General features: G+C 39.3%; 19 protein-coding genes across 39 annotated transcripts; 11 read left to right on the plus strand and 8 right to left on the minus strand.

The window, feature by feature from the left end:
* Positions 1-45,310: 45,310 nt before the first annotated feature.
* On the minus strand, positions 45,311-496,455 carry LOC117812252 (protocadherin-1-like). 11 transcript variants are annotated; one of them, XM_034682909.1, is made up of 14 exons: positions 496,345-496,455; positions 495,699-495,829; positions 468,950-469,016; positions 419,427-419,449; positions 414,907-415,101; positions 405,073-405,176; positions 360,786-360,932; positions 346,400-346,545; positions 238,839-238,977; positions 201,514-201,559; positions 149,788-150,602; positions 146,567-148,753; positions 73,217-73,436; positions 45,311-49,500 (listed from the first exon to the last, which is right to left on the minus strand). In XM_034682909.1, exons 9-14 carry the CDS (start codon positions 238,878-238,880, stop codon positions 49,127-49,129), a joined length of 3,684 nt encoding a protein of 1,227 aa, XP_034538800.1. In that variant the 5' UTR covers positions 238,881-238,977; positions 346,400-346,545; positions 360,786-360,932; positions 405,073-405,176; positions 414,907-415,101; positions 419,427-419,449; positions 468,950-469,016; positions 495,699-495,829; positions 496,345-496,455; the 3' UTR covers positions 45,311-49,126. The 11 variants fall into 11 exon arrangements, 2 of the variants coding, with proteins under 2 accessions (XP_034538800.1, XP_034538801.1); XR_004631169.1 differs by lacking the exons at positions 45,311-49,500; positions 73,217-73,436; positions 146,567-148,753; ... (3 more) ...; positions 419,427-419,449; positions 468,950-469,016 and adding an exon at positions 304,809-305,158; XR_004631171.1 differs by lacking the exons at positions 45,311-49,500; positions 73,217-73,436; positions 146,567-148,753; ... (3 more) ...; positions 419,427-419,449; positions 468,950-469,016 and adding an exon at positions 323,427-323,730.
* LOC117812255 (protocadherin-10-like) lies at positions 353,489-360,047 on the plus strand. Its single transcript, XM_034682913.1, has 4 exons — positions 353,489-356,105; positions 357,993-358,054; positions 358,151-358,263; positions 358,596-360,047. Exons 1-4 carry the CDS (start codon positions 353,571-353,573, stop codon positions 358,865-358,867), a joined length of 2,982 nt encoding a protein of 993 aa, XP_034538804.1. The 5' UTR covers positions 353,489-353,570; the 3' UTR covers positions 358,868-360,047.
* LOC117812256 (protocadherin alpha-C2-like) lies at positions 367,393-375,039 on the plus strand. Of its 2 annotated transcripts, XM_034682916.1 has the most exons (3): positions 367,393-369,980; positions 371,491-371,527; positions 372,432-375,039. In XM_034682916.1, exons 1-2 carry the CDS (start codon positions 367,548-367,550, stop codon positions 371,500-371,502), a joined length of 2,445 nt encoding a protein of 814 aa, XP_034538807.1. In that variant the 5' UTR covers positions 367,393-367,547; the 3' UTR covers positions 371,503-371,527; positions 372,432-375,039. The 2 variants fall into 2 exon arrangements, with proteins under 2 accessions (XP_034538807.1, XP_034538805.1); XM_034682914.1 differs by lacking the exon at positions 371,491-371,527 and having other exon boundaries at positions 367,397-369,980.
* Positions 391,573-419,746, plus strand: LOC117812254 (protocadherin alpha-C2-like). Of its 2 annotated transcripts, XM_034682911.1 has the most exons (4): positions 391,573-394,366; positions 398,183-398,241; positions 405,080-405,165; positions 414,913-419,746. In XM_034682911.1, the coding sequence occupies exons 1-4, from the start codon at positions 391,829-391,831 to the stop codon at positions 415,224-415,226; spliced, it is 2,997 nt and encodes a 998-aa protein (XP_034538802.1). In that variant the 5' UTR covers positions 391,573-391,828; the 3' UTR covers positions 415,227-419,746. The 2 variants fall into 2 exon arrangements, with proteins under 2 accessions (XP_034538802.1, XP_034538803.1); XM_034682912.1 differs by lacking the exon at positions 398,183-398,241.
* Positions 433,912-441,415, plus strand: LOC117812259 (inhibitory synaptic factor 2A-like). The gene is made up of 3 exons (XM_034682921.1): positions 433,912-434,209; positions 437,112-437,186; positions 440,764-441,415. Exons 1-3 carry the CDS (start codon positions 433,914-433,916, stop codon positions 440,981-440,983), a joined length of 591 nt encoding a protein of 196 aa, XP_034538812.1. The 5' UTR covers positions 433,912-433,913; the 3' UTR covers positions 440,984-441,415.
* On the plus strand, positions 476,832-479,511 carry hrh2b (histamine receptor H2b). Its single transcript, XM_034682917.1, has 2 exons — positions 476,832-477,687; positions 478,377-479,511. Exons 1-2 carry the CDS (start codon positions 477,067-477,069, stop codon positions 478,803-478,805), a joined length of 1,050 nt encoding a protein of 349 aa, XP_034538808.1. The 5' UTR covers positions 476,832-477,066; the 3' UTR covers positions 478,806-479,511.
* On the plus strand, positions 493,478-524,941 carry kcnip1b (Kv channel interacting protein 1 b). 3 transcript variants are annotated; one of them, XM_034682919.1, is made up of 8 exons: positions 493,478-494,318; positions 519,118-519,242; positions 521,381-521,450; positions 521,541-521,611; positions 521,709-521,816; positions 521,909-522,013; positions 522,276-522,338; positions 523,403-524,941. In XM_034682919.1, the coding sequence occupies exons 1-8, from the start codon at positions 494,231-494,233 to the stop codon at positions 523,448-523,450; spliced, it is 678 nt and encodes a 225-aa protein (XP_034538810.1). In that variant the 5' UTR covers positions 493,478-494,230; the 3' UTR covers positions 523,451-524,941. The 3 variants fall into 3 exon arrangements, with proteins under 3 accessions (XP_034538810.1, XP_034538811.1, XP_034538809.1); XM_034682920.1 differs by lacking the exon at positions 493,478-494,318 and adding an exon at positions 512,878-513,207; XM_034682918.1 differs by lacking the exon at positions 493,478-494,318 and adding an exon at positions 513,085-513,207 and having other exon boundaries at positions 521,381-521,611.
* A 1,786-nt stretch (positions 524,942-526,727) lies between these two features.
* npm1a (nucleophosmin 1a) lies at positions 526,728-537,149 on the plus strand. Its single transcript, XM_034683251.1, has 11 exons — positions 526,728-527,005; positions 529,168-529,247; positions 531,247-531,366; positions 531,456-531,549; positions 531,839-531,954; positions 532,048-532,103; positions 534,471-534,525; positions 534,611-534,688; positions 534,894-535,004; positions 535,119-535,193; positions 536,054-537,149. Exons 1-11 carry the CDS (start codon positions 526,957-526,959, stop codon positions 536,102-536,104), a joined length of 885 nt encoding a protein of 294 aa, XP_034539142.1. The 5' UTR covers positions 526,728-526,956; the 3' UTR covers positions 536,105-537,149.
* Positions 537,150-541,855: 4,706 nt separating this feature from the next.
* cldn7b (claudin 7b) lies at positions 541,856-546,148 on the minus strand. The gene is made up of 4 exons (XM_034684023.1): positions 545,666-546,148; positions 543,251-543,415; positions 543,074-543,158; positions 541,856-542,806 (listed from the first exon to the last, which is right to left on the minus strand). Exons 1-4 carry the CDS (start codon positions 545,886-545,888, stop codon positions 542,653-542,655), a joined length of 627 nt encoding a protein of 208 aa, XP_034539914.1. The 5' UTR covers positions 545,889-546,148; the 3' UTR covers positions 541,856-542,652.
* A 13,822-nt stretch (positions 546,149-559,970) lies between these two features.
* On the plus strand, positions 559,971-763,517 carry nlgn2b (neuroligin 2b). 6 transcript variants are annotated; one of them, XM_034684217.1, is made up of 12 exons: positions 559,971-560,066; positions 602,504-602,616; positions 621,031-621,134; positions 689,270-689,422; positions 710,629-711,372; positions 721,158-721,211; positions 727,559-727,708; positions 749,761-749,946; positions 754,050-754,315; positions 754,408-754,561; positions 756,219-756,585; positions 758,939-763,510. In XM_034684217.1, exons 5-12 carry the CDS (start codon positions 710,856-710,858, stop codon positions 759,861-759,863), a joined length of 2,619 nt encoding a protein of 872 aa, XP_034540108.1. In that variant the 5' UTR covers positions 559,971-560,066; positions 602,504-602,616; positions 621,031-621,134; positions 689,270-689,422; positions 710,629-710,855; the 3' UTR covers positions 759,864-763,510. The 6 variants fall into 6 exon arrangements, with proteins under 6 accessions (XP_034540108.1, XP_034540111.1, XP_034540110.1 ...); XM_034684220.1 differs by lacking the exons at positions 559,971-560,066; positions 602,504-602,616; positions 621,031-621,134; positions 689,270-689,422 and adding an exon at positions 673,649-674,601 and having other exon boundaries at positions 756,225-756,585; XM_034684219.1 differs by lacking the exons at positions 559,971-560,066; positions 602,504-602,616; positions 621,031-621,134; positions 689,270-689,422 and adding an exon at positions 673,708-674,601.
* On the minus strand, positions 568,670-624,484 carry fgf11b (fibroblast growth factor 11b). The gene is made up of 5 exons (XM_034684224.1): positions 624,292-624,484; positions 592,429-592,539; positions 591,169-591,272; positions 571,365-571,563; positions 568,670-569,519 (listed from the first exon to the last, which is right to left on the minus strand). Exons 1-5 carry the CDS (start codon positions 624,482-624,484, stop codon positions 569,383-569,385), a joined length of 744 nt encoding a protein of 247 aa, XP_034540115.1. The 3' UTR covers positions 568,670-569,382.
* A 3,622-nt stretch (positions 763,518-767,139) lies between the features above and the next one.
* On the minus strand, positions 767,140-768,869 carry LOC117812597 (endonuclease domain-containing 1 protein). The gene is made up of 2 exons (XM_034683481.1): positions 768,284-768,869; positions 767,140-768,108 (listed from the first exon to the last, which is right to left on the minus strand). The coding sequence occupies exons 1-2, from the start codon at positions 768,584-768,586 to the stop codon at positions 767,500-767,502; spliced, it is 912 nt and encodes a 303-aa protein (XP_034539372.1). The 5' UTR covers positions 768,587-768,869; the 3' UTR covers positions 767,140-767,499.
* A 6,226-nt stretch (positions 768,870-775,095) lies between these two features.
* On the plus strand, positions 775,096-797,947 carry kdm6bb (lysine (K)-specific demethylase 6B, b). 2 transcript variants are annotated; one of them, XM_034683480.1, is made up of 23 exons: positions 775,096-775,254; positions 775,951-776,033; positions 777,524-777,667; positions 781,519-781,569; positions 782,175-782,298; positions 783,720-783,773; positions 784,087-784,306; positions 784,421-784,666; positions 785,028-785,183; positions 785,275-785,562; positions 785,765-788,331; positions 788,449-788,575; positions 790,120-790,225; positions 790,706-790,911; positions 791,321-791,463; positions 791,553-791,621; positions 791,713-791,861; positions 792,231-792,345; positions 792,429-792,616; positions 792,768-792,909; positions 792,992-793,118; positions 793,300-793,470; positions 794,806-797,947. In XM_034683480.1, the coding sequence occupies exons 5-23, from the start codon at positions 782,180-782,182 to the stop codon at positions 794,827-794,829; spliced, it is 5,217 nt and encodes a 1,738-aa protein (XP_034539371.1). In that variant the 5' UTR covers positions 775,096-775,254; positions 775,951-776,033; positions 777,524-777,667; positions 781,519-781,569; positions 782,175-782,179; the 3' UTR covers positions 794,830-797,947. The 2 variants fall into 2 exon arrangements, with proteins under 2 accessions (XP_034539371.1, XP_034539370.1); XM_034683479.1 differs by lacking the exon at positions 775,951-776,033.
* Positions 797,948-804,879: 6,932 nt separating this feature from the next.
* On the plus strand, positions 804,880-807,336 carry tmem88a (transmembrane protein 88 a). Its single transcript, XM_034683810.1, is given in 5 exon segments — positions 804,880-804,915; positions 804,917-804,992; positions 804,995-805,036; positions 805,039-805,187; positions 806,806-807,336. Coding segments are annotated over 5 exon segments (591 nt in total). The 3' UTR covers positions 807,094-807,336.
* A 538-nt stretch (positions 807,337-807,874) lies between these two features.
* On the minus strand, positions 807,875-815,389 carry pcolcea (procollagen C-endopeptidase enhancer a). The gene is given in 12 exon segments (XM_034683809.1): positions 807,875-809,117; positions 809,214-809,384; positions 809,464-809,541; positions 809,935-810,269; positions 810,368-810,504; positions 810,638-810,709; positions 810,711-810,763; positions 812,295-812,387; positions 812,390-812,467; positions 812,470-812,551; positions 812,641-812,749; positions 815,109-815,389. Coding segments are annotated over 12 exon segments (1,428 nt in total). The 5' UTR covers positions 815,198-815,389; the 3' UTR covers positions 807,875-808,986.
* A 5,392-nt stretch (positions 815,390-820,781) lies between these two features.
* Positions 820,782-832,541, minus strand: vamp2 (vesicle-associated membrane protein 2). The gene is made up of 5 exons (XM_034682966.1): positions 831,853-832,541; positions 827,095-827,191; positions 826,637-826,795; positions 826,024-826,075; positions 820,782-825,823 (listed from the first exon to the last, which is right to left on the minus strand). Coding segments are annotated over exons 1-5 (327 nt in total). The 5' UTR covers positions 831,855-832,541; the 3' UTR covers positions 820,782-825,806.
* Positions 832,542-835,555: 3,014 nt separating this feature from the next.
* mpp1 (membrane protein, palmitoylated 1) lies at positions 835,556-847,533 on the minus strand. The gene is given in 16 exon segments (XM_034683730.1): positions 835,556-836,261; positions 836,264-836,336; positions 836,428-836,502; positions 837,644-837,846; positions 837,943-838,023; positions 838,450-838,530; positions 838,621-838,724; positions 838,823-839,006; positions 839,009-839,018; positions 840,620-840,688; positions 840,782-840,798; positions 840,801-840,866; positions 841,590-841,668; positions 841,765-841,893; positions 847,142-847,197; positions 847,200-847,533. Coding segments are annotated over 16 exon segments (1,392 nt in total). The 5' UTR covers positions 847,264-847,533; the 3' UTR covers positions 835,556-836,160.
* Positions 847,534-851,761: 4,228 nt separating this feature from the next.
* Positions 851,762-862,137, plus strand: tmlhe (trimethyllysine hydroxylase, epsilon). The gene is made up of 7 exons (XM_034684030.1): positions 851,762-852,142; positions 852,215-852,391; positions 856,646-856,925; positions 857,040-857,159; positions 857,368-857,604; positions 858,835-858,973; positions 860,326-862,137. The coding sequence occupies exons 1-7, from the start codon at positions 852,004-852,006 to the stop codon at positions 860,455-860,457; spliced, it is 1,224 nt and encodes a 407-aa protein (XP_034539921.1). The 5' UTR covers positions 851,762-852,003; the 3' UTR covers positions 860,458-862,137.
* Positions 862,138-900,589: 38,452 nt separating this feature from the next.
* Positions 900,590-969,599, minus strand: gabrb4 (gamma-aminobutyric acid type A receptor subunit beta4). The gene is given in 19 exon segments (XM_034683509.1): positions 900,590-900,668; positions 900,671-900,721; positions 900,724-900,758; positions 900,760-900,832; positions 900,835-900,955; positions 901,223-901,335; positions 901,953-902,003; positions 902,006-902,093; positions 902,096-902,162; positions 902,164-902,215; positions 903,788-903,940; positions 905,785-905,922; positions 911,177-911,259; positions 921,759-921,891; positions 921,894-921,931; positions 921,933-921,976; positions 925,710-925,780; positions 966,874-966,968; positions 969,048-969,599. Coding segments are annotated over 19 exon segments (1,548 nt in total). The 5' UTR covers positions 969,128-969,599; the 3' UTR covers positions 900,590-900,606.
* Between the last annotated feature and the right edge of the window lie 79,580 nt (positions 969,600-1,049,179).

Consider the following 1,049,179-nt stretch of genomic DNA (forward strand, 5'->3'; position numbering starts at 1 on the left):
ATAATAGATACATTGGCCAATCAGCATCAAGTATTCAACGCAGCAGTGTCAGAATCTGATATAACAACTCAACCACTCAAGTCATTGTACGCCACCATATATATCTAGTTAACACTCCAGTGCCTCAGGCCTAATTGACAGAATATGCAGTACATGGAAACACAGGAAATAGTTCTGACAGAAAATATGGAATGTACTGATAAAAGCTAATATTTTAGTGGTTCTCATTTATGTGGTTCAGGATGACATTGTTCCAGGATCATAGCACTGACAGGTCAGCAGGGAGAATGAAAAATTGACAGGTGACAAGTAGCGTGACAGGCTGATGGGAAAGAGAATAGACTGTAACTTTATTAGTGCCAGCCATCAATCAATTTGAGCAAAGTTTTACAGACATCTTTATGAGAGGACAGTCATCATGGCCTTAAGTTTGACAATTCATCAAACTTATTGGTCTACATGCAGCTGGCCTCTCATGTACAGGGCACTTGGGTCTGTCTCATTACACGATTGTGCAAGTGAACAGAAAAAAGTATTGGTTTGGTGATTTAATTTCATGGTAAAGTATAAGTATCATTATTGAAATGAAGGTTTAAAGATACCTCTTTGGGGTTAAAGAAACAGTTTGGATCTTTTGAGATGCCGATCATTGTAAAGGTTAGCTGCTTACCGTAGATGGACCTCTAGAGAAGTCGTCCAGAGCACAAAAAGGATAGCAAAGCTACGTGGCGCTATAGACAATGTAAAAAGAAAGCTAATTTTTTGTCATTTAAAAAAACTCTATCTGAAAAAAAATATTATTGAAGTATGTCCATTATTTGAAATATTTATAGTATATAGTATATATATATATATATATATAGCAGCCCTATTCAATTAGTGTCCCGAAAGCAACTGCTGAGTGATTGTGACAATTTTTTGGATTAAATGCACTGAAGTTGTGACTGTCTCAGATGGGACCAAATATGGATATGGACAAACTGTGTTTTTTTTTTTCAAAAGTAGAAAAATACCTCAAATTCTGAAAAGTTGCTGTTAAGAAAGTTACTTTTTTTATGCACTTTCAGATGTGACCAAAACAAAAGATGGTGTTCCTAATCTGTACTTTTTTTTGTTCATATGCGCCTTAACATGTGCTTGTATTTAGGCCTACCTGTCAAAATGTGTTGAAGTTATGTGTTTCAAATGTAAAATTGAAAGAAGCTGTATTTCAGCATAGGCTTAATTTAAGTACTGCTCTTTTATTGTGTTTATGTCCTTTTGGATGTAGCAATACGTTAATAAACATCCAGTGTGTTTGTTATCTTATCTATTTCTTTTTCTTTTAAATGGTTAACTTTGCTCACTGTCTGCTAAATATGTCCGGCCCAGCTCATGTCCTTAGTCTGAAAATCCAGCCCGACCAAATATTTAATTGAATAGCCCTGTTATACAGTATATACAGTGCTGCAGCTAACACTCTTAACCAAGAGTCTAGCTAGCTTACTTCCCTTTGCAGAAACACAAACCTCTGCAGAAAAAATGATCAGTGTAGACATGGAGTCGTCTCAGTGCTGCTTGACGAGTCTTGATGTTTATATTAGTCACAGCTAGCTAGCAGCTGTCTCAGGTCTCTCAATAGATCACATTGACATCTTTACCGTCAAAAAGAAGAAAAAAAACAGAAGCATGCACACTCTTCAAGATCTTAACAAGAGTGAAGTTCACCTTACCTCATCTCTTTCTAAACCACACAGCTGATCTGTGGGGTCACAAGAAGCACTGCAGTCTGACAGCCCGGTCAAGGGATTAAAACACTCAGGAATGAAGGGTAAACTGGATAAAATGACAGGGAGTTACTTTAGGTGGGGCTTTTTTAAATGGCTGTAAGACATTTTGCTCTGAACCTCAACCAAGCAGTGCATGGTTTAGCTTTTATGCTGGCCTAGTTTCCTAAACAGTGGCCACACACTGAGCTAAATTCCTTTAAGCCCCTGTAAGGAGCTTTCTGTTTGTTTTGACTTTGGTTACTATGCTTATTTTTTTCCTGTATATGTATAAGTAGGTGAAAAATCTAGTCCTGCTTTCTTTTAACAGTCAAACATGTCTTTCAGTTAGTATGTCTGTTTTATAAAATATTTACAAAGGCTGTTTCTTCAGGGTGCTTCTTCTAATTGACCTTCCTGACACCTACCCAGTGACAGGGTTCCCACTCTTTTCCAGAGATAATTTTCCAGGACATTTTCAGTGAAGTTTTGAACTCTCTGAGATTTAAAAAAGTGTAAACTGTCTTGCTCCGTGGCGATGTCTATTGTGATCAGCAATGTCTACAACTTGCAGTTTCTGTGCAGCTCTTTTTGTTCCGTTTGTTTTCACTATCGGGAGTTTGCACTCCTACTAGCTACAGTACGGTAGTTGAGCTCTCAGCCTGCATGGAAAGTTGAGAGGCACAGACCCCCAAGCTCTCTGCCTGACTCCGCTGGTCACTCTTTAACTTAAATATATGACTCTTTGAATCAAAAGAGCACTTCACAAGGTTAATTTACCATAAAACATAAACCCTGTTTTCTGTGAATGCATGATTATGACCAAGTGAGGGAGAAAAGATGTGGATAAGTTGCGCAGCCGTACCTGTCTGTGTCGCTGTCTTTTCCTGCACAGCGTGCACTCAACTTTTAATGAATGGGGATGTGTTTTTTAATCGTGTCAGGTCGCACGCAGTCATGTTGGAATCATTTTCCAGGACATTTTACTTTTTCTCCCATTTTCCAGGTGTTTTCCAGTACTGTAAAACTGGTCAACTGTTTTCCAGGTTTTCCAGGACACATGGGAACCCTAACAGTCTTTAAAGGCAGTAAAATGAAGAAATAATCAACGCAGTTGCAGATGGGCTTTTTTTTTTCTTTTTGTAGGTCAAAAAATAAGTATTAATTTCAGCCTGTTTCAAAGCCAACTGAAAACTCCTCACAGGAGCTTTAAGTAAAACTGGCTATTTCTGAGTGACTTATTCGGCTGTACCTCAAAAAAACCAAACTATCCCTTTAGGGGGAAAAATCAGAAGTAATGGCAGGAAATGTGACATTAACAGCTGACAGGTCATTATTTTTAGACATTTTAAATAGATGTTAAATGCTTATTTTTGTAGTTGGCCATTAAAGACTTGTCAAGTGTAACAAACCAAAACACGAACAAAGGGTTTGTTCTGTTGGCGGTTGCAGATGCATGTCAGCGCACTTGTTTGAAGACATAAAGAGCCCACTTGTTACGTATAATTAGAGTTTGTGATGTGAATACAGACTTTCACTGCAGGGACAAAGGGAAGATCTGAAGACCAAAGACGGAAAACATAAAGAAAGAGATGGCTTTCACAGGAATACAATTTTCAGTGATACAATAACTGTTGCAAATATTGATGTGGTTTAGTTTGTGATTTTGTTCTGTTTATTTTCCCTTGTATGTGCTATCGATTTTTTTCACTTTGAGTGTCTGTGTTGTCTTTTCTGTTTTTTTCCCTCTCTTTTTGCAGTGAGGTCAGTCCCACTGAGACTTGTTACCACCTCCTCTTGTGAAATATATATATTTGAGTTCAAGGCAAAGGCATTATGTTATCCAGTGAAACCTTTTCAGCACCGTCTGTAAACACAGGCCCCAAGAATCACTTTTTTTTTTTTGTGTATCCATACGTGTGCAATTAAAGTCTTCATACAATATCATGTAAGCTATCATATTCAAAGTATGATTTGCCTTTTTACTTACACCCATTACCACCCATCAGCAAAAAGCACAACATAAAGTGATAAAAAACAGACCCTGCACTGATCCAAGCGTAATTTTCCACCTTTAGAATACAGTTTTGTCTTGGGATCACTTTGACATAAGTAATTTGTTTGAGGCACGGCTACAATTTTCTTAACTACTCTCACAGAACCATGAGAGACTGTTTGTTACAATGCTGGAAGACACAGACTGATGATATGCAACCTGCTCTGCCTCCTCCGTTCTCTCTCTCTCTTCGCTGCATCCCCTCCGGCTACATCAACAACACGCCAACATGCAAAAAGAACGGGGAGAGGGCCATTTTAGCTTTAGCCCTCTGACAGCGTGACAGACCTCGAGCTAGAACATTTCATTACAGAGCTACAAACATCATATTTCTTCTTCAAACTGCAAGAGGAAAATTTCAAGAAAATAAATAAAACTTGACAAACACTCTGCACAGAAACATGTTGTAGTGCTGTGCAGGCAGCTTTAGTATCACTTATCAAATGTGAATGCAAGAAATATGTACAAGTTTTTACTCAGTTTCAACTCTGTTTAATAAAGCAGTGGGAGCTGCTGGAGTGGGCGTCACTTTTCCTTGTTGAATTTCACTTATTTTTCTAAGTTCTTTCCTCCGTTTTATTGGGATCACAGTTATTTGGCACAAATATGTGTTCTTTAACATTTTAGTGGATATTTTTGTTCTATTCAGGGCTGCTTTTGCAGAAAGCAGCTATTCACTCTTGATAGGAATCTCATTTTGGCAGAGAGGCAGCACAGCTTTGCATGATTGGCTGTATTGCTGTCCTCTCACACTCCCACAGACATGCATTTGATTTGTCACCAGCATCCAAAGTCTTATCTAAACACTGCGAAGAATCTCTGAGTAAATGTCCCCGTTGGCACACTTCAGCAGCCCAGAAACAAGCTATTCTGAAAAAAAAACAAAAAACTTCTAAGTACCTTTTTTTGTTGAAACGAAGGGAGATTAGAATGTGCAGCAAAAATAAAAAGAATAAATGATGGGAAGTTGGTTTGGCACATAAAAACACATGCAGGCCGTGCTACATTATTATAGAGATAAGAGGACTGTGGGAAGTTTTTTTCTATTCAATCCTTCCTTGTGAGCAGAGAATGAAAGAAAACAGGCAAAACTTAAGTAATTGGCTTCAGAAGTTGCAGCGTTCTGGTCCTCCGTTTCTGGGATGAGAGTGGGAAACCTGCCATGCCTGTCAAATCTCCTTGACTGTTACTTTGATTGCCGAAGAGTGCAAAAATGGCTTCCGTCTTAGACGTGTGGAGGGGGAAGTACAGGTTAAGCCATGTGTGAAAGAACATCTCATAATTAAAGTGAAGTATGTCACATAGGCAGCGACCAAATTGACTTCATTAAATTATATTTTTCTATTGTTAAGGTGTTAAATTGTCAAATTGAATTTCTAAAGTCACAAATTATGCTGACAAAGAAGCTTTGGGCATCAGACTCCATATTTGCGCACTCATTTTTAACTCTTTATCACATAGGGTAACACGGCAATTAGATATCTGAAATCCTCACACTTGTAAAAGGAAGAGAAGGGTAAAAACAGAGAGAGAGGAGTCTGCAGAGAAGTGTTGGAAAGAGGACAGAAAGCAGAGCCAAGAAGAGAAGCCTGTTTGGGCTGCAGCTCATCCCTGCCGGATTAGGCTGTACGCTCTACCTCCACCCCCCTAACCCTAACCCAGATAAACAATTTAACATTTGTAATACTGGCTGTCCTAAAAGCCTGATTTTGCTTCTGATAATATTCTGCTGACACTTAAAGAGATGTGGCATGCGTGTAACAAGATCTGATTTGTAGTTGAAAAATCCTGCATGAGAGGAAGCACTGGTGAGACAAGATAATAAATTAGTATGTATGATGTGTCACAAAAGATTAATTCGGTACGCTTTATTCATTTTCCTACCTGAAAGCATTTAGATTCAACAAGAAGCAAGAGGAATGTAGATTTGCTGGGTCGAAAGCGACAGTAGCAAGTTTTAAGGATACAGAACTAAGTGATGCCTGAGCCTGTAGCAACACCATACATAACATAGCGTACTGCTTTCATGCATGTGTTCATGTGAAAATACAGGATTATTTTCATGCTGGGCATCTTTCATTTTTCCAAATCTGCTGTGCAAATAACTATGATTGTATTTGTGTGTGGTTTTATTTACATAATATAAATACAGCTGCAATAGAGACAGAAATGTCAGATGTGTGCAGGTTGCTGAACCGGTTAAGACACCAGGAGGCTACAGATCAGCCTCATGTTGTCCAGAACAACATGTGGATTTACTGCAACAGGACAACTGAACAGAAACAAATGCTATACTCACAGTGTCCAGTTTTCTGTCTACTCGTTCTAATTGAGAAAAATAAGCATGTAAACGTGATCAGGTGTCAGCCGAGAGCTCAACCAGGTCTTAATCAGTCCAGCAGTAGAGAAACAAAGCGCTCGTGGAGACCTGTCACTCATTCGCAGCCCCCAGCTGAGCGTCTCCACTGTCTAGTCAGCTGATTCACATCGAAACATGCTTTAAACTTTACAAAGTTTACAACTGTAATTGAAGTATATAATTAATTGTCTTTCATATTAATTAAACGCTTCATTTGCCTTTATCTAAACATAAGCCTAGCCTATAAGAAAGAACGGTTAAATCTGATATTGTTTATTATAATACAGATTGATTTATTGCTTGTGTCTGTTGAAAAATACATGAGGAGAGGAGCTTGGAAAAATAATCGCATATTAAATCGCAATATTGACGAAAATAATTGCAATTAGATTATTTTCCAAAATCGTTCAGCCCTACTTACAATGCTTCTTTCAGATAAAACACTGACCTAAAACATAATTTGACTAACAAAGATAAGTCACACCACATAGATGAGAGATTAAATTATAATTTCCAAACATGGTTATGCCAATACAGCAGGATTATGTCTAGCTGTGTCATCTCGTAGGACAATGATTTTGCCCGTCATTCTAAGCATGTGTTCACATTTAAAGACATTTTGCTCATTTGAAAAACTTTCAGGCGGGATAAGGAGACAAGTAAATCCAAACAGCGAGCAGTAATCCTAGTAAACAATAGCAGGTATTGTGGTGAAATCTCTTCAACTAAACCCACACTTCAAAACCGTCTTAAGATTTCCTTAAATACTGTGTAATGAGTGATCATTGTTGTATTGCACCATTGCCAAGCACACACAACTTTCTGGTGAACAATTCCAGGGATACTTGTAATCAACCGAGTCCTGATTTCCCCAAACTGATTAGCTGCTGCCATTCAGCATTTGGCAAGCCGAGTCCCCAACTGTTCAACTGTCAGAGCTGAAACTCATATTGACTTCTTTTTTTTTTTTGATTTTGTCTTCACCAGAAAGCCTCCAAATGTTTTTTTAAGAAAGTTATATTAGCCCAACTTATCCTTGGTGAAAGAGGCATGAACAGGAATTGAAGTTAGACACATTAGGCAGCAAAAAAAAAGTCAATCCGTCTTCAATGTTCAATAAATCCTGTGGGAGGAAATTTAAAGTTAAATTCTGCTCTTGGCAGCCAGATAGACTACATCTACTTCCCTGAGATACTTGCTGCTCAGCAGGAGATAAACAGCCAGGCTAGAGGACATGAGCAGATGCTGCTGCCTGACATTACATCCTGACTCCCCCATCCACAGCCACCCCCTACCATGCCCCCTACACCTCCACAGCATGACGTACAAACCCAGAGAGATTCATGTCATCCTCCAAAATAAACCACTAAAAGTGAAAGACTCGGTGAAGGATTTATGTTGTTGTTGAGACTCCATCACAGGATTTGACACTGCTTTTAAGGTGAAACGAAAAACAAAACTTTCATTTTCTACGACTGATGTGAAAGGTAACATTCTATATAAAGGTACACATATTCATCTCTAATCTTTTTATTATTTCAAATAATAATAGCCTATTTCTTTATAAGCAACTTCACACAACAGGGAATGCTGCTGTACTGAATAAACACACAGTCACAGCCATGCTGACATTCAGTACAACAGTAATATTGCTTCTATTCTAAAAGCAGCAGTGTGGCGAACGGTAATAAGGAACAACAGGAAATAAGTTCTGCTTTATTTGATCATTTGTTTTGCTCTGCCAACACAGCTGACTGAAAGTGGTTGCTGCCAAGCAACACACAAACATTCCCCTTCTCTTCTTAGTCTTGTTTTTTTTTTTCTACTTCCTGTACATGTGTTTTTTTTTTCCAGTTTTATTTGGAAATTAAATTATAATTCTGGGATTTATTTCATTATTTTTGGTGCAATGTTTCCAACCATTTACAGGGTGTTTGTTGCATTATCACACAGGCATTATTTATCACACTATGTGTAACATTTGTATAGCCTACACCTTAAATTTGTATTCTAATTTCTATTTATATATTTGTATCTTCATTTATACTTATTTAAACTTATTCACTATTTGTGCTTATGTCTTTGTTGCTGCAACAACCAAATTTCCCCCCAGGATAAATCAAGTATCTTATCTTATCTTATCTTATTCAGATTCACTTTGTTAAAAGTCCCAGAGCTGTTGTTCTATATATCATCAATCATAGGTTTTCTCTTGTGTAATAGTGATGTGTCATGATCAAAAGCTGCGGCTCTGAGAGCTGATGCTTTATAGTGACTCAGAAGAGCCGGCTCGCATCGAGAGAGAGCCGGCTACCAGTTTTTTTCATTTACTCACTGAGAGGAAATCAGATCAGCCCATCCAAACTGAGGCATCTGATTTTTCTCAATGCCAACCTGCACTGAGGACATCAATAATATTTGCTTGAGTTTAGTTCTGGTTCTGTTCTGTGTATATGTTTGCAGTTTTTTGTTAATTTATGCAATAAAAAGTTTGATTAAAATACTAAACAAAAGTAAGAATGATTTTGTAACAGAATAAATGCGCAAAATTAGGCAACTATAAGACTTCTCATTAAAACACTGTATGCAAAAGGGTTTTCAACACACAAACCATTAGTTTTTGCAAAGTTAAGGTAAAATATATGGCTACAAAAGATCCTAAATTAAGAGCCGTTTGGGAGTCGAAAGAGCCGGCTCTTCTATGGGAGCCCAGTCAAAAGAGCCGACTCTCTGAAAAGAGCTGTGCTTCCCATCACTATCGTGTAATCAAGTTACATTGATGGAAATAATTCTTAAAGTTATTAAAAACATTTATTAATGCCATATTTTGCATGATTACATTAACTATATTAAAAATCGACTAGGTGAAACTGTGAGTTTATTGATAGTGGAATCTGAGAAATTATTCGTTTAAGCTGCATAGAAAAATGATAAAAATCCTCTTTAAAGCTTTTCTTGTCTGAACTTGCAAGTTGATAGCCGGGTTATATGCAATTGTGACGGAGCAGTAGGCAGCACCGTTCCTGACTGCGGGCAGCGCACAGGCGGGCGCACAAATATAACAACGCACACGTCAAACTTGTCCCTGTCTGCAAGCATCGCGACTCACTCGGTAAACACTGCCAGCATTCCTCTGTCTCTCTCCGTTTCATAGATCAAGGGTGCAAACTTAAAGCTCTATTTTTTTAGCTTGAACATTTCCACAGCTGTAGGTCCACTTGCCTGTTGAAGGTGTGTAGCATTCGCGCTCTGCCATGTCCCGCGTGTATCCTAACGAGGAAATGGAGCGCACCATTTCCGTATAGTAGTAAATAGGTGGGTATGGTGGGCAAAAGTGGTCACATGGTTTGAGAAATTAAATATTTTGTTTGATTTGTCATTTATTTTCTTACATCTGGATGCTGTGCCAGGTTAAAAAGCATTATATAAGTTAAAAAGAGTTTAAAAACAGTTTGCTAAGTTCATTGTTTATAACAAAGCTAAAATCTACATTGTGGATGAAAACAAAATGATTTCATAGGTTTTAGAGAGTGATTAAAATCATCTAGAAACAAGTCATTTGAAATGCATAAAATCAGTTAATGGTTTAAAGCAAACAGTAATGACGCTAAGGGTGTTTAAATATACTGTTTTACTTTGTTTTCTATCGTTTAAAGTAAGATTTATTCTTGTTTATCTGTGATCTGCTTAGTCGTCTGTGTCAGATATTCAGCTATGATCGATTGCTTCGGTCTCCACCTGCAGAGCGGGGAGATCGTGTTTTTTTCTGCATTCTATTAAACGCTCTTGATGAGGAAACAACACGATCACGCTCGTGATTCTTTCTTCACTTTTTCAAGAGTGTAACAGATGCTGTGGTTTTAAATGAAATGCCAGCTAAAATGTTTTAAATATAGTTGTAAAATATATTAAGCTTTCAAACTTAAACTTGAAATGCCCCAAATACTGAAAAAATCAAATGTTATCTTATTTTTAATACCAGTTGGGAGAGGCTACGGGGGCTAAAAGAGGGCTGCTTTGGGCTTTCCATTGGTAGCTTCTACCAGATCCATATTTCTGTTCCGTCTCTCCGTCACTCTATTCAATAGTTGTGCTTCCACTTGCTCCACTGCAGTGTGTTTTGCTCCATCACAGCTCTAGCAATTGAGAGCCCTCTGCAGCAGATACCCAAGACTACTTGTGCTGGATGCCGGAGCACGGCACATCAAACCGGAACAGGGCAGATCGAACAAGACAGGAAGTCAGACACCAAAACAACATGAAAACATCTGCTCAGTTTTCAGAACAAACACTCCATGTTGATGATCATGATTGTATTTCACTTAACTACATCAACAACCTAGTGTAATGAGCTGCACCAGACCTGGAGTCATCAGGTCAGAGGTTTACAGTGGCCGTTGATGACAACACATGGATGAGGAAAAGTTCTGGTTAGGAAACCATTAATTCTGTAATTACCACAGGAAATCCTTGGTCACATGACTCCAGCTGTATGGCAGTGCTATTCCTTGCTGCACTCTGGAAACACAGCTGGTGAGTGTTAATTATTTTTCAGTTACAGTGGAACTCTTGCCTTCTTGATATATATATATATATATATATATATATATATATATATATTATAAATTATGTAAATAGTATTTTCACCTTTTTACACCTATTTTGTAAATAATTTTGCATTGCATCGTGGGAGGCAAACCGCAAATAAATTCCACCATCACTGCATTTTTTCGACTACGCCTGTGTTTTCTACTGTTTGGTGAGTTTTAGAAAAGAGACATTTGAAAGTGCTCATAGCATTGTGGTTTGGTCTCACCCTGTGAGGGTTCTATTGTAATGGGTACCCTAATATCAAGCATTACCAAACAGATGATCTGTTTGAAAGAATGCATTTTTAAAGCTATATTGATTGGTGATAAGCACATTTGATTTACAGCAAATAATCTTGAATAGTAGTTGCAACACCTTCAGAGAATGCTGATTTGTTTACATGAAATTTTCATTTACAGACATTCAAAGAAATACTTTTTTTCTATTCAAAACTAAAGATTAAGATTCAGAAGTATGTCTTCATACATACATCAAACACATGATTTGAAGCATGCAAAAATGTACTATATGGTTGTATTCTTCATATTCTAATTGCCATCCAGAGGCAAATGTAGAGCAGCCTCCTCTGCAACATTTAGGAGAAGCTCTGATTTTAAATGCCCCTGTTGCCATGCCCTATTCACAAGACATATTTACAATTACAGAATTTCTCAACATGTAATATTGAAAGAAAAATATCTCTCACATTCACTCTGTTGTTGTGCCGGCTGCACAGGAGGGACACACTATGGAGAAAATAAGATGATGTTCCAGCTTTCCTCATTGAACAGATTTGCGTCCCATATGTGTAGGGCAACAAAAGAGTAGCCCCGTGAGAGGCTAACAGAATTTCAGCGGTGATACAGGAGAGCAGACGAGATGCTGAGATCCTACACATCTAAAGGAATGGGCTTGGTTCCAAAACAGAGCTTTGGAGTTGCAGGGAGGAAGTAAACAAGCAGGAAACTTAGGTGGGAACTGAGGTGAGAGATGTGTTGAAGGAGCAGACTGAATGCTTAGCAGAAGTGAGGGGGGAGAAAGTGATAATTAAGTATTTTTAATTTACTTTTAATGCAGATGCAGGAGGAGAGAAGAAGAAGTGAGTTTATTTAGTTGGAGGAAGGAAGAAAGGGAGTGAGTGAGACCTTTATTTGACGAGTACTAGACACACGAGGTGAGAGGAAGAATGAGAGACCTTTAATTAGACAAGATCGACAGTGAGAGGTTGTGAAGTCCAATTAGGTGTGTTTGAAAAAAAGGGCTTCTGAAAGTGAGATCACTCAACTGAATGAGAGACTTCATTATAGCTGAAAGAAAGCCAGAGATGGAGGGTGTATTTTTTGGAATCGCTAAAGGCGACATTTAAGATAACAAGCGATTAGTTCTTTTGTCTGTTTCATTAGCGAATGAATTTCCTGTCAATTTAATTTTCATGATACCAAGGGCCTTCATTTTGTGGCTGAGCAGATCCAGCTCAGTGACCTTGTAAAGTGACAGTTTGAAGGAGCAGGTATTTTCCTCCCCGTACCAAACTGGTAATTTAATAGCTCTCCATGACATCATAGGTAGCAAAATGTGGGGGGAAGCACACTTAGGGGAAATATCAATACAAATCTGCCAGTTTGGCATTGAACATTATTCTGCCACTGCTTTCAGTTATCTTCATACAACAGCTGCAATTTTGTGGGCAAGGCACAACAACAAACAAATGAAAATCAACATTAACCTGTCACCTATGGCGTTATATTTGTGCCACAATTTTGAGCACAAAAAAGTGTTTTTTGCAAGATCAGATTTTGCTCTTGTTCACATACTACATACTGAATTTTGGCCAAATCAGTAAGTAGCCTACTGCTAGTATAGTAGGCAGTTTCGAAAAACAGCCAATGCTTCCGGTATATCATATATATTGCAGTAATAATGCCATTGGATAGGAAACAGCCAATCAGAATTTGCCGTGTCCGACTCCTGATTGGTTGACTTTGTGGCACATTGTAACGCTGTGTCATGTTGAGCGAGCTTACGGGCAGCTACATTTTCAGGTAAGTCTTTAAGTTCAATCAGGAGAGACACAATTTGAAGATTAAATATTATTTATTACAACTTAATGAATAATGAAACTTGACAGAAATCTTTGGCGTAAGGACTCTATGGGGATAATTTTGTGAGCGTAGGATGTGTGAATTTGGCAGCAGAAGAAATCTCCCCAGAGTCCAGGCACCGGTGGTGGTGGTGGTTGGTGAATTCCAGGAATTGAAGACTTGCAGAGACCAGATAGAGATGGGGAGGTGGAGGGGTGCGCACCATCAATGCAAGAAGGAACTAGCTGGAGAGAGAGACACATTTAAAAAGACAGCAGAAAGTTGATAGGCTGACGATAAGGGCGTGCCACTGAGCTATTGGATGACAGCCGCCACTGATTAACCTATGACAGCTCCAGAGCATGCAGCTGGAAGTGGGTGAGCTATTGAACGAGGGAGAGGAGAGTTAAACAACTGCTGTGATTGCTTTATAGTCTTCCTGTCTGAACTTTCGCTAGAGCTACATTTTCAGATGGCAGGGCCTCTCCTTACTTTTTTGATTCTAAATATTTACAATAAATATAACTTTTGTCTGCACATATAATTTAAAATATGACCTGCTGCACCCACACAGAAAAAAAGATGGCAAATTGAGCTTTTTTGTATTATATATTTAAATATTTTAGAAGTAAAGCATATTTATGTTAGTACAATCAAAATGCTAAGTATTATAGAAAAAGGGTGACCTATAAGTCCACTGTAGTATTAAGTGGCTCCAATGCACTTACAGGAGGTTGGCTAGATTTACCAGCAATAACATAAGTTTTAGCCACTTTAGCTGTTTTGACAGTGTTTACTGCAGCAGATATGGAACAAAGGTAACATTAATTTGGAGTCATTAGCTTTTCACCATCTCCTGAGGGAAATATCTTGCTCAACAGCTTGCCCTCCTTAAACAAAAATTAGTCTTTTAACGGATCACAAGAAGCAAAGTTACATACTTGAAAACTAACCAATGACCCAAGAGGTGGTAAAAAAAAAAGCAACCAAGGCCTGCGGTCTGGTCACAACAAATTAAACCTTTCACATCACATTAAGTCCAGAATTGTATTGTTGTTGAAGCGTAATCACTGATTATTTTCACTGCATTTAAAGATCCACTCAAAACACAACTTGTATTTTCTGTAACTTAGGCAAAAGGTATAACTTAAGCAGAGTGAACAACCAAACTTGAACCTCAGAAAAGGGCAAATGCTGTCACATTAACCAGGGATCACCAGATGTCGGTCATTAATGAAAATTATAACTGCACATCATATTGACACTGATTGGACATGATTTTCATACATATATCTATTTATAAGCTTCTTAGAGATTCAGTCTGGTCAGCACAAATTATTTTTTTCACACTGCATAGTTGTCTGATCCATTGTTGTTGTAAAACTATTGATTTAGGACACTTGAAACTAATGTCCATCTGACTCTAAGTGCTGTCTGATCTGTGTGGCCTCCTACCAAAGTCAAGCACTGAGGGATTAGCTTACACATAGAAATTGAGTATGGGTGCTTTACACTTACACTCCGCTGAAAACAAACTTGTATTAGTAACTTAATGCCAACTCTCAGGGTGAGAATTACCAAAGTATCTTCCTGTCAGGGGATTCTCTTTCAGAATGAGTCTAAATGTTTTAGTCTCCCTGGAAAGCATTTTGCAATTCTTATAAGTCAAATTAATCATTCTGCGTAAATTAAACATTGGAATCTTTCCCCTCAGTGATTTTATAGCAGTACATTGAATAAACTTGTTTACTAAAGGGGTGAATATCTGGAACCAGTTGATCAATATTTTTTAGCATGCTGGTGCAATATTCACCCCAAATGTATTCAAGGAGACTACCAATTTGGAGGTACCTTCATCACTGATTAACCATACTTGATATTCTTCACCAAGTTCCCAAAAGGGCCTCAAGGTGTTTCTGTCATATGGATCTTTTTCTCCAGAGACATCAACACCGTCTGCAGGCAATAAGTAAGCTACTACTTACTTCTGTCTCTGCATTTCCAGAGCTGACTCATCTCGCCATGATTTCACTCCACTCCCAAGGCTCCATTCAAAATTGCTCACGAGGGTGTCCCACTCAAACTCATTTTCACACACAGAGCTCACTCACTGCAACAAAACTTCTCCATGCACTTTACTTTTCCATTTACATTTCATAGTCTCAGCTGGGCAGGTACTTGAAAGGGCTCACACTGTTAAGGGAGGACAAAATCATGCACATCTGCTGGCATAAAAGCAAAAAATTACTGACATAGGTACACTCAAATACGCTTGAATACCCCCCATCCTTGGCCAGTGTTCTGTAAATTACATAGTCAGCTTATCTTTAAAAGCAAAAACATTCTGATAAAATGTAATGAAGAGGGAATTATGCCTCCTGTAAATGTAATGCAGAAATGCTGTTCATCAATTCACCTGGCAAGTATTAAAATAATCAAAAATGACATAAAAGCAGTGTATTTGGACTGTTTCCTTCCAAATGAGCTGTCTGGTAACACGCTGTGGACATGTAGTTCTCACAGCATTGTTCAAAAACTTTTATGGTTATTTTACTGTAAGAAAATTACCCACTGATCAGAGTGTGGCTGCACACTGGGATGTGATTGGTTAGCCATTAACCTCGAATCTAAAGGTCTGTGCTCTCCAAATAAATTGAGATTAATACCAAAAATAGGTAATCCCGACAAGGTGAGACCATTTTGTGTCGGTTTCATGTCCACCCTCATGTTAGTGAAAGTTCATAACCACCGTCAAGGAGTTTTGCAATCAGAGTCAAGCATCTTACACAGCCGCAAGATCAGTAAGAGGGCCGGGTAATTATATCATACAAAGCGGTTAAATTATATACAAATGATTACTCTAGGAGATTAAATTCTTGAAATATATAGTAACAAACATTGTATTAGTCATAGTTTTCTAATTTTTATGAACAACAAAACCATTCAACTTATTCACCTCTGAATGTTTTAGCTCCTGAGACTTATTTTTTACTTTTGGAAGTCCGGAAATGCATTTTGAAATGAAAGAGCCACTATTTACTGCTGCAAATAAAATGCCTCTGAATCCTACAATCAATGGAAGTAGCATTGATTGTGTTATATAGCAGCAAGGTGTTATGCTTGGTGGCTTGTTCCAACATCTAAGGCCAAAATCCAAAGGCATTAAGAGATTTTTAAAAACATACATTTTTCTCTGTGCATTGGCCAACCAGAGTTTTAAGTTACTGAAAAGTGAAGTTTTTGATAAAACCCCTTCCAAGGTGATTCCAAGATTTTTATAAAACTCTGTTTTGTTGTTTCCCTGTGGACAGCAAAAACGAAACTGATTTACTTATGCATGGCAATTGTTGTTTATTTTACAGGCCCAAAGATGATGGGTGACCGGTGTGTTTGCATGTGCTTGTACAGTACTGCTAGGTTGAATTGCAAACCTAGCTTTACTTCATCATGATACTGCGGTGTGGGGCAAATGAATATATCATGCTTCATAGTTTTGCGGTTTACCATTGCTGCTTGCTTAAGAAGATCCTAAATAAGCATGTGCACGCTGTTCTTCTGCGGTGTTGAAGTGAAGACCTGATGACACATTATCAACACCTACTGGTTTCTCTGCTGTTGTGTGGACAGAGAAATATTCAGAAACAACTCGGGTGGAGTGGTTTTCTAAAAATAAAAAAAGCAGAGAAAGAAATCCTTATCCTATACAGAGCAATGTCTCAGTGGTAGAGAGTCAGTCGTCTCTCAATCAGATGGTCAGAGGTTCAATCCCAGGTTCTGCTGTCCACATGCTGAAGTGTCCTTGGGCAAGGCACTCAGCCCTGCAGTGCCATTGTTCTGTGACTAGGATTAGTTAATACTGATAGGCTCTACATATTACTGTATAAATGTGGTATTAATGTGGAATGTAATGTTCAAATGCTTTGAGTGGTCAGAAGACTAGAGAAAGCTGATAGATGTGGACGTAGCCTAATTTGTATGGGCTCTGGTTCTACAATATTTGCATTATGACATTTGGCATTGCAACCCTTAAATATATACATGTAACTTAAACAATTTCTATTATCTGAAACTATTTTGGACTCTTACAGTTTCACATCAGCTGGAGCCATCTTGGTTTACAAAAAAAAAAAAGTCTTGACAGAGCTGAAACCCACCCCATTAGACAAACATTTTAGTTTGGCCCAAACTGAATCAGGTCACATAGAAATCTGTATGAATGTGAGGGGGGCAATCTGCCAGAACAAATAAAACATGAGCTTGTCGATCTGTCTTGTTCCCAAGCTACAAAGTAACAGGAGAAGCTTCAAATTGTTCTATTTATCCAAAGTAAACTGAGACCAAAAAATTCAGAAAAAAGAGAGAATGAGATTTTTCTTCTTTCTCTGTCTTGACCATTTTTGACACCATGAACTCATTTTACAGGACACACTCAGCAGAACCCCCTCTCTTTCACAGTATCAAAAAAGAAGGTTATAGGTACGACAGTCTTCAGAGATAAGCCCGTTTGAGAAGTGTCTCTGAGGTTAATCTCTAATAAATGAGCTGACAGACCCAGCAGTCACTTGGTGGTTGCCGTCACTATGGAAACCTTTAATTGCAGGTGGGGACACACAGCTGATTGAGATTTGCTAATTAGACCGCTTATCTGATCTCCGTGGTGTTCACCAACCACGTGATTGACATTTCTGTGACACCCCTGCTACAAAGACTGCCGTGTGTCACAGCAGCTTCTAGGCAGCATTACACAGGTGTTATGAACATTTCAACTTTTTACTTTAAGTACTGTTATGACTCCTTTCATCTTTTGCAAGCTGGAGATTGTGTCCTGCCTTTCATGTTGACCTCTAGACCAGCTTAGTGGTTTAGCTTAGTGGTTTAAGAGCACGCCCCATGTAGTTGGACTCCTGGCCTTGACCCTTTGCTGCAAGTCATCCCCCACTCTCTGCTTCCAACATTTCCAGTCTATCTTCAGCTATCCTATCAAATAAAGGCTACTGTCCCCAAAAATAACTTCAAAGAAAGACCAGCCCGAGCAAGTACTGATTCAGCCATCAGTTGCAGTTGGTGGATTCTTAACCATCACAACTTATACACAGTTATACATAAGTGAGTTACGGGCCTGTAACTCAGATCAAATTTTGGGAATCCACACACATACCTCAATTTTGATTGACAGCTGTGTGACTTGGTGTCCATTCGCAATATGGGGAAAACGTCTTTTCCTCTATCAAGTATGTCCAACCAAGAATACACATACACACACACAGACAGAAGTTTCAAAAGGGAAGCCTCCTGACTGACACAAAGGTTTACTGGAAGGGTCTGAAGTAGGATTTTTCTTTTCTTCCAAAAAAAAGAAAGCGCTCTGATTGAAACAGAACCTTGAAACCTGGACCCAGGGGTGTGTCCATACTCTTCTTATTTGGGTGGCTCAACCAAGGCAGTGACTTGTACAAGGGTGACATAAAGTGTGTTTGCACACACAGAAATAAATATCATATATTTGCCTTTTCTGCCTCCACACTGCAAACTTTAGATTCTAAATGTTATATTCTTATGTACATGGTTTGGTTACCTTTCTCGTGTAACTCATCAGAGTGGCAACATAAAAAATGCCTAGCTTAATTCTTAATTCAAGGACTCAAAAATAAGATGTTTTTCTAATTGTGCATTTTAAAGAACTAACAAAAGGAAATGTGCTGCATTGAAATGGAAGGAAAGCTACAAGTAGCTCAGTCAAACTGGGTCATTTTACCATGAGTCTCACCTGTGGCCAGGCAATCAACAAATCACAGCTATGGATTTTCCCATGTGGATCACAGCTTTTTAAAAGAAAAGTTGCTAGGTGCCGGTTTAGCTTAATAGAAAAGATTGACTCTTGGTCACGGCCCTTTGCTGCACACCATCCTCCCTCTTTACTCCTCACATTTCCTTCCTCTTCAGTTGTTCTATCCATTAAAAGGCAATAATGCCAAAGTATTAACGTTAAAGGAAAACAAAAGTTGCAAAATGTTACAAGAAGAGATACTTACATAAACCAAAACTCAATCATGAATCCCCTAAACACACAGAAAAAAATCAGCCTCCAGTACAAAGCTGAGCTTATGAGGCTCAGCCCTCAGTTGATGATGTGTCCCCCAAGTGAAAACTTAAATGACACCTCTACACCTCCGTCCTTCACTTAAGCTGTATAAGTCCTAACACTACAACTCTCATTTCAACACCTTTCATTGCCTGACCCCTCTGTCCCTTTTCTAGTTATCCTTTGGCTGCTCCTTCGTACAAGGTTAAGCCAGTTATGCTGTTCAGCTCCAAGCAAAACATGAAGCCTTACAGTCAAGCTTCCAGCTTTTGAAGCAGTACAGTTTAGTTCAACATCAGCTTTTCAGCAGTCAGCAAAACCACTGCCCTTTCCCCAGATATTGTGTACTCAAGTGTGTCTCTCTTTTATTTAAAAGATATACGACCAAACACAATATTTCCACTGCATTAAATACAAGCCAATTAATAAAATCAAGCAGAAAATGGATGCAATTCTGCAGTGTCCTTGAAACCAGTCGTAAACCACTGACTGCAGCACCAGAAATACATCTCTGATCATGGGACCAGAAGTAAACAGCTGACTACACAACCAGAAACAAACAAGCAGCAATGAGACCAGAAATAAACGCATGACCCACGGAGCTGGAACTAAAGTGATGATCACACAAGAGCAGATAGATGACCAATTATCAAGCGGTGAACAGGCAGAGCTCTGAGGGTTTGACATCCCCGAAGCTGTGAGCGTACCCCCACCTCGACAAGCCGGTGCCCTTTCGGCTGCTTCTTAAAAGACTTGGTCTCTGTGAATTTTGTATCGACACTGGCTGTCCCTTAGGAGACGGGTCACTTCCTCCTAAAGGTTATGTTCTGTCACTTCAGGGGAGATGGTCAGCTGATTACAATCAGATAATGATTACTGTACAATAGATATGTGAGGTTGGAGAGTGACAGACCTATAAAAGGTTCGGACGGGGTGCTCTGTAGAGTCGGATTATAAAAAAAAGCTGTGTGATTTGCTTAATGATTTTTTTTTTTGTACACAATATGGAAATAACATCAACGTCTGTGCTCTGACTGCTCTTTTGGGTAAAAGTGTACCATAATAAGTTAGCAAATAGCACCTAAAAGGTCCTGAATACATTGATATTTACACTTTGCTACTATCTAGTATTGATCGCCACTGAAAGCACATCTCAGCACAGATAGTGTTAATCAATAAATGTTGGACTGTGGTTGGTTGTCTGGTTCAAAGCCTCCTGGACACTTTATCCAGCCCCCAAAAATATCCAGTGTTAAAATATAATGTTAAAACCCAGCTCTTTGCTTCTAAACAGGAGCAGTGCAGTGTGTTAGTTATGAGATAGGTAAGCACACAAATTAATTCAGCAATAAAACCCCCCGGTGAAATGAAAGGTTGCTGCAACAAAGTGACGTGAAGTCTCTCGCAGAGATAATATGGAGTTAGGATAATGAGCCAATCAATTATTTGGATCTGCCTAAGTGACAGTTGGCTCTTACCATTCAGCAAAGTCATCTCGCTGCCTGCAATATATCACTATATTGCTCAAGATCCAATCACCGCCTAAACCTAAACACCTTTAGAGGGAGGAAGGCACATAAAACAAAAAGAAACTACAACATCTCCTGGAAGAAAGTGAACCAAAACCAATTATTCCATCACCTGGAGGCCTCTGTGAAAAAGTTGGCGGATTGTGTGAGGCAGGTGATTAGTTTTAAGTGTCAGATGATTGGGTTGTGAACTCTGCACTTAGAGAACTATTGCAAGGAAAGCTAATATTCCTCTGTAAAAGTCTCTAACAAGCTTACTTACTTTTTTTGGTTAAATATGATGAAACAGCTCAAATGTTGAAACAGCTTTCTTTGTCAAATACCTAGAAACCCTTTTACATTGCAGTCAATGAACCAGGCAGTGCACAGAGTAAGGCATGAAACAGAACTACTGCACTTTGATTTCTGCAAAAATCTATACGTTTTATACAATTATTCTTTAAAACCTATGATTTGAAGTGGCTGAAGGTTACTCTGACACTAATAAATAACTAAGGAAGATTGTGCTAATTTGACTTAATATTTAATTACAAGTTACAGCCTGTACAATATAACAAAGCAAGACTATCTTCCAACAACAGACTGCAATGCCCCGAGGCATTACAGTGTTCTTCACATGGCTCTTCTTTAACATTTCATTTGCCGTGTGATTTCCTCTGTTCTCGCAGATGACTTTGCATGTGTCATGTTATTTCCCTCGCTTGTAAATCTTAATGAATGAACACATTGTGACCTTTTGATACTGTTTTTTTCTGCTGTTTATCAAGCAATGAGAATTGGAATCTTCAGCACGCAATTTTCTTATTTGCCTATTTTTGGCTGCATTGGTATCCTGTTTTTTTACACCGTGTTTATCTCTCCTTCTTTGTGACCAACATGCATATTTTATGCTCGGTGTATGCCCCCGTCTTCATTTACCCCCTCCTCTCTATTCTGACCCTTTCTGTGGTCTTTTACAGCAGCTCGTATTACTGGGAGAATTAAGTGCCACACATTCCCCTGCCAATCCATCCTCCAATCTTTTCAGTTTACTTTCCATTCCAATCCATACCAGGTTTGAACTGGATAACATCAGTCTCAAAAATGTTTTTTTCCTGTAATTGCTCTTGACAAACAACCCAGTGGCCCAAGAAACTGTTTATTGACTTGTCTCTCTCTGCTGAGTGCTGCTGCCCCTCATGGCGCAGTGTGCCACTGAAGTTGTTTGAGAGGCACAAGGTGCTGGCTTGCACCCATCCCCACCCAGGTGCCACAGTGTGTAAATCCAAGATCGATTTCAAATTTCTTGAGAGCTGCAGGGAATGCCAGCGGTTACACAAACTGTCCCACAACCACTAAATGTGGACTTCTCTCCCTGCAGCATTTTTGCCCGGGAAGAAAGCTAGATTTGCTTTGTCTTTGCTCACATATTCTGTGTCCCTCAGGCATAACAGGCTAAAAACAGCTTTATAAAGAGATGAGGAGAAAGGGTATTTGTGTTTTAAAATGTATAGTGTGTGCCTGGCTCCTCCAGATTAGTCGAGTTGCATAAGGCATGTCATTGATATGCGTATTATTGTTTTTTTGGATACTTGCCACTTATTCATTTTGACTAAAATAGACATGTCTGAATTGAACACAACAAATTTTAAAAGTTTCTGTGCATATTTGTAATAGATTTGGCTCTGCTTGTAGCTCAAACTGAAATTTAAGAGGGCACTTGAGAAAGAAAGCAAACTCGCACCATGACCTCTGATGTCGAGAGCCTTTATTAGTTGTTGCAGTTTGAGAAGATATTATAAATGCGCAGCTTAGGCTGCTAATGGAAATGAGTGTGAGGGAAGGGAGAAACTGCTAATGTAGTTTAGACATCCTTAAGACGTCTGTGTATATTCTGAATACATCTTAGGCGAAGGCAAACTGTGCTAATTCCATTTGGACCTGTAGTGGTGGCTTATTAGATTACTGCTTAAATGTCATGTTTATCAGGTTTAGAAATGGAAATGGAAAGCATTAAAAGTATCCTTTCAGGTTACAAAGAGGTAGAGAGTGAGCCCTCCTTGGCTAGCAGTAAGCCCGTCAAGAGTTTGGAAGATAATTTGTGGCTGATATAATCTAATACGGATCACTCCTACCCCTTATGCCACAGAGTGTGTAGGAGGTTTACATTAAACTAAGTGAATATTTGGTGCTAAACTCAGCCCAGGAAGTATTTGGATGAAGAACTACTGTTTGATATTGTGTGTGGCTTCATTCTGTTCCTACTCCAAATGTTTCAACGAGATGGTGCTAATGAGGTTAGCATTTTTTTTTTAATTTTAGAGTATCTTCAAATTCAAATTAATATTCCATGAAGCTCTCATTCCTTTCTCTTTATTTCACGGTTAGAGCCATTATGTGCATGTGGCGCCTGGAGACAAGAGTGCCTCTCCATGAACAAGGGGCTTGTTGTGAAACAGAGGCCAGCAGCACTGAAGCACTGCTCACCTGTTCAGCCCGACAGCCAGCCAGCTCGGCTCTGCCTCGCCCTGCCAAGCTACACTGCAACCAGCTGGTAGCAATCTTCAATTACAACACCTGAGCCGCATTAACTCGTCAGCCACGACCCTGAGAGCCAGCAGGTGCATGGGGGGAAGAGGTGCAGGGGGCTCGCTTGTGCCTGTGGACAAGGCTTGGCTCATGTCAAAGGAAATAAAGTTGTTTTATTAATTAAGTGGAGTGGAAATTTTTGTCTCTTTTATGTGGAAGCTGGAGTTTTGCAGCGAGAAATGGAGCTACTTACTGTCAAACAAATGAATGATACAAAAACAACCCAACCTCATTGAAGCTTTTAGGAATGATGCATATGCATAATACTCTGCTTAAACTATTTGTGCTTTAATTTCCCATTAAAACCATTCATGTAATATTAATCTGCAGCTTATTATGTTAAAATATAATACCCTCCCAGTTCCAATTAATATGACATTTTACCTGCCACTGATGAGACAACCTTCATCCCGTCTGTGTAACAATTATCACATTACTGGATTTTACTGGCAAACAATGAACTTCAGTGTACAAATGACAGTAATTAATTAAAAGGAAAAAAATCTAATTATAAACAGAATTTATGCTATTGCCAAAAAAAAAGTAACTGGGATTTTGTGCTGACAGTGGGGTTAGGGAGTTAGCATGTTAATTGTATAGCCATTATTTTTAACAGGGTTATTTTAAAAAGAGAATATCTTCCAGATAAGCCTGATTTATACAAACTGCATTAAATGAAGTCCAGGCATACACTGTAGGAATTGAGGCCAATAGACCGTATTTTTTAGTTGCGTGACTGATTTTGAAGTTGGGCTGAATTTCAGACTGATCGTGATTTGCCGTTCAGGAGCTACTCTATCACGACCAGTTCAGCTGCTCCCAACTGGTTGGATGAATTTCAGTCATGTCCAAGCGGCAACCTCTGGTCTCAAACAATGAAGCCCATGCGGAAGTGTTATAAACTCCAGTTCATCGAGAATCCACTTGAGGCTGGCTGCAGAAACACCGGAAACCACATAGACACCAATTCAAAAAAGACGATCTTTGCAACATTAATGAACATGTTTACAGCCTGGTTCAAAAAAACGGCTTGGCTCTACGTAGCTAATTTCTCTATCGGCACACACTGTACAGGGGGTGAATTATTTTCAAACGCGACGGTTCAGAAGATATTAAGATTACAAGTTTTTGCCCAAATAAGGACATGACTGACTTGACTCCCAGTCAGAAACACATAGCTGTTGGCTAGGAGGCTCAAACTCCACCTCTTTATGTCACACTCTGCCTGGTTGAGTTCCGCATTTCCAATATGGCTGCCGCTGTTGATTGGCTCTCAGGAACAGATAGGTGATGTCACGGATACTACATTCATATTTTATACAGTCTATGGTTCGGTCATAAGTTTTGGTCAGGTGACTGCACACTCTCGCACAGTAAATGAGCAACGAGCTGATTCCGCAACTACCAGGTTTTCTTTTCTCCTAAACCACGTGATAGATACAGACCAGTTAGCGATAACATTATGACCACCTGTGGAATCCAATGCAATAACTCTACAGGAAAGTATACTTCTATTGAACTTCTACACTTTTTGTTCACACATCAGAAAGATAATGATCATACTTTATATTTAGTGTTAAAGTCATATTCTATGACTTTGACTTTCTGTGTGGGAGGAAACTTTTACAGCAATTGTCAAAGCTTCTCCTTATTTCACACATACAATGATAGCTCTTATTTTGTGCTTAGGACCTTACAGTGCGAGCACATAATCTTGAGCTTTGGTCGTGCGTCATAAACCATTAATTCGTACAGTGTGAGTTCACTTTGCACCTAGACATTTGTAAAAGCGTAGTGTGTGCCAGGCTCAACATGAAGTGAAAGTTACAAATTGATTCCCACTGGAATTATTTGAAAAGCACCGAGCCTTGAAAATAAGACACTTGGTTTTACTTGGTGGATAATTTCACAAAAACATTCCTGACCTGTTATCTGAAAAAATAACTTCTGACATAATCAAAGCAAATAATTGAATGTGGCTCTTGTTTACTGGAGGAATGCGTTTATTTATTGATTTTCTTGATTAAAGAAAACCCTCTGTCCTTTCACCCTCACAGTTATTATGTTGGGTTTTTTTCTCCCCTTGTAAAACAAATCATTACAGTAAAGTAAAATTCAATCTTACTCAGGGCTGTCGCATCATAACAAGTCCTCGATCTCTGTGGCTGTGTGCCTCGTCTTTGAATTAATTCCAGAGCACTCTCAGGCACTGGCTCTATTTAGACAAAGATTTATTGAAGTGAAGATATTACCTCTGAAATTTATTTTCTGATGGTTTCATAGAGGAACAGAGATTGACAGCTTAGATTTTGAGCACTGTTAAGAGGCACACTTTTGTGGAGTAGATTTGGCAGGAGTTGAATCCATCTTCCTGGTTATGATAGATTAATTTAGTTTATGGGTCTAAGGGTCAGAGTCTTCCAGCATCAAAAAGATAGGTTTAATAATTTATCTATTTAATAAATGTTCTGAAAATGTTAGACTTTATGATCTACTGCAATGTCAAGACTACGCTCATCTTAAAGTGTTCTGAAATCAGCCATCACTTGTGACCTGACTGTCTGAGGGCTTGTCGCCTGATTACAAAAGGTCTGTCAATGCAAATGGATAGCTTGTAGGTAATTCAGTAATGACCGAGCGTGTGCTCAGGTGGGAGTTAATCGGGTGTTAAATGAGTGATACAAAGCAGGCTCAGCTGAGTAAGGGCGAGGTTTCACTGGCTGCTTTTCAGTGCCGCCTGATACACATCCAGCTTCTTTTTTTTTACCCTTTTCTCAGTTTTTAGTATGTGTGAGAGCAACCCAGGGCCAAGATTAAATTAATGATGATGTTGTACATGAAACATACCAAGTGCACTTCTCCGGAGTGCTTATTCACTTAAAGCAAAACCGTCCTGCAATGATGATGATTCACTTAAATTTACTTCATCAATTTTAATGCAGTCATAACATCCTCAATTAATCAAAGTAAAAATGCTGGGCGGTAAAATAAATCGCTGAGTGTGATCAGACTTAAAGACTTGTAAGCGTCATTCGCTCCACATATATCATTTGTATGGAAACGGCCTTGAGTGGAGGAGCAAAAAAAACAAAAGTGCTCTGTTTCTCCCTCCAGTACTTGAAATAATAGTGCTCGCACAAGGATGCAGATCTGGATTGATCACTCAGGCTTTCTTTCTCCTCCACTGAGATAACCGTGACAATGTCTGCAATGTTGTTTTGCTTATTTTGAGTGCAGAAAAGGCTAGGAAAAAGGCATCAAAGTAACAAGGCAGTGTCTGATCCATGTTACATTTGTATTCACGGTGCTAAAAGACATGGATTTTGAAGTCATTCATCGGTATAGCATGCATAGCGCTGTCTTTTTAGAAGCATAGCTCCCAGGTGCATGGTTTATTATATGGAGAGCAGATGTAGCTTGAAGAAACATTGCTATTTGAAAGTATTTAATTGGAGACTGCATTTCAAGACAGCCAGCCCTGCCGCTGGTTTTATTCTAATTGCCAGCAGCAATGCACTTAATGAAGCGAGTGGTGAAGAGTGTGGATAAAAGAGTGAGAGTGACCAGGTTTCCAAGGCAACAGCAGCGGTAGCCGAGTAGTGTTTTCATCTTGAGGAAAAGGCTACAGGAGAGCAGTGTTTCCCTGCAGTGCTTCCTGCAGCTCTATAATGAACATCTATACAGTAATAGATATATTCGTGGAAATGTTACAGGGCTGGAAAATTTAGAAAACCTGTAGAGTGCTCCACAATCCACCAGAGGAAAAATTTCCCTCTAAAAACCACAGGATTAGACTTGTATAGGCCATTTCTGAAATACAATAGTGCAGCAGCTTAAAAGTAATTCTGCAGGGAGACAGCTTTGAAAGCTTTCTGTCTGCAGATATGAACAAAGAAATAGGTTAGTCATTTTTGCCCTGCTTATCTAACAGATCTTTATCACGCAATTTATATGAAACCCAGAAGGTGTCCATTTGCACCACAGTTGCCAACAATGGATCATCATTATCCAGACAGAACATTTCTGCAAACTGACCCCAGCCCAAAGGCCCTAACACACATTCAAGTTTGAGGTTGTTTGGTGCACCCCAGCCCCAGGTTGCGTTCAGGTTTGGTTATTTTCAAATATCATTTAGAAAGAAATTGCTCCCTCTTTCTTTTTTGCCAATGGTCTGCATCCATGTGTGTAATGTATTCCAAGTAGGACACAGTATGCCCAGCAGGAAAAACAGAGAGCGAGGCAGAGCGTGGCCGATGTGTTGCATTTGCCTAACGGTCAGTAATGGATGAAATAAAGCAAAAAGTTGCTAAAGGGAGTGTCTCAGAATCCCCAAAGATTCAGGGAAGACTTCCTCAGCAAAGGAAAAGTATGACCTGATATGATCCATGATTATGTTTTTCCTCAGTACGTTATGATTTGGCTGGGAACGAGACTAAAGAGTTTAAACAAGCCAAGGTGAAGCAAGTATTGGAAAGGCAATATTGAGCTTGTTATAGACGAAAAGTTTCTCAAGCTTGCCTCATTTTTGGTAGTGAGCCAGTAAATCCCAAAATAAGCCAAAGTGATAATTCCTACACAGCTATAATATACACAAGGTACAGTTTAGCAGTTATTATGTATCCAAATCCCAGGCAAACCGCTTTAAATGTTTGTTTTTTTTAATCCATTTTTGTGTTTTGGCCTTCTTTTAATTTGCAAAGCATCTGACCCTTAAGTCTACTGTTGGTAGCAATTCATGAGTGATATCTGTTTTTAAAGATTTAGCAGAGTCTTGGTACATTAGTTATGAAACCTAGAATATAACAGAAACAAGATGCTTCTTTTTTATGGTAACACAAATGATGATACTGTTATAGTAACAGGAGCTACATTGGTAAATGCAATACATATATGGGTATAATGGAAGGACATTTTGCATTTCAGCAGTTATTAGTTTGTACTTGGCCTATCAAACAACACATTTTTTAAATCACAATTAATTGTTAATATTTTTTAACCAGTGTCATGGTTTGGGAATCCAATAAATGCAATAAAATTAATTTTATGATCTTTACTTTTAGATTCATTATCCAAATACATGTTTTACTGCTACATCAGCTGTATGGTATTTCACTGATCACAACATGCCAACCTGAGTCCGCCATAACTTTGACTGGCCTGCCGTCGGTTGTCAGCCATTTAGCAAGCACTGTAGTTAACCCCTTTCATCTAGTTTCATCCACAGATCTGTGATGATTCGTACATTTTAAAATAGTGCTCTGTGGCTTTTGTGACACAGTTAGCTGCACCTGTATGCTTAGCTCAGAGGTAGTAGCCCAAACTTGAAGGGCCGATGATACTTCAATTCTGTTTGCACAAAATGCAACTGAGCCACTGGGAGGTTTTTCTTTTGCGAAAGGAGCCATTTCCCTCACAGTGGAAGCAGGGAGCAAAAGACAGTGCTGCAGCCTAACTACAGTGTGTTGAAAGCAAGCGGCAACCTCTGGTCTAAAAATATGAGTCCAATGCGGAAGTGCTAAAAACTGCAGTTCATCGAGGATCCGCTTGAAGCTGGCTCCGGAAGTACCGGAAGTCACATACACATGAATGGGAAAAAGCCGATCTTTGCAGCAGAAATAAACATGTTTACAGCCTGGTGCAAAAGACGAGTGTAGTCTGGATAGCTCACTTCTCGGTCGGCCCACACTGTAGGGGTGGGGGGAGAATTTTTTTCTAACGTGGCAATTTCGAAGGTTTCTAGATTCCGAGTCTTCCAATGAGAGGCACAGCTGTCTGCGGGAACACTGTAGCTGTTGGCTAGGAGGCTCAAAGCCTGCCTCTTTACGTCACAATCGCTCGACAGCAGCAATATGGCTGCCGTCGACGATTGTCCTCAAAACAGTTCTTCAGAAACAGATGGGTGATGTCACTGATCCTACGTCCATATTTTATACAGTCTATGGTTGAAAGGGAGAAACAAGCATATTATTAAAATCAATAAAAAATGTGCTGTTTCAGACCTTAATTGCATCACCATTAACACATCAATGCTGACAGCCCTAGCTTGGACCATTTGTCTCTGGTTCACTTTGTCATTGAGATATCATCCTTTGATGATAAACTGTATCATAGCTCTAATAATAAGGTTCTATTTATTCTCTCTTTGTATCAAATGTATGTGGAATGACACTAAAAAGTCCTCACCTCTGACTGCTCACTTGTCTACATGCATCTTTTCCCTGTATTGCTACCAAACTCAGCCTTGAGCAAGTGTTTTTCTTTGTCTTGAGGAGTTAACAAGTCAAGCAGTGTGTTTATTGATGTGAGATATTGTGCTTTGGTTGTGGTTGTGTTTCAGAGCTGGCTTTGATTTGTGTTATTAACACTTTACGTGTAACACCGTGAGAGGTGTTGAAAACTGGTGTATACATACAAGCCTCTTCTCATTGTATTCTATATTTTAAGCAGAACTACTTTTTTATGGATTAAGTACTTGCTAAGACATCATGTCAGGTCAGCCTCAAGTCTAAAATTTGGCAGTATGTAGGTAGGTTTATAAAAGTTTCTCAGTTTGATATTCACACCTCCAAACTTTAAAATGAGCTCACATGTTAACACAGTTGGTGCTGCCTACTTCACAAAATGATCTGTAAAACTGAATTATAAGTCCGACTACTCATGAGATATGTATGGAATTATTGATTCAGTTTAACATTTTCAATTAATCATCCACCTGGCCCCATCTTTATTGGGTTGTCAATTACCACACGGTCTCTCTCGCCCAATTCTAGGTGACTCTTCTGAATAGCAAAACACTTCAATGAGTCAAACAGCAGATAATAACCATAATACTGAGACAGCACATCCCTCAAGTAAGAGGGTCTCTAGCAGAACATAGACACATTAATAATTGATAGATAGAAAGCCAGTACTACACAGCAATTTTGAGAAGCCCAGTGCCTGCCACAGGAGAAATTTCCAGCAGCAAATAGCTCTTGAAGGTGCCAGTTATGTCATCTCTCACAGTGAAGGGAAATGCAGAGCAAGCCTAATAGACTAATAAATTAGAAAACCGAGCCCCTTACCCTGAGTTAAAAATTCAGAGGAGATTAGAAATGCTGTAATGTGTAAGTTACAATTTAACCAGTGCTACTGAGAAGACAAAACACCCAGAGTGAAAAACACTCCTTAGCCTCTGAACCATTGATACTGTAACAGGTAACAGGTTAGACAGGTACCAGTACACTGCCAGCAGCTGTGCCAGGGAACTGTGACTGTGTTTATGACAGGTGATTTTCAGAACAATAACAATTAATATTTATTCAGTAAAACTGGATTTGATTATCCTTGATTATCACAAATCTGATTCAGAAGTTACCAACGATAAAAAACACTCCATACTGTTTTTATACCCCGCAAAAAAATCTTTAAAAAGAACAACATTAACATCAACATAAAAAAGCATCTACGGATTTACAAAAGGTACAGCTTTGACTGAAAAGTCTATGACAAACAAGATTCCCTCGATTGTACTATGCAGGGCTCTCAAGACTCACGTATTGGGCGTGAGACACACACATTTCAACCTGTTCACACGCCACACTTAGCATTTCTCACGCAGAGTAATTACTAGGACAACTGGTAGGAATCAAGTGGGTTTCTCGTAAAGTTCAGAAGGAGCTTGCCATGCACCAGCTTATCTAAATGAAAGTAAGAAATATAGCTACCCAACAGCCAATCAAAAAATAGCTTCACTGTATCCGTTCCTAAGAAAAGGATGCACATGCGCAATGCAGACTGACCAAAATCTCACTCCAAACTGAGCTCAAAACTTTAGAGCCCTGTACCATGGAAACAGGAATACAGAACTCCTGCTGACTAGCAGCTGCCTGCCAGCTGTAGTCAACATTTTGCCAGTTAAAGGCATAATATGTATACCCCTATAACGTCTCGCCTTCAATATGAATTTCACAGAGGTTGCATGTCAAGGAGGGTTTAAGTGTTGCAACCACTATGCCAGCATCGGAAGCAGTAACAGAGGCTTCATAAAAGGCAAATCGGGGTCACTGTGAGATGGAAGAGCAGGTAGAGCTGACAGCACTGTGTGTGCACGTGTCTATGAAGCTCCTGCTGAGTGTTTACCTGTCAGGCTTCTGCAACACAATAACACACATTTGGACATCAATATGTGTGCATTTGTGAGGTCAGTATGATAGTAGAAAGGCATGATGACAGAGTAGCTGCATTACAGTACTATATAGAATAGCTAATGTTAGCTTAAGGCACTCAGCTCTTGATACATGTCGCCTACTTCCGGTTCACAACTTAAAATACTAATGCAGCCTGTTCAGTCACCTTCTTAATCCTTCTAATCCTCTTAGTTATTTTCCATGTTCGGCAGCTTTAATTATTCTACCCCGTTAGCGTCCTGTGTGTTGGAATTAGCCATCTGTGAACTTCGCCACCAGCATAATCTAGGCATAAAAAGGTCCATAATTAGCTAGTTATAGCCTTTAAACAATATAACTCAAACTTAACTTAAATTGATTAAAAACTTTGTAACTACTGTGACTTGAGAAACTATTAGCATAGTTTCAATAGGTATATGATACTAATCATCTGTTTAAAAGGAAAACTAAGCAGTAAAGGCAACATTCACTTTCACTAGCATCAGCAAAATGTCATTACTGGATGGAAAATGTTGAAGTTCAGTACCCTGCTAGCCACCTCTTTTCCTGTGCTGTATGTCAACCCTTGACCTTTGACACAGAGTATGCTCGGTTTTTAAATATATAGGACATCATTCCAGTGTAACAGTCACTGCTGTAGTTCTTTATTGATAGTTTGAGTATGTCACTGGAGTGGATGATATTCTATGCACAGCAAGCTAGATGCCCCATGTCCAGCTTTAAGGTTATGTGCTATTGATAATATTGGCTTCCTCTCACTCCCCGGGAAGCAGTGCAGGCTATAATTAGCAGCAAGTTAAGCATGGCATCAGAGCTGATAAATTCAGTCAAGCTACTCATGCAAGTCCTATTTGCGAGAAGAGAACCTTGGAGCAGACAATTGTCTCTTCAGGACTTGAGTGACAACATGAGTGGGTGATTAGACAGAGCTGTCATGACAGAATGTACAAACAAAGACCACAGTCAACAACAACAGATCTATGTATTGTGAGGTTAAAGACTGTGGTGACAGAAAGGCTGTGCAAAGGAGGGAGGACTTGTGTGGTTAAAAGTAGTGAGTGTTTGCATGTACTTTTATGAGAATGTTGATTTTTAGTACAGGGGGGTAGTTACTCACACTCATATGAAATAAAAGGTGGGTAATAATTCATTATTTTATTCATGTAGTCACTTTTTTATGGGTTTTGATAGGATGTCTTAGCTTTGGCCTCACAGACTCTTGGGAGGAGGCATGCCAGTGGGAGTACACATCCAGTCTCCGATTCAACCCCTAGACCCAATGGGAGGATAACTATTCATCGGGGGTTCACTTTGTCTTTTATCTCATCTTTCTCATTCTTTCCTTTCCAATTCTGAGTCAACCTGAAGATTGCTAGATAAACACAGGGCTAGAGGCAGACACACATCATCCCAATTTACCAGCATTCATCTGATTTGTCAGTGGAGAAAAAAAATAAAGTATAAATATAATGGTAAACACCACAACCACATGTAAAATAAGAATAAGAGTAAGGGTATGAATAATGAGATTGTGTAAAGAAAGCGACTGTGAGAGCGAAAAAAAATCAGGGGTCTCGTGGCATTGTCTTAGGTGATGGATTGAGAGGAAGAGAATGTGAAACAGAGGAGGATGAGTAAAAAAGAAAGGAAAGGTTCAGTATATCAGAAGACTGTAGAAAGAATAGTAGTTGAGGAACTGAGAGAAGGCATACAGATCGTGTAACAAGGGGAATAAAAGAATAAGCATTACAGAGGGGAAGTGAAAATAATTTTAAAAAGGAAAAAATAATGCTTCATTTCAGATTTTGTGCAAAAAAATGGGGAAAAGAGTCATACAAAAAATTAGATATGTAGGGTAAGTACTTTTTTTTTTCCATCTTTGAACTATTGAAGAGCCAAGCTGTGCTGTGGACTTTAACAGCCTACATTGTGTTGGTTAGATACTGTAACCCAGGGTTCTTTTTATGGATTACCATGGTTTATTCTTATAAAAACATAGTGAAACAGGACAAAATGTTAATTCTACCGCTGCTCAAGCTCCACTCCCAGCATGGAGTTGCACAAAAGAGCAACAGTGGCAAATGTTAACTATGGATTTAAATACACAATACACTGTAAAGCATACCTGATAAAGACAGTGAAGCAGAAATCCAATGTTAAGTCTATAGCTCCTACAATAATAAAAAAATATATTTACATGGCATAAATACACATGATATACAGTCAAAAACACTATGTATCTCAGGTTGGTGCCTTTGAAAACCCTGATTTCAGCTTCTGTTTGAAGCCCCCTTTCTTCCAGCTGACCAGCTCTCCAGAAGCCTCCTCTACAGTTGCCTTGCCACAAATTTGTCATTATTGAGTAAACTCGTATTTCTCCAACTAAAATGATAAATAAAAAATCTGACTCGGAAAGTTTAGAAAGTGAACAACAATACAATCCTCAGCAACAATGAACAGAGCAGAATGTTTCTGTTTGTTAAATATTATTTTATAATGCTCTAATGAGGAGATTTACCAATCGATGAAGTCACAGACATAATTTGTGGGTTTTTTTAAGCAAACGATTCAGAGCAGCCAGCTGTCTCATCCTAGTATAACTCCAACACACGTTAGCCTCACAATTTGAAACTTTTCCCACATTTAGTTTTGACAGTCAACATTTCAATTTGATTTTTGTATTAAGAATATGAAAAAAATGTGATGCTCTGCCTTTAAATTAGCTTAGTTTACTGCATTTTTAAGCTGGCAGTAATTACTCTTGAAACAAATACCTTTCTGTGGCAGTTATATACAATCAATACATAACATTGTAGAAAATAAAAACTGCACAAAAGAACATGACTAAAAAAAGAGGATGGATTAGGACTATAATTTAGCCATGACATTTGACACCCACCTCTCCCATGGGATTTGTAAAAAGAAAAGAGGTGAGGAAGGAAGAGGAAAGGAATATACAGAAACAAATACAGAAGAAGAAAAAAGGAGGTTCTCTGCTCAAAATCATTAGTATATTCTTGAGTTGTTATAACCATTTAGTAACCTTTTAACAATTACCAGGTAAAGTTTGGATATTTATATATAGAATTATATTTCACTGTCTTGTTATAAGACCCTGTTACACTGGGTATGGCTGTTTGTCAGTGCAGTAAGGCATTTAAGCTGCTGCTCATATGCTTTCAAGAACTGCTGTGTTCTTCAGTAAAAAAATGAGGTAATTTTGCTGGTGATTATTTCAAGATATTGATACCAAAGTGATCTTTTTACAGCAAGGTGGCTTTTTTTCTGCTTTTCCAGTTCAGCAGGGTGGTCCTCTTGGCAACAGAGAGTGAAATCAGCCTTACTTTTCTATAGTGTTTTTGAAGGGTGACTAATGATAGGTCACCTAGTAGCCAAAGGGAGAGGCATATACTGGTCCGAGGTCAGGGACGATTTATCAGTGATTTCCTTCCCAAAGGGTCATGCAGGTGAGCAGTGCAAGATTATATGGGTGTTATTACAGAAGTATTAGGGGTATGGATTGGGCATATAGCATAAAGATACAGACTTATGACTTTGATGTGTCTTCTGTACTTTACACTGAAATAGTGAGAGGTTGGGTTTGGTTGTCATTGAATGTATTGTTTAAGCTTTTTTGTTCAGTTATTGTGTTCCAATCTTTCAATGGTGTGGGTTATAGACTTATTGATGTGGTTGATACGGTTGTGTAAATTATATAGCTCTACAAGAACTGGTGGTCAGATCTATTTTTTCCTTTGCAATGACTCACTTAACTCTCTTGTTATGTTCAGGGTCATATTGACCCCTTTTAAAGTTCAAAAAAAAATAAAAAATAAATAAATTATTTTTTTTTGGTATTAAACTTATTCTGCTTGGCTTAAGCAGAAGAAGGCCCTAATGTCACAGTAGATGAAAGGCTAGTGGCATTCAGAGATTCCTTCCATTTTAGGCAATATATGCCTTCCAAACCAGCTAAATGCAGTATAAAAATCTGGGCAGCATGTGACAGAAGAGGTGCTTTGTTTTAATTTATCAACATTACTTCATAAAAAAATAAAAATACAAAAAAATAGAAAAAAATACAATAAAAAAAACCAGTCATAAAAAACTATTGAATTTATATTTAGGTCTTTCCAATGTACATTAAAAAAGTCTTAACATGAATGTTCATGAAAAACGAGTGAGTTATCCTCATTGAACCATGATCTGTGAGAATTAAAGAACACTTTTGGATAATTAAATATGCCCTGCGGTGACCCAGGAACATTATTGCTGTCCCTAAGGAACAAACATAACAGGAGGGTAAAAATAAGTAAGATAATTGATTGCTTGTCCATGCCATATACTCTTTGAAAGTCTTCAAATATGATATACCTGCATTTTTTATAACATGTTCTGAAACACATGCTTGTATTAGGTGCAGGATTTTATGGGCTTTCCACTCAGCTGTCTATGGCTGTGGCTGTTCTTGCATTTTTGTAACAATGGTTTCTTTTTGAGGAGAAGTTGACAATTCTTTATGTCTTCATTGTTGAGTTTCAAATAATGGATGCATTGTTCAGCCAAGTAATTACTTTTAATCATAGCTCTTCATTATTTGCTACGAAATAGTTTGAGGAATTATTCTGAGACTTTTGTTATTGAACACGATTTCATTTGACGTTTTTTTTTTTATTTTACAAATTATTTTAAAAGATAATCAATTATTTTGCAATGATGTCATTTTGGCAGCCAAAGTTATTCCATTACATACATTTTGTTGTTTCATCCATCTAATGATGTCTAATGTTTTTCTTGTGTTTATTGGATTTAAGTTTGAAAGCAACAGGTATTTGCTATTCTGGTTTGCCTGTTTGTAGAGGGTGATGATTAATACACCCATTTGGACCAGTTGATGCTACGGAGCCCCTAAATTCTGCACATGTCACTTTAGGGGCTCCGTATGATGCAGTATTTTGAGATTTAAAAAAAAAAACTACTTCAAAGTTTTCATGTAGTGATACTATTGGGTTCTTGTAAGTAAAGTAAGATGTTGAACACATACTGAATTAATCTTAGATTCAAACTGTTAGATATTGCCTTGACTCTTGCAGGCAGCCACAGCAAGGGATGGATAGAGAGGTGATGGGTAAAGGAGGGAGTGATAATTATTCCACCATGCCATATGAAACCTGATGATTTAAGCCCTTTAGTTGTGACTGTGGCCTTAAGTGAGTCATGTTATGTCTTCCCCTACTTATAAACCAATCTCCAAACTGACATTTTAAAATACATTTCAAATGACCTTGATGGAAGCATTATCTGCATGTAATGAAACAGCATTTGTTTTTCTCATCAGCCCAGGAGTTATCTCAAGTTTAAGTCAGTGAATCATATAGATTAACCTCTGTCTGTTATTGCATTGTTCAATCCGGTTTTAATCATTTGTAATATCAATGAAGTGACATTTTCTTTTCTATATGTCAGAGCCTTTCTGATGACTTTAATGTCTGTACTAATCAAATAGAGAGGATGATCACTGAAAGGTTGGAATCTCATTGGGTTTCAGTATTGTCCTAACAAACCACTCACAGAAGTTGAAGTAGAAGCTGAAGCAATGCATCTGAATCATCTCTGCTGGACAGAACTTCCATGGCAGTGAATTGAATTCTTAACATGCAAACGGTTTGATTCTAGTTGCTAATTACTCTGTGCTGTAAGGTCCATGAAGATAATTTGATTATCATCAAAGTCTAATTAGTTTCCTGTTCTGTATGTTCTTACACCCAGTATAGAAGTAAGACTATAAGAAAAGTAATTACCTGCTCAACATACATTCTACTGGCTACCAACTATAGATACAAACTAGTTAACACTAAGAATTGATTTTAAGGTGATTTTCATTTCAGTTTTCATGCTCCAGTCTTTACTGGAATGTGAAATGTTACATGTTGATTAATGGTCAAAATATTATCGTTCGTCCTTTAGCATTTTTAACAGAAGTAGACAAAAACAGCTGCACTTGGTCCTTTTGTTGCAAGTTTTCTGTTGGCAGTTTCTTCTTACCCAACCAGTCCTGTATCAATGCCAAAGTGACGTGCTGGTATTGAGGTGCAGGCTGAAAAAGACGACATTGACCTGTCCTTCCACCCACGTTATGGAGAATGTAAGATCTATCTACGATAAGGTGGACAAGCTAACCCAGCACCAGAGGGAATACTGGCAGAGTAGCATCATGCAAACAGAGCTAACTCCGGACACGGACGCCACATTGGAAGGATTTCACCTGCTGTGGGCGGACAGGAAACAGGAGAGCAAGTCTGAACTAACTGGTGAAGAAGGCCAGCTCAGTTCTGGACCCTGTGGTGGCTGACAGGAGAATTATGGCCAAGCTGTTGTCTCTGATGGACTTTTTTTTCTCTATATATTCTTGTTGAAATTATTGTACTGTACACCTTCTTGTTTGCTGCTGTAACTCCATGAATCCCCCTGTTGTGGGACGAATAAAGGACTATCTTATCTTATCTTAAAGCCCATACTGTGTTGTAGTTTGTGGTTGCTTCGTGTCTGTTTTCTTCAGTTTGGTTGATATCTTGTTCTGTAGCTCCTTTAGTTTTCTTTTAACATCAATACTTTCTGTCTTGTTTTTTCTTGTCCCGCCTCAGCATTTTCAGCTGGTGACTGGTCAACAGTTAACCATAAGTCTAAATTGGTAATATTGATAAATAAATTGAGAGCTATATTGAAAATATCCTCCTCACATGTGTGATCTGGTTTTAATGCTGTTTTCATGGGGTTAGACCAATTACAATTAAATATTTAGTACAGCTGGGTTATGAGTAAGAAAGCCTAGTAATGAAGTATATAACAGAACATTTCAATGGTTTTGTTCATTTATTTTGGTAAAATGTGGTCCACTTAAATATTAATCACTGGAGTGTTAGTCTTGTTGTTGTTTTGAAGATATTTGTTTTTTTTCGACATCATTTTAATTGTAAGTGATTGAGCTATAGTTGTGAAAGTAAAACCTCAAATGTTTATTTTCTTTTTATTCTCTTTGGTTGTATTTTTTTTCTCATCAGTGGGATGCATTTTCTAAATATCTGATGTACAGTTCCAGCTTCTTCACATTATCTTCTCTCTACTTTGTTCTTGTATAATGTGCATGAGATTATCGTTTATGCTGTATTGCTGTTTTTGCTGTTTCCCAGAGCAATATATGAGAGCTGCTCAGATAATATTCAGTGTCCATAAAGAATACAGGAGGAGAGTGTTCCATACGAACCTGTCAAAATCACAATCTCTGAGGAGTGAAGCAGTGAAACACCATCTGGAAGGCTGTTTCTAAAATTGCTTACAGTGGAGAATTACAGAGACAGGGGCATGGCCACTTTTTTTTTATAATTGAATGGATTGATGAATCAGTTATGTCTTTATAATTGAGTTACTAGTGATGAAAAGTCAAAAATGTAGAATGAGTGATGTCGCAGCGAAAAGGATGAATATCTATTTACTGTTAGATTATTTATACCCCAACTCCACTCAAATCCTAAATCCTAGTTTTTCTTAATTCATTAATTGTCAGGTTAAGAACTAGAGAGTCTGTTTTGATGATTTCTAAATGATTGAAACAGCTTACAGATCTTGAAATCTGGGATAAAGGGGCCCATGTGAGTCCATAGCTATTGCAATAGTATAGTTATAGGATCTGCCATGTGGGAGGAGAATGGTTTAAAATTGGGCAATGATTGATGAGTTTTAGGATAGTGCGTGTCATGAAGAGTATTTGCCTTAAGTAATGTATGCATGTCTTTGAATATGCAAGCTTCTTTGTGCAGAGTTTGTAACTGCGTCTGTGTGTGAGTTTCAAAACATCTTTGATTTCAGCATGCTGTCACAGATTATCATACAAGTAAGGAAGAGCAACAGACAAAGTCATAAACAAAAAACATGTAAACGTCTTGATGCAAAAGAACATAGATGACATAAATTAAAGGGTTGGCTGTTCAAAGAGGAGACCATGGGGGGAAAGAGTGTGCTTGCATGCGTGTGAGAAGAGTGTGTCTCATGTTATTAGAGTCACTGATGGCTAGGCGTGATGTAATGTGAGAGAAAAGCTGGGTGTTGTATTGGGGTCAGGGTAAAGCTGTCCTTCAGTGAACAATTTATCCACGGTCAAATTTGCACATTTCTTGTCTTATTTTGGTCGTTCAATGATGGCGCTTGACACTTTTGCTAATTGTCTTACATAATGTGAGAACTGTTCTCCAAGTCCTTTAAACCTAATGCATTTGAGTTCCAAACTATTTTAAATGAACTCTTTGTGTTACAAACCTCCATGTTCATGTCGCAGGTTTGGTTTTTCACTGTGGTGTGAAATGACGCACACATTAGAATACATTTTCTTGAGATGTCTGCTCTGGATACTTGAGAGTTTCTTAAAGTAAAAGGTTTGTTATTTTTGAGTTTCATTAAGTAAATGTGACCATACTAAAGCTTGAATTGAGGTATTTTATTATGTCCTTAAGTGTGCTAAGAGAATTCAGTTTATTATTGGTTGGCGAAAAAAAAGATGAATGGAAAAGCTGAAAATGATTCACCTTGAATCAGTGACGGGGGCATTGCCACCAGGGATCTTAGTCAGGGTTGCTTGCCTTTTCAAGAAGTAACTAATGAGATGAACCTGAGCTTTTTGTTGTTTCATAGTTGCATTGGCTTTTGTTGGCTATGTTTTATCTGAGTTAGTACTGCAAAAGCCCCATGAGACGTCAGCGCAACAGTGCAATCAAGTATGTTTGAATATGTCCTGACACTTGGAGAGGCATTGTTGCACCACACTTTCAGACTGTAACCAGGGGCATTGTAATGAAACTGCTGTTAAGTGACTTCATAATTGTCCTTGATGATTTTCTGTTGGAGGTTGAAAAATGACTGCATAGTTTAAGGCGTGTTTGTGTTTAGAGATGCCTCCCTGTGCAGTGATCCTGAAAGCACTCAATAGGGACGAGGTCTTTTGAACCCATTGAAACACTCCCTCGATGCTTGTCTATTAAGACATGCCGACTGATTTCTTCAACTTTTGCTAAGAGGGTGAGAGACCTTTGCTCTCTTGGTCTATCCAAGTCACAAACCTATCAGACTGGACAGAAGTTCTGTCATGCTGAGGTACAACCCATCCTTCACACCTAAAAGCATTGGGAGTTCCAGACTTGGATGCTTTTCAACCAATATCTCATGGGTTGAAAACCATGCATCATAAATATGCTTGCCATTTTGCCATTCACACAGTGCCCATTCTGCTTTGATATCAAGCTCAGGGTGGGAAGCTCAAATGCTGTTGAAAATAATGTTGTAGTTCTATGTTCCAGGTAGTAGAAACTTAGGAAATTTGACACATCTAACATGACATTTCACAGCAACTAAAAGACGACGAAAGGACCATAAAAAGTGAAAATATGAAGGTTCATTGGGCTGTATGTCAAGCTAAAACTAAATATTTGAGAACCCATAAGCTATATTTCTGACAAAATGAACCTAGCATTTTACCAAATTCTTAAATAAAATTACGGTTTGAAATTGTTACTAAATAATACAATAAAGGGCAACTTCATTGCAAATAGTAATGTCAGAGATTAATATGAATGCAAGCTTGGAGTTGCTCAATGTTAACTAAAGCTTTAAACCAAAATGTTAATTCTAACTTGTAAATGCTGATTATGAAATAGTATGTTTTAGTTGTATGAGAAACTGTAATATACTTTTGAAAATCCACTGTACATTTACAGGAATTCATTACAAACCTGAAACACAGCAACAGCGTTTGAGCTTCCCATCTTGAGTGTCTTGACAGTGAAAAATGGCAACTGTGTAGGTATGTTAGATAGCATGATACAAGCAACAAGTATGCTATACATCTCTGGTTTTGTTGTGCAATTGTATCTGCTGGTAAAAGTGCTGCTTGATGACATTTTGACAGGCCGGTGAGGAGGAGATGGTGCTTGGCACTTTGCCTCTATTGTATATGCTGAGTGTGTCAAGGTCTCTCTTTTTAACTCTGGTTTGAATGACCTATGAGTGGTGAGCTGTTCTCCATTAGTCTGCCCGCTGCCCCCATTTTCTACTGCGCATTGTTCTCAGTCATGCACATCTTATGCCTCAGCCTGCATTAACCACTGCTAGTAAAGCCTGCAGGAGCAAGAGGCCATGTGCAATATCCATATCCAAGAACATACATTGTATTCTCAAGAGACCTGGGCATGTGAGAGCCTGTGTTTATATATGTGTAGATGAGTTTCAGAGCCTTAAAATCCCTGTTAGAGGGTGTGTGTAAACTGTGATTGCAAATATTGTGACAGCTTCTACTGTAAGAAAAGTCACATTTACATCCTGCATGACAGGCAAATCCTGAATACGTGGCAAACTGTGCACTAGAGGACAACAGGTGGGAAGTTATGGCAGCGTAAATGATATGTACAGTAAGCCGACGTGCTTTCTCTTGAAATGCAATTCAGTCCTTGAAAAGCATTATACCCATTGTCCTATGTAATGTGAATATGTTTGGTTTCCTGAGTTTAATCTCACAGTTATAGCTGTCTGGGTGAAAACTAAATATCATTTTTATATTTGGAATCAATTCATTTTATTAGGAAAAACAGGGATCACTAACACCTGCAAAATCAGATTAACTGCAACGAGCAATTTCTGTGTCAACATTTTATACTGAATGTCACTTTTTGCTAGTGCTCAGTGAGATAATGTGTGAAAAGCAAGCATACAATTATTGACAACACAGAAATCGTTATATAACAAGCAATCCACTGACAGTGACTGAAGTCTGCACCATAATGCTCACTGGCAGCTATGACAGAGGATGATGTACCAAATGAGTGTAGATTAACAGACGTGTACAAGGGAGATGATTGCCTTTATCTTTACCCAGAAAATTTAACACCGACAATGTTGTTGGCCCACACAGTTCAGCAGTCTCAAGGTACCTAAATAGCATAACTCTGATTTTTGAAGTAAATAAAATATTGGCACTGTTACAGGGCATGGAGAGTCCATTTCAGAGGCCTTCATGCTGAATATCCTGCACTGTTAAATCATCTGTTTTCGGCCTAAGCCTGCAGGGATAGCATTGTCAGGTTGTTCAACCACCAGTCTTCGTCCAGACAATATCTTATCTACTATCGGATGATTTTCATTGGTTTAAAACCAAACATCATTTCAACTGGCATCAGTTCTACTTTCACCTGGTCAGTTTTAATGGAAACATTGACGGAACATAGATAGCAACCAGTACCACCTTGAGTATTGAATAAATATGGAAGCCCTGAGCTGTCATACCACATACATATTATCTACTCTGTTTTCATGTGATAACAAGTAAGCGCACTTGCATCTATAGATTTTCATTACTCAGTTTTCCTGTGGGAATGAGCAATTTCTGTTAGATTTTTTAAGATTTCAACTATTGATCTTATTTTCATTGTATGCATGTTATTTTTAGTAATCTTGATATCTTTCTTTCCTCTTTTAACTTACTAAAAGGGGCAGGAGTTGGAAACTAGAAATAGCTATAAGCTCTATATGCAAAGCATCAGTTTCCACAGCTGTTTGTAACGGGCAGAAGTTGTAATATATAATTTGCAATGCCCCTATCAAATAAACTATATACTACTACTACTTCAACTACTAATACGACAGCTAATAATAATAATAATAATAATAATAATAATAATAATAATAACGATAATAATTTTTGTAATGACTGTCCTTGGACTTTCCTTTTCCAGTCACTGTAAGAGGTGATGTGGTTGTTCTTTGCGCATATTCAAATACATAGAGTAATTAAATCGATGTCCAAAACCAGATTTTCCATTGGGTGATGTTCCTATTTATTGCGTGGAAAAGAATTTGACTTACATTGTCCAGTTTTGTTGATTCAGCTTGTATGCATTGGTATGGTAAGAACCGTGTGCTCCCTTCACCTTCAAACAAAGACTAGGCTTAACTGCCCTAATTTATATCACCTGGTAACCATCAGCAGACATTCAAGAATATCACATTCCGTCAAGGAAAACACCACCATCTAGTGGTTAACAAAATACCTAAACAAATGGCTCCTACAACAACAACAATAATATATAATAATAATAATAATAATAATAATAATAATAATAATAATAATAATAATCTCAAGAAAAAACTAAACGTTTCTTGAGATGCCTCAACGTTTTCTATTATGACAGAAAAAAAATCTTTGGTGAAAAAACGAAATTCTTTATATTAAGAAAACCAGCTTTGTTAACATAAACAAGAAGAAATTAAAACCCCAAGCAGATATGAGCTGGCCCTTGTACAAGCACCACCTGATGTTCGCCACCGCCTGATGTGCAGCAAGTGTTGCTGTGCTGCACTTTATGAGGCCTAGGCTGAAACTGTGAGCATACTCATGCAGTTATCAGCATAGTGTACATTGCAGTACTGCCACCAAAATATAGAATTATTCACCAGGCTGGATGCATGTGCAATTTTTGGGGACTTTTGGGACACGTTGATGCAAGCAAATTTGGGATACAGAATACGGAAGAAATAAATAAAAATAAGAATAATCCTTAGGGTTACAAGAGGGCCTTTGCCGACCTTGTCGGTGCTCGGGCCCTAACTATGCTGAGATATCAAGAAAACAACTAAAATGAAGTTATCATCGGAATACTAGTTTTTTTTATCTCAAGCTCGCAAGAGAGAGAACATTTGGACATTTCATAGAGCTTCATGTACACTTCAGGTTTCCGTACCAAACAACGGATATGATGTCCCATAACTCAAAAGTAACTTGTCATGATGACCTTTCAGAAACTCACTCTGCATATATGAACCATTGTTAAAAATTATACAAATACAATAAACTATTCTGATGAAGGTTGCAGAGGATCTTTAATTTCAAACCCTTAGGACAACCTCTGTTATACTTCTCGAGGACTGCTTATAATCAAAGACAAATTTTTGACCTCAACTTTATATCAGCCTCTTAAGTTTTTATTACATTGTTAATTTCAGCCAGTCGCATTGCTAAAGACTCTTTGCTCTTCATCTCTCATTTAACACAGCCACTTCTCATTATCTTCCTGGATTTTGGAAGTGAGCAGGGATGTAGTTACCCAAAGTCCTGTCGGCCTGTCTGACTTAACCTTGACTGATACATCTTGTAGAGTTAGGAAAATATATGCATAACATGACATTTTAATGCTAACAGAGGACAAGATGTTTCTTGTCATTTCTGTACCCCGAGTGAATTGAAATGAGTGCTGCCTTAAAATCCCTTAAGCGCAGAAATTGCAGGCAACGGAGAGTAAAAGGAGGAGTGGCACTTAGTGCTGTGCTCCCTCTGCTCATGTGAGAGAGGAAATACAGTAGTGATACATTACTAAGGAATGACTCAAGGCTTGGGCTTGGAAGTGTTGGGAAAAAACATGTGAATTGCTTAATCACTCATGTTACATTTCCGTAGTTTGCACATTATGAGATGATATAGTATCTGCGCAACAATGATTAAGTCATTAAAGTCGACACCTCATGTGCTAATGATCAAACCTAGTAGAAATACTCAGAGCGTGAAAATCCAGACATGAAAAGAGTTCCCCTTTCTCTGAATTCCTTCAAGCATAGCTCATTGTCCATCTTAGAAAATGTTATTCTCTCTGACTTTAAGAGGAGTCACAGGCATCTTAAATTAACATCACACGACAGCCGTCTGTTGAGCCTTGCAACTGTGGAGCAATGGGCAGCTCATCAATGCTTTAAATGTTTGTATTGAGCTAAGTGCTTGAGGGGGGCCATGTAGTTCCTGGGTATTGTTTTCTAGTTGGAGTGGATAACACAGGTCCTGGGACTCTCTTACTTAAAGCCCTGGAATGTTTCCCTCCTCACATTCTGGGGCTTCTGGCTCAAAAAACGAGCCGCTGGTCCCCACACGACAAGAATACTAGTTCTGCTTAATGAGCCTCTGTCCTAGAGTGAGTGAGAAACATTTTACACAATGTAGCTCCAAGGCTGCAAAAGCGCTTATAAAAATGCAGCGATGGAACCCTTGTTTAACAGTCAAAAGCGATGCATAATAATGGGAAAACAAAGAAAAAACACTGACAGCATTCATTTTTTCCCTGAAGTGATTTTATTACAAAGTTCATGAGGACTTACAGTATTACAAGAGAATTTGTCAACATGCGAAAACAGAACAAAGCCGAAACACAGGAGTTTAACAAACTGGTAAGATAAGACAATCCACTGTTCACGATAAACATAAAAACTGATTAAGTCCTCAGGAGGTGGGAGCCGGTGAATGACTACAGTGCAGGCATAGAACGGCCACATTCACACTGACTCAGCAAAGGTCAATCCAACCAAGGCAAGATGTGCACATCTCAAGAAAAAACATGTTACAATTTTTATATGCCATCGGCTTTTCTCAGAACTTTTAGAAAGCTTCACTTGTATGTACATAAAACTGTACAAAAACATGGCATCACAAGCATTTTATCCTATATAAATATACCAACAATTAGGATAACAACTAGATTCTCTCTTGCAAAGACGTATTTTCAAGGCAATTGTCTTTGTTTCTAGATGAAACTGTGAAAAGATGAAATGTTCCGATAATTTCAGTTCGCTTGGGTAGAGGGCCTTTTGAATATGACCCAGCACTGACATTTCAGGAAGGAAAAAGAAAAAGAAAAGAGTAAACAGTTTCTACCAATTATCTTTGGATTCATCTAAAATCGTCGCCTGCTTGGAACAGGGTTGTGGAGATCTATGTACACTACACCACCAAAAGATTTCTTTATTTTTTCACACAACCAGTTTGCTCAGGTCTTTGACCAGTAAGAAACACAAAATATCCCCTTTCCAATTCAGTACAGTAATTTGTCCATCTTTCCACAGAAATGATCACCATACAATACACACTACAGAGAGGCAAAAGATACTCAAGTGAATTCAACATTAAATCAATGTTAAGTACAAATTAAACATTATTCAACACACTTTTTGAGTGTATTTAGGTGCTTCATGATGTCCTCGCACTTTGATCAAGGAGGACCCGCTCTGTGTTTCGAGAGAAGTAAACACAGTTCATTCAGCATGAGTTCAAAAGAAAGGTCAAACCTGGTGATATATTGTTCCAGGGGTGAGTAGCAGGAGGTCATTATCGGCTGGAGTCCAACTCATTAAGAGAAATAGGCCCAGGCTTGCGTTTATTTTGAAGAGACAGAGGTTTCACTTAACTCCTGTCGTTCAGTTCCTTGCATTGGTGACAAATTGTAAGGTACATTCCAGATTTACTCAAAACAATAAGTGTGTTTAGGCTGGAATCAAGTCAGAGATAACTCCTGATGCAAAACAGTAGTGGATTCTGAATCGAGTCAAAGCATTTCGATATATAAAGTTGTGATTGAGGCTTTGTGACACTGGGTTTTATCAGTCATCGCTATCTTTCTCACTTGTCATTAATTCCAGGTCAGTGATCTTACCGCTGCTTTGAGTCGGTGAAGCAGCTATCCACAGCTCTGTGAGAGGGGTGCTTGTTGGTGGTGGTGGGGGAAGCCGTGGGGGTTTAATACACAGTGTATCATGGCTGTTGTTTGAAATTTTATTCCACTCGCTAAATGGCTTTGAAAACGCACAATGTGCGTCCTCCCCCTCAAGGCAGGATAATCGCCCACCTTATTTAATAACAGCCATGTCCAGTAATTTCCATATGTTTTCAGTTTAATTATTCTGAACGCACTTTCCAATGGCAGCATGATGAGGTAAGTGCTGATAAAAATACCCCTTTTAACTGATTGTTACTCTGCAGGGTAGATTTGCATTATCTGGTGGGTGCCTTGTCCTGGGGGTGTGCTCGCACATGCCCTCGCTCAGGACTCATTACTCACCCTAATTAGGAAATGTCCATTCTGGGCTCTTCCACCCTTACTCAGAGACACAATCTCACGATGGAAATGCTCTGCAGAGGTGAAAGGTATCTGCGGATCTAATCAAATCAATGTTTAAATCAAAGACGGCGGCTAGCGCTGCAATGTTGTAAGGCGGACTAGTGTTGTCATCATTAACATCCAATTACTGACTAATACAGAGTGTCCTTCAGACGTATCCTTCAGATTCACTTGGAAAAATCTTTGTAAAGATAAATGAAGCCCACGGGCATGCCCTATTTTTTATCCTCTGTTCAATAGCCAGAGGAGGGAAATGCCTGATAATTTATTAAGCATGTTGTCCTCAATACAAGGAAAATCATAATTAACTGCAGTTCCAGGAGCCCTTCGCTGTCTGGCTGAACTTAAGTTTGAGATCAACAATTGTCTTCATTTGCAGATACTACTGACTTAAAGTTTAATATGACTTTAAATCATTTAAAGCCTCAGTGAGGAGTTTTCAGGTGGTTGTTAAACAGATTGAGATCAATATTGATGCATTTTTATGACCTAGAAAAACTTACTAATATCAGAAATAGGACTGAAATTGTAATTTTCAGTTATTTTCAAAGCTGAATTGTAATTTTGAAGGTATGTAACCACTATGGGGGGCAAGACCTCAGCATGACACAAGCCAAAATTCTTCACAGCAGCTTTAACAGCTAATAATTTGAAAAACATTTCAGCACATACGACTTGAAAGTTGGACTAGCTGGTAACTTCAGTTGCCCTGTTTTCAAATCTGCAGATGCCTTTTTTAAGTGAGATCTTTAAAAACAAATAAATGTGTCTTAATGTAGATCTTTCAGGTAGCTTACATCATTATGATATTAGCTTGGATAATTACTAAGTCTTTTCAATGGCTCTGTACACTCATGTGCCCTTTCATGTGAATAGTTCTGATGCATTTATTAGATCTATGGGGCTTTTTATGGATTGTGAGAGAGAAAGGACTCTGAGCTTAAGGGAGAAAAGATTGTGAGCCTGTCTGATTGTCACGACAGAAAGAGCTTTTTTTTCAGACTGATACACTGGTACGGTTTCAACCACAAGAGTGAGTCATAAGATTTAACAGGAAAAGCCAATCAGCACTCTGCGTTTGGTCGTTGTGACTCCGGGGTACTGTGGCCAAGTCAACCGTTTTCATGATGAACGATAGGTCACAGTGCTGCGAGTCGGTGGAACATAATGTCGGTTTAAATGTTGCCACACAGCTTTTCTCCACCAGTGGCAGAGCTCTACGGGGAGCAGAGGTAAAGGCCATTCTGCTATGATTATAGGTCGAAGGTGTGCGTGTGTGCATGTGTCTGTGTGTGTGATTGTATGGAGTGGATAAATGCCTACCACAATATCAAGCTCCACGTCTGGAGATGGTTTCAATCAAGTCTAAACAGCAGCAGCAAATAAAAGCTTAAATATGCTAAAAATTCTGAGGCAAGTTTTTAACTTTTTTTTTCAGCTTATGCCGGACAAAAATATATGTAGAACACACCATTCAAATGTATTTACAGCGCTGTACATTAAGAGAGACCATTTTCATTTGATCATATGCCTTCTGATAGGGCTCGACTGGCTGTCTAGTAAATTATGTATCTAATAATGGCACAAGAGCACTGATCACAACTTTCAAATTCAAGAGATCACTTCACAGAATGGGACTTGGCTAACTACAACGATAATTAGTTACTGCTAAAGTAGCAATTGCCATCTGCATTTCCTTTTGATCTGTTTGAATCGTACCCTTCAAGATTGAGTATAAATAAATGAGCGAGTGCATCAATTAACTTTGTGGAATCCTTAATAAATATGCTAATAAATTAATAATTTAAGGAGGAAATGACAGAAAAACAAGTGTTCATGCCAGTGATTGGATGAGTCACAGCCTATTGTTACCTACAAAACGGGCATTGGCTTTAGCATGTGGACTGCCTGTTCCTCCTCATGAAGAGGGTGTATCTTTTCTTCATTTGTGCACCAATCAGGTGATGATTTTCCTCACAGGTAGATTTCTCTTTTTGGAGTGTGGGCAGAGGGTGAAGTTGGCGGGAACTCAGAGGCCACGCTCAGGGGCATCTCCTCTAACTGGCAGTCCTGATTGGCCTCGTGACCACTGTTGGAATAGGCACTGCGAGAGGGCGGGAGGCGCGGCCGATGATGCTCCTCGCCGCCCAGCCTGGCACTCCCATTGGCCAGGCGTCCCAGGCTCCCTCTCTCCTGGTAAGGCACGAAGGTGGAGAGTTTGGGGGGGTTCCTGGTCTTGCGTACAGGGGAGGGATGCCCAGGCATCCAGCAGGCGTCTGAATGGCCCAATTCGCTGCACTCGTTGGTACAGTTCCCAGTCATTGCCACATCAGGGAGGGAGCGGATATCTGTGGGCGAAGAAGAGGGAGAACTCAGCACCGTGAGAGAGAGCTTTTATCAACATAAACATCAAAACAGCATTTCCAAAAAAGAAAAGAGTCGTAAAAAGGCATTTGTGAACAGAAATGGTGTCATCTGAAACACACCATGAAACCCACCCCCCCTCCATGATGTCTTTGCAGCTGTTGCTAAGCAGGCAGCAGCAGTTGCTATGTAGCTGTTGCTATGCACTGTGTAATGAGCGCCGGTGTGTGTAGTCCACTAGCTGATGTGATACATTCAGGGGACAGCATGCGGTGCGTGTCATTTAGAAGTGTCTGACAGCAGTTTGTCCGGCTTGTTTTTAAAATATCACCTTATTGTTCCAACATGAATGTATTGATTTCTAATACCTGGGATTTGTATGCTTCAAAAAGTCCAGATAGGGATTAGTATGAACAAATTCTGCAACAATGGACCACCTATTACATGCGCACACATGCTGTGGACATAGAGGGTTTGGTTTCTAATGGAATGGCTGGATCCCTTCAGGCAAAACTACTGTTGAATGAGCTATTGATTGACAGTGCTGAAATGAGTTCCCTGCCCTTGATTATCATCCATTTTCTATTCAACTGTTCCTAATTAAATAAATGGGCCCATGACCCAGTGACCTCATTTTAATGTACAAGCTGTGAGAGCTCCAAAATAAGTTTGTGCTCCAGCCATCACTCGAGAGGAGCGTGCAGTTTTCATCAGAGTAAATCAGCACTAAAGATCTCACGCATTTGTTTACCCAAAATGTGCAGCTGGCAGCCAATAGACTTGTTAAGCAGCCCACCTGTTGACAAGCTAAACACACAGCCCAGACTTAATGGAAATACCACTCAATTTATCTTTGTTATCCTTTCAGACTCAGACTAGCACGGCCCAAATCAATGTCTGTGAGGAGAGGAGCTGACCGCTAAGATCTTTGAGTCTGCGGAGCAAACTTCTGATTGCTGTGATAAATGCATTACTGTAATGCCACAGCGCTGTCCGCACCATGAAAGAGCACGTCCATCACTGGCCTGCTGTCTTGTTTTTGTGGCTCAGACGGGACAGTGTGCGAAAGGGTGTAAATGTATTTGCGGGGGGGAAAAAAACAAGGGAGCTTGGTGCTGCACACTAAACGGGCTGAAAGATGTTGCATGTGAATGATGCAACCGCAAGAGATGACGTATCGGAGGTGGTGGTGAGAGTTCACAGCTAACAGAGAAAATGCCAGCTTGACAGTAAGCCTCTGAGACGTAGCATCAGTATTGTACTCATGACCAGTGGCGAGATAATTATCTCGCAACAATTGTCAGACCTCTGAGGCTGGAAAAAGTGCATCTGGCCCTCCAAAGGCTTCAATCAATCGGATGGCAAAGTGAGACAGCTTGTGTGGTGGCATGGCAAGATTTTAAGCTGCTTTAAAAAGGAGTGAAGGGTATTGTTTGAATAGCCTTATTTATGTCTAAAATATGCATTTCTTATGGCTAATCCATGTACAAATGTCCTATTGTTAATTAAAGAATGCATAGCTTTATCTATTGTTGCTGCTAATCTCATTGTCCAATAATCCTAAATTGCAAGATGTTTAGACCGTTTAGTGCATTGACTCTACAATTGAGCAATGTTCTGCCTTATTCGTGCTTAATCATAGCATTATGTTTAAGTGGTGGGTTCTTGTCTTTGTTTACAATACGGATGTCAACGCGTCTTTTCAAATGAATGAACTGCACTTTTCTGCCTGATTACAAAAAGAAGAAACTGAAGTTTGGAGCTTTGGAAAAAACGACAAGCAACCAAAGGCAAGAGTGCGGCACCTCGTGCATGATGATTGGAGTTTCTTTTTCACAGCCTGGCTAAGAGTGTTGTCTGTATGCATCACTGCAGCAAAATGGACTCTCGCTCCAAAAAAGATGTTCATGGGAAGAGAGTTGGGGGAGAGAGAAAGAGGGGTTTGAGGAGTACGCTTCCGAGCACAAGCACAGTCGTGTAGGCATCTACTCCAAAAGGATTTCACACTTGATTAAAACCTCTCCACAGCTTCCAGGAGGTTTATGCCACACCAAGCGGCTTCGCCTCAAATTCAGCGTCACTCCACAGCTAGAAATCTGTGTACAGCGAGAAAGAGGTGCATTTACAACTGTTTTCTAAAACACTTCACCTGCCACAATTGGTTTCTTCCTTTGTGAATTAGATATCACATGTGGGTATGACTTCACCCAGGGAGAAAAAAAATGGAGAAATGGTCCATTTCTGCCTTTTTTGATGCATCATTTCTCTTTGAACTCTCAGAAAAAAAAGACATAAAAGACAAAAGGTAGGCTGTTGCCACATCCTCGCTGACTGTCGGGTTGGTAATAGACTTAAGGTGACTGTGTCTTTTAGAAATTATTCATTTAGACTTATGTGATGAAACGCCATCTAAAAGAAACACCAAATGTAAAATGATACCATGCAGGAATTAAAGCACATTCTGATCCCACGCTCATCATCATCAAGGCCAGAAAATAAGCAACGACAGGGAGATACATATTAGCTTGGCAAAGAGTGCCATTTCTACCTACGGTGCCAAAGCACATATCACGCGTCATCGGAGAGAGAACATAGATGCTCTACTGCCAGCTATTTTAGTCGGGCCATTATTTTGTTGTTAGTGTTTCATCTAAATTTTATATGGATTTATTTTTAAAGTAGCTTTGACATAGTCTCATCTTAACAGGCAATTTAAAACAACCAGTGTCTTCCTGGAGTAATATTGCACATATCAGGTATGAAAAGTTTCCCAACATGTGATAATAACTTACTTATCACATAGTATGACAGCGTGTTAAGACAGGATGTATCATTGGGAAAGCACATGATTTTACATTTGCTTGTGCCGACCTTTTCTGTCACACTCAAATCTATCTCTCTCTCCCAGAAAAAATTCAATACTGATAATTATACTTTTGTGTCTGCCTTTTGCTGTGGCTATTAGCCATCTGTAGCTGTAGTACCCACTCACAGTACGCCAGAACAACCGTCTGCTCTGCAGATTCAAAACCACTCCCACCCCGGCTGAAAGCGATCATTGTTTTAATATTTGGTGGACGGGATGAAAGCAAATGAGTCAACAATGAGCAGGGTAAAGTCAGCCAAAGGCACGCTGGGAGACTTTTCTTACCCACTCAGGCCTCCTGCACCTACACCTGAATAATCTGCTCTCAGTCTGGAAACAACCTTTAGAGTTTATAGTCTTGTATGTCATGGTTGGAGAGCCAGGGTGGACAATGGGGAACAGACGGGTAAAACCACAGCACTGTTATGGAACAGGCTGACTGGATTTAGGGGGGCTTGTGATTCGGTTTTGAAGAGCAATGACTCAGTGACATTTCTTCCTCTCTTGCACAGCACAATTTTTCTCTTAGAGACTTGGAGATAGATCACACCTGTAGCTCTCCACCTTTTATATTGGGTCACTACCATCTGCCTGCTTAAAGAAATCTAATGAAAAAAGAAAAAAAAAAAGAAAAACAGTCATTTCCAGTTTCTGCCACCCCAAGCACCTCATCAACGACTCACAATGAACCTTCTTCTAAAATCACCTGCACTGCTGCTGCAGCATAACACACACGCCCAGAGCAGTTAGAGAGTGGGGGTACACAGAGAGCTTAACCCCCCCGGCCTGACAGATACATGTGAGGGGTGGGTTTGCATGCTGCTTGCATCAGGGTGCCAGTGGGAGGTGTTGAGTGTCTGAGGCAGGCTTCCTCATCGTCTGATCCCCTGCCCACGGGCATGGGGAAGCTGCCTCTTCCTGAGATTTCACACCGCTCCTCTCTGTTTGATTGCAAATGCTGCCTCTCCCCACCGGCTGCTTTTGCAGCGTGCGCGCCACACCGCTGTGATCGATGGCGAACAAATATGAGAGACCCACAGCTCATAGAGGGATTCTGGGTAGAAAAACAGCTACTATCGTGGGGAGTGTGTGAGAGATATTAATGGTATATTTGTGGTCCCTGCAAACAGTTTATGTGGTAAATGACTGCCAAAGTTCCAAGAAACAACAGGGGGGAAAGGAAGAAGAAATATCCCACATCCAAGCTGATATTAGTGTCTGGTGCAGGCTATCAGTATAATAACTGGGTGTGAATGCATTCAGTGCCTGTCATACTCAGTGAAGAAAACAACAAGAAAACAGGGTTTTGTAATTTCTTTAGCTATGACATGTCAGGTCTTGTTATTCAAGTGCTGGGAACAGTTTCTCACAGTAAGCAGAAGCTACCAAAAACAGTCTTTTTTTCTCCAGAGGGGAGCATTTTTTAAGAGAGGGAAACTTGCTACAAGCACACAAACATAGTGTTGACATGCACTTTCTTTCCTTCCTCATTGTTATGGAATAACAAAAGAACAATGGCGGAGTTTGTAACCCCAGACTACATTGTCACATTTTACAAGCAAAATTAGAATGTGTAGGCTTGAAGGCTTTGTCGACTTACTTCCAGAGAAACTCACAGAGATAAAGCCGGCGTTAACTATTTAGCTTCTAGTCTGTGGCATTATTATGTATATCATTGGTATGCATTTATTCTAAAGCATCTTTTGTGTGACAGAGTTCATATTCAGAGCATTACCTGCCTTCTGAGTTGTTAGGGAACTTTATTTCTAAAGCTGCCATTTTCAAACTTAAGATTGCCATGGCCCACTTAGAAACCTAAAAATATTCTGAGGCCCACCCAAACCTTTAATCAAGCAACCCTTATCAACACTCTAGACTAAAATTAATTATTTCACTGTTTATTTTTGGTTCAGAAACTGATACAATTCCATTTGAAATGCTGTGCAAAGAGTAATCAACATATCAACAGATATGCGACTAAAACAGTGCAAATGGTGTTACATTAAAGGCACTGTGAGGAGTTTTCATGTTATATGTGATATGTCATATGTTTTCATGGTAGTGGCCCCTTTGGATGGGATCAGTGGTGTTTTTCCAAGCACAAGACTTTCCTATGAGCAGGGGCGTGTCGAGAGGGCTGGCCTGGGGTGGCACTCAAGGTGGCACCCAAAAATCATAGGCTATAATTGGCTATTCACCTTGTCAGAGGCAGGACTTATGTGTAAATCAACTATTTGAGCTGTGTCGGAGCTCATTTTCTTTTTTTAGTGCCTTCCATTGGAACTTTGGACAGACATCTTGTTTTTTAGCACTTAATGAGTTACAAATTATGCCAAGAAAATGTATGTTAACCCTCCTGTTATGTTCATTTCTCTGGAATAGCAATAATGTTCCTGGCTCAATTTGACCAAGGGCATATTCAATAATCCAGAAGTGTCAGTACCCCCAAAAAATCCCAATACAAATTTTTTTTAATCTAATTTTTAACTCCATTTCTAACCATTTAAATCAAGATGTGGTCCATTGGTGTTCTTTAATTCTCACAGATCATGGTTCAATGAGGATAACTCACTCGTTTTTCATTAAAGTTCATTTTAAAACTGGTTTTAATGTACATTGGAAAGACCTAAATATAAATACAATAGTTTTACATGACATAGATTTATTTTATTTTATTTTAAATTTTGATTATTTTATTTTTATGAAGTGATGTTGATAAATTAACAAGACACCTCTTCTGTAACATGCGGCCAGATTTTATGCTGCATTTAGCTTGTTTGGAAGGCATATATTGCTAAAAATACATTTTAAAAAGGTCAATTTGACCTGCAACAAACAGTAGGGTTAAGTAAAACGTAATACACAGGAAGGAAAATCCACTGTATGATTATTTAATGATAGTTGTTAAGGTTGACAGTAAAGACAGATAGAAATAAATGCGTCCAAAGTCTGGACACAACCCTGCCCATGAGCACCAACACCCACGTAAAGACGTGTTTTCTGCCGAAGCATAGTATGCTTTGTTCCAGACAGCGTTTTGGCAGGATGCAGATGATGACTGGTAATGTATTGATTTGAGTGTTCCAGATCAGGCAGGCGTACAGGTTTAAGATTACCAGTCACTGCTCAGGTGTCATGATGTGTCCTAGTTTTTAGTTTTTTCTTGTTTTCCTGAAAAACTAATGAAACACCTAAATTAATCACTTTCTAAAGCCAGGATAAACTCCTTTGTAAGGTAATTAATTTCCCTGTCAAATTGTCTACGGTACGTGAAGCAAGTAACAACTGCACAAGGAAGTTTAAGGCGAGGTGTCAAAACTGCCTCAAGCTTAAGATCGGTCTGAATGCTCGGCTTCCTCCAGCAGGCAAGCATCTCTCTGACAAAACCTGATGAGTGGATGCACCGGCCAGAGGACACGTCAGGAAAAAGCATCTAAGATGTTCAGTGGGTGATGCTACACCTCCTGTCAGTTCTCTCACCATCCACCATTTTGTCTCCAAGTCCTTTATTGAAGACTGCCTTTTGTATCAACCACGTTTGACAACAGCACTTAGCAACTTGCTGACAGATCACGCTATGCACCAGCTCCTCCAATTGAGAAGTTGCATATGCGGTGTGAAATGTCAACCCAGCACTAAGGCTTTGTCAACTGTGACCACACGAGGCATCTGCAGATAAAATAGATTCAAAACATTGGTGGAGGGCTGGGAGGAGACAGTTCTAAGTGATGGCATAGTTGCTTTTGTAATATAATCGTTTCTCTGTTGGTGCACAGAAGTGTTTGCTTGTGTGGAGAACAGCTTCATGCCTCTGCCCACAACAATATGTTAGACTTGCCGGCCAATTACAGGCTGGAAATTGCATTTTGAACCTTGACAACAGAATATTGTCTGCAGAGAATGCCAATGCAAAAAAGACAATTAAATTATTTATCATGAACAGAAGAGATTCAGGGATATGATTATCATACATACATAATATATAAATCCACTTTCAAGGCCAGTCCTCCATTAATTTCACTGAGGACAATTCAACTTTTTTTACTGTTCATAAAGGGACTGCAGGTAACACCAAATAAATGCAAAGCAGGAACAAATAAATCCCCATGCCTGAGCTGTACACAACCCTCAGTAAAGTACAGTACAGAGTGTCTTGACCACAGCTCTTCTGTATCCAGAGTTACGCTACTAGAACGGATGCCTACATCTTTTTACCTAAATCTTTTATAACAGCAGTCAGCTTGGGTAGTAAACAGCAGAGCTGTATATGCTGTATTCAATCTCAGATTCATGCAGAGGAGGCTTCAGGGACTCAGACTAGAATGCGCATGTGAGTTTGAAAAGCATTAATTCGACATCAGTGTCTAAATTTAGAAATTTGCATATGTTCTCCAAGACCAGAGCAGGTATTTTATTAATGCTGTTCGCTGAAATGTTTATGGTGACGCCACACACAACTCGATGTAAGGTGTAATGTTGTAATACAGGGATGCTGATTTATGTTAAGCATAGTTTATTTCAGATTCATTTTTCATAAAGATCCATTTTAATTCATGTACGCAGGATGATTAAGGTATAATTTATTCCTGAAACTCTGAAGGACAAATGAGCGCACCATCATCTACCTTGGTATTTTGCTTATTGTGATGGAATTTCTTGAAGCTCATTCAAGTACGTCACACTTCAATATTTCAATCTGTATAACCTAAGCAAAGAGTTAATGTAGTCAATAACCAAAGATAACCAATCTCTGGCGTAGAAAATTAGGCCAATGCGAAATGCGAAAACTGCAGTTCCTTGTGTGTCCACTTGAGCCAAATAATCTGACCTTTAAGCCCTGTGTTCAATTTTTACAGCAGACACTAACATGTTCACATCTTTGTACAAAAAACAATTTTAGTTAATTTCTGTATTTGTACACACTTTGCACAGGGTGCATCTTTTCATTATTGAATTACCTTAAGGCTAAGGAGATATGTATAGATTTGCATAATTAGGGTTTTGAGGAGTTGACTGACAGTTTGTACTTGTTGTAACCATTTGCTCAGCTCCACCTTCTACCTCTTTTAAGGTAGACCAACAGTTGATTAGCGTTTCCACTATGGTGGACTGCCATCATTGGGCTTCATAACCTCCTCAGTTACCAACGGATGACGACCCTGAGACTATGACCTGTTTTTTTCTGTAGTCTATGATGATAACTGCCAACATTATTGAAAATGTTCTCATGTCTCTCAGAAACTACACTGGTTATACTTTCAACCAAATTTGCCTGATAAAAATGCAAACAACACATCATTTCAAAAAAAGTCTTATATCTGCTTTTTGGAATATTCTTATTTCTTTTCTAGAAAGGATGAGGCATACATGTTGCTTTTGCTTATTATAATGTCATCTCCAGAGCATCTTGAAATGCGTTAGTGTTATTATTCTTAAATTCTATGCTTTAAGAACCCCAAGGGAAATTAATTTTTTTTACTGCGTCGAAACATGCCACACAAAAACACGCCGAAATACACTCAAACATTCACAAACAGGCCTACATGCAGGAATGAAGAGATATCAGGGTGGGGGCTGCACACCAACGAGCACCCTGAGCAGTTGGGGTTGTTAGCCCCTCAGTAGTGCACAACAAGTGAATTGGCACCGCTTCCACTATCAGCCCAATTTTCAAACTTGGTCTGTGGCAGGAGTGCGCAGGTGACCCTTCAGTTTTCAATCCAAGTCCCTCCAGGACTGAGCTACTTTGGTACAACCATCAGGTTCTGAGTTTGGTAAGTTATGCTCTGATCATGAGTTTTTTTTTGTCATCTCAAGATCATTTTAAACATGATTGTGCAAAAATGAATGTTCCAAGGGCCAGTCACCCACAGCCGTCCAAAACCATTTCACCACTCTTTTATACACCTTGTATAATGTAACACAATGCTATCATTAACAATATAAAGATTACAACACTAAAGGGGTGCATCTTAGCGATAACAATGAAGGCCAGATATTTGTACTTTTCAAATCAAGTCAAGGAGGCCTTTTGTGGTTATGCATTATGTCATTTTTACCTTCTGTGACGTCCTTATAGCATCTTTAAACATCCTTATAATGTCACATTTGAGCTACATTTTTCAAAGAGTTAAACAAGGATATGTAGACAGTGTTAATCATTTGGCTTAGGACATGAGTATGTGTTACTAATTTGAAAAGTTACACTATAAAATGTGGAGCAATGAAATTACTGCATAGGCATTAAACCTTATACCAGGAAACTGATTTTGTAAAGCGTTTTATAATCCTATCATATATTTATGCTATCCATGTGATAACCTGCTTGCATAATTACATTTTGGCTCACTCTGCTTTTTCTTCTCCTCTCTGCTCCTCTCACTTCTGAAATAGGAAACCTTGCATTTTCCATTCAGTTTTTCTGTGTAATTTAATTAGAGAAGCTCAAAGAAATGTAGACTAAATCCCTGTGGTCTGGGGTTGTGACTGGACGCTCAATAGGCTGATGATTTTTTTTAGACTTTTTTTGCCACTGAGTGTAACTCCATTACAAATTCTGCACAGGTCAGGGGACACGATGACAGGCTATTCATTAGTTTAAAACAAACTAGAAAATTAGAAAATGTACAGACCGCTCTCCTAGCTGAACAACTTGACGGACTATGCTTTGCTTAGTTCTGCTTTGCTTCACATTGAGTGCATGCACATGATGACGTCTGGCTGAAGTCGGTTTCTGGCACCGATTAATGGTTGGTGACAGCTCAGAGGTTGGCAGTAAAGATCCAGCAAAACCAAACACCAAAAATACCTTTTTTATTTCATGAATTTGATGACTGATTTCCTGGGAAATATTGTCATGATAATTAGACAGACTATTTTATCAGCCAACCCTGCTCTGATTACTGTGTGACATTTACTTGGAGAGTCACTTGTCTATTCCTGTCTCACTCCCCAATGTTCTTTCTTCTTCTTGTCTGAATGTCTCTTTCTTGGTCCCTGCCTTTGAAGCTTTCATCCCGCTTCAGGCTTTCACATTTGCACTCTTTGGCCCTTTCTACCAGGGTGGCAGCACTCCATGGCCTCGTGCAAGCAGGTAGAAGATGTTTTATTTTGAAGAAAATGAAATATTTCAGGCTCATTGTTAATGTCGCGTTTAAGCCTTTTATTTCCGTGAACTGAATTTTCCAAGAAACACTTACTGTAATGGGTTTTCTACCGGGGTCGCAATATGTTACTGTTGTGCTTTTATCTTTTTTAGTCGCCCACACACAAGCATGTTGCTTAGAGCTTCCATTTAACCCATTACAGAGTTTAGTTTCTTCACTTCAGTACGTCTCTTCCTTTAAAATATTTTCCTTCAGCATGAAGACAAAAAGAGTGGCGGAATTTTCCCCTCATGTTTACTAGATATTACTGCTTCTATACACAAACCACTCCATATAATGTGGGTAAAACTCATCTGCAGTTATATTTTCATCAATAAAATAATTTAAAGTCTTCCCCATATGTGACCTGGAGCTCTGATTATCAAATCAGAAGTTATCCCCCTCTGAGGACCCCACACTCCACAACTCCCAGCCCCCGAGTTAATTCCCATGCACCACCACTTTCATGCTCGCTATCTTTCACTCATTGATCCTATTGACATGTAGAACGGATGTCTTCCATGATCCATTTGTTGTTTTTCCTCCCCTTTCGATCAAGATGTTATCTCTTTGCTAATTCTGCCTATGATCTCCTTAGTCTGTGCTGTGAGGCATGGCTAACTTGAGAGCACTAACATTAGTGGCTAATTAGCCTGCATATGCATAGTCTGTGTAGAGAATGGAAATAAAAAAGCACAGTGTAGATCAGTTTTACTCTGGATAAAAAACACCTTCACAATTTTTCATGTCATGTAAGACTGGTAATTAAGCTAGATGAGATTGTCAAACGTCAGTCTGTTTGCATAATAGTTGTTATCACTGTGGCAATAACCACTGGTTGATAGTTTAAAGCCTTGAGGTTGGCCTTTTGGTTGTCTTTATGTTGTTTATGTTTTTCAGAGCCTGTTATAACCAGGTGTGAACAAGAGTGTGAAGCTGAAGTGAGGAATTATCCTATACCAGGTCAACAAGCTTTGACGCCTGTTTCCATGGCTTAGCTTGATGGCTAGCTAGTTAAATAATGTGTTTTCAGCAGATTCTATTTGTGGTTGTAGCTGGCCCTTTTCCACTACACAGTTCCAGCCCTACTCGACTCAACTCAACTCTACTCGACTTGGGTACCTTTTCCACCAGACCAAGTACCGACTCACGGTGGGCAGGGTCATCATAACACAGCTGCGCAAAACTGCTGCGCGAAACTGCGTTCATGTCATTTCGAACACACTTGACCCAAAAAAAGTTCTGGACCTTGTCAACGGAACATGGATAATTTTGCGTGCAGACATTGTACAGTACTGATGTCGTGTTTTAAAAAATATCTGGTTTGATTCCTGTGTTGGGTGTCGCGCTCATGACTCTTCTGTGACGACATTCTCAGACCAATCAGTGTCCGGCAGTCCGTCGACGTTACCTTTTAGTATATAATAAATATATATATATTATAATGCTGTATAAACAGTAGCAGAAAAAAAACTGGGGAACAGACGGATGTTTCTTATTGGTACAATAAACTGCTCTGCCAGTAAGATTCTTTGTCCAACATTTTGATGAATACAATTCTTTAAAACACCAACAACACACATGGCAGAAAGATTATGTTCAGGTAATTCAATATGGAGCCTGATGTGAATTGATCCCTTCTAGAACAAGCCTCAACTGACCACTTGAGGAACTGAAGTTTTTGGCACTCCAAAGTTGGCCCTATTTTTCCCTCCCAGCAGTTGACACACAAAAAAAGGGTCAGGGTCAGGTTCCTATCAGAGCACTATGTGTTCTGGTTGCATTCCAGGCAAAATGCATGCCCAAAGATAACTGTGATCAACGCTAATACGAGCAGATTTAAATAATACAGTCACAAGAGGAACATCATTTTAATACCAAGTATGGACAAACATCAACATAATCTCACAGAATCCGATCTTCAGATTCATGTAAGCAGCCCATGCAGCGGCTAAATAACGGCCCTGGAGAGCCAAAGCTTTATTTGACCATTTATTGTAGATGGAGTTGCTGCATGACTGACAATTTTGTGAAAAGTCAGCATACTAATGCAGTCAGATGGAAAGCTCTGTTCCCACAATTCTCTCAACAATACAGCTAGGAGCAGGACAATTCAAATTTGTGACGTGATGAAATATGAAAATTGCCTTTTGTGTAGCAGAGAGGCAACGGCAAAAGAGCAGCTTCAATCTCCAAATGCTGCTCTACACGTCTATACCCTGTGCCAGATAAGAGCTTTCCTGATAAGCTTTGATTAAGGGAGGGGGGATATATCACATAGAATCAGAAACCTGATTGAATATAAAATCATTAAAGGAAACTGCAAATTCCACTCATAAATATGGACTTTAAGGAAACGCAAAACACAGAAGGCAGCAGGGGGTCATCATGTCGGCTTTTTTGAGGCCAGCATGAGGTCCACCCTCCCCTGTTGTTACTTACTGATCTATCACATTCTGCTGTTCGTGTTTGATTGACTTTTATAAGCTTTGGCTTGGAAAAAAAAGGGTCATGTTTTTGATGTTGAAAACCTCCAACAGAAAACACATTTGCCCATATATGTGCTTAGATATGGGAGTGAATGTGGTGGGAAGGCAGGAACACTTGGGGATATCTGAGAGTATTTTGCCTTAATTGATGAAGACTGAACCCGCACTTTAGTGCTGTCTTGTGTATTAAAGGGGCATTAAAGCTGCAATATAAATGTTTTATCACATTAAAATAAGATAAATGGACAGGACATCCAGTACATTTCAAGATAATAAAATGAAATTTAATGAACTGATGGGAAAATTAGGTCACGTACAAAGTGCATCAGTCTGGGTCTGTCTGTGACCCTGGGTGTGCTTGGCTATATCTTCATGTTTTGGCTCAAGCTCTGAGACATTTCAGTGATATCTAAAAACAGTTTTGGGCATATTCCCTATGCTTGTGTATCAAGTGAATATTGCTTGGCGCTATCAAGTGCCAGGGAGAGATAGCAATTACAACAATAAAGCAGGAAAGCTGCAAGAGACGAAAAAAAAAGAAACGTACAGCGAATGCACAACAAGAGCAAACATTGCTGTCGCTTTATTAAGTGGCTGCACTTGCCATCTGTTTTTTCAGTGCCTGTGAGGGCTCTGTGTTTGATGGGTACCTCATCTCTAGGCTAGATACTGCTTCATAGTAGACAGGTCATCAAAATGAGTGACAAGTGTCGAGGGCTTATAGAACATAGCCATCTGAGAGGGAGTTACCCAAAGGAAAAATGAAAAAAAGAACAAGATATAATGCTTTAAGTGAAATGGTCCTCTGGTGGTGACAGGAGAATTACTTGAAAGTCCACTTTTTTTTTTATCACTCTGTGTTTTGAAACCAGCAAAAAAATATATAAAAAAGGATATGAAGACTTGTACACTCTCCTATTAATCAGAGACCCAGCAGAAATGCAAAGTGGAAACAAGATACCTCATCATGCAAAATTCTGCCAGAATTACTCCCCTCTTTGGCTGGAGAACAAGGACTCCTTTGGGGTAGCTTGAGCCAAAAAGTAAGTTTTTAAAACTAGTCTTGAAAGCTCGGAAATTCCAGCACTGGGGAAGTTGTCACTGAGATTTGGCATTGATTAAAAACTGCTGTCAATCTCAATTTAATGATTTTTTTTGTACATGGGGCAGTAAAATGTAGTTATGTCACCCTTAAACGCATAACACCTGTGACAAAGTTGGCCATGAGGTTAAGCAAGACTAATTCAAGTCATTTCTCTTTAGCTTAAGGCATGCAGCATATTGACTGCATAATATACCATGTTAACACAGAACTGCAAATTAAGAATTGATCCTGTCACTGGGAGGATATTTCCATTTGTCAGAAAAAAAAGCATACTGCAGCTTTCAATGTCAGTGCAGAGAGAACATTTTGTGTTTCGCTGGATGTAGTCCTCATTGAGCCTGTAAGGTCCTTGAACTGCAGAGGAATTGTGAGATATCCTCAACTGACTGTGAGAAAGCCTTAAAGCTGAGAGCGGCTCCATTCCTGTGTTACTTGGGGCAAATAAGGAAATGCATGTCCGACCTATACAGTACAATTCTACTCCCTCTAGTGCCATCCATCATTGAAGGGCAGAACACTAGTTAGAGGGAGGTGCAGAGCAGCTCTCTGTCCCCCCATCACACTATGATGGAGAGATGACCCCCGGGGGACCTTTTCTCTGATGCCGACTTGAGCTGCCGGACCAACTGAGGTTGAAGTGGATCTGGCCCCTAGCCAGCCAGCATCCCACCTTTCTGACGTAGCTACGCTCTACCTGCTCAGTGAATCCCATCTGAGGTGAGACGACCTGAGGGAGTCTGAGCTCTGCAGCCATACATTCTATTTCTGCCTTCATAATTATCCTTAAAGTTTCAGCTCAGGAGTCCATGGACCTGCCAGGGACACTCAGGGACATCTCTTATAGCCACAAGCTACACCAGGCTAATTAAGAAATCTTCCTCCATGTGTCTTTGTAATCTTGTTCTTTCAAGACCGCACTCACACACACATCACCACCTCCAAACCTGCTGCTTCAGCATGCTGTTGCCCAGACTCACTGGCGTGGGTAAAGCAGGCGGCATGCTATCCAATTTTTTTTTTTGCCTAAGTAGAGAGAGCCATCCACTTTTGTTAGAGTAATACACGAGCACATCTAGAGCTTAGGGATTCTGGCTTAGGCACATGGGCTCACTCATTCATTTTACAAGCTTAGTGCTAAAACCGGACATTTTTTAGCAGCAGCGTGGTGTTTAAAAGCACTATTTATGGATCTTAATGTGCGCTTATATGCGTGTACTTTTTCTTTCCCACGCATAATTCAAAACACTCATCTGGGTTTTCATCCATGTTATATACGTGTGGATAAGAGCTGAGTAGCTTGTGTAGATCTCAATTAAAATGAGGAGAGCACTGGGACTCTGTCCTGAGAAAATGTTCCAGAAATTTTCTACTAAATCACATTTGATTTTTGCTTTTCCTATTTTTCCATTATTTAATCCACATTTTCTTCCCTTTTTTTTCTTTACAGTATTTTCTCTTTTACTATTGTCAGAACATACCAGCCAGTTACCACATACTAAGAAAGACATGAAAAAATGGTAGAAAATGAATCAAAATTGAGATAAAAGACAGATTCCACAACACGAAAAGCACTCATTCAAGCTGTAAGAACTGCAGCACAAACAAGTTCAAGGTCTGACAAAAACATGCTATTATCATTGATGTTCCAGAGTCTGCCAGTCAGCCGGACACAATGATGAACTACAGAGAAATCACTTTTATGTGCAAAGAAGGTGGAGTGAAATTGAATGCAAGGGGGAAGATTATTGGGATAATGGGACTTCTATTCTCGCACTGTCTAGATTTCACATGAGGCTGCAATCTCTGCTACACCATAATATGTCAGTTCACTGGAAAAGAAAATAAGCCAATTCTATACTTTACAGCAGTTAATGGCCTGAGCTGTGATACCATGTCCTTTCTCTGGCCCTGTTCAAAGGTCTGGCCTGTCTGCAGTCATTTAACAAACGCTGTAATGTGTGTGTGTGTAGATCTCATTGTTAGAGATCACATAAGCAAGAGCACATTTTTAGACTCAAATTGGGCGAAGGGAAATCTAGACGCATTCAGAACTGTGACGTCTTGACACATCAATCACTTCCATTTTGGATCAGCTGCATTGTCCCAGACAGGTCACTCGTAAAATGGGCTTCAGTAACCATTGTCATCGGTGTCAAAGCATAATCCAGGTTAGAGAGTTTAATTCTGCTCCAGTTGGTTACTCTCTCATCCAGTGACCTATTTGCACCGAAGCAAAATTACAAACAATCGGAGGGTAACAAACAGCCGCAGCTGATTGTGCAGAGCATAATGCATCTGTAAGAATGAGTTCTGGATATAAGCGTATTACTGTGACAAGTTGCCCCAGGGACACTTGTAAGGACAATTTTTCCCACAGAAGCTTCCACAAAACTGCCAGCCCCGTGACCCTGTCCCTTCTCGGGTCGGTGGCAGTTCTAGCAGTGGCAAGAATGGGCCACTGAGCTGGTGCAGACTGGCATGGTCTCACTGCACTCAATGTACTCACAAGGCATTCTAAGGGATCCAATTTCAAACCCTGTCATTAGGGGTGTGAACGAGCAGATGTGGGAGGTTCTGAGAAACAACATAGCTACAACAGAGTCCAGAAATTTGGTCTAGAGCTCTGATTTACTGTGCTCATATAATTACCTTACAATTCCCTGCAAAATATCATCAATTAGCAAAGGGAACTCTCTTGTAAAATGGTCCCTACCTGACTGCTAAGGCAGATGCGTGGATCAAAAGCTGCTTTAAGTACTCCCTTGTCAAACCAGATTGCTATTAGCAAGAGTAAATTTCCTCAGACCATAAAACCTAATAAGAATACTTGTAACATTAATCTCCCCATTTACAACATAGTCTACAAGCAAAAGTTAATTTCATACTGTAGGTTTGATACCAAAAAATACAAACACAGCCACCCTAACGTTGCCCCCCATACCAAAGTCACACTTATAACAGTCAACAATGCAAACACCTGGTTGAGAGGGAAGTTCATGTTCACATTTTTAAGCACCACCTTAAACAAGAAAGTAGACATCAAGCAGAAAAATGATTACAAGAAAGCAAGACCACTAGTTCTTCAATGATAGCACACGTATCCTAATTCTAGCAGATAGACTTACACTAATCAGTTATAACATTACGACTAACTATGCAATCAAATGCATCCCAAAGTTCTGCCATTAAATCTCCTCTCATAAAGCTTTTGCATTTTGAGTTTTCATTGACATCGTCAGTAGTAGTAGTAGTAACTGTTCTTTATATTTACCCTTGGAGCATGGTGGGTCAATAATGGTGGAATAGACAACATAACATGTACTTTAATGCAGCAGAGAAGGACCACCCACTTCAACTTAAAGAATATCAAGCACCATTTGACCTCAATGTAAGAAAGAAAAAAAAAATCCATTGAAGTAGATAAAAAAAATTTGATCTATACTTTTGAATTATTGGTATACTGCAGCAGAGACATTAAACAAATATCGAGTAGTTTCCAAATATGGTATCCTAGGTTGTAAAACCTGAAGATGGCGAGCCAAAAATAATTAACAATGCTAACAGTAAGAGAAAATCTACCATTGGCCTCCAACCAGCCGCTTTCAAGAGACTGACAGGAGAGATGGAAAAAATGGGACAAAGGTTTTCTTATTACCAGGGCCATCGTACAGCTGTAAGCCTTGGAGGTACATGTAGCTACATGGTGACATATGGTTGCTTTTCAACTGAGATGAATGGCCAAATAACTGATACATAAAGGTTATTTTTACTGCTAGAGTATTGCTGGTAAATACTTGTAACACAAGTGCTTTATTTACATGTGATTACAGAACAGGAAAATTACCGCCTTACTGACGAGGTAACAAAAGCTGAAAAAAGAAGCCTCCTCAATGTGGAAATAATGGAGGAGCTTTTGTATTGAGTTGCTTTGGATTGCACAGGTGGTCACAATGTTATGGCTGATGGGCGTATGTCCTATAACCATGATTGAATATTCCACAAAATCATGAAAAAACATGTTTTTCAGGCTTTTTTTTATTTGACTGATATAGTAATGAATGATGCTCCCTCACAGGCACAATGACATCTGTCAGAGGAAACTCACACCCCTGTATCAGCACACTATATTGGCATCTAGGCAGGGTCCCAAGCTGGCACTCACAGTAAAAAACAAGTCATATTAGGCCGACATTCTGCACTGCGTCCACATCAACATCTCTCTTTGTTTGATATGTTACTCATGCTTTGTACACACAAACCAGAGAAGCGTTTGCAGGAATGGCTTAGGCAGTGCTACCCTGTATGATACCGATATGGCAAGCAGTAAAAGCAGAGGAAAATCCCTGACAGGAGTTCAAAAAGAACAAATATACAGCGCTACATGCATCATAGGAGAGATCTAAGGCAGGAAAAAATCAGACAGCATCACTAAAGAACCTCATTATCATGCAAATGCCATTTTATTCCATTTTATCTCACCCGTCTCAATAGCCCATATGGCAGCGAGTCCGCACAGAGGAAGACACAGGGAGACCTCACGCTGGGCAACCGGCCACTGCAAAATTCCTCCATCTGTGGTCACTTGAGTTTGTGTGTGCGTGCATGCATGCTGGTACCTGTCTGTAATCCACCTGTGTCCTATCAGTGCTAGCCCTCGTGTTACAGCCAAGATGCCTGACCAGTGATCCGCAGAAGAGTGATTATTGTCTGGGTTGGACTGGACGTGATGGGATCGACAGTCACACTTTGGTCTAAAGAAAAATGAAGAGGGCCATCACCAGTTTGGGATGACTAATCCTCAGGGTCCTTGGGCAACAAATAGCTACACCATTTGTATTACATATACTGAGACCCCAGGTTGATGTTTAGACTAAATATACATTTAATGGTCAGTGTTTTAGTTTGTTATACACATAGTTAATGAACTGAATTCAGTAGCTATGAAAACAAAGTCAAATCAAGTAAACTTAGCAATATCAGATGGCCAAAGTCACCTTTTGTGAACCATTCTTTATACAATACTGTAATTCCACCATTATGCATGCGTATTGGTTGCACTTTGTATTATGGGTAGCTGGCTCCCAGACGCCAACTTATGTTAGCTAGTTAACACACAAACAAAATGTGTCAAGAGTTGACTTGGAGCAGCGAGAAGATGAAATGCATAATCAACATTCGGGTATATTTGTGAAAGGTAAGACAAAACTTACATAATACAGAAGTTTACAAGCTTGTGAGTCAGTGCATGAAAGAGAAGAGCTTTCATCACTCAGACAGCAGTATGTAAAGTTATGAGACCAGCTTGGCAAAAGTGGATGTTCCAGTGATGAGAAAGACAAATCCCCCTGGTTCAACGAGCTGGACAATATTCGGATTCATTGATGTTGTTGAGTTTCGTGATCACGCTACACTGAGTACCAGCTCTTCTGCTAACGTTGAATTAATTGGAGACTGGGATTAACGTTAGCCTGTTGCTATTTTTATGCTAACTACCTCCTCTGTTACTGGAGTGTAAATAAAAAGCCTCTATGGTTTGGAAGCAAGTTCAGATCACCTCTTCTAGGTGATCTCTGCCCGCTTGTCTTGTTCTGCATCAGAGTTTGACTGCTGTGTTCACATATGTCCAACGACCCAAGCCAAGGAGGGAAATGCCCCCTGTTTCACTTGAACAACTTCTCCAAATGGTCCAGGTGCGATAGCAATTTAAGGTTCACAAGTTATTGTGCTTTTAAATTGTTCTTTGACAAAAGAAGCAAGTTAAAGACTTGAAGAATTTAGATAAACAGTGTTAACAACTTTCTGACATTTTTTAGACAAATATATTGGTAATAAAAATAACCATCAGACTTATCCATAACAAAAATAATATTCAGGGGAAGCCTAACTTTTCTCCAGTTATGAGGGTATGTGTATGTTTCATTTGTAATCTCCTAAAATAATGCATTCTGCCTGCAAGCCAGTGAGTAATAGCTGCTGTGACTCATTTTGATTTGACCACAAAATCAGATCTGCAGTCTAAGTAAGACTGGATGGACAGATGGGACAGACAGAGACCAGTCCTTACTCTCCCTCTGATTTCACTGTGCAGGACAAATCATGCATCCTGACAGCCACCAGACATACAAGATAAGCAGTTTTCATGCTGTCTGAAGCAATCAATTTAAAAAGAATTAAAGAGCTCAGTGATTATGATGAGAGTCTATTAAAGTAAAATAGCACAGTAATCAAAATGATTTAGAGAATTAGGGTGTGATGCAACACCCTCCAGTCCAAACAAATGCATGCATACCTGCAGGTGCTCTCTCTCTCACACACACAAAAACTCACACATGCATGTGTTCCCATGCATCCCAAGGAAAAAACATTTCTGATGAGATTAACCAACAGTTGAGAAATGTGCACGCCACACACATGAACATAAGAGAGGAAAAATACACATGGGGAAACTGAAATGGAGTGCACTCTAACATAGCCTGAAGACAAGAATTAGAAAAAAAATAGTGGGAGGGGGGAGCAGCTGCTCAGGCATACTGAGAAAAAACTCCAGAAATGAATTGCTGCAGATTTGGCAGCATTCATGACGTTTATCAGGAATTTTATTAATGTAGTTTGAATCTTTTTTAAATGGCAGGAAATCATCCGGGGATATGTTAAAGTAGACTCGGGCTGGCCGCACACTAGATGACTTTCAGATCTTAACTGATCTAAACTATCGGAGACCACACACATGAGGATTGATTTTTAACATCACAATCCTCTGAACACATATAGTCAATTCCTAAAGACCGCTAGACCACACATTTAACATTTGTGGTAACGATACCAGACGTGAGATCTCACAGAAACATGCATGATCAAACATGACTTCAGAAAATAAACAAACAAACAAACATAGGGAGTGATTGTCGTATCTTGACAGCTTGCGATATGTAGACGACTCGGCCAGATTGTGTCTCTCTCCTCGAAGGCCATTAAACACGTTCTTTATAAAGCTTTAAGTGTTGTCCACGACGCACACACATTTCTCTTAACATCTGGTGTACACCCAGTAGTGGGCTCCAACTCTGTTGATATAAGCATGCTAACTGTCCGTGTAATTTACAGAATAGTAAGGGTGTCTCTATCTGAACTTTCTGTGCCCACTCCAAGCAGTTAAAATTGTATATATTGTATAACTTCATGAGAGATACCTCATGATCAACAAAAAAAGGTAAATAATTCTAAAAAGCTGGTCTTCTTTTGACTCCGCTTGGCTCTTGGTAGTTTATTGTTCATGTTCGCAGCCATGTTTGTGAGCTGATGAAGTATGCAACATCCAGTTGATGTGACGTCCCTGTCAGCTCCTCTTATTGGTTATTGCTGGTATGTGTTGGAGGCAGTCCAAACTGGAATCATAACGTTAAAACATGTTGATATTACACGTCTGATAAAGTCTCCTAGCTGCCTGTTACAACAGAACCTGATAATCAATTTGAGCTAAGTCCCACCCATTGCTAGGCAGTCAGCCAATCCTGATTCTTGAATTGGGGGCAGCGTTTAGGTTGTCCAACAAGATCATGTATTTATGTATTTTATTTTTATCAACTTATTTATGGGGGAGAGGCACCCATGGCTAAACCCCTGGGTGCGCCCCTGTTCAGTGCGAGGCAAATACAGCACAACTTTTCAAACCAGTCCCCAACTATAGTCAAACAATAACTTGTGATGAAGTCTTTGCTGATCTGCATGGACCAGAATGAGGTCACAGAGACGTGTTTGAATATCTGAGTATATTTTCAGAACTTGACCTCACACAGGCAAATTCCGGAGACGTCCTACTGATAATATGATTTTGAACTCCAGATCCTCATTTGAATCTAAAATGGTTGTACTACATCCGTCCTCACTCTAGTCTCCTGACACTTGCTCGAAATGTAGTTGTTTTTTTTTACCATGAAAGTTCAACTTGTACAAGAAAACACATCCATGTCGATATTTCGGGGGCCCAGTGATGCAAAGGCTGACAGTCTAGGGTTCATATATTGCCTTTTATCCAACTTAAATGGAGTGACACATCATGCTCACCTCCCAATTTTTTGCCTGTCAGTCATCTCTCCTGCAACGAATAAAGCTGCACACCAGTACAACCTGTCACTCTGTCACTCAAACACTGAAAAAAAAGACTTCACGTCACTATTCAGGTGGAGCTGGGAAGGAATTCCTCTGTCTCGTTTGATTTTTCTGTCTGATCCTTTATTTTATGTGGGCTCTTTGTTATCTCCCTGAAGGAGGGAATCACATTTTAATTAGGTCTATCCTTGGTTAGCGGTTCATCTCTTGCATCTCCCTGTCCTATGTGCTCGTCCTATGGGCTTTGCTTCCGCTCTCGGTCCCCGCTCCCTGTCACAATCTAACATCTCCCCCATCTTGTGCCATCTTTTCATTCTTTAACCGCTCCATCTCCACTCACAATCTTGCTCTCCTGCTGCTGACAACAAAGAGCGCCCTGCCTGACGAAACCTGTTTGCTGCAGATGGGAAAAAACACAATGAAGAATCACAGGAATAGAAGAAAAAAAGAGGAGGAAAAATGCATACCTAACACATGCTAAGTGCAGAGAGCAAATGGAAAAAAAGCGAGTCTTTGCTCCTGGGCTATAAACAGCTTGCCTTTATATGAGAATGACTGAATCCTGCTATTGAACAGGATGTTTAGCAATCTCTGACCTCTATAGGGCCAGAGGGAGCAGCAGTATTGGCAGGAATGATCATCTCCTCCAAAGAAAAAATACCTGAATTATGGTGTGTTTGTCATAAACACATAAACAACCCACAATTTTAAATAGAGATGAAAAGTTAAGTCATGTCTCCCACAATACTCCTATGAGGAGGCGATGCATTACAATGCTAGACACCTTACTAAATATAGAACTTTGCTATGCTCTGTTTTTGCATTTTAGCTTCTGATCCTGCCAAGTTGCACTGGAATTTTTTTTTTCCCTCCATAAAAAACAATAAATCTTCACCGTGAAATACAGACCCATTGACAAAAGTTACATCAATGTCTTTCTCTGTGACACTGTGACAAAGTAACTGTCAATGCTGATCAACAATTCTATCAAGTCTTTGCTGATACATGCTCAGTTCAGCACAAGGGCCGTAAAAAGCTTTATAACTTACCCTGAAATCCGTGCTCTTAAGATAAACCCATACATTAATACGCCAAACTAATGCTACACAATTATATAAGAAGGACGAGACGTTCTAGGTGAGCGGCAAACCATCGCCGTGTAGAAGTGTCTAATCCATAGAGCGCTGCAATGGAAAACACCATAATGACTAGGAATGCACCATGAGAATCACTTATCATAGTGTTTCACAAGACAGGTAATGGATTATGTTCGGCAGCTTAAGGCAGCAAAATTGTTGTTATGATACAGTTCACAGTATAGCAGCAACAGCTTTAGCTAGGAGTTTTTATTTTTTTATACAAGGACCTATGCTGAAGCCTTCAGTGTTCAGCCTGTGGATTGATGGCTGTGCTTGGAAATTACAGCTCCTGCAAACCTAAGCTGCAGTGCAACCTGCGGTCCAGCTAGCAGCAAGGAAATGCTTGGAGTAAACACAGTGTTTTCTGCACACATGTCATGGTTCAGATTTATTTAGAGGGCAACGCTCCATTAGTTGGGCTTTTTAATTAGCACACTTGTGAGAGAGGGTCATTAAGGATGTCTGACAGAGGACCTGCTGATGAGGAGGATGGAGACACTGCTAGCTCCAGCCTGGATACCACACACACATATATAAAAACAGAAACACACACACACACGAGGGCACAGATCTGCTTAAAAACCAATAACGTCTCACACAGTCATCTACAAACGCAGCAAGTCAACGTCGACGGGTGCCACAACATCTCCACTGGAAAACGGCCACAGAGCACAAACAAGTCTCCCACAACACACACACACACACACACACACACACACACACACACACACACACACACACACACACACACACACACACACACACAAATGGAGCCTATTAGATAAATTTACATTCAAATACATATTCATAGGGAACACAAGAGAACAGAGCAGGATTGTCAGCGTACCGTTTTCAGGGTGCTCGGTCTCTCCAATGCTGCCATCTGGAGTGGTCCTCTCATAGTGGTCCTCGGGCAGGGTCAGGGGTCCGATGCGAGGGCCAGACGATGACTTACTGCTGGGAGTCTCCGATTCCTCCAAGCCGCTGTCATAGTAGCTGTGCTGAGAGGCGTCCTGCAGGTCCTGCACCGGGTTGGTGGTGGAAAAGGTCACTCGTCGATGGGGATGCTGAAAAACAGAGCGTGAGAGATATATCTTCAACAAGAAAGCAAAGGATTCTTCAACCTCGCTTTTCCCGTTGTTTGATGCCTCCAGGGAGGCAGACAACAAGTCGTAGGGGTAACAGTTGCCAGGCAGACTCTACCATTTCAGACCACTGTCTGAATTTCAGCCCTGTGAAGTTCACTCTTCAAAAGTCAGAAAATAGTATTAAATATTAAACTCCCTTAAATATTAAATAGGCTTTAGCACTATTATTATTCTGAGCATTATATAAGGTAGGGATATATGGGCAGGGGGAGGTTATGGACTCCAATAATGAGAATGTGCAAACTAGCAGTAGTAGGAATGTGATAAATTGAGACAAAATGTACACATACTGGGCTAGAAAATGTAAATATCCAAATGTGAGGCGTGTGTTTAAATATGCTGTAAGATACTGCAGTTTATATGTATGTATGCATGTAGAGCATGATGAATAAGAGAATGCACTACATGTTAAAGAACTTGTGTTTAGATGTTTGAATACTGCTACATGCTTTTGTTTTAGATGAACAATCCTGGAAACTTGATCCATTACATGGTTTAAAACTCTGTACTCATCATTGAGGATAATGACATGGCAGGTGGAGATCCAGGGTGGAGGAAGTGAGGAATCCATGTTAATGGTTGTCAATCTTATCGGGGGTTCCAGATGGAAGTGGTGCACAGTACATCCAGAAAGAATAACAATGTAACTGCCATGGACATGATTGTCAATTATTTTCAGAGCACTCACTCAGAGAGAGGGGGACTCTGCATAGAGATACAGTACAGGTCAGCTGACAGGCCCGGGACAAAGTGACCCCAGAGACCCTCACTACCACCCACCAATGAGAAATCGTTAACACTCCTTGTGTTTTCAATCAATCTTTCAAAAGTAAAATGTAAAAAACATACTGGTTGTGTGACAGCATTGATCACTAAAACTAGTTTAAGTCTCTAATCCCTCTTCTCTGACTCTAAATTGGATGCTTCGTCACCCTTCCTCGCCCCTTCTGCACCACAACAACTGTCTCTCTCCCTGCGACCGGTCCTGGTGGTTGCATTGCAGACCCCTGCTCCATGCTCATCTGCACACCTGCTCTGTCCTCCTCTCTAAAGCTCATCTCCTGAGCAACAAGCTTCAGACATGTTGTCTGCTCCACTGTCAACTACTGTCAGAGAGGGCGTGTGGTTTTATACAAGCAAACAGACTTGAACGTTTAAGCTTGGTTGAAATTTGGTCATCAGTGGCTGCACTGTCTGTTTTGCTGTGGATTCTCCTCAGTCACTTCTTCACTTGTTCACTTTTCATTCTCTCTCTTTTCTCCTGTCGTTTCTGGGCACCTGCATTTTGGGGTCTGGACATTTTGACAGTTTAAAGTATTGGGAGGGGGCGGGGCTTAGTCATTACAAATTTTGAATGTAGGCAATGAAATAGGCTGAACCCTTTTCTCATGGAGGGAAAGTAAAACTGTTTCTACCTCTATGTCAAGGAACATTAGGAAAATGAAAATTGAGCAAGCTTTGTAAAAACAAAAAATTATGGGAATCTATTTCAGTCAATGTTTCAGTCGGAGAGTAAAGTTCTAAGACCCCCCTGACCCAAAGCCCAAGACAACTGACCCGGTTGACCCTCCTGTTGGTGTGCCTGCACAGTATATAATGACAATCTTATTCATGGACACAGTGTTTATAGATTATACAGATGCGTGGGCAAACTTAACAAACATGCTGTTTGAAGCCTTGCAGAGACAAGAGTGTGAAAAGTATTTTTAAAAGTCAGACAAAAGTTTCATTTTCTCAATCTGCCTCTGCCAAATTAATTCTGATGACAATGATTGGTACACTAATCACTAGCCCCAGTGAGCTACTTCCTATCTCCATATTTTAATATTTCTCTTTGCCACTGCTTTTGATGTATAACCGAGCGGAAAGCTGACAATATTTCTGCAGTTTGACTTAAGAGGAATCCCAAGAAGATCTGAGTAAGGATGAGCTTTGGAATTACAGTCACTGTTTCGCCAGTATCAGAATTCTTTATTAGGTCTACTTCTGCTGTTATATTCTGACGAGATCTCATGAAAAAACTGGAGTAAATGATTGATAGAAAATACTGATGAAATCCTGAATTTGATAGCCTGAAGTGCAGCTGAGCTGCATGTAATAAATCATTCAAGATCACACCCCTTATCAAATTGAATGGCTTGTAAATACAGTTAGAAGACCATTAAATTTCCTCTTCCAAAGATCAGTTTACTAATGGCTACTTACCGCCGGTCCACAACAGAAAGATGACTCCTTACAGTGCACATGCAATCACACCCCCAATCCCCTTCCTGCGCCCCCGCCCCCACACATGAGCGCCTCTCGTAAAAGTCAGGAAAGCACTGATACAGCAGAACAGGGCTGCCTCTGCTGCACGAGTCAGCCCAGATCAATACCACGGTCCTGTGCTTTCCACCATTCAACCACTTTTCTGGCAAACAAATCCATGCTAGAAATCATTCCAACCATCAGCCTTTTTAGTACATACACACCAGATATGGAGGCATGCTTTTAGAGCTCAGGTAAGTGCTATCAACACTGTGTTCTCAATGCCGTCAGTGGGCTTCAAAATGTTTTCCAGAAACCTGTTTATCTCTCCCATCTTTTCAGCCATACTTTTCTCACGGCACAGAGACATCTCTGGGTCTTTCATCTGAATAATGATTATTTGAGTCCTAGGGTGCATCATGTTCCTTTCTCCCAGCTGTGCTACAACGTAACAGCATCAATAAATCACACACAGTGTACAGAAAGAATCCTGTCATCGTAATCTGTAACCTTTAATAAAACTTAAACTGAATGTTCAAACAAAACTGAATGATCGTGGAAACAAAACCATGGCTTTGTGTTTGTGATAATGACTTGTATGCTTGGTGCGCAAATGAGAATGAGAGTACAATGAGGAGTTTTGGGGCATAAAAATATTTGTTTTCTCTCTATTACACATGCTCTTTGGTTGTTGGTAATACACTCCAACTTTCCTTACTGTACAAATGTGCCTTATAAGCTGGGTGCTGTGCTGAAATTGCAAAATAAGAGCAGACTGTTTATCAAAACGCACAAAGCTACATTGATTGTTCTAAATGAGATTATGAAAAAATCCAGTACAGTTTGAAAATAGTGACTTTCCTAAACAGGGAGCCTCATCTGCCACAGAGAAGTGGGTTATTCTGTGATTGTCTTTATGACATTGCAATGCCATATTAAACAAGAGAAATGCTGATTGGCAGCCGACTCAGTTCAAGACTGCTCAAATGTTAGGGGGCATTTAGTTGTTTAAATATGGATTCTTGCTTAAACTCCTCCTAAAGGCATCACTCCAGAGAGTCAGCATGTTTCCTGGGTATGATAACTAGCTAAGACTGCGGAGATGGGAAATAGATTCTCCTTTTTAGTCAGAGCACAAATCCTTTGCCAGGCCTTGGGGGGCTGCAGGGGATGCAGCAAGACGGAAGGATGGAAGGAAGGGGAGGCTGAGCAGGAGTGGGGAGTTGGTCAGGCAGACACGAACGGCGCTTTGGCTGGAGGGGACAAGCAGAAGGATTAGATTCTGCGAGACTGGAGGCGGGAGAGCGGGATTGTTTGGGCATTGTGGTAGGAGCAGGAAGCTATTGGGGCTGCGAATGAAGAGAGGGGACATTTATGATGACATCGGAATTCATAACCCCCATTTAGATTGGGCTAAAATGGCCTCATTTTTACGCATAATATTACAATATAGAGATGGAAATGATACAGCAGAAATTCTGCCTTTACATAGTGGACCAAGACATATTTTAAAGTAGTAATAAACAGCAATCATCCTCTGCATGTCTGGACTTCTGGAGACCTCTGGAGCACCTTCACTCTCAGTGCTAGAAATATTATGTACAAAAAACAACTGCCACAGAACATTTTCAATGATACTCTGACACGACAAAGAGCACTTCTAGTTGGACCATAAATGTCCTTGATTTGTGCCTTACTATATGCATGTTTTTCCCTTTTACAATGTGAAACCAGCTGTTCTCCCCTACATTAGCTTAATAAAAGTAGAAAATTGGCTCCTTTTATGTCCAACTATTTAATCTTAGCAGTTCAGTGCCATAGATCTTGTTTTTTTATCTACATCTAAACCAACCCATCACCTGGGAGCAGAGACTATGTGGCTTTACTTCCTAGTGCATTAAAAAAAAAAACATGCAGCAAACTGTACACCTACACTGAGGACAGCCTGTGCCTTTATATCCTGTCTGCAGCCTCACAAGCACATTATACAGTAGAGGTATATCAAAAACATGGCTGAGTATCTGAGCTATTCAACTCTGAATGAGCAAACCAGACGGCTCTTATGAATCACTTTTATACGAGCTGTTTGCACACCATCACCTTGATAAAAGTTCACTCTCTTCTTGGAACTGAAATCCACAGATGGTAGACAAAAGATTATTTGATTCTCAGAGGAAGGAAAAATTGTCTGAGTCTCACGACCATGAAATGTCTTCATAAATATTTCACTTTACCAAAAAGAAGTTCTAGAAACCTGCGGAAAGTTTGCTCTACAAAGCATGCAATGTAGTCCTTGGGATTGGTATATCCTTATTTATGTGGACAAAGAAACGTGAAATAGCTTAAATATTGCTTACCAGCTAGCCTCCTTCTGGATTTTGATATGACAAAATGTCACATTAAAAGGACTTGTCACAGGAAATAAACAGTCTTGAGGGACTCTTAGGCGCAGCAAGGAGGAAAGGTACGCTAAAAGCTTTTTGATGTGCTTGTATTTGAGGTTATGTAAGTTGAAGGTACTCATTGTTAATTAATAGAACTATTGATGTAAAATGGAAACGTCCAAGAGACAGACATTTGACGTCAAAAGCAATACATCTTTTCTCTCTCTCATCCTCCAGTGGATTTGTACAAGGCAACATGAAATATTGTCACATTCATGCAGCCTTGAAGGAGTGAATACGGAGACCGCACAGTTCTTGGAGTTTTTGCAACTCTGATAATGATTAAATAGATTTTAAAACAACTTGATACATTGCTGTAATATATCATAAACCAGTCAGGGGCACTTTCAGGTAGTAGACTGGGGTGACATGGACCCCCCCTACCAAAAAAGCATTGGCCACCCAAGCTGCAACACCATAAACTAAAGCCTTTTAAGGACTAAGGTTTTGCTTTCTTCCCAGTCAGAGGTGAGACTAAACATACACTTATAGCTTACTTTTTCAATACTTGTAATGAATAGAGCTGCAAGACCCATAACTTTAATTTTTTTTTTGGAGGAAACAAAGATACAAAAGCAAATAAACAAAGAAAGAAATAAGTAAAGAAAAAATAAAGAAACAAAGAAACAAACATTCCTTGGGTACCGACTAGGGATGCACACAATTAATCGATTATCGATTAATTGATTGTCAAGACATTACTCGAAACACAGATTTTTATTTTCAATTTTCCGTTACGTTGATCGGACAACATGTGGTCTCATACTACACTCAGCTATCAGGGAGGTGTTTTAAGTTTAAAGCATGTTTCCATGTGAATCAGGTCTCCACTTTTTAAAGAGGATCAATGCGCAACTGCTGCCAACAACGACACAAAGGTTGGATTTTTAAACAGGACATTTCCCCACCTTTAGATACAAATCCAACAGACTGTTGGGAATTGCTAGTACGCTATGTTTGCAGGCCAGCAACATCAGAGCTGTCTGGGCTTTTCTGCTGCTGGACCGATTATGACCTGGTTGCGCTCCCGGCTGGAACCTGACCGAATACACATGTTTATTTATCTCAATAATAAATAAAACTGGACACTTTGAGTCTGAAGTATTTTTCTGTTAGTATTATGAGCCTTCACTTTATAAGACTATGTCCAGGAGGATATTTTTAAGAGAGAGATCGTTGATAATCAGTGTTAAACATGTACCCGTATTGAATACCATCAGTTATATGCATTTTGTTGCTGTAGAAATTATAATTTTGGTGGAAAAAACGTATTTGGCCTTGTTTTTCACATAAGAATAATCATGTTTTTTTTATTTATTGATTAATCGATAATTGATTGTTAACATTTCCAAAATTCAATCACGGAAAATACTTAAAATCTGCATCCTTAGTACCGACAGAGTCCTCACACTGTGTTGCTCTAATAAATGTGCACACTACTTCATGCCACCTCTGGTACCCCCTTAGAAGTCATTGCCCCAGCTGGGCCACCTCAGTCAAAATATTCTCGACACGCCCCTGCACATAGCACTCACTACATAACATGAGTGGAATACTCACAGCAGCAGATGAGGGTTGTGATGATCTGTTTGACTTAAATTGTGAGCTTGAGGCTGCTTGAAATTTCCTGGTTTGAATTTCAGAGTGCATTTTAGGTTATTCTGAGACTGGCAGCTCATATCAGATTTTTGGCACACTGAGACATCAGAAAAAATATATTTCATTTCTCAAACCAGATTTAAATCACATTCATGGGTGGTTTGCTATCTGATGTAAAAATTGCCTCTCAAACTGCCCTTTATATAACCATATAATTTGTCATATAAGAGTGACGTCACGTCCTGGGAGCTGTTAGCACTTTTATCTGGCTGCAACTGCTGCAAAAAAACATACATCAACCACCTCTGTCACTAATGTTGTCTGCTGTGATGGAGGACTTCGGCACCCAGACAAGATATTGCTATGGTGTGAAGAGTGAGAGGATACATCTCCATTATTCACCCAGCCTGCAGCTTGCTGTTTAGTGTCTATGTTGGGGAAAAAAAGCATCCCTAGTTTGTACAAACGCCTATGTTGTTTCCACAGCAACGGACGCAGATGGGTTATTGTTAATGGTTAAATCTAATCACCCGCAAATAACACTCTGGACAGTCTGGATTTGGAATAAAAAATAATGTATTTGCCCGCAGCCTGAATGACAGAACACAAAGGGAATCCAGGGGCAAATAAGCAACAGGGACAGCTTTTTGGTGGCTGTGGAGCATCTCAATTGCCATTGCTGATTTGCACCAGTGATCCCTGATGGGACAGCAGACCCCTCTGCTGTTGTGTTCTCCCATAGCACTGAGTTCCCCGGTCCATTTTGAATGCCCTGGAGCTACCCGACACCACTCTGCCGTCAGGTGCCCTGTCATCCAGCCAAGCCTCAGTGACTGCCAGAGCACAGGGCTGCTGCTACTTATGCAGATGGGAAAGGTTTTCCATCTTCTCTGCCACTTTCTAAGCAGAGTTCCAGCAGAGTAGCAGGTGAGTTAGATTTAGTGTTTGGATTCTCTGTCCGATGCCTCCTAGTTTGCATTTGTGTTTTGACTGATGTGTATGGGAACATTTGGCGAACAAGCTGGCAACTGCATTGTCTGTACTTAACTACCTTGTAGAAATAATTCCCCTGTGGGCTGTTTTTCTCAGCAAGCAGTTGCTATTAGACGGTACATATGGTGAGTCTAGCAGGAATGTATAGAGTAGGGGGAGTGGGATATCACAGAACATCAACATAATGATAAAAAAGTTGGTAGAAGCTTAATACGTACATGGTTCTCCCACACAAACGGCCATTATCTTTTTATCTAATAACCACAAATCATTCAATTTCAAACCCAAAATGCACGGTGTAGCTTCAAATCTACAAGGCATCAACCTCCATGTTTTTAAGACAAAATGTTTGATACCCCATTTAGACCAATTTGATATCATCTCCATTTGTCTTCCTCTCACTGCTTGCTAAAACATATCTGGATCAAAGTGAAAAATTGCATCATTTCAAATGAATTAATCATAAAAATAATCCTTTTTAATCAAATCAGATATTTAATTTCCATCAGAGAAATGGGAACATGTTCTAGATTTGAGTAGATTAGTCCCCCAAAAAAAGAAAAAAAGATTATGTGCTATTTGCAGTATAACTAATGTGAGTTTGTTTCCCCATATTTCATTTCTATGAAGACAAAATATTGTTTCTCCAAAAGCCGAAATAACATCAGAGTGAGCTCCCCTACATTGCGGTTAAAGAGAGTATTGTGTTACTTTCCATGCCCAATGGGTAACAATATATTTGTCACAGTTAGTTTGTAGCCAAATGGTTTTTATTCAAATTTGTATTACACAGAGGCATTGTAAAGCTGAGTGACTGTGGCCAGTGAAACATGCTGAATATTCACAATTTCACTTGGAGGAGCAAAGCCCAGAGAGCGGCTGAGTTTCATAACTTTTAAGAAGACACATGAATCAGAAAAAAAACCCGACTAAACATAATCATCACTGTGTTGTGCAGCGACTTGGGTGCAATTTGCTTGCAGAAAATACAGCTTCTGAAAAGGCAGTGAGGGTGCAGTATCTTTTCTTCAAATAAAAGTAAACTGGTAAAATGGGAGGCGTCAGGAGGCAAAGGATGCAGTCTTTATGCTTTACAGAGAGACAGGTGGAGAGAGAGGAATCTATAGGACGGTGCTGCATTACATTTAGCTCACAATGGAGTGCCTTGACTGGTTGTGAAGCCAAACAGCTTTAGTATACTCCACCGGAATACCCTCCACTTTTCAAACTGCAGGACACCTATGTGGCCCTGTTTATCAAGCCCGAACTCGGGTATGTCGTATGTGTTCCGAAGCTGGGAGCTAGGCTTTTCCTATTGAATCACAGTTATGTGTCTCTCAGATATTATGAAATGGGTTTTCTGCCCATGTTAAAGGAAACGGCTGATGTCTCAGTGCCCCTGTGATATGAAAAATTCAATTTAAAAGGATGAGAGAAAGAATGGTGCACGGCCTATTTTCATTTCCCCACACTGAGAGATATGAGAATGATGTTCTGTTGTGTGGAGGAAATGATGCCAATCGTGCTGCAGAGAAATTCCTTCATAATTCAATTCAATTTCTTCTAAATCCCAATGGCAAGCTCCTCTGCCAGAGAGGAGGCAGAGTGACAGAGACAAAAAGGGAGGGCAGGGGACTAAGATGGAAGAAGAGGGACTAAAGATTGAGACCGAAACAATGGAGGAATGGAGACAGAGTCACGGAAAGCAGCCAGGCTCACTGGAAGGTAAGAGGAGGAGACAGCCGTACAAAGTGGATGGAAGAAAAATGTTTTAGTAATGATTAATTCTGGCATTTTAAGTAAAGCCGAGTAATTTTCTCTAATTACCCCTTTGCAGCATCTGACAGAAGCAGAAAAAGTCATTTTTTAGGAGATCTATCAGGATAAAATGGAATTTTTATGCAGAAGTGGAAGAGTAGTTTATTATAAATCTTTAGAGTGCATTTCCTCTTCTTCCAAGAGTAGCATCACTTACAAAATGTGCATGTAAACTCTTTGATTGCCTGTAAGTCTTGCACCCGCATTTTCCATTTAGTTACATTGTTTGTGAGTACATCCTGGCGCTGGCATTTTGGGGGTCTATGCAGGAATCAATGAGCTGCTGCCTCTGAAGGCGCAGAAAAAATGAGCTGCACCGACAAATATGACAATGAAGGAGTGCACCTCTCAGTGCATGCAGCGAGCATAAAAACCATAAAGACTGAAGCAGTTCCAAAAGGGAAATGCATATGGAACTGTTTTTATTTTCCATTCCACCATTATGTCCTCCATTCTCATCCCATCTTACTGCTCTCTCTTCTGCTCTCTGTTCCTCCAGTGGCGTGCATGCATACACACACATACATGCACACACACCCACACACGCAGTTGTTTTTGTAGGTGCAATAGCTCCAAGGCAAGCAGCGTGGAATTGGAGTCTTCAAAGAGTCTTGGATTATCAAAGAGACACAGCTACCAGAAAACTAGGGGACACGCTGGAGAGAGGGGGGGAAGGGGGGAACATAAGCGAGAGGCGGGGAGGGGGAAGAGAGCAGAGGAGTCAGCATGGGTTTGGGTGGAGGATGAAGTGATCAGACAGGGGGAGGGGCGGGGGCAAAGAGTGGATAAAGAGCAGTAGTCCCTTTGTTCGTGTACTGTAAATGGAGAGGAAAAAAAAGGCTGGAGTGAATGCATTAAAAAACAATCACATAGACCTTAATGGTCTTGATAGGCAAGACTGAATCCACATTCTTCACTGTCTGTGCCGCCACCTATTCTCAAGTTTTTTTTTCTCTTCCTGCACAGAAAATTTCATTTCAATGGGAGCAGTGGCCTTGAAATACCATAATGTTGTCACAGTAAAACCAAGTATTACTGCAGCAGGACCCACCATGTGTGAATATAGCTGCCACATCTAATGACAAATCTGACTGTTCACGCCATCCATATGACAGGATGTGGGAGTGCTGGTGTGAATGCATCACCCATCGACAAAAAGCTCTCCGTCAGCCCCTCTGTCCTACAATGAGCTATGGATGTCTCTCTTTTTTTTCCATTACAAGAACACCTCTCACTATAGAACACATTTCAAGTCAGTGTATGAAACTGATTCTGGTCGCTTCAGCTGCTGTCAGCTCCAGGGCATCATCCAGCACCGATCCTGTCCCACTGCCACAGCTACACCACTCATAAAACTCCCACTTCCACTGACCCGGTTTGAACTAAATTAGACTCATTTGGTGTGTGATGAGAGCATAAAGCGCTCCGAACAGGCAATGTCAAAAACAGATCAAAGTCCAAAAAGTAATCTTCTTCTCTCTGCACGACTCTTCTGGAAAATGTTGGTTCTTGTGTGAACTAAAGTGTTCCCCCTGCATGTATCCATTTGGTAATCTCACGAGTGCTACAGCAAAGAGCCGAGCGATACAGCAGAAAATATGACCATGATCATTTTTCTCGATCAAGATCAGGATGTATTATGATTTATCACTCCTCAATCTGCCGGTTTGAGGAGTGATTATGAAAATGTCGAAGAAATAACCCTCAAACACTTATTTTCTTAAACTTTAGAATATAACTTAAAAGCAATGGGTCTGTCATATTTTTTTAAGGCAGTATTCATTCTAAGGTGATTACTAGTAGATAAAGCAGTTTGATGTTTTATTATCAGTGTCTCTCAAACGGTATCTATGGAAACAGAATGTCCAGGAGGGTTGGTTCGGGGGTTTAGGTTGGAATTACTTGGTTGATAATTCTTCAGTGTTTTAAACGCGGAGCTTATTTATCTGCAATTGACCCCTTCCCCCCTAAACCGTGGATCCAGCTATTTAAACAAGTGAGAAACAACAAATACAGCACTTTTATGTTCATGTTTTGACTAAAACGGCTTAATTTATAATCATCAGTCGTACTTAGTTTTTAAGTTTTGCTAAAAAATCATTGCCAGTTATATGTTCATTATTGGTACTACAAATGCTATTGCTAATATTAAACATACAGTTTTGCTCATAAGTTTACATACCCTGGCAGAATTTGTGATTTTTTTGGCCGATTTTCAGAGATTATGAATGATCAGAGAAAAACTTTTTTTTCAGTCATGGTTAGTGGTTAGGTGAAGAAAAATTTTTATCAAACAACTGTGTTTACTCTTTTTATATCATAAAAACAACAGAAACTACCCAAGAAACCATAAATTCTGCCAGGGTATGTAAACTTATGAGCACAACTGTATTTGTAAAACTACAACTTCTAAACCTGTTGTTTTCCTTGCTGTGTTTCAGAAGTTGTCACTTGAAGCCACCTGCCTAGGCTGCAGCTCCCGTTCATGGCTACTGCCACAACGCTGTGATGCTCTACAACCCGTATGTAAACAACAGATGACAGATGGCGTTTCAAAGCGCGGCACTGTTTGGCAGAGGTTTGATCCAGAAAATAGGGAAAAAGTTGTCCATATGCCAGTCCAGGCATATGATCACTGGACTGGAGCAATGTGTTACCAAAGCAGGTATGTGGACGTTGCTAATCGTAGCCACCAATTTGACACTGTTTGCCCACAGACTTCTTGATCCTGTGTATCGCTGTGTTAAATAATTTGTGCTCAATTCTGACCATTTGTCAATGTTTTCTTCCCTTTAGGCAGAACTTAAATCAAACGACAAGGAAATTAGTCACTTCGCAACATCCCGATCTTTGTCAATTCCTTGGCATCTCTCTCTTTGCCTTGCCCTCACTCTTGCTTTTTCGAACCCATCCAGGCGAGACAGATGGCTGTCCACCAAATATATAGTTATGCTTGAGATTTCTGCCTGATTTAAGGAAATGTACCACAGCCGGTGTCTCTGAAGCTCTTTGACAGGCATCAAGAGACCCCTGAGCTGAGATGCTGCTTACGTTACCTCAGATGGTCTCTAGGAGCTTGGCTTGTCTTTGCACAAGTGGAATTATCAGCAGAGGTGTCCTCCTTATTGGAACAAATGGATATAATTGAAACGAACAAAACTGCAGTGCCAGTTGAGCTCAAATAATAATACAGCAGGCTCCATACACAGAGGAAGAGTCCTCACTCCACTGGCCCCAGGTTTAACCCTAACGCTGGGCCATTTAGTGCTTGTCAATTCTACTCAGTCTTTCCTGTTTTCCATCAGCTGTCCTGTCAGATAAAGACAAAGGCAAAAAATAATTTAAATAAAACCCCAAAAAGCGGTCCCGTGTTAAAAATCTGAATCTTAATAGAGCCCTTCTGTGGACCTTGGATGTCAGGTGAGCTGCCAATGAAACCCACATGATTGACAGTGTTGCCTTTTTTTGGAAACAATTTCCTCATCTTTGGAGGATAACTGGAGTTCACTTCTATGATTGCTTTTGTGCCCCTCAGTTCCACAACTTTTTTCTTTATAAAGAAGACTTCCACTTTCTTAACAACCAGCTCAAACAATGCTTTGAAGTGGGAAGTGGGCTTGTACTTTATATGCACGCAAAAAAACAGCAGAACATCTTGCTGTTGCTGCAATTTTCTGCAGTGACAGGTTGTTTGATCCATCCAAATCAAGTTAAAATGTCCAAAGTTTATCATCTTTGAGGATATTAATTTGATTGTGATCCCTATGGAAGCGGTTTTGTTGCCCAGTCCTATCATATGAGTCTGAAAATTAGAATTGTGTCTGTGCAGCACAAACTTTTATTAAACTATAAAGCAGAGACAACTTAGGTTGCTAAAAAATCCCTGACATTTTAAGTTATGTGCTGTATGGCATATTGTTATTTTAATACAGTCTCCCCTCATTATCTAAAGATCCTTTTGTGGTACTTCAGTCAAATTAATATTGATTCATTGGTAACAAGCATTTCTCTAAGCTTATTTGGGAGTAATGTAAAAGTCAATACACACAATGAGTCAGAGCTGATTAATAATGCACATTATATTTGCTTTAATTGGTATCTTTTCTGACTTAATTAAATAAGATGATGAAATTGGGAAACAAATGTAATTGTCTTTGGTGTCAAGATGGATTTTGAGGGGAGAGGATAAGCCAGAGAGGGGATCAGTGGAGAAACTTAATTGGGAAGGGGGCAGGATTAAAATTTTGATTGGTTTAGGGTTTAGATGGTGATTCCCTCTACCAACACTCTCATTGTCTTAAACTGTGGAGACTAAATATGCTAATGTGAGCTCACAGGGCCAAAAGAAAAAGCACGGAGCCAACAGGATTTCAAGGTTGGCGGTTTGGATGTGATGTGCTAGTAGATACTCTGGAAAAGAACCATGGCTCTGCACAGAGATAAAAAACAAATAATAGACAAGAGAAATAGAGGGCACAATATGGAAGGAAAGAAGAAAAGAAAGTCAGAGGAACATACAGTTAAGATGGAATGGACTGCAGAAGCTATTTTCTGTCACATTGGAAGGAAAAGTCAGGAGAAATGAAAGAAACGGCTGCTTTGGTAGAAAATCTGTTGATCCGAAGTTCAAGGCGATTTGACCAAAGACGATGTTATGGAGATGCACGGATAAAAAAAAAAAAAACTAAAACAGCTGGGGAGCGGAAATCCACCAAAAATCAGATTACACGACAGAGGGGGAGCTTTAATAATAGAAACTCTTAAGGCAAGTCTGCTAAAGCTGAAAAGTAAGACCTTTTGACCCTTGCATGTAACAGAGCTTTAATAATGCAGCACACAAATTTCACCATATCAACTCTGGTTTTTACAGTTTGAACGGCTGTTAAATTTTACTATGTGAATCCATTCCCAATCAGGCTTATTGTTGAATCGTAACCTTTTTTTTTTGCACATTTATGTGATTGATGAGTCATGGGATTGTGACCTCAAATCTACATTTTCACTTTTGCCCTCCATTGCCTCCATTTCTATTATTTAATACACTGTTTAAAGTACTCTATTAGTTAAGCGTGTTGTTTTATTTCCCCCATGTAAAGGGTTCAAGTTCAGGTTGACTCATTCAGATTTCATCAGTTCCTCTTTGAGTGATTAGCCTCTATAAAAGTCGTTTTGTTCCTTTTAGTCGCTCCTTACGGCAACAGTAATGCTCCCTTTGAGGCCTTAGTATACTTGCGGCCTAAATAATCTCAGAGCAAGCACAACAACAACATTTAGAAGAGAGATGCTGAGAATTAAAGTGTGACTACATTGTGCCTTGGAGTGAGGCCAGCAGGTTGCAGGGTAAGTGAGATGCAGGAGAGGAAGTAGACAGATTATTGGAATTCTGTACTGTTTACCGTAGACAGACTTATCTTTGTCTGTGTTAGGGTGAGGGCTGGTATTTGATTCCGTGTAGAAGGTTAAAGGCAACAGTCTCCTTTGTACACACCAGTGAGGCCCGAACATTAAACCTTACAAGGACTCTATTGGATTGTTGGAATTATTATCATTCTTTCCTCTATTCTAAAGTCATAACATAGACGAGGGTTTACAGGTACTCAAGTACTGAAGAAACTTTTCATACACATCAGAAGTGAAGAATGTTTTAATATTAAATGGGTCATGTGCAAGGATATGTCAAAGTAGCTCCATAGTACCCCATAGAAATGGATGAAATTTCATTCAGGGTATCATTTGAACTCCTTTAGGACACCTTTTGGAGGCTAAAGGCAAAAAATAAGCTTTTCTTTTTGAGTGCCGGGTTATATTTCGCTTTTCACAAACCACCGTACTTGAACAAACTCCTTTGTCCATTTAAACCCAATTCTGTCCAGTAGCACACTACTCTATCCAAGGCCCTATCCTCTGAGTACAGACACTTGAAAAAAAAATCTCCCAAAATAAGCTTGAAAAAAATGAATAACAATAAATGGAATATCACATTTAAAAAAAAAAATAATTCAGTTATATTTTTGGGCTTTTACACCTTTATTATAGAGGAGAGGACTGTAGATAGTGTAGGAAACTGGGAGAAGGTGGGGGAAATGACATGTGGGAAAGAGGCCGCAGGCTTGATTCGAGCCCGGGCCAACTGCTTCATGGGCACGCAACTTAACCATTAGGCTAAGTCCGCGCCCAGAATATCAAATTCTGAGTTTGGGTCCAAGATTGTTGCGTTGCAGCACGCAGAAGTTATATATATATTTTTTAAGTTATACTTTTGGCCTTTTGGCCTTTATTTGATAGGAAAGCTGAAGAGAGAAAGGAAATGTGGGGAGCAGAGAGTGGGGGAAGAGATGCAGGAAATGGTCGACCGGCCGGGAATCAAACCAGCGAGCTCTGCGATAAGGACTGTAGCCTCTGTATAGATAGATAGATAGATCTTTATTTGTCCTTAATAAGGAGATTTGTTGCCACCGTCTGTACAGGAATACATGTATGTGGGGCGCTTAGACCGCTAGGCCACCAGCGCCCTGCATGCAGAAGTTTTAACCACATGTAATGAAGTTGTCAAAGCTCACACATACAGCACTCATCGTGCAAGCAGGAAATCAATTATGTCATAAGAGTCTCAGCTTGAAAATGTTGACCCTTTATTTGACCATTGTCCGAGCCCCAACTGGTGATAAATTAAATTCGCCTTCTGTAACAAACATCTTTCGGTTTCAGTCAAATTTACATTACGTTGCTGATGTTCAGCAACATAATGCATTACTGCTACATGTTCTTTAGCGCCACATGGATCTGCAACCCTTTTTTGACAGGACGACAGAAAGTGGCAGCTTCCTGTCTTGAGAAATTAATTGAAGTGCAAAAACTGCAGTTCCTTGAGTGCCCTTTTGAGACGGGATCCAAAAGTCGAGGAGACCTCGTTAACACCAGTTAAAGTATGCATTGGTTTAAAAGTAGTCTGAATAGCTCACTGCTCTATGTGTGTTCACTGATGGGTCCATTTTTATTTAACCCATCCTCATTGAAGGTATCAGGGTGAGTTTTGCATGAAAAGCATCATGGCTGACTTGCTTGAAAGTCAGACCTTGTTTGAAATAACCTGACCGTTGTAGTGGTTAGCCAGGAGACTAAAAGAATGCCTTGACTCCACCTTTTCACCTATTTATAGGTAGACCAAAAGCTTGGTCGAGACAGCATTCACAATACGGTGACTCATTTGGTTTTATAACTCCTCTGCAGAAACCAATGAGTGACATCAATGAGATGTTCATGTTTTCAGTCAAGACACTGAGGCTGCAACACAAACCCAAAGGTGGAAGAACCTATTCAGTGTTGCTTCAACACTGTAATGTCAACTTGTTTTACTTATAAAATGAAATGTATTCAGTGAGACCTTCATCATCACTTAATCTGCAAACTGCCTGCACAATGGAAAAACTACAAAGACAGCAGTAGTTATTTTTGTATTATGCACTTGTGAGAATTATTGTCTGCCAACCTAACTATGGATCCACATCATACCACATGGAAACACAGTGACATTGATTTTAATTCTTCCAGAAATTTAGTTTCAACATAAAACCTGACATCCTCTGACCTCAGCAGGATATTTTAGGTGGCATATATTTGCACCGAGCGACTGTGCACCTCAGAAACACGAACATCGCTTCCCTCCTTTGTGCAGCTCCTGTGCTCAGAAACAGTCAGCGCTGCACTGGTGCAGAGTTCACTGCTTTAAACAGGAGAGTGAACAGAGCTGATATCATTGGCTGTGATAGAAGCCAGCTCCAACCACGACTATGATATGTGATCTATCCTAATCTGGCCTCTATTACTGTACTGCATGTAAAGGGGGAAAAAAAGTTGGCCAAACTCGAATGATCTAACGTTAGTTGCTAGTTGCAAGCCAGCATCTGGGCTTTGAGTTTTGAAGCAGGGTCTCTAATTTTCTATGCCAAAAACAAGAGAAATCAGTCTTTACATAAATGTCTGGAATCAGCCCCACAGTTTGTCAGATCACATCTGGTCATGCTCTAAAATGTTGCTGAGCGGACGTTCTGGCAGATTTGCAAATTGCAGTACCTCTGTGTGTTTGGCCTATGGGTTCAGAGCCCTCTGATGGTCAATTGCAACTATATTTTTTTATCTGCATAATGTCCCGAGGGCAAGTTTCCAATTCAATCTCCTGCAGCTGCGCTCCTAAACAAAACTGAATTAAAGGCAAGTGGAGTTTAAAGGCAATACTTCAACTGAAAGGCATGAGAAGGAGTGAACTCAATGGATCGACTTTCTGCAGTGCAAACTGTAAAGAGGAAGAGGTCAAAGAAACAACTGATTCAGACTGCATGTCTGCTACTGAAATAAAATTCTTATTTTTTACCTGAAAGAAGCCTTTTCTCATTCAGGATCAGTTCAGGGCCGTGTCTGACATGGATTATGGCTGATATTTGCAGTCAACAGTGCATTTTGTGTTTGTTTTAGCTTGCAAGCCCTTGCTTTAAGTTCTGTGCAGCCAATCAATATTTACTGTTTTTAAGCCTAGAGCAGAAGTTGCACAGTCACCACACCTTAATAGCTGTCAGTGGGCCAGTATACACTTTGTCAGTGTAGTCATGTCAGCATGGAACAGTAAGCTCAATTGAACAAGGTTTACATCAAGCACCCACTTTAATGTTCTGATACTTCTTGAAGCACACACCTATAGTGGGTTGTGATTGTTAATTAGCTTATTTTTTCATGTATCTTCAATCTGTTTCCTGATGATACGAGATAAATAAGCATCCTCTAAACTGTCTCTGAAACTTACACAAGAGGTTAATAACTCCAAAAGGAAAAGATAGTCAAGAGACGAAGATGGGCTGATGAGCAAAGGAAGCAAGAATCAAGACATGAGAGAAATTAATCCTCAATATCCACTCCCTGCTGGGTACCTTATTGCCTCTCCATCTTCCCATCTTCTGAGTTAATATCTGTATTGCTGCAGCATCTGGGTGAGAAGCATGCATATACTTCCATTTGTTTGAACTGGGACATAATTGGATTGAGGAAAGGGATGAAAAAGCCTTCAACCATACTTAAAACTTTTCTTTTTTCTTGTCCCTGGCCATCTTTCATATGTGCAAGTTTTGGAGCGTGCATGTGCATGCACATGTATGCTATGCCATTAATAGCTCCGATGGTCTCGCTTGTCTTGATTTGTTACCCTGCATCTGAGATGTTCCGATTGGCAATGCATTCGGAGAGCTGGACCACTTTTTGGAAATGTGTCTGCATCTCATTCTTGCGCTCAAAGTAATCCTTTCGATGCAACTGGATGGGGAGACCTCACGCTCCTCCATCTTATCAAGAAAGTGAAAAATCACGCTTAATTAGATTCATAGTGACCTTTTTCATCTCTGGCTACAAGCGCCCAGTCACTGCCGGAGCAGGATGTGTTCTCAACATTGATCTTTCTGCAGACCCGAAGGATTGAGGAGAGCCCCGGCACAGTGAAACGAGGCAGAAAAACAACATATCAAAAATCATCAGATGAAGAGATTACTCGGTTTGAGCGAGCCGCTCTGTGTGTTGAGGCCTTTAGGAGTTAGCGTGTTTTTTGTGAGAAGAGCTCTGTAATCCACCTACTGCATCTCAATCATAGCGAAAACAAACTCACACACAAGTATCGAGATCTGCCCTCCCCCTCATCCCCCATTTGCGAGACATGCACGTGTAATCCTACCCCATTTCTTGTTCCTAGATCCAACTTAAATCGCTTTTACTTTTGCCTCCCACTGTCCTGCTTTCCCCTTTTCTGCAACAGCAGTCTGCAACTGAGCAGTGATTTTCATGCAGGCATCAAATAAAAAACAGTTAAACTTCCACCCAGAGAAAAATATATGCCTCGCTAATGAGGCCAAAACATTGGAATCTATTTCCTTAGCACAGGAAATATTTATCATATGTATTATCTTGTACAGTATCACCGAAGTTCAGGGAAGTTTGTGCATTTAAAGACTGTTTTTACAACCTAAATGCAAGTTTAAGAAAACAGAATTAGAAAAAACTGCCTGTAGTAGTAGCAACCTTCCCTGTAGTAATGAAGGAAATTCTCATTTTTAATATTTATAATATTCTATTTAAAATAAATTCAACTGCACACATAGGCCTTGGACATGCAGCTGTACATCACTGTTTAACCAAGTTATTCAGACACAAATTCCATAACAACCTGTCTTTTGGTGTTAAGTAACTGATCAGAAATCATTTCTTTAAGTTAAACGAGAGTACAACTAAAGGCCTAATAGTCAGCTTTAGAAAGAAAGAGAAATGCTGTTTAATAGAGGATGTCACCTGCGGGGGCTAAATCTTATGTGACAAGTCTTTGTCTTATTTTAGATTCAGATCTAAGCTGCAGGTACCGCTGAAATATGTGACAATATGCTGTTTTTTACATTTCAGAACCAGAGCTTAAATGCAACCAATTCTAGATCATAATGCTGATGAAAAAAAATATTTATGTTGTATTATTCCAGGCCACCTTGATTACCATAATGTACCGTATACAGGCTTCAAGGAAAAGTAACACTAAAAGACTAGTTCATTCAAAATCCTGCAACCTAGCTGTTCACCCGAACCAAAGGGTTAATAAAACTCCAGTCTTAGTTAGGATGCATTGGCATACTGGAATAGATTTCAAGGCCAGTTTGCTTCCTTAAAAAAATGTTTTAAAGATTTATAAATATTTGAGCCTGAAGCTAGCTATGGCCTTTTACATATTGCAAGCCTACAACAGCCCCATAACGCAGCTTAGCCGTCATTTCACATTGTGTTGAAGCGTTGCGGAAGGAGGGAAGGAAGCTCAGGAGCTAAATCTACAGCGGGAGCTCCACATACACACACACAAACACACACACACAGGGCTGTCCTGACCTGCCTGCTCAACCAGTACAGTGATCTCATCTCGCTTCTGTTACTACCACCAATGACGGCACAGCTGAGGCACCACTTGGCCCCAGAATAACTGACATTCATACTGAAGGTGAGATAACAGGGACATAAATATCACGTCCTGAACTAGCAATGTGAAAAGGGCTTCAGACGACAGTGAGGACGGTCTTCAAACATTGCTTCTTTTTTAATTCTTGCATTCATTGTACTATTCCTATTTTAAAATCAATAGTTTGATCTAACCAACCTTATGCTATGCATTTATTGTATGTAAGTTTGACCTTTATATACTGTTTTTATCAAATGTTTTCATGTTACAAATAACTGTTTTTTGTTCAGAAAAATCTTTTGTCTAAAGCAACGTTCAGCTAAAAGTTGGTATGAGTATAGGATCCAGACAGGAGGGAACAACATGAATAAGTGCTGCTAACTGTATTAAATCTGCTAACCAAGCGGCAACCTCCAGTCTAAAAATATGAGTCCAATGCGGAAGCGCTATAAACTGCAGTTCATCAAGGATCCGCTTGAGGCTGGCTCTGGAAGTACCGGAAGTCACATACACATGAATGGGAAAAAGACAATCTTTACAGCAGAAATAAACATGTTTACAGCCTGGTACAAAAGACAAGTGTAGTCTGGATAGCTAATTTCTCAATCGGCACACACTGTGAGGGGGTTGAATTTTTTTCTAACGTGGCAATTTTGAAGATATTGAGATTACGAGTCTTCCAATAACAGGCACAGCTGACTTGATCGACAGGAGGGAACACTGTAGCTGTTGGCTAGGAGGCTCAAAGCCCGCCTCTTTACGTCACAATCACTTGACAACAGCAATATGGCTGCAGCCGACGATTGGCCTCAAAACAATGATTCAGAAACAGAGGGGTGACGTCGGGGATACTACGTCCGTATTTTATAAAGTCTGTGGTGCTAACAGCTAATTTATCAGCATTATCATCAACAACATCACTAGTATCATATCTATCATGAAGTTAAATGTTAAATGTGTGCTGATTTTCCATGTATGTGATGTGTTATATTTTCATTTGCTGATTCTGGTTTTATTTTCCATCTTATCTCAAGGCCACTCTGTCTGTTGTTTCCTCACGTTTTGTGTCTTTATGTGCTACTCTTTTAGAAAAGGAGCTATATAAACTCAATTCATGATTATTAAAATTATTGTGAGAAGATTTTGTTTGTCTCAGTCTCTGCACATCCTTCCTAATACTGTAGGGTAGTACACTAGACACAGTTGATACAGATGTGGTATGATATTGATGACAGATTTGATTAATCTACTGATGGAGTTTTGGTGGAGTGCTCCACAATGAGCTTTCGACAGGGCCCCAAAGCGCAATATCTAGTCTGAATACTCCATTGCCATATCCTTTCAGAGCTCATTTGAGTCATATCTGACATATTTATGGCTCATCATGTCATATCGGAGCCATCACGGTACAAGCACCATGAACCATTTAAATACTGTGGGCCATGCTGTCATCTCCACTTAGTAACATATGTCTGATAGATACATAAGAGGAGGCACTTCACTTGATTCTCTAAGAGAGAGGCTCCAGCTCAGAGTTGGTGAATTTACTTGCAGGAATGATTTTTGCAAGACTGCATGTTAAGTTGACTAAATAACTGACGGCGTCATACTGAAGGGCATGCATGAGGGACAGAGATACTGGATGCACTGAAAAACACACCAAACAGGAGCTTTATGTGGATACAGAGCGGTACAATATCCTTTTAAAATAAGTACAAGTTAACAGTTGCACCCAAGAAATCTATAATGATCCTTTGTGTGCACCTTAACAGCGTTGCCTGGCAACAGAACTAGAGCTCTGCAGTGAATTTAAGTGTCAAATGAAATACATTTGTAATCCAAAGGCAACATGGATTACATTTTAGACAGAAGGAGGGCCTCTCGGACAACATTTCAATAGCTAAGGTTGGCAAAGTGAATTGGAAAAAGGGGCAAAATTATATTCTGCAGCTTAATAACTTGGTGAAAAGTGTCTGGTAGCTGAATATGGATGGCTGAATGAGCACAAAATAAGCACAACTAATTAACTGTGTAGTTTTGAAATGGTTCGTCTTAATGGACGCACTTACTCATTCACCTTCAGCTGGAATCTATGAAATATCACAAGGGTGGACGTCTGGCTGATAAATCATGATTGCATATAGATCAGTGTCATACCTTTTTCCTCTGAATTATTGATTAAGTCAGACGCAGAGCTGCTGTTGGAAAACACATTTCCTCTTCGTATTTGGCTGCAAAAAGCCGCTTGATGAATATGAAACCAAAAGGGGAGGTTTCACTATCGCAAACAATGCTGCTAATATGCTTCAGATGAGAAATCTGGAAACACACTTGCTGCCAACCCCTCAACTCCCCTCCTGTCTGTCTCTGGTGCCACACACACACACACACACACTCACAAATAAATGCACATGTTTTATAAGCAGACTGCTTATTTTCTGCTAAACAATGTTAAGCATTTACACAAAGGGACCCTAATGAGCCTCTGATTGAAGATAGAATCAGCGCCCAAGCAGCCCATCACAGAGCCTCTCAATCCCACATATGCATGATTAATACATCAAACAACATCAATCCTCCTTCCACTGCCACTTGTCAATGAGCACACACACACACACACACACACACACACACACACACACACACACACACACACACAAACATACAGTGTGCAAGGACAACCCCCCCCCCCCCCCCCCCCCCACACACACACACACACACACACACACACACACAAACACAATGTCCCCAAATCCTTGCAGGACTGCGCATGAACACACAGACTGCCCCCTCCATCATGGTTAATACATCAAACAGCATTAGCTTCCTGGATTCCTGAAGCTTAGACAGACACGGTTCTGACAGCCCATGATTCCTCGCATGGCTCCCCCCCTCCGTCCCTCCCTCCCTCCAGCTTCCCCACTTTCTTTATTCCCTATGAAGTCTGCTTGGGTGGTTACAGAACATGCTGCCAAAATAGATTCACTTACATATTACCTTTGCTTTTTGTACGCTTGTATAATGTCATGTTAGAAAGCCATCTCCACAATGAGATGACACTGCTGAGGAGCTTTAGAGGCGAGGGAGACAACAACAAAAAAAAATACAAAAAACACAGAGAGAAAGGGAGAGAGCGGGCCCTGATCAACAAACTCTTTATTGCACACGATTTCCATATTCTTCAGACATCTGGAGGTATTTTTAACCGTAGATACCAGAAGTTGCATGTGTGCAAGGGGTTCACGGAAATGCATCGCGGTCCCAGATGAGCATAAAACCAACAGGCCATCAAATGCATTCAAATTTAACCTTTACAATTCAAATATGTTTTTTTTATTTTCCGTTCTAGGCCTGGTGCTTCTCAGTGAATGCTCAGCAAATAAAGAGAGCAGGTGGTCTATTGGATCATGGTCTGATAAAATGGACATTCATTAGTATATCTTTAGCATAGAGTGCTCTGTAATTACCATAAGAGGCCTGTATTCCCACAATGCACTCCTGCATATGATCTCCATTTGATTTTACGCTTCTTTCACCAGGATATTGATCAGATTTTGGTTTTAGACGTCCAAGCTGTTGTCTTTTATAAATTAGCAATGCAATTTTATTTGTCTTATAATGAAGCTCAACCACAAAGGAAGTACTATTGACAGCATATCTCCGCTAATACTATTGACAAGCTGTCATTTTTGATGTGATCAAATGAATAAACATGCTGTTCCCTCCGGTCTCCGTCTGTCCTCGTTCAAACACTATAGGAGGCATCAAAGTTTGTGAAGAGTACCTGCAATTTGAAGCTCAATATTTACCCTGCTCCAATACAAACGACACCAGGCTGTTATCTGTAAACTGGTGTGCTATCTTGTGTAATCTTTTTGTAGAGTGAACAGGTGATTTATGAGGGAGCTTCTTAGGCAGGAGAGACAGATGCCGTGCTGATATTTTCCACAATACTTTCATTGGCTCAAAGTAGGAAAGTTAAGGCACTTAGCAGATTGCTCCATGATTTTGAATTGTATCCAATGAGTATAGCTCCTCGATAAATACAAAAACAAAATGAAAGCAGGTTGTGTGCGCGTGTATGTGTGTGTTATGGATAGCCTACTGGGCTCTGCTGATGGTGTAGCTTAAGTGCAGAAAGACTCACATGTGGTGTACTATACTGCAAATCCTCAAAAAGAGGATAAAGAGGCTTTAAAATCACATTTACAGCACAGGAGCTGTATCCCGCTGATAAATACAGATCATGGTATTTGACCCTGTCCATCAGCACATTGAAAGCTTTATGGCTTCTGCTCTATGGAGTCACAACCCGGAGTTTGTCGCCAACAGATAGAGGGCAACTCTTAGATAACTCCAAAAAATAAAATAAAAGCTGGTTTTCACACCAAGAAGAAACAAGGGTCAAGCCAACAAGTCTGGGGGATTTTTAAGAGTCTTGCTCCATTATTTGACCTTTTATGTAATCAATTCAATGAAAAACCTTGAATATGCCTCCCAGACTTGTGCTGCAAAAAGCAAGCACACAGAACCTGTTTGGAAATATGTTGTATGCCACACAGATCGATAAGCTTCCTAAAAGCCAGAACGCCAAATTTGTTCCTCCATAACATTCAACAACAACCTTAAATGTCAATACTGATCACCATCTGCTAGACATTTTCAGCTCTACCTGAAAGGAATTAACATCACAAGATTATAGGAATCCAATTGCAGCAGACGCAAGGACCTAGCTCCTCTAGCCATAGGGGTGTTGTTACTGCTGAAACCTCTAACCTACAATATGCTCTGAAGACATTCCTGAGGTAATATGAAACCTGTGACCTTTATTGGGCCGAAGTGACACAATGAGGTTTTTAGTTAATAATACAAACAAGGAAACCAAGGGTGGTATTAGCCGAGTCTTTGAGGGGACAAATAACCTGCAGTTTCATAACGTCTGGCTGAAGATAATTATTTGTATTTATTGATATTTATCCCTACAGAGGGCTCAAAGTGTATTGCTGTTTATGAATTCATGGTTCTGTTTCCTTGGAGAGAAAACACTCTGTAAGCTGTAATGAAAATAATTAATGGATATGGAAGTGATTTTTGTCTGCGTCTGTGTGTGAGGAGGGGGGGTTAATGTTTTTTCAGCCTAAAAGTTTCATTGACTGGAAATGTGTTGTAGTTTCCGCATTCTAACGGGAGCAATGATTGACTCTATGTCTTTAATTATATAAAATGAATTGATGGTCAGTTTAAAACATAGTGTCAGTGATGTCACCCATTGGTTTATGGTGCCCAACAATGTCAGGCACCATGAACAGAAAACAGAATAGATTGCATGCCATAACTTTTCACATTTTCAAAATAAATAATCTACCCTAGAAATGGGACTAATTCACAGAATTGTGCATATGTACAGTGTAACATAACATATGTAGGGCACAGCTCGGCACAGCTGCATCCCTATGATTTCAAATCATAGAGATCCACAGTAGCTGGTCAGAGGGGAATTAAATAATTAAATCAGATGGGCAAGCATCATACATGAGCTGACATCTCATGTTTTTTGTATTTTTGTATATGACAGACACAGCAGAGGAGGTTAACTGAAAAAGAATAATGTCACTAAATGAAGTCTTTACAGTATCAAATCCCAGGACTGGAATTCAGTAGAACAATATGTGTACTATGCATTAAAAACTCTAGATATCTGGTGGCATTGGTGTTTTTAGACCCTTTTTTGGGGTGCTGAAGAATCCCTACATTTAATCTCAAACCTGAACCAAAAATAACAGGGCCATGTGCCCAATCTTGGTTTTTTTTTATTTAACAAGTATTTAGTAAATATCTTAGTCTTATGTTCTGGCTATTGTTTTGAATGAAGCACAGTAAATCCATTATATTTTAAATAAGATATAAGACAGAGGTGACAGCAAGCAGTAAGTTGCTGAACAACTGGCCTCTAAAACATGTAAATATCAGTATAACAAGTTACACATAGTTCTGCACCAGCTAAAGATATTAGACTTCCCTCATTCATTCTCAGCTAATATTAGTCATGACTTTTTTTAAATTAGCAACCCGTTTACTGTTGATACGTAGAGCTTAGAGCATGAAACAACATGAGTGGGCCGACAATTTTACAACCAAAATATCATAGGTAACAGGCATCCAAATACTAGATTATAAATGACATTTTTCTATGTAGAGTTTTGGTTATTTAGTATTTAGTTATATAATTGAACACTTGCAAATAACTCCCCCATATCACAATCTCATTAGGGGCTGAGCCCCCCTAAAAGTCTGATCCTAAAACTGCTCCTGTCTTATACATTATAAAGAAAATAATATGGACAATTATGGAAGTGCTAGAAACATACATACAATTCTAAAGGCAGTTGCCAGATCAGACTACATTCACTGTTTAAATGAGTTTAAAAGGGGCCTCGCTGGAGCCCTTTTGCGGTGAGGATTTTAAAATATTCTCCCTTGAAATAAGGATAATTCTAAAGCAACTGAGGAAAAATCCTTGCCAGGTTCCTCCGTGTCACTGAGCACAGAAACATATTATTATAAATACAACAAGTTGAGCATTGTAAAGTCAATGAAGTTCCCGTGTTTAATGTCTTGAAAACATTGGAATAATGAGATCTTATGGACCTGCCAAGTGGAATCTCAATGAGTAGTATGAGATGTCCTGACTGCGGATCGTCTGAAAAGTCTAGATTACTGTTGAAGATGCTTCAGACAATTAACTTCTAAACCAAATGAAATGCAGGAAGAATCCATTAACACATCTAAGCTTGCCTTTTCATCCTTTCTTCACAATTCTGTATGTTTCCAAAGGAGAATGAGTCCTCTCAGTGAATTTCATATACTAACTTCAGGCATGGAGCAACCCCTGGGCACAAAACGTATCCACAGTTTTCTTATGTGACATATGAGACATATGAGTTTTCAAATAATGCTGCGATGGATTGCAGAAGCTGCCCCGATGGTAAACTACCTGAGTTGCTTATACAAGCTTCAGCTGTACAGACAATAAGGCTGCATTTCCCTTATTTTTAATCCTAACCGATTTACTGCCGATGGAATTCAAACACTGTGGATCAGGAGATAGGCCTGGCTTGATAACCGTGTTATTTGATGGAGATAATGAACAGCCACTCCAGGAATTCAGCTGTGTTTTCTTCCTTCAGACATTAGAGGCATATGAGAAAAAAATAGCTCTATTTCCCTGGTGGCATTTTAGTGACATTTTGATGTGAAGCGTCTCCGGTGGCTTGGTGAGAAATCTTGTATACGCGTTCAAATAAAAAAATCCTCAGCTCCTGATAACCACTTCATATCATCTATCTCTGATCGATCCCTGAAGCCAAAAATCTAGATGACCACCCTGAATCAATAAGAGGAAATTAAATGTGTGTTCTTTACGTAATCTTCATGGCGATCCTCTGATAACTAAAGTGTGCTTTCACGCTGTGCTGGTTGGTAACACCGCTCCTGGGCTGATGGAAGCGGAAGCAGGAAGGTTAAGTTTTGGACTAAACACAGACATGGCAGGTTTTTTATGAGAGTTGGAGCTTTTGTCATGATTTCCCCCTTTCTAAAACTGAATGAGAGAAGACCTGGATGACTCATTGGCACTACTGTAGTAGGTTCCTGCTTTATTTATGAGAGCTGGTGGTTTTCTACTGCGTGTCTCTCCTAGACCCGGTGATTCATGAATGGACCAGACAGCCTGAGCCTGCAATTGTGGAGGTGCATTGGGAGCAGTGGATATTGAGGATTAATTTCTTTCGTGTCAGAGTGTTATTCCCATCCCCCATCAAATCCATCTCTCGCTTATGCTCTCTATCTGCAATGACTTTCCCATTTCTTAGTTTAATAGTGTGACGCACAATTATTTGTCCACTCCCTGACAAATGGGCTGAGTATAACGATGGAGCAACCCTCTGATATACTGTAGTATATATTATAGTGAGGCTGCGGTAATGATTTAGGCACCACAAGTCAAACTCTAGCTTGTGTTTTAAAGCACATAGAGAGTGTCATTGCTTGTGTGGAGAGCCAAGGCAGAGAGAACAGCGGGCCTGTTCTCCCGCACCAATCAAAGGTTCAAAGAGTGAATGAAACATGGAATCTAAAGGTGGTTAAAATGCAGCTAAACTCAATTTCAGCCTGGTAAAAGCAAAAGGCTAGGCATTTTCTGGCTCACACACTAAACTGTATTGTTGTGATGATCAAAAAAGTATAATGCCCACTCATTTCAGCATTCTAAAAGACAAAAAAAAAGACACACCACATCTTATCACAGTTGGAAGTGTTAGACAGCAAACTTGAAATGTAGCGCGTGTCTCCAGTCTCAGTGACACAGTAGGTGTCCAGAGGAATCTTTGAAATAGATGAATATGTCCCCGTTTCAACAGTATGTTTCCCCAGATATCCACTTTTGGCAGATTGTTAAATATTCCTTTCTATGTAATGTTCCTTCTGCATCCTGACCCACAAAAATCAAAACCATAAAACAAACAGCCATAACCCCCATGTGGGGTTATTTCTGCAGCTGTTGATGGTTGCTCAGCTGCTGACACGCCAGTCAATCACAACCGAAATAGTTTGAAGCGTCCTCACGACATTGATTCTGAAGCAGCTCCCGCTGTCTGACAGGAGAGATAGCTGCCATTTTGCATTTCACCCCAACAAAGACAAATTGTTCAACAGAGGCCTCTAGCTGGAATCCATTTATCTTTGGCTTAACTTAGGCAACTATGATATTCAGAAAGATGAACTACAAGGCTTCTGTTAGGATATCTGCTGAAAAAAAGGCAGTTTTACTCTAATTTGTTCATAAGTAAAGCTGTACAACACTATTGTACATAATGATTTCTTTTGTAAATGTGGCCTTCACTTTGCTACAGTTACACATGCAAATTTGTAAATGAGATTTACTGGTACAAAATGCTCCTAAAGGGCCAAAAACGTATTTGCATTAACAATACAACGGAAAGTGCTGCAGACCTTAAAAGACTGATGAAACCATTTTCTACAGCCCCATTCGGTGTTGTTATTAGAAAAGCTTCCTGGCTGATCAATGTGTTAATTTGATTTATAAAGAACAAGATGTATTGAACTTAGCAATTACTCAGGCTTGTACAAAATGAGTGCAGAGAGGCTCTACGCACACCCACAAAAACCCATTTTGAGTCACAGTGTAGCTTTGATCTGCGGGAAAACAGATGCAGATCTGCACAGATTTCTTTCCATTCTAATCCCATTTAGTGGTATAATCTGTTCTCCCTTAGTTCAATAGTCGTTGTCAAATACTGCTATTTTGACTCCAGAGCATGATCGGTCTGTCTCAAATTTCAGCAGCTGGAACTTGTTCACCTCTACTTCACATTGTCATTTCTGACATTTTAAAAATGATTTCCTGGGAAAAAAGAAATATAATTTCATATCCCTGGAATTTGACACTCAGTTATTAAGTGATCTGCTCAATATGTCTGTCACACCTTTCTGCCACTATTAATATTACAAGAGAAGCTACTAGCCTGCAGAAACATGGAGCCTCAAAACAATGGAAGATGTACTTCCTTGAGTCTTTCACTGGGTATCATCATAATGGCTTGTGGTGGTTGGTATAATGCAGCAGACTGTCACTATGATACAATAATAACACATATTTTTGCTGCATTTTAAACAAATGAAACAAATGTGAAGGCCAGGAGTTAATACCAGATTGATAGGGGGTGAGTATACAAATTATATTCATTAAAATAACAATACTGTGTCTTTTTCCACTGAATTTGAAATACGAAAATGAATAGAAATAACAATCTCTCACACAGCAGCCATAGCAAACATAGCCAGTGAGCCTGCTCTTTATGTTTGAGCTGCTGTTTAAGAATGTGAAAGCTTCTGTAAGGAAAAAGAAAGGAGCGGAGGAGCAGAAGGTGATGGTAAGAGAACTCCCATTGTTCTCCATAGATGCCGACAATTATTGACAAACAGTGGAAACATTATGTCAATAATATGGATGATAAAGGAAGCTAGGCTGGCAGCCCCCTAACACGTACACCTTTGTTCACTGAAGCATTGGACATACACTTATTTCTCATATGGATCTGCTTCATTGTGTGTACTTTCTAAGAGTGACGAACCATGTTTGATTGTTTTAGGGATAAGGAGACTTTGCTGGTAACTGGGCTGTTAAAAATCTTAAAAAACTGGTGCAATAAATTAAGACGAGCTAAAGTTAGCATCAGCTCAGCATGCAGCCTCTTTGGATGCAGAGTCAGCTGAAGAGCATTGAACAACTTTGATTCTCTACATGAAAATGCATAACTCAGTCTTTTATTATATTCAACTCTACCATAAAGAAATAAGACTACATGCTTTAAAATATATAATAGAAAATGTTAAATTAATGTAGTCCAGTCTAAAAATGTACAGGAGAGACTGCCTCTGACAACTTTTATACTTTTATTTAGCTTATTCTACTCTTTTTAACCTAGGTTACTTTACCTTTAGTGTTGACAAAATATGCACTTTTATTTTGAAATAGCACAATTTTAATTTAGTGTTACATTACGTTTTGGGAGAGACAAAAAACAGCCCTACATTGTCTTTGAATGTTTATTCAATCTTGAAAAAACTGATTTAATCTTCAGACGCCAGTGTTTTACACCCCTAAGCTGTGGAACTCTGTGCCTCTGGATGTTTAACAGCGAGCTCTCTGGGTGTTTTTAAAAGTAAACTTAAGACTTAACTTTTTAATCTAGCTTTTAATTTGGAGTAATTCATTTTTAGTCCTGAAATGCATTATCATTTTTATTATTTGTATTATTTAAACCATTATTATTTGAATCATTACTTTAACATTTATTTTTCTTACTTAATTATTTATTTATCTATTTATTTCTTGTATTCATCTGATCTTTTTAACTCTACCTTATTTTTAATTTTTTCTTTCCACTATTACTTGTTTTATATTATTTTTTACGGTATTGATCTTATTTTATTTTTAAGTATTATATTTATAATCCTGCCTTTTATAATTTTACCATTGCTGTTGTTTTCTGTCTCTCTGTTATTCTGTGAAGCACTTTGGGCTGCATGTTTTTATGTATGAAAGGTGCTATATAAATAAAGTTGAGTTGAGTTGAGACCATCTTTTAATTGGTAGCTAAAAGTGTTCTATACCCAAAGCTATCAGGCTATTTCCACCACTAGACTAGTGGGTCTAGTCTACCTCTAAATCAGCTTGACTGGACCCACCCTTTTTTTAGAGAAACACAGGAGGTGTTATGTCCACCTGTGTTACTTATCTTTCCTTTCTTTTCTGTAATTGTGACTTTCCCTTGGGCAGTTGAAACATGATGCTACAGGAAGTTACAATATGATGCTACAGCCTGTACTGGCGCTTCTCAGTCAGTGTATGTAGGAAGGTAAAGGAAAGGAGTTCAGCATTTAGCATTCAGAGACTGTAACAATGTTATCTATTTGGTGAAGAAAAAAGAAAAGACAATGAAACAGTTATTTTTATTATCCCACTGGGGAGAAAATATTCTATTATGGTGATAGGTCAATAACTTAAAAATAGTTTTAAAAAAAGTTCTGATATTTATAGAGCCAGTCAGTCATGGGCCTTTAGAATAGTTTAAACTCTACCTCCCAATACAGCGTCCCTGAAACCATGTGCTTTCTTCAGACCTCCATCATTATCACAATACTCCTCAAACTGGCAGCTTTGTCAAACTATTTCACGTAATATAGCCTTTATCATTATCATACTTTTTACTATATCGCCCAGCCCCAGGTTAAAGTGCTATATTATACAGTGTTATATCCCCAAAATCGCAGCCTCAGATATGGATTGAAATGTAACTCTGCAGCTCTGCTAAAATGAATGTAAGATTAGCCAAGTGTCTTTAAAAATGATTTTTCATTCCAGATAACTCCCAGTGGAGAAGTAGACTGAAGAAATAAGAGCAGCTTTTCTCAGTCTGCAGTCAGACCTAGCTAAATAGCCAGGAGGGTTACAATGAGAACATAAGCAACAGGACTCCGATAGCCCTGGAGCTAACTGTGGGTTTATCATAAGATAAATATTAGAAGAAAGAGATGGAATAATTCCAGGCAGAAGCGATGGCAGCAGAACAACATGACCCAGCAACTCTTTCTCATCATGACATCTTCTTCTCTACAGCCAAGCAAATAATAAGACAGAATTTCCTTTCCACTTCCATCCACGTCTCACTCTCTTGCCCTGGTGCTCCGTCACTCACTGTCTGCGGTCTGCAGGGTGTAAGAGCATGTCTGACACATTTCCATTAGTGGGGAGACTATTCAATTACCATAGCTCAAGATATTTAAACCTTGCCAATTACTGAACATCTCCCCTTTAAATTATGCATACACAGAGCTGATAAGGTTGTGTGTAGTGATTTCTCCTTTTGACACGTTGCAGAGTGTTCTGCTGTGTCAGACTTACTTTTTCAAAGAACATGAAAAAAAAAAGAAAGAAGTATGTTTGTTTACAGAAAACATCCTTCCAGGCCTTGAATTTTAAAATTATATCAGACATCTGTAGCCTGAATCTTAAAGTGTTGTGACCTTAAGAGTTGAAAGCAACACCTAACAGGGTATTTCTTCTGTATAAAAAGTGTGATGATGGTCAAATTTGCAAGGCTTCCCGATAAAAAGACCAAGATTGTTTGCAAACTGCTGATTTTGCAGCGGGCCTTGTGATCACAAAAATTGCTAACGCTCAGTAGTTTCCCCTTATACAAATTCTAATCATCAGCGGCTAATTCTTCTGATGCAAAACTCGGTCGACAAACTGTGTGTGCGTCCTCCAAAAGCATCTGATCTCTTCCCTGGTATCCTAGCAACCCCCCTCCATTTCAAATGGTACAGTAGCATGCACACATCCTCCCACTCTGCAAGCCCACGTACCTCTCTCTCCCTGCCCTCTGTCTCTGCTCTCTGCACCTGACCCAATCCCCAGGTGAGCATCTACCTCCAATCTCCTACTAGACTTTTTCTTCACCTTCACCCCCAACCCACTCATTGTTACGCCTCTCTTTCTGCGGAGACACACACACACACACATGAAGTAATGACCACGAGACGCAACGCTCCTCTGCTTTTCTTTCTTTTCCTTCTTTTACTTAAGTCTCTACATGAACTCTACAGTTCTGCATTTATATGTTGGGCACTCTTTGACACACACAGTGTGCATTACTGTATATGCTCTTCACCTACCACTCACTGTGTGAAGAGGTTCTCACTTACTGTTGGGCTAATGGCCTGCAGAAGTACTTAAATGCCATAATTCCCTAAATGGTTGTAAAAGTTATTACTTACAGAAACTTCCCTGACATTTCTTCTTCTGATATGTCTGAAGATAAATAAGCTACAAATGTAGACTCTAACCTTGTTTAGCCCATGAATCAAGTATGCGCACAAAAGCTTGAAAAGTTGTTTTTCTTGTTCTTTAAAATAACAAAAATATAAGTTGGAATGAAAACTTGTCACATTAAAAAACATATATATGTGTGCTCAATGAAACTGTTTAAAGAAAAGGATGAATAGTTGGAATCCAAATGGCAGATTTAACTGTGTCACTTTTAATCCAGAAAGCACTTAGATTTGATCAATCATGCAAATACAATTAATTTGTACTCGGAGAGAAGCTTAGTTAGATTGTATTAGATTATATCTTTATGTCCCCACAAAGTGCGTTGCTACAGCAGGCACTCAGGACTCAGCAAATAGAAGCGTTGACATCAATTCCAAGATAGAGATGCTTCCCCACTAGGCTCCCGAACTGAGTCAGAGTGAGACGGACCAAAAACTGATATGTTGTGACATTTGCTCGTTAGTCCTAATGACTCAAAAAACACTCTGTGTCATCAGCTCAAGATGTCTGACAGTTTACCACAGGTCTGAACGTAGTCTGACCTGTTTGTTTACAACTAACATGATTGTGTCAAATGACATGAACAAAGGAAGCTAATTGCTTAACCTATTGGTGAAACATACCTCTGAAGTGACTTTAAGTAAGCAAACCCTTATTTTCGACATCAGTATCTCGGCTCTACATATTAAAGGGCATATTGAATTATAAACATTGCACAAAAATGTTCAGGTTTTATTATTTAACAGCCTTTTAAATTGCTTTGTGATCTATATGTTTTTGTACTGCATCAACCTTCACTTTACACATAACTGCATCAGCATTGAAAGTTTAACAGGTAAAGCCAGTATCAATCTATTTCATGAAGATTGAAATGGAGAGGGTTGCTCAATTTTTAACTGCATATGCATCATTGAGTAATATCAAACTCAAGGTCCTCCTGTCATACTGTATACAGTATTAGCACAATGGTGACTCTGGCAGAGGCAAGAGAACATAAACACAGCAGTGCTGAAATACAGTACAAAGACATGCCTCATATCAAATCAACCCGTGAATAGAAGTTCTGGCACATTTCACCTCTGCTTGTTGACACTGTGGCAAATGCATTAGTTCAGTCAGAACCAATCTCGTCAAATATAATTAACTATTTGCATGCAATAAGTTATATTTGGCATTATGGCTCTGTTATGGGAGCCCCCTGCCCTTCCGTATGTTTACTTGGAAGGGAAAAGCCTGAGGTGGGGAGAGCACACTTCCCCTCTTTTTTTTTTCGTGTGCAGACATGATAAACCAAGGCAGGGAGAGCAGCAGCATCAAAGACCCACCAGGGTACAGAACAAAGAGGACATCAGTAACAATATGTATGATACCAGTAAAATCAGACAGCATTAAGAGCAGCTGCAGGCCAACCTTGACTTCATGGCCTGCCTGAACTAACGCTTTGTTAAATCTTTTGTCTCCACTTTGCATCAAGTCTTGATCACCCTGTCAGGATTCAAATTGTACAACCACCTATTCATCATACATCATCCTTTACTTATCACCCAGTCTTCTTAAGGCCAAATTCCACCAGATCCATGTCCAGTCCGTCTCTGATCCGTCACGGTACCGGATCTGATAGGTTTCTATTCGAGTAAATCTGTCAACCCCCACTGGATCCGTTCCGTTGCATTCCGGCTGCGTCTCTGATCCAGCAGGTCAGAACGCAATGGATCAGATATGCAAGACTTCTATTTTTGCCGGATGCCGGAGCACAACGCATCAATTCAGCACAGAGCAGATAGAGCGGGACAGGAAGTCAGGCACCAAAACAAAATAAAAAACTGGTTCATTTTCAGAATAAAACACTCTGTGTTATCGTTAGATCGTTTTTAACTTAACTATGACAAAAATATATAATTTAGAGCGGAGCCAGGCCTGGAGTCAACATGTCATAGGTTTTCAGAGGCCGATAAAGAGAACATGGGTGAGGAGAGGAGGAGAATCCTTGATTCAGTGATTGCCGCGGGAAAACCTTGGTCACATGACTCCAGATGTCCGGCAGTCCTGCTCCGTGCTGCGTTCCGAAAACGCAACGGGTGGGTGTTGACGGACGAGAGAGCACGGAGCCAGATCGCAGCGGATCGGAGAAGGACCAGACACAGAACTTCTGGTGGAAGTCCTGTGTTACTAATCACCTTGCTGTGTAAAATACTTGTTTCTGATTGGTCAAAACTCCATACCAATAATGATTAATTCTGGAAAGCAATAGTGATGCCACAGGGAAAACCAGATCACACGTTATATCAAATCAATCTGGAGAAATGAGTCCAGCTCATTAAAATGTATGATTCCTCCTCCTCCTGTTCGCAATGTGGCAAAAATGTTAATTTCCGATAGCATCAGTAAACAATATAAAGAATGCATTTAAAATTACTCTGAATATTAAAAATATATTTCTGTCTTTATTTTATGCAGACCTCTTTGCTTTATGTCAGGGTCTTGTCTCATCCTGTTGAACCTCTGTTTCACTACACATTATCCCTCACATAATCACTCAGCTCCTACAACACAACTCAGAAACTTGCCTGAAAGAGGACCTTTCAGCTAAACAAACATTTTCCTGTACTCTTGCGTCTTCATCTATGACGACGTGTTACAGTAGACTAGCTACTTTCCTTAATTATGGAAATGTATCTTTGTGATCAATTTATAGTGCAGCCAGTAAACCTTTGGTGACCAGTATGTTTCTGAGCTTGATAAGTTCAGAGAAAGACAGTTTGTTGTCACATAAATTATATGGCGCTAATTAACTGCATCCAGAACACATGAAGCAGAATGATGCATATGGTTAAAAGTCACAGAGCTGCTGTACTCCGTATCACCAACCACGGACGGCTCTTGTCCAACCAAATTACTCTGTCAGAACTAACTGTTGTACTATAATAACGCATGAGCAAAGTTTATAAGAGTCGTTCTGGCGGCAGCAGCATACTGCCACTTTAAAATGAGTGTCACGTTTGAGCCCTGTTTGGCTCAAGCATCTTTCAAAATGTCAAACAGATTTCCAACTGTCCTCCAGCCATATGGAAAAAAAAAGGGTGATCACATTTTAGGTAATTCTTTCTTGATCCGTATATTTCTGTGAGAACGCTGCATCTCCTGAAGCCCTAAGTGCCGTATTAGCTTTGACCTAACTGCTCAAAAACATTACAGAAAGCCTTAATTATTAAAGCAAAAGTCCTACAATACTCAAGGCAGGGGAACAATTAAGACCAAAATCTCTTGCAGGATTTATTACAACAAGGAGAATTGTTAAAACTGGGGGGCATCAAACTGACATGACCAGACCTCTTATCATATCCTAGAGGACATGACATACCAAAGGACCATTTTGATAAGAAGGAAAAGGCAGATTTCAGGGAACAGAAAGAAAAAAAACTAAGCAGATGAATTTTGTGCATCGCATCAAAAACTGTCACAAAGCCCTGACTTGAATCATTTTCATAGACTCTTCAGAAATATCCCAGGATCCTTCACATAACAGCAAATGTCATCAAGATGTGAATTAGAGGTGTCAAGTTGTCTGCAGTAGGGTTGTGACATATCATTAAATGCATGTCAGATGTAAACCGAATGTGTGAGTCACATTCTGTTTCCCAACATATTCAATCATCCCTATTGTGAGTGGCAGCATAAAAACACTTGGTAGGAGAGAAGACAGACACACACACAAAGACTCAGTGTGGGCTTATTTTGCTATCCTACTCTTCTCTGGACATTTTGATAAACAAACTGAAGGTCCCTATACAAACTCATAAATCATCTCAAATGAGTGGAGAAGATTAAGGACTTTCATGGTAACTGTGTCTCCAAGAAAGCAGAAAAATTGAAGCCAACGGCGATGCTTATTCTCTTGTGGAATCCTTATGTCTTTCATAGGAACGAGGAAACAAACTCTGTTATGCGTTATTACTTGTGAAATGAAGGAAATTAATTGAATTATATTCAAGTCATAAGGGTAATTGTTTCTGAGTCAATGACTGTTTCCGACAGTGAGGCAGACAAGCTAAAAGGCACAAACAAGCTCGCAGCTGGAGAGATGTATGCACAAATTCACAGAATCAAGCTAATTGCAAATGGCTATAATCAAATACATACCCTGATGGCATCTAGAGACATGCTGAGCTCCTACTATCACAGTGCTTTTTTAGAGGCGTTTTATCTGAACTGTGAACCAAATTTCATTAACTTAACCTCTGTATCACAACCAGACATCCTGCACACCTGGGTAAAGTTGACATTCAAGCTTAACAAGATAAAAACACTCATTACTCAGCGGTGTTGACTACTCCAGTCTGATTGGTCGATTACCACATTCTAAGGACTGCTATTTCTCTATATTAGACTGTTGCTAGTCATGCTGCTCTGATCACAGACTCAAGAGGAGTACCTCTCATATAATATTCATTTGCAGAAAGAACTCCGGTGCATTTAACGCTTGTATGTTTGCTGTGGGAAAACAAAGAAAAAGAGACAAAACAGCAGAGAATAAGCAAGACAGGTTACAAGATACAAAAAGCTGTAGGAATTAACAAAACTGAAGAGAGCACATGAAGTAAACACTAAACAGAACACGGTGTGGGGTACAACAGAGTTTGAAGATGAGGCTTTTAGAATGAGGGAGGAAACTTAATCAGGTGCTGCACTGACTTGTGTGGACCCATTCACATTATCTTAATTAATCATCAGTGGAAACTTTCAGTCTAAGTTAAAGCAGCTAATTTGGCTCATTTTGAGAAAGCGACAGTTAACCGTTGCAGGAACGTTTTCTTTAGTAGAAGAATATACTCCTTTTTTAATCAATAAATCATTACGAGTATAAACTTTGTGTCAAATATTGACTCCTTGAGTAAGTGGCCGTGTAATAAGGAGGATCATGTCCAGTGATCAGTGTGTTTTAGCGCTGTAACCACTGTTCCAGTTAATAACTGCAGGGATTACTAGAGTAACCTATTTTCCCTTTTTGCCCGTGAGGGAATAAGATACACAGTTTGTAATGTTGAGCCAAGGGCAAGGCTACAGGTGGGGAATTTCCTTGAATTAAAGATGTATCACAACTGATGCCTCACAGGTGTTTCACAGAGTGCAAACAGAAAAGGTACCATCCCAAAATAAACAGGGTTTGAATTGACCGTCTTTGGACAAACTCACACTGACAAAGTCCCCTTCTTTATAACACAGGGTCCCACACATATATGAGTAAGTCAGCACTCTGCTACAAACAATAATCCATTCGCTTAAATAAATTTACACACAGTTAGGATCAAAAACAAAGTGTTAAATGCATACAGAACACCAGATCAAAGAAGCAGGATTTATGGAGGGCTGTAGTCAAATGAAAGGCTTATCACGCACTCACAGCCCATTGATTTAAGACATATGCTTATCAAGCACATACAGGAGCGCCACTGAATGCACAGATTCCTTCTAACATATTCCAGAGTTGGGGCTTTCTCAAACAGACCCTGAAATGTTCAGGTTTGTGATATATTGAATTTAAGCTTATCCATCTCTGCAGACTGTCTGCTTCACAGTTAACAAGGTGGGAATAGTCAAAGGAAAGCACACAACCGAGAGGGGATAGAAGAAGGTTCTGTCAGATACTGAGGTGAGTATATTCTTGACATAGAGTGTATCACCTTTACAAAAAAAGTTATCGCTGATCTGTTTTTATTTTTTTTTTAGCACTAGCCAGAGAGCAAATTATTGAAGCCGCATGTGGAGAATGGAAAGCCAGTGTTTACCCAGAGGTAATGGAAAATCTCAGTCGCTTTTTGTAATCATCAAGGTGCTGAAACGGCCTCTAGTGAGGAAGTGTTACTCAACACCTGTTGAGTGGTGATACCTTCAAGTTTTAGAATAACTACTGTTCACTCTAAACCCATTCAACTTGAATAATAGCACTACTGTAACTACTGACATAAGGGCCCATGCTACAGTGTTGAATTTCAACTTTTTGTATTTGCCTGCTTTCTCCATTGTCTGTGACATATCTCTTATTTCAGTCTGCTAATTTTTTTCAGCATAGAGAGCTTTGTCTTTGTGCAGGATCAATAGTGAAGTAGTGTTTATTCACATGTTTGAAGAAGAAGAGCAGCACAGTGGAGAAGTGTCACTGGCCATCCAGAGGTGAGACGCAATTTTCCTATCAAGTTTCAATTGATCTAGCGCCTGAAGCATCACGGATATTTTTAGATTGTTTTTCAAACAGCTGTCTTTATCTGACTGTCATAAAGAGATAGATGGGAAACAAGGAGAGGAGGATAACATGCAACAATACTCTAACCGGGTGAATGTTGAGATTTTTTGGTATGCACCAGAACGATTTGGCTAGCCAGTAGCATTGCATTTGTACCTATATGCTATTCAACCTGTAGCTATCATTGGCAGCTATCATGTATGTTAATGTAGTGTTGGCTAAGTGTTATAATTTTGAAACTGAAAATTATGATAAAACAAAAAATGTCGATTGACCTAATTTACCTCATGCTGTGTGCATGTCATGGGCAGATGCAAGGGCTGGACTGTGGTGGCCTCAGTCCCTCTTTTTTTTGCGATCAAATTTTCATTGTTTTTAAAGATATGCAGCACAATGAAACACCAACTGTATGGGATAAGACAAGGCATATCATAAAGAAAAACAAAGAAAAAAATAAAAGAAGGTATGGCGACACCCACCCCAACCCACCCCACCTCAGAATAGATCTCCGTATGATAACGACAGGGAATATTGTATTCAAAGTGATAAAGGAAGATAATGGTGACAATGACATAATTTATAACATGAATGTAAATAAAAATAAAGACAACAACAAAATGAAATGGTCAAGCAGTACCGTGATAATGCTCAGTTATATCATAAAGTTAGACATATTCTTTGATCTTAGTTATGGATTTTAATCAGGATGAGATAGTGCTTCCTGTGGCTCCATGCAGCTTGGCCACTGAGAGCTCCATAACAGCAATATCAAAATACGTATTAAGCTACTGAGATCTTGAGAGAGAATGTGGTGATCCACCGTAGGGTCAGCATTTTTTTTTTGTTGCTGCCATTAGGCCAGCAAGTAATTTTCACATTTTTGAGGTCTAGATATTTCAAGCACAGAAAAATCATTCAAAAGCAGAACGGTGGGGGTGCAGGGGACTTCAAAGTCCAAGATTTTTGTAATTGTGGAGGCAACCTCAGTCCCTCTTGAGATCTTATTGGCTACCCCAGGTGCCACACCAAAATCCTTGTTAAAGTTACTTATTTTGGCTGTGATGCAACACACCTCTAGTAGCTATTTTTATAATTCAATGTGACAGTTTTTTTTTTTTTTAGACATTTAAACTGGGATTTCAGGCGTACATTTTTTAATTCCTCAAGTTAAGAAGATCCAAGTTTTGCTACTGTGTTGTGGTGCAATGATTTAAAAAAAAAGCATGCAAGAATATAAAAAATTTCAAATGCTTCAATGCTAATAGTTGAGTTGTTATGGTTAGTGGAGATGGAAGTGTGAACAAATGATATTTTTTCTCATGTGTGCACAAATCCCTGCTTGAATGTCTGGGTCCGCCCCTGCTGCAAGCATTTCCTGCTATTTTTACGATATTTGAAACCTCACAAAAGAAACAGTATATGGGCTGTATTTCTTTATGTGCATCACCTTTACCCTGAGAGTAACCCACAATGCTTTGCTTTACATTATATTCACCCACACAAAGAAATGCAATACCGTTGCTTTTAAGCAAGATGCTGACCTTCTCTACCTCCTCAGATTCTGTCGTCCCACTTACAAGTGTGTCACCACATGAAAAGAAAGGTGACTGCCAGCTTTCAGCATGTCCAGAAATGTGAGTTCAACTTAAAAAGACGCCTCACCTGCCGTTGGCAGCACATTCTGAGTGTTGTATACCGTATGCACTCTCGGTACTGCATGTTTCATAAGGAAACCGCATATGAAGGTGGTTCAGACTCCGACTCCTTCACACCAGACTATCAGTATGTTGCGTTGGAGAGTACTGCTTTTGAAGGGAATAAATTATCCCAAATTATGGAGCAGAGTTGTAACAGCCACTGAGAAACCCTCAGAAACGCAACTGTTAATTATTAAACTGACTCATCCTTATCCCATCCGTCTACATTTATGTGCCCATAGGAGAGCTGCACACCAACACCTGCCAGAGTGCCAATATTTTGTCCTCACTCAATCTGCATTCTTGACTACACAATGACTCCTGATTAACAAAGGACTATTGATTCATAGTTACAGGTATGAATTTGAGTCATCACAAACAATTTCAGATATGATTTTGCTTTAAATAGTGCTAAAAACTTTAATCTGCTCCCTGCACATAGTGCATCAGCCTTTTCTGTAATGTATCTTGTTGCACATCTCCTATATGTATTAAAAAGATCATGTAATGAGCCCACTTTACCCTACTTTAGCATCCTCACACTGATGTGACACCTACATAAAGCGGAAATAGCCTTTTGGGGCTAAAGCCGTTTTCCTTTCCCTCTTGATTAATGGGTCAGTTAATTAAATTGTAACTTGAACTTACCCCAGTGTAATGCCACTGCAATGTCTCCAAGAATGACAAAGCACCGTTAACAATGAAGAATCATTATTGGACATTAGTCCATTAAGAATATATACAGTAATTGTTTGGTCTGTCGAGGTGTAAGGATTATGCATATTTAAGTAAAAGCCCATCTATTATGTTTCAGTCTTCATCTCTCCTGATATCTACTCTTTCCTTAAGGGCTCTTAGGCACCTTTGTGGTAGCCTATGCAAAACAGACAGTAAATGCTGCTTGGGGCTGAGTTCAGGGTGAGATAATCTCATAAGCATTGGCAGTAGCTGGAAAAGAAAATCTAACTTTAAAAGTAAAAGAGAGAAAATTGTGACTAGAATAATAGTCATACTATACAACAAAGTCTGTAAACTGTAATTTTACCCTGAATAAGACAGACTTTAATGTGCAAAAAGGATTTAATGGTATTACCAAAGTGATCCTTGGTTGTGATATTTCTTCACACTAAACCAGATTTTAAATACTTACAAATTTGTGGTAAGAGATTCAGTTCCATTCAGCTCATGAATGCTGCGAGCGTAAAGACACTCCTTTTGCAGCAGCACATAATAAAAGAAGCCGAAAACTGCTGCTGCAGCAGGCTGTTTCTTGTTAGAAGTTCTTTCTCCTGGTGAGTCTCCATTTAACTTCAGATTTGAATACACTGCTGGAGTTATGATGTTAAAAACAGAAACAGTGTGCTTACTGTGCTTACCACTTGACAGACGCACATGTTCACACAGGCAGACAGAAGGTTATAAACAAAGCTTTAAGTGCGAGGAGAATATCAACTTGGCAACATAAGGGGCATATTTCTTTGATTTTGACTAAAGTATTCACAAACATATCTTTCAGTGCGCAACAGTGACCGCAGCTGCAGTGGATGCTTATTGTTAGAACTGAAGTGGAAGCTGGACAATTGTCCTACTGTAGGATGCCCTTGAGCTCAATTTGTGCAACCATGGAAATATCAATGTGCAGTGCAAAAGAAGGCTTAGATGCAATCCACTACAGCTGAGCCACCAAACCTTCCAACATCTAAAATCTCCTCCTCAGACTACAGGTTTTTTTTATAAGGGGAGATAGCCATGAACGTAATGATGCAATGATCTGATCAGAACACTTTCCCTTGATCATATTGGAGCAATCTTCATAATTATAGTTGCTCGCTATTTCCCCGGCTGAGCTACTGTTGCTAACTTGCAGTAACAAAGAGAATAATACAATTAAAAATAGAAAACGAGTGGAGACGGTGGACCCTTTTCTTTCAAAGACTACACAAAGAATGTATCTAAAATACATGTACCCGCAAACTGAAGAGGATTTTTTTCCAATGCTTTGTTGGGTTCTTTGGAGCCATATTCACACTGGAGCGCCTCAGGGAGTGCTCCAAACAGACCAGCATCCAATAGATGAGACAGATGTGAGCAAACGTGCAATGACTTTTAGAAAGATAAATACCCAGACGTGTTTTATTGAGAGTCTAAATGTAAGTCAGACAAATTCACCAACGTTACTTAACTCTTTAAAACCTGTGAAAATTAGTCCCTTTGCATACAGAGATATTTTATTGTTGTATCTTCCAATGCTGTATTTCGCTCTTCATCCTTGACTGAAACATAGGGATGAACGATATGGATTTTTCAGCTGATACGGATGACCAATAATAACCTGTTCGTATGCCAATACAAATAAGATTGCTGATTTTTTCTTTGTTTGTATTTTAAAACATGTAGTTTATGCACACCTGAAGGCAAGAAGGGCTAAGATTTAGTAAGCAAAGATGCATAAATATTGCAATTCCACGCTTACTGATTTGAACTAAAATCCTTGTTAATAACACACAAAAAACAAAGAACAGTTCTGACTCATAAATTGTCTTTCTTCTGTTCTCCCCCTTGTGAATCAGAGCACTCCCATGCATGCAGTAATGTCTTTTTCATGTTTAAGTGTATCCAGCAACTGGGCCATCAAACTAAGCATACTCACTGGACGAACGTTAAGAGTCTATATGTCCATGTGAAAATGTCCGACACTGACATTGCTGTCGTTCACAGTGAATGTGTGTAGAGATGACGTCATACAGAGCAGGTAGGGATACATCTACACAATAGGGTCAGCTCAGGCTGCTGTTTCAAGTACGCCATTAGCTGTTTAAATCTTTGATCTTCTACCTTAGGAAAGCTTGGTCATCAAGTCCTGTAAATTCTGTAATTTTGTCATTAATTAATTGCTTTTGCATTGGGTTGTCTCTGGTGAATTATCTGCAGTTTTTAACAGAACGTTTTTTTTGGTGCTAATGCTAGCTGTGACTACTGCAGCATGTATTTCTTCAATACATCTTTGTTTTAATGACAACTTTTCATGAGACTTCATGAAGACCCATTGTGTTAAAACTTGAGAACGTTTTCCAACTCTTGGAATACTAGAGGCACATGTTTTGCAAATTGCAATCGCATTATCCGCCTATGAAATAGTGAAAAAAATCCACACAGGTGACGCCATCTTAACTCTCTCATTAGCTTGTTGCGTCTGAGCGTGATCTTCTTCTGTGTATGAAATGATGATCATTTAGAGCTCCAGACTGTGCTTGAATTTATGGTTTGTTCATAAGTAAATCAAAGCAACTTCTATCAGTTGTTTTTATTAGATAAAATTGTATTATCGGAATGTTAAAAAATAATACACAGGACTTTTATTGGGTCTGACACGTTCCCTGCATACAAAGGAAGGGTATTAAAGTCAATTAACTATAGGAATTGATTAAATAAAACTTGAATTATCTGAATTAAAGTATATGAATTCAAAACAGTCAACACAAACAAAAATAATTTACACCTATTAAAGCTGGGGTTGGTAGTCAGATTTAGATACACTGTTTGTTATACTGGTTAAAATGATCTTTATGTCCCGATGGCAATCAATACATGATGCGTTCTTAAAAAAGAGGGTCCAGAGTCCAGAGGAAATGCTACATTGAAATTCATGTTAGTTTTCCATGACTAACTTTAAGTTATTTGAACAATTGGAAATTTTCCTTTTTATGAGCAGAGTGCAAAGGTGCTTAATACAGAAAATAAATTCAAAAACTAAATTATAACATCTGTGAAATTTAAAGTTTATGTACATTTTTTAACTTGCTCTGTGGTCTAATGTGTTTACTTTTCAAAGGCAGGGATTATGCAAACAATTTTTCCACAGCCAGACTGTGCAAGCCCCCCTGCTGTAAGTGTGACTTAACAGCCCACGCATAACACTGCATGCAACAACAAGTGATGACATCATTAGCAAATATATACAATGTAATGACAGAGGAAAAAGCAGGGGCATTCACTCTATCAGCTATTGTAGTTTGAAAAAGGTCGATTTAGGACACATAAGGTGAGAGCATGATGTCCTTAACAAATATTCTACATGATGAGTTAAAGCTCTCAGCAGCAAAAAAAAAGATGATGTCACAAGCTGTTACAGGTTACGTGAGCTTAACTCTGTTTTGTTGCAAGCATATTAATATATGTTGTTAATTCTTTGTGTGCAGTAAACAACAATAAACATAACAGAAGGGAGGACACAGATACACAAAAACTGTTTGTCTAGATATTTTACAACAGCTATGTAAGGCTGGTTAAAAAAAACAAGCAGGACATCTGCTTGGCTATGTGATATCAACCCTGTTACAACAGTGTGCAGACTGTTGGCCGGACACACAGTATAATCAGTTTAATAGTATAAGAAGGCTGCCAGTTATTCTGACCTCCAGACAGCAGAGCCCACAATAATTCTTGTGGCAAATAATTAGTTTTATCACACAATGACATGGGTCAGCCGTGAGGGCTTGATTAGAACAAGAGAACAATATAAGAAAATGTGCGGTTCAGTGGAGCTCTCAGAGGGGATTGCTTCTTCATATCTTGTCAAATTCCAGATGACATTTCATATGACTGCAAACCAGAAACAATCCTTCCCCGTATGAGCCATGGCAGCCTCTGAGAGTCATTATGTTGAGAGCTGAAATTCCACACTGCAATGCTTTAGTCCTCACTCTGAGTGTCGTGTTTGTACTGACACTTAGCAGCGGAGGAGAGGAGACAGGAATCAGATTGTTAAATCAATGGTGTTTGCAGGATTTTTCTTGAGTGATATATGCAAATAGGATATAAATATGTACAGAAAATATTGAAATTGCAAAAAAGAGCGGCCTTATTTGCTATTAATCCTTTCCTCTGACTGATTGACAGTGCACATTTCAGATTGTATTAATTTTCACACTTTCTGTTAAAAGTGCCGAGCTGTTCCTTGAATGGAACAGCATATTGTGCATACCCAAAGGAAATGGTGTGGCAAACATGCACATTTAGCTTTTTTTCCCCTACACTCCAATCTGTATGGTATTGACCATATGTTGAATAATATAGCCCACTATTTGTTATTCCAATTACATTCACTGCGCAGTATTTTTTAGCCCTGCCTGATGGATTTGCACTCATCTAATGCTTGCAGTGTACTGCTGCTTAACAGACTCAGAATTTGCATTATAATGATTTAGAACGCCAATGCATTTTTAATGCTCATAAACAAGAGTGTGTACTGTGGCTGCTTTTTTTTTGCTTTCACAGGATATGTTTACTCCGCCATTTAACAGTGTCTATGGTCATGGTGTCTGCAGCAACTCCTTGGAATAAAATTGCTCTTGGTTAAGACTCATCATGAAAAAAAAAATGTCTTAGCTGAAACACAAAGAAAGGCATTTAACAGTATTTGAGGTGAGCTGCAGTGCTAAAAATATCCCAGTCATAGCTGTGGAGTAAGTGTAATGTGCATGTAAGCTTGCCTTTAAGAGAGACTTATAATTAATAGCATTTGTTATCAGGCTTTTGGAGATCTGATGTCTTGATACTGATCAACCTTTAACAAAACTTTAGGGAATTATGCATGTCACGCCTCACTTTTGGCGTTTTTAAGATAAAACTGATTAGCTCAAGAGGGAAACTACTGTATCTATCAATCCCTCCAAGCAGAACGGAAAATAACTCACACTGAAAAACTGCAAAACTAAGTGAAATGATGCATGTCAACACTACATTTGTGCATTTTTAGATGTAGACAGAATGGCCCAGAAGGGGCTCTATGTTTGCAATTAGAGAGTCCATATATTAATAACCTGTCACTGGAGTGCATTTATAAAGAAGCTGGAGCATGCATGATGCATTCACTCCTACTATCAAGTTGTGTGCTTTCTACATTAATAATCAGAACAGAATTTTTGTTGGGCGCTGAAGAGAAAAAGCAGCAAAAACTCACAAACCAAGCTGTCGTATTATATTGGAGCAAACACACAAAATCTGATATCTACAATCAATATTTCTGTCAGTCTGTCCGTCAGTCTGTCTATGTAAAGACAGCAAGCTGTGCAGTAGCTCAATACAAATATATATCTATAAGTCAGGGATGTAAGAAATCAATTCAAAACTCCACATGAAGTATACAATCAATACCCAATGCCTTTTATTTCTACATTTCTCTGCTTGTTATTGATTAAGAGTACACCTGCAAGAGCATTAGGAGATCCCTGCTGTGAGTTAAACACAAACACAAGTAAAATCAAACGATGCATCCGCAGACAATAAATGCCAGATAGTCAGACAAGTCTCTCAAGGTATTAGGGTGGCCCCTAAGCTTTTATCTTATCAAGTTTTGGTCCAATACACAGGGGGATGGGGGCGGGAACAAAAGGAAGCCAAGCAATTAATTGTCTTCTCTGCTTGGCATCTCATTTCAACACCCCAGAAGGTCTATTACAGGAGCAAGGCAGTCATTAAACCTCAACAATAATCACTGCTGAGCTATGCCTTCATACTTCGTGCTACTTCAGTGTCTCATGCTTTAATGGCATCCAACTATGACAATCCAACTCAAAAGTGATACAATTTTCTGACACAAGAGGCAATTTATGTTTAAATGCCATGTTAGGCGCATCATTGACATGACACAGAAGGAGGGGAGTAATTATTGTGAGCTAGAATCAGTCTATCTATTAGATATACTAAATAACCAACTGAAATTGCTACATAATAGAATGCAACAGGACCACTCCAGAGGCAAAAAAACTCCATTCTTCTAAGGCAGCGGAGCAAAGAGAGAACAGAAGACGGCAATAGTGGGAGGCAGAGTAGAGAAGAAGCATCACAGGGAGAACAAAAGTAAAGCAAAAAAAAAAAAAAAAAGTGAAAAAGGGGAAACGGAGGCTGAAAAAGAGCTTGGTAGGTGAAAATGAAGAAGATAGGGTTGAAAAGAAATGCTGCAGAACAGGGGGAGAAACTGAGGTAGCGAAAAGGAGTTTGCGAGGAATAAAACTGGCAGTTGGAAAGAGGGGAGATGCTTCATTTGTCACTGTCAGATCAGTTTGTTTCTCCTTCATAACTGCAAGGACGAGATCTGGCCCACAACCCGGCCCCCCGATCCTCCCCGTTCTTAAGCCAACCACCCATCACCATCTATCCTCCAACCTCTGCCAGCACCTGCCCTCGCTCCAATCGCCAGAGGTGAGGATGCAACCCCATGCTAGGGTGCATGCTGCACACACAATTGTGTCTGCCTGCGTGGACATGCTCACTGAGCTTAATCCAATGTATGTGGTAGGGACTGTAGCAACTTATAGCCTGGAGTGAAATCTTCTTTCCCAAGGCATGTCTGAATGATATTAGCATTTCACTCAGAAGCTAGATTAATATGTAATGAGGCTTGCATGCTATTGTAGTCTTTTACAAAGCTCACAATCTTAATAGAAGATGAATGTTTGATTTAAACAGAATATCTAACAAATACAGAACAGCTGCTTTCAGCTCAGTTTGACCACAGCCACTCTCTTTCTTCTCTGTATGCACCTCCCGCAATGAGGCGCAGGCAACATGCTGATATAGCACTCCTGGATGCATCACAGGCAAAATTTCCACAACTTTTATAGGCTGTGAGTGTCTACCCCAACCTGAGCCCCCGTAATGAGTACTGTGGTGCTGCTCTCTCAGTAAAAATTGCTCAGTTGGAGGTAAAGAAAGACTTTCTTTGGCTCAGGTAGCAAGATGTAGTTGGCAATCATAATGCATGTTCAGTCCCTGGTGGGTAATGTGTCTGCGCTCTCTCCACCAGGTGTAATTAACCTGAATTGTCTGCGGTTTGTAGGTAAGTCTGCAATTACCGCACATAACAGCGAGATGTTTCTGCTGCTCATGCACTTATCTGACGAGTGATTCAGATTCCAAATGATATGGAATAGTATTCCATTTTTTTTCCATGGTCCTTGTGTATTTTTCTTTCACTGGAACCATTTCTTTCCGGCCGTTTTTGCCTTATGCCAGCTGGAGGATTAATTCCTTTCCATCTCCTCATTTGCTTTATTTGTTATTTTGATTTCTTTTCATCAGTCATCCACAAAGTTACACTGATATCCACAGAATGATGGATGACTCATTCATCTCAATTTATCTTTTATTCACTCCCCTCAAAAAAATCTGTGTAATAAATATTTTAGCAAATATAAAAGACCAAATGTCTGTTTAAATTTCCACAGCTGTGCATAGCAGCTTCACAGTCGATGTCCATGAGAGCAGATTGAATTTTGAAAAGTTGCAGCATTTTTGATATATTTTTTTTTTTTACTCGGATGTGCAGAAGCACAACTCATTTCAAAGTCAATTAAACTCAAATTTAAATCCTGACTAGCCGACAAGTTCATGGGTAATAAAACACGCAGAAAGTAAAAAATATTTAACACACCTTAATACTGTGCGAAAACAAATGGCATGAAGCCTTTTGAATTGCCATTTGTAACAGCTAATGCCTTCTTATAAACAAATAGATGGCTATTTTCAATGCAGCTGAAATTTGTGGGACTTAGTTACGTGCATCATGAATTTACATAGAACATCTTAGCACATCGCTCAGTAAAACTTAACAAATCACATTTAATATGAATAAAATGTCACTGAAAAATGTGGCCTCATGCTTATTGTGTACCAAATATGGCACATCTCCCGCAAAACACGACAGCAAATAACAAAGTAAAGGTCAGCACTGTAAATACTAACAAGAACCACGGTGTGCTATTTTCATTCAACTTAAGAAATGTCGACTGGCAGCTGTTCAACCCAGTGTCTTGGTGAAACCAGCTACCCTATTAACTGGTGACTTTCAGTCAATGTGTCCTCATGGATTGTTAAGTTGTTCATTAGTATCTGATGAGTAAATTTTGACATTGTGATGAAAAATCCTCATGTTTTCAACAGCTTTTGCAACTATCACAACCACAGACCCATTTGGCTGAAAGTTGCTAGATAACAGGGTCATTTGTTAAACCAAAACACTGGCATGGTTTTGAGAAGTGCCACCTCTTCCCACTCCAGCTTCCATGCTGGAGTGAGAAGAGGGAGTACATTAATAAAGATATTAATAATTTGTACAATGACTGGTAGTTCTGGTGCTAAATAGTGAGGGTTGCAGAGTTTAACATTTAGTTGACTTAACACACACATCCCTATTTATTGATGAATGTATTACAATGTCAAGATAACTATACTCTATATGTGATCAGCACTGTGATAGTTTTGATTTGACGGTATTATAGAACAGATTGTAATCTCTTCACTACAAAGACTTAAAACTAAGCAAGTGCCTTTGTCTTATTCTAGCGAAAAATGTCTTATCAGACTTAATGTAAGCCACAGTTACCTGACAAGTCCAGAGAAATGTCTTATTTTAAGATATTACAAGTAAAAAATAAGGCCTGAATTGCTTGTAATATGTAATAAATATCTGCCAATGGAATAAGAAACATCTATTTGTTGAGTTTCTTTAACGTTTTGAAATAGGAATATCTTAATTAAATAATCTTAACAATTACATTTTTCTTATTACAATAACAGATTTATTTTTACTCATTTTTAAACGTACTGGCTATAATTACATTTCCAAATGTATAAATACAGATGCGAAAATGATGCTTCTTCTTGATTGATTTGATTTATTACCTCATTTAACATTTCACTGATGCACATACAGTATGTTCTCAAGCACTAGTTTCTGGTCTTTGTCAACACAGTATGATGTTCCTTTATTGAACTATGATCCCAGTTAAAGTTAAACTATAAATCATGATCTGCTTTAGGGTCAATCCACCTAGGACTAAAAGTGGCTGCCATGACAGCCTGGAGGCAATGATAGAGACAGTGTTATTGTAGTTTGACTCAAGTCCTGATTTTCAAAACCTATAACTTAGGACTCAGACTCAAGCATTGACTGCATTCTGACTCAGAGAATGGGAATAAACACGCTCATGTGCCAATTTGTTCAGCAAGGATGAAGGAGATGACACCGTGAATTGTGTGTTTCCCTTTTAAAGATTTTACAGCAAACGTTAGCAAGAGCAGTGCAGCATGTTCAGTTTGTAAATGAGTCAACAAGGGAAAACCAGGGACAAGCTTAACCGTTTACAAACATACTGTATATCTAGGACCGACCCAGAAAAGTGAGTGAGATGCCAAAGATAGCCTACTTTGCATTAGTGTTGGCAAGCTAACAGTATCGTTAGCAGCTAAAGTGACTTAACCACTAGGTCCAATATGTTTGGTTAGTTCAAATTCTGATTCACAGAGGGTGGGTTGCAGATATTTTTGAGTTTATATGACACCTGTCCATAGACTGTATAAAATATGGACGTAGTATCCGTGACATCACCCATCTGTTTCTGAAGCGCTGTTTTGAGGCCAATCGTCGGCGGGAGCTGTATTGCACTTCCGCATTGGACTTATATTTTTAGACTGGAGGTTGCGGCTTGCACTTGCCGTGATCCCACTGCATCAGAACCAATTAGTGTCTCCACATTAAGAGAACCGTGGTGCACATTTACCTTGGACACACACCGCTGACATAGCAACAGGATCAGTCAAAATCCAATTTAATTGAGACTTTCATTCAGTCCTGGGTTATACTAAATATTTTGCTGCATACATAGCCAGTTTCTTATTTCACTGACTTAGAACTGTCTGTATGATGCACTCTAGGTTGTTTTGCTACATCGTATTAGCTTGCCAGTACCACAACTTACAATTTGCAATATAGAAAGTCATAAAACTGTTTATGAGCTCTTCTTAGCTGTGCTGCTGCTGTGTAAGACAAGGCTCCAAATCTTTTCAGAGCTAACTGCTTCTAAAACCACAACTTTCAATTTCTACACACATAAACAATGTGTAAACAAGGCTGCCTGTATGGAGCTATGAGTCGTCTCCCCCTGCTATCAGAGCTAAGCTAGCATAACACATCATGGAGCGTCCTCTGCTATGGGCGCACAGAGCTGACACTAATCTTTTCTTCTAATTCTGGGGAAAACAGCAGACATAAAAACAACCTAAAATAACTGTTTATTCCTTTAAGGATTTTACAGGTGACAAGCTGCAGCCTGTTAGCATGCTCACAGTGGCTGCTCAGGCAAGTCTTACAAGTTTAAAAATGGTAACAACTTACTTAAGAAGATTGGAGCTACTTACAGTCAAATGTAAATGTAGAATGAGCTGGGTCTGATGCCTAATAGCTGTCATGAGTGTTGGATGTGTCAAAACCTTCACCAGTTTAATGAAATATTCTCATAATCCTAATTGTTTTACAATGCCACAAATGGTAATGAAACTCTTGGCTGCTTCGCTAATAAAGTAAAACCTTTGTGAGAAATTTTGATGTAACCTTTAGATTCGTGTTGCAAATGTTGAGCATGTCAAAATTAATGAGACTGTTTCTTTTTGACGGTTTCCTTTTCTTCCTTTGTCTTTTCTCCATTCAGTGAAAAGCACAGCAGCTGTGGGGGCTAATCAGAAATGTAAATGGCTAGGCTACATTACTAAAGTCATGATTGTTCATTTTGCTTTTCCTAGCTTACAATGCATTTTTAAATCTTATTGATGGGACTCAAGTGCTCATATTTTCAGAGTAGATGGTAGTAAAAGTCTGTAAACACCATTTTTAGAGAGCCGTCCTTGCTGTTCTGATGTCTTATTGCATTTACTGAGGCACACACACTTGGACTTGGACCACATCATTGTTGATTTTTCTCTCACATCACTAAGCTCTTGGCCAATTGGCGATGTAGTACAAGTTACAAGATATACACTGTAAGGCCTTTGTGAATGATGAAAATGTAACAGATTTGTAATATTTCAATCACCATAATTTATTTCAAGTGAAAGATCCTCGCAATTAAATGTTCACGACTTTGAGTGTTTATGTGCGAATGACACCGCGAGACATTATTAGTGTGAAAAGAAGTATGTGATAAAAGGAAGCAAAATAGCAGAGGAGTGAAAAGAGAGCATTACCACTTGTAATGTGAAGAGAGAAAAATTCACCGTGCAACTCTTAAGGCGATGTGTTTCAAGTGGTTTCCCTTCTTAGGAGCTCCTTCACCATTTCTCCAATCGCGTTTAAAATAAAAGTGCTTATTTACATACCAGGATGTACTACTTCATATTATGGGATTTTAAAAGGTTTCTTTGCCTCAGTCTCTTTAGCAGCAAACTTACAACAAATATTTATTCTGGATGAATCTCAAAGCATGTTCAGATCTGTAGTCATGCAGGGGAAAGCTAAAGTTATAAGAAATGTACTTCTACAATAGCCAGTTATACAGTCAGAACACATTTCATTTCCTGCTGTTAATCCATCATCAGCTCCTACAGCAGCTGACAACAATATAAAACCAACAACATCAACAACAACAAAAAGAAGGCATGTACTCATGAGTAAGACTGCAGGGAAAAAAATGAATTAATGAGTTATCCACCACCTGCTGTTCTGACAAAAAATGCAAAAAAATAAAACAAACAAGAAATATATGAAAATTATCATAACCTCAAAACAGTTTTGTCAAAAAAGAAATGTCCCAAAGCTAATTAAAAACCATTCATTGGGCAGTTTTCCAAAGCAGTTTGTGGAGAACGATAATTTGATGGGACAATAGCTGTGAGACAGTGTAATGCTTCAAAGTGGATACATAGATGTGTAGCTGCTGACGATGTTCCTCCGTTATAACAATCTCCCAAAAGACCAAACAGGCGCTCTTTTTCCTCACATTGATGCATCAAAAAATAGAAATTGATGGCCAAATCATGGATTCACCTTTGACTTGGTCTAGCATTTAGATTTTCAAAACCCACTGTGAAAAATGCGTCTTCCTCTGCTAGATTTGGGTCAGGCTCATCAAACGTAATAATGTGAGCTCTGATCAGATGAGAAGCGGAGTGCTGAAACCTCTCAGTTGTATCCAATTGTTGAAATCGAAGGAGGTTGAAAGAGCTGCCATTTGCTGCAAAGCGTGTTCAGGCGGTTACAAAAGCTGGGGAATAATCTCAGCTGGGATCTGTTTTAACTCAATAATGCTTATGCTGATTCATATTCACAGTAATCGTTTGCATTGTATGCAGTGGTTTGCTAATGAGAAAAATAATGCCATAAGTGTGGAGTAAAAAAGCTAGAACCATAATTCTAAAGAAAAAAAAAACACTTCTACTTCTACCTAGTGACATAATGTATGACAGTGCAATTCAGATTTTTGACATTACATAAAATCCTGTATTAAAATGAACCAAAGCCTTTTTGTAAAAACTATGTGACACAGGGTTGAATAAATATCTACAGAAAACATGATGTTTCAAGACAAATAAAATAAGTCTTACACCATCTGTAACTGTGCACCTTTTGTGGCTGACTGGCCTTAAAGGTGTCTCTGGGCCGGAGCACTTCCCTAATGGACCTTAATGGATTTTATGTTGCTCTGCAGGCTTCTAATGGGGTAGTGTGTCTGATGGGGATGCTGCTTTCAGGTCCTCCTGGGCCCTGTCTAGGTTCCTAATGTGACCTGAAGAGAGGAATACATTATGTATCCCTGTTTCTCTGAGTCAAAGGTTAACACCCAGAGTTAAAGAAAGTGGAGAATTTTGGGGGATGGAAAAACAGGAAAATGGGAAGTTGTGTGAATGTGTTAGAGCGAAAGACATGGAAAAGAAGCCCAGGAGTTAAAGCGGCAGGAGAAAAAAAAAAATACCATGGCATATTATTGAGGGACACTTTGGTGCTAAGCTGCTTATTGATAAAAGCACTAATCTGCCTGGCAGAAGGTAAGGAGGCTGGGATATGTGGTGATATAATATCTCGGCTAAAGGCAATGCCATCAGGGGAGCTGAGCCTCCACACAGCTTTACCTAAAGGAGTTACTCATTTTATTTTATTTTATTTTTCACATAAAAGACGGGATGTGACCGCGTGCCACTTGCAGACGGCATACGAGACGAAGGGAAGAAATGAGAACAGATCATTGTGAACCTCTGGCTTTTCATCAGCCGTTTCATCAGACTTGATCGATAGGGAGAGACCATCACTTTTTAATACGTATATAGATCACTAGCATCACTTTAATTATTTTCCCTCTACATCAAAGAGCAAGTCAGCACTGCTGGGCATTTTGATGACATCAAGAGGGCTCATGGTTGGCAGCCGCGGCTAGCTGCACAGAAGTTCAACTCCAGTTGCCATTTATCAGGGAAACTCTTTCGTCACAGGCTGCTCTCCCTTTAAATCAATACATTATTACGTTATAAAAAATGTTTTATGCATATTGAGTACATTAAAGCTGACATGACGCATGATACAGTATTAATCAAAAGTGTCATTAACTGCTAAGAATATTGGTTTGGAGGTGTCGAGGTAAATTAAATATACCGCTGGAACCACACATCTTTACCAGGAGCCGTCTCTGAGCTCATGTTGTATTCAAACATCATTTTTTTAATATGTAGTTTGAGTTAGTGTCGCATTTTGTGACTGTACTGTGCCATGATGTATTTGGTTTGATCTCTAACAAATCTCATACTGAATATTTTCTCTGTCCTTAACATTTTTGTTAACAAAGGCTACTGTTAAAATCATGCATGTAACATTGGCAGGCACCTCATTTTGAGTCAATACTTTGAGCTCATTAACCTCACAGCTCTGAGTAAAGATTTCCTGACCTCTGATAAAGTGGTTTGTTGAAATCTGTTGTAGAAGTGAGCATGTTTCCGCTGTTCCTCTGGTGTATCATTACAATCAATACTAATCAACCTATCCAATCATTTGCTGCTCATTTCATTTTCAGGTTGTAGCAACAGGTTGTGGGAGTTAATCAGGCTAGCTTAATTAATGCTAATGTTGATTAATTTAGCAGCTACCACTTAAAAACCGGCTTCCACCAAATAACAGACGATCACCGGTCTGAAGTGAATGTTTGAGCTGGAGTTATTTATAATTTTGGTTACCTGCTAAAGATGAAAGCTGAACTTAATGAGATTCGATTTGGAATTCAAAAGGATTTGGATGGGATAAGTGGATTTGATACTCTTGCTCCTGCAGAAAAATATATGAGGAAAGTTGCAGATTTAAGCTTTTAACAGGGAACTAAGTGAAAAGGCTCTCAAGGTGGGAAAAATACTTATATTGTGCTTTACATACTGAAATGTTTATTACTACCTCTTTCACACGATTCTAGCCGATTATCTATCTTCATTCCTGTAACATTAAGAATGGGCCGACTGATCTCAAGGGGACAACTCTAATCATTCAATCTGAGAGTGAGGAGCAAATGAAATCAATCCTTGTGTCCTGGTTCAAAGAATGGTTCTCTCATTAGAGCAAGGCAGCTAATTGAAGTCATTTGCCTCCCTGCTGTCTCTGTTGCCCTCACCATGTTGATCACCCCTCTAGTTAGAGGCTTTTTCACTCCCAATCAATGCATCCTCTCTTACCTAGAGAAGTCAGTAATCACTAAATATTATCGGCTAACCAAAGCATATTATTCCTCATCTCGAGTTTTTATTTTCTGCTAATAAAATCTGTTTTTCCAATTTGTACCACTTTGGTAACTCCAGTCAAAATTGATTAGATTTTGTTAATAAAACTAGAAAAGTGCACTCAGTGGAGAACAGATCCCAGCCAGGTGTGTCTTGGGGCATATGGGTGGGTAGGAGCACCCTGCGTTCTCTCCCTCTCCCCTCATAAAAACTAAAGGGACGAGTCTCTATTACGTCTGCTTTTCTGCAAGATAATAGCAAAGATTATAAAAAATGGTGCCCATCTTTTATAATACCTGTATATGTAAATCACTGCAATAATAAATAAGGCAGTTGGTTTTGTTGGTTTTGGTTACCATCTTCAATGTGGGAAAAAAAGGAGACTTTGCAAACTGAGTCATACACATGTGCCCCAAGAGAAATAAGATGTATAGAGGTCTTCCTGGCACCCCATTTCCCACACTCTGTTGAAGAAATGTACAACTATTTGTTCTTTTCATGTATCAGTGTCAAAGTCCTCTGCTGCTCTCGACACAGATGTAAAGAAAGTAAAGAGTCACTAACAGTAGTAAAAGCATTATGGAGCACTGCAGTCTAAAACCTCTCCTACATTACATGGTAGTCTCGCCTTTGACACATTGTCAACCAATGGGAAATGGTTTGTATTATCTTACAGTGTATTATCTTCTCATATGTAGGCATTATAGAATTAATCTAATATCAACCTTCGGTCCGTTACCTTTCAGGAAGCATAAAGTACAATAGTCTTTGGATGATTCATTTCCACCAAGAGGGTAATTGGTGAAATATTTTTCTCTCACACACACTGTCACTTGTGTATCTAGAACAATGGTACTTGGTAGTTAACGATCACATGATGACTGTTAACACAGAACAATATAACAATAGAAAGTACACACATCAGTTATCAACTAACAGGATCCTGATCCATGCTTTAGGGAATCCAATGGCCATCCCATGCCCTTATGTTGCTCAGACAGTGTGCCTTATTATCAAAGGCTTTTCTGTTTAAGTGTTAGAATATCATTTAGCAGTCGCTTTTGTCAAAGAGACGCACATCTGAGAGTAAGTACTACATAAGCAAGGATCTAGACAGGAGGGAACAACATGAGTTAGTGCCACTAATTGCTTCAAGTCCAAATGGACACCCATTTCCTCTCATTGGGAGAAGTGAAGCCAAAATACTGCCTCGACGGGCGCTGAAATATTGCGCTCGGTAGCCAAGGCATAACATCACACCCCTTACGCCAACCAGCTTACAGATTAAACAGCAAAGATCCCTCAGGTTGGCAAAGACTACATCTGAGCAGATTCTTATGCTGATTTGAAGTAGACGATTTTGGCTATGGAAGGTTCAATGACTCTGGTGTTAGTGTTACATGCTCTATCACTGTTACTTCTCTACTCTGCTAATCCCACAAAGTGCCCTGTAGGAACACCCACAACAGAGCTGTCAATCATGGTGTCCTTTTAACATTAAATGACTTTTAAAAAATGGAATCATCTGAAGAAATTAAGACTTACATATAAATCAGCATGATACCAACTAACTGCAATGGAAGAAAGCATGTTTGATAAAAATTTTTGGGCGTGTATTTTAATTTTCTAGTTGGACCCATGTTCTATTTGTTATAATGGAGGAGGCGGGCTTTAAGACTAATATTTAGTCTATGTTGTTTATTTTTAGCCCTGGACTACATTATTTTTTTTTTTATATATTTTTTTTATTATTATTTTAATCATTATTATTTTAACCATTGTTTTAACATGTATTTATCTTATTATTATTATTATTATTATTATTATTATTATTATTTTATTTATAATCCTGCCTTTTTTTCTGTCTCTGTTTCTGTGAAGCACTTTGGGCTGCATGTTTTTATGTGTTAAAGGTGCTATATAAATAGCCAGTCAATAGAGGGGGGGCTCTAAAAGTTTTTGCTTCACTTAAGTTAGCTGTGGTGCTGTCCATGATTTTATACGGTCCATGCTCGCTCAATTCTGTGAAGAGTTCCACATTTTAGAACAGGTTTTGTAAACATTTAAATAATTATCAATCAATAAAATGGTTGTTTAAAAAAACATTTAATTACTTTAACCACAAGAGGTCATAGAGCATCCATACACATAAGTTCCTATTACATATTTGGATTCCTGGTCGGGTTCTATGAGAGATTGGCTGTGGAAAGAAAGAAACACACACTGATTCACAGAAATTTCCATTTGCCTGATCCCCTCCAGCCTTGCTCCCGGTGAAGGTAATAAAATAAGAGGCAGGCATATTGTACCTGAGCACAATATGAAAGACAAGACTTGGCATATATTTTTGACCGATTTAAAACCACTTTATCTTTTTAAGAAATTTTAGATGGTTCGAACTACTGCAAGTACTAGTCTGCTTCTTATGTTAATTGGTGCCTAGAAATCCTACAGCACGGATTCAGGCTTCGGATTGAGTCAAATTTTAATCTCCTTTCTTTAACTACCTGGAACCCTGCAGTAAGTCTGGCACTTAAATTGTGTTGTGTTAAACTAGACATTTGCATGCTAATGAGCATCACTTGCGTCAAAAAAAGGATTGGACTTTTTATCAGGAGAATCTAAAAAAAAAACTCTGAACTTCCTGGTTTGGACGGTTGATTGGCCTGCGAATAATCAGACTGTATCCTGATATTTAGGCACTCTTATCTTTAAGTCAACATGAAACAAGACAACATCAGAGGGCTACACACCAGGTGCCAAGAAATTGTAAATGTGCTGAGTATAGCAGGGAGTCTGTGCACCCAGCGTTTCCGCATAAGCCTTGATTATTGAGCTATGCCATCTTTTATACTGTGCAGAGCCAGATCGCACAGCTGACATCCGTCTCTGTCTACTGTAACTCAAGGTAACACACACCCTCTCCACCCTGGCAAGATACTTCAAAGGATGTCTGGGGATGTTATGTGAATATTTTTGGCCCCAATCTCCAACAGCCAAGCTCCGTTTTTAATAGCTAGAAGAAGACACAAACCAAAGACGATATGGAGGGGTGGAGTTGAAGGATTTGAGGCACTAGCCTACTATATCTGAGCAGGGAAATTATTAGATCAGTAAAAATGAAGTTATATCGAATTCAAGTAAGTTTTTCTTTTGAGTTAATTTCATTATTTTAGAGTTGGTCATTGGCATGGACACTGGTTCCTTTCTGTCTGTGGTATTTTCTATTTTATGTATATTAGGTAGAGCAAGAGAGGGAGATAAGTCAATGTTTTGCACACACATCATTAGGCTTCCACAATTCAAAACACCTTTACTCTTTTTACTCATTATTTTGAGATGACAATTTCTCTTCCAAGGGTAGTGGTGTGTGTGTGCGAAAAAAGAATGATATAAAACATCTAGGTTTTGGATGATATTAGTGCTCAGTGCAGTGCCTGGTGTTGTTATGTTGGCTAGCTATTTCTGTCGATGAGCTGAGTGTCTAATAAGACGCCTGCCTCTCTGTAATGAAGTTGCACAAGTTTGGCTGCTTCAGCTATGGCGGCTATTACAACACGCAGCAGGTCAGGGAAACCTTTCAAATTAAAGGCAGAACTGAAGGAGCTGAAAATTAACAACAGAGATGTCTTTGTTATTCTTAACAAATGTTGTATTAAAGGCAGCAGAAAATTCAAAGATCATTTTTAAAAAAAACTGCAATTTAACCCAAAGTCTCATATATAGGCTTCTGCCACCGAAATGTAGTGAAAATATCATAAATTCAATTTCTTTTTGGCATCCCCATCTTGATTCAGTAATTTTAAAGATATACGAAACATGCCTAAAATTGAACTTGGATAGATGTGCAATTAATTTTTCTCTATGTATTAGGGTCCTGCCCATTTTGGGTAGAAATCAGTCTTGATGTTGTGAGGCGACATTCAATGCTGCAGGGAAAAAAATACTAATAATTCCTCTCCAGAGCATATGAGCTGAAGTAATGAGCCTTTTTTGAAAATGAGAGGAAGGAAGGAAGGAAGGAAGGAAGGAAGGAAGGAAGGAAGGAAGGAAGGATTAAAGAAATACTGATATTTGAGTTTAAATGTTAGGAGGAAAATACAAAAAATACGTTGCCAAAAACAGTCAAGAACAGATACCTGAGAGTTCTACTTTAGGGCATAATCAAAGTATTTGCACTTATTGCTTGTTTCTACTTATTACTTCTGCAGTTACCTGGTCACATACATATGTATGCCAGCCGTTATCTTTCAGCAACCTGCAAAGCTCACTATGGATTTAAGGCTATCTATCAAAAATGGAGTTGAATCTGACATGTTGACAATACTGTGTTGCACTGTGACAGGAGATTTCTTCTGAAAAGCGTAGGAGTTAGTATTCAAGACTTTAGGTAGTTAAGGTAGACTTGAGATAGCTGACTAGAAGGCATTCATCATCCTGAAAGCTGTGCTTGCATGTGGCCATTTTTTTTTTTCCTGCAGAATATTCACTCTGTGTCTGATATTGTTAGAAGGAGTGCTTGCAGTCTGTCCAGTATTCCTACACATAGTGGCAGTTACTTGGCATGATGAATTATATCAATACACTGCGTTTTTATACCACGTTTTGATGAATGAATGTATGCATCTCATGTTTCTATATGTATGTCTCTGGTTTGGATAACCCGAATCATTGCTGTGAGAATGAAGAATGTTTTATTGTGCTTTAACTTAATTATTGTCTCGAGGGAAAGTTGCCAGTTAAGACTTTGTGTTCAGCCATCCTAAACAAAATGAAATTAGAAGCACACAATACTTAATGGCAACGTCTCAGCAGAAAACACTAGAAATGCTCTGGAGTCTTTGGCTCTATGTTCGAATGGAAAGGGAATCAAGTTGTGATGTAAGCAAATCAAACACTAACAACTAAAAAGAGTAACATAACGGGCGTGTACAGAATTCATTATTTTCCTTTTTTCACAGAGAACACTTTAGGTTAACACTCAACTCTAACATTTCAGTATTATTGCTCTGACAACCTTTTAAAATGTAAACATTTCATTTTCAATTTCTCTAACACTTTACAAAAGTCACACTTTGTCAAAATCATGCTCGGTCAAGCAGCTGTTACAAAAAGTCCTGTACCAGAGTCCTATAGCAGAAGCTGAACACACAACTTCAATCCTGTTCTGAATTCTGTCTGCAGTCCCAGCCTAGCTACATATACACATGGCCTTACATCCTGCACTGTGCTCCCTGCCTCATCTCCTGCTCTTTCCTCTCTTCCAGGTTCACATTCAGACACCGTCTCAGACTCTCTCATGTCTCAGTGTATTCTAACATTTTCCCCCATTCCTGTCAGTCCTCCCTTGCCCACAGTCCCCCCCCCCCCTTCAGTGTAGATTGGCTAACCCTATCACCTGTCTACCGAGCTGCTCCTCATCAGCAATTAGTCCGACTATTTGTAGAGATGGTGCTGACTGCCAGGTTATGTTACCTTTAGTGTAGCAGTTTCTCATTTTCCCTGTTTATCTGTTACAGTATCTGTATGCCTGACTAGTCGTTGTTGATTTCCTGCCTGTCTGCCAATTCTACTATGTCTATCCACTGTGTCTATCCGCCCAACTCTGCTGTAGTGTTGGTAAATTGGTGTCTGCAATGGGGTCCAGCTCTCTGTCTTTCACCTAAATTAATTTTGACAGAATCCAGCCAAACTGTGTACCCAGCAGACCCTTTAAGGATGGGGGAAAAGGAAATATATGAAGACACCTTAGAGGATAGCTCATGCTGTCTGAATCTGGGTCCAGCCTTAAGTGTCAATTACCTAAATATTTGCATTATGATCTGACTAACTGTGCACCTAGCAGAATCAGTATTTCCCTTGTAAGGAGAGTAAAATAAGTATATGAAGCACCCTAAGATGCTTTGTCATGCTGTCTGCATATGGGTCCCGCCCTTAGTAACAGCTGCATGGATTGTGAGAGTATGATCTGGCCAAACTGCACATGCAGGCACATTATTCACCATGCAAAAGGGGAAAAGGGAAATAAAACTAGTGCTCCAACTACTGAGTGCATGGCGTCTGCATCAGGGTACAGCCTTTTGTGACAGTTTTGACAGTACAAAATAGTCAACTATAAAAAAAAACAACTAATAATTAATAAATAATAATTAAATAAGCCAAATGAAACATTCTCAGAGGATAATCCTTGCTGTCTTGATTTGGGTGCAGCCTTCAGTGTCAGTTGCATAGACTACAATGGTATAAGGGTATGTGACCCTGCACTCACCATCAGTGGTGGACAGTAAATTTACTTGAGTACTGTACTTAAGTATATTTTTTGAGTATCTGTACTTTACTTGAGTATTATTTTTTGGGGGAACTTATTACTTTTACTCCACTACATTCAGAAGACAATTATTTTACTTTTTACTCCACTACATTTCTATCAATGCTCTAGTTACTCACTACTTTTGCTTTGAAGTCAGCTCATGAATTTCCGTCTCTTTTCTGAAATCTGATCCCAAAGTCAGTAAAATGTGTTTGTGTAGTTCTGTTTGTCTCAAGGGTTTAGCCATACCTGTATATTGTGTGTCTCTATGGTTGATTGTGGAGCAAACAGTGAAAATTTCACTCAGATCAGGCAGTTCATTTAGAGGTGGTAATGATGGCTATAATTCTCCACCTGGGCACCCATGGCCATATCTTCAGTCTGTGTTAGAGGTTTTTGAAATGAAGAATGATACATATCATTTGAAATGTTCTCCTTGTTTCTCACTCTGCTCAAACATACAAACATTCACTGTCAAACCTGAGAAAGCTTGTTGAGCTAAGTTAAGTTTGTTTCATTCCAGATGAACATTTCAAACTAAGTTGTCTGTGCTTAGAGTAACTTAGTGTCTGTTTTATTCTATGGTATAGTTTTTAGAGCTTTCAGGTAATGGTTTCTAAATAAACAATGTAACAGAATGTACTCCTATGTTCCTTGATTGCACATTGCAGAGATTTTTTGAGGTACCTTGAATACTTAAGTATTTTTAAAAACAAGTACTTCAGTACTTTAACTCATGTAATAATTTTACAGAGCAACTTTCACTTATATTGGAGTAATATTTGACCTGGAGTATCTATACTTTGACTTAAGTAATAAAGCTGTGTACTTTGTCCACCACTGCTCACCATGAAGGAAGAGAGAAAAAAAGATGTAAAAGCACCCTTACAAGCAAGACCACTGTCTGACTCCTAAATGTATATGTTTTTACCAATAGTTCAAGTTTCCCAATTAAAATGTAGTGAAAACTACTACAGCGCTTCCTCCAGAGAATCTGCTCCTGTCATCTTCATGACTATGTTTGATCAAACCATGCCTAGGCTCCATCAAGACTGGATCAAAGTGCCATACATTCATTACTGGCTTCTGCTCTTAAAACAGCCCCTCAGTGTTTGTTCCTATGTCAAAAGCATCGACCTATCGGAGCTGAAAATAACAATTTCCCCGCACAAGCTTGCTGGTTGGTGTTTTGAAAGTAGCTATGGCTGTGTACCACCTTGTGAATAAACTTACTTCTGTGTGGAATTATAAAAAAATGCTAATTTTCAGATTCATTTAAATGTGTTTAAATGCAGCAAGAAAATCTTTAGAAATAGATAAAAGAGGACAATGAAAGAAAGAACCACAGACTGTGGAGTCACCGGCTGATTTAAGTGCAAGTATGTGGGTGTCTGTGTGTATATATATCACAACACTGAAAATAGTAGGTGTTTTCTAGGAATTTCTGTTATATAACTGTACTAGCAGCAACTCTTTGGGGTAATATAGTTTAATTAGAAAATGATATTGAGTACTAACTATACATGCGTCATGAACTAGGGTCACTTTGCTTTGAAGTTTGGCAATCAGACATCAGAGAATAATATTTGCCAGCATTGGGGAAAAGTATTCTTAAGATGTGAAATAGCAGCAGTAATGGTGACTTAATACCCAGGATTTCTCAATACACTGCAGTATACAGAGCGATGTATTGAATCATTCTTTTTTGCTATAACACAGCAAGTAAAACATGCAGTGTACAGCGCGAGTGAATTATTCCAGCCTCTACAATGCTTTTTACCTCATTTTCCTTCTAGCCTTCCTTTTCCTTCTAGCCTTCCTTTTCTGGGTAATCAGCCTGGGCAAATATGTGATGCACAAAGAGTCGAGTGTGTGTGGGTGTCTGTGTGCGTGTGGATGTCTGTGTACTGTGCTGTTTTGAATAATACTGAAAGGCAGATTGGAAACTGAGATAGGAAAAGATAGGGAAAGAATAAGTCAGCTGTGTCCCTTGCTTTCTATTCACTGACATGCAGATGGCATATTTTCAATGATTTCCTAGTTTCACTGGTCTTGAGGAGCTGTAAGAGAGAAGTATGCGTCACGGTCTTGTAGAACAATCGAAAATTTTGCCTCCGGCCTCGTCTGTAATACACCTCTGCTGAGTTCAAACAGCAGCATTGGGCTAAATTGGGCTAATCCATGCTCAAAGGGATGCCTAAAGTTCACAAAGTGTGGGCCCTGCTTAACAAAGAAGCAGGTTAATTAAGACTCACAGTGACTCACTCTACTCTTTTCCCGGCTTTAGCAATCCACTGGAGTAGCTTTAGGTAAACTGCAGAAGAAATGGAGATGAACAAGCCCCCCACGGGGGGACAACACTCATACATTTTTGATAAATAAAGCTTTTTAATAGTGTGAATATATCTAAAGGATGGATTTACAGCCTTTCAAGAAGTCATGATTGCTGCACAACACTGCTATATCACTCACATGGCATTTTGTTGAAATGCCTGATTCTCATTATGTGAGGTGTGAAAAAGGGTGCCAGCTCCTGGACCCAAAAGGGCCAATTATCAGCTTTAATGGCTAATGTGAGTCACTGGTTTCTCCAGCAACCATCATGCAATATCACACATTCAAAGGTGACAATAGGTGGGGGGGTTCAAAGCTACAAAGAAAGCTGTTGTGAAGGTGCACAAACCTCCCCCTTTCTTGTTAAATAAATAAATATAACCATGTTATTTGTAGATACAACTGTAAAAGGTAGTAGCTTGTGATATATTAATTTTTCATTGTGAGTGTAAACATGATCTAACATGACTGTGTGAATTTAATTTGAACAAATTACTAGCACGTTCAGACACGCTTTCTAGAATAATCCCCAAATTCAACAACACATTAGTTCAATGAGGAAATGGTCGCATGAGTGTGAACTAATGTTTCATTCATTTGAATGTATTATAGTGTCATTAGGACAGATCAAATTGTGAGTTAAGAACAACTAAAATCTACCTTAACAGAGTATGATTATTGACATTTAAATATGATTTATTGAAAATTATCTGTTCTTTGCTGTAGGTAAATGCTTGCCAAGGCTCAATAACAAAACTGTGACATACACCTGAGAGTGGTGTAACATGCAAGACCCTGAGGAAAATTCCAAAGTCCCTTCTTTAATTAAAATATTTCCCCAACAGTGCAAGCGGTATGAGAGCAATTGTGAGGACCTCTGTTCAGCACAGGGAAGCAACAGCACCCTGTCATGCACAGAGTACATCCTATTGGATCTGGTATAATAACATGTTGGCTTTATTGATGGTACATTTGCACTTGTTAAGGCTTTTTTTTTTCTTTAATATAAATAGATTTCTTAGGAGAAACGGTACATAATGATGTTCGTCTTATTTTTTAAATGAGGGTGGGCTTTTCCTTTTAACAGTAAATACAGTAATTTCTTTAATTGGTATTCTAAATGTATAATTAGTGTTTGGTATTATTCTAAAGAATGTTGAAAAAGAACAGGGAGGACATGTCTTTATCAGCCTTACACAGACCTATCATCTTCACCTTCTCTTGCTTTGCAACGGTGCCCCATCTGCACAGAGGCTTTGGAGCAGTTGGCAAGAAAAAGCACTGTCCATGGTTCTGAATTTCATTGGTTCTAGACACATACAGTACATGACAACCACTGGTTACAACTGTGGTTGAGAGTTTTGGATGTCTAAGTCTATTCCTATCACTTTCTGGTTCATCTTGTTTTGCTTTTTGGAACAAGCATTTCAGAGAAAAGGATTTATTTGGAATTTTCTTGGAGGGACTGAGTATTTTTTGCCCAACTGCCTTCAACTGTGTTTAGAGGCTGGATGTCTGTTGCAATATGCTACATCCCGGAAACAGCATTTCAGGAATTCTGAGCCAAAGTGGGTTAATCTAAATCAATTAGAGTGCTGGAAAATTCTCTACAGAGTCTTGGGAGAAGATCAAAATGTTTCTGAATCGCTAGCAGAACTAGAGTCTGGAGCAGGAAACAAAACAAGTATTTCTTTGTGCATATAGCTGGCACATACTCAGATAATGCAGTGATCAAATTAGGACATCTGAAACATCTGTTTTTGTTTTGGCACCCTTAACAAGCCATTTTTAAAGTTTGCACTATCTTCATACTGTGCTATACAGCCTCAGGGTTTTCTCAAGGCGAGCATTTAAAGGTGTAGATACTACTAAAAAATAGGAAAATACATTATGATGAGAAAATCAAAATATGATCGAATGGGCAATCCATAAATGCATGCAGTATACAGTATGTAGGGCTAAGAGGTTGGTATACTTCTTTAACATGAGGTATTAAGCAGTGATACATTCAACCCTCATTTACATTAAACTCTACAAAAAGCATTTTAAAGGAGTCAGGAGTAGGGATGTATGCAATTAGTCAACTGAAAGGTTAAACTATGTAACCCTCACAAGCAGGCACTAGTCAGTTAACAAGTTATTCATATCTTTATAAATGTAAGCACACAGTGTTGAAGTGCTCTAAGCTGTTGCACAGTGTGACTGACCTGAGCCTGTCTCTTTAAGAGAATGACCTGATGAGTAAGCTGTGTATGTGATTATTGTTGTTCTGAAGAAGGTGCTTGTAGTGTCAAGTGTGTGTTGTGTGGATAAATACACTCCTTGCAGGGCCATGTATCCAGGCTGCTAGTTATCAGCAGTAACCAAGCCAGGCAGCTATAAAATACTAGAGTTACCACAGAGCTGAAGGAAGTTTGTTTTTGTTCTTTCTTCTTCTTTGTTCTACAAGTTTTTAGTATTCTAAATGGTATGAGTTCTTTTTTTTTTTATTTGCTATGTTACGTTTGGAGGGAGAGTGTGCTTTCTTAATTACCCACAACATAAAAGGCCACATGTTTCAGGGCGCTGGTTTTACTCAGTTGGTAGAGCCCACTCTCTCCCCACATTTGTTGTCGTTATCTTGAGCTGTACTGTCTGATAGGGGCAAAAGCCCCACCAAATAAACTACACTCAAAGAAATAATTTGTTGGATGAATGTAATAAAATCATGGAAAGAATTTCCACCTAATTAAAATGCTTTCATTAAGCGAGACGCAATTTTGTTGAAGCAACTAATTGTAAATAGGTTGTATGTTACCAATACTTATTTGAAATGTTTGGGTCCAACTTAATTTGTAAAGGTTGTTTCAACATATTTACTAAGGTAGGATCTGACCTCATTGTCTTGGGTCACAATAACTTGTATAATATGATTATGGATAGCTTATTTTTATTTTTTTTGTAAGTTTTGTTTTTGGGCTTTTTCGCCTTTATTGATAGGACAGCTGAAGAGAGACAGGAAACATGGGAAGTAGAGAGTGGGGGAAGACATGCAGTAAATGGTCGAGTCAAACCGGCGACCTCTGCGGCGAGGACTAGCCTCGATACATGGGGCCCTTAGACCGCTAGACCACCAGCTCCCCAATTGCAGTTAGTCACAGGCGATCTCTCCCAACTCCTCATAATGGCTCTTCTTTGCCAGAAGCACGCTACCTTGGCTGATGAATAGGGACTGTCACACGTTACTGCCACCTTCTGCTCTGGAGAGGTATTGCAGATGAAATTCCTACCTCCCAACCCATTGGGTTGTGTTGATATAAAGCAATCTTGTAGTTTTAAGGTTTTAAGTTTTAAGTCATGTTAAAACTACATGAATTCAAAATGTTTAACCACTAAACATGTATTAATATAATAGAAGCTACATGTTATACTCATGTTGATAAAACAGACACCCATGTTGCTTTTTTTGAGTTTACCCGTCAATGTCGCTATCAAGGAAAGTGATGAACAGTTCAACAATCAATCGGAAAGGCTTCAAAGATTGATGTTTTATGTTTAGTTTCAACTGCTTTATTTTCTTATCATTAGACTAACTAGCCTGAATTGATATTTCTGTTTAATTAACTAGGACAGCTTTTTCCAAATTTAGGAATACCTCAGCCCACTTTTAAACATTTTCTGGAACCCACTCCTATTTGGTGGGTTGGATGTCACCCTTTTTCAAATGTCTGATAAAAATAAACACAACATAATAAGTAATATGGGCTACATTAAGTTAACACTTAAAATTATATTTACCCTTCATCTTATCTAAGTGTTTGATCACTAGCTCATGGGGCTTACCTTCAGTTACCTTTGCAACACACACACACACATACAGACACACACACACACACACAGACACCTTTTCTCTGTCAAGGCACACAGCAGCTTGACACCCTCTTTATGTTTCTCTGCTCTGTATGTGTCAACCCTGTTGGCTTCATCAGCTGTATATTTCATAAAGTTGTCCCAAAAGCTCAACTAACATTTTGAATTATTTCCACCAGCGCTTCTGTTCTCACAGCAGCAGGTAAGCAGCGTGAGGAGGAGCATTGATGTTAATGAATGTGTATCAAAACGATCAAAACCAACATGGTGTCGAATGACATCAACCCAAACAGATGCTCTTAAAAGCCTTTGACACTGCGACATCACAGGGTCTATATTAACCAGGAGACGTCGCATCTCAACCCATATATTTACAGGAGGGGACTGATGAGCGGTTGTCTGTCTCTCCGTTTCTCTCCATGTGTGTGTTTCTCTGACGAGTGTGTGGAGACCCTGCTCTAAATGCTCGGGGCACATACATACATGAAGAGCTAAATGCTAAAAGAGTTCAGTAAATATCTATAGCTGGCTGTAGCCAGTGTGCTGAAACATGTCATTCCTTGTTTACCCATCATGCCTTGTGCATGACAGCTTGCCAATCCTGTTTAGTCTGCTGTTTGTATTTTAAACATGTAAATGATACTTACAGTTCATATTGTTAATGTATTCAGAGGATGCTATTTTATGCAGTAATCTGTCATTTTATGTTAATCTGGAGTGCTGAGTCTACATAAGGAGACCACTACATTTCATTATTAAGGGTGTACTGGCACTGATGTGATGCCCATGCTGTCCAATTCACTGACACGTGATGAAGAGTGTTCTAGTACCATCACCTTAATAATGATGCTGCCACTGTGCTTTTGCTTGTTCACACAGTCTAAGTAGGCAGTCAGTGGACATTGTAGAATGCTAAATGGTATGGGAGGGTCATACATTAGACTCTCCTGGGACCTCTCGCAGCCCATCTGCACTGGACTAATAAATGAGTCCCAATGCAACATCCCTGGTCAGGAGTCGGGAAAAGATCTTCATGTTTTAAAATGATCTCAACATCAATGTCTAAAAGTCAATTTTGTGCTGTCAAAGTCCAAAACCTAATACGATATAATACAGAAGACATATTTTATAAAGCACCCAGGTCAGACTCTGTTGAACACTGACTCACCCAACAATAGAAGGCTGTTCATTATTAAAATACTTTTAATTAAACCCTGAGGGAGTTGAAGAAAAAGCACAATACTGCTGCACATAGATACAGAGCTAAACTGTTTGTGGTACAATCCTCCAAAAAACAAGCTTTACTCAGAGTGATTATTACATTTTGTGCTCATATTCTGTTCACATGTAAGCCATCACTTTCAGACATGATATCAAGAAGCTAAGTACAAACCTTGACACCTGACCAAGTTCTCAATAAAAAGCCATTGTTGGGTGTAGCGGAGTTAATTAAAGCAAGGGCGCCACTCTACATCTGTCGCATCACTTGGCACTTCCTTTAATTATATATTTTGGTCAATCTGTTCTTCCTGATGTGAGAGGGGATGCCATACATGAGACAACATCTGCTGAGGTATGTCGCATGAGTTTCAACATCTGTCTATGTTTTTACACAATCTGTCAATCACTTGAGTCATGCCTCATACGCATTTATGTTATATTGAATTTATGCAAACACTGTCAACGTCTGAGAGCTTACATCTGTGCTGCAGTTACAATTAACACTCTTTCACTCAGCTGCAAAATCTACACACAAGCCCAGAGATTGGCACTACACACGACTACCCAGACACACCCCGTGGCTTGCAGTCATTTTGGTCCCTTATGTTGTCCATCAAGGAGACAGTGGTGACTGTTCTCAAATGTGACTCCACCCACAAAGGCTTGTGATCACCTAAGCTGTCAGCTAGCATCTGCTGAAACTACCAACCAGCCAACTGTGATAGTGGCCCTGATGAGATCTCCACAGAAAATGTGTCACCTACACATGTTCAGAAGTCAGTGGCATATTTCCCGTTTCTATTTTTGCTAATTTTTTTTTTATATGTGGCAAACTCTATCTGCAAAGCCTGGGAGAGTGTCAGACTGTTTTGTATGTATGACACAAGATCTGATATATAGAAGCATTTTTAAAGCCAGTGTCAGCTCATCCTGGATTAAATAAATTGCGTACATCAATGTCAGATGTGTCCAGTAAAAAAAATATGGTTGTTTTCATATATCTCAGTAGTAACATCAATGATGCGTTGTTAAAGCTTGTCATTTTTTGTTTGATTCACACATGCATCAGGTATCGCTCAGTAAAATCAACGGTAGCAAGAAACAACAGCCATGTTAAGGTGCCAATCACATGCACTGCTTTGTTAGTGAAGGAGTGCCCCTGTAGTAGGCTGTATTTGGATGCGCTATCTCTTTGAAGTATGTGACACTGCTTTCATTTCACCAATATGAGCTTTGATATATTTTTTCCTCATGTCTAGCGGTACATTAGATGTAATTCTATACACCGTGTACCAACTCTTAATAAGAATGGGATTACAATGTATGGATTTTTGACGATACATAATGTAACACTTTGTAAGGATAATAGTAATGTGCCTGATCCCCTCTGAACACACACACACACACACACACACACACACACACACACACACACACGCATAAATACACATCCGCACTTGTCTCGTCCAAGACACACTCGCAGATGACACAGAAACCTAGAGACACACAAGCTTTCTATCCCCAGACTCTACAATTTTTCCATCCGTAATCCCCTCTGAGTCTATTAATATTTCTGTTTCCATGGCGATTCAAGCCTTGCCAAATGTTGTACAGATAAGAGGAGATAAGAGCATAAGGAGCAGAGAGATAAGAGCAAGTGACCTGCAGAGATCAGTGCACCAGAGGTCAGGCAGAGGAGCAGTAGTGAGTCACTGAGAAACGGACCTTTCCCGCTCGACTCCACCGCCAACCCGACAAAGAATAAACAAATATGAAGTGCCGTCAAAGTTTTCTGGAAGTGCAACACCTGAACACAGACTTGGGGTTAAACAGTTTTTGAACAACTTGCTTTGTTATATCCAATTTCACCCTCCAGAGAAGTTACACGGGAGCAAAACAAATAATAAGACAGTGGTTATTATTGGATAAAGTTAATTGATATAATAATTAGTGTTATTCCCAAGCCATGTTGAAGTCCACCATGTGGTCAGAAGTTTTACCAGAAGAACATTTTGTTTGATTTTAAACAAGTTATAAGAATCAAAGTGGTCTGCATGTCAAAAATCTGCATGTTATCTGTGAAGTACACAGTTGTTTACATTTCAAATCTGGATGAGGGCACAATGATCGCAAAATTTGGAGGTAACATTTTGAACAAAAGTTAGACTTATAAGTAGATCATAGTAGATAAAGCTACCAAAAACAGACCTACATAAAAGTTGTTCACACTATATGGTGTTTTAAGGCTATTGCATGGAATAAGAGTTCACCCATGATACCACATTTATATCATCTATCCGGATTACCCTCAAACAATCAAACTCATCAACCCCACATCTCCAACTGACCCTCTAGACAGAAAGAAAGTTTTAAAAGGCATGACTTTACCTGTTTGTTGTTGTACTTGGGGTGGCTGGTCTTGTAGCTGTAATCTGAGTACTGGTCTGAGCCGGTAGAGTTGTCATCTCCCCCTGTTCCTACAAAGGTGTTGGCAGCAGGGAGGTCCTGAACAGCCTGATGCTTCTGAGAGGCTGAGGGAGACTGAGCCTGCAGCTGGATTGATGGTAGGGGGGAGTTGGAGCGGTAGTGCCTGCCTATATCAGGACTTCCTGGGGAGTATGTTAAGGGCAGGTGTATCCTGGGGCTATCGTTGACTCCATCGAGATTGAACTTCAGGCTCTTTTGGAGACTGACCTCCTCCTCTTCTCCAAGTGGTTTTGGGGACTTTTGGGGTTTTCCTTTCCTCCCTCGTTTGCCTTTGGCATTCTTTGGTGCCTGTTTGGGGGCATATAAGTCCTTTGTTTCCTTCTTGCCAGCTTGGTATCCGCTCTTTGTTTCTCTATGGATGCGATGTCGAATAAACACCACCACCAAGATCAACATGACAACGCCTGCTACTCCAGCAAGGCTTCCAAACAAAATGTTACTACGCTGTGCTGCAAATCCATTGTCAGGATCACCAGCAATGTCCCTGTCCAGTGGCGTGTAAAGACTGTGTCCAACTAGAGCCTCCACTAAGCTGACATTTGAAATGGTTTCATTGACATAGATATGGACCAGGGCAGTGGCGTGACGTGCAGGCTTCCCCCTGTCACTAACTCTCACTACTAGGCGATGTAGTCCACCATGTTTTCGGGTCATCTCTTTTGCCAGAGTGATCTCCCCACTGGATGGAGAGATACGGAATAATTGATAAGGGTTCCCACCAGCAATACTGAAGACCAGTTCTGCATTAGGCCCACTATCCAGGTCTTCAGCTTCCACTATCTCAACATGGCTATCAGGAGAAGCCAGAGGCGACAAGCGCTTGTAGGAGGAATTGGAGGGCTTGGTGACCACAGGGTCATTGTCATTTTCATCCAGTACATTGATGGTTACGCCAACATATGATGACCTCGGTGGCTCTCCCGCATCCACTGCTTTCAGACGGAATGTGTAGCTGCTTTCTTTCTCCCTATCAAATGAGATGCTTGAAAGAATGGTGCCTGTGCCATTTTGAACGACAAACTTGCCGCCGTCAGGCTCTACAGAGAGTTGAACACGAGCGTTCTCACCTTTGTCAACATCAAGAACAGTCACCATGCCAACTGGACTGAGGGGAGGCATGTTCTCCAACACTGAAAAGCTGTAGCCACTGAGCATGAACTTAGGGTCATTGTCATTGCGATCGAGGACATTTATTACCACAGTTGCTGTTCCTTTATGAACTGGTGACCCTTTATCGGCTGCCGTGACACGGAACTCATAGCGTTCTTTATGCTCGCGGTCAAGAGGGCTTCTGGCTCTTACTTCCCCTGTATTTGGGTCAATCTCAAACAGACCTTTGATTGATGAGTCTGCCACAATATTATAGAGGAGTTCTGCATTGGTGCCACTGTCAGCATCTGAAGCTATAACATCTAAGACCTTTTCCCCTGGTTGGTTTTCTTCAGCAAAATCTACCTCAAACAAAGTTGGGGAGAATACTGGGGAGTTATCGTTAACATCAGTCACCTGCACCTTTAGAGAGTTTGTACTTGAGAGTGCTGGATTTCCAGAATCCACAGCCACGATCTCCACCCGGTATTCCCTAACCCTTTCGTAGTCAAGAGGAGTAGTGGTCTGCAGAAAATACTTCCTCTTGTTATCGCTGGAGGAATCGCTGGCAGGTCGGAGCTGGAAGGGCACATCACCTGCGACCACGCATGTTACCACAGCATTCTCGCCCTCATCCCTGTCGGACACCTGCACCAAAGCAACAGCTGTTCCAACTGGCATGTCCTCTGAGATGTTAGCTACTCCTTCACTGTGTGTCACGAGGCCAATCCCACGAATCTCCACGGCTGGAGCATTGTCGTTTTGGTCGGTCACCTCAATGGTCACAAACGTCTTGGAGCTCTTAGGTTGAGGACCCTTATCCCTTGCCACCACATAGAAGGACAAGCTGTTGATTTCCTCTCTGTCAAGTGATCCTTTGACATATATTACGCCAGTGGAGCGATCAATTCGTAAGAGTCTTGGTACTGGGTCGACTGCTTGGTGAAGGGTGTACTCAATTTCTCCATTCGGGCCCATGTCGGAGTCATTTGCTTTGACCTACAATAAAAAGAAATCTGTGGTTAAAGGCGTCAATTATGTGCAACAATTTGAGTTACAACTAAAAAAGACCTGTATAGGCTAGATTTTCTCTTGTAACCATTGGTCATTCAATGAATAGACGAATCAACGGATGTCTGAACACTTCAAAGCACAGCAAAGGGAACAGCTTTTTTATTTTTGCCCTTCCTCTCTGCTTTTGATGCTTGTATCAATGGCCTTATTATTTCTCTTTTTACCCTCTCTTTCAGTCCAGAAAAATAGGCCAGAGAAGAGGCCCACATGAAAACATATGGTAAAATGTGTCTTTTACAACAGTCAGTGCAATTTCCCAGCAGCATGTGGAGGAAATGCCACACAAAGTATCTCACTCCTACACCTCTTCAGTGTGTTTATCTGACTATTAGTGCTAGTACAACAACACAACAAAAGCAATAAGCAGCTTAATTATCTGCACAAGCATGCCAATGCTCAGTTACTTCTACTTTTTCTTAAAAATAGGGAAGGAGGGATGAGAAGACTTGAATAAAACTCATTCAAAAAAAAAAATGGGCATCTTAAGTATAGATGCAATGACAAGAACTGAATGCGGCCTTGGTTTCCAGAAAGCTATTTTCTTGAGGTAACATTCTGAACATTCACAGTTGTAAGAGTCTGTAAATATTTTACAGCTCAACACCAGACTAAAAATATGTATCTTATGTTTGGACCTGCACACTAAGATTGCATCTGAGGAAAGAAAACAACATTCACATGATGCCCTGAGAATTTTTGCATTAACAACTTGATAAACCAGCTGGGTATTGCATTATATCTGAGTTATGAAAACTGCACAAACATGATGCACAGAGTAATTTTGCTAAAAAGAATCTTGATAAATGGAGTGAGTATTGCAGTGTTTACTCTTAAGTGAGTAAAATGTTCAAAACAGTAAATCTGTCTGTAAAAACACTGCTGATTGCCACTTATCTATTCACTTCATGTGGCATTTAAAAATAAGCCTTAAAAGGAAGTATACTGCCATAAAATCTTACCTGCAACACGGAGTGCCCCGCTGGACTGTTTTCAGACACTTCTGCCTCATATGTAGACTTTTCAAACTTGGGAGCGTTGTCATTGGCATCAGTGACGACCACCCTCAGTAAAGCACTGCTGTAGCGCTGAGGGTTTCCTCCATCCACTGCCTTGATGGTGAGATCATATGAATCCTTCAACTCACGATCTAAGTTGCCCAGGACGATGAGCTGCGGGAGCTTCCCCCCCCTGTCGTCAGCCACCTGTAAGCCAAAAAGGGTTGCAGCATCTGGTCCCGCAGTCAGGGCGTAATCTGCCACACCGTTCCTGTCTGAGTCCCTGTCTGTAGCAAGAGGTATGGAGAACAATGCCCCCATGATCGTGTTTTCAGGGACAGAGATGGTGAGCACTGAAGAGGGGAACTGTGGCGTGTTGTCATTGATGTCCTGCACTTCAATTCGTCCTTCAATGAGTCGTGGGCTCTGGTTTTGAATCAGGTCTGTCACTGATACTTCAAATTCCAGGTAGCACGGCTTACCCTTGGCCAGGGTTCGACAGTCCCTCAGGGTCTCTCTGTCTATGGGGATTTCTGTGGTGAAGATGTCTCCTGTCTTTCCATCCACCCGAAGGTAAGGGGCACCCACCTCAAGCTTGTACAGATGACCCGAATCTGGGAGGCCCTGGTCTGCTGCCAGGCTACCAATGAGGGTGTTTGGAGGCTGCTCCTCCTGGACCCGATACAGGATGCTGCCCACAGCAGAGCCACAGTGCAGCACCAGGACCCAAAACAGCACTACTCGTAAACTCTGTTCCATTGGGTCATCAGAGGGTCTGCCTGCAAAATGACAAAAGATATTTGTGTCAAAACGTTGTGTTCCTTTGGAACTCATGTGAATAGATGTAGCTATAAAATGCCCAGCAGCTGCACCAAAATAGTCACAAATTATGTAACTCTTGCTATAATAGGAAATCACAGAACTAACATCAAATATTCCTTCAAAACATGGTGATACACTTTGTAAAAAGAGGGAAAAAAATGTTGGTTTGTACTTTTATAACTCTATGTCTTTAAAATTAATTGTTTTTGCCAATGTAGCGAAACCTACAGCAGGCCTAAAAGCTAAATAATAATTGGACAACAAAACAAAAAAGGGAAAATGCTTCTTTTTTTTTTAAGTGTAACTAAATCCAAACATGGCTCACTTTTCTGTCCTACAGCTTTGATAGCTTTAATGAATGTCTCAGCTTTACAAATTCTATGTAGAAATTAATATAGGAACAAGAAATTATTTCCTCCAAGCTTACATAGGATTTTCTTTTTACTGCATAATCAAATAAAAATGTAATACAGACTCAGATTCAGCACAGCCTAAGAGACTCATTATTTTAGCATTACACTCTGGGACACTGAGAATCAACGTAGCCTAAAAGTGACCTGAGGTATCAGATACATCTTTAAAAGATGTCTTTACCAACCTGCAAAGTGTAATCGATTTACAAAGTCATTACCAAAGAGGCCCCTTGTGACAAAAGCCTTCCAAAGAGAGGACCTATGAGGTTACGGGGCTTTTTTTCCTCTCATGCAGATTATGCAACTTTCCAATTATCATCCATGCAGCTTGCAACAATGCACAATGCAATATTTCCACCCACGCTTCATTGCTACTGGCTAGCTCAAACACTGTAATCATTATGTTTGATTTTGAACCTTTCAACTCTGTAATTATGAACCATTATTTTAGTGTCTTCTTTGATCTGCATTCCCTCTAGCAAAAAGAATTCTGAGTTTTTTTCCACGCTATGATGATTTTATACTATAATTATTTCCTCTGAGTGTGTCTGTGTTGAATTCTGTTGGTAATTGAAATTGGAGCAGACATTGAGGTTAAGTATCAAGGTCCAGCGCTCTGGAAAACTTGGTGATTTTGCAACATTTTACCACTTTTGTGTGTGTGTCTACAAACTAATCATCCAGTGCTAATTTCAATGAGTGCTTTCAATGACTGTTGTGTACTGAGCCTATTATGCTAAGTAGGTGTATAAGTGATGAACCAATCCAATATACTGATAGCTTTTGGCCCTGAAACTAACTTTTTTTTTTCAAATAGATAAGGTATCAGCCAAATGAGGAAAAATGAGTCACGTCTTTACAAAATTGGAACCTGAGTCGTGATGCATTACAGAAGCCTCTAAAGAACATTACTGCACTACATATGTAGTGGAAGCAACGTGTATCCCTACAGGTAGGATTTCTGAAAATAGAAAGGAGAGGTACATAATCTAGTATAAAGCAGTACCCTGAGATTTGAGAATGGGGTGAAAAGTAGGATCAGTTTGTTTATTTGTGAGAAAGACTGAAATATACACAAGTATAATCAAATACTGTTACTCTAAACTCCATCAGTCGATTCTGAGTCTCCTCACATAAAACAATGTTCCAGAGAGGAGCAAAGAAAATGTGTATTACGCTAGACAGCAAAACACAAATATACAGAAATCCAATGAGAAATCCATTTCCTTTTGAATACATTAAAATTGGAAGTGCAGGTTATTGATGCACTAATTGCTCAGTTATCGATGTGTCCCTTTTTACATTTGCAGGGGGAGCCTTTAGTCAATGTGGCGTGAACAGTGAGTGTGCTCTCTGTGTGTTCATGTGCACAGGAAAAAAAGGCTGGCAGGAGTAAAACATAATCAGCGGCTGCTCTCTGAAACACATTTTATATATCTCCAGTTGAACACTGTTATTTGTGATGTAATTACAAAGTAAAGGTCGCTCTAAATCAAACAGTGCATTTATCAATTGCCCAGCTTCTATTACAACATGCTTGTAAAAATATTGGTAAATTAAAACATTTACATGTATCATCCCTCAAACTGATTTTTTAAAAATGCAATTTCTTTTAATGATGCAGTCATATTCAAAGGAACACCTCTGAGGACAAACAGGTCCAGAATTTAATGGCAAAATGTAATCTGCCCGCTTGAAAGCTGTACTTTATTTTCTTTGATCGATTCACTGTTGGGTTCAAGTTTGCAAACGTTTCTTTCCACAACAGTCTCTTAGGAGAAATGAAAACCATAATTAATTCCACAAGGTTTTCTTTTTCTGTAACTGTCCCCCTGCTATTACAGCCACTTCCTGAATGAATAGGCGTGCTTTGATAGTGACATGATTGTTATGGTTGATGACACTCATGACTTAATGTCTTCCAGTTGGCCTCATGCCTGTCTTCCAGATGGCACCGTGCCTGACAGCCACAGCGAATCAGTGCCTTTTTTTCTTCTTTGTTTGCTTTTACATTAAAATTCATGTTGTTTGTGAAATACGCGTTTTGCCATCAGTCAGTGAGAATCTCTTATCGGCTGAATACTATTGACACCATGCCTTTGTGTTTTTATCTCACATTTCTCAGCTATTCCACAAATATTTTATCAAAGCTTGACACAGTCCTATTTTTCCCTCATCTTGGGAGAACTCGTAGGTGGTGGCAAAGGGGGGACTTGTGCTGAGATATTTTCACCACTGGACTGGCTCAATTTCTCACTAAAGCTCACTACCTGAGCTGCAAAATGACTCATAGAAATGCTGATCACAAATAGGAGTGACATTTCCTGCGTCTCAGCACTTTTCATGTGAAAAAGGTGGTTATCATCTGCCATCCCGATGGTGTGATAGACCCACAAGACTACAAGCTGATTCAGGCAGATCGGGATACATAACTCAGCACTAAATCAAAGAGAGGAACAAGAAGTTAGTCCTTCAAGTGTGTTCAAATGTGTCTGATGTGTTACAATTCTGGCCAGCCACTCTTAAATCAATATTTAGCGTTTTTAATTTTCAGTGCTTGGTTCTGGAATTCCACAAAAAATGCCAACATGAGGAGAAGATTCACAACTGTATCAGTAATCGAAGCAGTGAAATCTTTGAGAAAGTCTAAACCTTGCTCATGGCTATTAAAACTAACCCCGTCAACACAGAGGAACTGTGGGAGCACAGTCGTGTTAAACAAAGAGAATCACTGCAGGCCTTTTATTCTCATTTGTGCACCGATTACCCTTCATTACCTAAAATATCACAGAGCTACTTTGGGGTATCTACACCACGTGAAGACTTACAACTGGCTAACGTTGGAGTGACCCCACTGAACTACTGGTTGTATGAGTGCTGTATAAACTGTACTTTACGCAGCGCTATTAGGGCTCTGCAAGGCCTAAAGGGTTCACACTGTAATTCCCTTAAGCTCTGCATGCTGCAAAAGTAGGCTGTACACACACAATTCAGCAAACACACTGAGCCAGATACTTATGAAGGCGCGCCGAAGCAACAAATGTTCTTAAGAAATATCTTTCCAAATACAATCAAGGCATCCGCTGACTTACTGAGGAGGGAACTTTAACTCTACCAGTGAAGCGGGGTTCAGCCCGTAGCCTCATGCTGTGATCATCCAATGGTCCAGATGGTTCAGCATCGAAAAATACTGGAAGGCAGCCTGCCACCACAGTATGGAGGTGGAATCTTTCAAAGACAGTCTCAAACCTGCCTGAGGGTTTGTTATTTGTGATGTTTAACTTAGCAAAATAATAATGCAGCCAAGGCAGAAAAACTGCTCAGAAAGGATTTTAAGACCTGAGGAAGACCATGGATGAAGCTGTCTGCGTGCAGAGAGCTGCCTGGCCAAACCCAAGTCTAAGTACATGATCAGACCCAGGGGTCAGTGTTTCATGACTCACTCTCTGCGTGGCCATCACTCTGCAGAGTCCCCAACCTGCAGGAGAAGCTCACCCAAGCATACCCCGTCACCTGACAATGACCTCCATAGATAAGAGCTGCTCGAATAGAGGAGACAAAGTGATTCTCTCCCCCGCCCACTGTGTCACCTGAGAGTCTGCTGTCACTTATGTTGAAGTTTCACTGAAATCTAGAAGTGCTGTGATTGACATTCAGGGCTGTAAAATTGTCAAACACCTTCAACACTCTTCTCCACAACAGATGCAGAAATCTTGTGGAAAGGAAAGAGATACATTTGTGTTTGTTTAAACCTTGTAGGCTTTAAATAATTAAAGAAAAATAGAAGTGTTTTGTTGTTTTGGAAGCAAAATATGCTAAAGAGGACAAAGCAAAAAATGTTGCATTCACAATCAGAATATTGGAATACTTGCAACAACTTCAAAAGGAAAAGAAACAAGACTTCACCAGTGGATGCTGAAAGAAGAGGATGTTTCTTCCCATTGTGGCTCCCTCCCCCCTTCCTTCTGAGCTCTCGTTTACCGTGTGGATCTACCCCACTTCCTCCAATACCATTTTGAATGACAGTGAAATCCCAAATTCCTCTCAGCAACTGCCTGCAATCCTCTATCCCTCCACCACTCCCCAAAGGCTCAGTGCCAGTGCTGCTGCTGCTGCTTCTCACTAAGGAGAAGGTGAAAGACTTCACTGGCAGCTCAACATCAGTCAAACCGCAAGCTCTGATTGAGTCTCACCTGGAGCCCTCACACAGTGCACCACCCAGCTGGCTCCAACCTTCAAGAAAAGATTTAAACTTTTACACGTCTTCAATCGCTGACCCCACTGTGGCAAAGTGTTCACAGTCCGTCTCGTTCCCAAGAGGAGTACAGTTTCCTGTCTTAATGAGGCCGGGCAGGCTGAACCAAGTCATGATAATGACCTCTGTAAAAGTGGAACCATACTTGTATAAAAAAAACTTGTAAATCCTAGACTGCAAGTTAGAATTGGACATAACTTCTTTGTTTCAAGAGTTGAGCCACTGCAGAAGTGTCCAAATGTGCATTTTTTCATATGGCTTGTAGGCTGAGATCCTTATTGTTCCTTTAAAAGTATGAAACTGGAAAATGACTGCAGCGATTAATTCATTTATTGGATCAGTTGATAATTTCCCATAGACTTCAGGGTCTTAATTCTCAGTTTTAATTCTTCTTTAATACAGCATGGCATTCAATTTGGGAATTATTATGGCATTTGGAGTAAAATATATGATATAGCATGGCATGTTATAAGTTGCTACCTTGGTAGAAAAAATGAAATAAAATAATGCATATTCACCCTTAATCCAACTAGTGGTCACCTCTGATTCCAAAAACATAAGGCAGAGATGGCCAAAATGCCAAACTCAATGCTACAAGAAAAAACAGTGAGTACAGTCACAGTGGCAGTCCAGCACTTTGATACATTCTTAGGGCCTGTGTCCACTGACTGCATTTTTGTTCGTTCTTTTGCACTGACAGCACCTATTATTGCCACAAAACAAAATGCAATTCATGTTTTTGGTGCCCTGTATCCTAAGTGCAAAAAAAAAAAAAAAACTCCTTGATGGCAGCTGTTTTCTGTTCCTGTGCTCACAGAGCTCTCAGTTGAAAATAAATCATTTTTAAATCAAACATTACCATGCTTGTCAATATCACTTCTCTCTCACAATTCCATCAAAAGCCAGAAGGGGGGGGGACTTCTGATATTAAGTTTGTCAGCAACAAAGGTGGTGGCCTTCATATGGGAAGACCAGATTGTTTTTTTGGAGCGCACAATTGGTAGGTCTAGAGCTGCTGCTAAAGCTAACATGATTTCTGTTCGTTGTTTATATGTTTTCTTTGCAAATTCCATTGATTAAAAGCAAGTATGAAGCATACAGAGCAATTTTAAACAGACACAACGATCACTTCTATGGGAAAGGGGAAACGCTGTGGGACAACTTTTGCTGCCTTGCAACAGTTAGCAAGACTATTGCCATTAGTGGACACAGGCCCTTATGCAGCAAACCCTCTCACTCATTATCTGACATTTTCTTTCTACGTGAAATTAATGTTTTGCACCACAGGCAATCAAACTTTTTAGAAGAGGGTAGATATTTTAAAGGGACGTGCATTTAACTGATCAATCTTAAGTAAATGTATGAGTTCTTTATTTATGAGGCATAAAGCTACCTCATTGGAGGAATTTAAAAAGCTGTTGTAGTATTTACTTATTTTTACTTAGGAGATGCTGTTTAATTAGATTATCTGAAGCAGTGAAACTTGGTTTGATACTGTATCAATTCCTGATGTAATTGATTGATACAGGGAGGAAAATACAGAAGAAAATGAAGGATTTAAAGGAAATTTCTTTGAAAAAAAATGCAAATAGCAATATCAGTAAGTAAGTAAAAGAGAGAAAGTACACTGTGACTGTAAAATGTCAGTAGTTGCATGAAGATCATGTGGATAAACTAATTTATCTTACACCACTATCATATATTCCTTAGAAATTATCCTCAAGCAACCATTAGTAAGTATATAATTTACATTTTTTGTAAATAAAGTTGGGTCTTTTTTTAAACAAGATGCAGCAGATATTTGGCACACACCATTTGAAGTTTCAATCATTAAAGACTGTTTAGCAGCTTGCATGCCAATGTTGTCATCCTACATTAGATGAAGGTATGCTAAAAATTAAGAGCATTATAATTGCTTTGCTGAGCATGTGAGCCTGTCCTGGTTACCATAGAGACAGATCCTCTGAGTCAACGCAGTGACTGACTGGGTGACACTTGCTCTTTAAGTTGGCCGCTCACCAGGACCAGCAGAGATGACTCGAGCGGGGGGAATCAACAGAGGCATAATTGTGAATTACTGGTGTGTCAAAGGGTCAGGGGCTGTGTCGAGGAAAAGAAATCATTAGAGAATCAGAATAAAAGAGATTATTTTGTCCTAATTGGTTTTAACAGAGTCCTGTTGATCCAAAAATACTTCAGCTAATTGATTACTTTGCAGTAGAAGATTATGATGCTGATGAAAGCAGAACCCGGAATCCCACCTGTTACTCGCTACAAATCAAGCTCATGAATTTCCACTAGAAGACGTTCAGTGCGCTGCTTTGCCAGAGTGAAGAAAGATAACGGGTGATTTAATGATTTTCTCAACTGACGTGATTTGATATATTGGCTGACTGTGCGCCTTTGGCTAGTATAACAGGTAAAATCCATTACCCTCTCACCAGCATGATTTATGACGGCTACTATCACAGCTTAGGTCTTCTTACAGCTGATCCACCAATAGATATCACCACAAAATGTTTCTCTGGTGACCATAAACCCTGGCCACTGGTAATGAGAAAGCATTGGCCTTTGGTTGGAAACACTTGGAAAGGGCATGGGAGTTTCATTTGGCTATTCATGTGGGTTGCTGAACACAAAAACACCGATGGAGGGGTCACTTATACCAAAAAAAATCCCATTAAATGTACTGAGATCAAAGAGGCCACATTCACACATTGCCAGGGAGTTAAAAGGAATATGAGCATACTGATAGGTCATATATTCCACATTCTCTGTTGGTATGCATGTGACTTTAACCAAAGTTTTGTTGAATTTACTTACAGGGATGTCGTTTCTACTAAATTTAACTAACAAGGCTCATTTCTGTAGGTTTAAATTACATTACAAATTGCTTGATATTACTGTGCAGTGTTTAGTATTCAGCGGGCAGATGAGATTAGAGGACCTGTGGAAAGTTCACACTGGAACAATTATCAGTTTTCATGATAAGTTGATGCAGTTCTGATAATTATCACCCTGTTTTTATCATTTTACACTGATATATTGACATAGATTAACAGACAGCTATGTAGAAATATGAATGAAAAGAAAGATGAATGAATAGAAAGACTGATATACTTTTGCACAAGAAATATTGGCAGAACCAATTAATTCTGTCTTTTGCTAAACTCCCTTCTCACAAAAGTGATCGATCATGTGACTTAAATCATCACATTGATCAGTTCCCTGTCTTACAGACACTCTGTCAGATATGGGGTATACAGCTGGGGTTCCAGGCCTGGGCCTCCGGTATGTGAGGGAACTTGGACCGACATCACAATGTGGAGCAGACTATTAAAATGTGCCTGGTGGTCGCTGGAGTGGCGAGAAACAACACCCCAGACTCACACTGGAGTGCAGAGGAGATTACCCGTGCGGATGCGCTTTTCAAACATTTTTTTCTCCAATTATATGCACAAAATCTCTCCATAGGAAAACTGACGATTAGTTTTTATCATGGTGGGCTGTATGTTAGAATTATTTTGGGGGGGAAAATCGTTACTGGTGAGTAAACAGCTTCAAATAAAGATCCACTAATAGAGGTAATTACGATGTTTGCAGCTCTTATAGAATAAATGGCGAGAGTGATGATAGCCTACAAATGGATCACATTTCCTGCTTCACGGAATCATAATGGTGTAATAAAACGCAATTAGCCGATCGACAGTACACATCAGATTGAAGCGTATGCGCTGGCGTTGTATGTGAGGCGCAATGATATGTAGGCTTAATGACTGAATACCATCACTCAGTGTGCGGAGGCTGTGGATACCAAGTCTGCTCGGATGTGTTTTAATTGCAGTGCATCGTCTTATTAATCATGCAGCGGATCATTACAGTGGCTGACATGTCTACACTTGTTACCCCGTGTCTGATCAACCTGTAACACCGAGGCGCTGCTTTATCGGCTTGGAGATTAGAAAGTGCACCGCAGACAACTTGTTGTATAAACAGCCTATTTGCAACACGGCCTGCGTTATCAATATACCACTTCATACAAGTGAGGAATATTTGCAAAAGAAACTCCATTCACTCAGGCGATGTCGAGCAATTTTAACAACTTTCCTGATTATTTCTATAATAATTGTATTACCTGATCCAGAGACTTCTCTATGCGCGCTTGACGCGTAGCCAATCCGTCCGCAGCAGCTGTGTCCACCGGTGATCCCAGAGGCAGGTGTCTAACCCTCAAACCTCCGCCACAGTGCTCGCATCGAAATAACTTGAACAGCCACAAAATCCATTTACAATATTGAGAACTTTCCGCGTTGAAATGCAGGATCCTCTGTCCACCGTGGTCCGGCAATCTTGAAGAACAGAAACAGATTTCTTGTCCGTGAAAATCGAAGTTACGAGCGGTTTGAGCAAGATTATTTTAAGACAGAACAGTCTCAATCCATGGGGATAGCCTCCTCTGAGCCATTTCCAATCCTCAATAACTGATCCCTGCCAAGATGTGCACTCGTTGGCGCATCCCTTCGGTCCAAGTTTCTAGAGCGCTTTCCCTTGATATAAGTGCAGCCGAGAGCTTACTCTAAGGACGCACAGGATGTCTGACAAACAGCAACACAAATGTCATATTTAGAAGGTAAAACAGGAAAGCTAAGCGGTCCTAAAACAAGGAGCTCATCTGAAGCATTTCCAGAGAGCAAGTGGTGAGACACTGTGGGTTAGTTGCTCCCCTCTCCTCTCCTCTCCTCTTCTCTCTCCCTCTCTCTTTCTCTACTCATCAGAGCGTGGGAGGAGGTGGGGCTCCCATCCACCGCATACAGCACACAGCAACTTCACACTCAGCATCGCATTATGCCCGGGTTGCCTACCAGGAAATTGACTTATTCCTACAGTTTAAGGAGATCTCATCAAAGTGGGTCACCTCAATTGGGGGAAATGCACCTTACAAAAGAGAAGTGTCTGCGTGGCTGCACTCCTATTAGTCTTGCTGCAGAATAATCTGCGCTTCAGCTCATATTAAAATAAATAATTGCGCAAAATGTCCACATTTGGTGTAACAGGTAGCCTCCGCTGACAGTTTACTTGTTGATATGCATTGCATGTAGCAAAATGAATGGCCTAAAATGGAAGCAGACTGGTCACAATTTATTCATTTGGCGCCACCCTCAGGCGGATATAATAAGGGGAGGAAAGTATCACAGTCCTCTACATCAGCTAAGGAAATTAGCAGTATTGGCTGTTAACATTGCTTGATGTAGGCGAGATGCACATTGCAATGTTGGTTTCTTGCCAGTGGAGACAATGGCTATCAATTGCACAAGGGAGAAAAAAAAAAAGCATTTTGCTGTTGGTGTACATTGGAATTAAAGTAGTTGTGTCTGACATCATCTGTTAAAACTGCAGCAGTGTAATTAAAAGAAACAACACTTTTGCTCAGGGCTATAAATCAGCACAGCTCAGCAGGGAGTGGAATCCATCCCACGCCACACTTATTCTCTCCCTTTCTTCTCAAACACCGACGCCAGTGATCATAACCAGCAATAGACCAGGAGCAACGAGTCAAACACAAGGTTTGTCACAAAGGAGGAAAAAAAAAAGCCTAAAGCAATGTCCTCCAGAGAAAACTTGATTTGCTATCTTCCCCAGCCATTCTGAGGCGAGAGTTTATCAGAGTGTTTCCAGTCTGTGATCCTTTACTCCTCCCCCATCTCTCATTAGCTGCAAACACACAGCTGTTGGGTTACCTCTCCAGGGCTCCCATTAAGGGCTGCCACTCAGGCTTACAGTGTCCCTGAGCCAATCATATTAGAGCTCCCGCCCACGCAGCGCTATGCTGCTCTTCAGCAGCCATACTAATAACGTTTAAGGATTTCACAGGTGGCCCATAGGTTGAGAGCCAGTGGAGAGAACATGTTAGAGGAGGTGAAGTTTGCATTGATATAAATGTCAATAAGATACATAATCTCAAGAAACAGGAAACTGAAGGAGGCAGAATCCCATCAGTGAGGGGTTGACTACCTGAGTTCAATAACCATACCGTCAGTATTTGAATAATCATACTATATTTTACTGTTTAAAGTCTCATTTTGATGTGACTGAAAACAAAAGCAATTTGTTTGTATTGTCAGTTTGCTGTATTGCAGTGTAATATACAGATATTTTCTTGAAGTTATTATGGCTCCTATTTTTGAAAGCTAGGTCTGTTACTCTGCACTGGAGGTGAGAATTGATGAAGATTTTATCAATATCAATGCCATTGTCGATTCTGCTTATCAATCAAATTCCTTATCAATTCTCCTTATGATTCCTGAGTATTTTTTGAGGGAAAAAAAAGTAGTTCTACGCAGTCTTCCGCATCAAAAGGAACCATCCCTCCATCCATCCATTATCTTGACCGCTTATCCCGTTAGGGGTCACGGGGGGGCTGGAGCCTATCCCAGCTGGCTTCGGGCAGAAGGCAGGGTACACCCTGGACAGGTCGCCAACCCATCACAGGGCTAACACAGAGAGACAGACAACCATTCACGCACACACTCACACCTACGGGCAATTTAGAGTGATCAATCAATCTGATGAGCATGTTTTTGGACTGTGGGAGGAAGCCGGAGTACCCGGAGAGAACCCACGCATGCATGGGGAGAACATGCAGACTCCAAACAGAAGGGCACCTGCCCGGCCGGGGATTCAAACCAGGAACCTTCTAGCTGTGAGGCACCAGTGCTACCCACTGCACCACCGTGCAGCCCCCCAAAAGGAACCATTTTATTTTTTCAAAAATTATGTCTGCACAAGACTGAACATGAACATATTCAACTTGAACATACTGAACAATAGGTTTGCCTCATTCTAGGCCGCGTGAGTCTGGATGTGGCCCCTCAAGCATGGAGGAAAATACTGAATTTGGAGAGGAAAAACGCATTTCCTCCGGGGGTCACCATGGAGGTATTGTACCCGCTCTCGGTGCCTCATTTTCGGCCACATGAATCCTGACTGGCCTCTCGAGCCTGAGGGAAAGCGCCCCGACTCTGTAAGAGGAGATGTAGGCGGGGGTTCACCTCCCAGACGCAAACATGTTCCCATGGAACCCTTCTCCACTTGGCCCGACGTGAACCCCAAGCTTCGAGGCCGAGTTGACAAATGCTTCAGCATATTATTTGCACCTAGGAGTTCTGGGTTGCAGGGTGTGTGACGTAATGCAACGTGACGTGAAGTCGTGTTGGGAAATGAATCATTAAGAAGAATCGATAACATTTGAGGTGTACAATTCCGATGGAATTGATCAATTGGAACCGGTTCTAAGTCGGATCCAGTTTTCGATTCCCACCTCTACTCTGCACCCTAAACAATATCATCAACATGCAAGCTAGGCTATGTTCCTCTTTAGACATGGCAGTAGAGAAATATATTTTAGCATATTTTTTAAGTTATTTTAGTTCTTATCAAGAAACTATTTCTTAACAAGTAATCAAGCCCAATGAATATTTAGCCGTTGGTAGTGGGCACCAGAACTAATAGATGGATTATATCCCAGTAATATGTTGTTGCTAAGCTGTAGCGCATCCATCTACCACTAGCTTGGGCTGTAGCTGCAGTTAATGGCTACTGCTATATAAGGGATAATGTAAAGTTATTAGGTGGCTATGTGAAATAGAATCCCAATAGGGCGATACATGACCCTAACGAGAAACAAAGGGTCTAGAGCCACTCGACCAGAGCAATGTGTAACTAGCACTAGCACAGGCATGTGGATGTTAACTTGCAAGGAAGACCGAAGGCTGGTGGTGCTAGCTCTGCTAATGTTAGCCACACTCAGCAATCCAATTTAACATTGTTCACCCAGAGATTTTTTTTAATCAAATTGTGATCAATTTGATCAATTTTCTCTGACAGTTTCTTACCTTAAGACTAAACAGTCAGTCAGAATTGGACCTTTTGTTTAAACTATTGGGAAAGTAGTCAGAACTTCCTTAGTGTTGTACTGGCATTAACTATAGGCTTCATATAACTAACTAAATATACCTTTCAGATGTGGGTAAAGCACGAGAACAGGCAATGTACAGCAGGATGAAAGTAACTGAACACCTGAAAATTGTTTACATACACTGTCTTAAAACTATCACCACGCAACCTTCAATGTGTCCAAAAAGTAAAGTAACCAGCAGAGTACACCACGTTAATTTTAGTCTTGTAAAAATGAGCACAATGAAAAATTAAATGAAGCTACTGTTACTTTAGATAATGTGAAATATATTAATTATATGAGAACTAGAATGTAATCTATATAATGTATAGTGAGCAGGTTGCTATTGCAGACTTGAACCCTTACAGAATGAGCAGGACCCAGATGTGAAAAGGAGGGGTCTTTTCTCACTTTGAAGGGGTTCCCCTGCTATCATAAATTGACACTACACAGTATCCTGCTTGTTAAACAGTTACTTTCTGTAATTCAATACTTTTACTCCAAATATTAATTTAGAAATTGTTTGATGGATTTAAAAATGATTGTTTTAACTGCTGAACATTTTCCAATACACTTGCATTTTAATCTGCATCCATAGTGACGAGTAACTCTGTAGTTTTCTTATTATAAGCTAACTTAGCTGTTTTTGCATTAAACTCAACATTTTCCACCATTACTGAAGTTAAACATGGTGAACAGAACTGAATGACTCAGCTCAGTTCCTGGCTGAGTTTTTCTGCCTTGACATTGTCAGAGTCTGACATTTTATTTTCCATTTATCAGTACTTAAACATCACCATTTATCAAGCCATGTTCTGTTAAGTGTTTACCGTATGCATTATCTTCACTTTTGCAGATTTCTCTTAACCTTTTGTCTTTACTCTGTCCTTCTTTTTATCTTTTTTTTTACCACCATAAACCAACTAGTGTCAAATTAAACAGATTATTTTCAGCAGATATGATTACAGTTAGTCTTCCCAAGTCGTATCTCTATGGATTGCTGGCCAATGAGAGTCAAGTATTTAAAACTGCTGTGTAACAAAAAAAAAAAAGATGTATCGAAGATATGTATTCTATATAAACTAGGGATGCACGATATTATCGGCACGTTATCGGTATCTGCCAAAACTATTAACTAATAAAATAATACAATGGGCTTCTGCTCACATGTTGGGCTCATGTTTGAAGTTAAATTTGGATCTCAGCAGCAGTCTGTAAGGTGCATGTAGCTGACTACTTTAGGCACATTTACCATCAAAGAGTAAACCATTTTATTTAATCTGGGTTTAATTGCTGTACAGTTGCACTTTTCACATGTTCCCTGTGAACAGAGGTTAGGTTTACTTACTATGTCAAATGTGAAATTGGCCATATTCACCCTGGTTGTGGTCTTTTTGTATGAATTTTGTTTGAAAGCAATTGTTGTAAATGAATATGCAGTTTTAAGTATGAAGTATTTTTCTTATTTTGCACAAGAAATTCATATTATATAACAAATGTGATAAGAGTATCACCATAACACTGTACGCTTTCCAATACAGAAGAGAATTGATTATCTCTGCAATTAGGTAATCGGCTAAATGAGTTGTAAAATATCAGCATATTGGATATCAGCAAAAAAAACAATATCGTGCGTCCCTAATATAAACATCACCATCCTAATAGGACAAAGGACAAGCCCACATGGCAGCTCTGTCAAGGACACGCCCATCCAGGAGCTGAAAAGACCATTTCACCTCACAGCTTTTTCCCCTGTGCTGTACTTAGTTGAATTAGAAGTCTCAGAAAAGCTGCTCGCAAGTATTCTTTTGGTTGTGAAGGTGAAACATAGCTATTTTTACTTGCCAAAGAAAACAGCGGCACATTTTCATGCTTTCAGGACAAGCAAAAGCTACAATGTAGCTGTTCATGCTTGCCACATCACTGATTACTCCTACGTAAACAAAGGCCAAAATGAGCTGGATTTGCATCTCAACTTTAACTGAAACCTGTGGCTGTTTCATCACTAAATTCCCTTCATGAAGACTTGGAATCACAAGCTGTAAGTAACAATATAACAGCAGCTAATGTAAAAATAGGTAACTGCTAATGGCTATAATGGGAAGCTAACGGCTAGCCTCAGACCTCTTCTCGATAGACATAACTTCTTACCTGGAAGTTATACCATTGCAGAAAACGTTTGAGGCTAGACGTTTTCATGAATACAAAGCTGAGTGAAAAGTAACACCCTAAAGCTGTCTTGTACTTTCTATAACTGGAAAAGCAGCCAAAACACAGTGTATTAGGTGGAACAGTGCTAAAATGAGGGTGTTCACAGACACTAGTAAAAGATAAATTAGGTGATTCATGAAGTCATGCAGAGCTACTCTACAGTATAGGTGTTCCAGACTGACATAACCAAAGGTGAAAATGAGTATATGAGGTGTCCTTTAAGTAGAGGGGGACTGGGAAACCAGGAGACAGGGAAAACTTATTTAGCTTCTAAGAGAGTTCTGTCTTTTTTTATTTGAAGCCCAGGCTTTCTTGATGTTGGGTACCACACTGCTCTTCAGTAAGTGTCTCGCTGGCTTGTTAGGCAATGTTTTATATCGTCATCCCAAAAAAGAACCAACACAAAAAAAGGTCCCTGCAAATGTTCTAAATGTAGTGTGTGCCAGCTACAGCCGTCTGAGGCCATTATCACTCAACAGAACACCTTGAATTTCATACAGTGAGCAGGGTATATATTTTTTTTCTTCTTTTTGTTTGAACAGACAGATAAACAGAAACAGGCATCGTCTTTGAAAACTAAATACCAAAAAACTTTAGCTTGAGCTGGCATTGGCACTTCCCAAACAGCTGATCTTAAACAGTGCCCAGTGTAAACAGAAGTTGTATTTCACAATAAAAAAGTCCCCAAGAAAAAGACTGTGACGGCAAGCTGAAGTCATAAAAATAATGAAAATAAAGCGTAAACTGAAGCCTCTCCGAATTGACTTCTTAAACCTAACATTAGAGACACACTAATACCCGAATTTCACAGAGGTGTAATCTGTTCCTGTAATATCTGAGTGTGGGCTGAAATACCGCTTCATTTAATGTCTTCAATAAAGAGCGAAGCTCTGTTTGATTCCCTCTCACCTTTTCCTGGTGGCCATATTTGAATATGAGAGAGGTAAAACCAGGACAAGGCAGGGGTAATCGGAGTATCAGAACAAAAAGCAGAAACTGCCCTAGAACTCTCCCAAATTCCCCAAAAGGGTCTGCCCAACATGCTGAATCTGTCCAGAGCGCTGTCTGTGGCCAGAGCCTTGAACACTCCAGCCTCACACTCTGATTAGACACAGATTTGTAGAAACACATTCAACACGCATCAATTAAATGTTTGGCAAGTTTTTTCCTCAACAAAATCTGTTTTTTTTTAGACCCATCTCCGTTTATGTCAATTGATGCCGGAGACTTTGAAGCTCAGCTCGCTTGAACACTCAGCAGGCAGACGCAATGTTATAATTCTGAGCTCATGGTTTGTTTGCTATTGCGGCAACACAAGAGTGCAGCGTGTGAATGTGATCTGTATACATTTACATCTATTCTCTTATCACATACCACACCTGGAGCACCTTTCCTCCCCCTCCGTACATACAGACGCTTCCACAGGAGGTATGTACGCAGAAAGAAAGAGACTCAGACACTACATCAGACAGGCTGAGACACATACACACATATATAACACAAACAGGGACACATCTAAAGGAAGAAAAATGAGGTAGAAGAAAACAGGTAAAGGAAACTGCAGCAAAAGTTTGAGTGCTTTGAAGAAAAAAATGTATCTGAATGACAAGTAGGACACAATCTGCAGCTCTATGGCCAGCTATAGGTGCAAATGCTCAAGGATGCTGGACCTTGGGCTGCATCTTCATCAGTGATTTCACAGCAGGGGTTTGTGATATCATGGGGCAGGGCAAAACATGTAACAACATGTAAGCCCTGTATCCATGCAGCAGCATTTCTCTGCCTTGTGTGATTTCTTTGGATTTACTCTTTAAATGTCACCATAATAAAAATAGAGTCCTGAATATTTCATCCCAGGGCCACAGAGAGAAGCATCCTTTACCTGACGTACCCTGTCTTTGCTCTTTCTTTGGCAGACGCACACTAAGTTGAGGAAGATGTTGGCGTCCAAATTTCTTGTGCATCCACTTGTAGAGCAGGAGCACTTACAGATGGGTCAACTGGGGAAGGAGAGAGAAGGAGCAGTGACGCGGAAAGGGAACTTTGTGATTTCTGAACTTTTCAGCCATGAGACAATATAATGAAAGAGACTTTCTTCTACAACACTGAAGCTTAGAGATCGCTACACTTGGACACATGCTTTAAATGTAAATTCATTTTTTCTCACTTCAAATGGAAATAATGCACTCAAAAGTTTCTAACCCTAAGCCAGATAAAAATATGCTATGATGAAAAACTATAAGAAATAACTAAATAACTGCTTTAACAGCAAACGTGCTGGATGAATGATGAAAATCCAGACACCAAATCCCAAAGAAACAAACGCTTAAAAAAAACAGGAAAGAGTACGGTGGCCCTGAGAGCTCACAGCACTGCAACTTAAGAAAACACATGCAAAAAGACAAAACACATGGAAATTAAGAAAACGTATTCATCAATCTGACAACACATGCGCAGCATTTAGAAAAACGAGCTGCAAAAACCACAACACAACACATTAGAAAAACGCGCTACAAAGACCACAACACAACAGAAGTGTTTCCAGAGGACACTTAAAAGTGATGCACACGTCCAGACACACTTGTTGTTGATGCAGATTTTGAGTCACTGAGCTATTAAGGTTATTTTGCCATCAGTGGTGTTGGAAAATGAGATAAAAAAGTAAGTGTTTTAGATTTATTTTAACATTGTGATCGCATGTTTAACAGCAGATCACTGCAATAGGCTGAATCATGCTATCACAATGTTAAAATAAATCAAAAACACTTACTTTTTTATCTAACTTTCCAAGACCACTGACGGTAAGAGAACCTTAATAGCGCTGTGACTCAAAATCCACATCAACAACAAGCGTGTCCGGACGTGTGCATCACTTTTAAGTGTCCTCTGGAAACACTTCTGTTGTGTTGTAGTCTCTGCAGTGCGCTTTTCTAATGTGTTCTGTTTTGTATTTGCAGCTCATTTTTCTAATGTAATGTGCATGTGTTGCCAAATTGTTTTCTTAATTTGCTTGTGTTTTGTCTTTTTGCATGTGTTTTCTTAAGTTGCAGTGCTGTGAGCTCTCAGGGCCACCGTAAAAGACGGAGGAGGCTGAAGCAACGAACAACAGAATCCACTGTGGAATGTAAGAGACTTACCTACTGTGCAAAAACACCATTTTATAATAATGTACAATAATTGAGACATTGTATCAGATGGAAAGCAATCTGTGCAAAAAGTCACCTTTGAGTCTGGTTTACCTTAGCTATGACTCTCTGTTAGCCATGCAGCTAATGGTACTATTAGCTGAATCTGCCATCTGTCAGGCTCTGAATACGTTAGTTCAATTAGCCCTGCAGCTGCTGCAATTCTAACATTACTTCCTGTTGTTGTCACACTATGCCACTTTCTCATGTAAGCAATTCATCTCATCAAATTTGAATGAATTTTAACCAGGGAATAAAGAGTTCATGTCACTGAGCGCCCCTAGAGGCCTGGAGTTCTCTCTTTGTCATGTCTCGATTTATAGCGTTCTTCTTTTGGATGTGTTTTCTGTGTTTGTGTGTTTTTGGATTTGCATTGTTTATGAGTTTGCAGGGCAATTGATTTGCATGCAGTTATCTTGGCTTTTTGAAGCAGGTTTTTTTATTTGCAGCACATGGCATTTTCCCTGCATTTCTTTAAGATGTTTCTCCATCACAGATTTGAGGGTGGGTCACTTTTCTTCAATTTTATATTTTATAAATATGTACAATCTTAGTTTTAACTTTGTCTAATTGCTGCTGTTTTCTTGAGGTCTCTCCTAAGACCGACAACCCATGACTCAATGAGAATATGAATGCATCAAATGACATATAAAGGTTGAATAAAATCAAAATTTGCTATTGGGCCTGAGTTTTAACAATTCTTAGTGTAGTGAAAAACTGAATCTCATTTCAAAATCAATAATATGTTGGCACATAGAAGCATAATTTAGGTGATCCTACTGGGCTGTAGGCGTGTGTCGGACAAAATAAAAAGGTAGGGAACCACTGCTGCAGCGCTATTGTTGCATTCAAAGGAGTACATTTCATTTATCATGCCCATTTTAATGTCTTGATTTAATTGCCGTGAGGATTTATTAGCACTTCGCAAGATTTTATCAACAGTAACAGTTTGATCATAAAACCAACTCTCTTTTTGTGCCCTGCCCAGTCTCAGTAAGCTACATGACTAATTCCAGCTTTAGTTCCATACTCTTCACAATTTATGCAACTTCCTAATAATGTATAATCTCTTATTTCCACTAGGCAAATGGATTTTATTTCTGAATCGCTAATTCATCACTCAACATGATATCCTGCTTGCTGAGGCGAGTTAGAAGTGAGGGTTATTTACTGTATAATGGGTGCAAAACAGTCTCAGCTTTGTTAATCTTCTTAATGAGCATGTTCATATATCATTGTATATGTCTCTGCACCACTTCAATCAAACCACACCAATAATTTGTATTGTGTCTGGTATAGGACAACAGTCTAGTTTCAGATGTAAATTTGCATACCCTTGTATTAAAGATCTCTTTTAATCACTTTTTTATGTCAACAAGAAACAGAAAAATAAAAGAAACATCATTCTCTGAGGGTTGACATGATGTAACGACTGAAATGTGTTAATGGACAACTGATTTCCTAATGGCACTGGCATCTGAGGAGATTTAAAAGCGGTGTGTTTATAAAGCTGTCAGCGCCACATGAGCAACTCACCATCATTCCTGTCATGATTTAGCTCCGTGTGTGTGCGTGTGTTTATGTGTATGAGTTTGAGGTGGGAGCGTGGGTGGTGCTGCGTGTGTGTGTTCCTGATTGGCAGTTACAAAGGCTGAACAATTTACCCGCTAATATTTCCACCAGCAGCTGCCAATTCAGTTATCGCTTCACCTCATGCACACTTGTTTATCTTTTTTCCCCGACAATATCATGTGTGAGGCAGGTGGTGGGCTTAGCTGTAAGACACGCACTGATGCATGAAAAAAAAGGAGAAGAAGAAGAATGAGACAGTGAGTAAAGGTGACAAAGGCAACATGAGTAGGAAGATATGGGTGCTAATGGTCAGAGGTTACGGCTAGACTTATACCAGCATATTTATTCTTCTTCCATAGGGTCTGACCCTCAATTCCCCATATGGTTTTCACACTTACAGGTGTGTGTACACACATTTATTTCAGGTTCAGCCTCTGTTTCCAGTGCCTATTCACTGGGAGAGTATAAAGTGAACTGAAATAAAAACAACAGAGAGCATTTGGACTTGTGTTTGGCCCCATGTGGTTTGGTTAATTAACAGAATGGGCTCTCCAGCAAGCACAGAGCATTAAGAGGTGGGAGGATGTGCATCACTCCTCCCTTTTGTAGAGAATGCAATATCTGGATTTGGGGGGATAAAAAGCTGGGTGGATTTGGAAGTAAGTCCTTCCCCTCTTCCAAAATGAGGAAGGATTTATAAACAAGCAACAGGGGCAACAGATTGCTATAATAAATTGATCAGACTATTACTTTTACGTTTAATCAAATCAGTTTTGTCTTTGATATGCCCAAAAAGTTGGGGAAAATGCTTACATATTTCCTCAGGACCTAAATGCATCTTAAAGGCACTGTTAGGGATTTCTATGTTGCGGTGATCCTGGCGTCCTCTTTCCGGGATGAAGACTGTATTCCCATGATCCCAATCACCCACTGTTGTAAAATGTGGCTCTTGCAAAAGCGTACATTTGTTGCAGAGGGAAATTAATTTGATACGGATTTAATTCTTAATACTACGTTTATTGTTCAGGACGAATTCTTCATGATGCAGAGTGATGAGCTAATCTATTGATTCTTTGACATGTAAAATGATTAACAGTAACATAACAATGACAAACTTTTTAAAACTAATTTCCTTAGCTTACAAAAGGTGACCTGACATACTGGTTAAACGCCACTTGTCACAGTCCTGGTGACAAGAGGACTGCGGAAACTGACTGAAGAAAGAACAGTGAAGCATTCACACACTGGTATGAATATTAAATCCTGTTTATAGTTTGTTATTTTATCTAAAGCAAAGCCCTGGGAGTAAAGTTTTGTCCTTATAAAACATGACTTCAACAGAAAACAGGCGTCTTTTTGCTTGTGCTGCGCCAGTATCAGCCATGAGTAAAAAACATAATGTAAGGTGAAAATAGTTTTAAAGACTTGCTAACATCCTTCTCACAGCAAACTTTAACAGCAGAATTCTAAATGTAGACACATCCGGGTGAGTGCCTAAAACCAACCCAGCTTATTTGGAGGAAGATTCCACCAAACACAGGCACTACAATTCAGTATGATGTTACAATAAAACTTGACTCTGATAAGCACATTTTTCTATATAGGTCATGAAGAAGCATCATTTTTAAGAGCAAACTCAAGACATACCTTGTTAGTCTCGCCTTTAACTGAGTTTCATTCTCATAACAGTTTTATTTATTTATTTATCATCTAGTTCAAATTTTAGTCACTTTTTATTCCATTTTATTTATTTTTTAAGTATAGCATCTTATTTTCCTTTTATGGTTTAATATTTTAGTGTTTTATTATCTTAGAAATGTATTTTGTTTTGGTGATTTTCATTTCTTGTGTTGAGTTTTAACATTATTTTACCTCCAGTGTTTCCTCATTACGATATGAGAGCGTTTCCTCAGTTCGTTCGTTTTCATTGTTTTTATTATTATTGTTGCATATATTGTGTTCTTCACCTTAGGATTGTGGGTGGGTTTTGGGGTCGGGGCTGGGTTGGGATTAGGATGGGGGGGTCTTTTTATTTACATTTTTTTTGTACAGAACTTTGTGTTACAATATCATTGTATGAAAAGCGATTTATAAATAATGTCTGTTTGATTGATTGATTGATTGATTGATTGATTGATTGATTGATTGATTGATCAGTAAAGAAGTGACATTTCTTCAAATCAGTTAAAAGCTCCGCACAATACCTTAAATCATTATTTAGTCTAAAATATGCCTGAAAGCTGGACAAATGCTTTTTGGGGACCAAATTGACATATTTTAAATTACTTACTTGTTAAAATAATAATTTAAAACCCCCAAACTTGCCACAAACTGCATCAAAATAGCAGAAAATCCTTGCATTGGATACTTGGAAGTCTAATCACCACGTGTAAGACGTTTCACATGAAAATACACAATGTAATTTATTGAAACTCAAAATATTTGTGGAAAATTGTCCTTTGAACACCATTAAAGCTCTTCCATGTAGAGTACATTAGTTATTTACATATTCCAACACATTTACAAGTGTAATGCACTGTAGGGGTAAGTAATCCTGTTACTGTCATGTAAACATGTCACTATATTTTATACTCGTGCTTTCTTATCATATTTAGTGCATTTACTTCTGCCTCTGTGCATCAGCATTGAATATATCTGTATTTCTCTTAAAGGGCTGGGGTGTTGTAGTGTGTTTAAACATGCCAGGAGCTCCAGTAGTTTGCATTTCCATTTTTTTCCCTCTCTTTGTTTATGTTTGCCACTGGGTTGGGATTATATTCACATGATCCTGACAGCCAGGCACGCTGTAGCAGGGACAATAACATTTCTTATAGTGAAACACTGGGCTTTTAACACTCCTGCAGTCATTTGCTGCACAGCACAGCTGCAAAACCCTGCATCATATAAAGAAGGGAAATGAGAAAGAAGGAAAGGGAAAGAGAGAGGGATAGAGAGCGAGCAAATTAAGCTACTTAGCATTTTGGTCTTGCTTTTTAAAAAGATTAAATTATGTACAAAGTCATAAATACATTCTATAGATTTGGAGGGATTAGCAAATGGTAGCATTCATCTAGTTTTCAGCCTGAATCTGGACAAACTAATTGAATTGTAGATCAAGTTATTTTGTGTCATTTTATGAACTTTCTCTTTTTTTATTTACTGCGTATTGTGCAAGACCATTCCGCTGATTACAGACTGACTCTAATTGCAGTAGAAAGGTTTCAATTTAATCTAATTCTTCATTTTTCAAGAAAATAACAGTTCTCCAAGCTCTAAGATTTAATGTGAGTACTAAACTATCCACTTGGTTACATTTTCACAGGGATACTGCGGAGTCCTAAAATGATTAAATGATGTAAAAGGTATATTTCAAGAGGTTAAAATATTACATATATTGCTTCAAGCGTCTCTGTACTCGTACTGGTAATGCCAAAATGAGGAATAAGACCAAGAGTCATGCAGCGGACAGAAAGTAATACCATAACATAGCAGTTTAAAAAGGTTTCAGAGTCAGCTATTTTTAGACTTTCCAATCTTTTCAACCTTTTTATTAATGTTTAATTAACAGACAGATTTTTTTTTTATAAGACTTATCAGAATATGTGTGAGGGTCATAGTTTTGAGCCAGATTTGAGAAAATAAGACTCATTCTCCCTCCTGCTTCATCTTTATATGATTCTGTTGGTCATAAAACCTGAATGTTATTTGCTATGAAACCTTGAAGTACCCTTGTTATTTAGTTTTATCACGTCTATCACGTAGCTCAGCTGTAGCTCAAGTTTCAAACAGCTCAGATGTTTGCAGCGAGAGACTGAGCAAACTTAATAAGTTCACTTCCATGACCTGTGGTGCAAATTTGTACCCTCTTACTTTTTTACATGCAAAAGGGAGTATACTTTCTATTTAAGATTCAAGTGAGTGATATGTGATATGATATATGCTTTTAATATTAAAGGTTTCAACGCATACTGACATGAAATCCAATATAGGGCTGAAAATGTGAAGATGTGTAAAAGTTCCATGTGGTGTGATATATTATTCCATATAAAACGTATCTGGGGGATACATGGCTGCAAGGAGGAGGGCTCCAGTGGAAGGATGAATTGCCTTTGTGTTAACTGTATTGTTATTTTCATTATTAGATGTTGGTAAAATGGGCCTTCATCTCCATGAGTTTAATAATAATGATCAAAATCTAATTCTGGCATCTGAAATTTTTTTGGCAAAAGCTCCAACAGGAAATCACTTTCTCTTTATCTTTTTCAAATTATTGCTGAATAAATGAACACCATATTTGTGAAACATATGAGTCAATATCTAAAAATATGTTTCCCATTTGGATGCATAACAACAAAATGGCAGCATCTGTGTGTCTTTTTGTGTGCAATCACTGTCAGTCAGCCTGTCACACAGAGCCTTTGGCATGCAGTGAGACAGCAATAGATGTAGTGTTTCCTTAGGAACAGCAGTCTTAGACCTGCAACTCCAATGAATGAAGCTGACCAGATCATTGGATATGGCTTTAAAATGCTACATCCTCTGACTGCCTTTGCTAGCTGTAGATATTGTCTGAGGTGAGAATAAATCATGTGATGATTTGCTGAGGTTCACCCACGCAGCTTTTTTTATTTTTATTCAGGTTTTGAAAAACTTGATCTTGACCCAGCAAGCGACCTATATATCCAACCGCTCTTTACTCTGAATTTGAATGAACTCTTTATTAATAATAAACCCACAGGTATTGTCAAGGGTTCAAGGACTGCAGTGTTATCAAAGAATGGAGACAGAATACAGAAATGTTCTTTGGTAACATATGCAAAAAATGTATCAACAAGGTACAAGATGTATTAAGTTTTCAGCAAGGTCTTACAATTTAGTTTGCATTTGTTTAAGTGGGCATAAGTAAGGTAACCTAATAATGTATGTGGGTGAGTGGGTAGGTAAGAAAAGGGTATTAAGTATGGGAAGTAATTATAGGCAGCTTATAAGAGTAGGCGAGAAAAGACGTAAATAAGTACCACATAAATCAACAAATCAAGTTTTAACTGCACATTGATAAACTCGTTTCAAAGTTGAAGCTGAAATTGGGCTTATTCTTTAGAAAAAAAAAACCATGTTTTTCATTGAAAGTCAGAATACAGTTGATCACCACGACTTTTTACCCTTGTTGGACTATGGAGACCTGTTTTTTATGGATGCTCCTGATCAGTTTTTAAAGAAATTAGATACTGTATATCACTGGGGCTTTGTGTTTTATTACCGGTTGCAGCTATCACGTACATCACTGTTCCTTATAACGCTGTCGCACACTGTCCATCTTTGTACGGTGGTAGACTCTCTCACTGGCCGATTTTTATTTATAAATCTATCCTTGGACTTCTCCCTACATACTTGTGTGTACACGTGTAGAAACCTCAGCCGATATGGCCTGCACTCTCAGGACATCATACAGTTGCAGGTCCAGAGAGTCAGAACTGAACTGGGCAAAAAGGCTTTTAAATTTTCAGCCCAGTTTACCTGGACTGATGTGCAGAGGAACTTGAAACTGACTCTGGGGGAATTTAAGTCAATCATAAAAGACAGAGAAACAAGCTCAATTGGACTTTGTGATTGCACTGTGTAATCATGTAACCATGTGAAACTGTGACCGTATTTTATTTTGTTGTTTTGTGTGCTTGTTGTGTGTTGAACCTGTTTTGTGGTGCCGTCTTGGCCAGGTCAGTCTTGAAAAAGAGGTTTTAAATCTCAATGAGTCTCTCACCTGGTTAAAGAAAGAAAGAAAGAAAGAAAGAAAGAAAGAAAGAAGAAAGAAAGAAAGAAAGAAAGAAAGAAAGAAAGAAAGAAAGAAGAAAGAAAGAAAGAAAGAAAGAAAGAAAGAAAAAGAAAGTGTATAATTATATATAATAATACTTAATTAAGTATGTGTAATACCTTCCTGTTTGGAATACTTGATTTTGATTGGCAAACACCTCACAACAACAGTGATTAATTCTCAACAGCAAAAACTACGCCAAGGGTAACCTCCTCACACACATAATGTCTAATCAGTCCTCATAAGGGAGCAATTTCATCTGTGCCTGTTGACACTGTGGCAAAAATATTAGCTTCCATTTCAGGCTGGTGTTGAGAATCAAGAAACAATGCTGGGCCCTCAACCATCTCTGATAAAGAAAAGAGGAGCAACATCCTGTCCTGCAATCAAGCCAACGGCAGCAGAGCTTGAGAGTGCATCTCTAGAGGGTAACTTAGGTCATAGAAAGCAGTGCTAATAGCAACAGTGTTCAAAGTTGTGACATTTGCCTAATTCATGTTTAAAGGCATGCCTACTGCACTCAGAGAGGAAGGAGAGCTGAATGAGGACAGAAATTTAGACATGAATATTCTTGCAGAAGTCCTGTTCACCATGTCGAACTTAACCTTTAATGGAAATGTTCAATTTAACATGAATTTTAACAAATACACAGGCTAATGTTTGAACTTGACTGTGAAGCGAAATGTTCCATTTAATGTTAATTTATCTTTCAACAAAGCTGATTAGAAGTGACAACGACTGTGTAATGGGGGGACAATAGCGATATAAATATATAATTTTCAAATCACTTAAATTATCTCTAGATCAATATTGTGTGCTTACTTGTTGATGTCTACAGTTGATAGTCAGGGAAATAAGCAAAATAGGGTGTAATCAGCAGGCAGTTATGTAAAGTTGAATCCCTTCAGAATGAGACCAAGCCTCTCTGCTCCTGCTCACCCTGTCAGGAATCTAATTTGCATAACCATCTGTCACAATCCCACACAAAAGCAGGTGATTAGGTGATGAGGCAAATTTGTAACTGAGGCAGTAAGTCAGTCATTAAGTCAGCAAATAGCCTTAGTAAGTAAAATGGTAAGGAATGATAAGGAAGTCAAGTAAGTAAGTGAGAAAGTAAGCAAAAACCTGAGTAAGTAAGTTGGTGAGGACAGAAAGTCATTAATGAAGTAAGTACATAAATAGGCAAGCTTACACTAGACCGCACAAATGGTTAAAAATAAAAGAATTCAATAACTAATCATTCTCAAACTAGTAAAAGCCGAATAAACAGTATTGAAGGAGAACATAACGGAAGTGAAAAGCATTAAAAATCAAACGAGCTGAAAGCACACAGCTGTACAAAATTACAACAGATGGTCAAAGGCTACTTTAAATGAATGAGTCTTAAGCTGCTCCCAAAGAGACACTAAGAGACACTGTATATCTTTTAGATTAATTAAGAACAAATATAAAACTGATCATGTCACACAGACGATAAAACTAGTTAGTTAAACATACAACAAACTATCTGCATACAGAGCCACTGACACCAGCACATACAGCCAGACTATGGAGGGTTAATATCCCTAATTACAATATGAATATACACTACAATATACAACATACCCTCAGACAAGATAGCTGCTGCTATTATCGTCATCTTAAAAGTATATTAGCACTTAAAGAACACTTGATACATACTTTTCATGTGATTGCATTTCACAATGGTGTCTCCACTTTGACCCCTTCCATTACAATCATTTCCAAACTGAAAACTCTGTCCTTGGTAAAACAAATTCAGTTGTACTTTCTGTCTTTTTCAATTCATGCATATGTTGCTTTAGTGTGTCTAGACAGAGCACAGTGCAAGGGATTTCAGTAAGTAATCATTGTTTGCTCTTTATTCTCAATATATAGACTAGAGTTCAAGAGGTGTACGCCTACAGTTTTTCATCCATCAGACCTGATGAGACTATAAAAAACAAGTCTTATGAGGCCATGGACTCAAATCCACAGTAATTGTCAATGCATTCAACCTTCCAAGTTTTGTGTGAAGGCCCACTGTGCTGGATTTTTTGTCTGTGTAATTTAAAATACATTTGAGAGGAGGAATAAGGCCATTGAAGTGTAATGGCGTATAATAACTAAACTGTGTTGTTGTTAATGCGTTTATTCTGCTTGTTGCAGGCTATAATTTTGTAGAAACATGCAGGGCTGATTATGGCTCAAACCTCAAGCACAACAGAGAATTTATTTACAAGGGCTGGACATAATAACACAATCTAATGCGATACAATAACCTTTCAACAAATACCATCTTGGTAACGCTTATACTATTGTCTTGTTTAAGAGGCGGTGATGAGATGCCGTGGGGACTTTTGAGGCTATTGTTTATTGTGATTCTGTATTGGCTTTTGTTTTTTAACAAGGCATCTGGATTTTTTTTTGTCCACAACGTATATGTATAGGGCAATTTTGGGGGATTAGATTGCTTGAATTGTTTTACTTTTTCTTCTTATGATTTCATTAACAATGCAGATTTGCCTCAGGGTCTCCTCTGGGCGAAACAATTGCTGTGCATTTGAAATCTGAGCAGTTATTATACCAACATTGTATTGTAAATTATTATTATCATAAAAAAACTACCTGAACATATAATGTACATGTATGTATGCATCTATCTCTGAATATACCTGACACTTACTCTTCCTACATTATCCATACATTACTGAGGCTTTTGTTGTTCCTATGTTTCAAGGCCCTTCATTGTATTGCTTTTCCGTCCTTTATGTTCATTTATTCCACGCTGCCTCTTAACAATAATCCTGCTGGTTTGTCATTGTGTGGAAATATATGGAAATTATGAGTGTTTTTGCACTGGTATTATCATTTGAGTTAATGTTCAGAGTCTTAAGCAGGGACTATTTTATGAACACATCTGAGGACTATGGAGACTAATAGGAGGCTGATAAGTGGTACCTTAGTGATATTAAATCTACCATCTGTGTAGTTCTCCCTGTGCTTTATAAAATGGAAAAAAAAGCTCAATAAGTCCTCCACTTTAATGTGTTAAGCATGATTACACCTTCTGATTACAAAAAGGTGAAATTTAATAGCTCTAGCTATCCCTAATCCCAAAGCTCATGAACAAAAGCCTTGGTGCGCTATCTTGTGTCACTAATGGCTCCAGCATTTAAAGAAGTTATTGTTTTCCCTCTTCTCAAAGGGAGCCAATATGGCAGATATTTAAAAGAAGAGACACAAATCCTGTGTTGAACGATGCTGGTAATAAAGCAAAAAGAAACAAGATGAGAGAAGGTCTTTAACAGTGGTTACCCATGTGGTCTAGGGCATTTGAATGAAAAACATTCAGCAAATGACATCTATATAAGACCGTCCACTGGCTGGAAATGAAAGAAATTTTCTTGCTTTATTGTGCATCCAAAGAGCTTCTTGAAAAATACAGAGGCTGGAGGCAGCCAATAGAATACTTTGGGGAAAAGAGAGAAGGCAAACATCTGGCCTCCAAATTTTAATTAGACTTTCCGTTGGGATTTCTTTCATTTTACGTACTGGGCTATTTCTTTTCCTGGAGGAATACTTTCCAACGTGACGTGAAAGAAATTAATAAAATATAAACTATCCATTTAAAGTGGAAGACTATTTTTTAGGAACGTGTGTTCATTTATAACTTTAATAACTTGCCAGCTAAGCAAAATCTAGCACAGCAATTCTAAGCTTCTCCACATGCCACTCATTTTGTAAGAGTTTGAACAAAGTTCAGAACCTCAGACTCAGACTTGGACTCAATCATTATCCTGATGTCTGAAGCTACACTGTAAATAAGCAAAGCTATTTTGTCACTTCTTTTGATTTAAGATTTTATACGCTCAAATTAGACTAGTTCACTAAAGTGCATCATGTACTGAGGCAGAGGATGCACTCTTATCTATAGAAAATACCCAGAGTGAGCTTATATCACACGGGGAGCAAACTGCTGCTATCACCGCTCTAAATGGGTTTGTTTGAAGCATTAATCATTCTCTGAGCATTCTTCGGGCAGTGTCTCAGTCACCATTGTGCATTTTGTTTTAAAACAGCCCAGTCCTGCCTTTGCATGTGCAAGTAGAGCATACCTTCATTTTACTATGAGAGTACCTGGTAAGCCTGACTCTTTGGGATAGATTATGAATGGACATGAAGCAAAATAAAACCCCAAAACATTATCTCTGTCATCTGTACCATTGCCTATCTAAAGCATAAAACCTTAAGAGGTAGTTTAGAATTTCAAATGGGTTATATGAGGTACTGATCTAAAGTCAGAGTATTATGTAAAGTAGATTATGGTCAGCACGGCCCATTTGGGAAGTTGGCTGGAGTACCGACACTAAAGCTAAGCCATGCACTGCTGTGAATGGTGTCACGTAAACCACATACTTCAGCCACTCAAGAGCAGTTCCCACAAATACAATTATATTATTCAATATGCAACATTTTGAGCATTTGATGTCAGACAGCCCTTTTCTTTGGGACTGTGGGACTTATTCTATGTCACTACGCATTCAGAGTTAGTGATATACGGAATAAGAGAAAGTACGACATGATGGCAAGAAGGAATCGCTGTTCATGAGGGAGATAAGAGAATGCTTTTATGAACTGGAGTAAACAAATAATATGATATGTTATATATAGTAAACTAATATAATATAGGAATAACTTTGGCAGAATTAAACTGGCCAGAGAAAATGCCACAAAAAATGATGCAAAGGTCATTGAATATCACATGACCTGTAAGTGCCTTCTTAAAACAGATGCAAAACACTGTTGAGTTTGCCTACTTGAGGGATGTTTCCCAGGTTGTTGGTGACTTAAATGTGTGTTTTGGTGAGTAGAGGGGGCTGAACTTCAATACTTTACTGTGCAAACTCTGGCTCCAACTGTTGTCACCAGTGCATCATGTCAGCATCATAGACTGTATAAAATATGGACGTAGGATCTGTGACGTCACCAATCTGTTTCTGAAGCGCTGTTTTGAGACCAATCATCGGCAGCAGCCATATTGCTGTTGTCCTGGCCAGTGTGACGTAAAGAGGCGGAGTTTGAGCCTCCTAGCCAACAGCTACAGTGTTCCCCCAGGCAGCTGTGCCTCTCATTGGAAGACTCGTAATCTCAATATCTTCAAAATTGCCGCTTTAAAAAAGAAAATTCAGCCCCCTCACAGTGAGAGCACATCGAGAAATGAGCTATCCAGACTACACTCGTCTTTTGTACCAGGCTGTAAACATGTTTGTTTCTGCTGGAAAGATCGTCTTTTGCCCATTCATGTGTATGTGACTTCCGGTACTTCCGGAGCCAGCCTCAAGCAGATCCCCGATGAACTGCAGCTTTTAACACTTCCGCATTGGACTTATTTTTTTAGACCGGAGGTTGCCGCTTGGTCAGCATCCATTGCAGTGGTGTATTTCTGCATCACTTTTGTACAACTGGAGGAAGATACTTGCTCTTTAGCAAGTATCCATCATCTTTCAACAGTCAGGATCGAGAGGGTGCTTCAAGCTTTCATTGGGCACAAGGCTGGACTGGTCGCTAGCCTATCACAGGGCTAACACAGAGAGACAGACAACCATCCACGCACACTCACACCTACGGGCGATTTAGACTGTGACCAATCAACCTGTTATGCATGTTTTTGGACAGTAGGAGTAAGCCATGCGGAGGAAAACATGCAAAGTCCACACAGAGAGGCACCTGCCCGGGCCAGGGATGGAACCAGCAACAACAACTACTCCACCATGCAGCCCTCTTCTGCCCTTCTTCAGCAAGTAGTTGGCTTTTTTTCACTGTGGTTTTATATAATCCTTTTTTAGAGAGTGATTACTGTAGAAACAGAGTTCTCTCAGTGTTTATGTGAAGTTTTCACTGTAGTTGGAAACAGCTATTTAAAGCTTGTGTCACTCAACAGAGCTCACAAAATCTGGATGGTGACCAGCACCCTCTCTGTTTGAAACACAATCGATACTGTCTTGGAAATCTTCAGGAGAAGTAAAACATGGTTTGGCACTTTCTGACCCAAACAGCTGAGCTATGGTATAACAACTGCGCTCCATAGTACATAGTGCCTAAGGAAAATGCTATGTGAAGGCAAGGGCAAGCAATGAAAATAGTCAGAACATAGCACAGACTTTAGCTAACCCTTTTTTTTTATTATTGACTTGTATCTTCAGTGGCTATAAGTACAATTTGTTCAAAATCTCCCCCACTGCAGTATGTTGCCTGTCTTGGTTTCCTGTCTGTGAGTGACCCATACAACCCCACCTGAAAACAAACAAAACATCCTTTAAAGTAAGCAGTACAGTAAAGTTATTAAGAGTACTGTGGAAGAGGGCCAAATACTTCCACAGGCTGGACTTAGGAGTCAAATGGAAATTAATCTTATCATCAAGCTGAAATATCTTCATACAGAATCTCTGTGGAGTGTGTTTTGGCTGTTGTACTAAGTAGGTCAGTATGTGGACAAAGCTGTTGAGTTTTATAACACTCACTTAACATTATATAACTCTATATTCACTTTAGCACTTGAATGAAAGAGCACAATGTTTTTTTCCAAAGAGCACATTTCTGACATTTCTAATAGAACACATCAACTGATATGCGACTTGTTGAAAAAAGGGAAAATATCTTGTGTGACTATTGGCAAGCTGCATAAGGCTATGGTGAGCTCCAGACAGTAGCAGACACATTGACATTACATCTCTTGCAACACAGCCTCTAAGATGCTAATGTTAGCTGGACTCACCAGTTTAAATAAGGCCATATGAATCATATAAACTGCACATCACAGGAGAGCTGTGTTTCATTTGTGTTTGATTTTTTTTTCCCAATCTAAAAGAACTTTTTCACTAAGCTTTTCTTTTTAAACAAAATGATAAGTGAATATTTTCGCTTTATTTTTTGAGTTGTTTTAAGAAGACAGTAATTGTGCCATCATCAAAGCACTTTTTTCAAAGACAGCTTTACATTTATTCCTTTGATAAATTAAAATAAAAAACTAATTTGACCGTAACATGCCAAAAAAAAAAAGAATATATCTTTCTGAATATTAAACAGGAATGATTTACTTAGATGGAGGTTTTCTCTGTGTATGGACATCAAATGAAGAAAGCCTGAGATCCGCTGACTTCTTCAATTAAGCAGCTCAGGTGGGACGTGCTTAAAGCCTGAGGCCCCAGAAAGCAGAGGCTGAAGCGCCTTTGGTCTCCAGTCTAGACTACAGAATGGCCAGGGGGGGGGGTTGAGGTTGTCAGGTTACAAACTCGCTCAGGTAAAAAGATCAGAGACAGCTTCTATCTGAACACACCAAAGTGTTATGAGTAATCAGAGCAACATAAGTCAGTACAGCAGCATGAAATGTTAACAGACAAACCAAACCAGAGAGGCAGTATGTCTGATATGTGTGAAGTTTTCTTTATAACTACTGAAATCTTAGATCTAGGGAGGAAAGGGTGGAGGAAAACATACAGTAACAATAAAGTGTTTGCAGCAGGAACTTACGTTCCTTAGTCTCCCAAAGTGAATAAAATAACTTAAATCATGTCATAAATATTCTTTATGCCAGCCGCAGTGTTATGAAAAGCTCTGTTAATTTGTGACAGAGCAGTGGGGCAGTGAATGCTGCATTTGATTTTAAAATCTTTCATTGTTCCTGTCAGCTCACTTAAAATGAAAAACTATGCCAGCCCTTTGTTTAATTTGTGAATTCAGATGGAGGTTTAAATTGTAGATCTTTGAAGTTTGAGTAATTAAAGGTTACAATGGTGCCAAGAGGAACTTGAAAAACATTTCTGAATAAAGTTCAACATCTAAAGAACGCGATGTGAAATGTGAATGTTTTCCAAAGTGACAGTTAGTGTGGCAATTTTGGCAACTGTGTACTTCATATCCGAAAGAAAACTTTGAATAGAGAAAAGTCTAAGCACAGAAAAGTTAGGTTTTAAAGGGTTGTTGTTATTGTCAAAGGTTTTGATGTATTTTTCATGCTTTGCCCTGCCTGAATAATGATGCCACCAAGCATCACAAGAAAACAAAACTTATCAAACCCTCCACAAGTATGTATCTGGATACAACTGTATTCAAAGGCAAACAGGCACAAATGGTTATATGTATGGTGGGACTTTCTAAAAAAAAAAAGGCTAACATGTGAGCTGAAGCATGCTGATAGCACATCAGAGAGAAGGCTATCCACTTGCTCACGTGTCCTTGTTGTTTGCTTTCCTCCTTTTGTGTTCATTATACGCCCCCACAAATCTATTGCAGCTCCAATCACGTCTCTTTGTTTTGCTGTCATTTTTATACCTTTCTTTTATTTCTTGCCAATTTTCCTCTGTGCAAATGCTTTTGCCAATGTGACATCTGAGTCTTGCATTGTTGAGCGAAACACTAAATCAATGGCCCTTTCTATTGCTTGGAAAGTATGGAGCCTGCACTACTTTCACTGTGATGAGCACTTATGGAAAACCTGCAAAATATCTCTGGACTCAGAACAAGTAGATCTTGTACATTTTATTTGATGCAAAATAAAGTTCAGTGTTAAGGGGAGTTGTTCTTTGATGGACGCAGAGAGTCCATCAACCAACTCTGTCATCTCTGTCTGGATCTAAAGAGATTTATAACCCGTCAAAGCTTATCTTTTTGTCTTTCCCAGCCGACAAATTCACTGTTTCATTCAGTTCCACAGGTTTTTTATCTGCACTATTCAGTGACGGTAGCCACTGTTTTCAGTGACAAAGCTTTGATAAACCCCCATTACAGTACTGCACAAACAGAAAAGAGACAAAGTTTGCTACCAATTGGGGATCATAGTAAAGCGTTTGAGATGAAAGTTATCTTTCTCTAGAGCTTATGGCAACATAAAAAACTGCTAGATGTGAGAAGCTAGAAGTTAGTGTAACTATTTGATTTTTCTTTTAAGAACGAGACAGAAAGATAGATGCAACGTCTGCAGGACTGTTCAACACCATAGCCACATTGACTTCAGAATGACATCATTTGTGAATCATGTCTGATTTTCTGGTTTTGTTCATTTTTCTGCTTTGAACTACAGAGTATGTAGGTACATTTACAGTGCATTCAATCTTTATTTAAAAGGAGCAATGTCTTTTTTTTTGTAAGTTTCAGGGTCCAAAAAAGGATTGCTCCTGCACCATTTAACTTACAATCCACACACAAAGGGTTAAATGACCACACACTGCTCAGCTTAGCATAACATTTTTACTATTCCCATTCTACCTCTGAAACACCTACAAAGAATGTTGCTGTAAATAAAGTTTATATATAGTGCTTTGGCATTGTTATAATAATCAGAGGTTTTCAGACTTGGGCTGTCTGAGACGTAATCCTAACATACTGTATATGGACACACTTGTTGGTAGAAGGTAATTACATTTAAAAGCAATTTTTTTTTAATTATCATTATTATTCCTTTTTATTTTCACTATATCAAGGAGGGGATGTATCAGTTTTAAATCACTAGTAATTGTCGGGGCCATAATAGATGCTGCCCAGCTCGGCTCCTTAATGAGAAACTGCAGGGAGAATCAGCACGCAAGCTAGGCTACCATTTCTGGCAGCAAAGTAAAGCGCAGAAAAAAAATCCAAGTAGAGCATACAGCTAAACTGAAGTGAGTGCTCGGGTTGGAATCTTTCAAGATTTGCTAAATCACATGACAGAAATGACCCATTATACATAGGTAGCCTAGCTTGCGTGCTGATTCTCCCGGCAGTTTCTCATTAAAGGAGCAGAGCTGAGCCGCATTTATTGTGGCCCCAACAATTATTAGTGATCTAAAACTCATACAACCCCACTTAAAAAAAAATGAAATATCCCTTTACGTGGCTGTTGGAAAGGTAAGTAAAACTAAAGTAAAGACTTCTGTGTAGTTATTATTTTGATAGTAATCATGGACAGCAATACAGAGAAATGTTATCTCTTTCCATTACAGACATAAATGCTACAAAATCACTTGGCATGTCACAGACTGAAGAATGAATAAGGAAACAAAAGTGTGCTTGAAATCTGGATCTCAAGGGAAACGGGCCAAGCTGCATTCACTGAAGCCAAAGAAAATATGTTTGTCATATAAAGAGAGACATGAAGAGGAAAATAAAACTTTGGGCTGACTTTAGTAAAAGAGACTTTTGTAACAAGTAAACTTAAATACATTTCAAACCACAATATCCAGTGTTAAGAACAAAGCCAATGCAGAAACTGAAAACACTGCTACAGACTTTCACAGGTTGTAACATTACTACGTTTCTAATTCTTGTCACCTGTAACCACAGCTGATACATAAAAACGCAGACACAGACTCTCTTAACACTTGGGTAAAATTATATTTTGTAAAAGAGTAAATTGTCTCAGATCATATGCGGCCCGATTTGTGGGGGATGACCCTAAAAGAATCACTGATCAGTTGTGATCCGTAACAACACCACTTGATTCAGTCTATTTGAACAGAACAGTGCAGCACTGGATGAGACGATGCTAGCAAAGAAAAGAATAGTACTGTTGGCCAGTAACATTGTTTACATACGAGATCAGCTGTTAGCAGCCTGTAGCATGTTGATGCTAAATGATGCTAGGCCCCATGTCAGAATCAGAATGAGAATCAGCTTTATTCGCCAAGTATGCTTGAACACACAAGGAATTTGACTTTAGTAAACTGTGCTCTCTTTGTACAAGGCATAAGAATAGAAATAAGAATAAGAACTACAATAAAAAATAAAATAAAAATATAATAACATGTTCTCTGAGAGCTGAGGAGAAGGAGGCAAGGACGACGTGCTGGTACTGAGGTGCAAGCTAAAAAAGACGACATCGACCTGTCCCTCCACCCACCGTTATGGGGACTGTAAGATCTATCTACGATAAGGTGGACGAGCTAACGCAAAACCAGAGGGAATACTGGCAGAGTAGCATCATGCTAACTGAGCTAACACCGGACACGAACGCCACATTGGAAGGATTTCACCTGCTGTGGGCGGACAGGATACAGGAGAGCGGCACTGGATGGGCTGGTGAAGAAGGCCAGCTCAGTCCTGGACCCTGTGGAGGTACTGGCTGACAGGAGAATTATGGCCAAGCTGTCGTCTTTGATGAACATTTTTTTTATATATTCTTGTTGAAATTCTTGTACTGTACACCTTTTTGTTTGCTGCTGTAACTCCATGAATTTACCCCTTGTGGGACGAATAAAGGAGTATCTTATCTTATCTTATCTTAAGATTGTGTTAGGCTTGCTTACAGTTTAGCTGCAATTCCTAGTTTTAGCTACGGCAACCCATTCAACATCAAACTCTGCTAGTAATGCCCAACAATTACAATCCATGTGTGTAATACACATCTGACAGCTATCTTACATGTGAAACAAACTAGCTAGCATGTAAACTTAAGGAACTGAATGAAAAATGCCAACCAATTTACCTTTTTTGAACTTTTTAAAGCAAGATGAGACGTTAAACACACTTAAAAAAAATACAGTCAGCAGCTAGCATTGACTCATATTATTACATTATATGAATTTCCGCCACTACAGTAGTAACATTACCTAAATGTTATCCAGCCTGCAGATGCTGTATGATGTGACTTGGAAGTGTTTAGTCAACAGAGTGTTGACTATTCTCAAAGCATCTGGGAACGTGACTTTAAATATTAAAACTTCATATAGAATATCAAAATGAAATGTGTCATGACGCATTAACAGAAATCTGAGTGAAAATAAACATCCATAACTATTACAAAAACTTGTCAAAAAACTTTCCAGTTTAGACCATTTCTCAAGACTGTGTGTGCGTGGCCACTAACACTTTGATTGGCATACAGTATGTCAATCAAAAAAAAAACATGGCAACAGTCACAACATGGAACACATAGAGTATTTCAACCCTACATGTTTGGCAATCTAATTCCAAGGAACTCCAGGGTCTGAAGATAATTCAATTCAAATGTTCCCTGAGAGCTGAGTTTAAAAATATTTCCATCATATATTACTTTTAAAATTATGTAGTTGCCCCATTTGGGACAGCAGAACATGTCATGCCCAGAGCAGCAGAGGCTGAAGTGCAGAAAGGCAGGGCACAGCTCCGGGTGCAAGAAAGAAGCTGTTTGGCTAAGCTCACCTTATTGGGCAAAGTTGGTGAACCGGTCCTGAGGGAAATGATCTGAGCATATTCAGGACTTCCTTTAGCATGACTCGACCACAGCTCACAAAAAGCACAGCTCATTGATGCCCCAAATGCACCAGAGTTAGGAAATAGAAGAATGACATGCTGTCATCTTCAGCGGCGGATGTGCAGCCAGGAACAGCACATACAGACATAGTGGTGCAAAGAGATAGCTACTAGCTTTACAGACTGACAGATTAGAGGCAGTATGTGGTTAGCAAGAAAGCTAATAGCAAAAGAGATGAAGAGATGAGTTTGCGTGGTATTTATGTTTTATCATTAGTTCTATATTTCATAATAAATATCCTATCATAACCTGTCAACATTATAAAAAACCTACATGATCATATTTCAGAATGGATTAAAGTGCAGTTCTAATGTTTTTATTAAGGGTTGTAAAAAATGACGCGATACTAACAAGTTAATTTAAATTCACCTTAACGCCACTAATTTATTTGATGCGCGATTAATGTGCGCACGTTCTGTGTATGACCCTCGGCCCACCCCGTAGTTTGGGAAATCAGGAATTGATACAGCAGTAACATAACACTGTGGATGACAAGAAGAAATGAATAAAGTGGATGTTTGGCAAGTTCAACTTTAAAGCACTGCCAGATGGTTCTCTGGACAAGACCAAAGTGACGAAGACGCATGGACAATGTGTCTGTAGTTGTGATGCATGAGCTCTTTTTAGTTAGATGGATATTACATGGTGGTAGTGTAACGCCATAACTTGTTTAATCTCTTCGGAACTGTTAATCTTCAACAGCGTTATCTAGAAACTTAATTAATTATACTTAAGGGCTGTGGGGAAGAAAGAGCACGGGACAACTTCTGCTGTGCGTCGTGATACCTTTAAGGAATCTTCCTCAACATAGGAAAACAGCAAATCGAACACGTGACACCTTCACTTCAACTCAAAACCATTTCACCCTGAGCAACCTTAAAGAGGCAGTGCAATATATGAAATAGAAGTATTTCAAACTTCATTAAAGAACTCAATAATACAAATACTTAGACCAAAATAAATCTCATCTTACAGTAGTATTACTAAGTAATGTTACATTCAGGTCAAAATGCCCTTTCAGCATATTTTTTGAGCATGCAGTACCTTTGATGTTGTGTGGCGATTGTTCTGGACAGTATTTATCATTGTTTTGGATTGCTTTAAGGTACATTTAGAACAGATAAAAAAATGTGCGATCAATTTGAGATTAATCGCCAGTTAACTATGGACATCATACGCTTAATTGTGATTAAATATTTTAATGGACTGACAGCCCTAGTTTTTAGATATATAATAGTACATATGAACAGAAATGTCGTAGTTTTTGCTGATTTTGGTTACCAGAGCTTGATAATTTTCCATGACTGGAATATTGGTCAGGTGGTTCCAGGTTTTCCAGGACTTGTGGGAACCCTATTTATGCACAATATGAATGATTCCAAATGATTTATGTCAGACTATAGTTCTTCTGATGTAATAAATTCTGAGTTTTGTTGGTAATAAAAAAAAAATCTTTACACAGTTATTTACCTGAATAATTAGTGGATTCATGGTAAAGGATTGTGTTCGGATGTCATTTTTTAACATTTGTGGCACATTTAAAAATACTAGCTTGCACATATGTTGCCAAAATTGCCTCTACTTGCAAGACTACCAGAATTTGTAGTGGTGAAGAAAAACAGAGAGTGCCTGCAGAAACCAAGGCCTTGTGTTGCCAGAATACCAGATGGGCTCTACAACTGTAACTCTTCATGATTTACAGGCGACAGCATAACAGAATTAGGATGGTTTCAAGAGGCTTTTCTTTGAAAAGGTGTGCATGATAGTACTTCAGTGTCTGAATGAGAGAGAATAAATGCGACTTCTCAAGCTATCCTTGGTGAACCTTGGGGACATAGATTAGCAGAAGGCTTTTATAATCCACTCCTGGAGTCCTCAGTCATCCACTGTGCTGCTTCTAAACCAGGATCTTTGAAACCACCGGTCTGTTCCTCAGGGTCACACCAGGGCAGCGGTTCATGCATGGTTAGTTTGGATATGATAGTTTGGACTCAGCTGTATTATAAGCTGACTTTTCCAGACGCTTTAATACCATATTTCATGCCATAAGATATCATGATGGAGATTGCCATTACCATGAGAACTGTCACTCTGAGCTGTTTTGAAGTAGACGCCAAGATACAGAGGAAATGAGGAGCTTTTCATGTTTAATTAATAATGCTAATGAAACTTAATTAGAGCAGCTTATGAAAAATGCATTCAAATGAGAGATGAGCTTTATCCTTAAATAACAAGCCTCCTGTGCTGGATTTGGTGTCCTATTACATGCTAATTAGACTGCACCAGGGACTGTTAATGAGCATAGATCATCTCAATCTTCTGCACAGCAGGACCCCAGCCAACCGCTTATGACCATATATGAAGAAATGTCTCTTCATATGTATTTTTGCAGCATATGGTAAGATAAGATGTAAATGGGCTGCTGGTATTGTTTTTCAGAAAACAAGAAGAATGGTTGCATGCAGTGAACGTCCATTAACACATGCATGAAGTCTAATTTGAAAGTTTTATTGTAATCAAATATTCAAAATGACATGGGAGTTTATTCAGCATTCCAAATCTAAAGTCAGTTTTCGTTCTCCGTGCTGCTACGTGGATAAGTCATGCAATAATGAACGACTTTGCTTTGCTTCAACTGGTTTCAATTTCAAATGTCTTTGCAAACACATTTTTTGTATCTAAATTATAAAAGGTCTAATATGATATTTTGACTCTTGTACATCTGATATTTAATCCCTTGTAATCTAGGATGTTTTAATTGTTATGACTTACAATGTGCTGCACTGAAAACAAGCCACGACTGACAAGTGCATCATACATAGCCTCAGTGCATTTAGGCATTCAACAATCCTTTGGGAGTGTCTATTAAAAAAGGGCTCACAGACAGCATGTTGCGCGTTCACAGTTTACGGATCCGGGGAAAAAAAAAAAGAGCTTCAAACAAGCCTTCGTTGTTCATTTTGTGTTCACAGAATCTCAAGCAAAAATGCATTTTTAGACCCATTTTACTTGTCTTTGCGTGCAATTTTGCATGTTAGTCATGTCAATTATCCTTATTTGGTTTCTCAGTCTTTCATCTAGATGAAAAATGTCAGAAATAATAGACATGTAATGCTAAAAAGCATTACATGTGTTCCTGTTCAAAGTGTATGGATGGTCTTTATGCGGAGAGATTGTGGTGAACTGTCACAGTGTGTGCCATCTCCAGCTTTCTAACAGCTTACTAACATCACAGCTCAATTGTTGAAAATGCCTGTATACCCTGCAGGTAAGGGTCTATTAAATCCTCCTACACTGTGATCCTGCTCCTACGCCTGATTCTATCTCAACCTGCAAGGCTTTTGGTCAGCAACACCTATTGCAATTTACTCCTCTTGAATTCCAACAAATTAACCCTTGAGAAAGGCACAGAGCAATCATCGATTGAAAAGCGAACATGTGACGTTTTTTATCAGCTTATAAATGATCAGAACGAATGGTATACATAAACTAATTAAGTCCAAACGCCGTGTCTCTGTGCTAAAGAAAGAGAGGGGGCTGGATGAATGGGTGGATGTGTGCGCTCTGTTTTACACTGTCAATTTGGCAGACGCCTGCAGGGGCTGGTGTGTTGCCATGGTGATATGAGCAAGGCATGAAAGAGCAGCAAGGTTTGCCTAACAGGACCAGTCTCATAAGGACTGATAAAATGAGACGCTTTCTTTAAGAGATTCACATACACTACATGCCTATTCAACACAACACAGGGCGTCCCTCTTTAAGCACAACATGATTTTTATGATAATTGAAACAGGCTGACACATTTAATGCTACAAACACTTTAAAACATTCGCTTAAATGTGGATCAATCCTGCTTTTCACTGCAGTATTCACAATTTATTTCACAAATGCTTCATCTAACAGATTTTTTAAGAAGTAGTTTTCACTCTGAGCTGAAATGAGTACTTCAGCATGTTGTTAAGGTATACTGTTTAATCTTTTAAGACTATTGATGCTCAGATATGACTCTTATGTTCAGCATTGTCAACATAAAGATAACAATCAATCATTATTAAATACTTAATGTTCGTTTATTTTACATTTTAAATGTTCTCTCAGGTTCCGTCATTGATTTTTCATAGTTTAGCTTCAAATTCACTGATCAGTAATATTGGACATTTACTTTCACAGCTGTTGTGGTAGTTTGATTGATTTTAGGAAAAGGGATATTGACCAAAGATAAGCGGTCCACTTTTTTAAGATAAGCAAAGCAACTATTGATTGTTACAGCAGAGAATCACTTATTTCATCTTTGGTAATCTGGAGTTAAGGTAAAGGGTTTTGGTTTCATACGGTGTGCACTTCAAAGTTTTCTTGTAAAGAGGCATAAATATTGGAGGAGGTGGATGAAATTTGTACAAATAGCCGCTGCTGCTGAGCCACTGATGCAGACGAACGACTGTGGCAACTGTATCGGACATTTTATATCAGGGAAAAGCAGGTGTTAAATCCGCAGCAATGATGTATAAGATACATGTGCAAGGGCGGGGGGGAGACTGGAACAGTAAGGGAGAGACAGAGACTAAACTTAAAAGAAACATCATAAAGTTTGGGGACTTCACAAGAACCTCGGAAAGAGAAGCAGTGCAACAAGCTATTTTTTTTTATCAAACAACTTCATTTCTGTTTCCTGCAGCTCCCTTCTGCTTATTTTTGCTCTTTTTAAAGTTTGACAGCAGCTCCAGTCCAGTCAGATGTGATTGAAGCAGTCACTGTTACTTAATGAGGAGGCCCCTTATATAATTCATACTTTAATCTGTTGAGATTAATAAGCTATCCACAGTTACTTTTCATGACTCTGTGAGACATCGGGAGTGTAAGGCTGTTGCTCACGTAAAGTTTTCCTCTTTTTCAACAAGTGTCTGTTAATCAAAAGTTCCAGATTCAGTGACAGAAAACACTTTCTCTTACGCTGGCGAGGCATGCGTTACACATGTCAAAACAGCCTGTCAAAGATCTTACTTTGCAGCACTCAATGCAAATGAGATACTCTGGCTGTACTCATTCACTATGAGGAAAATGTTGTGCCCCATTACATCGCCTTAGACAAAGGTGTAAAGTCATGCTGGGCTGTACACCTGGGCCCGTATGCACGTCCAGTTGTTAGCGATGAAAACGGGCCGTGTGTACTAACGGAGAAAAAAATTGTGATTCGCGGTATGCATGAGCCAGGTTAATGCCCCAACAAAGCATTACATTTAATGGCGGTAGACCCCACCATTACAGGTGCTAACGGCAGGATTACCACACCTGTTGGTGGTGGTGCTTGTTGCACAAAGCCGCTTTCATGCTGCATATTTTAATTTTTAGGTCTTCTACTGTGCGCTCAGAAACACCAAACGCATTTACCCGGTTCAAGATCTTAAGCCAAACTTTCCCTTTGTCCTTGTTTGTTATCTTTGAAGATTGACTTGCTGATAATAGCTGTTTGTTCATTCTATATTCTTGTAATAAAATGTCAATTTCTTCCGCTGAAAATTTGTTTTTTCTTGATCTTCTCTCAGTCACACTGGTACAGCTCGCCCCGTTTTATTGTTGTTTATGCGTAGAAGGCATGCGCAATTCAAATTTGTTGGATAGGGGTTTTCCAGGAGGTTCCCTGGACATATGATGTTTTGCACCAGACTCACTTTCATGGCGCAATTAGTTAATTGGCCAATTATTACGACATGCAGTCGTGCATGCAGTTAACGCTACAGCCAAATGGGCCGTTTCACAATGGTGTGTTAAGACTAATGGTTCCGTTTGTGTAATGACTGGACGTGGATATGGGCCCTGGAGACTGTAATGTAATACTTACTCTCACAACACAATGATAACATGCATTTTTATTAGCAATCATATTGTTTATCATGATCAACCTGTGCTGTGTTAACATGCTAATGTTAGCAAAAATAACGACTAAACACAGAGCCCAGTTTGGGTTGGTGTCATGTCATTGTGTCACCATTGCAATCCATTTAATGATCCAAGCATTTTGATGATTTAATGATCATTTCCACCCTTAAAGCTCCCAAGAGGAACGTTTAGTTTGCATCAATATGCACTCTCTGTGGACAAGTCTTATCTCTTAGCTGATTTGCTCCTGTACATGAATCACTCACCTCCATTCTGGGCCTTAGAAAATGCAAAAAAATAAAGGCATTCTTGGTATGCCACTCAATTTTGGGTTCACTATCTTGTCTTAAGACACTTTTGCAAGCAGACTGCTGGAGCTAGCATTGGATCACCAACTGGAGAAAAAGGCTGACTATCACTGAGCCTCAAACACCCCAATGTTTGCTCTAGTAGGCTATCTAGAGGCTAGATTATTTGTTGTATAGTGTTTCAGGAACAGTAAATACAATCACAGACTGTATAAGATATGGAAGTAGTCTCTGTTACGTCACCAATTGGTTTTGGAATAGAAGTTTGAAGACGAAAAGTGGCAGTGGCCATATTGGACATGCTGACTTGAAACTTACTTTGGATAAATCTTAACACAAACAAGGAGGTGGAGATGAGGTGGAAATGAGTTGGGCTGGTGGCGTCCTGGCAAACAACTGCCTGTCAGTCAACTTAGCTGTGCCCCTAATTGTAAAAATGTAGGTATAACTCTTAGCCTTGTTGATGCAGTATACAAAAAAATCACCCCTAAACAGCGTGTATAATTAAAATTGAACCAGGCTGTAAACACTCCTTTAAATATGGGCATTTTAACCGGGGTGTTAATGGGGTTTCCTTAAATTTTACAGCCAGCCTCAAGTGGACACTTGAGGAACTGCAGTTTTTTGCACATCTACTTTGGTGTCATTTTTCAAGAGGTTGCTGCTTGTAAAAAAAAAAAAAAAACCCTAATGGAGCTTTAAGTTGTACTAAATGGTGATTACCTGATAGAAAATTAATTAGCCAATCAGGTTGGTTGACTAGCAGCTACCTGCTTCTAAATCAGGTCTTAAAACTTTTTCAACATGCCAGGACTTCTTTCCAGCTGCTAGTTCCTTCACTGTCCTCTCAATGTCACTGTTTTCTGTCCGATTCATAATGGAACCTAAAAGCTATTACCTATGGCACTCTATGTGATGCTGGCGTCCTCTCATGGGCGTTACTTGATGCTCACTTGTCTGTTTTTGACAGATAGTGAGCTACTGTAACCAAAGCTGCTGTATATAGTTTATATAGTCTGGTGGAAAAATAGATAGGAGTATGGTTATGTAGAGATGCTGAGGGTTTTTTATTTCATGTATGTTGGGAAAATCAGCATTATCTTATGGTACCTTTTATGAACTCCAGAAAATTAAAGTATACTAATAATGATTTACTGATGTATAGTCAAACAATATTTCATATCAATAAATCCATCAGTTTCTCTTTAAGTTTTATATCTTCCCCAAAGTATTGGAATGACTCCCATTGCCTGCCATACACTAAAACAAAAAAACACAAACAGTCTCACCCGCCTCACACTGCAGATGCCTTGGTTTAGTCCTCAGCAGGACACAGTTAGCAGAGTACACAGGTGGGAAGTCTGTGAGAGATCATATCCGCTTTGCTGCACTCACTGCTCCTTCTGCTTGAACAGAGTGGGAACTTAAGGGGGATGGCTTGTGTGCCGTGAAACTCCACGTGGACAGTCGAGCTCATCTCTTGTCAGACCAAGGGAAGAGGCTGATGTCACTTAGAGCCTACATGGATGGTTTGTTTTTTTTACCCTCCATAGGCCAACAGAGGAAGTGCGCAGGGATGAGGAACACATGGCACTGTGAATAAGTCATTCTGCACTTACACTAAATCGAGAAAAGAAAAAATGTCTAAGTCAGAAAACAACTCTCTTCATTATACATGAGGACGTGACAGATGAGTGCATAAGCACTGACATGCTCTATGCAGGGATTTGGTCTCACATTGACCCCTACTGTTACAGTGTAAACTGCACAACATGCACCATTATATCTCCAATTCCTGCAATAAGAACTGAGTTTAAAACTGAAAGATAAAACACTCCAGGGTGTCTAATTCATTTTCTGAAGTTAGTAATGGTCAATTCCATGAAAGCCGTTTAAAGTGATTTAGCATAATATGGATGTTTGCTGATTCAAAAACAAGATAAATATAGTGTTCAGTTTGTGTTTCTGTTGTTCTTTCTCTAGACCTCTCTTTAAAGGTGCGTGTAATATACAGTGCAAACATTGTCTTTTATCTTTCAGATAGCTGAATAAGATGATGTTGCTCTTATTTTTAAACGACTCTGTCTCTGAATAGAGATGGGTAAACTGCAGTTTATTTCTCCTTTGTTGTTGTTGTTTTATACTTCTAATTAAATGCAATTTCTTCCTACAATCTTTATTATTCAATTGATCTTCCAACTGTCTCCATATTTTCTGGTGTTTCTTTGTATCATGTCAGTCCCTGATGCTTGGTTCTCCACTTTCAGAGCGTCTCAGATACTTGCTTATTAGAGTGTGAAGGGTTTTTTCGACCAACGAGTCATTACCCATAACTAATTGTTTTGATGCACTTTTCATAGTGTTTCCTTGTTCTTTCCTTTCTACATGCAACACTTGATTTTCATATTTTCTTTTCACAGTGTCAATTGATATTCCATAAGCATCTTAACCTGTTGTTCCTCACCACCTTAAGTCAGTATTACACTCTAACCAGGCTGCAGCACAACTTCTTTTATCTTCCAGCCATACGAGGGAACAATTGACTGTTTACTGTTCTCATTAGTGATCTTGCTACGCTCCAGTCATTATTCCAGCTGACAGGTCAGAGTACCCTTTGGGTGAGCCTGATTCGTTTTCATGCGTGAGCCCGATCATTAATTCAACCAGCAGACATGGCCTACAGCTTTAGAGAAGACAGAATAGTGGGTACTTTATGCTGCCTCTCAGCAACCTCAGAAGCCCGTAATTAAGAACTTCCGACCAGGATAGATACACTGGAGTGGCATACTAACTCTGACTTACAGCACAGATAACATCTGTGCTAATAGCCTATACAAGGTTGAGGAGGCTAAAAAGTATGTTCACATTCCTACAAAGATGAAAAGGAGATTCTGGTATTCAGTTATTGATGATGGTGCATTAAAAAATGATGGATCTATCATCCTCCGTACATACAGGGCTGATTAACACATTTGCAGTATGAATGATCTGAACCAGTAATTCCAAAAAGCGAGCTGTGGCTTAATAATGAGGTCTTAAAGTACTGCAGGTGAGTCTGATCTTGTTTGGTCTTTTTTACAGCTCTTACTCTCTTAACACATTTTGTTGTATGAAAAATTGCCAAAACCTAAAGCCATTCCATAACCTAAAAAATGCTGTAGCCCCCAATAAATGTTAAATTATTCTTTGGCTCACTAAAACCTTAAAACAGCCTTGATATAACAATTAGTTCTAACCAGGTAAACCTCCCAGATAGGATGCCTCCCATGAGTGCTGATATAGGAAACAACATCATGGAACATGGAACTACTGACTTTGTGTATCACCCTGCTTCAGTTAGTTGCTCTGAATACAGTATTTTAACATTACAGTGTTAGCTTTTATGAAATAATCTAATACCTTATGTCATATAACAGACTCTAATACTTGGAAACAGACAAGTTTCAGTTAAGTAGTAAGATCGAGTTAGATACACACTACAAGATAATCAGGCAGATTTTGGGCCCCATTCACCACCTCTGACAAAAGTAAGCAAGGTAATGATTTCTTGATGCTTCTTAAAGAAAGAAAGAAAGAAAGAAAGAAAGAAAGAAAGAAAGAAAGAAAGAAAGAAAGAAAGAAAGAAAGATACTTTATTAACCCCTATGGGGGAAATTCAAATTTTTCCACTCGTGTTAGTTTTTGGTCATATTTCTTGTAGTGCGAGATATTTTAGTGAGAAGGATAGCCAAGCACGCACTCTTTGGATCATTACGTACAACAAACCAATACCGAATCAGGACGCAAGCAAACTAAAGATCACAACAAACGCGGCCATGGCAACAATAATAAACACAGAGCATAAAGTGAGGCTGACATCAGAAAAGGCGGACCAAGTTGTTTATTTGAGGCAGCAACACGAGTGTGTTCGGTAAAACCATAGACTGTATAAAATATGGACGTAGGATCCGTGACGTCACCCATCTGTTTCTGAAGAGCTGTTTTAAGGCCAATCGTCGATGGCAGCCATATTGTTGCTGTCGAGCCAATGTCAAGTGAAGAGGCGGAGATTGAGCCTCCTAGCCAACAGCTACAGTGTTCCTGCAGTCAGCTGTGGCTCTCATTGGAGGACTCATAATCTCAATATCTTTTGAAATTTCTGCGTTAGAAAAAAATTCACCCCCCTCACAGTGTGTGCCGATCGAGAAATGAGCTATCCAGACTACACTTGTCTTTTGTACCAGGCTGTAAACATGTTTATCAATGCTGTAAGATCGTCTTTTTCCCATTTCCATGTGTATGTGACTTCAGATACTTCCAGAGCCAGCCTCAAGCGGATCCTTGATGAACTGCAGTTTTTAGCACTTCCGCATTGGACTGATACTTTTAGACCGGAGGTTGCTGCTTGGGTAAAACACATCGCAATCGAAATGACAAGGGCAGTTCAGTCGAAATTCTTATCGCAATGGATGCACCAGCTAGCTAGTCAGCTAACTTGTCAGGTGACAACCATCACAGCTTCCTTCCTGTCCTCCACCATCGGTGTACACACTAAAGCCTGGTTTATACTTCTGCGTTGAATATATGCTATTGGTCCACATAGGTTCGACTGCATTGACAACATTGCAAAACATTGCCGTACGTCAGCCATACTTTCTATCTCCTTCAACCTCTCCTCTGTATTTCTCTTTGTAATAATTGCTGTATGATCAACTGCATTTATCAGGTGTCGCCATAGTTCACAGTAGAAAAGCAGGCAGTAAACTAATGGGACCAGAAACAGGGGATCAGACTAGCGTAGAAACATGGAGACTTTGACTCACAAGTATGTAGTGCTTGTGATTGTCTTCAGCACTTTGCCTGCAACATATGACCAAATCACAGCAGTACTGGTATTCAGTACATCATCATTCCCTCTCTTGAGATACTGCTTAATTAACAAACCCTGCTCAACACCTGAGACTTAGATGGCAGAGCTTGCTCTCTCTTGAGTTGAGTAGTGCTAAAAAACTGGGTTATCCTTTCTAACATGGTCTCAGACGGCCATTCCCAGCCTAAGACAGTGAGCGCTCAAAATAGAAACTAAATGAGACATCAGATCCTGACCCAAACCTTTCATCATAAAGCACCGATCAACAGTTGAGACTAAGATTGAACATTTTTCAATCTAGCTCTATGTAATAGACATAAAACTCTGTGCAGAAGTGGGCTATCAGTAATGCCATGCAAAAAGAAAGTAATCTACATTAGTCTAAACATTTTTAAGCACCACAGTATGTGGTACTTTAAAATAGTAAACTTTTTTGTTTGTGCATTTTAAATTACTTCTTGAAGCTCACCAGCTAAGTGTGGGTCATGCCCCCAACAAGGGCCCACAACCCACACTCAGTGGTTTAGATATATCTAATGGGTTATTAATTTGCACTGCACTGCCATCAGCCCACTTCTACACATAATGGTTCCATCTTTGACATTAGAATATGTTGGGAAATGTTTCTTCTGAGTCTCAGTTGTTGATCAATGTTGTGTGAGTAAAGTTGTGGATGGGTGACTGAATGTTTTTAGATTCAAAATTGGGCTGCAGATTTCTTAGGTCTTGAAATGTTTGCTCCACACCATGCTAGAACAGACAGCCTTGTTATTGTGAGATGATCTGAGCATCCTTCAACTCTACACAAAACAAGCTCTACCATCCTCCCTACATCACGCTCAGCCGCCTCCTTGTGTGTCAGTTATTTCCAGCTGTGTGCGTCTCACCAAACCAACTGTCACCAGAGTGAAAGAAATGGTCCGGACTCACAAAACCTGTCCAATGCTCCGGATGATTTTGACATTTTTTTTGTTTCAAATGAAGGAATGAGACAGCACAAATATATCAGCCTCCACTCTTCCTCGCTAGTTCTTACAATGCCCTAAATCTGCTCAGACAGAGTATATGATTCACACATCCTCACGCTAAGAGAGCATATTTTGGCCTTTAGTCACAGACACTGTTGATCTAGCATCATCCTTTATGTGTGGCCAATTGGACAAGCTCACAATAATCGCAACAGCACAGCATCGTACCTTCAAAGTTACACAGTTTGGATTATAGGGAAAAAATACATTAAAACATGAGTCAGTAAGGCAAGGTTGCAACCCACAGAATGCTATTATGTACGGTTATACAGTAAGGGATGAATGCAGATACAGACGTCAATAGCAAAGCCGCCTTCCACCATTTCAATTGCACTTTTTACAGCAGTGTTATGTCATTAAATCCACATAAATTTGAAGGAAGAGAATAAAAGGCACACAGGTTCCTACACAAAATGTGACTTGACACATTTATAACCCCTGCAGCATTAAAAGGGAAAAAAAGCTGCAATTTTCTGCAATTATTTGTTTAAGGAGCCACTTAAGTGTGACACAGAAATATGCTTCAAAACATGCTGGAGATATAGCCCACCTTAGAGGTAAGGTATAAATGCTGATTGGATGTGCATATGTGAAATGTTCACCTAAAAAAAGACTCACCTTTTTAACATCACAGCTTTTGTGTTAATCCCTCTTTTTGTTTTCACGGTTACATTTTTCTTTTCCTTCAAATCATCACAAACTTCTGTTTTGTGTTGTTGCCTCTCTCCTCTGGCTTTTGTTATTAACACTTTGTCATACACACTGGTTGTTTGTCTTCCTTCTGTCAGGCTCCCCTATTATATTTGCTGCTTTTCTTTTTTCAAATTAATACTCCCTTTTGTCTTCTCCTGTTTTATTCTCCACCTCATATCTATCCTCTTTGCCTTTGCCTCTTGTAATTCTCTCCTCCACTCTCTCCTCTCCTTTTGTGTTCCTCCGTTACTCTCATTTATTCCTGTCCCCAGCTCTCTTTGTGTTCATTACTATGCTCCTAATCCTGTGCTTGCTCCTGCCCGTCCTCTCAACTCTTTACTTCTCGTCTTTATTTCCAACTTTATAATCTTGTACCCTTGAATTAACACAATGGATGTAAGCAATAACCCTGTAACAGTTGCACTTGCTGTTAAGCAATAACTCACCGTGTGCTGGAGGTTTATGGCCAGTGCTGCTGTAGGTGAAGTTTGCCTGAAAAGAAGAAACAAAGCAAAAACAAAAACTTAATCAGCATCTTTTTTTCAGGCTCTAAACATTTGGGAATCCAGAAAGATGCTTACAAACCTTTGGCTAACAGGTTTCAACAGGACATACATACACCTGGCTGTCAGGGTGTTGACACTCTATACGAGTCTTGACAGAAACAGTCGAGTTTGACCGGTACCTACTGTTAAAACATGGGGAGTAATTGGGTGATGCTTCAAGGTCAATTCCGAGGGATTTTACTCTTCTCTCAGCAAGAGTTTTCATGTGGGAGACACAAACTTTCAAAACTACACTCTGCAGTGTGCAGCTTTGAAGATAACTGGCAGAGAAATGGTACAAGTTGCCTCAATCTAAAGTTTAAATTTCTCAAGAAACCCTGCAGATTAGTCACAACCGGTCCTCATTTTCCGTCAAACGTGTTCTCCACTTAATAATCCATCCCATTACCCAGGATATCAAATAACGTGTAGCATCAATGCTTCAAATGTCTGCCTCTGATATAAGGTTGTATTTCTCATGCTGAAATATGCATTGCAGCCAAGGCTTGTTTTACTTGAGTGACACATTCCATCATTTGAGGCGACTTGGCAAGGACCCATTTCAGAGCTGAAATAAAACTGCCCCATGTCTCATGGAAGCACATTTCAAAACTGGCTTCAAAACGTTTCCCTGCTGATTTCTACCAACAAATCTTGACTTTCCAGCACCACATGTAACTTTTCTGCAGCAGTTACCTGTAGAGATCTGAACTCCTGACTCCTTTAGGAGACTCTAAAAAACAAACTTTCCTTTGTCATTTGACAACTTTAGCTTGGGTAATTAGAATTTTTGGAGGACACCGTCTCAGTGTAGGTAGCTGGGAGTTATCAAAGCATTTGATTACATAACCAATAGAGTTTCAAGGCTTGCACCATTTATGTAGTTTGAGTTATACTCAAAGTTTTTACAATTGACAGTCGGACAAAATGCCCAGGAATGTAGCCTAACTCAACGATATCCCTTTGTCTGTCTCTTTTTGGCAGTACAGCTTGTTTTTCTCTCCCTCGTATTCACACCATGTTATTTTACTTTAAAGTCCTCAAACATTTTGTTTTATATTCAGAGGAACTGGTAACTAACTTCAGCATCTGAAATGTCATGACTAGGAAAAGATGAAAGGCACCAAATTAAAGATGGTTGTAGTTGAAGTGAAATCAAACTGAATCTTAAACCCTTGGATGTTAGCCCAGCAATGCTCTTTTTATACAATGAATGTATTGAGAACATTGGATGAAAGGAAAATGTATATTTTAAAAGGGTTATACCAAGTGGCAACCTCCAGTCTAAAAATAGGAGTCCAATGCAGAAGTTCTAAAAACTGCAGTACATCGAGGATCCGCTTGAGGCTTGGCTCCGGAAGTACCAGAACCACATACACATCAATTCAAAAAAGCCGATCTTTACAGCAGAAATAAACATGTTTACAGCCTGGTACAAAAGATGAGTGTAGTCTGGATAGCTCATTTCTCGATCAGTACACACTGTAGTCGGTGAATTTATTTCTAACGCAGCAATTTTGAAAATATTGAGATTACGAGTCTTCCAATGAGAGGCACAGCTGACTTGATTGACAGGTGGGAACACTGTAGCTGTTGGCGAGGAGGCTCAAAGCCCGCCTCTTTACGTCACAATCGCTTGACAGCAGCAATATGGACGATTGGCTTCAAAACAGCGCTTCAGAAACAGATGGGTGATGTTACGGATCCTACGTCCATATTTCATAGTCTATGGGTTATACCCATAGGAAGTAATTGTGTTTTAATTTACTCCTCTGTTTCTTCTTCATAGAACATTTTAGCATATTTTGGCTAATTGTTTAGGTGTATTAGTCTGTCTTTGTCATGTTGGTCCAGTCTCATTGCCTTTGCATCTAATATTTTCAGCAACAGGAAGCTAAAGCTAGCAAAATATTGGATATGACTTGTTCAGCGCCAAACAGCCAACACGTTTTGTATTGGTGGTGAAGAAAAGGAAAAAAAAAACAGAGCAGTAAATTTGAAAGGTTACTGCAGACTGCAGGCGAATACATTTTGGACTGGTAATTTAATTACTTACTTGTTCAACCTTCAAAAGTGTAAATTCTTAAATTATGTGTTTACAACTTGTTTGCTGTTCCAAAAAATAAATTACTTAATAAATACATAAATGTGTGCAGTCCCAAAGTGAAAGTTGTTTTTTGAAGTGGGGTTGTATGAAGTAGTTGTATGTTGTATGAGGGTATACCAAGCTGCTCGGCTTCTCAGTTGGTGAACTGACACTAAAGCCTGGCTTTCAACCGCTGCAGACAGGGTCAGCTCTCTAAGACCCAATCACTTATGGTGTTGTAAGTGTCTGCCCTATTCAGAAATGCTCAGCTTTTTTACTTTGCTGCCAGAAAACCAATTTGTTTTTTCACAATTCTCTGATGCAACACATACAGGTTGCTCCGCTGCAGGCTTCAAAAGAGACAAAAATACAACAAAACAGAAAAATGAGTGATTCTGAAAGCAGCGATGACATGCAGTTTAATGTGGACACAAGTAGACACCTTTATGAGCGGGAGTTCACAGAGGAGGAATGACACTCAAGGGACCGAAGGAATAAAGGTGGAAACTTCTGCGCTAACTGGAAATTAGGAGAGAGCCCAAGTTACCTTGTGGTTGTAGGTGTGTAAACTGAAGCACTCACCAAGAGAGTTTCTACTGTCACTTGGTAACAAGTGTACCTGAATCAGAGGATACCAGCAGCTCGCACACAACTCACTATCCAGAGCTCCTGTCTTTCTTAACTCAGCTGTTTTACCGGCTGTCTATAATTTTCAGAAGTTAAATCATGCAACCAGAAAAGCCAAATGGGAGCGCATCTTCAAAGTAAGTTTTCAGCTCTCTCAGTTTCAGATTTATGACGACACAACCTATGGTCGCCCTGCCATGTTTATATTATCAAAATACACTGAGTAAGCAGTTGCAGGGGAAGACTGAGCAGATATCAACTATACAGCCATTACGGTGTCAGCCCGATAATTTTAGCACTTGTTACTTTAAATTTCATCAAACTGAAGATATAAAATTCACAATATATCATTAAACTTTCTAGTTGACTCATACATCACAGACCCAAACAGTGATCAGTACACTGCAGGAGGAACATGTATGGATTGTGTCTACTTGCAGTGCACTGATCGGCTGAAATCAGTGCAAAATAATTTTTTAATCCTGCTGTTTTTATTAGTTTTAGAGCAAATAAATATGTAATCTTTTATTTTTGTGTGTTTAATTTACCTCAGATTAAATCACAATAATTATTCAATACATAATGTCTTATGCTTGGCTATGATATTTCCAATGAGGTAAAAAAAAAATGTCTGTTTGTTTCCCACTCAATTCAGCTATAGTTACGGCATTCAATTCACATTAAAATGTGAAAAAGGCACTTAATACTATCTGATGATCTCTGAAACTCACTGAAGCTGAGTGAAGCCTGCTGGCTTGAAGGAAACGTGCCATCTTCTAGCCGTCCGTTGCTTCTGATAAGACATTTCCAGCACGTGCCTTTAATCCTCAAACCAGATGGGGTATTTTTTAAGTATTCATAATGCAAAAAACAGCATATTCAAATGTGTTTCAGTAATGAGGGTGTAGAAAGCATAATGCTTGCAGAGCATGCTGTGTCTAATAGCACTGTTGCCATTACGCAATCATACGTGAGGTGTTAAAAGGTAGCAGTTACTGCAGAAAATAGCCGTGCAGCTACTCTTGAGAAGTTATACACAAAATAAATGTATTGAGATGCAATGCTGTAAACATGTTTGCAGGTTAGTGTTTACCAGAAGCCTTTCATTTTGATATTTTTATTTTTCACATTTGAAAAACTCTGCCTTTCAGCACCCCCATGTAGCTGGAGTGTATCAGTGGCAGGATGCAGCCTCTGGCAATTCTCCTCATATAAGAAATGTTTGTTTCTGGAGGCTGATGCAGGTAAAAGCAGTACACAATTTGGGGCAAAACAACTTTATCAAATAAGAAGTTGGATTCTGCCAAACAATAAGAATGTTTTGCAGACACAGACTCAGAACAAAACTTACAGTTGGTTGGTGAGAACTGTTGGGAGGAAATGATACAGTCTGTGTGTGGGCTGGATGTCCAACAATGGACTACAGAAGGCCAGAAGCTGCGCAGAGCGCTTAGAGTTCTGTGTTATATCCCTTTGGGTTTGAAAGTAAAGTAAAGCATAATTTTCTCATTTGATTTGTTAATAACACAAATACTTCTTGTTAACTTTTAGAGTATACACAATGCAACAAATTTATTTTTGCCTTGAGTGAATTGCAACTCCTTATAATAGGAATAGGAAGGTTGTCAAACTTTTTAATTAATCAATACCACATGCTTAAAAATAACACAATCTCCTTTATCTTTATGCTAAATAGTATCAAAAACTACATAAGTTCAGGAAAAGAAACATAATTCTGGTATCATGACAACTCTCCAGGGATTATGTGATATTGTTTCTGCTTTTTGACATTCCTATTGAATCAGTGCCCCATGAATAGTCAATACATTTGTGAACTCTATGCATGATAATGCTCACTGCTACAGTAAATTAGCTACTTTAAGTTAATCAGAGTATTGTCCCCCAAATCTTATGACCAAATAAAGTCAGGTTTTTCATGTGAGAAAATATTTTCTGTGTAACGTCACACAAGCCTAACAGAGCACTTTCACTGAGGATCAGCTTGTCAGGGGAAATTAAGCTAGTTTCATTGTTTAAATCTTCATTATGAATAGGCTTTAATGTAAATGATATTTAACTAATATTTACTTTGATTTCTTGTACAACCTCAACTGCAAAAAAGTTTGGACGCTGTAAAAAATGTTGATTAAAAAAATAATTTGATGGTTTTCAAATAATTTCTTATATTATTAGCTATATTTAATTTGAAATAGTGAAAGGACAACATACCAAATGTATTGTTTCATAAAAAATATATCCTCATTTTATACTTGATGCCAGCAAGTCGTTTCAGTAAAGCTGGGACAGAACAAAGCACTGAAACATTTGTGTAATGCGAAAAAAATCACCTAGACGAACATCTGCTAACTAATCAGGTTAACATGCAAGAGGTTAGTAACATGGCTGGGTACAAAAAAGGGCATTCCAGAGAGGGTGAGTCTCTCAGAAGAAAAGAAAGGAAGAGGTTCACCACTTTTTGAAAGACTATGTAAGCAAATAGCTCACTTCAAAATAATGTTCCTCAGTGTGAAATTTCAAAGAACTTGTGGATTTCATCATCTACAGTACAAAATATCATTAAAAGGTTCAGAGAATCTGGAGAAATCTATTTACATAAAGTATAAGGATAAAAACAAATACTGGGAAATGGCTGGGATCTCCAGGCTCTCAGCCGGCACTGCATTAAAAACAGACAGGACTCTGCATGGGCTTCAAATCAATTCCAAAAACCCACTGTCTGCAAACATTTGTAGCTGTATTCACAAATGCAGGTCTGAACTGTATCAAAGAAAGAGGAAACCATATATTAACATGATCAAGACTATCTGGACCAAGGCTCATTTAAGATGGACCTAGTTGAAGCAGGGATCTGTCCTGTGGTCTGACTGATCAAAATATCTTATTTTTTCAAATCATGGATGCTGTGTCTTCTGCTCTGAAGAGAGTAAGGACCACCCTGCTTGTTATCAGTGCACAGTTCAAAAGCCAGCATCCCCAGGGATGCATAAGTGCCCATGGCATTGGGTTGCTTACACATCTGGACAGGCATCATTAATGCCTAATGATATTTATAGGCTTTGGAGCAACATATGCTGCCATCCAGAAAATGCCCTTTTCAGGTCAGACCTTGCATATTTCAGCAAGACAATGCCACATCTGGACTTATTACAGCAACATGGCTCCAAGGTAGAAGAGTCTGGATGCTAAACTAGCCTGTCTGCAAGCCTGACTTGTCGCCCATTGAAAACCCATTTGGAGCATCATGAAACTAAAAATACAACAAAGGTGACCCTGAATTGTTGAGCTGCTGAAACCTTATTTCAGGCAAGAATGGGACAACATTTCACTTTCAAAACTCCAGAAACTGATCTCCTTGGTTCTCAAACATTTACAGAATGTTGTTAAAAGAAGAGGTAATGCAATACAATGGGAAACATGCCTCTGTGCCCAATAGTTTGAAACCAGTTGTTGACATCAAATATAACATTTCATAAAACCAACGGGGGTTGTAGCTAGCCCCTGCTTTTATCCCTGGTTACTGATGTATTTAAAGTTGTGCCCATCTGACACATATGTAACCAATTTGTCCTTTCCATCTGATAATCTTAAATAATTGTGTGATTGTTGATGTTGACATTTTATGAAATCTAACTATTAAAGTGTACCATTACAGTTAGACGTCTTTCTCCCAGTTTGTAGTAGCAAGGATTGAGAAGTCAACTCTAATACAATCCACCGACTCTGTAAATATAATCTTAATTGATGGGGGAAGTAAACAACAGCAGCAGCAGCAGCAGCGGCAGACCTCAGGCCCCCTGTAGCTTTGCTGATGGCCAGACTTTTCATCCCAAAGCATGTTAAAGCACACAGACACAGAGCTATATGTAAAACAATTTCCACATCAATTTCAAGTTTAGCTAACGACCCAGCTAACAGCATCAACGTGCTTTAGGGTGCAAGCCCTTCAAGCTTCCCAGTCGATGTTTGACATAACAGCAGATAATAGCCTACATTTCTGTTGGAGCTATGAGCATCCCGCTATGTCTAGAGGGGAGGTGAGCATAACAGCTGTAGTGCCAGCTAACAAGCCTGTAAGTAATTGGTGGCAGTGCTGTGGAACAATCCATACACACAACAGCAAATAATCAGATCAGATGAGCAGAATTTGTTTGTCTTCTCTGTGCTTTCCAGCCACAAAGCAAACTTTCATTCAAAGCCACTAAGAGCTGTCTCCTATGATCCATTAAGCCTGTGACCATTTCCCATTATACTTTCTTCATTTTCCCATTTCCACATGATAATCCTCTGACGCATGATAAGACTCTGACTTTTTCTTACTTACTCTTGTTTGAACAGTGTGGGCGGAAGTTCTCGAAGGGATGACAGCTTTTTCAAAATCTTGAAAGGTGTGTTTATTCATCCATCCAGGCACTTTCTTCCACGTTTCCATGGCCAAGCTGCATTGGTGGCAGGCCAAGTAAGTTAGTCCAGGTTTACCAAGCAGTGTTTTGTCATGCGTGGGGATGACAGTTGGCTGCCTACGATGCCATCGAGCGGCGATAGAGTTGCAGATTTACTCCTAACTCCATACAAATGTTCAGGTTCTTTCTGTATTTCCAAGGCTTAGCCAAGCCACCCTGTGGAGGAAAGCCCTTTGGCCATTTGCATCCACAATCTCATTCTTTCATCACTAGTCAAAGCTCATGAGCATTGTTTGGGTTTAGAACATACGTAGAACAATCCATCTATCCAACTATGGACCATGGCCTTTGACTTGGAGATGCTGACACCCAAACTGCTTCTTACTGGGCTGCAAATCGCTGCAATACCTGCTGGAGGTCTCCATTGAAAGAAGTCACATCATCTGCAAAAAAACAGAGATGCCCCCAAAAAGGACTCTCCTCTTCCTTGAAAACCCTGTCGATGAAAATCACAAAAAGGATTCCTGAGATGGGTCGTCACTAATGAAGGCCAACAGTCACCGAAAAGTGTTAGATGTTTTAACAAAACTTGATATTGTGCAGGATGCCTTTTTGTCCGTGGTTTCGCTATAAATAAATAAATAAATAACTAATGGCTAAGACCTGCAAAGTCCACCTGGTGCATGTATCCCAATCATGACTTGGAAGCTTATTCGTGATTTGAGGCTCTTTGTATTAACCCAACATTTACATATATTAGTACAACAGCAAGTCATAAAACCTCTATGTTTATATGCAGCCCTTTGGTTAAGATAATGCAACTGTGAGTAGTCTTGCATACCTTATAAAGTTGTCATTGGCTCCAATTTTTCATTCTTAATGGCACAAATGCAAATGCAGAATTCCCCCAAATATAAAAACCTAATACATGTGGAGAGTGGTTCATTTGAATAAAATTGTAGCAACTAATCTGGTCTGCAATCTAGTTTTGTCCCAAAACTGTATCTGACAGCTGACTTGATGACAGTTGTAAAGGGTCAGGGTCCAAAATGGGTTGGAAGAATTGAAATATGAATAATAAAAACAGGTTATGACCATACATTACATCTGAGGTTTTGGGCAGCATTAGGGGAGAACAAAGACACACTGTTGTACAAGAGATCACAATTTTAAACCAAAGTTTCCCCCCTGGGGTAGCTGCACCAAGGATAACGCACAAAGAGCCATCGTCTACCACCTGCTGAATGTTTTATGTGAAGGGAATGCCAAATGAATATGCATGTTGTTTCCCCCCCTCCCCAAAAAACACTTTGCACTTACACAGTGCCACATGTTCACAACCACCATTTGCCAAGGAGAGCTTTAGTTTGGTAACTTCAGAAGTGGCTTCTTGGGACACTTGTTGAGGGAAAATTGCCTATTTAACTTAATAAAACACATTCCCAAATACAGTCTGGGGATTTCAAATAATACCTTTGAATCACAGGCCTCAGGCTTAATGGTGAACTCAACAAGCAGAATACAAAGATTTACAGCTGTGCATTTATGTGATGTTCACTTGATGGCACTGACATTTCACATAGCCCTCACTTGAACATGTGTCCCTATATTGCATCGTGTCCTTGCATCTTTGTCCCTGCTATTGAACAGATATGAAAAAAATATATATGTAAGGGAGGAGAGAGGAAAAACAACATTTATTATTTGAATTGAAGCAGTAACTTCCAGTTTTGAAAACTGAGGCTCATGTGAGGTCAAAATAGTGCAGTTCCTCAACTTGAGGCTGGCTGCAAAAGCGAAAGAAAAAACATTTTAAATTGACAACATTTACAGCTAAATTATACATGTGAACCGCCAGGTACAAATAGATAATTTAGATCTCAATAGCTCATTTATTTATTTGTGACAACTGTACAGGTAGTGAATAATTACATGACTCATCTGTTTTAACTGTATCAAGGCTTAAAGTTGTAAACACATTTGCATAATCAGGGGTGTGACTTAGATAACTGAAAGGTGGGCACATTGTAGCTGTTTGCGAGGACAATTGAAGCCACCTCACCTCCAACTCTGTCTTAGATCAATCAAAGTAAGGTGACAAATGCATTTCCACAGCCATCATGTAAACCAGTTGTTCTAAAAGTGGGGTCCTGGGGGTTAAGGTTATGATTAGGGTTAGGGTTAGGATTATGATTAGGGTTAAGGTTATGATTGCGGTTAGGGTTGTGATTAGGATTAGGGTTATGATTAGGGATGTGATTAGGGTTAGGGTTAGGGTTAGAATTAGGGTTAGGGTTGTGATTAGGGTTAGGGCTAGGGTTAGGGTTATGATTAGGGTTGGGGTTAGGATTAGGGTTAGGGTTAGGGTTATGATTAGGGGTAGGGTTATGATTAGGGTTTGGGTTATGATTAGGGTTAGGGTTATGATTAGGGTTTGGGTTATGATTAGGGTTAGGGTTATGATTAGGGTTAGGGTTGTGATTAGGGTTAGGGTTATGATTAGGGTTAGGGTTGTGATTAGAACCAAACTCAAGCAAACAGAACCAGAACCAAACCAGAACCGAACCAGAACTGAACCAGAACTGCACCAGAACCGAACCAAAACCAAACTCAAGCAAACCTGACCAGAACCAAACCAGAACCAAACTCAAGCAAACAGAACCAGAACCAAACTCAAGCAAACAGAACCAGAACCGAACCAGAACTGAGCAAGAACCGCACCAGAACTAAAACAGAACCAAACTCAAGTAAACCGAACCAGAACCGAACTCAAGCAAACCTGACCAGAACCGAACCAGAACCGAACCAAAACCCCAACCAAACTCATGCAAACAGAACCAGAACCAAACTCAAGCAAACAGAACCAAAGCCAAACTCAAGCAAACAGAACCAGAGTCAAACTCAATCAGACAGAACCAGAACCAAACTCAAGCAAACAGAACCAGAACTAGAACCAACTCAAGCAAACAGAACCAGAAATAAAACCAAACTCAAGCAAACAGAACCAGAACCAAACTGGAGCAAATATTATTAATGTCCTACATGTTTTTTATATATAGCCAACGATGTGAAATATTGTTTTCATTATCATCATTATTATTATTACTATCAATCAATCTTTATTTGCACCAAATCACAACAAGTGTTATCTCAAGTTGCTTTTACAATCATAGCAGGTCTAGACCGTACTCTATGTTAAATTATTAACAGAGACCCAACACCAAGACAGTATACGATCCAGTCCCCTCTTACTGACATGACTCCATCTTCTCTCATCTTAATCCACCATGAGCATTGCACCTTGCAGTATTTAGCTAGTTACAGCGGCAAGGAAAAACTTCCTTTTAACAGGTAGACACCTCGAGCAGAACCAGACTCATGTTGGACAGCCATCTGCCTCGACCGAGTTGGGATTGGAAAGAGGGATAGAGGAGAATAAAATAGTGAGAGAGATGATAGTGGTGAGACAGATAGTATTTTTAGTATAAGCTGTTGCCACTGTCATTATTTTAGAAGTAAAAGCACAGCTGGTTCTCTGCTTTATCAGTTTTAATGGCTCTGTAGCAACTTTTCATGGTTTGGAGATTATTTCAGTCATGTTAAAAAAACTCTTCAAAAAACCTTGTGCACTGATGTCAGAACAACACTATTGATTTGATTATTGTTTTTTGTCAGTCCCTTGTATTGATCACAATATTATAGTTCCTCCTGACAAATGAAGTTTCCCCACCACAAATGATCACGTTAGATTAGTCATGATGATGGAGGAAGTTGTTTTTTTCATGATTCTTTCAAAAGAATGGACTGCTAATTAACATATGCTGCTCATTTCTGGTAAGAAAACACATAATGACATTTATACAACAGCAAGCTAGTAAGCCCAACAGTTTAGCCAATTTTTGGGGGGGGGTAAAAAATAAAGGAAAAACCAAACCAAACATATTTTGTATGAAATAACAGAGCTTACGGTATTTCTACAACAATAAAACAAAGAACTGTTATAGCTTTCACTTCACTGATCGCTCGTAGGATGATCCTCTTTCTTTGAAAGGCCCCTTTACCTCCCTAATTCAAATCTTGGCTGTAGGACATCACATCTCTTCTCAAACTGGAGAAAATTAAATTCTCACTGAGAGGCTCTTCTGATAAGTTTTATTCAACCTGGAGACCCCTGATTGATTATGTTGATAGGCTTCCTGTGACGTCATTCTCCGGGGGGGCTACATAATGTGTCCGCTCTTCTGACTGCCCACCACGGGGCCTCATTGGGATTATTTGTGCCAGCCAATGAGAAATGTCGGTGTAGATGCAGGGGTGCTGCTGGTACCTGGAGCTTGTTGCCTTTTGGTTGGGCCCCCAGAGTGTTTGCAATGCTTAACAGTACTCTGTTTAACTCTTATTATCGTTATTTTCATTTTTTTTGCTGTACGGGTACGTGCACGCACCTGTGGCTAAGCCTATGTGTAGGCATGGCTGGGTTTATATATATGTATGCAAGCTGATGGGTGAGTGTACGTATGTGTATGGGTCCGTGAATGTATGTACAAATATACCGTTTGTTTTCAACATTAGGTACACTGTTATGTTTGTATTTCATATGAATACTCATGTGAAGGTGTCTATGTGTATTTATGTAAGTATACAGTTCTCTTAATGTCTAAATTATGAAAGAAGAGGACTGGGTTGGGTTTTTGGGAGGGGGGAAGAAGGGGAGAAAATGTTATATTTTTTTACTGTACCTTTGTAATGTGCCTCTTTTTTCTGAAAATAAAAAAGTTGAAACAAAAAAAATAAATAAAAGAGCTTCATGGCAAGTGGCACTTTTGTTAGTATTCATTATTTCTAGTAGAATTTTCTTCAATTTTGTGTTGCTTTTTCTTTTTTTTTTTTTTACAATTTGTACATTTAATGTGATGTTGTAAAATAAGAGTAAAGGAAGGAAGGATTTTCTTAGGCTGTGTAAGAACTAAAGATTGCTCCCTACTAAGAATGTGATTGAAAATCAGGCTAAAGAGCTTTCTGAAGTAGTTTGTTTTTCTAGAGAAGATTCTTTTTGATAATAAAGGTAAAATGCAATGCTGTTTTAATAACTTTGTACAATTAAATATGTGCTCACTCAAATATATTGTTATTAAGGTCTGAATGATCTTAACAATGTTTCCTTTTGTTTTACAACAGGTTTCAATTTGGCTCCTTGGCCCAGATGAAGGGATTATTATCAACAAAACAAAATGAAACAAAACAAGCAACAACACCAATTAAAGAGAAACATCAGTATCGGACTCTGTATCAGCACTGATATTCTCAATTGGTGCATAACAGACCTGATTGAGGCTGTTAATTCTCCTGGTATAACTCTGCTGTGGTGATGTGATGTGTTTTCAGAGCTGTCTAATCAAACGAAGCATCCAATAACCAACAACATTTCCAATAAAGCGGTGTGTCGGTCCGCTAACAGACTTCTGCGGAGGCTGATCTTGTGTATCCTCACTCATGTCTCCTCAGGGATCCCTCCTCACTCCTCACTGCAGATTTAAGGGAAATGGGCCTTCCTTCGAGCGAAGAGCAATCAAAAAGGGAATTGGGATGTTCCCCAAGATTTTTGTAATACCTAAATCCTGTCTGGCAATATTAGAGCTTTGAACTAGGATAAATTTGTGTCAGAGTTTGACAGAGTCAGACTCCAACTGACTTGTGGCTTTTAAAATTCACCATGTTGGGTAGTGACACCTGTAAGCAGACTGCACTTAAATTCTAAAGAACTGCTCTAGGTTTGCATTTGCAGATGTCACCTAAGGCTGCTTTGATTTGCATTCAAGATGCTATTTTCAGGTTTATGTCAAATTATCAGTGAGTGAATTTGTTAGCCAATGGTAGAGACACATGATGGCATATTTAAAGGACAAAATATGGCACTATGAAACTTCAAGTGACCAATTCATACAGATAAACAATATCATTAAAGCTAAATAACACATCTATCTGTGTTGAAGTAACCTCATTCTATTTTCCTCCCAGCAACGTGTCTTTCTACAAATACTGAACAAAGCAGCATTATGGAGCAGAGTGAGTGTTAATGATTTAAGCGTATTTGTCAATCAAGCCTAACACTGGTCTGTGCATGCTTTACACATCCTCCCAATGGGACTATCATATAAGGGCATGTATTCTGTGTGTTTGCACAGTGTAAAGCTGTGTGCTCTCACTGGTGGGGATATGTCTGTCACTGCCTCTCCGGGGGCTGAATGCAGGAAGAGGCCATCTGTTTATTTTGTCCTGACATCACCTCTGCTTACATTACCTCAGAGACCTTTGCCAACTGAAAAGGTATCATCTGACATTTGGGATATGGAATTTGCTGTTTTTCTTGTTTTTCAACACAAAAAAGTTAACAACCATTTTGTCTTTTTCTTGTTTTATGCCACAAGTTTTGTTGGACAAATCTTACAGCTGTATTTTTGTATCCTCCTTTAAAGATTCAAATAAGATTTGTTGCTATACTGGAACATGTAAGTGCATAAAAGGGAAATAAATTGGGAAATTACCGAAAGTAACTAGGGTCTTTGTCCACATGTCTTTGTTTTGTTTATTTTATGTTGGCAACACCTATTTGAAAATACATTACTTTTTTAACATCTCTGCACTCTTGATGTTACTTCTTCCTCGCTAACCAATCAAAATCCAGACAGGGCGAGAGAACTCTGATATCACCTTTTTCAACACCAGCAGAGGAGAAACTAATCAGACTGGTCTTTTCAATGGTACAATTCCTAGGTCTTAGCCACTGCTAATGCCAAGACACGAATCCTTTTAATTACGTTTACATTATCATTGTAAAATTTCCATAAACAGAAGCAAATTTAAACTAAAAGTAATTGTCAAGTAATTGTCACTGTGAAGCAGAAGTGCTGTGGAAAAGTTCCCACAACATAGCTATCATAAGTGCTCGAAATTGAGGTCATGGGTGCCGCCAGTGCAAAAAAAATGCAGTCAGTAGACACAGGCCCTTAAAAGCTCTAACTCAGACAAGTAAGCTGATAACTTTGCAGTATACAACAATCCAACTAAAATAAAGATCAAATTGATTGCAAAAAAATGTTCAGTGATCAATTGCCAAAATACGTATCCAAATATATGATTATGGTAAATATGAGTGCAAAGTAAGTAAGTAAGAATACTTTGCAAAGTTATCTGAAAAACACATGTTGGATATTTTCTTAGGAGTCTAGAAACAGATTGTAGTTTTTAAAAACAGGTTGCAAAGTAAAAAAAAAACAAGGTAGCACCACTGAATGGAAAGTTTTTGATCTATTCATTGTCTCCTTCTCTCAGTCTGTCTCTCTCTCTCTCTCTCTCTCTCTCTCTCTCTCTCTCTCTCTCTCTCTCTCTCTCTCTCTCTCTCTCTGTAGCCCACATGTCATGATGTGTACATTTGCGTCACCATCCCACTCACCCAACTGCTGACACATCCACAGACTTGTAGATCCCCAGCGTTACCGGAACAAAATTATCATCTGAATTAATACTGACCACATGTTTCATAAAGCTAATTATGATCCAGCAAAAGGATTGCTTTTAATCTAAATGTGTCTACAAGTGCAGGGTCAAGTGCAGCAAATGAAGAATCATTACTTGGCTAAATCGGACACTCAGGTTTATCAGACAGATTGAGATAAACCGAGACTGCTGATGGTTTTGTACACTTTAATTACCGCCTGTTAATTACTTTTAAGGGAAAGTCACAGTGTCAAACACAGCACCTGGCCCATTTATTTCACCATTAATATTATTGTAGGACCTTGGAACAACTGCAACTCTTGAGTTCTGCTGATATCTCATCCTGCACAGGTTTGTGGATGGTAAAAGCAGTTTTTTTTTTCCCGAAGAGGAAAGCACATTCTTGCAGGGATACAGAAAACCACTTGTGTTACATAATAACTATCTTGAATTTGAAATGGATGATGTCCCTACTTTTAAAAGGAGCCCTATTAGCCTGCCAAAAAAAGTGCAAAGATTTTCAAAGATGATGGAAAATGAATATCAAGTGCAATACATCATTCTTGTCTGACTAGCGATGTGGCAATCCGGGGCGGAAAATTAATTTGATTTCCAGAGCAGCCTGGCATTTTTTAGATGAGCAGAAGGAGAAGTTACTGTATTTTTTATGCCAGTTATGATCATCACAAGAGTCAGAGGCCTCAGATTTCAATATTTTCCATATTTATGGTGTTTGCTCTGTTTGTTTTATTTCATATAGTGATATCACATTTATAGTTCAGGCTCCTAATGGTAGCACACGTTTATTTTGAATATATTCTTGTGTTTATGAGTGAAAACATGTTGTAATTTCTTAGCTTTCTATCAACAGCACAGATAGTCAGGATAGTATAAGACATTATTGAGTGCTCATAAAATAATACAATCTTTCCCACACAGCATTAGAAAGATAAACCAAATATTTCACATATTCAATTTTTATGGCAAATGTTGATACAGCCAGATGTGTTCAGTAAGTATATCTTTATTGGCCTGATCTATGTTTGAGCAAGAACTTTGCAATGAACCTGTAGTTGAAATAGGGATTGGTACGATTACTCGAGTACTCGCCATTGACCCCATTATTCGAATAGCATTTTTTTACTCGCCTACCTGGCAACATAACTTGAACTCATACAGCGTTACATGTGTGACCATGTGCTTTTTATTTTCGCCTAACTGAATATACTAGGTAGGAAAAGAATTAACGGGATATAAACGTATGACTTCTCCTGCCACGGCTTCAGCTTTAGAACACACCGAGCCAGATTTCAGCAAAAACAACTGTTTTACGGCAGCTACGGCAACTCTCTAGGAACATATTATTCCACCGAAAGCAAAAGCACAACAAATACAGAACCGTCTGCGACACCTGCAACATGTCAGCTAAAAAAAAGTGATGAAGTTAATATGCAGTGCAAGATATGTGGCGTTAAACTTGCATACCATAGAAACACTAGTTTGATGCTTAACCACATACGCTTAAAGCACAAGGAGAAAACAGCAGAGACAAATAACAGGCGGTCTCGTATTTTGCTCGCCCTGTTAACACATCATTGTGACGAAACCAGAGCGGAGAAGATTAGCATGATAACAACCAAAATGGTAACTGGAGATATGCTCCTATTAAGTTTTGTGGAAGGAGAAGGCTTTAAAGAGCTGATCACGTTTGTTGAATCAGAGTACAAGCTACCATCACAGAGAACAACAACTATGAGAGTGGAAAAGATGTATGAAGAAAAGGCAGGAGAACTTACGACAGTTATGGTCTGGTGGGTCCGTGTCCGACGGACTTTTATTTATTTTCGTTTACGGTTAAAATAAATAAATAATTGCAAGTACTCAAGTAATCGTTCATTAGGAAATTTGAGTAGTCGAGTACAAGGATTACGGTAAATTCCCATCCCTAATTTGAATTGAAGGTTTGTTTGTGTCCAACACTGACCAATGAATGTAGTAAGGTAAAAGAGCAAAGAATAATAATATCGATATTTTACTTTAAATGCATAAATGTATGTATGAAAGGTAGATATTGTGACCTGGAGAATTTAATGTGATTCCAACAAGCATTTTATATTATACAATATGCCTAGAGCTACAGAAAGCACAGAATCACTGCCAATCCCCAATTAATTTGGAAAAATGCACCTGTCGCCCCGCTCCAAAACATGCCAACAATGGAGCATCCACATCCAGCACTGAATGCTGTTTACCGGCCCAGTTTGTCTTGTACAGAGTCCTGACTGAAATGTGTTCTGAATATAAATATCTTATTTCTGTCTCGTTATGTTTTCATGGTGAACAATTCAGTCAAATGGGCAGGTTTCTCTTGGTGTACTCCAAGCATTACTTAAAGCTATGCAGAAGTTAAAAATATAAGAAATAGAAAAATGTCATTCTCTGAATACTCGCTAATTAGTGACCTGCCAATCACACAGCAAAGCTATTCAGCCTTTGAGAAATAATACCCAAGTTGACATTAATAGTTTGTGCAAGGAAATAAAGATTGTAAAAGTAGAGAGCAATGAAAGCTCATGTGAAAAGTTTTTAATTGGTTGTGAAAATTATACTGATCATTCTTGTAAAATGCAGATAAAAGTTATTTACATCTTAAAGAACAGTAAAAGCAGCAATGTCTAAAAATATCTTTACCAAGAGATGGTCAGCAAATTGAGTCAGTATGTACATGATAATGTATAGTGACCAAGTGATTATGCAAGTTGAATTATGCAAAACATTGTGGGTATTGAGTCACCCTGAAGAGATTATAATTTGCATAACCACCATACGCTCCACATTACCCCTCTTATTCCTGGGCACCAACTACAGACGTAAAGTTGACAAAATATTTACTCATGGATGATTATATTGATTTGAAGAGGATTTCATCTATACAGCTAGAGAACATAGTCCCTCCACAGTCGGTGACAGTTCCATGGATACAGACAAATGTCAAGACTTTCAAAACTGTTGCTTTTACTACTACCGCTTATGGTTTAGATGAGAGATTCACTCACCAGTTCTGCTGTCATTGCCTGGATTGCAGGACAGGATCCTGCCCCATGTTTTTCTCTATCAGAGATGGTTGGGGCCCAACAGCTCTTCAGGGAGCTCTCACATCTGTGCCCGGTAACTGTCATTATTTCCTGACTCTACAAACCAGCCTGATATGGAAACTAATGTTGTTGCCACAGTGCCAACAGGCAGAGGTAATATGTGACAGAACACCTTTCCTCAGATTGATCTGATATGACGTCTGTGATCAAGTAATGAGGTTCTGACCGATCATAATTACGTATTTTAGACAACTACTTCTGGATACATCATTTTTTTAAGTGGCTACAGCTTGTCTTAAAGGAACACAATCAGTGCGTTGCTAAAAAGCTAAACATTTTGTTAGCGTTTTTGTCCTTAGGTATCATGGTGCACTGAAATGTATTACAGAAAGCTAAGAGCAATTTAAGTACTACCTTTTTGCTCTGTATTTTTATACACTTACCTAAAACCTAATCTGTGCAATTTTAAAGTACCTTTCCTCCCTTGTAATCTTGAAGAACAGAATTCGGCGTCTTTGTTTGAAATTATGCAATTTATTGTTTCCAGAGTCCGAGTTGGAAAAGACAAGTTTTTAATTGCAAAACTTAGTTCACCTGAATATTTTTTTTTCAAATCTCAGTGAAATCTCTTGAATCAAGGATTTCTGTATACAGATGTTTTAGTTGATCATTTCAATGTTTTGTTTTGTTTTGTTGTGTTTTTTCATTTACTCTATGAGTCTGACTGTCTTTTGGTAAAAACAATGGGCCTCATTCACTAACATTGCGTTCGCACAAATACGTGCTTACGTTTGAAGCACAAATCTGGGATTCATCAATATATTCTTACTTGAATTTGTTCTTACACTGCAAAAAAAAATAGAACTTCCTCAGACCAGGCTTACCCACAAATGATGACAACCAACTTTCTCAGAAAATGTAAACACACACTCTTTCAACTAAATGCATGAAATATTTAAACTACTTTCAGTAAAAGAAATAAGCCAGATGACTGTCATATAGCCATCTGGCAAAAAGAAAGGCAGAAAACTCATCACATTTTCTATTTTCAAGGTTTTATTTCAAGGTTAGCTTCTATTTTTGTTGATATTTCTTTTTAATTATAAAGGGTAAAATGTACTTTTTTAGACAACTTAAAAAAAATAATTCTGGAAGACATCTCAGGACCCCCCATTTGTGTCCCGCGACCCCCCAGGGGGGTCCCGACCCCCACTTTGGGAACCCCTGCTTTAAGAAACGGATGGCTAGTTGGTGAGCATATTTTATGTTATATTTAGCTTAAGTCTCTAGGTTTTCTTGCCTCAACCTCCGCAACAATCACCTCTATTTCGGCTGAGGCGCTCTTGTCTCGATGCACCAAACAGATGTCTTTATATGGATGAATTGGGGCGTGGTAGTATGCATATTGCAGGTTGCGGGAACACACCTGTCAAATTAGAGTGATCCCAATTTACTAATATACGCAAGGTGGTGAGAACAAAATTGACTGGTACGCACGTGTCATTAATCCGACGGTGATTTTGCGTATGCACTTATTTTATGCGCAGAGTAAGGACATTTCTACGCATTTATTAGTGAATAAGGCCCAATGTGTTGCTGCTGTTCTTGGCCTGTGATGTTCAGGACAACATCAGCAAAAAGATATGGCGTACCACTTTGTCCACAGGAGGCACCAAGATCAACCTGAAGTAACCGTTCCTTAGTGAAAAGTCATGCAAGCTATTGCAATATTCTAATTCAGTTCATGTAGCTTAACAGCCTCACTCATTTTAACCTATTTTCCCAGAACTAGCTGTGCATGCATTATGTGATGATGAGCTATAGCTTCAAAAATATAGCGTCTTATGCAAGCAATCTTATCACAGTTTCAAGAGTTGTGTGCGTGCTGGAAAGATAGTAGGTGGTCATGCCGCCGATTAAAGCAACTCATAAGTCTGTATTTGATGTTGGTATTGCGTCATGTCTCTACCAGAGTTTTCCCATCAGTTCCAAGATTTTTAGCCTTGTAGCTAAGAAATATTATAATGAAATCATAGAAAGCAGCATGTATGCGTGTGACACTGGTAAAGAGCGACAGAGAGAGGGATGAAAATTAATTAAATTCCATCTTCAGCTTGTCGTAATAGCTGCACATATAACTGCTGAACAAGTGGGCTCCTGCTTTGAGGCAAACCGAAATGCATGATGAAAGAGACAATTAGTGCTTACACAATCAGAGGGAAACATATCAGCAAACCCAAAACAGCAGAGACTGATCGGAGAATTTATTTTTGTCATTAAAGGCTGGCAAATTAAATCAGTCCTCTAAGCCGAGTCCTTCCGAGCACCTCAGAACCCGGCTCTCATTCGACAACATCTAAAGGTCTAATCATGCCGGTCCCACAGCCTGCAGCCTGGGAGAGCCACTCCATTCACATGGTTCTTAAACTGCATCTGCGACACTAGAATCCCCAGGGCGTGCTCTCCACAGATGCTGCTGCCAGACTAGTTCTCCCGTCCACACTCCCTATTTGGGAGGAAGAGATATGCAAAGGAAAAAAGAACAGCCTTCTTTATATCCTTGACAGCTCATTACCACGGAAACAACCCTGGCCTGGCATCACTGGCCAGCCTGCCTCACTGGAGGAAACAGACAATATAAAAGGGAAGTGCTGAGGAGGAATGAGAGTGCACTATTACATGCACTAACTGCTCCTTTAATTAAAATATACTCGGCTACAAAATGCGGAGGTCTGCTGTATTGTGGGCACCATGGGCCCCCACTCCAATATGATAGAAAGGGCAAAACAGGGTGCCAGAGAGAGGCTGACATAATAGATACACATGACAAATTTGGCATAAGCAGCAACACTTTGTGGGTCCAATCAAGGTTTGGCAGACTCTCATTTTGAAATGTTTTTGTTCTTTGTTCTGAGAGGGGAAAGAAGTAACAAAAGAGAACAGGAGAGACAGGTGGGAAAGTCTTAACTGGATTCAGGCCTGGCAGAGTTAGAGCACAGGGTTTTCACACTCGCAGGGAACTCTAACCTTGACTGGGCCGAGCAAAACAATGAAAAATCTGTTTAATTATCCAAGTTCAAGTCAAGCTCGTAAGTATAGAAACATCCACGGAATCAACTGTAATGCTTCCTACTTAAAGTAAGCAGCCACAAACTGTTGAAGGTTGGAATGCAGTCAGACTCTAAAGCAGGGGTATTATGCTGTTTCATACTTCAAGACATAAATATAATGTTACAATGATGGATGTCATACTAAATGTGGGGAAAATTTCATATAAATAGCTAAGCCTGTCAGCAGGCTGCTGTGAACACAAAGTTTCAGGCAGTTTCCCCCCCCTACACCCTGTATTGCGTGACATAACAAAGTCACAGATCTCCTTGAATGGGTATCTGCCCCTTGGCACAGGGGCACACAAAGTTCAAGGACCCACCCACCCAGCAACTCAGTCAGTTACTTCCTCCGCCACCACTTTTTACCACAAGACTACTTTTCTACTTTGCTTCCTTAGCAGAGCCCTCTATGAAACTGCATTTGCTGCTATAGTCTGGCATCTAGAAGCAAAGCTGTTCCATCTGCAATAAGCAGTGTTGAAGAGTCAACAAGTAACAATATAGATTTACATAAATGTTTTGATTTTCTATCTGTTTTAGTACCTGCAAAACTGCACAAAATTACACAAAAAATTACACACCTCATAACAAGACTTTTTCACTCCTTGTAAGAGTTGTTTGCACCCAGTCTTTCTTATTTTTATTTCCAATCAATTGGGATGGCTGATATCAGCTTATTACAATTAGAAATAAATCACATCTGATCATGCATGAAACAAAGCTTCTCACATTAAAGGTAATATCCCATGTTATCTTGAAGATCATTTCTGATTACCCTAAAGGCCTTTCAGTACAGTTAGGCCCCAAATTGTCAGATACTTAAGACATACTGTATCTGCTAAAAGGGGATTAAAGAACTGACTACATGTTACCTTGTTCTGTTCTGTGGTCATGTTGCTCTTAGGTTTATAATGCAGCACAATAATGATCAAACAACAAAACAATTCTCTTCATTGGCATTGCCCAATTAGACTCTGTCAGATATCACTTGAAGAAGAGAAGGAAAGAAAAAAGCAAATGCTCTTTAAACAAAGAATATCATATGATATAACATGACAATTTAACAAAGGTGCAGATAAAGAGAGGAATCTGCCAGAAAATTATGGTAGGTACTAGAATTTTTAAAAAAGGTAGAATATCGCCACTATCTATCCTTGTAGAGTTTCCAAACTGAATGATGAAGAATTCTGTTGGGCTTTATTCAATTACATTTATCTGCTCATTCTTTCTCAGTCAGGCTGTATTTTAAGCTCTAATGACAAAAGCTTGGTTCTTCCTCACACAATTAATAATCTTTATCCATCTGTAGTTTTACTAGGGTTATCAGAGCTAAGTGACACAGTCGAGATAAAGTTGCCCTGCTTAAAAACTTAATTGCCTCCTCTGACATTGTGCTTGGAGATTCTACTGGCCCAGTGTATTGTGGACTTGATGCGACATGCTTGAAGTTATTTTCAAGCAAACACTGGAAGACTCGCAAAGAGTTTGTGTTTGTCAGTGGACTGTGCCAGAATCCATCCAGACTTCAGAAAAACAGTCCTGTCTGCTAGCTTTAGAAGTAGGTCGATCTTTTAAGATCAACACATGCAGAGATTTGCTTCATGGCTTTGAGCTGGGAACCATGGGTGCACCGCTTGGTTTGTTCAGTTACATTTTAAATGAAGCTCATTATGTGAAATTTTTTCCTCTAACTTAGAAAGTGGGCAAACTGGGATGTGTTGTGGCAGCATTTCATTATTGGTTTTGTTGATGTTGCACAGATCCTCTTTGGACTCTTGGTGGGATAGAAAAAAAATTGTAGGAGAAAAACTTTTCAGCTTTGAATTAATATTTTGAATTTAGAAGTCTATTGAAATACCATCCTTTGACTTCTTTGTTTATTATGAAAAATGAGAAAGTTTGTAGTACCCAAAAAACAACTGACGCCTTAGTTCCAATTCATATTTGAACTAAACACATGCAACTTAAAGCTCCTCTGAGGATCCTTGTGAATGTGGTGATTTTGGTGCCCCCTGTAGACAAAGATCAATCAATCAATCAATCAATCAATCAATCAACCTTTATTTGTATAGCGCCAAATCACAACAAACATTATCTCAAGACGCTTTTACAAACATAGGAGGTCTAGACCACTTCATGTGAAATTGTGAACAGAGATCCAACTTCAAGGCAGGGTAAGACTCAGTCTGACCCCACCTTAATCTATCATAAGCATTGCACATCGCAGTATTTAGCTAGTTACATTGGCGAGGAAAAACTTCCTTTTAACAGGCAGAAACCTCAGGCAGAACCAGACTCATGTTAGACAGCCATCATGCCTCGACCGAGTTGGGTCTGGAAAGACGGATAGAGGGGAGTAAGAGAGAGAGGTGATAGTGAGATTCCTCTCATCTTTTTGTCTAACTCATCTTGTCCTGTACGTTTTCTGAAAAACACCAATGAAAAAAAAATGTTCCCCGCCTTTTTGCTAATAGTCTTGTTTGTTTTTCTGGGTCATAAAGAGGCATCACTGTTTATTTCAGTCTGTTTCATAACCCAAAACAAACCACTCCTCACAGGAGCTTTAATTTTCTAGTTACACAAGTTTAGGTTATTAATCATTTAAAAATGTGATTATTCAAGCCCTTACAGGATTAACCCAACCGCTTCCTCTGTTGTTGTTGACTGAGTATCCAAAATGTCCAATACTGCATTCAAAATGAACAAAAGAGTTAACAATGCATACGCAAATGTGTATGTAAATAAAGCTTGTTGTATTGTTGAGCTATAGCTAAGTAAATGCAAATCACCTTGAATGCACATCAAGTTAATGCCTATAATTGTCTGAATTAAATGAAAGATTCTTTCTAGTATGGACTGATTCTATCTAACAATACGCCATCTGTCAATGTTTATATAAAATATAGAGTACTACAGAAATCCCAGTTGAGGGGCACCGGTTAAGCTCAAGGATCAAATCAAGGGGCCCTTGTGCTGAGGCTGTAGCCCTGGAATCCAACTTGAGGCTCTTTGCTGCATGTCATCCCTCACTCTTTCTCTCCCTTTTTCTTCTCTGTGCAATGTCCTATCCAGCAGAAAAATCAATATATTTAAAGCCCTAATAAATAAATTAAATTAACAATATCATAATTTAATCATCTGACAATGTTCAGCTATGGCCATTTCAAGCTAGATACTACTCCATAGTCACTGGGCAACGTTCAACGATTATTCAAATGTTGTCCCACCCACCCTCATCTCCTAGGTGCCTCTGTTTGCATGGTTATAGTAGACTTATGATATTCCAGGTTTACCTTGAAATGGTTGCACTTGACCTCAATTTGGTTCATCTTTTCGAAGGTATTTCACACAGAACTCTTTCATGGCTGCAGAAGCATTTGGCAGTTTTCTCAGGTTCTAAATATAATAGTACAACACCTGTTTTAGGGCACCTGGCCCTTTCTTGTGCTTTTTCATCTTTTGTTATTTAAAAGTGGTTGGCAAATTGCTTTAGAGGGACAACAGCTACCATGTGGCAGTGGCCTCAGTAAAATAATGAGGGAAAATATATTCATATTGAGATAATAGTCGCAAGAACTATCTGATCTGACAAGAGTAGAGGCTTACATGTTTGTTGTTTTTAAGCCCTTGGTTTTCACCTCAGACCTGTGTCTGAGTTCGCTACTTTTTTGACATGGTTAAATTTATTAAAGAAACACATGAATGTTAATCAAATGCATATTTAATAGTTTCTTTCTGCTGCTGTGTATTTGTCCCTAACACAGCCATAGCCTCATATTTTATTTATTTTCAAATAAATAGCACAACTGCTCAATCAGTGGCATTGCCTTATGACCGAGAAATAGAACTAAAAATGTAGACTCATCTTGACCCCCAAGGTCAGTTTTATGTTAGTTTGACTTTTTTTTCATTTTCCAATGGTGCGGTATGAAAACAGAACATAAGGAGTGAGCATAAGGGGCAGGGAAAAAAAGGTCCCAGCTGGGGTGACCCCACACTTAGACTAAAGCAGAGCGGGCAGCTGAGAGATTTCGAAAAAAAAAGCTTGTTTTCGCTCTCCTAAATGCTGACAGATGACACACCCCTCACAGCGAATCAGTTAGCCTGAGGGGGTTGTCTGAAAACTGGGGTAGGTGATGTCCTGAGCTCCCAGTAGGTGAAGAGAAAACAAGGCTGGAGTGAGATATCACACACAGCTGAGGAGTGGAGGTAAGTGTCACAGGACACACACACACAAGAGGTATAGGAAGAGAAGCACTTCTGCTTCAGGCAAAAGGTGAGGAACATTTTACACGTCACATACTCATATAAACTTTTTCAGATTCAGGCATCAACATGTTTCCATCTAATTTATAGCACAATTATTGTTTAGTTGATATCATTATTTCAAAAGGGCAGAGGTTTGTAGAATAAAGACTTGTCTCTATATTGATACCTACCTGATATCTACAATGCCTTTTATACAGCCTTTAATCCTGTATCAGGTAACGGCAAGTGTGCCACTTAATAAACCAATCTCATACCATAATTTATTAATCCCCTGATTGTTTTCTCTTCTACAAAACAATAATAAGCAATAATAAAAGAGACAATAATATATGTTATGGCTTCAACAACAAAACTTTGAAGCAGCAAAATCAATCCTATTTCTCGTAACTCATCACACAAAGCAACAACACTGCAGTACTAATGGTGAGTGAAAAGTAAATCAGAGCTAATACAACTTTAGAAATCAGGCTTAAGATTTTTAAATATATTTTAAGCCAAACTAATCAAGACCAGTAGAAAACAAAAATAAATAAATAACCAAATAATATTATTATAAATAGTGTTTATAGTTTGGAAGCACTGATAAAATGAGGGCCGATACCAATAATAATTTATGTTAGAAGTAACAATTGCGTTTATAGTGGAGTCCAATATTACACTGTCTGAGTGAGCACAAATTAAATTGTACAAAATACAAAACAACTTCTTCAGATGAATAAATACTTCTTTTTAAAAATAACACTGCTTTAAAATCTTATTTAGCCTTGTTTACATCAGAAACTCAGCAAGAGGCCATTTGTCTATTTTTAAGAACATTAATACTGTTTTGTTAAAACTAAATTCAACACAAAAATGTATAAATCAAAACAGAAATCTAAAATATAAGTAATGGATGACTACAAACATAAACATGGCTATCATTTAGCTCCTGTTTTTACCATATATAAAATTGTTTTCTTGGTTGTTTTGAAAAGCAAACCCCCCGTGTGCGCCAAACATGAGCTTTAGTAGCGTTCCATTAGAAAACGGATACATTGGCTAGTACCATTTAAAATAATTTACCATTAGGCCTATATCCATGTAAAGGGCAAGAACAGGCAGACACAATGCCCAGCTCATCAACTATCAATGCCTGCCTTGTTAACGGTCATTGTCTCTCATTATGTGTATTTTGTGGTACTAGGCGTTGGTCAATACACAAACTTAGGAATTGGGAAGAATCAGATTATCTTGGGTTCAATAATTAACACAATGAACTGTTAAAGATGTATCCTGGTTATTGCAGGGTGGTAAATGTGTGAGATCCGCTGTAGTAAGTGAGGCTTAAAATGGAAGTGAAGTGAAATGACTTGATTTGGGAATGGTCCAGTAGCTGCCATTATCAACTTTATAATAAATGGTATTGGCTAAATGAATAAATAACCCAGTTTAGTCGGGGCATGCTGGGGGGGGGGTTGAAGCACAACCAGTCTTGATACAGAGTACTGAGAACGTAGAGCAATCTGGATCTCATAGATAAGCTGATGGTTGCCTCTATGCCTCGTAGCAGGCCAGGCACTATGCAGATGAGGCAGAGCTTAATCAAAACTCTGGGAAGGTAGAACAAAAAAACACCCAGAACATTACTGAAGGGACGGCAGAGGAAAGCGCCAAGGAGGCTCCTCGCAGCTCCCATTTCATCTGGGCCGGCATGTCTAGTCGAGCTCCATGGCAGCAACAGCTGACAGGACAGAAACACATGTGAGGGAAACACTGCAAACAAAAGATGTTGAGTGTTGGAGGAGAGCTGAAAAACAGGGCCATGCTGCTGCCAGTTTGGAGGATTGGATCCAATGCTGGAAGAAGATCTAACAGACTTTAATATATTTGTGCTATTGACTGTGCCTTCAAGACACATATGCTAATTAATGCCAAGCACATCTAGCTTGTCTACAGTATGTCATTAAAATATCTGAGCTACAGAATAGGACAATTCTAAATGTATCTTTTAGTGTATTATTTACATTTTGGAGCAACTAGCCTTGAAATCTGAATTTGTGCTGTTGGTGCCTTTTTTATTCCAAATGCACACAAAGAGCAAAACGTTTAATTACCACACATTGGATGCTGAATTCATACATCAACAAGCAACATTCCCAGGGTGTCAAAGTAAGAGCTTATACAGTATTTCATCATTATTTGTGTGTATGTTGTCACAAGCTTACCCACTGAGAGTACTGGCTTTGGCTAGCTCTGTTAGCAATGTGATGCCCGCCTTCACTCTTCAGATTCCAAAACTCCCACATTTATTTATGAGCTAAAAGTCATGAACTAATGTCTGAATTTAAGGAGTCAAAATCTCCCATGTTGGCAAGAAGCTTCAACTGCCAAAGGGATGTGTTAAGTCAAAAGCAGCAAACATCTGGCCCTCTAATTTTTTAATCACCTCCCTCCTAAATTTGGACGTTGCTCTATCTTGTGTCATAAAATTTTCTTAATTAATTTTGTGACCTTTTGGCCAAAAAAAAAAACCCTAAGTGACTCAAATGTTGCAGTTTTGAGGATCTGCCCAAGCTCAGCAGAGCTCTAACAGAGCAGAACAGTTGTTTTTTTCCTAATATAAAATCTCACAGTTCAGTTGTTGGGTTTTTGTTTTGTGTGCTCCGTGCTCACAGTGCCTTCTGAAAATTAGATCTGCTGGCTTAAAGTTTATTTCTGATCTCTTTGAAATGATAGATGTTGTGTTCTGTTGTTTGAGATGTGTGATGCTGTATTGCTCAAGACAGTCTTTTATGTTTTGACAACTGTTTGCAGTCTAGTTCTCTGTATAATAAGTGTGAGATTGAGAAAGCACATCCTTACTTTCTCGTAATGAAGCTATGACCTTTCTGTAGTCAAGTTGTGTAAATGTGGGCCTTTATAACAAGGCATGTTCCTGCATAAAGAGCCTCCCTAGGATAAGCTTTTGTAGTATACCGAACATTTATCTAACTAACCGTTCGTTGTTGTCTTACTTGGGATTTGGTTGCAGCATATGAATGTAGAATTCTTCAGTAGTAATGTCATTCTCCATTATAATTAACTCACCTTTTACAGCTTTCAAACAATTCATGCTCTAATAGTAATGGCTTCAAATAATGTTAATGTTAAACAGTCTTCCAGGAATCCCAACCATCAATTAATACACTTTAGCTTCATACACAGGACTTATATGACCCCTCGTAGACTCTTCAGCATGAAACTGAAGCCCGACCCAAATTGCACATTGTGTCCATTAGATGTAACTGGTACTTTTTTTTACCAGGGAATGCCGTGGTGTGGCCAGTTTTTGGAAAATGGTTAAGGTAAATTTGTCCTTGTTGTTACATGTGTTTATACTGTTGTCTCCTTTCGTCTTAATTTTAAATGACTTACATCAGCTGAAGCTCCATAGAGCTCAGAAGCGTGTGTTTTTAGCTGGCTTGACAACTGCTAAGAAGTTGGTTGCCACTAGATGGAAACGCCCCTTACTGCTTATTTGAAAACAATGGTTACTAAAACCAAAAAACTAAGCTATGGTGTGCTACAGTGAACAATCTTAAGAACTTGCTGAACTGAGCAATCCCCCTCACACAGTTTCTCTTACATACCCACATACACACACCTACATCGACATAACTACCACAACATATGAATTTTCTCCCTCCTTCTTATGGACCTGTTGTTTTGTTTTGTTGTGTTTTTATTTTGTGTCTGTTTTTTTGTTTTTGTTTTTATTGTGTTTGTTCCTTGTTAATCTATGTTTGTATGCAACCGCAGAAATTACAATAAAAATTTAATCACAAAAAAAAAAAAAAAGAAATGGCTTCAAATAGACTAAGCAGGCATCCCTACTCTCAAGCTATGGGACCTCTAAAGGCTGATTTATATTTCTGTGTCCAATTGACGGCGTAGCCTACGCCAGGGGGTCTGCATAGCTCCCGTACCTATACGCAGAGGCCTACACACGTAGCTGCTGCACCACCACCAAAATGTAACTACGTGTAGAATCGATGCGGACCGCAAACCCTTTGATTGGTCGGCTCGGTGGCTTGCATTTCCCACACTTCTGGGATCCCGGACATCGGCGGTGTATTTCATCTCCTCCTCTCTATTATTCCCTGTAATAATGTCTGTATGATAAAGAGTAACATGTATCAGCTTTAGATTAACCTAACACACTCTGAATTGCTATAGAAAAGTAAATAGAGATCGTAGCGAGGTAGGAAGCAGGCGACCGGCTATCAGAGAGACCACACTGCCATCAAGCGTTTCAGCGGAGAATTGCTGCGCTTCACAGACACATCGACGCACAAGTATGTGGTGCTCATGTCCACGTCAGCCCCTGCTGCGTAGGGGAGACGCAAATCAGCCTTAAGAATGCAGTGAATTACAATGCATTTACATATGAAGATATTAAGTACATTGAATCAGGACTGGTAGTTCTGAAGCATTGTTATTCTGTGTTAACATAATCCTAAAATTACTCATGAAAATGTATTTCAATGGACTGATTTGAAAAGCAAAGTGCTAAAGCAATTTAATGTATGACCCTGTTTCAAAGCCAAATTACATACACGGAAAACATTTTCTATCTAATGATTTCTGATTAAAAGGTTCTTTATTAGGTCTGAGTTCATCCATCAGACTGCTCCAGCTTCCATGAACTAACCAACTTGTTCAAAAGGACTTAAATTGTATACAGAATAAAACAAATATCCTTTTTTCCCGCACAGAAAATCACAAAATATACCAAATCCACGTGTCTAATAACCTGCAGTGCCAGAAACATGCTCTGCTAAAGGTGATCAGAGAGATAAAAAGATGTCCTTCCTTCCATACATCCTTCCTGTTAATGCACTGAAGTGTGAGGTAAATATGAACATCTCATACCCCTGTTTAAAAGTTATGTGCAGCTGGTTGCACAGCTGTTGTTGAATTAACAGGACAAGCTGAGCAAATTTAAGTTATCTTTGAACACTAAAACAAGGTGGAGAACACAGCCCAATTACTATATAAACCAACCTATGAATATGATTAATAACTAGATTACATGACATTAAAAAGGGCAAATGAAGGATGGGAGATGCGTTGGAATACTCAGCAAAATTATCACAGTCAGAAAGTCGACATTATGTTTGCAGTTTTCTTTGGTATTATGTGCTGAACTCTCATGCTCCTAACTTCTGTGTCCTCTCTACTTCTTTCCTCTCTCCTGCACACTTTTAGATGGTCTTTTTGATATTGCCTGTCATTCACTGAGTGCTGTTTTTCTCACATATTTCTCCTCTCTGCTGAAGATGATTGACACTGTCAAGAGGAAAAGAAAAAGTCACATTAAAATGTTTACCTTGGATGTCCCAAACTTTTTGCAAACAGTGTTTGTGTTTTTCCCCAAAGTTGTCAATGTGTTGGGTCCTCGGGTGGTCAGTTGTGATTCCTTGCATTGGGAATTTTGTAACACAAATTCAAAAGAGGAAACAAAAGGCAGGGTGTATTTTGTTAGGAATAGCCTACTGTTTGTATTTGTGGGGCCTCATAACACCACATTCTACTGTTATTTATCTTAATTTTAAGGGCTAATTTACAAGGAAATATATAACCTACCCTTGAATTCATTTCATGTTTGGAAATCCAGGGGGGGAACAGAGGCTCTGTTCAATGGACTGCAGTTTACCCAGGCTGTAGTTGACCTTTAAAAAGAGCCCAGCAATGGTCACATGCTGGAAATTGACAACACAATTTTTACTCTGCCTTGTTATGAAAGGCTAAGCCCCAGCCCATTGGCACTGTTTTCGGTTCAACAGATTCTTAAAGAAACATCGCAAAAGGTTCTCATCACTTCCACTGATTTGCTGTTTGGTGATTTTGTTGTTCAGTGAAATACTAAGCGACTAACGTCACTGGATAGTCTTCTTTTTTCACTCACTGGCCACGATTACATAATGTTTTTCAATTCTGAATTAATTATTCAGAACTAAATAATTCTGAATTAAAGTATTCTCCTTCACGTTTACATGGGAATAGTAATACCAAATTGAGTTTTACATGGAAAACACATTTACTCGTCTTTATTCAATTCCACTTAAGGTCTGGGGGTTGGGAAGAGTTCTGATTGGACAGTGGCGGGCGTGACGTATTTACGTCTACCGGAAGAAAACAGGCTCCAGTTACTGCTTCTTTTATTTTCAGTTACAACTTGGAAGACCACACAATAAGTGCAATTTTTGCTTTGATTTTGATTATAGTTTTGAATAAGCAGCTCGACACAAACATACTGCTTCACTTTGGTCAGCTGAGGAGGAAAGAGAGATAGAGGACCGGAGAAGGGAGGCGGAAGACCGTGCTTTGGCGAATCAAAGCCGTTTAGTGCAACAGCTGCTTTACCTCAGCCTGGAATATGTGCGTCATCACGACAGGACAAGGGAACGAGCATGCGCAGAATGACCAGGATTAACTGAAAGCGGAATGAATGTATACATGATTGGGGAAGTGTTAAATTTGGATTTAAAATCAGAATAAGCCAGCCACTTACTTTGGATTCAAGTTGAATTTGGAATGGTCATTTTCATTTGGAATTAGGTGTTTACAAGGTAATTTTAATCGTTTTAAAGAGGATTTAATTTTAATTCTGAATTAAAGAGGAATTAAAAGTCTCATGTAAACGTAGTCAATGAGTGAATCATTACCAGACAAATTAACCATGTATTGAGAAACAACAATTATGAGCTCTCAGCAATAAAGTAAGGAAATGACAAATTAGCAGCAGGTACCTTTCCTCTTTATTATGTCATAATTAGACAGCCCTCTGAAATTTGCAGAAATTCAGATTACTTTTCCCGAGGCTCCATAAGTGAACTATTATTGAAACTGAAGTATTCCACATCATTACTTTGAAGATCCTAACTAACACACTTGCGAATGTCAGCTCCCATACCAGGCAAATGATAATGGCCTGCAATTGCACTGTGAGCCTTCTCCAATATGTCCACCAGAACGGCTGCAATTAAACTTTTTTTGCAGATATTTTGCCCCCATGGAGAACAAGTCTAAATTTTGGTTTACACATATCTTAGATGATTATTGGGGGCACAACCAAGGCAGAGATACTTTTTTTTCAGTGCTGTCTATTTGTCTATTTTACCCTACAGGTATCAACTTTCTCTGTATTTCAAATCTTTCCTTGCAGTTTGACACCTCGTAATCATATATGGAGTTTCAAATCCATCACCTCTGGCACTATTCCGGGATCCATTTTTCCCAGTGTGAACAGCCTGACTGCTCCTCAACCTGCATATCTTCACCTCTTATCTGTTTCTAGACTTTTCTTTTCACTTCCTCTATCTCAGTCTGACTTTGACTGTCTCCGTCTCCTCTGCCCCCGTCACACAACTGCACACCTTTCAAAGAGGAAAAAAAAAAGACTCAACTCAGTCAAAGCCTCTCACTCTCTATGAGTCATTAACTGTCTATCATCCTCTCTAACTAGAACAGGGAAGTAAGTATTTTCAATGTAATTGCAGTATTTCGAGTGGCACAGTCAGTGGATAGCAGACTAGGAGTATCATTACTTGAAATTGGACTATTACCACATTTTAAATGATCATTTTGAAGTGTAGTGTGCCTATTGAGGGGACACTAAAAGGGACTACCACATGCTACAAGCTACACACTGGGGCAACTTTTAAATTATTGCACTACCAGCTCCACCAATCTGTGAACAATTACTTGACAGTGGTTTGGGACATGGCAGCATTGTTTGAGGAGTTTTTTTTTTTCTTTTAACATTTTGTATTTCTTTAGGGAGTGTTTTGCCAGCTGTTGAGTGTCCACTGAAAAGACATTTTTTTTAAGATGAAAATCAAATTAAGCAGCATCTGCCAACTGTAATATTCAAGTACATTTGGCCATATATTTTTGAAGCATCAGGCACTTTTAATGTAATTATATTTCCTGAGTACCACTTTAAATCTTAAGTGAATTGCTTGCATCTGACACAATGTATTGATCCCAAGATGTGTGTATTTGTGTACTGTTGCATATTGTGTGTGTAGATAGCTTGGGTTATGCTTATTCAGTTTACGAAAGGTATATCTCAGAGTAATACTTCAGCTATGGGGACAAAAATTGATGAGGCAGAAGATAATTCGCTTAATTCAGCACAATTAGATGTAACTTATTTTCCTTACTTAATATTTTTTTATTTTGGCAACTCGATACATATGTTAACATTTGGCCTGAACAACATGGTAATATCTGAAATGGGTTACAATATTGTTAATAATGTGACAAATGCAATGATGTCTCATACCATGATTGACCAAATATTGTAGCGTGCTTGATATCTAACTTGCAGTTATGTCCCTCTAAGCTATCATTAAGGTTTCACACAGTATCTGTGTTAACCATAGACTGTATAATTAATGGACGTAGTATCCGTGAGGTCACCTATCTGTTTCTGGAGCGCTGTTGAAGCCAATCGTCGGTGGGAGCCATATTGGAAATGCTGAACTCAACCATAAGACTGTATAAATAATGGACATAGTATCCATGACGTCACCCGTCTGTTTCTGAAGCGCTGTTTAGAGGCCAATTGTCGTCGGCAGCCATATTGCTGCTGTTGAGCGATTGTGACGTAAAGAGGCTTTGAGCCTCCAACACAATAGCTACAGTGTTCCCGCCTGTCAATCAAGTCAGCTGTGCCTCTCATTGGAAGACTTGTAATATCAATATCTTCAAAATTGCTGCGTTAGGAAAAAATTAACCCCCCCTACAGTGTGTGCCGATCAAGGAATGAGCCATCCAGACTACACTCGTCTTTTGTACCAGGCTGTAAACATGTTTATTTCGGCTCTAAAGATCTTCTTTTTGAATTGGTGTGTATGTGGTTTCCGGTACTTCGGGAGCCAGCCTCAAGCGAATCGTCGATGAACTGCAGCTTTTAGCACTTCAGCATTTGACTCCTATTTTTAGACCGGAGGCTGCCGCTTGAACTCAACCTCTGATGTTGAGCTAGTGTGAGGTAAAGAGGCGGGCTTTGAGCCCCCTCGCCAACAGCTACTGTGTTCCCCGCCTGTCAGTCAAGTCAGCTCTGCCTCTCATGATGGAAAACTTGTAATATTTATATCTTCAAAACTGCCATGTTATGAAAAATGTGCCCCCCGTACAGTGTGTTTTGATGGAGAAATTAGCTATTCAGACTACACACATTTTTTGTACCAGGCTGTAAACCTATTTATTTTTGCTGGCTACCAGTACTTCCAGGGCCAGCTTCAAGTGGATTAACACTTCTGCATGGGCTTCAGTTCTTGTCGTCGTAAGTTGCCACTTGGTTGTAACCCTTTTCCTCACCTCAGTCACAAACTGTATGAAAATATAGAGCCGATGTTCTTACCACAAGAATCAGACCACAATAATGTTCACTTGTGTCTTTCTTCAGCCATCAATTATATTCTTGTTCTGCCCTCTATCTTAACTTAATCCCTATTCACCTAACCCAAACAAGATTTTTGTTATCTGATTTGACTTTCTAGTTTTTAACAGTACTCTCTGCTGTTTTGATGTGTGTTGTCTGAATGCTGGAAAACAGTCAATGCGAAGAGCAAAAGAGGTGGCGCACCCCATACTGAAACCCAGCAGCAGCCAACTCACAGCTTTTGGTTTTAAAATCAACTCCATTCTTGCTTCTCAGAAAAGAAAGTCTTGGTTGTAAGTCCTTCATAACCAACCACTGGGTCATAAGTCTGGCAAAGTGGGCATTACTCCAGCAAATTTTGTGAGACGATATCACAGGGGTTCAAAGTCTGGTCTCAACAATTTTGAGGGCAAGTATTTTGAGGGTAGATGCAAGCAGGGGTTACGTCTGATTGATGAAAATGATGAATGATGAATGAAGTGATAGTGGTGAACATATGAATGGCCTATACGTCCACAGCAAGATTTGAAACATCATACTGTACACCTTCTTGTTTGCTGCTGTAACTCCATGAATTTCCCTGTTGTGGGACGAATAAAGGAGTATCTTATCTTATCTAATCTTATCTTATCATGTATTCATGTTCTGAATGTTGATACATGGCACTTGTACAATTAAAGTTTTTTATCAGTGCTTTTTGAAGTTTAATGATTGTATATGGTCTTATTTTGGTTATTTTGGTTACTAAGTGTGCATTTAGTGAACTAGACAATTTCAACTTCATCACTGCCGTCCATACCATAATTACTAGCTGGTTAAACTAATTATTATAATAAATTAAATGTTAAATGTGACGGAACTCTTTTCAGTGGATTGTTTTGACATGAATGCATGCGATCCGTTTGACTCTAGTGTTGCTCATGTGAGTGAACGTTAATATCCGCTGTCAAGGGGTTTTGACCAATTAGAATCAAGCTTCTTACAAAACCGGAAGATCATTAAGAAAGACGGGTAATAATATATAGTAATATTTGTTTTACACATGGCGTAAACGTAACCACTAGACTGGAGCAATGCCTTACCAGCACAGGCATTTAAAGATAACCCTGCAAGGAGGAATGAAGGCTGGTGGTGCTAGCTCTGCCAAAGTTAACCACACTTGGTAAACCAATTTGACATTGACTCTACAATGTTTTGTTTAGCTGTGTTAAATTAATGTGTCTGACTGTTTGAGTGTTTCTTACCTTTAGATTGGTTGATAAGTCAGAATTTCAAATCTAATTTAAACATATAGGAAATTATTCACTCAGAGCATCCCTACAGGTCACATTAAAAAATGTGATAAAGCGTGGCCTTGGTTTATATCAATTTTTTCCCTCTGTTCGAAGTCTGCAGGAAAAAGCAGTTGAAGGTGATGATTCTTCTTCATTTGATTTATGTACTGCTTTGCAGCTGACTGCTGATGCTCGATGCTTTCAGCAGTAAAAACAACGCTCCAGAGTCCACCTGATCTATTTACAATGCAGAGGATGCATTCAACTTGATCCTCTGAAAGTACAACTGAAGTCTCTATCTCCGTGACCAGTCCAGGGACAGGTCTTGCTCTACCTGACATCTTTTCATAATGTCATAGCCAGACAGCCTTTTCATAAACATATGCACCAATTACAAAATCCATTAATATCCATCATGTTCTGTCATAAATCATATAGCTGGGCAGCCAGTCTCACTGTAATTATTGCTGAGCAAGAAGCAGTAGTCTGTGATTACGTTTAGTCATTATTCCCCTCCATGTGATTAATCTCAGCTTTGAAATAATAAATGGGGAAAATGAACCAGTTTTATGTCAATGCGTTTGTAATTGTGAATTTGAGCGTGACATATTATGAAGCTGAGTTTTGACAGAAATCTGTTTCTGTCAGTCTTCTCTCTCCCGCTCTTCTGTGTCTCTGACAAGTACAATGATCAATGCGTTGCGATGTTGTTGTTTGTATCAAAACATCTAAAAATATCATGAAACCTACAAATGTCACAAAGAAATCAACCATTTCTCTGGATCTCTTTTCACTCTAAAGTATTTAAAATACTTTTGCAGAATGTCAGGCGAGGAAAAAACAAAACAAAACATTACCCCATGAGAAAAGGACATGATGTAAAAGCTGTTTTTCGATGACATTTGTTCATTTTACCTGTGATGAAAGATATTTTCACAGTATTACATGACTGCTAGTAAGTACCAATTCTTGTATGTTAACCTCAGTGTATTCAAACAATTATTCCCTCTATGCAAGGACACTGTTATTTCCTACTGAGACGACAGGTTTGAATGCATGCACATCATATTAATTCCCTGCTTTGTTTGAACACTCATTAAAGCGATTCTTTCAGCTCTTGCTGAAATTAAAGCCGCTCTAGTGAATTATATGTGCATCACACTTTGCCTTCAAGCTCCAGTGAGCAGAGGATATCTTAAATACTAATTGTTAAAGGTTCATGTTCCTGCCACTTACTACTAGGAAATCTCATTCGGCTGCCATAAACCCCTTTCAACAGAGGTACTAATTCTAATTCAGGATGTAGATTTCTCATCATTGCAGGTGTTTGTGTTCTTTAAATCTTATTGATCTCTCTGTTGAGCAATTTCTCTCCATTATTGAAGTAATGTAATTTACTGAGGCTGCATATATAAGATTAAAGAATATACCCTACCTTCCCATGGCAACATGTATGAGGGCCTCTTGCGACGTACATCACTGGCTTACAGACAACGCTGACTAATGTCTGCTGGCACACAAGGTTCAAGGGAGATCAATTTTTGCACAATAACCAGCCGAGGCAAGAATCTGCCCTGTGGAATGAAGGAAAGCGTATTAGCTCTAATGCAAACCCTATTATCAAAGACACACAGTCATACATTATGTACAGAATGCCAGTTTCACAAGGCTGGTTCAAAAACAAACATGAATTATTTATCAAAACCCAGATTCTTCTTGTTTTTCTTGACGTAATTAATACTAAGAACAATCAGCTCATCCCAAATCAAACACAAGCTATTTTTTTTTTTGCCTTGTGCAGCAACTTTCCGAGGGAGAGGACAATGATAGAATTCAATGATCGCAACACCTAATGGGTGTTCCAGCAGTGGCGCTCATTCACAATGGAGGGGGGGGGGGGGAATCCTGCAGGTTTATTGATTCAAGTCCAGGTTAAAGGTTCAGCTATTATTCTGCAGCTGAAAAGGGATCACCCATTTTGCCTGAAGATCAATGAAAGGCCTGCAGCTATAATTACCATGCACTTGATGGTGTTATTATTACAATGGCATGCACTGGGGAAACTGATTAGAGTCCCATCAAACGCATATCAGCACACCCTCATATATATAGGTACAATTAGAGACTCTTGAGCAATATGTATTTTTTTGTTACAATTTTGGAATTCATAAAGTACAATGAGGCCTGCAGAAAACACAATGTGTGTTTATACCAATTTTCTGGGTTTAGTTTCAGTAAAAAATAGGTGTTACTGTAAGCAGATTCTGCAGCTGGCAGTAAAATCTTTACACCAATAAGCAGCTGTTTGCCAAATCGTCCCAACAGGCCACCCTTGTAAACCAACAATCATGAGCAAGCAATGGGAATCATAATCAAGGTTTAAAAGGTTACATTGTTGAATTATCTGGCAGGGTAATTATTGGCTTTTTGAATATGAATTACTCACTGTTTCTTGAGCACTTTTGAATTAGTTGGTTTTAATTCTGCACACAGTTGTTATTCTCAGAAAACTATCCAGATTTAAAAAACAAAAAAAGGGGTTCATTGGAAGTGCCAGTTCAGTCCTTTAATAGCCACCGAAATTGCTCTAACTGTTGTCTAAATGTCACAGGCCCCAATCCAGATGCCAACTCATTGGCACCAGGCCTGAGGGGAGCATGATAAAGGTTGCAAATGTCAATTACGTCTGATAAACTTTGGAATGGCAGATTTCTGTTCTATCAGTTTAGTCCTTCCATTGAAACATATGCACGGGGAGAAAAAAAAAAGGCGACTCATCCCATATGGGAGGGAGGCGAAATATAAACAAAGGGGAGAGGACTCAAAAACAAGAGAGTCATTAATCATCTCCTTTTAAATTTACTCTCACTTCATTGTATAGACAACTCACCCATTGTTGTTGTCTTGGCGAGTCACACAGTTGCTGACTACTGTCCCATTTACTCAGAACTCTGCAGTTTTTCTAATAAGACTTGCATTTACATAGCTGAATCTTTCAGACCGTCTTTCTTACATATTAGAAATGCATTTTACTTTAAAATGACTGCAGTGCATATATTTGTTTATTGAATTGTTTACCATATTTATGATTGTATTGCATTGTGGGATTATTTAGAAGTCTGTTAACATGAAACTTGAGACAGGAATTTAATGCTGGTTCATAAGGCTAAACATTTCTTGGTTTTCATATTTCAGCATAAATCCAAACACTACCTGCAGCAGCCATGAGACAGCTAAATCCTCAGCTGGCTTCCCCTTATGGTTTGCACAAATCAATAGACATCATTCACAAATGGTGAACATGTAACATTTTGAATACTGGGCATGGGCCTTTACACAAGGACATGGTATGTCTTGTCGTCTCATTCCTTCAGCCCACACTGTGTGGGCAGATCGGCCTAGCTTACAAATCAGCCGTTGCTTTTCCAGCAGTAGAGATCCACACACTCAGTGACAGCTTAAAGCATGTGAGAGCAGCTACACAGTCTGTATGAACTCACTAGACCTTTCCTGCCTGTGCTGTGCTTATGCTCTATTAATTAATAATTACAATTAATACATGCTGTCTAGATGCAGCAAGACTGGGATTTTAAAGTTATGCTAGAATGGAATGAAAGCATTCATGAGTTAATGCTACTTTCAGCATGCTATCACAAAGCAAACATGCTGATGTTAAGCTGGTATAATGTTTATTTGGTCCAGACTAACATTACACCGGCGCCTTTTGATCATGGCCGGGTTTTTGTTGACACTGACTTCTGACAAACAAACCAAAAGCAGTCAGCATGACGTACAAACCAGCAGGTAACTTACTAAGGGGCAGTTTTAGAGAAACTTCCTGTCTATTCAGCTTTACATGATGCCTTGAATTGAAAAAAAACAGTGATTTATGTGAATATTTGTGATGTTCAGCCCCAAAAAAACAAGTGATTAACAATATCTGAGGAATAAAAAGGATGAAAAAATGGGATAGGATCACTCTATCAAACTATTCTTGTTAAGAAAATCAAGTACCCAGGGTAGAAAACAAGCACTCCATCGTTATTTCTACCCCTCACTTTTTAATGATCAAGTAACATCCCTGCAATCACAGGCTGATGCTATGGTTACCCAATGTTCTTGCAAAAATATACATGGCACTTTCACAGCAGGCCTATTAGGACGTCTTCCTACACAGCTCAAAATCAGCTGATGGATTTTAAGAATTGCACAGCTGATATAGTGTCTACAAAAATCACAAATCCAACACTGCAGATACCTTCTTTCAGTAAAAGACATGGTCAGGCTGATTTGGTTTAACTCAACGAAGTGCTCGCAGTATGCTTAAAAGCTTTTCAATACAACTCTAGATAAACGAGAAAACAAAAAGTAGCAAAATGACAAAACTTAATGAAAGCTGTAAATACATTTCACTCAAAGCCACAGATGGGTCTCCAATAGTCAATCAGATGTATCCTCTACTGACAAAACATGTGGCAAAATTTCATTCCAGCCCACCCAGTTGTGGAAATAATTACAATCATTGCTTAAGTGGCAGATCGTTCAACAGAACAATATCTATTATGTCCATTTTAATGTGATTCTGGCACAACTGAAAATAACTACTTTGTAATGCTTTTCCTGAAGTATGAACTTTGATCTATCTACCTCTAAAGGGATATTTCAGTTTTTTCAAGGTCCTGAAGTATTGTCGTCACTAAGTCCCTCTCCCGACAGAAGAAGCTCTCTGGGTTCGTTGACATGGGCTCACAGTTTACACACCGGCACCACCAGGTAACGTGGGATCTCTCCTGCTCACTCGTCAGCACAGAACTTTCTCCCCTCTTTTCTTTGGTACGTTGGGTCTGCATCTGGAGTTCTTCCTCTGTAAACTCTGGTTCATAGAGGTATCCTCTTGTGTCGACAGTAAAGGGCATATCATCGTCACTGTCAGAATCACTAATTTTTGCAAATTGTAGTTTTTGATCCTAAAAGTGCAGGCAGATCCAAACAGCTGATCGGCGTGTATCCGTGCTCATGCAGCAGAAGAACACCGGTCTGCGAGGTGCGTCCGAAAATAGTGTCAAAACAAAGGGGGTTTCTGACGGCAAACTGAATAGCTCCAATTTTTTTTTTACTGGTGTATGCATTTGTACCGTGTTGAGTGCCTGGACCATATTTTCTTAACTTTGGCAGATTACGTGAAATAGGTGTCCCCATCCGCAGAGAAAATAGACTAGTTTGCCTGTCGGTATTCTGGGAATTTTCTAATCAATGGGGAAGAGCTCACTGGCACTCATTGTGGCTAGCAGGAGCAATAGTGTAAAGAAACTCATACAACCCCACTTCAAAAAAACTGAAATATCCCTTTAAATTCTTTCATGCACCTGAACACTGACACATGCCTAGTGCAGACTACTTGAATGACTGTGCTACTGCGTGTGCTGCTCCATTACTCTGAATACTGCACTGCAAAAAACTCATATCTGTGTTGGTCTAATTTCAAGTCAAAATATCTTATTATGCTGAATTCAAGTCACATTAATCAGATATTAATCTTATTTCAAGATACCACAGGCAAAAACATTATTGCTTGTAAGTACTGAAAATATCTGATGCATCAGGCCAAATGTTCATGATGAGTTTTTTATAATTGTTGCATCTCATTTTGGAGAAACTTGAGGCATTTAGATTTTTGCATTGGCAGATATTGTGACTCATCACGTGTAATTAAGTCCTTAATTCTGGCTTTCAATATCTTGAAATCTGATTTATTTTTAATTAGTCATATCAACATAGCTTCAATTGACTGTAATGAGATGTTTTGACTAAAAATCAAACTAATACACCTGATGGGATTTAAGATGTTTGCAGTGTAGTTATCGGACGTGAGTTGATTTTATCATCAAATTGTTGGGGATAGTTTTAATGGGTATTTTTATTTTTCGTACAGTTGTTTCTGAAGAAAGTTTTTAAAAATATTATAACTGTCTCTTTTCTGTTACTCTGCTGTAGGCTAGGGGAACAGCATTTAGACTTTTTTAAAACAAGACAACTTAATTATCTGTGTACTCATGTTACTTTTCAGTCTTAATAAGCTTGCTTCTAATACCATAATCTCTTTTGGCAGATCTTCATGAGAATGCAACATAAACACAGGACAAGAGTTTTGTATTGCAAGCGTTTTGTGGCCCACAACACAAGCTCTGTAAAAGTAATTGTCAAGTAGTGTGCAAAGTTAACACAAAACCAGTTGTTGAAACTAACTTGATTTGAACTCTAGTTGTGTTACTGTTTGGTGGCACCATGGAGACATAAGCTTCATCTTACCTAGAAAAGCGTAACATCCTGGGCCAAATATTGTTGCAGAAATTATGTATTTACCTCTAGTGGCCAATCAGGGAAGAGCAGTTTTCTTGATAAGATGTTTCTTACAGTGCCTCTCATCCATGATTGCCTCTAAAAAGACAAGCGGCTGAAATAACTGTTGTTAGCTCCCGTGAATCAACTAACAGCAACACAGAGATGTTTAAATATGACAAAGCATTTTGATTAGATGAAATTCAATTATCTGTCCTCATGGAAAAGAAAGCAGGAGTACTTGTAAATCAATGTCATTACACATCTCTAAGAAAGAGAGAAGAAAACAATCTGAATAAGCCATACTTTCAGTAAAACCATCTGCTTCTCCTCATCCTCATCCAAGTTATCCCATATTTTAAAATGATGCACCATGACAACCAGTGTTGTACGGAGAGCTTTACACCTACTCAAACTTGGGTGTAAGATTTGAGACTACTTATGCTAAAGTTTATATATTTAATTCATTTCAATTTATATAATAATTTAAGTTAAAACCAGAAAAATGTAAGATTAAAATATATAGCTGTTTAATATAAGTTAATAAGAATTTGTTCCTAATAGAAAGTGAAAGCTTCCAGAACATGAGAAAGGGACTGAGCTTAGCAAGATGCACCTCATGCTTGCCATGCAGCAAGGTTGATGCAGAGAGGAGAAAGCTGCTGCACATTGAAAGACCTGGGAAGCCAGACATTTCATTTTTACTCCCTTACAGTTCATGGGGCCAATGAGGTATGTGTTAAAGTTTGTTTGTGTGGCCCATTTCTTTTCTTTGATGTGATTATAAGTTAAACAGCATATAGTTGCTATGTATATTGATTTTATTTGGTAAGTAGTGTGTTATGTGTATAGGTAATTGTGTTTAAGCTTTATCAAGCTGATTTTATGATTTTTATTACAGTTCTCACAGCATGCTCAAAGGCACGGATTGTGCGAAATAAATGCCCGTAAGAAAAGGAACGCCTTGTGTCCGTGTCTTGATTGGAGGGAGTTACATAGATGTTGTTTCTCAACACAAACTGCATTCTTGCTTCTCAAATTGCTAGATGGACTGTAAACACAGGCAACACATGGAAATTCAAGACTTGGCTGGAAGTCCTTTACTGCTAACTGCGAACAACACCAGGAGGCCTGAAAAGTTGGCCGTCACTTTAAGAGGCTGTATCATCAATAGATGAGAGCAGATGAGTCATTTTTATTATAAGTGTAAGACTATGACCAGACTGTGGGGCTCAAGATATAGGCAGATATTATGAGTGGTTGTTACAATAATATTCTCATTTCAAGTTTGCAGTGTGGTGTTGATTAACTTAAAGTGTTTATATGAGTGAATATAAGTTAGTAAAACCATAATTATGATGATGTATTTTTTTAAGTTTGATATTGGACAACATAAATCACACAGTTGTAATCCAGCTTGTTGATTAAGTGCTGACTTTGTAGACCACAGCTGTGTACTGTTTTATCAAACAGTTTGAGCTTGAATTCAAATGGGGAGTAAGATTTTTTGAAACAATTTTTGGCTTCTGTGTTTGCAGGTTTGTTAGTTTGCACTCTAGTGTTGTCTAGATCCTGTGATTTCAGAGTGTATTGATTTCTCTAAAACCCCTTCCATTTGTCAAATTCAATATGTTTATAATCTTTAACCAGTTTGTTGCCATCGTTATAAAAACAAGGTCACTGCAAACTGTCAGTGCATCAGTGTTAATTTCGTCAACGAAATTATGACGATAAATGTTCGTCAACGGCTCATTTTTTCAAGAAAACAAGACTATGATGAGCTAAAGTGCTTCACTGATAATAAAAACGAAAATATGTTTTAATTTTGTTCACAAGACCATGACGAGACGAAAACTTTAGGGAGGGCCGTCCATGTTTCCCTTGATGTGCGTCTTTAAAGATAAAAGTGATGCATTCCTGTGACAGGCTGAGTTATTGTCTGAGGGGCGCATTGTTGGCCTGGGCTCTATCTGCAGCAGGAAGTGCTGTGTGAAACCAGCTCTCCCCACCTCCATACCAAGACACAACCGGGGGACGTCTGTTTAATATTTGACGTTTGCTGTTTTTGCCCCTCTCACAGTAAAAAGCTCCACGTCTAGAGCTTGATTTGATCCAGTTTGGTGAAACATCAGACACATTCAGTAAGTTTTGATCAACTCCTCGCCATCAAAGATGCAGATGCATTTCAGAGTGCCGTGAACTGACTGTCAAGTGCGCCTGTCACTGCAGGTACATTGGGGGCAGCAGTAGCTCAGTTCATAGGGACTTGGCTTGGGAATCGGAAGGTCGACGGCTCAAGTCCCAGAGTGGACAATGTTTGGCAAGTGGACCGGTGGCTGGAGAGGTGCTGGTCCATTTACCTGGGCACTATCTAGGTGCCCTTGAACAAGGCACCAAACCCCCAACTGCTCGGTTGGCGCTGGTTGATGGCAGCCTCCACACTCTGACATCTCTCCTAAGCATGTTCATAGCATGTTTGTGCATGATTGTATCTATAACAAACTATGCGTGTATGTACCCTGATAAAAAAAAAAAGAGTGAAAATTTGAATTTCCCCGATGGTGATTAATAAAGTACGTTTACCTTACCTTTACATTCAAGGACCAATGTAAATGTGCAATACAGCCCTTTCATGGCATTTTTCTATGAGTCAAGATAATCAGAATACAGTCACAGTGGCCACATGAAGAATGTTTTCTTTAGAATTTTTAGCAGAGATAGGCTGAATTATTTAACTTAACTTATTTAACAGATTTTGTGTTTCTTGTTGTTTTATTTGTCAGTATGTCAACGTGTGTCTTGGCACACAACTACAAACATGTAGCTATGTGGCTATGCTAACTAGCGCTAGCACTTTTCCATGAAAAATACAAATCATCCACTAGATCTTCAAATCTGCAGACGTGGGGAGTTAAACCGACCTTTGTGTTTAATAAAACAGCCTACAACTAGCATGCCTCCCTCCTAAGCTCCTTGTTAGCACACGTGTGCAGGTAATGAAAAATGAAGGAGGAGTTGAGTTGTATGTTATACAGTCTATGGGCTGAACTAGCTCCGAGCTCTGACTTACATTTCAGACCGGATGTCGTTGTGACATATGAAAAACCCGGAAAACTGAAACAGCTCGTTTCAGCACACATTTACAGAAAGGTGGAGAAATAAAAACAGGGGCAGAATGGATTTTTTCATTTTGAGGGGGTTTTAAGACATGCCAGGGACACATATTTCAGGTAGAGAACCATTAAAAAGTCGATTTTGCATGATATGTCACCTTTAAAGAGTGAAGATGTTTTGGCAAATATTCAAGGACTAAAATGTTTTGAGTTTTCGCTGACTAAACCTAGAATAAAATTATAAAGAGCTGAAAAGACTAAAACGTGACTAAAACTATCAGGCATTTTCGCCTAAAGACTAAGACTAAATCTAAAATAGCCGCCAAAATTATCACTGCAGTGCATAAAAAAACAACCCATCCAAAAACTACACATGAATGCATGAATACTTCATTTGGCACACTGTTGCTCCTGCTGCTTCGTAAGTCTCCAAAAAAAATTGAACATAAAGTAGGACTTTCTAACGAAAAGAGAATAAGTTATCAGCTGAGCCCTGCACTACAACCCAATTAACTCTCCTTCCCAGAATACTTTCTCTGATGGATTAAATCAACATTTAAACACAATTTCAGATTTTTTTTTCTTAATTAAATATTAGTACTAGGTCATGTTGTTTTGTAGACCTTTAAAATGAAAAATTAATAATCCATTTTCTCTCACATAATAAGGCATTCCTCTCAAAGCCCGGTACCCAGCCAAACTGTGTGAAAGCTAAAAAGTAGTGCTATAAAAGAGGCCCCAGGTCTCCTGACTGATTGAAGACTGGTAAAGCTACTGAAACCAATGCCTCTGTCCAAAGGCTAAAACCAAGAAAAGTGATTGCTCGCTGTATTGCAGGAAGAAACAGCACATAATTACTCGGTGGGAAAAAAAAATACAGCTCAGAGGTTTTGCTGCATCAGACATTTCCATGCCAACTACTTTATGGTACCTCCTTGGTTAGAAGTAAGGCAGGCAACAAACTAGAGTGAAAGAGTACAAGTAAATGCTTGAGCAAGATGTGCCACAGTTTTACACTAACAACTGAATTTCTCTTGTCCACTGTTGTGCAAGTAAGGGATTTTGATAAAATGCTCTGATAATAAAAAGCTGTCATGGAGAATAATGTTTCACAAAGAAGCAGGAACTGAAGTTTGAATAAAGCACCTGGAAATCCTGGATAGCTTCCCTTTTTTGCGTTATTAGGTCAAAAAGCATCTGAATTATTCCTCGGATTGGGCTCTTTTGTTTTTACATAAACCACAGTTCTGGATATTAGGCTGTTTATACATTCCCTTTCATGATTTTGTCTGAGAGAGCGCCTTGATCACATGCTAGTTAATGGGGAGACCCTCCTTATTTATGGCATGAGATGCTGGTGCAGGAACAACACTGTGCTATTTATCTTTTTCCCTCTTTGTGTTTGTGGGTAAGCAATTAAAATAACTGGGTCACTGATTATTGAACTTGTGCTTGCACACTGCAGCACATTGGTATCATACAATATTGGATCTTTCTTTTGATGGCTCACTGTGGAGCCGGCTTCACATGTCTTGATGAAAGAAGTGGGGAAGGAAAGAGGTGATGGAAGCAAGTGATATTGTGTTTATTGTAGTCCTGATCATCCAATGAAATAGAAGGTATATTATATAGTTGGCAGGTAAGGGCCCTATGGCCCGCATCAGTAATATCAGCAATATATATAGATAGCAGACAGGTTCTTACATCTAAGCATAAAAAAGGGCTGTAACTAGGAGGATAGCACTTATTTGAGCTGGTTACTGATTCAAACATTAAAGATGTGACTACATCTGCCCTGCATCAGTAAGAACATAAGTTTATGACTCAGGTTACTTGGGGTTTACTGCTTTTCATTTCATACTGTGCTCAGCATCTTCAATCTTACAAAACTTTGACAGAAAACACTTAATTTTATTAGACTTAAGTCAGCTTAGGGTGGCTTGGAAGTTTGTGTTGAAGCTGGGGATGGTAGTTAGATTAAGATACACTTTTTGTTATACTGGTTAAAATTGGAGTCCTTAGGAAATGCTACATTCAAATTCATGCTAGTTTTCCGTGACTATCAACCAAGCGGCAACCTCTGGTCTCAAATTACGAAGCCCATGCGGAGGTGTGTTCTAAACTGCAATTCATCAAGAATCCGCTTGAGGATGGCTGCAGAAACACCGGAAACCACATAGACATCAATGGGAAAAAGACGTTTTTTGCAGCATTAATAAACATGTTAACAGCCTGGTTCAAAAAATGGCTTGGCCCTACAAATCTACAAATCCTTTAATGTGAATTTGTGTATGTATATATTTCTATCTGTGTGGTGTCCTTGAGTGCCGAGAAAGGCACCTTTAAATAAAAAGTATTATTAATATTATTATTATTATTATTATTATTACAAGTCCATACCATACATGGCCCCTGATAATGATATCAAGATAATGAAAACAACATAAAGATACATCACGGTATTGGATGAACTGAAGAATTAAAAAATGCCCTGAATAAAGGCAAAGAGCTGGTTCAATCTATTTGTTCACTGTACTTTGGTTTGGTTTCACTGAGATAAGACAATGTGCATTTTATGCTTAAACTTTAAAATATAACAAATGTATTTTAAGATTAAAATGTATTTGAACCTGTTGAACCTACACTTGAATTCACTGATGAGTCAAATACTTTCTCAGTCAGCCTCCATTACTCTGTAGTCTGCATCAAAACTTCTGGGCATCACATGAGCATCGGTGTAAGTCCCACGCATCACGCTAGTTTGTGGTGTGGAGGACTGCATTCCCCACTCGCCAATAAAATGGGCAGCAGTTGTCACATAGGACTCCGTGGACCGTGAAGTCCACCCATCTCAGGTGAGTGAAACTCTCTTTGCAGACTTGAGTGCGTCTTCCACCTTTATCTTGTCACATCAAAAAGAGCTGGAATAGTTTTTCTCTCTTCTTTCAGGTCTTGAAAGTGACTTGTGCATCTCTTATCTTCATGTCACCGCTGTCAGACATCTTGCTGTGTTCTTCTAGTACTCAGCTTCTTCATCGGCCAATTATTTTCCATTCACTCTTGATAGATTTCCACTTTACCTGATTCCATCTTAAATGGACTCTGACCCTGAGAAGTCACCAGCGTTTCTTGATTATGTGTAATTATTGTTTCCTCTTTGCATGGTATATTTTAAACCTGAATTTGTGGTCTACATTCACAATCAATGTTTTTGGAAGTGATTTTGTGCCCATGCAGTGATTTCCACTACAGAGTCATTTCTACTTTTTAATGCTGCCTAACGGCTTCGAAGATCACGGCAAATCAAGTATTGTCCCTTTTGCACAGAGCTTTCTCAAGGTACTCTTAGTCTTTAATGATATTATGTATAATATGTATATCATACTGAATGGATATTAAGTACTGTAGATAAGGAAATCCCCAAATTCTTTGCAATTTTACACTGATGAAATTGTTCTTAAATTGTTTAACTATTTGCTCACAACAGAATGGTTTGAATTAGGGATGCACACTATTAATCGATTATTGATTAAGTGATTGTTAAGACATTACTCGAAACACGCATTTTTGTTTTCAATTTTCACGTGGAACAAACATCATGTGGTCTCATATTACATTCATCTATCAGGGAGGTGTTTTTAGTTTAAAGCATGTTTCAATGTGAATCAGCTGTTAAAGGTGTTGCGCACAGAGGAGACGCTCAGCTGGCGGCTGTGGCTGAGTGACAGGTTTCCGCTTTTTAAAGAGGATCAATACGCAACTGCTGCCTACAACGAGACAAAGGTTGACAACTTTAAAACAGGACATTTCCCAACCTTGAGATACAAAGCCAACAGTTGGGAATTGCTAGTATGCTATGTTTGTAGACCAGCAGCATCAGAGCCGTCTGGGCTTTTCTGCAGTTAGGCTTATTATTATTAGACCTTTATTTTACCAGGTAGAAATGTTTGAGAACCAGTTCTCATTTACAAACATGACCTGACCAAGAGGCGCCAACAGGAACACATACACACACATAGACATATAAACATAAAATAGAACAAAAGTGAACAAGTAACAAGCAATGTGCGCAAGCTGTAAAAAAGTATCCATGTAAGTAAAGTCTGCAGTGATCAGCAGGAGCAACAGTCAACTACAATCTGTTGAAGTTTAAGCTTGAAGGTTGTGAGCGGAGTCAAAGTTGAAAGTTTGAGGGAGTTTTGTAAGTTATTCCAGTCGTTAGCTGCTGCAAAACGAAAGGAATTACAGCCGAAAACAGTAGAAGTACCGGGGATGATGAACTTGATGTATTCACTGGACCTAGTGCGATATGAGGCTTGGGTGACGTGAAGAAGAGAGGACAGATAGGGAGGTGTTTTGCCCAGGATTGACTTGTATGCGAAATGAAGCCAGTGGTGAAGTATGAAGGGAGGGCCACTTCACCAATTTATAGAGATCGCAGTGGTGAGTGTGGAAGGGTGCATTAGTGGCAAAGCGGATGACCCGGTTGCGCTCCCGGCTAACACCTGATCGAATACACATGTTTATTTTTCTCAATAAGAACGAGTAGACAGAAAACTAGACACTGTGAGCCTGAAGTACGTTTCTGTTAGTATATGAGCCTTCACTTTATAAGACTATGTCCACGGAGAATATTTTAATGAGCCTGATTGTTGATAATCAGTGTTAATCATGTACCCGTATCCAATACCGTCAGTTATATGCATTTTGTTGCTGTAGAAAATATAATTAGGTGGAAACAACATATTTGGCCTTGTTTTTCACACAAGAATAATATATATATTTTTTGTTTATTGATTAATCGATAATTGATCGTTAACATTTCCAAAAATCGATCACGGAAAATACTTAAAATGTACATCCCTAGTTGAAATTGTGATTGTATTCCTTTCCCAATATCTCTTGACTTAATAATTGTGTGGAATAACCCAGTACTAAAATAAAATTACTAGTTCTTAGTTTGGTGGTTGTGTTAAGCGGTGGTGGATGGTTTCAAATTGGCATACAGTGCTGAAATAAAAGCCATTACACTGAAAAGACTCATCTGAAGAGAGAACAGCCAATAAAGAGACATTTTTGAAGTACTCCTACCATGCAAAACCAATCTGAGTGATTACTCATATAATCTCACCCACACCAGCAGGAAATAAACAACACATGGGCCCCAACAGTGACTGGTTGGAGATGACTGACAGCCAGTGGGACCTGTAAAACATCCCAAGGCAAACTTGATTACCGCCCCCATCAGTATTTGGCCTGTCAGTGTTATTGAGAGACTGTCAGACTCGTGCTCTGTGCTATCCGAATCAAATGTGAGTGATAGTCATGTAGGGCTGCCAGAAGCACCAAACAACCCCTCTCTTATCAACATGTTAATCTTGTTATTGATGTTATATAATTATTGTGTTTAAGCAGAAGAGGGGACAATAACTATTTCCCCTTCAGTGCAACATTTCTACAATTTGTTTTTGTTCCCTTTTCTTATTTTGAGACTGAAAGATTAATAAACACACAGAAAATAGGTATTTCACCTAGTGTTTAAAATCTTCAAGCTAATAGTGTATCCCCTGGATGCCAGCAGTCCAAGCAGCGTCTTTGCCTTTATCCAAACAAACAAGAGCTTACATCTCTTCTCCTCAGCTTCCTGTCTCACAGCCTTGTTTCCTAGGCAACCATGTCAGATGAATTGAGAGAGGGGGGACTGACGCCCTCCAGAGAGCCAATCCTCTCTCATCCAAAGTTTGTCTCACTTCGGGTCATGTGACACCTGTTCCCATGACAACCAGGTTGGAGGGCAGTCTGGATATCTCTTTGATCAAGGAGAAAAATACCACACATGCCAGTGAGCAACCTTGAAATCAAGGAAGGGGATGCAGATAAGCAATGGGTATTTATGGAGATGTAATAAGCTCATGTTGGAGGATTCATTTAAGTGTTTCAGTCTTCCTAAAACATGAATAGTAGAAGTCTAGTAACGTAATACTTATTGCAACTTTGTATTTTTAAAGAAAGAAATGATTTAAAATATCAATAAAAATTTGACATATTTAAGAAAATCTTCAGTGATATTTTGGCATTTTTCATCAAAGGTAATGGTTTCCTTGAATAGTAATGTAAAAGCAGCTTTCTTTTTTTTCTTCTTTAGCACGACTTGAATTATAACCTTAAAACCATAGGTGCATGGGGCAGGAAACAGGTGCCTTCAGAATGAGTCAAAGATTGACTGGATGCCTTATTGTCAGCTCGCAGCAGCATTAATCACCAGCAGCAGAGTCACAAAACAGATTATATTTTGTGAGCAGGTGGCCTTAAAGCCTTAAAGGTCTTTTGGTCTATGATAAGCATTTGGCCTTTCTAAGCCTTTGAGCTCTCACAAACAAAGAAGCATCCCAAACCTCTGGGCTGAGGTAAATGGTTGACTTTTCCAAGCCTTTTAGTCGGCACAAAGCTGTTGGAAAGCGTCCATCAGATAAGAGGTTCCCATGGGCATCCTTTCAATAAAATATGTGACGGGCGACAAATTGGCTTCAGACACCTGTCGTAATATAGAAAGGCCAGTCATTTCTCTGCTCCAGAGTTGTCTCAAAACACTAGTATTAGTTGTAAATTATTAAGACTGAAGACAATAAAAGAATCAGGTGGGAAAACAATATAAAAATTCCTCTCACACATCAAGTATGCTTAAGCACAAGTTCGGTAGAGTTGCATCAAATGACAACAAAGAAGACCATGAACAAAAGGCTGTGTACAAAAAAGAGAGACCATTCCAAGAGTGTTATGCCAGTAATGTCAAGAGGGAGCACATGCAACAGGGCTCTATTTCAGCTGCAGTATTTTTAACAAACTTTGAAAAGGCAGGCCAAGAGGGAACACGCTCTTTGATCTCCCGCAGAGCCGTGCCCCGAGAAAGGCAAAATGAAAAGTCTTGAGTTCGGGCAAAGTGCAAATTCTAATTAAATCAAGACCACAGTAAACTTGGAGAAAGGTCTCAGAGACATCGGGCTTGCCTTTAAAACCATCCATATTTAAAGTCCCAATAAACAGAGATGTTTAATAGAATTTAAAGCAGCCCGAGGCAAGGCTATGCAAGATTATGTCGGGTGTTTGGCCTCTGCCTCTGGCCAGTTTATCAAGCAGTGTCTGAACTTTGAGATTAAATGACCACTAATTTGCTGCAGTCTAACTTGTTAGGGCTGCCTTTATTAATTCACTGTGAGGGGAATATTTCATTAAAAATTAAATACCATTTTAATGACATGTGACGTTTCAATTATGTAAAATGCCAAAATGTTAATAGTGCAGTGCCACTGACAAAACAATATTTGATGTCATTTCGTGGTTGTAGATATATTTCCGGTGATAAAGGAAATTTACATGCTAACAGATGCAAGAACTGGAGGACCTGCGCAAATGACAAAGAAATAGGTAGAGTAGTAGAGCTTTGACGTAAAGTCACTCGCATGCTAATACATTGTTTGATTCAACAGAGGCGATTAAAGGCTTTGAAGAAGGTAAGCAATGGTAAGTGAGGTGTTTTAGTAGTGTTATTTCCTCCATCAACTTCAATTAAAGCTAGAGGTAAGGCAATACACTCAGCTCATGAGACGAGATAATAAAGAATATTAGGTTGACAAGAAGATATTTCAACTCTATTTTTCAGAAAACCTCCAACAATGATATATATTGCTGGAAAATAATCTTTCAGTCAAACAAAAGTCACAAAATGCAAAACAATGCCAGTCCATTTTGAAATGTTTTAACTATTCATCATCTTGTCATGAGTGTCCCTTCAGTTCTACTTGCTGACTGAGATGAATTACCAAATGCAGTAAAAAAAAAAAAAAGACAAACTATGTGTAAGCACTGTAAAAGGTTTTGCCACCAACTCGCTGACTTCTCTCCTGTATAATTTCTCATGAGTCTCTTCAGACCTTGTAACTGTGCAGGAACAATGTGAGAGCTTCTAGCTTCAAATTGAAGCCATGTGTGACCTTCCAGCTAAACCCCTTTCCATAAATTGAAAATAACAAAATAAAAATGGTGTGAATAATAAAATATAAATAACAGTACTTTTTTCTTGGTCTCATTTTTTTTTAAGTGCAAACAATAAGTGCAGACCATAAAGTAGCTTTCTCCTAAAGATACAGTGGGTAGAAATGGAACTATTTAGGGATATCTAGCAATCAGATGTCCGGCGGTCCTGCTCCGTGCTGCATTCAGAAAACACAACCGGTGGGTGTTGACAGACGAGAGAGCACGGAGCAGGACCACAGTGGATCAGAGACGGACCGGACACAGAATCATTGTGGAACTCCCATGTCATTGGTAGAGGCGACGGTGGCCTTTGAGGACAAGAAGCTCCTGTGGCAACTCACTTACAACAATATTGTGAATGTTACTAGTTTGTCCATTCTGTGCTACTATAGGAACATGGTGGTGCAAGATTGCAGCCTCCATGGAAGGAGACCCACTCCCATGTAGATATTAAAAGCTTAATCTAAGTTACCAAAAACACATTCAGGTGATTATAACCTTATTGAAACATATGTACAAATATGTTCTATGTTTACCAAGTCTGGGCAGCTAAATGCTGCTACATACTACAAACTGCACCTTAAATACTCAAAGTGCAGACAGAGACAATAATTTTTTTCTTTAAGCTGCTGCTCCAAGTAACAATCCAGCATATCCATATATATGATATATACATCATGTGGCGATGTCCATGATTAACTCATCTAACAGGAGTTGTGGCAGCTTCTGCTTGGACATGGATAGCGCACTAGTGATTGAACTCCATGCAAGCAACCAAACAAGTTTCACGTGCTGCACCAAGGCCAGCTTGGGTGGCCAGGTTCATCGTGTACACGACGCACGTTCTGGGCTACCCCAACCCTGCCTTGTGCACAGCTACTTCCATATTACACACATTGTCAGTCACAGTGCCAGTTTAAAGAGCTATTTTCTTGCAGCGCTAACATATTTTTCATGTCTTGTCTGTCGCCCTTTATTGTTATGTTGTTTACACCACGTACGCAAAATGCTGCAACACAAATGTTTCATGCTAACTTCTAGTTAAGAGTCAGGTGGACTTGTGCTATGTGTCAGACCGCCTATGAGCTTTAATACCCCTGATTAATAACCCCCTTTAAATTACTTTCCTGTGCTAAAAGCTACAGAACTGCTGATAATAATAAAAGCATGGTGAAATGTCAATCTCCATTCACACTATCTCAAAGGCAGCATCTCTGAAGCTTCCCCAATTCTCAATGCAATGACAGTTGAACAGCAGCAAAAGTCTTGTCAATTATAAAAGTATTCTATTGTAGCTTTGGTTAGTTTTGGAAGAAATAAACAATGCATACACCACACACACACTTCCTGGGTGAATTTCAAATCTTTCTTTTTACTTTGAGCTGCAAGCACCAACTCTAGCCGACCAGCCTTCAGTCCCTGGAATGATAAAGACTGCTCCCCTGGGCAGCACAGCCTGGTACCCCCCTGTAACAAAACAATGCTGCTTGATGCATGTCACACAGTTCATCTGTTGATGGAGCTGACCACAAAGCTAAAGTGAAAAGGATGGAGCTGAATTCCTTGTGAACTTAGCAGCCAACTGCTGCAAGGAGAAGTAACAAAGATGCAGAGAAAAAACTGTCAGCAGGAAGGACACTAAAGGAGCTGTAACAGCAACAGAGCTGTGACATTGAATCTAAAGCCTCTAACTATTGTTCTACAATAAGTATTATTGTGCATAAAGAAGAGAAATACACGTTCTGTGATAGTTGCCCCAATAACATAATTTTAAACCTCAAAACGGTGGTAGTAACAATTAAACAGCCTGATTCCATAACGCAGCAACAATAAATGAAGTTCTTGGCGACATCATTTGGCAATTTTTCCTATTTAATATTGCACTGCACTTCCACATTTTGCACCGAATTGTAGACTTCTTAATAAATTCATTGGAGTGTAACAGCTGTGACACTGACCGGCACAGACACTGCTCTCACTTCACTTCTTCTTTAATTCAAATCGATCGCCACTGCTCCTTCTCCTTTACCCGCAGTAGCCTTCGGTTTAAATTATGAGTGTAGGCCTGGTTTCTCATAACCTACACTTCTTTTTCGATACTATCAAACATAAAAATATTTTATATAGTAGCAATTTAACAAACTTGGTGTTTAATCTTGAAACTAATTTAATGATGTAAGGCAACAATATATATTCTGGGGACGACGGCAACTTCTTAGCACTTCCAATGTAGCCAGTTGTTCAGAATAGGTGCATTTCGACCAAGAGTTCCGGGGTCTTTTAGCCCCCAGAACTACTTTACCCTGAACTAAAAGGTTCTGTGCCCCCATTGTTGTCTGCATTTCTACAGCGGGGCCGAATCCCCAGGTAGATTGTGCAAATAAGGCCAGTGACGTATGGAGAAAAAAAAGTAAATGCAGTACACCACCAGACCTGTAGAGGGCAGTAAGTCAAAGACGAATGCCATTCATCACCGATGACACCACGGAAGAAGAAGGACCGGCAGATATCACAACAGTTAGCCTTTTAGCATGGAAGAGACTCAGCTCGCGCTGTTTTCAGATCATGCTATATTTCATCACAGATGGATTCACTGAATCAACACGTGAGAGGATAGAATCGCAAACAGCAAAGACGTTTCTACACAGCTTCAAAATCATTTTTAACTCAAAAGGCCGTGGCAGAGATCGCCGGTGTTTTGTTTTAAACAGCAACCCTGTTAACTGTCGACTTTCAGCCGATGCATCCCTCATAAACGTCTTTAGACGATTATTTAATATTTATCTGATGAAGATATTGAGTCTTAAAACTCTCTCTGTGTTTCAACAGCTGTGTTAACTCCACAGACACTGTTACATTCAGCTGAAGTCTCCAGTTTACAGGGTCACTTTTAAAACCGTAACACCATGAGAGACGCATTCGCGGTGGGCTGAGAGAAGACTACTGTTACAAGCTGCTAAATCAAGAGAATCACAGCTTCTTCTTTTGAAGTACAAACACATACAAACAGATAAAACGAATTAAAGAAAGAGAAATCAAGGGAATCACACGTGTGTGATGTTATTATGGACGACGGGCGGAATAAAAACACTGCGATTAATCTACCAATCAGACATGTTCAGCTTTGCAGGCCCTGCCCCCCAAAAGCCGCGGGGCTTTTTGAAAAGTACTACCCCCCTAGCAGGGGCTTTTTAGGGGTGAGATTATCTACCCCTGAACTAAATTTAGACCCTAGTTCTACCGGTCGAAACGCACATAGTTCCGGGGTAAAGTTCCACCGGTCAAAAAACGCCTAATGAAATGATTCCGGAAAAGTTGTCTTTTCTGTACACAAGTGTTTACCAGGACTTAGAGTTGAGATGCTACATCTAAGAGCAGCTTAGCATTATTTTTATGCAGGTGTTGTCTGTTTCTGTTTCTATTCTTTTCGTTCTGAAATTGGCAAAATCTGCACCAAGTGATAGGGATGGCTTTACTGTGAATGTATTTTGATGCCCAACCCATTCAGAGTGATGCTTGGTGTCAGTGTGTAATCATCTAGGTATCTGAACTGGTATCAAGGAGAAAAAAGCGATAAACATGTTCCAAAGCTTGATCCGTAAGGCAACTGGACTGGTAGAAATTCTTGAAGATGTTTCAACTCTCCTCTGAAAGGCTTCTTCAGTTCTGACCAGACTGGGGAAGAGCTAGATAATATAAGCCTCTAACAGTCGTGGGTGTGTCCAGGTAGTCAAAAGGGTCCTAAGTAGGGTCGTTAGTCTAGTTCCTGGCAGTTGTTCTCCTATCAGGGTGATGGGTCAGCTGTGAGTCGTTAGAGTCACATGATGTCTGGTGTGAGTTTGGTCTTACTTGTTTTGACCATAGACTGTATAAAATATGGACGTAGTATCCGTGACGTCACCCATCTGTTCCTGAGCGCTGTTTTGAAGCCAATCGACGGCGGCAGCCATATTGGAAATGTGGAACTCAACCAGGCAGAGTGTGACGTAAAGGGGTGGAGTTTGAGCCTCTTAGCCAACAGCTATGTGTTCCTGTCCGGGAGTCAAGTCAGTCATGTCCTTATTTGGGAAAAAACTCGTAATCTTAATATCTTCTGAACAGTTGCGTTAGAAAAAAATTCACCCCCTGTCGTCTTTTTGTATGCTGGAGACAAATGGTGTCTTAGTCCACCACCTCTGTTAAGAGAAGGGTGTTCAAGTCTAACATAGAAGGCTTCCTTAACCCCTCTTTTCTAGCTCTTCCCCAGTCTGGTCAGAACTGAAGAAGCCTTTTGGAGGAGAGGTGAAACGTCTTCAAGAATTTCTACCAGTCCAGTTCCCTTACGGATCAAGCTTTGGATTACCATGACCTGGATGACTGAGAACCTTCACAGAGATAAACAAGTTAACCCCCAAAGCTCAGTTATGAAAAGCGACATTGTGTGTTGCTTCCTTCCAGTCAGGTAAGAAGTGGTACATGTAAAAAAAGACATGTCAGGCTTTAGAAAACCCACGTATGGCCTCAGTGGCTCTATACACATCTATAAGAAAGCAAAATTGTAGGCTTTGTCCTGTAATGGGTTGCTAGCTATCAGAGAAGTAATTGAAATGCACAACAAGTGACTGCTGGTTCCTGTAAATACGTTCTGACATTTCCCCATCTCCAGTGACATGGGTTTCCCTGAAACCTGTTAATCTGGAGCTGTGAAAAGAGCTCCTGACCTTTAACTCAGAGACCATTTCATCTTTCATTCTTTGTGGTCAGACAGAAAATATTATTCTAATGATAGTTCTTTCCCCAAAAAGCTCAAAGACTTTAAAGACTGCTATTGGGAACCAACAGTAGTAACTTCATGAACAAAATTCCTGTTATTTCTTCAAGAGCTCTAGGAAACAAAACCCTGCTCACTCTTATAATTCTCCCTTCAAAGATTCAGTGCAGAAAGGTGCTTTAGTAACACCTGACATATATCTTTTCCAATAAACCTGAACACCAGAGAACGGTGGCCAGATGCTGCTTCGCTGTTTGAACTCATGCTATGTCCTTGTGACATTTTATGGCAGGCAGTGCAATTCTGCTTGCTTGTTAAATGTGGCTAACAAAGGTGTTAAGGGAGGCTTGTTAATAAGCGAATGTTCCTGCAAAATGCAGCTTTTGTTTTTTTTACCAAGTCCTCAGTCCTGCAGCCCTGTTCCGAATCATTAGGAACTGCTAACATAAACTCATCAACAATAGTACTGCTGGAAAATCCTCACACTGAGAAGGAGAGAGGGCAAATCACATCAATATTCACTCCCAATAAACTACAAAACACAATGAGTCAGTACCACCATGATGAGCATGAAAGAAATGCCAAAACTAAAGTACTAATGCTGGTCTGAGCTGATTCCTGATGTACTCAGGCTTTAGGTTAGCTGATATTCACCATGTAGAATATGTCGTTTTTTTTCCATGTGCAACAGATTGATTGTCTTATGTTAGAGGTCTACAATTTTTCACGCTAACTTAAGTTCACATTTGATTTTTCTACTTTCATCTGAACACACATCACATTTTCATCACAATCCTTCGTTGTTGTTTTTGAAAGAATTAGAGGAAGATGGTCAAAATGTGACTCCAGTACAGGGGGAGGAGGATCAATGGTCAGCTGGACTGCAATACAAAAGAGTGAATCCACAGCGCACAAGGACAGCATCAATCAACATTTCAGTCTCCCACATGATGATCAGGATGACTTCTAAAGAAATGTAAACCTTACTGAGTGACAGGAGAGACAGGGAGGACTATGCAGCTCTTGCTAATTTGTGGATGAAAATAAACATTGAAACAACACTGAAAACCAAACGTCTTTCTCAAGCGTGCTAAAAGCTGCCGTTCATTGAGGCTGTCTCCGGAAGTACCTGAAGTCACATACACATGAATGGGAAAAAGACGATCTTTACAGCAGAAATAAACATGTTTACAGCCTGGTACAAAAGATGAGTGGAGTCTGGATAGCTCATTTCTTGATCAGCAATCAGTGAGGGAGGGGGATTTTTTTCTAAAGCGGCAATTTCGAAGATATTGAGATTACGAGTCTTCCAATGAGAGGCACGGCTGACTGCAGGGAGCACTGTAGCTGTTGGCTAGGAGGCTCAAACTCCGCCTCTTTACGTCACACTGGCTCGACAGCCGCAATATGGCTGCCGCCGCCGATTGGCCTCATAACAGCGCTTCAGAAACAGATTGGTGACGTCACAGATCCTACGTCCATATTTTATACAGTCTATGGTCTTCTCCATCACTCACAGGATATTGTACAGTATAATATATACATTATAACAACATACACTGTGCTGTGATTGGCTATTACCAGGGGCGTGTCCAGAACTTTTTGACCAGGGTGGCCCAACTGAGGCTCTCACATAGGCAGCGGTGACCAGTGCATTTACAAATAAATAACATTTACCCTTTCTGTCTTCACAACCTACTTTCATTAAAGTATTAAACAGTTGTTATATTCCTTTGACTTAAAAAAAAAACTTGACAAAGTGGCATAAATCTTCTCAGCTTAATTCTTTAAGGACTTACAAAAGATGTTTTTTCAAAGTCACATTTGAGGGCACTAACACAGAAATCTACTGTCTACTGTCATAGATTTTAACAGAAACCCCACCTCTGACAGGGCAAACAGCCAATCATAGTTTAGGATTTTGGGGTAGCCCCTGGGGTGGCCAATTGGATTTCAAGGGGTGCCAGTGCCACCCTTGGCCACCCCTCTGGACACGCCACTGGCTATTACCTGTTGGTGGTAATTTCCATTTTTAGGAGTCCCACAAACAGCACAAGTGACCATGATGATATAGTAATAATAATACAATCAGAACTGTATTTTAATTAATATAAACAGGGGGGGGGCTACTTAACTTTGTGTGACTCTACCCCATGTACACAGAACCCTAGCTTCTAACCAAAACATATATTAATAACCATAAAGTTATTAAATGAACATAACACACTTAGTCATGATCCGTGCTTTGCTCCAGAAAAACAAAACGTCATAAAACAATAAAAGATGACAAAACAAGCAGAATTATTCCAAACAAATGTGTCTCAGTCAAAACATCGTTTGTCATATTATCTGCCTAATATTGTAACACATGCCCTCAGAGAAATTTGCTCAGTGGGAAATGATAACAAGATCTCAACTATTTTGCAATAAAGACCAACAGGAAAATGAAGCCAATAAATCAAAGGAGAGGGAGCACCTAGGATCTCAACCATCCTTAGGGTGCATACCAAACCACGACATCACAGCAGAGATTATGTAGGTAGGAAGTTAACAGCTGTACAATACAATCTCGACTTATCCAGAAATGCACAAATGTATTCACAAAAGTAAGGTTGTTTTTTTTAATTCAAGTTTTCAAAATGTTCCATAAAGTCCTGCAGTGGTGTTAATTTTACATCTTGTGTGCAAGCTATGTTTTGCACACAAAGAGAAGTCTGACAGTAAAGTTTGTCTGTTAGTAAAAACACTTGTTATGTTTCCTGTCAGGTTAATAAAGTTTCATATGAGGCTGATCATTAATGAGCACAGGGTTTGAAAAGAGTTGCATGGTTTCTATTTTCCCTTAAAGTAATAAATAATTTAATAATGAGGCATTTTACCGGTGAATCGATCCGCGATGCTTTAGGACAGAATAAACAGAGAGCTGATTCTCTTCATGTGCAAGTATGTGTTAAACATGTAAACACAGAGACAGAGCTCTGTTACTGTTTATATTTATCAGAGTTATTACATTGAACATGTGTGTAGACACAAACAGCTGTATAAGCCGTCATCACAAACCGACGTCGCTTCACGTGACGCTCCGGAGGAGAGGACGTCTCATTTCTCTAAATACAAATATCCTCTCTCCTCACTCCTCTGGTTTCATTTCCTCGCATCTCTGGTGGGCGGGACTAAGACGCGAGGAAGAGACGCGAGGAAGAGACGCGAGGAAGAGACGCGAGGAAGAGACGCGAGGAAGAGACGCGAGGAAGAGACGCGAGGATGGACGTTTAGAGCTTTGAGAAGCACCCTGTGTACTCACTGCTCTACAGGGGACATAGAGACAGAGATGCACTTCCTCCTCCACTGTAGCAAGTTCTCTTTACTAAGAGATTCCCACTACAGGGAAATTACTAAAATGGTAACAAACTTCCCAACATTAACCCCAGAAGAGAAACTGTCAGTTCTCCTGGGGGAAGGGTCAGCAGCTCCTCTGGCTGCTAAATATATGTCTGCCTGTCACAGCGTGAGGGACGCACCAACCCATAATATTTAATTTTAGGTGAAGGTTTTATGAGCATACTGCATCAAGTAAGGACACTGAGATATGCTGTATGGGTGACACCATTATTTTAATGCGTATAAAATATGTAATATATATAATATGTAATGAATATATATGTAATGTGTGTGTATAAATCATATGTGCTTTGGCAACAACATGTTTTTGTTCATGCCAATAAAGAAAACTGAATTGAATTGAAAGCTAATGGACAGCGATACAGCGATGCAATGTCGTCAAGCGGACCAATCACAGGTCTTACCTTCCGCGCCATTACAACATGTTGCTACATTTTGGAGGAGGTGCACAACAGGCTACGAGTGTAGGGTTCTATGCAGAAAAAGAGTTACGCAGAAGTGTAAACCAGGCTTTATGCACACAAAATGATCACCTTCTGGGATCAAGGGCTCTATACAAAGTCAATAGCACTTTATAGTGGTACTATACATCTATGGTCATTTATTTGTGCAGCAATACTCTACTAATGTAGATATTAACCAAAAGTTGATGGCTTAATATGCAAATCAGGTGGAACACAGAAAAATGAAATGACACATACTACACAAAACTCTTTGAAGTGTCATTGTCTCTCTTATCACTGGCTGTAAGATGAACTCTTAATGACTTACTGTACTTACATGAGTTCTGCAAAGCATTAAATTCAAAGGTTCTTTTTTGTAAGTGAATTATAAATAGACAGCATGCCCTCTGCAGTTGCATCCCATAAGACGGTTCAGTTATTCCATTAAAATGTTTACCAGGATTGCACTGCCCTTGACAGAGGAAGGAGAGTTATTCTGGGAGGTGTCTCAAGTGAGCAGGATTGAGATTCACAAACACATTAAAGAGATTTTATTTTGTTTCTCTTTATTGTTTCTTCAACTTAATTTCCTCGCACTGACACCCGACTAAAGTGTAACCCCATCACAATATATTCCAGCAGAATAAGAAGTAATTTTTTATAATTGTTTTCACCAGTGCCTGGTTGTAATACAGTATTCCCGCCAGACGATGGCTACAGAGCGTCTTAAAGCTGTTTGCTAACCTCATTAGCAACAGAAGAAGAAGAATGCTAACTGCATTAAATAGAAAGAGAAGAAAACATTAGTCACAGCAATTTTCTCTGTACCTCAATTTCACACTGGAACACTGGAACACACGTGTTCCCAGAGACTGAGCATGGCTGTAAAATGTAGACATACACGCAATGCTTAATAATAACGATAATAATCGTTGAATATATGCCAATGATTATCGAATAGTACTTTGGCTTGAAATGTCCATCCCTAGTTTTTATGTACTTATAGAGAATACAAAATTCCAATAATATATATCATATTTTTTTGGGAGTCTTTCCGCTTTCAGATCAAATCCCATGCCAACTATACTTATAATTTCAACTGGCTGATTTACCTGTCATCGATCATTTCTGATGAAGTTAAGTTTAATCTGTCACTAGCTCTGTAGTACCAACTTATAATCACATAAAACTCACCATCTTCTTCTGCATGTCAGTATGTGTCTTCACAACATTAAAATATAAGCAGAAATGCACTGTCTTAAAATCTGTCGCGCCTAATTGAGTGTTCGCTGGGTCGTGTGCATGCCCATGTTTTTTTCTGTCATGTGACACAGAGATACAGACTCCAGAGGCTGGTAGGTGGCATAATGTGATTCTGGTCTTATGACTGGCATTGCATGGCTATTGCATGAGTACATATTTAATGCGATGGATGAACAATACATCATTAAGCCCTACCCCCAAACCTTAATTCAAGCTCATCAAAGGTTTACATAGTGCATAATTCAACCTGGCAACCCTCAACGAGAGAGATTTGAGTCAAATCAGCAGCTGGATGAACTGGACTGTAGCCCTACATGTCATCCAGTGGATGGATAGAGTGCTGATTTCTTACCTTTTACCACCTCAGTGACTAGGAGAAAGCAAAAGACAATGGCAGTTTTGTAAATGTCTGAAAATTCTCAGTGACTTGGCCACGTGTGCTATAAGTCAGAATATTGATTGACTACAATTTCAGATCTGCACTGGTTATGTTCAGTATAAGCTTTCATTGTGAAGCAACAATCTTGTAAAAGGCCTCTGAGAATAGGTGTTTGTGAATTCACATGGGTTTCGATTGGTTTAAAATGGGATGTCAAATGAGCTCTTAGGTGAATGTGACAGGCAGCAGTCTATTTTTTTGGCCATTGAGGGTTTCTAAATTGGATGAACACCACTTCAAGCCACACAGTTTTTTTTCCAGGACCATGCTTTCCCTGGTCACTGAAGAAGAAAGAGTGAGTGTGGAAGAGGGACAGAAGTGTGACCTTTCCCTGATTCCTTCAGTGTTGACAGCTGGTCTTTTGCTCTCTTGTATTTGATTTGTGCTTTGCAGCTTGGGTCCTGGTGCTGTTGTTTCAAATGGCAAAAAGTCCAAGTAACTGTTGTTTTGGTTTGTGGCTTGCAAAGCTATTTACCCCAGAAAATTCAAGTACTGTCGGAAAAAAGGTAAACAGCAGAAAAGGGCTTTTCAACATGCAAGAGGACTGTTGTTGAAAAAAAAAGACTCATACTTGATGTCAACATTACGATTGCTCCCAGTATCCTTCATGCTGTCATGTTCATTGCTTTCTTCGCCAATCAAAACAACATCAGTGAAGTAGGGATGAGTCCTGAGAGCTCAAGAACAGTCTTTTGTGTTTTCTTTAAAGGGAAATAAACAGACTGTTGACAATAAGACATATATTAAGATTGTTTTGTGCTCATTATTAAAAGCAAAAGAGGAAAAGCACAAATTCAATTTTATGCAGATTTTGAACTATTGCAATGTTAAGAAAATTGAGGGATGTAAGCTTTTAATGGGGGGGGGATCATTGATTGTGACATTTTCAAACTGCGTTGTAAACAGGTAGGGATTTTCCGGGCGACTAATTTCCCTGTCAATTTAGTTTGAAGGTAAGAAAACAGTTTACACTGAGCACAGTTTATTTAACACAGATAAACACTGTGCAAAACCATATTACTTGCCTTTATAATTTCCTGTGAAATGCCATTAAAACCGCCTTCTTCCACCAACCTAATCCACGCCTTTATCACTTCCAGACTCGACTACTGTAATAGCATCTTCTATGGCCTTCCTTCAAAACAACTCAACAAACTACAATATATCCAGAACTCTGCCGCCCGCCTGCTCACCTACACCCGCTCCTGTGACCACATCACCCCTGTCCTCCAAAACCTCCACTGGCTCCCTATCAAACAGTGCATTCATTTTAAAATCCTCCTCCTCACCCACAAAGCCCTCCATAACCAGGCCCTCTCTTACCTCACCGACCTGCTCCACCACCACACCCCCTCCCGTAACCTCCAATCCTCCAACGCCCACATCCTCTCCCTACCACCTGACACCAAGCACCGAACCTGGGGGGAAAGAGCTTTCTCTGTCCCCGCCCCCACCCTCTGGAACGCCTTACACTACACATTAGAAACTGCCCCAACCTGTCCACCTTCAAAACACTCACCAAAACCCACCTGTTTAGAACTGCTTTTAACGTGTGATTGCTTTTAAATATATTTCATTCATGTTTTTATTATTCTGTTGTTTTAAATTATGTTTTATCCTTTATGTAGCGTCTTTGAGTTTTACAAAAGCGCTTTATAAATAAAATCATTATTATTATTATTATTATTATAATTATTATTATCAATAAAATGAATAATCTCCAATCAAGAGGCAAACACCAATGTTGAAATCAAGCGAAAAGGGCAAAAACACAGCAGTTTCTTGAGTGTTCACTTTAGGCAGATCACAAAAGTCAAGCGTTCCCCACTAAAGACTAGAGGTGTGAAAAAATATAGATACAGCAATATATCGCGAAACCTTGACCTCCAATATGATTTTTTTTGTAAAAATAAAAATTCACATTTTAGCCGAGTTGGAAGTAAAATACGACTTCAGTATTTCAAAAACAATAAAGTGGAAAAGTTGTTTTCAATCACATAGTTTTGACTTAATTTGTCCTTTCAATTTTGAGTAATATTGTGTGATTTACATATACACCATGTCTATTTTTTCTTAGTTAACTGTGTAGAATATCGCAATATATCACAATATTGTGATATCGTGATACTATCGTATCGTGATGCGTATAGTAACGTGAGGTTCTTGCCAATACTCACCCCAACTAAAGACTATGTCAGAATGCCAATTTTTACAACAATTTTAAACATGTTAATAAAGTGGTTTAAAAACAGTTGGGGGTTTGTAGTTCAGCTATTTAATCATACACATTGCACAGGAGTCTAATTTATAGTTTATGCGTTACCTGAGAAAATATTCGGTAAGAGTAAGAGAGAAAATTGCATAATTAGGGGCACGGCTGAGTTAAAAGGATAGGTGTGCACAATTCTCTGGGGGGGTTGAAAGCCCACCTCTTTTTCTGAGTCAAGGTTGAGCAAGCTATACCTATACGTCACCTGCCATTGTTGCAGCTCTTGAAGTGTTAAATCTCCTTAAATTGGTAATTAAACCTCCCTTGGTAATTAAAGGTGGACTCTCCCATTTAGCGGGAGCTGTGGAGCAGACGTACCTCAGCGGGCCTTTAAATCTTTCTACGTTCATAGCAGCTGAAAATGTCAGGAAATAAAACTTCAGTTGATCCTAAAAATAGTGATGAAGATGAGGAGCAGCTTCATGAAGAGGGCTGTGAGATCAAGGATTACCGGACCACACAAAAACTGTACGGGGTCAAAAGAACAAGGAGGGATACCCAAAGCTGTCCGAAGCCTCAAAAACAATCCACAGCATCCCATCCACCTCCACACCATCAGAGAGGATATTCTCAAAGACAGGATTTACAGTCAACAAAGCAAGGAGCGCACTTCTGCCCGTAAACACGATGGTTTTCCTCGCGTACAATTTGAAAAGACTCAAGCGGACAAAGACACGATGAAAGACTGTTTTAAAAGGTACTGTTAAGAGATTTAAAAACCCTTTAGCTGGTTCAGGTTTGATTATGAACATTATACAGATGTTTAGCCTTAAGTTGGACAAACTACCCACCGCAGCGCTGCTCTCCGCTGTGCGAACACTGTATAAATATCTCCTGATTCCTTATTCTGTAACGGCGCGTTGTTCCATGTTTAACGGATGGTGGCCTTATTTTAGTTTTCTCTCCATCACCTCGTTGTTTTTACAATATAGATTTAAAAATCTAAGTTTTATACTTATAATATTCTGTTGTCCCTTTTACTTTAAGCTACGAGTCTCTTAATTGTAAATGGTTATGCGGAATATTGTCATGCGGTCACTATCATGCAGACTTTGGGTCAATAAGGAAAAACAACAAACATTCAACTATTCGTCGACTATGGGCAAAATCTGATGAATCAGATTCGACTAAGCAAATCCTTAGTCGGGCTCACCCCTAATGCACAGTGCACATACATTTTGTGGTCATTATTTGACTAACAAAATATTTGTGTCCAGCTAAATGAACTTGTCAACATGCTCTGGTAAAAGCCGAGACCTCAGTCTATTAACAATACGTTCAGCAGCAGGAAGAAGCTTGTCAGCCAGTATAGATGTTGCAGGCACACAGAGATAGTGACTAGCCATCTATGTTGGTATCCTGGCACAGTTTTGACAGTGCCGTGAGGGTGAGCAGCCCCAGCTGGTGGGGGGCTGCCTTACAGCCCAGGCACAACATTTAACTGGCATCGGGGGCCTATATTAACACAAATATTAATAGCTGGTTTCAAAGACCAGTAATTCTAGGGCCAACTAGTGAGGGGGATGACATTTGATTGGGAAGTTGTTAAAATGTGCACATCCTTAGCTACAGTAAAACTCCAAGTATTATAAAATCAATATCTGAGGTTTCTCTGTTATTTAACATTTACTTTAAAGAGTTTGCTTCTTTGAAATGAAAAAGACTCAATGTTACAATCAGAATTTGTGTGACTATATTGTATTAGATGTTTGTCACATTTAGATACATGTATGTCCACATTGTGAATATGACTATAAATGACTTGCATTTTGTTAATCAAACATTGCAACAAAAAGACACTTGGGGCAATGTATCTTTCAAAAAGGGCACACCAGGGTAAGAGTGACATGTATTTAGTATTTGCGAATGCTACTTGTTGCTTAGCGCCGCTCGAGTGGCTGCTTGTTGCAGCAGCTCTCTCTTCGTTGTTCTTTTTTCAACTCTTTTTTCATATCTGTTTACTTATCTTTGTATTTGGAGCCTGTCATGACTTTTAATGACTCATTTGTTGGCCATAGACACCAAACTGGCTATGTTTGCAGTGGTGTTTTTTCTATTTTTGTTCCTGTGTGTGTCCAGAGATCCTGCGTTTAACTATGGTTGCATTGCTTACATGCAAGATCAGCTGTTAGCAGCCCGTAGCATGTCGATGCTAAACAACGCTAGGCCCGATGTTCCCTGCGAGCTGAGGAAAAGGAGGCAAGGACGACGTGCTGGTACTGAGGTGCAAGCTAAAAAAAGACGACATCGACCTTTCCTTTCACCCACTGTTATGGGGAATGTAAGATCTATCTACGATAAGGTGGACGAGCTAACCCAGCACCAGAGGGAATACTGGCTGAGTATCATCATGCTAACAGAGCTAACACAGGACACGAACGCCAAATTGGAAGGATTTCACCTGCTGTGGGCGGACAGGATACAGGAGAGCAAGACTGAACTAACTTGTGAAGAAGGCCAGCTCAGTCCTGGACCCTGTGGAGGTGGTGGCTGACAGGAGAATTATGGCCAAGCTGTCGTCTCTGATGGACATTTCTTTCCTATATATATATTGTTGTTAAATTCTTATCTTCAAACGGAGAGAAGTCAGACAAAATTTCATTGTATTTGTACAACGACAATAAAGCCGATTCTGATCCTGACCATGATGTAAATCGATCATTTTTCTTGTGAATTAGTTTGCTATGTGTGTTAATGATTTTCTACATAACTCCACCAAAAGATAGAAATTTAAAGGCAGTTAATTGTTTGTTTGTATAATAGAAATGATCGTACTTCACTTCCATCATTGCATTAAATGATATGTGTTTGACATGTAAGCTCACATGGAAATGCGAACCTGTATGTTGACGATGAATATGTGTAACTTTCTCAGACAAATGTATGTAACTGCAGCTTGCCCTTGTGAGTAGAAAAGGAAAAAAGTTTTCCTTTCTGGGTCACAAAGAAAAACATGCGTCCACTGTTCAGTCTAGTCTATATCTCCCTCATCCTTTACTCTCCCTTTAAGTGCACGACAGCACAGAGTGGATGACTCATGTAGCTGATTAAAAGAGCTTAGGTGCTGCACTGAAAATGAGGACATACACTAGAAAGTGGGCCTTTCAATGTTTGAATGATATAATACACTTTGTATTGAAAGAATGCATGTTTTAGAAGATGGAACTTGGTCTTGCTGGAGTCTTTCTTGTGCTGCAGTAACCAAGGAGAATGTCCTTCTTTGCTTGATAGTGGGTACAATAATTTAAGATTAAAAGGAAAGCTTTACAATTTACAGCTCAGCAGTTTAGCCTGGCAGTACGTGAGTTTGCCATGAGGCTTTAAAAACATCTATTTTTAAAGTCCTTAGAATAAATGAGTCGTGTTCATTATCACCACCTATTCAGTTTCCAGTAAGCGTGGAAACCAGTAAGCATGGAAACCATAAGCATGGAAACCATAACCACATCCACTTTAAATCTGGTGATGAATATTCATAAACTGCTACACTATTTAGTGCACAAAAAGATACTTGCTTTAGAAGCTCAAAGTGCCAGGCTTAACACATCTCCCAGCAACTGGGATCTCCCTGGCAGGCACTAACTGTGATGTCAACAAGCAGCTACTGATTGCCAGTTTGGTGCGGATTCTGATATAGTAAGCCCAAAGCAAGGCTCTGCACGAGAGGAGGCAGGTGGGTGGAGGCAGGCAGGGTGAAAGAGCATCACAGTTGGGGGGGAACATTTTGGAACAAGCTCCATCAACTAAATATATTTTAAAGAATAAAATGTGCTTAGCTTCTCCCTTTGCTTGATCTTCGTCTTTTACATACTGCCTCAAATAAACAGTGCTTCAATGTGTCCCATAGGGTGCAACTGAACACACAATAGTTTGAAAAAGTGAACCTGGCAATGAAATGATGGAGAGAAAATGTATCTAAAATATTGGATTAGTTGTACATTAAATAAGGAAAGCTGAACATTGAATTGATGGGACATGCTGTGCTTGGGACAAATGCAAAGTAATCAAGCTTTGGAGATGTGAGTTCTTTGGGATTGGTGGGGTTGAAAGGCCCGGCTAAAATGCTCAAATGGGATTTAATGACCCAAAATTTGTCCAGCTGCCAATAGGGAGGGATGGTTGGCAGTGATTTGAAAGAAGTGAGAGATTTAGAAGCCTCAGAAGTCATTTGGCTCGGAGGGACAGACAAAGGGGAAAGTAATGGATTGGGAAGAAAGATTGCATGCACTCAGGTAAATGGTGCAACTTGCTAAAATAAGGACAGAGATGAAACGGTATGAGATTTAGGGAGATTACGAACAGAGAGGGGAGGAAAAATGGCCTTTTGTTTCAACTTTGCTCGCTAAACAGAGTAAGAAGTTAGGGAGCTGATGTAATTGCTAGTTAAAGTGCAGCATCATCAGGAGAGAGTAAGGGATGATCAGTTCCTTAATGGCTGAGAACCAACTATGCTCGTATAATAAATGTTACCCAGGGAGTAAATTGAAATAGTGGAATCATTGAGATCAGTGTTTAGTGGTTTGAATATTATACCTGCCCCTCAAAAAACCAAGAGATAATTTATTACATTGAAACCGACAAAGCAAATCATCTGACAAGAAACCCCACTTGATTTTCTTTTACACAGCAGAAACAGATTTGTAGCTCTGACTAATACTACACCACATACTTTAGCTCCGATGTTTCACCCAGACTGCTTCACTTCCTTTCTGCTACCCTCGATCAACGACACAGGAAGGAAATATGCCAGAGTGAGAAAAGGGTCAGGAAGAGCTGTCACCATTCTTGTCCACCTTAGATTCTATCTGTAGCAGAGACTTCCTCTGGGACTGAGGTCACACATCACCTCAACAGTTTGTTCCCAAGAGATGTCACACTTACTAAAACTCACCCGAAACACCCCCCCTGCAATCTCCCGCTTCCCTGAGAACTGTTTGTCTTGCACCTGAACACCTTCTTTTTTTCCATTGTTTTTACTTTTACTGATTTTGCAGGATCCGGCACTGGTCACACGTCCTTAAAATCTTACTTGTATAATCTGTGTATCAGTAATATATCAGAGCCTTTACTGTATAATGTCAGAACTGAAAAAAGATGGCTTCAGCACAGGGGTTAATTTATGTCACACACCTCTGTTTCTTCAGCATTATCTCTGTCAAGCTGCTCTGCTGTGTCACTCAAGTCAATTTACTACTTGGCATCAAAATAACCTCAGCTAGCTGCTCTCTCAGTGTAAGAATGACTGACAGCCATATGATGCAACATTTTCAAGAACTGGATGCAACTCAACATCGTGTTGTGTTGAAAATTTTGAAGCATTTGGTTTTATTTAAAAATACAGACTATAGTGCACTTTGACAGATTTTTCTTTCTATGAATTAAATAAAAATATCATGCTCTTTTTAACCTTCCTGGTATATACGTTTCTCAGGAACAGCAATAATGTTCCAATTTGACCTGTGGCATATTTAGTTATCCAAAAGTGTCCAAAAAATCCCAATAAACATTTTTTTTAATCTCATTATTAACTCCATTATTAACCATTTAAATCAATATTTATTGCAATGGTGTTCTTTGACTCTCACAGGTGATGGTTCAATGAGGATAAGTCATTTATTTTTCATGAATATTCATGTTAAAACTTCAAAAGGTAAACTGTTGATAGGACTCTCTTGCCGAGAATCTTGATATGTTTTGCCCCTCCTCTGCTGAGTGTCCACTCAATGTGGGTGGAGTTTGCCCACAGGAACAGAGAAGGTGGAGTGAAATGTGTCACACAGTTGCAAAGAAACAATTATTATTGGACACGTCTGACTCCTTTTAGGGTCCACTTTGACTGCTGGGTCAAATTGACCCACGAACAGTAGCTGTGTAAAATATTATGTAAATTTTGATTTTAGATTTTTTGAAATGGGTCAATCTGACCCAGAACATAATAGGAGGGTTAAAACCACATACTTTAACGTACAATGAATTCTTCATCACAAAATGAGCCACACTATGTTTACCTAAAAGACACATCAAATCATTTTTCATGATAGTAAGTGAGAATGTTTCTTCATCGCTGGAGGTAATGCAACACGCAACACTCATTAAACCATCTGAATTAAGTCAAACAATGAGAACTTGTAACACACTTAAAACAATGATTACATTATAACATCCCACAATGCTAGAGAGAAAGCACTTGAAGACATAAGCACCATATTTATTTATTTACCCATGCTGTTAATGGGTACATCAAAGTTGAATTGCTTGTTATCTTGTTAATGCATTTAAAACAATGAATCATAAAAACTCATTTATATTTGTTGTAGTTGGAGAAGAGGAAACATTGTGCAGCCAATTAATCTCACATAAACAGAATACAGACTCATAACAGACCTATCTTATGTGTGTAGGTGTGTGTGCACGGACATGTTGTGGTGCCCCGCTTTTGTTGGCGTGCCATTTGAGGTAAAACTGTATGCAGGTCTCCTCCCAACAGTGCACTATGCACTTTGCACTGAGCTACCAGACAGACCAGATGACAGAGCAACTTTGAGCTCAGGAAAATACCCATGGCAGGAGCACAGCAACCAAAATAAGGCCAAAAAGTTCCAAACTTTACTTTTCTGCACTTTGAATGAATGAGTTCTGCATTTTGCTCATTTCAGAATTATATTATGTTGTGCTTTATGCATTGTATCTCAAAAAAACACACAAGACGACCTGTTTTATGGCACAGATTGGACGATAACGAGCTAAAAATACATCATTGATAATAAAAACATATATTTTGTTTTCAGTAATGACACAGGACTCAAGGACTAAAGCAAAACATTATTTGACTGACAATTTGACATATTAAAACAAGTTACAGGGAAGCTCTCAATGTCAGCACTTAAGCTATATAAATAATATTTTCAGTATTTAAAAGATAACTATTACCTTATATTTTTAAAGCTCCAGATGTAGAGATGTCACATGACCAAACTTTTAGATTTTTTTAACATATACTCTTACTTTTAATACAGCATGAGAGTTTATGTTGGTCTCTGTTTGTCTTTTAATTTACTGTATTTTAAATTTTACTATTATTTATTTCTACTGTTTGTATTTGTTGTGCAGCACCTTGGTAATCTTGTTGTTTTTAAAATGTGCTATATAAATAAAATTGATTGAATTGGATATAGGGGACTGAAAAGGTGGCCTATAATCAAGAGCATTGCAAAAAGCAAGCTTTCATCTGGTTGTAATATTGTGGGGTAAAGCACTCACAACAGATTTTAGAAAAATGTTGCAGGTAGGGGGGTCTGGAAGAGAAATGTTGTTCTTGCAAACAAAAGATGTTCTTACATTCTGCCATTTAAAGGCAGGATATTTATGCCCCGTTACGCCTCATCTGCAATGTGTAAGACCTGGAGGTGCAACAGTAGGGCTCAGTCATGAGTTAGTAACAGAGGCTGAATGGGAGTAAGAAGGTGGAGGTGTGTAGCATTGGAGCCGGCAGGGCATAACAGCAACCTATGTTTGTGCATGTGTGAGTGTGTGAGTGTGTGCGTATGGAGTGCGTGCGTGCGTGCATGCGTGTGTGGTGCTCCTGCTGGTTGTTTACAACACATGTCTCTCCTGCTCCGGCATTGTCATAGTCTGATGTCAAATCACACACTAGACACAAATATCACACCATTTTAAGGGAGCAATATTTAAGTATAGGCATAGTGATTGGAGAACTTTATTCTGGTGCTGTTATGGAGTTTCAATCTGTAAGAGGCTTAAATTTAGTAGAAGTGAATCATAAATAGGCTGCATATAAATAAAAAACAAAGTTGAGTACATGAAGGCTTTTGATTAAGTTGTGTTGTTTCTGTATTGTAACACCTGTTGTGTGGACTTGTGTTCCTGTTCTCTGTAATTGTGTGTCTCTGGCTACAGATAATCCAACCTGGCTCATGGTACACCCAAGCATGTTGCAGATTATCATACTGCTGCATGTCACTTTGTCTGCAATAAATAAAATAACACATTGAAGCCAACAAATGATACAGCTCCAGACAAACAAAAGCAATAGATGTCAGTGTTTACAACCAAAATAAAAGCTCACATAAGTTTAGAGTGGGATGCCTTAAGCAGACATCACATGGCAAATGAAAAACAGAGTTTGGATCTATTTCTTACTAGCGTGTCTAAAAGCTTCAGGAACTGAATTCTTTACTTTAGAGAATTCACATAAATCCTGATGGTGAAGTCCGCAGTTTGGATGTAAAGTTGTGTTGCAGACTACCCTTCTTATTTTTTATCTGCTGAATTGACACTGACCAAAAAATACTGTGTAAACATTTAATGAGTTGAAGTTGTTTTTTTCTCTTGAAGATGAATAAGAAAAATAATTGTAAAGAGTTAATCAAGAGTGAAATGTTGCAGATTAAAACACTTGGTACAACCCTGATGTTTGTTTCTGATTGTCTATAAGAAATAATCTTGAGAGGAAACATTTTTAAATACTTAACTAAATTGTATGACTTTTTATTGACTTGAAACAGACTAATGTTTTGAGTATTCATCCACTAAAACTAGACTAAAACAATAAAGAGCGGAATCTGGAAACCATTTAATTATTAAATTAAGAGTGGAGATATAGGAGGGCTTTTACAGGCTGAAAACCAAGACTGAGATACTTCTACGGACTTGTGGTAGATCCCGGAAAAAAAAGATGAAGACACTGTGAACCGGTGTACAGTCATGGCCAAAAGTTTTGAGAATGACACAAATATTACATTTTCACAAAGTCTGCTGCTTCAGGGTTTTTAGTTGTTTTTGTCAGATGTTTCTATGGTATAATGAAATACAATTAGAAGCATTTCATAAGTATCAAAAGCTTTTATTGAGAATTACACAGAATTCATGGAATAAGTCAATATTTGCAGTGTTGACCCTTCTTTTTCAAGACCTCTGCAATTCTCCCTGGCATGCTGTCAATCAACTTCTGGACCAAATCCTGACTGATGGCAGTCCATTCTTGCATAATCAATGCTTGGAGTTTGTCAGAATTTGTGGGTTTTTGATTGTCCACCAGCCTCTTGAGGATTGACCACAAGCTCTCAATGGGATTAAGATCTGGGGAGTTTCCTGGCCAAGGGCCCAAGGGCCCCTTTTTGTGCAATGCAATGATGGCTGCACGTGTTTCCTTGCAGGTAACCATGGCTAACAGATGAGGAACAATGGTGTCATGCACCATCTTCCTTTTAAAGTGTCCAGTCACTCAATCATGACAGATTGATCGCCAGCCTTGTCCTCATCAACACCCACACCTGTGTTAATGTGTGTGACACCTGTGTGTCGTTGAAATTATGTTAGCTGGTCCTTTTGTGGCAGGGCTGAAATGCAGTGGACATGTGTTTTTGGTGATCAAGTTCATTTTCAAGGCAAAGAGGGACTTTGCAATTAATTGCAGTTGAGCTGATCACTCCTCATAACATTCTGGAGTATATGCAAATTGCCATTATAAAAACTGAAACAGCAATAGAGATTCTGTCTTGTGTGTTTAACAAGACAGGGGAAGGGGTGTTTTGTTTGTTTGGGAGAAAATAACAAAAAATGGCTTTTGTATTGTAAAGAATGATAATGTAATATTCATGTCTGTGTAATGCACAATGTACATAGAAAAGTCAATAAAGATATTGTTTAAAAAAAAAACTATGAAGAGCAAAAAAGACTAAAATGTATATAAAACTAAGGCATTTTTGTCCAAAGACTGAATTAGACTACAATAACATTGATCAAACCTTGTTTAAGTAGTATTCCAAATGCTGTACTGGAGCTACTTCAGCTGTATACAGCGTAAAAAGGTAAATGATGATGACTGGGACTCCCTTAATAATGTTGTACTACATGAGGTTAAATCTTTGTACTTGAACAACTTAAATTGACCCAAATGGACCATAAACAACTTCAGCTGTGTGCCACAGTCATTCATTAACACGAAAGCATTTCTTGTGGACGCACTGTGAGCTGTCAGACACAACTGCTGTGGGTGGGGGATGGAGTTGGCACAAGTTGCTTATGCTGCACCAGGTGCAGCTTTTACAGTATACAGCCTGTTTTCATCCCTCTCAGGCTGAAATGACTGTGTACACTACAAACACATGAATAAGCACATTCTGTGGTGATGTAAAAGGGCAGTGGTGCATGGGCCAGCACTGAGGGATAATATAGTTATTCTAGTACAATGTCCTATGAGGTAAAAATATAGGAATTAAGACAATTTCACTCCCTTGTATCTAGGTAGAGTTGATTTATTTTAGGTTATTACATCTCAGATTTTTTTAATTCATCACACATGGGATTTGCAAATTAGGACAAGATTGTAAGATGTTGAGCTGTATTTTTCCCCAATGGGTGCTTAGAAGTTATTCAGGGACTTTTGATAGAATCTGATAGATCCACACATTTATCCCATAAGGGTGTATGTGGAAAAGCACTTGATTTTCTCTTAACTCCTCTGAAATAACTCTGTTGGGTTAGTTTACCTGAGTTCTGGTATCCCGTGCTTACTGAAAAATGTGTACAAAGAATTCAGAGGTAGTGCAATCTCTCCATTGTAAAAAAAGAAAACCAAAACGGTACAGGCACCAAACAAGAACCACTCCCCAAAAACACATCTTGACATTGTATCACTATTTACAAAGTGAGTCCCATCAACTCTGAAGTGTCCTCTCAAATAATAAAACGGTCGAATTTTATCTTGCAATGCGCCCCAACACATACAAAGACTGAGAAACAAAAAATCTACAATTTTTCTCTCTTGTTGTTGAAGTGCTCAAGACCTGCGAGAACTCACAACCAAACATCCATATCTTCTTATTATAAGCAGTAATAAGGGGGCTCACAATCATGACTGCTATCTTTAAATAGCATCAATGGAGCCTTGTCTGTGTTCTTGCACTTTGTAAGAAAATTACTGGGGATTGTGCTACAAGGATGCCTTGAGAACACAGAAAACAGGAGCAAACAAGGATGATTGTAATCAACTCCAAAAATGGTAGCAGAGCAGCACACAGAGTAAGTACAGTAGAGGCAATCAGTACAGCAATCAGCCAGGCTTAAACTGAAATAACCCACTTCAAAACATGTTTTTGGAGAAAACCACAAATACTTGTCTGCCATTTGAGAAATTGGTCTGCGTGGTGTAGTAATTCTGAGTGAATGAAAATGTAAGCGCATGAAATGTTTGCAAAAACTAAAGCTGGTGGAATGAAAATGTGTTCAAAACACTAGCAGCATCATGCTCAACAGGAGCACTTTAAACAAATATAACCTGCATGTTTAGTTTTAACATACATCTCAGTATCTGCTCTGTTTGTGTATTCTTTACCTTCATATAAATAAAATATTCTGGATTATCTCCTCCTATACAGTCTTCTTTACCTCATTTCTGAAAATAATAGCCTCAGTTTGCTTAATCCTTACATACTAAACATAAATTTGTTGAAATTTCCTGAATGCATGCTGATATGAACTCATTTAATGCCTTCTGATTTCCTACTGTTTGTCACTCCTCTAACTGGGTTGCAGACATCCACCTGAACAAGATTATTTGTGCTACCACTGCACGGTGATGTGGTGGGTAGCGCTTGAAGGTTCCTGGTTCGAATCCCCGGCCGGGCAGGTGCCTTTCTGTGTGGAGTTTGCATGTTCTCTCCATGCGTACGTGGGTTCTCTCCGGGTACTCCGGCTTCCTCCAACAGTCCAAAGACATGCTTACCAGGTAGATTGAACATTCTAAATTGTCCTTAGGTGTGAGTGTGTGCGTGAATGGTTGTCTCTCTCTCTCTGTGTGTTAGCCCTGTGATAGGTTGGCGACCTGTCCAGTGTTTACCCTGACTTCCGCCTGAAGCAAGCTGGGATAGGCTCCAGCCCCATGTGACCCCTAACGGGATAAGCGGTCAAGATAATTCCTAATTTCATTGTATGCAATTCACGCAATAACAATAAAGGTATTCTATTATATTCTATAACGGATGGATTATCTCCTCCTATACAGTCTTATTTACCTCATTTCTGAAAATAATAATAATTTCTTAATCCTTACATACTAAACATACATTTGTTGAAATTTCCTGAATGCATGCTGATATGAACTCGTTTAATGCCTTCTGATTTCCTCCTGTTTGTCACTCCTCTAACTGGGTTGCAGACATCCACCTGAACAAGATTATTTTCTTCTTAGGCACTCTAACAGAGGCAGACATCCTCAGAGACTTACAAACTGTTTACCCTCCCAAATCCCACATCCTATCCCCCCCCCCCCCCCCTCCCGCACACACACCGCACGCATACCCCAAACTCTGCAGGAAGCTGAACGCTGCCATCCTCAGAGCTCCTGCACTAAATTAAATAGATGCAATGGAATAATTGTATATTTTAGGTTGTACAGAAGGTGGTTAATGACATGCTGTTAAGAGAATACATCTGTTTTTTGGAACCTTTGTTTATCCGACAAGCGGACACACAGTTTAGCACCTTTTGACAAGCTTGATATCAAGATAGTAAGGTGTTACAGACACTTTATCTGTGAATTTAAATGATTCTTCCCTCAAAAAAAAGGCAGCAATAAGCTTGGGCATGTCTGTAGATGCGCTCTCTTTCTCTCCGCACTGCAGAGACTGTCTCTGCCTCTCTAAAACTCATGCGAGGCATCCCACTTTTATATTCTCGGGGGCTGTAGTTATCACACATAGGAAATATACAATTTGGGGTAAACAGTTGTTCCACCAGCTGTCTCCGTTTCTTCCTCCCTGTCAGCACACTTACAATTAAGCACATAGCACCAGAAATGTGATCCTCACTATTAAAGGATTGCTTGTGTAATGAGGAAGTCATGAATAATACAGTAACCGAGTAATAACGTGGTCATTATTAAGCCTTAATGCCCATTAGGAGCTGCTCTTGGAACCAGCACTGCGTAATGCAGCTAATGCTGACCACAAAGGCTTTCTAACAGTGAGCAGACGCTGTCCTGACCTGCTTTTCTTCTCTCTTCACAAATTGCCTCATGATATCCAATTTTTTTTCATTTTGGTCATTGATTGATGGAGATTTATATCACTTAAATTCATATTCAGTAACTCAAAGCTTCATTGTTCCAAGATATACTGTGATTAATGATGCACATAAACTCATTGTTTTAGTAATCAGTTTTTCAATACCACAGAAAAGTCTGTGCATAAATTGTATTAATCCCTCTCAAACACAAACACACAAATAGGCACAAAATGCAAGCAGAAACCTCAGCCACAGTGCTGTCTAACAAAAAAGGCATTGTTTGACACAAACATCCTTTGATATTTGACATCGGGCAGACGAAATGAAAGCTGCTAACTTCAATAAATATCTTCTATAAGCATGCAGGAAGGACGACTGGGTCCCGGTATTTTTTCAAGAGCTGTGTGGGATTGGGGAGCAACTACTGATGACAAATGTAGTTTCTGACCTCTCGGATTGATATGCGACTTCACAGCTTTCAGGTCTGCTGCCATGGATACTAGGTATCCCTTCTGACCAGAGATCAATATAATTCAGTTCACAGCACCCAGTCAGTCATTAATCTTAACATCAAATGTGTCAGGCAGTCGCTGTATATCCTCAGATTGACATTATCTAACGAGGTATGGCCTAATGAACAGAGATATATTGATAGAAAGCAAGCAAGCAGACGTATTCCTCCCACCGTCTTATGCAAGATTCATTTACATTACAGAGGCTTTCGTATTTCACTTTGGCAGAACATTTTCAGTTTTTAACTTGCATCCATAGTTGCAAAGATTTTTCATGTCCTGCTCCTGCTGTCAAAGACGTCAAGCAGACAAATTTCTTTCGTTAACAGTTTGATTCTGATTAAAATACAGCTGTCAAATTTCCTTTTCTTCTTGACCCATCAGACATGTGACAGATGCAACTTTGTTTGCAAAGAATATCTTTTGCAAAAACTGAATTACAGTGACTGACAGGCAGGTTCACACTGCGGGACCATTGTTCCTTTAGGTGAGCTGGTCTCAGAGATGGCCATTACCCAATTTTTCGTATTTAGCGTATCTGTTCAAAAATGTACAAAGGCTGTTCATAATTTCAACACATGTGAATAGTAAGGGCGATTATACCAGTTAGTACTTCTCAATTAGCAATTCCTGCAATTGGGAAAACCAAACGGCAACCTCCTGTATTAAAATATGAAGCCCATGAGGAAGTGTTAAAAACTGCAGTTTATTGAGCATCAGCTTGAGGCTGGGCGCAGAAACACTGGAAACCACATACACACCCATTCAAAAAAGATGATCTTTGCAGCATTAATAAACATGTTTACAGCCTGGTTCAAAAAACACCTTCAGTCTGAATGGATCATTTCTCTATCGGCACACACTGTACGGCGGGTTGAATTTTTTTATACTGACAGGCAGGAACTCTGTAGCTGTTGGCTAGGAGGCTTAAACCCCGCCTCTTTACTTCACACTAGCTCGACAGCAGTTAGGTTGAGTTCAGCATTGGCTGCCGCCGTCGATTGGCTTCAAAACAGGGCTCAGGAACAGATGGGTGACGTCACTGATACTACGTCCACATTTTATACAGTCTATGCCAATATTGTACCACAACCTGCATCTCTTTATCATTAGAACAATTACAATTAAATGACAGCTAATAACATAATAATTAATGAATTTATACGATCCAGTCTGTCATATTGACAGACAAAGAGAATTTCTAACCCGATCTCCGTCTGATCTGTTTGTACCCAATGTAATATGCAGCTTGTCTTGCTATTTCACAAATTAAACAAAACAAATACAATCTTAGACATTGATTTTTTTTTTTAAGTGTGAAAGCATTTTTTAGTTTTCTCTGACAAACTGTCAACACTAAAAATAAAGCAAGTTTCATTAAAACAAACAAAATAATAAGATCATAACCGTCTTTGGTTGTAGTTACTTTACCTGAGAGTTTACAACTTCTTCTATTCCCTCACAGTGGAGGTTCGCTTCACAGCTCAGCACAGCTTGTACAGAGTAAACATGCCTTTATCTGTATTGTGAGCCACCGTTTGTTTTGAACAAGCATTTGGTTTACCTTGAACTGAATTACAATAATTATGTGGAAACTGGCTGGCATCTTTCTGACAGTATTGAATTAATAATTTCTGACTGTTTTGTGGTCCTAACGGCCACCTTGGAAGACAGTTTGAACATTTTATTCATGTCAAGATAGAAAGAGTCAATGTTTCACCTTGATTCATGTCAAAAAATTGTAAAAAAAAAAAACCATATCTCTTACACGTATAAGAGCGTTTGCCATAAGTCAATATTTTCCCTCAGAGTAGTAAATGTGTTGCTTGAGTTTTTCTACATTTATTCAAGTTGTTTAGTTAAGGCCCTCTGAAGTCGTGAGAGTATCTCACTCATGCTGTTCTATCGCTGAGAGAGCAGTGTGAGCCCCTGTGCTCTTGGCATAGTTTCTCCACAAAATGTAAACACCTGCATCACCGCTGTGCTCGTTCTAATTAAAACTCTGTCTGTCTAATGAGAGCCGTGCCTGTCAGGCCCCCCCACACACTCAATAAATCACCGCTGTTCAGGCCTGCTTTACCCCACAGTACGGAGAGGGATGCGTCTGTCCCTGGGATATATGCAACTCAGACAATCTCTGCTGCATCCTGTTTGTTCTCAGCGGTCTCCATGAGAATTCATTGTCTTCTCCACTACATCCGCTGAGTCATAACATGACCAATGTAGAGTGGCAGCTCAAAGTAAATCTTCTCCACTGGTGGCCGTTGTTACTAACTAAGCACTATTTCCCTCGACTGCCACAATAAGACAGCTTATGTAAGCAAACAATAACGTTCCACTTAGAGGGCATTCTATGTACGATTTATTGAAAAGAATGCTCCCAGAGTTTCTGTGATCAGTGACATATCTAAATCAAAATAAAGAATAATCTCCAGCTCTCCTGAACAGCAATATAACAATGCCTAGTAACACTGCAATTTCGAAGATATTGAGATTACGAGTCTTCCAATAAGAGGCACAGCAGACTTGATTGACAGGCGGGAACACTGTAGCTGTTGGCTAGGAGGCTCAAAGCCCACCTCTTTACGTCACAATCACTCGACAGCAGCAATATGGCTGCCGCCGACGATTGGCCTCAAAACAGCTCTTCAGAAACAGATGGTTCACGTCACAGATACTATGTCCATATTTTATACAGTCTGTGATGTGGATCTACCATAGACACAGTGAAGGGTATGTCTTGTTTAGGTTGTTGAGTTAAATTTGTCTACAGAAACATTCTCAGATTTTAGAGTTGCAGTTTTGAAAGGGATGTGTATTGTTTTCACTGCATTGACTGAAAGAAGCACCTTTATCGTGCAACTTAACCATGACCATCTTAGCTAGCAGCTACAAGACAGGCTAAAGTCATGTGTACCAAGAGTACAAGAGAGAGTTAAGAGTCTCATTCAAAAATCATTACTTCTTTTGCTGTTTGTATTATCCTTAATGGCCAGCTCGCTTCATGCCTGCACGTTCTACATGAAATAACTAACAAGGACAATTGAGAGAAGCTGAACTCTTATATTCATTTGAGAACTTGCTAGTGTGCTACAAAATCTTACAAGTTTGTGCAACAAGCAATAAAGAAAAAATGGATTGATAGTAAAGATTATGGACCATGTTAGATGCAATAAATATTATTTAAAAGGCAAGAGATGCAAATGAAGCAGCAATCTGAACTGGAACGATAGTGGTCCCACACAGCGTGTGTGTGCTAAGTAAACTGCAGGTGGTCAGGTGTGGGACTGCCTAGTTAAATTCCATATATTTGCTAAGCCTTTTGATTTGGAAATATTGTGAAAGCTTTATCAAGAAGAATTTCCCATTTTACATATTTCTGCTCAGCATCTGACTTTAGCCAGTGAGTTAGAAAATATGTTGACTAGGCAAAGAGAAAAAGAAAGGAAACAAGTGTCTGTTATAGTGTGATGCAAAATTGCTTACTGCAAGTGGAGCGACATAAAAACAAATCTTAGATCTTAAGAATTGCTTATTTGACCATTCTCCATGGCAAATAAACAACTGATGTATGCCTCTGCCATGCTAAATAGTCTTTTGTACTTCTGGGTCTGTTTTCTGCTGAGACCGAGCAGCTACTGTGTCTGTCTGGTCAGTAAGACCCAGCTGCAGCTGCTGTCATAGAAATAGTTAAGTCCATTGCATTACTCAGCTCTGGCTTTGATTGGAAATCAAACACTAGATCAACAGAGGTGTTGGGGTAATCTCTAAGTATGAAAGTTGGGGACCACCATCACCTCCTGGCCCACAAGACCAGGAGGTAATGGTGGTCACATGTCTGCTTTTAAAAGCAGTACATTGTGAACATTGAACCATGTGACCGATTGTTACTGTTCTTGCAATGGAACTATACTGGTCTTTTTTTTATAACTAGCCATCTGTGGAGTTCACAGAGAAGTTTTGCCTCAAAGTTCCACTGGTAGTCACTCTGCTGTTCCTGAAGAACACTAAACCAACAGAACATCCAGCTGACCAAGTGTTTTGCACTTCTGATCTTGAACCTTAAAATAATCCATTGCTAATAAATTTTCCTGTTTTCTTGGTTGATGGTAAGAAAAGGCAAAAGATATCGAAAATATGGGCCCTGACCTTGTATTATGGATGCATGGCATTAAATGTTCCAAGAATTACACCAGTGAAAGTGAGTATTTAGTATTGCCAACGTAATCTAGTTCCTGGAAATACAAGAGTATTGGTACCCTGTAGCATCATGCCTACCCCTAAGCAAACATTGAAGCTGATGAGGCTAGTCCAATGGAAGTAAATATCTATGATCTCCTGATCCAGTTCTCTAACAGCTGTTTAAGCCGTTGCCCTGTCACCACCCACAGTGTGACCTGTCAGAGGACAGGGCCATGGCTCTGGTTCCATTAAAGCCCATCAGTATTCAGAAACTCTTAAGCTTTTTTCATTCATTTCTGCTGCTGGGGTTATCCAGCCCCCGTATGCAGAATAAGTCCACAGTGCTTTAACCACGTGGATTAACATTTCCTACTCCTCAGCGAACAGGCTGTAAATGTCCCTTCCTCACAGGGTTGGTGTTTTTAGATGACAATCAGAATCAGAATCAGAATCAGAATCAGAATCAGCTTTTATTCGCCAAGTATGCTTGAACACACAAGGAATTTGACTTTGGTAAACTGTGCTCTCTTTGTACAAGGCATAAGAATAGGAATAAGAATAAGAACTACAATAAAAAATAAAATGAAAATATAATAACAATAACCTTAGCTATAAATACAAAGAAACAACAAATAGCTTGACTAATATGTACAGGCTAAAATAATATGATAAAGTGCAGTGGTGAGTTGCAGAGGTAGTTTTACATTATAAAATAGAAGTTAAATAATACAAAAAATAGAAATATGGAATTCTGCTTGAGAATTGTTGCATTGTATATCTACATGTATATTTACAGAGAGTATTTATCTGACAGGTATGACACTGTTATGGTTTAGTGTTCATCAGAGTGACAGCCTGGGGGAAGAAACTGTTCTTATGGCGGGTTGTTTTGGCGCACAGTGATCTGTAGCGCCTGCCGGAGGGGAGGAGTTTGAAGAATTTGTGTCCAGGGTGTGAGGGGTCAGCGGTAATGCTCCCTGCCCGTTTCCTGGCCCGGGACCGGTACAAGTCCTGGATGGGGGGCAGGTCGACACCGATGATTTTCTCTGCAGTCCTTATAGTCCGCTGCAGTCTGTGTTTGTCTAGTTTGGTTGCAGAGCCAAACCAGACAGTGATGGAGGTACACAGAACAGACTGGATGATGGAGGTGTAGAACATGATCAGCAGCTCCTGAGGCAGGTTGAACTTCCTGAGCTGACGCAGGAAGTACATCCTCTGCTGGGCCTTTTTTCTGATTGTGTCTATGTGGGAGGTCCACCTCAGGTCCCGGGAAATAGTGGATCCCAGGAACCTGAAAGAGTCCACAGTAGACACAGTGCTGTTCAGGATGGTGAGGGGGGGGAGTGGGGGGGGGCTTCTCCTGAAGTCCACTGTCATCTCTACCGTCTTGAGCGGGTTCAGCTCCAGATGGTTCTGACTACACCAGAGGGCCAGCTGTTCCACCTCCTGTCTGTAAGCAGACTCGTCTCCATCCTGGATGAGACCGATGACGGTGGTGTCGTCTGCAAACTTCAGGAGTTTCACCGAGGGGTCTCCTGAGGTGCAGTCATTGGTGTAGAGGGAGAAGAGCAGTGGGGAGAGAACACATCCCTGTGGGGCGCCAGTGCTGATGGTCCGGGTGCTGGATTTGATGCTCCCCAGCCTCACCTGCTGTCTCCTGTCCGTCAGGAAGTTGGTGATCCACTGACAGATGGAGGCCGGCACTGTGAGCTGGGTGAGTTTCTGGTGCAGGATGTCTGGTATGATGGTATTGAACGCAGAGCTGAAGTCCACAAACAGGATCCTAGCGTAGGTCCTGGGGGAGTCCAGGTGATGCAGGATGTAGTTCAGACCCATATTGACTGCATCCTCCACCGACCTGTTTGCCCGATAGGCAAACTGCAGGGGGTCCAGCAGGGGGCCTGTGATGTCTTTCAGGTGGCTCAACACTAGTCTCTCGAAGGACTTCATGACCACAGACGTCAGGGCGACGGGCCTGTAGTCATTGAGTCCTGTGATGGTGGGTTTCTTTGGGACTGGGATGATGGTGGAGCTTTTGAAGCATGAGGGCACTTCACACAGCTCCAGCGATGTGTTGAAGATCTTTGTGAAGATGGGGGCCAGCTGCTCAGCACAGACTCTCAGGCAGGAGGGGGACACGCCGTCTGGTCCTGGAGCCTTCTTGGTCTTTTGTCTCTGGAAGAGCTGGATTACCTCATCTTCACAGATCGTCAGCGCAGGTGGGGGGTCAGAGGGGGGTGGGGAGGGGCTTGTGGGGGGGCCAGGTAAATCCGAGTGTTCGGGTGTGGGGTGTGAAAACCTGCAGTAGAAGCTGTTCAGGTCGTCAGCTAGTCTTTTGTTACCTTCAGGGTGGGGGGAGGGTCTCCTGTAGCTTGTAACTTCACGCAGGCCTCTCCAAACTTCTGAGGGGTCGTTGGCAGAGAAGCTCTGTTTTAACTTCTCAGTGTAGCTCCTCTTAGCTACCTTGATCCCCCTCGTCAGTTTGTTTCTGGCCTGCTTGAACAGGTCCCGGTCCCCACTCCTGTAGGCCTCTTCTTTGGCCTGACGCAGCTTCCTCAGTTGAGGTGTGAACCAGGGCTTATTGTTGTTGTATGTGCAGAAGGTCCTGGTCTGCACACACATGTCCTCACAGAAGTTGATGTATGAAGTCACAGTGTCAGTGAGTTCATTGAGGTTTCCTGATGCAGCTTCAAAAACACTCCAATCAGTGCAATCAAAGCAGGCTTGTAACTCCTGCCTTGACTCCTCCGTCCACTTCTTCACAGTCCTAACTACAGGCTTAGCCGTTTTTAACTTCTGCCTGTAGGTCGGGATGAGATGAATCAGACAGTGATCAGATAGTCCTAAAGCTGCACGGGGGACAGAGCGATATGAGTCCTTTATTACTGTGTAGCAGTGGTCCAGAGTGTTAGACTCCCTGGTGGGACAGTCAATAGTTGTCTGTATTTAGGTAGTTCGTGGGTTAAATTTGCTCTGTTAAAATCCCCGAGAATGATGAGCAGAGAGTCAGGATGTTTTTTCTCCACGTCTGTAATCTGGTCAGCCAGGTGCTGTAACGCCTCCGTTACGCAGGCCTGAGGTGGGATGTAGACGCCGACCAGAATAAAGGAGGAGAACTCCCGCGGCGAATAGAAGGGTTTGCAGTTTATGAAAAGAGTCTCCAGATTTGGACTGCATGACTTCTTCAACACTGTGGTATCTTGGTTGCATGTCTTAAAGTGATAGCACTGTATGATCTCAAGCCACTGGGTACTTAGACCTTGCCAGCCATTTCAAGATGAGCAGTCAGGTAATGGCTGGTGTTACAGATTAGGCTGTACTTGTGTAGCATGTGCCAGTAGTATGTGCAGAGGACTAGAAGGGGCTCATAATGACAGCTATAGCTGGCAACGCTGTAGTTCCTCCGTAGTTTGAGGGAATGGATTTAGTAGGCAATATTCATCTAACCCCTCCTGAGACAATAAGGGCCCAAGGCCGCTTGGCATTTGTGTGCACAATAAATGGTTGATTGTGGTAAGCCAAGCACAGGAGCCTCAGCTGTATAAGTACAAGGCCTTGTTTACACAAGAAATTGTTATTATCCTCCTACTTGCACATAACTATTTGACAAAGAACAATGTGTGAACATGTGTGTGTGAGGGGCTGTAACATCAGTGTTTTCAATCCGGATGCACATGTCGACAGAAGGGGTTGCATTTTCAAAAAAAATCTACTCTGCAACCTGTCTTTAAAAGTCTGCATTTCAGTGTGGCCCAAAACACTGTTTCCATGTAAAAGAAGGACTGAAACGTAACAATTATTGTGTTTAAATTTAAAATGTTTCCATGTAGACAGAGCCTCAGTCAGTGAATGCAAAAGGCTGATGACTGTAGCAATATCTGTAATGAATCCAAGAGATATCACGAAGCAAGGCAAGAGAACCTTGTAGTTTTGAAGGATGAAAAGTACAGGCTGCCCAGTCCTTCACTGTGGCCAATTTTTTAAAACTGGTGGACACCACCCCTGCACTGACAATCTAGCCCGAGAAATATGTCTCCTGCCAGGAATCTGATATTTTTAAAGGCTAAAGCATACACACGTTGGCAGATGGCATGAAAGACATCCATTAAGTTTTTAACCTCAAAGAACTAACAGTGATTCTAAGGAATATAAACCAGGCCTCTGTCAATAAGTTGCTTGTAATGTCTCAGCAAATGGCATCACCGTCCAGTACCAATGGGGGAGGCAGTCCATGTCCCAGGTGAAAGCTTCATCAGAATGTGGCCACAGGTTGTACTTGCTGATAGCTTCTGATAGCTGGCAGTGATGATGTGAGCCTCCCTAACATAAAGTGGTGTGAAAGATATCTTGGCTGCCTGTGATGAGCTAGAGATTTCTGTCTGCGCCATCATTTAGGCACAGTCCATGTTTTTACTGCATAAGCATTGGGTTCATCTGCCTCTCTGATCTATTATTATCTTAGAACCCACTTCTAAACCAACAAATGTAGCGAGCTGAGAATGTATGTACACAGGATCAGGTGCAAACATATGATTCAGTTTTAACTTATTTTATGCTTTTAGACTATTGTCCTCTCCTTGATTAGGCATGTACAGCTATCGTGTTATAGGCTCTGAAACTGTCAAACTACATGTGATGTGTTAGACAATATATTTTGTAGATACTGACAGACTGAAGCTTCAACTGTTCCACCAATTGGCTGCTTTCACTACCCTGCCTGTGAAGTCATGGTATAACTCAAACAAAAGCAGAGGCTGCAAGCCAGACGAGTTGAATGAGAAATTACTTTGGAAATTTGGCATTTTGACAATTGGTGAAATGTCCAGCCAAGAACAGGCAGTGAAACATGTGGCAAATGAAACTGTTTAGACTGTCTGAGTTATACCATGATGACAAAAAGTCAACAGTGCGAGAGGAAAAACTCTGGAATAGCATAATTAACCCTATGTAGTCTTTGACTCCTGGGTTGTGAATTTCTGTCAGTATCAAAGACACTTGCAGCCCAGCCCGTGAATGAATTGGCAGCTGTTTTTGACAGTTTTTCATTATGCAAAATGTAGCTTGACCTCAATGAAACCCAACTCCCATAAAGATAAGTTTCCTTGCATTATGCAGCAATCTTAAAAAGATCTACCAAACAGGGTAATGCTACAACTCACTGCTCAAGTCTTAGCAAGTCTTTTCAATATTGGACACAGAGACACCCAGCAAAGACAAGGTTAGGGTCTGATTTACCCTGTATTAACACACAATGACACAGAGCTGGGTTAGTAAGAACACACAATCCCAAATCTAATATTCATTGTGTTTAGTATTCCAAGCCACAATCAAGCACAGGGACTTTTCTGGATAAAGTATGCTCTGAGAAAATCTGTAGGGATGGAACAATTTCTTAACCCTCCTGTTATGTTGTGGGTCAAATTGACCCTTTTTAAAGTATATGCCTTCCAAACCAGCTAAATGCAGCATAAAAATCTGGGCAGCATGTGACAGAAGAGGTCTCAAGTTAATTTATCAACATTACTTCATAAAAAAGAAAAATTTCAAAATGTAAAATAAAATAAACAAAACTATGTCTTAAAAAACTATTGTATTTATATTAAGGGCTTTCCAATGTAATTTTTTTTTTAAATGAAACATTAATTTGAATGAAGAATGAGTGAGTTATCCTCATTGAACCATGATCTGTGAGAATTAAAGAACACAAATGGACTAAATCTTGATTTCAATGGTTAGTAATGGAGTTAAACATTAGATTCAAAAAAATGTTTCTTGGGATTTTTGGGAATTCTGACACTTTTGGTTAATTGAATATGCCCCCGGGTCAAATCGACCCAGGAACATTATTGCTGTTCCAGAGAAACGAAGATAACAGGAGGGTTAATAGTTTTCTGCATTAAGTTCACATTCTTAAATTTGTTTTTAAAAGTCATTATCCCTTAGCTGTTAAACGATACTCATCAATAATCAGACAAGAGAAAGAGAAGTTTACTGCTTCACTATCTTCAGCCATTCTCCTGGACTGCCGAAGGAGTTATTAATAACCCAACAAATAACTTATACGTAACTAAAGTATTAGGCTATAACTTGCACTTGCAGTGCACTTTCCTTACTTTAGTAGATTAGCAGGAACAGCACAACAGCATTGGATTGGTGGTCACAGGTAAAACTGTTGAGAGTGAAATGTTGCAGATTTCAACATTCGGTATAACCTTGATACTAATATCTGATCTGCTAATTGAATTCATTCTAAGAGAGAAAATATTTTGATAAGAAGTAATGACACTAACTTTTCATTGACTAAAACCATAGACTGTATGGGCATAGTCTCCCTGATTTCATCCATTTGTTTCTGAAGCAGAGGTTTGAAGCCTATCGTCAGTGGTTGCCATATTGGAAAAGCTGACCTAACATAACTTTGATCGACCTTTGATGAGGCAAAGAGATGGAGCTGAGGTGGGCCTTTAACCTCCCCATTTACAGCTACAGGGTGCCTGCCAGTCAGTCAAGTCAGCCGTGCCTCTAATTATACAAAACTGGAATAAAAAAAATTGACCAAACTGCCAATACAGTTTGTGCAGTTACAGAAATTTGCTGATCAGACAAAAAAAAAACATGTTTGTTTTTTCTGAAAAGATCGACTTTTTAAATTGGTGTGTATGTGGTTTCCGATACTTCTGGAGCCAGCCTCAAGTGGACGCCCTAGGAACTGCAGTTTTTAGCACTCCAACACCGGCATTCATGTCTTACAATTAAAATGAGACCAGATTTTTTTAAATTTTCAAGAACTAAAAGTAGACTAAAGACAGAAAAACCTAAACTTGAACTGAACTTAAATGAGATGAAAAGTAAATTTTTTTTTAATCTAACATCTAATTCTAAGAATAAATCTAAAGTAGCTTCTAAAACAATGATACCACAGTTTTCAGCAAAGATGTATTGCTCTATGATTTCCATGATGCATAACATAGATTTAAACTATGAAACACAAGAAACCACTCAAAGAAACTGGTTTCATTTTTCCTTTTTGAAATAAAACCAAACAAAGCTTTATGTTTTGAATTGAAATGAGACAGCTCATCTGGGAAAAAAGGTACAACAGATTCAGGAAAATGAAACTAAGTAAACGTAGAGCCTGGACGAGCTCTATAATAATCAACTCAGGGATGAGCCAACGCTCCAAATTGATACATCATAACAGCTTAGGCACAGCTTAACTGCAAGACAGCAATTAGCTATGCTTCCAAATAACTGACTGAGTGTTTATACAGCAATGAAAAGCCAACAATGTATTGAGACAACCGCTAATTCTGCAGTGTCCTATTTCAAGTTTTTTTTCTAACCTAAAGATCCAGTAAAGCCACGCTGTTGCATCAACAAGCTTTTCATTGTCATTCAAACAAAATGTAGATGACTTCTGCACAATGGCTACATGCAACAAAATCACTGCAAGTGCAGTCATAACAAAACAAGCACAGCTGACAGATGTGGAGTTAAAGAGATTACATGCATTTTCATCCCACTCTTCCTAGAAGTGGATATGGAGAGAGTGCGAAACAAATGGATGGAGAAAAAGGAATACAGTCCTCAATAAGAATCAATAAATAGTTGTGTGATGAAGTCATGTGTCCAAAGTTCTTTAGACCTTGACTGTCACAATGTTGCTCATCCACCAAGGAGCAGAATGTTTGGATGCAATGCCAGTTCTCATTGTGTTTGATTGATTTCTCTTCTTTTGTTTAAGAAAGTTCTGTAAAGTTCCAACAGCAGTTGCATAGATGCATATGATGGAAAATGTTTGAAAAGACGCATGCAAACATCCTTTTGTTCACCACAATGAACTCAAAAGACATACATGAATTTACTTTACTTGTCATTAATGCTGATAAAAAAAATAATTACTTTGTCATGAGATGAAATGAATCTTTGACATTTTGATAACCAGGTAAGACAACAATCAGGCAAACATATCAAACATTTGTCATTTTTAACATACATTAAGCAAGCTAAACAAATCCTTGGCATGTTTCGTACATGAAGAGGCTGAAGTTGGATGAGGGGAATTGTCTCTAGTGAGATCTAAGTTAAACACAAAATCCATAATCAAAGGACTTCATCTCCAAACCCAGCCAGCTTCAGAACCTTCCCAACTGCAATTACTGTCAACACAAACCGCAGTAGAGATGCAGTGTCTTGCTGTGCCTCTGGACAACAACAAAGGCCAGAGGGTCACAGCAATATGCCTGTCAATCTCACAGCATGGTGTTCAGCCCAGATTGGGTTTAATAACGCCCAATGACTCATGTATTGAATGGGATACGACTCCAGTGGAGCATCTGTTATGGATTACCAGGCTTTGTTCCAAGAGTGTATTCAGCAAGGGACTTTGCAGGATAAAACATTTTGGTGTAAGCATGCTTTAAAATCCCCAAAACATTTCTGGCCGGTAGATAAGAGCAAGAAAAAAGTAAACACATCCATAGCCATTTAGGAGCTGCTTTTCTTTCATAATTATGTAATTATTTACTCTAAATATTTATTATAGAATCCATTCATAATTAATTAACAGCTGTAAATAGAATATCAGTTACATTTTGTCTGTTAAAGCCTAACACGTTGACTTCAAATCATTCATTGAATTTTACTTATTTTACTTATATATTCATGTATTTATCTGAGGATGTGGATTTGGGAACATGTCATTCAAAGTTTAACATAAAGTGGACCTGATTTTACACACTACACCTGTCATCATAAGGCTTCTTGGGACTCTAACGGACAAATTCCACCAGATCCGTGTCCAGACCGTCTCTGATCAGTCACGGAACTGGATCTGATAGGTTTCTATTCTAGTCAATGTGTTAACTCCCACTGGATCCGCACCATTGCGTTCCGGCTGCGTCTCTGATCCGGCAGATCAGAGCCCCCCGGATCAGATACGCAAGACCTCTATTTTTGCCGGATGCCGGAGGATGGTGCATCAATCTCAACAGAGCAGATCGAGTCGGACAGGAATTCAGGCACCAAAACAAAATTAAAACATCCAGTTAATTTTCAGAATAAAACACTCTGTGTTATCACCAGATTGTTTTTCACTTCACTACAACAAACCATCATGATGAGCGGAGTCAGGCTTAAAGTCAACAGGTCAGAGGTTTTCAGATGCCGATAAAGACAACATGGACGAGGAGAGGAGTCAGATATTCATCAATAGTGTTATTACGATGGGAAAACCAGGAGAGCACGGAGCCGGACCACAGCGGACCGGAAAAGGACTGGACACAGATCTGGTGGAAGTCACGGGTTAGGAACAGGTTTTCCCTTTTGGGAACTCTCTGTGTGCCTAAAATTCTATATATGTCATTTTGATGTTGATTTCATAAGACTCACAAACTCTATGCTTTGTTCTAGTAGCAGTAAGTGGTCAAGTAAAAGGTAGTCTTTCTACAAATTTTGTAGTTTTTTCATCTGGTGATGTTGCTTACTCAGTTTAATTTGTAAGAATGGCTCACTTCCTTTTATTAGTTCAATCAAGAGTCCTAATGATGGCTAATATTTCATTTAACACTAACTGATCCCGGACGAGCCCCCATTTGTTACCACCTGGCTCAAGGCTGGTAACAAGAAGGGAGGCCACACACAGATAAAGTGTTCAAAAGTATTATTTATTTAACCTAAAGAACCAAACTAATCAAATAACTTGTGAATAATCAGTCATGTCTGAAATGTGTGGATGAGTGAAAGTGTTGTGTGAAAGACAGGATGAGGGAGGAATAGCAGGCCCAGCTGAGAGAGAGTGTCAGCTCAGAGAGGCAGGCCATTTTGTTCCTTCTGAAGGCCCCGCCCAGCTGGGCAGGTAAATCAGACTACCCCTCCAAGCTCCACCCACTTGCCATATCCAGATACCTGCAAGCCTAAAGGCTGATTTATACTCCTGCTGGGTAGGGGCGACGCAGAAGTATAAATCAGCCTTAAGGAAACACATGGAGACTGAAACAAACAAGACATGCAGGCAAAGCGGGAGGGGTCGTGACACCCCCACCCTTGAAATGGGAGTCCTGAGCAGGATTCCCAAAAAAGTCAACACACACCAAATACCCACAATCTAAATTCATACATACAAGAGAATCATTTTTTAGTACACTCTGGCATATCAATGTTAAGCTGTGATATTTGCAATACAACCTGCAGGCTGACTCCAGAACTGACAATTCCAGACCAACCCCTCAGCAGCCAGTCGTCACAATAGCCATTAAGTTGTGATGTCCAACTGTAAAGCAGGGGTTCTCAAACTCTTTGGAGCCAGGGACCCCTTACAGGTGAGAAAATTGTCCAAGGACCCCCTCATAATTGTAACACAGATTAAGCACATTAGTGATGCGTCATGATCAAAAGCTGCGGCTCCCATTTTTTTTCTTTCGCTGCTTAGCTCTCACAGTGCTCAGCCCGAGCTCTGCTCACAGCAGAACTTGAGAGTGAGAAATACTCACTGAGGAGAAATGGGATCAGCCCATCCAAGCTGTGCCATCTGAATTTTCTGAGGACATTAATAATTTTTGCTCCAGTTTGGTTCCGGTTCTGTTTGCTTGAGTTTGGTTCTGGTTTTGTTGGCTTGAGTGTGGTTCTGGTTCTGGATCTGTTTGCTTGAGTTGGTTCTGGTTCTGTTTGCTTGAGTTTGGTTCTGGTTCTGGATCTGTTTGCTTGAGTTGGTTCTGGTTCTGTTTGCTTGAGTTTGGTTCTGGTTCTGTTTGCTTGAGTATGGTTCTGGTTCTGTTTGCTTGAATTTGGTTTTGGTTCTGTTGGCTTGAGTTGGTTCTGGTTCTGTTTGCTTGAGTTTTGTTCTGGTTCTGATTGCTTGAGTTCGGTTCTGGTTGGATTCTTGTTGGGTTCTCGTTGGGTTCTGGTTCTGTTTGCTTGGGTTCGGTTCTGGTTCGGTTCTGGTTTGGTCCTGGTTCGGTTCTTGTTTGGTTCTGGTTCTGTTTGCTTGAGTTCGGTTCTGGTTCGGTTTGGTTCTGCTTCTGTTTGCTTGACTTGTTTGGTTCTGGTTTGGTTCTGGTTTGGTTCTGGTTCGGTTTGCTTAAGTTTGGTTCTGGTTCTGTTTGCTTAGGTCTAGTTCTGGTTCTAACCCTAACCCTAGCCTAACCTTAATCATAACCCTAACCCTAATCCCAACCCTAACCCTAATCATAACCCTAACCCTAATGCCAACCCTAACCCTAATCATAACCTTAACCCTAGACCCTAATCACAACCCTAACCCTAATTATAACTCTAACCTTAATCATAACCCTAACCCTAATTATAACCCTAATTCCAATCATATCCCTAACCCTTATCAGAACCCTAACCCCAATCCTAACCCTAATCCTAACCCTTATCATAACCCCAACCCCAACCCTAACCCTAACCCTAATCATAACCCAAACCCTAATCATAACCCTAACCCTAACCCTTATCCTAACCCTAATTATAACCCTAACCCTAATCATAACCCTTATCCTAACCCTAATCAAAACCCTAATCATAACCCTAATCATAACCCTAATCATAACCCTTATCCTAACCCTAATCATAACCCTAATCATAACCCTTACCCTAATCATAACCCTAACCCTAATCCTTACCCTAACCCTAATCATAACCCTAACCTTAATCATAACCCTAACCCAAATCACAATCCTTATCATAACCTTAACCATAATCACAACCCTAACCCTAACCATAATAACAACCCTAACCCTAAACCTAATCATAACCCTAACCCTAACCATAATAACAACCCTAACCCTAAACCTAATCATAACCCTAACCCTAATCTTAACCCTAATCATAACCCTAACCCTAATCATAACCCTAACCGTAATCATAAAGCCGAAAGAGCCAGCTCTTCTTTGGGACCAGAGTTAAAAGAGCCGGCTCTCTGAAAAGAGCCCAACTTCCCATCTCTGAAGCACATGCTTACTACTATTTGCACTCTTAGTTGCCCTTGGAACTATTTGTATTGTAAAACGTATCAATGTAAATACTTTAGACCTGTACTATAGTGATAAACAGACAACACTTCAATTTGAATCATGTAAATACCACTTGTATACTTTAAAACAGAGGGTCATTTCATTCCTTGTGGACTCAACATGACAGTTTTTATACTTTTCGAGTAATTGATCTTAAACGATTGCAGAAAATTAACAGTAGTAAGACTCACATATCCCTTCGAGCCACCAAATGGTATCATAACAATGGTGTATATGCTGTTTTGTTATGATACAGCACAATTTTATAATTTATTAGACATTTATTGTTCACGGACCCCCACGCTATGGTTCACAGACCCCCAGGGGTCCCCGGACCCCACTTTGAGAACTGAGTTATACAACTGCAACATGCTTGGCTCTTTTAGTAGTTTAGAATGAGTTGCTCCACCAGCTCTCTCCAACTAGTCTCTTTGTCATGTAGACAATGCGAGGAGATGAAGACGGAGTGATAAATGTAGGAGGGTTTTTTGTGTGAATAGACTAAGAATAACCTGAATATATAAAAAAAAACAAATGTAAAATGTATACCTGTGCGTTAAAGCCATTATGATAGTTTTGACTGGCTATAATACAGGCCAAAATGAACAGTGATGACTCTTTATGATCTACTGAAGCAAACAAGAACATCCACCACAAGACTGACACTTTCAATACCATAACTTGTAATCCACATAACCGCTGTGAGGGGGTCAGCGTCAGATAAGACAGCTGACAACACACTGTAGAAACAGCCTTTTTTTCACAGCAAAGATTCACAGTGGGTGTTACATTTGTCTGTGAAGAGACAGCAAGAGGATACTTTGTCAGTAAATATGACATAATCATGTACATGACAAGATCAGCAAAGATGTAAGAGGTACCACTTTGTCTGAAGGGAGTGCAAAAATCAACAAAAACAGAAAGTTCCTCATGCTGCATTCAAAGACTGAATATAGCTCTACATTTTACGCAGCAACATTTACATCAGGACAACAAATACCGCAACATTTTTTTAATATTGTGTTAACTTGAAAATCAGAGTCTGGCAGTCGGAGAGAGACACAGAAATCAGACACATTCAGAAGTTGTCTTCTCCTCTAAAGTCAACGAAAACGAGCCTCCCTTGATTAAAAAACACAGGTGCATACGATGGTTCCCACCTGTTAGTATCCACAAAGGGTAGAATGTAAATTATGCATTTAATTTGCATGTAATATACAATTTGATAGCATGGATCTTTTTGCTGCAAGGTCCATCTGGTAAACTAAGAGTTATCTTTGCTCCAGCACCGCCAAGTCTGAAAAAATACCAGAGGAAATTTTGCTTTGTGTAATCTCTTCGGTGCTTTACAGAAGTACCTTTAATATACTTCTCAACATTGTGTTTGTGTTTTGCGCTGCGCTGTGGTTTCTTTACAACTGCTACTGAGTGCATTCTGACTTCCTTGGCCTTTTTATAAATTTATGAAATGCTAGAGCGAGGCATTAAAGTTTCTGTTTTACTTCAGGTTGTTGAGGTCACTCCTCTGATTCAGTACCGCACAGTTCTTATACTTGTACATGTCCCAAGATCAAATCAGTGATAATGCAATAGCTAAGGTGTTTAAAACTTATGAATAGTTCTGCATAAATATATAACTTATGAAGGAACTGTCTATGAAACCCTCATATAATTTCATATAATATAAATGTACTGAAAGTAAATAACTTTAGTGCAACGATTTGAACTTTGAAAGTTTTCTATGTGTGACTCCAATGTGAAGCATGGCCTTCTCACCCTGATCAAATGTCTACAGATTCTGAGCGGTATTTCTCTAACTCCAAAGAAAGCTCTTGACCTAGACTGCCTGGCTTAGGGGAGAAGACCAAAGAGTCAATGTTATGTAGCAACAGCCACAGTTTGTGGTCAGTCTTTGTCGTGCTCTGAATGAGACACATTGCTGATATCTTTACAAAGGTTTTATATAAAATACAAAGACTACGCTCTGAGTGTTGACTCTTATTCCAGTTTTACACCACAATCTTTAGAGTGTTTTCAAAAGGAATTTAAGATAGACTTTGGATGTTTTCTTTTCTGGTAACAGTCTGTACATAAAGGTGACTCAAAGTTCAAGCTTTTCTTGTAATTGGGAAGTCCTTCAATCTTGATTAAATCTGTCTGAATTGGTAGCAAATTTGAATTCCTTGTCAGAAGTTTCATCAAATAAGATCTCTTTAAAGCTAGGGTTGGTAGTCACGAAAAACTAGCATGAATTTGAATGTAGCATTTCCTCAATACTCCATCTAAACCCCCCCCTCCCCTCGCAGCCCCTCAGAGCTCCTCCAAAACGACGCCCCCGCTAACATGCACAAGCGCAGCTGATTCACAACCATATGATCGTGAATGATTAAAAATCAGTCCTCAGCACATCATTTGTGTTTTGCACTACGTCAACTCATGCCTCACTCTTTCAACAGCGGTGAAAGTTAAAAACACAAACAAACATGGCTATTGTTAGTACTCACAACTCACAGCGAGCGGGAGAGAGGAGAGACAAGAGGAGAAGTTTTTCATTCATTCAAAAATTGATTGTTGCTTTGTTGGTTGGTGTGGTCATGGCCGACAGTGACCGGTTATTAAATCTCAACGTGTTCACGAACCGGCTCACCATCCCTACAGCGTCCAGACCAGCGATACTCAACCCGCGGCTCACGAGCCGCATGCGGCTCCTTTAAGACTAGTTGCGGCTCTTTTAAGTCCACTTAAAAAAGAAAAATCTAAAAAAAAATCTAAAAAAAAATTTAAAAAACGAAAAAGAAAAACATTGTCAGCAGAATTCATCAGCATTTCATTATCGCTCACAAGTCACACATCAGTCATCACACACTTCAGTCTATTAAGCCCCCCCCATCCCTCTGAACAACCAATCACAAATTATTTCAGGTTTCCCGCTCGATTGCTGGTGCGCGAGATAATTGCTCCGTCACACTTGGAAAACTAGCTTACAGCACTATGCAAAAATGGCAAAGGAATACAAGAAACGAAAATATGAAGAGGAATATCGAACATTTAAAGAGGACTGGGAACTCGAGTTTTTCTTCGTCTCCACCGGTTCGGGAAAATGCATCTGCCTGCTTTGTGACAACATCATTTCACAATTTAAAAGGTCCAATTTGCAGCGCCATCACGACACAAAACACCCGATTTTCAGTACCGACTTTCCGGAAGGTGGAGAGCTGAGGGCGGAAAAGCTGGCCAGACTCAAACAGAACCGAACTGCTCAAAAAAACTTTTTCCACACTAATACGAGTGAGAGAGCGACAGAGGCATCCTACAAAATCACACATGAACTGATGAAAAAGATGAAGCCATATACTAATGGAGAAATGGTGAAGGATTGCATACTGCTGGCTTGTTCAACGTTGTTTCCTGAGAAAAAAGACCTGGAACGAGAGGCAAAAAAAATTCAACTGTCGGATTCTACTGTAGCTAGGAGGGCATCAGACATTTCAGAGAACATTGCACATACTCTTAAGGAAAAACTGTCATCCGCTGAGTTTGTCAGCCTTGCAATGGATGAAAGCTTGGATATCAATGACACGCCACAATTACTCATCTTTATCCGAGCGATCAACAGTAAGTTTGACATTACAGAAGAACTGCTTGACATGGTTTCACTGGAAAATGGAACAACGGGTATTGAAATAAAAAACGCTGTGCTGGAAACATTAGAAAAGTTTAACATTGGACCAGAAAAAATCACAGCATTCACAACAGATGGCGCACCGGCGATGCTTGGTAAGAGGAACGGAGCCGTGGCCTTGCTGAAAGAAACGCTGAAAAACGGCGGGGCTGCTGCTGAGCGTATTTTCTCATACCATTGTATTGTTCATCAACAAGCCTTGTTTGCTAAGTTCAAATGTCTGAATGAAGTGATGGCAAATGTAATCGAAGTGGTTAATTATATAAGGGCCCGTGCAAGAAACCACTTAAATTTTAAACTGCTGTGTGAGGAGTTTGACACTCACTATGGAGATTTGGTGTTACACACCGAGATCAGATGGCTGTCTAAAGGACGTATGCTTGCACATTTCATGGACCTGCTTGAACCCCTGAAATCCTTCATTGTCGGCCAAGGGGAGACTTCCCGATTTTCCTTTTTGGATGATAAAGAGTGGGTGCTGTCTGTTGCGTTCCTGTGTGACATTACGCAGCACTTGAACGAACTTAATCTCAAGATGCAAGGAAGAAACAAGACCGTGTATGAGCTCTACACGGCTGTCAGTGTATTTTCTGACAAACTGGAGGTACTCGAACAAAGTGTCCGTGGTTCTGATTACCGTTTCTTCCCCACCGTGCAGAAAGTGATGGCGATGCATGCAGACGCTCTCCTGCCCTGTCAATCACAATTCTGTGACGTGCTAACTGAGCTCAAGCAAAACTACACATCAAGATTCCACGACTTCAAGGACCATAGCAATATTTTTCTACTTGTGAAAAACCCATTCCTGGTTGAGGTCAATGAAATGAAGCAAATAAGCGACCAGCTCGGACTTGTGCAGCTTCAAATGGAGTTCGTGGAGTTAAAGAGCTCAGATGAACTTCAGCGTCAGTTTCGGATTACAGATGTCGTGGACTTTTGGAAACTGGTGGGGCATCTCCCAAATATCTCCAGACTGGCAAGACGCATCATCTCAATGTTTCCGTCCACATACCGGTGTGAAGCAGCATTCTCTGCGCTCTCAAAAATAAAATGTCGCAACCGAAACAGATTGAGTCTGCAGCACACAACAGAGGCCCTTCGGATCGCCGTTTCCAGCGCAGAGCCCGACTTCAAATCACTTGTGCGGCAGAAGGAGTGTCAGAAATCACATTGAGTGTGAAGTAAGTACAACATTACTGTTCTGACAACCCCTGCTGTCTAATATCTGCTGTTATATGGACAGTGATGATCAGTAAACATGCTGTCTGTTACCGTACCTGCTGCTATGGACAGTGATGATCAGTAAACATGCTGTCTGTTATCTGTTGTTATGGACAGTGATGATCAGTAAACATGCTGTCTGTTATCTGTTGTTATGGACAGTGATGATCAGTAAACATGCTGTCTGTTATCTGCTGTTATGGACAGTGATGATCAGTAAACATGCTGTCTGTTATCTGCTGTTATGGACAGTGATGATCAGTAAACATGCTGTCTGTTACTGTACCTGTTGTTATGGACAGTGATGATCAGTAAACATGCTGTCTGTTACTGTACCTGTTGTTATGGACAGTGATGATCAGTAAACATGCTGTCTGTTATCTGCTGTTATGGACAGTGATGATCAGTAAACATGCTGTCTGTTATCTGCTGTTATGGACAGTGATGATCAGTAAACATGCTGTCTGTTACTGTACCTGTTGTTATGGACAGTGATGATCAGTAAACATGCTGTCTGTTACTGTACCTGCTGTTATGGACAGTGATGATCAGTAAACATGCTGTCTGTTACTGTACCTGTTGTTATGGACAGTGATGATCAGTAAACATGCTGTCTGTTACTGTACCTGTTGTTATGGACAGTGATGATCAGTAAACATGCTGTCTGTTACTGTACCTGTTGTTATGGACAGTGATGATCAGTAAACATGATGTCTTTTATCTGCTGTTATGGACAGTGATGATCAGTAAACATGCTGTCTGTTACTGTACCTGTTGTTATGGACAGTGATGATCAGTAAACATGATGTCTGTTATCTGCTGTTATGGACAGTGATGATCAGTAAACATGCTGTCTGTTATCTGTTGTTATGGACAGTGATGATCAGTAAACATGCTGTCTGTTATCTGTTGTTATGGACAGTGATGATCAGTAAACATGCTGTCTGTTACTGTACCTGTTGTTATGGACAGTGATGATCAGTAAACATGATGTATGTTATCTGCTGTTATGGACAGTGATGATCAGTAAACATGCTGTCTGTTATCTGTTGTTATGGACAGTGATGATCAGTAAACATGCTGTCTGTTACTGTACCTGTTGTTATGGACAGTGATGATCAGTAAACATGATGTCTGTTATCTGCTGTTATGGACAGTGATGATCAGTAAACATGCTGTCTGTTATCTGTTGTTATGGACAGTGATGATCAGTAAACATGCTGTCTGTTATCTGTTGTTATGGAAAGTGATGATCAGTAAACATGCTGTCTGTTACTGTACCTGTTGTTATGGACAGTGATGATCAGTAAACATGATGTCTGTTATCTGCTGTTATGGACAGTGATGATCAGTAAACATGCTGTCTGTTACTGTACCTGTTGTTATGGACAGTGATGATCAGTAAACATGATGTCTGTTATCTGCTGTTATGGACAGTGATGATCAGTAAACATGCTGTCTGTTATCTGTTGTTATGGACAGTGATGATCAGTAAACATGCTGTCTGTTATCTGTTGTTATGGACAGTGATGATCAGTAAACATGCTGTCTGTTACTGTACCTGTTGTTATGGACAGTGATGATCAGTAAACATGATGTCTGTTATCTGCTGTTATGGACAGTGATGATCAGTAAACATGCTGTCTGTTATCTGCTGTTAGTGATGATCAGCAATGTGTGTTTTGTGGTTGCAGTGAAAATAATAAATCACAGTTATTGCACTGTACATTATGCTTTTCATTCCTTAGTAACATATTACTATTATCCATATTCTCAAATGCATAATGGTTTCAGGGAGGAAAGGAGCGTTTTTGGATTGTGGCTCTTGCAAAAATATTTTTTCGTCAATGTGGCTCCTGATTAGGACAAGGTTGAGTACCACTGGTCCAGACGGATGCTACAGTATACATTTCTGTAGGATTTACTGAATGTCATAAATTCTTTGACTTGTCAGAGCCCCCGTGGTGAGAGCTTTTTAGACTCTGATCCTGAGTACAGTCTTGAGTAAAGAACCTCATCGGGTCAGAGGGGACAGGCCCGAGGTCCAGAGAGAGGGGCAGTAAATAGAGTCAGGGGAAGCAGAAGCAAGAGGTGAGCAGAACAGCAGGACGGGATTTGATTGGTTTCATAAATTGGACCCTAACGACGGTGATTGGTTGGTGTTTTCCCAGGTTTACTCCGGCTGTAGATAGCGGCCTTTTTTCGCTCTTTTTTAAGAACACATTATGTATTGATTACCATCGGGACATAAAGATCATTTTAACCAGTATAATAAAGTGTATCTAAATCTGACTACCAACCCCAGCTTGAAAGTAAAATGTATAACATAAAGTGTAATTTCACAGCTTACATATGTGTGTGACCTTGTTGATGTTTGAGGAATAGCTCACGCAACATGACAACAGAATTGTCTCCATAAGAGCCTCATTCAAATTCAACTGAGTCAGTAAGTTAAGCTTTTGATAAGGTTAACGGTTTTGATATTACTGCATGCCAACCTAACACATTCATATGTTCTTATCTAGTAGAAGTGTGACAAATGCATGCAATGTTCTACCTGAAAGTACAAACAACAAGAGAGCTTGCACAAGCTCAGTACTTCTTTTGTGGTAGCTGCAAAGAAAGTATCAAGACAGAGCTCTTTATGTGTGACATGAGGGAGAGAAGCAGATAAGGAGTAAAATACTCTAAACATTTCCACAGACAGAGTCTTACACCAGTGACTGCACAGCTTTAATGTGCAACAGTACCAAGGGATTTCTCTGTATTATTGCTTCATCGCATAGGGGAGTTTTGCAGTTCTGTTGGTCGTCTGTTGTTCAAAGCACAGATGAATGTAGTTTGAGACGGAGCGCTGGGTGCAGGAGTTGGTTATGTGTACAGTTGTCCTCAAAACTGACAGCCCAAGTTTGTCCTCGTGTTGTGCAAGTTGTCGGTGTTAAAGTTTTTCAAAAAAAAAAATGCATGCTCTGTGGAAGTGCACGCTCTGTGTCATTTAGCATTCCCAGGAGTATACAACCAGTTAATCTGAGGATACACCACCATCTGCTTCCAGAGTGGCTTCTCCTAATGCAATAACCACAGGGAAATTACACATGAGCGTAGAGAAAGACACAGAGGACAAGTCTAAAAATACATCGTGTAGATACAGAATGTTACTTTGCACCCATTAACCATTATTTGATTGAAACTATGATCACTTGTACTTACACTTAGGACAACAGAAGATAAGATAAGACTTTATTGATCCCTGTGGGGAGTTTCGAATGTACAAGTATGGTACATTTTAGCACTCATAACACAGTGGCAAGAACAAAAACAAACCAGAGTAGTGTCTTCACCCTCAACTCCAGCTGCTTTTGAATGCACAGCCATGTCTGACTTTATGCTCTCACTATGGGGATAACACTTTGTACTGTATACTGTATGATATTGACAAACTGTTCCAGAAAGGCAGGGTAAAGGCGGCCTCCAGTGTGTCCTCACGGGAGAGGGAAGCCAAACAGTGGTTACAAGATAATGACAATCTTACAATGAAGACATCTGACAATGGTGTTGCTTCAGTTATCAGGAGAAAAAAATATATTGATGAAACCCTCAGACAGCTCAATGATAAACAAGTCTGTGTCCTTCTCTGCTGCTATACACAGGAACGTATCAAAACTGAACTCCAGAACATTCTTGTATTTTCTTCTGCTTAGTAAATTGTGAGAGGGTGAAGAATATGTCTTTTTGGTACCACTCAGTCCCACAAAAGGCTACTACCTGCTACGTGAGAACTACACAATCACAGAGGCAGGTGTATTATTGGTGTCCCATTTATTGGAACCAAAGGGACCAAAATCTGAACCAGCAGTCAACTACTGATATTTTATGTTGAATTTAAAGGATGTTTTTAAGCTGCTTACCTTCAATAACAATTACGAGGACTGCCTTAGACTGAAGCTTTAAAGGTCACATATTACGCAAAATCGACTTTTTTAATGGTTCTCTACCTGAAATATGTGTCCCTGGCATGTCTAGAAACCCCCCCTAAAATGAAAAAAATCCACTCTGCCCCGTTTTGATTTCTCCACCTTTCTGTAAATGTGTGCTAAAACGAGCCGTTTCAGTTTTCCGTGTTTTTTTTACGTCACAACGCCATCCGGTCTGTGACGGAAGTCAGAGCTTGTTGAGCCCATAGACTGTATAAAAATAAAACTTAACCCCTCCTCCTTTTTTCATTCCCTGCACACGTGTGCTAACAAGGAGCTTAGGAGGGAGGCATGCTAGTTGCAGGCTGTCTTAATAAACACAAAGGTCGGTTTTACTCCCCACGTCTGCAGATTTGAAGATCTAGTGGATGATTTTTTTTTTTGTGGAAAAGTGCTAGCGCTACGCTAGTTAGCATAGCCACATAGCTACATGTTCGTAGCTGTGTACCAAGACACACGTCAACATACTGACAAATAAAACAACAAGAAACACAAAATCTGTGACCAATCGTTCAGAAAGGTCCTGCTGCAGGTGCCTCTCCGTCAGGATCAGATTCTGGATCAAATTCAGAGGGTTGAAGTAACGCGGGTCTGTGAGCAGCCATGTACATTCAACCAACATGTGAACATTAGATCGACGTGCTGGAGAGCCGAGGCCACATCCACTTCCTGAGGGGGCGTGGTCAGAGAGCTCATTCTCATTTAAAGGCACAGACACAGAAAACAGCCTGTTCTGAGCAGGGCTGGAAAAAGGGGGGTTTACAGGCATGCCAAAATCTGATTGTTTTTTTGAGCAATAAACTTTAAAGACATGTTTTGGGGACATCTTAGACCAACATATTTTGATGAAAAACAGCATAATATGTCACCTTTAAATAGTCTGTAGGTAGACACTGGTTTAAGCTACTTCCTAACTAACTGTTGCATGATTTTAGAAAAAGTATAACTGTATAAATAAACAGTTTTTTTTGTTAAAGAAAAAAACTCAATACATGGACTGAGAAAGAATGTTTTGCTTAACATAACTGTGCAGACTAATATCATTGCCTCCATTCCTTTAATTTCCTTTTATGTATCTTTATTTCTTGTTTTATTTATTTGCTTTTTATTGCCTTTATACTTTGTTTTCCCTCTGCTTCATTTATACTTCATTAATTTGTCCTCTTGGTCTAAGTTCATAGCGGCTGTACCTCCCTTTGGTCTTGGCCACGTTGTTTGGCTTCTCTTGTTGCCTACAGAGTTCTATGATTTGCTTTGTAAACTCTTGTTTTTTAAAGGATCTATTTACATACGCGTTTTAAACTGTGATAATGAGCCTTTAAAATGTATTCTTCAAGAACACACAGGAATCAAGCTGCCTGTTCGAGATGAAGCTAACAGCAAAAGCACTAATGATTTGAATGTGCCAGAACAAACAAGAAGGTACTGAACTTTTATTTATTTATTTACACAGTAACATCATCCCTCTGCAGCTAAAGTTTGAGGTTGGGACACAACTTGTTACTCAGGACTGATTTAACCAGCTTTAGCCTGACTTATAAAACGCAGATACTGAGCAGCTAACTAACTTGTGGTGAGACGTCATGGAAACATTGGATAAAACAGAGGCTTCATTAATTTTGAGAAGTAAGCACATCACATGGCCCTTTGAATAGTCCCCATACACAAACCTGTGCTTCTGGAGACTTTCTGCTGACTCCTTTACCCCATCGATCTGGTAGCCTTTTGAACATAATGGTAAATGGTAAATGGACTTGTACTTCTATATCTCTTTTCTTGTCTTTCTGACCAAAGTGCTTTTACACTACTTGTCATATTCACACCCACTCACTGATGGTAGAGGCTTTAAGAGACCATTGGTATTAGCTAATCTCATTCATACACATTCACACACCGCTGAACAACAGCGAGAGCAATTTGTGGTTCAATGTCTTGCTCAAGGGCACTTCAGCATGTGCCGGAGCTGGGATCAAACTGCCAACCTTCCGATTGATACACAACCAACTCTACCCACTGAGCCACAGCCGCCACACATCTAACATCCAACCTTTCTTTTACAAACACACTGAAGAAGCCATCTATGACAAACCTTTAAGACAACATCACATGCATACATTACAACCAAATACACCTTCTTTGGAGGTCTAAAACATGCTAGGATAACAGGCAAACTAAAAGAGCAGTCCAAAGAGGTTCATTTGGTCTTATTTGTATTTTCTCTTTTACCTTGACATGCTTTGATGACAAACTTCCTGCAGTCTTCCTCAGAAGGGTCACGTGATGCTGCTGTGACTTCTGTGTCAGCTGATTTATCCAGGTTTGGTCGTCCAACCTGAAGAGGCAGGACAACCACGCCCCCTGTTGTCCAACAATCTTAGGCCAGCATCCCAGGTTTGTGACAGCATGTAGCCCCCTCTTTTCGGTTTACTGTCCTCTGGGCCCACTTCCTGATCTCTACTGCCTCCCCTGTCCAACGCTGGTATCCTTTGCTCTCAGAGTGGATGACCTTGGCCCTTTCCCAGTCAATGATGTGATTTCCTCAGTTGCAGCGGTCTGAAATGGTCTATTGCAAGTTTTCTTTGTACACTTATTGCTTTATTGCACGTGTGCATTCTCTGGATGTTTCTTTCTCACATTCTTTCTGCGTTCACTTCTTCAGGTGCCAAACATCCTTCTTTTTCACCAGTCTTATTGCAGGAAAGGCATGTGATTTCATAAATGACGTCACTCTGTCTTTCAGGGTCAATTTGGTCCTTTGTACGAACCGGTAACTGTCTCAGCTTGATGTGTGGCTTTACAGGAGTGCTTATGTGGTGCTTTTTCATTGTTGTAGTAATGAGGAAGACTGCAGGAAGTTTGTGGTCGAAACATGTCAAGGTAAAAAAGAAAACTCACCGGTCTAGTTACAAGCACTGTCTAAGGATAAGCGGAAAGATTGCACATCAAAAAGGTCAGACACAAAGGAAGGTGTTTAAAATTTCAAAAAAGTTTAAAGATTTAAAAGATAATGAGTCAGGCTCTCCTCATCCCCACACTCTGGAAGAGATGGAAGAGAACTGCGGCTGTAGACAATCATGTCTGAGCATGCTAAGTGGAGGGTACATCAATTCATCAATGTATGCTTCAGTTAAGGTTAAAAAACATCTTATTGATTCTCAGCAGTGCCTCAACAACTCAGGCTTGATATTTTCTCAGCCTGAACTACAGGTCTGCAGCTTTAATCTAATTTAGCTTAAAATGACTACGCAAACCTAATGCTCCTGCTTTTACCTTGGTTATATTTTAATTTTCTTTGCCCATGACTTTGATGGATTTGAGATAAACTGAAGTTGTTTTTTATATCAAAGGGGAAAAAATGATTACCTTTAACAAACACACCAATTTCATAACCCCCTTCTTTCAAACTTGCAGGAAGGCCAAATTGCTGAAGAATAAAATCCCTCATTTGAAGAGTGATTCAACCTCAACAGGAATGCTTTTCATTACTCAGAGCAGTACCCAGTGGATGAAAACAGACCAATAATAAGGTACATTTTTAACTCAGTAACCCAACCTTCACCTCCAGTGGACTGCTCGCCTGTTGTTTAACAAGGGCTTCAGTAAGAAAAGAAAAAACTGAAGAGGAGTAATCTCCATTCCCCTACTTCTACATTTCTTCCCCCAAAAACCCAGGGGCAGCTAATTCTGCTATTGTGGTGGCATGACCAGTGACAAAGCTCTAAATAATGACTTTGCTGATTGCAACATTTTTAGCACGGCAGAATGTTTTTGATTTTTTTTTTTTGTACACTGGTAAAACAAAGAAGCAGTTAAGATTGATGCAGGGAAATATAAATATGCAGCTTGGTCTCAAAACTTTGCTCTATCCCAAGCACAACATTTTTTAAAAAGGCCAAACCAACCAAAGGCTGAGGTTACTGAATTAATTCTACCACATGTTGGGGGACATATTTCTGTTTCTACAGTTGAATATTTGCCAAATATTCTTGTGTGTGTGACTTTCTTTGAGTGATTTATACAAAATAATTCAGCATGCATGCAGATAACTAAGGATACTAGAACAACAGGGATTAATGCATCAGGTAGTGGCATTACATACTGTATTGTGTCTTATATTTGCAGGAGATATTGCAAGTAGGTTTATATTCTAGCTGGAAACAGGCTCAGCGTGTTACCCTGTAGAAATATTTCTTGTTCTTCCTCTGGCTCACAATGTTTTAGTCTGGGACTTTCAAATATTATCAAAGATATTCATAATGCAATGTTCCAGTCAAACTGGCTCACCTTGTCATAAGTGTATAATAGAGACATTGTGATGCGACCTGCAGTTCAGCCTGTTCCAGAGTCCCCACAGCTTGTGTGACATGTGACAAAATAAATCCCACAGCACTTCTTTCAAGAAAGCCTTATAAATAGATTTGGAGGAGAGAAAGAAGATTGCCTGATGATTGCTTGATGGAATGTTAACATCAGGTAGACAAGCGATTTATCGTACCACTGAGAATTCTGTGTAGACCTCACAAGATAGGAGATAGGAGAGTTTGTTTTTGCTTTGAGCTACAAAGAGAAGCTGCCAAAGTCGTTTCTCTGACTCTACGTTAGAAAAGCACAATGAATCCGTCGTCAGTGTCCCTTAGCTCAATCCAAGCTGTCACACTCTATGAAAGACTAAATGAGTTATGGGAACATAAGCAAGAGGAAGCATTGTGAAAGCAATCATCACCGGCCAAAGAACAATGTATTGAATGGGGCTTTAGGAGTCAGTGATGTGTTACTTTACAGTCTTGAGAATATAGTGATTAAAATAAAAAACACATTATGTAAGCTTCGTACACTTGTTGGTTCAATTCATCTGCAAATCTGAAGGGATGGCTCATTTAACAAGAGACAGAGAGCTGTTGCTGTAAGGATGACAAGACGGAAACAAAATGTTTATTAAATAGATGGAATATGGAGCCACCTAATAACTTCATCAGTGCATCTGAGTGGACTGTGGCATATTCTATGAGACATCAAATCATGATGTAAGATAATGGCCATATGGGTTTTAAGAAAAACTGTAACTGTCCCTAAACTGTATGCAGAGATTAGTTAAAGAAGTAGACAAGTTAGCCACAGGGGTACGAATTTAAAAATGGTAAACAAAAAAATATACAAGTAAAAGAGGAAGTTTTTTATATTAAAATAATTAATTATACTGACAGTGGTGCGAGGGAATAATTCAAGAGATAAACAATTAAACCTAAGGCAAGAAACACTTATTAAAGATACAGTGTGTAGAAATCATAATATTCACGATATATAGCAGCCAGATTCTAGTTTGAAACTTGCCCGTGCAAGATGGTGACCTTTCTTTTATTCAGGTGATTACACAGCAATTTAACATACTAATGAATATTTTTATTCCATTCCCATTAAGTATTTCTGCTAAATGCTGCTAATTCCTTCACACTGCACCCTAAACAGCAGTAAGCATGGTATATAGGAACCCTTCCCAGATTTGAGTTTACTGCCGTAATTTAGTCGGGGCTTAAAAACCATTTTATGGAGCACACACAGTTCAAACTGGGGTCAGGATTTTGCAGTTAATATTATTATTACAGTCAAAACCTGATTGAACTGAGGATGGATCAGTAATTACACCCAATGGCTTGCGCCAAACGACATTGCCGATGTTTCAGTGTAAACAGTGACCATGTTAAGTGGCGACTTTCAGCTGAATGTGTCTAATAAATGCTTATGTTTTTCATGAAATAAGCATTTGTTGAGTATATTTTGACATTACAATGGAAGTTTAAAACTAGGGTACATTTGCAAGGACTGTTTTCATTAAAGAAGGGACTCATGAAATGCTATCACTAATAGAAGAAGAAGAAGAAGAAGAAGAGAGAAGAAGAAGAAGAAGAAGAAGAAGAAGAGAGACGAAGAAGAAAAAGAGAAGAAGAATTTCATTAAAGAAAGGGACTCATTGAAATGCTATCACTAATAGAAGAAGAAGAAGAAGAAGAAGAAGAAGAAGAAAAGAAGAAGAAGAAGAAGAAAAGAAGAGAGAAGAAGAAAAAAGAAGAAGAGAAGAAGAAGAAGAAGAAGAAGAAGAAGAAGAAGAAGAAGAAGAAGAAGAAGAGAAGAAGAAGAAGAAGAGAAGAAGAAGAAGCAGAGAAGAAGAAGAAGAAGAAGAAGAAGAAGAAGAAGAAGAAGAAGAAGAAGAAGAAGAAGAAAAGAAGAAGAAGAAGAAGAAGAAGAAAAGAAGAAGAAGAAGAAGAAGAAGAAGAAGAAGAAGAAGAAGAAGAAGAAGAAGAAGAAGAAGAAGAAGAAAATAGGTTAAAAGCAAGGTTGTAAATAGGTGGCTTTGAGTCTCGATTTGAATTTGGTGAGGGAGAGAATCTGAGGTGTTTGGGAGAGAGTTCCAGAGGTGGGGGCAGCGAACAGAGAGGCTTGTCCCCCCAGGTTCGGTGCTTTGGTTTGGTGAGAGGGTGGTGAGGAGGTTGGGATTGTTGGAACGGAGGTTGCGGGAGGGATTGTATGGCTGCGAGGGTCAGTGGAGGTAGGAGGTAGCTAGGTTATGGAGGGCTTTGTAGGTGATGAGGAGAATATGGTTAAAGGTATGGTGCTCATATATACTGTGTGAAAGTGTGGGTTTATCCACATTCTTGAAATTATCGACCCCAGGTCTACCTGCTACCCAGCGGCAAGCATTTTGCTGAAGTTGCGCTGCCTCATCTGTGCAACTGTACATGTGAAAAGATTGCTAGAGAGCTGAAGGGGAGGTCATTTATTCCACTCTAACCCCTTTTTCTTTGTTCATAACTTTCTCCAGTTATTATGGCTGTGGGTAATATGCAGTCTACAATATATCCTGCAACAGTTCTCTTCTCTATTGACTCTAATCAACACCAGCACAGCTAGACAGCACAGCTCTTCACTTGAGATCATAACTACAGCATGCTAAAGCTGCAAGAGGTCACACATCACTGTCACACCTGAACGATGACAGGAACTAATGTTCACAACAAGAAAAGGGTGTTTAAATTAGCAATTTAAATGTTACACTTACAAACATAGATCATACTTGAGCTGCTGTGAATCAAAGTGTAATAATAATTAGAATTAAAAATAACTGTTGACTCACTAAAGTGGAAATATACCTGCTGAATCATACCAAATCCAAAACAGTATAGTGTGCATCTTATTACGCAGCATAGATAAGTATCTGCCTAAGTATCAAGTTAAAATTTTGTTAATCTAAATCTAAATCTAAATTTTAAATATAAATCTAAATGTTAAATCTAAATGTTAAATGTTGCTCCGTGATCCTAAATATTTAGCTGATATGCGGCAGTGTGAATTTGCATATCAGCTAAATATTTAGGATCACGGAGCAACATTTAACATTTATATTTAACATTTATATTTATATTTAGCATTTGGATTTAACAATGATTTTAACTTAAGATCACAAATATTCCTCTTAAATGTGATTAAAAAAAGTGACTTTTAAAAAAATTCACTCAACATTTTTATGACATTTTAGAGCTAAATGTGGAGAATTGTTGCTGTTATTTTCAGTGTGCACAACTTTACAAACGACACCCCATACAGGTGAGCTTATAGACCAGGGGCAGACTTGTTGAATCATTTGTTTGACACTTTTTTTTTTTTTTTTTTAAAGGAAAAGAAAAATCAATTCAAATCCTAAATCCAGTTCGGTGTGAAAAATCTGAGAATTTTTTTAGGTGTTATCACCCAGTCAGTCCTAGCTTTAAATATATATCTTTTGAATTCATATTTCTTTTTTTTTTTTAATTGTATTTACATTTCTTGAAAGGAGTGCTGTTTTTTACCTACTTTTAACATTATTAGTCAATATCTCACCCTTTTACACCAATGAAATACATTTCAAAGTTTGTGAAGACCTAAAGCCTAATTTTAGTTCTGATTGGTAAAATAATATGTGTGTGTGTGTGTGTGTGGTGTGTACACTCAAATAAACTGAAATACTACGCTACTTTGAATGAATGTGTGTGACATGAACATATATGGTAATTCACAGATTTACAATGCACAGTAAGTGGTAATGTGAGTAATTTCATGTCTGTCAGGTGCTGATCCAAAACCTTCACTGCATGTCCCCCTGCCTCCTGATCACAGGAATTATGGTAAAAGGGAAGACTGGGGCAATGGGCCCTAGTGAAAAATCCTAACCCTCTGCCAGTGCCCCATGGAAACGCCCCCAACGCTGTACGGATTCAAACATATCAGGGATTATTAAAGGGACCTGAGAACAAGGTCAAAGACTTGCCGAAGAACACAGAGCAAGTTAAACTTAACTTCCACTTCATCCCCGAGGCTCTGAAAATACTTAGGAGATAGTTGAGGCAGGCTCTGTTGAAAGCTCCCCCGCCGGCACGCAAAGCTTTACTTTTGATGTTAATTCCTTGAAAGCTGTTTCTTTAGCTGGGGATTAGCGCATGAAGAGCTAGGCTTACCATGCTCTGGCTAATAAAGATGAAACATCTAACACAGGTGCTCGTACATACACTCGCCTGGGAACTGTGCCTATAAAGTTGCTTTAATTATAGGGAACTCACTATGCTTCGGTAAGTATAAGAATAGGATGACATCTGTACTTTGAAAATACTGTGCTATTAAATGTTGGAAATCCTTTGTATTCCTCAGTCTTGAGGTAAAATAATGAGTATATAGGCACATTGCTTTCTCAGCTCATGCAATCAAAGGTGCCTGCATTTCATAGCATGCGCTCACCCTCCCCAGCTTATCATGCTCTGAGAAAGACTGACAATTATGAAGTGTGTCCATTATAGCTGCTGATTAGCCTCCATGTCTGTTCTGGCTTGAGCGACTGTTGTAGCTAATGATTCTGTGGCAGAGTGCATAGAAAAGCGACACCACAATTCATCTGCTCGGGACCAAAATCTCCATGATTAATAGGTGTTTCACGAGAACATTCGCCCCTTTGAATATTTGAAATGGTTCCCCCCATCACTGAGTCCTCTGCTTTGACAGTTTAAGAAGTAAATTAATCAATCCAATCACTGCATCCATCCTGCTTTCAAGCGCAATGAATGGTTTGCCTTTCATCACTTACTTGGCTATTTTCCAATAACTACAAGGATGATTAATTCTGATGACCTTTATTTATTAAAATAAAGACCATTACTGAACATCAGGGAACACATATTGACAGAAAGACAATATCAGCTAATTACCTCTATAAGCTTTATGACCACGCACTAAACATACTAAAACAATATACAGTAACCTCAAATCAAATCCCATTATCGCCATTTAGCTAAATGGAATTTCATTAGTAGTTGCACCACACTCTTCTTCTACTGTAAACACCGCTCTGTTTATTCATTCTCTGATCATCCTTGCCATTTACGTCCAATGAAACCTCTTTTACAAGGTATATTTTGATTACAGATAAATCTATGACCCAGTTTGCTCTTCTGAGAAATGCATTAATATACCACCGTCACGGTTGTCAACTTGCATACAGTTGTATCACAAGGAAGGAAGGTACAATTATGTTAACGCCAATGAGGTCTGTAAGAGGGTGGTAAATCTTATCCATCTAATCTATAATGATATGGCTGCAAAACACATTCGCCCCACTTGTCTTTGTGATATTTTGTTGGGCTAAAAAAAACACGTTCAACACCTGCATAAAAGACTCAGAGGGAAAATTGGTCCCTGAAAGTGCTGTCAAGGTGTAAATCTTAAAAAAGCTGTTAATTAAAGCATTCATTTCCCTGTTTCATGGGGCCAAATTGCCGCAGTAGCAAACATTCCCTGAGATCTTCCGAGTCAATTACTGATTGTCAACAATATCGTCCTTGCATAATTGTCCCAACGTTTTCCCTTTAGGTGACAAATCTAACATCAGGTATCCTTCACACTGCAGCGGCATTTTAAAATCTATGCAACAGTGTTTCTGAATGCTCAAAGCACAGTGAAGAAAAGGTGATTCATCTGTATATAGATGACATTAGAGTCCATTTCCTGGGGGCTCTAAAGAAAAACATAAATCATCGCCCTTCTGTCGCTATAAATGTGCTCTGGTGCAATTTCAACATGGAAGTCAGGTACATTAAGCTGGTTCACTGAGTGCCCAAAGCAAAAATTTAAGATTGAACAACCCCACTCTATTCCTTTGTGCCCAGCCTTTATCAGTCATTGCCATTTAAAGTCTTGACTCGGTAATTATCTTCAACCATTGCTTCAACATATATTCAATGTTTGACACACACACAGTCTGTTCACACAAAGGAACGATGTACATTTAAAGGCTTTAATACAGAGAGAGAACAAGAAAAATAAGCAAAGGATGCGTTGACTGTAGTTTTTACATACTGTGTCTGGAGGGTGCTGCTTCATGTTTTCTTCAGCACCCCAGGACTTGGACCCAAATGTCACCCATTAGTCTATCAAGGCATACATCACTGCACATAAACACAGACGCAAACTGAAGACACTGAAATGGAAAAATGCAAAGAGCTGTACATTTAATGCCTAGGGAAGTTAAGGCAGCAGATGGATAGTAGAGAATATTTGTGTGTAGCATGATGTGATAAATGAAAACTTCAATCTATTTTGATTTAGCCTCAGGGCTGTCGAGTGCCTGTGATCCGTCTTGCATTTTTCACAATACAAGTAGAATGGTTTTTATTGTTTATGAGAACTAAACTTCACACAACTGAGGACATAAAGACAAAACATATGCTTACACTACACATTAGAGCTGCAATAATTCCTTCATTAAGCAGTTATTTGATTAAAAGGAAATAAATTACTAGCTCTTTTGTTAAATCAACAGGTTCAGTGAATTTTTGAGCAGAAATGTCAAACACTTGTGAGTTCCACTAATTCATTTTTTGCCTTTTTTTTCTATTTATGACAAAAATTTCCAGTCTTTTGGTTTTAGATAATAATGGACGTAGTATCCGTGACGTCAACCATCTGTTTCTGAGGCGCTGTTTTGAGGCCAATCGTTGGTGGCAGCCATATTGCTGCTGTCAAGCGATTGTGACGTAAAGAGGCGGGCTTTGAGCCTGCTAGCCAACGGCTACAGTGTTCCTGCCTTTCACTCAAGTCAGCTGTGCCTCTAATTGGAAGACTCGTAATCTCAATATCTTTGAAATTGGGTTATGGAAAAATTAATTCCCCGTACAGTGTGTGCCGATCGAGGACTGAGCTATCCAGACTACACACGTCTTTTGTACCAGGTTGTAAACATGTTTATTTCTGCTGTAAAGATCGGCTTTTTTGAATTGGTGTGTATGTGGTTTCCGGTACTTCCGACGCCAGCCTCAAGCGGATCCTTGATGATCTGCAGTTTTTAGCGCTTCCGCATTGGACTCATTTTTTTAGACCGGAGGTTGCCACTTGGGCAAAATAGATATAATAAATAATTTTAGGTGAAGAAGAGTTTTCTTTGCAGTTATTGTGTCTGATCTCATAGACTTACAGATGAATCACTTAATCTTTAAACTAATAGCCTCATTAAACCATAATGGAAATAATCAATAGGTACAGGCCTAAGACAGACACAGGGGTGTGATTTCTCAAATTATGTTGCAGAATTGGCTCAACATTTAGTAACAACACAAAAAAATATAGATACCACAAGATACCGTTGTCCTGATCTGTGTGATATAATTATCGATATGCAGGCGTTGAATATGGATATCTGTCCTGCATGAGGTGGTGAAATTCTGTGATTGAGATAGTCGACGATATTGCAATTTGCAATAGGGATATAAATACTGGTATTGTGAATCTACTTGCTTGGTTATAAAGGAACACACAGAGATTAATGATAGTTTTGATATGTGTATTTCTCAATTAAGAAAATAAAAAATGATGTTAATACATTTTGAATTTGGAAAATACAAAAACAGAAATGATGCATTAATCATTTTTCTGAGGATGATGTGCTTGCTGAAGACTCATTGGATGCGCATGTTAATGTAAAGTCTCAGACACACGTATGATCGGTTCACTCAGGGGGCATGTTGAAACCGGGTGTAATTGACCCCTAAGACTCTGTAACTGTGCTCTGCTGTGGTTTTATTTGGGTTTGACGACCTTGACGACAGTCTCTTTCTCTCTGTCTTTACTTGACTAGGACTTGACTTGCATGCATTCATCATCCTGTTTGTCTGTGCTGATAGAAAGTCGCTTGTGTTGCCACACAAATGTAGCGACTTTGACTTTACAGGTTTTGCGCAGCACTACTTTCTGTTCAGCGCTTCCATGACTGAATCCAAAATATTCCCACAATGCACAGGGCTCGCTCCGCTTTTTCTTTCCTCTTCTTTTTGTGAGGGGAGCACTCAGTTTGTATGTGCTGTGAAAGTTATTAAATTACATATTAACCACTTCCTTTTCGCTATCAGCTTGGCCGTTGTTTACTTCCACATTCCGAAACCGGAAATTCAGTGACGTCTGGCTCAGCGTACTACAACACAGATCGAACAGAACAGTCATACTACATACTAAATTCAAACGCAGTATGTAGTAGGCAATACCTACTGCCTACTACATTAGTAGGTTGTATGTAGCAGGCCATTTAGAAAACAGCCAATAAGTGGCTTTCCAGACGTGCATGGGTTGTTTTTATACTTTTCTAAACCTTTCAGGTAACATACAATAGCACAAGCACAACAGCACAACATGGCTGCGTACAGCCAAACAACCTGGTCTACTCTCCAATCTGCGCATGTGCACCAAAGCTGCCCCAAAGCTGCCCCAAACTGCCTGGGTGAGCCTTGCTCATCCAAAATAACACATAAAATACCACATATGCTTGTGTACATGAACATTTGAAAAATTATCAGTTAACAAGATTATGTACAAAATAACAAAAATAAACATCAGAGTGGGGGGTGTCAGTGTCCATATAAATGCCTCACATTATTACATAGGTCCAACATCTGCGCCCAGGACAGGCATGCGACCAAACAAACGTGCTGCACGAGAACACATACAAACTGTCAGAGCAGCTAATAGTTGTAACGAAACAGACTCCAAACAATCAGTGGAGAGGTTGGTTACATGTACAGACACACATGCTTACAGTTATTCAAATTGCAAATGTTAACCCATTGTGTGGTGATGTAATTGTACACTCTCACATTGCCAGCGCAACTGCAATTAGTTGTGCTGCATTGTGTTTCATTTGATAAAAATGTGTGGTCTAAACAGATTTGTCTCATCTTGAAATACAAGTTGACAGCAGAGGGAGATGGCGGGATGATGCCGGACAGTGGTGAAAAGAAGTAAGAAGATGTGCGAGCCATTTTCCGAACAAAAAAGAAAGAGAGAAAAGGCTGTTTATGTTGAGAAGAGAGGACAGCTGGGGGATGCAGTTTGCAGGCATAGTTTCAATTGCAATTGGTGGACTTTATGTGCCATTGCATCCTACATTACAACTGCTGCCCATTGTTTTGACAATTAGGGTAAATGTATTCCTAAGTGCTACAAACTACTGTGATACACAACAGCAGTGCCCATATGGAATTATTTGAACTCTAATGCTGTAACTGTCACAGGAACAGTCATACAGGTTAACATAAGGAAATGTTTGTTTTAAAGTTTAAGCACAAAATGTGGTTTAAAAAGGTTTACAGACAAGTAGTTGTGTATATATTTACACACATTTGACTGTTGTTCTAAAGCTCTGTAAATTTTTACTAACTAAAATGTGTTCATTGACTGATCTCTTTGAGACCAAAGTGCAGTGATTAAATGCATTAATCCTGTACTTTGACTTATTAGGGGCATTTTTTATTCTGAAGTTAATCAGATATCATGATGTGGCAGTATATGATTGTCTCCCACTGTATCAAATATCACAGTATCACTTCATTGGGATATTATCATTGTTTCCTGCCATATATCGCATATTGTATCATAAAGTGAGTGGTAATTCCTACCCCTACTCAACATTGATATTTAAACACAGAATTGTTAGTAAAAGACAAAGTGACCCAAAATAAAATTAAAGAGAACCCGAACTGTACAACATGCCAAGAAAATAAAAAGGGAGGGGTGTGTACAGGGACACAGTCCCTCCTGGCTCTCCTTCTCAATTAGCTGAAAAACATACAAGAGGATAAATGCTTTCTGTTCTGTTTGATTCTAATACGTTCATGCATTCAAAATGTGCTGGTAAAATATCTGCCACTGTTACCTAAAATGCACTGTGCAGTTTATAAACCCCCACTCCCCACTGTGAAAACTACCGAATGGCTTTGATTTGCTTCAAAGGTGAATATAAATCAGCTTTTATACTACAAAGTAGTGTAAAGCTGGCATAATTTTGGGATTCTTCTAATTGTCTTATTTTTCAATAGTACAAAAGTCATTGCTATGAGTTGCATCACTTGAGTATTCAATTGTAACACTCCGGCTAAACAAGGGAAAGAGCTGCATTACTGGGTGATGTCATCAGATAAGTTGGCATGAAGAGGCACTATCAGAACAGTAGGGATGAAGGCAGCTTGTGTTACTGAGACATGTCATCAGCACATAGGTAGCAGGGATCCTCAATGCATTTTTCCCGTCAGGTGCACAAGTGAAAGTAGGAGTACAAAATACCAGATAAAAGGGCAAATTTGTCCCAATAAACTAAACACACCAGGTCAAGTTCTTTGACAGACAAAAGAAAAGCATGTCTGTAGTTTATTTCTCCCTCAGGATTATCTCTCAGAGTGATAAATGCACACTGTTAGCTTGAAAAGGATGAGTAATACAGCACTCCACATGCTGTCAAATACTTAAGTTTAAAGAGTGTGCTTGAATGTTTAAGAGGAGGGGTGGTGTATTTTTTCACTCAGGCATGCATGGTTTAATCCTACATGTGCGCATTTATTTACTATTCAGTGAAATGCTGGTAGAGAGCACTTAAAGAAATATCTAACCCTAAGTTCACCTGGAAATCAAATCAAATCTTGACCAATTCACAATGCCAGCAAATTAGCTGCTGCAGTTCCATCCCTGCCATTTCCCAAACAAGTGTAATGAACTGGCTCCAAAACAGGCCATCTTCTTCAGTCATTAAATAATTCAATGAACGATTCATTGCTGGGAAGGCATCTTGAAACTTCTGTGTTTAATTGGTGCATTGGCATATACTCTGATACTGGAGTTAAAAAGGAAATATGTATCATTTTTGCTTGTTTTCTTTCCTTTGCCTGGAAATTGATGAGTGAAGTTTGCTTGCTTGTGTTTATCTGGTTCAATGAATCAGGAGAGGAGGCAGGTCAATTCACCAGGCTAAATAGAGACACTTTGTAGGAGATTAAATAATGCTACTGGACGAAGTGACCTGCTTCCATAAAATGCTTGTTGATTTAATGTAAAGCACCTGATGTCACACCGTGCATACATCAGCTGTTAAAAAAGAAGCCTGAGTAAGTTCAGCTTGTGTTTGAGGACAAAATAATTCATACTAATGGGAACAATTATACTGCTAGACAGTTATGGCGCTTTTCCACTATGCAGTTCCAGCCCTACTCGACTTGACTCGCCGCTACTCGACTCTACTCTACTCGGTTTGGGTATCTTGTCCACCAGCCGAGTACCGAAACACAGTGGGTGGGGTCGTCACAGCTGCACAAAACTGCGTTCACATCAATGCGAACATGACACAAAACAACAAAACTAGACCCAAAAAAGTCTGGACCTCGTCAATGGACCACGGAGAAACTTTGTGTGCAGATATTGTACAGTACTTATATCGTTTTTTAAAAATGGCGGGTTTGATTCCTGTGTTGGGCGTCGCGCTCATGACTCTTCGGTGACTATATTCTCTGACCAATCAGTGGCCGGCAGTCTGTCGACATCACCTTTTAGTATCGGCTCAGATCGCTTGGAACCAGAGCAGAGCAGGTACGAGAAACTGGCATCTGACACGAGGTACTGCGCCCGTGGAAACACAACACAAACCGAGTAGATTTGAGTCAAGTCCAGTAGAGTAGAGCTAAGACAGGCCGGTGGAAAAGGGCCATTAGACCGCAATACAGCAATGAAGACCATGTGCCTGACATGGTCATATGTCTGTTGAACAGCTACAAACATGTAAAACTCACTGTATTACAAATTGTATTTAAAGTGGCAATAAGCAAAAATCTCACTCTGCTACCTCTTAATACTCTGCTAAGCCCCTCCCACCAAATGGCCACCAAACATGGCTTGAGCCATGAACTCAAGTTTCTTATTTGTTGTCACTGCAAACTGTCTGTTCCACTCAGCTAGTTGACTCAAAATTACAAAGCAACAGAGCTATTAATGTGAGTACTAAATCACAGCATAAATAACAATATTGAAGGGACTACTTTCAGTGAGATTTGTTGAACAATAGATACACTGACAGCCAATTATCTAAAAAGCTAAGGAATGGTAACTGGTGTGTGCCCAAGCGGCAGCCCAGTGTTGAAAATGAAGCCAGAGCACAAATGCAAAAGAACTGCAGTTCCTCAAGTGTCCATTTGGGGCTGGCTTGGTGTGCCAAGGAATCCCCATCAAAGGGACAGTTGGGTTTTTTTTAAGTGTGGTTGTATAGGCACTTGTCAATAGTAAGTGTATAGCAGTACTCCTCCATCCGCTTTCTCAACAAAGGGGCTGAGCTGACCAGCATCCCCTGTGGCTAATACACTTACTATTGACATGTAACTCAAACAACCCCACTTCAAAAAACCTGAACTATCCCTTTAAGCCTCATGTTAGCAGAGCCTACTTCACTGCAGGATTAACATGTTTACAGCCTGGTAAAAAATATATATATTTTGGTCTCAATCACTAATTTCTTTAGTCATATAAACTATGTGGGGGGTGGTTTTTAATAACTCATCCATTTTGATATTGTTAAGGCTAAGAGTTATACCGACTTGCATATACAGGGATGTGGCAAATTCACTTACAAGTGGATGTGTTATTGCTGTTTGCAAGGAGGCTACAAGGCCTGCCTCACCTCCACCTCTCTGCTCGTGGTTAAGATGAATCATCATTTCCAATATGACAACCACCATCTTTGGGCTTCATAAGGTCTCATCAGAAAATAAGGGGTGACGACACTGAGGCTATGTCCATGTTTTTATACAGCCAATGTGTGGGCTGCAGAGCCAGTTGTGCTCTGCATCTCTCAGCACCACTAAGGCAAAGAAAGAGCAAGAGATTGAGTGAGAGATAAAGTAAAATAGAAATAGAGAGAGAGAGAGAGAGAGAGAGAGAGAGAGAGGAGAGAGAGAGAGAGAGAGGCTGTTTTTTCACTAACACTTTACTGATGACAAATAGGTTTAATTACAACACATTATAATTATAATAGTACCAATATAGTACTATAGTTAATAAAATTGTTAAGTTTTAGTGTGAATAGCCAACACAAGTCATGCAGAAGCAGGATGTTTCTTGAAGGGATGTGTGTGTATGTAGGAAGTGTCATCCTCACAAGTTGGCACCAGAATAGTCAGTTAAAGATATTGTAAATAAATGTATCACGGTTTCTAAACTGTAGTGCAACCTGCCTCTAGCCGGAGTTGTAGCTTTCCAATGATGATATAACGCTCTACTACCCGGATGGAAGCAGGCACAGATGACAGATGTTATCTTGAAGTGTGGTTTGGTTGGCAGTATTTTGATCTAAAAAAAATGGAGATAAGGGAGAAGAAGCATATAAACACTAAGCCGGAGGGATGCATAACCGCAAGCAAGGGGATGTTAACCCACATGGAGAACTCAGTAAGTCAGGCTGTGCTAGCTCTTCTAACATTAGCCACACTCTGAGGACCAATCTAACAGACTGACCTGCAGACCCTGAGACCCTGTGTTTGGCCATTTTCAATAATAATTATTTTCCTTCCTTCAGATTAGGCAGTTAGTAGGACTTACATTTATGTTAAAAAGACTAGTAAATGAGTTGCTTTGTAAAATCCCTAGTGCTCATTTGAACAGAGTCACTGTGGTTGGCTGGTTACGTGCTAGACTTGATCAGCTTTCATGAAAAACTAAATACTAAAGGGGCCGTCATTCGCTGACACAGATGAGACATCAGACATTATTTCAATTGAATATTGTCAGTGACGTGCAGTGATCAAACTTCTATTTGAGCAAGTTTCAATTAAACAATGTTCCCCATTGAAGCTTAAAAATATGAAAAATTGCCATTGTGCAATTGGGGACAAAAGCTGCGAAAGGTCACATTCGAATGTGAAGACTGAAATAAATACGCCAAGTAATATATCATCTCTGAAGCCATTACTGAAAAAAGGCTCACTTTTGTGCATCGTACCAGAAGTATCAAAAAGATAATTAATTTAATGACAGTCTATACTTAGGCATTACCTCATTTGGTGCACTTTGTTTTATGTGATAACTGTGCAATGACAGCTCAGATGGAAGGTGATTGAGTACCTTTGCTGTTAATTGCTATTGAGTCCTTTTATGCTGCACAATGGATTGACTTGTTGAGGAGATGAATGTTGTCTTATCAAACCTGGTCCCTGGGCTGTTGTGCTGGAACCTAGTTATTAATAGCATCACTATTGATGAACTGTCAAATGCTCAGCACTCAGCAGATGGACACTTGTACTTGATAACATGTTCGCGGCTAGCAGCCATGTTCCATTTACAGAGCTGAGGCAGGGGGTGTATGTGCTGTTACCCTACCAGACAGACACATCAACCATCATTTGGACTCGAAATGTGTTGTAGATTACAGTATTATGAGTGTTTCTCTATGTGTGTGTGTTTTGATCAAGATCTATACACCAGGACCAGATAATGTGCATGTTCCCCTTGAAAGCACTCAGGTTTAGTGTGCTTGTAGTTTCATTGTGCGAAAAAAAGCACTTCTTGCTCCTTGTTTGAGATGAAGTCAACAAAAGGCGTGGAATCAACACGAGTAAACTACCATACTAGCTTTAACATTGTTGCCCCTGTAGTTGTGCCCAATCAGGATAAGTGCTTTCTATCGATTCAGCAGTCTGTTTCAGCCCCTGCTTTTGATTTCCCCCATTAGGTCAACAGAGTAGGTGAACCTATTATCAGCTTGCTTCATCTTGATAACTACAATTTGTTTTTCTAGTTGATATATGTTGCTCCTAAACTGGACTGTGTGTGTGTGTGTGTGTGTGTGTGTGTGTGTGTGTGTGTGTGTGTGTGGTGTGTGTGTGTGTTGTGTGTGTGTGTGTGTGTGTGTGTGTGTGTGTGTGTGTGTGTGCACGAGAAAGAGAGTGAGGGCTTAATTCAGTCTCTCAAAGTGTGACATTTACATGTGCTCTCGATGTTTGAGATTTATGAGTCGTGCTCATCCGTCTCTGGCATTAAGTATTAAGTCTCTAAGTGCTAAAAACGAAAGGAAATAAGAGTGAGTAATTTGGAATGAGAGCTGTTACGAAGAAGTTGAATTATAATCTCATCAAGAGCCTGTAGATAATCCTCTATACGTCAGTTCAGGAAAAATCGAAGGCCCTGGATTTTGAGCTTCTGTCAAATCACAGAAGCTCGCTCTCTGATAATTATACTGAAAAAGTTTAATATGGGTCTTTTACAGAAAACTTCAGATGTGTATTAGAAGCATTATGTTTTCAAAAATCTACACTTGTAGGCCTTTTGGATTATATTTATTATAAAAGGTAAAGTAACCGCAACCAGTAAACAGCATAGTAGTAACCTATATACTCTGGATGTCAATGTAACACATGTGCTTATAAATGCAAATAAAAGGCAATAAAACTGTGCTTTCAATATCCTGTGTATGAAAAATATACAATGTATGGGTAATATCAATCATTTAACTCTAGTATTAAAAACAAACTTCAAATCGCTATGAAGCACATCACCTCAAGTCCCATCCCAATAGGGTTACAGCTCACAAGCAGAACAAAGCTTGCATTTTGAATATTAATCAGCATTAGCAACACTAATAAGCATCATTGTGTCCTGAAAACTAATTTACAGTCAGCACATCAAACAGCAGACACAGTGCCTGGCTTTTTACCCACTTAGCATTATTATCCTACAAATCTTCAGCACAGAACCTAACATATTGATAACCAAGCATCGCTTAAAGCTTACTCATACAAAAAAAAATCTGCAGCTCTCTTTAAAAAAGGAGGCAAATGTATTTTTTTTCCTACAGCAAAATAGACAGATAAACATATCAGAACATATCCTGTCCAGAGATAAAGATCGACAATCAACACAGTCCTGATATCCTCTGCAGTCTGCTACAGCTCCATTTCTTCTTGCTCCAGGGAGAAAACTGCAGTGTGTCATCCAGCTGAGAGGGTCATTGCTTGCCAGTTGCTCTCCGCTGAGCAGTCGCCTAATGCCAGAGCAAAGAGGAGGGCAGGGAGGATTGCCTCCGACACTGCCCACCAGGCAATCAACTGTTGGAGGATTTGTGGGAGGTGGAATTAGTCCATCTCCACTGGCTCTGCCTGCCGCTTCTGCAGCCTCTTCCTCGATACCTGTCCGCCTACTCAGCTAGCCCTCCAACCTGAAACACATCTCTCAGCTGACTGCCTCCATACAACCCTACATGCTCAATGTCCTTTCTGTTTATCCACCCAAACCGGTTGCACTAGCACGTTTTGCTTCACAGTTCTGTCTCCTTTCCAGAATAAAAAAAGGCTTCTCTACTTACTTTTCTAAAGTTTCAGAGAGATTAGGGATCCAATTAAACTTACTTTGTGTATTTATTTTCATTTTAAGTCTTATGGCTAATGCTGCATGCACACGCATTCAGGCAAACAGTAGACAGCAAAGTGGATCATATTTAGTGGATGAGAGCAGAAGGGAACAATTAGTTAAGGCAGACAAAGAATCCTGGCAAAAGTAGATAGAAGAACCATCCAAATTTAAATTATTCTAACCTTGTATTCTCTGTGATAGAATTTTCAATTGATTGTTGTATAACTTTTGAAATAAAATTGATATGCTGATTAGTTTGGAGCAAAGTCTCACCATCACTTTTTTCAGGTGAACATAAACAAGTTTATTTTTCCATCCTGCATGTTTGTTTCTCCCTGGTTGTCTGGAGGATGTCATCTAGCTTCTGCCTGAGTTCACCTGAAGGCAGCCTACAATCTGTCTCTATTCCACATTTTTGTTGCGTGATTGCCTGCATGATTCATTAAAATCTACCCCAGCTGTCCCAGGCCCTTCTCAGTCTGACCTTCTCCAGCTCGTACGCTCCAAGAGTGGACATTGTTGAAGAACTTCAAGGAGTGTTTTTTATGCGAGCCATTCAAATACAGGAATTTAATTTTATTGCCGTTTGCACTACAACTTTGAGTCGCAGCAGCAAAAAGAAAGTTGACCATTCATCTAAAACATTATTACTTTGTGGCTCATCTTTTTGAATTGTCTGCTTCGGTGCTGTTATTAATCTGACTTTGAATTCCACATGAAATGATATGCAAGCTTTGATTGTTTGGAAGCATGTCCTTTTCAGTTAGCTTATCACTGGTGATTAGGAAAATAATTACACCAAAGAACAACCTCAACAATTTCTAATCCTTCGTGTGAGTTTGTTTCCCCAAAACCACAACTCGACAAAGTTAGGATAGCATCGTCTAGAATAACTGATGTATGTTAGTGGTAAGAGGGAAGTTTAACAATGTCCCTGTCTTAGAATTTGGATAAATAAACCCCTTACATAATGGTGAAACTACATCACATCAGCGACTGTAGACAGTGGGGTTATAAAATGTTTTAAATCATTCCTGGATAGGAAATTGGATGGAAAAAGGGAAGGATAAATGCTTTTCTCTCCTCTATAATACTGAGTTGCTCTGGAGCGTCGCCAACTGCTCCACTGAGGCTCCACAGTTTGCAACAATGCCACACTATTGTTAAACTGTGTGCCTCCTCTGAGTAAATACTGTACATCAATGTGAAGCAGTGCTCTCTTTAAAAAAATGGACATTCTGGCTCAGCAGAGTTGGGTGGTGGTGGGGGGTGTTCCTGTGCGTTTGTTTGTATACTTTTATATGATTCATTTAAAAGGAATAAATGCTTGTGTCAGCTTTTACTGGAAGTTCATGCAATACCTATGCACTTTATAACACGGTGGTAGAGGGGCTTACATTGTATTCAGCAACACAACAAATCCAAAGTCCTGCTGACGACTGGCAATGAAACTCTCCTTGTACAGGAGGTGGGCTGACAGGTTTGGATACCGACTGATCAGTGAGATGCTTCTGGATTCTGGCAGCAGCAACCTCTGGTGTTTGACGTTTGTGACTACAGAATGACTGATATCACGTTACATTACACCATTATGAGATCCATTTGAACAAGACACCGAGACCCAAACTGCTCCACCAGAGCTGCAGTAGAGATAACACTGTTTTCTGACCTTTCTAATTAAACACGTGTCCAAACAAGCTATTTGTGTGTTGTATCTACGAGGATGTTCCGATTACTCTGAGCAGATTAGTGAATAGTGTAATGTTCATTTGCGGCTTCAACTGAAAAACATATTAGTTTGGGCAATCAGCCAGGAAAATGTGCACTTTTTATAGCGCAAATTAATTTGCAAATTAATTTGCAAAGAGTGTTAATTAATTGTATGTTACAGGCTTTACCTGAGGGTTTGAACATTTACAAATTTAGATATTAATCCATCTTGGCATGTTGTGACAGTGATAGATTTTGCTACTTATAATGGGGGAGATGAAGCACTCCAATATCTGCTCTAAACACACAGGGAAGAGAATGTGAAGCTTTGGGAGAGAAAAGTAATATAGTGTGATACGCCTTGTCCACAAACACTGTCCAATGTTTCCGATATCTAATGACACACACTTTAATGAGTAATCAGGACTGTTACACAGACAAATGCCAGTAGCCAGAGGGCAGTTTAGTTTTGACGAGTTCTGCCTAATGACTGTCAAGCCTTTGAATCATTAAGTTGTAAAATGGCACTGGTATGACATGGACACTAACAGGAACTGACACAGAAATATTCATTATTTTGGCGTGCAGCAACAAAAAAAGTGAGTTCCAACATCCTTTCTTTTTCAAGATTTATGAATATTTTCTTAAGCTATCACCTGTGCAAGTGTTGTCTAAACAACTTGTTAACAGAGTTGTTGTTTTCTGTGTGATCTATGTCTTTCTTAATAGAATATGAAGACTCACAAATCAACATATTTGTGCTAAAAAAAACAACTGCTTTGTCTAACAGTCAAAGTGAGAACACTGGGCCATTACACCCAGTGTTTGATATGTTGCATAAGAAGTATTACTGATGTGAGTATTATGTGTATGAATCCTGCTGAGAAAGCAGTGGGGTATTACAGCCTTGGTGGATAGTTTCAGATGAAAGCTGAATCAGCTAATTGCTGTTTGTCCCTGATCATTAATAAAATCATTCACTGCGAGAGGAGTCAACAATCCAGCATTTAGATGAACGATTCTTATGAACAAAAAGAAGGAATAGTCATTTATGCCCCACAGTTTGTTAATTTTTATGTGCCATTTTTTGTGTTTATGGTTTAAAATGTTTGCTGTATTTTGTCAGTAAAAATGACTGTTTAAGCTGCAAAATGGGAAGGCTGAAAAGACTCCATGCACATAATATCCATATTCCATTAAAAAAAGATTAGACAGATACTGACCTCTACAGGTATGATTCTGCCTTGCATTCTTGACAGATATCACTTCACATTATGGGGGCACATTCAGAGGCTTTTATCGAAATCAAAAACTGGAAAATCAATATTAACAACCAACATGCATCAAATCTCACTTAGGAGCGTATGTAAGCATGCATGTCTGTATGTGCTATGTGAATATTTCAAGATAGGATGACACAGGTCCTTTTATCAAAATGAAGAGCATCAGATACTGTAGCATATCTGGTGTTGCTGAGGCACTGATAGATAATGAAATGTCTCACTGGAGCCAAAATGTAGTGGCCAGAAGCAACAGGGAGGCAGACAGCTAAACCAAATAACTGGGCTATCAGCCTCAAGCCACAAGCCTGAGTGAACTGGGGAAAATAGAGCAGTGGAGGAGACATGGTGGCAACGGAGCACAAAGTGGAGATGACAGCCTTTAGGACACAAGTGACAGCAATTGAGGGTAGACTGAGTACAAGTGAGTGTCAGGCTGAGGGAAAAGCCATGCTGGTGCAACAAGCATTAATGGTGACTGGCACATGAGCTAAAGACAGACATAGGGGTCTCTTCCACAAGTCGCTCTCAGGCTGCAACTTGCTGCCCACTGGTCAGCTGAGGAGTACATAATGATGTTTCACTGCACAGATTTCTAAACCTTATTTATTCGGGGGGGAAGTTGACAGACTTTACTTGTTCTGTCTCACCACTGTGAAGCCCCTACTCTAGACTAAAGGTCCACTGCCGCAGTTTGGGTTGTGTAGAGGTCAGTGGCATCTTTACTATTTCTGTAGTCAAGAATAATATTTAGACGCCATGTACTAAACAAAATTTGTGCTTTTGTTAATGCACTGACAGTTAAACTGCTTGATATGTAACATCAATTTCTCTAAGACCTTCTAGTTTTATGCCTTTTGTCTAGCGCTCACCAAGTTTATTTTTAGAAGAGCACAGCTCAAGAGTGTGTGACCTCATATTGAAAGACATATGGGTCCCAGACAGAAATGACCAACCTGTCACACTGTCTTGACTTTATGAATAAAAATGGTTACACATTCCCCACACGATGGGAAATTAGATAATAAATCCAGAGGACATGGAAAGGTGGTAACAGAGGATCTTGTGAGTGAAGAGAGCCATCTTCCTTTATTCGACTATGTATTGTTATCAGGCCTGCAGAATAGAAGAAAAATATGAGTGATATGTGGGAAATCAATGCTCGCAATTACTATATCAAGTGCAACAAATAAACTAATATTGCAGATGTTCTGAAAAAACAACGTTTTTTGCATTACTTCTTTAACTGATTGTTTTTCAATGAGACATGAGACTTGGTGTACTGTAAAATTCTGGGGGGGGTTTAAACCTTCTTTTCAATGTAAAAAGTGAGCTGCCTCCTATACCGGTTGACAAGTATACTAGTAAAATGCAGAGTGTTTTTTTTTGTGTGACAGTATTTTACCAGCAGATCGCACTCCAAGAAGCAAGCGACCGCTTTGTTGTGCAAAGCATGATGGATACATAGCAAAACAGTCCTATGGGCAACTTTCTAAAGGTTTTTCTCCCACATTGGGTCATAATTACAGATAGAACAATTAATCAGTGGGGCCGATTCATGCATGCGCTCAGAAGGCTGATTAATGTACAAATAATTCCTGCAGACAATGCAGGCAGCCTCGTCAGTGCTGCCGCTGACCAGCAATGTAGACGTCACCCAAATGATAACACATTTTTCCCAGAATATCAAATCTGTAAAAGTTACCGTCTGGTGTTTAATATATTCTGTTATGAGATAAAACAATGCAGTTTAATATTGCTTCTGACATAAATATCAGTTATATTCTAAAATATACTGCATGGGGCGTTGTTGGCCGTGTGGTCTAAGCGCGCCCCATATACAGAGGCTATAGTCCTCGTCGCACAGGTTGCAGGTTCAATTCCAGCCCCAGCCATTTACTGCATGTCCTCCCCCACTCTCTACTCCCCACTTTTTCTGTCTCTCTTCAGCTGTCCTATACATTAAAGGTGAAAATGCCCAAAAATATAACTTTAAAATATACAGCCTAACACAACGTCTTTTTCTGTTTCATTAATTAATCTAGAAATCCATCTAAAGCATGATACTGGCTAAGATAATGATGGACGCTATTATTACTATTCAATTGTTGTTTTAAATTGTAAAAAAACAACAACTTGATATCGTATTCATATATTGGTCGCCACCCAACTTGCTCTCTAATTATCAGTATCATCCCTTGAAAAAACAGTCAACCACTCGTCATAACCATGCATTTAAAGATAATGGCATTACATAATTAAGTAAATAAACCTTGTGGAGTGCTGGTTTGATTAAAAAGACTCCTCCGTTTAAGATGACAAGTGATCAGCAGAGGAGGGTGGTGCGAGTGTCTATGAATGTGTTGCAGGAAGTGGAACTGTACCTCACAACTATCTAGGTTAATGAAGGCTGAGCTCAACTACCGTAATGGTTGTTAGCGTGATTGTGAAAACACAAGATGCACAGCTGCACAGAACCTGCACATAGTCACAAGTTTTCACAATTAAAACCGTTCTTCCCTCTGGAGAGCCCTCCCAAAAAAGACTGCTTCTTATATATCAGTGCAACTTATATTCCAGATTTTAAGGGATTCAAATTTTTGTTTGTGGTCCCTCTCTGTCCGACCTTTTAAATCTCTCTGAAAATGTCACTGGAATACTTTTTAAACTGCATGACCCTGTTCTGTCTCACAGATGGTGTAATACTCCCACACTACCCACATTTTCTTTCCTGTTTGACCATGAATATAAATCTGAGTGTGTCTAATAGGTGACTCCTTCTGCCTTATAGAAAAAAACTCTGAATCAGCAGGTCGGAATACTAGCTTGCAAGAATTACATTTAGTTTGCCCAAACGGATAAACATCAGCTACGGATATCAGTGCATGGCATATTACCTGCAGATGGGCTGATGTCTGTCTGTAAATATCAGCTGATACTGATGTCTAACTGATATTTGTACACCCATAATGCATATCAGCTATACTTAACAGTTTCAATGTTTAGCATTGGAAACTAAGGGGGGCAAGCAAAAGAAGGCCAAGACAAAATCCTAGAATTCCCCTAAAAACTGTGATCAAGGGCAAGATGCCCTAGCGGTCTAAGCGTCCCACGTACAGAGGTCGCCGGTTCGACTCCCGGCCGGTCGACCTTTCACTGCATGTCTTCCCCCACTCTCTACTCCCCACATTTCTGTCTCTCTTCAGCTGTCCTATACATTAAAGGTGAAAAAGCCCAAAAAATATAACTTAAAAAAACTGTGATCAAGAGGCAAATACTGGCCCCAGGATTTTGTTCACCAGTTTAGGCCAATATCCTAATCCTTCTTTAAGCCATTGTTTTCCAGGGTCTTTTCATTTTATAGTTCACAATACGTCCCTGTTAGGGGGAGAGAGAGGACCAGTACATTGTTTAAAAATCTCCCTCTGCTGTGAGCATTAATGAAGAAAGCAACTTAAAACCCCCCACTTCCCCACCCCCAGCAAATAAGACTGCAAAGAAAGTTTTCACGGCTACCATTGAAAAATAGACTAGCTTGGTGTTGAAGAGGTGAACTGGTGGTGAAGGCAACTTCCCTCTACTGTAAACCCACCCTGACTTAGCTTCGGACAGCTAAAAGCTAAAAATGTCTTTGTTAAAGGAAGAGAACAGGTGAAAAAGTGTGTTGCATTCTTCACCAAACAATCAATCAAGCATCAAGGTAAACAGAGGTGGGCACAGTTTGAGCACAGTTGATCAGAATTTGAACTCTAGTAACTGTTAATCATTTAACAAAGACGTTCACTTTGCTAAAAGTGAATCGATTAATTCTGTTCAAAATGTACAGAAGTTAACATTAATCTTAAAACCTGTTAAAAATCAGATGGTTCAGTGAAGTCAGGTAGTCCATAAATGATGACATTCGAGAAAACTGAATTGAACAGAAGTTAAGGTTAATTATTCATTTTTTAAAATTTAAAATCAATCTCAAAAGGTGATTAATGATTAAAGATATTGGATTGACGGACATGTGCCCAGCAGTGGCAGAGCCAGGGGTTGGCCAGGGGTGGCCATGGCCACCTCTGAAATTCTTAAACATGATTGGCTGTTTGCCATGTCTTTATTACTTGTATTCAAATCAGCTATTGCATTTCAGCAAGCTGCAGAGACAGTAATTTATTTGCATTTGAATATTATTTTTGTTGATGCTTTGACTTTGGACAATCATCTTCATTTTGAGTCCTTAAAGAGTTCAGTTCAGCAGATTTAAATGTTGAAACTGTTGAGTTACATTTTTAATGTTAACGTTAGAAATCTACAAAAATGTAACGTTTCTTAAATCATTTTATAAAAAGAGTAGATGTAATTATTGTAAGTTATTGTAAGTAACTAATGTTTTCCACGCCTGGCCACCACTTCAACAATCAGTGCCCCAGTTTGGCCACCCAAGTCAAAACTGTGTGGCTCCACCACTGGTGCCCAGCTCTGATGGTAAGTAACAATAACCCCAAGAGATATGAGTGTGTGGGGTGCTATTGAAACAGCATTTTTATGCACTGATTTACTAACAATTCCTCCCCAAATTCGAAAATGCCTCCATTTTTTTTTTAGATCTTGGAGGCAAGTTGCCGCAATATATTCCTTTAATTTTTCCACCCCTGTCAGTTACTCTTTACGTTTACAAAATATCTGTGTTTGCAAAATGCAAAATGCAAAAAAACAAACTGAATCGGCTTAATTGATTAGAGTGGCTCATTGCTATCCTTTAACCTGACTGCATTAAAATGATATAAAGGCATTATCATAAAACATGCAGATGCATGCTGGGTGAAAACCCAGCTTACTTACGTACAATAATTTGTATATGTTTTGTGATAAATTAACACTTTAGCTATGTGCTTAATGCATATGGTCATACGGCGATGACAATGACATCACAGTTTATTGTGCGGTCCTAATTCTTACTGTGCCTATGTATCCGATTATGCAAACAGGATTCATTGTATGGCTTATTTAAAATAATAGGAGAAATGAATCCACTACATGTTGATCTCTGATTCAATATGAACTCCAGTCAGTACAATTATGAAGTTATAGTGTGACAGCTATGACAGGACAGATTGCTAAAACAGACTGAGCAACCAACAATTTTACATAATTACAGATCAGAGTTGTGACAGAAAATGTACTTCAACATTCACTCAAGTATTTGTCATTTTTGGAGACACATTACAATGCTCGTAATATAAACTACAAAGTCAAGCTGACAGTAAGTGAAAATTCAGTAAACCATACTAATTAAAGTGACATTTTGGATAGCTGAAAAATGTGCACTTACAATAAAATCATTCAGAGCATTAGAATATACAAATACACTTTGTAATCTGCACCTCAAACTGAATTGGTTTCTTATTGTGATGTTTAACACTAAACAAACTCTTTTCAGCTAGAATGTGTTGTTGGGAATTGGACAGGAAAACGTTTAGAATGCTGGGCCATATCAGGAAGATGTTAACCTGAACAAGCCCACTGTGTCAAACAAACTGCAGTTGCATTTTAGTTCCTCTAACACAGTCAAGATAATCAGTGTGCCAGTTACTTTTGATCAATATTGATAGGTCATCTACTCGGGACTTCTATTTTCAGCACGTAAATGCAACAATGAGCATTAGGTCACATTGGTGTCATGTGCTCAGACTGTGTGGGCATCTCCAAGCACAGCTGCTGTTTCGGTCGATGATGGTGCAGCAGGGCGAAGTGCAAAGGCCCGGGTTAAGAAAGAATGTTGATTGAAACATGTGGTGATTAAAATGCTTCTAGCCAGTCACAACATTGGTCTCACTGCTATACGAAACAGCTGTACCAATCACAGCATCACATAACAATTAAATTAAAAAAACTGCTTCTCCCAGGAAATCATATTGTTGTCTGGATGGTACAAAGCTGCACAATGTAAACACAGATGGTGTGTTCGTAAGTGTGATGACATTGAAAAAACTGTTTGGCCAAGGCAGACTGTATCAATCAGCCATCTGAGCCATAATTCTGCAGCATCTTACACTGTCTAGGTTAAATCAAATGTTAAAATATACAATATGTAGAAGCAGTGTTTCCCTTTGTTGTGCAGTAGAATGAGAAAATGTGAACTGCAGATTTTTAAATTATATTTTTTTTGGCTATTTGCCTTTATTTGATAGGACAGCTGAAGACAGACTGGAAATGTGGGGAGTAGAGAGCGGGGGAAGGCGTGCAAGAAATGGTCGACCGGTCAGGAATCGAACCGGCAACCCCTGCAACGAGGACTGTAGCCTCTGTATGTGGGGCCTTAGACCACTAGGCCATCAGCGCCCCGAACTGCAGATTTTTGTGGGGGAAGTTGGGAAAGGGGCTGTGATGTACGGGATAAATAAGCTCTAGTAATACAGAGTTCTGAAATTTCACAGTAACGTCTGCTATCTGTGGATATTTTGTAGTGGCCTGGTGTCATTTGTATGTAATTTGAAATAAAACACAATGGTCCACAGTGCATAATGGCACTGTGCTCGGGTACAAGGCTGTAGATTTATCGTAATATCTGTCCTGCTGTCTTCGGATGGCTGCAGGGATTTAGGGAATTTAAGGATAAGCTTTTCACGGTATAAAGCAGCTGTGGATAGCAGATACAGTAAGAATCACTCATTCATTTAGGTCAATGTACACTGATTTACAAGTGTTTGTTTTCTAGCTCCATAAAATGTTGTTTTATGTTGGTTGAGAATCATTCACAGGCGGAGTGAAGAAATTAGTTAATTTACATTCAAAGAAAAATTGCGTAATTGATCCCATGTTGTCTGCAGCTGTTGACACATTCATAAGATTAACAGCTGAGTACTAAACAGACTATTCTCAGAGCTAAGACCCACTTCTACCCAAAATAACAAAAAACTTGTTTTGCACTTGCTTAATTGAATGAGGCTCCAATTTGTTGCAGCTCCTCAGCTGGGAAACACAAATTGGGGATCAGGCAAATACCCTAAACAGAGTTTTGTTTGTCTTGCTTGCTGCAGAAACATAGAAAAAGTGCAGACTTTAGACTTAAACCTCCTGTTTTCTAAAAGAAAAAAAAACACAAGTAGGAATAAGTAGACATAAGTAGGAATTTCCATGCTACAAATCAACTCTGCTAAACTTTTTCTTAAATAAATATACCAATATGTTAAAAGAATCAGCACAAAATTGGAACGGGTAATTAGGGCATTAAATGTTTTAATTATGTCAATATAATTAAAGTTCTGACATTTACAGTGCTGCTATTTTGTACATGTTTATGTCCTATTCACTGTCTGTTGTATTTGTGATTATTATGCAGTCCGTATACAGCACAGTGGATATTTTTATTGCAAAGCTTTTCTGCAAACTTGAGCTTGAACTATTCTTGTAATGCTTTTACGACAGGGTTTATCAGCTTGTTGTTCTGCGGTGTATGAATACAGCATTTTTATCACAGCCAGAACATCTGATCTTACAAAATGTAATTTTCTTCAAAGCCCATAGGTGTTTTCTCTCTTATCACTCCAGTGCTAAGTGATACATTGATGTTAGCAGGGGTCACAACACATTGTTTTAGAGATTATTTTTGATATGTTATCCAAGGCCTTGCCTAAGATAGATGGGCTAACACAGAATCAGGGTTCCAACTCTTTTCCAGAGATCATTTTCCAGGACATTTCCAGGACATTTTCATTGATGATCAAGCTGGTATGACCGTCTAAATTTAGTTCCTAATTTAGTTCCTAAATAGTCTAATATGTTCCTCTCAGTGGAAGTCTACATTGAAAGACATGTAGTCTATGGCTATCCATGAAATCATCTCTTACATACTTAAAAATGATGGCAAATTGATAATAGAATAGCCAGGGACCCCTTACAGGTGAGAAAATTGTCCATGGCCACCTCATAATTGTAACACAGATTAAGGGACGTGCTGGACTCCAGCGGCAACAGCTTCTACTATTCGTCTCATCACTCCCCTCTATCTGTCTTTCCAGACCCAACTCAGTCGACGCATGATGGCTGTCTAACATGAGTCTGGTCCTGCTGGAGGTTTCTGCCTGTTAAAAGGAAGTTTTTCCTCACCACTGTAACTAGCTAAATACTGTGATGTGCAATGCTCATGATGGATTAAGGTGGGGTCAGACTGAGTCTTACCATGTCTTGAAGTTGGGTCTCTGTTCATAATTTGACATAGAGTGGTCTAGACCTCCTATGTTTGTAAAAACGTCCTGAGATAACGTTTGTTGTGATTTGGCGCTATACAAATAAAGGTTGATTGATTGATTGACATTAAGGCGCACTTGGAGTGTGGCTACCAGGGATTTAAGTTTATAGATTTAATTCATTTCAATTCATATAAGTAGTGATGTGTCATGATCAAAAGCTGCGGCTCTGAGAGTCAATGCTTTATAGTGAATCAGAAGAGCCGGCTCGCATCAAGAGAGAGAGACGGCTCCCAGTTTTTTCCTTTCCCTCCTTAGCTCTCTCAGTGCTCAGCCCCAGCTCTGCTCACAGCAGAACTTTGTTTTGATTGGTCAGCATGGCGGCCATGTGGCCAATCACATGTGAGGATATAGGATACAGGTGGTGGAGGGGAGGCTGTGAGTCAGAGAGAGTCTTCTTGAAGACCGGGCAAATACTCACTGAGAGGAGAAATCGGATCAGCCCATCCAAGCTGAGGCATCTGATTTTTCTCAAAACCAACCTGAGGACATTAATAATGTTGCTTGAGTTTGGTTCTGGTTCTGTTTGCTTGAGTTTGGTTCTGGTTCTATTTGCTTGAGTTTGGTTCTGGTTCGGTTTACCTGAGTTGGTTCTGGTTCTGTTTGCTTGAGTTTGGTTCTGGTTCGGTTCTGGTTCGGTTCTGGTTCAGTTCTGGTTCAATTCTGGTTCACGTCTGGTTCAGTTCTGGTACGGTTCTGGTTCGGTTCTGATTTGGTTCTGGTTCGGTTCTGCTTCAGTTCTGGTTCGGTTCGGTTCCGGTTCGGTTCTGGTTCGGTTCTGGTTCGGGTCTGGTTCGGGTCTGGTATGGTTCTGGTTCGGTTCTGATTCGGTTCTGGTTCGGTTCCGGTTCGGATCTGGTTCAGTTCTGGTTCGGTTCTGGTTCGGGTCTGGTTCGGGTCTGGTTCGGTTCTGGTTCAACTCTGTTGTGGTTCTGGTATGGTTCTGTTCGGTTCTGGTTCTGTTCGGTTCTGGTTCAGTTATGGTACATTTCCGGTTCGGTTCTGGTTCGGTTCTGTTTCGGTTCTGGTAAGGTTCTGTTCGGTTCTGGTTCTGTTCGGTTCTGGTTCAGTTATGGTACATTTCTGGTAAGGTTCTGGTTCGGTTCTGGGTCGGTTCTGGTTCAGTTCTGGTCCGGGTCTGGTTTGGTTCTGGTTTGGTTCTGGTTTGGTTCTGGTTTGGTTCTGGTTTGGTTCTGGTTGAGTTTGATTCTGGTTTGGTTCTGGTTGAGTTTGATTCTGGTTTGGTTCTGGTTGAGTTTGATTCTGGTTCTGTCATCATGAGTTTGGTTCTAGTTCTGTATGCTTAAATTTAGACCCTAACCCTAACCCTAACCCCCTAACCCTAACCCTAACCCTAACCCTAACCCTAATCCTAACCCTAACCCTAATCCTAACCCTAACCCTAACCCTAACCCTAACCCTAACCCTAACCCTAATCCTAACCCTAACCCTAATCCTAACCCTAACCCTAACCCTAATCCTAATCAAAACCCTAACCCTAACCCTAACCCTAATCGTAACCCTAATCCTAACCCTAACCCTAACCCTAATCCTAACCCTAACCCTAATCCCAACCCTAATCCTAACCCTAACCCTAAACCTAATCCTAACCCTAACCCTAATCCTAACCATAACCCTAATCCTAATCCTAACCCTAACCCTAAACCTAATCCTAACCCTAACCCTAATCCAAACCCTAACCCTAATCCTAATCCTAACCCTAACCCTAATCCTAACCCTAACCCTAACCCTAACCCTAATCCTAACCCTAATCAAAACCCTAACCCTAACCCTAACCCTAACCCTAACCCTAATCCTAACCCTAATCCTAACCCTAACCCTATCCCAAACCTAATCCTAACCCTAACCCTAATCCTAATCCTAACCCTAATCCTAACCCTAATCCTAATCCTAACCCTAACCCTATTCCTAACCCTAATCCTAACCCTAATCCCAACCCTAACCCTAATCCTAACCCTAACCCTAACCCTAACCCTAATCCTAACCCTAACCCTAATCCTAACCCTAACCCTAACCCTAACCCTAATCCTAATCAAAACCCTAACCCTAACCCTAACCCTAACCCTAACCCTTACCCTAATCCTAACCCTAACGCTAATCCCATCCCTAATCCTAACCCTAACCCTAATCCTAATCCTAACCCTAACTCTAACCATAACCCTAATCCTAACCCTAACCCTAATCAAAAACCTAACCCTAACCCTAATCCAACCCTAATCATAACCCTAACCCTAATCCTAACCCTAACCCTAATCCCAACCCTAATCCTAAACCTAACCCTAATCCTAATCCTAACCCTAACCCTAATCCTAACCCTAACCCTAACCATAACCCTAATCCTAATCATAACCCTAACCCTAAACCGAACCTTGGGTCCTAACCCGAATCGTATCCCCAAACCTAACCCTAACCCTAACCCTAACCCGAACCTTTCCCAACCCTAACCTTTCCTAACCCTAACCCTAACCCGAACCTTTCCTAACCCTAACCTTTCCTAACCCTAACCCTAACCCTAACCTTAACCCGAACCTTGGGTCCTAACCGGAACCCTAACCCTAATCCTAACCCTAATCAAAACCCTAATCCAACCCTAATCCTAACCCTAACCCTAATCCTAACACTAATCCTAACCCTAATCCTAACCCTAACCCTAATCATAATCCTAACCCTAACCCTAATCCTAACCCTAAACCTAATCCTAACCCTAATCCTAACCCTAACCCTAATCCTAACCCTAATCCTAACCCTAACCCTAACCCTAATCCTAATCATAACCCTAACCCTAAACCGAACCTTGGGTCCTAACCCGAATCGTATCCCCATACCTAACCCTAACCCTAACCCTAACCCGAACCTTTCCCAACCCTAACCTTTCCTAACCCTAACCCTAACCCGAACCTTTCCTAACCCGAACCTTTCCTAACCCTAACCCTAACCTTAACCCGAACCTTGGGTCCTAACCGGAACCGTATCCCCATACCTTACCCTAACCCGAACCTTTCCCAACCCTAACCCTAACCCTAACCTTTCCTAACCCTACTAACCCTAACCTTTCCTAACCCCAACCTTTCCTAACCCTAACCCTAACCCTTACCCTAACCCCACCCCCAATACTAAATTGGATATTAACTAATAATTTTAAATATAATAAACAAATATATAAATTAATTTGAGTTATGTCCATATATTAATAGTCTTTAAAAAAAGCTTATAAATGATTCATGTATTTATTTCATTAATTCATTCTAGTAATATAAATTAAAAACAGTTGGCAACTATGGGGTTAACATTACTGGGTTAAAGCAAGTTGGTTAAATGCATAAAATAAACTTGTGTTGCATTTGCCTTTTTAGAAAGGCCTATAAATTAAAAGGAAAGAGAAAGCCTTTCTCACTTTTGCTCTGGCCTTTTATAGGAGAACTGCTCCATTTTTGCCTGCAAGCATTTTAGCACTTTATGCCCTGGCCTGAAGAAGACCCAAGGGGTCGAAACGTTGTGCGTGGGCATAAATTAAATTTAGTTTTAGGGAATTGAATTTTGTTTAAAACACTTGCAATTTAATTTTAATTGCATTATTTTATTTTGGATTTCATATTTTGATAAAAAGTTCAGAAAAACACAAAAAAAAAAAAAAAAAAAATATATATATATTAAAAAATATAAAAAATAACAAAAAAGACAAAAAATTATATAGTTTAAAAACGATAAAAGCGTCACCATGAGCTCGGCTCATGGTGAGTGGCAAGAAGTACGGTATGGGAAGAGGGGTGGTCGCCCCCAGTACCGTACTGACCACGATGACCGTAGACCACCACCATACCGGCCCCGGCCGACTTGGGGCGGGTGGGGTGGGGCACCGTGCACCTCCTGCCCCCTGTTACGGGGGACAGGTTCGCTTCCCCTCACCTAACCCTAATCATAACCCTAGGATCAGGGTGAGAATGATGTTGTAACAGAGGAAATGCACACAATTGGGCATTATAAGGCTTCTCATAAAACACCGTACGTAAAGGGTTTTCAACACAAACTATTATTTTTTGCAAAATTAAGGTAAAAAATATACGGCTACAAAAGATCCTAAATTAAGAGCCGTTTGAGAGTCGAAAGAGCCGGCTCTCTGAAAAGAGCCCAACTTCCCATCACTAAAGCACATGCTTACTACCATTTGCACTCTTAGTTGCCCTTGGAACTATTTGTATTGTAAAACGTATCAATGTAAATACTTCAGACCTGTACCATAGTGATAAACAGATAACACTTCAATTTGAATCAAGTAAATACCACTTGTATACTTTAAAACAGAGGGTCATTTCATTCCTTGTGGACTCAACATGACAGCATTTATACTTTTCAAGTAATTGATCTTAAACGCTTTCAGAAAATTAACAGTAACAAGACTCACATATCCCTTCGAGCCACCAAATGGTATCATAACAATGGTGTATATGCTGTTTTGTAATGACACAGCACAATTTTATAATTTATTAGAAATGTATTCAAATTATTTCACGGACCCCCACGCTATGGTTCGCAGACCCCCAGGTGTCCCAGGACCCCACTTTGAGAACAACTGAGCTAGAGTACGGTAATTGAGCCAAATGTACCATAAAACATAAACAATATACCCCCATTTTCTGTGAATGCATGATTATGAAGTGAAGGAGAAAAGATGTGAAAAAAGTTGTGCAGTGTAGCTGTCTTTTCCAGCACAGCGTGCACTCAACTTTCAATGAATGGGGATGTGTTTTGTTAATAGGGTCAGGTCAAACGCAGCCATGTTGGAATCATTTTCCAGGACTATATGTGATTTTCCAGGACATTTTACTTTTTCTCCCATTTTCCAGGTGTTTTCCAGTACTGGAAAACTGGTCAGCTGATTTCCAGGTTTTCCAGGACGCGTGGGAACCCTGCAGAATACAATATGAGGATTTTTTTTGTCTGTTTGTCTCATACAGTTTACTAAGAAATGAGGGTTGCATGTTGATTAGTTTAAGGCCCTCTGAGTGCCAGTATTACATATATGCCTTAGACATGATAGCACGAGTTTCCACGGTTGGTAAAAAATTGGAGTACGTTGAAGCAAGCGCCCTATGTACAGAGGCTACAATCTAAGTTGCAGAGGTTGCTAATTCGACTCCCAACCACCAGCCTTTAATGCACCCACAATTACGGCCAAATTCCACCAGATCCGCCTCTTATCCGTCACGGCACCGGATCTGATAGGTTTCTATTTTAAGTCAATGTGTTAACTTCCACAGGATCCGCTCCTATGCGTTCCGGCCGAGTCTCTGATCCAGCAGGTCGGAGCCCTCCGGATTAGATACGCAAGACTTCTATTTTTGCGGGATGCCGGAGCACGACGCATCGATCTTCTCGGGACACAAAGTCAAGCACCAAAATTAAATTATAACATCCGGTGAATTTTCAGAATAAAACAGGGGACGATAAAGAGAACATGGATAAAGAGAGGAGTCGGATAAACGTTGATTCAGTGATTACCGCGGGAGAACCTTGGTCACATGACTCCAGCTCCCCGGAGGTCCTGCTCCGTGCTGCATTCCGAAAAACCAACCGGTGGGTATTGACAGACAAGAGAGCACAGAGCCGGACTGCAGCGGATGGGAGACGGACCGGACACTGATCTGGTGGAAGTCCTGAATTACTCCCCACATTTCCTGTCTCTCATCAACCGTCCTACCAATACAGGCAAAATGCCCAAAACATAACTTTAACTTTTTTTAAAAAGAAGCCAAAAACTGCCATCTTCAAAACGTCTTATACTAAACAGGTGTCCAAAAAAACTGAATCTCTGTATTTGTTTTCATATATGAAATAGAAAAGTGGCGAGTCCTCACATTTCAGAAGCTACAATGTGCAAATATTTGACACACACTTAATCCTTTAAAAATAAAGTTAGCGATTAATTTACTATTAATCAATTGGTTTCTTTATCAATAAATTGTTCCAACTTTTGAAGTGACCCAATAATACCCAACTCTTAAAGCCTCAGGAAACATAAATAGAATATTTAAAATTCACATAGAATATCAAAATTAAATGTCTAATCAAGCTTCAACAAAGATCTGAGTGAAAATAAACATCCATAACTACGAAAAAACTTGCTTCAAAAACAGCTTATTTTACAGGTCAGTTCGTTTCTCAGGACTGTGTGGGTGTGGAAGATAACTCTTTGATTGAGAGGTCAAGAGAGAGTTCACAGCCTGCATGTTTGAGCCGTCTGAATCTAAAGACTTAAAACTACAGAATCTGAAAATTATTTATTTCAAATGGTCTCTGAGTGCTGAGTTACAAAATACTTCAGAATCAGGACTTATATCATTTATTACTTTTATCACTTCGTAATCTCCAGGGCATTAGGATGCCCGGAGCAGCGGAGGCTGAAGTGCAGGAGCTCAGTTCCTGGTGTCAGACGGAGCTGTTTGGCTAAACTCTGAGCTGTTGGGGGAAAGTTAGTGAACCAGTCCTGGGGAAATGAGCAGAGCATATGAATACGACTGCTTTAACCACCCCAGTTAGAAAATAGAGGAATGACAACAAGCTGTCGTCTTCATCTGTGGATGTGCAGACAGGAGCACACGAGCACAGAGGCGCAAAGAGCAGGGAGACAGCTATACAGACAGATTACAGGCAGGAGACGGTCTGAGCGGAGTAGTTTTGTTGAACATGTGTGCACGTGACTCAGTGTTTCATTTCTGATTGGTTGGATTTTCAATACGTAATAAAAATCAGGTTAAACCAGCCCCCTTAAAACCCAGTGTGAAAACGTGTTAAAAAACGTAATTGAACATAGTTTGAAAATGGACCAAAGTTGAGGTCTAATATTTTTACATAGTACATTTTCGTATTTACATATGGTCTAAAATATCATAGGTAGAACGTTTTTGTTCCCAGGGCCTTTAAGGCATATCCATTTCAGCTAACATAAGGCTTTTATATTGTCATTTAAATGAAGGATTGCCTTTATCAAAAATCCAGAAGTTCTCTTTTGTCAAAGTCTACAACCAATAGCTAGAGGGCTCATGGGTATTTAATGTTAACTATCACACTCCTTGCTAATTGCACAGCAAGTGATTTGTTTCATAAATGTATGTGTTCGCATCTGTTAGAGCAAGCAACTCTAGTCAACCAAAGATCCATGATGAGGTTCAGGATCTTATTTTGTTAACTTTAGGGCACCAGCATTAAAGGGCAAGTCAAAGTGGAAAGTTTCCACTTCAGCAGCATGAAAGCTGTGTTACTGCAGAGCAAATAACACTTAAAAGGACCAAAACTCAGCCAGGAGAGTCGATAATTACTCAGGTATGCTTGGGTGAGAATTGCCAGTTATTGATTATCTGATATAAGGAGTGCACTTTGCAGACAGCTGACATGATAATAGATTTTGGTGTGTTAGAGTACAAGATCAGCAAAGGAGCAAATTATGAATGAGGCAGGCTTCTGTTTTAAGTTGTGAAAAAATATGTAATTGTTATTGATATATTGATAGAAGTGTTGAGGACCAAACAGCATGAAGTGGAAAACCGTGAGAGTGATCAAACATCAGTGATGCAGCACCCAGCATTCACAAGCCTCTTCAGAAGAACAGTACTCAACACAACTCAAAGTCACTCAACAATAAGACAATGAACATATTTCATATGAACTGCATGGGCCTAAGATGCAACAGCCAATTTTCAAGACTTACAGCAAGGGGCGCCCCTTTGCCCTGTCTGAGCCAGAGCAAGTGTAATATGCAGGCCTGACATTTGCATTCAGTTGCCAGTTTATTACAAAAACCAAAGTAAAGTATACACAGTCTAATAAACCGACACTGCAATAAATATGACCGTTAAAGTTATGATCTTCAATTTGCAGTGAAACTTTAGGGAGGTCTTATTAATTGTGTGGTTTTGCAGAATCTTGTCTCATTTTATTGTTAAGTGTGTTTTATATTTTCACCAACCTCTTTTATATAGACACATAACTATACCTATCATTACAGGTACCCTAAATATTTTTCATTTTAGTTAAGTATATCATTTTGATGGCTGTTGTACTGTCCTGTGATGGGTTATGAGGGTGTCTCTATCAAAGAAAGGCCAAGATTGAACTCACAAAGGGTCGGTAATAAAAGTTTCAGTAAGATTTATATGCAAGATTAGAGGCTGTTGAACAAGGAGGAATTACTCGACTGCTCTACTGTGAAGGGCAATGAAACCATACCAGAATACAGGAATCAAAAATTAACACTGAGAACACCACTCACACTGACTGCCTTATAACATTCACATTCCACACAGTGGACTGAGACAAGTACTTGGAAGCCCAATAGAGGATAGAAATACAATGAAAAAGAAATAGTCTACTCACCATTATAATAAATGACTGTCGCAGTGTCGCTGTAGGCAGTCTTGTGTTAACATCTTAATATCTTTCCTGTCCCCGGTTCACCTGAGGGTATAGGGTCTGTCTCTGGGTTGCAGCATAAAGTCGGAAGCATGAGTCGCCCAGTTTCACTACAAATTTTGGAGAAAGTATGGTTAACTCTCACATGAAGAAATGCAGCACAAAGAGTTTGGTACAACCCTTTTGAGTATATTACAATGTGTTACAGGTCCAACACTGCTGCTGGAACATGTCGACAGTGAAAGACAATTAACAGTCTTGTTGCAAGTAGCTTCTACCTGCACAAGACACACTGAAACATTAATGGGACTTATTTGTCAAACTCCCCTCACAACTCAGCTAAGCTCGAATATGACGCAGTTAAACAAACCTGTAGTGACGTTGGAACCGGTGTACACTGACCCGGTTTAAGCTGGCTGCATAGATGTGTTTAATTAAGCTTCTGTTTGTTTGCGTTTCTTTCGATTTGCGGCACTTTTCCCCGTCCCAGTGACGTCCTCGGGTACTATTGCATCTTGCTGTCAAATTAGAGGTGTTAAGTTATGACAACAGAATACAATTTGCGGTGGAAGCTGATACTCCGTCTAGCTTTCATTCAGGTATTTTTTCGGGGAGTTCAAACCAAACTTGCGCGTTTGTAATGAGGCGTTTAAATTGGCACCAGGTGCTGTGCGCATGTGCATTCGGGCTACCATTAATAATACACTGGGAAAAAATGCCCCTCCAAAAACAAGGAAAAAAAACTTATTTCAAGGTACTTTTACCTTGAAATAGTCAAAAAAATCTGCCTATAGAACAAGTGAAAATTGCTTGGTAAGATTTCTTAAAATAAAAAGTAATATTTAGAAAACTGTGATCTTATAATTAGCAGGGAAAACTTATTTTAAGCAATATTGTATCCGTATTTTAAAGCTTAGTGTCTCAGAATAAGCCAGGAATGCTAACAATTAGTATTTTTTCATTCAAACAAAGATTTTTACACTAATAAATTTCATGTCAACTTCTTCATTTGAGATATATTCACCTTAATTTGAGTTGTATTATAGCAGCACATCTATGGGTTTAAGACCATCTTGTACTTGAAATAAGATTCAAAGTTTAATTTGAGCATTTTGAGATGTAATGTCTTCTTATAGTTAGCTGGATATAATAATATTCAGTCATGTTGTTTTTTAGGATAAGCCAGCTATGCTCAGAAGTAGGTGTTTCATTGTGTGCATGTAGTTTCTGTCCTTCTTTCTTTCTTTCTTTCTTCCTTTCTTTCTTTCTTTCTTTCTTTCTTTCTTTCTTTCTTTCTTTCTTTCTTTCTTTCTTTCTTTCTTTTATCAATGGAGCTGTTTTCTGATAGATTCTCCAATAAAATACATTTACTTAAATCAAGTAAAGTGTTTGTCTTAAATAAAGATTATCTTTCTTCTACAAATAAGCTCTCTGCTTAAAAAATGTATGAAATGAAAAATAAACCTTCTAAATTACAACTCAAAACAAGATCATTTCAAGATTGTTTGTCTTAAGATATTTAAGATGTCTTAAAACACGTCCCTCTATCTCGCTCAAATGTTACTTGTTAAGTAAATGTATCTTAAATCAAGTGGGATAAGACATTTAGACTAAAAATGAAACAATTTCACTTGGTAAGATTTTGAGTTTTTGCAGTGTAAAAGCTCCCTGTAACTGTTGAGGCTAATAAACATATGGAAATAAACCAAGAATGCCATGAAATGACTAGACCTACATTTATCATGCAGTTATATATATACCAGAGTGAAGTTACTTTGGTATTGAAAAGGAGCTATTTCAGTTAACATGGGTATTTGTTCTGTTTAAAGTGACATTATTTGGCAAATATATTATATGTCACTTCACCAGCTATTACGCTGATAAAGGTTTACATACAAAAAATAAAATACTAAAAAGGGATCGCAACCAAAGCTTTTAAATACTTCAAGTTCCAGTGAGAAGATAATAATATAGACGGTGGGAAAAAAATAGTTCTACTTAGACCAATGAAAACTGTGAAATCCCACTACCATAATACATTAAATAAAAAATTAAAAAAAGATATTGTGCTATATAATTTTACCCAGAAACACCAAAAAATGGCAACAATTGGGTAATTTGACTGTTATGGTTCAGTGCTACTTGTACATTGCATACACGTTATGATGTATTGCTCTGGATCTATCAGCTATACCTTAAGTGAGAGTGATAACTATATTTGATCATTTGGTAATATAATTCATAGTTTTGCTATATAGAGTTCTTTAAAATTGAACATTGAATTCAAGTGAGAGCAAACTTGAGTGCAGGATTGTTCTTGTATAATGCAGCACTGCTACACTGATGTAAAGGCCTTTTGAAAGGGAGATATTTTAGATTGTGGGAGTGGGGGAAAGCACTGGTGTGACTAATAACTTTAATGATGGTTCTGTAAGCCATGGCAGTGTAACAGTGAGACGCATGCACAATAAAGGATCCCTGGAACTGGAGCAGCGTAATAGATTTCAGACATTGTTAATTTTATTCTTTACACCTGTGCTTATTTTCCAGCTGTGACATGGTAAAAAAAATGACATCTGTGAGAATGGTCTATTGCTCCTGTAACTTTCAGCTCTTGCACACAAACACGGGAGTTTTCTGTGGCTGATCAGACCTCTGCTCACGTTTAATGTGGGTGTAATTAACTTGATGTCACAGGACCTCGTATGTGATAGAGGTGTAACTTGTCCCACACAAACAGGTGCGACAACAACAATAACAGTAGAGTGAGTGGGGTGTGGATGAAGACAGCCTGTACAGGCACAGTCAGTCCTGATAAATGGTCTAATCAGCCAAAACACTTAAATCACCGGTGTGGGTTTGCTGTGGGTGTGCAAAGCCTCTAAATAAAGGCTATGAATACTTCCCAGACAAGTGGTGGATTTAGTGCAGACACTGTTAGTCAATTGATGGAAACTAATCACAATTTAAAGAAGCAATAATGTCATTTATTAAGCAAAATGTAAAAAATTATCTTTATTTCAGGTGTTCAATTATGTTTATTTGCTGTTTTTCTCTGTTTTGTATTATAGCAAATTGATTCCATAGTTTTTGACAACTGGCTCAGAAAAAGCACTTTTTACTGATGTCATATAACACATGGATAGTCATTTCTTTTAAAAGCTATAAACATTAATTAGTTGTTGAAGCTGCCACAACTAAATCCAAATTAAAGTGTCCTTCAGTCTCTGCAAGCTGCAAGAATTCTGAAGTAAAGTTGCATATGCTACAAAAAGACTGTGTATCAGCAACTCTGATTTAAAGGCCCAACTGTCACATCACAGTAGTGTCCAGATGGTCTGTTTTTGCTGGCAAGACAATATACTAAAAAATTTAGTATATAATACAAAATTGGAACAAAGCAGAACACTTACTTCACTTTGTGCTACTTGCAAGTGTAACATAGACTAAGCTCTCTTTTCAGCACAAACTGAAAGAAACACCATTAAGAACATTTCTATGTATTTTTTCAAACCTTTTATGTCAGCTTTTTTTAATGATGAAACAAGAATCTAATTAACAACAAGAATGCTCCAGTATTAGACATGGGTATGAAAATAAGAAAGTAAGAAATGAAAGGACATCTGTGATATTGTTGATGAAAAACTACCAAAGCAATAGCTGAAAGCCTCACAATGAAAACACCAGGCCTTATGATAGGTCAAATCTGCAGGTCAAACTCCTCTCCTGTCTGCAGTCTGCCTCTCCTTCCTCCTAAACTAATGATCATAGCAACAGAGGAGAAGCCTCTCAAATTGGCTGTCTAACACTTCGTCCTCTTGGGAAACAAGTCCATGCTACACAGACTGAGCAGTCTCTATTGATGCGTGGTGTTGCTGTGTTGTAGCTCGGAGACATCTGCTTGGTGGGGTAATTGTTTAGCCTCTCTGCATCCGGCGGTGACCTGAATTGCTCTGTAATCTCCGAGTCTGAGACATTTTCTTCCTCATTTGCAAAATAGTGCTCATTCCAGTCTTTTCTTTAATGGCATCTTTGCAGAAAATACCAGTGTTTGGACCAAATAATATAATGGCTACAAAAATATGCAAATGTGTTTATTGGTAATAACAATACAAGGATTCTTTTGTAAATGTCTGACCAAAACTGACAACCAAATTGTCAAACAGTCTGTTTTGAGGGGGGTTCCTGATGGATTTAGGAGGCCAGCTTAATGACAAAACAATTGTGATGCTGAAGGAAGACAACCTGACAAATTTGAGGTTGCCAGGTTGTTGAGAAACAAGTAAACAAATCAAACTTTTAAACACAGCTTGTGAACCCTTTAGAAAGGTGACATCCGTTGACATTCAAAGTTCAAAGTCGGTTTCGACTTTAGGAGCCAATCTGAAATGCTATAAGAGCATAAAAGTCCCATATGTTACTCTCAGCTTCTTTCTAAGGACTGCATGCATTGTACATGCTGTTTACACTTGGTGCCATGGCAACAAGGTGTTATAATGTCACTGTTCAGTGAGGTGGTGATTGCCTCATGCACACATGAGTAGGGAAAAGGAGCGAAAAGCAAAACAAAACAGTCCTTTTCTGGCTCTACCTCTCACTTTCCTGAGACTGTCGTGCCTGGACAAGAATTTTGTGTTGATGTTTCCAGAGGCTTTCAGAGCCAAATACCAGCTTGCTACAGTATCTCTTCACTGACATTCATTTTGAGTTTCAAAAATCCACTGAGCCTGCTTCAATGCGATCCCATGAAAACTATTGTGCCTCTAAATTCATGGGACCTCAGGAGAAGAGGAAATCACATGAATCTCTAAAGCTACTTTTTCATCATAGGGAGGTAAACAGAATCACTGTAAGAATAATAGATCAAGATACTGACCTCCTAGCAATTTGTGTTTAACTCAAATAAAGAAAGAGGACTTTACGTCTCATCTCCTCTAATTTCTCTCAGTATCCAATTTTCTAAACTCTGAGGGAAGGAAAGAACAACATTTTTGTGGTGCAACAAAGTCTTAAATAATAAACACAATCACCCATGCGCATGAAGCAATATCCAAATGGATTTTTTGCAGACTATTGAATTGCTTAATTTATTAATGAAAAACTATGTTTACAGATGGAATTGGAGCCAGAATCCTCGACTTTGGTAATATTATTTGTTCAGTTGAGTGCACTTGATAAACTGACACCAACACTTTCTTCCGGGCTGACCCACATTTGAATGTATGCATCAAATTCTCACACTAGCAAAATATAGCCATAACCTTTCTCTGATCACCAGACTGAAAACCATACGGCCTTGTTTCACAGTCCCTATATTATTCCATGCCTTTGTTTAACACCTTTTTCCCATTGCATGTCTGTTATATTTGTAACGTGTGTCGAAGCAAACCGGAGCATAGATAGCAGAATTTCTGCTCATAACCACAGCAGTCAATCATGTGAGAAGTCCTCACGGTCAATTTGCTGTTGGCTCTTCATACCAGGTGGTGCACAGCATCTGTAATGTTTCTCAGGAGGTTAAGTAGAATTCAGAAATAATTAGTTGCACTCAGAACATGTTACATGAGAGACATTTTTCCATTTGGGCAGAATGCACAACACAGTTTCCATGCAACTAAAACCGCTTAAGTGTTAAAAGCTGCAGAATATAGGCTAACCTACTCTAATCCCACAGTTTAAAGCTGGAAAGTAGTTAAAGACAAAGGGATTGATATTCTACTTTTGCCCTTGAGTGAAACAAGAGGGAGGGAGAGAGGGACGAGTGGGAGATATTGTGTGTGCATGTGTGTGTGTGCAAGAGAGACAGGGACATGAGAGATAATCTCTTTTGTATTTTTGATCCCTAAATGTGGTGGTTGTGTCCCCTTATCCAAGCTACTTAGTCTCTGCAATGAGTAAGTGATGCCATGCACTTAGGCTGTGAAAAGCAGGTCAGTATGACCACAGAGAGAAAACCACATGTGCATCACATGGATAGCCCTGGGATTATTCCTCACAAAATGTCTTAATTCCTCTGTTCACTAATGATCCAGGGAAAATGCCCTCTAATCTCCATTCCATTAATTAAAAAGAGCATGAGCCCGTGGAAAACCTCACCATCTGCTGCAGCTTCATTCCTGCAGACAGATTGTGTTTTCAGTTTTTAACCAGGGGAACTGGGTTTTTTAGAGCAACCGAGTGGAGAATACATTGAGGTGGATGGTAAACAGATACAACTGCTCTGTTTGAGTATTAATGCAATAAAATATGCTGGAGAAAAAAACCTGTTTTAAACAAGAGGAACTGCTGCCAGGGTTCTGCAATGACGTCTGGGAATATGAGCTGCTTCCTGAGCCCAATTTTTCAACTTAGAGACTTCAAACCCGTTCTGAGTAACCTAAAAAAAGACTCCTTAGAGTCATAATATAGATAAATAACTGTTTCTATAAAAAAATCAATATTGTTTTTTTTCTGAGAATGATCAAGAAAGAATGTTTATGTCATTCTGAGTGATAGCTTTAATCTTTTTCATAGGGAAGGGTCTGTTTAAGATGTTGTCCCTCTCCTGCTATTCTTTTAGACATAATCAACTAATAGTATTTTAATTTCCCATTCATTTTCTTTAAAGCAATAGATTTAGTATAGCAATAAGTGTAAACTGCATCGCAGCTCGAGAATCAAAAGAGAAGTGTAACTTTTTTCAAGTTTATGAGTCAGAGCAAATTTGCTGCAGGATGATTGGTTTATATCCGATTATGCTAAAATATATCTCTTCAAAATGATGAATCAGTCTTAGAAGAAATTGAATCTAGTGTTTGACCCGCGGTCAGAGCCTGGAGACTGTGACATGAATTTGATCGGGCTAGTAGGCAGGAAAGATTATCCGAGCAGATGTCGTTTTCCCTCCTATTGGAACAGTAGGGCCAATAATAAACAAACGCACACACAGACACACAGAGCGCACACTAATCTGAGATAGGCTAGTAGCCCTTGCACATCCCTTTCTCTCCCCTCTCTTTTCTCTCAGGCAGACAGACGCTGTGCCAGTCCCGCCAATGTCAAGTTATACCAGACTATATTTTGCACATTTCATCCCGTATGAGCACACTTCAGACTCAGTGTTTGGTGTGAGATACGGCTTTGCTTCAGCCTACAGATGGACACACCAGGAGCGAAGAAGAGTCTATTTGGGAAATGGCACGCAGTGTGCCGTTTAGCGTTGCTCACTTGTGTCTTGGATGCAGCCCGGGGACAGATCCGCTACTCTATCCCTGAGGAGTTGGAGCATGGAGCTTTTATTGGCAATATTGCAGAGGACCTGGGCTTGGATTTGAACAAGCTCTCTGCGCGCAGATTCCGGTTAGTCTCGGGAGCCAGGAAGCAATATGTGGAGGTGAATTTGGAAAACGGAGTTTTATTTGTCAATGAAAGAATTGACCGTGAGGAACTATGCGAGCAGAGTTTGTCCTGTTCCTTTCACCTGCAGGTGGTCATAGAAAACCCTCTGGAGCTGTACAGGGTAGAGATGGAAATATTGGACGTAAATGATAACTCTCCTAGCTTCCCATGGAGCGAGTTCAATCTGGACATATCAGAGTCGGCTGTGCCAGGATCTCGTTTCCCACTTGAGAGCGCACAGGATTTGGACGTCGGTTCCAACTCGTTGCGCACCTATTTACTGAGCGTAAATGAACATTTTCTTTTGGATATACAGACGCGCAGTGATGGCAGTAAATTTGCAGAGTTAGTCCTACAGAGCTCACTGGACAGAGAGCAGCAAAGTGCGCATCAAATGGTCCTAACTGCGGTGGATGGGGGCGCGCCGGAGAGATCCGGCACTGCGCAAATTGATATCACAGTTTTGGATGCAAATGATAACGCGCCTGTGTTTGATCAGTCATTTTACAGAGTTAGACTTGCTGAGAACGCACCAAAAGGCACAGTTGTTATAAAACTCAATGCGTCCGATCTAGACGAGGGTCCCAATGCTGATATAACCTACTCATTCAGCGGCCACGCTCCACTCAAAGTGCGCCAGCTCTTCAGTGTAGACGCGCGCACGGGGGAAATCAAAGTCAAAGGCGTTATAGATTATGAAAAGGCTAGGATGCATGAAATTTATGTTCAAGCTAAAGATAAAGGCCCATCGGCTGTGGCAGTTCACTGTAAAGTGCTAGTGAATGTTTTGGATAAAAACGACAACCTCCCAGAGGTGATCCTCACATCCGTGTCCACACCTGTCCAGGAGGACGCACCCCCGGGAACAGTGATAGCTGTCATTAGCGTAATGGACAAAGACTCAGGTGAAAACGGGAATGTGGACTGTGAGATCCCCCATCATGTCCCATTTCAACTCCACTCATCCTTTAAGAACTACTACACATTAGTAACTTCGGATTTTCTGGACAGAGAGGGAGTCGCTGAGTACAACATCACCCTCACTGCCAGAGATATGGGCTCTCCACCTTTATTCACGCGGAAAACTATTCTGGTCCAAGTGTCTGATGTAAATGATAACGCGCCTCGCTTCAAGCAGCCCTCGTATACTGTGTATCTGACAGAGAATAACGCGCCGGGTGCTTCTATCTGCTCTGTGACAGCGCAGGATCCCGATTCTGGCCAAAACGCATACCTTTCCTACTCTATAATGGATGCTGATATTCAGGGAATGGCCATGTCCACGTATGTGTCCATCAACTCAGACAACGGGAACATTTACGCACTGCGATCGTTTGACCACGAGCAACTTAAAAACTTTCAGATCACGGTTCAGGCGCAAGACGCAGGTTTCCCGCCTCTGATCAGCAACGTTACGGTAAATATCTTCATTCTGGACCAGAACGATAATGCACCTGTTATTGTTTCACCAGTCACCCGAAATGGCACAGCACCCAGCGAATCATTGCCCAGATATGCAGACGCCGGTCACCTTGTCACCAAAATCAGCGCAGTGGACGCAGACGCGGGTCAAAACTCGCGTCTCTTTTATCAGATGCTCCAAGCAACAGATCCAAGCTTGTTCAGCGTAGCCCTCTACACGGGGGAAATCAGGACAATCCGCCAGCTGGTGGAGAAAGACCCCACGAGGCATAGACTGGTCATTCTCGTGAAGGACAATGGTCAGCCGCCCCTCTCGGCCACAGTTTCCATCATCCTGTCAGTGGTTGACAGCCTGCCAGATTTACAGCCCGATTTGGGTGACCTGTCACTAAGCCCGCATCACAGTTCTAACTTCACCCTCTACTTAATCGTGTCTCTGGGCGCAATATCCTTCACGTTTCTGGTGGCTATAATCGTCCTGGTTACAGTGCGCAGACTGAAGGGCAGACCGTCCAACAGAGAGTCCAAATTTCCCTCCATGAGTTCAGGCTGCTGCAGCGGTTGCTGCACACGCTCAGAAGCATCCACCACCTCAGAAGTGTTCAAAAAGTCCAACCTGAACATTCGGATGTCCGCAGGCGCACCCGGCTGCGCAGATTCAACCAGCAACGGCGCAGTTCCGCAGGTCTACTGTTACAAAATGTGTCTGACCCCAGAATCGTCCAAAAGTGACTTCATGTTCCTCAAACCCTGCAGCCCAGTGATGTCAGTACAGCAGAACAACGCCAAGAGCACAGACTATCTGACCTCTGGCTGGAGCGCGCTGGACCGGAATGAGCTGGCCAACAACAGAGCAACGACCCCAAATGAGGTAATATAGCCCACTGAAATATACCCAAACATACAAAAAGACATGGTGGAGGGGGATATTTATGTTATCATATCACTTAAGTAGTACACTTATCCCAAAACTAGAACACTAGTCATCCCTCGGTCTAACTTTTATTAAAGCTCCTGCAAGGAGTTTTGAACTGGTTTTGAAACAGAAAGTAACAGCAATGCCTCTCTATGACCTACAACTTCAAATGAGAGTATCACTGAAAACACTGATCATTTGTATTCAATATTCCGTAAAGCCTGTAACCTCTGCCAGGGGTGTGTGCCAGACCAGGTAATTTATAGCTTGCTGTTGTTAACCTTTCTTCTTTTTGCAAACCGCATTTCCACAATGAGTGATACATTTGACTTTAAAAAAACAGTAAATTAGATTTATTTTTCAGAAAAAACTTCCTACTCTTGTAAAGGACAAAACCAACACAGAGATAAGAGCTACCACATTGTCCATATGGGGCACCAAAGTCAACACAAACTAAAAGAGCCTCACAGGATCTTTGTATTTGTCTTAAAAATGCTTGTATGACAGTTGATATCTGTGTTATGGTGTTGAAAAATTCAGCTAATTCCAAAATGCACAAAACTGTAGTTCCTCAAGTGCCCACTTGAGGCTTGCACCAAAAGCCACCAAATCCCCATTGACCTGCATGTTAAAACAGCAATTTTTGCAGTAGAATTAAACAAGTTTGCAACCCGGTACAAAAATGATATTTGTCACACTTGCTCATTTCTTTGTTCGAACACACTGTAAGCAGTTGATTTCTATTTAATCATTTTACAGATATCAAGCATTAGAGTTATGAATAAATTAACTGACATCAGGCACATTGGCCCAAAGCCCACCTCAGCTCCATCTCTTTGCCTGTGAGTAGTTTTAGGGAAGGTTGAGTCAGCATTTCCACTTAAGGGGCCCACCATTGATAGGCTTCATAACACCTCTTCAGAAACCAGTGAATTACATCATTGATACTACATCCATGAGTAATACAGCCTATAGTTTAATCAAAAATTATTGCAATTGAATGTTTTAAATATAATCAAATGAGCATCCTAAATCAAGTTGTTCAACCAGGCTATATTTGAACTTGTTTGTTATCTAGATGGTAAAACCAACATTAGATGCATTACTTCTCTGAAATGTTTGATGCAAGAAATCCATTAGAATATATAGCCTCAAACAACCCACATGTTGTGACAGCATACCCTGCAGTCTGGGTAAATTACCACAGTGTGTCAAGGTACATGACATCCGCATAAAAGGTGTTGCCAAGATAAAAGAGATGCATATTTTTATCACAGACTTGAAGCTGTCTTTTGATCTTGCTGTAGTCAATAGCATCAGAACATCCATACACAACTGTATAACCTCGCATTAGCTGCATGAGCAGATTAGTTACTAATTTATTTAGAGAATTCATTTTGCTGCATCTTTTTCATCATGATAATGTTACTTATATGGCCTGCCAATGCAAGAGATGCATATCATAACTTTTTTAATCGCCTGGAAAGAACATAACTCAAAGGCTTCTCTTCATTCTTCCATCTTTTCTCAACATTTTAACTTTGTTAGACTTTATGTTTTCCTATGGAACTTATCTGACACCTACAAGAGATAAAATGCATGTGACTTTTAACTGTGAATGTAGAGTATATCCTTTTTAAATAAGATACTAGCAATATTATATGCATTTTTAATGGGGATTGCATGCGGATTGTACATATTTGCATGAGTGGACCCCAGAAAGGGTAGTTGCTAAATTGGTGGTAACTTATGGGGATCCAAATAACAAATAAAATGAAAATTACAAATAAAATCATTGCATCTAGATATCACTAATCAACGTTTTTTGTTTCAACTGTGCAGCTCAAGTATTCAAACAAGGACTGGACCTTGACCAAGAACCAACGCAACTCAGCCTACAAGAGGTAAACACACATGCACCAATTGCATTACACTTACAGTACATGTTGTTACAAAGACACAATCAGACTTATCATGGTGCTGTATCTTTATCTCTGCAGGTATAGTTCAGCAAACATGGAAGGCACTCTCTCCCGTCAACAAAAGTATGATGCTGAAGGATTCTCTTGCCCTGTAGCTCCTCAGTACTGGACCTGGGGAAACCACATGAAAGGTAGGTGGTTACTGCTCTTTATTACACATGAAAGTGGGCGATGGCGCGGGGGCTCTCCTGTGTCTGAGCCTAGGGATTTATTCTGAATTATAAAACAGTAAACTGAAAAGCAGATAATACCCGACCCACAAACTGTAGGGGGATTTTAATACATCAACACAAGGATTACTAAAGTCCCTGCAAGAAGTGTTTAGCCTTTTTTTTGCGAGAACAAATTTTAAGTAGATGCCTTTAAAGCCACCTTATTCAGATCAAGTACACTGTATGTAAATATGAGCTTTTTGCAGGAATAATCTGCCGATACAAACTGTAATTTATGCACATTTTTACAGACTGCAAGATGTCTCTTCAAGAGGGAGCAGTTCCTAACTACTCTTGGGTTCCAAAGTACACTCAGCCTCATTCTGAGCCTCCAGATTACCAGCACAATGTCTATATACCTGGCACCACGTCTGACTACAGCACTCTGAAGCTGGCACCCAGAGGAGAGCTGGATGTCTACAACACCTTCTCTACATTTGGAAAGAAAAAGAAATACATCTCACACTATGAACAATCTTTTGACAGAGATGATGGTATCATAAGCAATGACATCTTCAATTGATTTAACATGTTCTGTATAGTCTCTGTACTTTAAATGCTTTTAACTGGTTTCAGTTGTTCAACTCTGCATTTCTTCTACAGTGTGAGTATTGTACTTGGAGGCTGAGAGACTGTTTCGCCTTTTTAAAAGGTAATTCAATAACACTCCATACCAGAAAAAAATAATATTTTTGTAAATACTTTGAGTATGAAAAAGTCTAGTATACACGCTGCATCCTCTGCAGCCATCTGTGAGCTCAGGATTTGCTCTGTTTGAAAGTTACAGGTGCTCAGTAAAAATCTAAGTGAATGTCTCACTTGAGAATATTTTTTTTTCTTAATGTTGACATCTTAAAGTCTATAAAACAAGAGTTTTCCATGTACCAGTCACATTTATTGTATGTAGATGCACCTTATTGTCTTATAGGGACAGCTAATGAGTGCAATATTGTGTCAAAGCTGTGAACAAACTTACTGTAACACCAAGATTTTAATCTTTTTATATATCAAAGATGTGTATTTAAAAAAAAAAATACAACATTGTGCTTGACGAAATGCAGAATCTTTGCAGGCATTATTTTTCACAGATGTAGTAAATCTTGAAGGATAATGCAGCTTAGTTACAATTGTAGTTGTCCAATGAGTTCAGAAACTGTCACTGAACCATGCATGCTGAATTTTGGTAACAGGTTATTTGTTCATTGTCCATTAAATGTGAAAACAGTTCACATACAACGCACAATCAATGCAGACAGATATAAGAGGTGACGTAATGAACATTGCAAGCAGCACATGTTCATTTAAAAAGATCTTCAGTGGAGATGCATGTGACTTCAGAAATATGAATCAAAATGTTAATTGTGTCCATCAGGATGTAAACAAGCAGGGTTCACTGAGCAATTATGTTACAAGGAAGCACAGCAGCACAGCAGCACAGCAGCACAGCAGCACAGATGTAATGTTGCTCATTTGGCTTGTGCAGAACTCCATAACAATGACACATCGCATTAAAAAGTTGACACTTGAGGGCAATAAAAGAGCTACAATGCTACTGCAATAACATTCTGTTTGTAAGGTCACTTCTGTTTCAGATGTTGTATGCATTCCAGATGTGTATTTATTATTGGATGTGATTTGTATATCCAAAATGAAACTGTATATATTCTATGTACAGTATATATTGATATCAATAAATCTGTTCTCAGCTCTATAGTGTTACTTCTTACCAAACAACCACACTCTTATTCCTGTTTTTGGTAGATGCTGAATTACTGTGTGTGGATGGATGGATGGATGGATGGATGGATGGATGGATGGATGGATGGATGGATGGATGGGTGGATGGATAGATGGATGGATGGATGGATGGATGGATGGATGGATGGATGGATGGATGGATGGATAGATGGATAGATGGATAGATGGATAGATGGATAGATGGATAGATAGATAGATAGATAGATATGAAGATAGGTAGATGGACTTTATCAATCCCAAACTGAAAAATGATGGTCCAGCAGCAGCAAGTTTTCATTGGAAATACAATTCTGTGGAAAAAAAACCTTGGCACTAGCAGGGTTGTGTCCAGACTTTTTTGGAGCGGGGGGGGGGGCTCTGCCGGGTGCACTTAATTGTTCATGGGTGGCATGATGTCTCTTTGCACATTTATGGATAAGAGTCATTTATTCAGCCATTCTTTTTCTATTCATCATATCTTTTTTGACAACTGACATTCAAGTAATGACCAATAACATTAAAGCAGTGCAAAGATGCTGTATTCAGAATAACAAAGCAGATGGGCAGTATTATTATGTTTGCTAAGGGCTAAAAAAATAAATAAACAAAATAAACAAATTAAATAAATAAGTATAATTGTATGTATTTATTCATTTGTGTGTATATGTGTGTGTGGTGTGTGTAAGTGTGTCCAAGATATTTACCGACACAACCAAGAAGTTGTTTCAACACACAGTAGGTCCCTCCTCCAACAACGGTTAAAGATTTTGGGGTGGCACCAAGAGTGTCCAGTAAGGTTTTAGAAGGGCCCCTGCCATCCCTGGCTGCCTCTCTGGACACGCCCCTTGATTCTAGTAGAAAGAAAGGAAAAAATATTTTTATGAAACATTTCTAAATAACAGCAACATACAGTATATATAAATTGTGTAACTATTTTGTAACTTGTAAAATATAAAGCTGAATTATATCAAAAGTGTAAAAATAGGGACTCCGGTTGAGGCCAGTGTTGTGTGCCCATTATAGGGAGGCAATATTTCTCATCGCAGTAGTCACTGATTAAACTCCCAGCCATCTCCCTATCTCTACTCCTCACATTTCCTGTGAGGGTTCAGCTGTCCCATCAATACGGTGATACAAATTTCCTCCAAAAATAACAAAACAGTCAACACTTAGTAAAAACTAAAATTAGAAATGTTAATACACTTTAGAAAATAAAATATAACATATATTCTATTACATAAAATATAATGCTGAAATATATCTGAGCTGTAATTAAGGCTTAATAAGCTATTTTGCTTAATACAAAGATAAATACAAAATATAGTTCAGTAAATCTAAGATAGGGAAATAAAGTATATTTGAAACACAAACACACTTTGCAGGGAGAATAGAATTAAGAGAATAGAATACATTTTATTTGTTGATGTTGAAAATTGTCTTTGGGTTCATAAAAATCACAAATGACCTGAATGAAAATATAAGACAACATTGAAAGACAAGAAATTAAGATAGTGCCTCGAGTTCTTTCCATCCTCACAGTCAACATAACTCTTAAACAAAGACAATAACCTTCAGAAGTTGTAATTGTACTTGAAAGATTAAATCTAAAACAAACACAACTATTTCATAAACAGCTTGAAATAAAAAGTAACAGAGCATGGGGTCACTTGTGTTAGTAGATGTGGTAGAGGTCTCAGTGTGCAATAAAGTGAAAGAGTTGTGAATGAAAATGTGCAGTAACAGAGCACAAAGTACTTTATGTGAAAATATGTGATCAGTGATTGAAAAGAGCACATAGGCTTTTGTTACACAATGGACCAATTATAAATAAATAACAACAAATTAAGTAGTAGAGATACGGAAGAAGATTACTGCCACTGAAAAAAATAAAAATGAAGGTCCAAGAAAAAAGTCAGAATTCTGACATTTTTTCTCAGAACAAAAACATTAAAAATATATATTGGACCTTACTTTAATTTTTTTCAGTGGCCCTAATCCTCTTCCGTATAGAGAATACTTCTGACCGAGAAGGTTTTTCTTTCAACGCTATCAATTTTTTAACAATATCATAGTTTTGATAGTGATATATGATATATGGTAGGAGCCTGATTAGCTTCTCAACTTCAAGACACGCACTTTGCAAGGTGCCTGAAGAAGAGCTCTGAACAAATTTAGTCTTTTAATATTTTGCTTTTTTTCATTGAATTTTTTGGTGGGATCCTTCTGGGTCGGTACTGAGATTTTTGTATAAAAGTGTCACCTTGTGATCCATGAAGTCATATATTTGGGATACTTACTACCAAACCATTAAAAAAATGATACTGAAAAAAAAGTGTATAATTGACAAGGATACAAGGGAGAACCTGGCTCTGTGACATGTCACCTCTGGTTGGAGAAGCTGTTAGCTGTTATGGTTTATGGCTCTGAGTGTTATTTAACCCTTTCTCTTAAACTGTTCTGGTCCGTAAAGTCAGGGTTTCAGGTACTTCTCTGGGGATAATCCTTCAGATCCTGCACCTCTGACTGATCTATTGCCGTCCAGGGAGTTAATCTTGGTCCAGAGCCTGACTGCCTCAGTGAACTGCTCCATGTTCAAAAAGCCGAGTTCCGATGGCAGCTTTCAGATGTATTTTAAAGTCTTTAACGACAGAGCCAGGGGGATGAAACCTTTGAGGAAAAATTTAATATATTTTTCTGTCATTAAAAGACAGACATTAAAATTCAAACCCAGATAGACCCACAGCTATATCCTGCCAATAAGCACAGATAATCAAGCCAAGATTTATCTTTGACTGTGTCACAAACAGAACTAAAAACCAGCCAGGCTCAGCAGTCATAATAAGTCCCCTGAGCTAAAAGCAGAGACACTTAGCATATGTTTGTCTTCTGTGCCATTTTAAATCTGTTCAGATTCCAATTCTAGGCTGTTTTTTTCCCCTCCCATCTCTCCCAACAAGCCATACCTTCTATATATCCAGTTAAGCAGAGTGGTATTCCTTTATTACTCCACCAGAGGGAGCCTTTCCACCACAGATACCTCATCTGAACAAACTAAACCTGTCTGGATTGTTTGAGGGTTGTAAGCCAACATTTGAATCCCTTGTTAATATCAACTAAAATTGGGGTTACATCTGAAAATCATGTCTAGTTTATGTATTTGGAACAAATTTAAGTGAGTTAAAATGTGCTTAAATCGATTGTTAGAAGATTAATTGTATCACTTGTAGAAAAATGTAACATTCCAAAATTTGACATACCTTCAGTATGTAGTACATGCATGGTAAATTGCTTGTAAGAACCCCGGTCACATGAGACGTCTCTTACTATTTCTCCGTCTCCTGCTGTTAATCATTATCAAATCAGTCATTTGGTGGACTGGTGGCATGGCTTTAATCAACAGTTGTACAGCACCTACAGTGGCCATAACTCCTCATCTCCTGGTAAATAAGCAACTGGGTGAAGAAGATCCTGTTTATATCCTCATTCTAAAAATGAATGGCACAGTGTAAAATGTTAATAAAAAACAGAATCTGATGGTTTACAAACCATTTACACCCTATGGACAATGAAGTAAAGACAACATGTCAAATGATGACACTGAAAATTTGTATTGTTTTGTGAAAAATGCTCGTTTTAAATTTGATGCCATGTTCCAATAAAGTTGGGCAGGGGCATATTTAATATTGTGTTGCATCCCTTCTTCTTTAAACAACTCTCTGAAAACATTTGGGAACCAAGGAGACCAGTTTCTGGAGTTCTGAAAGGGAAATGTTGTCCCATTCTTTCCCAGTGTAGGATTGCAGCTGTTCAACCATTCAGGGTCTGCAAATGTTTTTAGGGGTGGAACGTTGGAACTGCAGGCAGCCCAGATTAGTACCTGGACTCTTCTACTTCAGAGCCATACTGTTGTTACAATGTTACAATGTCATTGAGCAGACGCTTTTATCCAAAGCGACGTACATACGAGAACAAGAACAACACAAGCAAAGATCTAGACAAGAGGAAACAAGATCAGTACTAGTAACAAAGTGCTTCAAGTCCATTTGGGTGCAGGTACTGCCAAGCAGTGTAAAGGCAATGCAAAAAGGAAAAAATAATTAAAAAAATATATCTATATTTTTTATATTAAAATAAGGAACATCTACAATGAAGCAACCAAACAATTTAAGACCTTCCATTATCATCATCATCAACAATTAACTTGTCATCACCACAATAATTACCAGAGTACCAAGTGCTGGGTCACTCAAGAGCTGAACACAGATTCCCAGAGTAGAGCAGGACAGTGCGAGTCAACTGTAGCTGGAAGACATGATCTGCCACTGGGTACAACAGTGGAGAATAGTCTAGCTAAGTGCATAGTGTTTCCTAAAGAGCTGGGTCTTTAGCTGTCTTTTGAAAGTAGAGAGGGATTCTGCAGATCGAATGGAGTTGGACAATTCATTCCACGTGTAATACCTACAGATCCTTCTCATCTTTGGAGAAGAGGATGTAACATCAATGATTTCCATGAAGAACGTCAAATTTTTCCACTCTACAACACCTTAAATAGGCTCAGGCTTAAATAAATCGCAAACATTACTGGATGTTTATTTTGTTTCTCTCTCTGGTACATAAAGGGCTTTGTCCCTTTATTACAGGGCTTTCTCTTGATTCTCTGAATATTTAATGATATTGCAAACTGAAGTTGATGAAATCCCCAAATTCATTGCAATTATACGCTGAGGAACATTATTCTGAAACTATTTTCTTATGCAGCCTCTCACAGAGTGGTGAATCACTTCACATTGTTACATCTGAGACACTGAGCCTCTCTGGAAAGCCTTTTTTCTACCTTCATATCTTTTCAGACTCTTCGGGCCTGGTATCATGTTGAAACATTTCCAAAGCTGTGAAAACATTTGGCGAGGATTGAAATTTTCAGGGTACTAAAATCTTATTAAATAAATCTATGAGTTATATTCATCAACGTAACAATTTTGTTTGGACAGCCTTAAACTGGAAATTCCAAACTGTGTAGAAAAAAATGTAGATATATAAAAAGTAGGTATGTTAATAATTCATTTAAAGCCTGTGTTTAATAATTTGGTGTTACATCATTTTTTTAAATGTACATTAAAAGTAATTTTCTGTGTGCCTGTTTGTGTGGTAGGTGGAGTGCTGTAATTCTCCCAAGTGTCACTTGATGGAGCCAGAGTATAGGAATGAACAGGACCCATCCTCACCCCAACACTCCTCATGCAAGTTACAATCCCCTTAGTGTGGGAAACCAATCACATTAAAATACAGCAGCACAAACAATGACAGGAAGTCAAAGCTGCTTAGTTATCACACTGCGGGGACAGTGATTGTTATACCCGAAGTAGAGCTTCACTGTAGGTCACTCCAAAGTAAATTAAAATATATTTTCCCATGACTTCAGTAGATACATTGAACAGCATTTTAAAAGAGCGACATCTTATACAGCTCCATGAATGTTGTCTGGTTCTTTGAAGAGATGTGTGTGTGTGTAAAGTAGTCTGCACAGGTTACGTGTATATTACAAATGTATTACCCACCTGTGTTGTTTAATAAGTGGGAAAATGTACAGTGAGCAGGTTTTTACACTGGAGGTTGGAGAAATGCTAACAGGGTGAGACAAGGTGATACCCTCAGTTTCATGTCAATGCCCTGCTCAGTCTGTCAGGATCCCAGTCCACTGTAACAATACACACACTTAACACTTTAAAAGAGCCTGTAGCAGTAACACAAAATTAGTCTTTCATCATAGTATTGCCAGTGGCTCCCAAAGGGACACAGAAAGTTAGGAATGACACAACTTTAAAAAATAAACCCCTCCTCATGTTCCTGTCATATTTCTGATCTATATCGTTTGAGCATCCAACTTTATTGTTACAATAATTGTGGTAGAATTTGAATATTAACTGTCTCTTGCTTACATGACTATTTGTTTGTCTGTACCTAGGCAATGTAAAACATGGATGTAGTCTTCGTGACATCACTCACTGGTTTCTGAAGCGGCATTATGAAGCCCAAAGATGTCGGTCACCATGTTGGAAATGCTGGCTCTAAAAAACTTCCAGCTAAGCTACAAACTGGAATCAAAAAGTGTTGCCTGGAACACAACTACAAGTTGCCACCTTTTAGTAAAATCAGCCACGTCTCTATTTATGCCTAATAATGCCTAACTTCTAGTCTTTTTTTAATTTAAAGTTATATTTTTGGGCCTTTTTGCCTTTATTTTATAGGGCAGCTGAAGAGAGACAGGAAATGTGGGGAGTAGAGAGCAGAGGAAGACATGCAGGAAATGGTCGACCGGCTGGGAATCGAACCAGCAACCCCTGAGACGTGGACTGTAGCCTCTGTGGGGTGCTTAGACAGCTAGGCCACCAGTGCCCCTAGCTTCTAGTCTTGATGTAACAAAACAGACAAGTCAACATCCCTCCCACTACCCCCGCAGTTATCATGAATAACTAATTGAGTTATAGAGACCAAGACCTTTTTGTTCTGGACCAGATTGTACACATTTAATTCTGCCTCAAAAGACAGCATCATTATATGGGATTGAACAGGGTTTTAGCACCTAAAACTGCCACTTGTTCTGTACTTGGGATACATATAACCTGGAGTCAAATTCATCCTATGTTTACACATAGCTGGTCTATAAAACTGATTCAGGAGATCATTGGAGTCAGCCTGCCCTCCATCCAGGACTTGTACTGGTCCAGGACCAGGAAGTGGGCCAGTAACATCTCTGTAGACCCCTCACACCCTGGAAACTTACTTTTCAAACTCCTTCCCTCCGGTCGACATTATAGAGCTCTGTACGGAAAAACATCCAGACACAGGAACAGTTTCTTCCCCGCGGCCGTCACACTGATGAACACTTAACACTGTGTCATAAACTAGCTCATGGACAGAGCCACCTTCATCCTTTCACTATTGCACGTTATCATGTTTGTCTATTGTTTCTTTTATTGCACTCGTGCCTTTTGTACTTATATATATATATTTTTTTATTAGTACTTGATTTATTAGTACTTGATTATTTGTATTCTTGAGATACATTGTGATTAAAGTTCTTTCTGATTCTGATTCTGATTCTGATAATTATCAAACTTAGGCTATTGTACACCAACCATTCATTTCTGCATTTAAAGTGAATTTTGAAATGCACAGACTACACAAAATATTGACCTGGACGTTTTTCTTCAGTTTTGGACATTCTGTTGTGAGATTACCCAGTCAGTTAGGCCACCCAACCAGCCCACACAGAACTTGGTTACGCCCCTGCAGAGCAGTGGTGTGTGAGCCCCGCTCCTCCAGCGGTACTGTACCGTGCATGGCCTACTGCAGCTGCAGCTACAACTCGTGGAGGCAAGAATGACAGCGGCGCTCCCCTGCATGAAGACAACCTGAGCGTAAGGAAGGATATTTTTTCATTTCTTCATTTACAAAATACCACAATGATGGCGCTCTTTGTTGCACCTTTACGGACACGGTTGATCGTGCCGGTTTTTACATTCATGGCAGTGTGGGGATGCGCGCTTTCCATCACTCGCTACTCTATTCCGGAGGAGATGGAAGAAGGTTCCTTTGTTGCCAATCTGGCCACCGATCTGGGTCTGGATGTTCGCAGTTTGGTGCAGCGCAGCGCGAAACTCGATGTCATTCACAGCAAAAATTACCTTGACATCAACAAAGAGACTGGGGAGCTGATAATCCGCGAGAAGATAGACAGGGAGAGCATATGCATGACTAAAACCACCTCGTGCTTTCTGAAAATGGATGTCATACTAGAAAACCCCATTCGTATTTTTAATATTGAATTAGAAATCATGGACATCAATGACAACGCGCCGTTGTTTCGTAGGAAGACAATGCACTTGGACATTTCAGAGGCAACCCCTCCCGGTGAGAGGTTTTCATTGACGAACGCAGTGGATGCGGATGTGGGGGCGAATTCAATCAAAACGTACTATCTGAGTGAAAGCAAATACTTTAACATTGATATTCAAACTGGCAGCGATGGATCCAAATATGTCGATTTAGTGCTCAGTGGTAATTTGGACCGGGAGGAGCATTCAGTCCATAATTTGATTCTAACCGCTGTGGATGGAGGGGTTCCTCCCCGCTCAGGCACAGCCAGCATCGTTATTAATGTGCTGGATATCAATGACAACGCCCCCCTGTTCAGTCAGCCGGTTTATGCAGTGAACGTCTCAGAGAACTCGGCTGCAGGGACAGTGGTCATGACCTTAAACGCAACTGACTTAGATGAAGGCACAAACGCCCAGTTAGTGTATTCATACACTCTGTACACCTCAGAGAAGACTCAGGAGGTCTTCTCTCTTGATCCAAACTCAGGCGAGATCAAAGTGAAGGGGGTGATTGACTACGAAGAGAGTCAGAGTTTTGAGATGCACATCCAGGCTCAAGACAGAGGGGCAAACCCACGGTCTGGCCAGTGTAAAGTCTTACTGAATGTCACAGACCTGAATGATAACTACCCAGAGGTGACCATCAAGTCTGTGAAAAGTTCCCTCACTGAGGATGTTGCTGTAGGAACGCTGATTGCGGTGATCAGTGTCAGGGATAGGGACTCTGGAGGAAATGGGGAAGTAGAGCTCTCTTTGAATCAAGAAAAAACTTTACCGTTCATTCTAAACAAATCATCAGAGGGTTACTTTGAGCTTCTGGTCTCAAAGCCACTGGACAGAGAGTTAATCAGCAAGTATGACATCACTCTGAGGGTGACAGACAAAGGCTCGCCCCCCTTAGCTGAAAATGAAACCATTACCTTAGATATCCTGGATATCAATGACAATGCACCCAAGTTCCCCCAGTCCTTCTACACCATCCATGTGGTTGAGAACAATCTACCTGGGGCGTTACTAACATCTCTCAGCGCGTTTGACCCAGATCTCAATGAAAACCAGTACTTGGTTTACTTCATCATGGAGAAGGAGATTGTTAACACGTCCATGTCAATGCTGTTCTCCATCAACCCTGAGAACGGAGACCTATATGCCCTGAAGACCTTCGACTATGAGAGAGAGAGGGACTTCCTCTTCCACATTGAGGCAAGAGACTCTGGAGTTCCCCCACTGAGCAGCAATGTTACAGTGCACATCATCATTCTGGACCAAAACGACAACACACCCCTCATTGTGTCACCTTGGCGGGCCCAGGGTTCAGTCGTAGAGGAGGTGATACCCAGGTCGACGGATAAAGGGCACCTGGTTGCCAAAGTGATTGCAATTGATGCAGATTCTGAGCAGAACTCCAGAGTCACGTATCAGCTCCTACAGATCACCGATTCCACCCTCTTCAGCCTGGATCAGTACAACGGAGAAATCCGGACAACCAGGATGTTCAGCTACAGAGACCCAAGAGTACAGCGGCTGGTGATTGTAGCCAAAGACAACGGTCAACCTGCTCTGTCTGCCACAGTCACCATCAAGATATCAACAGTAGAACATGTCTTTTCCTTTTCAGAGACCACAGAGGTGCCCATAGAGTATGACTTCACAGACTTGAACCTGTACCTCGTGATCGGTTTAGGGGCTGTGTCGTTCCTGCTGCTGATAACCATCTTGGTAATTATCGTGCTCAAGTGTCAGAAACCAAAACCAAAGGCCATCAAGATGCCCCCAGCCAACAGGAACAGCGTGATCAGCAGGAACAGCATGATCAGCCAGAGGAGCTCCACCATCGCAGATTCCACCCTGATCTCCAGCGATGCCTACTGGTACAGTTTGTTCCTCGCAGAGACCAGGAAGGGTAAGGTGGTGGTGAGACAGCCCATCATCCCCAAAGGAGCTGGGTACTTTGTGTCCAGTATACCCAGGAGCATAGGGCCCAGTGAGACCACAGACTCCAGAGCATCCACACTGGAGGTATGTATGCATGAAGTGCTAGAGACTGATGAAGGGGGGGGGGCATATTTTTAGGGGAGGAATGTTTGGAGATGAGACAGAAGGAAATACAGTATATGATGAATGAATTAAAGGTGTGTTCAGGGACTTAAAGATTCTTCTCTTTCAGGATAAGTCCCCCTGAAAGGCCATACTGTGGACATTCTATAGCACTATTTTTAGATACATTCTGAATATGCCACATCAGCAAAAATATAAAGATCAATTTCATAAAGTCTAGTTTTAAGCCTCCATGATTTAGGCTTTTTTATGTCATACACATCTAATAGATATTTTAACGTTAGAGTCACTCGGGCTATTCAGTTGCAGGTCTTTGGCAGATACTTTCGGTGACCCTGAAGGTCAACTGCAAGAACATTTCATGAGCCCAAAAAACATGCCACTGAACGAAAAAAGTATAAAAATACTTAAACAAACTCAAAAATATTTCACAGACACAAAAAAGATTACAAAAACATAAAATGTTTCATGAGAGCAAAAAAAGCACATCACAAAACAGACTCATATTTCAGGAAAACAAAAATATTTGACAAAATGTAAAGATACTTTATGAATGCACAAAACAGAAATATTTGTCAAATGGTTTTGAGTTTCATGAAATATTTTTACACTTGGAAAAAATGTTTTATGCACTCATGAAATACTGAACATCCTGTTTTTTGTAAAAAAAAAAATGTGTATTTGATTGAATATTCTTTCCTTTCAGTGAAATGTTTTCATCATTCAGTGGAATGTTTGTGCTGTGGACCTTCAGGGCCACCGTAGATACTTCACTGTGCACAGTTTTAACCCTCCACTGGTTGATTGTGGACAAAAAAACACAACATTTGCACATGCAGAATTAAGCTAGCAGTAATCTGACCTGTGCCCTCTTACTATGCCATTTAATGCAGCAGCGGATTGATGAATCATTATTAACAACATAATGATGAAGTTCATCATTAGTGGATTATTAAAGCGAACTCTCTGCACTTTCATTGCATAATTAGGCCAAACAAATACCTCCAAACTGGAAATGTGCCACTATTTCATGTCTTATGTTGTATGTAGGTCATTTATTGCAGATGCATAACACAATCAGAGCATAACTAGTGGGCGTAAGAAGAAGGGGGGAGTACTTCAAAGAGGCGCAGACATCAGGGGGGAGGGGGAGAGGGGAGGAGAGAAGGGGGTTCTCTTCAAGGACAAGAGATATATGGCTGTGCTGAGTGTGATACATCATGCTGGGGGTCTGCACTCAGTAGACTGTGATCAATGAAGAACGGCTGAAAGTGATCCAGATGTTGTTTGCATTTGTGCATCTGGACCTGCAGACTAAACTGAAACAAGTGATCCCCTGAAAGATTAAACAACATGAATATGCAGAGACGCATAGCTGCATGAAGGGGATTTGTGTATGATGTGTATGTACTGGAAGTGTATCTGAGCTTAACACATACAACTGAACTTGTCTCTTTTTTCTGTTCTTAAGTACTCAAAATGAAAGGAAGTCCATTCTACAACTGGAGGTATGCTGGTTGCTAACTACACTCTGTAGAGCCACTATGATTTTGTAGACATTTTCTATCCTTTTCTATTTGGTATAAACTATTGGTTTGGCAAAAAAAAATGCTTTGAAAAACTGTCACAGTTCCCCATGTTGGTGTTATCTATTGGTCTCCTCCTGATTAAATAGAGCACAATCAAATATTTTCCATTCGTCCTAGGTCAGCCTCACAAATACAATACTCTTGTTTTCCAGTGCAATGCTATTGTGAGCGCTCAAATATAAATTGGCCAGTCTCTCAAGTGCAAAAAAACCTATCGGCTTCCTGAGAGCTGAGATTAGAATAAAAATTGGCTGCCGGTCAGGCTTGTGTTGTGCACATCTGGCTGGCTTGGCAGTGATTCAGGGCAAAGTGATGGCACAGACCGGAAAAAGGGGATTAGGGAGTGAATTGTCCCAAATAGGTTCTCAGCGTGTAACATACCTGAGAGCAGAGACTGAGTCATCTATCTCCACATCCCTGCACATGAACTCTGTTTGGGCTATGTTTCAAATCGTGCTAAAATAATATGAAACCTTTTTTTTTTTTAAATACCGGCCCACCAAATACCAAATAGCACATTGTGATGCCTGCTTGTGCATGTTTTAATTACACTAAATGCTTCCCTATTTTAGTTAAACACTATTGTTATATTTGACTTTAGCTGTGTTTCTCCAGATTATTTGAATGATTTGGTGAAAATTCAGATATCGACCCTTTTCTGAAAGACATACAAAAGTGCACCTAAGGTTTTGATTGAAAAGTCCCTAAATCCTAATGACATGGTGGCAGTAACCAGTCACGATCCACTGTTGCATGAGTGAGGACTTTCTATATTCAGGTCGCCTTTCTGTTTTGGCTAATTCCATATTCTGCTTCCCTGCAGGGACCCAGAAGAGAACTGCCATGATATAATCATCTCTTCATGGGAGTCTCTGGATAAAGTTTTTCCCTGTGACTCACAAAAGAAGATGTAAAACGACTCTCCTCCCACAGTCTCACTGCTCCTTTGATCCTCCGTACAAACATCGACCAGGAATCACCTCAGCTTTCTGCCTTCTTTTCTCTTTAAAGCATGAATCTGCATGATTCTACATCATATTTGGATATAGAATTATAAATCATTTAAGGCAGGATATTTGGACATACTTCTAGAGTTGCCTCATGTAGTAAATCACTCCCTCTTTAATCTCCTTAATGGACTTTTTGCCTTTTCTCCAGGGTTTACTCAATGTGCAGTAGTTCTAGAAACCATTGTTAGCTCAAAATCCGTAAGTCATGCAACATTTCTTAAGCTAAAGTTCAAGACACGCCTATTGAAAATTCACTTATGAATCAGGGTGATTAAGATTCTTCCATAACTCTGATAAATACTGAGCTGTAGCTGGTTCTGTCACCGATTCAGGCTTTGCACTTGGTGTTTTTCATCTTTGAATAATAATTTGTACTGTCTACTGTTACTTGCGGATGAAAAAACCAATGATCTGATTTTACATTTCTCATTTTTTACGATGTTTGTTGTACTCAGCAGTGATGAATGTGTGGAGAACAAAAAAAAAGAATGATAGAAAATTGTAAAACATAAAAAATAGGAGATACATTATTTCTCTTTTTAGTTGATTGTAGATACTGTAGTTCTATAACGACGATAAAGAGGTCAGAGAAGCAAAAAGACTTTTGACACCTTGGCTCACATCAGGTTTTATCTTATAGACATATGTGCTCTTACAAAGCATCTGAATGGGCTGGCAGCTATCTAGCTGCATTGGGGAGGCACAAATTACACAGCAATATGAAATTATCTGGAACATGATCATGTTCAAAATGTAGTCCATCAGCTTCTTTCAGCCTGCTTCCTCCTACGAGGGGGAGGTGCGTCTTGAGATCAAATCTTTACTCAGAGGCAATCGCACATCTCAAATTGGGGCAGGGCCAGAATGGGCTGCAAGTAAATCCTTCAAACTTAATGAATATGATTTTGAAAATCAGGTGCAAATGCCAGTTTTACTTCATTTAAAACAAGATTTACCTTTTTACATTTATAAGCTATTAACTTACGAGCTAATCCTGACTGATTTTATTATCTCAAAGTGGGAATTCTCATTTGATCAGTGCACTCAGTGCAAATCTTATTAATCAGTTAAAAAGAATAAATTAAAAGGGACATTTTAAAAAATATTTTGTAATGATAAATACTCTGTTTATTGAAAAGAATAAGAATATTAAAATGAATTTATCTTTGCCACGGTATAAGGAAATATAAGGCCCAGGCAAGGTGTTGTTTTATGAAACTTCATGTTTTTATAGATATTTTATGTATTAACTTCTTATGCTGCTTTTGTGAGCTTCTCTAAGGGCATTTTGTGTTGCATATTTGTAGTTTGGTGCGTATGATGTTGTTTTGATAGTGTACATAAGTCAAAATAGCAACAAGAGTACTTTTCATGACCTCAGAGGTAGCACTGTTGTGCTACTGTGAAGCCCAGGACTTTTAATTTTCTCAGAAACAAGGAGCTTATTAGGACTGCTCATTAGGGTGCTAAATGATCAAATGTAATTGGGTGAGGTAAGGAGACTGGACTGTGAGAAGGGGGAACATCGTGTTAATTATAGCTTCAGTATTCTGGTGCTGACTCTGCAGTACAAATAAAAACAACACATACAGTGCTTAGAAGGTATTACGCAGATGATAGCACATATGCATTGAATCTAAATGTGATAACTGCACCCACTCAGTAATGCAGCAAGAGGGAATATTTCTCCATGTATCCAGCTACGTAATCAGAGTCAGGGAAATTGAGCCTCTTGTATCCTCTCTCGCTGTTGCCGAGTGACCAGACCTAAACACAGTCGGTCCTTGAGACTAAGGATGTCACTTTTGTGTAATCAATGTCCAAACCCACCAATCCCAACAAAGAATTTATCTTAAAAAATTGCACATACGATGAGCTCCTTGCGTGCCTTCTGCATTGTAAAAGATGTTTGCGACTGTTTATGAATGAAGTAAAGGCATGTCACACAGTATTACAAATTACAGTAACCCCAATGATTAACTGCTGAAGAGGTGTTAAGTAGGAGCTCAGCCTTTTGGTCTCAGAGTAGAAGAACCATTAGATGCATTTACTGTAAATCAAACTGCTTTATACTTTGGGTTTTTTATACCGTAGACTTTTTTGATATCATCTGTATTCACTGTGATCAGATGGCACAGGAGGTGCTTGTGCTCAGCATAGTAAAAGTGTGTTATTTCTTCATTTGTGTACACAGCTCAGTTTTTTCCTTGGCTAATTTGCCAGTCAGATTGTACAGTATGCCTCGAGAGTTGCATCAAAACCGTAATCCAGTTCCATCTCACTTAGTGGATCAAAGACAGTATGGGAGAGAATGGTCTTGCTTTATTTTCAAGTCAAGTTAATTGTCGGATTTTGATGTTGCTTATTTGGCTTCAATGTTCTGCCTGATCATACTAGTTTGAATAAAGCTTTTTAATCTGTGTTTGTGTCGTGTCTGTCATGAAAAATGAAACAAAGTTATCAGAAGTGACTTTTGGAAAGCGACACACATGCTCTCTCTCTCTCTCTCTGTCTCTCTCTGGGTCTCTCTCTCTCTCACTGAAATTCCCTGCACACACACATTTTGACCCAGTTTCTCACTTTAACGCTCTGTGCTAATTCTTGGAAATTGAAAACCAAATAGAGGAGATGTGCTTGCAGTTCAAATCGCAGAAGCTGACAAATAATAGCTTTGTCAGGATTAGTAAAAGCCCAGAGACACATTATATGGTCTGCTCTTTGCTGTGACCACACAGGCCTCTCAGTCTGCTGTCCTGCAGGAGGCTGATGTGTGAGGGCCACATGAACTGGTATAATGTGAAACATTCCCCATTATAATCAGCTGCATGGAGATTACCAAGTATTAACGATGGTTACAATTCAACTATGCATTATTTATCATTATTACTAGAAAAACAAACAGGTTTGCACACATCAAGTGTGTTTTAATTAAATATAAACTTTACATTTGGAATAAAAAAATGGAGTGCATGATATGGATGTCCATATTTACCTGCTCCAGATGGCTGATACTGATAAAATTACTTATATATATTTTAATTTTAAAGTCTTCATCCAGCCACTCTGCCGTCAAACAAAGCATACTCGCTGTCATTCACTATCGTCACTCAATACTCACTAATGTCACAAGTTCATTTGTCTGTGGTAAAACTTAAATCACTGAAGTTGTTGATTAGACTGTGAATGTGTGTAGGGTTGTCATCATACAGAGCAGGTAGGGATATGTTTTTTTTAAAGTGGCGGCAACTTGGGATGTTGCTCTAAATACACCATTAGCTGGTGAAATCCTTCATTTTCTTCCTTAACCCTCCTGTTATGTTGCGAGTCAAATTGACCCTTTTTAAAGTCTATTTTAGGCAGAATATGCCTTCCAAACCACCTCAATGCAGAATCAAATCTGGGCAGCATATGACAGAAGAGGTATCATGTTAATTCATCAACATCACTTCATAAAAAAAAAAAAAAAAACTCAAAATTTAAAATAAAATAAACAAAATCTGTTATAAAAAACTATTCTATTTATATTTGGGGCTTTCCAATGTACATTTAAAAAAGTTTTAACATTCATTTAAATGAAAATGAGTGAGTTGTCCTCATTGAACCATGATCTGTGAGAGTTAAAAAACACCAATGGACTAAATCCTGATTTAAATGGTTAGTAATGGAGTTAAAAAAAATGTGTATTGGGATTTTTTGGGGTTGTGACACTTTTGGATAATTGAATATGTCCTGGGTCAAACTGACCCAGGAACATTATTGCTGTTCCAGAGAAACAAACATAACAGCAGGGTTAAAAAAAGATGTGTCATCAAATGCTGTCAATTCAGTGATTTTGTCATCTACTGCGTTAGCGTTGGGTTGTTTCTGGTAAACTGTCTGCAGCTCTGAAATTATCATAGAATCAGCACCATGGTGCTCCCAGTTGTTTCAAAGCTAATGCTAGCCTTTCCTGATAACAGAATTCTTGCTGTAAATGTTTTGCAAACTGAGATCGTGTTATCCTCCTCTGCAACAGTGAAAAAACATCCACAGCAATAACACCATTTTCCCTGTCAATTCAGCTTGCTGGGCAGCTGTGCTTGCTCTTCTTCTTGCTCCTCTCTATGTAAAGCAACGTTAGTGGTTGTTTTTATCTAATAAAATTATCCTATCGGATAATAAATACTAATAAATTATACCCATTATCAGGTGATATTCAATTGGGCTGATATAAATTGGGCAACCGTAATATGTATGAGATGTGTTTATCAGCCTTTTGCAGCTTTGTTGGAGTTAGCATACTGTATATTTCTAGTGATTAATTAAGAGTGATAACCAAAGGAGTGACTTTAGGGAAAGTCTAAGTTTATCCCAGTTAAAATGAAAAGGGCAGATACATTTATGTGACTGAAAGTCAGCTTCAGGAATCCAAGAACATATCTTTATGATATCAGTGGATTTCAATGTGATGGTTGCATGTGTGGACCCCAGGAAGGGTAGATGCTACCTTGGTGGCTAGTGGAGGTCTGAATGAATGAATATATAATGAAGGGATGAGGCATTTTCATCCAGTCACAAACAAACAACTCAAACAACAAACACTGATGCTCACATTTAGCCCCCATACTTTCTTTAAATTAAGCTAATGTTTCCCACCTCACTGAATTCTAGAACCCATTATGAAGCTAGTTACACAATTTTACAACAATAAACTAAAAAGTTATTCAGTAACATTTGGGACATCATGTTAAAAATAGTTACATGACTGGTCAAATAGGTGAACCAATGGTAACACTCCTCTGAGCAGCACTTTGAAACAAAGGTAATGTTATATTTACAGACCTTATGGTCCTCTGGCTACTCGTGCTTTCAAAGGACTGGAAGTAGGTCGAGGGAAATAAGCAGGGCACCTGTGGCTATTTTCATGTGTCTTGAGTATCCCTGTTATACTTCCATCAAATGTCCCCATAGGTATGTGTTTTCACTGCTGGTGCTGTCCGTGGTGCTGAATTGGTTGTGCAACATAGCTGTTATACACTGGAGTGCAAAGGACTGCTTTTTATTTTGTTTCCTTGAGAATAAAGCTGTTTCGTTTCTTTAAAGCAGGTCACTCTGCAGGGTTCCCCGCAAAAATGCTTTTTACACAAAATCGTATTATTCCAGTTATTCCTCTGTAGAGTATCTTAGGTAAGAATAGTATGTAGGGCAGCTGTGAGTAGCCACCCACATATCTGGTTTCTTGAGCGATTTAGACGGCATGAAAAGAGTAACAATACAAGGTGATACAGTTCAGTGATAAATGTATTAAAATCTTCATATATTGACCCTGTGATGACCTGGTGACCTATCACAGGTGTTTCACTTTGCTTATTGTATGCTAAGCAGGATTTAGCCCAGGAGAGACCCTGAAGAGGCCAGGAAATCAATGAAAAAGACTGTGCATTGTTAATATTGTCAATGCAACTATATCGAAGAGGACAGGGTCAAGGAGTTTACTGAGCACAAGCCTTTTTGTGTTGGGTGTTTGCAGCCTTTGAGTGTTTCCTTGATGTACTAACATAAAAACAACAGCATAGAAAAATTAATCCACAGTATAGTGTTGTAAAAGCTTTATGAGGTTATGACTGATGGTTTGAAAAAGGTTTGCAATTAAGCAGCCCATTATCCATCATAAGGATTTCTTTGTGCAGAGCTGCAGTGCTTTCATTTCTGATCTTTTCACTTCATCATAAATCACCTTATGATCCTCCTCCTTCTCAATCACTGAACTGCTTTTGTTTGCCAGGCACTGGACAAGTAGGCAGCAGTCTATTGATCCAGCAAATGGGTTTCCCTATTGAGCTCTGCCTGTTTCACTGTTGAGCACTGGATTAGAATATTAAAAATGGAGATTTTCAGAGATGGCGGGAAGCCGCTTAAGCATATTTTAACCAGATTATGTGGATTTGCTCAATCCTGTCTAGATTTGCTCAGCATGAAAGTCAGTTTTAAATCAGTTTCAGTGGTTGTGGTTGCAGCCACAGAGTTTTCTGACATCACTCTCAAACTGAGGCTCCTAATGTTGTGAAAGTCCTTAGAGAACTTGGAGGCCAATTCCCTCCTTAACACTGTAGCTAGCAGTAGTCTGTTCAAAATGTGTATGCAGTAGGATTTTAGGAGAAGGTGCTCTCTAGTGCCCTCTGTCTGTGCTGGGAGATCTGGAGGATGTGAGAGTGAGACTTAGCAGTGAGTAATTGTCACAGCCACAACAACAGAAACATTTGGCTCAGCCTCGTTAGCAGCAACATAAACAGAGGAAGTCATAACCCTGAGTTTTTGTATTCAATTTAACAGCTGCTATGAATAAGTGAGAGCTATGAGAGTCTGGAGGCCCAGCAAAACCGGACAAACACTCCCAAACCAATCATCACTGTAAAGAAAGTACTCACAGAAACGAGCTGGAGGAAACTAGACTACAAGACCGACATTCACAGCCTTTAACAACAGGTCAGATGAGACAGAGAGCTGTCTTCTGGAGTTGAAAGATAATTCAGAGAGAATGAAGAGAGCATGAAAATGAGGTTTTTTTTAAGAGAGGAAAGATTTGGTTATTAAAAGATTAAAGATTATTATCAATGCGCACCATTTGATGTGGTATTTGGGAGAACTAAAACCCTGTTCTCACAAGGCTTGACTAGTTTATTAGTGCAAGTATGGTGGAGGATTGTATAGGGGGAAAAAAGTTGTTAAAAGAAAGGACATGTTTATAGACTTAGGAAGGAAGTCATATCCATCAATTCACACAGCAATAGAGGGTGAGCGAGTGCAGTGTTATAAGTATCTAGGTGTTGTTATTGATGGAAAACTTACGTTCAGTGAAATACAGATGCAATTTACTGAAAAGCACAGCACTAATAACAGAGTAACAATACGGGCTTACGACATCTTACAGAGTCCTCCACATCCTTCTGTTAGGAGAAATAGATAATCAAAGGCAGGATCCATCAGGATGAAAAATCTTTAACTTTGTTTCTTAAATTTGTTTTGGAGCCAGGTCAAACCATAAAATATATATTAATTAAACAACAGAAAGTAGAACTTTCCTTAAAAAAAAGGCCATCATCAAACATCATTAGTGAAAATAAAATACGTCTGACTGGACCATTATGAAGACTGAGTAGTATCCCAGCCTGAGAGATTAAAGTTGCACTTGGTGTTGAAATGTACATGCTATTTAAACTCACCAAAAACACTGCAGATAAACACTAACTTAATAATGACTGTATTCAAGCCATAGACTGTAAATAAGAAGTTGATATAGCATCTTGCTGACAACAATGAAGCATTTGTGAAAATGCTATTCCTTGTAATAGCCAGCAGAGGGTGACTTCACTAGTTGCAAGCATAGACTGTATAAAATATGGACGTAGTATCCGTGACGTCACCCATCTGTTCCTGAGCGCTGTTTTGAAGCCAATCGACGACGGCAGCCATATTGGAAATGCGGAACTCAACCAGGCAGAGTGACGTAAAGGGGCGGAGTTTGAGACTCTTAGCCAACAGCTATGTGTTCCCGTCCGGGAGTCAAGTCAGTCATGTCCTTATTTGGGCAAAAACTCGTAATCTTAATATATTCTGAACCGTGATGTTATAAAAAAATTCACCCCCCGTACAATGTGTGCCGATAGAGGAATTAGCTACGTTGAGCCAAGCCGTTTTTTGAACCAGGCTGTAAACATGTTTATTAATGCTGCAAAGAATGACTTTTTTGAATTGGTGTCTATGTGGTTTCCGGTGTTTCTGCAGCCAGCCTCAAGTGGATTCTCAATGAATTGCAGTTTATAACACTTCCGCATGGGCTTCATAGTTTGAGACCGGAGGTTGCCGCTTGGTTGCAAGGGAGGGATGTGACGATGTTAGGCGGAGTCACTGAGGGCACATTCGATGAGTGGCAGGAAGTATAAGGCACTGAAAGCACTCAGTATCAGCGTCAGTGTTCAGTCTGAGTACTGTAAAAACTTTGAGGGGTGTACTATAAAGAAAGGTTAAAGAAAAAAATCAGGTCTGTTGATACAAAAGTTTTCACTGTCACAACGCTGGTTCTATTTTAGCCCAGCTAGATCCTCAGCTAAAAGTAATAGGTATATCGTAATAATAATAATAATAATAATAATAATAATAATAATAATAATAATAATACATTTTATTCATAAAGTGCTTTTCTAAAAACTCAAAGGCGCTGCACAAAGGATGAAACATCAAATAAAACAACAGAATAATAAAAACATGCATAAAATACATTTAGAAGCAATCACACATTAAAAGCAATTCTAAATAGGTAGGTTTTGGTGAGTGTTTTGAAGGTGGACAGGTTGGGGCAGGTTTTAATGTTTAGTGATAAGGCGTTCCAGAGGGTGGGGGCGGCGACAGAGAAAGCTCTGTCCCCCCATAGAAACATTTGAAACTGTACTATTCAGCAACAAAGCCACAGAACAAAGCAGTTACAGAAACAGATACTGTATGCATCACATCAAAGAGCCTCTGCATTCAATTAGTGCTGATATAATCTGGACCCCTCCAGTCTCCTTCCTCTCATTTTTACCTGTCTGCTTCAGGTAAAATCAACACTTTGAATTTTGGCAGAACATCCGCCCAGTGAAGGAACAGTCACAGCATCTAAGAACACTGGATTATGTTTTTAAGCTTGGTCCTAATATCCTGCTAAGTCTGCTTAAGGCTAGCTTTAACATGTTGATGTCCACAGATAACTGTCTTTGGTAAACTGTGGGGATCTCTTATGAGTCCACCTGGCCTTAATCTGAGCTTCTGTCTTTTTAAATTACTGTTTTTTGTTGTTTCCACTGCAGATAGCAGTCATTTTGCAGGATGTTTTGCAGGTTGTCAACCTGTATGGAGCCAGATGAGAAAATAAACCTCTTTTTGACTTAATTTACACTTAAAATCAAAGTATACTTTTTCTTTGATGAGTTTATGGATTCATTTGGTAGTTTCAAGTCTTTTCTATACACCATGATGATCTTTTTCTCAATCATGTTTGCCATTTTGAGTATTTTGAGCTCTGACGTTAGAGCAGGAGACTCTTTTTCCATTTTTCCACTCATTTTCCCACAGGTTAACTGTTTGGGATCAATAAAGCACATTTATGTTAATCTTCCTTGATTGTATCGTGAAGATGGTTACATTTTAGGGTGGCTTCCTGTGCTTGACAAGTTGCTACATCAACGAATCGTCAGCCAGGCTACGGACAGAATAATGTGTACCCACCAAATAATAGCAACAGTAAAAATGCAGAAATCAGGTCTGCAAGAAATCAACATACCAATGAGTAATGCCAAAGTTATTACAATCACTACTCTAATGCTGCTTTGACTCCAACCTCATTGGGATATGATATTGGGATCATTTGTGCAACTGAATCAGTAAAACTCCACTAAAACTCATCATGATTTTTGTTTCATTCCTTTAAACTATGTTTCAAATACAACTCCAACAATCTAAGTCAGACTGTGAGACAAGCTGAGGGTGCGTGACCCACTTGCATGAGTGAGTCAGATGAGCAGAGAGGACACCCTGGCTGGAGAACATGCACAATGGGGTCAAGTGGAGTCCTAACACCTAGAGCCAGGGTTTTCCTCACAGCTGGGAGGATAAAGCAAAGGGGTCTGAAGCTGGAGAGAAGTAATGTGTCACTGGAGCAGAATCAGAGGGAGGCTTGATGTGTCATTTGTTTTTATCTCGTGTCTGGGCTGCCACAGACCGAGTGTGGAGAGATAAAACAGTTTTTTCATCGCAGCTGAAATGGATATGAACAGGTTGTCGCTCTGATCAAGAGACACACACTGGACCAGGCAGGGAAACAAATCTATTAGAGCATCTGCTAACTGAGTTTTTACACTCTAGATCTCCACAGACAACTTCTGTCTTGTTGCTTTTATTTTACGTCTGTAAGGTCTTGTTTTGATGAGGCCAACGCTGCTGCAGATTAGAGGGAATTCATATCATGATTATTGTAATATTTATATATAGAAGTGTATACATGAATAAGAAACAGGCTTCATATCCACAGAGGAACTGGAGACTCATGAAGTCTGATCTCGGGGCCAGGCTGATGTAGAAGTAGCGCGATGGAGTAAAGTGCATGGAGTTTCTGACTCTATCTTGAGTGACGCCTGTGGCTGCCCTTGCCATGGGGTCACTGCTGTGCTAGTTAATGCTGGCCATTCTGGGTTTGTTTCAGATGAATGCATGCAAGTTCGAATCCAGCACAAATGCACTACATTGTTTTAAGACAAGTGCATCAGGATGATCTTTCATTTTGCGAAAGGCATTCCTGAGTTTGACTCTTTTGGACAATTGGTATCACATAGGATGGACAGATGGACAGACAGACACAGACTTGCTTGAGGGCATTGCAGCTGTTTCTACAATCACTATTCCCTCCTGCTGCTGCCTATCACATTAACTCTGAGAAAATGAAAACCTCTTTCTATTTGGCATGTATAACGTTGAGTTTGCATCATGTTGACATGTTAATAAACATAGCTTTTTGTGTGGGGACATTACTTCAAATTTATAATGTTCAGCTGGCACTGGAACATTCATCAAATTCCTGTTGCTATGGAAACACTGTTTTCTGAGTCTTATGCAACAAATCTAAAATGGTTCCTATAGTCGAGCAGGTGAAAAATCAGCAGTGTGTATAGAGTGTGCGTGTGTATGTATGGGGATGCATATTCTGTCTGTACTGATACCTTGAATGTAACACCTGATGTGTGATATCTGTTGTACAGCCAATGTGGGGGTGAATGTGTTTAGAGTCATTTTAAGTAGTTAACATCATACAACACAAGAACTGACAATATCCTTATTAAACACAGTGCTATGCGCAGTGGTAAATAAGTTATACAGGTAGAGAGTTATGATGCAGCATGTTCTTGATCCAGCACCAAAATACTTACAGTTATACAGCTGTTGTGATTCTATGCAAGGTGCTGCCTAAATTGCATATGTAGGGTTGCATGATATGGAACTTGTTTGAGCTGATACTAATTAAATTACACACAGAAAAAATGCCCCTCCAAAAACAAGAAAAAAGGTACTTTTACCTTGAAATAAGCGAAAAAATCTGCCAATAGAACAAGTGGAAATTTGCTCTGTGAGATTTCTTAGAATAAGACGTAATATTTAGAAAAATGTGATCTTAAAATTAGCAGGGAAAACTTATTTTAAGCAATATTTTACCAGTATTTTAAAGCTTAGTGTCTCAGAATAAGCCAGGAATGCTAACAATTAATATTTTTTCATACAAAAAAAGATTTTTGCACTAATACATTTCATGTCAACCTCTTTATTTGAGATATATTCACCTAATTTGAGTTGTATTATAGTGGCACTTCTCTAGGTTTAAGACCATCTTGTATTTGAAATAAGATTAATAAAGTTTAATTTGAGCATTTTGAGATATAATGTCTTCTCATAGTGAGCTGGATATACTAATATTCAGTCATGTTGTCTTTTTAGGATAAGCGAGCTATGCTCAAAAGTAGGTGTTTTTTTCATTGTGTGCATGTAGTTTGAGGATGTATATTTTTGTCTGATTTAGAAGAAACAGTGCCTGAAAACTGTAACTCACCCTTTAAAAAAAACAACTTTCCTTCTTTCTTTCTTTTATCAATGGAGCTGTTTTCTGACAGATTCTCCAATAAAATGCATTTACTTAATTCAAGTAAAGTGTTTGTCTTAAATCAAGACTATCCATCTTCTACAAATAAGATCTCAGCTTGAAAAAAGTATGAAATGTAAAATAAACCTTGTTTCTTCTCAATTACAACTCAAAAAAAGATCATTTCAAGATTGTTTGACTTATTAACATATTTAAGAGGTCTTAAAACAAGTCCCTCTATCTTGCTCAAATGTTACTTGTTAAGTAAATGTATCTTAAATCAACTGGGATAAGACATTTTGACTAAAAATGAGACAATTTCACTTGGTAAGATTTTGAGTTTTTACAGTGCAAATACATTCTAATCCATTTATATATTTTAAAATGTGCATGCACCAATGTCTCTTTCATGTTAACCTTCATTCAGCTACTGGGTCATCAAACTAAGCATGCTCACTGGACTAACTTCAAAAGTCCATATGTCCAAGGTAAAACTTATGTCTCTGAAGTTGTTGTTGATCAGACTGAATGTAGAGTTCATGTCATACAAGGCAGGCAGGGATACGTCTGGTAAGTAGTGGTAACTCGGGATATTGCTCCAAATATGCCATTAGCTTGTGAGATCCATGGTCTTCTACTTTGGAAAAAGGTGAGTCATCTAGTCATGCAAGTTCAGTGATTTTGTCATTAATGCCTAAACTTTGGGTTGTCTATGGTAAATTTTAAGCAATTCTCAAATCATTGTTGAATAGGCACTACGGCACACCCACTTTAATTGGTGCTACTGCTAGTTCGATACCCTCCTCTGACACTGCAAAAAAAACATCCACACCTGGGACACCATTTTTACTCTTTAACCCCTCACTCTTTTGACTTACTCTTAACTTGTTGTGACTGTGCTTGTTCCTAATGATGGATTGCACACTGCCACTTACTGGGTCCTAATGTATGGGCTTGTTAATAAGTGAAGGAAAGCAACTTTTATTGGTCGTCTTTAAGGGATAAAACTGCACAGTATTATCAAAGTAATAAATAATAATTAAATAATACTACTCTCTTCTTCGTGTAGCAGGCATCCATATAAATACATTAGAACAGCATCCCCTGCATATGCACATTAACTGCACTTACAGTACAAAACAATTGAATGCTTTACAAACCACAAGCTTAACAAAACAAGCATTCAATTCAACACAAGGCATGATGGGAAACAAGGCATGATTGGCCTTGGCTATTTTAACTATCCATATACTGTGTATCTACCATTTCAAATTGATTGATAAATACCAGGCCCAGGCATGTTGCAGAATTCAGCGGCAAAATAAGGCTCATTATGACAGTTAAAGATCAGGTGCCTTCATCTTGAATGCCTTAATTACACAGGCTGACTTTTATTGGCTACTAACAGCAAGGTGATGGACATATAATTTCCTGGGCAGTTCTAAGAGACTGCAGAATAAGCAAAGCCTTTATAATTAATTTTTACTGTGCTTTAAAAATAGATATATTTCCCTTGTTCCCTTGATATATTTCCCTTGTTCCCTTGCAGGTCCGCTCCAACTCTCACCTCTTTTAAATCAAAGATTACGACTTTTTAATTTGCCACTGCCTTCCTATCTTAGCTTGTTTTAACTCGCTTTAAATGCAAATTTTCAATTTATTTTTAATATATTTCTAATTTTCCTTTTCTTTTCTGTTTCATTTTATTTGTCATTTTAATTGTGCTCTTTTATGCTTGTCTGAATCTTTCCAATGCTTTTATTGTTTTAATGTAAAGCACATTAAGTTGCCCTCATGTGCGAAATGCGCTATACAAATGAAGTTGCCTTGCCTTACCTTGTTTACAATTTTTTACTCTTATGGTGCGTTCACACCAAACGCGAATAGAATCGCGAGTAGACGCGAGTAGAGGTCTGGCTGCGCGTATCGCGCGTATTCGGCGACGCGAAAGGCGCGATTCGCGCGAATGGCGCGCATCATTCACGCGAATTCGCGCGTACAGGGCGAATTCATTCGCGCGTATGAAGCGAATTCATTCGCGCGAACGATTCGCGAGAGTTGAAATATCTGAACTCAAGCGAATGAATCGCGGCGCGATAGCCAATCGGCGTGCAGATCCCCCGGTGACGTGTGTTGTGTGATGTATGGACCAGGGGAGATTCCAACGGGGATTCCCTCATCTGGAATATATGGGACACTTTGATTCTATCACCTTGCAGCTTCCCCAAACTCTGTGACACTACCTGTTTTTATGGGATGAGGAATAAATAGGAGCTCACTGTGAGGACAGAGAGGGAGGAGGATTATGTGGTGAGTTGTGAAAAACTTTGTCTGTCAGCTATCGGTTGTAGTAGTAGGAAGTTATCTCTGCCCACTTTAGTATAACCGGCTTCCCCATTCAATGTCTGTTACTGTTTTGTAATTTTGTGTCCACTAACACATGTGTTATTAGGGAAACCCTCTTATAAAACTATGTTATTGTAACATGTTACAGTAGTCTAGTTGATCATGTATATATTATTCAAAGACACCATCACAGCTCCTCTCTACTAGATGCACTCAGGCAGGGATCTATCTGCTCAAGGCTATCAGGACAGCCTTGCCCTGCCAGATGTTGTGACCGACTTTGCTTGTCTGTTTTGGACGGATTTCCCAGACTCCCTCAGCTTCAGCCAAAAATAGTACTGCTCAGCTCTCACAGCATGATCTAGGTCCAGATTATTTTATTCATAGTTGTTTTGTTGCTTAAACAAAGACGTAGTTTACAGCCAATACTCCTCTTTGCTGAACTAAAAGCAGTGTGTGTTAAATATTCAGTGGTGTCCCTCTAGTTTCTTTTTTGGTACATGAGCACAAGGCCTCTAATTCCTTCACTGCCTGATTATAATGTTGTTATCTCTGGGCTCAACCCCAAATCTTACACAAGAGATCCATGGCTACTGACCTAGCACTTCCTCTTTAGTCTCCTTATTATGACTCACTCGCTCCTTCAATATGTTCCCATTACAATTCCTGTTTTGCAGATTAACATAGGAAACATGGAGATATTTACCCAGCCCTTGTTTATTTGCCAGAAAATAAAACAGGTAAAAAATCTATCCATGATTCTTTAGGGCTTTTAAGATCATGATAATGTTTGTGCCTATGGTGTTGGCATATTATCATACCAAACATAATGTAATAATTTGGCTCCTTTAAGAATCATTTTTTAAGAGCAAGTTCAACTGTTGTTAAATTGTTGCTGTGTGCAAGAAGATATTAATTAAAATGGGATTTTCCAGTCAAACTAATACATTTCAAGTACAATGGGATCAACAGGACAATTAAATATTGACATATATAGGTTAGCAGTGGCAGATGGTCATATTAGGTGGGTGAGCTGACATATGCATTATGCCTATTTAGTAAACACAGCTGCAAAGGCAGCATTACATGTGAGACAATGAGTTCCAGCACAACACTACAACACTACAGGAAAGTGTTTGATGCCAGAAACTGTCTTTACCTTTCTCTCTCTCTATTCTTTGACAATAATGCCTGTTTTTCCTTACCAGCTTTTGGGTCTCTGTATAGTGAAGGGGCGGCCTTCATCATCAGACTCCAGCTGCTACGGACGTACCAGAATCAAGCTGCCACAACTACTACTACTATCTGTCTCATCACTATCATCTCTCTCTCTTTATCTCCCTCTATCCCCCTTTCCAACCCAACTCGGTCGAGGCAGATGGCTGTCTTATAAGAGTCTGGTTCTGCTCAAAGTTTCTGCCTGATGAGATAAGACACAGCCCTGTGACTGGATCTTATCCAGTCTTGATGTTGGGTCTTTGACAAAAGTATAACGAAGATATGGTTTAGACTCGCTATGTTTGCAAAGCGTCTTGAGATAACATTTGTTGTGATTTGGTACTACATAAATAAAGATTGATTGATTGATTTAGTTGACAGGTGATGTTAACTTTGCACAGCATAGATATCTTTGTGCTATTTCTAATGTGATTTGTACTGCCAAAAACTCTGTTTTTAAGGGTCTGTTTTATAAGCTTGCATGCTTTTTAGTTTTTATTTCATTTTATTATAATTATTATTTTATTTTTTTATCGCTCCATTTTGCTTTGCACTTCTTCTTGTTTTTATTGCCCACTGTGAAGCACTTTGTTACCTGTGTTGAAAAGTGCTATAAAAATAAAGTATTATTATTATCATTATTATTATTGTACTTTTTTTTCACAATTCTGGTCAATATTAGTTATTGAGCGATATCAAACGCCATCATTTTGGTGGATAAATGCAGCAAAGGGATAGCAGAAAGCAGGTTTCAAAGGGCAAAAAAAAATGTTTTGTTGATAATTTAGTAGAAAAAGGTTGAACACTGATATAAAAAATTAGAATACAATATTTTCAGAAAAAATGTGGTGGTTTTACGCACACTATGCAGGTGCAGGGCAATCGCAAAACATCAGCAAGAAAAAGAGAACAAGCCTAAACACTTACTCAGTGCCTTAAGAATTACATTTCTAATCGCTATTCTTTGTCAGGACATTTTTTACCTTGCATGTTTGACCACACCTGCCTTCTAGTGCTTATCAGTCTATTGTTGTACAAAATCTATATACATATGAAGAGCTATCACCTGACGAAGATCAGCAGGTTGTGGCATTGAGTCAGTAAGACTTATCTTCTTTTCCACTCAGCCATTTCAAGCAAAAAAAAAGAAAAGAAAAAGCGTATTTGGCTTCTGCTAAAATACAGAGACAAAGTGTCCACTGGGACTTACTAAGCAGAATGTGGGTCACAATCCACCTAGCCAGGGTAAATTAGGGGGAAAATCTATTCAATGCAAAATGTTACTGAGTCAACTGCACAAAATCATTAAGATAGCTCAATTTTGCAGTAAATAGAACAGCATAATCCCCCTAATTTAGGATGAGAGAGTAAAGACAAGTATATAGGGTGTTCATATGGTATACATACATTTACAAATCATGCAAAAAAAAAAGAAGCCTCAAATCCAGCACTGATAAAAAATATATATAAAAATAAAAATATAAATATAAAAAATATACCCATCAATAAAACAGAAACAGCAGACAGCACTGCAACACAATACCACACGGGAAGGAGGCACTTAACTTCAACAGATGTGTTCTATCTGCTCTCACTGAGGGCACCTGGTTCACCTTTGCATAGAGAAACAGTCTGTGAAATAGGTCAATAAAGCAGCTGTGTTACCAAAATACAGTAAATCCTACATACCTCTGTTAACATTCACATGCAACTGGGGGGAACAGATGGAATTTGATTTGATGCCTTCCACAATGAAACAGGTGAATCATCCAAAACCGTACTGAGAATGCCCAGTGCATTAAAAAAAGTAGGTCAGATACAGATCTTATGTGATCTCTATAATATATAAGCATGTTAATTTATGAATATCACTTCGTGTCACATCATACTGTGACCAACATGAAACCAACACATCTCTGATATCTTTAATAGCAGTTGAAGATACCTGAGAGGTGTTGTATTGTTTTTTCCCCTGCCGCAGGATTCTGTACATTTTGTCACCAGATTTTTGTGTTGGCGGTCCTGAAGCTTGAAATTCTTTTTAAGCATGAAAAAACAGAAAACCCCACACCTACATGGGGCTTCTCCCTCCAATATTTAACCCTGCAGCTATGTTTGTAACAAATTAACACCCGTGGTCAATCCAAACCTTCCACCTGGGAGAATATGCAAACCCTAACATTAATGTGGAGTGCTTGTGTATCCCTATCTCATCATATTTTTCACGCACAACATTTAGGGTTGGAGAGCTTATTCCTAGAAATCAATTAACATCATAAGTGGGAAGGGGTAAATTGTTGCATTTCCTTATATATGAATAAACAGAATGAACGTTGAAAGTAGAAACACTGGCTGGAATTTCCTTGTATAAGTGCAAACAGTTAAACCCTTATATTACGCCGAGCTTCATTATTTATTTCTAAATCCACATGTCGTTTTTAGCGCGCTGACAGCCGTCTTGTCTCCGTGCCCATATATAACCCTATATCATGTGTCTCCTCTGGAGATATGGGTTGCTATAGCCTTTAGAGAGAACATGAGACTCCTGCTTTGTGGGGTCCACCACGGGCATCTTAAATACGATTATGTGACCTGACAGTCCGGGGTCTACCACTGACGGTGATCCATGTGGAGGGAAGCTTGTGATTGTCAGTGCAATGCTTTCATTCTGCTGCGCCTTGCCCAAATGCTCGCCATGCGGTGGGCTGCGCCACAGAATCGCTACCGGCGAATTACCCATCCTTCCGATTCCAGTCCAGACAAAGAGACAAACATAAGCATGTCCCCAAACATGTGTCCCTGTATATGGCGGCGATTTTTTTTTTTTTTGCTTTTGCCTTCCATTTTAAGGGATGGTGGTGATGCTGAATATGGTGCACACAATGTTATATTGCCTTAAGGAGCCACATGAGTCTGGGTGAATTAAACACCGCTAAATAAAATGGTTAATGCACATATTTGGGCTAAATTTTCCATTTCAATGATTTTGGCATAGATTTTTCAGCCACGTGCAGCAAGGTGGGTCTGCTTTTTCAGAATGAATGACTGGTGTCGTGGATTACCCTACAATAATATTAATACTCATATATTGTGGGGGTGCATTCATGTGTTGGACGTCTGTTTGCTCCCAGACCCCGACACCAACATCGCCATGGAGGGATGAGAGGGGAGAAATGGGTGGGGAGGACGAAGAGAAGGAGGAGGGGAGCTGCGCCACTGTGGAGAGGAGAGAGCTGGAGTCTGAGAGCGCGCTAGGGTGGGATACTGTCCTTGTGAAGTCAAGTCAGCGTTATTCGGTTACACCACTTCCGGGTCGGTTTTTAAAGTTAAAAGATCGGGTAATAACTGCATCGTAAATTCATATAGTTATAATGAAAAATCATTACTTATGTATCAGGGTTCATGTGAAGTTAAGTCTGAAGTACATGTTAAGGGTTTGAGTGGAAAATAAAGTGTTTGTTTATCCGTCAAATGTGTATATTGCAGAAAAAGACTACACTTCCAAAGTATGTCATGGAAAGGAGAGAAAACGATGAAAGCCCTGACAAGATAAGCATCAACTTCTTAATATCGGCATTTACTCAATAAGGCTGGGGTAAAGGTGCATTTTAACGTGTTTCTTCTTTTCTTCATTATAAATAAATTAACTGAATCATCTGGAGGTGGAGAGTGATACTTTCTGGTGTTTTATTTTGAAGGGTAAGCACTCATTATCCGGTTCTGTTCGATTGAATTTCCTCACCATTGACAGATATCACAGCTCCAGCGGCAGGGAAACACACCCGTCAGCAGCGCGCATTGGAGACAAAAAGCGCATCACGGACAAAGGAATTATGGGTGCGCTGGAGAGGATTCACCTTAGCCGGGTAACACTATGGATGAGCCGCTTCTGTTTCATTACCGGAAGACCAATTAGCCCACCTTAATGAGGTGCTGGGCAAGATACTGCAAGCTAAAAAGGCGGAAGGCTGCGTTTAATCCGTCTGCGGATCCTATGAGCTTGCAATGGCTGTGGCGGGGATATGCAACCGGATAGGGAATGATGTGCCTTTTTATTTTGTGATATTTTCCTTGTTTTGTGGCCTTTCGTTTGGACAGTTACGGTATTCTATCTCAGAAGAACTGGAAAATGGGGCACTGGTCGGTGATCTGGCGCATGACTTGGGGCTGGATATTCGAAAGCTCGCCACCCGAAAAATTAAGGTAACCTCCAACAGCGGCAAACGCTCTGTGATTGTCAACCCCAAAAATGGTAAATTACTCGTCAATGAGAGGATTGACAGGGAGGCGCTGTGCGATCTCACCACCACCTGCCTCATTAATCTGGAGGTGATGGTTGAAAACCCCACTGAGGTGCACCATGTTGAGGTGGAGATTGTGGACGCCAATGATAATGCGCCGCAGTTCCCCAGAGACGAGTACCAACTAGAAATCACAGAATCTGCTTTACCAGGGTCTCGTTACCCCATTGAAAACGCAGAGGACCCAGACATCGGGTCCAATTCTGTGCGCATGTATCAGCTGAGCACAAACGACCATTTCGCGCTGGTGTCCAACAAACCCTCCCTCAATACAAAGCACATCGAGCTGGTGCTCAAAAAGCCCATTGATCGAGAACAGACGCCTTACCACCAATTCATTCTGAGTGCTGTGGATGGTGGGACGCCAGAGAAAACAGGTACGGCTACAATCAATGTCCGGGTCCTGGACACAAATGACAATATCCCCACGTTTGACAGCTCAGTGTACAAGGTGAAACTGTTGGAAAATTCGCCCAAAGACACTCTGGTAATTAAACTGAATGCTTCTGATCTGGATGAGGGCACCAATGGGGAGATTTATTACTCTTTCAGCAGCTACACTCCAGAGAGAGTGAGGCAGATGTTTAGCATGGACACCAACACAGGAGAGATAAGAGTGAGGAGCAATGTTGATTATGAAGAGACTAACTCCTATGAGATGTACATTCAGGCGATGGACAAGGGCCCTGGGGCGATGGCGGCTCACTGTAAGGTGGTGGTGGAGGTGGTGGATGTGAATGACAATGTCCCTCAAATAGTGCTGTCATCTCTGTCGAGCCCTGTGAGGGAGGACGCCCGTGCAGACACAGTTGTGGCCCTCATTAGTGTTACTGATCGAGACTCCGGCGCTAACAAGCAGGTGAGCTTGGAGATCCCAGCAGGCCTTCCTTTCAAGATCAAATCATTCAGAAATTACTACACTCTGGTTACCTCAGCCTTCCTGGACCGCGAGACCACCGATGCCTACAATGTCACTCTGAGTGCCACAGATGGAGGGAACCCACCGCTTTCCTCCCAGAAGACCATACAGGTGGATGTGGCTGATGTAAACGACAACCCTCCGAGGTTTGAGCAGACTTCATACACTGTATATGTAACAGAGAACAATGCCCCCGGGGCCTCTTTGTGTACTGTGAAGGCTCAAGATGCAGACATTAAAGAGAATGCACGCATCACCTACACAGTGCTCAATGACAACAACCATGGCATCCCTGTCACCTCGTATGTGTCTGTGAAGGCTGACACAGGCGAGGCTTACGCCCTGCGAGCCTTTGACTATGAATCACTGAGAGAGTTTCACTTCCAGGTCAAAGCTCAAGATGGGGGCATTCCCCCACTCAGCCGGGTTGCCACTGTCTACATCTACATAATGGATCAGAATGACCACGCACCATTAGTAGTCAACCCTCCTGGCAATGGTACACGCTCCTTGGAAACGATTCAGAAGAACACAGAGCCTGGTGCCTTGGTGACCAAAGTTGTAGCCTATGATGCAGATGCAGGTCCAAATGCCTGGCTGGTTTATGTGCTGGAGACAGCCACCGATCTGGACTTGTTCAAAGTGCATGAACACACCGGTGAGATCAGGACCACTAGAAGGATCATGGAGGACAACTCCACCTCCTTCACTCTGACTGTTCTAGTGAAGGACCATGGGCGGCCTGCCCTCTCCTCCACTGCCACCATCAATGTAGCCGTCATGGAGGCTCCACCCAAACTAGCTCCTGACCCCAAGAGGATCATCAGACCCCACAGCACGCTGCTCTTCTCTAATGTGACCCTCTATCTGATTGTGGCTTTGAGTGCCACCACCTTTGTATTCCTGGTCACTGTGGTGGTGTTGGCTATTGTTCGCTGTCATGCCTACTGCACCCAGCCTGGTTCTTGCTCCCCCTGTTGTGGGTCACAGAAGCCCCCTCCTGATGGCGGGAGCAGCAGTGTAAGTGCGGGTGGGCCAGGCGGTGCAGCCGGGGCACAGCCTAATAACAATGTGGTGCTTCGGAGGGATCTTAAAGTTGAGCCACACTACATCGAAGTACGTGGGAATGGTTCCCTCACAAAGACTTACTGCTACAAGACCTGTCTGACCGCCACCTCTGGCAGTGACACGTTCATGTTCTACAACACAGGACGCCCCATCAGTGGCACCTGGGGCAGCGGTGCTGACCGCTTCTTCACCAGTGGAAGTGGATTTGTACGCAGACTGAGTATGCCTGATGCTTCGATGCAGCTCTGCCCAGAGGTGTGTCATTAATTTTTCATCTTCACCTTACTACACATTGCTAGAAGGTCATGAGTTTTCATGTTTTTGCTTTTTTAATGACAGTTTAGGTTATTCCAAATGATAGAAGACAACTTAAGAGCATAAGAAACATGATTCATGTAGTTTATTGCCACAGTTTGCACTGTTGTCATGCTTTTTGTCAGTGTTCTGTTGGTGCCGCAGGGGGATGATATTCCTTTACGCCAAGTTTGACCCCCTCCCGCAGTGAATTGAATCCTTGCAGGCCTCATCTCTCTTTGTTCATTTCCCACTTGTACCGTGCAGCGGCTGAGCCCAGCCCGGCTCAGCACTCACTCTGCATTAGTGTCAGGTCTGATGCTTTTCAGGCTCCTGTGTTATTTCTGATGATTCAGAGATTTGTGTTTCACTTTGAGGGTTGTCATCACATCTGCATTAAGAACAGGTCATGTAGTCTTCACTACTGGCTCACTCTCTGTGCTAGTGGGTTTGACTTGTGTGTGTTGGGAGAGTGTGTCTGTGTGTAAGTAAAACTATTACAGTGGAGCACTTTGGGGTTAACTGACTTGATCAAAGGCCCTGCAGGAGTGCTTGATGTTGCCTGTGACTGAGGTCTTAAAGGTCATGGTCTGTTTGTCTGCAAAGATGCATTACAAGTGTGAAATGCTGCAATGACACCATTTTCATGTAAAAAATAGGGCCTCAAAGACAACACTAAGCTATCTTATCACTGTATATATATATAGGTTACACCCAATTTCCCAGACACTGTTTAAACAGTCTCTGAATTACCTAGAGTATTGAAAAAAAAACAGCAGTCATATCACAAATACTATAAACATAGAGGTAATTCATGAATATTGCTGCTTGCTGTCTATTCTGCATTATTCCATTTAACAATACATGCATGCCTGCATTTGTAGCCATGCAGGCACCACTTGTCTTGCCTCTATATGTTGTAGCTGTCATGTCTAGTCTTGTCTTGATGAGTGTGGGTTTAACTCTCGCAGTGTCTTGCTATTATGCTAGATGGAGGAACAGGATTGGTGGTTCAAATGCAGGAGGAATATCATTGTACACTTCAGATTGTTAAGGAAAAGTCTCCCACAGTTTAGAGGTTATCACTGGATGCATCACCTTCATTATCAGCTGCCAGTCACCAGTACATTAGTTATAAGAAAACCTCTTCCAGTACCAAGACAAGTGTATCCATATAGATTAAATTAACCTCCAGCTCTGTCCCTGAGCCCTGCAAATTAGATTTAGTCAAAGAGGCTGGGTCTACCAGCAGAAAATACTCCCCTCTGAATTGGATACAGGAACATAATGTGTCATCTTTATCTGGAACACTTGCCACTACTGAGCAGGTTCGGAACAGCTTTTGTTATTCAGTGCTCGCAAGGTCCAAGGTTAAAACCCCCATGATGCTGACACATTTTAGCATGAGCTGTCATACAGATGTTCTACATCATTTAACACAGTGCATGGGCACAATAACTACTGAGGAGGAACATGACGACCAAAGAGTCAGGGATGGTCATGGCCAAGAATCAAAGAAGTATGGCTTTTTATTCAGTGAGATTTATTCAGGTTCATAATCAGCAAAATGTGGCCATTGTCACAGGCAAATAGGCAACCTGAAGACAATAGTTGACCAATCATAACCGTAAAAGAGTCTCTGAACCCTTAGCCAGAAGAATTTTTGTCGAGGTGTTTTTAATATTTTGAAATTTTATGAGAAACATAGTTTGTGTCTGCTGGGATAATATTTCCCCACTTATTTGGCTGATTAATGACACTTAAACTGATTTATGAACATTTGTAAACCCAAATGCAGACACTATCAAGTGTCTCTTGAAGCAGACTTAACATTTTAACATACTAGGTTTTATTGTGATTGCCCATGGGCAGATTCACACATTACTTACAATGCTTTAGAAATATACACATTCACTTAGCAAATCAGGATTAATACTTTAACTTAAAGCTCCTGTGAAGAACTTTGTGTCAATGTTTGTGCCCCCTGTAGACAAAGTGATACATCTTATCTCTATGTTGATTTTGTCCTATGTGAGTATAGGTTGTGTTTTAGACAAACAAAAAAACTCTACCTTTTTTTTTCACAGTCAAACTCACTTAACATATTTGCTGTCGAAATGATTTAATTCTTTTTTTTTTCACCACAGTAAATAGTCTCATCTGAGAACAACCATCTAACAGTGGTAACAGGCATTAAAAATGCAATACAGAAACTGTCAGTCGTTTTGCTAATGGTCTTTGGCTTTGTGGGTCATAAAAAGGCATCACTGTTAATTCCAGTCTGTTTCATAACCAGCTAAAACTCCTCACAGGAGCTTTCAGATAGGACAGCCACCTACCGATTCAGAGCGTGTTGCGAATGCCTTTAAATCATCTGAATAGTGAGAGGATTGCGATGCTTTGCATAATACATGCAACATGTAGTCAACCTGTCAAATTGGCAGTCATTTAATGTGGGGGCAATGCCAATATTTAACTCTATAGCCTTTATTGGAATTAAATCAGCCAACAATCACATGCAGATAGTATTGTTCACAGGGGCGGAGCTGTGGGGTGGCCACCCCTGACATCTGATTGGCCACCCAAGTGAAATTTTAAACACGACTGGCTATTTGCCTTGTCAGAGGAGGCACTTACATTAAAATCATCTATTTGGGTTTTGTTCAACAGGCTGCTAGTAGCTTTTTGCATTTCATCGTGGAACATTATGTTTTGTTGGCACTTTAAATAGTGACTTTAGACAAACATCTTCTCATTGAGTCTTGAAAGAATTAAGTTCAGCATTTAAATTGTGCCACTCTGTTGAGTTACCTTCCAGAGTTATAAAGTGTATGCAAGAAAATTGATTTTTTTAAAAATTATTTTATATTTGAAATTAAAGTAGACGTATTTAGTGGGGATAATCCTCCTAGGTTTCGGGTAAGCTCCTTATGTTTATCATGGCAGGCCACCTCTACAAAAGTTAGTACCACATTTTCGCCAACTCAGTCAAAAAGTTTGTCTCTGCCACTAATTGTGCATCCTTTCAAAATATTCCTCCAGTTATAAACACGTATTAACAAAGAAGGTGTCAACACAGAATTGAATGATTCCAGTGGATCAGAGAAAAACAGTTGATCAGAATCAAGTACATTTGCAACCAAAAAAAGAAGGAGGATGATGCAATAAGTTCACAGCAGACATTTTTGATTCAAATGCTAAATCCTACACCTTAGCAATACCTTCAGATGGTTTATATTTGCTCTTACCCAGACAATCTAGGATGTGGGTGCTGTGGCGATTATTGCGCTTGCATATTGGTTTTCGAAAGGCAGTAATATATAAGATGTCTGCTGGGAGTGTCTAACACTCAGCCCATGCAGGTTTATCAGGAGCAGATAGATTTACACAAACATGTACACACACTGGTCTATACAAACAGCCCAGCAGTCAGAGAAAGGGCATCACTCTCCCAGCTCTCACATTTATAGAGCCATGGAGTGAGATTGTCCAAAGCTCATCAATATGGTGCTCAGTTAGTGCCCCTTTTAAAGTCATTCTGTGTCTGTGACTGTGGGTGGATATCAATATGTATGCATGAGTGTGTGTGTGTGTGTGCATGCAATGTGGGGACGATTGCAGTGTTCCTATCACGTCCAGGGCTGGGATGTGTATCATGATTAATTGATGAGACCATGGCCCAGCCTGGATCTGCACAGTATGAGATCAAACTAAACTCTCTCTCTTCCCCTCCTATTTTTCCCTCCTTCCTCTCTCTCTTTACCTCTGCTCGCTCAGCCGAAAGCCCCTAATGCTGACTGGCGATATTCTGCATCTTTGAGGGCAGGGATGCAGAGGTAAGCACTTTCTGTCTTTAACTCTTTTGCAACTTTGATCATCTGGAAAAAGTAATGCCTATTTCTCCTGCTTACCTGTCTCCTGTCATAACCCTGTCTTTAACCCCTGCTGCAATGTTAAGTATGTCTACTGACATGCTCATTGACATATCAGACTTCTCACAGATACCTGCATCAGACATTCAAGGCCTTGCTACATCATGCTGAAAAATCTGAATCTGCCATGGTTAGAGATAAGCATTAGAGTCCCCTCAGCATCTGTCTGAACCCCAACCCCCGTCCTCATCCTTTGGGGAAAAGTATTTTTTCAGCTCCCATCAGTCGAAGCACAGCACTCCTCCTCTGCAGTGTAATACTATATAGGTCATCTACATTCTGAGCGTCGCTTCCCCCACTTACAGTCTTTAAGCAGGAAGCGTGAAGGACAAATGAGCTGACTATGACCTTTCTCAGATTATCAGATGCACACATGCATCAGTGTCTGCACACATGCATCAGCGTCTGCACATACGACTGCACAGCATGCACATATGTGTGCCTCTCTGGGTGTGTTTTTACATTTTTGTCCAGGGATGAGAGGAGGAGTTGTGAGCACAGACAGCAGAGGACTTTTTGGTCTCCAGTCACACTTGGAGCAGTTTCATTCACTCTGTTTTTCGCAGATAAAGCTTCATTAGGGCTCATTTCTTGACCAAATCCAATTAGAGATTGATATAAGTAAACACCATGTATGGTTTAACACATTTTGGTAATTATTACACAAAAGCAAGGCCTAATTATGTTGTTAGGAGCTTTTGATAATGGGTTTAAAAATTGGCATCTCACTACAATAATGAGCAGGTTCCTCAGATTTGGGTTAAAAGTGTATCTGGGGTATAAATTAAAATTTTGCGTAAGAGAGTAAAATATTTGAGTACTCCCATCTTTCTTTTTCGGATTAATGAAGCACTACACATGTAAGCTATCTCATTACTGCAAATCAGGGAATACTGAAATTAGGAGGATGTGAAAACAACTGAATAAAATAGTTTTTTGTCTTCATCTGTCACTTTAAATGTTGTAATCATTAACTCACAAAAGTTTGTCTGAAATTAATTACGAAGTGTTTTGCTAATTTAAAAAGAGGACAGCTGGAACATCAGGGACTAATGAGCTTTACCTCCACATGTTTATCATTTGCAACTGAATCTCCATAATTTCATGCTAACAATGCTTACCCCTTCAGTTGTGCAGTCTTCTGCTCAGTCTAAGTTTGATTTAATTGGATATTAGTGTTAATTTCTATGGTGTGGAGGGTATCATAATGTGCATCATGTCATCAAGTCTCTGTAACATGACATGGATTAACATAAATCATCATCGCAATTTGCCGCTGCCATCTCTGGAATGGCAGAGCCTGTAACACACGCAGACACACTTCACAGACTCGTATAAACTCTTAGCCCCAACACACGCACGCTGTAATGTATCACACTGCACACAGAACTGAAGTACCAACAGTACTGACCCACATTCCTGGTGTAGCCAGTCAGTGTAAGAAACTATCGGTCCTAGCTGTGCCTCATTCCCACCCCGTTAAAGCAGCACCTTTGCTTGTGTAAAAGCTCTAAAACCCTCGCAGCTCAAAATATACATGGGGACATTTTATATTCATAAAAATCCTTGTTCAACATAATAAATGTGTTGCAGTTTGAGATAGATTGTGGGTGTGCTGCATTGCAGAGGCTCCAGTCAGGGTAGGGTCTCCTATAGAGTGAGGGCTGTATACATTATGAATGTACAGGAGGAAATATCTAAGCCTGTGGTGGAGCTGCATGTTTGCACTTTTTAAAGTTATTTCAGCGTTATGATCTTTTCTGAAATCAAGGCTATGATTTCAATGATTGAATGATTCTGCACAGGAACACTTACAAAGTCTCATTAGAGAAAACGTTTGAATGTTAGCAAAAGTCTTTAACATGTTTTCCTTTTATTTTGCTCTCTGTAAGGAAACTTTGTATTTAAAAACACATTTGTTCTCTCAAAATGCAAGTTATTTAAGATAAAGTTAAATACAATGGAACTGACATGAGAAGAGTTATTCTTATTTTAGGTAGCGGGTTTATTAAATTCCTGATTCTGATCCAAAGCAATGATCTGTCATTTGTCAATAGTACAACTTAGGTGTATGGCTCTGATGACAGACTCTGGCGGACTAACTGTAATCATATCAATCCGCCAAAAGAAGTCTGGTTAATCTGATGTTGGTTATTTACTGTTGGAATAAAAGAAACAGGAAAAAGGCAGGGCAGAGAATTTAAGATGAGGTAAATACAGCAGTGGTCAGTGCCCTTGTAGACAGTGGTTGAAAAGGGCAGACGAAGTGCAACAGCTTGAATGATTTTCATCAGGAGAAGCCAGACTGTATAAAATATGGACGTAGCATCTGTGACGTCACCCATCTGTTTCTGAAGCGCTCCAAAAAAATCCAAAGCAAATACAGCAGCAACAGAAATGCACTGCAAATGAAAAAATGCTGCAAATAACTGAAACAACTGCATTTATAGCAAACATGGTGTACATACACATTTCTTGCTCAGTCAAATACACACAGCTTCAAATCCAGACCTATTTACGGAAGTGCTCAAGGCCTGTAGGACAGCTAACTAAGTGAAACAGCTTTGTTATTGATGCAACAGAGACGTAGTCATTGAAGATGAGTCATTAGACCACAACGATAAACACTACTGGAGAGGAATGTGTCTGATAACCGTGTCATCATGTCCATTGTTGCTGAACACATATACACATGTACATTAAAGCTGCTTTTCCAAAGCAACTGCTGCTAAACACAGCTTCGGTCAGCTACAGATCTCAGTTAGCAATAAGTTGTACTACCCATGGTGTAGTTTAACAACAGAGAGTGATGTTGCAGTTTTTGTAGCCAAGAGATTTACAGCTGGGAATGCTTGGAACCCAGCAAGAGTTCAACTGTGCTGCTGTATGTAGCTTCTTCTAACCACAGACCCAAGCGGCAACCTCCAGTCCTAAAAATATGAGTCCAATGCGGAAGTGCTAAAAACTGTAGCTCATCGAGGATCCGCTTGAGGCTGGCGCCGGAAGTACAGGAAGTCACATACACATGAATTGGAAAAAGCCGATCTTCACAGCAGAAATAAACATGTTTACAGCCTGGTACAAAATACGAGTGTAGTCTGGATAGCTAATTTCTCGATCGGCACACACTCTGAGGGGGGTGAATTTTTTTCTAACGTGGCAGTTTCCAAGATATTGAGATTACGAGTCTTCCAATGAGAGGCAAAGCTGACTGCGGGAACACTGTAGCTGTTGGCTAGGAGGCTCAAAGCCCGCCTCTTTACGTCACAATCGCTCGACAGCAGCAATATGGCTGCCGCCGACAATTGGCCTCAAACAGCTCTTCAGAAACAGATGGGTGACGTCACAGATCCTACGTCCATATTTTATACAGTCTATGAACACACCCAGTTAGCTGCACAACTAGCATCACAATTAGCCAACTCTGCCTGGTGTCAGCCTCCGAGAACATGGCATGTTGGCGATGAAGCTATGTGAGTGAATGGAGAGAGGGCGATGACATCCCTCTCGCCACTCTCCTATCCGCATGACTTTGCGGGTATCAGAGTCGAGGTCAGACTCTCCGGGATATAGAAATTTTAACGTTACTCCCTGACTTCAATCTATTGTATGCTACTACCCCATCTAAGACACAAACTTAGTGGCTGTTCTGCCTTTCAGTCCCATTTCAGCCCCTACAGGCCTGGAGCACCATGAATCAGTCTGTTTTTTTCTTTTACAGTTGTTTTCTTTTTGTGTTTTTTTGTTCCAGCTTTGTGCAGTACATCTCTTTGTTCATTTGCACTGCTTTTCAGGTGTTTCGTTCATTTTGGACTTTGGCATGCGTTTGTGAATTTGCATCATCTCTGCATTTGCAGCACGTTTCTCCTTGATTGTTCAGGCCATTGCAGATCGTCTGCCCTTGTCGGCTGTAGTTTAAGGACTGAGAAATGGAAAAGACAGCGTCACAGACTCTGACAGTGACAGGGCAGATAAACTTAATCAGGTGTGGCGCGGATTCATAAGGTCACCTTACTTCACCAACAATAGAAATATTCAGTTTCATGTGGGTAATAACAGCTTACCTAGCCCATTTCAAGAAGGCTAGTTAACTCTTACTTGGATGCAGCTCAAACTGTAAGTGAAACTGGTTATTTTAACAGAAGAAATATCATAAAGTAGCAGTGTAATGAGCAGGATAATGATAAAGCGAACTAACCCCTTCAAAGTGGGACAAAACTTCATCATAGCTAGGGTAGCAGTTTTCCCTTTTCCAGCCCAATCTCAATGTCCACAAGCACTCACTGACTTTGAGGCGCGTTTCCGCTAAGTCCGTGAGGGCTTAGGGCTGTCCCTCAGTCAAATCATCAAGTTTGTGAGGGATCTCTTGCTGACTTTTTGAGCCCTTTATGCCCCCTTTCCGTAAGTGGGCATTTTTGCAGACTTAGCGTAAGGGAATTACCCATAGTTCATAGCATTATGACGTGAAACACGGGATTCCTAGAGGAAGCCCACGAGCATGGAAAGGTAAACGAACACATGAAATAAAAAGAAGTGCGACAGTAAAAAAGAAGTATGAGAGTTACAATGAATTGCCTGTATACAGTAAATATAGAAAACAGCCTTCATCTAATTATCTTCACACATGTGTATACAGTATAATTTATATAAAATAGTTATATAGCCTATTAATATATTTTAAATGTTGTGGTTAAACAGTCTGAATGGTAAGAGCCTGGATCACATGGCAGTCAGTCACCCCTTAAGCGCCTTGAATTTGAGGACAATAAAAATTGTGCAATAAAAATTCCTAATATCGCTAAGGTGAGCCGGTGACGTCATGCAGGCTACGTGAGAAGTCTCAAAGTGCTGTCCCATACCAGTTCTACAGTTTGAGGCATTACAGCCTCCTGCCCTCAATCACTTTCCAGCTGACGTCAATTAAGTCAAGAAGGGTTCAGGGCTCAGGGAGGACATTGAGATTGGGCCTATGTCTTATAGTCATCCAGAACACAGTGAGCAGGGCCCTGCAATCTCTATACATTATCCCTTACACATCTCATGGAGTTACTGCCACCAGCCAGTTATGTTAGCATTCGCCAAGAGTCTGGAAAAAGGGGAAACAGCTGGCTTAGCTCCGTTCAATGTTGATGAAAAATGCATTCCACTACCTCTAAAGTTCACTAAAATCATGTTAGGACTCATTTGTTTAAAAACAGAGCTGGATAAAAGACAAAATGTGGTTTCATAGGGGGGTTATGTGTGGGTTCGCGAAACTTCAAGAACTACACTTTGGTACCATCCAGAAAGTCTATGCTGTGCTTGTAGCATGAATTTTTTATATTTTCCATTTGGAGTGTTTTGAGTCCTACATTTACAGACATTACTAAATTATAACTCTGTAACAAGATCAGCTGAAAATACCCAGTCAATTAATGACTTTAAACGGGTTATGTAGGCCAACTGAATGTACAAATGAAAATTATCTGAGGTATACAGACAAATGAAAAAATGCACAGGTGCTCTATTTTTGTTGCTAGACATTTAGATGAAAAAAAGTAAGTCTGTGAATCATTGTAAGAATAAATACAGGACCAACGTGGCTCCTGCACTTGCATAATGTGTGAAGAACCAAAATCCAAACCTATGATAGGGGGCACAGCACAAACCATGCTGTCATTTAAGAGAAACTGCTCATATTGTTGCGTCACTGCTTCGTTCACTTTTTCCCTGCTGAATTTGAAACACATCCAGCAACAATGCACAGAAAAATGTCTAAATTTGGATTTTGACGTACTCTCAGGCATTCAAGTGATTTGCTTGTACAAGGCTTTCACTGTGAAGCTGCTGTGGTCAGCACTGACTGCACAACAAAGAAAGTACTGAGATATGGGTGTACAAAGAGTGACAGAAAGTCTTCACAACAGCAAATCATATTTTACCCTAGAAGAAAATTAGTGGAAATATATAAGAACCTATAATAAATCCTTCAAAATAGCTTCTTCTACAGGGTCACCTGCATGGCAGGAAACATTTTGTACATCAACTGACTTACAGGAACTTCATTATGTCACCCGGATGGTGATTAATCATCACCACCATCATTTTTGTATCAGATAATACTTCAAACTTGAACTAAATCTTGACCCGTATAAATCAGAAAACAAGTTTTGAAGCAAGCTTTAAAATCAGCAAGTGAATTAAGCAAGAGACGCCATGAGGAAGACATCAACTATCAGGTGATGAACTGCACATTTGGTTTGTCTGACAAGTGGGTGTAAAATATTGCTGCCAAGCAAATAGTCATAGGCTGAAAAAATATCCATACTTTTAAGTCATCTTTCTTTTTTGCAGCTATAAAACTTGCCAAAGCAGTCAGATTTCCTGAAATCTTGTTCAACGCTTGTCATGAGTCTTTTCCACACAGGACATGTTGATGTGTCAAAGGTGCAGTTATTGAGTTTGTTTTGGCTGAGCTATGGCTGCCTGTTTTTAAGAGAAATAAGCCTTAAGTCGTTTTTTAAAGAATAGTAATACGACATCAGGGTGTTTTTTTAGAATAGGAATAGTAAACAGCTGTTAATGATGGAAGTAAAACCACCTGAAATGGGTTACAGTGCTTCAAAACTATCAAGAAAATAAATTAATAGAGGAACTAATAAGGTCCTATTTGTTAATAAAGAGGCGTTGTTTGACTCAGAGTTTGAATAAATATTTGATGCGAGATGTGTTGCTGACTGTGTTAATATGTTCTACCTTTCAGCTCAGTCCACATGGAGGAGGCGTCTGTGATGCAGGGAGCCCAGGGGATGCTGGTCCAGAACTGGCCCACTGTGTCTAGCGCTGCTGGTGAGTAAAGTCTAGCAGTCAATAAAGAGAGAAAAGGCACTTACTCTTATAGCTTCATTGGGACAAAGGTAATAGACAATGGATTAAAGCTAATATTTTCTGTACATTGTGTATGCATCTACATTTGAATGAAAAGAACTGAGCAACATTTAAGAGATATAACTTGTGGACTTTGGCAAAAGGAAGAGGTTTTTATTTTTCAAGAATTGTTAAATATCAAAATGTTATTTATCATCTAAAATGTGGTTTTCAACTATCAACTGGTCAATAAGCAAAGTTCCTGCCCGCTAAAACTTGTGTTTGAACCTCAGGTTTGTGGTAAGTCTTGAAAAAATAATGAGTGGGAAGCTAGGATGTTAGTGTTTATGATCATGTTCTTGCACTTATGACTAGTACCTCCTTAGAAGCTTAATGCTCGCAGGCAAAGGAAACAATCCAGGTGCTCATAAATATATAAGTAAGCCCAGGAAAAGAAAAGGATTCCTCTTATAGACAAGAACATTGCAAGCTAGAAAGCTAGGATCTTTGCTAATTAGATAAACTAATAGCTACCATGGTAGTACTATGTTTTAAGATGTTTGTGAAAATCACTTAGTCAATTTATTGTCAGAGGTAAGGTGAGATGATTAGTTTGAATTGAATGTCAGTTTGCTAAATATGAATTTGGGTCCGAGTTGGCTATTCATCTAGGCTAGGCATAAAGACCCAAAGAAGAGGAGAGGCTAGCAGTTTCTTAGCCAAGATACAACACAATACACGTCAGTTAAGCAGTATGGAGTGGTGTGGCAATAGACCAGTAAATCATTGTTGAGAGGTTTTTCAGGGTAAATAGATAAAAATAAATAAATAAATAAATAAATAAAAAATAAAAATGGAGAAGTAAATAAAAGCATTAAAAGGACAATAAAAATTAGAAAAAGTGCAAAGGATGAATTAGTTACATTAAAATAATAAAAGAAAAATAATAATAATATGGGGGAAAACACACCTGCCAGCATCTCTTAGTTCTCAAATATCAACTAGCTACCTTTTTATGTTTCATACACAACACCAATACAGAGGTTTTGTTTCAACAGTTATGCTCATGTATGAACTTGGAAAAAAAATTCAACTGTAAATAAATGAGTGTTAGCATTGCTATCAGGAAGAAACGTTGTTTTCACCTTTAGGCTAGCTCGGCTGTATTTTAAGTGTATGTGCTTTTGCTTTAAATTTATTATTGAGACTTGCCTGTGTTATCATTAAAATGTACCAAAATTACAAGTACGTTAAACAAGTTATTCATATTTTCATTACTGTAGGCCTCAATTTCCGGTCAGATGTCTATATCTATTTTAATTTTGGAAGCCTATAACCAGGGACAGGGGTTACAAATTAGCCATGGCTAGACATCTGTACGCATGAGATCTACTTTATATACTTTATGAAGCAACATTTCCTGCATTTGTCCCTGTCTAATAAACAAGTAAGTCAATAAATAAATAAATAAATCTAAGCTGTAGTGCAGCCACTGGCCCTTAGCCATAATACCATAATGCTCTACTACCTGGATGTAAACAAGCACAGATGACAGATGGCATCTCGAAGCATGGCGCTGTTTATTGGTCTTAAAAATTAAGATAAAGTTGTATATATGTCAGGTTAAACTGGCACCCATCTGGAGCAATACATAACCAGCACAGGAATGTGGACCTTCAAGAAGGACCGAAGGCTGTTGGTGCTAGCTTTGCTAACGTTAGTCACACGTGATTTGCATCAGTCCAAACAATATCAGCCAAGCATCACGTCTTTGAAAAGCAAGGGTCACAATACTTAAATAGAGATTAATATTACAATAACATCTCATCCATTGCACTGCATTCTATAAAAAGCATTGAATTCATCTGTGCTAAACTTTGGCTCTGTTAATGTGGCTGCATTTTGACAGATCTGTCCTTTCAATATCTACATGATCTTGAATTCCAGCGTGATGTTCATACAGAGCTTAGCTGAGGTGCCAAAAGCCCGGGGCTCGTGTGCAGAGCCACAGATAAACAACTGTATCCTCCCTTAAAAGCAGCTGGCAGCAGTTAGAGCTGCAGACTTAAAGAGGCAACTGCTTTTTAATGAGAAGTGAGATGTCCTGAGTGGGTGTACACAATGAAAATACGTAGCCTCACATACTAAATGTACCAACAACTGGCCTTTGAGATAACCTGACCAAACACTGGGTCTACACTAATGACTAACAGCTTCTGTCAGTTTTACTGAAGACTTTTGGACAAAGATTTCAAGACAGCATTTGGAACATTGTGAGCTGTTCCCTGGTTCCCTCAGCCAAGCTCTTGATCATTGATTTTCTGTCGTTCTACAGGAATTAAAACATAGGTAGAGACTTGAGGGTGAGGCGTGTAGCATCACAGTCTATCACTCTATGAGTCAGTGACAGGATATGTCTCCCTGTCTGTCAGCTTTTCTCTCTGAGGAAAAGGAAAGCTGGGGAGCTGTTCAAGGTACAAGCTGTACCGGTCTCTGAGTATCTGAGCACCAGTTTGCTGCAGAAAAATGTGTATTTTTAAGAGCAGATGGAAAGCTGCAAAGACTCAAATATTGTCTTTTAAACAGGCTGCACAGCATACTCCAGACCTATTAGGGGTGCATTGTTGCATTAGAACATCATTTGTTTGGATGGCTCAGTGCAAAGGCATAGACATGCATTGGTTTGCAGGTTGATCCTCTTTAGTATGCATGAAGAGGTGGAGTCTTTTCAGTGACACATTTTCATGTCTGCAGCGAATTGTTATCATGATGAAGTCGTCTGATATGCTGCGATGCATCTAAATGCGGCACCCTAAAAAAAACTGTTTATGTAAGTGACCTATGTTGCAGATGAGGAGACATTTGTCTGATGCCAGAGGGGGGAGAGAGGCTGTTATCTGCAAGAAGAGAGAGCAAGGTTAAAAAAAAACCATTTAAAGCATTTTTAGGAAGGAAGAGCAAAGGAGATGTACAGGGGGATGGAGAGAGAGAGAAAAAAAGAGAGGTGTGGGGGGAGGATGGAGGAAGAGAAAGGTTAAGAGGATTGGCAGGTTCCTGCAGTAGTGTTGTTGCTAGGGAACGCCATGTGACCTGTTGCCTGGCAACACTGTCTAACTGAGAGATTGCTGCAGCAGCCGCACCCTCCATCGGCGGGGAGTGGGCGAAGGCAATTTCCATGGCAACCAGTCATATCTCTGAATGGAAGATTTAGAGATAGAAAAAAAAAGGGAAGGAAATAAGGAAGGGGACTCAACAAGGGCAGGTAAAAAGAGGGAAAATAAGTTTTTTAGAGGGGGTTATGCAAAATAATGTCTGCAAGTTGTCGTACGCCGAATGTGTGATGCACTGCTTATATTTATGCAAGCAATACACTACTCTCAGATTTGTGCATGTGCTACAAATCTCCAGAGGGACTCATTTTGAATTGGAACCGCGTCTTGGACAAGACAGGAAATAACACTGCCTATTTTAAAATGTAGGACAGCAGGTTACACAAAACAAGCCTTCAAACACCTACATTTCTACGCCAGGTGTCATGGCAACCTCCTCACAAGGAGCTGCACTGACCTGCTTACCAGATGTTACACCATAATCCATTTCAAATGCGTGTTTCCTCTGAAATATGGGCTAATATGAAGCAACAGCAGAGGTACTAATAATCCTTCATGTTAGGGAAACAGTAGCAAAGCTCCTCGTAGTCGTAGGAGACTCGTCCAAGTTGTGCCATGACATGCAAGTTATGAATTAATTTTTCTCATACACACACGCAGGAGTGTCTCAGGTTAATACCTGGGTCAGGATTCTAATTAAACAATGTCAGAGGTTTGGATTTCTCACGGATGGCGCAGAGAGCTCTGGGATGTCCCGAGACTCAGAGACAATATGCACTTGATTAGACGCTTCACAGCCACTTGACATTTTAATGCAGTTGGTCACAGTCTTATGAACTACTCCAGCCCCATAAGGTGCACATAAACCAAAGACTGTACTGCAGTGACTGTATGTCACAGTATAATTACAGTTTGAAGCTCTACTACAAGTCCTGTAAACTTGCAAACATTACAAGATGACATGTTGCTGGTCTTGTCTATTTCACTGTGACAAATACCAAATACATCAAGTTAGTCGTAGCCTCTATCTGTGATGCTCTCGCATTCAATAGAGGACCCAATAACTGCTGGTAACATTGATCCACCACTCACTGGTAACATTAAGATACCACAATAATTACTTTCAAATTAATTTCAAATCATTTGAATCCTGATAGATTACTAAACTCACCCTTTTTCTAGCACCTAAATTGGGCTTCATTTTTTTTACTAAGCCAAATCATGGTTTCTAGAAGATGAACCCTTTACATTTTGTGCACTAAGGCTACGTTCACACTGCAAGGCTTAATGCTCAATTCCGATTTTTTTGCTCAGATCCAATTTTTTGTTTGCCTGTTCACATTACCATCTATAATGTGACCTGTAGACGGTTCCAGTGTGAACTGTTTGCGGCTCCGAACTGCCTCGCATGCGCAAAAGAACAGTAACAATGACGTCACATGCAGCTGTTTCACAAGTTCTTTCGAGATACTTTCAAACACAGACCGATTATGGTATGAACCCTCAAGCTTTGCTTGTATGGAAGTGTCACCCCATATATTTATAAGGTTCAAGACCTTGCTGTCCCTCCATTGACTTGCTCCATCGTTGCTATCCTCCATTTTGAAGGCTACCGCCGCGCAGAAATGTGACGTGTGTTGCTATAAAGTGATGTGAAAGTATCAAATGCGCATCAAATCCGCCTCGGCCGTTCACACTGAGGTTGCATTGAAAAAAAACAGATCTGTATCTGATTCAGGACCACATATGGAAGTGGTCTAAATCTGATTTGAAAAAATCCGATTTGGGACAGATTTGAGTGTTCACACTGCCTCTAAAAATTCTGACCTGGTTACTTGACCCCAGAAAAATCAGATTTGGGCCACTTTTGCCTGCAGTGTGAACATAGCCTTATTGACCTTTTCTTCACCAAAGTGTGAGCATAAGAGGTTTTCTTTATAATCTGAAAGTTGTGTCCTGATGTTTGCCGGACACTTTCATGCTCCCTGAGACAAAACTATTATATTCTCTTTAAAGGAAATTTGAGTAAATATTAATGTGGCTAAGTGTGGAAATATCTGTCAAAGCTATTCATTTTTCATAGGATTTTGATGGTTTTGTGAAAAGTCAACATTACCCAACAACTTGAATGGTTCATTTAGAGAGCTTGTCTATCTGGAAAGCTGTATTAATATTATTGCTTATAGACATATAGCCAAGACATTAATTATTTATCTATATTGCTCCTTTTGAGAGGAAAGGTCACAAAGTGCGCCACAATAAAATATTAAAAGGTAAAGCAGAAATTACATTAAATACAGACAAATTACATAAAAGCAGACACAGACTGATTCAGTCCAAACAGATTGGTCTTCAATTCCTTTTTTACTGTTCCAAAGTTTAAAAGCAACAACTTTAAAAGCACAAACTCCTTTAGTTTTGAACCTACTACAAGGCACAACCAGCAAACCCTGGTCAGAGGACTTCAGAGTCCCGCTGGAGTCATAATAAGGCTTCAGCAGCTCTTTAATGTAATGCATGCTGAGGTATGTTATGTTGTATTTGAGTATGTTGCCTTGAAACTTATGTCTTAAACCAGCAGAATCCATAGGGTCATGTTGACCACAAATCGATTTCATATAGGCTACACCAAGATTCTCCTATAAATATCCCATGACATCACCTCCTGCAGCATGAAGCAGAAGTAACACTTAACTCTGAGGTCATACTGTCAAAAGTAGTCTGCAGGTATTCAGTGTTTACATCGATTACATTTGATGCCATGGATTTAAATTACAAAGAAAGATAGAGTAAAGACAGAAAAAAATAAGCAACATCTTTATTTCAATTACTGTCTAGTTATAGTGCTCCCAAACTCTTCTGTCTGACGTCAGATCACCGTCCTCTCAATAGCACCATCAGGTAACAGGAAACGGTATGTCAGTTATATAAAATAGATGAATTTCACTGTTTTATTGGCTCCTCTGCTTCACAGTATTTCTGCACATCTCCTCTAAATTACCGGCTGTCCTTTCAGCTTATTTTAAGCATGTTTGTCCTCCTCCACAGGGGGAGCAATCTTACCATTGAGAGCCACTGAATGGGACTTATTTCAAGCACCAGATCCTGTTCCTGGGTTTAATACCAGGATTAAAAAAAAACAAACAGACAGACCATACCATCAAATGTCATAATCCCTAGAGACAGACTTACGGTATTACAGCATTAAAGCAATAACTCTGCTTACTGAGGGTGAGATAAGAAGATGATATTTGATACTGACTGATCATTAAACAAGCTAATTCACAAAGGTCAATTAGCTTTTTAGAATCATATTTAAAAATGATGCGACACCAGACACAAATGTTAAAGCAAGGCTAAATCCGGATTTTCTCTTGCAATGGTCTCTGATATCCTGGTCCTTCACATGCTAATTATTTAATGTAAGTTAAAAATGAACACTTCTATTTTTAAGTAGACAACAAATTATTTATGTGGGACTGTGTTCTGACGTTCCTATCATGTGGAATGTCTCTGCTTTTTTAGAGCCAAAATATCCAACCAATCCTTCTATATTGAGAACCACCAGTGCTTTAACACAATTTGTTTGCATGAGTTAACATACAACATAATCAATATTCAGTGAGTCAAGGCTCAATAATATATTATGGCACTCTATGAAAGGCATGCAGTGCTGTTTGTCTGCTCTGAGCAGGAATGTGCTATCTCTTAGACAGCATGGAAGTGTCCATTACATCCACTTTCATTATATTCTTTACGAGTAAATTAGTCTCATACTCCATGAGCTCATTTTGGGGACTCAAAAGGGACACAGTGTGTATGAGAAGTGTGTATTTTCAAAATAGTGCTCTTCCCATCGGGACAGTGTTTGAAACCATTTCAGAGCTTCAGCAATGTCATAAATAGCCTACAAAGAAAAATCAAACAGAATCTTTTTGCATGGGCCTGTGTTTGATCTAAATAAAATCCAGACTGAAAGTAGGTCAGTGCAGAGGGAACTGGTGTGGGCCTGAGAGCACCGTGTCTGCAAAACCCGCCCACCCCCATCTTTCTTACTGCCTCTCTCTCCCTCACTCCCTCTCTCTCTTTTTTTTTCCCTCTCCCTCCTCGTCTCATCTGACATCCTCGTTCCTTTTCATTCTGGCTTATTTAACCTTTTGACCTAGCTTTATCTTATTTTCACGTCACAAGATGATTTTTATTTATCAGTTTCTTATTTTGTCTTGCTGTTTCGGGGTCCTTTCTGTGTCACAGCCTTGCTTGAGCACCAAAGGTTGAATCCCTGTCTTTGGCACTCCTATGAGAGCAGGGATTAAGCTGCTGCCATCATCCAAATACATGATACAAATAGAAATCCCACTGCCAAGTTAAACATCCCCGTGGTTTGAAGGTTAGTCCCTTCCAGTGTTCCCTCCTGTGGTCTCGGGTGAATCGCTGTCCTGAAAATATCCACTCCCTGTGGCTATCACTGCATTGTCAGGCTAGCGCACTGTTCGCTTTTGCTTGATTTCTGTTGGTCCTAACATGTCAGATTTTATGAGTATCCCAAAGACCACATGTAAAAGTGTAAGTAAGGGGCAGCATGACAAGCTGGATGGTTATTTTTAAAATACTCCACTATGCTAAAGATAATAAAGGAGGGAATTTACCTCTGTGAAAAGACTCTACCATGTCCCAGCGATGAACTGATTAGTTTAATTTTTATTCCATTAAATGTTTCAGCCTACACACCAAAGGGGACTGTTAAACTTTCAAATGTTTCCCCTCTGACATTAATGTGATTATTCTTTTTTTAAGAGTGCATTTGGGCTTTTCATGCCCTTAATGAGAGGATAGGACAGAGGATAGTGGGAAACAGGAATAAGAGAGTGGGGGATGACAGACGGCAAAGGGCTGAGGGTCAGAGTTGAACCGGGAGCCACTGCTCTGGGGGGCTGTAGCCTCTATGCATGCGTGTGCTATTTAATCACTGAACTAAGCTGGCACCCCCCAACATTATTAAAATCTTAAATGTGTTCCTAGACATCTCTGTCCATGAATAGGAACATTGTGTCCTTTTGAGAATCTGAAAAAACAAACCAAATGTTGCACAATCTCCCCCCTTACAATTCAAGCCAAAGCAAAACAAGTCAGGGAAGAGGGCTGCTGAAACACACTGGTGTTTCCAGGAAGAATTATCTCTGAACAAGAAAGCAAACCAGTGGAACAGACCATGTTACAAATGTCTGATATTTAAGTCAGGGTGAAAGGTCTGCAAAATATCAGCACATTTTTACAGGGAGTCTACGAAACACTACAGTTAAGTTATTTTAGTTAAAGGCAGTGGTGGACAGTAACAAAGTAAATTTACTTGAGTACATTTTTTGAGTATCTGTACTTGACTTGAGTATTATTTTTTGGGGATACTTATTACTTTTACTCCACTACATTCAGAAAACAATTATTGTACTTTTTACTCCACTACATTTCTATCAATGCTCTAGTTACTCACTACTTTTGCTTTGAAGTCAGCTCATGAATTTCCTTCTCTTTTCTGAAATCTGATCCCAAAGACAGTAAACTGTGTTTGTGTAGTTCTGTTTGACTCAGTAGTTTAGCCGTACATGGACACACAGAGCAAATTTCACTCAGATCAGGCAGTTCATTTAGAGGTGGTAATGATGGCTATAATTCTCCATCTGAGCACCCATGACCATATCTTCAGCCGGTGTTATAGGTTTTTGAAATGAAGAATGATACGTATCATTTCAAAGCATGTTAAGCTACGTAACATTTGTGTCATTCCAGATGAACATTTTAAACTAAGTTGTCTGTGCTTTGAGTAACTTAGTTGCTGTTTTTATTCCAAGGTTTAGTTTTTAGAGATTTCAAGTAATGGTTTCTAGATAAACATGATGTAACAGAATGTACTCCTATGTATTCTTGACTGCACTCATGCTTTGTGAAAATACAACGCTTTGAGATATAGAAGTACTTTGAATACTTAAGTATTTTTAAAAGCAAGTACTTCAGTTCTTTAACTCAAGTAATAATCTGACAGCAACTTTCACTTGTATTGGAGTAATATTTTACCAGGAATATCTATACTTTGGCTAAAGTAATGAAGCTGTGTACTTTGTCCACCACTGGTTAAAGGTAAAAGAATCTGACTGCAAGAACCTTGTAGTTAAGTAACTAAAATAGTCTCCTCCCAGTGAGAGGGCATCGGGAAATGAGCTATTCAGACTACACTCGTCTTTTGTACCAGGCTGTAAACATGTTTATTTCTGCTGTAAAGATCGGCTTTTTCCCATTCATGTGTATGTGACTTCCGGTACTTCCGGAGCCAGCCTCAAGCAGATCCTCGATGAACTGCAGCTTTTAACACTTCCGCATTGACTCATATTTTTAGACTGGAGGTTGCCGCTTGGTTTTAACTTGTTTTCAGTCTTTTTACTAAGAAGGCTAACTAACCATCTTCATATTTTACAGTAATCCACAGAATGGGTGCTGAATGCTTCATCTATTTCTCATTGGCAAAGCTTATAAACCTACCTTCCAAAAAATATGGAATCAATCCTTTCATTAAACATGGTGGCCAGAGTTGTCATTTTTTCTTCTTTTTTCTTCTTACCCTCAGATGGAGATGGGGGTGGGGAACTGTCACCCCCAGTGGGTGCTGGAGTCAACTGTAACAGCTGGCAATTCAGATACGGCGCCCAACAAGGCTACGGCCCTCCTCAGCCCCTGAAGCCCGGAGAGATTCCCCCTGAAGCCTTCATCATCCCCGGATCCCCAGCCATCATCTCTATCCGCCACGACTCTGGCCCTGTGGACGACAAAGGAGACTTCATAAGCTTTGGCAAGAAGGAGGAGGCTAAGAAGAAGAAAAAGAAGAAGAAGGACAAGAAGGACAAGAAGGATAAAGGAAAGGATAGTGGGGGGGATGACTAGAGGAGAAGGGCTGACTTAAGAACAGAGCTACCAACAAAAAAACCAACCCAGAAACAGAGCCAGAAAAAAAGCCAAATGCATATAGTTGAACTGAGGGAGCCTGCTTGCATTATATTTGCATAGACATTGTACAGTGGCCAAACCCTCATTAGACCAGACTTGGCTCCCTACTCTATGCGAACTTGCTAAATGATAGATTCTCTCTCTTTCTTGGCTCATTTGGCCCCATAGCTTTGGCCTATAAAAGTCAACAGTTAAGTCAAACAAATGCTCATAGTAAACAGACTTCATCTAAAAGCTGGACCCAAATTAAACACATACGACTTTACTAGAATAGATTCTGTGATTTGCTGCCCCCCAAGTTTGTATAATGAAATAAAAACACCTGAAAAGGTGTACTATTTGTATCTGACCATTGTCAGCTGAGGCTGCCCAAGTTGGCATCTCTGTCTTTATGCAGCCCCCTCCCCTTTTTAGCTCACCTACTTAAAGGTGAAGTCAAAGCCAAACGAAATAAAATGAAACAAAGGCTCTTTTTTCCAGAGTTATCGAGGCCTTGTAGAAAATCAGATAATGTGGTCTTTTATAAAAAAGATAAATAAATATGAAAAAGTAACAACATACAGTATATGTACCATGAGATTAATACCTTTAGAAGATCAAGGTAACTGGACCACACTCTATTAAAGAGCTCTGTTTCAGTGTAACATAGCACATTGCAGAGGCGGAGGACCTGGACTGGGTTGCACCAACTATGCGCAAGTTTGTTCCCACATTAGGGTTTGAAGTAGTGGCTTCATAGCTGTTGGTTGATTTGCAATTAGAGAGTTACTTAATTCAATTGTACTGCGGTGGAAAGGGGGGGACTGTATGGCTGAAACTAGTTATAATGTTAAAAATATGTATGCAGTCATTTTGCTGATGGGTATTAACCACAAGGATTTGTAGATAGATAGATTGGCACAAAATTCTGATTGGTTAATAGAATACATATTTGACTCTTGAGGGACCGTGACTGTTTTTGGCTGTTTCAGCCCATTCTCTACCAATCAGCTCTACTAAAATCACTACTGACCATTGAGTTTGTATGTTTGATTATTTGTTTATTTATTTTATCTCAGGAATCCATTATTTTTACTCTTTCAAAACTAACAATGATTCTTTTCAATGTAAGAAATCCATCCAGGTGAACTCAACGTTTGGTTTAATTGTTCCATTTTAATGATTTCAGAACTGCGCTGCATCTTCCCAAAAATGTTTCTTTGGCCAAATTTACCAAAGAAATGATGGGTAACTATGGGATTCAATGGGTTCCAAATTCTTACCTAGAAGAGACACAATAAAATAAGTGAAAACCACATTGAAATGAATATAGTCATCAGTTAGTAATTCAGCAATTGGTAGGAAATGGGCTGAGACATCTCAAAAACTGTTCTACGGTCCTTGAAGTGCAAAAATGGCATGAAACCACTAAAGAAAAGATACACTGTGCAAAAAAAAAAAAGAGAAAAAACCCTGCTTTAACTGTTAGTGAGTGCAATTGTGTGACTCTGTATCATTTGCACCTGCTTTATTGCTTGCTTAACTATTTAGTTGTTACTTATGGTTAAGTTTTGTGGTGCTACCGCTTGTGTTTTAGCAATGCGTGAATGGGGATTAGTGGCTATGACTTTGGATTTAAATAGGGAACCTACGTGCAGCTGATGCAACCGACCTCTGACCTTGTCAGAATTACATGGCACAGGTCATCGGGGTCTCACCCAGTCTGACGCACATGTTATCCCACATAAACACTGACTCTCTTGTACACACAACACAAACACTGTAACATCCAAACATCCAAACACACAGATATGTGCGAAAATAATACACGCCCCCTTCTTGGAAAGACTGAAGGCCAGTGCTGTCTATACTTTGGGAGTGTATTATAAGGCTGGGAAGCAGGAAACTTGGTTGTTGCTTCATTTCTGTTCAAGCCTGACCCCTCTACTTCTGTCTCTGAATGTTTAGTAGTTGTTCTTCAAACTCTGCACCACTGCCTCGACTGCTTCAGCGCTTGTAGGATTCGCTTTGCCCGCTGCCTGTTTCCTCTCTCTAGTCCTCCTTCTTCAAGTCAACACAGTTGGACAACATCTTTTCAAGTCACTCTCCTTCGATGAACTGTGCCGTCGTAACACAGAAACATTTGTGTATTTGCATATTAACACACACACAGACACACACACACAAACCACAGTTACTCACACACATACATCTTTTGTTAGATAAGGCATGTGTCTCTTGATTGCTCATTGTTGACAGCTCTGTCATCTCTGGGAATGGTTGTGCGCTTTGCATCGTGGCGACGTCTGACAGCTTAGTGAAAACCGAGACAATGCTGTGGTGGATATAATGATACAAGATGAAGAGACAAGAAGATAGCAGTCATTGTACTATATCATGTAGCTCCAACGTAGATGATAAAGAAACAAGTGCAGAGTTAATATGGCAAGCCAGTCCTGTTTAGCACGAGCAGAGGTGTTGTGGTTGTTTCTGTGTGTGTGTGTGTGAGCCATTAGTGACGACTGAGAGACTTGGGCCGAACAAAAGACACTGAGAAAATAAGAGAGGCAGCAGTTGGAAAAGGTTGCTGGTTGGTTGGGAAAGGGGAAAGACCTACTGAGGAGGTGAAGCATGCTGTTGTTTGTTATGCAGCAGTTAGAGTTGAATTGATAGATGGTTAAAAAAATGGTAAATGGACTTGTACTTATATAGCGCTTTCACTCAACATTCACACACCGCCGAACATCAGCGGGAGCAATTTGGGGTTCAGTGTCTTGCTCAAGGAGCTGGGATCGAACCGCCAACCTTCCGATTGATAGACGACCGACTGTACCCCCTGAGCCACAGCCGCTCCGGTAGAATAAGGGAAGATGTTAGCAGCAAAATAGCAAAGTCGATGCAAGTTGAGAATAACAGCTGGCAATAACTTACGATTTTACAGTAGTTTGCTTCATGGAAACATAATAGTACTGGGGATGTCAGGACAAACCTTGAAGTTGTAGTACAGTACAGTCAGATGTCTTCAAATTATATCAGACTCTTGGCGTGAGAGAAGATTTTGGCTGTGGGAATCGTATTGGTTTCAGTTTGTAGGGAAGTGTTGTCAGCTTGCATTTCAGCCAGTAGAAAAACAGTTCTATGAGAGGTAATAGAGGCAGACTGCATCAACCATAATAAAATCCCTAACTTCAGAGGCTACTGTTGACAGTGCATTCTGTTTGTCTCTCTGATGTTCGTGCAGAAGCAATTTTTGCATTAAATGTTGCAAGGCAGACTGTTAGAAATGACCAGAGAGAAGAAAATTACGTCTTGGCCCTGCAAATTGAATAACCGCTGGCTGCACAGGAAGCCCTGAAAGATTGGCTGTTGCTCCAAGGGGCTAATTGGTTATCAGATGATAGCCAACCAGTTCTGAGATTCCCATGACCTAAGTGTAGGCTGTGTGAGATTTACAGCTTTGTTCGGCCTTGATAGTGTAAAGCCCAGGTCTGGCGTGGTAGAGGATGGCTAGTAGATATTGGACCGGCATCAACATGATGTAAAGTGTCATAAAAACTCACCTTGGTGTTCCTTTTTTAGACCATCGTCTTACCAGTCACAGTAGGGGTATATAGGTGCTGCTATATGGCTCAATCTCTCCCATACACACATTTCCTCCCCCTACTCCCTCCGCCCCTCCGTCCTTCAGGTGTACTTCTGTGCTGTCAGATCACCAAGTGGCTGTTTGCATGTTATAAGCAAAGGAAACAGATAATATATAGATACTATATATACATAGATATGTTTTTCCACTGGGAAATGCGTATTGGAATACATATACCTCTAATACACATTCTCAAAGACGATACACACCCATGTAAAAACCCACTCTCATTCAAACATACACACACGTATACATACATACATAAAATATACGCTATTGCGAAACAGTAATTTGTGGAAAAACATAAAAGATTCACATTTTTTATCCTGTTGAAAATGACTTTAATCTTCTAGATATACATAATGCTATTGTGTTATGCTATGAAATGCTTTTTTTTTGTTTCAGTTTTTACCCGTATGGTTTTCATAGGTAAGAAAATCAGTCCTTCAAGTTGTGTTAAGCTTTGAAATGATGATCAAACAAACACCATTGTGGAAATCAAATCATTTACTCACCTTCCATATCTATCCCCCTCCCTCTGTAGATTTAAAATAAAAGAGAAAGAAAAAAAAAAAAAAGAAAATACATGAAATAATATATAAAAAAAAGTTGATGTACTCTCTGCTTGTGTATAGTGAATGTTCCTCAGTCACTGGGTGTGGCGGTGAGTCACATCCCAGTGGACTGTGACAGTGCAGATCTGTTAATAACTTTTTTTGTACACCTGCTCATCATTGTAAAGGTGATAATAGTGATTCTTATGATTTCATCAATCTGGTAATGTGTTTTGTTTATAAGTCACAAATAAAGTTTTTCTTAAATATCTTACTATCAAGCTGTGTTTTGACTTGATTTCCTCCAACAGCTTCTCCCCCTAAAGTACTTGATTTCATGTTTAATCAGCACAACTAGTTATTAACTAGAATAAAAGATTGATCTATACATTTTTGTAAATGTATTACGTATGGTGCTTCAAGCCATCTGTTTTTGAATGTTATTATCCAGTTTAATTCAAATAGATGAAGTATAATATGTTCATTTAAGTGAATACATAATCAGGTTATAATTAGAAATGCATATTGTTAATAGGGATGCACCGATCCCACATTCTGAACCGATCCGATCCCGGTATTGACTTGACAATCTCTACTTCTTAATGTGAGGATAGAATCATGTTTTGGCAGCTTCATGCTTTTCTGACTTTGAAATCCACATTAAAATAAACATTTTTAAACTGACAGTATCATTATTCAAGAGATTATAAATGTGTAAGGCAAGGCAAGGCAGCTTTATTTGTATAGCGCATTTCATACACGAGGGCAACTCAATGTGCTTTACATTAAAACATTAAAAGCATTGGAAACATTCAGACAGGCTCTTATCAAAGAAAAAAAATCTTATTCAGAAATCTTAATAATCTTAATTGGAAAAAGCACAACCTCCACCTGTTGTATTATGGCTATAATATAATATAATTATAAACTCTCATTTGGAGATAATTTGGCTCATGCAATCAAAAAATTATGGTATTTTAACAAGACTTGGCATCCCCTTCTCTGATGTATGAAGATGCAAACTGTAGCTGAGGGCTAAACACTATATGTTTGGCTTGCTTATGTGATGTTAAAATAGACATCAACCCAAAACATTGTTGCTACTGAAGTAGTTGGCTAAACAAAACTAAATCATCATCATTGCTTGTGCAAACATTCCTCCTTTCTTCTGTAATTTTCAAATGTAGTTCAACTAGTAGGTGGCTAAATGCAAGCATACGATGTGTTCTGATGTTAGGTTCGCTAATGGGCTGTCAAATGTATTTTTACTAAAATATAGCACGATTTTCACTATTCATGGCAGTGAACTTATATCCAGTCTTATCATGTCGGATTGTGTTGTATCAGTAACTTAACTTAAGTGGACTGTCAAAGTTTTACATCTGTTTTACATCTGTAACTCTGATGTTGCTACATTTTACATGTCTTCCTGGAAATCTCTGTGAAACACAGTCCTATTAGAGAATTTGAAAACAACAGACATTGCACAATCTTGAAATCATTCCCACAAAAGAGCCCTGTTTTAACACATTTGGAACAGTTTCAATTTCCAAATAACAGTTTAGGACAATGGATGGGGAACACATGGTGCATTCAATAATCTGTCCTATAATCAAGAAAAACAAGTCAAAGGAATGGGCCACAGTACCCAATTTTACAAGAATCTGTTGCAAAATTGTGTGCATTGAGCTCAGGGTGAAAGCTCTGCAGCCACAGTGGGTTGGTCATGGGAACTTGATCTTTCCCCTGCATTCGAACAAAGAGTTCTGGTGTTAATGTTCTCCAGATAAAAGGTGTCTGTTTGTGTCTGTGTCACAAGCTCCATCTGTCTGCAGAGTGGAGAAATCATTACTTCACACCTCCATTCTTACTCTAAGAGTGCATCTCTCTAGCAACACTGACACCTACTGACAGAGGTTATTCTTGCAATTGACCCACATTATTCATTCACTATATAACACAAAAATAGCACTCTACAATGTTTATGATGCGCAAGAAAAAAAGATACCTGGTAAACAACAATTCAAAAAGTAATTAGCAGACCATGATTGTATTAATTGGGGTAAAATTAACATTAATTATTTCACATTTTGTGTTGCTTGTCTTGAGAACTACTTGAACATAAGGATATAGGAGTCCATATTGAGAAAGTTCAAGCAGTGAGAAATTATTTAGCTAAGCTGTATGAAACAATTATAAAGTTCTCATCACAGGACCCCAACTGTTTATTCAAATCAGGTAGAAGAGGTGGTCCAGCTCTCTACTTTCTTTATTCTCCATTCTGTCATTAATAACAGAAAGTTCAAAATGGTCCTAAAAATAACGTATTGGTCCAACACCTCGTATATATATACGGACATCTAAAGCTGTTTTGGATGTTCCAGTATTTCCTGTTATCAACAATTACTGGAACTCCAAACTAAAGTTGTACCAAGAAGCCTTGATACAAGGAATCTGCATGATGTTCATCTGCCCCCTTGTGGCCTTTTCTATAAGTACCAGCTTTCACTGACTGCTGCACTCCTGTTTATCCACTCAGCTCTTACATTACATGTTAAAACCTTTGTCCTACTCGCCAGTGAAATGTCCTTGGAGCTATGTTCCCTTTACTTCTTATTATGCTGCAATTCAGCACAAGAAACCTCCCCGATCTTGAGTGTTTTGTAAATTGAATGCAGTCTTGCAAGCTGGAACTGCATCTTATCTTCTCCTATTCCATAAAGGTATATTTTGACATGGAGCACATGTGATGGTAACATCAGTGTCTTAAAAAGTTAAGAAGCTGCAGTGAACACTTCACATGAGCTGTTTTTGGATGCCAACACAGGACAGCTAATGTAGAAAAAATCTGCCTCCCAGGTCTTCAAACATTTGCAGCAACCTCCCTCGTGGGCCTTAATTAACCCATTAATATGGTGTTATGAGCTCCACCTGGACCTCATTATGAGCTCATAGCAACCATTCTCCTTCAGGGTGTGATGAAAAAGACTAAAAATAAAGGGTGTATTACCAATATTACATCACCACTCTACAGAAGAGCAAACTATTAGGAGGAATAAATGCAAAAACACACAGGACTCTTGCAGTGACAGTAAAACAGTTGTGCCACATTATTAAGGCACAGTAGGCACTCTCACTGATACAATGTTGTGTAATCACCTTGAGGCTATGGAACAATTTCCTATTCACAAAGTCAGCATCGTGTTCCCCTGGGCTGCAGTGATGGAATATGAGTGCAATCTAATGCACTCAGCAACATGCAGCATCCTAAACCTATTCTAACACATTAACAGTAAATATTATTAATCACTGAAAGCTACCAGCATATTTCCTAAACCACATGCTATTTCTGAGGGTCCTTAACGATGACATAAAATAACTATAAACATTTAGATTGTCTTTTATGGTACACCACCGGAGCATAACTTAGCTGCCAACATCATACAGTATATGAGGAGAAGAGTCTTAAAAATCATGTCAGTGTCTCACTGAAGTAATCTAGTGCAGGGGTTCCCAAACTTTTCACCCCGTGACCCCCAAAATATAGGTGCCAAAGACTCGCAACCCCCACTGTTCCTCAAAGTAATTTAATGTGGCTTCATTTAGCTGGTCTACAGAAAGTTAGCCTACCTATATGAGCATGTGGCTGTTATGAATTGATCTAATGCTACTGATGCTTTTGATAATTAACTGTTCACTAACCCTAAACTTAGGAGTCATCTGGCAACAAAGAAAGACAGAAAACTCATTACATTTTCTATTTTCAAGGTTTTATTTCAAGTTTAGCTAAATTGTTTGTCTATATTTTTCACTATAATGGGTAAAATGTACTATTTGTAGATAACTTTTGCCACTCAACTTTTTATTAATTTTTTTCAGTATTTCTAGTTCACCACAAGTTAGCAAGTATATATAAGTAATACAAAACCAACACAGGGAAGACAAATAAATACATACAAAAAAATACAATAATAATAATAATAATAAAAATAAAGAAATAATAATAATTAACAGTACAAAAAAAGAAGATGAACATAAGAAAACAAAGTAAATAAACAAAAATAATCAATAATAATAATAATTTATTTTAGATAACTTAAAAAAAACATTGTGGAAGACATTTCACGATGCCCCCATTTGTGTCTCACGACCCCCCAGGGGTTCCCAACCCCACACTTTGGGAACCCCTGATCTAGTGTGAACATATACACTAGTAGACACACTAGTTTTCATACGTTTTTTTAATCAAAATCTAAAGTTTTCAAATGCCAAAACTTCAGTATCTGGGTTACACCTGACAAATTATTACCAGCTTGTGTAATTCTTATGTAACTGAAAAAGCATTCACAAGTCCAGGAAACATAAGTCTGGGCAATGAGATTAAGCGCAGGCCAAAGTGTGTTCATTTAGCAACTAGCCAAAAGCTAACTGTACGGTGTCAAAAAGTAAACAGTATGCTGGAAAGCTACATAAGGGATATGCTACAGTGAGCAGTTGTTTTAGCTAATTAGAATCTTGACAGGATGAGCAAGTCCCTGATGCTCACTATAGTCTTGTTCATTCCCTGTCTACCAGCTAAAGACAAAAAACAAGGTAACACAAAATATTGATTGAAACATGATTGTATTGCTTTCAAGATTTATCTATATAGCTTAAAAGTGGATCACTGTTTCCACCTCCCGTTTCAAGGAATCAGATTCTTATCATCCAGCACTTCGAGATTTGTTCCAAATGTAAAGTGCGTCATAAATAAAATATATTATTATTACCTCAATTATAGTAAAGTTAAAACACTAGCCCAGGTATTTGTTATAATTCAAATTAAATTGAAATTTTCCTTTGAATGTATTGTTAGAAAAGGTGAACAGGATTATTTATGTTGACATTGCTGTCCTTAGTGTCTCCTCAGGCTGCTCTCACATCTGTGCCCAGTAACTGTCATTATTTCCCAACTCTTGAGACCAGCCTGAGGAAATTCACGGTTTTGCCACAGTGTCAACTGGTAGAGATGAGATGTGCCACACTCTTTTTCCTAGATTAATATAATATGTAGATCAAGGTATCTCGTCATTTCTTTTGTTGTAGAGCATCAATTATTCTTGGGTTTTGGCCAAGCAGAATCAAGTATTTGACATGGTCTGGATATAAACACTGGAAATGAAGTAAATTGTCCTACATTTTTAGACATCCTATTAGATATCACACCCATCCTGCAACAGCTCCCCTGGCTCCCCATCACAGACCGAATCAACTAACAAAATACTTCTCCTCTCCTTCAAATCCATACACAACTTGCCCCTCCATATCTCTCTGACCTCCTCCATACTGCCACACCCGTCCGCACCCTCAGATCCTCCTCCTCCATCCACCTCACTGTCCCCCCTGCTTGCCTTGTTACCATGGGGAGCAGAGCCTTCAGCCACTCTGCTCCCCTGCTCTGGAACTCTCTCCCACCTGACCCACTCCTACAAACTCAAAACGCATCTGTTTAAACTGGCTTACTCCATCTTACCACAACTCCATAGTCCATTCTCTTAAAACGTTTTAAATTGTATTGTATTACCATTTGTTATTTAAACTCTGTTTGTTTTAATGTTGTAAGGTGACCTTGAGTGTCAAGAAAGGCGCCTATAAATAAAATGCATTATTATTATTATTATAAATACATTTTGACACTATGTTTAATTTCAAAACTAGCCAGCTAAGCAGCCCTGTCATTATCCCCAAATCAGCGTCAAGATTTTCATGTTTTCTGTTTGTGGCAGCCTGAAGTAGCTTGTGGAATAGTGTAATATGATCTGACATGTTCAATAAAAGATCTAAAGTGTCACTTAGTTCAAAGAGGTAGTGTACTGCCTGCAGCTTGTATGTCACAGGGACAGTCCTGTTTTTTCAGAAGATAGCACTAAATGTCTACAAAGTGTTTTGAACGTAATAGTAAAAAAAGTAAGAAACTTTTTTTTTGTATCTCCCTTTAGTAGCATCAGGCACCAAATGTATTATTTTCCAAGTAGATGAAAGGAAACTATGTTTAAGTCTCTCATTGCTGTCTTCAATGTTATTAAAACTTTGGATGTTAGTTGCATAAACAGAGGCTTTGATTTCGGCGGCTAGTTATTATACATTCAGCACATCAATTAGGAGTCACTGGAACAACATCACAGATGTCCAGTTGCAAGGAGGTGATGGACACCTTGCAGCCAATCAGAATCAAGATATTACCCTGTCCATTGTATATGACACTTAGAATGGTCCTTAAAGGGAATCCCCTTTTCTTCTCTATTTTCTTGTAAATGTCTCTCTAATAGTCACATTTCTATTGTGAACAGACTTTAAAAGGTGTTTTCTAGTCCCTTTAATCTGAGGCTAAGAGGTTACTCTCATTAAACCAGAACAACTGTGTTGATTCATCCTGTGAGTGGGTTCAATGAAACCCGCAAACTGCTCTGTGTAGCTGTCATCCAGTGGCTTTGTGGGGGATTTCAAAGTGAATAAATAAATAGGGAGAGTTTTTTTGATCATCAACTTTGAAATGACTTTCACTGACTTTGCGTTAATGAGTCCTGATTATTTTTTCCACACAAGTTCTGAATCACGCTACACTATTGTTTTCTGTTGAAGTGCAGAACGAAGATTCAATATGACAGAGCTTAACTCTGTGGGACAGTTTAGTAGGGCTGTGGGGCTACTTTGTGCTGATCACTCTAATCGAGAGGACTGGATAAATGACAAGGCCCTATAAATATAATGGCCTGAAGTCATGTAATGGATAAATTTAATTGTCAGTGCACTTTAGTCCCTTAATTATAGATGGAAATAGTGTGATATAAATTTCTGCATTACATTTTTTTATTGAAATATTCTGGTTTAATCTAGTTTTTTGTTTCCTTTCGTCAAAATAAGAAATTATTTAAAGTTGTCTATTGATTGACCCTCTTAACTCAGTCCTGTAGTATCTAGATTAGCATTTTTTTTTTTACTGTAATGTCAATATGACAAATTCATGGAAACAAAAGAAAGTATTTTATTTCGATGGATATTTGTCAATTAAAAAAAAAAAAAAAAATTATAAAATTGTGGGTCGTTTGTTTTGGAGTATAATTCTAGTTCAGGGTGCAAAAGGCACAGAGTTGAAGTCGAAGTTGAGCCCACTCTACAGAATTGTGAAGCATTTATCCAGCTAGAAACATAAATACTTGTAATTGCCTACACAATGTAGTGGTCAAATGTGCCTCTCAAGAAAAAATTCATATCTCTTCAAATTCCTCCTTTCTAAAATAAAACATCACCACTCTGAGAGGAACTTGCATTTCGTGTTGATTTTGGCGACCCCTTGTGGACAATGTTGTTCCAGTGTGTAAGACTTGCAGTTCAAACATGTCAGCCCAATTCATGTTTTACTGTACAACATTCTACCTCCTGGTAATTTTGTAACTGATCAAAGTCTCTACTCATCTTCATGCCATTCATCCCTTTGTAAGTAACAGTGGCCACAAGCTTTAAGAAATTATTATGGAAATAGTCACTCTTCTACCTCCTAGTCTGGTTTGTTTTTGTAAGTTATATTCAGACATCAAGATTAAATCAAGTATGTTTCATAACTAGTTAAGTGCTCATAACATATTTAAAGTTTCTTTAACTTTGGTCAGTTATATTTCATCTAGTAAAGGCACTTTGAGGAGTTTTTATCTAATTTTGAAATATTTTCACTGTTATTTGGATGCCTCTTCATGAACTTCAAAGTAAAATTAGATTAATAACATCAAGTGTAATTATTGCTGAATTTTAATGCCTATGTTTGGGTCTGATTTTCTGTGGAAAAAAGACAAGGATGTACATTTCCTGTTGAAGAATTGTTTTAGACCGAGAAGTTCTTAAACCAGTATTTAATGTTTATGTCAGCGTGAAAGTTTCACTGCCCTTTGAGGACAAAAGAGTTTAACAGTCTGCATATCAACATTACTCAGACATCGACTGAGACAACAGAGCTCACATCATAACACCAGCTGTAGATAAAAATCAATCAATGATCTCATCACTTTGTATCTTACACATAGACTGTATAAAATATGGACATAGTATCCGAGACGTCACCCATCTGTTTCTGAAGAGCTGTTTTGAGGCCAATCGTCGGTGGCAGCCATATTGCTGCTGTTGAGTGATTGTGATGTAAAGAGGCGAGCCTCCCAGCCAACAGCTACAGTGTTCCTGCCTGTCAATCAAGTCAGCTGTGCCACTCATTGGAAGACTCGTAATCTCAATATCTTCCAAACTGGCGCGTTAGAAAAAAATTCACCCCCCGTACAGTGTGTGCCGATTGAGAAATGAGCTATCCAGACTACACTCGTCTTTTGTACCAGGCTGTAAACATGTTTATTTCTGCTGTAAAGATCGGCTTTTTCCCATTCATGTGTATGTGACTTCCGGTACTTCCGGAGCCAGCCTCAAGCGGATCCTCGATGAACTGCAGTTTTTAGCACTTCCGCATTGGCTCATATTTTTAGACCGGAGGTTGCCGCTTGATCGTACAAAACGTTGTTTTAAACAAAGAAAAGTAATTTTAAAAAGCAGATCTGTAATCCATTCATGTGTTTCCACTACATGCTTTTGCAAGAGCCACATCTTTACAACAGTGAGTAATGGTGCCATGGGAAATGTAGTCTTAATCTCAGAAAGCACTCCCAATTTCATCCAAAGGGGTCACCATAATCAACTCAACATGAAAACTCCTTACAGTGTCTTTAATGTGTTAGCTTTTATCATTTTTAAAAGGATTATGCAAACTATAATCTACATGTGCTCAGTTCCTAAACTGAAGCCTCCTGTTATGTTCGTTTCTCTGGAACAGCAACAATGTTCCTGGGTCAATTTGACCCGGGGCAGATTCAATTATCCAAAAATGTCAGAAAACCAAAAAAATCCCAATACACATATTTTTTAAAATCTAATTTTAAACTCCATTATTAACCATTTAAATCAAGATTTAGTCAGTTGGTGTTCTTTAATTATCACATATCATGGTTCAGTGAGGATAACTCACTTGTTTTTCATCTAAATTCAAGTTAAAACTTTTTTGAATGTACATTGGAAAACCCTAAATATAAATGCAATATTTTACATTTTTATTTTTTTATTTTTCTGAAGTGATGTAGTTAAATGAACACGCCTTCTCTTCTGTCACATGCTGCCCAGATTTTTATGCTGCATTTAACTGGTTTGGAAGTCATATATTGCCTAAAATAGACTTTAAAAAGGGTCAATTTGACCCACAATATAACAGGAGGGTTAAACAGGATCATGTGGAAAAATAAACTACAGTATAAAAACTATAATACGTCAATATGTACAATCATGCACAATGTTCTACACTCATTTCTTCCTGTGTGACATGAAACCAGTTTTGTGTCCATGAAGATAATATGTAACAACAGTATAAAGAAGCTGTGTGCAATTGATCTGCAATATATTATATATCAGCTGGAGAGATCCACAGTGATCATCCAATTTGAAAAACAGTGGAAAATGCATTTTCTAGCACTTTTTCTGCGTCCATCACTAGAGCTTTCTTTGCATTTCACTTTGTTTTGAATTTGTTGCCAGGGCATTTCCCTGCTTTTCAACTTGTGTGGTAATTTACACACAGTCCCTACCCCACTGATGCAAGTCACTTCCTCCCTCTCTCTGTCTCTCTCTTGCTCTCTTCTGCTTTCTCCACCCAGCTGTAGATCAGGCTGGATGAAAGCTAGGAGGGAGGATAGTGGCAGCAAGAGAGAGAGAGAGAGAGAGAGAGAGAGAGAGAGAGAGAGAGAGAGAGAGAGAGAGAGAGAGAGGGGGGAGGAGAAAGAGAGAAAGGGAAAAAGAGAGAGAGGGAGTCAGGGAGAGAGAGAGAGGAAGGGAGGAGGAGGTACAAAGGCAAGCCATAGTAGGACAGAGAGTATTGGAGGGCAGCATACTGTAGCAGCATACTGCTGTGTTGTGATTATGGAGTGAGCATGGAGTAGCAGGACCAAAACAAGAGGAGAGGAGAACAAGGAGGACACAGCTTGTTTTTATGCCTGATCAATAAAAGGTAGATCAGTTCTGAACGCTGGAGAAGAGGGCTCATTAAAACAGCTCTGCACAACTGAATGCCTGCAGGCTCCTTTTTGAGTTTGAATTCCCCCACGAAGGGACTTGAAATATGAAGACAAAGTCACTCCAAACCTTGAGGACCTGAGAGAGAACCGAAAGCTGGCTCTTTACATTTGGACTCAGGATATAAGTGATCTTGCAGCAGCATCCCTAAACAGGTAAGCAAGCTAAACCTATCACAAAACCACATCAAGTATTAAATCTGTTAGAAGCAGAAACAGCTATTTCCTTAAGTCCTGTCCATTTGACAAGTGTGTGACAACACAAGATAATGTGTCTTATCTCCTTTGCCGAAGGGGAATTTAATGGTGTCTTAACAGAGCAGGACAGTTGTCACTTAATGTTAGATGATGACAACAAACATAGGTCAGCGACCCAGCTCGAGTAATATCGGATGACACGACAGACAAATATTGGATGACTAAATGTCCTTTTTTGTAATTTTGACATCCCTGGATGACGGCTGCTGGGGAGGATGGAGGGGATTGAAAGGAGCCCTGTCAGGATGTGTTTGCATGGACATGTTGTTGTAAATACATGCTTGCCAAATCATACACTTATTAAAACTGTGCTTCAAGTGTACAGTAATCAATGCATGCTTACCTGCAGACATGCCCCCCTGTTATGATTGAATCACTAAAATGACCTCCTGCACACATGAGAAAGCTGGCACGTTTCATGGACACACAAAATGCCACCCCTGTGAAAGTGTGTTCCAGTTAAATGCACGCTTGGTGTGTTGAAGCCTTTACTGTATTATCAGATGATCAGTGTATACATTCTGGCTTCCTTCCAAGGTGAGCCGAGTGTGGAGGACAACAGAGTGAGAGCTGCTCGCTATGACAAACATTTCAACAAGAGAGAAAGAGAAGAGAGAGAGAGAGGGAGAGTTCATCACAGGAGCTATAGTTTGAAAATGTATCCACAAATAAATTATTCTTTGTGCTGTCAGACACTGAGAGGGGATCTATATGCAGTGTGTTTGAAATGCTAATATAATATAGAACACTTTCCCCCTTTATTATCAGCTTGAGCAGATTCTATTTCCTTCCCAGTCACACCGCGTCAGGAAAGTTTAAAATTGAAAGCGTAATTAGTTCTGTCTTATCGCTTAATGTGCAAAAGATTTTTGACACTCCAGTTATCCTTCATTACTGCGGCATTGAAGCAAGCCCTTGTCTCAGCTCTAGCTCTTTGTTTTGTTTCAACTTGTCCTGCTTGCTCACGAAAACCATCTCATCGTAAACTTATTCCTCTCTGACTTTTAGACGGATGTAATGGTGTGGAAACACCGCCGCTCTCTTCACTTCTCAGACTTTTGAGTCACTCAGACAAGGGATGGGGAGAAGAGCGGCTGACCTGACAACTCCAGTTCCAGTTTTAGGTGTTCCAGCCCTGGTTGGAGTGCGTGGTTGGAGGACGACAGGAGGAGACAGAAGCGCAGGAGCCCTGCTCCTGCAGACGTGGGGTCCTCAGTGCAGCGTTGGTGTTCAGACGTCTCCAGGGATAAGCAGACCACCCACGGTGCCGCAGCTAACTGATACTCTCTCAACTCCATCAGATAGCATTACTCAAACATCCAACAGCTACATTACCACAGAAACGGAGTACAGGGAGATATTACTGCTAACAAGGAGTGACAAGGAGAAAAGGGCTATATTAAAACAGAAAAGTGGGGACTCAAAGAGCAAAAAGGAAGTGACTTTCAAAGCACTAGGAGGTGAGGCCTCTACGGATGTGACCTACGCTCACAGGAACAGAAGTGGGACTTATTGCTTTGCTAGAGCAATCAAGACCAACCCAAACTTTGCAGGGAATGCCAAGACTAAATCAAAACCTGCATCACGCTACACCAATGGCAGTGTGGTTGATTCGGAGGCAATCGGTGGAATCAGCGTTCACAGTGATGAAGCAGAGGTTGGGAAGGGCGTGAAGTCTCGTGGACGAGACGAAACAAGACTGCAAGGTGATTATGCAGAGCAGGCTGGGAAGACACTGCTGTTATCTGAACCAAGATCTTTTGGTATGCATAAGAAAATATGCAGCAATTGCGGTGGGAGACAGTATCTAACAGGTATCGTCACTTCAACAGGGAACATCCAATTGGCTGACACCGGTCTTGGAGATAAACGGAAGTCGACCCTCTCCTTGCTTTCGACTACCACCCAAATGCCCCATATCGAGAGCAACCAAACGTCAAGTCTTAATGAAATGCCACAGAGCATCACATCTAAAGACAATAAGACAAACATTCTAAACAATCCACATCTGTTATATCTCAGTGAAGACCTAAAGAATCGTAACACACCCCATCCAGCATGCCCAGTGCACTCCAAAGCCCATGTGGTCACTTTGTCACAGACACATAATGCAGGTAAAGCAACACCACCTCAGCCAACAACCATCCTCCATGCGAAAACCATCACTGTCACTAAAGCAACCATTGAAACAAGGCAAGACAACATGGGAGCTAAACCTTCCCCAAAACAGTCATCCCAAGAGAGTAAAATCCCTCGCCCGACGAGTTTAACGTTGACGCCAAAGATGGCCACAGCAACAAAATCAAATACCCCGCAAACACATACTATTCCTAAACCAATCAAAACATCAGAACAGAACCCTGTAAAAGTAAATATGCATAAAAGTGTTTGTGTGTCTGTACATGCTGCACCGCTGTCCCCACCTTCTTTTTCGTACACCACAGCAACCCAGGCAAACCCACCCACTACTAACACACACCAAACAACTAACATTTTTAACTCTGCACTGATGTCTACTGAAAGTATACCTGCTAAAGTTGTTAATGCTACGCAGAAAACCCCGCCCTCACTACACACAGTAAGGGTAAATATGGCTGCAGATATATCTAAAAGCTCACGATTGACCCCCAAGTGTCCCACCTTATCTCGAACAGCCAGCGCAAGAGACCCCATACATAAACCAGAAGCAGCTGCACGGCTTCTACCTGCAAGGCCACCGCGTACTTCATCAGATCCAGGCCATAAACCACAGGAAAAGTCATCCTCTAACATTGACAACAAATCATCAGGTAAATCGCCTTTTCCTGACATCCCTCCAAATAGATCACAAACTAATATGCCTCATCAATCTCGCAGCACTATTGTCCCACAGTCCACTTTGAATCAGAACTCAAACTCCGATCAAGTTATGCACAAAAGCACTAAACGTCAAAAAGTTTTTGTCGAAGTTCATCTAATTAGACCTACCTCCTCAAAGTCGGAACCCGCACTTAACGTTTCTACAGCATCTCCAAATGTGACAAAATCCAGAGACCCAAGAGCTAGGTTGCCTTCAAGAGCAGCTGCCACTTCCACATCCACATGTAACAGCCCTCTTTACAAAAATAAAACCCTCAGGAACTCCTCAATCAGTCTGAAAAGTTCACCTCCCACAGCTCCAACCTCTTCATCTACATTGGCAGAAAACCAAAGTAGTGTCTGTTTTTCAGGTAGAAGCTCACTTCAATCAGCAGATGCAATAAAAAAAAGAAAAGGAGTTAGTCTAAATGCATTGTTCCACACACACCAACAGGCAACAGACATAAAAACTCAAACAAGTAATGAATCTGGATTATCCAGTGTTGTTTCCAATCAGAAAAACAACTCAAAAACAACTCCAGTTGCATTTACTGAGCCGCTAAATGTGTCAAAAAGCCACATCAGAGGCGTTGAAGCAAGCAACCCCAAATCAACCATTATTCCAAACAGCAAGTTGCACGCTGACAAAAACAAATCTAATGGTAATCTAATCAATGAATTAACTGTGTATGAGTCAAAAGACCATGAAAAATCAAATTTATCACAGGTCACCAGCCTTCTGAGTAACATTTCCCTAATGAAGTCAAGCAGCACTTGTCTGCAGGGTTGCATAAATACAGAACAACAAAGACTTGTACATTTTCCAGGATGCACAGGAACAGAACAAGGGGGACACTCTGGTGCATGCCCACCAGTTAAAGGAGCCCAGAAGACCAATCCAAATACAGAAAAGTTTGCCCTGGGAGTATCAGTTAGGCGTGCAAATATTAAACTTAAATCCAATGCAGAAGAGCAGACATATCCAAACAAGTCAACACCCTCTATCACAGCACAAATTAACTTTGCACTACAAAATGCACATGTACGCCCTGCAAACAAATATTCAGTCCAGCAAACCTCTAATTCAGATGCTCCATCACTAACACGAGCACAGACACATCCAGAGCTCTCTTTTACTGCACCAGCGCCTGTTACCAGCCAGGGACAGCTTTGTGCTCACACAGGGCCTGAACGTGTTCCCACATTGCCGGCATCAACAATGCATTCGGCATCCCCTCCCCGCCTCCAGACCTGCAAGGCAGAAGCAATAATCAGACCCGATTCAAACTTTAGCCCTACTCCCTTCCGGTCGTGCCCAGAGGACCCCCGCCTGGCTCACTCCCACCCGGTTGGAGCAGCTCTGCTGCTGCCTCCCTCCCCACAGTGCTGCAAATCAGCAGCCCTGCAGCAGAGGCTGGAGACAGTGGAGGCCAGCCTGGCAGCCAATAAGGACAGGATAACCACTCTGCTTAACATTATCCATGACCTGGAGACATGCCACACTCCCACCAGCGGGTAAGAGGGTGTGTGTGTGTGTGTGTGTGTGTGTGTGTGTGTGTGTGTGTGTGTGTGTGTGTGTGTGTGTGTGTGTGTGTGTGTGTGTGTGTGTGTGTGTGTGAGAGAGCGTCTGCATGTGTGGGCGAAAGTGTGGTGCAGGTGAGATGAATCTCTCAGTAACAAAGAGTAATGTTTTTCATCTTGTGTTACATTTGATATTGAAACTCATTTTTTCCACAATGCTTATTAAAGATTTAACCTACAGCTTTACTGCAATACAAAACCTGCAGGGTTGGATGTGATCGATGAATTATTAATATCCTCTACCTTCAGGCCAATACAGGTGTAGCTTTTTGCCAGATTCTGGTGTAGGACATTACTGTAAAAGCAGTTCTGCAGTGCTGATCTTTGACTTTCCAGGGAGACAGCACTTTACTGGAACCACTCAATGACTTAAAGTTCACTTGCAAATTACATTGATTTGCAATCTATAAAACTTTTGTATATGTGTTTGTGTATTTGTTGAATTATTTTTTTTTAGCTTTGTTTTAGTGGAGAAAAAAATTGATTACTGGGATGGCAAGAGGTAGCCCTTTACAGCAGGCAGATATATTTCTGCCAAGTTTTGGTTTGCAGCTGCAGATGTGCTGTTTGATAGTAGACATATATATTATATACAGCTCCGGGAAAGATTAAGAGACCACTGCAAATCTATGTTTTTCTCTGCTTCTACTACTCATAGGTTTGTGTTTGAGTAAGTTACACAACATCCTTCCAACTTCCAATTAACATATGTTCAGTTAGGTCTTAGGTCCGGTTAAGTAAACAAAAAGATGCGGTGTTTTTTTGACTGTCAATAATGCAAAGAAAAATAAGTTCATATACATTTTTAAACAACAGAATACTTCTGTTTTATCTTGGCTGTCATGCTTTCATTTGCATCCTCTCCACCACTCTTTCTAACTGCCATTGGGTGATATTTGGCTACTCTTGACATAGGAGTTCAAGCATCAGAAGACCTGACACTGATGCATATTTCTGGTACAGGATAAGTACTGCAGCTCTTTAAAATGTTTGATAAGAGCCCTAATTCTTCAGAAGACAAGCACCTAAGCTGAAGTGTAGATTTTAAAGAGGTAATTTCAGATGAAGAATGGACAAAAGCTTGTCTGAAGGATCAAACATGAACAATTAACACCTGTCTTGAGCTTATACAAAGAACTGGATTTTAAGAGAATTTATAAAATCATCAAAACTAAATTTTTTTAATCCTGATGTGTCAGACATGTGCTTCAAATATAGCCGGCGGAACACATTTTCACAGCTTGTTCGAGAATGTGAAGTAGCCAAAGTTTCTAGAGGGAGTTTTTTTATTTGATTTGTCACATAACAAAACTGAGAATCCCTTTTTGCCAAAGCTTTGAATTATTTACCCAAGAGACTTTACCACAACGTAGAGTGAGCATGCAATTTTACCCTTGAGCCTTTTAAAAGATAAAAGAGGAAGCTACAGGATATAATCGCTGTAGGATGGAAAAATGTGACAAACCAAGTATGAGTAAATAAATATTAGAGATATATCAGCATGTGTTGTAAGGAAAAACTTACATGCATCAGAAAATAAGTAGAGGAAATACTTGGTGGAGCTTCAACAACATCAGTATACCTTTCTCTAAGTTGTATTTTTTGTTCACTTTGCTTTTCATTTGATGGAACTCTGTATTTGCTGTCAGTGTGACCATTATATCATTATATAAACATGTACTGTTTCTTCGTGAGAATTGAAAAACCCCTCTTAAAAAGAAAAGTTCAAGCAGTTCGGTGATCAACGAATCAGTATCTCAGTAAACAGAATGCAGTGTGCAAGAATTAAAATTTAACAAGCACTGAAATAGAATTGCTTCCATGCACAAGGAGTTTATTTAAGGTAAAATTTGGAGTGGTCTCTTCATTTGTTGTGGAGCTGTGTATCAGTTTTGCTTAACTCCCTTGTTTAGTTTTACAACAACCATGACATATTACTTCAGTGCAGGTTTGTCAGGTATCAGGTCATCCTACTTGATGCATTGAAGCTTATGTAATTTAGTACTTAAGTAAAACTTGTGTATGCTGAATGTGGGAAAAAACAGATATCAACCCTGTGGATTCTACAGTTGAAATTGGTTTACTGGTGCCTACATTTTTGCCTCGTCTGTTGCACCACATCTGTAGAATATGTGCCACTTAACGGTTATGAAGGCCAGTGAACCATGATTAATCATGATGAAATAATTTAAAAGGAAGTGCCTGATAATTTCTTTGTTACTTTTAAATTAAGAAAACGTTAAATTACGGACTGTTTCAGACATTGACCCGCATTCTAAATAAAGCCTGAAAGCAAAACAAGTCCAGGTTTAATGTTTAGGATATGACAAGTTGCACAAACACCTTTTGACGGCAAAGATATGTTAAGATGTCATCAGGTTGGCTCTGTGCACACTATAAATATGCAGTAAATTACATTTTAATATGAAGATGTGAAGCCATGGTTCAAAATTTACATACAGGTCTGTGAACGCATGTGAGAGTGTGACATAGACCTGCTTGGGCGTTTCACGGGGGCACGTCTCAGAGAGATTTATTTAGCCGTATAACTCTTCTGGGACAAATAACAAGAATTAAAACCCCCTTCTGGCAACGTGTCTCCGTCAATCATTCTCATCCACTGGTGTGTGCTAATAAGCCATGACTGCCTCTGAGGTCATGTTTCAGAATAACCGCCTCCTTTTAACTGACTGGTGTCTGACGTAAAATGCATGTTATGCATCTAATCACAGGCAGCAGTGGTCTGAATACAAAGCAGAGGAGAAGATGAGCTGAGAGAATATATTGCACTTATTTCCTCTCTCCTTTTTAATTTACTTGCTTTTTTGTGTCCCAGGCGGCGGAGCCACAATACTGGGCAAGACCTCAAAAACTGCTCAACCTGCCAGAAGACTGCTTGTATTGTGTACAGGTGAGATAATAGTGGAATTGCCAATTTTGCTTGCATGCAATGTTTAAACTGATAAGTGATCGAAGCAGCTCAGGAAGTGAGTTCTTGCCAAAATGAAACTATTGTTGCAGAAAATCATGAATTTATAGTATGAAATTGCTTTTTGTGGCTGCTCAATGTTGTCGACAAGGGTGGGGACAGGATACTTTCTTTTAGATACACTTGCGTGAGCTCAAAAAATTTAAATGAATCAATATTTTATGTCAGGACTCTGTTCGGTAGATGTATCATAAGCTACTCTGAAAATGACTTTACTAAATATTTTGACACTGCAAACCACAGCGGATGTCTTTATTCAAGGACATTTTTTGAAAGAAAAGTTTATTTAAAGTTTCCTTTGTGCATGAGACACAATTCATCAAGATTAAACCCATTTGGCATCCCAGTTGCTGGGCAGTTCTCTGCCAGCGGGCTCCCGTCACTTCACTAAAAAGGAATGACTTACTGTACGGGCAGCTTACCAAATGAAAAGCTCCTTACTCCTCATTTGTTTCCCGCTCAGAATACATACGGAGATTACATTTTCCTCTCACAGCAAAACCATAAATCGTTTTTTTGGAGCAAATGTCAAATTTAAGCATGGACTGATTGTGTCTCAATCTGTTCACACAGCAGATTTATGCAGATTGAGATTGAGACACTCTAAAACTGATTCTACCAAAGAGGAACAAAGTCAGTCCCAGTCGGGCTACACTATTGATTTATGATGGTCACCTTGCTGAAGTCATTGTTAGCATCGTTCATCTGCAGACAAAAGCTTTTCCGACGGAAATATAAATATTATCTATTTAGCTTGGCGAATAGAGATAAAATGTACAAAGTTGGTCATGTACTTTATCTTGAAATGAGACATCCTGCACTCTGATATTTTTACATTCTGCGACATTTTCAGACAGAGTGCTCTTACAATTTGCATTTTTACCCAATAACATAAAAGAGAGTGGTTGGATTGGTGCATATGTGGTACATTATGTAGAACAACGATGTATTTATATTTAAAGAAAGGTACTGCTGAATATTGTTTGCTCACACAAAGATTGTGATGACGCATTCCTTGAAAGTGTTTAATCCTACCTCTGAACCACTCATCTCACTGATCAACAAGACATATTTCCCTACATAGGATAATTCTATTCATAACAATAATGCAAAATAGCCTGGTTTTAACACCACATGCCTGGTTCAAATATGTTGGTCTTGATTAGCAAATTAAAATTTCCGGGGGAGAGGGTCACCTTTTTTAAAACTTTAAGTTTAGAATATATTAGAATTTAAAATGTTGCATAATTAAGGGCACAGCTGAATTGATAGACAGGTGGGCACACAGTAGCTGTTGATAAGGAAGCTAAATTAGACCCAAACTCTGCCTCTTTGCCTGTAGTTAGGTTGTCTGAAAATTTGGTTGAGTTTGCATTTTTAATTTTGCGACTGTCGATGATAGACTTCAAAGCAGCTTCAAAAACTAATGGGTGACGTCACAAAGACTAAGTCTATGTGTTACAAAGTCTATGGCTTTTTTCAAAACCGCCTACTATACTAGCAGTACGTACTGATTTGGCCAAAATTCAGTATGTAGTAAGTAGTATGTGAACAAGAGCAAAATCTGCAGTATGCCAAAAGTCACCGAATGTCTACTGACTCGTTCATCTTTTACTTTTCTCTTCTTATTTTGACAGGGGGAACTCAGTTTTTAGTTGCTGTGAAAATTATTAAATTACACATAAACCAATTCCTAACTTTTTAAATCATAAATTGATGCTAATAAAACATTTTCACTATCAGCTTGGCTGTTGTTTACTTCCGCATTCCTAAACCGGAAATTCAGTGACGTCTGGCCAAGCGTACTGCAACACAGATCAAACAGAACAGTCAGACTACAGACTAAATTCAAAAGCAGTATGTAGTAGGCAATACCTACTGCCTACTATATTAGCAGGTAGTATGTAGCAGGCCGTTTCGAAAACAGCCAGGGTCTATGTATTACAAAGTCTACGGCTATACTAGCAGTATGTACTAATTTGGCCAAAATTCAGTGTGTAGTATGCAGTTTGTGAACAAGAGCAAAATCTGCAGCATGCCAAAACTCCCCGGATGTCTACTGATTCGGGAAAATTCCTCAGTATGCAGCGCACCAATCTCCCCCCTTGCGTACCGTTTCCCACAATGCACAGCTCTATTAAGTGTTTTGGTGCATTATTGCGACCTACTGTGTTGGAGTTGTATCAGACGTTTAAGAGGCCGTTACATTTAGAGTGAAGTAATGCTAAAAATAAAAGCTGATGAATCTTGTAAATTCTAGTAATTACAGAGTCGATACCCATCCCACAGGTAACTGTTCATGTCTGGGAAAATTATTAAATTCCATATAAACCATTTTGTAAATCATGAGTGGATGCTAAAGAAGCAGTTTCACTATCAGCTTGGTCATTGTTTACTTCTGCTTTCCGAAACCGAAAATTCAGCAACACATGACCTTGCATTCTGTATAACAGATTGAAAAGAAGAGTCATACAAGACACCACCTTCAAAAGCAGTATGTTGTTTGTATGCAGTACCTTCTTCATACTACATCAGAAGGTAGTATTCAGTCGGCAGTCCTGCTTCTCCATCATTTGTCATCCTAACTTATGTACAAATCATTTAAAGAGTTTCTCATGATGCTAATTTTTAGCACAATATCTTTATTTTAAATTTTTTTAAGACAGTTATCATCAAAACCAGTTGTAGTGGCTATTTGACTTAGTCAACTTACAAAACTTAAATCTCAAATCAAAACCCGGCCACCAAAAATCTGGTTGGGAACATGTACCTGCTGTTGTTGTTTCCAAAAAGGATCTTAAAAAAAAAAAAAAAGCCAATGGAGAAAAGATTGAAGCAAATTCTCCAAGACTCATCGTGCAAAATTGCTTAGCTCTAGTATTCTGTCTTGGTTTGCACTCATTAGCTGAAATGTTGCATCAGGTGGAGGCAACAGAAAAATGATGACAGAAAAAAAAAACCAATTGTCCCAGAACTACTGTACGTGCATAGGAGGCTAAAAGAGGCTAAGGAATCTAAATCTTCTCATCATCTTATTTTGGGAGGGAGGAAAAAAGCCCTGTGCTCCACAAAGCAAAACCAAAAACAGTTTATCTTGAAATATTTAAAACATTCCTCTTGATCCACTCATTTTCTAAACCGCTTTTGCATGACAAAAAGATGTTACATAAGTTGATTGCTGACTGCAATGTGTTGGCATCTGGTCCTTAAAGGCCAAGTGGGAGATAAAGATATTCAGACAAGATGTGAGCACCTTGAGAAAAAAACAAGCCCTGAATGTTTCCCTGCCAAACCAATCAACCGCTTTGAAACCTGACAATAAAAGAGCTTCCCACATGGGGGGGGGGAACAACAGGAAGCAGAGTGAATTGTAGCTGAGAAAGCAAATCTGACAGCATTCAATTTAGCAAGAGCTCAATTTTTTAAGATTTGATCTTGCTTTACGTGTCTGTTTTCAGCAGTGTAAGTAACTTATTTTGCTACATGTCTGTCTGTCCAGTGTGGAGTACGATTTCAGGCAACAGGAAAGACGCTTCTTGGAGGTCCTGAATTGTTCAGCGAGAGGAAATAATGCTTTCTCCCTGCACCTGACCCAGCCTTTGAACTTTGGCCTGCTCAGAAATCTCATCATTAAGAGATATAAAAAGTCGAAGGTGAAAAGCAAAAAGCTGTACAAGACTCTGTTCAAATGGCTGCCCAGGAAAATCCAGCGAGTGTAGACTTGAACAATACCTGTGTGCTTTTTAAGTCTGTATTACAAGTGACCAGCAGACGCCCCTGCAGAGGATTCTTATTACTCCCGTCATACCCATAGAATGAGATTACTCTGAATTACCCTGTAGAGTTACACTCTCCTGCACACTGTCAAAGCTTAGAAGCCAGATTTTACATTTGAATTATCCCCCTGATCTCTGTGACCTACAGCTGTGTCATCCATAAGGAATTCTCTATTTCACTTTGAAAGCCTTTGATAATTTGTTGTCAACGTGCCTGCTTAATCCTATTCAATTCTATTCTACTTGCACTGTCATGATAAATGCAATAGGAGCTCCTGTTCATGTTACATTTCCCTTTTACCTGCCTATCCTGTAAGAAAAATGTACAAAATAAGTTTTGGATATGCAAAAATAAACCAGAATTTACTAAATGTATATTTGTGTATAATTTGTTTTCTTTTATCCAGAGCTTTTTTATATATGCCAAGCAAAGATGTAGAGCTCCAGTGGATCTAAAGTCTTTTTTTTTTTTTACTGCTGCAAAAGTGTCCACACGAGGAGAAAATACAGAAACATTCATTATGCCTTTGCCAATTGTGCTGATGGTCTCCAAATCCCCAAACAATCTGAACCCCATAAAAGGTTCCTGTGTAAAACAATGACATGACCAAAGGCAGCAATGAAGCGTGAGCCACAATCAAAATGTTCATGAGCACATGCATAAAACCATGAACACACTCATGGGCTCAGGGACGGAAACATGAGGCAGAATGCAGACACATGGAACAAAGCCTTGTGGTTGGTTTTGCTGAAGATTTTTTTTTTTTTTATGAATCATCAACGTGAGGGGAACATGAGATTTAGAGAACTTTGGATAAAAGCTATCAGCAAGGATCATTGAAACATTCTTTTTTATTTAAGTTGCAATCAAAGACAGTGAATTCCCTTTTGAGAGGGCAATACTTGGATGCTTTAATTAAAATGACTCTTCGAATAAATCATTCTGGCTGAAATTCTTGCAATTATACCAGAAGGAGAAACGTGGGTCCAAAGACGTTAGGATTACTGCTTTGTAGTGTCGCAAAGGTGCAAAGTTATTTATTTGATCATTTTTTCAGCCAAAAAAAAAAGTACAGATCATCAATGTTTCAGTAGCCAAAAAGTTGTATCAGTGTTACACTGCCCTTTACTTTATGTAAAGCCATCAATTTTACACACCAGTATAAAGCTCTTACTGTACACAAAGAAAGTCGTCTTAAGCCTTTGTGGCTTTGGGGACAGCTCAATGCTGTCTTATAAAGGCTAATCTCCTCCAGATATGGCTCACTTTAACAGTTCAAATTTCAAAAGACCAAAGGGAGATGGACATTTATAATCAGTTTAAAAGGCAAAAACCTTTTTACAACACTGTGGAGACATCAATGTCTCAAGTCGAGATAACTCACCTCCAAATCTGAGAGCATTAGTTTAAAGGAATTAGCATCAGTTAATGAAAGATGTAGGTCTGGAATTTTAGCTCATTTGACCATGGGAAACATACATTAAACATTTAACTTAGAGTGATAAAACACTTGGGAAAACATTGACCTTTTTGAAGGCTCTCCAAAGTATAAAGAAGATAGTGAGCCGTGCTTATTTATGCTTATTTAAGCCCAGCCTAAATCTTATATCTAATTAAGCTAACAGCTTCCAAAGTATAAAGAAAACAACAACAACAAAACAAAAACAGGTAAATCATAAACACTTAAAGACTTCAAAAACTGATTTGCATACCATTATTTTTAAAACCAAAAGTGAATCACAAGCTTTTAAATGTTTACTTGCATCATTTAGCAATTTAATCCAAAATGTTATTAGATAAAACAATTTGTTTTTCCTATTGTCTTCAAATTTTCTTGCTCACTCATTTAGCGGCGCCCCCTATGGATGGCCGGCACCCCTAGCATTTGCCTATACTGTACTGCCTGTGCCACGGGCCGGCCCTGTGTAGACTGATACATGTATGGAGTGTGGGGAAACCTCTCAGGCTGCTTCCACATCTCTACCCTGTAACAGTCATTTATTCCAGACTCTCAAGGCCAGCCTGAGAACGGAAATTAGGTTTGTGGCAGTGTCAACAGGCAGAAGTAAATGGTGCCAGACTCTTTTCCACTGACTGATTTGATATGACGTGTGTGATCAGATTTTGTTGCTTTTGCTCTTGAGAATTGATCATAGTTGTGGTGGATTTTTGACCAATAAGAATTAAGTATTTAACACAGCCAGGTAATACAACATGTCTTTACATAGTTCAAATTTTAGGCATGGGAAATTGTCCTATTTAGTGGAGCTAGAAGTCAGATTTAAATGTGTTTAATGTTAAAATATGACTGTTTCTATGATGCTATACTACACCAACAGTACAGAAAGGGAACAAAGGGGGAACTGTTAGCCTAGTGATTTCAGTGCGCACCTCATGTACAGAGGTTTTACACAGGACTTCCACCAGATCCGTGTCCGGTCCGTCTCTGATCCGCTGCAGTCCAGCTCCGTGCGCTCTTGTCCATAAACACCCACCGGTTGTTTTTTAGGAACACAGCACGGAGCAGGACCACCGGAACAGCTGAAGACATGTGACCTAGGTTTTCCCACGGCAATCACTGAGTCAAGGAATCACGTTGTCTTTATCAGCCTCTGAAAACCTCTGACCTGATGACTCCAGGCCTGGCTCCGCTCTAACATGCTATTTTTTTTGTCATAGTTAAGTTAAAAAGATCTAACGATAACAAAGAGTGTTTTTATTTTGTTTTGGTGCCTGACTTCCTGTCCCGCTCCATCTGCTCTGTGCTGAATTGATGCGTCGTGCTCTGGAAAAAATGTAAGTCTTGCGTACCTTATCCATTGCGTTCCGACCTGCTGGATCAGAGACGCAGCCAGAACGCAACGGAGCGGATCCAGTGGAAGTTAACACATTGACTAGAATAGAAACCTATCAGATCTGGTGCCATGACGGATCGGAGACAGACTGGACATGGATCTGGTGAAATTTGGCCTTTAATCCTCTTTGCATCGCTCACTGGTTCGACTCCCGTGCATTGACCATATGCTGCAAGTCTTCCTCCACTCTCTACTCTCCAACATCTCCTGTCTCTCTTCAGCTGTCCTATCCATTAAAAGGCAAAAATGCCACAAAATATAACTTAAAAAAAAAAATGGAACAAAGAGGAGACAATAAATAAATTTACAACAAAGTGTGATTAAGAAGCGTCAGCCATGCTTGATAAAGCAAAGAGGTCTAATGTCTCGACTTGAGAGTTTCTGCAGTTCACTGCTTATAGACCTGCCAATTTTGAAAAGTGGTTCCGCAAAATAACCTTACAGCAACAGCACTGCAGTGAGTCCTGGAGCCAAAGACAAATGGGTCAATAAAACAAAACATAAACAGGCAAGACAACATATTGCAATTATGCTCCATATCAAAGAATATATTTCATAGTTAATGAAACAACTTGGCATCTATGAGAACATTACAGTGTTACGTTTCAAAATGAGTCCTACAATATCAGCTCAAGCCCTCCCCATACAGCCATAAAAGTATCGCTTTAATTCACATAGTGGCAGAGAAGAAGAATTGAGTGTGTCACTGTTATGTAATCATAGAACAATATGATTGTATTGCTCCTTTTGAAGGGTGGTAAGTGGTTGGAGCTGGAGGCAGATATTGGAGGGAAATTACTTAATCAATACTAAATTGTCTGTTATGCCTCAGGAGATGATTCAGCATCAGTCAGGCATGAAACTGCAGTGCTGGTACGAATAAGATGTGCACACTCACTCAGAAAGGCACTTAAAAAAACAACCTTAAGTGGTTCTATTTTTCCCTAAAAGTGATTTTTAGTTGCTGCTCTTTACACAATTGTATTACCCCCAAATTTGTTTGCGGGCCAATAGGGCATTCAGATACAGTATAATGTAAGTCACAGCACTTTGGACTGGTATCTGTTTTTAATGTTTAATGATTCCTGTAAAGCTTCTGTGAACAGAAACAAAAGACATTGGAGGGATCCTATAGCTACATTTTCTGAAAAACTAGAGCTGCCTATATCTGGCAGTTTTCCTCTGAAATTTATAAATATGCCAACAGAATAATGTTGCTCTGTTGTTCTTTTAAGAGTGGGTAATAAGACGAATTCTAACTCTGCTTCCATGATCTTTAATTTAAAATGCATTTTCCTATAACCTGTAGGTTATATATGGGAACTATGCTCCCTACTCCCGACATTTCCCTTCTCTTGTTAGATGTCCTATCCAATTAAGGTGTAATAAAGCACAAGAAATATATACCTTCCTGTTATGTTTCGGGTCAAATTGACCCATTTTAAAGTTCCAAAATCTGAAAAAAAAGTTAAAAGTATTTTTTCACGATGAAACCTTTTCTGCTAGGCTTAATTAGCGCAAATACCATATAAAATGAAAATTCCTTGCCCAAGGACACTTTGCCATTTGACTGCAGGAGCTGGGATCGAAGAGAGACAAGATGGCAGCCCTAAGAACAGTGAGGGACAAGTGGGTAGAGCAACTTCCACTTCTCTATAACCCAGGCCCTAATGTCACAGTGGGTGAAAGGCTATAGACATTCAGAGGTTCTTTCCATTTTAGGAAATATATGCCTTCCAAACCAGCTAAATACAGCATAAAAATCTGGGCAGCATGTGACAGAAGAGGTGTCTCATGTTAATTTATCAACATCACTTCATAAAAAAAAAATAAAATCAAAAATTGAAATCATTTGAAAAAGTCATGTACAACTGTTTTATTTATATTTAGGTCTTTCCAAAGTACATTAAAAAAAAGTTTTAACATGAATTTCATGTGAGTTATCCTCATTGAACCATGGTCTGTGAGAATTAAAGAACACCATTGCACTAAATATTGATTCAAATGGTTAGTAATGGAGTTAATCATGATTTTAAAAATGTTTTGGGAGATTTATTGGGGTTCTGACAATTTTGGATCATTAAATATGCCTCGGGTCAAGTTGACCCAGGAATTGTATTGCTGTCCCTAAGAGACCAACATAACAGGAGGGTTAAGAAAATAGAAAAAAAATGTAGGATTGGTCCAACTTTTACATGTATAACCCAGAGTTTGATAGGTATGTTTTTGCATATAATATATTCTCATTAAATTGTATTTTTATTTACAGACAAATCAAGCTCTAGTGTCCTTAAGGCAATTCTACAAAGTAACAAATTGAACCTGCAAATGGGAAAACTTCAATCTCCATTAAGCAGTACTCCTCATACCAAAGTTGAACGGAATGACTCCCTGTACGGTGAAAGGATTATGAGCAGTGCTAACACTACAGAAAAGTAGCACCCAGTCTGCAGCCCTATGAAGCCCTCAGCCACTTTCAGCCCATTATTTTGGTTCACTGGTCCATCTGGTTGAGGTCCAATGGCTCTCACCAGCCCCCCTGAATAAAAAGCCATGGGCAGCTGCCAGCTCGCACACACAGCAAACTACCTGTGCATAAAAAAGGAGAGCTGCGCTAAATGGGAGGCCAAAGAATGCTGAACACATACTGAGCCAATGAGGCCAATATTTTTCATCTCCGGAGTTAAAACAGAGCTAAAGGCCAAACGAACTGACTTAATTCGACAGATGGCAAGAAAGAGATGTGGCTCTGTTTTTGTTGCATAAGTAGAGGAAGTTGTTTGTTAACATTGAAGCAATAAGAACCCAAGAGGCTAATACTAACTCATTAGAGGCTGCTACCATGATGTAAGATGAGGTCAGACTAAATGTCACTTTGTATTTTTCTCATCATGGTAACATGGTTATTTCTGGATGAAACAGTTTGAATATATTTTTGTACTATTTAACTGCAGTTGCATTGTGTTTGTAGTATGGGGTCATCATCAGGTGATATTCTCTTTATTCGAATACAGTAGAGCTTTGACATCAATGCTAAGGCTAATGTAAGACTCTTAACATGCTTACTGTCACAAAGTTGTAAATAGTAATTAACAAAGCTCACTATAGTGGAATGACGCTGAAAAACAAAGCAGTTATCTTGTGATTTACTTGCAATTAAAGGTTTGCCGTAGAATTTGCAATACCATGTTGCAAATTTTGAAAAAGTAAAAAAGCAGCTTTGTTAAGTTTGGTATCAATAAAAAGAAAATAACTTATAAGATGCTTGTTTGTTGGGTTGACGTTTGACCGATTATTTTTGACACATTCCAGGTAGTCAGGAAATCAAAATGTTGATTGTCTTTTGCAACACAGCACCAAGCTGATAAGTTTTTTAAGTTTTAAAAAGTTTTACTCAAATACATTTTTGATCTAAAGTGGGGTATCACTTGCATGCCAATACCTATCTACTGAGATTAGTGATGGTAAGTTCGGCTCTTTTCAGAGAGCAGCCTCTTTTGATCCGGCTCCCAAAGAAGAGCCGGCTCTTTCGACTCCTAAACGGCTTTTAATTTAGGATCTTTTGTAGCAGTATATTTTACCTTAACTTTGCAAAAACTAATGGTTTGTGTGTTGAAAACCCTTTTACATACACTGTTTTTATGAGAAGCCTTATAACTGCCTAATTTTCTGCATTTATTCTGTTACAAAACCATTCTTACTTTTGTTTAGTATTTTAATCAAACTTTTTTGTTGCACAAATTAACAAAAAACTGCAAACATATCCACAGAACAGAACCAGAACCAAACTGAAGCAAACAGAACCAGAACCAAACTCAAGCATACAGAACCAGAACCAAACTCAAGCAACATAATGGTATGATCCTATATCCTCACATGTGATTAGCCGCATGGCTGCCATGCTGACCAATCAAAATAAGTTTTCTCTAAAGTTCTGCTGTGAGCAGAGCTGGGGCTAAGCACTGTGAGAGCTAAGCAGCTAAAGGAAAAAAACTGGGAGCCGGCTCTCTCTCTCTCATAAAAGCATCGGCTCTCAGAGCTGCAGCTTTTGATCATGACACATCATTTATTGAGATAAATAGATTTTTGTCTGATTAGAGCAGGGATGTCATTATGGTAGATTGTGTTCCACCTGCTTTTGCTCTCCATATGGACTGTTTGTACATTCACCAAAGTCTAAGGATACATATTTTGTCAATACTACTCAGACTACAACAAAAGAGAACATAACACCTCTAATACCAAACGTCCAGTGCTACATGTATAGATTCTACATTTCTATTTGGAAACTGTAGTAAGAGATCAGTCACAATTACACAGTTAAGCAGAGGCTGTTAAGAGTATTTTTGGTTTTGCAGGTATTTTGATGAAACCTGAATTTTAAATGGACAAAAAATGTTGATGCTTGATGAAACAACAGAGGAACACTGCAGAGGAGAACTGAGGCCTGATCTGCAACACAGGGTTAAATAGAAAGCTTTTGATATAAAGGTGTAGTACTTGGCGTTTCAACATAAAACATGTCTGTTTTTTTAGATATTCTAGTCTGGACAAACACGGTGGACTGCCAGACAGACCCACATGCCATCCCCAGGGCCATGTTGAAAAACTAAACTGAAGGCACGCCACAAACACGCACACTACCCTGAAAAGGCCACCAGTGCTTTTTATTTTTTTTGCATTGCTGCACCACAGTAAGCTGTATGCGGCACTAATGACTCATACATGTTTTTAATCCAGTAAACATATGCTAATCAGTTGACAACTGAAGACAGTTTCAAATATGAGTACAGTAAGAACGAGAAAAGTAAAGGCCACTTTCTCAAGCAGTCTTTTTTTACAAGAAAGGGTCCCTTCATTTTGAGATTTAGACATGAAAGCAAAACTACAAATAAGGGCTAGCGGTAAGAGTTATTGCAAATTATAAGATCAAATATTGCTACTGTTTTACATTTTGTGCACCCCACTTGAGACAGTTTCAGAGAGGACTAAGTAATTTTCACTCCAGCACTTTTTTCCCCAGGTAGGCCAGCTGTGCACTTTCCATAATTTTAGACTGAAATGTTCAACAACGCCCTGTAATCCATTTTTCCAGCACAGAGAACTTTGAATGGCAACAGCTACATAATGTTAATAAATATATCTTTACGAATCTTACACTGATAGCACACATTTAGTGCAAACCAAGGAAACTTGAATTTCTGCGGTTTCTACAAACATTACAAAGAGGCTGTTATGATTGTGAGAATGAGTGTCATTTTTTTCTGTTAATGAACTCTGACATTGTCATCACGATAATGGTTTACACTCTTAAATGCTTTATTAAGCCCTCACCTTGCTGTGACACCCAGAGTGCTAATTGGTTTCTCTCTCCATGGAGGAGTGAACTCTAATGGATTTTCACAACAGAAGGGCACGGAGCTAGAAAAAGTAATTGTACCTCTGTATTTCTTCCCTTGCTTTGGTTAAGAAAAACAACATTTCTTCTGAGACAGATTGGACTATGTTGTAAGTAACTCCTGAGTTTGATGGAGTTTTAATGCTAACATGGTTTGTCTTTGTGTCTTGAAGGATAACAGTACATGAATCTTTGTTTATGACTTTGGGGTATAGTGTGAAATTTTGCTCTGATCTTTTGGTTTCCAACTTGCATTGCCTGAGAGCTTTCTTGTGTTTTGTAGAGAAGTTGCACTTTGTATTCCCTAAAACTTTTGTCATAAATGCACCCAGAAAAGCAAGTAAGATACTACTTTGGCTGTTCATAACATTACTGTTAGCAAGTTGCTAGCTGACGATAGCTCCTAAAGTGACTCAACCACTGGGTCTAAGAAGCTGAATAAGCAAAAATTCAAAATAAAAAAATGTTTTTGAGTTTATCAAATCTGTAGGATTCATGAGATCAATCTCCAGACACTCTGAAAGGGCCAGTCAGAATGTTAATACATGTAATGTGTTTCCTGCACATCCAAAAGGTCCTACACAGTCCATCAACTTTCATAGAGGAAATAGTCTGAAGTGAGATGTCTCTTTATTAAATCCTCAGAGAACAAGGACTGGACATGGATTCATCTTGGGTTACTCCAATTTGACTCAGACTTGAACACTGCTTGACTTGGATTGTGGTTACAACTACAACTAAAACACTGCTATAAGTTTTATGACTGGGACCTAGCTTGCTAAGAAAATTTGAGAACTCAGCACTGTGCATGGTGGGTCTCTTAATTCAGTTATTTATGCTATGTTAAATGAATGATATGGTGCCTTGCAATGTGCAAGGCATTTTATTTGTTTGTCTTATGATGGATATTACACCCTACAGTCAACAAACATGTAATCACAAAAGACTAGAATCAGTTGTGTCTTCATCATCTGCCTTTGAGCCTAAAGTAGAAAATACTCAGGATGAAATTATGAACCAGTTCTTTGACCCTACAACCAACAGATATTAAAATAGGGATGTGCAGATTTAGTTGACTTAACAATTAATTGTTTTTTTGCACAGCAATCTGCCACAAGCCGGAGCTACTGCCATAATGCTACATTGCTTACAATGCTCATTAGTAAACAAACACAGATGACATGACAAATGGAATCATGTTGTGTGAGGCTTTGTCTGGTTAAACTAGCATATTACCACATGCCGGAGTAGAGTAGAGCAGAACCAGCACTGGTATGTGGTAATTAACCTGCATTTCCGGCTAAAGGATGGTGGTGCTAGCTCTGCTGGCTTTAGAAACACTCTGCAAACCATTTGACATTGTACCAACAGCCGCTGTGATCCTGTGTTTAGCCGTGTGGGATTAATTGGGCTCCATTTTGATTTTTTTCTACGTGTTTTCTTACCTGTAGACTTGTCTGTTAGTTGGAATTTGAGATTATTTAAAAACAAGAAATGTAGTCACCTCGACAAATTAAAATAACTCGAACCCATCCCTTACAAAGTTTTCTTGTAAAGTCTATGGTTCAACTTTTTGGAGAGGTTTTCAACAGATAACAGATGACCCATTTGTTTTACATCCGGCTGGTGCACTTGGCTCCAGATATTTCTTTTATAAGATGTTTTATTTTTGGGTTGGATGCTTATAGCTTTTTGGACTGCATGTTGCTTATGACTATTATATTGTTGAAGTAAAGCTGGTCGCTTTGTAGAGTGTAGGAGGGCATGGATGTGAAAAAAACTTTCAAATACATCTTGTATGTATAAATTAACATTTTAAAGCAATGTTATTTTTTAGTTTAGTTCACTTAAAGCTGCAGTTGGTAGGATTGGGGTAAAAACAAAAACGGACTTATTTTGTGCTGTGTTTGGCAAAAAAAGTCATAACACTCATCAACACCCATCAATAAATTGGGTATTTTGAGATAATGGCGTGATCTCTGTATTTTCATATGTCTCTGTATACAATTGCTCCCGTCAGCTCTGACCAATCAGAGCCACTCTCCTGATTGGTCCTCAGAGAGGGGGGAAGAGGGATGTAGTGAGAGGGAAATCTGGTATGGAGGGGTAGTGTTGACATTCGAAATATCTCCCTGAACTGATGTTTATTCAAGGACTACCAACAGCAGCTTTAATTTCAATGTGTAGTCATATATTGACTCTAAACTACGAAGGCACCTTTAATAACTTGATAAATTACATCTGACATGGGAATTCATTTCTTACCTTACACACTAGTGTAGAGAGATAGCTAATTCAAAGAGTGATATATTTTGACACAAATTATCAGAAATAACTTTATTATGGTGTTTGTATGAGAACTGGTCAGATGGTATTACCTGGTATTCTTTGTGGTGGTACATTTAAGCTATTATTTGGTTACTGAAATGTTGAGTATGTTTAACTAAATTAATGTTACATGAATTGCTTTGATTATTTTTCACACATCCATGGAGCAACACTGAAGATACTTTAAATGTAGTGTCACCCTTAATCATGCTGACCCTAACTCTTATTTGGTTCATCTAATTATACGGTAAATTACAGACAGGGAAATAAATCTTGAAGTGTGAAAGAATGTGCTTCCATGCAGATGTAGAAATAGAAATGTGCACTTAGACCATACGCTGGGGTGGTCTGGATTCAAAGAGACAGCAGTATGGTTGTCATGTTAGCATGCACAAATTCACGAGTTGTGGCTGTGACCTCATTATTTGTGGACAAACAGCGGCTGGAGATATGAGCCAAATGTGGCACAAAAATTCCGTAACCATGCCAAATTTCCGGACGGTTGCAAAAGCATGCAGATGATCTCGGTTCCCATGTCAGCATTTGTTTTGTCTGTGTATTACAGCTCTTTTGATTAATATTCATCCGCTTTTATCCCATTATATTCTGCAAATATAAACACCACGGACCCTCCCCTGTTTCTCTATACGGAAACATTGCTGCCGGTTTGATTCACGGACACAACTAATGACTCAGTGTGACGTGGAGACACGCTGGCTGTGCTCCTCGGGGACAATGCAGGGTGGAAGAGGGCAGAGAAGGGCAGATTAGGGTTTACTCTCACTCCTCCTCCAAGGGTCGCGTGTCGTCCAGAGGGGCTTTAGAGGAGCAGTAATCCACCGAGATGTCAGAGATTTGCTTCCCCTGGGACGGAAATGTAATATGACAGAGTACAATGGAGGAAGAAAAAAAGAGGGTAGTGGCTGAATCTCTATACAACAGGAAAAAGAACCGCCCAGGGCTTTTTTTGGGGGCCTTCGATGTGTTATAATTTGTTATAACAGTCCTGTGTAACACAAAAAACAATTTTCAGTCTTGCCTGTGTTTTTTTTTGTCCTCTCCATTCCACAATGTTGAAATCTATTTGAACCCCAAAGTAATAAAACTGATAAAGGAAGTGGAAGCTTTGAAGGTGGCAAAGTTTGACAGAATAGGTTTTCGTGCACATATACTGTTATCTTGAAACAAACAAAAGGCAGGATCACAGAAGCCTCTCACAAAGTGGACTAAGCTTTTTGAAAACTTTGAAAAATGTTAGGTTAAATATTCCATATCTTGCGATGACTTCCTTTTTTGTCCTAAGGGTGCAATAAATTCTGCTATACTGGACCATGTCAAAGAACCAGGGTTCCCACGCGTCCTGGAAAATCTGGAAAACCTGGAAAACAGTTGACCAGTTTTCCAGTACTGGAAAACACCTGGAAAATGGGAGAAAAAGTAAAATGTCCTGGAAAATCACATATAGTCCTGGAAAATTATTCCAACATGGCTGCGTGCGACCTGACCCGATTAACAAAACACATCCCCATTCATTGAAAGTTGAGTGCACGCCGTGCTGCCCAATTTTGTGCATTTCTGTTACAAAACCAATCTCACCCTGATCCTAGGGTTAGGGTTATGATTAGGGTTAGGGTTGTGATTAGGGTTAGGGTTGTGATTAGGGTTAGGGATAGGGATAGGCTTAAGGTTAGGATTAGGGTTACGGTTAGGGTTGTGATAAGGGATAGGGTTAGGGTTGTGATTAGGGTTAGGATTAGGGTTAGGGTTGTGGTTAGGGATAGGGTTAGGGTTGTGATTAGGGTTAGGATTAGGGTTAGTGTTATGATTAGGGATAGGGTTAGGGTTGTGATTAGGGTTAGGGTTAGGGTTAGGGTACAGATTAGGGTTAGGGTTGTGATTAGGGTTAGGGTTGTGATTAGGGTTAGGGTTAGGATTAGGGTTGGGGTTAGGGTTCAGATTAGGGTTAGGATTAGGGTTAGGGTTATGGTTAGGGTTAGGGTTCAGATTAAGGTTAGGGTTGTGATAAGGGTTAGGGTTGTGATTAGAGTTAGGGTTAGGATTAGGGTTAGGGTTCAGATTAGGGTTAGGGTTGTGATTAGGGTTAGGGTTAGGATTAGGGTTAGAGTTAGGGTTAGGGTTAGGGTTAGGGTTAGGGTTATGGTTAGGGTTGTGATTAGGGTTAGGGTTAGGATTAGGGTTAGGGTTCAGATTAGGGTTAGGGTTAGGGTTGTGATTAGGGATAGGGTTAGGGTTAGGATTAGGGTTAGGGTTAGGGTTCAGATTAGGGTTAGGGTTCAGATTAGGGTAAGGGTTAGGGTTAGGATTAGGGTTAGGGTTCAGATTAGGGTTAGGATTAGGGTTAGGGTTGTGATTAGGGTTAGGATTAGGGTTAGGGTTGTGATTAGGGTTAGGGTTGTGATTATGATTAGGGTTAGGGTTATGATTAGGGTTAGGATTAGGGTTAGGGTTGTGATTAGGATTAGGGTTAGGATTAGGGTTAGGGTTAGGATTAGGTTTAGGGTTGTGATTAGGGTTAGGGTTGTGATTATGATTAGGGTTAGGGTTATGATTAGGGTTAGGGTTAGTGTTGTGGTTAGGATTAGGGTTAGGGTTGTGGTTAGGGTTGTGATTATGATTAGGGTTAGGGTTGTGATTAGGGTTAGGGTTATGGTGAGGGTTAGTGTTAGGGTTGTGATAAGGGATAGGGTTAGGGTTGTGATTAGGGTTAGGATTAGGGTTAGGGTTGTGATTAGGGTTAGGGTTAAGATTAGGGTTAGGGTTAGGATTAGGGTTAGGATTAGGGTTAGGGTTAGGGTTCGGATTAGGGTTAGGATTAGGGTTGTGATTAGGGTTAGGGTTATGATTAGGGTTAGGGTTAGGATTAGGGTTAGGGTTAGGGTTCGGATTTGTGTGAGGGTTAGGATTAGGGTTAGGGTTAGGGTTAGGGTTCGGATTAGGGTTAGGGTTAAGATTAGGGTTAGGGTTAGGATTAGGGTTAGGGTTAGGATTAGGGTTAGGGTTAGGGTTAGGGTTAGGGTTCGGATTAGGGTTAGGGTTAGGATTAGGGTTAGGGTTAGGGTTAGGGTTCGGATTAGGGTTAGGATTCGGATTAGGGTTAGGGTTAGGATGAGGGTTAGGATTAGGATTAGGGTTAGGATTAGGATTAGGGATAGGGTTAGGGTTGTGATTAGGGTTAGGGTTATGATTTGGGTTAGGGTTAGGATTAGGGTTAGGATTAGGGTTAGGATTAGGGTTAGGGTTCGGATTAGGGTTAGGATTAGGGTTAGGGTTCAGATTAGGGTTCGGGTTAGGGTTCGGATTAGGGTTAGGGTTTGGGTTCGGATTAGGGTTAGGGTTAGGGTTAGGGTTAAGATTAGGGTTAGGGTTCAGATTAGGGTAAGGGTTAGGATTAGGGATAGGGTTCAGATTAGGGTTAGGATTAGGGTTAGGGTTGTGATTAGGGTTAGGATTAGGGTTAGGGTTGTGATTAGGGTTAGGGTTGTGATTATGATTAGGGTTAGGGTTATGATTAGGGTTAGGATTAGGGTTAGGGTTGTGATTAGGGTTAGGATTAGGGTTAGGATTAGGGTTAGGGTTAGGATTAGGTTTAGGGTTGTGATTAGGGTTAGGGTTGTGATTATGATTAGGGTTAGGGTTATGATTAGGGTTAGGGTTAGTGTTGTGATTAGGGTTAGGGTTAGGGTTGTGGTTAGGGTTGTGATTATGATTAGGGTTAGGGTTATGATTAGGGTTAGGGTTAGGATTAGGGTTAGGGTTAGGGTTGTGATTAGGGTTAGGATTGTGATTATGATTAGGGTTATGATTAGGGTTAGGGTTAGGATTAGGGTTAGGGTTATGGTGAGGGTTAGTGTTAGGGTTGTGATAAGGGATAGGGTTAGGGTTGTGATTAGGGTTAGGATTAGGGTTAGGGTTGTGATTAGGGTTAGGGTTAAGATTAGGGTTAGGGTTAGGATTAGGGTTAGGATTAGGGTTAGGGTTAGGGTTCGGATTAGGGTTAGGATTAGGGTTGTGATTAGGGTAAGGGTTATGATTAGGGTTAGGGTTAGGGTTAGGGTTCGGATTTGTGTGAGGGTTAGGATTAGGGTTAGGGTTAGGGTTAGGGTTCGGATTAGGGTTAGGGTTAAGATTAGGGTTAGGGTTAGGATTAGGGTTAGGATTAGGGTTAGGGTTAGGGTTAGGGTTCGGATTAGGGTTAGGGTTAGGATTAGGGTTAGGGTTAGGGTTCGGATTAGGGTTAGGATTCGGATTAGGGTTAGGGTTAGGATTAGGGTTAGGATTAGGATTAGGGTTAGGATTAGGATTAGGATTAGGGATAGGGTTAGGGTTGTGATTAGGGTTAGGGTTATGATTTGGGTTAGGGTTAGGATTATGGTTAGGATTAGGGTTAGGATTAGGGTTAGGATTAGGGTTAGGGTTCGGATTAGGGTTAGGATTAGGGTTAGGGTTCAGATTAGGGTTCGGGTTAGGGTTCGGGTTAGGGTTAGGGTTTGGGTTCGGATTAGGGTTAGGGTTAGGGTTAGGGTTAAGATTAGGGTTAGGATTAGGGTTAGGGTTCGGATTAGGGTTAGGATTAGGGTTAGGTTTAGGGTTAGGGTTCAGATTAGGGTTAGGGTTAGGGTTCGGATTAGGGTTAGGGTTAGGGTTCAGATTAGGGTTAGGGTTAGGGTTGTGATTAGGGTTAGGGTTAGTGTTCGGATTAGGGTTAGGTTTAGGGTTAGGGTTCGGATAAGGGTTAGGGTTAGGGTTCAGATAAGGGTTAGGGTTAGGGTTCGGATTAGGGTTAGGGTTCGGATTAGGGTTAGGGTTCGGATTAGGGTCAGGGTTAGGATTAGGGTTATGGTTAGGGTTATGGTTCGGGTTAGGGTTAGGGTTCGGATTAGGGTTAGGGTTAGGGTTCGGATTAGGGTTATGGTTAGGGTTCGGATTAGGGTTAGGGTTAGGGTGCGGGTTAGGGTTCGGATTAGAGTTAGAACCAGAACGAAACTTAAGTAAACAGAACCAGAACCACACTCAAGCAAACACAACCAGAACCAAACCAGACCCAAAACAGAACGTACCAGAACTGAACCAGAACCGAAGCAAACCGAACCAGAATCGTGCCAGAACCAAACCAGAACCGAACCAAACTCAACCAGAACCGAACCAGAACGTTCCAGAACTAAACCAGAACCGAACCAAACTCAACCAGAACCGAACCAGAACGTTCCAGAACTAAACCAGAACCGAACCAGAACCGAACCAAACTCAACCAGAACCGAAACAGAACGTTCCAGAACCGAACCAGAACCGAACCGAACCAGAACCGTGCCAGAACCGAACCAGAACCGAACCAGAACTGAACCAGAACTGAACCAGAACCAGAACCGCACCGAACCGAACCAGAACTTAACCAGAACCCAACCGAACCAGAACCGAACCGAACCAGAACCGTGCCAGAACCGAACCAGAACTGAACTAGAACCGAACTCAAGCAAACAGAACCAGAACCAAACTCAAGCAAACATTATTAATGTCCTCAGGTTGGCATTGAGAAAATTCCGATGCCTCAGCTTGGATGGGCTGATCTGATTTCTCCTCTCAGTGAGTATTTGCCTGGTCTCTCTCTGAAGGAACAGATGAAGCGGCGATACAGAGCCTCCCCTCCATCACCTGTCTCTTATATCCTCACGTGATTGGCTGCATGGCTGCCAAGCTGACCAATCAACACAAAGTTCTGCTGTGAGCAGAGCTGGGGTTGAGCACTGTGAGAAGAAAACGAAAGGGAAAAAACTGTGAGCCGGCTCTCTCTCAATGCGAGCCGGCTCTTCTGATTCACTATAAAGCATCGGTTCTCAGAGCCGCAGCTTTTGATCATGACACATCACTAATGTGCTTAATCTGTGTTACAATTATGAGGGTCAATTTTCCCACCTGTAAGGGGTCCCTGGATCCAAAAAGTTTGAGAACCCCTGCTCTAGCTAGTAGGAGTGCAAACTCCCGATAGTGAAAACAAACGGAACAAAAAGAGCGACACAGCTGCACAGAAACTCCTAGACTCCTAGACTACATGTCTTTCAATGTAGACTTCCACTGAGAGGAACATATTAGACTATTTAGGAACTAAATTTAGACTGTCATACCAGCTTGATCATCAATGAAAATGTCCTGGAAATGTCCTGGAAAATGATCTCTGGAAAAGAGTGGGAACCCTGAAGAACACATCCATAAATCTCCCTTCCTTAGATGATTAAACAAGTCATACAAAACATCTAATGTAAATATTGCTTGTTTTTATTGTGGGTCAAACTGTTTAATTTCTGGATTGTTTCCTATTTTTGTTCCTAGTTCCAATTAATTATAACCAATATGTTGTTGAAAATGAAGCCAATACTTTAGTACAAAAGTGAAGTTCCTTGATGGTCCACAAGTTGGCTTCTCACCTAATGAATCCCCATTAGTTCTCATGTTAAAATGCCACTTTTGCCCACTCAGTTTTATTTTATCAAGGAAAACCGTTGTACATAAATGTACTTGCTTAAGGGCACGGCTGAACTGACAGACAGGTGGGTGTATTGTAGCTGTTTGCTAAGACATTAAGCACCTTCCTCAGCTCCACCTTGTTGCCTGTGTCTAGGTTGAGCAAAAGTTAGGCTGAGTCAGCATTTACAATATGGTACCCTCAAGCGGCAACCTCTGGTCTAAAAATATGAGTCCAATGCGGAAGTGCTAAAAACTGCAGTTCATTGAGGATCCGCTTGAGGCTGGCATCGGAAGTACCGGAAGTCACATACAAATGGATGGGAAAAAGACGATCTTTACAGCAGAAATAAATATAAAAGATGAGTGTAGTCTGGATAGCTCATTTCTCAATCGGCACACACTGTCAGGGGGGGTGAATTTTTTTCTAACGCAGCAATTTCAAAGATATTAGGATTACGAGTCTTCCAATGAGAGGCACAGCTGACTTGATTGACAGGCGGGAACACTGTCGCTGTTGGCTTGGAGGCTCAAACTCCACCTCTTTATGTCACACTGGCTCAACAGCAGCAATATGGCTGCCGACGACGATTGGCCTCAAAACAGCACTTCAGAAACAGATGGGTGACGTCACGGATCCTACATCCATATTTTAAACAGTCTATGGGTACCCTCCATCGATGGGCTTCAAACTTGTAGTCAGAGAGACAACGTCCATGTTTTGTAACCGCTGCTCTCAGCTTCTTGCCATTAGGTTTCTTAATTAACTATTCAGACACTCTGTTACCCCAAACTTTTCTTCTGTTGGATTTCTGATTAAGCTTCTGTTTTAGCTCTCCTTTTCATTTGCTACAATTTAATTTTCCAGGCAACAGTTTGAAAAAGTGCATCATCATATCCTTATTCAAGCTCTATTTCATCTTCTCCTTCTATACAACACACATTTTTTGCTCTCTCCTTTGAGTGTGGGAGCTCAGAGCACTTTTCACATCTGATATGGTCAGAAAATGCATCATACTGACAAGCTCCCAGCCATAACCCATATCTTAGAGTCTACTGCCTCCAAGTTACTCTCAGCATGCTATTATGCTCACAATGACAATGCTAAACTCCTGACCATGAGCTATATAATAACGATATTCACAGCCTTGATTTATTTATAATATATCTTAATAGCACACAATTAAGCATGTTAACAACTAATGAGCACACAGAGTACAGCCGAGGCTATCCACTGAGAATTAACAGGGGCTACTGTTGAAAATGTTTTACAAACTGATTAAACACAATAGTCTTTTTTTTCTTCTTTTTTTCTTTTTTTTTTTTACAGACAGTGATTAAAGGTTTATGGTGAGATTAGATTCTGTCAGGAAATCTGTCTCCATCACAAGACTACTCACACATTCATACACATATTAACAGGCACAGGTTACATCTCCGATATATATATAGGGGCTAAAATGACTATAAGTAGGCAGTGCTTCACAGTCACCATCAATACAATTAAATATGCAACTGAATTTGTACCTATGACAGTTACATTTACGACTGGCACTCATCTCCATCTGCCATTGAGATCTCTGACAGCCCCCTTATCCTTATCCAGCCTCCCTCTGCCTTCACAGTCAGAGCTTCACAGCTCCTGTGCCTGTGCATTTTCAGTCTTCTTTTTTTTTTCTTCAGCAGGGAATGTTTAAATGGTCCCCTTTACTGTGTGCCTGAACCACTGTGTTAAAGTCACACTGAGCAAAATGCATTATTTGTTGTTTTTTTTTTAGTAAGAAAATACAATTTGTTACAATTGCATAGACTGATTTTCAACTACAGAAGGGAAATCACACAGGAGAAATGCCATAACAAGAATTATTTACACCCTCCTTTCACACCTTAGAAAATTAGCTTTTGTATTACAGTTTTGATACATTTTTTTTGGGACATTTGATGTCATAACGGTATTTTAACAGTTTAATTTAGATCTTGACCTTTTCTGCACCCTGTTTTCAACCAAATCTCAATGTTGATATCTCGGTTGTTGACTACTGGGTGTTGGGAACATGGTGGATGCAGGTCGTCAAATATTTGACCCTTTGATAGCAGTGCATGAAAAGCTGAGGCATCACTAAATATAATTTATCCTGTGGTGACATTTTTTAACTCATTCTTTTCAGTCCAAAACAAAGTTGTCCAGTTAATTTACTGTTGAACAAAAATGTCGACCTTGTGATGGTGCTAAAGTAAATGTCATGGATGAATCAAATTTTAAGGTTACATAACCATAACAACCATGAACAGTTATACACTGAAACAGAAAATTCAAAAGGTAGCCTTAAACACTACATCAAATTTCTCAAACTCTGACTATCAGTAGAAAATCTGATCACAATCCACCAAATGTTGCATATGAAATATAATCCCGGATGAGTCTTTTTTGATTTAGAAGGCAGAGTTGATGAAAGGAGAAAGCCCAGATTTGGAGGAGCAGCAAAATGAAGCATGTCAGAGCGACGGCCTTGAAACAGTGAGAAAAGCTTGTTAGTCAAAAGCATCACTTCAGGCTCCCTCACATCTTGTTAGCACACCAGTGTGAATGAGGATGATTGACGGACCACACAGCTAGAAGGCCTTTTGTTTCCTGGTAATGGCCGAGAGGAATCATACTCAACCGCTAGAATTATCCAACGCTGCTCAATCTCCCGCATTACACGTAAACACATTCATCCTCACCAGAATACAAAAACACTCTTTCATAGGCTATGATGACGCAAGACCATGTTCAAAAAGGGCCTGATCACTTGATTGTCTGCTACAGAAAAAATTAAGGTCTGAGGTGAGTTGTAATAAATTGATCTTATACAACTCAAAACTCAAGTGAAATATGTAGTCAGATACTAGTTCAATGACAACAGGTCTAACTATTAGAAATAACAGTTTTTCAAATGCAGAGGAGTAAAAGTCAGTTCAAGTATAAGAACAAAATGTACACTCAAGTGTACTGAAAGCATCTTCAATCATACTTACATAAGTCAAACAAAAATCTGTGGGATAAAAAATAAGTTGTATTGCTAAGTCAGATTTGATAATGCCGAACTTGGTAGCAGGTAGATTTTACTACCATCAAAAAACAACCTGCGTCAGCATGGAAACAAACTTTATCTCTAATTTACTTCAATAAGTGAAGCTTTGTGGACTTCCTTTCCACCATTGGTCAGTTCAAGACAGACCACAGTTCACTACCTACATGTGTCCAGCAGGAGGAAGAAATGAGTCAAAATATCTCTTTCTGATAGAAACAAGGGAACTTATAATAATAAAAAAGAAATGACAGCTGATGTTTCTGTTACATTAAAAATGCTATTTGAACTAGCTTTTACCTAGATTATGTTTGATAATGGTTCCCCTTCTTACAGCTACAAACCACTTTATTATTAAAATGTAGCACTGTATCAGTTATCATTATCTCTCTGATGCCTTTTTCTGCCTCAATACACGCTACTGTGTCGGTTCTTTTGGTTTGAAGGCGTGTAAATACTCTTTTTGGAAGTTATTTGTAACTTTGATTTAATTCAATTTAATTTTAACCCCTCACTTGGCCAGAGACAACAGGAAAAAGTTGGTTTCCCATGATGATAGCTGTACTGGGGGTTCCTGTAATGTCATCACCCTGAATGGCAGACTACAGTAAGCTCCTCTGGGAAAAAAACACTATTTTCTCACTCCATTTAACATTCCGATAATACATCATGTGATTATGTTGAAATAAGTGGGGTCAAAAGCGGGACACGGTCAGTAAAAAAGTCCTACTGAAGAGCCTGCAAACTGAGAGCTGCCCTGCAGCACAGGTACAAGACAAGGCTAATGCTAACCCTCATTGGAGCTATACAGAAAGTATGATAAAAGTTCTGGAAGAGATAAGGGAATTTCACAAAAACACTTATTGAAAACTAAAAGACATTAAATACGAGCAAAGCAGCATCAACCACAAAGCAGTGGAGGTAAGGACACATATTGAAAAGATGGATGACTGTATTAGAAACATGGAGCAAGTTATAAGTAAAGCGATGCAGTGATCAAAGTGGTGAATCAACAAGAAATAAAGCCACTGAATCAGGAAGGGAGGTCAAGAAGTAAAAATATAAGGATATCATGTTCCAGAAACATCAGATATGGTGCATTTTGTCAACAAGCTACGACGTGACACACTGGAGATATCCTCTACAACGGAGCTGGACATCCAGAGAGCACATCATCGCCCCTCCTGACCTTCAGATAACAGAAAACACAAACCACAGTTGATCATTATCAGATTTTTATGCTAGAAAATGAAAGAGGAGATTCAGCACAAGGCCTGAGGGAAAATAATGTGTTTGGAAGAGAGATCTATATATTTTGATCAAGATTACACCCTGGCACTTCTTCATAAGCATAAGAAAAAATTCAAAACAGAACAAAGATTATGTTAACACAATGAAAGATCCGCTCCCAGTACCCCTTTCCCCGCTACACTTCAGGTATACTATGCAACTTTACCAGCAGCAGAAGAGGTGGATGCAGAAACAAAGGATAGAGGACCGATGGAGAGGCAGTTTTAAGAGGAAGAAGATAACAGTGATAACTACACATAAGGAAAATAACAGGAATACAAGATGAGAAGATAATAAAGCAAACTAAAAGGAACTAGAAAAAAGTAAAGGCAAAACAATGACCAAGCAAGTTTTATAAAAAAACAAAAACAAACATAAGACAATATACAAAGAACACTTCACATTACGGACCATACAAAATATTAAATCAAAGCAGTATTGATAAGTGATGAGCAGAACTCTAAAATACTACCACTGCTAGGATGATATAGTAACCCCTAGCTCAGAATGCTATACAAAATAAAGATTTGAGGGATTACCATAAAAGGGGTGGAACATAAACTGTCCTGTTGTGCAGATGACACTGATATATCAAGGGCAACCAACACACTCTTTACCATAACTGAACCAATGGGGCGCAGATTTAGACTATTGGTTAAGTCATGTTCCCACATAGCATAGGTCTGTTTGCATGGGGCTTATTGTTAGCTTTTAATATTGTTTTACTGATTTATTTTTATTTTTATTGGTACTATTGCAGAGGCTGTTGTGAATGTGCAGCACTTGAATTCAGGAAAAATCGTATCATATTATTTTAAGATGAGATTTATTTTGGTCTAATCATTTGCATCATTGAGTTCTTTAATGAAGTTCGAAATACTTCTATTTCATATATTGCACTGCCTCTTTAAGGTTGCTCAGGAAGATATGGTTTTGAGTTTATGTAAATGTGTCACGAGTTTGATGTGCTGTTGTCCTATGTTGATGAAGAGTCATTAAAGGCATCACGACACACAGCAGAAATTGTCCTGTGCTCTTTCTTCCCCACAGCCCTTAAGTATACAGTTTCTAGTTAACGCTGTTGAAGTTTAAGAGATTAAACAAGTCACAGCATTACATTATGGTTACTTTAAGAATATAAGATTAATACTGAAATATTATTAATTCATTAATATTGGAAAAACACAAATATGCTATAATTATATTCTCCAAGGACACATTGGGAGCAGATATCCTCTGGCATGGCACACAGTCTTTTAGATATCTAAGCATCAACATACCTGATGATCTGAAAAAGCTATCAGAGTGCAGTTATTCACAGATACATAGAAAGAAATTAGGAAGATATTTAACTAAATTCCTTTTTATAGTCTCAGCTCAAGAATTAAATCTATTAAATGAATAAATTAACTAGACTGTTATATATTTCAGACCCTGCCCATTGAGGTCGACCAAAACTACTTTAATGAATGGAATTAAATGTTATCAGGATATTTAGTGCAGGATAAAAGACCTAAGACCTTTCTCAAAACTTTACAGTTAACCAAAGAAATGGGGGGCTGGGGAATAGCTTCCATACCCATACGGGCAGTACTAGCTGATAACCTACAGCATTACATAAATGTTGATAAGCCATGATGATGAGCATAATGAAGGAAGGAACACTGCTCAGTTTTAAGGTGCTGAAAGAAAAACATGTATTAGAAAAACAAGACTTTTATTGGTACCTCCAGATGTGAAGATATATTAATAGGATGATGAGAGATGTATCTATATATTTGAATAAAAGTGTATTGAATCTAAAAACAAATTTGACTTCAAACATTACAACAAAGCGGGAGAAGGAAGGAGGGATGAATATAACTGAGGAGGAATGGTCAACAACAAGGAGGTGTCAGGGAAAATGTACAAGCTCACAGGTGTAACAAAGCACCTTATCAAATTTGTCCAACTGAAGTCTCATTATAATAATCTCCCTGTTTGCTGGGGAAATTGTGGAAACCAAAATGCAAACCATTACCACATTTTCTGGGATTGCTCTGTAATGAAAGACTGTCGGAAAGAGAATAGGAAGCGCTGCATCTGTGAATCGATAAATGTGAAATTGCAAAATGGAAAGAGTAACAGCATTTGTCAATCATAAACAGCAACGTTACTTTTTTTTTCATACATGAATAACTCTGTTGTAAAGATAAGATAACTCCCTTTCTGTACATAGTTTGTTTTTTTCTTTTGTTTTTTTGCTTTTACCTATTCCCTGTTCTCTGTGTTAAAACCTTTGGGTAAATGTTGGGACTCCTGGCAGACACATATGTATGACTGATAAGTGACTGATCCACTGATTAAAATGTTGCCATTTATAAATAAATTAAAAAAAAGAGTAAAAACAAAGATGTTGGAAGGATTACGCTGAGGAGAATAAGATAAAACCAATCAGAGTAATTTTTTATAAAACTGCTAATTTTAAATAACAAGAAAAAATCCAATTTTTTTTCTTTGCTTCCGGTTGAAAAGACTTTAATTTCTATAGAGGACCAACATACAGTCCTCTCCTTGCTTTCACTTTATGTTGTTAATCTTTAAGTTGTTCCTCTAAGACAGATTTGTTCCTGTCATCTTTGTTGACCTGCTCTGTTTTATGAAGCGTAGCGCTCTGCTATTTCAAGTCGAACAAATAGTCCTGCCAGCCTGTATGATTCCCAGGCCTTCTCCCCTCTCTAAATACATTATTTTATGGCCCCCTGTTGGATTGAGGATCTTACATAATACTCTTATCAACATTGAAACTGATCTTCCTGTCTGCAATCTTTTTAACCCACATTAAGTCATTTGAAGGGTTCATGAAAGGAAGTTTCTTTAGTTTGATACGGATATATATAATGTGATATAAATGTGAACATATCTAAAAGCATGCAGCTACAGACTTCCAGCTACCCATGACTGAACTGCCTGTGTGTGTGTTTTTAAGGGTGGGGGAACCCTTATATCCATACACAGTGTAGCACAGTGTCACTTCTGTGATAGATTAATCTCTTTCACATTTTTCAGACTTGCCTTAGTTTCTTTAAGTTGTATTCACTAAAGGGTATGTGAGAAGATATCATCACTTAACTGTTATTAAGGACTTTTTTCACTAAGCCATAAAGAATAAAATATTTTTTAGGATTTAAAATTCCAAAACTGTTAGTCACAAATTAAAATGTAAGGACTACAACTTAAACTAAAAAACATTGCTAACAGGAAGATCTGTAACTTTTCCCATGATGAGACTTGAGGCTGGGAGGATGTTGTCAAAGCACTATATTTAACATTCCCTTTACCTCCTCCACACTGGGGAAGGAGTCAGAGCTCTCTGGCAGGTATTATAAAAATTCATTTGACAAAAGTAATAGAAATATGGTTACAATGAAATGCAAATGTGATAGCATCAGTGAGTGAGTGTCAATGAGCTAAAAACTGGCTAATTAAAATGCCAGAGTTCAGAACTGGCTAGAATGTCAAAAAGCACAATTTTGTTTGTTGGCTTGTTTGCTCTTGAAAGGCTATTGTATAACTTAGAGATTCAAGCTAAGATGATTTGGTTCTACCCAAATGTTATCTGTAGCCTATGTAAGCATAGCTCATTGTCAAACTTGAGCAAAACAGAGCTGCCAGTAAAAATGTGGACTGACTATTCAGTGGTTATCTTTTAAATGCAGGAATTGCATACCCTTAAAAAAGAGGATTTCAAATGTAATGCTGTTTCAGCTCAACATAGGTTCAAGAAATTTTTAGTCTCATTGGCATAACTTATATAGATTTTTTCTTATTTAGACATATCCATTCAATCCATCCTAACTAACAACATCTCTGAGGGAAAAGATTGATATCACATTTTTTAAGTGAGTAAAATGTGCTTCATTTTGCCCCATTTTACCCTATATTACATATATACATATATGTCCAAGTTTAAACCAAAGAGATGACGTCATGAGCGATAAATAAACTAGGTCACCAGAGGGAATTCAAATGTATATGCAGACTACAAATTGTCTGTCTACAAATCAATGAGAACAGAGGAGAAAGGACAAAAGTTTTGTGTGTGTGTGTGTGTGTGTGTGTGTGTGTGTGCGTGTGCAAGCAAGGGAGGGGGACGGAATGAGAGAGAGAGAGAGAGAGAGAGAGAGAGAGAGAGAGAGAGAGAGAGAGAGAGAGAGAGAGAGAGAGAGAGAGAGAGAGAGAGAGAGAGAGAGAGAGAGAGAGAGAGAGAGAGAGAGAGAAAATTAAGTTTACACTCGAGCAGGATCAGGGAAACAGAGGAGAACATTCAGTAAGAGGGCTGAGGGTTAGGATCTGACGGATTTCAAAGACAAACCATGAGGTGAGTCAGCTACTTTAATTAGGGTTATTCAGTTGACAAATAACTCTTCTGGCTCTACAGTTGCAATTTAAATCAACTGAGACTATGGTTTATGCAAGAAGTAATGTTTGGTGTAAATATGAAAATGTCAGATGTTTATTAATGCGTGAATGTGTTGCTGAGTGATTCAGTTATGTTCCCTAACCCTAACCCTCTGGTTACACATTCACATGATATTAACAAGCAGGAAGGTGGTTGTTTGGTCTTGATAAAGCAAAAGTATACTGCTTCACACAAGCCACAAAACAAAGTTCAAAATGTGTATTTTTCTCAAAAGAAGTTGGATGCATAACTGCGTGACCATTAGTAAAACGTTGCATGTTTCACTCAGCTCATGGCTTCAATTTAGTCGATTTTCATTGTAATCCCTGGGCTGTATTGTTGAATTAAATTCTTGACAAAAGATGGTCAGTATGTGACTCAGTGTAAACCTCTTTAAGCCTGTTTGTTTATGGATCTGCTTGTGAAACAGCAGTCAGGGTTGAAACCAGATAATAATATGTCTTTAAATGTACGCTTACATTTAATTGTAAGCCAAGAATCAAAGTCTTCTTTAAACTTGATGTTGATTTGGTAGTTTAATTGGTACTTAAATAACAGTTCAATATTTCATAAGTAACTAAACTTCTTCTAATTAAACTAGAAGTCACGAGAGGCAAAGTAATTAATTTAATACCTATAAATAGATGTTACTTTCCTTTTTAATTGAATCCACATATTCAGTGTTGAAGAACGTATAAAAAATGTCTTTATATTGGGTCAAAAAATTATACATTTAGTTCAGTTTTCAAGAACAGTAACAAACAAGATTGTAAACATCTGTGACTTCTACCTGGCAGAGTACCAAAGAACCTAATACACTGCTTTTAATGTTTTTCTTTTTACACACGTTGTAAAATTGCTTAAATGTATTATTGTTAGCTCACCTGATGTTAGTCTGCCATGTTATCACACACTGTTGACTCTGATCACCTCTCCATGATGTTTGAGATATTGTTGTTCCATTAACTACAAAAGATGTTCAGGTAATCTGACCTTTGAGAGCAGATTATGTTGTGTAAGAGCTGGGAAAATCCAACATGACGTCATACCTGATGTTTACAAGATAAATTATGTTGTTCACATGGTCGCCACTACTTTGATGCCAGGCTAAGGGTTGGAAACTAAAAGGCTGTTATGATGAGCTTGTGTTCCATGTTGTAAGCCATAAAAAAAAGCCATATAATGTACGGGATAACATATAGTGAGCGGGAACCAATGTTTTTGCCACATGGTCAACAGGAAGAGGTGAAATCAAACACTTTCTAAATGTGCTGGACTTCTTTCTGCAGATCGATGAGTTATAACGTGTGTGATCTGTTGTGTCCTGGTTGTTGGTTGTTGCTCTTGCTATTTAGAACTGCGAAATGTAGTCAGGTGTTTTTGATCAATTAGCAATGAATATTTAACAAGACCAGGTTATCGTTAAGAACAACTAAACATCTGGAGGGAAATCTTCTTTTGATGGTTTGCAAATAATTTAAACTCTATATCTAATTTTAAACAATGCAAAGAAAACATATCAAATGATGAAACTGAACATTCTTATTATTCTATGAAAAACATATGTTCATTTAAAATTTGATGTCAGCAACACATGTCTAAAAAGTTGGGACAGAGGCATGTTTACCATTGTGTTGCATCACCTCTTCTTTTACTGAAACTCAGTAAATGTTTGGGAACAGAGGAGACCAGTTTCTGGAGTTTTGAAAGTTAAATGTGGTCCATGTTGCCAGATAAAGGATTGAAGCTGCTCAACAGTTTGAAGTCTACTTTGTAAAACTTGGCATTTCACGATGCACCAAATGCTTTCAATGGGTGACAAGTTGCAGTCAGGCTAGTTAAGCATCCACTCTTTTCTACTAAAACGCTATGCTTGTAAAACATGCAGAATGTGGTTTGGCATTGTCTTGCTGAAATATGCAACGTTTTTTATGGGTGGCAGCATATATTGCTCCAAAACCAATATTATTCGTTATGGCACCTTTCCAGACATGTTAGCTACCCGTGCCACTGGCACTTATGCATACCGATACCATCACAGATATTACCTTTTGAACTGTGCACTGATAACAAGCCAGGTGGTCCCTCTCGGCCTCGGAGTGGAGGAAGCGCCATCTATGATATCCAAAAGGAATCGCATATTCTGACAACAGGACAGTTACCACTTCACCCTATAGTCCATATTTAATTGGCTTGGGCCATGAGAAGTTGCTGGCATTTTCAGATCATGTCAATTTATGGTTTCCTCTTTGCATGGTGCAGTTTTAATCTGCATTTGTGGATGAAAGGACAACATTTATTCACTGGTAATGTTTTTTTAAATGGGTATTGATCTCATGCAGCAACTTCCACTACAGAGTCATTTCTGCATTTTATGCAGAGCTGCCTGAATGCCTGAAGATCACAGCCTTCCAGGATTTATTTTTGGCCTTTTCCCTTTTGCAATGAGAATTCTACAGATTCCAAGAATCTGTCAATGTCTTTATGTAATGTAAATCATAAAATCCTCAAATTATTTGCAATTTGACAATGAGGAACATTATTCTGAAACTGTTGATCCATTTGCTCTCAGTCTCTTACAGAGGGGTGAACCTCTTCCTATCTTTGCTTCTGAAAGACTCAGCCTCTTTGGAATTTCCTTTTTGTATCCATCTTGTTCATTACCTGTTCAAATTAACCTGATAAGTTGAGAGACATTCTTCAAGGTTTTTTCATTTTTTGGTCATGGACACTATAAGGCATTTTTCGACCGCAGGAGCTTTACCTTGGAACTAGGGACTTCACCCCTGAACTACATGTGTTCCGACTGGAGGAACCAGGGTCTAAATTTAGTTCAGGGGTAGTTAATCTCCCCCCTGAAAAGCCCCTGCTTTTGTAGTAGTACTTTTCAAAGGTCCTGGGACTTTTGGTTGAACATAACAGTGTTTTCATGGAGTTTACATAGTTGTTGAAACACAGAGGGAGTTCCTGGGAATGCATACAAGTTTAGTTATTTATTAAGATTTCAAAATATTATTAAATATACATTTTTTTCTCCATATGTCACTGGCCTGATTTGCACAATCTACCTGGGACTTCAGCACGCAGTCGAAACGCAGACAACAATGGGGGCAGAGGAACCTTTTAGTTCTGGGGAAAGTAGTTCTGGGGGCCAAAAGACCCCAGAACTCTTGGTCGAAATGCACTTATATTAGTTTTTTGTTGTCCCTGTCCCAACAGTTTTAAACATGTTGCTTCCATTATTTTTTTTTAAAAACATACGTACATGAACATAACATTTTTCAGTTTCAGCATTCCATATATTGTCTTTGCCATATTTTAATTAAATATTGGGTTCAAATGATTTGCAAACCATCAAAATCTGTTTTTATGAACAGTAATCACAGTGTCCAGTGTGTTTTGGAATTAGGGTTGTAAAAGAAAGGCAAATCAAGATATAGTGAGACTTTTACTCACTAGCTAACACAATAAAGTGCACTAGCATTAGCCATCGTCTAAATGTGGCTAAACAGGTTGACCAAGATGTTGTTTTACCTTAACATTTGACCCAATGACCCACTGAATATTCACTATCCATTATCTTTCAAGTTGTTAATAAATGGAGAAGCACTTAATTGACAAGATACCTAGCAATTATAGTGTTCGCAACATTGAACACAGCAGTATGACATAAAAGCAACAGCTTGATGTCAGAGTTAGATGGCTGTGAATACAGTGAATCTAAAGGTTGACACATGGGACTGATTATGTGTAAAGCATGTACAAGAACATAGTACAATATTAACCAGCCTTTCACTTCACATTGTTTGAAGTATCGTATGACAGGCTCCTTTAATTAATACGTTTTCGGTCAGTCTGCAATAGTAGTTCTGGGCGTTACCAAAGAAACACAGCTCTAAAATGCCTTCTTCTTTGAGAGTGTGTTTTCTGCTGCACATTCCTTTCATGTTAAAAAAATAAGACATATTTCTCCCACGTCTCTTGGACTGGGAGTTGAGCTCATTAATTATGCAATGGATTTTAAAATGATCACAAGTCTTCATTGTGGTACCTTGGTGTTGTGTTGCAGCTGTTACCCTGCCATGGAGCATCACTAAATGCAACATGAGAGCTTTTATTTTGCTTTAGTATGAAACCCTCACTCTGACTCTCTGGTTGGTGTAGCATCAAATTAGAGCGGCAGGCCGACTAGGGGCCAGGCTCCCTCTAAACTCTGTTAGTGTAGAACAAACACAGTCACTATGGGAACAAGAAGTGTTTGTCCCTGAGGGGAGTCTATTGACATTATTAAAAACCTTAAAACCACTGACTCTCTACATGGCCGGATACAGCTGAAACAATGGCTTATATGATATTAATTTATTTTCCTTTAGGAAACATAAGGCAGTCATCTGCGGTTCAGAAGATGGGTGATATTCAATTTGAGTGAAATATAATACACTTATTACAGTATACATGTTAACAAATTTATCTAGGTGGTAAGAGGGCCCTTCCATCACCTGACCACAGACTGTATAAACCAGGGGCGTCAAACTCATTTCAGTTCAGGGGCCACATACAGCCCAAGTTGATCTGAAGTGGTCCGGACCAGTAAAATCGTAACATAGTAACCTATAAAGAAGGACAACTCTAAATCTTTCCTTTTGTCTTAGTTAAAAAAAAGTACAAGTACATTCTGAAAATGTTCACATTACATTAACCATCTTTCTACAGAAACAGCTGTTGTATTTTTGCCATGATGAGTCTCATAGTGGGGCAGAATATTTTGATCTGTAAGCCCTGAAACCTGCTGCAAACACACAGGTTACACATTCACCTGACACCTGAGTGAAATGTTTACTGCAAAAGAACAGATAGATTATAATAATGGAGAAGGTAAAGTTGATTATTTTGGACCCCTCAGATCCAGCATGAACAGTTTGCTTGCTGGACAGTGTTGTATGCAGGGGTGTTGTGCTAGTGTTAGTAGTCAGAGGATCATCTTATAGTGCTCTAAAAAGTCTTTATGAATCTCAACCGGATTATGCAAACAGAAAGTCATCTATTTTCTCACTTTGAAAAAAAAAGTCCCGAAAATGTATGCAACCCCCAGAGGACAAATTTGAAACAGTAGTTACTTTTTTTGAAAAAATTGCAGTTAATGTCTGTAGTTTTTTCGCTTTGCCCGCACGTTTGACACCCCTGGTATAAGCTATGAACATAATCTCAGTGATATCACCCATGACCCAGCTGATCTTAATATGGAGAATTATGCCGCAAATTTAGAGAGTGAGAAAGACAACACTAGAGCAATGTCTGTAACGGTCAGTCTACACTGACAACTGTGCAAAAACACAACTCTAGAACATATACAAAAAGCTACATAACACTTATTGAGAAATTGACAGACTGCTAGCAACGTTACAATTATAGCAGAAGTTAGTACCATTTGCTGCACAACTAACTGAGAGTTGAAGCTATTACCTGGTTCTGCCGGTTGTCAGGCTTTGAACACAGAATGTACTGTACATCAGCTATAGCAAAATTAGCCCTCCACTAAGATCCACCAAAGGCCTGGAGCTCTTTCATTGTGATCTCTGTATCTGCAGCGTTTTTTCTTTTGCATGTGTATGCTCTAGCAAAAGTAGTGTATTTCGCCCGCAGTAATACCTTCGTTTCTATCAATGCAAATATTGTCTTCTTAGAAATCAATGCCAACACAATCAAGGGAAGCTTTATGGACAAAATGTCTTTGATTCTATAAAAGTGTGGATGACTCAAATCAAATGTACGAATTCGGACAGGGGAGGAGGTCATACTGAGTTTCTCTTTCAACATTATTGGCAGACCAGATTTTATGAACACAGCCATAATTTCCGCCATCCTGGCTAAAACATTGTAGATATATCTGCTCTCATTAGTGTCACTGCAAAAACCTCATATTTATGTAATCTGTCGTCATAGTAAGAATGAAAGGACAGTACAAAAAACCCCACAATTATTTTCACAAACAAAAAGGACATACATATTCCTAAACAAATCTGTTATATTGTTTCCTCTTTCTGTGATTCGAAGTTGCTACAAAGTTTACATAACATTTCCGGAACTAAACAGAAATGACTGGGCCGTTTGTTTTGTGTTAACAGGAGTCATAAAGCCACAGTTGCTGATATTCTCTTATCAGTGTCAACAATATCTAACATTGCTTGTGTGTCACCTTTTTTTAGACTCATGTTTGAAAAAAGAGGTTAGCTAAGGTGTGATCCAGTGCTAATGGAAACGCTGAACAATTGAAAGCGACAAAGAGACTGTTAGCTACACATGTGCCATGGCACATTTTTATGTTGAGTTGCTTCTTTTTTTTTTACAGTTTTTCTTAAATCCCTCTTGTTCATTATTAATGTTGCAAACAGGTTCAGGCTTGATGTGATTATTTGGATTAGATAATACACCCTCAATCAAATATTTACACATCACACCTTCATTAGAAAATGTTAGAGCTATCAATCCACACCAAATGTCATCTATATTTTATGGGAGCACATCAGATGGCCTTTCTGTAAGATAACCCCTCATCTGTGTGCAAGAAATTAAAAACTCAATCAAACATGCAGACACTGTCAAAAAGTGTTGGGCTGTTAAAGCCCAACACATTAGCCTTTATTCATTGGCTAATAACTTTGGCATTAGACTAAAAGTGAAAACATTAAAATGCAGCCTTATTTATTGCATATATTCTTGCTTAGTCCTAATTTCCAATTCCAAATTTGCTCCAAGAGTGATGACATGCAAAGCCTGCTGATGATGCAAGAGCAAATAAACAAGAAAGGCATAAACTTAAATGACCTCGGGAATCAGATGGATCTATTCTTACTCATACATATATTTGCATAAATTTGCAGACACATTTTTTATCCATCCATTTTTAAGTAAGGATGTAAAGATGGCAATTCTGCTTCTCTTTCACATTTAACATTTCCAATAAAAACTATTTTATTTGGATACACTAATCTTTAACCTTTTTTTTAGAGTGGAGAGCCTGGATGTATTAACTTTACTCCTCAGACTGCTTCTGAATGTTTTATGACTGTTTTGAAGATCTTGTCTTGAATTAGCCTGACAGTGATGTAAAGTATAGCACAGCCCACGCTTTAGCAAATGCTTTCACTCTAGTAAATTTCCCCATCTCTCTGGGGACAGCTCCCCAAACTCAACTCCTGTTCATATTGTTTATATAAAGATACATTCTCTCTTTCTCTCTCTGTGCTTTTATCATTCCAGCATATCACTTGAATTATTTTGACATCCAGACCTGCTAAGTCCTGAAAAATATCATGGTTAGAACCTGTTCACTCTACTCTCTGTCCCATGTGTTGGTGTAAGAGCTGTTATGAATAAGCTGGAGCAAGTCAGCCGAAGACATTAAGAGCATGAAAGTAGTATAGTAGTGTCCACTTGAGGCTGGCTGCAATCCAAACCATGTTAAAATACCTATTTTTTACAGCAAAATCAAACATGTTTTATGTGTGTTCGAAAAACAGTTTGGGATATGTAGCTCATTCACACTGTAGAGGGGCAGATTATCTTTTTTTTTAAATAATGCATAAATTAAGATAATTAGAAGGGTAGGAGCTATACATAAACTTGCACAATTAAGGGGCACAGCTGAGTTGATGGATAGTTGGTCAGATTTTAGCTACTTGTCAGGAGGCTTAAAGGTGATATTGTGGAAAATCGACTTTTTAATGGTTCTCTACCTGAAATATATGTCCCTGGCATGTCTACAAACCCCCCAAAAATGAAAAAAAATCATTCTGCCCCTGTTTTGATTTCTCCCCCTTTCTGTAAATATGTCCACAAAAGAGCCAATCCAATTTTCGTGAATTTTGTATGTCACAACGTATTCTGGTCTGTAACGAAAGGCATAGCTCGGAGCTTGTTCAGCCCTCAATTCCGCCTCTGTTTTTCATTCCCTGCACACGTGTGCTAACAAGGAGCTTAGGAGGGAGGCATGCTAGTTGTAGGCTGTCTTAATAAACACAAAGGTCGGTTTTACTCCCCACGTCTGCAGATTTGAAGATCTAGTGGATGATTTTTATTTTTCATGGAAAAGTGCTAGCGCTAGTTAGCTTAGCCACATGGCTACATGTTCATAGCTGTGTACCAAGACACATGTCGTCATACTGACAAAGAAAACAACAAGAAACAGTAAATCTATGACCAATCGTTCAGAAAGGTCCTGCTGCAGGCGGCTCTCCGTCAGGATCAGATTCGGGATCAAATTCAGAGGGTTGAAGTAACCGTGTATATTCAGCCAACATGTAAACATTAGATCAACATGCTGGACAGCAGGGGGCACATCCACTTCCTGAGGGGGCGTGGTCAGAGAGCTCATTCTCATTTAAAGGCACAGACACAGAAAACAGCCTGTTCTGAGCAGGGCTGAAAAAAGAGGGGTTTTCAGGCATGCCAAAATCTGATTTCAAAGTGTTTTTTTGAGCAATAAACTTTAAAGACATGTTTTGGGGACATCTTAGACCAACATATTTTGATGAAAAGAGCGTAACATATCACTTTTAAGGCCTGCCTCAGCCCCACCTCTTTGGCTGTTTCTAGACTGATGAAAAGTCAAGTTGAGTCTGCATTTCCAATATGGTGCCCGCCATTGTTGGGCTTCAAAATGTCTCTCCAGGAAAGCATAATTTAACACTGTCTATGGGCGGGGTGTATGATAACTGACTTGTACACAGGATGTTTAGTGTATTGTTGAGATGACCTCAGGGTACACTTGGATTGATTGGCTCTAGTCCATGAGACGTGAACACAGCAATCACACTTTAAAGCAGAACAAAACAGGCGAGACAAGGTCGTCTAGAAGAGGCGCCTAGAGCTCGCCTCTTATTGAACCCTGGAGCAGTTTGTTTGAGTGAGAACACAATCAACCCAGCAACTGATTCAAACAGCTGCTTACTCATCACACAAGTGGGGCTATTAGTATACTAGTAGTAACAGATGCAGGAATTTAGCTGCTTCAACATTAGCAGAAGAGCTGGTGCCAGGTGTAGAAACATCAGGACTCCACAACATATACTGGCTCAACAACTGGCTTAGTTCTGAGTATTTTTTCCAGCTTATCAAATCAGGGGGGATTTGTCCTTCTCATTACTGGAACCTACACTTTTGCAAAACTAGTCTCATATCTTTACATAGGTCTACTATTGTCTGAATTTCTTGACCATCGCGGGACAATGTTCAGCAGAGCATTGAAAGCTGGTTCTGGTTCATGCACTGAGTTTGTAAACTTCTGCATTTTTGTGAGTGGCTTCCAACATTTAACAAATATGCTCATTTGATGAGGCATTTGACCTCTTTGCAACTCAGAATCAACAGAGTCTCTTTCTTGTGTTTATATATATATATATAAAAAAATATTTAAAAAAGATAAATTAAGATGCATTAACAATGACTCTTTCTGCAATTCAATGGGTTTTGTAATCTTTACAACTGTCTGAAAATTGCCAGATTCCAGGGTAACTTTTTAAACCAATACACCAGCTTCCCACTAAACAGTGACCAGTACTTATGGCATTTGTTTACTTACGCAGTGGGAAAATGAAACTGACAGGATGACAGCCCAAGTGCCCTAACATAATGTATCACTATAGACTGGAAAGGTCAGGGACATATGCATTTAGCAAGGTCATAATTTGTGACAATCAGCTTTAATGTAACAATTACAAATGCATTTAGCTAACAAGCGCATGGTATGTCTACAAATAGATTTCTTTAACATATGTAACTAACTTTGAAGGAAAGAACATCCGTTTTAAAAATACTTACTATTACTTGTTGTCTGACTTGAATTTATCATAAGCTAAGCATGTTCATTTGTCTTCCTTTTGATGCACATTGTTTTTTTCTGATACTAACTTTCTTTTCTTCACTAGGGAAGTGCTCTTCTCAGATGTTGCAGTGGCTCTGGGATAGAAGAGGATAATGGCTGGGAGATGCCTCCCACTCTGTTGCTTCTTCTGAACCAGTTTAACTTCAAACATGGGAGCAATGGAAAGGGTTGTTTGATGGAACAGCGAATTGGCAGTCGTTCACACTCTGTGAATTGAGTGTTTTTATACCAAGATACTACCAGCAGCTCTGTCTCAGCGACCCACTGCCTGAGGAGGTCGCTATGATCTCCACAGCTCTTCGATGGCTGGTCCTGGTGTCTTTCATCATTCTGACCATTGGTGGGAATGTACTGGTGTGTTTGGCTGTAGGGCTCAGCCGTCGACTGTGGCGCATTGCTAACTGCTTTGTAGTGTCGCTGGCAGTAACAGATCTCCTGCTAGGCCTGCTGGTGATGCCTTTGTCCGCCACTTCAGAGCTGCGTGGTGGACAATGGCCCCTCGGGGGGACCCTGTGTAACATCTACATCTCCACTGATGTCATGTTGTGCACAGCCTCTATCCTGACCCTGCTGGCCATCAGTGTGGACCGATACCTCGCCATTTCAGGTCCCCTCAGCTACTCCCGGAGAGTCACGCCTCTGAGGGCGACACTGGCCATGATCGCCATCTGGACCTTGTCACTGGCTGTGTCCTTTGTGCCTATTCACCTGGGCCTGAACACAGCAGACTACATAGTGCAGCATTTGGACTGGAGCATTGGAGATGAGGACAAGGAGGGACGCTACTGCCAGTTTGAATGGAATAACAACTATGTTATAATTTATGCCTCTGGCTCATTTTACCTGCCTCTGCTCCTTATGTGTGGAATGTATCTTTGCATATTCAGAGTGGCACGAGCACAGGTCAGTGGTTAATTCATTTTATTAAACAAGCTAAGCTGGGCAATAAAAGGTCATGCATATGTTAAGATATCCAACAAAATATGATTTCAGTCCAGTGGTCTGCATTTAAGTGGGGACAAACATTTGGAACAGACATTAAAATGGCAGCAAACCAAGATCCACAGTGACTTTCTGTGTAATTTTAGGTTATAGCATCAGAAATGTCAGAAATTATTAATTATTTTCAAATCCTAGTTCCAATTTTTTTCATTTTAGTTACTGTAAACTTTATAATAATTCAGCACTAGCTAACACCACAGGGCCACCATTTAGGATTATGGCACATTGGCTTACTGTGTGCTGGGTAATAACTATATAGTGTTAGAAGATACACAAAAATGATCATCACATGGGTTGCTGTTAATTAAAGAGCATTGGATACGACAATTAAAAACCTGATCTGCCAATCCTTCATAGTCTGAAAGTGTGAAAAGTAACATTTTCTGGTTTTAAGCCAGGTTTTATAAAAGTTAACATTTCTGTTCACAGATTTTTGTAGATATTTCAATTAAAAATTCTCGAGGCTTCTTACAAAGTCACCATCATTTGTCGTGCATTGCTGGACTGAATCTTTTAACATCAGATCACTGACAGCAGGATTTACTTTCTGTGTCCTCTGGCTCCCTTTCACCTCTCCTTTGTTATTCCAGGCGAAGCGTATTCGTGCTGCCATTCCATCATTTGCACGCACAGCATCAACAGCAGCAATCGCCCGAGAGCACAAAGCGACAGTGACCCTGGCAGCTGTACTTGGGGCCTTTGTCATCTGCTGGTTACCCTACTTCACCTTCTTCACCTGCATGGGCGTTAGAGGAAAGACAATCCCCCCTAACACGCTTCACTCTGTGGTGCTGTGGCTGGGCTATTTTAACTCGGCTCTGAACCCCATCCTGTATCCTGCCTTCAACAGGGATTTCCGAAAGGCTTACAGTGAGTTGCTCCGCTGCAGAGGACTGTCTCGCAGAAAACTACAGCTTTTGCCTGTTTTTAGGCATAAAAAATTTACCCTTACTAATGGAGAAAGACTTCCCCAGCAGTGTGAGAAACATGTTGGCACGATAAAGAAAGAAGTTGAGTAGTCTCACCTTACATGAAAGATATGGACTCTCTGATGAGTCAAGATGAAATGTAAGGGATCTGTTGGACTACAGACTGGCAGCAGAGTGCTGTTAATGAGAACTCCATCTCTCACAGAGGCAGTTCAGGTTACCATTTCCAGTTAAATGCTTGGCATTAAGTGCCAAAAACACAGTTTGTGTGAAGCTCAAGGCACAACAACACAAATGCACATTCATATTTTATTAAGATTCCTAGATACAAATGTCAGAGTTCATTATCTTGTTTGAGAAGTGCCTGTTATTTCCTGAGCATTGTCAAATTTTACCATCAATGATTTAACTATACTGGACACACACTAAAATGTCATTCAGAATCAAAAGGCAGATCAGAGCTGAACTGAGCAGGAAGAATAGATGACTTAGTAAGTTTCCCTGAAAACTGCAGAGACACAGATGGTTAAAAGTTTGCAAGATGTTTGTTTTCTTTCCCGTAATCCATGCCAATAAAAGTGAATAAGTGACCAGCAGGTTGATTCCATCTTTACAAAATGTTTAAGTTGACTCAACCCAAGCAGCTTGACCTCAGTGACTTCATAGATGCTTGAACAAATTGACAACAACTGGACAGGACTTCAATTAGAAAGGGTATATTTTTCTGTTTGTATGCTATAAACAGCCAAGCCTGAGTTACGAAGGAACATTCATTTTAAAGTCACGTGATTCGGTACACTGCAAAAACTCAAAATCTTACCAAGTGGAATTGTCTCATTTTTAGTCAAAATGTCTTCTCCCACTTGATTGAAGATACATTTACTTAACAAGTAACATCTGAGCAAGATAGAGGGACTTGTTTTAAGACATCTTAAATATCTTGTTAAGTCAAACAATCTTGAAATGATCTTTTTTGAGTTGTAATTTAGAAGAAACAAGGTTTATTTTACATTTCATATATTTTTCAAGCTGAGATCTTATTTATAGAAGATGGATAATCTTGATTTAAGACAAACACTTTACTTGATTTAAGTAAATGTATTTTATTGGAGAATCTATCAGAAAACAGCTCCATTGATGGATGAAAGACAGACGGACGGACGGACGGACAGACGAACGGACAGACGGACGGACAGACGGACAGTCAGACAGACAGACAGACAGACAGACAGACAGACAGACAGACAGACAGACAGACAGACAGACAGACAGACAGACAGACAGACAGACAGACAGACAGACAGACAGAAAGAAAGAAAACTTACTAAGCAAATTTTCCCTTGTTCTATTGGCAGGTTTTTTTGCTTATTTTAAGATAAAAAGTACCTTGAAACACATTATTTTTTCTTGTTTTTGGAGAGGCATTTTTTCCAGTGTAATGCTGCTCATCAAAGGCCTGACATCTACTTTATAGATTTACTTTATACTGAAAAGTTATTTTGTCACCTTTATTTGGTCCCTTCAACAGTTGTACACCAGCAAGTGCATGTGAAAAGGTTTCTAAGCACTGTCAGCGACACAGGGAGGAACATTAATGTTTAATGTGAGCCTCGGTGCCTCTGTGCTGTCAGTGAGAGTTCAAGTATAGCTGGGTTGAAGCGTGGAAAGAGAGAAATCGCTCTGGGACAGGTAGATAATTTTACTCTTGTAGATGAGGGAATAGTGCGATGGATCACACTTGGAATCATGAATATAAAGTCTGAAACTTTAAATTATCAAGTCAGCTGCTGCATAGTGATATAGTATAAAATAGAAGTCATAACAATTAACCCTGATTCAGGTCAGGCAGCAGAGGAGTAAAAAGTCAGAATGGAGCCATAGGACCATTTATAGGGAGCATTAAATGCAGCTGACTCCTCTGAAATGAGGAGGATGGATTTGTAATATCGTTATTAGGCACATTCAGCACGTACGTCTCCAGAAGACGAAAGGTCTCTCCAAGTTTCAAATCCCAAGAGTTTGAGACTGACAAACTTGCTGGAAACCTTCAAAGGAGACACTATGGCTTTGTTTTCATGTGCAGAAATTAAAATAATAAAATAAGTCATATGTTTACATGCTGTATGTCCATGCTGTTTTAAATCACATTATTACGGTTCTCTGCTCAATGCACTAAGTCATAATTTGTCCTTTTTTTCATGTCTTCATTGGACTAAATACATTAGATAAAATGCTAGGTTCGAGGATGCTAAATTTTCTGTACATGCTTCTATACATGTAGACAGGCTATCTGTTATTTTAAGCTCTGTTCAGTGTTTTCTGGATTCAAATGTATAGTTACATACCAACATGTGTATTGATGGTCTCATATAAAGGCCTGGGTCCTTTAATGCCTTTTTTTTTTTATGCTGGCAGCACCCACAACCACAATTTCAGAACACATTTTTATAAAGACCTATTAAAAACAATTGATAGAAAATGTGTCATTGCATAAAAAGCAACTCTAGAACTGGGAAAATCTACCTCCATAAAAGAAGTGTTGTTAGTTTATCTTCAGTACAGACCTCTGCCATTGCGATTGCCACCTCTTCTTGATTTTGATTGGTCTGTGATCAAGAAGTGACATCGATGAGCGTGGCAGTGCCTCAGAAGTCAAACTATTTTCGGCTGAGAACGCTGTGAGTGAAGCGACAAAAAACAGCTGAGGCTGGGGGGGATTTGCACTGGGGACAGTGAGGGCTGAAAATGCTGAACTGCATATGGTTTGAATAGAAAGTAGACTCTGCCTGTGCAAAATAAAAAAAATGGCATTAGTGGACACAGCCCCTTGTTCTCAGCAAGACAGCAGTGAAGCATAATTAAAAGAAAACTCAGGAATACTCCTCTAAAAGTTGTTGTATAATGTATGTAAAGAGACTAATTATATATGAGGATTTTAATTGCTCTTTGGAGGAAGTAGAAAAGTGTCCTTATAGTTACAAGAAGAATGCCAACTCACTTTCAAACTAAAATCATACGCCAAATGCCAACACTGTTAAATGTATTGTTTTTTTTATGTATGCATATTTTTAAAAATCTATTTCATAATTTGAATATTTAATGTTTATATTTGCTTTTGCATTTAGTTAGAACAATGGTTGAAGACATGAGAGGGAAACTTTTAGGGTCTGTCATTGGAACTCCAACAGGAGATAGACTGTAAATGACTTTTCAAATGAAAGTTGTTTTAACATGCAATGAATTATCTTTGTATGCCAGTCAAATAATAAATAAGCTTTTCGAAATACGTGTTCAATATTAGAAGATAGAGTATAAAAGGACAAGAAACACTACATACATATCTTTTATTTGATTCCTTCAAAACGTATCGCTGCAAGAGCAATTTCAGTCCTCAAACTTGGAATAATTTCATGAAGCATCTGTTTTATCCAAAGATTTGTTTAAACGTTTTAACAAGAGATGGATCAAGTCTGGAGACTTTTAGGGATTTGATGTCTGTCATCTGTAAAAGAAAGGTCCAATGCAGTTCTGTTTCAGTTATGTTTTGTTTTTTATTATTGTTTGAATAAATCTAAAGTTGTGATTTCTGGAAATTATGTAGTTTTATACATTACTGAGAACATGATGAATAACTTGTTTGCTAACAAATAAAGAATAAATATGTATAAGAAATGTCATGCCCTCCTCCATAATGCAGAAGAACATCAAGGTAGCTTTTAGTTATGGATCATAACTTTGTATTCTCTTGGATTTTCTTACATACAGTGCAATTGACCACTGGGAATGCCAGTCAATATTCATGTCAAATTCCTCCGATGTTCTTGGTTTCAAAAAAGTAGTGACATGTTGGTGCTAATTTGAGGTTCATTCATGAAAATTCTGTTCCCATTTGAACCTGATTGGTGGTCTTTAGGAAATGTTTGATTATACATATTACAACAGATTAAGTGTCTTAAAATCACAACAAAACTTAGTTCATAAACAGATCTTCCATTCAACTCACTACACCGCACGCCTGTTTGACCACGATGGGATCTAGAGCCTTCAGCCAACTCACGCCCTCTTTCCATTTTCAAATCCTGTTTCAAAGCACATCTTTTTAAACTGGCATATTCACTCTGATTATACCTTTTCACTGCACTGCATCTTATCCTGTTAATTTTATTTATTATTTACACTGTATCATGTCTTATTGATTTTATCACTCATTTTTCTATTGTTCTTTTTAAAAAACTCTTCAACAATGACTTACCTTACCTGTCGCCTTCAGAGGGTTCAGAAGTTCAGAAGTGTGCTTATCCAAACTTGTGCTTGTCTAATTGTTTGTTTAAGGCCTAGTGACAACACTATGTGATCAGGTGTTACAGCTTACTTCAATCAGAGTTACCTTGTACTTCACATGGTCATTTCCTATGTTCAAGCTTTACAGCCGAAAAATAAATACAATACCACCTGCTGAACAAAGAGTGCCTTTTATTATCTCCATGTCCATAGTGGAATTATTGTGCCTGCGTGCATGCATGCTTTGATGTGTGTAAATATTGTTTATTCTTGATATTGTAGTGCACATGAATCACACAGATGAACGTAGTCTTAGTGTTTACAGTGTTTACATGATTATGCAACAGGATGTAGGCAGCCTTTTGGGATTATAAAAAAAGGTCAAATGGGGAGAGCTTTTACTTTCATCGATGTAATTACAACTACAAGGAATCGCAAGTTAAAGCAGAAACAGCATCAGGAAATCTTTTGTGTGTTTTATGCCAAAAACATTGGATTTATTAAAACATGCAAAGAACTGCAATTGACAAAACATCCAACACAACCTCAAAATCCCTGACTAAGGCAGGAAGGCAGCAGTCCTCAATCTCTAATGCCTCTCCGCTCTGAGGGCAGCAGTGGACTTTTGTATGACTCATAGCAGGTGAACCTTGTTGTCCAACTGTTACAATCACCTGCAGAGGAAGAGACACCTGAGAAAAACAATACCAGGCTTCCCGAAATGTCACATTTCTTTGGGTCTGTGGATACTCCAGACACAGTATATGATAAAAATAATAATAAGTGGGTTTCTTCATAGAATGTTCTCTTTCAAAGGGGGCAGCACCAGAAGAGTTAATCCAAAAAGGGGATAAGTTATAACTCTTACTAATAACAAGTGATGTAACTACATGCTAAACTCCACTTTCTTTCAGGTTATATGTTATCAAGTTTGTTTTCAATCTTCAGAGAGGAGAAGCCTGAGGAAAATAGGATTTATGATGATGTTTTTTTGCCTTTTTACTACCTTAAAGGGATAGTGTGTTTTTGTTTTTTTTAAGTGGAGTGGAGTTAAGTGGAGAATTACCATAATTTTCTGACATAACTATTTAGAGAGGAAAATCACAGAATAAAGAACGGTTCATTTCAGGTCATTTGCTTGTTTGTCCTTGAGTCATATAAGTCATTACTGTCATGTCTGCACAGCGTAACAAGTCAAAGCGCCTGGCCAGACATAAAAACTTCTGATATCTATTAAACCAAGTGTGGTGGCTAGATATTGCAAAATGGAGCCAACAGGCTACAAGTGGTAGCTTTGTATCAACTTTGTTCGTCAACGATTTGCAACAACAATTAAAACTCTCAAAGAGTCTCTTTGAAAACAAGAAATAATCTTTTCTAAGTCTTAGCTAAGCATTTGTTCCAGCAGCAAACCTGTGTTAGCTAATGCATTCTTTCAAAGATTTACTCATGTTTATATTGGCTCTAACACCAATGATGTTGTATATTAGAAACTAAGAAACTGTGCAGGATTAAGTTTTAGTTACATAACTACCTCACCAAATGTGTGATAGGAAAGAAAAATGATAGCAAAACCTTGGAAGACTTTGCCGTCTTCAGAGGATGAGTAGGGCAGAGAGATGAATGCAAGGGAAAAGGAATCAATGACAGAAAGCCCACTTCTGCCAACAAGTTCACTGAAGCAGGAGCATGCACAGTGCTGAGGCAGAGGAGTTAGATTGTGAGTGTGAGTCAGATTTAAAGATCTAGTGAACAAGCCAATTGAAGCAATTCGTCAACTGCCTTCTCTGGAGTGAACAAAGTGGAGAAGCGGCCTTATTTGGGGCTGAAATACCAACCAGGCAAACTTCTAGAAGAGCAGTCCCTGGGAAAGTCAGATAGTTGTTTTGTTTTTGTCATGTATTTAAGGGTGCCCTTGTCTCAAAATTCACATTGCATATTCCTTTATAAATGTAGGTTTAAAAAATGACTGCAAAAGGGGTCAGTCCCAGCCCCTGGCTAATTTATGTAACGGGGCCCCCTAGTGGGCTAATTGGGTTACTTTTTATAGGGGCCAATATCCTGGATTTAAGTGGCTCCTACCTGAATGAGTTGGTATGCACATTTCTTGAGAATGTTCAATTTAGTGTGACGATTTTCACAATCCAATAAATAGAAAATAGTACATCAAAATAAAAGGACATGCTTTAATCTATTTTAAACTTTTTTTTTTTTTTTTTTTAAAGGAGGCACTAAGAGTATGTAGGGAAACTGTTTTGTCTCTTCACTACAGGTGATTTTGCTGGTTGTTGGACAAAAATTGGCAAAAAAGTTGCTGCACCTTTTGAACAACACAAAACAGAGGCAGACCCACTATTTACTGCAGCCCTGCATCAATAAGAACAGCATAGCAATTGTTATGTTTTATCAATGCCACTAGATGGCAGTATAATGTAGTCCAGAAGACTTGACCTCCAGAAATACTATGTCCACCTCTCACCGCCTTATTATCTCGAGGCATGAATAGACTCCAGGAAGAAATCGATACTCATGGATTGGATTCAAACTTGTGAAAAGTGTCTTAAAGGATTTTTCTACTAATCACCCAAAAGATTCATTGACAATATATTCTGAAATATCCACAAGAAAGCATTCAAGTCATGGTGGCAGTGAGGTCAGTCTGAGAATTAAAGAGAACTGTTTGATGTATTTTACACTTATCAAGACATTAGATTTAAAAATTCTAATTGATTGGACTGAAAAAAAACAGCTATAAGATTTGTGAATAGTATGACTGAAAATATAGTTTAGATTAGGGTGCAGGGTAAAGATGTAGAGGACTCGCCTTGGTGCAAAGATCAGGCAGAGCAGAAAAAAAGAGACATGAACCCACAAAATATTGTATAAATGTAATCAGGAAATGACCTCACGACTCAAGGATAGTTGGATATTAGCTGAGAATTGGACTTGAGTTACACACAAACAGGACTTAGGTCTTGACCAGGATCAGCCACTCGAGGACTCCAAGCTTGGCTCTGACTTGAGATTTGGAACTTGCGTACAATAATTTTATTTTGCGTTTTTGGCCCATCAACATGTCAATCACTTCAGAGATACCCAACCCTCCACAACTGGTGTGCCAGCAGCCACACTACGCATACGAGCACATCATCCACTGCTGCCACAATACAGTGGTTCCTACACATAGACCATACCTGGGCCACGCAATTATATTGACTGACCATTTTCTTCCGTGTATCTCCCCTTGCTCCGTACCCCCTGAGTATGTGCAAATTGTCTCAATCTGATCACCTGCAGATCAGGTGTCAGGTGCTGAGTTATTCAGTGTGTCCCACCTGATGCCATGATTAAAAATAACCCTTCTCATACCTCTGTTTTAACAGTTGTGCAACTAATTGCTGCAGATTTTGGATTGTTGCTACATTGTTAACCAGCCTCCACACTTGGATCACCAAAACTAACTTGCCCTAATCCCTGGATATTGGAATGTTGCAAATGATTTTCCAGTGCCAGACAAAGGCCAGCTTTGAATACAAATTCAGAAAACATGAACTGATTTAGGTCACTCAGTCAATTCAGACAGCAGCTCTTTGCATCATTTTTGTCCATCTATTTGCCATTTCTTCATTTATTGATCCATTTACTTGGAGTATTGCCTTAAGAATTGGATACATGTTTGAATAACCTCATCCATTATGCAACTGAGTAGGAGGTGAAGTGGGTGGTGAGGTGCAGAGCGTAAAAAAGAGGATTCATTTTTGTTTCTCTACAACCGTTTGAGCCTGCTTTGTAATGCTTTAGATTCTGGCATTGTTTTTGATTGGAGTGCTGGCTGCTGTTTGTGAAATCGCACATCCTAATTGTTCCCTGTGGACCTGAATGAACAGGACAGCAGTTGCCATGGATAATTAAACAATACTTTTCCGCAGGCTGCACTGGGTGCAGTGAAATTTGTTGGAGGTTTGACAGTAGGCCAGAACAAATATAAGCAAATGAAACAACCGTTAAATTCAACTTCTACATTAAATTGCAGCAGCATTTTTATACTCATTTTCAATCTGCAGACACTCTTGTTTCTCTTCAAACAAGTGGGATGTATTGTGTTCATTGCTTCAGCTCTGCTGTAACACAGTGGGATGTACAAGCAACACTTGGTCTCTTTATATGCATTAAGCTTTTCCTCATTTTATGAACCTTCTTCAGCACTAGCTGAGACAGAGCTTGTTGTGTGGTGTTGTAGAGGAACCTGGCTAAACTGATTTTGAAGCCAAGTGTTTCCCACACATAGATGACAACTAGGCAGGCCGCCAAAGTGTATTTTCACATTTTTCTTTTTCTACCTTATAAGATTTCCATCCCCGATCTGTTAGACGGTCGATTATCTCCCCTCACTCTGTTCCCCTTGTGTACATACCGTGTGGTGACTCACACATGTGAAAAAAAGAACTATAAAGGGAGTAGGGATGCACGGATCCAATCCTGGTATCGGATATCGGCTAGATCGGACTCAAAAAGCTAGATCGGAGATCGGTGACAAGGGGCCGATGTGTGTTTACAACAGCCATGTGCGTCTCCTGCGTCATCAGCGCCGGCCGGTCTGTGCATTTTTGCCAGGCAGAGCATGATGGAGGATAACTACAGAGGCTCTGCAGTTTAGGTGCATGCTTCTTTGCCAACAACTCCACCGGAAACTTGCAACATGTGCAACGCTAATGTTTCAATGGATGGCAGTGGCGCTGAAAAATATAATGGAAGCCCAAAGGAAGAAGTTTACGTCAGCTGTAGCCTACTGCACAGAAGGAAGAAACCTCCTATTAATAGATTCAAAGTGTGAAAAAATGGACAGGTTATTGGATTTAATTGTTCTGGATCCTTGACATAAAGGGATTCCACCCTCTGGTTTAGCACTTGGAACCCCCCCTGAATTCGCCAAAACATGATTCTATCCTCGCATTAAGGAATAGAGAATGTTAAATCAATACCAGGATCGGATCGGCTAGTATCAGTATCGGCAGATACCAAAGCCCAGGTATCGATATCTGTATCGGGACCTTAAAAGTGGGATCGTGCATCCCTATAAGGGAGTAAAGGGAGAAAATGAGTTTGTGAACACAAGTGAAAGTAATTTGATAAAAAAAAGAATTTAAACATAATTTTATGGTACATGTTTAGATTACATTACATTATGTAAATGTGACTTTATATTTTAATAATTGAATGGCCAACAACTCGCCCAGCCCAGCCAGTGTTGCCACCCCCACAGGTACGTCATTCTGCAGGAAACACTGAAGCCTCACAAAAATGTCCCGCAAAGTGAAATGTTCCATGTGTGTTGCTTGCTGCTCTGAACGGTTATTTTTAGAAATGTTTGCAGTCGGCTTATCTGTGAGTTAAAAAATGTATGGTCCTTTCAAGATGAACTGTAACAGCTTTGGTGTTACCCTGACTTTCATCCTGGCCTGCATCAAACATGTAGGCTATGAATAGTATAAATTATAGTATGCCTTCAAAACCAATACAGTTTTCCTAATCCCCCTACTTTTTGTTTGGAACTAATCAAAAAAACATTAGGTGTTAACATGCTAAACTCTGATTTAAATATGGTAATCAGAGCAACTTATCAGCATTGGCATTATGAGCATGGAAGCATGCTTTAACCCTCCTGTTATGTTGTGGGTCAAATTGACCCATTTTAGAATTCAACATTTTTTTTAAAAAGTGTTAAGAAGGTATTTTTTCGGTATGAAACTTCTTCTGCTTGGCTTAATTAGTGTTATCAACATAAAATAAAAATGGTTCATTTCACGTATTTGCAACCCCCCCTGAATGTTTGTATTACATATATACTGTTTGGGTCAATTTGAACCGGCAGTCAAAGTGGAGGCTAAAAAGGGTCAGAAGGGGACAAATATTATTTTTGGGGGGGGGATTGTGGGTAGAGCAACTTCTACTAATCCATAACCTAGGCCCTAATGTCAAAGTGGATGAAAGGCTAGTGGTATTCAAAGGTTGTTGCCTATTTAGGCAACATATGCCCTTCAAACTAGCTAAATAAGGCAGAATTATCTGGGCTTCACTTTATAAAAAATAATTTAAAACTTTTTAAAATAAACAAATATCTATGTCATGTAAAACTCTTGTATTTATATGTAGGTCTTTCTAATGTACATTAAAAAGGTTTAAGCATGAATTCTTTTTATGAAAAACAAGTGAATTATCCTCATTGGATCATGATCTGTGAGGGGGTAAAGAAGACCACTGCACTAAATATTGATTGAAATGGTTAGTAATGGAGTTAATAATGAGATGTAAACAATGTTTTTTGGGGTCTGACACTTTTGGACAATTAAAAATGCAAGAAACAAACATAACAGGAGTGTTAACTAGAATTTTTCTCAGAGCTTACAGTGCCTGAGTACAGCCTGACAGAGCTGCTGGGATGACTTTGGATTTAATCGTCTGAAATGTGGAGTTCTTGTAGCCTTCCCCTTCACTTAATTTGAAACAGCGTAGAGAGTATCACACGTGAATTTCATTTCAACTCTACTTCACAAAATTTAATTTGACGACTTCAGTCACATGAAATGAATTACTGCTGGTGATCTTATATAAAAGTGTATTCACATAGTACATAAACATGAAAACTGGAGCAGTTTTTGAACATAAAACCTAATCCAATGAATGAACCGTTATGAAAATTTTCTGAAACTTTGTGAAAAGCTTTTGTGTTACAGCAGTGTTTGCTCCACTGCACACATTTTACGGTCCTGTATGTGTTTTAGCGTGTAGGTGTGAGTTTCTGTTAAAGCAGCTTTTGGCTGCCTCACACTGCCAGATTTCTCAGCTCTATGGCCTCCCACTGTTCTTGTCACATTTCATCCTTCCCTGTGCAGATGACTGCTAAACTCCTGTCTTGAGATCCAGCAGCAGGTTTGTCTGAGCATGCTCAGTGCGGGGGCTCGCTAGACTTAACATCTGAGTGTAGGAGGCATGGCAGTGCTGCTATAGGGTTCAGAGGCTGCCTGCACCCGGCAGCAGCTTTTAAACTGACAGAACTAAACAGCAAACCCTGTAGGGATGAAAAAATGGAGGTTTCAATCAGCATGATTATGTAAATGAATGAAAACATGAACACTGCCTGACTTTCAGAGTAAACCAGGTCAATACCATTAAAACTGTGAAGCTTATGTTTCCATCCCTTTACAACTCCCTCTTCTCTCTGTTCTGCTCTATGAATTGGCTTCACTATGGTAACAATATTTTCCTCAAACAGGTGAAATATTTTTGTAGCTTATTTATTAATATCTTTTTATCACCATGGACACCGATTCGTTTCATGTGACTGAAAATTCTTGTTTCTTCCTCTTCTCCTCCCTTTGGCTTTTCTAGTGATATTAATTTCAGATACTTTATCACCACTCTAAAGAACTGTTAAGTGTAATTTCATGAGAAATATCACACTGTTTGTCATGGAGGCAGGAAAGGTTTAATGCAAGTTCAAATCAGGGAACATGTTTTAAGGCTATGAAAGTCTCTTGTGGATGACACATTAGCTCAGTGATTATTTTTTGTAGTTTATCGTGGTAAAATGTGCAAAATGAAATTGTTTGTATTGACTTAGGCCAAGCTTGTAGAAGATGACCCGACAGCAGGAAAAAGAGAAGTGCCCAGGAGAGCTGCTGATATTAAACACTTTTTAATTATCCAGTTCATCCGTGCTGACACTTCTTTGCATGTGCATGCTCATGCTCTTCGGGGGGCAGATTTGTTCACACTGAGTGGGTGGATACACGGGTGAATGAGAATACCAGCTAGCTGCAACTGTGTGGAAATTAATCACATTTACCCAAGTGCTGTACTTCAGCACATTTTTGAGGTAATTTAACATTACTTGCATTTTATACAACATATTAGATGCATATTGATGTTCATAGATTTATCATTTACTTCTAAATATTCATATAAAAGCTTAGAATCTAAAAGCATTTCACTGGCTTACAAAATAATAGTCTTTAAGATGAAACCGAAGTTCCCTCACTTTTGTGGTTTGTGACGTCCTGCATGAAATAGGTCAAAAGGTGGCACAAGGTGTTATGTGCCTTTTAAACTTACGTGATTGGGTTTACATAACTGGACGAAAAACTGGGAAGGTAAAAATACTGAGAAAGTGAAGATGAGAGGAAAGTAAAAAACCTAGTCTAGGTGTTGGAATTTGTTTGGGAAGGAGGTGATATCAGAGCAACAAATCTAATGTGTGTTTACAGTCTGATTCTTAAACTGGTGAGTTATTAACAAATAAAGGAGTAAAGTAAAACAAAAGTAAACTAGATGAAATAGGTTACCACTGTTTTTCTCATGTGTAATTAGATATCCTGGACATACAGATACTCTAAAAGGACACTATGGTTAGCACCATGCTTCTATTTTTACTTCACCACTCTGCGGGTAAACTGCTCCTCTCCAGGGATCCAAACAGGATTGTGAGAACAACCACCTCAAGTCACGAAAGCTACGGCCCTTTTTTTTCTTTATGTTGTTTGTTTGTTTGTTTGTTTGATGTTTTTGCTTGTACACCTCACCTAAAGGATGGAGATGCTGCAATACAGAGACTGCCTAAACTGCAACTGTGTCTGTGAGGGGATAAATAAAATCTATAAGCATTAAATATAGACAAGACAGAGGGTGAGGAGAGGAAAATAGACAGAGGAGGCACTGCGTCATGCCCTGATGGAGCATTTCCCCAGTTCAGTGGAGTGAGAAACAAAAAGGCTCCGTCTCCACAAGTAAACTGCAGGCTTACATAACCTGTCTCAGAGTCATTTTGTGATAGAGTACACTGTGGGTTTAAGGACAATTGCTTGCACAGTACATAGAAAGACTTGGCACAGAGTTTTTGGTTCCTTTCAACAATGACACCTTCTTAGATCTGATGGGTACCTAATAATGAGACTACTAAGAATTAGCATTAAGAATTACAGATAACCATTTCTATTCAATATTGTATTTTCAGCTGCAATTTTTAGATTGTTTTTTGCTAGCATTCTTAACACTCTAGAGCAAATACATATAAATATATGCTCAAATAAAATTCACAGCAGTTTCCTTAACTCTCCTGTTACATTGCGGGTCAAATTGACCCTTTTTAAAAAGTCTATTTTAGGCAATATATGTCTTCCAAACCATCTAAATGCAGCATACAAATCTGGGCAGCATGGCACAGAAGAGGTGTCATGTTAATTTATCAACATTACTTCATAAAAAAAAAGAAAAAATTGAAATAAAATAAACAAAAATCTATGTCATGCAAAACTATTGTATTTATATTTAGGGCTTTCCAATGTACAAAAAAAAAAAAAGATTTAACATTAATTTTAATGAAAAACGAGCGAGTTATCCTCATTGAACCATGATCAGTGAGAATTAAAGAACACCAATGTTTTGGGGTTCTGGCACTTTTAGATAATAGAATATGCCCCGGGTCAAACTGACCCAGGAACATTATTGCTGTTCCAGAGAAACGAACTAAACAGGAGGGTTAGTAGATGTCGCTACATACTGAGAAAGAATCACATCTTTTGTGATTACAAACACTCTCTAACCCCTTCTCAAGTTTTTTGCTGTTTGTTTTAATCTGAAAAACAAGAATTTAACTGTTGTGAATTGCCCTACAATAATAGCGCTTATGTAAATTACTACAACATAACATATGCATGAGTAGACAGAAAAGAAAGCATTCTTGGTAACTAAAGTTCCTGCAAAGAAAGTTTTGAATCGATAGTGTGGCTGGCATTTCTAGGAACATTGTAAGATGTCACATAATTCCAAGCAAACCTGTCTTTAACATTTAATACAGCAACTATGGCGCAGTACAATTAATTTTTAATGTTGGCAAATCCTTCAGGTCATTGAAAGAGGGTTTGTAGGGCATTTTTCTTCCAAGATGTGATATTTTAGTACACATTTTTTTATAGCAAGCACAGCAGCACCTTTAATGTCTAAATCATAAAGCAGATAAACAGATTTGATTAAGTTGCATGACTGATGTAACACTATAAGCTGTGATGTGACCTTTTGCAAATAAGCAGATTACAGCACTGATGATGTGTTTAAGTACACCGTAGGATGTGTCAAAGAACGTGATAATGTGGTGCCATTTCTCAGTAAAATGCTATGAATGGTTGTCCATTTTCTAAAAAGAGATGAGAGAAAGATGTTGGAATAAAAGCATGTTAAATTAATTAGCCACAGGGGTTTTGGCTGTTGCTTTACACCTCAACTACCCCCCTTTTTTACACCTCCCTTTTCACTTAATATGGGATCATGCAACTGTAACTGCAACTAAAAACAGGTAGAAGACAAAGTATTAGCCGGACTGAGAGTGAAGAAGCACATAAATACAAGACAGGAGGAGGGAGCACAGAGAGGGGAGGGGGGGTGGCAGGGGGGCGGGTACGGTGGTGGCTGCCGGCACTCTCTGCAGCACAGATCTGCTGAGAGCACCAGAGCACAGCTCCTCCACAGACCACAGCCGCAGGGCTCCCACTGCAGCTCGGAGGAAAACCTCACACATTCAGGAGGACAAAGAGCCACAGCTGCTTCCTCATAGGACCACAGGGCAGAAGACAGGACGCAGAAGAAAAGGAGGAGAAAAGAGGGATTAAACAGAGAGAGGATGTGAGGGGAGCTGAAGATTTTTTTCAGATGTGCAGAACTTTAAGGGCAAACAGCCACTCACTTTTGGATTTCCTTCAATAATTCATCTTTTGCCTCATATTTGATCCGAGGAACTCAAGAGTGCTTTCTTTTTTTTTAAGTTTGATCTTTTTTCCGCTGTTAAATATTTCTGCCCATCTGGCTTTTTGGAGGATCTTGTACAGTATTGATAGCTGCCTCTGAACTTCACCACTATCCATATCTGTCTATGTAATTGTGTCTGTGAGTGTTTGAGCATCAGTTTCTGACTGACTGATTGAAAGGCACCTGGTTGAGTTAACAGGTACTCATGTGTCACTGTGGCAAAGAAAATACACAGTTTTGTTTTTAAGCCACGCTGAAAGCTTTTCTCCACGAGGTCCCCCCCTCAGATGTCATATCACAAAAACTACTGAGGCCTTCATCTTTACTAATATTGCCTGGGAGGACACTGTAGTGACTCCAGCAAAGCTTTCCTCTTTCTTTTGAAATATTTGGGAGGACGCAGCTTTTCTTCTGTGAAGCCCTGCCTCTACCTCAGGATGGCTGGCTGTACCAGCCGCTGCAGGCAGGGGGTAGTCAAACTAATCCAGTCCCTGCGGAGACTGGTCTCAGGGACACTAACAAAAGGTATTTGGGATTTTTTTTTAATTTGCATGCTCTTACACCTTTTACTTTAAAGTGTATTTACAAATGTTGCTTTCTTTAGATGCGTTAGATCAGATGCAACACGTTTTGTTCAAGTTTTTCATCCACAATTTACATTCAGAAAAGGATTTTAAAAGTATAACCAACCGCTTTTCCAGCAAATTCAACTTCTTTGAAACATCTCCACTTGAGGAGTCTCAACTTGAACCATTCAAACAATATATAAGTGTCCTTCCAACTTGATTTCATAGTTATGCCATTGCTGCGCTTTGATATACTGTGATACTGACAGTGCCATTTAGTCAAGGTCAAGGTTTTGTTCCCACAGAAGCCAGAGTCTACAAGTCATCAGCCTTTCACCATGTTATCAGAATCAGAAATACTTTATCTATCCCGGGGTGAAATTCAGTTGTTACAGAATGCTCTTAGACACAGTATGAAAAAGTCAAAATATTAATAGAAAGAAGAAATAAAATAAGATATAAATACAAATGAAATAATATAAAGTATATATAAATACTTATAAAGTCTTTTGCTGTTCAACATGAGTTTCAGCTCACAATATAGGAACATCAGTTCAACAGTAACAATAGTACAGGGATACGGAAGTGCTCAAATGTTATACAGTTTGATCTAGAAAGGAAGAAAGTCTTGATCCTGTTGCTCAGGAGCATATATTAGGAATAAAATAGGTTGTATTGGGGACACTGGGATGGTACGTAATTCAACTAGTGCTGCACCAGTGGCAGCTATATTTAACCATCCACCAGAGAGGGATGGAGCGTAGTGGCTCTTGTACATATGGGCCATTTAAACACAGAGGCCAGCATTGTTTGAAATACCTTCATAAGTTTGTAGTGCACAGTTGAAGTTTACTATTATAAACTTTTTATTTTATAGTTTGAGGTTTTTTAAGTCAAAGTAATGGAACAATATAACATTACCAATTTGGTTAGACTTTTTATAGGTCCACAATATAAGTTAATTGCAGGGACAACAAAGTTGAAAAAGAAGGGTAGGCTGAACACCGTCTCTAAGCTCTTTAGAGTTAACACATTGCATGTGCTTTCATTTTATGGAGTGAAACAAAGTTGATTGACCAACTCTGATTGCAAATCAAAACTATTAATGATCACGACTCACTTCAAAATATAAGTTGTGCAATATCAAAATTATTGCTTTACCTGATTTTGATTTGGAATGTCATACCACCACTGTCTCCCCTTATTCACTATCAGTTGTGGAAACTGACAGTTGTCAAATCTTTACTCAGTTGCATAAAGCCATGGATGTGATAGTGGTAATGCTCATTTCTTTGCATAGTAATAAACAGAAGGTGTGTGGGTTTGCTTATGGAGGTACCTTTCACTTGCAACTGATTAGGTTTCTCTTGGATTTCTTGTACACTCTAGATAAGAGCTCAATGATGAGGATCTGTAGGCGTCATCTGTACCCCCGCCTTAGGCAACAGCTGTGATGCTCTTGTAATGCCCCTAAACATGGAGAAAAAACATGATATTAAATAAATATGATATTATATATATTATATCATTCAATCAAAGTAGTAGCAACATAAGTTAAATCATTCTTCAAAAACAATCATTTAAAAAGCACACAAAGTAAGCTAGTAAGTGTATTCTCTTTCTTTTCAACAACAACAAATGCAGCATTTACCTTCTTGTATTTTGAAGCACAGTGTATAAACTTTACATGCTTACAAAAAAACTGTCCAGAGACTAGAACAGTTTAAAGACGCATACTGTTCAAAGAAACTGCACAAAATAGAACACAATGTCTAAGTTTGAATTATCGGTCGATACAAAATGTTTGTACTCCACAGGGTTCCCTCTCTGACTCAGCAGGGAGTCAAACTCGACACAAACATTACAGTTCCCCGTTTAACTTCCCTCAAACTTACTCAGAATGTTATATAAACACTCTCCTGAGACACTTGGCTTGTTGGAAAATTGCTGAAGGAAAGTTTTACAGCTCAAAAACGACAACATACCTTCAAAGTGGAGGAAATTAGGCACGAGTGACGAAAGGACGCTCACATACTCCGGACGCGTTAATTAGGAAAATGATCTCAAGTGCGAGAAGAGAGAAGCAATCGATCCTATGTGCTATGATATGAAGACCAGGTCTGTAGATCACAGAGCAAATCCATTGCAGTTTCAACATAACAAATTCATATTTCAGTTTTTGCTAAAAAAAAAATGAATAATACATGAATTAATGTAAACTGAAACACTACAAAAAATGTAAGCATGCACACATTTTAAATTTTTTTATTGAGTGTATTTCTCATAACTCCTGAGACCCGGCAATTGATTTTTGTCCTCTATGGAGGACATGCAATTTAGCCATCTAAGTTAAGCACCATATATGCAGTCTGTAAAACCCCCACTGTCCTGTGAAGAGGACATCCTGGGCCTTCTAGTGATGTAGCAGAATAACTTTCTTTTCAAAATGGCTGCAATCTCAACTTCCACATTTTAGGGCACCAAAGGAGGTGAAGGATCATTTTTGTTTTGCAGATATCATGTTTCTCTTGCAAATAATCAAATTTATTCTTCAATGTAAGAGTCTTTACCTCAATTTAGTAAGATTTCACAAATGTACAGTAATTTTAACCCTTTCAAAAAACAACTTTTATTCAGTGTCCTTTGTAGTGGACAGCAGGACTAAATACATCTGTGTTTAACCAATTTCCGTACTCCAGGAAGTGGGCTGAGTGAGGCTGAGAGGATTTTACATACACACACACTCACACATGCACACACACACATGCACATACATGCACACGCGCGCACACACTGAAACATCAAATCAGTACAAACATTGATTTAGGTGACTTTCAAGGGTTGAGTATGCATTTTAAAATGATATTTTAATGTTCTGATGTGTTCCCACTATATAAGTGTTTTAATGTTCATGAAATGACATGAAATCTTAACAGAAATACACAAATCCATGAAATGATATGATTACATTCTGTGACTTATCAAGACCTGATGTCTGCTACAAGGGACAGATGATACAAATTAAATTAACAACATTATTGATTTTTAAAAATCTGTTTCAACCCCAATACTTATGTTATCTAGAAAAAAATAATATCAAAACTTTTGTTCTTCTGGGTCTCCGGAAGATAAATGAATAGATTACTTTTTATTGATTTCAATACAGACACTTTTAACTTGCAATAGACTTGTTAAAGTGTCTAACATTTTCGATGCGTCACACTCTCTTAACTTGTTTTAGTGTTCATCTGTGTGTTAAAAGCCACTGGCCTCTCTGATCCTTCAGTAAAGATTTACTTTCCACTTTAAAAGCAAAAGCCAAAATGCTGAGTCACCAAGTCAGAATGCAGCCCCAAGTGAGTCAAAGATCAGAAATAATGCACTTGTCTGCTCCTTTACTCGCAGAAGGACCTGTGGTGTGATAGAAGCTGAATTCTAAATCCACACACACAAGTAATAAAAATTTAAATATTTGTACAGCTGCAGGAAATACCCAAATTGAACTCTTTGTCATTGTCGGGCATGAGTTTTCTTTTAGGGGTTTTCTTTTCCACAGAACATCAGGGTACACTGATTCTGAAGCTGACACAATTCAGTACCAGGAATCGACTTTTTAAGGGTGATGAAGTAAAGTTCATAAAATACAAAAGAGCACAATCACAGCAAGAAACAATGTAAAAAAAAAGTCACAAAACTATGGAATTACAGGTGTAAACTTTCTTCTTCTCAAAGTTTGCTGCTTAAAAATTTTGAAAACCAGTAGAACTATTCATCAGTTCGGATTTAACAAGCTATTTAGTAAGAAGAAGCTTCAAAGCCAGAGGCTTTTTAACTTGGATCCTAATACAAGCATTCTCTACAGTTTAAAAAAAAAATTTATATCAATGAGAGAAACATCATTTGTTTAACCTGTGTACAGATCAACTGACCAAACTCTCAAAAAACACTTTTGCCTTATCATTTGGCTTCTTTAAGGTGAAAATAAAATACTTTCATGCAATTTAATAAAGCCTGCTGTCGGACAAACCCTAGTGTAGTGGCTTTCTCAGCTACTGTGCTATTCCAGGAATAATACAGCCTACTTACACTTTGGCTGCATGGGTGGACAATCTAGGTCATGCAATGCAGCCACATATCTGATAGACTGTGGATTATTCATCCTTTTATAAAATAACAAAGAAATATGTGAACAATCCTGAGTGTAGCTTTTACAGTTAGGAGATAATCTCCAGCTGCTTGGAAATAATGTATCAAAGTGAAATATGTGGAGCAAAACATTCAGACATCGTCCTGTGGGTAAAGGCAGCACTTCTACAGCATCTGTATATTGTTCATCATGCTTGCACTTTTTGGCTTTTGTTTTGACGGTTTAAGAGCATGAGACAGAGCTTAAAAGCTTTGAAATTACTTTTTCAATAGCCCTGGATGGGGGGGGTTGTTTTGTTTTTGACTCTCTTTTGGATGCAGCCACTTTTGTAGATGTCAATTATCTTGCCCTCAGCAAGCTGACAAGATGATAAGTTGAAATGGAGAGTGAAATCTATTGAATATCTAGTCCGCTGATGTCGTGTCTCTCTGAAAGTTTACTGCTTCACCCCTGATGTCCTTATGTGCCTTTGTGATTGTGGCAGAAGCACTGACCTTTGGTTACTTCAGGTTAAGATGTTTGTGCATTGAGCCGCACAGGGGCTGTGTCTTCATGCAGTTCTACAATTGAATGTCACAATTAAGTGCCTCTTATGATGTATACTAACTTATAGATTGACTTAAATGTGAGCAATAAATTCTTTCATTGCTGGTCTCTGAGAAAATATGGATAGCTCTCTAATGTAACTCAACAACACTGGATTTAATATACAAATGGTACGGAAATTCATACCCCTACACTTTTTCTCCAGCCATATTCCAAAATGGATTAAATTCATTTTTCCCCTCAACATTCTACACATAATACCCCATAATGACAAAGTGAAAAATGTATTGTAGAAATTTTCACACATTAGTTAAAAATAAAACACTCCAATATTGCATACTGTTCGTATTCACACCATTTACTCAATACTTTGTTGACGCACCTTTGGAAGGGGTTAGAGCCTCCAGTCTTCTCAGGTATGATTCTACAAGCTTGGCACACCTGGATTTGGGGAGTTTCTCCCATTCTTCTTTGCACATCCTCTCAAGCTCAATGAGGTTGGATGGAGAGTCTCGGTACACAGCTATTTTCAGGTCTTTCCAGAGATACTACATTTGAATGAGAGAGCACAGTAAAAGTATCACAAAACAATTTAGTGCAAAGAAAACACAATTAAAATAGAAGTGTATAGAATACATTTAAACTAACCTTTCTTATAAACGTGTAATGAAATATGTGAGGTAAATTACAGAAGCACCAGAAAAGGTCCTCTTTCTTGTAGCTCTTATGTAGTTGTTTTAATTTATCCAGCCAAAGCTTGTAGTTGGTTGCTTGACTGGTAGTTTTGTGCCCTCGAGACAAATTGAGAATTAAAAAAAAAACATATTGTCTATCAATTCCATGGGAAACATGCATTTTTGCCACATTTTTCACCTCTGGCTGTTTTTCAACAGACAGAGGTGAAATAGTAAACTTTAGAAATGTGCTGGATTGATGTGATGTAACATGTATGATCTGGTTATCCCTGCCGTCACTCTTTCTATTTTGAATTAATAACCGTTGTCAAGGGTTTTGACCAATCAGAATCAAGTATTTAACACAGCCGGGTGTAAGAAAGGCTGGTAATTGTTATTGTAAGGTTTGAACTGAAAAGACAAATAGATGTGTTATAAATGAGAAAAGCTCAATAAGTAGGTTTTTACAAATTATATACAAATTTATAAGAGGGGTTACACATTAACGGCCAATCAAAGACAACTTATGCATTTTTAAACTTAAGACATTTCAAAATACTCAACAGCATTGCAGCTTCTAATTTGGTCTTTAAGTACAAATCATGATGAATTTACTGTCAATCAGTGTGCCTGCCTACTACTAATTCAAAGTTGTGCATTGTGCACTCACATTAGGATTTTTTTTTTTTTAAATGTTCAGTATTTTTGTTTTCTGAACCATAAAGAGACTTTCATTTAGAAGCTATTCTTTACAGTATTAATGTATTTGGCCTCTCATATAGTTGATTTAAAGCAACAGAATGTACCATTTACCATACAAGATCGTTTTGAAGCATGAAAATGTGTAGAAATAGAAACAGCTGATCTAGTTGGTTCATACCATATGGCACTACATCTTTGTTTCTTCTGTGTGGATGCAGTTCTGTTCCAGTTTGAACCTTTTTCTGCTCAATTAACTTATTATCACGTCCCAGGAGTATCATTTCTGCTCTGTTGATTGTGCAGAGGACATGTATGCTATCGTATGCATGGAAGAAGACATGAAAATTTGCACACACATGCATGTTCAGTTTCACTCACGCAACCATGTCAGGTATAAGAGAAAGTAAGTCCCTCATCTCCAACCCTTACATATCCCATAATTTGGTCCACAACTTTTAAAACGTCATTGTGCCGTAAAAAGTTTTTCTTTACTTTTGTATGGATGGTGAGAGAAGTGGAAAAACCAAGCGGAAACCTCTGGTCTAAAAATACGAGTCCAATATGGAAGTATTATAAACTGCAGTTCATCAAGGAGGCTGGCTCCAGAAGTACCGGAAACCACATACACACCAATTCAGAAAAGACGATCTTCACAGCAGAAGTAAACATGTTTACAGCCTGGTACAAAAGACAAGTGTAGTCTGGATAGCTCATTTCTCGATCGGCACACACTGTACAAGGGGTGAATTTTTTTCTAACGCGGCAATTTTGAAGATATTGAGATTACGAGTCTTCCAATGAGAGGCACAGCTGACTTGATTGACAGGCGGGAACACTGTAGCTGTTGGCTAGGAGGCTCAAAGCCCGCCTCTTTACATCACAATTGCACTGCTGTAGACGGTTGGTCTCAAAACAGCTCTTCAGAAACAGATGGGTGACATCACAAATTATACGTCCATATTTCATACAGTCTATGGGAAGAACCTGCTCCTTATGGCAGATCAGTATATATAAAGTGGGGATATTGAAGTGTTAAGGATCACAAGTTGAGCTTGAATAAGAAAACTACATGTTTAATACCAGCCTCTGCAATGTAAGGCTAGTAATCATACACACACAAACACACATTAGCTAACAAATAGTAATACATTTTGGCAGCCAGGCGTATCGAGCAATTAGCGCTAAGATTAATATCCCTATAACACTGTGTGAACACATTCCTAGGATATAGTCTAAATTTAGGCATTTCATGAATTGGATTCACCATAATGTTACTTGAGAGAGAACAAATGAAAAGCTTTACTCAGTAAAAACTATGTCAAGAGGCACATAATAGCATCTTAGCTAGCATTAGCTTACTTACTTTAACCCTCCTGTTATGTTGCGGGTCAAATTGACCATTTTTAAAGTCTATTTTAGGCAAATATGCCTTCCAAACCAGCTAAATGCAGCATAATTGCATGGATTTACATGGTTAGTAATGGAGTTAAAGATTAGATGAAAATAATGTGTATTGGGATTTTTTGGGGTTCTGACACTTTTGGGTAATTAAATTTGCCTCGGGTCAAATTGACCCAGGAACATTATTGCTGTTCCAGAGAAACGAACATAAGAGGAGGGTTAAATGATGCTGCCAGGATGCTGCATAACAAACAGTTGACCAGACTTACTAGACAGACTGACCAATGCGCCTTTCCCAGTGGATATTTTTAAACGCTTTACTTTGTTGTCAAAAAGTCCATTTCTTTCTGAATTTTCCTCAGACATGGCACATATGCGTTCTTCTGCCTGAAGCTCACTCATCAGCTGTTTGGATAATGTGGACATAAGAGAAACCCTTTATTAAGTTAACAGAGAAAGAATGAGACTCAAAAGAGAGAGAGGAGAAGCTCTGGATTAGTCGTTCAGTGCGCTGTAGGCGATGAACCACATATGTCCAAATGAATATGCTTTTGAAGACAAAGTAAACTGCTGACAATTTTCCGAGGAGAGTTGTAAGTATAGTAGAAAAGTGCTTTGGTTGGAGTCAGTTAAAATTAGCCTAGCTTCCCATCTGGTTCTCTAGACCCTTTCTGACCAGCATTCCCCGTTGTCAATACACTTACTATTGACAAGTAGGCTACCTCTTACAACCCCACTTCAAAAAGAACAAAATCTGCCTTTAATGAAATGCTAGGACTTTATTTGGCATTTGGCAGAATAAGCTAAAGGCTACTTCTCTTTTTAGCCACATTAACTAATCTTTGGCAAAATTTTTCTCTCTAAAAAGAAATATGTGAAGGTCAAGGAGGTAAGTACTGAGCCATAATTGCTCATACTGTAGTATTTATTTTCTTTTGATGTATTTTTTGAATAAGGATGAAACTTAGTTTAGAATTTAGTGACAGCCCATATGTATTGTATTTGTAGCCCACTCAGCCTCTGCTGTTCAACCAAGGCAAAGCAGTCCAACTTAAAAAAAACAAGTCAAGGCAAGAATTGACAGAATTTGGGCACACGTGCTTGTTCTATTACAGCCACGTTCATGTTTTAACACATCTTTTTCATTTGAACCACTAAAAAATGTAGCAATGGATGTGAAAACATGCCCCATGCCCCATGCTGCACCTGTCCTTCTCTATCAAAAGTCACATGTGTCCTCTAAGTGCATAACCTTGCAGCAAGTCACGTCATCCCCCACTGCAGATACAGCCTCAGATCTATTGCCTGTGTAGGTTCTTGTCCAAACTGCACCTCTATATGTCCAGCATTTCTCTGTGTTTGTTAACCGTTCTACCAAAATATTCTTTTCCTCCCACACTCCTACTTGTCTTTCTCTTCTTCTTCTGCCATAAAAGCAGTAGATTGGAGCTGACAGTGTGTCTTTGCTTTTAATTTTTTACATCACCTCACTACACACTTTTATGTAACCGTCTTCTAGATTTATTTTTATCTCGTGCCCCCTCTATGTTGTTGATTCTTCATGTTAATTCTCTACACCATTTTTTTTTTAGCGATGAGTTATTTACATACAGATTATTATTTTTTGATAAAAGTCAATGTTGCAGGGAACAAGTTATTCATAGCTGGGAGATGTTAAGTAATGTAGTAAGCTGCCACGGACACAGCCCACATGCTTTTATATATTATTAATATATATATTTTACTAAGTTTATTCTTGCTCATGCTGCATTTAGTCTGGGGCAAAATGAGCCTGCAATGACAACCCAAGCTGCTTACAGTATCAGGAAATATTGTGCTTTGCTGCCACCTGTTGGTCAAAGAGCATCACAACTTAAGAATGGAGTATGCCATCAGTTCTCTAGAAAGAAAAAAAGGGTAGGCAAAGAAGGTCTGATAGTTACTTTGGTCTGAGCAGGCAAATTAGACACACAGATGCAGTCTTCATCACATGTCTAATCATACCCTGAGGGGGAAGTTGAAAGTTGGTCTATGTTTGCATACTTTTGCTGAATTAAAACAGTCACACTTTTGATTTTTTAACACAGCATGAACATATGTTTCTCAGCACTGTAATGTGAACAGTTTCCTCACTGTAAAGATTACAGCTTGCACATTATGAGGACACATGTTTGTGAGATAACAAGACTTCTACTCTGAGCTACCAACTTTTTAAGTATTGAATCTAGTTAAATTTCAAATAAGCATTTAGAACAACTCAGTGACAAAGAAAAAAATACAAAAGTTACACAAGATGGCATTTTCTAAAACTTTTACTAATATACGTATATTTATTAGTTTACATTGGCATCAATGTTCATCTTGAATACCTAAACTGTGTTTAATTCATATATTATCAAAAGGTCTATTGTGAGAATGAGGCCCTGAATAACTGTTTTAATTTTTGTTCAGTTATCATGGTTATTATATTATCTTTTTGTCTGAAGCTTTATCTTTCCAAAAATGTAAATCTTGGTTGTTAGTTTTAGTATTTCTGTATCTGAAAAAATCAGTTACCAAAACCACATAAACACTAAATATATTATATAAATATTAATTGATATTATTGATATTACTTTAATGATACCCGGTGGGGGAATTCAGTTGTTACAGCAACCCAGACATAAGTCTCAATTAGTAAAATAAAATAAGTAAAAATAAAGATAGATAATAAAGATAGAATACAATTTAGAAATACACAATGTTACAATTTAGATAAATCCGAATGTTATAAATGGATTAAATAGCAGTAATTACAGGCAGTATCAAAAATGTTTCAGTAGTGACAGGTTCACATGGTGTGATTATGGTTGGTAATGACAGAATAAGCAATATAATAAATATATATGGGTATATAGTATGACAGTAAATTGCAGCAAACAATAAATATATTTCCGAATTAACTATTAAGGTCAACTTTCAATAAAAGTAATGAAAAATTACCCTTTCTCAACATTATATTAGCTTTACATGCTAAATGCTAAATCTCAGCAGCACAGTATCTATCATTCATGTGTCAAGCAGTGTTAGATACAATAATTCATCATGCAGCGCCTTTTTTGCTTCATCAGATTAATTCTTCCATCTGTCACAGCACAACAGTTTTAATATGGAGCATGCAGGTAAAAGAGGAATGTCCAGTAGCGGTGCAGAGTAGCAGAGAAGAAATTATTTAGTGAGGGGAGTTCTCTTACATAACACAACGGGAAAAATAAACTTGTCAGGTGTGAAACTGCTGAGTCATGCCGAAACTAGAAAGACTGCACTTTCCCCCAGACCTGAACAGGTTTTAAATCATGACTTTTACTGCCTCTTTCAAATTTCACTTGATGTAACATACTTTGGATTCAATATATTTTATCACATTAAATGAGCAGGGTATGACAGATAAGTGGAAAACAAAAAGGGGAGTCCGTCTCAGGTGCATTCCTGGGATTATGTGTTGAATTAGATCTGCTTTTCATACTATTAAAGAAAATGATTAAGATGAATGCAGTGGGTGTACAATTACAATTTGTAATTCTACCAAAACAGGGATTTTGGTGTCTTTGTTATAGGCACTGGTTTGAGCAAAAATGTGTAGTCTGAAGAAATGGCTCAGAGGTCATATCTAAGTAAGGTGATGGTTTTATTAATCAAAATATGTCAAATACCCCCAAAAATCAAACAAAAAAAGTCTTAAGGAATATACCAAATCAAACAAACTGAGACTCAACAGGAAGAATTGAATGTCTACTCTTTTACATGCGTTGGGTCTGCCTAGACTGGAATAAACCATTGGGAGTAAGGGAAACCACAAAGTAAGAAACCCCACTGAAATAAAAATCAGCAGCATTGAGCGAGCCCTCGCACCTTGCGCACAAGGTGTAGCACATGTTGGGTTGTGGCAGATGTCCAGACGTGGAGCAGAAGCAGAGCTTGTATCCGCTGTGGTGTCCTCATGGGAGAAAGAACAGTCATAACAGTTCTGAATTTTAATCGGTTTTGAACACAACATGACATTTGAATACACTTGCCCTTGCATCCCAAAGCTCTAAAATAACATTTCCTCGGTCAAACCAGAAGTAGCTTCGCTCCTGCTATGCCGAGGAGCATCCCAAAGGATTGTGGATTGAGGACAGAAGAATGAGGAGAGATGAAGGGAGTCAGGGGAGCCTCATGCGGATACATGAGAGCAGCCTTCATAGAAGTCTTAAATGACAGGTCTCTGATACGAATATCACTCACTGATTGGACGCTGCTGTGGACTTCATCAAAACTTAACGTGTAACTTTAAGGTTACATTTTTTACAACAACAATACAAAAATATGTCTGAAAATAGCTGCTGAAAACATTATAGTTTGTATCTTTGATGTTAGACACAATTACATTGTGTGAGATTATTTTCTTTACGTGTGAAGGAGTACTATTAATATTATTCATGTTTAGTATTAATAGATAAGGTTTATTTTTGGAGCATACAGTACATTTAAGGTTATTTTGGATAATTTTCTGTACAGTGTTTGTCAATAATAAAAACTGGGGGGGCCTTTTCTTTTTGCCTGCTGTACTCTCTGGGGATCTCACACCTTTACTCTTATCAGTAAAATTGTGATCAACCCTGTCAAACTCCACAGACTTACCCTTGGGAGTGTTCATTCGGTGGGTTTTGTCATACCAGAAGACTTTCGGCCCCCTCTATTTGGCCATGAAAGCCTCCACCAGTTGAGCAGCTCTCCGATCCCTCTCTGGATTATGTTAAATGACCAACACTCTAACTTAAGGTGACAGTATGCTTAGAAACTGCTCAAGAATTTGCGCCTCTCCTACTTATTCTACGGTTTCAACCATTTCTCCTTCGATTGTAGAGCTCCAGAGGAGTCAACCTTGAAAGAATATCTGGCTCACATAACTTTAATGATACGTTTCTTCATTTATCTCATACTTTGCTAGAATAGCGTCTTTGACCTTGTCATAGTCCAAGGATTCATTTGTGTCCATTGCAATATGGGTACTTCTGACCTAACCAGTCAGATATGGAATCAGCTGCACTGCCCACTCTGCCCTAGGTACTCTGTAGACAGTGGTGAGGCACTCAAATCTTGTCAAATATCGTTCAGTGTCATCTCCTTCTTCTAATTATGGAATTGTGGCTCTGCCCCAGATTGCTGGCCCCACTGGGTAAGGAGTGTCGCTGTCAGGCGGTGGATGTCTGCCAGACTCTGGAGATGCCGAAAATGTACCCTTCCTTTCTGGGTCATTGTTCTCCATACTCCAGATACTTAAGCTGTATAGGGACACTTCTTCGCTGTCCTGCTTGTAGGCGTCTCTTTCTTGGAGTTACATCTACCTATGAATGAGGGAACACAGCTGATCAAAGCCTACCTTGGGACACAACTGTATCCACCAGCCCCCCAGTCCCCCCCTGGACCTCTGATCAGTTAGGAGCACCCCTGGATCATACTAGTGTGCCTGGCTTTATTCACTCTGCATTTCTGTGTGCTCCCAGTGTTGTGGCGTCCTGGCTTCTTCTGACTCACCAGTGTCAGTGACATCCCACCACTGCCACCAAACGTACAATTATTATACTATATATATTCTAATTCTACACAGAAATCTATTGATTAAAATGGCTCTGAATTAACATAAATATTGAGGGTAAATTGAGTAAATTTGATTCATCTTAATATTATGGTCTTTAAAACTGTGTCCGTGCTCAGCTTGCCATTGTTCTAATGTGCATTGATCTTTCATCCGTTCAGCAGTGCACATAGCACAGTTGTAACAGCGCCGGTGCTCTGATTTGATGAGAGGACAAAGTGGTTAAAATATAATGAAGAGATGATGAACTCCTGGGTGCTCGTCATTCTACAGGCTAATGTGATGCAGAGAGGCAGCTCCAGATGGCAAACATCTGTCTGGGGGATTTCATTGAGTTACTTATAGTTATCTGAACTTTACCCTCCATCTTTAAGTGTGTGTATGTCGGAGTGTGTAGAGGGGTTACTTTCATTGGGAATAGGAGAAGTGGAGGGGAAAGATTGTTCAAACAGCTGATGTCACTTAGAATTTATGTTTCTTTCCCAAGGTAAAATCCAATTCAAGAGACTCGGGCAGTTTTCAAAAAAAGTTGCAACATGAGATGAAAAAGACATCCCTTTATTGAAGTGTGATAATATTTGAATGAGTGATCTTTGAAAGCATGAGAGGTGTGTATCAACATTATGCATGACTCCAAATGGCTAATGTTGTCTCTTTTTTTTTCCTTCACCTGCTATTCAACTCAAGCCTAGCCTGCTTCTCGATTACAGCACTTCAGCATGAGGGAAGCATGAGCAAAGAAGGAGTGATGCATGGTCCCATGGCTCACATATGGGCTAAACAGGTGCAGCTTAATTAAACATAGATTTGTGAATAATAGCAATAAATAGACACCTCTCTGGTGCTTAAGTACAGTCATTGTGAAGAGGAAGCAGGTGGAAATACATTGAAAAATAGATAAATGGTCTGCCTTTTTTTCTCAATTACTGCATAAATAAACACTTTTTCTATTTTTAGACATCTTCAGTTAAAAAAATATCAAAAATTATTTAATTGGTGGGTTGATTGGTGAAGTGTTGAGGTGCACAGACTCTGGATAATGTGGCTATATTTCCATCCATTGTAAGATGTGAAGCCAAAAAACAGCTTATATAGAAGTGCTCCCCGTCCCCTACTGCATACAGTTTAAAATCCTCCTCCCCACCCACAAAGCCCTTTACCACCAGGCCCCTTTCTACCTCACTGGCCTCCTCCACCATCACACTCCTTCCCATAACCTGCGTTCCTCACATGCCAACCTCCTGTCTCTACCTCACAGAACCAAGCACCGAACCTGGGGGGACAGAGCCTTCTCCATAGCCGCACCCACCCGCTGGAACTCACTCCCCTCTCATATCCAAAACTGCTCTGATCCTTCAACATTCAAACCTCTTTTAACCCTTTAACGCCAAGCGTATCATATTCGATACATCAGTTTTTGAGTCCTCTACATCATCAGTGTGATATATTCTTTCTGAAAAAAACTGATGTATACAATCAGATACACGCAGTGCATGGATAATCCACCAGGTGTGAGTAATTCATGCACCAGAAGGACGTCACCTGAGACATCCAAAATGTCAGCTGTGGATCAAAGACCCACTCAAGGTTTTTCAGGGATATTTTTACCAAGTTTGAAAAACTTTCCAATTGTTCCTGAAACTTCAAGAGGAATAGTTACTGGATTGATGCAATGTAAAATTGATAAATATTTCATAACTTAATTTATAGAAAAACCGTATTGAAAATATGTGTATCAAAAATAGATACAGCAGGTATTTAAGGTCAGTTATTTGGAGATCTGTCAATCATCATTTTATTACATTTCAACATACAGTCTTTTTATTATTTAAGAACACATTAACATGACATAATGAGGTATATTAAGAGTATAAATTGAGATATTTATAATGTATATTGTATTTTTATATATGTAACCTGCTGTATCATGATGATTGATGACTGGTTGAATGTTACCATGGCTCCCTAGTAAATAATTCTCCTTTGCTCATTGATTTCCACTAAAAACTGAACAATTCAGAGAAGAAATATACAATACATTAAGGTTTTTTTTGTTGTTTAGTAGATACAGAATGTTTATGATGTTGTCATGCAATATGGAAAGAAATAATTTAAATTTTTGAAATTACTTTGGGAAACATTTGAAGGAAACTCAAAGTTTAATAGGTTAAAAATGTTGTTTTTATTTGTTTTAGTTTGTTTAAAAAATAAGAAACTTTGAGCAAAAAAATTGCACCAAAATACCTGAGCATCAAATATGATACAAATTAAAACTCATATGAAAATTGGTATTTTCTTATTTATTTATTTAATTTGTCAGAAGGTGTAAGAAAAACTCAATTTTCAAAGAATTAGAATTTTCTGACAATTATTTGATGGTTCAGGCTTTACAGGATTAAAAACTCACCTTTTTAAGTTAGCTTTTAATTAGTGATTGAACTGTTGTTTTGTTTGATCTGTGTTCCTTGTTCCTTGCTTGTATTGATTTTAACAGTTGTACAGTGTCTTTGAGTTTCTGAAAAGCGCTATATAAATAAAATGTATTATTATTATTATTATTATTATTATTATTATTATTATTATTATTATATTTCATATACTGGTATTTAACTTTTGTTTTAGTTTTTGAGAATGCTAAGTTATAGTTTAGGGTTTATCATTTGTTTTAGTGCTATTATGTTAGATGTTTTTTTGTAACTTTTTTAATAAAAACTCAGAACATCATATAATTGAAATATATATATTCAAGTATAAAACATGACCAACCACAACTACCCACTTAAAGTAAAACGTAAAGGATATGTGGCAGTCATTGTGCTTGCAATGAATAGTTTGACAAAGACAAAAACTTAGGACATTTCTCTGTAATTAAATGTCAATAGATATGTATATTACAGCGATGATATGATACATGATTATTGTGAGAGTCTCTTTGGTGCTTGAACTCTACAGAGAGGTAGTTTGATCAAAGGGTGCTGGCCCTGAGCATCAACAAAATCCATCCCCTTGTGGAGTTCAGACCCTGGTGGTGGAGGTGTTTGCCAATGATGCTGTCTGAGGCTGAGGAGATGAGGAAACTGTGAAGACTTGGGGTGGAGGGTTGCAAAGAAGTAAATGAACTGGAGAAAGAGAAACCCATATTTCAAAAAATACAGCAGCAATAAGATGGGCTGCAGTGAGGTGTTGTTGAGGTGTTATTGGATAGATCTGACCAGCTGGTGAGAACAGCTGATGACCACAGGAGATATGAGTGTGTATATGTGTAGAGGAGTGAATGCTTTATGGTGTCAATGGATGAGCACGAAGAGTATAGTCTTCCCCAGACTCATTTTATTTTTGCTAATTTTAAGACGTAATACAGTTAAAAAAATATTATCAGTTCTTAGCAAAGACTTGTCCTTATTTAAATTTTTGTTATGGAGAATCTTTTTATTCCAAAGTTTCTTTATTGGATTTTTATGCACAGACAAATACACTGTAGGTTTTGTGATACATAACAGTTGGAACAGAGTTCTGTGGATGATGTTATACAACACATTAACAGAAACGCCCTTAAGATCCCACCCACCCATGAACACTAATCACTTCACACACACACCTCACATTCATACCGACATTAATAAGGGGTAGACAAACAAAACAAATGCAAAAGAGCAATACCATGTAAATACATTAGGGAAAGCAAGATCACACAGAAATAGTTGATTATTACTTGAAAACAAAAAGCTAGTGCATTGTGCAAGTCACTCAAAGCTTCAGAGGCAGAGGTAAAGTGCAAAGATGAGTGACAGATTAATTTTGTTTTTCAATAAATGGAAAAAAAAAGATAAAGAAAAAAAAAAAGTAACGATTACAAAAATAATAATAATAAAAAAAGGGGGGAAAGGTAAATAAATGGAGAATCTTTTTGACTATGTATATTTTGTTTTCAATCATTTTCACTAACAATATTTAATACTATAAAATGATCGTCATTAACTGAACTGCTCAGCGGTTCACAGAGGCCAACTATATAATGATATAGCCTGATCTTCTCCAGCTGCAATATTAATTAATGTACACATGAATGCATTAATTATGATGTCCATTAGCTATAACCACTCATCCAGGGAGGAGCTCTTAGCATGCAGCCACAGAACAAACTCATACTCATACTCTTTTATCTGAATTGCCCTAGACTTTTCTAGGCAGAAAATGTGGTGTGCTACTTATACTTTCCAATTTTTTAAGGGAGTGTTTGAATGCATGGTTGTTCCTTGAAATAGGGTATTTCGACACTGTGATACCATATCAGTGCAAAAAAAGGGAAGCTCTTTTACAACTGGGTGAAGAAAGGAGTGGGACTTTCAGGAAACAGGTAGTCTGAGAAGGCATAGAAAACATGGCAGCACATGAATTTTTAAAAATGAGAGCAGTTTTCTGAATTCCCCCTATACAGGGCACGAGGGAGAGAGATAGAGAGCGTAGAATATCTGAAAAGGCTACATTTTCTGCACTACAATCTTTACCTTCACAACATGTACAGTTGACCTCAGATCCAATCCCAAAACAGCTTATAACCTTCCCTAAGCATATTGTTCCATCATTTCCTCTTACAGTGAATGATTTTGTTCAAGTAGAAAAGGCTATCATAATATAATCAACTCTAACTTCTGCTTCCAACAAGGCTGTTTGGTTTTTAATGCTCAGCACTTGCAGGGAAATAAACATTACTCACTCCTGCTGCTTTGCCTCCTCTAATGCACACAGTCATTTTCTCAAATTGAAGCTGCTCAGTGAGAATGCATGGAGACCATTAAACACTCTAATGTTCTTGTTTCTATCACAGAAAAGGAAATCACTCATTCTTTGTTGCCCTCTGCAGTAAAATAAGAGAAGGAGGACAAGGTGTAGTCACGTTGCTGTGGTGAAAAAAACACATGGACTCAAATGGACGGCAATTACAGCCAACTACATGCTCATTGTGGTACAAAGCATGCGTCACAGAGCAGAGCACTAAATGAAGTGGTATTGGACTCATCATCGTTAACAATACGGTTAAGTGTGTGTGTGTGGTTTGTGTGTACTTGTGTGGGAGGTTTTGACATAGCCTCTTAGCCCACTGACTTAGCCTACTTTCAGGGACAGCTTGTCCCAATGTTCTATCCCAAAATGAAGGGGAAAAAGCAGATTTGTGGGTCAGTGTTGAGGATTAGTGTTAGTGTGTTACTCTGCAGGACATGGGAGCTCATGCAGGGCAGTAAAGAGAGCAATGAATAAAGAAGATCTGTCAGCTTTAAATGTGCGCCCTTCACCTGCTGCAATTCATTTGTCAGTGGTGTTATTACTGTGTAAATCAGTTGCCAGCCCTTCCACAATAACACGAGTTGCATGAGGAGGCAGGGCGCCTGAAAGAAGGGGAAAGGCTGACAGATGAATGAAACAAGGCACAGGCTGAGGGGAGTGGCGCAGAGCAGATTATGTGTGTGTGTGTAGGGAGAGAGAGAGAGGATCAGAAATCCAAGAGAATCAACTGAAAGAAGAGAGTCGTCTCTCAGTGAGTGATCTGAAAGCAACAGGGGGAGAAGCCCCTTTAAGATTCAGAGGCGTGCAGGCAGCTGAAGACTCACCGACAGGCTGACAGAGAGGAGCGTGGAATAAACAGAGGGCTGTTGTGACTCTCAGGGTTTGTTTGACCGGGCTGGTTTCCACAGTGACAACATGGGTGCAGTGGTGGGCACGCTGACCATGCAAACCAAGCAGAGGAGACCGTCCAGAGGTACGTCAACGACAGTAAAAAAAAAAAAGATAGAGAGGAGTAAAAAGAGCTACATACAGCTAAGTGAAAGAGATACCAGACAAAGAAAGAACATCCAGTTACCATTAAGTCAAATTACGATCTGTTATGTGTGTCTGTTTCTGCTCTATTGCATGTGGCAGATTTGCACATGTGGCAGAAGAATTATAATTTTTTTTACCATCATTCTGTGAATTTAGTAGAAAAATATTGTGCAGAGAAGTTCCAAAGAGAAGCATGTTTGTGTTTGTTTCTGTGCTTTTTTTCTTTGTTTTTCCTATTCGAACATGTGACAGAAGATATTATATATTTGTACACCATATCTGAGCATTGACAAAAAAATGTTCCACAAGGAGGTTAGAGAAAAGAAAGAAAAAAGGATTAGCAAGTACAAAAATTGCATAGATATACAATGTAAATGAACCAATGGATTTAATGTATAATTTTCTATATAAAAATAGTTTAATATAAGAGTTTTCTTCAATGAAAATGCATTGATATTCTCTTCAGGAAGTGGTAGCAGAATTTTTAGGATTAAGCGACACAGGAGGTGTGAGCTGTGAGTCGTAGCACGTACTGTGTTCATGATGGAGAGATTACAGTGTGCCATGAAGTAGGATGCCCTTGAAAACAACCAGAGAGCTAAAATCACAGCCCCTGACTCTGTGATTATATGTGTACGTATATATAGGTGTGTTTATGTGTGCGCGCATGTGTGTTTGAAGGTGTGAGAAAGTGAGTGACAGAGAAAACAGGAGGAAGACGAGGGGTTCAGGCATGAGCGTGCGTATTAACAGGCAGCTCACATATCATACCTCTCCCTTGCCTTATGCTTGAGATCCTCGTCGTCATGGAGACTGGGTTATGGGGCATAGGAGGAGAGAGAGAGAGAGAGAGAGAGAGAGAGAGAGAGAGAGAGAGAGAGAGAGAGAGAGAATGAACAATCCTCGACCGGGATGGATGATGAATTGATGGCAGATAAAATCCGTGAAGCGGCAAAGCAGAGCAATTACTCTTTGAGGTTGGACCTTACACCCCACAAGACGAGGGTGAGGGCTGGGATTCGTTTTTTAAGAAAGCTGAAATGAAATCTTACTTCTTTGTTTGGATTACAGCCCTTTATACACATGTACTGAGGTGGTCTTGTTTTTTTTTAGCTGCACTGAAGTTTGTCTTGTGTTGCCAGCTGAGCAGAAGTAGTAAGATAGGATAACACGGGATAGGTAAGACTTTATTGATCCCAAGAAGAGGATACAAGTATCACAGCAACAAGGGCAACATGCAGGCCAGAGAGAGAGAGAGAGAGAGAGAGAGAGAGAGAGAGAGAGAGAGAGAGAGAGAGAGAGAGAGAGAGAGAGAGAGAGAGAGAGAAGCGGACTACAATAAAAACAAGATTTAAATTGAAACAAATCATTATTTAGCATTATGGGTAAAATAAAGGTCCCTGCATTGGCTAAAGATCTGAAGCAACAGCTGCAGTTTTTACATTTAATGATAAATATAAATGTACTTGACAACAGTCATAGATCTGATCTTGAAATGATCTTCAGTGTAGTCCAAAATAATGGAGAAGCAATTCTTGTCAAGTGTTACATAAAACAGACACTGGGGTAATTCAGATAATGACATAATTACAATTACAATTACAAGATAATGACATACAAAGCTACCAGCAGCAGCTAGTTAACTTAACGTAGTTTAGCATCAATAACAGCTGAGGAAAACTGCTCTTTCCACACACATCATCTCAACATGTTACTCATGACAGTGTTATGTCTTCTTTCTATCCTCCAGAGTCAATATAAGTACAAAGATTAGACATACAGGAAGTTTTACACTTGATCAGTTTTTAGCTGTTTATGGTGCCTGCTTTGTGATTTTTCTACACCATGAGGTTGCAAGGCAACAAGCATGGATTCCAGGAAGTTACTTGATTATTCAAACAAGATATGATCTGTTACATGGCCAGTTGTTGGATTTTATTTGGACAGAGTCAAGGCTGTTTAATGACGCTTTTTCTAGTCTTAACACTTAGTAGGGGATAATGCATAGTGTGCAGGGGGTTATGCAAATTAATATCCTGACAGGAAGAGTTTCTTAGTTGCGTCACCACCTGCTGACTATGCATCATCTTGCTTATTGTCCAATTACCAACTACAGATGTGAACTAGTTTACAAAAAATATTGATTAAAAGTGGATTTATTTATTCAAAAACTAATCATTTATATAACTAAAAATATGGTCGCCCTAACTCTTTGTTCAGTGACACTTCAAGGGCACTGGATTCTTATAAGCCTCCATTTCAGTTCACAGTTAAGTTAAAACATTATTATTATAGTTTATATATATATATATATATATATATATATATATATATATACATACAGTATATTAGACTGAACATTTCTATTGAAAGCTAAGTTAGACAAGGATGTACTGCTCTTCTGCATAAATATTTTTGTTGCCATTTCTGTATCTATATCCTCGAACTTTCATTATTCCCTGACTCACAAGACCAGCCTGGGACATACACATAAATGTTTGAGCCACAGTGTCAACAGGCAGAGGTGACTTGGACCAGACTTCTTTCTGCTGATTGATTTCATATGACGTTTGTCGCCAGGTGGTCCCTGGCATCACTTTTGCTATTGAGAATTAATTACTGTTGATACAGAGTTTTGACCAAGCAGCAACCTCCGGTCTCAAACTATGAGGCCCATGTGGAAGTGTTATAAACTGCAGTTCATCGAGAATCCGCTTGAGGCTGGCTGCAGAAACACCGGAAACCACATAGACACCAGTTCATAAAAGACGATCTTTGCAGCATTAATAAACATGTTTACAGCCTGGTTCAAAAAACGGCTTGGCTCTTCGTAGCTAATATCTCTATCAGCACACACTGTACAGGGGGGGGGGATTTTTTTCAAATGCAACTGTTCAGAAGATGTTAAGATTAAGAGTTTTTGCCCAAATAAGGACATGACTGACTTGAACACATAACTATTGGCTAGGAGGCTCAAACTCTGCCACTTCACGTCACACTCTGCCTGGTTGAGTTCCGCATTTCCAATATGGCTGCCGCCGTTGATTGGCTTCAAAACAGCATTCAGGAACAGATGGGTAACATCACGGATACTACATCCATATTTTATACAGTCTATGGTTTTGACCAATCCGAATCAATTATTAAACACAGTCAGTTAATAAGCTAAGCTGAAGTTTTGGTTGCTGGCTGCAGTGTTATCTTTACTTAACATAAATTACTTTGATTGATCCTCTGAACCAGTGCTTCAATTAGATCTGTAGCATTTTGGCATCCAGTCACTCATTTTGTTTACGTGGCCTGAAGCTGCTGCTGTATTTGATTTGAACAGTGTGACAGAGCTGCAGTTTGTCCATAAAATCACCACCTGACACTCACTAATTATCTCCATCCCTTCATGTAACGTGTCCTTCCTTCTCAGTCCTTGCTGATCCATGTTTATGTGCAGAGCAGCTGTTCCCCACTTACATCATCAAGATTCCTGCCTCTCATATAAGCACCAACCCTGGAAATGTTGGTTAGAGTATCTGTCCGTCTGTGCGTGAAAATCGTTTAGGTATAATGTTGTAATCCCTCCTTTTTATTACCAATGAGCTTTTAAACCCCCTGGCTCTTTAGGGATAGTATCTACTTGTAAATATCAATTACAAAATCAATATCTCTCCACATCACGCTACTAAGATCAATATATCAATATTTTTCTTTCACTCATTCCATTTTTATGTCCTCTAAACATATTGCATAGTCCTCACCTTTTTTTCATCACACTCCTTCTTTCCCTCTTCCTCCATCTCCATGCCTCACCCTCGTCTAATCAACACCTCTTCTTGTTTCCTTTTCTCGCCCTTGTTTCGTTTCATCTGTTCTCGATCACACCGTCAAACAACACCTTTTTTATTTTTTATAATGTGATGTTTTTTATTCATAGGGAAATAAATGTATCAATTGTGTTTGACACAGTTTTCTTATTCAGTCGATTCAGTTAACCAACCCTGGTCATACTCATCCTGGTTGTCTATTGCCATGACAACAGGAGGCAGGAAGATCAAAACAGGAGCTCAGAGGAAGATTTGGAAAGCACTACCCATACAATGTTATCTTCATTTCTTTATTTCTTTATTTATTAGGATCCCCATTAGCTTCCACATTGTGGTTGCTAGTCTTCCTGGGGTCCACACAACAAAACAAAAACAAGCAAACTGTTATTTAAAATCACACATTATTCGTAAAACAAAGATGCAATAGCAGTTATTTTTAGAGGAACCACTAAAAGAACAGATCTCATCATACAGTTAGTTCTAGGACTTGGTGTTAGCAGATAACCAGTGCTCACATGACGCATCGTATACCTATGATTAAAACCAGTATATATCTGACAGCAAATAGTACAATTGGGGAGTGTTTAGTAAACAGAAAGGTTCTTTAAAAATGGCTGAAATTGAAAAATCTTGTCAAAAGCTATCTCTGAATATCTAATTCACAATTAATCTCTTATGCTTTCGTCTTTTACATAACTTATTATTTAGCATGAAACTAATATGGTAGCCTCATGAATACAATTCGTAACCTATATATTTGTAAACCTTGAGAAAATGTTTGATCTCAGTAAACACATGTTAATGCATAACAGCAAGGACCTTGTTTCACAGACTGTGAAATAAAATGAATAACAAGTAAAAGAGCATGATTCCCAGTTACAACCAAAAGCAATTATGCAAATGCATCTAATCTGAGCTTCAGAACTTTTTATTGCATTCAGTTAAAGCTTAGAAGTTGAGCACAAATTAGATGTTTGATCCAAAATTCTAATTAGGATCGCCTCTGGCATATGATTTATGGTACCAGATACAGTTTCAGTGTCGAGGATTAATCCTGACACTGCTGCTGGAAGGACTGAATAGGATGAGTCACCACTGCCGTCCAAAAAGCCTGAAAGCATTACATTTGTTTTAATCTTCTTTTCTAAAAGACTGACTGAGCCAATTGATGCTGCCACAGCTGGTACAATGGTTGTTTGAGCTTGTGCATGAGTATAAATGTGTGTTCTTTTTTTTTTTTTAATGACTGTGGATATTAGCAGGAAGTCTGTGTGACAAAATCATCCAGAGTTCCTCATATCGAATCACTCAGTTAAATCAGTGTATATTGCATCTGAGAGACCAGTTGGTATATAAAATCCTACAAGTTACAGCATGTGTAAATATGTCATCCTGACACACCAAAATAAAACTGCAGATGTGTGCAGTTAACATTGTGTACATTAAATTAATTCAACATTTTTTTCCTAAGGGGCTGGCTCTGAAAGTGAGAGCAGTAACTTCCGCAGAGCACCTTGTTTGTCTATTTTCACAGATGTTTGCTCATGTGATGTCAGTGAACTCATCGGTTTGTGTCCACTCTCTGTGTCTGGATATTAGGGTTGCCTGGTTGCTGGAGACATTCGTTCTTGCCCAAAGCAGGACCATAGCTCCTCACTTCATTAACCACTATCCATCTCCACAGCAGCCAATACTGAGCCCCATGTCGCCATTAATAAAACCCCTCTTCTCCTGATGGGTGATCTATTTGTCAAGTACAAGTAGCTCCCTTTTTACCTTAATGTGATCCTCTCTCTACTTTATTATTCTTCTGCTTCACCTGCAGCGTAAGCACTTTTTTTCTGCTGTCTAATCAGATGTTTGATATGTTTCTTTGCAGGCTTTACATTCTGAAGCTTTGCTGCGTTGTCGCTTTTCTTTGGGACACAATGTTCAAAAGATGACAAAGATGATATGGTGAAGAGGGGTTTTATATGTCTTGACATGATTCTGTGTACTAAGGAAGTCTCTCCCTTTCTTCGTCTCTGTAGATAAATCCGATGATGATCTGGAGATGACGACGGTGTGTCACAGGCCAGAGGGTCTTGACCAGTTAGAAGCCCAAACTAACTTCTCCAAACAAGAGCTGCAGATCCTCTACCGCGGCTTCAAGAATGTAATCACACTCTTTGTTTTATTTCATAATTTTTATTCATATATATATATATATATATATACATATATATATATGAAAACATACAGAGAATGTGATACAGAAATTGGGATTGAGATCTATAGTACAACATTGTATTATATAATTATCTTTGCCATATTATATTATGTTATATAACATTATTGTTTACTAAAACTCACGGCCATATTACACACCCATATTTATTTATTTAATGCTTAATCTGTCATAACTGCACCATAATCACACCATGTCAACCTGTTACTACTGAAACATTTATAATACTGCCTGTAATTACTGCTATTTAATCTAAATTCCATTGTAACATTGTATATATCCAAATTGTATTCTATCTTTATCTATATATTTTATTTTTACTTATTTTATTTTACTTATTGAAACTTATCCTTGATTGTACTTAAGTCTGGGTTGCTATAACAACTGAATTTCCATCCCCGGGGGATCAATTAAGTAATATCTTCTCTTATCTTAACTTCTAAAATGAACTTTCAAGTGAACCATAATGTGACATCTATGCACATGGTTTCAATTTAATTAAGTTTGTCAAGTCTTCAGCCTCTTAGCTGTATGAGGCTAAACTTTACAGTGTTTAAGGTTGGATGCAAATGTTAGAATGCCAACATACTACTAGTGATAGAACTACTATGCTGTCAAGCAGGTACAGTAGGCTAATGCCAACTTTGATCATTGTCATAGTTTTGTGTTTTAGCATGCTAGCATTTTAGTTTCCTGTTTTTACATGATAACGTGTTAGTTGTTAAATAATAACTTTGGCTGGCTGGTGTTGCTTGACAAAGTACGCAGGGACCTAGACTGATTTACCAGTAATCTGCTAGCATGGTCTAGCAATGTTACTTTACTATTATTGAACCATTTTTTGCTCAATTTTTGTGGAAGGTAGGTGATAAAATGATGTTAGAATGCTAGCTTACATGATACTGAAAGAGAGGATGGGGAATAATATACGGATTACATTTATAAAGCTGTCAAGTCTTAATGAAGTCTTCCATTTGCGTCATCAGGTGCATTAAAAGTCTCTGCATTGGCTTAAAGTATCTTTTAGAATAGATTTTAAGATTATTTTATTGGTTTTTAAATCTCTTAATGGTCTTGGTCCTTCTTATTTATCATATTTGCTTTTATCATATGAGCCAGTGAGAGCCCTCAGGTCTTCAGGTAGTGGACTTTTAATTGTACCAAAAGTAAGAACTAAGACCCCAGTGAGGCAGCTTTTAATCATCACGGCCCACGCCTGTGGAACACCCTACCTGAAGATCTGAGGGCTGCACAGAGCATCAACATTTTTAAAAGCAAACTCAAGACCGAGTTTGTCTTGCTTTTAACTTCATTCTTAACAGTTTTATTTATTTATTTATCATCTAGTTCAAATTATAGTCACTTTTATTCTACTTTATTTATTTTTTCATTAAAGCATCTTATTTTACTTTTGTGGTTTAATATTTTAGTGTTCATTATCTTAGAAATGTACTTTATTTTATCTATTTGTTGATTTTAAGTATAGCATCTTATTTTCTTTTAATTGTTTAATATTTTAGTGTTTTATTATCTTAGTAATTTAATTTATTTATTAATTATATGTATAGCATCTTATTTTCTTTTAATGGTTTAATATTTTAGTGTTTTAGTATCTTAGTAATTTAATTTATTTATTAATTATATGTATAGCATCTTATTTTCTTTTAATGGTTTAATATTTTAGTGTTTTAGTATCTTAGAAATGTATTTTATTTTGGTGATTTGAATTTCCTGTGTTGAGTTTTAACATCTTATTTTACCTCCAGTGTTTCCTCATTAAGATATCATGAGAGCGTTTCCTCAGTTCGTTCAGCAATTTATTTTTTATTTGTATTAATTTAATTTATTTTATTGTTTTTATTATTATTGTTGCATACATTGTGTTCTTTACCTTAGGATTGTGGGTGGGTTTTAGAGTCGGGGCTGGGTTGGGATTAGGATGGGGGGGTCTTTTTATTTTTTTTTCGTACAGCACTTTGTGTTACAATATTGTTGTATGAAAAGCGCTTTATAAATAAAGTCTGATTGATTGATTGATTAACTGTAACACATTTTCTTCTTTACAGGAATGTCCAAGTGGTATAGTAAATGAGGAGACATTTAAACACATTTACGCACAGTTCTTCCCTCATGGAGGTAAAGTGGAATATATTTGCATCTCTGTCATTTCTCTGTTAAGCTTTGAGAGAACAGTAAATCTTACACAGTCATGTTTTTGTGTTACAGACGCAAGCATGTACGCACATTATCTTTTCAACGCCTTTGACACCACAAACAATGGCTCCATTAAGTTTAAGGTAAAAACCGCCTCTGTGGTTGCATTTCTTGCTTTATTTTGTTACTTCCATGTGCTATGTCGCTTTCAGAATCTGACTGCTTTTTGTTCTCTGTCAGGACTTTGTAGTGGGTTTGTCTACACTGCTGCGAGGAACACTGAGAGAGAAGCTGGAGTGGACGTTTCACCTCTATGACATTAACAGAGATGGCTACATAAACAGAGAGGTAAGACTCCACTGCTGTCACAGTGCATACAGTGTAATGTGTATCATCCATTTTGTGTATCACACCTTTGTGGGATTCTTCTCTTCTTTCAGGAAATGACTGAGATCGTGAGGGCTATTTATGACATGATGGGAAAATACACCTACCCTGCATTAAAGGGAAACGTCCCACAGCAGCATGTGGACGCCTTTTTTCAGGTAAAATTTAAAAAGTAAAAAAAAGATGTCATATATTGCACGTTTTCAAATAAACCTATAAAGTTAAAGATCACTGTCAATCTCAGTTTCTTCTATCCAACTTTAAAGTCAGAGCGTTAGCCTTTTTTTAAGTATGGTTTTTCCTCTTTATTGTACACTATAGTGTGAAAAAAAATCAGTTTCTGCACTTTATTTTTTCGCAATATGAACTCCCATACAATGTGTTTCCACAAATGAGCTTCCTATACATTGACATTTGCAGAAAATGGATAAAAACAAAGATGGAGTGGTGACCTTGGAGGAGTTTGTCGTAGCCTGCCAGGAGGTAAGTTTATATCATAGTAATAAAATGCATATAAAATTGCATTAGAGCATTAGTTTCTAAATTACAGATGCTGGGGTGGATGGAATATAAAGTAATTACTTTACTTTCAGTAACTTTAAGATTGTTTACTGGGAAAATTCAAGCATGGAGTTTATTCTAAACTTGTGGTACACAACATGTAAATAACTTATTTCAAGGACAAAGGCTCAATTACAAGCCTTCCATCTATCAGCTTCAATGTAGATCTCAAAGTAAAATGGAAATGTTTTAAAACTTAGTACTAAGACATTTGACCATAGACTAGCTTGTTAAATTTAGCTATATTCATGGGGAAAATGATATACAATATAAGAACATCAGTTGAACTACTAACTTATTCAAACAAGTATGCAATTGAAAATGACACTGCATATCTATAAGCAAAACATGCATGTAGATTTACATTATTTTGAAAGTAGTGCACATAAAAACTAAATATTGCTTTCTTTATTGTGTTTTCTAAATGAGGCAATACACAAATGTGATATCATTCATTAGGTTTGGATAGAGAAACACTATCATACAGTAAGAAATCATACCATACCATACCATACCAGACCAGACCAGACCAGACCATACCAGACAAGACCATACCATACCATACCATACCATACCATACCATACCATACCATACCATACCATACCACACCATACATACCACACCATACCACTCCATACATACCACACAATACCATACCATACAATATTATGCACTATAATGTCCCCTTGGGAAATTAGTCTTGGACTCAATGCTGCACACGTTAAGAAGAGGATAATAGTTTGAAGATCATAAGTCCTTCATCTAAAGAAATCAAAAAATCAATATGTCTTCCAAAGATTTATAACACTTGACATTGATGTCCTTTTTGATATTCAAAGAAAAGTGCTGTCACATTTGAAAACTGGTGTCTTGATGCAGCTGTGCAGCAGTACTGACTGTACTGACATTACTCCACACATGGTTACTGTAAACTGCCAATTAATTGCATCATTCTGCCCTGATTACTTGTCTCTTCTCTCTGCAGGATGAAACCATGATGAGATCCATGCAGCTGTTTGAAAACGTGATGTAGGGCAGAAGATGGTGATGAAGATGAAGACAGAAAAAATGAGAGGGCTTGGTGTGAGTGTGTGAGTGCATGTGTGGATGCAAATGTGCAATACCTCCAGATTTCTTCCTCTTCTCCTTCTGTGGTCTGGATACAACCCACAATGACTCGAAGAAAGACTGTACCAAACTGGACTGCTTTTAGCCTTCCTGTGGAGATTTTCCACTCCAAAACAAAACAAAGTGACTGATGTGACAGACATTGCTCTCGGTTTCTGTCCTGAGGATTCACATGTCAGAGTAAAAGATGCTCCTTCTGTACATTACCAGGCTGCTCCCTCCAACCAGCGATGAGCTATTGTTCAACCAGCAAGACCTTTTTTCTTTTACCAAGAGATATTCTTTTTGGTCAAAAAAAAATGCATGCTTTTGCAACATACTTTTGATTTAGCTCCAAACATTCTTTGAATGAATAATGGGAATTTGGCCATATTTATGTTGCATCTACTGGTTGTCAGATGTGACATATTTCAAATGTCATGCGTTGCTTTCACTGTTGCAGTGACCCCAGTGCTTTTGTGTTGACCTGGCTGTCGCTTGCCTGCTGAGTGTGTCTGAAGCTTATTGTCAAGAGTCTGTGTAAAGCTTACAGGGTCAAACAGATTGGAAAAAGTACAGTCCATGGGTCTTATTTGGTATATGTGTAAGTGTGTTCCTGTCTTTCTGGTCTTTCTGTCTATGTTGAAACTTAGGATTTTAGTGAAAAGGAAGAAGAGATCAAATGTTTCTTTCATTATTTTCACTGGCTGCTTTGCTTCTTGTGGTCAAATGATTGTGTTGTCAAAAATCGAAAAGAAAAAGAAAAATGTGCGTAAAGTTTTGGTTATATGATGAAGTGCCCGCCAAATTAAGATGGGGAAAAGGATTGTAATAATTAAAGTAATACTTTTTTTGCACAGATGATCAAGGTGTCAATGGCAACAGTGGTGATATTATATTTGTAATGTACAATGTTACTGATCCTGTGCAGAAACTGGTCAGATGATTATTGTTAAAGCCATTGTTACTAAATCCTGATATTTAAACGCTTGGATAATCTTGCAGGGAAATACCGCTGTGTTTCAGCATTGGAATGTGATATTCTAATGACACTGAGGACAGCTCCATCATGTATTAGTGAGCATTTGGTACTGCCTCCTCCATCCAATCCAAGTCTATGATGTCACGCTGACATACAGCTAAAGACAGAACAAGGTGACTAAAGCGAATGCCTGCAGCTAGCTCTCTATGAGTCAGGGTGTGTTTGAAAGCACCACCATAATATAAAACTCAGTGGCTGTAGTAGATTAAGCACTAAAATATTCATCATTGTTCCTTTTGCTGTGAGTGGAGCAGCTTTTTCGCTATAAAGTACATCAGCGTGACATCACAGCCTCCGGTCTTAGTTTGGAACAGCGGATCTCACTAACTGGAGTTTTATTTAAAGCCATAAGAATAAAATCTACTTTACAGTTTACTTTGCATTTGTTCTTTCTTGAATGCTACACCAGAGGTGAATCTTTGGCTCTGTGCATTAACGCTGTAGATGCATCAGTAAATAAATATAGAATTAAAAGTCCTGTGAGGAGTTTTTTAACTCGTATGAAACAAACTGAAATAATCAGTGATGCCTCTCTGCAACAAGATTCACAGTTTATATTATTATTTTAGTCCCCGTAACTGCTCTGAGGGAACTAAATGACTGACACACAGCATGCTGAAGAAAAAGCCCTGTTTTTTACTGCGCCCAAAGTAAACATTCAAAGTGAGTAATACATTTAACTGTGAAAAGAAAGAAGAATGAGGAAGAATGAAGAAAGCAGGAGGAGAATTGCTTTTTTGTCAGAAAACATGACTGACACATGTACAGGACAAGATCAGCAAGTACATCAGATGTATTACTTTGTCCACAGGGAGTGCCAAATTTGCCATGAAGAAAAATTCCTAGCCTGAGCTTTAAAAATAGTTTGAAAGAGAAAAATATATAAATCAGTATAAATATAATGAATGCAGACACTTCCTATGAGAAAGACCTACTGAGCAGTCTCGACCATACAAGGAGGCAGAGGCAGGAGATTGCAAAAACACACTAGGTGGGAATTTATTTTCAGCGCGCAATTCATGCCAACAAAAAAACACCAAGTACTATGCCACATGCACAGGACAGACCCAACACTAAGAGACACTATAAAGAACACACTTGGGTGCTACAAAGTAGAGGGGTGCTACACGTATAGATCCTTTAAAATCACCCTAGACACCAAAACACATATCAACATCTTCCCACATTGTATATATGCCCTAGCTCCCTTAAAGGTGCAGTTGGTAGGCATGGGGTTAAAAACTATACTTTTTGTGCTGGGTTTGGAAAAAAAGTCATAATACCCATCGGTACTCATCAGTAATTGAAGTAGTTTGAGATTATGGCGAAATCTCCGTGTTTTCCAAAGCCTTTATATCAAGCAATGTTGTTATTCACCTCGTTCCCGTTATCATGGACCAATCAGAGCTACTCGTCTACCCTCTGTCCTGATTGGTCGAGTGGCGGCCCCTACGACATCGTCCTGATTGGCTGGGAAGCCGGCACTACTTCATCATAGAATGTGCACGAGAAGTAGGCAAAAACTGGTGAGGGTGACAGTGTTTACATTTCAAAATCTCTGATGTTAATATCACGACTAACAGCAGCTTTACACATGTAAACAATTTAAAAGGACACATAACCTATAATTTCATTTATAAATTTGAAACACTTTCATCAGTCATGATGACACCAACCTATTTTCAAGGCAGGATACATTTGTTTTGGTTTTTTTTCACAAAGAAAATGGTTTCAGTTCAAGTTGGGGGGGTATATGGGCTGGCAAGACAATTTAAGAGGAACAGCTGAAAAAAGAGTAAAAGAGAAACTACTAAAAGAAATCAAAAAATAAAACAATTAAAATCAGTAAAACAAATAAAACAATGATTGAATAAAAGAAAACCATGAATAAAAGTACATTAAAATAAATGTAACATCGTGGATAACACAATATTACAGGAATGCCTTTCGATAAAAATATGTTTTCAGCTTTAAAAGAAGATACTGATGCAGCTATTCTTAGATCTTTTTATTGATTATCCAAATTATATGCAAATAATGTCTGAGCAGTCAAAATGACTGCTATGGTCATTCTAGTAGTTGCAGAATTCTCGTAGACTGAGTGTTTATAACCCGCTTTACTTGTTTATTGTGTTTTAAAATTGCTATTGTTGTACAACAGATGAAAAAAAGTATAGCATCAGTATAGCAGGCGGAACCAGGGCGGAACAGAGACATAGTTTGAGGTGACACGGTAGGTGGCGCTGGTAGTCTTGACTCCGCCCTGAGGACCAGAGAAGAAGACAGCAGATAGGCGCTGAGTAGCACGTTAGTTGGGGGCTAGTAGTTGAAGCTGGTCTGTCTTCCATTTCAGTCAAGCAGCCTGTTGTCAGCGTTTTAATATTTGCAAAATGAACGGGATGGACGAGGAACCAATGGCCCCACAGACCTTCCTTTACGGTGAGATAATGTCGGCATGACTTTGTGTCTTTGAAGTTGTTGAACGTCACATTTTGTGTCCTCATTGAGACTGCTGATATCAGAGAAAACAGTGAAGTTAGCCGCTAACTGAGCTGAATCTGTCCTATAATAAGGGTTAATTTCACAGTTTTCATATCGTTTAACTTCGGGGGTGACATTGGGTAGTATTCTAACATTGTATCAGGAGGTTGAATGAGTTTACGAGAACAGCGTGGTTCAAATCGACCGAGTTAGTTAGCCTACACGTGTTAGAGCATCAACATGGCGGCGCCCATATTTAAGCAACAATGTTGATATTTAAGCATTTAAGGCCAATTCTTACCATGGGAGGTTAACATTACGTCTTAGTTTCTCGTATATTTCATTTTAATTATTGAACTAATTAGAGCATATAACTGGCTTGTGAGGTTTTAGTTGTCAGGGAGACACGTGACAAACACATGCGGCACCATGCTGCCTTAAAAGACCCCCATACTTCTCCTATATTGAGGTTTATAAGATGCTTTTCCCCCATTATCCCAATAAACACTTTGTGTTTTTTGTTTTATACATTGGATGACCTAGCTTGAACTGAATTAGCTGTCAGTCACTTTACACATTGTAACATAGAGGTTCACTGGCCCTTCACCTGGTTTAACCTCTTGTCTCATTGAGAGATGGGAACTCATGTTATGTGTGTCACATATTTATTAAGCAGAAAGGAAACTCCGTGACGGTAACATACTGTGAATTGTAGTAGACTTTGTATCCCCCCTTTTTTAATGTGGGTGATATTTTACTAGATTTTTATCACGTATATATAGGGGTTTAAAGGGGTGGACAATTTCCATGGGAAGTTGAAGTGAATTCAATCAATCAAGCTTTATTTATATAACACCTTTCAGACAAATCAAATGCAACCCAAAGTGCTTTACAGCAATTGAAAAACAAGAAAGAAGCAGAAATAAAGCAATGGCAAGACATATTAGGGGGAAACAATAATGATAATAATACAATTTAAAATAAAATAGAGACTAATGCACACTAACAATAAAATATGTGTAATTAAAATAAGTTAAAGCAATAAAATTAAGAATACAAATAGTTAAAATAGATTTAAAAAGGGTAAGGATAAGAATTGAAAATAAAACTAAGTAATAAATAAACTAGGAATTGAGGGTAATTTATTGGAAATGTGGGATTTCCAAGTATAAATATTTGTTTTGTTATAAGCAGACATCCATCCAAAATAATACAATTAAAACAGATTTATGTAGAACTTCTACACTATCAAGTGTTAAATATTTTATTGAACAATCAATTTCTTTCATTGAATAACAAAAAACATGAATTTTGAGTTAAATATTACTCATCCCCCCAACCCAACCCATTCAAAAATTAACAAAAATGCTATACCAACAGAGTCCCATTCAAAATGTTAAATGAAAAGAGCCCCTCTCCCTCCAAAAAAAGTCCCATTCTACATGTGAATAAGAAAGCATCTTCCCTCAAACTTCTCAAGCCTAGCCTCTGTATTTTTGCTAAACCCTTTCAGGCAACGGGCTCTTCCTAAGTTCCCAATTAAGAGCCAACCTTCAATTTAGTAAATTCCCGTTTATTCCCAGTTATTCCCATGGAAAGTTTCCAACTTTGGAAATTCCCGGAATTTTGCAACGATACATATATCTGACCCAATGAAATGTGTCACCGTTTTACATTGAGGATGTGTTTGGACTTGATGAAAAGTTTAAATGGCATGTTGTGGGTCCAACACGTAGTAAAGGTTTTTTGTACTAAAATGTAATTAGAAGCCATGTTCATAAATACTACGTAGGACAGTAACATAGAAAATCTGACATTCTTGTAACACACAGTAAGTGAATCGTTGAAATATGCCACATAATTGTTATTGATATTTATATAAAGTTATGTCCCATTATGAAGAGGATTCCCATAGCAAAGGCCATGTGGGCATTATCATACCAGTAGTTTGTGTATGGCTCCCTCTTGTGTGCATGTAAAATATTGCAACACATTGCCTTCAAAACAACTAACCTGTAAAAAGCTTAAATCCCAGTAATTATTTGCTTACACCTTTTAAGCTGTTGCTGTTGGGTTACTTTGCTTAAAAAGTTAACTTATTATTAAAATCTTTTCATCAGGGTGTGTCCTGGAAGCTGGAAAGGAGGTCGTGTTCAACCCTGAGGACGATGACTTTGAGCATCAGCTTGATCTGAGGATGGTGAGTAACCTGAAATCTGAGGTGTTCAGAGATGCTTTAAAACACGGAAACTAATGAAAGCATGTCAGCTTTTTTCGCTGAACATATTCTTCCTCCTGGCGTCACCTTTGCTAGCACCAAAATATGAATCAGTCAAATAAATTAGTAATATTTGTTATTATTGTAGGCCTGAAATAATGTGGGATAACTGTGCTCAGCTGTGTTAAATAAACTACTCGACATTGGCGGTTTTCTGAGACATCCCTTGTCAGGTTACTAATGGCTTAATGAATGAAAAGTGTTCTTTATTAGCAGCTAAAGTTATATGCTTCTCCTCTCAGCATTTGGAAAATATGGTCACTTGTGTGCTACAAGAGGACAGATTATATGGGGGCCAACATTTAAAAAAAAATAATTTTTTTTTTAGTTTTTTTTTTACAAGAATGAAACACAAAGACAAAAAAAAACATAAAAATTGACTATGACAACATCAGATAAAATAAGTAAATATGTAAATAAATAAATACAACAAAACGAAAAAATTATATTAATAAATAAAAAAAAATTAATGAAAGAGGTTGGCAGGAAACCGTGGGCATTTACATTTAAGTTTTCATTTACATTTGTTTTTATTTACATATTAAAGGCTATTAACATACATTCTTCACACAGTTATGTTGCTTCCCCCAGTCTTTTAGTTCATGAAGCTGTCCCATTGTTCTTTAATCATATCGTATCTGGAGCTTTCTTTCCCCAAAGATGTTTCTGTTTTTTAACAAACTGTTCCTTTTGGGCTATAAGTGAGTCTTGCGCTTAACATAACCTGTTTTTTTTCCATGTTCTCTGAGATGAAAGAGCTCATAAAGAAAGATTGACTATAAACTTTAAAATCCCGAATGGTGTTAAACAAATAGAAAAAGAGGAATAAGGAAGTAGTTTGTTTGATTTGGCTGGCTGAAAAGAAATAACAGGAATGCGGTCACAAGCATAACACACCTGCCTTACAGGCTTTGACATTTAAAAAGAAAAAGGCACAGGATACATGTTATCATGGTAACCAAATGACACACATAGTCCATGGTTACGTGATGTTTTTTAATTCTGAATAAATTATTCAGAATTAAATAGTTTGGAATTAAAGTATTCTCCTTTGCATTTACATGGAAATAGTAATTCCGAATTGAGGTTTATATGTTTAATCGTCTTTATTCAATTCTGTTTATGGTCTGAGGGTTAGGAAGGGTTCTGATTGGACAGGGGCAGGCGTGACGTATTTACAAAGAAAACAGACTCCAGTTCCTGCTTCCTTTTATTTTCGGTTACAACATGGAAGACCACACTAAGTACAATTTTCGCTTTGATTCTGATTATAGTTTTGAATAAGCAGCTCGACACACACTTCACTTTAGTCAGCTGAGGAGTATGATAAATAGTCTCGGCTCGAGTCCAACGCTCGCTTCTGGTGGCCATCCTGGAATATGTGCCCGCCAGCGCGGAATATGTGAGTCATCGCGACAGGACAAAAGAACAAGCATGCGAACAAGCAGAACGACCGGAATTAATTTAAAGTGGAATTAAAGTATACGTGAACAAGGAATTATTCAATTTCGGATTTCAAATCAGAATAAACCACCCACTTACTTTGGTTTCAAGTTTAATTCAGACTGGTCATTTTCATTCAGAATTAGGTGTTTACAAGGTAATTTTTAATCTTTTTAAAGAGGATTTAATTTTATTCTGAATTAAAGAGGAATTAAAAGTCCCATGTAAATTTAGCCATAGTGGTTGTTAGAGGTGCTTGTACAGATTGGTGTCTGTACAGTTAAGGAATGAGCAGATGGATTTAATAGTAGTGTCTATCACAGAATCCTGTCATCAATCTGCTTCATTTTCACACTTCCATGGAAACTCAAACAGTTGGACTCATTAGTTTCTTTGAGCAGAACCACACGGTGCCTGTGTGAAAACATCTCTTCAGTTGATGTGGAATTAAAGTCCAATGTGTTCTCGCCCTCTCCAGGCCTGTGTGGACCCAAGCACAAAAGACGAACTTCACACGGTGGAGGTGGAAGGACAAGACACAGAGGGGCAGAAGATCAAAGCGGTGCTGGTTTCACTGAAGCCCTCCACCCTGCCAAGTGTAAGAAAAGAAGAGTTCTGTGAAATAATGCTGTGTAGAGGGATCCTGTAGAGAACAGTATGGGTGGTAATGTGTGTGTTTTGTTGCAGGTGTGTCTCGGCGGTTTCACAATTACACCCCCGGCAATTTTCCGTCTCAGGGCAGGTTCTGGTCCAGTCCACCTCAGCGGACAGCACCTCATCAGTGAGTATCTCTTACCACACTGTGCAAACTGTTTAGTAGTAACAGGGGTCATGTATAGTGAGCAGGTGGTTGCAGTGGATTGGAACCCCTACAGGGTGAGCAGGACCCCTGAGTCAAAGCATCAGTGTGCTGTCAAGAAATAACAAGCCGTTGCTTTGGAGTGTTGACCAATCAGAATCAAGTATTTAACACTGGGGGATAAGAATGCTGGATAAATTCTCAGTGTCCGATGCCGATCACATGTCAAATTCAGAGTTTTAAATCAATTTTTACTTCTTTTCTCTTCAAGTGATGGAAGCTGATCAGTGTTTTGATGAAGAGGAAGAAGAGGAGGAAGAAGAGGAGGAGGAAGACGTTAAGAATTCAAAGAAAAGACCTGCCACCTCCCCTGCCCTCAAGTCCCTGGTTTGTTTCCCTTTTCACTCCCTCCCCCTCAGATTAGCTCAAATTCAATGACTTCAATTTTCCATCTAACTTTGACATTCGACGTTTGTGCAGAAAAAAATGAAAATGGAAATGGAGGAGGATGATGACGATGAGGACACGGATGATGAGTGAGTACAAGGCTGCACACAGATTGTCACATTCTGATAACCTGCTCATACATCGTTGGGTCAGTCGCTTTAACAAATCACATCGATCAAAAATAATTACTTGAATCAATTTGACTTTCCTACCACACACCTAATACTCCTCATTACTATGTTAGTAACCTCTCACTCACTTCCCTAAATGATAATCCATACCTCTTCATTGTAAAAAATCCTGCAGACTGTGTTGTGTTTGTACCACATGGTCTGCAGTACTTCTCTCATATGTATGGAAAGCCTGAAGGGATTTTTAAGGCTAATAACGGGACAGGAAACAATGTGTGTTTTTGGTCTTTCACTTGGACTTTGGACAGGCACAGCATCCCTGTGTGCTCACTTGGCTGTGCTGTTTCTTATTTTGATGGCAGCTGGCATCATTGCAGAGCAGAGGTGTTAATTATTAACTGAAAACAGACTGAAGGAATTTTAGCCAGTTTAAGCTGTATTACTGTCGGGCAGTTAGAAATAATCAAAAAGGTGACTTCTCACTTTTACCCTTCTTAGCTGTCTGAGCAGGGACTCCATCATGAAGAGAGAGAGACAGAGTCACAGACACAGACAGACAGAGAGAGAGACAGAGACAGAGAGAGAGACCTGCTTGTACATTTGATAATCAGTTTGCAGGGTTTTGGCATTTCATTAATGATTGAATGGATGTTTTTGGTTTACCTGTTTGTATTTCTTGTTGAAAAGCAGATCTCCTAATTAGGGATGTAAATTATAAGTATTTCCAAACATTGATCTTTGGAAATCTTAACTATCAATAAAATAATATTTTTTCTTATGTCAAAAACGATGCCAAATATGTTGTTTTCCCCCTAAATCATATTTTCCAAAGCAACGAAATGCATAAAACTGAAGGTATTGAATAGGGTAACATGTTTCACACGCTGAATATCAACGATCAGGCTCATAAAAATAATCTCTGCAGACATAGTCCTATAAAGTGAAAGCTCATACTACTAATTGTGGTTTTAATGCAACAAGAGAACTGAACTGAAAAATAATTCAGACTCACAATGTCCAGTTTTCTGTCTACTTGTTCTTATGGAGAAAATGAGTGTGTACCATAGACTGTAAATAAAATGGAAAGCGTTGCTCCGCCTCTTCCCATTGTACGGTTCTGAAGCCAAAAAATCCCTCTCCTGGGCGCAGCCATTGTGCAGCCAGAGCCTGTGAAGCCACTGTAATAAGCTCAGCCCTACAGCGTAACGTCGCTGTGTGTCCTTTGAAGTTTCCCTCTACGGCGGCTATGAATCAAAGGCAACCCGGAAGTCAAACCCCGTTTTTTAAACTCTAATAACTAACGAAAAGGAAACTTTTCAGGAAACAGAGGCCTTGAACACAAAACAGTCAAATACTAACTACATATCACCACAGCATACGGATATGAGAAACATTTGTACGACGGGTATTAATTTTTAAAGTTTGACTGCTCCCCCATTCAAATGAATGGGGGAGATGGATTTTTTGACCTATACTGCAGCCAGCCACCAGGGGGCAGTCACACTGCTGAAAGCCTCACCACCAGCCACCGGAACCTCTCCCTTGGTGTGTACACGCTCGGGTGTCAGCCGGGAGTGCAACCGGGTCATAATCAGTCCAGCGGCAGAAAAGCCCAGACGGTTCTGATGTTGCTGCTCTGCAAACATAGTGTACTAGCAATTCCCACCAGTCTGTTGGTTTTGTATCCAAAGGTGGGGAAATGTCCTGTTTTAAAGATGTCAACTATCATGTCCGTGTCATTGTTGGTAGCAGTTGCGTATTGATCCTCTTTAAAAGCGCACGTGGAGACCTGGCGCACAGCTGCCAGCTGAGCGTCTCTGCTGTGCGTTACACCTTTTAACCAGCTGATTCATACATAATCTATGTTGCATAATTTTTATCAAAGCTAAATCACTTGACACTTCACAAATGAGCATTTAACACTGATGTATGTTAACGTGTGATACAAATAATGACAGAACTTTGGGGAAAAACTCACCTTTTGATAAACGGTTTTTGGATTTAAAAGATTCTCTTTCCATCTTATCAATCAATCTTTATATGTTCAGTGCACAACAATTATACCTCAAGACACTTTTACAAACATAGACCGTACTCTATGTTGAATTATTAACAAAGACCCAACATCAAGACAGGGTAAGACAGTCTTATCTCATCTTAATCCACCAAGAGCATTGTACCTCACAGTATTTAGCTAGTTACAGCTGCGAGGAAAAACGTCCTTTTAACAGGCAGAAACCTCGAGCTGAACCAGACTCATGTTAGACTGCCATCTGCCTCTACCAATCTTACTTTTGTTTGATTTTTATGCTTTTTATTTTCTAGGGATGATGAAGATGATGAGGATGATGAAGATGAGGAGGAACCGTCACCTGCGAAGGTAGGCGTCTGCTCAAACTGTTTCAGCAGATCCACCTGAATAGACTTTCAGTCCTGTGTCACTGACTGCAGCACTTATATTACAGGCAAAGACAACACCGTCCAAAAAGAAACCTGCTCAGAATGGAAAGAGCCCCAAACCAGGCCCTACACCCAAAAAGCAGGTAAAGAATGACCATTGACTGCACCGTTTCATTTTATGTCACTGCATAGCATGGTGACCCTCTATTGAAACACTGATGAATGTACATGTCAGTTTATTCATATGTTTAAAACTCAGAAATGACAATAAATCTTGTGTGTTTATCAGCTTGCACCAACAAGAAATGGTCTCCCTCTAACAGTATCTGAAATTATTGTTGTTTCAAGGAAAAGACCCCTAAAGGCAAGGGTGCTAAGTCACCTAAAACCCCTCCAACACCCAAAGCCCCCCTGACAATTCCTGAGATGAAAGCCAAGTTGATGGAAACAGTGAAGAAGGTTGGTGTCACACAATTTTTTGCTGTTTTCAACATCCTTTTACCATCGATTTATATATGATGCCATGAAAATCAACAATTTTGATGATTTAACGCAGTCCTTTATGTTTTTCAGGGGGTGACATTACCTAAAGTCCAGATCAAGTTTGAGAACTTTGTGAAGAATAGTTACCACGTTGCTGAGCCCAAGGTACAGTACTCACTAAACCCTTCTTCCAATATTCATCACACATATTTCAAAAAGACATTACAACCAAGAAAAGTTAAATTATTTCCATTTGTTCATAACACAGCAATTTTAAAGATATTAAGATTACCAAAGCCCGCCTCTTTACCTCACACTGGCTTGACAGCAGTTAGGTTGACTTCAGCATATCCAATATGGCTCCTGTCGACGATCTGCTTCAAAACAGTGCCTCAGAAACAGATGGATGATGTCACGGATACTGCATCCATTATTTAATTATACAGTCTATGGTTACAACTGATTCCAGAATTTGTTGCTTATTAAACTTTTGACATACAACCTGTGAGATCCAAAGAGGCGGTAAACACATAGCAGAAGTAAATAGACAGAATTTAATGTTCAGGTGTGGAGCAGGGTAAAACATATGTAATTACTTACTGTTCTAAGTATACAAAACATTTTATTTAATATAGCACCTTTCATAGAATATAATCACAAAGTGCTTCACAGGAAAAATATTCAAATTAAAATGAAATCATAAAACAGTAAAAGAAGCAGACAATAGCATAATTAGAACATTAGTCTGTACAAGGTGAGCCGAAGGCCGGTTTAAATAAATGTGTCTAAGAGTTTTTTAAAAGTGACAATAGAGACAGTTGAGAGAATATTTACAGGAAGAGTGTTCGACAAAGTTGGTTCCACCACTTCAAACGCACGTCACCTTTTGTCCTTAGACAAGCTCAAGGGACAACCAGCAAGCCCTGGTCAGAAGACCTGAGTGACCTCCAGTGACCTTTCTAATGCCCTTTCTCCTGTGCATCACTCTTGTGCCGCCATGTTAACAGTGTTTTGTTTTTCTTTAGGACATCGCTGAGCTCTGGAAGTGGAGGCAGGAGGTGAAGGAAGCTAAATAATATTCTTTGTAATTTTATTATCTCCTTTTTATGACTCGTCTGTACCCATAACACCTTCCCAGCCCTCCTGACGCTACACCCTGTGCCTCACACTCATCTAAGTTTAATCCAGCTCCCCCTGTCCCATGTATGATAAGACCGGATAGGTGGTGATGTTTGAGTAGACGGTACTCAGTGGTGTGCCGTCTTTCCTCCTCCATCACCTTCTCATATTGGCAGATAAATAACTTGGTTTGTTGAATAAACTTACAAATTTGCATCTTTGTAAATGTGTAAATAAAACTCTCGCTAAGATTATTGGCACCCAAGTATGGAGGATATCTTTGTTTTTTTATATAAATTTAAAGTAACGTTTGATTTGGTGTCAGACAGGAACAACATTCAAACCATTCTATATTCTTGGTACTCACAAGTAAGAAGCTGAAGAAATTTTAACCTCAAATCCATTTTCCAGATCAAGTAGCGATCCCATTTTTTGGTGGTGAATTGGGGTAGAACTTTGATAACCATATTAAAAAGTTGCACTTTCTGAAATGTTGTGAATGTTGATGCTATTGTGAGATTTCTGTTTTAGAGTTCCCACCACAACAATCTGTCATCTTGGGTTTAGTTTTGGCAGCATTCAAATTTCTTGTTAATTTTTGGTTCACCGTCCACTGCAAATGTATTTTCTTCTAAAGCAGCCTATGCATTTATGCAGTCAGTGGCAGTAGTGGAGAAATGATCTGTAATGTATTTCCAATTTTTAGGACTACTTAGTCAGTAGTCTTAATGTTGTGTACTTGTACTGTGATGACTGAATGCAGGAGGGAATTTTGCTTTATCCTTCCAAACCAGAGTTTTAAGGTGTTTTTACAGTCAAAATGTCCCACTGTTCTACAATTCAACAAACCACAAATTCTGTACTTGTTCAGCAAGTTAAAGGAATATTAAAGATATAAATGATTCATGAGGACCGAAAACAATCATTCCATGTTCTCATGAAACAAGAATTCAATTGTAAGACTCTGAGAATGGTGAAATAAAATTAAATGAATTAACGTTGTTCCATTTCCCCTCCCTGAGATTAATTCATATTGCACATTTTAAGATCAATGCAGATACTACTTGTGCAACAACTGGCTTTTCAATAAAAATTGAAGATCATAAAATGCCTTGTGTTTCTATGTGTATATATATATATATATATATGCAGTGTTGTAATCGGTTACCTTTTACACTCACGAACACATTTTTAAAATTTGTCATAAGCCTACCATATGGTGATCAGCCTTTACGTTCACTACCTGGCTAATACTGTGAGGGTTTCCTAATCCTAGGGTCACCACAGCACGCTTTGACTTCTGAAGGTGTGCTGTGGTATCTACTACAGGTTTCACCCCAAATCCTAAGCTATGATTGGCTATTTGCCTCTTAAGAGGTGGGACTTGGCTAAATCAACAAATTTGGCTCTGTATTAAGCTGACAGGCCAGGAGTAGTTTTATTTATTTTAAATGGTGCACTTTCAGCACCTTTTGTCATTTAAAAGTAGGCTGTGTCCAATACACAAGTGTGGCCATGAACCTAAATACAGGGAGAGATTTTTTATTGCGTTATGGTATTTCACCCAGGAGATGGCGCCAGAAGAGGAAACTTTTGCTGCACAAAAGCATGCTGGATACATAGCCACCTTTAAACATGTCTCCCTCATTAGATCACAATAATACATTTAAAGAAAGCGGGGGCATACTTTTTAGATAAACCTTGTAGAGTGCTGGTTTCATTGAAAATACTTCTCAATTCAAAACAAGTGTTTAGCTGAGGTGGATGGTGTGAGTCTAGTCAAATTGTTCAGGGGCAGTGGTGTCTATACCTCTGAACTAACTATCGCTACCACTATTGAGCTCGGCTATCAAAATGGTATGGAAGCATATATGTACCAAAATGAAAATGAAAAAGCACATTTGAAAATTCAATTGCCTATATAGAAATGCTTTTTAATTTTCTAAATATGCGCACATTATTTGACTCATAAATAAAATTAATATTCCATAATCCTACTTGCATTTTAATTTGCATCTTCAACAATGCTAATTAAGTTACACAATTAAAATGAAAAAGAAAATTACATTTGCTTTTTAATTTAAAAAAAAATGCCCCTCCTAAATTAGTATCATAATTCAAATTAAAAAGAAAATTCGAAAATTAAAATGCAATCTCAGAAATGCTTTTTAGTTTTCAGAATGAATACGCATTTTTTTTACTCAGAAATAAAATGAAAAAGCAATCCTTCCTTTTTCATTTTAACTTTAATTTTCAAGCTTGCACATTTTGTAACACAATTGAAATGAAAACAGAAAGGACATTGCTTTTTTGGTTTTCAAATCTGCCCCGCTAAATCTGTAACAAAATTCAAACCAACTCGAAAATGAAATCGCAATGTGCACGGTGCAGAAAAGTGATGTCAGACTTCCCCACTGAGAATGCCTAAAAAACAAACTGTATTAAATACCTATGCAACCTATACTCTGGATTTCACGGTAAATGAAGTCTATCTTTTTTAGAGCCTTCAGCCTACATCTTATTTTTTAGCCCTGTAGTATTAAACTAACAAAAATAAATATGTTGCCACTCAGGTGTGTTTCTTTTCCAGTCAAAGCTTGACACACAGGAATATAACAACTGCATTTAATACTTTTAATTAGTGTGTGTGTGCACTGACGTCCACAGATCTGTCATGGTTGTCCAGTACATCACACAGATACTTGGTTGGAGTCAGATCTGGTCAATTTGGAGGCCAAGTCAACACCTAGAACATGTTGTCCAGGTGACCTACTTCCATTGCTACCAAGCACAATGCATTGTGTGATCTGACACCTTTATTTCAGAACCAGCATTAACTTTAAGTAATTGAAGCTCCAGCAGCTCTCTTGTATTGGATCAGACCTCAAGGAGAAGCCAATTTGACAGATGACATGCTGTTTGTTGGCTAAAGGCTATACAGTGTAAAAAATTGTAAAAGCTGTCAATTACGTCCTCAAATTTCTTAAACCACTGAGAATTTACAGTTAATAATTTTATATCTTGCTGATTATTTTCCATTTTCAATCAAATGTATTTTTGAAACATGAGGAGATGCATCCAAATATTTATATAAGATCTCAACTTGTGTTTCAGAATAGTACACAGTGTTGAGACTGATAAATCATCAGATAAATATGTTTGTGCTGTAACAAGCAGAAAACAGGCCAACAAACTAGCAAATGTTTATTTTGTTTGGTTGTTTTTTTGCATTCAGTGAATCTTAAGAAACTGTATTGTCATGCAGCATGATGTTCAGAGATAAAGAGAGAGCTGGATGTAGAGTTATATTTTGGAAACTTTATAACAGTAAGATTGATTTGATCTCATATCGGAGCCTTTTGCATTTTGTTTCGTTGTTATTTCATGGAGGGGGAGAAAAATGTTCATATTGCAGTCATGATTTCTGACTTAGGCTTGTAGGTTGTGGATATAATATACATTTTTATTAATCTTGTAGTATGAGCATGAGGCCACAAGTTACCTGTATATGACTGCTTGTTGGTTGAGGTGATGACACTTTACGGACAGGGCTCAGGGACATGTCAGTAAAGCCATCATTCAGTTCCTCCTTACCTGTAACGGTCCATTAAACAACCACTTAAACAGACTGAGTGCATTATGTTCTGTCAGCGTGATGAAGGGTGGTGGACAGTGATCATTTATCATCATTCGGTGATTCAGTACCACAGAAATGTGCTGTGGTGTTGAATTCTGAGTTTACTGTGAAAAATGATAAGATTAAGGAGGCTACCAGAGAATCGTATGTTTAGAGGCAGATGTTTCTAAAGATAAGGTTTTTATTTAATTCAGGCAAAGATGAGGGAAGGAGTCCTCCCATTCCTGGGAAAGAATATTTCACAAGAGCCCTCAATGCTGAATATTTTTAAAAAACATTTAACTTTTACACTGCAAAAACTCAAAATCTTACCAAGTGAAATTGTCTCCTTTTTAGTCAAAATGTCTTATCCCACTTGATTTAAGATAAATTTACTTAACAAGTAACATTTGATCAAGATAGAAGGACTTGTTTTAAGACATATTAAATATCTTGTTAAGTCAAACAATCTTGAAAGGATCTTGTTTTGAGTTGTAATTAAGAAGAAACAAGGTTTATTTTACATTTCATACATTTTTCAAGCTGAGATCTTATTTGTAGAAGATTGGGGGGGGGGTTGGAGGGGCATTTTTTCCTGTGCATTAAAACATAAACAATGGATACACCGGCACAGTTATCAATATTTTCAATGGATGTAATTTCCACTTTAGAGCCACTTTCACATTAACTCAATCTAAACTCATGAGCCTGTGGTTGTGTAGTGTTAAAAATGAAAACAGTTGTCTTGATTGGTTATATTGTGTGACTTCGCAGGACAGATTCAAATTGAGGTCAGACAGTTTGGCCATTTGAAAAAAAGAAAAATCATTATGGTTTTCAGATCCATCCTGAGGGGAGGAAAGAATAATGAAGGCAGAATGGGAACAGAGGAGAACTAGAGCAAGTCACTGCTGGAATTGATTAATCACAAAAATCACAGCTTGAAGGCATTTAATGACAAAGTGAGGGGTGAGGAGACAAAGTATAGAAAGAGAGAGGAGACAGGGTGAAGTTAGATTAAAGAGCTCTACCGTGTTGATAAGTGACTTCAAAGATTTTATCACAGTGTGAACATTTCGAAATGGGTCCAAAAAGCAAGAAGGAAATACAAATCCCACTGAAACTTAAAAATATAACATACCATTTCCATTCACTAGTACAAGGGTTCCCCCTGGGAGGTTGCCAGACACAAATGGGGGGTCGTGAGATGTCCTCAAGAATATTTTTTTTTTAAGTGATCTAAAAATAATACATTTTACCCATTATAGTAAAAAATATCGACAAATTAGTGGCAAAACTTGAAATAAAACCTTAAAAATAGAAAATGTAATGAGTTTTCTGCCTTTCTTTTTGCCAGACGACTCCTAAATTTAGGGTTAGTGAACAGTTAATTATCAAAAGCATCAGTAGCAGTAGGTTGATTTATAAAGGCACAGGAAACACAGCCACATGCTCATATAGGTAGGCTCATTTTCTGCAGACCAGCTAAATGAAGCCACATTAAACCACTTTGAGGGACAGTGGGGTTCACGAGTCTTTGGCACCAATATTTTGGGGGTCGCAGGCTGAAAAGTTTGGGAACCCCTGCACTAGTACATTCACTAATATAGTGTTCATTACAACTCAAAGCAGTTACCCTCATATACCACAAGGTGGCAATACAACCAAAGAGGCTTTAATCTGTGAGCCATTATGTAGTCAGCATCCTGGAGGAAGATGGCCTCTAGCCAAAGTGTGGCCCTGATCATTTCTAATTTCTGCTTTGGTAGAGAAATAATCTGCAACCTGACTCTGTCATGTTTACTCACAAGCATTTCTAGATGCCAGCATACAGCAGGCGTGAGCTACATGTGAATGGATTCAAAAATCCATAAATGTTAGCTGTAAATGTGTTTGACCTAATGCAATTTTTTGAACTTGTCCTTCACAGCTCAGGCTCATTCTTCTGTCCTTATTTAAAACACAGGATATATGAAGAGCTGCAAATATGTTCAATAATCAAACATTTGTCTCTGTGTTTCATGCAGCATTTTGAGCTGCATTTATCTGTAATGCACCTTGAGCAAAGACACATTTTAATAAAACCAAAACATTTTAATTTTCCACTTTTTATTTTATATACACAACACAAACATTGACACACAACAATTAAAAAGTTTTTTAAAAAACTGAGAATTTGATGAGAGTGGCAACATCTATTTTTACTTTAGAAAAAACAGGATCAATAAGCCAAGCACATTCACACATTATTACAGAAACTCATCTGGCATGCTGTATTGTACCTTTAAAAAAATATTGGCAATCCCATGTTAAAAAAAAAACAACTCACTGTGATCAATTCATGGATGGTTTCACTTTGGTACTTGATTAAAGCATTGTCCACAGTGGTACTGCATGATTTGTAACATTCATATAAATAAGGCACAATTGTGTGGAAATGATGGTCGCAAACTTCTTCTGTGGTTTCCAAAAATACTACATGCCCACATAGTATTGAATGGTAAACCAGCTGTGCAAGGGCAAATCTGATTTCTACCCAGTGCGTTAAACCCAATGTCCAAACCACACTGTACACTCCTAATGCACTTTACATTGTATCAAGTAGAATAATCTTGTAGGTATTTTCCCTTAACTTAGTGCTTTACAGGTGTCAACTAAGAGGTTTACCAACAGGCCAATAGGCTTTTAAAGGAGGTAAACCGCCATTATTAAAAGCTTGAATGTGTTCAAATAATATTACAGTAACATCACAGGGTAGCCCTGAAGTAACTAAGATACAAAATAAAAACAGAAACTGTACTGATCACCTCCTGGGATACATCTTTTCATTCAGAGTTGGACTAAAGGTATGATTGTCAAAGTGTTCCTTCAAAGTGAGTCCTGTCTTGTTCAAACGTACTCCTTGCTGCTGCTGGGGGGTCTGGAGATGGGGTACTTGGGTGTAGACTTTTCTCTTGGGCACGATGCTGCCAGCATGCCTCCTCCAACTACAGCCAGGAAAGCTCCAGCCCAGGCGATGAAGATGGCTGCACCAAACTCGTACCTTTAGAGTAGACAAAGTGCAGTGAGTCAAAGGGCTATGGGTGATACAAGTAGAGTTTGCACTTGAATAAAACAAATAGAAGTTCATGAGCAGTAGAGGAGTGGCTGGACATATGCAAATGTGTGGCTATAGAAAAGGGAGGATTTATCTAAAGCTGGTAACTGATACAAATAATATGTGTGGTGACATAGCTAAAGAAAATGTTCAGCTCACTGTTCTTCATCATAATATATGTTGACTTTGCAGGCTGTATTCACTTGTACTTACTTGGTATTGACTGGGGTGAAAGGGTTGTAGAAGGCTTGGATGATGTCATGCGCATACCAAGAGCAGGCAACGATTGCACACAGAGCTGTGGGTAAGGAAAGAAAAAAACATCACTTTAACTGTCACACATTACAGCTGAGATGGAGAGAAGGAACTGGAAATAAAATGGCTTCTTACATCCAATCAGGATGATAATTCCACCAGTCATGGCAATCTTGGACTTGCGGCTTTTGTCCTCTCCTCCACAGTTGGTGCACTTCATTCCCATGCAGGCTACACCCAGGCCAGCTATCACTACGATGATACTAATGATCATGAGAGCACGGGTTGCTTGGAGGGCACCTGGGGAAGAGGACAGGAGAGGGTTAGCAGTTGATAAAGAGGTTTAAAAAAGGTGTGTCAAGGCCTTCAGGCTTCACCGAACTACAACAAAGAGGAAGCATTTATTGGAGTTTGAAATTCATGTCTGCTGTGATTTCTGCTGATAACTTGTCTTTTATTTCTTGAATGTGTTCAGAGGCCACCATTTTGGAAAACACACACACTGCCTTGCTACAACAGAGTGGCTTCTGTCTCCCGTGTCTCACTGCTGCTCCCTATAACAACGCTCCACAGAAACTGGCTCGAACCGGAAGCCTGAAGGGACTCTGAAAGCGGGGGCGGGGGAGTGAGTGTGAGTGTGAGTAGTTCGCATGCATGCAACTCAGAAACAGGTCTGACCAGGTTTCAGGTTTCATTATGGAGGAAGACACTCCCAATTCCAGGTACTCACAGTCTGCTATTCAGCAGGTGGACATTTCTGAGCTTTTAAAAGTTATACCCACAGAGACGCGGGTCACGTCTAGAATGTGAAGAATGTCCGATATAGCTGTTGCGCTTTCGCAGTTTCGGTGACAATTTTCACAAATTTCAGGTGTGTGTTTGCTGATCCCTTTACGGGTATTCTGGAATAATGAGACTTGTTTGTGCACAGGCTCCATATCTGATGATGGCTATAATCAAACAACGCTTATCAAAGTTGGATGGTGTTAATGTTTGAAGAGGAGACAAGATTCATCGTGCCGCAGAGGTTTTATCACATACTTTGCTAAGTCAACATTGTAAAAAGAACAACAACAATAAAACAATATAATCCTTCAGATTTATTTATTTATTTATTTTTTTTTAAAAAGGACTAGTTCAGAGGTAATTTCTCATTCTTCATTCTGAGTGAATGGTAGTGAATATACTGAGTGGAGATAAACATAGAGGGAGGGGCCTGGATACAAATCTCCCTCAGTGACAGTGTGGCGGTTTAAGCCTGAGGGCATTCTGTCAACCAGTTCAATAAAACAACCCTTATGCTACCACTGACCTATTTAGCCACTGTTTTTAGATAGCAGAGTCATAAAGATATGAAGATGAGCATTTAATAGGTAATGCGGCTTGTTGCTTAGATCTGATATTTTGATTTCCAATAACTTTATACATTTAATTAATTAATTTGCCTGAAGTACACGCACTGCCACATACCATCATCGTGACGCTGGGCCCTTGCAATTATTTAGCCTGGTTAGTGTTCCAGTGTTTGGAAACATTTAATATTATTTTCCAAAGTTTGATTCATATACATGTCAAGGTCCCTTTGTTGGAAAAACAGCAAAAAAAAAAAAAAGTGTCAATTTGAAGGCCTACAGAGCAAAGACAAAGCAGCTGTTTACAGGGCCAGGCCCTTCCTCCTGTTGACTAAACAGTGCCTCATACAGGTGTTGTTTTACCTGTAACTACCCATGCTGTGTAATGCAAGTTCTTCAGCATGGGGGGGGTTTCGACACATACTGGACTTCCTGATCTAGATCAATGGTTACAGGGTCAATCATTGCCCCGAATGTAACACAAAATGACCACAAATGGAAAGTTAAGAGAGTTTCTGCACTGAGACGTGAAGCTCTTCAGCACAGGTGAGGCCTCAAAGTGTGGTTCAAGTAAAATGAGAGCTCTCTGTGTGAATAAAAGGGGAGTTAATAAGTGACTGAACCGGTTTGTCCGAGCTGAGGAATCTGCTAACAGTGGAGAGATGAAGCAGACAGTTCAGAAGTTATAGTAAAAGAAAATGGCGGAAAAGAAAATGTTTCTTGCTCCTATTTCAACAGGTGCATGTATGTTTAGTAGTACACCATTTAAGGTAGGCCTACAGGTATTTAAGTAGGAACATACATGTAACCTCTACGGTTGTCTGTCTATTGCTTTGTTTGTCTGATTATTTCTGCATTTGTATTTTGTTTCTATCTTGCTTGTTTTTAATGTTTTGTGCCTGTGAAGCACTTTGTAACCGAGCATTTAAAAGTGCTATATCACTAAATTTTTACTTACTTACTTAGAGTAAATTAAGTTTTAAAGAACTTTGTTTCTCAATAAGATAAGCTCAGTTTGATGAATTACAAGTAGTTATATTTCCATATTTTAAAGAGCCTATAGAGAAAACAATGAGAGTCAAATTTGACAGTTTTTCAGGACTTTACCAAACAGCACCTCTAATGTTTTAGATAAATAGATAGATAAAAAAAGAGATGATCTTTTGATGTTCAACCTACTTTAATGTGCGTTACTTACTGTTGAGCTGCAGGATTGAGTCGTACACTTTGCACTGGATCTGGCCCGTGCTCTGGAAGGCACAGGACATCCACAGTCCTTCATACATGGCTATAGCTGTGATGATGTTGTCCCCGACATAAGCAGACATCTTCCATTGCGGCAAAATTGTGCCAATTATCAATCCAATGACACCCAGCAGGGCCAGGGCGAACCCCAAAATCTGCAGACCCGAGTTGGCCATTTCTTCTTCCTTTAAAGACGGATCAACAATAGACGACGTCCACCTGCTGTGAAGGTACAAAATCCCCACTCCTCAAAAAAACACGGGGTTTATCTGAACTCGCTGTTACTGAGAAAGTTGTTATTCGTTTATGAGCTGCGTGTTTCTGTTGGCAGATTCCAAATAAAGTTCTCAAAAAACGATAATGTTTCAATTGAAGAAGTCTCTCAGTGATTGTCGACGCACCTGTTCCTCAGCCGCACCTAAATGTGAAGGGTACCGCGGGAGCGATCTTTTTTAGGCGGTTTCTGTTACAGGTGGGCGGGGACGCGCACGTAGTTTCGACTCATCAACGTAGCGGCCCACACCTGAAGTTTCATGATGTCAGTTTTCCTGTGAGCGACCCTACATGGATGGATGGATGGATGGATGGATGGATAGATAGATAGATAGATAGATAGATAGATAGATAGATAGATAGATAGATAGATAGATAGATAGATAGATAGATAGATAGATAGATAGTAATAACATTTTTATTATTATTATTATTATTATTATTATTATTATTATTATTATCCCTACTGTTATTGTATTATTATTATTATTATTATTATTATTATTATTATTATTATTATTATTATTATTATTATTATTATTATTATCAATAATAATAATAATAATTGTATTTATATTTGTATTGATTTTTTTCCGGTTGTGGGACGAATAAAGAATTATCTTATCTTATCTTCAATAGATAGATAGATAGATAGATAGATAGATAATAATAATAATAATAATAATAATAATAATAATAATAATAATAATAATAATAATAATAATAAAATAATAGTAATAATAACATTTTTACTATTAGAATTGTTATTATCACTATTATTATTGTATTATTTTTATAATTATAATAATTATAATGATACTAATACGTATTATTATTATTATTATTATTATTGTTATTAATATTATTATTATCATTATTATTATAATTATATTGTTGTTATTATTATTATGTTAAATTGAAAAGCTGCAAAATTAGTGTGAAAGTAGGTGATAGAGACTGTGAGTATACGACCACCACCAGAGGCATGATGGATGAACACAGAGAAAGAAAAGCCCACTAGACAGTTCACAGCACTTTGAGATAAGTTTATGTTGTAGTCTAATACACAGGAGCAATGATTGCCAAGCTGAGATAACTGTTAATTGGAACAGGCTTCACTTGTTTATTATTTGATAATTTGATGAAATATGTGGGCAACACACTATTCAGTTTAAACGACCATGTGACGAATCACAGCTTACATTTTATCAGAATGTGAGCTTTATGCAGGGAGTAGCTTTTCTTTTGTATGTAATGTATGAATGATGTGATATGACTTCTACATAATTGAATATCCGCCACAAACTGTCACATAATATTAACAAGAATGAAGGGAAATATGTGGTGATTCTCAAAATTTGATGGGGGAGGTTCCCCAGACCCCCCTTCGATAACTTCTGACTCACTATGTTTAAAGAATCCTATACTGTGGATGTCAGGGGTTTGAAAAACTATTCCAATCCTGTAACCCCAAGGCTACCTACTGCCAAGATTGCCGACCTTTCATTTTTACTACCCCTTTGTGATCGCAACTTTTGTGCCCTGATGTCCCATGGCATACAGCAGACGCTCTTTTAATTATTTTTGCTCCTGCCCCCCAAAGAGCCTGTGTACACCACTGGACACAACACTTTACACAACACATACAGTGCACTGTAAAGGCATATTTATTAGATCAGACCTTCAAGATGGAAACATTTTGAGCACAATGTTTTAGTATTTACATTCCTATTTTTAGCATGATCATTATTATTATTATTATTTTTATTATTATTATTATTATTATTATTAGTAGTAGTAGTAGTAGTAGTAGTAGTAGTAGTAGTAGTATTATTTATTAAAGTGAGAACATGTTTATCATTTCACATATCTTTTTCCAGTGAAGTCTTTAAGGGAATATGCACAGAAAGAAATACAAGTCCTCTCATTCCTGCAAAAAAGAACCCTCAGCGTCTACTGTTAATTACAGGCAATTACAACCTACAACCATTTCCACACATATACCCATCAAAATGTACCACTCCATGAAGTATTTATCATATTAACAAATTATCCTTATTATAGCTTGCACAGGGGGAGTCAGTATATGAAGCCGGCATATTGTATTCATATATAGTAAAACAATAGCAGCCTGTTGGCTTGGCAGTTTATTATTGACATGAGCACCATCTTAGAAAGATGACCCCACAAAAGTGATAATTCACTGAAAAACAGTTTAAAAATTATTATATTAAAACAAGACCATTCACATGGCTTTCAGTTACTTTGTATTACACGCCTCTCAGTTCACCTCACTAACAGAAGAGTGTGCTTTACCTGCCCCAGGTTCAAGAACTGAACTTAACTCAACTCTGATATGGAGGAGGTACAATTTGAAAGCAGGAAAATGAACAAACAGCTGCAGGAGTGGCTCTCACACTATACAATCTACAAGCTGAATCAGGTGAATGAACTGAAACAACAAGTGCAGGAATGACTATTATGCCTTGATAAACATATAGAAACACCCTAATACGCAGCCTAACCTAATGTACTGTAGACTGCTAATGAAACTAACCCCCTGTCACCATTTCTTAGAAGTCTGAGTATTCATCAGGGTTTACAGAGGTGTTGCAGTAGGAGTTATGCCTGATGTCATTTGGCCTTACAACAGAATGTATGAATGAGCAGATCTCTCCCTAAAGAGAATCGAACATAGGCTGCACTTCCTTTTAACAGACAATCTTCTGTGGTAAACAATGGAAAAAAACAGAACTCCTTTTGTATCTTTTCTGTAAATAATTTACAGGAACGTCCTTCTGTCAGTTCTGCCACCCTTTTTTGCATTTGACGGTATTTTGTTTTCACTTCCTACTATTTTTACTTCATGTGTGCGCACCACCACATCTACAACAGAAATTTCCTAGAATTCTCTTGCAAGGATACATCGTCCTCCTGACACTCTCCCACGAGGTGTAGATCTAAGGAAGGATCCAGGAAAGCCCAGGGTTTCTCATGAGCAGTGCACCCTGAGGGGAAACCAGATGACGAGTTAGGTCTAACCAGTTTCTTATGACAGTATTACAAGATTTCCTGAGACACTATTCTCAGTTGTCTGCCAGACAAAGTATGCTGTATTTAACACAACGTTACAGTGGCTCAGACCTTTTCTTGGAAATGGCATTTTAAGTTAAAAAAACATATCTACATGTGACCATAAGTACGAGTTTATAATGAGGTGCATACAAATCTGTACATTAAACTGAACAGGGCTCATAAGAGTCAGTTTTACTTTTGACTACAGTTCGTGTAGGACAGCTACAATGTGGTGTGGCAACAACAGCTTTAACTTACAGTTGGAGTTGATTCAGTTATTTTACCTGTCTAACAGGTTTTTTTTCAACTCTTCAAAAACATAAAATCGCAGGCACATGAATTCCTCACACACTATTACTCCAAATCTAAACAAACACATAGGTTGTTGTGTTTTGAAAGTACAGTGAAACTACTATTTTTGGTTGATACTACCAGTCACCCTGTGAGTCATCATATCCCGGCGGTAAGAAACCGGAAGTGGAGACTAAATGTTTTCGACTTGTCACAAGTTTCTTGATCTGTCAAATGAGTCATCTGAAGCGAAACAGATGACACTGAAAGGAACACTTTAAATGTGTTCATGTTGTGTTTTGCTTCACAGGGCGTGTCCACTCTGTGTCACCTGTCAGTCCTATTTAGATACCAATTTACAATGCTTTTAAAGGTAAATCCAAAGTTCATAATTCAAACTCTTCTTTGAGAATTATATTTATTTGCCATTTTTTAAATGTAATGAAACAAACTTTTAATTGAAAAGTGGCACTATTTCAGTCTCAGCTTACTTCCTAGTTAACCCTTCAAAAACAGATAATTTGTTAAAGCCTTTGCTACCTGGTTGATTTAGTTTTAGCTTGGATCTTGTGTGTATGTCAGCATTTCATAAAGATATTTTTTCTCAGCAATCAGTGATGCTGAAGTTAGTCACTTTCACATAATTAAGTCATAAGCTTTCTCAAAACTTTACCTGTAAAGTCCTTTGCTATTTTGAGTCAGAGGTTTAGGGGTGAAACTACCTTTTTTCTTCCTACTAAGATATTTTCCAATTAGGTCTTAACCTCGCTATTTGACACATGTATCCTGATGTTACCGCAGTGACTCGGTGTAATCCTTGGTGTGCATGTTGTATCATCATTCATAGAGCCAGCTGTCGGAAAAAAGGTTACATAAGGCGAGATGAAACAAAACATAACACTGAAGTGCAATGCTGTCATCTGGTGGTGAATGTGAAACAAAGCTGTAGACAGTGAACTATCTGAGCTCCCGCTCTGTGGCTATTCATAAATCAGTACACTGTTTATTCCTTCTTACAGAAACACTAGAGGACCTTTCTATGGGATGAACGCTGGTTTCTCATCATAATTATTTTTTACATCTTTGGATTCAAACTTTTTGATTTGGGTTGTTATTGAAATGTTTTTTAGTTGTTTTTTAGCTGAGGTGTTTAAACTTTGTTGACCAGAGGTTTGAAGTACAAATTGTAATATTAACAGTGAGTAATAATTGTGAAATAAAATCATGAAAAGAAAAATGACGTAACTCCATGAAAGGAAAACTTTAAAGACCTCTTATACTCATTTTCACATTTCATAACGTCAGTCTGGAACACCTATACAGTAGCTTTGTATGATTTGTGAAAACCTTCATTTCAGCACTCTTCAGCCTGAAACATTTTGTTTTGGCTGCTTTTTCAGTGATATAAAGCTTCCTGAAACAACCTGACATTTATAACTTTACAGAAAAGGTCTGAGGCTAGCCGTTAGCTCCTCATTATAGCTACTAGCAGTTACCTGTTGTTATTTTAACTGCTGTTATAATGTTCCTTACAGCTAGTGGTTTCTGAGCCTTCATGGAAACAGCTGTGTTTCATTAACAGTTAAGACAGAAAAACCGCCTTAAGTGTGAGGTTAAGAGGCGGGCTTTGAGCCTCCTAGCCAACAGCTATGTGTTCCTGTCATGTTATTTAAAGGGCAAAACTTGTAATCTTAATACCTTCCAAACTGGCGCTTTAGAAAAAAATTCACCCCCGTACAGTGTGTGCCGATAGATAAATTAGCTACGTAGACCTCATGCCGTTCTTTGTACCAGGCTGTAAACATGTTTATTTATGTTGCAAAGATCGTCTTTTTTGAATTGGTGTCTTTGTGGTTCTGGTGTTTCTGCAGCCAGCTTCAAGCGGATGCTCGATGAATTGCAGTTTATAACACTTCCACATGGGCTTCATAGTTTGAGACCAGTTCAGACCAAGTCTCTGGAATGTCTAGAAACAAGCTGTACAGAGAATCTGGAAAACACTTCAGGTATTACTCCAACAGCTGTGTATCTTATGTTATGAAACTCTGCTAAGGTTTAGTGTGGACATCCAACATTATAATAATAATAATAATAGTAATAGTAATAATAAATAATAGAGTTTTCTTATACAGTGCTTATCAAAACAGACATTACAAAGGGCTATATAAAAAAACAATAATGATAAACCAATCAAGACATGGAGACATATTGCTTTTTATTAAAATATGGATCAGCATAATAGGTCTCATTTAGATTGTTACCCCTTTAGATTCAACATACAAGTATGATTACTCAACAAAATAATAGAATGGTTTTAAAACTCCTGCAGTTTTTAGAATTGATTGTGGAGGAGCAATACAAACCTGTAATGTAAAAAAAAGAAGAAACATCATTGTGCTCATTTAGATAATATAAAATACTAGCGTCCATGGATTTGTTCATCAAAATTTAAGCACTTGAATAAATCAAATTAAGTTCGTTTCTTTTATTGGTCCTTTCTGCTTTGAATTAAATCTTTATTGTTTATATTTTATTCATTTCTATTACATGTGCAAATGTAATCAGCTTTCTAAACTCATATAAGAGACAGTTGGTAATACACTTGTCACCCACAACAAACAATAAATGTATGCCGTGAGCTTCAGGACTGAATCAATACAGATCTATGAGTGAGATGTGTTTGAGTTGTATCCAGATTGACATGTTTTTACCACTTGTGTCTTCTTCATAAGGTAAATGATGTGTAATGGCTCTATTTAAGCTACAGCTGTGAAGTGCTTAAAATGACAAGCGTGTCCCTTAGAAATTACACTTGTATCTCACTAAACTGCCTTCCTAATTATGTTGTGGTGACAACCTAATCGCTGCCTGGAGATGTTATTTAGAGTGAGTGAAACGCTACATTTATGTACCACACTGGAAATAAATGCAACAGGGATTGAAATTATTTTTTATGTATACTGTAGCAAGGCCGAGCTAGCAGCGCTTCATTCCTATCCCAAAAGTAGTTGCAGCAATAAAGCATTTTGATGAAGTTACACTTAAAAAATGGGTCAGTAAAGACAGACATTTGTTTTTATTAAATTTATAGTGAGTGCAATTTGTTGCATATTCCTTTTTCTTGCTTTGTTAAGCCGTATTTTCATTACTGTTACAGAAGCATAGTTGTCACATTGCTTACAAACACCTACCTATATGAACTTCTGGTGACTCAATAATCTCATCTGTTTTCTTCCATCTGACGCTGTGTTATTGATGTTGGTATGCATAATAGATAAGTCGAGAGATCATCAGAATTCAGTGCTTCATTAAAAGGCAACATATACACGTTAAACCTCCAAGGTTGTGATTTTCCCACGCTTCATATTTAGCATGTAGCTGCCTGTAATGGTAACATGCATATACTGAGGGTAATTGGTTCCTCCAGCTATCGTGAGAACTATATTTGGTTTAATGCCTTAATCCTTATTTGCTGCATTAAGAAATATAAAGCTCCATTCAGTCTGAGCGCAGACAGCTCCTCTCTGTGTGGGTTTACTGAGAATAATCTTATATAAATGCACAAGTCATGCTTCCATGAGATTTGAGATGCCCCAGTAAAGCACAAGGAGGATCAGAAGAGAAAAGAGGGCTGTCTGACCCCATCCGAGGTCACGTCTCAAAGGGGGGAACTCACTGTGAAAGTCAGTGACAGCCCAGAGCGCAAAAATAATCTGCTCAGATCAGATGCTGCTCAACTTCAGCTTGTTCTAGAGAATGACTTGTAGCTTAATTATCCCCGGCTGTGGGACGTGAGCCATCATCCATTTACCACGGTTATCACAGAGAGATTGTAATGTCTAATTGACTGCTGGGTTGTGAACCAGAAGTAATTGCAGCTATTCATCCGTCTGAAACATTTTGGTTAAGTAAGCCTGGTTCTCTGAGAAGATTTGTGACTCTTTAATAGATCTGACAGATGTTAGTTTGTTAATCTCAGACCAGATAAACACTGGATCTTTTTCTGCACTTGATGTTTCTGATGTCTTTTGTGTTTAAGTTCTGCAAGCTAACATCCAGTCGCTTAACACAACATGCCATTTGGCCTTTTAATGAGCATGTACATGCTGCAAAATATAAAATATGCCACCACTATTCTTCTGTCTTGTAAATGACCTCTCTGTGTTTGTGCTCACTGATTTTTATGACCACTATAAAGCCTCATGGTTGAAGGCTTCAAGAGACGACGAATCAATCTGTCAATTCTGAAAGGTCAGGATCTGGATTTGAGCTAACTTTTTAAAGTCAGTGATAAAATTCACAAGGTTACAGCCACTGCATTTTGGAAATTAGAGCTGTGTGTTAAATTTCATTCTGCAGAAGTCAATGCTGAAGGTTTTTACAGTAAACTCCTATCTCTCTATCAGCAGGCCAGTGTGACGAGCATTGTATTTACCTTGTTTAACAAGCATCAGATGAGGTTATGGATGCTGTTTTTAATGTCTCTGCATGACACTTAAATCAGTCTAAATATAAGACTTATTGATCCACAAATACAAGGCAGTACACTTCTCTTACTAAACATGAAAATAAGTAAGATGTACAGTGGAAGTGGGGTCATTCACAAGGTACTGTAATGTCCACAAAAAATGATTGGGAAATTGTTTTAACATTCAAAACTTAACAGATGAGTAAAACTTGAGTAAACTATGAGTAAAATGTCTCAGGCTTTAAACATACTGCCCCCTTGTGGTAAAAAGAAGTCCCTAAAAGTTGTATGATTCCCAGATGACAAACAAAATAATTAAATATGTATCATGTTAAACTGCAAGATTATACATTTTCACTTGAGTGTCTAAAATATGAAGCAAATGTGACAGTGCAACAAACTGTAGTTTCCCGAGTGGCCACTTGAGGCAGAACTCCAACAAAGCCCATATTAAAACCCCCAACTTTACGGCCAATCACATGTGAGGATATAGGATACAGGTGATGGAGGGGAGGCTGTGTATCGTGGCTACATCTGTTCCTTCCGAGAGGGTTAGGGTCAGGGTTCTTCTCAAAGACAGGGCAAATACTCACTGAGAGGAGAAATCAGATCAGCCCATCCAAGCTGAGGCATCTGATTTTTCTCAATGCCAACCTGAGGACATTAATAATGTTTGCTCCAGTTTGGTTCTGGTTCTGTTTGCTTGAGTTGGTTCTGGTTCTGTTTGCTTGAGTTTGGTTCTGGTTCTGTTTGCTTGACATGGTTCTTGTTCTCTCTGCTTGAGTTTGGTTCTGGTTCTGTTTGCTTCAGTTTGCTTCTGGTTCTGTTTGCTTGAGTTGGTTCTGCTTCTGTTTGCTTGAGTTTGGTTCTGGTTCTGTTTGCATGATTTTGGTTCTGTTTCTGTTTGCTTTAGTTGGTTCTGGTTCTGTTTGCTGGAGTTTGGTTCTGGTTCTGTTTGCTTGACTTGGTTCTGGTTCTGTTTGCTTGAGTCTGGTTCTGGTTCTGGTTCTGTTTGATTGAGTTCGGTTCTGCTTAAGTTCTGGTTCGGCTCTGGTTCTGATTCGGTTCTGATTTGGTTCTGATTCGGTTCTGGTTCAGTATGCTTGGGTTTGGTTATGGTTCTGTTTGCTTGAGTTTGGTTCTGGTTCGGTTTGCTAAAGTTTAGTTCTGGTTCTTACCCTAACCCTAACCTTAATCATAAACCTAACCTTAACCCCAATCATAACCCTAACCCTCACCATAATCCTAATCCTAAACCTAACCCCAACCCTAATCTTAATCCTAATCCTAACCCAAACCCTAATCCTAACCATAACCCTAACCCTAATCATAACTCCGACCCTAACCATACCCTTAACCCTAATCATAACCCTAATCATAACCCAATCATAACCCTAATCATAACCCTAACCGCACCCTAACCCTAGCCCTAATTTTAACCCTTACCCTAATCATAACCTGAACCCTAATCATAACCCTAATTATGACCCTAACCCTAATCCTAACCATAACCCTAATCATAACCCTAACCCTAACCATAATCATAACCCTAACTCTAATCAAAACCCTAACGTAATCCCTAATAATAACCCCAACCTTAATCCTAACCTTAACCCTAATCATAACCCTATCCCGAATTGTAACCCTAACCTTAACCCTAACCCTAACCCAAATTCTAACCCTTGTTCTGTTGCTTGAGTTCGTACTGGTTTTGTTTGCTTGAGTTTGGTTGTGGTTCTGTCTGCTTGAGTTTATTCTCGTTCTGTTTGATTGAGTTTGGTTCTAGTTCTGTTTGCTTGAGTTGGTTCTGGTTCTGTTTGCTTTAGTTCGTACTAGTTTTGTTTGATTGAGTTTGGTTCTGGTTCTGGTTCTATTTGCTTGAGTTTATTTTTGTTCTGTCTACTTGAGTTTGGTTCTAGTTCTGTTCTGTGGATATGTTTGCAGTTTTTTGTTAATTTGTGCAACATACAAGTTTGATTAAAATACTAAATCAAGTAAGAATGGTTTTGTAACAGAATAAATGCACAAAACTAGGCAATTATAATGCTTCTCATAAAAACAGTGTACGTAAAAGGGTTTTCAACAGATAAACCATTATTAATTTCGCAAAGTTAAGTCAAAATATACGGCTACAAAAGATCCTAAATTAAGAGCCGTTGGGCAGTTGAAAGAGCTGGCTCTTCTTTGGGAGCCGAGTCAAAAGAGCCGGCTCTCTGAAAAGAGACAAACTTCCCATCACTAATTCACTGCAGTCGGTAATTCACATAAGTGTCCGATGAGGCATAACTTTTCTTTGAATTAAATCCTTCCAACTGGGGTGGCAACAGGGGTGACAAGGCTGTGTAGATCCGCCCCTGGACATACAACATTTCATACTTCTAACAATATTTTTCTCCATGGTTTCGAGCATGCTAATGCTAATGCTTTCTCAGAAGACGGGACCCCCCTGTAGGACTGATTGCTGGTGTGGCACCATGACTAAAAAGCCCATCAGCCCTTATTAATTACACACGACACTACATAATAATAATAATTATGACAAATAACTGCTTCCAGAACAGAGATAGGGTTGTGTTCAGTCTAACATGGCTTATTGATTGGAAGGGAAAATGCTTGCTGGGTCATACTGAAAAAGGGCATGATGGTGCATTTTGTGCATTTTCAACTTTCTCCATCTGTATTATCACAGAAACTTTTATGTGAAGGCCTGTTGCAGAGCTACTAAGATATAAAGTTGAGGAAAGATTGTGCCTTTTCTGGTGAGACCTCTGTTCAGGGAGCATCTGCAGTGAATTTTGAAAGCTTGTCAGCAGTTTATTAAACTTGTAATAAAAGATGTGACCTGACATGGGCATCTACAAAGTGGGCCAGAGTGCAGCAGGGAGGCTGAATATTCAATGATCCACCTCTAGTAGTAGATGCTCCTTGGTCCAGCTGCATGGGAAATACATTTCCTGAACTAAAAGGGCCATGGGACAACTACCAGAGTTCCTGGAAGAAGTCACAATCTCTTTAGAAAGATAACTCACATCCCAGCTAAAACTCTGCTTAAGGGAGAGAGATTTAGACATTCTGAAAGGTAGATAATTCATTTTTGGCTTGCCTGCTGTGCATGGAATTAAAAATCTAGCAGTCAGATCTGTAAACCAATACTAACCAATTTAATGAATGAAATACAAAATGGGAAAATCTGCAGCAGGCAGGCTGAAAACTCTGTGGTTCACACCACCACTGTCAAGGCTCCTAGGCCATGCTGCAAAGAAAAGAAAGTGCGCCAGGAGTCCATGAGAAAATTGCTATAATCCCTGGATGTAGTCACCATTTTTTAGACAGGTAATTCATATTTCAGCAAGACCTATTCTGTAGAAGTGTCATCCTTGGATTTCGAAAGCAGTCTGGCGCTTGTTGCCATCCATTGAGACCTTGATGGCAGCTGAACTCGTGCCAAGATGTTCAGTTGTGTCTACAGCTCATACACTCCTATGGTTTTAAGTCTACCATGACTGAGTCAGTTTATAAGGCAACAGCCTTAATAGTAAGAGCTCTTAACTCACCTCTGTGCTGACAGCTTCACCGAGTGGTGCTCTGTGGGGACTTCAGCAACATAAAGGAGACCTGTGTGGAACGAGATAACCAGGATTAGGGTTATATGTGTTTAGAGCCCTTCAGGCAACAGGGGATGTATGGCGATGCTGGTTCTGCAGGAATGGGCGAGATAGCTCAACCTGAACTCCTTGCTAGATAAAGATAACATTCAAGATTCAGGGATCTATTTGCAACATGATCAAATGTTAAATGTGCAGTTAAATGTGACGGTGGATGCTCAAGGTGGTGTGCTAAAAGGCAAATGTAATTATAGATTATGAAGTCAAAAGACATTCTCAGGGACTGGATTGATTGTGGGGGCTTTCTTCTCCTTGATCTGTGTATCTATTTTTTGTAAAACATGTACAAAGTCAGAGCCGGTTTTGAGGGCTGTAGCCAAAAGCTACAGCCTTGAATTCACCGTGTTGTTGCTTGGTTCAATGATTTTGCTTCCTGAGTGCAGGAGAATCAACCAATTTCTTGAGAGGAAATATCAGGCTTGCTAAACAAAAGGTCATGCCAATAAGGCCACATGAGAAAGCATAGAGAATAGAAATTCAAGGTAATCACCTGCTCTGTGCACTGAGGCGATTTGTTTACACCTTTCAAGGACACTGTCTTCCTCTTTTTTTTTAACAGGATAAATGTGATAAAATAATGAGGAAATACTTGCATTTCAAGGCATGACATGTGTTTGTCAGGAAGTTGATAACAAAAGATGCAAGCAAATTGAACTGTTGCTATTTGTTTTGGGGAAGGTAGTATAAAGCAGCCTTCTCCTAAACACCAAGGGCAGTGTTTTAGAGCAATTGGTGTATTTACCTGGACTAGAGCAAAAAACTTTGCCCATGGTGGTTTGATATAAAACTAAGTGGGCTGTCATAATGCTTTGATGATACTTTCAAAATGCCAGAGCACACAATAAGAGAAAAGAGATAGTGTTTTAGAAGCGATGTAATTAGGAGCAAATGTGCATTTTTAGTTGTCAGAGTTGATGTGAAAACAGCAGGGATTTTTAAGCACAATTGAAGCTGAGTATAAAGTCTATCAGAATTGGGCACCCGACAGCCAAATCTGCTGTTAGAAATGAGAAATTACCATACAATACAACTCAAATGATGGTTGGTCAATGATTGACAAATCTACTTTTAGCAGATTTCAACATCTTGGTATGTGAGTATTACTATTGAATTATAGCTATCTGAAATGTGAGTTTCAATTGTAGCCAAAATGATTATTCTTGACAGGAAGTAATGACCTTGTGGATAATTGTCTAAATTATCATTGTGGCTAGGAAGATTGTCACTTTAAATTTCTGAAACACAAATTTTGAGAAGCATGACTCATGACATGATTGTGTTCGGATTTAAAGCTAGGGTTGGTAGTAACAGAGAACTAGCATGAATTCGAATGTAGCATTTCCTCAGGACTCCGTCTAACCCCTCCCATCCTCCCTTCGGAGCTCCTCCAAAACGACGACCCCACTCACATGCACAAGAGCGCTGCTTCGCGACCATATGATCGTGACTGATTCAGAACCGGTCCTCAGCACATCGTTTGTGTTTTGCACTACGTCACCTCATGTCTCACTCAGCGGTAAGAAAACACCAAATCATTATCATAGTGAAAGTTAAAAACACAAACAAACTTGAAATATATGCGCAGGAGGCGGGCAGAACGGCAGGAAGGGATTTGATTGGTTTCATATTTTGGCTCCTATAGGCGGGGACTGGTTGGTGTTTTCACAGGTTTACTCCGGCTGTAGATAGCTGCTTTTGTGCTCTTTTTTAAGAACACATTATGTTTTGATATAAAGATCATTTTAACCAGTATAACAAAAAGTGTATCTAAATCTGACTACCAACACCTGCTTTAATGCTACGCACGACCCGGCAGCAGGCATTTGGCCAGCCCTGCATGCCATAGCGTTGTGTCGTTCCGATCGAGTGGGTGTGGTTAACTCTAATAACTAATGAAAAAGAAACTTTTCAGAAAAAAGAGGCCTTGAACACAAAACACTCAAATAATAACTACATATCACCACAGCATACAGATGTAAGAAACATTCGTACCATGTGTATTTATTTTTTCAAGTTTGACCGGAGCCCCATTCAAATGAATGTCAGTCATAGTTTTTTTTTCAATCTATACTGCAGCCAGCCACTAGGGGGAGCAGCTCTTTGTGGCGGCCTCACTTCGAGCCAAGCAAGATGGCGTCCATTTTTATTTCAGTCAATGAGCGCAACAGGTAACGAGGACTACGGAAGAGGATTAGGGCCACTGAAAAAAAAAAAAAAAAGGTCAATTTTTTTTTTTTATTATTATTCTGAGAAAAAAGTCAGAATTCTGAGATTAAAGTCAGAATTCTGAGATTAAAGTCAGAATTCTGAGAATAAAGTCAGAATTCTGAGATTAAAGTCAGAATTCTGACTGTCAGAATTCTGAGATTAAAGTCAGAATTCTGAGAATAAAGTCGACTTTAATCTCAGAATTCTGACTTTATTCTCAGAATTCTGATAAAAAAAATTTTTTTGACCCTTTTTTTTTTTTTTTTCCAGTGGCCCTAATCCTCTTCCGTAGAGGACTGACCGTGCTAGCTTCAGAGAGTTTAGCGGCAAGTGTTTCAGAACAGAGGAATACTGAGGAAGAACAACTAGTAAAGGTAAGAAAGCCTTCTCTGCTACTGGATATAAGGTTGATTTTTTGTTATTGTTACATTTACTAGAAGTTCAACGTTTGTTTCAGTTTTTTGACTCTTGGTGTACTTCATGATTGACCGAGGTGATTGGTTAGATGGTAAACAATGATTTGTATGTTTAAAACAAACAAACAACAAACCAGCGACTGATTTGTTGATGTACTTAGAACAAGTTGCTCCTTCGACTGGACGTCACGGATACTACGTCCATTATTTATACAGTCTATGAGTTCAACCTACACTTGAACCTCCTTTACATCCTCTCATGGAAGCTTTAAAAAGCACAGTTTGTATGACGCTTGGAAATTAAATACAAAGTACAATTCAGGGCACCATTTGAAGACAGAAGGAGAAGAAGAAAAGCAGGGGCACGTCAGCTTGTTCGGGCTGCATGTCTGGTACCTGCAGAGCTGCCAACCTATGCCACCTGTCTCCCTTTGTTTAGTGACTTTTTTCAAAAACTGACCTACTTTGTAGTAGCAATCATAACTTAAACTTAGGTGTAACAACTTCTTAAATATATTCTCCCATTTGAATATATATTTATCTGATGTTATATGGTCTGGATTATTCATTTATAAAAGTAAATAGCTCATTAGATGGCTGCAAGGACAAACATGGGGAGGTAACCTTCAGTGTCTTGATAAAAGAGGATACAGTATTTTAGATGTACTTAAGACAAACACATTAAAAAAAAAAAAACATCAAAGGGCACCACTTACAATCATACAAATATATGTTATTTTATTGAATAATATTCCATAATAAGACATCTCCTTTCAATTCATGTAGGAGTAATTGTAGAAATGTACACAGATTTGATGGCAAACATGGAGTGAGGGTGAATCAAGGGCTTGTGTCTGTAGATACTGAGAGGGAGTCATCCCTTATGAGCCAAACAACAGTGACGTATGCATGCTTTGCAAAAAAATACCCATGTCAGTCAAGACGGTTTGCAGTTATTATTGCGGACCACTGGTTGCCTGTGTAGCCTGCAAATCCTGATTGTAGTTTGTTAGCGTTTTGGATTTGTTCCCTTCCTTGAATGCAGGCTGGTAGCTCTCATTGCATATTGCTGGTCTTTATTCCTGTTTGCTGCTCCTCAAAGTGGTCGAAAAAGCCAGTCCATTCCTGCTGCATGCTTTGGCTCATATTCGGAGTCCAACTTTTGTCAACATCCCAGGTAACACTCGGGAGGTGCCTGAGGATTCAGGCCTTCTCTTTGAGGCTAAACAGTGCCAAGGCCCATTTTAATTTATGGCTTTTTTTTTCTTTTTCTTTTTTTTTTATTGTCAGTGTTTTCGGAAGACAAAAAAGATTGGAAGTTCACAAGAGTAAGGAGAGAGAGGTTGTGGGAACTTTCTGGAAGACTTGCGTGACCGTAGCTCTTGACACCACCAAGGTCACATTGCTGTGTTTGGCAGGACACATGTTGGCTTTAGGAGTTGTTTTCCTGCTGTTTTCCCATGAATGCATTGCATCTTTCACAAACATACAACTCAGGCGCACAGTGGGATTCAGTTTGGTTGAAGTTCACTCTGGGGACACATCAGTGTGGATACAACAGTGCAGACCAAAGACAAAAACACAGCAAATGGGAAGAAATACTTGGGGATCACCAACAAGTCTTCCTTCCTTTGTGGTGTTTGCATTAGAACGAAAACATGACAAATTAGAACAACCAAAGACAATGAAAAAAATATCAACACTGACTGTTCAAATACATTTCTGAAAAAAGGAAATAGACCTGGCATAGTACATCGGATACACACTATTTGTATTATTGACAAAAACATACATGTAAACTGGCAGCATTCCTCACATTTAGGCCACCCAGACAGGTATTGTTGTCTAGAAGCATGCTGCTACATTTTACAGAGATCAAAAGGTGACATATTACATCCTTCACATTTTTTCACTCCTCAGAGAGGCTGCCTACTTAAACATGACACTCATAATGCCGCAGCAGCAAATATACTTTAAAATGACAGTAGAAGTGCCGTCTGGGTGGTACCCGTTATTAAGAATGATCATTTATTTAAATAGCTGTAATTAAACTCAGTGTTGCATCCAAGGCTAAACCTTTTGAAGTATCATGCTTTCAATATTTAATACATGGAAACAGTGAGAGTGGCACACGTCCATTTTGTACTGTTGTCAAGGAGTGATTTATGTTTCTTTTTGATGTTTTTCTTTTTTTTTATTCAGAAGCCACAAATAGCACCAAAAAAGGACCAACCCAAAGTGTTTTCCTCACTGCTACACACTGCATTGATTATGTGATTTATCACTGGATATATATATCTGTAGTACAGACACTGTGGTGCCATCAGGAACTCACAGTAATAATTGTGTTATTGTTGTTGAACTAATTCAATAGGAAAGCACTAATCTTGTGAAAGGGGCTGCTCTACTTGGAAGTGTTCTACAGCCAAATTAGGAAGCTATTGTTGCATACATTATCATCACATGACCGCAATATTTTAACAACTTATGGTCATCAGGGATTTTAGGGGAGTAGACTATACAGCAGTACACTTATCTGAAGAGGTAAGCATTTTATCTCAGCTACTTTGCAGCTTTGAGTGTGGCTGGAGTGATGCCATCAAAGTGTTTTCTTTGAGGCTTCTAATTAATGATGCTAGGCAACAAAGTTCATCCATTAGAGGGAGCCATTTATACACTGATTCTCTTTATAAAGCTGCATGGTATAGTGTACATATGTTTGTTGTTTTTTATGTCAGCAGAACTGCAGTTTTAAGAATAACTTCAGTAACATTTGGACAGTGCTGAGCTTCAGTTTCCTGTTGTTGAGTGGCACCATTTGTGTTTTTTTTTAGGGGTTAGTCACAAAAGGACAACAATAAAACAAACAACAAAAATCCTCTATGCCAAAGTGACAAAAATCTCAAAATCAAAAGATGCACAACAGGGAACGGTCGTGTGTTCTTGACATTAATTCAAGCTAACACAGCATTGTTGAGCACGGGATATAGGTAATGCCATGTTTGTTTTAATTCACCATGAATATGAATGTTCCAGAAAGGTTGGATGTTGGTAACAGTTAATACAGCACAATAACATTAAAATCTCCACCGAAGTGCTTAATCACTGGTGGTAATAAAATCTTTACATTTCTATTGCACTGCTTAAACACTTGTGGTGATGATGTAGCTGCAGTTTATTTTTCATTATTGCCTCTTACTCCCATAACTCTGATAAAGTAGAGGGGATTCCTGTTTGTTTTGATCTCTTAAGAACAAGCCTAGACAGTGAGTGAACTTGTTTTATGTTTCAAGCAATAAATAGTGCTTTTAAGGTGTAGCATGGTTCCTCTTGTCCAATTATTTTCAGTGGGCAGTTTTGGGGAAGTTTTTCACCTGGAACATGTTTTCCAGCAGATATATTTTAAAGGTTAGTCTAGCTTGCTTTCACTCTTGGCCTGAGGAAAGAATCTTGCTCCTGTTCTGGGTTGTTTTTTGAGTTCACTGGTAGAAATCAAAGAGCAGCCCACTGAGTTCATTATGAACTAATGGATTTGGCTGTCTCTGGCAGACCTTGGGGAAATTTTTTGCACCCATCACATGGTGGCTGTTCTCTCGTTTGTGGTTTATTGAGTCTATCGATCACTGTTTCAATCTCATGCCCTTTTCTTTTCCCCCTTGCCTCTGTGTCTTGTCTTACCTTACTCTTAATCATAGATGCACACATACACACATAGACAGACAGACAGACAGACACACACACACACACACACACACACACACACACACACACACACACACACACACACACACACACACACACACACACACACAGACCTTATAAACACACTGTATACACCTACACAGGAAACAGTGTTGAAAAGAAAGTTAATGGTCTGTATATACTGTAGGCTGTGGTTAAAGTGATGCTGTAGGAAAGGGATTATGACTTTAAATCTCTCATGCGTGGGCACACAAACTGCATCAGTGTTTTTATTTTCCATGTTACCACCCCACTGTTAGCTTTGCAACATAAAAGTATTCTCAATGAAAACACACAGCACTTTCTGACTTCTTTAAAGTACAATAACAAAGATCCTCCTTTTAAGTACAATAACAAAGATCCTCCTTTTACCTCCTCTAAGTTATAGTTAGCTTTTCTCATCGACTCACACAATCTCTTTCCAGCCAAAACTTTTACATTCAGCAACAGAACCATAATCTAAATCCTTCCTTCTGCTTCCTTCATTGCACTTACTTGTCTCTGAACATCTCAACTTTACTTTACATTCATCAGCTTGCTGTTCTGTTCAGATCGCCTTAACCTACATTCTACTTCTTTCTCCTCTTCAGGTTCGTCATCTGTCTTATTTACATTCTTTGTTTCTTCAGTGAACTTGCAGTATTACAATCCAACAACTTGCAGTGGCCTTCTTCAGTGTTATCACAGTAAGGCCTGGTTCCTTTTTTAGAATAATGTCTATGGAGGATTTAGATCTCTATGGTGTTGCACAGTAAAGTGATTTAATGACATTTTAACCAAGCGGCAACCTTCGGCCACGAGAATTGAAGCCAATGCGTAAGTGTTAAAAATGACAGTTTCTTGAGTGTCCACTTGAGGCACACTGTACGGGGGGTGAATTTTTTTCGTAACGGGGCAGTTTTGAAGATATTAAGATTACGAATCTTCCATTGAGAGGCACAGCTGACTTGATTGACAGGCGGGAACACTGTAGCTGTTGGCTAGGAAGGTGAAAGCCTGCCTCTTTACCTCACACTAGCTTAACAGCAGTTAGGTTGAGTTCAGCATTTCCAATATGGCTGCCACCGATGATCGGCTTCAAAACCGCTTCAGAAACAGATGGGTGACGTCATGGATACTACGTCCATTATTTATACAGTCTATGCATATAAGTTATGTTGAGAGTTAGTTTTTTTTTAAAAGTAAGACCCGCTTTCAATATCCTGTCACTGTAGAGTAGAGCTAGAACAATGTGTTTTACTAATCAGTTGATTGAAATCCAATGTGTTTGATAATTTGTTTAATACTCAACCAAAAATGCTTGGATATTCCTTGTTCAAGCTTTGTGTCAAAATAAAGCATTTGTGGACGTCTGTTTGGGCAGTTACCTCAAGCATGTGGAAAGTTCTTCTACACATAATGGGGATTTAAGAAAAAAAATGTCTGATTCATCAACAATGAATTTCATTAGCATTTGTGACCCAAGAGGAAAAAGATTTCTTTCATGCCTCATTTTGGCAGTCTCTACTTGGCACCCCCAAGTACTTTACTTTTAGAGAACAGACTTAGGATAAACTTTGTAATGTGAACTGTCACAAAAAAGCTCCCAGATGGGATCCTCAAATATACTCAAAACTCGCATGTGTCCTTCCCGACAGCTAAAATAAGCCAAGCATTGTGTACTACCTGCTGTGCACACACTTTGATATCATACAGTAGTTGGTAATGCTCAGTGAGACATCATACTTAGGCTGTACCAAAAGCCACCAGGGAGAGGGAGCATTTGTAGGTCTGCAATGCAAAATGTGCTACAAGGACAAAATATCCAAATTTGAACTGAGTGTTACTCCCTCTGGAAAAGTGCAGAAAATTAAAGACTTGGTGGAAGAATGCAAAGCCCTCCCAACTAATTTCCTCCATAGAACCCCTGTCATAAACAGTGCACAGTGCCTTACATGCCTCTTTGTCTCACATTAATTATCATATCCACACACCGCATAAAACCCTGCCAAGAATTTTGCTTACTTTCCTGCAGAAATTCCTTATCAACATTCCTCAAGAATACACCTGCTAATCCTTCACTCTCTCCAAACAACTGCCTCCATGTGCTGACCTCTTTACAATTCAACACCCTATTTCAGACTTACTTTCACCGTCAATAGAGCACATTCTTAAAGCCTCTGTTTCACATTCTGTAACCCCTCTGCACATTATCTCGCCATTAAAATTAGACACCATACCAGTGCCTTGAACCCTCCAGAAATATTCCATGACTTTAAGCTGCCATATTATGAGCAGCATTTTTTTTTACTGTTTGCCTTCCATATCTTCAAGCAAATGCTCATCCTGACATAGCTAACATAGCTTGTGACGTGTTTTGTTGGTCATATCCATGAACATTCAGTTTGACTGAACATTGTGGCGACATTTTTTCCCCCTCAGTGGGTTACAAGAGCAGACAGCATCCAACAGCAGCAAGCATTGACATGACAGCAACCAAAATCCCTGCAGCTCCCATGAAGAAGCCTCAACTTCCCATCAGGCCATTGCATATTTTTATGTAAAATGTTCCTGATTGAGAAACCAGGTGGAAATCAAAACATTAGTGGGATACATCCAAATGAAATAGTGAATAAATCAAGTACTTTAGTTTGGTTCTGACCCCATGAAGCTTCCTGCTATTTTCAAATGTATCCAATCAAGGGGTGTAAAAAATGTCAGTATACTTGAATGACTAAGTATATAGGATATTGAATCAAATTTTTTAAAACTGTCTATTTTAAATCAATGGTTAACACTAGGGATGCACAATATTATCGGCACATTATCGGTATCGGCTGATACTGGCTTTAAAATGAACTATCGGATATCGGCCAACACGCTGATATCCGCCGATATAATAAACCGATAAAATAATGGGCTACTGCACAAATGTTGGGCTAATGTTTGAAGTTAAATTTGAATTTAAGCAGCAGTCTGTAAGGTACATGTAGCTGACTAATTTAGGCACATTTACTGTCAAAGAGTAAACCATTTTATTTAATTTGGGTTGAATTGCTGTACGGTTGCACTTTTCACATGTTCCCTGTGAACAGAGGTTAGGTTTACTTACTATGTCAAATGTGAAATTGGCCAAATTATTTTGCACAAAAAATGAATATTACATAACAAATGTGATAAGAGTTTCACCATAATACTGTACGCTAACTCCAAAACAGAAGACAATTGATGATCTCTGCAATTAGGTGTGCGGGAAAAAAATATCTGTATCGGTAATTGGCTAAATGAGTTTTAAAATATTGGCATATCGGCAAAAAATCCAATATCGTGCATCCCTACCATGAACCTTCCTGCTGTTTTCAAATGTATCGAATCAAGGGGTGTCAAAAATGTCAATACACTTGAATTACTAAGTATATAGGATATTGAATTAATATTTTTAAAACTGTCTATTTTAAATCAATGGTTAACACCCATAGATCCATGGCAGCGGTTACTTTTGTGATGCGTTTCAACTCCCAACCACGAGATAGCAGCGATGTAATCTATCTTTTGCTCTTACAATGCTCTACTCCAATATAGCAAAGTGATAACATAAGCTTGAGTTAAAAGAAAGAACAACAAAAAGAAAGGCCATTGAAACAGGCAGTGCCATAAAAGATGCAATACATCGCCAAGCTCACAATACAACTGTACGTTACAATATATTTAATCCCACTCCTGTTATTGTGATATGTATCTTATTGTATCAGGAGATTCTTGCCTCTACAAAGCCCTTATTGAAACTCTCCTAAACCAGTGAAACCGGTTCAAAAGGTGGAGTTTCCCCAAGTATCACCTTTACACAAACACAGACATATCAAAGACACACTGTGGTGTCCTGTCTGAAGGACGTGTTAGAGGTTACCCACAGTATCTCTATCCATCCTCCTCTATCGGGGCATTCACACACAATCTAACAGTGCATCCGTACTGTAGAAGACATCCACACACACACACGAGGGGGGGTTAAAGCACAATCACACCACGACATTCACTCAGACGACTCCATTTTTTGAGGGCGATTCTTCCAAGGTGATTTGATAAAGCTAGCGAGTGGATAAGCTGCCAGACGTCCTCAGAATAACAAGTGCTGCAGCTCAGAGGCTCCTCTGGCTTTGATGTTTGCCTTCAAACCTGGCTTTGTGCTGACAGCAGATGCTGAGTGAAGTACACACTACGGCTCCTTTTCCAGGTGACTGAGTTCAGATACACCTGGGGATTTAAAACACAACACAGTTGTTCATTTGTAGCCTCCAATGAGCTAGTGCAATGTAATAAGTAGTCACCTGATAGAGAAGAGAGGGGCTGGGAAGAGGGTGGCATTTCCTCTCTCATTCATTAATATATATCCTTTCTGAAAAGTATCACCTGGCTTGTTGGTACTTGTATTGCTTAATTCACGCAGATGTGGTGTTTCACTCTAGCTTTTAATACTCTGTGATATGGCTCATCTTTCCAAGAAGATTATTTTTTTTATTTATATTTATTATATTTGTATATTTTTCTTTTCTTCTATTTCATACGACACTATTGCAAGCAGCACCTCTATTGTGAGGTTCATAAACTTTGAAGAAACACAGAAATCCTGCTCTTGTCATCATCACCATCCTGTAATTACAACCCCTGTGTTCTTTAACATTATCATCACCACTCTGCTATCATTATGATCGTATCTTTTGATTACCAATGTCATTTCAACTATCTCTGAGTTATCACTTATCATGATTGACGCATGACGAATTACAATTCTCGAAAATTTAAATCCGGGCCATATTCACACCAAAAAGAAGACAAAGAAGAACATAAGAAAACAAAAAGATGCTATTAGTTTTAAAGTCATACATTTCTCTTAACTGTTATTTTATCCACACACTTTCTCGTATGCTCTCCACGCTCAGATGACCTGACCTGACCCAGGATCCCAGCAGCTATCTTTCCTCTCTGAGCTGTTTCATCTCGCTTTGAGCTTTAGTTGACCTTGGTAATTAGCTTAGCCGCTCGGCAGATGGTGGGTGGAAAGCTGGCTGAGCCACACTGTCACCAACTTTAGGGCTCAAAGAGGGGGCCCAGGGGGGGTTGAGGATTACGATGCCGAGTCAGCGCTGGGAATGAGTGAGTGGTGAATATACAGTAGAATAGATCAGACAGTGGGTAGGCATATTGTCAGTGGAACAAAGAAGCTTTAAGCATGACAGAGAAATGAAGGAGACTGTGTTTTAGAGAAGTCACAGGGGGCGAGAAAGAGGCAAACAGTGGAGAGGGGAGTTGGTAGTAGTTCTGGCTCGGATCCTTGTCTTTTTTTCCTCTGGTGACAGTTGAGGGGGGGACTCCTTTCTAAGGCCTTCTTGGCTGCTGATGGACTGCTGACCCTTTTATATCTCAGCATCCTGTAGTGCACCTCTTGAATATGGTGGCCAACGCGGGCCATTCTCTTAGCCACCCTCAGTGCATTATTGGGCAGCTGTGTTCCAAGTGTCCCTGCTGCCCCGTGTCCCACCCTCAGTCTCCTGTGCTATGAGGCATCAGCCTTGGGAGCTTCTTTCCGACCATTCTTCAGGGACGGAGAATCTGATGTCTTCACTGTTTTTCGAGGAGGGCTCACCGGCTCACCGGTTAGTTCATGTAGCGATGGCTCCTTATACATCGCAACTGGGAAACAAAGAGAGAAGCTGTTAGGGATCTGTTAAATAAATGTGCATTTATATTTAGCTAAGCATTTGGAAGTTTTGCTTGACATTCAATCAATCAATCAATCAATCAATCAATCAATCAATCAATCAATCAATCAATCAATCAATCAATCATACTTTATTTATAAAGTGCTTTTCATGCAATGGCATTGTACACACAAAGTGCTGGACATAAAAACAACTTAAAATAGAATAAATTAAGAAAAAGATCCAACCGCAGCCCCGACCCCAAAACCACCCCACAATCCTAAGGTTAAGAACACAATATATGCAACAATAGCAATAAAAACAATAAAAATAAATTAAATTTTAAAAAAGAAGTTGCTGAACAAACTAATGTAAAATAAGATGTTAAAACTCTACACAGAAAATTAAAATCACCAAAATAAGATACATTTCTAAGATAATAAAACTCTAAAATAGTAAACCATTAAAAAAACACAAGATGCTATACTTAAAATAAATAAATAAATGAATAAATAAAATAAATAAATAAGTAAATGAATAAAACTGTTAAGAATAAAACTCAGTTAAAAGCAAGACTGAAAAGGTAGGTCTTGAGTTTGCTTTTAAAAATATTTATGTAAATATTTGTGGTCACACATAGTAAAAATGTGTGACCGAATGAGGTGAAACCAACATATAAAATGAAAATGATTGATTTCACATATTTGCAACCCCCCCGAATGTTTATAGATATACTGTTTGTGGGTCAGTTTGATCCGGCAGTCAAAGTGGGAGGCTAAAAGGGGTCAGAAGTGTCAAATACTAGTTGTTTCATTGCAACTGTGTGACATATTTCACCCCACTCACACACACACACACACACACACACACACACACACACACACACACACACACACACACACACACACACACACACACACACACACACACACAAACACACACCCTTTTAACATTAATTTTCCTTAAAAACAAGTGAGAAATCCTCATTAAACCATGATCTGTTAGAATTAAAGGACACCATTGCACTAAATATTGATTTAAATGGTTAGTAATCGAGTTAATAATGAGATAAAAAAAATGTTTATTGGGATTTTTTTGATTTCTGACACTTTTGGATAATTAAATATGCCCTGTGTTAAATTGATCCAGGAACATTATTTTGGTTCCTGATAAACAAACATAACAGGAGGGTTAAAGATAAACTAAAATTGACCCTTTATTGTAAAAATAGCAACAAAAATAGTAGGTACAACTAGAAGATGTAGTTTCATAAAATTAGTTTTCTGCCTGTCTTTGTGGCCTGATGATGATCCTAATTTTAGGGTTAGGGTAAGTTAACAGTTAATTCACAAAAGCTGCAGGTTAATTCATAATAGCACAGGAAACAGCCAAATGTGAATGTAGTTGGCTTATTTTCTGCAGACCAGCCAAATTAAGTCTGAAGCAACATTTAAACCCTTCGATGTAGTGGGGGTTGTGAGTCTTTGTCACCTACATTTTGGGGGTCTTTGGCTGAAAAATTTGGGAACCCCTGGCCTAGTTAAGAGAGTTGAGATGCACACTGTTTTTTTTTTTACTTGTTTGCTTTTGTTTACAAAAAAGACATCTGTTCAACCTTTTCCAGCTAATGTTTCATAACTCATAATCTGTTTTACATGCTCTGCTGTATATGACCATCAAAATTTGTGTGCATGCAATACTACAAGCTTAAACTTGAGGCAATGCTGCTGTGAACGCAACTCTCACGAGACAGTGTGTTGATTGTCAATGATGGCAATCGTCTGCTACGGCAAGGAAGCAAATATTGGACATAAATGCGTCTTTCAATGTCACAAACCTTCTATAACTTTAGGCAGGAAGTGTGCTGCTCCTTTGGTCTTCTTTACCCGGTTGCCCTTCATGATCTGGCCATCACGGTTGATACCAATATACCAGGAGCGACCCGACTGGGTCTGACGATAGAGCATGGAGGAGTATGTAACGTAGTAATTCTCAAACACGCTCTCCTTGAACTTGCACTCTGGAGTGAAGTTGTCCTGAAAGGACATGTAGAACATGGGAGAGAGGTGCATTTATATTAGAATAAGGGAGAAAAGTAATGCTCAAAACCCAGCAAACACCAAAACTGAAAAACATTTTCATGTGTTTTTAAACATGAAGTTCATGTAATCACAAAGCTTAGAAAAGTGCATGGACATAACATAGAAATTCATTAATTAGGTGACTTTTGCCTGAGGGAAGGATGGATAGAATTATATGGTCTTTGAAATCACGAACATGTTATTCCTTTGGGACCAGTACGACAAGGAAGCATGCTATACGTGGAGAAATATAGAATTAACATTCACAGTTTACCAAACATAACACATTCCCCAAGGAAAAGAATGGAGAAGATAAAAGCAATGGCACACTGACACCTACACTGATACAATAACAAACTCAATCTATAATATAGATTGAGTTTGTTATTGTATCAGTGTAATGCATACATATAGTATATGTATGCATTACATACATCTTACATAAGTACACGTGAAGTTCAGCTCATATAAATGACTAACTCTGACGTACATACGTGGCATCCTGGGTTCAGAAAACCAACTTGCCGAGCTTCAGTATAATTAAATAAATATAATTAAGTACTGTTCCTGATACTATTTTTCACATGTGTATAGTTAAAATGATATTGCACTGTCTTCTCTTAACTAGCTAACATTCTACTAACAGTGAAACTTAGATATAAACAAATGCTCTTTTTGTCTGTATGCTGCAAAGCTTTCTACTCTGTGGCAGCTGTAACAGGCATTTGAATAACTGTTAAGATATAGGCTGTCCTCTAGCTGGTGGTCTGTATTGCTATAGTGGATATAGAGGCGTCTGCATTAAATTAAGGATGTTTTATAACCAGTTAAAAGCTTTTCAGAGCAAGTTTAAGCTACACTTAATACCAGGCATAGCCCAGTTATACTCTTTTGTGGATGTGTGTTCCCAACCTTTGAGAGAAACTTTATCTGATCCCATGTTCACCACAAAATATACAGTTAAACTTTAAGTACAGCAATAAGAGACAGTGGTACAGGAGCCCCTAAAGGGCCACAAAGTGAGTCAGATCCAGATTCAGACAACTTTTATTATCTAACTCTTATCAAGCTGAATATTAGTGTCAGTATAGAATAGGTTTCTTGATTATCCATTAACTATTTGGTCTAAAAGATATCAGAAAAACTCTACTTTTGCATTTTTGTCAGCCATTGAACTCAAACATATTTTATTGACCACTAAGGATCAGACACAAGTACACAAAGACATCAAGGGGGGCCTGAGCATCGGCCATTTATTTCTTTTATAGAGACAGTGCCTTATAGTTAATTAGATCTGTCCCTGTTTACGCACAGTCTAACCCACCACATAAATATATTTATTTCAATAAGAATATCATGTTTGGAGATATGTGATCCAGGTCCGTATGATGCCTTCTCCTCCATCCTTTTTTTGACTGCTCTGCAAACACATGCACATATGCACAGGCACTGCCTCCTTTCCTGCTCAGATTCCAAATGTTTTTGGATAAAGTAAGGGTGTACAAAAAAGTAGTCAAATCCGGTCATTTTTCTCAATCAAAAACCTAGAAACAGTAATTCATGCTTTCATTTCATCAAGGTTAGATTTCTGCAATTTACTTTACTCCTGTCTCTCACAAAATAACCTCAATAAACTTCAACTAATCCAGAATGCCGCAGCCAGACTCAAAACCCGATCCAGCAGGAGAGAACACATCACACTCATTTTAAAATCGCTTCACTGGCTCCCAGTCCATTTTAGAATTGATTTTAAAATGATGGTGTTGACTTTTAAAGCTCGTAGGGGGTCAGCTCCAGACTACATTGCTGACCTCTTGACTCCCTACGAGCCATCATGTAACCTCAGATCCTCCGGTAGGTCTTACTAACTATTCCACGCTCAAACAAAAAAACAAAAGGTGATCAAGCATTTTCTGTCCGGGCCCCTAAGCTGTGGAATGACCTGCCGGAAGATATCAGGGAAGCCAACACACTGTCGTCTTTTAAGTCGCTTTTAAAAACTCACTATTTTAGAATACTTTTTATTGATTTTATGACTTATTGCTTTGACCTTTGTTTTATTACTACAGCTGGATTATGATATATTCTTAATTACTGCTTAGGGAACTTTGCAGCTTTACATAAACAATGCATGGCATGAACAACTTCGTTTTCAGACTTGTGCTCTTTCTTTCATTCTAAGGTAATTACGTCATTTTACGTCACTGTTTTACGGCACTTCTTTACGGTACTTGAACAGCAAGATAAACAGGGGGAATACGACCATCTTGTGGACTGGATAAAGAACTGTTTTTACCATCAGTTAACATTACCTGGAGTTATTATCTGTAGACCAACCATATACATCGTCACTATGTAAAGTTATAATATTATATCGTGAATGAACTAAAGATACAACAGTTAGCACTGTCTCTCCTACCTCTCTTAATTAAGGTTCATCTCAGTTAAAAGGGGCTTTATTGACATTGATGCTTTTACATTGCTAAAGCAAGTGCGAAATAAAACAACAAATGTTTAATAGAACAGTAAATTGTGCATCCTCTAAACCCCAGAAATGGCTACCATAAATTATCTGCACGTATAATTAGCTGTCATGTATCGCTGTTTAAACATGTCCCTGCTGAGGATTATGAACATGCAAATGTTGACATTACAAAAATGACTTGATGATTATTTGGTTTTCAGAGTGGTTCGATGAATACATCTGTTATCTCAGCTTCATCACGTTTAGTTTTTAATTGATCTGGTTTGCATTTTGGTAGAAAGCAGGATCCTCGCCTGGTTTGACAGAAACAAAATTAAAGTTTGGAGGGGAGTCTGGCTGCTATATGAAACTTCTTGTAACTCACAGTCATCAAAGGCATGTGATTATGGGCCGTTAATAGGCACTGCTTTATTTTGTCACACGCTGGAAAGATGAGGAGCCACTTCATTATTAGGTTTTTCCCACTTCTGTTAGTCATGTAGATTCAAAAGTAACGTTCATTTCCCTCCAGTCCCCCAGAAGAGAATCAGCCTGTTAATATAAGCTGCCCTCATGTCCTGTCACTTGTCTGTGACTGGTTTAATCTGAATGGACATTTCAGAATCAAATTAGCTCAACTTGGATCATATCCAGCAGTATAGCCAGTCTGTAAATGATCAGATTCCAGCTGCACTTCCCCTCCGTCTGTGTCCTCAACATAAGGACTACTGAGCCCTGCATAATGTTGACCGCTGATATTAACCAAAAGCGACAGATATACATCTCTCTTAGTCTCCGTCAGGGTCTTGACAGGGTCCTTCCCCTGTCAGAGAGCACAGCCAATCTGCTGGATTGATTAAGTGAGAGCTGCAGGGCAGAAACGGCTGAGTGGAGATTTTCTTAGAGACTCAGGACCACAGAAGAGGCCTGAAAGATCACAACTTGGCACAGATGAGCTTTAATATAGAGCCAAAAGTAGATTGAGAAGGTATAAGAGACCTCCAGTTTCACACTTATCACAGATCATCACCTTTCTCCTTCAGCCGAGAAGCTGAGAAGGCACTTCAGGACTCTGTGCCCTTTCTTTGTCCACTCCTCCTCTGCTGCTCCGCCACAGTTTATGCTCTATTAACTGCTGACCACAAAAACAAGAAGCCCCTACCCTTAACCCAACAAACTCCCCCAGTATTCTGACCATATCGCAGGGCTATTTTAAGATCCTTTGACAGGTTTGATATCTTCTGCTGTGCTAACACAAAGAGAATGGGATCGATAGATGATCTGCTTCATTCATTATTAATCAGGCCAGAGAGCAAGAGGGCTGGGAAGTGCGGGAGACAGGTAGGAGAGAGGAAAGGGAGCCCAAGATCACTTGGAGAGGACAGAGGGGTTGCTGGGTAATAAAGGAGATTAAGAAGAGACCATCGTCTTTGCATCTCCCCGAGGACTGAACGCAGGCTGGCGAGGGCTTTAGTCGCCAGCGCCCCATGATCTTACTCTCACGCCCCTCGGGAAAGAGAAGCCATCAGTCCAACAAAGTACCCTTCATCTCAACCTCTGCAATGACACAAGTGATAACCCCTCTCCCTAGTCATCCTATAATTACCCTTCATAATCAGTCCCTTGAAAGTAGCCTAATGATAGAAGCCACATCCTCTGTGTTTCATTCAAGAAGTCTCCAAAGGTCTGAGGGAAAGAAATTACACAGGGAGCCAGCATGACGATGAAATAAATGTCCTCGAAATTTATTCGGACAGACCTGAAATACCTGTTTTTTTTCATAAACTACCAAAATGGCCACTTTGTTGCTCAAAATCTGCTCTTTTCAGCTTTATCATTTTACACAAAGCAACAGAGGAGCAACAACAAAGCTTGCTATAAACGTTACAAAACAAGACTCACAATGTTTTTATCCTTCATAACAAAGACAAAGCATCTTCTTCAGCCCAAAACAAACAGAGCCAGATTTTTAAACAGCTAAATACACAAAATAATGGAGTTTCATGCTGAAAATCAAATTTTTGGCAGCTTGAATCAGGTAGTGCTCACTTGATTCTAGTGGATTAACTGTTTTTTATGCAAATTTTCCTTCAGTTTGTAGTTATTAAAAATTGTTGCTTTTCTTTCTTTCTTTTTTCTGTTTTAGAACAAACCCATTTCCAGGGGTATCATCCTATCCAAAATATATCAGGCTATTAATATCAATAGAAACAAACTAAAGCCACCTAAAATTCAAAAGGTGCATTTCGACCAAGAGTTCCAGGGTCTTTTAGCCCCCAGAACTACTTTCCCCAGAACTAAAAGGTTCCTGTGCCCCCATTGTTGTCTGCGTGTCGACCGCGGGCTGAAGTCCGGGGTAGATTGTACAAATCAGGCCAGTGGCGTATGGAGAAAAAATTTATATTAAATAATATTTTGAAATCTTAATAAAAAACTAAACTAGTATGCATTCCCAGGAACTCCCTCTGTGTTTCAACAACTGTGTGAACTCCACAAACACCGTAACAGTTAACCGAAAGACCCAGGACCTTTGAAAAGTACTACCCCTCATGCAGGGGCTTTTCATGGGGGCAGATTATCTACCCCTGAACTAAATTTAGACCCTGGTTCCTCCAATCGAAACGCAGGTAGTTCAGGGGTAAAGGTCCTGCAGTCGAAAAACGCTTAAATCTGTGAATTTTGTCACCCTTCAGTGTAACCAGGGATTTTCAGGAGTTAATCATTTCGTAGTTGTTTACCTGCCATACTACAAGAATTCATCAGGAAATTAAAATCACAAAAATAAAATACATTTCTAAGATAATAAAACACAAAAATATTAAACCATTAAAAGAACATAAGATGATACACTTAAGATAAATAAATAGAATAAAAGTGACTACAATTTGAACTAGATAATTAAAAAAATAAGACTGTTATAAGAATGAAGCTTAGTTAAAAGCAAGACTAAAAAGGTAGCTCTTGAGTTTGCTTTTAAAAATGTTTATGCTCTGTGCAGCCCTCAGATCTTCAGGTAGGGTGTTCCACAGGCGTGGGCCTTGATAATAAAATATCACTCCTACTCCTGTGCTGCTCAGTGACTGTATTAAGCTAAAGGTGGTGCAAGCTAAAGCTAGTATGCTCGTTCTGTCAAGCCAGTGATGGTGTGCGCTAACAGTAGCAATCACTTGTTCTAGCAAAAACAAAACACACAAAGTACTTTGATTAGCATTTCAGAGCTCATTTGCTAGGGATTTTTAAGGTTAGCCAAATGTAACTATCACTGTTTCCCCAACCTTGAGGTAACCTCTTCTCCTCAGCAGAACTACAGAGACCACCCAGAGTATACTGACTGAGGATACCTCTCAAACCACCAGATTTACCTGCGAAAGATGAATAATGCTTGAGAATTCATTGAGGGCAGCTCATTTTTAAGAGTGATGGCGGAAAATTTCCATCTAAATGGTGGCTGCTCGGACTAGGAATTAAATAAAAACCTCTTTCCTCAACCGTGACTTATTGGGAGGACTTGGGTAGCATCCCTTCCATGTGTCTCAAGCCAAAAATGAATTTCAATGAAAGCAGACGAGAAAGGTAATATGTAGCATCCGTGCTGAGAATCCCCAAGATGGCAAGAACCTTTTTATGATGCAGAGCAGCACCCCGACCCAGCAACCCCCACTCCCCTCCGCCCACACACACACACCACCTTCCTCCCTCCCTCCCTCCCTCCCTCCCTCCACATCCCTCGTGTCTGATTACATCGATTCCACCTGCTTCAGGAAGCTTAACTCTCCATGCCACCATACACTGAGATTACACTTACCACCAAATAAGGACAGTGGAGTACTAATAATACACACTCACAGGGCAGAGTTCTCTGCATCAAACTGCCTTTTTTTCTCCTGCATATAATTAAAATATAAGAACAGGAATGACAGTTATGACTAAAAATAACATTGCCTTCATGAATAATATTAAATATCTTGTTTACTTTCATTTCATCATGCATGCACAAGCATGAAATGAGGACTAACGCCCCTGAACATGTGGCTCTTGCTTTTTGAATTCAAAACATCTTTGACATGCAATTATTTGCAGTCCCCTGTTTAGACAGCAGGGGTCACAGTGTCATAGAGGCTTCCCTGCATCTATTGACTGTCCCATCAGCTCCCAGTGTAACCTATGGGAAGCTGGGAGACCAGCCCAGCTTCTGCAATCACACCCCATTTTCAACAGTTCTGCATTTATGCTGCAGCAACCCACGCACATTACAACATTAAATCTAAAGCTCATTTACAACAATGATCTGTTACATCCTCACGTGCTCTTAATCTGTGCATATGCATGTATGTGTATGTGCAAACCAGAACACCACCAGCAGGGCGTGTTGCTGATGCTGCTGTGGGGCCAGATGTAGATCCACTACGACACACCACGTTACGTAAGTCAATAGGGCATAGACGTGCTTATTAAGAGGGCTTTCCAGAGGATGAGACTGGCAGTTAATTCTGTCTAGCAGCTCACATGTATGGTCTGTCTCTAATGCTTTATGATAGCCCCGGGGGCATGATGCTGGCATGACAACAGAAGAGGGGATTATAATGTGCACGGACTTCTGTGTAGTGTTGACTGACGCCTGGAAGATCCCTGTCATTATGATGTAGCTGTTGACTTTCCCTCTTTGACCCCCAGTGACAGAGGTGGCTGCATGAATCACTGTGCTTTTAATATTCAAGGTAAGAAAGGACATAGGAAGTGGTGGTTCAGTGTGAATCATCATCATCATGTGACTTAATTCAAATATATCCCTAAGACAAATTTGGACGGAGAGCACAGGCACAAGGTGTATCATGAATCAATCAGAAAGAATAAGGTTTTCCTTTCCCTAAGTGCATAATTGGCCGCCCGGCAGAGTGTCCGTCTTTATCATTACATTTCTGCACTTCATCTCTTTTCTCTTCCTCTGGCCAATTATTCTCTAAGCTGCTTTTTCTAATGTCCACATTTTATCCTGTCCTGCGATAAAAAGGCGATGCTATCGCTCTGCCGGTGATGTCCTGCATCCCAATGCAATCCTCCCATGAAAAGAATAGATAGGACATAGCTTCTTTGTCAATAGGTCTCTCATTTTCTTCTTTTATCACTCTCCTGTGTCCCCCTCTTCCTCTTTCTTTTTATCTCTATCAAACAGAATCAGAAGCCTTTAGAAACAGAAGCATTTATTTCTCAGTTGTCCTTCAAGCATTTCTTTAATGAATTAAAGGTACATATAAACTGTGTGCTTTCCCAGGAGAAAGCTGTTTGAAAAAATGTTATGAAAGCTTTGATTGATTCAAAAAAAGGTTGTCCTAGATTTTGTTTTGAGAAACGTCCTCAATGGTGGATTCTTTTTTTTTATTGCATTGGCAATCAAAGACAGCCTGCAACCAAATTCTCACAATTTGAGAGATGCCAAAATCTGTATGAAAATCATCCAATCTGAATGAGGCATACCACTGTAAGGGCTTTAGCAAACTTTTTTTTTTATTACAGAACTTTACAGAAAGTTCTGCTTGGAGGGCTTGAGAAATAGTGACATCACACAATTAGTCCAACAGTGTGCGCTCAGACTACATTGTTTACAATACTCCCAGCACTGTCTGCAGACAGAGGTACACACCTAAACAGTGGTGGACAAAGTGCACAGCTTCATTACTTGAGTCAAAGTATAGATCCTCCAGGTCAAATATTACTCCAATACAAGTGTAAGTTGCTCTGTCAAATGATTACTTGAGTTAAAGTACTGGAGTACTTGCTATTAAAAATACTTAAGTATTCAAAGTACTTTTTAAAAAATCTCTTAATGTTGTATTTTCAAATACATGAGTGCAGTCAAGTCTACATAGGAGTACATTCTGTTACATTATGTTTATTTAAAAAACATTACTTGAAATCTCTAAAAACTATACCATGGAATAAAAACAGAAACTAAGTTACTCTAAGCACAGACAACTTAGTTTGAAATGTTCATCTGGAATGAAACAAATGTTACGTAGCTCAACACGCTTTCTCAGGTTGGACTGTGAATGTTTGTATGTTTGGGCAGAGTGAGAAACAAGGAGAACATTTCAAACGATACGTATCATTCTTCATTTCAAAAACCTCTAACACAGACTGAAGATATGGCCATGGGTGCTCAGGTGGAGAATTATAGCCATCATTACCACCTCTAAATGAACTGCCTGATCTGAGTGAAATTTGCTCTGTGTTTGCTCCACGTTCAACCGTGGAGATGCACGATATACAGGTACGACTAAACCACTGAGACAAACAGAACTACACAAACACATTTTACTGTCTTTGGGATCAGATTTCAGAAAAGAGAAGGAAATTCATGAGCTGACTTTAAAGCAAAAGTAGTGAGTAACTAGAGCACTGATAGAAATGTAGTGGATTCAAAAGTACAATTATTGTCTTCTAAATGTAGTGGAGTAAAAGTCATAAGTAGCCCATCCCCAAAAATAATACTCAAGTAAAGTATAGATACTCAAAAAATGTACTTAAGTATAGTACTCAAGTAAATTTACTCTGTTGCTGTCCACCACTGCACTTAAATACGCGTGAATACGTGTTTCCTTTTGAAAGTTTTATCAGTCTTGAATCAGGCTTACTCTCTGAGTACTCTTGTTCAGGGAATCCTTAAAAAGTTTGCATGTGACATGAGTCTCATCTCATTCTTTTTCATCCTAAATAATGATTGAAGACATATGCAAGTCACTCTGTCACTGTAAAACATAGGATTTTTTTTTCATAAGCTTTTGAGTTTTGTAGGCTTCAGTGCACCAAAATAAAGCAAGGGAAAATAACTGTCAGTGACATGCAAGTTTACTTGACTAAGGATTAAATTACCTGCAGTCAGAGAGAGAGTGACCACAGGGCACACTGCCACCAGAAACACGATCTGACTGAGGCACACATATTGACAGTACATGTGATACAACACAATAAAAACTGACTTAAGGCGGGTACACACTACAGGATAATCGGGCACGATGCAAACGACACCTTTTTCTGATTTTCCTGTGGTGTGGGGTGTGTTATGAGTGATTTTGTCCGGTCGGAGCCGCTCGGAAGGCCTCAGAAGGAGAGATCGTAAATAATGTTTAATATTTGCGACTAGAAATCCTGCAGTGTGTGGGATGCTACGAGAGGAGCCGAGCACGCACAGTGTGTAATGTCACGTGTACCAGAGAAAAAGCCAATCAAGAGGCGAGCTGACTCAGCTGACTGACGGAAGAGGAAGTAAAAACAAACAAAAACATGGCGCGGGTGAAAACAAAAGTTCCTTATACCTCCGAAATGGGAAACCAACACTTTTTTGTGTGTGTTTTCGGAAAGTAAGAGGCTGAAAACACACATCATTACTTCTTCCTGTTCGTCCGCCATGTTTGTTTACACCGAAGTCCCATTTTACTCATAGGTTTTACAAAGCGAGATTTGGAATATTGAGCGTGAAGAACCTGATACTCTGCTGAAGAATCTTATAGTGTGTGCTGTGCTCCGTAGTGCACACCACACACTATAAGATCAGAAGAGAGAGATCTTGTGCGATCTGTCTTTCGGTATTATCAAGGGTGTGGTCTCTTAATGTGTGAAGGTTTGAAGAATCCTGTAATGTGTGCCAGCCATTACAGATCATCTCGGCTTTTTGACGCCAACTTCCTGAAATGGAAGATTGGGCATGCTAGCTATAAGAAGTTTACTCTGCTGCGCTCTCCGAGTCAGTCGTTAAAAAAAACTCACCCACCTTCCTGTACTCCACTCGTTGTTGTCTCTAATCTGCCTTTTTTTTGCTGCTGATGTTTATAATGCAAGTCAAAAAAATGCCACACATCTTAGCTGCATCTAAAATACTCTTCAATTTCAATATTGAAGAATATGATTCACTTTTAAAATAGCAATTAATGGGGTGCTGGTGGCCTAGCGGTCTAAGCACCCCACATATAGAGGCTATAGTCCTCGTCGCAGGGGTTGCCGGTTCGATTCCCGGCTGGTCGACCATTTCCTGCATGTCTTCCCCCGCTCTCTGCTCCCCACATTTCCTGTCTCTCTTCACTATCCTATCAAATAAAGGCAAAAAGGCCAAAAAAATATAACTTTAAAAAATAGCAATTAAATAGGCCGTGTGCCATATAGCTTTGGATGGTGTTAAGCTGTTGACTGTTTTCTGAGGGCTTTTTATACCTGTAGATCAGTCAACTTGTCTGAATGTTAATTTCCACGTAAATGACAAGGAAATAAATTGCCATGAACATCCCTAATCATAGAAATGAAAAAGAGAAAGGGGCAAAAAGTTATTCTGCCATGTGTTATGTTACACTTTTCACACGAGTATGCAATATTATTCTCCGTAGAGCCGACTGTGGTGAAATAGTGTTTATTAAAAATATACCTTGAAGCATAGCTCATACTCTAATCCTTCATTGGTGTTTATGACATGTCTCAAAATGTCTATGTTGCTTTCTGACACGGATTGAGGAAAGATACTGGTTGCGTGTGGGGACATTAAAAATGCACACTAACCCCTGAATGAGGTCACCAAATATTCAGAGTAAGAGGCAAAGCCCATGTGTAAATCTTGACAGGCACAGAAACTGTTTCTGTGAAAACATGCCTGTCAACACCATCCTCATGTCAGCCTCTCCTTCTCCCTCGTACTTGCTCTCTCTGCGTCTGCGAGGAGTTTTCCAGAGCACATAGATTATAAAATGGGGCACGAATGAGCCAGGCTCTATTTTTAAAACAGGATCAGCCATTTTCTGTTGTCACCTACAGGTAGCAAGGCTGTGATTTGTGCCTACAACATGGTAGCAGTGGACTTCTTCGGCTTGTTACAGAGACTAGCCCTTCCAGACTCACCACTATATGAATGTTGGGCAAGCTTCACAGGAACACTCTGAGATATTCAGATGAAAAAAACATTGCCTTTGGTGAGCTGGAGAAGCGGCAGTATATGCTGCAAGATGAGAAAATAGCTGTAAGGATGCGACTTGTCACTGTCAGTCACCTCAGCTCTCCTGTGAGTGTCAGTGATGGGCTTATTTATCATAAATGAGAACATTCCTTGTCATCGTCACGCACACTCTTGGCATGCTTTTGAATGTAAAACAACTACAGGCACGAGACCATATTATACCACCTGCATGAGCAAACGAGTACATCTGATACACAGAAGAGGGTCATGAAATTAAGCGTGCATGGTATACAAAACACGACAGCTGCTCTATTGTGCAGTACCTACAGTATATCAACTCACCCTGTAACTGTACGTGTGTGTATATGTATTTGTGTGTGTAAGTGTGAGAGGAAACTCTCTGAAAGAAGGTCAGCGTGAGATGCAGTGCAGCTATTGACTGGTGCTGAGGAAATCCCTTCTCCTCTCTGTTCACAGAGGCAGGGTGCTCCTGCATGCTAATCACAAGCTCTGAAGATAATAGGAGGAGGCGTATGTGCCATAAGTTAGGATTTAACTCTCCCATGTACGCATGATGCTTCCTCCTTTACATCTCATATGCATAAAAATGCTTTTGCATTCAATGCTTTGCATACATTGTTGCACATATTATGTGGAAACCGACACTCAGATTACCACTAAGGAGGAAAACATGCAACATATTTTAAGAGGGCTGTCACATCACTCAGTCTTCTTTCAAAGAGGTCCAATTAAGATTGCAGGAACAACACCATTTCTCTATGTTTTATCATACAGTATACATATACTCTTTCCTAATTAGGGTTGCAAAACTCCGTGAATTTTCAAAGTTGGAAACTTTCCATGGGATTTAACGGGAATTTATGGGAATAAATGGAAATAAACCAGGAATGAACTAAACTGAAGGTTGGCTCTTAATTGGGAACTTAAATATAGTTGGGGAAAATATATTTTAGCATAATCCTGACTAAAACAACTAGATTTCATGCAAGTGCAGTTGAATATCTATGGTATTCCTCAATCACATGCACATAGCACACTGCTTACTGCAGGGCTATTGAGACCACGCCCCCTACATGCACTGTGCATTCCTCCATCACATGCACAGATGGTTTCTAGAATCCTTCAGAGGCTAGGCTTGAGAAGCTTGAGGGAACATGCTTTTTTATTTGCATGTTGAATGGGACTTTTTGGAGGGAGAGGATCTCTTTTCATTTAAAATTTTGAATGGGACTTTGTTGGGATTGCATTTTTGTTCATTTTTGAATGAGTAATATTTAACTCCACATTCATGTTTATGTTCTTCAATGAAAGAATTGATTGTTCAAACAAATATTTAACACTTGATAAAGTTCTACTGACAAATGAATCTGTTTTTAATTGTATTATTTTGGATGGATGTCTTCTTAAAACAAAACAAGTATTTATGCTTGGATATGATAACTTTCCATTAAATTACCCTCAATTCCTAGTTAATTCCCATAAATTCCCATAATTCCCATGGAAAGTTTCCAATTTGAAATATTTCCAAAATCCCCCATCTGAACTTCCCATGGAAATTTACCAGAAACTTTCTTGAAATTTACCGAAAAATCTTCCACCCCTTTGCAACCCTATTCCTAATACAAGCACTATACTACAAACTCAATGCATGCAATAGTATGTCTTTGTATGCTTGTACATAGATTTGCCTCACAGGATGAAACCAAACCCTTACTCCTCAATATTGTTTTAAAAGCTGAAGTATTCCTGTGACAGTCGTTCATTATATACCACATTGGTGCATTTGTCAAATGTTCAGATAAAGTGAGGGCATGTTGAAAACAAACAGTGATGTAATGTAAGGTTTTTGATATACAACAAACTCAGAGACATTTTGACCTTGAGCATTGTCGGATGAAACAGTCTTTGTTGAAGTGTAAAAGTGTACTGCTTTAGAGCCTGCTCAATATAATTTACCACTACATGTAACATAATCACGTTAGACCTGTTATCTAATAGATGACTAGATATATAAAAAAATAGCAGCCATATAATCCCTTTTATTTTCTGTAAGCTCCTATAGTTGTTTTTTAATCCATGTAGGTATAGTTGAGTGATTTGGCACTGATATCATGTAAGCAGTGTCGTTAGTGCTGTCCAGGGTGCTGAAGGACTCGCCTGCCCAAAGATTCACTGGCTGACCTGATCAGTTTAAACCCTTTGCTAATAAAAGTAATAGCCTTACAAGATGACAAGTGTTTGGCAAGACCAGCAGACTACAGAAATGTTGCAAGCGCTGTCCAAGGTGCTGATCAGACTATGTTCTATCTGTAGTGCTGTCCAAGGTACTAATTATCCTTTTGTAGAGGGGTAGCACTGTCTAGTGAGTGTGTAGGTATTTTCAAATATAAGGGCTTAATTTTGAAAATGACTGCTCATGAAGGCAATGCTTATTGTGGTACTGAGTAAACAAGCATATATTACACTTAGAAAATGTTTTGTCTGACTGCTCATGAAGGCAATGCTTATTGTGGTACTGAGTAAACAAGCATATATTACACTTAGAACATGTTTTGTCTAATATAAATCTTATGTGCAATTTATACTAAAGCCCCTATGGCTCATATGTGAAAGCCTCTCTGACACTTTTCCAGCATAATTTAATCACACTGAAGAGCTAATAAAGTGTTTTGCATCACTGAATTAGTAAATGAGGCAAAACAAGTTTGGATGCACTCCTCCTAAAACTTCAAACAGTCCTGACTTTGTAATATGATCAACTTGTTTTATGTATGCTGATGTCATAAATGAATCCAAGGTAAATTATAATATTCTCTCTTTTGTATCTGCACTCTCAGAGATGTGGCACATTATACCTGTATCTTATGAGTTTAATATACATCTCTACTATCTGCAAGGCTTGATCACAGTCTGTGTATCAAGGTTATCAGTGTAGAAAGAGTACAGAAATACTCATCTACCGAAATCTTTCCAAAAGTAATTTGAATATTCTGCAGGAAAACTGAATGGCTGTCAACCATTTCCCTTTCTTCCCCTTTGTGTCTGATTTTTCTTTGTTGTATTTTCAAATTTATTTTAATTTAATTTTGTTTTTGCCAATACAGTATAATAGTTTACAGTCTTTTTCTGTTTTTAAATGAACACACACATCTGCCCTCCCAAAACCCTGCACTCCCTCAAACCCCAACCTAAGTTAGGAAAATAAAAGAATTAAAATAAGACAAAATACAATACAATAAAATGATAGGTGGTAAATAAATAAATAAATAAATGAATAAATAAATAAATAAATGAGTAAGTAAATAAATAAATAAATAAATAAATAAAAATACAAGATGTCGATCATAAGAAGATTTGGTCTTAGTTTTGCTTGCTGCCCACATCCCAGTCAGAAACAGTTTAAATCAGCAAGCATCGCCCATATGTCTCACGTCGCCTCTTTGTTGTATATTTTATATTATATATATACTCTTATTTTCTTTAAGGTCCAAGGACTGCATTCAGATCTTGCCTGCAAAAGCAACCGTACTGTGAATCCCTTCTCATATAGTGACAACATCTGTCTGGATTTGAAGTGATCGCTGCAAGCCAGCTGGGTTTTTGTAACAATCACATTTTTATTCCCTCTTTCCTTCATAACTCATGCAGATTTCCATCTAATTGACATTTTATTTCACTCCAAAAAAAGGCTGTTTATTGGAGATTTTTGTTATTTACAAAGCTTTAGCAGCAGTTTCAAAACACATCGCTCCTCTGCCTTTTCCTGTCCTATCAAGGGGGTGTTACCTTTCTGGGCAACATCAATCCACATGACAGCCATGACTTTTTCTCGTTTGAGTAAACTTCACAAGACAGCCTTAGGAGCACTGAGTTGGGCTCCTGCATCTCATTGGCCCATTTTTGGCTTTATATTCATTGAGAGAAAAATGACAGTTTGTTTTTTTCTCCCTCTGTGATGATTTCAATATGCACACAGCACCCGCCTAGGGTAGCAAACTGGATGCAGATGGAGCACTGTGAGGCCAATTAAAGTAAATAACAACTGTTATGTAGAAAAAGACCCCAAAAGGAACAATTAGTGGACTGTTTGATTTCTAATCAAATGTAACCTTGATCACCACCACAAGAGGTTGCTACTTTTGAATGGTTACGTTTTAGGTTGTTTATTATAGTAGATAATTTACTTGAATCTATAATGCCTGCACAGTTATACATGAATACTGCACATACATATTCAGTGTCCTTCATGTTGAAGTGGTGCAAATGGTCCTCAGTAGTTTATGATGCTTAAGACCTTGGTATTCAAATCTGGGATACGCCACTGATGCCTATTTCAATTCCGACTCGCAAGGTCCAATTTGGAGTGATATGATTCGACAGTTTAAATTTTATTTCAATATGATAGAGATTCTCAACTAAATAATTCTATTGATTGTAAAATCAATTTTTTTATTTATAACCTTTATTTAACCAGGAAATGCTCATTGAGATTAAAAATCTCTTTACCAAGAGAGTCCTGGCCAAGATAGGCAGCAGGACAGTTACAGAGTTACAAATAGACAATACACAAATAGCAGGAGCATACAGCAGCTACACAACAAATACCTCCAGAAAAACAGCATGAGTGATATTTAAACAAAAACATCTGCAGACAGATGCACCAGCCTCCAAGTCATTTAAGGATCGCTTGAAAGCATTCAAAGTTATCCGGCCGCAAAGTTTCAGATCCTTTTGTAAGGCATTCCAGGTCGAGGGAGCAGCAAACCTGAAGGCCTTTTTTCCGAGTTCAGTCCTGACCCTCGGAACACATAGTAATAAGAGTTCCTGTGATCGAAGATTATAAGATCCTGAGATCGAAGATTATGAGATCCTGAGATCGAAGATTATGAGATCCTGAGCTCTTTCGTGCAATGTAGGTGAGGAGGTAAGAGGGAAGTAGACCTAAGAAGCACCTATAGATTAAAAGATGCCAATGTTTTTGCCTGCGTGATGACAGGGAAGAACAACCTCCCCCTTTAAACCAGTGCATTGATAAACAATTATAAGGTTTATATTTTGACTCGATCCCAAAGTAGTTACACTACCGTTCAAAAGTTTGGGGTCACCCAGACAATTTTGTGTTTTTCATGAAAACTCACACTTTTATTTATCAAATGAGTTACAAAATGAATAGAAAATATAGTCAAGACATTGAGAATGTTAGAAATAATGATTTTTAGTTAAAATAATAATTTTGTCCTTCAAACTTTGCTTTCATCAAAGAATGCTCCCTTCGCAGCAATTACAGCATTGCAGACCTTTGGCATTCTAGCTGTTAATTTGTTGAGGGAATCTGAAGAAATGTCACCCCATGCTTCCTGAAGCACCTCCCACAAGTTGGATTGGCTTGATGGACACTTCTTGCGTACCATACGGTCAAGCTGCTCCCACAACAGCTCAATGGGGTTGAGATCTGGTGACTGCGCTGTCCACTCCATTACAGACAGAATACCAGCTGCCTGCTTCTTCCCTAAATAGTTCTTGCATAATCTGGAAGTGTGCTTTGGGTCATTGTCCTGTTGTAGGAGGAAATTGGCTCCAATCAAGCGCTGTCCACAGGGTATGGCATGGCGTTGCAAAATTGAGTGATAGCCTCATTATTCAAAATCCCTTTTATTTTTTTACAAATCTCCCACTTTACCTCTACCAAAGCAGCCCCAGACCATCACATGACCTCCACCATGCTTAACAGATGGCGTCAGGCACTCTTCCAGCATCTTTTCACTTGTTCTGTATCTCACTAATCTTCTTCTGTGTGATCCGAACACCTGAAACTTCAATTTGTCTGTCCATAACACTTTTTTCCAATCTTCTTCTGTCCAATGTCTGTGTTCTTTTGCCCATATTAAACTTTTCCTTTTATTGGCCAGTCTCAGATATGGCCTTTTCTTTGCCACTCTGCCTAGAAGGCCAGCATCCCGGAGTCGCCTCTTCACTGTAGACGTTGACACTGGCGTTTTGCGGGTACCATTTAATGAAGCTGCCAGTTCAGGACCTGTGTGGTGTCTATTTCTCAAACTAGAGACTCTACTGTACTTATCTTCTTGTACTGTTGTGCACCGCGGCCTCCTACTTCTCTTTCTACTCTGGTTAGAGCCTGTTTGTGCTGTTCTCTGAAGGGAGTAGTACACATCGTTGTAGGAAATGTTCAGTTTCTTGGAAATTTCTCGCATGGAATAGCCTTCATTTCTAAGAACAAGAATAGACTGTCGAGTTTCATATGAAAGTTCTCTTTTTCTGGCCATTTTGAGAGTATAATCGAACCCACAAATGTGATGCTCCAGATACTCAACTAGCTCAAAGAAAGGCCAGTTTTATAGCTTCTCTAACCAGCAAAACCGTTTTCAGCTGTGCTAACGTAACTGCACAAGGGTTTTCAAGATGTTTCTAATCATCCATTAGCTTTCTAACGCGATTAGCAAACACAATGTACCATTAGAACACTGGAGTGATAGTTGCTGGAAATGAGCCTCTATACACCTATGTAGATATACCATTAAAAACCAGACGTTTGCAGCTAGAATAGTCATTTACCACATTAACAATGTATAGAGTGTATTTCTGATTAATTTAATGTTATCTTCATTGAAAAAAACAGTGCTTTTCTTTCAAAAATAAGGACATTTCTAAGTGACCCCAAACTTTTGAACGGTAGCGTACATAAATGTCCTTTCTATTTCACATGATGATCAACACACTGCAGTAGTCAAAATTATTCAAATTATTCAAACAACACTCATTTCAAAGGACTGCTTAGACAGCAGGTGATATTCTCCCTGAAACACAATACTTAATATGATGCTGAACTTTTGGCTTTGCACATGCATTCCTACATTCACTGTGTTGATGACATGCTGATTATGTTAAATGGGACTGTGTTTTATATACATTACATTACATGTTACGCCTCATCTGTTTATTTATATTACTAAACACTGGGGTAGAATAGTGAAACCTAGACATACAGTATGTCGACGATGTAAATTGTTAAAGCCCTCCATGCCAGATTCTTTGAGTTCTGGCATGAAGGATTAACAGATCATTTTACACTGATGCTTAATTCACTGTTAGAACAAGCCTTGGGCTTTGTAGTTGTGACACTGTGTTTCACCTCTGCATGCAGTTTTCGGATGGCCACTTCACTCAAATATTTGTGTATTGGTAACACGTAATGTGGTTCCAACAAGGCTGAATGGACATAAGGGGTGGGCAAGATGGGCAATCTCAAATCTTTCACAGTATTTTATAATAAACCAGTGTGCTCAGTTCTCAGTAGGAGAGAATGGGGTTGGTTGTCACACTTTATTACTGTTTTGATGATTGCTCATCATCAAAACATCTTTCAATAGTCATTCCTACATTAAATTGAAGCCTAATGTATTGGCTTGAAATGTTTATCCCTCCTATTTTCCAACTCATTGTAACAAAGAGGCAATTAACTATCAAAGACACTCTGACACATTGTTACAACCAACCCCATCACAGGGATGGTTGTCACACACTATGGGGTTGGTTGTCACAATGGTATTTGAGAAGCAAAACAAGACATCTGAGACAAGCAGTTAAGGTTGTGGACTGTCTAATTGTCAGAGGCAGGGAGTTCCACAAACTTGGAGCTCTGATTGAAAAGGCCCGGTCACCTTTTGTTTTAAGGCGGGATCTTGGCACAACCAGCAGAGATGCATCCACAGACCTGATGTCTTATCATCAAATTACAAATCAATTTGAATCGGAAGATCAAGTTTTCTTAAACCCAGCCCGAATTATGATCATCTGAAATAAGAGAGACACTAAGCCGAAGTCCATTTGACAGAAGGCTCAACCTCAAATTTGAAAAGGACAGTAGATGATAAATCCCTGATTAGCATTCTCTTTCTTGATTCCCATGTCAGTGATGTGGATAGCTTCTCTTAAGTGCATACATCAAAAGCATTTGCATCAAGACATAAAGCTTATGTCCTTACCTGAACCTGTACATTATAATCTGAAGCAAGAGCAATCATATTTGTTTTTTCTGAAATGGTGAAAGTGTTGCAGAATCATTTCTTATGGGATTCATTTCCTTTGTAAAAACCTCTATGTATCTGTGGGGCATACTTACCGAGGTATATAGGTATCCATCGCTATTCATGGCCAGGTATAACCCTGTCTTTGCCCCCTGGATTGCCACAATCCGCAGTCCCACTGGAATTAAGTTGAACTGTGCTAAATTGGGGGAATAAAGTAGCAGAGATAAGACACGACAAAGAGTGAGAAAAAAAGAGTAAGAAGATTGTGAAATCCAACTGCAACACAGTCTGCTATTCTGTCTTCACTCTATTAGGCTGCAGTGTCACTGCAGCAATGCTATATCTCTCTTAAAGCCCAAATAGTGTGACCTCGCCGAGTTTATGTTGATGTAAACACAACGCCATGTCACCTTCACTGTGCTTCACACTGCCTATAAACCTGGGCGATAATAGAAATGTTCTTCCACACCAAGCTCAGAGCAAAAAATAGTGTGGGAAAATAGACACAGTGTCTGAGCTGGTTAAACTACTGTGGACTCTATAACAAAAAAATCAGCTTATCTGGAAATAAAAAAAGGCTGATAAAGAGACTGAATCTGAAAAGTCTGTCACAGTATAAGCATCTTAAGAAGGGCCAGTGTCTGAGTCTGAAAGGTCAAATAGGCAAATACATAGAGATGATACTAGAGAGAGAGCACTGCTGGCCTTGAACCCAAAGTCAGACATTTAAAGGTCAGTACAAACCTTCATGTCATCTTAATGGTGCCACTGTGTCACCTAGAAGTGCTGAAATGTCATGCAGAAGCTGTGATTTTTTTGATTTATAAACTTCTAAAACTCTGTTTCATTATCAGGTGAAACAGTAGACTGTGAATTCATAACAGAATAAATGTCTGAAGGGTAACAGCACAAGATTTCTGCATTTGTGTCTACGTACATGTTAAATTGCTGAAGTTTGACAGGCAGTTTAGCATGATGTTCCTGTCATTATCAGGACCAAAATAGTACAAAATGGGAAACTTTGGCACATGAGCGGTCACATTTAACTTTTGCTCCTCAGCTGTTGACATCCACTGAAGCTGCTCTGTAATGCTCAGTGCGTACAGTACAAGATAAACTTTGAGTACAGTGAGAGATTTGGCTCCCAATCAATGTATGCGCTGTTTCATATTTGAGCCGTGATGTTGAAGTCTGCATGTGTTGCATGCATTTAATAGAGTCTGACATATATCCTGTTCCTCTAGCTCTGCTACAGACCAGACTGTGAATAATTTGATTAAAATTACACAACAGTAACGCAAGCAAATACACGTGGGCTATAGAGAGAGGCACACACACAAACACACACTCACAAAATGAGCTGCTTTCATCCCTTGTGCTGTCCATTGTGCCGTCAGGCTGCATCTGCAGGTAGTATCCATGCTGGCTGTATAGCCGGGTAACAATGCCCTTCAGCTGTGGCTCTGCAAGAGAGCACAGGAAACAACATTGTGTCAGACAGGAGCCTGTGCCAGAGGTGGAGAACAGACATGCACAGAGTTACACAACCTGGAAAAGAAAGGGGTTAGACAAATATATCAGAGTTGAAAGATACTAACCACAGGGGAGATTACTGTCTGCAAGTTGGAACATGATTTATGAATATCATCTAACATATTTAACTAGTTTCTTCGCCATCAATTCACGCTGCCAAAATCCTGTTATATCATCAAATCACTTTACATTACGCCACTACTCACTCTGTTTGTATTGTCAGAGTATGGGAGCATGTTTTGATACTGCAGAGGATGCTCTCACTTAAACTTGTATTCAGAGTGAAGGGAGAGGGGACCATATCCAGGGCTGGACTGGCAATCTAACATACTGGGTATTTTCCCGGTGGGCTGACGCACCTAGGGGCCGTTACGCTGTAGGGCTCCTTTTTCAGGGGCGCAGATCAATACCCAGCTCAGTTTTTGCAAAGATGGATGCCACAAAATGTGTTAAGTGGAGGCTGCTCTATGCTCTTCAACATGTTGCACAACAGACACAACCCATCATGCAGCCACAGGTGGGGAGAGGAGAGCTGTAGAGCACTGCAAGGGAGAAGAGCAGGTGTGTGTGTGTGTGTGTGTGTGTGTGTGTGTGTGTGTGTGTGTGTGTGTGTGTGTGTGTGTGTGTGTGTGTGTGTGTGTGTGTGTGTGTGTGTGTGTGTGTGTGTGTGTGTGTGTTATTAAAGCAGAGGGACAGGGTGAGCATGAGGAGAGAGGGAGGCTATAGCAATAACATGCTTAAATGTGGTCATGACTTCCAGTAAACAGTGAGTAACATTGATCTGTATTTAAGCCCAAGCTGTGATGTTATGGAGATGGCTTGAAAATACTGAATGATAGGTTAGATTTGCAGTCTGTGATAAAATGTTATGGGTGGGAGAGTTCTATCACACCAACATGTCCTGTTAAAAATATGACATGATAAAAAACATTAAGTCACAATTTTGAATGTATTAAAAACTCTCATTAAATATTGAGAACTGTGGTAAAGTCCTACATAATCTCTTACTTTAGGCATCCCTCTTAATTTCCAGCATGTTACAACAAAACCTAACACCTTTTCTTTTGAACTTACTCACATAAAATAATAATCAAAGTCACGTAAAAGCTCTTCTGAGAGTCAGTGTGAAGACGTCAGGGAATTCCTTCAGGAGGGAATATACCTGACAGATCAGATGAGGACTGATCTCTGACATGATTACCATATGGAAAAGAGGGAAGCTATTTATTGTGTATGCTTCATGTTGGAAGTGAGAGATTAAGTCTCAAGAGGAGGAAAAAATACAAAATACATTCAGCTCAAAACAACAGGGTTCAGACTTCCAGTACTTGATAACAACTTCCTTGTTAAAGCTAGGGTTGGTAGTCACGGAAAACTAGCATGAATTTGAATGTAGCATTTCCTCAGGACTCCGTCTAACTTCCCCCCCTTCCCCTCGGAGCTCCTCTAAAACGACGCCCCCGCTCACATGCACAAGCGCCACTGATTCCCTACCATATGATCGTGACTAATTCAAAACCGGTTCTCACCAAAACATTATCATAGTGAAAGTTAAAAACACAAACAAACATGGCTCTTGTTAGTACTCACAACTGTCAGGCTAGCATTATCCAGTTGTACTGGTGACACGAGATCAGGAGAAAAGTTATAATACATATAATACTGTAACAGCTGTACTGTTTGTTAAATATGCTCAGTGTAGATTCTCTTAATTCCTACAGTGTTGACAGTTAGTGAAGGCATCAGGAGAGGTGTTGAGTGTGCAAGCTGGAGAGAGGAGAGACAAGAGGAGAAGTTCTTCATTCATTCAAACATTGATTGTTGCTTTGTTGGTTGGCGTGCTCACGGCCGACAGTGACCGGTTATTAAAGCTCAACGTGTTCACCAATTGGCTCGTCCTCCCTACAGCGACCGGACGGATGCTACAATATACATTTCTGTAGGACTTACTGAATGTCATTAATTATTTTGCTTGTCAGAGCTTTTTAGACTCTGATCTGGACTACAGTCCTGAGTAAAGCACCTCATTGGGTCAGAGGGGACAGGCCCAAGGTCGAGCGAGAGGGGCAGTAAATAGAGCCAGGGGAAGCAGAGGCAGGGGACGGGGAGTGCATGACGGGGAAATGTACGCGCAGGAGGCGGGCAGAACGGCAGGACGGAATTTGATTGGTTTCATAAATTGGACCCTAAATGCGGGGATTGGTTGGTGTTTTCCCATGTTTACTCCGGCTGTAGATATCAGCTTTTTTTCCCTTTTTTTAAGACCACATTATGTATTGATTGCCATTGGGACATAAAGATATTTTTAACCAATATAACAAAAAATGTATCTAAATCTGACTTCCAACCCCAGCTTAAAGTCTCAAGAGGAGGGAAAATACAAAATACATTCAGCAGAGTTCAGACTTCCAGTATTTGATAACAACTTCTTAGTTAATTAGAGACCTGCCCAAAGTGCATTTTGGGACTAACTTGCTTTAAAACAGGAAAAATGCAACCCAACACACCTGTCCACCTTCTTGCTACCAGTTTTATTTCTAGCAAAGCTGGGGCCACCAGAGGATGCAGTCAAGTGAGAGAGTTAGCCTCCGCTAAATAAAAGATAAATAATCATGTGGACTGGCTGGTGGAGGAGAGGATGGAGGGTGAATGAAGAAGTTGAATGTTTCATGAATGGAGTCCCTGCAGCTTACTTTGCCTTCATTTAAGAAACAGACAGAACTTTCGCAGCTTCCGTCAGACGTCGCCAGTGCCCCCCCCCCCCCCGATTACACAAACCACTCACTATGTTGTGGGAATTTGAGTAATCTCCTGAGCTCAGCATCTAGCTGCACTATGCTTCCCCCACAGTGATGTAAAAAGCCACTAACGCCAACCCTGCACATTTCCTGATGTATAGCTCAAATTGACTCACCAAGTGGTCTTTAATGGGGGTACTAGTTCCCATAGAATACTGCAGTTACTTGTGTTCTTTAAATAATGATTTAAAAACATCAGTCATGCATAAATTCATAAAGCAGCTGTGAGGATCTCTCATTTTGTCCATCTTTTTGGGCCCTCTGCTGTCAAAGCAGCCCATCTTATCTCCTGCTGACTCTGTCCTGTACATACATGTGCTCCATTGTTAAGGGAAAACTCTTTGCCTCCCTCCTTTTACTGCGCAAAGTAACTCACATTGTAAAAGCTGACGAAACAAGGCCAATGAAACAACAGCTTTTTTTTCTTACATGTTCTGTAAATCTTTTCTTTTAAGTCTGACTAAGCCGTAGTGGCAAGAGACATTAATTGAAACTGGTTTGTAACCAGTTAAAAACTCCACACTGCACAATTTGATAATTACCATATAATAATAGTTCAAGTTTATCAAACCACATTTTCAACACACTGTTGTGTGTTATCTTAAACTTTCAAATTGTCTCAAAAGATCCTACACATAACTCTCAGTATCAGGATAAGTATGTTTTTAATACATGTCTTAAAACCTCTGCAGTGTCTTTGCTTTCCCATCAGAACTCAGACAACAGCTGCATTAATAACTAATATACTTATTGAAAAGGTTTAAGGTTGTTGTTGAGTAAATCTGGCCCTGATAGCCCTGAATTATTTACTCTGATATGGTTTATTTATACCAAAATGTATTGCTTTTAAAAGGTAATTCAGAGTGAGTGCATTATGGAATAATGGGGATACATTGTCAATGTAGTAATGTGGGTACTTTATTGTAAACAGAATGTACATTTAATGATATTTCAAAGTAGGTACATGATTGAGAAATTATGTACACTGTTTATATTTTTAAGTCATTGAAAACAGGGTAAATTATTGATTTTCTAAACTGGGCACAAAATTGAAAATGAAATACTTGGAAAATATGGGATTATCTCACTCACCAGCATTCAGAGATAGCATTAGCTTCAATAGTTGACAAATGAAAAACACTGGACACATCGAGCTAGTCAACGTTACATTCCAATTGAGAGTGAGCAAAGAAAATGATACAATAAACAACTTCAACTTCAACTGGGTCGACTTGCCGCCAATGATAGACACTTGAACCCTGGTATCTGACTTACTGTGGCGTTATTTCAGACACAGACATACTGAAGCTGTACAAAGAAATGAGGCTTTAAGTTAAGGAAAGTTTGAGTGCAACATGGTGAACATGGGAGTCATGGGCAGTGGATTCATATGTGACAATAGCTCATCATGTGACAGATGTCTGGCAGCTGTTATCTCACATTCTCCAGGCGATAGCAGTACAAGAAAGTCACACTTGGATAAAAGATTCCTGTAATAGTTAGACAATTAACTAGACTGTTTGTCAGGTGTGTGCAATCTTTATAACAGGGCTTATCACAGGTTTAGTCAACGTGTGCACTTTACTCCCATTGTGTCGAAACCATAGACTGTATTATTAATGGACGTAGTATCCGTGACGTCACCCATCTGTTTCTGAAGCACTGTCTTGAGGCCAATCGTCATCGGTGGCAGCCATATTGCTGCTGTCGAGCGAATGTGATGGAAAGAGGTGGGCATTGAGCCTCTAGCCAACAACTACAGTGTTCCTGCCTGTTAATCAAGTCAGCTGTGCCTCTCATTGGAAGACTCATAATCTAAATATCTTCGAAATTGCCACATTAGAAAAAAATTCATGGGTGTGTATGTGGTTCCCGGTACTTCCGGAGCCAGCCAGATCAAGTGGATCCTCGATGAACTGCAGTTTTTAGCACTTCCGCATTGGACTCATATTTTTAGACCGGAGGTTGCCTCTTGGTAGAAACAGAGGTTGACAAAATGACCGAATATTTTCTTGTCAAATATTACTGACCTTGATCAAATTTTCTTTTGTGGACATAATATGCAGTAAAAAAAAAAAAAGAGAGAATAAATCACATATATCGCAACCCAATACTCAGTATACCACAGAATGTTACAAATTGCAACTATTGATACAAGGGAGTACTTTTTCTCTTCCATAATTTTTTTTTTATGTGTCTTTTTTCAGAAGCTTTGAGTTAGGGCTGTCCCAATAAACTGGAATTGACTATAACTGTCTTTAAAATATGAAAAAAAATGAATAAATATATTGATATTGTGCTGAGCATAAGCATACCGTTAGAAGGGAATGGTAGTGTTTCTTTATGCTGCCATAAACCGGAGGAGGATAATGAAGTAGCAGCAGCAGAGGAAGACTCGGTTACCAGATAGCTAGCGAGCCTTTTGTGCAGTGTGTGGCTACTGCTGAAGTGCCAGTCATGTCGCAGTTGACAAGCTAGGTACTCTACTTGCACCCCAAATAACCCATCCTATAATAAATTCAAATTCACATTCCCATTATTCATCTTTTAAAGTAGGTGCATTGTTGATAAAAGGGGGAACAAAATTGGTATTTTAACGTTAATACATGTTTGATAAAAGGGGGTACATAATTGATATTTTAGAGTGGCACATTATTAAAAAAGGGGTGCTTTATTCATATTTCAGAGAGGGTACATTATTGAAAAAAGTTTGAAAACCACTGAGCTGACCAATGCAGCTTTTATGGGGACATGAAACATAGATGAAGAAGGCTCTGGAGGAGTTAGGGCCACGTGGGAGTCCCCCCTCTTCTAAACTTCGCCCATGTCCTCACACACACTCTCTGGGGAGGGACCTGGGGCACTGCGCAATCTGCCTCTCTTCTTGGGAGCAGCACAGGGAGCAGGCGGGTGGCAGAGGATGGGATCTGTAGGACAATTTCCCAAAGGAAGTGTGCCGGGGTGGAGGCATCAGTGAAACTGTGACCTACTCCCATTGTTACATGCAAGCATCTGCAGCACTCCCCATCCTCTCTGTTTCAAAGCTACTTGTCAAAACATTTCAGGATCTCAACTCCTGCACTTCTCCCCCCCCCTTCCATTTCATATCCTTTGAGTTATGTACACTTTCATCCCACCTAATAACTTCATACATCATCCAATCAGAGAAGGGAAGCTGTTCATTACCCGTCCCCACAGATGTGAAAAACAGAGATGAGAGCAAGAGAGAGAGAGAGAGAGAGAAAGGGAAATAGGAGGATCAGGGAGGAAAGGAGTGAGCAGAGGGACAACAAGGGAACACAGTGAATGAGATGACACTGTCATTTCATTAAGACTGACGGCTGTATGTGATGGAGAAAAGCACATTTAGGCAAAAATTCAATAGACAGCTTGTGCAATATGGCTGCAATCACAACTCCCCTGCTAGGTGTCAGGGGCACTAAAACTAATGTCTCACTTAGCAGCCCTGGCTCCAAACTTCATGATTCTCATCCTCCAACACCAACGCACAATAAATTCTGATCCAGTGTGATGAAAGAAAGCTCCCAGCAAAAAAACACAACTGTTGTATTTTTTACTGCAGCCGCATTACAGATTCATGGATAATAAAACATAAAACATAAAACAGTTCAGTTTGCCACCTATTACCATGCAAATATTGCAACTTTGAGCTATTTAGCCACAAAGTCATATGTTTTGTTGTGCTCGAGAAGACAGTGTGTCTTCATTGTACAAGTCTGGTCGTAAAGGGTGCACTGGGACTAAATTATGAAGTTTTGGAGAAGTTATAGACATTTAGAACTGAGAGGGAGAAGTCAATAAAGGGTATTTGGAAATATTTACAACCTTTGAAATGCTTTACATCACTGTAAACTTTTGATTGTGAGAAGTGAAAAACAGGGCTTATCAAATTATTTTAAAATTTTCTTTCATTTACAGTTGAAAGCAGAAGCAATTCTTCTGGCTGAGGATTTCCAGTATTACTTATTTGAACCCCCCACTTCAATAAGCAATATTCCCATCCCCAATATACGTAAAGATAAGGGTAGCAGGATATACAGTATAGACTGATAATTATGACTGTCTGTAATTATCTGTTATTCTAATTATACAGTTTTATTTGATAAAAACAACCAATAAAAGTTGCTTAATTTCAGAATCAGAATCATCTTTGTTGTTGTTGTACAAGTACGATTAAATTTCGTCTGACTTCTGTCTGTTTAAATACAAAATACAATAAAATAAAATAGAATAAAAATAAAAAACATAATATAAATATATATATAAATGTATGCATATCTATAGAAAAATGTACAAATAGAAAAATGTACACATATAAATATAAATTGCCAGAACAGTGCAAACAGTGCAATACTTGCAGTATATGAAAGTTGTGAAGCAGAGGGAAGTTGTGCAATAGTGCAATACCTTTTCTTTTCTTTTTTCTCATTTACTCATTAACAAGCCTACATACTAGGTGATAGTTTGTGATCTACATTACATTCAGAGAAGACAACAAGTGTAGCCACAACAAGCTGTTAAAAGTAAATCGATGTAACAGGTATGCATGTTTTTCAGTGTTTTGGAGAAGGATGTCACGATTGCAACTTTCCAAACATGTGCCTCAGGTTTTTTCTACAGGTGGACGTTTTAACAAAACAAGTCTTTAAAGTAATCCGAAAAGTCGTCATCTCAACAAAGACGTGGTAAAGGATTACAAAGAGCTGCAGCTAGCATCAGCACGGAAAAACAAACAACGAGTGCTGTTGTCAGTTTCAGTTCAACAGGCATGTGAGAACTGCAGGAAGTTATAAGAAACAACCCAAAGCTATAATGCGAAATCCCTGAATTTACAGTACTTGATGACCCAAAGTGTAAGACCACAGATTGCAGCTAATGGCGTGATTTGAACAGTACCCTGAGTCACTTCTGCTTTGCAAGTCAATAAGGGGACATATCCCTCAACAACGTCAGGGACTACTTAAGTGTAACTGCAGACATACAAGTTATTGGTTATTGGTATCAGTTATAAAAAAATCATTATGATGCAATCCTTATACAACTGAGGCTGGTAGTTGCTCAATTGTCGTGTGTGTGTGTGTGTGTGTGTGTGTGTGTGTGTGTGTGTGTGTGTGTGTGTGTGTGTGTGTGTGTCAAAATTACACTCTGCCTGCCTCTCAATAACAGCCCGAAGTCTTTCAGTCTCCTCTGTAGTGTTTAGGATTTAAGCAGTGCATATGAGGTAGCAGTTTAAACAGCTCTGAAACACAGACTATCAGTGACAGTTGAGACTTGTGGGATTTAAGATTGCTGTTATTATGGTATATAACTATTTCAGTTTTGGGTGTGAGCATGTCAAGATACAACAGAGATCCTGCACTGATTTTTAGAAGGTTTGGAAAACAACATTTATGGTGGCAAAAATAAAAAAACTTTTGTTGTCATAAAGCAATAAAATAGGTCCACAATCAAAATATAGGGACATAGCATGACTTCTTGAAATGAAGATAAAACATATATCTGAGATATTCATTGAGTATTTATTTTTGCTTTCCATTCTAGTTGTTTTTACATCTATTGTAAAACTCTGAAGCTCTTTTTTTTTGGCTCTAATAGTTGAGCACTGCGAGGCTTTTAACAACATGCAAATGAACAAAACTGTGCATAATCACAACACTGACTCCACTCAGTGTCATCAAACAGCAGAGATGCTCTACAGCCCCATGCGTATTCTGCCAACTGCTCCCCCCTCACCGCCTTGACAGCAGCCGTGTCTGCATAACACACACAGACACATACACACACACACACACACACACACACACACACACACACACACACACACACTACAGTTGTTAATATTGCAGTACATTGGCATCAGTAGTCTAGTTTTCCACAAACATGTCACATTGCTGCCAAACTAACACGCCCCTCTCATCCAAATAAAAGTAAGTGGAGAACATGACACAGGGGATGAACACACGTGATTAAGGTTGGAAAATAAAATATACATCTATTATATGGAAAGGCCCAAGGGCTAAAGTCTGCTCTCCTCCTAACAATGCTTTCCATCTTCATGCCGAACCTTTTACACCCGAAACTAAAAAGTATGCTGCTGCTGATGTCTTCGTATATTGCACTGAACTGGAACGCAGCTTTTTTTCAGCCTTTCCATCGGCTTCAGGGGAAAAATTAATGGGGTACTCGAGAGACTTTATGTTGCACTTCAAGAAAGTTGGAGAACTCACAAGAAACTGTACAAGAATAATCAAAACTGAAGCAGCAGAGTCAGAGAAACTTCTCACTTTTAGTCTCCAGTTTGACTCAAACTCTACAAACACTGGAGCCTACATTTCCCATAATGCGAGTAGATTACATCTTTAATTATACCTTCCTTGCCTCCTAAAATCCATCCTATTTTTCCGCTCTGATTCACAACAAAGGCTTTCTGTTCAAGATTTTAACCATTCAAATCAAGCGAGGACATCATCTGGTTATTTTTGTTAACTTAGTAGTACTCTTATGACGTCTAAGCTTTGTGTGTAAATACGCTTGAGTGAACCTATTTAAAAGATAATGGTTTGTGCCGAAACCACAGTAGAGTGAGCAAACATTACCGAGCAAGCCTACTTTCTTCCCCTGTCATAAGCCGTGCAGAAGTAGTCGGACTGACAGTGACACACTGTGACAGCAGTCTACCTCTGCTTGGCTTAGCACTCCACACACCGTTGTTTACATGAGCAAAAAGCCTCTGTTTGTATCACAAGGGTGCACAGTGTGCACATGTAGTCTCCAGTGCTCTACAGGGGTAAACAGAGAAGACGATAACCCGGAAAGCTACTGACTGAAAGGTCATGTTTAGTGCTGGATCTTGGGGCACGCTTGTATTCAAACAGTACGAGCATATTTCATATGGCAGAGGGCCAAAAGTAAACACAGTTTGATGAGGCTGTGTGGCAAACAATCCTAATGTTTGAAGTGCAGTATCTTGTAATGTGACAGTGGAAAGCCTGCAAATACATTCACTTTAGTTCTGCACTTACTTTTACTTGACTTTACTTCCAAGATAATTAGTTTGGATTTTATTTTGACACAGTCGTCTGAGAGGAACTGGCGAAGAGACACTGGATTATAGCAGCAAAGGGCAAGTGGTGGATGCAAACCCCGTACTGCTTTGGGCCTGTGTCGATGGGATGCGTGCTTCACCAGGTAAGCCATCAGGGCAAAACCTTGCTATTACATTACTGAGAATTGTTACTGATTGTTCGACAAACTAAAGGCCCTTTTTATTAAGTTAACAGCAAAACATTTTCTCATTTAAAATATATATTTTTAACTCCAGAGAAATTGTAAAATGAGAGTAAAGGCTGATTTACTCCTGCATCGAATCAACGGCATAGCCTACGCTGGGGCTCCTCTTAGCTACTGTACCTACACAGAGGTCTACGCACGTAGCTGACGTGCACCTCCTCCAAAATGTAACTACGTGTAGAATCAATGCGGACCGCAAGCTCTGTGATTGGTCCGCTTGGCGATATTGTTTCCCGCATTTACAGCGCTTCCGGGATCCCGGACATCGGCTGCACATCGGCCATGTGTTTCATCTCCTCCTCTCTATTCTTCATGTAATCATGTCTGTATGATAAACAGCAACATGTATCAGCTATAGATAAACATAACACGCTCTGAATCGCTGTGGAAAAGTAAACAGAGATCGTAGCAGGGCCGGAAGCAGGCGATCGGCTATCAGAGAGACCGACTGCCCTCAAGCGTTTCGGTAGACAATTGCTGCGTGACACGGACACATCGATGCACAAGTATGTGGTGCTCGTGTACGTGTCAGCCCCTGCTTCGTAGGGGCAACGCAGAAGCATAAATCAGCCTTTACACGATTCGGTACATTTCGGTTCATCCTATGTGCAAAAGAGTAAGTACATTTATCTACAAATCTGCAGAATAATCACTCCTATATGACTCACCGATCAAAAGTGATACGTTGATTCTCAGGGAAATTGTCAAACCTCTCACAGCTCATAAACATTCTTTCATTGTTTGAGCATCACATGCCAAGTTACCAATTCAATTATCAAAAACTGTCTTAACATGTATATGCTATAAATATCTATGACTTGAAGTGTTGGTGATGTCTGTCTCAGTAAATTGGCAGAAGACCTGCCAGGTGACAGTGATTGACTAGGAATCACAATCAAGGCTGGAAGCATATAAAGATGAAATGTTCCCTCAAATATCCCCTCAAGATCAATCAATCAATCTTTATGTATATAGCACCAAAGCACAACAAATGTTATTCAAAGATGAAAACTTATAGTTTCATGTAGTCTTCTGGGAAGAGGAACAAGTTTTTTTTTGTTTTTTTGTATTTTTGTTTTTGTGTTTTTCACTAGGTTGTAATTCTGTGAGAATCATAATATAATTTGTGACTGTTTCAGAGGCTCAGGGAGTAAGGGGTTAATGGTCATGCTCTGCCTGCATGCATGAGTCATGCAGCTCGTTAAGCTCTGTTCAGAGTTGGATGTTTGGGGAGAGACGGGCAGAGCAGTAGTTTGTGTGCTTAGTTGATAGTTTACCTGCTCCTCCTGTTCCTTCCTTTCACAGTTTTATTTGAGTCGCTGACGAAAAGTAAGTGTTTTGATTTTGTGTATAAGTATTTTGATGAGTGTGTGTTTATATCCCTTTATTTCCTATACACTTATACATGTCAGTGCATTTTCAGTTTACTGTGTACCAGCGCCTTATATTGTTTACTGTGTGTGTTTTTTTCCAGACTACAATATATACCTATTTAACTCTGTGTGAGAAAGGAAATAAATACTGCTGGCCTTACGGCAGCTAAGTGCAAGCACCGTCTCCTCATCCTTCCATGTATCCTGATCGATACACCGTCCTGAAAACTGCCTACACTAAAACGAGCTAGTGCTACCTACCTTCAACAGTGACTATCATAGTGGGAAAGCCTCTAAATATTTTCATCAGTATTACCAAAAACAAAACAACTTTTTATTTAGGTGGCACTGTCCACCAAACCGACACAAAAGCTTAGTTTTGAAACATAAATGAAACGTTTTGGGTGTCTTTCTACTTTTTGCAAACATGCTATAGAGTGTTGATGTGTAATGTGTCAGTTACATTTACAGTTCAGAGAAGTTTAGATTGTTTCCAAAAATGAGTTGAAATATTTGAGAAAAATTGTAAAAGTAAACATTGATAATGAGGCGTCCTGGAGTGGTTGGAGAAAAAGGAAATGAATCAAATCATGGAAAGTTCAGTTAGAAATGAAAGACAAATGTTTTACTTTAACTCTGATGGACGGGCACAGTATTAAATCAGCCATGATATATGGATTGTTTTAAAACCACTCTTTCTTATGGCCAAATTCCACTGGACCCGTGTCTGGTCCGTCTTGGATCCGTCGCGGCACCAGAGTTGATTGGTTTCTATTCTAGTCAATGTGTTGACTCCGACTGAATCCAGTCCTTTGCGTTCTTGCTGTGTCTCTGATCTGGCACACCAGAGCCTCCCGGATCGGATACGAAGACTTCTATTTTTGCCGGATGCTGGAGCAAAATGCATCGATCTCCACAGATTTAGATCAAGTGGGACAGGAAGTAAGGCACCAAAACAAAATTCAAACATCCGGTTCATTTTCAGAATAAAACACTCTGTGTTATCGGCAGATCATTTTTCACTTAACTGCAACAACAAACTGTCATGATGAGCAGAGCCAGGCCTGGGGTCATCAGGTCTGAGGTTTTCAGAGGCCAATAAAGACAACATGGATGAGGAGAGGAGTCGGATAATCAGTAATTACCACGGGAAAACCTTGGTCACATGACCCCAGCTGTCTGGCGGTCCTGCTCCGTGATGCATTCTGAAAACGCACCCGGCGGGTGTTTACTGATGGAAGTCCGGGGTTAAGCTATTAGAGGTAACTCACAACCATAGCAAATTCTACCGTATGTATCCTATCCGATGTGAGTCGTCTTTTGCAAAGTGTAACCGTGTTCTTTAGTTAGGCAAACAGTTGTAGTGAGGATACCGTACTGTATCTGTCAGGGTGAGCACACCAGCATCTGCTTTGCAAAACTCCCAGAAACACACCAGGCAGCCCCCACTGTCCAGGGTATTTCCCGTGGAGAGGACATGTGTGCCTGCATTCATCACTCGGAGGACACGTGTGGGCTTGAGTGACAGAAAGCATTCGCCGATCCAGGTCAGTGGAGTGTGGGTCACAGAGAGCTCCCTGTCTGTTTATGTACATCAGCAGCACAGGGGTTGTCAGCACAACCGACAACATGTTGACTCATCAGCAGGCCCATTTCCAAGTGACCTCTCCACACATGAGCGCAAATATGACTTGCAGTCGACAAGCGGAAAAGCGAGTGTGTAGAGGGAGAGCCTTAAGAGATGGGACTTCAAAAGACAAAGTATAGACTACACATGTCAAATGTCCAAAAGACAAAGTATATACTACACATGTCAAATGTCCAAAAGAGATTGTTGTCATAGTTTTATGTGGGCTCTGTATGTTTCTTAAGGTGATATAGTTAAAGATATGATTACAATGACTTTTTCTATGAGTAATGATGGATCTATTTGGGTCTGCTGGACCACATATCAGTGGTCAGAGTGAAGTGAGACACTTTTGTGAGCTGTGCATCGAGGCTCTCTCTGACCTCTGTACATTTTTGGCAGTGCTTCTCTTGCAAAGTAATTTTGATTTGGCAACAGGTACCCTGGACAAGTGGTTGTTAAAATTGTATAAAGCTGTCATGTTCCATTGTTTAACAGGTAAGGCATCTTTAGGAATATGGCAGGCCACTACCTTGGTAAATTGCCCCATTTATTATTCTTTTTTCATTTGGTACAGAATGGGTCAAGGCAGCTCGAAGCATTGGTTGCACATAGTTTTACTCACTTTTTGTATTGCACTTTGTGGCGCTCTTGTTAATAGTCGAAGAGATTTGTCCTGCTTGAACTTTTTATTGCAACCTGTTTTCAGCATTCTCTACAGAACGCGTTTCCTACCACTCATCTAGAATTTTATACCCTCACTTTCTCCAGATAATCGAGCCAGTAGTTTTCTTTTCACCGACTAGCTCTGTTGTTTCCATCCTTATCTGACTCCGACTTCTTGTTGTGAGTGAGTGAAGGAAGAGGTGGTTGGTTTGGAACAAGAGCGGTGGGCAGGGTTAAGAGGAACAGACGGTGAAAAGAGAAATAAGCCTTCTGGCAGCTCTTCAGAAGAGTTATTTTAACTCAACAATAGTGAAATAAACCGTACTGTCTAACCCTACATCTCGTTTGAAAATGTATGTATTGAAATATAATATCTCAGCCTATATACTATGGATTAGGAGTAGGGGTGGGAATCGAAAACCGGATCTGACTTAGAACCGGTTCCAATTGATCAATTCCATCGGAATTGTACACCTCAAATTTTATCGATTCTTCTTAACGCTCCATTTCCAAGCATGAAGTCACATCATGTTGTGGTACGTTGCATTATGTCACACACTCTGCGACGCAGAACTCCTTCAACCATGAGGAAACATGGAGAGGAAAAAGTATTTTCCTCCAGGCTCCAGGGGCTACGTCCGGACTCACGCAGCCGAAAATGAGGCACCGAGAGCGGGTAAAATACCTCCGCGATGACCCCCCGGAGGAAAATGCGTTTTTCCTCTCCAAATTCCAATTATTTTCATGCAGGCTCGAGCGGCCACGTCGGGACTCCCGCGGCCGAGAATGAGGTTAACCTATTGTTCAGTATGTTCAATTTGAATATGTTCATGTTCAGTCTTGTGCAGACATAATTTTGGAAAAAATAAAATGGTTCCTTTTGGTGCAGAAGACTGTAGAACTACTTTTTTCCACCTCAAAAAAATTCTCAGAAATCGTTAGGAGAACTGATAAGGCATTGGATTTATAAGCAGAATCGACAATGGCATTGACATTGATAAAATCTTATCAATTCCCACCCCCCACATTAGGAGTCATTCAGTTTTTAACATTTACAAGGTCTTGACTGTGAACCAACTTGTCCAAATAAGTCACCTCCTCTTTAAAGCAAAACAAGCATAGAAACAGTTGTCGTTCAAAACAAATGGTCGTCGGCAAAAACAGTACCAGGAGGAGTCGGAATCCGAGCTTTCCACTTTGTTAGCTTGTTTTTTTTTTAGAAGTTTGTCTTGTTTTGGGTCAGGATTTCTCCAGCATTCACAAACTTTATAATGGAAGCCAAATTATCAACAGAGTCTGCACAGATGCAATGATAAAAACCACTAAATCACTTTATGTTTAACATCACAGCAAAGTAATTTTTCCAGTGCTTGACAGCAGTGCTGGTTAAGCTGCTGCCTTTTTCGTCAAACATTTCATCATCTTTGGAGAATAAGAGAAGTAAATGTTTGCCATGCTTTTATGCTCTTTTGTTCCATTGTTTTTCTCTCTCTCTTTTCAGACAACATTCATGTTCTTCACTGGCAGTTTAAACAAAGATTTGCGGCTGGAAGTGGGCATGTACTTCATGTGCAAGCAAAAAAACTCAAGACTTATCAGTTGTTGCAATTTGACAGCATGGCTCTGTTTTCTCTATCCATAATGTCTACAGTTTGTCATCATTGTTGACTTGCTTGTTATTGCAGCCCTCGACTGAGGTGTTTGTATTCCCTAACCTTAATTTAGTGTGACTGTTTAAGTAACAAGAAGTACATCTCAGAGTGCACTTATGATGGATTTCCCCGGCTGATGCAGGCACTTTCCCAAGATGCAGTTTTTTCAGAGAAATATTTAATTCTGCAATTTTCAGGGTAAACAGATTATTAAGTAAGTGGTATAAGTTTTCTTAAAGCAGGGCAGATTAGAGCCATAAGAGCATTTTGTTTATTAAATTGGGTTTGCCTCTAATCCCAGCAGTTGCCGCTGCGCCGTCTACACAGGGATGCCCCTCATCAATTTACATTCAGCACTGATAATCATTTTGAAAATCACCTGGGGGAGACTGGAGCCACGTGTTACAGCACAGCCATTCACACCGCAATTATGTGTGTGTCTGTATAAATGAGGTCAATGCACATAAGAACCCAAGGTAATCACTTCATGCATCACAGCTGCCATCAAGGACACTTAAACCCTTCTCTGCAATGTAATTGCTCTGCAGAATAAGCAGTGGCTGAGGTTTATCGCTAATCAGGGTAGTGTATGGCTCGGTGTTGGTTATCATTACACTAATGTATTTATCAGGGCTTGATTTGAGCCCAGTATGTCGCTGGCTGATCTCCCTGTAGCCATGCTCCTCTTGATAAGGTTGGAGGTAATTACAGGGGGCCTGCGTGACCGAGCAGCCAAGGGCATTTTCTTCTTCTTCTGCTCTGACCGAACCAAACAACAGGGGTTTTCCTCAGCTTGTATTTGCAGGACTCCATAACTCTCCTCTTCCACCTCATAATGTGCTTCTTCACTTTCAGCTGCTCTCTCTTTATATATGCACTTCTCCCTTGCACTCTTTGTGTATGCATGCATGCATACAGTACAGTACATGAGTGATTGCGTGCATGCAAGCAAGCACATACAAGCATGTGAGCTGCATATATGCCAGAAATGGGGAGTATGTCTCTAGTGTCCTGTTTGATTCCGCTTCCAATAAAAGGAGAACATAGTTCCTCCTTTTTTTTCTTCCTCTTCTAAACTGGGCCATGAGCTCTACAGTGCTGCTAGTAATTATCAACCTTGTGGGAAGATAGAGGGGGAGAGATGGAGAGGAGCAAGGGAGGAATGAAGACGTGAAAGCTAGTTAACAATACAACTGAGGTATGTCTGGAAAGAAAAAGAGGGAAGGATGACAAGAGCGAGAGAAAAGGGCAGTGATGGAGTGGAAGAGCGATACAAAGATACAGAATGTGACATGTGTGAGAGGGTGGACGAAGAGATACGGGGAGACAGGTTGAAAAAAGAGGTTGTAGAGGAGGAAGAAGAGGGATAAAGCAGAAAGGGGGTGAGGTTAAAGAAGAAATAGAAATGAATGAGGTGTTTCCCGTCACCTTCTAGTCCCAACAATGACCTCTTAATTCAAATTCAAGGCTTCATAAATCATTTCACGTGACAGTGGCAGCAGTTCACGTAAGTGAGACAGAGTTATTGCAGCTTATTAATGGTGCTGACAAGAGCATGTCAAACACGGGCAGAAGCAAATAGGACTCACGCTGCTTCCCTGACACACATTCAATATTCACATATGTGCTTCATTAGCATTATGACAGGAACGTATCAGTGACAGCACAGGGGATTCACTGGCTGCATACTGCGACCTCAAAGCTTCCACATGATGGAACCAAATTTACTTATCTGGTTTAATACCTGTGCTATGTAAAGTAAAAGAAAACATGGAAGCACGAGCAAGACCACTGAGCCCAACACCCAACCAACACACCTCACCTCTCCTTTTTTCCCATGGAGCCTCCAGCAAGGACACAAATAGGCCCTTTAATATATGCAGAACAAACAGACACAAACATTCTTCTACTCCCACAGGGGTCCAGACCTCTGTCAGATCCTGTGATGATCACACAAGTAAACAAACAACCAAGCTAAACAGCACAGTGATGGACAACAAAGGATTCAGAATTTGAACTTTCATTGATTTGCTCTGATTTAGTCTTCACACAGCGCACTTTTCAAACACAGGAGAAGAAGACACAAACCATGTTTAGAGATGCGTGAGAGCTGCTTTGCATAGGAGGGAAATCCATGGATGATTGTTTGATTTCAGCTGACATAGATTCAACATTCAGCTGCTAAGAAATGCACAAATAAACTCACAAAGAAGTAACAACATACACTTGTTTTGGAGGATGAATTTACTCTGCATGTATGCAGACAGTAAACATGCAGAGCGGCAATGCACAAACTAGAAGTTTCATCAGACAGGCTTGGAAAAAATGAAGAAAAAGTGTCAGGCCCTTTTAAATTCAAAATCTGGAAAACTGAAGTTAACTCCTGTTGCAACCAATTTCACTTCTTCTGGTTTTGTCTTTTAACTGTTCTCCCAGAGCTTTTGAAAGGAAACCATTAACCATAATTGTGCCAAATGTTCATATACAAACTCCCCTTTTAAGTCAGTGTTCTAATTCTATTTCACACTGTTCACGCTAAGGGAGGCAGCACAACCAAATGCTACATTTTTGCTTTCCCACAAAGAAATAAGTGCTCAGCATTGATTGCTCTGCGTCCCACAGAACTGCTCTCAATGTGATTAGTCTTATTTAGTGTTTCATGCCTGAATCAAACAGCTGGGTATGTATTGTATATTTTTTGAAGGTTTTAACTATGACAGTTAGGGGTGAGAATTGATAAGATTTTATCAATGTCAATGCCATTGACGATTCTGCTTATCAATCCAATATCTTATCAATTCTCCTAACCATTCCTGAGTATTTATTTGAGGGGAAAAAAGTAGTTCAACACAGTCTTCCACACCAAAAGGAACCATTTTATTTTTCCAAAATTATGTCTGCACAAGACTGAACATAAACATATCCAACTTGAACATACTGAACAATAGGTTGACCTCATTCTCGGCTGCGTGAGTCCAGATGTGGCCGCTTGAGCCTGGATGAAAGACTTTGAATTTGGAGAGGAAAAACGCTTTTCCTCCGGGGGTCATTGCGGAGGTATTTCACCCGCTCTCGGTACCTCATTTTCGGCTGCGTGAGTCGGGACGTGTGCCCTGGAGCCTGGAGGAAAAGACTTTGAATTTGGAGATGTTTCCTCGTGGTTGAAGGAGTTCTGCGTCACAGAGTGTGTGACGTAATGCAACGTACCGTGACGTGACGTCGTGCTGGGAAATGAATCGTAAAGAATAATCGATAACATTTGAGGTGTACAGTTCCGATGGAATTGATCATTTCGAACCGGTTCTAAGTCGGATCCGGTTTTCGATTCCCACCCCTAATGACAGTTATGAAATCAAATTTCTTTCAATGTAGATTGTATTTTCACTTTCTGTGTGTACAATACATCAATCAAAAAAACATCAATTTAGCCTCTCCAGTTTTAAAAATTGACATTTTTATAAGCAAAACACATACCGGTCACTTTCCCAATGTAAAAAATGATCTATACAGCCATTGATAACTCACAGTGTTATTGGTCAGACAGTACTCAATCCAACATAATGTGCAAACCGGCAACCAGCAGGTACAAAACTGATGATTGGAAATAAGTGCTAATGTCCAAGACGTTTTGAGTAATACAGTGTATTCAAATCTACAGCCCCTTTTTGCAGATATGCAATTGCTCTAATACTAATTTAGTTTGAGTACTCTGATAGTCAAATGACTAAAACTGACAATCCTTGAGCAGAGAAAGTGCATGCCTTGCAGCTGCATCCTTCATGGCACTTGAGTGATGGATGCAGCATGTACTGGGGATTGGACACTGGTCTAGTCTTTTGCTTCTCTTGCTCCATTTTATCAACCCCATTACTGCGGATTGAGCTCTTCTACAAACCATCCTGAAGTCTCAAAATCATCACATATGGACTGAAAATACAATATTCATTCACGCCAATGTCTCACATTTAAACTGCACTGTCTAAACTTGACACCCAGACGGCAGATATAATTGTAGTCTCAGTGTTATATGATTTTTCCTTTTGAATGACATATGCTCATGTCTTTCTTCTCTTTAACACTAGTGGGAAATAAGCACGATATATCATATTATAGGTTCTTACAAATGGAGGGAGAGGGGAGCTTCAGGTTATGGATTGTTAAACTCCCAAGTGGTATATGTGATAAAACATTGTGCTTATTACTGAGGAATACATTAGAAAAGTATGAATTTGTTAGAAGTCGTTTGTTACACCCAGTTATCTTCTGCTAAAGAGAAACTGATCAACTGATTGATGATCAAAGAAATAAATGATACATGAGGTACACAAACAGCTTTGTACATAATGCATTAATAGTTCACACTGGTCAGTTTGAACTGTTCATACATTGTACACAGATTATATATTTTTAGTATTTCAGACTCCCTTCTCTTCCCCTTGCAGTAGTTCTCCCATTCAAATCCTTCTTCCTCTCCCTCTCTCCTCCCTGTCTTCTCATCATTACCTCTATAGGTGTCCTCCATCCTCACTGTCTTTCTCTTGTTAGAGCTAAATTCAATCTGTCCTTGTCAGCTTTAATCAAAACACCCACAGATTCAATTTAGCAGGTTTGTGTGGGAGGTTAAGGTGGCATCTTCAGGACGGCAGCAAACAAAAGAGACTTCCCTGTGCACACATCCCTCCCCCGCCCCACTTTGAACGAGACTTAAGGCCATTTTTAACAAAATCTCTACGGCTCAATGTGTTTGACTTCAACCTAGAAATATTAAGGTAGATATACCTTTAAAATAGATATGCACATAAATAAATCCCTTAATCTGCTACTTGGTTTCAGTTCATTTCCAAACTTGTTTTTGTTGTTGTTGTTGAATCTGATGAGGACATGTTGTACAGAGTTTAAAGGATGAGCAAGATCACCTACTTCTGTCCATGAACAGCTGCATTCCCATCCTTGCAACTCGACACCATTTGGTACCAGATATTTAAGTCCCCTCTGATGAAACAAGAGCTCAAAGCTAAAAATCCCCACAATTTAGATGACCTCTAATTCAACCACTAATCTTGTGTTTGTCTTGTCCAGATGCAGACAAGTAGAAAGCTGTTGTTTGGAAATCTCTTAAATCTTGATTGGGGCTGGGTTTTCTTTGGAATGTTTTCAACATGTGTGCTTTAATGATAACCCAGTTTCAGTTCTCGTACAATGAAAAAAAATACAGTTTCAGTACTTTTCTGTTTTTTCAACATGACTCCTATTTTAGATTTTGAATCAAATGTCAAGTGTTAATTGTTAACAAGAACCTTTGGTGGCATCAACAACTCTAAATGAAACACAGCAATTAAAAAAAATGGGGCACTGCCCTCATTAAAGAAGAAAAGAATCAAGCATTAAAACCTTTATCAAAACTGTAAAGCTGTCATAAACACTCCCAGGTGACATTTTTAGTATAAAAGTAGCATTTATTTACATTAATAATAAAAAAAAAACATTGTTAAGGATTCAATTAAAAAAATTAATATAAAATATTTCCAAAATAGGGTGTATTAAATGCACCTTTAACACTTTTTTGGTAATCTAAAAAGTGAACAGCCCAGGTTTACCAATACACCAGTATTACATGCAGAGAGGTATTTTATTGTGTTACTGTACTTTACCCTGAAGATGGCGCCCAAAGAAGTAAGCAAGTGCTAAGTGTCTAGTTTTAGTTTACTTTTACTCACTACGATTGGTGAATAAAATCTGTACGGAGGTTTTCATGTGTGGTTGAGACTGTTGAGACAGTCTTGTTATTTTTCAAAGATTATCTGCTTTCTCAACACAGTTTGATAATTTTTAAGCACAAACTGCTCACGCTATTTGTTTCAGCCACAAGTCTGGTGATGTTCTATTTCTAGTAGTATAGAATTAAAGTGAAACATATGGTTCTTATTTATAGGGCAACATGAACATAGTATGGTTTGATTTTCATGCCTTTCGAAAGTAGGTTTTTGTTCTGTTGGGGTGCAACGTATGACTTTGACTCAACATACCTCTTCAATAGATGGACATACTCATCGTCTTATTTTATAAAAACAAATTATTAGTAGAGCCATGAAAATTGTGTAGAAATGATGGTGTATACAAATGAAGCCAATGCAGAAGTGCAAAAATCTGCAGTTTATTGAGTGTGTACTTGAGGCTGGCTCCAAAAGCCAAGGAATTCACATGATAAAATGACCAATTTTACAGTGAAATAAAACATGTTTACTGCCTGGTTCAAAAAGGTTTTGGTCTGAATAGCTAATTGCGTACACACTGCATGTTTTTTTTTTTTTTTTGAAAAAGGTATCCATTTTCATATTATGAAGGCTAAGAGCTATGCATGCATTTGTGTAATGGGGGAAATGATGAGTTGACAGGCAGATGTGCCTGATGTAGCTGTTCGATAGTCTATCTCAGTACCACCTCTTTGCCTGTGTCTACATTGATAGAAGGTTAGGTTAAAACAGCATTTTCCAAAATGGCGACCACCATCATTGGGCTTCAGAACGACTCTGTGGCTGTTTTTGAAACCGCCTACTATACTAGCAGTACGTACTGATTTGGCCAAAATTCAGTATGTAGTATGTAGTATGTGAACAAGAGCAAAATCTGCATGCTAAAACTCCCCGGATGTCTACTGATTTCACAGTATGCATCAGACCGGTCTGCCTCGCATACTGTTTCCCACAATGCACAGCGCTTGTTCCGCTTTTACTTTTCTCTTCTTTTTTTACCTACTGCCTGAGACTATGTTAATGTTTTTATACAGTAAATGAGTCAGTGCTTTAATGCTTTGGAGTATGCCACTTGACTGGTAAAGACTTGATTGATTTCAGGTAAACCTCTTGTGTTATTGACAGGTGGCTGTAACAAAATAGTAAACAAATTGATAAAAATTAACAAATACAAAGAAAGGATAAATAAATTAATGTGTAACTGTCTTGCAACCTACTGTACTGTGTGTGTACAGTTTATATATAAAGCAATACCAAAAAGCACAATTATACAACTCACAGTTGAATAGCTGTGATAGTTGTAAAGCTTATTAATGATTATTTTAAATTGTTTGTACACTGGTAATTACTGCTCAAATCTAAGAGGCATATATATTTGATACTAGTGGAATCAGGGTATTGAATGTTTTGCAACATTACCTGAATACATTTTTAATGGACAACGTGAGAAAACGTGACCAAGGAACCAAGGGCATTTCTTCTGCTTCTGTGACTGAACCGAACGACAAGGGATTTCCTCAGTTTATATTTGCAGGACTCCCTGGACTCTCTCTCTTCCTTCCTTATCATGCTCTTTTCCACCCTCTGCTCTCTACACTTCTCCTTCCATTCTGCGTGCATACAGTACATGAGTGATTCCATGCATGTGCTGAATATATGCAGGAAACATGGAGTTCTTCTCTTGTGTCGTGGTTGATTTTGCTAATAAACACAGAGGGGAACATGCTTCCTCCTTTTCTGCTTTTTGGAACTGGGCCGTGAGCTTTAAAACATAACTTAGTTGAAATATCCCAATACAGTTCATATTTGCAAAGTGATAAATGACAGCATATCTTCAATTTTGTGTTATGTTTTGGTATTTAAAGCATGTGTTTGATGTTGTGAAAAGGTGAGGATCTTGGTTTGATATCCAGAAGGTTAACAATTATTTGAATGAGAAGGTAAGACATGTAAACTAAACAAAACATATCTAACCTAAACCTTTGTTGCCCATAGACCCCAGAAGACTTGTTTTAAAATCTTAAAGTATGGAATGCCTGAAAAACTCAGTGATTTGGAATCAGCCTAATCTTTATCTACAGATCATGCAGAAAAATGTTAAATCTGTAGTTGCAGGACTGGATTTTGATATTTGGAGTTGGTTTGCTTTTGTTTGTAGTCCAAGCAGTATTGTCTACTCGTGTCTCTGAGGGCTTTGGATGTAAGCAGGAAAACAGCTTGAGTTCATAACACAACGGGGGAATTCTTAGGTCTTAGAGGGCTCTTAGGTCTCTTAACTCTTAGGACGACTTAGCTCTAATTTCTCTATAAACAGATATTTGCATGCAAGAATCAACTCTTGAATGTTGTGGCTCAACTCCAGCTACATTCTGGCTAGACAGATTGTAAACAGTAGCAATGCACAGAAAAACAAGTCTTTGGCTATACCACGAGCCCCCAAATATTGGCTATGGCCATCAGATGATAGCTTAGATTGGGAACCAACTTAAAGACAACATTAGATTTTACATATTGGCTAATTTTAAATGTAAGTTTATGAAATCACCTTCTTACATATGAGCTCCTTCCACCTAAAACTAGTCAGTAGAGCTGGGCGATATTGAAAATGATGTTATCAGGATAAAATATTTCACATCAGTCGATATCGATAATTATCATGTTAGATATCAAATCTTTATTTTATTTAGTTTTTAGGCCAGATTATTGCTCCTGTGTGAAAGTTGACAAAACCAGACAGTTTGTAAACTGGTATCTGGATTAAGTGCTCCCTAGCATCTTTAAGCCCCGCCTACCTCTCACTCTGCGACATGATTGGCTATGAAATGCAATCCTCTTCTTCTGTCTAATGTTGGACGACAACTAGCATTTAAGACTCATTAGCGCCCCTCCCTTTTCCAGTGGTTGGGGGAATTATCACCCAGCCCTACTATTCAGTAGTGCTTAAACAAAAACATAAATTAAGAAATCTCTTATGTCAAAGAACTACAACTGTTTCAGCTTTGGCAGAATGAATGGAGAAGCTATTTGCTCACTAAGAGGCCGATGGAGAAATAATGTTTTGAAAGCCTTTAACCAAATCACACTTTTAAGTCTTAAGACTTAGATCTGTAGAAGTCCTTGACGCCCCTTGATCACATCTTCATGACATGTGTGTAGTACGTGAACAAAGCACTGCCTCTGCTCATAACAGATACTTTCGAGGAATCTGGCTTTATGAATAATAGCATGTCAGAGAAAGTGAGTTCAATTCGAGCAGTACCCTCCAACGGAGCTTTAACTAAAACACCTGCAACATTCATTAAAAAGCCGGAAAATGCTCAGAGCTCAATTAAAAACAACCTACTTTCTACAGAGATTATTAAACCTTTGGAGAACTTTATGTCTGTAGGAAGCTGTTTTGCATTGACAGTTAATATCCAGCCCCACGGCGTCCCGTCTCATGTTCTTCTCCACATGCTGCCTCTATGACAGCCTGATTCACAACTCTTTCTAGTCCCACCCACCATCCCTTTAATCTCTGCTGCTATCTCTGCCTACTTCTCTTCCTGTATTTTTGATTACCTCTTTATCTGTGTCCACCCCCATCTCTGCCATCCACCTCCACCTTTTGAAACAATTTTCTCTGACGTCTACTTTTCTCTCTAAACCTGTGTTTACCTCTGCAGACTCGCCCTCCCTCTCTTCCACTCCCCCCCCCCCCCCCCCCCCCCCCTCTCTCTCTGTCTCTCTCTCTCTCTCTCTCTCTCTCTCTCTCTCTCTCTCTCTCTCTCTCTCTCTCTCTCTCTCTCTCTCTCTCTCTCGCTCTCTCTCTCTCTGACCCCTGTCACAGTCAGTAAAGTTCTGATGAGAAGCTACCTAACACTGCAACGTCTGATCAGGTGTTGTTGAGTAAGCGAGTTTGCAGCCCTGATCTCTTGGGGTCAGCTTAATGCTATCCTCTGCTGGATCTCTCCTTGCAAATCCTGGACTGCTGCTTGCTGGTCGGGGCCTACATTTGTGTTTCAACTGTCGTCTGGCCCCTCGGATGCTTACTCCTACAACATACTACAGTGCACTTCCATGCCAAACAGCCCACTCAATGCAGCAGGATGTCTGTGTCTGCACTATATTTGTGTGCATTTGTTTATAACCTTTTAGCTAGGAGTGCCTCTCTTCACCAAAAAAAATTGAACGTGGTCATTCCTCATAACAGTTCCTGTCTAATTTGTGTTTAAAAATGCATTGACTAATAGATGAATCAATCAAACCAAGGTCAATCTTAAAAGTATTTCATTAATCAATTGCTGTGTCATTTTTCTAGACTATAATATAAAATCTGGTGACTTCAACGATTTGCTATTTTTTCTCCAGCTGTTGATCAAAGTCCGGGAAATTGTGTAGAGCAATTTCAAAATGTTTGACTCTTTATAGATTAAATGATTAAGCAGTGTAACAATAAATCATGAAAATAATCTATTTATCTGTAAATCTTGAAGATAATTGGCACTAGGATGAAGAAAGTTATCTTAAGTCAGCCCTGTTTCTTGCATTTTCTTTATTTTACACACATTGTATTCAAAGATTATTAGCCCATTAGAAATAACTTAGAGACGTGTACCAAAGGTGACGCACAGAGGCCAGCAGCTCAATATCCCCCTCCCCATTCTAGTCAGATTCCACCTTGAACCATCTAAGAGGGTGATTATTGATTAATCACCATACATTAATGAGCAGAATTGATTTTAAAAGACGGCATTTGAAGGGGTGTGTTGCAGAGTGAGGGACTGTGCAGGACACCTTGAAGAGGATGATGATGATGAGGAGGAGGAGGAGAGAGGCAGGTAAAACCAGGCTGTGATTCGTCACGGATCTCATCCGGTTTGAGCTTTGTGTCAACCACATGTATATGGAGAAGCAGGGTTTATGTCCATCCCTATCATCACAGTATCCAGTTTTTTTATGGCAGTAGTAAATATAGCTGATGTGTGCTGTTGTGATGCTAATATGACAGCTCAGAAAAAAAAAACCTCTTCTATGAAAATAACACAGCTTGTTGAAAATCCAAAGAATTCCAGGATGGCTGTGCTCCATGAAGAAAATGTCTAAATATTTCTTGGTGTCAAGGTATTAACTTTTTTCAAACCACAAACTATTATGAGCACTTGTAGATTTGCACTTGTGTTGCATAAATGTGGAAGCTTAATCTCTTATCTTAATAAGCCTTTCTAAAGCCCACAGACTTGGAAAAGTTAAGTATAAAGAAAGTCTATGTCTGGCCACAATCCCCTTTTTGATATGGAACTGAAGAAAGGTCAGTAGCTTCAGTGAAGCAGATTCTTCTTCCCTCTCAATTTAAAACCACACAAGAACAGTAATATTGAATACTTGTGTTTCAACTAGAGCTGGTCTATACTGCTTTCTTCTCATGTAGGTGGCAACATTGAAGGGACTAAATTGTAGTCCTCTGTATTAAATAATTGACTGCAGCCATGATGACATAACTAATTGGTTTGTTGTTGTTTGCTACTGGTTTTGAAGCCTCAAGTTCCAGAGTTACAAGCGTCAAGTGAGAGGACTGAGCTGGAGAGGAGCTAAAGGTTGGCAGACGATAAGTTATCAAAGTGTTAGTCTGTGCCAAAGGCTTGTTACTCTAGTAGCTGATTATAGAGATAATAAAGGGGTTTTCTAGAAACGAGATATTATTTGTTGTGTAAGCTGACTGAAGCTGACTGCTCAGAAGTGCAAAGCAAGTACAGACCAACTCACGGGATGGTCTGTACTATGCTTCTCCTAAACCACACAGCCAATCACAATACTTACAGATATGAGACCAAACACCACAAAAATGGTTGAGAGGTTAAATGTTTGACCGTATTCACAGAGATGACACTAGCAGCACACAACTATCGCTAGAAGCATTCACACTAGAGATAGACCGATTAATCGGTCGGCCAATTAATGGCATTTTGAAATAACTTGCATCGGCCGATACCTGTGCTCATAAGACTGATTTAAAAAAATAGACAAGTAATGTCTGCAGACACTGCAGGCAGCCTTGCCAGTGTGGCTGCTGTCGAGCAGTGTTAGCACTCCCCTTATGTTTGTTTTGCATTCTACAATCAGCCATACATTTCCTCAGTCAGTGTAGTATTTTCGAAATGATAACGTTTTTGTTTTTTTTCCCATTCCTAATGACAGTGTGTCAAATCTAAAAAAGCTACTGGCTGTTTTAGGTTTGACACGATATCATTAATGTAAGCTATGTTAGATGTATGGGATAATCAAGTTTACTACTGCTTCTGACATAATATCTAGAGGATTGCCCAATGCAATTTTCTATCTCATTACATTAGATTGTAATGTGCATGGATTAAATTATGTTTTTTTTTATTTTTGTTTTCTAGTAAATGAAAAAAACAACGACAACATTATATTAGCATTTTATATTGGCCGTTTGCCAACCTGCACTCTAATTATCAGCACCAGTAGTTGAAAAGCTCTCGGCCACTAATTTACACCCCAATACTTTAAGCTTTAATATAATTTAAAGGGTAATTCATAATTTATTGCTTTTACACCTTTATAGACAAACAAGAGGACAGTGGACAGGGAAGGCAATCGGGAGAGAGTGGGGGAATGACATGCGGGAAAGGGTCCGCAGGCTGGAATCAAACCCAGGCCACCCGCTATATGGGAGTGCAACTTAACCATTAGGCTAAATCTGTGCTCAGGTTGCTTTTTTTGAAAACCATTTAATTTTTCATGTTTGTTTAATTATCAGCCTTATACGGCCTCTCAATGGACCAAGGTTTTGCAAACCTCCATGATGACTCCATTTCTTGGCCCAAGTGGTTGCCACACAGTAAGCTTTCCCTTGGTGGAAAAAGTGGACAGCCTCTTTTTAAAAATAATTCTCACCTATCACCAATTTCCTTATTTGTAAGCCATCACAATTCACACCAAACTCACCAGAGTTGCAATTTTTGGCCAAACTAGTCAACTAGACCACAGACATCCATTATCCCCAGATGATTAATCCTAATACAACAAGAGGCTGCTCTAATCCCTGAGGTGTCATTGGTAGTATGGATTAAACCACAAAGTCACGTTTGACCACAAAAACATATCAGAGTTTTTCAAACGGCAGTTATAAACATCGACTTCTGACATTGGTGCCTGGCACATTGTTTGCCAATGTGCAGATGCCTGTCAACAGTGCAGATATTGGCAAATGTAGATACAACTATTGCTTTGTTTTTCAGGGAAAATTCTGGACAACGACAGGATGGATTACCTGGAAGATTGATGGAGATGCATGGTGCCATGAAGTCTAAGAACCCTAAGAACTTCACAGGGGATTATCAAGGTAGACTTTACACCTGCTTTCAAGTTTAACTCTGGGCTTCTATTCCTTTATTTAGAGATATGACAGTGGGTGGAGTATGCAGGTTGGAATGGTTGTACATTGTAGAACATAACCAATGTGAGCTTACAAATGGATGCACCAACGTTTTCCATGAACCTTGGCTCTAAGCTTGTGTTGCAGGCTAAAGCTGTGTTGGTAGCTTAGGGAGCTATTTGTTGATGTCCTTTTACTGCAGCGTGTCGCTCAGAGAAACAAAAAGGAAACCAGCAAGATTTTGGTTTACCACAGGTGCTAAGGGAATTCAAAACTCTGTAATGAGAGTTGCTGTCTTTTGAAGAGGAGTTTTTTTTATACTTTCGTGTAAGCTAACCTCAATTTGATGGTACCCTGGCACTCATCAAAACAGATTCAGTGGGACATAATGATCTTCAGAGACTCCGTCAGCACCAGGCTGCTTCTATCCTTCATCATCAAATGACGCTGGATTTTGAATTTTTGCTAGAAATATCTTAAAACGTGATTCATATGGGAACTTTGAGGGCATGAAGAAACATAGACCAAGAGGTACAGGGAGTGGTACTCAAGGTTACGCAGAAACAGAAGGTCAACACACACATACACTAATGAACATAACCCAAAATGAGTGAGCTGTATCCAACCTGAACAAAAAATGGGCCTCCCATAAGAAACAAGAAGACTGGTGATATTCTCTTGAAATCAAAACTATCCCTGCATGCAAGTTTGGAGCCTCTTTGTCTGTGCAACATCACAACATCTGGTGTTATTATATAAACATTTACAGCCTCTGTAATCAAAACAGGGATTGTCCAGGCCACGCAGAACAAATCCAAAAGAATGACTGCTCTATTTCTGAGAAGTAATCTTGTATCTTCACAGTATGTTGTCATTGTTATGTTACATCGCCTACATTTGAAAATTTGAGTTTTATTAAAGCAACACCAAAATGAAGATTTCAGTACGGCTGAAGTGGAAATGAACAACTAGAGAATCTATCAGCTTTGCTATTCCCCTTTAAGAACAGACGTTTCTCTAACTGTTGAGTTGGTATCAACAACTCCTTACAAGTCTATCACCCCCCCCAAATTCAAAAAATGTTTTCCATCCAGGTGATTTTGATTTGAGTCTTTCTGCAGTGCTCACAATAAGTACAGTACAGTACCTTATCTACAGCACATCAGCCTTCTGGCCATGCTGTGCACTTCAAAGTTTGTGAATTACAATGCTGTTTGAAGCCCGGCAGACATGTGTGAGCAGAGTGGTGCAGAATGAAATGAAAGTCGTCATCAGGCACAAAGCTGTGCTCATCGCTCATCTTTCTCACGTTCAACCTGCTTAGATGCACTCTTTAGATCTGTTTCTTCTACAATCAGCCATGAAGGCGTGTGACCTCTTTATGATGGGTGTTTGTTGAGAGACATTCCTGTGATATGCATAATTTAACTTAAGCGTACTAAACTTACTAATTGTGCTTATGAATAAAACAAAACGTTTTCTCAGTCAGAAATTTAATAATTTACAGAACTTAACAGTTTAACCAAGGGTTACATGAATACCATAAAGATAAGCAAAAGTGACTCTTGTCTTTATGTAAAATATTAGGGAAACAAACAAACAAACATAGGATAAATACGCAGGGATTGACATATGAAGAAGTTAAACAGAAGATCCTTCCATCAATGTTAAACAAAGCAGCATTGTATAATCTATTGATGGTGCTTAATACAGCAAGTGTCAAACACAGGGTACACCTGCAGGCACAACATAAAGGAGATGGTTTACTTAGAATATTTGTTGTGCAACAATTTCTTCTCCACCGACCAGTTGCATATTTGTGGAAGAAAGAAGGAAGTGTTGGCAACACATCACACACTTCTCCATTCAGAGCCTCATGTTGAAGTTCTGCTTTCAAAGAGGAAGAACATCACAGAACCTGCCACAGTTACACAGCCCAGACAATTTTGAGCTCAGATTTGTTTTTGTTGCAGGTGTTGTTGTCAAAATGTTTTCATAAATGAAGCTGCTCTGTAGGCCAGTGAACCAGAATCAGCTTCTTGAGTTGAGTTGTTTTTGGGGAAATTACAGGAATTCTGTAGTTAAGCACACAAGTTGTTAATTTGTCCTTGATTGTCTTTATCAAATCTCCATCAAACCTTTGATCAGCAATGTTTTCCTTTCAATCCCAACAATTACAATAACTCACTTTATTCTTCGTCATTTAATGTAATGAAACCCAAATCTAGACTGTGACACACTCAGCATGACAGAGGGTGGTGTAAGTCAGTCTGCGTTTCCTTTTGTCAGGTTTGGTAGGTACTGATTCTCCCCTCTGAGATGACCCCTTTTGTGCAGAAATTTATATTAAATGTGCACAGCTGCATTAAATTCCACAATCTGCAGATGTGCAAAAAACCATTGAGTGCATAAAACTGCTTCACATTGTAAGCTTATTTCACAATGTATTGTCCCTGCATGTTTCTGCATTAAACTGTGAGTCTGAGAACACAAAAGCTCCATTAGGCACATGGACAAATTCAGCTTAGTTTTGCATTTATTCAATAACCTGTTCTGATTTTACTATGCAGAGCTGAGGGCAGCTGTACTTATGGTCGGTTAATCAAACAGGTGAAATCATAGAAGAGTGCTTCTATGAAGACAACTGTTAATGTCCACTATGTTAGCTTTTATGAACTGAAATAGAAACACACAAATAGATGGATGACTTTATAACCGTAACTCTAGAGTAAACATAAATATGAATAACATGTAGCTGTTTCCTTTTGCTGATGGAAAGGTATTACATATTATTATGTTGACAAATTTCCAGGAGATTAAATACAACGAATCAAAGAGCTTTATAAATGACGAAATGAAGCTGTAGCACCCAAGACAGGCACATTTAGTCAATACCATAATGAAATAATTCAATCTAGAAACTCGACGGAATGATAACAAGTAATGTTAATTCATCTTTAATACATATTAGTATTTGTTTTTTTATTTACAAGGTGATTCATTTTCAGTCATTTCATAAAAATCATCAAACATTTGTTTTGCTTTCATTTGCAGCCGATTGTCCCAACATATGAGTGAGAAAAGGAACAAGCAGAGAAAGATGAAAACGATAGCAGTGACTCACCCGGTCTTTTCTCGTTTCGACCTTTTCGACCGCCGCATAGTCGTACTTTGGAGATCAGGACCAGGATCTGTTTCTGGCACAGGGACTTGTTGCTCTTAGGACAGGGCTTGCGCTTGTTGGCTACTGGTCGGTTGGCTTGGTCGTCCTTGACCGCCCGTTTCTGTCTAATGAGAGAGCTTGCGAGAGCTGCCATCTTCCCCCCCTCTCACCTTTGGGAGGGGGGTTATTTTCTTCCTTGTACCCCCTTTTTTTTGGCTGATTTGGCTTTTGCTTCCCTTCAAGAAAAACTAGAGTAGGACGGAGGTTTTAGAGAAGCCCCCACAGGGGAGATCTGGGCTTCTAAGTGGGTTAACAGGGAAGAGTTTAGTTGGAGGGTTCCCTTAGAGAGGATGGAGATGCAAGTTCACCTGCAGTCCGATGTAAAACCTTCCCTCTGACCAAAAATAAAAATCGGACACAAAGAGAGCACAAAAAAGTGCCACAGTCACATTTTTGGCTTTAGCAATAACAGAGAAGCCAAGGTTAGACTGAAGTTTAAAAAATCTGAAGCTGGAGACATTTTCCTACCCCTCTTCCCCACTCATCTTTCGAACCCAGATGCGCCTTCGTATCCAAGTTCAAAGCTTATAGTGCAATAACTACCCTACTTGAAATAGACAATACCAAAGGGAGAGATCTTAAATTATTTTACATATAAAAACACTTCTGTCGAAGAAAAGTGAAATCATTTTGAATGCTAAGAAGCTCCTAAAAGTGCCAGAAAAACCAAACTGTTTGTCACCATTTTTGCAGTCCACGGAGGTCCAACTTTGCCTCCCATTTAAATGTGGCACTGTGGAATAATGAGCCCAGAGTCGGAGCGGTAATCCAGCAGACTTAAATCCAGAGGTGGAACAGCAGGCAGGACGCAGGCGATCTTTGTGGGAATGATGATCTCGGGAGCAGAGCAGAGACATGGACACAGACAGACAGAGATTCCTCTTCTGCCTCCGATGGTGGCACGCTCCTTTCCCACAGTCCTCACCGAACCCCCCCTCCCTCCTCCTGCTCCTGCTCCTCTCCCTCCTCCTCTTCTTCCTCCTCCTCCTCCTCCTCCTCCCATCCAAAGTCAGCGAGTGGTTGTGAGAGTATGTGTGCGTGAATTCCAGCAGCCACCATCAGTAGAGGTGACATTCATGAGAGAGAGAGAGAGAGAGAAAGAGTGAGAGTCAGAGAGAGAGAGAGACAGAGAGAGAGAGAGAGAGAGAGAGAGAGACATGAGGTAGGGAGGAAGGGATGGAGAAGGGGAGTTTGGGAGGCAGAGGCTGTGATGTGTGAGAACGAGCTTGACTGGGAAAATGTGGGAGACAGACGGGCAACAGCCACTTGACAAAATGACTGCACGCAGAGGCTACAATTTTGTTATTTCACAGTAACGTCTCCCCCTCCCTGCCTAAAAAAAAACTCAATCATTTTGAATGCCCTCCTGAAACAGAGAGACAGTGCAAGAGGAAGGAGGTGAGAGGGAGGGGAGGGGGGAGAGAGAGAGTGCTTAAGGTGCAGATTGTGACAGTTCTCTGTCTCCTCGAGAGGAATAGCATCACCATGTGTTACCTTCCTGTCACACGCACGCACACACACACACACAGACACAGACACAGACACAGCACATCAGCATTTTGTAGTGGAGTCTTCCCTGCTCTATAATTGTGTCTGTAGTCGGTATTCTTCTTTGTCTCCCTCTAACCTCCACTGTGTCTCTGTTGCTTGTTTCCTTCAGCTCTACATGAGAATGGAGACCAAAAAAAAAAAAACACACAAAAAAATGAAGTGACTTTGTTCACTGAAACTGGCATTTAGTGTGTGACATATCTGACAGCTGGCTTACGTTCACCCCGACAGGGAAACATGAGCTTGGACAGATTGAGTTAGACAGCTCACCCTGCCAACACACACATACACACCCCTGCTCTCCACCAGCTTTCCCCCTAAACCTGCAAAATACCCAACAAACAATAGCGTGCTTTGCCCACATGAAGCACCCTCGTTTGTTCTACTTTCATTTAGATAAAAAGTCGTGGGCTGACATAAGAGATTTTTCCAGTAATTTGGGACAAAAACAGACTTCCACAAGTATCAGTAGAGAGCACAAATCATGCTGACATACTTTTGCACAAAATAGCAGGTTCTGGTAAATGACAATGCCCTGCAGTCAAGCATTTCTCATCTTGTTGAGTTGCAACAAAAATGAGGTTTTTGCTTACTGATTTTCAACCTGCAAAACAAAGACAACCTGATTTCAGTCAAACAGTATGTAATAGAATATCAAGACAGTGTATGAAAGGATGACATTAAGAAAGGATGATCACCTTGTTCTTTTGACTATACAACACGTGTTTGTGGTATTGTTTTTAATAAACACAAGATATCTGTGCCCTAATAATAACGATATACACAAAGTGACGACCTTCCCCATAGCACCCTCTTCCCAGGGCTTTTGCCTACAACAGCATTACCACCTTCAAAAGACCCAGCTTCCATTTATGTGAACTTAAGGTATTGACAATGCGGATGCTACCTACCCTACCACTTGACCCCTAATTGCCCCCACTCCTGGATCGTGGAGCCAGACGGGCAATAAGAGACAACACATCAACAAAGTCATGAAGTGGGCTCTTCCTTTCACCGCCGTTTCCTTAAATTAGACCCATGACACCTTGGGAAGGTTCAACAGTAAGCGCTGATGTTTTAGAACCACTCCCCTCTACGCTAGTGTGTTTCACCAAACACACATGCAAAGAGGAGAAGAGGTACACAGAGCGGAGAGATGGTGAGAGAGAACAGGTAGGGAAAAAGATTTTACTGTATATCAAAACGGACACCATAAGCCTTCACTGACTGTGAAGCCAAAAGATTTAGAGATCCCCCTGCTGACTAGCTGCAGAATATATCATAAACCCTGCCTCCCTCATGTTAACAGATGGAACATGGGTCAAACTATAAGATTAAAATACATGTCTAATAAACTATTTTTCAAACATAGTTTCTGTCATTGTAGTTGGTTCTTATCATGCTGATTTATACCCAAGTGTTCATATTTATGAGCAGTTTAGTTTAAATCGGTTATTTGATATTAAAATATGATTGACAGCTCTGCTGATAAATATGGGCTCCGTTCTGTACAGTATAAGCAGGGTAAAAGTAAAAAATAAAACGGGTAAATAAAACAGAACAAGGACAGAGGTAAGGCGGGGGTAGAGGTCATGTGTTGTAGGCTTTTTGAACAGGTAGGTCTTGAGGTGGTTTTTGAATGATTGCAGTGAGTCAGAGTTGTGGATGTGTGGAGGGAGAGAGTTCCAGAGAGACGGAACAGTGAGAGAAAACACAACAACCGTACCAACCTCCTGGATCTTTAATGTTTTATCCGTACGTTTAATGCGTGTTTTGTTACTGGAAATGGTGTGACGTCAGTCCAACAGCTCTATTAGTCAGGTTTGCCCAAAAGGCAAGTTATCCACTTTATATACAGTCAATGATCTGAACCTTGAGCTCATTCCTGCTGTGTTAAGCTGTTTGTCTACTTTCCTCTACTCCCAAATTTGATCAATACATAAAGGCAAAATTATCAGACCCATAATGTGACGATGTCATTAAGCATCAAACCTATCCTCATTATGCACAGTGAATCTGTATCATGACTGAATAAAATAGCACTATGAACATTTGTAATGCAGTCTCACAGAATCGAACCCAATAAATCAACTAATCCAAGAGCAGATCAATCTGGTTTTATTCAGCGTGGCACCTCCATTACAAGCCAATTGCGAGGGGGAAACCAGCAGAGGAAGCAACTTGAAAATGCAAGGTCGATTCAAATGGTTTCTAACAATGCCGAGCAAGGTCACTGTCTGTCAGGGCTTGATTGACAGGTGACAGCGGATGTTTGGTCTCCACGGAGGGGACGGGGGCATGGTGGGGGCGTAGGGCGGGGAACCACAGATGAGATAATGCAGTTTGTATCGACGAGGGGACAGAAAGATATTTTTCTCCTTTTCTAATGATTCCCTCCAACCAAACATCCTCGGCCACGCACTCGTCTTCTTACTCTGGGTTTGGAATCAATCTCCTAATGGACGCCACATTACACACATTGCCAAAGGTTGTTCTCCTTTTTGCTTTCTCCAATCACAAGTACATGCCAAGTTACACCAAAAGAAAGCTAAGTGGGGATTCTGGGGACATTAGACAGTCTCAAGGTTAGGCAGGGTTTCCATCATTCTAATGAAATTTCTTCCTGAAAACTAAGTGGACTCATTAGGAGTGAAGCCATTTTTCATGTCATCCTACCTGTGTACACACCCAACTATCAACTAAACACTAATTATGTCAGGACTCTATGCTACTGCCATTAGTTATTTCTAGTTTATTACCATGCAAATGTAAGTCTCTTGTCTTATTCTTGGGATTTACTGAGCAGCATCATTATTTAAAGCTTCTTAGTCAAATGGGGAAACTTTTATTTGCATAAATTAAAATTAAAATATGGATATTATACATTGCACATAAACATCCCCACACATGTCCGTTTATGGATTCTCATCATCTTAATAATGCTCAAAAGGGGATTAAATGCAGATGTGCGGCTGAGTACAATCCCACAATCCCTGCATGCATCAACTTGGCATGGAAGCTGAGGGCATTAACAGCATATCCTCTTTGACAGTGCTTTATGTTTTTCCTAGTATAGAATTTGCATGTTGCATAACATCTTCGGTAATCTTTACTTGACAAGATGAATACTCAACTGTTGGTAAGAGATGTTACTTGAGGGAAACTGTCCATCCCAGTAATGGAAAGAGACTAAATTCCTTGGCTGAATTTGAAATATTCTACTCTACATTTATACATCTGCTCAACAGAAGGAAACACTGTGCTTTTTACTCAACAATAAATATTCCACGCCTATAATGACTGTACATTCACTTTTCAGAATGTATCAACGATCCTCAAAACACAATTTCTTGATCAGTTTTTACCTTAGGCAAGTGTGAAAAAATGTATTTTCTCATTTGTCTGAGTTTTTCTATCTTGCAAAACTGGATGAGAAATGTACCACGATTTGGATGAAAGTATGATGCCAGTTGTTGCTTGTTTGCTTATGTTGTCACTTCCAGTCAGTCACTTCTAATCAAAACATACCTTCACAGTCAAGATGAAGCAGAGAAGCTCAGTCTGTGGGTGTTAAAGACCTCATAAATAATACAAAAGGAGTTTTTTTTTTTTCTTCAAAACTGCAGCTGATGGTTGTTCATTTCCTCATAAATATGTAATGTTGAGAAAAAAAACAAGTAGAACTTGCTTTTTCCCATTTAAAATTTGACATCTTAGATATTTCATTTTGACTATTTAGATTTATTATATACCTCACACAGAATAGATCGTTTGACGTGCATTACTTTTTTTCTTTTACCCCTCAGTTTATACTTTGACCCTTCAGATTTATTGTTTTGACCACTCAAATCATCATTTGGCTCATTTTGATAGAACCCCCAACCCAACCCCCAACCCCCAACCCAACCGTATTAGATGTGATGACCTTCATGTGTCTATCATTATTACCCTAAGAATTACAACCCAAATTCAAAACATTTGGGCCACTGCACTTTTATCATATTATTTTAGCCTGTACATATTGGTCATGTCTACTTGTTGTTCTTTTGTATTTATAGCTGATGTTATTGTTATTAATTTTATTTTATTTTTATTTGTATGCCTTATTCTTATGCCTTGTACAAGGAGAGCACAGTTTACCTAAGTCAAATTCCTTGTGTGTTCAAGCATACCTGGCCAATAAAGCTGATTCTGATTTTTTATTTTCTGACTCTGTGAAACCTATTTATAAAAACAGATTTTGAAAATCATTGAAACCTCATGTGAAGTTTCAACATATTAAATGTTGAAACTGAAAAGTTATATTATTTTATGAAAAATATTTTCTCATTTAGAATTTGCTGCCAGCAACAAATTTCAAAAAAGTAGTGAGCGGATCATGTGTACCATTGTGTTGCATCACCTCTCTTTTTAATAAGACTCTGTAAACGTTTGGGAGCAAAGGACACCAGAGTTATAAAAGTGAACCGTCTCATTCGGGTCTCATTTGTTATATTTTTCATTTAATGATGTGCCAATTTTTTTCAGTGGGTGACAAGTCAGGACTGCAGGCAAGTTAGTTTAGCATCTGGCTTCTTTAACTACAGAGCAATGCTTGTAATACCTGAATAATGTGATTTGGTGTTGTCTTGGTGAAATATGCAAGGTCCAAAACCTGTATTTGTTCAACATCCATGGTGCCTTCCCATGCCATTGGCACTTATATAACCCTGTACCATCGAGGATACTGTCTTTTGAACTGTCTGGATGTCCCCTCTCCTCAACAAAGCGAAGAATGGGATGTCCATGATTTCCAAAAAGAATGTCAGATTTTGAATTGTCAGACCACAGGACAGTTTTTCACTTCTCCTCAGTCTATCTTATATGGGCTCAGGACCAGAGAACTCTTCCGTGTTTCTGGTTCATGTTTGCAGAAGGTTTCCTCTTTGCATGGTAAAGTTTAAACTAGGGATGCACCAATCCAATCCTGATCAGATTGGTAAGGGGTTATAAAGAACGGATCCATTAGAGCAGATCTACTCAACTCAGTTCTATGCTATTCTGTGTTTATAACAACCATGTGTGCCTCCTATGCACATGCTGCTTTGTTACTATTAGCAGATACATTACTGAAAACAAACCTACTTGTTTTAAATGTAGTGTTGTCATATTCAGCATTCACAGCCTAATAATGCCGTGGGTTCACTCAATGTGGGGGATGTGCAGTTTGATTTACAAACCAAGTGGGATTGTTTTTTAAATACAAAACGTCAACATGAATCTGTGTACGAGTGTAGAACTGCAACAGATAGAATGTGCCCATACAACGGTCTCTGCATTTGAAGATTGTGGACACATTATAATCCCTCACAGTCATCCACCTCATATTGTCCTATCTTACACCTCTAAAGTGATGACTGGATTAACATGATTAACCTATTACATAATAACTACATCAATCAAAAATATGTATTAATAATGAAAACTGGCCAAGCTTTCAGGACAAAATGAACCATCTCAAAATTCTAAAATGACTGCATGGTAAAGTTATGTATTTTACATTCCAGCACAGCGGTATACTGCTATGCTGCGTTACTTCTCACAGTTTAGAAATGCAGTCTATGTTTTGTGTATACACCCACAAACATGCACACAAAGCCAAAAAGAGTTAAGCACATCAAAACAATTGGCCTAGTTATGTCTGTTTCCCCCTCCTCTCTTTATCAGTCCCTCTCTCTCTCCTTCAGTCCCCTCTCAGCTCATCATGCCGTCCACAGATGACAGCACGTATTCTTCACTAATCCCCCTCCATTATGCCAACATGTGGAATCTGAGGCCTGCTGCTTGCAAACAGAAATAATATTTCCAATGTCCATGACCCATGGGTGAGTTGCTCATTAACTTTGAGCAGCACATATCATTCTCAGTTTCATTCTTTATTTAGCCCAGTTCAGATCAGTCTCTGGTAATTAGGTTTTAATCGTGAGAATTACTCAGTGTGTGATGAGGATGCAGTCTCTTCTTCTGTCTGTACACAACTGTGTCTGATTCTGACTTAGTGAGAGTCAAGCTATTTTTTCAACCACAATGGATGTCTGAGAAGATTTTCTTTTTAGTCATGCCAATTGTGCTGGATTTTCCAATTTGATGCAGAACTCATCAATATTCATTATGTTTTACATTTTTTGGTGTCCAGCTGTGCTGGCAAACTAAATCACAAACAGTAAACTTAACTGCTAAGCAGCTTTTTTTATAACACTTTATTTGTCACTATTTTCAACTCACAGATGTCATAAACTTGAAGAAAGTTTTGTCAGTTTAGTTTAGCTAGTTTTATTGCTGTTATCATTGTTTTTTAAACAGAATATGGTGGAGAGCCATGTCCAAATTCAATTATAGTGCATCACACTTAACTATGTCTGAGTGTGTTTGGTGCGGGGCAGATAGTATACAGAGGGTTTTTAAGAGCTGTTGTGTTGAAAACAGCTGCCTGCTGCTGCTGATAATAGTGCTATGAGAGCAGTGAGAGTGAATCAAAATTGTTAAGTTGTGTCTGGATAGCTTAACAGCTGAAACACCACAGAGCTTTAAATTCCATTGGTAATTCTCTGCAGCTTCATCACCATGTGTGACCCCTTTCCCATTGTGAGACAAAAGCCAAAGACATCCATTACATTCAGTTTAGGAAATCAGTGGATCAACATACACTGATGTGCAGATTATATTATTGATTATGTTTTTATATTTCTAAACGACTTTTTCTAATGACGATCTGAATAGCAATTCGATCACCGCCTGGGTTGTGTTGATAGTAAGGCTGTCAAAACAACATGTTCATTTTGCTTAAATAATAAGAAAACATGAACATCAAAAAATAGGTGCATACTATTTTTGATGTAAATAATATGATCTTAAATTGAACTCACTTGTAATTTGTACTATTTTACTCATCCGAGAGAACAACATCAACTGCTGATTAACAATCTGGACAATCTGCCCTTACCCTCTACCATCTCATACCTATGGTGAGGAGGGTCCACACACGCACTCTACCAAGAAACACTCACACCCACATACAGAGACATGCTAAGGTAAGTCCAAACTAGGGATGTTCCAAGGTGACTAGTTACCTAGTCGTTTAAAGAGGAAATCAAATTCTAACCAACTAGTCTAAAGGTAAGAAAACACTCTGAAAAGAGTCAGAATTTAGCTCAATTCATTTGACATAGCTAATCACATGATCACAGGGTCTGCGGGTAAATTATATCAAATGAGTGTGCAGAGTATGGCTAACATTAGCAGAGCTGGCACAACATCCTTTGGTCCTCCTTGCAAGCTTACATGCACATACGGCAGTGGCTTAGTGGTGCAGTCCGTCGTCTCTCATCTCTCATGGGAGTATAATCCAAGCTCTTGCAGTCACATGCCAAAGTGTCCTTGGGTAAGACTTTGCTCCCAGTGACATAGTATTTGCGTATGGATGGAATTACTTAAACCTATGGTCCCCTGTTATAGCGTCCTCTGCAAACAGTGTACTGACGTGGTGTGAATGGATGAGTGTGATGATGCAACCACATCATGCCGTGGCTGCGCTAGCAGATGCTATCTGTCATCTGTGCTTATTTACATCCAGGTTGTAGAACATCACAGACACTAACAATTAACTGGAGCTACAGCCCCGGCTAGTGGCGGGTAGCTGAGCCACAGCTTAGACACATCATATAACTGGCATTTTGGGGCCACAATAACAAATAAATCATATCTGTGTAACCAACTAGATATTCTGTAGCTGACTAGCAAGCCTGACAATATTTTATTGTTTAGTCGTCTTAACATGCACATCCCTGTTCCAGACTTTAAATGCATTGATTAAGGTGAAATTGATTTGCCACAATAAAAATAAAACTCTTGATTAAAGATTAAAGTAGTTTATAAACTAACACGTAAACAGGTGAAGAATAGAGTACCATTAAGTCTGGAAGTCAGAAATAAATTATATACAAATAACAACAAATGCAGTTATTTGTGATTTCATAAAACATAAAGCCTAGATTTAGTTTCAGTAATAATTTGAACGATTTATGTTTTCTGGAGTGAATGTAACATTTTATTTATGTGCCTTACTGGTTTCACTCAAATCTGGCTAAGGGTTAAAGGTAGCCGCAAAGAGTGTGAGACTAGAGGATTTAGAAAACCTTATTTAGTGGAAACACTTTAAAAAAAAAAAAAAAACATCATTGAACATCCTGCTGATTCATTCAATCTCAATGTTTTATTCAAGCGGCAACCTCCGGTCGAAAAATATGAGTCCAATGCAGAAGTGCTAAAAACTGCAGTTCATCAAGGATCCGCTTGAGGCTGGCTCCAGGAGTACAAAAAAGCTGATCTTTACAGCAGAAATAAACATGTTTACAGCCTGGTAGAAAAGACGAGTGTAGTCTGGATAGCTAATTTCTCGATCGGCACACACTGTATGGGGGGGAAATTTTTTTCTAACGCGGCAATTTCAGGGATATTGAGATTACGAGTCTTCCAATGAGAGGCACAGCTGACTTGATTGAGAGGCGGGAACACTGTAGCTGTTGGCTAGGAGGCTCAAAGCCTGCCTCTTTACATCACAATCGCTGGACAGCAGCAATATGGCTGCCGCCGATGATTGGCCTCAGAACAGCTCTTCAGAAACAGATTGGTGATGTCAAGGATACTACGTTCATATTTTATACAGTCTATGGTTTTATCAGTTACATTAACAACAGTTCCTCATGGTGTTATCAAATGTAAGTAGTTTTCCATAAATATTGTTACTTAGTTAAGTTTTTTGTGAACTTAATTTGTAAAAGACAGGCCTGCTTTGGTAGTCAAAACAACCTCCACTCATCTACTGTTTGCTTAGCCATATCCAGAAACAGACTTCATTTGTTTTATTGTAGTGTAGGAGTAAAAGCACTTGACCTAGATTATATGAAAGCTTTAACTTTTTCTGAAGTTGCTCTGTATAAATAAGAATTAAAAAGCAGGAAAGGAACTCTTTACACATTCTTTATGCAAGCGCTGTGTTATCTGTTCTCTCTGCCTTCATCTTCACTGTTGCCTGAGGTAAAGTCTCAGCAGGTAAATCTGGAGGATTAAACTTTCTCAAAGTAAGTAAAGATTGCTTGATGAGAGCTTGATTTTAGGAGGCCTCAGTGTTGGTTCTGTTGAAGCCCCTCCTCCTCCCCTGGCTAGTTTAAGTATCACCACACTAGACTCTTCCCTGTGGTAGTCAGCTACTGCTTCATGTGAAGGTGGACATAGGAAACTTTGGGATTTACATCATGTTACCTGTCTCATTAAAGGTATCATCTTCATTCTCCATCAAACTTACAGTTCATGAAGAGTGTCGAAAAATTGTCAAAATGAGCTTGAGCTTTTGATTCTCAAAATCAAAGCAGGATCAATGTCTGTATTTTCTCTGTTTGCCCTCACTTGTTTGCCCATGTCGGGTGGATAAAGAAAACACTTCAAAGGCAACACAATGTGACTCACCTGTAGCCCAGAGCAGCACTTTGACTATGGTCATTGACGGAGTCAGAGATGAAAGAGTACCAATTGAAAGAGGGTCAACAGAACTTGAAAATCCTCTTGCCTGTCTAAAGTCACTGCTGTGGAAACAATCAACCTTCCTTGTTAGATGTGGTCTTATAATAAAAATGTTTACATGAGCACAAAAATCACCATTTTGGCCATCAGTGCAATATATAAATATTACTGCAGTCCGACATACTCTGATTAACACCAGTAGTTTGTTGGTTTGTTATATATGCGGTGGAAGTAAGTATATCCCATGTCTAAAGTGTCTTTAGATATCACCATAGGAGATATCTTACTGGAATAATGTATTTTTTTCTGCTCTGTTGCTGCTCATGTTGCTGTTACTGACATGCTTTACATCATGATTACTGTTTTAAACTGTCCCATTGATTTCACATCTATAGTGTCTGGTGTTCTAGCCTTGTGACTGATTGTGCCCCAATATATTTGTTATTTTCAAAGTATCCTCTGCCCTTGAAAATTTTTACTGAACATTACACATCACATCAATCATAGTTTAGCATCCAGACCTTTCACCTACAGAGCCATGCTGTTGTATTACGTGCAGATTGTGTTTAACATTGTCTTGCTGAAACTTGGAAGGTATTTCTCAAAAGGGCATTGTCTGTAGCATATGTTATGTGTAAGCTACTCATAACATGGGCACATATGGGACCCCATATCAACACAGATGCTAGCTTTTGAATTGTGGGTGGTCCCCCTGCTCTTTAGGGTGGAGGACATGACACCCATGATTTCCAAAAAGAATGTCAAATTTGATTCAGCGTATCAAAGGGCAGTTTTACACTTTAGTCCACTTAGTCGATCTTAAATGGGCTTTCACAGTTAAGTAAAGTATAGCATAGTATAGTATAGTATAGTATAGTATAGCATAGCATAGTATAGTGTATTTTTTTAGGGATAACCTGATTATCGACCCGAACGATTATCGGCACCGATATTCTGCATTAGATAAGAGATCAATTTAAAACTGGGTTATTTTGGCTCTGATGCAGCCGCGCCTCTCTGTCTGCTGTCACTACACCATCTGATTGGTTACACGCAGAGCCACGGCACAGACAACAGCCAATTAGCCAATGAGAAAGGAGAATTGGAATGCAAGCTAGGCTACCGTTTCTGCAGATGGAGTCATTTCTGCCACGTGATTTAGCAATTTTTTAAAGATTCCATCCCGAGCACTCACTTCTGTTTAGGTGTACGCTCCACTTGGATTTTTTTCAGCACTTTAATTTGCTGCCAGAAATTCTGTTCGTTTTTGCACTATTTACGGCCGCAACTCAGACATGCTCTTCCGCCTGCAGCAGCTACAGTCATGGCCAAAAGTTTTGAGAATGACACAAATATTACATTTTCACAAAATCTGCTGCTTCAGGGTTTTTAGGTGTTTTTGTCAGATGTTTCTATGGTATAATGAAATACAATTAGAAGCATTTCATAAGTATCAAAAGCTTTTATTGAGAATTACACAGAATTCATGCAATAAGTCAATATTTGCAGTGTTGACCCTTCTTTTTCAAGACCTCTGCAATTCTCCCTGGCATGCTGTCAATCAACTTCTGGACCAAATCCTGACTGATGGCAGTCCATTCTTGCATAATCAATGCTTGGAGTTTGTCAGAATTTGTGGGTTTTTGATTGTCCACTCGCCTCTTGAGGATTGACCACAAGTTCTCAATGGGATTAAGATCTGGGGAGTTTCCTGGCCGACCCAAAATCTTAATGTTTTGTTCCCCGAGCCATTTTGTTATGACTTTTGCTTTATGGCAAGGTGCTCCATCATGCTGGAAAAGGCATTCCTCATCACCAAACTGCCCTTGGATGGTTGGGAGAAGTTGCTCTGGGAGGACGTTCTGGTACCATTCTTTATTCATGGCTGTGTTTTTAGGCAAGATTGTGAGAGAGCCCACTCCCTTGACTGAAAAGCAACCCCACACATGAATGGTCTCAGGATGCTTCACTGTTGGCAAGAGACAGGACTGATGGTAGCGCTCACCTCGTCTTCTCCGAACGAGCCTTCCTCCAGATGCCCCAAACAATCGGAAAGGGGATTCATCAGAGAAAATGACTTTACCCTAGTCCTCAGCAGTCCAGTCCCTGTACCTTCTGCAGAATATCAGTCTGTCCCTGATGTGGCTTCAAGTGGCTTCTTTGCTGCCCTCCTTGACACCAGGCCTTCCTCCAAAAGTCTTCGCCTCACTGTGCGTGCAGATGCACTCACACCTGCCTGCTGCCATTCCTGAGCAAGCTCTGCACTGGTGGTGGCCCGATCCCGCAGCTGTAACACCTTCAGGAGACGGTCCTGGCGCTTGCTGGACTGAATTGGGCGCCCTGGAGCCTGTTTGGCAACAATTGAACCTCTCTCCTTGAAGTTCTTGATAATTCGATAGACGGTTGACTGAGGTGCAATCTTACTCGCTGCTATAAACTTCCCTGTTAGGCCCCTTTAGTGCAATGCAATGATGGCTGCACGTGTTTCCTTGCAGGTAACCATGGCTAACAGATGAGGAACAATGGTGTCATGCACCATCTTCCTTTTAAAGTGTCCAGTCACTCAATCATGACAGATTGATTGCCAGCCTTGTCCTCATCAACACCCACACCTGTGTTAATGTGCGTGACACCTGTGTGTCATTGAAATGATGTTAGCTGGTCCTTTTGTGGCAGGGCTGAAATGCAGTGCAAATGTGTTTTTGGTGATAAAGTTCATTTTCAAGGCAAAGAGGGACTTTGCAATTAATTGCAGTTGAGCTGATCACTCCTCATAACATTCTGGAGTATATGCAAATTGCCATTATAAAAACTGAAACAGCAGACTTTGTGAAAATTAATAGTTGTGTCATTCTCAAAACTTTTGGCCATGACTGTACAGCTCCAAATATCGGTTATCGGCCCTGAAAAAAACATATTGGTATATCTCTAATTTTTATTCATAGCATCTGTTCACTTAAGAAAATGTTCAATCATTTCATGTAACAAACTGTACTTTGCTGTTAGTGGACAGTCGCCTATTAAAGGAAGACCTACATTTGTGGTGGTTTCCTATGCTATGCCTGGTTTCAGTCCCTCAGTCTGCTCACACATTCTGAATGAAGTAAATTGTTGAATTCTTCTTCATCTGAAAATAATTGTGTCACTTAGCATTATCAGTGGTTTAACTCAGTCTAATGATGCCCATTCTCAAAGCACTAAACTTTGTCACATGAAAACTACTTCCATTAAGCTTCAGTTTCATCTGATAAGTTTCAACTCAACCTGATGCTGCAGAAGACGAGTTTAATTCTACAGTCAGAGGCAACAGGAATGTTTAGTCTGATTAATGCAAGCCAGGGATGATCTCTGCTTTCAATCCTCCAATCTCTCTTCCCTGCTCCGCCATCATCCCTCATTTCTATGAAGTGAATAAAAACAGAAATAGGCCTAAGTCAGATTAGGATGACCTTTCATTTCATGGATTAGAAACTGGAATGAAATGTTCGGTGCAAATAATGACTACCGCTTTATGAACTAATCTAGCCGGAGCCAAGTCTCATCATCCCTCAAAACAAGATCTCAGTAAACACAAACAGTGAGCAAACTTAGACACCAAAGTGTGTAAATGTGCATGGTGTTGAATGTATAGTAGATATCCGTGTGGGTTTCTTTCTTTTTTTATTATTGTTATTATGCGTTTGTGCATATATGAGATGGATCCATGGAGAGTAAAGCTCAGAAGGAAAACAGAATAAGGAGATTTTTGTGCCAGCAAAATGAGGTCACGTAAGTGGGTTTTGAGATTGGCTCTGTATTCAATATAAATATTGATTTTGTGTTTCTGGAGGTCTCTCAAGTGCTCCATCAGTTCTCTTGGCATTTCACTAATTTGACGCTTACTGAGGATAAGAAAAATAATTCAGAATAACTCACTGAGGATTCAGATCCCATTGTTACATAACTTCTTAATGTATTCAGAAATCAGATTTCTCTCATTCTCCTGGCCCTAATAACAGATAAAAGGACATTTATAAACTATGAAAAGTACAATGTGTGTATGTGCGTGTTTCTTCTGTTTATTTACGTGCATGGTGATAAAATAGCTCCATTTTGGGTGTTTTCTGATGTAGAAATGCAGCTTGCATGGTAACTAAAAGCTGGCATGTCCCTGGGGTTATCAGATGGGCACCACCCATCACAGATGTTCTGCTGAATTAGGATCATAACACCTCTTGAAGGCTCAAAACTAACTTCTGGCACTAAAAACACCCCACCTGCTCTCAGAACTGAGCAGAATATGCAGATTTGTACAGCCTTTTTGTACATTTGTCTATTTATCTGACAATCTCATTCCCTTTATTTATTTTTCAGTTTAAAGGTTGTGTTTTTCTGTGAGGGCAGCTTAGCCGAGCTCCTGTCAAATGTGGGGATGGACAACTTCTCTAATATTGAGGGTTTAATGCTTTGTACTCATTAGCTTAGCACGAACATTTTTCAAACAAAGGCTTTCATGCCCACACTCCAAATCGCCAAATCCATGACAAGATTCTGCAGCTTAGTGAATCAGTGAAACAGCAAGCAGGCGGACTGAGAAGCACAAACAAACCCCACCTCTTCATATTTTAGATCAGTCAGGAAAAGCACTTCAAAAGGTGTTTTTCCTCCTCCTGGCTTTGTACCTCAGATTACAAACAACATTGAGCAAATTTGGAATGAAGAAATATTTCTCTGAATTTCTTTTTGGCCATGCTAATGCCAATGACATGGATCTCATAATGGTCTTGTTGGTCTGTTAGCAAGATCTTCAATACACCTTGTCATCAACTGCTGGATGGATTGCCATTGAATACTCTCCAGACAGTCATGGTCCCCTGAGGATGAAGCATACTGACTCTGGTGATCCCCTGACCTTTCTTCTAGAACCATGGGCAGGTTGACATATCTGTCTCAGTAGGTTGATTGGGCTCAATATATCACTGATTGCCATAATATGTCACTCAAATTGTCATAGTGCACAGAGGATGAACTAGATGATGTATTCGATTAGTCCCCTGACCCCCTGCAGACATAAGGAAAGAGAGAGAGACCCAGTTTTACTCGACATAGTTCTGTAGATATGTCAGTTAAATATGATATACTATGGATATGATCTAGATATGATAGTTTTCTTCTGCAAAGTTAGAACTCCCAGAGCTTTTTGTTTCTTGTTTTATTAATGGGGAAAAGCGAACAGCTTTGTATTGCCCCACTACAACCACCGTCTGGAGGTTTTACTGCACTACAACCAAGCACTTGTAAAAACACAAAGAACATACATTTAAAACAGTGGTACCCTCATGTCTGAAAGAAATCGTGCTAAAGTGCCCTCTCGGATTAGATGAAACATTACCAATGGCCTTCTCTTGTGCCCTTCGATTGGAAAATGCATGAAAAAGTGCACCCCAAGCCCCTGAAATGTATAAAAACTTAAAAAAGCACCCTCTGGATGCCCCTGAAATGTATAAAAACTTTTTAAAAAGTGCCCCCTGGGTGTCCCTCAAATGTATAAAAACGTTTCAAAAAAACACCCTCTGGATGCCCCTGAAATTATATAGAAACGTAAAAAAGTGCCCTCTGGATTCCTCTTTCATGGATAGAATGGAGTGCCCATTAGATGCCCTTCCAGTAAATTAAATGTTAAAAAAGGGCCCTCCTGTTGCCCATGTAGTTTATTGTATGTTATGTTAATCATGTAATGTTATCAATAATATAGACATATGTAAAAACGATTGTGTTTTCCTCTTTCATAATTCAATTTCCACCACAATTGTTCACAAAAATATTCACCATGATGCCGGGAATTAAGTTTTAGATGCAAAAAGTGTTCTGGGGAGGCCCCCCAGACCTCTGCTGTGTCAATACATTTAAAGTCACGCTGTGAGTACCAGGGGTTTGGAAGAAGGTGCCCCCTTTTTTTGGGTTTTGCCTCTGCCCCTCAAACAGCCTGAGTACGCCACTGATTTTAAAGATGAAATAATAGTCACATGAACAATTCAATTTTTTAATTACAAAATTAATATTCCAATATTCAAAAACAATGACTCATCCCTGTATGAAAACTGTATGTAAGTATGTCTTGCTATATATTATTGCATTGTTGCAGGGTTTTTTTTTGCTGTGGATTTTTTCCTAGCCCTAACCCTCTGTGTAAGTTGTACAGCTTCATCATTTCAATTGCTGGCATGGGCTTCTGTTTATGATTACTACAGAGTCTACTTCCAGCTGTCCTTCTCATCTGTCACACATGTCAGGTGGTCACAGCATCCATTAAACAAATTCACTTAAAGCCTTCCATACTTGTGTAATTATTTTTAGTGCTGCATTTGATGACCCGAGGGTTGTGTTTGGGGAAAGTGAGGGTGGATGACAGCAGATATATCATCTCCTTTAGTTCTTAGCCTTTATCCAACAAGTGAAGTTTTTCTGTCAGAGGCAGTACTTTTTTCTCCAGGGTCGTATTTGTTGATAGGTTGGGATAAATGAATTGGTGACATGATCTTTTTAAAGTAGTGTGCTGTATCATTTAAGCAGCCCCATTTGATTTATTAACTGTGCCTTTGCAACAGTGAACACAATCCTTCCAAAAGTTGCGCTTTAATTTTTCTTTTAATTACATATATATATATATGAAAAGCATTATATAAAAGTATTAGGGGTTTGTAAGGCTTAGTGTGATGACTACTTTCAGTCAGATTACAGTTGGACACATAATGTGTTCACAGTGAGCCGGCATATGCATTATGATTATGTGGGATAGTGTTATAAAGCTCATGAACTTACAGGAAACAAACATGACCTTTAAGGATATGGAGCACTGTGGTGTTGAGGCAATGAGAGCGAAGAGATAAAACTAAGAGGATAACGCTGTGGTTGACCTTTAAAAATCTAGGTAATCATCTCAGGAATGAACGGTATGAACAGTTTTTCAAAACTCAGCTAAATAGTTCCACAGTTCTCTGGTGTTCAGATTAACTCAGGAACTACATTTTGGGCAGGACTGCAGGTGTCAAACTCAAAATATGAAATTCCCATTTCATATATCTTCAAAATAGAAATGTGCATCAATATTTACTAAGGCCAAGCACTGGAAGAACTTGCACCGGAATGAGCAACTTCAGGAAGACCAGATCACTTGCTCCTCTCCAGTGCCCATGTAGGGCCCCATGATTTCCACGATATGATTTCCAAAACTATATATCTCTATATGTGTCGTATTTTGGCCTCTGCAGCTCCCATCAACTTGACTTTGTGTGACCTGTTCTCACCTCGGTAGGGCTCAAGTTAGCCGTCTGAAACATCAAAGTCATCAAAAAATTAAGAAATGTGACACTAAGCACTAAGTCTAGAGCAGAGCAATATTCAAACTACTTCTATGGAAGAGCAACTTTTTGGAAGTTTCGTCAGCATACAATCGACCTGACCTTTTGATCAAATCCCATATCAAAAAATGAGAGAGGCAACATGCTAGCAAGAGCTCATCACTTCAGCAAACTCTCCTTCATGCAAACACATCAGCAGAAGTAAGACGTGAGTCTTTTGTGGCTGAAAAAGGTACATCCTTTTCTGTTGAAGCATTGCAAACGAGAAGGAGCTGGAGCGTGATTTTAGCCTGACTGACATTATTAGATCATAGTGAAGAAAATCTCTGGTGCTAGTTTGCAGATGAGACAGAAATATAACTTCAAGTAAATTCTAGACTGAGTATGCAAAGTTAAACAGAAAATAAATCCTGCTGTCTTTTAGCTGTCAATGATTTAACTAACTGTAAATCTTTTTTGTGGCAATTGTAAACAAAAACCCTTCCTGTGTGTGTGCTAATCTTTTATTGAACCCGGTTGCATTCATAACGGACCACGGAAGAACGATATAGAAATAGTCAGTATCCTCACTGATGGTCTGCTTTGCTTATGTAAGCCATTGAGAGGCATACCTATTAGTTTCAGTCCCTTACATAACCAATGGAAAGAATCCTCACACAATGTTCAAGATAAAAAAATTTAAGTCCCCAAAATTTGAAGAAATTGGGGGTTGAGTCCCTCTCCCCCACATTTAGAAAAAGGAATTTCAGGCCCTATAATTTGGTGTTTAAACAGACCCACTTTACAAAGGGTTCAAAGCAAAGCCAAAGAAGGGAAGTTATTATCTTGTCTTTCTCTTTAATAAAGATTATTGCGTAATACCTTAAGTCTGTCACTGACAGTGGGAGTGGTATGTCTACAGACATCACATTATTTTATTGAGTCTTCAAGCATTAACATAAATGCTCCACATGATGTACAGTTTAACATTTGAAGAAAACACTTTAGCTTATACATACTAGACCGTATATCCAGTGGTTTATGAATATGTTCACTGAGGAGAGAATTAATGTTAAGAAATCCTAGTATTGAAAGTTACTTGGTCAAAAAAAGAGTAACAAACTTGGAGCAGAGCATATCTGCTGAGTCATCAGAAAAGTAGCAGGCAACTGTTCCCTGATTCGAGTTTAAAGATACAAAACCAAGTTAATGAAAATGTTCATTGTGGGATCTATCCAATCAATAAGTTAAAACGTTGTGATATGAACTTCTCAGAGATAATACTATCGAGAAACTACAACTATTAACCAATATGCGGCTTGAAGTGGCTAAAACTGTTAATTTTCTAGAAGCAATGTGTTGAATCAAAAGGGGAATTAAAATGACAATGTTAAGTGGAACAATTTTGGATTCTGAACCAACAGTTTCAGACCGTGGTTTGTCTGTAAGGCTGTATCTTTATGTTGATATGTATGATATGTTAACGTAGAGCTGACAGTTTGGTATTTTTGCCGCCAAGTGGCCAAAAAAAGTTGTTGAAGGTTTAAATGAATTGATACATCATGATGCATTCATGGTTAAAGGTGACATAGTATGCTCTTTTTCATCAAAATATATTGGTCTAAGAGGTCCCCAAAACATGTCTTTAAAGTTTATTGCTCAAAAAAACACTTTGAAATCAGATTTTGGTCTGCCTGTAAACCCCTCTTTTTCAGCCCTGCTCAGAACAGGCTGTTTTCTGTGTCTGTGCCTTTAAATGAGAATGAGCTCTCTGACCACGCCCCCTCAGGAAGTGGATGTGCCCTCGGCTCTCCAGCACGTTGATCTAATGTTTACATGTTGGCTGAATATACACAGCTGCTCTCTGAATTTGATCCAGAATCTGATCCTGACGGAGAGGCGCCTGCAGCAGGACCATTCTGAACAATTGGTCACAGATTTTGTGTTTCTTGTTGTTTTATTTGTCAGGATGTCGACGTGTGTCTTGGTACACAACTACGAACATGTAGCAATGTGGCTATGCTAACTAGCGCTAGCACTTTTCCATGAAAAATAAAAATCATCCACTAGCTCTTCAAATCTGCAGACGTGGGTAGTAAAACTGACATTTGTGTTTATTAAGACAGCCTACAACTAGCATGCCTCCCTCCTAAGCTCCTTGTTAGCAAAAGTGCAGGTAATGAAAAATGGAGGAGGGGTTGAGTTGTATTTTATACAGTCTATGGGCTGAACAAGCTCCGACCTCTGACTTCCGTTACAGACCGGATGGTGTTGTGACGTATGAAAAACACTGCAAACTGAAACGGCTCATTTCAGCACACATTTACAGAAAGGTGGAGAAATCAGAACAGGGGCAGAATGGATTTTTTTAATTTTCGGGGGGTTTGTAGACATGCCAGGGACACATATTTCAGGTAGAGAACCATTAAAAAGTCGATTTTGCATGATTTGTCACCTTTAATGGGGTGTTTTTTGTAACCATTGCTCATTATTTTGTTCCCAACTTCAATAACCATTGCTGTTGAGTTCTGATTGAAGTGTCACTACTTGGTTACTTCTGAGTAGTAGCATCCGCTGAGGACCATGGGTCTGTATAACTTGTGACATTAACCTGGGTAGATAATCCATGTTTAATAACGGCTTACTAAACATAATTCAGAAAAGCAATGTTTGCCTAAAACATACAATTCTAATTCAAATATGGTGATTTCTGTCCTTTGTCTTTGTTACAGATAACATCAAACTAAGCTGGGAGAACTACATAGCTGACCTGGCTGCCCACCATACATCATATTTAATGACATACTTGTGCCCTTTGAGGACTAGTGGTATCATTAGAGGGCTGGAAGCAGAAGCAGCTAACTATCAGTTTCTCTTCACCTCTCGCAGGTCATCAATGCAGAGGTCAGTCCAATCACACCAGTCTTAATTGCATCTCTTGGTGAATCCCAGAGACTCCTCTGCAGCGTGGCAGATAGCTGAGCTGAGAGCTCCACATTTCACTGCTACCCTTCATAAGAGAGCACTCTTTGATGTTGCAGAGCTCCGCTGCAAGACAGCCTTTGAACCAGTGGGAAACTGCAGTGGATTAATGGATATTGCATTCAAGTCTCTTGCTGGGGGCTCGCTTTTGCTATTGTGCACGGACCATGCCGATCTTTGTTATTATCAACTTACCACAAGCCATGCCCTGCATATGGCCCAGTGAGAGGGGTATGCCATGGGCTCATGTGTTTGTTTTTCAGATGTAAAAGAGACTGTATTATTACAAAGACATGCTCAGGGCATATGGAAACGGGAAGATATTGTTATCCATGTTTCTGATTCCATGACAGCGTGTATTGCTAGAGTCCACGTGGGCAATGGAGATGTAGCAGGGTCTGCAAGAGAAGTCACAAGTATAAAATTGATACCAGTCTCTATAACATCTCTGATGCAGACTCAAATGCTGTACCATGCATCTGCTAGTACGCCAGGCAATGACCTGATCCGATGCTATTATTTGTTTTGGCCCCAGAAAACAGAATATCCCCCTCTACAACAGCTTTAATATGAACTATGGCTTCCACTGGCAACTACTGTTTGAGAGCGACAAAGAAGGCAAACAACAAGAATGTGATACCAGCAGAGCGATTATATTATATCTCATCTGTTAGTTCTGTTAGTTTGTTAGTTTACATTCTAGTTGTGCTTTGTTCTCCAGCTTATGTCAACTTACATGTGCACATCGCACGTTCTTTTAGTTCTATAACTCCCCCCATCCCTCCAACAGCTTTCCTCTCTTTGGACACACAGTAGTATCCTGCTCTGCCTCCTTCTGTTTCTTTTTGCTTGTCTGTATGTGTCTGATCTTTTGACATTCATCAGCAGTACATTCTATAAAGACCCCCAGCAAAACAACTTGAGTTCTGAAATATTTCACTCGACATTTCGTTATCATACGACATGCTCTAAGTGTGGAAGAGGCTTGTTCATGACGCAGCATTAGAAAATCACCAGCAACCAGCTGCATATAACTCTTAAAACATCGGTATGAGAAGGTTACATTTAACACGAGACGTTGCACTTCAATCATTTAAATAACAGGGGGGTCATACTGTAAGACCTCTCCCTTAATAAAGTACATTCTCTTCTCTCTTCTCTCTCTTGCCACTTGCAGAGAATGTGTCAGGTGCCCAGACCTGAGGGGCGAAGATTGAAAGGAGATCATCTAAATCATTGATTGCAGATGGCAATCTTATACTAATTAATGGAGACAAATGCAAGAATTGCTGATGGATATACCTAAACGACCCACACAGGTATCCTCTTTATGTGGGGAAACATTGGTTCCCATTAACCATGTTGACAGTATTTTTCAATTTTAATACAAAGTTGAAGTAATTAAAAACCAGTGAAAACAAAAAGGCCAAAAGAGTTTATTTTACTGTCTTAGGCAGAAACAAGACATCAGAAGGGGCTGTGGGTATGTTAGCTTAAGCTAGCCATACACTAGACAATTTTAAGTCAGATTTAGAGCCTGATTTGCCACCCCGACGATCGGTGGGCGTGGGATGTGACCGGATTTGGCGCGCCCCATATACAGATGCTGTAGTCCTTATTGCTGTAGTCGTAGACTCGACTCCAGGCTTCACCCTTCTGCTGCATGTCTTCCCCCACTCTCTACTCCTCACATTTCCTGTCTCTCTTCAACTGTCCTGTCCATTAAAAGGAAAAAAAAATCCATAAATACAACTTCATAAAAATTATTAAATAAATAACAAATTAGAGGAGCAGACTGGGAATCGTCACCAACTGAATGTTGTGTTCTTTAACAGCTAAAGAACACGGCAGCGAACATAAACACACAAGTACCCAGAGCAAAGTGGAATATTGAAAAGAAAGACCAGCTCGTGGTATTATTTACCCATATTCCATTCCTCATTTTTGTGTCTTCGTGACAGAACACACACCGGGACAAACCGAGGACAGTGCTGATCAGTCACTGATATTAGAGGATGTTATAAATAAACACCAAATCCAGTTAGCAGTCACATCTACATGGGAAAAGTGAGAGACATGTGCAAAGGGAAAAAAAGAACCATTAACTGCACATGGTAAGTAAGTGAAGCATTGACCTACAACAACAGCCTGTGTTACTGTTTTGCTTTTTAGGTTAAAGAAAATATCAAGGTAAACAAAAAGCAAAACAAAAACAATAAACAAAAACAAAAAAACAACAACAACAATTGTAAAACAATCCCTACCATGTCACTGCCAGTGATAACGTGAAATACTTTCCCCAGTCCCATTAAAGACCTAGTTGTACATCTGAAAGAGAGAGATGATGAAGCTGCATCTGAATCATGGTTTTAAAGGTTGTGTACAGAGTTCAGACAGGGTCCCCAAATTTCAATAAACTGTGCATTTGAATGTTGGAGTGAGAATCTTATTTTCTTTAGCTTTAAGCAAGCCATAATATCTGCCAACAATGGTGCATGCGTGGGCGGGGTAGCGTCGCTCCATCTGAGCAGCATGGCACGCCTGGGCAGAAGGGAAGCAAAGGCCAGGGTCTGCTGTTTTTGTGCCGATAACTGTACCACTCCCCCAGTGACCCCAAACCCAGCAACAAGAGGATTTGGTTTCAATTCAACATTGATTATCTTGGATATAGTATGAAATACCTCTATCCAGTATTTATTAAGACTAGGGCATTGCCAGTACATATGAACAAGTGATGCTTCTGCATTGTTGCATTTGTCACAGTACGGATCGATGTCGGGATTGAAACGAGACAGTTTAGCTTTAGAGACTCCCATGGTTTTTAAGATCTAGTCGTCACGTGTGTAGCTAGCTTTAGCTTGTTTTGCAGATAGGATTACTTCACATTGCTGATCAAGACCATCAAATAAGGACTGCAGTAATATCACATCTGTATGGGAGCAGTGTTCAGCTGTTGAAGAAAATAATGATATGAATGTTTCCTTATCCTGAGGGTTCAAAAGGGGTTCTGGATACTCAAGTAATTTGCATCTAAATACAGGTGTTGGTACATCTCCTGTTGTAAAGTGCACATTAACAGTATAAGATTATAACTGCAAACTTAAATGCTGTAGATTTTTCTGTCTGAGAAACAGAGAAAAAATGAGGCATGACTGTACTAACAGAAGATGGCAGGCGTATGATAATTCATTACCTGCTGTGATACGAAGACACACCATCACACACTGTCACGCACACACACACATAGATGCTGACAGTGGTAAAAATAGTTTCCTTTTTGCTCTGTCAGATCCACCTTAGCAGGCCACTGAGCAAGCACCGTCCCACCTGTGAAGCCCAATTAAATGACATGCAAGTGGAAAGCTAATAATTGCTGCTACAAATCAGGGAAGCAAAGCATGAAATGTTTAGTGGCAAATCTCAGGAAGAACATTACATTCATGTTTTTGATGTTTCGCTGAGGGCTTTTCTTTGTGGATTTTAAGCCTGCATGGTTGTAGATTAGTTATAAATATTTGTGATTACAAAATAAGGGCCAGGTTTTATTTAGTTCAAAATGTCATTTGAGTGTTGTGTTCAGATATACTCTCAGAATGGGGGGAGGCAGAGTTAAGGTTAATGTAGTGGTCAGAGCGGGCTGTTTATCTCACGTGAGCCAACTTTAAATCCGGCTTTAGTTGCACTGAGGTACACAGCAGGGAACAAATTGAACATGACTGTATTCATGTGTATGTGTAAGTGCGAGTGCGTGTGTGTGTGTGTGTGACAGTGGGCCTGTGCCATTCCCTGTCATGTAATTCAAGTTGAACTAAGTGAATACATTATGGATGAATCAGTCCTAGGTCTGCAGAGGAGCCAGAGTAAGTTCACTCCTGCTTACATCAGCTGTAGCTGAAGGTAGTTTTATTTTGTGTTGTGTTTGGGGTACGTCAGTAGAAGGGGTTACGTTAGACTTTGTAGTTTGTCATTTTGACAGACAGGGTTGTAAGAACTATGGGTTATTCATCATCTCAGTTTTCAGTTTTCTAATGTTAAAAAGATACAGTCTGTGGCTATGACTGGATCAGTCTCTTAACGAACAGTGAAATCAGATCAGCACACTGTGTTGTTAGATCTAAGTCAGACAGACACCCCTTCATTGCACACTTGCTGAAATAAATGTTTGTTAGGCAGGGAGAGCGAGCTAGTATGCTAGTGATCCAGACCGATGCAACTTACTTTGCCAGTTTGTCCTATCCGCAGCCATGCAATAATATGCTGTGTGTCATACAGTGACGTTGTGTAGTTGGGATTTAGGCGTTAGGTCAATTTAACAATTCAGTGTCCTCACCTATGCTAATTGCATCTGTGGCTTTAAATGCAGGTCATATGTTGTGTCACCTACCTTATGCTGGGGCTGCAGCTCTGGTTAATGGCCCCTGCCCTGATGCTAGAGGGCTCTATGTAGACAAGCACAGATGACTGATGGCATGGCATGTTTTGGCAGTGTTTTGTAAGTAAGTTGCTTGTGGGCTGCCTCTGGTTGAACTGTAGCCAGCCAAGACATGTGGACATTAACCTGCAAGGAGGACTGAAGGCCAGTGGTGCTAGCTCTGCTAATGTTAGCCACATTCAGATTCTCATCACGTTAGATTAATTGCTCAAATTCTTGTCTGAGTGTTAGCCAACCTTTAAACTAGCTGGTTAATAATAATTTAAATTTAGGTCACTTGTATGTCTCTATTACAAACATCACCGTACATTTTTCTGAAGCGAAAATTGTTATACTCAACACAATGTTCACTTTTCAACCAGACCACTATGACCATCCCTTTCATGTGAATGTGATAGAGGGCATAAGCTTAACCCATCATGCATTACTAAATCCGGCAGTCCATCACAAATCTCACACAGATTCACAAGACAACAGTCACTTTCTCGCCTCTGAGAAAATACCACCTTCATGCTGTGAGGAAACAATTCATTTTATTTCACAACCATGATGGTCCACATTGTCCACATTGCAGTTTCATTAACACCTCTGCAGTGGAGTTTACTAGTGACAAACACAGGCAGCATGTTATCGCGGCTACAACTGATTATTTCATGTGGATTTCTCCTCCAATCATTATAAATTAATCCCACATCATGTCTGTATTTGTCAGGCTGAAATGTGACATTGGATATTAGCGATCATGCTGTGAACCGGTATGTGGTGCCTAATACTCATGCCCCCTGGTAATCAGCCTTTGGATTTGCATCCATGCCGCCACAGGCTAGGTGCCTTTCAGCCAAAACTGCAGTTTAATCCACCAACTCTGTCCTCTCAATTCCAGTGGAGGACAGCCAAATCCTTGTTTACCCCCAACCCTCATCTGTCACCACATTAAGCCTGTCTCTCAACAGAAGCCCTGACACCGCCCGCAATTAAAATATTAATATGATACCTTTTACTCCAACCATTAGATCGCCAGAAATATCCTCACAGATGCTTCTCTCTCACACTGACACAAGTGATGTGTGGTGAGTGCATACAGAGTGCAGATGTACCCTTGTACACACACACACATACACACAAACAGACGCGTTTTAACCGAGTGGGTATGCATGTCAGCTTATCAGATGAGACTAAAGTGTGGATATGAATCCTCTGATTGTCTCTCAGTGACACTCAGTGAATTCTCTCTACATTAAGATGATGATCTCCTGCTCCTTTTTCATCCCTAAGGTTTTATTTTTGAGGTGAGCAGTAGACTGCACATTTTGAATTTTTGACCTTAGCATGGTGTCGGAGGGAAAATAAAAGGATCACCAAGGTTATATCCATAGACTCTATAATACATGGACGTAGTCTCCGTGACCTCATCTATTGGGTTCTTTTTCTTTTAAAGTTATGTTTTGGGCATTTTGGTCTTTATTGGATTGGACAGATGGAAAGAGACTGGACATTTGGGGAGCAGAGAGTGGGGGAAGACATGCAGCAAATGGTAGAGGCCGGGAGTTGAACCTGCGGCTACGTCTTTGTACAAGGGGTGCACGCTTTTGACCCCTCATCTTGGTTCCTGAAGCGAAGTTTTGAAGCCTATTGCCAGTGGTTACCATGTTGGAAATATTAACTCTACCTAACTTTTGGTCAATCTAAGAAGAGGCAAAGAGGAGGAGTTGGGGCGGGCTTTTAGTCTCCTCGTTAACCCCTGCAGTGCTCCCACCTGTCAATCAAGTCAACAATGCTAGTAAATATGCAAACTCGACATTTTGATATCTTCAAAACTGATCACTTATAAAAATTCAGTCCTTGTACAGTGTGGGCACAAAGAGAATTGAGCTATTCAGACCAAAACTGGTTTTTGAACCAGGCTGTAAACATGTTTTGAATGGGTGTATGTGGCATCTGTCGATTCGGCAGCCGACCTCAAGTGGACACTCGAGGAACTACAGTTTTTAGCACTTCTGCATCAGCTTAATTTCTCAAGTTCTGAAGTTGCTTCTTGGTTAGATCACTTTACTCAATAATTCCTCATAATTTATTATTATAAACAACGTAATACATCAAATCCCAATATAATTACAAAAAGAAAGACACCTCTTGTCTGTGCCTTCCAAACCAAAGTCATGTTCGTTACAAAACATAATCACTTGAGTTATATCTAAGATCCTGTGAAGCAAAGATGCAGTTTTTTTTTTGTTTTGTTTTTTCTGATCCTGTTCTGAGCCACTTAAACTGAGGGCCAATCAGATTATTATACCCCTCAAAACACATCCGCACAGTCCAAACATGAGGTAAATTAAGGTTACTTAAATGCAATAAATAGCTCTGCGATGAATTAAGGATAAAATGACTGCAGACTGATCCTCCGCCCGCCGTCCACAATAACATCACACACATCTGTGATTCACTTGATTTCTCTTTCTTTAATTCATTTTTATTTGTTCTATCTTTTTTATATGTGTGTGTACTTTTCAAAAGAAGAAGCTGTGATTCACTTGATTTAACAGCTTTGTTATAGTAGTCTTCTCTAAACCCACCACGAATGCGTCTCTTCTGGTGTTACAGTTTTAAAAGTGACCCTCTAAACTGGAGACCTTCAGCTGAACGTAGTGGTGTTAGTGGAGTTTACACAGTTGTTAAACAGAAGGAGTCCTCGGGAATGCATCCTAGTTTTTTTTATTAAAATGTCAAAATATCCTCATCAGATAAGTATTCCATGATCATCTAAAGACATTTATGAGGTAAAGTTAACAGGGTAGCGGTTTAAACCAAAACACCAGCCGATCTCTGCCATGGCTTTTTGAGTTAAAAGCGTTTTTAAAGCCGTGTTGAAACATCTTTGCTCTCCTGTCACATGTTGATTCAGTGAATCCATCTGTGATGAAATATAGCTAGATCTAAAACAGCATGAGCTGAGCCTCTTCCATGCTAACAGGCTAACTGTTGTGTTGCTCATAATGATACCTGTCTGTCCATCTGCTTATATCGTGTAGTCTGAATGAATGGCATTTGTCTTTGTTTTACTGCCCTCTGCTGGTCTGGTGGTTTAGTGCAATTACTTTTTTTTTTTATCCATACGTCACTGGCCTGATTTGCACAATCTGCCCGGGACTTCAGCCCGTAGTCGAAACGCAGACAACAATGGGGGCACAGAAACCTTTCATTTACGGGGAAAGTAGTTCTGGAGGCTAAAAGACCCCGGAACTCTTGATCGAAATGCACCTCAAGTGTGTAGTCAATGTTTTGTCATTGGCTCTAACCTGCTGTCCGTCTCTGAACAGTGAAACATGATTACCATGTATGACAGCAAAACACAGGAGCTTTCAGGTTTGGGATGATAAGTTATGGGTTAAAATAAGTATTGATATGGTAACAGGAATATATTGGATTGAGTCAAGGTCATGTTTGTTTTTTTAAATACTACTATATAGGGATTTCTGGGTACCTTGCAAAGCAGTACAGAAATTAGTGCAATGATCAGTTCAAATTAGTGAGATGAAGAGTAGATAATGAAAACCCTTTTTAAACACCATCTACTTTCTACTTCTTCTGTTCCAGTATGCTATGCATCTTACATCTGTAGAAAGTGTTTCTTACACAAACAAAACCTGAGGGGCCACATTAAAACATTTTCTTCTTTTATCCATATAAGACAACCATCTGCTTATAAACTAGAGAACAGTCTCTCTATCACTGTCAAATCCTTGTATATATGTTGATAGTAATGTCTTCACACCTGCTCTGCAGGTAGCAGAGAGAAAGAGAGACAAAACAGACAACATAACGATAACACAACACCTTATGCCACAACGGAGAGTTGCTAATCCATCAACCTTTGTACAGTAGATCATTCTTTTTAACTGTCTTTATTCACTCCTATAACTTCACGATCTAGTGGAAATGCCTTTTGCGTCCTTTAAAAATGAAAACATGTCAATAATTAAAACCAGAAAGTTAAGTTTTGCTGGTGTATGGCAGTAAAAAGCTAAATAAAGCATCACAGATAACAGTTTTATGAGGCAATCTCTCTCTTTTTTTTTTGATTACTTGCACCCTCAAATCGTGAATACATTTTATCAGTGACCCAACATAGTGAATTGTATCGAAACAAGAGTCAGGTGCAACATCCCACGACAGTTTGACTGTTGGGTGGAACCACAAAACCATCTTCTCTTTTTTTTAGCTGTACATACACCTTGACCTCCTCCAAACATGGATTTTGATTGCTCAGTGAAATTCAGATGGCTTCCTCCGTTACTCCAATTACAGAAATAATTTATTTAAAAGTATTGAGACATTTAACTTTGATCTAAAATTCTAAACCTCACACTGTTGCTTCAGAGATAGTCAGGAGTAACAGCGAACTTGTACCCCTCAAGTTGTCTTTATCAAATACAAACATAATGTTGTATAAAAACTCAAAGCTTTTAATCCTCAAAAACCCAGAACCCTCTTAGATGGGTCTTACGCTGCTAATACCAACTCAGAAAGATCAATAGACATTTCTATTGATATGATAATGGATAACGACTTAAACACTCCACAGAGATTCTCCCTCAGTGATTATCAGTCTTCATTCAGCCTCTACAGCACATGAAATATGTGGCACTCTGACTCCTGCAGCGTTCAAACTGATACTTTGGCATTAGCATGGAAAGCTGTTTGTCACTGCTATCTGCAGAATAGAAGCTTTTATTTGAGAATATGTGAGCACATATTGTAGCTCTTGCTTTAAAATTGAGCACTAAAATTTTACACCCTGGTAATATGAGGGTTTAATAGCCCTCTGAATCTGCCTCTAAAGTAGCCCTCATAAGCTTTTGGCAATAAGCATTATAAATTGAGATGAATCTCTAGTCACAAATTGCTGGAAAGAGGAGCCATAAAATGCATTAGACTCAAGAGTTGCTGTGCAGTCGACTTTATACAGTAAATCCAAAGAGGGGAAGTCCAAACTCCATTAAAACTGACATTGAAATACAACCAAGTTTACTCCCTGTATATGAGTATAAACATGTTACGGCAGGAGGTGCTCAGAAAAAGAGTTGCTTTATTTTTTTTATTTGTTTTAAATCATAACTACTGTAGATTATTTTCGTCCTATATTAAATTTAGTGCCACTTCGTTTTTATTAGATCATGTGGAAACATTGTGGTCTAAGAGGGCTTCTTCTTCTAATTGCTGCCCTTGTTTTCGGACTGCAGCCCATCCAGTGCGTCACGGCTTAAGGAATAATTTGTCACACCCCAATAAGAGTCTGTTTTCTCCTCTCTCCAGCTTTCCAATCCTCTCTGTCTGTCTGTGCCTCGTCCACAACTTCAGCTTCATTTCCCTAATTTTTTGTCTCATATAGAGCTGATAGTCAAGTCAATTATTTAGAGCAAATTAACATTTGAAAATCACCAATTAGTCCATGTTTCAGTTGAATACAAATGTTTGGCGGGGATGCACTAAACTACACGACAACCCCAGCAAAGTAAACATGAACTTTTTAGCACCCTGCAATCCTTTGTATGATCACAAATATCAGCAATGCTCACTGAAGGGATGAAAATTTGTCTATTTCTGGTGATGCACTTTAGTTAATAATGTAGAAGGGGAGAAAATGTTGCACCGTAGTCTGTAATATTCTCCTGCCAGAGCTGCTCAAACAGATATAATAATACAGAAAAAAGGAGCAGAAAGTAGAAGAGATTGGTGAAGAAGCAGGACAAAGGAAGAGGGATGATGCAAGGAAAAAGAGGGGAGTGGAAGTGAAAGTTGTTAGAGAATGAAAGACTGATTACATGTTGCCTCATTGACTCTTAATACATTGGCTGAATCAAACTCTGAACAGGAGATGTTTTGAGGTGGGAGAGGATGTTTACCAACGATGCATGCAGGACGCTGGATTAGACTGCATTGAAATGGTAATTTGTCCATCTCTCACATTATCATGTAATGTTATTCATTGATACAAAACAGTTCTCTTTATCAATTTTATTTAGTAATAGTCTCATTTCATTGTGAAAAGCAGGATAATAAATGTGCCTCTGAGTTTCTGTATTAATGCTGTAATAGACAGTACACATTATCCATTGCTATTAGGCTGCATGTGCAGCAGCAGCAGTAACTGTACAAATATTACAGTCATGAATAGGAAAAAGGCAGGGATGAAAAAAGTCGGCTGTACACTCGAAAGAAAGGAAAAAAATAACAGAAAGAAATGTAAATTAACCATCCAGTGACCACCGTGATCTGCCCCTTACACCCCCAGCAGCTCTCTTTTCATTTTCTCCACAGAAACTATTAATACTCTCACTGTGGTAATGGAGATTAATGGTTACGGCCAACAAACAGACATGGCAGAGTAAAAGGGAAACCATTGTACCTACTGTGAGTGGTTAAAAACAAGGACGCACTAAAAGATGGATAGATTTCATTAGAGTGGGAGAGGAAACATTCCTGTACTTGTGAGGTGAAAAACACCTTCAAACGTGGGTGAAATACCCTCCAATCGTAGAGGGAGGTGTTGTCTTAAGGTTGTAGTTTATATTGCTCTGTGGGCTAAAGAGTGCAGTTTATATGGAGGAAGAAAAAGAAAAACCGTAAGTATCTTTTTTCAACATTAAATTAGAGGAAAAGCACAGAACTCTTCAGAGGAGTTGAAGAATTGCCTGGAATTGCATCGTCCCAAGTTGACAAAAGCTGTTTGTTTTTGTCCGTTAAAGCATCTAAGACTGTGTCAAATAGTGAAGATGCTACATGAGGCTAATTGACTGTAAACAGGCTCTCTGGCAGGCTGGGCAACATCAGGCCAATGGATAAAGCGTTTGAGTGACGGGGCCCTGGATGGTGGGGACGCAGGAGAGGATGGGGCTGAGCTTATATAACAGGAGCTGAGGAAGAAGGGGGCATCCGAGCTCGAGTCCACACCGCCACCACCACCACAGCTGCCTTGAGACAAGAGACGGAAAAACGGGGGGACAGAAAGACAGACAGGTTTTTTTTTGCGTGGGCGGGGGATGGGCGGTGGTAGTTGAGGAGGGGGTACAGCAGAGAACATTCCAGGAAACTCAGAGGCATAATCTTCTTATCCATGGCAGATTGGTTCAATTTGTGATGTGCACGTGCGTGTGAACGTGTGAGTGCATCCATGTGCAACTGTATGTTTGTTTGTCCTTCTTCACACCTCTCCTGCTCCTCCTCATCTGCGTCCTTCATTGGCTTTCCTTTTCTTTCTTCTATTTATTTGACCCTCACCTTCCCTGCACACACTCTCTCCATTTCATCACACACACACACCGGATCAAGATCATCTGCTTTTTCGTCCTCATTAGTGCCTCTTTTTCCTCCGTGTCGGTTTGTTCTTTCCCTGCGATCAGAAGATGAAAGTGACCCAAAGTAGAGACGGCAGAACGAAGGGAGGTTTCTCTTCACTCAGACTGCTGGTGTTCCTCTGCCCCTGGCCATGCTGGGGATTCGTGTGAGAAGCGAAGGGGGGTGGGGGGGTGGAAGGGCGAGAAGGGAAGAGGAGGGGAGGGGGGTGTGGGGTGTTGTGGACCAGATTCTGCTGATTGTAGGAAATTATATCCTCTAATTTCACCTGCAACTCCAGGAGACAAAGGCCTCAGGGAGAGAATAGGATAAGGAAGTATTTCACAGGGTGATAAGGAGAAAACAGAGGGAGAGAGAGGGGGGGGGGATAAAAGAGGGGAGAAGATGGACATCGAGGGCATGAGAGAGGGTGTAACACTAGAATGAGGTTTGGTCTGAAGCCAGTTGGGGAAGACAGAGAAAGAAGAGAGGCAGCAGCTGGAAAGAAAAGTGGTTCAGCTAAACCAAACCATGTCCTTAAGGATCACCCATCCAGTTTTAGCACACACACACACACACACACACACACACACACACACACACACACACACACACACACACACACACAGTCACACACACACTCACACACAAACACACAACTATTTTCCCCACCTCTACCCCCACTTTTCATCTTAACACCTTACTAAAGCACCATTTGCCTTGCCGGTCTCCTTGTATCCTCCCATCTTCCTCTGCGATCCTGGTTTCCCTCTCCTCCTTGATAGTCTTACTCACAGAGCGTGACTATCTCCCTCTGACAGAGCCGCTGCCGGATTAGAGGAGGACAGAGGGAGCGGAGCGCAGTGAGCCAGCACCTCCTGCTGTATGCGAGACGCTACTGACGCACACAGGTCTGCTGCATCCTTGAAAAACACAGCAAGGGCATTTTCTGATTCAGATGCTGGATGGTTCTTTCATTCACGAATGGAAAATGGATTTGGTGGAGAAAAAAAGACCTCAGGCTGATTTAATTTAAATAGATGATAAGTAAGAGTGGGTTTATATTTGGAGTCACTCACTGTGTGGAGCACGCTGCATTTCTTCTTATCATCTGAATCATGATAAAGCTCTCAATATTTTTCTGTATCATCAAATGCTTACATCTGATACGTGAGCCCTGAAGGGGACATGAGTTGGGTTAGAATTACAATCTACTGATGTTAGATGAGATTATTTGTGGTGTGATCATTTTCAACATTACTTCTGAAGATTACAAGAACTCAGAGCGCTTGATCAAGAGTAACCATTTTGGATGCAGACTATAAAGTAAATGACAGATTATAAAGTTGTTACTATTATCCTTAAAGTTTGACATCTTTCCTCAAAAATGTCCAACAGCAGCTGACTTTAGCCTCTTAAATCTGAGGGTTTCTCTTTTTCTCTGCTCCATGTTGTTGTAAATTGAATAGCATATCTTTTAATTATCTTTTTGGACTGCTGTTGAATAAAAAACAGCAACTTAATTTTATCGCCAAAGCTCCTTGACTCCATAGACTAAACAATGATGCATTATGGTAACTCATCGCCTTTTAAATAAGACAAGTACAGTATGCCACTCTGTGTCCAAATATGGAAAATCGCAGAGGGAATAAAGCAAAATATTTTATTCAAATGTGTCATCTACTTCACTAAATCAACGTCTGACCCTAATGCCCTGTTTCCCATCTGTTATTCTAATAACTACAATCAGATATAATAACATGCAGCTTTGCTCTGAGCTTCATATTGTAATGTTATTTCAGTATCCGTGTTTAATCCTCCGAGAATGGATTTCGTCCTTTGGCAAATTTGGATACAATGAAGAAACTGGGACACGGCGGTACATGCAGCACTGTCTGTGTTTCAATATTCTGATTCCAGCAGCAGCAGCAGCAGCCTCAAGTCGAGCTGCTCCTAACCAGACAGACAGACAGACAGACAGACAGACAGACAGACAGACAGACAGACAGACAGACAGACAGACAGACAGTGTTCTTTTTTATTTTGAGGGAGACAGCAGTGTCTTACAAATCCTACAGATGACCCAGCCACCATGCCCCCCCTGCTCTCTTCATGTGACATGTGCTGTAAATCAAGTGTGAAAACATTCCTGACACAAATAGCCAAACATTTACTATCACTCCTGTCTTTATTGCAGTGTCCTTGTTGGACTTGTGTTATTAGCTGAGAGTCGTTGGGAGTGAACAGTGAGAGCCTGTGCTCAGTAATTCACACACGAGTGCTTTTTTTTCTCTTTTTTTAAGGGGGGGAGCAGAGAATGAGGAGCTGAACGACAGAGAGTGAGCTTGGCAAAGCTACAGCGTCTCACTGCAGAGGTTTTAAATCCTTTAACATGATTTCCCTCATCCTATTAAAGACATAGCTATGGATAGGGAAACTGTAAAGTGTTACGTACAGGAGGGGTGGGGGGGTTAGAAAGACAGAAAAGGGAAAAGAGAGAGAGAGATTTAAATGAGTGTTAAATATAGGGAACAAATCATCATTCCAGTCTCATTTCTATCTGCTATCAGGCTTCTGAATGTTTCCTCTATCATCTCTCTTGTAGATTGGACAGGATGACCTTTCATTATTTACTCTCCTCCAATATCAGCTCTTTTTCTTCATGTGGACATCTCACTTTGGGAGGATTTAAAATATGCCAAAACATATCTAAAGCATGTTTTGAATTGAAACAGTGAAACAGTTCTTTACTGAAAACTTAGTAACACTGTTTAGAGCTATGTTGACATATGCATGTGGTGACATGATGACATTGGGCTGCATTGGATAATAATGAAATAATGGCCCAAAACAAAAAAAAAAGAGTAATTCATTGTATTAGAAATTCAAACATCATCATATGTAGACCTCATATAGTCTCATAAGCAGGTATTTTAAATACATGCAAAATCATTTGTAAACCATTTTTCCAAAACTCACTGTCCTAGAAGTTAGACTTTTATGACTTTTCCCTGTTTTTTCATGGCCATACAAATTTCTACAAAAAGGGCGTCAGTAGCTAAGTCCATAGGGACTTAACTTGGGAACCAGAGGGTGGCATGTTCAAGTCCCGGTATGGACCAAGTTTGGCAATTGGACCAGTGGCTGGAAAGGTGCTGGTTTGTTTGCCTGGGCACTGCCGAGGTGCCCTTGAGTTAGGCACCAGACCCCCCAAATGCTCGGGTGGCGCTGGTTGATGGCAGCCTCCTCACTCTGACATTACTCCATAAGTGCATGCCTATAGCATGTTTGTGCATGAGTGTATGTAAAAAAAAAAATGAAAAAAAACTATGTGACTGATATGTTTTTTTCAGGGCCGATACCAATACTGATTATTAGTAGTCAAGGAGGCCGATAACGGATATTTGGAGCCGATATTCATTTCCAGTAAAAGGGGAAATATTGGCGTCAAAATTTTGAATAATACAAACTCCAACACTTAACTTCGTTTAAATGCCTTTAAGCATTTGTTTATTAAACAGTTTTTCAGATTTGCAACATGTTAAAGGTTTTTTTTATCTTAGACAATCGACATCTTTGTTTTAAAATTTTAACACAAAGTGCAGGGAGCTCCCAGGCTCAGCAGCATGTCTTATAAAGTTCAATGAAAACTTAAACAAACAAATAGCTCCCTAAAGTTTTCTACAGTAAATAAAGTTATCCAAAATATCAATATAAATGAAATGTCAATCTTTCATTTATATTTGTTCTATGGGGGTATTTCAGTGTTTTTGAAGTGTGGTTGTATGAGTTTTAAATCATTAGTAATTGTAGGGGACACAACGGATGCTGCTCAGCTCGTCCCCTGTAATGAGAAACTGCAGGGAGAAATGGAACAAAAGCTAGGCTACGGTTTCTGCAGACAGTGTCATTTCTGCCACGTGATTTAGTGAATTTTGAGCCAAAATAACCCCGATTTCAATTGATCTCTTATAGGCCATCAGTTTTTTAAAAAAGGCAGATGCTGATATGCGTCAAAATACAGAATATCGGCCGATAATCGGCCCGGCCGATAATCAGTCTATCCCAACTATGTGTGTAGCATGATCCCAATGAACCCGAGTGTAAAACTTGAATTTTCCCCATAGGCATTATTATTATATAAGTACATGTAAGAGAAACTACTTTCTTTTATTTTTTGGTAACTTTTGGCCAGAACTCAGTCTTTCATGGTTATTTTTACCAGGCTCCTTTAAAAGCTTTCATTTTGTGAAGCTTGTATTTTATGTAATTTTTTGTATCTGTAGTTATCCATACAAATAAATAAACCACGAACATTTTCATTTATGAAACACATAAACTCTCTAAGTGCCTGTAGTCACATAAAAGCAGTCAATGCAGTATCCCTCAAGGCTATATTCTGAAAAAGGAACCCAGCAGCTCTCCTCTCTTGCAGTGAGTGATGCTGGCCACTTGGTATGTGCACTGTAGCACACCTGAAAACAAAACACAAAAGGGTTCATTTTTAATAAGTAGGCTCAACTTCAATACACATTTGACATTTTTCTTTATGGCAAGTCTATACTTCAGAGGTCATCTCCTTGTATAATAACATATGCATACCCTCACATTTCACAACAGATTTTTCATTTGTGCTGTGGGGGCATTATAAATGGGCGTTGGTAGATTCCCGTCTATGCAGATGGTTGGACAGAGTGGAGAGCAATTAATGAATAAAACACAGGTTACTTAAACAGGGGGTTGTGATATGCCCAGAAAATCTTTGTTAGGTGAATTAACTCTTCAGTTTGTTAACTCTTAACGGCTGGTTTGCACCCATTAAGAGTTAAAAACGTTCTCCTATATACTTGAGAGGACCGTGTGTAGGTTGGTGCTTTATCCTACAAGTCCTACAAAACATTGGTGTCATGTCTACATCGAGCTGGTTATCACAACTAAGAATATCGTATTACAGGGTTTTCTCTGGCTTGGTTCCAGTTGTGGGGTGGTTGATTTGTGCTTACCACCTATGGGGAATACATAATTTAAATGAGCAGAGCAGATACTCTGTGGCCTATTCGATCTGTTTATTTGGGCACAATGAATTGTTGAAATATACAGTGTAGTTAAAAACAGGGTGTTAACATGTTGAACATTTACTGTACCTCTCTGTCTCAACTCCAAGGTGTGTGAGTAAAAGAGTCCCCAGGGAAACTAACAACCTCTTTATTGTTTGGGAGGGTTCCATCAGATAGATTTACAGGGTTACAGGGGGTGGGTAGTGATGTAAGTAATATTCCTTGTAGATGTTTTCTGATGGTATGACTAATTCACTATAAATGAGTCAGACACTTGAGTGTAAGTATTTTTTATTATATGTATATTTAAGGCTTTGGGGAGTTTAATGGTTTATATTAAATGTCTCATGTTTAAAGCACCCCTTGTCCCCTGTAATTAGGAGTTTTATATAAGGGAGGCCTTTTTCTCTGAGTCAGGTTAAGGCTGGTTTATACTTCTGTTGACCCTATGCAGCAGTGGTCGACGTGGACATGAGCACTATATACTTGTGCGTTGATATGTCTGTGACACAAAGCGATACTCCTCTGAAACGCTTGAGGCAGTGTGGTCTCTCTGATAGTCGGGTCACCTATTTCCGGCCCTGCTACGATCTCTGATTACTTTTTTACAGCGATTCTTTTTTTTATATATATATATATTTTATTTGTAACTTTTTTAATGTAACAACAAGACAAAACAAATACAATCAAACAGGGGCTCAGACATGTGAAATGAAATAAAATAAAATTGATAATATGAAAAATAAAATGAATAAAATAAACAGATAAATAAATTAATAGAAAACACGTGATGAAAATGTTAGTTGAGAAATGATTTTAAATGACAAAATAAACGAAGAGAAGTAATAAAATAAATAGAAATACATACTGTATATATACATACAAACACATATGCATACACATGCATACGTATGCATGCACATACATACTTGTACAGCGATTCTGAGCGTACTTTGGTAATTTACAGTTGGTACATGTTGCTGATTATCACACAAACATGATTACAGGGAAGAATAGAGGAGACGGACAAGGAGATGAAAACAGGGCAGATGTGTGGCCGATCTCGGGGATCCCGGAAGTGCTCTAAATGCGGGACATACAATGCCACCGAGCGGACCAATCACGGGGCTTGGGGTCCGCATTGATTCGACGCGTAGGGACAATTTGGAGGAGGTGAGCATCAGCTACGTGCGTAGGCCTCTGCATAGGTACGGGAGCGATGCAGACCTCCGGCGTAGGCTACGCCGTCAATTTGTCGCAGAAGTATAAATCAGGCTTTAGTCTGTCCAGTGATTGTCAGTCTGTCCATAATACAGTTTACCTGCTTTGTTTTGATTGTTTTTGCGATGTTTCACTTGGTATTTGGTAAATCAATGCATACAGTCCAGGTTGGCTCCATCTTTTGCGTCTGTCTCCTTATATGGTTGTAACCGCTCTTAAGGTCAATTTCACATTTAGCATAGGAGCTTGAAAGATCATACAGCAATGTTGTCTCCAAAGTGGACAAAGATCTGATGCAATTTCAATTCTAATTTTCCTAAATGATTGCACTGCCATTGTGGATATTGAAGGGATGTAGCCACATAGCCTTCTGAGAAATACTCACCAAATTGTGATTTGTGTCCAAACAGTAACCTGACTGGACACAGGTTACATGCCACACAGTGCAGTGCTATGAGCTAAAAACTTCTGCAGACCTTGCACCAGTGAGTTGATTTTGATTGCCTTCAAGGAAATGCTTGACCAGTGGCATATTCTAGGAAATAAAGTGCATATCATCCTGAGAGACAATGCTAGTCACATGAAAATAGCCATGGACATCATTGGAGTGCATAGCTTTGTGTGCTTTGCAGAAACAGTGCAGCTCGTAGTAAAGAATGGTTTACTGTCACAGCAGAGTGGGTTATTGAGTGACAGATTGTAGGGCATTTTAAACATTTTCTACATTCATACACATGCCTACATAACATTCAGATGGATATGCAAATGTCTGTTTAACACCTGCTATGAGATGTCAAGACAAGGTGGAACAACATGTATTTTATGATAGTACTCTTAAATAGAAGCTAGCTCTTTCTGCCTATGTTGCCGACCATGATCTTCCCACATCACTGACAGGCAACCATTAGGCCTTGCTGGACATAACTTGTCATTCTTGTATCATTTGAGGAGCTTTCCAGAACAGAAAGCCCTTCAGCTCACCACCACTGATATAATTCAAGCTGTCACAATTCTCAAACACGTTCCGACCAAGGAAAACAATGAGGACTCTGATTAAATCCATGAAAATGGCCTTACTACAAGATTTCAACAGAAGCTTCAGCACAGTGGAAGATGAACCTCTGTACTTTCTTGCCACTTTGCTCAACCCAAGATATAGAGGTAGGTAAGACTTCAAATTATTAAATATATTCAATGAAATGATCCAACTCTCTTTTCCATTCAAAGTATACTGCAAGTATGATTAAGATAAGATGTCATTGTGCATCTTTGTACAACCTCAATTCCAAATGATTGGGTTTGCTGTCTAAATGTTGATAAAAATAGATTACAGGATTTCAGTTGAAGATATTCTTTGATGTAAATTTTGTTTAATGATGCGCCAAATGTTTTCAATTGGAGTTAAGTGGGGACTGTAGGCAGGCAACGTTAGCACTCCGACTCTTCTACGTTGGAGCCATGCCTGTAATATGTGCAGAATGTGGTTTGACATTTTCTTGCTTTAATATTCAAGGTCTCCCCTGAAAAAAGGCTTTTTGTGCAATTTGTTAAAAAATAATGGTAATTTACCCATTCCTTGGCACTTATGCATTCCCATACCATCAGGGACACTGGATTTTGAATTGTGAACAGATAACCAGCCGGGTGAGAGCGTAGGATGTGGAATCCATGATTTCCAAAAAGAATATCAAATTTTAAAAGTCCCACTTAGTCAATCTTAAATTACCTCAGGGCCTGGAGAAGTAGTCAACACTTCTGGATCATGTTTATATATGGTTTCCTTTTGGTATGGCATGGTTCAGTTTGAACCTGCATGGAAGTGATTTTGAGCCCATGCAGTGATTCTCACTATAGAGCTTAGACTGTAGAAATAATGAACGTAGTAGTATGTGACGTCACCCTGTTTCTGAGCGCTGTTTTGAAGCCAATCGACGGTGGCAGCCATATTGGAAATGCGGAACTCAACCAGACATAGTGTGACGTAAAGAGTCGGAGTTTGAGCCTCCTAGCCAACAGCTATGTGTTCCCGTCTGGGAGTGAAGTAAGTCATGTCCTTATTTGGGCAAAAACTCTTATCTTAATAACTTCTGAACCGTTGCCACCTGAGGGCCCTAAAATCCGAGCCACCCAGTATTGGCTTTCTATCTTGTCTCTCTTTCCACTGAGATTTCTCCAGATTTCTTAATATTTTAATGGTATTAAGTAACAACTTTTTATTTTATTTTAATATTTGATATGTTATCTTTGCACCAATTTTAGTTAAATGTGGGTTTAAATAATTTGTAAACCATCAACATTAGTTTTATAAACATTTTACCCAGCATCCCATTTTTTGCATTGAGGTTGGGGAAGACAAAATAAAAAAAAAGTTACAACAGATAACACATACACCATACCATACACCACAACATTACTTTCTCCTCTGCATAACTTTTCACCTATATATAGTTGATTCAGTGTTTTATTTTTGTTTCAGATACTTTACACACAGACCCTGTAAAGCATGCAAAAGATGCACTGACCAAGGCGCTTCAGAAAGAACTGAGGAGAACCAAAGTTAGAGCATCGGAGGCTTCAGAGCCACCTGCAAAGGCCCTGTGTGCAGAAGCAGCAGCACCAGCACCAAGCAAGAGAAGCTGTTTGAAAGAACTTGATAAAATTCTAGAGGAGCGGGAGCGTCCCAATGCAGCAAGCAGCTCAGCAGGCATATTTGACAGAACAAACAATTCCTGCCTCAGACAACTCATTCCAGTTCTCGGGAGTCAACAGACGCTTTCTTGGCCTGGCTGCCTGTGCCGCAAAATTCCTCAGCGCCTCCTGCACTAGCTTAAATAACGAGAGTCTGTTAAGCTCACTATCCAGCATAGTGGATGAAAAGAGAAACAGACGAACCCCAGAGAGCAGAAATGATCTTTGTTATGAGAGAGAACCCATCACTGCTGCTTGAGTGAGTATTTTGAGCAACAGCAGGTCACCCATACTTTGTCTTACTGTTATGATAACAAATCAGCTTCTGTATCATTGGAAACAGGAAGTCCTACTCTGTTTTACACAAACTATCCTGAAGATGAGAAGAAGTTACTTAAGATTGATTGATTTTGGTGGTTTTGTTTTTAGGAGGTCACTAAAATTTATATCACATATACTGGAATTTATATTCTCAATGTTTAGAGAGAACTTTGTCCACCAGGCTACTTTTACATTCAAAACTATAATGCTGATAAAACATGGTTTAATTAACAGTTGTGATTGGATGTTAACATTTTCTTTTCTATTTTCCTACAAAGCAGTTTTTATACAGGAATTGTAATTCCTGTCTAATCCACTGTTGCATTTAGAGGTTTACAGTTAAATTATATTATAATAAATAATTCCTGTTAGTTTTGAAGATGCACTTACCAAACTGTAGGTACACATTTATAATTGTAATAATAAATAATGATTCAGTCAGTTTAAAATAAACGTGTTTATTGTCCCATTTTGGTTTCAGACGTTAGAAAGGGCTGATGTTGCCAAAAACATGATTCCCAGTCTAGTTCTCATGTTGAGAAATACAGGTTGCTAACTTAATACTGTAAACATTTAGACCTTCAGCTGATTGTCCTTTTTTACTCTTACACTTGTGACAACACTTTTTTTTTTTTTAGAAATAAACCTAATTTGATACAGCACATGAAAACTGCTGCAGATTCTGAGCAGTTTCTGTTAGCTAGCACAGTTGAATCACCACTGGCTTTCATCCATATATATACATTTAAAAGAAAAGGTGACTGTATTCAACCTTTGCCACTGCTAATATTCTCTTAACCTATTCAGCTTATATGATTAAATGCAATTCAAAAGTAAGGAATAATGTGTAGTTAGCAGGTAGCTATGTGTTATAGAATCCAGACGGGGTGAGACAAGACCCCGAATGAAGTGGACACAAGTACTGAGCCCTTTTGAATAGAAAATTGTCCTACTGCAGTGTGTTTTGTATTTTCTTTAAAGCATACAATATCAAGAATAAATATTTTAGAAGCATGCAGATTTCACATGAAAATCTATGCTGTTGAAGTTGGGCTGTCAATATTAGAAATTATCTCAGTTACTCTTAAATTCTCACACAATCACAACCTTTATAAGTTGTAGTCATTTAGTTTTGAAAAAACAAAATGATAAAAATTCACCTTTTTTTGAAATAGTTTGGCAGGACTTCAAACAAACTCAAAGCTCGGTCAAAATGATCATACAACCTCACTGCTGCTTTGAGTGGCCAGAGCTGCAATGTCAGTCTGGAACCAACAGAGGGAGGTGTTCTCCAACAACTGAACAGTAGAAATGTGTCATCTGTTCATGATCACATCTGCAGACTGTGATCCTGTGTTACAGCTCAGTCTCTTGTGAGTTGCCTTGTCCTACATGTTTATTGCTCCCTCTTACAGCAGGCGCTTTGTCTCCTGATTCTCTGTGAATGGCATTCATCTTTTATACACAATGCATGCATTAACCTGTATTAAATAACCTTAAGCTCAATAGACTTTTGAAATGCCTGTTTTAAAAGGGACATGTACATTAATCAACATCACTCTAATGTAACTGCACCAGAGGTGAAAACATGTAGCTCTTGACTTCATGTGGTAAAGTGTACTTGAAGAATAAAACTCTTACATTTCAATATACAGTGATTAGTACTTTTCCACAAGGCAATATGCATAGACAATACAGTTGATGAATTTCAAGAGTGGCGTAGGTAGATTTATAAATGTTAAGTACTTTGACATTTCCTTAATCTTATGTAATTTTTATTTAACTATAAGAATATTAATGTTAAGCTGTAGCTCTGAGATATCTTAGCCATTTTAATACAAAACAAAAAACACTTATACATATTTTCATCTTCTGCTTTTGTTCCTCATGCATCTCACAGAAATGAAAAGTCATTAATGATGATATAAAGGTGACTTTTGCTATAGTTTCAATGGCTGCAGATTGAAGGCCTCTAACTACCGTTAGGCGATGCCTGCCGAAGAGGCACATGATGATGTGTGTGATAGTGACAGTTTTGCAATGGTAGAGGGCTTTGTTGTCAGTTACTGTCAGCCATCAGCAAAGGATGATAACATTACTAATCAGCCAAAACCTTCCTTCACCTAGTTATTCTGCCTTATCAATTCTTTTAATCTTGGAACAACTTTTGCAGCATTTAAGCTCTCCTTAAGTACGAATGAGTTGCTGAAAACCGTGATTTGGGAAAAAATGACCTTTCGCCGAAAGCATGCCAGGACCAGCCTAGATTCATCCAGGAATGTTTACAGTAATTGGTCTATCCTCTCATCAAATCATGTGATGATGAAAAGCTTTGTGTTCTCACACTTAAAAAAAAATCACAGGACTTGTCTGAACAGATCCTTTTTGTAGTCTGCTGTTAATAAAATTCAGTAAGCAGATGATACTCCTGCAGCTGTTGGCTCTGTAATCTCCTTCCTAACCCTTGACGAGAGGTCGGAGCCTCAGGGAACTCTGCACCTACACAAAGACTACTGAGAAATGTTTCTACCTCTGCACTGACCCTTGTGGTTTTTTAGCCTTCTGCTCTTGAATGAGATTCTTAACATTCTTCATTCACAGAATAAGAGATGTATTGCTTAATCTTTTCAGATAGAGAATATGTGTAACTGAAACATTGTTTTGTGTTACATTTGGGATTAAAGACTTCTCCTATAAATATTTTTGTTCAGCTGCAATCTTGAGTAAAATATTAGTCGTTTTTTTTACGATTACAAGACATCACATGACACATTCCAGTTTAAAATATTTACCTAAAGGAAATATAACTGCTGTCAGCACAAAAGGAGCAAAGGGGGTAATAAAATCCAAATTTATGAGTACAATTAGGTTTGTTAAGAAGTGTGGGGACGGTATAAGTTTACCTTAAAATGAAAAGGAAACAAATCTCTTTGAACATATAGCTTTAAAACGATAAACTGTTCAATCCAAAAGCAATGTAGGATTCTGTTACAGTTTTCAATTACGTACAACGATAATTTTGGGATCTAGTATTCCATTTTCTGAGGAGAAATGAGAAACTTTGCAAGTGACACTCAAGCACATAATTTAATGTTTCTGTAAATCAGGTGAGTATACCTCTAATTCAAATTTAAAATGAGGGCCAATTTTGTTTTTCAATCAGAAAATAGTTTGTGTGCTCTTTACATTTTGATAGTTCATGTAAATAAATTACCCTGCTTTATTCCACAATCAGACTATATATTTTTTACTGGGAATAAACATGAATGAACACTTCATAACAAGGGTATTGTGTAAATAAGGATAGATGTGTTTGCGGAAAGATAACATTGTTAGATTGTTTGGGATTTAGCATTTAATTGGGTCAGGGGAAATTGTGTAATTTGACATTCACAACTACGGGATAATTGAGCAAAAAGTAAAATCTAATCATACTAATAGCTTTTATAATTAAAAAGAAGAGTGTGTGATTCGGTCCTGCCTTCCATTTTCTGATGAAAATGGTAGTTTCAGTTTTGTGGGAATAAGGCAAGGAAGGCAACACACCTTCCTTCTTGGCCAGATCTCCCGCCTCTTGGGAGTCCCATACTAGATGGGATATTTCATCGCTCTCTGTACCCTGTGTCTTCCACATATCATCTTTTGGTTAGACCTGCCCAGGAGGTGTCACCAGGGTAAAAGCACAAAGCCACCTTAGCTCTGCCACCTGCTGAAAATAGCTTGTTTTTTGGTAATCGTGTCCTCACCTTCTCACTTCCTGATGACCGTAGACGAGTGCTTGAAACAGATCAATGAGCAGTGTAGTGTCACCTTCAGATTCAGCCCCCTCCTCACCTTCTATAATGCTGCATGACTGTGGATGTCACACCAATCTGCCTGTAGCTCTCAGGCTCAATGTTACCACCCTAATGAACAAGACTCCGAGACACTGCAACTACTAACCAGAGGAAGAAATTTGCAATTTTCCGGCAGGGTTACCATGGTCACAGTGCAATGAATCTATCAAAGGTACATTATCAACTAAAAGCTGAGATGCAATGCTGAGGTCACCAAACCAGACACTGCCCACCCTCATGCTGCAGCTAAAAACACACCACAGAGAAGAACAACAGAGGACTTAATTGACTTAATATAAAAATCATCCACCTCTTTCCAGTGTACAAAAGTGATGCCAAAATATCTAAGGTGGACATCTTGGGCATAAGAGTCAACCAAAACACACATTTGACTGACGGATAATATGGTAAAGGTCCCTCAAGTTGTTAAAGTCTCAGGAGTCCTGTGTGAGTTTGTAGGGGTCACCTACAGTTATGGAAGGTTAAATGACTCCTATAGTAGTGTCTGTGACGTTTTCTCTCACTGTTTCTCCTCTTCTTTCCTCATCTGATGCACACAATGCAGCAAAGCCAGAGCAGCACCCTTTGTAAGCATCAAATATGTAATTATAACTAAACTCTAAAAAAAAAAAAAGCCTGAGAAAATAGGAGTATGATGAGATCTCGGGATACTAAAGTGTGATGAGATTTCTCAGGATAACAAGCTGTCCTGTGCTATGCAGAGCACAAGCAAGCATGACAGAGTCTAACTTTGGACTCGAAGTAAGTATAGAAGATGCCTACTTTTTAATCATTTATGTGGCAGCATTTTGGGTATCCGGTGAAAACAAGAAACGTCAACAGAGTGACAGACAAGACACAAACAAGTGATAGAACCTTTTACAGTGCTCACATGTAGGGGATCACTCATATCTACCATTGTTTTATTCAGTCCATCAGTGGAAGAAACTTTGCTGTAATACAGTCTTGGAACTCATCTGTATCTCATTTTGAACAAAGGAGGTCATTGCAGGAAGTCTTTAAGTTAAACTGGAAACCCCTTTACCCAGCCTACAGACTCTGACCTTGTGGTCCAGAGCTCCAGTGCCAGATAGTGGAGTAAACAGCACGCTCTTAATACTTAGTGCTCTCATAGCTTGGAGGGACCACTGTAATTGTGGGAAGCTGCTCAGCTAGCTAACATAACTAGATTTCAGATAAATCTAGTTCCACCAAAAACAACTTATTTTCATGCTGAGCTCTGATCAGGCTGGTGCCCTGTATGCCTGATTATGTCACCTTATAAAAGCCATTTCCCTTGGGAGCTGGTGGAGAACAAAACAGAGCTGAAAGAGGTTTAATATCAGTAATAACCCACTCAAGGCTGTGGTTCAATGGTAGGGTTGATCGTCCCTCATTTAGTAGGTTGGGGATTTGATCCCAAGTTTTGCTGTCTACATGCCAAAGTGTCCTTTGGTAGGACACAACCCCAAACGGCCCCTGGTGGCTCTGCCAGTAGTGTGTGAATGAGATTAGTTATTACTGATGGGTGCTTTACATAGCATCCTCTGCCATCAGTATATGGGTAAATGTGGCATGTAATTCAAATGTGTTTTGAGCGGTCAGAAGAGTAAAAAAAGTGCTCAATAAATACAGTCAATTTACTATTCATCACATTTGTTAACTGGCCAACGAATGCCTAGTTTGATAGTGGTATGAAGGGCATCAGTTTGTTCCCTTTGACGATCCAGCATATGTTGTTGTTGTGTTGGCAGCTTATTTACCTATCAACAAGTGTCTTAATCAGTTAGTGCAGATATAGAACTTTGTCCTCCTTTATTACTTAATTATTTCAAAATTACAAAGTCATTCCTCTGACCATTTTTTTTTAAATAAATCAGTATGAGAACTTTCATGAAAAGTTACAAACAGCAGTCAACAATATTAAAGGTACAGAGTGAATAAATAAGAATATTTAATGATATCTAGCAGTCAGTATCCCTTGAGGACATGAAGCACCCTTTGTAAGCATCAAATATGTAATTATAACTAAACTCTAAAAAAAAAAAAAGCCTGAGAAAATAGGAGTATGATGAGATCTCGGGATACTAAAGTGTGATGAGATTTCTCAGGATGATAAGCTGTCCTGTGCTATGCAGAGCACAAGCAAGCATGACAGAGTCTAACGTTGGACTCGAAGTAAGTATAGAAGATGCCTACTTTTTAATCATTTATGTGGCAGCATTTTGGATACCCGGTGAAAACAAGAAACGTCAACAGAGTGACAGACAGAGTGAATAAATAAGAATATTTAATGATATCTATATATTAAATATTTATATATCTTTAATATAACTTCTTCTTCGTCCTCCAAACAGAACATTACACATTGCAACTCACTAAATGCAAAAGTGTGCATGTTACTTGTTTGTGCGTTCTGGGATATGGTAGACATCCTGAGTGATGGATGGCAGTCCCTGTTGAACAGGAGCTGTCTCTAGGTAGATATAAAACAGTTTGCCTTTAGTTCACAAAAACAAAGCTATTTTTATATTTAGATGGTGATATTTAGATTTAGATTCTAGGTCATATCTGCATTACTTCCCTGCATAGTTATTTTACATACATTATAGGCTGTAAAGGGACATTAAATTATATACTATTCACACTCACTGTAGAATAAGTGGCAGTTTTATATTTAGATTTAATTATATTGCCTTCTCTTTGCACTGCTGGTATAAGTGTGATATTTTAAGGTTGTGAAATGAACGGCTGCCTGGCGCCAATAATCAAAAAAAAAAAAAAAAAGCTGTGACGTCAGCGTGGTGCAGATCCTCATCAAAAAACAATCAAAGCAAATCTCTACCCTGTGTTTCACATACAGATTTTTTTTTCCTGTCGTATGACGATAGCAGCGAAGCAGGCGCCTGCTCATTGATTTATGCGTCGCACCTCTTCGTCATGACAACTAGCTGTGAGATTGAAATATTGCAAGTGGTGTCCTATAAGCGAGAGAGACCGCACTGAGAGAGAGAGAGAGAGAGAGAGAGAGAGAGAGAGAGAGAGAGAGAGAGAGAGAGAGAGAGAGAGAGAGAGACTGCTGTGGCACGAGCCTTGGGATCCTCTTCAGTGCAGGCTCAGGGCTTCAAAATAAAACCACTGCATCCGTGTATTTTAAGCATTTATGGATGCTGTTGCAAAAACCATGAAGGCTAAACGGAAGATCCCCGCGCTGGTTCTCAGTGTGAGCCTCTACTTTCTGTTGCGAGCATCAGATACCAAGTGAAACCAGGAGATAGCACCACGCACGCGCGTCAAAAGAGATTGGACACCTGATTTTGTTGGGTGTCTTTAGAGCGCTATTTTACATTTTAACTCAAACAGCCCGTGTTTTTGAAGGCCTTTGCGCTGCAGCGGGACAGCACCGGTGGATTATAACCAGCATGGACATATGGGCAAAAGAGGACAGATCACTGCGTTGACTTTTGAGGCAGCGCGTCGAGTCTTGACGCTATAGCGTTACGCATTTATTTTACTGTGAATGTTTTCTTTTTTTACCCCCTCCTGTTTGAATTGTTCCCCCCGCTGCATCTCAACATAATTAAAGTCAAATATCTGTGGATAAGGAGCAGCGCTGGGTGTTGTCAGAGAGGGATGAGAGGAGGAGGAGGGGGCAGTATGAGGTGTGCTTTTTTTGGAAAAGCCGGAGAAAGACAGACACCGAGAAGGTGTACTGATGTGCGAAAGCCTGCGACGCGGTACCCCCCTGAGAAATAATTGCGATCCGGGAGGAAATGGCCTAGTTTGAACATCATCGACACGCCGGCAGAGGATAGAAAAGAAGAAGAAGAATCGTGTTTAGATACATGGACGGGCCATCACCATCATCATCATCGTCATCATCATAATTCTGGTGCTTGCATCGAGTCTTTGAGGTAAGACATATGTTCGCCTCCTCCTTCCTAAACGTGACTGGAGATTTTCTCTCTCTATCGTGGCTTTGATGTGTGCGCAATCTGTACGCTTTGGTGACTTCGCACATTGCGCACGTTTTCCATCTTGGCGCACTGTCACAATGTGGGGGGAATGAGATTTCAATGAAAATCCTCATGCCACTTAGTTGCCATAGCTCACATTTTCTTCTTTTTAAGCGCGAGCCTTCGATTGGCCTTGCCTGTTGATAAGCTGTCACATCTTTACACGATCAGTGTTTACTTTGAGTATTTAGCGTCAGTGTTGTCGTTTGGAGCAAGCTGCTAACAAGATGAGATTCATGTGATCTAATTGGGATCAACTCATCATGTAGGCTGTCAATCAAACCGGCTGCTCTTCTCAGTTTGCCTCCTATGATGTCCTGTTTCCCATTGGTTGTCATGGTTTCGATAATATGCTTTTTATTGCACGTATTGATGACTGCTTAATTAGACACGCATGCTGCAATAGAACTCATCTCATGCAGAGAGTATGACAGGCCTTGAACTCAAAAGATGTCCTCTCTAATGAACAAACCCACAGCAGCACAAAGACACACACACACACACACACACACACACACACACACACACAAACACACACACACACACACACACACACACACACACACACACACACAGCTTGTGCCCTAGAAGATGCAGATAGGATTGTGAATTAAATGCACACACTCTGATGATCCAGGGGAAGGCTCCATTAATATTCAGTGGATGTTGGGCAGCGCTCAGTTAATGGCAGACAACAGGACCTCTGTTCTGACAGGTCACCGATGAGAAATGGTATATTTTCATTTTAAGGGTATAAATGTGTTTTTTTTTACTCAGATACACGGTGCCTGTAGCTATGGAGCTGTGACATTTAAAATCCATCAGAAAACCAATAAAGTCATTTTGTCGACTTTTGCAGAATTTGGTTTTACTCCTTGTTCGTGTACTGTTGGGATAGATGTGATTGCTTTCTTAGGCCGGCATCATGTCAGGGAGGTTACTGCCATTTGGACACTTATTCGCTGAAGACTGTGAAGACTGGCATAATATGCATATATGCCATACATATACTTAATCCACTGCATTCTTAATCCACATTGTATCAATACTAACATGATGGATAGAGCAAAATATTAAAGCCAAAATTTGGTAGAAATGTAGCCAGAACCCCTTACTTAAATATTTACTTGGAACACGAAAATACCTTACTTTATTATAAGTGAATAATGATATCACATCTGTGTGAAATTGATCCACTGTGTCTCCAGATACTAAATTGAGAGTAGGCCGACAAGTCACAAGAGGTAACTGCAATTTGGACACCAACAAGAAATATAACAGTAACCGTGCAGTCTTAAAGAGGCTTAGTATTGGATTTGTTGAATCCAAATACCGTATCATAGCATATAAGATCAAAGTAAATATAGTATTGCGTAAAATATGGAAACAATATTTGTCAGAAATGTACCCAGAAACTGACATTTTAACTCATCTTCAGGAAAAGTAATAACTTTTATTGCTTCCAAAGGAACACTTTGATTTTTATTCTGAAATGGATCAATTTTGTTGCCAGGTACTGATTAGAAAGTGGGCCTGCAAGACTTGGTGGCAAAGTCAAGGATGAACCTTTGAAGCTGCGCCAAAGCTTGTACTGCAGTAACTTAATACACCTACTATAATCAAACCAACAAGAGTTATATAAGTGTAATACATGAACTTTAACCTTTCAAACTGCCTGCTTTAAAAAAAAAAAAAAGATCTAGCAGAAAAGATGGTGTGACTGCTCGCAGTCTCGAACACTTCAATAAACTACAGTAAAAGGCCGATAGAGCTGATGTTGATGGGTATTGGGTTTTTCAGAGACAAAAAGAAGAGATGAATGGCACTTAGAAAAAAAAAATATGGAGGCCTAATGGATACAAAGTACTCACAGTGGAAAATTATGATCTTGAAATCCAAAACAAAATGTGTTTTGGTCTTAATTTAGTGCTGTTGGGTGATTTGTGAGTGAAAAAACGGACATTTCAGAGGGTGTTTTATGTGATCAGATCCAAGTAGAAGAAATACCAAAGTTGTTATATGATTCTGCATTATATCCAGTTGGTATATAGCTGTGTATGTTAGAGGGCAGCCATTTCAAAACTCAGTACTTAAATCCACCTCCAGAGCCAGTATTAAAAAGTTAGACTCAGGTATTTAGGGCAGACCTGCACTATGTGTGGAAAATCTATAATGTGTGATAACATCATTTTACTTTGTGATTGTGATGAAAATATGATGTCCAGTGGAAAAAGCAAACATCAAAGTGTGCTTATTAAGCCGTAGCATATTGTTTCTCTTCCACCCAGAAGGATTCTGTATAGAAGAGGTGTTCTTTTCACCACCAGGTCTCAGTAAAACATATTCTCCTTGCTCTTCTCCTCCACCTCAGCCATCGTACCTGCTAACTTTGCTTTTGCTGCCAAAATATTTGATTGTATGCAGGCTGCACTTGTTAGTCAAACATGCACATACTTAGTTTGGATGCATGTGGTGCAAATAGGATTTTTCGAATAATTTTGCATTTTGCAGTGTTAAAAGATTTGTTTGTTGCATGCGTTCTTATGATGGAGATGGATATGCCATTTATTTTTTTAGGGTATTATGATTCTGGCTCGGGGTTTTAGCTAATGATTTGTTTGTTTGGATGACCTCCTCGTGGGTCTCAACAATTGATTTCCTTTCCATTTGCCATGTCAGCTTTCATCCACACTATTCCCGTTTGATGTTAACAAAGGTTCAGGTCATGGACAGTAATTGAAGGGCACACAGTTACCTTGTTACTTGTTACCTACATATAAGAAGAGAATTCATTTTGCAGTTGTTTGGTGAAATAGCTCTTCAGCTTCCTCTCAGCAGTGCAGCATTGGTGATGATAAATCTCTCTATTTAAAAGCAAAATTTGCAGTTGCAGCGAGTCGATACACAAGGGCAGTTTCCTGTAAACCACTTCATCCATAAGGTATGCTTTATTAAATTTAAATGGTAAATGATGGTTAACTAGAGTACCGTTTGTTTCTTCTTCTTAGCTATGACCACCTGAGTAGAAACAAAAGTTTGATTAAAAGCTTTTATTACTGGGTTTGAGATCTGCAGGGCAAAGATGCAAGAAAGAAATGTTGATTGCAGTGATTCATCAGAGGCTGCTGCAGTTTTGTTTGTTTTTATTTCATTTGAGCCAACATGGTTTACTTCAGCTTGTTTACTTCTTTATTTTGTACATTGTTTTCTCGACTCCGTCTGTGGTTTGGTCAATGTTTTTTATCAGGATCAAAGAGGACAATATAACTCACATCAAATGATGCTGTTACCGGAAAAACCCGACTAAAATAAGCTGTGTCGATTTACATGTTAACTCCCACTGTAAAGAGCATTGCAAACTTACAGTATTATTGTGCTGCCATCACATCTATAATAGAGGACACATTGAAAGAGATTTAATAAACAAGTTGTCTCCAAGCAATGACACATTTTCTCTTTGGAAAATGCAAAATTCTGACCTTCTCATAGAAGTATATACTCTGATTCCTAAAGTTGCACTTAAAAAAGCCTTTGACATATGATTTGAATATACAAACAACAGCTGATTCAGGCTCAGCCCCAAAGAGAAGGTAAGAGGGATTGTCTATTCTTTACCAAACACCTTCTTCACAGGTATCACAAGTACAGTGAATAAGTGGTGACAGCATTCATCCTATTGAACCCTACAGAAGTGAATAGATGTCTCTTAAATGTGCAACACCTGCATGGGATTCAAGGGCTCCAAATCAAAACTTTAAAGGATCAACCGTACAGACTTTTGGGATACCAATGCCTTCCTTTGAGATACTGATTCCAATGCCCATCAGCCACCATTGTGTATAAATAATCAACAAATAGAAAAAAATACAGTTTCTGACATTTTGTTATAGCTTTTTTTATTAACATCAAACTCTGCAAGTGCCACATTGTTGTAGTTCTTAATTGTGCCTTATTAATTTAGCTACACTCAAATTTAATAAGAGTGGATTAATATATCATGAAATATTTTTGCATTGTTTGGCACATTTACTAATACTAAATACCCTATGTTATGCAGTCTTATTTATTGTGTAATATACGTTATCTAATTTTCTAATATATATTATCCACTGTGAAATATACATTATCTGGTGTGCAATATGCAATTTTTACTGTGCAATATTCATTATCCACTGTTCAGTATACATTATCGGCTGGTCCGTATACATTTGCGACTGCAATAAACATGACCAATAATGCATAATACATTATTTACAGTTTAATTTAAATTATCAACTATGCAACTTTTGTTTTCTACTGTACAATATACATCTACTATGCAACATACATGATTTACAGTGCACTATACATTATCTACTGCAGAGTATACATTGTTTTACTCAAGTATGTTTGCTATGTTTATGTAGAACCCTGAATGCTGTGCCTTTAGGTAAAGTATTTCCAAAAGGTTCAAAAGGTTGATTTCCCAGAAACCAGGCAGGGGCCTCATGTACAAAGACGTGCGCAAATTTTCTACTGAAACATGGCATATGCTTAACTCCAGAAAACGTTGTACGCACAAAAATATCCAGATGTATGAATCTGTGCGCAAGGATCAACAGCTGTTGAAACGTGCGTACGTCAGCCATGAAGTTGGTGAGAGGCACCGCACACTTCCACGGTCATTTGACTCTTTATACATCTGAACTTTGCCATGAAAAAGAGCGTACGCCACGTTTTTCTGCGTACGCACCCTTTGCACATGAGGCCCCTGATGTTTCCTCAAATTGTCCTTAAAAGGGTTCATTCGCTCATTTTCTCAGGAACAGGAGGATAGTTGGCAGAACATGTGTGTTCCAGTCACACAATATGTTGACAGGATACGAGAAGGGAGTCAAGCACGATGCAAGACCACCAGGGCCGTAGTTTGTCTCCATGGTAATGATGGGGCAGAACACAAAACAGTGACGTCGCTGAAAGGCCATAAAAAGCAGAGGAGAGTGTTTAACAGGGGTTTTTGGGGTCCGTCTGTCTGTCTTTCAAAGATGTTCAGAGATTTGATGCTGTATGCTGTATCTTCAATAAACCCGCAAAGGCTGCAAGTTGATTCGGTCTTTGTGTTGTTTAATTAACATCTGGAAATTCCACTAAAGAATCAGAGTCTAAAATAATTTGGGATAATACTCTCTGACATCACATGAGACAGGGACATTTAATTTGCCACTAAATTGAGGGCCTGTGAATAATTTAGCAAATGAAAAGGATTGTTGTTTACAGTTTGCAAAATAGTATCACTGTTCTATCAAATTTTCATCAAGCATCTTGCCAACATCTTCAATCATTTTTATTTTTTGTTTGTGTTTATTTCTGTGGTAGCTTCTGGGGTTCCCGTGTCACTCCTGCTTTTCATGAATTCTTTAACACGTTGAATTGTGGGTCAGTCCCTTAAGGAGAGTCTTCAGGATTGTGCACTCACAAAAAGTATGTTTCAGGGCTCAAAAAGTTGACATGAGAGCCCTCAAGGATTGACAATCTTTTCTACTTTGGGACTTTCCTGAGCCCTCGGAGATATACCAAGAACATCCTTTGAGTTTTGCCATTTCTGTTGGACTGAGAGCTTGGACATTGGGATTGGATGGAAAACCTGCTTTGCCATCGACTTGCTGTTCAGAAACCTGTACATTTATAGCACAAAGACTCACTACACAGCAACACAGGAAAACACTTGTGCCTTTTCAGATTTTTATAGCACTACCATGTTGTTTGTTAGTTTGTACCACTATTATGAAGCAAAGAAAGCTATGCTGAAGCTACTGAACAGCATGAAAATGTAGTCTTACATTTGAGCAGCTTGCCGGCTTGGCAGCTGTTACTCTCTATACATCCTCACACTATCTGAGCAGCCTGTTTTTTTTAAACCAAGCAAGATTATCTTTACTTAAAACATTCACTGCACTCCTGGTATACAGTTTATCTGCTGTACATGGGGGCTAGGACAATTTTTAATTCCTGTGTGAAGATGTCGAGTCAGAGAAGAGGGAGGTTAAAATGGCCCAGCTCTCAGTCACGTCACGAGTGAGGAGGAGAAAAAAGGAGAGTAGCTTGACCTGACCCATTATCTGTGAGCAAAGTAAAGCTGGAGAAACGCCTGTGCAAATGCCATGGTAACCATCTTGTGTAACCTCCTGTGAACAATATCACATAACAGTCATCCATGAGATAAGCCGGGATAAGTGCCATCCTGTCTTGTAAAGTCTAAGAAGAATATCACACCAAACTCCATTAAAAATGTGGTAATTTAATGCATCTTATTTTAGAAGCACAAGCCCATTAAAACAGGACACATGACCTTTGCTGAATCTCAAAGTTCTGTCTTTCAGTTCATCAGACATGATCCATTAAGCAGCTGTAACATTTAACTCTGAAATGTTTTAGAGAAGAGATAGAAAAGCTGGGCTACCATCAACTATTGCAGGTGGTCTTAAAGCTGGTTTATTTCAAGCAGCATATCCTTGAACCACGCCGAACATAATTCACCTTGCTTATTGCACACATCAGGCAGCTGGTGCTCTTTAAAAGGTGTGGGCAGTGTTGACATGAATGGGCCAGATAAGCAGTTTGAAATGTGGCCTACAGAATGGACCGTGGAGGCAGCCCATTAAATATTATAGTTTCTACATTTTCAGATGGTAGCTAGTTAATGTTGCAGTATGAAGTAAGCTAATGCAAGCTTCATTCGCTTTGGATTGAGTGAGGAATTTAAATACCTGAACAAATATGAGTTATGGTGCTAAAGGAAATGTTAACAACCTGTCCTCTACTATCTGTAGAGCAGAAGTGAACTGTCATCCAGTGGAAAAAATGACTATGTCCTTCCTGGTTCACAGCAACAAATTCAGTGCCTTGTTGAAGAGCAGTGTGGCTGAAATAAAGATTAAGAGACCTCATTAGGAACAAAAATGACCAAAGACAATCCACCCTGACTATAAAAGAAGTAGGCAATGCAATCTGACTTGTTCTTTCTGAATAATTACCAAGATGAACCAAATCTAGTTGGAATTAGAGATGAACTGAAGTGACTAAAATCCTAATTGTTTAAATAGTAATTCAAATTTAGATTAACCAAAATGTAATATGGCAAAACACCAGATCAGTGTCTGTGGGTAAATAAGGTCAAAGTGGTTTGTCAGTAGTGGCTACCATTAGCAGAGCTAGCACTTTCAGTATTTGGTCCTCCTTGTGGGTTAACGGCCACATCAATCAACCAATCATTTTTTATATAGCACCAATTCACAACAAATGTTATCTCAACACACTTTACATATAGAGCAGATCTAGACCATACTCATTGGGCCCGATCTACTAAAGGTTTGCGTGTATAAAAACACGTGCAAACTTGATAGCGCGCGCAAAGCTGACGTACTAACCGGGAGCACCGAGGATTGCGTCTGTCAAATGAGCAAAATAGCACTCGCTAATCATTTAGCGTGTTTGCCTTCATGAATATGCAGAATACATGTAGATCATCAGAACGCGCAAAATACTGGGAGGAGGAGATGCAAATGTAAACATTTAGCACACGCAATGTGATCTATCAAACCTGAAGCAGATAGCGCGCTGTATTTGCGTCTATATTTAGCACGTTTGAAAGGCAGGTGCAAACTGGCACAGCGTTACGCACACTTGGCTGCGGTCACTGTAACGCTCATCATACCATCGTTTTACAACATGCCCGCAAAAGCTGGGCTTACAAGCATTACTAAACGTTTTAGTCAATCAACCAAGATAACAAAATAATAATAATAAAACAACACAAATTCAAAGCAGTTCAGCACCACGGATAGCGACCGCATCATTCTGACACCCACTTTAACTTTTTCAACTAATGAGAGCACAGTAGGTCACTGTATCAACAGCTATAAAGTTTATTAAAATTGGCACAGCGGCCCACATGTTCACATACAAACAAAAAATCAATATGAAGTACTCGGCCTACTCACCACTGTTTGGACGAGCCTTAAGCTCCGCGGACTTGTCCACGATGCACTGTATGTCCATTTTCTTTGATCTGTCATTCTCAATAAATAACATGACATGTCCACTCAGTCTATTCTGTCCCATCGTGCTCATCAAGGGTTTTTAGTTAGTTTTAACGTGAATGAGCGCTCACTGAGCTGCGCCAGGCAGCTCTGCGTAACTCCTCATCTTGTGCTTGCAGCAGTGTGTTGGGGCGAATTACTCAAACATGTTCCCAGTTCCATTTAAGCTGGTGAATCTTTGGGACAGTTCCTGGATGATGATATCAGGCATTGAAAACGTTCACCCGAAAGTTGCTCCCTGGGACAGTGAGGCGACTGTCTTCATCCAAGTGACGCCTAACTTTTCTAGAGCAAGAGTGGCAGACTAAGCCTCATCAAATCGCTCTCTAAACTCCATCAAAACAGAGTAGATGCGTTTATTTCATTGGCAGATCTTCTGTTTTTTCTCACATCGTTCACCTTTTCACAGATGGCCTCCCAAATCGCGTTTCTAACGCTGAGATGTCTCTGCTGGAGTTCACAGATGTGTTTATTTCCCTCGTCCACTAAAACCTCCAACTCCATGTCTTCAAACTTAATTTATCGCTTAAGGCCACTCTGTTCCCTCAAACTGTACATGGTGACAGCCGATAGCACACGCAAAATCCTCATAAAATAGGGCGGTCCGCACCACTTTTGCACTCGTTATCATTTGCGCACGCAGTCTTAGTTAGATCACCCGCAACACACCCAGAAATAGCATGTGCAAAATTATTATTTGCACACGCAAATTAGCGCTCGTTATTTGGGATCTTAATAGATCAGGCCCTTTGTGTATATTATTTACGAAGACTCAAAATCAAGACAAGTTAAGATTCTGTCCCATCTTATTCTAAAATTCAATCTTATGCTATTTGAATTCACCTTGAGCAGAGCAATTTGCAGAATTTGGCAACTTACAGTGGAATGGAAAAACTTTGTTTTAACATGAATAAACCTCAAGCAGAACCAGACTCATGTTAACAGCCATCTGCTGAGACTGTTTTGAGTTTGGGAAAAGGGGTATGTGGAGATGCAGAAAGAGAGAGATGGATAGAGACAGACAACATTAACAAAAATAACAGCTAATACAGATTGATGATTACAGTGATAATGGCAAAAATATGTGCATTTGCAGGAACTGCAAATTAAGAAATAGACTGATCTTGATATCTATGGCAGTTAAAGTCAACATGTCTTATAGTAGCATTTGTAATAATGGAGTAGAGGGAGTTTCTGATAACTAAAAACTGTACCTCTCATATTATATTTTTATAGACTTTAGGTACGACGAGCAGGCCTGCATTCTGACACCATAATGTTCTAGAGAGGTAAAAGGGCACTGTGAACTCTTTAATATATGAAGGTGCCTGACCAGAAAGAGCTTTGTAGGTCAGATGAAGGATTTCTAATTCTATTCTAGATTTTACAGGGAGCCAATGTAGCGAAGCTAACACAGGAGAGATGTGCTCTCTTTTCCTGGTTCTAGACAGTACTGGAGCTGCAGACTTTTGGACCAACTGAAGAGTCTTTAGAGACTCATTAGGGCAGCCTGATAAAAGGGAATAACAATAATCCAACCTAGAGGTAACAAATGCATGGACTAGTTTTTCTTCATTGTTTGGGACAGGATGTGTCTGAGTTTTGTGATATTCTGAAGGTGAAGAAAAGGCTGTCCTTGAAATGTGTTGAATGTGGGAGTGAAAGGACACATTCTGATCAAATAGGACTCCTAGATTCTTAACAGTGGTGTTAGATGCCAGGCTGATGCCATCTAAGGCAGTTATACTGTTAAAAAATGTCTCTTTAAGGTGTTTCGGGCCAAGAACAATAAATTAGTCTTGCTAATAATTCTGGTTATCCAGGTCTTTATGTCTTTAAGGCATGCTCGTAGTTTAGTTAGCTACTCAGGGTTTTGAACTTGGGGCTGGCCTTTCCCCACCCTTTCAATCTGATTGGCCACCCTCAAATTCTTAACTATGATTTGGTTATTTGCCTCTCAGAACCAGAACTTGCATTAATATCAACTTTTTTGATTGAATTACAATGTGAATGAGACAGTACATGCTATTTATTGGTGTGTGGGAACACATATGCATACACCAATGGGTCTATACCGAACAGAGGGCTCTGTGGATGGGACAGAAGAAGCTACAGTGAAAGACGGGGCATCAGCTTAAACCAAGTAAAAGTTGGAAAACGTCTCAAGGATGTATGCCTCATCGATCTCATCCTCAGTGATGACCACTGCTGCTGCTGCGTTACTGTCTGAAATCGTAAATTTATTGCATTTTCAGGTGATCATTGATAAACCTCGAAAACAATGTAGGAAAGACATGAAATGTTGAATATTTCTACCTGGTCTGATTGTCCGTCTGTTGACTGTGAAGCAGTTACTGACTGTTTTTGTTGAGACATGCCCATGAATAGGCAGGGGAATGCACCGCTCTCTCTTCGATTAAAAGTCAATGTGGATAACCCATCGGCAACCCCTCTCCCTCCCCGCTATAAATATAAACAAACTATAATCCAACTTGATCTTCAAAAAGGGGGGGGGGGTTTCTCAAACAGAATTAGAATGACACTGTTCTGAAAAAATGGGTGTATAAGTCTTCACCATTTATTGAAAACAAATTGAATAGAAAAAAACAACAAGATGTTATTTTTAGTGGGGTTTTTTTGTTAGTTTTTCAAACACACAATACAGTTTTGGTTATTATTTTTCTGCAAAGCTTTGTTTTTTATTATATTTCAGTTAACAAAAAGGTTTTTTGACATTCTAGTTTTTGTTTTTTGTTGTTGGTGGTGACAATGTTTAACCCTTTGCTCTACTAAAAACACATCCTTTTGTGGAACTAAGATTTGTATCTGTTATTACATTTTTGAAAAGCTTGATTCCTACTACATGTAAAGAAAAGCTTCAGAGGTATACATTCGATCTGTTTATGATATAATTACATCCTATTATCGAAACATCCACCTGAGAACCTTGGTTAGTTGTCTAAAAACATCAACAGTATGCTTTGACACATTTCTGCAAATGGAAACACAGTAATCCTTGAGTGTGAGATGTTGAAACAGGAAAATAACCTCTTTGGATTGTTTTGATTTGGTTAAAATGTTTGTTGTTCCAAATAAAACTAGGTACCTGACCTTTAAATTATTTAAATGTTAAACCTGCTGCTCTGTTGAAGCCCTATGCAGACAAACAGGCCTCACACAGCGCTCCTGTAGTTTGTGAATCAGATCATATTACCAAATAAATTATTTAAATGTAAAGATACTTCTATTCAAAGTTTTGGTTGTGTAATGCATCATGGTTTACTACAGTGATTTCCCTTGATCTGGCCATAGTTAGTGTCATTTGTAGTGCTCGTTCTAAGCTGTGTGGCCTTATAAGCAAGAACGTTTGGCTGTTTTGAAACTAATGAATTATTGTTAGCGCAAAAAATAAGGCTTCGGAACTTTGAAGCTTGTTGGTTTGTGGTTCATATCTCTCTTGAGAGGGTAATTCTTTGTTTGTGAGCAGGGCAATAGGTATAAAACTGTTGTAGTATCAGGAGGGTGGTCTAAGTGAATAAAAATGGAGCTAAATGAAAAGTGGGGGCCAGCAGTGTGAAGTTTCAATTGATTTACATGCACAATAATAAGACAGGGAACACTTGGTCCCAAATCACCTTAAAAGTAAGGACTTTTTTTTAACCATTCTGTCAAACCGCCTAATTTTCAGTAAATCTTATGACTTGTTGGACTAAACCAATTTCCTTTAGCGTAAGAAAATAAGTATGTTGTAGGTTATTTTATTAAGGAGGCAGCATGGGATTTGTGCAATATTACCAAGGGACCAGATGAAAAATATAATTTCTTTATTAAACAAGATAAAACACCAAAAGTTGTTTAAAACCTATTTTTTAAAAATGACATTTCGGTAAATTGAATGTAATTGTTTGGGGGTTTTTGTCTTGGAAATCTGTTGTAATCTGACTTGTGAATAATGTCCAAGTGTTGTTAGAGCTAATGAAATCCTGCAGTACAAAAAGGCTACCCTGAGCTACCCTGGCTTTCAAAGCACCTTTGCAGGTATTTTGACATGATATTGATATTTATGAACAAGAATAACAGATCCCTGCTGCACATCAGATAAGGGTTTAGGGAGATTTTTTCCTCATCACTTTTGTAAGCCCCGGGGTCTGAAGGTTTCTACGGTCCCATAAATGTGATGTAAATGTAGCACAGGGTATGGACCACATCGACAGGACAGATTTCCTTTAGTAGAAGTATTTAACTTTTGCTGGTAACTGCAAACATGCTATGTGGTGTTGCAGGATTAGCACTAGTCAGCTGTAATAGTTGTAGTGAGAGCTATTGAGTTGCAAAGAGGGGGATGGGGAGGTCTTTAATGGTGCAATGTTCTTATTGTTGTGTTGGTGCCCAACAGAGCTAAAGAACTTGCTGTCAGGGTACAAGGTTTTATACCAAGCTTATTTAATTTTAATTACATCGACTTATGTCTTTACTGAGTGCAAACCACTTCTCTTGCAGCAGTTTGTGGGACAATGGTGGTGAAAGCTCCTGCAAGGAAATAGATTGAAATTAACAGTGATGGCTCTCTGTGATCTATAACAGTAAACAAAATCATCTACAACAAGACTGACCATTTCTACATTGTATTTTCCAATTACTGTAACCATTGCGAAGGGGGTAGGTGTTGGACGAAATAATTTACAGCACGATGAACAAACAGACTTCTTTTGTTACATTTTCTACAGCAAATAATCAAATTGAATGTTATATTTCACAGTAAATAAAGCAGATGTGTTATGTACTTACATGTGTACAGGGAAAAATCTGCAAATATGTAAGACGTATCACTTTGTCCACAGGAGGCGCAAGAAGCGACACAACCATAGACTGTATAAAATATTGACGTAGTATTAGTGAAGTCACCCATCTGTTCCTGAGCACTGTTTTGAAGCCAATCGACGGCGGCAGCCATATTGGAAATGCGGAACTCAACCAGGCATAGTGTGATGTAAAGAGGCGGCGTTTGAGCCTCCTAGCCAACAGCTATGTGTGCCCGTATGGGAGTCCAATCAGTCATGTCCTTATTTCGGCAAAAACTCGTAATCTTAATATCTTCTGAACCGTCACATTAGAAAAAAATTCACCCCCCTTACAGTGTGTGCAGATAGAGAAATTAGCTACGTAGAGCCAAGCCGTTTTTGAACCAGGCTGTAAACATATTTATTAATGCTGCAAAGATCGTCTTTTTTGAATTGGTGTGTATGAAACCGCTGTTTCTGCAGCCAGATTCTTGATGAATTGCAGTTTATAACACTTCCTTCATATTTCGAGACCAGAGGTTGCCCCTTGGACACAACAGAAAGTCCCACACAGTAGCTTTAAGTAACATGAATGGGAAAAATAGCTAGTATGGTGATGAATCTTTGGGAACTTTATTTTGGAGTTCTCTGTTCCATTTAAAATCCGTTTTGCCAAGACAAATTGCTCTTTGTCATTTACTCATTTACTTTGCTGTGGTAAGCCAATGGCCAAGGTAATTTCATTGGATGGGTTTGGTTGATATATAAGACGAATTATTACCCTCCTCTTGTTCCAAAGTGGAATTTTATACAACGATGTGTCAAATAACTTCAACTTGGTGAATTTCAAGTCTATTGTAGTAAAGGCATACCACACAGCTGTCTTTTGAACAGGTCAATATGAGAAAATAGGAGGGGTTACATTGTGGACTACAAAGAACATTGCACTGTCTGTAGCTTTTGCAAGATGCCAGGCCCTTCAGTGAGACGCTTACATCAAAGGAATCAGGACAGTTTATTGCAAATAGACATCCTAACCGATGCACTTGGTGGAAAATGTGTCTGAAGGCACTCTTAGCAGGATAAGAGAGTCTGTGACGTGAATGATCACAACAGGGAGAGTGAGAGCTTGTCAGATTTCAACAACACCTAATTACCTTTGTTTTAATCTGATAGTAGGAGAGAGGATGATAGTGATCAGCTGATGGAGTCCAGTGCCCTGCCTAAAACGTTGTGATGCTCCATTTTAAACATCAAACAGCAGTCAATCAATCGTTTAAGAGCCCTAAACACAAAGGTGGAGCAATCAATGTTCTGGCAATTAATTGATATCCTTCCCTTGGTTATGTGTTATGAACTCCTTATGTTCAGTTGTCAGCTTAAATGAAGTTCCATGATGTCCAATTTACCTTTGAGGTTTCAGTGTCAGCCCTTATTAGCACACAGTTGATGCTAATTAATGATGCTGTCAGCTTTTTATTGAAATGTTTATTAAAAAATGTATTTTTTGACTTGTAATAATTTAGAATTTGTTTGATAAAAGATGACAAAGAAGATCAAATTCAAGGTAGAAACTGTTAATGAGAAACCATCCACATTCATAGAAGTATCTACATTTCTGTAAGCTCCAAAGTATGCGGTTTGAATGATTTGTCTGTTTTAAAAGTCAACTCCTGCACTGAAACTTATTCCCCATCTTTTATTCAGCTGACCCGAGAGCAGTACCTTTGGAGTACAGGAGGCCTCTCGACACTTTGGGGCATACAAATCATCTCAGCAGCATACATCACATACAGCGAGTCTCAGCGCTCTACTTAAGCTAACTTACACATCGTCAGTGCAGCCGGCCCATCTGTCAAGGTACGCTCTTCTCAGAACGTGACGGTCCTCTGAAGGCAACATCGTTTAAATTCCAGCAGCCGTTTCGTGTTGTGGCAGCTTGACTAGCATGGCAAAGTAAACTGCATGTATTTACTCAAATAAATGATGATCCTGAGTCAAAACTCCCCCCAGTGTGAGACAATACAGCAGGCTTATGTTCCACGATGCTGTAGCTGAACTCCTCTGGCAACAAAAAGAAGCCAGTCTGCTTTGCTGTCCCTGAACAGATGAGCTGTGTGGAGCTGCAGGACCAGCTGCATGGCTTGGAGATGATTGTATTAGCCATTATTATGATTGTCTGTGGTCAAACATGGTGCACCTGCTATCTCCCACACATCTGGCAAATACATTTTTTAGGTTTCCATTTGGGATAGATTCAATGTGTCTTATTAGATTTAAATCAAATAACAACAGCAGCTCCTTCCTCATCCTGCTTCCACCTATACAGACGGTTAAAAGGGCCTTTACAATGACTTAACACAAACTGTTATTGTACTGAATTACACTGGGTATCCACTGAGATATGATTTACACATGATCTGCTGTGTTGCATTTTAAGCAGTAGCGCCGTCTCCCTGGCCTGTTTTGTCATCATTTCTTGCAAATTTCAGACATTATGGATGTAAAACATACAGAATAATAATGCTCTTCTAAAGACACAAGGGGAAATACATAGAAAGGCCAATCTAATGATATTCTGTGATTCTCAACAGGAACTACAGTTTTTAGTTATTATGCAAAACATCATCTTACCTTACTAGACCTTTATTTGTTCTTCATCCAATCCTAGAAATAAAAGAAAAAAACATTATATTACTTCTAGATGCAATGTTATAGATAAGAAATAAGAAAGATTGTGGAAAAGAAACTAATTGGAGCAGGGCATCTAAAACGCTTCAGAACCCTGATGATTTCAGCCCCAGATAATTTGGCGACACTGTATTTTCTTGAAGAAAGTTCATTTTAATGAGCCTGTTCTTACAATGTTGTAAGAAAAAAAAACAGTAAACAAACTGTTCTGTTTTCAGTCATGGAGTTTTGATAAAGAACTCGGTCAGAGATTGGATCTTGTCCATCATCCCTGCTGCTCAGTCACAGTGTGGTTGCCTCACTGAAGAGTGCAGCCAGTTTTCTGAAGCTCATCTCACTGTGTCTGGTGCTGACTGAACTCTTAACTCCCTGAAAAATTTAATAATGAACTGCTGTCAGGACATGAAATTACGCAGACACATTTGTGATGAATGAATGCCATCAGTGCTAGCTGTGTTGACAAATAATGTAGCACCTTCACAATAAAAGCCTCTTTGTTTTACTATTTCAACACTTTTACTTGGTAGGAGTATCTGTTTTTTAAGTGAAAGCTAACACAGCTTTTCACTTGTGAAATAGTGAACAGGAAAAGTTTGACTTGGGATCAGTGAGTACAATTGTAAAGCACTACATCATTACCAGATAATTCTTTGAATCTAAATAAGGGCTGTATTTGAATATTAATATTGTGTTAAAAATAAGCACAGCTAGCTTTTACTGCAGTTTGTGGCTACTACTGCAGCGCAAAGGGAGGGCAGTTAAAGGCAAGGTGCTTATCTGCACTCAAGTTTCCTCACCACTTGGGAATTTTTGGGGGATTTTGTACAAAAGAGGGTGCGTTTGTGGACAGTCCAGTCTGCAACCTCGGCCTTCATCGTCTTTCAGATTTCATCACAATAGAGGAATAAGTTTTACTTTGTTTACCAGCTTTGAGACAGGAAATGTAATATTATGTTAATTGTTGTAATGTTAAAGCCAAGTAATCATGATGTAGGATTTAACTCTATTTTTTTTTTTTACTGGTTGAAGATGACATGCAGCTGAGCTCCACCGGAGGCCTATACTACGAAGAGAGTTTAACTTACCCTGGTCCTAACTTTTCCAGATCCAACTTCACCTGACCGTCAAAAGAGAACATTAAACGGTCTCATAAAACGAGTTATCAACCTAACAAGTGAACCCAGAGTTACCCTGAGCGCATTCACATGAAGAACAATCTGCTGTCAGTAGATCATCATATTTCATAAACTCAAAGAAAACTATGATTAGAAAATATTAAGAAGTTAAATCCAGGTTAAAATGAACAGAGCTGTGTTTGCAAAAATGGAAAAAACGCTGACAGTGAATGTGTAAATCAAGACTTATCACTTTACCATCATTAGTGCTCGATAGATCTAACTATGATAACTCTGTTTATTCTGTGAAACTGATTTTTCCCTCTGATTTCTTATTGTAGCGTGTATGACAGTTTCAGATGCAATATTTCAGATGCAGCCCCGACGGTATCAAACAGAGCATTATGGAGATAAAATAAGAACATGATTCAAAGTGATATCAGTGTGTTTTATATATTTAATACAGTAGGCTATAACAAGTTCACCCTTAATCTATTTTAGTCTGTGTCGAAGTATGATGTGAGGAAAGCACAATAAATAACTAACATTCATATTTTCCATATATGAAATCATAATTGAATGTAATTTGAATGCATCTAAACCTTAGTTAGCTTCTGCAGATTAAATGACCTGAGATGAATAAAAATGTACATTTTTACCTTCTTTTTCAATTCTGCTTTAAAAATCTCAGTTCCCCTCATTTATTCTACATTCCATCAAAATGTCACTGACTGGGTTTGACTGCTGGTGGTCTGACCACAATTCAAGCCACTTTCTCTTTTTTTAACTAAATACCATTTAAAAAAAAGAGAACAACAAACAAAATAGTTGATTTGTTATTCTTGGGATCCCCTGTCGACCCTGTGAGAGTAACTGCATTTACACAGATAGAGCTACTCTGGTTTATTTTCAGATCTAAAAGGTGGTGTGTTGCCAAAGAGGAAAAACACTATGCAGGTTATCCCAGCACTGCTGAAAACATTTAAATTATTCATTTGTATGGAAACTCAGAACACAGCTGGACTACAGTGCATCACCACAGCAGTTAGGGAGCAGGGAGAAAACTGAAATTAGGATCAGCATAACAAGAAGAAATCTGAGAAACTCTCATGTTTTTTTTTGTTGTAATGAAATCACAATAATTTCAAACAAACACATTATTATGTTTGAAATTAATTATGTGTAACTTTCCACATCCTGTAACAATTCTTTCACCTCAGTGGGGCTCAGTCATTGTACCACTTTACTCTCCCATGCATGATATCTTTGATATTTAAAAAAATTAAACATTTGACTAAATAAAAAAAGTTAGTGATACCAACTACACGGAGAAAGCTTAGAAGACAAGTTTGATTTTCATTACTTTTTTTGGATAAGAAACCCATTAAGCATTTTTTTTTTCAAAAATACAGAAAATATACATTTGTCTACCTTACAGCAATTTACAGAGACATTTTTGGTCCCTATAGTTATATTTTTCTTTTATGAACACTGTAAAGAGGATGAGTGTTGATACAACTTAATAAAAATATCCGACCAAGGCTTGTTTGATTTATTGTTGAGAGCTCATGCATTGAATTCCAACTTGGCTTTGATAGCTTTAAAGCTAATGTAAACAAACAAGAGACTGTATACATATCCCAGAGTAATGTTTGCAGTTAAGGAAACAATGAATCAGGGGGCTTCAAAGAAGGAATGGGAATAATGATACGATATGATAGGACTGGATTGGTCACGATACTATACAATACGACACGATACAATACAATGTGCAATGTGCAATGCTTGTCCCATGGGAATGATTATCACAACAAAGTAATACTGCAATAAGCAATATATTGCAGAAAAATCATATAAAGAAACATCACGTTATCATACTAACTGCAGAAACAAAATGCCTATAACAAGCTTAAGTGCAGGATTCATTGTGTTTTTTGCTGCAATAGATTCAGTTTTACTGAGATGAAACAATAATCACCTTTCCTTTCTTCCAAGAAAAAAGAGATGGAAACGCTTTATATTTCCTCTTGTAGTAGCTATTGTTTCTCTCAGCTTTTTTTTTTTTACTGCTTTAAGCTTCTTCATGCCAATTAACTGCTGCTCTGTTCAGAGCACCGTCATTTTTCAATTATATTGATATTAAGCTCCGGAGTATCAATAATTTTACACTAGTCATGGTGATATGTTTCGTCCCACAGCTACTTTTAAGTGTAGATGGATTGTCATCAGTAATCACTGGAGATGAGAATGTACCTGAAAGATTTCTGTCAAAATGCTAGCTTATGTTAGCCTCAGAGGCAAAAATGTTTACTCTAGCAGATCCCTCTACTTCTCTCTTCCTCTCTCTCGTTTGCTATCACCGTTCAGTTTGAGAAGTACTGATGTTATCGTCAGATTTCTAATCCTAAATATCAAACGTGTGTGAAATTATGACACGTCTGCGAGCTGTCTGGGAGGTTTAAGACTGGATCTGTAAATCGCTCACTTTAACAGATAATCTGTGCCTAACATCGAGACCGACCAAGATGTCGAACCAGATATCTCCTCCGACTGAGGAGTATAAATTGGTCCAAAGTCCTGCAGTCTGAGCCCAGTCTAATTCCCAACTCTCAGTTGCAACTTGTGTCACTTCATCTTAGATCTCACACTGGCCCTTATCTGCTCACACTGGTGCAGCATTCAGACTGCAGCTGCCTCTTTTTTTAATCCCCCCCTCTGACAGCACTCTTCTGTTGTATCGAGTATTTCTGGGTAAATGTGCTGTAACCATGTGTGTTCTTTCAAAGCGTGTACTTTTTGTACTCACTGATCTTATTTTGAAGTGGAGCACCTGTGTGGCTGACATGTGTATCACAGCCAACAACTCTCTGGAAGCTCATTATTGCCCTTCTACTCTCGAATTTGGGGCTCATCAGGCAGAAACATGACAACACGCTTTTAAAAACAGGCAGCTCGCAAATACTACATTTAAAAACCCTACTTAAAAATCGGATGTCAACATAACAAGCAGGATTTATAGTTTCGGTTTTAATAACAAGTCAGGAAACGTGACAGGCAGACCTGTTGCTATGACTACGGAGTTCAATTAAGCATATCCACAGTTCAAATTAAAGTGATTTGACTCAGCAGGGGTGTGTTTGAATACACAGAGGACAGTTAGCAGAGAGAGGAAGCTGGCACAAGGTATGAGTGGAAAAAAGTAGGGCCATATTTCCTTTTTTTTCCCTTTTCTATGTGTGTGTGTGTTTCTTTTAACTGACCTTACCGTGTTGAAAGAAGCCTCATTATTCCCATTGTTAGCTCAAAGTATTCACTCCAAAAATATGGGCTTTTGTTACCGCTCACCTCTCTGTCACCTTTGTAAACAAACACTCCAAATCCCCCTGTGTCCCTTTCAAAACAAGAGCACATTTGAGAAAATAAAATTAGGAGCTGAAATCAGGTTATTCTCACACCACTCCTGTTGACATAAAAACACTGTACAAGTGACTAAAGCAACGAATAGATTAATGTCTTAATTAGTAAACAAGGCTATTAGTGCAGACATAAATATACTCACTGTCTTGTAGAGCTGTCAATTTCCCCCAAAATCAATGTTGATGATTAATTGACTGAAAATAGCTTCATTATGTAACGCAGCGCTGGCGGGAGATGGGCTGTCTGAAGCACGGTTTTCAAAATGTTTTTTTTTTTTTTTTGCTTTAGTTTGATATTAATGGAATAAAATGGTAATTTCTCTGTTTTATAAAACTTTAAAAAGTAGCTCACCTGAAAAGGTGCTTGTTAAATCTAACACAATCCTGCAGTAAATGTGGAAATGGAAAAGAGAAATGATAACACACTGTCCTTGTTCAGAGAAATCAAGACTAAAAAGCCTGGATTCAGATCTTCTCTGTTGACCGGGGATTTAGTAAACAGCCAAACTGGTTAAATTTGACACGACTGAAATTGAATTGGTTTGAAACGAGCTGCGAGGGGAACTTGATAGCAGAGCGGCTGTTTGAGAATTTACACAGCAGCAGCAACAAGATCGTATTGGGACAGTGACATGGTTTGATTCTGCTCCAGCACATTTCACTTGAATTGAAACAACTGCTGTGAAGGTTAAAATGCCGACTTTCTACTGCAGCTACGGAGTCTCTCATAGCCGGAGATATCCCGACTGTAGAACAATGGAGCAGGACATTGATTGGAAACACTGAAACAAGCAATGAGCATTGAGTCATTTGGGGCCAAACTCCGGTCAGACCAGACTGAGGAGCAAAGGCCCATTTGTTTGTATTTGTTCAAACTTATCTGGAATAATATCTTTTTCTTTTATGCCAATATTTCATGTACTTTAGGGTACCTTGATTGCCCTGTTTTTGTCTCTACACCATGTGTTATTATTCTTTCCACCATCCAGCAGCATTTAATGAGTGTCTCATTTCATGCCAAGCCAACATGCAATGATCCACATACGACATACATGCTGTGCACTTCACAGGTTTTATCTGCCGCTGCCATGTTAAGAGAGGGGATTACGGGATGAGCTGTAACTTGACATTCAGAAAAACCACTTAACCACACATGTCACCCCTGCTACCTGCACCTGCCTCTGTTTCAGCCATGGCTGTTTTTTCTCTCTGTGTTTTCTGCCTTTGGTCTCCACTCCTCTTCCTCCTCCTCCTCCTCCTCCTCCTCCTCCTCCTCCTCCTCCTCCTCCTTTTTTTAAGCCGTCCTCCTCTTCTTCCTCATTTTGACCTCTTGCTCTTTTCATACTCCCTCACAGCTGCACACCATCTCCTCTTTCCTGCGATCAGAAACTGTGTTCAGTTGCTGCTGCAGGCAGGTTTAGCTTTAAGCCACCAGAGGATACATGTAGGAGCTACATTACAAATGAAATATTGTTGAATAAACCTCAGGATAAAAAGTTTAACGCTTTTCTTGTTCCCCCCAGTTTTATTATTTTTCAGAAATGGCAAACAAAAGGTCTACAGACATAAACAAAACAATAAGTAAAGAAAAGAAAAAAATCACACATTATACTCATGTAGCTGTTTTACTGAGTAACATTGTCTTTGTCCTTTACAGGGTATTCTCAAGTATTCATACATCTTAGCAGCTGACTTACAAGATAATTAATAAATTGTTCTCATTTTCTAAAAAATAGCCCTGTATTTACCCTTTAGTGGCGTAAGTATATGATTCTAGGGCTAAACAGTTGCAAATGTTGTTAAAACCAATGTCCAATCATAGATATCACAGTACTTTTAAGCTTGAAATGAGCACAAAGAAACCATCTTTATTTGCATGACAAAGTCGCAGTTCAGGTGGAAGCAGTCCAATTAGTCAGTTATTCAGTAAGACTGATAGTCAATAGTTTTATTACTCTAGGTCCAGAATGCAGGTCACATGTTGTTTCTTAGATGTGATGCAACCTACTACCTGGATGTAAACAAGCACAGATGATAGATGACAGATGTTCTCTCATAACACAGCCTGGCTCTTTTATCTTGATCTAGAAAATGGAGATAAAGTTGTCTGCAGGTTGAGTCTGGTTAATCTGGTTTAAAAACACTTGACTGCTGCAATGTGTAACCAGAAAAGCTATGTGGACGTTAACCTGCAAGGAGGACTGAAGGCTGGTGGTGTCCGCGCTACTCACGATGACCACAAACCAACTTGACATTGTTTACCTGCAGACCAGTGGTGCAATGTTAAGCTGGTAAACAAAATGGTGCTGAATTTGACTGTTTTTTTTTTTTTTTTACTTAAAGGGTCTCCTATACCCTGTCCCAACATACTTCCCCTCTGTTTGCACGTTCATGTAAAGGGTCCGACCATAGATATAAATAATGGACGAAGTATCCGTGACGTCACCCATCTGTTCCTGAAGCGCTGTTTTGAGGCCAGTCGGCGGCGGCAGCCAAATTGCTGCTGTCGAGCGATTGTGACGTAAAGAGGCCGGCTTTGAGCCTCCTAGCCAACAGCTACATTGTTCCTGCCTGTCAATCAAGTCAGCTTTGCCTCTCATTGGAAGACTCGTAATCTCAATATCTTCGAAATTGCGGCAATAGAAACCCCCCACCCCCCACAGTGTGTGCCGATTAAGAAATGAGCTATGCAGTCTAAACTTGTCTTTTGTACCAGGCTGTAAACATGTTTATTTCTGCTGTAGAGATCGTTTTTTTTTTTAAATTGGTGTGTATGTGGTTTCTGGTACTTCCGGAGCCAGCCTCAAGCGGATCCTCAATGAACTGCAGTTTTTAGCACTTCAGCATTGGACTTATATTTGTAGACCGGAGGTTGCCGCTTGGGTCCGCCACATTGACAGCTGTCTAAAACCTGAGTGTGGACTGAGTGTGTATTGTTAGACCCTCCAACAGCGGTGCTGCACCAATGCTGGCTTACTGACCCGGTGTAACACTGTTTATCATTCATTATGGGACATACTCCATAAGTTAACCAGTACAAACATACCAAAGTTTACAATATGTCTGGGAACTTATGAACCTGTTCCCATTCTTGAACATGACACTTAAAAAAAAAAAAAAATGGTCACAAAATATCTACAAAAATAAATGCCACCAAAGGAGATGAGGAGTATTTCTCATACACGTATAACTGGAAAAAAAAATAGCAAAACAAACTAACACATTTTTTTTGCTAGCTAATTTAGTTGCGTTCTAATTTAAAGCCTGAGTTTAATCACATTGTTTCTCACTGATCAAGTTACTAATTGATTGATTTATTGTAGCTTACAAAAAAATACATTAAGTGCTATTAGATGTATGATCTTAAAACTCTGGATTGGTTGGACAGAAACATCATACAATAAAGCTAATTTGTAGGGCACACAGCGGTGAAAAAAACTAGTTTTTCTTCAGCATAAGTCCTGAAAATGTCACTTTAAATGTTCTCTTAGAGTCTACAAATCACAGTCAGTTCTTCAGCGGTGAGTTTGGGACAACTGTCTCATGGTATTAGTGTGATAGTATTATCAGTGATTTGTATGATGGCTTTTATGGTGTTGTATTTCACCAACTTCCTACACGTCCTATCCAGATGTCCTCTATAGAAAAGGCAGAGGGATTTGCTTGTCAGTTGGATGTGTCTGTCACAGCCTGTAATGAATTAGTCAGACTAGCACATTGCCAGCGAGATGTTCATAACACATCCACATCAAGAACATGAGACACACATTGACAGTATATCACTGGGAGTCCTCGGACAAATGGGAGACTCCAGAAAACACTGAGCTGGGTAGGGTCGTCAACCAGAGCACCAGTCCTTCAAACTTGAGGCTAAAAGATGATGTAAACTTTGTGCGAGATTGTGGGGCTCTGGCTCAGTGTCATCACTTCTCAATGATCACATTTATAACAGGCTGCAGCAGCGTCTGGCCCGTGGCTACAGTCAGACTTTGGAGTTTCCTGTCAGCCTGAGGTCCTTGCGCTCTTTTGACTCTCTTTCAGAGTCGAGAATAAAGCTGATTGCAGTCTTGCTGGGGGGGCTTAGCGTTGATCGTGCCTGCCTGAGGAACGTAAGCTAGTTTATTCAATGTTATCCTATAAATCTTCTTTCAAATTGAACCCCTCTAGATGTGCTTTAATGTATTGTTTTCATCTTTGCAACCACCTTTTTTCTGTCTCTTTCTTCTCATATTGTAGATTTGAAAAGAGATAATGGCCTGCGTCATTATTATTGTACGAGGTTTTATATTTGACAGTATGTCAGTGAGACAGGGCGATCATGTTAACATGGCTGAGATGCCTTCTCTATTTAACTTAGTGGGCCATTTTATCCCTAAATTAGCTTTAAGCTTGAGGCAAAGCAGCTGTCAGACTGCTCCCTCAAACTGTGTGTATTGCTCGCAGACACCTAGACACACGCTAACACAGCTAGCATTTCACCTAGATCATCGCTAATTAGTGTGTCACCAGATTGTGCACACTTCTTGCCTTCGTTATGACACATTTTTCCACTCACAACTACCCAAACACTCTTGAAAAAAGCACAGATAAATAAAAAGTAACATCCCCCTAGAGGCAGCAGTGTTTATCTATACAAAATCTTCTGTGTGTGTGGCCAGTAGCTGCCAGGATATCTTCCTCTGTTGTGTGTCGAGGAGGGAGGCTCTAAGATAAAGTGGTTTTTCATGTGATCTACAGGTGTTAAGCGAGGAGAACAGTGGTAACCAACAGCAACATATTGATTTTCTGGTCCAGCTGTGACAGAGGGCCTTTTGTCTAACATGTCCTATCTGCTCCTGCTGCCTGCTGCTCTATGCTCCCTGCTGCTCCTTTAATAACCTGCACTCATGCTTCATTAGGGCTCCTTTAATTGACTTCTACTTGAACCTTTTTCAATCTTCACTTGTTTTTTCATGGTTTAATTACAAGAGGCTGAACTCATGAAGAGGTGTAGGAAAGAAAAGGGTTATACTGAAACTCCACTTTTTTTTTCAGCACGATACAATCTACAGGACTGAAAAACTCAGTCAGTGTGACGATGCCTGAAGCTGCAATTCCTCAAGTGGCCACTCGAGGCTGCTTCCAAAAACGAGTCCATCACATAGACTATATAAAATATGGACGTAGTATCCGTGACGTCACCCATCTGTTTCTGAAGAGCTGGTTCTGGTACTTCCGGAGCCAGCCTCAAGCGGATCCTCAATGAACTGCAGTTTTTAGCACTTCAGCATTGGACTTATATTTGTAGACCGGAGGTTGCCGCTTGGGTCCATCACAATTTAGCAGAGCGCGAAGGGATCAACAAGAATAACATCGAGCAGAAGCATAATGCGCAAGCTAACGCTGAACTGGTGGTGAAAAAAGAACACAATGTCTGCTGTATGGGAATATTTTGGAGTGTGGCGTAACAACACCACCAATTAACACCTGAGACAGCACAGAGAAAAGTATTGTAGCTCTCCATATTAGTGAAGCTATGAGACGTATCCATTTTTACATAGGCTTTATTGTCTGAACTCAACACAGGTTACTGTGGCCCACGCCAAAACAACAAACCTACAGTACACTGACTCGGTTGTCACACTGACTTAGCATTACTTTTCAGGCTCACGCCATACACACACAGACATACACATCACGCATGCCCCCACCTCTCCACCATCTTACCCAATCACAGGCGTGCTATCTTGTCCAGATCACTGTCACAGGTATCAGGGATGACTGAGAGGCTTACAGCCACTCACATAACCCTGCTGTCAATCTAACACGTTCACTGACATTAAGGAAAACTGCCTAACAGTAGTGTCATTTAAATTTAACTTTCTTTAACTCATCATAACAGTAACAAGCACAATGTTATCCAATCTGTTACAGTATGACAACTGCATGTGAGTGAGTTTGAAGACTTAAACTGTTTCTATTAGTTTTTTGCAGAAATGCCTTTTTGTTTTTACAGATATACCTTAAGGGTCACATTGCTATCATCTTTGTACTTTGGAGGAATGCATTAATTTCCAAGGAGAAAACTTGTATTTCTTTATTTAATTTTGAAACTGTTATTTTGATTACAGGACTGAACAAGCTTTATTTTTTTTGTATTTTCAATATTTTGTATGTTTTAAATTGAGAAATGTAAATTTAAAAACTATCAGTCATCTCTGCATGATCCCTGATAACCAAGCAAGTAGACTCATAATGATATGTATTGTTTGGCAAATCACTACATTGTCTTCTATAATCAAAATCGCAACATTTCCCCAAATCATGCAGCACTACCACAGACTCCAATAAGTAATACGGCAAAGGTGAAAATGTTAAACCCAAGACTCCAAAAAGGCAATAGATGCAGGCAGTGGATGACGTCACATTGGCTGTCTCTGTAAATATATAGAGTTAATAGTTTTAGCCTGTATTATAAAAAATAAGCCATAGGCCTTCTCTGTTCAGGCTGAATTTCTCCATACTGGCCTGAATCCCCATTTTCATACAGACTTGCCATCACTTCATTATAAGTGTAAAATGATATTTCCTGGTGGATATTCCCACACTCCTGTGGCTGCAGTGTGATGAGGATGGGGAAGCAGTGGCAGATGGAGCAGCCATGGTATCTGATTGAGCTTCTCTTTGAGTCTGGAGAGCTTATGGCAAATGGAATAAATTGTGGGATGAAGCTCGTTGCCTTCATCAGTGCTAACAGCACTCCGCAATTATGGGGTCGCCATGAAATTAACACTGTGACAAGTACTTACAACTGGCACTGTTTATTTTCTCAGACAGATAACAGTCTCCTATTTAGGATTTATACCAGCATACAGACGTTTAATAAAAGGTTTATAACACGCATTAATGAGGTGGAAGGAAATGTAAGCGCTAACTGATAACAGGTGTTGTGAGTTTGGTCTTTATGTACCATTGGTAATTGTGTACTATTACTTAACTTAGTAATAATAATGATAAGAATAATAATAATAATAATAATAATAATAATACATTTTATTTAGAAGCGCCTTTCTAAGCACTCAAGGTCACTTTACAGACAGATTAAAACACAATAAATAAAACAACACGATAAAATAAATAAAAACAACAAGCAAAGTAACACCAAGTTAAAAATGAAGCAGTGGGAATTAAGCAGGGAATGCAGTTTGAAACAGATGGGTTTTGAATTTTGATATGAAGAGGGGTAGTGAGTCCGAGTTTCGGTTCAGTTTCGGTTTAGTAACTATAACTCCTCCTGTGGACCCTCATAAGTGCAGTCTGCTGCATAAAGAGATAATAAGTAATACTCTGAAATATAGCTGTAATAACTTTAAATGACCTCAAAGGTGAATTCAAAATTAGGGACCTTAAGATTAACTTATTTCTGCTTAAAACTACATTGTAGGTTGTTATAGAGGTGTCTCCTTGCCTACTAAAACTAGCTTCATCACACTGATCTGTACACTCAGTTTGTATTTGTGGTTATTAATGAATTACGAGAGGTGGAGACACAGGAGGTAACTAAAATGTAATTAATTCTGTTGCTTTAAGGTTTAAATACAAAAGAGAGGGCCCAGAAGCAGACTGAGGGATTGAATGTAAACATAACGGCCAGCCCCAAGAAGAAGAAAAAGAAAAAAGCTAGTCTTACTCACCCTTCAATGGAAATGTTCAGTTAAATGAGATTTTTTTAAGTAAGCAAGCTCAAATTTGACTTGTCCGTGAATCGAAATAGTCAGTTTAATGTTAATTTGCCACATAAGTAGAGTACAGAAATGTTTTGCCATGGAAGTGTTTCAAACCGTGAAATGAAACTAGATAAACATGGACTGTTTTTTAAGACATGTACTAGCTTTAGTTTGAGCTAGGTAATACGCGGGATGATATATGGTGAGCAGATGGTTATGCAAATTAGAATCCCAACAGGGTGAGCTTACTATACATCATCACTTACTCATGGACCTGTCTGACTAATGCTCTAAAGCCCTATCAGCGACATGAAGATAAAGCTCTTTCCACACACATAATGGTAAATATTAAAAGATAAATATGTATCTCCTTGGATGTTCCGTCTGTGATCCTATTACAGTAATCTTAATATGGTTCGAAGCTCGATTGACGTAAAGTCTGCAGAATCTCCCTCTTCTACCCCCCCACCCCCGTCATCATGTGAAGTGTCATGAAGCAGAAAACAAAAAAAAGACACTTTAATGAAACAGATCAGCTATTAAACATGTCATGTTTATCAAATGGAAGCTGTGTCCTAAACTAATGAAGCACAGATATCTTGCATTTAAGTTGAGCAGTTGGGAAATAAATGCAGAAAAATCATCCTGCTTAGAAAAGGCTGAAATTGAAACCCATCACACAAAATTTTACTCATAAATTCATCAAATACTGAAGGACAGTCAGACCTTTTGCCTTATATAGTTGTTACTCATTACAATAAAGAGAAGCTGGATTTCTATTGGCAGCTTTTGAATTCAGATATCATGCAGCACTTTCAGGGACTGGCAGCCATTTCTTCCCTCATCTCCTATTCCTTTATCACCCAGTGCACCCTGGCAGACTGCACATGGAGGCAATCGAGCGGACTCTGGATCGCTTCTACGTCTAGTGTGAAAAAAGGATGAGGCCTACATATGCAGCCTCACAAGTCTAATCTTAGCCCCAGTTCCTCTGTTCGCCTCTCGCTTCATCAACAAGAGAACTTATTCATCTTGCCCAGTCCATTAAAGATTTAAAGGAACATTAAGGCCTCTAAACAGCTCTTTTAATTAAACAGCATGAGTCCTTCTTACCGTACGTGATAGAGGGAACATTCCCTTAAACTTTTATATCACTACATTTGCATTATTGTTATAGACTGTTCAACATTTACATCACACTGAGCAACCATGGCTTCATATGCAGCAGGTTTGCTCACTGAAGGTCAAAAATGTTCATCAACAAGTCTGCCCTTTTTAACTGATATCATTGGGCTCAGTCATTAAAAGTACAATGCCAAATTGCAGATGAAATACCTGTTATTTTTATTTTCTCCCAAAAAAGCCTCAAAATACCTTACGTGAATAAGAACATGACTTCTGGTGACATGCTTAAGGTGTATCCCCTCGTCCTACATATTTCAAGAAAAAAATAATTAATGGAAAAATGTATTTATTTCTTCCTAAAGGCAAGCTTTGAACTCATTGGACAATGCTTTCTTTCCAAGATTTAGATGAGAAGATTGACACCACCCTCAAGCATATACAGTAAAACATAAAGCTTCCATTAGCAGATGCCTAAACTAGCTTGGTATAAACACTGGAAACAGGGGAAACAGGTAGCCTAACCTTTGTCTACAGAGGACAAAATCCACTAGAATCTACACATCTCACCTCATAATGCATGTCTCATTTGTTTATTACTATACTATGTGAATTGTTTTTTTGGCACTTTGCTTTTCTACAGATGAAACAAACAAGATATATTTGATTAGAAGGGATCTTCAGTGCCAGGTTAACTTGTTTAAGTCAAATAGTAGCTTCAGATTCACTTTACAGGCATCTAATGCAACTGTCACCAAGAAAGCGTCAAAGTGTACTCACAGAATGTAAAGCCTGTACCTATAAAGTGGAAAGGATGACTATAGCTCTTACCCTAGTTCACCTCAGAGAGCAGTGACTAACAGAGTTAGCCTAGCGTAAGTGATGGGGTCATGTGGGACTCTGAGGCTCTGGTTTCGTACTTTGTCTGCTTCAAGGTGGACACATTTTTGCTTCACATTCTTTGATATAAGACTTTGTACATTTTGGATCAGTTTCATCTGTTTGAGGTTTAAGCTGCTCCCAAGCCAGTCGTTTTTCAAGGATCTCTAGTGAAAGGAAAGGCACCTGTGTCTTACCATTTATTCATTTACTCAAACAGACAGTGAAAGAAGTAACCAGATGTTGTGCCTAGATTCATGGAACGTGAAATTTGCTTTCAAAGATGTTGCTTGAGAATTTAAAAAGCCATCATCAATGTATTTCATAAAAAAGGACTTATATTTGTCTTAACAATCAGTGCATGGAGATAAAGATGTATGCACTTGGACAGTTTTGTTGTTAGAGGATACAACACCGGCCATCAGCTTTGTTTTATTTTTAATTAAATGGCCCTTTTTGCTACAGGACGTAGCAGATGCTCAAGTTTAGTCAAAAACTCAGCACGCCGTTTCTGGCTTGCTAAGCTGCTTGTCATCTCCAGATGTTGACTAACAGAGGAGAGCGTCTTGACAGCTGAAGTAGTGCATGTATTTTTTAACAGTCAAAGCGGAGACAAAGCAATATAAAATCCCATGGCAGCCGTTTTCCCTCAACACAACCGTTCTGCAAAAGTTTTCACAAACTACTCTGACCATACCAATTTTAAAAATACCCATAAAGTGTCTAAACACAGGCGAGACGTTCCCTTCTCCCACAGCTTGAGCTGACAGGACTGCCTAACACACAGAACAGGAAAGAAAACAGGTTAAATCAGCCTGGTGATTTGTGCTTCAGCGTGTTTCTCTTTATGTGTGAAGATGCAGGCTCACTGCATTCTCAGCTCATGGATGGCTGACATATAACAGATGTTTGGAATGTTAGGTTACTAGTGTTTGCGACTCACATGTGAGAGGTTGAGAACAAATTTCTGCTTACAGTGGAGTCTTTACTCACATGCAACATCCTACGCCTCACTGAGTTTTACGCATGTGTGTACATCATCGTGTACACAGCAAGACAGGCATAACGGAGGACAAGGAGTTACAACACCTATTCTTCCCAGTTAGCAATGCTTGTATGCATTCCTGGATATAGTGTGCACACTAAAGGTGCTCTGACCTTGAGCCTGAGCTGTATGTTCAGTCACATTTACAGCAAGAGTAGGATTGAGATGGCTGCTTTAGAATCGACATGTGTTGAAATATTTAAATGTTAACAGTGAGCAATAACACAAGCTCTCTGCTATTCATTCCAACAATATCTGGACTCACAGGCTTTATGGTTAATGGATGGGAAAATGTTGGATTTTATAGCTAGTGATGATAAGAAAAACACTAGCATAGGTCTGTAAGGGTCCTTAGTGACTTGTGGGCACATTTTACCTCACTTACACACACACCTTTGTTGATTTATTTTAATGTTTTTATTAATGTAATCCTTTTTTCATCAAGTGGGACTTGTCAAAGGTTGTGTGTTTTTCCCATTTTAGAGATGGGACTTGAAACCTGTTAAGTATTTTTCAAAACCTGAAAATCTGCATGTTTGAGCTCATCAATTCAGCTTTTGAGTCTTTTGGGTCTTTAACATTAGTTAGTCGAGTAAGGTCATTTTAATCAAATCACTGGTGCACAAACGTTCACTGATTGTCCAATAAAGTTTTTAAATAAGATATATTGCAAGCTAACAAGTTTTAAACTACACCAAGAAGACTTGTGAAGGGGTGTTTAGTGATTTGTATGGATGACTGAAGAGGTCTAAAGTTTGGCTACATTTTACCATATCAAAAGATAGGAGGAAACAAAACTCAGCTCGTGTTAGAAATCATTTCTTGCGAGGGGGAAAACAACTTCTATGGCTAAGCATATCAACCTGAAGACAGTGCCTTTGACTGTCATCAGGTTGAATAAAACTGTTAACTCTGATTAATGATAGTATACGCAGCCACCATCACTAGCCAGGGCTGAACCACTGGATAATGGTTACTGCCACAATGCTCTATTATGTGAACATTAACAAGCACAAACAACATCTGGCATCTTGTAACCTGGCACAGTTTGTCAGTATTTTGATCTAGAAAATGGAGCTAAAGTTGTTTGTAGGCTGTGTCTGGTTTAAGTGGCATATAACCACTTGACTGGAGCAATGTGTAACAAGCATAGGATGTAGATGTTAACCTGTAAGAACCTTAACCTTTAGACGAGTCCATGAGTCAGAAATTTTAATTTCCATTTAAACTAGCAAATTATTTGGTTCAGAACATCCTGAATACCAATTGCAAATACATCCCTGTCACTATCATTGATTGGGTGTAATTTGTTGCCTGAAGATCAGTAGCACTCTCATGTCTGTCTGTTAAATTGCCTATGATGCCACAGCCAGAAGCTTGATAGCTGAGCTTGGCTTAGCTTAGCATTGCTTAGAATAAGGGCCATAGACTGTGAAAAAAGCTAGTATGACTAGCATGCACACACAAAACTTACTTCTTGACATGTTATACGTTTAGTGTGGGACTTTCTCATGGGTACAGACATTGATTTACTGCTGCTTGCCTAGCAAACTCATGTTGACTACATAACCAGCCAACAAATAGTCCCACCCAAAACTTCCTTTGCAACCGCGACTAACTTCAGTTTATATTAAATGGAAAAAAATTACAGAGTGAGCTTAAAAGGTGCTGGCAGAGAGTTGTTTGACCTTGAGGAAGAGCTCAGCTAATGGTTTACCCATGTTTATGTTTTATATGCTATGCTTAGCTAGCTTTTTGTGAATGCATAACAGACCTACAGTATGCTTGTATCGCCCTTCTTTCTTTACATCTCACCGAGAAAGCAATCACATTTCCTAAAATGTCAAACTATTTTTTTAAGGGTACTTTGCTGGGTCAATAAAAAAAATGTAGTGGCTTCTCTAAATCATGAAATCGTACCCTCTCGCCATGACTTATTTACAACAGCTCATCAGGGCACCAAGAGTCATACACTGTGTATAATTCACATTAATCTTAAATTGTATTTTCAGCTTGACGATGCATGCACACTAACTTTTTTGATGAGGACTCAGGGTGTCCTTACACTTCTCACCTCCTCCTCACACAGTGTCATAAGATGGAGTCACTCAGAGGGCTTTAATGAACAGAGTATTTTTCCAGACAACTTGTTCCTGTTTTATCCTCATGAAGCAGACAAACACTCACATCACTTATACTCTGAACACCCGGTAATATTGCACACCATCTTTTTGCTGCATTTTCCCGTCATCTCCTGTGTCTGCTGGCTATAAGTGCAGAGTGGATATTGCAGGGTTGAGGGTGGAGGGATGAGGTGGCATTCAACCACTGGTTAGCGCCACATAAAGCCTTTATCACACCTAAACGGCTCCGTCTCCCAAAGCTGGAGTGAGATAAGCACTGCCCATTCATCTGTAATGATGTGGAAGCAAGAACCAACTGAACTGAGTTGAGAGGGAAAGGCTAACTCTGACACAGTGTAGATGGCTGAAAGGGGCGCAGGGCCAACAGGGTTTTTCTTGTTCAGTCCTCAGATTAATGTGTGAAGAGGCTTTGATTTATTGTGTTTTCTCTGTGGACTCAAGTTGATTACGAGACAAGTGTTGTTACTCTACAAAGCACTGAAAATATCTGAGAGATGAATAAAGAAAGTGGAGGCCACATTACAATATGGTCACTTAAAAGTGTCCCTTTGGAGTGCAAATTAAGGTTTTTACAACAAAACTGAGTGTCCTTGTTCTCCTAACCTGCCTTCAAATACCGAAATCCAATGTCTCTTTTCAAAACACAGAGGTTAATGTTTTGCTCTTTATATATAATTTTTGATACACTTTTCCCCTTTGGATACAATAAGAGATGTCCTGAACCATTAATGTCTTAATTGTTTAAATGGAAATGTATTTTTTTCTAACCAGACAGTTCAAAAGTTGGGGAAAATATCAATATAATTGTGCACATTTATTTAACATGGCTAAACACAGGATCACAGATTCTGCAGGCAAACAATGTCAAATTTGTTTGCAAAGTACGGTTAACGCTAGCAGAGCTAGCACCATCAGCCTTCAGTTGTCCTACCAGGTTAACATCCGCACATTTGTGCTGGTTATATATTGCTATATATAAGCGCTGTTTTGAGGCCACTCGTCGACAGGAGCCATATTGCTGCCGTCAGCGATTGTGACGTAAAGAGGCGGGCTTTGAGCCTCCTAGCCAACAACTACAGTGTTCCCGCCTGTCAATCAAGTCAGCTGTGCCTCTGATTGGAAGACTCGTAATCTCAATATCTTCGAAATTACCACGTAAGAAAAAAATTCACCCCCGTACAGTGTGTGCCGACCGAGAAAGGAGCTATCCAGACTACACTAGTCCTTTGTACCAGGCTGTAAACATGTTTATTTCTGCTGTAAAGATCGTCTTTTTTGAATTGGTGTGTATGTGGTTTCCAGTACATCCGGAGCCAGCCTCAAGCGGATCCTTGATGAACTTCAGTTTTTAGAACTTCCACATTGGACTAATATTTTTAGACCAGAGGTTGCTTCTTGGATAAGATATGTCACCTGTGCTTGAGAACATCTGGGTAGTACAGCATTACAGAATGTTATTACAAGGCTTTCTTACTAATCAGATGGCTGTGTCAAATACTTGGTCCTGGTTGGTCAAAACCTCTTGATAACAGTTATTACTTCTGAATAGCAAAGGTAGTGCTATGGAAAACCATCCCTTCTGACACACATCAAATCAATCGGTTGAAAGGAGTTTTAGCACATCTAGTGTACTATTTATGATTCAACCTCAATGTGGCAAAAAGGTTACTTCACACAAAAGCATTGGTTTGTTGGAAAGTTTGGTACATTGGGCGTAAACCAAAGTGATACCAAAGTGTAGTAGTCGAGCTATTGCAGTCAGAACACGACAGAATATTATTGCCATAGAGCCAACAGTAGCGGCGCCATGATTCAGAGCATACACACAGTAAATGTGTCTGGATGCATAGCTGCACAATATAGCACACAAAAGTACTTCCACACATACAATCCTGAAACTTTTTATTTATTTCCAGGAGCTTTACCCCACCCCACCAAAAAAATGTGTTGCTTGTTCATACATGTCACTCACAGCATGAAGACTTCAGGGCAGGGGGGCGGGAGACGAGTCTTGGAAGGCAGGACACGACATCAAAAGCGACAGTACAATGTTTACAACATAATGACAGACGGAACAACAGAGACCTTCACTGTGGTGACAGTTTTAGCATCTATATTAACGCTGCATGTAAACAGATGAATGTGCAGCGACATAATGTTTTTATTCATACTGTTATGTGTCACTTTTCAGGTTCCCACTGGTCACATGATATAAATGTCATCACCCCCACCCACTCACATTCAGTGAATTTTCCCAAATATTTCCTGCGGCGTTCTCACATCAGCTCACCCGCCTTCTTGTAGATTTTATTTGCTTTAGAAATTCAACTTTAAAATGTGTCTGTCTGTGCTCACACATGCAGCCTATGCTGAGCATTTGGGAAAGTTTTGTGCATGTGTGAATACAGCTTTAATGACAACATATAAAAACCAATTACAGTACTTGCAGAACTTCCGTGGCTTATCCATTGATTATTTAAACTTAAGTAATTGTTGCTCATTGTTTGCTCACTGGCTCTGTGCATGGACTCTGCACAGTTGGCATCTGCAGATGTACTGCCGGTAATTCCAGCATTAGCAGTGCTGTGATTCAACAGAATTAAATCCAACATCACCATAGGAGGTTAAATTCACATTGACATCAATATTGCCGGGTTAAATTAATTATCCTGAAGACCACTAAATCAAATCATATTAGAGATATAACTCTCGGTGTCTGTTGTAGTTGACAGATTAGCAGAACTTAGCCTGGGGGTAATTTAAATGTACCACAAAGGAGTCTTCTGTAGTCAAGTATCATTATTTTTTCTCTTTTTACTGAACAGACACTTCATCTTTGGTAAAATCATGTTGTCCTCCTGTGCCTTTTTAAACACAGTGACGGGTCTTAAAGAGCACACCTATTCACACACACCGCCTCAGACCTTCTACTTTTGTGTGTCTTCCAGGTGTAATTGGCTCCCTGACGGCAGCTCTACACCCATCAGGAGATCCAAAGAGGAAGACGGATGAGACCACAGCGTCTACCAGAGAATGCTACCTGTCCCTTTGCCTCACCATGTCACCATAGGAGAACTTTTAACCTGTCCCTGTCCACAAATCCTCCTTTTTTCCTTTGTTAACCCCAGTAAACCACTGAGTTTGTGATCCTTCTCTGCACCCATCCTGAAGTGAAATGACTAAAAGAGCTTTTATTTTGGACATGTTGTTTTTTCCTCTCAATGCTGCCAGCCACCAGGGCTATGGTGGGAAGCGTCATTATACTTCTCAGCAGGTCGCTAATCACTGTCTGTTGTGGCTACTGGGACTGGTTTTACACCTCACTCTCTCAACATGTCAACGAGTGGACCTGAAACACCCCATAGTATCCACGGGCTACGGGAAGGTGCGCGGGATCAAGAAGGACCTCAACAATGAGATCCTGGGTCCCGTGGAACAGTACTTAGGTGTGCCATATGCCACCGCACCTGTCGGGGAGCGCCGTTTCCAGCCTCCCGAAGCTCCAGGATCCTGGCAGGAGATCCGCAACGCTACACAGTTTGCACCAGTGTGTCCCCAGAATGTGCACGGGGTTTTACCTGAGATCATGCTGCCTGTATGGTTCACAGACAACCTGGATGCTGCAGCAACTTATGTTCAGAACCAGAGTGAGGACTGCCTTTACCTCAACATCTACGTACCCACTGAAGACGGTGAGTGAGACACACTGTTCATACTAATATAGGAGGAGGTGGAAAATACTACAGAATTACTGCTGGTTCAAAAACTTCATCTTCCTCTTTGATTCAAGAAAAGATTTGAGGTGTCAAAAATGTTTTAAATAAGGGATACTTTTCTATTTAGCTTCCTGTTTGTGTCACTTCTGTGGTACTCCCTTCAATATGTGTTTTGATCAGTTTGTGGTAGTCATATTCAACTGAAGAAGAGCCTTTAACACGAGAAGGATAAAAAAAATGCAGGAGAACATTAAACAATAGAATTCTGATTATCTCCTGAGCCTGTCTTAATGCCATTCTTAATTAGTATAACGCCTGGACACATACTGCAGCAAAGTCAGAGAAGCAATCTTTCTCGTGCTTAAACTTCCACACCTAACTTTTATTGCTCATATTTAATGAACATTACCATTTGATCAAATATTCAACACTAATAAAGAATATGTTCCCGATTAAATCAGATTTTGCACCAATTGACCACATGCAAACTTTTAGCTTGACTAATTCTGCTTTCATCAATCTGAGCACTGATTTTATATTATTGGTGCTAGTTACAAAACAGTGCAATTGCTAATATGACAACAGGAAATTTCTGGACTATCCATAAGTTTAGTGATTGTGTCCGTCAATGAGTAAGCAGATCAAATCAAAATGTTTTTAAGCCCTGTAAGTTTCTGTATAACTCGTCTCAGGAGGTTTAAACTTCTGATGAGTTTAGCATATTTAAATGCTATCTTACATAAATGTACATATTTAAAGGTTTATTGCGACCAATTAACATAAGAAACATCTAAAGAACCACAACCACGGTCCAATACTACATTAAAGGATCCCTTCAAATTAATTACTTTCCTATTCCCATAATATATTTTAATAGTTGCTTTCTGGTTCAAACCTTGACTTGGAAAGGAAACTTTTCAGGTCAAGCTTTGAAAGAGAAATCTAGTAAGTCCAGTTGCCTTGTTGGATCAAGCTTTGACCAGGATGACTGAGAACTTTTATAGACATCTTGCTTTTTGGTATTTCCCAGAAAGTCTTACAGTGCTAAAGTTTCTACAGGCTTTTGAAATATCAAAGTACATACAGCTCAGAGGTCAAAATAAGGAAATACTCTGAGCAATTACAGATTTTAACTAAAACATATACATTTGACATATACATTTGTATGTTACTTGCCATACAGCAATAAACCTGCTAACAGACTACCACATTAGCTGTTGGTATAGCTTGGTTTCCCCTTCAGATCGTGTGACCCTTGTGTTGCCATCAAGCAGCAAACTCAGTGTTGAAAAAATTGACACTTCTAGTGTCCACTTGAGGCTGGCTCCAAAAGACAAAGAATCAACTTTAGGACCTACAATACATTAAATTGTCAGTTTTTAAGGCAGAAATAAACAAGTTTACAGCTGGGTACAACACTTCTTTATAAATAAAAACTGGAGAAAGATGGGGGTTGAATTTTTATAGGCCATCTGTTCTGATAATAGTAATAATATATTACAATTTTTATAAGTCATCTGTTCTGGTTATAATAATACTTAGAGTTATGCATTATTAGGCATCATTTGGGGCATGGCTGAATTGACTGACTGGAAGGATTTGACGTTTTTGGAAGAAGTTAAAAGTTATTGGAAATCAGCTTTTTTATATGGCAACACTTTTTCAGAACCCCTTGGATGACATCACTAAGACTGCGTCAACAGTCTGCGGTCCCCAGTCACGACGGTCCATTTAAGAATATGAAATTACTTGGTATTTTAAATTGCGAATAATGGATTTGGTCTAAACTGCACAATTTTTATTTTTTCAGTCAGGACCAAGGACTTACATTGACCTTGTCTAACATCTCATTATCTTTAAATTGAGCCGTAAAGCCTGTTACTGATTGACTTACATCAATTTACCTGCTGACAAACTATCTGAAGAGGCTGTTGTAAATCACCAATGAAGTGCCATAATTGAGTTTTTGCATACAAACCTCAGTGAACAAATAAAGAGGATCCACTGGCTAGTGTCCTGGTACTACTTGAATGAGGCCTTCTAACTTCTACTACTGCACTCCCCAGTTTGCATTGCCTGAATGATGCTGCACCGTGGTTACTGGCAAAACTTAAAAAATTAAATACCAAACCCAGCCTTGTTTATGCCTCATGGGGTAAAATTAGTCAAAAATATAAGATCACTATAAAGCTAAACCTCCACCTCTTCATGGGCTGTCTGGGTGTACTTCTTGCATTAATGATCCAGTGGAGAGTGTTTGAGAAAGCAGATGGGTAGGTAAAAAGAGGCAAGATCAAAGGGTGCGTTTGGAGGCAAAGCACATGCTACTGATGATAGCGAGGAAGCTTAATGATTAAATGTTAAAAAGTCTATGATTAATGGGCTCACCTGAGAGTTACCTAAGGAAACACACAATGAAACATGTTTATGCATTACCGCTCCTCATTAACCAAGCCAGTGTTGTATTAAAGACATTAAAGATGGAATCATAACCTACTTAGTTTGATTGTGTCAGAGTAGAGAATACTTGTTTTATTGTTCCTCCAACAAAAGATGGAAAGAGATTAATTGCTGTGGGAAAATATCAAATATTATTGTGGTGTAAACTGAAATTAGAACACAAGAGAGGCTTTGAACGAGAGATAAGGGAACACAAAATTGTCACATGAATTAAATGAGGAGCTAAAATTATAGGAAAGTGTGATTACATGAATAGACTGAGCTCTGTGGCTACAGGATGCATGCTGTGTAGTACATACATCATATTCTCACAGACAGGACGTAGAGTCTTCTGTGTCATTCCCAGAGGAGAAGGTGTGCAAATGAGTGAGACTGATTTTACATGTAGCCCTGTCTGCTTGTCAGAATCTGTCACTTATTGTCAGGGGTCACTGCTTACACGAGGCTGATGCCGTCCCCAAGGACATGTTTTGCCTTGTGTGTGAGAGAGAAATGGAGACTGAAGGAGAGTGAAAGTGCCCCTGAAATCAAGCACACACTGCATTGTGCTTGTAACTGCTGTCACAGTCCCGCTAATACTTAACATGATGTTGGATTTGGGATCCTGTCAGACGTACCAGCTTTGAAAACCGTTGTTCCAAATCCTAGGTATTTTGATGTGACGTTAAATGTTTGTGATTGAATAGACAACAAAGTTAAAGATCATGGGGGAGGCTCCTTAAGGTATTGTTCATCAAAGTTAAACAAACAAGATCAGAATTGTACGGGTGTGGATTAGTCAGGTATGATTGATAAGGTTTATTCAATTTTAAGCATATTTTAAGCTTAAAAAACAACTCACTAAAATCAAAGTCAGAATTTATTTTAAACCTTGGCACAGTCCCCTCGTTGGAGATGAAACTGGTTGTTTCCTCAGATATCTTGAAAAGTCTCCACAGCGTAAAACATGCCAAGAATAATTTCTCCCCACCTGACTTCAGCCTGTCTGCCTTCATTTCAGCGTTAGCTTTTAGCAACAACAGCTACATCTCCAGGGATGTCTTTTGTGCACACTGGAATATCTCAACAACGGTGGGATGAATTGCTACAAAAGTTTGAATAAACACTAAAGGTCTCTAGAGAATGAACCACTCCTACTTTGATGAACCTTTAACCTTAAACCCTTAAACCCACGTCCTGCAGAAGTGGCAAAAGGTTTTTTGTAAAAGTTGCCACTACACATGATGAAACTATTTCCACTTTAACTTGTCAGTTATGGGTACGCTGGTTTAGCTCTGGTAGAGCAGACGCCCCATGTACAAGTTCGCAAACCCCCCTCAAGCTGTCCTTAAAGGCAAAAAGGCAAAAAAATCCTAAAAAAAGAAAAGAACATATCGGTTACAGTACAAATTCACTATCCCATCCTGCTTTCCCTGAGCTCCTGCAGTTCAAATCTGAATGAATTGAAGTAGGATTTGAATGTGAACATTGCAGCACAGGCTATCGCTGACAGAAGTGAGGAGTTCGTCTCAAGAAGTTCTCTCTTCAGGTTCTGGAAGGAGTTCGATTTTGCAGAGTTAGTTGTCAAGCCAAACCCTTTCGTCTTCAGAGTTTGTCCAAAGTCTGTGGGAAACAAAAGACAAAAAGTACAACTACTTTATCCCAGTACACAGACACAGCTACACAGCTGAGTGGGAGAAGTGTGTGGCACTGAGTTGCACAAAACTAAAAACAGCTGACTGTATCAGCACTAAATAGATTATACAGAAAATCTGATCTAGTGTGGTGAAAAAATATGAGATTGTGTTTTTAATTAATTTTTCCCAGGCTTACTTCCCAGATGATTTATCCAAATCATTCTGAAGAACCCTCCAACCTCTAAGAGTATTTTACAGGGATTTTCATTTAGTTTTCTAAGAGGATCCATACTCCTCTGTGGATACGTTCTTATAAATGTAGTCTTCTCCTTTTGTTTTTTCTCCATCAACTAACAAAATTGAGATTGGTTAAGTATTTCTGTTTGGTTCCAAATCCCCCAATGTTCATGATGTTGTATTCATCAATTAAACCTTGTGTGTACTGCTAAATTTTGAATTTGGAGCATGTTAAAGTGGTCACAATGGTGACATTACCATGTCAAATCTTGCGAGAACAAATGAAATTCTCATACAAGAGGATGTTGAAGAGCTGCGCATCCAAATGTGCAGCCCATACACGCATATATAATCTTTGCAGGAGCTTAATTGGAACACAACTTTGCAGTCTAGTATAAGTATTCTTCTTACAGGCTACAAAGTTGCGCTCCCAAGCGGATAGATGCTGCACACAAGTGTGTTAATTCTTGTAAAAAGCAAATATGTGCATGGGCTGCACCTTTGCTTGCACAGCTCTACAACTTCCTTTGAATCTTGCAGGCTCACGTGAGGATCTCATTTGTTCTATTGAGATTTGGCATGATAATGCCACCACAGGTCACCATTTTATCCGCTTAATTAGATAATTATTATTGACATTTGGCGCCTGTTAGTGTACTTATATTAGCACTTAGCTCAAAGTGCCACTAGGCCCAAGTTCAGCCTCACAGAGTTGTTTGTTTGGCTCTGCACTGTGGCGTTACAGCTGTTTTAACCATCAGATTTGCTCTCTAACCTGGTATTAATGAATGTTGCCCTGTCATGTTCAAAGGGAGCATGTCAGAGCTGACTTGTGCTGTGTTTGGCAGCAGGCAGATGCATTCCCACTCATAGCGGATGTAGGTGGGCCAAAATGAATTGGCAGCACAGAATCATACGCAGCCCAGATGAAATGTTGTGGAGCCAAATCCAGCCGGTGAAATTTAATTTCAACACATTTAATCTCCAAAGTACAACATTATGTATTATCCTATTATCCTCCCATTCTAACTTAAGTCATGGTCCTGTCTGATATGATCTGTGTCAGACCTGGAAATACTCTTGCTGAACATGTTCTGTGCTTTATTCTTTTGACAATGAAAGTTCATCGCTCTCTTTTCTTTTCACATCTGTGCAGCCCTCCCGCTCTCTTCTCCCTGAATCATTCCTGCTTCTGCTCCTCTCCCCTCTCGTCTCTCCTCCATCTTTATGCAGATGGCGGTAGAAGGGGTCACTGTTCCGAATGCAAATGGGCTTCTTGCCCTTCCTCACCAGGCCACTACCAAGTGTGCTACTTTTTTAACTCAAATGAATTCAAATAACTTTGTAGAATAATCTGAATAACACAAATGTTCTTGTGAATATAAATATTTTTTTCCACTCCATCTAATCCTCCCTTGCTTCCTTCCCTCAATGACTGTTCCTCCCTAACTCTCCTGTGCGGCCAGGCCATGAGGCAAGAGCACTGTCTCACTGCATTCCTATTTCCTCAAGACAGTCCTCAGCCAAGGGCCTAAGATCCTTCATTTTTATTGCCGCTAGAGCAGCCATTTACCGTGCTCTTTATTAAAAACCATATTTCAGGAGGCAGGACAGTGGAGGATGGAGCTGGAGGCGGGGCAGGTGGGGGGCATGGAGAAAGAGATGGAGAGCATTAGGATAGGACTGCATGTGCTGGAAACTGCTGCCTGCATGCAGGAGGGTTGAGCCGAAGCTGTGTCTGACACCTTGTCAAGCAGACAGGCCACCATAGACTTGACATACTGCAGCTTCATCCCGTTTACTGCGCTGAGGAAATAGACAGGGACGGGAGACAGCTTGCGCTCTGGCCACCAGCTCACTGAACCGAACAGAAACGCTGTTGACTGAGAGATAGAGCTGCGTTAGGTCACACAGTACTGGGACAACCAGAGCTAAATGTTCCTGTTTAGGCCAATGAATTTCACTGAACAGTGGCCCATTACAGCATGTGACAGTCAACCTAACGGCAGGCTCCTCTGCTGGGGCAGATGGGAAAGATGTTCTAAACCTGAAAAGTGTTTTCCCTTTGGCGACGTCCCACTTTAGTCTCACTCATTGTAGTAAATCTTCAAAAGTCAGAATTCATTGTACAAAGACTGAGACACTGATCTAAATGGATTTGAGTTTAATTTCTGTTTGATGGACTGCTTCTAAACAGCTTCTTTGGTCAGGTACACCCCAAAAATGTCCATGTATTGACACTGTATTTACCCCTCGGTGCAAAAACTCAAAATCCTACCAAGTGAAATTGTCTAATTTTTAGTCAAAATGTCTTATCCCACTTGATTTAAGATACATTTACTTAACAAGTAACATTTGGGCAAGATAGAGGGACTTGTTTTAAGACAATGCATCTTAAATATCTTTTTAAGTCACACAATCTTGAAATTATCTTGTTTTGAGTTGTAATTTAGAAGAAACAAGGTTTATTTTACATTTCCTACATTTTTCAAGCTGAGATCTTATTTGTAGAAGACAGATAATCTTGATTTAAGACAAACACTTTACTTTAAAAATGTATTTTATTGGAGAGTCTATCAGAAAACAGCTCCATTGATAAAAGAAAGAAAGAAAGAAAGAAAAAAAGAAAGAAAGAAAGAAAGAAAGAAAGAAAGAAAGAAAGAAAGGAAGGAAGAAAAGTTGTTTTTTTTAAGGGTTATAGTTTTCAGGCACTGTTTCTTCTAAATCAGATAAAAATATACATCCTCAAACTACATGCACACAATGAAACACCTACTTTTGAGCATAGCTGGCTTATCCTAAAAAACAACATGAATGAATATTAGTATATCCAGCTAACTATGAGAAGACATTATATCTCAAAATGCTCAAATTAAACTTTGAATCTTATTTCAAGTACAAGATGGTCTTAAACTCATAGAAGTGCCGCTATAATACAACTCAAATTAAGGTGAATATATCTCAAATGAAGAAGTTGAAATGTATTAGTGCAAAATCTTTTTTGAGTGAAAAAATACTAACTGTTTGCATTCCTGGCTTATTCTGAGAAACTAAGCTTTAAAATACTGTAAAATATTGCTTAAAATAAGTTTTCCCTGCTAATTTTAAGATCACAGTTTACCAAATATAACGTCTTATTTTATGAAATCTTACCAAGCAAATTTTTGGAGGGGCATTTTTTCCAGTGTAGAGGAGAAAAGGTACCAAGTTAGCCAAAATATGCTCAAGGATTGTCTTGAAATACTTCAGTCACTCCAGAAGTATAAGAAAACAACTATCAAAAATGTAATTAATGATGCACTGTTTAATTCATGTATGGAATTAATAACCTGCATTCCTTCTTTTAATGTTCTTATAAATGTAATAGCGTTTAGCCAAGCTAGTTGCATATTTTGTTCTCTCCTTACAATGTCATTCGCCTCAGCTGTGCTGCACTTGCAGATCTTTTTAGCCACTGTTTGCATTGTAAATGCTAAATGTAGCAGATGAATGTCAAAGATAACCACATTTTTAGCATTGCCACTGTGAACATGTTGGCATTGTGTTGCTAGCACTTAGCTTAAAGCACTGCTGTGTCAAGTAGAGCATCATAGAGATGCTTTTGGGCTAAATACAGACATGGTCGACTGTTAATCTGGCAAAACAAGAGTTCATCATGTAGTAAGGAAAACTGCGGTGTACATTCTCATACATTTATACTCAAGTAATCAAAAAAGAAGAAATCTCTATTTTACCAGCACTTTTTTCTGACAAGATCCAACTTCTGGTCCAGGTTGAGTTCTGCTGGTCGGGCCCAAAGTGTGACTGTGTGTTTCATAGTAGCTTATTCTCCTGTATCTTCTCTCTTTATTAGGCATTAGGAAAGGACTGAAATCAGAGCAGTCTCCATTAAGCAGCTAGGTGTGGTTTTAGAGTGGTGCTAAGTAGTGGGGAAGTGCTGACAAGACGAGGGACTAATGTTCCTTTTTATCCATTACCGGTCTGCCTACCTGTTTGCTCTGTATCTCAGGACCAAATACTGTACCATCTCCCTCTGTGGCAGGAAGCGCTTTGTGGATCAGGCGCCTGTATGGTGCTACTCTGTGGATGCTGCAAATCCATTCAGCATTGATCCTTTTCCATTTAGCTGGAGGATAAACATTTTATACCAGGAAACCATATTCGCACAGAGGGAAGGGTGAGAAAGCAGCATTATGATGGTGGAGTGCAGTAATGCTCTGTATCTCCTTTGTCAGGAGACTAAAAATGAGTGTACTTTGTCACGTCTTTGTGAGGTTTCCAGCAGAATGGTTGAAACAGACATATCGGCGTCACACTGGCTGAGTGATAAACCCCCATGGCAACCACACGTAGAGTTTTCTTTAAAATGAGAAGGAGCGAGGCCTCCCCGCTGGAGAGCAGGGAATGTGCTGCGGGGGGGGGGGGGGGGGGGGGGGGGGGGGGGGGGGGGGGGGGGGGGGGGGGGGGGGGGGGGGGGGGGGGGGGGGGGGGAGCAACAGATGATAAAGATCCTGTTAGCATACTTTGAGTAGCATGTGGACGTTAACGTGTGTGGGGCTTCGTCTAAGGCGTGTGTATGTAGACAGTGACTTAGACCGACATAAAATGCAGAGGTATTGCAGGGTGATGGAAAGCTCCACTGACAGAAACCAAGAGAAAACAAATTAACGGGATCCTTATCAGTTAAGACTTACAGAGGTTGACGCGCTGGGGCGTCGGCTGGTCACTGTGATGAATGCTTGTTATTGGCTGTGCCCTGTGGAGCATTTAACCGGCGTTACCATTAAAGCTTAATGTGGGGCTCCTCTTTGACCTTGATGAGGAGAATCCTGTCACAAGCCCCTGTGGGCTGTGTAAATATTAAAAACAGAGGCCTCTTTTTTTGGTGATGTAAAGGAGAAGTCTCTTTTTTTTCAGGCTTATTTCTCTGTGCACCATGTGCGTACGTGGTCACATGTAGTCAGGATGAGTATGTGTGCACATCTGTGTGTGTCTTCAGCGGTGTGTTTTGACAGTGTAGCCTCTCTGAATCGTGCACAGGGACTTTTGCCTGAGGACTGCAGCACCGTCCTGAGCAGAAGCAGGATACACTCACAGTCTTGGCATTCCTTTGCTTTTCCTGCCTGAAAAAAGAGTGATGGCTTGATTCTGCTCATTGATTTTTCCTTACAAAGCAGCAGAGTGTCAGGTCTGATTGGGGAGAAGGGGTTGAGGAGAAGTGGCCCCTGGGGTCATTTACGAGGCAGTCCGCGACTAGATCCTAAGCAGTTAGAACAGATGAGTTTGGGGTTATCTTTTGAGGAAACAGAGTGTAATCCTTGTAAACATTTTGTCACTGAAAGATCTCATCTTTGCCTTTTTTATCTTTGTTTTTCCTCTCTTGTTTCTTCTTTAAATCCAATCTTTTCAATGTTCTCTTTTGTCTCTCCCTTGTTTCTGCACCTTTAGGTCCGCTCACAAAAAAACAGGATGAGTCTACGATGAACAGACCAAGGGATGAAGGTATTTTAATTGCATGGTTTTTCCCTCCTTGTGCTCATTTTTTTTAACTCTGTGTTTGTATCTGTATTAATAACCATCACATCACTCTGTGTGGACATTACACTCTCCATTGTTAATTGCATTTATTAGCACGCAAACCCATCAGTCCTTCAAACAGGCACGCTTTTAGCTGAATCCCTTTAAGGCCTCTATTCAAAACACTGTTTTTCATCCCAAATGCAGCTTTTTGAGCGCTTTGAGCTGATTTACTCCCCTCTTTCTCTTTCTCTCTCGGTTGCTATGAGGTCGATCAACCACACGCTGATGCTCTGACTATCCTGTGTCATGCATCACTGAAAATCAATATTCTGTCCTTTTTCACCTGCGCTTTTATTCTTGTACTAAAGTCCTCATGAAACGCTCTGCTAAATTATTGTCCTTCATGATGTTATTGGGCTTTCTCCAATTTGTCATTTCTGCTCATTTCTGCTTTTGCTGTTCATTTTCAAGTTCACTGCAGTCAAACGTAGAGCTTTCATTACCCTCTTAACCAGGGGCATTGCATAGAAATATAAGCCCTGTACCAAGGTATTCTGTATAAACCCCTACCTGCATTGATGGCCATTCATTATTTTATCTGTATGAGCCCTTCTTACTCAAGGACTGGTATACTTAGCACCCATTTAACCCCTAGTCCAACGCCCTTGCTCATAACCTGTGCAGACAATTTGTGCATCTGTTTCTGCACACGTGCCAAAGCTTACTGTATATTACATAGCATTATGCTTACATAGTCTATTACATTTGCATTTGTGTATGTAGGTCTCTACAAACACAGCACATGTGCAAGTGTATGCCTGAGTGCATATGCTCTAATTTGTGCCAGTGTGTGTGGTCCCCCCCCCCCCCCCCCCCCCCCCCCCCCCCCCCCCCTCTTTTTTTTTATTTTGGGCTCTGTGCTATTTAGGTATTGAATTCTCTCTCCCTTGCATTTCTAATTGCTATGGTTTAAAAAGAGACAGATGTAGCTAATCCAATTGTGTGGTTTCTTAACGGTGAAAACAGAAGGAAGGATTCATGCAGGATTGCCTAGGAGAGCAGCAGAATGATAGAATAGAGATGAAAGAAAAGGAGAAAAGGCTGAGCACTGCGAGAGCACAGGGGAGGGCAATGAGGGGGAGAGAGAAGGGGGGAAAAATAGTCATAATGAAGACAAGTGCATGATGAAATGACATTTATAGAGCTTTGAAAGTGAGAGCGATGTAGAGAAAGAGAGATTGAGAGGGTGGATGAGTAGGAGACTGGTAGAGCTTGACATTTATTCCGACACCTGATGGATTTTGACAGGATCGGGAGGGCTTGGGTAGGGCTTGAATTCCTCGCTTAATTGCTCAGGTATGGATTGTATACAGGTTCCCAAACATTGTGGGAAAATACTTTTAATAGTGTCTTGTTTTTGAAAGAAAGAAACTAGATTGCTTGGGCAGGGATTTGGGTGCAAACAATATCCTGGCTGAAAGTTTTACGCCCAAATCAATTGAGATGTCCATAAATAAATGAACAAGAAAGGAGCAGAATAATGGAAAAGAGGCTGTTTCTGTTGGTAGGTAAAACCTTAAATCGAAGTAGTGTGAATATTAAGGAGCATCAGGTTAGGTAGAGAAGAGAGGAGTGGATAATGTGCCAGTGTTTTTGAGGCCCGCAGGCAGGAGAGACAGTGAGCTCCTTGTTGACCATGAAGGCCTCAGATTTGGGCTGAGTGAGACACTTTCACCCTGCGACCCTGCACCTCTAATCACCCCAGTGTTTGCGCTCTGCTTCTTCAAAACATGTCACCATTTTACTCCCTTTAAGAGCACACAGCTCTGCTCCTGTCATCTTGTCTATTTTGAGGATCCTTTGCAAATGATGTGGTGTCTTCAACTTGTTAGTTTCACTACAGACAGATTGTCTTCTCACCAAAATACCATCTGTCCAGTGTTTTGATGGAATAAACTAGCCAAATGTTATGTTTGAGCTTACCTGACGACAGTCTACAGCCTCACAAATGTTGTCAGACTTAAATGACTACAAGTGATGAGTGAAGACTGTAAGACTTTTTAGACTTTTTCATCTCTGCACCACTTGGACCTTTTCCTGCCCACCTTTCATTAAAGCATTGTAGGTATGCATGAGGTTTTTTTTATCTTCTAGTCCAAAATGATTGGATTTTTATTTTTACTCCTTGCCTTCATTGAGCTTTAGAAATGTTGAGTTACAACTTTCACATTTTTCAGAGGTTCTGGTAGTTTTGAGTTATTAGAAAAATCTCTTACTCTCTTTATTACCATGTTTTACAATTTACATTAAACTGGAGTGAGAGTTCACAATTTGATTTGGGTTATTCACTTTAAACAGTGTTGACCTTGATGAATTAGATTACAACCTCAACTCAAAAACAACTGAAATGCATTTGCATTCTGTTTAAACCTTAACAGAGCTGTAGTTTAATTATCAAAGTTTAAATTACAAGATACTCAAGTTTTCAGTTCAGCACTAGCTATCTATTCAACTCAGACAATAAAAGGCTTGTCAAGCAGGAGTTACGTTGGAGAGGCATAATGCATGGACTCAATGTAATCTAAACAAACCAGCTGCTCCATCACCTCTTAGAAACTCTGCTGTTAATTCTTAACTGCTCAACTTTATTTATATACCACTTCATACAAAGAGCTCTGCAGCACAGAGAGAAACTTTCAAACATATCGGCAGAACAGTAAACCCTTAACAACCACCCAATTTAAATGGAAGCCAACCAGTTTTATACCAACATTTCTTATGTCTTCTGTGAGTTGAAAGGGAGCTTGGGAAGTCTAAAATATGACCTCAAGTGATGTTACTTGAGGTTGTATTTATTTTGGGGCACACCACATTGTAATGAATAAGGGCCTGTGTCCATTACATGCATTACAAAGCCAATGAGGTACAGTGTTTTAGAGCTCAGCACAAAATGCCCCTTGGTTTTTTCGTCGCTGTGCTCACAGCACTCTCATTTGAAACTATTTCAGTTTTTGGAACACATGCTTGCAGAGGTCACTTCTTCCTCACTGATCAATCAAAATCAAGAACGGGCGGGACTTTGGATATCAGCTTTGTCAACAACACTAGCCTAGGAGAATCTAGCATGACTTCTTTTTTTGAGGGTACAATATTCAAGTCAAAATCTACTGCTAGTGCCAGGACACAATTCTTCTTTGTTTTTTTTTTACATTGTCTTTGTAAAATATCCTTGAATAAAAGCAGATATTAAGCATATAGATCAGTTTAAAACAACGGTCACTACCAGGGAAAGCAAAAGAGCAGCGAGATGACTTGTTTAATCTAGCAACAAATAGCGCCAGTGAGAAACATTCTGAAATTGGGGATGTGGGTGCTACCGGTCAAGAAAGACAAATGTTATCAATGGACACAGGCCCTAAACGCAGGGCTCAGGAGTTCTAGCTCCCTCCTCCTGACTGTCTGGAACTAACTCAAGTCCACATGAGCCAGTGCTAGCATCAAAATGTCAAGTTGCATTGTGGGTTATGTAAGTACCAGGTTTAGCATGAAGAATGTGTTAAATACAAAAAAATTATGTATCCTTGCCTCTCATGACTCCTACAATATAATTATAGGAACGCAATGCAAAATCTGTGGAGTCATCCTCTAAATTTTTGATGTGTTACAGGAACATTTGGCTTGAATGTGTCTACATGAGTGATCCCTTTAAAAACAAAAGGTGAATAGTCATTTACAAGTGAATTTCACAATTGTCAGGCCTTTAAAATCGCAGCTATGATCACTTCTATTGACTGTGTGCAAGTATGGATGAGAGGTCTCCACCTCCTCCCCTCCTACAAAAGTGAAGGCAAAATACCCCCAGTCATGAGCACTTACATCCTGAACTGGTGACTTTGTGGGGCCAGAGTTTGTGCATTAAGAATCAGCTGGTGGAGCCGCCCCTTTTGCTAAACACAAGGCAGCTTTGGTCATAAAGTTTACCAGAACACACATTTAACTAAAATTGACTTCAAGTCGGCACAGTCTGCAGTTTTTTAAAGCACCACTTAACTAATTGCAACTAAACTCCTCAGGCAAATTAATATTTGGACATAAATAAGCATAATGAGAATTAACTCTAATGAAGGAAACCATAATTGAGTAAAACTCATTCATTTATTTATCTAGCCTTCACACTTTTATTTGGATAAAGTGGATATTGCAGGAAACTTGGAGAGTGTGGGGAGTCACCGGTTGGAATTGAGCCAATGTCGCCTTCTACATGGGGCACACAACTTAACCATCATGGCAAAACCATGTTCCATCTGTTAACATGGCTAGGCCAGGCTTGGCCTGTACTGCAGCCATTCAGGAGGGGGAGCTCTAAATGTTTTAGCTTCACTTTTGGGAAGCCAACATGTTCTCGATCCTTTCATTCCATCTGTCATCACCACATACGTTCCCTTTCCTCTGAGGATTGAGTTATCGTCAAAGTGTTACTGAGTGTTGAGCCCTGCTGATATGTCACTCCATACTGTCCTGTAACACAGGAATAATTGCACTTGTTTACATATCCTCTGGGAAATCAGCCGGGGCTCAGTGTACACCGGAGAGGAGGAGAAAAAAGAGCAGCACGTCGGAGAGTACGACTGAAAATCTTTTATTTTTAGCCAGTCTGCTTCTATCATATGTATGTGTGAAACCATATGTGCCGTTTTGCTGTGTTCACTTATGTGTGTGTGTGGGACTGTGAGTGACGCACCCAAGTGCATGTGTAACCTGAGATTCAGGTGGTGATGCAGGCGGGTGTGCAAATACGTGAGTAGAATTTGTTACCAAGGCAACAGGCGTTCAGTGAGTCGGTGCAATGGAATGGCTGGTGCAGTTCTATTAGCGAGAAGCAGTTTCCATAGCGACTCAACATCGCAGCTGCCTATGCAAGACTTTGTGTGAGTTTGTGTGTGTGTGTCTGTATGAATACGGTGTGTGAATTTGAGTGTTCATTAGCGTGACTCTGTGTATGACTTGCTTTGTAACGTCTCATATTTTTTCATCCTTTCCGTCATGTTGTTTTTGGTTTGAACCTCCCATCCACGTCTCTCACACTGCCCTATTTTCATCTCCTCTCTCTCTCCCTGTCTTTCCCCGTTTTATCTCTCTCCCTCTCTCCTCCTATCTCTCTGTCTCCCCCATCTCTGAGTGCTGAAGCTCATCAGGGTAAACAGATGCTGTGGCTGTTATTTATGTTTCCACTTGGTCTGCCTTTCATACAAATTATCCACAGGCCCTGCACAGTGCAGACGCTCTGCCTAAATGGGCTGCTCTGGCAGCTCTCTCTGAGCCTTATCCATGCGCAGACACTCAGACCAAACCACAGACTCAAAGAGGGGGGGGGGGGGGGGGGGGGGGGGGTGGGTTAATAAAGGGAAGGGGGGTGAACCATAGCAACACACACTGAAGGGCACATAGGCACCAATAACAGCAGGAGCATCAGAGCTTGCTGCAGCTTTTGATCCATGCGTTGAGGTTTTGGAAGGTACCATCACAGCACAGGATGGGGGGAACAGACGGTACAGAATAAAAAAAAAACATAGAGGATAAGCCTGGTTGAGTTGACTTCAAATGTTTGCTGCCAACTTAAAGGCAGTCTGCTGAACGTGTGTCATACTTAGTATCTTCATCCTATTTTTTTACAGTGAATCTCTGGCTGAAGGAGAAAAAGCTGTGACTTTTTAATTGGAATGCAGTTAACCTATAGGTTATCATTGGCTCTTTTTAAAACAGAGATTCCACAACAGTGCCTTAACAAAGTTCTGGCGTTATGCTGTCATATTGCTGCTCCAGTGTGCGATTTTACACAGTGCATCCAAGAGTGACATGAAAACAAATAGTGCAAGCTTCACACTTCGAGTGCTGTTTGTCCTGCAGGCTCCACCTTCAAACTGACACTATCACTCCTCTGTTACTACCTTTTCTGCTGGTTTAACAGCAAATTACTTTGCCACCTTTGCTCCTCCATGACACAGAACAGCCAGGCAGAATAGCAGCGTGACAGTCTGAAATAAATCTCAAAGTGCTACAGAGTAAAAACATAGGCACAGACACGAGAGCAAGTTGGGAACTCCAAAAGGAATTCTTCAAATCACGACTGTACGTGTTCTCGATTAGCTCATCTGGTACAGCGTGTTTCATTTTGAGTCCTTATTAAACCTCCCCATCACTTTTCATGTCTCTATCCAATAACCCAAAATGCCCTTGTATATATAACAGATTATCTTAAAGGAAAAAAAAAGGATGTAGAGATTTTAAAATATAGAGTGAGCATACAGCTTTGTTTGTGTGTTGCACAGATATTCGGGACCGTCGCAAGAAACCGGTGATGCTCTTCATCCACGGGGGCTCCTACATGGAGGGCTCAGGGAACATGTTCGACGGCAGCGTCCTTGCTGCCTACGGAAATGTCATCGTGGTCACCATGAACTATCGTCTGGGCGTGCTCGGTAAGTTCTGGTGCGCAGAATCCTGAAGGCGTTTCCAGGTAGCAGTGCAGAGAGTGTCAGAGAGATGATGTCAAGACGTGTGTTTGAGAAATGGTGATACAACGCACAAATAAAGGTTGATGTTTGAAAAATGCACCACATGATGAATCAAATATTTAAGGCATTTTGATGTATGTGCTCTCATAAATCACTGAAGAACACATAATTTAAGCCTCTCCTCCTACAGGCTCCTCCAGTCTCAGTAAGTGAGATTCTATCTTATCCTATGATAACATCACAAACAGAAGGAATGTCTGTAATAGCATTTACTGTTAAAGTACTTTTTGAGTTTTTGACTTGAAGCAGCCACTCACCATAAATAATTTCCTCAGTGTTGAGGCTGCTGCAAAGAGAACATGCAGGAGAAAGTGCAGGCATCATGCACAAAAACAGAATGGCATAAACTGTGAGGATCATAACGAAGCTGAAGTGAGACAATATACCATACAGAGGACAAAAAATCTTGAGATAAGCAGATAACACATGAATTTGCCATGGTTTACTTTATTACAAATATTATTTCTACTTTGTACATTTTCATGTTTTAAATTCTGTAATATAAATTATGCATCTCAAAGTTAAAAAATGTTGAAACATTTGTATCACCTTCCAAATTTTGATGAAGTCTGAAAAAAGCACTAATGCGCTAATAACCTTCTCAAAATGATAAAAGAACCTCACTGTATTGAATAATGCACCATCTAAGACACACGTTTCTCCTTCATCTTTCAACATGTTTTCCCCAAAAGAGCAATGAGAGTAAAGAGAGAGTTAAGAGTTAACAGAGTGCAGAACAGCCTCATAAATGTCTTAACATAGACTGACCGTCTGTATACACTTTAAAGTAATGTGGTGTTAACTTTTTTTTTACATGCTTTTCTAAATAATAAATATGATATATTTTCTACTCTTAATCATCTGGTATTAAAGTACTTTGACTGGGTACAAACTTAAGGTTGCTTGTCTTTCAAATGCTGCAAAAAAGTAAGTAATTTTATGTCAAACGTCACCTAACTGAGGTCATCAGTGACCACCTTTTGGCGGTTAATGGCTGCTGCCACAGTGCTTTAATGCTCTTACATCCAGATGTAAACAAACACAGATAACAAATGGTTTCTTGGAGCAATGTAGAACCAACACAGACATATGGACATTAACCTGAAAGGAGGACCAAATGCTGATGATGCTAGCTCTGCTAACTTTAGCCGCACTAATTTGACATTATTTACCAGCAGACTCTGTGATCACGTCTTTGGTGGTGCTCAAAAAATGTTGTTCAATTTTCACTTTTTTATGATTTTTTCCTTACCTTTAGACCAGACGGTCGGAGTCAGAAGGTTAAATTTATCTTGAAACGACTAGGATATTAGTCGCTTCAGGACATCCCCACTTTAGACACTCTCTTGGCAGGAGTGGCAGGAGGCATAATAAAGCTATAGTTTTTAAGAGCATCTAAGGTAACACCATGTAAGATTAATCTCATTTGTACTAACAAAAAGGATTAAATGATGAAATTAGGCTTTCAAAGCTAATTCTATCCAGCCAATCTATTAGAGACATAATCTCAAGAAATAAAAAAAAACAAGACAAAGACTAAATCCCATAAAACATCTTTACCAATTTGACAACACATGCATGGTATTTAGAATACCGTGTTCCTAAAAAGCACACCTCTCTGCACAAACAAGCTGCAAATGCTTCAAATTCAACCAAAGACAAAGAGAACACAGGAAACAACACAAACTTTTCTACTAATGTTGAACTCACCTGCAACATCTGTCACTGCATCAAAGTTAGAAAATGTGTTATGTTAGCAATTATCCATAGTTATGATGACAAAAAGCACATTCAATTTCATTAATTGCATTTCTGAGCCAAGCAGTGTTTTTCTTCACGCTGCTCATGTGATCGCACACTCTCTGGTGCAGCTTATGTACTAGATATTTAAACATATAACAGATCAGCATTTTGTTTTTTTATTGTTTATTTTGTATTTATTTGCACAATTAAAAGAAAATGCACACAAAAAAGAGCAAAGATAAATAATATACTGTGCAGGAAGAGGCAGAAAACCCAGAGAGCTTATTTGCAGCCTCCACCCAAATAGTGTTCTAATTTCAAAAATTAATTAAAAAATTCTAAATTGACACACATAAAGACAATAGTTGATACTAAAAAAAAATAACATAATAATATACAAAATTAACAACTAATATAAATACAGCAATTCCATCAACAGAATTCAAAAGTACAAAATATGAATATGATGTGGATGGACACCTGTTTTTGAGTATGTGGTTGAGCATGATGAGTATAATTAAGTAACAGTGGTTAAAAGTTTTTTTCAAGCATCCTTTATAACATTTTAAAGATAAACAGTTTTTCGCCACATTGGAATAAATATTCCAGATTTTGCTGTCCCTGAAACGTATTGAGAATTGACTTCTACAGGTAAAACATTTAGGAGGATGAAGAAATAAAGTTTGATGAGTTGAGTAAGAGTCGACCTGTGAATTTAATTTGAAGTAAGACTTCAAGTGATCAGGGATATTCCCTTCACGTTGTATTTTATACAAAAAAACACATATTTGAAAGATATTGATGTTATAGATATTAAGAAGCTGGAGTGAACTGTTGTTACATATGTTACTCTAGGAAACTTGATGTTGTAGTCAAGTTGTGCATGGTTTTCCAGAGAACTTAAAGATTTTCACAGATTTGAGGTCTGTAGAAAATTGAAGTTTTTCTCAGTAAAACAGGAAATTAACTTCTTTTGTAATGAACACTGTCACCAGGATCTGAAATATAGTAACTTTTTTTAATCTCCGAAAAACTGAAGTTGGTGTTTAAGACTCTTTTGGGGAATGTGGCCCAGGCCTGTCCTGACGACTCCAAGACTCATAAGTACTGCTAAATTTAGGACCAGTACCCGACTCAAGGCTCATAACAGCACATCGGCTTTATTTCATCCATAGCTCACTGTGAGCCTGCAAGACTAAAACAACGCAGTGGCTACATCCTGTCTGTTTTCCTCTTCATTTAGAGCGCCTCATGAAAGACGCGGGCTCACATGAGTGGCAGTCAGAGAGAAAGTGGTGACATTATATGTCTCATTATATTTGAAAAGAACCAGACCCTAACCTGGGCTGAACCAACAGAACACAACCTGAACCTGACACATGCCAGACTCATTTCCAGGAATCAGATTGAGATGAAAATTCACACTTTATGTTACGGGCTGTTTTGCACTTTACCAAACAACTGTTCTGGAACTTGGAAATTCGTCTTTACAAAAGCAGCCTTTGTGCAAACTATGTGCAAAAATCATTCAGAATGAGGTCTAGTTAATCCTGAATTATCATTTCTGCTTTCAAAGTTGCTCACACCTGACCAGTTTGTCCTGGATCAGTTCACTCAATGTTAAATATGCAGCAGAAATTTCATAACAAAGCACACACAGGTGTATTTACTGTGCTCACTTAACCTGAAAATGACATTTTATTTTCATCAATTATTTGTTGCAGTAATATGCACTTCTGCTGGAAAAACAGCCAGGACCTGCCTCACTATACTTCAGAGAAACCAGCGACCATTTAGTGCCTTTGGTGTACATTCAGCCATTCAATGTGTGTCGGTTGCTTTCAGTGTATTTTTGGATTAAGGGTTATTCTATTTGTCCATTCTGGTGGAGCTTTGCAGTGCTTGCTTGGCCTGTGAGTGTGGGTTGAGCTCTGTATGTGTGTGTGTGTGTGTGTGTGTGTGTGTGTGTGTGTGTGTGTGTGTGTGTGTGTGTGTGTGTCCTGCTGGATATCAGTGGAGTCAAGTATTTACATTCTCAGTCATCTTTCAGAGGTGTTTGCACACAGGCTATCTGTGACTGTCACTGCGGTTGCCAGGTTGGGTAATCAGATCTTGTTTATTGCATCGCGGCTGTTTCAACATATCAGAATAATGATAAACAGAGAAATGGGAGTCGTTTAGGATGTCGTCCAAGAGTCGCAGCGAGCATTAACAGAGGGTAACATGATCCAGACCGTTACTGACCGTGCCAGTGGAGAGGCACAGGGACAAGGACAAAGTGAGAGTTAGTGAAATGAGGAACCTTGGACCTGCTGCTTTATCCTGATCCGGTTCTACTCGTTATTCCCTCTTTTCACAGTTTTTGAGAGAAATCGTGACCGTTAAGAACCAGAGCGTGACTTCCGGTTCACATCATCAGATTTGCAATGACAAAGAAGGATCTAAAAGCAGACTGTTTTTTAATGTGACAAAAAAAAGGCTACACAAAAAGGTTTTCAATAATTGTCACACAAAAACATCAAAAAGAAAACAGACAAGGTTCAGATGGAAGGTGAATACACTAGAAGTACCTCAAAGAATACAGACACGCTAGATCCAAAGTTTTAGGATGAACCCACACAATAACAGGGGAGACAAAGACTAAACACATGGGTAATCAGGGCTGATGGATGAATAACAATTTCATCATTATCACAATGAAGAAGACATCATATTTTCTATTGACAAGCAAGCTTTCTCAGTCAATATGCGTGCACTTTACCTCCTGGATAGAGGCCTGGGCATAATAGACATTATGTTATAATGCGGTCAGATTAAGCTCAAGCTAGCATTCAGCTATTCTAACATTAATCAGTGTCATTTTAGTGTTGCAAAAACCATTGCTAACACAGGTGTAAACACTGAAAAACAGCAGACAGACATAGAGACTGTGAGTCATAGCTAGATCGTGCTCTTCAATGTTTGTTTTTTGCCTCCCTTTATAATGTTAACGCAATATTAAATCATGTAATTTCACTTCTTATACATTTCTCACATCGTGCAGGCCTGCTGAAAAAGTAAGGGTAATCAAACACAGGTGAAAAAAAACAGGCACAGGTGAAAACATTAAGGGCAGGCCACACTATCACACAGGAGGGAAAGAAGAAAGGCTGGAGGTAATGCTACATGCATAAGAGGTAAGGGTGCAAAATAAATAAGACAGGAAATTATCGTAGAATACCCAAATAGATGACATATGTAACTAAAAAACATATTTTTCCTTCCCTAACCTGGTACATTAAATCATCATGTTGCTGGGAGTGTTGTTGAAGATGTCTGAAGTGCACTCATGTATTGTAGAGTATGTTTATTGAACCAAACCTTAATGCACTTACATACAAAAACATAGTGTACATACAAATGTAGAAGTCAAGAGTGAAAAAAGAAATACACACACAAAAACACAAGTCAGGAATGAGGATCAACAAGATGGCTTGTCCCATACTAATCACTGTTTACAGCTTCAGTATGAAAACAGAATCTCAAGGCACAGGATTTGAGGCATTAGATATTTTCTGGTTGCTGTTTGTAGTCTGAGTAGCGCCATCCACTAGCATTTCAGGGGGCATTGCATCAGCCACATGGCAATGCCTGAAGCTATTGGCAGTACAACATTGATTTAGCTTTGATTGATACATCTAAACAGATGCCAGCATGTGAGTGCAGCTAACTGCTCTTAGACATTGTTTTGTAACACTGTATGTTGCTTCTGAAGTTGCCAGACCAACTGTGACAATGGCCATTCACAGGAATTCACAGGAAAGGAAGTCTTGCTCAGAAGTCCTTTATTGTTAACCACTGGCTACACCAGAAGCATCAAAAAGTAGGTCATTGCTCCCAGAGGCTGCATCTTTAGCAAACAATAGCTGATGAGTTACGAAATTGATCCTAAACTTGACTCTATTAGAAATTGGGATGTTCCTAAGTGACACATTTCCAAATAGATTAAACAGGAACTTTAATCCGTACTAGCCAATGTTGAGCACAGTTTATTTAACTCAGCTAAACGCAGTCAAAGAAACTATTGCATGTAGCCTTTTTAATTAATATTTGAAATAATTCATCACCTTTTCAAATAATGAAACCTACAGCTAGATGAAATGCTGCTGTAATGTGTGGGTGTTATTTGTGTGTTATGAACATATTACAATGTCCCACAAAACATAACTACAAATCACCAAATAAAACTGAACTTGGCCTCTTGCTATGTGGGTAACACACAAGACAAACTCCCACCAAGCATGACAGCAAATCAGTAGATAAAAGCCACTGCTGTAAAAGATAAAATATACATTTAAAAGTCATAATCAGTCGACCATTAAAAGACCTTCAAAGTTATGCCTAGATTAACATGCTTAGGCTGCCCAACAGCAGGATACTGTTGTCAATCAACTTTAAACAGCAAACACACACACATGATGTGGTACGTACTCAACCCCCTTGCAGCAAGCACAGATATCGCAAACACACACACACACAGAATGACGTGCAAGCTGGTGTTTTGGTTTAACTTGTTACCTTGTTGAGTGATGACTTTCAGCTAATTTGTCCGTGGTTATTGTTACAACACCTCTTAAAAACAGAAAGAGTCCTTGTGGATGCCTCTTTGTTTAGTTATTCACTAAAGACATATCTGATGAGTACATGTTGACATTATGATGGCAAGGGACTCTCTCTGTTTTTAACTGCTCTTGTAACTCTGACAACCACAGACACATTGAAGTGAAAGTATCCAGTTAACAGGGTCACTCTTTATACCAGAATAACAGTATAGTTTTGGAAAGCGTTGTATCTTCTTTGCGGTCAGCATTGTGAGCCTGCATTGATCAAAATATTAGTAATGTGTTTAACCAGCTAGTAATTCTGGTGCAAATCAGCAAAGGGTGATGATGTTCAATCGTGTAGTGCACTACAACAACACGCGACAGTTGGGTCTCACCTTTTGTGTTGCAGTTTCCGCAGAGGATGGAAAGAAGGCTGAGATGTGCTGATCAGAGTGGACCTGAGGTGAATAAAGAATGAGTAGATCAAAAATGTAACTGAGGGGAGGGTGAGGCCATGCTGTTCTTTGTAGGTGATCAAAAAGGACCTATTTAAAATTGTGTGTTAAATCAAGAGTTACTGCAGTAGTATCTTTGATTGCCTCCCTAAAAGACCTCTCACCTTGTTCTGACCTTAACCAGGCGGATTTACACTGTTGTTAAAATCTATGCACAGTCATTGAACTACATATAAAAATCAGGTTGAAGATATCTTAAGTTCATTAATGCATCTCATATAGAGTGTTTATTTCCTTAAACCTCCACGCACAGTCACCAAAATACATATAAAATACATCCACATAGAGGTGGAGGGTGATCCTGCTGAGTGATTATGAGCGATGACGCAGTGTCCTCGATTCCTTGAACATTGTTGAAAATTTTGTTATGTGGGCGAATGTGTACTCTCTCTCTCTCTCCTCTCTCTCTCTCTCTCTCTCTCTCTCCTCTCTCTCTCTCTCTCTCTCCCTCTCCTCTGTCTCTCTCTCTCTCCTCTCTCTCTCTCTCTCTCTCTCCCTCTGTCTCTCCCTCTGATATGCTTTAAATAGGTTACTGTACTAAGCAGATTATCCTTGTGTGTGTTTGTATGTTGATGTAACATAAACATGCATGTTTGCACACAAATATCTTTTTCATGTGACCGTGTGTGTCTGTGTGTACGCACTACTTGGTTGCGTGCCGTGCGTAAAACATATATATGAATAATGCACCATTCATCTGAATTTTTAATGGCGCTCCTCTTCTCTGACACTGAATTTGAGGCAAAGTGAGAAACACAAGCATACCGTGTTTTTAATAGTTTTATGTTCTAATCTTTGGTATTATCCTGTACTTACACACACAGGAGCTTACACATGCCAAGCTCATTTCATTCAATGCCTGCGCCTTTAACAGAGTGATGAGGAGTCAGGAAGAGGAGAGAGAGCAGGGAATAGAGACAGATGAGTGAGGAAGACTCACAGAGAGACAGTGGGGGAAAGGAAACAGAAGGGGGGAGATGGGAGCAGGCTAAAAATAAACCCTCAGAAATGCTTTTTAAATTTGGCGCTGATGCAAAGTATTCATTTTAATGATTCTCCTGCAGTGTGACCACAGCAACCTTACATATGATTTAACTGCTGGAGCTCTTTCTGACATATATTTGTGTAATTAACCCTTCAAAAGAATATATTCTCAGAATTTTTGTATAAATGTATGATAAATCCCTGTTGTCGTGGAGTAAAATGGGTGAATGAGAAGAAAATGTCTGCTGAACACGGCCTGGTTCAGAGGTTTGGTGACAGTTGAGAAACCAGATTGCTGCTCGGCTCACCTTCTCCTACCTTCCTCCTGCTCCAGGCTCCACAGAGCCTTCTGATTTGTGTTGCATAGCCATCTGTTCAGACTAATTAACTAATTAACTAATTAATGAACTCTGGGGAAAGGCCCACCGTCGTGGGCTCGCAGAGTGAGAACATTTTTCACCTCAGGAAGAGAGATGAAACGCTTCTTCTGGAAACGTTTCTCTGTGCTCTTTGTCCAGCTTCAGATTCTTGCTTCTAAGTGAGCATTCCAGCTTTTCACAGACAAAAAGCAGTAATAAATTTAATATTTGTCTGGTTTCATTCTGCCAAAATGTTCTTTTGTTATTTACAGTTGTGCAAGGCGACACTTGGGGTCTGAGTGATGATTTATCACAACTCAATTTCCTTCTGTTTCAAGCAGTTAAAAACAGATTTAGATCCATTGAAAGCAACTTATTTTGCTATCAGCGTTGCTAAAGCTGCCCATGTTTTGTGCATGCTAACACCCAAAGTAGATCATTGCTGGTCTGTTTGGTCTGTTTATTATAATACCCTGGGAAAGGTGCAACAAGCTGTAAACACAATACTGATAAATTATCACCTATTAAAGTTGAAATGACGAAGTGTTAGCAAACAGCTGCCCGCTCACACATCCAGCAGACAGAGTAGCATTAACATTCATTTGGATGAGCCTCTATTCACAGAGCAACATCAGCATTCACAACACTGTTTGTCTTTTCTTTTATGGCTCACCTGTGAGCAAGCAAATGCTTATTCACATGTCCAGCAGACACAGAGCAACAGATTAATTCAGATTCAGATTAATGGCTGTTTGAAAAATCTAAATACACTAACTAGGTTACTTTGAGCTCTGTTTTGGTCTCCACCAGCTCCTGTGAGACAGATCTGCTTCTTTGGCTGCTATTTTAGATGTTTTAAATTATGCAGCTTGAAATAAGGAGTATAACATCAAAGAAGAACATTAAAGGTTAGTTGGTTATCTGCAGGAACTCCTGGCTATTTCAGCTTTGATTATATTCTCCACCTATTTTAGTCTTCACAGCAAAAATTTGAGTGTAGAGGTCGTTATGGACGAGGATACATTTTAAAGACAACTTGGAATATGGCCAAAGAACTTGTTAGCTAAGCAGTGCAGAGGTTGAAGCTGCTCATGCACAATGCATCCTGGTAAATGTAGGTCCTACCACCACATATCTTACAGCAGGAGAACTCAGCTTTCTTTATTGTTATAGCACCCACAGGAGAATGTAATGCCGCAGGTGACACTGATCATCAGCATTCAGTAGACATCTACATAAAACATGGTAAGACATAAATCACTTCATAGCTGCAGACAATAAAGCCAAAACAGAGAGCTGTAAGAAGCCAAATGTCTTTGTAGAGCTGAGGGGCTCTGCAATGTCAAGGTGTGTATTGATCATTACAAGTGGCCTCGCACTATTGTTTCATCCATTACTCTTAAAAGGACTGATCAGAGTAGCTTTAAGGTTGGTGTCTTACGCCATTTATGCTTTTTATACACATATATTATATAAGAACAAGGGACTTTTTAAAAGCCTGGATGATGACATGAAGTTGAAAAATTGAAGTGAAGTGTGCGCTGATGTTAAAAAATGAGTTGCGACACTCTGAGATCATGTTATGTCTTAAGGGACCTCAAAAAGATTATATATCTACATAAATCTTTCAATGAAGGGTGTTCTGATGTGGGAACTTCTTTAAAGTGTTCTCTTACTTTCCTACAAAACCTTACAAAAAACTGCTGTTAATTATTCTGTACCCGGTTCAGTACTATATTTATACTAAAATGACTGTTATGTTGTTGAAAATGATAATGTTTAGTAGTGTCAGTCTTCAAATTACAGAGTGTGGATAGAGATGTATTCACCTAAGCTTCTTGTACTCTGTCCAAATCTCCTGCACAGATTGTTCAGTTATAAATGATGTGTCCAGAAATAATGTGCTAATGTTCCTTGTTTGTGACACACCAGTAAACACCATTTTACAAGTGACCTAATGAACATAATTTCATAAGCTCATGCTCTTGTAATCATTTTTAGCACAAGTCAAATCAAACAGTGTCAGCGCATCCACAAATACTACTTAGCACAGTGAATATCGGGCATCTGTTCAAATTGTGTGGCCCGTTGTTGTCAAAAACATCCCTTAAAATATGACATAAACAGTATTTTTAGCCAGCACACATTCTGCTGTCAATTAATATCAGCCTGCTGCCTTGTCACAACTGAGCCATCCCTAAATACAAATGAAACACACCTCCCACTCCCTGCACAGAGACACAATCTTCCCACTCTGTAAGCAATAGCTTACACTTCTCTCCCCACATTTTGTCTACAGTGCACTGACAGTGATGACGGCACAGGAAAACATAATCATTTGCTTGCATGTCATTCTGATTGTGGCAAGGTTCACACAGATTTGGATCTACAAATGAAATGTAAACAAAACCTAATGGAAGTACATTTATATACAATGCAATAATAGTTCTGCTTTCTCTGCCTTATTATAGAATATGATGGCTAAGTGTGATTCATCAAGTGTGATTTCATTCATCAAGTGTGATGAATCACATGGAAAGATTAAGTTGTGTCGAAGGTATTTTGTTCTTTCAGGATGTAGAAGAGTTGATTCCACCTTATAGGTAAAGTTCACATTGAAAAGTTTTGACTTATGGGTATATTGACCAAGACTGACGCCAATCTGCCTCCCAGGCTGGCAGCCAGCAGCACAGCTGGACCAATCAAATACAAGGAGATAATTAATGCAGCCAGTCATACTTGAGACTCAACATCTTACACGCCACATGTTTGAAAATCAAATTTAGAATCTCAAGGTCTCTATAGTACCCTAAATATCAACTGTACCCTGAACATCAGTGTGTGCTGCTGTAGTCTATTAGTCCATACCATGTGTTCATGGGTACATTTGCATTATATTAGGTGAACATTACACTTGAGAAATAGTAACGTCCTTGCTATGATGCCTGTTGACTATAAGTCTTTTTTTTATGCTGGGCCAACAGTTGAAGTTGTGAAGCAGAGGGAGAAGTTTGAGGCCAAGTTACAGTTTGAGGGAAATACCACAATTTGAGTGAAAAAGTCTTAAAATCTCAAGACAAATATGTTCAGAGTGACTGATATAATCTTTGATCTCCAATGTGAATACAAATCCAATAATCTGCTCAGAAATCATGAAGTTAAGACACACTGCAAGTTATGCTTAAGACTCAGGGACGCGTCCAGGGGCGTGGCCAGGGGCGTGGCCAGGGATGGTTCAATGTCCCTATTTAGGTTTAAGTTTTTTTTATTAGGGACAACAATAATGTTCCTGGGTCAACTTGACCCAGGGCATTTTTAATGATTCAAAGTGTCAGAACCCAAAAAAACCCGATAAATATTTTAAAAATCTCATTATTAACTCCATTACTAAGCATTTAAATCAATATTAAGTGCATTGGTGTTCTTTAATTCTCACAGATCATGGTTCAATGAGTATAACTCACTCGTTTTTTTATGAAAATTCATGTTAAATCTTTGTTTATGTACATTGGAAAGTGACTGTGGTGAAATATGTCACACAGTTGCAAAGAAACATTTAGCATTTAACAATTCTGACCCCTTTTCTCCTCAATTTCGACTGCAAGATCAAATTGACCGACAAACAGTATCTATGTAATACAAACATGCAGGGAGGGTTGCAAATGTGTGAAATGAACCATTTTCATTTTCTATTTTTTTCACATTAGTTAAGCCAAGCAGGAGAAGTTTCATATTGAAAAAATACTTTTAACATTTCTTTTTAGATCTTCGAACTTTAAAATGGGTCAATTTGATCCGTAACTAATATGAGGGTTAAAATGTGAAGGTTTAAGTCTTTTTTGTTTTGAGGTAATCTGGTGAAGGCTTACTGCAGGAATGTGAGTAATTTGCAAACAGAAAGCATTTGTATCTCAATCTTTAATAGTGCTAAAACGTCAGTAAAGAGTAATCAATTAATTAATGCACATTGGTCATGATGACAGGGAGGATGAAACTGTTAACATATTGACGTCTCGATAACAGTTGTAATTTGATGTAGAGTGCTGTGTAACCAGCATTTAAAATGGTGCTGTACAAAGTTTTACTTGATTTTGCCTGACTCACTAATATAACATCACTTCATTAATTAAAGTAGCTTTACCACGAGCCCTGTGACTGAATGTTCTGTCAGCAAACAAAGCCCTGTTTGAAGGGTTTCATTCACATATTTTGATCAGCTTTGATTGACATTTTCATCGCAGATCAGTAGTTTCGGAAATGAAACTTTCTTCGAACGGCTTTGAAACGTCTTTAGTGTCAGAGTGAAGTTTGAAGTTTGAAGCATTACTTTTCAAATGTGCATGACAGCCTGGTTTTATTGCACAGCTTGGTGCCTTTGAATGGACCTTTGAGGGGAGAAATTGAGTGAAATAAGTTGGGTTATAAATACAATGGCATTCGAAGCCTATGACGGGTGCTGAAATGATATTAGTTCAGCAGGAGGAAGGCCAATTATAAACTATTTGTTACTTTTTTGCATCTTCCTGTCAAAAAGACATATTGATCTACTACTGCCATCAAGGAGACTTAACAGGTTTGTGTGAAAATTTTGATAATCAAAGTATAAGAAAATGAGAGGGATGTTATGAAGCAACAAATCTTTGATATATTATAATGATCATGTTGCTGTCATGTGTGAAGAAAAACAAGCAGCCTCTTGTTTGTTTCATGCTGTACAAACTTGTTTTCAAAAATTCAGAGTTTTTTAGGATAAAAAACTGCACATCAGAGTGAGAGTGTGTTCTAAAATAAAATTAGATTAAAATAAGATGTAAAGTTTTGAGTGCATGCTGCTAACAGTTTAGTGAAAGGTCATATAATGCACGGTTACCTTTATACAAAGAAGATAATCCTCAAGGTTGCAGCACAACACTGAATGATCAAATCCACTTTATTCCAATCATCCAAACAGATTCTTTAGTCTTCAATGTGCAGGAGACGTTAACCATCTGCTAATGTTTTTTTCTCCTTTTTTTGAAACAGTGCATCTACTTTTGCTTGATTAATTTCGTGACTCAGAATACACAGAAATATTACCTTGTTTTCTCTCTTCAATCATCTTGTCTGCGTGTATAAAGAGGCAATGTCTTCCCTCTGATTTTCTGACATCCCTCATCATCTCCTGTGTGACGTCACACAGGACTTACATAATATGTCCTTCAATGACATTAGCTTTGGGCAATATTTGGTTTAATACCTGTCTTATGTCTGTGGGGCTTTTTTTATCCTTTCCTCTTTTCCAACTCCCTCCCCTCCCCACCCTCCTGTCCTTTCTTTTTTTTTTTTCCGTCTGTGTTCACAGAAATTTGTTCAGTGACCCACTGCAGTCACTCTACTCAGTCCTAAAAATTACTCTGCAGATGTATGTTCCCGTCTCAGTAGTCAAAGAGTCAGGCGACTGACCGCAGTTCAGTTCTGGACTGTGGTTTTGTGAGTGGTGTTGACTTTAACAGAAATTGTAGTTGTACGGAGTAAAACACTTAATATACTGTGAAAATACTTGATGCGGAGCTGCTGCTTCTAGTTTGTACTATGCATGTCTCTTGTCTCACAATTTAAGAATAAATCTGTCTGATACATGTCTGTTCCATAGACTGCCACCATAGCATCACCCATTACATTTTGAGCCACTTTTCAAGCCCCAAAGTTTCGGCTGTCACCATATGTGGACAATAGGTTGGATAAATATTAGAATGTCTCTCTGTAGTTGAAAGAACTCACTTAATTCACTCGTAGACAACTGAAAAGACAATGAACCGTGAAAATCTGGATGGAAATGTGGCCGTATTTCAAGATCAAACAGCATGTTTAATAACTCACTAGCTGACATAATGTTTGATAACCCATGGCTACCACAATGTAAGCTAGGAACAAATAGCTTGTCAACATGCTTACTTTTTAATGTCAGTTAGCTGATTGAAAGTTATTGAATGTTAGCATTAGCTGTTGTCTACAGATAGTTATTGGGTTGTCAAATGTTATTTTATTTATTCATTTATTTTCAGTGTTGCAAAAAAACATATTCTACACATTTCAATTTACATACAATTATTAATTACAACAGGTATATACTGAAATCAAACTAGTCTTTTGTTTAGACAAAAGCAGCACTTTATTTTTTATTTTTTACTCCTTCAAACTTCCCCCATCTCCTCTCTTGATAAAAAAAACAAACTTACAAAGAACTGTACAATCCAGACTGAATACAACTTGCCCACAAATTGAATCAGGGAGCACAAATAACACTCCAACATACATTTAACAGTTGTAAAGAAAAAATAACTTCTTGATAAAACATCTAACAAAATTGTGGACTGGTGTTGCGTATAAACAGTCTAAAAACTGCAGCTACAAACTTCTGTACAGTAAACTCTGGTTTGAAAATATTAACATGTCTATTATTTACAAACACACATTTTTAACAGCAGTAACATAGTAAGTAATCAAATAAGATTGAGAAACTGAAAGGTCTATTTAAATAAAAACTAGTTATATATATATATATAGTAGGAGTAGTGTCCGCAGAAGAGGTGGGGAAAGGAAGCGCCAACATTTTTTAAGAATTTACTGAACAAGTAGAACTATATAACGGGGATATAAGAGCACGCTAGGGGCTGGGGACCATATGGGGGGGTTATCAAATGTTATTTTACATTGTATTATGGCAGATTCACCCCCAGATTTTCACTGTTAACTGTCTTTCCATCCATGTAGAAGTAATAGAATTATAGATACCCAACATTTATGACTTACAGCCTGTTACTGCCATATGTTTTCCCTGTGCTGTTAGTCCCTTTTCCTCCTCTGTTGTCTTAGCTCAGGTGAATCTGCTGATTGCTAACGAGGCGCACCTGGTCTTGAGTGTTTAAAGCCCAAGTGCTGCCTTCAGGAGGCAGAGGCTTCTTGAATGGGGATTGCTCATGGCTCAGCCGCTCAAGTCAAGGATTTCATGTTTGTTGATTCCTATCCTGGGTTTTCTTTGTTTAATCAGTTGGATATGGGTTGGTTTTTTTTATCCATGGGAGTGTTATAAGGTGTTTTCTGTGAATAACCTGAAATAACATAAATAACTTTGTTCATTTGCGTGTATGCAAGTACCAATAGCCGAGGGGTCTGTTATGCTAATTAGGTCAGTGCAAACTTACTAGTACAACCGATAGCTGGAATCAAATAATAGATAAAGGTTTTCGGGGCACTGGTGGCCTAACAATCAAAGCGCCCCACATGCAGAGGCGATACTCCTTATTGCAGAGGTCGCCGGTTTGATTCCCGGCCGCGACCATTGGCTGCATGTCTTTTGCACAAGTTACCACTTATATAATACCATCTTACTCGCTTTCCACAAAGTGAGCACTTTTTATTCCTGTTTTAATAACAAACCAAAAAAAATGGTTGCTGTCATACAGTTCGGGTTAGCGGACACTGTCAATTTTTTCCCCCATTTCCAGATGAACAAACTTCTGCTAGTTTGTTCTTCACATTATACGTCACCACAGGAGCAGAGTAGAGCAATGAAAGTGTTGCAAATTACGTATAACTCGCTCCATTTGTGCCACCCAATTTGCGTCATACATGTTGACTGACAAAAACTCACATCTTTTCATTGACTTTACATGTAATTCACTTTCACGTTTGGTGTGAACACAACATTAGAGCTGAGTCGTTCGCTACCAACAAACCACTAATGGCCATTGTGTGAACATGTCATAGCTTGTACATACCTGTAGCAACAGTCAATAGTCACTCATGTAGATACATATTATATTACATTTATACATCATTCATACCTCTGTATATTCTGTATTATTTATATTATTTAACTTACTGCTAAAGCACTTCTGGTTAGGTGCAATATGTATTTAATTGCTTGTACTTGTGACATGTCCAATGACAAGACATTGAATCTAATCTAATTTAATCTCAAATGTAGCAGTTTGCCAATTATAGGTAGTAGCACCTAAAACCACACCCGGCTTTTTGACTATTTAGCATACAGTCCTTACAAAAATTGACAAAAAGCTGTACCAAAGAATTGAAACTAGCAACTAAGACCATAGGCTAATTAGGAAAATAATAGCTGCTGTAGTAATAATAAAAAAACCACAAACAGAAGACAGGTCATTCTTCCACGTTCTTTTCAAGGGTCATAAGAAAGAGAATTGGCGTGCTCACTCGAAACTACTCGAAAAATCCAGGGTCAGACTTATTTTTGCAAACAGCTGAGTCACCCCATGTGGCCAGTAGAAAGGATGCAGATTGAAGGCACTTACACTTTGGCTTTACTTTTGAAACCAAGAGGCTACATCCACTTATTAAATACAGTACATGATCTGCTCTCTATAGTAATATGTCTCCCTTGTGAATGCAATCAGATATCATTGCAGGATAATGGCTCTCACTATGACTCATCTAATCAGTGTATATAGACAAAGAGCTTTTACCATTTTTTTCATGCAGTGGTAGAGTTCATTATGCTTTCATGATTAGAAAAATGCACTCACTTTTCAATAACTTTCTAACCATGATTGGCAAGAGCAGCTATTATCAGACGTGTAGATTCTTTGAAAAGACACCTACTTATTATTCAGTAAATATTTCTGCTTTAAATTTCCCTCCCTGAGAGGCTCACTTCCCCTCTGTTTTCTGTCATCCATTCATTTCTTCAGCCTGTGTCTTTACTTAGAGGTTGATGACTCTCCTCACAGTTCCTTGGCCGTTACCTAAAGCAAGTGTTGAATATGCATGAGTTCAGCCTCATAAACTGCTGCTCTCAGCGCTAAAGTCAGTAGGAAGCCCAACTCAGCAGATGGGGGGGATCAGAAAGAAAACTTAAACTGAAAGAGAAAGAGAGGAGAGGAGAGGAGAGTACGTGTTTGACTTATCTTTAATGGTTTAAGATACACCAGGTTTCCTCTCCTCACGTTGCCCTTGCACCAAAAGGCACTCGCTCATGCTAGCATGCTACACTCAATGTTGACTTTGTGTTGCATACAGCTGTTGGTGTACTTGAATATGGGAGTGCTTGATTGTGTGTATGCAAGTGCTTTTGTGAGTGTCTGTCCATATCATTTTGCCTGAAGCCCTGGACAGTTGCCAGGCAACAGTGGCAGGCAGGCAGCTCAGCACTCGACTGGGCATACACGGAGCAGACACTTCCACATGCCTTTGGTTTCTGATGAGCGACTCAGGTCAGCGCTGATACGTTACCAGGTCAGAGTCACATCAGGCTAACAGCGGCGATGATCTAAGGATAATACAATTACACAGCAAACATGCAGAGTGTGTCTTGATTACTTGGAGTCATCCTTTCAAGCTAATACTGCTAACAAGATTTCTGTGTTTTTAATAATCTATCCAGCACTTAGCACTGCTCTATGGGAGAGCAGATAATGTTACTTATAAATTTGGTAATCCTATTATTTTTTCTATCACAATTTAATAGAGCAGTGGTTTCTCAGAATCATTGTCTCATTATCATCAGCAAGTAAAAGATGACTGTTTGTTTTAATGATTTGGTTAATGTTTTGAGTAATAAATTGCGGAACTGTTAATTTACCATCTGATTTATTTTGATTTCAAGAGTTCTGAGACTTTTTAAAGCTCATGTGAGGGACTTCCTGTTTATGTCGGTTTTGATAACTTCTGTGGACATTAGTAATGTGTGGATCGATACTGAAATATCGATACTTCTGATACCAGATCTTTATGCTCTAAAATCGATTCTCAAATCAAAATATCAATACTTTTGATACTTCAGTCATTTGAGGCAATGTATATCATTAACAGGAACACAGTGGAAAGTAACTAAACCATTGAGATCTTGTCTTAATGATATGCGGTTGGTGGGAACTACTAGTTCTAGTTCTTAATAATTAAACAATAATTTATTTTAATGATTTTAATGTTTTTCTTATTTTCTTCTTTTTTTTTGTGTTTAAAACACCATTTTCACATATTTTGTATGATTGTGTCCTCTGTTTGGTTTTTCTGTTGTTGTATTAGCTCGGCTATATTGTAAATGAGGCTGCTACCTCAATATACTTACAAGTTTAAAATAACTAAATAAATTACTCAGAAATACACTACTTTTTTTAGATTTACCAGACACATTAGGTGTATTTGCACCAAGTATCAGTATCGGATCGGTAGCGCTGATGCCATCCTGAATTTTACTCAGTATTGGATCGGAAACAAAATCGATGGTAACGAACATCACTAGTGGACAATGGTTCCTCTCATCTCTTTGTTGATTCTCTCCCATACACGTGTACGTGTTTTTTTCTTTTTGAAACAAAAATCTCTCCCTACTTCCTTTTAGATGTCAAACTCATCACCATGTATAAATCTGTCCTCTAAATCTAAAAGAGAGGCTGTGTTGACAGTGTGCACTTAATCACTTTCTATCCTACCTTGCTGAAGTGATTTTAAACTTAAAAATACCATAATAGAAATAATCAGTTTTCATGATTATGGTCTCATTGTTTTAATAAGTCACATAGAGACACCAGTAGGAATTTCAGCCCATTATACAAATAGCTTAAAACTCATTAGTGAGGCTTTAACAGAATATAAGCCAACCATGGCTTTAATTTAATTAGCATCTGTGTTTCTGCTGTTTAAGTACAACTTCCAGGTCACTGAATCTGTGTACCAACATCACAACATTTTTTCAAGGTAGGCATTCAGATAAAGACACACACTGAACATCTCAGAGGAGGTTGACCTTAATCTACATAAGATTTAATTAATGTTGTCCTAGCAAACATATCAAGCATTTATCAAGGTTAGATAATACTGTCGGCATCCATTAAAGCCCTTTTCCTTCCTTTTTTATTCATGTACAATACTTGTTTATTTAACCAAATGAACTCAGTTAAAATTATTTATTCATAGGTGTCTAAATATGATTACTTTCAAATGTATCACATTAAGAAACCTTGATTTTTCCTTGTTGAAATTTTGAATGAAAACGAAATTTCCCACATCTCTTTCCAAACACGAAACACAGCAAAAAAAACCAACCTCATGAAACAAAAGCTTTGGTTGTATTCAGCAAAGAATTTGGACCTCGCTCTGTCCTGTGAATCATAATCAAATCGGGGGAATCCAACAAAAACACTCAGGTTCAGAGAGTTGTTGACTGCAGTGAAAGTACAGTGAAGGGTGTGCAATGAGACATGTGTGTATGTGTCACACAGACAGCTGAAGAGAGGTCAATTTGGCAGGTTATCATCACCACCATCATCATCAACACCACTGACATTATAATCATCAACAATTAAACTTAATTTGCTGTTCAACACACTTGAGAACATGCTGACTGTCCTCTTCCACCATCTGTCTCTGTGTACTCTCTATACTGAGCTTTATTGCTGTCCCGTTCTAGCCAACTGCTCCTCCAGATACCTCGTTCTGTGTTTCTTTCCTCTACACAAGGAAACTTCAACAACAATTCCTTGAAAATGTTTGTTCAAAATAAGAATTTAGGATTTAAGAAATATACCCATTATGGTGACATTAAATGCAGTTTAAATTTAGTATTGTTTTTCATCCAGAGTTTAACAAGTTAAAATCACTCACTGACTGTCACATTAAGGACAAGTCTTTGAATGGGGTTGCTTTGCCTCAAAAGATCTTAGTATATGTTGACATTGTAATCACAAACTGTTGTTCTAAAGACAGTGAACAGATTCATTTTAAAGTTACTAATGTCTGGTACTTTCATATTATAATGACAGCGTATTTTCCAAATACTGTATGTTCCTCATAGAGATGACCCACTGGGTAATATGACTTTGGCCTAGTTGTCAAAAAGGTTTGATCTGGATAAGAATGAGCTGGATTTGAACATCCTGTTTCCTATCCAGGATCAGGAAACTCAGCTCAATTTTTCAAAGAAAATTTGGATATGATTAAATGGATCCAGATAAAGACTATTGAAAATGAGCAAATTTGGACTACCATTGACCAAAATGCAGTTTGTTACTTCACACTTTTTCGGCAGAGGGTGCCAAAATCTACATAGAACATAATATCCTAACAGCTGCTTTGCAATTAATAGATTGTTTGATATGGACAGTTGTGAGTGAATTATTATGTTAAGAATTCTATTTCCAAATCCAATGTCAGCCTCATCCACTGTGTCATTGTAATGATGCGGCAATTCAAGAGCGAAATATTGAAAATAGTTTCAATATCTACATAATTTGGACTATGTTATTTTATTTGATCTACTTAACAGTTAAAGTACATTTTGTTCCTGTAATCCAGCCTAAATACACCTTCTGCTGGGATAAATCTAGATTACTATAAGATCAATGCTATCCAACCATGCTCAAAAGTTTTGAACAACACAACCTTAAAGTTTAACTTACTGAAAACTAAGCTTGGATTACTTGATCTCATCTGATTTTGTAATTCTCTTTTCTTTTGAACAGCCTGTTCTCACAATTTGATCCAATCCAGTAGTTTAAATTTGTTCATAACAACCAAGCCCTGGCTGTGCAGTTCCCCTCAGCTCTAAGGAGATGTTAAAGATCTTTCAGCTCATTGTTTTGGTGTGACACCCTGCAGTTTGTTTTGTTCCAGTGTCATCAATTTTGCTGTGAGACAGATTCAGACACAGGCAGGCCTCTATGATCTTAAAGCTCTCATCATAAGATTTCAGATCAGGCTGGTGTGGATACACATGTTGTCACTGGTGATAATTTAAGTATGATGGTGCTGACTATAATACAAAGAGATGATTGATGTAAACTTAATACTTAGAGCATAATTAAAATATTGACTGCATTATTATAAAAAACTCACTCATATTTGTAACACAAAAGCAGTAAAGCATAATAGGTATGTAATATGTATATAAGTTGTTCTGTTGTAGGTTGTTTATGCTGCCCCCAGTTGGCCTAAAAGTGTGTCCTTGCGATTTAATTTGGAGGGATGAAGTTCTAATATTAGTCATGGGCACTTTTTGGAAATCCTGCTCATGCTCAAGATGTGACGCAAAACATGTCGAAATTACAAAACAGTTCTTCCTACTGGGAAGTGCTATTCACACCAGAAAAACCAAAGATGAATGGGCCAACTTCATTACGGGTGCTCATTCTTTTTCTTCTTTTTTTAAATCATGCACCACACGACTAATCTGGGGAGTTTATAGTTAATTTAATAATTTACATTTCCTGGTAGTGAAGTCATCAACACAGCCAAAATTTAGAATTGCTCCTCTTCTTTCATAGTGGAAAAGACTGGTGCTGCTTCCAACACGTGCTGTAATTATAATATAATAAGAACAAAGGATTCTGTTTACGTGTGTGTGTGTGTGTTTGTGACATTTTGTTCAGTTTATTTATCTTGTTGTGGGTGTGCACCTACTGTGTAAATGTGTGTCCTGGAAGTAGGTGAAACATGCCTTCTGTTGCTCTCCTCCTCTCTCTGCTGACAAGTTCTCTTAACTGTGTTGTAGTTCCAGCGTGGGTATTAAAAATGAGTAATTTGGCAAGCTTTCTGTGTGAAATCTCCTCAGACTTGCAGAGTTCGAGGCTGAGAAGTTCCTGACAATGACAGGATGCCATCTTCTGTTTATGTGGGATATTTTTCTGTAAGAAAGCAAACAAACACACTGGATTGTGTTGTTCTGTGGCCCTGAGTTTCCTTCCCGCTCCTCTTTTCGACACATAATCAGTATTATCTTCCTCTTTCCCTCACTGTGTTTGTTCTCATTTACCCTGCAGGTTTTCTCAGCACAGGGGACCAGTCTGCAAAGGGGAACTATGGCCTGTTGGACCAGATCCAGGCCCTGCGCTGGCTCAATGAAAACATTGGCCACTTTGGAGGAGACCCAGAGAGAATCACCATTTTTGGTTCAGGAGCTGGTGCTGCCTGTGTGAACCTGCTCATCCTCTCCCACCACTCAGAGGGTGAGTTTATTCCACTGTCATGGTCACATTAGCAGTCATATACCCTGCTCATGGGGGATTAACATTTTAGGACAGTGTGGGTAGTGTATCTCTCCACAGAGGATGTTAGTAATTTCAATGAACAGCCTTACCCACATAAAAATGGACAGCAATATCCCCTAAAGTGAAGGGATGCAATAATCAGGAATGACTCATCCACCATGTCTGCTGTATAGACTATACATATATTTTCAATAAACACTGTACAATGAAAATATTCATCAAATTCAAAGGAAAAAAAAAAGAATTGTCAACCCGGTCAGTGACGGAGTCGACAGATGGATGAAAGCAGTTGGTTGTTTTACATAAAACCATTACTCACCTTGAGCCTATAATAATCCTTAAAAACGTCATTTCATGAGGGACAAAGATCACGACCTACACAGACAAAACCCTCCGTCTGCAATAAAAATAATCCTACAGTATTTATTCAACTTACTATGATACATTTTACTCTAAATGAAGAACACTGTGAAGATGTCTCATTATTCAACACCTACATAGTATCATATTGTTCAAGTTTTATTTGTGTTTTGATTTTGACACTGTAGGTCTGTGTTTAAATACAGCTTGTTACTCTGGCGACTTCCTCCAAGCAGACCCACAATAAACATGCGTGTTACTGGTGCTCTTTTCAAGATGCATTTTAAAATAATCCTGTCCCTTTTAATAGATGGACAGTTTAAAAAGCCACTCTTGGTCAGTAATCATACAATTTGTCCTCCCAACAGCAAAATTACAGAGAACTCAGTCTAACCTCTGATGATTCACTGATTTCACAGCAAGCGCCACTGGAGCACTACTTGATTTGTGGGGTTTGTTGAAAACAGCAATAAATAGAGCACTACACAGTATATGTTCCCAAACTTTTTCCAACATTGACATCCTTTACAGGTTTAAAAAAAAAAAGAAGAAATAATCCAATCCCACAATTCTCATTTCAGGTTATTTTGGTGGCTTTTAGCCTTTATTTGATAGGACAGCTTGAGAGAGACAGGAAATGTGAAAAAGAGTGGGGGATAACACCCACCAAATCCTGTCAGGACTGGAAATCCATCTTGGGACAAGTGCATCTAGGACTGTAGCCTCTGTACGTGGAGTGCCTGCTCTATCTGAACTAAACGGGCAACCAGATCCCACAATTCTAAGTTGAATATATTTATCCGAGAAAAACATTAAACCCTGTATACAGACTGAGTTTCATGCCCATTTTGAATACCCCCAAATATCTGCAGCTTTATGTAACATTATTGATTAGATTTGGAAAAAATTCAATTCACTTACTACCAGGCTTTCTTGCTAATCACCTGGCTGTGTTAAATTCTTGATTCTGATTGGTCAAAACTCCTTTGCAAGGGTCATTGATTCTGAATAGCAGAGGCAACACAAGACAAGCTGATCACACGTCACGCATATCAAATCAATCCACAGGATGGAGTTACGGCACATTTAGTGTACTGTTTATGATCTCACCTCTTCCTGTTGACAATGTGGCAAAAACCCTACTTACCAATAGCATCATTAAAGAACATGGAGGATAATTGAAGAAAACTGACACAGTGTAAGCTTTGTCAGTGTTACAAGCTGAGTGGTTGAGTGAGGAGAAAATAGAAATTGAAAAGTTATGTTGAACTACCTTTAGCTTTGTCATATTTAAATCCATAAAATCATCTCTGGGTCAATACTTAGTGTCAACTACTTATTTGTATTTTTGGTTGGTAGGCAGGTAATGTGAATCAGGGTCTTGTCTCATCTTGTCAGGAGTCCATTTAGTATTACCACCTGCTAACTAAACATCACTCCTTACTTGTATTGTAAAGTTCAAAAATAAAATATTTGATCTCTGTAAAAACAAGACTTTTACATCATCTGTTAAGAAGCCATTTACATCTAGTACTTAAATGTGATCTGAATCTGGTCGTTTTATCTGTATGAGAAAACAACACATGTAAACTTTGCAGGTCTCATTGGGATAACAAACGCATTTAATATTTAAGTTTTTGATATCTTTGCAGCTTAATTAGAGTTTTTTAAGGCTCTTGAGTTTATTTGGTTCTACTTTAGCAGTCTGACACTATTCAGTGCACACTAATGATTCAGGTATGTGACAGCCACCTCCTCTAACCAGTTATCCCTGTAAAGAAGTACTTCTGAAAGCACTGAAGTCAGATTTGTTTTGGTCACTGCTCTCTCTGTCTCTATTTCAGACCACTGTGTGACTAGAAAATTTTGTATTTGAAAAAGTGTCATGTTACTAGTACAAACAGCACTAACCAGCTGTTTTTTTTAAAGTAAATAGCAGGGTTATTTTTTAAATACTGTATGTGGATAATTATTTATCTTTTTCAAACCAATATGAAAATGCATTTATGTTCAGCCAACGTGCAATTTCTTTATGATGAGATGTTTGTGAAAATGCAGATTCAGACAATACAGAGAAGACTTAAAGCAGCCATGGCACCTCCGAGTGAAGCACAGCAGATTACTGCTTATAAAGATCTGGATTGTACTTCCTTTAGAGTTTTATGAATGGTAGATCTCTGAGACACCAACCAGATGTCTGATCACTAATCCCCTGACATAATCTTAGCTGGTAGAGCTCAAAATGTGAATAGCATTTCTTACTTAACAAAGAACTGAGATACTAATACATGATGTTACCGAGCTATTAGCTTTCAAACTGACAAACCCATCTCTGATAGGTAAAATAAAATCATTGTTATTGTTATTTATACTGTATGACAGGTATTCTCCAGTGCGTGTAAGCAAACAAACATCTTTTATTCTTTCCTGCAGGACAACAGGATATCATTCAGGAGGACGTAGAAGAGCATTTGAATAATTGTGTAGAAACAGCCAGGTTGTTAGTGGTTGTCAAGTCGCCAGCTAATGTTGGCTGCTCTCTGTCCATAGACAAAGAAAAACACTCACACAGGCAGACTGCTGTCCAAGTGACTCTCTGGGTTTGTTTTATTGTATTACTCCAAAATCCCTTAAAAATTGGATCTGCTTGGCTCCATAATGTTGTTTATTTATGATCAAGATGATGGTGTTTTTGCTCGTGTTAACAGTGGCTGTAATGTCAAAATAGGAAAGTAGAGCATCAGTATTATCGTTAGGAGTTGTTGCACTTGGATTAGTCACACAAATGTTCTCCTTCTTCATTTTGAAACCAAAATATAACAACATATAGAGAAGGGAAAGTTGGTGGGTGAAAATGTATTAAAAGCGGTGTGTGTGTGTGTGTGTGTGTGTGTGTGTGTGTGTGTGTGTGTGTGTGTGTGTGTGTGCGTGTGTGCGTGTGTGTGTGTGTGTGTGTGTGTGTGTGTGTGTGTGTGTTTGTGTGTGTGTTTGTGTGTGTGTGTGTGTGTGTGTGTGTGTGTGTGTGTGTGTGTTTGTGTGTGTGTGTGTGTGTGTGAGTGAGTGAGAAAGAGAGAGAGTGAGAGAGAGAGACAGAGTGTATGTGTGTGCAGAGCAGAGATGAGATGAGGAGCAGAGCTGGAGCTGCAGCTGAGAGGCTTCTTAATTGATTTCACAGGGAGAGGAGCGGGGGTGGGGCACATGCAGAATATGGGGGGGCTTAATTATTAATGACAGAATCTGCAGATAAAACAGAGGGACAGCAAGCCACTTTACATAACAGTGCAGCGGTGCAACAGTGCGAGCAGTTTTCTTTCTCTCCCTCCATCTCTCTCGTTCTGTCTCTCTCGCTTTCTCCAACGCGGCCATCAAGCCCACTGCCATGTGTGGAGTTGTCACCATTTTTCTTGCTGCTGTCTCTCCTTGTATGAAATGGAAGCTCTTCATTTTCCTTCTCCTAATGCTCCCAAAGATTTTCTGCAGCTATAAAAAGCAGCAGGGTATCTGCTTCATCTTGCTTCATATGTAATACTCTACAATCGCTCCTCCTCCAACATATACATTATTTAACGCACGCACACTGTAAGGCCTTGAAGGCCCCATCAGCTGCTGGCGAAAGTGTGTCAGAGGAAGAAAAAAAAAAAGCCGCACTGAGAGAGAATGTGTGATCGTATGTTTTTTTTATATCCGCTGTGTATGTACAGGTTTGTTCCAGAGGGCCATCGCACAGAGCGGCTCAGCCATCTCCAGCTGGGCGGTCAACTACCGACCCGTCATGTACACCAAGATCCTGGCGAGGAAGGTCGGCTGCACTCTGGGGGACATGGCTGCCTTGGTAGACTGCCTGCGGAGGAAGAGTTTCCGGGAGCTGGTGGACCAAGACATTCAGCCTGCACGCTATCATATTGCCTTCGGGCCGGTAGTGGATGGAGACGTGGTGCCTGATGACCCAGAGATCCTCATGCAGCAGGTCAGAGCTGATTTGTCTGGATATCAGTCATCTGGTGTGTGAATATTTTGTGTGCTGTCACGTTATGCTGTGTGTGTTTGTCACGACTGCAGGGGGAGTTCCTGAACTACGACATCCTGCTTGGTGTCAACCAAGGAGAGGGCCTGAAGTTTGTGGATGACAGTGAAGGGGAAGATGGCATATCTGCAGCATCGTTTGACTATACAATCTCCAATTTTGTGGACAATCTGTATGGATACCCTGATGGTCAGATCCTACCCCTTTTACCTCAATATGAAACCTAAGTTTGAAACCTAAACACTTTACTTTCCACATGTTATAAGCCTCTACTGATTTAAGAAGTAAATTGTCGTCAAAATTTTTGCAACTACAGCAGAGCAAATATTAACAGTAACCATCACATTGACTTCAATACTTTATTTGCTCTTACAACACAACATACAGAAACATATTACATTCTGTTTACCATTCCACCTTTGACTCCATTAGCGCAGTCTAGCTTAAGTAGCCGCAGTAAGAAAAAATAAATAAACAAGAATATCAAACTTATGTTTATTTGTGAATGCAACATTTGTTTACACTTGAGAGATCGTTATGAGGCAAATCTCATCTGCAATGACAGCCAATGACAACGGAAGATAAGAAATAACAAGTGATTCTACAATAACAACCGAGTGTTTGTAGTACAAAAACAAAACAATAACAAACATACATAGATTTATGTAACAGCAAAACAGGTGATAACAGTTAAAACATATTTGAGTTTGAGTCTATTATAAATTGTATAGGTAGACAAGGGGAATTAAGAAAAAAAAAATTAGAGTCATGTAAAAAAAGCCCTTAAACATTGCAATTAGGATGGATAATTAAATAGGAAGCAGTTTATATGAAAAAATAAGACAGTTACGTGTTAAAGAAGCTGGTAGTCTTGAGACTTCATTCCTTAAAGGTCCTGTGAGGAGTTTTCTGCTGTTTATGAAGCAGGCTGAAATTACCATTTCAGCCTCTGTATTACCTACAAAGGCATGACCATCAGCTAGAAGTTTTACTGTTTCTATTTTCAAGGTCTGTGAATGCTACTGCAGGGCAGGAGTCAGGAGTCAGTCGAGGCGCTTACAGCATCCTGCCAAAAATTGAGCAAAGCGTTAGTTCAGACAAGCCACAAAGTCAAGCTCAGCCCACAGAACCTCAGCTGCTCTTAACAACAGCCCCTATCAGCTGACATCTCAGCTGATTACATCCCGGCATCCAATTGGTAAATTGGCAAAACGGGTGTTCTATTTAAACTGCTTTAGCCTGTCTTCTCTTGCAAACGGCTTTGCAGCCCACCTACACCCCAGCTCCTCCTCATGCCCGATCTGTTCTGCACCCCGGAGGGTCTTTTTGCTGTTGCTCCCCCTGCTTTGGATTTATATGTATGCACATGAAAGAGAAGGGAGGTGTGGTCTCCCTGCCTTAGCTTTGGTGTTCCACATAGGCGCATGAAAGGGCAGGGAGCTCACATAACAGAATCACACAGCCAAATATAACTTATTACATGCAAATGATTAAGTCTTCTTGACAAGAGATGTTTTATTCAAGATTTTCATGGCATAGATTTACTGTCTTTGATGTTTGACTGTGAAAAGAAAGCAGCAAGACAATTTTTTTGTCAGAAAACACTGCCAGCAAAGAGATAATACTTGCTGCTTTGTTCACATGGGATGCCAAAAAGTTCCTCACCGTAGCTTTAAATGTCCAAAAAGTTCAAGTAAATATAACTCAAAGAAATGCTGTATTTATTTTCAAAAGTCAGGTGCTCTGAATTAAGAGCATTTGCAAGAGCCAGCATAGTGTTCAGTTGCAAAAAAGACATTCACTGTAACACTGCATACATACTTATGTGAATTTCTGTTTTTCCAAGGTAAAGACATCCTGAGGGAGACTATAAAGTTCATGTACACTGACTGGGCTGACAGGGACAACAGTGACATGCGTAGGAAGACCCTCCTGGCTCTGTTCACAGACCATCAGTGGGTGGCCCCTGCTGTCGCCACTGCCAAGCTGCATGCTGAGTTCCAGTCACCTGTCTTCTTCTACACCTTCCACCATCACTGTCAGACCGAGGCGAGGCCTGAGTGGGCGGACGCTGCCCATGGAGATGAGATCCCCTATGTGTTTGGGATCCCCATGATGGGAGCCACTGACATGTTTCCCTGTAACTTCTCCAAGAATGACGTGATGCTCAGCGCTGTGGTCATGACGTACTGGACCAACTTTGCAAAGACAGGGTGAGTGTGATAGAAAATGTGGCACATTTGACTTGAAGTTAAATATTATTCTTATACTTCTTAAATACTCATTAAATATGGAGCTACACAGAGTTTGAAGAATCTATAACAGATAACATTTTGGAAAAGTTCTTAAATTGGCAGTTACTGTCCCATTAGCCCACTTGTGAAGTGAAAATTTGGCCAATTTTTCTCAGTAATAGGCAGAGTGACAGTCTGCAAAGATAGAAGATTGAACTAGTTTTAGAGATGATTGGAGGATTGTTTCAAAGATGAGAAAATCTGCTGAGGTTTTGAACAATTTGTCGGTCTCGAGATTTTGGTTGGGGATAAATTATTTTGGTAAGGCATCATGATAAAAAAAATGTTGCCACTAGCCACAATAAACACATTTTTCAACAAAGCTGATTGTTCAACATCCAGTCCAGTTTCAGCTTTCAGCTGAGCATTAAAAATCTCTCAAAGCCACACATCACCATTACTCTTTACCAATTACCTGTTTTTAACTATGTAATCTAACCAGCAAAGATTATTCATCAAACACTGAGACAGAGACAAACAAGCTGATTCAAAGTTAGCTCCAATTCTGCTTGGTGCGCCAAAAGCACCACTGGAAGTTTTACCACGGGTAAAACTGTTTTATTTAGGGTGCTTTCACACCTCAATGGTTTGGAGGAGTTGTTCTGAAACAAGGATCGTTTGCCTCCTCAGCTCAGATCATTTGTACATGTGGGAATACAGCAATCATTCTCGGATGCAGAACAAAACAAGTGAGCCGAGATCACTTAGAAGAGGTGGTCTTGGCTCGCTTCCAATCAAATGCAACAAACAGCTGCTTGACTAATAGCATAATCCGGACAGGATTAAGTTACTCATTGTCTCTATCCAAGAGTTAGGCATAGCAACATCACAGGACTTAACTTCAGTAGTTTCATGAGTTATGTCCATCATATGACAATATGCTCATCTGCCCAAAGTCGATGAGGCGTTGACCCACTCACTGCTCCAAGTCAGCCCACAACATAACTTGTTTTTCGGTTAACTAGTCAGCGTTCAGTGCAACCGGTATGCCTATGCATGGCATTTGTTTAACTACGCAGTGGAAAAGGAGGCTGTGACATAATGACTCTGTGTGCTTTGGCCTGCTTTACAATAATGCAGTTTGAACACAAAATTACTCAAGGGAAAAATGCACCAACGGTCATTTTTTCATCTGAATCGGAACAAAGAAAACAAGGTACAGGTGTGACAGCACCCTTAGTTCTTTGTCCGTTTTAGCTTTCATTACCTTTAAAAAAGATATTAGCCTTTAAAATGTGTTATAACCAATGTAAGCATGTTATTATCCGATACTCTAAAGTTTGAATAAGGAACCCTCCTCTTAAAGTTTCTTCATTATCACTACAATCTTTTAGCTGGCTGCATTATCAAACTGTTCATGGTTTAATGTTGATGTTGATAATGTTGCAAAATTGACTCTTTCTCATATTTTCTGCCATTGTGCAGGATGCTAGTTGGAACTGTGTGGCACAGAGACAAACAACACTAGAGCCTGACCCATAGCTTAGTCAGATATCACAGATATCACAGAATTTTATAATAAATGGCGTTAATGTTGTTTAAAAAAACTTGTTTTCAATACTCTTAGTACTGCAGCGTATGTAAAAGAACAGTGCAGGTAGTGGCCCAATAGAATTGAAGAATTGACAATATATATTAATAAGTTGAATATAATAATATATTTAATATAATAATATGTTAAATTAATTATTAATAAACCATTGACTAAATTAATATGTGTTAAATATAATAACTTGTTAATCAAGTTGCATGTGAAGCAGCCAGTGAGTACTGACACTGCCTTGTTGGTGCAATTTACTTGGGAACAAAATATTATAATTCTACTGTAGGTCAAAAATTCAATAGATCAGGGGCGCCATTGGCCTAGTAGTTTAAGCGTGCGCCCCATGTACAGACGCTTTAGTCCTCGTTGCAACGATTGCTGGTTTGACTCCCAGCCAAGACCATTCGCTGCATGCATTTCCCCACACTCTTCTTCCCACATTTCCTTTCTTTCTTCAGCAGTCCTATATTAATAAATTCAAAAATGCGCAAAAAAATATAAAATAAAGTATTCAGTATATCAGCCACCATGTCAGTATTCTGCATATTTTCTTCTCAATTTATTTTAGAAATCAATTTCAACCCAGTGCCATTCAGTAACAGTTCTCAAAACACATTTCTACACATGGTGTCTAAATATCAAACAGCACATCAGCTCGTGTGATTTGGTGTTACTGAAAGCTGAATATTTATTAGCAATAAAAAATACTTTTAATTTTTTGTCCTATAGGGATCCAAACCTACCAGTTCCTCAGGACACCACATTCATCCACACCAAGCCAAACCGCTTCGAGGAGGTCATCTGGACCAAGTTCAGCTCCAAAGACAAGCAATACTTACACATCGGCCTAAAGCCTCGGGTCAGAGACAACTACCGCGCCAACAAGGTGGCCTTCTGGCTGGAGCTGGTGCCTCATCTGCACAGCCTCCACAAGGAATTCATCAGCTCCATCACAACCCGACTGCCTCCCAGAGGAAACAACCCCTGGAAAGCTCCTCAACGCCCTGGCAGCCACTCCACACCCGCGCCACCTCTACCACCAGATCCAGACCCTGACAGCTCAGAGAGACCCCGCATCTCCCCCTTCCCATCCGAGACAAGGGATTACTCCACCGAGCTTAGCGTTACTGTGGCTGTGGGCGCTTCCCTCCTTTTCCTGAATGTGCTGGCCTTTGCCGCGCTGTACTACAAACGGGATAAACGTCATGAACTCATGCAGAGACGCCATCGCCGACTGTCTCCGCAGCGTGGTACCACCATGGGTATGGGCGTGGGCATGGGAGTGGTCGGGGCCCCACCGCACAACGACCTGGCACTGAGTCAGGAGGAGGAGCTCATGTCGCTGCAGATGAAGCAGCAGAGAGTGGAGCTAGAGCACGGTACACCTCTCCCATCCCGCGCCCTCCACGGTGACCTGGAGCCCCTCCGGCCGCCCGTGTGCCCACCTGACTACACGCTGGCCCTACGGAGGGCTCCTGAGGATGTGCCACTGATGACAGCCAACACCATCACCATGATCCCCAGCACCATCAGCGGCATGCAGCCCCTCCATCCCTTCAACACTTACCCCCCTGTCCCGGCCCCGTCCACTACACCCGTCCCCAGCCACAGCAACAATGCCCTGCCACACCAACACTCCACCACCCGTGTATAGGACGAGGCACAACCGCACAAACTGCTCCATACTACATCCACCTTCACCATCCTTTTCTTCTTCACTATACCTTTGTCTCTTCTCATCCAGCCCTCCAAAAAAGCTGCAGTTTGTAAGATTTTAAGCAATGAAATACCTCTAAAGATGTAACCACAAATCGAGGGGGAGTTAATTGAAAAAGCTCCTTTGCCAAAAGTCTGTCATTAAAGGTACATACTGCTCTGCCTCGCTACAACTCTCTTGCTTAGTCAAGGCGCCAATCGCAGCTTTACCAGCTCATCACAATCAGTCAGTTATCTTCTGTGTAGCTTGGTTGTTTTGCGCATGTGTTGATGTGTCAGTGTAAAACTATGTTTGACATAGCTACATACATTCATTCTCATTCATTTAGTGGAAATATAATACAGTAGCAAGCAGCTTTGTATGAGGCAACATATGCTCCAACAAGCTGTCTGTCATAAAGCGGTAATTTCTTGAAACTTACAAATTGCAGCTTTAAAGGCCCAATCTGGAAGTGAAACTTGGCACCCTGTGTGGAGCACTGTGTCCCAACAGCTGTCACTTTGTTCTGATTTTAGAGACTTTTGTTTGGTGGGAAGTGTATCGACAGCACCAGAAGTACAAGGAGGAACAATTCAACTTTAGAGCATGAGGTTTTTGAGGATTTTAAAACTTTATTTCCTCAAATGTATGCACCTTTTCAGTTCGGACATGACATAAATGCCATGAAAAGTTTATGAAATCTGTCTACAAGCAAATGCTGCGTTCAAGTCATTTCCAGATTGGGGCTTCAATTGTTGGGCGCTACAGGAAATACCTGAATCATTCTCAGTCTGTGGGATGCAACCTGGAATCCAGGCTGCCCATTAGAACTTGCTGCATCTCTGCCATAATCACATCCATTACTTTATTTGTTTCTCGCTCATTATCTCTCTGTCTGTTACTCCTTCTCAGCCCATTTAACCACTCCTCTCTTTTCGCTTTTTCTCTCCACATCTTCCCTCGTAGCTCTTTTTATTAATCCATTGACATCATCCATTTCCATCTTCATTTCTCTCCTCTTTCTCGCAATCACTTCTAGACTCTCTTTTCCTTTTGGAGTCTTTTATACGAGAAAAAAAAAACACAAATGTAAATGATGTATTATTAATAAATTGTAAGGATATGAATGAAAAAAAAAGATATTCTGATATCTCGTTTTTACCAGCATTCTTGGTGCCAAGTACTGTGATAAAGATCCTCTTTCATTGGCGTCCAGTGGAGCGCCTGGAGAGGTCCATCCTGACTCTATCTTACAAAAGGAAATACCATCATAAAAAGTGCCAACCCCTTCATCTTTCTGTTTGATCCACACACTTTTTTTTTGTTACACTCAATGTTGCACTGTGGCTGGTCTCTTCTTTAAAAGGAAATCAGATTCAATATATCCTCATTTAAAAAAAGAATATAACGTTTTTTTAACTACTTTGCTGTGTGGGATATTTGCATGTTGTTGTTTTTTTATTTTACTAAGGGTGTGGACAGGAAAGTGTTTTTATTTTGTTGATTTGCCTTGTTCTTCATTGATTTTATTTTAAAAATCATTTTCTGTTTTAATATCAGCTGCACTTTGTGGTACTTAAAAAGGGTATTAAAGTATTAAGAGATAATTATTGTGTAAAACTATGATTATAACAAAGAGAGTAAATATTTCCTCTTTATTTTTTTCATTTCCTAACACTGAGGCTGTGCCGCAAAAACTACCAGAAAGACTGATGAAAGACTTTTTTCTTTCTGCCCCCTTTTTGCTCTGTTTCTCTTTATCTTTTGCAACTGTCAAGTCTGCAGTCACTGTATCTCAATCCCACCTGAAGAAAGCACTTTTTTAAGTTACAAAAGAAAAAAAGAAGCTACTACTTTACATGAATAGTCTAAATAAGGTTTTTGTCTGTGACTGACATTAACCACATGCTTCAAGTGTTTGAAGACTGCCTGACGGTTTCTCTTTACGTCCGCTCTTTTGTTGTTTCATGATTCTCCCCTTGCTGCAGGGCAGGGGTAAAGATAAGATATATATTTATGACGGTCAAATGGTGAGAAAGCCTTGTACGCGTGTTTCACATCCTTCGCACAACTGAACACAGAGACGGGTCACACTCTGGACAATTCTGGAAAAAAAACAAACAGTGACATTAGGACAACACTGGACAAATGCCGACGTAAGATCTCGTCTGCTGATCTGTCAATGCACAGAGGATGCATTCTTAAAACCTGATTTAAAAAAATCTTTATCGACAGACATTACTCATACACCATACATCACAAAAAACAAGGGGGTGGGTTCGTCAGTCCTCCTTGTAACGTTCTGTATCCTGTCTGCTTAGGACAACGACACTTTGGATCCAGACTGCCATCCATCACACTAAACTGGAGCGTGCCGCAAGGACATAAACAACAAAAACCAACACATGAAACAAACTGTACATTTTTTAAGTGTAAGAGAACAAACTGGAATTTGTAAATATTATGTTTGTCGTTTGGTTTGAGTGATTGGCCGGATCTTTTCTTTGTGACAACAGGTGCAAGTTTTGATGACGTACATGATTTATTAGCACTTATTGGTAAATTTGATTCTACTTTATTTCCTAGATCTCAAGAGTAAATTCCAACATGTTATTTGCACATGAATACATCTGTTAGCTTACGAGAGTAATTAAAAAAAAACTATCACAGCATGTTCGAGGTTTAGGAAAATACAAAAAGGAACTATTACGGCTCAGGTTAGCCTTTGTATTTTGGTACAAAGACATTGTGTAATTGCATATTATATGGCTGTCATAAGCGCGAAGCCCACACTTGGTGTGATCTCATCAACCATGAAGGCAACTATTGAGTAAAATGAGTCCTGTGATTGGTTAAAAAAGCCAAAGAACAACTGCAGATGAAGGGCTGGATAATACGGTTGTTTTAGAGAAATGAGGCAGAAAAACAGGAGATAGGACAGTTGTTTCAAATGTGCCACCACAAAGCCAGGATTTATACTTGTGATGCTTAATGTTAGTGTCTCACGTAGTCTTAAGCATCCTCATACAGTATTAACCCTTAAAACAAGAGGTAGTAAAGTCCTTTGTAATCTTTTTGTCTTATTTCAGACTCTAATCATGGTGGTTGTTTTGCTATTTTTTGCAATGTTGTCTGCACATTCTGTTAAAGAAATTATTGACCCAGCTGTATGATGTAAGTTTAAGTTGCCCACGCTTCTAGAAACAGCATTACTTAGATTTTTTATTTTGTTTGTTATTTGAAACAAGGGTTTGGACAGCCAACAGGTAACGGAAGCACACTCACCAAGTTTACATGTTTACACTACAGTTTTTGATGTTGGCTGGAGGTAAGAAAAAAAAAATCAGAAAAAGAAAAAGCATACAAGGATCCAAATATCTTCTTAGTACAACATTTATTACTGGAATGGTTAAGTGAAGGCTTGCACCTGTTTGTCTGTTTCATTTAGTCTGATTCAGTAACCTGCTTGAAGCTCAAGATACTGTGAGAGAGCATAATGACCAGAAGGGGTTGAAGAATTCAAGTTAATATTTCTATTTCAAATAGAGGCTATTACACACTGTATGTTGTGTATCTGAACTGGAAAAACATTAAAAGACATTCTTAAACAAATGTTTTGCTGTTTCTGTCACATTGTAAGACATTAAGTATTTAACCTTAAAACTTTTAGGCCATTTGAAGGAACAATAAACCTACGATCATATTACAGGACGTGCAAGAACACAGCTTGTAGCAACTATGAATGCCGTATCTCTACACTGTTTATGAAGAAGTGGCCTATATGTGTGAATAGTGGAGCCAATTGGGATGACTTCAATCATTGCCCAAACAACTCAGATTGTACAGATGTTTTTATGTGAAACAACTTAATCTCTGGCTTGATTAATACTCTGTTCATTTTTACTTTATGAGTCTCAATCATTTAGTCTTCCTCTGTTAATTTTGCAAACTATTGTTCCAGTTTAGGCATTTTTCGACTGCAGGAACTTTACCCCAGAACTAGAGACTTTACCCCTGAACTATGTGCATTTTGACCAGAGGAATCAGGGTCTAAATTTAGTTCAGGGGTAGATAATCTCCCCCTGAAAAGCCCCTGCTTTGGGGGTAGTACTTTTCAAAGGTCCTGGGACTTTCAGCTGAACGTAAAGGTGTTTGTGGAGTTTATACAGTTGTTGAAACACAGAGGGAGTTCCTGGGAATGCATACAGTTTAGTTTTTTATTAAGATTTCAAAATATTATTTAATATAATTTCTTTTCTCCATATGTCACTGACCTGAGGGGAGGGCACATGAATCTTTTAGTTCAGAATAAAGTAGTTCTGGGGGCTAAAAGACCCTGGAACTCTTGGTCGAAATGCACCTTTTGTGGTTAAAATTCCTTGTTTTACATATTATTGTCCTCTGCGTCACTCTTAGGAATCTGATTTCCACTTTTTTTTTTTTACCTAACCTCTTCTCTCCAGCTCCACCCTCGAGTCAAAATCAGTCTATGGTCAAAATATGAAAACTTGTTACCAAACAAAAGGTGGCAACGACCTTACAGTAAACTATTAAACAAGTGGAATCTTCACAGTGGATACCACAGTTTAATTAGCTTACTGGTAAGTTACTACAATTGCACTCACAGTCTGCACTTACAGCAAGTAGGGAGCCAGATTATCTTTCTGTTTAAGTCAAATTTGCTGTTCACACTTATCTTGGTGTTTTGGTCTATACCAGCTCTTAAGGCAAAAGCTTAAGTTGGCTTAAGTCGGCTTTTTTCACCATCCAGTGGCTAATTAGTTAGTTAGCCAATGAGCTAGTTAGCTTGACTTATGTCTTGGTTGGCTATGTGTAGAGATCATAGACTGTATAAAATATGGATGTAGTATTCGTGACGTCACCCAACTGTTTCTGTTTCGTCGGTGGCAGCCATATTGCTGCTGTGGAGCGATTGTGACACAAAGAGGCGGGCTTGAGCCTCCTAGCCAACAGCTACAGTGTTCCTGCCTGTCAATCAAGTCAGCTTAGCCTCTCATTGGAAGACTCGTAATCTCAATATCTTCAAAATTGCTGCGTTAGAATTCACTCCCCCTACAGTGTGTGCCGATTGAGAGTCAATCCAGACTACACTCGTCTTTTGTACCAGGCTGTAAACAGGTTTATTTCTGCTGTAAAGATCGGCTTTTTTGAATTGGTGTGTATGTGGTTTCCGGTACTTCCAGAGCCAGCCTCAAGCGGATCCTCGATGAACTGCAGTTTTTAGCACTGCTGCACTGGACTCATATTTCAAGGGAGGTTGCTGCTTGGTGTAGAGATGAGATATCATGCTGCTGCTGCTGCTGCTGCTGCTGCTGCTGCTGCTGCTGTTGTTGTTGTTGTTGTTGTTGTTGTTGTTGTTGTTGTTGTTGTTAATGCCTACCACCTCTTTTTAAACAGTTTAAAATGGTGAGCCAGAACCAGTAAAATTATGGGACATGTATGTAGTTGTCATTGTGGCTTGTGTTTTTCCCCTCATTTGGTATAATTTTCATAGAAGGAAATGATGTTTCTGTTGAAAGAGAAAAGGCTACGACAAAGGATAAAAACAATCATTTATCACCATGGCCCTGTCACCAGTCACTGGGGTCTTTATTGCATTTGGTCTTTCATTTGTTTGTTTTTTGCTTGTTACCATTGAGGTTTTGTGTAGACTTCAGAAGGCTTTCCCTTTATGTTTATGATCCCATGATTTGAGAGAACTGAGTTTCAGCTTTCACTCTATGTGGTCTTATAGCTATCTAAAGGGTTTGAATTTCAAAGCTTAAAGCTGCAGCACCAGATTCACGATGGGAACCGTCCTCTAATCTGTATTTATTCAGCTGTTGTACACATCAAATCAATATTAAAGCAAATATACATTACCAGAATGATTCACTGGCCATGCTGCATAAAGCAGTGTGCTAATGTAGGCTGTACATTCTTTCAAACCCTGATGTGGAAACAACTGAACACCTTTTATTACCACGGATAGGGCTTCATATTTCTCTGTAGTAGCACCAGTGAATAAGCATTTTTACACTGCATTGTACCTCTTTTAACCTCCCCCAAAGTCATATTTCAAGCTCTAACATGTTTGGCATCCTAAATATCACCAGTAGTCTTCAGGCCAAACAATAAAGATAGATCATTTCAATATGTAAACCCCCGTCTGTGGCTGCATTGGAAGATGTTGATATGAATTAGCATACAAGTATTCCCTAAAGGAGGGAGAGGAGCCAGATCTGACCTTGAACAAATGACCGCATTGAGTAAACTTTTCTGAGGTTTTAGCATTTTTTTTATGATTGGAATAACAAATCCATATACTTTGTTCCTAATAACCAGCTTGAATCATTGCTTTAATAAAACACAAGTTATTAAACGCCACTGGGTCTAATAACTCTAAGAGTTGATGAGATCTGTATTAAGCTAAACCATCTTTATCATAACTTCATCATAAGTAGGTTCAATAATTGTTTAGGTGACTGATGCAAAAGTAGTGTCAACGCATCTTTTGTTAAGACACAATCCAATTACCTTCTCAGATAATCACTCACTGTTGGTTTTCTTGCAGGCAGTGGTCACAAAAATTACTCCTCTTTATCACTAGATGGCAGTGTACAGCTATAATGTATAGAAAGGCCTGAAATGACTGCATCAGATTCAAATGAACCGGCCTCTCATGTGTCCGATAAGTGTTTCTCTTAAAAAATGGTGAATAGCAACCTCCTACTACTTTTTAGATTATGAAAAAATTAGGGTAATATTTGAACACTTAAGTTGCATTTATTCCCAAATCTTATTTTAACTGAAGTGGTGAGGTGTAACTTAGGAAGGTTGAACTTTAAAACAAACCTATGTGACTGTCCATGGGTCTTTTTCTGACATTCAAATTATTGTAAGACTAGTATATCACTATATGATAAAAGACTCTGAAACCTAGGAGCAGGCCATAAAAGTCAAATCCAATTTATATCTCACTGAACATTCACACTCACATAAGCTTAATACCATGAAGACAGGATGATATTTCCAAGCTTACAACAGCTTTAGCTTAATGTTTTACAATAATTAAAAGTACATTTAATCATGAATGTGTATGTTAAATCCTACAAACATGGACAAATTGGTTGTTTTGTTATCCTATTTAGTCAAAGTGTTCACTTCCTATGTGAAAGTGATGAGTTTACATATAAAAATGTTTGGTGTACAAACGAGTTCGAATGCAATCCCAGTAGTGACCAATACATGTTTTTTATTTAGCTTATTTGCATCAACTCACACTTACATTACAGTGTAACTTTCCCTCCTGCTGGAAAAACAAGACTGTGGTAAAATGTGTCATGCATTTATTTTTTGTTAGAGGAGCAATAATGAAATAAATCCCCCCTCAAAGAAAGAGCTGAAAGAGCTAGTTTGTAAAATCACAACTTAGAATTAATGTCTTGAGTTGCAAAGGAAATTAGCATTACAGAGAATTAGAACAGTGCTTTGTTTATTATTGTTACTCTAACCAATAGCACACATTTCTACTATCATCTATTAAATCACAAAGTAATGAGAAAAGATGCACACAGAATGTGTTCTCTAAATTTCAGATGGTATGTTGGAGGTAAAGTGGAAGGGGTGAGGGAGAGATACAGTTGTCGTAGAAGATCTGAAGGTTCTGGTCGACATCCATGTTATTTTTCAGGAAGATCTCAAGCTCCTGGACTGGCATCTCATGAACGCTGTTGCCCTCTTTGGCGTTTTTCCCCAGCGCTGCGTGGGACGGGAAGCGGATTCGAACGTCGTGTGGTGAGTTCCGGTCATAGTCGGTGCAGCAGTAAGCGGACCACACATCTTCAGGGATGGCCACGCGGTCCTGGTTGTTACGACGGATCGTGTTGCCTCTGGTGGTCACTCCGGTGACAATGAAGGCTGTGCCGCGGCAGAAGTTGTTGAGACGGACCCGAATTCGCTCTTCGTACTCACGCCAGGGCCCGATATTGAACTCTCGTATCTCTGGGACAACGTTGGTCAGGGTGTAGGTGGCTGCTCGGTCGTGTGGGGTGGACTGATGCTGGTCTGGGTTTAGGTGGCCTCTCTCATACAGAACCACATCAGAGTAGTCGTCCAGGACTGCCTGGCTGTCCTCAAACTTCATGTGCAGGTAACCAGTAGGGAAGGGCAGCATGTTTCCATTACCATCAATTTCAGCCAGCTGGGGAGACACAGAAAAGCACTGAACAATCTGCCACAAATCTGCCACAAAGTTTCATTTGTGAACAATGGTTAATTCGAAGTGTTTGTATTTCAAAACCCCTTCATTAGCTAAGTTTTTTTTAAATCAATTTTGAACAACAAACTTCAAAATCACTCAAAAATATGCCTCTGACCTGTGGTTCATACATCCAAGGGTAGTCCACACGTCTGTCCCCCTCTGTTTTCTTAAAGGTGTAAGCTGAGTAAACCGGAATCCTCTTCTGGGGGTCGTACAGAGTCACGAATCGAGGTCTGTCCGCGTAACGTTGGCAGATCTTCTTCAGTCTGGTGCCAATGATCCCCCTCGGTGGGGTCCCCATATACAGGGAGTCCTTACATCTCTCTATGTGATTAAAATCTTGAACAACCGATGTTGAAATCAAAGGCAAAAAACAAACTATCACAGAAGCCAAAACTAAAGGTTCCAGCACGCTCATGGTTCATCTGTGTCTGCTACTACTGCCACGGCTGTAAAACAAAGACACAGATGTTTGCAGTTATGATATAAATGTCCGAAAGAAGATATGCAAAGCAAGTAGAGTAACTGAAAGACATGCCTCCTTCTACATGAGGGCATGGATATGAGGGCCATTGCTTTGAGCTAACCAAGAAATTTGACCTTAATATTGAAAGACTTGGTTAAATTAAAAGTGTTGGGTCTCTTGTATGAAACCCTTTTTTAGGTTCTTTGTCTCTCTTTGAAGTGAATCTGTAACAAACTTATGAATATATATGAAGAGTTCAGTTCCCTGCATCACGCTCTTGGCTGTTTTAACTAGGCCTCATGGCTTGTTCTGATGAGATCTTAATTAACTGATGGTTTGACCTTTCTGCTCAATATATTCTGTGTTATGTGTTTATTATATTGACAGTGCAATCAAATCAAGAGGCAAAAGGACACTGGATCATTATGTCCTTTTGGGTTGTGTGCTGCAGTCAATATTTGAACATATTCCTTTACAACTTAATACTATTAGGAATTCAAAACCAGTACACATTTTCTAAGCAAGCAACCACATTTGTAAGACTTCCATTTGGCACAAAATGTTAAATCTGTAGCTACCTGCCAAATAACTTTCCCTTACAAAAACATCTTGACCTTGCAAGATCTTCCAATGACGCAAGCATACTAGTTTTACTGCTTCAGAGGAAGCTTAATAAGGCCATGAGTGAGATTCACTCTCATTGAAGACTGAATACTGCTGCTGTGCTGATGAAGCACAGGACAGAGAATGGGATATTCAGAGACGTGCTATCTATCAATGTAATGGTAACATGCAAAAAGGTCTTATCTGTACTCAGTAATGAACAAAAGATCCACAGTGACCAGTGTGGTTCAGAGGTACTATGCTACGCTCTGAATGGTGGATAAGCCTACGAACAGAGGAGAGATAAAAAGTGAAAGTTTAACTAGGGCACAACAAAGAGTGACATTTTTCTTTTATATTTTATCTTATCTTTTACAAGGTTTTGTACAGTTGGGTAAATACATTTTGTTGAAATGCAGTTCTTAGAATGTAGCAAAACAATCAATATCAATTCTTTTTAGAACACATTGTAAAGCAAAAAAACGTGAGGATTAATGGTTCAGTAATCTGCCAAAATAGTTCTACTATTTTTACTATTTTTCTACTATTAATATAATACTTGACCCATTTAGCAGCTCATGTGTGCAGGAATATACACATCTCACACTATTCTTTTATTTTCAAAGCATTCACTGAGTCTTAAGTCCATCATAACATGATATGATAGCTGTAGCTTTTTTTCTGGTCATGTCCTTACTAAAACTTGACATAAACAGGCCATAGTGGTTCCATTGGCCTTCCAATGAAAAAAGGCTGACTGATTTACCCACTAAACTTCATGGACTGTCGTCTTTGAGCTCATTGCACATGCTCTAAAGAGTATCACTTGACGCAAGTATCCCCAGTTCTATTTGGGGTACTGTTCTTGCCAGGAGGATAATTGAAAGTCAAATAAGTCAGCTTAACTGTTTTCATTTGTGCATGAAAACAGGTTAGCAAGCAAGTCAAAAATGTCAACAACCTTTGAACAAAACCAAGAGTAATGTATAAAAGGCTGAAATGTACTGTATTTCTAAAACTAGTTTCAAACTTTAAACTAGTTTAAAGATAATGGATCAAATCTTTTGAATACTGAATTGTCAGAAAGTAATGGAGATACATTTTGGAAATAGCTTGCCTTTGGTAATGGATTGATTGTCCAGCTAGTCAGCTGAGAGTACAGGGTAGACAGTTGTAGTAGAATGATTAAAGAGATGGAGGAATGGTTGAAACTTTCAGAGGCTATGGAAAGGCTAAATGGGTAAAGCTGTGAAAAGTAATGGAATGGACGAATGATCTAACAAGCTTAGAGTAATTCAACAAAAAAATAGTATACAGTAGCTAAATAGATGACCAGTGGAAACAGCTAAATATAACTGAAAAACAATTATTATAGTTAGCTGAAATCACATAATGGATGAAGACTTAAAAAGGTCAACAGTAACGGAGCAGTTGTTGACACTGTTGGCTAAATGTAATATATGGAAGACAGAAACAGCTATAGCTAACAGTAATGGAAAGGCTAAATGGTTAAAGAGTTGGCTAACAGTAATGGAGATATGGTGGACATAGATACCTGAAGGTCAAACTGAAAAAAAGTTAAAAGTAATTAAAAAAACAAAACTGAAATAGTTAGCTTTAAAGCTCTTAGGAGTTTTAGCTAAGACTGACATTAATAGTGATGCTCTTAAATAACCTACAGACCCAAGTAAAGCCATCAGCGACAAGGTTGACAATTTCTATGAAGATATTTTTGTAGCCTCAAATTGCTGCTGGGGGATAGGTGTCAGATGAAGCGGTTTAAAGCATCTGCAAACACGTTTGTGATTACCTTTGTTTACCTTTCTCATGTTAAGGTTTACTGTAAAAAAAGAAACAGATGTTTTTTGTTGGTTTTTTAACCATAAAAAAAGGACCTTTACACATACAGCAGAAAATCAGCAAAGAGATGAGGTATTGTTTTGTTCAAAGGGGTCACTAAAATAGACTTGCTATAAAACTTAACATTTCCTCAGAGGAGCCTAAATAGTTGAAATAGTCATCTGGGGGTGCAGACTTGGCCTAATGGTTAAGTTGTGCCCCCATGCAGCAGTTGGCCCGGGTACAAATCCAGCCAGCGGCCTCCTTCCTGCATGTAATTCCCCCACTATCTCCCACCTTCCTACACTATCCACTGTCCTCTCCTCTATGAATAAAGGTGTAAAATCCCCCAAAATATAACTTAAAAAAAAAAGAAATAGTCATCTGGAAGTTGTGGAAGAATGGGTGAACAGATGAGTAGGAAGTCATGGAGAAACAGCTGTAACAGGTTTTTAAACTACTGAATTTGAAGGAATAGTTCAAAGATTAGCAGAAGGGGAATAAATAACAGTGGAATAAAAACCCTAAAGTAAAAAAAAAAGATAGCCAAAAGTAATGAATATATTATAAATAATTAGCTTAAAGCAATTATATATGTAGTAACCACATAATGAAATTAATTTATCCACTTGTATAGGTACTGTTAAATAAGTTCTAGTCTAAATCTCCATGTGATCACATTTGAAACATGACTGATGGTGTCAATGACAGGTTAGTTAAACTCTTTGGAGTGGGCTGTGGGGCACATCTGACAGAAAAGATTGGGAGCCACTGATCTAAATCTATTTAAAATGTGCTGCACAGCAATGACTGGAGTTTCTGCTGCTCTTGTATACTGGCCTCTTCTCGAGTCTGTTTTATGCAAATGGGAACTGTTTGTCAGATTAGCCGGAGCAACAATCCCTCACTGCCTTAATAAGTCAATTTGAGTGACTGAGTGTTGTTATTCATCGAGGGGCCGCTTGCCTCTCTGATCTAATCTTGAGTTATGACAATCATAACTAATGTAGCTCGGGCTGATGATGCAGTTATGTGAACAGACATTTTTCAGCTGTCAGCATTTTTACCAATTAAAATTATAAATTCAGACCAAGTGCAGAGGCCAGCTCAGCTGCTCCATCTTCAGTTGGAGAGACTTTGACTGCTGATCTGCTTAGCTTAATGTTAGCAGTTCTTCGGTTGGAAATGCAACTACTGGGCTGGACTGTCTACACTACCCATTTCTGCAAACAGTCTATAAATGTGATGATTCATCAAGGCAGCCATTTTTGACAGTAGAATGTAGTTGTGTATTTTTAAGACCAGCTGTTAATGTGGTAAGAGTTAAAAGGCTGACTTGGGACTGTCCACCAGACCAGTGCAAATGAGTAGACAGATGAATGGTTTAATGACAAAGAAATTAGTTTATTCTGGTAACGGGAGAGACTAATTTGTAGCAAATGTTCAAATAATTCATATTAAGTGCAACACTTTGATGTAACACAACAAGGTCGTCACTTGAAATCAAAACTGGACTGTTTTTTGTTTTTTTCAATTCCACTGCATTGTTCTTTGTATAAGAAATGTGCATGTGCACTGGGTATAAGGTTTGTGGACTTGCATGTGCAAATTCATAAACCTGTAAATCATTATCCAGTACCATTTATTGTCCACTTGGAGGCAGTATAGGCTTGCTTGTTGACAGTTCTTTTCCACGGGCTCATAAATGCATCACAAATGCATCACAAAACTATTCATCCATTTGAAAAGGTTTGTAACATAAAAAAATAAATGCATTTCAAATTGCAAGAATTAAACAGGAACAATGATGTCTATTATTGGATGCCTAAGAAGTGTAATGTTTGTGTGATCAAGAGTTGGTACAGTGTAGAGTTATACAGCTTTATGTCAAAGCCATTACTCTAACACAAACAATTACATATTATTGTAAATGTTTCATGGTGTTTAATCTCTAAACGATGTGTATTTTTCAGAACAAATAAATGTGTATGATGTCTATATTATTTTGTTGTATTCAATTAGCGGCCCACGGGCCACATGCAGCCTGAGAGCAACCCTTGAGTGGCCCGAAAGCAACTGCCGAGTGATTGTGACTTGGGTCTGGCGAGAAAAACATCTATTACTAACACTGACAAGTACACCCTTTTATTGTGTTTATGCCCTTTTGGATGTGGCAATACGTCAATAAACATCCAGTGTGTTTGTTATCTTATCTGTTTGTTTTTCTTTTAAATAGTTTACTTTGCTCCCTGTCTGCTAAAAATGTCCGGCCCAGCTCATGTCCTTAGTCTGAAAATCCGGCCCGACCAAATATTTAATTGCACAGCCCTGCTTTAAGCTATATTTTTATTTTTACCTATCTTAACTTGGCTTTGTTGTCATCTTTAGCTTTGTTTTAAAACTGTGTGCAGCTGTGTGAGAGTTAAATCTGATTGCAGCTTATCTTTGCTATTTGTTAATTGTATCATTACAACCCAAACATGGTAGCTTTTCTTTTTTTTAACCCTCCTGTTATGTTGTGGGTCAAATTGACCCTTTTTAAAGTCTATTTTAAGCAATATATGCCTTCCAAACTAGCAAAATGCAGCATAAAAATCTGGGCAGTATGAGGTGTTGTGTTAATTTATCAACATCACTTCATAAAAAATTCAAAATGTAAAATGAAATACACAAAAATCTATATCATGTAAACTATTGTATTTATAGTTAGGGCTTTCCAATGTACATTAAAACGTTTTAACATTTATTTTAATGAAAAACGAGTGAGTTATCCTCATTGAAGCATGATCTGTGAAAATTAAAGAACACCAATGGACCAAATCTTGATCTAATTTCTTAGTAATGGAGTTAAAAATTGGATTTATAAAAATGTGTATTGGGATTTTTTGACACTTTTGGATAATTGAATATGCCCCAGGTCAAACTGACCCAGGACCATTATTGCTGTTCCAGAGAAATGAACATAACAGGAGGGTTAAAAAGAAACTTCCAGACAGAGCAGATGCTTCCTTCACTTGTTCACTACAGGAGACAGTTTCCACACCTCCACGGGGCCACCAGGGGGCTCAATTTAGCACATATTCTGGCCCACGAATCTACCCTTAGTTAGTTTTGCTTAGAGCCCTCTGATTGGTCCAAATACCCACATGGGGCTGTGCATTGACCAATAAAGCTTGGGCTGATCAGGGGCTGTTGCTAAGGCACTTCAGAGGTTAAAAAAAAAATCTGTCAGCTGTCTGCTTCCACCATTTCACTCTCACACTCGTCTGATTCTTCGCCGGCTCTCCCTCCGTCTCTCCCTCTCACTGTGCACTCAGCTGCTCTGCTCTGGTTTTTATTGGTCGCCGACGGCTGAAATGTGCGGAGGAGTGAGCGGAGGGTTTATGCATTGTGAACCACAAAGACTTAAAGACCCTCCCTCACTAACTAAAAGCTGTGGCCCCTCCTCCCATGGTTCCCCTGTCGCTTGACATTTGAGCTCAGCCAACACAGGCAGACCTTCTGTCACCCTGCAAATTCAGCTGAGTTACCTGCAGCTCCAGCCATGACATTAGGTTCATTCAATATGTGCTGGATTAAATGATTCTGTGTCCACACTATTACCTCTGAATATTCTCAAACATTACATTCTGGAAATGTGCATTGCACTGATAATCATAGAAATGCACTAAATGTGCTGTTCTTTCAGGTAGTCCATTTCCTGCTACAGCTGTGGAGGGATTTAAAATATCTTCTCCTCTACTGTACTGGCCATGTTCCAACTCTCAATTACTCTCACACACACATATTGTGTACACATACACACACTCTCTAACACACACAGAGGAAAAAGGAAATAAAAAGCCCCCTCCATGCCTCTGTCTGCTGTTTCTCCCCTCCTCCTGCCTCCTGTTTTTCCCAGAGAAGGGAGATGGATAAGAGTTTCTCCCCTCTCATTGGCTCACCCGTCGTGATTGGCAGGTGGTGTGGGCCCGCCCTGCCGGTGTCTGTGCATGGATCGGTCTGCTGTGAGAGCCCGAGCATCAGAGAGTGGAGTGGAAACAGGAAGAAGGGGGAGAGGGGAAGAAAGGAGACAAGAGGAGAGAGGAACGGGTGAGACAAGGTGGCGAGTGAAAGAGAGGAAAAGGGGAGCAAGAGAGGGGGTGTGTGGACCTTAGGAAACAAAGACAAAAAAACAGGTAACCTATAGAAGCCATTTAAAATGTGTTATTCGCTTTCCTTGTGGTCGACATGTTCTGCGTTTATTGTGTCGTGTGTACCAAGTGTGAGGCTGTATTCATGTGTCTCTATATGTTGATTTCTATGTGTTTTTAGTGTGTCATTGCTCTGAACGATGGGTCTGTGTTAGTTGAACATACTGCAGTGTGTCTGCAGACTGTGCTGCACATTCATGCATGAAACCCACACACACACACACACACACACACAAACATGCACACATGCAATGCAGACATGTAGTGCACGAGCAGAAATGTGGAATGATGGATGCAGTGGAGGGGGGCTGCTGTGGTTACACTTGTGCTGTGGTTACATGTGTACTCTGAGGAACGTTGAACTGTTGAATATCAGTGTGTGTTTGTGTGTTTGTGTGTGTGTGTGTGTGTGTGTGTGTGTGTGTTTGTGGGAGGTGTACAGTAGCAAAGAGCTCCAGTGTGACAAAGTGTGAAGCTTAATCTGAATTTAGTGGAATTTCCAAAGCAAGTCACATGCAGTTTTTTTGCCGCCACTGAAAGTTGCACTCCCTGTTAAACACATCTTACACACAACTTGTGGCTTTGTTGTGTTTTTATGAAATAAGTGGCTCAAATGTTTGACACAAACGCTCATTGTCTCAAACAGAATGAACAAAAGGTAACTATAGAAACTGTTGCCAGCTTACAGTAAAGCGTGCAGCCGGTGCATGCTTCCAGTTGACGTGACTGCCAGCATAGGTGACCACCTGGATTTGCAATTCCAGGTAACCATTCCTCTCCCAATACCAGCTTTCTTGCGCGCACACACACATGTACACACAAACACATGCTTCCTGTATCATCTCCATACACTGTTAACCTGCTTGTATTGTCTTTGTGCTCAAAAAGCTGCACATTTTTATTACATTGTTTGCTGACGACACCCCTCTTTTCTTGCTCTTGACCTTGCTTTGGTACATTCCAGCACCCCTCAGAGAGAGAGAGAGAGAGAGAGAGAGAGAGTGAGAGCTGTGCTTTATGGAGCATACACCAGGAGAAGCTGCTGTTACAGAAAGGGAGAAGGGGATAGAGCAGAGAGGGACGCGGGGCTGCAGGGATGTTATTTTTAGAAATGTGATTGATATTCGCCTCATACTGTAAGCTCTTTCTCCAAGACCGTGACGCTATTTCAGGCCTGAATCCAATAAATATCACACATGTGCATGCGTTCAGGGTGGGTCTGTACATTGTCGCTTCTCACTTCCCCCTCCATCTGTTCTCTTCTACTTCCCGTGTTTGCTAGCCAAGGAACCACCAGAGACAGGCCTGGTCTGGTGCAGCCCATCCTTCCTTTTATGGTATAGGATCCTTATTACTTGCACACTCATGCACACACACACAATCTGCACAAGAGATGCACATCTGCAGGGGTTCTCTGCAGCGAGAAAGCAGCGCTAGAGAGTGTGCAGGGATGTGACATACTGTTGATTTGACAAAATGAGGGCACAAATTGGTGGGTGTGTGCAGGATGCTCTTGATACAAATTAAATATTTTTGTTGCAGAGATTTGAGGAAAAGAAACAGAGACATCAGTGTTGAGGTATACATTAAATCCCCTCCCCTCCCTCCCTGTCTCAGTGTCAAAATCACACACACTTGCAAACACTCCCCTCCTTGCTTGAGGCCTTGCTCCCAGCTCCGGACTAAATGATATCATCGGTTGCCAGGGATACAGGGACACAGCGTGCAGAGAAAAGGGAGGGTGAGGCATAGACAGAGCTGCTCACATAGCCTGAAAGAGAAAGGAAGAGGCTGGGATATTGGGTATCAAGATAGAAAAACAAGGAACCTTGTTGAGACAAGTAGTGAAGGTAGCAAAGGTGACGTTAGAGCGCTAAAGAGGAAACATGGGAGATAAAAAGCCTGCTCGCCTGTCAAAGGTTACTGGCCCATCCTTCCTCTCCCCTCCTTCTACCATCTCATTTCATTCCCTTCCTTTGTCTAGAGGGGGTCAGGTTTTGCAACAGTGCAAATATGTGTGAAACCATGTGTTGTAGGAAATGGGAGACGAGAATAGAATAGGAAGAGAATGGCAGCAATACCTGAGGGATGGAGGAGAGATCCTGCCCTTGATTTGAAATAATACAAGCTTCCTTTCTGGTACATCTGTGCACCGACTGACTCTGGTATTTCCTCACTCTCTCCATTCTGTGTGTGTGTGTGTGTGTGTGTGTGTGTGTGTTTGTCTGTGTGTGTGTCTGTGTGTGTTTGCCAGCTAGTAGCAGAGGATGAGCATGTCTATTTAAAGGGATCTGAGGCCGTGTGGGTCTGCTGGCTTGCTATTCCTGACTGACAGCATCATCGAAAATTTAAACCAGTGTGCCCCCCCCCCCCCTTTTCCCCCAGAACTCATTGACAGGTAAGGTTGGAGACAGTGGTGCACGCACACACACACCCACACACACTCACACAATATAAGGTTTCAAATAAATGTTGCTAATTTACACTCAGCAAACAGGATTAGTGTGATGAAATTGTGAAAAGGTTAGACTGCCAAATGGATTTTCAGCAGGGACTTGAGTGGATGTGTGGCACATGAGCAGGGTTTCCTTGGTGACAAGCTTGAGGGAAGAAGCAGTCTGAGGGGTGCAGACAGCAGGTTTAACCTCCTAGTAGGTGTCAGGTATCACATTACTACTACAGATGTTTTAGTGCCATTTTCCCCCTCTCTGTAGTGATTTCAGTATCTTAATCAGAGAAGGGAGAAATTATGACAAATTGAACCCTATTCCCCCTGTACTATATGAAAATATTAACAATGGAGTGATAACATTACTCAGTATTGAGATAGAAATATGAAGTAGTATAAACAAATATCAAAGAGTGCATAAAAGCTATATTTAAGAGTGTATTCATCTGTGTGCTACTCTTCATGTTTTACACAATACCATTCTTTGCAGTATGTTCCCCGTGGATCTAAGTTAAATATAATAAGCCTTTCTTTTCACCACTAAAACTGATAGCTAGCTTTAGTCTCACTGGGCTGCATCAAAGTGGTGTTAATGCATGACCATTTTACCAAGGCCTCAATCCAACATAGGTAAAATGTGCTTTTTCCTTATTTATATGAATTCAGAGTTCTGTAATGACTTCTATTCATTGTAAATTCTCACTGAGATAATGATGAAAACTGTGATTCATTGTTCTGCAGTAGAGTGTGATAGGATTGCTATGGTTCTATGTCATGAGTTAGCTTAAACCTTTTGTGAAACATGTAACATGAAACATATCTGGTGAAAGTCAGGCTTAAGAAACACTGATGCATGAAGGTTAACCTTAAAAAAATGAAACACCTAGACACAGGCTATTTGTTTGTCAGTGCATCTAGAAACAACAGTTTCTAAGATGCTCAGTGTACGCTCACTGGTAGCTTACTGTTGTTGTTGTTATTGTTGTTAGCTTTTAGCATATTAAGTGACCAAAAATCAGAAGAAGGCATTTCTACAGCTAGTATCAATATAACAACAACTGTACCATTACGATGAAAAAAATAAAGGTTAGGTTGTAAGGCTGGATTGTAACCTATTCCCATGTACAGTAGGAAGAAATGACAATTCAAGAGAGGGTCTATTAAAACAGAGGTTCCCAAAGTGTGGATCGGGATCCCCTGGGGGGTTGCGAGATACAAATGGGGGGTCGTGAGATGTCTTCCAGAATGTTTTTTTTAAAAGTTATCTAAAAATAGTAAATCTTATCCATTTATAGTAAAGAATATCAGCAAAAATAGTAGCTAAACTTGGAATAAAACCTTAAAATAGAAAACCTAATGAGTTTTCTGTCTTTCTTTTTGCCAGATGACTCCTAAGTTTAGGGTTAGTGAACAGTTAATTATCAAAAGCATTAGTAGCAGTAGGTTAATTCATAATGGCACAGGAAACATAGCCACGTGTTCATATAGGTAGGGTAATTTTCTGCAGACCAGCTAAATGAAGCCACATTAAGACACTTTGAGGGACAGTGGGGTTCGCAAGTCTTTGGCACCTATATTTTGGGGGTCGCAGGCTGAACACATCTCTTATATGTGTCCACCACATCCTCATGACACGTTGAGTTTCACACTGATGAAAGTAAACTTTCTGACAAGTGCAGCACCTACACACAGATTAGATAAGGACTAAGCTAAGGTGAGCTGTAGCTCAGCTGGCAGCCCCTCCAGATGTGCTGTTTGTCAAAGCATCAGAGGAACAATGGTTGATAGAGTAGCACTGCCCTACTCTCTGCCAGGTCACTGATGGTGTTTGCCATCAGCACAATACATTTCCTGAAATCAGGAGGTGTTTCTGCAACTGGTGTTGATATATCAACAATGAAGCTTCATTTGTTATTCTCTGTATGTCAGAAACAGAGTCATGCCCTTATTTTATACAGTTGGCATTTAAAACAATGAACTCCTATAGTCTACTATAGCACAGAGTTAACTCTCGACTACATCTTAACCCTTTTTGCACATGACATCATTTGGCCTTGGAGCGAATTTCCAGATGTGGTGAATTAACCCAGCACACATGGGTTTAATATCGCAGGCACAGAGCCATTGTTGTGTTGAGTCAAATTTAAGCTGCTGTTGACTGACAGCTCCCCCTATAACACTGTAACAACAGTGTGCTCCAGTGTGCAGCAGGGAGGGTCTGCAGCAGATGGTCTGCATCTGAGTAATGTTGTCCAAACACCAGCAAGCTCAGGGTTTTAAAGCACAGAGAGAGATATTTTCTGGTCAAAGAAACAAGAAAACTGCAACACTGTTTATGAGAGTGTTGAAACGACGATCAAACATTAAAACAAAGTTGTTTCCACAGTTTAAGACATTGGAATTTATCTCATTACAAGATTTAAAGGAGTGCCTCTCTGGGATGCAGCTCATAGAGAGATAACTCTTAACCGAATGTCACAAAACAACAACAAAAAAAAGGCTTAAAAGTTATCAGTAAAGATAAAATTGTAGAAGCTGAAAGAACTGCTCTAAAAAAGCAGATTTTGTTGGAACAGGAGGTGAAATGAGGATTAGAGTGGATCTGAGTGGACATGTTGCATCTATAGTACAGCTCTGACTGTTGGCCAGCAGTGCTGCTGCTGCTGCATGTTAGGAAAAAGGCATGCAGCGTGTTATCAGTGTAACATTGTATGTTCATAACAGTCTTTTGTGTCCTCTCCCTGCTCTAAAAATAAATCTGAATGCAGTTGACTCCAAAAAGCCTGAAGCCAAAGCAGTAAGAGCTGTCTGGCTTCAGTTGCTCTAGCAACTGGTAGTAAAATGGCCTCTTGAAGAGGTGGCTCACTTAGCTCATTCAGCACTCACTGAGAGGTAACTATAGCACAGCTGCAAAAGTCTGACCACAAACAAACGTGCATGATATAAACTTGTACCACAAGGGATGTGGTAATATGTTGCAGAGCAGCTCCTCATACTGTTTATAAATAGCATTGGGAAATGAGTGCATAAAAAGAAGTGACCTGTCAGTGCACTATTTTTTTGCAAAGTTAATCTTTACAAGGTTAGGTCTCATACACAGCATACTGGGTGTCTGCCAGCAGCCAAATAAACTGAAAATTATTTGATGAAGAAAAAAATGATGGAATTATTTTATTCAAATAAAACTAAAACTAGGAAGTTCAAATATGCAGAGGTGACAGGTTAGAAATTCTGGTGAGACAGTGGGTGAACAGCTTATAATTGTGCAGAACTCTGTTGGCAGCTCCAGAGCTCACTGTACCATGCTGCAGATCTGCTGATAATGAGCAGTAAGACTGAATGGAAGACCGGTGATGTTGATTGGACGAAAAATCACCAGTTCTGTCAGAGGAGTAAAGAACACACTCCAGCAGCCCGCCCAGTTTTTCCCTCTGCTCTTCTTTGTTGTTAAAGTGAGGTTGCCATGGTCCTTCATCTTAGTGCCATGTGTGTGTTTTTTTTCCTTCAATCATTGGATGGCCACTGGCTATGGTGGCTGCTGGGTAGCAGCGATTAGAGAGAAGCTGAATGCAAAATCCAGCTCTGGCTGACTGAAGATATGAAGGCAGAACAGATACAATACAGCAGGATTCAAAGACCAAGGGAATAAAATCTACTACTGATACACAACATGACAGTTAGGTCTGGGTGTGAATCACAGCCACATGGGGATTAAGAGTGTGTTACTCCCATGGTACAGAAATACATGTCCCTCTGTCTTTAATCATGAACACATTGCATTTCCTGTGTCTCGTTTGCAGGTTGTTTCTCAGGTGTGAAGTGGAGGGCTTCCCAAACTCAGACCAAGACTGGTAACCAACAAACACTTGTTTCTCGCTCTGTAAACATGCACTACATTCACCACTGTAGCACTTTGTAGTATAATAGTAGTGCTTACCATTAGAGGACAGCTGCAAAGGCACTGCCTGTTCAATTAAGTGCTTATTTGGAAGAATAGATTATAGTCATTATGGTGTGTTATAGCAAAAGCTAACAGTCTCTGCAAGTGTCAAAGATAGTAATGTTGAAGATGCAGAGATGCACATAAATATTGTTTTGCACTGCCAAAATAACATCAAAACCTGAAGATTACATGTTAGGGCTGCTACACCTCGAATACATTGTTAGTACTCACCTGCTGCTGTAGTTGGGTTTGGACCTACTTTATTGGAGGGCCCATCCTGGAGGTTTTCTTTTCAAATTAGTTAGTGAGTAGAGGAGTTTTCTTAAAGGGCCACACATACTCCGCTTGCATGATTTACAGAAAAGTAACTTTTTGTGCACTTCTTGGTAAGATCTCCTGTGAAACACTTTATTTTTCATCTTATGTGAACATACTTTTTTAATTGGCTATCATTTTTTCTATTTGTTAATTCAAAATCACAAACATGACACTAATAATTCTATTTGTTTTCAGGCTGCATGTATCACCCAGCAGAGCTGTACTCTGGCCGTAACACATGGGACTCCTACTCAGCTGGGGGACCTAACAGAGGACAATGGGCTCCTGTAAACAGCCGCCCCTGGAGCCACACTCAAAGGTCAGCACAGCACACAATTCACACTCATTCACTAAGTGTTGCTACAGTGTTCACATTCAGTGGGACCTTACATACTGTATAATGCTTCACCTACAAAGATTTGTAATTACACTACAGCAGCCTCAGTTGCTTTCAAATGGGAGATTGTTGGCAGCAACTGTTAAGACAGCACAAACAACTAAAATGCCTTTGGCAGCCCGGGGATGGGGAAAAAAAAGGTCCAACATGCACTGAGAGGAATTTAAACTCAGTGGGAGTGGATAGTGAAACAACTTGAGCCTTGAACTTTTCACTGGGGGTCACTCCAGCAGGTGGGGCTCTAGCCTTTGTTGTCTGGGTTGATCCAAGATAAGCACCACTTTGAGGGACTAACTGATTAACTGAAACTGTGAGGAGCATATTCATGAAAAGCTCTTACTTCAGCTGCAGCTGTGAGCATGAGCCTGTCTGCAGTTTGAACAAGCAGGGCTCTGCTGAATGAAACGAAGACTTTTTTCAGCTGCAGCTGAGAGAAGCCTCAGTGTAACCATACATCTGCAGTACTTGAGGGCGGCTGTGATGAAAGTGACTGTCTCTAACTGTGTAATTGTGGTTTTTGACAAAAATACCAATTGTGACTTGTAGAGGGGTTGGGACTTTGGAAGACATAAAGACGGGTTGTTTCAAAAATGTAATCCAATCAAGCTGAGAAATAAGCAACGCCATGTTTTATTGCAGATTTTTTAATGGAGTTTGTAAAAAGTTTAGTGGGATTTTGAGAATTGCCACATACGCCATTAACCAGGAACTGTTGTTAAGACAATCAGAGACTATACACCTCCATAACCTGCACAACAAATCCCTCGATCGTCTTCAAACTGTGCAGAACTCAGCTGCCAGGGTTTTAACCAGAACCAAAAAATTCCACCACATTTCTCCTGTTTTATCTTCCTTGCACTGGCTCCTTGTATGTTTTAGAATTGATTTTAAGATTTTACTGATTACTTTTAAAGCTATGCATGGTCTTGCTCCGAGCTATATAGCACACCTTTTAATACCCTATGAGCCGATGCGTACATTGAGATCCTCGGGCAGAGGTTTACTGTGCATTCCAAATACTAAAATGAAAACAAAAGGGGACAGAGCGTTCGCAGTGAGGGGTCCGACACTCTGGAACCATCTGGCTGAGGAGATCAGGTCTGCTGAGTCAGTTCAGTGAGCTCTTTTACATCCCTTCTTAAAACAAACTTTTATCACTGAGCCTTCTCAGATTTTATCTGAATTTTATTTGACCTCATTTAATTTTTTATGTCTCAAGAAATATATTTTAAAAGAATTATATTCCTTTAGAGCTATTTTACGGAAATTACAAACAGAAAGGCTTTTCTTCAATCAAACACCATGCCACTTAGATTGACAATTTGTATCTATTTTTCCTGCAGATGCCAAGATGGGCGCGATCAATCACACCCACCATCAAACCGCCTCTATAATAGGTGAGTCCAACAGTTTAAGTATCAACATGAATATCAGTGCATCACTAATGTGTGCTTTGTAGCTTTGCAGCGTGTAACACAGTTTTATTAAAGTCATGAGCTGCAAAGCACTTGTTTCCTACACCACTTTAATGAATTAAGTGTGATGATTCAAAGAGCTGGAGAAAAACTGCTCCTGTTCTTGACACTTGGGCTGCAGTATAATATAACGTTTCATGCCCTGATGCATATTAATATTCTACCAGCATTATTGTTGTGAATTAGTGTCTATATCTTGATACTTGTTGTTCAGTCCACTTGGTCTTTTGTTCAGGGGAGAGAGAACAGCCAACCATGTTCAGGACAAGGGTATCTCTAAGGGATACAGACAGCCTCCGCGTCTTTGGGATAGCAAAGAGCGGCCGTTTGAGGCCCAGAACTGGCATCACAACTCCACACGCTCATTCCACAATCGACCTGGCACCAACAACGGTTATCTAACAGGACCCAGAGAGCGCTACACAAACTGGGACAACGATGCCAGCATCTCTGTGGTGAGACTTACAGACCTGGAAGAATATTCCTTTGAAATTGTCGTTACTGGAAGTGAAAGTATGTCATCATTCTCGTCTTTGATTTGGATCCTAATTTTTTTAATTTTTGAAAAGCATGGAGGTCCTCGCCTGCATCGCAACAACCGGGAACTCCAGTCCCAGCCAGAGAGATGGGCCCCATCAGACTGTCGCAGGAGCTTTCCAGACAGAATGATAAACAACAGACCAGGACCCTGGAAACGGCCAGTTCCTCATCAGCGGCGAGACCAACTGCACCAGCACAGTCCACCTCCACAGCACCCTTTGTCCCCAAGGGAAGAGTGTCAAGCCAAGAGGAGAAGAGATTCTGGCCCTGATCAGGTCAGCCTATCAAAGATTTCTGAATGAAACACTGATAAAATCCCTTTACATGGCCGTAGTCTCAGTAAGGTCACTTGTTGTTTTCTGAAGAGGCTAGCACAAGGTGCCCTAACCCCAGTTAATGCCATAGCTGTGCTGGCTTGCAAACAGTTACAATGCACCCACCTGTCAGTGAAATCAGCCACACTCCTAATTATGCCTTAGTATTAGCCACACACACACACACACACAGTTAGGTACAGAGATCAAAAATGTGCTTTGGTGTATTTGTATTTTAGTTAACTGAAACATAACTACATAACTACTACATAACTACGCTGCTTGGCCTTGACTGACAGGAAATGTATGCTTCCCTGTTTAGTCATCACATCTGGGATCAAAGCATTTACCTTTAGTCTCCCATGCTCCATCACCACCTCGCCACCACCGCTGCAACCAAGATGACTGGAAGCCTCTTCATGACAGGACCGGTCCTCTCCACCACTCTGACCACAGGACCTCAACCACACAGCAACAGGTAAGGCTGCAGAATAACTAAGTGATGATTCGAAACTGAGCAAACTGCTCGTTGATTACTGACTTCTTTTACTTGCTTTGAAAATTTGTAGGAAACCTCTAAACTGCGCCCTGGAGGACATGGCTCTAGTAACAGTAACCCCGCAGCTCCAAACCAGAGTTGTGGCAGCAGACCACCACATCATGGGAACAGCAGAGGGAAGGTCAACCAGAAAATCTCCTCTTCACCAGCAGACCACACCCGTGTGCCTTACAGCCACCAAAACCATCATCATCAGTATCAACGGCATACAAGCCACTCCAGAGCCCCACAGCACAACCTTCCTCTACGCACCAACGAGGAGAAGGACTCACGGACCCATCACCACAAACAAAGCACAGTAAGGACTTCACTTTTAGACTATGTTTTTGATCATACTTTTTGCTGGTCCCAGTCAATAAGTGTTGTCTAACCCAGTAGGCCAAAACAGCTGTTTTTAATTGTGATAATGTCAGTTTGAAACTACTGATTCAGGGGTTCAATGAAAGCGATTGTCTGATTCCTAAACAAAAGTTTAAACATGAATATTTTTGACTCTGCAGGAACCCCAGCGTATTCATCAAAGGGGTAGTTCAAGGGATCCAGCCCTCTCTGAGTCCTCCGGTTCAGACTCGCCTCTCTACTCATCACACCACTGCAGTCCACAAACTGCCAGCAGTCCACATTCTCCTTCTAGTCTATCCACATACATGGCAGCCAGTGGCAGAAAGGGTCCATCAATTATTCGTCAGTGCAGTCCTGGCCTCAGAGGACAGCAGAAACTCCAGGGAAGCCCCAATCACACATCAAGACCAAGCCTTGCATCTTCAACACCTCCTACATCTCAAAAATCCAGGTTCTCAGAGGTCAAAAACCGCAAGACGTCCCGGTCTCCCTGTTCACGACAGACCACCCACAGTAGATCAAGAGCAAACAAGCCTGAGGCAGAGATGGAAGAACGACTTCAAAATGACAAGCCAGTGAAAAAGGAAAGAAAGGCAGAGGTTCAAAAGATGAACAGAAAAGGGGAAGAAACAAAAAAGCGTAAGAAAAAAGAGGAAAGACGGTTGGCAGAGAGGAAAAAGAAAAAGGATAGAGCAGCAAAGAAGGAAAGAAAGCTGGGGTTGAAAACTAAAGTAGCAGAAAAGGAAATGTGTACCTCACTCTCCACTTTCAACTCATCAGGCGAGGCCAAAGTGAGTAAAATAGAGACTACGACTCTGTCACCAGGAAAGCAAGACCAGTCACCAACCAAACACAAGCACAGGGAGAAGAGTGAACGAGAGGAGAAGACACGCAGGCCATCCTCAAAAACCTCTCCCTACACATCCTTGGCATCGGAAAATCACAAAACTCCAGGAAAGATCAGAAGTCCCCTAAAACTACAGCATTCTCTTTGCAGGGACACCAGCAACAGTAAGACCAGCAAAAGGCCAACCATCATTCTGTCCAAAACAGAAGTCAGATCAAAAGCAAAAGCAGATGATACCTTCCCCTCCCTTTTATTCAAAGCTTTAGAACCGCTCACTACAGCCTGTTCTGTTAGCTTAGAGCGGCCTATTCATCGCAAAGACGATGGGCAGGGAGTTCTCAACGCTCCAGACCTGCAGCCTGTTGCTGTGATGGGAAACTTGCAGGAATTGGGAGACAACCTTGCGAATACTCCTCCTGTCCTCAGCTGGCAGGGATCTCCGGTATCAGATCTGGGAGACGATGAGGAGGAGTTAGAAAAGGGAGTGATAAGCAGACCTGTTCTCCAGCCAAGCCCAACTCAATGCTTTTCCCCTCCTCCTGTGGATAGTGAGAGCTCTGAGGATATGAGCATGGAGTCTTGTGGAGATGCACAGATCAATAAGCCACATAGTGGCACTCCAGGAATTTGTGATCTACCTTGTACAACTGAGCAAACAGCTGAGAAAGAGAAAGAGAAGGAGGAAGAGGTGGACTGTAGTGGGGAAACTTCAGTGTCTCTTCTTAGTGAGCTTCGCAACCACAAAACAGGCTTGGATGACGTCTTCAAGAGTCTGGCCAATTTTCTTGGCGGTCAGAAGGTCACTTGTCGAGGTGGCCCATTTGGTGGGCCTCTTGTCAACACTGCAAGAGGAGTAAAGTCCTCCTCCACGCTTGAATTGGCGCCAGAGATTCATGAGCATCAGGATTTCTTCCCAAAACTTGATCCCTTAGTATCATCAGAACCCGGTAATCAATCACCAAGTCACCCTACCTCAGATACACTCATAAAATCAAACTATTCGACAGATCCAAAGGAGCCAGTCATAGAATACCAGCTTCAGAAGAAGCAGGAACAATCTGAGAACAACATAAAAGAGAAACAAGAAGATAAGAAGACGGAGATCATCACTGACAAAATAGAGTCATCTCCTTTGGATAGGTCACTGAGTGCAAAGTTGAGATTGACCACAACACATACAGCCTCCTTCACCAGTCTCATCACCGTCACCACCAAGGACGACAAAGTAAGCCGCAAAGAGACAGATCCCAAAGGTATAGAGAGAAAAAGAAAACACAAATGCAAGGATGAAGAGAGAGAAGGAGAGATTAAGATCAAGATCAAGACAGAAGAAAGCAGTGTCATTTGTCCTAAAAACAAACAAAATGAGAAAAGTAGAGTCAAGGAAAGGGATGTTTCATCCTCCGTTCTAGTAATCTCCAAGAATTCATCCAGAACTCCTAAGGACAGTATGAAGGGGAAGACTCCTCAGGAAAATCATACCAAGCATAGCAAGGAGAAAAAAGTAAGCAAGGGGAACGCTGGAGAAAAGATAGTTACAGAGGTTAAAGAAGAAGTAGATGGGTTAGAAAACAAGACATCAGCAGTAGCTGGAAACACAAATAAAAAGCCAAGCTCAGCATCAGCTATTACAATCAATACATCCATGTCCTGTGTGTCCACACCATCAACAAAACCTCCCTGCTCCTTGGCTCCAGTTGACCCTCTAAAACTGAAAGCATTGTCCATGGGCTTTTGTAAAGAGCTAAAGATCCTTCTGACTAAGCTTGAGAGTAATGGAAGACAGACATTCAACATATCAGAGCTGGAGGCGAAAAAAATCCCACTGACCAAGATCTGTGTTGAAAACACAGCAGCTGAAGTGATAAGAGCTTGCAAGTGAGTGCTCTCGCAAATGTTGTCTAAGCATTCATTTGCTGAAAATGAAAGGGTGTAATGTGTTCCCTCAGTTGTACATTTTGATTACAGTTATTATTTATTGCTATCTTTGTCTAGGGGGACAAGGGTAAATGGGAAGTTCAAGGAGTCCTACCTGCTTTCCACCTTCTCTGTCAAACCCAACATGGCCACCGTGATCCCTATTCCAAGAGAGAAGCTGAACCCTCCTACACCCAGCATCTATGTGAGTATATGTGTGTTGACATTAAATCACTCACTCAGCCCAAAAAGTAAAGTATCAAATCTATTTGTAGCTACACTCGTGGTACATTCTGGGGAAATGCTTGGTCCTCCACTTAAAACTGAAATATCTCTTTAAATTTATGCATTGGTATAAATTTTGGTACCGACATTCAGGTTCTCATCACCTCTTATAGTCCCTTAAAATTTAATTTCATGCATCCTATTTCTATGAATGTAATACTTTGGTTCATGAATAATATACAAATAGTAATATTAGGGTTGCAAAGGGGTGGAAAATTTCCGGTAAATTTCCATTGGAAGTTAAGCTGGGGAATTTTGGAAATATTCTAAATTGGAAACTTTCCATGGAAATGATGGAAATTTATTGGAATTAACTGGGAATTGAGGGTAATTTAATGGAAAGGTATCATATCCAAGCATAAATATTTGTTATGTTACAAGCAGACATCCATCCAAAATAATACAATTAAAACAGATTTATTTTTTCAGTAGAACTTTATCATGTTGAGTTAAATATTACTCATCCCTCCGACCCAACCCATTGAAAAATGAACAAAAATCCAATCCCAAAAAAGTCCCATTCAAAATGTTAAATGAAAAAGCATCTCCCCTCAAGCTTCTCAAGCCTAGCTTCTATGGGATTCTAGAAATCATCTGTGCATGTGATGGAGGAATGCACAGTGCATGTAGGGGGCGTGGTCTCAATAGCCCTGCAGTAAGCAGTCCAGTGTGCTATGTGCATGTGATTGACAAATAGCATAGATTGTATAGGTTGCATAGGTTGTTTTAGTCAGGATTATGCTAAATTATATTTTCCCCAACTATATTTAAGTTCCCTATTAAGAGCCAACCTCAATTCCTGTTTATTCCCATAAATTCCCATGGAAAGTTTCCAACTTTGAAAATTCCCTGAATTTTGCAACCCTCAGTACTATTAATAATACAAAACTAATGACATTCCCACTAGCCTCAGCTGTGCTCTGTTAATAGAAAAATGTTAGCATGCTAACATGTCAAAACTGATGTTGAATGTAGTCAGCAGTCCTTGATTACATTAGCATTGTTGTTTGAACTACATTAAATTACCACATTTATAACAGCTTCACTGTTAGTTGTTCACAAATGTTAGTCGGCATTAAACGTGAAGCTAATCAACATCACTTTCAGAATTTAACACCATTGTGACCATGTTTGCATCCTGTCATTAGCATTTAGCTTGAAGGACAGTTGTGAGAAAATACAGTTACACTTTGCGGTCATGCTTAATAAAAAATGTGATAGTTTTTCGAGAGAATGTGATATCAGCATTGTCTTTGCTATGTTAGAATGGTGATGTTAGCAGCTCACACCATTGTTGTAAATGCAGCTTCAGAGAGCAGCTAGCATGGCTGTTTTCTCTTTAGTCTCGTTCTATTAATCCACCTTTGAATTACACAAAATCACATAGCTCCCAATTTTAGAGACAACTGCTGGTTTCTTACCATATTCTTTCATTCAGATGTTCATAATCACTTCCTGTTTCAGTTGGAGAGTAAGAGGGATGCTTTCTCTCCGGTTCTGCTTCAGTTCTGCACTGATCCCAAAAATGCTGTTACTGTCATCAGAGGCCTTGCTGGCTCCCTCCGCCTTAGTAAGTTTATACACCACACTCATCTCAGCTAATTTTCCTCAGTTCATTTACTCTACTTAGTCCAACAGAATGTGTCAAATTACATTTTGCCTAAATGAGTTTTTGGTGATTAGCAACACATTGTCATTAATTAAGGCCATTTTGTTTTGTGAAAATTATCATGCAAGGAGCAGGGACAGTAAAAGGAGAAGAGGAGGGGGTATTTATTATACAGATATTAATGTTTTAGACTTCTGCTCATGATGTTTTAGACAATGAACATTTTCAGTTAATGTTATTATAAAAGTTCTTGCATACTGGCCATTAGCATCCTTCTGCCTATGGAGCAGTCCTGCATTCTGAAAGTCACCTCATAATTTGTGTTTTTATGATAAGTATTTGAATGCACAGTATTTTTATCCATAACCTAAAGCCTGTGCCATGGTTACTTTGAATGGGTTTGCATACTTTTGCTGATTTTCTCTTTCTACACTATGTTAGACCTTGGTCTGTTCTCCACTAAATCTCTGGTGGAGGCCAATGCAGAGCACGCAGTGGAAGTGAGGACTCAAGTTCAGCAGCCAGCTGATGAGAACTGGAACTCTAATGGTTCATTGCAGACGTGGCCCTGTGAAAGTAGCCGCTCCCACACAACTATCGCCAAATACGCCCAGTACCAGGCTTCCAGCTTCCAGGAGAGCCTGCAGGTAGACATTTTCCCTTTACACTTGCACACAGATGTGGAAATTGACGTACAGGATCATGAAATATTTCATACTTTTTTTGTACATATTGACAGATATTTGTATTTAATGTGGGTCATCCCAGTGCTTATTGCAGTAGAGGGACTTCTCTAAGTAAAATTTTATCTCTATTGTTTTATCAACTTTTTCCCCTAATTATATGAGACTCATGATGGTCCATTACTAAGCATTTTTAACATAATCACAATTGACATAACAACTCCCAATGGACCAATGAAATCCATATGTGGTCAATAGAAATGATCTTTTTCATACCTTTTTTGTCCAGGACTTGACTCAAAATTAAATTGTGTAATGCTTCTTTTTAGCTGTTGGCCAACCTGTCAGCTAAGCTCATGTAGATGTGTTACAGGAGGAGAAGGAGAGTGAGAATGAAGAGGACGGAGAGGAAACCCAACCTTCAGACTTATCAACCATCACCCTTGCCAACAGTAAAGCCAGTCCTGCCTCCACTACCATCACAGCCAATTCTGGTCAAGTCACCAGCACACCCAGGTAACCCCCAAGATGTGCTTTACTCATTCAAAGAAGGCACAGTTTAATGTAAAAGAAAACCTCATCACATACTTTGTTCTTCTCTGCAGCCCAGAGCTGAAATCTGGAGGAAAAATCATTAAATTTGGGACCAATATTGATCTATCTGACCCTAAAAGGTGAGCCTGTGTTGTTAAGTACCTCCCACTTTAACTGAGATCACTGTGTGTCCTTGTCATTTTACATTACCTGTCATATGTTAACTGTAAGATGGAAGCCCCAGCTGCAGGAGTTGCTGAAGCTGCCAGCTTTTATGCGAGTGGAATCCAGCAACAACATGCTCAGTCACGTCGGTCACACCATCCTGGGCATGAACACCGTCCAGCTGTACATGAAGGTGCCAGGCAGCCGTACGCCAGGTCAGTGTGTGTCCAACAACACAAGGAAGCATTAGTGATCCTTTCTGTTAAACAACCAGACTTTTTTAGTACCTGCTCAAGTTTTGTTGTTAAACCAAATTCAAAGAACCAAATATATTATCTCGCTTTTCAGACTGACATGCCAAATTCTTTAGTTTTATTATTATTTCTTGCTATATCAACTCAAAGTTACTTTTGCCTTTAGTTCTGCTTTTTCATGTATTATTCCTTTATCGTTTACCTTTAGTTTTTACTGACTGTATCAACTCTAAAGCACTTTGGGTAAACTCCTGCTGTTTTTACATTTTCTAAACATATAAAAGTGACTTTAAATTTAAATTGAAGTGGGCTGTTTCTGTTTCTCATCAGGTCATCAGGAGAACAACAACTTCTGCTCAGTCAATATCAACATCGGGCCCGGTGACTGTGAGTGGTTTGCTGTGCACGAGCAATACTGGGGGTCCATCAACACCTTCTGTGAGAAGTGAGTGGAGACTTCTAATGTAATTCAAGATTTAGCTCTATCAGCTTGTGCATGCTGTGTTGCACTTTTGCACATTCTTTCAGGCACGGAGTGGACTACCTCACAGGCTCCTGGTGGCCAGTCCTGGAGGACCTCTACGGCTCCAACATCCCTGTGTACCGCTTCATTCAGAGGCCGGGTGATTTGGTGTGGATTAATGCAGGGACAGTTCACTGGGTGCAGGCGGTGGGCTGGTGCAACAACATTGCCTGGAATGTGGGACCGCTCAACTGTAAGTTAACATGAGGACAGAAGAGTAAGAGAAAAAGATCTGTTTGAAATTTGACCATCAGGTGGTCTTTGTCTCATGATACAAGTTAAATATGCAGTTTAAAATGTGGCCTTCTTTTCAGCCTCACCTCTGTTTGTATTTTCTCTCCCAGCGTACCAGTATCAGCTTGCCCTCGAGCGCTTTGAGTGGAACGAGGTGAAGAAGGTGAAGTCAATTGTTCCCATGATCCACGTCTCCTGGAATGTGGCTCGCACCATCAAGATCAGCGACCAGGATACCTACAAGATGATTAAGTATGTCCATGTGGTTGTCTGTGTGTATGTGAGGGTGTCTTTGTTTTACGCCTGTCACAATCTGCTCGTCTGTCTCCTTCAGATACTGCCTGATTCAGTCCCTGAAGCACATCCAGATTCTCAGAGACCAGCTGGTGGCCGCGGGGAAGAAGATCTGTTACCAGAGCCGAGTGAAGGATGAGCCGGCGTACTACTGCAATGACTGCGACGTGAGTTATTCATGCATCTGTGTGTACAATAATCCGGGCTTTGTGTATTTGCCAGTGCTATATAACCCTAACTCTGTGTGTGTGTGTGTGTGTGTGTGTGTGTGTGTGTGTGTGTGTGTGTGTGTGTGTGTGTGTGTGTGTGTGTGTGTGTGTGTGTGTGTGTGTGTGTGTGTGTGTGCAGTTGGAGGTGTTCAACCTGCTGTTTGTGACCAGTGAGAACAGCAGTAAGAAGAGCTACGTGGTGCACTGTGAGGACTGTGCCCGGGCAAAGAGCCCGTTGCTGACAGGAGTGGTGGTGCTAGAACAGTATCAGATAGAGGAGCTGATGAGGACGTACGACAGCTTCACACTGGTCAGTCACACTTTATAATCCTGTTTACTGACACAGATGCTAGAGAGTTTCTGGCTCTGAAGAGGGTTTTAAGGCTAGTTCAGGTACTAACAGGACACTTGTTAATATGTTTTTCCTTATGCAGTGCGAAGGATCAGGCTGTTATACACACAACTGACAATGCTAACAAAAATATATCATCTTTTTGAAAAACAAATAAGTAGATAAATATACCAAAAAGACAACAAAAAACAGGCAAGAAGCATCATCTATACATGACAATCACAGTTGTATATAATATGCGCTTTAACAGTCCAACAACACCCTGACAAGGTCAAACTGCTTCTTTTGATAACTCTATATTAGCTAAAACTGTACCATAGTTCCTTAGCAATGTCATTTTCAGTGATGGGGTTTGGAGCTCTTTCCAACATCCCAGAGTCAACGAAGCACATGTTACCAAGCCAGCTGTTCATGCTCTACATGACCTTTTACTTCACAACAGTTTTATCCCCAAGGAGATATAACTGTGGTGCAGTTGACACTCTAACCAATCTGCCATGAGCTCCACAACACTTCACCATAATGGGAAAAGCATAATGCATAATGCATGAAATATGTACGTTGCTCTACTTTAACTGTTTTCAGTCATTACAACAGACAAAAACCTACATAAACAAACTTTAAAAAATGTGACATTATCATTTTACAGGATCTTAGATTTGACAGTTTCAATTGTAGAGATCCTTACAAGATATACATACTTGCCTTCATTTGATTTTCTTTTTGGCATCAGACTTTGAAATCTTCAGTGCACTTCAGAGGGAGATTTTTTAAGCAGCCTCTGCTCACAGCTGTCAGACCATCAAAACATAACTTGAGCGAAGCAGTAATCCAAACTGAATATAGGCTGTGGTGGAATACTTACAGAAACCAGGACATATTTCAAAGGGATTTTCATGTTTATTTTTTTTACTTCAGATGTTGTGTAGTAAAAAACACAGACATAAGTATGCCTGGGTATCACATGGCTGCTGTAAAACCTGTTGAATGCATATGTAAAATCAACAGTTTAAGGGCTGTTCACTTAGTTTCAAGGGACAAAATGTACAAATCAAAAACGTGTATTGTTTTTTTCCACAGGGAATGTCAAACACAAATTTGTTTTTGCTTTAATATCTTGGGAAGATATATTTGGGTAAAGATGCATTTCACCAAGAACTAAAAACAATACTTATAACATTGAAAAGCTCTGTTGCTTTTGATCTTTTTTTTAATCTCTTTTGGAAGCTTTCCTTTCCTTGCAGTGTGAAGAGTCAAGCTAAGCTCTGTCTCTGCTCTTCCTCTCTCCTCCAGGCTCCAACGCCCTGTTCAAAATGACAACTCCTCCCTGGCATCTTTCGGCCATAAAACCAAAACCCTAATGGCAGCACAAATGTTGTCTTCAAGGCAATCTATTCCTGAAAACTACTCTCTAAATCAGCCAATCACGTTTACTCAGTATTGTTTACATCACACAATATGGTATGGATACTCAGCCAATCCAACTCTAGCTCACTGTCTTCCCCATACCAGCTGCTGATTGGACGTGTATTTTGAAATAGAATGACTAGACTGGTACTTTTTCATGAGAAGCATTTCAGACGTGAAAAAAAAAAAAGAGTGAGCACTGCTAGCACTGAAAATCAGGTTATATGTTCAACGGACACTGCTGTGATTCTAAAGCGTCGAGTAGCCGGTTCTGTGTGTTAATTCAGGTACTTTTATGCAAATTGAGTAGAAGTTTTTTACACCAATCTAGTTATTCTATATGTCCATGAATTTGCTGTGATTCTGTTGTACCAGCAGGGGAATGGCTTCACAGGAGAAGTAGCTGATTGTCACATTTGGCATTATATTTAGTTTCTGTTTTTGTTTGGTGTTCAGGTAATCTCTGGCATTTGTAATTCCTGTCTGTATACTCTTTGAGGTGCTATTCCAATCTAATTTATTCTTGTTGGATACTTAAAAAGTTTTACCAGCCTAGAGGTACACCACATTGGCCTTGCAAACTGTATTTAGAAGAGAGGTAATTAGGGGATAAAACACGAAAATAAGGTTTTATGTACGTGTTAAAAAACAAATCAAAACTTTGCTCAGTTTTCTCTAAAATACGGGTTTACTGAAGGACTAATATGGTTTCATTCTTAGTTGGAAATCAACTTTGTAGATGGAAGACTTTGTTTGTTTTTTCACCAGTCCAGCTTAATAGTCGTCAGTGTGGTTTCTTTGATACGCCCAGAAAACAGACATGGTGTTGTTTTTATTTTTGGAATGGGAAATCAATCCCAGTTTTATACCTCTTTTGTTGCTATGTTCTTGTTTCTAGATGACAGAGAAAATAAATAATTGTACATTGTGAATGAATTTACGATATACACAGTGGTGTGCACAGACTTGTGGGTGGGGTGGTCGTGTCGGTGAAGTGCTGGTTAGTCTGATAAAAAGTAATACGTCCAAAGAGACACACAATCATGATCTTCTAATGCAAAAGCCAGCAAGGCCAAACAGATGTCCAGACTGACTGGCACCTCACTGTTTTCATTTTTGTTCAAACATCCGTCCTGAACAGGATCAGCTCTGTGCACTGCCTGGAGCTTTGACATACTGTGTTTACAGTTAAACAGTTTGGGAGAATATTAACTTCAACATGGCCCACACCATTTCCACTGTCTCTAAACCCTCAAAATCAAAGGGCTTGTTTAGTCCTGCCTAAATTGGCTTTATATGTGGTTATGATGAAATTGCTACAAAATGTGTTCACCCTCAAAGTAAAGCTTGACTGGTGCTTGATTTTTTGGGACCAATAGTGACATTGTTGTTTGCTAGTTGTTAGGGCTCTCTGGTGGACAAACCAAGCGATGGTGACACTGCCTCCTTTCTCTGACCATTTAATGTGCATGTGCATGTTTATTTGCTCTGGCATATGCGTCCTGACCCCATCCTGTTCCGACAGATTACAATCAGGCATAATTCAGGTCAGGCCAATCACAGCTGTTTGTTTTACTTTTTAGTGTTCTTAAGAGTCGTCGGGGCATTTTTGTAAACAAAGAAGATGACTGCCTCTGATGTGGAACCTTCTGAATTCACTAATCTGTCAGTATTAAATGAAGTTTTACCAAATTTTCTAGTATTAAATTTAGCTTGAGCAAATTAGTCGGCTGTTGGATCTAGCTACCTGTTCTAGCAGCGTACCTCGACATAACGTTTTATCACTGATGGTTGGAATATCTTTAAACATAAATGTCTGAGAGGTTGAAAACACCTGTTGGAGAGGTTCCAATTCATTTTAATGAACGGGTCTTGAGACATAACCACAGAAGCCTGCAATAAACTGGATGATATCAGTCTCGCTCTACTTTCAAGTAATTTGAAAATTTGATTCCTACAAAATATCTGATTATTACTTGCATTATTTGGTGTCATGCATGTTTTAGGCCTGTTTTTCTGGACCCTGTCCCCCTCCGTCTGTGCACACCATTCACTGTACATAATGTATCTGTTTTCAGGTTTACTAGAAGACTTCTGTAGTTTTGTTCTCAGTCAGAAATCTAATTTGTATATGGTCAAAACTTGTCCAGCTCAGTCACTCGTTTTTGTTGTTGCTATAATATAAAAATACCCTGAAAATATCCTGTTTCACTCTAGTTTAAATTACTGCAATGGGGATTTTTGTTCCCACTTTTATACCTCTTTTTGTTGTCAGTTTCTGTTTTTTGGATTACAGAGAAAATGGAAAATTGTAAATTGTGACATTATTTATACTGTACATGGTTGTTTTCTTATATATTTATTGCATATCAAAGGGTACTTCACTTGATAAGGGCCTACAAGGTATTTTAAAGATGTAGTAAGGTCATAATGTGTGGACAGGGGAAGTGCAATCAGGGGGGAGGTTTAATTTTCATGGTGCTAGACCCCCCCTTGCCTCGGTGCTCCCTCATTAAACAGCATATAATGATGTATGAACACAAGTCAGTGATACAACTCAAATCAACTGGTAGGTGCTTAACCATTTCAACACAGTGACTGGTAACAGAAATGGGATGATGTCTTTGTACTGTATCTAACAGATGAATACGAGATCTTTTAAAAAGTTTTTCCATTGTATGAAATTCATAATCTTGTGAGGCATTAGTGGTTTTATGATGAGCATTAGCAGTAGTTGTAATTCTTGACACTTTTACAGAGACTTTTAGGGATGTGACTTTAACGACGTCTGGGTTTCGACTTTTCTCTGTGTCCTGTCCTCATTATTATTATTATTATTATTAGTATTGTTTGAAGGATGTAATAATGCTCTTTTTTCCTCCTGACTTGTTTGATTTATGCTGCACTCATTGTTTCAAAAAGAACTCACATAGAAGAAACCTGAGCCAGACCTGTCTTAAATCCCTGTGATTTTTCTGTGACATATTGTATTGTTGTTCGATAAAATAAAATGTTTTGATAAATTATTCATCATAGTGTCTGCCTTTGATTTTTTTCTCTACTGTACGTATTTACCAGGCTTAAGCTGTTGCTTGGTCCACCTTTAACCATTAACCACTTTTAACCAGACTACTTTAAAGGGGAGGAAACAATCGGCACTAAAAGAGGACGTCCCTTGGGTACACTCAGTCCTGTCTGCAGTTATCATGCTCTCTTAATGAAAATGTCCATGGTGATATACTGGATCATAGTTTTGAATAGCATTATTATGTTTAAGCCAAAGAGTCTACTTTCAAAAGACAGCTAAAGACCCAGCTCTTTAGGAAACATATGCACTTAGCTAGACTATTCTCCACTGTTGTACCAAGTGGCAGATCATGTCTTCCAGCTACGATGGACTTGCACTGTCCTGCTCTACTCTGGGAATCTGTGTTCAGCTCTTAAGTGACCCAGTACTTGGTACTTTGGCAATTATTGTGGTGATGACAAGTTAATTATTGATGATGATAATGTAAGTTCTTAAAATGTTTGGTTGCTTCATTGTAGATGTTCCTTATTTTACAAAATAACAAACAAAAAAAAATCCTTATTTATTTTGGTGCATTGCCTTTACACTGCTTGGCAGTACCTGCATCCAAATTGACTTGAAGCACTTTGTTACTCTTACTGATCTTGTTTCATCTTGTCTAGATCTTTGCTTGTGTTGTTCTTGTTCTCGTATCTACGTCGCTTTGGATAAAAGCGTCTGCTAAATGACATTGTAACATTGTAACAAGGTGATTTATGGTCTAACGCACAGAAAAAAATGTTAGATACATCTTTAAAACTCTTCTCACTCTCCTCTTCCTTGTTTAGAAACCTCTCATGTGAGTCTTTTTTTGCCACCATTAACTTCAGTAGCTCCAAGACAAAGCCTCCATTTTTTAGCAGTCAAGCGATATGTAATCAAGTATCAAATGACCTACTCCTTTTTTTGTTTGCCATGCTAGCTGTATGACCTTTGTGATAGCATAGACAGTTGGATATTTATTGGATGAACTGTCATTACATTTTGCATTTCCATTCAGTTCAACCTCTTTTGTCATTAAGAAGTTCACTAAAATCAGGGTTCCCCCACAGACTTAATGTAAATACTTTGGGGAACCACTGACTTTCATGATGTTATCATTCAGTGAAAATGTTTAATTTGACTAATTTCTACCTTGCTTTACCACTAAACACCTGGAAACTATTGATAATGCCCAAGTTGCACTATTTTTATTCAGTAGCCTAGTAAATAGCTAAATTTAAGTTGTAGGGGCTCAGTGGGTGTAGTCGGTTGTCTTTCAATCGGAAGGTTGGCAGTTTGATCCCAGCTCCGGCAACCGCATGCCGAAGTGTCCTGGTGCAAGACACTGAACCCCAAAATGCTCCCGCTGTTGTTCAGCAGTGTGTGTGAATGTGTATGGATGAGATTAGTTAATACTGATGGTCCTTCACTATATAGCAGCCTCAAGTGAGTGTGATGTGAATGGGTGAATGTGACAAGTAGTGGAAGAAGCCCTTTGAGTGGTCAGAAAGACTAGAAAAGCGCTATATACTGTAAATACAAGTCCATTTACCATTTACCATTGACCAAGTAGTAAACATGCCAACTACAACTACTTAACATTAGAATGTTAGCATTTAGTTTCAGCCATCACTATGTACAATTTGATGAGGTAAAATCCTCACAGAGGTAGCTGACATGGCTGTTAAGTTTCAGAATCTTCACACTTACTTACCTGTATTGTGCACATGCTTTGTGTAGTAACAGCTATTCACCACAAATGGAATGAGCGCTTAGTTTCATCATGTCCTCCACAGTTGACTGGACTGAGTTATTGCAGTCTCATATTACAATTTTTTGTAATCATAAATATCTGTCAACAGCAGCTGCAGGTACATGTCTCCTCTGTGAGTCAGAACAAGCTGACACCATGCACCTCTTTAGCAGTACACTGACATGTTGCAGCTGCTCTTCAGTTACAGCATACAGCCACTAGGTGGCTCTACTGGGCTTTTTTGTCTCTGACATTCTTCAGGGTTGAGGCCGAGGGAGGAGAGAGCTAGCTCATTCATTTCCCCCCCCCTCCTGGTCCAAGATAACATCTCGTCGAGCAGCAGGCTGTTGCTTCTCGTTTTAGTTTAGAAGTATTTAAATCCGAAAGTAGCAAGTCATCTGATTAACATATCACAGATATTTTATATCTATCTTTTTAGGCTATGGTGTTGCCCAGGTGATTTGACAAAAGAGGGATAAAGATACAGAGCCTTTAGTTTAAATTCTGCTTAAGATACACATCAGGATGTAAACATAAATTACCTAGCACTAGACGGAAAATATACAACATTAAAACAGTGTTTAAACAATACTGAGGGTGCATATAGTCAGATTGTGTCATTGTAGTTATTCTACACACACTAGAGATTTGTCTTTGTGCCTGCTGTTTTAGCCTTTTGTTCCTTACTTAACTTCCAGGGTGAGAGGACATGAGGTTTCTAATAGTGCAGATGTGGGGACATCTCCTCCAAACGTGGTCACAGCAGCGGATATCCTGGTTCCAAGGACAGGAAAGCCGCTCTTCCTTTACCACCCCCCTCTGACATTGACATACACTTATAAACAGCCCACTGTGGCATTGTTAATGACTAAATCACCCATTGCAACACATTTAGCATTAATTCCTTGTACTCTTTGATCATATTCCCTTGTACCAACTCACCCCCCTGGGAGTGTTTATATCTACTCCTAAGATAAAACAAATAAACAACAATGCCCAGAGTGGCATGAAAAATGAGACTTCATATCCAAATGCTCATTTTACCCTTTGAACTGAGCCCCTTAGGTCTCTTATCAGTCCCATGATAGCCAGTTTCTCCACCAAATTAGTCAGCGTGCCCCCCCATCCTCATTTCCTCATGTTTTCTGAAAGCGGAGCTCTGTTTTTCATCAGCAGGTCAGGGGCCAAACCTCAGTCACTCCTGCTTCTGAGATCAAGCTTAAACAACTAAGCAACTCTGGCTCACCTTTTACCTTTTTATTTCACACGTCTGGTTGTTTTCGAGAGGAAGCCAGCAGGCAGAGTTTTCACATTTCACAGTCACAAAGAGCTTCAAAGTAGATTTTAAAAAAAAACTAACTCAAATGCATGATCTCCCCCTTTTTTGAACCTTCTCTTTAAGTATACTTTTACGAGAACCCTGGGTCGAGGACCTTAGATGTCAGAGTGCAAGAGGTCAACAACATATTCTCAAGCTTAGCCAGGGTGAGCTCCAAAGAGAGCACCATCATTTTAAAATGTGTTCTTAAAAAAATAAGTCAGTGGATAGAGAATTAAACATGTCTTATGTGTAACCATCTGTTGAAGACCTTTAGCAGCAGCATTCAGAACGAAATAAAAGGTAGAAGGCACATTTATTTTGTGAAATAAAGACTTAGCCCTGAGAAACAGTCCACTTCTGGTGGTATTAAGGAATGCATTCAACCATTTCCATTTTAATGCAAATTCTCAAAGTTTGCTATGTATTTGGGGTGACAGAAAACATAGATAGTGCTGTCTCATTGAATGTATCCACATGGCAGCCATTTTGACATCATAGGAATCTCAAATGCTGGTAAAATGTTGCACTATTTCAAGTTCTATAAATGAAGATACGTAACTATTGTTATAATTTTTTCTACTAGCTGATTAACTAACAGCTAGGAAGATAACTGACAGTTATATTCTTGGGACGCATCAGGACAAACAACATTTGAAAACCTACATGCTACAGTTAGACAACAGCTAAAGTTAGCACTTAGCAAATTACTAGCTAACACAGCTTTAAGCTTGAAAGTTCCTGAGTGCTAACAATAACATTTAAAGTTTTAATATGAAACAATAGAAAAGGCAGACATTATTCTGTTAAAAGACAAATGGATAACTCTAGGGCTAGCATCAGGCTACTGGAAATGTAGCATTAAAACACTTCATTGCTATTGTTGCAGTTACCTTGGAATTTGAGTATGTTCTCTTCTGTCGTATTCAACATAGGTAGAGGGCACAATAGCAACCACTTTCTAGCTAAGGGTTAAATGTGCCAGTAAGTAGCAGAGTAACGACATTAGCTAATGCCTTAGATTGAGCTAATAAACTATAAACTTTGTTGTTTTTTAATCAAAATATTACTGTATGTTCCTTTGACATATTATTTGTCTTTATTTGTTGATCATCTGTCAAGAATTGGAGCTATTTTTAATACTGACAACCAGTGGCAGAGCCAGACAGTTTTGACTTGGGTGGCCAAACTGGGGCACTGACTGTTGAAGGGTTGGCCATGCGTGGAAAACATTAGGGGCTTACCCCAAGAGGGTTACCTCCAATAATCACATCTACTTGAACTTCTTTTATAAAATAATTTGAAAAGTATTACATTTTTGCAGATTTCTAATGTTAGCATTAAAAATATAACTCGACAGAGTGTCAAAATTTAAATGTGCTGAACTGAACTCTTTAAGGACTCAAAATGAAGACGATTGTCTAAAGTCAATAGCTGATTTCAACATAAGTAATGCCTCTGACATGGCAAATAGCCAATCATGTTTAAGAATTTCAGGGTGGCCTATCAGTTTTCAGAGATGGCCATGGCCACCCCTGGTCACCCCTTGGCTCCGCTACTGATGACACCCTGAAACAAAGCTGTCTTTCAATGTAACACTATAGGGGCTCCCACCTTTACTTCAGAGGTGAACTGACTGCATGCAAATATGAAACATTGTTCACAGTACAGCATGGTATTGGGGTTACTGCAGTACAGCCTACATGTCATGTCAGCAAACTGTCAGTTATCAAGCTACAAAATCATTAATAGTAGTTTTTGAAGCATGAATGTGAAAATAAAATAAGCTCATTTGTCTTTGATTTTGAAATCCTTCTTATCAGTATAAGTCAGAGAAGAAGAGAAAGTCCTCAGTGATGGTGTAAAGTGCTGTGGCTTGGACAGCATACCCTCACTCCTCTATAATCTCTCCAAATAAACACAAGTCCTCCCTCCCCCCTGGTTCTAGGGGTTATCACACAAACCCCCCACTGCTCCCCTCACCCTGCCCAGACACCAGCAGCCGCTTGTAACACAGCCCATACGCATCACAGGCAACACAGGATACACACTCACACACACATCCACACACTCATAGCTGCTTACGCACTCAATCATATCTCAAACTGGAGTCGGAGTAAGGAAACAGAATGTCAGGGAAGGAAGCGCTGAAGCCAGTAGGAAAGCACAATTCGCCTCAAGTCTGTAGGGTTCCTTTCTGACCGGCTCTGTGAAGGGTGTGTGAGAGGAATTTGGATTTAAAACAGGAGAGAAATTTAGGATTTTTTTAGGCCAGACTTCAAAAGAGAAGATTTAAGTTTTAAGAAAAGTGGTAGAAACTCAACCTTCTATTGGATACCACCCTCTGGATCTGAATTTTTCTTTCTTTTTTTTTTTTTTTAAAGAGGAGATACATCAGGAGGAAATTCTTGAAATTCTCTTTGTCTCTGACCACTCACCACTTCCCAGGTCTCTCATCAGAATCACATCATCTGCTGCCACCATCCAACAACAGGACACACGAACACAGTGAACACAGTAAGTACAACCAATCATATGAGCACTTATTTTTTAATGGAACTCCTTTAAGAGAAATCTTCATCCTGAACTTAACAAAAGGAACAAAGTACATTTCCCTAGTAACAATTCTGAAGCTGTCTCTTCTGATATGTAATTCCTGAGTTTTTTTTATTTAGTAAGTTGATTAAACAAAGGCTGTGTACATGACGTCACTGAAAGGCAAGTGTTTGAGCTGCTCTGTGATTGAACTGAAGACAGATTGTGCTGACATACACTCATAACAAAAAACCCTGCTATAAAAAAAATATTCAGGATGTTTTTTGGAGGGGCAAAATATTTTTAGAGAAGAAAAGCAGAGACTTATGATTATTATTGCTCTTTATGAAATCTGAATAAAGGTCATATAACAAGATAGTCCAACTCCAGACAGGTATCATTTATGACACAGAGACTTCTAGTATTTAATAATTAATTTGTCCTATGTCATGATACTGAAAAACACTCATCATGTCTGAATACAGTAAATTGTCTACAGTGTTTATGAATCAGCACAAATAAGTGAGCTGATGATGGGAGAGGGTTTATTTCAACTGTAGTTAACTGTGATGTTATAAAAACTATGTTATGAAACAACACAATTAGTAGTTTTGTAAAAGACAACCTGTTCTCACAATTTGTTCACTTTGTACTCGGTATAATGACATTAGCTGCTAGTACACCACAGCACAGGGAAATGGCGGGATGCTATCTTTTCATCACTTTAACTTTGTCACATGAAAATGTTTTTCATAGCTCAAGATGTGTTTTTTTTAATTCAAGGTCATAACATTTTCTTGACACTCAGATTAGAGCTTAGTGTGATTTTTCTCTGGTTTTCCAGCTGCTCTGCACTCATTGTTCTAGCTTGTGGTTATCCTGGACTTTGGAGGTGGGGTCAGTGGAGCCCATTTCCTCGCACTTAGAGCTGTGCAGTTATCTGTGTTGACTTTCCACACCTTTCACCACTTTATTTAAGGAACCCAATGCTGATGGATTAACATTCTTTAGCTCTCTGTGTTTTTAATGGAAAGACTGTAGAAACCAGGGCGCACTGACAAGAGAAGATTTTATTTTAACAGAAAATAAACTATTTCATAGAAATCCTGTTTCTACATCAATATACAGGGAGAATAGTTGGCACACTTTTGTAGACAAAGTTTCAGTTGAACTAATGTAAACTTCTCGCCCTTACAGCAGGGTTAAGTGACTCTAACTACGGACTATCATTTATTTGGCAGATTCATTTCTCGGATTAAGTTCCTGAAAACAACTTTCTTTTCTGTAGCAGAAACCACAAAGAAGATGAGTTTGTCACGAAATGGGACTCTGGAGAAGACGGTGTCTGACCATGCCCCACTCTGAGCGGGGCACCCCCTCCAGAGCGGGGTCAGGGGTCGTGGTACCGCCTCCGTACTCCCTGGGGGCAGTGAAGCCCCTGAAACCCCTCTAGAGTTACGGGGCTCCTGGACTGCTGGGCATGCTCGGTGTTGGTCACAGCACAGAATATGATAATAGCTTTGATAAACGCAGGGCTGGCCAGCATCGTGTTTGGCACCATCCTCACACCTGCACTTACAATGATCATATTTGGCTTCCTTTGCCACTCCACGGTAAGAACTAGAATTGTTTTGATGCATTTTATTACCCATCATTGCAGAATCCAGTATCTGGTATGTGCATATACATCAATGTACAAATCTGACATCATGATTTAGCCCCCTTAGTCTCCCTTAAGGCCTCTCAATATCTTACTTAGCTCTTTTGATGTAATTTAGTGCCCTTAAAACTTATTTAGCGCCCTGAAATTTTAGTTGAGTCCCCTTAAATTTAATTCAGCCTTCTCAAATGTGATTTGGCTCCCTCACAGTCAATTTCATCCCCTTAAAAACTTTTGTAGCCAACTAAAATGCCAACTCTAAATCTTATTTTACCCCCAAAATATAACTAAGCTGTTAACCTCTTTGGAACCCCTATAACCTAGCCCCTACAATGCAAAAAAAGACATTCAGAATCAATTTTAGTCCCCCAAATTTGGTTGAGCTCCCTTAATTTGATACAGCCTAATTAAAATCAAATATCATCCCCTTAAAAGGTGATATAGAGTGCAAGTTTCCCACTACAACTCTAAACCTGATTTAAATTTGGCCCCTGAAATGTAATTTAACCCCCTCAAACCCTTCTTACCACTCTAAATTTTAATAAGTCCCCTCAGAATGTAACTTGGGCCCCTTAAGTGTCATTTAATCTCTTCAAAAATAATCTAACCCCTCAAATCATAACTTAACTAATCTTTTGACATTAAGTTGAATCCCCCCCAAAATGTGATAAAAGCTTTATTTAGCCCTCTCTAATTCTAAATTTGCCCCTTAAAATGCAACTCATCTCCCTCAAAATCAGATTTAGCCCTTGAAATAAAATTAAGTCCTCTCAAAACCTTATTTATCCTACTCAAATGTGACATAGCCCCCTCTTATAGAACAGTTATCTATACAGAAAAAATATATATTATCAAAAAGTTCAATGCTAGCAGGAATAAAAATTGCTTGAGCAAAATGTTAAAATATTTTGTTTTTCAAATAAAAATATCAGACTAACATCAGAGGAGCTGTAGAGTGTTGGACAAGGTCAAGGAATTAAAAACAAAGAGGAAAAATTGTAAAGAAGCATTTCTAATAAGAGTCTCCTTTGAGAATCTTTGACCATTTGAGTGGAAAACATGCGAGAGAAAACAGATTGCAAAGGTCACACTGGTGCCTCTTCCTGATTCTAAACTACACACAGGTGATGTCATAAAAACGGATGGTACCTTGAGTTAAAATACAATCATCTTTTGTTCTCACAGGAAATGATGTAGACTGTCAGTCAAACTCAGACCTGTGAAGGCCACATCAGTTAACCACACACAGAGAGAGTAAGACAAATGTTATTTCAGATAGCTGATACTGTTTTTAAAGATCTTACTGGATCTTTCAGGAGCTTAATTTAAATTTTCTGCAGCTGTTACTACGCTGCTTGGGTTCCTTTCTGCAATGCATTGTGGGAGAAGAGTTAACCCTACTGTAACCATTTAGAACATTTAATCTCATTTTCCACAAAGAAAAGACTTTTATTCAAAACCTTCCACTGAATAAGTAAGATATGTGGCCCTGTGCTGCAGATTGGGACATGAATTATGACATACTGTGGTACTACGTTGTTGTTCATTCATTCTCTCTTCTTGCCCTCCAGGTGCAGCCTCATGGAACCTCTCTGTACTGCTCAGATCTGCTGGATGACGGGGGCTGTGTGGCTCTGCTGGTGGTGGGCTTCCTGTTGCTGACCCCCCTGCTGGTCCTGGCTCTGGCTGCTTACTGTCGCCTGGCCCGTCACCTCCAGCTAGGCATGTGTTTCATCCCCTACAGTCGCGCTGTGTACAAGAACCTTCCCGCCTCACGGCACAGGGGGGGTGCAACAGGAGGGTGCTGCGGCCAGCAGGGAGCTGCAGAGAGGGAGGGGAAGGGAAGCGTATGGGTATAGGAGAGAAGGATTGTAATCGGTGTATGCATCCATGTCAAATGTCGAGGGTTGGACTGTTTAGCTCTTTTTTTTTTTTTAAAGTAGTTGCAATTATATGTCTTCCCATACAGCTATTGTAAAAACAGACTCATATTTCCTCAATTATAGTGATTGTGTTGAAGTCAATAATGCTTTCTGTAAACAATTTAAATGTAATGAATGTATTTTCTACCTTTTTACAATAAAACATCATGTATCTTTAAAGCTTTGTGTTTTACATCTGCAGAATGAAGAACGCATGCTGCTTGCTTTGATGTCAGTCTTTAATTTTGCAACATCTTAATTTCTGTTGAACATGGCAGTACATGCACCATCTAGTTAACAAGACATCATCTCCTAATGTGAAGATTTCTGATTTGCTGTGTTGCAGAGTGAGGTCAGTTAGCAGAAATATCTCTGGTAATGTTAATATGTTAATTCTGACTTTTATACATATAGAAAATAATTGATATGTATTTGATCCAGCTTTATTTATTTCACTTCCTTAAAACGTTTTATGATAAAAAAAATGTTACACTGCATTAACTTTATTAATTCATTATTGCTTCAAGTCACACCAAGTGATTTTGGTATCAAATCAAAGGAGATTTAAAAAAATGTTTTTTAAGTGATTGTACATTGTATGAGGTCCTTGTCAATAATAAGTGTATTTCCAACTGGGAATACCAGGCCCTGGTATTAAGGAACCATTTGGGGTACCAGCATGGAGGCTAGACTATCAACTGCTGCAGAATGGGCCAGCTTTGACATGTACTTTTTTTAATATAGTTTAGTTCATTTTAAGATAGACCAACCCAAACACCACTATTGCTGTAAGGCTAAGCTATAAAAAAAAAATTCCCCACTTTCACTGCAGAGGTACATTTTCATATTGCTGAGTCTCCACCATTTCTATTGCCGACTATTGATACAACTTGATATTAAAATATAGAAAAAAGCATATTTGGTAGCAATAGTACATTTATAAGAACAATCTCTAAATATAACAATAAGCCATTATTTTCTGCAACATGAAGGCACAGATTACTCAGAAACATAAAAATCAAACAAAAGACAAACTCAGAGACAAATAGGTTGTAAAGCCTGATGATTCTGAACAGCCTTGAAAAGTCATCCCTATAAAACCCAAACAATAAACTATGAACCTTTTTAAAAGGCACATTGTCTGCTTTAGCAATAAGCATAACCAACAGTATATGCTTATTTTACAATGGTGTTTTTTTTACATATGGAAGAACATGCCAATGTAAAACAGATGGAGACATCTCTGTACATTTTCTTTACCTGCTTACCTGTTTGAACAATGACTAGAGCTGGTCTTATTTACGTCCGTCTACAGATATATGCCAAAGAACAAGCAGCTTTGGCAGACAGGCCTGCAGATTTGTGTTGATCTAGTTCTAGTGAGACTGTTTCAGATCAGCAGGTTTTTGACATTTTCTCAACCAGTTACTTTTTCACTCCAGACTAAATCAGATTCAGTAAACTCTGGGATGAATATTCTGAGACATGATATCTTGGCGGTACCAAAATGACCAGTAATAAACTAAACAAGATTACAACTTTTTAAGACTGTATCAGTCACTTCACTTGACTACCATTACACTTCATATCCACTAGGTGGAGTCAGAGGCGTAGCTGCAGAGAGAGAGAGAGTGATACATGAATATGCAGTCAAACCATTTGAAAGAGATATAAAACCTTTATTCATATATAAATTACAAACGTAAGGTTTGGCATGTGTTCCCTTTAAACTGGTGGATAATATTGTGCTTCAATAGTTCTGTATTTCACATTGTACTGTTTCTGTGTTTGATATTTCATCTGAACCTCCTGGTGTGGACAGATGTGAGGTTAGCAGGGTTGGTTGTTGATGTTCATTAAGAGTTTGTCATGTGGGGCTTTGTATGGGGCTGTGAATGCACCAGGAGCCAGAGTACCACGTCCATCTGCATCCACCTGACCCATGATAATGTAGTTCCCACCTGTTGGAAACAAAACAGATGACAGTATTGTATATTAAGTAAGTGGAGATGATGATGAATACTCTTTGGTGTACGTCAATGTGTTTGAATTCTTACCTCTGCGGATCAGTGGGCACTTCTTGCACTGTGACACCAGCTTCACAGACATGGTTTCTCCGACTTGTGTGATTGTCATACGTCCTGCCTTGTAGGCCTTTATGAGGGAGATGTTAATAACAAGAGTGCCTCTGGGCCCTGGGGCCAGGGAGCTCACCTTCCCGGTAATCACTGGAAAAAAGAATGGGGTTAGTCAGAACAAAGCATTTGATTGGTTTCCTGTTAAAACTTCAAACAGTCGGAAGCTTACCAAATTCACTGGCGCAGAAACTGGTCTTGATGGTTCCGTCTCTCTTGCAGGTTTTGGCACACAGAGGATTTTGAGGAACTAAAGAATGCATAAAAAAGTGTTTCACACAAACAAATACATCCTCTGCATCCAAGTACAAGTACATGCTCAATGATTCCCACTGCCACAGACATTATTATAAGTCGTATTGTACACTCAGCGATGAAGTTTTTATTGCTAATATTATTTTTCTACTGCTGCTTCCATAGAGTCTGTATTATCTGAGGTAATCTTTGTTGCTATTTGCACCTCTGTCTTTCCATCTATCCAAATTTCTTGGCTTATCTGGTCGAGTCTGATGTCTGTTCACCTGGGTCTAGTTCTGTTCGAGGTCTCTGCCTATTTAAATTTGCTTTTGCCATGCCACAGCGCCAAATACCTGCTTATGGCGGAAATTTAACGGAAGCAATGTGTATAGGTATCTTCACCCACCTGGCCTCTTTCCATTGGGCCTTGTCACAGGTACCCTCCTGTCCTGGCCTGTGGTGCCCTGGCTTGTTGTGCCCTGGCCACGGCCTCTGGTCGGCTTCACTGGTCTAGGTTTCTCTGTGGGGGCGGGTTGTCGTGGAGTGGTGATGGTGCGCTCAGGTACAACAGGTTTTACTGCAGGAATGTGAGGGATTGATCTTGTACCAGGGGCTGCGTCGACTGTTGGTATCTGTGAACCTCGTGGGACGCTGGTGTAGTATGCAAGGAAGCCATCAGATGTCACGCTGAGGTCAGACACAAACTGGACTAGGAGCACGTTGCCACTGGTGACAATGGGGCTGGGCAGGAGACAGAAGGATGAAGAGGACAGATGAGATTTAAATTAAAAAAAGTTTAAATGACACACAAATAGCTGAAAACATTATCCATCACTTACTGTGGGGCCTGATCACCACAGTATCTTCCAATGAGGCGTGAATCATCCTTCTCTCCTCCATTAAAGAACGCCACATAGTCAAATCGACAATAAGTGTCCGCCTCCAGGACAAACTTGTCAAACTTCACCTGGATCACCTAGTACCCAACAGATACAGAAATATGACTTAAAATTATTATCCGTTGTCTGAGTTTATTTCATACCTGTTGGGTATGTAAGAGGTTTGTAAAAGGAAAGGTTTGCAAGTTAGGGGTGAATTTTTCCTCTGACCATATCAGGCTCCACGGTGATAAGCCAGGAGCAGCTGGTTCCTGCTGGGTATTTCTTGTCAGGCCAATTTGGGGGTCTTGATCTCTCCCTGGGACTTTGTTATCTTCCCACCGCAGAACTGTTGGTCTGAAACAAACCACACTCCATAGGTACAATGAAGGAAGATCACAGTAGACTATACTTTCAAGAAGTTTATAAAGTACGGACTTTGTTATGGATTTCTAGGATACATTTTGTCTTCCTGATGACATTATGATTGTTACAGTTGGGATTGGGTCCACTGCTGATGTTACATCATTAGTTGCACAATCAAGAGCTGTTTTTTTTCATCTGCTTATTAACTTAGCAAACATAAAAAAAAAACTGAGAGGGGAAAAAAACTAGGCAAGCTCATGGGTGTTGCATAAACCCTGGGCCACAGGCGTATGCAGCCCAAGGGGCCTCCCCATCCTCTTATTGTATCACTTTTAAAATAACCTCAGTGTCATCTATTTTCTCATTCTTGGGCGTCTAAATAAAAACATTGGAGAAATACTCGAAAGCGTGGAGTGAGAGAGGTGGAACAAAAGTCCCAAACTGGACTAGAACTATATAAAAAAGTCCCTCTTTTCATACAGGAGGGACTTCAAACTTCACTTTCTTGATGAGTGACGGTCTTTAGTTCTGCTGCCAAAGTATCCAGCACAGTTTCAGGTTTGATGCAACCCTTTAGTGTTGATCTTACTGCAAGAGGGGACTTCGTGTGGCTCTGGTGTGTTTTAGATACACAGAGACTTTGTTAAACTGTGAATTTCACAACCGATAATAACATACACATGAGGCCGAAAAAATGCTGTAAAAAATTTAAATTTCAGGCTTGAAGGCTCTCCACATGTTCAGGCTCTGGAAATTTGTCCCACTACTAAACACAAGCTGTGTGATCTGGAAAAGAAGAACGTCACATTTTCCTTTGAATTGTAAACATTACAGTTACTGAAGAGCATCTGTAGTTTCTATTTGAGTAAATGCTATATAGAACATAAGGTTTCTTAAGACGTTATTTAAAGTATTGCTTTGTCAATGTTTATTAAATCAGCTATTAATCATTAATCAGTTACAAGCTATAAATACGGAAAATATTTAGTCTCCATTTGCTCTCCTATTTGATATACTAGAGTTATATCTTGTTGGTAAACTATTACTGAAAGTTCATTTATATTTAACAATGTTCAGGTTGTTATTAATAACACAGATTGATAACAACATATTGAACAAAACTACAGCTTTGAAATATAAATCAACCAGTAAAGATCTATATTTACAGTGTGATGCTAACTTCAAACATTTTCCCTTTTTTGTTTGAAGTCTTCAAGTTTGCCAATTTTATTTCAAAGGCTGTGGCAAAAGGACAATTTTAAAGTATTAACTATTCTAAAGCTCCTGTGAGGAGTTTTTAGATAGTAAACAGGCATAGACCTCTGTAGATCTCAGCTACAAACTTAAATGTTTAATCATAGGTGTGCTACTTCTTATTTTTCGGTGTAAGAAGACCAAATTGAAGTTTGATGTGTTACATTGGGGTCTGGTTTCTATATTATGTAGTATGTTGTAGCCCACGTAGGCTGAATTGTGAGGAAAAACAAAAATTCCATCACCACATAAAACAGTGACCACATACCATCTACGTATGGTTTGGCTCCACTGAAGTAGGCCACAAAGCCTCTGGCCTGCGTCTCTCCGTCAGTCCCCATCTCCAGCATCATCGTGTTTGTGTGGAAATAAGAGCGCCAGGCCGGAAAGTTCCACAAAAGCGACCTAGTTTTTGCACCAGGTTGGATTGGCCATTGTAACATCCAGATAGTCATAGCGGCACTGTGAGTCAGCCTCCAGGTCAAAGATGCGGAAGGAGAGCATGACCACGTTCCCCTCTGGGACCTAGAAACAGAGAGGTGGATATGAGTCAAACACTGACAGACTAAGAGATGAAGGAGTCATATTTAGACATTCAGGGGGGAGTGACTCACTGTGATACGCCAGCTACATTTACTGTTAGGTTTGTAGAAGTTTGGGAAGCCCTCACTGCCAACAAAGCCTGAGTCTGCGACTAGGTCCCCTCCACAGAGAAACACTGGCCTGTCAGGAAGGAGACAGTAACACAATTGGGGTAAAATTAGACAGTACTACTGGCACTGTAAGTCTATGGGACAATAAAACTTCATTTATAAGAGTCTGCCAAACCTCACACCCACGGATAAAAATTTTTTATTTGTCTTTTCATAGAAGTCTGTCTGTGTACTGTACTGCTGTGATTCACAGAGGAATAATGTTATTTCAAACACAATGTGCTGGGAGTAACGAAGGATTTTCATTTAATCCGCAAGCTATATGACTACAGGATGTTGCTACATTTATTGTTGCAATTGTTTTCCTAATTCAAGTCTGTAATGTGCTAACCACAGATTAAAAAAGAGTCAAACCACCATCAAGTTATTTGTAGTTACATACACTTTCGCTCTGACAACATTAAGGATTAAGATGATTTATTATCACAGGCCCTTGTATAGCTACTCATTGTCACATGGCAGTCATGAAATAATACAGCCTTGAAATGAATATAAGGCCAGATGAGAAGTCAAGTGCTGATGGCCTCCTTATTGTGTGGAGCCCAGTAAATACTTAGCTCTCAAGTATTAATAAGAATACAAACTAATGTCTAATTACACACTCGATGAAAAAAAAATGACAATATGATAAAAGTTGTGAAAATCCCAAGATGGAATTTCATATTTCTATTAGAGTTTTAAAGGATTTAATTTCATAGCTAGCTAGATGTATTTTAGTCTTGCATTCTTAAAGCTAGCATAAACTGTTTAATTCAGCACTACATTGGCAAGCTTCTGTTTGTAAAGATGTCTCAAAAATAATGACAACCAGCTCTGAAAAGAACAAGAAAAAAATCGAAAACATGAGTAACTCAGACACTAGCTAACTCCTGGCTGTTCATATTCAGGCTAAGTAATCTTAGCTGACAACATGCCCTAGCTACTAAGCCAGGAATGTATTTAGCATCTGTTAATGTAGTGCGGTAAAAACTAAGGAGGTTTAGTCACTGTCTCTGTTTACTGGGACTGCAGCCTCTGTTTGGTTTATTCAGCATATCTTTGGATGGCGTTGCTCTTGCTAACAAGATCAAATTAGTTGTTGACTTTTTGAGCTTGCTTAAGAGGCAGTGTGGGGGTGGGAGTTACAACATCTTTGTAATAGCAAGGGTAATAAAAATTGTCAGGAAATGAAAGGAAAATATTTCAGTGCTAAAGTGTTGCCAACTTCAACATCAGCATAGAAAGCTGAACCATGAACACTCATATTTTAGCACTAAGGGAAACTGTATTAAGTGTTTGATGATCTTACCTGGTTACTGAGTTTGAAATGACGTTCAATAATGTAATCCTAATCCATCAACACTTTAAGCAGTTGTTCTGTTGCAGATATACACACAATATATTGCACACGTGGGTATTTGTACAAACTATGTTTTACATCAAACAAATAACTAACAGAATCACTGAAAACACCCTATGAACATGAATTTATGTTACAAGTGACAGCTAAAAATTCAGTCTGGATGACTTCCATGGTTTAATAGGAGAGGGAGCTGCTATTTAGTAGTCATAAAAACACAGGCGCATTACCAAAAATATCTCTAGCCCAATATTTCAGATATAGCTGACAAACACTTTTTGCGGCTGACAGGATAATCCAGCCTAAGAGTTACTATGTCACCTCATGTAATAAACTCTGCTGCCTTTCCAGATGTCCACAGAGCTCACTTAATGTAAAAGCTCATTTGATGGAAGACACAATTTCTTATTGGAGGCAAGCACAGACACATTAAGACTTATTTGCATGCTGTACTTGGAGCCAAGAAGAAAATGAATGCTATTAAAATATTATTATAAAATCTGCTTTGGGGATTTGTCTGTTTTGTTTGGCTCAACAGTGGAAATTATGCTGTTAAAGTTATTTGAGACATTTCACAGAAAGAAGAACATTTATCTGTCATCTCCCTATTCTGGAGAAACAAACATGTACTCTTTGCAGTGGAAACACAAACACGTTCCTCACTAACTGCAGACCCAGACAGCAGATCCCCAGCAAAGTCACAGGCCTGCTGATTAGAGCCAAGATGTCCACAGCCAGAGCCAAGTTGCTCTGATTCGACCCCACAGCAGAACTCAAAGCACTAACATCTGGTGAGCCACTGTAGTCTCAGCATGCTTCACATCGTGAGCCAAAACCAACAGGACACCTCTGTGCCCAATCACACAGTGAAGTGGAAGGAATGTACTTACAGAGACAGGAAAAAACGTCACAAAGTGGGCTTAAAGTTACAGACTCTTGTAAACTCAATTAGCTGTCTTGTTTTAAACTTTAAAGTATTGCCATCTCACATGAATACGTAGTAGGAACTGGGCATTTTGAACACACTCACCTGGTGAAGTTGCTCTGCTGAGCCTTTGTCCTTCCTAAACTTAGACATAGGACCAAGGAGAGACCCCAGAGGCTGCCCACATGCATCATGATGAAGCGTGCACAAAAGTAGAGCAAATTGTTGCAGAAAAGAGGGATGGTAACAGGAGGCAAGAGGTGATAGATAGAGAGGGAGAAAGAGGAGGAGGAGGAGGAGGAGGAGGAGGCCGCTTGGTCAGGATGGGCGGAGAGAAAGAATAAGTGAGGGAGAAATAACAACGGGGAGAGAGTTTGAGAATGGATGAGGAGTCAGACAGAGATGCTGAAAGGACAACAGCGGCTACAAGAGTCATGAGGGGGGATGACGTTAGTAAGGAGGGGGGGCGGAGGGAGGGGAAGGCTTTAATTAGAGCCAGATGTTTCTGCAAAATAAGCTGGTTTTAGTACAACAGAGGGGTATCTAGGAATAACGGGAAGAGAGGAGTATCAAAGCATCTGAAGCTGTGCAGACATACAGCAAGTGAATCTGTTTCACAAAGAGTTTTCTGGATCTACACGTGTAGGGAAGTTCACCTTAAAGAAACTGGACATTAGGTTTGGGTGGGCTCCCTTACAGTCCATTCTAAGTGTCTGCTGATCATGTTTGGTGCCAGGTGAGCCACAGCGCTGAGGCTCTGTGGGCTCTCTGACTCGACTGGTAGGGCCATAAATCTTACATTCCTCAACAACTTGTGAGACCTTCAATTTACAAAAACAGAACACAATCTTCTCATTATAAAACCATCAGCTATACCCATCAGGGTTAAACAAAATACAAGATTAAAAGGTAGCTCAAATAGGATCTAGAAAAAGAAACATCATAAAACTAATGACCTCCTCCTCTTAGCGTACTTCCCCAAGCCCCAGGGTCTCCTTTGGCTCCGTAACATCTGAGCTAGAGAGCCTCTTTTGCCCCCACAATCCACCAAGGCAGGAATAATACCGTAGAGGAGGGGGAGTATTGTGTCCCTGTTAGGCTTCACCAATGATCCAACCCTCTGGACTACAGTACTGAGGCCTGTGGAGGGGATGCTGTTACATTAGTAAAGCTTTAAAATGAGTCACTTTTACAGGCTGAAACACCTTGATCACAGTCTAGAGTCTGCAAGCAAGATGGCTAGCTCATAAAAACAAAAGGGAGAGTTACATGTGCCATATGACTTTAGCAGATTTTTCACATTGAGGCCGAAGTAATGGTCCTCTTTCAAGTTTTTTGTACCAGCTTGAAATAGTTTTGTGGAGGACTTTGACAGTTTTGGGGCTCCAGCAAAGCAGGAGTAATAAGAATCCCCTGGTCCTGCTGTGCTGTGTTTGTGTTAACCCAGAGTCCTGATAAAATGCAGCAGAAGCAGGAATGCGATTACGTGCCGAGGCTGCTGGGGGGCAGACAGCGCCTGAGTGTACAGAGCTCTGCAGCCTCTGCGATTATGTGTGGGAGTAATGGTGACCTATGCACTTAGCAGGAATCCTAGATGAGGGTTAAAGTTTCTTCAACAACTGCAGACGAATCATCCAAACTGGATGTACATTCCTTTTGAGAAAGTCAAAGGGAAGAACAGTGGGGGAGTAGAAGACAGATTGGGGGTTGGAGAAATTTGGCAAAAATGGAAAGCAAAGTTAAAATGATCTGACAGAGAGGGAGTTTAAACAAAGTGAGTGAGTGTTATTGAACACACCCTGCAGTTAGGTCATTTTCAGGCCTCTGTGAGCCTACAGATTACTTTATTATTGTGCCAGGCATCCTGCAAATTACACTCCTGTTATGTCCAAGACAATTCATGAGATTTATGACTACATAATTTAATCTGGAACTGCACTGAAAAGTGGAACAACAGAATACAATGAATGGGAGTCTATCTAAGAAGGTGACTGAGCAGTTCTGATGAATTTACTGTCCTCCAGTTTCTGAAATGCTGTATAGTGAGCCAGATTCCATGTGACCTCAGCAATAAACTGAATATAATCTAATAAAAAATGTGACTGAAAATATCCTATCCTGCTTTTAATTAAAGAAATCCTACAAGGAATTACAGATGGAGACAGGCACAGGAAGACTCCAGACTTTGAGAATGAAATATCAACATTTGTCATCAGTTTAGAGCAACAGCTGAGTTGCCTCAAGGAGCTCATGTGCTTCTCTGAGATTTAAAGAGGGAAGCCAACAAGGAATAGCATCTTTTCCCTGCAGTCCATGAGAAAATGTAATACTATTAACAAAAAAAGCTCACAGCAATAACAGGATGTTGCACTGGAGTGAAATCCAACATAACACAATCATGAAATACATCGTGGATGCATGTGTTATTCCAACAAAAGCTTAAATAAAGCATGCAGTATCACCCTTAATGCTGGGATCCTGACCTCACTTCTCATGGCAGCTGGTCAGGCGACACATCATTAGCTGGAAGTCCAAAACTGGTAATGACAAAATCATACTGAGAAAAGCAAATTCCCTTCCACAGTGGAAAGAGAAATTGAGCAATAGACTCAAATATGCTGTGAATTTGAAAAACTGAAGAGCACAGCGGAAACTTTAGACCCCTCACTGACATGCATGATTTAGTTAAACATGGATGACTAATTTAGCAAAAATGTAAGGTCAGGGGAGAGGAAACACTGCAACAGTGATATGCTCTTGCCATAAAACACATTAAACTATGAACCTTAAGATAAAATCTATTCCTTATACTCAACAATCAAAGCAGCACAGTGCAATGCTAGAGTAAAACCCCATCATGCCTTGTTTGCATGTTCCTATCATGCTTTGTGTTGGACTGAACGTCTGGTTCATCAAGCTTGTTGTTTATTGGTCAGAAAAAACTATGTGTGTGGGGGGGGCATTTATCTACAAAATGCAAGATAAATAAGAAAAGGCCTTGTGCAGGATACATTTCCATCAAAGATGACTATTTTTTTGTACTCAATATCACTGGCTTATTTATGTATAGATCTCATAGTGTTAAATAAAAGTTGTCACCAGAGTCTTATATTTCAACTTTCCCAAATGTTCCAGAAGACTCCTTGGCACATTGCACACTCATATGACTATCAATGTAATCTCTACAGCGTAAAAAAGCGTAATCAGTTTAACATTTTAAAAAATGAAGAAAAAAACGATTTAAAGTATATTTGAAAGGAAATATTTTTGTGGTTTTTGTACTCCCCTGAGTTATGAAAGGTCATTATAAGATTGTGATGGCCAAGGGTATAAAACACATAGAGGTGGACCTGGTTCCCAAACTATACGTGTCCAATATGCAATAGTTGCTTATTGTGTTGTCTAAGTGAATAATCTTCAGGTGTTTGTTTTTGCAGTTTTATGTCTTTTTTATGTTATTCTGTGTTTTTTGTTAAATGGGACAGACAACACTGGCAACACCTGTGTAAGTGTTGAAAAAAGACTGATATGTCATACTTTCAATCTAGTTTCCTTTCCCCAAAAAAGTTGAACAACTTCCAAAGTACGATATTATATGGAATTTAACAGCAAAAGTCATGGCTGGCATTATCACACTGCTAAGCTCTTTATTTTCAGTTCACATTGTTTGCATAAACTTATAGTAACGGTTATAATTGCCCTTACTTGATTACTTTGTAGGCATGGAGAAATGCCTTTTTGGACACATAATCTGAAGCACAAATGAAGAACTGAATGTTTACACAGTGATGTCATGCTGATGTTGTATTTATCATGAATTAGATCACATCTCCCATCTAAACATTGGCAGATGGCGTTTTGTTAGTGTGTTCACATCTTAGACTGTATGGTTCACATCAGCTGCTTACAGTTTGTCATGGTGACCCCAGGTGGTGAAAACTCGTAACTACAATTCAAGTGTTGTTGCTGCTGCTGCTGTGTGAGAGGTGGGTTCATTCCATAGACTGTATCATTCACTTCTCATATATTGTTCACTTCAAGAATAATGCATTATTTTCTGTATCCCTCCTTTATCCTGACAAACGATAGAAGAGCAGACCTTAAACTGCAGTCTCATAGTGTTAGGAGGATACAAGCTTAGTCTACCGGTTGGCTAGTGAGCCGTGGGCCAAATGGAGGGATATAGGCCTACTATATCCGACAGTGTACTCAGAGAGACAGAAAGTGGGAAATTCCAACACTGCAATGTATCAGCTGTCTGTTAATTATTGGTGAAAAGCGAATAATTCACCTAAAGAGACCTTTCTCTCAGTGTTTGTAGCGTCTTTGTTAGGTAGGGCATGGCTATCAGTATTATGTGGGCAGTAAATACTATTTATAAATAATATTAATCGTAAACTACAGAATAATGCAAAACAAAGCAGGAATTAAAACATTTGTCGGTTGTAAACACACTAATAGGATATAGGAATATACCGGATCCGAATTGTGCTTTTCAAAATAAAAGTCGTCAAAACAACTCACAGAGGAGGCTCCTTTTACAACACACTGTCATGAAACATGCAACTTTTTTTTACTGCTACTGCTGCACAGCTTTACTACAGCTACCTTCACGAGCTAGAGATCAGAAAAGAACACTTAAGACAACATTTTGTATTTCTGTGGGCCAAAAAAATTTTGAAATATGGTCTTCTAACTCAGTGTTTCTTAACTGGTGGGTCGCGACCCAAAAGTGGGTCGCAAACTCGTTTTGGGTGGGTCTCGGGCCTTCGGCTGGGGAAAAAAAAATCTAAATGAAAATTGTGACACCATGCTTTTTACACTGTAGAAGAAGACAATCAAAGTAATTGCTTTTCTTATGGGAAATAAGCATGGCTAAACGCAAATAATACAGCGACTACATTAAATATGGACTATATTATATTGATAAAAAAGGACGACAAAAACCTCAGTGTGTTGTGTGCACTGAGGTGTTCGCAAGTGAAACTATGAAGCTGTCAAAATTAAGGCGGCATTTGGAAACAAAACTCTCTTCTCTCTTTTAACAGCATAATTTTTGTTTTAACATATGTTATGCCAAAACTACATATTTTTGAATCTCTTTGAAACTAGTTCTCACTAGTTAGACTTATTTGTTTCACGTTTGTGCATAATATTCTTGAAACCATGTGTCCCTAATATGCACTTTTTGATTTACATTAAAATGCAGCTAAAAGAGTGTGAAAGGGCGTATTTCTTCTTCTAGCATCGCCACTTGCTGGTCGTTTTGGGTTTACCAGTACACTTGTTTATTTTGTGTGTTGGCATAATCTGATGTATCTCAGGTTCAAACTGCACCATCTTTATATTAAATCAGTTTGATAAATTGAAAAATGTTCCCTTGATTTGGGTCGCGACTTATCACTAAGGGGTGATGGTGGGTCCCGAAGCCAGACCAGTTGAGAACCACCGTTCTAACTGATTGCCAAATAAGCAAAAATTTAGGTTTGGCAATGCTTCTCTCTGAAAAATATGCAGTATTACATTATAAATGATTTGAATGTAGGCTTTAGGCCTGAAGATTTCAATGACAATGTGACTTAGTATAACCTTAACTGATTTTGTTCTTAATACTCTTACAGAAAGTGAATATAGGCTGCAACTGCTTGTTAATGGGACTAAGCAACCATGCCATTTGTGTGACGGTATGTGTAGACCTCCAAATTGTGTGTATGAATGTGTCATATCAGGCAGGAGGTGGAGGTCAGCAATTGTAGAAACAAGACTCTGAGAGGAGATGAATGCCGAAATGTGCACTTTTATGGCTCCAGGTCTCCATGTATTTTTAAAACACACTTACATGTCATTAGGATAAATTAAATAAAGAGCTGTATCTTTGTATTGATAATAAATTTATACTTATTCACACAGGTCAGATAAGGTCCCAAAGTTGCTGTCAAAATTGCATCTGCCCATTGTTGCACACCCACAAAAGCACATGAAGCACACACAAAAGTACAAGTTGTCACAGGTACTGTTTTTCCAATATACATATATTTCATGATGTTCATCAATATAATAAGACATTGATAGATTTACACTACAATTATTTATGTACTTTAGTTTTTCATTCAGTCTCCTCTCCATTACGTTGAGTCAACCTTGTTTAGTTTCTAATCCCATACCAAATGACAGCACAATAAATCTATCAAAATAAAAGCAGAATAAAACTAATAGATAAAATAAAAAAATGAACACATTGCCCATGATCCTCCAGTCCTGTCCCTCCTTGAAGGCCAGACGACCAGAGGCAATGTTGGCCTTCATCCCAGAAATCCCAGTCCCAAAGATAAATGAAAATCTTTCCTCAAAAATAAACAGATTCAAACAAAAAATAGATCTTGTAGATAGAAACAGCAATCTGATGTAAACTGTAGAATCATTCTAAGCATTCTGGACAATTGAAGGTAAAAATACTCATTTTTCCCCATTAATTTCCCATTTCGTTACCTTTTCCCATCAGTGCTTACACACAAACAATTCAGTGACATCTGGAATTATTACTAAATTGATGTAAAAGTAAGGACAATATTTGGTTAAAAAATAAAACATATATCAAGCAGAATATTGTACATTTATAGCCATCCAGTTACTGTTTCAAGACTCAAAAGGTTCCCTCCTTTTTCTGCACTCAGCCCATTAGGGGGTGACGGTAAACGTTAGGGAGAACTCCCTACTCTGTACAGATTAAAGAAGCTTAAATCAAAGATTTCATCTGATTTAGTATCTTTCTTTCTGCTAAATCACAAGTTAACAAGTTAACTTTTTCACACGTTGTCAACTTGCTCTTTGTATATCACCCCCAAATGAAGCTGAATGCAGATTTAAAATGAGATCTCTGCACAATTCTTCAGGTTGACATAAGACAATATTCTCCTCTGAACCATGTTCCCATCTCACCTAAATATAAACAAACCACAACAAAAAAGTGCCACGGTGTTCAAATATATGCACTTCTTTTCATACAGACAGTAAAACAACAGAAAGAGAGAGCACTCACTTCATTTTCACTACTGTGATCAAATTATTTGAGCACTCACGACAGTTGGATTTATGGATTCATAACACAGAAGTCCTACCCCAATCAGTAGTGTTATTTCACTTCAGTCCACTGTGAATGGCTTAAAGGACCACTTCAGTAACCCTGTAATGTTTTTTGTTTTGTTTTTTTACCTGAAGCCAATTTTACACTTTGACAATGTTCATTTTTTCCTCATTTATATTTTGGTAAACTGCCAATACCTTAAACCTGAGGATATAGATACCCCTTCCCCCAAAACACCCCTGTAATACAACACCAAACAATGCTGATTTTTTATAGCATTTTCTTGGTTTATGTTTATAGTTATTTCTTATGTCTTTTAATTTCAGAACTTGGCAGCACTATGGAAACACCAAAAAGAAGAGTTGTGCTATTATTAGTTACAGGATCACGTGTTTAAAAACTTTTTACCGATTAAAGAAGCTCTTCAAACCTGGAAACACATGACGTTGGGGGAGACTGTATTTACGATTTGAAGCATGCAGTCCTTATGTTTTGGTTTAATTTGCATATGTTAGAATGGCACACACAGAAGCCAATCTGACACACCATATAAAATGTGTGTGATAATTAAAAGGTTCTGTAATTGTGGATAAATACGGGATAAGCTATTTTAAGTCGAGTTTGTTTAGATAACCTGTTTCTCTTCGCTTGTTTTTGATGGCAATTGGCAGCGTAAGCTTAGAAATCTGGTCTTTGGTAATCTTTTAAATTTACTTTTGTTTCATTTGAGGAAAAAAAAAGTTGGGGAATCTGGATGGGTTTGTTAAGGTCTGGGTCATTTTCAATAGAACTTGCTGGCAGATCTGCAGCCTCTCTTCTCATGTACTTCAGTGGTCAAGGAAACAACGTGCCCTCACTCTGAGGTTTAAGCGGCCTAATCTGTCGGGATAAACTGGGGATATTCCCGAGACAGAGCTATTCTAACACACACATGCACACACATTGATGCACCTGAACACACACAGGAACACACACATACACACTGTAGGAGTCAGAGTCGGTAAGTTTAGCAAAGGGGGGCAGGTTGGTCTACTCAGCTGGTGGGTAAGATAAAAGTCATATTGGAAAGAGACAAGGTTACTAAGGCTTTACACACACTTATTGAAAATATTAAAGGTGGTGTCATGGTCTTTTTTATCTTCTTAGTGACTGAAGCCTACTGTTCAGTCTGAAAGCCAGTTTTTTACAATTCAAAGTTGTAAGGAATGGCATTAGTTAGCAAGCGCAAAGTTCCCTCCTAATGCGCATCAACAGGCCCTGCACACTCAAAAATTCTCTTTTTCAAAAGAAACCAATTTGATTAAATAACTGAACTCCAGCAATTTCAGGGCATTGATTTACCAGAACTGTAAGTAAAACTCTGTAAATATTGGTTTAGAAAACCCTGAAATGCCATTTTCAGTCATGTGGATTTTTAAGGTTGTGTCATCTCGTATCTATGTGTACAAGGCCTTAGTTCTCCAAAGTCTTAAAAACAAGTGCATCATACTGCTCTGCTGCTCATATAGTAGCCACATAGGGTAGTATAAACAGGAGTAGATGCCCGAAAGTATGTCAAAGTATGGTTTAAGACCAGACCAGCGAGCGCACCAGTGAAAGAAATTGTTACAATAAGGATAGAAGCCTCTCCCTTGTTGCTTGGCAGTGTATAACGCACGGAGCTGAATTACAAAAAACACAGCAGACAGAGGTAAAGAGGTAAATCGTACTGATCGCACACTTCCTCATCACCTGTCTGATTCACACAAAAATATACTATAATAAAAAATATAATCTATTATATTTAAAAAAGAAAAAAGGCCTTAACTATAGGGAGAAACACTGAGACAGAATCACTGCGCTAGCAAGACACTCGTCTTCAGAGTGCTACTATATTTTGAATCATTCCTTTTGTACTGTCATGCTAAGTATTTGAGCCCACCGCATTGCTGCTGAACTTGAACTCAACTGTGAATTTGTCTTGTTTCTTATTAGCCTCTGTCCCTGTTTCTGGATCTGCTAATAAGGCTAAATTGTTTCTTTTTTTCTGTGCTCTTCATGTGGAGAGGTTTTGCTGCTTGAGGATCTCCTTTAGTCAGGCCATTGACCAGCCAGACAGCGCCATCAAAAACAAGGTTGGTTTGTGCATTTCAAACAGATTCCTTTTTTTTCTCCCAGCAGTCAGCCACTCCCTGACACAAGGTTGAAGTGTGAGGGAGTTTCTGACAGGAAATGTTCCACAGTAACTAATAGAAGTGACTGGAGACTAAGGCTTTTCAGTGTCCATATAGGTCATGGGCCAATGAGAGTTAATTAATTATCAACAGAAGTATCGGCCCCATTGAACTTGTGTTTAACAAGCCTGTATCCCCAGTTATACGCCAATGACATCTCCACAGTACACTGTAAGTATAGGATAACATCAGTAATATTACAAAATAAAATAACTTGGACAGACTGAGTTTAATTCTGTCTGTCCAAAACTTACCCTTACAGCTAATAACTAGAACTATTTTCTCCTATGGTTTGTATGACCGACATTTTTGACACAAATTTCATCGTATGTATATTTTTCTTTTTAAAGATACTTACACTTACATGTGCTACGGTAAGACCATTTGCACTAGACTGCAATGAAGGAATGTTTTCGAAATAAGACACTACGTAATATAGAAATAAAAAGAAACATCTACAGACATTGGTCCAACTGTACTATGGCAGTATTGAAATTATCCGAAGAAATTGAGGTGTTCAAGCATGCTGGGATATAGAAGAGGGTTTGAAAGTTAAAGACACAAGTTAGAAGACAAAGAGAGAGATGAAGAAAGAGAAATGACATTTAGATGATGAGGGGTCAGATGAAAAGGTCTCTGAATGATGAATTTTAGGGGTTAGTTAAACGATTCATGCATTACTTTTATGTTTGATCAATATCTAACTCTCTCAGGAAGCCAACAAGAAGCCAAAACTTGGACTTTTACCTCATCAAGTTACAGAAATCTAAGTAAGAATAATATTATGGGCAGTTTTGTTGATATCAAAGCTTATATTTTTGTAACTTGATGAGATTTTTTTTAAAGTCCAAGTTTTAGTTCTCAGGTTTATTTTGGACTGTCAGAAATTACATAGATGGACCCGATAATAATTGGGTATTTCCCTAGTTAAGTGGAGTCAAACTCCAACCACTGTGCAAAAATACACCAAAAAGAGAGAGTAAGCAGGGAAACAGACAGATGATGATAACATGCAAGATACACACTTTGATTAATAGGCAGTATTTTACGCTGAAGCATACTTAAAATTAATACAAAAATTAAAAAATACAAAATGCACACACACACGCACACACACCTACAAAACAGTATATATATATATCAGAATAAAACTCTACAAAGAACTATATATATCAGTTATGTAACAATTATCGCCAATCGTTGTTTCCTTTTCTGTTGCGTCGTCACAAGTGTTTGGTTCTCGTTATGGCAGGTTAGAAAAGCCAAGAGGACCCAGAAAGGAAACGGGGCCGCACACTCACAGGACAAATATCGACAGGGGGTCCAGAGGCCAGGTGGTGGAAGTGGGGGAGTCATGGGGCCCTGAAGGGTTTAGAGGTGTTATATCGAGGCTAATCTGGGGAGTTATATGTAATAATTACTTTCTCATGGTAAATTTTGTCATCAATGTGAGGGTTTTTCTGTAGCAAGGAAGTTGGGATTAGACTGGGGTAGGAGCGACTCTTCTTAGGTGCTGAAGTACACTGTGGAAAAAGAAAAGAAACATGATCAGGTCTAATTCATAATGTACAAGGAAGTCCATCATCAGACACAAAAGCTATCAAATCAACATTTGTAAACAAAATTCTTTGATTTTTGTTTTCAAGTAAAATACATGAAAAACATTTCTGTTCTGTTTTAATATACAACACAACAATCCCAAATCTGTATAAAGGATTCTTACCAATAATGACGATGAGGACAATCACGCATATCACACCCAGGATAATCATCATCTGTAGTCAGTGGATTGTCAGAAAGAAAATAAATTGTTAGAAAATTTGCCAAATTCAACAGTTTTCCTACTTTGACTATGTTTGTCAAACCCATTATCGACAGCCCTAATAACAGAAAACAAAGACAAGTTACGGTTATGAAGTTTGTGTAGCACAAGCCAAATTTACCGCCTACACAAAATATTTTCTGCCTTTATCTTTAATATTTCAGCACACATATTATATGCCAACTGTTATATAATCCTCAGTTAAATTAACCTCAGTAACCTTTCATTCCAGCACCCTAACCCTTCTTTAAACACTGCTGCACAACAGAACTACCTCAGTGGCAGCACAGTTGCCTTTGTGTTAGGCTATAATTATGCTGTATTTCTGCTGAAGAACAATCAGTGTCATAATCATATTACTTTTCTAGATGAAAATGAAGCTTGTGAGTAAAAACTATAGAAGTAATCTACTGCTGTAACTGGTAACACACATAGGTCCCCTTATCTAAGACAGTTTAAAGCAACCTTTATAGGCATGAAATTACAATGGGTAAGCATGTCTGCATGTTCTCACCTTGGCGTTCTTCCACCAGTATTTATTCTTCAGTTTTGCAGCGCTGGTCTCAAACTGAGAGGCTCCAGCCTGCAGGGCATCAGCCCTGTCGTCCAGTTCTGACAACTTCTGATCACGCTCCAGAACCTTATCCACGTTCACACGCATGATATCCACCACCTGGAGAGAAACAGAGCAATGTAGTGTATTCAGACTTGATGGCTCAGTTTGACTGTGCAGCAGGATGGAGCTGAACTGTTAGATTTGGTTGAAAGTCATTTATTTGGTTTCATATACTGTATGTATATAAATTCTGGACAATGACTTGCGTTTTTCACCTAAGAATTTGTGGATGTGCGCGAGCAAGCAGTGAGAACTGATACCAGTAAGTGACCAATCAGTAATGCTTAACTGTAAGTGTTGATATGTGGGTCTGACAGTATGACTTTCTGTTTGCAGTAAGGCTGTGGTGTACTAACCTCATCCACTTGTGCTTGTGTCTGCTGCAGACGACGGTTGCTGGTGAGGTTGGGTGGTTGATTCGCTCCATCTGCAGGGGCTCCAGCTGGGGCAGACCTAATGATAAAAAATACAAACAGTTAGTGATAATGTTAAGCATACTCAAAGGTGAAGAAAGCCTGGAAAACAGAGAAGTAACAAAATAAATATGGGCAATTTTTTGATCCAGCATGCATGTATGAAATATGTCTCCTATGTCGAGAAAATACAACATTTTCTCTTGAAAAACAAGTCCCTAACTGAATCCTCGTATCTGAGTTGAGAGTTCAATAGTGAAAACAACAGGAAAAGATCCATTAACACAGAGTGAACTGCAATAATGTTGGCTGAACATGTCATAAACACTAACGCTGACCCACCTATTGCACTATGATATGTTATATAATTCCAGTGTAACCAAAGAAGAACAACAGAAAAGACATATTTCACTTTGTAAGCAAGTACAAGTAATTACTTGGAGGACAATTTGTTGTTTTTAATTAACTTGTTCATATTTGACAAACAGAGGAGTTTTTCTGTGGATTGTACAGTGCTGCAAGCTATAAGATAATGGAAATGTGTTCAAGACTCAATTTAGTACTTCTCTGTGTATCAGAGGGAGAAACTGCTTACATTTATATGAGATTTGGTTATAATCAGATCTTATTTGGAACAATTCCATATACTCTCTCTGGAGAGTCCAGATAATTACCTTCAGTCACAATAAAGGAATCAACTATTGCAGGCTCTGCAAAAGTCATGTAGATTTGTCATGTCATGTTGTATTGTGACCTACATAGACTTATTCTTTTAGAAGCACTCTGCACCAACAATGACCTCAGGGAGAGACAGGCAGTTTAAGCGACAGTGTCATGTACCACTGAAAAGTGAAAGCTCCATGAAAAAGGTCTCATCTTCTTGTTAACCCCTGCTTCGCAGTGGGAGAACAAATACATCATAAAATAAAAATATATATACATATCATATATAAACAGTAATTCATGAGTGTAAATACTTTGTATTGATTGACATTCACAAATCCCCTCTACTTCCTTTATTCTATTTGTTATATTTGCTGGTTACATTTTAACCCTGCTCCATCAAACTGCTGGTAGTGGTTCAGTAAATGTTATTGAACAGCAACCTGTGTCAGTGACGGCTTTAGAGTACACAAAAAAACTGTAGAACAGTTGTGTATCAAACCAAAAGCAGTGAACACAGCAACAAATAACAGCTGAATCACAACAGCATACGTAATAAGCTTAATTTCCACGGTCATCAATTTCACGAATAAGTATACAGGTGTGATTGCTCAATGTCCAGAGAGGATTTTTAATTAAAAAAAAAGATACATAGGTAGATTCATCCTAGAAATTCCTCTTTAAATGAATTTACTTTGGTATAGAAGGAATCTGTCATTGAATGAGAAAGTTGATCGCATGGATGTTGATAAAATTAACTTCCGGCCATTCTTAAACACACTTCAACCTCCTGGGAAGACACCCAGCACTCTTTAATGTTCTATACTATGAAACACTTTTTATGCTCCTTATCACTGATGATTTTACTCCAGGTTCAACCTCTACAAATCAAGGAAAAATGTTGTATAATTTAAAAGGTAAAATGTAACCTTGAATATCACCACTGATTCAGAATGCACAATTGCAACCATACAACGCAAGCACAAAAACTGAACCACTGATCAAGCAGAATGATCACATTTACAATAAGCTAGACTCTTTTCAAAATGATTTATCATTATTTGAACTTACTAATTCCACTTTATTTTAAATAAAATGTGCCCAAATAACTTAAAAAGGTCAAGATTTACTGTTAAACATTTTGCAATCGGATGTAGCCGCACATACATATCACATGACAAATGCCTTGGTGGCTGAAAATACTTGAAAGTTTGCTTATAGTGTGGAGTAGCTTTGCATGTTTAATTAGGTAGGCTCCATTGCTATCAGTGCAGATTAATCAACACTGCAACAAGTGAAATGGGAGATTCTACTAAGGTTTTTAGTGTTTCTTGATGAATAAGCCTTAGTTGTAACTGAGCTTCACTACTAGCGTGAGGCAGAACTGTGTATAAAGGTCACCTTTACATGCTCACACATTACTAATCCTCTAACAACAACAAATCCTTTGAACAGTTGGCCTGATGGTGCTGGTGGTCCCTGTCAGCTGCCAGCCAGACATAACAGAAACTAAAAAGAGGGTGTATGTGAAATCCATTACAGCATACTATCACTATGTCTTTTAAAATGTCTTTTAAATGATTACTGCACATATTTAGAAAAACAAATTGATTAACTACCTTACTAGAGTACAAATTCATACAATTAATGTAGAATACCAGTATATTACAAATAAGCAAATGTGTTGGTGCAGAGGTAAGATGAAGAATGTCACACTCCAATCCTCAAAATCTAATAATTGTATTCTTCTCACTTGCCAGCATGGAGTATCACCACAAAGCTGTCATTTGTGCAGAGGTTCACGCTATCATCACTTCTTAACTGGCACCAACCAGGAAGAGCTGCTAGAGCTGTGACAAGATTTCTCACCAGTTTTCACATCCTGTGAACATGACTGACTGACTGTGTTAGATAAAAGAGAAACTGGAAGCTCCACGCCCAGGTGGGGCAATTGTTTCTGATCTGCACATAGTTTGGTACATAATTTCCCTATTATAACTAGAATAATTTGCTTGATTTGGTCTCAGAAAAACTCCCTACAATTAATGGTGATATACAGTTTTTTTTTTTTAATGTTATTGTTTGCATTCAACAGGTATTGGTAATGGGGAATGTAACATGTTTAGCATATTTCATTGTCTCAGAATCTTAAAAAAGCCAGTTAGACCAAGAATTTAAGCCTTTGCATTTTAACTGTCAAAACCTACAGATGATTTTTGTGTGGCGGTAACTACACATGTATCAGTTTCATCCTATTTCCAGGTGATAATACCGGAAAATACAAACAGTAGTTCACCTATCGATTAATAATTGAAACAACTGACATGTTGAGCTGGCTTGGTTTACATTCCTCTTTCTCCTGTCCGTGTCCAATGTCAGGTTTTCTATGAGTGAAAATATGTATTTAACCTTCTCCCAAGACATAGCTTATGTATAAGTTCAGTGGTTTCTGTAACAGTGAAGGACATGAGCAAACCCCCTTATGAAATGAGGGTGAATTCAAAAGCAGGCCTATGAATACAATACAATCACTTTACATTCAAACTCGCTACATTTCTGTTAAAATGCTTATAAAACTTAGCGATTCTGTGTGGGGTGGCCCCTGTCATGAATAAGCACGCTGTCTGACTTCAGCACTGGAGAGCGACATTTCAGCACTGGACAGCGCCACAGCAGCTCAGACCTGAAACAGTCTGATCCCAGCCTCAGTAAACCAGTATGTTTGATGTTACCAAGCTCGATCCTAACCCACAACGCTCACCTTTTATTGTTTCTCAACATGTACACACACACACACACACACACACACACACACACACACACACACACACCAGGCTCACACAATGTCCTGTAAAACATCACGTTTCACGACGAGCACGACGGGCCTGTAAATACAATGAGAAGCCTACAATATAGAGGGCGGGGATGATGACAGCCATGGTATTAGTGACAAATGAAGCTCATTGCCCACAGAGGGAGTGTTAACAACCATTTTTAAAAGCATGTCGTGAGTTGGCACCATTTTCTTTGAACGTTTTAACTGCTTGCTATTCAAAAACTGACAGAGGAGACTGTCACGGCTGCCTTTCCTTGGTGTAGCCTACCATTCATTGTATGTTGACTTAATGCCCTGTTGAAACAGCATAGGTCGAATGAGTGACCCGGAGAAGGACATTTCCAGGGTTTATTTGTCCCTGACAAAGCAAACAGCCTGGAATATAGTGAGATATGTAGCTGTCCGCCCTCGCACGACAATCGACGACATACAGTAGGAGGCTAGGCTATCCCCACCCCCCGCTGTAGGTTGCAAATATCACGTAAACTAGGCCTAAGCCTACTTCAGTGCTAATAATATCATCGTCTATAAGACGGTCTGTGGAGTATTCGTCGAAAAGAGTCTGGGCTTTAAAATGTAAAACATGATGTCCTTGCAGTTATAAAAAATACCCTTATTAACACCTGTTATTTAACAACACGGAAATAAAGGTCTGGGAATGTTCAGTTAGGACAAAACTGCTTTATTGTAACATATACCTTCCCTTATGTGGCTTTAATTAGCCTGTGGATATCGAACAGACGGTGTCCTTTTCAAAATCAAACCAGTCCGAACTGGAAAAAAATGTGTGCGTGCTTGCTCCGGTGAAAAGCAGCGACGACTAAATAAAAAAAAAACGGATACGGAGCTCGTGTACTATGTAAGCGTCAAAATAAAAACAGCTAATTATGCATTTAATACCAGATAAACCCGCTGCCACCGTGTGCTCCAAGGTTAGGCCGACACGTTAGCCTCTGTCTGAGTCAAATAGGTAAAGAAAATTGACTTAACAATTTTATTCCACGGTGATTTATACCAATGACAAACGGACGAACGTGACGCCAAAGAGATAACCTCAGTATTTGATGGCAGAAACACGGAAACCATTCAGACAGCGTGAATCCCCAACACCCTGCCAATATCTCTCATGAAGGCGATGAACTGTGATTCGTTGATAAATTGGGATTTTAGTCGAAAGGGTATTAAAACACTGATGTACTTACATTTTCCTGGTTGTATTGGCTAGACAGCTGTGCTGAAATCCGGACTGGAAATGTTAGCGCGTGCTAAGTGGCTGGCAGATGGATGTGGATTGCCTTCTGCGCTCCTCACTACCCTCTGGCACCCTTTGGTTGGTTATTGTGGCGTTTCCCTGCCTCAGCAGCCCAGGCGGATTTTTTTTTTTAGACTCGTATCTGCCGCTATAAGCATGCAACAAAAAAACCTTTTCCTTCTCTCTATTTCTACGGCGATGTGGCACCTGCAGGCTATTACAAGAGCCCGGCGCTGTCAGAGTCCGTGCAGTAATGAAGGTGTAATAAACAGCCGCCTGGATTAGGTGGACAAAGATGGCTCCGTGACGTCAATGAGGCGAGTTTCATGTTGAAATGGGTGGACACTTCAAACACACCGCTTTGTGCTTCAAACAGCGCTGTTTTAAAGTGAAGATGCTGTTATATAGAGTGTACGCATGTATTCTTTACACATAGTACATGTCATGGTCATGTTTGGGTTTAAAGCTTCCTTAAAGGAGCTTATTTTGATTGCAAGTCTGTGTGTCAACAAAATGGCGTTCCTCGAAAGGGGGTGTGGCGAGCTTCTCAGTATTGATGCCTGGTTATCAGTGATAGTAAGTGTGTGCAGGGTGAGAAAATAAATCCAATTAGAGAACCTGTTGTTTAAGAAAGGTTAATTCAACAGGCTGAAACATATGTGCATTGCTGTCAGGGTGGTGCTGTTGTCTTAAGTCTTACATAATTAATGTGAGGATGGGGTCTTTTGAGGCATGTGCTCTCTAGCTTGACCCTTACTGCTTGGTGAAGGGGGTTTTCCCAGGCAATGTACAAATGGTAACAATGAATAATTAAAGCATAATCAAATAATAATCCTATGATTTATAATCACTTTTACAAAAAAGATTTAATATAAGTATTATGACAAGGAAACATTGACCTACAGTATATATTTTTTAGGCTTCTCTAAAGAGAGGGTGCAAACATTTTTTTTTTTTTAAGACTTTATTTTCTTGTTTTGCAACAAATATTTTACAAACAATACTGAGAACATAAGACAGGCAGGGTCATCATCATGAGTGATGTAAAATGCTTGACATGATATACCATAGTAAGGGACAGAGAGGAGGAAAACCAACAAATAAACAAACAAAAAAATAGTAGGGTGGCAAGCTGTGTTATTCAACAGCATGCATGTCCAGCTCTTAAGTGTCTGAGAATTTCTTTAAAATCGTTAAGGTCCTGTTAGTTCAAGGTTGTCCACAGGAGGCACAAACAAGGCATTTTCCACAGCAGAACAGATGGAAATATAGACATCATTACACATTCATATAAGTTGTCCAGTTCTTCCAATATTTTTCACCTTTCTTCGCTGCATGTCTTGGTGAGAAAGTCAGTTGTTCCATATAATACATTTCTTGAATAATTTCTTTCCATTCATTGATTGTTGGGGATTCTTTATTCAGCCATTTACTGGTTATTAATACCTTTAATACCTTTATTTGTATAGCACTTTTCAATACAAGTAACAAAGTGCTTCACAAAAATAATAAAAGCCGAGAAGCAATAAAAGCAAACAGACAGTGAAAGCAGAGATAAAACGTTAAAGATTAAAATAAAATCACAAAATAAAAGCTTTACGATAAAAGTGTGTCTTGAGTAGTGAAATAAAATGAGGGACTGATTCTACAAGTCTGATTTCCTCTGGCAGGCCATTCTACAGTCGGGGTACTTTGACAGCAAAGACCCTGTCCCCTTTAGTTTATAGTCTATTGCTTTCTTACTACCAGCCAAGCCAACATTTATTTTTATTTTTATGTAGGTTCAATTTCTATTTTACCCCAAAATTGCCTTATTGGTGTTAGTTTATAATGTATTATCATTTTGGTTAATGCTAGACAGACAAAAATAAAATAGGCTAATATGATTGGAGGTAAATGTATGATGCCCACACTTACACTAAAGGCTTGAAACATTTGTTCTCTTGTACAAGATTGTATCAATAATCTGTATACTGATAGGCTTCAGGGGAGCTAATAGAAATAAAAAAATTGTCCCTAATATAGACCTGATGAGAAAGTATTGTCCTGTGCAGAACGACTGCCCTACAAAAAGTTTCAAATGTTCCACTTTCTGTGCAGAATTTGAATCCCTACTCTACTCTCACTCTGATAAAAAAAAATGCTACATCACAATCCTGCCAATGTTGGGAGAGATACTTATTACATAATATTGAAGTAATCCCTGCTCAGGTTAAATCCAATCACTCAAACATCCCATGGCACATTGAACCCACTTAACCCAACAGAACCTCATCTAACACATCAATTGGCTGTCTTTGAAGCATTTGTCCCAAAGGTGCAGTTAAATCACACAATCTGAAACCTCTCAGAGTTGAAAATCCTCTCTCAGTTTCAACACTGAATTCTTGTAACACTAAATTTCCTCTCATTTTTTTCCCCATATGTATTCTTGCTTGTTTGGGGTAAAAAGGGGAATTTTTTTAGCTTCTTTCTTTGAATTGTTACTCAAAATTAAAGGGGTCTGTTAATAGTTTATCCTGAACTGTTACTACACGTACCCACTTCCAATCCATTTAGCAATCTACTCTTTGGCAGGCTTTCCAATGCCATACCTTTACTGCAATTACTTTAATTTGCAACAATATTTGCTACACATGTTGCAGATTACCATATTTTGTCAAATGCTTAAAACAAAAATCATTCTACACTGTACATACAAACCAGCATAAATTGCATATTTCCATAAAGGTTACAAAAGTGGAGTCTTCTTAAGATGTTGACTTGGTGTGTGTTTCGGGAGCCACATGGTGGTGCCATAGGACTGTTTGGTTTCATTACTTACACCCCTAACAAATATGTGCAGAGGCAGCTCCCCCCTGGTGTGCCCTCCTCATGATTATGACCTCGTTGACATTTTGGAGAGTAAAGGTTGGCATGTCAAACAATGTTTGTGTATCCACAACTTAAGGTAATCTGTGCTGTGGCTGATTTAAAAAAAAACTTGTTTACTCATTATATCCTTTAAAAATGTTTACTAAAGGTATCATATTTATTACATTTTGTAATGCCTACTTGTCCAGTGATTGAAGAATTAAGCCTTGGGGTTCTTGATATCAGACTGAGCACATGCAGATGTTCTGTGTAGAAGCTGAAACAGATTCATTGTCAGGTATAACCTGTAACGATCTCTCCCTCTCTGTAGATGAGACAGGAATTTTAATGTGTGTGAGATACAGGTACACTACTGTATTGAACGGCACAGACATGCACGTCTGATCTATAATTTATCAAAGCATTGAGTTCTGACTACTCCTGAAAAATTGAAGCAGACACAATCCCCCTGCCCCACCAGGCTTCTGATCTGAAGTCTGAAATGCTGTAGAGAGGTTGTGAAGAATAATCTGCTCAGACTTGTCAAAAACCAATGAAAGCAGCTCAGTTTGATGGATTGTATACAGAACTATAAAAGGCTAAACATATGAACCTTTGGATTTCAGTGGAGTTTTCTTGATTTGCTCTACACTTATAGAGCTAAAAAAAACGTCACTTTAGTGTATCTGGTGATGAGTTTTAATGACTTGGAAGATTTCCAGCTGACATAAAGCTGTCATACATTCCCTTTAGGGCTTTTTGAAAACATGTTTGCACATGAAACACAGTCAAAGAAGCAGTTTGAAACAGAGTTGGGTAATTTATTTTTGTTAAAAGTGCCTTTACAGTACCCCATGAGGTATACAGTATGATGAGAAGAGATGTGAGATTGTCAATGACCGACTAAAGATTTTGTGTGGGCGACATTATTGTTAAATGGAGTGACACAAAATGTATGAACAAACACTTTCAGACTCTCAATTTCATGGCACAATCTAGCAAGAACAGAAAAAAGGATTATGAATCCAGAGTTATGCTGTATATGATAAAATCCTGACACTTCAGAGTGAGGATTTCATTCACAGTTGTGGTCCTGTTTTGCTTTTATTCACATTCCAACAATCACAACGCGTGCTGCACCAAAACTATCCCTTAGCCACTCAAAACCTGAAGCACAAACGTCTACACGTCCAAATAAAACATCCCTGGTGAGGCTCTCCCCTTTCTAAATTAACCTCTCTACATTATGCTTATTTTTTTGGATTCATTGGTGCAAAAACTTTCAGTGACAATTAACATGAACTGAAAGTAAACCCACACACCTGGGACATAGCTAACTTGTTTTTGTGTAAGGAGTGATATTGCACTGCTTCTCAACAAACAAAAGGTGCTACACTGACATCTGTCAGTACACCCACGACACAGGCACCCACTGTGGGGTGGAGGTGGCCAACTCCATGGCCTCCTCCACACCTTTCACGCTCTCGTCCACATCGTTGTTGACACGACCACGTCGAAGAAATGTCTGTATGTGGCCGCGATGGCTTCCGACTCTTTCTGGATCATCAGGAGGTTTTCCGTCTAAGAAAAAAAACACTGAGGATTAGCAGTTGTTGACAAATGGATGTAATGTTTTGAAGAGAAGAAGCATAGTCGTAGGAAGATATAGCACCTGAGAAGCTGTGTTGGTTGGAGCGATGAACACGACAAGAGGTGCAAATTCAGCAGTCCGCAAAACTTTCAAGGTCTGCCGAAGTAAAAAAGGAAAATGAATTAGTATGATGAAAACAGCTTGAACACAAAAGAAAATACCAGGCTACCTTAACCTACTAAATGAACCATCAGATCTTCAGAGCCAAGATAGTTCAGGTAATAAATCTTTTGTCTCTGCATTCTAACTTTACAACAGAAGCATATTCATGGATCAGGAGCAGGCCAGTGTAGGACAACACACCTTTAACTCAACTGATTTAAGGTTGTAAATTACCAACACATTTTAACTTAAAATCTATTAAATGGTTAGATTTAACATTACTTTGAAGGAGAAGTTCAGAAGAGCATCCAGCTGCCTGTGCTCGAATGAGGAACATGGAGAATCTTATGACGTTATACTTCAGTATAGGTTTCATTAATAACCAAATGCTCAATCTTTGGCACATCAGCAAAGCATTGTCATAAGAATCAGAATTATGAATGGATTGTGTGAGAAATTGAGTCTATGATGAAGAAGGACAGGCAAACAGGCAACTTGTGCATGCTTCTACAACCACTGTTTGTCCTCAGATGTTGAGTATTTGTTCACAAGAAGATGATCCACTTTCCTCATTTTAGTGCAGACGACTGGCTGCTCATTTGATATCAGCCTCAATTTCAAATCACATTTAGATTAATCAAACCCCTTTATTTTGACTTATTTTCCATAAGATTATAACTTAATTCTCATAAAATTACTTTGCTCTTGTAAAACAGCTAAATCTTGTAGATTTATGAGATCATTTCTGTAAATGTATGACTATTTACAACTTTAACTTGTGTAAAAGTTTTTTTCTCAGAAATGTGCATCTTTGTTTGCTTACAGCTATATTTTCTTAAAACAACAACTTTACTCCTGTGATACTCCTAAAATCTCAACTTTATATCATCTGTAATGTGGCCCAAATCCTCTGTCCATAAATAAAAGCAAAGAATTAATCATGAAATGTTTGGGGGTATACTCCTACTTTTGAATAGCTGATCTCATATTTTGGGTTTCAAAGTTGACAGCCATGAAAAGTCACCAACTGACCTGACAATTGAATCCTAGGACACATTGAGATAACACTTCAGTTTCCTTCAACCACAGCTCTCCCTTAAATAATACATCTCACCAACAAACTGAAAATGCTAACCTGTGGTTCTACATCCAGCAAGGCTATTTTGTCCTGCTCGTGGATCTTCTGAATGGTCTCGATTTTGGTTCCGAACATGTTTCCCTGAAAGCTGCCGTACTCCAGCAGTTCATTTCCAGAGATGCACTTGGTCATGGCGTCATTGGAGACGAAGTAATATTCCTGTCCGTTCTCCTCGTCCTTGCGCTGTGGTCTGGTAGTGTCTGCATGGCAGATAAAAGACTTATCAAAAGGGCAGTCTATCAAACTAAGCTGCTCTCTTATTAGAAAAACAGTATGAAGCGTGTGGATCTACTTACGAGGGGCAGGGTAGACAAACTTCTCTGGGTATTTGGTCAACAGTGCATTTTTGATATGGCTCCTTCCTACACCAGGTGCACCTAAGTAAAGACACATTTTAATTTCTAAGGACACTTTTAACCAAAGATTAACCTTCATGTCTTCATTTTCATTACAGAGTGAAAAACATTACCAACCAACCCATAAAATCTTAAAGGTTGGTGGAAAGAGTTCTGCATATTTGGACAATCATGAGACCTAAATCCTTTACTTCAGTTAGATACAGCACATGTCCTCTTTCCAGTTCCCCCTTGCAAATTAAATCTCTTACATCAGTCGAATGAAGCTAGTTGAATAAACGTTAAATAAACACATACTTCAGGGTGTATAATGTACCAATACATTTCTATCAGATCTCTAACTTTTTGGCAACGTTCAAATCATTTTGAAGAATTGCAAAATGTTGTATTGTACCTTTAAGAATTTCATATCTCTTAGAAATAATGTGATGGTTATTGGACTCTTACCGATTAGCACCAGTGTTTTCCTCTTGAAGGCAGGAAGCTGAACAACCTCCTCATAAGAAATCACATCCAGCTGGTCAAAAACTGCAACAGAACAGGCTCTTTTTAGAGGAACAGTAAAATGAAGCAGAAAAACAACACATGGAGAAAACCTGATTGCTGAGAAGCACTTACTGGAGCTGTGTTTAGCCAGGTACTTGTCTTTGCACTTCTTCTTCTTTCCAAATGGGCTGCAGGACTGGCTGCCCTCTCTGGCTTTGCTTTTACTCGCTACCCTCCTGCAGCGGGAGAGAAGGTTTAGAATAATCTCAGTTCTGTGGTCTGTGCTGAAGAACATCATTTCAGTCATTGTGACATGTTTCACAAGTCTGTTTACCATTCCTGCAGCTCTGGGGAGGGGATCAGCCCAGCGAAGTCAGCAGCACTGCTCTCTACTCGGCCCTGCCACCAGTTTGGATCCTGCTTGTTGATGATCTGGATGATGTCACCAGTTGCAAATTTTAGACCCGCCTCTTTGCACGGGATGAGGTCATCCTTAGTGGGGTCATAGTCAAACTGGGCCTCATGTACATCTGTAGATTAAGCGCACATTGTATGCTTTTAGAAGGAATTAAACCTTGCAGCCTGTATTTAGAGTTTGTACCACTAAAGCCACATGCTCCATCAAATCCAACACCTCAATCAGTTGTAAGAACGAACCCTGATGCCCTGTTGCTATGCCTTTAAGAAGGACATTTCCTATATTTTCAGCCAGATTCTTTGTAAGCATGACATGACATTTTTTGGGAGATTATTTTTGAATAACTGTTTAAAATAAGCTAATCTCTTAAATTAATCTATGTATTAAAAACACTTAAGTCATGGTTATGTATAATATTCTTTATAAGAAGAGTTTGCAGACAACTGCAGCAACTTGCTGAACCTATGTTGCTATAAGTAGAGCTTAACTCTTTAAACGTTTGCCCTTTGGCACATTTTGGAATACAAAGACCGACAACACCTGTCTGAACATGATCACCACTACAAGTAGTAACTCATAATGACACTTTGCACACATACATTTGAATTCTGTAAATACTAATAGGAAATTCACCCTCAAAAAGAATTGATATGCTCATAATGTGATCTTTGGACAGTTCAACTGTTGTAGTGAGGACAAACTATTTCTCCAAGGGCTAGGAGTAAAGGCCTCATTTATCAGAGGTAAATCTTGCAGCTGATTTGCACACCACAAATTGGGTATCCTACTCACATCCAAGTGAGTAGCTGTAGAAATACTGTTAGCATATGATTTCTGGGAATATGTAAATGTACTTGTAGAGGTATAAGTTTGTGTAGGTAACTTAACTGCCAAAGATCACATGAGGAACATACATAAATTCTCCTCAGGGTGAAATAGTTCTGGGGTTAGTAGAGTTCATGAACATTTGTGGTTTCCCAAAGTTACTCCAGTGACAGCTGTACTCATGAAAAATGAAGTCTTGTACTGGAGTGGTCTTGGTCACCAAAATGCTGTTATTCAAGTATCTAGATATGAATAACATATTAACTAAGCTACATATTAATGGACTACAAGCTTTTGAGTGACTGCCATCACTGACCACAGTGTAAACTTAATGTATGGAATAAATGATAACAATAATAAATAAAATAATCAATAAACTATTACTGAATGTAATGTGGACATTACATTAAAGCTCTTTAAATTCATCTGTGTTGTGAAATCAATAGTAACAGATGAGCCGGCAGCCATTTTTTATTGCACAGGAGTCATGATTGGCTGCTGGAGAGCAAGTGGTGTGTTGTGGCCAGTAGATGGCAGAATGAAACACACTGACAAGTGTTTCAGGTCAACTAGGCAAAACTGAAGTGAATGATGTTCTTTTATATTTAAGCTCATTTTATAGTCACCTGGGTTGTCATTGACTAACAGAAGATTCACCTAACAAAGAACAAAATGCTTTTAAAAGTAAGAAGTGGAAGAAAAACTGAAGGTATGCCATCAAAACAAAACGTTGTAGATCAAACCACAGAAAGATACAAGTGGATCTAATTGAAAGCTGATCTTCTTTGTTTAGGCATGCAAACAAATATTCACCACAAATCACTCACAACAAAAGGACAAACACCACAAGAGAAAGCTGAGTGCATATCATGCCAGTCATGTTATTACCTCACAGGCTCTGGATCGACTCTGCTGGTTGGGAATGATCTTCATTGTGACGACTCCATTGGTTTCTTTCTGCATGTACAGGTATACCAGAGTTTCCAGATCAAAATGATGGTATAAATGTTTGATTTTGGTGCCAAAGCGGTCAGTTATAAACAAACTTACCAGGATCTTTTGTAGCGATCTACGGTTTGGTTCGTCACACTTTTTCCATTGATTTTCTGCTATTCATCTCCTTCGTGTAAAGAGCCTGGAAAGGAATCATCAAAAAAAGTGTACGAACTCCAAATACATTCTTAAATGTTCCAGCTTAGACCCTGCTGTTAGTACACTCCTAATATGTGCAAGCAGCTGCTGGAGTTGTATTGATTCTCCTGCAGCACAGGCTTACTTTCTCTTCCCCCTTTGTTTGTTTAATGACGACCTACCTGGTTCCTGATTTGGAGTCATTTTTTTACCTAAGTTTGATCTTTTCTACATTATTTCTTTCTTTGATGATCACCTTGCTTTGTTTTGATTTTAATGAATTGTTTTGATTGATTTCCATTTTGCTTTGTAGCACCTGTTATAAGAAACAAATTGAGTCAGGAAAATGTATGAAAATGTATCTAAGTTGTAACAGCGAAGCAAGTGGATATCTTTCTTTATATTTGTACCGACAGTGATTACATTAAACCATATTCTTAACCCTAAACTATGTGAAACTTGTCAGAAATATTTTCACTTCAATAACTGATGTATTATTTAACTTTACATCTTGTTTATTGTGAATATATAATTGTTATAATAGCTTTTAAATTATGCTCTTATTCCCAGCCTCCCCCAGTACACAGAGATGCCAACAATGCTAAGACAGATTAGATGTTATCAGAACAAACTCTTGACTTTACAAGTTGGGAACTTTCTCTCTCTACCCACCAGGTCAGCACTCTACCCACTAACACTGGAATCTTATTAATAAGTGATTACTTACCTTGTCTGTGGATCATGCCCCCATGCAGTATTCTGGCCACTGTGCACTTTTGTTTGTCGCTCAGCTTCAGAGTGACCCCCTAAATAATTATTTTTCAAACAGTTGAGAGGAGAAATCAGCAACACATATCACAAATTAAACAAACAGTGCATGGAGAGGCAGATAATTTAAGTACCATTGGCTCTGAAGGATTCTTTTCAAATGCTACTTCTCTCATCTTGGTCAGCTCTGTCCCGTTCATGTGTTGGCACTACAGTTGGTGAAAAACCTCTGCTCCTTTATTCTCATAGGTTTGCATAGTAGCCTGTTAAGAAAAGAAAGAGGACAAAACACAGTATTTAATATTCAATCTCTAATCTCACACAGGAAAAAAAAACATTTTTTATGTATTTTTATGAAAATAATTTAACTTTTTACTCTGCAGATTAGTCAGACAGGTCAGATATGTCTATTCCAGTAAGTGCAGTGAAACCTTTTTGCTAATTTGTGCTAACAGCTATGTTTCATTTGCAGTTTTCAACATATGTTCAAGGTTGAAAATTAACCCAGTGATTTAACAGCTCATTAACCTCATCCAGTGATCTTGTGAACCAGGTTCATGTGGTCATGGAGACCACCTGTGTCATCAGGTGGTCATCATCACAAACAGCATTCATTTAAGAAAGCTAACTTGCAAACTGGTACAATTTTTAACATTAGAGGGTTTGGATGAAGATTCAAAGAGGAGACCAAAGGCTGACTTTATGGATCCATGCTTTGCTTAAACACGTAAATGGACGCTAATACAAGTACAGATGCAGGAAATCCTCTAACACATAGAAAATTTCCATACGTCTTCCATGTGTCAACAAAGATGGTTTCCAGTCCAAATCACTGTCAGAGAACAGATATATGTGTCTTTCAAGCTAATAAAGACATTGCTGTTGTTGCATGATCATATGATATATTAGGTACAAGATAAGATAATGATACTCTGGAGGTGAATGGGCATTTTGCAAAAGACTCATGTACAATACTGAACAATAAAACCCACAATATCCAAAGGTTCTATAAAGTGGTCACTAAACTGACATCAGAGAAACAATTTGTTGCAGTCAGCCACAAACTTTCTGAACATCAGCACTGCTTCAGCGAAAAAATAATATTATCTATCCTCCAGAATCAGCACAACAATAAAACAATAATATCATTATGGCCCTCCTCCTACGAGATTGTAACCTCAGACCTGAAATAATGTGCAGACTGTAAAAGCAGTTTGATCAGAACACAGGCAGAAAACTTGGTGGTTTTCTGCCTCCTTATCTTTTTTTTGAATGTGTTCTCAGGTTTTATGTTTTATATGTGTGTAAGCACATACAGAGCATATACAGTTTTGACTTGTAATGATCTTTAGGTAAACTGTGCTAAATAAGATGATTGAGGAGGGGGTCTTGTGAAACTAATAATAATAGTAAAAATAATCTTACTTTCTAGTTTTGGACTTTTGGGTAGAGACTGTAAGCTAAAAATAATAAGTAACTGAACAAGCTGGTTGTTTTTGTGCACAATATTTTACTTAAAGAGTAATGGAAAAATGATTCAAAATAATAGTTATGGTAGTAGTAAGCAATAACAATGTTAAATATGTTCCTATTGATTGGTATTTACATGTAGAGACTGTGGGTCAGAAAACAACTGACTGCAGTTGTTTTTGTGCGCAACCTGATAGTTATTTACCAGCTCTGTACTGTTCCCTGTCTGGACTGTGTGGTACCAGGAGGGAGGATTTGGATGTTGTCCCACAGTGAACAGATGAAATTACATCCTCTCAGGAGAAGAACCTGTACTGCAGTTCTGCTGCAGATAAAAACACCGAACACCGATTCTATCTGTAAATCCAGAGGGTGTCTGACTTGTTATATTTCAATCCTGGAGAGCAAACATTTAATTCTGAATGTGCTCCCTAAACAACAGGATATTATTTTGTGAATGTGCATGTTTGTGAACTTATGACTACTGTAATGTAAGACTATGACAGTTCAAAAAAGCGACAACAACAGCAACATTGAATAAGCTAGGCATCCAATAAGGGAATATTGTTTCTTCCTGGTTTCGAAAAACTATATTGGGTTGTATTTTCTCAAGGCACTGAGCAACAATGTGCTTCTTCTCCACAGTACAGAGAATGAAAAACGATATACAATACAAAATAATAGGGATATGATACAATATATATAAGATGGTAGGATACAATCAAATTGGAAATAATCAAAATGAAACAATAGGCTAGGATACAATACATTGCATTACGTTACGTTACTTTATGGTATGGTATAATATAATAAAAAAAAAAACATAAGGCTAGGATACAATAAGATTAAATATGTAGCGTTGCATTGTGTTGTGTTGCGTTACGCTACATTATGATACATTACTATACAATAAGATACATTACAATCAAGCGCCAAACTCCGGTCTAAAAATATGAGTCCAATGCGGAAGTGCTAAAAACTGCAGTTCATCGAGAATGTTTACAGCCTGGTACAAAAGACGAGTGTAGTCTGAATAGCTCATTTTTGATCGGCGCACACTGTGAGGGGGGTGAATTTTTTTCTAACGCAGCAATTTTGAAGATATTGAGATTACGAGTCTTCAAATGAGAGACACAGCTGACTGTGGGAACACTGTAGCTGTTGGCTAGGAGGCTCAAAGCCCGCCTCTTTACGTCACACTGGCTACACAGCAGCAATATGGCTGCCGCCGACCATTGACCTCAAAACAGCGCTTCAGAAACAGATGGGTGACGTCACGGATACTGCGTCCATATTTTCAACAGTCTATGGTTACTATGTGAACAAAACAAAGGCGAGGATACAATAAGATTACATATGAGATATATTACGTTCCGATACGATACCATAAGATCAAAACAAACACAACAATAGGCTAGGATACTATTAGATGCAATGCTCTATAATACAATAAGATACGATTGAAACAAAGCAATAGGCCACGATACAATGCAATACGATTCGATAATAAGACATCTCATCAGGGATGAAAACCAAACATGTGGGAAGTTAGAAATTTAACATTATCACTTTGATAATCTACTCAAGCACAAAACCATTGAAACTATACAGAAATTTCACACATGTAGCAGGAAATGAAACAAATCCCTCCACTAAGTGCGACAACATTTGATTAGATTTGAATTATCTCTACAAGGAATTTTTAATGTCTCATCATGATTTACACAGAGAACTCCATCAGCTCTTATCACTCACAGTACCAGGCTGTAAAAGGATAAAAACACATGATCAAGCAGGCATTCTTCTGGCCGGTCACAATGAGCTCCAATCACTGCTAACAGTCGGCACGTGTTACAGTAACTGGGGTCAGGGCCAGGGGCCCTCTCAGAAACTTGAGTGCCAGTTTTGGGTGTGGAGAAGCAACAGGATAAACAAACAGGCGGGGGAAGAAAGGAAAGAGCAGAGAGCTTCCTGCTCTGGAGTATTACTCATCTTGTTCACAGATGAGGCTTCATTTGAGCAGATTAAAAGACTGTATAGGGCTAATTAAGTCTATAACTATTGTTTACCCTCTAATAGATGATTAGATTACAAAAAAATCTGTCTGTTTATTATGTGTGCTTTCTCTGCAGATAATTAGTCTTTAGAGACATGAAACATGAATAATTCAGCCCTTTCCCTCTGTTGCATTTGGGGTGGATCTATTGAAGGAACACAGTAGGAGATCAATATGTGACCTTAATGAACCTCTGTCTTTAAAAAAGAAACAAACACAGTGGGATAGGGGCCTGTCAGACAAACTTGAATGACCCTTCTTTGAACACAGTCCTGCATATTTTGGCTCAGTTGTAGGAAAACAGCTGCAGGCTGTGAAAAAACCAGTACTGGAGTAGAAAGTTTAGACCTCTATATGCTCAAGGCTCATCAGACGTGCATAACTTGTGTATTTTAATCTAAACTTTGAGATGAGGCTAAAACAACAGGTCCTGTAGTTAACTTGAGTTGAAATGCATGAATGGCTTTCTTTGTAAGACCGCTGTACAGAACGTCTCAAGTACGTAAAGCAGAAAAACAACTGAGGTGGAAATTGAACAAAGTTCAGGCCTGCTTCATTTCACCTAAGAAGTCAAGATAAAGAATCTGTCGAACAAAACCAACCACATTTATGTAAAAGCTAGGATCATAATGAAACAAGATATGACAGAAGCACTCAGCAGCCTGCTCTTTGACTCAATGAATCATGTGATCTCTCTTAAAGTCACTGATTTCACAAATCAGCATCAAGCAAAGAAGAACACACTGGTGGAGATTGCAGCTCAAGGCCATTGAGCCTCAAACTGCTGATGTCAGGAGAGGAGTTTCCTCCCTTCACCATTGCTCTGTGCTGACTTTTCAGATTCAGAGAAGAAGTTTAGAACAAAGAGCTCCCTTGGTACTACTGCATGCCAAACTGAGGCCTGGAGTTGACTTGGGATTTAAAGTTTGACTTGTACTTAAACATTTCAAGGTGGGTTCAGGACATAGTTGAGCTTAGAAAAACATGTTTACATTTTAAAACAACAGCCTGGTACAGGGGGATGGAAGTAAACAACATGCCATGAATCAGCTGATACTAATTCTTGAGCTGAGGTCCAGTACTCAACTAAGCTCAACTTTATTTATATAGCACCTTTCATACATAAAACATGTAGCCCAACGTGCTTCACAGAGTAACAGACAGTAAGAAAAACACAGCAATGGTAAAATTATAAAAGGCATGATTAAAAAAAAAGGAAATACTTACAGAATAAAAGAAAATCAGTACAGTAAAATTAAGTAAGAGTGGAAAGAAAGTTAAAAATAGGTAGAGTTAACAAGATCACATGAACACAAGAAATAGATAAGATAAATAAATACATGTTAAAACAATGGTTTTAGATATAATGAACTACTCCAAATTGAAAGCTAGATTAAAAAGGTAAGTCTAAGTACAGCATCAGGTAACTTTTCAGTGTTGTTAAAAAATTGACTATCTTTAACTTAACTTTCCATATAACTCCACTTTTAGATTGCACAACATTTAAAATGCCTTCTGGTGTTAATTTAGGGAGATGCCACATTCTAACATGTTTACATGACTTTATTGGGAAATTAAGTACAACATGTACATTTTACGACCACAGCTACAAATGTAGATTTCATGACGTGCGTTTTCCACACTTAGTCAAGTGATTTCCATAGTTTCGTGGGTAATGCAGAAGTGAAATTGTCAATGCAATGTCTACAGGGTCCCAACTTCAGCTGACTGAGCAGTGCAGTGGTTACTAACGCAGACCTGCTGATTTGTGAAGTAACATCTGCATGTATGGTATTTATTTTAAACAGATCTAAGCTCGGTGGCTGTACAGAGTAAAAACATAACGGGGGTCTATTTTTAGGGATCAGGTCGAGGAACAAACAATGGTCATGTGCCCCATCTCTGCTGCTGCTGCTTCCCGGAAGCAAACATGAGCACCAAAACCTGGGGGGCAAAGAAATAAACTGTTAAAAACGACACCTTACCTTGTCAGACTTTGGCTTGTTTTGTAGCAGCTGCTCCAGGTACAGATCAGAGAGGCTGTCCGGACGCTGCTCACAGGCTCCAGTATGACAGCAGGTTCGTTTTTATTGGATTTTAACGTCATCTTTCCCCTGTTAGCTAGAAGAAGAAAAAAAAACTCTGAACCCGACGTGCCCCCGCTCAAGGTCCACAAGAGGGCTGATCACAAAGAGCTGTGAACAGCTGATAAGGAGGTCTGACGGTGAGATAATCTCTGAGAGATAAAAGTCCAAGGTTCTGATCAGCTGCAGGTGAGGAGCTGGAGATATCTACTGCGGGGACACCGCTGACAAAGCAAGTAACATGTAACTGACTGCTGCTCACAGGGGCTGGCTTATGCTGCGTTCAAAGACCCAACGTGAGCTCGGAAATCCCAACACTCAAGTTGTTTATGTATGATGGGTTGACTTGCTCCTACACCGAAGTGAATAAAGACAATGCGCATTTTTTCACGGTGTACTTTATCTTTGTTTTGGCTAAATGTATATGGTAGCTATTCTTTTAAACTGCAGTGTTTATGTTAAAACATAGAACATGTTTTTTGTGTTATTTTTTGTGTGTCGTGCTCATTGAATAGTCTTCATTGGATGATACCATATATAAGATAAGATAAGATAAGATATACTTTATTTGTCACTCGTTGGGGGAAATTATTTTTTCTTCAACATGGGGCAGGGGAATACAACATTGGACTAACATAGTTAAAACATACAATACAATAATAATAACAATGACAAAGGTAAAATATAATATAACAAAATAAAATAAAATACAATAAAATAGAAAAAATAAAATAAAGTAAAATGATAAACATGTTAACTGTAGTTGAAGCGTTTTTTACTGCCTTGCCTGCTTTTTCAGTAGGCCTATTCACACTCCTATCAGACGTTTTCTCGTTTTAATTGCAACACAATATTTTTTTATTCTTTATGATTTAACCAGCTGCTGTAGCCAACAAAACGTTTACTACCTCGTTTGATTGAAAAAATGCTACAATAATGGCGTAAAACGTGTGTATTTTAACAAAACCCACTAAGTATGACTCATCAAAAACAACCCCCTTTCCATGCTTCTTATTTTCCGTGACCTTTCCTGTACACTCAATGAAAACATGTCAAATTTCAGACAGTACATGAATGCAGCATTACCGCAGCGTTCTCGGCAGAGCAGCAATTCAGGCTTCAGTGGGGAGAAAAATAACGGAGTCCTGATGACTTAGATCCCAGATACCAACCGGCTGATTGTATTAGTGTTCAATAAATAGAGACAATCAACAACATTTACATGAAGACTACACCTAGAGTAGAATTCACTCTTTCTTTCCGGGCAGATGTCATGGAGCCAGTTAGACCTTTATGACACCTAATTTAGTGCAACAATAAATTCAACAGAGGCAGGGGTCTCATGTTTTACAGAGGTGCCTTGGATTTGTATTTATCTATTTATTTATTTTTTAAACAACTAAAGACCTATCACAATAAACACATGGTTTTATAACCAGGCCAATATTATAACCTATTGTATGTGTACCAATGTTCACAGTTTCATTATTAAAATGAGTGCATCATCATGTCAAGTCATTGACATATCCTAATCCTCCACAAGAGGAGAAATGCCACCTGACACAAAACTGTGAGGTAGAGACTGAGGGTGTTGCTGCCTTGATGTTAAACTTACTGGCATTAAAAATGTTTGGATGCTCCATTATTTTTTTAATTGATGTTGTAGTTTTTTTTAGCATGCGCCAGTTCAGCTAGTTTAGCCTTTGTTGCTCTTTGCTGGAATGACACTGAAACAGACTGGTAAATTAGGATCAAGTAAAATTGTATGAAACAAAGTGTTGTGAGAAATCGATATTCAGAAAGGCCTCTAGAGGGAGCCGACGTGCAGGATTGTATCAGACACGCACCATCAACCCTCCTCCATCAATCAAATTCAAAACAATGTTGAAAAAAACAGCATCATACAGCAAAAATATTATATCTAAAGATATTATAATTCTTCAATTAAATCATTTTTGACATAATTACATTTAACGGAATTACAGTCAGTATTTATATTATCTGGTTCTAATGTTGTCTGTTTATTTTAGAAATACTTTTAGTCGTTTGATGACTGTCATTTCAAGGTTAATAAACATATTAGTAATAGTGTAGGAAAGTAACTGTCAGTTTGCATATTGTCTAAAATGTAATAGTTTTAGTAAAAACTGGAAATCTTTGCCTGATATTCTAACTGATATTCTATGATATTCTAAATAGTTTAGCAGCACACAGCTTTCCAAAGTACTCTTCTGTTCTCTGGTTTCCCCCTGAGGATTAAGGGTTACTTGCATAAGAATTTTACAGTTCATGTGCATCAAAACTATACAGTCCACTGTCTTGAAGCATGTATAGCTTCAAGGTAAAAGAGCTGAGATGCTATTTCACATACACAATGGCATTTATTACCTGAAAAAAAGTAGTTTCAGGATCATAGTAGATTCCCCATGGTATTCCTGTTACAACCATTCAGCTCTTCTTCTAATCTTCACTGTATATTTGTGTTACCTGCCTTCTTTGTTACTGACTGCAGGTAGAGTTTAGATCAAGTAAAAACAAATCTATCCTCCCCTGCATTGTTCGTTGGGTCTACAACTTCATATCCTACTAAAGAATAAAGCTAAGTTGTGTTTTACTATGAAAATTTTCATCTCGCTGTCTTTTAAAAAGTCAAATGTACCACTCAGTGAGAATTTTTTCCTGTGAAATATGTAAACAAAGACTGTATTGGTTAATCACTTAATGACACCTACCTTTGGTGGCAGTTTCATCATATAAGGAAACAAAGGACTTATCCCAAAATATATATGTAATATATATATATATGTAATCTCTTTTGGCAAAACCATAAGCACTTTTCACCTGTTAGACACAACCTGCAAACACATTTTCACTCACTAAAACACATGTTGCGCTGTGATGCACTTGTGTTGCATAATGGTAAGCACAGGTAGCAAAAGTTAAACACATCTGAAGCACAGGTGTCCCAGCTTAAACACAACCACTTAAAATGGATCATACTTGTGGCTGACGATGTGAGGAAACCAATATAAGCCAGTTCAGAGAGCACTGGCCAAGGAGAATGTGGCCTGTGATGTGGATGAAGTCCTGTGGCCTGACCCAGCACGTAGACCTGATGCTGTGGCTGAATGATTGTAGATACTGTAAGCACTTCAGTTTGAATTTGTGGATTTACACTGTAATGTCCTTCTCATTCATATTTGTTTTTGCTTTATTGTTACCGTATACAGGTGCTACATTCAAAGAGGATTTTCTTTTGGCAAAATTCATTTAGCCTTCTGTGAACAATAAACATTATTTCTCCAGATTCATGTCCTGAGCATTGTGTTTTCAATTTTTGTATGTAGTGTGTAATGACTTTTACAGTTTTTCTCAATTGTTTACACACAAATACTAGTACTTGAGACTCAATGAACACAACATGTTACCCATGCACCAACCCCCTGAACCAATTCTGCTCAACTACAAGCACAATTCCTGCTTTACACTCAAATTGCAGTTCTAAAACACACTTTTTTCAAAACACTACACACAATGATCTGAATTTGGCACAATTTTTGTGAAGAAAATCTCTTGTTTTCACAAGGGAACACACTGTCATTCAAATCTAAAGTTAATTGCCTTACTATGCACACTGACTCTTCACATGGGCAACCACCTGTCACACAGTTTTACAATTAGAAATCAGAGCTATATTTCCCCTGCTGCTTGGCCAGGGAAAACATTGCTTGTGATGTGGATGAGGTGCTGTGGCCAGACCGAAACAGAAGAGAGGATGCAGCATAGTTGTTTTTATATTTTAATTTACTGTAACTGTATACAGTAAATTCTTCTGTTGTTTTGTATGTAGACCACTGTATGTGCAACTTTGTGTTGGCTGGGATGTACACTGTTGGGGTGGAATAAAATATATTTGTTACCGTGTATTTGTGTGTTTTGAGTATAAAAACAATATTCTAAAATATTTTACAACACACTTATGTATGTACTGTCTGTAGTAAGTGTAACACTGAAGAAAAAAGGCCTAAGTCATTGTGATGAATGGAGAAGTATTTTCCATTCATCAGTGTTTACATTGAGCACATCAGTGTGCAACTGGTTCTTATAAATGTCTGTTCATATGGTAGTTTGTGTGTCATTTGAAAACAAAATACCATTTGAGAAGAAATAAAATTGTTTTGAATGTAAAGTTTCATTTTGCAGGAGAATTGAGGGGTTTTGCCCATTGTGTGTGTCTTTTTTGATTTGTGTGTAGAGTTCTGAGAGTATGAGGCATGCTTTCAGACTGTTTTAATTTTGATTGACTTGGGATATGATCTGACAACATTGTTTGGTTTTGCAGGAAGAGTCAGAGTTTTGGTGAATGTAGTTTGAAAATTGGTGTTTGTGCTTATAGTGTTGAGAAAAGCGTGGTGGATGTCAAGAAATGTGTTTTAGCAATTGAGAAATACTGTAAGTAGCGTTCTTTAATCGGTTATCTATGCTACACGCCAGTCCAGTAGGTGGAGGTAGTGTGCTTGCTGGTTGGTTTTCCAACCATAGTCAAAGCAGCCCTGCATTTGCGCTGGTGAGTTGAGGCTTCTCGTGGTTAATATTTACAGAAGTGACCTCGAGTTACCAGAGTGAAATATTTAATTGTGTGTAATAATTATCTCTGAAGTGAAATTAGGGAGTGAAGCGTATAAAGCGCTGCATCGGCGCTCACACGTCAGTTCAACATATGCACAGTGAATTATTGTATCAAAGTTGTAAACACGATCAGGATGTTGAGCACATTAAATCGGAGGTTACGGGCTGCATTGAAGCAGACTCACGTGCTGCCTGGAAAGTGGCTTCAAAACACAAATACACGAGCATGTGCCACGCGATCTGCAACTTTTCAATTACAAAAAGAACATCTTGGTGAGTTTGGTGACTTTTTGACGCATTGATGCTAAATTCTTCACTAACTAACTCTGTGTATTCAAACCTCAGTGCTCAACTATGGGGGGACTGGGATGAATTTCAACTATGTATGGCTGCGGGATCACTGCCGATCTGAGTCTTCATACAATTCTTCCACCAACCAGAGAAACCTGGACACTGCGACCATAGATCTTAATATTCGTCCTGACAAGACCAGTGTGGAGGATGGCAACCTCGTCCTGACATGTAAGTGATTGCATGATTGGTAATACGAGTGTTAATTATGAGCTCTTTGAGCTAAATCAGGGGCGTCAAACTCATTTCAGTTCAGGGGCCACATACAGGCCAAGTTGATCTGAAGTGGGACAGACAGTAAAATCATAACATAATAAACTATAAATAATGACAACTCTACATTTCCCTTTGTTTTAGTGCAAAAGAGTACAAGAACATTCTGAAAATGTTCACATTTAATGAACTATCTGTATTTTCGCCATGATGAGTCTCACAGTGGGGCAGAATATTTTACTCTGTTAGCCCTGAAACCTGCTGCGAACACACCAAACACACCTGACATAGAGTGAAATGTTTATATGCTTGTATGCAGGGGTGTATAGTGCTAGTGTTAGTAGTGACAGAGCGCACCATGCACATGTATGGTAAGCACACGTACAATATGTGGCCCCTTTTGAAAATTGTGAATCCACCTTTCAAATGTGACAAATGTACATATATGTAAATTTTAGTGTTGATTGGATCATGAAGCACTTTAAAAAGTCTTCTGAATTTCAACTGGATGAAACAGCAAGTCATCTATTTTGTTACTTTGAGTAAAAGAGTCCCAGAGAGCCGCTCTGGTTCTGGTGCACTCTATCAGTACTATGATTTTATGCATCCCCCAGAGGACTAATTTGAAATATTAGTTACTTTCATTAAAAAAATGCAGTTAATTACTTCTCTGTAATTTTCTAACAGATTGGCACCTCTGGCGGTCCGGTTTTGGCCCATGGGCCGTGTGTTTGACACCTCTGAGCTAAATACTTATGTAAATATTTTTACACCTCAGAACAGATTCTTGAGGCAGTAATGCAATGTACAGACAAAGCAGGTTGAATTTTGAACATGAGCTATAGGCATGCAGCTTATTCACTATTATATTTGTGGCAAGTGTTTCACTGCAGTGGTACATTATCAACTCAGCTGGGTCCTGCAGTGTCATCTTTTTGTGGTGATGTGCCAAAATCTGTTTAATCTGTTATAAATTATCCCTAACAAAAAGAGCACATTGATTTTGTCAAAGTTTTTCACATGGGTTATACTGCATATTTCCTCATAATAATACACATATGCTAATAATTTAAATCTTCATGATCTTCATAACTTTTAAAAATGATCGAAATCAACTTGTTTCCCATGTGCAATGTTAATGTTTTACATCCATAAGCAGACATGTATATCATATTTTACTCATGATCACAGATATTTTTGCACATGTGAAGTTCATAAGTTATTTTTGTTCTCATCAGTAGGTGCAAATTTTGGGATAAATTGTGTATGATGGACTGTCTTAAACAAACTGACACAGTAACCCTGGGTTGGTTTAAGGTAGCACCACTTTGTAGGTAGCACCACTTTGTAGTTTTACTGGTCGGTCTTTGAGTTCAGTGTAATTGTCATATTTGCAATACTTTATCAGTCAATACTGCAAGCTACACATGTTTTGTTACACTACACTTTACCTCTTAGAGGAGTCAACTGAAACATCACAGCAGGTTGTGGTTTATCCAAAGAACCTTACGTTTCCAGATGTAATGTGGTATTAGGATATAAACCACCTTTAGGTACACTCAAATGTGATCATTTCAATAAGTAAAGTAAGCTTGGTTTGCTAGTCGAATGCATCATAATATGAAAAAAATACTCTGTGCAGCAGCTGAACAAAATAAGAATGCACAGAGCTGCTCTGGTGAAAGTTTGAGGACAAAAGCTTAAAGATAACCAAACCATAAAAGCTGCAACAAGGGGTTTACAATGTAACCAGGTTACAAGAAGTTCTCTTCAGAGGAGAGGTTGAAGTGGACTTTAACCTCTGCAGTGATAGTGTTTTATTGAGCAAGATGGTCTCAGTTTGCCGTATCATCCTTAGGGTGTGTTGAGAGAATGAAATAAGGCTGTTTCAATAGAGCTGAGGAAAACAAAAAGCCTATTCTTTCACATGAAGATAAGGCTGAGAGGTAACAGAAGAATAATAAATGTTTTCCTCTTTACATACATTTTTCAGAAACATATACCAGTATCAGAAACACCTCTGATGTGGCATAAGATGTGATTTTGGGTATTGGTGAGTACAGCAAGGCAAGTTTATTTATAAAGCACCATTCATACAGAGAGCAATTCAAAGTGCTTTACAGAGTTCAACAAAAACATACAGCAAACACTTCAAACATTAAAATTTTATATGGGCCAGTCATGTTTGATCTACAGCAGTCAGTGGATCAATCTAATACAGTAATTTATTATCATCCCGCCTAAAGTATTGATTATTCGCCTCCAGAACAGAAGCCTAGAGCTCTGTAATGTGCATTAAGCTTTAGACTAGTCTTGCAAAATAAGATGATAAGTGATGGAGTGCGATGGGGTTCACATCACACATTTATGACTGGCTTTAAAAAGCACAGATAAGATTGTTTGAAATGGAGCAACAAATGTGTTATTGTTAAGGGTAAGTATTCAGTGCACTGAGTCAGGGCATCCAACAATGGAAGCAGTAAAATCACACAAGGGCTGGTTGTGAGCAGCTGTTTGAAAACCATACTATTATTATACCAGACTGTAATAAGTCAGGGTATCTGTAGTGGTATCATAAAGAGAAAAATGCTGCCAGAGCAACCCTAAAAGATCTTCCTCCCTCCCTTTCTAACCCTCATCCTCCACCTAATCACCCAGGAGAAGTAAACCTAAAAGCAATCCCTCACTGAGCTGTCCCCCTGAGAGGCTTGAGCAGGCAGAGCTAGAGTCATCCCTTATTATGTCTCCAGGACTGTATCCGCCTGCTCCTGAACTCAGATGGATAAAAAGCCATGTGGGATTTAGTTGCCTCATCTGAAGTTAGAGATATAAATGGCCTGACAGCTGTAGCAGCTGTAGCAGCAGCCAGGTTTGAAAATAACACATACTCTCTCCTGCCTTATTATCATTGATTGTTTTAAATAATGGACCTAACCACTGTAACCCAACACATTTGTTTATTGACTGCCGCTTTGAAGCCTTCAGCTCTCCATTTTGGCAGTCACCATATTGGTTTTGTGGAGCCAGAGGCAACAAGAGGGCGGGGCTGTAGAGGAGCAGCAGGTTGGGAAATGCTAGCTTAACAAAGCTGTGTACAGTCTGTACCATGTTAATCCATGATCCAGTGAATAACAAGTTCACTCCTGTGTTTCTCAAAGCATGAGAGTCTCTGGCCAACCTCTTCAGTGCAGACAGCTTACTTAACTTTAAGACTTCCTTTCAAGGCTAGCCCTATAAAATTAATGAATGACAACCCCAAACAGGTCAATAAGTCATGTATGATCAGCATAGACACAGATAAATGCTTATTATCACTAACACATCAGTTAAAGAAAGGATAAAGGAGAGTGAGTGGATGGTTAAGCAGATTGGAGTCCCGATAAGGTGAGCAGTACCCAAACGTAGGGGTCTGGTCTCACCCTAAAAGGTGACACAATTTTTTTGAGTCTACCAGACTGTTAACACGTTTGTTTATGGTTTTCAAGTTGGGCATTTTAGTATGGGACCTTTTGGGGATGACACGCTTTTGGAGCCAGCTTCAAGTGACCACTCAATGAACTGCAGTTTTTTTTGGCACTTCAGTGTTGCTACCTGCTTGTGACTCCCTCTATTTTATCTCTCTGATTAGTTCCAGAATAAGCAGGAAGATAGTTACAATGCTGAGACATTTAATTTTGTAAATGAGAGACAGAATATGAACACCAGGAGCTTTTAATAACACAGCAGTGCTGTCAGATTCTGGCAAACTGAAGACTTGAGAGTCTCTCTTTCCCTCTCTGTGTGCATCTGTCTGGGCGTCTGTCTGGCTCACTGTATATTACTCAGACAGACTGAGGTCTCCTCCTGGCCTCAAGCTTTAACTGGACATTGCATTGTCACAGTGTTTTTAGGAGGGTATCAGAGTGACTCTGAAGCTTACATAATCTGACAAATGGGCACCCGTTAGCACTGAGACAATGCTGCACACGCTCCTATGGGCATACTGGCACTCTGTCTGTGGTTTGTACTCAAGGTCAGTTCAGTCTGGCCAAACACTGACCTTCACTGTCTTGTTTTCTAAATGCTCAATCCCACCGATGCAAAATTCAGCTGCAAGGCCCATATTAAAACCTAACTGCTCTTGCTCTCTTTGCATTTTGTTTATTGCCTTAGGTGCATATCAGGTACACAACAACCATTTCAACAACCATATTTTCCTTTTCTTTTTCCCAGGGCCTGGTGGTCATGTGACAAAGTACAGCCTCAGCTGGCTTGCTGAGAACAGCTATGAAGCAAGGAAGCAGAAGCCTGTCCAGCCTCGCATCCTGTGGAATGCAGACATCTATAACAAAGCAAACATACCTGCTGCCAAATGGGACAAGTTCATGAGCTGTGATGAGGAGCTGAAGAAGTTTCTAAAAAACTATCTTCTGTATGGGTTCGCCTTTGTAGAAGGTGTCCCAGCTACAGTTGAGGCAACAGAGGCAGTAACCCAGAGGGTCAGCATTATCAGGTACTGAGAGATTATTTTATGAGAGACTTTTCTGTCAAAGTAGTTTGAATTCATGGGCAGTGTAGAAGACAAGTGCTGTCTGCTTTCTCTTATTTCACTTGCGTCTCTGTTCAGGGAGACTACATATGGAAGAATGTGGAGTTTTACTGCTGATTTTTCCAGAGGAGACACCGCCTACAGCACACTAGCCTTGGACCGTCACGTTGACACCACATATTTTCATGAGCCATGTGGGTAGGTGTAGCAGATGTGTTGATTTGTGTTTGTGACATTGGAAATATAACTATTGAAAAACTTCTTGGGATTTTTTTTTTTGCATTTTTCATTCTCCATGACAGTTATCATCTCGATAAACCATTGTTGAAATCATAAGCACCATTTTAAAGCTATAACTTCAGTGGTCTAATTATCTCTAACTTGATACTGCTGATTGCTCCTGCAGGATCCAGGTTTTCCACTGTATCAAGCATGCAGCCACTGGGGGAAAGACCCTCCTTGTTGACGGGTTTTACGCTGCTGAAAAAGTACGGCAGAGGTCTCCTGAAAACTTCGAGATGCTCTCAAGTCTTCCCATTCCACACGAGTACATTGAAAACACTGGGGATCATCGAAACCACATGATTGGCATCGGACCTTTGCTCAATGTCTATCCATGGAACAACGAAATGTACCTGATCAGGTGAGTCGAGCATTAATTTGATGTAAATTTGTGAAGTTGTGAAGTAGTGAATTATCAGACATGCTATTGTGTTTCTCTTCAATTCATCTTATTGACTCCACCATTAGATATGTAGTGAAGAGGATTAGGGCCACTGAAAAAAGAAAATGAAGGTCAATATTTTTTTAAATCATTATTATTATTATGAGAAAAAAAGTCAGAATTCTGAGATTAAAGTCAGAATTCTTAGATTAAAGTCAAAATTCTGACTTTTTTCCCATAATGATAATATATATATTTTTAAATTGACCTTTTTTTTTTTCTCTTACTTCAGTGGCCCTAATCCTTTTCCGTAGATATGTAATACATATACTTTGACATTTTTTTCTCATTTTAAAGAACACATGAATTCCTTTATTCATGTTTTTTGTTCTAAACTTAAGGAAAACTGATTCAGACAGAAATTCAGACAGCCATTGGGCTGCATTATGGACACATTTCAAATGAAAGCATTAATCAAGCAATAATAATTCAGTCAGACAACTCATGTTTACTTATGATAAAGTTTATTGCTGCATACAGTATTGTGTTTGGCATATGGGCTTTGAACCTCATTACTCCTCGTAGATTATTTAAATGCAGACATTTAGGAGTAATGAGATAGGACTAACCCCCCCTCGAAGCCCGCAGGTGGATGCCGGGGAGGAGGTGGGTACGAAGTTTGCACACAGCACTGAGCAGGACAGCAGGAGCACTTGCAAAGCAGAGTCAGACAGGTGCAGCTTAAATAGACCGCGGAATGAGAGGATGTTGAGATCAGCTGATAGAGATGATGATGACGTGTCAGTATGAATGAGCACAGCTCGAGTTGTCTGCTTGAACTAGCTTGCAAGCGGCGCTCGATTAATACTAACCCAATTAATTATGTTAACATTAACATCCATTAACATTGGTGTTTAGTAACAGTGATGCTAGCTTGGTAGTGGTTGAATGCTACAGTTAGCTTGCTAAATAGGTTTTAAGTTTGAGCTCAATGACCCATGATCTTCATTATCTGTAGTCTTCTCTGTTTCAAGGATCTTAACACTGACACAGCATCTGTTTATTGTTTGTTGATGTTTTGTAAAAGGCTTTTACCTTCAAGTTTCATATACTGCTCTCTCAATGTAACAGAACTTATAAATTAATTTTTACTATTCTAAAAAAGGGAACAATTAAATGTTTTAAACTTTACCACCTTGTTTACAACAGGTACAACAACTTGGACCGAACAGTGATAAACACAGTCCCTCATGACCTTGTTCAGAAGTGGTACGTGGCACATCGAGACTTGACTACAGAGCTGAGGCGGCCAGAGAACGAGCTTTGGGTCAAACTGACTCCAGGAAAAGTAAGAAACCTTTAAATGCTTCTCTAAGTGGATGTGTCCACTAACACTGTGTTTTTGCGCTGACAGCTGCCTTGACCTAAATTTCAGAGTGCTTCTCACAGGTGATTACTGTCGGTATGTTACAAAAGTTGTCCCTTGGCACTTCTGTTTCCCTTAGCAGTGACCATTAAGTCTGTTGAAACGCACCCCTTCTTGATTCTGATTGGTTGGTGACCAAGCAGTGACACTGATGAGCACTGGTATTCCAAAAGTTGAACTATTTTCAATTAGGAGTGACTAAAATCAACTGATGATGAGGATATTTTTGCCTGATGTTGTTTAGCAATGAAAACGCTGAACTGCATCTGGTTGGAATTGAAAGTAAGCGCAGCCAGCATAAAAAAAAAGTGTTACAGATTTTCTCAATTGTTTACACACAAATACTGGTACTTGAGACACAATGACCACAACATGTAACCCATACACCAAACCCCTGAACCAATTCTGCTAAACTACAAGCTCAATTCCTACTTTACACTCAAATTGCAGTTCTAAAACACTTTTTTCAAAACACTACACTCAATTCTCTGCATTTCGCTCAATTTTCATGAAGAAAATCTCTTGTTTTCACAAGGAACATGCTGTAATTCAAAAGTTAATTGCCTTATTATGCACACTGACTCATTACATGGGCAAACACCTGTCACACAGTTTTACAATTAGCAATCAGAGCTTTATTTCCCCCGCTGCTTGGCCAGGGAAAATATTGCTTGTTATGTGGATGAGGTGCTGTGGCCAGACCAAAACAGAAGAGAGGATGCAGCATAGTTTTTTTATTTTATTTTTTACTTTAACTGTATACAGTAAATTTTGAGTATAAAAACAATATTCTAGAATATTTTACAACACACTTATGTATGTACTGTTTGTAGTAAGTGTAACACTGAACAAAAAAAGGGCTTAGTCATTATGATGAATGGAGAAGAAGTGTTTTCTATTCATTATTTTTGTTACATTGAGCACATCAGTGTTCAACTGGTTCTTATAAATGTCTATTCATCTGGTGGTTTGTGTGTGTCATTTGAAAACAAAATACCATTTAGAGAAGAAATAACATTGTTTTGAATGTAAAGTTTCATTTTGCAGGAGAATTTTGCCCATTGTGTGTGTGTTTTTTGATTTGTGTGTAGAGTTCTGAGAGTATGAGGCATGCATTCAGAAAATATGTGTAAAAAATTGAGAAAAACTGTAATTGACACAGCCCTGAAGTGTCCGTTTTGTTGATCATTTACTGCTGTGGAATTATTGTAGTCAACAGAAAGATCCAAATGTAAGTGGAATCTAATCATTTTCCCCTGTTTTGTCTTTATTAGGTAATTTTCATTGATAACTGGCGGGTCATGCATGGGAGGGAGTCTTTCACTGGAGTGAGGCAGCTCTGTGGATGCTACATGACTAGAGATGACATCCTCAGTGCAGCACGTGGCTTCGGTCTGCAGGCCTGATCCTGAACCTGAATAACCCTGATTTGTGCCTTACTGTTTAACAGACTGTGCATCCAGAGAGACTCAGAACCAACCACTTCTATAATACTTTAAGCTTTATTAGAATGGTTAAGTTTATGGTTTTCTGCTTAATCACCATTCATTTCCATATTGCGTATAATGGAGGATCAATCAAATTTGAACTATCAATACAGCTTGCATCACTTTCCAATGTTTTGTCATTTCCAGTTGTTGATCATTTTTTAGCCATTTTGAAGATTATTTTTTAATCATAGACAATGAATATATCCTAATTTATGCTTGAAACAATAAAATATTTAATTTTCTCAAATCAGGTGATATCTTTGAACTGTAATAAGCATATGATCACCTCAGACTGTATATGAAAATAGACACTGTAAGCATTCACTGAATGGGAAGCCAACACAAGAATCTGTTCTGCTGTGACTGTACTGACCTGAAGGATCTTTGATCCTCATCATCATCCAAAGCTTGATCCATAAGGCAACTGGACTGGTAGAAATTCTTGAAGACGTTTCACCTCTCCTCCGAAAGGCCTCTTCATTTCTGACCAGAATGGGAAGAGCTCAAAGATATAAGCCACTAATGGTCGTGGTTGTGTCCAGGAGTCACAAAGCGTTCTAAGTAGGGTCGTTAGTCTAATTCCTGACAGTCGTTCAAAACCTCCTGGCAGTTGTTAGCCTAGTTCCTGACAGTCGTTAGGGTGATGGGTCAGCTGTGAGTCGTTTGAGTTACATGGTCTCTGGTGTGAGTATGGTTACTTGTTTTGACAGAGAATTCAAGACAGCATTGTATGCTGGAGACAAATGGTGTCTTAGTCAACCACCTCTGTTAAGAGAAGGGTGTTCAAGCTTCACATAGATGTCTGGTCAGAACTGAAGAAGCCTTTCGGAGGAGAAGTGAAACGTCTTCAAGAATTTCTACCATTCCAGTTGCCTTACGGATCAAGCTTTGGATTACCATGACCTGGATGACTGAAAACCTTCACAGACAAGTTAAATGCATGTTTTGGTGAAAAGAGGTGTCATCACTCCTGCAGCTCTACCAGTCAGGTAGCATCTTTGCATTAATTGACTGCACCAGCGCAATACACAGTTAATGGTCAGCACCTATTGAGGTGGTCTACTATGTTAGTATGTCTCATAACACTATGCAGAGGGGATTTAGGCTTAATTCGGTTTAGGATTAGGACAAAAATGCACGATGAGTTTTCTTTTAATAATTTTACAGTCATCAGAGGAGTATATACTGATTAAGAATGATTTTGATCACCACTTTCTCCAGGCATTATATCATTAGATTTGTTTGCTTACTTATTAACAAATTAATTAATGTCATCTCATCGTGCATTTGCACTTTTTTGTTTTATTTGTCAGATTTGTTTTTTTAGGCACATACCTCCATGATACCAACAGATTTCTTTGTAATTTCTTCAAGCTTCCAATATTGATGCATCCTCTAACTTGGTTCAGCCATTTAATCTGTCTGGGTTGTTGATGGTCGAAACAATCCTTGAATTCTGCCAAATATGTCCCCTATTTGATATCTGCTACAGTTGTGATACATTATGGCACTCTGTGAATGATTGATTTTAGCTCTGCTACTCTTGACAAAGCTGTAAACTATATAAGACATAATAAAACTCAGAATATGCATATACTTTGTGGCCTCATAAAGATGCCAGGTAGCTCAGCTAAAATAAACTCATTAAAGGTCTAAGCTGGGTTCACATTAGCCAAACTATCATACATTTGTAGATAATATCCAAGCATCGGTGGAAGAGTAGCAAGGTTGTTTATCCTTGAGTTATGGATAATCTGGGCCAAAGAACAATTTAAAATATATTTTCTTTAATTAATGGTGGAAGTATTAATGAGAACATGACTGATGGAAAAGAAACTGTAGAATAATCTGAAGACTAAACATGTGCAGGAGACATTTCCTGATGAATTGTTGCCACGTTGAGGTGTGACTCTTTATCTTTATGCTCAAAAAGATGAGCATGACAGTGATGATGCTGTGTTGTACAAACTCTGACATGTTTCTTGTAACAGAGCAGCTCAATTTGAAACAACAGAGGACTGACATAAATTAAGAAACATACATTTGACTTAAAATCACAATTATAAAAACGGTATTGACGGCTTGCACTGTGCATTTTGCCTTGGAAAAGGCTTCATCCTGTAGAGAATTGTAAGGATTACCTAACTATTTTTCTTTGTTTTTGATCTCGAAGTTATTGTTGTAGACTGATTGGAGATAGTTTTCTAAGGGATTGCTCTTTCACAAGATTTTGATTTGACCTTTACATCTAATAATGAAGTCAGATCTTTGATTTTTTTTCCAGGAGCTTCTGTACTGTTCGCAGATGAACATAGAGACTCTCATCAAGTGTTGCACTGAGAAGATTCAATGTAAGTTTGCTGCCACCTAGATGACACTTTTTATAGTTGGTCATGGCCACACGGGAAGAGCATGATGACTCAGTCACTCAGAAAACACACTGCTTTATGAAACCTGTATCTCATGACATTATTACAGCAGACGGTTTGTGTTATCAAAGAACAAGCACAAATCACATATGAGCCCCAAGTAATATCCAAGACCTGTTAATGATTCATTGCTGTAGTTGTTGTAAAAAATATATACATCTTGCAGATTAGATGCAAATCATACCAGGGCTTTTATCATTGTATATTGAACATATGTTGGAGATGTGGGGTGGCCCCAGGCACCCTGATTTACATGCTATGGTCCTGCCCGAAGGTCCAGAGATGGTGGACAGCAATTCATGAGAATATAACTTTGGTCGTGGGGCAAGACATCCCATATTTACCAGGCCTGTACATATTGGGGGATCACACACCTTTAAAGGGGATCCCTGAACCCCACACAAGATTGATTCACACAGCCATCATGCTGGGTCATAAGATCCTGGTTAGGGAATGGAAAACGGTGGATCTCCCTCCATCTAGCCTATGGTTTACTCAATTAAGTGTAGTTGGAGCCAACGAATAGCTTACATACAGGATGATAAACCGACTAGACCTATACAGGGCCAAATGGGGGAGGATACATTGATCTTATCACAGGACTATAGAACTTAATTGAGTTAAGAGCTACCCTTTTAATTTTGTTTTATTGATTTAATATTTTAGGTTGACCAACCCCAATGAATTCTGTTTGAAAAAATGTAAACATCCTGCGGACCATCTAAATGTAACAAGCTTGTCTAATTTTAGTTTGGTGGTGTAGACTTACAGCCCCCTGTAGTTTGATGTTTGTACTACAGTCTGTAAAGAATAGACAACACATTTAATGCTAAAGTAGGTGTACCTTTCTTTAAGTGATGTATTATTATTTGTATTTATTCTATTATTATTATTTTTATTTATATACATAGTCACTTGTATATTTGTAATTTTACTCCTTTGGTTTTTATCAGATTGATTTCTTTGTTTTCATTGTTGATTGTCCTGTGTGGATAATGTGTTCTGTCAGTTATTGTGTTATGATGTAAAAATGTGAAAATTAATAAAAAAAACTTTGGTCATAAAAAACATTGTATATTTAACACAATAACTGCCTATATTTTCTTATGTTATTTTAAGGTAGTAATGAGCTTCTGTGTACAGATGTCAAGTACATGTTCAATCAATCATCATTATTTATATATAGTCAATTCATAACAAATGTTATCTCAAGACAAAAAGAGCAGGTCCAGATCATACTCTGTTATACCTGTATCGTACCAAGATGGTGAAATGATGCAGACCTGTCCCTCATCATTTAAATATAACTTATTTAATATTTGGAGCTGTCATACAAATATTTAACCATGTAGTGGGTAGCTTGTACACTGGGTCAAAACATGACGTGAGTGTCTTAGTAAAATGAAACAATGTACCAAGAAAAGCACCGCAACTGTGTCTCTACACAAAAGCAAATTTAAGTAAAAGGCATCCCACATGAAAATAAAACACTTTAAATGCTGAATTCATAATAAGTATTCAATCAAAGAACAACTTCAAATGAACAAAGGCTCCCTGTTGATAACATTTGAGGATGACGCATGTCAAAGACTGGACTTCCTGTTGTTCAGAGGAGTGACGTTGCTCCGGTTGTTCTCGAACAGCTCGTGTCTCATCTCCAACAGTATGGAGATTGCTGGCTGTGGTTGCCATAGAAATGCTGCTTGAGGCAGCCAAGAGCTCCTCCTGGTGGACACACAAAGAGTTGATGTTACACACTTCAAGTCTGGTGAAATAATGAGAAGCAAGATAGATAGATAGATAGATAGATAGATAGAAAGACTGATAGATCTTTATTTGTCCTTAAAGAGGAGATGTATAAAACACAAAAAAACAATAAACGTCCACCCAGCCTCACAACAATGGTGCACATTATCCAACATATATACACACCGGACACATATGAACACGCAGGAGACATATATGCACACCGGACACATATAAACACACCCAACCCATTAAATGGTAACTACCTAAACCTGTTAATAACTCCAACCCTAATCCTAATCTGAACCCTAACCCTAACAGGAACCCTAACCCTAAAAGTAACCCAGACCCTAATCTTAACCCTAACCCTAACCCTAATCATAACCCTAACACTAATCTTAACCATAATCCTAATCATAACCCAAACGCTAACCCTAAACCCTAACCTTAACCCTAATCATAACCCTAAAAAAAATCTCAACCCTGATCCTAATAATAACCTTAATCAAAACCCTGAACCTAACCATAATCATAATCCTAACCCTAACCCTGATCATAACCCTAACCCTAACCCTGATCATAACCCTAAGCCTAAATCTAATCGTAACCCTAACCCCTAACCCTCACCCTAACCCTAATCCTAACCCTAACCCTAATCCTAACCCTAACCCTAACCCCTAACCCTAACCCTAACCCTAATCATTACCCTAATCATAACCGTAACCCTAACCCTTATCATAACCCTAACCCCAACCTTGACCTTAATCCTTATCATAACCCTAACCCTAAACCTAAGCGTAACCATAATCCTAACCCTAACCCAAATCATAACCTAACCCTAATCATAACCCTAACATTAATCCTAACCATAAACCTAACCCCAACCCTAACCCTAACCCTAATCATAACCCTAGTCATCACCCTAACCCTAACCCTTATCATAACCCTAACCCCAACCCTGACCTTAATCCTTATCATAACCCTAACCCTAAACCTAAGCGTAACCATAATCCTAACCCTAACCCTAATCATAACCCTAACCCTAATCAAAACCCTAACCCCAACCCTAATCATAACCCTAATCATAACCCTAACCCTAATCATAACCCTAACATTAATCCTAACCGTAACCGTAATCATAACTCTAACCCTAATCCTAATCATAACCCTAACCCTAATCATAACCCTAACATTAATCCTAACCGTAACCGTAACCCTAACCCCAACCCTAACCCTAGTCATCACCCTAACCCTAATCATAACCCTAACATTTATCCTAACCGTAAACCTAACCCCAACCCTAACCCTAATCATAACCCTAACATTAATCCTAACCATAAACCTAACCCCAACCCTAACCCTAACCCTAACCCTAATCATAACCCTAGTCATCACCCTAACCCTAACCCTTATCATAACCCTATCCCCAACCCTGACCTTAATCCTTATCATAACCCTAATCATAACACTAACCCTAATCATAACCCTAACCCTAACCCTAAACAAAACCCTAACCCTGACCCTCATCATAACCCTAACCCTAACCCTAATCATAACCCTAAACCTAACCATAACCCTGACTCGGATCGTAACCCTAACCCTAATCATAGTCCTAACCCTAACCATAATCGCTACCCTACACCTAAGCCCTAACCCTAACCCTAACCCTAATCTTAACCCTAACCCTAATCATAACCATAAACCTAATCATAACCCTAACCCGGATCGTAACCCTAACCCTAATCATAGTCCTAACCCTAACCATAATTGTAACCCTACACCTAACCCCTAACCCTAACCCTTACCCTAATCCTAACCCTAACCCTAATCATAGCCCTAACCCTAACCCTTATCATAACCCTAACCCCGACCCTGACCCTAACCCTTATCATAACCCTAAACCTAAGCGTAACCATAATCCTAACCCTAACCCAAATCATAACCTCACCTTAATCATAACCCTAACCCTAATCAAAACCCTAACCCCAACCTAATCATAACCCTAACCCTAATCATAACCCTGACATTAATCCTAACTGTAACCCTAACCCCAACCCTAACCCTGACCCTAATCCTAATCATTACCCAAACCTTAACCCTAATCATAACCCTAAACCTAACCTTAACCCTGACCCTAATCACGACCCTAACCCTAATAATAACCCTAACCCTAACCCTAAACAAAACACTAACCATGACCCTAATCATAACCCTAACCCTAACCCTAATCATTACCCAAACCCTAACCCTAATCATAACCCTAAACCTAACCTTAACCCTGACCCTAATCCTACCCTAACCCTAATCATAACCCTAAACCTAACCCTAACCCTTATCATAACCCTAACCCTAAACCTAAGCGTAATCATAATCCTAACCCTAACCCAAATCACAACCTAACCTTAATCATAACCCTAAACCTATCAAAACCCTAACCCCAACCCTAATCATAACCCTAACCATAATCATAACTCTAACCCTAATCCTAATCATAACCTTAACATTAATCCTAATCATAACCCTAACCCTAACCCTAATCATAACCCTAGTCATCACCCTGACCCTAACCCTTATCATAACCCTGACCCCAACCCTGACCCTAATCCTTATCATAACCCTAACCCTAACCCTTATTGTAACCCTAACCTAACCCTGATCATAACCTTAACCCTAATCATAACCCTAACCCCGACCCTGACCCTAATCTTAACCCTAACATTAATCCTAACCATAACCCTAACTCCAACCCTAACCCTGATCATAACCCTAACCCTAAACAAAACCCTAACCCTAATCATAACCCTAACCCTAATCCTACCTAACCCTTATCATAACCCTAACCATAATCATAACCCTAACCCTAACCCTAATCATAACCCTAATCGTAACCCTAACCCAAATCTTAACCCTAACCCTAATCATAACCCTAATCGTAACCCTAACCCAAATCTTAACCCTAACCCTATTCATAACCCTAACCCTAACCCTAACCCTAATCCTAACCTTAACCCCTAACCCTAACCCTAATCATAACCCTAATCATAACCCTAACCCTTATCATAACCCTAAACCTAATCGTAACCCTAACCCTAATCTTGACCCTAACCCTATTCATAACCCTAACCCTAATCGTAACCCTAACCCTAATTGTAACCCTAACCCTATTCATAACCCTAACCCTAATCTTGACCCTAACCCTAATCATAACCTTAACCCTAATCATGACCCTAACCCTAAGCATAACCGTAACCCTTATCATAACCCTAACCCTTATAATAACCCTAACCCTAATCATAACCCTAATAATAATGTGGTATGACTGGAAAATGACTGAGTTCATGCTTGTGTAAGAGAGATACAAACTCTTGCAGGTGCAGTTTCTCCAAGGTCGCAGACGGGAGGTTTGATTCAGACTGGGCCTGGAATTCTCCATGGTCGCAGGCGGGATGTTTTCTGTACTCCCATCCTAGCTTTCTCACGTAGCTTGCTTACGTATCCTGTTATGCTCTGTCATGTGTCCTCTTTTCTACTTAGTCAATGATGTCTGTTAAACATTTTTACCTTTTTTGGAAGAGCTTCCTGTCATAAGCCACACATGTTTTCACTGGTTCATATACTCTGTTTCCGTGCACTTTCGGGGAAAAAGCCTGACTTCAACTGAGAGATGTTCACTCTTTTTCACTGCTTTCTCCCTCTTTGCAAAGAGTGTTGATAATTAAGACTCGACAAAAGACAACCATTTGTTTCTCCGTCTGTTCATTTCATCAATGATGCTGACATCTAAACAAGAATTTGTAATGATAACACTAACCCTAATCATAACCCTGACCCTAATCATGTCCTCAACCCTAACCCTAATCATTACCCTAACCCTAATCATGGCCCTAACCCTAACTCTCCTCAACCCTAATCATAACCTTAATCCTAATCATAACCCTAAACCCAATCATAACCCTAACCCTATTCATATCCCTAAACCTAGTCATGTCCTCAACCCTAACCCTAATCATAACCTTAACCCTAATCATGACCCTAACCCTAACAGTAACCCTAACCCTTATCAAAGCCTTTACCCTAACCCTAATCATAACCCTAACCCTAACCCTAACAAAGACTTCAGAAAGTACCAGGCTTTGCCCTGGTGTACTCCCTGAACTTGCATTTAGGTGTCTTTCTGATTTCCATTTTTTCGTTTTTATGAAAGATAAATTTGAGCATGTTAAAATAAAACATTAACTCAGAAGACTCACTTCTTGCCATTACAGGCCTCCTGGTCCTGGTTTTTGTCTTATCTGATGTGGTTCAGGTGCATGTCAGCGTCAGGCTCTTACGCTCACCTTGGCAGGTCAGAGTGACCAGGTGACCTGATTCCACATCACTGTGGACAGAGCAGTAGGGAGTAGAGGGGCTCTCAAACAGGACCATAAGGACACACAAGCTTGTTTGAGGATTTTACATGTAGTCCACAAATCTATCTCACATTATTAAGAAGCTGAGGCTCAGTCAGTAAAAGTCCTTCATATCTTTCATGCCTTTTCAATAAAATTGATAAATGAACGTAGCCATTACATGACATTCAGTGTCTCAAATTTTTGAAGCACCTCGTCTAGTCTTAGTCAGACTTTTTTTTTTTTACATTATACTGTATACACCATACTGTCTGATATTGTTGTAACATTTCAAAATTCTGCATCTCATCACCTTAATATCTATGCTGATTCTGACACAGCATGACCCATCACAATAAAGGATTTGATAATTGAAAGTACTTATTCAATTTTAAATGTTAATCATTCACCTATAATCGCTAACATTTGTATCACTTTAAGGACTAAAGTGGAAAAAAGCACTCGTGTACTGAAGCTCAAGATTATTTAAAAAATACCCTGTTAAAAAAACCTAGGTACTCATCTTTAGAGTTCTAAAGATCTAGGGAAAAGATGTAGAGAAAGGAAAGGAAAAAAATACTTTACTAATACCCTCTACCTAAGAGCACCATTTTTTGTGTTTTTACTAGTTCTAAGAAGCTCTCCTCTTCCTTAGTTCTTCCTCTAAGACCCTGTTAAAGTTCAGGGTGCTTCATCCATAGAAAATGAAAGGCAAAGCGTCTCATTCTTTACCTAAAGTATGTCTTTCTAGTGAGTGTAGAGGAGAAGAGATGACAATATGTGTGGTACAATGTGGCAAAACTCAAGTTAAGTATGATATGATATGATATGATATGATATGATATGATATGATATGATATGATATGATATGATATATGATATATGATATATGATATATGATATGATATGATATGATGATAGGATGTAATTTTAAATCATACCTACCATATCAAACCATGTCATACGATACCACACAATGCAATGTATTAAATTGGTCAAATGCTTAATCTGTGTTTGTATGTTTGTTTGTTTGTTTGTTTGTTTTGAAATGCTGCCTGCTCCTTCTCATCTGTCCAGCACAGTGTACATGTATCACAGCTATCCATCTAGACAGCACAAACATCATGGGTTCAACAAGATTTTCTTTTCATGCCGACTAGCAGAACTATGGCTATAATTAATGATAGGAGCTACTTTGTGTGCTGGTGTTGTTGTAACAGGATAGATGTTCTAATCATGAAGGTTTTTTTTATGACATTCAGAGAATAATTCTACTAAACACCACTCGATTCAGCAGAGCTCTCTCTCTCCATTACTGGCTGCAATCTGCCTGCAGGACTCATGACCTGATTTTCATTGATAATTTTAATCTGTTGTGGAATCGCCACTCACTTTTCAGAATGGATGGACTTCACCCAAACAGACCTGGATCACAAGTACTAACTACAAACATTCAATACACTGTACAGTTTTCCCCATGTCATTGACTATATACAACTGGCTTCACCCACCTTTCTAGCTCCCACCCTTCCTCAACTGCTCCACCTCAGCTAGCTGTTTCCCTCACCAGTCCCCCGTACTGTCAGACAGTACTTTCCTCCACCGCTCCAGCAGCTACGACAAACATCAGCTCCCCTCACAGGCCTCCCCCATCACCTCCACCCTCCCATGTCACGTTTCATATAGACACTCTCATCACCAATAGAAGCCAACAGAAGACAATATCTGCCTCTAACTCTGTGAGATTATCAAATCTTTTAAAAATTCCCCTTCAGCCACGGCCCCCTCCTCCCCATCCATCCACAGCACACCGTCACCTGAAACTGGCTCTACTCAACACCCGCTCCCTCAACAATAAAAGCCTCATCTTAAATGACTTCATAATCAACTCCAACCTGGACTTCCTCTGTCTCACTGAAACTTGGCATAGACCCTTGGACTATTTCTCATTAAACCAGGCCACTCCTGCTGGATTCACCTATATGGACAAACCCCGCCCTGAAGGGCGGGGAGGTGGCATTGCTGCTATCTATAGGAAGGTCATCAAATCAACTCCACTTCACATCCCCCCTGTCAACTCATTCGAACAAATTGCTTTTAAACTCTCTGGTCCCACTCCACTGGTCACTGCCATTATCTATCGTCCCCCTAAGCCGAACCCCTCCTTCCTCTCCGACCTCTCTGATTTCCTAACCCAGCTCTGTGCCATCTCTCCTTCTGTTCTTCTCCTCGGTGATTTTAACATCCATATTGACAACACTGACTGCAAACTTGCCACAGAATTTTTACAACTGTTAAATTGCTTTAATTTTACACAGAACATCAACTTCCCTACCCATAATCGTGGACACACTCTGGATCTGGTCTGCTCCTCTGGTCTCAAAATTGCTCAACTCTCTAACCAAAACCTCCACATCTCGGACCATCTCGCAATCATCATGGATATTGACATCCCCATTCCCATCCCAAGAAACACACGCACTATATCATTCCGAAATCTTAAGTCCATCTCCCCCTCTGCACTCTCAGCCTCTGTCACCTGTAACATATCTGCATCACCTCCCCCGCCTTCTGATAACCCAACCGACCTTGTCAACTATTACAACAGCATCCTCTCCTCCTGTCTTGATCATCTGGCCCCCATCAAAACCAAAACTGTCTCCTTTACACACTCTGCTCCCTGGTACACCCCTGAACTTCACCAAATGAAATCCCGCAAGCGACAACTGGAAAGACTTTACAAAAAATCTGGTTTAACAGTCCATCTCCAATTCTACACCGACTTCCTCCTGCAGTACAAAAATGCCCTCAACTCAGCCCGGTCCACCTACTACTCACACCTCATACACTCAGGCTCCAAAAACCCCAAAACTCTCTTTTCCACAATCGACAGACTCCTCAGACCCGCCAACACCACCTCCACGTCCTTTACAGTCGACAAATGCAACTCTTTTCTTTCATTTTTTCAAACAAAAATTGACATAATCTACGGCAATCTGACCACCTCCACCGCCCCCCCAACCTCCCCACCCAGCCCCCCTCCTCTCATCACTAAGCCTATGTCACAGTTCTCACTCCTCTCTGAAATACAACTGTCAAAACACCTACCTGGAATAAAAACCTCCACCTGCATCCTTGATCCCATCCCAACCAATCTCATCAAGTCCTGTCTTCCAACCATCTCCTCACTCATTACTGGAATCATCAATTCATCCCTCAGCTCAGGATCTGTGCCTCCACCACTTAAACTTGCCGTCGTCACCCCCATCCTCAAAAAACCTGGACTTGACTCAAACATTATGTCAAATTTCCGGCCCATTTCAAATCTTCCCTTTCTGTCAAAAATTCTGGAACGTGTTGTTTCTGCACAAATCAAATCGCACCTCAACTCCAATGACCTGTTTGAACCATTTCAATCCGGATTCCGCACCCATCACAGCACCGAAACAGCTCTCCTTAAAATCACCAACGACCTCCTCCTATCTGCAGACTCTGGCCATCTCAACATCCTCATCCTTCTGGACCTCAGCGCAGCTTTTGACTCCATAAACCACACCATCCTCCTCTCCCGCCTGGAATCCCACCTCAATATAACTGGCACCGCCCTTTCCTGGTTAAGATCATACCTCTCTGACAGACAACAGTTCATCCATATCAACAACTGCTCCTCCTCCACTGCCCCTCTGTCACAAGGCGTCCCCCAGGGTTCGGTGCTTGGTCCTCTGCTATTCATTCTCTACATGCTCCCCCTTGGTCACATCATACGCAAACACGGTTTCCATTTTCACAGTTATGCCGACGACGTCCAAATTTACATCTCCACCAAATCCATCACCTCCGCAACCCTCACCACACTCACTGACTGTCTTACCGAAATTAAAACCTGGATGCAAAAAAACTTCCTTCAACTAAACTGCGACAAATCAGATATCATCATCATCGGACCCAAATCCCTCACCACAACCACCCAAAACTTCTCCCTCACATTTGATAACACCACTCTGACTCCATCAACCCATGTTAGAAACCTCGGTATAATTTTTGACACCAACCTCACCTTTGAAAAACATGTCACTAACATCACCAAAACCGCCTTCTTTCACCTGAAAAACATCGCCCGACTCCGCCCACTACTCTCCTTCGCTGCAGCTGAAACCCTGATCCATGCTTTCATCACCTCCAGAATTGACTACTGTAACAGCATCTTATATGGTTCATCATCCAAAGTCCTCAATAAACTCCAGTACATCCAGAACTCAGCTGCCCGCCTACTCACTCACTCCCGTTCCCGTGATCACATCACCCCTGTCCTCCAAAACCTCCACTGGCTTCCTGTCCCCCAACGCATTCACTTCAAAGTCCTCCTCCTGACTTACAAAGCCCTCCATCACCTGGCTCCCTCCTATCTCACTGACCTGCTTCACCCTCACAACCCCTCCCGTGCTCTCCGATCTTCTGATGAAAACCTCCTCTCCCCACCCTGTAGGACCAAGCACCGAACCTGGGGCGATAGGGCTTACTCCATTGCTGCCCCTGCCCTCTGGAACTCCCTCCCCACACACATACGCAACTCCACTGACCTCCAAACATTCAAATCCCACCTCAAAACACACCTCTTCAGAACTGCTTTTAACTGTTAATGTTTTTATTTCCACTGTGTTTTTTAACTTGTTTCTTTTATTGTGTCTTTTATTGTGTGCTATTTGTGAAGTGTCTTTGAGTTCTGTGAAAAGCGCTATATAAATAAAATGTATTATTATTATTATTATTATTAAAACATCTTTAAAATGACATCTTTAGTGTTTTCAGAAGTGTGAAGAAGTGTGCACTTTTAGTGATACATGCTTCACTGCAGCTTCTCTTTAAAATATTACCATATTAGCAGGAAGTGATGATGAAACATTATTTGATCTCTTCATAATGAAGGATAAAAGCAGCCTTACACATTCACACAGCACTCATTTATGCATCACATGCAGCATACAGAAACTGTCAAACACTTCACAAAGGCTGTTCAATATAAGCATGTGGTTAGCATGCTGCAAAGGCTTGTATATGCACTCAGTATGCAGCACAAGGGTGCAGTCACAGTCCTACTCTAATTTCCTACACTTACAATAAGGAGACTGCTGCGGTAACCATGGAAACTAGTGAGGATACTGAGGCTTGTGAGGTTGTCCCTGGTAACTTGCTGAATGAGAGGATTCAAACTGAGCATTATTCCCTGATCACAGCTTTCAGGGACACTATTTGAATAGATGAGTTAATGTTAAATGCTGAAAGAATAGGTTAGATTTGAGAAGAAGCAACACATTTCATCCACATCAAAGTTTCTGTGCTGCTGTTAAATTCGACATGTGGGAATCTGCTGTGGTATTTTATGTTTAAAAAATTATAGGTGAAAATGTAAGAGTCTCATTCACTGACTGATGAGGCTGTTGTTTGAAATATAACTACTGAGAGACAAACAGCGAGAAGAGAGGGCAGTTTGATTACTGTGGAGTCAAAATTCAGCTCATTTCACCTCTCAAAGACCAGAACCACATAGACTATAGAAATATGCTTTGGATTAATGTTTTATTATGTAGCATCCTTGTGAAGAGGGGAGTGCCAGCTGAGGCATCTAGCCGACATTTATACTTGATATTTTCTTTCTTTCCTTTAAAAAAAAAGAAAGAAAAAGCAATCTTAAACAGTGGCAGAAGCTCATGCTGTCAAATATAAGCCAGTTTTGGTTGTGAATGCTTGAAAGCAGAACATCAGAGCACTGACAAAAAATATTGTGATGCAAAAAATCAGCTAGTAATGTTTGTGGTCAAAGTATGGAATCAAATTTAGGAATAATACAATTTCATAAAACACATGCAAGTGTTACACAACACAACACAACACAACACAACACAACACAACACAACACAACACAACACAACACAACACAACACAACACAACACAACACAACACAACACAACACAACACAACACAACACAACACAACACAACACAACACAACACAACACAACACAACACAACACAGCACAACACAACACAACACAACACAACACAAGTCTGAAACAAATCCAATGAAGGGGACATGCACCAAATACAATAAATATGTCAAAGTTAAAAAAAAGAGAAAATGTACCCAAAGGAAAAAGCTGTATATCAAGGCTCCACAATGCTGGTCCTGGCCTGTGGAGGCACTGTTCTTTGTGCAACAGTTGATTAATATAGTTATATATTACAATACACTAGAGTGAATGAAGTAGATGAGGCATTGCATTTATTGGTCAGCCAGGAATGTGGCAGGGGTGATTGTAAAGGGTCCTGTTTTCTGTGTTTTTTCATCTTCTTTTGATGCATTGTAAAGCACTTTGTAATGCACATTTTGAAAAGTGCTCAATATCCATCCATTATCTTGACCACTTATCCCGCTAGGGGTCATGGGGGGCTGGAGCCTATTCCAGCTGGCTTTGGGCGGAAGGCAGGGTACACCCTGGACAGGTTGCCAACCTATCACAGGGCTAACACAGAGAGACAGACAACCATTCATGCACACACTCACACCTACGGGCAATTTAGGGTTATCAATCAACCTGGTAAGCATGTTTTTGGACTGTGGGAGGAAGCCGGAGTACCTGGAGAGAACCCACGCATGCACGGAGAGAACATGAAAACTCCACACAGAAAGGCACCTGCCCGGCCGGTGATTCAAACCAGGAACCTTCTAGCTGTGAGGCAACAGCGCTACCCACTGCAATAAAGTGCTCAATAAATAAAGATTATCATTATCATTATCATTATCATTATCATTATCATCATTATTATTATTATTATTATATTTTTTTTTTATTAGTTTTATTATTATATTGCAGTAACTAAGAAACAAAAGCAAGCCCGACCTGGACTCTGACACCAGGGATGGTAAAGGCACTGTGGATGGGAGATTAGTGAAAGTGATGTCAGGTACCAGTTAACGTAGGTCCAGGGCAACCAAATGCAGCCGCAATAAAAAATAAGAAAGGGCGGATCACTCACTTAGTGCCTCAAAAAGTTGAATAGCCACAACATGTTTGAGCCAATGGTCTCTGTCAGGTGATAGTTCCACAAAGTCCATTAGGCTGAAACCCTGTGATTGTTATACATCCATAAAGTGAATGTCTGGAGACATCAGAAGGGATTTCATTGGATGAGCATGTTATTATTTTTTCAGTGTTTTAGTCATTGCTTTTTTTGGTATTTGCAAGCACTTTTGAATTTGCATCATTTTTCTGCTAATGGAAATAGTTTGGGATGTCGATGCACCAGTGCTTTTGTCAGCCACTCTACTTTTTTGATTACTCAGCCAGATAATCCTTGTCTCACTACTGTATGAGACAAGGATATATGTAGATTGAAGTTAATATACCTACACTTTCTTTTACCCTAACTCAATAGTTTATTTTTTCTCAAAAACATTTCAAACACCCTCAGGTTAAAAACAAAAACGTACACATTGACCACAAATCGATAATGACCTCAGACTGTCTGCAGTGCCCCTCACATGTGAAGACTGATGGCTTTGGTTTGATGATTCTCATCTAATGGCCGCATGTTGTTCATTTTCATGATATCATTTCTGGTCATGGGGACAGGAGAAGGAGCTGCCTCCTGCCCTCATATGTATTTTTAATAACCATGGTGTTGAAAAATGAAGCCAATGTGAAAGTGCAAAAAAATGCGGTTCCTCAAGCGTCCACTTGAGGCCTGCTGCAAAAGCCAAGGAAGCTTCACTAGGTCCCGAATCAAAATTCCCAACTTGTTTTGATGTATGTTACTACTTTTTTTTTTCATCACTGCAAAAAGCGGTTGAATTAATGCATCCAGTAAGATTATACAAAGGCTAAACGTTATATATGAACTTGCATAATAAGGGACTTGGCTGAGTTGACTGACAAATGAATGGATTATAGTTGTTAACCCAGAGACTAAAAGCACTCCTCAGCTCCACTTCTTGGTCTGTCTCCGGGTTGAAAGTAGTTAAGTTGAGTCAACATTTCCAATATGGTGATGTCCGCCATTGGGCTTCAGAAAACAATGGGTGACATCACCGGGACTACGACCCTGCTTAAGTACATGTATTTCTTAATATTCTGTCCTAATTGGCAGTAATGGACACAAGCATAGGCAGTCCCAGAGTAGAGCTTGTTTGGGCTACAGCTCTACCAAATATTTTAGTAGCCTCACCTTAGCCGAGCAATGGACAAGAAACGTACCAATCAAAACTCATTGCATTTTAAGTCCTTTAGGGCGCTACCACTGACCTGGTCCATCAATGCCTCCATGTGTGTAGTGTAATGTTACACCTTACAATGATCTGAGTACTATAGCAGATCTGTAACCCACTATCCACATCTTTACTCGAAGTCTGTCACAGTTCAGAGATCAGTGGTTGTCATGCTTCACTGTGTTGCACATCACTACATCACTCCTATGGGCATGCCTTGTCAGTTTGCTAGCAGCTAGCGGTGATGTTGTAGTGAGTCATTAGCCTAAAAGTTTTGGAGATTGTAAAAGTTCTATGGATCCATTTGTTTTTAAATGTCCTCGGACAGAAGAAGAGGATGAAAACCAGGGGTGAGTGTGAATGTATTTTAAACAATAGGGTGTTTGTTGTGTTTCGTGCTCCTTCTCTCTATCCCTGTCTCTCCCTCTGTCTGCCTGTCTGTGTGTGTTTGCATTACAGGTCATAAACCTGCCTCCATCATGTTAACAGATGGATCATTGGTCAAACTATAAAATGAAAATACACATCAAATACATTTCTCTCAAACATGTTTTCTGACATTATACATGTGAATCAACATGCTAATTAATGGCCAAGTGCTTATCTTTCTGAGAAGTTTACTTTTAATTAGTTATTTGATTTTTAAGAAATGATTGATTGACAGTTGTGTTGGCAAGTACAGGCTTCTGCAGGGTTTTGTAGTGAATCAGAAGAGAAGAGGAGGAACGAGGGATAACTAATGAACACTTAAGTGTCCCTGGACTTTCACCCCTAGCTATCCCTTGAATCCGCCCCTGACATCTGCACCTCTCCTCCTTTAGGACACATACAATATGCTTAAATGTCCTGGCCAGCTGTGGTCTATGTGCGGGGAAACACTGCACTGTAGCAGCTGCAGGTGATGTGCTCGCTGTGGTTTCACCTGTGCTGTGTTTCCTGGTGCACACCAGATGCAGAAGGTTATGCATGACGGGGGGGATAACATTCAGCACCTAATGACGTTGGGCCAAAAGTAAAAAAATTAAAAAGATGGTGTGTGAGTCTTCAGTCAAGTTAGTATATGCAACTTAAGTGTGGCACGAGTCCAGCTCTCTACATCGAACACCCGTCTCTGCTACCAGCCAGGTGACTTGTGCACATGCTTTGGTTTCACTAGTCCAACATGTCAGCGGCAATGGAGGCAATTTTTTGTCACAATAATCTCATAATGGACAGAAATGTAGGCATGATGTCCATTCTATATAAAGCCAATGCTTTAAATTCAATTGTTTTTTTTCCAGACAGTTGTGGATAATATCTTTATTTATTTATTTTCTTATTAAATATGGATAGAATGATAAGTCTAGCAGCAAAACAAGTGTTCCAAATGAATAGGCAAGTGAATAGAAATATAATTTTAAATGTGATGCAGATTTTGCTGTGATGACATGAATTAGATACGTTAACAAACAAAGTAACCTTGCTTTGCCTCCACCACAGTCCTTGGTTTTATTGATCATATTTGGTTTAAAAACTCTATGAGGCTTCAGCATTAGATGTTGAAACCCCCAGTATTAGTTTTGTAGTGTGGATCATTTTTTTCCATAGCAACACATGTTGGTGGATCTTTTATAACTTGACTTGGTTTGTTCACATTTCTTGTGGCATTTCTGTGGCAACTGATCTCTTCAGGTCTATAACTGCATGCTCACTATTAATTAAACTGTTAATCATTTTCAAAGGAAGAAGATAAGATCTATGAAAACCTCACGTGGTCATGCATATATTAATGACTTCCATGAAAATGTGACATTGTACAGAAGCATACTGTGTGCATGTGTTTGGGGTTGACTTATTTGGCAGGTCAGTGGCACACGGTGCAGTGACACTAATGGTTAATTCATTTTTCAGTACTTTGGCAGTAGTTTCAACACAGCTCATCACTCCATCCTCCTTGTCTTGTAAGTCATTCTGGGTCAGGGCCTCTGGCGGAGGAATTAATGTAATTTAATCTCCACCTGGCCTTTATCGCTCGCCTGGAGGAAGAGTAAGCCAAAGCAGAGCAACATGCTGCTTATCATTGGGGACTTCACTCCCTGGTGCTGCTTGCTTAATAAAGGAGGGTTCACCTTTGTCGTTTGTGCTCACACAGCGTGGAGCACAAAGCTGCTGGAGAGAGACATGCTGAATCACACATGATTAATTGTCTATAATTACCAGAAGCTGACATAAGTGATTAACAATGTGAAAAGTGTTGATCAGGGGTGAGTGGAAGGGTGGGGGAAGGAGGCGTTGGGTAATGTGGGCAGTGTAGGGAGGCGTGTGGGGCTCATTATCCCGAAGATACTGACGTGATAGGTCGGGAAGTGAGGCGATCTGAGTGTCCTGAGACCCCAACTGAGGAGAACAACACACGTGAGAGCAACTGTGTGTTTTAGCTGAAGTGCACAGTTCAACAACAGGAGAGGAGGGGGCTTTACATAAATAAATCCAACTGCATGACTCATGAACTACTCATCAGAATCACGGACTGAGAAACATTTATGAAGAATCAAGACGGCAGTTTGAGAACACAAGTGATAAGAGAGGAATGAAGTTCTTATTTCAAGTCCAGTTGGAAGTCAGAGAGAGAGAACTACATTTGAATGCACAAATTTCCTTAAAATGCATTTCATTTTTTACATAAGTAGTTAACAGTTCACACTATGACTGCTTTGCTGATAAATGGCTCGATTTTAATCTAAGGGTAGCTCGCTCTCACGCTTTTACATTGTGTATCATTTAATGACCAAGGACCACAACAGCTGTACGTCACTGTGGTTTTGAACATGACTCTGACTTTGAACATGATTTATTGGAGTTTTCACCTTTGTTGGATGTGATAGCTGAGGAGAGACAGGAAATGTGGGGAGTAGAGAGCCTTGGGAGGACATGCAGAACAGGGTCAATACTGGTAGTCAAATCACCACCTCTGTGATGATGACTCTAGCCTCTATACATGGGGCACACAACTCACTGCAAAAGCTTAAAAGTAAGCAAAAGTTATGTCTTATTTCTAGCAAAAAAAATGCATTCAAGGACTTAATATAAGCCTGATAAGTCCAGGTATACGTCTCATTTCAGGAATTTACAACCCCAAAACGGGACCTGAATGAGTGTAATGAGTAGAAATAATCTGTCAATGGGGTTTAAAAAAATGTACTACAAAATTCATAATGTGAAAGCATTATTCTAGTACATTTTTCTAACCCCATTGGCAGATTTTTTTTAATCATTAACATTTCCGGCCTTAGTTTTGATTCGTAAAACCTTGACTGAAGGTGTTTTTTTTTAATGTGTGAACGTGGTTTATATTAAGTCTAAGACATTTGTAGACTAGAAATAATAAAAAAAAACACTTGCTTGTTTAGATTTTTTGTAGTGTGTAAATGCTCAGCCAAACTGGCGCCCCATTTTTTTAACTTTTTATGTGCATCGGTTTCCTAACTATGTTTTGCTTATCCTTATTTGTGGTGTTTAATTCATTAATAAATCAAAAAATGACACTGAGTTGAAATTTAAAGTGTGGTGTCTCCAAAAACAGTGCATAGAGACAGTACAATAAGGGGGAGAAATTCAATAACAGCTACAATGATAACAGTTACACAATGCCTTAATGCTCCAGCTCGAGGCTTTATACTGGTCTGATACCAAACCTCCCAATATAGACAAGGGTTTGAAAGTAAGTCAAACTTTATAGTCAGACATTGTCAGAAATTGGACTTGTATCACTGCAGCTCCTTCTAGATCATACACATTAAAGACAAGATACAAAGTGACATACATCTGACACTACATGACAAACTGCAGAACAAATATTCATAAGCCTGTGACAAATCTTTGATCTGCAATTCAACTTAATGCTTCATTCTACCTTTATCAGGTGCTCAAAGGAGTGCGTCAGTCTGACCTCATAAAACATCGGACCTCGTCTCTCATGCTTGATAATAATCAAATTCAGGGTTCAGAGCAGGGTTAGGGTCAGGGACAATGTTGTTAGCTGGCCTTCACAGGCTTGTTTTATTATAGGCTGATTCAAAGAGTCTCTGGAGTGGTTGACCTACAATCTTTGAATAGGGTTTTATTTGGTGGAGCAATTCAAATTCTAAAGTGGGAGACATGTATCATGTGGTGTTACAGTACTGTAGGACATTCAAATCCACATAATTTCTTTACTTGCCCCAAAAGCTCTCAGCTGGTGGAGGAAATCGTCCATTTTTGCAAACATATTCATCTCTGTTTTTCTAGGATAATAAATTGTGGATCATTAAAGCTGAGTGCAGTTTATACTCTCTTGAGTTTTACATTATGATTAACAATAAGTGCCTCATACAACAGAAATCACAGCCATGCTAACAACATGTGCGAACTACCACAGCCATCAAAGTGGCATATTCACTCATTGATATGCTAAATTAAGAAGAAGAAGAAACGTACAGAAGAAACATACTTTATCAATCCCAATGGGGGAAATTCAATGTTTTCCACTTGTGTTATTTTTTGGTCATGCTACACACCCAGTTTAAAATTCAAATTATATATACTATACTACTATACTGAACGACTATACACACTCTTTGCCACCTTGAACAGCTTGGTACCATGCTAGTATTCGTTTATTAGCATTAACTCAAGTACAGCTGGGGCTGAGGGATCGACACTAACATGGCAGGTTATTGGTAGTCACCTGGTAGTTTGGTTTTGATTAGTTGTGGGTCGTCACAATTTGTTGATGCTTGTACTCCAAGGGGCTGATTTTTCATATAGTTTGAGGGCTATCTTTTCTGTACATGGTTTGTAGGATGATGGATGCTTCAAAAAAGGTTGGTTAGACTGGTAAAAACATTTTCAAAATCTCCATCACTTTGTTTCAAGATATGAAGCAAAAAAACAGATAGCATCAGAAAGCTTTAGATGGATCACTCTGATGTACTGGTCCAGGAAAACATACACTGAACCTTAGATTAAGAGGCAGACTTTTGCTGAGAGCATACACCCTGTGAAATGTCCACTTTGCGGTTGTTTTCCAAAGATGTTGATGAGCTAAGATATTTAAGACTATTAAGACTAATTAAGACTAGGATTCATTCTCTTAGGATATCATTACAGTTTTTAAATGCTCAAGCTAATCCATCCAACAACTATTGGATGAATAAGTGCATGCCACTGGGAGTAACATACAACATACAGATGGTGAAGTAACATGTTTTTAATATCTCATTGATTCACCCTTTACTACACTGATCCTTAGAAATATTCTAATCACATTCTGTACTGGAAAGTCTTTATAGCCTCAAATCATCAGCACCAGGATGCAGATCAGTCTGACTCAGTAAAATTAAGGCATCTGGGTCTGAAACTGCATCCTTCTCAAACCTCCAGCAGCTCTCAGTGCAATACCTCCACACAGACTTATTCATCCACCCACTACAAGCAGAGTTTCCCTGTCAGCAGACTGAGAGGAGGCATGAATCAGAGCTTTGGCTCAGACAGACAGAGTACACATTGGAGTACTGGTGTTTCCTCCCTGACGGACCTGTCTGAAGATATTTTGGATGTTACAACAGCTACATTGAACGTTTATCCCTTGATTCTTGTAATAATGTGTGTTTTGATTTGGTACATTTGGTTATTAAAAGGTTGGGTGGGACATATTTACTGCTGTTGCTTCTAAGGAAACTAGAGATGTAGATGGGAAGTTGGCCATTAGGTGGCAGGCAAGGCTGTCGGATAGTAGATGTTGCGTGTGTGTGTGTGTGTGTGTGTGTGTGTGTGTGTGTGTGTGTGTGTGTGTGTGTGTGTGTGTGTGTGTGTGTGTGTGTGTGTGTGTTTGTGTGTGTGTTCGTGAAGGGGTGCAGGGAGCTCTACAAGGCCGATGGCAACAGAGCCAAGAGTGCCTCACCTTGGCCTTATTCCTCCTCTCCCTCCTTTGTTGTTATGAACCCCTTTAAGAAAAAATCTCTGCCCACGTTGGCCGAGCATTTCACATGATTTCCTTTATTGTCCCTACAGCTAATATACAAATTATAAAACCAGTGCTGATAGATAACCTAATCATGTGCAAGAACAAAATCCTGACAGTAGTGTGAAGCATCATGTGACCTGAGCAGAGAAAAGATCAACTTTGCATTGCATTTTTCTTTTCTTGGCACTAAAAGCCAACAATAGTGACACTGACTATCAACTCAACTGGAATCAAATACAATCATGAAACACTTCACAAGTCAAACTCAGCGGAGGCAACATCTCCTGGTACTTTTGTCATCCTTGATATAAAGTCTGTCACTGGAGAAGGTGACCTATCATAGAGTATCAAAGAAAGACATCATGAAACAAAGAGGTCAGCAAGTTTACATCAGCGTGAAGAGTAATTGACAGGCAGTCAGTGTTAAAATTCAGACATAACTTTCATAAAGTGCCACCCGTTAAAAAAGGAGCAAGAATGTAGTTGATCCCTGTTGGCAAAGAGAAACATTCTGCTTCTTTGGTGTACATTATCTTCTCATAACCGTTTTTTCTAATGGCATCTCTGATCATTTAAAATCTGTCCTTCAGTGTCTGACAGAAATACCAGAATGAATTAGAAGCGGGTTGAGATGTGCCAGAAAAGTGTTATTTATGTGACTCTTGACATCGCAAAAAATTCAACCTAGAGGTTTCATTTGACAAGAAAAGTTTGTAATCTCAACACAGAAGGCAAAACGAATACCAGGGTTTCATAAGACCAAGATATGACCATGTACATAACCAGAGCTGAAGGCAAAGATGAAGATAGGGAACATGTGCCAAATACTGCAGATCCTTAAGCTGCCACTAGAGGCTGATCACCTAAGTGTGTAAATTCCAAGCAGCAACCTTAAGTGTTGGAAAACGAAGCCCCATGAACACCTGTGTTAAAATGTCCTCTTTTTTTTTTTTTTTTTTACAGTAGTAGTAAATGTTTACAGCTTGGTACAAAAACTTTGATTGTTTGAATAGCCCATTTCTCTGTTCATATAGGGGGTGCTTTTTTTTTTACAAGTCATCTGTTTCAAAGATATTAAGGTAACATGTTTTGTATAATTAGGCAGAATTTGACGTGTGGCTTATTTGAAAGATGGGTGAGTGGTAGTGGTCTGCTAGGAAGCTCTAGGCCTGCCTCAGCTCCACCTCTTTGTGTTTTTTTAAGTGTACCAAAAGTTAAGTTTAGTCATCATTTCCAATATGGCTACTGCCATTGTTGGGGTTCAAAAGTCCTCTTCATGGTTGATGTCATAATGACTATGCCCATGTTTTCACTAGCTAATGACCACAGTACAATTACTGATTGTGGACGGCTTGTCAACCCTTATTCCTTACATATAAAAAGACATATATCTTAGTGTGCTTAAATGATATCATGTGTGCTGATTAATAACTACAGATAATGCAAATATTGGAGGGGATTTGTGAGTTCAAGCACAGCCTGTGGGTAGCCACACAGTTGAGTTAATTGTGAAAATTGACTTTAACATGAATGGCATGTGTTCCATCTTAGTTACGTCCATCATATAACATGCAGCATTTACTTTTTTTTTTTTTGCTCACACATTTAACCTCACCTTTAACTGCTCCACCACCATCATCATTTTCTGCCTTTCCTCCACATGCTTGGATTTTCTGAATGATGCCCCTCAGGGGTTTGGGTTTAGTGGTTCCAGCAGTGGTCACATTGCATAAAAAAGATGTGTCTTAATATTTTATTAGACACATTATGTTTCCACTCTTCTTCATCTCTTCGCTCTCTTTTCATCCCCTCAAACAAGAATTCTGTGGCAACACAGATGAACATCTTGGAGGAGGGGAATAAATGGACATGATGTGCTGGGGGAAGAGGAGGAAAGCATGTCTCGCATTTTATCAGGTCAAAGGTGAGGCTTAAAGAAAGTTGTAATTCTTGTTTGGGTTAAACCACAAACAGAAATAACTGTTTACTGACTGAATTATTTATGATTTTGAGGATGTTATCTGTCCAGTAGATCCATAAAGAAACCAGTTCCAGCAAATCCCTCTGAAACTGTTTATCTTTGCCCTGAATCAGTAGCTTCACTGTGCTGTAAATTCCATAGTGATGTGCGCCTGTTTTCTGGAAACACAGGATTGATTTCAAGACAATAGCAATCACGACTGTAACACAGAAGGCTCAGCGTTATTTACCGCCTTTTAAAACAGTTTCCTTGCAAAAGAATAAAAAGGCTGTGGTTCAATCTTAATATATTGGGAAGAGTCTGTAAAAATGGATGTATTAAAAAGCACAACTGTGGCAGAATTTCATGTTCCAGACCACAAAGCGGAAGCACACACTGCTCTTTGACCACTTTTTCTCATAGAGGAAGAGCCATCAATTTCTGACCCATGTTAATGGACCCTTTCAATATTTTATGTTTTTATATGGAGTGCTGACAATGGAAGGCAGAAATGGAGGGCACATTTCGTCAAGCTACTTCACAGCCTCTGTATCCATCTTCTCTGCTCTACACTTCAATGTTTAAGAGAGGCAATCCACAGAAAGAAAGGTGGGAATACAGGAAAACCAAACTCAGGCTGTATGATTCATCTCTTACCCACACTGCACATTAGTGTTAAAAAGAAGATGTAGTATTTCCGCATCTGGGTTTGCTTGTGGCTTTCCAAAGGCAGCTCACAGTCCTTTGTGATAAATCATAATAGGTATAATTTGATTTTGATTTACCATGGGAAGATCTCAGTGCATCCGTGCATGTTGGACATATTATTTATATACCTTGGCTCCTCTCAAGGTGAACTCACTTAGTGGTGTAATCAAGTGTCCAAGAGCTCGGTAGAGGAGACTGAGAGTAAATTAAAAGAAATCAATTAGGTGAGACAAACCTGTGCCTTAAATCTGCCTCGTATCTGAGAGCTGACACACAAGGAGAGGATCATTACACAGGTCACAGTGAGTAGAGGAGGATAACATGATGAAATACTCCATATACAACAAGCAAAACAATAAAAACAGAGTGGTGAATGAAGCAGGTTGTGAGAATACACCATGGCAAAGTGTTGTCTTCCCATTTTTTCCCAGAGTATGAGTAACCTTTGGGTGTAAAGATGAGATATAAGTCACATATAAGTCACAGGGCGGCAGTAGCTCAGTACACAGGCTTGGCAACCGGATGGTCGCCGGTTCGAGTCCCAGCATGGACAAAGTTTGGCAAGTGGACTGGTGGCTGGAGAGGTGCTGGTTCACTTGCCAGGTGCCCTTGAGCAAGGCACCGAACCCCCAGCTGCTCGGGGTGTGCTGGTTGATGGCAAACCTCACTCTGACATCTCTCCCTAAGTGCATGTCCACTGCATGTTTGTGCATAAAATTGTATGTATTTACACAAAACTGTGTATGAAGCATGACCCAAAAAATATAACATGAGTGGAAAAATTCAATCCCCCCCCTGGGGGGAATAAAGTAATATTATTATTAATAAAGTACGTTTCTTTCTTCATCTTTTTAGAAAATATGGCGTCCACATTTACCCTAACGGTAGAATAATGTTTGTAACAAGGATTTAAAGAAATTGTTATTTTAATTGCTCAATAAAAAATGAACCATGATTTCAGCGTTTATCTCAATGGTCGAAAACTGAAATTAATTTTCTTTTTCAAATAATAATAATAAAACTTATACTTAAACATTTATAATGATATTATTAACAATTATATATATCTGTTGATTTATTTCTCATTTTGGATGAGCAAAGACACTATCCTGTTGGGATGTTATGGGATTTTTATGTCATGTTTATTATCAGGGAAATTTGGTCTGCAAGAAGACCAGTACAGGTTCCAAACAATTTGGGTGATCCTACTGTCATATGACGGTTAATATCTTATGTGCGCAAGTTATTATTAAGATAATGACACCAAAATAATTTTCTGGTGTATACAAGATTGAAACTTGTGTGCACAAGAAAATTACGCGTTAACAAGATAACGCTCTTGTGTACAAGATAAAAAATAATCTCCTTTGCTGGACTTCAGTAGGTTTAGATATATTTTGCTCTCCAAATGGAGATTTAAAATGTTGGTGTAACTTGTAATAAGTTGATTGTTGACTGGCTGTACTTCTTTTGTGTTCATTGCTGATAATGTTGGCGATTACATCAACATTAAAAAGTAAACATTTTTAACTGACTTAATGAAGGTGATTGTAGAATTGCAATACTTGCTTTTATTTTATAAGAATAACTGAGAGAGTGATAAACGTCACTGTGACAGTTATGACGTAATGTGGTATAAATATGAATGTTTGAAGAATGTCCTCAAATCTAAAAGCTGAAAAAAAGCATCACACATCTATCCCCTAAACACAGAGCAAATGTGTAGGGGAGGAGCAACATGATAAAAAATTGCAATCTCATGTTATAAACTATTATGAACATCTTTGCAGTGATAATCATTATTCAAACATGTCATTCAGTAGAAAAATAATCACTGGGAAGCATCATCAAACAACTTCTGACAGGGAACAGAGGTTGAGCTGCTATATCTCAAAACTTTCTTCCAGTATCATTTTATATAAGCCATTCCACCAGACTCCTTTAAAGCCCTGTGTACTTTTTGATCAGCTCCCACTTTGGTCCAGATGATTAAATTACAGCTCCATTATTCCACCTGCATGGCCGATGTTGCAGTAAACTTATTTCAAAACAAATGTCTCTCCCACAGCTTTTAATGGCCGGTTCATGTCTTAGTGGCATTGATTCTTCACAAGCCTAAGGGTCCCCTGGTTATCTATTAGGCATTTTTCCATCTTGTAATGATCAATATTTGACCACTGACCTCAGATCAGTCATGATAATGTGTAAATTCTCATAAATGAGCTATCCAAAGCTGAAAAAAAGAGCATCTGTTGCTACAGATCAATTATTGGTCGATAGAGACATTTATGCCACTTAATGTTCATTCATGTTGTTTCCATCTAGTGAGCCACATGTAAAAAAAACTGGTTTTGCAGTACAGTAAAGCAAAAATTGAAACCCGCTCTTTCATTTCATATAGTAGTTTTAAAACACAATGAATCTGAATATCTTGTTGTATATTTAAATTATCTGTCGCTCTGCGCAGAACAACAATTTTTTAACTTCATTTTCTGACTCACCATTTGAGCACACAGGCACATTCTGTTCTTTATAGTATATACTGTAAATTTAAAGAGTGCTTCCTCTCTGAACCGTGCTGCTGCTTCATGCTTCTATGTGCCCCGGTGCATTATTTATTATAAAACAGCAATGTCCCGAAAAAGAACTGATATGGAGCAGAAAAAAGGGGGAACTTGGGAAAACAAGTGCGATGTAGGATGTAGCTATTATTTTAATGGTTCATATGTGTTTGCTTTGCTTGTTTGAGGTTAGGCCTACATGGAAGCTAAGCCAAAGCTTATCCTTCTGGGTCAAAAGATGAAAAAAAATTCAGTGTCTGAAAAAGGGAATCACTCTGAATCAGAATCCAGTTGTGTTAAATACTTGAATCTGATTGGTCAAACCTACTTAGAATTGGGATAAAGTCTCAACAACAAAAGAGACACCTTGGAAAAGCTGATCATGCACATTACATCAAATCAATCTATGGAAAGGAGGCAAATTGTACCTGTCTGTTGACACTGTGGCAAAAATGTTAGTTTCCATTGTCATTCTAAATTACTAAACATTGTGGTAAAAATGTCAGCTTTGGTCTCAGACTGGTCTTGAGAGTCAGAAAATAATGACAGTTACCAGCACAGATGTAAGAGCAGCCTGACGAGCTGCTGAGCGCCAACCATCTCTGCAGGGGAAGAGTGGAGCAACATCCTGTCCTGCAATCCAGGCAACAGTAGAGCTGGAGTGTGCATCTTTAAGTTGTTGATCACTACAGAGTAACTTAAACCATAAGTTGAAGTTAGATAGTAATAACATTAAAAGTTGTAATATTTGCCTCATTTATGTTTAAAGGTGTTACCTGTAACGCTCTGAGAGGATGTAGAGCTAATTGAGGACATAAATGTCAACATAGATAATCCTGCAGAAGTCATGTTCACCTTGTAAATGGTTAATGGACTTGTACTTGTATGGTACTTCTCTAGTCTCTCTGACCACTCAACGTGCTTTTACACTACTCATCACTCATTCATCACATCCATACACTGATGGCAGAGGATACTAAAGTAAGGTACCATCAGTATTAGCTAATCCCATTCAGACCACCATGTCATTGGATGCAACATGGGGCTCTCTGTTCTGCCCAAGGACACTCTGGTATGTGATTGCAGGAGCTGAAATCAGAACCAGGGGTATATTCAGATGAGTGGCCAGAGGTGGCACGGGCCCTACTTGAAACCTGATTGGCAACACCAAAATCCTTAACTGTTTGTATTTAGTGAGAGGTTGTGCAACATGCACTGGTTGGAAGACAAATAAAAGTGGAGTGGTTGTTGTGAATGAAAGCATTTGTGAGACGATTTCGATGGTAAAAACTTGACAAATGGAGGATCATACTTATCATGCATCACAGGAGCTTCTTGTTCTGAAATGCCACCATCATAAGCAAAGTAGTGTGTGATGGGTGACATCACGGATCCTACGTCCACATTTCATACAGTTTATGACTGGTAATTAGTAAATGTTAGCATGCTAACAGGCTACATAAAGATGACGAACCACCTAAACAGATTTATGTTAGCATTATTATTCTGAGCATGTTAGCATTAAGATGTTAAAAATAATAGACTCACAGATCTGTTTGCATGTCTGAAAATGTGTCGCCACAGTTGTTAAATTTCCTCTTGTTCTAAAATAGCTGTACTGAATGAGTTAGATTTTGAAACACTTTCAAGTTTTGGTGAGTCAAGATTTCTAGGGAAATCGACTTGGAAATATAACTCACGTGAAGTTTTTTCTCTCTCATGCTTTGCAGTGTAGAAGATATATTTCCACATCATAAGTGGCTATTAGAAAACTCATTTGAACCGTATTCTAATAACGCCGGTAAATTATGCATCACCACATCCCATATCCAAATCATTTCCAAAATCTGCACACTGCTGATGACTACAATGAGCTCTCACGTCTGCCTTTCTTCTCATGACGTAAATTCTAAATGTTGCACATGGAGCTGCGTATGTTGTCATTTGTATGCATGTGCAGCTTTTGCACGAGGCCTCAGGTCCTGTGTCCTGACGACATTGAGGTACGAGCATCTGGGGATGTCACTGCTCAAAAATCATTAATGAAGCCTGGAACTGATGACTACTTAAAGCCGTCAATGAACAATTAACAACACATTCCAATATGCGTTGTATTAGACATGTAAAGTCCAGCTATCCATCCATTTTCCAAACTGCTTATCCTGTCAAGTGTTGCTTGGGGGCTGGAATCCATCCCAGCATGCATTGGGTGTAAGGCATAGACATGTGGCCAGTGTAACACACATGTAGAAATTCACACTCACGTTCACACTTAAAGGCGGGCTCCAGTGGTCCTCCCCTGCTGCTTGTTTGTGCGGACAGTGGGAGGGAACTGGAGCACCCAGAGGACTTCATACATACATGCAGAAAACATGTCAACTTCACGCTGAAAGGCCCCTGATGGACATGAATGGCACGGTATAAGACATCTCTCTGCTTCTCAGATGTTGTTCCAACCTTTTGTGGAGAGGTACACACAGTAAGCATTTAGTATTTGCTCTGTAGCAGAAAAGTTAGTAGCATATTGGCTTTTTAGTAGTCATTATAAAGCACTAATCGATAAACTATTCAGTATGATCTATTACTGTTCATTCAAACCTTAACTGAGCAAAACAACTTTGAGATCACACTTCATGTAAAACATCCAAACTTAGTATCAATTTGCAGTAATTAAAGGGAAAAGATTTACTTAATGGCAGATGTTGTTCATGCAGATTGACATATTAGTGAGTGCTTTACAATGATTAATAGACAAAATGCTACAAGTGTGCATGAAATAATATACCAGTTAATGACGAGTCTTTGTACCTCAATTTGCTGGATTTCAGCGATTATAGAGTTTGTTTGATGTTTGTCATAACTGCTGATTTAACATGCCTTAAACAGTAAACCCTGTGGCATTATTTACCAGCCCTGTCGACTTGCCTGCTGATCGAGAACAGAAAACAGATTCAAGCATACTCAAAACAAAATATGAGTAATCTCTGCAGTTTGTGCTGATGTGTTCTGGGGCAGAGCTATAAAATCTGAAGACAAATCTATTTATTTTCTGAGGAAGACAGGAACCATGGCGTACCACGATATGAGAGTGGACGATGCTGTTCAAGGCAGGGATGTAGTCCCAGACACAATCCTGGCTCAACTTTGATCTGAGCACAGATGACTTGGATTTGGAAACTTTTTTTTTTGTTCCAGTTTTTCTTTTCTGTATAAGGCCTTGATGATTCACCCAGTTTCAAGCAAGATATGACATCTTGTTCAGTGACAGTTCCTAAGCTAACAGAGACTCCCCAAATTTTGCTTAACATTTTTCACAGCAAATAAAGGGTGTGCAACATGTTCGATATGTTAAAAGAATTATCGAAGAGAAGATGAGGACGACTTAAAACATTAACAGACATATGTCCAGGATCAACCCAGAAAAGTAAGTGAGATGTTACTTTCTGCTAGCTAACTTTTGCCTCTGAAGTGACTCAACCATGGGGTCCAAGATGTTTGGTTGATTTAATTTTTGATGACTAAAGTCTGGACTGCAGGTATTTTTGAGTTTATTAGACACCTGCAGTGATCATTAAGAGAGTTGTGGGTCACAATTATGCTCAACTCACAGCATAAACCACAGCACAGTCAGTCGTAGTTTATACAGGAAACCGTTTGGAGTGAAACAGCAGTCCTCCTCATAAATCCTCAGGTCGTGGGGCTCTTCTTTGGTGACACATACTTGAGCTCAACTTCAGAGCTGGGGACTCGAGACTTCACTTTGACTCAAGGTTTGGTGACTTAACTACAAAACAGGTACATTTTACTGTGTTTAGGCTGAATTGATTAATTGGCTGTATTCATTGAAGACATAGCATACAGCGGCAGATGAGAAGCGGAGCAAGGCAGTGGCTGCTTGCAACAAAACGTTCTCACTCCCGTTATGTCAAATATGGTAGCTTGACAATCAGCCCTACTCTACTATAAAGTTCTAGGTACCCCTCTCGTGTCAGTTTTGAATACAAGACTATGTGTTGAATGGGTAAATAAGTACTAACAGACATAGGTATTCTATGTCTTCTATGGTGATTTACGCAACACGTGCACATAAAGTTGCTGATGTTTGCATTAGGACTTCAGAGTCAAATTCCCTCAGAGGTCAACATTGGCCCCTTTTACACAGCCTGTTACAGAGGAGATGCTCATGCCTCTGTTATGCCTCGCAAAGTATCATGGCGCTATGTGTTAGTGAGGCTTGTGCTTTAAACATCATGCCTCTTGTGCTTCTGCGATTCCATAACACTCAATCAATAATAGGGACACCAATATTAAGCCATTTAGTGGTTCTGTGTGGAAGTACAAAGGCGTATTTTGTCAGGTGTCAGTGGTACTGTGGTGGAATCTCTGTGTAAAGGGAGCTATACGTTTCACACAGGGATGCAAGTCCAGTGTTTTTTCTTTTATCCATTATCACTCCAATTTGCTACTCAGAGTAAACTGCTTCACCTATCTCAGAGTAGATTCAAACATTAAGGAGGACAGCACCCAGAAGGGAATTTAGTGGTATGATATTGTGAATATTTGGATCGCTATTCAAGCTGCCATATTTGAGGAGGCTGTCAACTTAAACAATGTATCCTTATTTGTGACATCACTGTGGTCACAGCTCTGCTAGCAGGGAACTCAAAGGGGTGCAGATGTTGCATCTTAAGGTCCCCCAAAAAATCACAGGGCTGAATTGGACGCCAGCAGAGGCGCATGTGGAACATAATATTTAAAAAGTAGCACTGGATCATTACCGTTCTCCCTGCTCCGGGTGAAGTCACATTTAGAGGACGTTCTCTTCACCTTCACCACCTGAACACTCTGTGTATTTTGAGCCCAGAATTGGTACGGTAAAAAAAAAACTTCCAGATGTGCAACCATATATAGCGTCATGACCTCCACATGGGGACAAAAAGTTTCAGCTAAGCAGTTTTGTTGCATCTGTCCTCTCCAACAAAACAAATTAATTATTCTGTTTTGCAGTGTTTTGTAAATGCAGAAGTCAATGTGCCCCAGAAGAGCCACAAAGCTACTTCATCAGACTTGTTCTGGAGTGTAACAGTTTTAGTCATGTTATAGTTGTCAACAATGAAAAATATTGATTTAATTCCGGAATTATAAAACGGGCAAATATTACACCGTCAGCAGGAGTCACTTTGCGTCTTTATTCAGGAAATAGGGTATGAAAGGAGGTATATTCTCATAAACGCGCATTTTTTTGTAAACAAATTAAAGAAGATACCCTTAGTTTTTTTTTTTTCATTTTTTGGACTGTCGTCTTATCGAAAAGTCCTTATCAAAAGCAAGACACCAACCAAGAGGTGAGAGCTCTGACAACAACCTGGAAAAGCAATGATAAATACCTGATTTTATCCTCTTATTTTGCAACATTGAATGCTATTTACCTTTTGGGGACTAATATCTGTGAATAAATTAATAAAAGTCAAATGAAACACTGTAGAGTATTAGTCCTCAAAGGGCAAATGAAAAGACACTAGCTTTCGTTACTGTATAAGCCTTTATTTGTAAAAAGTCTGTTGTTTGAATGATAACCCTTTTTATACCACATACTTGAACACCTTGTATTTGTAAAAAACACATTTGTTCAAACACCTAAAAAGCTGATTGACACTATAACATTAATTTGCACTGACAAAAAGAATACAACTTCATACTACACAAAATGTTGATTCCATGAGTAGCGAAACTCCGAGTGAAATCAAACACCTTATTAAACAACTGAATCAAATAAGCGCCCAATGTGAACAAAACAATTACAGTACAAAAACCAAATGCATTTTTCTTCCAGTGCCAATATATCAGATGAATTACATTTCCTTCTTATGAGAAAACAACAACAACAGTATATGAACAATCCATAACAAATGCAACAAATACAATAAATCAGAAATGAACACAAATGAAATCAAAAAAATCTTTTGATAATTGATACTTAAAATAAATGGGCTGTAAGTCTTGTTTGTTTTTCCTTTCGTTGCCAATTTTTCTAAAGAGTTGGAAAATCTTTCTTACCTACTGGTTCAACATGAGATAATCTCCCTGGTATGCTCTTTCAGTCTGGGGAGGTACACTGGTGTGTAACTAGGAATCAGCACAGCTTCTTGCATGTATCATCGCACAATAATTGACAACAGACCATAACCAGAGGCAACTTATTGAAGAGAAAATACAGGGAACACCCACTCAGTGTGCAAACACATGGCTTACGTTCAGACGCTACTGCTGAGCATCTTTACATCCTTTGTAGTTGAAGGGTGGTTGATGTTAATGCTGAACCTGATAAAAACTACAGCATGCACTCGGTGCATCTATTCCAAATTGTGTGATTTACAGTAAATACATTGTATAGAAGTACATATTCATGATTCGTACGAATCACTCTATGTACGCTCCATGTTTACATTTTCCTCCAGTTTTACACACACACACGTTTGTTTCACAAGATTTAAAAGAGCTGGCTGTAAAACAAGTGCAATTTAAGCATGTAAACACTGGATCTTTCTTTTCCTGGCTGTGTAGATGAATCGGATGGTGTGGAGTAAAAATATATGAAAATAAACCTTTCAAAACTCAGTTCATGCAAAACAAAACCTACAAGGTACGTACAAAATAACGAATGCACCAGCAAAAGTTCTTCCAACAGTGAGGGGTCTGTCAGCTGTGTTCTGGTGTTTGGTGGATGAATTTTTTTGTGCATGGTGGAGGTTCACTGTTTTTATTAGAGGTCAGCCTCAGTGCGATTCATAAGTCACAGTCAGCACTTTGTGTTTATGGGTTCAGCTTCTCATGCATATCTTTTTTTGGGGAGGGCTGAAATCCCAGAGTGAAGACTGGAGTCAACAGGAAATGACATGATTTATAACTTTTGTGATATTAGACCCCAGCAGGTAATTATGGCACTGGCTGTTTTATCACGCTACAATACTTGGCTTCAATTACTTGTAAAGAACCAGGGGCATTTATGAAACTGTTCTTTATCTTCTATTTATCCAGAGAATAAATTTCTATCAACACCCGCACAAGGCTGAACATATTTAGCATACTTCCATTAGCTAGCTCGCACAGACTTCTTCTGTTAGCAGCTGAGCAGCTGCTCTAGGGCAGTTGGCTATGTGCCTTGCTCAAGGGCACACATGACTGTCTTATTGAGGAACAGGAAAGAACATCCCACTCGCCTTCTTAAGGCTATCCTGCTCCTCTAGCCTCTATAAGCCAGCTAGCCAAACATGCCCTCTATATTTCTAGCATACACTTCTGTGCACTGTTGATGTCTGAGGTAAACGCTGCATCTGTGCTCTGCTAAAATCTCTAAAAGTTTGGATATGATGAATGGGAAAGCCCATGTGAAAGACACCAACCCATTCTTCAGGAGTGAACTAAGGCAAACTGTAATGTCCAGTAATCCTTAACAGCGTTAGCATTAGCAGTAGCCTTGTTCTCACGAAACCAGGCAAAGAAATACAACCTCAGAGCCACCAGAACCTCCTTCACTGTGAGAAAACTTTGCATCGATTCCTCCATTATTTTGTTCACACCGTGTATTTCTTGTGTTTCATTTTTTAGGTTTCGTTTGCAGAAGTATGCCAATGCTAGAGAAGCTGTCCATGCCATTAGCAGTGAGGCTAGCTGGTATTACGAACTGCCATGTTTTTGTTCATGCATTAAGAACTATTAAGTGAAAGATATCATATTTACAGTACAATTCACATGTAATTACACATATACACTAGAGGCAAGAAAATTCACATTGAAATCAGTTCAACACATTTTTTCTGCTCCTCTTCTCCTTGAAACATATGAGTCAAAAGAAATCTCTTTTCTGTCTTGTATAAGCAAATATCCTAAAGTAAAGCATAAAACAAAAGATCCTCACAACCTTTGGGATGAATGTGCTGATTTCATGTCCAGAAAGTAGGTAATACATGTTCTGAGTAAATGAGTGGTATTTACTGAATGCATGCAAGGGGCTGCAAATTTTCTCCTCTGTGTTTGGAGTTTATTAGAAATGTGCATCAACTATCTTAAAAAATAACAAAAAGTAATACCTGATTAGGCATGTTCTTCCATTTCTGAGAATGAATCACCCTGAATGCATCTTTGACTCTTGTGTTAGTTTGTGTTAGAAAATGTGAGTGCACTTCTCTGGAACAACAGAGTGGATGGATTGGCCTTCTCTGTGTTGAAAAGGTTCCATTGACTTACTTAAAATTAAACTTATGGTTACCTTGAGTCCCACATTTTTACACACATTATGTGTTCGTCTTTTATTGAACAAAAGTATCCTCAGGCCTCACAGTCTGACTCAACTCTAAAGTAAAGCTCCATCATATTGCCTTTTAACAGTTTGACAAGCTGTTGGTGCACACAAGGAGGAAATAAAGCAAAAAAAAAAAACTGTAGTAGGTGGACTTGCAATCATTTTGCACTATGACTAATTTCCAAAAGTCATAAATTATTAGGAGGTTTAATGTGCACAAGGTCACCACCTACAAAGTGCCCGAATACCCCTGATTCAGATGACTGAACACATCAAACATTTGCGTCTCAAAAGAGAACTTTTTATTCGTTAGAACTGCAGCATGTTTATCTCAGGGGTTTATATTATTATTTAAAGGCAACTCCATCAATATTGCACACCCAAGTGTGTATACAGGTGTTGGGAAGGACATGCGGGAACAAAGTTGTATTAAGCTTTTTCTGTCTCCAGGGGGAGCTGAGGAAATCTAAGATTAAACAAACAAAACTCTGACACGCAGATAAAATATTCCTCCAACTTTTTTGTGGACAAAAACAACACAAGCCATTCAGCTGACACTTGTTCCCACTGGTAAACAAACAGTAAACAAGAAAAGTATTTTATTTGTGTGGGCAGAGTTTTGTTTGTGTGCTAAGACCTTCACTTCTGTTCCTTCAAAAACACTGTTGGAGCTCTTCGCTCTGCTACTTTTATAAACTTTAATTTAAAATGCCTCAAGTAATGTCACTCGAGGCACTGTCAGTTGGGGCTGAAGACTACAATTTGCAATAGATGAAAAATCTATGGGTTTATAGTCAGAAAAAAGTACCTTCTCATCTCTTCCTCATCTCTGCTTTAGGCTTGCAGCTAGATGCTACATTAGCTGCTACTAGCATAACATATGCCAATTACCATCCTGACTGTTGGCAGTCCAGATGCATTTTGGCAAGAGTAGGCACCAGATTTTGACCAGGATGAAAAAACAAAAGAATAAAAGAAGATATCTCTGTTTTTTCTGCATCAATTTTGATCCTTTTCTAAAAACTTTCCACTCTGAGTGCAACAAGGTAATCAGAAAGCTAACATGTAACCTGCAAAGCATTCCCTTTTGATCTATAATTTGTGTTTGTAAAGTGTCAAAGAAAAAGATGCTACTGTAAACAAGTTAATGGCATTTCATCTTAACCCACTTCAATTTGGCAACTTTTACAAGAACTCCAAATTTGTGCACCATCACAATTGCACCATTTCGGCCTTTATCATACTACAGTACACAATACTGAGTATATGTCCTCCATTTAACACAGTACAAACTGTCTGAGAGCTTGTAGATGGTACAGTTTTAACCAACAGGCCATTTTCTCACAATATTTGCTGCTACTTTACGTCATTGCTCGTCACTTCTTCTCATCAATAACAACAGATTTACTTTCTTCACATTTAAGATTTATCACTATGTTTTGGTCGTGTAATCCTTTGGACCTCACAGTCTACTGAGAGACAAACAACAGATTGTTCGGTTGCAGACAGAAACATAAAACTCAACTCCGTTTTTCTCCTGTTCTCTAATTATCTCAGACCCAGACTGACTCTTTATGGATAACTGGATATTTAAAGGTATTCTTTCTACAGTACATTGACTACTATGCATACCACTTAAACAAAAATAATATTAAACTCTGATCACAGCTCGGGCCACATCACCTGTACAAACTTCACTATGACTTACAGAGACAAATTGGTTTCTCATCAGTATTCCTTTTTGAAGACATCTTATGCACACGCGCCCTGTGCTCCAGAGGGGAGTGGATATTTCTGATGATAAATTGATTACTCTGCAGCCTTTCCATCTTCCTCCAGTCCCCCATGTGTTTGTGAATATGACAATTTCCCTCTTTTTCTCCATTTGTATGATTCTCAGGGACCTCGCTGTGCTGCGGATCACTTTATTTTGCTACGGACGCAATGGTAGGTTTAGTTGGGTTGGTTTTTTTTGCTCAGAGACTGTTTCTCCCAGTAGAGCCCGTCTGAAGTGAAGATGTCACCGAGGAAGATGCTGATCTGCACTTCAGCCGAAGCTTTACAGGCATGGGAGGATTTTAGATTTGATGTTCTGCTCTTTCTTTTCTTCTGCACTGACCATCTGTCAGTCTTGCAGCTACAATGTTATTATCTTGTCTGATTTCTGAAATATTAAGGTCCTTGAATATTTTTTTTCTCCTTTTGCATGAACCTGAGCACTGGAAATTCCATTTTTGTGTTTGTGTGCATATGTATCCAACATAACCTCACCCTAGAATGACTGTTCAGTCAAATTGGGGTCATAATTTTGATTCTCTGGGATTCAAATGATTTATGTGTAAAAAAAATGAATCCTCCCTGTCTTCTGCCCTTTGTACCCATTAATGCCCAAATAATCTTGCCTTCAGGAACTGCTAAAGAAATGCCCAACAAGCAAATAAGCACAGTATACTGAATGACAACTGGTCAAACTGTGGGCTGATATGTTGACTCTTTTGAATATACACGTCCTTACATATTCACTGTGGAACAATGTCCGACAATCACAAAGCAACCCCCCCCTTTTCCTTTTTAGCAAACACAAGCAGGATATGATGTCAATGAACTCTATATGAATCAATCAATAGAGGAAATCAACAGTACAAGTATACTTTCATGAGCATCTGAATGATAAATGTATAGAATATGTTTCTTTTTTCACACAATCAAAAGAGTAATGCATACCTTTGACTCTTTTATCTCATAATGCCCTAGCTCTAGAACATCTTCTGACACTCTCGGAAATCACAGTATTTTTCAAGACAAAATCATATCTACAATAATCAGCACTTGTTTGTAACCATATTGAAAAGACCCCCATCCCCCCCTTTCCCCAATCACCTCTCCCCAAGGATGTGTTTCTAAAAATAACATGAGAAGAGAAAAGAATAGAAGTTTGCGTTGACTCTGCGGCGGTCAAACATCCCATCCAGGGCTCTCTAATGGAGACCGATGTCTGATAAGAGAACGATATCACTTCAAAAAACCCAAGAACAACACATAATCCAAACAAGGTTGCTGTACATAGTATAACCGGAGATTTCCGTGCATGTTATCCATGGGTATTGGGAGAGGGGGGTGTGGGGTGTGGATTGGGGGGAGGGGCATCAAGGATCTCACTCAGCTGATGCCTGAACAGACGAGCCAGCAGTGATTTCATGAGCTGCAGAAGAGGATTTTGATCACATTAAGTAGCAATAAAAAGTCGATGGGACTCTGAGACATCTTTTCTCTCTCAAGAGCTTTCAATTTCTCTTTTTCTTGTTTTGTTTTTTAGCAAAAATATCATGCAGTCTTTAGTTCCAAAAACCCCTGATGGGGTCGTGTTTGTTGTTTGTTTGTTTCTTTCAGGAGCAAAATGAAACTCAAAGCCTTGAAATTCTTCTCTCACAATTATTCTTAAACATTCAAGTCATCCTATTAATACTTTGTACAGCAGAAAGGTCCTTCAGGTTTCACATGTGTATATATAAATATAATATATAGAAATATGCATACATATGTTCAACTTGTATATGTATACTATTTAGGAAATGTATCAAGCCTATGTATTATAAATATAATATATAGAAATATGCATATACATATGTTCAACTTGTATATGTGTATACATATTTTAGGAACTGTATCAAAGCCAATTTAATGTGCTCTCAAAATATGGCCCATGATTCCTAGTGGGATGCACATCAATTCACATAGTACAACCAGTAGATTAGGTTGAAAAATCCAAAGGTGATGGGGAAAATGACCGGGACCACTTGTCAATGGTGCTAACATCTGACAGGTTTGGGATTTTCAATTGAGCTTGGAGGAGCGTCGCCGTAGTCGACAGTTGGCCGGCTCCTCTGGCACTGCGATCCAGCGAGTGGTGGCTGAAGCCGTCCCGGGGCGCCATGGGCTTCCTGAATTGGACCCGGAGCTGTCGAAGGACATGACGGAATTCCGAGAGTCACTGACACTGTCCCCAACGTCAGAAGGCATCACTTCGTTGTTCATCTCCAGCGTGGTGAGGAGGATGTTTCCATATGCATCCACCTGAGAGGAGAGCGGGGAAGGATAGCGAGAGTCAGCGAGAGGAAGTGTTGCCAAATTAGCCCCAAATCCCCTCCTTTCTCTCTACTTAAGTTAACCCCGCCTCCCATCCCTAAAGCTGTAAAGCTAAAGCAAAATGTAGGGATGATATGGAACATAATTTTTAGCATGCAACAGAAATAGTTAGCAAAGTTTAAAGAGACAACTATTAGTGCAAAAAGGTGACATAGAGCTTTAATTATCTGACTTTTACTGTGAAGGCTGGCCTACAGTCGAGATGATTTCTAAATACATGTACCCAACTTTTCTTTGTTCCTCGAGATACAGATTTCTTCTCTGTGTATATGACCTGAAGGTGTGGTTTGAAACGGGCGAAATGGAGTCTTGCAATGTGAAAGAAAAATGAAGAGAACATTAAAACGGCTCTAAAAATCCTGGTAAATTACCACAAATTTCCAAAGATCACACAAAGTATTAGACACAGAGTAAACAGGTACAAGTCTGAAAAAGCATTTAGTATTCACACACAGAAAACACAAGGAGTGGCTTCATTCAGTCTGAGCGTTTCAACATTACACCGTTACTTTAAGCTTTCTTACTCTGTGGTTTTATATTTTGTCCAGTTCAAATATATGTTCCGCACAAAGGTAGCAGACTGAGAGTGAATGAAGCCCACAGAATACACGACAACCTAAATAAGAAATGAGAATGTTAACACCACTGTTGAGCTACATGAATCATTATCTCAATGCAAAAGGCTCTGCTCGATAAGAGGCAGTCAGTGCTTGAGGGGGGGGAAGCAATGGATGATGGTCTGTGAATGCTATTGGGCTGTGGTGGCATTTGTATGCTCCTGGAAGATTACTTCAGGGAATACTGTGCACTGTATGTGTCTTTGGATAAATGAAAATGGATTCAAATCTTATAGTTGTATTGTACTTGAACTCTGACTGACACAGAAGTCGGGTTAAAAAAAAAAAACAGTAGCAGATGAGAATACAAACCTGTTCCCTCAGGCGCTTCTCTTCGTATCTCGTGCGCTCGTTGTTGACTTGTTCAGCCGATCGCTGAGTTTCTTCTGTTGCGCAGGACCCCGGCCAAAGAACACGTAATTTACAAAGGCATATTCGAGCAGGGCCAGGCCAGGAACACAAACACAAAACAGCCCATGAGGTAGACATCAATGGCTTTCACATACGGGATCTTGGGAGAGTCTCCCTAAGGTGGGGTTAATAGTTGTCATGGTGAGCACCGTAGTCACACCTGAGCACAACAGCACAGAGAGAGAGACAAATAATTCAGGAGTTATGTTTCACCCAAAATATTACTAACAGAGAGCAACAGTACAGTAGTTTGGGCTTGGAAGAAGGATCAGTTACTTTTGTAAGTAAAAAAACCTGGACTGTACGTGTTTTGCCATTAAAAGAAAAAAATGATCCCCAGAGCACATACACCCAACTCCATTTCTAGCCATTTCGTTCTGCTGCTGATGAGTTGAGTTTGCGTCATCTCATTTTGTATTTTATCTACAAAATTGATCAATACAAAAAAAATCTCTGCAACATACTCTGAAAAGAGCTGTCCAAAATAATCACTTGTAAGTAATCACAGTGACATGAAGAAAAAAAAAGAGAAACCCAAAAGGAGAATTTTCAAAATGGCGTCACTGTTGTGGATGTTTTTTCTGTTTCAGAGGAGGATAACAGAATACACATTATGAAGCATCAGCTGCAATTATTTTGAGGAGAGGAAAAATTCCTAAAGTTTTAACATAACAAATCTTTTCAGTCACCTGAAAACGATGATTGGTTCAAGAAATACAACACAGCACTGGCTGATTTGAGAACTGATCCATGTTCACCAGAGAAAACCAAAAGCTAGCACAGTTAATGACAAAATCACTGAATATACAGCACTTGATGACACACGCTTTTGGTAGAAGATCAAGGATCTCACAAGCTAATGTCATATTTTGAACAATCTCATGAGTCACCACACTTTGCAGATATATAACTACTTGCCCTGTATGAAGTAATCGCTACACGACAAAGTCAGTGACATAAGTTTTACCACCAACAAATGGACTTCTGACGTCCAGTGAGTGTGCATAGTTTGATGGTTCAGTGGCTTGATGAAAACTTCGACATGAAAAAGACATTTTGCATGCACAGGAATACTCCAGTTTAAAGTGTACATATCAATTGAATTGCTAATATAAACTATACATTTTGAAAGAAAAGAAAATCAGCAACCTTATTGGTATTGGTTATCAGAAGCAGGCTATTATTTGTTACCTGTAACAACTCAAACAATCCATGTCGCAGTCCATAACTATTATATATAACTATATTTGATTATTTCTATAGATGCAATGACAGATCAGGAGCATTTTGGAATTTTACTACTGTTTCATCCAGTCATATTTCATATTTGTAGTTCTCCTGTCAGAAATAAATTATTCTGTGTCAAAGCATGAGGCAAATGTACAAATTCTGTACTCAAAAAATGCAAGGAGTATGTCAGAAAAGAAGTAACCATGTATCTCAGGCTTAGTCATGCTAACAGGTACTTTACATCTCTACACCCGAGTTTGTGTGCAGTCCATGTGAGAGTAATAAGAGGCTGGATATGACTGAAGTAGCTTCTAGCTTTCGGCAATGTTATTGTTGCAAACAGTATTTTCATCAGTAAAGCAGGTAGTTTCATATAGATGTAGATTATGTAAATAACATGATTGAACATGTGACAGCCACATGTGGCTGGCTCCTGTGACTGTTGGTGGATTTCAATGAAGACAGGTAGAAGTTTAATAATGCAGCAGTGGCTGTGACTTACCCAGGGCCACCCGAGCTGCAGAGGCATCGTAATTGATCCAGAAGGAGACCCAGGAGAGGATGGTGATCAAGATGGAGGGCATGTATGTCTGCAGGATGAAATATCCAATGTTCCTCTTAATCCTGAAACTCAGCGAAAGCCTTGGATATGAACCTGTTAGGTGACAAAAAGGATGGAGTGATTGTATGAAAAGGAGCAGGGCAGAGTGAAATCACATCAGTGGATTAAAAAAAAGGAGAGAAGGGGGAAACGTTGGCACAACTTAAGACTTCCAAAGTCTGCACTTTGACAACGCGCAGGGTAGTCATTTCTCCATTTGTTCAGATGGAGCACTTAATTTCCCCAAAGCGATGGATTCCTTTCCAGGGACAAGTTCGATTCCAATTAAACATGGCAGAAAGTCGCAAACACGGCAGATTTTTCTGCAACCCCCTATCTCAGCAGGCAGCTCCAGCGTCCCTCTGAGGATTGTCACAGAGCTACTCTGCTTTTCTTTCGCACTCTCTCGTCCTCTAAACATAACCAAAAGGGCATGTTAGAGGTGCGTAATTGCATCGCATGCTTTTACTCTCAAAGAGGAAGGAAAATATACAGTGTGTGATTGCAGAGGTGGTAAGTCATTCCATTGCACAGTTTGCAGGGGAATATGAGCTGGCTGTGCCAAGGCATTAATTGCTCTTTTGACTGCACTTTAATTTAAACAAGCACAACAATAAAATGCTGATGCAAAAAGCAATATAAACATCAAGGGGGGATCTCTCCACGTCAGATAGAGCTGGATATTGTGAGGTTGGAAACAATACAAATTGCTCTAAATTTAGTAAAGTTCTACTCTGTTTTCTATCTACAGTTTTATTTCCACCGTATCACCAAAGAGAAAAGGCTTCAGATAAGCGTGATGGTTTTAATCTAAAAGGCTATTTGCTATGGGGCACACACAATGATGAATGACCTCATCATCTCCAGGTTGCTCTAAATCTTTTAATGAATCAATACCTTAGCAAACATACTTCATCAAGAGTGGGACAAATGCCTTAGATCACCAGAGTACATCCAGATTAATGCCAGCAACAACTGTAGACAGATTTCACTAAACTCAAACATGAGGATGACACCTAAATTTGACTTTTAGAGCAGCTAGCTTTTTTATCTTGAGTAGATCATCTGGATTAAGACTAGTGACAGATTTACACTGATATTGAAATAGTAGCAGTAAAACCATACTATTGACCATGAACTCTCAGTTATACAAACAGTATGCCCATACTTAGAATGTAAAATATGGATCAACTTTCTAAAGTACTGCATGCATTTAAACAGTTTTGTTATGCTCTTTTTTTCTTTTTAGATGTCAGGGCTCTTAAAAAACAGTTTTTGGGAGGAATATCCAAATGCTTATCAGACATTTTCAAAATGCACTTATTTACAGCCTGGCAAAAAATTAAAGCTCATGTGAGCAGCTGTCAGTTTGTGTTGATTCTGATGCTCCCCATGGTCAAAGTGATACATCTTATCTCAATGTTGGGGCTGTTTCTTGTGGTAAAATGAAAAATTACTGTACAAAAACAAACTGTATATTTATTTTATTTGTATTTTCAATTATGTGTATGGGAGTGCATCTTTGTTCTTTTTAATAGTTGAATCAAGAAAAACTTCATATGTTTAACAAGTAAAAACTGAATCAGTTTGTATGACATGCCATGAGGTAGAGGTAGGAAGTAATAAAAAGGAACACTGAATACAGAGTATTCAAGGGGACATTTGTTATGAATGAATAATTGGTATTTCAGTTGCACTTACTGTTTTGGGAGTCTTTTCATGAAATACAAATATGTAGAAATGACCACAAAAAATAGGAAAGTTCTAAATGACTTGGATATAATCACTGTCCCTGCAGTAACAATGATGTGTGATGCTCCCGCTCACAATGACACAGGTGTTCAGGGAGCAGGTAAGAATCATCACCTTCTGCTTGATTATATTGAAAACAGCCTCACCTGTAGTGAACCTGACCTCCCTGGACACCAGGCGGATATCTACGATGGAGAACTGAGGTAACTCTAGCTTGTCCACACCCGTCACCGCACTGTCTCCTCCTTGCCAGAAGAATTTGATGTCATCTGTGGTGTATCCATCTGTGTAGAAGTCAGAGGAAAATTCAGAGGAGAGAGAGAGAACATGTTGAGAGTTGGTGTGGTGAGCATTAAAGTTCACCATGATAAGAGTGTGGATGATCAATCAATCAATCAAGCAATCAGACTTTATTTATAAAGCGCTTTTCATACAATGATATTGTAACACAAAGTGCTGTACAAACCCCCCCCTAATCCCAACCCAGCCACGACCCCAAAATCCACCCACAATCCTAAAGTGAAGAACACAATATATGCAACAATGATAATAAAAACAATACAACTTGAATAAATAAATACAAAATAATAAAAAAATATTTGCTGAATGAACTGAGGAAACGCTCTCATGATATCTTAATGAGGAAACACTGGAGGTAAAATAAGATGTTAAAACTCAACACAAGAAATTAAAATCACCAAAATAAAATACATTTCTAAGATAATAAAACACTAAAATATGAAACCATTAAAAGAAACAAGATGCTATACTTAAAATTAATAAATACATAAAATAAAACAAATTACTAAGATAATAAAAAAATGAAATATTAAACCATGAAAGGAAAATAAGATGTCTCTATACATCCTTCTATCACACCTTCTCAGCTCATTTAGTCGTGGCAGTTGGTTCTTCACCATGAAACTGGCTCTGTTTGAGTTTCTGCCTCTCCAGAGGAAGTTTTTTTCATACAACTGTTGCACAAATGCTTTTGTATTCATGTTGGCTCTCTAAGGAAAACATAAAGAGTATAGTCTAGACCTGCTCTTCATGCAAAGTAGGTAACTTTGTGTCCTGAAATAATTAAAACATAACTAAATTTATAATACACTTACTTCCACTCAATCCAGTTAAGAAATTGTTGTGTTTTCTACAGCTGCTTGTATGACGGGACTCAAACAAAACATCCTCTTTCAGTGAAAGAGAATTCCAGCCTCTGACTGATACCTGCTAAGTCATTTGGCCTGCAATCACATGCCCCACTGTCCATCTCCTATGCAGCTATATCCCTGTATGCATTAATACCTGCATGAATATCTATTAACACGTGTCACTTTCCACAGCGCTCCCACACATTCTCCACCAGCAGGGCAATTGAAAATGACCACAGCAGTAGATTATGTCAATAGGGCAGTATGCATTCACTGCAGAGCCATTCCTCAGTGCGGGAAGTGTTACTACATTTCACATCCTACTACCCCACATCCAGACCTGGATGGCATTAAACTCACTAAAGGACTGGGATTCATTACCATTAAATCTCTCTCCGAGGTTATAGGGTAAGCAAATGTGACATTGTCCATGAAATTGAAACAACTGCTGGCCTAATCGATCAAACTGACACTTCATGTGCATGAGCCCCACCAGTGCAGAGCACAAACAGCAGATATTCCTGCAACTTTTTAATTCGTGGTATATCCATATTTCATTGCCTGCTGATGTCCCCGAGGGTAAACACTCGGCACTTTTATCCCGAAGAACAAGAACTGCAAATATCTGCTGTATCGAGCATGTTGGGGTGATTGATGTTGTGGTCAATGAAAATGATCAAGCAAATACAATTTTTAATTACAGCACCAGCACATTTTCTCCTGGATATTGATTTATCTAAATTGAAGCATTTGGAGAAAAAAAAGGAGACACGTAAAACAATGAAATTATGAGATATTGTGTAGTAAAATGTGAAGCCTCATTTATTTCCTCTTGTTTATGTGTGTTTATACCTTTTCTGAGATGACTTCACAGACAAGGATTTCCTCTACAGAATCTAAATACCAATTCATACAACTTTTTCACATCTTTTTTCAACTCATAATGATCTTACCACATATGAGTTATGAAGGGGGTACCTCAGCCTCTGCAGTGTAACGTTACTTACATATTTATGACTGTCTATAGATATTTTAGCTTTGACCATAGCTGTTTTTATTTGATCTTCTCTAGCTTTGTTAATGTCTTTTTTAAATAATTCTGAATTCCCTCTTATTATGTATCACATCTTGCCTTTATCATGATGCTTCTGATGTCTTGTGTGGCGCACTGTGAATTGCTTTGCTGCTGAAATGTGTCATATAAATAAAGCTTTGCATCTACTGCTTCAAGTTTGTCCTCTTTTTTTGTATCTCTCTTGATAAACTGACTTTACAGAAGGGCAACACTAAATATGAAGAGTATTTGGAATATATTGTCTCAACTTCACAAACATAAGGACCAGAAAATGTTGTAATACAATTTATGCATGGACCAGATGTGGTGGGATTATGGATGATGGTGAGGAGTAAGAGTATAAAATGAATATGAATTAACTTTTATATACATAGATTTCAGCCCAAAATGTAGTACATTCAAAGAGTTAAAAATAAGATTTGATAATTAGTATTCCATTAAATCAGTATAAATGAGTGAAATGCTTTCTGGAAGTGACTAACCAATGCTTTTCTTTTAAATACATTGCATGCACTTTCGGGGCTAGAGCATTTTACTTTAGTAGAGTAAATTTATTGGAACACTAAATCGGAATTGCTACCCGATTTTGTTTAGAATTTTTTTGCAAATATTTCCAGTCCTGACAGTGGTCAGAGGTGGGGGCCTGACAGTGGAGGTCTACAGCCAGACTGTCTTGGAATAATGCAACTTATATGGATATGGTACATTTGAATTTTACAACTGAAAATCCAAATATATCTACAAACTGATCAGCTCCTTCATGAGTCATTCCTGAATCAGGTGCTTAATGGCACTTCACCAATAACTCATTATTTCTTCCTATTAGTCACTAGCTATGTGTCCCATGTGCAAATGTTCATTAATGTGATTACAGTGGATGTGAGCTAATATCAAACTACATTTACTCAAGAGCTGCAGGACACTTATGTAATTTAGATGTTTGAGGTCACACTAAGGGTCAGCCGAGGTCCTCTTATGAAAGTCATCATTTTGCCTTGAGCCTGCAGTGGTGCCCTGTCCATCTGTCACTCTGAGGAAACAGTAATCAATGAAGCTCTGTGATGTCACCTTTATTTCTAATGGCAGCCATCACCTTCAGAGGCAACACATCAGAGAAACACCACACATGGGGTGCATCTCAAAGCTCTAAACTTCCATCCTTGCGTTGTTCACTCACACCAGAGATGCAGGAAAATGAAACGAGAGGAGAGGAAGCTAGGAGACTTGTATTAAGAGAAATGAGACCTTTCCTCCGGAGCATCACGTGAAGTGACGTCGGTTTGTGATGATAGCTTTAACAGCTGTTTGCGTCTGCACACATGTTCACTGTAATAACTCTGATAAATATAAACAGCAACAGAGTTCTGTCTCTGTGCTTTACCTGTTTAACACACACCTGCAGAAAAAGAGAATCTGCTCTCTGTTTATTCTGTCCTGAAGCATGACGGTCGATTTACCTTTAAAATGCCTCATTATTAAATTTATTACTTTAGGGGAAAATATAAATCATGCAACTCTTTTCAAAGCCTGTGCGCATTAATGATCAGCCTTATATGAAACTTTATTAACCTAACAGGAAATATAACAAGTGTTGTTACTAACAGACAAACTTTACTGTCAGATTCTCCTCATGATGAAAACGAGAACAATGGTGGAAACTAACAGGAGAAATAACTGATCATGAATATATTCTATCTATGATATTAGACTATATTTCCTTAGTCAGTGAATCTGACAAAAACAATCAGATATAACATAATCCATCCTCTGTTATATTGAATTATGATTTTGCGTTCTGTATTTTGTGTTTAAAACTCACATCAAACACTTTTCAATCTCAGCTCATCACACACCGACTGTTTAGAAACCGACGTATGTTTATGATCTGTCTCAGGGCACCCTTAGCGACTGTTTCATAAAGCTACGAGGAGGAGAGCTGGAAAAAGAAAACGGAGGTTTATGGAGAGGAGACAGAAGCCGTGTGTCCTCTCTCATCATGGGCAACGTGAGATCTCTGGCTAATGAGATGGACGAGCTAACAGGACTAGCCAGGAGTCAGACGGAGTTTCGCGAACGTTGCATGGTGTGCTTCACAGAAATGGGCTACATCTGGATAATCCCAGCCACAATGTCTCCATTGACGGCTTCTTGACTGTCCGGGTGGACCGTGATAGTACCGAGAGCGCTGTGGGCCTCCGACCATATTATCTGCACAGGTTGATCTCACATGTCATACTGGTAGCTGTTTAGATCCCCCCTCTGCCAACCGGACGACTACAGTGTCCAACGTTCTCAACGCAGCCATAGCCAGACTCCAGACATACCACCAGAGTGCCCTCTTCCTGATCTCCGGGGACTTCAACCATATTTTCTACATACCTTATTATTGTATTTGTATAACTTATTGTGTATAGAGCAACTGTAATAACTGAATTTCCCTCCCTTGGATAAATAAAGTATTTCTGATTCTGATTCTGATTCTGATTTAAGGTCTGCCTTATTTCTATTATTAAACTCAGGAGTTGAGAAGTTTCAGAGAAGTCCGAGCCGCTGTAGCGTCCAATCAGTGAGCGATATTTGATTAGGGGCCGTGTCTGTCAGAGAAAAGACTTCAGCTTTTTTGTTTGCAAGTTTGCTCTCGTGTTTCCTCGATTATCGCTCCTCCGATCAGTCTCCTCTCTCCTCTCTCCTCTCTCTCTCTCTCCTCTCTCTCTCTCTAGCAGAGATAAGAGCTTTGGGATGCCACTTAATATGGCGGGTCAGTAACTACTTCCGGTAGACTGAAGTTAAGAGCTTTGCAATGCACCCATGGTCGAAGATGGGAAGTGTATCTGTAATGACTCTACTAAATAAATTATTGCACACAGATATATTTACCATGAGAGAATTGTAATGTGTGATTTCACTGCAACCGTTTTAAGACAGTCACTATTTCCATGTGAGAACACCTTTAAGGCATTCAAAAAATTTGCATTTGTATGTGTTTGAAAGTATGACTTCCTATTTCTGCTCCCAGGGGCATGTCCAGACTTCTTCAAGTGAGGTGGCCAGAGGGGAGCACAACATTATGCAGGGGGGGCATGAAGTATGTTTCCACACACATAAATTAATATTATAATTGAGTCTTTTGTATAACTATTTCTTCTTTTTACTTGTGTGTTTTTTTTCTATAGACATTGGTCCTTTAACTTCTAATGTTAAAGTGTCGTACATATGTTATACTGTTCTGTAAAATCTTTCAATTGTTCTATTGTGATAATCTCGTGGCAGCATCATGCTTTTGTGTCATGCTGGTGTTTATGTATTACTCACAGCTTTCAATTTCCAGGGTGCAGTTCTGTTCATCAAGAGGGTATCTCCTCAGATCCATCATGCAAGCAGCAGTGGTGGTTATTCTGAGGAGAAAACACAGAGTCACATTTTACAGCAAGTGAAATCATAAAGACGTGGAAAGCAAAAACCCAAACAATTTTAGAGGGGCTTAACTGTTTCCACATATAAAGGTTAAAAGCGCAAGAGAGGTCGTGTGTGACAACACTGACACTACCCACTCCTCTTTCCTCAAGTGAATTTTGTAGTAACATTGATTCTACGCTGCAGAAGTTCAATCAATTGCATGTTCCTTAATCTCTTGAAGCATCATTTGTTAACTGTCACATATAAAGTCCAACCATCACAATCTTATGTTGAAAGGATCATTTGTTGTTTTGTTTTTTTTTTTTCAACAATTTTTCCAACTTTTTTTTCCAGAGACTCTTAAACATGATTCATTTTTATGATCCCGTGTGCAGCATTGTATTTTATGTGTATTACTAACTGCTCAGCATCTGCAGTTTCGTCAGTGCCTGTTATTTACAGTTCGTTCTGACTATGAGTTTCTGCCAGGTAGTTTTAGAAAAGATGTATGCATAGCAGTTTATGATTGTCAATAAATCCAGCAGCCCAGGAAAAAAAACAGCCACAGCTACAAATTACATGTGAAGGGGTCTTTGGCATTCAACTGAAATATTTACCGGTGCAGCACATTTCAGTAATTACATCTCTGCTGTTCATACCAGCTGCTGTGTGTTCATCACACACTTACTGCCCTCCTGTGTAAATGAAATAGAAAATTAATTTCCAGCTCATCATCTGTGTGTCAGAAGCCAGCAGCACGTTCAGAGGGGAGGTTTGATGTAGACAGTGTGTGTCTCTGTGTGCATGTTAGCGCATGATGGGGGGATATAAAGTTTTACCCTTTAAAGCATGTTTCACATTTTGGATGCATTATTAATCAGGTTTAAGTCAAAGCCATCGATGCTGCTACAGTGTGTGCTTTACACTAATGCAGCAGGCAAACATGCACGCCCATCTACAGTACCTGGAATTAGTAATACAGTGGGTAATAAAAAGCTGTTTGCATTGGGAATATATTGCTGGAACAGGGACTTTTGTAAATTGGTCATGGTGGGTGAACAGTGTGCTGTCATCAGGTAATTGGAAAACAAAATGATTGTGCTGAAGTTGATTGGGCCAGATGAACACATGTGGGGCCCTCTGGGTGTATGATAGCAGAAGGCACCAGAAGGGTAAAGAAAATAATACATAAACAAAATATGTGACAGGTTTTTTATTTATTATTCACAGTGACACTGAGCTGCATTCTGCTGCACAAGCACTAAGCTGCTCAAACTGCATTGTGTTGTGCTCGACTCTGCTCCACCTCCCCGCTGTCTCACTGTGTTGCTCGGCTGTGTGCAGCAGGACTACAGCTCACACACTGGGGGAGATAACATCAGCCTAATTACATTTACAGGAAGGTCAGTTGGCCATCATTATCTAGACTCACAGGAAAAAAGAAAAAGGAACATCTTTTCTTTAATGATTCTCATGAGTTAGGCTTTTGTCTGTTTTACTCAAATAATTGAGATATTTTGAAAACATCTTCTGTGACATAATTGATGATAAGGATTGAGTGTTTTTTAAACAATATTCCACCTCTCCTGCTTCTTTTCTCATTTCCATGTTTCCATGCTAAACCATCCACATGCCATTTAAACTGTGTTTTTATTTACTCTGCTGCAGGGGTTCCCTTTGAGAAGAGTTACAAAATATGTATGATGACACTGTTAAGTAGCAAGGTATCATGGGAGTTGTTGTCTTCTTTGTTGAAAAGCAAAAATTGAGGATAAATCTATCCGATGTGACTCATGCAGAAGTCTTATTCATGTTTGAGGTAATGTAATATGTTTATTTAGATTTAAATCTCTTGTGAGGAACTGTAAAGGGTGTGTTTTCGTGTCCCGTATGAACAAAGTGGCACCTCCTGCTGATTTTGTCATGTATATGCGTAATTAAAACACTCTCTGCTTTTAACCCTGACATACATCACTCATTATGAATATTTACTGTGATAGAGCATGTTTCTGCAGCATGATGTAAATGGTCTTGTCTACCAACAACCCCCTCATATCTGTTTCAGATATTAAAAGTAGAAGGTCTTGTTGTTGATGGTCTAGTTGCTTTGTCATAAAGAGACACCACTGTTGACTCCTCACAGGGGCTTTCAGTCATATTCATCTAGGTGATGCTATTTCATACTAATAGAATAAAAAACATTGGTGAACATAAGCAGTTTTGTTGACTTCCTGCCTTACTGGTGTTTACTCCCAGTGATTTTTTATCTCAGTGGGAACATTTTAGACCTTATATTCAAACAACCATCTGGGCACTAAGTGGGTTATCTGGGTTGGTCAAGCATGGTGGGAGGACCTTTTTCCTTTATAAGTCATCTTTTCATATCCGTAATATCATAACTGATAGTTTTATGAATTTAAAACTCCTTAGACAAAGTTTTCTACATGAAATATTGTTTAAAAAAAGCATGGAAGAGAAAAGAAGGTACTGTCACCATGAATTCCATGTTTTACAGTTTGTATACCATGCAGTTAGGTTTGCTGATTAATCAGATTAATTCAAAGGTCACAAAATCATCTTACAGTTAGTATTTAAGAATTAACCCACAGAAACTCAAACACTTTCATCAGGTTATAATTCAAATGTTGAAAAACCCTGAGTAGTGCACAGGCATGTCTATTTCAACCAACATCCACACTCGTGATGGAAAAGTTGACCGATTCCTATCCTGACAGGGACAAGTAAGTGCATCTGTAGAGCAGCTGTGTATTGATACAATTTTGGAATTAAATCTAGATGATCTTAAATGCCTGCATTGGTAAAATCAGATCTATTTAAGATTAAATGTCCTTTGCATTTATTTAGAAATGTGACTGACATAATAATTTAAAATGAGGCTAACCCTAACCCCTAATATGTCAAAGTTGCATCTCACTGTGCAGGGTTTATAAAACAGAACAACACAACAAGGAGAAACCCCAGAGAGCTCTGCCTGAAACCTCGAGCTGAAGCGAGGTCCTGTGTGAACACAAACGGGACAAGACTTCTCCTGTCAGCACACAGTTACTGCTCCTAAAAGACAAACCCCTGCGAGCACAGTGAAGCAGTGAAAGTCCTGCAGAGGCAGCAGCTCTGAGTACTGGAGAGAAATTAATGCTTTACCCCTTGGCAGGCAGAGAGGGAGAGAGGGGGGCAAAAACGTACTATGAATAAAATGGACTTTATATGTGACAGTTAACAAGTGAGGAAAGAATCATCAGTGAACAGGCACGTGTTGGGATGGCTCACGGCGAGGAGCTGGGATTTGGAAATGTCAGCAGATGTAGGTCAGCAAGTTAGAGCCCCAGCAGAGAGGGTCAGCAGCAGCCTCAGACCTGAGCAGACACTGCAGGAGGACACTCAGCACTCTGTTTCACTTTTCACTGTTCAACATGATATGCACTACGAGCAGGTCTAGACAAAGGCTGCCCCCAAAGATTCAACCAAAGTTAGTCGATGGCAGGAGTCTCAGCAGACCAAGATTCTATTGGTTGTTTAGTCAGAGAAAAAATCCATCCAAGAGCTTCACCTTGTTCTTTGTCTGTGGGTTTGATCTATCTGTAGTGTCGACAACCTAGCAGTATTTTCAAAAGGGGTGGCTTAGTGAGTAACATATCCATGTGATGAACTCTCGCAGACTTGTTGAGGAAAGTTATTTTCTTCCTGTACGCCTGTAAGAAAAGCAAGAGGATGTAGCACTGGTACAGTGAAGTTTAGTGTCCCAATGTGTCCATGGTGTGAAGTCACAGGTTCCACTAGAGCAACAATGAAAAGGGCTGTGTGTTGTTGTACACTGCACCAAATAAATGAAGCAACTGTTTCATGCAACCTTACCCCAAAGTTTCAAGTACTTTCTTTACAGATTGCTTAATCTCTATTTTTAGAAAAACATTGCAAACATTGTAATGAAGACAGAGTTTAGACCCAGAGCATGAGGAAAAAGAAACTTTAAATTCTACAATGAAAGTGCAGTCCACTCATTTCGCAGGCTTCTCTTGGCTCTCCAGACCATGAATCGTGCCAACATTACGTGAGAACTAAAGCATTGTGGAGGTGGATCCCAGAGGCTCTGCACTACAGACCGCAAGCAAGGCTTTCAGATATGTGAGCAATAGTTTTGACACCTACACAGTCTGCTCCTGTATCCCTGTCTGTGAGGTGTCTGGCTTACTAAAGAGGATCATAGTACTACTCCACGCTTTCACAAACAGAGGAACACGAGAGAGCACATTCACAGGACTGGGAAGAGAGAAAGCACCATCTGGACAAAGCTGAGCTCAACAAAGCTCTCAAAGCTCTCAGGAGCTGATGCTCTATACCAGACTGGATTGTCAGCTCGCTCACGATGATTCAGCCTCTCAACTCACAGGCAAGTTAGAAAAAGCTGCTCCATCATTCACACCGGACCGGACACTTCCGACTGACACATTCTTCTGTTATTGACGTTTTGAGCGACTTCATTTGTTTGCAACACCCAGACACCGTCCTGCAACTTGTGCAGTGCTCAGCAGTCTTCAGACCCAGCCGGCGCCCTCGTCTCCAAATAGAAAAAAAAAGCACACAAGATTAAAATCTATCTCCCCTACGTCTCAAGTTTACTGAAATGAAAATTCAAGCGAGGCTTTCAAAACATCATTAATTCTAGGTAGTTGACCAGGGCTCCAGATTTGATTTGAATTTGAACCTTCTTTACACCATTGCACCATTACACCTCTGCCTCTAGAGTCTAACTATCCATTTAGAATAATCATAAAAATTCATAGTCTGCTGGTTTACTCAGTTGGTGGAGCAGACACCCCATACACAGAGGCTGCAGTCCTCAACCTAATGGTTGGACTCCTGCCCTCTGCCCTTTGATGCATGCCTCTCCTATGCTTTTCACCCCACTTTCTGTCCCTTCTCAGCTGTCCAAAAGGCAAGGGGGCCCAAAATCTAAAATTGAAAAAATCAGCTTTAATCCAGTGTAAAAACATGTCAGTGGCAACTCAACTCAACTCAACTCAGCTTTATTTATATAGCACCTTTCATACATAAAAACATGTAGCCCAAAGTGCTTCACAGAGAAACAGACAGTCAGAAAACAACAGCAATGGTAAAATTATAAAATGCATGATTAAAAAAAAAGAAATAATTAAAAAGAAAATCAACACAGTAAAATTAATAAAATAAGTAAGAGTGGAACGAAAAGTTATAAATAAGGTAGAGTTAACGAGATCAGATGAACACAAAATAAATAAATAAGATAAATAATACATTTTATAACAATGGTGTAGATAATGATGATGATTAAAATAATAATAATAATAATAAATAATAATAATGCAGTCCAGGGCTAAAATAAACTACTCCAAATTAAAAGCTAGATTAAAAGATTAAACAGATAAAAGTAGACTATCGGAAAGTTTTAGGTGAAACAGACAATTAGTTTTTGTTTTTTTGATATCCAGAGGAGCATTAAGGATGATGGCCAGGGGTGGCATAACCCCCAAACACTCGGAAAAGTAATTGGCCACCCTTAAGCCTGAACCGTGACTGGCTATTTGCCTTGAAAGAGGTAGTACTCGGGGCGCTGGTGGCCTAGCGGTCTAAGCACCCCACATACAGAGGCTACCGTCCTCATCGCAGTGGTCGCCGGTTCGATTCCCGGCTGCGACCATTTCCTGCATGTCTTCCACCGCTCTCTCCCCACATTTCCTGTCTCTCTTTGGCTGTCCTATCGAATAAAGGCAAAAAGCCCAAAATATAATTTAAGAAAAGAAAGAGGCAGTACTCATATAAAAATCAACTATTTGGGGCGCTAGCCTTCTTTTTAATTCAATGTAGAACATTCTTTTTCGAGTACTTCAAAACAAACAGAGAATATAAAAAGATGCATCGCACACTGCAGCATAAAAGACATGATGTCTCTTTGCCTTAATATAATCAAAACAAATATGTTATAAAGACCAAGCCCTCTTACTGATGTCATGAACAGAGAAATTAGCTATTGAGACCCCAACAGTTTTTTATTTCAAATGTTAAAATATTAAATTCTGCAGTAAAAATGGACATTGACACATATAAAGAGGGGACCAATGGGGTTTCCTTGACTTTTGCAGCAAGCCTCAAGTTAACGCTTAAGGAACCGCAAAGTTTTTCACTTTTGCAAAGGCTTAATTTTTTTACACCAGAGGTTGCTACCTGGTTTGCACGAATACTTATCACTACCCATTAAGTAGCAAAAAAAAACCTCAAAAGTGTATACAAGTACTTCAGTACTTTCAAGTCACTGGACCGTGTGAGGAGTGTGGTATAGAAAGTTAGTGCAGTGCTGATAACAGGAACTAAACTAAACTACTGCCTGATTTTACAGTTAGATTCAAACCTGTTTTCATAGTCCTAAGTGAACTTACTGTGAAAGTCTACTTGTTGCATAAAACTGGTGCATTAGGGTGTAGTCAGAGAAGAAATTGTGCATATACTGAAGGATTTCCGATCTGTTGCTGAACAGAAGATGGCGAAAAATAAAACAGGGCACATGAATGATGGAGAGAAAGTAAGATAATGCTTAAATTGTTGTTAACAGTAGTAATAGGTGATTAACAAAGTTCAGCTCAAACTTAAGTATCTGTAAGCACTAGATATCAAGGTAAATAAAGGCTAAAAGAAAAGGTACAAACAGCAGTAGTCTCAGCAAATTTCACAGTGAGTGGAGAGGTGAGAGCGCAGCACCAGGTGCAGCAGTGTGTGTAATGTGATTGTCCACAGTTTGCATTTTACTGTGCTCGAGAGTAGCACTGGGGATGGATTCAAACAGGCGGTCTGCACAAGAAAATGCATTTAAGGCAACAAAAACCTCAAGTGGTCAAACTTAAGAGGCGAAACATTCAAATGAACGGAGAATGCAGCGTTTATTGTTCTGCTTTTCTTCTCCAAAAAAAAGGTCCACACAACCCTTGGGCAAAGTCAAACATTTGAACAAAGCGATTTAATTGCACGCTTACAGGAGGCTTGTAAAGGTCCCGGAATCACCACGGCATGCAGATTATGCACTGCTTCTAATTACTGTATGCTGCAGAAAAAACAGTGAGGACAGATCCAAGGGCTCGACGCCATCTGCCTTTTACTATAACTGCAGTGTGGGAGGCTAGCAGTAAAGCTCTGTGCTTCATGATGAGATGTTACAGAAATGCTTGTGTCCTCAGCAATATCACAGCTTTCTGTTTCATGCAGGCACAAAGCCAGCAGAGGTGCAAATGCAGGTGTAATGCTATTTTCTTCTGGCACAGGTTCATTGTACTCTATGCTTGGGCCAGCCTGGCAGTCTTCTAGGAGGGTGGATGTGCTGAGGTGCAGCTGGGAGTGTTTACTCAGATCAGGTGGTGCAGACTGGATCGGTTTCCAGTCTGGCTTAAAGCTGATCCTGTTTACACCTGCTGTATTTGGCTGAGGCACATACATGTGAAGTGTTATATCAAAACCATAGACTGTATAAGATAGAGTAAGCAACCATCAGCCATCGGTTTATGAGACCCCCCTCTGAGGTTTGAGTTCTTCTCAGTTTGTCATTTTGGCTGTCGCCATCTTGATTTTTTGGAGTCAACAGTGATCGTGTTTGTCTCTATCCTAATTGGCAGCTAACCATAGCAACTTGTCAGCCCAGGCTGTACAACACCATGGACAGCCGGACAGCTAACCCTGAGTGGAGCCAGAACTTTAAAGCTCCCTCTGTTGACTGGCTGCAGTAAGGTCTTCAAGCCTGCCTCCTCCATTATAAAAGCGGAACCAGTAATGGGAGGGGGGTGACTTAGTTCATGCACTGTGCTCATGCTCGAAGGTACAGATGTTTTGGACCAAGGTCCATGAGTACATAAACAGAAATTGCAGGGGTAGATTACATGTTCTGTTCTGATGTTTACATACTCGGAAACCCTCAACATACTGTCCATATTGTAAAACCACTAGCAAGCTGGATCCAAACGAGTATCATGATTGGTAAACAGATGAAATGAGAAAATGGAAAGCGGTAGAAGGTCCATCATTTCAGGAATGGATCTCAGAACTGGGCAAGGTGGCAGCTTTTGAGAGAATACCCTGCAGCCTAATAAATGAGGTAGAAAATATAATGATAAATGGGGAAAGTTTCTGCGCTTTCACTCACCGCAGGGGAACCTTCTGGGCACTAGCTGACCATTTTTGTTGAATGCCAGACTATATAATGTATACATTGTACAACAAGTTGTTTGTATTTGTAAACATATGGAGACATTTTCTTTGCGGTGTGGTTGTTGGGTCTCTGAACTGAATACAGGAGGAATGGCAATGGCGCGGTGAAAGGAAGCAGTGTGGACACTGTTGGATGGACATTGATTAAATATCTATATTTGAAGTATGGGTAGAGGGCATCTGACAGTGGTACGATGGACATTGTGTTAACTCGCCCAAAACGTCTTGTTAATACTGGTATTTTTTTATTCTCATTATTTGTGTATTTAAGTTTTTTTGTCTATACAATATTTTTCTTCTCTGTTTGTTGTTTTATCTATTTGTCTGTTTTTTTATTATTTTTCATGCCGGTCAAACTCACACATTTTATCGTAATATATTTTTTTCAGTCTTCACTCTTGGGTTTAAGTAGAAACTTAAAATACATGTCAAATAAATGTTTCTCAAACACTCTATCCTAGCATTTATGTCCAAGGGATCTTTTTTTCAGAGAAGTTTACTTTTAGCTAGCTATTCAACATTAAAAAAAGGGTCTGTCAATCATTTGATGTCATCAATCATCATTTCTCAATCATCTGAGAAGAAGGGGCTTTTTTCACTTTCAATTATTTTCTGAAACTGGTGCAGTCACCCCTGCTGGTCATTTGAAGTAATGTGGGTTGTGATGACAGAACGAAGGCATTTCTGCAGTTGTATCACTTTGAAACTAGGGAGTAGGTCTACTTTTTATGTACAGTTTATGGTCAGAACACATTTTAAAACCATGTCATAATTACATTTAATAATTCACACATACTCAATACGTATTTACACATATTGATTATTCTTTCTAATAATGTTATTGACAACTGTCTGTCGGATAAATGAGTTGCTCAAAGCCATAATAGAGCAGGACAGAAGGCGACTGGCTGGCCTTAAATAGAGCATGACCCAACAGTACCTTCTAATGTTAATTCCTGCAATAACGAATACATGCATCCTCACACCTTCCTTACAGTGGCCATGTTTCTCCAAAAGTGATCTCCTCCATTGTCAGGCAAAAGAACAACTGTCAGAGAGGGTAAAGAACAAGCGCGCAGACACCTTCAGCAGGAGGAGACTGCATTTAAGCTCTACCGATACCTTGCAAAGACTCATCAAAAGTAAAAGGAAAACTTCTGCCATCATATCTCCTTTTGTGTCAGCACCACTTCTGTAATTCAGAGTTTGTGAATACTGATTACCGCATTAATATTTTCATTAGCTCATATGATCTACACCTTGTCACTGCCAGTTTCTTTTATTCATGGAACACAAAACACATTCCCAGCTCTATCAAAATACTTTATTTAATAACTTGCATTAAGAAAAGCAGCCTAGTATTCAGAGTTAGAACAACCTCAGGGACACTCTTCCTACTTTTAGACGCCCCTGAGGGGTTTCAGATGGCTCCCTGTGTGCACACTCACTGATGACTGACTTGTCTAGTTTGTCACAGTGATCTGGGACATTAAGGTGGGGAGTATTCAGAACCTTTTTTTAGCCTTTCTGGGGCAATGGCATTTGTATTTCACGGATTTTACTTCTTTCAAAATATTATTAGTGTTTGTCCCTGAATCAGCGTGAAACTTGTAGACGATCAGCTTTATAAACAAAGCCTGTTTGTTGCTGCCAAAAATACATCTGTCATAACTCCTCTTGCCTCAGGACCAAATACTAGCAGCACTGATCTTATTTTTCTGGCGCCACATGTGATCACAGCTTATCAACCTTCCACTTGTTGTTGTAATGCCTCATGAACAGAGATATATTACAAAGAAGGCTAATCAAAAGATATCATAACGATGGCAAAAAATAACTCCTACTTTCCCCACGTCAATGAAGTGCTCCTGTATCTTCTGGGCTGATATTCAGCAGACCATTTGCTCCACATAGGGGTGAAGTCTATCCCTGAATCGATGATACATTTATCAGAAATCTGTATATAAAGTTCCTTTTTTGAAAAGTGCTTGTCATTTCTTTTTCATCTATTCTGAAAATTGTGGCCACTGTGAGATTTTCAGGTCCCTCTGGTAGAAAAACGCTGATATTAAGATGAAACCAACAGGATGGAAAACAGCAAATTATACAGTATGATTAGGAACATATTAAAAGGAGAAATGCTGATATAACATCTCCAGAGGAACCGTACAGAGTGTATAAAATCAATGCACATAATAAGAGATATCTGTATATATAGTATGTCTAAAATAAATCAGTTTTGCACCGCTCTTACCTCAGCCCGTATAACACGGTGCCGTCAGGGTGCAGACGGATCATCCGGTTTTTGACTGTCACACCATGAAGAAAGGACTTCTTGTCGTTAAGGAAGTAGGTGTCAGGGAGCCACAGCTGGTCTGCTACACGGTGTCCAGAGTAAGGTTAAGGTTCAGCTCACCATACGCCAAAGTTATCTCGCCAACTCTGCTGGAAATACATTGTGATGGTGTAGTCCTGGAGAGGAAAAATAATTCATCTTCAGTAACAGAGGAAAAATACATCAGTCTACTGGCTTTATCAACTCTCTAAAAATGACGTTATTTCATGTTGCTGTGAATATTTTATTGCTTCTTCCGAAAAGTTAGTATTCATACACATAATTAAGCCTTAAAATCACACTTACTCTCAGTAAGATGGCTCAACTTGAGTAGGTGAGGAACAACAAGGTAATGATTGTGTGTTTATGATCTCAGCCATTTTTAACTGTCCTTACTACTTATTATTGTAACATACATAATGGCTGCAGGGTCTTTTTTGGGGTGTTACTCCACAACCTCAAATAATGATTAATACAGTAAGCATTTAAAGGCCCTGTGAGAGTTTTTGAAATGGCTGAGAACAGACTGAAAATGATCCTGATGCCTCTTCTAACCTTCAATAGCAAACAAGTCCATCAGCAGCAACACTGGAACCTTCTCTGTTGTAATTTTTAATGCCTGAAACTGCCCTGGGGGGGTAGGTGTCAGACCAGATGATGGACATCTTGCTTCAGAAACAGCCTTTATTTGACTGTTTTCATGGAAAATAATCACATTGCCTGATAAAGTTGACTCTTGAACAGAACAGGGTGAGGCTTTTGTTGAAAACACTACTTTTGCATGTATAGGACAAAAGATAAAGGTATCACTTTGTCCACAAGGGGGGCGCAGAACGATACAAATCAAAAGTTCCTCACAGCACCTTTTAAACAACTCTAAATCAGCAGCATTTTCTGAAGCAGAACGGATCTTGTTTTTATTCTAGACTTCAATCACTCGTAGAAAGCTTTTGCTCTGGTACATTTTTATGACAGATATCCAGCAGATTTTGTTAAATAATAAGATGGTTTCATCTACTTTGTCTATTATAGTTTTTGTCTTTCATTATTTGGACATCTACTATTTTTTTAAATTTCCAGACAGCATAAACTTTACTTTGTTTTCTTTTAAAGTATGCCTATTGTTCAGTTAAACCATCATTCTTAATTTAGCCCAATGCAATGCAGTACGCTGAAGAAGAAAACGATGTATGAGCAAATTTAACATACAGCACTGAAAAAAATGCATGTGCGTTATCATCCTGAAAATTGGTCGACCTTCTTTCATACAATCAGAAAACACTTCACAGCTCAGGGTTTGTGTGTGAGAACCTGGGCAGCAAACCAATAAATACAGCTGTGTTTGGACTTCTTTACAACACTATGCCCAACTGAAAAAGTGCTTAAATAGAGATATTTATGTTCTGACAGCGAATGCATCACTGCAAGTGTGCAGTTTAAACTACTGTAGACTACTGTACTACTTTCACTAACTAGGTTGATTTAAACTGAAAATTCCATTTGGACATGATACATGATGATTACAGCCCATGTTGTGGTTGTAACTGTTTTTAATGTGTTTCAACATGACACACATCAACACTCCCTAAATAGGATTTTTTTCAGTTTTAAAGTGAAGGAAACATTAACTCTACATTTGGACTGTCTAGAAGATGAAAGCAGGCAGTTTTGGTCATTTGGTGTGTTTGGATAAATTCATGAGAAACTCTGTAAATCCCTTCAAAAATCACACTGTACCTGTGTTCATTGAGCATTTCACTTCATTAGACTTATCATGAATACAGAGTTTTCCCCTCTTCCTACTCTGATCTGATCATTCGAAGACATTTAAAAGCAAAGATCTAAAACACAGCATCAACGGAAAATTAAAACAGCCCACTGCTGGTTCAATAAGGTTGAAGTTATTTCATTGTTACAAGAAAACAAAAGCAGAACAGACAGACCACTGGACAGAAAAAAGAAAGAAAGAAAGAAAGAAAAAGAAAGGAAAGAAAGAAGAAAGAAAGAAAGAAAGAAAAGCAGAGAAGCTGCCTTCCATGTGAGCTGCACTGTGAGTGACCTCTGTGTCACGCTGAGTAAAAATGAAGACAGTGTGAGAGACAGAATTGACGTCATCACTCAGACAGCGGCCATATTGCCCTTTTCACAACTCAGCCTGCATTCCTGACCGCTCTCAGGTCTGTGCAAACACAAAACAACTGCTTCCTTCCTACCAACAAGAAAACAGTGCCTAAATTGTTGATCTTCTGAACACAATGTGTAAAAATTCAAATAAACAGAGTCTGGAGAAAAAAGGTTGTCAAATGATTTTTACCATGAAATATTGCCCAGATTTTTTTTTTATCTATTATCATTTTTAGTTTCTGATAAAAGAGGAAAGCCTTTTAAAAATATCAATTCTTCAGACTCTTAGTATAATATAGATCTCAACCTGGAAAACAAGAGTAAAACTTTGTATGATATAATATGAGCTTTCCAGCCTGGGCATGACTTTAGAGAAAATGGCTGCCTTGTGAAATGTATAAATTGAAAAGTTTTGTTTGGACCAAATAATAAAGGTTGAAACCATTGACTATTTATAAAGATGGCTGACCAGTCTCAACCTCCTCCTGCTGTTCAAAATAAAGCCAAATAACCTACTGTGCAGACACCTTGATGATGACGAATCAAGCTACAGTCTGCGCAAGTAGGGATCAGCTTGTGGAGCTGCAGAATTGATGTCCTGCCCCTCCAGTAACCAAGCACACATTTATCTTCCCAATGAAATGTCAAAGTTGCAGCGAACACAGTGATGCAGGAGCAGCATTTGTCAGCAGAGCTGTAAATCATGGTGTTTTATCCCATTTTGACATTTAATAACTAATTAAAAGTTAGCTTCTCAGAAATATGATATTTGGAGATGAATAAGCACGATAAGAACTATCTATGATGACAGAAACCATGTGTGAGAGACATTCTTTTGCAGTGTATTTTGATTTTATGGTTTGGTCCATGTCCCAACTTTTAACTCTTAGGAGGCGGCCTTTATGACCAAATCATGAATCCAATCAAAGGTGGTCGTGGTATTTGAAATGCTGACTCAACCTAACTTTTGGTCAACCTTGAAACAAATAAATAGGTGGAGAGCTGAGGAGGGCTTTAAGCCTCCTAGCATCTGCCTGTTCGTGGTCTTGACCACGCCCCTACTTTTGCAAATATGTGAATAACACTTCGTCTTAGAATCTTAAAAATGGATGAGTTATAAAATTCCCCCCTGCACAGTGTGTTAGAAAATTTAGCTATTCAGACCAAAACTGTTTTTTGAGATAGGCCGTAAACATGTTTAATTTTGCTGTAAAATAGGCATTTCAACTCAGGTGTTAATGGGACTTAGGGCTGATTTATACTTCTGCGTCGCCCCTACGCAGCAGTGGTTGACGCAGACATGAGCACCACATACTTGTGCGTTGTTGTGTTGTGTCGCACAGCAATTCTCCACCAAAACGCTTGAGGGCAGTTTGGTCTCTCTGATAGCCGGTCGCCTGCTTCAAGCCCTGCTACGATCAGTTTACTTTTCCACATTCGTTACATTTTGGAGGAGGTGCACGTCAGCTACGTGCGTAGGCCTCTGTGTAGGTACAGAAGCTATGCGGACACCCGGCATAGGCTATGCTGCTGATTCGACGCAGAAGTATAAATCAGCCTCTTACTGTTATTTTTCAGCCAGCCTCAAGTGGACACTCAAGGAACAGCAGTTTTTGCACTTTCGCACTGGCTTAAGATTGGAAGTTGCTGCTTGTTTATGAACCTAACCAACAGCCCATCAGTAGTGCGACCTCCAAATGTTTGTGCTTTGTGCTATCCATCTTTTACAGAATCTACGGTTGAAACTTACCATGTTACTTCTGAGATGGAGTCGATGCTTGCTATGTTGATGCTCATTCCTACGATGACTGGAGCACCTGAGGAAACAAAGGGAAAATCATTACTCTCTGGTGTTTTACATCAAGTTTAATACTGCATATTTACATTTTTCAGTTTTCAAACTTGACTTCAAGCCATCTAATAATCATGAGTGCATAACCAATCAAATCAGATTCTGTTAACTGATACATTTTTTGCAGCCATACATCAAATTGCACTACTCCTGAAAATACCAACCAAAGATGACATTATGCATTTTCTGCACATTTCTAACTACAATGTAGGAAATTTAACAAAGCAAAACACTGCTCCAATATATGGGCTACTCCTGAAGTGAACAATACACCAGAGACAAATCTAAATCTGCTTTAGCTGCTCAGAGAGAGAGACAGAGTGTAAAACAGAAAGTAAAGATCAGTTCCTCTCAGAAGCTTATACAACAACGCTGTGAAAATGCACTCATCCATACTAATTTGTAGGCGAGGCGTTCACGTAAGGACCAGGAAGAGCAAACTGTGCCTCATTTACATGATTACAGTACATGCTGCCGACATGTAAACAGCTCTGCACTTCCTCTCTTTTACATGTGCAGTAAACACTTACAGCACTCCAACATTCACACAACTTTAGGTTTACAGGGATTATCCTTTCACAGCATCGGTATACTCAGTCTATGTAACCAACAGTGAAGACACACAGCGACCATAGGATGCTGTGTCTTAACACATAGATAGATGATGTGCAAAATTGTCTTAATTTAAGGAAGATTTTTGAACGTAAGCTCAATACTTTCGTGTTTGAAAAAGATTTTGAATAACTGCCATGATTAATTACTATTTACCACGTGCTACTGTGAGGTTTCCCCAGACCTTCCCCCTCTTTCTTACAGACTGCCAGTTGTTAGCTCTTTTCAGATTGAGTTGTAAAGAAACAAACATATTTTATCACGCTAAGTTATTTAAAACAAAGTGCTATTTAAGTGATCATGATTTGTACTTTGAACAGAAAGTATAGCTCTTTCAACAAATTCACAGTTGCTAGTTTTGTCCCATCTGTTCTACTCCTGCTCTCTAACAAGTAGCAAACGAAAGAAACCTCTGGTTATCATTGGTCATAATCAAAGTGAAGAGCAGTGTTTGGTGGTTCTCTGTGTCTCAGAGTAATTCTCTCTCTTTCTATACATTTTCAGTCCAAACATTATCTCCTTTGCGGACATACTCGTCCCCACTCTCGGTTTCTTCTTCAAACCGCCACACGTTTGCACCAGTTGAGAGCGATCAAACCACAAAATATGAAAAATAACTGCTGACACAGAGACAGCAGAAAAAGAGTTCAATGACTGGTTCATGTGGCAGTGCTGAATCAGTATATTCAGATGATGTTCTGTGGTATTACAGTGGAATGGTATTAGCATATGGATCATAAATAACACAGCAAACAGCTGCACTACGTATTCACTGTTGTTTATCACATGTGCTGTCACAAGCAAAATGTACAAAACACATAACTGTTAGCAAAATTTATGTGGAGTGAATTGATATTTATTCCTTTATTCTTGTTTTTATCTTTCTACAACCTATTCCCTCTCTACCATGCTGTTTGTCTTCGTCTTTTTCGCTTACTCACTGCACAAATTAGGAACAAAACAGATGACGCTAAACAGTTTTCATACTTCCTTCCCAGAAGTCACTATTTGTGTTCTATTTAAGGCAAATGTGCTTTCACATCTGTTTGGATCACTACTGCTGTCTTTGTTTTAGCTTTCCAAGGCCTTATTTTCTTAACTATCTTTTCTGAACAATGAAGCAGCTACAAGTTAACAAATACTGAAGTCAATGAAACTTTAAACATATTTGTACGTTTCTGTAGCAGTACGATTTTCTTTGTGACAATGGGATATGATTTGCACATTGTACAATGTGAAAACACCAGGCAAAGGTACAGACAGTGATGGGACACTGTGACTCATGTAGGACAGGGTGATTCATTTTCTACACTCAGCTGATGGATGCACCACACGTGCTCACAAAGCCGTTTTTTATTTTATGTTAAATCTGAGAATATATTGTCTCTTTCTGACCAGAACACATCTACAACTCTCACTTTCTTCTGAACCCTCTCGAAATAAAATGCTTTGAAATGCAAAGAGAATGGAAAACAGATCCTGACAGTTGCTGCAGACAGCCGGAGTCAGGGAGATGTTTGTGGGTTGCAGACTCGCACAGTTCAGAGCCCGTAAAGCTTTTTGACAAGATATTAAAATTGCTAATGTAACCCTTATCTTTCCAAAATACCTTCACAACCATGGAATAAAAACTCTGAGTGCATGAAAAGGCTATATGACTCTTCTTCTATTTATTGGATGAGGCTAAAAATAAAGCTGTCAGTCTGCACTTTACCCTCACAGCTAAACAGACAAGAGCACACAAATTGTGTCTCTAGCTTCAGTTATTTACAACCTGAAGCTCATTGTTCATGTAGTTGTTATAAATAACAGAGGTATGACAAGAAACATGTTGTCTGAACTGAAACTACAATAACTAGTATTTTGGCCTGTGATCTATAAGCTCATCTATTTCCTTGCATTCATGTTTTAAAATTGTTCTTTAGTTTTTAAGGTGATGCATATAGAGCGGGTGGTTATGCATAAGAGAATCCTGGTAGGGTGAGACAAGACCCCAACGTGAAGCAGACGAGTCATGTCCATCCTCAAGGTTTGTGTTTTTCTCCGTTTTCTTCAATTTGGTTGACGTTGCTTTCACACAGTTCCTTGTGTGTTTTAACATCACTCAGCCATTCACCACAAATCTAAAGTTTTGTGCTTGACACATACATTTAGACAAATACTTAAAGTATTCTCCATGTTGTGTACTGAACATTTTGCCACATTGTGAACAGGAAGATGTGAATCATAAACTAATTAAATATGGTAGAATCCTTTCAGTGGATTGATTTGATATGATGTGTGTGTGTAACTATTGTCACTGGGTTTTGACCAATCGGAGTCAAGCCTTTAATGAAGCCATGTGATTGGTAAGTAAGATTAATAAAGTTCATTATTCTTCAGATATGCTTAAGTCTGACTGCTATTTATTTGGATAAATTATAGAAATATCTACGTTTCCCACATTACTTACTTTACCTAATGCACCCATTCATAATGAACAGTAAGTGTTTGCTCAGCAAAGCATGGTGGAATATAAACAATTCAGGCTAGCAGCGACAGTATTTTAACAGCTTCTTGCTCTCATTAGGTCATAACCATGGATTTAAATAAACAGTGGTATACTGGTAAGTAAATAAATCTTGTATAGAGTAAGTTTGATTGAAAAAAAACCTAAATTTAAGAAAAGGTTAAAACAGATGGTACTAGAAAGAGACACAAAACTTAACCGAAACTGCACATTGGGGCCGAATGCATGGAATCACACATCTCACAGGAAGGCAGTTTGAATCAAAAATCAGATTGTGTCCTATGTGACTTACATACTTGATTTCAAGCTGCTGTAATAAATATTTCACTGTACATTTCATCAGAGCATTTCTGTGTATCCGAGTACCTGATGAGATTCAGGACCAAAGGCTCAGTGACCCGCGGCGAACAAGAGGCCGAGACCTTCTAGGGATAAGGTAGTTTAACACATGTTTGTTTGCACGCCTGGACAGGCTCAGACTCTCTCCTGCAGGGCACACTGCCAGGATCTGATCCAACCCCAGACCACAAGTACTGTGGAGTCTGCACCAGAACTAGTCTGTCCCAATAAATTATTTTGTGCTTCATTCATGAGTGATGTGTTTTACTTCAAGCATCGTTCTCTCACAACCTTAAAGGAAAAAATACTGATGAATGAACTACACTTCAAACGCATCGCTGCAGTAATCCCTCTGAACAATAAAAAGCTATTGTGTTGCAGCTACCATTTATAATTTCACTGACACATTACTGCTTTATGGTTAAACTTTTGGAAAAACCATGGAACAGCTGTTTAGAGGGCAATTCCAGCATATATGAGTTAAAGGTGTTTATCAGCGGCCTCAGTAGACAGAAGTGGGCATGTTTGTTCTCATGTTTACAGAACCAGTGTTACAGATTCTTTTTAAAAATGTCTAAATGACCGCAACCTCCAAGGCCAGCAACCTGCACACTAAAAAAGGTGAGAGAGCTGGCTAAAAGAGAGCTGCATCACGGATTAAGATAGGTCTGCTTTATTGTTTCTATTATTTCCGGCAACTTAATGTAAGAGCTAGTGTCCACATGTGCAAATGTTCCACCAAATGAATTTCCCTCATGACACTACTTTGCAATAAAATAATCTGAAATTATATAAACAAGCCTGATTATCCAAGGCCTTCTATATTCTGTTAATCTGAGCCAGAGAGCACCACTGTTGCCCAAAAGCAGTTAAAAACACAAAATAAGCCACACTGCTGCATCGGGTGACTTCACAAAATTTTCACACTTTGCAGTTTGTGTTGGGTCAACCCTTCATACACGGCCCTGCTGCCAGAAATACAGAGCAGCACACGTGAATTAATCCATGGTTGAAAATATTTCGTGCCCTTTGAGAAATATTTGCATAAAGTAAAGTATTGCAACCAGCTGTTTGAAGAAATGTAGTCTACTTAGTCCAACAAGTGGAACAATTATCTTGTGAAGGAAACAGGGTGTTGTTTTCTGGCTTTTTTATTGGATTTGTTAACACATTTAAAAAACCTTATTCAAATGAGGACGTCATGGAAAATATTAAACAATTATTTTCTGTAACATTGCTGCAACTTTCATGCCACTCTGCTGCTCTAGATGGTCGGGTGGTCGGTTAACAAAAATAACTCAAGCACTGTCTTTTCTCAGAGACTGTCTTTTTGCAAGACTACTTGGCATGGGCAGGTCCAGAGGTTTAGCTAGGGGTGGCATGGCCCATGGGACACCCCTGAAATTCTAAAGTATAATTGGCTGGTTGTCTTTTCAGAAGTGGGGCTTATGTTTAGACCCACTAATTTGGGCTTGATTTCCATGTCAAGATGCCAAATAAAATGTGCTGAACTGAAAAGATACTGCCATGAAATACTACTTTCAATCTGTGTGACCATTTCAATTGACTGTCAACTGTGCAAAGGGTAATGCACATATTATTAATTTATTTCAATTTTTATTTCAGGTGCATCACTGTAAAAAAAAACATCGGTAAGAGAAATGGACATGACTGTCCTTCTGTGCAGACTCTCTTTGAGATTAGCGCTGATCCACATAACAGAGCTTGAAACAGTGGGGAGCTTGAAACACTGCCTGTGATTGGTTAACATACTTTTTAAAAACATCATAAAGTGTCTGCAATGTTTTGTGGAAAAGTTGCAGAGTTTTCAAAGTTGCAAGTTTGGGAAGAAAGGTGCAAAGAGTGGTTGCTTTGTGTGAATTACAACTTCTTAAAGGGACTGATAGATATCTGACTTGCGACACTATTATCATACTATGCCCTTTATTCTCAGACTCTGCTTCACACAGAACCAAGTACTACTCTGTTCTCTCCTGTTCCTACTATCAGGAGGTATTAGGGTCAGGAGAAAGTCCTCTGGGCCTGGAGGGATACAGTCGCGTCTACACTCTTCTCTGACATCATAGAGTTACTGTACGAGACAGAGTTTCAGTGTAAAACTTGTGCGTCTGTTTGAGCCTACCTCTGCTGAATGCAAACTGGAGTGGAAACTGCTCTCATAGTAGAAAGACAAACAACACAATCAGATGTGAAACGGTGATGGACGTACACTTAAGTACTCAAACCCGTACCCACAGTAAAGATGAACCCTGAAATATTCATTGAAACGGCTCAGAGATGATTCCTTTCTGCACGATTCTGGTTAATTATGACATTTCTCTTCAAATACTGAAGGTGCTAAAATATTAACCAGCAAACCACTTGGCTGAAATGGCCCATCTATCCTCTCCGTTACACTCTGTAATCCTGTTTCCCTCCCCCTGCCACTCCCCCCACTACACTAAATGCCCTGCAGCTTTGTCATATTCCCTGACCCATCTCTTTCTACAAAAAAGTAGAGCCATTTTCCATCGCACTTTGTGAAGGCAACCAGTAACAGTTTTCCCCAGAGATGTCAAAGTACATTCGCTCCTTAGATGAAAACAGAGAGCACCAAATCTCTCTCTCTCTTTCTCTCTCTCTCTCTCTCTCTCTCTCTCTCTCTCTCTCTCTCCTGCTTTAGTCAACACTCACTTTGTTACCACAGCTTTCTCAAAATAAAACCACAACCGCTTGCACTTCACAAGTTTGGGAGACACAGCTTTAAAGGAAAAAAAACCCTCTGCATCTTTAAATAAGCATGTCTCCATTCACTGTCAACCAACATTTGAAATAGTTTCTAAGAAATGCTTGATTTTTTTTCCCTCAGAATACTTGGAAATGGTTTAAAATATAATTGATGAGCAACGTGCTAACTGCAGTCATCTTTTTGTTAAGACTATGCAAAAGAGAGAGTGGAGTGAAAGAAAGAGGATATTGTCTCTGAGTAAACCATATTGTCCCTGAACAGTTATAATTTTTTAAGATCCACAAATGTTTCATTTGTACTTTTTTTTGGTAGTCTAACTTAAGTTGGCTGATAGTACAGTAGGGAGAGCTTACAACAGACTGGCTGGACATAAATGTGGTATGTGGAAACAAAGCAAAGAATGAAACAATATGGACTGATTTGAAACTATCAAACTATCAGACTGGACTCTTGACTGAACCCAGAGTGTGGCTTAGCGACAGTGCTCAGAAGATACAACAACTGACCAGAATTTAACAAAATAAAAGCAGCCCTGCAGGGTTTTTGACCACTTCTGACATAGTGGGTGAATGACTGCATGTTCAATCAACATGGAAACCAGACTGCACATACTTGCCATGAGGAATAGGCTGGCGGTAATCTTGAATACACTAGTGCTTCAATCATGAGACAAGAGTTTGACTTATGTATGGAAAAGTTTGATACCACTTCAATTTCTATCAGATAAATTTGTGGCTACAGGTAGCAGCAAGTTAGCTTAGCTTACAAAAAGTCTGGAAACAGCTAGCCTAGCTTTTTCAAAAGGCTCAAAATCAAACTACCTGCACAGGTAGGGATCCCTAAGTAACATATTCTATATTATTTGTTTGACTCATAAAAATCAAGGTTTAATTTGCTGAGCTATTTCTTCGCCACCAGCTTAAATGTTTTGATTGCAAGGTAACCAGTCAACAAGCTGACTGAAGTGTTAAACACTGTCAACAGTGATCTCTTAAAGGGATAGCTTATTCTTTTTCAATTGAGGTTGTGTGTGGTTATTAGCCAAAGGGTATAACGGCTTGGCCTCCCTGTTAAGAAACTGTCTATCAACTGCTACTCTATCACATAACTTTGTTCATTTAAGTCCAACCCAAACATTAATGCTGGAAAAGCTCAGTTCAGAAAATGTTCAGAACTTTACTCTGCTGTCAGAAAACTTATTTGTTTTTGCACCATTCACATACATGTCCCTCTGCCCTCACTGCTCTGATCAGCCATTTGGGTTTGTGGGCTTTGAACGGGACAATAAAATAGTACCAAACTAAATAATGAGTGATTTTGACAACAGCATGGTAAAACTGACCCTGCCTGCAGAGGTTGATAGCCTTGCTTCCACGCCTGTTCTCTGACTGGTCTCTCAACAAAGGGGCTGAGCTGACCATCAACCTCTGTGATACCCCTTTTCAACCAACACGAACTGGGTTGTATTTCCGGGCTGGTGCTTGCGCTGGTTCGGAGTTGGTTGAACTTGCGAACCAACACAACACCCATTTGTTTTTCCACCAGCTCAAGCCCTCGGAAGAGGCACGTCATGACGTCAGATTTACGTGACTGCTTTTCCCAGCAGCACTAGCGCGAACTTTCCCTCACAACAACAACGATGGCGAATAACGGCAGCTTATCTCCTCGGCCGACCACTGCTTTGCCTTGGAATCCATTAGTCTCTTTTATTTTTTCGTTGCAGGACAATAGATGAAATACGTTTGGTTTGTGTTTTTGATCACAGCAACTCCGCACTCCGCCCCTTGCCCCTGAAGTAAGCAGTTCGCGGTTCTAGACCAGCAAAGAGTTGGAGCCGGTCTGGAACCCGAACGGGAGCCGGTTCACTCACAGTCGAAACCCGAAAAAACCGGTGCTCAATTGAGCGCCGGCTCCGAACCGGCCCGGAAACTGCCTCGGTCAAAAAGGGGTGAGTGATACACCTACTATTGACAAACACCTCATACCACCCCAATCCAAAAAAGTGAACTTTCCTTTCAACAGATGATAACAATAAGCATGTTTGCTTTTTTTTTTTATCATTTGTATAAATAACATGACAGAATATAGACTTTATTAAACTTGTAATGAAACAGTCAACCTCTTCGATCATGCTGGCTCTCAAACCTCTTTCTGTTCATCAATGAAGTGTAGAAATAAGGTGAAGGAAACAAGTTGTTTTAGAGTACGAGTCATATTTGTGATGACAGTTGTTTTCCAGCTTTGAGTAAAACTAACAAACTTTTTGAAGGTGCAGAAACTGGCTGCATGATCACACTGTCCCCTACAAACAGCATATCAAGGTAATCTTACTGAGTCCAGCCTGTGGCCTTATGTCTCTGCTGCTGATATTCAATACAACCGCACTCCCTGTCATGTGGTATTTCTTTTAAACAACCATTCTACAAGCTGCATATATATGCAAACAAAGAAACAGCATGTTTTTGTTTGTGTGTGTATTTAATGAATAATCTGGCCATGCAAACACAACTCACTCTGAAATTTCACTGGAACTGGAGTTTTGCTGGCAACCCAAACATAGTTCCTGCACTCCTGCCTCTGTGTGTGTGCATCTATAGCAGCACTTATGGAATGCCTTTTGTCCAATCAGATTAGTTGGTCGGATCTAACAGTTTTTCAATTATCAGTTAGGGGACAACAATTGTGGCTCTATAATATTTTCCACTTCCTTTGAGTGATATCGTACTATTGTATGGAATTTGCTTTCTTAGCATGAGTTATAACAGGAAAACTTTGTCCAAAGTCCAGCTAGCAGCATTTCAGAAGCTCAAGTGTAAATGTAAAATCAACATATGGTTTCCTTAATATATATATTTTTCACATTTACTATATATTCATTGATCTGCTCTTCTGATCACCTGCAAGAAAGCAAATAATCACATTTCTTATCTCTTCATTCACGCATTATTTGTGATCAACACTTATTATGTGACAGAAGCTTATTACCAGCTTCCCTGACTTCAATGACCTCATCAGAAAGCTATATTATCTGAACATAAATGATGTGCAGATGACTTTGACAGTACATTGAACCACCATCAATAGGGCTATATGGGATCAATTAAACAGCATGTTAAAGTTGTACTGTTATCGACGATTAGTCAGCTTTCTTCACCAGGCTGTGTAAAATACTTGATTTCAATTGGTCAAGTATCCAACAACATTAACTCTCAACAACAAAAGGATTCAAGGATTCAAGGTTTCAAGGTTTTTTATTGTCATACCAATACAAGCTGCCTCATATGGAACGAAATTTTGTTTCTCAGGTCCTGTATTAACCAAAAAAAGAAAATACAATTAAGGGAAGACATAGTAAAAAATGTAAAAATATAAATACAAATATAAATATTGTGCATAGTGCAATTGAATGTGCAAATGTACAGTGTGCAAGTTTTGAGGTAGTCCGTTTTATTGTAATGTTCATGTCAGAGTCTGTATGGCTGGGAGTGGCCGAGACTACAGAGCACCACCAGAGTTCAGCAGTCTTACGGCCTCAGGAAAGAAGCTGTTCCTCATTCTGGTGGTTCTGCTCTCGATGCTCAAGAGACACAAAGTGAACACACACATCACATCAAAGCAATCTGCAGAGAGGAGTTCAAGCACATTTGACCTCTGCCTGTTGACACTGTGGCACAAATGTTAGTTTCTGTCACATCTGGGTCTTGCTCACCCTGTTGGGATCCTCTGTAATTTGCATAATCATGCATCATCATGCACTGCTCCTTCCATATAAAATGCTATGCAAAAGTGATCATTCTTCAAATGTTTATTTTGATTTTTTACCAAAAGCAGGCAAAGAACCTTTTTTGAAATTGTTATAACAATGTACTTAGTAAATTAAGGCTGTTTAAGGGTTCCAGCAAAGTTTGAATCAATCCTTAGTTCTTGATTTTACGATTACATCATTTAAATCCTGATTTTTGTATCAGGTGTTTGACTCAGATCATGGCTACAGAATTTACTCCCACACCAGGAACTTTACAACAAGGACAGCTGCTGTGTGGAGCAGATTCCCTTGACGGCTCTAAAAACCAGCCAGTCATGCATCTCGCTGTGCTTATCATGTTTTCACCCCTTGTTGACAGTTGCTTTTTTATTTAGCTCAGCTGTCCCCTCCTTCACTCATTATCTATGTATGCTGTCCTCTCAGCTCCAACGTGTCGCCACATTCAGCTTCCAGTCTGACAGTCTTATCTGGCCTCGGGGCAGACGAGCCGCTCTGATGTAGTGGGCAGTGAGACTGCCCTAGTTAATGTTTTCCTCGGTAACGGACTTCATATCAAAACGGTATAAATTCAGAGTCAGAGAGTGGTCAGGACATTAAAAGACATATTCAAACATCAGCTGAGGGCAGTGCAGAAGTGTCTCTGTGGGAGGAAACTCTGGAAGAGATCGTCTTACTAAATGCTAGTCTGAATTACCTCCCACAGTAAATGTGCCTTTGATATCTCCAAACCCCCCATGGTATCTGTCAGTGTTGTAGAAATCTTACAAATGCAGGATCAAACAGATTTAAATGGAACGTCCATGTGGATGTGAAGACAATGCCAGCTATACCCTAGACTGTCTACATTCTGTAATGGGTGGTCATAGGTTACAGTTAATGTGGTTCCTTGCCTAGTGCTTGCCAAATTAGCAAAAATCATTAACTGCCTCCTTTATAAATTGTCAATGTGAGCCAACGCTTATCCTGTTTCACATATTCTTCCAAATGATGCACACATACAGCTTTATCCCCTTTTTATAACAGCAACAACTTGTACTTGTTTGCGTTAACAGTGTTTATGTTGGGGCGCTTGTTTGGCCTGGTGGTCAAGCTGTGCACCCCGTATACAGAGGCTAGGGTCCTCAAGCAGATAGGTCTGTTCCCAACTCCTTTCCTGCACGTCACCTCCTACACTCTCTCCCAGATTCCTGCTCTATCCTTCCTGCCCTATTCTCTCCAGATAAATAAATGTGCAACAGCTCAAAAAATATCAAAGAAATAAAACAGTGTTGCCTCCTCACATGTAAAAGAAGACATATCTGCCCTCTGAACGACGGGTTTCCATCGAAGATCTGCGCTTGCATCATTATCCCACTGTAACACTTCCCCCCAGTCTGACAGAGTGGTGAAACGTCCTGCACCATTTTCTGCCTTCAGTGGAAAAACAATGAAAATGGGAGTGAAATAGACCTAAATGAAGGAGAGCTGGACTCTAAAGATCCTTCTGATAACCAAAGACAAAGAGGGTGTGGTCATTGACATATGGACAGATATCCTTCTGACATATACCATTAGATCTAGAATATAAGTCACACTGATAGAATATGTAGTCTGTTTTGTGGGATGTCCAACAGGGGAAAAAGTTTAAACTGTCTTCCTGTGTGATGATTTCCATCACTTCCAGCAAAGTCCACGATGTGAATTTTCTTTGCAGCTGTGTAGCTCCTTCTAGGACCATTTGTCTTCACCATGTAGAGTTTAAAATCCTGTTATTTACCAGTACAGTAGTTAAGCTCAGCCTACTGTAACTTTGATAGCTGTGAGGTACGAACTTACTGCTACTGACAAATTCACTGAGACTCGCATCATCCCCCTCCACTGGTCAGGGGGAATCTTTTTTTTCTTTCATTAATCTGTTAGAAGATAGCTCTGACTTCTTGTTGAGGCTGTTAGGGTCAATCCCACAACAACTCTTTCTCATTCTAAAGTCTTCTTTTGTGTTTTGGCTGCACACTGATGTTGCCACTTAAACATGCTTTCTACAACTCTTTGGGTGTTACTGCAGTGACTTCCGCAAACCATGATGTCATGTACAGCCTGTGTTAAAGGAGCAGAGAGGTTATGTGCAAGGAGTTATTTAAAAAAATGTGTGTGCATCTATCATCAGTCAAAATTACATGGACAGAAAGCATGTGTTCATGTGATCAACTGACCCATGTGGGTATCCATCCTTTTAGTTTTGTATCTGGCAAATCTGGCAGATAAATGGAGATGTCCATTGTGGATACATGGGAATGTAAAAGACACCCGTGTAGTGTCTGAAATGCACTTGAAAAGCAGGACAAATAAACAATAACAAATGAAGAAATCATTACTTTCTCCATTAATAATGGGCTTAATCAGTCTGCTGTCTGAATGCATCCACAAGAGGGCAACGTGATGGTATTCCCTCTGTCTCCACTGCTTATTAACTGGATATTTTAATAAGCAGAGCAGCATAAATTACAAGAAAACAGGTGCTGAGATGAGGGGAAGAGTTTACTCTTTTGGCGTATCTGGGTTGATTCTGTATTTATGCCAGGATAAATGAGATTTCAGCTGAGGAGGAGACATCTGACTGCAGCTCACAGCACGAGCTAATGATGAAACCTGATTAAAGAGGCTGCTTACAGCCGCAGATCTGTTTCTGTATGTTATACTTGGGAAGGAGAGACACTGCTTTCCTACAACAGCAGTGTTTACCACTGAAACCTTTCAGGGTGTTCACATTTTATGCTAATTTAGAGTATTTAAATATTCAGAATGCCAAAAAAATCTCAGTCCAGAGTTTAAAAATGTCAAAATGGATAAATTGCATTGAAGTAAAGGAATACATTTTCATGTTTTCCCACGTCCTGTCAGTTGTAAAAAAAAAACTGTCGGTTCAGAAAACAAATTTGCTGGACAGAAAAGCAAACACAGCTCTGCCTCTTATATATATAAATAAAGGGAAAAAACTCTGATAATCAACCCATTGCTTAGCAACAGAGGGTTCCATAGCAACTGTGCAGCATTTTCCCTACAGTGTTGCAGGAGAAGCATGAAGATTTATCCGACCGAGTCTGTGTTTGCTTTTGTTTTCAATGACTCCTGCTCTCACGAAGCCCTTTCCTCAAGACATCAACAAATAGAAAAAATTGTTACGGTGCAGCAAAATCTTCATTTGCCTTCAAAAACAACGGTCTCATCAATTATTTCCATATTGGCAGAGAGAAAGTGATGCAGCCGCAGAGCAGAAACACGACCAAAGGCTGTCTGTGATAGGTGCAGACTTTGACCAAACATGGAGAATCTTAGATTTCATTCAACGCAGTGTTTATACCAGACCTGTTGATTTTGAATCCATTATTTAACCATTTCTATGTTACAGAGTCAACAAATGTACGGTTGAAATGCTTCAATGATTCAACAATCAGCCTGTACATGCATCATTCCCATACCATATATGGAAGACTGCTGGTGTTTGTGCTCATGTAGTGGTTTCAGATAATAGCAAATTTTTACAGGATTTCAGTAATGAAGTTTGGTTCAAAACTGGGTGAAATCAGGGTAGATGAGTCAGTCTATGCTGCTGTCGTCACTACCACTCATGGTTTAGGTTTCTTTGTATCGATCAGTAACTTAGAGATGCATTCACCAACTCTGCTGCTGTTGCCTTGGTGGCTGGACAGGATCCAATAATAAAAGTATCCATGTTGTTTAGCCTACCTGTTCAGCAAGCTAATGGCAAGTAATAATTTTGCCACATTGTTTACCAATATGATGCTAACGGAAGCTAAACTTCTTTGCCTCAGTGTCAATGAGCAGAAGTCAAATGTGCCAGAACTCTCTTGCGGACTGATTTGACATGACGTGTGTTATCTGGTTGTCTCTGGCGTTGTTCTTGGTAAAAGGGTTGTCAAGGGGTTGACCATAGACTGTATGTATTGAAATGATCATCCTTAAGAATGAAGTTCCCCAACAATAACAACTGTGGACGGCCTTTCTGGCTAAATTCATTCATCCTGCATCGTAGAAGCCTCAGGAATATCTTCACAAGTTTGCAAAAGAAGATACTTGAATTCACATCTCAGAAATAACACAGAAAAAATGTTTGGATATCCACTCATCATATAAAAACAAAGGTTTTAATACCTTAACATTTCTGGTGCTAAGATAAGAAATAACAGATCTGAAAGCTCAAACCTTTTTCCAGCCATGGATGAACATTTAGCTTTTGTTTTTTATATAAATGTATTTGTTTTTTATATATGTATTTGTTTGATGATTTCTCATCTACGTGCTCCTTTAAGACTTGCCAGCAGCTGGAGCATTACCCCAGCAGGCACTGGGCACCAGAGTCAGCAGTCTATCACAGGGCTAACATGCATATAGAGCGACAAACACATTCACACCTGCGGGCGATTGAGAGTTTCCAGTTGACCTAACCTGCTGTGGACTGTGGGAGGAAAGTGGAGCACCCGGAGGACACCCACTCAGACACACAGGCAGCATCACACTGCACACTGAGAGCGCGGTGTTGAACAGATTGACAGACTTGAACCCTGGACCTTCGTGCTGTGAGGCGACAGTGCTAACCACTGAGCCACCCTGCTGACTCAATAAATATTCAGTACGTATAATTAATATTCAGAAACATTTAAAAGATGCTTTATCAACAAATAACATCTCCCCAGGCTAATATATCAAGGCCAAGCAAAACATGTTTGTTTAAATCTATCTTCTAAGCGCCCACCTGTGACCATGTAAAACAAATATACAAATTAAGTGCTATTTGTGCACACAGGGCATCATAGCATAACATGTATGGTATTATTGCTTCAATGTCATTTTGTAAGCATCAAACATTGCTGTGCATCTCCAAAAATGGACATCAGCAACTGTTGATTCTCAAGAGTCAAGTGCGTTTCCTCCAAAATGAAACAATGAAGCAGTTCAGCCAGACATGATAGATTCTCTTCTTGTTCTTAAGGACGGTTTTCACTTATGTTTTAATCTTCCACTCTGTGCTTCTTTGGCAGGTTTATGAGGAAGACTTTATGGAAAACTGAGGTTGAGACATTTTGTGCTTTTAACTTAATAAATATGTTGTTTAATGTGTACTTATAAGACTAACCCTAACCCGAACAAATGACAGTATGACGATCACACAATCAGGGGGCAGTATCATAAAAGGTCAAATGGCTAATTTTGTGTTGTTTTTTCAGGCTAAGACACAGATCTTCCTCAGAGAAAGTTAAACATTGTGTGTGTGCTGCATGCAGTACAGCAGTACACACCCTCATTAAATACTTGTTTCTGAAGGGACAGCCTGATCAGGCACGTCATATCAAATCAGTCTGTGGAAAGAAGTCCGGTCAACTCTGCCTGTTGACACTGGCAAAAATGTTAGTTTAGGGAACCAGTTACCGGGCACAGATATGAGAGCAGCCTGAGGAGCTACTGTGCCCCAACCATCTCTGATAGGGAAAAGTGGAGTAACATTTTGTCCTAGAATCTATAACAACAGCAGAGCTATAGAGTGTAACTCTAAGTTACTGATTGTGACAAAGTACCTCAAAACATTAGTTACCCACTGGTTTCTGAAAAGGTGTTTTAAAGCCTAGTAGTGGCGGTCAGCATATTAGAAATGCTGACTCAGCCTAGATTTGAGATCATTTAGGAAAAGGCATAGAAGTGGAGTTATGGCGGGTCTTTAGCCTTCCAGCAACAAGCGACCATGAGCCTGCAGTAATGTCAGACACGCCCTACCAATCATGCAAACCTTGTAACATTGATCTCTTCAAGGCAGATAAGTTAAAAAATTTCACCCTCTGCACAAAGTGTACAAATGGAAAAATGGGCTATTCTGGTCAAAGCTGTTTTTTGAACCAGGCTGTAAACATTTTTGTTTCTGTTGTAAAAGGAGCCATTTAACATGGATGTTAATGACTTTCCTTGTCTCTCGGAGTCAGCCTCATGTGGACACTTGAGGAACTGCAGTTTTCTTTTTTATTTATTTTCTTTGCCTTATTTGGTTCAATATTCATCTTCATATTCCCTCAGACATACGTAACATCCCTTCTTCATTGTCCCCAGAACCCATAAAGAAATTGGTCACAGGTCATTCAAATTCAAAGCCCTATCTGATTGGAATAATCTATCCCCTTCTCTTAAATCCATCACCTCCATCCACTGCTTTAAATCAAATTAGTTTTATCATTTAAAAACAAGATGTTCCTGTTTCTGACATGTGTTAATGTGTTTTTTTTATGCCATTCTCTTTGTTGATGCTGTCTATTGTCAAGGTTTTGTTAAATGGCGGGGAGCTGGGTGGGTCCAGGAGTGAGTAAGGGTGAGGGAGAGCTGTCTGTGTTTGTGTATTTGTGTTTGTTGTGATTTACTGTTTTGTGTGTATTCATTTGCTTTGTGTTCTTGTTGGGACCCCCTTGAAAACGATAAGGGGATATCCTATAATAAATAAATAACAAATTACAAAAATGTAATTATTTTTCAACTACTGAGGTTGATGCTTGTGTCCAACTAGTAATGGACAGCAACAAATGTGTTCGTGTTTTTCTTGAAAATATCTTAATACATTTGTTTATATTTCCAACTTCAGTCATCAAACTGAAGTCAAAATCTGTTGACTATTTTATGTCATAAATCAACAAATAATGCCTCAAGAAACAATAAACACAAAAGCTGTCTACACTTTCCTCCTTTTAAGCTAACAAGATAAGATTGTATTCCTCATTTCAAAGTGAACTCTCCATCTCTACAGGAGTTTCCTAATAAAATGGAAGTTACAGCATTCACCATTATTTGAGAATAATAACCTCATAGTGCAGCACTAACACTGTGGAACATTAAATTCACTGTTAGGGCAACTATGGACAAAGAAACAGCAGAGTGAGATTAGTGATAGCTGGTGAATAAAGGGAAATCATTAAAGCAGCTCCGGCCCGAGGAGTGAGGAAGGACGGAGGAAACGGCAGAGGAAAATGATGAGGGACAACAGAGGAGCAGAGGCAGTTCATCACACAGAGCCGGAGACGCAGAGGAGAAGTAAAGGTGGCCTCATCGGAGCGTCCTCTCCTGTCACAGACCCCCATCTGATATATTAAACCTACTTAGAGTCCACGCGTGACCAGTGCTTCTTACTTACACACACAGATTCTGTGTGTGAATTATGACACACGTGAACATTTCAGTGGCTGACTGTCCAACAAGTACATTACATTTACTTTAGGAACATTACTTACGGATTCAAAAGAAGGTAGAGTGAATTAAAGAAGGTTTAGTTTCATTTTTTTTTTAATTCTATCATAATGACACGTATTGGGTATAGCATTTTCTCAATGCAAAAACAATCTACAGGTTAATTTATACTATAACGCCAAATCTCATCGCCGGATTTATTTATTTTAAGTCAAAACGATACTTCATGTCATCAGAAGAATTGCAGAATTTTACTGATTCACTGTAAGTTGATGTGAACTCAAGACAGTGTGGAAGTCATGATTCTGTTTTAAACCAAATCTAATTAGATGAGGGTAAAAAGTGTGTTGAAGGTTAAAAAACAAAGGCAGTGTGCCCACGTACGGAGCAGGCATCTGAGGACAAAATGAGCCCACTGCAGGGTTTATCCTGAAGCAACGAGGAAACTTACTGGCTAAACAAGAGTATAATTCATTTAATAGCCCTTTATGCTCCAACTTATAACTTATTTACATGAAGGCCTAATTTATCCAGCAAGTAGCACACTGACAGTTATAATCAACCCCATTATTTCCATTCCTCTCTGTTATTTCCAAATGAACATATTGAACAATGTAGGTGAAGTCAAGATTTTGAGGTATTTGGTGTTCTTTTACTGTCTGTCTCTTTTAACTGATGCCATCTGGCAAAACTAATCTCCAAAGTAACCTGACATGTGCATTAAATCCCAGCTCCTTCTCAGTTGTGTGCCGTGTATCAGCAAGTCCTGCCGAGGCCGTCTGCATAATTACATTAACTTGTGGTAATTATGTGCAGATCCTCCTCAGCGATCATGGCTAATACGTCTCAGGAGAGCAGGATTCTCAAATTAATTCTTTATTAATATGTTCACTTGTGACCATTAGACTCACTCCCGTGTGCATGCAAGGAGATAGGGGATGATGATGTTTGCTGCCATTTCTGCAAATATGTTTTTAAATGACCCAGGTTTCAGTGGATGTTGGAAGAGAGGGGGCTGTACACAAACTTATATGAGGTACGGATAACAACTGTGCATTAATGTTATTAGCCCTCATGTTATGTTGTGGGTCAAATTGACCCATTTCAAAGTAAAAAAACAAAATGTTAAAAGTATTATTTTGCATTTCTAATGTCCCAGTGGATGAAAGGCTAGTGGTATTCAGAGGTTCCTTCCATCTAAGGCAATATATGTGTTCCAAACCAGCTAAATAAATCTGGGCAGCATGTTACAGAAGAGGTGTAATTTATCAACATCACTACATTAATAAAAAAAAAAGTCATGTAAAACTATTGTATTTATATTTAGGGCTTTTCAATGTACATTAAAACAAGTTTTAACATTAATTTAATGAAAAACAAGTGAGTTATCCTCATTGAACCATGATCTGTGAGAATTAAAGAACACCAGTGCACTAAATATTGATTTAAATGTTTAGTAATGGAGATAATAATAAGATTAAAAACGTGTTTATTGAGATTTTGGGGGGGTTTGACACTTTTGAATCATTAAAAATGCCCTGGTTCAAGTTGACCCAGGAACATTATTGCTGTCCCTGAGAAACAAACATAACAGGAGGGTTAAAGGGCCTTTATTTGTATTTGCTTTTCTGAGTGAACATTTGTGATTAATGAGTAGAGTAACAGTAAAGATGGCCATAATATGGGTCAGCTACTAATAGGCGTGCCAGTGTGATTTTTTCACAGATGGACCAGGATGTACAAATGACCAACATCACCCATAGGTTTCTGGAGAGACGTTATGACATAAGATGATGGTGGTCACTATATCAGAAATGCTAACTCAACCTTATTAATTGAGAAATAGGCAAAGACAGAGAATTGAGGCAAGCCTTTAGCCTCCAGGCAAAAAGCTACAATGTGTCCACCCGTCGGTCAACCAACCATGCCCCTGATGCATGTCTCTTGGCCAGAATATTTTAAAAAACAAATTAGTTGGGGCGCTGGTGGCCTAGCGATCTAAGCGACCCACACACAGAGGCCATAGTCCTCGTTGCAGAGGTCGCCGGTTCGACCCCCAAAATATCCAAAGTTGTAAAATGACATAAGGATATCTTACGAGACTACATTTTAGGGGTTACTCTTACATAATATCCACCTAATGACTTGAAAACCTCAAAAGTATGTCCATGTTCTTAGGACTTTATAAAGCTAATTTAAAATTTCAACAGCAAAAAACATTGAGAGAGCATCTAAAGCAAGTGTTGTGTATTAAGCCAGAGGGTCAAATGTTTGACTTATTTTTCAGAAATATAAAATCTCACTGGTTGATAGTTTTTACTTCCCCTGCCAACTAAAGTGTAGAGTTCATTTATTTGCACATGAAACCATGACGCACCAAAGGAGCAGAAAAAGTCATATTGTGCCGGAGAAGTAAAAAAAGAAACTTTGAAAGAAACATGTCACCTCAAACAAAACAAAGAAACAACAACGTGACAAACAAGAGTCAACAGAACTGGATATCAACTCTGGGTCTAAAAACAGTATAACAAAAAAAAACCCTGCATGAATGTAGAGTTAGGAAAACAAAATAAACTGAGGAAGACCAAAGGAAAGAAATAACAGAATCAAAAGGAGACGTGACAGTTTGTGTTTGTTTTCTTCAAAGTAGGATTGAAGAGAAGAAAACAATTTGTGTCGTGCTGCTGGGAGAAGAAAAGTTTAGCTCATCACTCAGCTGTTGTCTTTATTTAATCTATGAAGCACATGAACTCAAAGAAAACACGGGTGTGTCTGTATCGGACAAGTTCATCTGATTCTAATGGACACAAGACAGTTTGAAGTGTAGACGAAAGGAGTAGTTTGCAGGTATATTTCTGAGGTTAAGTAGATGTTTGTGGTAAAAAATAAACATGTAGGGGAGAATGGGGTTGGTTGTCACATGGGTTGGTTGGCACACTCGTTATATCTTGCCACCAGAGGGCGCTGTCTCTCAAATTGTGGTATGGACATTTTCAGAATTAGGATCAGAGCTCACCTACATAGCCTTCTCTGGAGTAGGACAGCTGAACTTGAGGTGAGAGGACTTTTTGTGTTTTTCATGTCAAATTGTAAATATTCAGCTCCTCTGTATTTTTCTTCTAGGCTTTTAAACGATGGGTTTATAACAAAACAAGTGTTACCCTTACAAAGTGTGAGGGGAAAGCTATAGTTTAGATTTTTATTAGCTAGCTAACTAGTTGTTAGATGGTTGTTAGCCTTGATGCTAGCAAAAAAAATCCAGTTGGGGTTGGTCGTCACATTCTCTTTGGGGTTGGTCGTCACATGTGACAACCAACCCCTATGTTGGCAAAATCATGCATGGTGAAATTAGTTGAGTTGAGTGCGCAGACCCTACATTTCCATCACAGTAACTCAGATAGTAATGTAGCCTAGTTGAGTAGGCCATTATTATTAGGCCAATTTGTTTTGTTCTTTATGTTGTTATATAGGCCGGCCTAAAGATGTGTTTCCTCTTCATGTTCCTTGCTCATTTTATGTTAAAATGCATTAAGTTATGTAGGCCTATCACTTGTCAGTGCAATTAAACTTTCAAATTTAGTTCTTCCTTCCTGCCTTTTTAAAAAGATTTCTCCCATTGAAATACCATTGTGACAACCAACCCCATAGTGTGTGACAACCATCCCTGTGATGGGGTCGGTTGTCACAATGTGTCAGAGTGTCTTTGATAGTTAATTGCCTCTTTTTTACAATGAGTTGGAAAATGAGAGGGATACACATTTCAAACCAACACCTTAAGCTTTAATTTAATCTAGGAATGACTATTGAAAGATGTTTTCATGATGAGCAATCATCAAGACAGTAAAAAACAGCAGGTATGTTATGAAATGTTCCTCCACTTTGTGATCAACTCTATTCCTCTAGTGTCAACCAAAAAAATGCATTCTTACATTATATAAAAAGTTATATGTATGACTGAAACCAATGACTCAATAGAAGCTGTCACAGTGTACCCACCCTGCCAGTGTGCCCACACATTAATGTACTAACCCCCAAAATAAAACAGCAAATCTTGAATAATGGATCATCTTTTGAAAGCATGCATTAAATAAAAAAAAAAAACAGTGCCAACAAAGAGCTGGCTGCTTGTGATGACAAAGCTAAACATGTTGTGCTCTAAGTTTAAAATGCACAAGTCTAACTCTGCTGATGTTGCAGGGAAGTTACACAAAAAAGGTCAGATACCTTGAATGTGACACAGATTTCCAAACAGATTACCTTTAAAATCTCCATTACGTAAGTGGAAATCAAACCAGCTGCTTATGAGCTGAAGAACCAAAGTTTGGTCAATGTTTGCTAATTACAACTTTAATGGTTAGCCAAAAATAACAATTAACCAATAATCATAGGAATACCATTGGCAAAAAAACGTAATAATGCAGTGCAGTTGTATTGTCAACATGGTGTTAAATGTATTCATTATATCACCACAGTGCCTCATCGTAATATCATGATGATGAAAAACAACAAATAACACAATTACTGTTGATTTCAATATTTTGCACAGATTTAAAACACTGATCTTTGCTATGAATCTTAATATTTGGATGCTTTTAGATATATGTGAGTTGTGCAAAACTGCTCTCAATTACTAAAGCAATCTGCAAACAAAACCCTACAACATGACTGCGTGTTGATGAAACATGTACTTTCATGCTTAGTCATCATTTCAGAGAGTTTAACTTGTTTCGAGCCAAAAGTAATCAGTAAGGAGAGAGAGGGTTTTACTAAATCCAAAGCTGTTATATATGTCAGTTTGGTTAGTTTGGTCAGTGGTAGGGATGTTAAGAAGCAAAATTGACATTTTGACAAACAGGCTGCAGGTAAACAATGTCACATTTTTTTATTTAGTGTGGCTATGATAAGTCTAAAACTAGGTGTTCTAGTTGTACAAGTGATCGTGTTAGGTGGCAACTGTCAGTAGATTTGGTTCTGCCTGCCAACAGCTGTTGGAAACAGAAAGAGTCCCTTTTCATGAAAATGTCAAAATTTACTCATCAGATAAGCCTTCAGTGAATAACCGGGAGGACTCTCTCCATTTTTTACAGTTGTCCTAACAACGACAACCACAGACACATTGGATGAAAGTCACCAGTTAACAGTGTAACACGTTGAACTGAAACACCAGCTTGCACTTTGCTATCGCTGTGTGTCTGCAACATCTGTGTTGACTGTCTCGGGTTTCACCAAAGCATGATAATGTGTTGATTTCATTAATCAAAAATTTTACATCAGTCTAGTGTGTGTGTGTGTGTGTGTGTGTGTGTGTGTGTGTGTGTGTGTGTGTGAGTGTGTGTGTGTGTGTGTGTGTAGGTTTAGGTGTGTGTGTGTGTAGGTGTGAGTGTGTGTATGTGCCAGCTTTTAAGGTTGGTTGACAACAGCATGCTGTTGTTCCACAGCCTAAACATGTTATGTTAACATGTATGTTACAGTTTCTATTATTTTCAGTTTTTCTCATGACTAACTTGGACCCTTATACTTACATTGTAGTATCTACAGTGTTGAATAGACTTGACTTGATGTATTGTCGGAGAATAGGAAGGGTTTGTTGCACATGTAACAAGAGGCTACACATTTCAGTGCTGATTTTTAAATGTTTTTGGTGAACTGTAATTTAGTGATTTGCAGTCATGCTTTGAGGGAGCATGGGACATGCTCATAATGCATGTCACAAAGAGCTACGCATTACAGCTGCATTTAAAAAGGCCATCAATTTTGTCATTGAAAAAGATGATGAATGGCTGAATGAATAAACTAACATAACTTCATACACAATGGTTTTGAGCTTTTGAGCAACTTGGAAATGAGTCACCTAGAACATCCCGGAAACCTAAACAAGCAGTGCCCCTAAACATAACTGAACAGTGGCTGTTCTGCTGTATATTATCACGAGATGTTGCACATCACAAAGTAATGGAACTGGGAATGTTTGCCAGCAAGCTTTTTTTGTTTTTTTTAAACAAGGCCAAAATGTGCCTTTTTAATCCTGCTAACTCGACCATGAAGCCCCCGTCCACATGCCAAACTAACACTGGAGTACAGATGTTCCTTTTCTGAAGCTGTGGGCCACAGACCAAGCCGTTATGTTTGAGAAGTTAGGAGTGAGAAAGTGATGTGTAGACATACTTATTGTAGTATGGTAGTAAACAGGCAGGCAAACTTGAGAGAAGCACTGAAGCATAGCAAAAGTATTGTTAGGATCTTTGGCCTTAAGCATATCAGCACAGCACAATCCAAAGTCTAGCCTCTGTATTTTTAATGCTCCTCTCATATTGTTACTTAAACATCAACACTCTCTTCTTGTTTTGTCCTCTGGCTCTGCAACATGCACACAGCTTTTTTATGTGGACACCCACTTCATACGGCCGGCTATAGGAGCTCAATAATGGGATGGGCTTTTAAGCAAGCTTCCTGGTAGCGAGGATGACAGCATCTGTCTGCAGACGCTGTAAATGACATTTCTTTCCTTGTTCATCTTTGTGAAACAATTGGATCGCTGCATCTTGCCCTTGGCCAGCCTATCCCCGGCCCTGTCAAGGACACACCTCCCATCAATCACAGCAGGTTCAAAAAGTGACTCACAGGGGACCTTAAGAGGAGGAAAAGGGGAAGAAAAAAATGCCCGGCATGCAGGATGCCTCCCTGATGTCTGACCCAGGCTTTTTGTACTCTGCAGTCCACCGTGATACATTCTGGTGCAATTCTATCAGCATTTTTCTCCTTCATTTCAAAGTTGCTGAAAACAACACTTTGAATGGGAAGATGAAGTATGTCCCTTCTCCTGCATGCTTTCTCTCTGCACCCTTGCCCCCCTCTGCCTGCCTGCATACACACCTCATTTAATTCAAATAGAAAATCTAAGTGAAGGAGAGAGGGAAAAGCACCCAGCTCGAGCGTTTCTCCTATGTTCCCAGTGAAATAAATCACTGGGCGTTCTCTCTTCATCAGGATAGATATCACTTGTTCGAGGCCCGACATCCATCCTGGGATTCTGACAACACGCTCCTGTTTCCTGCTGAATAGGCATTACTTTGAGATTGAGTTACGATGGCCTGTGCTATCAGCCCGTATGCAAAGCAGCCCCCCATCTGACATGTGGCGGTGCACAGACTAAGAGAATGTCCTCAGTGCAGCAGAAGTGTCCACTGCTCCTGAAGGAACAGCTGCCATTTATCACTAAATAGCTACAGCTGACAAAACGCAGGTTGCAACTGATGTCACACATGAATCCATCAGTGCCGTCACGTACACAGAGGGGAAACTATCATGTAGGAGGTGAGTCCTTATGTGGAACTATTTAGTCTGTTATCACATAAGAAACAAGGATTAATTACGCTTACTTTACATGCAGTGGATTAGACTGAAAAAAACAGCATCACATCTGAATATTCTCCATGAAAATATCATATTAATACACAGCTGCCAAGTATTGACCCTTTAAATATAAATGATCAAGAAGAGACAGGAAATGCAGGGAAGAGACAGTGAAGAAAGACATGCACTAAAGGGTCGAGGCCAGAAGTCGCTTCATCATGGACTATAGCCTCTGCACATGGGGCATGTGCCTAAACTGCTAGGTTGTCCCCAAATCCTCCAGTTTCTAAAGGCTCTTTTGTGCAAGTTGCATTGATCAAAACGGCTGTAACAGAACAGCAGTCGATGTACATTTACATTGAGTTTTTTAGACTATGTAGATTGGAATTTAAGTTCAAATGGTTATGTGCATGGAACTTAAATAGCAGGTTTCCTGACACGGGACTTCCACCAGATCCATGTCCGGTCCATCTCCGATCCGCTGCGGTCCGGCTCCATGCTCTCTTGTCTGTCAACACCCACCGGTTGCGTTTTCGGAACGCAGCACAGAGCAGGACTGCCAGACATCTAGAGGCATGTGACCGAGGTTTTCCTGCAGCAATCACTGAATCAGGGATTCTCCTCCTCCTCTCCTCATCCATGTTGTCTTCATCAGCCTCTGAAAACCTCTGACCTGATGACTCCAGGCCTGCCTCTGCTCTGAAAGACTTTTTTCTGTCATAGTTAAGTTAAAAACGATGTAACGATAACACAGAGTGTTTAATCTGAAAATTAAATGGATGTTTTAATTTTGTTTTGATGCCTGACTTCCTGTCCCACTCCATCTGCTCTGTGCTGAATTGATGTGTCGTGCGGATCCAGTAGGGGTTAACAGATTGACTGGTCCTAATTATCAGATCTGGTGCAGTGACGGATCGGAGATGGACCAGACACGGATCTGGTGGAATTTGGCCTTGAGGAGCTATACTTTGTTTGCTTGACAATCCAAAAATGGTTGAAATGAAAATAGTTCACATCAGATCTGCTGACAGACCACTGAATTTATTTCAACGAAACATATTTTTTTCGTTTTTAAGTTTTAAGACTTAATTAGCTGTTAAAAAATGTGTTTGAGAAAGCCTCGTCCATATACCAGCTTCTAAAGTCTGCAATAGCTCTATAACGAAGCTCTGTTGTCGTCATGCCTTTGTAGTTTTGTATCAATCCTGCAACGGCAAAATTGGTGTCCTAGTGTGTAAGTCCACATCATGTGACCATGTTGTAGAAGCACGAGATGTAAACACACAGTGAGAGCTTCACATACACACACACTCAGATGTGAACACACACAATGCTGCTAACGCCCCTGTGACATTCATATTGAAGGTGAGACATTGCAGAGGCGTAAATATCACACCTTGAACTGGTAATATGCAAAGGGCTTCATTTTTGCTGGTAACATCTGAGGGTTTGACTATTAACTGAAGGAGTAACCATCACATGAGGTTCTAATGCAATATAAACTGTGTTCACTACTTCAGTAAAAATAAGGAGTCTTTACTACAACTTAAGCAATGAAAGATACTTCTCCACAAATCCAAGGCCCAGCTCATGAAGTGCTCCGACCTGGATATTTGCTTTAGACAAGCATCTCCAAATACAACAAAACTGCTACAGGTTTTAATGAGTTGCATATTTTGTAAATTGAGGTTTCAGTTGTGTCCTTTTGGCTATTGTCGCTCATCTAAGAAGAAGACTTGTAAGTTGCCTGTGTATTAATCTGGAACAGACAGTTTAACCGTTTTTACTTAGAACGTGTCCATTATTAGAAATTAACTGACAGCCTACAGCCAGTCAGGATCGAGATCTCAACCATACCAGGGTAAAATGGCAATATTAAGGTTGTTAATAAACGTTAAAGCACTCCTAAGAATTTTAAAAAATGTCTTAAATTGCGACATTGAGATAGATACTGTGGTAATATTATTGCAGGGCCTCTGGTGATTTTATACTGTACATTAGAAACTGAATATAAAGCTCTGCAGCTACTACTTTAACTTGCACATCGGCTCTCTCTTTCATATTCAGTCAATTAAGTGTCTATTGTACTCACCAGTCTCACTGCAACTGAGCTGCAGCTTCACAGCTACATGTACTGCTTTTCCATTGCAAACAAGATCAGGCTGCAGCTGGGACTCATTTGGGTCAATGTGAAATGAGATCAGTAAAACTGGTATGGCAGACAGGGACAGGTGACCGGACTCCGATGACACGGCTGCAGGCTGCATCAGACAGCAGAAATGAAAGCTGTCTGTACACAGAGATCAGGTGCTTACGGTTATGTCCACGAGCTGCCGTACTGAAGGAGTCCAGCTCTCACATCCCCGCGGTCCTGGCACCTATTGATGCCTTTTAATGTTGGAGATCGTTAAACGGCAAAATGTACGCTAATGCTCTCTCAGTTGGAGCCATTAAAGGATCATTTCAAATTCCTTTACAGTACATTGTGATAAATACTGAGTCCAGTCATAGTGGAGCCCAGGCAGACAGAAGTATTAAGTATGAGAGCGGCATTATGAGCAGATACTGAGGCAATATGACTCTCAACATACTGTACATATAGTATAGTTTCTGCATGTGAGCTGAGTTTTGAAAAATTTCACAGTTTATATACGTAAACATGAACAGTTGGAAACAGAATGAACGGATCAGATGTATTAGAAAGTAAATTCAGTGTAAATCAAATATATATAAACTCTAATCTGTTTCACCAGTACTTTTAATTTTTGAGGATTTCAAATGCTTAAAATCTTGGATGTAAGTTGCACCAGTATGTAAGATGCAGTTTTGATTTTAGGAGTCACTCAAAGGGAAAAGGTTTCAGCCGTCTTCCTGTTCTCATTGCCCACATTTTAGGTCCACATTGTGCAGTCTCTGCGCAGCTTTCTCCAGTGCCATATGTTTTCACCACATCAAGTTTGCTATCCAGCTCGTTACCTGTATGGTAGTCGAGATAAGCCCTATGGTTACTTTTACAGTCGTGAGATATTAAACCAACTGCCTTCCACCAATGTGCTGAGACTCGTGCCAGGTAAAACTGATGAACTGATGGTCATAGTTCTGCATCTGTAAGAGGTAAGAACCTAAATTCTCAGGCAGCATCAGAGCAGCGTGGAGCAGAACAGCTTCCTTTAAGCAATGTAAGAGCAGAGTTGGGATCTTTCTTCTTTCTCAGGTAAACAACCTCAGTGTAGATGCTCCCAGTGATCCAGATCATTTGGCTCAACTCAGCCAGAGCCAGATCTTACGGTCCCCAAAGAGCTCATTTTGGCTAGCAAGAGCCAATTCTTAGAGCCAAGTCGTTTGCAACAGACACATATGCTACTCCCCTCGTAAGCTTGGATGGTGTCTACTGCCACAGTGCTGCGTTACTGCATTGAAGATTTTCAAATCAATTTCCATGTTTAAAGTTAATGAAAAAAACTAATGACAGCAATGAACAATTAACAGATTAACAGGCATGTCCCCAGCTGTAGCTATAGGAATGACACTATAAAACCAAAAAGCAGCAACTTGGCATAGACAGTAAAGAACTTGGTCTCAGTAATGTCTTCCACTTGCTTCTGGAGAGAAAGAGATATGAAGCCCAAAGACAGCTGTCGCCATATTGGAAACCCTGACTTCAACCCATCTAAAAGTTCTGGCTGTAGCGCTTCCAATAGGTAAAACACTACAATGGGACCACCTGTTGGTCATATCAACTACACCCCTAATTAAATCTAATTAATAATTTTTCCCTTCATATAAAAAAAGTGTTTTTAAAAAAGTATCATTGGTGTATGTTGTGTCTATATTTTTAATATGGCCTCTAATGGGTGTATAGGTTTATTTAAATTTTGCCTCTGAACCCAAATGTTCTATTTCAAAGAGCTGATATCCAAAGTGAAACACAAAAAGCACCCACAACCCCAAGACACCCCCCCCCTGAGACTGAAACAGTCACTTCTATTATCTTCTCTGTTGTACTCTCAGTGGAGCAGCATACTGGTGAGACCTCACAGTCCAAGGACAGGGCGTTACTTTTCTCACCTCTCAGGTAAATTAACTTGATCATTGCAGCTCGTACAGCCACACTTTCCATCTTCACATGCATTTCCACAGCCCTTTACTCAATGTTGTAAAATCACCAAACAGATTTTGTCTTGCAGTTTTTATCAGTCACGTGGCTTTCTAAAATCTGCAGAGCCATCTCCATCAATAAACAACACTTCATGAATTACCAGAGTACAGCACCTTCTGTTAGACATTTACAGGCTCTACAGTTTCTTTGTCATCCTGTTTATGCACATCTACAGTATGCTCGGCGAAATTCATTTTCACTCTGCTGCACAAGTGACAGAAAACCATTCAACACACACTAAGCCAGTATCACTGTTTATTACAGCAGACAAGGACAAAGTAAGGAAGCAGAGTAGCTTAGGGAAGCATCACAGAACTGTATTTGTGCTGATAATCTAAATTATTCTCCATGTTCAGTATAGGATGGAGCGAAAGACAATGTAAATGCTGACATAGTTTACAAACAGTCAAAAGAAGCTGAATGGTATGAAACGGCCTCAAACACGACAAACATGACTTTTAGAGCACTCTGTATACAAACATCTGTTTATCACACAATCATGGCCTATGTAATCAGAAAGAGTGATTCAGAGCTTATTCAAATCATTATTTGTTTATGCAGTATAGTTCCTCTCCTTCGTCTTTTAAAATGTGTGAGGAAACATAAACAAAACCATCCACTGCCTGAAAAGTGGGATTATTTCCCACATCATCATTTTAGCTTGCTCAGTCCGTGTTTCAGCTTTAACATACATCACTGACTGGGTGGTTACTCGTCATTTCAAACCAGCTATTTGAAGAGTACTGATTGGTGGACATTGATTTGCCATTCATGAAACTACCGGGTTATTTATCAAAAATCCGCCGAACCAGATCCCTGAGTTTTTCTGTTTTCTTCACTTCATAGTGTATAGAAGAAAATAAATGTGTTCTTCAATCAGTTTAAGAGCCTCAAACGGTTCCTGAGTAATTGTTCCCCTAAATGTTTCATGTAGTGCATCTTGCTTTTTCCTGTAATTACATTAAACACAGTGGTATGTGCTGTTTATTGATTATAGGCTGTGATAAACGGAACACACACATTTTGACTGCAGGACCTTTTAGTTAATGGAAATCAAATGTGTATGACTTCCGTGGCAAATATCTGTTAATGCTCAAGGTTTATATTTTATTTGTCTGTGAAGTATTAAAGGGATCGTTTTGGTTTTTTTTAAGCAGGGTTGTATGAGGAACTTGTAAATTATAAGTGCATTAGCCAAAGGTGATCTGGTCAGCTCCGCCTCTTTGTTGAGAAACTAGTTAGAGAACTGTAATGGGAGCTAGGCTGATTCTTATATTGATGATAACATGATGTTTACTGTAGACCAGGGACAGATGAACCAATGGAGAGAGGGTAGAAACTTCTATGCCAACTGGGGAGGGGAGATTCCAAGTTACCTTGTGGTGCAGGTGTGTTAACTTTGAGCCCCTGCACACCAGCTTGGACAGCTACTGATGTCAAGAGTGGGACTCTGTAAAAGCAGGACATCAGGACCTTTCTGAATCAGAGGATAACGCCTGTTCACCTCTGAGATCTGTACCCCTCACCAACCCTTCTGTTGAGTTCCCTGCCTTACTGAAAGCAGCTGTTTTACTAATTTTCTTAAACCAGAGAAGCTGAATGTAAGTATGTCTTTAAAATTTGTTTTCAGCTCTGAATGTTTCATTGTGCATAATGACACAACCCATGGCCTGCACAATATGTTTACCTGATCAAAATACACTGTATTAGCTGTTGAAGGGGAAGACTGAGCAGAAATAAGAAACTCTACAGTCAAGCTCTTAACATTTTTTTTAAATAGCATACAATTACCACTTACAGTAACATTTGTGCTGGATTTGGACTTTCTTTAAATTAGCTACATCACGTGGTAGAGTTGACCTGGTACCTTCTGTGCTTATTCTCCAGCTAGTTTCCTGACATAGTGGCCAAGCTGACTGGCCTCCCCTGTGTGTAATACACTTAATATTGACAATATCATACAACCCCACTTCAAAGAAACTAACTATCCCTTTAAATGGCACCTGCTTCAAATGAAATTAAAAAAACATTCACTTTATGACTACAAGCTCATCTCAAAGTCACCATTTAAAAAGTGCTGCCTGAGTGTAAACCCCTAAAGACATCTGTCAACTTTATTTCAGGAGGGGGGTGTAAACTTCACACCTTGCTGTCCACGATCAGCATAGGATTTGAAAACACATTTTCTCATGCCAGCTTTATGCAGTCTGAGCAGTTCATTTAGTCCAGCCAGACTCATCCTCCTCATGGTCAAGGCACAGCAGGAGTGATGGCATGTTCACAGCGTTTATGATATGTCACCCTTCATGCTTAGTTAATGGTTGGTGTTGAGATCATAAAACTCATCCAGGCTATGATGACAGCTTGATATGAAATACGTCCTCCAGAAGGACAAATGTGTGACTGAGATTAGAGCTGAGCGGGGTTGTCTGACTTGATGTCATGTGTTTTTTTTGTATTCAATACAGAGACTTTTTGCGTTGTAGACGTCCCTATACTATCTGTTATTAAAGTTCTTATGCAGGAACCAATATGAGTGATACAAAAATTATTATTATCATTATAACCTTTATTTAACCAGGAAATGCTCATTGAGATTAAAATCTCTTTTCCAAAAGAGTCCTGGCCAAGATAGGCAGCAGCACAGTTACAGAGTTACAACAAAAATGTCAGCTCACTTTGTCTTTTTTCCTACTCAACTGTCCAAAACATATCCAACACAGCACATGACCCCTGTTAGCTGAGGGCAGCAGACAGACAAAGAACATCTCAGACTAAATCACATGCAGAAACAAACAAAGACACACACAAAAGACAGTGGCATGAAAAAATGTCATATATGAAAACTGTTGCTGATATTGTGACGAACAAACCATTCAGTGATTGGCTTCGGCTCCTCAGCCAGAGATGGAGCTCCACCCAACAATTATTACCTTTATCAATTAATCTGATGATTACTTTTAAGATATACCAATTGTGTCATCAAAAAGCTGTGAAAAATAGTAATTAGAATTTCACCAGCTCAGAGTGAATGCATCATATTTCTTCTTTGCAAGACAAGTTGAAAATCAAAAGATTTAAAATGACAAAAAGCAACAAATACCTCCTTTCAAGAAGCTGAAGCCAGTAAATATTTGACTTTATTTTGTTTGAAAAATCACATACTTGGCAGCTTGTGACCTTTGTATGACTCATCAGTTCACCATTTCAGCAGTATTTCTTAATTTTAGGAAACAATACTGACTATGAGTCCTGACTGGGTGTGTGGGAGTCTTTTTTTTTCTGCAAACTTAACTCATGCGCAGCAAAATCAAAGACTATGTACAGCAGGTAAAGAAGAGCGTGACATTTTAATATGACAGGTCTTACAAAACATACTGCATTAGTTATAGTTAGTGATTGGCCTTTAGCCTTCAGGACCTCAACACAGATGACAAATCAGCCATCTTCAACATGAAACCACAATCCAAAGGAAGCATTAAATATTCATTTGAATCTGCAGTTACTTATAAAACCTCAGACATTCATCCACTGCAAGACAACGGCATATTTGTACTGTATTGATCATGAATGCATCATGTATGTAAAGGTCATGTGTTTCATTACTCTACTTGATAAATTCTGTCAGATACATTTTACGGGTCATGCTTTTATGAAAGCAATTTATAATACAGCTTGACATTCCACCATGCTAACATGTATGAGTTAGATCTATATGGAAGACAAACCATGCCATGGGGCTTGCAGGTTTTTCTATGTACCAATGTGAGCTGTAATCCAGGACAGACAGTATATTTTAGATTATTTTAATTAAGAGAAATATGAATTTGTCATAGGAACATGTGAAGTCTCCAGCATGCGAAAAAAAAACCAGGATGTAAAACAGCAGTTAAATATGCTTGCTCAAAATCATGACATAATTGCAGTGAAACGGAGTATGAAATGATAAACTAAATAGCAGGCAATTTGTATTTTCCCTTAGCATGTGAATTTATGTTCCCACAAAAAGCTGTAAGAAAAATGTAGAATAAATTATCTTGATTCCTATAATTCTCTGTTTATTATATAATGTGCAATAGGGCAGAATTCTAAAAGAATCTCAATTGCTACATTTCTCACAAAAAAATCCCATCCAAACATTACACTGCTGTTATACGCTTCTTCATTATTTCCCTTTGACAATACATACTTAACAAAGTGATCTATTTTCCCTTCTACCAATTGCTATTTCTTCAAGGTTATGTTCAAAACCTGGTATAGCTTGTGCATTTGTGCAAGAACAGAGAACATAACTTTCATGCTGCAGTTAGATGACACACTCATCCAAGCCAAAATGGCAGCTGTAGCTCATTCCTGTCAGCTGGTTAAAATTGCAAAGCAAGAGCCAATTTTGTTTTAATGGCAAGTCCCTGAGCATGCTCATTGATGTCTTTAGGCAGAGGCGTTATATGGGGGGAGGATGGAGCTAGGTTGACAGACGAGGGCCCTAAATAATACTGGAATACTTGTGTTCGATGTGGTAGGACCCAATTTCATATATTTTTTAAAAGGGGTCCAATATCCCTGGCAACATTCTTGTCTTCAGATAGGCTTCACATGGTACTGGGGAGGTGGGACTCACGACCATAACACTGGACATATTAACAATGAGACATGTTTGACTCAACAACAGGTTTTTTACAAGTTAGCCCTGTGGTGTCAGGTTGACTGCTGCCAATAGTGCTGTGCAACTAGTTTTGTCACAAGAAGCTGTGACAGACTCATCTTCAGTCATGTAACAAACAAAGATGGTCTCGGAGCTGTTAATTAGCACACAAGTCTGACAATGTTGACAGCAAAAAAGATCATTTCTGTGTTTGGATAACTCCAATAGCACACTGTCATCTAGAAAAGGACACGTCCCAGAGCAGTGTACAATAACCTTTGAGAGCCTTCAAGCCACTGATGTGATTGCAATTCCATAAGGCAAGTGGTACAGAGGAGCTGTACTGACATTGCTTATGTTATATTCCATTGCATCATTTCACCATTAAAGATCACAGGTCAATGTTGTCCCATTGTCTGTAAGTGGAGAAATGTGCTGGTCAAGAGCTACAAACACCTTGTTTGAAAGGGCCATCAATTCACTCTGAGAGGGCACCCATAATTCAAGGAACAGATGAAGAACATCTACCAGTGAACTGGACCCAAGTAAAGGAATGTCATGGTAGCAACCTCGACCTTTCAAAACCTTTAAGAAGACAGTAGAACCAAACGAAGGAAGCAGGATCCTGGTGTATTTCCACAATAATCTATGACCAGTGAGAGGGTGGTATGACTATCTTTGCCCCAAGAAGATGGATCCATCTTCCACATCATGAGTTTTCCTAACAAAGGACACACAGGGCCAAGTAGAATCGTTTGATTTTCAGCTCTATGTCCATACTGCTCTGTTGTAGACAAACTGACATGGAAGGACACAAGCAAATCAGACACCTACAGTCCCAGGAAACCATGAGGGACTGTCCATTACAAACCTGTAGACTGTTGGCGCTCCGTGGTAAATGGTTTTCCACTCCAGTGTAGGTGGTTGTCCTTGAACACATCCTTGTGTCTTTTGATAGTGGAGTTTAGTTGATTTGTCATTTTTGGAATTATGGTTCCATCCACTTGCCCAAGAACCCCCAGTCCAAGTCAGTTCCCTTCATGACATACAGCATAAGGTTGGGTTTTTTTAAATGTATAGGGCAGTGTCCAGAGTGCTGAATTCAAAGTGAGTGAATCCTCACTTTTAAATCACTGAAGGTTTAGATACAGGGCCAGTCTCTCTGAGCCAATGCTGGCCAAGAACACAAGGACCCATACCCTGAACTATCACTTATCTGACTTTTGCAACCACAGATGTCAATGAGTTTTTCACCTAGCTATCTTCTAGGGCTTTCGGGGGCGTTGGGTAAGTGACTTATTACAGACCAATATGACTTTGACTTCTGCTCAGAAATATTTAATGACAAAACCCTAAATCAGTTACAAACATGATGGCCTTAAACATCAAAACTCAGCATGCCCATCGTTTACCATCCTCTTTGCAGCCCTGACAAATGTCAAGCTCTTTCCTTGAAGTCATAAAATGAACTAAACAGAACTCAACAGAAGGCAGTGTATGCCATCATCATAAAACCTTAAGAGCAGCCTGTCTAAGAGCATGTCATCAAACAAACTTTGAAAGTCACAGTGATGATGCAGAGAACAAATGGTGCAATTCCACCACTTTTGTTGCATTAACATTTTAAGTCATGACTACCACAGAAAGCCATGGATTTGGTGGACGAAAAACCATATCCTACCATGGGCTATCACACACTAGGATCACCTAGAACACAGCTCTTTTTGGTCCCATCTGATATACCATTCGCAATTTCCCAATGTCCCAGTCACTCTGTCCCCCAGTAACCGACACTCCCAACATTGTCAACATGTGTTCAATCTTTCCATCAAACACCTCTTTAATAGACCACCTAACCAAACCACCAGCTCAACTAACCTACTCAAAACAACACCAAGCCTCTCAAAATCAGGCACAATAAATCCATGAGCTTGTTTCAACCTGTTTCTCTTCTTTGTGGGATATGAAGATGTAGTACAACGATACGTGTGACATTCTTCTTGGTGCATTCTCTTTGAGGTCTGTAATTTGCTTGTAAAACTTCCTGCAGAGTCATACAACTAACAGCAGGTCAGAGATTTGCATTATTGTGCGAGTCATAGAGTTATCAAAGAAGTCTGATCACCCTGCCAGTCAGAGCAGTAGGGAGAGTTCAGGTAAGTGAGTGCTGCCAATATACACAGAGACTGTATACTGGGATGTGTGATTTGGTTATAGCTAATATTGATATTTGAATTGCATTTATTTCTAGTAAAATAATTAGATGTTTCTCTAAATGTGGAGTTAATTATTATTTAAGGGAATTAGGAAATTATTCTTTGAAAACTTTGAAACAATGGACCTTGTCTCAAACAAACACCTCCAAAGTATGTTGGATGCACATTGACATCTGCATGTCCGCACATTACGTGTATGAAAAGGAAGTCCTCACTGCTCTTCGTGTTTATAAAATATGAAGAACCTATCATAGGCTACATCCAGTGATGCCATCGACCCAACTATCCTCTTATCTTAAACCCCTTATAAAATTTTCCATCTCAAGCCAAATAGATTCTCCCAATTGTGTTACACCTAAATATTGAAACAGTCTTAATGACTAAAAGATAAGCAGAACACGAGGAGCAAAATCATGCAAGAAATTAATCTTGAGAGTTTACACATTTGTTGACAATCGTGTATGTTTTGCCTTTATGCTGATTCTATTTTTGTTGACCAAATGCTATTTCTGTACCTCACTTAAACAAAGAAACACTAGTGTACAAGATGTACTTGTTAATAAGACAATGTAAAATGCAGAAACTGAAACTACTGTGTTTCACCCTTTTTCCAATAAGGCTGAATATACACTATGTAAGGCAGAGAGGTAACTCATCAACTCTAAAATGCCAGTGTCCAATATGACAAGGAGAACAAGGCATTTAAAAAAAAAAGAGACTCATGTTAATTTAGCCTGTGAATGGGTTTCCAGACTTAAACACGTGGCAAAAGTAAGTACAGTATCATCATTATTATGCATATGGTTTAATTGTACTCCTTTGTATATCAACTGACTTCCAAGCCAAACTCAAAATTAAGTGTGAAATGTAAAAAGAAATGGACCAATGTATTAAATCAATCAAAAACACTGGAGCAATCCTTACAAAATGAGATTTTGAAGCCAGGTCCTCACTGCTCTGATTACTGTGCTGGATCTTACTCTATGTAATGCATCATTCAGGTTATATGGAGGTTGTGGTCTATGACTCAGCTCTATGACCACAGGCAGTTTGTTAGGAAGCTACAGCCAAGGGTGATAAATCCAAGCGAACAGATAATGAAAAAGGAGAGATACCATTTGCAAACCATGCATTAGTCTCCAAAATGTAAGAACGCTACAAGTTTTTCTGCAAATAACAAAAAGAAATTGCATTATAATCATCATATTTGCAGAAAAATTACAACTCAACTACCTTGCAAAATCCTGAATCAATAGAGAGGAGAGAGCAGGGTCTGGAATGAGTAATTGCAGAGTGGGTTCGTCTTTTGGATACAATTCTATGGCATCCTGCTTGGATTCTTTCTGGCTACAGGACCCATGGTCTCCTCTCCACTGATGTACATCTCCAGTTAGTTTTCATTTCAAATATGGGTGTTGTCTCGGCTTTAAGCAGCCACAGTCAGTGTCTAGCACTGTGCCAAATTAAAACCCTCTTTGTTGAGTGTGGAGAGCTGAAGGTCGTCAGCAGTTGTGTCACGACAGAAGTAGCTGACTGATGTTGGAAATATCAAGACATGATGGACTGCAGCTCCCAGGCCTGAGGCGGAAGCACAGCTCCAATCTCTCTCTCTCTCTCTCTCTCTCTCTCTCTCTCTCTCTCTCTCTCTCTCTCTCTCTCTCTCTCTCTCTCTCTCTCTCTCTCTCTGGGATATTCACTCTTTAAAACTTAACTCTCCTCGCTCCAGTGCAGTCACAAGCTGCTCGAAAAGAGAGAGCCACAGACAACTAAACAACAAAGTCGCTTGGAAAGCAGCTTGCAAAGATGTATAATACAAGAAAATGTTTGTCTACGACGAGATATTCAACCCATTTCTTATTCAGTTTCTTTCACTTTGGCTTTCTCATATGACTAAGAAAGCAGCCATGCTGCAGGTTTGAGTGTCAACTTGCTGTTTGTTGGATCAACATTTTCAGTTCCATGATGCAATGATAACAAATAACCAAATGTGCCACTAGTTTATTTCTTATTTCTAAGATAAAGGGGTAATCATTTACCCCCTTGTCTGTGCAGAGATTTACGATATACAGAATATCGACTTTTATGAAACCTTTTTTATAGATTACTTTGAGTTTATTCAGTTTCATTTGATAGGGCAGCTGAAGAGTGGCAGGGTATGTGAGCAGTTTGCAGCAGAGGAAGATTCACTGCAAACAGTCAAGGCTGGGAGTTGAACCAGCAACTGCTACAACTATAGGGCAAAAGTCTCTATACATGGGCCACACCCACTTTTAGGGCTACACTAAACCAAAAACCCAGATCTTGTTCCCATACTGACCATATAGTTTGATCATTCATGGTGGATGAGACTTGTATATCTTCCCTGTTTTATTGTTCAAGATTTTACAACAAATATTTACCACAAAGTTTAAGCAGTTCTTTGTAACACTTAGTTTTTCTTCACTTAAACTTGTTAAGCTGGTGAGTGAAAACACTGCTGCTGATGAGCTTACTTTAAAAATAAGATAAAGCCTGAAGAAACTTGCCCCCATGCTCATTTTGGGGAGCCACAAGTGATGCCAAGTACAATGAGAAACCCAAAGAGGTAGCATAGCCAACTAGCTACATTAGCTGTGCAGAGTGAATATGTTATGGAAACATTGACTTTGAGACTGTGTTTGTTTGCAATGGAGTCATATTAAATATTTAATGAGAACAGAGCTTGCAAGCTGTGATTCCCCAAGTGGCATTGTCTGCAAATTACAGATTCTGACTAACTACCAATGAGCACTATAAAAAAGGAACACGTAAAGTTGACTTGGCTCCATGAAACAGAGTGCATGAGACAGACGACAGAAGAGAAGAAGCACTGCTGGCTCTTTTTATCAGTCACATTCAGGTGCTCTTTGGATACTTCAGACTGGTTGTGCTATAACTTCTTGTGATGGTGTAGTTTCATGGGTAGAAAAGTTAACCAAGTCACAAAATAAAATCTGCATGAACACAATGGGACACAATGACAGTGCATGAGAAATTTCTCTGCAGCTTCCTCTCATGCTACTTCCACTCAATCTATGAAACCACTCTGTGATGGCAGCAGTCCAAAACACAGAGCGAAGGCGTAACCTCAACTATAACATATTTTCACAATGGCTAACATCAGGCTAACGCTTTTTGGCACATAAGCCTTCATCAGAGCATCTGCTTTTTGGCAGACAACCCATCCAGAGGAAGGTTATATAAGGAAGTGCACCTGCTATATGTTTCTCACTGCATACTGTCAACAAGAGCAGTGTGCTGCTAGCTGCTCCAAGCAGCCTGTTCAAAAAACATACAGGTGAGTATTAAATGCTTAAAGACACTGTAGGGAGCTTTCATGTTGTCCTGATTCTAATGACCTCTTTTGATAAAATCAGTGGTGTTTTTACAGAATGAAGACTACATCTCCCAAGAGCACCCTCACCAGCTGTCGTAGAGATGTGGTTCTTGCGAAAGCGTGCATTTGTTGTGGAAGAAACTGAATGGAAAACAGATCTTCTTTTTAATACTACTTTTCTTTGAGACAACTTTCTGCAGAATAGAGTTATGATGTCACGTATTGATTTGTAGCTACTGTAGAGTAACGACAAAACTTTGTAAACTCTAATTTGTTACTGTAAGTTTACCTACTAAAGGTGAGCAGACATTTGGGTTGAATGTTACCCATCGCTGCCCCGGTGTAATGTTGCGTGCTCCGGTGTCCCAACGAATGTCCGAATAAGGTTGATGTGCACATGGTTTAACTCTTTTAGTCTTAAAGAGCAGTGAAGTACTCACACGTAAAAAAAATGTAATCCTGTTCATAATCATTTTGCTGTTTTACCTACCAAAGCCTTGGTTGTAGAGTTTCTCCATCTCAAACAATACGTCAACAAAAATGTCTTTTTTGTTGATCCTGCTACGCTATCAGCCATGAGTACACACATTTTTTGGGGAAAATCCAACCACAACTCAGGCACTCAAATTCAGAAAAAAGAATATTGTTGCTGACAATCCTAATTTATTTTGTAGGTTATGAAGAGGCATCAGTATAAGAGTGAAATGATGTCAAAATCATTGAAAAATTCGTCAAGGTGCCCATTACACCCTGATTGTATCAAGGTGTAACTATGCAATACAATTCTATCTGTCTTTGGGATTTAAACTGCAACTACCCAACACTATCAACATATTCTGTAAGTTAGGATTGGGAAATGCATCATTTTATAATGTTTTGTAATCCATACGTGATTTTATTTTCTCTGTAAAGGTGAGTTATGCCACAGTGTCTCCACCTTACTTGAATTGGATATCCATCATTTCTGACTCACAGAATTCCTTAAAAACAGAAGTTTTGTACAAACTAACAGAGGAAAAATGTTCAGATTCTGAGTTCCAGCAGATTTTTTTTGTCCATGCAAAAGAAGACACTAGGATATCTAAGTGGCAACAGACACACTGTTCTGCTACTCGCTCTCATTAAATTAACATCACACTCTGTTAACATGCTGGAAGTAAAAGCCTCCTTTGTTCTTTGTTTTGTAGACAGCGAGTGTAGTAAGTGGCCATAAGCTTCTCTGAATACAAACTTTCCGAAAACATCACAAGGACGAGCAGTAACAATGAGGCTGGTGCTGAAATTAATAGAGGCAATCATTCACTGTGCTGAATTAGAGCCATCACTGCATCTGTCAGTCAGTGCTGAAACATGACGTCATCAGTTAGCGGTCTTGCACAGAGCAGACACCCAAATGTAAATGGCAAACCATGAAACAGGAAATATCTTTGATGGAATCGTCTTATGCATCATTTGTAAAGTCGCCATGCTTAATCTGAAGTTATTTTTAATCCTTAAAATGTCCCGGAAAGCCTTTAATTTTACATGAAAGCAGCCTGATTGTAAGCAAATTCATAAGCAATAAGCGAGAAGACAGAAATCCAACTATTTTTATGCCTCTTAGCATCTTTGTAGTTTAATAGTTTCAGTAAAACAATCAACCCAAATGACATACACTAATGACTTCTAACCCACGCCTTCTATTTTCAGAAATTATCAAAATAACCATTATTTCTAAGAGCGGATATGAAAGATGTACAATTTCCAATTAAAGTTAATGGGGCAGAGGGTTTTCTCAGATCTGCGAATCAAATGCTCAGAAACACTGAAGGAGGCGATATAAAAATGCCTTAAAGCATCTCCGATCATAAAGTATTAAAAATCAATACATTGACCATTCCTGGTTTGGATGAAAAACACTGTGTTCACTTGCTCTCTCTCGTGTGTGCTCTATTTCTCGAGGAGCAGCCATCTTCGATATGTGAATAGATGCATAGTAATGACATGGGAGCAGTCACTTCAAAGCTCTTCCCTATATTGTGCCACAGGCCAACTCTTCGACAGACTCCAGAGGAATGACTCGTAAATGCCGTTGTGTGCACACCTCGACTTGTGAACGGGAAAATCTTGTAGAAACAGATGCAGCTGCAACACGTACCTCCAAAATCAGGCCTTAATCGGATGTCATATCCCTTCAGCAACTTGTCCACGGTAGTCTTGGCCACAGACATTCCCGAGCTTCCAGGTGAGGAGCTGAGGGTAGAAAATACAAGTGTAAGAGATGATTGTTTCTAACAGCATGGCAGCAAAAACAGAGGTGTTATGTCCTTCATAGAAATGTTACTGTACAGGACACATTCTGTACCAACTCAAACAGCGTGTATTCTTTGTTCTCAACATTAATGACATGAGTGCTACCTTTGAAGAGGAAGCTCTTACGTCAACATGCTGTGGCAAAGAGAAAGAGCTCTTAGGATGATAAAAAAACATCTTCCTTTACAGTATAAGCTTTTTTGTCTCATTTTGTTGATGTCATTCTAAAACTCAAAATCAACTCATGTCAACTTTTCTTTGAGAGAACCTTTCTTAAAAACATGCAAAGTGCTTCACATAAAAACATAGACATCAAAAGGAAAACAAAATGTACAACGATAGACTAAAAAATCACAACTATGAAAAGAACAATATGTTAGAAAATCAGTTTTAATGTCACATTGCTGCCCACTGACACCAACAGAAATTACACCATGACAATTAAAGCATGCTTTCATACCACAACAGTTATATCCCATACTTTTTTGGGATGTTGCAGTCAGTTTTAGGCAAATATTTTGCTCTGTACTCCTGCATAACAGAAACAGCACCATAACTCTTGTGTTGTCATGGAGAAGTCTAAAAACACAGCCTTGTGGGTGCATTTTTCCCCATCATAGCCCCACCTACAGTGTGTTCATGTTATCAGCTGAGAGGGTGTGATAATGATACACCTCCCAATTGTTTTATAGATGTTGGTGCTTCAAGGTAGATGTATTTAGAGTAACTTTGACTGTGGAATCAGGTAGGGGCCAAGTTTCCTTTGTTAGTATGAATCTAGATAAGCTCTATTGCAGATCATCCCCATGAGGAGCCATACAGTCCACACTCATCTGACTGACACCTATACCGTCAGTGCCATGACCTGCATCACCTGGTGTAGACCGGCTCTCCAGCTGAGGTTCCTTGTTATGGGGGGAGAGGGAATGTGTGCAAGTGAGGGAGGGGGATGCGATGTGGAAGAAGTGGGTTAAAACTACTCCCCTGACAGGAGCACTAGCCCTGGGCTCAGTCAGGGAAGCACTCCTCAATTAGCTCATAGGCTGTGCAGCTGTTCATCAAGCTGGCCGGCTCTACGACTTGTAGGTCTGACACCTGAGAGGGAATCTCAGTGACACCTGGAACACTGGCCAGGATGATTCCAGGTTATTCTAATGGAATCAAAATGTCAAAAAGTGGTGCGACCCAGTTCTGGCTGAGCGCCTAAATCACATAAGTGAGGCTGTAGGTGACTGCAGACAGGAGAGGGGGAGGAGGTGGAGAAGGCCACAGGGGATTTGTAGCAACAGAACAATAAAGGGGGCTGATCAGGGGGGGATTGTGGCTGTGATGATGTTCATAAAGGCTTGTGCTGTAATTCACACTGTTACATTACAAGACCTAGGCATGAGCTGATTTATTAAAACGTTAAATCTTTCACCCTTCTTTCTGTCAGGGGAGCAGCTGCAGATAGGGATGGTCACCTGCTGGAGTTATTTTGAAATCTGATTGATTTGGCCCCATTCAATAAATTGGCTGATTAAGAAGATTATGTGAATGGAAATGTGGGCCAGTTTGCGTTTAGAGGGGTGAATTAAAGAAGTAGGCTTATAGGCCGAGGGGCCACAGCAGTGTAGACTCGTACATGTAGCTGCTTCCCCATGGCGTAATCAATCGATCTCCGGCTGATTAAGCCTATCATCTAGACATCGGCTGAGCCCACTGAAGCCCACTGCGGGGTGTCATGTCAGGATCACATCATTAGTCGCCCTTTTTTTTTTAAATCCCTAAAGTATTGCCCCATTATTTGTAATATCTGGAGTAGGCTACGTTTCACAAAAGGCTTGCTAGAGTGCACGCGCATGTTTTCACGCTCGCGCGCGCAACAGCGCCGTCTATTAGAGCCTATATCGGCAGCAATGCCCCTAATAAGTAGGCCTGGGTACCCCGTTAATGCGATTTGCCACATCTCAGCCCTTTTATTGACCGGTAATCACGTCTGCTGGTGTGAAAGGTTTTTCCAGGAGAGGTTTTTCTTACCTTTGAACAAAGCATACGAAGGACAAAGCCGCCAGAGCAGAGAAAATTCCACATAATTTATCTTCTTGACGACCCAACATCTCCACAAATCCTTAGATATAGTTTCTATAATCCAACCAGTCCAGTGGTCCTCCAGAAAACGCACAAAGTAAAAAGTGGCAATTAAAAAAGATAATTGCCTTTGAAAAATGTCGACTAAACTAAGCCTACATGTACGCATGCGATGTCTTCATTAAAAGAGGCTTCTGGATTCTTTAAATCTGGTCTAATTGGCCCCCACTGTTTTCCCTCAGCTATGGAAATCCGTGCAGGTCACAGAGCCCCTCGACCAGCACCAGGAGATCAGACATCTTCGCTCAAAAACAGCATACACAATACTTTTAAAAGTGATGACAAGTGTTCCTCCCCTCAAAAACACAAATACTGGCATGAATGAGTGAGCAGCAGCCTCCCGGTGATCAAATCGGTGGATGAAATTTCCCGGTCCAAATCTGCAGAAGAGGCATGGTTCCAGCGACGCTCCGGCGCCAGACTATTCCACACCGTGATGTTGTTCACAGATATTTGTTGTTGGGGCTGGAAACGCTGCTCGGCTGGAGGGGAGCGGTGGGTTTAAAGAAGAAAAAAAAGAAAAATGAAAGCTCGATTCCTTGTTTTTTGTGCCCCCGTTGCCGCTTTTTCTGCTGCTACTGTTGCTGCTGATGATGTAGATCAGCGCAAAGTCACTGAGGGGAAAATGCACATTGAAAAAGCAGTGGGTAATATCTGATGCAGACGTCAGAGCAGGCTATATCACTCCTCTGCTGGAAAAAAATTACATGCCGAGAAAATATGGATGGCCCCTGGTACGCCAAAGCATCTTAAGGTCAGGTTTCATATCAAAAAGATGCAAACCTCTGAGAAAAGTCCCTCTGTCTCCGCTGTCCAGCGCTAAATGGCGTTACGACACGTTAATGTGCCACGCGCGTCTCCTCCGCCAAACAATTCAACAAATGACACAGAATCAACAGTCCGAAGACCTATCATGCGGAAATCTCGCCTCTTTTTTCCTTTTCTCTTTTCCAGTTCTCAGTTGAAATTAAAATAATGTTCTTTCGGAGTGGGGGAAAAGGAGGGGGGACACCTAAGGTGAATTCCTTAGCGACAGCCTGTTCACGCGCTGCTGAATTGTCTGTCTTTTTCTCTGGAGCACATTAGGATGCTGGGAGTGTGTGTACCGGTGTGTTTTTAAGGCTTTTCTTTGACTTTGGAAAATTTTCGAAACACACACTCACTCATTCAGAGAGTAAGAGAGACGCGCATGGAGTCATGCATACAGGCACACGCGCGCAAACAGCAGGAACACTGTGTTTTTTTCTGTTAATTTAATTTCTAATCATGAATTAAAGTCTCCCTCTTTTTGTGTTGCGAAACATATACATCCTTAGCGGAAAACTGCTTCAGCGCACATCACAATTCAAGAAATCACACACAAGCTTGTGTTTTATACAGAGGAGGAGGAGAAGAGGTTTTCTTCAGGGATCTCTGTGCTGTCCAGTTGCTAAGCAACCTCATCCAGCACTGATGCAGTTGTGGTGAAGGCTCTGCGCAAAGACTCATTTAAAGGAGCAGACCCAGTGCTGTCACCGCTGTGCTGTCAGTGGGACAAAAGCACACAGCAGCTCATGTACCATGGAGCAATATCTGTTAGAACAGTGAGGGGGGAAACATTTATAACACGGATGTAAAAGAAATGTGGCTTGTCAGGGGTTTCACACTCTTTTCCTCTTTTGCTTCATCATCATTGTCCTCCTTCTCCTCCTCACCATCATCATCATCATCATTATTGTCAGGGCCACAGGCACTGTGAGAAGTCAGAGTGTCAGTCTGCAGCCTGAGTTCAGTTTGAAACATGTTCATATCGGCAGACATCTGTTGCATATTCTCTGCTGGCCTCCAAACCCAGAAATGAGCAAGACTCAGTTTGCCCCTCCCACAGGTGATGTCACGGCTCTCAACAACGAGGATGTGGAGCAAAGAAGAAGAAAAAGTGATGATTGTGTTTGATTGTTGGTCTGGTTTGGCCAATTTTGTCACCATAACTTGCATTACAGTGTTTGAGTTGGTGCTTTTATTAAATATGACCTGATACTGCAAGAATTGTACAGTTACATGACCTTCAATAGATAAACTGACCTGCCAATTGTCAGACTTGTTTAATAATCAAATAACTTATACACACATATATTAAAGCTCCTGTCAGGAATTTTCTTATAGTTTTTTGTTTTTTTAAGTCCAACTGCTTTCTTTTTACAAATGTACAACTCATTGTGATTGTTCTCCACAGTCAAAGTAATGAAAGGCACTTCTGTTTTTTGAGCTGGAAATCCCTTTGTCTGACAGACCACGAGGAATCTGTTACAGACATTAAAAATAAACAAAATGTAAAAGTCAAAATTCTAGTTGATGTTCTTGCTGGCCTTTGGTAGATCACATTGAGGCAGCACTCTCAATTCAGTTTGTTTCCTAACCACATCAAAAATATTCAGAGGAGCTGTACCTTCACATTTGTGCTTTGGCTTGTCAGTAATCTTTGATGAAATGTGCTCTATTACCTCAACTAACCTGACTTCATGTGGATATGTTAAATACAGTGGCGATGCAGTCATTACATACTGCAGATTAAAGGGCAGCACCACAACTGACCATGACCTGGCACCCCAGGGTGAGCAATTAAGTGCACTTGATCTGCAGACACAGGCTGATCTTCACGGTTCATATGTTACATCACAGGAGTCAGAAGTTCACCAGCTTTCAGAGCTGGATGGCAGTGAATCTATTGTAAATGATCAGAAACTTCATTAATTCAGCTGATTTCAAAAGTCTACTTGAGACGATATTTTGAATTTTCTGGGGAAAAAAAATCTCTGAGTGGTAGACGTCCACTTACGAGCCAAAGAAGATCCTGAATTAGTTACTGTTGAAAGTTCAACCAAGCCAAGAGTTAGTTAGTCAGAGTTAGGTAAGTTAACTCCACTTGTGGCTAATTCAGTAGAGTGGAAGGACACAAAGAGATTAAAGTTGTCTAAACATAAATTTAATAAAAAAACAATATACTCTCGTCTGTGAACGTACCTCTAGCCTGAGTCACATCAGATGCATTTACATCACCAACTGGAGTTGTTCAAGAATAACAACCATCGAGATCCTTGGCGAATAGCAAAGTCAAACTAAGTCTTATTGTTTTTAAATCTGCAACAAAACTGACGCACTCATCTTCATGGTATCATGGTATCTCAAAAACCGTACTTGGTCTGGTCTGCTTACCCTTTGAGTGTCCGTCTGAAGTTAAACCACACAGGCAGACACAATTCATTAGAAAACAATACATTTTTCTTAAATGTCTGAAATTTTCTGAGCAATGTATGATTCAAAGGTCCAGATTCATGCTTTATATGCAGTTATGAAGCTTAATATGTACTTATATGTTATTGTTAGATTTATTGTTTCCAAATACCATGATTTTTGCTTTATTTAAAGTAAACGATAATTTGTTTTTGTCAAACCATATTTTCAATTTGCAGATCTCCAAGGTGATTAAATCAAAAAGTTGCTGGAAATCTTCACCAGAAACTAAAAAGTTTGTGTCATCAGCAAAAAGTATTATTTTAAATACCTAAGAAACTTTGCATATGTCATTGATATAGAAAATAAAAAATGTAGGTCCCAACACAGACCCCTGGGGGACACCACAAGCTATGTCCAAACATCTGGACTCAAACTGTCCCATCTTCACAAACTGTTGCCTGTTTTTAAAATAGCTTCTTACCCAATTCAAAACTACTCCCCTGATCCCGTACCATTCCAGTTTATAGATTCATATTTCATGATTTATTGTGTCAAATGCTTCCTTTAGATCGATGAATACCCCAGCAGTTATCTTTTTTTGTCCATGGAGTTAGTGATTTCTTCAATGAGTTCATTTAAAGCCAGTGATGTTGACCAATTTGATCTGAAGCCATATTGACTGTCAGAGAGTAAATGGTTTTTGTCTATGGATTTGTCTAATCTCTTATTGAAGAGCTTTTCTAGGATTTTTGAATAATGTGGAAGAAGAGAAACAGGCCTATAATTTGTGCAGTGGTGTTTGTCTCCAGTTTTGAACATCGGTATGACTTTAACCATTTTCATTTTATTTGGAAATTGTCCTGTTTGAAATAGTAAGTTAAGGATGTGAGTTAGAGGTTTAGAAATCCCCTCAGTAACATTTTTTACTATTTTAATATCTATATCGTAACTATCACTTGATGTTTTGTTTTTACCTTTACTAATAATATCTATTACCTATTTTTCCTCTACTGCTTTGAGAAACATTGAAAAAGTATTTCTTTCCATAAGATGATCATTTCCATGCTCACGTTTCCGGATCAGGGATTTTTTCTGCTAAGTTACGTCCAACACCCACAAAAAAAATCATTTAAATGTATTGACAATTTCATCCATGTTATACATGTTCTTATAATTTTCAATAAAATAATGAGGGTAATTGACCTGTCTAGAGCCATTTCTGATAATGCTGTTTAATATATTCCATATACCTTTAATATTATTTGTATTATTTTCTAATATTTTATTATAATATTCCTTTTTATATAGTCTCATAATATTAGTTAACTTGTTTTTATATTTCTTGTATTTATTTCTGCCTCTTTAGTGTCACATTGATGAAATAGGAAGGGTGGTGTTGCATTTTTAAGCTTAGGGTAGGGTCCAGAGCCAATTTTCATAACCCTGAAGAATATCTAGTTTAACCCTGACAATTCTTTACATTCCCAATCTTTGGAGAAATATTGTGTTCCTGTACCCCTATGAACCTACGTTACTAGAGGGTATTGACATTCAAATCTGCAGTGGATACTTAACCTAACCAGTAGCCTACTGGACTGGTTTTCTTGATGGGATTCATCTATTTAAATGCAAATTATTCACCAAGCAGTCTAAGAATGAACTAACCCGAAATATTCTTGTGGTCTAATCAGCCGGTTCATGCATATGTGCCAAGGTAACATTAAATATGTGCTTGGTAATGGCTGAACAAGCACATTTGTCCATACATGTATTCTTTAATAGCAGGCTATTTTCCACAGTTTATAATGGTGAGAGCCAGAGTAGAGCACTGTTAGTATGGTAAAGATAAGGAATGTAATATGGAGTTAACATGTGTGACAGCTTGCTACATGGATCCCTTCTTTTTCTGAGCATGCTCAGTCTGTATTTTCACTCCCACTTGCAATAGTGATCCCATTCACATCATTCCCTGATTATTGCAATTAACTCTAAACAGCATCTATGACAAGCAGATCTGAGCCCCTGAGATGTGCATATAGCTTGCTCTTTTTCGCTCCATTCACATGTTGCGTAACACATATGATTTACTGGGTCACCCTTGCTCCTTTGATATAAATAGTATCACATGGTTAATGCATTGGTGCCTTCCAGTCACTCCCTGCTCCTCTCGCTGTTCATATCTGTCAAACACCCCAACAGGCCCTAAGTAACACATGATATAGCTAACTGAAGTGTTTGGACATGTTTCAACATGTTTCCTCATACAGCTTCAGCACCAGCCTGTGACAGAAGGGGTGATCTGTGATTTATGAAACAGGGGGACTTAATGAGAGTTCACTTAGCAATAATGTGTTGTGGGATTGTGTGCACTCCCTTTGATTAGAGAACACAATCAAGGCTCTTCATGAGGAAGTTTTATCCATGGTAAGAGGGCCTGTAACTTCGAGATGAGATGACAGCTCAGTTTCAAGTTTGGTCAACCTGACCGTGAGAGGGCTCCCCTTTGATAATCACTATCACTCCTGTCTCTGCTTGCTTTGGAGGAGCAGACCAGGAGAGCTCCCTGGAGAGATGGGGATTTCAAACTGTATTGTTTAACTAAGACTTGGCTTACCCTGGCTAAAGGAAAAGAGACAGAAATGTTACTTCAATGGAACAATGCAGAGTCTCCTGAACCCTACATGCTGCCTCCATGGAGAGCTAAAGCAGGAGGACTGCCCACCACTTCAGATCCAGTGCTGAGCAGTATAGAACTTTTACCTCGACAACATCAACAGTCCAACAAATACAGTCATATCCAGGTAGAGTGATGTGGAGACATAACTACATAGGAGATAACACTAACGTGACGTTTAAAAACTATGTTTTGAAGGTTTTTGCTGTGCAATCCTTTGTATACGGCTGCTTTGCTAGCATATTTTGTGATTTAAATCTACCAAACTTTGACCTCTTACAGCCAGAGTCAAATTCAGTTTTCACTTTCACCAACATAAACTTATTAATTTATAGACCTGCTGACAAACATCTAAACCACAGACACTGTTTCTGAAACCCAAACATACCTATTAACTGGCTAACACTAACTTTAATTCAACACAATGCACTGGCTCACTAAAATTGATGCTCAATAATTAATGTTCAACAATAAGTTGTATTAGGCTAAGTCTATTCCAGATGTTGAATTAGTGCATGTTTGCTTTCTGATGAATACAATCTTAAAAACATGACACTTCTCCAGTCCTTACTGTTACTTGCATGTCACTGCACATTTTTTCCAACAGTTGGATGAAAATGTAATACAGGAGGTTTGACTCCCAACCTAGACCAATTGCTGCATGGCTTCCTTCACTCTCTGTTCCACACAATTCCTGTCTCTTTTCAGCTGTCTTATCAAATAAAGGCAAAGATGGCAAAAAATATAACTTCAACAACATTTAAATAAGATTAAGTAAATCAAAATATCATACACAACACAACAAACAAAACAGAACAAGACGTAGATTCACACTATCGGTATTTTGATGTTCCAAACCTCTCTCAGACTTGAGCTGAGCTAACCTCCTTACCCACAAACTGGTTCAGAACAACTTGTACGACCTAATAAAAGCCAAGTAAACTCACACGCCTTGTTAAATATGGGATTGATGCATTGAGCCGGGTCCTAAGAATAAGAGTTTTGGAGCAGGTGAATCCAATTTAATATTCGTCAGGATAATATGTTATGTTATGTTATATTATGTATATATATACATATATATATATATATATATATATATATATATATATAAAAATATATTTATTTTATGAATTTGCTTCATTATTATCCGTGCTTCCCCCTGTGAACACTCTGACAGGAGGTCAAATCAGCAGGCAGAGATTACCTCCCTGCAGTATAACGCTGTACCTGACAAGCTTTGAGAAAATGAAGGTTCAACTTCAATGTACATCACGCCGTTCATTGACCGCAGAGATGAGATTGGAGCCTTTGAAAATACACACAGCTCTGAAGCACCACCTCGAAGCAGGCAGCCAGGCAATTGTTGCTATGCTACTGTGGAAAGCCCAATCAAAGTGCAGTGTGATGCTCGTCGAGGCTGAACTGCACCGCGATGCTTCAAATACTTGTGAGGAGCACTGTTTGCACTCGAATCACAGATAACACACATGAAAAAAGAAAAAATGCACGATAATGCTTCTGCCTAGTCTACCTCAGGGGGAAAAAAAACATGATCTGAGGAAGCCAGAACAATGCGTCACAGGAATAATATCCATTGATCATTGTACTCTGTTTACCTACACTACAGGACAGTGAATACGTATAATGTGATATATGACCTGCCTGACATACTTACACAATAATTACACATGGTCATAAAAATGAAACACATCCAGCTTCGACATTTATTACTTTCTTTCATGCCTGATTGTTATAGTCTGATGTCAGATTGCTCATCACAATGTACCAACCATCTGATACAATAAGTAATAAATGAACACGTCCTTGTTGACCATAAACAAGAGAGTTACTGGCCTTAAGGATGTTATGAGAAAATGTGAATTACATTCTGAATAATACCTATCAGATAAATGTTTCACACAGTAATAATAACAACAATAACAATAATAATAATAATGATAATTATAAAATAATAATAATAATAATAATAATAATAATAATAATAATAATAATAATAATAATAATAATAATAATAATAATAATAACATTTTGTTAAGTACCTTTCAATGAAAAAAAATTTAAAGCTCCTGTAACAGGTTTTTTGCTTGGTATTGAAACAGACAGAAATTAACATTTATTGCCTTTTTATGAGCTACAATATTAAGGGGGGCCATCAGGATTGAGCTTTACATTATATTCATGGCTATAGTTATTACTAAAGCCTGAAACAACTGCTGTGTGGTAGGTGCCAGGCATAGTGAGTTACAGCCAAAGGCTGTATGAATCTTATGTGCTTTGGCAACAACATGTCTTTGTTCATGCCAATAAAGCAAATTGAATTGAACTGAATTGAATTTACAGCCAAAGGCTGTACAAAATGATAGACAGTACCCCAGCTCCCATCAAGTGAAACCAAAACCTGCAGTGCTTCCCCTACTGACTGGCCGCATCATTGGTCTTAAAGATTGTCTGCTCCATGATATCTAGGGAATGTGTGCGCTTAGTCCACTGCATGATTAAACATCGTCACCCCTGCTAGTCAACACCAGAATTACTAATCGGTTAAACAAGATCTAAAATGGGGGCATATGTTGCGTCTGAGCTGTAGCGAAGCCGACTGACACTAGCCAGAGCTGCAACTACTGGTTGTAAACAGATGACAGGAGGCATCTTGTAGCACGGCACCGTTTGACATATTTTGATCTAGAAAATAGAGTGAAGTTGTATGACAGCTGTGTTTGGTTAATTCGACCATAACGATGAGTAACAAGCGCAGGCATGTAGATGTGCAATGAGGAGCTAGGGCTGGTGCTGCTAGCTCTGCAAAGATTTGGCAAACCCACAGACACCATTTAGGTCATTTTCACTAACTCGGGTTGATTGGGGGTGAAAATAGAAACATTATTGCACTTTCATGGTTTGGTCACACAGTTATAACGACTGCTAGTTTGTGGCAGTTTTGTTCCAAACAAACACTAAGGAAGAAGATGATGATGAAGTAAACAGCTCATCTGTTAGCCAGAACAGAAAATGGACATCCATCCCCTTTGGCTGGCTTATTCGCCACATAAACAATGGAGAAACACAGTCTCTGGGTTTCTTCTTTTGCTTTGGCGTTCATATAATATACACAAGAAGGCGCCCTGTATGAGCAGTAGGTCAGGCAGTGAGCTTTCCAGCGTGCTGTATTTTACATGAGACAAATTAATCGGTACTGAAGAGTTGCCATGGTTACACAGATGCCGAGCGATGTATTGACATGTACTGGAAAGTATTAAATCACATAAGCCACTTTAAGCCACTTCCTGTCTTTGGTAAATCAGTTGGTCTGCTTTACTTTGACACCTCAAAAAAACACACCAGGGTTCACTTGGAAGCAAACCAAGAGCGGACCAGAGTTGGCTTGTTTTGTCCGCACCAGAGTTTGAATGAGCTTTCACACCTCTCCGAATGTACTGGACTATCTGAGGAAATGTACCAGGGTTCATCTGAGGTGGACCAAACAGCCCAAACACCAAAAGCATATCAGTCGCTCTAGAACATCACTAATTATATCACTTGAAACGCAGATCAAACTACAAAATGAATCTACAAACTAATACACAGATATTTCTCAAACATGCGGTCGGTCATAGCAGTTGAAACTTATTGGGCAGCGGAAGTGTTCATTTCTTCGTAATGGTTTGTTGTTAATTTTTCAATATTAAAAAGAGGCTCCATCAGCGTTCTTTACTGGATTAGCCAAATCAATGAAATGTAAGACTGTGTAAGAAAAAGCACATCAAACACTAACACAAGGGTTATTGAACTTTTCATGACTGTCTGCTTCAGATCAACTCAAGAGTCTGTTCTGCAGCGGATTGTACTGACCTGAGGGGTCTTGGACATTTTACCGATAAGTTAAATGTGTGTCTTGGTTAGCAGAAGGGTGTGAGATAAATTCTGCTGCTCCAACGGCCAGAATGTTTCGGTGCATGCCCTGGCTGATAATATGTCACCAATGTAATATGTCAGCCCTTAGATGATATTTTGGCTTCACTTTTTTACAGTAGGATGAGATGGAGTCGTGTCATCCATATGAATATACAGGCAATTTCAAAGTAGTCTAAGCAGGATAATCTCTATTGTAAAAACAAAAACATACACACGTGCAGGACAAAAAGAGCAGAGATAAGAGGTATCACTTTGTCTACAGTGGGCGCCAACCAGTGGCGTGTCCAGAGAGGTGGCCAAGGGTGGCACTGGCACCCATTAAAATCCAATTGGCCACCCCAGAGGCCACCCCAAAATCCTAAAACTATAATTGGCTGTTTGCCTGGTCAGAGGTGGGGTTTCTGTTAAAATCTATAATTTTGGATGAGTTAAAAGGCTGGCAGTAGATTTCTTTATTAGTGCCCTCAAATGTCACTTTGAAAAAACATCTTTTTTAAGACCTTAAAGAATTAAGCTTAGAAGATTTATGCAACTTTGTCATGGTTTTTTTTTTGAAGTCAAAAGGAATATAGCAACTGTTTAATACTTTAATGAAAGTAGGTTGTGAAGACAGAAAGGGTAAATGCTATGTATTTGTAAATGCACTGGCCACCCCTGCCTATGTGAGAGCCTCAGTTGGGCAACCCTGGTCAAAAAGTTCGTGACACGCCCCTGGCGCCAAACCAAGAGTTCCTTACAGAAGCTTTAATGAATTTATTATAACATAGAAATAATGGTGGTAAAACAGTGGTAATATTTTTACTTCACACAGAATGGAATTAATTGAAATCACATCCAAAATGAAAGTGAACGGCTGGTTGTGTCTGGTTTTCAGTTTATAGATCCAAGAATCTTAAAGAAGGACCCACTGGGGAATCTCAGGCTACATTAAAGGCTCATCAGGGATAAAAAGTAATCATTAATGTATTCAGTAGACAGTCCCATCCAGGCCTTTAAAGGGATCCAAAATGCTATAAGTCAATTCAACAATGCAGAGGTTGCCAGTGCAATGAAGCTCAAATTTGAGTTGTTTTCCTTTGTTCTTAGCAATTAGCAGTCTGGCACCAGCTGTAGTTGGACTCTGTAGTGTCTTTGTAGTCTAAGGGAGACATGATGAATATAGCTATTTCTAGTTTTTGTGAGACTGAAAGGTCTGGATCTAAGATTTTTTGTTTAACTTTGCTGAACATGATTGGACAATTATTTTAATGTGCTGACTGAAATTAAGACTACTATTAAAGATGATGCTGAGGTTTCAGCAGCTAGTGGTGATTATGGTGAACAATGAACCAGAAAATGAGACTGGTTGTAGAGCCTGGGCCTGTGAAAAATACTTGCAGAGTCAAACATTCATCAGCCAATTTTGAACTTGATTTGAAACAGCACACAGAGGGAGGCAGGAGCTTTACATTCATCCTACCTGTTCATCCAGGTAGACACTCCAGGCCTGGCACACTAACTAACTGACCTGAAACCTTCGTCTGGCTGGTACACCAGAGGAGCATTCTTTTCAAACAGTCACATGACTTCCCCCGCTCTGGAATTAGCATTGACGATGCGCAACACTGGATGCTAAATAGCTATTGACGGAGGACAAACACTAATACCAATCTGTAATTCTGTCCCTTACCTCACACTTGTCCCACTGCTACTCTCACTGCTTTTCATTAATAGAAACACTCAGGCTGCCGCATATTTAAGCAGACCCTTGTGGCCTTTTATTGATACAATCAGAATAATTAATTAAGTGTTTGTAGAGGTCTGGCATGAGGTTAATCTTCTCAATGGTTTATCAATATCAAAAATGGCATTAGCTGTGACATATTTGATACCCAGCCTTGAGTGTGTGAATGCTTGTACATGTGCATGTAAGTTTACTGCTTGTCTTTGCATGTGTCGGTAGGAACATCCTGTATCATGTTACATTATCCTCCTCTTTGTTTCCTCCATGTTTTTTTTAAACCATTTTTCTTAGCTAAAGTGGATTTCATCACACCATTGATTTATCCATCATCAAACACACTCTCACTATATTTCCCTGTGAGGACATCTAAGGGGCTTCATTTGGTCATTTTTTATTCCTCCAGCAAAAGGGCAACTCATGCAATGACCTTATTTGCATTTGAAGTGTCCTCATTCCAGATTTTCCTTATATTAAAATGTCAAAGCCTGATGAGTTGTCTGCAAAATACAGAAAACAATGAATGAAGCAAGCAGGGATTCACCACCATGCAGCAAAAAAAAAACATGTAACATTTCATAAATAGTAGCATTTTGTTCAAAAATAGCACCGTAGCATCCCTTCCTCTTTTTTTTCCCTATCTGTATTCTACGTGGGATTTCTACACGGAGCTCCTGCGAGAAAGGGTTAATGAATTCCTCACACAGATAGATATTGCCATGGAAACAGCTGCGTGACTGCTTGCAGCTTGTATACACACAGGAGAGGGGAAAAAAAACAATGGTGCCAAAGGTGTTTTAAAATTCAGTGAGCAGAGGCTTTCCAGTGCACATAGCTGCATTTAAGTTTTTTTTTTAACAAGCCACAAAGAAGAGTGAGGAGGAGCCACCTAGCACCCTTACCCCTGGTCCTCCTTGCCCCCTCCTTTACTCCCTCGTCCTGTGTCTTTCTTTCTCTCTCTCCATCTTTGCAATTCAAAGGAATGTGATTGGCATTGGAGATGTATTTGCAGTAGCCATGGATTTAATGCATTCAAAAATATGAGGCCTGGATGTGGTAGATGGGAAATAATACTCTGCACTGTCATTTGCTTTGCAATAAGAAAGCGGACACACACACAGAGCCACCCACACACACACATAGACACACACAATTGCAGCAGAAAATAATTAATTCACAATATGAAACAGACCTTAGGCAATGTGCCTCGCGGTCGAGCTGAAAGAGAAGGAATAGATTGAGGGCTGTGATGCTTCTTGAGCTCTCAAATACAAGAATGTACACAACACTGCACATGTGTGCACACACACACACCTACACACCCACACACACACACACAGTGCACATGTACATGCAATAACTATTTGTCCCTGGAGATTACACAATCCGGCCGTGTTTTGAAAAATGGCTGGCACAGTACGCGGTGTGCTGGTGGGTTAACCTAATCCACTTCAGCACAAAAACATGTTCTTTTAGTGCCATTAGCCGTCCTCCCAATAGTCAGTCAATAGCTTCTTTCGCGCTCGCCCAAATGGACTTTTATGCCTGAGTCTGCAAATGTGACTCTATAGGTCGGTTTGTGCAGCGTTCACTGCCGGCACTCAGGGGCCGAAGCAAAATGTGTTTAGATTCATAAATATTTTGAGGTGCATTGAAAGCCTTTCAGGTCCGTGGAGAGGAGTTTGCAAGGAAGTGAAGGTGCAGCAAGAAGCACAGAGCATGGAGGGTTAGGTAAATAAACAAACAAACAAAGTTATACAAAAGGTAAACAAACAGGCACACAAAGATGTAAAAAAAAAAAAAGATTCACTTTTTTCTTTTGACTCTTAGAAATCTGCATGGTTTTCTACAAGTTCTGGACTAAGAATTTCATTCAGGTGAAGTTGTTTTTTTCCCCTCCAATCAGACATAAGAGCAGGGAATTCTCCCAGGAACTGAACCACATCTCCCATCATGTGTCCTGTCCATTAAACAGGATGTAAAGAGCACAGTATGCTCCATTTCTTCACATATTCTATATGGTGGAAACAACATTCTTCATGCTTCACATTAAAAGAAAAACACTTCTACTATGAAATGGACTGCAGATGTAAAGAAATACAAGTTTTTAAGAACTTGTAGGTAAGATATTTCATGTTTGAGTTTTTTCAGCAGAGAAATCAAATAAGTGGACACATGATTTTAAAATAACAGTTTCAGTTTGAAAGAGTCTGTGATGTTGTCTTTTGTACCAGCTTCGATAACAATAAAAAGTGAAGCATGAATATAAATCTAAAAAGGCACAGTGAATATAATTCTAAATAATACATTTCATTTATAAAGCACTTCCTGAATACTCAAAGATGCTGCACAGCGGATAAAAACATTATATAAAACAACAGATTAATAAAAACATGAATAAAAAGCATAAAATACATTTAAAAGCAATCATACATTAAAAGCAGTTCTAAATAGGTGGGTTTCAGTGAGTGTTTTGAAAGTGGACAGGTTCGGGCAGTTTCAAATGTTTAGTGGTAAGATGTTCCAGAGGGTGGGGGCGGCGGCAGAGAAAGCTCTATCCCCCAGGTTCGGCTCTTGGTGCCAGGTGGTAGGGAGAGGAGGTGGGCGTTAGGGATGGGCATTTCAAGCCAAAATACTATTTGATAATCATAGGTATCTATTCAACGATTATTCGAAGAATAACCTGCATTTAATACAGTTTGTGTGACAGACTTCTTCACCTGTGGTGAATCACGGAGAGATACCGCAGGTCTTTTCTTCCTGCAGTGCTCAGACTATATATCTAATAACAATAACCTCACCAAAAGGACTCAAGTGCAATATTTCCCCCATCTATTTATTAACATGCAATAATTACCCATCCCTCTTTTCTCATGTGCAATAGTTTTCTACTCATCTTGTCAATTCTGTTCTGTACATTGTATTAGTCTGTGCACATTTTTCACAGCGTCACTGGTTTTGCAAACATTTGTAAATTTACTTATTTAGTTGTGTATATACGTCATGAGATGTTAATTTCTACTTCTTTAATTTTAATTGCTAAAAACTTTTTAATAATTGCTATTTTATATGCTCTTGTTTGCTTTATACTGTTTTGCACTGTCTACTTTGCTGCTGTAACACTTAAATTTCCCCATTGTGGGACGAATAAAGGTTAATCTTATATTATCTTATCTTATCTTAACTTCTCTTAACTTCTCTTTTACTTCTTATTCTGTTCGCTAATGTGGTTAGCAAAAATTGTACTTTTAAAATGAGAAAATACACAAAGTAACTCTTCAATTTTTACAAAGTGAACGAATATTTGAAAATCATTGCCCATCCCTAGTGGGTGTTGGAGGATCAGAGGTTACAGGAGGGGGTGTGGTGGATGAGCAGGTCAGTGAGGTAGGAGGAGGCCTGGTTATGGAGGGCTATGTGGGTGAGGAGGAGGATTTTAAAATGTATTCGTTGTTTGATAGGGATAGGGATAAAGTGTTCAAGTCCTTTAGGGAAAAAAAACAACCAAATCAATTTTTTTGAAATCAACAAACAGCAGCTATCATTGTTCAGCGACAGTCACAGTTTGCACCTCACACAGGATCAGTCAATTCATATAAGAGCTCAGTCCAATGTGATTCCATTCAAGTTCTTGAGCCACCTTCAGCCAGGTTAATTAAAAAAAGAGACGGACTCCTGCAATCCCCTCGTCACACAGCAGGACCAAACCTGGTCAAATGTAATTACACAGCTGTAAGCAGATCATAATTGGATAATAATTTTTTTAAGTAATTCCTTTTGGGATCAAACCCTCCGCTGGGAGGGTTTAATTGATGAGATGTTTCACAGCTGCCAGAAGTTACAAGATGAGGTGATGATCGCAGCTTATCACACGTGCAGAGAGAGAGGGAAGTCACGGAGCTAATGAGCGGGTGGCTCTGAGACTTTGTCAGCCAGGTACGTTACCAGATATTATCTTATTTGCTAAATGAGCCATGGATGGACACTATAATTTTTTACGGAGCCATTACACGCCAGACCCGTATGCTGACACGCAGGTAAAAGGCTGCATCTGCTACCGGGGCGTTTCCATTCTAAAACTTAATGTTTCCCATTATTGGCCAAGATTTACAGCAAATATTACATTTAAAGGTCCATGAAAAAAATGTTTTTACAGCTGCAGATGGACTTTAACCTTTTCTGTCGTTTATAATAATATTAAAAACATATTTTTGATCCTCATGGCTTCACAAGGAGGCTATTTGAGGGCACTCATTGTGTTATCTTATCTTGGTAAGTTGACAAGATTTAAATCACTTGCAGACCTGTAGTGTAAATATGAAGCCACTGCAGCAGCTGGTTAGCTTAGCTTAGCATAGCTTAGCATAAATACTTGGACATAAAGGTTAACAGTCACAGGGCTCCTATTCTTTTCTTGGGATCATTTTCAGGACTTATTTTTTCCAGGACAGCTCAATATTTTCCAGGACATTTTGCTTTGTTTTTCATTTTCCAGGTGTTTTCCAAAACTGGACATATCTACTTGTCTTTCCATCTTCTCTACTTCCTGCATTTCATGTCTTTCTTCAGCTGCTTGAAAACTATAACTTACAAAAAAAACCCTGCACCTTTAACTCTGATGATTAAGAGTTGATCAAAACTGTGAAACATCTTACTAAATATGTTCTCTAAAATATCCCCAAACTATAAATTGAAGCTTTGACCTGGAGTTAGCTAGCCATTAGTAGCAGCAAAAAAAACTATTAAAAAAAATTACATCACTCCAGTAGCTGTTAGTGGCTTTGTCATTAACATGGATCTGTAAAAATTCATCAATGAAAATAAGAAAGCTGTCTAGAGGCAGTGAGTATTTGTACCCATAGCATGCTTGTTGCAGATAAGTGAAAAAGTATACCCTGCATCCCATCTTTATTATATCACTTCCAGACATAAGTAGAACATTGCGATATGATAAACAGGACACTTTTTTTTTAAACAATGATTCAGTATTCATCTTCATTAAAAAGATCATAACTAGATATGTCAGTCCTTGGCACAGCTTCAGTCATAAAGCTTTTAGTGCCTCAGATGTCGAACTGACTCCCCAAAAATCTCCTTCAGGGCTTGCATTATGAAATCACAGGTTTACACTCAGCATCAGTAGCTGTTGTGGCTTATCTCTGTGTCGTTCAGCAGGCAGGAGGTTCTCACCAATGTCATCAGGTCATGCACCTCCATCACCCAAACAGAATAATGACTTCCAGCTGCTGTGACTGACACACAGTCACAATTTCACAAGTCCTAATTCTTTCTGAGACACTAATAAGGCCTTCTGGCTGAGGAGTAGCTAGAAAAGTATATTTATCAGGTAATAAATGGTAATAAAAAATATATCAAAAAAGCTTAATGAAAAGCACTAGTTTTTGGTTTGAGAACAAAATGTCATGGGTTGCTAGAAGGAGTGTCCTCCATCTTGATGCAAATGAGAATCAAAGTGAGCAGGAGGCAGGGAATTTCTTGAGAACAAGAAGCTTCAGTTCCAGATCAGAAAGAAAATCTCAGCACCTGGTGAGTTGTGTTGATTCTCTGGGACTGATCAATAATCCCATCAAGCCAGTTCAGATATATTATGGTCATTTTGTGCGACGGGGCAGTAAAATCTTTCTTATTACCCCTTTACAGTAATGTGGAGCGGTTATTTATTGCAGACATTATTTAGCCTGATATTCGCTGTGGAATCAGCTCTGCGTGTGCGCCGACCTTGAGCCTCTGTGTTATCAGCGCCACGCCTCCTTCATAAATATCTGCACATGTGGCACACAGTCCTGGGATTTATATGAATTTTACTGTTCAACAACAATCTGTCCTCCAAATTAATAAAGCTGAAGAATACAAATGAAACTGTGACCATCTTTTACTGAAATTAAATGTCACTGAAACTGATGGGTAGTATTTCACACACTGTGAAATCTATATCTGCATTTTTTGGGTGTGTAGTTGATCTGTAGCATCTAGAACAAAAGGTGTGCATTTGTGTGTTTGCTGTGCCACTGAAGAAACAAGAACATATGTGATTTTCATTATAACAGGTAAAATATACATCAGAAATTTCTATGTGTGAAGTTGTTTTCCAAATCCCCATCAGGTCAGAATCCACAGCAGATAAGATTCTTGTGGTGACTTGAAGCGGACACCCACAGTTATGGAACATTCAATGCTTCCTATTCCTCCTTTACTCTACTAATCTGGTACTGAACACTGCAGGAGCCTTTGTCTACTCTTTTCAACATCAAATAACCAATCAAACTAAACTTCTCTGAAAAAAGAACACTTTCACATGAATCAGCATAAGAACTTACTGCTTTGACGGAAAGCATGTTTAAGAACATATTATGTGACGTGTATTTCCGTTTTATAGTTTTACCATTGTCCCATCTGTTATAATGGAAGAGGCAGACTTTGATGCCTATTCTGCAGCCAGTAACCAGGGGGAGCTCTAAATGTTTTTGTTTCACTTAAAGGGGAGCTGTTGTGCCATCCATGTTTTTATAGTCCATGGTTTCAACATGTACTGCATTTTCACTGTGATCTGTTATTTATAGTATGTAAGAGGTATCTAAAGCCCCGTTTTCACCAAGCGGTTCAGTTCGGTTCGTCTCTATACAGCACACATTTTGTGGCGTTTCCATTGACTAAAACCGGGACAGGTCCCCAAATTACCGAGCCTTACCATCCCACTTTTTGGTATCCTTCTGTTGGGGTGCCAGACATACCGATCCGACCCCAGAAGGTGGAGCTAGAAACACTGCAGTCCGTTGATTGGTCGAAAGAATCGTCACTTCCTGTGCGACAGCGGTAATAAAGAACAACACATAACCCCGCCGTGTTTAAATCTCCAGTGGACTTTGGGAAGATAACTTTTTTTGTTTGGAAAATGGCATCAAGATACAGCATTCCATGGTCGACCACGGAGATGCAGACTTTCCTCGCGTTTTTCTTCTTTGATGCATTGATTAGCGGGTACACTGTGTCGCGCTGCCATGACGTCACGCTATTACTTAGCTGACGCGGCTATTGGCATCTGGCTTACACGCCCCCCACCAAGTAGGGCACGGTTGGCTGTGGAAACGCAAACAGGATCAGGTGTTACCGATCCGACCCGTACCAAACTGTACTGATCCATACCAGACCGCTTGGTGGTAACAAGCCATAAGGTATAAGTACTCTTGTTCTATTAACAACCTTATAGGGTGATATTGCTGTTTTATATCTATAAATAACTTCTCTGTGCAAAGCTTACTTGAAACGTTAAATATCAGTGTTGTGTTGAAGACAGTATTCATTTCCAATGATCACCTCTCATCATAATAAAACAGTGGACAATGGTTTGAAACCTGTGGGAAGAACCTCCAAACTGGGCAGTTCCACAAATGCAGACGGTCACTATGGAGCTACATGTTTCATCAGTCTTCAAATATGAACTCCTCTCTTGTGTATAGATATCTAATTTTAGTTTTTGAAAACAATGGGGTCACAGTTTTAGTTAACCTCACAAAGGAGATTGATTTGACAGATGCCATGTTGCTATGTGAAACTGTATCTGGCGTGCAGGTCACAGTATTAGTTAATCTAGGTGCAATTATTAGAGAATATGTGGAACCATCCACTACTTTGTTTCATGTGGTCAAAACACTAGAAATGTCAAGAACTCATAAAATCTGGAAACCAGAGTTATTTCTACTATTTTAAGAACAGTGATGTACAACACGTGTGTGTGGTTCAGGGCATGTCTTCAGACACAGCTGCTCGCTGACCTTCAGACCCTGAACCCAAACAGCCAATCACAGCCAATCCGTCAACATGGCCACTTCTGCTGACACACCTTTGAGTTTCTGTCAAAATGCTCATGATTTAAGGCTGCAGCCAGCTGTACAACAAAAGCACCGATGGAGTGGTGCAATGCACAGAGGTTTTTGGTATGATGGTACACAATGTTCATTGTCCTCTGAAACTATTCAAAATCTTAAAATGCGTCTGAATGATCAAATAAATTCATCAAATTATGTTGCTCTGTCTCTGTTTCAGGCTTCAGTCTCACCAGTTTTATAAAGGCTGAAACTATTAATCACATCTCCACTCACGGCTAAACCTCAGCCTTCATACTCCTTCGTATGACTGGTTGCTCCAATGGTTCACCTCCACAGAAGGCCGGAAGACGCTAACATTTTCCTATCTCCATTATGATCACTCCTTACTTTGCCAGCAAGCAAATCCATCCTACGTTACGCCCAGATTTCAGCTTTTCTTGGCTGAGATTCTGATAATATGAAGACTCACACACACACACACACACACACACACCAAAGGCAGCCGTCTGGTAGCCAAACCCACGCTTCCAGAAGGAGGCCTTTTGTAAATCCTGAGCCTCTTAACTGGACAGATAAATTACTGTGCCTACAGACTCAGAACCAGAACAATGAGCTTGGCTCCAGACTTGCCACTCCAGACTTGCCATTGTACATGATGTTACCAGCTGACCAGTACCAAGAGTGGGTCGCAGGAGTGGGACACCGAGCCCTGGTTGGCCACTGTAATCCAGAACCTATTTGATTTAACTATTTGTAATGGGTGAGGTGAGGAGAAGAAACATTGGTGGGTCACTGTCACAGTTGGCTTGTAGGCATAGTAAGACACAATAACAGTCCCAACCAGTCCTTTAGGTATACAGGGGAGTCTAGAGTACTATTCAGAGAGGTAATGAACATAGAACACAAATATCACTGCTAAAGGCCCCCCCATTCAGGCTGACCGTTGAATGAATCCACATCAAAACCTAGTTGACTCCTTATCTTGTTTGTGATAAAAACAGAATTTTACGTTTCCAGAGAATCAAAAGGCCTTCTAAAAACATCTTCATACTGAAGACCTCATAACACAGAAGCCATCATGACACCATTATGATCAAGTGCAGGAGGGCTTATGTCGTCTCCACCCAGCACTGTCCTCTTATAATCTATCTACAGGATTAAATTGCTCCATTTATCAGCAAGAACCACTGCTGACGTCCTGGACGCCCATATCTTAAATCACACGGGTAGTATGCCCCTGTGATGTACTACAATATGCCGCCTTTCTCTCATATTTTAGCCGTGTGATCCCATCAGCAGCAGGAATGGCACAGGTGTCATTTTCAAAGAGGAAATCCTCCCTGTTGGAGAAACCGAAGATCAGAGTGGTTTTCCTGGCAGAGATACAGTGCTGCTTTTCCAGCAAATATTCTCAGTGCCAAACTCAGTTTTGTCTGGATTTTATAATCCTCATATTCAAATACAACAACAGATTCAGAAAAGCCTTTGCCTCCTTCACACGCTGTGGTCAGTGCACCCACATGGGCAGGTCAAGTAGTGGACAGCCTCGGTCAGTAGATAACAAAGCACTCCAAAAGAGCTCGTTGGAGCAGTTTCTCTTTGTTGAAATAATCACCACGAGGAGAGGTCTGTTACCTGGCCATCACATTTGGTTGATAAACGGCAACAGATGCAGTCAGTTCAACAAAAATGCAAAGAGGCTGTCTTTTCCTATCACATATTGACTCAGTAGTGGGCATTGACATCTAATAAAGTATGACTTTAGTGATTGGAACTATGCCTTATGTCCGGTGAAGGGGCCTTTAGTTACTGTGGTCCATCTTTTTGGAACAAACTGCCTGCTGACCTCAGGTCCATAACAACTGTCTCCACTTTTAAGACATAGACTGAAAACATATTTATTTTCTCAAGCGTATGAATGATATCATGACTGTTGTGACTGGATGCATGTGCAGCAACAACTGCTGTTTGTTTGATTGCTGTGTCTGATGTATGTTGGGTGTATCTATTGTTTTTCTGTTTTTATTTATTCTATTTGGAAAAATGTCTTTAGGTTTTAATTATCCATGTCAAGCACATTGAACTTACGTGTAATGAAATGTGCTTTATAAATAAAATTGCTATTGCTATTGCTATTATAGTTGTATCAAGTAATGGAATAGTGATGTCTGTCCAGTCTGTTTGCATTCATAAATATTAACACCAACACTTTGTCACATCTATTGGGGTCTCATACAGATGCACAAGTTACCTTTAAAAAATGTAAATTTAACTTAGGTGGTATAATCCTGTGAAACCAAAAAAAGTGTCTCCATTAGGAATTGACTGACTATCATCCTTGGATGATTATTGGGCCAATATTTGGAATTTGGCCGATTCTCCGCATCTGCGATTTGTTTTACCAATCACCAAGGAAATCAATTTATTAAAAAATGCACTACTTTGTCTCCACTGCTGGTGTGTCTTTCCCTCTGGATCTGATTTCACCCAATACTCTGTCTCACCCAATGTCCTGTCCACAACACGATGTAATTGGCTTGAAGTCACAACATCTGCGAAACATAAATGCACTGTACAAGTAATTGGCTAAACGTTAACTCCTGTAAATTATGTTGGTAATTTGCTCAAGACATTTTTAAAAAAGTCTTGTGTTTGAGTTTGTAATATTCAAAATTCAAAATTTTTGACAGAAAGTTTTTTTTTTTTCTGTAAATGCATATTGGCTCCAAATAATAGTTATCGGTCTCATGAAATTCCAATGGTTAGTATCATCAAAGCCACTATTGGTCGAATCCCAGTCTCCATATTGTTTTAATCTACCTGTTTTTTTTTGTTTTTTTTACCTGAACCATACAGAACCACACAGCCAGCTGAATTTGAACCATGTTTCAAGGACAGAAAATAGACACTGCCTTGTGCTCATGACTGAGATAGCAATGGAGTAATGACTGTGCATGGTTATTTCACAACTTAGTATGAAGGCACATTGTTGTATCTCCTAATAAAGGCTGTGGTTTGGTATTGCTCAAGGCCCCACAAGTCCCACTTTCATTACCAACTCTTACCCAGGCAGGGGACCAAGTGCATTAAGACTCCAGTCACTATAATGTCCGGCACATAAACCTTTGCTCTCACTAATGCACTCATCAATGACTATTGGTCTTTAAATCATTGAGTCAATGTCTTATCACAAAATGTGCCAGAATTTTCTTAACATTAAGGGAAATGAGATCAGACTTATCATAGACAATTCTGGGGATTGTGGGTTCACTGTTCATGACAGATATGCTGTTTCACACAAGAATAAAACAATGTCGTCATTATTGCATGAAAAAGGTAGGTGTTATTAGTCGATACTTTTAGGCTTAATGATTTAAACTAGACTAGAATCATCAGCATGGTAATGATCATTAAGACGTTTTTCTATTTCTACTATTTCTACTAGTACTATTTCAAAATTAGTTAAAACTATTCACACGGCCTTGATAGATAATTCATCTGGACTAACGTGGTGCACCAAAACAGTCACTGATATTTATATCCAGCATGGCAAAACAATCCTTCCCCCTACCTTTTGTCATTTATTTTAAGTTGCTCATATGAGCAGGGTGAGCAGCTGGTATCCACACAATCCAGATCACTATACAAGCTGAAACACTAAAGCGCATCTGGCTCATCAAAATACAATCCAAGCCTCCAAGTCCACCACCTAATCAATCCTGGCAGAGCAGGCTGATAGAAACTGTATGAAACAACCGACGCCAGCACTGTCTGCCTATTTGACAGTATGCTAACTACTCCAAAGGATTCCATGTCTGACACCAACATATGCATAGTCCTAGTGGCATAGTGCCACTTTCAATTCAGTCGTTGACACTTTTTCATAGATTTCTTGCTGCCTTTGCTCTCTGTTTGTCTGAAAAGATAATGAATGGGATGTTGTCGATTTGCAGCCATTGCGCCTTCTAATAGAATTAAGTCATTTGTTTGAAATTGCCTTATTTGCAAGAAGGATAAGCAATATGTGAGACTGGGGTTTCTAACATTTTGTGGCAGCTAAGAATTTGTATTAACATATTGTTTCACCATCTGCTTTTACTTTAATACTTTGACCACAAAAAAAAAGGTAGCGTGATAATGAGTGCTCAAGGTACCTTTTATTGAAACATTTAATGTTCTTAATACTATGTTACAGAAGCTAGAAATGACCCAGGGTCAGTGTCGTTTATGTAGTGAGCCATCAGCAACCACTGTCCTGTTCACGCCTCATTGGACACACTGATTGTGCAGAGATCAATATATGGATACACTGGGTGAGGCATAGGCTGGATGTTTATCATGTCCCTTCTTTTCCCTTAAAACATAAAAAATTCACAAATATTTACTGATTAGTGAAATTACCTGGAGCCTTTTAAGAATACCCGCTGCGCATCATTGAAAAACAACTACACAGAGAAGAACACAATATGTACAATATATCTTGAAGTAGTGTTTTTCTTTGTATGAACTAACCACAAGCTGGGCTGGTGTCACTTAACAGTACTAACACTCTTACAGTTAATCGGATGCCTATAGAGTAATTCCTTCAATACCTCTTTTTTGTTTGAAAGGTTGGAATATCATGTTCCTCACTGGTGATGTGGTGATGTGGGACATTACAAGTAATATCAAATCAAAACACAGCACAGATAATTATACAGATACAGATAATTGGTCGCAACCAGATAATTAGTCTATTTTTCACATCTGGATTTGAGAACAGATACCAGATTATTCCCTGAGATACCCTAAAGGTGGAGATTACCAATATCCAGAGGGTTGGCCAGTGGTGGCACAAGTCCCCCTTGAAATCTGAGTGGCAACCCTAAAATCCTAAACTATGATTGGCTATATACCTTACCAGAGACAGGATTTATATTCAAATCAGCTACTTGGTATGTGTAGACAAACAGACTGTAGCGTTCTTTGTATGAAAACAAAGAACATTTAATTTTGTTTATACCTTCAGACAAAAGTAACACAACCTCTGACCAACAGACAGACGTCTTATTCTTAAGTCCTTAAAGGATTCAGCTTAGAAGATTTATGTGTTGCCACAATGTGTATTTTATTTTTAAAGTAAAAAAATGTATACACAAGATTATACTGTGTTAGTGTCCTTGTCCAGCCACCCTAGTTGAAAACATAGGAACACGCCCCTGACCCCGCCTTAGCACCTATCTTTCTGATTTATCACCTGGCTGTGATTCTGATTGGTCAAAAATCCATAACAATGACAATTAATTTTCAAGAACAGCGTAAAGAGCTGATGGGCCCCAATAATCAAATCAAAAAACTAAAATCCCTTCAGGGTAAGCAAGACCCTGTCATGAGTATTGCGTACCCTGTCAGGATTCCAATTTGCAAAACCAGCTGTTCATACATGATCCCTTTCTTAACTACTGGTGCAGGTTACTCTTTGCTGAATGTATGCAGTGATGAACCATCCCCCAACTGAAGACATATCACCGAGGTAGCAGAAGATGGATTATAGTATCTTCATGAACACGGTGTTATCAAAACTGCAGGCATACTTTAGAAAAGGTTGTCATTGTATTTGCTCTATTCTGGGTCAGTCAGCCTTGAATTATGTGATAAAACAGCACAATGAGAGATTTGCACAAATATTACCCCAAATATTGAAATCAACATCACATTGACCTATAATTAGACTTCCCTCGCACAATAAGAACAGATTGTTTCTCTTTTTTTACAGTCATGTAACGCATGGTAGGTTGGCTTTAATGAGATGTTTTTATTAGAAATGCCCTGCAACCTACAGTCACACACATGCAGAGCATGAAGCACCCAAGTACAGCAAGAAACTAATGCATTGCCCATAAGGGAAACACAGTGAAGCTACATGGGGTTAAATGCCTTGCTTAAGGGCAAGTCATCAGCTGGCTTGTAAGACATTTTCTAAAACATTCCTAGTAAGATAAAATGAAAAGTATGATGTTCTGTGCCTTGAAATATATTTATTCAATATCTGACATTTGCTTTTATTCATACTTATCTTCCTTTGAGGTATCTACTTTTCATACAGTCATAAAGACTTTTTCTGGCCTTCCTGATCTAAATGACATGGACTCCCGGCAGGAACAGCTGCAGAAAGCACTCTAGGGAAAAGGAGGTGTATGTGTGTGTGTGAGCATGTGTGAGTGCGTGTGTTTATGTGTGCATGTCTTTGTGTGTGAGCATTGGTCCGTTTGTGTAGTGGTATTTAGCCAGTGGATCCATCTGAAAGCAGCTGGGTGTCTTCACAGGGGACCAAATTCATTAGTATCATTTTATTATGATCTGAAAATAACAAAGCTCATTTAAAGCTACTTCTGAATGCACAGAATGATTAAAATCATGTAGAAGCATCTGAGTCTATCAGCGATAAGATGATTTATGCCCTAACGAAGTTTACCATGCATATGCTATAACCACGGTCAATATTACAAACAAGCACATGACTGACTGGCCTGTTCTCTGCCTCTCTCTCTCTATCTCTCTCTCTGAGATGGTCAGTGTTGAATTAAGCGCACTTGAAGCCTGATTATGCATTCTTCCGTAATGCAGCCTTCAGTAGCCACTAATTTAGAAACAGCATCCTCCCCTGGGCATCTTTCTGCTTTACTTGGTATATATGGATTCCCATATATATACATGATTCACCTCGTATTCAGAAGGAATGGGGGCTGTGAACTCATGGGCAGGTCCTACTGGGTCAGGGCTTTGGACTTCCATATTTCTCCTGGCAAGCCACACTTCCGCACACAAACCAACCCAGAAAGCAGCGGTTGTTACTGCAGGCAAGCCGAGCCCTTCTCTCGTGGTGTCAAACCAAATGTAAACTAATCTGTCAACCTAAATGTGCACAGCTCAGTATTCTGCATGTCTAAGAGACCTGAGGGGAGAAACTCATATACTGTACGGTCTCAAGCAAAGACACGAGCAAAGCTGACGTAAGGGCCTGGAAAGCAAAAGGCTTGTGCAGGAGAGAGAACAGAGATGGAGGGAAACTGAGGAAATCACAAAATACAGGTCCTGTCGTGAAAGGTTTGTGTAAAGACCAAATTTTAAACCTTTTCATCAACCCGTTTAGCTATATTGAGAATTAACTTGCAGGGGATTCTTTATTTAGGTCTTATTTGCCATGAATTAACAGCAGCTTTCGTTTATAGCTTTTCTTTCAAACTGATTCATTTTCCCAAACAACGAGACACAAGCATGGAGCGTACGGGCAGTTTCACTATATGGAAGAGGTGGGTGAATGCTGCAGCCTCATCCATCCGGGGGCCTCATGAAATAGTTTACTAATACATTCCAAACATTTGGTAAATTCTTGTAGCCAGCTCTCATGTATTTGTGAGGTGAGGTGTTTTCAAAGAGGATTTATGGACAAAACTCATCAGCCGCAACTTTCAAGACAACAATGGATGAGTGTGTTGGATGATGAAACACTGTCAACCTCGTTAGTCAGCACCAAAACTACCAGTCAGTTAAATTAATTAAAAATATTTGTTTCATTGTAGGCCCAATATTCTGTCATATGTTGTGTCTAAGCTATAACACAGCCTTGTGCTACTAGCCGGGGCTGTAGCTCCAGTTAAGGGCATAATAATGCTATGATGCTCAACTACTTGGATGTCTTGTAATACAGCTTAGTTTGGCAGTACTTGGATCTAACGGCATATAACCAACCCTAACCAGCACAGACGTGGATGTTAACCTGAAAGGTGGACCAAAGGCTTGCTGTGCTAGCTCTGCTGACATTAGTTACTATCGGCAAACCCATTTGACATTGTTCACCCACAGACTCTGTGAGCCCATGTTAAGTCATGTTAAATAAATTGTGCTCAATTCTGACTGTTTCCTGAGTTTATCCTTACCTTTAGACAAGTCGGCTAGTCAAATAGCAAATTGGCCGCTTCAGAACTTCCTTTGTAGGCAGTAGGTACTACCTACTACATACTGCATTGGAATTTAGTATGTAGTATGGCTGTTCTGTTCGATCTGTGTTGCAGTACGCTGGGCCAGACGTCACTGAATTTCCAGTTACAGAATGCGGAAGTAAACAACGACCAAGCTGATAGATAAACTGCTTCTTTAGCATCACTTATGATTTAAAAAGTTAGGAAGTGGTTTATATGGAATTTAATAAATTTCACAGCACCCAAAAACCTAGTTCCCCCATCAAAAAAAGAAGAGAAAAGAAAAAGCGGAACGAGCGCTGTGCATTGTGGGAAACAGTACGCAAGGTAGACTGGTCTGATGCATACTGTGAAATTTTCCAGAATCAGTAGACATCCGAGGAGTTTTGGTATACTGCAGATTTTGCTCTTGTTAAGATACTACTTACTACATACTGAATTTTGGCCAAATCAGTAGGTACTGCTAGTATAATAGGCGGTTTCAAAACCAGCCATAATCTAAGAAGAAGCTTAGCTAGCTAATATTGGCAGTTAGCTCACCTTGACGTTGTGATTAAAGGCTGATTTATACTTCTGCGTCGAATCGAAGGTGTAGCCTACGCCGTAGGTCCGCGTAGCTCCCGTACCTACGCAGAGGCCTACGCACGTAGCTGACGTGCACCTCCTCCAAAATGTAACTACACATAGAGCCGACGCGGACCGCAAGCTCTGTGATTGGTCCGCTCGACGGCTTTGTCTTTCCCGCATTCACAGCACTTCCGGGATCCCGGACATCGGCCACACATCGGCCGTGTATTTCATCTCCTCCTCTCTATTCTTCATGTAATCATGTCTGTATGATAAACAGCAACATGTATCAGCTGTAGATTAACATAACACGCTCTGAATCGATGTGGAAAAGTAAACAGAGATCGTAGCAGGACCGGAAGCAGGCGACCGGCTATCAGAGAGACCACACTGCCCTCAAGCGTTTCGGAGGAGAATTGCTGCGCGACACAGACACATCGACGCACAAGTATGTGGGGCTCATGTCCGCGTCAGCCCCTGCTGCGTAGGGGTGACGCAGAAGTATAAATCAGCCTTAAGTCCCTCTTTTTGAACATTTGTAATTCTTACTTGGTCCTGTCTTTTAAATCTGCATTTGCTCACTGAAAAGAAATGCCCCAAACTAAGAGTTTTTCACTTGTGAAGAGTGAAGTGAGTAGGGGACTCATATTGGTCTTTGCCACTTGCCTCTAGACAGCTTTAAACCACCCCTGCAAGAAGCAACACTGAGAAAGATGGATACCAGTACAACATTAAAAAAATGAAATCCATTACTAAAACAAAAGAAAGGCAACAAAAAATATTTGTGACTGGTAACAGTTGGGTTGTCAAGTTGCTGTGATTTTCAAGATCAGCCTAGACAGTCTTTTGGACAATGAAATAATCATCTCAACAGTGAGACAGTTGAGAACATTTTTCTAATCGGGACATTGCATGTCAAAACTACACCTCAAATATTTTTAGAGTCGTGTGAAGCAGGGCCCAGCATCACCTGTCCCTTGGGTCCCCTTTGATTATTTGTGTGTGAAGAGCTGGCGTAGGTGCGTTAAAATGTGCCACATTTGTGCCTCCTGATCTCATCTGACAGAGCTGGGAAAAAACGGTGGTGACAAAACTGTGCTGATTTGTGCAGATGTGGACCGTCCTGAGGGAGCCCTTTTCTGCGCACGCGCTTCATTGATTTCCCAACTGAGGGGAACTGTGGAGCCAGAGGTCACACCCTGGCGCCCTCGCACGGATATTCACCCTTTAGGGGAATAGGATGTACACAGTGAGCAGGCAACAAAGTGTAATGTCACATTGTCTGCACGTGTTACCACTCAGGCTTAATAGCTTCCCGGATCAGAGACTGAGCGGCCCTTTAAAAGGAGAGATTTCTGACCCAATAGACCTGGTTTCTTTAGGTAATCCTTGACTGCCTCTGGTTAGTCTAGTGCAGGTCTAGTAAAGCTTTAACTTCCTTCCTGGTAAAGAGAATTTAAAGCCACTAAATCATTCGTCCCACACTGTCAGCACAGAAGTGGCGTGTGACTCCCCCCTGCACATTTATCATGCCATTATAACAAGGGCAAGGAGTGATAGAAGAAAAAAACATAAAATTTTAATAGAATTTGAAATTGATTTTGGTTGTCAATGCCACAACTTTAAGTACAGTTCATTAGACCAGTAGTTTAATACCATAGCATTGTCCATCATTGTCATTTCTTTTCCCCAAATCATCAATCTGTTTGTCAAGTTGTGTAAAAGGCTGACATTTTCTCCATTCAGCAGATTGGTTTCACAGTATGAGCAAAAAGAGACTTACATAACCAGTTTAAAATAGATCCCTGCGACATAATGCAGCGGTTAATAAACGTAGTAATTCCATTGAGTTTTATCATCATTTCTTCTGGGAGATTTGTTTGTGTTTGAATGAACAGTAAAGTGCTGACGTGCCCTCTTGTCCTGCCATTGTAAGTGCTCGTGTACGGATCAGAACCCAAAGACAGGATTGATTTATGAATCTACCTCCTTCTACCCGGAGGTATTGATAGACCACTCGTCACACCGCATCTCATTGCCAGCATTGATTGCGCTGTATTTCAGGGTGGGGGGCTGTGACCTCAGACAGTGTTGTGGATTGCCTGACTGTCACTCACTTCACATCAAGGGTCACACGCAGCCCTCATACAACCCATAAGAGCAGAGTCAGATCACTCTGTCTACTGTTGGTGTGGGGCACTCTGTCTGATTATGAAACGTGGACTCTGTGGCCTGACACTTACTCTTCAGCATTACATAGAGAGAGAAGAGATGGATCACGATTTGCAAATGTAAAATTAGAACAAATAAACTTTAGACTGAAGGGAACAAAAGTTTGCAGCACAAATTTTACAAAACCAGCTTTAAATTCAAATCATTAATATCAAAAGCAGGATCAATGATTCTTTAAATATTTTTGTCTCTTAACCCATCCATTTACGCACATGGAAGGAAATGAAGTTAACTGGTAGGCTGCAGCTGTAGCTACTTTTAGTGACATAATTGTCCCCAGCGTCTCAAAGGTGTAGTTGTCAGTTCTCAGCAACATTAGCTGTAGGAGAGAAATGACAGAAAGAAGTTCATAAGAGCTTGAAGCTCTCTTTCTAGTCTATACCCACCACTGCAGCAACATTCTTCCATGTAAGCCCAGAATGATCAAGTTTTTTATGTGTCCGGAATCTGAGTACAAAATTTTGTGAAAGAATGTCAAGTTTTGAACCGCTAGATTACAATTTACAAGATAAATGCAAACTACCATCCCCTTGGTTCATTGCAACAGATTTTTAAGTGTTACTGGTATTCATATTATTAATGTATGTTACATCGTCAGTATTGTGAATGTTATTATCATTGTCATTATATCACAATTCTTCTTTTATTATATTAATCTTGTTGTATTTTATTTTACTTTACTTAGTTTTTTTTTATTTACTTATATTATTTATTTACTTTTCTTCTGGTCCTGTCTCTTGGCTTATATGGCTGTTCCCTAAAGTGCAATTTTAAAGAAGGGCCAGTTGACTTGTGTGACTGAAAAAAGAAAAGTGATTTTAGAATAGAGATATTTGGATATATATTTTCATAAAAGTAAATTCTCACTAGATGTGTTAACAGCACCCTATTATCAGGTTGTTTTTTTGTTTTTGTCTGTTGTTGTTTTTACTTCATACGTATTTTGTTTTATTAAAAAAGAAAGAAAATTTCGTGTTTTTAAGATGTATTGAAACGTCTTATAATGACAAGATATCTCAATAAAAAGAGAATAACACAAAAAAAAAGAATGTCTAGTTTTGGTCATTATTTTGTTAAGAAGAAGATTACAGGGAAAAAAATAACCCTATGTACACACCTCAGCATCAAGTAAGCATCTTTACATTTACTAATGTTTAAAAGACGTCTACGGCCACCGTTGGATTGGATTTCAGAAATAACTCAAAGTGAATGATTTTCTCAACTATTTGAAGATAGTGATTTTCAAGTAGACGGACTAAAAGTGACTAAAATAAGTGACTAAACCACAGGTGCATCACAGCGACCATCCAGAATTACATTCACAGGCTGGATTCGAACACAAAATGCTGTGCAAATCCAGCACTCATCACTGTCAGCCAGATCTGTTGCAGCTGTCATTTGGTTACATATTAACTCACTTTGTCAGCATCCTGGGGTCTCTCTGCCTTAATAATGGTCAGAGCTGCACAGCTGCACTCTTTTTTTTCCCCCAACTCCAGTGGGAAATGATTAAAACTGCTCTCTTTATGATGCCTGTGAACCTTTGTGTTAGCATCACACAGCCCATAATGCATTGTGGTTGTTTTTTGGTAGGAAAAGCAGAGTACACTGAAATTAGGTTTTTGCATTGATCACAATTCAAATACCTCTGGAAAATACTTACTCACAATAATAATTTAAGTCCTCTTAAACTTTATTACATTTATAAGATAAGGCTAAAAACATCAGGCAACAACAACAAGATCCAACATGTCTTATGGCTTAATTTAGGATCTAGGCTATTGGCCCGCTTGCATCGTGATCATTGTTTTACGCTTGTTACATGATTCTAGCTTGCTGACTTTCTAACTGGCCTGTTACTACAGATGTAGAGTAGCCTTCTGGCTACTTTCAGCATATCTCTGATCATGTTCATAACATGCCCTGTCCTTGTCAAATAAACTGAATAATAAGAACGTGCTATTTGTTTTATATTCTGCATGCATTTGTGTTTCTTTGCATTGTAATTAAAACAGAGTTGTGAATTTGGAAAAATAGAACACCCCTTACATGAAAATGTGTTACTCCTATGAACAAAACCATTCTTGAAATCCAAACAGAGCTCAGATATTCTATCACAGATTTCCTTAGAGACAGAGCTGAGGGAAAAACAAGGCTTCTCTCCATCAGCACCTATAGTTCTGTGTTGTATAGCACGGTCTGCATGTGCCCTAATCACATGTAAATATGTCTATTTATAAACGCCTGTGTGTTTGCATGTGTTGCTGTGTGTGCAGCGGCCTCCGTGTGTTCTGCATAATAAAAACCTGCTCGAAATATTGCAGCTTTGGATTGTTTGTGCCTGTGTTCATGTTAGCATTGGCATGCGTAGGACACACTATGGAAGTGTGACAGGTGAAGCCTCCACCTGGCCCCGCTGGGTCCACCTGCTCCCTCACTGGCAGGTGACATGGAGGGGGCCGACTGTTGCCATAGTGAACGGGCAGATTGGAGAAAGGATTATCTTTTAGCGGCAAACTGCAGGATCATGGGTGAGCACTTAGTTCCTCGGGGCTTCTGGCCTCTGACGACATGCGTGGACTGGCACAAAAGGCGACACATAATTAGCGTCATTATCTCACCTGGCATTGTTAGCATGTGTGTTAGCATATTCTTTTATCCTTTAGTTATGTGCAGCCTGCGTTAGTCTCCTGCTCGCCCTCCATGCTATGCTCTGTCTCCTGCTTATGTTTCAGCGCCTCCTCAGAAGCCCCCACCCCTTCATGTTGGTACCATTATAGCTCCTATGACTGGGTGTACTTCTCTCCCTGTGTGTTTTTGTGCACCTAATTCCTCTGCACACAGCAGCTTCCAATGACAGCATATGTTTGTGCTGCCAGAGCCACGTGACGAGGAGGAATCCCACATGTGGAATTGGATAACTTTCCTGTTTTTCATCCGATTGAGAGAGGATGGTGGAAAATATTTTGATGAGGAGATGACTAATAGCTGGGGAACCCTTGATGAAGTGATGGTTTATGGTTTGTTTGTTTGTGCTGCTGAAATAAGTGCACATAGTAACAGGATTGTGACTTGAAAATACAGCTCTAAAGAATGTCCCAATCCACAGAAAGAGGATCTGATATCCATGCATATCATATTTCTCCATGCATATGGTGTGAAAATGTGCATTGAACTTAATAGTGATAAATGTCCTCATCTATTCAAAGCATAAACAAGGCCAGTAGTACAGCTTGTGTTTCAAAAGAGGGTGCCATACTGCAGTTATTGACTAGGGAGGATGCCAGTAAATTTGCATTTCTCAGCAGGATCCAGTAAAAAAATAAAAAAAGAAGAGGGGGGTGGGGTGGATGGGGTGGATGGGGAAACCCCCTTGAACCGAACAAAGCCCACAGAGAATTTTTTGGTCTCAGGAAAGTAGGCCTCATAGTGGTGGAAAAATGAAACGGCATCCATAGTGTGTCTCATGAGTGAGGCGTGGGGCTAGCACAGAATTACTCTACAACAGCACGCCCATTGGCCCAGAGAGGAAAAGACAGCTCAATCCGCTTCTGGGGGGAGGAGGAGGAAGAGGGGTGGAGGGGGGACAGCACAGCGTGGATAGATGAGGATCCACAGGAGGAAGGATGCACAGGAAAATAAGGCTCCTTGGAGCTTGTGCAGAAGAAATGCCATAAAATGAGGACCTGAACGAATCTGATGATAGGAGTTACGAAGGTATATAACACAGAAGAAAAAAAAAAAAGCTGTTAGACAATGAAGGCTTGCAATATAGTTGCCATGGCGATGAGCAAGTCTCCCAAGCCTCGTCATTTCTCTGACTCCTCCCGTGAACGCGGGGATAAAAATAGACATGGGCAGAGAACAAAGAGCTATTTAAAAAAAAAAAAAAGACGAAGATGAGTGAAGAAGAAAGGTTGTGGAAAAATTGGGACGTGTGTGGAGAAGTGCACGTGAGTGTGACTGTTTGAGTCTGAAGCCATGTGTCTGTGTGTGTTACAGTGGTGAATGAATTGGTGTGAAGCAACAATGCAAACATGCCTCTCTGATAAATGGAGGTTCAGAGTGAGTGATAGACACAGCCCGGCTGTCTGAGCGAGGAAATCCCATCATTACTATTTATCATTATAAAGCCACAGACGAACACAGAGAGGCTGGCTGACTTTGTTTTTATAAAGTCTATCACTCCCTCTCCTCCCACTCTTCATATTCTTTTTTGCATCATAATATCTATTCCCTTTTGATTATCTTTGACACTATTGTTGTTGTGTAGTATCACCACCACATCCTCATCATCATTATTAGTCCTGTGTTAACAGCATGGACTCTGTGGGTGTATTGTGTGATTTATTTTTTTGTAGTCTTTATCTACAGATTTTACATAAAATACAGAACTTGTAAGTGTGGGACTGGATCTCCGCATACTTGCCGTGTTAGAATTATCATCAGGCATATCATTCCGTACTATTTCAGCGGACACAGGAATGAAGTCCGCGCATAGGGCAAAAGAAGCAAAACTCATGCCTAGTCCTTAAGTAGGTGGGTATTCTTGAAAATGTTGCTTTTTTGTTCTCTCGATACAATAGTTTTGGATGACGTTGACATTCTTAACTTGCTCATGGCAATTGTTGTTATATGTATTAGCGGGAAACCTATGTATGTTTGTTTTGAACTTGGTTTAATTGTATGTTTAAAGGGAAACTGTCAAAGTTACTGGTTGGACTGTGAAAGAAGTCAACAGATGGAACAGAAGGTTCAAGCCTGAATGTCATTTATTGCTTCACCTGAAGCTAAAGATTGTTGAGCCTCATTTCCAGAAGCAGTAACGTTCCCAGGTAATAGCATATTAGCTCTGATATTGTTTTTGTTATCAATGGTGAAAATTGAAGCTTAGCACCACATTAGCTTAGCTGTTTTAGCATGTGTCCCATGAGCAGACGCTACAGCTAGGTTTGATTCCAATTCACATTTACAGCATGTTTCCTCTCTTCACTTTTATTAGACCTTTATTTTACCAGGTAAAAATGTTTGAGAACCAGTTCTCATTTACAAACATGACCTGACCAAAGGCACCAACAGGAACACATACACACACATAGACATATAAACATAAAATAGAACAAAAGTGAACAAGTAACAAGCAATGTGCGCCAGGTGTAAAAAAGTATTTGTGTATATAAGTATGCATGTAAGTAAAGTCCGAAGTGATCAGAAGGAGCAACAGTCAACTAAAATCTGTTGAAGTTTAAGCTTGAAGGTTGTGAGTGGAATCAAAGTTGAAAGTTTGATGGTGTTATGTAAGATATTCCAGTCATTAGCTGCTGCAAAACGAAAGGAATTACAGCTGAAAACAGTAGAAGTACTGGGGATGATGAACTTGATGTATTCACTGGACCTAGTGCAATATGAGGTTTGGGTGACGTGAAGAAGAGAGGACAGGTAGGGATGTGTCTTGCCCAGGATTGACTCACTGTCCTATCAATAAAGGAAAAGAAAAGAAAAGAAAAGAAAAGAAAATTACATTTGCTGCAAAGACCACAACCATCTTTCAAACCAGGCTGTAAACATGTTTGATTCTCCTGTATGAATGGCCATTTTATCATGGAGCCTAATTGGGATTCTTTGTCTCTTGGAGCCAGTCTAAAGTGGACCCTAAGTGACCTGCACTTTTTGACTTCTACATTGGCTTCATGTTTTCATCACCAGAGGTTGCAGTTTGGTCTAACCTTGCCACAGTGAAATAGAGGTGGACCCAAGGATACTGTGATATCACTGTTTGATGGGGTTACAGCTATATCAGCATAACTCCACACCTGAGTTACACTCTAAAATTGTACTACTTAAATGAAAGCTTAACTGTAAATTACCTCTGTGACCTCTTACATAGAACCCATTTCTGCAGTTACATGTGTGCAAGTCGTGTGTTCAGCCGTCAAAAGAGCAAACCTAAAATAAAAATGGGTTTATTCTGTGGACTCAGGGGAGACATGGAGCCCACAGAGAGACACAGAGAGTGGCAGCTGGCTCCAGCTAACAGCACAGCAGCTAATGGGACACCCCATCTGCTGCCCCTGTTTTCTTGCCTGCCTGCCCTCTGCAGTGCCAACCTCTGTGCTTCTGGAAACCGTCCTGAGCTCCCCCACTGTCTGGCATCCATCATCTCATAACATTATTTACACCACATCCATTTCACTGCCTTCAATATTTGACACTTCTGATGCATGAAATCAAATGGCAAACAGTCGGATTTGAGCAGACCAGCAGGGGGCCATGCATTTTTTAGAATAAGTATTTAAGACTTTGAGTAAAGCCTGTCTTACAAAACTTTATTGTTATATGTCATCCAAATATTAAAATGTTTTTTCATTTGATAGAAAATGTATCAGCAAACATTGTGATAGTAAAATGATCATTACAGTTACTGTTTAACCCTCCTGTTATGTTTGTTTCTCTAGAACATCAATAATGTTCCTGGGTCAATTGACATGGGGCATATTCAATTATCCAAAAGTGTCAGAACCCCAAAAAATCCCAATACACATTTTTTTTTAAATATTTTTTATCTCCATTTAAATCAAAATTAAGTCCATTGGTGTTTTAATTCTCACAGATCATGGTTCAATGAGGATAACTCACTTGTTTTTTATGAAAATTAATGGTAAAACTTGTTTTAATGTACATTGGAAGCCCTAAATATAAATACAATATTTTTACATGACATAGATTTTTGTTTATTTTATTTTACATTTTGAATTTTTTTTTATTTTTAGGAAGTGATGTTGATAAATTAACACACCTTTTCTCACATGCTGCCCCAATTTTTATGCTGCATTTAGCTGGTTTGGAAGGCATATATTGCCTAAAATAGACTTTAAAAAGGGTCAGTTTGACCCGCAACATAACAGGAGGGTTAAACAAATTCTAATGAATACTAATGCATCTTTATGACCTAAAAAATAATACAAGACCATCAACACAAAGATATACTATTATTACAGCATTATTCAAGGTGTTTTTAATTGTTGACAGGGATAAGTGTCAGTAGCAGTGCAAGTATTCTTGTTGTTTATACATTTGACTTAAAAACAAACTGGGTGCAGATTTTTAGAGAAAACTATCAGAATCAGAAACCCTTTATTTATCCCAGGGAGGGAAAGTGGGTCATTACAAAGTGCTTAAAAACAGTATGTAAGAGAGTCAAAATATTAAGAGAAGAAGGAATATAATAAGATATAAATACAAAAAAATAAAATAAAGATTGATAAAGTGAAATAATAATAATGTATATACAGAAGTAGAGAATAGTTCGAATTAGCTATGTACAAAAGCGCTGGCTTTTCTGTCATTACTTAGCACAGGGAAAGAAAAGTTTGGAGTGTTTAAAAGTTGGTTTGAAAGGAAGAAATCTAAAGACGTCACTTTGGGCTCTGGTAAATGTTATGAGCTTTATTTACATTTTTGACATTCTACTATGTAAAAGATTAATCAGATACTCATAAAAAATAATCAGCAGAATATCATATGGTGAAGAGAATAACTTGTTTGTGGCTCTGCTTTAATTCTTTACTTTACTGTTTTTTTACTTTAGAAGGAAACAAAAAGATTTACCGTCTACAATCTGTTTGCTCTGCAAAGTGTTTTCTTACTGTGTGTTAAGGTAAATAACTGCTTTAGCTGCCTTTAATACAGAAATGCTAAATAGATGTTGATAATTAGAACCTCATGTTTTTTTTGTTTGCATCCTTTGCTTCATTTGCACTTGTCTTATCAGCAGTCTTCATTGGTATATTAGGAGTCTCAGTAAAGGGCGGGACTTTGGCAGCATTTAGAAATATAGATGTAGTCCCACAACAGTCCATCCATCCTCTGCCATACAACACCTTTCATTGATTTGGGGTTCAAAGTGGCAAGTATATGGAGAATTGTCTGCAGTGAAGATCGGTCTTTTTCATTAAGACGTGAGGAGCATTGTCCCCTCGGACCTCTAATTTCTAAAGTGCAAAGCATCACTCTCCTCCCTGCATATATATATAACAGCCTCTTCCCTTCTTGTGTGGGATTTATAACGGTCATCAGTCACTTGTCTTCACAGCAGACATCAGAGTTATGATGATTATCTTGATGCGAGTGGCCCTTCACTTCCTCATTCCTTCATCCTGCTGCCCGCAGCAGCAGCAGCACATGGATCAAACCTGCCGGTGCAGCACCATCTGGTGACCACTACTGTGATTCAGGGAGGCTTCTCGCAGATGAATGAGGGAAGAAAAATTCAACCCCCCCTTACTCAGGATGCTGCTGCCCACCTGTAATACCACCCAGATCCTCTGGATGGTGTCTCAATCCTGTGTCCTCCCTCCTCGGTGATGGTCGGGGGGATTTGATTTGCTTCACATAGACAACCTACATGAGAATTTTCATACACTTTTGGCACGGTTTCATCTTAAGCTGTGAATCTTTCTACATATGGATGTGTTATTCCATGAAGGATTGTATAGACTGTACATGGCCTGCTTTATGATTTCTGTCTCCTCCCACAACTCTAATTCAAGCTGCTGAGCTGGTTCACTCTGTCACAAATGTGCACACAGATATGTACAGCTGGAAGCCACATAATAGGAAAACAAAGGAGAGCATCTCTTCCTAAAAATATAATTTTCTTTTGTGTCAGTATGTTCCACAAAAATCAGTCAAGACATTAAAAAGGTTGCAAAACAATAGTCGTTATATTTAGGGTTTCAGCTTATAATCAAGAAGTAGTCTTATTTTAGATTCTGTCATTTATAAGTGACAAAAAGGGGCCATCCAGCTCCTTAAAATCAGCCCTTTCACTGGTTCAATCGCCTTTTTATTTGCATGTTGCAAGCTACCTGCTGAGGGATGACACTTATTGAGCAGATACTGACCTTCACGCCCTGACCTTTGACCTCTCTGAGAGAGGTGATGAGAGCAGGCTTTATTCTTAGGACTACTGAAAGGGTGTGATATCATTGAGATAATGTATCATGTCTGGAACTTGTGAATTTCCACACAGTATTCCTACACAGCATATGAAGTGTTAACAGGGAGACTGTTTTGTTCAGAGGAAAACTTGCAGTAACATCAAATATTGTATCATAAAGACCCAGTTGTAGCTTGAGGTAGTGGAAGTGTTCGTTACACATTTATGCAGAATTTGAAGTTTTCAGCCGGAAAAGTTTGATCAAAGAACTTTAAAACTTTATATTCAATCAGTGTCTTGCCTCCAGTTTCTATTTAAACATGAAAAAAATCATTTCTGAGAAAGTTAGAAAAGTGTTTGTTATTCTGCATAAGAGTTTTTCTCATCATTATTTTTCATGCACTTGAGTTTTGTCATTTCATTCTCCCTGGTTTGAAGTGGGCGGTGCTTAAGCCTGGTCCCTAAGCACCAATCAGGATTTATCAGGTCTTTGATCAGGATGGGTTGACAGCTGTTGTTTGATGTTGTAATAATCATAAAGCACAGCTGTTGTTATTATTAGACAACAAGAAGTTAGTTAACCTAACAAACCAGAGCATAAACCTTGTGATCATTTGCAGGTCAGGGTTGTGCCCTGTTCCTTCTTGATGTTAGTGACAGAAAATGTTCTCGTAACAGTCTCTCATCTTTATTTTCAGCAGGATAAAATTAGCCCTGCTCGGCCCTGAGTGTTTAGACAGAGAACCCTAAAAATAAACAAGAAAGGGCTGAGATTTCATCTTTCTCAGTGAAAAGAAAACGTTTATCCTGAAAACAGAAGAAAAATAAGTAATGTCTCTTACAAGAAGTTACATCATGACTGATGAACAGGACTTTAATTAATTATTTGAAAATCCTAAATGAAGTGGTGGATGTGGTAGTCAGCTTCCTAACTTTTCAAGTCAATGTAAAACAAACCCATTAGAGGTAAAAGTCATACATTTAAAACTCCACTAAAGTACAGAAGTGTTAAAAGCAAAATTGACCGAAACTGTGAAAACACCTGCTAACACTCAACCAGCAGATTCATGAGTGATGATGTCAACATAAGCACAGTGTGCATGTAGGAGAGCAGAGCACCAAAGTCAAGAGGTAGGACAAGTTTTATTTTCCAGTTTAGTGTGTCCAGTGTGTTTCGATGTTCCAGTTTTTGTATCGCACTTTTTTCCCTCTATTGCTGCCGTTTGATTAATAGCTCTGTTTTAATATTAACTGGTTTATGACCCCATTACCACATGATTAATAATACATGTTATTCTAAGCAACATATTGTAGTTTTCAAGTCTTGACATACTTATGTTAAGTTCTTGGAACCCTGTTCACTTTTAGTACAAATTCTTAAATTATTTTGATCAACACTTACTTTGACAATATTAAAGTTCACCCTTGTTTGGACTTATAGAGCATGTAGTGAAGCACATATATTTTTTGTGTTAATTCACAGATGTTTTATATACATACTGTATATATGTACATTTTTGTTGACCTTCTTGTACCACAAACACACCAATCCAAACACAGAGCACTCACTCACTCACTCACTCACTCACTCACTCACTCACTCACTCACTCACTCACTCGCCTCAAGAATGTCTGAAAGTGTCATTTGTTTGTGTCCTAAAATACATTCTCCGAACTCTTCTCTGTCCTGATTCTTTGACCTGAATAACTTCCTCATCAGCCAACTCAAACCACACCAACTTTTTTCCAGGCCCAGCTTCTATCACTTTATTATTAGACTGTCAAAAGTAAGTGTACCAGTTCTGTAGTGAATATACCCAGTGACTGGTTTGTGTTCTATATAGCATCACCATTAAGGACAACATTTTGGCACAAAAAGGGGTAGTCAAAGGTAGAGATCTCTCTCTGTCCCTCTTTTCCAGAGCAACACAGTCTCAACAGATGGCTGTTCAACATGAGTCTGGTTCTGCTCGAGGTATCTGCCTGTTTTTCTCAACACTGAAAATGATAAATTCTGCTAAATGCTCTGCTCATGGTGGATTAAGACAAGGCAATACTGAATCGTATCTTATCTTGATGCTGGGTCCTTTTAAATAGTATTAATATAGAGTATGGTCTAGCCCTGTAAAACCCAAACATAGATTTTTTTTTTAAATTCACCTCTTAGATGTGGTTGTAGTGGGCTTCTAATGCATAAATTAAAGGATTTTCAAAATGTTGATGTTTTAGAAGGTTTTTAGGGACAGGTAATATAGCAACGTTGGCCCTAGTTGGGAGCAGAATTTCTGTATTTAAACTCACATTGTTTGGACAAATATACTAAACAACTTAGGGTTCCTTTGCAGGGTTGAGTGCTTATGTTGCCTCATAACAGCTTATGTCATGAATAATAATCACTCAACAATCAGATTTTTTTATGAAGTCATTTATTAATGAAAAAAAAAAAAGATAAAACTGTATTTACAGAATTTACAAAATCCCTCCTGAGCATTTAAAGTCCTAGTGTCCCAGTGTTCAGCTTTGTTCATTTGCAGTGGTAGTCCCAGAGACAGTTCTTTTCCCCTGAAAAGCAAAGACGGACATTACACTTGCTGCATAGGGTGCTGGTATATCCTGTATTACAGTGTCTGCAGCGCCCTCTCTTCGTCTTCACCAGGAAATGGCCGATGAGGTCTTTGCGAACATCCAGCAGGGGGGGTGCAGATGACCTTTTGGATGGGATCCCATTTGATAGACTTCCATCACCTGATGGTCTCTTCTGAGCACTCAAGGGGCTCCTTGATGTCCCTGTCTGCGTTTCTGGGCTACCATTGCCTGAAGATGGTCGCCCTCTCTTTGGCATTGTATTCACCAGGATGAGAGAGGATGCTAGTTGTGCCTGAAACTGTCTCCTGTGCAGTATCTCCTTCTTTGAAACATTAAGGGCTTTGCAGTCCCGCTTGTAGAGGAGCCAGGCGTTGATCACAGCGAAGATGATGGTGTGCCAGAAGATGTAGGTATACCAGCGTTGAGATTTCATGGGGAACTTGTACTTAGCTGCAAATGAGACCAACAAATCCACACCTCCCATGTTCTTATTGTAGGTACCAACAATGTAAGGCCTCTCAACTTCAATGTAGGTTTTGGTTGCTTTGTCCCAACTTTGAAACTTCTGCACAGGTTCTGGTCCAGCAAAGGATGACACAAGTGTGACCGCTCTGTTGTCATACCACTTCAAAGCACAGATGTTGTGGTTCCCCTCCACTCTGATGTCAAAGCTTCCTCTCCCCTTTTTCTTCAAGCTCTTCTCGTCTTCAAGATTACAGTTGGGTAGGCGTACCTGCCTGTTTACTACCAGTGGGACACAGGTGAAGTAGTTGTCTGCGTAGATCTTATGGTTCTGATCTTCTTGAAGCGTGGAGGCAAGCTTCATCACAACATCACCTGACAATCCAAGTTCAGATTTGGCTTGTATTCCGTTAACACTGCCTTGGTACACATCCAGGTCACAGAGCATGCCAGAGGTTCCAGTTCTCACCCACACTTTGAACCTCCATGGGTGTGGCTTTCCTCACATGTATTGTCTTATGCTGCTGAATTTCCCCTTGAAAGGAATCATCATCTCATCCACATGCAGAAAAGTTTGCAGGTTGTGTGAGTTCATGGCCTGATGGTCGGACCTATAAACACATCGACCATCCAATCGCATTGCAGGATTCAACAATAGGACCCATTGACTATGCAAATGTGGTTTTCTAAAAAAACAATGGCTGATTTTCTTTTAAGGATAGCTTAAACTGATGTTGTAATTTTGCAACAGTGGGCCTTAAAAGGCCAGACAAGAATTTTGTAAAGTGTCTTGAGTGTCATTTGTTATAGCTTGGGACTATATAAATAATGGTTGATTGATTGACTGATTGAGATAGTTGCTAAATTATTCTATTTGCAGATCAACTGTAGCTCAGTCCAGTGGCTCCAAACCCATGCCTCTAAGTTCCTGATGGTTTTGTGAGATAGAAAGTACTGAGTCACTGATGAGAGGAAGTCAACATTCCTGTTTTAATATAAATTCATGAACATAGACAAGTCCAAACTAGCCAACTCTATGTCAATCCTTGCTCATTCGGGGCTGATATAATCCACAAGGTGACATGTTAAACCATTTTCAATCAATGAGAAACAGATTTGATAAATGTGTTATGAATTATGCAATTACATAATCCATCCATTACTGTACAGTTAAATAAAAAAGCTCCCTCAAGAAGTGTTGTGAAATTGCAAGTTGCACCTTTTTCTACAAACTTACAATTCAGCCAATCACTGCAACTTTCCCACAAATCTGACCAATCACCCCTTTTCCCACTAGGGACATCGACATGCATGCAAAAAAAAACCTCACATCTTTAATATTCAACAAATTGATCCCTATAACTGTAACTTGGTTGTAATACTGAGTACCCTGAATGCTTAAGCCCTAACAAGGCCCCAGTGTGATTATCTCTCTTTTGGGAGGCCTCAGACTGCAGTGTCTTTAGGGAGACTCTCAACTGCATTGAATCAAACATGTATTGTCTTCTTGAGATTATTCATCCATGTTGAAATAACAGTTAGCTGTTAGAGATGGTTTTCTACCCAGTGCAGTGTTGATTCTGCCAAACAATCACAGGCTGTTTTCCTCACTTTCCACAAACCAGAGGCTCTGATAAAAATGTGCATGTTCATACAGTGACATAGTCCTCCCTACTTTCTTGTATCACTGGTTTTATATAAGCCCCGCAAATGTAATAATGAAGGAACAGCGTAAATGTAGTAGATAATGTTGTGTTAAGATTGTTATATGTGCATGTAGATAGCACTGGAATCAGCAAGCTCTGTGGGAAATTAGTGTTTCATAGTTTTACAAGATCATTTGTTCCTGTTGCTCACAGTTGATGTCTAATGTGTTGCACAAAAGAAGCCTCAAATGATGCAAAAGGTATTGTAACTGCCACAAAACCAGTCATTTCAGGCAACAACAATCACAGAAAAAGCTGCAACAAAAGCTGCAAAACGCTGATTTCAAAGTCCCGCCTCTGACAAGACAAATAGCTACTCAAACTTTGGGATTTTGGGGTGGGACCTGGGGTGGCCTTTCAGACTTTGGCTTCAGTCCTTTGACTTTGGCCCACGCCCTTTTTCAGCACATCTTTCCCCACTCTCTCTCTCTTTCCAGTTTCATACTCTATCCACTGTCCTGTCTCTCAAAAAAGGTCTAAAAGCCCCAAAATAAACTAAAATGATCAAAAGATTTCTGGTTCTTTTGTCAAAATACCAAATATTGAAGCTCTTAAGATTCACACGTGTTTGATAAATGTGACTCCAACTGCACCAAAGAGCTAACAGGAAAAAGATGCTGAGAACAAATAAACTTCACACTGAGATGTTCGAGAGTTTTATTCCAGGGCTCGGAAATCTGAGACAACCCTTTGTGCAAGATCTGATTTACTCCTGGAACTTATTTTATGCTGCGAGTGGAGACACAACGGAGCAGACAATGAAGCCTCTGATTTGAATAGAGATTGTGAAATATGACTCTACAGAGCTGGCTTCAGGGGAAATAAATATGAGGTGTAAACTATTCTTCATTTCGCAGAGACCTCCTGGGTCACGGTTAAAGAGCTTTTCACACTTTTTAAGGACTGTCTCTCGTTTAGCTCTTTAGGCAGACACACAAAGAGCGGCAGCAGCGAAACACATATTGGCTCTAGTCTGTACAATTGATCCCGAACGCAGGGGGAAAAAAAGCTGCCTCATTATCGCTCAGAGAATTAGATTTCATGGTGGAGAACTAGACTAAATAACTGCCTCAGTGCAGCCCCCCTCCTCATGCAACTCTTCACACAACATCTCCCTCAGCTTACTCTGCAAAAAGCCAACTCGTAGCTCCTCTCATCACTCTAATTTCCCCGGGGCCTTTATGTATGAGGAAGTATTTTAGAGATGGGTACATACATACAGTACAAATACACTCCTGCTGCTGTCATTTACTCCCTCACATTCCTGCTGACTGATAAAAGCCCCTCTTTTTCCACCATTTGGTATTCCCAGCTGCAGCCTCAGTTGTCATTTTGGTCCTGATTTCGAGTCATTCTGAGTGCCTGCTCTCTTTCTACAAAGGACGCGAGATGTTTCGAACGAGTGCATAAACCTGTCATTCTCTCCTGAGGCTCGCCCTTCTAAAACACATACATCATTTGTGGGACTTTTTGCACCTTCAGACTCCTGGGTGGTCCTGCGTAGTTCGTCCTGTTCGACTGCATTCAGCACTCTAATCAGCTAAAGGGCTGCATGATTTACATTCACTGTCAGTCCTCCCCTCCTGTATCACCGGCCCAGACATGGCCAAGGTCACTTTGGGCTCTGAATCCAACAGTTAGTCTGTGCACGCTTTCTTATAAAGTATTAGCTGTTCAAATGAAGGCTTTCATTTGTCCCTTTGTCCCTGTCAAAGAGTGAAGTGGCTCCATGTCATCTGTGTGCATGAGGTGCATGATATATCTACAAACATGTCATATCAGAGAGTCACTCATGTTAGCAGCCAGCTATTTGTCTGCTGTACATTCCCCTGAAAGATAAAGGCACTTAAAAGCATCGCTCACATTGTCCTGATAATAATTACCTTACATTATATGACAGCCTTGTGTAACACTGTGATATTTAACAGCACTGCAGACTACTGCAAATGACAGAGCTCAGGAACTGCTACAGCTAATGAGCAGTCACGCTGTGAGCGAAACACAAGGAGAGATTAAGTGTCAGAGACAACAATTATACCAAGAAGAAATTCCTTCCTAAAGAAAGTTTTATCAGGCAACATGGAAAGACAGAGAAAACAACAATGAAACTTTGTCAAAATTCAAACAACAACAGGCGACAAAACTGGACCAAAGGAGCAGTGGTTGAACTACCCAACAAAGATTGCAATAAAGACATAGACATTCTGACCACTGTACAGACAGAGATGAAGGCAACCTGGGGGTATGTTGAACTCTGAGAAAGAGCCCGGGTTAAAGAATTCTGCATAATGTTAAGTCAAGTGGCAACCTCAAGTGTTCTAAACAACTTTGGTGTTTCTAGGTTAATCCAAAGTTAGGTTGAGTCAACATATCTAATATGGCATCCACCATTGTTGGGCTTCAAAATGTCTCTCCAGAAACCACTGGGTGACATCACCGAGTCTACATCCATGTTTTATACAGTCTATGCATTAAGGTCCTGTATCCCTGTATCTTGGTGTAATAAGAGAGAATGTAATTATAAAAACAGGCTGTGTAACTCTTCTTTACTGATTGTAAAAAGGTAACTTCAAGGAAATACTATAAATTCAAGCAGATGGGAGGAAATCATTAAATAAATCTTTGTTATAGAGAAGATTATTGTCTGGACTGAGGAGGAACCTGATTATGTGAGTCTCTTTGGGCTACTTATCAATACACTATATATTTACCTCCTGACTTGTGTGGTATAAAATCATTGACACACTGATGCCAAATATTTAAACTTTTGGAAAAAATTTGATTTCCTTTCCAATATGACTCACCGAGTCACTACCTCATGACTCTCTGCTCTGGCGCTTATGACATGAATGAGGATAGCGTGAACAGAAGTTAATGAGCCGAAGAAAAAGGTGACAGTGGTAAAATAGCGGAGGAAGACAGGTGGGTAATTTCAGGCAGCAGTGAAAGAAGTTCAGAGAGGTGCTAGTCACTTTTAAAAGTGAAAAGAAAAAAGCTACTCCAGCTCTTTATGCTGAGGCGGGAGGAAATGTGGAGGATACAGTCAAGTCTGCAGAGAGAGTTGCACTCATCTGCAATGGGTGGACTTAACGTCACAAAGAGTCCTTTTACAGGACGAACTGGTGTGGTTCATGCACCCCATCCAATTCATGTTGAATAGTTTTACAGAGATAAGGGACTCACCTGTATTTGGTTTAAAAAGTTAGCATACTTTTCCGCGAGCTAACTCTCATGGGGGACAAAAGATTAGATAAAGAATTTTTGCATCCTCTAGTCTTCCTGATATAATCATGTATTTTATTTTTGTATGTGTAACATATTTTTTACCCAGTTGTATAAAAAATTCCTCAGGGGGAAGTGAAGTTTAAATTAAGCTTAGAGCAAAGTAGAAATCCCAAAACAAACAAACAAACAAACAAAAACCCATACAGCTGGAATCAGGGACTGTGACTTTCTTTTCTTTAAAGATGCTGAAATGATTTCGCAGTTAAAGATGATTAAGTACATCTGTCAATCTGCTTATATATCCTTCTGTCAATCCATGTATCCATTTCTTCATCCATCCGTCCATACATCCATTCATTCATTGATATTCATTTTATCCATCCATTCATCCATCCATATTTCTATCATACATCCACCATCCATCCTTATATCAAACATCTATCCATCTGTGGATATTTCTAGCATCCATCTTTCCATCAATCCATCCATATTACTGTCATCAATCCATATTTCAATCATCCATCAATCAATAGCTATTTCTATCATCATCCATCCATCCATATTACTTTCATCCATCCATATTTCTATCATCCATTCATCCAGCCATCATTCCATATTACTATCATCCATCCATATTTTTATCATCCATCCATATTTCTATTATTCATCAATTCATCCATCCATATTTCTATTATTCATCAATTCATCCATCCATCCATATTTCTATTATTCATCAATTCATCCATCCATCCATATTTCTATCGTGAATCCATATTTCTATCATCCATTGATCCATATTACTATCATCCATTCACATTTCTATCACCTAACAATCCATCCATAACTATTTCTATCACCTAACAATCCATCCATAACTATTTCTATCATCCATCCATCCATCGCTATTTTATCATCCATCCATCTATTCATCCATTTTACTTAAACCCATCCATACGTCCATCTATCTATACATTTGTCTTCCATAACCACATCTGTATATGTCATCGCAGGGCTCTTCTCACAGCAGACATTTATCTTTGTCCTAAAGGTACAGGTGTTATGAATCAAATTAACAATGGCTAATTTTTGCTCAAATGTCCCTGTTAGACTTTGTCATTTTTATCTGTTACACCTGTGCTGTCTCACTGTTACACTTTAAAAATGATCCCTGAGAAAAATATTATATTTCTGAGGATATTACTGAATGCATCATGGTGGTGCTCACAGCAGAATATCCATCATCTTCCTTCTTTAAAAGAGAAAAAGGACTGCAGTACAAAAAGTTACCATCAAAACAGCAGTCCAAAGAGCAGAAGAAGCAGAGAACACAGAAGCTGTTTCCCTAATTCAATTTTGTTGTTAGGCGCTGATAGCAAAAACAATTACTCGAGGAAGTGTTTTCACCGAGTGCTCTGGTGCTACAAGAGTTGGAAAAATAACGAGGCAACAGATCTAGAACGCCAGGGCAGATTAAAGTGTGCCAATGAAAAAGTCCCTGAGTGAAGAGGACAGGCTAATCAACACGGTGAGACGATGAGTGAGTGCTTTAAAGTCCTTAAAAGAAAAGCTTGACACACTATTACAGACTGTGTTAGAAGTAAACAGCCGCTGGGATCACGCAAGAAATCACATATTGACAAATTAAGACTCTAAAGATGATAGAAAAAGTATAGAAGACATTTGCACTGAAAGGAGGTCAAACACAAACACTAAAATACCTACAGATTTACCACTTTGCACGGCTTCCCATCAGAGTTTAGCCTTGCAAGATCATCAAGGGGTTATGATACCATAATAAACTGCAAAAAGGAAACAGGAAGAGGAAGGGAAAGGGAAAATGTATGCAGGAGAAGAAGAGCTTCTGTGTAGTGTGAGAAGGAAAAATAGGCCAAGGCTAATCCCCAACATTACAGCTCAGCATATGATTAGGGGGTGCTGGAGTAATTGCGTAACAGAGTATGCCATTAAGTAAAAAAAATAGTATTATTTTCTTGATTTTAACCTTTCCCTATCTGTATTTCGTACACTGACAGACCTGTAAATCTTTAAACATGGTAAAATCTTGAGCTTACATGAAGCCCTGAAACTAATTCTTTAAGCAGTCAGAGCTGAATATTCATGTTTTGGTTGGTGAGTTAAACCCTGACAAAGCTTTAAAGCTCAAATCAATTCAGGCAGATTCATACACAGACTTTCATGAGAGATTACAATACCAAGTGCTAACAAACTCAACTAAACAAAAAGAAACTTACAGTTAAAACCTTTGAAAAAAAGTCAGAATAGCAAGCACATTCACACGAGAAAGCAAGAAGGATGCATCTCAAAAATAAGTTTGAACATACAGTGAGCTACTGATACTGAAAAGAACTGTAAAGTTTGAAAGTAGGCGTCATCATCACCATCCTGGAGTTTTTTCAGCAGTATGGTAGCTAAGCATTGCCATGCCTGTTCAACAATGTGAATCACTTAAAGCTGGGGTCGGTAGTCAGATTTAGATACACTTTTTATTATGGTTAAAATTATCTTTATGTCCCGATGGCAATCAATACATAATATGCTCTTAAAAAAGAGTGAAGAAAAGCTGCTACCTACAGCCGGAGTAAACCTGGGAAAACACCAACCAATCACAGTTTTTGGGATTTCATGTAGAGGACAGGAATAAAAAAAAAACAATATGGGTAAGCCTACTGTTTGGACACAGATGGCCCCAAAATTAACACGAAATGATCGTTCTAACAGTAGTCCTAAATATTCCCACAACATGAACAATAAAACTTAAAGCTACCACTAGGATGTCTCTGTAAAGGCGTTTTTCGACCACAGGAACTTTACCCCGAAACTACGTGCGATTCGAACGAAGGAACCAGGGTCTAAATTCAGTTCAGGGGTAGATAATCTCCCTCCTGAAAAGCCCCTGCTTGGGGGGGTAGTACTTTCCAAAGGTCCTGGGACTTTCGTTTGAATGTAACATTGTTTGTGGAGTTTACACAGTTGTTGAAACACAGAGGGAGTTCCTGTGAATGCATACTAGTTTAGTTTTTCATTAAGATTTAAAAATATTATTCAATATAATTTTTTTTTCTCCATACGTCACTGGCCTGATTTGCTCAAACTACCTGGGACTTCAGCCCGTGGTTGAAATGCAGGCAACAATGGGGGCACAGGAACCTTTAGTTCTGGGGAAAGTAGTTCTGGGGGCTAAAAGACCCTGGAACTCTTGGTCGAAATGCACCTTAGAGGTATTTATTGCGACCCCTGTGGACAAAGTGGTATATCTCTTTGCTGATTTCATCCTGTTGATCTGTTGTGGACGCTGTTCTGTTTAACAGCAATACGTATCACTCATGAATTGTTGCTGTGGAAAGGACTTTGGTCTGCGTGAATCATCCTGCATGCTGTTTGTGATTTCAAACAACCTCTGAATACCATTAGGAAGTACGTTCTTGTGCTTTGGACATCATCTGTGCAGTAATTTAGGCTCTGGTACCATGTCCACACAGGTTTGTCTACACCATTGTAGTTCTCCTTTCTGTATCAGAAATGGCTCGACTGTTAGAACTTCATTTTCTTGTGTGATCAAAGAGAAGGGAGATGTGAATGTTTCTTCCTCTCAGTTCATCATAAATATGTTTTTAACAGCATGATGTGAACATTTCTAGCATGGCTGTCGATTCTTCCTCTCTTTTTTTGCAAAGTAATAATGCATGACTGCAGAGACAATTCTCATTATTATTGCATTTTCTTTTCTGTTCTTGCACCAGCCCTTGCAATTTCCTGTCATCAGACTGGGGTAACTAAAGCAGATCCCTATTGGATTATTATCAATATTGACAATGTTGTAGTTTTTTTTTGTTGTAATGCTCCTGATGGAAATTCTTTACAGCACCACAGTTTATTTTCATCACAAACAGCCTCTCTGTTGAGTTCAGCTGTTGGCAGACAGAGGGGATGTTCCACTAAGATAAAAGAGAAAAGCCAAACATGTACTTTTACAATCAGCTGTGATAAAACATTTGGCAGGTGCTCTGGTAAAGCTGATGGGAGAGTCGTGCATGCACAGCTGGGCCTCATCCAGGCTTGTGATGTAAACTATGGGAGGTTTGATTTTTTTTGAATGAAAAACACATTTTGTGTGATGGTGCAGCAGATACGAGGTGTGGAGCTGGAATAGGATTTAGAGCAGACTCTTCCTTCCTTATCAGGCTGTGCTCTCTACAGGAAAGTAAATATTTTAGTGTGGAGACTTCATACTCTGGGTTATCAACTGACTCCAACACTTCTTTTCCTGCAAGTATTCTGTTTCTCCATCCATTTTCACTATTGATCATCTCACACTTTCTCTGATAAATGTCTTTCCTTCGCCTTAACCTGTCTCTCAATCTATGCGGGGTACCTGATTACACACATCAACGTTTGTTGAAGGGTATTGAGAAGGACATGTATGAAGAAGATTTTATAGAGCCATATTACCCAGCTTTCCTATTAATCACCCATCTGTATTAAATACTTGATTCTGATTGGTCAAAACCCCATGACAACAGTAATTCATTTGGGATAGCAGGAGCAATGCCAGGGACAACTAGATCACACAAAATCAATGCATTGAAAGGAGTTTCAGCACATTTTACTTATATTTATTGACACTGAGGCAAAAATGTTAGTTTAAATTTTTCATCATTGGTTGGCCAAACAACACCGATATTTTAACATTGACCAAAGCAAAGGCAGCAGAGCTGGTGAGTGCTTCTCCAAGTTCCTGGGCCCGTGTGCACGTCCATTCATTAGTGACGAAAACAGGCCGTTTGTACTAATGGTGAAAAAAAATGGACTAGCGGTATGCATGAGCCAGGTTAACGCCCCAACAAAGCATTACATTTAATGGCTTCCGCTGAAAATTGTTTTTTCTTGATCTTCTCTTAGTCACACAGGTACCGCTTGCATGTTTATTGTTTTTTGCGCATGCGCAATTCGAATCTGTTGGATAGGGGTTTTCCAGGAGGTTTCCTGGACATATGACGTTTTGCACCAGCCTCACTTTCATGGCGCAATTAGTTCATTGGCCAATTATTTGCAGTCGTGCATGCGGCTAATGCTACGGCCAAATGTGCCGTTCCATAACGGTACGTTAACAAAAGGTAACAAATATTCTTACAGGAGACCCAATAACCCTTTTCTAATGTTACCTTCAATGTAAATGATCAGTTTAATTTGAGTTATAAAAAAATAAGCAGGACTACTGTTTGATTGTGACTTGTTCATAGTTTAATGTTAATTCAACCCCCAACATGTAGATAAGAATCTGTTGGCACAGAAGCACGACTGACCATCCACTAAGAGGAACTCTTTTTAGCTGTTAATCATTTTTTAAATAAATGAAAACATCTATAAATCCATATGTTGTGTACTCCTGTATGGCTTCAGTTTTAATACATGGGATAATGAACAGTGAGTGCAGCTACAGGAGATAAGATCCCTTCACCTACCATCGGGGCCCTGCTTACCCTGCCAGGATTCTAATTTACATAATCACTTGCTCACTACGTTACTCCGTACTCCATTCAGACTAAAAACCAGATGATTGAAAAAAAAACGTGATTACATTAAAGAAGTGAGGTAGCATACCCATGTGGTCGCAACATCATCCCTTCTTGAGGCTTGTGATTTGAGGCTAGATTAGCTGCAACTGTCACAGTCAAGTTGCACAGTGGGAAATGTATTCATAACAATAACACAATTAATAATGATGATAATCATAATCACTTTTTTGAATAGAAATTTCAAAATCAAGTTCGGAAGTGCATAACAATTCAAAACAATCAAATAAAATTGCAATCAAAAAGAGTTGGATAACAGTAATTAAAAGGTAAATCCCTGTGGTGAAGGAAAAAAATACAAAAACACCAACAGTAAAAGAAAAAGTCAGATAAGAGAAGTGAATTTGAAGAATACATTTTGAAGGGGACACTGAGTTTGCCTGTCTGCCTGACATATTCTCCACAGCTGTGGAACCTGAACTGTAAACGCTTGGTCACCTCTTGTGAACAGTCGGGCTGTAGAAACAACAAGCTAAGCCCTGCTAGAAGACCTCAGGCAGTGGCCAGGCTTATATGCTCATCATCATAGTTAGCAGTTCACAGATATAGACTGGAGCCTGATCATTTAAGGCTTTAAAAACCAGCTGTCTTAAATCAATTTGATAACTCACAGTCAGTGAAGAGTGAAGAGTGTTATATGATCACTTCCCTTGCTACATTTTAAAAGCTTGACAGCAATCTTTGGATGTTGTGTTGGCTTATGCCAGAATAAAGGGCGTTAGTGGTCTATTCTGGAGGACATAAGTGCATGGGTTACTTTTTCTAAGTTGGCAGGAGAAAGGACAGAGTTGATTTCATTTTTTATTTTTGACTTTATTAGACATAGCACCCAGGCTGAAGAGCAGAAGATTAATGTGGATAGATTGGGGGCAGAAGGAATAATGACAACACTTTCTGAATTGGAGTCTTTCAGCTATAGAACATTTTCAGACATTGCATTCTTGATTTCAGTCAGACAGGATGTAATGTGAGAAACATCAGAGGTGCCAGTTTTAGCGGGGTATAGACCTGAATTTTCACCTGCATAGCATTGAGAGTCTATACCATGCTTATGCTCAGGGGGGAAGCATGTAAACAGTGAGTAAGAGGGGACCCAAAATAGATCTGTGGGGGACCCCACAAGACAGAGGAGCACAGCAGGAGGAGGCATTTCCAAGTATTACAGAAGAAAACTTGTTTAACAGAATAGGAAATAAACCAGTCCAGCGCCACATCAGTAATTCCAGCAGCATATTTCAGACCGCTGATTAAGACATTGTAGTCCTCTGTATCGAAGGCTGAGGTGAGGTCAAGGAAAATTAGAATACAGCACAAGTCAGAATAAGGAAGCCATGAAACTTGGTAGATCTTGAACAGAGCTGTCCCAGTGCTATGTTGGGAGCGGGAACCAGATTGAAATTTATCAAAGATTAACTCTTTGTTCATAAAATAAATCAGCTGAGTGGAAACAACTTTTCCTAAGATCTTAGATAAAAACAGTAGTTTAGAAATGGATAATCATAACAGTAAAGAAATTCATATCTGAAAAATAAAGGAGTGCAGTGTTAAATCTGTTTCCATGAGCTTGAAGAATAATCAATAAAAAGTGTAAGTGGTGAACTTTTTTTTTTCAGTTAGAAGACAATCAAAAACCATCGTCATGAATCATCCTTAATTTTAATTATCAGGTTCCATTTATGTTAAATGCTTGATTGTGATGACGTTTTGTCCCTCTAAGAGGTGTTAAACTGTGTGTTGTACATATTTGAATACAAACAGAAGAACGTATGGGAAAAAGACATGGTTGCCTCCAAGTTCCAAAGAAGAAGATGCTGACATAGTAGAAAACTTAAGATCCTAGAGAACAGCTCAATTTCCCAAATTAGCAGATCCAACCATTAGTACATTATTCAAAATTACCCTAACCTGAAGAAAAATATGGGAAGTGCACCTGAAACTTCCTTACTTAAACCCAGAAATGGTCGACTTGAACCTTTTTTTTGCAGAGTTGACAAAGAAGGATAACTGTTAATGAGAGTCACTTTAAAAGAAGACCTGGAGATGAACTTCAGACTTTGGAGCACCCTGGGGTCCACCACCTCACAGATCTGAGGATGCACAGCAGCTCATAAGGAATTTCAAGTTCTGATTTGTACTTTCTATAGCACTCCAGCAGCTACTCCACCAAGTCTTACATAGTTATGATCTGAACTTGACTCTGATAGTTGGTTTAGAGTTCAGTGGCTGCATGTTGCGCTGTAATTACAGGAGGTGGAGAGATTTCTGGCTGAGCGAAGGATGAGTCCAGATAATCCAGACAAGGAGAGATGAAAGCAGGGATAGCTTTCTTCAGTTCAGTAAGGGATAATGAAGGGGAAAGAGAAAGGCAGACCCTCCCCACTACTCTCAATCATTAAAACAGAGATTGGAATGAGGGTTCTGGTGGCTTAGCTCACTAAAGCGAGCACCACGAAAGCAGCATCCCTGGCTCATATCCAGCCCAGAACCAGTGTTGCATGCAAGCCTCTTTTCTCTCCCAATCCACCCCGTCAGTCACCTTAAGCTGGGAAATACAGTTTAATAATGGACATAATTGTCCTGAATAAAATGAAAGAGGATTAATTACGTAGAACACTGGCGTACTATTTAAGAAAGATGCTTTAAATGCAGCAGGTATAGCTTAGAAAATGTATTCAGTCTCACTCTACAGCCCTGGATAATGTCAGGTGGCTGCATATATATAACCAGCATTTCAGGCCTAAAATAATGAAATCAATATCAATAATTTATTAAACTAATTGGTAATTCTGGTGCAGACTGGTGAAGGTGACCATGCTTAACCATTTAGTCTATCAAACAAGACCATCTGAATTTGTTTTTCAATATCTAAATTAGTTACCTAAGTTCTGCATCCACAGGAACTTGACTGTGTTCGACAGAGTACCTGAAAAAGAGTGAGTGTTTTCAGCCAGCTAACAATCCACACACACACACAAGCAAAATTTACACCCCAGCACTCTAACTGTGCTGCTCTTTGTGTGAGGATCACTGACAAGCTCTCACAATTTATACCCTGTTCCACCATCTGCACTGCCAGGGAAGCTTCACTGACAAGGTTAGTGCACTTACAGAGTGTTGTCAGCTGAAATGCACTGCAACATGTCAGTTCATACTCTGAACAAGGGAAAGATTATGCTGAGTTTATACTGTAAGAGCGGTACAGTGATTCTATTATATCTATCCATCCATGTATCTATCCATTTATCTGTCGGCCATCCATCCAGCAAATTTTAACTTACCTGTGTGGGAGGAAAAAGTCCTCTTTGGATATTATTTCCATACACTTTTTTATACATATGTTGTATTTTTACTTCAAATAACTTCTCCTGTAGCTCACAGGAAAGATGTTTGTGAGCGTGTCAAATCCCCTGTCTCCTGCTGTTTCAGTATCTCTAATGATTCATCACAGCTCCCACAGTCAGGATGAGTTTCCAGTTTCACTGCAGGCAAAGATCAGCGAACCAAAACCAATGCAGGTGTGAAGTTTGCCATGTTCAATGTCTTAACTTAGCATGCTTTGTTAAACAGCCCTGAACATTAAGCACAGCTGAAGATGATGGGCATGTCTGAAACTGCTTTAAGTTCTACAGTAATCTGGAGCCGTTTGAGCTAGATAACTGTCTGTCCTGTCTATCCAAGGTTGACATGATAGTATTCGAGGCTTTGTCACACAGAAAAGTGTTTAAGAATGTAGTATTTTTGCCATTAGGAACTGAGTGTCTGGATAACATTCTTTGAAAAAGTACAAACAAAACAGAAAGTACCCATAAGTATTGGAGGCAGAGGCAGCTTGTGGTTTTCTGCTCTCTCTGCTGGCAACAGTTATTGTAAAAAAAGAAAGGATTAATAACAATAGAGCAGTGGTTCCCAAACTTTTCAGCTCGCGACCCCCAAAATATTGGTGCCAAAGACTCGCGATCCCCACTGTCCCTCAAAGTGACTTAATGTGGCTTCATTTAGCTGGTCTGCAGAAAATGATCCTACCTACAGTATATGAGCATGTGGCTGTGTTTCCTGTGCCTTTATGAATTAACCTACTGCTACTGATGCTTGTGATAATTAACTGTTCACAAACCCTAAACTTAGGCGTCATCTGGCAACAAAGAAATGCAGAAAACTAATCTTCACTAGTTTTCTAATTTCAAGGTTTTATTTCAAGTTAAGCTACTATTTTGTCGATGTTTTTTACCAAAATGGGTAAAATATACTATTTTTAGATAATTAAGAAAAAAACATTCATGAAGACATCTCACGGCCCCCCGTTTGTGTCTCGCGACCCCCCAGGGGTCCCGACCCACACTTTGGGAACCCCTGCTATGGAGGATAAAACTCATACAATCCTTGTAAATCTAAACCTGAAGTAACCAATTCAACTTTCAGGGGAAGACCGACATTAAAACCATCTTTAAGGACACTGTGTAGAACTCTCTTATGATGTGTTCAGACAATAACAGAGAAATGTTTTGCATTTGGTTCCTCGCACAAGTTTGGTTGTGTAGTATTATAGTGTGTTCGAAACAAAATCAAAAAGAATATTCACTCCTCAAGGGTTTCAGTGTCACAGTAAATAGTGACACAGAGCTGCACTGTGGTCTCTAGCCTATGCAGAACCACCTGCCATTTGCCAGACCTGCAGCTCCTGTTAATGGCTACTGCCATAATGCTATAGTGCTCTACTACCCAAATGTAAACAAACACAGATGACAGATGGTATCTCGTAGCATGGCGCAGTTTGTCAGTATTTTAATCGAGAAAATGGAGTTCAAGTTTTATGTAGGCTGGGTCTAGTTAAACTGGCATATAAACACTCAACAAGAGCAATATGTGACCAGCACGAGCATGAGGACATTCATCTGCTAAGAGGACCGAACACAAGTGGTGCTAGCTCTGCTAATGTTAGCCACACTTGGCAAACCAGTTGAACATTGTTCATCCACAGACCCAATAATCCTGTGTTTAGCCGCGTCAGACAACTTGGGCTCAATTTTGACCATTGGATTTGTGGCTTGGTCGCAATTTAGGTATCTGTTCAGACAATTTGTTGCTTTGAAGTCTCCCTCACATTGAGTGTTTCCTCTAATACGTAACCACTGCTTAGGGGTAGGTGTTAGATGAAGTGAGTAACAGTGCGCTGCAGAAACAGCCCTTTTTACTTAATCTTTATTCTATTTTATTTAAATTGTGACTGTTTTTTTATGTTTTCTTACCTTTAGACTTGTCACTTAGGTAGAGATTAATTAGCTGTTTAAATGACTGGGAAATAAGTTGCTTCAAACATCCCTAGCTTACTACAGAGCTATGAACTCCAAAGAGAAACTGATTGTATTGTGATTTACTTGCAATGCTGGTCATTAAGTCTAGAAATAATGTCATAACGATAAAGATTTGTAAAAAGCAACAGTACTGGTTTTGGAGAGACTGTTCTCGAGATGACAAAAAAAACAATAAAGGTCTATTTGTCAAATGAAGGCTGGCGACATCACTTCGGATGCACTGAAAGACCTTTTAAACACTGATCGACACAGCGTTACGCAAATCTGTTGCTTGATTTGTAAATGATGAACTTGCTGGTCTGAACACACCTTTAAAATGAGGATGAAAAATGCATTTATCACAAAGGTGCCACCAAAAAGCAAGACACCAAAATCTTCTAAACTGCTCCTTTTTGTGTCTGGTTCTGAAAAGAAGTAAAACAATATCAGCAAGTCATTACAGTCTACCCTGAGGGGGGCATGAATGTTTGAACAAAACTTTAGTGCATCCATCTAGTATAGCTGCTGAATTATTGCTGTCTGTATACCCCATCAGGCTAAAAGCTGTGACCTGAAACATCCCAGTTACCATAGTAGCTGATTATAATTATAGCTAGTTCAGCCAGTTGCAACCTGTTATTCTGGAACAAAACTGTGGTTTCTGAATTTTTTTTTCTTTCTTTTCGTGAACCTAAAATGCACTAGTGGCTGAAGCAAATGACAAACTGCATTTGTATTGGGAGCAAAGTCGCTGCCCAAAAGTTACAACCCCAAAGCAGCTGGAGCTACCACCTCCAATTCATTTTCTTCTTTCTATGTGAAGCAGAAAAACCTTGACAATGACAATACCACAGGCAATAAAAGATGATCCTGTTTCCATTGCCAGGCAGATGGCATTACTGGCAATACTCAGACTCAACCATTCTTCAATTTCTGTCTTTTGTTCGCCAAATAATTCTGCTTTCAGTGTGGGGTTAATAGGACCAAGCTCCACTGCATGACTGCACGCCGCTGGAAAAAAAATCCCTACTGTGATACCTCTGGGGCAGCGTTACTCATCCCCTCCTCCACACACATTTCCCAGGAAAATCTGATCATTAGTAAGGGATGTCTTCGAGGTTCAAGTCTGCATTTCTCACCTTGACATCACAGCTCCATGGCCCCAGTGGTAGCGGATTAAATTTATGGCAAACTAGCTTGCTACAGTCTTCCTCTCCCTCTCTCTGTGCCGAAAGCAAACAAACAAGGTTTTATTTTGTCCAATCGGAAATGTGTTAGTCAGAATAAAGTCCCACAGTGAGACGCACAGCCACCTCATTATCAAAATACTCATTTATCAAATTCAGAGGACAGAGAGTCCTTAAATGTCAGTCCACGTGTATGCTATCAGCTGAGAAAACCTGACACTGTTTCTGGTAATTGTCCCTTGTGGGAGCGTGTAAAGAGGAATAATGGTTCCAGTGTGTTTTGTTGGAAGCAGACAGTGTTATTAGCTACAAGCTCTCGACTCAGTAAACACAACATCTCCACGCTGTGAAGTACTATAATCAGAGAAATTAAAACATACTGATCTACCAAAACAACACAAGCACTCAGATCAGACCACAATCTGCAATATTATCTGCACAAGTGTGAAGCTTTTTTTATTTATGTAATTGAGAAGCTTTTCCATCAGGTTCTCTGGAGTGGAACTGCAAAGAAAATTAAAAGTATTTTTTTCTGAGACGGTGATTGGTGGACCAACATAAGAATATCAAAAAAGTAATGTAAAATGTGGCTTCTTTAGAAGAGCACTACAGAGGAAAAAGGAATGAGCCATATAAAAATGAATAATGGTAATTTGTATTTTGTTTTTTTTCTCTCTTGATCATTTGATGCAATCATCTGACTGAGATGTCTTCTTGTTTAACGTTTTTGTTACATTCGATTTAGCAATTTTGGTTTTGTTGTTCATTTTCTTTCATTTTTGAAGTCAAGTTATTGTAAAGAACTTTACAATTGATTGCCATGTGAACAAAAAATATCTGCATCAAAGCTACTCTTGTTTAAACTGAGAAAGAAGCAGAACATGTGCGGAGCCCAGGGGGGTACAGCAGAATTATTTTGAGTGACAGAGACTGATGTTCACAAGTATAGCACTGCTCTCTGTTCTGATGGAAACCACAGGATGACTAAGACCCACCGCAGAGTTACTTTTGTTGATTTAATGTGCTTCACTGGAAGCCTCGCTGCTGTCTTCACCGCACATGGACACACTAACTGCTGTCAACCTACGCAAAACTCTGCAGCACACACACACTGACACACACACACACACATTTCTCAAATCTACAATATTTGTGATCTTGACATCATGTATGGTTGAAATTGTGTCCAGTGCTGCACAGTAAAAAGGCCCTGAAGGGTTAACCCGAGCTGTGCTGATGTGCTCTGAGTTGTGACATTTAAATCAAGGCTTAAAGTCACACAAAGTCCTCGGTGTTGGTTATCGCACTCTGACAGGCCCAACATGTTCACACAGATGCTGCAGACTTTAGGTGACTGTAGACATGAGAAAATATCGGAGCATTGATCACACACAGAGTCCCGGAGCTGGCAAGATAATTGCTGCGGAGCCTTTCATTACCATAACTCCTCTGGTGATTGCAGAGGTCACCACCCTTATTGTCAGCTTCTTTATGCTGCCATATTGATCAATACCCAGACATGTGGCAGGCTTATTGATTGTTGGAGAGTGCAAAACAATAAATCATTTTTTTATTTCTTTAAAATACAGGCTCCTCTGTTGATTTATTTTAACCTTATTCTGAAAAATTACAATATAGAGCTTTCAGCCACGCCTTTGAGTTGAAGGCTTGAGTGGATTAGATTAAATAGAAATTGTTTTTCATACCATTGGTGCAGCAATTACACTTGCTTCCTCCCTCTTTTATTTTCAAATAAAACTTTTTACTTTTTGGGCGTTATTTAGGTTAACCAGTGAAGCAGGCGCCCCCCTGTAAACAGAGTCAAAGTCTTGTCATAATTTGACATTCGAGGGCGCTGGTGGCCTAGCGGTCTATGTGCCCCACATACAGAGGCTACAGTCCTCGTCACAGGGGTCGCCAATTGGATTCCCGGCAGTGACCATTTCCTGCATATTCCCCCACTCTCTACTGCCAACATTTCCTCTCTCTCTTCAGCTGTCCTATCAAATAAAGGCAAAAATCCCAAAAATATAACTTAAAAAAATAACATAAAATTTGACATTCTTTTTGGAAATCATTGACGCCGCATCTTTTGCTCCATTAGGGCACAGTTCAAAAGCTAGCATCTATGGTGGTATGTGGATGCACAAGTGCCCGGAGCATTGGTAGCTTACACATCTGAGAAGGCACTATTAATGCTGCACAACATATACAGGTTTGGAGCATAGCTGCTGCCATCCACAAAACGCCCTTTTCAGGTTGGACCTTACATAATACAGGAAGAAGATTCCAAACTACATGTCCATGCATTATAACAGCATGGCTCCAGGTGTTTAACTGGCTGGCCTACTGCTCTCACTTGTCACTCATGAAAACATTTTGAGCATCATGACAAAAAAACATGACGAGGGAAACTCTGAAATATGGAGCAGCTGATATCCCGTATCAGGCTCATGGGATCCCACATGTTTAAGAGTGTTGTTAAAAGAACAGGTGATGCAACACCATGCAAACATGCCCCTGTTTCAACTGTTTTGAAATGTGTTGCTGACATCAAATTTTAAATAAACAAATATACTTCATAAAACAATCAAATTTTTCTGATTCAACATTTGACATGTTGTCTTTATAACATATAGGCTTTCAATTATTTTAAAACCATCAAAATGTGTTTTTACAGAGATTTTACACAAAATCCCAGCTCTTATGGAATTATGGTTGTACAATCAATTTCAAATCAAAGTAATGATTATCCAGTCAAACTGTGTGTCAGATGTATTGAGACATTGATTTATTTTGTAAGTTATTTTAAGATTTGGTTTCCTTTTCACCATGCTTAGGATCTATATAGCTCAGATAATCCTCTGACAGCTCGGCAGGGCCTGAGTTTCATTTTTCAAAACAGGGATGTTACGTTGGTTACTTGTTTTCACACCAAACGTGAACAAAATCATCTGCCCGAGCAAATTACACGCAAAGTCAATGTAAAGACAGATTAGATGCAAGTTCCTATCAGGTGACACGAATGACGTGAATGGAGCGGGTTATACACCCAAATGAGGGGACTTTGCGATGCGTTCAATATGCTACTCACTTAATTTGCTTACATGCAAGAGTTGAAAAACCTGATCTTCAGCAAATCATTTGTGGCACGACGGCTAATCAGCATGGAGATGCTCTGGTGACGTAAGATGTGAGGAACATACCAGCAGAGGTTCATTCATCTGAAACATGTGTGCCGCTACACCAAACTGTACGACGGCACCTGTTTATTTATTTATTTATTTATTTAATCAAATGTAACTCACGTATGCAAAGTTTGGGAATTAAAGATGGGACGGTTGCATGTCAGCTGAAGCTGTGTATGTTGGTGGGTTGACCATCAGTTGCTTCCCCTTTTCACAGCACACCTGTACTTACATGTGTAGGGGAGAGGAAGAGCAAGCTGAAGGGCTGATCTGGACTGATGTGGCGTCTTCGGCTGGTCTGTCCTTTGCACAATTGTGTGAGCATATTTGTCATATGGGGTCATTGAAAAAGTACATTTAAATATATAATTTTTCCACATTATAAGTGCCAGACTTGCAGGAATTGAATATTTTGTGCAGGGCACCAACAACTGAAATTCAGGCCTTGCACAGTACTACTCAGCTGCATGTTTCGGGTGTGTTTCATACAAGCCTTACATAGGTTTATATGGGCTCATTTATGTTGCTCAGGCATTTTGTCATTTTGTGTGAATCTTATCAAGTACAGTAGATAAAAAATACTGTCTTAAACTCTCTGTAGATGTAGTTTATTACACACAGCCTGATATTAAAGTACATGGAGAACTACTGTACCACATCCCCGTAGAGATGAATACTCTGACTTTGTGTCCCAGTTACAGTAAAAGCGTTTCTCTTCCACCACTCGCTTCTCTTTTTTATCTGCCTCTGAAGACGCCTTTGGCTGTTGATGAAAGCCACATTTTTTCAAGCTGTAAACTGTTCACAGTTCAGCATTGGCTGCAGGCTCAGAGTTCTGCTTTTTTCCCTCCATATGCCTAATGTAAAGCACAAACTGCCTCTTCTTATGGAGAGCACAGGGAGCTCTCCAAAGTAAACAAAGAGCTGAGAGATGGACCTTTCAGGAAGGTCAGCTCTCAGGACGTAGTTTGTTTTCTTTGGCACGACACAGAGTTGATATTTTGTAAGCTTTGGTTTCACATTCCCTCGTGTATCCAAGCTGACCCAACTGGTGCCTGCTCAATAATTCTTTCTTATTTTCTATGCACCTAAAACGCCATAATGATGTACGGTTGTCTCTCATAACACATCAATAATTAATTTCTGTTGGTTTACTTTGAATAACTGCTCTCATGCACAGCAGCGAATGGTTATGCAGTCAGTGCCAAGTGTATCTACAGAAGAACTAACTTTGCATCCCCTGAGGATATGTGTCGCTGCTGAGGCTGTGCCTATATGCTCACTAAATAAGCATGTTTCCCAGTTTTTTCTCCAAAAATATGACATTTCTTTGAAAGTGTGAACAGAATAAAAACAGTTTACTGAAGGATAATTACAACGTGATTGTTATATATAAAGGCTTCACTTAATGGTCCGGTGAGAAGTTTCTGGCTGGTGATGAAACAGACAAAATGGAATTCTAATGCCTAAAGAGCAAAAAAGGTAATCATTGAAGAGATTGGTTATTTCTATAGGGTTATTATCAATGCCTGATAAACTGATTCCCAATACTACAGGAAGTCCACTGCAAAGATCCCCTGTGAGCAGTCCTTTACAGTACTTACAATGGCACATTTTCAGTGTATCAGGTCTTTTTTACTGGCTGCCAGCCTTTTATATCCTCTACTATAATTTCTCTTGGCCATTCATAATAGTACCTGAAATATATATTTAATTATATAAGAAGGCAGCGCATCTCAAATTCCAAGTTAAGGAGGACAAGGCACTTACATTTCACAAAATCAACTACATGGATGAACTATTTAGAGCGATCAAAATGAAATTATTCACACATATCACAAGGAAATGGAATGCAATTGAATACAGCATGCTACTTGCAACCCCCCCAAGCATCTAAAGGATAATATCCCAATTGGACAGTTTTGGGGATTCAAATGTAATTGCTATGATGCTGATCCTTACAGAAAACACTCTTTTTATATTAAAAAGGGTATTTCACAGTAATATTTGAGTTTAAAGTTTTATATGAACGTAAACCAGCAAACCATATGAGGGAGTTGTATCATTTGTTTTATGTTTCAGCTGTCAACATATTATACGTACAATATTAAGGGATATTTTGGCGCCTTAATTCACAGATCTAAGTCTGTGATGTGTGTCTAACTGCAGGAGATTTTTCCCAGCAGGAGTCATTCTTACAGGTTTTCTCCATCCCCCAAAATCTTTTAAGTATAGTTTCTGCTTCATAAAACCAACATCATAACGGAAACTCTTTGAAGCCTATAGAGCTGTCTGGCAGAGAGGCTTTTTTTTTTTTTTCATTGATGCTACGTGTAGCACAAACCACCGGGGTCTGTCTAAGGATGTTCATCTAAGATATAGACACTGTGAACTTTTTTTTCATTAGATGAGAGATCAAAGACGGATATGAGAAATCCTCAACATCTCTGTCGTCCTGTATGAGAGCTTCTTGAAAACACCTTTACAGCAGGTACACTTTTAATAAAAACACTTCAGAATACCAGAGGAACCTCTGCTACATCCATCCTCCTAATCCCTCCTGCTTTAATCTGTGTGTTGGAAACAAAAACACTAATTAAAATATAAACAATAAGCATGAATTTTAAATCTCCTCCCATCAGCCAGCTACTCCATAATCACATTAATAGAATGTGAAAAATACGGCTTGTAATTCTCGCTTGGATTTGAAAAAGGCATTTATAATGTAGCTTCTCTGCCAACATTATTACAGTTTCATGAGCACTGTCAATAGTGTTTCTCATTGTATAACTCATCCCATTGTGTTCTAACAGAGCAGAGCTTTTGCAGAATTTCCTTCCTTTAATATTAACATTAATTGTGCATTATTCATTATGTTCTTATTATTCTATTTAACTTCTGCGGCTAACAGCAGAGATTTATTTCACAACACAGAAAGCTTTCTTGGTTAAAACAGCAGTATTTTACATTCTGTCAGTTCCCCACAGGTTTTTTCTCCAAAGTTTGCGCTGGTTGTTGTGAAAATTTAATAAAAGTCTTGAATTTCTTTGCCTTTTTATGAATAATCCAGTCCAGCATTTAAAATGCAAGATCTACTTATCGTGGTGATGACTACAAATCTTGTGTGTTGTCTTTCTTCAATGTGCTTCATAGTTTTCAAATCATATGAAAGCACTGAAATGATGTAAGAGGAAATAAGACCCAATCTCACAATGTTATTGTTGTGGCTCAGGTTTAGATTTCAATGGTGTGTTCAAGGAATCAGGAATTTTTAGGTATTTTTGAGTGGTAGAGAGCTTGTTCCGCTTAAACAGCAAAATATGGAGATGTCAAATGATCCTGAATATTTGCAGCAAACGAGTCATGTGTTACGTATTATCATAATGTAATGTTATCTATGGGGAAGTATTTGGCTTCAGGCTATATGGTAGATGATCAACTTATTATGCAGTAGATTATGTTGCCTAATGAATTAACTTAAGTTTCCCCAGATGGTTCACAAAATAAGTCTCCAAATGGTAATCGCTCTACCTTGAGAGGGGTAACGTCTAATCACATGGGATCCTGTTGCAATTACAAGTAGAGAAACACCCATTCACCAGTCAAGCTGATTAATCTGGCCGATCAATGTCATTTTATAATGATAAGCATTGGTGAACACAATGCTGATTAAAACAATAAACAAATAATGTCTGCAGACACTGCAGGCAGCTGTTGAGCAGTATTAACGTTTCACCAAATGATAACAGGTTTGTCCCAGCGTAAATGACAGCATTTCAGATCTAAAACAGATAATGTGTTTCATATATACTTTGTTATGATGTATAGGGTAATGCAGTTTAAAATTGCTTCTGACATAAACATCAGTTATGTCCAAAAATCTATAGCATAACCCAATCTATTTTTCTATTTCATTAATTAATTAAAAAGCCATTTAAATCATGTTGCTGGATAAGATAATCATTGATACTAGATTTAAATGTGCATAGAATAATCAATGTTATGTTATTGTTAAATTGCTGTATTTCATCAATTGAAAAAAACGACAACAACATGAGATCAGCATTATATATAGGCCATCAGCCAACCTGCTCGCTACTTATCGGCATCTGCAGCTGAAAAATTGACAGCGGTCAACAACCAATTACATGTCACAGTCACAAGCACAAGCGGGGATTACACCCACTCTCAGTGGAGTTTCAGCCACTCCCTTGGGGCTGGAGGTATAGATACCCAAAGGTAAGAAAAAAATCGTGCTAAAATCTCATTCATTCCCAATGCCAATAACTCAATTAAATAAGATGCACAAGTGATCTAATTAAGGTTGTTTACAAGTACACCAATGTTATTTTATTATTTGTATTTAAACTGTGATTGTTGTTCACATTGGGCTAGCACTGACTACTACTTTGAAACAGCTACTATGGGTTGCTTGGATCATTTTGTTGTGTGTGTCTAATGTACCTGTCATGTTGTTGTGTTTTTTAAAGCTGTGCTGTACCACAAATTGCCTCTTGAAGGACATTTAAGTTTTCTAAACTAAACAGAGGCTTTTGTAAATTGAAGCTTTAGTGGTAGGGTTATTATCACTTTCTACTTATTGATATGTTAAATGTAGTTGAACTACCTGAGAGTTACTTTCTCTAAACAGTTAATGCCCATTTTTAACCAAGCTGATATGAGCTCTGACAGAAGATTCATCTTTAGCTTGTCATTGACGTCACTCTCCATCTCTGACTCTCTCAATCTTTAATCAGCTGACCATGAGAGTGTCCTCATTCAGTTTAACCATCCGGTTTTGACCTTGACGTCTAACACCAAATTGCCTCACTGCTTTAAAACTTTAAAATTTCTCTCCTCTCATCTGCTGTCAGCTGTCAGAGCCAAATCGTAGTGACCCTCCTCACATACAGTTCATGACACACAGTGGCCAGGTTTGGCCGTCAGATCAGCACTCCACATCATATCTAGTACCGTATTTCACAATCTGCTTAAAAGTATATGACGAGGTCACTGTGGGGTGAAACTACCTGAGACATTTCTCATTTTTTATTGATCTGATTATGATTAAACATAAACACCAAATGGACATTAGTGGCCCTGAGAGACCCAAACAGCAATGCCAAAACCAAAAGTCCCAGGCTCTGTTTACGCAAGCTCCAGGTATTGACAATCCTGCTATACTACCTACTGTACTTGACCCCTGAAGGCCCCCATCAAAGGAGAGAGAGGCTCAAAAGTGTTCTTCCGTGTCCAAGAACCTACCCTCTCTATGCTAACTCTCATCGTCCATTAAACCCACATTCAAAGAGATAAAAGAAAGTAGAGAAACAGAGAAGAGAGATAATGGAAAGAGGACCGCAAGAGCTCTCCTCTGCCAGGTTAGACTGTCTGCTCTACCTACCCCTAAACCCCGTTTTTTATGAGGGGCAGGAGAGAAAACAGAAAGAAGAGTCTGTAAAAAGAGGAACAGTGAGAGAGAGACAGGAGAAGGAAGGGAGAGAAGCCTGTTTGGGCTTGAATTCAACCTTGCCGGTGATGATGAAATGATGATTCTTCTAATTGTAATAATATTGGCAAGCTGAAAATGGTTGCTGTGACATGGATTTAATTTGTGATCAGCCAAGTTAATATGATTAAATGTGGGAGAGATTATTGTTCATATCAACAAAATCATATAACCAAGCTGTAGCGACTACAAAGCGCCAAAAGCCGCTGAGAGGCTGACGTTGGGCCTAGTTATTGTCGGACATGTTAAAAGCAAAAATCACTATTGCACAAAAAAGTAAGTTTAACCTTTTATTAACGAAAAAGGATTATCACCTCATGATAAAATGCACGAATAGAAAATAGTGAAAATAAGCAATAGGCTTAAACTAAGCGATAAATAACAAACAAAAGAAAACAGGTGGCCTAAATGAACTCAATATCCCCGCCCCTAACACATGACCCGTAAATAACCTAATTAACTGATCCCACAATAAACCATATCGTAAACAAAAAACAAAAATAAGGTATACAAACAATATCCTACCCTAAACCTGAAAATAACATTATATAAACACTTGAATCCCTCATGGCTCCAACACAAGCTACTTAAAGAATTAACCACTGATACTTAGCTATAGCTTCTAAATATAGTGGGAAAGCTCTTCAATACGCTTATATGCTAAATCAAGCTTAAAGAAAAAAGGTACAGCAGTAGAGAGCATTTCCAAGTTCAGAGTAATTTCAGTTTTTCCTATTATACTTACAGTGGGGGCAAAAAAGTATTTAGTCAGCCACTGATTTTGCAAGTTCTCCCACTTAGAAAGATGAGAGAGGTCTGTAATTTTCATCAGAGGTACGCTTCAACTATGAGAGACAAAATGAGAACAAAAAAATCCAGGTAATCACATTGTAGGATTTTTAAAGAATTTATTTGTAAATTATGATGGAAAATAATTATTTGGTCACCCACAAACAAGCTAGATTTCTGGCTCTCACAGACCTGTAACTTCTTTAAGAAGCTCTTCTGTCCTCCACTCATTACCTGTATTAATGGCACCTGTTTGAACTCATTATCTGTATAAAAGACACCTGTCCACAGCGTCCGACTCCAAACTCAACCATGGCCAAGACCAAAGAGCTGTCGAAGGACACCAGGAAGAAAATTGTGGACCTGCACCAGGCTGGGAAGAGTGAATCTACAATAGGCAAGCAGGTTGGTGTGAATAAATCAACTGTGGGAGCAATTGTAAGAAAATGGAAGACATACAAGACCATTGATAATCTCCCTCGATCTGGGGCCCCACGCAAGATCTCATCCCGTGGGGTCAAAAAGATCATGAGAACGGTGAGCAAAAATCCCAGAACTACACGGAGGGACCTGATGAATGACCTGCAGAGAGCTGGGACCAAAATAACAAAGGCTACCATCAGTAACACACTACGCCAAGAGGGACTCAAATCCTGCAGCGCCAGGCGTGTCCCCCTTCTTAAGCCAGTACATGTCCAGGCCCGTCTGAAGTTTGCCAGAGAGCATATGGATGATCCAGAAGAAGATTGGGAGAATATCATGTGGTCAGATGAAACCAAAATAGAACTTTTTGGTAAAAACTCAACTCGTCGTGTTTGGGGGAAGAAGAATGTTGAGTTGAATCCCAAGAACACCATACCTACTGTGAAGCATGGGGGTGGAAACCTCATGCTTTGGGGCTGTTTTTCTTCAAAGGGGACAGGACGACTGATCCGTGTTAAGGGAAGAATGAACGGGGCCATGTATCGTGAGATTTTAAGCCAAAACCTCCTTCCATCAGTGAGAGCATTGAAGATGGAACGTGGCTGGGTCTTCCAGCATGACAATGATCCCAAACACACCGCTCGGACAACGAAGGAGTGGCTCCGTAAAAAGCATTTCAAGGTCCTGGAGTGGCCTAGCCAGTCTCCAAACCTCAACCCCATAGAAAATTTGTGGAGGGAGTTGAAAGTCTGTGTTGCCCAGCGACAGCCCCAAAACATCACTGCTCTAGAGGAGATCTGCATGGAGGAATGGGCCAAAATACCAGCTACAGTGTGTGCAAACCTGGTAAAGACTTACAGGAAACTTTTGACCTCTACCATTGCCAACAAAGTTTATGTTACAAAGTATTGAGTTGAACTTTTGTTATTGACCAAATACTTATTTTCCACCATAATTTACAAATAAATTCTTTAAAAATCCTACAATGTGATTACCTGGATTTATTTTCTCATTTTGTCTCTCATAGTTGAAGTATACCTCTGATGAAAATTACAGACCTCTCTCATCTTTCTAAGTGGGAGAACTTGCAAAATCAGTGGCTGACTAAATACTTTTTTGCCCCACTGTATATTATACTGGACTCCTCCAGAGTATACATTATTAAGTATACCTGAGTCAACAAGGCTTTTTTATATGAGCTGCTTACTGTTTATAAGTGCAAACTGCCTCATTTAAAAAATATCCATATTTGTGCACAAGCTGGCTCATAAAAGAGAGTTTTTTTACTCTTTGAAATAGCTCTTTGCCAACATCACAGTTACAACACACCATGGGAAAGAAATGTCTTTTTATGAAACAAACCGCACAAATACACAACTGGGAACTTGAATCATTCTGATCCTGTATATACGAACCGCTGCAATCTCCAGAGAACTATTCCTGTGAACAAATGTAAACTTGTGTTCTGTGCTTGGCAGTCAAACAGGCAGCATTGCACTTCTGGGACAAGTGGGGCTCACCTAGTCTCCGGAGGCCCGCTGTATATATACATCTGGGGATGACCTCAGAGAGATTTCAGCTTAAATATGTTCCTGGCTTTCATCTCAGCCATCTCATCAAGCCTTGATTGAGCACCGCGGTAATGAGAGAATGCAATGAGCTTCAATTAACGAGGTGATGGGACAGAAAACCAGCAGACGCACGGATTGCCAAGAACAAGGATGGAGAAGCATGGCTGTAGAGCGACGTGTTTGGCCGTGAGCTCCTCCTGTCCTCTGAGCGGCTATGCTCCTTGTGTGGAAAATGCCAGAGAGTCCCATCTGGGATTATTTTGTGCTAAATGGTCTGAGTTGAGTTTGCTGCTGAGTCTTTGAGGGGATTTCATTTATGCAGCGTGAGACCGAGAGTTAGTCATGGTCTCATTATACATTTAAATGTTATTCCTCCAAAAAGATTTCCTAAATGAATAAATAAATCAATATGGACAGAAAAACAACATTTAATGGCATCTTCGATTATCAGCCTCCAACAGGAGGCAGCATAAAGTCTCTATTTCTAGAGACAGGAATAGTTGGTGGACTTCATGCATACCAACAGTGACCTTTTTGCCCATCATGGTGGTCTTTACATAACACTAAACAATGGGGTCATTTCCTCTCTGTTTTTTGTAGGAGTAAAGAGTGTGGGAGATATAAAAGCGGTTACACTGAGTGGACAGGTTGATGGATGGAGGGAGGGAGCACTTGTTAACAAGCAACAATATTTTCAAAAGCAATTAGCATCAAGCTTCTTCTTTGGACCATGACAAGCAGTGTTTATGAGCTGAATCCCAAAGCATTGGGTGATTAATTACACGGTTGACACTGATTTGTGCTGCTTGATTTTTATGTGGTGATCACACAGCACTGCTTTTATACACAGGGGCTCCTCCTAAAGGAATATTTACAACATGTTAATGTAGATTTGTGCCAGTACTGATACTAGGAGTATAAAAGCATTTCATGTTGCCTAAAATGCAAGGTCAGGTGTCAGTCTAGACCAGGGTTATTCAATTAAATATTTGCTCGGGACGGATTTTCAGACTTCAGGACATGAGCTGGGCCGGACATTTTTAGCAGACAGTGAGCAAAGTTAACCATTTAAAAGACAAACAAATAGATAAGATAACAAACACACTGGATGTTTATTAACGTAATGCCACATCCAAAAGGGCATAAACACAATAAAAGAGCAGCACTTGTCAGTGTTAGTAAAAGATGTTTCTCTTGCCGGACCCAAGTCACAATCAATCGGCAGTTGCTTTCGGGCCACTCAAGGGTTGCTTCCGGGCCGCATGTGGCCCGTAGGCCGCTAATTGAATGGGGCTGGTCTAGACTATCAGGAGAAATCTACTTGTTTCACTGGGAATCTTTTCCTCCTTGCTCCAAAAAGTCACCCACACAGCATGCTGCACTGTAATGCCACCACCAAAGTATTATGGCTGACTTTGTGGCTGGCAACTTCTATCATACAGCAACACAGAGGAACTCATTTCAGTGAAGTGTTAGTAAAGAATGTAATTTTTGTCAGGAGCTCAACTGAACAATGCAGTCGCCAGTTAAAAAAGACCAAAACAAACAAACATCCAAGTTTCTATAACAATTAGGTTGGCGCACCGTTGGCCTAGCTGTCTAAGCGTGTGCCCCACGTACAGAGACTATAGCCCTTGTCACAGAGGTCGCAGGTTCGACCATTTACTGCATGTCCTCCCCCACCCTCCACTCCCCACATTTCCTGTCTATTTCAGCTGTCCTATCCATTAAAGGCCTAAAAGCACAAAAACATAACTTAAAAAAACAAACAAAAAACAATTAGGTTGACATCAGTCTTGTGGACCAAGATGACTCTACTGCTAGCTTAGCATATTATTTGCTTGTTTTTTAGGTTTAAGCAGAAACTTCTCTGAAACAAAAACAGAACATTTGATAAAAGTCTGGAGTTTCTCTGGGTAACTCTTCAATCAGTGAAGTGTAGGAAGTCCACTGCACTCTGTGGTTTCTGGTAACAGAGACAAATGATAAACACTGTCTCATATGAACCAGGCCTCCGCTTATTGAGTATACATGCAGCGATCTGAATATCCCATTTTTGTTTAGGATACAGTTATCAGTATAGATGCCTTTGCCTGTAGTGAAAACACTCAGACAATCTCCTTGGAAAACTTTTCCCTTTTCTTCACCTTTGGCAGTTTTGGCAGCACCTTTTCTGCTATACTGGACTGTTTCTGATACAGTGACGCCACCACATCAGTGTAATGCTGCAAGTGGAGTTAAAAATAACAGAATTACCGAGTGCTGTCCATAGAGAACATTGTTGTCAGTGAAAACACCTGTCAGACTCCTACGAGGGGCGGAGCTGGTATGGATTGTAACAGAGGCTTACAACAAACAGTGTTTCCCACACATGGACAATACCTGGGCTGGCTGTCGGATTATATATTTTCAACCGCTTGAGTATAATAGCAGCCATTTTTACATTCATCTATATATATTCGCCATCCATGATCAATGAGACAATCTTTCATCACTCTCTGCTCGTCAATCTGATCACCTGCAGAGCGTGACACAGGCTCTTCTGCAGGGGATCAGACACAGAGCGAGGTGCTCCAGTACAGCCCTCCTGCTGGAGCACTGATTGAGGTGTGATGTCTCACATTTAACATGAACCTTCTCATACTGCTGATTTAAAAGTTATGTGCAGCTGCTGCTGTCGTTCTGGGCTGTCTTAGTTTTGGATTGTAGCGAAACATTATATCATTAAGAAGAGTCGTCCACCTCACAGATCACCAGTTGTGATAATAGAATTTCAAGTGAGACATCTCAAAAGTTGTGTTGTGCTTTTGGGCATCTTTGTAAAATGCATAGCTGACGAATGCTGTCAGAAGATCAAAGGCATACAGGAGAGAGAAAGAGTAGGAGGCGGGCGGGACAAGCTGCTTTGTGTAGAAATAGAGGGAAGCAGTGTGGTGTGAGCGTGTTTCTTTTTATTTAAAAAAAGAAATGTAAAACCATAGACAGGGATAGATTGGTACAGGATTGGTGTTTACACAGTACTTATTTCTTAAAATAAGGCTCCATTGCATCCATAATTTCTGCATGTTTGTGTTTTTTACAAAGAGTTTTTCCTTAGTAAGGCCACACAATGATGATAGCAGCCATATTACATAGACAGACAATGGCCACGTTTACATGATGCTTTTTAATACAGAATTAATTATTTAGAATTAAATAATTCGGAATTAAAGTATTCTCCTTCGCGTTTACATGGAAATAGTACCTCCAAATTGAGGTTTACATGGAAAACACGTTTAATCGTCTTTATTCAATTCCGCTTAAGGGTTCTGATTGGACAGGGGCGGGCGTGACGTATTTACGTCTACCGGAAGAAAACGGACTCCAGTTCCTGCTTCTTTCATTTTCGGTTACAACATGGAAGACCACACAATAAGTACAATTAGACGCTACAGCTTTAAAAAGGTCCACATTTTTATGCTTCCATCCATCAACCCTTTTCATGATATCCATTTCTTCTAAGGCTCCTATTACATAAATAATATATAAATAAATAAATTGTCTCGGCGCTTGCTTCGGGTGGTCATTCTGGAATATGTGCCCGCCAGTGCGGAATATGTGCGTCATCACTACGGGACAAGGGAGCGAGCATGCGCAGAACGACCAAAATTAATTTAAAGCTGAATGAACGTATACATGATCGAGGAATTATTCAATTCGGATTTCAAATCAGAATAAACCAGCCACTTACTTCGGATTCAAGTTTAATTCGGAATGGTCATTTTCATTCAGAATTAGGAGTTTACAAGGTCATTATTAATCTTTTTAAAGAGGATTTAATTTTTATTCTGAATTAAAGAGGAATTAAAAGTCTCATGTAAATGTAGCCAATATGGCACTTGTATCCAATATGTATTCTGTCTACTTCTAGCAAGGAAAAAAAAGAGGTGTCTTTACATCTGTATCTAAATATAGGTTTGGCTCTTTGGAAAATGTGCACATTTCAATCAGAAACACTCCCTTCCTGCTGTAAAAAACATTGCTGCAAAGATGTTTACGTAGGTGTATTCTGCAGCATGGATTTTTCTCTCCATGTCAGAATCCACTCCGCACAGGATCAAATCACCCCGGTGCTGTTTCGACCAGGGCAAACATGTATCTCTGTGATGTGGAGTGCATACCATTATCATGCAGGTTCACAGAAACATACCACTGCCTTTATATTAGATCACTAGGGAGCCGGCACAGGAGGAGGAAGGGGCTGTGATGTTTAATCCACACAAAGAGCAGCGTGGCAGAACCACTGAATGACAGAGCAGCTGATGGCTTAAATGAAAAGCTGACAGCTTCAATGAACTGCCTGGCATTTAATGCTGAAAGTAATTAGCGCTAATTAGCATCAGCTGATGGCTAGCTGATGTGGCATGGTGTTTCCTGCCTGAACTTGTCCGTTAAAAAAAGTTCTCTCACATTTAACACATCATGGACACTGTGGTGGTTTATGCAAAGTGATGGTGCTGATTGTTAATTTACATAGATACTCAAAGCTGCCACAGTGCGGCTACACAATGAAGGGGGATTTATTGATTTATCTTCAAACAATGACGACACGAGGCGCCCATCTGCAAGAAACTAACAAGCTGCTTCGTCTTCATGAAAGAGAAAGCGTCAAGTCCTCCCATCATCTCGCTTTTATTTATCAGCCCTGACAACCCCTGCACCTGTGGCTCAGACCTGAACACACACACAACAAGGGGGAGAGCAGGGCCTCTTGGTTGAGTTTTCATTATACGCTAATGAATGTAGGAAAAACAGCAGCCTCATTTTCAGGAAATATAAAATGTGGGAAAGGTCACACTCATTAAGCGAATAGAAAGACGAAATGAGGAGAAAACAAAGAGCGAAAGGTTGGATGTAAAAATGAGATTGCTCACCCAGCTGACATTCAGATACATGTGTTCACACCTTGGAGAGGCCGAGTGTAACCTTTTGACCAGCAGCGTCTCTTCATGCTGGAGAGCCCCTCACAGAGAGTCCCTGACCTGCAGATGGAGTAGTTATTGAGCGATAAGAAATTCTCATTCACATTCAAACTGGATTGAATTGGGCAATGACAACACTCGAGTCTTAAGTGTAACTCTTGAACTGTGTGACAGCAGGGATTACAGTGTTTGAACCTTTGCTGAAATAACTCATTCAGAAATACAGTCACAGATCTGATTTAGGAGCTAAGAGTGATGAGAATAGAGCTGCAATTATTCATCAATCGAAGTGAAATTAATCACCAAATATTTAGATAGATACATTGTTTCTGGGATTTTTCCGGCAATTTTACATATTTGCACATTCAAAATTAACGGCCTTTGTCATTTTGCAAATTAAAGCTCCTGTGAGGAATTTGCAAGGTGTGTATATTTTGGTGCCCCCTGTGGTTAATTATCCTTTACGTGGTACTTTTTTTAAACAAATACACTCCTACTACTTTATTTTAATGGTCAAATCTCTCATTCATTGAGAGTCTTGGTCTCGAAAAAGGCTGGTTCTGATGCATGCTATAACTCACTTACTCACCTACCCTAAGGCAGTGGTTATAAAGTAGCTGTAAAAATGTTATATATTAATTATCAGTCTTCCCAGTTAAGGTCTTGTTTGCTTTCTTAAGGCTGATTTATACTTCTGCGTTGAATCAACGGCGTACCCTACGCTGGGGGTCCGCGTAGCTCCCGTACCTACGCCGAGGCCTACGCACGTAGCTGATGTGCACCTCCTCCAAAATGTAACTCCCCGTAGAGCCGACGCGGACCGCAAGCTCTGTGATTGGTCCGCTCGGTGGCTTTGTCTTTCCCGCATTTACAGCACTTCCGGGATCCCGGACATCGGCCGCACATCGGCCGTGTATTTCATCTCCTCCTCTCTATTCTTCATGTAATCATGTCTGTATGATAAACAGCAACATGTATCAGCTGTAGATTAACATAACATGCTCTGAAACTCTGTGGAAAAGTAAACAGAGATCGTAGCGGGACTGGAAGCAGGCGGCCGGCTATCAGAGAGACCGCACTGCCCTTAGGCGTTTCGGCGGAGAATTGCTGCGCGACACAGACACACCGACGCACAAGTATGTGGGGCTCATGTTCGCGTAGGGGAGACGCAGAAGTATAAATCAGCCTTTAGCTCTTTAAGATGCAACAATAATGGTTTCAGTCTGTTTTACAGCCGTAAAAAAACTTGTCACAGGAGCTTTAAATATTTGGGATTTGATTTGCTTGCATGAAAAAAAGTAGCAATTTAAAGACGTTGCTGTGGGATCTGACAGTATCTTTCATTTTCTTACATTATGTTAACTAAGTTATTCAATTTATCATGAAATATATCAGCAGAACAATCAATTCTGAGAATAATCAATGGTAAAAGTCTTTGTTAAGAATGGCTTGACATCTGGATATGTTCTAAAAGCTGTTATAATATTATTTCAGGATGGTTAAAAATGGGTTTGTACCCCACGAGTCTTTGCTGTATGAGTGTGTTGTACATTTTTCTTTATTTGTCAAGTTCTTTTCAAAACAAACTGACACATTTTTTTCTGCATACAGCTTTTTCTAAAACCAACACATCTCTGTCCACAAGCTGGGACTAATTAACAAAAGCAGCCCAGACATACACATATCTCAGTGTCAGTTTTTACAGAGTTTATAAGTATTAGCTGGAGGACATCATTATGCCGGCTCAAGGAATTATTGAAGGGAAGCTAACTGTAAGACACTCAGTAACTGTAGACAGAAAGGAAATGGAACATTGTGCTTGATTCATGTTTAGTCACACATCTGTAAGACAGGAATTGTAAAATGGATGTGAAATGTTGTGTTAAAGCTGCTCATGCAAGTTCTACAAATGTGTTCTGGGAGGTTGGATATAAAAACAAATAAGGGCAGCAATAGATAAGCCAGAGGGCAGCAAACAAAGCAGGTGGCATCGATGACACAGGCAGGGAGCCATTAGCTCTAGGGTTCATTATAATGATTTTCACCCCACAATAAAAAAACCGAAAACCAAAAGTCAGACACCCGAACTCTGTCTCTGTTTGTGTCTCTCAGGCTCACAGGCCAGCACCTCTCCCTCTCGTCGCCCACAGGAGCTCACAGCAAATCAGGTTTATTACAGCGTCTAATTGCAATTACAGTCTCCAAAGGCCTCACAATGAAACAATAAATGAAAATGATAAATGAAAATTGCAACCCGACCTTAAACCCACTGTGTGCGCAAGGGGAAATCCTTCTGAGGAAAGTAAATAAGGGAAGATGGCTTGGGGTTGACCTCACAGAGAGGTGTACAAGGTGTCTCGCTTTGGCCTTTCACTCACAGAAATCTTGAAGATGGAGATAGAAGCTGGAGTGAAGGCAAGATTGAAAAGTGGTTTATGGTATTCCATGTGGCACACAAAGTGATCTAGGAAAAGGAAAGTGTATGTTCCCTTGTCTGTCTTTCATGTGGATTGAATGAAGGGTTGTTTGATGGTTGTTGTGATGACAGGAAAGTAATTTCAGATCCATATCCTTGCTGATGAAATAAGTAAGAACCAAAGCCTATCTCAGCTAACAAGGTTAGGGTTAGTCTATAGATGAGTCAAAGTAATCGATAGGAGAAGGAAAGCAATCTCATATTACATCATAGAAACCTCTACATTGTTGAAATACTTAGCTAACCTGTTGCTGTCTGCGTAACATGTTTTACCAGCACAGACACTGGGCTGCATTTTATGATGTGTGGGATCACATTCTTTCTGCTTTCAGTGGCGTACCATCAGCCACTGCATGTGCCGCTGAACTACCGACATATGCAGTGGCGCATGATGTTGCATATCATCAGTCACTTTTCAATCTAGGCGCTGCTAGGAGGTGGAGAGAGTTCAAGCATGTAAGTAAAGAATAAGAGTCTACATAATGCCAGGCACAAAGGAGAACAGAAAGCCCAGCTCCTGAGACTTTTTTGTTATTGGTAAACATACAGAGGCAATGCTCTGACTCTACGGACAGCTTTTATTTCAAAAAGTAAGGTTTATCATGTGTTTGCCTCACTGATCTTAAAGCCACAAACGGTTTTCAAATCAAGATATTTTCTTGTAGCTCATCCTATATGCTGTTATAAATGATTGCAAAATACATTTGAATAAAATCTGTCTGGGAAAACAGGAACCTCCTATTCTTCAATTCTTCTTTTATTGTCTATGTGGCTAAACACATTCCAGACTAATAGCTGCAGTTCTGCTAAAGTCCCACGAGGATTGGGAAATAATCTGAGCTGATATTTAAGTCTCAGAGGGCTTTGTCTGCAAAAGTTGCTCATTTATTGCTCATGAATCTTAAATGTTTATTTGGTTTAGTCCTCTATGCAGTCAACTGACTGCAGGAGCATCCAGAGCACCAGGATACTGCATGCTACATGTCAGCATTAGTAAATCACAGAGGGACATTTGCAGAAGTCTTTTGTTTGGTTGACAAACAAATACGTGTCAGTATATTTTCAGTATAAGACTTGAGGGTATGATAAACACGATATTTATATTTTAAGTTTACTGTGATTCTGTAAAAAAGCTTCAGTATTTAAGCTGAATATGAACTTACAGGAGGATAATTCTTTTGTTTTTGTTTTTGTTTTGTATGTTCAACAGAAAGCTTGTTGCACATCCTAAATACAGTGGATGCAACATTTAGCCATATGTATTATATTAAGGGGAGTCTGAACAGCATTGTAAGGTTATCTATTAAAGATGAAGGTTTGACACAAGAATTAATCCATGTTCAATCAGGTTTGGATGATTGTCTCTGAACCAAAAACTACATAAAAGCAACATTTGAGTTGGTGAATTTGAAACTAGACATTTAGGAAAACACAGCAGTACTTTTCATCTTTTGCAGGGTTAGCAATAAAAAAAAATAGTCAATGTGATTCAAACATTAGGCTCTTCAATGAATAAAAGATAAATTCATTTTATTATTGTCAGAAGAGTTTTCAGGTATTTGAAGATGTCGAATTCAAATGAACTGGCTCCATGTGACTTTCATCTGTTTTTTTCTGTAGAATCGTCTACATTAAATAAAGAATGAACACACCACATTTAGCAGTAATTTTGCATATATATGAGCATTTTGATCACCAACGTAATGCTATTTATCAAAGATGAGAGTTAGACTTGAGACATAATTCATGCTGAATCGGTTTAGCATGCTTGTCAAAGAAATACTTGACCAAAAAATTATGCAACATGTGAGTCCTCTAACATGAAAGCACACACTGTGAGGAAAACACAGCAGGGAACTGCCAACAAATCTCATTGTGAGTTTTACGCTAAGCTTTACAATAAATCCAAAAAGTGTTCATGTTGCATGCTTACTGCAGCAATTATCAAATCAAATGCAGCTG

The sequence above is a fragment of the Notolabrus celidotus genome, chromosome 5 (assembly GCF_009762535.1).
Source record: "Notolabrus celidotus isolate fNotCel1 chromosome 5, fNotCel1.pri, whole genome shotgun sequence".
Lineage (NCBI taxonomy): Eukaryota > Metazoa > Chordata > Actinopteri > Labriformes > Labridae > Notolabrus > Notolabrus celidotus.

What these genes read in the sequence shown, in the direction of transcription:
- nlgn2b (XM_034684217.1), top strand. Translation starts at nt 710,856, where the DNA reads ATGACTAAAAGAGCTTTTATTTTGGACATGTTGTTTTTTCCTCTCAAT. An exon ending in GAACAGACCAAGGGATGAAG is followed by an intron (nt 721,212 to 727,558) that starts GTATTTTAATTG and finishes TGTGTTGCACAG; the next exon opens with ATATTCGGGACCGTCGCAAG. An exon ending in ACCAACTTTGCAAAGACAGG is followed by an intron (nt 756,586 to 758,938) that starts GTGAGTGTGATA and finishes TTTGTCCTATAG; the next exon opens with GGATCCAAACCTACCAGTTC.
- LOC117812252 (XM_034682909.1), bottom strand. Translation starts at nt 238,880, where the DNA reads ATGTACGTCGCAAGAGGCCCTCATACATGTTGCCATGGGAAG. An exon ending in CCATAAACCTCCAGCACACG is followed by an intron (nt 150,603 to 201,513) that starts GTGAGTTATTGC and finishes GTCATTTTGCAG; the next exon opens with GCAGACCCTCTGATGACCCA. An exon ending in GACCGAGCACCCTGAAAACG is followed by an intron (nt 49,501 to 73,216) that starts GTACGCTGACAA and finishes CTTCGCCCACAG; the next exon opens with ATATCCGCTCCCTCCCTGAT.
- kcnip1b (XM_034682918.1), top strand. Translation starts at nt 513,150, where the DNA reads ATGGGTGCAGTGGTGGGCACGCTGACCATGCAAACCAAGCAGAGGAGA. An exon ending in GCAGAGGAGACCGTCCAGAG is followed by an intron (nt 513,208 to 519,117) that starts GTACGTCAACGA and finishes TCGTCTCTGTAG; the next exon opens with ATAAATCCGATGATGATCTG. An exon ending in TTGTCGTAGCCTGCCAGGAG is followed by an intron (nt 522,339 to 523,402) that starts GTAAGTTTATAT and finishes TTCTCTCTGCAG; the next exon opens with GATGAAACCATGATGAGATC.
- kdm6bb (XM_034683480.1), top strand. Translation starts at nt 782,180, where the DNA reads ATGTATCACCCAGCAGAGCTGTACTCTGGCCGTAACACATGGGACTCC. An exon ending in GAGATTCTGGCCCTGATCAG is followed by an intron (nt 784,667 to 785,027) that starts GTCAGCCTATCA and finishes TTCCCTGTTTAG; the next exon opens with TCATCACATCTGGGATCAAA. An exon ending in GATACCTACAAGATGATTAA is followed by an intron (nt 792,910 to 792,991) that starts GTATGTCCATGT and finishes TGTCTCCTTCAG; the next exon opens with ATACTGCCTGATTCAGTCCC.
- LOC117812254 (XM_034682911.1), top strand. Translation starts at nt 391,829, where the DNA reads ATGGCTGTGGCGGGGATATGCAACCGGATAGGGAATGATGTGCCTTTT. An exon ending in CGATGCAGCTCTGCCCAGAG is followed by an intron (nt 394,367 to 398,182) that starts GTGTGTCATTAA and finishes CTGCTCGCTCAG; the next exon opens with CCGAAAGCCCCTAATGCTGA. An exon ending in TTGAGGGCAGGGATGCAGAG is followed by an intron (nt 398,242 to 405,079) that starts GTAAGCACTTTC and finishes TCTACCTTTCAG; the next exon opens with CTCAGTCCACATGGAGGAGG.
- hrh2b (XM_034682917.1), top strand. Translation starts at nt 477,067, where the DNA reads ATGATCTCCACAGCTCTTCGATGGCTGGTCCTGGTGTCTTTCATCATT. An exon ending in TCAGAGTGGCACGAGCACAG is followed by an intron (nt 477,688 to 478,376) that starts GTCAGTGGTTAA and finishes TTGTTATTCCAG; the next exon opens with GCGAAGCGTATTCGTGCTGC.
- tmlhe (XM_034684030.1), top strand. Translation starts at nt 852,004, where the DNA reads ATGTTGAGCACATTAAATCGGAGGTTACGGGCTGCATTGAAGCAGACT. An exon ending in TGGCAACCTCGTCCTGACAT is followed by an intron (nt 852,392 to 856,645) that starts GTAAGTGATTGC and finishes TCTTTTTCCCAG; the next exon opens with GGCCTGGTGGTCATGTGACA. An exon ending in TATTTTCATGAGCCATGTGG is followed by an intron (nt 857,160 to 857,367) that starts GTAGGTGTAGCA and finishes TTGCTCCTGCAG; the next exon opens with GATCCAGGTTTTCCACTGTA.
- LOC117812597 (XM_034683481.1), bottom strand. Translation starts at nt 768,586, where the DNA reads ATGAGCGTGCTGGAACCTTTAGTTTTGGCTTCTGTGATAGTTTGTTTT. An exon ending in CTTGGATGTATGAACCACAG is followed by an intron (nt 768,109 to 768,283) that starts GTCAGAGGCATA and finishes GTGTCTCCCCAG; the next exon opens with CTGGCTGAAATTGATGGTAA.
- LOC117812255 (XM_034682913.1), top strand. Translation starts at nt 353,571, where the DNA reads ATGGACACACCAGGAGCGAAGAAGAGTCTATTTGGGAAATGGCACGCA. An exon ending in GAGCAACGACCCCAAATGAG is followed by an intron (nt 356,106 to 357,992) that starts GTAATATAGCCC and finishes TCAACTGTGCAG; the next exon opens with CTCAAGTATTCAAACAAGGA. An exon ending in CTGGGGAAACCACATGAAAG is followed by an intron (nt 358,264 to 358,595) that starts GTAGGTGGTTAC and finishes ACATTTTTACAG; the next exon opens with ACTGCAAGATGTCTCTTCAA.
- cldn7b (XM_034684023.1), bottom strand. Translation starts at nt 545,888, where the DNA reads ATGGCCAACTCGGGTCTGCAGATTTTGGGGTTCGCCCTGGCCCTGCTG. An exon ending in CTCAATCCTGCAGCTCAACA is followed by an intron (nt 543,416 to 545,665) that starts GTAAGTAACGCA and finishes CCTCTTCCCCAG; the next exon opens with GTGCCCTCCAAGCAACCCGT. An exon ending in TTCACCCCAGTCAATACCAA is followed by an intron (nt 542,807 to 543,073) that starts GTAAGTACAAGT and finishes TCTACTCTAAAG; the next exon opens with GTACGAGTTTGGTGCAGCCA.
- LOC117812259 (XM_034682921.1), top strand. Translation starts at nt 433,914, where the DNA reads ATGCATTCGGCATCCCCTCCCCGCCTCCAGACCTGCAAGGCAGAAGCA. An exon ending in TGCCACACTCCCACCAGCGG is followed by an intron (nt 434,210 to 437,111) that starts GTAAGAGGGTGT and finishes TTTGTGTCCCAG; the next exon opens with GCGGCGGAGCCACAATACTG. An exon ending in ACTGCTTGTATTGTGTACAG is followed by an intron (nt 437,187 to 440,763) that starts GTGAGATAATAG and finishes CTGTCTGTCCAG; the next exon opens with TGTGGAGTACGATTTCAGGC.
- LOC117812256 (XM_034682914.1), top strand. Translation starts at nt 367,548, where the DNA reads ATGATGGCGCTCTTTGTTGCACCTTTACGGACACGGTTGATCGTGCCG. An exon ending in CCAGAGCATCCACACTGGAG is followed by an intron (nt 369,981 to 372,431) that starts GTATGTATGCAT and finishes GCTTCCCTGCAG; the next exon opens with GGACCCAGAAGAGAACTGCC.
- npm1a (XM_034683251.1), top strand. Translation starts at nt 526,957, where the DNA reads ATGAACGGGATGGACGAGGAACCAATGGCCCCACAGACCTTCCTTTAC. An exon ending in AGCCCTCCACCCTGCCAAGT is followed by an intron (nt 531,367 to 531,455) that starts GTAAGAAAAGAA and finishes GTTTTGTTGCAG; the next exon opens with GTGTGTCTCGGCGGTTTCAC. An exon ending in GCCCTACACCCAAAAAGCAG is followed by an intron (nt 534,689 to 534,893) that starts GTAAAGAATGAC and finishes TGTTGTTTCAAG; the next exon opens with GAAAAGACCCCTAAAGGCAA.
- vamp2 (XM_034682966.1), bottom strand. An exon ending in CACAAGCACAAGTGGATGAG is followed by an intron (nt 826,796 to 827,094) that starts GTTAGTACACCA and finishes GTTTCTCTCCAG; the next exon opens with GTGGTGGATATCATGCGTGT. An exon ending in ACTGGTGGAAGAACGCCAAG is followed by an intron (nt 826,076 to 826,636) that starts GTGAGAACATGC and finishes CACTGACTACAG; the next exon opens with ATGATGATTATCCTGGGTGT.
- fgf11b (XM_034684224.1), bottom strand. Translation starts at nt 624,484, where the DNA reads ATGGCAGCTCTCGCAAGCTCTCTCATTAGACAGAAACGGGCGGTCAAG. An exon ending in TCGAAACGAGAAAAGACCGG is followed by an intron (nt 592,540 to 624,291) that starts GTGAGTCACTGC and finishes GCTCTCTTGCAG; the next exon opens with AGCCACAGCTGAAGGGCATT. An exon ending in ATGGATACCTATATACCTCG is followed by an intron (nt 571,564 to 591,168) that starts GTAAGTATGCCC and finishes ATGTCCTTTCAG; the next exon opens with GACAACTTCACTCCAGAGTG.